The following is a 937,906-nucleotide window of genomic DNA, read 5'->3' on the forward strand; positions in this document are numbered from 1 at the left end:
CCTCCGAGAGCAGCATTTCTGCCACATTTCCCCAGCACATCAGGTTTGTGTCCTTTGAGGGACCAGGAACTGGTGAGACTAGAGGCACAGGAAGGTTTCTCTTCATGGAAAACAAAAAATGTCAACATGATAAAATTTAATAAACATCAAAAGCCTTCATTCAGTTTCTTGTGACATCCCAGCAACATCTGACATGTGCACCATCCACAAGGGATTGCCATACAGGAAGGATTTTAGACAAAGACATAAAAAGAGGTGATAGAAAAGATAAAACTACAACTAAGATGCTGACTAAGGAGGTATTTAAACTTCTGAAAGATTGGGCAATTCCCTGATGCTCAAATCATGAAGCCAATCAAGGATGATACATTGGAATCAGCAGAGAGCATCTGGAGGAAGACTTCTGGGAGCAATGTGAAGGACAAGGATCCAGCTGCTCTAAATGAAGAGATGTCCTTAGACATGGCCATTTCAAAAGGAGAGCTGGAAACACGTAAAGGAGGGGGTCATGAAATATTAGAGTGAATGATGTTCATGGCAAAGATAGAGGGGAAGATCCGTATTTCTCCACTTGCCATAAGCAGAAGAATCTAGTAGAATCAGGAAATTTCTGCTCCTGGTGGGAAAACTTGGCCATTTCTTAAAAGTACTCAAATGACCCAGATAATAAAGATTTCCTTGTATATTATGAAATGTACAAATATTAAAACCTGTGCCCCTTTCCAGGCAGACATCAGCTGTGTGCCCATAAACAGGCAGTGCCACTTGTGCCCTGAGGTGTCCAGCTGGGATTGCATCCCTCCAAGAGCACCTGAGGGAGAGCAGAGCACCTTGCAAGCTGCAGATTGTCCCTGACAGCCCCACAGGGCTCCTGTGCCATCAACATCTGCTCTGCTCCAGTCTGAAACAGGGCCCAGCATGGTGCCGGGATCATCAGAGAGCTGAGGTGTGTGCTGGAATTCAATGCCCTCCCCATCCCGCAGCAGCCCTGCATTTCCCTCCTCCAGCCTGGGTCTCCAGCACAGCCATGGAGGCTCTTTGGGCTCCTGACTGTTCCTGCAGCCCCCAAGGGCAGCTGAGCTCTGCCTGTGGCACAGTCAGCCCTGGGCAGCGCAGGCCATGCTCAGCAATTGCTTGTGTGTGCCTGGCCTTGCTGTCAGCCCCGGCAGTGGGTGCGTGGCCCCTTGGTGGCCCTGTGCTGGCCCAGCCATGGTGGCCCAGCCCCTGTGCAGGCCCAGCCCAGGCCAGGAGCATTGCGGCTGGGAAGGGCCCCTGTGCCGTGCTGCCCACGGCAGCCTTGGGGCTCTGTGCCCCATGGCCTCCCTGCTGGGCAGCCTCTGCCAGCTCCTGCACAGCACCTGGCACCTGTGGGCCTGCACAGACAGCCCTGGCCCGGGCTCTGCCGGCCTCTGGGCCAGCAGAGAGGCCAGCCAGGGCTGGCCATGGCCGGGAACAGGCCCTGAGCCCCGCAGGAGGATGGAGCTGGGCCACAGCCAAACTCAGCCCAGGCCAAAGCTGGGCTCAGCAGCCAGGGCTGCCAAGGGCTGGGCACAGAGGCTGGCACTGACAAATGTCCTGGGCCCCCTCCCTGCTCTGTCCATGCCCCCAAGGGCACAGAGCAGCCTCCTCTCTGGGGCACTTGCCTCTTTTCAATGCCTTGCACAGAGGCTGGCCCTGCCCCACACGGCCTGGGCTGAGTCCTGCCCCTGCACGCCCAGCCAGGCTGAGATGGACACTGATGGTTTCTGGGGCAGGCTCTCTGAGCCCAGCCCAGCTCCCTGCAAGCTCTGCCAGCTGCCCTGAGCTCTGGGCAGCACCAAGGGCCTCTCCCCAGCCCAGCCCAGCTGGCTCTGGCCCCACAGCTCTGCTCAGGCCAGGCTGCTCTGGCCACTGGCCCCACGGCCTCAGCCCCTGCCAAGGGCACAGCAGCAGCTGCAGCTCACACAGGACTCAGCCCCAGCCATGGGGGAAGGTGCTGGGCAAGGCCAAAGGAGGCTCCCTGCCTGCCCTGCTCCCCTCTGGCTCAGGTGCTGAGAGCTCTGCAGCCCCTGCTGCCATCCCATGTGCCCAGGGCAGCTCAAGAGCCCCGGCCTTGGGGCCCTCAAGAGCTGCTCCTGCTCCAGGCCCAGGGCCCATCCCAAAGCTGGGGTAGCCACAAAGCTGTGCCCATTGCTGTTCATTGCTGCTCTGATGGGGATGGATCCTCAGCCACTTGGAGGTTGATGATGAATTTTCCTACTCCAGAGTCCTCTTCTTTCTTGAGCTCTTCACTTCAGGAATTCAGTGAGAAAAGCTCATAAACATTTGTTCAACATGCCCAAAGAAGAAAAGCCATTTGGAATAACAGAAGTTTTCAAGTTTTCTGTAATTAATTAGACAGATATCTGAAGTGTATTCAAAGTGTATATACTGTCTTGAAAACAATGCAGAGAGAACAGTTTGTTCTGTTTAATTTTTTTTCCTGTTTATAGATTGATATAAGCAATGTCCAGTTGATATTGACCCCCAGCACCTTCTAATGCAGACTGAATAGGTATGAAAATCAAGACCCTTCATGGCTGAGAGTCAATCAGACTGTGTCTCCTGCCCCCTCCCGACCATTTCCCTCATCCAACCCCTGGCACTCCTATGGACCAGGAATGGTGTTACCAGCAGGACCAGGAGAGCAATTCTTCCCCTGTGCTGGGCGCTGGTTGGGCAGCACCTCGGGTGCTGTGTCCAGTTCTGGGACCCCAAATTTAGCAAGAACGTGGAGGGGCTGGAGTGTGTCCAGAGAAGGGCAACAAGGCTGGTGAAGGGTCTGGAGCACAAGTCCTGTGAAGAGAGGCTGAGGGAGCTGGAGTTGTTTATCCTGGAGAAGAGGAGGCCCGGGGGAGACAAGGTGGTGTGTCAGGGCACAGGTTGGACTTGATGATCTCCAAGGTCTTTTCCAACCTTGCTGATTCTGGGATTCTCTGAAACCACCCTTGCAGCAGGTGCAGGATGAGCCCTGGGCCTCCTCTTCAGAAGCTCCAGCAGCCCAGGCGCCTCAGCTTCTCCTCCTAGGCCCAAAGCCCATCCTGTCAGTCCTGCAGAGCCTCTGCAGCTCCTCCTCATTGCCCAGAACAGGGAGCCCCACAGGCAGACACAGCAGCCCAGATGTGCCCCCCTGGCCTGGGGTGCCTCTGGCAAGGGAGCAGCACCAGGCACTGCAGGAGCCTGCAAACAATTCCTGCAGCACTTGGAGGATGATCCTGTTCCCCAAGGGACATTCCCATGGTGCCAAGTCAGGAACTGCAGTGGGGAGTGGGGCCAGAGAGGAAAGGGCAAACAGGGATGGGCTGTTTGCAGGGCAGGGAACAGGGCGTGGCAAGAGGAAGAATTTGGTACAAAAACAAAGGGGAAAAAAAGCAAAGGTGAAGCCAAGGAAATGCTGAGGGCAGTTTGGGGGTGGCTGTCAGGCAGCCCTGGCTCTGAGTAATAGCATCTGCAGTGGAAGAGGAATCTCCCAGCTAATGGGAACAAACTTTCTGGCTGACTGCACAGGCCAGGACAAAGCTGAGTGGTTTCCCTGGTGTCCCCCAGCCCTTGCTGGCCCCAGGGGCTGATGGCATTTGTGCTCCCTCAGGTTCATGTCCCCACAGCAACAGCATGGGGCTGCTCCTGCCTGCTCTGTGCAATGCAAACAGGGGCTCCTGAGCCAGTGCTGCCGTGGCTGTGCCTGCAAGGATGCGGCACCTCTGTGAGCTGGGGGAGAGGCCAGGGCTGCAGAGGGGGGATGTTGTTGGCAGCTCCATCAGGACGCTCTGGGACGCTGCCCTGGGCTGTGCAGCACACTGGGGTGGATCAGCCCCTGCTCTGCTGCTCCTTCCCGTCTCCCCCAGGGCCCTTGCAGAGCCCCAGCCATGCTGTTTGCCCCCATCCTGCCCACGGCCAGCCTGGGGCTGCTCAGCCTGGGGCTTTTCTGTGCTGAGCATTGGCCTGGCCGTGTTCTTGAGAGAGCCTGGGCAAGGAGCCTGCAGCCCCCAGGGCCTGGCCTGAGGCGTCAGCGCTGCCCCAGCAGTGCCCATGGCCTGTCCCTGCTGCAGCCCCGCCACTGCCACCCCCAGGACTGTGCTCGGCCCTGAGAGCACTCAGGCCCTGTAGCAACACCAGGGCCGCCAGGGCAGCGGGGCAGGGCCACGGCAGCAGCACTGGCAACACCAAGTGCTGCTGCTGCTGCTGGGCACAGCTGCTGGGCCAGCACTGCTCTGCCCCCAGCTCTGTACACAGACATTGCTGCTGCAGCTCCAGAGAAGGCAAGAATAGTGGGATCTCTGCAGAAAACTTTGCTGGGTGATCCTTTAGTTCCTTTAAAACCTTTGAGACTGCAGCCCCTCATTGTCACAGTCTGTGGCCACAGGGAAGGTGGAGAGAAACAAAGTCAGAAATGGCAGAAACAATCGTCTAGCTTTAGGAAGAATATTTAAAAAGGAAAACGACAGGGAAATCAAAGAACCAAAGCAAAAGAGCTATAAAAGATGACTTTTATTACAAGTGATTTGCCGAAATTGGCAATCAGTTTAATGCTTCCTAAGATGTCCAGTCATCAGTCTCCTCACTGCAGCCTTGAGCTCCTGGTTCCTCAGGCTGTAGACGAAGGGATTCAGGGCTGGAGGCACCACTGAATACAGAACTGACACTGCCAGATCCAGGCATGGGGAGGAAATGGAGGAGGGTTTCAGGTAGGCAAGTACTGCAGTGCTGAGAAATGCATTTCTCCTGCATTTTCCCTTTTCAGATTCTTTCAGTCATCTCCTGAGAGGTACAGTTTATTCTGGTGCTTTTAATGAACTGATTGTACTCTTGATTTAGATGGAGACTGTGGAATTGTTTTCTGATGTAGAAGTATCTGGACTGAAGACAGAAACAAACTCCCTCTGTCAGCCCATTTTCATCTTCTAGATCATTTTCAAGATGTCCTTGGGGGTGTTGGAATGATTATCACACAGCTCTCCACTTCTGGCTGCAGGCTCTGCAGATTGTTTCTCTGCATTCAGTCAGGCTTGCATTCCCTAAGAGTTCTTGGTAGCCTGTCATGTTTTCTTAGGGTAGAACAGTAACAATGAAAACCTTACCAATGGCACAACTGCCCAGCCCACAAGGAAAAGAAAAGAACAAGCTGTCAAATTCTTCAAATATTTGTCCTGCTTTGCTGCAAGTGTTGTGCTGCACACACAGTGTGGAAAGCTGCAGTTGGTGGCACACCTTGTGACAGAAGCTGCACCTCGTTCACCAGGAAAGGTTCTTGGAAAAAGCAAACAGGAATGAGGAGAAGATTCTGGAAAAACTGAAAGAGCTTTTAAGAAATTAAATGAAAATTGAAACAATTCAAGACGTTTTTCTCGATTTATTTTTATGCTCCCCTTTTCCATCTTGCACTAGTTGTCCATCCCATTAATTCCAAACAGATCTCACCGCTAAGATCCACGAGTTGGCAAGTTTTAGACATTTTAAGATACCATGACCTGCACACAGTTTGACTTCCCCTGTTTTTCTTGGAAAGCAATGTTGGAGAGGTAAGTGCAGTGTTTGTGTCAGGTACAAATTCTGCATTCAGGGAACACGCTCTGAGAGTGTTTGACCCTCAGCAGGGACAATGCACAGCAGGGACCGAGGGGATTCCTGAGGCACTGTGCAGGAGTCCAGACTCTGGCTGAACTCGGCAAAGTTCCCGTGTTTGGACAGGCTCAGGGGCTGCCCTCGGGGAACGTGGGGCTCGGGGCGGGGGCGAGCAGGCAACGGACAAACGGACACGGGGACAAACGGCCCCGGAGCTTCAGTTGCAGCAGCAGCAGCAGCAGCAGCAGCAGCAGCGGCAGCAGCAGCAGCAAGAGAAAAAACTTTAGATTCCGTTCTCCTCTCCCTCTCCCTCTCCCTCCCCGCTGTCCCGTACCTCTCCCGCTCTCCCTTTCCCGGTCTCCCCTCCTCTCCCCGCCTCCCTCTCCCCGTGACCGGCCGGGCCATGCCCCCGGCCCGCCCCCGGCCCCGGGCGGGGCTGCCCCGTGCCCGCCCCCGGCCGTCCCACCGAGGTCTGGTCCCAGCCCGGCTCTGGCCGTGCTGGCGCTGGCGCTGCTGGGCGGGGTTCAGTGCCTGGGGCGGCATCGCCGGCTTTTGGCTCCGCCTGGCACGGCCCCGGCCCCGGCCCCGGCCCCGGCCCCGAACCCGGCCCCGGCCCCGGCTCCTCCCGGGGCCCGCGGAGGACACACGCGGTGCAGCCGCTCCCGCCGCCTCCGCTGCGGCTTGCCCGGCCCGAGCTCCGCCGCTCGGCAGCGCGGCCCCCGGCCCCGCGGCTCCCGGGTCGCGTTGCAAAGAGCGAACGCCGGGGGATGGCCGGGCCGGGGCGGGTGAGGGGCGCTCGGGGGCCGTTGCTGGCCCCGGGCCGAGCACTGACAGCCGCGTCCCGCCCGCAGGGAAGGCGCAGGAGTCCCTGCAGGAGCGGTACCGGCTGGGTTCCCTGCTGGGGTGCGGCGGATTCGGCAGCGTCTTCGCAGCAACGCGGCTCTCGGACGGCGCCCCGGTGAGCGGCGAGGCCGGCGGCGGGCAGAGGAGGAGGGGGCGCAGCAGGAGGAGGAGGAGGATGGGGCTGGGCAGGGTGGGCGTTGAGCTCAGCCCGCTGCTCCCCTTGGCTTGCAGGTGGCCATCAAAAGGGTGCCTCGGAACCGCATCTGGCATTGGAGCGAGCTGGTGAGTGAGCCGGGACAGCGGGAGAAGACGGGCCGTGCCGGGCGGGGATGAGCCGAGCCCCGGCAGGGTGGGAGCCGCCAGGACATCCCGAGGGAGAGCGGGCGTGGGGCCATCGCAGGGCGCAGAGCATCCCGGACTGGCTGAGGGGTTGCCCAGCCCTGGCCCAGCATCGGCCCCACTGACGGTATCGTGCTCCTCCCGCAGCCCGACGGCACCAGCGCTCCCCTGGAGGTTGTGCTGCAGGACAAGGTGTCCACAGGCTTTCCCGGTGTCATCCAGCTGCTGGAGTGGCTTGAGCTGCCCAGCGACATTGTGATGGTGCTGGAGCGGCCAGAGCAGTCTCAGGACCTCCTGCATTTCATTCGGGCACGGGGGTTCCTGCGCGAGGAGGTGGCGTGGCAGCTGTTCCGGCAGGTGCTGGAGGCCGTGCGGCACTGCACCAGCTGCGGGGTCCTGCACCGCGATATCAAACCAGAGAACATCCTGGTTGACCTGGCCACCGGGCAGGCAAAGCTGATTGACTTTGGCTGTGGCACCTACCTGCAAGAGACAGCCTACACTCACTTTGCAGGTGAGCCTACACAGGACTGTGCTCCCCCTCCTGGCATCTCACGGCCCAATATCTCAGGGCCCAAGCTGGGTGTGGCAGCGGGGATTCTCCCTTTTGCTGCCACTCAGGAAACTGAATCTGCAGCTGAGTTGCTTTAGAGCAGGGGTGGGTGGGGAGCCATCTTCCAGCCCTGCTGGCAGCCTTTGCCCACCACTGTGCCCAGGACTGGGGCTGGGCTGGTGCAGCCAGCCTGACAAAAACTGTCGTGGGTCAGGGTAGCAGAGAGGGAGGTCAGAACCTGTGCCCCAGCTGGTTTGGTGTGCAGGCAAGAGGAAGGGCTTGGACTGCTCCACTTGCCCTGTTTGTCTTGCCTTTATAATATGTTTGGGGCAACGCAGGCAGGGAGAATGAGGGCATGGTTTTTCCCCAGCACGCAGTGGGTATTTCCTTTGCATGTCATGGTCAGGCCTAGCCAGGGCTTCCACTGTCCCCTTCCCACACCAGTGGCTTCTTTTGCAATCCCAAGTTTGTACACCAGTCCCAGATGCTGGTGAGAGGACAGTGGTCACCCTGTGTGCCACTGATGCAGCCCCCGCCCGCCCAGGGATGCTGGGGCCAGGCTCTGGGAGCAGCAGCATCCCCCTGATGAACTCCATCTGTATTCCACAGGAACACCATCATACAGCCCCCCGGAATGGACCCGCTTTGGCTGGTACCATGGCGAGCCAGCTACCATCTGGTCCCTGGGCATCCTGCTGCACGAGATGGTCTGCGGGAAGATGCCTTTCAGGAGGGGCTGGAACTTCAGCTGGGGCCAGCTCTCGCTGCCACAACAGCTCTCTCCAGGTGAATCCTCTTCTCTGGGCACGGGGGGAATACCAGTGCTGGGAGACAGCAGCGGGCTCGGGAGCATCCCGCTCTGGCAGCTGCTGAGGAGGTGGCACATGTCCTGCTCTCCCCCAAAACCAAGAAAGTTCAGGCCCAGCTCTGAGCGCATCCAGCATGGCCTGGGCATGGGAATAGTGGGGCAAAGCAGACAGGAGCCTTCTCCAACTGATGGGCAGTTTCTGGTTTCTCTCCCCAGACTGCCAAAATCTGATTGGGTGGTGTTTATCCATGCACCCCTTGGCCAGACCCTCATTAAAAGAGGTGTTCTGTCATCCTTGGATGCAGGATATTCATCTGCCCTAGAAGAAGGGAGAGAGCCACAGGCACACTGTGCTGCAGGGCCCTGGTAAGTTACAGCTGCACACATGCCTTGGCAATGAGAAGCAAAGGAAGCCAGCCCGTGTCACTGCACCAGGGTCATGGGATGGGAACATGCAGCCCTTGTGCTGGAGCTGAGCTGCTCTGCCCAGCCCTGGTGGCTGCCATCCAAGCAGGTTTTGCTTGTCCTGGTTCCCTGACAGCTGGGGCCCTGGGCAGAGCCCTGACAGCCTGGTCTCACCCCAGGGAAGGAGAAGGAGCCCCCAGAGTAGCTGTACCAGGGGAGGCTGCTGGTGCAGGAGACAGCGAGGATGACATCAAGGATGACATGAAGGATGACAACCTCTTCCTCAACCTGGCCACCAGCAGTTGAAGGTGATGCACTTTGATTGTGGCACCTTCTTCAAAGCCAAACTCCACAGGGAATTTGCAGATGAGTCCACACCTGGGGAAATGCTCCCAGATTTGGGCATTGCCCAGCCTGGCTGGGAAGCAAAGGTTCCCCCCTTTGCGGGGGCAGATGCAGCTGATCCTTCAGTCGGCTGCCCAGCTGCTTTTGGCAGGGCTGGTGGCATGGGCTGGGGTGGGTATGAAATGGGAGTGGGCTCCTGGCCCTGCCAACAGCCCCCAGCACCCACCGTGCCCCGGGCTGGGGCTGGGGCTGGGGCAGCCAGCCCAACACAAACAAACCCCTGTGGTGGGAGCAGAGGTGGGACTCCAGAACCTGTGCAGGGGCTGCTTTGCTGTGCAGGCAAGGAAGGGCTTGGGCTGCTCCACTGCCCTTGTTTGCTTTGGGATCACGGTTATTGTGGGGGACAGTGCAGGGGGAAGGGAGAAAACCTGGGCGTTGCTCACACATGGCTGGGTTTTTCCCTGGCATGCAGGGCTTGGGCCTTCCTCAATCCCCTCACAGAGATATGATTTTTCCCTTTGTTCTTTTTTTCCCTTTTTGTCTGTAATCTATTTTCAACAATTTGTTGTTTGTTTTTCTAGAGGAAGCATTCTGGTTGGTCCAGTCTGGATCAGGAAGTTCTTGGGAGCAGCTGCGGCGTGGATGGGCCGTGCCCTTGGAGCAGGCTGAGGACATCGTTTGGGACCAGCTTTTCTTCCAGCCATGGATGGCATGAGGTGGGTCCCCGTGTGCTTGGCAGGGTGGGATCAGAGCTTTTGGGAGATGGCAGCGAGCACAGGAGCATCCTGCTCTGGGCAGCTGCTGAGCAGGTGGATGTGCCATGGCTGGCTGCAGGCTGGGCACACGTCCTGCCCTCCTGCCCTGCTCCCAAAGGCACCACTGATGGGCAGCTCTGGGCACAGCTCTGGGCACGGCCAGCATGGCCTGGGCACCAAGGGCAGCTGGGACAAGGGGACAGGAGCCTTCAGCTGACGGGCAGTTTCTGCTTTCTCTCCTTGCAGCCGGGCTCTGCGGATGCTGAGGCTGCTCTGGGCTCTGCCAGGGCTCTGCTGGAGTTCAGCACCGGGCCGGAATCAGCCAAAGAAGAAATGGTGTCACCTGCAGCACAGACTTGCTTGAGCATTTTGGCAACACAGCTCAAGTTTGCAGAGTGACACCTCCCAAAAATTAAACTTGTTCAATACCTTCTGAAATCAAATCAATCTGGGATGACTCCAAATGACATTTTTCAGCTTGCTCAAGCAGTAGCTCAGCCCTTCTCTGAACAGTTCTCTCCCCCACCTGCCTTTTACTTCTCAACTGCTCCCTTTTTTCCCCCAGTGAATTCCCAGCCCGTTGCTGTCTCCATCACTTGCTGGCCTTCCTTGTTGCCCCTGACCACAAGGAGGGCTGAGCCCCAGGTTTAGGGACTCATGCTGTCACTGGCTGAGGAGCAGCAATGTCTCAGAGGTCCAGTGGCATTTTAGTGTCATTCAGAGCCACTCTCCAGCCCTCAGCTCTCCTCACTGCTGAGTTCCCACTCCCTTTTCCTTGTCCTTGCAGCAGGATGAGCTCTGTGAATCCCCTTGAGCCTCCCCACTCTTCCCAGCCAATGCAGCCACCTCAGTGAGGCTGAAGCTGAAGCTTCTCTGTCTCCTCTGGCACTCCAGTCCAGTCCCCTGTGTGGGGAGCCCCAGCCCCAGAGCACAGCACACAGCAGTGCAGTCCGGGCTGGAGCAGCTGCCCTGCAGCCCTGGCTTGGCTGTTTGTGGCAGCTGAATGCTCCCTGTTTCCAGCTGTCCCTGCAGGATGGCCCCAGGGCAGAGCCCAGCCGGGCTCCCACTGCAGCCCCTGGAGCTTGGGGCAGACAGTGCTCCCAGAGCTGAGGTTCATGGGGAGCACCCGGAGCTGTGCCTCGCACTCAGTGCTGGCAAGTGGTGTGTTCTCATCTCCTGCAGCCTGAGGGGAAAACAACCTGTGCTGCCAGGCCAGCACTGCCCCTCTGGGCAGAGACAAGGCTGAAAGGCTTTCCCATTCCAGAGGATCCTGCACTGAGCCTTGGCAGGGCCTGGCAGGGCTGGAGCCGGGTCTGGCCTGCTGTCCGGGACTCGCTGCCCACCAACTGCCCCCACCCACCACGCTCCATCCTCCAGAGACAGAAGGGTCTGTGTGTGCCAGGGGCTCTTGGATGTCTCTGTATCCATGGACAGAAGGGTCTGTGTGTGCCAGGGCTCTTGGATGTCTCTGTATCCAAGGACAGAAGGATCTGTGTGTGCCAGGGGCTCTTGGGTGTCTCTGTATCCAGGGACAGAAGGATCTGTGTGTGCCAGGGCTCTTGGATGTCTGTGCATCCATGGACAGAAGGGTCTGTGTGTGCCAGGGGCTCTTGGATGTCTCTGTACGCAGGGACAGAAGGATCTGTGTGTGCCAGGGTTTCCATAATGTCTCTGTATCCATAGGTATGCGATGAACACGGACAGTGAAAGTGTCAGTCACGTTGCTTGCACACTCCTTCCTTTGTACACAAGACAAATCCATGCACACCCCCATGTATGGATATATTAATAGGATAGGGATGGATAGAGATTTCCCACAGAGCTCTAACTTTGGCATAACCCACGCTTTAGCGAGAGAACAGGGGATTTTTTTCCCCAGCTCTGTGTGAGAAGGTGTCCAAGAGCTGAAGGAGCAGCATTCAGAAGCAGTTTCAGGATTTCTAGGCAGGAAGTGGAGCTCACAACCATCCACAAAACTCACCATATTCATCAGGATGGGCTGCTGCTTCTTTAGGAATATGGCCCAACGCAGACATGAGACTTGGAAAAATCCCAGCTCTCTGTGGGTTTGTGCAAAAGGGGGAGCAGCACAAACACTTTGTGCCTGCCCGGGGGACACAAGGTCCAAGGAGCTTTGGTGGCAGAGGGTGACCTGCGCTGGTGGCAGGTGAAGTTCCATTCCATGACATCTCAGAGTGGCACAGGAGAAAGATCCAAGTGCCCCCAACCCCACTGATGAAGTCCTTGGAGTGCTGCACATCCTCTAGGAAAAGCTGCTGTCACACAATCCATTGGGATTTATAACTTTCATTTGCAACACTTTAAATCCAAATTTCAAACTGCAATATTTTTACATTCAAGACACAGTAATGCATAAATGCATAATAAATCTTTCAATTTCCTATTGATTCAATCACAATTTAAAATAACATAATATTGCAAACAAAACCAAGAATCTTTTAAAAACGTGATGCTGAGGTCAGTAATATGGATCCATGCCATCAGAACATTTACAGAGTAACTGAGTTCTCTTTTTAAAAAGATCAGTTACCTCTTAATCCAAAGTTACCGAAGATTTTCACTACACATTTGTTTTTTGTTTTTATCTTTCATGTTTTTTTATTTTCTTTTTTGTCCAGTGTTTTTAACAGAGAACTCGTCCTACAAAAGGAATATACAGCAAAATGAGATACATTTCTGATAAACAATGAAAATGTAGGCTCCTCCTCTGTTTACTTTTCTCTGGATACCCTGAAGAAAAAAATCTAGCAGATATGAGCAGAGGTCTGAAGTGTTTCATTTGGACTGAGCTGGAGTTCAGCACTGCTGACATCCTGATCCAGTCAAGAGCTGCAGAATTCTTTTGCAGATCTCGAACGCTGTGTTTGCAGGCACAGCACCTGCAGTGCTGACACACCAATGCACATGAATAACTCTGTTATTCCCTCTCAGAATTTGGGCTGTGCCCCAGCAGGAGGTGCTGCAGCCCTTTGCTCCTGGTTCCCATGTGGAGCAGCTCCCTTCCTGCTGGCTGAGCTGCTCAGGCAGAGCCCGGCAGCTCCTGGCCCTGCAGGGCTGAGGCTTTTCCCCATTGCTGGGCACAGACTGATGGAGCAGCACTGCTGAACACGGGGGCACCCAGAGGGACCAGGAGCAGCTGCCTTTGGCCACCTGAGGCTCCAAGGCCAAACTCTGAGCAGCCAGGGCTGGCAGAGACTCGCAGGCTCCCTGATGGTTGTGCTGCCCCACTTGTGCCCGGCCCAGCTTTGCCTGGGGCAGAGGGAGAACAAGGGGCAGCTCCCTCCCAGCCCAGCCCAGGGACCCCTCCAGCCCCGGGGCTTGGGGCACTGTCAGCACCTGCTGCTCCAGCCACCGCTCCTGCTGGCCCTGACAGCAACACCCAAACTGGGGCTGATCCCGAGGGAGCAGCAGCAGGGCCTGGATCCGATCCCTGATTCTGGGGCAGGCCTGGACAAATGACCCCACAGCAGCAGCAGCAGCAGCACATGGAGCTGACTTTCAGCACAGCTCCTGCCACTCTTCCCTCCCGTGTGCAGCGGTGTCACAGCAGCCTGAGGCACCTGGGAGCCCCAGTGCCAGCAGGGACTTGAGATGGCAGCCCTGGGCTCCTGGAGGTTGTGCAAGGAATGGAGCTGGGGACTCCCTGTCCATGGGGAGCTTCCAGATATAAAGGCTGCTGTGACCAGGCAGCTCCAAGGCCACAGCAAGGAGGGTCTCGACCACTGGATCTGTGCCAGTCGCACAGTCCTGGGCAGCAGCCACCGAGCCCTGGGGGAAGAGAGGGCACAGCAAGAGGGACAAAACCAGGCAAGGTCAGAGACTGGAGAGAGCCAGACCTGGGAGAGGAACAGCTGCTCCATTGCACCCTTGGAGAAAGCTCTTGGCTGTTTCAAAGTGCTGAAAGGCGTGAAGGGCAAAGAGGAGGCCACAGCAAACCATGCTCCTGTTTTCACAGCCTTCCCTCCCCGTATCCCAGATGGAATGGGATGGACTGTGTTCTTCTCTTCGAGTCGTCTCGTTCAGCATGAGCAGCTTAGCACCAGGAGCTGATGGTGCTGAAGCCTCAGGCCACAGGAGCTGAGCAAGAGATTTTCTGAGCAAATGTGTGCTGCTAACCTGGACCTAACTGAATTCAGCAGATGGAATCCTGGAATCACAGCATCCTTTCTGTTGGAAAAGACCTTTGAGCTCATCCAGTCCAGCTGGTCACCCAGCAGTGCCAAGCCCAGCACTAAATCCTGTCGCTGAAGTGCCAAGGTCTGGACAACAGCCCTGAGTGAGGCCTGAACAGCAGGCCCTGAGCCAAAGGTGGCCTCTGGATGAACCTTCCAAGCAAAGGTTATCTTTGTATCTGCTCACTGATGAAATATGCATGGTCATTATTGCTGTGATAGATGTAGCCACTCATTAGTGAAACATGTATTGATCTTTTTGTATTTGCAAGCCAGACAGGGCCATGAAATCTGACATCTGGCCTTGTTTGGGGCTGAAGGATCAAAGTCAGCTCCCTTGGTTCCTCCTGGGGCCCTGGACAGGCTTTGGGAGGAACCCAAGAGGAGGATGAAAGCAGATGTTCCCACACTAGAAGTGCTGTCAGTTTGTTCATTCAGCACTGTCAGAGCTGGGCCCTCTCACAGCGAGGTTGGAGCCTCACCTGTGGCTGGAGGCACCTGCAGAAATTCCCAGTGTCCAGGAGTGTCTCTGCAGCCCTTGGCTGGGACAGCTTCCCCTGCTGCTGTGTGGATCTGGGGGATGGTGAAGGCTGAGGGTAAATGATGCTGGATCTTTCTTAATCACTGCAGGCAATCTTTGGTGGTGATGATTGGGTGCATTGCTGAGCTGCTCCTTTTGTGAACCTTTGCTGCTTTGAGCTGCAGTAAATGACACCGATTCCTTCAGTTGGGAGTCTGTGTCTTTGCTGCTGACCCTGCCCACTGGTAAAACAAAACCGGCACAGTCTGGCCAGATCACAGCAAAATGTCTCTTGTTAAATGTAAATGTGAGGAATCAGTGCCATCAGAAATTCCCAGATGGGAAGCCCTTCCCTGGAGTTGGCTGGCTCTGGGGTGGGCTGAGGTCGCAGCACTGTGTGAGCAGTGGGGCAGTTGGTTAAAAGAAGCTGAACCCCTGGATGTCTTAAAATGCATCCAAAAATTGCATACAGAAAAGGAAAAGAACTTGTGGGTTTGGGCAGACAAAGATTAATTTGTTAACAATACATTGAAAACAGCACTTTTAGAAGGAAGAATTATTGTTGGAATGCTCCCACATGGAGCAACAGAAGAAGGTTTTAATCTTGAGCTCCAATACATTTGTGCAAGTGAAATATTAATATCATAAATAACTATATATATTTATAGTACAGTAAGACCTTAATATAGATATTGATATATATACTTTATATAAAGGTCTATACCTCTCTAGCTGCATCTATATCAATATCTATATCTACGTATAAAATAGTAATAATGTGAAATAGTGCTGACAATACTAATTTGGTAGCTTTGGCTGCTCAGGGATGTAACATTAAACACTCTACAGAAAAGGATTGGCCAGGACCCTAATGTCAGAGGTAAACTTTGTGAGATTGTATACAATGAAAAAAGAAGGAGGGGATGAAATTGGCTATTGTTACAGTGTTTGCTGATACTATGATGCAGAGTGCTTTGTCTGTTACTGTGAAAAATACCATGATTAAGACTGCAGGGTTTTTCATGTACCAGACTATCCTCAAGCTGCAGGATTGGTGGAATGGGTGAAGGGGTTGTTAAAAGAGCAGTTGAAAAAATGAGGAGATGGGAACCTGTCCCCATGGAGAACCCATCTCCCAGATGTGCTCCATGCCCTTAACAATGGCCCACTGGGGAAATGGAAACCCTGTGGCTGTGCACTGCTGCACCCAATTTGCAACTACAACCATGGGCAGTGAGACTTGGACTGCCTGGGAGATTGTTGTGGGTGTGCTGGCCCCTGGCAGGGCCAGCCCATAGGCTGCAGGGCTGGACCTTCATGCCTTGGAATTAATTAGGATAAATCCAAAGCAAATGAGAGCTGTCAATAGTGAGACAGGAATTCAGATTCCTCCAGGACACTTTGGTTTGGTAACTGCTCGCTTGGAGCTTGGCCTTGCCAAATGTTCATGTCATGGGAGGAGGAAAGGAGGAATTGATGCTGAATATAAAGGAGAAATTACAGTAATTCTGTTAAACAATTGTCAATAAGATTGGATTATTCAACCCCATGACAGGGTGGCACAATTATTGATATTGCAATTTTAAGCACAATTGTGAAAAAAGGAGATCCACCTCCAGTCATTACCATTTGTGGAGATAAAGGGTTGGGATCCAGCAGTCCTAATAATGGAGCCAGAGTGTGGCTCCAGAGGCCAAAAGGCCCTCCTGAGGCAGCTGAAGGAACAGCTCTGGGGAAAGACAACACTGAATCCTGAAACCTGGGCAGGAACAATGGGAATATGTCCCTGCAGCCAAGTATTCTGTGTGAGAACAAGGAGATATTACAGGATACTGTTTTACACATCCTGCCAGACCAAATCTCCCTGTTTTCCCCAATGGCCCCTTTGGAAAATGCTCTGACCCACAGGGCTCCCTGTGAAGGCTGCTGTGGCACCGAGGGACTTGCACACAAATTCCGTCCAGGAGCCTGGGTGCCCTCAGGGACTGGGACCCGGCCCCCTTCCAGCCAAAGGGGAAAGGGCCCACCAAGCCTTGTTAGCCACAGACAACATGGTAAAGCTGAACAGCAAAGTACCTTGGAGGCATTCTTCTGGAATTAAAAAGGCTCCATCTCCGTGGACAACAGAATTATTGTTCCTATCTCGAATGAGATTGAGAAAAAATTAAGAACAGTGTCACTGAAGTACTGCTGATGTCTGTAAGTTGTATCTTGAGTGTCAGCCAGAATCTTTGTTTGCCACAAACACCTCCAGTGTTTCACCAAGGGATTAGTCATCAAAATTTAATGAGTAGTTCTGCAAATTTCAAGATCAGGGTAGCCAAAATACTCCATGTCAGTAATTGCTGGGTATGTTCTCAGCTGAAGTTGGGAGGAATGGGGTTCCCTTGGAGGGCCCACCGTGTGGGGTGGCCAGAACTCAGTCCATGGGCTCTGACTCGTAACTGTCAATGAAGGGACAGTTCAAGAAAACACAGGAATACAATGATCCGTTTGACAGGACTCACTAAGATTTCCCTTCAGGAGAACCGAAGCCTGTTCTAGTTACAGAGGCCACAGTGTGAGGGGATTTCTGTGCTTTACCATCACTCCCAACGTCAGTAGAGCTTGGGCTGCTGGAGCTGGTTCAGTGTAAGTGTTACACCACTCCTGGCTGCAGGGCCACCATTTAGCCTTCAGCTAAATGTCCTTCAGCAACAACCACAAGGAAGACCTGGAGCCCAGAGAACATTTTCCTCCCAAGGAGTGCCTTGGGTTTCAGAAAGCAAAAGATTCTGGTTCATCCTGTGCCCCATGTGTGCTGCCCCGTCCTGTGGAGTTGACATGAATAAGCTGAAAGGATTATTGGAAGTAGCAAATGATGCTGTTAAAACGTCCAGTAGCACATCCTATGGGCTCCAACAAACACAAATGGGGACTCCACAGAACCACATGGCCTTGGAGTATCTGCTTGCTGGCCAAGGAGGAGCCTGGGCTGTCATGGGACAGGAATGTTGCACTGCTGTCAGTGATGGGTTTGAAGGCCAACAGTCAGCAATCACCTTGACAGAAAGAGCAGGAGAAGAGTGGCAGAAAGAAGAAAATTCTTCTTGGTGGGATTGGCTTCATGGCTGCCAAACTGGAGGCTGCTGTGAAATGCATTTGTGGCAGTGTCTGTCATCATTGCAGTGTGAGCACTTGGTGTGCACTCTAACATTCCATGTTCGAGTTGTTGTGACACTTTGTGCTGGAAAGTGGAATATTGAGACTTGTCTTAAAAGAGACAGTCTCAAGAAAAGAGAGGCATTTGATAAAGAAGAGAGAATAGTAGCAACTCTTTAGGCATGTTTGAAAAGGAATGTGAATAGCTTTGAGTAATGAAATTTAACAGCACTTAATTGAAGCACAAGGGGAGATGCCTTTATGCCTAATATGTAAATCTAAACAGTGTTATTGAAAGAATGGTTATGAAGCTTGTAGTTCATTGTAGGTCTCAGGGCCCATCCAAGTAGCAAGGCCTGAACAGGCTGGGATCAAGGCCTGAACAGGCCTGGAGGCAAAGTTCATCTCTAGTTGAACCTTCCAACCAAATGTTATATTTGTATCCACTCCCTAACAAAGCATTATTAACAACATGATTAGTGGATGTGTTCCTTGATAAAACATGGATTTCTATTTCTGTATTCAGAAACCAGACAAGGCCCCATCTGGCCTTGTTTGGGGCTGAAGGATCAAAGTCAACTCCCTTGATTCCTCCTTGAGTCCTGGCCAGGCTTTGGGAGAAACCAATCAGGAGAATGAAACTGGATGTTCCCATCCTAGCAGTGATGTCAGCTTGTTTGTTTGACAGTGTAAAAGCTGTGTCCTCTCACAGCGGGCTTGGAGGCTCCTTGCCTGCAAAGGTGGAGGCACCTGCAGGAATTCCCAGTGTCTGGGAGTGGCTCTGTAGTCCTTGTCTGCCCCAGCTGATGTGTGGATCTGGGTGATGGTAAAGCCTGAGGATAACTGGTGATGGATCTTTCTTTAATCACTGCAGGCAATCTTTGGTAGTAATGACTGGATGGATTGCTGAGCTTCTTTTGTAATTCTTTGCTCACGATTATGTGCTTTGCTGAGCTTATCCTTTTGTAATTCTTTGCAGCTGTGCATTATATAAATTACAGGATTCCTTAAGTTGGTGTCTGTGTCTTTGGTATTGACCCTGCCCACTGGTGAAACAGGGCTCCCTGTTGCCTAAGAGTTACCTGGGAAGGCAAAAACCCTCACTCCAACATTCCCCCCTTCCTCCTTGTTCCCCGCACTTCATACACTGAGCATGATGTCCTGTGGTCTGGGGTATCCCCGGGGTCAGTTGGGGTCACCTGTCCTGGCTGTGTCCCCAGCCAAGCTCCCCACAGCCCCAGCCCCTGCCCAGGGTGGCTGGAGGAGGGGCAGGACAGGCCTTGGCTCTGTTGCAGCTCAGCAAGAACAAAACCATCTCTGCGTGCTCAGCCCTGTGCTCAGCACCCGGCCCAGCCGTGTCTCAGTGCCAGTGTCTGTGCCCTCAGTCCCTGCCAGGGCTTTCCATGGCAGGGGCCAGGACAGGTGACCCAGGTGTCACCCCCAGTGAGGGCTGCCATGGAAACAGTGCCAGCACTGCCCCTTTCTGTCTGGCTGAGCTGGCCTTTGGCCCTGGCAGTGCCCTTTGCTGCTGGTTCCTGGTGCCTGAGCGGCCAGCGCGGCACAGGGCAGGTGGCTGTGGCACAAGCCCCCAGCAAGGGATCCCCTCTGGCTCTGGGCAGTGACAGCAGCCCTGAGCAAGGGGCCCAGGGCAGGATTCCATGGCCACCAACCATCCCAACGGGTCCAGGCCTTGGTTGCCTCAGCCCCAAACTAAGGAACAGGTCCCTGTGGCCGTTGCCATGGCACCTGGTGACACCAACGAGTGTCACTGCAATTGTCCCTGGAACAGCCCTTGCACTGCTTTGTCCTGAGGATTGCCGTGGCAGCTGAAGACAGCAACAGCTCTGCAGGCAAGTGGCCATGGAACCTGGCTGCAGAAATGGCTCCTTGGGGTGGTTTCCAAGGAAACCTGAACTGATGAGGGTTGCCATGGCAGCCAAACCCAGCAGTGGGGTCAGTGCAGTGTCCATGGCAACAGCCCCTTGCCATGGCCCAGGGCAGGTTGGGATGATGATCCACCCTCACAGCTGGCCCAGGGCAGGTCTGCAGTGCCCTTGGTGGCAGGTTGGTCCTGGCACACATTTGAGGAGGGTGTCTGTTTTCAATAGGGAAACTCAGGAGTTTTAGATTGCCTCAAAAAACTAAAAAGGTAAAATCCCTCTATGCCTGAGTGCAGTTCTCAGAGCAAAGCAGGTCCCAGGTGAGTGAGGAGAGACAGGATGGGGTTGGGCAATGTGGAGCAAGGATGTCCACACAGGGTCAGACCTCAAGGCAAAGCTTCTGTGAGCAGGCCAGGCCTCCTTAGGAGAGACCCCGGATTGATATCAACCACAGAATACTGCAGTGACCTTACTTGAAAGAGAAGAGTAATAAAAGATACTCTTTAAAACAGGACTATGTATTTCCTAATAGCTCTTTTAAATATTTCTCCATAATGCAGCAGGAAACCTTTCTGAAGAACTACCCAAGAGCAGAGGGAAATCAAGGCAGAGCCATGGTTTGTCAGGACTTCCTGGATCCTAATGAGCCCTGTGGTGCATTTGGAGCTCTTGAACATCAGGGCCTGAGAGGAGATTGCACAAACCTTTCCAGGAGTCAAAGTCAGAGGAAACACCCAAAGTGTCTCAAGGCATGAATGGGTCCCACTGAGGTCCCTCTCCAACACAGGCTCCTCATGGACTCCTTGGAGGAGAGAATTGCAGACCAGGATGGCACAAAAACTTCTCAAAGACTCGGTGTGAAAAGGAAAATCCAAAGTACCTTAAACAACGTTGAGTAACTCGAAGTATTAATGAGCCCCACTGAGTGTCAGTAGATAGTTCTCAAGGGACTCGTTAAAGCAGATAATTGGGGCCATGATGGCACAGACCTCTCACAGAGTCTGTATCAAAAGGGAAACACCAAGTACCTTAAAATAACTGAAGTACCTTGAAGCATTAATGAGCCCCACTGAATGTTGTTACTGACAAAGCCTCTCCAGGGACTAATTACAGCAGATAATTGGAGGCCATGATTGCACAAATCTCTCAGAGACTCCAAGGCAAAAGCAAAACCCAAAGTCCTTTGAAAAACCTGCATTCCCTGGGAGCATTCAGGAGCCCCCAGGGCCATTGCTGAGCAAGGCTCCCCAGGGACTCCTTCCAGCAGATCCTTGAGGCCACTGGGATGTGGGCTAGGGGGGGATGCTGAGGGAAGGACAAGGGGCTGACAGTGCCCAGCCTGGCTGGGGCTGTGCCAGGAGGCCCCAGGGCCTCAGGACAAGGTGTCTCCTCCCAGCCCTTGCTGGCACAGACTGTGCCCCAGGCCACCAAGACTTGGCTTCTCTTTGTCCCCACCTGTCATCAGTGCCTCCAGTTCTCTGCTCTGCCTGAGGCCTGGGGACACTTTCTCAGTTGTGTCCCTCAGTGGGACCCATTAAAAGTCCAAGAAACTTTGGAATTGGATTCTGCCTTGGAGTTCTGGAGAGGTTTCTTCAGCTGTCTCTCAGGGACTGATGTTCAGGGCCAGAGCACAAAGCCCCAGAGGGTCATTAAAGTCCTGCTGCTGTGTCTGTGCTGCTGAGCTGGACTGGGCTCCTGGCACAGCGGCAGCTCCTGGTAACCAAGAAGAGCTTCAAAAGCACATTTCTCTTGATGAGAAGCTCTTCTGCCAGCCCAGCAGGGCTGGGGCACTGCCTGCAGCCAGCCTGGGCACAGCCCAGAGGCACAGAGAGCTTCAATCAGTCAGGGCTGGGAAGGTGCTGAGAAGTGCCTGGGGCAGAATCCCTGCCAGCCCTTGGCACAGGAACCTCTGGCTGCAGGACAATGCAGCTGCAGCTCCTGGAGTGATCTCCTAAAGCTGGAACATCCCAATGCCTGCAGACCCTGTGAGTACATTCTCTGATTCTCTCTTGTGCAGAGCAGCCATGGGTGCCCAGGGCTGTCCTGCAGAGCAGGCTCATGCAGCCCAGGGCGCTGTGCTGGGGCAGGGACTCTGCTGCCTGCCAGGGACAGCTCTCAGCGAGCCCGGGGAGCTGCTCCCAGCACTGGGGGACAAGATCGGGGTGGAAGGAGATATCTGGTAAGGTTTGGAAGTTTCTCCTTGTGTGGTGAGCATGCTGCATTGTTCAGGGCTGCTACCAGCATGGCACTGAACTCCAGAATATTTCCAAGTAGATTATACAGGGAGCACAGCAAGTCAGGGGCGGCATTAAAAGGAAAATCCTGCTTTTTTAATCTACAGTTCTGGGTTGCCTGGATGGGAAATTGCACAGAGATATTCATCTCTTGGTTCAGGTGGAGAAAAAAAAAAAATCCCTCATTTGAATAATCCAGGGAGATACTGAGATCAGCACAGGGCCCCGTTCAGGCAGCATCAGTGTCGCTTTTCCAGCCTCCTCAGGGTTGCCATCAGAGCCTGCAGAGCCAGACTGCCCCTGGGCAGTGCCAGAGCTGGGAGGGGTCTGCAGGGCAGAGCTGAGCCCCCAGGGCTGGGCTGGGTTCTGGCAGCACTGGCAGGGCCCAGCCCTGGGCACAGGGAAGCAGCTGCTGGCAGGGACAGCTCCAGGCAGCAGAGCCCTGGGCAGGCAGTGGGGGGAAAGTGTCCCCAGGCTGTGCTGGGATATTTAAAGTCCTCTGAAAATCCAACTATTCCATTATTATTTCTTTCGCAGATGCTCATGCCAAGGAACCACAAATGTCCAACAGCAGCTCCATCAGCCACTTCCTCCTGCTGGCATTGGCAGACACGCGGCAGCTGCAGCTCCTGCACTTCTGCCTCTTGCTGGGCATCTCCCTGGCTGCCCTCCTGGGCAACGGCCTCATCATCAGCGCCGTAGCCTGCGGCCACCACCTGCACACACCCATGTTCTTCTTCCTGCTCAACCTGGCCCTCAGCGACCTGGGCTCCATCTGCACCACTGTCCCCAAAGCCATGCACAATTCCCTCTGGGACACCACGACCATCTCCTACACAGGATGTGCTGCACAGCTCTTTTTCTTTCTGTTTTTCATCTCAGCAGAGTTTTATCTCCTGACCATCATGTGCTACGACCGCTACGTGTCCATCTGCAAACCCCTGCACTACGGGACCCTCCTGGGCAGCAGAGCTTGTGCCCACATGGCAGCAGCTGCCTGGGCAAGTGCCTTTCTCAATGCTCTGCTGCTCACAGCCAATACATTTTCCCTGCCCCTGTGCCATGGCAATGCCCTGGGCCAGTTCTTCTGTGAAATCCCTCAGATCCTCAAGCTCTCCTGCTCCAAATCTCACTTCAGGGAACTTGGGCTCATTGCAGTTAGTTCCTCTTTAGCACTTGGCTGTTTTGTGTTCATTGTTTTCTCCTATGTGCAGATCTTCAGGGCTGTGCTGAGGATCCCCTCTGAGCAGGGACGGCACAAAGCCTTTTCCACCTGCCTCCCTCACCTGGCTGTGGTCTCCCTGTTCCTCAGCACTGGCATATTTACCTACCTGAAGCCTGCTTCCATCTCCTCCCCATCCCTGGATATGGCCCTATCAGTTCTGTACTCGGTGGTGCCTCCAGTCCTGAACCCCCTCATCTACAGCCTGAGGAACCAGGAGCTGAAGGCTGCAGTGAGAAGACTGATGACTGGATCCGTTCAGAAACATTAAAGTGGTTGCCAATTTCTGCAAATTACTTGGAATAAAAGTCATCTTAGATACTACTTATTGGTGTGGTTGTGGGTTTTTTTTCCACTTTTTTTTTTTTTTAAATATTATTGTACAGAATAAAAAGCCTTTTTTTGTGCCATTTCTCATTTTGTTTTGCTCCACCTTCACTGTGGCCACAAACTCTGCCAATGACGAGCTGCGTTCTTGGAGGCTTTAAAGGAACTAAAGGATCTCCCAGCAGAGATTTCTCCAGAGATGCCCTTTTGTTGCCTTCTCTGGAGCTGCAGCAGCAATGTCTGTGTGCAGAGCTGGGGGCAGATCAGTGCTGGCACAGCAGCTGTGCCCATCAGCAGCAGCAGCAGCACTTGGTGTTGCCAGTGCTGCTGCCGTGGCCCTGCCCCGCTGCCCTGGTGGCCCTGGTGTTGCTGCAGGGCCTGAGTGCTCTCGGGGCCGGGCACAGTCCTGGGGGTGGCAGTGCCGGGGCTGCAGCAGGGACAGGCCATGGGCACTGCTGGGGCAGCGCTGACGCCTCAGGCCAGGGCCTGGCCGCTCCAGGCTCCTTGCCCAGGCTCTCTCAAGAACACGGCCAGGCCAGTGCTCAGCACAGAAAAGCCCCAGGGTGAGCAGCCCCAGGCTGGCCGTGGGCAGGCTGGGGCAAACAGCATGGCTGGGGCTCTGCAAGGGCCCTGGGGGAGACGGGAAGGAGCAGCAGAGCAGGGGCTGATCCATCCCCAGTGTGCTGCACAACCCAGGGCAGCGTCCCAGAGCGTCCTCATGGAGCTGCCAACAACATCCCCCCTCTGCAGCCCTGGCCTCTCCCCCAGATCACACAGGTGTCGCATCCTTGCAGGCACAGCCACGGCAGCACTGGCTCAGGAGCCCCTGTTTGCATTGCACAGAGGAGGCGGGAGCACCCCCATGCTGCTTCTGTGGAGACATGAACCTGAGGGAGCACAAATGCCATCAGCCCCTGGGGCCAGCAAGGGCTGGGGGACACCAGGGAAACCACTCAGCTTTGTCCTGGCCTCTGCAGTCAGCCAGAAAATTTGTTCCCATCAGCTGGGAGTTTCCTGTCCCACTGCAGATGCTGTTGCTCAGAGCCAGGGCTGCCTGGCAGCCACCCCCTAACTGCCCTGAGTATTTCCTTGGCTTCACCTTTGCGTTCTTTACTCTTCCTTGGTCTAGATTTCTTCCTATTGTCCACTGCTGTTCCCTCCCCTGCAAACAGCCCATCCCTGTTTGCCCTTTCCTCTCTGGCCCCACTCCCCATTGCAGTTCCTGACTTGGCACCATCCCCTGGGGAGCAGGATCATCCTCCAAGTGCTGCAGGAATTGTCTGCAGGCTCCTGCAGTGCCTGGTGCTGCTCCCTTGCCAGAGGCACCCCAGGCCAGGGGGGCACATCTGGGCTGCTGTGTCTGCCTGTGGGGCTCCCTGTTCTGGGCAATGAGGAGGAGCTGCAGAGGCTCTGCAGGACTGACAGGATAGGCTTTGGGGCTGGCAGGAGAAGCTGAGGGACCTGGGCTGCTGGAGCTTCTGAAGAGGAGGCCCAGGGCTCATCCTGCACCTGCTCCAAGGGTGGTTTCAGAGAATCACAGAATCAGCAAGGCTGGAAAAGACATTGGAGGTTATCAAGTCCAACCTGTGCCCTGACACCACCTTGTCTCTCCTGGGCCTCCTCTTCTCCAGGATAAACAGCCCCAGCTCCCTCAGGCGCTCCTCACAGGACTTGTGTTCCAGACCCCTCACCAGCCTTGTTGCCCTTCTATGGACACGCTCCAGCCCCTCCATGTCCTTCCTAAATTGGGGGCCCAGAACTGGACACAGCACTCGAGGTGCTGCCCAACGAGTGCTGAGCACAGGGGAAGAATCACTGTCCTGCTCCTGCTGGCCACACCATTCCTGACCCAGGCCAGGAGCCATTGGCCTTCTTGGCCACCTGGGCACACTGCTGCCTCATGTCCAGCCTGCTGTCCATCAGTGCCCCCAGGTCCCTTTCTGCCTGGCTGCTGTCCAGCCACTCTGTCCCCAGCCTGTAGCACTGCAGGGGTTGTTGTGGCCAAAGTGCAGGACCCGGCACTGGGACTTGTTCAACCTCACCTTGTTGGATTTGGGCCCTGGATCCAGCCTGTCCAGGGCCCTGTGCAGAGCCCTTCTACCCTGCAGCAGATCCACACTCACACCCAGCTTGGTGTCATCTGAAAATTTGCTGGTGCTGGACTCAATCCCCTCATCCAGATCATCTATGCAGATATTCAAATCCACTCTGGCCAGCTCTGATCCCTCTGCCATCCTGTGATGGCACTCAGGGTGATCTCTTCCATAGCCTTGCCTGGCACTGAGGTCAGGCTGACAGGCCTGGAGTTCCTCAGATCCTCCTTCCTGCCCTTCTTGGGGATGGGCTCACATTGGCACCTCCACTCCTCTGGGACCTCCCTGCTGATCCAGGACTGATGGTAAATGATGGAGAGCAGTTTGGGGAGCTCATCCACCAGCTCCCTCATCCCCCTAGGATGGATCCCATCCGATCCCATCCACCTGTGAGCACCTGAGTGGTTCAGCAGCTCCCCAGCTGCTTCCTCCTGGATTCCAGGGGATGTTCTGCTCCCTGTGCCCATCTACCAGCTCAGGAGAACACTTGTCCTGAGGACAACCTGTTCTAATATTGAACATTGAGACAAACAAGGTATTAAGGAGCTCAGCCTTTTCCTTATCTTTAGTTATTTTATTCTCTGCTGCATCCAATAAAACATAGAGGTTCTCCTTATCCCTCCTTTTGCCATTAATTTTTTTTTTTTTTAATACAAGCCGCCACATGAAATTCTAACTGAGTTATCACCTCTCCCCTTTTTTTTCTGTGTAACCTAACATCATCTTTGGAGACCTCCTGAGTTTTAAATAATGTTTTCCCCTGAGTCCCCACAAAAGCTCCATGGGCATCCTGGACAGTAATTTTCCTCACTAGCTCATCTTTTTCCACACTGGGACAGGGTGCTTCTCCCTCTTTAAGATTATTTTCTTGAAATGTCTCTCTCCTTCCTGGACCTCTTTGTTTTTAAGGGCTGTTTCCCTTTAAAAGATCAGTAACTGATTTGATACTCCCCAAATATGCATTCTAAATAGGCCAAAGTCTGCCCTACCTAATTCCAGTGTAGATGTTTTGTTGCTGCCCCTCCTGCTTACCCAGAATATTGAAAACTTGATTATTTCATGGTCATGGTGCCCCAGGCAGCCTCTGACCACCACATCTGCCACCAGCCCTCCTCTGTTTGTGAACAGCAGCAGACAGAGCTTTCCTTGGCCTATGGAGTGTTACCAAAAATCCGTAAAACAGAAAACTCCTTAAGCCCAATGCAGCATTAAGAAGCAGCATTCTTTATTCAGCTGGATGCATGGGGGAGAGCTCCTCCCAAAGCCCTGCATGCTGAGTACAGGAAAGTTTCTGTTTCTTTTCTGTATTTTGCACACATATTAATTGATTGTCCCAGACTAAACACACATATGATAATCATTTCCCCAAAATCATTGACATATTTCCCCTCCTCTTTACCCATGAGTTCTTCTGCCCTGGGGGTCTCTCTGGTGGTCCCTGGTGGTCTGGACCCCAATGTTCCAGTGGGCCTGGCTGAGCTGGCAGGACACTGAGGCTGGTGAGCTTCCAGTTCCCCTTCTCACACAACGGGCACTGTGTGCTTTCCACAGGCCTGGGGTTTTGGAGAACAAGCTCCAGGTGTCAGCTCACATGAGCTCACAATTTATCCTCTGGTAACATGAGGTCACAGAGTGGGCTATGACATAACAGAGTGGGTTATGTGAGATCATTAAGCAACTCTGACATCATAGACTGCATCTGTGACATCACAGAGCCAGCAGTGACATCACAGAGCAGAGGTCTGACATCCCAGAGCAGACTATGACATCACAGAGGGGGGAAATGCAATGTCATTGAGCAGCTATGACATCATAGGCCATCTCTGTGACATCACAGAGCCAGCAGTGACCTCACAGAGCAGAGGTCTGACATCACAGAGCAGACTGTGATATCACAGAGTTGGCTGTGGCATCAGAGACCAGCTGTGTGACATTAGAGAATGAGCTGTGACCTCACAGAGCAGGCTGTGACATCCCAGAGGGGCTGTGTGACATCCCAGGAGGGCTGTGTGAGTTCACTGGGTTGCTCACTCTGCCCCAGCTCCCCCTCACAGTTTCTCCCAACAAGTCCAATGCTGTTCATGCCCAGCGGGGTCCCTGTCCCCTGGTATCCCCCCGCTCCACCTGGAGCAACAGCCTCCAGCAAAGGATGTTCCACAGGATCCAGCCCAGAGCCTGACATGGGGACAAGGGGCCAGGGCTGTGTGACCAGGACATCAAGGACGTGGATGATCCAGGTCACTGTGACCGAGTTTGGGTTTCCCAGGGCAGGAAAGATGTCTGGCAGCTGGAGCAGGGTTAGGGAAGGGCCTCCAAGGTGGGGGCTGGAGCCCTTGGGCTGTGAGCAGAGGCTGAGGGAGCTGGGCTTGTCCAGCCCAGAGCAGGGAAGGCTGAGGGGCTCCTCATCCCAGCCTGGCAGTGCCAGCCAGGAGGGGATGGAGAACACAGAGCCAGGCTCTTCACCGGGGGCCTGGTGGGAGACAAAAGCCAATGGGTGGAAGGGGAAAGAGGGGAGATCAGCCAGGACAGGAGGAGATTAAATGAGTCAGGCTGGTTTCAGCATTTCCTCAACACCAAAAGCAGCCTGAGCCCCTTCTCCATCCACCACTGACAGCTTTGCAAATCAGGAATTCTTCGAGCTGCTTTGCCCCCACTCCAGGATGAGCATCCTGATACAAGAGATTTAACGGACCTGGCCCCAGTCCTGAGCCCTGGGGACACCCCTGGATGTGACTCCATTCCTCAGCTGCTCTGAGTTCCAGAGGTTGGATGAGGGAAATGGCAGTGTGATAAATGAATATGAGTAGTGCTAACAATACTTAAATTTTAGAAGAAGTAATAGAGGAAAAGGATATGTTATTAGTGTCACAAAACAAATGTTTTCAGATGTTAATGAGAAAATAGGATCCTGGATGTAGTTCGACATAAGGAACATTCCAAAATGGAACAGGCCTCAGGATAACTAGAGAATCAGCCTTGAAATGGCTGAAAATGGGATGATTCCAGGTATCTACGAAATAATAAGGCTTTTTTTTTGGAATATAATGCTGGCTTCTATAACACAAGACTTGGGGCACATGTGCAATGAGTGGGGTTGCTCAAAGGACAGTGATGATGAGGAGAAGCCTTCATCGGATGTGAGCACCAAAGAGCCAGAAGACCCCTGAGCAACAAGCAGAGCATGTGCTGTGCAGTATAGTGACATAAATTTCAAGAATAGAAAATAGGAGGAGATTTGCAGGGAAAAAAGTGATGAATATGTATTAGCATACAGGATATAAATTGTGTTTGGATTCCTATTCTTTTTGTACATGAGGCAGGGTGAGAAAAACCCCGCCCATGCCCTGATCAATTGGTTTTGCTTATCCTTTATGGGAACCACTGCCAAATTTTTTTGTACCTGCTTGATTGTATTTGATGGTATTATTTTATATATGATTGCTGCTCAATTAAAAATGCTGCTAAATTGAACTTTGTTGTTTATTGAATTAGACATATAGAACGTCATTCATAACAGTGGGGAAGTGATAGGGACAAAGTCTGATTGATTGTCAGCCATAAAAGGTCTTGATTTTCATATCTATTCCGACAGCGTTAGAAGGTGCTCGGGGTCAATATCAATTGGACATTGCTGATATCAATCTATAAACAGGAAAAGAAAACTAAACAGGACAAAGCAATTCTCTCTTCATTGCTTTCAATACAGTATATTCACTTTGAATACACTTCTGAAATCTGTCAAATTAACCAGAGAACAATAAAAAACTTAAATTATTATCAGGGGTTTTTATAGTGTGGGTGTTTTAAACAAATGTTTATGAGCTTTTCTCACTGAATTCCTGAAAAGTTCAAGAAAGAAGAGGCCTTTGGAGTAGGAAAATTCATCATCGACCTCCAAGTAGCTGAGGATCCATCGCCATCAGAGCAGCAAGGAACAGAAATGGGCACAGCTTTGTGGCTACCCCAGCTTTGGGATGGGCCCTGGGCCTGGAGCAGGAGCAGCTCTTGAGGGCCCCAAGGCCAGGGCTCTTGTGCTGCCCTGGGCACATGGGATGGCAGCAGGGGCTGCAGAGCTCTCAGCACCTGAGCCAGAGGGGAGCAGGGCAGCCAGGGAGCCTCCTTTGGACTTGGCCCAGCACCTTCCCCCATGGCTGGGGCTGAGTCCTGTGTGAGCTGCAGCTGCTGCTGTGCCCTTGGCAGGGGCTGAGGGCATGGGGCCAGTGGCCAGAGCAGCCTGGCCTGAGCAGAGCTGTGGGGCCAGAGCCGGCTGGGCTGGGCTGGGGAGAGGCCCTTGGTGCTGCCCAGAGCTCAGGGCAGCTGGCAGAGCTTGCAGGGAGCTGGGCTGGGCTCAGAGAGCCTGCCCCAGAAACCATCAGTGTCCATCTCAGCCTGGCTGGGCGTGCAGGGGCAGGACTCAGCCCAGGCCGTGTGGGGCAGGGCCAGTGCCTGTGCAAGGCATTGAAAACAGGCAAGTGCCCCAGAGAGGAGGCTGCTCTGTGCCCTTGGTGGCACGGACAGAGCAGGGAGGGGGCCCAGGACATTTGTCAGTGCCAGCCTCTGTGCCCAGCCCTTGGCAGCCCTGGCTGCTGAGCCCAGCTTTGGCCTGGGCTGAGTTTGGCTGTGGCCCAGCTCCATCCTCCTGCGGGGCTCAGGGCCTGTTCCCGGCCATGGCCAGCCCTGGCCGGCCTCTCTGCTAGCCCAGAGGCCGGCAGAGCCCGGGGCAGGGCTGTCTGTGCAGGCCCACAGGTGCCAGGGGTTCTGCAGGAGCTGACAGAGGCTGCCCAGCAGGGAGGCCATGGGGCACAGAGCCCCAAGGCTGCTGTGGGCAGCACGGCACAGGGGCCGTTCCCAGCCGTAATGCTCCTGGCCTGGGCTGGGCCTGCACAGGGGCTGGGCCACCATGGCTGGGCCAGCACAGGGCCACCAAGGGGCCACGCAGCCGCTGCCAGGGCTGACAGCAAGGCCAGGCACACACAAGCAATTGCTGAGCATGGCCTGCGCTGGCCAGGGCTGACTGTGCCACAGGCAGAGCTCAGCTGCCCTTGGGGGCTGCAGGAACACTCAGGAGCCCAAAGAGCCTCCATGGCTGTGCTGGAGACCAAGGCTGGAGCAGGGAAATGCAGGGCTGCTGCAGGATGGGGAGGGCATGGAATTCCAGCACACACCTCAGCTCTCTGATGATCCCAGCACCATGCTGGGCCCTGTTTCAGACTGAGCAGAGCAGATGTTGATGGGACAGGAGCCCTGCGGGGCTGGCAGGGACCTGCAGCTTGCAAGGTGCTCTGCTGTTCCTCAGGTGCTCTCGGAGAGATCCAATCCCAGCTGGACACCTCAGGGCACAATTGGCACTGCCTGTTCATGGGCACACAGCTGATGTCTGCCTGGAAAGGGGCACAGGTTTAAATAACTGATAGTTTCATAATATACAAGCAAACCTTTATTATCTGGGTCGCTTGAGTACTTTTAAGAAATGGCCAAGTTTTCCCACCAGGAACAGTAATTTCCTGGATCTACTGGATTCTTCTACTGGTGTCAGGAGGAGAAATTCTGATCTTCCCCTCTACCTTTGCCGCCAACATGCAGTCTGATATTTCATGATCGTAATATCTCACTGTTGCCATGATATTTTAGCGAAAAAGCCTCTGCTAGGATTTTTCCTGTCCTGAGGAGCTGAGAGCCTCAGGAAAGAAATGTAAACAATACCCTATGCTGCTGTGGAATGCCACAGGTGCATCTTTCATTGGTCCATGTGTATTGTTTTCAATCAGTGACCAATCATGGCCACCTGTGCCAAGGCTGTGAGCAGTCACAGGATTTTTGTTATTCATTCCTATTCTATTCTTGTCTTTGTAGCCTTCTGATCTTCTTCTCTCTGTTCTTTTAGTATAGTTGTAATGTAGTATTTTAGTATAATATATAACATAATAAATCAGCCTTCTAATGAAAATGGAGTCAAACCTCCTGTCCTCACACAAGGGGTTCTTGTCTAAGAATTGGTGACCCCTGGATGTGTGAAACTGATGGTCACCCCAAGAGTGACCACGGAGTCCAGCCTGGAGCTGAAGAAACGAGACCCTGAAGATGGGCAGAGTTCACAGCCAAGGCAAACAGGAGAACCTGTTGGACTTACCTGGAGATTGTGTCCAGAGACCGCAGAGCAGCAGAGCTGCACAGCTGGATCCACAAGGACACTGTCTAAAGGTACTGTTATTTTTTCCCTTCCTGAAGACCCTGCCATTTGCAGAAGGTGGGAGGAAAGTTGGGAAAATGTACCTTCGGAAGCTCAGGTTCCGTTTACTGCGTCAGAGAAGAAAGTTATTAAATTCCGGCACAGATGGGGACGCAAGGACGGAGTTAATTATTGTCAGTGGGAGAGACTGTGTTATGAGTTTTTCAGATGGGCAAAATTTCATAGATTTTTTACAAATGTCGTATACTCCCTTGATTTAGATCTTTGGGAGTTCATGGGCGCTGCTTTTAAGTGGGCAATGGACCAGGGTGTTACACCCCCAAGAATGTATGGAGTGCACGTATGGCTTTTTTTCTGTAATTTGGAAAAAAGGGAGGCTGCAGGGGACATCATGGCTTGGTGGCACGGTCGCGCTCCGTTTCCACCAGGTTCGGCACGAGAGGAGCCTCTCGAAGAAGAGGAACCACGGGTTCGCAGCCCCCCTGCATTGCCCACGGCTGAGCAAAAGTTTTCCTCCGCTCCCTTGGAGCATGAGCAGACAGAGCTGCCTTCCCCTCCCCGCTCTTTCTCTTGGGGGGGATGGGGAGCCAGCCCTGCCCGCTTCGCCACGGAATTCTCTGCTCCCCCCACTCCGGGGGGACGCGGGTCCGCCTCAGCCGGCCCCGCGGGAGGCGCTGGACCCCGCGGCTCCGCCCGCGCTCCTGCTGTTCGGGCCGGCTCCGCCGGCTCTGATGGCTGCGCCTGCGCTGCAGTGTCCAGACCCCGAAGGAGACTCGGCCGCTGCGCCCAGCCCGGCGGGGGATGCGCCCCCGCTGCCCGTGCCAGTCCCGCTGCTTCCAGCCGACCCGATTGCAGTGCAAGAGCATGCTGAGAACGGTGTTGAGCCCACGGGACCGCCTCAAGAGCCGACACCAGCGCCTGTGCTGCCCGCACCGCCCACCCCAGCTGTCCCACTGGCTTCCGGAGCTCTGTCCTTCGCATCAGACCCTGCCAAGAGCCTGTCCTTCCGTGGAGGGGGCATGGCTCGCCAGGTGACTACGGCTGCAGTTCGGCTGCCTGTTTTCAAACTCAGCGTGGTTCACGGGTCATTTCGCGTGTGGTCGGGGGCTTGTCCCTGGGGGTTGGGGTGCCTGCCTCCCCCCGAGCGCCCCAGCGGCGTGGGGGAGTTGGCTCCTGTGGCATCTGCCTCTGGTCCCCAGCCCAGAGGGGATGGGGGTGCTGAGGGGCAGAAAGCAGGAGCAGTGGCGTTTGCCTTGCAGGAGCAAGAGAAACAGTGCAAAGCAAGCATTGCTCGCTTGCTCTGGGGACAAGAAACCCTCAGATCTGGGATGAAAATTCCTGAGAAAGCTTCTCTTCCCGAGCTGCCGGTGTGCACCGGTGCTGCTGGGGGGAGGAAGCATTTGGTCACTTCTGCTCTCAAGACACTGGCAGCATGGTCCTGCCAGGTTCTGAGCACACAGAGCCCGCCTCACGGGCTGGTTCTGGGCTCTTTGGCTCATTTCCTTGGGCTGGGGCCACCGCCCCGTCCAGTGTTGGGTTTGGGAGCTTTCAGCTCCCTGCCTGAACCTGGGCCACCGTTCTGTGGACCAGGTCTGGGTTCTCTAGTCCGTCCACCAGGACCAGGGCCACCCAAGGGTCCTAGAAACCCTCTGCTGATGCTGCTCTTCTTTTGGAAAAAAAAAAAAATAAAAAAAAAAAATAAAGAAAAGTGGAAAGAGCTAGCAGCTCAAAAGCATTGAAAAGCCAAAAATTAGCCTCAGCCCAAGTGGTTCAATGAAGGGCTGTGGCCAGAGCATTCCAGAATTTTCTCTCTGAATTGTTTGATGACTGTCAATGGATTTTTTTATAATTCTTGTTCTCTTTAGCAGTTCTTTGTTTCAGAATTCTGCAAGCCTGTTTCAGGACCAAAGGGGACTTCCAGAGATGTCAAAGAAGAACATCTTCAGTCCATGGACTCTGTCCTGAAACTCAGCTATTTGGACTTGAAACAATGAACTTTCTTTGCATGAGTTTTTGCATTTTCTTATATTTTTCAAGATTGTTTTAGTGATATGATAGAATTTGATGTTTTATAGGTGAAGAATTTCCCTGAATGTTCTACAGGTGAAGAATTTCCCTGACCATTCCACATCAGCAGTTGATTGAGATTTTGATTGGCAACAGATGAACCTCAAGAAGTGTTTGTTCTCTCTTCTGCAAGGGCCCAGTAGAAGAGATTGCAAACATTTCTTTTTCTATTTAATTTAATAAATTTTAAAGGGTGAGATGTAGCCATGATATTTTAGTGAAAAAACCTCTGCTAGGATTTTTCCTGTCCTGAGGAGCTGAGAGCCTCAGGAAAGAAATGTAAACAATACCCTATGCTGCTGTGGAATGCCACAGGTGCATCTGTCATTGGTCCATGTGGATTGTTTTCAATCAGTGAACAATCACAGCCACCTGTGCCAAGGCTGTGAGCAGTCACAGGATTTTTGTTGTTCATTCCAATTCTATTCTTGTCTTGGTAGCCTTCTGATCTTCTTCTCTCTGTTCTTTTAGTATAGTTGTAATGTAGTATTTTAATATAATATATAACACAACAAATCAGCCTTCTGATGAAAATGGAGTCAAGCCTCATGTCCTCACACAAGGGGCAGCCTAAACAAGAACACCCAAAACCCACCATGGATCCTCAAACGCCTGCAGGACCCCTAGACTTCTAAAATTCCTTCTGAAAGAGGAGACTGGAAGCGGCTGGATCGAATCCCAGGCCCAGACTTCGTCAAAGGTGTAAAAGATTGGCCAGGTAAAACTGAACCTTAATTCAAATTGTCCCACAGGATTAACAATGGAATACCAGATATATTTATATAAATACAGCTCTGATTGATTCTGATCATTATTAAATAACATGCCTTATTTACACCACAGAGTAAATTAAAAAAAACCCAGTTATTTACTCCACAATACGGGAAATATAACAATTATTTGAATATAGTGCTCCAGGAAGCAATTTTGCAGTCAAGAGGACCTTGCTGGAGTTGTTGGAGCCCACTGCAGGCAGAGCCTCCTGCTCCAGCAGGAACTGCCTTTCCTGTGCCATCAGCAGGGCAGGTCCCGCTGCAGGAAAAGCCCCAGGCCAGCCCCAGCACAGGGAAGGGCTCGAGCACAAGGGCAGAGTGCCGTGCTGGGAGCTGTGCCAGGCAGAGCCTGAGGCACCAAAGGCACCTTGGCAGCAGCGGCTGCTTGCAGGGCATGGCCAGAAGCCTCCCTTGGCAGCCCGGCCTGGTGGCACTGCAGAGCTGCTGCCTCAGGGCTCATTTCTGCCTGGGCTCTGAAAAGCCACTTCTGCTCCAGGAGCCTGCCTGGGAAGCCATTGGCCCCAGCACCTTGGGGACAAGATATGAATGACAAAACTCTTCATGCCAGCAGAGACAAGGCAGGGGCAGAGGAAAGGGGAGAGCCAGGCCCAGGGCACAGGGCTGCCATGGTGATGGCTGTGAGGTCACTGCCCCTGCAGCAGCCTGGCTGCCCTCAGCAGACATTCTGGCCAGAAGCATTGTGAGGGCACCCAGCACAGCAGAGAACCCACACAACAGGAATTCTGTGCTTGGGGATGAGATTGTTTCACTGGGTCAGGTTGCACAAAGCTCCTGCTCTTGGACAATTCCTGTGATGGGGAATCCATTTCTCTGGAAAAACAGTTGCAGTTTTGTGCCACTGCCATCATTTAAAATATTTCTCCTTTTAACAAATGTAAATCCACCCTCATTCAGTTGAGAGATATTGACTCTTGTTCTGTTACTGCAAGATGAGGGACAAAATAATGATGATCACTATTTTTTCCATTTTCACAAACCTTGGAAAGTAACCAAAAATCTCCCAAGATGGGGTTTGGATGCCTCATCGCATAACCAGCAGGTAGAAGGTGGTGGCTCTTGGCTCAGTGGTGTGGAGACTGAAGACAGAACAGGAGCAGCCCAAAAGGGATTGAAGAGTGGTTTCAGAGAGACTGGAGTTTTTCTTCATTGTATAAAACACCCAGAGAAAGAAATAATGGCACCAAGGGTGTGGAGTTCCCCCGCCCCAGGAAGCAGGCGTTCTACCCAGACAAACAGCATCAAGTGAGGGGTGTGATTTAAAGAGGATTCCGCCCCTCCGCCCTGTGGGGTGTGCCCCTGCAAGCCCCAGGAAAAGACACTCCACCCCATCTGGTCAAATAAGGAGTGGCCACAGAACGTTCTTTCTTTTCTATACTCTCATTGGTTCAAATTCTACTGCAAAGTCCCCGCCACACATTTTTCCATTGGTGGTCCTCCTCTATCCACTCCTTTGCAGTGCCCTGCTCCTTCTGCTATTGGACCCCGACCCTAAACTCCACCCCTACCCTGTCATATAAAACCCATGACAAGCCACCACCCCCTCTCCCCCTTAATTTCTTGTCTTGGTCCCTGGCACAATAAAGGATCCTGTGCTTTTCTAAACCAGTACCCATCCTGTTGCCTTCCTTTCCCTGTTGGTCATCGATGCCTGCCTGAGGTCTGAGACTCTGGGGCCTGGGGGAGTTGTTTTGCTGCTTACTGCAGTGGAACACAACACAAGGGCATCTGGGGAGGCCCAGACTGGACAGCAGGAGAAAGGAATTTCCTCCCCCAGGGCAGGGCTGTGGTGCAGAAGGAGCCTGGAGCAGCCCAAGGCTTTGTGTGGGCAGGCAGAGGCAGGCAGGAGGCAGAGCTGTCAGCAAAGGAAGGGGCCAGCCAGGTGGGGCAGCCGGGGGATGAAGACAGCCTGCAGGGACAGAGGCGCAGGGCAGGGACACCGTAGGACAGCCTGGGCTGCACAGGGCACAGGGATGGGCAGCAGCTGCAAGGCCCTGACAGAGCCAACTTGGGCAGCACTTTGGCCATGGCTGCTGGCCCTGGACCTGAGCCAGGAGCAGGAGATAAGTGACCCTTGCAGGCCTGGAGCCTCATTGCCTCCTTGTCCCTGCTCAGCAGCCTGGCAGGGGCCGCCCCATGGTCCTGCCCTTGGCATTGCACATCCCCACATGCCAGTGCCCATCCCGGGAAGAGCCCTGAGCAAGGAGGGAGGGACAGGATGTGCCTGGCCAGGGGCTGGGGCTCAGGCCTTGGCCCTTTGCATTCCTGAAACACATCCAGGTTTGCTCAGCACCAGAGACACCTTTCCCTTGCTTGTTTCCACCTGTGATCACTGCCTCCAGTGTTGTGCTCTACCTGGAACCTGGGAACACATTCACATGAGTTGTGTCCCTCATTGGGACCCATTAGAAGTTAAAGAAAGTTTGAAGTTTGAATCTGATTTGGAGTTCTTGAGAAGTTCTTTGAGGATACTCTGAGGGACTCAGTCTGATGCAAAGAGCACCAAAGCCCCAGAGGGTGATTAAAGTCCTGCTGCTGTGTCTGTGCTGCTGAGCTGGGCCGGGCTCCTGGCCCAGAGGCAGCTCCTGGCAAGGGCAGCGCTGCAGAGAGACAGCTCTGGCCAGGAGCAGCTCCTGGGCACAGCCCAGCAGGGCTGGGGCACTGCCAGGGCAGCTCAGGGACACCAGCAGGGCACAGCCAGAGCTGACAGGGGCTCAGCACTGGCAGGGGCTGGGGGATGTCCCAGAGGGGGCTGTGTCACAGCGGCACCTCTGTGGCTGTGTCATGGAGGCACAGGGCAGCTGTGATGTCAGCAAGGGGCTGTGTGACAGCACAGAGTGGGCTGTGTGAGGTCACAGACTGGGCTGTGACATCACAGAGTTTGTTGTGTGAGGTCATAGAGGGGATTCTGTGACATCGCAGAGCAGGCTGTGACTTCATGGCATGGCTGTATGACATCATAGGGCAGGCTGTGAGGTCAAAGTGTGTGCTGTAGCATTTAAGAGTGGCAGTATGACATCACAGAGAGGGTTTTGTGACATCACTGAGGGAGTTGTGAAATCACAGAGCTGTCTGTGACATCATGGAGTAGAGTATGAGGCCATAGAGCAGATCCTGCCATCATAGAGGGTGGCTCTGTGGCATCAGAGAGTGGGTTGTGACATTCTAGGTGACTGTGTAACATCATAGAGCAGGCTGTGACATCACATAGTGACATTGTGACATCGCAGACTCTTCTGTGACATCTCAGTGCAGCTGCATGACATTCCAGGGTGACATCCCCGAGTTGGCTCTGTGACACCAAAAGGGTGCTGTGTGACATCATAGGGGGCTCTGTGACATCACATGATGCTGTGTGACATCACAGGCTGACTGTGTGACTTCATAGGGGGCTCTGACATCACAGGGGCTGTGTGATGTCACTGGGGAGGTCACTCTGTCCCCCCGGGTCCCCCCGCTCCCGGTGCTGCAGCCTCCCCCAGAGGATGTTCCACGAGATCGACCCCAGAGCCTGACACGGGGACGGGGGGCCGGGGCCCTGGGGGGTGGGACAGGGGGACAGGGACCCCCCGGCAGCATCCCTGTGTCCCCCAGGGCCAGAGCCTGGGCCAGGGCTCCTTCACCCTGTTCTGAATGAGGGTTTGAGAGCGCTGAAAATATCCCCAGCAAGGGAGCAGCAACAACCAGATTTAATATTAAGGGACAGCACCACAAACTTCCTTGGCAAGACACATTGTTGACTGGACACTTCAGGCACACCAAAGAAACAAAGCAACAAAAAAACCAAACAAAATCCAGGCAATCGAACCAGAGATGAACTGAGAACTGTCCCTGACTCTGTGTGTGACACAAGGACAGTGAGGGCAAGGGTAAAAGGAATACGGCCTAAAAGCGTAACAGAGCTCAAACGTAACAGGACTTAACTTGTACCTCAACCTTAAGTGATAACTTCAGCTTCACAATTTAGCAAAAGAACAGAGCTTAACAGTATTTAACCTAAATTATAACCTATGATTTTTCAATTTAATAGAGGAATAACACTTAATGATGTTCAGCTTAGCTTATAACATATTAAACATAACAACTTAGCAAAAGAACAACTCTTAGCAGCATTTAATGTCACTTAGACCTTGTGACTTAACCTTTCTTACAGGCCTGACTGACTCAGCTATCCAAGGCACTCCAACCCCTCCGAGAGCAGCATTTCTGCCACATTTCCCCAGCACATCAGGTTTGTGTCCTTTGAGGGACCAGGAACTGGTGAGACTAGAGGCACAGGAAGGTTTCTCTTCATGGAAAACAAAAAATGTGAACATGATAAAATTTAATAAACATCAAAAGCCTTCATTCAGTTTCTTGTGACATCCCAGCAACATCTGACATGTGCACCATCCACAGGGGATTGCCATACAGGAAGGATTTTAGACAAAGACATAAAAAGAGGTGATAGAAAAGATAAAACTACAACTAAGATGCTGACTAAGGAGGTATTTAAACTTCTGAAAGATTGGGCAATTCCCTGATGCTCAAATCATGAAGCCAATCAAGGATGATACATTGGAATCAGCAGAGAGCATCTGGAGGAAGACTTCTGGGAGCAATGTGAAGGACAAGGATCCAGCTGCTCTAAATGAAGAGATGTCCTTAGACATGGCCATTTCAAAAGGAGAGCTGGAAACAAGTAAAGGAGGGGGTCATGAAATATTAGAGTGAATGATGTTCATGGCAAAGATAGAGGGGAAGATCCGTATTTCTCCACTTGCCATAAGTAGAAGAATCTAGTAGAATCAGGAAATTTCTGCTCCTGGTGGGAAAACGTGGCCATTTCTTAAAAGTACTCAAATGACCCAGATAATAAAGATTTCCTTGTATATTATGAAATGTACAAATATTAAAACCTGTGCCCCTTTCCAGGCAGACATCAGCTGTGTGCCCATAAACAGGCAGTGCCACTTGTGCCCTGAGGTGTCCAGCTGGGATTGCATCCCTCCAAGAGCACCTGAGGGAGAGCAGAGCACCTTGCAAGCTGCAGGTCCCTGCCAGCCCTACAGGGCTCCTGTGCCATCAACATCTGCTCTGCTCCAGTCTGAAACAGGGCCCAGCATGGTGCCGGGATCATCAGAGAGCCGAGGTGTGTGCTGGAATTCAATGCCCTCCCCATCCCGCAGCAGCCCTGCATTTCCCTGCTCCAGCCTGGGTCTCCAGCACAGCCATGGAGGCTCTTTGGGCTCCTGACTGTTCCTGCAGCCCCCAAGGGCAGCTGAGCTCTGCCTGTGGCACAGTCAGCCCTGGCCAGCGCAGGCCATGCTCAGCAATTGCTTGTGTGTGTCTGGCCTTGCTGTCAGCCCCAGCAGCGGCTGCGTGGCTCCTTGGTGGCCCTGTGCTGGCCCAGCCATGGTGGCCCAGCCCCTGTGCAGGCCCAGCCCAGGCCAGGAGCATTGCGGCTGGGAATGGCCCCTGTGCCGTGCTGCCCACAGCAGCCTTGGGGCTCTGTGCCCCATGGCCTCCCTGCTGGGCAGCCTCTGTCAGCTCCTGCAGAGCCCCTGGCACCTGTGGGCCTGCACAGACAGCCCTGCCCCGGGCTCTGCCGGCCTCTGGGCCAGCAGAGAGGCCGGCCAGGGCTGGCCATGGCTGGGAACAGGCCCTGAGCCCCGCAGGAGGATGGAGCTGGGCCACAGCCAAACTCAGCCCAGGCCAAAGCTGGGCTCAGCAGCCAGGGCTGCCAAGGGCTGGGCACAGAGGCTGGCACTGACAAATGTCCTGGGCCCCCTCCCTGCTCTGTCCATGCCCCCAAGGGCACAGAGCAGCCTCCTCTCTGGGGCACTTGCCTGTTTTCAATGCCTTGCACAGGCGCTGGCCCTGCCCCACATGGCCTGGGCTGAGTCCTGCACCTGCATGCCCAGCCAGGCTGAGATGGACACTGATGGTTTCTGGGGCAGGCTCTCTGAGCCCAGCCCAGCTCCCTGCAAGCTCTGCCAGCTGCCCTGAGCTCTGGGCAGCACCAAGGGCCTCTCCCCAGCCCAGCCCAGCTGGCTCTGGCCCCACAGCTCTGCTCAGCCCAGGCTGCTCTGGCCACTGGCCCCACGGCCTCAGCCCCTGCCAAGGGCACAGCAGCAGCTGCAGCTCACACAGGACTCAGCCCCAGCCATGGGGGAAGGTGCTGGGCCAAGGCCAAAGGAGGCTCCCTGCCTGCCCTGCTCCCCTCTGGCTCAGGTGCTGAGAGCTCTGCAGCCCCTGCTGCCATCCCATGTGCCCAGGGCAGCTCAAGAGCCCCGGCCTTGGGGCCCTCAAGAGCTGCTCCTGCTCCAGGCCCAGGGCCCATCCCAAAGCTGGGGTAGCCACAAAGCTGTGCCCATTGCTGTTCATTGCTACTCTGATGGTGATGGATCCTCAGCTACTTGGAGGTCGATGATGAATTTTCCTACTCCAGAGGCCTCTTCTTTCTTGAACTTTTCAGGAATTCAGTGAGAAAAGCTCATAAACATTTGTTTAAAACACCCACACTATAAAAACCCCTGATAATAATTTAAGTTTGTTATTGTTCTGTGGTTAATTTGACAGATTTCAGAAGTGTATTCAAAGTGAATATACTGTATTGAAAGCAATGAAGAGAGAATTGCTTTGTCCTGTTTAGTTTTCTTTTCCTGTTTATAGATTGATATCAGCAATGTCCAATTGATATTGACCCCGAGCACCTTCTAATGCTGTCGGAATAGATATGAAAATCAAGACCTTTTATGGCTGACAATCAATCAGACTTTGTCCCTATCACTTCCCCACTGTTATGAATGACGTTCTATATGTCTAATTCAATAAACAACAAAGTTCAATTTAGCAGCAATTTTAATTGAGCAGCAATCATATATAAAATAATACCATCAAATACAATCAAGCAGGTACAAAAAAATTTGGCAGTGGTTCCCATAAAGGATAAGCAAAACCAATTGATCAGGGCATGGGCGGAGTTTTTCTCACCCTGCCTCATGTACAAAAAGAATAGGAATCCAAATACAATTTATATCCTGTATGCTAATACATAGTCATCACTTTTTTCCCTGCAAATCTCCTCCTATTTTCTATTCTTGAAATTTATGTCACTATACTGCACAGCACATGCTCTGCTTGTTGCTCAGGGGTCTTCTGGCTCTTTGGTGCTCACATCCGATGAAGGCTTCTCCTCATCATCACTGTCCTTTGAGCAACCCCACTCATTGCACATGTGCCCCAAGTCTTGTGTTATAGAAGCCAGCATTATATTCCAAAAAAAAAGCCTTATTATTTCGTAGATACCTGGAATCATCCCATTTTCAGCCATTTCAAGGCTGATTCTCTAGTTATCCTGAGGCCTATTCCATTTTGGAATGTTCCTTATGTCGAACTACATCCAGGATCCTATTTTCTCATTAACATCTGAAAACATTTGTTTTGTGACACTAATAACATATCCTTTTCCTCTATTACTTCTTCTAAAATTTAGGCATTGTTAGCACTACTCATATTCATTTATCACAGCGCCATTTCCCTCATCCAACCTCTGGAACTCAGAGCAGCTGAGGAATGGAGTCACATCCAGGGGTGTCCCCAGGGCTCAGGACTGGGGACAGGTCAGTTAAATCTCTTGTATCAGGATGCTCATCCTGGAGTGGGGGCAAAGCAGCTCGAAGAATTCCTGATTTGCAAAGCTGTCAGTGGTGGATGGAGAAGGGGCTCAGGCTGCTTTTGGTGTTGAGGAAATGCTGAAACCAGCCTGATTCATTTCATCTCCTCCTGTCCTGGCTGATCTCCCCTCTTTCCCCTTCCACCCATTGGCTTTTGTCTCCCACCAGGCCCCCGGTGAAGAGCCTGGCTCTGTGTTCTCCATCACCTCCTGGCTGGCACTGCCAGGTTGGGATGAGAAGCCCCTCAGCCTTCCCTGCTCCAGGCTGGACAAGCCCAGCTCCCTCAGCCTCTGCTCACAGCCCAAGGGCTCCAGCCCCCACCTTGGAGGCCCTTCCCTAACCCTGCTCCAGCTGCCAGACATCTTTCCTGCCCTGGGAAACCCAAACCTGGTCACAGTGACCTGGATCATCCACGTCCTTGATGTCCTGGTCACACAGCCCTGGCCCCTTGTCCCCATGTCAGGCTCTGGGGTGGATCCTGTGGAACATCCTTTGCTGGAGGCTGTGGCTCCAGGTGGAGCGGGGGGATACCGGGGGACAGGGACCCCGCTGGGCATGAACAGCATTGGACTTGCTGGGAGAAACTGTGAGGGGGAGCTGGGGCTGAGTGAGCAACCCAGTGACCTCACACAGCCCTCCTGGGATGTCACACAGCCCCTCTGGGATGTCACAGCCTGCTCTGTGAGGTCACAGCTCATTCTCTAATGTCACACAGCTGGTCTCTGATGCCACAGCCAACTCTGTGATATCACAGTCTGCTCTGTGATGTCAGACCTCTGCCCTGTGAGGTCACTGCTGGCTCTGTGATGTCACAGAGATGGCCTATGATGTCATAGCTGCTCAATGACATTGCATTTCCCCCCTCTGTGATGTCATAGTCTGCTCTGGGATGTCAGACCTCTGCTCTGTGATGTCACTGCTGGCTCTGTGATGTCACAGATGCAGTCTATGATGTCAGAGTTGCTTAATGATCTCACATAACCCACTCTGTTATGTCATAGCCCACTCTGTGACCTCATGTTACCAGAGGATAAATTGTGAGCTCATGTGAGCTGACACCTGGAGCTTGTTCTCCAAAACCCCAGGCCTGTGGAAAGCACACAGTGCCCGTTGTGTGAGAAGGGGAACTGGAAGCTCACCAGCCTCAGTGTCCTGCCAGCTCAGCCAGGCCCACTGGAACATTGGGGTCCAGACCACCAGGGACCACCAGAGAGACCCCCAGGGCAGAAGAACTCATGGGTAAAGAGGAGGGGAAATATGTCAATGATTTTGGGGAAATGATTATCATATGTGTGTTTAGTCTGGGACAATCAATTAATATGTGTGCAAAATACAGAAAAGAAACAGAAACTTTCCTGTACTCAGCATGCAGGGCTTTGGGAGGAGCTCTCCCCCATGCATCCAGCTGAATAAAGAATGCTGCTTCTTAATGCTACATTGGGCTTAAGGAGTTTTCTGTTTTACGGATTTTTGGTAACACTCCATAGGCCAAGGAAAGCTCTGTCTGCTGCTGTTCACAAACAGAGGAGGGCTGGTGGCAGATGTGGTGGTCAGAGGCTGCCTGGGGCACCATGACCATGAAATAATCAAGTTTTCAATATTCTGGGTAAGCAGGAGGGGCAGCAACAAAACATCTACACTGGAATTAGGTAGGGCAGACTTTGGCCTATTTAGAATGCATATTTGGGGAGTATCAAATCAGTTACTGATCTTTTAAAGGGAAACAGCCCTTAAAAACAAAGAGGTCCAGGAAGGAGAGAGACATTTCAAGAAAATAATCTTAAAGAGGGAGAAGCACCCTGTCCCAGTGTGGAAAAAGATGAGCTAGTGAGGAAAATTACTGTCCAGGATGCCCATGGAGCTTTTGTGGGGACTCAGGGGAAAACATTATTTAAAACTCAGGAGGTCTCCAAAGATGATGTTAGGTTACACAGAAAAAAAAGGGGAGAGGTGATAACTCAGTTAGAATTTCATGTGGCGGCTTGTATTAAAAAAAAAAAATTAATGGCAAAAGGAGGGATAAGGAGAACCTCTATGTTTTATTGGATGCAGCAGAGAATAAAATAACTAAAGATAAGGAAAAGGCTAAGCTCCTTAATACTTTGTTTGTCTCAATGTTCAATATTAGGACAGGTTGTCCTCAGGACAAGTGTTCTCTGAGCTGCTGGATGGGCACAGGGAGCAGAACATCCCCTGGAATCCAGGAGGAAGGAGATGGGGAGCTGCTGAACCACTCAGGTGCTCACAGGTGGATGGGATCGGATGGGATCCATCCTAGGGGGATGAGGGAGCTGGTGGATGAGCTCCCCAAACTGCTCTCCATCATTTACCATCAGTCCTGGATCAGCAGGGAGGTCCCAGAGGAGTGGAGGTGCCAATGTGAGCCCATCCCCAAGAAGGGCTGGAAGGAGGATCTGGGGAACTCCAGGCCTGTCAGCCTGACCTCAGTGCCAGGCAAGGCTATGGAAGAGATCACCCTGAGTGCCATCACAGGATGGCAGAGGGATCAGAGCTGGCCAGAGTGGATTTGAATATCTGCATAGATGATCTGGATGAGGGGATTGAGTCCAGCACCAGCAAATTTTCAGATGACACCAAGCTGGGTGTGAGTGTGGATCTGCTGGAGGGTAGGAGGGCTCTGCACAGGGCCCTGGACAGGCTGGATCCAGGGCCCAAATCCAACAAGGTGAGGTTGAACAAGTCCCAGTGCCGGGTCCTGCACTTTGGCCACAACAACCCCTGCAGTGCTACAGGCTGGGGACAGAGTGGCTGGACAGCAGCCAGGCAGAAAGGGACCTGGGGGCACTGATGGACAGCAGGCTGGACATGAGGCAGCAGTGTGGCCAGGTGGGCAAGAAGGCCAATGGCTCCTGGCCTGGATCAGGAATGGTGTGGCCAGCAGGAGCAGGGCAGTGATTCTTCCCCTGTGCTGGGCACTGGTTGGGCAGCACCTCGAGTGCTGTGTCCAGTTCTGGGCCCCCAATTTAGGAAGGACATGGAGGGGCTGCAGCGTGTCCAGAGAAGGGCAACAAGGCTGGTGAGGGGTCTGGAACACAAGTCCTGTGAGGAGCGCCTGAGGGAGCTGGGGCTGTTTATCCTGGAGAAGAGGAGGCCCAGGAGAGACAAGGCGGTGTCAGGGCACAGGTTGGACTTGATAACCTCCAATGTCTTTTCCAGCCTTGCTGATTCTGTGATTCTCTGAAACCACCCTTGCAGCAGGTGCAGGATGAGCCCTGGGCCTCCTCTTCAGAAGCTCCAGCAGCCCAGGTGCCTCAGCTTCTCCTGCCAGCCCCAAAGCCCATCCTGTCAGTCCTGCAGAGCCTCTGCAGCTCTTCCTCATTGCCCAGAACAGGGAGCCCTACAGGCAGACACAGCAGCCCAGATGTGCCCCCCTGGCCTGGGGTGCCTCTGGCAAGGGAGCAGCACCAGGCACTGCAGGAGCCTGCCGACAATTCCTGCAGCACTTGGAGGATGATCCTGCTCCCCAGGGGATGGTGCCAAGTCAGGAACTGGAATGGGGAGTGGGGCCAGAGAGGAAAGGGCAAACAGGGATGGGCTGTTTGCAGGGGAGGGAACAGCAGTGGACAATAGGAAGAAATCTAGACCAAGGAAGAGTAAAGAACGCAAAGGTGAAGCCAAGGAAATACTCAGGGCAGTTAGGGGGTGGCTGCCAGGCAGCCCTGGCTCTGAGCAACAGCATCTGCAGTGGCACAGGAAACTCCCAGCTGATGGGAACAAACTTTCTGGCTGACTGCAGAGGCCAGGACAAAGCTGAGTGGTTTCCCTGGTGTCCCCCAGCCCTTGCTGGCCCCAGGGGCTGATGGCATTTGTGCTCCCTCAGGTTCATGACCCCACAGCAACAGCATGGGGGTGCTCCTGCCTGCTCTGTGCAATGCAAACAGGGGCTCCTGAGCCAGTGCTGCCGTGGCTGTGCCTGCAAGGATGCGGCACCTCTGTGATCTGGGGGAGAGGCCAGGGCTGCAGAGGGGGGATGTTGTTGGCAGCTCCATGAGGACCCTCTGGGACGCTGCCCTGGGTTGTGCAGCACACTGGGGATGGATCAGCCCCTGCTCTGCTGCTCCTTCCTGTCTCCCCCAGGGCCCTTGCAGAGCCCCAGCCATGCTGTTTGCCCCAGCCTGCCCACGGCCAGCCTGGGGCTGCTCACCCTGGGGCTTTTCTGTGCTGAGCATTGGCCTGGCCGTGTTCTTGAGAGAGCCTGGGCAAGGAGCCTGGAGGCCCCAGGGCCTGGCCTGAGGCGTCAGCGCTGCCCCAGCAGTGCCCATGGCCTGTCCCTGCTGCAGCCCTGGCACTGCCACCTCCAGGACTGTGCCCGGCCCCCAGAGCACTCAGGCCCTGCAGCAACACCAGGGCCACCAGGGCAGCGGGGCAGGGCCACAGCAGCAGCACTGGCAACACCAAGTGCTGCTGCTGCTGCTGGGCACAGCTGCTGTGCCAGCACTGATCTGCCCCAGCTCTGCACACAGACATTGCTGCTGCAGCTCCATAGAAGGCAACAAAAGGGCATCTCTGCAGAAAACTTTGCTGGGAGATCCTTTCATTCCTTTAAAGCCACTGAGAAAACACCCCCTCAGTGACACAGTCTGCGGCCACGGTGAATGTGTAGAGAAACAAAATGAGAAATGGCACAAACAATGACCCTACTTTGTAGACAATATGAAAAAACTAAAACAAAGGGGAAAAAAAATGAAACACAACCAAACCAACAGGAAGTATCAAAGACAACCTTTATTACAAAAGATTTCCCAAAATTGATGAGCAGTTTAATGTTTCTGAAAGCATCCAGTCATCAGTCTCCACACTGCAGCCTTGAGCTCCTGGTTCCTCAGGCTGTAGATGAAGGGGTTCAGGGCTGGAGTCACAACTGAGTACAGAACTGACAGGGCCAGATCCAGGGACGGAGAGGACACGGAGGGGGGTTTCAGGTAGGCAAACATGACTGTGCTGATGAAGAGGGAGACCACGGCCAGGTGAGGGAGGCAGGTGGAAAAGGCTTTGTGCCGGCCCTGCTCAGAGGGGATCCTCAGCACAGCCCTGAAGATCTGCACATAGGAGAAAACAATGAACACAAAACAGCCAAATAATAAGGAGGCACTGAACACAATGAGCCCAAGTTCCCTGAAGTAGGAATGTGAGCAGGAGAGTTTGAGAATCTGGGGGATTTCACAGAAGAACAGGCCCAGGGCATTGCCATGGCACAGGGGCAGAGAAAATGTATTGGCTGTGTGCAGCAATGAATAGAGAAAGGCACTGGCCCAGGCAGCTGCTGCCATGTGGACACAAGCTCTGCTGCCCAGGAGGGTCCTGTAGTGCAGGGGTTTGCAGATGGACACGTAACGGTCGTAGCACATGATGGTCAGGAGGAAATACTCTGCTGAGATGAAGAACACAAAAAAAAAACCTGTGCAGCACATCCTGTGTAGGAGATGGTGCTGGTGTCCCAGAGGGAATTGTGCATGGCTTTGGGGACAGTGGTGCAGATGGAGCCCAGGTTGCTGAGGGCCAGGTTGAGCAGGAAGAAGAACATGGGCGTGTGCAGGTGGTGGCCGCAGGCTACGGCGCTGATGATGAGGCCATTGCCCAGGAGGGCAGCCAGGGAGATGCCCAGCAAGAGGCAGAAGTGCAGGAGCTGCAGCTGCCGCGTGTCTGCCAATGCCAGCAGGAGGAAGTGCCTGATGGAGCTGCTGTTGGACATTTCTTCACTCTGGGTATTGTGAGCTATTCAAAGACAACATTGATAATCTGGACAAAGTACCTTGAGTCAATCCTCTGCTAATTTCTTACACAATCACTCAAAATTGCTTCTCTTTCTTTGGGGAAATTTCATTTACTTTTTTTTTTTAAATTTAGGTTTGGCTTCTAAGTAACTACGTGTTTTCTGGAAGGGGCTGATGTCTTGTTCTTAGCACTGCTCTCAGCCTGAACACTGGGGAGCCCAGAGGGAAAACAGGGCTCCCTGTGCCCCAGAGCAGTCAAACCTGCTGGTCCCACACAGGTGTCCTTTGTTCATTTCACCTGCCTCTAGTACAGGATGGACAAAGTTCAAAGTGTACTTAAAAATAATGTGGCCTTTTTGAACACTCCAGTTTCAAAATCAATCTCTCCAAACCCTTCTCTCTTTCCCTGTGCAGCTGGACAGGGAGGGATGCCAAAGGTTGGTCTGTCTGTCTGCTGCCTGCAGTTGTGCCTATTTGGAGCTGTTTCTCTCTACCCAAGCCTTGTCCCTGCCAGTGCTGCCAGAGCCCAGCCCAGCCCTGGGAACTCAGCTCTGCCCTGCAGACCCCTCCCAGCACAGGGCACTGCCCAGGGGCATCTCCCTGGCAGCAGGGCCCTAAGGACAGGGCAGACAGACAGAGATGATGCAAGCCAAGGTGCTGCTGCTGCTGTCTGTAGGGAGAGGAGGCTGAGGAGGCAATTTCTGAGGGAGATCTGAGGCACATCTGCTCATGCCCAGGCTGACAGTGCAGGAGTCTCAGTGACACAGCCAAAGCTGACAGCCCCTTCCCTTTAGGAGAAAGCTGAGAGCAGCCCTGGCCATGCAGCACCATCTCCACAGCAGGAGGAATCTGCCCTGATGGGGGTTGCTCCTGCCACCTCCAACTTCTCCCCTGCAGTGTCCATGGGGAGCTGCCAGGCAGGCTGAGAGCTGCCCCTGGCAGGTGGCACATCGCCTGGGCTGGCCAAGAGCCCTGAGGGCTGCAGGACCTGCTCTGCAGGACAGCCCTGGGCAGTCCTGGCTGCAGCCCCAGCTTCACCCCCTGCAGCCGTCCCTGGCAGCAGGAGCCATCCTGCCCTGTCCCTCTGATGGTGCCCAGGGCAGCCCTGCTCTGCAGCACATCCTCCTCCTCCTCCTGCTCCCCTGCCACAGAGAAATTGGGAGAGTCCTCCTGGCACATCCCCCAGGCTGTGGGGTGTGCTGGCTTCAGGAGATCCCTCCAGGAGCACAGGGGACATTGCCCTGCATCCACTGACTCACCATGTGGAGGGCTGTGAAGATCTTTCCCCAAGTGAAGTTTCAGCTCAATGACTTCCTCAGCCTGTCTCTGCCTGGCTCCTGTCTCCTCAGTGCCTGCAGGCAGAGCGCTCAGCCCTGCTGGGCTGGGAGAGGAGCTGGTCCTGGGAAGAGCTGTTCCTTTAAAGCTCAGCAGCACAGACACAGAACAAAGACTTTAATGACTCTCTTGGGACTTGGGTGTTGTTTACATCAGACTCAGTCCCTGAGAGAGACTTCCAAAGACTTCTCCAGAACTCAAAGTTAAATTGAAACTCCAAAGTTTCTTGAAGTTTTAATGGGTCCCACTGAGGGACATGACTGAGAAAGTGTCCCCAGGTCCCAGTCAGAGCAGAACACTGGAGGCAGTGATGACAGGTGGGGACAAGCAAGGCAAAGGTGTCTCTGGTGCTGAGCAAACCTGGATGTGTTTCAGGAATGCAAAGGCCCAAGGCCTGAGCCCCAGCCCCTGGCAAGGCAGATCCTGTCCCTCCCTCATTGCTCAGGACTCTTCCCGGGATGGGCACTGGCATGTGGGGATGTGCAATGCCAAGGGCAGCACCATGGGGCGGCCCCGGCCAGGCTGCTGAGCAGGGACAAGCAGCCACCCTGTGATGTCACACAGCCCCTTGGATGTCACACAGCCACCTGTGATCTCATACAGCATCCTGTGATGTCACAGAGCACCCTATGATGTAACACAGCCACCTGTGATGTCACAGCCCACTCTGGGATGTCATACAGCACCCTTGTTTTGTCACAGAGCCAATTCTGGGATGTCACCCTGGAATGTCATGCAGCTGCATTGTGATGTCCCAGAAGACTCTGTGATGTCAGAAAGTTGCTTTGGGATGTCACAGTCTGTTCTGTGATGTCACAGTCTTCTCTATGATGTTGCACAGCCACCTAGTGATGTCACAACCCACTCGCTGATGTCACAGAGCCACCAGCTGTTACATCCGGATCTGCTCTATGGCCTCATACCCTACTCCATGATGTCACAGACAGCTCTGTGATGTCACAACACCCTCAGTGATGTCACAAAACCCTCTCTGTGATGTCATGCTACCACTCTGTAATGTCACAGCACACACTTTGACCTCAGTCTCCTCTATGATGTCATACAGCCATGCCATGATGTCACAGCCTGCTCTGTGTTGTCACACAGTCTCCTCTATGATGCTGTAGCTGCTCAGTGACCTCACACAACAAACTTTGTGATGTCATAGCCCAACCTGTGACCTCACACAGCCCACTCTGTGCTGTCACACAGCCCCTTGCTGACATCACAGCTGCTCTGTGCCTCCATGACACAGCCACAGAGGTGCTGCTGTGACACAGCCCCCTCTGGGACATCCCCCAGCCCCTGCCAGTGCTGAGCCCCTGTCAGCTCTGGCTGTGCCCTGCTGGTGTCCCTGAGCTGCCCTGGCAGTGCCCCAGCCCTGCTGGGCTGTGCACAGGAGCTGCTCCTGGCCAGAGCTGTCTCTCTGCAGCGCTGCCCTTGCCAGGAGCTGCCTCTGGGCCAGGAGCCCGGCCCAGCTCAGCAGCACAGACACAGCACAAGGACTTTAATGACCCTCTGGGGCTTTGGTGCTCTTTGCATCAGACTCAGTCCCTCAGAGTGTGCTCAAAAACCTGTCAACATCTCAAAGTCAGATTGAAACAGAGAAGTTTCCTTGAGGGGTTAATGGTTCCCATTGAAGGACACAACTGAGAAACTGTCCCCAGGTTCCAGATGGAGCAGAACACTGGAGGCAGTGATGACAGGTGGAAACAAGCAAGGCAAAGGTGTCTCTGGTGCTGAGCAAACCTGGATGTGTTTCAGGAATGCAAAGGGCCAAGGCCTGAGCCCCAGCCCCTGGCAAGGCAGATCCTGTCCCTCCCTCATTGCTCAGGGCTCTTCCCAGGGCATTGGCATGGGGGGATGTGCAATGCCAAGGGCAGCACCATGGGGCGGCCCCTGCCAGGCTGCTGAGCAGGGACAGGGAGGCAATGAGGCTCCAGGCCTTCAAGGGTCACTTGTCTCCTGCTCCTGGCTCAGGCCCAGGGCCAGCAGCCATGGCCAAAGCGCTGCCCAAGTTGGCTCTGTCAGGGCCTTGCAGCTGCTGCCCATCCCTGTGCCCTGTGCAGCCCAGGCTGTCCTACGGTGTCCCTGCCCTGCGCCTCTGTCCCTGCAGGCTGTCGTCATCCCCCGGCTGCCCCACCTGGCTGGCCCCTTCCTTTGCTGACAGCTCTGCCTCCTGCCTGCCTCTGCCTGCCCACACAAAGCCTTGGGCTGCTCCAGGCTCCTTCTGGGGGACGTGTTGCACCGCAGCCCTGCCCTGGCAGGGAAATTCCTTTCTCCCGCTGTCCAGTCTGGGCCTCCCCAGTTGCCCTTGGTGGCATTATTGCCTTCTCATACTTATATCCTCTTTGAAGAAAAGCTCCAGCCTCTCTGAAACCACCCTTCAATCGCTCGCAGGGTACTCCTGTTCTGTCCTCAGTCTGCCCCACTGAGCCAAGAGCCCTAAGCCTCTCCCTGCTGGTTATGTGATGAGGCCTCCAAACCCCATCTTCGGAGATTTTTGGGTCCTGTCCAAGATCTGTGAAAATGGAAAAATAGTGGTCAAAATTATTTTATCTCAAATCTTGCAGTGACAGAACAAGGGTCAATATCTTTAAACTGAATGAGGATGGATTAATTTTGTTAAAAGTAGGAAATATTTTACATTTATGAGAGTGGCACAAAATGGCAACTTTTTCCAGAGAAGTAGATTTCCTATCACAGCAATACTCCAAGATCAGCAGCTTTTTGCAAACTGACCCAGTGAAACCCTCTCATCCCCAAGGACAGAATTGCTGTTGTGTGGGTTCTCTGATGTGCTGGGTGCCCTCACAAAGCTTCTGGCCAGAATGTCTGCTGAGGGTAGCCAGGCTGCTGCAGGGGCAGTGACCTCACAGCCATCACCATGGCAGCCCTGTGCCCTGGGCCTGGCTCTCCCCTTTCCTCTGCCCCTGCCTTGTCCCTGCTGGCATGAAGAGTTTTGTCACTCATATCTTGTCCCCAAGGTGCTGGGGCCAATGGCTTCCCAGGCAGGCTCCTGGAGCAGAAGTGGCTTTTCAGAGCCCAGGCAGAAATGAGCCCTGAGGCAGCAGCTCTGCAGTACTGGCCACCAGGCCGGGCTGCCAAGGGAGGCTTCTGGCCATGGCCTGCAAGCAGCTGCTGCTGCCAAGGTGCCTTTGGTGCCTCAGGCTCTGCCTGGCACAGCTCCCAGCACGGCACTCTGCCCTTGTGCCCGAGCCCTTCCCTGTGCTGGGGCTGGCCTGGGCCTTTTCCTGCAGCGGGACCTGCCCTGCTCCTGGCACAGGAAAGGCAGTTCCTGCTGGAGCAGGAGGCTCTGCCTGCAGTGAGCTCCAACAACTCCAGCAAGGCCCTGTTTGCAAAGCCCCCAGTGGGAAATGAAGGAGGGGGGTCATGCTGCTTTTGGGGTGAATAATGCTGAAAGCAGACTTCTCCATCCCAAAATTCGACATCCTGAGAGGGAGAGGAAACTGTGGCAGGGATGGAATAATTCACAGAGAAAGGAACAAACAAGGGACAGCACTGAGAGCTTCTGCAGAGCTGCTGAGCTGGCCCAGCCTGGGCACATCTGACTGACAGGGCAGCACTTCAGACTAGAAAAGCCCCGTCCCAGATTTTAACAGCAGCATCTCCTGACATTTCCCTTATTGTGGAGTGTGGAGATTCCTCCCTGCAGTGGGGACACTGCTCAAGGTCACAGCTCCAGGCTGAGCCAAAGGACTCAGTCCCACCATCATTGTTCTGCTTAATTACTAGTTTTGCTTTAATAAAATTGCTTTGAAATCACTGCCTAGTGCTCTATACAATATAATATCTTACAGCTCTTATACCTTAGAATAAATATTTCTGATTATTTTGAAGATAATTGTTTCTAATCATTACCATTATATAATATATATATAAAAATACTTCCAGCTTGCCAGCCTTAATTCTGCGGGAAAAATTCTATAAAGGTCTAATTCCACCTTTATAATTCTTTACATAAAAGCTCTTGAAAAGTCTAGGGCTGGGGTTGGAACCAGCTGTTCTAAGGCTCCTCTCGCACCAGGGATTTACAAATCCTGGAGGTCCTTGGGGGTATTTGGGAAACTGGGGGGCCTATTAGGGCTCCTTTCTGCACCTCGAGACCCAACAGGAGCCTCTGTAATAAACTTTGCCAGAAGCTCCCACTCTGCCAGGAACCTCTGTGAATGGGACATCCCAGCTCTTTGGCAGCCTGGGGACTCCTGGGATTTCACCATGGAATGGCTGTGACTGCCTCTGAGCACAGGGCTCCTTACCATCCACAGAAACCCCTGGGAGATCTTCATGGAGCCCCTGTCTCTGCCTGTGACATTCCAGCTCTTGAACAGTCTGGAGACTTGGAAAGTCCCCATGGAACCCCTCTGAGGGCCTGTGACAAATCTGATCCTTAGCAGGCAACCATCACCAGGACCCTGTTGCTATGGTCATGGGATCCCAGATCCACAGAACTGGCTGAGCTGGGAGGGACCCATCAGGATCCTGGAGTCCAACTGCTGGCCCTGCACAGGACACCCCAACAATGCCAGCCTGGGCCTGGCAGCGCTGTCCAAACGCTGCTGGAGCTCAGAGAGCCGTGGAGCTGGGAGCCTTCCCTGGGGAGCCTGGGCAGTGCCCCAGCAGCCTCTGGGCAAAAACCTTTTCCTGAGATCCATCCTCAGCCAGGCCCAGGCTGGCATTGTTGGGGTGTCCTGTGCAGGGCCAGCAGCTGGACTCCAGGATCCTGATGGGTCCCTCCCAGCTCAGCCAATTCTGTGGATCTGGGATCCCATGACCCAATCCAACAGGGTCCTGGTGATGGTTGCCTGTTAAGGATCAGATTTGTCACAGGCCCTCAGAGGGGTTCCATGGGAACATTCCAAGAGTCTCCAGGCTGTTCAAGAGCTGGAATGTCACAGGCAGAGACAGGGGCTCCATGGACACCTCCCAGGGGTTTCTGGGGATGGTAAACAGCCCTGTGCTCAGAGGTAGTCACAGCCATTCCATGGTGACATCCCAGGGCACCTTGGGCTGCAAAGGCACCGATCTGTCACAGGCACTCACGGGGACTCCACGGTGACATCCCAGGAGTCCCCAGGCTGCCAAAGAGCCGGGATGTCCCAGACACTTACAGGGGTTCCTGTCATGGGCAGAGTGGGAGCTTCAGGGAAAAGCTTTATTTCTTTTTTGGAGAAACTCCTGCTGTGTCATGAGGTGGAGAAATGCCACCCAAAATCCCACCATGGATCCTCAAACCCCTGCAGAGCCACTAGACTTCCAAAATTCTTTCTGTGAGAGGAGACTGGGAGCGGCTGGATCCAATCCCAGCCCCAGACTTTGTCAAAGGTATAAAAGATTGGACAGGTAGAATTGAACCGTAATTCAATTTGTCCCACAGGATTAACGATGGAATACCAGATAAATTTACATAAATGCAGCTCTGATTGGTTGTGATCATGATTAGACAGAATGGCTTATTTACACCACAGAGTAAATTTTTTAAAAAAGAGTTATTTATTCCACAGTATGGAAGTAATAACAATTATTAGAATATTCTGCTCTAGGAAGCAATTTTGAAGTGAACAGGGCCTTGCTGGAGTTGTTGGAGCCCGTTGCAGAAAAAGCTTCCTGCTCCAGCAGGAACTGCCGTTCCTGTGCCATCAGCAGGGCAGGTCCCGCTGCAGGAAAAGCCCCAGGCCAGCCCCAGCACAGGGAAGGGCTCGGGCACAAGGGCAGAGTGCCGTGCTGGGAGCTGTGCCAGGCAGAGCCTGAGGCACCAAAGGCACCTTGGCAGCAGCAGCTGCTTGCAGGGCATGGCCAGAAGCCTTCCTTGGCAGCCCGGCCTGGTGGCCAGCACTGCAGAGCTGCTGCCTCAGGGCTCATTTCTGCCTGGGCTCTGAAAAGCCACTTCTGCTCCAGGAGCCTGCCTGGGAAGCCATTGGCCCCAGCATCTTGGGGACAAGATATGAATGAGAAAACTCTTCATGCCAGCAGGGACAAGGCAGGGGCAGAGGAAAGGGGAGAGGCAGGCCCAGGGGACAGGGCTGCCATGGTGATGGCTGTGAGGTCACTGCCCCTGCAGCAGCCTGGCTGCCCTCAGCAGACATTCTGGCCAGAAGTGTTGTGAGGGCACCCAGCACAGCAGAGAACCCACACAACAGGAATTCTGTCCTTGGGGATGAGGTTGTTTCGCTGGGTCAGGTTGCACAAAGCTCCTGCTCTTGGATAATTCCTGAGATGGGGAATCCAGTTCTGTGGAAGAACAGTTGCAGTTTTCTTCCATTCTCATCGCTGTAAAATATTTCCTCTTTCTAACAAATGTAAATCCACACTCATTCAGTTTAAAGATACTGACCATTGTTCTGCCACTGCAAGATTTGGGAGAAAATAATTTTGGCTATTGTTTCCATTTTCAAAGACTTTGGAGAGGACCCTTGTCCCTGCTCAGCAGCCTGGCGGGGGCTGCCCCATGGTGCTACCCTTGGCATTGCACATCCCCACATGCCAGAGCCCATCCCGGGAAGAGCCCTGAGCAAGGAGGGAGGGACAGGATCTGCCTGGCCAGGGGCTGGGGCTCAGGCCTTGGCCCTTTGCCTACCTGAAACACATCCAGGTTTGCTCAGCACCAGAGACACCTTTGCCTTGTTTGTCCCCACCTGTCATCACTGCCTGCAGTGTTCTGCTCTGTCTGGAACCTGGGGACACTTTCACAGTCGTGTCCCTCAGTGGGACCCATTAATATTTTAAGAAACTTCAGAGTTTCAATTTAACCTTGAGTTCTTGAAAAGTTCTTTGAAGACTCTCTCAGGGACTGAGTCTGATGTAAACAACACCAAAGCCCTGAGAGAGTCATTAAAGTTTTCCAAGTCCAATTATGGAGAAATATTTCAAAGAGCTTGTAAGACATACACATGCCTATTTTAAAGGGTTTCTTTTATTACATTTCTCTTTAGATCAGAGGTTATTGCAGCATTCTGTGATTGATATTGACCCAGGGTCTCTCCTCAGGCGCTCTGGCCTGCTCAGAGAAGCTGTGACTTGAGCTCTGACCCAGTGTGGACAGCCTTGCTCCACATTCCCCAGCCCCATCCTGTCTGTCCTCACTCACCTGGGACCTGCTGGGCTTGCAGAGCTGGCTGCACTCAGCCTAAGAGGGGTTTTCCTTTTTGAAGCAATCTAATACTCCTGACTTTCCCCACTGAACACAGACACACTCCTCAGGTGTGTGCCAGCCCGAGGTGCCACCAAAACCACTGCAGGCTGCCCTGGGCCAGCTGTGAGGGTGGATCATCAGCCCAAGCTGCACTGGGCCACTGCAAGGGGCTGTGGCCATGGACACTGCCCTGACCCCACTGCTGGGTTTGGCTGCCACGGCAACCCTGAGAAATTAAACTGTGCTTGGAAACACTGGGGAGGACTGGGACATACTGGGAAACACTGGGAACACTGTAGGAGACACTGGGATATACTGGGATTCACACTGCGGAGGACTGGGACAACCTGAGAACACAAGGAATGCTGAGGGAGAATCTGGATGGACTGGGATGGACTGTGGGGGTACACTGAGACACAGTGGGACATGCTGGAACATACTGGGATATACTGGGAGTGACACTGGGAGTGACACTGGGGCATGAGACATTGCAGGGAAGACTGGGAGACACTGGGGCATACTGTGGATGGCATTGGGAGGAACTGAGAGGGACTGGGAATGAACTTATGTGTATTGGGACAAATGGTCTCTACTGGGAGGGCCTGGAGGGGCATAGTGGATGTGCTTGGTTGTACTGGGGATGAACTGAGCAATACTGAGAGGGACTGGAAGGATTGAATGGGCTGTTCCCACCTCTGCCGTCTCCCATTTGCCAAAGCTCCCGTCCATCACCGCTCACAACCAAACAGCCCAAGGGATCGGGGCCTCAAGGGCAGAGCCTGATGTCAGTGCCATCTTTTCGTTTTTTCCTACAACTCCTGTCATGCTCCAGTCGCAATTGAGCCCCACTGGAGCCGGGACTGCAACGCTCGTCATGCCCCGCGCTCCACAGAACCCACCCCGGTATCCGCCCCCATCTGTTCCTTAAGTATCCCCCGACCCTCCAGGATCCCTCAGTGCCCCTCAGAGCCCATTCGGGACCCCGCAAAAGAGTCCCCGGATCCCCTGAGTGCTCCCAGCCCCACAGATGCCCGGTACAGCCACTTCTGGGAATTCATCTCCTCTCATCCCCCGCGGCCCCAGAGCCCTCATAGCACAGCCCCGCACCTAAAACTCGTGCCGTGCCCCGCGCCCTAAAGAGCCCAGTTGGAGCTCCCCAAGCGCCCCCCAGGTATTCCCGAACCATTTACGTTCCCCCCGAGGACCTCAAGTCGCGGCTCGGGCCCTCAAGTGTCACCCCAAGTGCCTTCCTGAACCCCCAAACGCCGCGGTCCAGCCACTTCCGGGACTACAGCTCCCATCATGCTCCGCGGCATAGGTACAGCGCTCTTCGAGCTGGGACTTCATCTCCCGTCATGCCCCGCCATCACCAAAAGCCATTGCAGCTGCGCCTACAACTCCCTTGATGCTCTGCGGCGCGATTAACACGTATTGTACCCGCGCCTACAACTCCCATCACCCCCCGCGCCCCAGAGAGCCTCGTTCGAGCTCCCCAAGGGCTCGACCAGACCCCGAAGGGCCCCAAATTCCCCTCCCTGACCTCCAAGGGCCGCCCTCGACCCCCAAGTGCTCCCCCGGACCCAGAAATGTCCCTCAGAATTCCTGAGTGCCCCTCCAAGTGCCCACCTGGCTCCCCCAAGTGTCGTCCATACCCTCAAGTTCTTTCTAAATTCCCTCCCCAGACCCACAACTGCCTCAAATGTGCCCCAGAAATGTCTCTCTGGACACCAAAAGGCTCTCCCATGCTCCTGTCTGAGAAAAAGATGATAAAAACGATGACAAAATGACTGGACATATTACTAATTACCATAAAGAGGAAGAAATAACTAGCCAATAGATCTCCATTAATTAAGGAAGGGGAATGTGCTACATAGAACCAAAGAACATTAATGTTCTTGGCTACTAAAAATGTATAGATTTTTTATGCAAATATAAAAATTAGGTAAGAAAAACCACTCTTAATATTATAAATGAAAATAAATATATACATAATTAAATAATCACACAAAACAATGTGTTACAGAATAAAACAAAAGAATAAATTACAGAAACATTTTTGGATATTTTGGGATGTCAGTCCCAGGTGGGTTATGACAGACATGGTGAGGTAGGGGGTGAAGAGGAGGTTGTCCAAACAGGGTCAGCCCAAAAGGGCTCATTCGTCTCCATGCCCAGACCTGCTAAAAAGACATTCAGCATCAAGATCACTTGAGGAATGCTTCTATCACCTCTTCTCTGCAATGAAAAATAAAAACCAAACTCACATATGTGATTAAAAAAACAAAAATCATGAGGTGCACTTTGTAATCTCCCTCCTTAACTCCAATCACTGCACAAGCCCTGGAGACTTGAAGACAATTGAAGGGAGACAAAGAGCTCCTGAGGGCTTTCTGTGTTTTAATCAGCCCCATGGTGGATTTGGGGCTGGGTCCAGGAGCCTCAGGCACTGAGAGAAGGATGAAGAAGCTGCTCAAGGAGTCAGCAGCAAAACTCCAAGTGCCTTGGAGCATGGCTGGGCCCCAGTGAGAGCAGGGAGTGCCAAAGGCTCCCCGGGACTGGTGAGAGCAGATCCTTGAGGCCAGGAGTGCAGGGAGCCCAAGGCTCTGGGCAGGGAACTGCAATGCTGAGCAAGGCCTGGGCTGGCTGGGGGAAGCAGAAAGGCCAAGCCCTGAGCCCAGCCTGGGCCAGCCGGGCCTGTCCCTCACGGGTGGCTCGGGGCTCTCTGTGGGGCAGGGGGATGTGAGGGGCAGCAAGGACAAATGCCATCAACCTGCAGCCCCTGCCAGCCTGGCCAGGGAGGCCGAGGGAGAGCCAAAGTGCAGCCCCTGCCAGGAAAGTTCCTGCTGTGGGGCCTCCAGAGGCGCTGCCCGAGCCCAGGGCACAAAGGCCTGGGTGCCTGTGGCCCTGCCAGCCCTGCCCAGCCCTCGGCCATCTGTCCTGCAGGCTGTGCCCCCTGTGCGTGCTGCTCCTGTGCCCTGGCCGGCTGCACTCGCCCCTCTCGCTGTGCCCCAGCATTTCTCAGCCAGCGTTTCTGTGCCCTCCCTGGGCTCCCTGCACCCAGCGCTGCCAGCTCCTGGCACACAGAGCCGACCATGGCCCAGCCTCACGCTGCCACACCTCGAGCACCACAATTCCACCCTGGCAGGGACTTTGCTTTCTCCTCAGCTCCAGCCTGAACCTTCCAAGCTGCACTTTGGGGATGTTTCCTGCAATTCCCACTCCCAAGGAAAGCTCTGTCTTCTGATGCTCACAAACAGGGAAGGGCTGGTGGGAGAAGTGCTGGTCAGAGGCTGTTTGGGGCACAGTGACCATGAAATTATTGAGTTTTAAAATATTCCATGAAAGGAGGAGGAGCATCAATAAATCTTCTACACTGGACTTTTAAGGGCAGACTTTGGCCTATTGAGGATGCAGATTTGGGGAGTACCAAATCATGTACTGATTCTTTTAAGGGAAACAGCCCTTAAAAACAAAGGGTTCCAGGAAGGATGGACACACTTCAGTAAAGAAACCTTGATGGAGCAAGAGTAGGCTGTTCCTTTTTGCAGAAAGATGACCCAGAGGAAGAAATGACTGGCTTGGCTGGGCATGGAGCTTTTGCATGAATTTAGGGGTAAAAAAGAGGGTGCATCACCTTTGGACATAGGGGCAGGTAAATCAAGAAATATTTAAGGATGTTGTTAGGTTGTGCAGATAGAAAATTAGAGAGGTGAAAGCTCAGTTACGACTTAACTTGGATACTTCTGTGAAGGATAATAAAAATGTTTTTATAAGTACATTAATGGAAAAAAGAGGGCTAAGGACAATCTGTACTTATTATTGTGGGGGATATGGTTAAAAAAGATGAGGAAAAGGGTGAGGTACTTCACCCCTTCTTTGCCTCAGTTTTCAACAATAAGACAGGCCATCCTCAGGACAAGTGTTCTCCTGAGCTGGTAGATGGGCACAGGGAGCAGAACAGCCCCCTGGAATCCAGGAGGAAGCAGCTGGGGACCTGCTGAGCCACTCAGGTGCTCACAGGTGTCTCTGGGAGCAGATGGGTTCCATCGTAGGGGGATGAGAGAGCTGGTGGATGATCTCCCCAAGCTGCTCTCCATCATTTACCATCAGTCCTGGCTCAGCAGGGAGGTCCCAGGGGAGTGGAGCTGCCAATGTGAGCCCATCCCCAAGAAGGGCTGGAAGGAGGATCTGGGGAACTCCAGGCCTGTCAGCCTGACCTGGGTGCCCAGCAAGGTTATGGAACAGATCACCTTGAGAGCCATCACAGGGCACCCACAGGATGGCCGAGGCATCAGAGCCAGCCAGCGTGGATTTCAATATCTGCATTGTTGGTCTGGATGAGGGGATTGAGTCCAGCATCAGCAAATTTGCAGATGACACCAAGCTGGGTGTGAGTGTGGATGTGCTGGAGGAGAGGAGGGCTCTGCACAGGGCCCTGGACAGGCTGGATCCAGGGCCCAAATCCAACAAGGTGAGGTTGAACAAGACCAAGTGCCGGGTCCTGCACTTTGGCCACAACAACCCCTGCAGCACTACAGGCTGGGGACAGAGTGGCTGGAAAACAGCCAGGCAGAAAAGGACTTGAGGGATCAGCACCTGCTCTGCTGCTCCTTCCCCTCTCCCCCAGGGCCCTTGCAGAGCCCCAGCCATGCTGTTTGCCCCCAGCCTGCCCACGGCCAGCCTGGGGCTGCTCACCCTGGGGCTTTTCTGTGCTGAGCATTGGCCTGGCCGTGTTCTTGAGAGAGCCTGGGCAAGGAGCCTGCAGCCCCCAGGGCCTGGCCTGAGGCGTCAGCGCTGCCCCAGCAGTGCCCATGGCCTGTCCCTGCTGCAGCCCCGGCACTGCCACCCCCAGGACTGTGCCCGGCCCCGAGAGCACTCAGGCCCTGCAGCAACACCAGGGCCACCAGGGCAGTGGGGCAGGGCCACGGCAGCAGCATTGGCAACACCAAGTGCTGCTGTTGCTGCTGGGCACAGCTGCTGTGCCAGCACTGATCTGCCCCCAGCTCTGCACACAGACATTGCTGCTGCAGCTCCAGAGAAGGCAACAAAAGGGCATCTCTGAAGAAAACTCTGCTGGGAGATTCTTAATTCGTCTAAAGCCACTGAGTGCACAGCTCCTCATTGTCACAGTCTGCGGCCACGGTGAATGTGGAGAGAAACAAAGTCAGAAATAGCAGAAACAATGATCTAGCTTTAGGCAGAATATTAAAAAAAAAAAAGACAGGGAAATCAAAGAACCAAACCAACAGAACTATCAAAAATTAATTTTGTTACAAGTGATTTGCAGAAATTGGCCAGCAGTTTAATGCTTCCTAAGATGTCCTGTCATCAGTCTCCACACTGCAGCCTTGAGCTCCTGGTGCCTCAGGCTGTAGATGAGGGGATTCAGGGCTGGAGGCACCACCGAATACAGAACTGACACCAACAGATCCAGGGATGGGGCGGAAATGGAGGAGGGTTTCAGGCAGGCAAATACCGCAGTGCTGAGAAATGCATTTCTCCTGCATTTTTCCTTTACAGATTATTTCAGTCATCTCCTGAGAGGTGCAGATTGTTCTGGGGCTTTTCATGAACTGACTGTACTCTTGATTTAGATGGAGACTGTAGAATTGATTTCAGATGTAGCAGAATCTGAAGTGAACACAGAAACAAACTCCCTCTGTCAGCCCATTTTCATCTTCTAGATCACTTTCAAGATGTCCTTGGGGGTGTTGGAATGATGATCACACAGCTCTCCACTTCTGGCTGCAGGCTCTGCAGATTGTTTCTCTGCATTCAGTCAGGCTTGCATTCCCTAAGAGTTCTTGGTAGCCTGTCATGTTTTCTTAGGGTAGAACAGTAACAATGAAAACCTTACCAATGGCACAACTGCCCAGCCCACAAGGAAAAGAAAAGAACAAGTTGCAAAATTCTTCAAATATTTGTCCTGCTTTGCTGCAAGAGTTGTGCTGCACACACAGTGTGGAAAGCTGCAGTTGGTGGCAACCTTGTGACAGAAGCTGCACCTCGTTCTTCAGGAAAGGTTCTTGGACAAAGCAAACAGGACTGAGGAGAAGATTCTGGAAAAACTGAAAGAGGTTTTAAGAAATTAAATGAAAATTGAAACAATTCAAGACGTTTTTCTCTATTTATTTTTATGCTCCCCTTTTCCATCTTGCACTAGTTGTCCATCCCATTAATTCCAAACAGATCTCACCGCTAAGATCCATGAGTTGGCAAGTTTTAGACATTTTAAGATACCATGACCTACACACAGTTTGGCTTCCCCTGTTTTTCTTGGAAAGCAATGCTGGAGAGGTAAGTGCAGTGTTTGTGTCAGGTACAAATTCTGCATTCAGGGAATGCGCTCTGAGAGGGTTTGACCCTCAGCAGGAACAATGCAGAGCAGTGACCGAGGGGATTCCTAAGCCACTGTGCAGGAGTCCAGACTCTGGGTCTTGGCTGAACTCGGCAAAGTTCCCGTGTTTGGACAGGCTCAGGGGCTGCCCTCGGGGAACGTGGGGCTCGGGGTGGGGGCGAGCGGGCAACGGACAAACGGACACGGGGACAAACGGCCCCGGAGCTTCAGTTGCAGCAGCAGCAGCGGCAGCAGCAGCAGCGGCAGCAGCAGCAGCGAGAGAAAAAACTTTAGATTCTGTTCTCCTCTCCCTCTCCTTCTCCCTCTCCCTCTCCCTCTCCCTCTCCCTCTCCCTCTCCCTCTCCCTCTCCCGCTGTCCCGCACCTCTCCCGCTCTCCCTTTCCCGGTCTCCCCTCCTCTCCCCGCCTCCCTCTCCCCGTGCCCGGCCGGGCCATGCCCCCGGCCCGCCCCCGGCCCCGGGCGGGGCTGCCCCGTGCCCGCCCCCGGCCGTCCCACCGAGGTCTGGTCCCAGCCCGGCTCTGGCCGTGCTGGCGCTGGCGCTGCTGGGCGGGGTTCAGTGCCTGGGGCGGCATCGCCGGCTTTTGGCTCCGCCTGGCCCGACCCCGGCCCCGGCCCCGGCCCAGGCCCCGGCCCCAGCCCCGACCCCGAGCCCGGCCCCGGCCCCGGCCCCGGCTCCTCCCGGGGCCCGCGGAGGACACACGCGGCCCCGCTGCTCCCGCCGCCTCCGCTGCGGCTTGCCCGGCCCGAGCTCCGCCGCTCGGCAGCGCGGCCCCCGGCCCCGCGGCTCCCGTGTCCCGTTGCAGGGAGCGAACGCCGGGGGATGGCCGGGCCGGGGCGGGTGAGGGGCGCTCGGGGGCCGTTGCTGGCCCCGGGCCGAGCGCTGACAGCCGCGTCCCGCCCGCAGGGAAGGCGCAGGAGGCCCTGCAGGAGCGGTACCGGCTGGGTTCCCTGCTGGGGTGCGGCGGATTCGGCAGCGTCTGCTCGGGGACGCGGCTCTCGGATGGCGCCCCGGTGAGCGGCGGGGCGGGCAGTGGGCGGAGGAGGAGGAGGCGCAGGGGGAGGAGGAGGAGGATGGGGCTGGGCAGGGCGGGCGTTGAGCTGAGCCCGCTGCTCCCCTTGGCTTGCAGGTGGCCATCAAAAGGGTGCCAAGGAACCGCATCTGGCATTGGAGCGAGCTGGTGAGTGAGCCGGGACAGCGGGAGAAGCCGGGCCGTGCCGGGCGGGGATGAGCCGAGCCCCGGCAGGGTGGAAGCCGCCAGGACATCCCGAGGGAGAGCGGGCGTGGGGCCACCGCAGGGCGCAGAGCATCCCGGGCTGGCTGAGGGGTTGCCCAGCCCTGGCCCAGCATCGGCCCCACTGACGGCATCGTGCTCCTCCCGCAGCCCGACGGCACCAGCGCTCCCCTGGAGGTTGTGCTGCAGGACAAGGTGTCCACTGGCTTCCCCGGTGTCATCCAGCTGCTGGAGTGGCTTGAGCTCCCGAGCGACGTTGTGATGGTGCTGGAGCGGCCAGAGCAGTCTCATGACCTCCTGCATTTCATTCGGGCACGGGGGTTCCTGCGCGAGGAGGTGGCGCGGCAGCTGTTCCGCCAGGTGCTGGAGGCCGTGCGGCACTGCACCAGCTGTGGGGTCCTGCACCGCGATATCAAACCAGAGAACATCCTGGTTGACCTGGCCACCGGGCAGGCCAAATTGATTGACTTTGGCTGTGGCACCTACCTGCAAGACACAGCCTACACTCACTTTGCAGGTGAGCCTACACAGGGCTGAGCTCCTGCTCCTGGCATCTCACGGCCCAGCATCTCACAGCCCAAGCTGGGTGTGGCAGCAGGGATTCTCCCTTTTGCTGCCACTCAGGGGACTGAATCTGCAGCTGAGTTGCTTTAGAGCAGGGCTGGGTGGGGAGCCATCTTCCAGCCCTGCTGGCAGCCTTTGCCCACCACTGTGCCCAGGACTGGGGCTGGGCTGGGGCAGCCAGCCTGACAAAAACAGCTGTGGGTGGGGGTAGCAGAGAGGGAGGTTGGAACCTGTGCCCCAGCCGGTTTGTGTGCAGGCAAGAGGAAGGGCTTGGACTGCTCCACTTGCCCTGTTTGTCTTGCCTTTATAATATGTTTGGGGCAATGCAGGCAGGGAGAATGAGGGCATGGTTTTTCCCCAGCACACAGTGGGTATTTCCTTTGCATGTCATGGTCAGGCCTAGCCAGGGCTTCCACTGTCCCCTTCCCACACCAGTGGCTTCTTTTGCAATCCCAAGTTTGTACACCAGTCCCAGATGCTGGTGAGAGGACAGTGGTCACCCTGTGTGCCACTGATGCAGCCCCCGCCCGCCCAGGGATGCTGGGGCCAGGCTCTGGAGCAGCAGCATCCCCCTGATGAACTCCATCTGTATTCCACAGGAACACCATCATACAGCCCCCCGGAATGGACCCGCTTTGGCTGGTACCATGGCGAGCCAGCTACCATCTGGTCCCTGGGCATCCTGCTGCACGAGATGGTCTGTGGGAAGATGCCTTTCAGGAGGGGCTGGAACTTCAGCTGGGGCCAGCTCTCACTGCCACAACGGCTCTCTCCAGGTGAATCCACTTCTCTGGGCATGGGTGCAATACCAGTGCTGGGAGACAGCAGCAGGCTCGGGAGCATCCCGTTCTGCCAGCTGCTGAGGAGGTGGCACATGTCCTGCTCTCCCCCAAAACCAAGAATTGATGGGAAAGTTCAGGCCCAGCTCTGAGCGCATCCAGCATGGCCTGGGCATGGGAATAGTGGGGCAAAGCAGACAGGAGCCTTCTCCAGCTGACGGGCAGTTTCTGGTTTCTCTCCCCAGAGTGCCAAAATCTGATTGGGTGGTGTTTATCCATGCACCCCTTGGCCAGACCCTCATTAGAAGAGGTGTTCTGTCATCCTTGGATGCAGGATATTCATCTGCCCTAGAAGAAGGGAGTGAGCCACAGGCACGCTGTGCTGCAGGGCCCTGGTAAGTTACAGCTGCACACATGCCTTGGCAATGAGAAGCAAAGGAACCCAGCCCGTGTCACTGCTCCAGGGTCATGGGATGGGAACATGCAGCCCTTGTGCTGGAGCTGAGCTGCTCTGCCCAGCCCTGGGGGCCACCATTCAAGCTGGTTTTGCTTGTCCTGGTTCCCTGACAGCTGGGGCCCTGGGCAGAACCCTGACAGCCTGGTCTGAGCCCAGGGAAGGAGAAGGAGCCCCCAGAGAAGCTGTACCAGGTGGGGCTGCTGCTGCAGGAGACAGCGAGGATCACATCAAGGATGACAGCCTCTTCCTGGACCTGGCCACTGGTAAGCTGAAGATGATGGACTTCAATTCTGGCACCTTCTTCAAAGCCTGGCTGCACAGCAAATTTACAGATGAGTCCACATGCAGGGGGATGCTCCCAGATTTGGGCATTGCACAGCCTGGCCTCAAAATAAAAGTTCCCACCCCACTCATTGCTGGGATGGATGCAACTGATCCTTCAGTTGGCTGCCCAGCTGCTTTTGGCAGGGCTGGGGGCATGGGCTGGGGTGGGTATGAAATGGGAGTGAGCTCCTGGTCCTGCCAACAGCCCCCAGCACCCACCGTGCCCAAGGCTGGGGCTGGGGCTGGGGCAGCCAGCCCGACACAAACAAACCCCCATGGTGGGAGCAGAGGTGGGACTCCCAAATCTGTGCAGGGGCTGCTTTGCTGTGCAGGCAAGGAAGGGCTTGGGCTGCTCCACTGCCCTTGTTTGCTTTGGGATAACGGTTATTGTGGGGGGCAGTGCAGGGGGAAGGGAGAAAACCTGGGCTTTGCTCACACATGGCTGGGTTTTTCCCTGGCATGCAGGGCTTGGGCCTTCCTCAATCCCCTCACAGAGATATGATTTTTACCTTTGTTCTTTTTATCCCTTTTTGTCTGTAATCTATTTTCAACAATTTGTTGTTTGTTTTTCTAGAGGAAGCATTCTGGTTGGTCCAGTCTGGATCAGGAAGTTCTTGGGAGCAGTTGTGGCGTGGATGGGCCATGCCCTTGGAGCAGGCTGAGGACATCGTTTGGGACCAGCTTTTTTTCCAGCCATGGATGGCATGAGGTGGGTCCCCGTCTGCTTGGCAGGGTGGGCTCAGAGCTTTTGGGAGATGGCTGCGAGCACAGGAGCATCCTGCTCTGGGCAGCTGCTGAGCAGGTGGATGTGCCATGGCTGGCTGCAGGCTGGGCACATGTCCTGCCCTCCTGCCCTGCTCCCAAAGGCAGCACTGATGGGCAGCTCTGGGCACAGCTCTGGGCACGGCCAGCATGGCCTGGGCGCCATGGGCAGCTGGGACAAGGGGACAGGAGCCCTCAGCTGACGGGCAGTTTCTGCTTTCTCTCCTTGCAGCCGGGCTCTGCGGATGCTGAGGCTGCTCTGGGCTCTGCCAGGGCTCTGCTGGAGCTCAGCACCGGGCCGGAATCAGCCAAAGAAGAAATGGTGTCACCTGCAGCACAGACTTGCTTGAGCATTTTGGCAACACAGCTCAAGTTTGCAGCGTGGAAAACTCCAAGGGAAAACATGACACCTCCCAATAATTAAACTTGTTCAATACCTTCCGAAATCAAATCAATCTGGGATGACTCCAAATGACATTTTTCAGCTTGCTCAAGCTGTAGCTCAGCCCTTCTCTGAACAGTTCTCTCCCCCACCTGCCTTTTACTTCTCAAATGCTCCCTTTTTTTCCCCCCAGTGAATTCCCAGCCCAATGCTGTCTCCATCACTCTGTTGCCTATCTTGATGCCCCTGACCACAAGGAAGGCCGAGCCCCAGGTTTAGGGACTCATGCTGTCACTGGCTGAGGAGCAGCAATGTTTCAGAGGTCCAGTGGCATTTTAGTGTCATTCAGAGCCACTCTCCAGCCCTCAGCTCTCCTCACTGCTGAGTTCCCACTCCCTTCATCCTTGCAGCAGGATGAGCTCTGTGAATCCCCTTGAGCCTCCCCACTCTTCCCAGCCGATGCACCCACCTCAGTGAGGCTGAAGCTGAAGCTTCTCTGTCTCCTCTGGCACTCCAGTCCCCTGTGTGGGGAGCCCCAGCCTCAGAGCACAGCACACAGCAGTGCAGTCCGGGCTGGAGCAGCTGCCCTGCAGCCCTGGCTTGGCTGTTTGTGGCAGCTGAATGCTCCCTGTTTCCAGCTGTCCCTGCAGGATGGCCCCAGGGCAGAGCCCAGCCGGGCTCCCACTGCAGCCCCTGGAGCTTGGGGCAGACAGTGCTCCCAGAGCTGAGGTTGATGGGGAGCACCCGGAGCTGTGCCTCGCACTGAGTGCTGGCAAGTGTTGTGTTCTCATCTCCTGCAGCCTGAGGGGAAAACAACCTGTGCTGCCAGGCCAGCACTGCCCCTCTGGGCAGGGAGAAGGCTGAAAGGCTTTCCCATTCCAGAGGATCCTGCACTGAGCCTTGGCAGGGCCTGGCAGGGCTGGAGCCGGGTCTGGCCTGCTGTCCGGGACTCGCTGCCCACGAACCACCCCCACCCACCACGCTCCATCCTCTAGAGACAGAAGGGTCTGTGTGTGCCAGGGCTCTTGGATGTCTCTGTATCCATGGACAGAAGGGTCTGTGTGTGCCAGGGGCTCTTGGGTGTCTCTGTATCCATGGACAGAAGGGTCTGTGTGCCAGGGGCTCCTGGGTGTCTCTGTATCCATGGACAGAAGGGTCTGTGTGTTCCAAGGCTCTTGGATGTCTCTGTATCCAGGGACAGAAGGCTCTGTGTGTGCCAGGGGCTCTTGGATGTCTCTGTATCCATGGACAGAAGGGTCTGTGTGTGCCAAGGCTCTTGGATGTCTCTGTATCCAGGGACAGAAGGGTCTGTGTGTGCCAGGGGCTCTTGGATGTCTCTGTATCCATGGACAGAAGGGTCTGTGTGTGCCAGGGGCTCTTGGGTGTCTCTGTATCCATGGAGAGAAGGGTCTGTGTGTGCCAGGGGCTCTTGGATGTCTCTGTATCCAGGGACAGAAGGCTCTGTCTGTGCCCGAGTTTCCATAATGTCTCTGTACCCATGGGTATGGGATGAACATGGACAGTGAAAGTGTCAGTACCGTTGCTTGCACACTCCTTCCTTTGTGTACAAGACACATCCATGCACACCCCCACATATTGGTATATTAATAGGATAGGAATGGATAGAGACTTCGCACAGAGCTCTAACTTTGGCATAGCTCACCCTTTAGCCAGAGACCAGGAGATTTTTTTCCCAGCTCTGTGTGAGAAGGTGTCCAAGACCTGAAGGAGCAGCATTCAGAAGCAGTTTCAGGATTTCTACGCCGGAAGTAGAGCTCACAACCCTCCATATAACATGCCATATTTATCGGGATGGGCTGCTGCTTCTTTAGGAATATGGCCCAATGCAGACACGAGACTTGGAAAAATCCCAGCTCTCTGTGGGTTTGTGCAAAAGGGGGAGCAGCACAAACACTTTGTGCCTGCCTGGGGACACAAGGTCCAAGGAGCTTTGCTGGCAGAGGGTGACCTGGGCTGGTGGCAGGTGAAGTTCCATTCCATGACATTCTCAGAGTGGCACAGGACAAAGGTCCAAGTACCCCCAACCCCACTGATGAAGTCCTTGGAGTGCTGTACATCCTCTAGGAAAAGCTGCTGTCACACAATCCATTGGGATTTATAACTTTCATTTGCAACACTTTAAATCCAAATTTCCAACTGCAATATTTTTACACTCAAGACACAGTCATGCACAATCCATCTTTCAATTTCCTATTGATTCAATCACAATTTAAAATAACTTAATATTGCAAACAAAACCCTGAATCTTTTAAAAACGTGATGCTGAGGTCAGTAATATGGATCCATGCCATCAGAACATTTACAGAGTAACTGAGTTCTCTTTTTAAAAAGATCAGTTACCTCTTAATCCAAAGTTAGAGAAGATTTTCACTACACATTTGTTTTTTGTTTTTATCTTTCATATTTTTCTTTTTTCCTTTTTTTTTTTAACAGAGAACTCGTAATAAAAAAGGATTGTACAGCAAAAAGAGAAACATTTCTGACAAACAATGAAAATGTCGGCTCCTCCTCTGTTTACTTTTCTCTGGATACCCTGAAGAAAAAAATCTAGCAGATATGAGCAGAGGTGTGAAGTGTTTCCTTTGGACTAAGCTGGAGTTCAGCACTGCTGACATCCTGATCCAGTCAAGAGCTGCAGAATTCTTTTGCAGATCTCGAACCCTGTGTTTGCAGGCACAGCACCTGCAGTGCTGATGCACCAATGCACATGAATAACTCTGTTATTCCCTCTCAGAATTTGGGCTCTGCCCCAGCACGAGGTGCTGCAGCCCTTTGCTCCTGTTTCCCATGTGGAGCAGCTCCCTTCCTGCTGGCTGAGCTGCTCAGGCAGAGCCCGGCAGCTCCTGGCCCTGCAGGGCTGAGGCTTTTCCCCGTTGCTGGACACAGACTGATGGAGCAGCACTGCTGAACACGGGGGCACACAGAGGGACCAGGAGCAGCTGCCTTTGGCCACCTGAGGCTTCAAGGCCCAAACTCTGAGCAGCCAGGGCTGGAAGAGACTCGCAGGCTCCCTGGTGGCTGTGCTGCCCGACTTGTGCCTGGCTCAGCTTTGCTTGGGGCAGAGGGAGAACAAGGGGCAGCTCCCTCCCAGCCCCAGCCCAGGGACCCCTCCAGCCCCAGGGCTTGGGGCATTGTCAGCACCTGCTGCCCCAGCCACCGCTCCTGCTGGCCCTGACAGCAACACCCAAACTGGGGCTGATCCCGAGGGAGCAGCAGCAGGGCCTGGATCTGATCCCTGACTCTGGGCCAAGGCTGGACAAATGACCCCACAGCAGCAGCAGCAGCAGCAGCACATGGAGCTGACTTTCAGCACAGCCCCTGCCACTCTTCCCTCCTGTGTGCAGCAGTGTCACAGCAGCCTGAGGCACCTGGGAGCCCCCAGTGCCAGCAGGGACTTGAGATGGCAGCCCTGGGCTCCTGGAGGTTGTGCAAGGAACAGAGCTGGGGACTCCCTGTCCATGGGGAGCTTCCAGATGGAAAAGGCTGCTGTGACCAGCCAGCTCCAAGGCCACAGCAAGGAGAGTCTCGACCACTGGATCTGTGCCAGTCCCACAGTCCTGGGCAGCAGCCACTGAGCCTTGGGGGAACAGAGGGCACAGCAAGAGGGACAAAGCCAGGCAAGGTCAGAGACTGGAGAGAGCCAGACCTGGGACAGGAACAGCAGCTTCACTGCACTCTTGGAGAAAGCTCTTGGCTGGTTCAAAGCACTGAAAGGTGTGAAGGGGAGAGGAGGGCTCACCAAACAATGCTCCTGTTTCCATACCCTCTCCTCTCTGTGTCCCAGAAGGAACTGCATGGACTGTATTCATCTCTCCGAGTCGTCTTGTTCAGCATGAGCAGCTTAGCACCAGGAGCTGAAGGAGCTGAAGCCTCAGGCCACAGGAGCTGAGCAAGAGTGAACTTTTGGAGCAAAGTAATGCTGCTCAAATAGACCTAGCTGAATGCAGTGGATATAATAATGGAATCACAGCATCCTTTCTGTTGGAAAAGACCTCTGAGCTCATCCAGCCCAGCTGTTCACACAGCAGTGCCAAGCCCAGCACTAAACCACGTCCCTGAAGTGCCAAGGCCTGGACAACAGCCCTGAGTGAGGCCTGAACAGCAGACCCTGAGCCAAAGGTGGCCTCTGGATGAACCTTCCAACCAAAGGCTATCTTTCTATCTGCTCACTGATGAAATATGCATGGTCATTAGCACTGTAATAGATGTAGCAACTCTTTAGTGACACATGTATTGATCTTTTTGTATTTGCAAGCCAGACAAGGCCATGAAATCTGACATCTGGCCTTGTTTGGGGCTGAAGGATCAAAGTCACCTCCCTTGGTTCCTCCTTGAGCCCTGGCCAGGCTTTGGGAGGGACCCAAAATGAGGATGAAAGCAGATGTTCCTGCACTAGAAGTGCTGTCAGTTTGTTCATTCAGCACTGTCAGAGCTGGGCCCTCTCGCAGCGAGGTTGGAGCCTCACGTGTGGCTGGAGGCACCTGCAGGAATTCCCAGTGTCCAGGAGTGGCTCTGCAGCCCTTGGCTGTGACAGCTTCCCCCAGCTGCTGTGTGGATCTGGGGGATGGTGAAGTCTGAGGGTAAATGGTGCTGGATCTTTCTTAATCACTGCAGGCAATCTTTGGTGGTGATGGTGGGGTGCATTACTGAGCTGCTCCTTTTGTGATTCTTTGCTGCTTTGAGCTGCAGTAAATGACACTGATTCCTTCAGTTGGAGTCTGTGTCTTTGGTGCTGACCCTGCCCACTGGTAAAACAAAACTGGCACAGTCTGGCCAGATCACAGCAAAATGTCTCTTGTTAAATGTAAATGTGAGGAATCAGTGTCATCAGAAATTCCCAGATGGGAAGCCCTTCCCTGGAGTTGGCTGGCTCTGGAGTGGGCTGAGGTCGCAGCACTGTGTGAGCAGTGGGGCAGTTGGTTAAAAGAGGATGAACCCCTGGATGTCTTAAAATGCATCCAAAAATTGCATACAGAAAAGGGAAAGAACTTGTGGGTTTGGGCAGACAAAGATGAATTTGTTAACAGTACATTGGAAACAGCACCTTCAGAAGGAACAGTTATTGTTGGAATGCTCCCACATGGAGCAACAGAAGGTTTTAATCTTGAGCTCCGATGCATTTGTGCAAGTGAAATATTAATATGATAAATAACTATGTACATATTTATAGTATAATAAGACCTTAATATATATATTGATATATATCTATTTTATATGTATGTCTATACCTATCTAGCTATATCTATATTTCTATATCAATATCTATATCTACCTATAAAATAGTAATAATGTGAAATAGTGCTGACAATCCTAATTTGGCAGCTTTGGCTGCTCAGGGATGTAGCATTAAACACTCTACAGAAAATGATTGGCCAGGACCCTAATGTTAGAGGTAAATGCCGGGGACGGCTGTTGCTTGTCTCTGCCCCAGCACGGGAAAAAGTGGTTCTGGGTAGGCCGCGCTCTCGAAGAAGGAGTCTGGACTCTTGCTTTCGGTCTTCAGTCGAGTTTATTATTTCTTATCTACAAAGATTTTCTGTCTGTCCAGCCGAGGTCTGACCAGCAAGACAGCCAAAGGCACTCTCCCCCGCCCACGAGGCGGTTGTCTCTTTTATAATGAAAATTACGTATTCGATATTTACCTTTACTTCCCAATACTTTCTGCCCTTGTTGGCAAGTGTACTCTTTCTATGAACCAATCCACACATGCCAACATCATCCTGAACATGGATGCCAAGGAGAAGAAAGAAGAAGGACAGGGCACGCCCAAATTCCTCCATCTTGGGACTCCTGATCCATGTACAGAATTCTAGACCCCCCTGTACAATACATAAAACCCCCCTGTACAGTGCATTCTAACTTAAGTTCTAACAAGTGAATAACATCCCCTCTCTATTTAGACATGAAATTTTCTCATCTCCTCACCTTCAGGTGTCATTTCTTTAAAAGGATCAAAGTCAAGCCACCAGGTACTTTTGGCAACATTCCAGGGCCTCCGAGCCCCCCAAGGGTTGTCTCGGTAGCTCTGGACATCCGGAGTGATGTACTGAGCTCCCACATCTCCCCCTTCTGTTTGCACCAAAAGCACCCTCTTTACAACTCGACTCATGACACCCCGCACACACAAAAGAATGCATGGAATTACAATCAAGAGGACTATGAGAATCACCAAAATTTGAAACCCTATCTTTAAAATTTCTTTTCCCAAAGGTGAAAGATCAAAAAACTTTGCCATGTCCTCAATCCAAGATCCTGTGATCTCGCCAAGTTTCTTCACACTCTCCTCTATTTTTTCGATATTTTCATGAATTGATCTGGAATGGTCGGAGAGATTCATACAGCACATTCCTTCAAATTCTTTGCACCCATGGCCGTGAGCAAGCAAAAGATAATCGATTGCTGCTCTGTTTTGCAGAGTTGCCTGTCTTACACTGTTCATGTCTTGCAACATGTCACTCAGTGCAAGAGAGACTGATTGAGCATGCTTGCTCAGCCAACAACCCATACGATCCAATTGAGTCAAAGCAATTCCTGATGCTGCCTGAGGTGAGAAAATTGCTATTGCAATTCTCCTTGCCTTGCTCCAAGTGTAAATCCTGTCATCACAATTCTCATCGAAATATTGTAAAGATCTTTTTTCTTTATGTTTTTGTTCTCTCTGCATTTTTAAATCTGGCGTCAGCATTGAAATTCTTCCAATGCTGCACGGACCTCCCTTGGCATTCGCAGGAATAACATGCCAAATCCTGTCTCCACAAATCAAAAAGAATCCCCTTGGCAGTTGCACTGGGACTTGGAGTGACCCTTTGTCTGTCACCATGGTGTTGTTGCACCAGGCTGACGCATTTCTGTAGAATTCATGACTGGGAGTAACATCAATAGTTTTGTTTGGCTTTGCTGTACCTGAAACTTCCAATTTCATGCATACATTCATTGTCATGGACCCGAAAATCTCCAATTCCTGAGGTTCAGAAGAAGCCACAGGAAGAGAATGTGTCCAAGTATACCATTCATTCACAGGATCTTTAACGACCTGTGAGATCTCGATTGCAGTGTGTCCTGGAATTGGCCATTCATTCACTGGCAATCCAATCATGCATGCTGAAAATGGCCTCCCTGGTCTGGAGTGCGTCAGGCAAATGCTATCTAAATCTGCTGCTTGGGCTAAAGCTTCCCAAACATTTTTCTCTGGCTGATTGACTGGTAAATTTGCTTTGTTGTTCAAAACCATTGGCAATGAAACAAAACACATGAACATTGCAAAGTTCATCACCCCACCTTTCTGACTAAATATCACCATTTTCCACCCAAAGTTTTTCAGAAAACCTCCCAAAGTCTTTTATTCTTCTGTTTTTTCTAGATTATTGCTTGTAGTTTGAGTCTCCTCCTCTGTCTGAGTACTTGTCTCTCTGTTTCCGGGATCTGTGTTCTTTTGTTCTTGAGTTCGAAACGGCTTCACGTGTCGTGCCGACACCCACTTCGGACCTTGCTCTGTGGAAACACAAGCGAAACCCTTGCCCCAAGTGATTAGTTTGAAAGGATCTTCTATCTGTCCTGATTCTGGGTTTCTGACCAAAACTAAAGGATTCTCCCTTAATCTTGCCTGTGAACTATTTGAGAAATGTCTCAAGATTGGAGGATTGGGTTCTGAGGATGAACTATTTAGGAAATTCAACACATACAATGTGAAATGGGCATTGTCAACCTGTCTGCTCGAGCATTCCCCTCTGCTAAAAATCCTGGAAGTGTTGTGTGAGCTCTGATGTGTGTGATAAAATATTCATGTTCTCTATTTTCCAACAAAGTTTTCATGCTCACCAAATACGAATACAATACTTCATTGTTGGCCTCTTTCAAGAGTGAACCTTCCAAGCGTCTGACTACCCCCGCGACATATGCGGAATCCGTAATCAAATTGAGAGGTTGTTCAAACAACTGAAATGCTCGAGTGACTGCTGCCAATTCCACAATTTGTGGAGAACCCTGAATCATCCTCACATCCGAGTCCCATTTCCCTGTTTCTGAGTTCACCCATGTGATCACTGACTTGTGTGTCTTCCCTGAGCCATCAGTGAATACTGTGATCCCGTCCAGAGGTTCTTCACTTATTCTTGGCTTTGCTCTGTAACATATTTGTGACTGCAGCACTCTGTGTTGTGGAAAATGAATTGTGCAAGTTCCTGGGAAAGCTAACAATGCAATTATTAAATCTTTTGATTTCTGCATCGCCCATTTAAAATTGCATGCACAGTGGAGTCTTCGATGTCAATAGTGATTGTTTTTCAAACAGTCTTTGACTCGAGGTCTTTGGCCTCGCTCCTGGACTTAAATAAGGAATTTGAAATTCTTGTGTCTGCATCCTTTTCATCGCATCGAATGATGGCATATATCCTCTTCTTACTTCTGCTGCTGAAAACATCCATGCCGGAATTCCCTCTGATGCTGCGATTCGTATCACGTCTTCTTCTTGCCCTTGATCCTCGTATAATGTATCCTTAAGTTCTAATTGTGGTACTGTTTTCTTTAATGTTGCCTTCCCTTTATATGTTGTTGGAAAAAACTGCTGCATGGTTGCAGTCCTGCCACGAGATAACGTTGTGGCTCTGCCCTGCATTTCGGTCATCCCCCCACTGGGTTGCCTGGACAGGTGCGATGACGTCACGAGCTCGATCGGCTCCTCAGCCACATCGATTGGCTGCAGCAGTTGTGTTTGTGGAACCTGAGCCTGCACGGATTTTGACTGAGCCAGCAATGGAGGTTGAACACCTGAGCACCGCCCTGAGATGGGAGTGGTCTGAACCACAGGGGTTGGGATCGAGGAAACCGGAACCGGAGAAGGGGTGGAGCCCCGGGATACGGAGCCCCGAGATCGGCCCCTCCTCGCCCGAGATGTCACCGAGGATCGGACCCACCCCCGACCGCGCTCCGTCCGCATTTTTCGCGTGTGCGCTTTTTCGGGAATGCTTCCCGTCTCCCCTGGACTGACGTCACTGTCTCCGCCCCGCTCCCCTTCTGATGTCTCCTCCCCAGTGTCTGTCCCCGACTCCTCCCTCTCTGATGCTGTGTCCACACCCCGTACCCGTGTGTGCGATCCCTGCTTCGCCCGTGCCCGTGTTTGCTCCGCGATGCGAGCTGACCGCCGCGGTTCGACTTCCGGGTCCTGCGTCACCGCCGTGCGTCCCCTACGTCTACTTACGGGTGCTGCTCGGAGTTCCGCGGCTGCTCTGAGCTTGTTCCCCGCGTCTGACGTGGACGCTGTGATTTGGGAGCCCTTCCCGGATGTCCCGCGTGTCTCGCCCCCCGCGTGCGTCTTTGGCACGGCGCCCGCCAAGGCCGCCACCCCTGGTGTGGGTCCCCCAAAACCCGTGCCAAAACTCGTGTTCCCCACCGCTTCCGCGCCCCCCCCGCCGGTCGCGACCGCCGCCGTTGCCGCCGCGCCGCCGCGAGAAAGCGTTTCCCCATCCCCCTTCAATCCCCCGCGGACCCCCCTTCCCGATTCTTCCGCCTCCCCCGCCCCTTCGTCCCCCGAGATTCGAAATTCAGGAACAATCGTCCCCGACCCCTCGATCTCGCTGGGTGAAGATCTTAGCTCTTCTGGGGTTGGGATTGTATTCGCGTCTGAATCGGAGCCTGAACCCCCCTCAGTTTCTGGGGTTTCAGGGCATTTTGGAGGTCTCCTGGGACTTTGGGATGACAGGGCTGAAAGCAGTGCCTTTTCCCCTTGCTCCTCTCCCTCGGGAGCTGTCCCCCCCGGGCCAATTGGAACCAGAGCCAATCTCTGCACCGAGCCATGCTCTGTTTTCCCCGCCCTTGTGGGAGTTGTGGAACCTAATTCCCTGGCTGATCTCCGACACCTTGCAGAGATAGCCTCTAACATAATTCTCGCTGGAGATAACAGCTTGAAAGCCGTCTCTTCCTTTCTGGCAGCTAAAAAATATAAATGTCTGTTAACTTCTTGCCAAAAGCCCACCTCAAACAACACATGTGTTTCTGCAAACGGATAATTAAATCTGACCCACAATAATAACTCTTTGAGCTCCTTTTTAGAAACCCCCTCTGCGTACGCTTCTGTCACGCCTTGTAAGGCTGACAATGTTTCTATTTGTTCCTGTGTGAGTGTGTTCCCCATGTTTCTTAATTTTGACCTTCTCACCGAATTTGTGTCGTCAGAGCAGTCTGGAGGCTCCCGGTTCCCGTCCAGCAGGTCACAGGAGATGGATTCGGAGGCGCCTTTCCGATTCCGATCCGGGCTGTTCTGATACGAGGTTTCTTCGGGAGAAGTGGAGTGCGGTGTTCTCTCTTTGGCTGCTGCTTCTTCAGACTCTTCTGGCTGCCTTCCCAAGGAGTTATCAGTGCTCTCCTGGGAATGAGTCCAGCTCCGGGAACTGCCCGCCTGGGAGCTGCCCGCTCGGGTGCTGCCCACCTGGGTGTTCTCTTTGCAGCTCACTCTTCGGCTCTCCGCTCGAGCTGTCGCTCCTCGTGCCCACCTTCGGGCCCCCCTTCGTGCCCACCCAGGGACGCCAGATGCTGGGGTCGGCTGTTGCTTGTCTCTGCCCCAGCACGGGAAAAAGTGGTTCTGGGTAGGCCGCGCTCTCGAAGAAGGAGTCTGGACTCTTGCTTTCGGTCTTCAGTCAAGTTTATTATTTCTTATCTACAAAGATTTTCTGTCTGTCCAGCCGAGGTCTGTTCAGCAAGACAGCCAAAGGCACTCTCTCCCGCCCACGAGGCGGTTGTCTCTTTTATAATGAAAATTACGTATTCGATATTTACCTTTACTTCCCAATACTTTCTGCCCTTGTTGGCAAGTGTACTCTTTCTATGAACCAATCCACACATGCCAACATCATCCTGAACATGGATGCCAAGGAGAAGAAAGAAGAAGGACAGGGCACGCCCAAATTCCTCCATCTTGGGACTCCTGATCCATGCACAGAATTCTAGACCCCCCTGTACAATACATAAAACCCCCCTGTACAGTGCATTCTAACTTAAGCTCTAACAAGTGAATAACATCCCCTCTCTATTTAGACATGAAATTTTCTCATCTCCTCACCTTCAGGTGTCATTTCTTTAAAAGGATCAAAGTCAAGCCACCAGGTACTTTTGGCAACATTCCAGGGCTTCCGAGCCCCCCAAGGGTTGTCTCGGTAGCTCTGGACATCCGGAGTGATGTACTGAGCTCCCACACCTACCCACCTTGCAAAACCAGTAAAATCACTCACTGGGAAACCAATTAGACCTGTGCGGAAGGGATCTCCAGGCATGGCCAAGGATAAACGAGAGGAATCCACCCCAGCAGCCTTGGCCCAAGTAAGCCACATATTCTGTCAGTGCCATCCTGGTGGGTTAATTTCCTCTGCACTACAGATGTTACCACATACTACAGCCAATAGAAAAAAATCTCCCAAAACCCCACCTCTCTAATTTAAAGCTGTTCTTCATCTTGCTCATTGGTAAAGAACCCTTCCCCTCCGAGATCAGGGACAAAATCTGAACTAACTGTGCCTCTTGCTCTTTGAGCCCTTCCTCTGTTTCTTCTTTCCTGGTTCCTTTCTTTCCAGCTTCTCTTTCTTTGTTCTCTCTGATCAGGTCTAACTCCCCAGGTCCTAGGGATAAATATTTCCTTACCACACTCAATATCCTTGATTTTATTCTCTCTCTTTCTGCTCAAGCTTCTGGAGTTCACTACGATACCACTGAATAGCCTGCCCCAATTGCTCTTGATTTTCAAACAAGCTCAGTGCTTCTTGAGCAGCTTCAGGGGAATTTCCTGTTCTTCCTGTCACTTGGGATAACACCACCCAGGTATTGAATTCTTGACTGTGCCAACAGCTGCACACCCCACACCTTGCAAAGTTTCCTCCCTCAAACTCACACCACCTGTGTGCTCCACACCCACTCATTCTAATCTCACCCAAGGATAACAAAAGCATTTCCAGCTCTGAGGGCAATGGATGTTTTCAGGTGTTGCTGGTTGTAGGTTCATTAGTGGTATTAGGGATCAGAGTGTCCTTTTCTAGCCAGAGATGAACCCACTTTGCTGGTATCCATCAGGGTTCTTTGTCTGTAATGCCACAAACATAACCCCTTCCCCACATCAGTAAATCTGCAGGTCCTTCCCATAACCCTGTCCTAGGATTTTTAAAATAAATTTCTGGCCGATGCTGTACCAATTCAGAATCTTGCTGCAAACCTGAGTAATGTGTTAATGCTGGTGGTTCACTGTGATTGCCTACTAACCATAGAGGATTCATAGCATGGACAGCTTTCAGCACTTTGTCCTGTGGGCTCAGCCCATCCTGCCCCATTTTTTGTTTATCAAGCAGTCCTTTCAGGACCTGATGTGTCCTTTTGATGACAGCTAACGTGTGGAGTTCCCTGGAATGCCTGTGCTATGCTTCACTCCCCAAGGAGCTGAGAAATCCTGGGTTTGCCAGGCTGTGTATCCTGCCCCGTTGTGTGTTCTGATTTCCTGAGGCAAGCCCATAACAGCAAAGCAGCCTGGCCAGTGTGGAATGCCAAAGCCAGAGCCTTCACTTGTCACAGGAGTGGCCCAAGCCATGGCAGAAAAGGTGTCTGTGGTCACATGAATGCGTTTAAAGCCACCCAAAGAGGCGCAGATGGTCACATCAGTTTGCCACAGCTGCAGGGGCCCTGAACCACTGGGGTTGGCTCCAGGACCCAATCCAGCAATCATAGCCTGGCCCTGTGGACAGCTTGTGACAATTCCCTCAGCATCCTGCAGCCATATTCCAAATTGTTTGGGTAAAACTTTCACACTTTGATGAAAAGCTCGTCAGCCCTTCTGGCTTGGCCAAATTTATTGATGCTGTGAGAAGCAGAGGCCCAGAGTGTTGCCACCAATTGGCCAGCCTTCTCCTTACCTAAGGCCAGGCCTCCCTCCAATCCAGAGTAATTCCAAATATGGGTAATGAAATAATCCTGTTTGTGAGAATTGAGACACTGGCACAGTTGCAAAAAGAGTTGCCACAACCCCTGGTCCTGGATTTCTCTGGAATTCTTCCAGCAGTGCTCGCTTCATGCGCTGGACAACACCACTACATAAAGAGAATCAGAAACAATGTTAAGGGGATCATTTGGCCACTTTTCAAACACTCTGATGAGAGCACGTAGCTCAAGAATCTGTAAGGAATCTCCTGGTGCCTCCAGGATTTCACTGAGTCATTTGCCTTTGTTCTGCCAAGTGAGGCCTGCTCTGGAAGTTTTTCCATTGGCATCAGGCAAGACACCTATTTCTTCATGCACAACAGCCCATCTTTATTCTTCACAGCTCATATTTCTATGGTTTTCTAAAGGCTTTCTGTTTAATTTTAATTGCTTAGTAGCTTACTGCCACTCAGTTCATTGGTTAGTAGTTGCTCATGCAGGTGTCAGTCAAAACCTTTCCTCTCTAACGATGTTTCCATTCTTGTCTCCTGCATAGAAGATATGGGTAGAAGTCTTTCTTCTCCCAGGTGCAAATTGCTTTCTCACAGGAACTTGTCAGGCTAGCTGTTAGCTGTACTTAGCCAAAGTAGCAGGCCTGAGCCATCATTTTACAAGGATAACAAGGCTCTTCTTTTATAGGGCTTTACCTGTATGCAACATTGACATATGATTCTTTCAATCTTAAAGAATCATCTTAAATTTCTGTCATGTGAACTTTGACCTTTGTAATATTTGTGTATGATAGATTTGAGTTCAACTCTGTTTTGAATCATGCCTTCATGGAATCATAGACTCATGGAATCATGAAGGCTGGGAAAGCTCTGTGAGACCATGGAGTCCCAGCAGTGCTCGATGCCCACCTTGTCCCCAGCCCAGAGCCCTGAGTGCCACCTGCAGGCCTTCCTGGGACAGCTGCAGGGATGAGCACTGCAAAGCTCCCTGGGCAGCCCCTGCCAAGGCCTGAGCAGCCTTTCCCTGGGGAAATTCCTCCTGGTGTCCACGCTGAGCCTGCCCTGGCCCAGCCTGAGGCCGTTCCCTCTGCTGCTGTGCCTGTTCCTGGGAGCACAGCCCGAACCCCGGCTGTCCCTCCTGTCAGGGAGTTGTGCAGAGGCAGAAGGGCCCCCTGAGCCTCCTTTTCTCCAGGCTGAGCCCCTTTCCAGCTGCCTCAGCCCCTCCTGGGGCTGCAGCCAGGATGGAATCCTGGTGCTGTACAAAGAGCAGTGTACAGACCTGCCACAGGTGCATTTGTCAGCACATTTTAAACTTTCCTGGCTACAGAAAGGCTCTGCAGCAAGCACACGAGTCAAGTCAGTAGGGACAGTGCCAATGTCCTTTGGCAATGCGTGTGGCCCGGCCCAGCCCGGCCCGCGCTCGGTTCCGCGGTTGCCTGGTAACCGCGCCCGGGCCCTCAGCGTCTGTGCCGGCGCTGCGGCCACAGCGCCAGAGCTCGGCCCTGGCTGCTCGTTTGCAGCCTCGGCGCCTTCAGGCGGCTGCACTCGGCCATTGCCACGGCAGTTGTTGGCACGGCATTGGTTTCTGTCAGCCAGCGCTGTCAATTAGCAGAGAATTGGTCTCTGTGAGCGACTCCTGAACTCACAAAGCATTGGTCTTTGCAAGGGACTCCTGAACTCGCAGAACGTTGGTTTCTGCCAGGGACTCTGGAACTGACAAAGCATTGGTCTTTGCGAGGGACTCTTGAATTTCTTTTGAAGGTAAAGATTGACTCAAGTTCTACTGTCTGTTTTTGTCCCATCTGTGCTCTGAAAGAGAATGCCAGAGGGAAATAGAGGATGGGATAATGCCAGTCTTCAGTTTGGTGGCATGTGTAATAAGTAGTAATACGTTTGTTCATTAATTAAATCAATAGCTAAATAACTATACAATATAAAACAATAGTTAAATAGCTAAGAAAACTTCTTGTGCAGATACATATGGTTGCTGGTTTACTATAGTGCCTTGGGAATTCCATTGTAAAGGTATGCCCTGTGAAAGGAAAGTAATGAGAAGCAGCTGTAACAACAATCCTTAAACTCGCTAGAATTGCTTAGCTTGCAGAAAGTGTATAGTACTAGTAAGAATTGCTTAGCTTGCAGAAAAGTGTATAGTGTTCTGTATAGATATGCCTTATAAGGCATAAGTTCACTCAGTGTTCACAAAGAGGAAGACTAAGGGGGACTAAGCCTTCATCCCACGACCACCAGAAGGCAGAAAAAGACCCCCTAGCAACTGAATGAGCAAGCGCAGAAGACAGATCACGTCATCCCTAAACCCAGAGAAGAAGGCAATAAAAGGTGGACTCAGGGGATAGGAATTTTGTGAGCCAAAGTGGAGCGGAGACTCCGGGCCGCCCAGCGCTGTCCTTGCTTATTCTTGCTTGCAAAAATAATAAAGATAATTATTTGATCCTTAAATTCAGTGGACTTGTTTATCACACTGCCCAGACCCTAAACAGCCCCAAATGTGCCCCAGAAATGTCTCCAGGGACCCCAAAGTGGCCCCTTTTACCCTGTCCGTGAAAATAATAAAAAAATTTGTCCAAAAGATCTAAAAATAGCATTAATTAGCATTAAGAAGGAGAAATAAATGGCCAGTAGTGGTCAATGATTTAATGAAAGGAATTGTTTTATTTAAAACCAATGGCAAATAATTTTTTGATTGCTAAAAATGTATTCAATTTTTCACATAAATATCAAAGGTAATAGAAATATACAGTAATACTAATATAAATTTAAAAACCATAAGTATAATTTTATAAATTAATCAATCTTATTTATTTTAAAAATGCATACTTTTTTATGTTTTGGGATGTCAGACCCAGGTGGGCGATGTCAGACATGGTGAGGCTGGGGTGAGGAGCAGGTTGTCCAAAATGGGTCAGCCTGCAAGGGGCTTGTTCCTCTCCATGCCCAGATCTTCTAGGGAGACATTCAGCATCAAGATCACCTGGGGAATCGTTCTTTCACCTCTTTTCTGAACTGAAAAATAAAACCCCACACACGTGATTAAAACCAAACATCATGCCGTCGGTGCACTTTGAAATCTCCCTCCTTAACAGAACTCCAGACTGACTCCAAGCTGCTTCACAAGCCCTGAAGACTTGGAGGACAATTGAAGGGAGACAAAGAGCTCCTGAGGGCTTTCTGTGTTCCAATCAGCCCCACGGTGGATTTGGGGCTGGGTCCAGGAGCCTCAGGCACTGAGAGAAGGATGAAGAAGCTGCTCAAGTAGTCAGCAGCAAAACTCCAAGTGCCTTGGAGCATGGCTTGTCCCCAGGGAGGGCAGGGAGTGCCAAAGGCTCCCCAGGGACTGCTGAGAGCAGATGCTTGAGGCCAGGAGTGCAGGGAGCCCAAGGCTCTGGGCAGGGAACTGCAATGCTGAGCAAGGCCTGGGCTGGCTGGGGGAAGCAGAAAGGCCAAGCCCTGAGCCCAGCCTGGGCCAGCAGGGCCTGTCCCTCACGGGTGGCTCGGGGCTCTCTGTGGGGCAGGGGGATGTGAGGGGCAGCAAGGACAAATGCCATCAACCTGCAGCCCCTGCCAGCCTGGCCAGGGAGGCCGAGGGAGAGCCAAAGTGCAGCCCCTGCCAGGAAAGTTCCTGCTGTGGGGCCTCCAGAGGCGCTGCCCGAGCCCAGGGCACAAAGGCCTGGGTGCCTGTGGCCCTGCCAGCCCTGCCCAGCCCTCGGCCATCTGTCCTGCAGGCTGTGCCCCCTGTGCGTGCTGCCCCTGTGCCCTGGCCGGCTGCACTCGCCCCTCTCGCTGTTCCCCAGCATTTCTCAGCCAGCGTTTCTGTGCCCTCCCTGGTCTCCCTGCATCCAGCGCTGCCGGCTCCTGGCACACAGAGCCGGCCATGGCCCAGCCTCACGCTGCCACACCTCGAGCACCACAATTCCACCCTGGCAGGGACTTTGCTTTCTCCTCAGCTCCAGCCTGAACCTTCCAAGCTGCACTTTGGGGAGGTTTCCTGCAATTCCCACTCCCAAGGAAAGCTCTGTCTCCTGCTGTTCATGAACAGAGAAGGGCTGGTGGGAGAAGTGCTGGTCAGAGGCTGTTTAGGGCACAGTCACAATGAAATTATTGACTTTTTAAATATTCTGTAAAAGAAGGAGGGGCATCAATAAATCTTCTACACTGGACTTTTGAGGGCAGACTTTGGCCTGTTGAGGATGCAGATTTGGGGAGTACCAAATCAGGTCTTGATTTTTTTTAAAAAACAGCCCTCAAAAACCACTAGTTCCAGGAAGGATGGAAACACTTGAAAAAAGAAATCTTGAAGGGGCAAGAGTAGGCTGCCCCCTTTGTGCAGAAAGATGACCCAGAGGGGGAAATGACTGGCCTGGCATGGCATGGAGCTTTTCAAGGAAAAGGGGGATTAAAAAGGGATTAAAAAGGATATTTTTAGGGATTAAAAAGAGGGTGCAGCACCGTTGGACATAGAGGCAGGTAAATCAAGAAATGTTTGAGGATGTTGTTAGGTCATGCAGAAAGAAAATTAGAGAGGTAAAAGCTCAGTTAGGACTTAACTTGGATACTTCTGTGAAGGTTAATTATTATGTTTTTATAGGTACATTAATGTCAAAAGGAGGGGTAAGGACAACCTGCATTTCTTACTGTGAGGGATATGATTACCAAAGATGAAGAATGGGCTGAGGTACTTCAGCCCTTCTTTGCCTCAGTTTTCAACAATAAGACAGGCCATCCTCAGGACAAGTGTTCTCCTGAGCTGGTAGATGGGCACAGGGAGCAGAACAGCCCCCTGGAATCCAGGAGGAAGCAGCTGGAGACCTGCTGAGCCACTCAGGTGCTCACAGGTGTCTCTGGGATCAGAGGGGATCCATCCTAGAGGGATGATGGAGCTGGTGGATGATCTCCCCAAGCTGCTCTCCATCATTTACCATCAGTCCTGGCTCAGCAGGGAGGTCCCAGAGGAGTGGAGGTGCCAGTGTGAGCCCATCCCCAAGAGGGGCTGGAAGGAGGGTCTGGGGAACTCCAGGCCTGTCAGCCTGACCTTGGTGCCTGGCAAGGTTATGGAGCAGATCACCTTGAGAGCCATCACAGGGCACCCACAGGATGGCTGAGGGATCAGAGCCAGCCAGCGTGGATTTCAATATCTGCATTGATGATCTGTGTGAGGGGATTGAGTGCACCATCAGCAAATTTCCAGATGACACCAAGCTGGGTGTGAGTGTGGATCTGCTGGAGGGTAGCAGGGCTCTGCACAGGGCCCTGGACAGGCTGGATCCAGGGCCCAAATCCAGCAAGGTGAGGTTAAACAAGTCCCAGTGCCGGGTCCTGCACTTTGGCCACAACAACCCCTGCAGTGCTACAGGCTGGGGACAGAGTGGCTGGACAGCAGCCAGACAGAAAGGAACCTGCAGGGACAGATGGACAGCAGGCTGGACATGAGGCAGCAGTGTGCCCAGGTGGCCAAGAAGGCCAATGGCTCCTGGCCTGGATCAGGAATGGTGTGGCCAGCAGGAACAGGGCAGTGATTCTTCTCCAGTGCTCAGCACTGGTGAGGCCACACCTCGAGTGCTGTGTCCAGTTCTGGGTCCCCCAATTTAGGAAGGACATGGAGGGGCTGGAGCGTGTCCAGGGAAGGGCAACAAGGCTGGTGAGGGGTCTGGAAGAGAAGTTTGGTTGAAAGCACATGAGGGAGCGGTGGTTAAGTTAACTGGACGATGCTCTGGGTAGACAAGGTAGTGTTTGGGTGCAGGTTGGACTTGGTGATCTCAAATGTTTGTCACAATAAACCGGAGTGGTTTCCCTGGTGTCCCCCAGCCCTTGCTGGCCCCAGGGGCTGATGGCATTTGTGCTCCCTCAGGTTCATGTCCCCACAGCAGAAGCATGGGGGTGCTCCTGCCTGCTCTGTGCAATGCAAACAGGGGCTCCTGAGCCAGTGCTGCTGTGGCTGTGCCTGCAAGGATGCGGCACCTCTCTGAGCTGGAGGAGAGGCCAGGACTGCAGAGGGGGGATGTTGTTGGCAGCTCCTTGAGGACGCTCTGGGACACTGCCCTGGGCTGTGCAGCGCACTGGGGATGGATCAGCCCCTGCTCTGCTGCTCCTTCCCGTCTCCCCCAGGGCCGTTGCAGAGCCCCGGCCATGCTGTTTGCCCCCAGCCTGCCCACGGCCAGCCTGGGGCTGCTCACCCTGGGGCTTTTCTGTGCTGAGCATTGGCCTGGCCATGTTCTTGAGAGAGCCTGGGCAAGGAGCCTGGAGCCCCCAGGGCCTGGCCTGAGGCGTCAGTGCTGCCCCAGCAGTGCCCATGGCCTGTCCCTGCTGCAGCCCCGGCACTGCCACCCCCAGGACTGTGCCCGGCCCCGAGAGCACTCAGGCCCTGCAGCAACACCAGGGCCACCAGGGCAGCGGGGCAGGGCCACGGCAGCAGCACTGCCAACACCAAGTGCTGCTGCTGCTGCTGGGCCCAGCTGCTGGGCCAGCACTGATCTGCCCCAGCTCTGCACACAGACATTGCTGCTGCAGCTCCAGAGAAGGCAACAAAAGGGCATCTCTGCAGAAAACTCTGCTGGGAGAGATGCTTTAGTTCCATTAAAGCCACCGAGAGTGCAGCCCCTCATTGACACCGTCTGTGGCCACAGGGAAGGTGGAGAGAAAGAAAATGAGAAATGGCATAAACCATGACATATTTTTGATAACAATACGTGAAATGTAAAACAGAGAAAAAGAAACTCAAAAATTAAACCAACAGGAGGTATCAGAGATGACTTCTATTTCAAGAGATTTGCAGAAATTTCCCACACCTTTAATGTTACCAAAACCATCCAGTCATCAGTCTCTTAACTGCAGCCTTGAGCTCCTGGTTCCTCAGGCTGTAGATGAGGGGGTTCAGGGCTGGAGGCACCACCAAGTACAGAACTGACACTGACAGATCCAGGGATGGGGAGGACATGGAGGAGGGTTTCACATGGGCAAACACTGCAGTGCTGAGGAACAGGGAGACCACAGCCAGGTGAGGGAGGCAGGTGGAAAAGGCTTTGTGTCGTCCCTGCTCAGAGGGGATCCTCAGCACAGCCCTGAAGATCTGCACATAGGAGAAAACAATGAACACAAAACAACACAATGATAAGGAGGCACTAACAGCAATGAGCCTAAGTTCCCTGAAGTGAGATTTGGAGCAGGAGAGCTTGAGGATCTGAGGAATTTCACAGAAGAATTGGCCCAGGGCATTGCCATGGCAAAGGGGCAGGGAAAATGTATTGGCTGTGTGGATGAGAGCATTGAGAAAGGCACTGGCCCAGGCAGCTGCTGCCATGTGGGCACAAGCTCTGCTGCCCAGGAGGGTCCCGTAGTGCAGGGGTTTGCAGATGGACACGTAGCGGTCATAGCACATGATGGTCAGGAGGGAAAGCTGTGATCCAAGGAAGAAGAAAATCAGAAAGACCTGAGCAGCACATCCTGTGTAGGAGATGGTCGTGGTGTTCCAGAGGGAATTGTGCATGGCTTTGGGGACAGTGGTGCAGATGGAGCCCAGGTCGCTGAGGGCCAGGTTGAGCAGGAAGAAGAACATGGGCGTGTGCAGGTGGTGGCCGCAGGCTACGGCGCTGATGATGAGGCCGTTGCCCAGAAGGGCAGCCAGGGAGATGCCCAGCAAGAGGCAGAAGTGCAGGAGCTGCAGCTGCCGCGTGTCTGCCAATGCCAGCAGGAGGAAGTGGCTGATGGAGCTGCTGTTGGACATTTGCTGTGGCTGCACATGAGAACCTATGCATGGAGAAAAATACAGTGAAGAGTTAGAGGAGACACCTTTAACCAAAATCAAAGCCATTTCTCATACACCCTCCTCTGTAAAGCACAGACATGTTCTTTAGTGTTTTCGAGTTCTGGGGTTTTCTTTACAAGCTCCCCCATATCTATGCTGGAGTTCTTGGTTATCAGAAACCCTCAGCATTTCTGCTACAATCCGGGAGAACAGAGCAAGTTCTGTGAGGCCAAGTGATGAGTGGAGAGTCAGGGGAGATGATCTGTCATTCTGACCTGCTCAGAGTTTCTCAGGGCTTTAACCTTTCTCAGGTGGAGGATGATCACCTTCCCATGCTTCCCCTAAAGTGTCAGCAGGTACTGCTGAGAGCAGATGGATCCACCACAACCCAGCTCCACAATTTGTAGTCAAGGACTCACTTTGCTCATGTCAGCAACCCAGCAGCATTTTCATTGTCACAACACCTCTGCCTTTCCCCATCAATCTTATCACTCAGAGATGCTCTAGGACATGTTTGCACCCTGGATTGAAGTTCCCAGCTTGGACTGAAATCTCAGGGAGACTCCCAGGTGTCCTTATGATGGCATTGGGTGAAGGGAGATGCAGCTCCTTCCCTGGCTGCACTGACAGCATTGCCCAGAGCCGGGCACTGGGCACAGCATCACCCTGAGCCAGCTGTGCCCCCTCCCAGAGCCCCCAGGGCCGGGCAGCTGCTCCCAGCCCTGTGCTTGGCAGAGGGAACTGGGCCTGGGCCAGCAGAGCTGCCCCACAGCTCTGCTGCAGCTCTGCCTGCACAGGAGGGGCTTCACGCCTTGGAGCCCTGGCCCTGAGGGCAGAGGATTGGCTGGGGGACAGGAGGGAGGGGGCTTGTTCAGAGGGAGGGACTGCACTGGAGGGGATCCTGTGGACATCTGTAAACTCTCCCTGCCACAGCATTTCTGGGTTTTGTTTTTTCTCCCTCCCTGATCTCTCTGCTTCCTGGAGATTTTCCTCTTGCAGGTGTTTCCCTGTGCCTGATCTCTCCCTGCCAGCACTCACAGACCCCAAATCTCTGTGTGCTCTCCTTGGCCTGACAGAACCCTGCCTGTCTGCAGGGCACTGGCTGGGGGCAGATTCTGTTTGCAGCTTGGAGAAAGGACAGCTGACTGAGCCTGATGGGTCCAGCAAAGGTGATGCTGCTGCTGTCCATGGGCAGAGTGTCTGAAAGCACATTAGGGATCTCCTGTGAACCTACTGATCACTAAAAGCAACAGTTCAGATATCTCAGGAACATGTCAAAATTCATAATCAAGCTTTTAATATTTTGGTCCCAATCCCAGACATTCTCCAAGAGTAGGAAACTGAATAGAAACATTAGGAAATTTCCTCATATTTATCAAAATCCTTGTCTTGGAAGTTATACAACTGCTCAGAACCCCTCAGCATGTCAGAGCTTCATGAATATTTCACCTCTCCTGCAGCAGAAATATTCAGAGATGTACTCACAGGGTCTGCAGGCATTGGGATGTTCCAGCTTGAGGAGATCACTCCAGGAGCTGCAGCTGCATTGTCCTGCAGCCAGAGGTTCCTGTGCCAAGGGCTGGCAGTGATTCTGCCCCAGGCACTTCTCAGCACCTTCCCAGCCCTGACTGATTGAAGCTCTCTGTGCCTCTGGGCTGTGCCCGGGCTGGCTGCAGGCAGTGCCCCAGCCCTGCTGGGCTGGCAGAAGAGCTGCTCATCAAGAGAAATGTGCTTTTGAAGCTCTTCTTGCTTACCAGGAGCTGCCTCTGTGCCAGGAGCCCAGCCCAGCTCAGCAGCACAGACACAGCACAAGGACTTTAATGACCCTCTGGGGCTTTGTGCTCAGGCCCTGAACATCAGTCCCTGAGAGGCAGCTGAAGAAACCTCTCCAGAACTGCAAGTCAGAATCCAACTCCAAAGTTTCTTGGACTTTTAATGGGTCCCACTGAGGGACACAACTGAGAAAGTGTCCCCAGGCCCCAGGCAGAGCAGAGAAGTGGAGGCAGTGATGACAGGTGGGGACCAAGAGAAGCCAAGTCTTGGTGGCCTGGGGCACAGCAGCAGGGTCTGTGCCAGCAAGGGCTGGGAGGAGACACCTTGTCCTGAGGCCCTGGGGCCTCCTGGCACAGCCCCAGCCAGGCTGGGCACTGTCAGCCCCTTGTCCTGCCCTCAGCATCCCCCCCTAGCCCACATCCCAGTGGCCTCAAGGATCTGCTGGAAGGAGTCCCTGGGGAGCCTTGCTCAGCAATGGCCCTGGGGGCTCCTGAATGCTCCCAGGGACTGCAGGTTTTTCAAAGGACTTTGGGTTTGGCTTTTGCCTTGGAGTGTCTGAGAGATTTGTGCAATCATGGCCTCCAATTATCTGCTGTAATTAGTCCCTGGAGAGGCTTTGTCAGTAACAACATTCAGTGGGGCTCATTAATGCTTCAGGGTACTTCAGTTATTTGAAGGTACTTGGTGTTTCCCTTTTGATACAGACTCTGTGAGAGGTCTGTGCCATCATGGCCCCAATTATCTGCTTTAACGAGTCCCTTGAGAACTATGTACTGACACTCAGTGGGGCTCATTAATACTTCGAGTTACTCAACGTTGTTTAAGGTACTTTGGATTTTCCTTTTCACACCGAGTCTTTGAGAAGTTTTTGTGCCATCCTGGTCTGCGATTCTCTCCTCCAAGGAGTCCATGAGGAGCCTGTGTTGGAGAGGGACCTCAGTGGGACCCATTCATGCCTTGAGACACTTTGGGTGTTTCCTCTGACTTTGACTCCTGGAAAGGTTTGTGCAATCTCCTCTCAGGCCCTGACGTTCAAGAGCTCCAAATGCACCACAGGGCTCATTAGGATCCAGGAAGTCCTGACAAACCATGGCTCTGCCTTGATTTCCCTCTGCTCTTGGGTAGTTCTTCAGAAAGGTTTCCTGCTGCATTATGGAGAAATATTTAAAAGAGCTATTAGGAAATACATAGTCCTGTTTTAAAGAGTATCTTTTATTACTCTTCTCTTTCAAGTAGGGTGACTGCAGTATTCTGTGGTTGATATCAATCCGGGGTCTCTCCTAAGGAGGCCTGGCCTGCTCACAGAAGCTTTGCCTTGAGGTCTGACCCTGTGTGGACATCCTTGCTCCACATTGCCCAACCCCATCCTGTCTCTCCTCACTCACCTGGGACCTGCTTTGCTCTTAGAACTGCACTCAGGCATAGAGGGATTTTACCTTTTTAGTTTTTTGAGGCAATCTAAAACTCCTGAGTTTCCCTATTGAAAACAGACACCCTCCTCAAATGTGTGCCAGGACCAACCTGCCACCAAGGGCACTGCAGACCTGCCCTGGGCCAGCTGTGAGGGTGGATCATCATCCCAACCTGCCCTGGGCCATGGCAAGGGGCTGTTGCCATGGACACTGCACTGACCCCACTGCTGGGTTTGGCTGCCATGGCAACCCTCATCAGTTCAGGTTTCCTTGGAAACCACCCCAAGGAGCCATTTCTGCAGCCAGGTTCCATGGCCACTTGCCTGCAGAGCTGTTGCTGTCTTCAGCTGCCACGGCAACCCTTAGGACAAAGCAGTGCAAGGGCTGTTCCAGGGACAATTGCAGTGACACTCGTTGGTGTCACCAGGTGCCATGGCAACGGCCACAGGGACCTGTTCCTTAGTTTGGGGCTGAGGCAACCAAGGCCTGGACCCGTTGGGATGGTTGGTGGCCATGGAATCCTGCCCTGGGCCCCTTGCTCAGGGCTGCTGTCGCTGCCCAGAGCCAGAGGGGATCCCTTGCTGGGGGCTTATGCCATGGCCACCTGCCCTGTGCCGCGCTGGCCGCTCAGGCACCAGGAACCAGGAGCAAAGGGCACTGCCAGGGCCAAAGGCCAGCTCAGCCAGACAGAAAGGGGCAGTGCTGGCACTGTTTCCATGGCAGCCCTCACTGGGGGTGACACCTGGGTCACCTGTCCTGGCAGCTGCCATGGAAAGCCCTGGCAGGGACTGAGGGCACAGACACTGGCACTGAGACACGGCTGGGCCGGGTGCTGAGCACAGGGCTGAGCACGCAGAGATGGTTTTGTTCTTGCTGAGCTGCAACAGAGCCAAGGCCTGTCCTGCCCCTCCTCCAGCCACCCTGGGCAGGGGCTGGGGCTGTGGGGGAGCTTGGCAGGGGACACAGCCAGGACAGGTGACCCCAGCTGACCCCGGGGATACCCCAGACCACAGGACATCATGCTCAGTGTATGAAGTGCAGGGAACAAGGAGGAAGGGGGGAATGTTGGAGTGAGAGGTTTTTGCATTGCCAGGTAACTCTTAGGCAACAGGGAGCCCTGTTTCAGCACTGGGCAGGGTCAGTACCAAAGACACAGACACCAACTTAAGGAATCCTGTAATTTATATAATTCACAGCTGCAAAGAATTACAAAAGGATAATCTCAGCAAAGCACATAATCGTGAGCAAAGAATTACAAAAGAAGTTCAGCAATCCAGTGCACACCAGTCATTACCAACATAGATTGCCTGCAGTGATTAAAGAAAGATCCATCACCAGTTACTCTCAGACTTTACCATCACCCAGATCCACACACCAGCTGGGGCAGACAAGGACTGCAGAGCCACTCCCAGACACTGGGAATTCCTGCAGGTGCCTCCACCTTTGCAGGCAAGGAGCCTCCAAGCCTTCTGTGAAAGGACACAGCTTTTACACTGTCAAACAAACAAGCTGACATCACTGCTAGTGTGAGAACATCTGGTTTCCTTCTCCTGTTTGGTTTCTCCCAAAGCCTGGCCAGGGCTCAAGGAGGAATCAAGGGAGTTGACTTTGATCCTTCAGCCCCAAACAAGGCCAGAGGAGGCCTTGTCTGGTTTCTGAATACAGAAAGAGAAATCCATGTTTTATCAAGGAACACATCCACTGATCATGTTGTTAATAATGCTTTGCTAGGGAGTGGATACAAATATAATATTTGGTTGGAAGTTTCAACTAGAGATGAACTTTGCCTCCAGGCCTGTTCAGGCCTTGATCCCAGCCTGTTCAGGCCTTGCTACTTGGATGGGCCCTGAGACCTACAATGAACTACAAGCTTCATAACCATTCTTTCAATAACACTGTTTAGATTTACATATTAGGCATAAAGGCATCTCCCCTTGTGCTTCAATTAAGTGCTGTTAAATTTCATTACTCAAAGCTATTCACATTCCTTTTCAAACATGCCTAAAGAGTTGCTACTATTCTCTCTTCTTTATCAAATGCCTCTCTTTTCTTGAGACTGTCTCTTTTAAGACAAGTCTCAATATTCCACTTTCCAGCACTAAGTGTCACAACAACTCGAACATGGAATGTTAGAGTGCACACCAAGTGCACACACTGCAATGATGACAGACACTGCCACAAATGCATTTCACAGCAGCCTCCAGTTTGGCAGCCATGAAGCCAATCCCATCAAGAAGAATTTTCTTCTTTCTGCCACTCTTCTTCTGCTCTGTCTGTCAAGGTGATTGCTGACTGTTGGCCTTCAAACCCATCACTGACAGCAGTGCAACATTCCTGTCCCATGGCAGCCCAGGGTCCTCCTTGGCCAGCAAGCAGATAATCCAAGGCCATGCGGTTCTGTGGAGTCCCCATTTGTGTTTGTTGGAGCCCATAGGATGTGCTATTGGACATTTAACAGCATTATCTGCTACTTCTAATAATCCATCCAGTCAACTCCACAGGACGGAGCAGCACACATAGGGCACAGGACGAACCAGAATCTTTTGCTTTCTGAAACCCAAGGCACTCCTTGGGGGGAAAAATGTTCTCTGGGCCCCAACTCTTCCTTGTGGTTGTTGCTGAAGGACCCAAAATGGTGGCCCTGCAGCCAGGAGTGGTGTAACACTGACACCGACCAGCTCCAGCAGCCCAAGTTCTACTGACATGGGGAGTGATGGTAAAGCACAAAAATCCCCTCACACTGTGGCCTCTGTAACTAGAACAGGCTTCGGATTCTCCTGAAGGGAAATCTTAGTGAATCCTGTCAAACGGACCATTGTATTCCTGTGTTTTCTTGAACTGTCCCTTCATTGACAGTTACGAGTCAGAGCCCATGGACTGAGTTCTGGCCAGCCCACAGGGTGGGCCCTCCAAGGGAACCCCATTCCTCCCAACTTCAGCTGAGAACAAACCCAGCAATTAGTGACATGGAGTACTTTGGCTACCCTGATCTTGAAATTGCAAGAACTACTCATTAAATTTTGATGACTAATCCCTTGGTGAAACACTGGAGGTGTTTGTGGCAAACAAAGATTCTGGTTGATTATCAAGGTACAACCTCCAGACATCACTAGTACTTTAGTGACACCTTTCTTCATTCTTTTTTCTCAATCTCATTTGAGTAAGGATCAATAATTCTGTTGTCCATGGAGCTGCTGCCTTTTTTATTCCAGAATAATGCCTCCGAGGTCCTTTGCTGTTCAGCTTTACCATGTTGTCTGTGGCTAACAAGGCTTGGTGGGCTCTTTCCCCTTTGGCTGGAAGGGGGCCGGGTCCCAGTCCCTGAGGGCACCCAGAATCCTGGATGGAATTTGCGTGCAAGTCCCTCAGTGTCACAGCAGCCTTCACAGGGAGCCCCATGGATCAGCATTTTCCAAAGGGGCCATTGGGGCAAACAAGGAGATTTGGTCTGGCAGGATGTGTAAAATAGTATCCTGTAATATCTATTTGTTCTCACACAGAACACTTGGCTGCAGGGACATATTCCCATTGTTCCTGCCCAGGTTTCAGGATTCAATATTATCTTTCCCAGGAGCTGTTCCTTCAGCTGCCTCAGGAGGGCCTTTTGGCCTCTGGGCCCACACTCTGGCTCCATTATTAGGACTGCTGGATCCAAACCCTTTATCTCCACAAATGGTAATGACTGGAGGTGGATCTCCTTTTTTCACAATTGTGCTTAAAATTGCAATATCAATAATTGTGCTACCCTGTCAGGGGTTGAATAACCCAATCTTACTGACAATTTTTTAACAGAATTACTGTAATTTCTCCTTTATATTCAGCATCAATTCCTCCTTTCCTCCTGCCATGACATGAACATTTTGCAAGACCAAGCTCCAAGCAAGCAGTTACCAAACCAAAGTGTCCTGGAGGAATCTGAATTCCTGTCTCAGTATTGATAGCTCTCATTTGCTTGTGATGTATCCTAATTAATTCCAATGCATGAAGGTCCAGCCCTGCAGCCTCTGGGCTGGCCCTGCCAGGGGCCATCACACCCAGAACAATCTCCCAGGCAGTCCAAGCCTCACTGCCCATGGTTGTAGGTGCAAATTGGGTGCAGCTGTGCACAGCCAGGGGTTTCCATTTCCCCAGTGGGCCATTGTTAAGGGTTTGGAGCACATCTGGGAGATGGGTTCTCCATGGGGACAGGTTCCCATCTCCTCATGTTTTCAACTGCTCTTTTAATAACCCCTTCACCCATTCCACCAATCCTGCAGCTTGAGGATAGTCTGGTACATGAAAAACCCTGCAGTCTTAATCATGGTATTTTTCACAGTAACAGACAAAGCACTCTGCATCACAGTATCAGCAAACACTGTAACAATAGCCAATTTCATCCCCTCCTTCTTTTTTCATTGTATACAATCTCACAAAGTTTACCTCTGACATTAGGGTCCTGGCCAATCTTTTTCTGTAGAGTATTTAGTGTTATATCCCTGAGCAGCCAAAGCTGCCAAATTAGTATTGTCAGCACTATTTCACATTATTACTATTTTATACGTAGATATAGATATTGATATAGATACAGCTAGAGAGGTATAGACCTTTATATAAAGTATATATATCAATATCTATATTAAGGTCTTACTGTACTATAAATATATATAGTTATTTATGATATTAATATTTCACTTGCACAAATGTATTGGAGCTCAAGATTAAAACCTTCTTCTGTTGCTCCATGTGGGAGCATTCCAACAATAATTCTTCCTTCTAAAAGTGCTGTTTTCAATGTATTGTTAACAAATTAATCTTTGTCTGCCCAAACCCACAAGTTCTTTTCCTTTTCCGTATGCAATTTTTGGATACATTTTAAGACATCCAGGGGTTCAGCTTCTTTTAACCAACTGCCCCACTGCTCACACAGTGCTGCGAACTCAGCCCACCCCAGAGCCAGGGAACTCCAGGGAAGGGCTTCCCATCTGGGAATTTCTGATGGGACCGATTCTTCACATTTACATTTAACAAGAGATATTTTGCTGTGATCTGGCCAGACTCTGCCAGTTTTGTTTTACCAGTGGGCAGGGTCAGCACCAAAGACACCGACTCCCAACTGAAGGAATCAGTGTCATTTACTGCAGCTCAAAGCAGCAAAGAATCACAAAAGGAGCAGCTCAGCAATGCACCCAATCATCACCACCAAAGATTGCCTGCAGTGATTAAGAAAGATCCAGCATCATTTACCCTCAGACTTCACCATCCCCCAGATCCACACAGCAGCTGGGGGAAGCTGTCCCAGCCAAGGGCTGCAGAGCCACTCCTGGACACTGGGAATTCCTGCAGCTGCCTCCAGCCACAGGTGAGGCTCCAACCTTGCTGTGAGAGGGCCCAGCTCTGACAGTGCTGAATGAACAAACTGACAGCACTTCTAGTGTGGGAACATCTGCTTTCATCCTCCTCTTGGGTTCCTCCCAAAGCCTGGCCAGGGCCCCAGGAGGAACCAGGGGAGCTGACTTTGATCCTTCAGCCCCAAACAAGGCCAGATGTCAGATTTCATGGCCTTGTCTGGCTTGCAAATACAAAAAGATCAATACATGTTTCACTAATGAGTGGCTACATCTATCACAGTGCTAATGACCATGCATATTTCATCAGTGAGCAGATACAAAGATAACCTTTGGTTGGAAGGTTCATCCAGAGGCCACCTTTGGCTCAGGGCCTGCTGTTCAGGCCTCACTCAGGGCTGTTGTCCAGGCCTTGGCACTTCAGGGACGTGGTTTAGTGCTGGGCTTGGCACTGCTGGGTGAACAGCTGGACTGGATGAGCTCAGAGGTCTTTTCCAACAGAAAGGATGCTGTGATTCCAGGATTCCATCTGCTGAATTCAGTTAGGTCCAGGTTAGCAGCACACATTTGCTCAGAAAATCTCTTGCTCAGCTCCTGTGGCCTGAGGCTTCAGCTCCTTCAGCTCCTGGTGCTAAGCTGCTCATGCTGAACGAGACGACTCGGAGAGAAGAACACAGTCCATCCAATTCCATCTGGGATATGGGGAGGGAAGGCTGTGAAAACAGGAGCATGGTTTGCTGTGGCCTCCTCTTTGCCCTTCAAGCCTTTCAGCACTTTGAACCAGCCAGGAGCTTTCTCCAAGGGTGCAATGGAGCAGCTGTTCCTCTCCCAGGTCTGGCTCTCTCCAGTCTCTGACCTTGCCTGCTTTTGTCCCTCTTGCTGTGCCCTCTGTTCCCCCTGGGGCTCGGTGGCTGCTGCCCAGGACTGTGGGACTGGCACAAATCCAGTGGTCGAGACTCTCCTTGCTGTGGCCTTGGAGCTGCCTGGGCACAGCAGCCTTTTCCATCTGGAAGCTCCCCATGGACAGGGAGTCCCCAGCTCTGTTCCTTGCACAACCTCCAGGAGCCCAGGGCTGCCATCTCAAGTCCCTGTTGGCACTGGGGGCTGCCAGGTGCCTCAGGCTGCTGTGACACCGCTGCACACAGGAAGGAAGAGTGGCAGGGGCTGTGCTGAAAGTCAGCTCCATGTGCTGCTGCTGCTGTTGCTGTGGGGTCATTTGTCCAGGCCTGCCCCAGAATCAGGGATCAGATCCAGGCCCTGCTGCTGCTCCCTCGGGATCAGCCCCAGTTTGGGTGTTGCTGTCAGGGCCAGCAGGAGCGGTGGCTGGAGCAGCAGGTGCTGACAGTGCCCCAAGCCCTGGGGCTGGAGGGGTCCCTGGGCTGGGCTGGGCTGGGAGGGAGCTGCCCCTTGTTCTCCCTCTGCCCCAGGCAAAGCTGGGCTGGGCACAAGTGGGGCAGCACAGCCACCAGGGAGCCTGCGAGTCTCTTCCAGCCCTGGCTGCTCAGAGTTTGGCCTTGGAGCCTCAGGTGGCCAAAGGCAGCTGCTCCTGGTCCCTCTGGGTGCCCCCGTGTTCAGCAGTGCTGCTCCACCAGTCTGTGCCCAGCAGTGGGGAAAAGCCTCAGCCCTGCAGGGCCAGGAGCTGCCGGGCTCTGCCTGAGCAGCTCAGCCAGCAGGAAGGGAGCTGCTCCACATGGGAACCAGGAGCAAAGGGCTGCAGCACCTCGTGCTGGGGCAGAGCCCGAATTCTGAGAGGGAATAACAGAGTTATTCGTGTGCATTGGTGCATCAGCACTGCAGGTGCTGTGCCTGCAAACATAGGGTTCGAGATCTGTAAAAGATTCTGCAGCTCTTGACTGGATCAGCATGTCAGCAGTGCTGGACTCCAGCACAGTCCAAATGAAACACTTCACACCTCTGCTCATATCTGCTAGATTTTTTTCTTCAGGGTATCCAGAGAAAAGGAAACAGAGGAGGAGCCGACATTTTCATTGTTTATCAGAAATGTATCTCATTTTGCTGTACATTCCTTTTGTAGGACGAGTTCTCTGTTAAAAACACTGGACAAAAAAGAAAATAAAAAAACATGAAAGATAAAAACAAAAAACAAATGTGTAGTGAAAATCTTCTCTAACTTTGGATTAAGAGGTAACTGATCTTTTTAAAAAGAGAACTCAGTTACTCTGTAAATGTTCTGATGGCATGGATCCATATTACTGACCTCAGCATCACGTTTTTAAAAGATCCAGGGTTTTGTTTGCAATATTATGTTATTTTAAATTGTGATTGAATCAATAGGAAATTGAAAGATTTATTATGCATTTATGCATTACTGTGTCTTGAATGTAAAAATATTGCAGTTTGAAATTTGGATTTAAAGTGTTGCAAATGAAAGTTATAAATCCCAATAGATTGTCTGACAGCAGCTTTTCCTGGAGGATGTGCAGCACTCTAAGCACTTCATCAGTGGGGTTGGGGGTACTTGGATCTTTGTCCTGTGCCACTCTGAGGTGTCATGGAATGGAACTTCGCCTGCCTCCAGCCCAGGTCACCCTCTGCCACCAAAGCTCCTTGGACCTTGTGTCCCCCGGGCAGGCACAAAGTGTTTGTGCTGCTCCCCCTTTTGCACAAACCCACAGAGAGCTGGGATTTTTCCAAGTCTCATGTCTGCGTTGGGCCATATTCCTAAAGAAGCAGCAGCCCATCCTGATGAATATGGTGAGTTTTGTGGATGGTTGTGAGCTCCACTTCCTGCCTAGAAATCCTGAAACTGCTTCTGAATGCTGCTCCTTCAGCTCTTGGACACCTTCTCACACAGAGCTGGGGAAAAAAATCCCCTGGTCTCTGGCTAAAGCGTGGGTTATGCCAAAGTTAGAGCTCTGTGGGAAATCTCTATCCATCCCTATCCTATTAATATATCCATACATGGGGGTGTGCATGGATTTGTCTTGTCTACAAAGGAAGGAGTGTGCAAGCAAGGTGACTGACACTTTCACTGTCCGTGTTCATCCCATACCTATGGGTACAGAGACATTATGGAAACCCTGGCACACACAGATCCTTCTGTCCCTGTGTACAGAGACATCCAAGAGCCCCTGGCACACACAGACCCTTCTGTCCATGGATACAGAGACATCCAAGAGCCCTGGCACACACAGACCCTTCTGTCCCTGGATACAGAGACATCCAAGAGCCCTGGCACACACAGAGCCTTCTGTCCATGGATACAGAGACATCCAAGAGCCCCTGGCACACACAGACCCCTCTGTCTCTGGAGGATGGAGCGTGGTGGGTGGGGGTGGTTGGTGGGCAGTGAGTCCCAGACAGCAGGCCAGACCCGGCTCCAGCCCTGCCAGGCCCTGCCAAGGCTCAGTGCAGGATCCTCTGGAATGGGAAAGCCTTTCAGCCTTGTCTCTGCCCAGAGGGGCAGTGCTGGCCTGGCAGCACAGGTTGTTTTCCCCTCAGGCTGCAGGAGATGAGAACACACCACTTGCCAGCACTGAGTGCGAGGCACAGATCCGAGTACTCCCCATGAACCTCAGCTCTGGGAGCACTGTCTGCCCCAAGCTCCAGGGGCTGCAGTGGGAGCCCGGCTGGGCTCTGCCCTGGGGTCATCCTGCAGGGACAGCTGGAAACAGGGAGCATTCAGCTGCCACAAACAGCCAAGCCAGGGCTGCAGGGCAGCTGCTCCAGCCCGGACTGCACTGCTGTGTGCTGTGCTCTGGGGCTGGGGCTCCCCACACAGGGGACTGGACTGGTGTGCCAGAGGACACAGAGAAGCTTCAGCTTCAGCCTCACTGAGGTGGGTGCATTGGCTGGGAAGAGTGGGGAGGCTCAAGGGGATTCACAGAGCTCATCCTGCTGCAAGGACAAGGAAAAGGGAGTGGGAACTCAGCAGTGAGGGGAGCTGAGGGCTGCAGAGTGGCTCTGAATGACACTAAAATGCCACTGGACCTCTGAAACATTGCTGCTCCTCAGCCAGTGACAGCATGAGTCCCTAAACCTGGGGCTCAGCCCTCCTTGTGGTCAGGGGCAACAAGGAAGGCCAGCAAGTGATGGAGACAGCAACGAGCTGGGAATTCACTGGGGGAAAAAAGGGAGCAGTTGAGAAGTAAAAGGCAGCTGGGGGAGAGAACTGTTCAGAGAAGGGCTGAGCTACAGCTTGAGCAAGCTGAAAAATGTCATTTGGAGTCATCCCAGATTGATTTGATTTCAGAAGGTATTGAACAAGTTTAATTTTTGGGAGGTGTCACTCTGCAAACTTGAGCTGTGTTGCCAAAATGCTCAAGCAAGTCTGTGCTGCAGGTGACACCATTTCTTCTTTGGCTGATTCCGGCCCGGTGCTGAGCTCCAGCAGAGCCCTGGCAGAGCCCAGAGCAGCCTCAGCATCCGCAGAGCCCGGCTGCAAGGAGAGAAAGCAGAAACTGCCCGTCAGCTGATGGCTCCTGTCCCCTTGTCCCAGCTGCCCACAGTGCCCAGGCCATGCTGGCTGTGCCCAGAGCTGTGCCCAGAGCTGCCCATCAGTGCTGCCTTTGGGAGCAGGGCAGGAGGGCAGGACGTGTGCCCAGCCTGCAGCCAGCCATGGCACATCCACTTGCTCAGCAGCTGCCCAGAGCAGGATGCTCCTGTGCTCGCTGCCATCTCCCAAAAGCTCTGATCCCACCCTGCCAAGCAGACGGGGACCCACCTCATGCCATCCATGGCTGGAAGAAAAGCTGGTCCCAAACGATGTCCTCAGCCTGCTCCAAGGGCACGGCCCATCCACGCCGCAGCTGCTCCCAAGAACTTCCCGATCCAGACTGGACCAACCAGAATGCTGCCTCTAGAAAAACAAACAACAAATTGTTGAAAATAGATTACAGACAAAAAGGGAAAAAAAGAACAAAGGGAAAAATCATATGTCTGTGAGGGGATTGAGGAAGGCCCAAGCCCTGCATGCCAGGGAAAAACCCAGCCATGTGTGAGCAACGCCCAGGTTTTCTCCCTTCCCCCTGCACTGTCCCCCACAATAACCATGATCCCAAAGCAAACAAGGGCAGTGGAGCTGCCCAAGCCCTTCCTTGCCTGCACAGCAAAGCACCTGTGCACAGGTTCTGGAGTCCCACCTTTGCTCCCACCACAGCGGTTTGTTTGTGTTGGGCTGGCTGCCCCAGCCCCAGCCCCAGCCCCAGCCCCAGCCCCAGCCTGGGGCACGGTGGGTGCTGGGGGCTGTTGGCAGGGCCAGGAGCCCACTCCCATTTCGTACCCACCCCAGCCCATCTCACCAGCCCTGCCAAAAGCAGCTGGGCAGCCGACTGATGGATCAGCTGCATCTACCCCCGCAAAGGGGGGAACCTTTGCTTCCCAGCCAGGCTGGGCAATGCCCAAATCTGGGAGCATTTCCCCACGTGTGGACTCATCTGCAAATTCTCTGTGGAGTTTGGCTTTGAAGAAGGTGCCACAATCAAAGTGCATCACCTTCAACTGCTGGTGGCCAGGTTGAGGAAGAGGTTGTCATCCTTCATGTCATCCTTCATGTCATCCTCGCTGTCTCCTGCAGCAGCAGCCTCCCCCAGTACAGCTACTCTGGGGGCTCCTTCTCCTTCCCTGGGGTGAGACCAGGCTGTCAGGGCTCTGCCCAGGGCCCCAGCTGTCAGGGAACCAGGACAAGCAAAACCTGCTTGGATGGCAGCCACCAGGGCTGGGCAGAGCAGCTCAGCTCCAGCACAAGGGCTGCATGTTCCCATCCCATGACCCTGGTGCAGTGACACCACTTTGCTGGCTTTCTTTGCTTCTCATTGCCAAGGCATGTGTGCAGCTGTAACTTACCAGGGCCCTGCAGCACAGTGTGCTTGTGGCTCTCTCCCTTCTTCTAGGGCAGATGAATATCCTGCATCCAAGGATGACAGAACACCTCTTCTAATGAGGGTCTGGCCAAGGGGTGCATGGATAAACACCACCCAATCAGATTTTGGCACTCTGGGGAGAGAAACCAGAAACTGCCCGTCAGCTGGAGAAGGCTCCTGTCTGCTTTGCCCCACTATTCCCATGCCCAGGCCATGCTGGATGCGCTCAGAGCTGGGCCTGAACTTTCTTGGTTTTGGGGGAGAGCAGGACATGTGCCACCTCCTCAGCAGCTGCCAGAGCGGGATGCTCCCGAGCCCGCTGCTGTCTCCCAGCACTGGTATTCCCCCCGTGCCCAGAGAAGAGGATTCACCTGGAGAGAGCCGTTGTGGCAGTGAGAGCTGGCCCCAGCTGAAGTTCCAGCCCCTCCTGAAAGGCATCTTCCCGCAGACCATCTCGTGCAGCAGGATGCCCAGGGACCAGATGGTAGCTGGCTCGCCATGGTACCAGCCAAAGCGGGTCCATTCCGGGGGGCTGTATGATGGTGTTCCTGTGGAATACAGATGGAGTTCATCAGGGGGATGCTACTGCTCCCAGAGGCTGGACCCAGCATCCCTGGGCGTGTGGGGGCTGCATCAGTGGCACACAGGGTGACCACTGTCCTCTCACTAGCATCTGGGACTGGTGTACAAACTTGGGATTGCAAAAGAAGCCACTGGTGTGGGAAGGGGACAGTGGAAGCCCTGGCTAGGCCTGACCATGACATGCAAAGGAAATACCCACTGCGTGCTGGGGAAAAACCATGCCCTCATTCTCCCTGCCTGCATTGCCCCAAACATATTATAAAGGCAAGACAAACAGGGCAAGTGCAGCAGTCCAAGCCCTTCCTCTTGCCTGCACACAAACCGGCTGGGACACAGGTTCCAACCTCCCTCTCTGCTACCCCCACCCACGGCTGTTTTTGTCAGGCTGGCTGTCCCAGCCCAGCCCCAGTCCTGGGCACAGTGGTGGGCAAAGGCTGCCAGCAGGGCTGGAAGATGGCTCCCCACCCACCCCTGCTCTAAAGCAACTCAGCTGCAGATTCAGTTTCCTGAGTGGCAGCAAAAGGGAGAATCCCCGCTGCCACACCCAGCTTGGGCTGTGAGATCTTGGGCTGTGAGATGCCAGGAGGGGGAGCACAGCCCTGTGTAGGCTCACCTGCAAAGTGAGTGTAGGCTGTCTCTTGCAGGTAGGTGCCACAGCCAAAGTCAATCAATTTGGCCTGCCCGGTGGCCAGGTCAACCAGGATGTTCTCTGGTTTGATGTCGCGGTGCAGGACCCCGCAGCTGGTGCAGTGCCGCACGGCCTCCAGCACCTGCCGGAACAGCTGCCGCGCCACCTCCTCGCGCAGGAACCCCCGTCCTTGAATGAAATGCAGGAGGTCCTGAGACTGCTCTGGCCGCTCCAGCACCATGACAATGTCGCTGGGGAGCTCAAGCCACTCCAGCAGCTGGATGACACCGGGGAAGCCAGTGGACACCTTGTCCAGCAGGACAATCTCCAGGGGAGCACTGGTGCCGTCGGGCTGCGGGAGGAGCACGATGCCGTCAGTGGGGCCGATGCTGGGCAGGGCTGGGCAACCCCTCAGCCAGCCCGGGATGCTCTCCGCCCTGCGCTGGCCCCACGCCCGCTCTCCCTCGGGACGTCCTGGCGGCTTCCACCATGCCGGGGCTCGGCTCATCCCCGCCCGGCACGGCCCGGCTTCTCCCACTGTCCCGGCTCACTCACCAGCTCGCTCCAGTGCCAGATGCGGTTCCGTGGCACCCTTTTGATGGCCACCTGCAAGCCAAGGGGAGCAGTGGGCCCAGCTCAACGCCCGCCCTGCCCAGCCCCATACTCCTCCTCCTCCTGCGCCCCCTCCTCCTGTGCCCACCGCCGGCCCCGCCGCTCACCGGGGCGCCGTCCGAGAGCCGCATCCCCGACCAGACGCTGCCGAATCCTCCACGCCCCAGCAGGGAACCCAGCCGGTACCGCTCCTGCAGGGACTCCTGCGCCTTCCCTGCGGGCGGGACGCGGCTGTCAGCGCTCGGCCCGGGGCCAGAAACGGGCCCCGAGCGCCCCTCACCCGCCCCGGCCCGGCCATCCCCCGGCGTTCGCTCTTTGGAACGCGACCCGGGAGCCGCGGGGCCGGGGTCCGCGCTGCCGAGCGGCGGAGCTCGGGCCGGGCAAGCCGCAGCGGAGGCGGCGGGAGCGGCGGGGCCGCGTGTGTCCTCCGCGGGCCCCGGGAGGAGCCGGGGCCGGGGCCGGGGCCGGGGTCGGGGTCGGGCTCGGGCCAGGCGTAGCCAAAAGCCGGCGATGCCGCCCCAGGCACTAAACCCCGCCCAGCAGCGCCACCGCCAGCACGGCCAGAGCCGGGCTGGGACCAGACCTCGGTGGGACGGCCGGGGGCGGGCACGGGGCAGCCCCGCCCGGGGCCGGGGGCGGGCCGGGGGCATGGCCCGGCCGGGCACGGGGAGAGGGAGGCGGGGAGAGGAGGGGAGACCGGGAGAGGGAGAGCGGGAGAGGTACGGGACAGCGGGGAGGGAGAGGGAGAGGGAGAGGGAGAGGGAGAGGGAGAGGGAGAGGGAGAGGGAGAGGAGAACGGAATCTAAAGTTTTTTCTCTCACTGCTGCTGCTGCTGCCGCTGCTGCTGCTGCTGCTGCTGCTGCTGCTGCAACTGAAGCTCCGGGGCCGTTTGTCCCCGTGTCCGTTTGTCCGTTGCCCGCTCGCCCCCGCCCCGAGCCCCACGTTACCCGAGGGCAGCCCCTGAGCCTGTCCAAACACGGGAACTTTGCCGAGTTCAGCCAAGAGCCAGAGTCTGGACTCCTGCACAGTGGCTCAGGAATCCCCTCGGTCCCTGCTGTGCATTGTCCCTGCTGAGGGTCAAACACTCTCAGAGCGCAATCCCTGAATGAAGAATTTGTACCTGACACAAACACTGCACTTACCTCTCCAACATTGCTTTCCAAGGAAAACAGGGGAAGCCAAACTGTGTGTAGGTCATGGTATCTTAAAATGTCTAAAACTTGCCAACTCATGGATCTTAGCGGTGAGATCTGTTTGGAATTAATGGGATGGACAACTAGTGCAAGATGGAAAAGGGGAGCATAAAAATAAATCGAGAAAAACGTCTTGAATTGTTTCAATTTTCATTTAATTTCTTAAAAGCTCTTTCAGTTTTTCCAGAATCTTCTCCTCAGTCCTGTTTGCTTTTTCCGTGAACCTTTCCTGAAGAATGAGGTGCAGCTTCTGTCCCAAGGTTGCCACCAACTGCAGCTTTCCACACTGTGTGTGCAGCACAACTCTTGCAGCAAAGCAGGACAAATATTTGAAGAATTTGGCAGCTTGTTCTTTTCTTTTCCTTGTGGGCTGGGCAGTTGTGCATCTTTCTGCACAAAGGGGACAGCCTACTCTTGCCCCTTCAAGATTTCTTTTCTGAAGTGTTTCCATCCTTCCTGGAACTAGTGGTTTTTGAGGGCTGTTTTTTAAAAAAAATCAAGACCTGATTTGGTACTCCCCAAATCTGCATCCTCAACAGGCCAAAGTCTGCCCTCAAAAGTCCAGTGTAGAAGATTTATTGATGTCCCTCCTTCTTTTACAGAATATTTAAAAAGTCAATAATTTCATTGTGACTGTGCCCTAAACAGCCTCTGACCAGCACTTCTCCCACCAGCCCTTCTCTGTTCATGAACAGCAGGAGACAGAGCTTTCCTTGGGAGTGGGAATTGCAGGAAACCTCCCCAAAGTGCAGCTTGGAAGGTTCAGCCTGGAGCTGAGGAGAAAGCAAAGTCCCTACCAGGGTGGAATTGTGGTGCTCGAGGTGTGGCAGCGTGAGGCTGGGCCATGGCCGGCTCTGTGTGCCAGGAGCCGGCAGCGCTGGATGCAGGGAGCCCAGGGAGGGCACAGAAACGCTGGCTGAGAAATGCTGGGGCACAGCGAGAGGGGCGAGTGCAGCCGGCCAGGGCACAGGAGCAGCACGCACAGGGGGCACAGCCTGCAGGACAGATGGCCAAGGGCTGGGCAGGGCTGGCAGGGCCACAGGCACCCAGGCCTTTGTGCCCTGGGCTCGGGCAGCGCCTCTGGAGGCCCCACAGCAGGAACTTTCCTGGCGGGGGCTGCACTTTGGCTCTCCCTCGGCCTCCCTGGCCAGGCTGGCAGGGGCTGCAGGTTGATGGCATTTGTCCTTGCTGCCCCTGACATCCCCCTGCCCCACAGAGAGCCCCGAGCCACCCGTGAGGGACAGGCCCTGCTGGCCCAGGCTGGGCTCAGGGCTTGGCCTTTCTGCTTCCCCCCGCCAGCCCAGGCCTTGCTCAGCATTGCAGTTCCCTGCCCAGAGCCTTGGGCTCCCTGCACTCCTGGCCTCAAGGATCTGCTCTCACCAGTCCCTGGGGAGCCTTTGGCACTCCCTGCCCTCACTGGGGCCCAGCCGTGCTCCAAGGCACTTGGAGTTTTGCTTCTGACTCCTTGAACAGCTTCTTCATCCTTCTCTCAGTGCCTGAGGCTCCTGGACCCAGCCCCAAATCCACAGTGGGGCTGATTAAAATACAGAAAGCCCTCAGGAACTCTTTGTCTCCCTTCAATTGTCTTCAAGTCTCCAGGGCTTGTGCAGTGATTGGAGTCAGTTTGGAGTTCTGTTAAGGAGGAAGATTTCAAAGTGCACCAAACACATGATGTTTGGATTTAATCATATGGGTGGTTTTTTATTTTCAGTTCAGAAAAGAGGTGATAGAAGCATTCCCAAAGTGATCTTGATGCTGAATGTCTCCTTAGGAGGTCTGGGCACAGAGAAGAATGAGCCCCTTGCGGGCTGACCGTGTTTGGACAAGCTGCTCCTCACCCCCAGCCTCACCATGTCTGACTTCCCTCACCTGGGACTGACATCCCAAAACATAAAAAAAGTGTGCATTTTTTAAATAAATAAAATTTATTAATTTTTAAAAGTATAATTTTAGTTTTTTTAATTGATATCAGTATTACTCTATATTTTTATTACCTTTTATATTTAATTTAAAAAAAGTATACATTTTTTTAGCAATCAAAAAAATTGGTTGTCATTGGTTTTAAATAAAACAATTCCCTTCATTTATTCATTCACCACTACTGGCCATTTATTTCTCCTTAATGCTAATTTTTGCTATTTTTAGATCTTTTGTCATATTTTTTATTATTTTCTCAGACAGGGTAAAGGGGGCCACTTAGGGGTCCCTGGGGATGTTTCTAGGGCACATTTGGGGCAGTTTGGGTCTGGGGAGGGAATTCAGAGAGAACTTGGGAGTCTGGGGGACACTTGGGGCAGCTGGGTGGGCACTTGGAGGGGCACTTAGAGATTCTGAGGGACAGTTCAGGGTCCAGGGGAGCACTTGGGGGTCCACAGGAGCTTTTGGCGGTCAGGGAGGGGAATTTGGGGCCCTTCGGGGTCCAGGCGGGCCCTTGGGGGGCTCGAACGGGGCTCTCTGGGGCACGGGGGGTGACAGGAGTTGTAGGCGCGGGTATAATACGGTTTAACGAGCCGCGGAGCATCACGGGAGTTCTAGGCACAGCTGCAATGGCTTTTGGTGATGGCGGGGCATGACGGGAGATGAAGTCCCGGAAGTGGTGGGAACGTGGCGTTTGGGGGTCGGGAAGGCACTTGCTGGACACTTTTGCGTCCGAGCCACAAATTGAGGTCCTCGGGGGGAACGCAAACTGTTTGGGAGCATTTAGGGGGCGCTGGGGGAGGTCCAACCAGGCTGTTTAGATTGCATGGCACGGCATCAGTTTTAGGCGCAGGGCTGTGCTATGAGGGGCTCTGGGGCCGCGGGGGATGAGAGGAGATGAATTCCCAGAAATGGCTGTACCGGGCATCTGTGGGGCTGGGAGCACTCAGGGGATCCGGGGACTCTTTTTGCGGGGTCCCAAATGGGCTCTGAGGGGCACTGAGGGATCCTGAAGGGTCGGGGGGACACTTATGGGACAGATGGGGGGTGGATGCCGGGGTGGGCTCTGTGGAGCGCGGGGCATGACGAGCATTGCAGTCCCGGCTCCAGTGGGGCTCAATTGCGACTGGAGCATGACAGGAGTTGTAGGAAAAAACGAAAAGATGGCACTGACATCACGCTCTGCCCTTGAGGCCCCGATCCCTTGGGCTGTTTGGTTGTGAGCGGTGATGGATGGGAGCTTTGGAAATGGGAGACGGCAGAGGTGGGAACAGAGCATTCAATCCCTCCAGTCCCTCTCAGTATTGCCCTGTTCATGCCCAGTACAACCAAGCACATCCACTATGCCCCTCCAGGCCCTCCCAGTAGAGACCATTTGTCCCAATACACATAAGTTCATTCCCAGTCCCTCTCAGTTCCTCCCAATGCCATCCACAGTATGCCCCAGTGTCTCCCAGTCTTCCCTGCAATGTCCCATGCCCCAGTGTCACTCCCAGTGTCACTCCCAGTATATCCCAGTATGTTCTAGCATGTCCCACTGTGTCTCAGTGTACCCCCACAGTCCATCCCAGTCCACCCAGATTCTCCCTCAGCATTCCTTGTGTTCCCAGGTTGTCCCAGTCCTCCGCAGTGTGAATCCCAGTATATCCCAGTGTCTCCTACAGTGTTCCCAGTGTTTCCCAGTATGTCCCAGTCCTCCCCAGTGTTTCCAAGCACAGTTTAATTTCTCAGGGTTGCCGTGGCAGCCAAACCCAGCAGTGGGGTCAGGGCAGTGTCCATGGCCACAGCCCCTTGCAGTGGCCCAGTGCAGCTTGGGCTGATGATCCACCCTCACAGCTGGCCCAGGGCAGCCTGCAGTGGTTTTGGTGGCACCTCGGGCTGGCACACACCTGAAGAGTGTGTCTGTGTTCAGTGGGGAAACTCAAGAGTTTTAGATTGCTTCAAAAAATACAAAAAGGGAAAACCCCTCTTAGGCTGAGTGCAGCCAGCTCTGCATGCACAGCAGGTCCCAGGTGAGTGAGGACAGAAAGGATGGGGCTGGGGAATGTGGAGCAAGGTTGTCCACACTGGGTCAGAGCTCAAGGCACAGCTTCTCTGAGCAGGCCAGAGCTCCTGAGGAGAGACCCTGGGTCAATATCAATCACAGAATGCTGCAATCACCTCTGATCTAAAGAGAAATGTAATAAAAGAAACCCTTTAAAATAGGCATGTGTATGTCTTACAAGCTCTTTGAAATATTTCTCCATAATTGGACTTGGAAAACTTTAATGACCCTCTCAGGGCTTTGGTGTTGTTTACATCAGACTTAGTCCCTGAGAGAGTATTCAAAGAACTTCTCTAAAACTCGAAGTTAAATTTAAGCACTGAACTTTCTTGAAGTTTTAATGGGTCCCACTGAGAGACACAACTGAGAAAGTCTCCCCAGGTTCCAGTCAGAGCAGAAGACTGGAGGCAGTGATGACAGCTGGGGACAAACAAGGCAAAGGTGTCTCTGGTTCTGAGCAAACCTGGATGTGTTTCAGGAATGCAAAGGGCCAAGGCCTGAGCTCCAGCCCCTGGCCAGGCACATCCTGTCCCTCCCTCATTGCTCAGGGCTCTTCCCAGGATGGGCTCTGGCATGTGGGGATGTGCAATGCCAAAGGCAGAACCATGGGGCGGCCCCCGCCAGGCTGCTGAGCAGGGACACGCAGCCACCCTGTGATGTCACACAGCCCCTTGGATGTCACACAGCCACCTGTGATCTCATACAGCGTCCTGTGATGTCACAGAGCACCCTATGATGTAACACAGCCACCTGTGATGTCACAGCCCACTCTGGGATGTCATACAGCACCCTTGTTTTGTCACAGAGCCAATTCTGGGATGTCACCCTGGAATGTCATGCAGCTGCATTGTGATGTCCCAGAAGACTCTGTGATGTCAGAAAGTTGCTTTGGGATGTCACAGTCTGTTCTGTGATGTCACAGTCTTCTCTATGATGTTACACAGCCACCTAGTGATGTCACAACCCACTCGCTGATGTCACAGAGCCACCAGCTGTTACATCCGGATCTGCTCTATGGCCTCATACCCTACTCCATGATGTCACAGACAGCTCTGTGATGTCACAACCCCCTCAGTGATGTCACAAAACCCTCTCTGTTATGTCATGCTGCCACTCTCTAATGTCACAGCACACACTTTGACCTCAGTCTCCTCTATGATGTCATACAGCCATGCCATGATTTCACAGCCTGCTCTGTGTTGTCACACAATCTCCTCTATGATGCTGTAACTGCTCAGTGACCTCACATAACAAACTCTGTGATGTCATAACCCAACCTGTGACCTCACACAGCCCACTCTGTGCTGTCACACAGCCCCTTGCTGACATCACAGCTGCTCTGTGCCTCTAGGACACAGCCACAGAGGTGCCGCTGTGACACAGCCCCCTCTGGGACATCCCCCAGCCCCTGCCAGTGCTGAGCCCCTGTCAGCTCTGGCTGTGCTCTGCTGGTGTCCCTGAGCTGCCCTGGCAGTGCCCCAGCCCTGCTGGGCTGTGCACAGGAGCTGCTCCTGGCCAGAGCTGTCTGTCTGCAGCGCTGCCCTTGCCAGGAGCTGCCTCTGGGCCAGGAGCCCGGCCCAGCTCAGCAGCACAGACACAGCACAAGGACTTTAATGACCCTCTGGGGCTTTGGTGCTCTTTGCATCAGACTCAGTCCCTCAGAGTATCCTCAAAGAACTTCTCAAGAACTCCAAATCAGATTCAAACTTCAAACTTTCTTTAACTTCTAATGGGTCCCAAGGAGGGACACAACTCATGTGAATGTGTTCCCAGGTTCCAGGTAGAGCAGAACACTGGAGGCAGTGATCACAGGTGGAAACAAGCAAGGGAAAGGTGTCTCTGGTGCTGAGCAAACCTGGATGTGTTTCAGGAATGCAAAGGGCCAAGGCCTGAGCTCCAGCCCCTGGCCAGGCAGATCCTGTCCCTCCCTCCTTGCTCAGGGCTCTTCCCTTGATGGGCACTGGCATGTGGGGATGTGCAATGCCAAGGGCAGCACCATGGGGCGGCCCCTGCCAGGCTGCTGAGCAGGGACAAAGAGGCAATGAGGCCCCAGGCCTGCAAGGGTCACTTATCTCCTGCTCCTGGCTCAGGCCCAGGGCCAGCAGCCATGGCCAAAGTGCTGCCCAAGTTGGCTCTGTCAGGGCCTTGCAGCTGCTGCCCATCCCTGTGCCCTCTGCAGCCCAGGCTGTCCTACAGTGTCCCTGCCCTGCGCCTCTGTCCCTGCAGGCTGTCATCATCCCCCGGCTGCCCCACCTGGCTGGCCCCTTCCTTTGCTGACAGCTCTGCCTCCTGCCTGCCTCTGCCTGCCCACACAAAGCCTTGGGCTGCTCCAGGCTCCTTCTGCACCACAGCCCTGCCCTGGGAGGGAAATTCCTTAATCCTAGTGTCCAGTCTTGGCCCCCCCAGCTGCCCTTGTGTTGTGTTCCACTGCAGTAAGCAGCAAAATGACTCCCCCAGACCCCGGAGTCTCAGACCTCAGGCAGGCATCGATGACCAACAGGGAAAGGAAGGCAACAGGATTGGTCTTGGTTTAGCAAAGCCCAGGATCCTTTTTTGTGCCAGGGACCAAAACAAGAAACAAATCGGGAGAGGGGGTGGTGGCTTGTCATGGGTTTTATATGACAGGGTAGGGGTGGAGTTTAGGGTCGGGGTCTAATAGCAGAAGGAGTAGGGCACTGGAAAGGAGTGGATAGAGGAGGACAACCAATGGAAAAATCGATGGCGGGGACTTTGCAGTAGAATTTGGACCAATGAGTTTTACAGAAAAGGAAAAATATTCTGTGGCCACTCCAAATTTGACCAGATGGGGTAGAGTGTCTTTTCCTGGGCTTGCAGGGTCGTGCCCCACAGGGTGGAGGGGCGGAATCCTCTTTAAATCACGCTCCTCACCCGATGCTGTCTGTCTGGGTAGAATGCCTGCTTCCTGGGGCGGGGGAACTCCAGACCCTTGGTGCCATTATTTCTTTCTCTGGGTGTTTTACACAATGAAGAAAAACTCCAGCCTCTCTGAAACCACCCTTCAATCCCTCTCAGGCTATTCCTGTTCTGTCCTCAGTCTCCACACCACTGAGCTGAGAGCTACCACCTTCTACCTCCTGGTTATGTGATGAGGCGTCCAAACCCCATCTTGGGAGGTTTTTGGTTACTTTCCAAGGTCTGTGAAAATGGAAAAATAGTGGTCAACATTATTTTGTTCCACATCTTGCAGTAATAGAACAAGAGTCAATAACTCTCAACTGAATGAGGGTGGATTTACATTTGTTAGAAGGAGAAATATTTTACAATTATGACAGTGGCACAAAACTGCAACTGTTTTCCCAGAAAAGTGGATTCCCCATCACAGGAAACACAGGAATTGTCCAAGAACAGGAGCTTTTATAACCTGAACTAGTGAAACCCACTTATCCCCAAGGACAGAATTCCTGTTGTGTGGGTTCTCTGATGTGCTGGGTGCCCTCACAACGCTTCTGGCCAGAATGTCTGCTGAGGGCAGCCAGGCTGCTGCAGGGGCAGTGACCTCACAGCCATCACCATGGCAGCCCTGTGCCCTGGGCCTGGCTCTCCCCTTTCCTCTGCCCCTGCCTTGTCTCTGCTGGCATGAAGAGTTTTGTCATTCACATCTTGTCCCCAAGGTGCTGGGGCCAATGGCTTCCCAGGCAGGCTCCTGGAGCAGAAGTGGCTTTTCAGAGCCCAGGCAGAAATGAGCCCTGAGGCAGCAGCTCTGCAGTGCTGGCCACCAGGCCGGGCTGCCAAGGGAGGCTTCTGGCCATGGCCTGCAAGCAGCTGCTGCTGCCAAGGTGCCTTTGGTGCCTCAGGCTCTGCCTGGCACAGCTCCCAGCATGGCACTCTGCCCTTGTGCCCGAGCCCTTCCCTGTGCTGGGGCTGGCCTGGGGCTTTTCCTGCAGCGGTACCTGCCCTGCTGATGGCACAGGAAAGGCAGTTCCTGCTGGAGCAGGAGGCTCTGCCTGCCATGGGCTCCATCAACTCAAGCAAGGCATTGTTGACTTCAAAATTGCTTCCTAGAGCAGAATATTCAAATAATTGTTATAGTTCCTGTATTGTGGAGTAAATTACTGGGTTTTTTAAAAATTTACTCTGTGGAGTAAATAAGGCATGTTATCAAATCATGATCAGAATCAGTCAGAGCTGTATTTATATAAATATATCTGGTATTCCATTGTTAATCCTGTGGGACAAATTGAATTAAGGTTCAATTCTACCTGTCCAATCTTTTACACCTTTGACAAAGTCTGGGGCTGGGATTCGATCCAGCCGCTCCCACTCTCCTCTTTCAGAAGGAATTTTAGAAGTCTAGGGGCCCTGCATGGGTTTGAGGATCCATGGTGGGTTTTGGGTGTCGTTTCCCCACCTCATGATTCAGCATGAGTTTCTCCAATAAAGAAATAAAGCTTTTGCCTGAAGCTCCCACTGTGCCCATGACAGGGACCCCTGTGAGTATCTGGGACATCCCGGTGCTTTGGCAGCCTGGGGACTCCTGGGATGTCACCGTGGAGCCCCCGTGAGTGCCTGTGACAGATTGGAGCCTTTGCAGCCCAAGGTGCCCTGGGATGTCACCATGGAATGGCTGTGACTGCCTCTGACCACAGGGCTCTTTACCATCCCCAGAAACCCCTGGGAGGTGTCCATGGAGCCCCTGTCTCTGCCTGTGACATTCCAGCTCTTGGACAGCCTAGAGACTCTTGGAAAGCCCTAATGGAACCCCTCTGAGGGCCTGTGACAAATCTGATCCTTAGCATGGCAACCAGGGCTGGGACCAGCTGGGATGCTTGGTTTCCACAGGGTGGGGTTCAGGAATGGGATTCCCCAATTTCCTGGTCCCGCTAAAACCGTGCTGCAGATTGCTAGCCTCCTGCCTCCCATGGAAAGCACAAAAGGCAAAGATCCTGGGCTAGGATAGGAACAATTTATTGGGAACAGCAACAAGATCAGGAACAAACAGGAACAGCAACAATATTGATAACAAAAGGGATAAGAAAAATGGAAAACTACAACTCAGCTGACTGTCTCTTCCCAGACACAATTTCCTCCTGCCAAGAAAGGACACTCTTCTCCTCGTAGGAAGATAGAGAGATTCCCTTTCTTGCCCATGGCAATGACCTGAGGTGGGAGTGAATGTAACAACACAGCCATGGCCAAACCCTCATGTTCATCAATCCCACATCATGCCATCGGCAGGGGCAGAAGGGACAGGTGTCTTCCCAGTATGGATCACTGGGAACATGGATCACCAGGACTCTGACCAGCATGGGTCATCCAATGGGGGATGAAGCTGCAGCAGTGCATGAAGATCTTCCTGCAGTTGGGGCACTTGCAGGGCTTCCCCTACTGGTGCCTCTGTTGGTGTCTGGTTAAATTAGAACTGTGGGTGAAGCTCTTCCCCCACTGGGGACACTCGTAGGGCCTCTCCCCAATGTGGATGCGGCAGTGGGTGATGAGGGTGGAGTTTTGCTTGAAGCCCTTCCCACAGTCATGGCAGCGGAAGGGCCTCTCCTCTGAGTGAATCCGCTCATGCAGGAGGAAAGTGGAACTGGTCCAAAACCTCTTCTGGCACTTGGGACACTCGTAGGGCCTCTCCCCAGTGTGGATCCTCTGGTGGCGGATCAGGTTGAATCTGCTCCTCTTCCCACCCTCCAAGCACTTGTAAAGCCTCTCCCTGTCATGAAGCTGCTCATGGACCACCATCTCTGAGCTCTGGTTGCATCTCTGGCTGCCTTCCCAGCCTAGGGTGGGTCTTTTCTCCTCAGAGCACTCTGTGCTGGGTTTGCAGCCCCTCCTCCTGTGGGATCTCTGGGGCTTTTCCTCCCCCTTGGATTCCTGCCCCGTGGAGCTGCTCAGAACAGCCACTTCCATGAGGTTCTGCCCTGGGATTTGTCCTGCCTGGTCTCCATCCTCAGCTCCTTGTTTGTGGGAGGAAGGACAAGGTGAGGATGGGATTTGCCTCCGTGCCAGAGGGAAGGGGAAGAAGATCCCTCCCCAGTGCATCCCTGGCAGGACAGCATCAGCAATGGGGTTTGTCCTGCAGCCGGGGGCCATGCTGGGCTGGGAGATGGAGCAGGACAGAGGGGAAAGGGGCACTGACTTCCTCCCCACCTGCCTGCGTGTCCTGGGGCATCTTCCTCTTCCTCTCAGCCTCTCCTCCATCTGGCCAAGGTTTGGGTATGGGAAATCCTGGTTTGGGGAAAAACAAGGTGTGAATGCCTTTGGTCGGGGCATTCCTCTCGCCCAAATCTATCTCTAGAGATCACTTGATGTACATAAAAACCTCCAAAAATCAAGAGTGAATCAAAAAAAGCCACCAGGAGTGTCCCATTTCCAGTCTCATCCCTCTGGGGTTCCGGTCATCCCTGTCTCAGGGTGCTGGGGATGCCATGGATCCTGGGGATCCCCCCTCTCCAGGGTCCTGCTTCAACATGCTGGGGGGTTTTGGGGTTCTTGAATCCAGCCTCACCCCAATCCAGCCACTTTGGGCTCCCTTCTCTCCCCACCGCCCTGTCCTGGTTTAGGGCAAATTTGGGAAAAAACCTCCAAAGTGGTTTCCACTAGAAAGTGAATTCAAACAGCTCCTCCCCCAGCTGGTTCGAGAAAAGATTTCCTTGGAGAAAAGTGGAAAAACCTTGTTTATTTTACAGACAAAGCATTCACCATCCAGCAAGAAATTAACAATATTAAACAATAAAACCTCTTGCTGCTCCAAAGGAGATGAGAAACTCAGCAAGTCGCCCTGTGGGCTGTAGCTTCGCTCACTCAGTCTCCTATCAGTCTCTTATGAGTCCCTCCAGCACTGGAAATGCCTCAGCCCAGTTTCGGCCCCGTGGCCACAGGCCACAGAGAGCTGCCTGTGCTCTCTGGGTGTTCAGTCCAGAGCAGGTTTAAGCAGCTCCAAAGAAAAAGGAAAACCACAGTCCAGGAAACTTCTCTGCCTCAGCGAGCTAAAAACTAACTAAATGCAAAGGAGAGCTCTGTCCTGCTGTCTGCCTGTCCACAGACAACCGATACCTTAGGTTTTAAGTTTTTCTGTTCTGCTTTGGTGTGCAGCTTTTAGCTTTATATTGAGTGTTACTGGGATCTTTTCACAGGGTGGTGAAGACAAAACAATCCCATTCAAGCTGGAGACTCAAGGACAATCTCTTCAAACTTCAGGCCCAAAGCATAAACAACATGAAAAGAGGAGGGCAGGAAAGAAAGCAAGGAGGATGAAACTTCATCATTTGAAGGTATTAATTGGGCAGTTAACTCCTAAATGCTAATGAACTAAAACTTATAAAAATGTGAGATCTCATGACTGAGCCCTCTTTTGCTCCCATCTTGGAGCCATCCAGGCAGAGCCAGGACTGAGGCTCCAGTAGGGCCAGGGTGTGACCTTTTAAAGCACTTCAATAAAAATCCACTTTATTCCTCTTAACACCCTCTAGCCTCTGTTCCAGCTCCTTAAGGCATCACAACAGTCCAGGAGCCGGAATGTGGAGGAGTGAGTGCAGTTTCTGAAAACAAACTGCAGCTTCTTCCTCCCCTCCTTTGCTCTTAGAACCAGCCTTAGAGGTGCAGAACTCATTTCTGGGCTAAACAGACCAAAGGGGGCACGAGCATCATGAAGTCACCCAGGACATGCCCCTGTCAGGGTCAGGGGGTCCCATCCCCGCCTCATCTCCGGGCTGCCGAGGGTCCCCGGCTCCGGTATCGCCCCTTCCCCTCTCCCTGCCCCGGGGCTCCCACGTTCCACAGCCCCGGCTCTCACGGGGATCCCCAAAACCAATGTCCCGCCCTGTCGGTACCGGGCCATCCTCACGTGGACCGCCGGGACCCTCCCGAGGGGCTATCGCAGCTCCTCTCCCCCCGAAAAAGCTCCTCTAGGGAGCCCAGAGATATCCGGGGCTGGAGTCCGGGATCTGCCGGCTCCCAACACTCTCCAAAAAAATCCTCCTGGAGACCCCTCGGTAGAGCCGGGGCGAGCTCGGCCTCCCCCTCAGCTGCGGCTTGGGGCTGGGGGCGATGCTCCTGGGGCAGGGGGTGCTGCAGGCTCAGCGTGTGGGCGCCAGGATTCTCCCGCTCCCGCTCCTGCTCTGGGAACCCACAGAGCTGCTGCACCTTCTCCCCTGGCCCTGCACAGCTCCTTGGCAGGCACGGCAGGAGCAGCACCCTGGGAGCCTCGGGAATGCCCCTCTGGGATCCATGGCACACACTCCCAGGGGCTGCAATTCCAGTTCCTAGCAAGGAAAAGATGTTCCTGCCCTTGAAGGCAAAGCTCTTCAGAAGGAGCCAAAAGCTAAGTGGAGCAAGATCCTACAGTGACATTTCACTGCCAGCATTCATAACTTCACCCGTGGTTGTTGTAGCTCCTTGGACTGGGAATTAAATCAGGGCAGGGTCTTTGGTGGGAGCTGCCCTAGGTCAAGGGAGACACTGAGAGAGAAACAGAGCAGGCAAAGAGAGGCAGGACAGAAAGGAGGACACAAACACAGTCAGCTGAGAAGGTGGCACTTTGAAAACCACCTTCCCTGTTTTTTCCCAGAGGCAGCTCCTGGCAAGGGCAGCGCTGCAGAGAGACAGCTCTGGCCAGGAGCAGCTCCTGTGCACAGCCCAGCAGGGCTGGGGCACTGCCAGGGCAGCTCAGGGACACCAGCAGGACACAGCCAGAGCTGACAGGGGCTCAGCACTGGCAGGGGCTGGGGGATGTCGCCGAGGGGGCTGTGTCACAGCGGCACCTCTGTGGCTGTGTACTAGAGGCACAGAGCAGCTGTGATGTCAGCAAGGGGCTGTGTGACAGCACAGAGTGGGCTGTGTGAGGTCACAGGTTGGGCTATGACATCACAGAGATTGTTGTGTGAGGTCACTGAGCAGCTACAGCATCATAGAGGAGACTGTGTGACATCACAGAGCAGGCTGTGAAATCATGGCATGGCTGTATGACATCATAGAGCAGGCTGTGAGGTCAAAGTATGTGCTGTAGCACTACAGAGTATGCTATGTATGACATCACAGAGAGGGTTTTATGACATCACTGAGGAGGCTGTGACATCACACAGCTGTCTGTGACATCATAGAGTAAAGTCTGTGGCCAAAGAGCAGATCCTGCCATCATGGAGAGTGGCTCTGTGACATCAGAGAGTGGGTTGTGACATCACTGGGTGGCTGTGTAACATCATAGAGCAGGCTGTGACATCACAGGCTGACTTTCTGACATCACAGAGTCTTCTGTGATATCACAGTGCATCCGCATGACATTCCAGGGTGACATCCCAGAGTTGGCTCTGTGACATCACAAGGATGCTGTGTGACATCTCAAAAGGGCTGTGTGACATCACAGGGATTGTGTGAGACCACTGGGGAGGTCACTCTGCCCCAGCCCCCCTCACAGTTCCCCCAGAGCAGTCCAACCCTGCTCGTGCACAGCGGGGTCCCCTGTCCCCCTGGGTCCCCACACCCAGTTCCACAGCCTCCCCCAGAGGATGTTCCACGAGATCGACCCCAGAGCCTGACATGGGGACGGGGGGCTGGGGCTGTGGGACAGGGGGACAGGGACCCCCCAGCAGCATCCCCGTGTCCCCCAGGGCCAGAGCCTGGGCCAGGGCTCCTTCACCCTGTTACAAACGAGGGCTTGAGAGCACTGAAAAAATCCCAGCAAGGGATCAGCAGAAACCAGATTTAATATTAAGTGACAGCACCACAAAGTTACTTGGCAAGAGTCACTCTGCTTCTGACTGGACACTTCAGGCACACCAGGGAAACACAGCAACAACAAAACCAAACAAAATCCAAGCAATCAAATAAAAAATGAACCAAGAACTGGGGCTTTCAATCCTATGGAAAAGTACTGTCATTGTCCTCCAGGTGTCCATGGCCAGAATTGGGATTCCACCTCCAACATTGCCTATTTGTGAAGAGACTGGAAATTTTTGGCTCGAAATATTCCATGTGTGGGGGAGGAAAGAGCAGGTCCAGCCTTGCCCTGCCCTGGAAGCCCAGCACTGCCCTGCCCTGGAATCCCAATCACCCCAGAGCCTCTATCCCAGCCCAGCAGAGTCTGCCAGTCCCTGGCACAGCACAGGCAATGCTCCCCAGCCACCTCTGGAGCCCCAGCCCAGCTCCTGAGTGACCAAATGAGCCCAAGTCCCACCTGGGGGAAGGGCCCAGGAAGACCAAGGGGTATTGAAGGCTAACCACAAGGCAAGCACACATCTTGACCCTACATCCTCTTGGAATTTTCATTTGAACAGTGCTGGAATACAGGAGTTGGTAGCTCAGTGTGTGCCTGTCTCTATATTTCTTACTTCTCATTCTCTCTCTCTCTGTCTACTTCTACTTTATATGCCCTCTAGGAAAATTTGAGTTTAATTAAAATTGAACAGGCTTAGAGTTTGTCAAGTTGAATAGGCCAAATTAATGCTTTGAGAAGTGTTTTTTGTTGGTTGAATGTCATACTAAACCTTCTTCCAAAGGTCATCTGATTTTCTAAATTTCCCAGTAAAGGCTGTTTGGTTGTTCTGAGCTCTTCAGGATCACTTCTTAGTATTTCTACAGTACATCCAACTCAGAATACACTAACAATTGTAATTATTTTTAAATGTCTCACTGAGAGAGTTGTTTGGAGGATGGGAGTCAGGGCTTGTCTGTCCTGCTTGGCACAGCCCAGGCAGGGCTTTCCCAGACACATTCCACACTCCATTGCCCAGCTGGAGCCACTGGGGCCTCTGAGTTCTGCTGGCCCAGCCCCAGGGACGCTCTCCTTGTCTGCCCATTCCCCCACGGTCTCTGGGCAGGGATGGCCTCAGTGGGGGCTGCTGACATCCTCAGCAACTTGGAGGCTGCTGCTGGATTTTACTGCTCCAGAGGCTTGTTCAGCCTTCAGCTCTTCAGTGCAGGAATTCAGTGTCCCAGGGCTCATTAACATTCAGAGCACCTTAAGAAGCCAAGCCTCTGGGACTAATTTGATTTAGGTTTCCAAATCTTTTGTGGTTGATTAGAAAGATTTCAGAAGGCTATTTAAAGTGAATACTCTATCTGGAAAAAGACTGTGAAAAAATATTTTTATGCCCTGTATTTTTTTTTTTACTGGTAATTCATTGATATCTGCAATCTCCAATTGATTTTGAATGCAAGTACTCCCCCATGCATTTTTAATAGATATGAAAATCAAGACCTTTCATGGCTGACAATCAATCAGACTCTGCCCCTACCCCCACCCCACCATTTCCCCCATCCAAGTCCTGGCACTCAGAGCAGCCTTGTGCAAATCTGAGCTCCCTCCAGCCCAGGCTACACCTGCAGCTTTCAGCTCCTCGGCTCCAACTCCCACCTGCTTTCCTTGGAGAAGGAGCTGCCCGGGACACAGAGGGATGTTCATTGATTGTCATCCAACAAAGCCAAGCGAAGGCACAGCTCCATCAAATGCAAAAGTCATTCCTCTGCTGGATATTAAATCCACTTTACACAGCAGACAGTCTCAGAGCAATGGAAAACACCTTCTGTACCCAGCGCAGGTCCCAAGGTCCCGCCAATCCTCCCTGCCCCGATTCTGCTCAGATTTGCTCTTTGCACACACGAGTCACACACTGAAGTCAGGAGCTCTCTTCATGCCCAGAGGGAGGAAAAGAGGGAAAGGAGATGAAGAGCTCTCCTGTGCAGAACCAAGGTCCAAGTGCCCCTGCAGTGGGAACCACAACTCATCAGGTTTGTGTCCTTTGGGGTCAGGGCCTGGTGACACTCAGAGGCACAGAAAGGTTTCTGGCCAACAAACAGAAGTTGAACATGATACAGTTTAATAACCATCACAGCTCTTTCCTCAGCTCTCTGAGATGTGCCAGCAGCATCTGACATGTCCCCCATCCTCAGGGGATTTCCATAGAGGTACAGTTTTGGACAAATACGTAAGAAAAGGTAATTCTGTGATAGCTATAAACACAAGTAAGATGTTGAATAATGTGGTATTTATTAGAGTATCAGAAAGACTGGACAACTTCCTGGAGCTCTAAGTATGAAACCAGCCAGTTAAGAGGCACTTGAATGACTAGAGAGCATCTAGAGAAGGAAATCAGTGAGAAAAGGGAAGGTCATAGATCCAGCTGGTCTAGTGAAGAGACATCCTTAGACATGGCCATTTAAACAGGAAAGCCGGAAACACCTGATGAAAGAGGTTCATTAAATATTAGACTGAACATTGGTGACAGAAGTAGAGGGGAAGATCAGTATTTCTTCTTCTACTATCTGTAGAAGAATCCAGTAGATCCGGGAAATTCCTGTTCCTCATGGGAAAATTTTGCCATTTCTTAAAGTAGTCAAATAACCCAGATAATAAAGATTTGTTTCTACATTAAGAAAATAACAGATATTAAAACCTGTGCCCCTTTCCAGGCAGATATCAGTTGTGTGCCCATGAACAGTCGTGCCACTTGTGCCCTGAGGTGCCCAGCTGGGATTGCATCCCTCCAAGAGCACCTGAGGGAGAGCAGAGCACCTTGCAAGCTGCAGGTCCCTGCCAGCCCCACAGGGCTCCTGTCCCATCAACATCTGCTCTGCTCCAGTCTGAAACAGGGCCCAGCATGGTGCCAGGATCGTCAGAGAACTGAGGTGTGTGCAGGAATTCAATGCCCTCTCCATCCTGCAGCAGCCCTGCATTTCCCTGCTCCAGCCTGGGTCTCCAGCACAGCCATGGAGGCTCTTTGGGCTCCTGAGTGTTCCTGCAGCCAAGGGCAGCTGAGCTCTGCCTGTGGCACAGTCAGCCCTGGCCAGCGCAGGCCATGCTCAGCAATTGCTTGTGTGTGCCTGGCCTTGCTGTCAGCCCCAGCAGCGGCTGCGTGGCCCCTTGGTGGCCCTGTGCTGGCCCAGCCATGGTGGCCCAGCCCCTGTGCAGGCCCAGCCCAGGCCAGGAGCATTGCGGCTGGGAAGGGCCCCTGTGCCGTGCTGCCCACAGCAGCCTTGGGGCTCTGTGCCCCATGGCCTCCCTGCGGGGCAGCCTCTGCCAGCTCCTGCAGAGCCCCTGGCACCTGTGGGCCTGCACAGACAGCCCTGCCCCGGGCTCTGCCGGCCTCTGGGCCAGCAGAGAGGCCAGCCAGGGCTGGCCATGGCCGGGAACAGGCCCTGAGCCCCGCAGGAGGATGGAGCTGGGCCACAGCCAAACTCAGCCCAGGGCAAAGCTGGGCTCAGCAGCCAGGGCTGCCAAGGGCTGGGCACAGAGGCTGGCACTGACAAATGTCCTGGGCCCCCTCCCTGCTCTGTCCATGCCCCCAAGGGCACAGAGCAGCCTCCTCTCTGGGGCACTTGCCTGTTTGCAATGCCTTGCACAGGCACTGGCCCTGCCCCACACGGCCTGGGCTGAGTCCTGCCCCTGCACGCTCAGCCAGGCTGAGATGGACACTGATGGTTTCTGGGGCAGGCTCTCTGAGCCCAGCCCAGCTCCCTGCAAGCTCTGCCAGCTGCCCTGAGCTCTGGGCAGCACCAAGGGCCTCTCCCCAGCCCAGCCCAGCCGGCTCTGGCCCCACAGCTCTGCTGAGGCCAGGCTGCTCTGGCCACTGGCCCCACGGCCTCAGCCCCTGCCAAGGGCACAGCAGCAGCTGCAGCTCACACAGGACTCAGCCCCAGCCATGGGGGAAGGTGCTGGGCAAGGCCAAAGGAGGCTCCCTGGCTGCCCTGCTCCCCTCTGGCTCAGGTGCTGAGAGCTCTGCAGCCCCTGCTGCCATTCCATGTGCCCAGGGCAGCACAAGAGCCCCGGCCTTGGGGCCCTCAAGAGCTGCTCCTGCTCCAGGCCCAGGGCCCATCCCAAAGCTGGGGCAGCCACAAAGCTGTGCCCATTTCTGTTCATTACTGCTCTGATAAGGATAGTACAAAAAGTTTTAAAAAGTGGTTGCAGATTCATTTATTTCACCTAAATAAAATGTGAGACTGCCTGATTACACAATGTCTCTGGGTCACACATGAAGGAGGGATAATTAAGATAAATAGGGTGAATATTAGCATTTCTTTTAATGTAACAGAATCAGAAGCAGAAAAACATTAAAATCTACTTAAGGGTAGACTTGGCCTCTTCTGACATGCACTGTGAGTTGCTGACAGAGGAAAGCTGGCCTTCTGTGGCTTCTTCTGGTGGGTTACCTCTGCTGGAGTCCATGTGCCTACCAAGCTGCTCTAGCACTCCCCTCCATGGCTGGACAGGGGAGAGAAAATAATATGGGAGACAAATCATAGATTAAGATAAGGTAGTTTTCTATAGCAAAATAAGAAGTTTTTACATGCAGCAGCAACCAGAAAAAAATCCCAATAATTTTATTCTCTACTTCCCACCAGCGAGTGATGTTCAGCCATTTCCCAGGCAGCAGAACTTGAGCAGGCGGAGTGGTTGATCAGAAAGGCAAACACTGTACATAGGAAATGCCCCCTATTCTTCCTCCTTCCTTAGCATTTATACCACAACTAGTCCCATACAGTCTGGAATATCCCTTTGGTTAATTTGGGACTCTGGCCTGCTGTCCCTTCCCAGGGTCTGACCCACTCGCAGCCCTTTGATGGAGGGAGAATGCTGAGAGGCAGCAGGAGCCAAACCAGGGGTGTGTTTCCAGCTGTTGTGTGGCTCCCAGTGCAAAACTGTGAGGGCTGTTATGGGACAATGAAAAGGCTGACGAGCACCCAGACATGGCTTTCCTGAGAGATTCCTTGAGCTCCTGGTTCCTCAGGCTGTAGATGAGAGGGTTCAGGGCTGGAGGCACCACCGAGTACAGAACTGACAGGGCCAGATCCAGGGATGGGGAGGAGATGGAAGAGGGCTTCAGGTAGACAAACGTGTCAGTGCTGAGGAACAGGGAGAGCACGGCCAGGTGAGGGAGGCAGGTGGAAAAGGCTTTGTGCCGTCCCTCCTCAGAGGGGATCCTCAGCACGGCCCTGAAGATCTGCACATAGGAGAAAACAATGAACACAAAACAACCAAAGCCTAAACAGAAAGTGACCACAAGAAGCCCAACTTCCCTGTAGCTGGAGTGTGCGCAGGAGAGTTTGAGGATGTGTGGGACTTCACAGAAGAACTGGCCCAGGGCATTGCCATGGCAAAGGGGCAGGGAAAATGTATTGGCCGTGTGCAGCAGAGCATTGAGAAAGCCACAGGCCCAGGCGGCTGCTGCCATGTGGGCACAAGCTCTGCTGCCCAGGAGGGTCCCGTAGTGCAGGGGTTTGCAGATGGACACGTAGCGGTCGTAGCATATGATGGTGAGAAATGCAAATTCTGATGCAATGAAAAAGGCAAAGAAAAATACCTGTGCAGCACACCCTGAGTAGGAGATGTTGCTGGTGTGCCAGAGGGAATTGTGCATGGCTTTGGGGACAATCGTATAGATGAGGCCCAGGTCAGTGAGGGCCAGGTTGAGCAGGAAGAAGAACATGGGCGTGTGCAGGTGGTGGCCGCAGGCTACGGCGCTGATGATGAGGCCGTTGGCCAGGAGGGCAGCCAGGGAGATGCCCAGCAAGAGGCAGAAGTGCAGGAGCTGCAGCTGCTGCGTGTCTGCCAATGCCAGCAGGAGGAAGTGCCTGATGGAGCTGCTGTTGGACATTTCTTCACTCTGGGTATTATGAGCTATTCAAAGACAACAATTATAATCTGGACAAAGTACCTTGAATCAATCCTCTGCTAATTTCTTACACAATCACTCAAAATTGCTTCTCTTTCTTTGGGGAAATTTCATTTACTTTTTTTTTTTAATTTAGGTTTGGCTGCTAAGTAACTACGTGTTTTCTGGAAGGGGCTGATGTCTTGTTCTTAGCACTGCTCTCAGCCTGAACACTGGGGAGCCCAGAGGGAAAACAGGGCTCCCTGTGCCCCAGAGCAGTCAAACCTGCTGGTCCCACACAGGTGTCCTTTGTTCATTTCACCTGCCTCTAGTACAGGATGGACAAATTTAAAAGTGTACTTAAAAATAACGTGGCCTTTTTGAACACTCCAGTTTCAAAATCAATCTCTCCAAACCCTTCTCTCTTTCCCTGTGCAGCTGGACAGGGAGGGATGCCAAAGGTTGGTCTGTCTGTCTGCTGCCTGCAGTTGTGCCTATTTGGAGCTGTTTCTCTCTACCCGAGCCTTGTCCCTGCCAGTGCTGCCAGAGCCCAGCCCAGCCCTGGGAACTCAGCTCTGCCCTGCAGACCCCTCCCAGCACAGGGCACTGCCCAGGGGCATCTCCCTGGCAGCAGGGCCCTAAGGGCAGGGCAGACAAACAGAGATGCTGCAAGCCAAGGTGCTGCTGCTGCTGTCTGTAGGGAGAGGAGGCTGAGGAGGCACTTTCTGAGGGAGATCTGAGGCACATCTGCTCATGCCCAGGCTGACAGTACAGGAGTCTCAGTGACACAGCCAAAGCTGACAGCGCCTTCCCTTTAGGAGAAAGCTGAGAGCAGCCCTGGCCATGCAGCACCATCTCCACAGCAGGAGGAATCTGCCCTGATGGGGGTTGCTCCTGCCACCTCCAACTTCTCCCCTGCACTGTCCATGGGGAGCTGCCAGGCAGGTTGAGAGCTGCCCCTGGCAGGTGGCACATCCCCTGGGCTGGCCAAGAGCCCTGAGGGCTGCAGGACCTGCTCTGCAGGACAGCCCTGGCAGCCCTGGCTGCAGCCCCAGCTTCACCCCCTGCAGCCATCCCTGGCAGCAGGAGCCATCCTGCCCTGTCCCTCTGAGGGTGCCCAGGGCAGCCCTGCTCTGCAGCACATCCTCCTCCTCCTGCTCCCCTGCCACAGAGAAATTGGGAGAGTCCTCCTGGCACATCCCCCAGGCTGTGGGGTGTGCTGGCTTCAGGAGATCCCTCCAGGAGCACAGGGGACATTGCCCTGCATCCACTGACTCACCATGTGGAGGGCTGTGAAGATCTTTCCCCAAGTGACGTTTCAGCTCAATGACTTCCTCAGCCTGTCTCTGCCTGGCTCCTGTCCCCTCAGTGCCTGCAGGCAGACCCCTCAGCCCTGCTGGGCTGGGAGAGGAGCTGGTCCTGGGAAGAGCTGTTCCTTTAAAGCTCAGCAGCACAGACACAGAACAAAGACTTTAATGACCCTCTTGGGACTTGGGTGTTGTTTACATCAGACTCAGTCCCTGAGAGAGCCTTCCAAAGACTTCTCCAGAACTCAAAGTTAAATTTAAACTCCAAAGTTTCTTGAAGTTTTAATGGGTCCCACTGAGGGACACGACTGAGAAAGTGTCCCCAGGTTCCAGATAGAGCAGAACACTGGAGGCAGTGATGACAGGTGGGGACAAACAAGGCAAAGGTGTCTCTGGTGCTGAATAAATCTGGATGTGTTTCAGGAATGCAAAGGGCCAAGGCCTGAGCTCCAGCCCCTGACAAGGCACATCCTGTCCCTCCCTCATTGCTCAGGGCTCTTCCCGGGATGGGCACTGGCATGTGGGGATGTGCAATGCCAAGGGCAGAACCATGGGGCGGCCCCTGCCAGGCTGCTGAGCAGGGACAAGCAGCCACCCTGTGATGTCACACAGCCCCTTGGATGTCACACAGCCACCTGTGATGTCACAGCCCACTCTGGGATGTCATACAGCACCCTTGTTTTGTCACAGAGCCAATTCTGGGATGTCACCCTGGAATGTCATGCAGCTGCATTGTGATGTCCCAGAAGACTCTGTGATGTCAGAAAGTTGCTTTGTCATGTCACAGTCTGTTCTGTGATGTCACAGTCTTCTCTAGGATGTTACACAGCCACTTAGTGATGTCACAACCCACTCGCTGATGGCACAGAGCCACCAGCTGTTACGTCCGGATCTGCTCTATGGCCTCATACCCTACTCCATGATGTCACAGACAGCTCTGTGATGTCACAACCCCCTCAGTGATGTCACGAAACCCTCTCTGTTATGTCATGCTGCCACTCTCTAATGTCACAGCACACACTGTGACCTCACAGCCTGCTCTATGATGTCATGCAGCCATGCCATGATGTCACAGCCTGCTCTGTGATGTCACACAGAATCCCCACTATGATGCTGTAGTTTCTCAGTGACCTCACACAACAAACTCTGTGATGTCATAGCCCAGTATGTGACCTCACACAGCCCACTCTGTGCTGTCACACAGCCCCTTGCTGACATCACAGCTGCTCTGTGCCTCTAGGACACAGCCACAGAGGTGCCGCTGTGACACAGCCCCCTCTGGGACATCCCCCAGCACCTGCCAGTGCTGAGCCCCTGTCAGCACTGTCTGTGCCCTGCTGGTGTCCCTGAGCTGCCCTGGCAGTGCCCCAGCCCTGCTGGGCTGTGCACAGGAGCTGCTCCTGGCCAGAGCTGTCTGTCTGCAGCGCTGCCCTTGCCAGGAGCTGCCTCTGGGCCAGGAGCCCGGCCCAGCTCAGCAGCACAGACACAGCACAAGGACTTTAATGACCCTCTGGGGCTTTGGTGCTCTTTGTGTCTGCCATGGACAAAGTGCTGCCCAAGTTGGCTCTATCAGGGCCTTGCAGCTGCTGCCCATCCCTGTGCCCTGTGCAGCCCAGGCTGTCCTACGGTGTCCCTGCCCTGCGCCTCTGTCCCTGCAGGCTGTCGTCATCCCCGGCTGTCCCACCTGGCTGGCCCCTTCCTTTGCTGACAGCTCTGCCTCCTGCCTGCCTCTGCCTGCCCACACAAAGCCTTGGGCTACTCCAGACTCCTTCTGGGGGATGTGTTGCACCACAGCCCTGCCCTGGGAGGGAAATTCCTTTCTCCTGGTGTCCAGTCTGGGCTTCCCAAGCTGCCCTTGGTGCCATTATCTCTTTCTCTGGCTGTTTTATACAATAAAGAAAAACTCCGAGATGTGTGAAACCACCCTTTAATCCCTCCCCAGCTACTCTTATTCTGTCCTCAGTCTCCACACCACTGAGCCCAGAGTCTGCTGCCTCTCACTGCTGGTTATGGGATGAGGCCTCCAAACCTCATCTTGAGAGGTTTTTGGGTCCTCTCCAAGGTCTGTGAAAAAGAAAAAATAGTGATTAAAGTTATTTTCTCCCAAATCTTGCAGTGACAGAACAAGCCTCAATATCTCTGAACTAAATGAGAATGGATTTACATTTGTTAAAAGCAGGAAATATTTTACAATGATGAAAGTGGCAGAAAACTGCAACTGTTTTTTTCAGAGAAGTAGATGCCTCATCCCAGGATTTGCCCATGAGCAGGAGCTTTGTGCAACATGACCCCACGAAACCCTCTCATCCCCAAGGACAGAATTCCTGTTGTGTGGGTTCTCTGATGTGCTGGGTGCCCTCACAACGCTTCTGGCCAGAATGTCTGCTGAGGGCAGCCAGGCTGCTGCAGGGGCAGTGACCTCACAGCCATCACCATGGCAGCCCTGTCCCCTGGGCCTGGCTCTCCCCTTTCCTCTGCCCCTGCCTTGTCTCTGCTGGCATGAAGAGTTTTCTCATTCATATCTTGTCCCCAAGGTGCTGGGGCCAATGGCTTCCCAGGCAGGCTCCTGGAACAGAAGTGGCTTTTCAGAGCCCAGGCAGAAATGAGCCCTGAGGCAGCAGCTCTGCAGTGTTGGCCACCAGGCCGGGCTGCCAAGGGAGGCTTCTGGCCATGGCCTGCAAGCAGCTGCTGCTGCCAAGGTGCCTTTGGTGCCTCAGGCTCTGCCTGGCACAGCTCCCAGCATGGCACTCTGCCCTTGTGCCCGAGCCCTTCCCTGTGCTGGGGCTGGCCTGGGGCTTTTCCTGCAGCGGGACCTGCCCTGCTGATGGCACAGGAAAGGCATTTCCTGCTGGAGCAGGAGGCTCTGCCTGCAATGGGCTCCAAGAACTCTAGCCAGGCCCTGTTTGCAAAGCCCCCAGTGGGAAATGAAGGAGGGGGGTCATGCTGCTTTTTGGGTGAAGAATGCTGAAAGCAGACTTCTCCATCCCAAAATTCGACATCCTGAGAGGGAGAGGAAAATGTGGCAGGGATGGAATAATTCACAGAGAAAGGAACAACCAAGGGACAGCACTGAGAGCTTCTGCAGAGCTGCTGAGCTGCCCCAGCCTGGGCACATCTGACTGAGAGGGCAGCACTTGAGACTAGAGAAGCCCCATCCCAGATTTTAACAGCAGCGTCTCCTGACATTTCCCTGCTTGGGGGTGTGGTGATTCCTCCCTACCATGGGGACACCCCTCAAGGTCACTGTTCCAGGCTGAGCCAAAGGAATTTGCCCACAATCATTAGTCTTGGGGAGTGACATTAATCTCTCTTAAATAACTGGTTTTGCTTTAACAGTGTTGCTTTGAAATCACTTCCAAGTACTCTGTACAATATAATATGTTATAGCTCTTATATATTGGTGTAAATATTTCTGATTAAGATAATTTTGTCTCATCACTGCTATAATAGATATTTATATAAATATCTCTGGTTTGCCATCCTTAATCCTGTGAAACAAATTCTATAAAGGTGTCATGGTTTGACCCTGGCACAATGCTACTGCTCCCATGAAAGGTATATTTGCAAAATGGTTACTGTGAGATGGGACTCGGAAACAGAACAAAGCAGGCTCCAACTTGGGAATGGAGCGGAAAAAAAACCAAAAACCAACACTTTATTAATCTACAACATAGAGACAAAAGGGGAAAAAAAGGGAAAAAAAAATTACACACGATAATTCACAATGGAACACTTCCAAAACACTTTTCCTCCTTCTACCTTTCTAACACTCAATCCTCTATAACACTCATGTCTCAGTCCAATATCATCTCTCACACAACCTCCCCCAGTTCATCAGGAGAGAGGAGTCTCCCTCTTGCACCATGGGCCTCCCCAGGAAACACAGCTGGAACCTCCTGTGCTTCCGTGTCACACGTGGCAGCCGCCCGGAGAGAATCTGCCGTGGTGACCATCTTCCTTCCACGTCCAGTGCTCTCACCACCGGCCATGGATCCAAACTGCTTCTTAGGTCTTTTTAAGAATGCTTTGCTCAGTTTCAAGAAGTGGCAGCCTCTCACTATTTGGGACACCTGTCCCCCCCTTATTTCACCCCTTGGGGCCGAAGGGCCTTGTGAACAGAGATCTTTCTCCTCTGAAGGCAGAGGGTTCCACCACACCCTCCTCATCAGTCTCTGTTCCCTCTATTTCTTCTTACAACAGCTTTGTCACTTTTGGTTTTTGGCCAACTGCGTCCCCCAAGGTACAGTCTCTGCATTACAGGATAAAAATTGGTTCTGTCCCGTGGCCATGTCAGAGAAAGTCCAGCCAAAGGCCACTGCAATAATCTCTTTCATCCAGGGCACTTCTCATCTGCTGACATTTCTTTATTCACTCAAACCTTCTTCTTCTTGCCCATCCTCCGCCCCTTTCAATTCTCAGCTGGGGAGGATTAGCGTTTTTACAGCTTCCATTGTTTCAGTACCAAAGGGGTTAAAACCTCAGCCATGGTCTGCCTGCGGCTGGGCACCTTGCCCTCCCCTTTTCTCCTGGCCATGGTGCCAGCAGGAGATATCAAATTTCAAGCCAGCACAGTCTCTATCACTCTCTCCCGGGGGGGGCTGCCCAAACATCCCAGGTCTCCTCCACCCTGCACCTTGCAGGGCTCCGGCCTCCCTCCCCACAGGCCGCATGGCCTCCCCTGCCCCACCCAGACACAGCTGGGCAGGGGAGAGGTCAGATCAACTCACCGCTGGAGTCAAAAGAGAGAGTCCCTCTGGGAATCCTCTGCTTTTAACCCCTGTGTGTTCTCAGAGGCGTATCCAGGTCCCCAGTGGCCACACCTGGTGCCAATTTTCAAATCTGGCCACTGATTGGTTTGACCACAACTTTCCCAGAAACTCACTTCCTGGTCAAAACACAACAAAATGTTAATTCCACCTCATTAATTCTTTACACACAAATGCTTGAAAAGTCTGGGGCTGGGATTGGAACCAGCTGCTCCAAGGCTGTTCTTACAAAAAGAGCTTAGAAAGCCTGCAGATTCTTGGGGGTGTTTGAGTGTGGATATGACAGTCCGGTCAGAGACAGAGAAAGCAAGATAAGCTTTCCCATGAATTGGTCTGGGAACTTTTAGGGAGCTGGAGAGAAAGAATTGGAAACTATCCACAGGTGGTGTTTGGAATAAGTTGTGTTTTTTTCCAAAAAGTTGTTTAATGGAAGGTGTTTTATTCATTAGCCAATCATGTGAAATGTGTTGATTAAATGACCAATGAGGTCCACTTGTAGCAAACCAAGGTATAAAAGAAGAGGATTGAATAAACCGGGGGCTTTTAGCTCTCAGCCTTCTGACCTGAGTCTGTGTCATCTCTGACTCCACAGTGACATTTGGGGATCTGTGGGGGCTATTTGGGATCCTTTCTGCACCTCGTGACCTAACAGGAGCTTCTCCAATAAACTTTGCCTGAAGCTCCTGCTGTGCCCATGACAGGAACCCCTGTCAGTGTCTGGGACATCCCGGCTCTTTGGCAGCCTGGGGACTCCTGGGATGTCACCGTGGAGCCTCCGTGAGTGCCTGTGACAGATCAGTGCCTTTGCAGCCCAAGGTGCCCTGCGATGTCGCCATGGAATGGCTGTGACTGCCTCTGAGCACAGGGCTCTTTACCATCCCCAGAAATCCCTGGGAGGTGTCCATGGACCCCCCGTCTCTGCCTGTGACATTCCAGCTCTTGAACAGCCTGGAGACTTTTGGAACGTCCCCATGGAACCCCTCTGAGGGCGTGTGACAAATCTGATCCTTAGCAGGCAACCATCACCAGGACCCTGTTGCTATGGGTCATGGGATCCCAGATCCAGAGAATTGGCTGAGCTGGGAGGGACCCATCAGGATCCTGGAGTCCAACTGCTGGCCCTGCACAGGACACCCCAACAATGCCAGCCTGGGCCTGGCAGCGCTGCCCAAACGCTGCTGGAGCTCAGAGAGCCCTGGAGCTGGGAGCCTTCCCTGGGGAGCCTGGGCACTGCCCCAGCAGCCTCTGGGCAAAAACCTTTTCCTGAGATCCAACCTGAGCCTGCCCCGACTCAGCTGCAGCCGTTCCCTCCGGTGCTGTCCCTGGGCACCAGAGGGAAGAGGTTCCCACTGCCCCAGCCAGGGACCCGCTCCTAAGGCTGTTGCCATGGCCACCAGGGCTGGGACCAGCTGGGATGCTCGGTTTCCACAGTCTGGAGTTCAGGAATGGGATTCCCCAATTTCCTGATCCAACTAAAACTGCACTGCCGTGCGCTGACATCCCACTTCCCATGGAAATCACAAAAGGCAAAGATCCCAGGGTGGGATAAGAACAATTTATTTGGAACAGCAACAAGATAAAGAACAAACAGGAACAGAAACAATATTGACAACAGAAGGGTTTTAAAAAAGGGAAAACTACAACACAATGGTATCTTCCTGGCCATAATTTTCTCCTGCCTGGGAAGGACACCCTTCTCCTCAGGAGGAGATAGAGAGAGTCCCTTTCCTGCCCCTGGCAATGACCTGAGGTCAGAGTGAATGTAATGACACAGCCCTGGCCAGACCCTCATGTTCTTCAGGCTCACATCATGTCATTGGCAGGGGCAGGAAAACAAACAGGTGTCTTCCCAGCATGGATCACAGTGAACACGTATCACCAGGGCCCTTACAAACATGGTTCTCCCATGGGGGATGAAGTTGGAGCAGTACACAAAGCTCTTCCTGCAGTTGCAGCATTTGCATGTCTTCCCTTACTGGTGACTGTGTTGGTGTCTGCTCAAATGAGAGCTCTGTCTGAAGCTCTTCCCACATTGGGGACACTCGTAGGGCCTCTCCCCAGTGTGGATACGCTGGTGGGTGACAAGGTGGGAGTTGCAGTTGAAGCCCTTCCCGCAGTCAGGGCAGCGGAAGGGCCTCTCATCTGTGTGAATCTGCTGGTGCTGGAGGAGATTGGAGCTCATGTGAAACCTCTTCCCACACTGGGGACACTCGTAGGGCCTCTCCCCAGTGTGGATGCGCTGGTGCTTCATGAGGTAGGAGTTGTACTTGAAGCTCTTCCCACAGTCAGAACAGTGGAAGGGCCTCTCATCTGTGTGAATCCGCTGGTGGCAGAGGAGATTTGAGCTGGTGTGAAACCTCTTCTGGCACTCAGGACACTCGTAGGGCCTCTCCCCAGTGTGGATGCGTTGATGCCTGACAAGTTTTGAGCTGCAGCTGAAGCCCTTCCCACATTCCCCACACTCATAGGCCCATTCCCCAGTGTGGATCATCTGGTGGCTGATCAGGGTGCTGCTCTGCCTGAAGCTCTTCCCACACTCCAAGCACTTGTAGGGCTTCTCCCCATCATGAAGCTGCTCATGGATCACCAGCTCTGATCCCTGGCTGAAGCTCTGTCCACCTTCCTGGCTCAGGGTGGGTCTTTCCTCCTCAGAGCACACTGGGCTGGGTTTGAAGCCCCTCCTCCTGTGGGATCTCAGGGAATTTTCCTCCTTGTTAGATTCCTGTGCCATGGAGCCGCTCAAATCTGCCTCTTCCACGAGGTTCTGCCATGGGGATTTGTCCTCCCTGGTCTCTATTCTCAGCTTGTCTGAGGAAGGCAGGGCAAGGAGAGGATGGGATTTGCCTCTGTGCCAGAGGGAAGGGGAAGGAAATCCTCCCAGTGCATCCCTGGCAGGATGGCATTGGCAGTGGGGCTGTCCTGCAGCCTTGGGCTGTGCTGGGCTGGGAGATGGAGCAGGAGAGATAAGGAAAGGGGCCCTGACTTCCTCCTCAGCTGCCTGAGTGTCTCGGGGCATCTTCCTCTTCCTTGAAGCCTTCTCCATCTGGCAGTGGGTTTGGGATGTAAAATTCTGTTTTGGGAGGAAAACAAGAGATGAGTGCATTGAGTTTTGTACTGGTTTGAGGTCAAACCAGGGGGAGATTTTAAGCCAGAATTACAATTTAAGAAGAAAATTAAGATCAAGACAATGATACAGAAACACTGCCTTAAACGGACAGAGTCAGGATATAACCTGGCACCCTGTTGGTCAGGGTGCTGGTAGCAGTCCCATTAAATGGTGGCTGCAGTCCTGTTGCAGTGATGATCGTGATTCTGTCAAGGCAGTGATCCTGTAGAAGGGTCTGGTCTTCCTCTGAAGGTCCAGTGGTGGTGATGGAGCTCTTGTCCTCTAGGAATCCAGCAGGCAAGGTGCTCCTGGTGTCAGAAGCCTCTGCTTATATCCAGGTAGGAATGCTTGGCTCCTCCCCCTGGGCGGAGCATCCCACAATGGGATGATGTCATTTTACCAGTCCTGCAGGGACACTCAATGGCCCATTCACAGAAGAGAGCCCCTGGAGGGCGTTATCAGGGCTGAGTGATGGAAGAGATAAAGAACACTGCCCCCCCTGTTTATAACAATTTATGAAGATGGTGATGGAAAACATGCATTTGGTTACATCCTACACTGCTACCTGAAACAGTGGGGTAATCCCTGCTCGGGGGGTGAACACCACCTCCCTTACCCAAACTGGCTAAGGTGTAAAACCGCCACCCCGGGAAGGCCACACACACAGGGAACAATGTCACACTTGCCCTGACTCAGGGGAGGTCTCTGTCCCTGTCACTCCCTTGCCGTACCCGCTCTTTCTTTTTCTCTTTTTTCCATTTCTCTTTACCTCACATTTACTGTTCAATAAAATCCACTTTGGATTTGGTCTCATTAGCACCTTAATTGGGGCAGAAGCATCTCTCTGACAAATTTCTTAACCAGATTGCAACGTTATTTTGGCACAGTGAGTTTAGGCACTGTTGTCTTTCCCCAAGTGCCTTTGACAACAGCATGGTTCCCTCCTCTGAAGAGGTTGTGGTTCTTTCTGGAGGAACCCTTGGAAACTCGGACGCAGCTTCATCTGAGCGACATTTGGGAGAACTGATGAGGAAAAAGGCTGTTGGTGGCTGGGTGGCCAGTGGAAAGAAAATGTTTTGTTGTCCTTCCTTGAAAAGTTTCTTAAAAACACTGGCGGAAAGGGAGCAAATGATACCAGAGAGGCTGACAAGGTTCATTGACCCCAAGGTGAGGAACACAAGGCTGCTAAAAGTCCCACAAGAAGCCCAGCTCAAGGAGCTAAATTCCTGAATAAATGCCAAATTCACAGGCTTAGGGGCTTTGCCAAATGTGAGAATCATTATTATCTTCATCCCTGTCACCCTTGACAAAGCCCCACAGTGCTTTCCCTTCCTTTTACTAATCTGTATTGGGCCCAATTTCCACTTTTTTTTATGGGAACCTGCCAGCAGCTGAGCTGGAGCTGTGCAGGAACCGATGGAACTTGGAATTGCCACAGAATTGCTTCTATTTTCAATTTATTAATGTTTGGGATTTGTTTGCATTTTCATCACATGTGACTTGTGGGAAAATCAAATATTCATCAAAGTGGTTTATGCAGAGTTAAGTTTGATTTCTGCCAAGTTTATTTTGTCCAGTGCCCAGAGGATGCTCCAGGGGGCTCTGTTCTTGCCTCTCACCCTGGGCGATGCTTGGGAGGGGCTTGTGGGGGCTGTTCCTGTCCCTGTCACCCCAGGCCATTCCCCAGGTGGTTTCCATCATTCTCACTCCAGGGAATGCCTGGGGGGTCTCCCTCCCCCTCACCCTGTGCCAGGGGGTGCTCAGGGCAGTCTCTGTCCCTCTCAGCCCAGGGGATGCTCGGGGGTCTCTGTCCCTCTCAGCCCTGACATGACCCTGTCCAAAAATCATTGGGGTCAGAGGGACAGAGACACCCCCAAACCCCCAGAAGGGCTGAACCTGGGATCATGCTCATACTCCTATTCATCTGTTTAGCCCAGAAATGAGTTCTGCACCTTTAAGGCAGGTTCGGAGAGTGAAGGAAGGCAGGAAGTGAGCAGGTTTTTTTAGAAACTGCACTCCTCCATATTTCGGCTGCTGGACAGACAGATTGCAGGACAGGGCTCTCCTTTGGTTTTAGTTAGTTTTTAGCTCTCTGAGGCAGATAAGTGCCCTGGACTGTGGTTTTTCTTTTACTTTAGAGCTGTTTAAACCTGCTCTGAACGTCCAGAAGAGCCCTGGCAGCTCCACCTGTGCCCCATTGGGCCAAGCCTGGTCCACGGCATTTCCAGTGATAGAGAAACTGATAGGAGACTGATAAGAGACTGAGTGAGCAGAGCTACAGCCCACAGAGGGACTTTCTGAGTTTGACATATCTTTTGGAGCATCAAGAGATTTTATTGTTTAATATTGGTCATTTGCTGTGCTCATGAATGCTTTGTCTGTTAAATAAACAAGTTTTTCCACTTTTCTCCAATGAAATCTTTTCCCAAACTGATTGGGGGACAGGCTGCTTGAATTTGCTTTCTAGAGGAAACCCCTTTTGGAGGTTTTCTCCCAAATTTGCCCTAAACCAGGACAGGGCAGTGGGGAGAGGAGAGAGCCCCAAGTAACTGGATTGGGGGGAGGCTGGAGAGAGGGACCCTGGGACCCCAAAACCCCCCAGCATCCCTAAGCAGGACCCTGGAGAGGGGGGATCCCCAGGAGCTATGGGATCTTTGGCAGCCATGAGAGAGGGGACCACCAGAACCCCAGAGGGATGAGAATGGAAATGAGATGCTCGTAGTGGCTTTTTTTGATTCACTTTTGGTTTTTGAAGGTTTTTACCAGGTGCCTTCTAGAGATGAACTTGGGCAGAGGCCTTTCAGACACACTGTGCTCATCCCTGGTTTTTCCCCAAACCAGGATTTCCCATTCCCAAACCTTGGCCCAATGGAGGAGAATGCTGCAAGGAAGATAAAGATGCCCCGAGACACGCAGGCAGGTGAGGAGGAAGTCAGTGCCCCCTTCCCCCTCTCTCCTGCTCCATCTCCCAGCCCAGCATGGCCCCTGGCTGCAGGACAACCCCACTGCCAACGCCGTCCTCCTGGGAATGTACTGGGTGGATCTCCTGCCCCTTCCCTCTGGCACGGAGGCACATTCACAGGCTCTGGGGCAGGAGGGGGAACCGCGGGCGCTTTGGGGTGCGTGGCTCGGCTGCTCCCAGCGCGGTTCCCCCGAGCCCCCGGCGCGGCTCTGCCAGGCCCCCCCACCACGGCACTGGCCGGAGGTTCTTTAACAGAAATGCTGGTAAATTGACCATCTGGAATGACACTAAATACAATTTCAAGAAGCTGCTGGTTTGCCGGGCAATTTGCTGAATTCCACATTGTTTCTTTCAGGAAAACTGCACTTTAAAAGGTCTTAGTAAATTTATGCTTGCATAAAATTTGTGGCTACCATGGGCTTCTCTCAAAACTAAATTACATAAAAACATGACATACTTATTACATCCTTTTAATCCCTCCAGTAAATCCATCACACTGTTATTTCAATTGCGGATTGTTCAACTTTTTCAGTGCCTTATTTCCATTAATAGCATCAGAATAAGTTAAATTTTGTTGTATGTATAACTTCTAATGATACTAATTTTTGATTCTGTAATGTTTAATTTAATCCAAATTCCGGGTTGATAACACTAAGCAAAGTTAAGCTTCATTATTGTCAGATTTGAGCAATGTTAAGTTAAATTCCATTAATTTGAACTCCTGTTGTTCTGGATTGAGAGACAATGCGTGTATTGTATTTGCCATCTGTCAGAGGTAGGGCAGTTATATTCTGCTAATTGGGCAGTTTTCTTTATCTCTTCAACAAATCAATCCTCCCTCCAGGGAGATATCTTTTGTTAATGGGCCATTGAGTGTAACTGCAGAACTGATAAAAATTACATCATCCCACTGTGAGGTGCTCTGCCCAGAGGGAGGAGCCATGCTTCGAGACATGGTGAGGCTGGGGGTGAGGAGCAGCTTGTCCAAACAGGGTCAGCCCTCAAGGGGCTCATTCTTCTACATGCCCACACCTCCCAAGGAGACATTCAGGAGCTGGGCTGGGGGCTGCAGAGGTGGCTGTGGAGCATTGCCTGTGCTGTGTCAGGGACTGGCAGCCACTGCTGGGCTGGGATAGAGGCTCTGGGGGGATTGGGGTTCCAGGGCAGGGCAAGGCTGGACCAGCCCCTTCCTCTGCTTCAAATGAAATGTTTTGAGCCAACAATCTCCTTCAGTCTGTCACAGTAGGGAATGTTGGAGGTGAAATCCTAACTCTGGCCATGGACACCTGGACAAGAAGGACAGTTCTTTTCCATAGGAAGGAAAGCACAGAGACCCAGTGTTTAGAAGGCAGGTGAGAGCCTCACTAGTCCAAGGCCATCCAGACTTGTCAGGAATGGCAGATTTTGTCTGGGAGCAGTCTTTGAATTTTAGGAATTTTGGAGGTGGAAGCCTCTCAGCCATTGGGGCCTGGAGAAGCAGGAGAGTTCTTTCCCATAGGAAGAAAGCACAGATCCTTCCCCAGTGTTTTGGGGACAGATGAGAAATCACTGCCAGCAAGACTTGTCCTGGCAATATTCCAATGGGAACATTCCCTGGATATAAGGAAATTTGGAGGTGAAATCCCAATTCTGGGCATGGGTGCCTGGAGAAGAAGGACAGTTCTTTTCCATAGGAAGGAAAGCACAGAGCCCCAGTATTTGAAAAGCAGTTCAGAAGAGACCCTTAACCTGCCAAGATCAGCTGTCTGTCAGCCCCTGTGAGGCCAAACCAGCCAAACCTGTCCCATGTTCCCTTGGTTCCATGAGCCCTGCAATGTCATAATGGACCTCTGGATCCTGGGAGTTTGAAGTGTCACAATAGTCTCCATTAGCTCCACAGTGTGACAATGGACCTCTGATGACATGAGGCTCCAGTGTCACCCTGGAGCTTTGGTTCCATGCAGCCCTGCAGTGTCACAAAGGCCTCTTGGTTTCACCAGGCCCCACAGTACTACAATGGTCCTCTTGGTTCTGTGGGGACCCCCAGGGTCACAATGGTCTCACTGGTTCCATAAGGCCTTACAGTGTCCCAATGCTTTGAATATTTCCTGGGCCCTCATAGTGTCACGATGGTCTCCATGATCTCATGAGTCCCCTCAATGTCACAATGTCTCCACAATTCTATGGTGTGCCTGTCACAATGGCCCCTTGGTTCCACGAGGCTGTGAAGTCTCTTAATTGTCTCTCCATGATGCCATAACGCCTTGCAATGTCTCGATGGACTTTTGTCTCCATGGAGTCTCACAAAGTCACAATGGCCTCCAATGGTTCCATGACACCCACCAGGAGGCCCTGTGGTGTCACAATGGCCCCTTGCTTTGATGGGGCTCACAGTATCACAATGATCCTTACATTCCATGGAGCCACAGAGCGACAGTACGGTCCCCTTGGTGCCATGAGTCCTAGCAATGTCACAGTGCTCTCCATGATTCCATGAGACCCCACAGTGTCACAATGGTCCCTTGGTCTCACAGGGCCCCACAGTGTCACCATGGTCCCTTGGTCTCACAGGGCCCCACAGTGTCACCATGGTCCCTTGGTTCCATGGACCCTGTGCTGCTGCATTCCCCCCTCCCCTTCTCAGGCCGCCCTGCCGGCTCAGAAATGCTCCTTGGGCCTCGGCCTTGGCCAACAGCCCCTGGGCTCAGCTCCTCTGCAGCTCAGCACAAACACTGTCTGCTCCAGGCACTGCTGTGCCCAGCCAGCTCCTGGTTGCTGTAGGAGCAGCCCTGGGAACTGGTTTTGTTCCCTCAGTGGCACAACATCCCTGTTCTCACAGTGCCAAAGAAAGCTGTTGATGCCAAGTGCGGCCAGGATGAACCATTGCTGTGACTGCAGCCCCTCTCTTGGGGCCCTACAAACAGCGCTGCAAAAGGAGCCCCTTGGAGCTCTCCTGGGCCAGCGACTCCCTCTGAGTGGGGCCTCTCCCAGCCGGGAACTCTCCTGTTTGCTGCACTCGGGGATCCTGAACAATGAGGGAGCCTGGGCCGATCCCCCCACTCCTCCAGGCTCAACCCTTCACCCCCTGGGGAGATGCCAAAGCATCCACAGGGAGCATTTCCTGCCCTCAGGGGAATTTCTCACAGGTGCTTTGCACTGACTCTTTGTGTCTGCGTGCCCACAGGAGTGCCTGTGCTGGGGAAATGTGGCAGAAATGCTGCTGTCCGAGGGGTTGGAGTGCCTTGGATAGCTGAGTCAGTCAGGCCTGTAAGTGAGGTCAAGTCACAAGGTCTAAGCTAAATTAATTGCTTCTAAGAGTTGCTCTTTTGCTAATTTGTTAGGTTTAATTTAAGTTATTAGCTAAGATGAGTATTGTTAAGTGTTATTCCGCTATTAAATTATTTATTCATAGGCTATAAATGAGGTTAAATAGTGTTAAGTGCTGTTCTTTTGCTAAATTCTGAAGTTTACGGTAGAAGTTAAGGTTAAGGTATAAGTGAAGTCCTTAAGTTTGAGCTCTGTTCAGCTTTTAGATCATATTCCTTTTATCCTTGTCCTCACTGTCCTTGTGTCTCACACACACATACACAGGGATAGTTCTTGGTTAATTTCTGCTTTATTTGCCTGGATTTGGTTTGGTTTTGTTGTTGCTTTGTTCCCCCGGTGTGCCTGAAGTGTCCAGTCAGGAGCAGAGTGACTCTTCCCAAGGAATTTTGTGGTGCTGTCCCTTAATATTAAATCTGGTTTTTGCTGATCCCTTGCTGGGGATTTTTTCAACACTCTCAAGCCCTCATTCGTAGCAGGGTGAAGGAATCCTGGCCCAGGCTCTGGCATTCGGCGACATACGTACACTGTCAGGGAGTCTCTGTCCCCCTGTCCCACCCCCCAGGGCCCTGGCACCCCGTCCCCGTGTCAGGCTCTGGGGTCAATCTTGTGGAACATCCTCTGGGGGAGGCTGCGGCACCGGGGGCAGGGGGACCCGGGGGGACAGGGGACCCCGCTGTGCACGAGCAGGGTTGGACTGCTCTGGGGGAACTGTGAGGGGGGCTGGGGCAGAGTGACCTCCCCAGTGCCCTCACACAGCCCCTGTGATGTCACACAGCACCTTTGTGATGCCACAGCCCTCATTATGATGTCACAGTTAATCTTGTGATATTACACATCCTACCCTGGGATGTCACACAGCCATTCTATGATGTCACAACCCCTCTGTGATGTCACACAGATACCCTGTGATGGCAGAATCCATTCTATGATGTCCAGACTATGATGTCACAGAGCCTACTTTATGATGTCACAGGCAACTCAGTGATGACACACACAACTGCTCTGTGATATCACAGCCTGCTCTGTGACGTCACAAAGCCCCTTCATGATATCACAGGGCCAGTGCTGGAATATCAGTCTGTGATATCATAAAGCTGCACCGTGATGTCACAGAAGATGCGGTGATGTCACAATGTCACCATGTGATGTCACAGTCTGTTCTATGACATCACAGTTGGCTCTATGATGTTACTCAGCCACCCAGGGATGTCACAACCCACTCTCTGATGTCACAGAGCCACCTTCCATGATGGCAGAGGCTACTCCATGGCCTCACAGCCTACTCTATGACATTACAGACAGCTCAGTGATGTCACAACCCCCTCAGTGATGTCACGAAACCCTCTCTGTGATACCATACTGCCACTCTGTAATGCCACAGCACACACTTTGACCTCACAGCCTGCTCTATGATGTCACACAGCCATGTCATGATGTCACAGCCTGCTCTGTGATGTCACACAGTCGGCTCTATGATGCTGTAGCTGCTCAATGACCTCACACAACAAACTCTGTGATGTCATAGCCCAACCTGTGACCTCACACAGCCCACTCTGTGCTGTCACACAGCCCCTTGCTGACATCACAGCTGCTCTGTGCCTCTAGGACACAGCCACAGAGGTGCCGCTGTGACACAGCCCCCTCTGGGACATCCCCCAGCCCCTGCCAGTGCTGAGCCCCTGTCAGCTCTGGCTGTGCCCTGCTGGTGTCCCTGAGCTGCCCTGGCAGTGCCCCAGCCCTGCTGGGCTGTGCCCAGGAGCTGCTCCTGGCCAGAGCTGTCTCTCTGCAGCGCTGCCCTTGCCAGGAGCTGCCTCTGGGCCAGGAGCCCGGCCCAGCTCAGCAGCACAGACACAGCACCAGGACTTTAATGACCCTCTGGGGCTTTGGTGCTCTTTGCATCAGACTCAGTCCCTCAGAGTGCGCTCAAAAACCTGTCAACATCTCAAAGTCAGATTGAAACAGAGATTTCTTGAAGAGTTAATGGTTCCCATTGAAGGACACAACTGAGAAAATGTCCCCAGGTTCCAGTTAGAGCAGAACACTGCAGGCAGTGATGACAGCTGGGGACAAACAAGGCAAAGGTGTCTCTGGTGCTGAGCAAACCTTGATGTGTTTCAGGAATGCAAAGCGCCAAGGCCGGAGCTCCAGCCCCTGGCCAGGCAGATCCTGTCCCTCCCTCATTGCTCAGGGCTCTTCCCGGGATGGGCTCTGGCATGTGGGGATGTGCAATGCCAAGGGCAGCACCATGGGGCGGCCCCTGCCAGGCTGCTGGGCAGGGACGAGGAGGCAATGAGGCCCCAGGCCTGCCAGGGTCACTTGTCTCCTGCTCCTGGCTCAGGCCCAGGGCCAGCAGCCATGGCCAAAGTGCTGCCCAAGTTGGCTCTGTCAGGGCCTTGCAGCTGCTGCCCATCCCTGTGCCCTGTGCAGCCCAGGCTGTCCTACGGTGTCCCTGCCCTGCGCCTCTGTCCCTGCAGGCTGTCGTCATCCCCCGGCTGCCCCACCTGGCTGGCCCCTTCCTTTGCTGACAGCTCTGCCTCCTGCCTGCCTCTGCCTGCCCACACAAAGCCTTGGGCTGCTCCAGGCTCCTTCTGGGGGATGTGTTGCACCACAGCCCTGCCCTGGGAGGGAAATTCCTTTCTCCTGGTGTCCACTCTGGGCCTCCTCAGCTGCCCTTGCTGCCATTATCTTTCTCAGGATCATTTAAATATGAAGCTCCAGCCTCTCTAAAACCACCCTTCAATCCCTCCCAGGCTATTCCTATTCTGTCCTCAGTCTGCACACCACTGAGCCCAGAGCCCTAAGCCCCTCACTGCTGGTTTTGTGATGAGGCCTCCAAACCCCATCTTGGGAGATGTTTGGGTCCTCTCCAAGATGTGTGAAAATGGAAAAATAGTGGTCAAAGTTACGTTCTCCCAAATCTTGCAGTGACAGAACAAGGGTCAATATCTCTAAACCGAATGAGGGTGGATTTACATTTGTTAGAAAGAGGAAATATTTTACAGTTATGAGAGAGGCACGAAACTGCAACTGCTTTTCCAGATAAGTGAATGCCCCATCCCAGGAATTGCCCATGAGCAGGAGCTTTGTGCAACCTGACCCAGTGAAACCCTCTCATCCCCAAGAACAGAATTCCTGTTGTGTGGGTTCTCTGATGTGCTGGGTGCCCTCACAACGCTTCTGGCCAGAATGTCTGCTGAGGGCAGCCAGGCTGCTGCAGGGGCAGTGACCTCACAGCCATCACCATGGCAGCCCTGTGCCCTGGGCCTGGCTCTCCCCTTTCCTCTGCCCCTGCCTTGTCTCTGCTGGCATGAAGAGTTTTGTCATTCATATCTTGTCCCCAAAGTGCTGGGGCCAATGGCTTCCCAGGCAGGCTCCTGGAGCAGAAGTGGCTTTTCAGAGCCCAGGCAGAAATGAGCCCTGAGGCAGCAGCTCTGCAGTGCTGGCCACCAGGCCGGGCTGCCAAGGGAGGCTTCTGGCCATGGCCTGCAAGCAGCTGCTGCTGCCAAGGTGCCTTTGGTGCCTCAGGCTCTGCCTGGCACAGCTCCCAGCACGGCACTCTGCCCTTGTGCCCGAGCCCTTCCCTGTGCTGGGGCTGGCCTGGGGCTTTTCCTGCAGTGGGACCTGCCCTGCTCCTGGCACAGGAAAGGCAGTTCCTGCTGGAGCAGGAGGCTCTGCCTGCAATGGGCTCCAACAACTCCAGCAAGGCCCTGTTGACTTCAAAATTGCTTCCTGGAGCAGAATATTCAAATAATTGTTATAGTTCCTGTATTGTGGAGTAAATAACTCTTTTTTTAAAAATTTACTCTGTGGTGTAAATAAGGCATGTTATCTAATCATGATCAGAATCAATCAGAGCCATATTTATATAAATATATCTGGTATTCCATTGTTAATCCTGTGGGACAAATTGAATTAAGGTTCAATTCTACCTGTCCAATCTTTTACACCTTTGACAAAGTCTGGGGCTGGGATTGGATCCAGCCACTCCCACTCTCCTAGACTAAAATAAATTTTGGAAGTCTAGGGGCCGTGCAGGGGTTTGAGGATCCATGGTGGCTGTTGGGTGTCATTTCTCCACCTCATGACTCATCAGGAGTTTCTCCAATAAAGAAATAAAGCTTTTGCCTGAAGCTCCCATTTTGCCCATGACTGGAGCCCCTGTCAGTGTCTAGGACATCCCAGCTCTTTGGCAGCCTGGGGACTCCTGGAATGTCACCGTGGAGCCCCCGTGAGTGCCTGAGACAGATCGGTGCCTTTGCAGCCCAAGGTGGCCTGGGATGTCACCATGGAATGGCTGTGACTGCCTCTGAGCACAGGGCTCTTTACCATCCCCAGAAACCCCTGGGAGGCCTCCATGGAGCCCCTGTCTCTGCCTGTGACATTCCAGCTCTTGAACAGCCTGGCGACTCTTGGAAAGTCCCCATGGAACCCCTCTGAGACCCTGTGACAAATCTGATCCTTAGCATGGCAACCAGGGCTGGGACCACCTGGGATGCTTGGTTTCCACAGGGTGGGGTTCAGGAATGGGATTCCCCAATTTCCTGGTCCTGCTAAAACCGTGCTGCCGATTGCTGCCCTCCTGACTCCCATGGAAAGCACAAAAGGCAAAGATCCTGGGCTAGGATAGGAACAATTTATTGGGAACAGCAACAAGATCAGGAACAAACAGGAACAGCAACAATATTGATAACAAAAGGGATAAGAAAAATGGAAAACTACAACTCAGCTGACTGTCTCTTCCCAGACACAATTTCCTCCTGCCAAGAAAGGACACTCTTCTCCTCGTAGGAAGATAGAGAGATTCCCTTTCTTGCCCATGGCAATGATCTGAGGTGGGAGTGAATGTAACGACACAGCCATGGCCAAACCCTCATGTTCATCAATCCCACATCATGCCATCGGCAGGGGCAGGAGAAGGGACAGGTGTCTTCCCAGTATGGATCATGGGAACATGGATCACCAGGACTCTGACCAGCATGGGTCATCCAATGGGGGATGAAGTTGCAGCAGTGCATGAAGATCTTCCTGCAGTTGGGGCATTTGCAGGGCTTCCCCTACTGGTGCCTCTGTTGGTGTCTGGTTAAGTTAGAACTGTGGGAGAAGCTCTTCCCACACTGGGGACACTCGTAGGGCCTCTCCCCAGTGTGGATGCGCCGGTGGGTGACGAGGTGGGAAGTCTGCTTGAAGCCCTTCCCGCAGTCAGGGCAGAGGAAGGACCTCTCATCAGTGTGGATGCTCTGGTGGGTGACGAGGTGGGAATTCTGCTTGAAGTGCTTCCCGCAGTCAGGGCAGAGGAAGGGCCTCTCATCAGTGTGAATCCTTTGGTGCCTGAGGAGATTGTAGCGGGTCTGAAATCTCTTCTGACACTCAAGACATTCATAGAGCCTCTCCCCGGTGTGGATGCGTTGGTGGGTCACAAGGGTGGATCTGTAGCTGAAGCCCTTCCCACACTCTCCACACTCGTAGGCCCATTCCCCAGTGTGGATCATCTGGTGGCTGATCAGGTGGCTGCTCCACCTGAAGCTCTTCCCACACTCCAAGCACTTGTAGGGCTTCTCCCCATCATGAAGCTGCTCATGGATCACCAGCTCTGATCCCTGCCTGAAGCTCTGTCCACCTTCCTGGCACAGGGTGGGTCTTTCCTCCTCACCTGGGCTGGATTTGGAGCCCCTCCTCCTGCAGTATCTCAGGGAATTTTCTTCCCCACTGGATTCCTGTGCCATGGAGCCACTCAAAACAGCCTCTTCCACAAGGTTCTGCTCTGGAGATTTGTCGTCGCTGGTCTCCATCCTCAGCTCCTTGTCTGGGGAAGGCAGGGCAAGGAGAGGATGGGATTTGCCTCTGTGCCAGAGGGAAGGGGAAGGAGATCCTCCCCGTGCATCCCTGGCAGGACGGCGTTGAAGGCAGGGTTGTCCTGCAGCCTTGGGCTGTGCTGTGCAGGGAGATGGAGCAGGAAAGAGAGGGAAATGAGCTGTGACTTCCTCCTCACCTACCTGGTGGTCCCGGGACATCTTCCTCTTCCTCGCAGCCTTCTCCTCCATCTGGCAGTGGTTTGGGGATGAGAAATTCTGTTTTGGGAGGAAAACAAGAGATTAATGCATTGAGTTTTGTACTGGTTTGAGGGCAAACTAGGGGGAGAGTCTAAGCCAGAATTACAATTTAATAAGAAAATTAAGATCAAGGCAATGATACAGAAACACTGCCTTAAATGGAAAGAGTCAGGATATGACCTGACACCCTGTTGGTCAGGGTGGTGGTAGCAGTCCCATTAAATGGTGACTGCAGTCCTGTTGCAGTGATGATCGTGATTCTGTCAAAGCAGTGATCCTGTGGAAGGGTCTGGTCCTCGTCTGAAGTCCAGTGGTGCTTATGGAGCTCTTGTCCTCTGGGAATCCAGTAGCCAAGGTGCTCCTGGTGCCAGAAGCCTCAGCTTATATCCAGGTAGGAATGCTTGGCTCCTCCCCATGGGCGGAGCATCCCACAATGGGATGATGTCATTTTACCAGTCCTGCAGGGACACTCAATGGCCCATTCACAGAAGAGAGCCCCTGGAGGGCGTAATCAGGGCTGAGTCATGGAAGAGATAAAGAACACTGCCCCACCTGTTTAGAACAGTTTCTAAAGGTGAAGATGGAAAACATGCATTTGGTTACATCTTGGACTGCAACCTGAAACAGGGGGGTAATCCCTACTGCGGGGGTGAACACCACCCCCCCTACCCTAACTGGCTCAGCTGTAAAACCCCCACCCTGGGAAGGCCACACATGGGGGACAATGTCACACTTGCCCTGCCCCAGGGGAGGTCTCTGTCCCTGTCACTCTCTTGCCCTCCCCCTTTTTTCTCTTTTATTCCATCTCTCTCTACCTCACATTTACTGTTCAATAAAATCCACTTTGCATTTGGTCTCGTTAGCACCTTAATTGGGGCAGAGGAATCTCTAACAATTTTCTTAACCAGATTGTGTACAATATTTTGGCACAGTGAGTTCAGGCACTGTTCTTTGACCAAGACAACAGCATGGTTCCCTCCTCTGTGGGAGGAGGGCTCTTTCTTTCCAGAGGAAACTTGGAAGCTTGAATGCAGATTCTTCTGAGTGGCTTGGGGGAGAACTGATGAGGAAAATGGCTGTTGTGGGTGGCCAGTGTAAAGAAAATACTTTGTTATCCTTCCATTAAAAGTTTGTTAAATCACCAGAGGAAAGGTTGCAAATGTTACCAGGGAGACTGATAAGGTTCATTCACCCCAAGGTTAGGAGCACAAGGCTGCTAAAAGTCCTAGAAGAAGCCCACCTCAAGTAGCTAAATTCCCGAATAACTCCACCATTCTGAGGCTTGGGGACTTTTCCATATGTGAGAACAATTATTGTCCCTGTCACCTTTGTCACAGCTATACAGATTTTTCCTTCCTTTCTATAATCTCTACTGGGTGAAATTTTCACTTCCATTTCTTTTTTTTTTTTTTTTAATCAGAACCTTCCAGCAGCTGAGCTGGAGCTGTGCAGGAACCGTGAAACTTGGAATTGCCACAGAATTGCTTCTATTGTTCATTTATTAATGTTTGGGATTTATTTGTGTTTTCCTCACATGTGACTTCTGACAAAATCAAATCTTCATAATACTGATTTATACAGTATTAAATTTAATTTCTGCCAAGTTTATTTTGTCCAGTGCCCAGGGGATGCTGGAGGGGTCTTTGCGCCTCTCGCCCTGGGGGATGCTTGGGAAGGGCTTGGGGGGCGTTGTCCCTCCCACCCCAGGCCATTCTTGAGGGGGTGTCCCTGTCCCCCAGGGGGGCGTCCCTGTCCCTGTCACCCCAGGCCATTCCCCAGGGCGTCTCCATCATTCTCACCCCAGGGAATGCCTGGGGGGTTTCCCTCCCTCTCACCCTCATGTCAAGGGGATGCTCAGGGCAGTCTCATCCCCTCGTCCTGCAGGATGCTCGAGGAGGTCTCCATCGCGCTGGCCTCGGGAAATGCTTGTGCAGGGATGGGAACCAGGGGCTCTGTGTCCCTCTCACCGCTGAAGGTGCTCAGGCCTGGGGGGGCTCTCCGACCTTCTCATCCCTGGGGAGGCCAGGGATCATCAGCAGCCATGAAAGGGGCCATCACCAGAGCCCCAGAGGGATGAGACTGGAAATGGGACACTCCTGGTGGCTTTTTTCATTCACTTTTGCTTTTTGAAGGTTTTCATGGACACCAGGTGACTTCTGGAGATGGACTTGGGCAGAGGACCTTCAGACTCACTGTGCTCATCCCTTTTTTTTCCCCAAACCAGGATTTCCCATTCCCAAACCTTGGCCCAGTGGAGGAGAAGGCTGCAGGGAAGAGAAAGATGCCCTGAGAAATGCAGGCAGGTGAGGAGGAAGTCAGTGTCCCTTTCCCCTTCTCTCCTGCTCCATCTCCCAGCTCAGCATGGCCCGTAGCTGCAGGACAGCCCCTCTGCCTTGGCCATCCTGCTGGGGATGCACTGGGGTTATCTCGTTCCCTTTCCCTTTGGCATGGAGGCAAATTACATCCTCTCCTTGTCCTACCTTCCCCAGAGAAGAAGATGAGGACAGAGACCAGAGAGGACAAATCTTCACAACAGAACCTCATGGAAGAAGCTGTTTTGAAGGACTCCATGGCACAGGAATTGAACGGGGAGGTAAAGCCCAAGAGATCCCACAGGATGAGGGCCTGCAAACCCAGCCCAGGGTGCTCTGAGGAGGAAAGACCCACCCTGTGCCAGGAAGGTGGACAGAGCTTCAGCCAGGGATCAGAGCTGGTGATCCATGAGCAGCTTCGTGATGGGGAGAAGCCCTACAAGTGCTTGGAGTGTGGGAAGAGCTTCAGGCAGAGCAGCACCCTGATCCGCCACCAGATGATCCACACCGGGGAATGGGCCTACGAGTGTGGGAAATGTGGGAAGGGCTTCAGCTGCAGATCCACCCTTGTGACCCACCAACGCATCCACACTGGGGAGAGGCCCTATGAGTGTCCCCAGTGTCAGAAGAGGTTTCACACCAGCTCCAATCTCCTCCTGCATGAGCGGATTCACTCAGAGGAGAGGCCCTTCCTCTGCCCCGACTGCGGGAAGGGCTTCAACTGCAACTCCCACCTCGTCACCCACCGGCGCATCCACACTGGGGAGAGGCCCTACGAGTGTCCCCAGTGTGGGAAGAGCTTCACCCACAGCTTGCACGTGACCAGACACCAACAGAGGCACCAAAAAGGGAAGCTCTGCAAATGCCCCAACTGCAGGGAGAGCTTTGTGCCTGGCTCCAGCTTCATACCCAATTGGAGGACCCACGTTGGGAAGAGACCTGTGATCCATGTTCAATGTAATCCATGCTGGGAAGACACCTGTCCCTTTTCCTGCCCCTGGAAATGACCTGATGTGGGATGGAAGAACATGAGGTTCTGGCCAGGGCCATGTCATTATATCCAATCCCTCCTCAGGTCATTGCCAGAGGCAGGAAAGGGTCTCTCTCTCCCTGAAGAGAAGGTTGTCCTTCCCAGGCAGGAGGAAATATGTGGCCAGGATGACCCAGTGAGTTGTGTTTTGGTTTTCCCTGTAAATAGATTTTCTTTTCCCTTCTGTTAGCAGTATTGTTTCTGTTCCTGTTTGTCCTTTATCTCGTTGCTGTTCCCAATAAATTGTTCTTATCCCAGCCCAGGATCTTTGCCTTTTGTGCATTCCATGGGAGGCAGGAGGGCAGCGAGCGGCAGCGCGGTTTTAGCGGGAGCAAGAAATTGGGGAATCCCATTCCTAAACTCCAGACTGTGGAAACCGAGCATCCCAGCTGGTCCCAGCCCTGGTGGCCATGGCAACAGCCTTGGGAGCGGGTCCCTGGCTGGGGCTGTGGGAACCTCTTCCCTCTGGTGCCCAGGGACAGGACTGGAGGGAATGGCTGCAGCTGAGTTGGGGCAGGCTCAGGTTGGATCTCAGGAAAAGGTTTTTCCCCAGAGGCTGCTGGGGCACTGCTCAGGCTCCCCAGGGAAGGCTCCCAGCTCCAGGGCTCTCTGAGCTCCAGCAGCGTTTGGCCAGCGCTGCCAGGCCCAGGCTGGCATTGTTGGGGTGTCCTGTGCAGGGCCAGCAGTTGGACTCCAGGATCCTGATGGGTCCCTCCCAGCTCAGCCAGTTCTGTGCATCTGGGATCCCATGACCCATAGCAACAGGGTCCTGGTGATGGTTGCCTGCTAAGGATCAGATTTGTCACAGGTCCTCAGAGGGGTTCCATAGGGACATTCCAAGAGTCTCCAGGCTGTTCAAGTGCTGGAATGTCACAGGCAGAGACAGGGGCTCCATGGACACCTCCCAGGTGTTTCTGGGGATGGTAAAGAGCCCTGTGCTCAGAAGCAGTCACAGCCATTCCATGGTGATATCCCAGGAGTCCCCAGGCTGCCACAGAGCCAGGATGTCCCAGACACTCACAGGGGTTCCTGTCATGGGCACAGTGGGAGCTTCAGGCAAAAGCTTCATTTCTTTATTACAGAAACTCCTGTTGAGACATGAGGTGGAGAAATTACTTCCAACAGCCACCACGGAACCTCAAACCCCTGCAGGACCCCCTAGACTTGTAAAATTCCTTCTAAGAGAGGAGACTGAGAGAGGCTGGATCCAATCCCAGCCCCAGACTTTGTCAAAGGTTTATGTATAAAAGATTGGACAGGTAGAATTGAACCTTAATGCAATTTGTCCCACATGATTAATGATGGAATACCAGATAAATTTCTATAAATACAGCCCTGATGGATTGTGATCATGATTAGTCAGAAAGATCTTAACCACAGTACTGGAATTATAACAATTATTAGAATATGCTGTTCTAGGAAGCAATTTTGAAGTCAACGGGGCCTTGCTGGAGTTGTTGGAGCCCATTGCAGGCAGAGCCTCCTGCTCCAGCAGGAACTGCCTTTCCTGTGCCATCAGCAGGGCAGGGCCCGCTGCAGGAAAAGCCCCAGGCCAGCCCCAGCACAGGGAAGGGCTCGGGCACAAGGGCAGAGTGCCGTGCTGGGAGCTGTGCCAGGCAGAGCCTGAGGCACCAAAGGCACCGCGGCAGCAGCAGCTGCTTGCAGGCCATGGCCAGAAGCCTCCCTTGGCAGCCCGGCCTGGTGGCCAGCACTGCAGAGCTGCTGCCTCAGGGCTCATTTCGGCCTGGGCTCTGAAAAGCCACTTCTGCTCCAGGAGCCTGCCTGGGAAGCCATTGGCCCCAGCACCTTGGGGACAAGATATTCATGAAAAAACTCTTCATGCCAGCAGAGACAAGGCAGGGGCAGAGGAAAGGGGAGAGGCAGGCCCAGGGCACAGGGCTGCCATGGTGATGGCTGTGAGGTCACTGCCCCTGCAGCAGCCTGGCTGCCCTCAGCAGACATTCTGGCCAGAAGCATTGTGAGGGCACCCAGCACAGCAGAGAACCCACACAACAGGAATTCTGTTCTTGGGGATGAGCGGGTTTCACTGGGTCAGGTTGTACAAAGCTCTTGCTCTTGGATAATTCCTGAGATGGGGAATCCACTTCTCTGGAAGAACAGTTGCAGTTTTGTGCCATTCTCATAAATGTAAAATATTTTCGCCTTTAAACAATTTTAAATCTACCCTCATTCAGTTCAAAGATATTGAGCCTTGTTCTGTCACTGCAAGATTTGGGAGAAAATAACTTTGACCACTGTTTTGATTTTCACAGACCTTGGAGAGAATCCAAAAACCTCTCAAGATGAGGTTTGGAGGCTTCATCCCATAACCAGCAGTGAGAGGCGGCAGACTCTGGGCTCAGTGGTGTGGAGACTGAGGACAGAATACGAGTAGCTGGGGAGGGATTGAAGGGTGGTTTCACACATCTCGGAGTTTTTCTTTATTGTATAAATCAGCCAGAGAAAGAGATAATGGCACCAAGGGCAGCTTGGGAAGCCCAGACTGGACACCAGGAGAAAGGAATTTCCCTCCCGTCCTGGGCCAAGGCTGTGGTGCAAAATATCCCCCAGAAGGAGCCTGGAGCAGCCCAAAGATTTGTGTGGGCAGGCAGAGGCAGGCAGGAGGCAGAGCTGTCAGCAAAGGAAGGGGCCAGCCAGGTGGGGCAGCCGGGGGATGACGACAGCCTGCAGGGACAGAGGCGCAGGGCAGGGACACCGTAGGACAGCCTGGGCTGCACAGGGCACAGGGATGGGCAGCAGCTGCAAGGCCCTGACAGAGCCAACTTGGGCAGCACTTTGTCCATGGCAGACACAAAGAGCACCAAAGCCCCAGAGGGTCATTAAAGTCCTTGTGCTGTGTCTGTGCTGCTGAGCTGGGCCGGGCTCCTGGCCCAGAGGCAGCTCCTGGCAAGGGCAGCGCTGCAGAGAGACAGCTCTGGCCAGGAGCAGCTCCTGTGCACAGCCCAGCAGGGCTGGGGCACTGCCAGAGCAGCTCAGGGACACCAGCAGGGCACAGCCAGAGCTGACAGGGGCTCAGCACTGGCAGGGGCTGGGGGATGTCCCAGAGGGGGCTGTGTCACAGCGGCACCTCTGTGGCTGTGTCCTAGAGGCACAGAGCAGCTGTGATGTCAGCAAGGGGCTGTGTGACAGCACAGAGTGGGCTGTGTGAGGTCACAGGTTGGGTTATGACATCACAGAGTTTGTTGTGTGAGGTCACTGAGCAGCTACAGCATCATAGAGGAGACTGTGTGACAACACAGAGCAGGCTGTGACATCATGGCATGGCTGTATGACATCATAGAGAGGACTGTGTGGTGAAAGTGTGTGCTGTGACATTACAGAGTGGCAGTATCACATCACAGATTAGGTTTTGTGACATCAGTGAAAAGGTTGTGACATCACAAAGCTGGCTGTGATGTCACAGAATAGGATGTGAGGCCATGGAGTAGACTGTGCCATCATGAAAGGTGACTCTGTGACATAAGAGAGTGGGTTGTGACATCACTGGGTGGCTGTGTAACATCACAGAGCAGGCTGTGACATCACAGAACAGACTGTGATGACACAGGGTGAGTTTGTGACATCATAGAGTCTTCTGTGACATCACAGTGCAGCTCTATGGTATCAGAGAGTGATAACCCAGCACTAGCCCTGTGATATGATGAGGGGGCTTTGTGACAGCACAGAGCAGGCTGTGACATCACAGAGTAGGCTCTGTGACATCATAGGCTCGACATCATAGAATGGATTCTGCCATCACCGGGTGCCTGTGTGTGTGACATCATAGAGGGACAGTGACCTCAGAGACCACCCTGTGACATCATAGAATGGCTGTGTGACATCCCAGGGTCAGTTGTTTGTTATCACAACATTATCTGTGACATCATAATATGGGCTGTGACATCACAAGGGGCTGTGTGACATCACAGGGGCTGTATGAGGTCACTGGGGAGGTCACTCTGCCCCCGCCCCCCCCACAGTTCCCCCAGAGCAGTCCAATGCTGCTCGTTCACAGCGGGGTCCCCTGTCCCCCCGGGTCCCCCCGCCCCCGGCGTCGCAGCCTCCCCCAGAGGATGTTCCACGAGATTGACCCCAGAGCCTGACACGGGGCCGGGGGGCCGGGGCCCTGGGGGGTGGGACAGGGGGACAGGGACCCCCCGGCAGCGTCCCCGTGTCCCCCAGGGCCAGAGCCTGGGCCAGGGCTCCTTCACCCTGTTATGAATGATGGCTTGAGAGCGCTGAAAAAATCCCCAACAAGGGATCAGCAAAAACCAGATTTAATATTAAGTGACAGCACCACAAAGTTCCTTGGCAAGAGTCACTCTGCTCCTGACTGGACTTCCCGGCACACCAAGGAAACAAAGTAACAACAAAACCAAACAAAATCTAGGCAGTCAAACCAGAATTGAACCAGGAATTGTCCCTACACCTGTGTGTGTGTGTGTGTGTGTGTGTGTGTGTGTGTGTGTGTGTGTGTGTGTGACAAAAGGACAGCGATGCCAAGGACAAAAGGAATACAGCTGAAAAGCTTAACAGAGCTCAAACTTAAAAGGACTTAACTTATACCTTAACCTTAATTTCTGCCTTAAACTTCACTATTTAGCAAAAGAACATCACTTAACACTATATAACCTTACTTACAACTTATGACTTGCAATTTATCAGTGGAATAACATTTAACAATATTTAACTGAGCTTAGGACTTATATTAAACATAACAACTTAGCAGAAGAACAACTCCTAGCAGCAACTCTTATAACAACTTAGCTTAGACATCATGCTGTAACCTTACTTAGATCCCTGACTTAGTGAGAAAGCCAAAGCACTCAAACCCCTCCGACAGCAGCATTTCTGCCACATTTCCCCAGTACAGGCACTCCTGTGTGCACACAGACACAAAGAGTCAGTGCAAGGCGCCTGTGAGAAATTCCCCTGAGGGCAGGAAATGCTCCCTGTGGATGCTTTGGCATCTCCCCAGCTGGTGTAGGGTTGAGCTTGGAAGAGTGGGGGGATCGGCCCAGGCTCCCTCATTGTTCAGGATCCCCGAGTGCAGCAAACGGGAGAGTTCCCAGCTGGGAGAGGCCCCACTCAGAGGGAGTCGCTGGCCCAGGAGAGCTCCAAGGGGCTCCTTTTGCAGTGCTGTTTGTAGGGCCCCAAGAGAGGGGCTTCAGTCACAGCAATGGTTCATCCTGGCCGCACTTGGCATCAACAGCTTTCTTTGGCAGTGTGAGAACAGGGATGTTGTGCCACTGAGGGAACAAAACCAGTTCCCAGGGCTGCTCCTACAGCAACCAGGAGCTGGTTGGGCAGCAGCAGTGCCTGGAGCAGACAGTGTTTGTGCTGAGCTGCAGAGGAGCTGAGCCCAGGGGCTGTTGGCCAAGGCCGAGGTCCAAGGAGCATTTCTGAGCTGGCAGGGCGGCCTGAGAAGGGGAGGGGGGAATGCAGTAGCACAGGGCCCATGGAGCCAAGGGACCATTGTGACACTGTGGGGCCCTGTGAGACCAAAGGACGATTGTGATACTGTGGGTCCTTGTGAAACCAAGGATCCACCGTAACATTTTGGGGTTTCACTCAATCATGGAGAGCACTGTGACATTGCTGGTCCTCATGGCACCAAGGGGACCGTACTGACGCTGTGTGGCTCCATGGAATGTAGGGGTCATTGTGATACTGTGAGGCCCCATCAAACCAAGGGTCCATTTTGACACCATGGGGACTCATGGAAATGTGGAGACCATTATGATACTTTTGGTTGTCATGGAACCACGGGGCCATTGTGACACTAAGAGGAGTCATGGGATCATGGAGATCATTGTGACACTATGAGGCCCCATGGAATAAGCAAATCATTGTGACATTGTGAGGCCTCATGGAACCAGTGAGACCATTGTGACCCTGGGGGTCCTCACAGAACCAAGAGGACCATTGTGATACTGTGGGGCCTTGTGAAACCAAGAGGCCTTTGTGACAATGCAGGGCTCATGGAACCAAAGGGCCATTGTGATATTGTGGGGCTTCCTGGAATCAATGGTCGGTTTTGATATTGTGGAGCTAATGGAGACCATTGTGACACTGCAAACCCCCAGGGTCCAAAGGTCCATTGTGACATTGCAGGGCTGATGGAACAGAGGAGTGACTTGACATTGTAAGGCCTGTGGAAGCACGGAAACCATGGGGGCACTGCAAGGCTACATGGGACCATTGTGACCCTGCAAGGCCTTTTGAAACCTGGGAGCCATTGTGACATTGTGAGTCCCCATTGAAAAAAGGGTCCATTGTGACACTGCTGGACCCCATGGAATCAAAGCACCATTAGGATACTGCTGGGCCCCATGGAACCAAGGTGCCATTGTGACACTATGGGGCACCATAAATCCAAGAGAACATGGAACAGGTCTGGCTGGTTTGGCATCCCAGAGATGACCTGACTTCTCCAGCTGACCTTGGCATGTTGAAGGTCTCTTCTAATCTGCTTCTGAAACACTGGGGCTCCGTGCTTTCCATCCTAGTGAAAAGAATTGTCCTCGGCCAGGTGCCCATGGCCAAATTTGGGTTCCACCGACAACATTCCCTATTGTGACAGACTGGAGGAGATTGTTGGCACGAAACATTTTATGTGTGGGGGAGGAAGGGGCAGATCCAAACTTGCCCTGCCCTGGAACCCCAGTACTGCCCTGCCCTGCAACCCCAATCCTCCCAGAGCCTCTATCCCAGCCCAGCAGTGGCTGCCAGTCTCTGGCACAGCACAGGCAATGCTCCACAGCCACCTCTGGAGCCCCCAGCCCAGCTCCTGAGTGACCAAATGAGCCCAAGTCCCCCCTGGGAGAAGGACCCAGGAAGACCAAGGGGTATTGAAGGCTGACCATGAGGCAAGGACACATCTTGACCCTACATCCTCTTGGAATTTCTGTCTGAACACTGCCGGAATCCAGGAGTTGGTAGCTCTGTGTGTGCTTCTTAAATCTTATTTTTCTCTCTTTCTATGTCTACTTCTATTTCCCTCCTCTGGCAAATTTTGATTAACTTAAAATTGATCAGGCTTAGAGTTTGTCAAGTGGAATGGCCAAGTTAATGCTTTCAGAAATGTTTTTTGTTGATTGAATGTCATCTTAAATCTTTTGCCGAAGTTTCTCTGATCTTCTAGAGTTGCCAGTAAAGGCTGCTTTGAGCTCCTAAGAATCTCTTGATGGTATTTCTCTAGTACATCCAACTCAGAGGACACAAACAATTGCAATTCCTTTTAAATGTCTCCATGAGAGAATTTTATAGTGGATGGGGGTCAGGGTTTGTCTGTCCTGCTTGGCACAGCCCAGGCAGGGCTTTCCCAGCCACATTCCACACTCCATTGCCCAGCTGGAGCCACTGGTGCCTCTGAGTTCTGCTGGCCCAGCCCCAGGGACGCTCTCCTTGTCTGCCCATTCCCCCACGCTCTCTGGGCAGGGATGGCCTCAGTGGGGGCTGCTGACATCCTCAGCAACTTGGAGGCTGCTGCTGGATTTCACTGCTCCAGAGGCTTGTTCAGCCTTCAGCTCTTCAGTGCAGGAATTCAGTGCCCCACGGCTCATTGACATTCAGAATACCTTAACAAGCCAAGGTTCTGGGAATAATTTTATTTCAGATTTCAAATTGTTTGTGGCTAATTAGACTGATTTCAGAAGCCTATTCAAACTGAATATATTCTATTTAAAAAGAAAGTGAGAAAAGATTTTTTTAGGTCCTGTTTAGATTTTTTCCTCTTAATAAACTGATATATGCAATCTCCAATTGGCACTGAATCCAAGTGCTCCCCCATGCATTTTTAATAGATATGAAAATCAAGACCTTTCATGGCTGACAATCAATCAGACTCTGTCTCTATCCCCACCTCACCATTTCCACCATCCAAACCCTGGCACTCACAGCAGCCTTGTGCAAATCTCAGCTCCCTCCAGCCCAGGCTGCACATGCAGCTTTCAGCTCCTTGGCTCCAACTCCCACCTGCTTTCCTTGGAGAAGGAGCTGCCCGAGACACAGAGGGATGTTCATTTCTTGTCAGCCAACAAAGCCAAGGGAAGGCACAGCTCCATCAAATGCAAAAGTCATTCTTCTCCCTGGCCCTGCCCTGCCCCTGTTCCCCACAGCCTGTCCTGTTTCCTTCATCCCTGCATTGCCAGGCACTTTCTGGGACAAGGGAGCTCTGCTCTGGCTATGGAGGGAGATCCAAGTGCAGCCCCTGGAGTGGGAACCACAACTCATCAGGTTTGTGTCCTTGGAGGGACCAGGAACTGGTGAGACTAGAGGCACAGGAAGGTTTCTCTCCATGGAAAACAAAAAATGTGAACATGATAAAATTTAATAAACATCAAAAGCCTTCATTCAGTTTCTTGTGACATCCCAGCAACATCTGACATGTCCACCATCCACAAGGGATTGCCATACAGGAAGGATTTTAGACAAAGACATAAAAAGAGGTGATAGAAAAGATAAAACTACAACTAAGATGCTGACTAAGGAGGTATTTAAACTTCTGAAAGATTGGGCAATTCCCTGATGCTCAAATCATGAAGCCAATCAAGGACGATACATTGGAATCAGCAGAGAGCATCTGGAGGAAGACTTTTGGGAGCAATGCGAAGGACAAGGATCCAGCTGCTCTAAATGAAGAGATGTCCTTAGACATGGCCATTTCAAAAGGAGAGCTGGAAACACGTAAAGGAGGGAGTCATGAAATATTAGAGTGAATGATGTTCGTGGCAAAGATAGAGGGGAAGATCCGTATTTCTCCTCTTGCCATAAGCAGAAGAATCCAGTAGACTTAGGAAATTTCTTTTCCTGGAGGGAAAACTTGGCCATTTCTTAAAAGTACTCAAATGACCCAGATAATAAAGATTTCCTTGTATATTATGAAATGTACAAGTATTAAAACCTGTGCCCCTTTCCAGGCAGATATCAGCTGTGTGCCCTTGAACAGGCAGTGCCACTTGTGCCCTGAGGTGCCCAGCTGGGATTGGATCTCTCCGAGAGCACCTGAGGGAGAGCAGAGCACCTTGCAAGCTGCAGGTCCCTGACAGCCCCGCAGGGCTCCTGTCCTATCAACATCTGCTCTGCTGCAGTCTGAAACAGAGCCCAGCATGGTGCTGGGATCATCAGAGAGCTGAGGTGTGTGCTGGAATTCAATGCCCTCCCCATGCCGCAGCAGCCCTGCATTTCCCTGCTCCAGCCTTGATCTCCAGCACAGCCATGGAGGCTCTTTGGGCTCCTGACTGTTCCTGCAGCCCCCAAGGGCAGCTGAGCTCTGCCTGTGGCACAGTCAGCCCTGGCCAGCGCAGGCCATGCTCAGCAATTGCTTGTGTGTGCCTGGCCTTGCTGTCAGCCCCGGCAGCGGCTGCGTGGCCCCTTGGTGGCCCTGTGCTGGCCCAGCCATGGTGGCCCAGCCCCTGTGCAGGCCCAGCCCAGGCCAGGAGCATTGCGGCTGGGAACGGCCCCTGTGCCGTGCTGCCCACAGCAGCCTTGGGGCTCTGTGCCCCATGGCCTCCCTGCTGGGCAGCCTCTGCCAGCTCCTGCACAGCCCCTGGCACCTGTGGGCCTGCACAGACAGCCCTGCCCCGGGCTCTGCTGGCCTCTGGGCCAGCAGAGAGGCCGGCCAGGGCTGGCCATGGCCGGGAACAGGCCCTGAGCCCTGCAGGAGGATGGAGCTGGGCCACAGCCAAACTCAGCCCAGGCCAAAGCTGGGCTCAGCAGCCAGGGCTGCCAAGGGCTGGGCACAGAGGCTGGCACTGACAAATGTCCTGGGCCCCCTCCCTGCTCTGTCCATGCCCCCAAGGGCACAGAGCAGCCTCCTCTCTGGGGCACTTGCCTCTTTTCAATGCCTTGCACAGACGCTGGCCCTGCCCCACATGGCCTGGGCTGAGTCCTGCCCCTGCACGCTCAGCCAGGCTGAGATGGACACTGATGGTTTCTGGGGCAGGCTCTCTGAGCCCAGCCCAGCTCCCTGCAAGCTCTGCCAGCTGCCCTGAGCTCTGGGCAGCACCAAGGGCCTCTCCCCAGCCCAGCCCAGCCGGCTCTGGCCCCACAGCTCTGCTCAGCCCAGGCTGCTCTGGCCACTGGCCCCACGGCCTCAGCCCCTGCCAAGGGCACAGCAGCAGCTGCAGCTCACACAGGACTCAGCCCCAGCCATGGGGGAAGGTGCTGGGCCAAGGCCAAAGGAGGCTCCCTGCCTGCCCTGCTCCCCTCTGGCTCAGGTGCTGAGAGCTCTGCAGCCCCTGCTGCCATCCCATGTGCCCAGGGCAGCACAAGAGCCCCGGCCTTGGGGCCCTCAAGAGCTGCTCCTGCTCCAGGCCCAGGGCCCATCCCAAAGCTGGGGTAGCCACAAAGCTGTGCCCATTTCTGTTCCTTGCTGCTCTGATGGCGATGGATCCTCAGCTACTTGGAGGTCGATGATGAATTTTCCTACTCCAAAGGCCTCTTCTTTCTTGAACCTCTCAGGAATTCAGTGAGAAAAGCTCATAAACATTTGTTTAAAACACCCACACAATAAAAACCCCTGATAATTGCAGCGGCGGTGGCTGGCTTCCTCAAAAGGTTGATTGTCCCGGCTAACTCGGCCAGCACCGTCGGCAGCACTGGGGGGCACCCCTCCACAGGAATAGCTTTTTTCCTGAGAAAGGCGCCTAAGGCTCTCGCCTTCAGGATAGAGGATCCGCAGAGTGTTGAATGGCTGCAACCCGCAGAAGAATGAAGAAACGGAGCCTCGACGGTGGTGCAGAACAGAGGGAAGGTTTATTGCAGGGAAGGGTGTCCGTCGAGGACTCGAATCACCTGGAGCCCGACAAGAGATTAAGTATGGAATTCTACAACCAATCAGGGTACAGAATATGGGAGGAGCAATATGACAGACAAACGCGGGAATCCAATAGTGGGTCAACTGGGGAGGAGCCCCGGCCCCTGAACCAATCACCTGATGACTTGCATGGAAGCTTCTAGATCGAAAGGGGCGGCCCCGGGTGATGGACAGGGGACCAAGGAGGGGTCAACAAGGATACACCTATTAACTGGGAGGGGAAAACAGGATGACTGATGGGGCGATCTTAACTGGTGGAGAGAGAGAGAGGGAGGGGACCCGAGCAGAACTACAAGAACATACATCATAAAAATATACAATAAAATTTTGAAAAAATAATACACCACTACAGATAATAATTTAAGTTTTTTATTGTTCTCTGGTTAATTTGACAGATTTCAGAAGTGTATTCAAAGTGAATATACTGTATTCAAAGCAATGAAGAGAGAATTGCTTTGTCCTGTTTCGTTTTCTTTTCCTGTTTATAGATTGATATCAGCAATGTCCAATTGATATTGACCCCAAGCACCTTCTAACGCTGTCGGAATAGATATGAAAATCAAGACCTTTTATGGCTGACAATCAATCAGACTTTGTCCCTATCACTTCCCCACTGTTATGAATGACGTTCTATATGTCTAATTCAATAAACAACAAAGTTCAATTTAGCAGCAATTTTAATTGAGCAGCAATCATATATAAAATAATACCATCAAATACAATCAAGCAGGTACAAAAAAATTTGGCAGTGGTTCCCATAAAGGATAAGCAAAACCAATTGATCAGGGCATGGGCGGGGTTTTTCTCACCCTGCCTCATGTACAAAAAGAATAGGAATCCAAACACAATTTATATCCTGTATGCTAATACATATTCATCACTTTTTTCCCTGCAAATCTCCTCCTATTTTCTATTCTTGAAATTTATGTCACTATACTGCACAGCACATGCTCTGCTTGTTGCTCAGGGGTCTTCTGGCTCTTTGGTGCTCACATCCGATGAAGGCTTCTCCTCATCATCACTGTCCTTTGAGCAACCCCACTCATTGCACATGTGCCCCAAGTCTTGTGTTATAGAAGCCAGCATTATATTCCAAAAAAAGCCTTATTATTTCGTAGATACCTGGAATCATCCCATTTTCAGCCATTTCAAGGCTGATTCTCTAGTTATCCTGAGGCCTATTCCATTTTGGAATGTTCCTTATGTCGAACTACATCCAGGATCCTATTTTCTCATTAACATCTGAAAACATTTGTTTTGTGACACTAATAACATATCCTTTTCCTCTATTACTTCTTCTAAAATTTAAGTATTGTTAGCACTACTCATATTCATTTATCACACTGCCATTTCCCTCATCCAACCTCTGGAACTCAGAGCAGCTGAGGAATGGAGTCACATCCAGGGGTGTCCCCAGGGCTCAGGACTGGGGCCAGGTCCATTAAATTTCTTGTATCAGGATGCTCATCCTGGAGTGGGGGCAAAGCAGCTCAAAGAATTCCTGATTTGCAAAGCTGTCAGTGGTGGATGGAGAAGGGGCTCAGGCTGCTTTTGGTGTTGAGGAAATGCTGAAACCAGCCTGACTCATTTAATCTCCTCCTGTCCTGGCTGATCTCCCCTCTTTCCCCTTCCACCCATTGGTTTCTGTCTCCCACCAGGCCCCCAGTGAAGAGCCTGGCTCTGTGTTCTCCATCCCCTCCTGGCTGGCACTGCCAGGCTGGGATGAGGAGCCCCTCAGCCTTCCCTGCTCCAGGCTAGACAAGCCCAGCTCCCTCAGCCTCTGCTCACAGCCCAAGGGCTCCAGCCCCCACCTTGGAGGCCCTTCCCTAACCCTGCTCCAGCTGCCAGACATCTTTCCTGCCCTGGAGAACCCAAACCCGGTCACAGTGACCTGGATCATCCACGTCCTTGATGTCCTGGTCACACAGCCCTGGCCCCTTGTCCCCATGTCAGGCTCTGGGCTGGATCCTGTGGAACATCCTTTGCTGGAGGCTGTGGCTCCAGGTGGGCTGGGGGGATACCGGGGGACAGGGACCCCGCTGGGCATGAACAGCATTGGACTTGTTGGGAGAAACTGTGAGCGGGAGCTGGGGCAGAGTGAGCAACCCAGTGACCTCACACAGCCCTCTGGGGATGTCACACAGCCCCTCTGGGATGTCACAGCCTGCTCTGTGAGGTCACAGCTCATTCTCTAATGTCACACAGCTGGTCTCTGATGCCACAGCCAACTCTGTGATATCACAGTCTGCTCTGTGATGTCAGACCTCTGCCCTGTGAGGTCACTGCTGGCTCTGTGATGTCACAGAGATGGCCTATGATGTCATAGCTGCTCAATGGCATTGCATTTCCCCCCTCTGTGATGTCATAGTCTGCTCTGGGATGTCAGACCTCTGCTCTGTGATGTCACAGATGCAGTCTATGATGTCAGAGTTGCTTAATGACCTCACATAACCCACTCTGTGATGTCATAGCCCACTCTGTGACCTCATATTACCAGAGGATAAATTGTGAGCTCATGTGAGCTGACACCTGGAGCTTGTTCTCCAAAACCCCAGGCCTGTGGAAAGCACACAGTGCCCGTTGTGTGAGAAGGGGAACTGGAAGCTCACCAGCCTCAGTGTCCTGCCAGCTCAGCCAGGCCCACTGGAACATTTTGGTCCAGACCACCAGGGACCACCAGAGAGACCCCCAGGACAGAAGAATGCATGGCTAAAGGGGAGGGAAAATATGTCAATGATTTTGGGGAAATGATTATCATATGTGTGTTTAGTCTGGGACAATCAATTAATATGTGTGCAAAATACAGAAAAGAAACAGAAACTTTCCTGTACTCAGCATGCAGGGCTTTGGGAGGAGCTCTCCCCCATGCATCCAACTGAATAAAGAATGCTGCTTCTTAATGCTACATTGCTGTTAAGGAGTTTTCTGTTTTACCAAATTTCTGGTAACACTCCATAGGCCAAGGAAAGCTCTGTCTCCTGCTTTTCACAAACAGAGAAGGGCTGGTGCAGATGTGGGGTCAGAGGCTGCCTGGGGCACCGTAACCATGAAATAATCAAGTTTTCAATATTCTGGGTAAGCAGGAGGGGCAGCAACAAAACTTCTGCACTAAAATTAGGAAGGGCAGACTTTGGCCTGTTTAGGATGCTGATTTGGGGAGTACTGAATCAGGTACTGATCTTTTAAAGGGAAACAGCCCTTAAAAACAATAGGGTCCAGGAAGGAGAGAGTCATTTCAAGAAAATAATCTTAAGAAGAAAGGAGCAGGCTGGACAGTGTATGGCAAAAGATGAGATGGTGAGAAAAATTACTGTCCTGGCTGCCCATGGAGCTTTTGTGGAGACTCATGGGAAAAAATTACTTAAAAGTCAGGAAGTTTCCAAAGATGATGTTAGGTTACACAGAAAGAAAAGTGGAGTGGTGATAACTCAGTTAGAACTTCACATGGTGGCTTATATTAAAAAAAAATATATTTAAAAATTAATGGCAAAAGGAGGGATAAGGAGAACCTCTACGTTTTATTGGACGCAGTGGAGAATAAAATAACTAAATATAAGGAAAAGGCTGAGCTACTTAACACCTTGTTTGTCTCAATGTTCAATATTAGGACAGGTTGCCCTCAGGACAAGTAGGGCACACTGGTAGATGGGCACAGGGAGCAGAACAGCCCCCTGGAATCCAGGAGGAAGCAGCTGGAGACCTGCTGAGCCACTCAGGTGCTTACAGGTGTCTCTGGGAGCTGATGGGATCCATCCTAAGGGGAGGAGGGAGCTGGTGAATGAGCTCCCCAAGCTGCTCTCCATCATTTACCATCAGTCCTGGCTCAGCAGGGAGGTCCCAGAGGAGTGGAGGTGCCAGTGTGAGCCCATCCCCAAAAAGGGCTGGAAGGAGGATCCGGGGAACTCCAGGCCTGTCAGCCTGATTTGGGTGCCTGGCAAGGTTATGGAACAGATCACCTTGAGTGCCATCACAGGGCACCCACAGGATGGCCGAGAGATCAGAACCAGCCAGTGTGGATTTCAGTATCTGCACTGATGATCTGCATGAGGGGTTTGAGTCCAGCATCAGCAAATTTGCAGATGACACCAAGCTGGGTGTGAGTGTGGATCTGCTGGAGGGTAGGAGGGCTCTGCAGAGGGACCTGGACAGGCTGGATCCAGGGGACAAATCCAGCAAGGTGAGGTTGAATGAGACCAAGTGCCGGGTCCAGCACTTCGGCCACAACAACCCCTGCAGTGCTACAGGCTGGGGACAGAGTGGCTGGAGAGCAGCCAGGCACAAAGGGACCTGCAGGGACTGATGGACAGCAGGCTGGACATGAGGCAGCAGTGTGGCCAGGTGGCCAAGAAGGCCAATGGCTCCTGGCCTGGATCGGGAATGGTGTGGCCAGCAGGAGCAGGGTAGTGATTCTTCCCCTGTGCTCAGCACTCGTTGGGCAGCACCTCGAGTGCTGTGTCCAGTTCTGGGCCCCCCAATTTAGGAAGGACATGGAGGGGCTGGAGTGTGTCCAGAGAAGGGCAACAAAACTGGGGAGGGGTCTGGAGGACAAGTGCTGTGAGGGGCAGCTGAGGGAGCTGGGGTTGTTTATCCTGGAGAAGAGGAGGCTCAGAGGAGACAAGGTGGTGCCAGGGCACAGGTTGGACTTGTTGACGTCCAAGGTATTTTCCAACCTTGCTGATTCTGGGATTCTCTGAAACCACCCTTGAAGCAGTTGCAGGATGAGCCCTGGGCCTCCTCTTCAGAAGCTGCAGCAGCCCAGGTCCCTCAGCTTCTCCTGCCAGCCCCAAAGCCCATCCTGTCAGTCCTGCAGAGCCTCTGCAGCTCCTCCTCATTGCCCAGAACAGGGAGCCTCACAGGCAGACACAGCAGCCCAGATGTGCCCCCCTGGCCTGGGGTGCCTCTGGCAAGGGAGCAGCACCAGGCACTGCAGGAGCCTGCAGACAATTCCTGCAGCACTTGGAGGATGATCCTGCTGCCCAAGGGATGTTCCCATGGTGCCAGGTCAGGAACTGCAATGGGGAGTGGGGCCAGAGAGGAAAGGGCAAACAGGGATGGGCTCTTTACAGAAGACAGACAGACAGGGGACAGACAGAAGGACCCAGGGAGACAATAGGAAGAAAACTGGATCAGGGATGGGTATAGAAAGCAAAGGTGAAGCCAAGGAAATGCTCAGGGCAGTCTGGGGATGGCTGCCAGGCAGCCCTGGCTCTGAGCAACAGCGTCTGCAGTGGCACAGGAAACTCCCAGCTGATGGGAAAAAACTTTCTGGCTGACTGCAGAGGCCAGGACAAAGCTGAGTGGTTTCCCTGGTGTCCCCCAGCCCTTGCTGGCCCCAGGGGCTGATGGCATTTGTGCTCCCTCAGGTTCATGTCCCCACAAGCAACAGCATGGGGGTGCTCCTGCCTGCTCTGTGCAATGCAAACAGGGGCTCCTGAGCCAGTGCTGCCGTGGCTGTGCCTGCAAGGATGCGGCACCTGTGTGAGCTGGGGGAGAGGCCAGGGCTGCAGAGGGGGGATGTTGTTGGCAGCTCCATGAGGATGCTCTGGGACGCTGCCCTGGGCTGTGCAGCGCACTGGGGATGGATCAGCCCCTGCTCTGCTGCTCCTTCCCGTCTCCCCCAGGGCCCTTGCAGAGCCCCAGCCATGCTGTTTGCCCCCAGCCTGCCCACGGCCAGCCTGGGGCTGCTCACCCTGGGGCTTTTCTGTGCTGAGCATTGGCCTGGCCGTGTTCTTGAGAGAGCCTGGGCAAGGAGCCTGCAGCCCCCAGGGCCTGGCCTGAGGCGTCAGCGCTGCCCCAGCAGTGCCCATGGCCTGTCCCTGCTGCAGCCCCGGCACTGCCACCCCCAGGACTGTGCCCGGCCCCAAGAGCACTCAGGCCCTGCAGCAACACCAGGGCCACCAGGGCAGCGGGGCAGGGCCACAGCAGCAGCACTGCCAACACCAAGTGCTGCTGCTGCTGCTGGGCACAGCTGCTGTGCCAGCACTGATCTGCCCCCAGCTCTGTACACAGACATTGCTGCTGCAGCTCCAGAGAAGGCAACAAAAGGGCATCTCTGCAGAAAACTTTGCTGGGAGATCCTTTCATTCCTTTAAAACCACTGAGAAAACACCCCCTCAGTGACACAGTCTGCGGCCACGGTGAATGTGTAGAGAAACAAAATGAGAAATGGCACAAACAATGAGCCTACTTTGTAGACAATATGAAAAAACAAAAACAAAGGGAAAAAAAAATGAAACACCACCAAACCAACAAGAAGTATCAAAGACAACCTTTATTACAAAAGATTTGCCAAAATTGATGAGCAGTTTAATGTTTCTGAAAGCATCCATTCATCAGTCTCCACACTGCAGCCTTGAGCTCTTGGTTCCTCAGGCTGTAGATGAGGGGGTTCAGGGCTGGAGTCACAACTGAGTACAGAACTGACAGGGCCAGATCCAGGGACGGAGAGGACACGGAGGCGGGTTTCAGGTAGGCAAACATGACTGTGCTGATGAAGAGGGAGACCACGGCCAGGTGAGGGAGGCAGGTGGAAAAGGCTTTGTGCCGTCCCTGCTCAGAGGGGATCCTCAGCACAGCCCTGAAGATCTGCACATAGGAGAAAACAATGAACACAAAACAGCCAAATAATAAGGAGGCACTGAACACAATGAGCCCAAGTTCCCTGAAGTAGGAGTGTGAGCAGGAGAGCTTGAGAATCTAGGGGATTTCACAGAAGAACTGGCCCAGGACATTGCCATGGCACAGGGGCAGGAAAAATGTATTGGCTGTGTGCAGCAGTGAATAGAGAAAGGCACTGGCCCAGGCGGCTGCTGCCATGTGGGCACAAGCTCTGCTGCCCAGGAGGGTCCCATAGTGCAGGGGTTTGCAGATGGACACGTAGCGGTCGTAGCACATGATGGTCAGGAGGAAATACTCTGCTGAGATGAAGAACACAAAAAAAAACAACCTGTGCAGCACATCCTCTGTAGGAGATGGTCGTGGTGTCCCAGAGGGAATTGTGCATGGCTTTGGGGACAGTGGTGCAGATGGAGCCCAGGTCGCTGAGGGCCAGGTTGAGCAGGAAGAAGAACATGGGTGTGTGCAGGTGCTGGCCGCAGGCTACGGCGCTGATGATGAGGCCGTTGCCCAGGAGGGCAGCCAGGGAGATGCCCAGCAAGAGGCAGAAGTGCAGGAGCTGCAGCTGCCGCGTGTCTGCCAGTGCCAGCAGGAGGAAGTGCCTGATGGAGCTGCTGTTGGACATTTCTTCACTCTGGGTATTATGAGCTATTCAAAGACAACACTGATAATCTGGACAAAGTACCTTGAGTCAATCCTCTGCTAATTTCTTACACAATCACTCAAATTTGCTTCTCTTTCTTTGGGGAAATTTCATTTACTTTTTTTTTTTTAAATTTAGGTTTGGCTGCTAAGTAACTACGTGTTTTCTAGAAGGGGCTGATGTCTTGTTCTTAGCACTGCTCTCAGCCTGAACACTGGGGAGCCCAGAGGGAAAACAGGGCTCCCTGTGCCCCAGAGCAGTCAGACAGTCAGACCTGCTGGTCCCACACAAGTGTCCTCTAGTACAGGATGGACAAATTTAAAAGTGTACTTAAAAATAACGTGGCCTTTTTGAACACTCCAGTTTCAAAATCAATCTCTCCAAACCCTTCTCTCTTTCCCTGTGCAGCTGGACAGGGAGGGATGCCAAAGGTTGGTCTGGCTGTCTGCTGCCTGCAGTTGTGCCTATTTGGAGCTGTTTCTCTCTACCCAAGCCATGTCCCTGCCAGTGCTGCCAGAGCCCAGCCCAGCCCTGGGGGCTCAGCTCTGCGATGCAGACCCCTCCCAACACAGGGCACTGCCCAGGGGCATCTCCCTGGCAGCAGGGCCCTAAGGACAGGGCAGACAAACAGAGATGCTGCAAGCCAAGGTGCTGCTGCTGCTGTCTGTAGGGAGAGGAGGCTGAGGAGGCAATTTCTGAGGGAGATCTGAGGCACATCTGCTCATGCCCAGGCTGACAGTGCAGGAGTCTCAGTGACACAGCCAAAGCTGACAGCCCTTTCCCTTTAGGAGAAAGCTGAGAGCAGCCCTGGCCATGCAGCACCATCTCCACAGCAGGAGGAATCTGCCCTGATGGGGGTCGCTCCTGCCACCTCCAACTTCTGCCCTGCAGTGTCCATGGGGAGCTGCCAGGCAGGCTGAGAGCTGCCCCTGGCAGGTGGCACATCCCCTGGGCTGGCCAAGAGCCCTGAGGGCTGCAGGACCTGCTCTGCAGGACAGCCCTGGGCAGTCCTGGCTGCAGCCCCAGCTTCAGCCCCTGCAGCCATCCCTGGCAGCAGGAGCCGTCCTGCCCTGTCCCTCTGAGGGTGCCCAGGGCAGCCCTGCTCTACAGCACATCCTCCTCCTCCTGCTCCCCTGCCACAGAGAAATTGGGAGAGTCCTCCTGGCACATCCCCCAGGCTGTGGGGTGTGCTGGCTTCAGGAGATCCCTCCAGGAGCACAGGGGACATTGCCCTGCATCCACTGACTCACCATGTGGAGGGCTGTGAAGATCTTTCCCCCAGTGAAGTTTCAGCTCAATGACTTCCTCAGCCTGTCTCTGCCTGGCTCCTGTCCCCTCAGTGCCTGCAGGCAGAGCCCTCAGCCCTGCTGGGCTGGGAGAGGAGCTGGTCCTGGGAAGAGCTGTTCCTTTAAAGCTCAGCAGCACAGACACAGAACAAAGACTTTAATGACCCTCTTGGGACTTGGGTGTTGTTTACATCAGACTCAGTCCCTGAGAGAGCCTTCCAAAGACTTCTCCAGAACTCAAAGTTAAATTGAAACTCCAAAGTTTCTTGAAGTTTTAATGGGTCCCACTGAGGGACACGACTGAGAAAGCGTCCCCAGGTTCAAGTCACAGCAGAACACTGGAGGCAGTGATGACAGGTGGCGACAAGCAAGGCAAAGGTGTCTCTGGTGCTGAGCAAACCTGGATGTGTTTCAGGAATGCAAAGGGCCAAGGCCTGAGCCCCAGCCCCTGGCCAGGCACATCCTGTCCCTCCCTCATTGCTCAGGGCTCTTCCCGGGATGGGCTCTGGCGTGTGGGGATGTGCAATGCCAAGGGCAGCACCATGGGGCGGCCCCTGCCAGGCTGCTGAGCAGGGACAAGGAGGCACCCTGTGATGTCACACAGCCCCTTGGATGACACACAGCCACCTGTGATCTCATACAGCATCTTGTGATATCACAGAGCACCCTATGATGTAACACAGCCACCTGTGATGTCACAGTCAGCTCTGGGATGTCATACAGCACCCTTGTTTTGTCACAGAGCCAATTCTGGGATGTCAACCTGGAATGTCATGCAGCTGCATTGTGATGTCCCAGAAAACTCTGTGATGTCAGAAAGTTGCTTTGTGATGTCACAGTCTGTTCTGTGATGTCACAGTCTTCTCTATGACATTACACAGCCACCTAGTGATGTCACAAGCCACTCTCTGATGTCACAGAGCCACCAGCTGTTACATCCAGATCTGCTCTATGGCCTCATACCCTACTCCATGATGTCACAGACAGCTCTGTGATGTCACAACCCCCTCAGTGATGTCACAAAACCCTCTCTGTTATGTCATGCTGCCACTCTCTAATGTCACAGCACACACTTTGACCTCAGTCTCCTCTATAATGTCATACAGCCATGCCATGATGTCACAGCCTGCTCTGTGATGTCACACAGTCTCCTCTATGATGCTGTAGCTGCTCAGTGACCTCACACAACAAACTCTGTGATGTCATAGCACAATCTGTGACCTCACACAGCCCACTCTGTGCTGTCACACAGCCCCTTGCTGACATCACAGCTGCTCTGTGCCTCTAGGACACAGCCACAGAGGTGCCGCTGTGACACAGCCCCCTCTGGGACATCCCCCAGCCCCTGCCAGTGCTGAGCCCCTGTCAGCTCTGGCTGTGCCCTGCTGGTGTCCCTGAGCTGCCCTGGCAGAGCCCCAGCCCTGCTGGGCTGTGCACAGGAGCTGCTCCTGGCCAGAGCTGTCTCTCTGCAGCGCTGCCCTTGCCAGGAGCTGCCTCTGGGCCAGGAGCCCGGCCCAGCTCAGCAGCACAGACACAGCACAAGGACATTAATGACCCTCTGGGGCTTTGGTGCTCTTTGCATCAGACTCTATCCCTCAGAGTGTGCTCAAAAACCTTCTCAAGAACTCAAAATCAGATTCAAAGTCCAAACTTTATTTAACTTTAAATGGGTCCCAGTGAGGGACATAACTCATGTGAATGTCTCCAGGTTCCAGGTAGAGCAGAACACTGGAGGCAGTGATGAACTGATGACAGGTGGGGACAAACAAGGCAAAGGTGTCTCTGGTGCTGAGCAAACCTGGATGTGTTTCAGGAATGCAAAGGCCCAAGGCCTGAGCCCCAGCCCCTGGCCAGGCAGATCCTGTCCCTCCCTCATTGCTCAGGGCTCTTCCCGGGATGGGCTCTGGCATGTGGGGATGTGCAATGCCAAGGGCAGGACCATGGGGCGGCCCCCGCCAGGCTGCTGAGCAGGGACAGGGAGGCAATGAGGCCCCAGGCCTGCAAGGGTCACTTGTCTCCTGCTCCTGGCTCAGGCCCAGGGCCAGCAGCCATGGCCAAAGTGCTGCCCAAGTTGGCTCTGTCAGGGCCTTGCAGCTGCTGCCCATCCCTGTGCCCTGTGCAGCCCAGGCTGTCCTACGGTGTCCCTGCCCTGCGCCTCTGTCCCTGCAGGCTGTCGTCATCCCCCGGCTGCCCCACCTGGCTGGCCTCTTCCTTTGCTGACAGCTCTGCCTCCTGCCTGCCTCTGCCTGCCCACACAAAGCCTTGGGCTGCTCCAGGCTCCTTCTGCACCACAGCCCTGCCCTGGGGGAGGAAATTCCTTTCTCCCGCTGTCCAGTCTGGGCCTCCCCAGATGCCCTTGTGTTGTGTTCCACTGCAGTAAGCAGCAAAACAACTCCCCCAGGCCCCAGAGTCTCAGACCTCAGGCAGGCATCGATGACCAACAGGGAAAGGAAGGCAACAGGATGGGTACTGGTTTAGAAAAGCACAGGATCCTTTATTGTGCCAGGGACCAAGACAAGAAATGAAGGGGGAGACGGGGTGGTGGCTTGTCATTGGTTTTATATGACAGGGTAGGGGTGGAGTTTAGGGTCGGGGTCCAATAGCAGAAGGATCAGGGCACTGCAAAGGAGTGGACAGAGGAGGACAACCAATGGAAAAATCGATGGCGGGGACTTTGCAGTAGAATTTGGACCAATGAGGTTACAGAAAAGGAAAAATGTTCTGTGGCCACTCCTTTTTTGACCAGATGGGGTGGAGTGTCTTTTCCTGGGCTTGCAGGGGCATGCCCAACAGGGTGGAGGGGCGGAATCCTCTTTAAATCACACTCCTCACTTGATGCTGTCTGTCTGGCTAAATTCCCTACTTCCTGGGGCAGGGGAACTCCACACCCTTGGTGCCATTATTTCTTTCTCTTGGTGTTTTATACAATGAAGAAAAACTCCAGCCTCTCTGAAACCACCCTTTAATCCCTCTCAGGCTGCTCCTGTTCTGTCCTCAGTCTCCACACCACTGAGCTGAGAGCCACCACATTCTACCTGCTGGTTATGTGATGAGGCATCCAAACCCCATCTTGGGAGATTTTTGGTTACTTTTCAAGGTCTGTGAAAATGGAAAAATAGTGGTCAACATTATTTTGTCCCACATCTTGCAGTAACAGAACAGGAGTCAATATCACTCAACTGAATGAGGGTGGATTTACATTTGTTAAAACGAGGAAATATTTTACAATGATGAGAGTGGCACAAAACTGCAACTGTTTTTCCAGAGAACTGCATTCCCCATCCCAGGAATTGTCCAAGAGCAGGAGCTTTGTGCAACCTGATCCAGTGAAACCCTCTCATCCCCAAGGACAGAATTGCTGTCATGGGGGTTCTCTGCTGTGCTGGGTGCCCTCACAACGCTTCTGGCCAGAATGTCTGCTGAGGGCAGCCAGGCTGCTGCAGGGGCAGTGACCTCACAGCCGTCACCATGGCAGCCCTGTGCCCTGGGCCTGGCTCTCCCCTTTCCTCTGCCCCTGCCTTGTCTCTGCTGGCATGAAGAGTTTTCTCATTAATATCTTGTGCCCAAGGTGCAGGGGCCAATGGCTTCCCAGGCAGGCTCCTGGAGCAGAAGTGGCTTTTCAGAGCCCAGGCAGAAATGAGCCCTGAGGCAGCAGCTCTGCAGTGCTGGCCACCAGGCCGGGCTGCCAAGGGAGGCTTCTGGCCATGCCCTGCAAGCAGCTGCTGCTGCCAAGGTGCCTTTGGTGCCTCAGGCTCTGCCTGGCACAGCTCCCAGCACGGCACTCTGCCCTTGTGCCCGAGCCCTTCCCTGTGCTGGGGCTGGCCTGGGGCTTTTCCTGCAGCGGGACCTGCCCTGCTGATGGCACAGGAAAGGCAGTTCCTGCTGGAGCAGGAGGCTCTGCCTGCAATGGGCTCCAAGAACTCCAGCAAGGCTCTGTTGACATCAAAATTGCTTCCTAGATCACTATATGCTAATAATTGTTATAGCTCCTATACTGTGGAGTAAATAACTCTTTTTTAAAATTTAATCTGTGGTGTAAACAAACCATTCTGTCTAATCATGATCAGAATCAATCAGAGCTGTATTTATATCAATTTATCTAGTATTCCATCGATAATCCTGTGGGACAAATTGCATTAAGGTTCAATTCTACCTGTCTAATCTTTTACACCTTTGACAAAGTCTGGGGCTGGGATTGGATCCAGACACTCCACCTCTCCTCTAATAAAATAAATTTTGGAAGTCTAGGGGTCCTGCAGTGGTTTGAGGATCCATGGTGTCTGTTGGGTGTCATTTCTCCATCTCATGACTCATCGGGAGTTTCTCCAATAAAGAAATAAAGCTTTTGCCTGAAGCTCCCACTCTGCCCATGACAGGAACCCCTGTGAGTGTCTGGGACATCCCGGCTCTTTGGCAGCCTGGGGACTCCTGGAATGTCACCGTGGAGCCCCCGTGAGTGCCTGAGACAGATTGGTGCCTTTGCAGCCCAAGGTGCCCTGGGATGTCACCATGGAATGTCTGTGACTGCCTCTGACCACAGGGCTCTTTACCATCCCCAGAAACCCCTGGGAGGTGTCCATGGAGTCCCTGTCTCTGCCTGTAATATTCCAGCTCTTGAACAGCCTAGAGACTCTTGGAAATTCCCCATGGAACCCCTCTAAGGGCCTGTGACAAATCTGATCCTTAGCATGGCAACCAGGGCTGGGACCAGCTGGGATGCTTGGTTTCCACAGGGTGGGGTTCAGGAATGGGATTCCCCAATTTCCTTGTCCCGCTAAATCCGTGCTGCAGATTGCTAGCCTCCTGCCTCCCATGGAAAGCACAAAAGGCAAAGATCCTGGGCTATGATAGGAACAATTTATTGGGAACAGCAACAAGATCAGGAACAAACAGGAACAGCAACGATATTGATAACAAAAGGGATAAGAAAAATGGAAAACTACAACTCAGCTGACTCTTCCCAGACACAATTTCCTCCTGCCAAGAAAGGACACTCTTCTCCTCGTAGGAAGATAGAGAGATTCCCTTTCTTGCCCATGGCAATGATCTGAGGGGGGAGTGAATGTAACGACACAGCCATGGCCAAACCCTCATGTTCATCAATCCCACATCATGCCATCGGCAGGGGCAGGAGAAGGGACAGGTGTCTTCCCAGTATGGATCACTGGGAACATGGATCACCAGGACTCTGACCAGCATGGGTCATCCAATGGGGGATGAAGCTGCAGCAGTGCATGAAGCTCTTCCTGCAGTTTGGGTATTTGCAGGGCTTCCCCTACTGGTGCCTCTGTTGGTGTCTGGTTAAGTTAGAACTGTGGGTGAAGCTCTTCCCACACTGGGGACACTCGTAGGGCCTCTCCCCAGTGTGGATGCGCCAGTGGATGATGAGGGTGGAGTTTTGCTTGAAGCCCTTCCCACAGTCATGGCAGCAGAAGCGCCTCTCATCAGTGTGGATGCGCCGGTGGGTGACGAGGTGGGAATTCTGCTTGAAGCCCTTCCCGCAGTCGGGGCAGAGGAAGGGCCTCTCATCAGTGTGAATCCTTTGGTGCCTGAGGAGATTGTAGCGGGTCTGAAACCTCTTCTGACACTCAGGACATTCATAGAGCCTCTCCCCGGTGTGGATGCGTTGGTGGGTCACAAGGGTGGATCTGTAGCTGAAGCCCTTCCCACACTCCCCACACTCGTAGGGCCATTCCCCAGTGTGGATCATCTGGTGGCTGATCAGGTGGCTGCTCCACCTGAAGCTCTTCCCACACTCCAAGCACTTGTAGGGCTTCTCCCCATCAGGAAGCTGCTCATGGGCCACCTGCTCTGATCCCTGGCTGAAGCCCTGTCCACCTTCCTGGCACAGGGTGGGTCTTTCCTCCTCAGACCACCCTGGGCTGGATTTGGAGCCCCTCCTCCTGCAGTATCTCAGGGAATTTTCTTCCCCACTGGATTCCTGTGCCATGGAGCCACTCAAAACAGCCTCTTCCACAAGATTCTGCTCTGGAGATTTGTCCTCGATGGTCTCCATCCTCAGCTCCTTGTCTGGGGAAGGCAGGGCAAGGAGAGGATGGGATTTCCCTCCGTGCCAGAGGGAAGGGGAAAGAGATCCTTCCTGTGCATCCCTGGCAGGATGGCGTTGGAAGCAGGGTTGTCCTGCAGCCTTGGGCTGTGCTGTGCAGGGAGATGGAGCAGGAAAGAGAGGGAAATGAGCTGTGACTTCCTCCTCACCTACCTGGTGGTCCCGGGACATCTTCCTCTTCCTCGCAGCCTTCTCCTCCATCTGGCAGTGGTTTGGGGATGGGAAATTCTCTTTTGGGAGGAAAAGAAGAGATGAGTGCATTGAGTTTTGTACAGGTTTGAGGGCAAACCACGGGGAGAGTCTAAGCCAGAATTACAATTTAATAAGAAAATTAAGATCAATTCTGTAATGATACAGAAACACTGCCTTAAATGGAACAAGTCAGGATATAACCTGACACCCTGTTGGTCAGGGTGCTGGTAGCAGTCCCATTAAATGGTGGCTGCAGTCCTGTTGCAGTGATGATCGTGATTCTGTCGAAGCAGCGATCCTGTAGTAGGGTCTGGTCTTCCTCTGAAGGTCCAGTGGTGCCTATGGAGCTCTTGTCCTCTGGGAATCCAGTAGCCAAGGTGCTCCTGGTGTTGCAAGTCTCAGCTTATATCCAGGTAGGAATGCTTGGCTCCTCCCCCTGGGCGGAGCATCCCACAATGGGATGATGTCATTTTACCAGTCCTGCAGGGACACTCGTTGGCCCATTCACAGAAGAGAGCCCCTGCAGGGCGTTATCAGGGCTGAGTCTTGGAAGAGATAAAGAACACTGCCCCACCTGTTTATAACAGTTTGTGAAGATGGTGATTGAAAACATGCATTTGGTTACATCTTGGACTGCAACCTGAAACAGTGGGGTAATCCCTGCTGGGGGTGTGAACACCACCCCCCCTACCCAAACTGGCTCAGGTGTAAAACCCCCACCCCGGGACAGCCACGCACACAGGGGACAATGTCACACTTGCCCCACCCCAGGGGAGGTCTCTGTCCCTGTCACTCTCTTGCCCTCCCCCTTTTTTCTCTTTTATTCCATCTCTCTCTACCTCACATTTACTGTTCAATAAAATCCACTTTGCATTTGGTCATGTTAGCACCTTAATTGGGGCAGAGGCATCTCTCTAACAATTTTCTTAACCAGATTGTGTATAATATTTTGGCACAGTGCGTTTAGGCCGTGTTGTCTGACCCCGAGTGCTATTGTCAGAAGCATGGTTCCCTCCTCTGTGGGAGGAGAGCTCTTTCTTTCCAGAGGAACTCTTGGAAACTTGGATGCAAATTCCTCTGAGCGACTTGTGGGAGAACTGATGCAGAAAATGGCTGTTATGGGTGGCCAGTGTGAAGAAAATATTTTGTTATTCCTTGGAAAGTTTGTTCAAATCACTGGAGAAAAGGTGTCCTGGGTTGACTATATGATGCCCAATCGTCTTGTTCTGTTTATACTGAATAATAAGTTTTACACCTTTAAGGCTCTCTTCCAGACAGTGAGGAGGGGAGGGAAGAAGCGCGCAGTTTGTTTTCAGACTGCTCTCACTCCTCCGCATTCCTGCTCCTGGACTGTGTTGTCTGCGGATGGACAGACAGCCGGACAGAGCTCCTTTTTTCCCTTTTTCTTGCTTTTAGCTAGCTGAGGCAAAGAAGTTCTCCGGATTGTGATTTTTTTCCTTTTTTCTTGGAGCTATTCAAGCCTGCTCTAGACTGAACACCCAGAAGAGCACCGGCAGCTCCACCTGTGGCCCCCCTGGCCAGGCCTGGGCCACGGCGTTTCCAGCACCAGAGAGACTGATCAGAGACTGAGTGAGCCGAGCTGCAACCCGGGGAGGGGACTGTTCTGAGTTTGCTTTTCCTTAGATTGTTTAATATTGTTTTATTGTTTAATATTGTTTGGTTTCTATTGTTTAATAAACAGGTTTCTTTCCACTTTTCTCCAAGGAGATATTTTCTCCCGAACCGGTTGGAGGGGGGAGGGGCAATTGAATCTGCTTCTGTAGAAAAGCCCCTTTGGGAGTTATCTCCCAAACTTGCCCTAAACCAAGACAAATACAGTTAGTGGCGCCCAACACGTGGCTTGAGAAAGTGGAAAAAAACGCTTTATTGATTGTAGGTTTGTTGTGCTTGGTGTGTAGTAGGTTAAAGTACCCAGTAGCCATGTTATTTGAATTTGTAATGTCTCTTGGGGAGGCTTTTATGTGGCTCTGGTCTCTAGACCTTTTTGAGGTTTCAATACCTTTCTGGTCACTAGGTTTATTGTCCCTATCACGTAGATTTTGCGGTAAAGGGGCACAGATTGGATTAGCTATTGTGTTGGCCTTGGTGATAATGATTTATAGGGCGTTTACAAAGATACTGGCGTCTGTTTACGATATGTATGGTTTATGGTTTCTTCGTCCTACCCTGCATCCCCGTTCTAGCAGTATGTTTTGGGAATTTATTAGTAATTGCACCCAGCTAGTTAGAGGAGGAGCAGGGAATGAGGCTTTCCAGCCTTTCCTTTCCTTCTTCTCCTTTGAATCTGTTATGTCACTTGTGGAGAATGTTCAGTTTCCCCTGAATATTAAAGAGACCATCTTTCTGGCATTTAATCTGGTAGGCTTCCTCTATATGGTCTGCAGCTTCTCTAGAATGAGGGCTGAGATGTCTAGAAGAGCTGATGAGACCCCTGTCCCAGAAGTAGACCCACGTGTGGAGAATCCTGAGTGGGGTGGAAAATGGGAAAATATGGGCCAAATCCTGAAGGAATTCTCTGACCCTATAGTCTGGGACTTTCCCCATGAACAAATTCAGAACCCAGCTGAGGTGGGGAAATATCTGAAAGAGAAGTATCTCAATAATGGCCCTAAGGAGAAAAGGATCATTGCAGTGAGCTGGGCCCTGGCATATGCTTATCGCACACTGCTAGATACTCTAAGGCAGCAGACCGAAGAAGGGGGGCAGGGAGATACATCAAGAGCTATCCCAGTCACTCAAGTTGCAACCAACACCCCAGGCTCAAAGCCAGCAGCTAAATCACATAGTGAGCCTAAGCCAGCGGTTAAACCAAACAATAAGCCTCAACCAATGGCTGTTGCTACTAGCACTAGAAGTAAGAAGTGCACAGACAAGACCAATCGACCAGTAGATGATGATGATGATGATACAGGAGAAGGACCCTCAACATTTCCTGACATAAAATCAAGAGTCAAAGCAACTGGCACAAGATCAGAAGCCAATATTGAGTCCTTCTCCCTGAAGGACCTGCGTGGCCTAAAGAAGGATTACACCCGACGATCTGATGAATCCATAATCAGCTAGTTAGTCCATCTTTGAGATGCTGCAGGCGAAGCTACAATTCTGGACGGCACAAAAGCGAGGCATTTAGGATCCCTGTCACATAATCCTGTCATAGACCAAGGCATGATTAGGGGGGCTAACCCTCACAGCCTCTGGGCACAGGTCTTAGACAGTGTAGCGCAAAGATACCTGTGTGCCGATAATCTCTACATGCAACAAGCGCAGTAGAAGACCATAAAACAAAGAATTCAATGCTTAAGAGAAATGGCAGTGGCAGAGATTATATTCTCAAATGACATAACAACTAGGAATCCAGACTTGGTACCATGTACATCTGTGATGTAGCAAAAACTTGGGCCACATGAATATGCATCTGCTCTAGCTATCATGAAGCGGGATGACACGGATGAGACCGTGCTTGACATGGCAAGGAAGCTCCGAGCTTATGCAGATGCTGTACATGGCCCAACACATGCCAGAATCGCAGCAGTAGAAACACGTCTGCAGAGATTAGAGGATAAGATAGAAGAGAGTCATATGAAGCTCAGAGAAAAGATTAAAGAAGACCTTCTCCAAATCTCGGCAGTACAGATCAGAGGTTCTGGTACCCAACGCAAACGTTCCCCAGATAAAGAGAGAAGGTACACCCCACGAGCTGAGCTGTGGTTCTTTCTGCGTGATTGTGGAAAAAACATAAGGCTATGAGATAGAAAATCCACCGCTGCTCTGTCCCGAAGGGTGCGTGAATTGAAAGAAGACAGAGCTCAGAGACGAAGTTCCACCACAAAGAAAGCAGCTCCAGTTGCCCATAGCCGAACTGCCAAGTATAATGATGATGATAACATGTCTAATCCCCTTAAAAAAACCTCTAAAACATATGCCCAAAGAAAGAAAAATAACCAGGCTTAGAGGGGCCCTGCCTCTAGCCAGGTAGAGGCTAGAGAAAATCGTGTTTTCTGGACAGTGTAGATTCGTTGGCCTAGCACATCGGAACCACAAGAGTATAAAGCTTTAGTCGACACTAGTACACAGTGTACCATAATTCCATCAAGACACGTGGGGACAGAATCCGTTTCTATTGCTGGTGTGACAGGGAGATCACAAGACTTCACTTTAGTAGAAGCTGATGTGAGCTTGACTGGGAATGAGTAGAAGAAACATCCTATTGTGACTGGCCCAGAAGCCCCATGTATCCTAGGCATAGATTATCTGCGAAGTGAGTATTTCAAAGACCCAAAAAGACTGAGGTGGGCATTTAGGATAGCAGCTGTAGTGACAGAGAGCATCCAGCAATTGAATACCTTGCCTAAACTATCTGAAAATCCATCTACAGTAGGGCTTCTGAAGAGAGAAGAGCAACAAGTACCAATTGCCACTTCCACAGTACATCGTCGACAGTATAGAACCACTCAAGATGCTGTAATTCCCATCCATAAGATGATCCGAGAGCTAGAGAGCCAAGGAGTAGTCAACAAAACCCACTCACCCTTCAACAGCCCCATCTAGCCTGTGCGTAAATCTGAAAGAGAATAGAGACTGACGGTTGACTACCGTGCATTGAATGAAGTGACTCCACCGCTGAGCGCCGCTGTACCAGATATGCTGAAACTCCAATACAAGCTGGAGTCCAAAGCAGCGAAGTGGTATGCCACTATCGATATTGCCAATGCATTTTTCTCCATTCTGCTGACAGCAGAATGCAAGCCTCAGTTTGCCTTCACCTAGAGAGGTGTGCAGTACACTTGGAACCGGCTGCCCCAGGGGTAGAAGCACAGTCCTACCATCTGCCATAGACTGATCCAGAGTACACTAGAAAAGGGTGAAGCCCCAGAACATCTGCAATATATTGATGACATCATTGTATAAGAGAAGACAGCAGCAAAAGTGTTTAAGAAAGAAAAAAAAATTATCCAGATTCTCCTGAAAGCCGGCTTTGCCATCAAAAAGAGCAAAGTCAAGGGACCTGCTCAAAAAATTCAATTTCTGGGAGTAAAGTAGCAAGACAGACAGCGTCAGATTCCCACTGATATCATCAACAAGATAACAGCAATGTCTCCACCATCCAACAAAAAAAAAACCACAGGCTTTCCTAAGTGCCATAAGTTTTTAAAGAATGCACATTCCTGAGTATAGTCAGATCGTAAGCCCTCTCTATCTAGTCACCCATAAGAAGAACACTTTCCACTGGGGCCCTGAACAGCAACAAGCCTTCGTCCAGATTAAGCAGGAAATCGCTCATGCAGTAGCCCTTAGCCCAGTCAAAACAGGACCAGATGTGAAAAATTGCTCTATTCTACAGCCAAGAACCATGGTTTGTCCTAGAGCCTGTAGCAAAAGGTGCCTGAAGAAACTCGAAGCCGACCACTAAGATTTTGGAGTCGAAGCTACAGAAAGTCTGAAGCCAACTATACTCCAACAGAGAAAGAAATTTTAGCAGCCTATGAAAGAGTCCAAACTGCCTCAGAAGTAATAAGTACCGAAACACAACTCCTCCTAGCACCCTGACTACCAATACTGGAGTAGATGTTCAAAGCAAAAGTTCCCTCTACCCACCATACCACCAATGCTACATAGAGTAAGTAGATTGCTCTCATAACACAGCGCACCCATATTAGAAAGCTAAAACGCCCTGAGATTCTGGAAATAATTACAAACTAGCCAGAAAGTGAAAACTTCAGTCTCACTAATAAAGAAGAACAAAAAGTAACACGTGCTGAAGAAGCTCCTCCATATAACCAACTGCCAACAGAAAAAACACAATATGCTCTTTTTACTGATGGTTCCTGTCACATAGTAAGAATAAACCAAAAGTAAAAAGCGGCTGTATGGAGCCCCACACGACAAGTTGCAGAGGCCACTGAAAGAGAAAGTGGATCAAACCAACTTACTGAATTCAAAGCTGTTCAACTGGCCTTGAACATTGCTAAAAGAAAGAGGTGGCCAAAGCTCTACCTCTACACTGATTCATAAATAGTAGCCAATGCTCTGTAAGGATGGCTGGAAAAGTAGAAAGAGGCTAATTAGCAGCCTAAAAGAAAACCAATTTGAGCTGTTAAAGAATAGAAAGACATCGCTACCAAGGTAAAGAAGCTACCTGTGAAAGTCCGCCATGTAAATGCCCATGTCCCCAAGAGTATGGCCAATAAAGAGCACCAAAACAATAAGCAAGTAAATCAAGCTGCAAAGATAAGAGTGTCCAAGATAAACCTAGATTGAGAGCACAAAGAAGAGTTATTCCTAGCTCGATAGGCCCATAATGCCTCAAGTCATCAAAGTAAAGATGCCACCTATAAGTAGACACGAGACCGAAGAGTGAATTTAACCATGGACAGTATTTCTCAAGTTATCCACGACTATAAGACGTGTGCTGCCATCAAACAAGCCAAGAGAGTGAAACCCCTATAATATAGTAAGCAGTAGTCCAAATACAAGTATGGGGAGGCCTGGCAGATTAACTACATCACACTGCCCCAGACACGCCAAGGCAAGCGCTACGTGCTCACAATGATAGAAGCCACCACGAGATAGTTAGAAACCTATCCTGTGCCTCATGCTACTGCCCATAACACCATCCTAAGCCTTAAAAAACAAGTCCTGTAGAGACATAGTACCCCTGAAAAGATTGAGTCAGACAACGAGACTCATTTCAAAAACAACCTTATCAACACCTGAGCCAAAAAACATAGCATTGAGTGAGTGTACCATATCCCCTACCATGCACCAGCTGCGGGAAAAGTGGAAAGGTACAATAGGCTGCTAAAAACCACCTTAAAAGCCTTAAGTAAAGAATCTTTCAAAAATTGAGAGCAGCATCTGGCAAAAGCCACCTAGTTAGTTAATAACCGAAGCTCTACTAACCAAGTGAGCCCTGCCCAATCAGAGCCTTTGCATAGAGTAAATAGAAACAAAGTCCCAGTAATACATGTCAGAAATTTGTTAAAGAAGACAGTTTAAATCAATCCTACCTCGAGTACAGACAAACCCATTTGCAAAATTGTTTTTGCTCAGAAACCAAGTTGCACATAGTAGATAATGCAAAAAGATGAAAGAACACGATGTGTACCTCAGAGAGATCTGATTGTTGAGTGAAAACCATGTATAAATATCACTGTTTGCTGAATGTTACCACCATTGTCTGTGTATAGCTGTATATTAAATGTATAATGTATGTGTTTGCAGAGTTAGAATATATATATTAGTTTTAGTAGTAAGATGACGATATAGAGATAAGAGGTGGAATGTCCTGAGTTGACTATATGATGCTTTTATCCCCAATCGTCTTGTTCTGTTTATACTGAATAATAAGTTTTACACCTTTAAGACTCTCTTCCAGACAGTGAGGAGGGGAGGGAAGAAGCGCGCAGTTTGTTTTCAGACTGCTCTCACTCCTCCACATTCCTGCTCCTGGACTGTGTTGTCTGCGGATAGACAGACAGCAGAACAGAGCTCCTTTTTCCCCTTTTTCTTGCTTTTAGTTAGTTTTAGCTAGCTGAAGCAAAAAAGTTCTCCGGATTGTGATTTTTTTCCTTTTTTCTTAGACCTATTCAAGCCTGCTCTAGACTAAACACCCAAAAGAGCACCGACAGCTCCACCTGTGGCCCCCCTGGCCGGGCCTGGGCCACGGCGTTTCCAACACCAAAAAGACTGATCAAAGACTGAGTAAGCCGAGCTGCAACCCAGGAAAAAGACTGTTCTGAGTTTGCTTTTCCTTAGATTGTTTAATATTGTTTTATTGTTTAATATTGTTTAGTTTCTATTATTTAATAAACAAATTTCTTTCCACTTTTCTCCAAAGAAATATTTTTTCCCGAACCGGTTGGACGGGAGAAGGGCAATTAAATCTGCTGTTATAAAGAAGCCCCTTTAAGAGTTATCTCCCAAACTTACCCTAAACCAAGACAAGGCCCCATGGAATAAGCAAAGCATTGTGACAGTAAGACACCTCATGGAACCAGTGAGACCATTGTGACCCTGGGGGTCCCCACAGAACCAAGAGGACCATTGTGGTACTGTGGTGCCTGGTGAAACCAAGAGGCCTTTGTGACACTGCAGGGCTGCATGGAACCAAAGCTCCAGGGTGACACAGAGGGGACTCATGTCATCAGTGGTCCATTGTGGCACTCTGGAGCCAAAGGAGACCATTGTGACACTGCAAACCCCCAGGGTTCAATGGTCCATTGTGACACATCAGGGCTCATGGAACAGAGAACCCACGTGTCATTGTGGGGCCTGGGGAACCACAGAGACCATTGTGACACTGCAAGGCCTCATGGAACCTAGGGTCCATTGTGACACTGCTGGACTCCATGGAAACGAGTCATCATTATGGCCTTGTGGGGCCTCATGGATCCAATGTGCCATTGTGACACTCTGGGGTCTCACAAAACCAAGGGAACATGGAACAGGTCTGGCTGGTTTGGCCTCTTAGGGGCCACCTGACTGCTCCAGCAGGCCTTGGCATGTTGAGGGTCTGTTCTCATCTGCTGCTGAAACACTGGGGCTCTGTGCTATCCTTTCTATGGAAAAGTGCGGTCTTTCTCCTGCAGGCACCCATGGCCAGAACTGGGATTTCATACAACACAGGAGAATGCTCCATGCTTTTCTTCCTGTGGGAAAGAATTGTCCTGCTTCTCCAGGCACCCATGGCTGAGATTAGGCTTCCCACCTCCAAAATTCCTTAAATGGAAACACTGCTCCCAGTCAAATTCTGCCATTCCTGACAAGTCTGGCTGGCCTTGGCCTTGTGAGGCTCTCACCTGCCTTCCAGACACTGGGGCTCTGTGCTTTCCATCCTAGGGAGAAGAGCTCTCCTTTTCAGCCAGGTGCAATGACCAAATTTGGGGTTCTACATCCAACATTCCCTATTGTGGCAGACTGGTGGAGATTGTTGGCTGGAAACATTTTGTGTGTGAGGAAAGAAGGGGCAGGTCCAGCCTTACCCTGCCCTGCAACCCCAATCCCCCCAGAGCCTCTATCCCAGCCCAGCAGTGGCTGCCAGTCCCTGGCACAGCACAGGCAATGCTCCACAGCCACCTCTGGAGCCCCAGCCCAGCTCCTGAGTGACCAAATGAGCCCAAGTCCCACCTGGGGGAAGGGCCCAGGAAGACCAAGGGGTATTGAAGGCTGGCCACAAGGCAAGCACACATCTTGACCCTACCTCCTCTTGGCATTTCCGTCTGAACAGTGATGGAATGCAGAACTTGGGAGCTGTGTGTGTGCTTCTCTGTATGTTTATTACTTCTCATTCTCTCTCTCTGTGTCTACTTCTTCTTTATATGTCCTCTTGGAAAATTTGAGTAACTTAAAATTGAACAGGCTTAGAGTTTGTGAAGTTGAATGGACCAAATGAATGCTTTGAGAAGTGTTTTTTGTTGGTTGAATGTCATATTAAACCTTTTGCCAAAGTTTCTCTGATTTTCTAAAGTTTGCAGTAAAAGCTGTTTTGCTCTTTCGAGCTCTTCAGGATCACTTCATAGTATTTCTACAGTACATCCAACTCAGAATAGACAAACAATTGTAATTCCTTTTAAATGTCTCCTTGAGAGAGTTGTTTGGGGGGGTGGGGGTCAGGGCTTGTCTGTCCTGCTTGGCACAGCCCAGGCAGGGCTTTCCCAGCCACATTCCACACTCCATTCCCCAGCTGGAGCCGCTGGTGCCTCTGAGTTCTGCTGGCCCAGCCCCAGGGACGCTCTCCTTGTCTGCCCATTCCCCCACGCTCTCTGGGCAGGGATGGCCTCAGTGGGGGCTGCTGACATCCTCAGCAACTTGGAGGCTGCTGCTGGATTTCACTGCTCCAGAGGCTTGTTCACCCTTCAGCCTTTCAGTGCAGGAATTCAGTGTCCAAGGGCTCATTGACATTCAGAGCACCTTAACAAGCCAAACCTCTGGGAATAATTTTATTTCAGATTTCAAATTGTTTGTGACTAATTAGACTGATTTCAGAAGCCTATTCAAACTGAATATATTCTATTTAAAAAGACAGTGAGAAAAGATTTTTTTAGGTCCTGTTTAGATTTTTTCCTCTAATAAACTGATATATGCAATCTCCAATTGGCACTGAATCCAAATGCTCCCCCATGCATTTTTAATAGATATGAAAATCAAGACCCTTCATGGCTGACAATCAATCAGACTCTGTCCCTACCCCCTCCCCACCAATTCCCCCATCCAAACCCTGGTACTCAGAGCAGCCTTTTGCAAATCTCAGCTCCCTCCAGCCCAGGCTGCACCTGCAGATTTCAGCTCCTTGGCTCCAACTCCCACCTGCTTTCCTTGGAGAAGGAGCTGCCCGAGACACAGAGGGATGTTCATTTCTTGTCAGCCAACAAAGCCAAAGGAAGGCACAGATCCATCAAATGCAAAAGTCATTCTTCTCCCTGGGCTCTGCCCCTGCCCCTGATTCCGACAGCCTGTCCTGTTTCCTTCATCCCTCCTTTGCCAGGCACTTTCTGGAACAAGGGAGCTCTGCTCTGGCTATGGAGGGAGGTCCAAGTGCAGCCACAGGAATGGGAACCACAACTCATCAGGTTTGTGTCTTTTGAGGGACCAGGAACTGGTGAGACTCAGAGGCACAGAAAGGTTTCTCTTTGTGGGACACATTAAAAAATGTGAACATGATAAAATTCATTAAACATCAAAACTCTTCCCTGAGCTCCTTGTGACAGCAACATCTGACATGTCCACCATCCACAAGGGATTGCCATACTGGAAGGATTTTAGACAAAGACATAGGAAGAGGTGATAGAAAAGATAAAAACACAATTAAGATGCTGACTAAGAAGGTATTTAAAGTTTTGAAAATTTGGGCAACTTCCTGATGCTCAAAGCATGAAGCCAGTCAAGGGAGACACATTGGAATAACCAGAGAACAGTTGCAGAAGGAAATCTGGGAGCAAGGGGAAGGGCATAGATCCAGCTGCTCTAAATGAAGAGATGTCCTCAGACATGGCCATTTAACCAGGAGAGCTGGAAACACCTGAAGGAAGAGGGCTGTGAAATACTAGACTGAATGTTGGGAGCAAAGGTAGAGGGGAAGATCAGTATTTTTTCTCCTGTCATCAGTAGAAGAATCCATGAGATCCCGGAAATTCTTGGTCCTGGTGGGAAAACTTTGCCATTTCTTATAAGTACTCAAATAATCCAGATAAGAAATATTTTCTGGTGTATTATGAAGCTAACAGGTATTAAAACCTGTGCCCCTTTCCAGGCAGACACCAGCTGTGTGCCCATGAACAGGAAGTGCCACTTGTGCCCTGAGGTGCCCAGCTGGGATTGGATCTCTCCGAGAGCACCTGAGGGAGAGCAGAGCACCTTGCAAGCTGCAGGTCCCTGACAGACCCGCAGGGCTCCTGCCCCATCAACATCTGCTCTGCTGCCAATCACAGCTGGGATAGCACCGCCCCTGCTGTGTGATTGACAGCTCTGCCAGGGCTGGGGGCGGGGCTCTGTCCCACAACAAACCAGGGCCTGACCCGGCCCTGGCCCCACACGGGCATTCTGAGCATCCCGAGGTGTCTCGGGACATCGATCTCATCCAGACTCTGACAGTGACCACGGTGACACTCCTCATGTGTCCTCATGGAACCAAGGGTCACTGTGACAATGCGGGTCCAAGGAAACTCTGGTGGGTCTGTGGAACTTCATGGAATCAAGGAAACCATTGTGCAGTTCAGGGGCCCTGTGGAAGCAAGGGTCAATGATCAAACTGTGGGGCCCATAGAAACAAGGAGCCATTGTGACACAGCAGGGCCGCATGGAGCCAAGGGACCACTGTGACTCTGTTGGGGCTCATGAAACCAAGAAGCCATTGTGACATTGCCAGACTTCATGGAATCAAGGAGACCATTGTGATGGTGTGGAGACCCATGAAATCAGCGGAACATGGAACAGGTCTGCCTGCTTTGGCCTCCTGGGGCCTGTCTGACAGGTCCTGCTGAATTTGACATGTCAAGGGCCACTTCCCATCTGACTGTGAAGCACTGGGGCTCCGTGCTTTCCTTCCTATGGAAAAGAACTATCTTTCTTGTCTAGGCTCGCATGGCTTAAATTAGGATTGCACCTCTAAAATTCCCTATATCCAAGGCTTTCTCCCAGACAAAATCTGCCAATACAGTCAAGTCTGGTTAGCCTTGGCCTCTGGTGACTGCCTCTCATCTGCCCCTGGGGCTTGCCTGTTTTCTTCTTGTGGAAACCACTGTGACACTGTGGGGCATTGTGGAGCCAAAGGGCATTGTTACACTGTAGGAACTTGTGGAACCAAGGGGATCATTGTGACACTGTAGGGTCTTGAGGAACCATGGAGATCATTGTGACGCTTTTGGGTCTTGTGAAATGCAGGGGCCATTGTGACACTGCAGAACACCATGGATCCAAGGGACCACTGTGACGCTGTGGAGCCTCACAGAACCAAGGACATCACTGCGGTTCTGTTGAGCTGCATGGCCCCAAGGGGCCAGTGTGAAGCAGCAGGGCTTTGTGGAACCAAGAGGCCATTGTTGCATTTCAGGGCCTCATGGAGCCAAAGGGCCTTTGTGATCCTGTGGGGCACCATGGATCCATGGAGACCATTGTGGCACTGCAAGGCCCTATGGAATCATTGTGGCAGTGTGGGGCCCCAGGGAACCAAAGAGCCATTGTGACCCTGACGGGCCTCATGGAGGGAAGGGGTCATTGTGACATTGTGGGAAGCTGTGGAACCAGTGTTGCACTACTGGGCCCCAATGGAACCAAGCGGCCATGGTGACACAGCAGGGCTTCATGGAACACAAAGACCATTATGACACTGTGGGCCTTTTGGAACCATGGAGACCATTAAGATCCTTAAGAACTTGTGTAACCAAGGGGCCATTATGATGCCACAGGACATCATGGAAGCAAGAGAACCACTGTGATGTTGCAAGACTTCATGGAAGCATAGAGCCATTGTGACACTTCAGGGCCCTATGGAACCAAGAGAACACAAAATAGGTCTGGCTGTCTTGCCCTCCCAGGAGTCACCTGACAGGTCTGGCTGACCTTGGAATGTGGAAGGCCACTCCCATCTGCCCCTGAAACACTGGGGCTCTGGGCTTTCCTTTGTATGGAAAAGAACTGTCCATCTTTTCCAGGTATCCATGGCCAAAATTAGTAATCCACCTTCGAATTTCTGTGTATCCAAGGATTGCTGCCAGACATAAGCTGCCAGAGGAGACAGATCTGGATGGTCTTTAATTCCTGAGTGCCAGCACTGACCTGTTTTCCAAACACTGGAAAGGGCTCTATGCTTTTCTTTTTGTGGAAAAAATCCTCCTTCTCCAGGCACAAATGTCTGAAATTAGGATTCCACATTCAAAATTTTGAATATCTAAGAGTTGCTCCCAGACAAACCTGCCAGGACAGACAGGTCAGGCTTGCCTTGGCTTCTGGTGGCTGCCGTTCATCAGCTCCTGAAACATAGGGGCTCTGTGGTTTCCTTCTTATGAAGACCAATGTGACACTTTGTGGCCTTGTGAAATGAAGGGGCCATTGTGACACTGCAGAGCACCATGAATCCAAGGGACCATTGTGACACTCTGGAGCCTCGTGGAACCAAGGACATCACTGTGGCTCTGTTGGGCACCATGGTCCCAAGGGGCCGGTGCAAAGCAGCAGTGTTAGAGCTAGCCTGGCTGTAACTCAGAGTCAGCCAGATTTTACCCCGAAAGAACCCAGCATGAGGTTCAAGCCCTGGGAATCATTTGTTTAACTTAGGATGAACTTGGAAGTTCTCCCATAAGCCTTTAGTGTTGTTATGCTAAATTGTCCAAGTTCTGTTTCCCTACTGGTTACTTGTTTCCCCTCTATGGGTATTGTTCTAGTTCTCTAGCCCCAAGTTTATATGTTGTTGCTTCCCCTTTATCTCAGGTCTTTGGATCCTGCCCTTTGTACTGTGCTCAACTTCTCCATGTGTTTTGTTTTTCACCCCGTTATTGAAGTTCTTTTTGGGCAACTCCATTGAACCCGCTCCTTTTCCTTTTTGCCAACTTCACTCTTAAGTCAGGGAACCAGAAAGGTTTGTTGCAGCCACCCTCACTGTGACATCTGGCCCCTGACCAGGGACCCTGACATTCAGTTACATCAGCTGGGGTTAGCTGACAGATAGGCCAGGGCTCCCTGGGATTGTGGATTGTGCCGGGCCCGGTGGATTTCCCATCACTTCAAGGGACCTGAGCCCGCATTGGTGGGGATGATGATGGTTTCCTCCTGTGGAGGATTGCAGCTGGGTTTGGGAAAATGCAGGACATTTATCGCCCATTTTGCCACCACGTTTTTAAAATACAGATCCACATCCCATAATTGATTTGGGGTGTTCCGGTGGCTGTTCCGCCCAAGGCAGAGAGGGAGAAAAATGGGTGGTCAGTTGTCCAAAGTAGAAAGGAGCTTATATGGACACTTTAAGTTAATTCTCACTGGTCATGACAAAATATTTTCAAAGAACAAATTAAAATCAACCGTAAGGTGGATCATTCAAAATTTTCCAGACACTTATGCTGACGAAATCCATACCACCGAATACTGTGACTCTGTGGGATTTAAATTGTACAGCCTTTCAATCAAAAGGGACACCATTGCACCCCGCATGCTCCCGTTCTTCTACACCATCCTTGAGACCCTTCACCAGCAAGCTCTGAGTTGAAAACTTGATCCATCAGTCACTCCTAACCTGGGACCTCCCCTGAAACCTGCCTTTCTTGGACTTTCCATGATGGTCCAAGATGGAAATGGCGACGCTGTCTTGGAGCATCAGGCCCTGGAGACCCAAGATGGAAGAAGCCTGAATGTGGCTCGGGAGCCTGACCGTTCTCCTGCCATCTTGGCTCCTCCACTTCCTGCTACCACAACTTTCTCTTCTGCCCTGAACCAACCTCCAGACTCCACCCCTGTAACTGCACTCCATGCTCCCACTGTCAATCATCCTTTCCACCCTGGGCCATGGCTCCAGAACTCCACCCCAAAAGTCCGCCATCCTAAATCAAGGTCCTTCCTCCCCAACACCTGACAAAATGGCAGCGCCCTTTACTCACCCTCCGGCAACAATATAAACCCCATGGTCAAGGATACTAAGCCAAACTGTCACACGATTTCTAATCCAAGTGTTTCTGCTCCAAGTTATTCTTCCTCCCCAGAAGACACTTTGGATTCCCCAGAGCCACCTCTCCCCTCAAGCCTAGAAGATCCCTGGGAAAGGATCTGGAAGGAAGCAGTTAAGGAAGGAGACTGGCAAATAGTCTTGAAACTCCTCATTACCCCAGGACATTATGAAAGAAGGGAGCAGAATCCCAGGTATCAGCCATTGGTTTACAGGGAAATCAAAGAGCTGTGTAGGGCAGCTAGAGACTAGAGGCAGGACTCACCTTGTTTCAATGGCCTAATGAGGGCCGTGTTTACAGCACATGTAACCCCCTATGATTTAAAATATATATGACCAAGTTTTTATCACCTACAGAATACACCCTGTGGGAAAGGGGGATGGAAGTGTTTACTAAATCAATTAATAGCAGACTATGCTAATAATGAGGCAAGGGTGCAATTGACAATCAGCCATCTAGCTGGAGAAGGAAAACACAGCCTGACAGATGATCAAGCAGCAGGTATCCCAGAGAAGTATTGGACGATATAAAAGAGGTGGCTTTGAAAGCTTTAATCCAGGTACTGGATGGTAGCACCCCCAGTTTGAACTATGTAAACATAAGACATGCATGAAATTGATTGATTGCCTTAAACAGGCAGTAGAGAAACAAGTCTGGGATGAAAAGACTCAAAATGAATTACTAACCTCATTGAGGGTAGCCAATGCCAACCTGGAATGTAAGAAAGGGCTGCGTGCCCTTCCACTAGAGATGGAACCCACACTCCTGCAGGTGATTGAGGCTGTAATTGCCTCAGGACAGCAGAACACGTAGCGGCCGTACAAGCCCAGGCCATTGGGCAAGGAGTTGCAGAGGCCCTAGTGGCCATGCCATTCCCCTTTAAGGGGCCCTAGCCACAATTACAGGGCCCCCAAATATGTTTCCTGTGTGGTCAACAAGGACATTTTAGAAAATATTGTCTCTGGGGTAGGGGGGTATCCGGTCCCTAACAGAAATCAACATAAAACGAGGCAGAATTTGGCTTTTTGCAATGGCCAGTGCAGGTTGGTATGATGATCCACCCTCACAGCTGGCACATGGCACGTCTGGAGTGGCCTTGGTGGCACCTTGGTGTCACCTTGGGCTTGGCACAGACTTGAGGAGGGTCTATGTTTTCAACAGAGACACTCAAGAGTTTTAGATTGCTTCAAAGAATTAAAAAGACAAAACCCCTCTTTGGCTGTGTGCAGTCAGATCTCCAAGCAAAGCAGATCCCAAGTGAGTGAGTAGAGACAGGATGGGGATGGGGAATGTGGAGCAAGGTTGTTGACACTGGATCAGAGCTCAAGGCACAGCTTCTCTGACCAGGCCAGAGCTCCTTAGGAGAGTCCCTGGATCAATATCAGTCACTGAATGCTGCAATCACTTCTTGTATAATAATAAAAGTAATAAAAGACATCCTTCAAAATAGGAGTACATATTTCCTAGAAGATCTTTGAAATATCTGTCCAGCGGGAAACCTTCCTGATGAACAGCACTAGAGCAGAGGGAAATCAAGGCAGGGGCATGGTTTGTCAGGACTTGCTTGATGCTAACAAGCCCCATGGTGCATTTGGAGCTGAGCCCTGGAACCTCAGGCCCTGAGAGGAGATTGCACAAACCTGTCCAGGAGTCAAAAGTCAGTGGAAACATCCAAAGTGTCTCAAAGCATGAATGGGACCCAATGAGGTCCATCCCCAACACAGGCTCCTCGTGGACTTCTTGGAGGAGAGAATTGGGAGCCAGCATGGCACAAAAACTTCTCAAAGACTCAGTGTGAAAAGGAAAATCCAAAGTACTTTAAAAACCTTGAGTATCTCAAAGTATTAATGAGCCCCACTGAGTGTCAGTACAAAGATCTAAAGGGACTCATTAAAGCAGATAATTGGGGCCATGATTGCACAAACCTCTACCAGAGTCTGTATCAAAGGGGAAACACCAAGTACCTTAAAATAACTGAAGTACCTTGAAGTATTAATGAGCCCCACTGAGTGTTGTTACTGACAAAGCCTCTCCAGGGACTAATTACAGCAGATAATTGGAGGCCATGATTGCACAAACCTCTCACAGACTCCAAGGCAAAAGCCAAACCCAAAGTCCTTTGAAAAACCTGCATTCCCTGGGAGCATTCAGGAGCCCCCAGGGCCATTCCTGAGCAAGGCTCCCCAGGGACTCCTTGCAGCCTTGAGGCCACTGGGATGTGGGCTAGGGGGGGATGCTGAGGGCAGGACAAGGGGCTGACAGTGCCCAGCCTGGCTGGGGCTGTGCCAGGAGGCCCCAGGGCCTCAGGACAAGGTGTCTCCTCCCAGCCCTTGCTGGCACAGACCCTGCTGCTGTGCCCCAGGCCACCAAGACTTGGCTTCTCTTTGTCCCCACCTGGCATCACTGCCTCCAGTTCTCTGCTCTGCCTGGGACCTGGGGACACTTTCTGAGTCGTGTCCCTCAGTGGGACCCATTAAAAGTCCAAGAAAGTTTGGAGTTGGATTCTGACTTGTAGTTCTGGAGAGGTTTCTTCAGCTGCCTCTCAGGGACTACTGTTCAGGGCCTGAGCACAAAGCCCCAGAGGGTCATTAAAGTCCTTGTGCTGTGTCTGTGCTGCTGAGCTGGGCTGGGCTCCTGGCACAGAGGCAGCTCCTGGTAAGCAAGAAGAGCTTCAAAAGCACATTTCTCTTGATGAGCAGCTCTTCTGCCAGCCCAGCAGGGCTGGGGCACTGCCTGCAGCCAGCCTGGGCACAGCCCAGAGGCACAGAGAGCTTCAATCAGTCAGGGCTGGGAAGGTGCTGAGAAGTGCCTGGGGCAGAATCACTGCCAGCCCTTGGCACAGGAACCTCTGGCTGCAGGACAATGCAGCTGCAGCTCCTGGAGCCATCTCCAAAAGCTGGAACATCCCAATGTCTCCAGACTCTGTGAGTACCTTCTCTGATTCTCTCTTGTGCAGAGCAGCCAGGGGTGCCCAGGGCTGTCCTGCAGAGCAGGCTCCTGCAGCCCAGGGCGCTGTGCTGGGGCAGGGACTCTGCTGCCTGCCAGGGACAGCTCTCAGCCGGCCCGGGAAGCTCCTCCCAGCACTGGGGGACAAGATGTGGGGGGAAGGAGACAGATGGTAAGGCTTGGATGTGTTCTTGTGTGGTGAGGATTGTGCATTATTCAGGACTGTCCCCAGCATGACATTTAACTGCAGAACATTTCCAAGTAGATTATAGAGTGAGCACACTGAGGCAGTGGGGGAATAAATAGGAAAATCCTGCTTTTTAATCTAATGCTCTGGTTTGCCTGGATGGAAAATTGCACATAGATATTCATTTCTAAATTGAGGTTGAGAAAAATGAAAAAAATAAATATCTTTCTGAATAATAAACCAGCCAGTGACAGAAATCAGCACAGGTTTTCCTAGAGGTAGCATCTGTGTCACTTTTCCATCCTCCTCAGGGTTTCTCTGACGTTGCCATCATAGATAACCTGCAGAGCCAGAGCTGCCCCTGGGCAGTGCCAGAGCTGGGAGGGGTCTGCAGGGCAGAGCTGAGCCCCTAGGGCTGGGCTGGGCTCTGGCAGCATTGGCAGGGCCCAGCGTGGACACAGGGAAGCAGCTGCTGGCAGGGACAGCTCCAGGCAGCACAGCCCTGGGCAGGCAGTGGGGGGAAAGTGTCCCCAGGCTTGGCTGGGATACTTAAAGTCTTCTCAAAACCCAACTACTCTATGATTACTTTTTCAAGAGATCCCCATGTCAAGGCACAGCACAAATGTCCAACAGCAGCTCCATCAGGCACTTCCTCCTGCTGGCATTGGCAGACACGCGGCAGCTGCAGCTCCTGCACTTCTGCCTCTTGCTGGGCATCTCCCTGGCTGCCCTCCTGGCCAACGGCCTCATCATCAGCGCCGTAGCCTGCGGCCACCACCTGCACACGCCCATGTTCTTCTTCCTGCTCAACCTGGCCCTCAGCGACCTGGGCTCCATTTGCACCACTGTCCCCAAAGCCATGCACAATTCCCTCTGGGACACCACGACCATCTCCTACACAGGATGTGCTGCACAGATCTTTCTCTTTGTCTTTTTCATTTCAGCAGAATTCTTCCTCCTGACCATCATGTGCTACGACCGCTACGTGTCCGTCTGCAAACCCCTGCACTACGGGACCCTCCTGGGCAGCAGAGCTTGTGCCCACATGGCAGCAGCTGCCTGGGCCAGTGCCTTTCTCACTGCTCTCATGCACACAACCAATACATTTTCCCTACCCCTGTGCCATGGCAATGCCTTGGGCCAGTTCTTCTGTGAAATCCCCCAGATCCTCAAGCTCTCCTGCTCCAAATCCCACCTCAGGGAAATCGGGATTTCTGTTTTCACTACCTTCTTAGCATTTTGCTGTTTTGTGTTCATGGTTTTCTCCTATGTGCAGATTTTCAGGGCCGTGCTGAGGATCCCCTCTGAGCAGGGGCGGCACAAAGCCTTTTCCACCTGCCTCCCTCACCTGGCCGTGCTCTCCCTGTTCCTCAGCACTGTAACATTTTCCTACCTGAAGTTGCCCTCCATCTCCTCCCCATCCCTGGATCTGTCCCTGTCAGTTCTATACTCGGTGGTGCCTCCAACCCTGAATCCCCTAATCTACAGCCTGAGGAACCAGGAGCTCAAGGCAGCAGTGAGGAGATTGATGAATGGATGGTTTCAGAAACATTAAACTGCTGGCCAATTTCTGAAAATCATTTGTAATAAAATCATCTTTAATATGTCCTGTTGGTTTCATTTTGGAAGTTCTTTTCCCTTTGTTTAGATTTTTAATCTTGTCCACAAAGAAATGTCATTGTTTGTGCCACTTCTCATTTTGTTTCTCTCCACATCCCCTGTGGCCACTGACGGTGTCAATGAGGGGCTGTGCTCTCAGTGGCTTTAAAGGAACTAAAGGATCTCCCAGCAGAGATTTCTGCAGAGATCCCACTTTTGTTGCCTACTCTGGAGCTCAGGGGCTGGGGGACACCAGGGAAAGCACTCAGCAGCAATGTCTGTGTGCAGAGCTGGGGGCAGATCAGTGCTGGCCCAGCAGCTGTGCCCAGCAGCAGCAGCAGCAGCACTTGGTGTTGGCAGTGCTGCTGCCGTGGCCCTGCCCCGCTGCCCTGGTGGCCCTGGTGTTGCTGCAGGGCCTGAGTGCTCTCGGGGCCGGGCACAGTCCTGGGGGTGGCAGTGCCGGGGCTGCAGCAGGGACAGGCCATGGGCACTGCTGGGGCAGCGCTGACGCCTCAGGCCAGGCCCTGGGGGCTCCAGGCTCCTTGCCCAGGCTCTCTCAAGAACACGGCCAGGCCAGTGCTCAGCACAGAAAAGCCCCAGGGTGAGCAGCCCCAGGCTGGCCGTGGGCAGGCTGGGGGCAAACAGCATGGCTGGGGCTCTGCAAGGGCCCTGGGGGAGACGGGAAGGAACAGCAGAGCAGGGGCTGATCCATCCCCAGTGCGCTGCACAGCCCAGGGCAGCGTCCCAGAGCGTCCTGATGGAGCTGCCAACCACATCCCCCCCTCTGCAGCCCTGGCCTCTCCCCCAGCTCACAGAGGTGCCGCATCCTTGCAGGCACAGCCACGGCAGCACTGGCTCAGGAGCCCCTGTTTGCATTGCACAGAGCAGGCGGGAGCAGCCCCATGCTGCTGCTGTGGGGACATGAACCTGAGGGAGCACAAATGCCATCAGCCCCTGGGGCCAGCAAGGGCTGGGGGACACCAGGGAAAGCACTCAGCTTTGTCCTGGCCTCTGCAGTCAGCCAGAAAGTTTGTTCCCATCAGCTGGGAGTTTCCTGCCCCACTGCAGACACTGTTGCTCAGAGCCAGGGCTGCCTGGCAGCCACCCCCAAACTGCCACAAGCATTTCCTTTGCTTTACTTTTTCTTCTTTACTCCTAGCAGTACAAATTTCTTCTTATTACCCACCCCTGTCCCCTCCCCTCCAAAAAGCCCATCCCATTTTTTCCTTTCCTCTCTCGCCCCACTCCCCATTTCAGTTCCTGACTTGGCACCATGGTAGAATCACTGCTCTGCTCCTGCTGGCCACACCATTCCTGATCCAGGCCAGGAGCCATTGGCCTTCTTGGCCACCTGGGCACACTGCTGCCTCATGTCCAGCCTCCTGTCTATCAGTGCCCCCAGGTCCCTTTCTGCCTGGCTGCTGTCCAGCCACTCTGTCCCCAGCCTGTAGCGCTGCAGGGGTTGTTGGGGCCAAAGTGCAGGACCCGGCACTTGGACTTGTTAAACCTTCCTTTCTTGGATTTGGGCCCTGGATCCAGCCTGTCCAGGGCCCTGTGCAGAGCTCTCCTACCCTCCAGCAGATCTGCACTCACACCCAGCTTCATGTCATCTGCAAAGATGTCCTTGGCTCCATGTGGCCCCTCAGTGTCACAATGGCCCTTTGCTTACACCAGGCCCTGCACTGTCACACTGCTCTCCTTGTTTCAATGAGACCATGCAGAGCAACAATGCTCTCCTTGGTTCCATGGGGCCCCAAAATGTGACAATGCTCTTCTTGGTTCCATGGGGCTTCACAGTGTCTCAATGTTCTCATTGGTGCCGCAGTTTCACAGTGGTCCCTTGGTTCCATGGGGCCCCAGGGTGTCACAATGGCCCCATGGTTACATGAGGTCCCACACTGTCACAATGGTGTCTGTGATTCCACAAGTTCCCTCAGCGTCACAATGGACTCCTTGTTTCCACAAGGCCACACAGTGTCACAACTGTCTTCCAGATCCCTTGAGGTCCAATTGTGGCACACTGGCTCCTTGGTTACACAGGATCCTGCAGTGCCACAATCACCCCTTGGTTCCATGAGGCCCCGCAGTGTCAGAACGGCCCCTTGGTTCCACTGGGCCCTGGAGCCTCCCAATGGTCTCCTTGGTTTCTCACTGTCAAAATGGTGAAACCCCTTGGTTCCCCAAGGTGCTGCAGTGTCACAATGGCCTCTGTGGTTCCACAAGGACCCAGAGTGTCACAGTGCACTCCCTGGTTCCATTTGGCCCACAGCACCACAATGCACCCCTGGTTCTATGGGGCTGCAGTGTCATCATGGTCCTCTTAGTTCCATGAGGCACTGCAGGGTCACAATGGCCCCAGAGTGTCCCAGTCATCAGAGAATGACAGAATCAAATTGGCTGAAAAAGACCTTTGGGATCCGCAAGTCCCACCAACACCCTGATACTGCCTTGTCACTCAGACCATGCCACTGAGTGCCACTGGAGAGGGACAGTGACTCCGCCACCTTCCCCCTGGCCTGCCCATTCCAATGCCCAATCACCCTTTCTGTGATGAACTTCCTCCTATTGTCCAGCCTAAACCTCCCCTGGTGCAGCTTAAGGCTGTGTCTTCTTGTCCTGCCCTCCAGCAGATCCACGCTCACACCCAACTTGGTGCCATCTGCAGTTTGTGAATGGTGGACTGGATCCCCTCACCCAGATCATCAGTGAAGATGTTAGGCAGGACTGGGCCCAACACAGCTCCCTGGGGGACACCACCAGTGCCTGGACACCAGCTGGGTGCAGCACCATCCCCACCACTCTCTGGGCCCAGCCTCCAGCCAGCTCTTAAATCTCCCAGCGAGGAGAGAACCTGCCCAAGCCATGGGCTGCAGCTTTTCCAGGGAATGCTGTCAGAGACAGTGTCAAAGGCTTTTCTGAAGTCCAGATAAACAACATCCACAGCCTTTCCTTCATCCACAGGTGGGTCACCTGGTCATAAAGGGAAAGACCAGGTTGTTCAGGCAGGACCTGCCACCCCTAAATCCACACTGGCTGGCTCTGATCCCTCGGCCATCCTGTAGGTGCCCTGTGATGGCTCTCAAGGTGATCTGTTCTATAACCTTGCCAGGCACCCAGGTCAGGCTGACAGGCCTGGAGTTCCCCAGATCCTCCTTCCAGCCCTTCTTGGGGATGGGCTCACATTAGCACCTCCACTCCTCTGGCACCTCCCTGCTGAGCCAGGACTGATGGTAAATGATGGAGAGCAGCTTGGGGAGCTCATCCACCAGCTCCCTCATCCCCCTAGAATGGATCCCATCTGCTCCCAGAGGCACCTGTGAGCACCTGAGTGGCTCAGCAGGTCCCCAGCTCCTTCCTCCTGGATTCCAGGGGGCCGTTCTGCTCCCTGTGCCCATCTACCAGTGTGCCCTACTTGTCCTGAGGGCAACCTGTCCTAATATTGAACATTGACACAAACAAGGTGTTAAGTAGCTCAGCCTTTTCCTTATATTTAGTTATTTTATTCTCCACTGTGTCCAATAAAACATAGAGGTTCTCCTTATCCCTCCTTTTGCCATTAATTTTTAATTTTTTTTTTTTTAATAGAAGCCACCATGTGAAGTTCTAACTGAGTTATCACCGCTCCACTTTTCTTTCTGTGTAACCTAACATCATCTTTGGAAACTTCCTGAGTTTTAAGTAATTTTTTCCCATGAGTCACCACAAAAGCTCCATGGGCACCCAGGACAGTAATTTTTCTCACCAGCTCATCTTTTGCCATACACTGTCCAGCCTGCTCCTTTCTTCTTAAGATTATTTTCTTGAAATGACTCTCTCCTTCCTGGACCCTATTGTTTTTAAGGGCTGTTTCCCTTTAAAAGATCAGTACCTGATTCGGTACTCCCCAAATCAGCATCCTAAACAGGCCAAAGTCTGCCCTTCCTAATTTTAGTGCAGAAGTTTTGTTGCTGCCCCTCCTGCTTACCCAGAATATTGAAAACTTGATTATTTCATGGTCACTGTGCCCCAGGCAACCTCTGACCCCCACATCTGCCACCAGCCCTTCTCTGTTTGTGAAAAGCAGGAGACAGAGCTTTCCTTGGCCTATGGAGTGTTACCAGAAATTTGGTAAAACAGAAAACTCCTTAAGCCCAATGTAGCATTAAGAAGCAGCATTCTTTATTCAGACAGATGCACAGGGGATAGCTCCTCCCAAAGCTGTGCATGCTGAGTACAGGAAAGTTTCTGTTTCTTTTCTGTATTTTGCACACATATTCGTTGATTGTCCTGGACTAAGCACTCATATGATAATCATTTCCCAGAATCATTAAAATATTTCCCTTCCCCTTTACCCATGTGTTCTTCTGACCTGGGGGTCTCTTTGGTGGTCCCTGGTGGTCTGGACCCCAATGTTCCAGTGGGCCTGGCTGAGCTGGCAGGACACTGAGGCCGGTGAGCTTCCAGTTCCCCTTCTCACACAATGGGCACTGTGTGCTTTCCACAGGCCTGGGGTTCAGGAGATCAAGCTCCAGGTGTGAGCTCACCTGGTGTAGACAATTGATCATCTGGGAACATGAGGTCACAGAGTGGGCTATGACATCACACCGTGGGTTAGGTGAAGTCATTGAGCAGCTATGACATCCTCTGCGACATCAGCAGGCCAGCTGTGACATCACAGAGCAGAGGTCTGACATCACAGAGCAGACTATGACATCACAGAGTTGGCTGTGACATCAGAGACCAGCTGTGTGACATTAGAGAATGAGCTGTGACCTCACAGAGCAGGCTGTGACATCCCAGAGGGGCTGTGTGACATCCCAGGAGGGCTGTGTGAGGTCACTGGGTTGCTCACTCTGCCCCAGCTCCCCCTCACATTTTCTCCCAACAAGTCCAATGCTGTTCATGCCCAGCGGGGTCCCTGTCCCCCGGTATCCCCCCAGCTCACCTGGAGCCACAGCCTCCAGCAAAGGATGTTCCACAGGATCCACCCCACCGCCTGACATGGGGACAAGGGGCCAGGGCTGTGTGACCAGGACATCAAGGACATGGATTATCCAGGTCACTGTGGTCTGGGTTGGGTTCCCCAGGGCAGGAAAGATGTCTGGCAGCTGGAGCAGGGTTAGGGAAGGGCCTCCAAGGTGGGGCTGGAGCCCTTGGGCTGTGAGCAGAGGCTGAGGGAGCTGGGCTTGTCCAGCCCAGAGCAGGGAAGGCTGAGGGGCTCCTCATCCCAGCCTGGCAGTGCCAGCCAGGAGCTGATGGAGAACACAGAGCCAGGCTCTTCACTGGGGGGCCTGGTGGGAGACAAAAGCCAGTGGGTAGAAGGGGAAAGAGGAGAGATCAGCCAGGACAGGAGGAGATGAAATGAATCAGGCTGGTTTCAGCATTTCCTCAACCCCAAAAGCAGCCTGACCTCCCTTCTCCGTCCACCACTGACAGCTTTGCAAATCAGGAATTGTTGGAGCTGTTTTGTCCCCACTTGTCCTGGTTTAGGGCAAGTTTGGGAGATAACCCCCAAAGGGGCTTCTCTACAAAAGCAGATTCAATTGCCCCTCCCCCCTCCAACCGGTTCGGGAGAAAATATCTCCTTGGAGAAAAGTGGAAAGAAACCTGTTTATTAAACAATAGAAACCAAACAATATTAACAATAAAACTTCTCACTGCTCCAAAGAAAGCAAACTCAGAACAGTCCCCTCCCCAGGTTGCAGCTCGGCTCACTCAGTCTCTGATCAGTCTCTCTGGTGCTGGAAACGCCGTGGCCCAGGCCCGGCCAGGGGGGCCACAGGTGGAGCTGCCGGTGCTCTTCTGGGTGTTCAGTCCAGAGCAGGCTTGAACAGGTCCAAGAAAAAAGGAAAAAAAAAATCACAATGCAGAGAACTTCTTTGCCTCAGCTAGCTAAAACTAATTAAAAGCAAGAAAAAGGGAAAAAAGGAGCTCTGTCCGGCTGTCTGTCCATCCGCAGACAACACAGTCCAGGAGCAGGAATGTGGAGGAGTGAGAGCAGTCTGAAAACAAACTGCGCGCTTCTTCCCTCCCCTCCTCACTGTCTGGAAGAGAGTCTTAAAGGTGTAAAACTTGTTATTCAGTATAAACAGAACAAGACGATTGGGGATAAAAGCATCATATAGTCAACCCAGGACATTCCACCCCTTATCCCCATATCGTCACCTTACTACTAAAACTAATATATATATTCTAACTCTACAAACACATACATTATACATCTAATATACAGCTATACACAGACAATGGTGGCAACATTCAGCAAACAGTGATATTTATACATGGTTCTCACCCAACAATCAGATCTCCCTGAGGTACACATCGTGTTCTTCCATCTTTTTGCATTATCCACCATGTGCAACTTGGTTTCTGAGCAAAAACAACCCCGCGAATGGGTTTGTCTGTACTTGAGGCAGGATTGATCCAAACTGTCTTCCCTAACAAACCCCTGACATGTACCACTGGGACTTTGTCTCCATCTACTCTATGCAAAGGCTCTGATTGGGCAGGGCCCACTCGGTTAGTAGAGCCTCGGGTATTAACTAACCAGGTGGCCTTTGCCAGATGCTGCTCCCAATTTTTGAAAGATCCCCCACCTAAGGCTTTTAAGGTGTTTTTTAGCAGCCCATTGTACCTTTCTACTTTTCCCGCAGCTGGTGCATGGTAGGGGATATGGTACACCCACTCAATGCCATGTTCTCTGGCCCAGGTGCTGATAAGGCTGTTCTTGAAATGAGTCCCGTTGTCTGACTCAATCCTCTCCGGGGTACCATGTCTCCACAGGACTTGCTTTTCAAGGCCCAGGATGGTGTTACGGGCAGTAGCATGAGGCACAGGATAGGTCTCCAACCACCCTGTGGTGGCTTCTACCATTGTAAGCACGTAGCGCTTGCCTTGGCGTGTCTGGGGCAGTGTGATGTAGTCAATCTGCCAGGCCTCCCCATACTTGTACTTGGACCACCGCCCACCATACCATAGGGGCTTCACCCTCTTGGCCTGTTTGATGGCAGCACACGTCTCACAGTCGTGGATAACCTGAGAAATACTGTCCATGGTTAAATCCACCCCTCGGTCTCGTGCCCACTTATAGGTGGCATCTCTACCCTGATGGCCTGAGGCATCATGGGCCCATCGAGCTAGGAATAACTCTCCCTTGTGCTCCCAATCTAGGTCTATCTTGGACACCCCTATCTTTGCAGCCTGGTCTACCTGCTCATTGTTTTGGTGCTCCTCATTGGCTCTACTCTTGGGCACATGGGCATCTACATGGCGGACCTTCACAGGTAGCCTCCCTACCCTGGTAGCGATGTCTTTCCACTCTTCAACAGCCCAAATTGGTTTTCCTCTACGCTGCCAATTAGCCTCTTTCCACCTCTCCAGCCATCCCCACAGAGCATTGGCTACCATCCATGAATCAGTATAGAGGTAGAGCTTTGGCCACCTCTCTCTTTCAGCAATGTCCAAGGCCAGTTGAACAGCTTTGAGTTCGGCAAGTTGGCTTGATCCACCTTCTCCTTCAGTGGCCTCTGCAACCTGTCGTGTGGGGCTCCATACAGCTGCTTTCCACTTCCGATTCATTCCTACCATGCGACAGGAACCATCAGTAAAAAGAGCATAGCGTGTTTCTTCCGCTGGCAGTTGGTTATATGGAGGAGCTTCTTCAGCACGTGTCACTTCTTGTTCCTCTTAATCAGTGAGACTGAAGTTTTCACCTTCTGGCTAGTTTGTAATTATTTCCAGAATCCCAGGGTGATTCAGCTTTCCAATACGGGCGCGCTGTGTTATGAGAGCAATCCACTTACTCCATGTAGCACTGGTGGCATGGTGGGTAGAGGGAACTTTTGCTTTGAACATCTACTCCAGTATTGGTAGTCGGGGTGCTAGGAGGAGTTGTGTTTCGGTACTTATTACTTCTGAGGCAGTTTGGACTCTTTCATAGGCTGCTAAAATTTCTTTCTCTGTTGGAGTATAGTTGGCTTCAGACTTTCTGTAGCTTCGACTCCAAAATCTTAGTGGTCGGCTTCGAGTTTCTTCAGGCACCTTTTGCTACAGGCTCTAGGACAAACCATGGTTCTTGGCTGTAGAATAGAGCAATTTTTCACATCTGGTCCTGTTTTGACTGGGCTAAGGGCAGCTCTTGAGGGCCCCAAGGCCGGGGCTCTTGTGCTGCCTTGGGCACATGGGATGGCAGCAGGGGCTGCAGAGCTCTCAGCACCTGAGCCAGAGGGGAGCAGGGCAGCCAGGGAGCCTCCTTTGGCCTTGGCCCAGCACCTTCCCCCATGGCTGCGGCTGAGTCCTGTGTGAGCTGCAGCTGCTGCTGTGCCCTTGGCAGGGGCTGAGGCCGTGGGGACAGTGGCCAGAGCAGCCTGGCCTGAGCAGAGCTGTGGGGCCAGAGCCGGCTGGGCTGGGCTGGGGAGAGGCCCTTGGTGCTGCCCAGAGCTCAGGGCAGCTGGCAGAGCTTGCAGGGAGCTGGGCTGGGCTCAGAGAGCCTGCCCCAGAAACCATCAGTGTCCATCTCAGCCTGGCTGAGCGTGCAGGGGCAGGACTCAAGCCAGGCCTTGTAGGGCAGGGCCAGCGCCTGTGCAAGGCATTGAAAAGAGGCAAGTGCCCCAGAGAGGAGGCTGCTCTGTGCCCTTGGTGGCATGGACAGAGCAGGGAGGGGGCCCAGGACATTTGTCAGTGCCAGCCTCTGTGCCCAGCCCTTGGCAGCCCTGGCTGCTGAGCCCAGCTTTGCCCTGGGCTGAGTTTGGCTGTGGCCCAGCTCCATCCTCCTGCGGAGCTCAGGGCCTGTTCCCGGCCATGGCCAGCCCTGGCCAGCCTCTCTGCTGGCCCAGAGGCCGGCAGAGCCTGGGGCCAGGGCTGTCTGTGCAGGCCCACAGGTGCCAGGGGCTGTGCAGGAGCTGACAGAGGCTGCCCAGCAGGGAGGCCATGGGGCACAGAGCCCCAAGGCTGCCGTGGGCACCACGGCATAGGGGCCTTTCCCAGCCGCAATGCTCCTGGCCTGGGCTGGGCCTGCACAGGGGCTGGGCCACCATGGCTGGGCCAGCACAGGGCCACCAAGGGGCCACGCAGCCGCTGCCGGGGCTGACAGCAAGGCCAGGCACACACAAGCAATTGCTGAGCATGGCCTGCGCTGCCCAGGGCTGACTGTGCCACAGGCAGAGCTCAGCTGCCCTTGGGGGCTGCAGGAACAGTCAGGAGCCCAAAGAGCCTCCATGGCTGTGCTGGAGACCAAGGCTGGAGCAGGGAAATGCAGGGCTGCTGCGGCATGGGGAGGGCATTGAATTCCAGCACACACCTCAGCTCTCTGATGATCCCGCCACCATGCTGGGCCCTGTTTCAGACTGCAGCAGAGCAGATGTTGATGGGACAGGAGCCCTGCGGGGCTGTCAGGGACCTGCAGCTTGCAAGGTGCTCTGCTCTCCCTCAGGTGTTCTCGGAGAGATCCAATCCCAGCTGGGCACCTCAAGGCACAAGTGGCACTGCCTGTTCATGGGCACACAACTGATGGCTGCCTGGAAAAGGGGCACAGGTTTCAGTATCTGTTAGTTTCATAATATACAAGCAAACCTTTATTATTTGGGTCACTTCAGTACTTGTAAGAAATGGCAGAGTTTTCCCATCAGGAGCAGGAATTTCCTGGATCTCATCTACTGATGCAGGAGAAGAAAGACTGATCTTCCTCTCTACCTTTTCCACCAACATTTAGTCTAGTATTTAATGTCCCTCTTCCATCAGGTGTTTCCAGCTCTGCTGTTTAAATGGCCATGTCTAAGGACATCTCTTCACGAGACCAGCTGGATCTATGTCCTTCCTGCTGCTTTCGGATTTCCTCCTTCAGCTGCTCTCTGGTCATTCAAGTGCCTCTCAACTGACTGGTTTCATGCTTTGAGCTTCAGTAAGTTGCCCAGTCTTTCTGAAGTTCAAATAAATATCACATTAGTCATCATCTTCATTGTATTTCTATCACAGAATTACCTTTTGTTATGTCTTTGTCTGAAGCTGTTCCAGTATGGAAATCTCTTGGGGATGGTGGACATGTCAGATGCTGCTGGATCATCACAGAGAGCTGAAGGAAGAGCTGTGATGGTTATTAAACAGTATCATGTTCAATTTGTGTTTGTTGGCAAGGAACATTTCTGTGCCTCTGAGTGTCACCAGGCCCTGACCCCATAGGACACAAACCTCATAAGTTGTGGTACCCACTGCAGGGGCACTTGGACCTTGGCTCTGCACAGGAGAGCTCTTCATCCCCTTTCTCTCTTTTCCTCCCTCTGGGCATGGAGGGAGCTCGTGACTTCAATCTGTGACTCGTGTGTGCAAAGAGCAAATTTGGGCAGAATCGGGGCAGGGAGGGTTGGGGGGGTGCCCTTGGGATCTGTGTTGGGCACAGAAGGTGTTTTCCATTGCTCTGAGACTGTCTGCTGTGGGAAGTGGATTTAATATCCAGCAGAGGAATGACTTTGGCATTTGATGGAGCTGTGCCTTCCCTTGGCTTTGTTGGCTGACAAGAAATGAACATCCCTCTGTGTCCCGGGCAGCTCCTTCTCCAAGGAAAGCAGGTGGGAGTTGGAGCCAAGGAGCTGAAAGCTGCAGGTGCAGCCTGGGCTGGAGGGAGCTCAGATTTGCACAAGGCTGCTCTGAGTGCCAGGGCTTGGATGGGGGAAATGGTGGGGAGGGGGTAGGGACAGAGTCTGATTGATTGTCAGCCATGAAGGGTCTTGATTTTCATATCTATTCAAACTGCATCAGGAGGTACCTGGATTCAATATCAATTGCAGATTGCACATATCCATTTATTAACTGGGAAAAAAAAAAAAAAAAAAACTAAACAGGACCTAAAGAATGTTTTCGCACTGTCTTTTTAAGCAGAATGTATCCAGTTTGAATACACTCCTGAAATCAGTCTAATTAACCACAATTATTTGAAAGGTGTATTTGAAAAAATTGATTTGAAAAAAACTATCCCGAGAGGCTTGGCTTGCTAAGGTGTTCTGAACGTTAATGAACCCTGGGACACTGAATTCCTGCACTGAAAGGCTGAAGGCTGAACAAGCCTCTGGAGCAGTGAAATCCAGCAGCAGCCTCCAAGTTGCTGAGGATGTCAGCAGCCCCCACTGAGGCCACCCCTGCCCAGAGACCGTGGGGGAATGGGCAGACAAGGAGAGCGTCCCTGGGGCTGGGCCAGCAGAACTCAGAGGCACCAGCGGCTCCAGCTGGGCAATGGAGTGTGGAATGTGGCTGGGAAAGCCCTGCCTGGGCTGTGCCAAGCAGGACAGACAAACCCTGACCCCCATCCACTATAAAATTCTCTCATGGAGACATTTAAAAGGAATTGCAATTGTTTGTGTCCTCTGAGTTGGATGTACTAGAGAAATACCATCAAGAGATTCTTAGGAGCTGAAAGCAGCCTTTACTGGAAACTCTAGAAGATCAGAGAAACTTCGGCAAAAGATTTAATATGACATTCAATCAACAAAAAACATTTCTGAAAGCATTAACTTGGCCATTCCACTTGACAAACTCTAAGCCTGATCAATTTTAAGTTAATCAAAATTTGCCAGAGGAGGGAAATAGAAGTAGACATAGAAAGAGAGAAAAATAAGATTTAAGAAGCACACACAGAGCTACCAACTCCTGGATTCCGGCAGTGTTCAGACAGAAATTCCAAGAGGATGTAGGGTCAAGATGTGTCCTTGCCTCATGGTCAGCCTTCAATACCCCTTGGTCTTCCTGGGTCCTTCTCCCAGGGGGGACTTGGGCTCATTTGGTCACTCAGGAGCTGGGCTGGGGGCTCCAGAGGTGGCTGTGGAGCATTGCCTGTGCTGTGCCAGAGACTGGCAGCCACTGCTGGTCTGGGATAGAGGCTCTGGGAGGATTGGGGTTGCAGGGCAGGGCAGTACTGGGGTTCCAGGGCAGGGCAAGTTTGGATCTGCCCCTTCCTCCCCCACACATAAAATGTTTCGTGCCAACAATCTCCTCCAGTCTGTCACAATAGGGAATGTTGTCGGTGGAACCCAAATTTGGCCATGGGCACCTGGCCGAGGACAATTCTTTTCACTAGGATGGAAAGCACGGAGCCCCAGTGTTTCAGAAGCAGATTAGAAGAGACCTTCAACATGCCAAGGTCAGCTGGAGAAGTCAGGTAATCTCTGGGATGCCAAACCAGCCAGACCTGTTCCATGTTCTCTTGGATTTATGGTGCCCCATAGTGTCACAATGGCACCTTGGTTCCATGGGGCCCAGCAGTATCCTAATGGTGCTTTGATTCCATGGGGTCCAGCAGTGTCACAATGGACCCTTTTTTCAATGGGGACTCACAATGTCACAATGGCCCCCAGGTTTCAAAAGGCCTTGCAGGGTCACAATGGTCCCATGTAGCCTTGCAGTGCCCCCATGGTTTCCGTGCTTCCACAGGCCTTACAATGTCAAGTCACTCCTCTGTTCCATCAGCCCTGCAATGTCACAATGGACCTTTGGACCCTGGGGGTTTGCAGTGTCACAATGGTCTCCTTGAGCTCCACAATATCAAAACCGACCATTGATTCCAGGAAGCCCCACAATATCACAATGGCCCTTTGGTTCCATGAGCCCTGCATTGTCACAAAGGCCTCTTGGTTTCACAAGGCCCCACAGTATCACAATGGTCCTCTTGGTTCTGTGAGGACCCCCAGGGTCACAATGGTCTCACTGGTTCCATGAGGCCTCACAATGTCACAATGATTTGCTTATTCCATGGGGCCTCATAGTGTCACAATGATCTCCATGATCCCATGACTCCTCTTAGTGTCACAATGGCCCCGTGGTTCCATGACAACCAAAAGTATCATAATGGTCTCCACATTTCCATGAGTCCTCATGGTGTCAAAATGGACCATTGGTTTGATGGGGCCTCACAGTATCACAATGACCCCTACATTCCACGGAGCCACACAGCGTCAGTACGGTCCCCTTGGTGCCATGAGGACCAGCAATGTCACAGTGCTCTCTATGATTGAGTGAAACCCCAAAATGTTACGGTGGATCCTTGGTTTCACAAGGACCCACAGTATCACAATGGTCCCTTGGTCTCACAGGGCCCCACAATGTCACAATGGTCCCTTGGTTCCATGGGCCCTGTGCTACTGCATTCCCCCCTCCCCTTCTCAGGCCGCCCTGCCAGCTCAGAAATGCTCCTTGGGCCTCGGCCTTGGCCAACAGCCCCTGGGCTCAGCTCCGCTGCAGCTCAGCACAAGCACTGTCTGCTCCAGGCACTGCTGCTGCCCAACCAGCTCCTGGTTGCTGGAGGAGCAGCCCTGGGAACTGGTTTTGTTCCCTCAGTGGCACAACATCCCTGTTCTCACAGTGCCAAAGAAAGCTGTTGATGCCAAGTGCGGCCAGGATGAACCATTGCTGTGACTGCAGCCCCTCTCTTGGGGCCCTACAAACAGCACTGCAAAAGGAGCCCCTTGGAGCTCTCCTGGGCCAGCGACTCCCTCTGAGTGGAGCCTCTCCCAGCCGGGAACTCTCCCGTTTGCTGCACTCGGGGATCCTGAACAACGAGGGAGCCTGGGCCGATCCCCCCACTCCTCCAGGCTCAACCCTTCACCCTCTGGGGAGATGCCAAAGCATCCACAGGGAGCATTTGCTGCCTGCAGGGGAATTTCTCACAGGTACCTTGCACTGACTCTTTGTGTCTGTGTGCACACAGGAGTGCCTGTACTGGGGAAATGTGGCAGAAATGCTGCTGTCGGAGGGGTTTGAGTGCTTTGGCTTTCTCACTAAGTCAGGGCTCTAAGTAAGGTTACAGCATGATGTCTAAGCTAAGTTGTTATAAGAGTTGCTGCTAGGAGTTGTTCTTCTGCTAAGTTGTTATGTTTAATGTAAGTCCTAAGCTCAGTTAAATATTGTTAAATGTTATTCCACTGATAAATTGCAAGTCATAAGTTGTAAGTAAGGTTATATAGTGTTAAGTGATGTTCTTTTGCTAAATAGTGAAGTTTAAGGCAGAAATTAAGGTTAAGGTATAAGTTAAGTCCTTTTAAGTTTGAGCTCTGTTAAGCTTTTCAGCTGTATTCCTTTTGTCCTTGGCATCGCTGTCCTTTTGTCACACGCACACACACACACACACACACACACACACACACACACACACACACAGGTGTAGGGACAATTCCTGGTTCAATTCTGGTTTGACTGCCTAGATTTTGTTTGGTTTTGTTGTTACTTTGTTTCCTTGGTGTGCCGGGAAGTCCAGTCAGGAGCAGAGTGACTCTTGCCAAGGAACTTTGTGGTGCTGTCACTTAATATTAAATCTGGTTTTTGCTGATCCCTTGTTGGGGATTTTTTCAGCGCTCTCAAGCCATCATTCATAACAGGGTGAAGGAGCCCTGGCCCAGGCTCTGGCCCTGGGGGACACGGGGACGCTGCCGGGGGGTCCCTGTCCCCCTGTCCCACCCCCCAGGGCCCTGGCCCCCCGTCCCCGTGTCAGGCTCTGGGGTCAATCTCGTGGAACATCCTCTGGGGGAGGCTGCGGTGCCGGGGGCGGGGGTACCCGGGGGGACAGGGGACCCCACTGTGCACGAGCAGCGTTGGACTGCTCTGGGGGAACTGTGAGGGGGACTGGGGCAGAGTGACGTCCCAAGTGACCTCACACAGCCCCTGTGATGTCACACAGCCCCTGTGATGTCACAGCCCATATTATGATGTCACAGATAATGTTGTGATAACAAACAACTGACCCTGGGATGTCACACAGCCATTATATGTCACAGGGTGGTCTCTGAGGTCACTGTCCCTCTATGATGTCACACACACAGGCACCCGGTGATGGCAGAATCCATTCTATGATGTCCAGCCTATGATGTCACAGAGCCTACTCTGTGATGTCACAGCCTGCTCTGTGCTGTCACAAAGCCCCCTCATCATATCACAGGGCTAGTGCTGGCTTATCACTCTCTGATACCATAGAGCTGCACTGTGATGTCACAGAAGACTCTATGATGTCACAAACTCACCCTGTGTCATCACAGTCTGTTCTGTGATGTCACAGCCTGCTCTATGATGTTACACAGCCACCCAGTGATGTCACAACCCACTCTCTTATGTCACAGTCACCTTTCATGATGGCACAGTCTACTCCATGGCCTCACATCCTATTCTGTGACATCACAGCCAGCTCTGTGATGTCACAACCCTTTCACTGATGTCACAAAACCCTCTCTGTTATGTCATGCTGCCACTATGTAATGTCACAGCACACACTTTCACCACACAGTCCTCTCTATGATGTCATACAGCCATGCCATGATGCCACAGCCTGATCTGTGATGTCACACAGTCTCCTCTATGATGCTGCAGCTGCTCAGTGACCTCACACAACAAACTCTGTGATGTCATAACCCAACCTGTGACCTCACACAGCCCACTCTGTGCTGTCACACGGCCCCTTGCTGACATCACAGCTGCTCTGTGCCTCTAGGACACAGCCACAGAGGTGCCGCTGTGACACAGCCCCCTCTGGGACAGCCCCCAGCCCCTGCCAGTGCTGAGCCCCTGTCAGCTCTGGCTGTGCCCTGCTGGTGTCCCTGAGCTGCCCTGGCAGTGCCCCAGCCCTGCTGGGCTGTGCACAGGAGCTGCTCCTGGCCAGAGCTGTCTCTCTGCAGCGCTGCCCTTGCCAGGAGCTGCCTCTGGGCCAGGAGCCCGGCCCAGCTCAGCAGCACAGACACAGCACCAGGACTTTAATCACCCTCTGGCGCTTTGGTGCTCTTTGCATCAGACTCAGTCCCTCAGTGTGTGCTCAAAAAACTTCTCAGGGACTCAAAAGGGAGTGAAACACTGAAGTTTCTCATACTTAAAATAGATCCTTTTGAGGGACAGGACTGAAAAAGTATCCCCATGTTCCAGGTAAAGCAGAACACTGGAGGCAGTGATGACAGGTGGGGACAAGCAAGGGAAAGGTGTTTCTGATGCTGAGCAAACCTGCACCTGTGTCCCTGCAGGCTGTCGTCATCCCCCGGATGCCCCACCTGGCTGGCCCCTTCCTTTGATGACAGCTCTGCCTCCTGCCTGCCTCTGCCTGCCCACACAAAGCCTTGGGCTGCTCCAGCCTCCTTCTGGGGGACGTGCTGCACCACAGCCCTGCCCTGGCAGGGAAATTCCTTTCTCCTGGTGTCCACTTCGGGCCTCCTCAGCTGCCCTTGGTGCCATTATCTTTCTCAGGATCATTTAAATATGAAGCTCCAGCCTCTCTGAAACCACCCTTCAATCCCTCCCAGGCTACTCCTGTTCTGTCCTCAGTCTCCACACCACTGAGCCCACAGCCATCAGCCTCTCCCTGCTGGTTATGTGATGAGGCCTCCAAACCTCATCTTGGGAGATGTTTGGGTCCTCTCCAAGATGTGTGAAAATGGAAAAATAGTGGTCAAAGTTACGTTCTCCCAAATCTTGCAGTGACAGAACAAGGCTCAATACCTCTGAACTAAATGAGAGTGGATTTACTTTTGTTAAAAGGAGGAAATATTTTTCAATTATGAGAATGGCACAAAACTGCAACTGTTTTTTCCAGAGAAGCGGATGCCCATCTCAGGAATTATCCAAGAGCAGGAGCTTTGTGCAGCCTGACCCAGTGAAACACCCTCATCCCCAAGGACAGAATTCCTCTTGTGTGGGTTCTCTGATGTGCTGGGTGCCATCACAACACTTCTGGCCAGAATGTCTGCTGAGGGCAGCCAGGCTGCTGCAGGGGCAGTGACCTCACAGCCATCACCATGGCAGCCCTGTTCCCTGGGCCTGGCTCTCCCCTTTCCTCTGCCCCTGCCTTGTCTCTGCTGGCATGAAGAGTTTTCTCATTCATATCTTGTGCCCAAGGTGCTGGGGCCAATGGCTTCCCAGGCAGGCTCCTGGAGCAGAAGTGGCTTTTCAGAGCCCAGGCAGAAATGAGCCCTGATGCAGCAGCTCTGCAGTGCTGGCCACCAGGCCGGGCTGCCAAGGGAGGCTTCTGGCCATGCCCTGCAAGCAGGTGCTGCTGCCAAGGTGCCTTTGGTGCCTCAGGCTCTGCCTGGCACAGCTCCCAGCATGGCACTCTGCCCTTGTGCCCGAGCCCTTCCCTGTGCTGAGGCTGGCCTGGGGCTTTTCCTGCAGCGGGACCTGCCCTGCTCCTGGCACAGGAAAGGCAGTTCCTGCTGGAGCAGGAGGCTCTGCCTGCAATGGGCTCCAACAGCTCCAGCCAGGCCCTGTTTGCAAAGCCCCCAGTGGGAAATGAAGGACGGGGGTCATGCTGCTTTTGGGGTGAATAAAACTGAAACCAGCCTGACTCCTCCATCTCAAAGTTACACATTCTCAGAGGGAGCTGGAGCTGTGGCAGAGCTGGAAAAATCCCCAGAGAAAGGAACAACCAAGGGACAGCACTGAGAGCTTCTGCAGAGCTGCTGAGCTGGCCCATCCTGGGCACATCTGACTGACAGGGCAGCACTTCAGACTAGAAAAGCCCCGTCCCAAATTTTAACAGCAGCATCTCCTGACATTTCCCTTCTTGCAGAGTGTGGAGATTCCTCCCTGCAGTGGGGACACTGCTCAAGGTCACAGCTCCAGGCTGAGCCAAAGGACTCAGTCCCACCATCCTTGTTCTGCTTAATTACTAGTTTTGCTTTAATAAAATTGCTTTGAAATCACTGCCTAGTGCTCTATACAATATAATATGTTACAGCTCTTATACCTTAGAATAAATATTTCTGATTATTTTGAAGATAATTGTTTCTAATCATTACCATTATAGAATATATATATAAATACCTCCAGCTTGCCAGCCTTAATTCTGTGTGACAAATTCTATAAAGGTCTAATTCCACCTTTATAATTCTTTACATAAAAATTCTTGAAAAGTCTAGGGCTGGGGTTGGAACCAGCTGTTCTAAGGCTCCTCTCACACCAGGGATTTACAAATCCTGGAGGTCCTTGAGGGTATTTGGGAAACTGTGGGGCCTATTGGGGCTCCTTTCTGCACCTCGAGACCCAACAGGAGCCTCTGTAATAAACTTTGCCTGCAGCTCCCACTCTGCCAGGAACCTCTGTGAATGGGACATCCCAGCTCTTTGGCAGCCTGGGGACTCCTGGGATTTCACCATGGAATGGCTGTGACTGCCTCTGACCACAGGGCTCTTTACCAACCCCAGAAACCCCTGGGAGGTGTCCATAGAGCCCCTGTCTCTGCCTGTGACATTCCAGCTCTTGAACAGCCTGGAGACTCTTGGAATGTCCCCATGGATCCCTTCTGAGGGCCTGTGACAAATCTGATCCTTAGCAGGCAACCATCACCAGGACCCTGTTGCTATGGGTAATGGGATCCCAGATCCACAGAACTGGCTGAGCTGGGAGGGACCCATCAGGATCCTGGAGTCCAACTGCTGGCCCTGCACAGGACACCCCAACAATGCCAGCCTGGGCCTGGCAGCGCTGTCCAAACACTGCTGGAGCTCAGAGAGCCCTGGAGCTGGGAGCCTTCCCTGGGGAGCCTGGGCAGTGCCCCAGCAGCCTCTGGGCAAAAACCTTTTCCTGACATCCAACTTGAGCCTGCCCTGACTCAGCTGCAGCCGTTCCCTCCAGTGCTGTCCCTGGGCACCAGAGGGAAGACCAGGGGTCACACCAGGGCTGAGAGGGACAGAGACCCCCACGGCCTCCCCAGAGATGAGAAGGTCGGAGAGTCCCCCCAACCCCGAGCACCCTCAGTGGTGAGAGGGACGCAGAGCCCCTGGTCCCCAGCCCTGCACAAGCATTCCCTGAGGCCAGCGGGATGGAGACCCCTGAGGCGAGGGGACAGAGAATGCCCTGAGCACCCCATTGGCATGGGGCTGAGAGGGACGGAGAGCCCCCAGGCATTCCCTGGGGTGAGAATGATGGAGACGCCCTGGGGAATGGCCTGGGGTGACAGGGACAGGGACACCCCCTGGGGGACAGGGACACCCCCTCAAGAACGGCCTGGGGTGAGAGGGACAACCCCCCCCAAGCCCTTCCCAAGCATCCCCCAGGGTGAGAAGCACAGAGACCCTTCCAGCATCCCCTGAGCACTGGACAAAATAAACTTGGCAGAAATCAAACTTCAATCTGCATAAATCACTTGGATGAAGATTTGATTTTCTCACAAGTCACATGTGAGGAAAATACAAATAAATCCCAAACATTAATAAACCAACAACAGAAGCAATTCTGTGTCAATTCCAAATTTCATTGGTTCCTGCACAGCTCCAGCTCAGCTGCTGGAAGATTCTGATTTAAAAAAAAAAAGTGAAAATTTGACCAAATAGAGATTATTGAAAGGAAGGAAAAAATCTGTGTGGCTGTGACAAAGGTGACAGGGACACAGAATATAATGATTCTCACATTTGGCAAAGTCCCCAAGCCTCAGAATTCTGGAGTTATTCAGGAATTTAGCTACTTGAGCTGGGCTTCTTCTGGGACGTTTAGTAGCCTTGTGTTCCTCAACCTGAATGAACCTTGTCAGCCTCAATGGTAACATTTGCTCCCTTTCCTCCAGTGATTTAATAAACATTTCATGGAAAGACAACAAAATATTTTCTTTACACTGGCCACCCACAACAGCCATTTTCCTCATCAGTTCTCCCACAAGTCGCTCAGAGGAATTTGCATCCAAGTTTCCAAGAGGTCCTCTGGAAAGAAAGAGCCCTCCTCCCACAGAGGAGGGAACCATGCTGTTGTCAAGGTCAGAGAACAGTGCCTGAACTCACTGTGCCAAAATATTGTACACAATCTGGTTAAGAAAATTGTTAGAGATTCTTCTGCCCCAGTTAAGGTGCTAACGAGACCAAATGCAAAGTGGATTTTATTGAACAGTAAATGTGAGGTAGAGAGAGATGGAATAAAAGAGAAAAAATGGGGGAGGGCAAGAGAGTGACAGGGACAGAGACCTCCCCTGGGGTGCAGCAAGCGTGACATTGTCCCCTGTGTGCATGGCCTTCCCGGGGTGGGGGTTTTACACCTGAGCCAGTTTGGGTAAGGGGGGTGGTGTTCACCTCCCCAGCAGGGATTACCCCACTGTTTCAGGTTGCAGTCCAAGATGTAACCAAATGCATGTTTTCCATCACCATCTTCACAAACTGTTATAAACAGACAGGGCAGTGTTCTTTATCTCTTCCATGACTCAGCCCTGATAATGCCCTCCAGGGGCTCTCTTCTGTGAATGGGCCATTGAGTGTCCCTGCAGGACTGGTAAAATGACATCATCCCATTGTGGGATGCTCCGCCCAGGGGAAGGAGCCAACCGTTCCTACCTGGATATAAGCTGAGACTTGTGACACCAGGAGCACCTTGGCTACTGTATTCCCAGAGGACAAGAGCTCCATCACCAGCACTCGACCGTCAGAGGAAGACCAGACCCTTCTACAGGATCACTGCTTTGACAGAATCACGATCATCACTGCAACAGGACTGCAAACACCATTTAATGGGACTGCTCCCACCACCCTGACCAACAGGGTGGCAGGTTATATCCTGACTCTGTCAGTTTAAGGCAGTGTTTCTGTATCATTGCCTTGATCTTAATTTTCTTCTTAAATTGTAATTCTGGCTTAGACTCTCCTCCTGGTTTGCCCTCAAACCTGTACAAAACTCAATGCACTCATCTCTTGTTTTCCTCCCAAACCAGAATTTCCCATCCCCAAACCACTGCCAGATGGAGAAGAAGGCTGCGAGGAAGAGGAAGATGTCCCAGGACCATCAGGTAGGTGAGGAGGAAGTCAGTGCCTCTTTCTCTCTCTCTCCTGCTCCATCTCCCAGCTCAGCATGGCCCGTAGCTGCAGGACAACCCCTCTGCCTTGGCCATCCTGCTGCGGATGCACTGGAGGTATCTCGTTCCCTTTCCCTCTGGCATGGAGGCAAAGCCCATCCACTCCTTGTCCTTTGTCCCCCAGACAAGAAGCTGAGGACGGAGACCAGAGAGGATGAATCTCCATGGCAGAACCTCATGGAAGAAGCTGTTTTGAAGGACTCCATGGCACAGGAATCGAACAGGGAGGTAAAGCCCAAGAGATCCCACAGGATGAGGGCCTGGAAACCCAGCCCAGGGTACTCTGAGGAGGAAAGACCCACCCTGTGCCAGGAAGGTGGACAGAGCTTCAGCCAGGGATCAGAGCTGGTGGTCCATGAGCAGCTTCATGATGGGGAGAAGCCCCACAAGTGCTTGGAGTGTGGGAAGAGCTTCAGGCAGAGCAGCAATCTTGTCCGCCACCAGATGATCCACACCGGGGAATGGGCCTACGAGTGTGGGGAGTGTGGGAAGGGCTTCAGCTACAGCTCAGAACTCGTCAGGCACCAACGCATCCACACTGGGGAGAGGCCCTATGAGTGTCCTGACTGTGGGAAGAGGTTTCACACCAGCTCCAATCTCCTCCTGCATGAGCGGATTCACACGGATGAGAGGCCCTTCCGCTGTCCTGACTGCGGGAAGGGCTTCAACCGCAACTCCAACCTCGTCACCCACCGGCGAATCCACACTGGGGAGAGGCCCTATGAGTGTCCCCAGTGTGGGAAGAGCTTCACCCAGAGCTCGCACTTGACGAGACACCAACGGAGGCATCGTTAAGAGAAGCCCTGCAAATGCCCCAACTGCAAGGAGATCTTCGAGCCTGGCTCCAGCTTCATACCCCACTGGAGGACCCACGTTGGGAAGAGACCTGTGATCCATGCTGGGAAGACACCTATCCCTTCTCCTGCCCCTGCCAATGACATGACAGGGGATCGATGAACATGAGATTCTGGCCAGGGCCGTGTCATTATATCCACTCCCTCCTCAGGTCATTGCCGGGGTAGGAAAGGGTCTCTTTCTCTCTCCCTGAGGAGAAGGGTGTCCTTTGCAGGCAGGAGGAAATATGTGGCCAGGATGACCCAGTGAGTTGTGTTTTGGTTTTCCCTGTAAATAGTTTTTCTTTTCCCTTTTGTTAGCAGTATTGTTTCTGTTCTTGTTTGTTCTTTATCTCGTTGCTCTTCCCAATAAATTTTTCTTATCCCAGGCCAGGATCTATTCCTTTTGTGCATTCTATGGGAGGCAGAAGGGCAGCAAGCAGCAGCATTGTTTTAGCCGGAGCAGGAATCTGAGGAATCTCATTCCTAAACCCCAGCCCTTGGAAACCGAGCATCCCAGCTGGTCCCAGCCCTGCTGGCCATGGCAACAGCCTTGGGAGCGGGTCCCTGGCTGGGGCTGTGGGAACCTCTTCCCTCTGGTGCCCAGGGACAGGACTGGAGGGAACGGCTGCAGCTGAGTCAGGGCAGGCTCAGGTTGGATCTCAGGAAAAGGTTTTTCCCCAGAGGCTGCTGGGGCACTGCCCAGGCTCCCCAGGGAAGGCTCCCAGCTCCAGGGCTCTCTGAGCTCCAGCAGTGTTTGGACAGCGCTGCCAGGCCCAGGCTGGCATTGTTGGGGTGTCCTGTGCAGGGCCAGCAGTTGGACTCCAGGATTCTGATGGGTCCCTCCCAGCTCAGCCAATTCTGTGGATATGGGATCCCATGACCCTGGGGATGGGGCTGCCAATGGTTGTCATGGCAACCACCCCTGGCATGGGGTCTGCATGGAGCTGCCAAGGGACTGAGCATGGCAACAGGGGGCTGGGGATGGTTGCCATGGAAACTGACCATAGTAACAGGGTCTTGGTGATGGTTGCCATGGAAACTGACCATGGCAACAGGGGACTGGGGATGGTTGCCTGCTAAGGATCAGATTTGTCACAGGCTCTCAGAGGGGTTCCATGGGGACTTTCCAAAAGTCTCCAGGCTGTTCAAGAGCTGGAAGGTCACAGGCAGATACTGGGGCTCCATGGACACCTCCCAGGGATTTCTGGGGATAGTAAAGAGCCCTGTGGTCAGAGGCAGTCACAGCCATTCCATGGCGACATCCCAGGGCACCTTGGGCTGCAAAGGCACCCATCTGTCACAGGCACTCACGGGGGCTCCATGGTGACATCCCAGGAGTCCCCAGGCTGCCAAAGAGCCGGGATGTCCCAGACACTCACAGGGGTTCCTGTCATGGACACAGTGGGAGCTTCAGGCAAAGTTTATTAGAGAAGTTCCTTTTAGGACACAACATGCAGAGAGGATCCCCAATAGCCCTCATAGATTCCCAAATGTCATCACTGATTCAGAGATGACACAGACTCAGACCAGAAAGCTAAGGGCTAAAAGCTGCCTATTTATTCAATCCTCTTCTTTCATACCTTGGTTTGCTACAAGTGGACCTCATTGGTCATTTAATCAACACATTTCACATGATTGGCTAATTAAGACAACACCTTTCATTAAACAACTTTATGGAAAAAAAATCTTATTACAAATACCATCTATGGATAGTTTACAATTCTTTCTCTCCAGCTCCCTAAATGTTCCCAGACCAATTAATGGGAAACCTTATCTTGTTTTCTCCGTCTCTGACCAGAGTGCCATATCCACACCCAAATTCCCCCACGGACCTCCAGGCTTTCGAAATTCTTTCTGTGAGAACAGCATTGGAGGAGCTGGTTCCAATGTCATCTCCAGACTTTTCAAGCCTTCATGTGTAAAGAATTATCAAAGTGGAATTAAGCCTTTTTAGAATTTGTCCCACAGGATTAAGGATAGCAAACCAAAGACATTTATATAAGTATCTACTATGGTAATGATGAGACAAAATGATCTTAATCAGAAATTTTTACACCAAGATACAAGAGTAACATATTAATTTATATAGACCACTCGGAAGTGATTTCAAAGCAACTGTATTAAAACAAAACCAGTAATTAAACAGAGATTGATGTCTCTCCCCCAGACCAATGATCATGGGCATATCTCTTTGGTGTAGCCTTGAGGAGTGACCTTGAGGGGTGCCCCCACTGCAGGGAGGAATCTCCACACCCCCCAAGAAGGGAAATGTCAGGAGACGCTGCTGTTAAAATCTGGGACAGGGCTTCTCTAGTCTGAAGTGCTGCCCTGTCAGTCAGATGTGGGACAGGGCTTTTCTAGTCTGAAGTGCTGCCCTGTCAGTCAGATGTGCCCAGGATGGGCCAGCTCAGCAGCTCTGCAGAAGCTCTCAGTGCTGTCCCTTGGTTGTTCCTTTCTCTGGGGATTTTTCCAGCTCTGCCACAGCTTCAGCTCCCTCTGAGGATGTTGAACTTTGGGATGGAGGACTCGGGCTGGTTTCAGTTTTATTCACCCCAAAAGCAGCATGACCCCCCTCCTTCATTTCCCACTGGGGGCTTTGCAAACGGCCTGGCTGGAGTTGATGGAGCCCATTGCAGGCAGAGCCTCCTGCTCCAGCAGGAACTGCCTTTCCTGTGCCAGGAGCAGGGCAGGTCCCGCTGCAGGAAAAGCCCCAGGCCAGCCTCAGCACAGGGAAGGGCTCGGGCACAAGAGCAGAGTGCCGTGCTGGGAGCTGTGCCAGGCAGAGCCTGAGGCACCAAAGGCACCTTGGCAGCAGCAGCTGCTTGCAGGGCATGGCCAGAAGCCTCCCTTGGCAGCCCGGCCTGGTGGCCAGCACTGCAGAGCTGCTGCATCAGGGCTCATTTCTGCCTGGGCTCTGAAAAGCCACTTCTGCTCCAGGAGCCTGCCTGGGAAGCCATTGGCCCCAGCACCTTGGGGACAAGATATGAATGACAAAACTCTTCATGCCAGCAGAGACAAGGCAGGGGCAGAGGAAAGGGGAGAGGCAGGCCCAGGGAACAGGGCTGCCATGGTGATGGCTGTGAGGTCACTGCCCCTGCAGCAGCCTGGCTGCCCTCAGCAGACATTCTGGCCAGAAGCATTGTGAGGGCACCCAGCACACCAGAGAACCCACACAACAGGAATTCTGTGCTTTGGGAGGGGGTTTCACTATGTCAGGTTCCACAAAGCTCCTGAACAGGGACAATTCCTGTGATGGGGCATCCACTTCTCTCAAACAGCAGTTGCAGTTTTGTGCCACTCTCATCATTTTCTCCTTCCAAAATTGTAAAATATTTTGTTCTTGCAAAAAAAAATGTAAATCTGCCCTGATTCAATTCGACATAATGACCCTTTTTCTGTCACTGCAAGATTTAGGAGAAAATAACTTTGACCACTATTCTTCCATTTTCACAGACTTTGGAGAGGACCCAAAAATCTCCCAGATGGGTTTGGGGGTCTCATCACATAACCAGTGGGAGGAGGCTACATGCTCTGGGCTCAGTGGGGTGGAGACTGAGGACAGAACAGGAGTAGTCCGGGAGGGATTGAAGGGTGGTTTCAGAGAGGAGTTTTTCTTGTAAAAAGCAGCTAGAGAAAGAAATAATGGCACCAAGGGTGTGGAGTGCCCCTGCCCCATGAGGTAGGGATTCTACCCAGACAGACACCATTGGGCAAGGGGCGTGATTTAAAGAGGATTCCGCCCCTCCACCCTGTGGGGTCTGCCATTGCAAGCCCAGGAAAAGACACTCCACCCCATCTGGTCAAATAAGGAGTGGCCACAGAACATTTTTCCTTTTCTGTAACCTCGTTGGTTCAAATTCTACTGCAAAGTCCCCGCCACACATTTTTCCATTGGTGGTCCTCCCCGATCCACTCCTTTGCAGTCCCCTGCTCCTTCTGCTATTGGACCCCGACCCTAAACTCCACCCCTACCCTGTCATATAAAACCCATGACAAGCCACCACCTCCTCTCCCCCTTCATTTCTTGTCTTGGTACCTGGCACAATAAAGGATCCTGGGCTTTGCTAAACCAAGACCCATCCTGTTGCCTTCCTTTCCCTGCTGGTCATCGATGTCTGCCTGAGGTCTGAGACTCTGGGGTCTGGGGGAGTCGTTTTGCTGCTTACTGCAGTGGAACACAACACAAGGGCAGCTGGGGAGGCCCAGACATGAAGAGAAAGGAATTTCCTCTCCCAGGGCAGGGCTGTGGTGCGGAAGGAGCCTGGAGCAGCCCAAGGCTTTGTGTGGGCAGGCAGAGGCAGGCAGGAGGCAGAGCTGCCAGCAAAGGAAGGGGCCAGCCAGGTGGGGCAGCCGGGGGATGACGACAGCCTGCAGGGACAGAGGTGCAGGGCAGGGACACCGTAGGACAGCCTGGGCTGCACAGGGCACAAAGATGGGCAGCAGCTGCAAGGCCCTGACAGAGCCAACTTGGGCAGCACTTTGGCCATGGCAGACACAAAGAGCACCAAAGCCCCAGAGGGTCATTAAAGTCCTTGTGCTGTGTCTGTGCTGCTGAGCTGGGCCGGGCTCCTGGCCCAGAGGCAGCTCCTGGCAAGGGCAGCGCTGCAGAGAGACAGCTCTGGCCAGGAGCAGCTCCTGTGCACAGCCCAGCAGGGCTGGGGCACTGCCAGGGCAGCTCAGGGACACCAGCAGGGCACAGCCAGAGCTGACAGAGGCTCAGCACTGGCAGGGGCTGGGGGATGTCCCAGGGGGGGCTGTGTCACAGCGGCACCGCTGTGGCTGTGTCATAGCAAGGGGCTGTGTGACAGCACAGAGTGGGCTGTGTGAGGTCACAGATTGGGCTATGACATCACAGAGTTTGTTGTGTGAGGTCATCGAGCAACTACAGCATCATAGAGGGGATTCTGTGCCATCACAGAGCAGGCTGTGACATCATGACATCGCTGTAGGATATCATAGCTGGAAGGTCACAGTGTGTGCTGTGACACTACAGAGTAGCAGTATGGTATCACAGAGAGGGTTTTGTGCCATCACTGAGGGTGTTGTGACATCACAGAGCTGTCTGTAATGTCATAGAGTAGGGTGTGAGGCCATCGAGTAGCCTCTGCCATCATGGAAGGTGGCTGTGTCACATCAGAGAGTGGGTTGTGACATCACTGGGCGACTGAGTAACATCATAGAGCCAGCGGTGACATCACAGAACAGACTGTGACATCACAGGGTGACTTTGTGACATCACCAACTCTTCTGTGACATGAGAGAGCAGCTTTATGGTATCACAGAGTGATATCCCAGCACTGGCCATGTGACATCATAAGGGGCTTTGTGACATCACAGAGCAGTCTGTGATATCACAGAGCAGTTGTACGTGTCATCACTGAGTTGTCTGTGACATCATAGAGTAGGCTCTGTGACATCACAGGCTGGACATCATAGAATGGATTCTGCCATCACAAGGTATCTGTGTGACATCACAGAGGGGATGTGACATCATAGAATGGCTGTGTGACATCCCAGGGTAGGATGTGTAATATCACAAGATTAACTGTGACATCATAATGAGGGCTGTGACATCATAATGAGGGCTGTGGCATCACAAAGGGGCTGTGTGTCATCACAGGGGCTGTGTGAGGTCACTGGGGAGGTCACTCTGCCTCAGCCCCCCTCACAGTTCCCCCAGAGCAGTCCAACACTGCTCGTGCACAGCGGGGTCCCCTGTCCCCCCGGGTACCCCTGCCCCCGGCGCCGCAGCCTCCCCCAGAGGATGTTCCACGAGATCGACCCCAGAGCCTGACACGGGGAGAGGGGGCCGGGGCCCTGGGGGTGGGACAGGGGGACAGGGATCCCCCAGCAGCGTTTCTGTGTCCCCCAGGGCCAGAGCCTGGGCCAGGGCTCCTTCACCCTGTTACAAACGAGGGCTTGAGAGCGCTGAAAAAATCCTCGGCAAGGGATCAGCAAAAACCAGATTTAATATTAAGCAATGGCACCACAAAGTTCCTTGGAAAGAGTGACTTTGCTCCTGACTGGACACTTCAGACACATCAAGGAAACAAAGCAACAACAAAACCAAATCAAATTCAGGCAGTCAAACCAGAAATGAACCATGAACAGTCCCTGGGTGTGTGCGCGTGTGTGTGTGCATGACATAAGGACAATGAGGGCAAGGATAAAAGGAATACAGCCTAAAAGCTGAACAGAGCTCAAAGTTAACAGGACTTAACTTGTACCTTAACCTTAACTGATACCTTACACATCAGAGTTTAGCAAAAGAACAGCACATAACAGTATTTAACCTAACTTATAATGGCTTATAGGTCATTATAAGTTAGTTTAAATATGACTTAGTAACTTAACAGAGGAATAACACTTAATAATATTTAACTTAGCTTATAACTTAAACTTAGCAACTTAGCAAAAGAACAACACTTAGCAGCATTTAACTTAGCTTAGACCTCGTGACTTAACCTGACTTACAGGCCTGACTGACTCAGCTATCCAAGGCACTCCAACCCCTCTGAGAGCAGCATTTCTGCCACATTTCCCCAGCACAGGCACTCCTGTGTGCACACAGACACAAAGAGTCAGTGCAAGGCACCTGTGAGAAATTCCCCTGCGGGCAGCAAATGCTCCCTGTGGATGCTTTGGCATCTCCCCAGCGGGTGAAGGGTTGAGCCTGGAGGAGTGGGGGGATCGGCCCAGGCTCCCTCGTTGTCCAGGATCCCTGAGTGCAGCAAACGGGAGAGTTCCCGGCTGGGAGAGGCCCCACTCAGAGGGAGTCGCTGGCCCAGGAGAGCTCCAAGGGGCTCCTTTTGCAGCGCTGTTTGTAGGGCCCCAAGAGAGGGGCTTCAGTCACAGCAATGGTTCATCCTGGCCGCACTTGGCATCAACAGCTTTCTTTGGCACTGTGAGAACAGGGATGTTGTGCCACTGAGGGAACAAAACCAGTTCCCAGGGCTGCTCCTACAGCAACCAGGAGCTGGTTGGGCAGCAGCAGTGCCTGGAGCAGACAGTGCTTGTGCTGAGCTGCGGAGGAGCTGAGCCCAGGGGCTGCTGGCCAAGGCCGAGGCCCAAGGAGCATTTCTGAGCTGGCAGGGCGGCCTGAGAAGGGGAGGGGAGAATGCAGCAGCACAGGGCCCATGGAAGCAAGGGACCATGGTGACACTGTGGGGCCCTGTGAGACCAAGGGACCATTGTGACACTGGGAGACCCTATGGAATCAAAGGTCCATTGTGACATTGTGGATCCTAGTGTCATCAGTGGTCCATTGTGACACTGTGGAGCTAAAGGAGACCATTGTGACACTGCAAACCCCCAGGGTCCAAACGTCCATTGTGGCATTGCAGGGCTCATGGCACAGAGGAACCATGTGACATCGTGGGGCCTGGGGAACCACAGAGACCATTGTGACACTGCAAGGCCTCATGGAATTGTTGGGACCATTGTGACTGCAAAGTCCCATGGAACCCAGGCACCATTGTGACACTATGGGGCACCATAAAACACAGGAAAAGTGGAACAGCTCTGACTAGTTTGGCTTCCTGGGCCCGTGACTGGTCCAGCTGACCTTGGCATGTTGAGGGTCTGTTCTCATCTGCTGTTGAAACACTGGTGCTCTGTGCTTTCCTTCCTATGGAAAAGAACTGTTGTTCTCCTCCAAGCACACATGGCCAGAATTCGGATTTCACCACCAAATTTCCTTATATCCAGGGATTGTTCCGACAGGAATATTGCCAGGACAACTCTGGCTGGCAGTGGTTTCACAAGGGTCAGCTCTCTTTTGTTCCCAAAAAGCCTGGGGAAGGCTCCATGCTTTCTTCCTGTTGGAACAAAATGTCCTGCTTCTCCAGGCACCCATGGCCAAGACTGGTTTTCCAACTCCAAAATTCCATACACGCAAAGATAGCTCCCAGACAAAATCTGCCATTACTGATAAGTCTGGCTGGCCTTGGCCTAGTGAGAGTCACACCTGCCTTCCAAACACTGGGGCTCTGTGCTTTCCTTCCTATGGAAAAGAACTGTCCTTGACATCCAGGTGCCCACAGCCAGAATTGGGATTTCACCTCCAACATTGCCTTAGTGTGACTGACTGGAGGAGGTTGTTGGCTGTAAACATTTCATGTGTGAGAGAGGAAGAGGCAGGTCCACCTTGCCCTGCCCTGGAAGCCCAGCACTGCCCTGCCCTGGAACCCCAATCCCCCCAGAGCCTCTATCCCAGCCCAGCAGTGGCTGCCAGTCCCTGGCACAGCACAGGCAATGCTCCACAGCCACCTCTGGAGCCCCCAGCCCAGCTCCTGAGTGACCAAATGAGCCCAAGTCCCACCTGGGGGAAGGGTCCAGGAAGACCAAGGGGTATTGAAGGCTGAGCACAGGTCAAGCACACATCTTGACCCTACCTCCTCTTGGAATTTCCATCTGAACACTGCTGGAAACAAGGAGTTGGTAGCTCTGTGTGTGTGCTTCTCCGTATTTTTTTCATCTTTCTCTCTTTCTGTGAGTTCTTCTTCTGTTTCTGTGCTCCTGCACATTTTGATTAACATTAAATTGAACAGGCTTAGAGTTTGTGAAGTCGAATGGGCCAAGTCAATGCTTTGAGAAGTGTTTTATGTTGATTGAATGTCTGTTGTACTTTAACATGAGAAGAATTTTAAAAAGTAATACTAATTTTTTTGTGCTACTGACAATGTCTTAAACCACTAAGATACTGAACACACCTCTATGAAACATGTATGTTAAAGATGACAAAACCCAGGAACCTCCTCTTTCTTTTCTACTCAACAAAGAAGCAGCAGGCCCAGCCCTGGCCCCATCTGAACCAAACCAAACCAAGCAGCCCTGCCCCCGGCCGAGCCCCTTCCCCCCTCCCCAGGCCGCCCCCCATGGGCCCCATTCTGACCAAACCAAACCCAACAACGACCAAACAAGAAAACAAAAGAGGCTACAACACCCTAACCAGAACTAAGCCAGCCACAGCTATTTTAATCTTTCCATCAAGTTCCCTCCCTGCAAAAACTAAAACCAAAAACCCCTACAACCTGCAACCCATACAAAATAATCCTAAAATTATAAAAAACAACTAAAATTAAACACAAAAAAGGCAAAAACCAACCATAAAAGCAATGCTAACAAAACCCAACCACAACTTCCACCACAAGTTACCAGCAGGTCAGGTGTTAATCCTTTCAATACTTCTATCCTCCCTCGAGTAAAAGAAAAACAAAATATAAGCATATTAAAGAACAACGTAAAACCATCAAAGTCAGAAAAGAAAAAAATAAATCTGAATTAAAAATATAGAAAAAAGCCATAATCTTAAAACTAAAATCCCCTTAAAAATCATAAGGTAAAAACTCTTTTTTATACCACATAAAATTATAAAAAATTTGAAATTAATATCAAACAAAAACTTGCATACTAAAATAAACAAATGTTAAAATAACTGTAATTTCATAAAAAGTTTCAGCAGAAAAAAAGAAAAAAAAGTAATCCACTACCACGGAGAGAATATCTCTATTCCCAGAGATAGAACCAATTTTAAAATAAATAATAAAATTTTTTACCTTTAAACAACTAATCTTTAAAACAATACCACATAGGTCAACATGGCCTATCAAAAAGCTGTAAAAAAATTTGTAGCAATAAAAACAACTTCCCAAGAACAACGCTCCCCAGACAACTGTTATTCATGACAAAATTAGGAGCCACCAAAAATCTAGTTTTTTCTCTTGTAAAAAAATCTCCATAACCTCAACAAGAAAAACTTCTCTCCCTAACTAAAATGAAAAAAGACTATTCTAGACCGAGTAAACTAACTAGAAATTTTAAGTTTACTTTCTTTACATTGTCAGGAAAAAAATAATTGTAAAGAAAAAAACTGTTCTAAAGAGTTTATTTTAATTCTTACAACTTTTTTTTTAATTTTAGTTACTTTTAATAGCATTTTCTTTATTTCCTTTTAAAATTTTATGCCTACTTTACCTTTCTCCTAATCCTACTTCACAGTAAAATAAATACATAAGTAATTAACTGACACTAAAACCCACCACAGTTACCAATACATTAATTAAGAAATATCAAAATTAGAAAAATCTTAAATTACCAAACCAAAATCACTACAATGTCATAAGAAAACTTTTGCCAATATTTCTCTGATTTTCTAAAATTCCCAGTAAAGGCTGTTTTGTAGTTTTGAGCTTCTGAGGATCTCTTATTGGTATTTCCCCAGAGCATCCAACTCAGAGTACACAAGCAATTGTAATTCCTTTTAAATGCCTCCTTGAGAGAGTTGTTTGGGCGATGGGGGTCAGGGCTTGTCTGTCCTGCTTGGCACAGCCCAGGCAGGGCTTTCCCAGACACATTCACACTCCATTGCCCAGCTGGAGCCACTGGGGCCTCTGAGTTCTGCTGGCCCAGCCCCAGGGACGCTCTCCTTGTCTGCCCATTCCCCCACGGTCTCTGGGCAGGAATGGCCTCAGTGGGGGCTGCTGACATCCTCAGCAACTTGGAGGCTGCTGCTGGATTTCACTGCTCCAGAGGCTTGTTCAGCCTGCAGCTCTTTGATGCAGGAATTCAGTGTCCCAGGGCTCATTAACATTCAGAGCACGTTAACAAGCCAAGCCTCTGGGAATAATTTGATTTCAGTTTTAAAATCATTTGTGGTTAGTTAGGCAGATTTCTGAAGCCCATTGAAACTGAATAGATTCTATTTAAAAAGACAGTGCGAAAACATATTTTAGGTTCTGTTTAGGTTTTTTATTCCTGTTAATAAATGGATATGTGCAATCTCCAATTGACATTGAATCCAAGTACCTCCTCATGCAGTTTGAATAGATATGAAAATCAAGACCCTTCATGCCTGACAATCAATCAGACTCTGTCCTTACCCCCACCCCACCATTTCCCCTATCCAAGCCCTGGCACTCAGAGCAGCCTTGTGCAAATCTCAGCTCTCTCCAGCCCAGGCTGCACCTGCAGCTTTCAGCTCCTTGGCTCCAACTCCCACCTGCTTTCTTTGGAGAAGGAGCTGCCCCAGACACAGAGGGATGTTCATTTCTTGTCAGCCAACAAAGCCAAGGGAAGGCACAGCTCCATCAAATGCAAAAGTGTTCTTCTCCCTGGCTCTGCCCTGGCCCTGATCCCCACAGCCTGTCCTGCTTCCTTCATCCCTTCTTTGCCAGGCACTTTCTGGGACAAGGGAGCTCTGCTCTGGCTGTGGAGGGAGATCCAAGTGCAGCCACTGGAGTGGGAACCACAACTCATCAGGTTTGTGTCCTTTGGGGAACCAGAAACTGCTGAGACTCAGAGGCACAGAAGTGTTTCTCTTCATGGCCAATATAAAAAATGTGAACATGATAAAACTGAATAAATTTAATAAACATTAAAACCCTTCCCTCAGCTCATTGTGACAGCAACATCTGACATGTCCACCATCCACAAGGGATTGCCATAGAGGAAGGATTTTAGACAGAGACATAGGAAGAGGTGATATAAAAGATAAAAACACAACTAACATGCTGACTAAGAAGGTATTTAAACTTTTGAAAAATTGGGCAACTTCCTGAAGCTCAAAGCATGAAGCCAGTCAAGGGAGACACATTGGAATAACCAGAGAACAGCTACAGGAGAAAATCTGGGAGCAAGGGGAAGGGCATAGATCCAGCTGCTCTAAATGAAGAGATGTCCTTAGACAGGACCATTTAACCAGGAGAGCTGCAAACACCTAAAGGAAGAGGGCCGTGAAATACTAGACTGAATGTTGCTGGCAAAGGTAGAGGGGAAGATCAGTATTTTTTCTCCTGCCATCAGTAGAAGAATCCATGAGATCCAGGAAACTCCTTTTCGCACCCTGTATGCTCTCTATCCTCCACACCATCCTTGAGACCCTTCACCAGCAAGCAGTGTGTGAAAAATTCTATCCATTGGTGACTCCCAAGCCAAGACCTCCCCTGAAACCTGCCTTTCTGGGACCTTCCACAATGGTCTGTTTTACAACTATTGTGGTGGACAGACTGAGTTGGGAGAAGCGTCTCCCTCAAGGACTGTGACATGAAACCCCTATATGGAGGAGCTTGGACCTTCCACAATGGTCCAAGATGGCGATGGCCATGCTGTCTGGGAGCATCAGGCCCTGGAGACCCAAGATGGAAGGAGCCTTAATGTGGCTCAGGAGCCCGACCGTTCTCCTGCCATCTCGGCTCCTCCACTTCTGCTACCACAACCTTCTCTTCTGCCCTGAACCAACCTCCAGACTCCACCCCTGTAACTGCACTCCATGCTCCCACTGTTAATCATCCTTTCCACCCTGGGCCATGCCTCCAGAACTCCACCCCAAAAGTCCGCCATCCTAAATCAAGGTCCTTCCTCCCCAACACCTGACAAAATGGCAGCACCCTTTACGCACCCTCCAGCAACAATATAAAACCCATGGTCAAGGATACTAAGCCAAACTGTCACACTATTTCTAATCCAAGTGTTTCTGCTCCAAGTTATTCCTCCTCTCCAGAAGACAGTTTGGATTCCCAGAGCCACCTCTCCCCTCAAGCCTAGAAGATCCCTGGGAAAGGATCTGGAAGGAAGCAGTTAAGGAAGGAGACTGGCAAATAGTCTTGAAACTCCTCATTGCCCCCGGACATTATGAAAGAAGGGAGCAGAATCCCAGGTATCAGCCATTGGTTTACGGGGAAATCAAGGAGCTGTGTGGGGCAGCTAAAGACTAGAGGCAGGGCTCACCTTGTTTTAATGGCTTGATGAGGGCCGTGTTCACAGCACATGTAACCCACTATGATTTAAAATATATTATGACCATGTTTTTATCACTTACAGAATACACCCTGTGGGAAAGGGGGATGGAAGTGTTTACTAAATCAATTAATAGCAGACTATGCTAATAATGAGGCAAGGGCACAATTGACAATCAGCCATCTAGCTGGAGAAGGAAAACACAGCCTGACAGATGATCAAGCAGCAGGTATCCCCAGAGAAGTATTGGACGATATAAAAGAGGTGGCTTTGAAAGCTTTAATCCAGGTACCGGATGGTAGCACCCCCAGTTTGGACTATGTAAACATAAGACATGCATGAAATTGATTGATTGCCTTAAACAGGCAGTAGAGAAACAAGTCTGGGATGAAAAGACTCAAAATTAATTACTAAACTCATTGGGGGTAGCCAATACCAACCTGGAATGTAAGAAAGGGCTGCGTGCCCTTCCACTAGAGATGGAACCCACACTCCTGCAGATGATTGAGGCTGTAATTGCCTCAGGACAGCAGAACACGTAGCGGCCGTACAAGCCCAGGCCATTTGGCAAGGAGTTGCAGAGGCCCTAGTGGCCATGCCATTCCCCTTTAAGGGGCCCTAGCCACAATTACAGGGCCCCCAAATATGTTTCCTGTGTGGTCAACAAGGACATTTTAGAAAATATTGTCTCTGGGGTAGGGGGGTATCCGGTCCCTAACAGAAATCAACATAAAACGAGGCAGAATTTGGCTTTTTGCAATGGCCAGTGCAGGTTGGTATGATGATCCACCCTCACAGCTGGCACATGGCACGTCTGGAGTGGCCTTGGTGGCACCTTGGTGTCACCTTGGGCTTGGCACAGACTTGAGGAGGGTCTATGTTTTCAACAGAGACACTCAAGAGTTTTAGATTGCTTCAAAGAATTAAAAAGACAAAACCCCTCTTTGGCTGTGTGCAGTCAGATCTCCAAGCAAAGCAGATCCCAAGTGAGTGAGTAGAGACAGGATGGGGTTGGGGAATGTGGAGCAAGGTTGTTGACACTGGGTCAGAGCTCAAGGCACAGCTTCTCTGAACAGGCCAGACCTCCTTAGGAGAGTCCCTGGATCAATATCAGTCACTGAATGCTTCAATCACCTCTTGTGTAATAAAAAAAAAAAAAAAAAAAATACATCCTTTAAAATAGGAATACATATTTACTAGAAAATCTTTGAAATATTTCTCCAGCAGGAAAACTTCCTGATGAACAGCACTAGAGCAGAGGGAAATCAAGGCAGAGCCATGGTTTGTCAGGACTTGCTTGAGGCTAATAAGGCCCATGGTGCATTTGGAGCTGAGCCCTGGAACCTCAGGGCCTGAGAGGAGATTGTACAAACCCGTCAAGAAGTCAAAAACAGAAGAAAACCTCAAAGTGTGTCAAAGCATGCATGGGTCCCACTGAGGTCCATCCCCAACACCGGCTCCTCATGGACTCCTTGGAGGAGAGAATTGGGAGCCAGCATGGCACAAAAACTTCTCAAAGACTCAGTGTGAAAAGGAAAATCCAAAGTACTTTAAAAACCTTGAGTATCTCAAAGTATTAATGAGCCCCACTGAGTGTCAGTACAAAGATCTAAAGGGACTCATTAAAGCAGATAATTGGGGCCATGATTGCACAAACCTCTACCAGAGTCTGTATCAAAGGGGAAACACCAAGTACCTTAAAATAACTGAAGTACCTTGAAGTATTAATGAGCCCCACTGAGTGTTGTTACTGACAAAGCCTCTCCAGGGACTAATTACAGCAGATAATTGGAGGCCATGATTGCACAAACCTCTCACAGACTCCAAGGCAAAAGCCAAACCCAAAGCTCTTTGAAAAACCTGGAATCCCTGGGAGCATTCAGGAGCCCCCAGGGCCATTCCTGAGCTCCCCAGGGACTCCTTCCAGCAGATCCTTGAGGCCACTGGGATGTGGGCTAGGGGGGGATGCTGAGGGCAGGACAAGGGGCTGATAGTGCCCAGCCTGGCTGGGGCTGTGCCAGGAGGCCCCAGGGCCTCAGGACAAGGTGTCTCCTCCCAGCCCTTGCTGGCACAGACCCTGCTGCTGTGCCCCAGGCCACCAAGACTTGGCTTCTCTTTGTCCCCACCTGGCATCCCTGCCTCCAGTTCTCTGCTCTGCCTGGGGCCTGGGGACACTTTCTGAGTCGTGTCCCTCAGTGGGACCCATTAAAAGTCCAAGAAACTTTGGAGTTGGATTCTGACTTGGAGTTCTGGAGAGGTTTCTTCAGCTGCCTCTCAGGGACTGATGTTCAGGGCCTGATCACAAAGCCCCAGAGGGTCATTAAAGTCCTTGTGCTGTGTCTGTGCTGCTGAGCTGGGCTGGGCTCCTGGCACAGAGGCAGCTCCTGGTAAGCAAGAAGAGCTTCAAAAGCACATTTCTCTTGATGAGCAGCTCTTCTGCCAGCCCAGCAGGGCTGGGGCACTGCCTGCAGCCAGCCCGGGCACAGCCCAGAGGCACAGAGAGCTTCAATCAGTCAGGGCTGGGAAGGTGCTGAGAAGTGCCTGGGGCAGAATCACTGCCAGCCCTTGGCACAGGAACCTCTGGCTGCAGGACAATGCAGCTGCAGCTCCTGGAGTGATCTCCTAAAGCTGGAACATCCCAATGCCTGCAGACCCTGTGAGTACATTCTCTGATTCTCTCTGGTGCAGAGCAGCCAGGGGTGCCCAGGGCTGTCCTGCAGAGCAGGCTCCTGCAGCCCAGGGCGCTGTGCTGGGGCAGGGACTCTGCTGCCTGCCAGGAACAGCTCTCAGCCAGCCCGGGGAGCTGCTCCCAGCTCTGGGGGACAAGATCTGGGTGGAAGGAGACAGCTGGTAAGGCTTTCAATTGTTCTCCTTGTGTGGGTATGATAGTGCATCATCCAGGGCTGCTCCCAGCATGACATTTAACTGCAGATCATTTCCAAGTAGATGATACAGGGAGCACAGCAGGCCAGGGGCTAAATAAAAGTGAAAATCCTGCTTTTTTAATGTACTGCTCCGGACTGCCTGGGTGGGAAATCGCACATAGATATTCATCTCTCAGTTCAGGTTAAGAAAAATAAAAATAATTTCTGTCTGATCTAAATAAACTGAGCAGTGAAAGAAATTAGCACAGGGCCCCTTAGAGGCAGCATCAGTGTCCCTTTTCCATCTTCCTCAGGGTTGCTCAGACATTGCCATCAGTGCCTGCAGAGCCAGAGCTGCCCCTGGGCAGTGCCACAGCTGGGAGGGGTCTGCAGGGCAGAGCTGAGCCCCCAGGGCTGGGCTGGGCTCTGGCAGCACTGGCAGGGCCCAGCCCTGGGCACAGGGAAGCAGCTGCTGGCAGGGACAGCTCCAGGCAGCACAGCCCTGGGCAGGCAGTGGGGGGAAAGTGCCCCCAGGCTGGGCTGGAATATTTAAAGTTCCCTCTAAACCCAATTATTCCATGATTACTTTTTATACAGATCCCCATGCCAAGACAGCACAAATGTCCAACAGCAGCTCCATCAGGCACTTCCTCCTGCTGGCATTGGCAGACACGCGGCAGCTGCAGCTCCTGCACTTCTGCCTCTTGCTGGGCATCTCCCTGGCTGCCCTCCTGGGCAACGGCCTCATCATCAGCGCCGTAGCCTGCGGCCACCACCTGCACACGCCCATGTTCTTCTTCCTGCTCAACCTGGCCCTCAGCGACCTGGGCTCCATCTGCACCACTGTCCCCAAAGCCATGCACAATTCCCTCTGGGACACCAGGGACATCTCCTACACAGGATGTGCTGCTCAGCTCTTTTTCTTTATGTTCTTCATGTCAGCAGAGCTTTCCTTCCTGACCATCATGTGCTACGACCGCTACGTGTCCATCTGCAAACCCCTGCACTATGGGACCCTCCTGGGCAGCAGAGCTTGTGCCCACATGGCAGCAGCTGCCTGGGCCAGTGCCTTTCTCTATTCACTGCTGCACACAGCCAATACATTTTCCCTGCCCCTGTGCCATGGTAATGTACTGGGCCAGTTCTTCTGTGAAATCCCCCAGATCCTCAAGCTCTCCTGCTCCAAATCCTACCTCAGGGAACTTGGGCTAATCACAGTTAGTGCCGGTTTAGGACTTGGATGTTTTGTGTTCATTGTTTTCTCCTATGTGCAGATCTTCAGGGCTGTGCTGAGGATCCCCTCTGAGCAGGGGCGGCACAAAACCTTTTCCACCTGCCTCCCTCACCTGGCTGTGGTTTCTCTGTTCCTCAGCACAGGTGCATTTGCCTACCTGAAGCCCCCTTCCATCTCCTCCCCATCCCTGGATCTGGCCCTGTCAGTTCTGTACTCAGTAGTGCCTCTGGCCCTGACCCCCTCATCTACAGCCTGAGGAACCAGGAGCTGAAGGCTGCAGTGTGGAGACTGATGAATGCATGGTTTCAGAAACATTAAACTGCTGGCCAATTTCTGCACATCACTTGTAATAAAAGTCATCTTTGATACTTCTTGTTGGTTTCCTTTTGGAGATTCTTTGACTTTGTTTTACTTTTTTAATATTGCTTACAATGAAATGTCATTTTTTGTGCCATTTCCCATTTTGTTTCTCTCCACCTTCCCTGTGGCCACAACTGTATCAGTGAGGGGCTGCGCTCTCAATGCCTTTAAAGGAACTAAAGGATCTCCCAGCAGAGTTTTCTGCAGAGATGCCCTTTTGTTGCCTCCTCTGGAGCTGCAGCAGCAATGTCTGTGTGCAGAGCTGGGGCAGATCAGTGCTGGCACAGCAGCTGTGCCCAGCAGCAGCAGCAGCACTTGGTGTTGCCAGTGCTGCTGCCGTGGCCCTGCCCCGCTGCCCTGGTGGCCCTGGTGTTGCTGCAGGGCCTGAGTGCTCTCGGGGCCGGGCACAGTCCTGGGGGTGGCAGTGCTGGGGCTGCAGCAGGGACAGGCCATGGGCACTGCTGGGGCAGCGCTGACGCCTCAGGCCAGGCCCTGGCCGCTCCAGGCTCCTTGCCCAGGCTCTCTCAAGAACACGGCCAGGCCAATGCTCAGCACAGAAAAGCCCCAGGGTGAGCAGCCCCAGGCTGGCCGTGGGCAGGCTGGGGGCAAACAGCATGGCTGGGGCTCTGCAAGGGCCCTGGGGGAGACGGGAAGGAGCAGCAGAGCAGGGGCTGATCCATCCCCAGTGCGCTGCACAGCCCAGGGCAGCGTCCCAGAGCGTCCTCATGGAGCTGCCAACAACATCCCCCTCTGCAGCCCTGGCCTCCCCCCAGCTCACAGAGGTGCCGCATCCTTGCAGGCACAGCCACGGCAGCACTGGCTCAGGAGCCCCTGTTTGCATTGCACAGAGCAGGCAGGAGCACCCCCATGCTGTTGCTGTGGGGACATGAAGCTGAGGCAGCACAAATGCCATCAGCCCCTGGGGCCAGCAAGGGCTGGGGGACACCAGGGAAACCACTCAGCTTTGTCCTGGCCTCTGCAGTCAGCCAGAAAGTTTGTTCCCATCAGCTGGGAGTTTTCTGTCCCACTGCAGACACTGTTGCTCAGAGCCAGGGCTGCCTGGCACCGACCTCCAAACTGCCCTGAGCATTTTCTCTGCTTCATCTTTGCTTTCTTTACTCTTTTCTTGATAGAAATTTCTTCCTCTTGCCCACCCCTGTTCTGTCCCCTGCAAACTGCCCATCCCTGTTTGCCCTTTCCTCTCTGGCCCCACTCCCCATTGCAGTTCCTGACTTGGCACCATCCCTTGGGCAGCAGGATCATCCTCCAAGTGCTGCAGGAATTGTCTGCAGGCTCCTGCAGTGCCTGGTGCTGCTCCCTTGCCAGAGGCACCCCAGGCCAGGGGGGCACATCTGGGCTGCTGTGTCTGCCTGTGGGGCTCCCTGTTCTGGGCAATGAGGAGGAGCTGCAGAGGCTCTGCAGGACTGACAGGATGGGCTTTGGGGCTGGCAGGAGAAGCTGAGGCACCTGGGCTGCTGGAGCTTCTGAAGAGGAGGCCCAGGGCTCATCCTGCAACTGCTGCAAGGGTGGTTTCAGACAATCCCAGAATCAGCAAGGTTGGAAAAGACCTCGGACATCACCAAGTCCAATCTGTGCCCTGACACTGCCTTGTCTCCCCTGAGCCTCCTCTTCTCCTGGATAAAATATCCCAGCAGATCCCTCTGGCGCTCCTCAGAGGACTTGTGTTCAAGACCCCTCCCCAGCCTTGTTGCCCTTCTCTGGACATGCTCCAGCCCCTCCATGTCCTTCCTAAATTGGGGGTCCCAGAACTGGACACAGCACTCAAGGTGCTGCCCAACCAGTGCTGAGCACAGGGGAAGAATCACTGCCCTGCTCCGCTGGCCACACCATTCCTGATCCAGGCCAGGAGCCATTGGCCTTCTTGGCCACCTGGCCACACTGCTGCCTCATGTCCAGCCTGCTGTCCATCAGTCCCTGCAGGTCCCTTTGTGCCTGGCTGCTGTCCAGCCACTCTGTCCCCAGCCTGTAGCACTGCAGGGGTTGTTGTGGCCAAAGTGCAGGGCCCGGCACTGGGACTTGTTAAATCTCACCTTGTTGGATTTGTTTCCTGGATCCAGCCTGTCCAGGGCCCTCTGCAGAGCCCTCCTCCCCTCCACCACATCCACACTCACACCCAGCTTGGTGTCACCACAGTTCCATGTGGCCCCAGAGTGTCACATGGTTTCCATGATTCCATGAGGCCTCACACTGTCACAATGTCCCTTTGGTTCCATGGAACCCCTATATGTCACAAAGTCCCTTGGATCCTTGGGCCCCGCAGTGTCCCAACAGATCCTTGGTCCCCCAAGGCCCTGCAGTGTCCCAGTGGATCCTTGGTTCCATGAGGTCTGGCAGTGCAGCAGTGCTCTCCGTGGTTCCCACAGTCTTTTATGCCTCCCACTGTCAGACAATAGAAAGACACCTGGTAAATAAAGTGTAGTGGGAGTAGATATCTACTCGAGGAGGTAATAATAAAAATTCCTTCTTACCCCCACTCCCCAGCCAGGTGCCACTTCAGAACAGGTATGAGCCCCTGGATCTGGAGAGTCAACCGCATGATTTAGAAGAAAATGATCTGTCCATTGAGCCTCCCAATCATGATTCATGTCTGAGAAGGATTACCACCTGTAACATCAAAAAGGAAAGAAGGATAATCGTGGTGACTGACTCTCTTCTGAGGTGAACAGAGGGTCCCATATGTCAACTGGACCCACCCCACAGAGAGGTCTGCTGCCTCCCTGGGACCCGGGTACAGGATATCACTGAGAGACTGCCTGGGCTGATTCAGCCCTTTGATTATTACCCACTGGTGATACTCCAGGCTGGCAGTGAAGAGATTGAAAAGAGGAGTGTTAGGACAATTAAAAGGGACTTGAGAGCATTGGGCCAGATGATTGATAGGACAGGGGCACAGGTAGTCTTTTCCTCAGTCCCTTTGGTGGCTAAGAAGAACAGTGAAAGCAATAGAAGAGCTCAAATTATTAACAAGTGGCTCAAGCCCTGGTGTCATCAGCAGAACTTTGGATTCTTTGATCACGGGGCAACTTTTACTGTACTTGGCTTGCTGGAACCAGATGGGCTCTATCTCTCTATTAAGGGCAGAAGAAATTTAGCTCATGAACTGGCAGAACTTGTTGAGAGGGCTTTAAACTAGGATTGAAGAGGGAAGGGGATGCAGCTGGGCTGTCTGGAAGCAGGCCCAAGGGGGGTAAGCCTGAGTTAGGGGTGAAATCAGCAGCCTAGCTGAGGTGCATGGATACCCGTGCATGCAGCATGGGTAACAAACAGGAAAAGCTGGAGGCCATGGTGCAGCAGCAGAGCTGTGATGGAATTGCCATAATGGAAATGAGGTGGGATGACTCACATGGCTGGAGCACTGCATTAGATGGCTAGAAACTCTTCAGAAGAGATAAAAAAGGGAGAAGAGGTGGAGGGGTGGCCCTTTATATTAGGGAGGGCTTTGATGCTATGGATGTTGAAAGTAATGATGAAGTGGAATGCCTGTGGGTGAGAATTAGGGAAAAGGCCAACAAGGCTGACATCCTACTGGGAGTCTGTTATCGTCCACCCAGCCAGGAAGAGGAGGTGGACAACTCATTCTATAAGCAGCTAGAGAATGTGTCTGGATCATCAACCCTTGTTCTTGTAGGTGACTTCAACTTGCCAGACATTTGCTGGGAACTTAATACAGAAGAAAAAATGCAGTCCAAGAAATTTTTAGAGTGTGTAGAGGACAATTTTTGTCACAGCTGGTGGGTGGGCCCACCAGGGGAGGTACTGCATTAGATCTTGTTGTTTGCAAATAGAGATGGGCTGGTGGGAGATGTGGTGGTTGGCGGCCACTTGGGGCAGAGTGAACATGAGATTATAAAATTCTTGATATTTGGTGAAGTCAGGAGGAACATTAATAAGACTTTTGTACTAGACTTTCAGAGGGCAGACTTTGGCCTACTTAGGAGGCTTATTCAAAGAGTTCCTTGGGAAGCAGCCCTTAAATGCAAGGGGGTTCAGGAAAAGTGGATGTGCTTCAAAAAAGATCTTGAGGGCACAGGAACACTGTCCCTGTGTGCTGAAAGATGAGGTGACGAGGCAATCACCCAGCCTAGAGGGGGAGGGAGGTTTTGGAGGACCTTAAGAATAAAAAGAGGATGAATCATCTTTGGAAGGAGAGTGAGGTATCTCAGGAAATATTTAAGAGGGGTTCTAGAGCATATAGAAAAAAAATCAGGGAGGCCAAAGTTCATTTTGAATTTAAAATGGCAACTTCTGTAAAGGATAATAAAAAAATTTTTACAAGTATATTAATGGTAAAAGGAAGGGTAAGACCAACATCTGTTCTATATTGGATGAGGGAGAGAACTTAGTAACTGCAGATGAGAAGAAAGCAGAAGTGTTTAACACCTTCTTTGCCTCAGTCTTTGGTGGAAGACGACTTGTCCCCAGGAAAACTGTCCTCTTGGGTTGGTTGATGGTGCCAGGGAACAGAATGGTCCCCCCATTATCCAAGAGAAGGCAGTCAGAGAACTTCTGAGCTGCTTGGATGTTCATAATCCATGGGACCAGATGGGATCCACCCCAGGGTGATGAGGGAACTGGCAGATGAGCTTGCCAAGCCACCCTCCATCATTTACCAGCAGTCCTGGCTCACTATTGAGGTTCCAGATGACTGGAAGCTGCCCAATGTGACACCCATTCACAACAAGGGTGGGAAGGAGGATCCTGGTAATTACAGGCCAGTCAGCCTGACCTCAGCACCCGGTGAGGTGATGGAACAGTTTATACTGAGTGTCATCACCCAGCACTTACAGCATGGCCAGGGTATCAGACCCAGCCAGCAGGGGTTCAGGAGGGGTAGGTTATGTTTGACCAACTTGGTCTCCTTTTATGACCAGGTGACCCTCCTGGTGGATGCAGGAAAGGCTGTGGATGTGTCTATTTGCACTCCAGCCAGGCCTTTGGCACTGTCTGCCACAGCACACTCCTGGAAAAGCTGCAGCCCAGGGCTGGGACAGGAGCACTCTGTGCTGGGTTCAGAACTGGCTGCATGGCCGGCCCAGAGAGTGCTGGTGAGCGCTGCTGCATCCAGCTGGCAGCCAGGCACCAGTGCTGTCCCTCAGGGCTCTGTGCTGGGGCCAGCTCTGTTTGATATTTTTATTGACGACATGGATGAGGAGATTGAGTCTTTCATTAGTAAATCTGCAGATGACACCAAGTTGGGGGCATGTGTTGATCTGTTACAAGGGAGAAGGGCTCTGCAGAGAGACCTGGAATGGCTGGATGGATGGAAGAGTCCAAACAGATGAAGTTTAATAAGTCCAAGTGCCCAGTCCTGCATTTTGGCCACAATAACCTCCTGCAATGCTACAGGCTGGGGATGGTGTGGCTGGACAGTGCCCAGGCAGAAAGGGACCTGGGGGTGCTGCTCGACAGCCGGCTGGACATGAGCCAGCAGTGTGCCCTGGTGGCCAAGAAGGCCAATGGCTCCTGGCCTGGATCAGGAATGGTGTGGCCAGCAGGAGCAGGGAGGTCATTCTTCCCCTGCACTTGGCACTGGTGTACTTGGCATTCTTCCCCTGTACTGGCACCGTACCTCGAGTGCTGTGTCCAGTTCTGGGCCCCCCAATTTAAGAGGGACATGGAGGGGCTGGAGCATGTCCAGAGAAGGGCAACAAGGCTGGTGAGGGGCTTGGAACACAAATCCTGTGAGGAGCAGCTGAGGGAGCTGGGGTTGTTTATCCTGGAGGAAAGGAGATGCAGAGGTGACCTTATCACTCTCCACAGCTTCCTCAAGTGGTAGTCAGGTGGGGGTCAGTCTCCTTCTCTAGGCAACAACTGACAGAACCAGAGGACACAGTCTTAAGCTGCACCAAGGGAAATAGAGGTTGCATATTAGGAAAAAAGTTTTTTAGATAAAGTATTGGATTGGTTTGCCCTGGGAGGTGGTGGAGTCACCATCCCTGAATGTTTTCTAAAAAAAAGATTGGATGTGGCACTTGGTGCCAGGGTTTACCTGAGGTGGTGTTAGGGCATGGATTGGATTCAATGTTCCTGAAGGTCTCTTCCAACCAAGTAATTCTGTGATTGTGTGATTCAGTGATCCCAATGGGTCCCTGCCAGCTCAGCCCCTTCTGCAATTGTCACTCTTTGGCTCAGCCTTTGTGTCCCCTCGAGGCGCTAGCACAGCTGTTGGGGACAGGGCAGCCCCAGCGTTCCCCTGTGTGTGACACCCCAGCAGTGACAGCCCCAGCGTTCCCCTGTCTGTGACACCCCAGCGGTGACAGCCCCAGCGTTCCCCTGTGTGTGACACCCCAGCGGTGACAGCCCCAGCGTTCCCCTGTGTGTGACACCCCAGCGGTGACAGCCCCAGCGTTCCCATGTGTGTGACACCCCAGCGGTGACAGCCCCAGCGTTCCCCTGTGTGTGACACCCCAGCGGTGACAGCCCCAGCGTTCCCATGTGTGTGACACCCCAGCGGTGACAGCCCCAGCGTTCCCCTGTGTGTGACACCCCAGCGGTGACAGCCCCAGCGTTCCCCTGTCTGTGACACCCCAGCGGTGACAGCCCCAGCGTTCCCTCCCTGCAGACGCTCCAAGGGAAGCGTCCAGAGCCGTGTCCAGTCCATGGAACTGAGCGGCCACTGCCCAGCCCGGCCTGGGCTGATGTGGATTCCTCTGCACACAGCTCGGGGAAGGTCCCCCTGGCCACCTGCACAGTGCCACAGACAAGTGTCAGACACAGTTACAGAGCTCTGCTCAGAGCTGACATGGGAATTAGTTTAAAAAAACCTGAAAAAACACCCCCCACACACACAAAGAAAAGAAAAGAAAAGAAAAGAAAAGAAAAGAAAAGAAAAGAAAAGAAAAGAAAAGAAAAGAAAAGAAAAGAAAAGAAAAGAAAAGAAAAGAAAAGAAAAGAAAAGAAAAGAAGAAAAGAAAAGAAAAGAAAAGAAAAGAAAAGAAAAGAAAAGAAAAGAAAAGAAAAGAAAAGAAAAGAAAAGACCACACCAAAAAACCACCCTACCACCCAAACAAAAAAAAAAACAAACACAAAAACCCAAAAAAAGAAAGTAATCCAAAACAAAACAAAACCAAAACCCCAGTAAAAACAAACAACCCCAAAAAACCCCAAAGAAGAAACCACACCAAATGTAACCAAACAAAAAAAAGAAAAAAAAAAAAAGAGTATTTTTCCAAGTAGAGGTCTTCCATCCTTCAGCAGTCACACCTGCCCACACGCAAGACCTGGGGCTGCAAAAAAATGAGGCTTCCTTTGAACACATTTGCAGGAAAAGCAGGTTTAGGACAGGCTCTCAGCAGAACTGTTCTCAGCTGAGCCCCTCTGGCAGCTGCAGGGCCATTGCAAATGCAGAGCCTCAGCCCACAGGGCAGAAAAGGGCTCTGAGCTCCCCTCCCCGGACACCAAACCCTGTTCCCAGGCTGCTTCACACACAGGATTCTTCTGGAGGACTGCACAAAGCTGAGAGTGGACTCGGGCTTCTCCATGGTGCGTGTCCTAAAGCTGCCTGGGAGAAGAAATTTCGGGTCAGCTCGGCTGGCACAATCCCTGCTGGCGCAGGGCACAGCGCTGGGAAGGGCTTTGGGTGCCGAGGCTTTGCTGCAGCCAAGGAAAGCTCCTGGCTCAGGGTCACCTTTGCTGCTCAGCCAGAGCCCCGAGTGCCCCAGCAGCAGCAGCAGCAGCAGCAGAGAATGGCAGCATTGCCAGGGGCCAGCACAGGAGGGGAGATTTCCCCCTGGAGAGAGGCTCCTATTCCAGTTTTTGCATTCAGGCAGGTGCAGATGCCTCAGCTTTGGCTGCACAGCAGCTGGAAATGCAAGTCCAGGAGCTCTGTGCATGGCCAGCCCCAGCAGGTGACAGCAAGGACAGGGCCCTGGCACAGTGACATTTGCAGGGAGCGCCTTTAGCAAGCGCTGGGGGCTGGGACTGTGTGCAGAAAACACCCTGGGGGTCTCTGCAGCCAGGCCAAAGGAACAAAGTTTCAGTTGTGGCCTGGCGAGGGAGCACCAGAATGGATTGTTTTCCATTGCCGGGTGCTGTAGGAGCCCCAGAGGAGAGCCCAGGGGGCCAAGGAATGGAGAGCGGGGACTGTGCAGGAGCCGGAGCAGCGAGAGAGGCCGGGCTGAAGGTGCGGGGCGGGCACGGGCTGGGAGGGGGCCCAGCCCGGGGGTCCCGCAGAGCCTCCCTGCTCCAGAGCCGCAGCTGCCACAGCGGGGCAGCTGCCGGGATCGCTGTGCCAGGGACGGGCCGCAGCTGGGGCTTCCGAGGGGCTGGGCTGGAGCAGCTTTTTGTCCCGAGGCACCGGGGGCATTGCCGCGGGGCTGGGGTCCCTGGGAAGGCGCAGCAGGAGAGGGTGGCAGGGGTTGGTTTGTGGATTTGTTGCTGGGATGTTTTGTTGGCGGCCCCGGGCGGGCTGTGGGAGCCGGGAGCGGCCGGGCGGGCCCGGAGCCGCCCCTCGGGCCGGGAGCCCCGGGCAGAGCTCTGTGCTCGGGGGGCCGGGCCAGGCAAAGGCTGAGGGAGAGCGGGGGAAGCGCTGGCACAGAGGTCCCGGGCTCGCCGTGCCCCCCTGGCCACGCAGCCGGGCTCGGGGCCTCCTCGCTCAGAGCCGGCCCCGGCTGCGGGGGTCCCCGGGGCTCCCTGGGCAGGGGGCGGCGGGGGCTGCCCGACCTCCGTGCCCGGGGCTGGGCGCGGCTGCCGAGGCAGCGGAGGATGCAGGGTCCCCCCGTGCTGGGGCTGGCTCTGCCCGGCCCAGGGGCTGCACTGTCAGCCCAGAGCCACCTGGGGATCGCCCGGGACCGGCAGGGCTGGCAGGGAAACCGGCACTGGGGGGAGCAGAAACGGGCAATGCGAGAGCTGGGGGTGCTCCAGAAGCCTGGACATGTTGGCAGCATGGACAGGGGGGAGCCATGGATACCCCAGGACTCTGAAACAGGGACCCCGGGCAGTGCTTGACCCCTGGGACGCCTGTGATGCCAAAGTGGTGAGCCCAGAGAAGGGGAACCTGTAGGATTGCCAGGAGGCCCAGCAGCCCAGAGAGGGGGAACACCAATACAAACCTGACCCGCAGCAACCCAGACAGGGGAGTGGCCTCCAGGAGCCAAAAGTGGAGATACCAGAGAGGAGAAACCAAGGTTGGGTGTTTTTGCTGAATCTTGGTCATGTGTGCATTTTGGGGGACTGAATCTCGGTGTTTTGGGGTTTACTTGGGCACCAGATTCCAGTGACTTCTAGAGTGTGCAGGCAGAGGGGCCCAACACTGGGAACTGCAATACCTCAGGGCAAAGGTGACCAGGGTCAGAGAGAGACACCCCTCTGAGGACAATCCTCTCACCATCAGCATTTGCAGGCTCATGTGAATGCAGCAGGCTTCATTGGTATCACCCAGTCCAGCTGCCCTTTTTTCCTTATATGTACTCTCCTAGAATGTTCTCCCCTCTCTTGTCCCCCATTGGTCCTGGTTTACTGCAATGCTCCGCCCCTGTTACCTCATTGGTTCCCCAGTTGGCTGCCCCTCCTCTGCACCACCTGTGCTCAGTTCCCATTGGCCCTTGGCCCTCAGACCCGCCCCTTTCCCCCCTTATCAAACCCTGTGTCCTCAGCCCCATTTTGTCTCTGTGCCTGGACCCTCTGCATTGCAATAAACTGTGTTTGGAGCTGTGCACACAGACCTGCCTCTGGCCTTGTCCATCAGCAGGTTAAGCAAGTGTGCTCCGGGCTCTGGGAGTGCAGGTTGCTCACAGGGGCTCGTTGTGGATGTGCCACAACAGTGGAGATGGACTTGGGCAGGAGGATCCCCCTAACCCAATGTGCTCATACATTATGTTTCTCCCCAAACCAGGATTTCCCATTCCCAAACCCTGGCCGAATGGAGGGGGTGGCTGTAAGGAAGAGGAAGAAGCCCCGTGACACCAAGACAGGTGAGGCAGAAGTCAGTGCCCCTTTCCCTCTCTCTCCTGCTCCATCTCCCAGCCCAGCATGGCTGTAAGACAACCTCGCTGCTAACACCATCCTGCTGGGGATGCACTGGGGAGATCTCCTTCCCCTTCCCTATTGCACAGAGTCAAATTCCATCCTCTCCTTGTCCTTCCTCCCCCAGAGAAGGAGCTGAGGATGGAGACCAGGGAGGACAAATCCCCACAGCAGAACCTCATAGCAGAGGCTGTTCTGAATGATGCCACAGGGCAGAAACCCAAGGGGGAGGAAAAGCCTTGGAGATCCCACAGGAGGAGGGCCTGCAAATCCAGCCCAGGGTGTTCTGAGGGGGAAAGACCCACCCTGTTCCAGGAAGGTGGACAGAGCTTCAGGCAGAGCTCAAAGCTGTTCTCCCGTGAGCAGCTTCATGATGGGGAGAAGCCCTATAAGTGCTTGGAGTGTGGGAAGAGCTTCAGGCAGAGCTCCCACCTCCTCTGCCACCAGATGATCCACACTGGGGAATGGGCCTACGAGTGTGGGGAATGTGGGAAGGGCTTCAGGTGCAGCTCAGAACTCGTGAGGCACGAACGCATCCACACTGGGGAGAAGCCCTATGAGTGTCCCGAGTGCCAGAAGAGGTTTGCCACCAGCTCCCATCTCCTCCTGCATGAGCAGATTCACACCAAGGAGAAGCACTTCCGCTGCCCTGACTGCAGGAAGGGCTTCAAGAACAACTCCAACCTCATCAGACACCGGCGCATCCACACCAGGGAGAGGCCCTACAAGTGTCCCCAGTGTGGGAAGAAGTTTCAGACCAGCTCCAGTCTCCTCCTGCATGAGCGGATTCACACCGAGGAGAGGCCCTTCTGCTGCCCTGACTGCGGGAAGGGCTTCAAGCACAACTCGACCCTCATCACCCACCGGTGCATCCACAGTGGGGAGAGGCCCTACGAGTGTCCCCAGTGTGGGAAGAGCTTCACCCAGAGCTCTCACTTGACCCAACACTGACGGAGGCACCAGTAAGGGAAGCCCTGCAAATGCCGTAGTTGCAGGAAGAGCTTAATGCCCAGTTGCAGCTTCATCCCCCATTGTAAGACCCATGTTGGGAAGAGCCCTGGTGATCGATGGTCCCTGTGATCCATGCTGGGAAGACACCTGTACCTTTTCCTACCCTTGCCAACGACATGATGTGGGATCAGATAACATGAGGGTCAGGCCATGGCCCTGTCCTTACATTCACTCCCATCTCTAGTCAGTGCTAGGAGCATGAAAGAGACTCCCTGTCTCCCTGAAGAGAAGGGTGTCCTTTCCAGGAGCGAGGATAAACATGGTTGGGTAGAGGCAGTCAGTGGTAATGTAGCTTTTCCTGCAAATCCTTTCTCTTATTCCTTGCTGTTATCAATATTGTTTCTGTTGCTGTTTGTTCTTTGTCTTGTTGCTATTCCCGATAAATTACTCTTATCCCAGCCCGGGATCTTTGCCTTTTGTGCTTTCGATGGGAGGTGGGAGGGCAGTGAGGGCAGCGCGGGTTTAGCGGGAGCAGGAAATTGGGGACCAGAAGTCCTAAACCTCAGCCGGTGGAAACCAAGCCCTGGTGGCCATGCCAGCAGCCTTGGGAGCAGGTCCCTGGCTGGGGCTGTGGGAACCTCTTCCCTCTGGTGCCCAGGGACAGGACTGGAGGGAACGGCTGCAGCTGAGTCGGGGCAGGCTCAGGTTGGATCTCAGGAAAAGGTTTTTCCCCAGAGGCTGCTGGGGCACTGCCCAGGCTCCCCAGGGAAGGCTCTGAGCTCCAGCAGCGTTTGGACAGCGCTGCCAGGCCCAGGCTGGCATTGTTGGGGTGTCGTGTGCAGGGCCAGCAGTTGGACTCCAGGATCCTGATGGGTCCCTCCCAGCTCAGCCAGTTCTGTGCATCTGGGATCCCATGACCCATAGCAACAGGGTCCTGGTGATGGTTGCCTGCTAAGGATCAGATTTGTCACAGACGGCTCTCAGAAGGATTCCATGGGGACTTTCCAAGAGTCTCCAGGCTGTTCAAGAGCTGGAATGTCACAGGCAGAGACAGGGGCTCCATGGACACCTCCCAGGTGTTTCTGGGGATGGTAAAGAGCTGTGTGCTCAGAGGCTGTCACAGCCATTCCATGGTGACATCCCAGGGCACCTTGGGCTGCAAAGGCACCGATCTGTCACAGGCACTCACGGGGGGTCCACGGTGACATTCCAGGAGTCCCCAGGCTGCCAAAGAGCCGGGATGTCCCAGACACTCCCAGGGGTTCCTGTCATGGGCAAAGTGGGAGCTTCAGGCAAAAGCTTTATTTCTTTTTTGGAGAAACTCCTGCTGCGTCATGAGGTGGAGAAATGCCACCCAAAATCCCACCATGGATCCTCAAACCCCTGCAGAGCCCCTAGACTTCCAAAATTCTTTCTATGAGAGGAGACTGGGAGCAGCTGGATCCAATCCCAGCCCCAGACTTTGTCAAAGGTGTAAAAGATTGGACAGGTAGAATTGAACCTTAATGCAATTTGTCCCACAGGATTAACGATGGAATACCAGATAAATTTACATAAATACAGCTCTGATTGGTTGTGATCACGATTAGACAGAATGGCTTATTTACACCACAGAGTAAATTTTTTAAAAAAGAGTTATTTATTCCACAGTATGGAAGTAATAACAATTATTAGAATATAGTGCTCTAGGAAGCAGTTTTGATGTCAACAGAGCCTTGCTGGAGTTGTTGGAGCCCATTGCAGGCAGAGCCTCCTGCTCCAGCAGGAACTGCCTTTCCTCTGCCAGGAGTAGGGCAGGTCCCGCTGCAGGAAAAGCCCCAGGCCAGCCCCAGCACAGGGAAGGGCTCGGGCACAAGGGCAGAGTGCCGTGCTGGGAGCTGTGCCAGGCAGAGCCTGAGGCACCAAAGGCACCTTGGCAGCAGCAGCTGCTTGCAGGGCATGGCCAGAAGCCTCCCTTGGCAGCCCGGCCTGGTGGCCAGCACTGCAGAGCTGCTGCCTCAGGGCTCATTTCTGATTGGGCTCTGAAAAGCCACTTCTGCTCCAGGAGCCTGCCTGGGAAGCCATTTGCCCCAGCACCTCGGGGAGAATGACAAAACTCTTCATGCCAGCAGAGACAAGGCAGGGGCAGAGGAAAGGGGAGAGGCAGGCCCAGGGGACAGGGCTGCCATGGTGATGGCTGTGAGGTCACTGCCCCTGCAGCAGCCTGGCTGCCCTCAGCAGACATTCTGGCCAGAAGCATTGTGAGGGCACCCAGCACATCAGAGAACCCACACAACAGGAATTCTGTTCTTGGGCATCAGAGGGTTTCAATGGGTCAGGTTGCACAAAGGTCCTACTCTTGGACAATTACTCTGATGGGGAATGCAGTTCTTTGGAAAAACAGTTGCAGTTTTGTGCCACTCTCATCATTGTAAAATATTTCTCCTTCTAACAAATGTAAATCCACCCTCATTCAGTTGAGTGATATTGACTCCTGTTCTGTTACTGCAAGATGTGGGACAAAATAATGTTGACCACTATTTTTCCATTTTCACAGACCTTGGAAAGTAACCAAAAATCTCCCAAGATGGGGTTTGGAGGCCTCATCACATAACCAGCAGGTAGAAAGTGGTGGCTCTGGGCTCAGTGGTGTGGAGACTGAGGACAGAACAGGAGCAGCCCGAGAGGGATTAAAGGGTGGTTTCAGAGAGGCTGGAGTTTTTCTTCATTGTGTAAAACACCCAGAGAAAGAAATAATGGCACCAAGGGTGTAGAGTTCCCCCGCCCCAGGAAGCAGGCATTCTACCCAGACAGACAGCATCAAGTGAGGAGCGTGATTTAAAGAGGATTCCGTCCCTCCACCCTGTGGGGCATGCCTCTGCAAGTCCAGGAAAAGACACTCCACCCCATCTGGTCAAAAAAGGAGTGGCCACAGAACATTTTTCCTTTTCTGTAACCTCGTTGGTTCAAATTCTACTGAAAAGTGCCCGCCATACATTTTTCCATTGGTTGTCCTCCCCGATCCACTCCTTTGCAGTGCCCTGCTCCTTCTGCGATTGGACCCCGACCCTAAACTCCACCCCTACCCTGTCATATAAAACCCATGACAAGCCACCACCCCCTCTCCCCCTTAATTTCTTGTCTTGGTACCTGGCACAATAAAGGATCCTGTGCTTTTCTAAACCAAGACCCATCCTGTTGCCTTCCTTTCCCTGTTGGTCATCGATGCCTGCCTGAGGTCTGAGACTCCGGGGTCTGGGGGAGTCGTTTTGCTGCTTACTGCAGTGGAACACAACACAAGGGCAGCTGGGGAGGCCCAGACTGGACATGAAGAGAAAGGAATTTCCTCCCCCAGGGCAGGGCTGTGGTGCAGAAGGAGCCTGGAGCAGCCCAAGGCTTTGTGTGGGCAGGCAGAGGCAGGCAGGAGGCAGAGCTGTCAGCAAAGGAAGGGGCCAGCCAGGTGGGGCAGCCGGGGGATGACGACAGCCTGCAGGGACAGAGGCGCAGGGCAGGGACAGCGTAGGACAGCCTGGGCTGCACAGGGCACAGGGATGGGCAGCAGCTGCAAGGCCCTGACAGAGCCAACTTGTGCAGCACTTTGTCCATGGCTGCTGGCCCTGGGCCTGAGCCAGGAGCAGGAGACAAGTGACCCTTGCAGGCCTGGGGCCTCATTGCCTCCTTGTCCCTGCTCAGCAGCCGGGCAGGGGCCGCCCCATGGTGCTGCCCTTGGCATTGCACATCCCCACATGCCAGAGCCCATCCCGGGAAGAGCCCTGAGCAATGAGGGAGGGACAGGATCTGCCTTGCCAGGGGCTGGGGCTCAGGCCTTGGCCCTTTGCATTCCTGAAACACATCCAGCTTTGCTCAGCACCAGAGACACCTTTGCCTTGTTTGTCCCCACCTGTCATCACTGCCTCCAGTGTTCTGCTCTACCTGGAACCTGGGGACAGTTTCTCAGTTGTGTCCTTCAATGGGAACCAGTAACCCTTCAAGAAAACTTCTGTGTTTCAATCTGACTTTGAGATGTTGACAGGTTTTTGAGCACACCCTGAGGGACAAGTCGAATGCAAAGAGCACCAAAGCCCCAGAGGGTCATTAAAGTCCTTGTGCTGTGTCTGTGCTGCTGAGCTGGGCCGGGCTCCTGGCCCAGAGGCAGCTCCTGGCAAGGGCAGCGCTGCAGAGAGACAGCTCTGGCCAGGAGCAGCTCCTGTGCACAGCCCAGCAGGGCTGGGGCACTGCCAGGGCAGCTCAGGGACACCAGCAGGGCACAGCCAGAGCTGACAGGGGCTCAGCACTGGCAGGGGCTGGGGGATGTCCCAGAGGGGGCTGTGTCACAGCGGCACCTCTGTGGCTGTGTCCTAGAGGCACAGAGCAGCTGTGATGTCAGCAAGGGGCTGTGGGACAGCACAGAGTGGGCTGTGTGAGGTCACAGGTTGGGCTGTGACATCACAGAGTTTGTTGTGTGAGGTCACTGAGCAGCTGCAGCATCATAGAGGAGACTGTGTGACAACACAGAGCAGGCTGTGACATCATGGCATGGCTGTATGACATCATAGAGGAGACTGAGGTCAAAGTGTGTGCTGTGGCATTACAGAGTGGCAACATGACATCACAGAGAGGGTTTTGTGACATCACTGAGGGGGTTGTGACATCACAGAGCTGTCTGTGACATCATGGAGTAGGGTATGAGGCCATAGAGCAGATCCGGACGTAACAGCTGGTGGCTCTGTGACACCAGCGAGTGGATTGTGACATCACTAGGTGGCTGTGTAACATCATAAAGAAGACTGTGACATCACAGAACAGACTGTGACATTCCAAAGCAACTTTCTGACATCACAGAGTCTTCTGGGACATCACAATGCAGCTGCATGACATTCCAGGGTGACATCCCAGAATTGGCTCTGTGACAAAACAAGGGTGCTGTATGACATCCCAGAGTGGGCTGTGACATCACAGGTGGCTGTGTTACATCATAGGGTGCTCTGTGACATCACCGGATGCTATATGAGATCACAGATGGCTGTGTGACATCCAAGGGGCTGTGTGACATCACAGGGTCGCTGGTTGTCCCTGCTCAGCAGCCTGGCAGGGGCCACCCCATGGTGCTGCCCTTGGCATTGCACATCCCCACATGCCAGTGTCCATCCCGGGAAGAGCCCTGAGCAAGGAGGGAGGGACAGGATCTGCCTTGCCAGGGGGTGGGGCTCAGGCCTTGGCCCTTTGCATTCCTGAAACACATCCAGGTTTGCTCAGCACCAGAGACACCTTTGCCTTGTTTGTCCCCAGCTGTCATCAGTGCCTCCAGTGTTCTGCTCTATCTGGAACCTGGGGACAGTTTCTCAGTTGTGTCCCTCAGTGAGACCCATTAAAACTTCAAGAAAGTTCAGTGCTTAAATTTAACTTCTAGTTTTAGAGAAGTTCTTTGAACACTCTCTCAGGGACTAAGTCTGATGTAAACAACACCAAAGCCCTGAGAGGGTCATTAAAGTTTTCCAAGTCCATTTATGGAGAAAGATTGCAAAGAGCTTGTAAGACATACACATGCCTATTTTAAAGGGTTTCTTTTATTACATTTCCCTTCAGAGCAGAGGCATTTGCAGCATTCTGTGATTGATAATGACCCAGGGTCTCTCCTCAGGCGCTCTGGCCTGCTCAGAGAACCTGTGCCTTGAGCTCTGACCCAGTGTGGACAACCTTGCTCCACATTCCCCAGCCCCATCCTGTCTGTCCTCACTCACCTGGGACCTGCTGTGCTTGCAGAGCTGGCTGCACTCAGCCTAAGAGGGGTTTTCCCTTTTTGTATTTTTTGAAGCAATCTCAAACTCCTGAGTTTCCCCACTGAACACAGACACACTCCTCAGGTTGTGCCAGCCCAAGGTGCCACCAAAACCACTGCAGAGCTGCCCTGGGCCAGCTGTGAGGGTGGATCATCAGCCCAAGCTGCACTGGGCCACTGCAAGGGGCTGTGGCCATGGACACTGCCCTGACCCCACTGCTGGGTTTGGCTGCCACGGCAACCCTGAGAAATTAAACTGTGCTTGGAAACACTGGGGAGGACTGGGACATACTGGGGAGCACTGGAACGCTGTGGGAGACACTGGGACATCCTGGGAGTGACACTGGGAAGAACCTGGACAAGTTGGGAACACAGGGAATGCTGAGGGGCAATCTGGGCAGAATGAGTTGGACTGCAAGGGTACACACTGGGATATACTGGGAGTGGTACTGGGGGATACTAGAGAAAACTGGGGATACTGGGAACATTGTGGGGAGGACTGGGGGACACTAGAGCATACTATGCATGGCACAGGGGGGAACTGGGAAGGACTGGGAATGTACTCATGGGTATTGGGAGGTACTGAAGGGGCACAGGGGCTGTACTGGGAATAAACTGGGCTGTACTGGGAGGGACTGGAGAGGGTGAATGGGTTGTTCCCGCCTCCACCGCCTCCCATTTGCCGAGGCTCCCGCCCATCAAAACCTGCTGCCAATCAACACCGGTCTGGGACTGTCGAAGGCGGTGCCTGGTGTCAGTGCCATATTTTCTATTTTCCATAAAACTCCCGCCATGCCCTGCGGCCCGATAGCGCCCCACTGGAGCTGGGACTACAACACCCGTCATGCCCCGCGCTCCACGGAACCCACCCCGGTATCCGACCCCATCTTTTCCTTAAGTATCCCCAGACACTCCAGGATCCCTCAGTGCCCCTCAGAGCCCATTCGGGACCCTGCAAAAGAGTCCCCGGATCCCCTGAGTGCTCCCAGCCCCACAGATTCCCGGTACAGCCACTTCTGCGAATTCATCTCCTCTCATCCCCCGCGGCCCCAGAGCCCCCATAGCACAGCCCCGCACCTAAAACTCGTGCCGTGCCCCACGCCTTAAAGAGCCCAGTTGGAGCTCCCCAAGCGCCCCCCAGGTATTCCCGAACCATTTACGTTCCCCCCGAGGACTCAAGTCGCGGCTCGGGCCCTGAAGTGTCACCCCAAGTGCCTTCCTGAACCCCCAAACGCCGCGGTCCAGCCACTTCCGGGACTACAGCTCCCATCATGCTCCGCGGCGCAGGTACAGCGCTCTTCGAGCCGGGACTTCATCTCCCGTCATGCCCCGCCATCACCAAAAGCCATTGCAGCTGCGCCTACAACTCCCGTGATGCTCTGCGGCCCCGTTTAACCGTATTATACCCGTGCCTACAACTCCCATCACCCCCCGCGCCCCAGAGAGCCTCGTTCGAGCTCCCCAAGGGCTCGACCAGACCCCGAAGGGCCCCAAATTCCCCTCCCTGACCTCCAAGGGCCGCCCTGGACCCCCAAGTGCTCCCCCGGACCCAGAAATGTCCCTCAGAATCCCTGAGTGCCCCTCCAAGTCCCCACCCGGCTCCCCCAAGTGTCGTTCATACCCTCAAGTTCTTTCTAAATTCCCTCCCGAGACCCACAACTGCCTCAAATGTGCCCCAGAAATGTCTCTCTGGACACCAAAAGGCTCTCCCATGCCCCTGTCTGAGAAAAAGATTATAAAAACCATGACAAAATGACTGGACATATTACTAATTACCATAAAGAGGAAGAAATAAATAGCCAATAAATCTTCATTAGTTAAGGAAGGGGAATGTGCTACATAGAACCAAAGAACATTAATGTTCTTGGCTACTAAAAATGTATAGATTTTTTATGCAAATATAAAAACTAGGTAAGAAAAAACACTGTTAATATTATAAATGAAAATAAATATATACATAATTAAATAATCACACAAAATAATGTGTTACAGAATAAAACAAAAGAATAAATTACATTAACATTTTTGGATATTTTGGGATGTCAGTCCCAGGTGGGTTATGACAGACATGGTGAGGTAGGGGGTGAAGAGCAGGTTGTCCAAAAAGGGTCAGCCCAAAAAGGGCTCTTTCGTCTCCATGCCCAGATCTCCTAAAAAGACATTCAGCATCAAGATCACTTCGGGAATGCTTCTATCACCTCTTCTCTGCAATGAAAAATAAAAACCAAACTCACATATGTGATTAAAAAACCAAAAATCATGAGGTGCACATTGACATCTTCCTCCTTAACAGAACTCCAAACTGACTCCAATCACTGCAGAAGCTCTGGAGACTTGAAGAAAATTGAAAGGAGACAAAGAGCCCCCCAGGGCTTTCTGTGTTTTAATCAGCCCCACGGTGGATTTGGGGCTGGGTCCAGGAGCCTCAGGCACTGAGAGAAGGATGAAGAAGCTGCTCAAGGAGTCAGCAGCAAAACTCCAAGTGCCTTGGAGCACGGCTGGGCCCCAGTGAGGGCAGGGAGTGCCAAAGGCTCCCCAGGGACTGGTGAGAGCAGATCCTTGAGGCCAGGAGTGCAGGAAGCCCAAGGCTCTGAGCAGGGAACTGCAATGCTGAACAAGGCCTGGGCTGGCTGGGGGAAGCAGAAAGGCCAAGCCCTGAGCCCGGCCTGGGCCAGCAGGGCCTGTCCCTCACGGGTGGCTCGGGGCTCTCTGTGGGGCAGGGGGATGTGAGGGGCAGCAAGGACAAATGCCATCAACCTGCAGCCCCTGCCAGCCTGGCCAGGGAGGCCGAGGGAGAGCCAAAGTGCAGCCCCTGCCAGGAAAGTTCCTGCTGTGGGGCCTCCAGAGGCGCTGCCCGAGCCCAGGGCACAAAGGCCTGGGTGCCTGTGGCCCTGCCAGCCCTGCCCAGCCCTCGGCCATCTGTCCTGCAGGCTGTGCCCCCTGTGCGTGCTGCTCCTGTGCCCTGGCCGGCTGCACTCGCCCCTCTCGCTGTGCCCCAGCATTTCTCAACCAGCATTTCTGTGCCCTCCCTGGGCTCCCTGCACCCAGCGCTGCCGGCTCCTGGCACACAGAGCCGGCCATGGCCCAGCCTCACGCTGCCACACCTCGAGCACCACAATTCCACCCTGGCAGGGACTTTGCTTTCTCCTCAGCTCCAGCCTGAACCTTCCAAGCTGCGCTTTGGGGAGGTTTCCTGCAATCCCCACTCCCAAGGAAAGCTCTGTCTCCTGCTGTTCATGAACAGAGAAGGGCTGGTGGAAGAAGTGCTGGTCAGAGGCTGTTTGGGGCACAGTCACCATGAAATTATTGACTTTTTAAATATTCTGTGAAAGAAGGAGGGACATCAATAAATCTTCTACACTGGACTTTTAAGGGCAGACTTGGGCCTGTTGAGGATGCAGATTTGGGGAGTACCAAACCAGGTATTGATTTTTTAAAGACAAACAGCCCATAAAAACAATGAGTTCCAGGAAGGATGGAAACACTTCAAAAAAGAAATCTTGAAGGGGCAAGAGTAGGCTGCCCCCTTTGTGCAGAAAGATGACCCAGAGGAAGTAATGACTGGCCTGGCAGGGCATGGAGCTTTTCAAGGAAAAGGGGGATTAAAAAGGGATTAAAAAGGATATTTTTAGGGGTTAAAAAGAGGGTGCACCACCTGTGGACGTAGAGGCAAGTAAATAAAGAAATGTTTAAGGATGTTGTTAGGTTGTGCAGAAAGGAAATGAGGGGGGTGAAAGCCCAGTCAGGACTTAACTTGGATACTTCTGTGAAGGATAATAAAAATGTTTTTATAAGTACATTAATGGTAAAAAGAGGGGTAAGGACAACCTGCATTTTTTATTGTGGGGTATATAGTTACAAAAGATGAGTAAAAAGCTGAGGTACTTCACCCCTTCCTTGCCTCAGTTTTCAACAATAAGACAGGCCATCCTCAGGACAAGTGTTCTCCTGAGCTGGTAGATGGGCACAAGGAGCAGAACAGCCCCCTGCAATCCAGGAGGAAGCAGCTGGGGAGCTGCTGAGCCACTCAGGTGCTCACAGGTGTCTCTGGGAGCTTATGGGATCCATCCCAGTGGGATGAGGGAGCTGGTGGATGATCTCCCCAAGCTGCTCTCCATCATTTACCATCAGTCCTGGATCAGCAGGGAGGTCCCAGAGGAGTGGAGGTGCCAATGTGAGCCCATCCCCAAGAAGGGCTGGAAGGAGGATCTGGGGAACTCCAGGCCTGTCAGTCTGACCTGGGTGCCTGGCAAGGTTATGGAACAGATCACCTTGAGAGCCATCACAGGGCACCCACAGGATGGCCGAGGGATCAGAGCCAGCCAGCGTGGATTTCAGTATCTGCACTGATAATCTGCATGAGGGGACTGTGTCCAGCATCAGCAAATTTGCAGATGACACCAAGCTGGGTGTGAGTGTGGATGTGCTGGAGGAGAGGAGGGCTCTGCACAGGGCCCTGGACAGGATGGATCCAGGAAACAAATTCAACAAGGTGAGGTTGAACAAGTCCAAGTGCTGGGTCCTGCACTTTGGCCACAACAACCCCTGCAGCACTACAGGCTGGGGACAGAGTGGCTGGACAGCAGCCAGGCAGAAAGGGACCTGCAGGGACTGATGGACAGCAGGCTGGACATGAGGCAGCAGTGTGCCCAGGTGGTCAAGATGGCCAATGGCTCCTGGCCTGGATCAGGAATGGTGTGGCCAGCGGGAGCAGGGCAGTGATTCTTCTCCAGTGCTCAGCACTGGTGAGGCCACACCTCGAGTGCTGTGTCCAGTTCTGGGTCCCCAATTTAGGAAGGACATGGAGGGGCTGGAGCGTGTCCAGACAAGGGCAACAAGGCTGGTGAGGGGTCTGGAAGAGAAGTTCGGTTGAAAGCACATGAGGGAGCGGTGGTTAACTGGACGATGCTCTGGGTAGACAAGGAAGTGTTAGGGTGCAGGTTGGACTTGGTGATCTCAAATGTTTGTCACAATAAACCGGAGTGGTTTCCCTGGTGTCCCCCAGCCCTTGCTGGCCCCAGGGGCTGATGGCATTTGTGCTCCCTCAGGTTCATGTCCCCACAGCAGCAGCATGGGGCTGCTCCTGCCTGCTCTGTGCAATGCAAACAGGGGCTCCTGAGCCAGTGCTGCCGTGGCTGTGCCTGCAAGGATGCGGCACCTGTGTGAGCTGGGGGAGAGGCCAGGGCTGCAGAGGGGGGAAGTTGTTGACAGCTCCATGAGGACGCTCTGGGACGCTGCCCTGGGCTGTGCAGCACACTGGGGATGGATCAGCCCCTGCTCTGCTGCTCCTTCCCGTCTCCCCCAGGGCCCTTGCAGAGCCCCAGCCATGCTGTTTGCCCCCAGCCTGCCCACGGCCAGCCTGGGGCTGCTCAGCCTGGGGCTTTTCTGTGCTGAGCATTGGCCTGGCCGTGTTCTTGAGAGAGCCTGGGCAAGGAGCCTGCAGCCCCCAGGGCCTGGCCTGAGGCGTCAGCGCTGCCCCAGCAGTGCCCATGGCCTGTCCCTGCTGCAGCCCCGGCACTGCCACCACCAGGACTGTGCCCAGCCCCGAGAGCACTCAGGCCCTGCAGCAACACCAGGGCCACCAGGGCAGCGGGGCAGGGCCACGGCAGCAGCACTGGCAACACCAAGTGCTGCTGCTGCTGCTGCTGCTGGGCACAGCTGCTGGGCCAGCACTGCTCTGCCCCCAGCTCTGCACACAGACATTGCTGCTGCAGCTCCAGAGAAGGCAATAATAGAGGGATCTCTGCAGAAAACTCTGCTGGGAGATTCTTAATTCGTCTAAAGCCACTGAGTACACAGCTCCTCATTGTCACAGTCTGCGGCCATGGTGAATGTGGAGAGAAACAAAGTCAGAAATAACAGAAACAATGATCTAGCGTTAGGGAGAATATTAAAAAAAAAAAAAAAAAGACAGGGAAATCAAAAACCAAACCAACTGAAATATCAAAAATTAATTTTGTTACAAGTGATTTGCAGAAATTGGCAATCAGTTTAATGCTTCCTAAGATGTCCAGTCATCAGTCTCCACACTGCAGCCTTGAGCTCCTGGTTCCTCAGGCTGTAGATGAGGGGATTCAGGGCTGGAGGCACCACCAAATACAGAACTGACACCAACAGATCCAGGGATGGGGCGGAAATGGAGGAGGGTTTCAGGCAGGCAAATACCACAGTGCTGAGAAATGCATTTCTCCTGCATTTTTCCTTTACAGATTATTTCAGTCATCTCCTGAGAGGTGCAGATGGTTCTGGGGCTTTTCATGAACTGACTGTACTCTTGATTTAGATGGAGACTGTAGAATTGATTTCAGATGTAGAAGAATCTGAAGTGAGCACAGAAACAAACTCCCTCTGTCAGCCCATTTTCATCTTCTAGATCACTTTCAAGATGTCCTTGGGGGTGTTGGAATGATGATCACACAGATCTCCACTTCTGGCTGCAGGCTCTGCAGATTCTTTCTCTGCATTCAGTCAGGCTTGCATTCCCCAGGAGTTCTTGGTAGCCTGTCATGTTTTCTTAGGGTAGAACAGTAACAATGAAAACCTTACCAATGGCACAACTGCCCAGCCCACAAGGAAAAGAAAAGAACAAGCTGCAAAATTCTTCAAATATTTGTCCTGCTTTGCTGCAAGAGTTGTGCTGCACACACAGTGTGGAAAGCTGCAGTTGGTGGCAACCTTGTGACAGAAGCTGCACCTCGTTCTCCAGGAAAGGTTCTTGGAAAAAGCAAACAGGACTGAGGAGAAGATTCTGGAAAAACTGAAAGTGCTTTTAAGAAATTAACTGAAAATTGGAACAATTCAAGACGTTTTTCTTGATTTATTTTTATGCTCCCCTTTTCCATCTTGCACTAGTTGTCCATCCCATTAATTCCAAACAGATCTCACCTCTAAGATCCATGAGTTGGCAAGTTTTAGACATTTTAAGATACCATGACCTACACACAGTTTGGCTTCCCCTGTTTTTCTTGGAAAGCAATGCTGGAGAGGTAAGTGCAGTGTTTGTGTCAGGTACAAATTCTGCATTCAGGGAACACGCTCTGAGAGTGTTTGACCCTCAGCAGGGACAATGCACAGCAGGGACCGAGGGGATTCCTGAGCCACTGTGCAGGAGTCCAGACTCTGGCTCTTGGCTGAACTCGGCAAAGTTCCCGTGTTTGGACAGGCTCAGGGGCTGCCCTCGGGGAACGTGGGGCTCGGGGCGGGGGCGAGCGGGCAACGGACAAACGGACACGGGGACAAACGGCCCCGGAGCTTCAGTTGCAGCAGCAGCGGCAGCAGCAGCAGCAGCAGCGGCAGCAGCAGCAGCAGCGAGAGAAAAAACTTTAGATTCTGTTCTCCTCTCCCTCTCCCTCTCCCTCCCCCTCCCCGCTGTCCCGTACCTCTCCCGCTCTCCCTTTCCCGGTCTCCCCTCCTCTCCCCGCCTCCCTCTCCCCGTGCCCGGCCGGGCCATGCCCCCGGCCCGCCCCCGGCCCCGGGCGGGGCTGCCCCGTGCCCGCCCCCGGCCGTCCCACCGAGGTCTGGTCCCAGCCCGGCTCTGGCCGTGCTGGCGCTGGCGCTGCTGGGCGGGGTTCAGTGCCTGGGGCGGCATCGCCGGCTTTTGGCTCCGCCTGGCCCGAGCCCGACCCCGGCCCCGGCCCCGACCCCGACCCCGGCCCCGGCCCCGGCTCCTCCCGGGGCCCGCGGAGGACACACGCGCCCCCGCCGCTCCCGCCGCCTCCGCTGCGGCTTGCCCGGCCCGAGCTCCGCCGCTCGGCAGCGCGGCCCCCGGCCCCGCGGCTCCCGGGTCGCGTTGCAAAGAGCGAACGCCGGGGGATGGCCGGGCCGGGGCGGGTGAGGGGCGCTCGGGGGCCGTTGCTGGCCCCGGGCCGAGCGCTGACAGCCGCGTCCCGCCCGCAGGGAAGGCGCAGGAGGCCCTGCAGGAGCGGTACCGGCTGGGCTCGCTGCTGGGGTGTGGAGGATTCGGCAGCGTCTGGTCGGGGACGCGGCTCTCGGACGGCGCCCCGGTGAGCGGCGGGGCCGGCGGCGGGCGGAGGAGGAGGGGACGCAGGAGGAGGAGGAGGAGGATGGGGCTGGGCAGGGCGGGCGTTGAGCTCAGCCCGCTGCTCCCTTTGGCTTGCAGGTGGCCATCAAAAGGGTGCCTCGGAACCGCATCTGGCATTGGAGCGAGCTGGTGAGTGAGCCGGGACAGCGGGAGAAGCCGGGCCGTGCCGGGCGGGGATGAGCCGAGCCCCGGCAGGGTGGGAGCCGCCAGGACATCCCGAGGGGGAGCGGGCGTGGGGCCAGCGCAGGGCGCAGAGCATCCCGGGCTGGCTGAGGGGTTGCCCAGCCCTGACCCAGCATCGGCCCCACTGACGGCATCGTGCTCCTCCCGCAGCCCGATGGCACCCGCGCTCCCCTGGAGGTTGTGCTGCAGGACAAGGTGTCCACAGGCTTTCCCGGTGTCGTCCAGCTGCTGGAGTGGCTTGAGCTGCCCAGCGACATTGTGATGGTGCTGGAGCGGCCAGAGCACTCTCAGGACCTGCACCATTTCATTCAGGCACGGGGGTTCCTGCGCGAGGAGGTGGCGCGGCAGCTCTTCCGCCAGGTGCTGGAGGCCGTGCGGCACTGCACCAGCTGCGGGGTCCTGCACCGCGATATCAAACCAGAGAACATCCTGGTTGACCTGGCCACCGGGCAGGCCAAATTGATTGACTTTGGCTGTGGCACCTACCTGCAAGACACAGCCTACACTCACTTTGCAGGTGAGCCTACACAGGGCTGTGCTCCCGCTCCTGGCATCTCATGGCCCAACATCTCACAGCCCAAGCTGGGTGTGGCAGCAGGGATTCTCCCTTTTGCTGCCACTCAGGGGACTGAATCTGCAGCTGAGTTGCTTTAGAGCAGGGCTGGGTGGGGAGCCATCTTCCAGCCCTGCTGGCAGCCTTTGCCCACCACTGTGCCCAGGACTGGGGCTGGGCTGGGGCAGCCAGCCTGACAAAAACAGCCGTGGGTGGGGGTAGCAGAGAGGGAGGTCGGAACCTGTGTCCCAGCCGGTTTGTGTGCAGGCAAGAGGAAGGGCTTGGACTGCTCCACTTGCCCTGTTTGTCTTGCCTTTATAATATGTTTGGGGCAGTGCAGGCAGGGAGAATGAGGGCATGGTTTTTCCCCAGCACGCAGTGGGTATTTCCTTTGCATGTCATGGTCAGGCCTAGCCAGGGCTTCCACTGTCCCCTTCCCACACCAGTGGCTTCTTTTGCAATCCCAAGTTTGTACACCAGTCCCAGATGCTGGTGAGAGGACAGTGGTCACCCTGTGTGCCACTGATGCAGCCCCCGCTCGCCCAGGGATGCTGGGGCCAGGCTCTGGGAGCAGCAGCATCCCCCTGATGAACTCCATCTGTATTCCACAGGAACACCATCATACAGCCCCCCGGAATGGACCCGCTTTGGCTGGTACCATGGCGAGCCAGCTACCATCTGGTCCCTGGGCATCCTGCTGCACAAGATGGTCTGTGGGAAGATGCCTTTCAGGAGGGGCTGGAACTTCAGCTGGGGCCAGCTCTCGCTGCCACAACGGCTCTCTCCAGGTGAATCCTCTTCTCTGGGCACGAGGGGAATACCAGTGCTGGGAGACAGCAGCGGGCTCGGGAGCATCCCGCTCTGGCAGCTGCTGAGGAGGTGGCACATGTCCTGCTCTCCCCCAAAACCAAGAATTGATGGGAAAGTTCAGGGCCAGCTCTGAGCGCATCCAGCATGGCCTGGGCATGGGAATAGTGGGGCAAAGCAGACAGGAGCCTTCTCCAGCTGACGGGCAGTTTCTGGTTTCTCTCCCCAGAGTGCCAAAATCTGATTGGGTGGTGTTTATCCATGCACCCCTTGGCCAGACCCTCATTAGAAGAGGTGTTCTGTCATCCTTGGATGCAGGATGTTCATCTGCCCTAGAAGAAGGGAGAGAGCCACAGGCACACTGTGCTGCAGGGCCCTGGTAAGTTACAGCTGCACACATGCCTTGGCAATGAGAAGCAAAGAAAGCCAGCCCGTGTCACTGCACCAGGGTCATGGGATGGGAACACGCAGCCCTTGTGCTGGAGCTGAGCTGCTCTGCCCAGCCCTGGTGGCTGCCATCCAAGCAGGTTTTGCTTGTCCTGGTTCCCTGACAGCTGGGGCCCTGGGCAGAGCCCTGACAGCCTGGTCTCACCCCAGGGAAGGAGAAGGAGCCCCCAGAGAAGCTGTACCGCGTGGGGCTGCTGCTGCAGGAGACAGCGAGGATGACATCAAGGACGACATGAAGGATGACAACCTCTTCCTCAACCTGGCCACCAGCAGTTGAAGGTGATGCACTTTGATTGTGGCACCTTCTTCAAAGGCAAACTCCACAGGGAATTTGCAGATGAGTCCACACCTGGGGAAATGCTCCCAGATTTGGGCATTGCCCAGCCTGGCTGGGAAGCAAAGGTTCCCCTTTTGCTGAGGCAGATGCAGCTGATCCTTCAGTCGGCTGCCCAGCTGCTTTTGGCAGGGCTCGTGGGATGGGCTGGGGTGGGTATGAAATGGGAGTGGGCTCCTGGTCCTGCCAACAGCCCCCAGCACCCACCGTGCCCCGGGCTGGGGCTGGGGCTGGGGCTGGGGCAGCCAGCCCAACACAAACAAACCCCCATGGTGGGAGCAGAGGTGGGACTCCAGAATCCGTGCACAGGTGCTTTGCTGTGCAGGCAAGGAAGGGCTTGGGCTGCTCCACTGCCCTTGTTTGCTTTGAGATCACGGTTATTGTGGGGGACAGTGCAGGCGGAAGGGAGAAAACCTGGGCTTTGCTCACACATGGCTGGGTTTTTCCCTGGCTTGCAGGGCTTGGGCGTTCCTCAATCCCCTCACAGAGATATGATTTTTACCTTTGTTCTTTTTTTCCCTTTTTGTCTGTAATCTATTTTCAACAATTTGTTGTTTGTTTTTCTAGAGGAAGCATTCTGGTTGGTCCAGTCTGGATCAGGAAGTTCTTGGGAGCAGCTGCAGCGTGGATGGGCCGTGCCCTTGGAGCAGGCTGAGGACATCGTTTGGGACCAGCTTTTCTTCCAGCCATGGATGGCATGAGGTGGGTCCCCGTGTGCTTGGCAGGGTGGGCTCAGAGCTTTTGGGAGATGGCAGCGAGCACAGGAGCATCCTGCTCTGGGCAGCTGCTGAGCAGGTGGATGTGCCAAGGCTGGCTGCAGGCTGGGCACATGTCCTGCCCTCCTGCCCTGCTCCCAAAGGCAGCACGGATGGGCAGCTCTGGGCACAGCTCTGGGCACAGCCAGCATGGCCTGGGCACCACGGGCAGCTGGGATAAGGGACAGGAGCTTTCAGATGATGGGCGGTTTCTGCTTTCTCTCCTTGCAGCCGGGCTCTGCGGATGCTGAGGCTGCTCTGGGCTCTGCCAGGGCTCTGCTGGAGCTCAGCACGGGGCCGGAATCAGCCAAAGAAGAAATGGTGTCACCTGCAGCACAGACTTGGTTGAGCATTTTGACAACGCAGCTCAAGTTTGCAGAGTGTACACCTCCAGAGGAAAACAAGACATCCCCCAAAAATTAAAATTGTTCAATATCTTCTGAAATCAAATCAATCTGGGATGACTCCAAATGACATTTTTCACCATGCTCAAGCTGTAGCTCAGCCCTTCTCTGAACAGTTCTCTCCCCCACCTGCCTTTTACTTCTCAAATGCTCCCTTTTTTTCCCCAGTGAATTCCCAGCCCGTTGCTGTCTCCATCACTCTGTTGCCTTCCTTGATGCCCCTGACCACAAGGAGGGCTGAGCCCCAGGTTTAGGGACTCATGCTGTCACTGGCTGAGGAACAGCAGTGTCTCAGAGGTCCAGTGGGATTTTAGTGTCATTCAGAGCCACTCTCCAGCCCTCAGCTCTCCTAACTGCTGAGTTCCCACTCCCTTTTCCTGGTCCTTGCAGCAGGATGAGCTCTGTGAATCCCTTTGAGCCTCCCCACACTTCCCAGCCAATGCAGCCACCTCAGTGAGGCTGAAGCTGAAGCTTCTCTGTCTCCTCTGGCACTCCAGTCCAGTCCCGTGTGTGGGGAGCCCCAGCCCCAGAGCACAGCACACAGCAGTGCAGTCCAGGCTGGAGCAGCTGCCCTGCAGCCCTGGCTTGGCTGTTTGTGGCAGCTGAATGCTCCCTGTTTCCAGCTGTCCCTGCAGGATGACCCCAGGGCAGAGCCCAGCCGGGCTCCCACTGCAGCCCCTGGAGCTTGGGGCAGACAGTGCTCCCAGAGCTGAGGTTGATGGGGAGCACCCGGAGCTGTGCCTCGCACTCAGTGCTGGCAAGTGTTGTGTTCTCATCTCCTGCAGCCTGAGGGGAAAACAACCTGTGCTGCCAGACCAGCACTGCCCCTCTGGACAGGGACAAGGCTGAAGAGCATTCCCATTCCAGAGGAGCTGGTACTGAGCCTTGGCAGGGCCCGGCCCAGCTTTGCTTGGGGCAGAGGGAGAACAAGGGGCAGCTCCCTCCCAGCCCAGCCCAGGGACCCCTCCAGCCCCGGGGCTTGGGGCACTGTCAGCACCTGCTGCTCCAGCCACCGCTCCTGCTGGCCCTGTCAGCAACACCCAAACTGGGGCTGATCCCGAGGGAGCAGCAGCAGGGCCTGGATCTGATCCCTGACTCTGGGGCAGGCCTGGACAAATGACCCCACAGCAGCAGCAGCAGCAGCAGATGGAGCTGACTTTCAGCACAGCCCCTGCCACTCTTCCCTCCCGTGTGCAGCGGTGTCACAGCAGCCTGAGGCACCTGGGAGCCCCCAGTGCCAGCAGGGACTTGAGATGGCAGCCCTGGGCTCCTAGAGGTTGTGCAAGGAATAGAGCTGGCGACTCCCTGTCCATGGGGAGCTTCCAGATGGAAAAGGCTGCTGTGCCCAGGCAGCTCCAAGGCCACAGCAAGGAAGGTCTCGACCACTGGATCTGTGCCAGTCCTACAGTCCTGGGCAGCAGCCACTGAGCCCTGGGGGAAGAGAAGGCACAGCAAGAGGGACAAAACCAGGCAAGGTCAGAGACTGGAGAGAGCCAGACCTGGGACAGGAACAGCTGCTCCATTGCACTCTTGGAGAAAGCTCCTGGCTGGTTCAAAGTGCTGAAAGGCATGAAGGACAGAGAGGAGGCCATACCAAACAATGCTCCTGTTTCCATACCCTCCCCTCTCTGTGTCCCAGAAGGAATTGGATGGACTGTGTTCTTCTCTCCAAGTCATCTCGTTCAGCATGAGCAGCTTAGCACCAGCAGCTGAAGGAGCTGAAGCCTCAGGCCACAAGAGCTGAGCAAGAGGGGACTTTCTGAGCAAATGAGTGCTGCTAACATGGACCTAGCTGAATTCAGCAGATAGAATCATGGAATCACAGAATCCTTTCTGTTGGAAAAGACCTCTGAGCTCATCCAGTCCAGCTGGTCACCCAGCAGTGCCAAGCCCAGCACTAAACCCTGTCCCTGAGGTGCCAAGGCCTGGACAACAGCCCTGAGTGAGGCCTGAACAGCAGGCCCTGAGCCAAAGGTGGCCTCTGGATGAACCTTCCAACCAAAGGTTATCTTTGTATCTGCTCATTAATGAAATATGCATGGTCATTAGCACTGTGATAGATGTAGCCACTCATTAGTGAAACATGTATTGACCTTTCTGTATTTAGAAGCCAGACAAGGCCATGAAATCTGACATCTGGCCTTGTTTGGGGCTGAAGGATCAAAGTCACCTCCCTTGGCTCCTCCTTGGGCACTGGCCAGGCTTTGGGAGGAACCCAAGAGGAGGATGAAACCAGATGTTCCCACACTAGAAGTGCTGTCAGTTTGTTCATCCAGCACTGTCAGAGCTGGGCCCTCTCACAGCGAGGTTGGAGCCTCACCTGCGGCTGGAGGCACCTGCAGGAATTCCCAGTGTCCAGGAGTGGCTCTGCATCCCTTGGCTGGGACAGCTTCCCCCAGCTGCTGTGTGGATCTGGGGGATGGTGAAGCCTGAGGGTAAATGATGCTAGATCTTTCTTAATCACTGCTACAATCTTTGGTGCTGATGGTTGGGTGCATTACTGAGCTGCTCCTTTTGTGATTCTTTGCTGCTTTGAGCTGCAGTAAATGACACTGATTCCTTCAGTTGGTGCCTGTGTCTTGGTGCTGACCCTGCCCACTGGTAAAACAAAACTGGCAGAGTCTGGCCAGATCACAGCAAAATGTCTCTTGTTAAATGTAAATGTGAGGAGTCAGTGCCATCAGAAATTCCCAGATGGGAAGCCCTTCCCTGGAGTTCCCTGGCTCTGGAGTGGGCTGAGGTCGCAGCACCGTGTGAGCAGTGGGGCAGTTGTTTAAAATAAGTTGAACTCCTGGATGTCTTAAAATTGCATACAGAAAAGGAAAAGAACTTGTGGGTTTGGGCAGACAAAGATGAATTTGTTAACAGTACCTTGGAAACAGCACCTTCAGAAGGAACAGTTATTGTTGGAATGCTCCCACATGGAGCAACAGAAGGTTTTAATCTTGAGCTCCGATGCATTTGCGCAAGTGAAATATTAATATGATAAATAACTATGTACATTTTTATAGTATAATAAGACCTTAATATATATATATATATTGATATATATCTATTTTATATGTATGTCTATACCTATCTAGCTATATCTATATTTCTATATCAATAGCTATATCTACGTATAAAATAGTAATAATGTGAAATAGTGCTGACAATACTAATTTGGCAGCTTTGGCTGCTCAGGGATGTAACATTAAACACTCTACAGAAAATGATTGGCCAGGACCCTAATGTTAGAGGTAAACTTTGTGAGATTGTATACAATGAAAAAAGGAGGAGGGGATAAAATTGTCTATTTTTACAGGATTTGCTGATACTGTGATGCAGAGTGCTTTGTCTGTTACTGTGAAAAATACCGTGATGAAGACTGCAGGGTTTTTCATGAACCAGACTATCTTCAAACTGCAGGATTTGTTGAACGGGTGAAAGGGTTATTAAAAGAACAGTTGAAAAAATGAGGAGATGGGAACCTGTCCCCATGGAGAACCCATCTCCCAGATGTGCTCCATGCCCTTAACAGTGGCCCACTGGGGAAATGGAAACCCTGTGGCTGTGCACAGCTGCACCCAATTTGCACCTACAACCATGGGCAGTGAGACTTGGACTGCCTGGGAAACTGTTCTGGGTGTGATGGCCCCTGGCAGGGCCAGCCCAAAGGTTGCAGGGCTGGACCTTCATGCATTGGAATTAATTAGGATAAATCAGAAGCAAATGAGAGCTGTCAATACTGAGACAGGAATTCAGATTCCTCCAGGACACTTTGGTTTGGTAACTGCTCGCTTGGAGCTTGGCCTTGCAAAGGGTTCATGTCATGGCAGGAGGAATTGATGCAGAATATCAAGGAGAAACTACAATAATTTTGTTAAACAACACTGAACAAGATTGGATTATTCAACTCCATGACAGGGTAGCACAATTATTGCTGTTGCAATTTTAAGAACAATTGTGAATAAAGGAGATCCGCCTCCAATCACCACCGTTTGTGGAGATAAAGGGTTTGGATGCAGCAGTCCTAATAATGGAGCCAGAGTGTGGGCCCAGAGGCCAAAAGGCTCTCCCAAGGCACGTGAAGGAACAGCTCTGGGGAAAGACAGCACTGAATCCTGAAACCTGAGCAGGAGCAATGGGAATATGTCCCTGCAGCCAAGTGTTCTGTGTGAGAACAAGGAGATATTACAGGATACTGTTTTACACATCCTGCCAGACCAAATCTCCTTGTTTGCCCCAATGACCCCTTTGGAAAATGCTCTGATCCACAAGGCTCCATGTGGAGGCTGCTGTGACACTGCGGGACTTGCACACAAATTCCATGCAGGAGCCTGGGTGCCCTCAGGGACTGGGACCCGTCCCCCTTCCAGCCAAAGGGGAAAAGGCCCCACCAAGCCTTGTTAGCCACAGACAACATGGTAAAGCTGAACAGCAAAGGACCTTGGAGGCATTGTTCTGGAATAAAAAAGGCGCCAGCTCCATGGACAACAGAATTATTGTTCCTAACCCAAATGAGACTGAGGAAAAAGAATGAGTAACCTTGTCACTGAAGTACTGCTGATGTCTGTAAGTTGTATCTTGAGTGTCAGCCAGAAACTTTGTTTGCCACAAACACCTCTACAGTTTCACCAAGGATTCGTCATTAAATTCTTATGAGAATGTAAAGATCAAAGTAGCCAAAATACTCAAAATATCTAATTGCTGGAAATGTTCTCAACCGATGCTGGGAGGAATGGGGTTCCCTTGGAGGGCCCAGGGAGGAGCCCTGGATCCATCAGCAGCCCACAGTGGGAAATGGGAAATCAGACCTTTGGTACTGGGAATGGGAGCTGCTGGGTGTGTGGACACTGCCCATAAACAGCTTCCTAAAGGATGGTTTGAGTCCTGTTTCCAGGCAATGTTGATGCCTCCCTTGAGGGTCCTTCAGCAACAACCACAAGGAAGAGTTGAGGCCAAGAGAACATTTTCCACCCAAGGAGCGCCTTTGTTCTCAGAGAACCAGATTCTGGCTCCCCCTGTGCCCCATGTGCGCTGCCCTGTCCTGTGGACATTACAATAAAGATATAAATTGATTATTAGAAAAAATAGCAAATGATCCTGTTAAAATATCCAATAGTACATCCCAGGAGCTCCAACAAACACAAATGGGGTTCTACAGAACCGCACAGCCTGGGATTATCTGCTTGCTGGCCAGGGAGGAACCTGGGCTCTCATGGGACAGGAATGTTGCACTGCTATCTGATGGGCTTGAAGACAAACAGTCAGGAATCACCTTAACAGAAAAAGCAGTAGAAGAGTGGCAGCAAGAAGAAAATTTTTCTTGGTGGCATTGGCTTTATGGCTGCCAAATTGGAGGCTGCTGTGTAATGAATTTGTGGCAGTGTCTGTTGTCATTGCAGTGTGAGCACTTGGTGTGTTAGGATTTCATGTTAGATTTGTTGTGACACTGTGCTGGAAATGGAGTATTGAGACTTGTCTAGAAAGAGACACAATCTCAAGAAAAAAGGGACATTTGATAAAATAACAGAGAATAGAAACTAATTAAAGCTGTTTTAAAAGGAAAGTGAATTATAGCTCTGAGTAATGAACTTGAACGGTACTTAATTGAAGAACAAGAGGCCATGCCTTTATGCCTAATACCTAAATCCAAGCTGTGCTATTGAAAGAATTGTTATGGAGGTTGTAGTTCATCTCTAGGTTAAAGGACCAATTGAAGTCCTGAGGCCGCAGCACCAGGCCCTGCCTGAGGCCTGAACAACAGGCCCTGAGCCAAAGCTGAGCTCTAGATAAACTTCCCACAAAATGTTTTATTTGTATCTACTCATTAATGACTCACTGTGAGGAATATGATCTCCGTACGTGTCCATTGGTGAAACATGGATTAACCTTTTTGTATTTAAAAATCAGACAAGGCCCCATATGGCCTTGTTTGGGGCTGAAGGATCAAAGTCACCTCCCTTGGTTCCTCCTTGGGCACTGGCCAGGCTTTGGGAGGAACCCAAGAGGAGGATGAAACCAGATGTTCCCACACTAGAAGTGCTGTCAGTTTGTTCATTCAGCACTGTCAGAGCTGGGCCCTCTCCCAGCGAGGTTGGAGCCTCACCTGTGGCTGGAGGCACCTGCAGGAATTCCCAGTGTCCAGGAGTGGCTCTGCAGCCCTTGGCTGGGACAGCTTCCCCAGCTGCTGTGTGGATCTGGGTGATGGTGAAGTCTGAGGGTAAATGATGCTGGATTTTTCTTAATCACTGCTGCAGTCCTTGGTGATGTTGGTTGGGTGCATTGCTGAGCTGCTCCTTTTGTAATTATTTTCTAATTATTATGTGCTTTACTTTTGTAATTTTTGCTGATTTACCTTATATAAATTACACAATTCCTTCAGTTAATGTCTGTGTCTTTGGTGCTGACCCTGCCCACTGGCAAAACTGACCCTGTTGGCTCCATAGAACCAAGGGGCCTTTGTGACACCGCAGGGCCTTGTGTGACCTGGGGACCATGGTGACCCTGTGGGGCTTAATGGAACCAAGGAGCCATGTGACATTTTGGGGCCTCATGGAACCATGGAGCCCATTCTGACACTGTGGGCACTCTTGGGGACAAGGGTCCATTGTTTTCCTCTCCCTGGCACTGCCCAGTTCAGCCTTTCCCTGCCCCAGCCCAGCAGAGCAGCAGAGTCAGGTCTGGCCCTGCAGCAGGAACTGGAGGCACCAGAGGTCAGGGACAGCCACTCTGGGTCTGGAATGCTCAGCAGATGCTCAGCTCGGGCAGCTCCTGCAGCCCCAGGGCCAGCCCCGCTGCCCAGCCCAGCAGCAGAGTTGGCCCCGGGGCTCCTCAGGCAGCTCCTGCTGGCCCAGGGACAGGCCAGCCTCTTGCCAGGGCTCCTCTGCACACCCACGGGCTCCTGCTCTGCTCCTGGCCCATGCCAGCTGCCCCCAGAGCCTTTCCCAGGGGAACACGTCTGTGCTGGCCCCAGCAGCCATTGCTGCAGCCCCTGCCCTGCTGCCCAGAGCCCCGAGCTGGGGCTGCTGCTCTGCAGAGCACGGGGGCTGTGCTGCCCGGGGCCCTGGGCTGCCTCTGCTGGGCTCTGCTGCTCAGCCTGGCACACAGAGGCAGCTGATGGTGCTCCCTGCACTGACCCACTCCCACACAGGCTCTGCGGGGCCATGGAGGGGGCTCAGAGGTGCCTGCCTTGTGCCAGGGCTGCCAGAGGGGCTTGGGGCTGCCCTGGATCCTCCTGGGGGAGTTCCCTGAGGGTCAGAGCAGGCAGTGCCCAGACTCCTTTCCCTGGGCCTGCTGTGTCCCTGGGCTGCAGAGCTCTCCTGGCTCACAGCAGACATTCAGTCCTTGATCTCGGGGTGACCCCAACCTGGCCAGGCCTGTGCCCAGTGAGCTCCACTCCCTGCTGCTCCCTGGCACACACTGTCCCTGCAGGTCCCCTGCGTTCTCCTGGCAGCTCCCAAGGCCTTCCAGACAAACCTTCCCCTGCCATCAGCCCTGGCACAAGCTGCAGAGCCCCAGGAAGGTTCAGCACAGACCATTCACCATCTGATGGGCGCTGGCCACCCACAAGGAAAACCTCATCCAGACCTGAGTCCCCTGAAGGCCCCAGTGAGACTCTGATCTCATCCCACTGAGCCCTGGGAGAACAAGGAACACAAGGAGCCTCTTGAGTGTCCTGAGAGTGACTCTGGATAGGAGCAAAGCCTCCCTGCCCTGCGCTCAGGAGATACCCTTTGCTGGTGGAGCTGCTGTGCTGGAGCCCAGCTGTGTCCCAGCAGTGCCCATGGCCTGTCCCTGCCTGAGGGCACAGCACGGACATGCAGCAGGACAGTGACCAAGCTGCCAGAGCACTCCGGCCTCGCAACCACAGCAGGGCTGGGAAGGGGAGTGTGGAGCTGAGAGGAGCAGATGTGGGAAGAGGCAGGGCCATTGTCCCTGGCTGTGCTGCTGTGCTGGGAGCCTCTTCCCTCCACCTCTGCTCATAGGCACTGCCCCTGCAGAGCCAGAAAAGGGCTGAGGAAATGCCTTGGACACATAGGTCAGGACAGCCACTTGTTTTTATTGAAATACACAGGGAACAAGGCTCCCGAAAGTCTTTATGTTGCAAAAGAAAAGTAGATGTTCATGTTGAAATGCTAAGAGTAGTACTCCAGTAATTTATGACACCAATATGACACCAGAAATATAATAAGAAAAGGTCCCAATGACAAAAGAGACAAATAGGAAAAAAAGGCCAAGACTGTAAAGATTTACATTCAGAAAGTTCTGAGCAGAAAAAAAAAGAGTTTATTGCTTCTGAAAAGATACAGTCATTATTTTCCTCAGGGTACCCTTGAGCTCCTGGTTCCTCAGGCTGTAGATGAGGGGGTTCAGGCCTGGAGACACCACAGAGTACAAAACAGAGACTGACAGATCCAGGGATGGGGAGGAGATGGATAGGGGCTTCAGGTGAGCAAAGATAACAGCGCTGACAAACAGGGAAACCACAGCCAGGTGAGGGAGGCAGGTGGAAAAGGCTTTGTGCCGTCCCTGCTCAGAGGGGATCCTCAGCACAGCCCTGAAGATCTGCACGTAGGAGAAAAAAATGAATGCCAAACAGCCACATACCAAACAGGCACTAAATGCAATGAGCCCAAATTCCCTGAGATAGGATTTGGAGCAGGAGAGCTTGAGGATCTGTGGGATTTCACAGAAGAACTGGCCCAGGGCATTGCCATGGCACAGGGGCAGGGAAAATGTATTGGCTGTGTGCATGAGAGAATTGAGAAAGGCACTGGCCCAGGCAGCTGCTGCCATGTGGGCACAAGCTCTGCTGCCCAGGAGTGTCCCGTAGTGCAGGGGTTTGCAGATGGACACGTAGCGGTCGTAGCACATGATGGTCAGGAGGAAATACTCTGCTGAAATGAAAAATACAGTAAGAAAAACCTGTGCAGCACATCCTGTGTAGGAGATGGTGGTGGTGTCCCAGAGGGAATTGTGCATGGCTTTGGGGACAATGGTATAGATGAGGCCCAGGTCAGTGAGGGCCAGGTTGAGCAGGAAGAAGAACATGGGCGTGTGCAGGTGGTGGCCGCAGGCTACAGCGCTGATGATGAGGCCGTTGCCCAGGAGGGCAGCCAGGGAGATGCCCAGCAAGAGGCAGAAGTGCAGGAGCTGCAGCTGCCGCGTGTCTGCCAATGCCAGCAGGAGGAAGTGGCTGATGGAGCTGCTGTTGGGCATTTCTTCACACTGGCCATGGAGTCCTGTCCAAGGAGGAGACAGTAGTAAGTCAGGGCAGATTTTGATGTGTGATGTCCAAACCCTTTTTCCCAGCCCTCCCCCTGCTGCTCTGTGCCATTCAATTTTCCTTTTCTCATAGCCCTGTACCTGGAGCTCTGCTGGGATCTGGCCCTGTTGCTGTGATGAGCAGGGGCTCTGCCCATGGACACGAAGGGGTCAGCTCTGCTTTGCAGCAGTGAGGTCATGGGAATGGGGACAGGGGCCAGTCCTGGGCTTGGATTTCATCAGCCTAAACTGCTCCTGAGGCAGAGGAGCTATGCAGCACCTACTGTCCCAGGGCTAAGGAATGGTGACAGCCAAAGGCAGTTTGAGAGGGTTTCCTGCTGTGCCCAGGGAGATCTGAGAGAACTGAGCAATGTAAGAGCAGTGGCTTTAACTCAGGGAAGGGTGAGGGGAGCTGCTCTGTCACCCCATCTGTCCCCAGCTGCCCTTTTGAGATCAAGGACAGTCCCTGTGCTCCCCTGGAAATCAGCCTGACACAGCTGAGAGCAGAGAGACCCACAGCAGAGCAAACTGGCTCAGCCTTCCTCAGAGTCTCAGCCCCACTCTGGCCAAGGACACTCCTGTCCCTCAGTGTCCCCTGGAGGCAGCTCACAGCTTGGATGGCATCCCGAGGACACACTAAGGGTCCTGTCCATGGCACTGCCTGAGGAGAGTTGGCTCATTGCCAGCCTGCCCTGCCCAGAGCTCCCCGGGCACAGGGAGCTGGGACACCCCATTGCTGAGCTCAGCCTGCACAGGAGGAGCCCAAGGGCTGGGCCTGACCCTGCAGCTGGAACTGCCATCCCAGAGAGCCCCTCAGCAATGCCAGGAGCACCTGGGCAAGGCAAGGAGAGAGAGAGCCAGGCCTGAGGAAAAGCCTTTCCCTGCCCAGCCCTGCCCAGCCCCTGCCAGGCAGCACCAGGGCAGGGCAGTGGCCCTCAGGCCCTGTCAGCAGGAATGGGCACATGGCAGGAGAGATGCCCTTTATCTCTGGGGCTGCTCTGCCAGCCCAGCAGGCACTGAGGGCCCCGAGCCCCCGGGCTGAGGGCTGTGCTGGCTGGGAGGGGACACAAGAGCTGTGCTGCTCAGGGCAGTGTCTGCCCTGCAGGGCAGGGCTGGCAGTGCCACATCTGCCCTGCAGCAGGGCTTCCCTCAGCACTGCCTCCCTCCCTCCCTGCCCACGGCTCTGCTGCTGGAGCTGTCCCAGCCCTGGAGCTGCTCCTGTGGCCCCGGGCTCCTTCCCTGCCAGAGCTGCCAGAGCCCAGCCCAGCCCCTGGGCCAGCTCTGCCCTGCAGCTGCTCAGGGCTGCAGGGATTAAAGAACAGCTCCCCCAGCCTGGGCACCATGGAAAGGTGATGCTGGATGGGCCTGGAGGCTGGGGAGGGGTGAGGGGCACTTGCTGAGGTTCCCAGAAAAACTCAGGGTAATGGTTTAAGAGCCTCAGCCCCTGCTCTGCCCTGCACAGCTGAGTTTCCATTGCCACCAAGCTGAGCCAGGGAAAAGTGGGAGCACAGATTCAGGAAAGCAGAGAACCAAGCAGGAAACCCCAGCCCTGAATGAGCTCATGAAAAGTCCCCTCAGGAATGAGCTGGGCCTGAGCTGGAGCTCTGAGGAGCCCTGGCCCACACAGCAGCCTCTCCACAGCAGCAGGACCTGCCCTGGCAGGAGTGACTCCTTGCCCCCACAGCTCCCCTGCAGCATCCATGGGGAGCTGCCAGGCAGGCTGAGAGCTGCCCCTGGCAGGTGGCACATCCCCTGGGCTGGCCAAGAGCCCTGAGGGCTGCAGGACCTGCTCTGCAGGACAGCACTGGCAGCCCTGGCTGCAGCCCCAGCTTCAGCCCCTGCAGCCATCCCTGGCAGCAGGAGCCGTCCTGCCCTGTCCCTCTGATGGTGCCCAGGGCAGCCCTGCTCTGCAGCACATCCTCCTCCTCCTGCTCCCCTGCCACAGAGAAATTGGGAGAGTCCTCCTGGCACATCCCCCAGGCTGTGGGGTGTGCTGGCTTCAGGAGATCCCTCCAGGAGCACAGGGGACATTGCCCTGCATCCACTGACTCACCATGTGGAGGGCTGTGAAGATCTTTCCCCAAGTGAAGTTTCAGCTCAATGACTTCCTCAGCCTGTCTCTGCCTGCCTCCTGTCCCCTCAGTGCCTGCAGTCAGAGCCCTCAGCCCTGCTGGGCTGGGAGAGGAGCTGGTCCTGGGAAGAGCTGTTCCTTTAAAGCTCAGCAGCACAGACACAGAACAAAGACTTTAATGACCCTCTTGGGACTTGGGTGTTGTTTACATCAGACTCAGTCCCTGAGAGAGCCTTCCAAAGACTTCTCCAGAACTCAAAGTTAAATTGAAACTCCAAAGTTTCTTGAAGTTTTAATGGGTCCCACTGAGGGACACGACTGAGAAAGTGTCCCCAGGTTCCAGTCAGAGCAGAACACTGGAGGCAGTGATGACAGCTGGGGACAAGCAAGGCAAAGGTGTCTCTGTTGCTGAATAAACCTCGATGTGTTTCAGGAATGCAAAGGGCCAAGGCCTGAGCCCCAGCCCCTGACAAGGCATATCCTGTCCCTCCCTCCTTGCTCAGGGATCTTCCCGGGATGAGCACTGGGATGTGGGGATGTGCAATGCCAAGCGCAGCACCATGGGGCGGCCCCTGCCAGGCTGCTGAGCAGGGACAAGCAGCCACCCTGTGATGTCACACAGCCCCTTGGAGGTCACAGAGCCACCTGTGATGTCACAGCCCACTCTGGGATGTCATACAGCACCCTTGTTTTCTCACAGAGCCAATTCTGGGACGTCACCCTGGAATGTCATGCAGCTGCATTGTGATGTCCCAGAAGACTCTGTGATGGCAGAAAGTTGATTTGGGACGTCACAGTCTGTTCTGTGATGTCACAGTCTTCTCTTTGATGATACACAGCCACCTAGTGATGTCACACCCCACTCGCTGATGTCACAGAGCCACCAGCTGTTACGTCTGGATCTGCTCTGTGGCCTCATACCCTACTCCATGATGTCACAGACAGCTCTGTGATGTCACAACACCCTCAGTGATGTCACAAAACCCTCTCTGTTATGTCATGCTGCCACTATGTAATGTCACAGCACACACTTTGACCTCAGTCTCCGCTATGGTGTCATACAGCCATGCCATGATGTCACAGCCTGCTCTGTGTTGTCACACAGTCTCCTCTATGATGCTGTAGCTGCTCAATGACCTCCCACAACAAACTCTGTGATGTCACAGCCCAACCTGTGACCTCACACAGCCCACTCTGTGCTGTCACACAGCCCCTTGCTGACATCACAGCTGCCCTGTGCCTCCATGACACAGCCACAGAGGTGCCGCTGTGACACAGCCCCCTCTGGGACATCCCCCAGCCCCTGCCAGTGCTGAGCCCCTGTCAGCTCTGGCTGTGCCCTGCTGGTGTCCCTGAGCTGCCCTGGCAGTGCCCCAGCCCTGCTGGGCTGTGCCCAGGAGCTGCTCCTGGCCAGAGCTGTCTCTCTGCAGCGCTGCCCTTGCCAGGAGCTGCCTCTGGGCCAGGAGCCCGGCCCAGCTCAGCAGCACAGACACAGCAGCAGGACTTTAATGACCCTCTGGGGCTTTGGTGCTCTTTGTGTCTGCCCAAGTTGGCTCTGTCAGGGCCTTGCAGCTGCTGCCCATCCCTGTGCCCTGTGCAGCCCAGGCTGTCCTACGGTGTCCCTGCCCTGCGCCTCTGTCCCTGCAGGCTGTCGTCATCCCCCGGCTGCCCCACCTGGCTGGCCCCTTCCTTTGCTGGCAACTCTGCCTCCTGCCTGCCTCTGCCTGCCCACACAAAGCCTTGGGCTGCTCCAGGTTCCTTCTGGGGGATGTGTTGCACCACAGCCCTGCCCTGGGAGGGGAATTCCTTTCTCCTCATGTCCAGTCTGGATCTCCCAGCTGCCCTTGTGTTGCATTTTGCCACAGCAAATGGAATGAAACCCACCCCAGGCCCCTGAGTCTCAGACCTCAGGCAGCCACCAATGACCAACAGGGAAAGGAGAGCAACAGGATGGGCCTTGGTTTAGGAAAACCCAGGATCCTTTATTGTGCCAGGGACCAAGACAAGAAATGAGGCGGTGGGGTCATGGGTTTAGGGGTGGCGTTTAGGATTGTGGTCAAATAGCAGGAGGAGCAGGGGACTGCAAAGGGGTGGATCAAGGAGGACAATCAAGGAAAAAATCTAAGCTGGAGACATTGCAGTAGAACATAAACTAATGAGGGTACAGAAAAAAAAGGACATTGTGAGGCCATTCCTTATTTGACCAGATGGGGTGGAGTATCTTTTCCTGGGCTTGAAAGGGCACAACCCACAGGGTGGAGGAGGGGAATCTTCTTTAAATCACGCCCCTCGCCCGATGGTGGCTGTCTGGGTAGAATCCCTGCCTCCTGGGGTAGGGACACTCCACACCCTTGGTGCCATTATTTCTTTCTCTGGCTGTTTTATGCAGTAAAGAAAAATGCCAGCCTCTCTGAAACCACCCTTCAATCCCTCCCAGGCTATTCCTGTTCTGTCTTCAGTCTCAAAATCACTGAGCGCAGAGCCATCAGCCTCTCCCGGCTGCTTATGTGATGAGGCCTCCAAACCCCATCTTGGGAGATTTTTGGATTCTCACCAAGATCTGTGAAAATGGAAAAATAGTGGTCAAAGTTATTTTCTCCCAAATCTTGAAGTGACAGAACAAGGGTCAGTATCTTTAAACTGAATGAGGGTGGATTTACATTTGTTAAAAGGAGGAAATATTTTACAATGATGAGAGTGGCACAAAACTGCAACTTTTTCCAGAGAAGTGGATTCCCTATCACAGCAATACTCCAAGATCAGCAGCTTTGTGCAACCTGACCCAATGAAACCCCCTCTCATCCCCAAGAACAGAATTCCTGTTGTGTGGGTTCTCTGATGTGCTGGGTGCCCTCACAACACTTCTGGCCAGAATGTCTGCTGAAGGCAGCCAGGCTGCTGCAGGGGCAGTGACCTCACAGCCATCACCATGGCAGCCCTGTGCCCTGGGCCTGCCTCTCCCCTTTCCTCTGCCCCTGCCTTGTCTCTGCTGGCATGAAGAGTTTTCTCATTCATATCTTGTCCCCAAGGTGCTGGGGCAAATGGCTTCCCAGGCAGGCTCCTGGAGCAGAAGTGGCTTTTCAGAGCCCAGGCAGAAATGAGCCCTGAGGCAGCAGCTCTGCAGTGCTGGCCACCAGGCCGGGCTGCCAAGGGAGGCTTCTGGCCATGCCCTGCAAGCAGCTGCTGCTGCCAAGGTGCCTTTGGTGCCTCAGGCTCTGCCTGGCACAGCTCCCAGCACGGCACTCTGCCCTTGTGCCCGAGCCCTTCCCTGTGCTGGGGCTGGCCTGGGGCTTTTCCTGCAGCGGGACCTGCCCTGCTCCTGGCACAGGAAAGGCAGTTCCTGCTGGAGCAGGAGGCTCTGCCTGCAATGGGCTCCAACAACTCCAGCCAGGCCCTGTTGACTTCAAAATTGCTTCCTAGAGCAGAATATTCTAATAATTGTTATAGGTCCTGTACTGTGGAGTAAATAACTGTAGTTAAGTTCTTTCTTCTAGTCATGATCAGAAGCAATCCGAGCTGTATTAATAGAAATTTATCTGGTATTCCATTGTTAAATCCTGTGGGACAAATTGCATTAATGTTCAATTTCACCTGTCCAATCTTTTACACCTTTGAAAAAGTCTGGGGCTGGGATTGGATCCAGCTGCTTCCAGTCTCCTCTCTTAGAAGGAATTTTAGAAGCCTAGGACGCCTGCAGGGGTTTGAGGATCCATGGTGGCTGTTGTCATTTCTCCATCTCATGACTCAGCAGGAGTTTCTCCAATAAAGAAATAAAGCTTTTGCCTGAAGCTCCCACTCTGCCCATGAGAGGAACCCCTGGGAGTGTCTGGGACATCCCGGCTCTTTGGCAGCCTGGGGACTCCTGGAATGTCACCGGGGAGCCCCCATGAGTGCCTGTGACAGATCGGTGCCTTTGAAGCCCAAGGTCCCCTGCGATGTCACCATGGAATGGCTGTGACTGCCTCTGAGCACACAGCTCTTTACCTTCCCCAGAAACCCCTGGGAGGTGTCCATGGAGCCCCTGTCTCTGCCTGTGACATTCCAGCTCTTGAACAGCCTGGAGACTCTTGGAAAGTCCCCACGGAACCCCTCTGAGGGCGTGTGACAAATCTGATCCTTAGCAGGCAACCATCATCAGGACCATGTTACTATGGGTCATGGGATCCCAGATCCACAGAATTGGCTGAGCTGGGAGGGACCCATCAGGATCCTGGAGTCCAACTGCTGGCCCTGCACAGGACACCCCAACAATGCCAGCCAGAGCCTGGCAGCGTTGTCCAAACACTGCTGGAGCTCAGAGAGCCCTGGAGCTGGGAGCCTTCCCTGGGGAGCCTGGGCACTGCCCCAGCAGCCTCTGGGCAAAAACCTTTTCCTGAGATCCAACCTGAGCCTGCCCCGACTCAGCTGCAGCCGTTCCCTCCAGAGGGCACCAGAGGGAAGAGGTTCCCACAGCCCCAGCCAGGGACCCGCTCCCAAGGCTGTTGCCATGGCCAGCAGGGCTGGGACCAGCTGGGATGCTCGGTTTCCATGGGCCAGGGTTCAGGAATGGGATTCCCTCATTTCCTGCTCCTGCTAAAACTGTGCTGCCACTTGCTGCCCTCCCATCTCCCATGGAAAGCACAAAAGGCAAAGATCCCGGGCTGGGATAAGAACAATTTAATGGGAACAGCAATGAGATAAACAACAAATGGGAACAGAAACAATATTGATAACAGAAAGCTAAGTAAAAGTATTTACAGGGAAAACTACAACATCAACAACCGCCTCTTCCTGGCCACGTATTTCCTCCGGCCTGGAAAGGACACCCTTCTCCTCAGGGAGAGAGAGAGTCCCTTGACTGCCCCTGGCAATAACCTAAGGTTGTAGTGAATGTAACATCATGGCCATGGCCATACTCATGTTCTTCAATCCCGCATCGTATCAGTGGCAAAAGCAGGTAAAGGTACAGGTGTCTTCCCAGCATGGATCACAGGGACCATGGATAACCAGGGCTCTTCCCAATGTGGGTTCTCCAGTGGGGGGACCAAGTTAGGGCAATACACAAAGCTCTTTCTGCAGTTGGGGCATTTATAGGGCTTCCCTTACCAGTGGCTCTGTTGGTGTCTGGTCAAGTGAGAGCTCTGGGTGAAGCTCTTCCCACACTGGGGACACTCGTAGGGCCTCTCCCCAGTGTGGATGCGCCGGTGCCTGATGAGGTGGGAGTTGTACTTGAAGCCCTTCCCGCAGCCAGGGCAGCGGAAGGGCCTCTCATCCGTGTGAATCCGCTCATGCATGAAGAGATTGGAGCTGCTCCGAAACCTCTTCTGACACTGGGGACACTCGTAGGGCCTCTCCCCACTGTGGATGCGTTGGTGGATGACGAGGTCTGAGCTGCACCTCAAGCCCTTCCCACACTCCCCACACTCATAGGCCCATTCCCCGGTGTGGATCATCCGGTGGTGGATCAGGGTGCTGCTCTGCCTGAAGCTCTTCCCACACTCCAAGCACTTGTAGGGCTTCTCCCCATCATGAAGCTGCTCATGGGCCACCAGCTCCGAGCTCTGCCTGAAGCTGTGTCCACCATCCTGCCTCAGGGTGCAGCCTTTCACCTCAGAGCAACCTGGGCTGGGTTTGCAGCCCCTCCTCCTGCGGGATCTCTGGGACTTTTCCTCCCCCTTGGATTCCTGCCCTGTGCAGCCACTCAAATCTGCCTCTTCCTCGAGTTTCTGTTGTGGGGATTTGTCCTCCCTGGTCTCCATCCTCACCGCCTTGTCTGGGGCAGGAAGGACAAGGAGAGGATGGGTTTTGCCCCTATGCCACAGGGAAAGGGAAGAAGATCCCCCAGTGCATCCCCAGCAGGACAGCAGTGGGATTGTCCTGCAGCTGGGGGCATTGCTGGGCTGGGAGATGGAGCAGGAGAGTGGGGGAAAGGGGCACTGACTTTCTCCTCACCTGCCTGGGTGTCCTGGGGCATCTTCCTCTTCCTCACAGCCTCCTCCTCCATCTGGCCAAGGTTTGGGAATGAGAAATCCTGGTCTGGGGAAAAATACAGTGTATGACTACATTGGATTAGGGGGTTCCTCCTGCCCAAGTCCATCTCCAGTGTTGCGGCACATCCACAACGAGCCCCTGTGAGCAACCTGCACTCCCAGAGCCTGGAGCCCGCTTGCTTAACCTGCTGATGGACAAGGCCAGAGGCAGGTCTGTGTGCACAGCTCCAAACACAGTTTATTGCAATGCAGAGGGTCCAGGCACAGAGACAAAATGGGGCTGAGGACACAGGGTTTGATAAGGGGGGAAAGGGGCAGGTCTGAGGGCCAAGGGCCAATGGGAACTGAGCACAGGTGGTACAGAGGAGGGGCAGCCAACTGGGGAACCAATGAGGTAACAGAGGCGGAGCATTGCATTAACCCGGGACCAATAGGGGACAAGAGAGGAGAGAACATTCTAGGGGAGTACATATAAGGAAAAAGGGCAGCTGGACTGGGTGATACCCATGAAGCCTGCTACATTCACATGAGCCTGAAAATGCTTATGGTGAGAGCATTGTCTTTAGAGGGGTGTCTCTCTCTGACCCTGGTCACCTTTGCCCTGAGCTATTACAGTTCCACTGTTGGGCACCTGGGCCTCCACACTCTAGAAGTCACTGGGAATCTGGTGCCCATGTAAACCCCAAAACACCGAGATTCAGTCCCCCAAAATACACAAATGACCAAGATTCAGCAAAAACACCCGGCCCTGGATTTCCCCTCTCTGGTCTCTCCACTTTGGGCTCCTGGAGGCCCCCCTGTCTGGGTTGCTGCAGGTCAGGTTTGTATTGGTGTTCCCCCTCTCTGGGCTGCTGGGGCTCCTGGCAATCCCACAGGTTCCCCTTCTCTGGGCTCACCACTTTGGCATCACAGGCGTCCCAGGGGTCAGCACTGTCCGGGGTCCCTGTTTCAGGGTCCTGGGGTATCCATGGGTCCCCCTGCCCATGCTGCCAACATGTCCAGGCTTCTGGAGCACCCCCAGCTCTCGCATTGCCTGTTTCTGCTCCCCCCAGTGCCGGTTTCCCTGCCAGCCCTGCCGGTCCCGGGCGATCCCCAGGTGGCTCTGGGCTGACAGTGCAGCCCCAGCACGGGGGGACCCTGCATCCTCCGCTGCCTCGGCAGCCGCGCCCAGCGCCGGGCACAGAGCTCCGGCAGCCCCCGCCGCCCCCTGCCCAGGGAGCCCCGGGGACCCCCGCAGCCGGGGCCGGCTCTGAGCGAGGTGGCCCCGAGCCCGGCTGCGTGGCCAGGGGGGCACGGCGAGCCCGGGGCCTCTGTGCCAGCGCTTCCCCCGCTCTCCCTCAGCCTTTGCCCGGCCCGGCCCCCGAGCACAGAGCTCTGCCCGGGGCTCCCGGCCCGAGGGGCGGCTCCGGGCCCGCCCGCCCGCTCCCGGCTCCCACAGCCCGCCCGGGGCCGCCAACAAAACATCCCAGCAACAAATCCACAAACCAGCCCCTGCCACCCTGTCCTGCTGCGCCTTCCCAGGGACCCCAACCCCGCGGCAATGCCCCCGGTGCATCGGAACAAAAAGCTGCTCCAGCCCAGCCCCTCGGAAGCCCCAGCTGCGGCCCGTCCCTGGCACAGCGATCCCGGCAGCTGCCCCGCTGTGGCAGCGGCGGCTCTGGAGCAGGGAGGCTCTGCGGGACCCCCGGGCTGGGCCCCCTCCCAGCCCGTGCCCGCCCCGCACCTTCAGCCCGGCCTCTCTCGCTGCTCCGGCTCCTGCACAGTCCCCGCTCTCCATTCCTTGGCCCCCTGGGCTCTCCTCTGGGGCTCCTACAACACCCGGCAATGGAAAACAATCCTTTCTGGTGCTCCCTGGCCAGGCCAGAGCTGAAACTTTGTTCCTTTTGCCTGGCAGCAGAGACCCCCAGGGTGTTTTCTGCACACAGTCCCAGCCCCCAGCGCTTGCTGAAGGCGCTCCCTGCAAATGTCACTGTGCCAGGGCCCTGTCCTTGCTGTCACCTGCTGGGGCTGGCCATGCACAGAGCTCCTGGACTTGCATTTCCAGCTGCTGTGCAGCCAAAGATGAGGCATCTGCAGCTGCCTGAGTGCAAAAACTGCAATAGGAGCCTCTCTCCAGGGGGAAATCTCCCCTCCTGTGCTGGCCCCTGGCAATGCTGCCATTCTCTGCTGCTGCTGCTGCTGCTGCTGGGGCACTCGGGGCTCTGGCTGAGCAGCAAAGGTGACCCTGAGCCAGGAGCTTTCCTTGGCTGCAGCAAAGCCTCGGCACCCAAAGCCCTTCCCAGCGCTGTGCCTGCGCCAGGAGGGATTGTGCCAGCCAAGCTGACCTGAAATTTCTTCTCCCAGGCAGCTTTAGGACACGCACCATGGAGAAGCCAGAGCCCACTCTCAGCTTTGTGCAGCCCTCCAGAAGAATCCTGTGTGTGAAGCAGCCTGGGAACAGGGTTTGGTGTCAGGGGAGGGGAGCTCAGAGCCCTTTTCTGCCCTGTGGGCTGAGGCTCTGCATTTCCAATGGCCCTGCAGCTGCCAAAGAGGCCTTTTTGGCTCAGCTGAGAGCAGTTCTGCTGAAAGCCTGTCCTAAACCTGCTTTTCCTGCAAATGTGTTCAAAGGAAGCCTCATTTTTTGCAGCCCCAGGTCTTGTGTGTGGGCAGGTGTGACTGCTGAAGGATGGAAGACCTCTACTTGGAAAAGTAGTTTGGTTTTTTTTTTTTTTGGTTTTTTTTTTTTTTTTTTTTTTTTTTTTGTTAGATTTGGTGTGGTTTCTTCTTTGGGGTTTATTTGGGTTGTTTGTTCTTACTGGGGTTTTGGTTTTGTTTTGTTTTGGATTTCTTTCTTTCTTTGGGTTTTTGTGGGTTTTTTTTTTTGTTTGGGTGGTCGGGTGTTTTTTTTGGTATGGCTTTTCTTTTCTTTTCTTTTCTTTTCTTTTCTTTTCTTTTCTTTTCTTTTCTTTTCTTTTCTTTTCTTTTCTTTTCTTTTCTTTTCTTTTCTTTGTGTGTGTGGGGGGTGTTTTTTCAGGTTTTTTTAAACTAATTCCCATGTCAGCTCTGAGCAGAGCTCTGTAACTGTGTCTGACACTTGTCTGTGGCACTGTGCAGGTGGCCAGGGGGACCTTCCCCGAGCTGTGTGCAGAGGAATCCACATCAGCCCAGGCCGGGCTGGGCAGTGGCCGCTCAGTTCCATGGACTGGACGCGGCTCTGGACGCTTCCCTCGGAGCGTCTGCAGGGAGGGAACACTGGGGCTGTCACCGCTGGGGTGTCACACACAGGGGAACACTGGGGCTGTCACTGCTGGGGTGTCACACACAGGGGAACGCTGGGGCTGTCACTGCTGGGGTGTCACACACAGGGGAACGCTGGGGCTGTCACTGCTGGGGTGTCACACACAGGGGAACGCTGGGGCTGTCACCGCTGGGGTGTCACACACAGGGGAACGCTGGGGCTGTCATCGCTGGAGTGTCACAGACAGGGGAACACTGGGGCTGTCACCGCTGGGGTGTCACACACAGGGGAACGCTGGGGCTGTCACCGCTGGGGTGTCACACACAGGGGAACGCTGGGGCTGTCACCGCTGGGGTGTCACAGACAGGGGAACACTGGGGCTGTCACCGCTGGGGTGTCACAGACAGGGGAACGCTGGGGCTGTCACTGCTGGGGTGTCACACACAGGGGAACGCTGGGGCTGTCACCGCTGGGGTGTCACACACAGGGGAACGCTGGGGCTGTCACCGCTGGGGTGTCACACACACGGGAACGCTGGGGCTCTCACCGCTGGGGTGTCGCACACAGGGGAACGCTGGGGCTGTCACTGCTGGGGTGTCACAGACAGGGGAACATTGGGGCTGCTCTGCTCCTGCCTTGTCCCCAACAGCTCTGCCAGCGCCTGGAGGGGACACAAAAGCTGAGCCAAAGGGTGAGAATTGCAGAAGGGGCTGAGCTGGCAGAGACCCATTGGCATCACTGAGTCACAGAATGAGAGAATAACAGAATTACTGGGTTGGAAGAGACCTTCAAGGTCATCTAGTCCAACCCAGCCCTAACAGCACCTCAACTAAACCACGGCACCGAGTGCCACATCCTGCCTTTTTTAAACTCATCCAAAGATGGTGGTTCTACCACCTCCCAGGGCGAACCAATCCAATTCTTTATCACCCTTTCTGCAAAAAAACTTTTTCCTAATATCCAACCTCTATTTCTCTTGGTGCAGCTTAAGACTATGTGCTCTGGTTCTGTCAGTAGTTTCCTGGAGTAAGAGATCGACTCCCACCTGACTACAACCACATTTCAGGAAGCTGTAGAGAGAGATAAGGTCAACTCTGAGTCTCCTTTTATCCAGTCTAAACAACCCCAGCTCCCTCAGTCATTCCTCACAGGATTTGTGTTCCAAGACCCTCACCAACCTTGTTGCCCTTCTCTGGACATGCTCCAGGTCCTCAATGTCCTGCCTAAATTTGGGGCCCCAGAACTGGACACAGCACTCAAGTTACAGTGCCAGTACACAGGAAGAATGCCAAGTACACCAGCACCAAGTGCAGGGGAAGAATGACCTCCCTGCTCCTGCTGGCCACACCATTCCTGAACCAGGCCAGGAGCCATTGGCCTTCTTGGCCACCAGGGCACACTGCTGGCTCATGTCCAGCCGGCTGTCGAGCAGGACCCCCAGGTCCCTTTCTGCCTGGCCACTGTTCAGCCACACCATCTCCAGCCTCTGGCATTGCAGGGGGTTATTGTGACCAAAATGCAGGACTTGAGATGTGGAGTTATTAAACTTCATCTGATTGGACTCTGCCCATTCATCCAACCACTCCAAATCTGCCTGCAGAGCCCTCCTATCTTCCAGCAGATGGACACACACTCCCAGCTCAGTGTCATCTGCAGATTTACTAATGAAAGACACAATCCCCTCATCCATGTCATCAATAAAAATATTGAACAGAGCTGGCCCCAGCACAGAGCCCTGAGGGACAGCACTGGTGCCTGGCTGCCAGCTGGATGCAGCAGCGCTCACCAGCACTCTCTGGGCCGGCCATGCAGCCAGTTCTGAACCCAGCCCAGAGTGCTCCTCTCCCAGCCCTGGGCTGCAGCTTTTCCAGGAGTGTGCTGTGGGAGACAGTGCCAAAGGCCTTGTTGGAGTCCAAATAGACACATTCACAACCTTTCCTGCATCCACCAGGAGGGTCACCTGGTCATAAAAGGAGACCAGGTTGGTCAAACACCACCTACCCCTCCTGAACCCCTGCTGGCTGGGTCTGATACCCTGGCCATGCTGGAAGTGCTGGGTGATGACACTCAGTATAAACTGTTCCATTTCCTCACTGGGTACTGAGGTCAGGTTGACTGGCCTATAATTACCAGGATCCTCCTTCCCACTCTTCTTGTGAATGGGTGTCACATTGGGCAGCTTCCAGTCATCTGGAACCTCCCCAGTGAGCCAGGACTGCTGGTAAATGATGGAGAGTGGCTTGGCAAGCTCATCTGCCAGCTCCCTCATCACCCTGGGGTGGATCCCATCTGGTTCCATGGATTATGAACATCCAAGCAGCTCAGCAGTTCTCTGACTGCCTTCTCTTGGATAATGGGGGGACCATTCTGTTCCCTGGCACCATCTACCAACCCAAGAGGACAGTTCTCCTGGGGACAAGCTGTCTTCCACCAAAGACTGAGGCAAAGACTGTGTTAAGCACTTCTGCCCTCTCCTCATCTGCAGTTACTAAGTTCTCTTCCTCATCCAGTATAGAACAGAGGTTGGTCTTACCCTTCCTTTTATCATTAATATACTTGTAAAAACATTTTTTATTATCCTTTACAGAAGTCGCTATTTTAAATTCAAAATGAGCTTTGGCCTCCCTGATTTTTTTCCTATATGCTCTAGAACCCCTCTTAAATATTTCCTGAGAGACCTGACCCTCCTTCCAAAGATGATTCATCCTCTTTTTATTCTTAAGGTCCTCCAAAACCTCCCTCCCCATCCCGGCTGGGCGATTGCCTCGTCGCCTCATCTTTCAGCCCACAGGGACAGTCTGTTCCTGTGCCCTCAAGATCTCTGTTTTGAAACACATCCACTTTTCCTGAACCCCCTTGCATTTAAGGGCTGCTTCCCAAGGAACTCTTTGACTAAGCCTCCTAAGTAGGCCAAAGTCTGCCCTCTGAAAGTCTAGTACAAATGTCTTATTAATGTTCCTCCTGACTTCACCAAATATCATGAATTTCATGATCTCGTGATCACTCTGCCCCAAGTGGCCTCGCCCATCTCTATTTGCAAACAACAAGATTTAACATAGAACCTCCCCTGGTGGGCTTACCCATCAGCGGAAACAAAAAGTTGTCCTCCACACACTCTAAAAATTTCCTGGACTGCCTTTTGTCAGCTCTATTTAGTTCTAAATCAATGTCCATCAAGTTGAAATTGCTTACAAGAACAAGGGCTGATGATCCAGAAACATTCTCTGGCTGCTTATAGAATAATTTTTCCACCACTTTTTCCTGGTTGGTTGGATGATAACAGACTCCCAGTAGCATGTCAGCCTTGTTGGCCTTCCCCCAATTCTCACCCATAGCATTCAACTCCATCATCATTCGTTTCAATAGCTATGGTGTCCAAAGCCCTCCCTAATATAAAGGGCCACCCCTCCACCTCTTCTCCCTTTCCCGTCTCTCCTGAAGAGCTTGTAGCCATCCAGTGCAGCGCTCCAGCCATGTGAATCATCCCACCACGTTTCTGTGATGGCAATTACACCACAGCTCTGCTGCTGGACCATGGCCTCCAGCTCTTCCTGTTTGTTACCCATGCTGCGTGCACTGGCATCCATGCACCTCAGCTGGGCTGCTGATTTCACCCCAAACTCAGGCTTACCACCCTTGGGCCTGCTTCCAGAGAGCCCAACAGCATCCCCTTCCCCCTTCAGACTTAGTTTAAAGCTCTCTCCACAAGTTCTACCAGTTCACGAGCTAAAATTCTTCTGCCCTTAACAGAGAGATGGAGCCCATCAGGTTCCAGCATGCCAGGTGCATTAAAAGTTGCCCCGTGATCAAAAATCCAAAATTCTGCCAATGACGCCAACCCTTGAGCCACTTATTGATAATGTGAGCTTTCCTATTCCTTTCACCATTTTCTCAGCCACCAAAGGGACTGAGGAAAAGACTACCTGTGCCCCTGTCCTATCAACCCCTTGTCCCAGTGCCCTAAAGTCGCTTTTAATTGCCCTGACACTCCTCATTTCAATCTCATCACTGCCAGCCTGGAGTATCAGCAGTGGCTAATAATCAGAGAGCTGAATCAGCCCAGGCAGTCTCTCAGTGATATCCTGTACCCGGGCCCCAGGGAGGCAGCAGACTTCTCTGTGGGGTGGGTCTGGTTGACATATGGGGCCCTCTGTTCCCCTCAGGAGGGAGTCACCCACCATGATTATCCTTCCTTTTGATGTTACAGGTGGGAATCCTTCTCAGACATGAATCATAATTGGGAGGCTCACTGGGCAGAAAATTTTCTTCTAAATCATGTGGCTGACTCTCCAGATCCAGGGGCTCATACCTGTGCTGAAGTGGCACCTGGCTTGGGAGTGGGGGTCAGGAGGAATTTTTATTATTACCTACTCAAGTAGATATCTACTCCCACTCCCCTTCATCTACCAGGTGTCCTTCTATTGTCTGAGAGTAAGAGGTATAAAAGACTGTGGGAAACAAGGAGAGCACTGCTGCACTGCCAGATCTCATGGAACCAAGGATTCATTGTGACACTGCAGGGCCTTGCGGGACCATGGCACCATTGTGACACTGTGGGGCCCAAGGAGCCAAGGGACTCTGTGAAACCAAGGGGTTCCCTGGAACCAAAGGGATATTGTGACACTCATTTAATCATGGAGACCAGTGAGACACTCTGGGGCCTTATGGAAGCATGGTGACACAAAGCTGGCTCGGAGTGCTGATCACCTGGAGGGTAGGAGGTCTCTGCACAGGGCCCTGGACAGGCTGGATCCAGGGGCCAAATCCAACAAGGTGAGATTTAACAAGTCCAAGTGCCGGGTCCTGCACTTTGGCCACAACAACCCCTGCAGCACTACAGGCTGGGGACAGAGTGGCTGGACAGCAGCCAGGCACAAAGGGACCTGCAGGGACTGATGGACAGCAGGCTGGACATGAGGCAGCAGTGTGCCCAGGTGGCCAAGAAGGCCAGTGGCTCCTGGCCTGGATCAGGAATGGTGTGGCCAGCAGGAGCAGGGCAGTGATTCTTCCCCTGTGCTCAGCACTGGTGAGGCAGCACCTCAAGTGCTGTGTCCAGTTCTGGGCCCCCCAATTTATGAAGGACATGGAGGGGCTGGAGCATGTCCAGAGAAGGGCAACAAGGCTGGTGAGGGGTCTTGAACACATGTCCTCTGAGGAGTGCCAGAGGGATCTGCTGAGATATTTTATCCAGGAGAAGAGGAGGCTCAGAGGAGACAAGGCACTGTCAGGGCACAGGTTGGACTTGATGATGTCCAAGGTCTTTTCCAACCTTGCTGATTCTGGGATTCTCTGAAACCACCCTTCGAGCAGCTACAGGATGAGCCCTGGGCCTCCTCTTCAGAAGCTCCAGCAGCCCAGGTGCCTCAGCTTCTCCTGCCAGCCCCAAAGCCCATCCTGTCAGTCCTGCAGAGCCTCTGCAGCTCCTCCTCATTGCCCAGAACAGGGAGCCCCACAGGCAGACACAGCAGCCCAGATGTGCCCCCCTGGCCTGGGGTGCCTCTGGCAAGGGAGCAGCACCAGGCACTGCAGGAGCCTGCAGACAATTCCTGCAGCACTTGGAGGATGATCCTGCTCCCCAGGGGATGGTGCCAAGTCAGGAACTGCAATGGGGAGTGGGGCCAGAGAGGAAAGGGCAAACAGGGATGGGCTGTTTGCAGGGCAGGGAACAGCAGTGGACAATAGGAAGAAATCTAGACCAAGGAAGAGTAAAGAACGCAAAGGTGAAGCCAAGGAAATGCTGAGGGCAGTTTTATGGTGGCTGCCAGGCAGCCCTGGCTCTGTGGAACAGTATCTGCAGTGGCACAGGAAACTCCCAGCTGATGGGAACAAACTTTCTGGCTGACTGCAGAGGCCAGGACAAAGCTGAGTGGTTTCCCTGGTGTCCCCCAGCCCTTGCTGGCCCCAGGGGCTGATGGCATTTGTGCTCCCTCAGGTTCATGTCCCCACAGCAGCAGCATGGAGGTGCTCCCGCCTGCTCTGTGCAATGCAAACAGGGGCTCCTGAGCCAGTGCTGCCGTGTCTGTGCCTGCAAGGATGCAGCACCTGTGTGAGCTGGGGGAGAGGCCAGGGCTGCAGAGGGGGGATGTTTTTGGCAGCTCCATGAGGACGCTCGGGGACGCTGCCCTGGGCTGTGCAGCGCACTGGGGATGGATCAGCCCCTGCTCTGCTGCTCCTTCCCGACTCCCCCAGGGCCCTTGCAGAGCCCCAGCCATGCTGTTTGACCCCAGCCTGCCCATGGCCAGCCTGGGACTGCTCACCCTGGGGCTTTTCTGTGCTGAGCATTGGCCTGGCCGTGTTCTTGAGAGAGCCTGGGCAAGGAGCCTGCAGCCCCCAGGGCCTGGCCTGAGGCGTCAGCGCTGCCCCAGCAGTGCCCATGGCCTGTCCCTGCTGCAGCCCTGGCACTGCCACCCCCAGGACTGTGCCTGGCCCCGAGAGCACTCAGGCCCTGCAGCAACACCAGGGCCACCAGGGCAGCGGGGCAGGGCCATGGCAGCAGCACTGGCAACACCAAGTGCTGCTGCTGCTGCTGGGCACAGCTGCTGGGCCAGCACTGATCTGCCCCAGCTCTGCACACAGACATTGCTGCTGCAGCTCCAGAGAAGGCAACAAAAGGGCATCTCTGCAGAAAACTTTGCTGGGAGATCCTTTCATTCCTTTAAAGCCACTGAGAAAACACCCCCTCAGTGACACAGTCTGCGGCCACGGTGAATGTGTAGAGAAACTAAATGAGAAATGGCACAAAAAATGACCCTACTTTGTAGACAATATGAAAAAACTAAAACAAAGGGAAAAAAAATGAAACACAACCAAACCAACAAGAAGTATCAAAGACAACCTTTATTACAAAAGATTTGCCAAAATTGATGAGCAGTTTAATGTTTCTGAAAGCATCCAGTCATCAGTCTCCACACTGCAGCCTTGAGCTCTTGGTTCCTCAGGCTGTAGATGAGGGGGTTCAGGGCTGGAGTCACAACTGAGTACAGAACTGACAGGGCCAGATCCAGGGACGGAGAGCACACGGAGGGGGGTTTCAGGTAGGCAAACATGACTCTGCTGATGAAGAGGGAGAGCACGGCCAGGTGAGGGAGGCAGAGGGAAAAGGCTTTGTGCTGTCCCTGCTCAGAGGGGATCCTCAGCACAGCCCTGAAGATCTGCACATAGGAGAAAACAATGAACACAAAACAGCCAAATACCAAACAGGCACTAACAGCAATGAGCCCAAGTTCCCTGAAGTAGTATTTGGAGGAGGAGAGTTTGAGAATCTAGGGGATTTCACAGAAGAACTGGCCCAGGGCATTGCCATGGCACAGGGGCAGAGAAAATGTATTGGCTGTGTGCAGCAATGAATAGAGAAAGGCACTGGCCCAGGCAGCTGCTGCCATGTGGGCACAAGCTCTGCTGCCCAGGAGGGTCCCGTAGTGCAGGGGTTTGCAGATGGACACGTAGCGGTCATAGCACATGATGGTCAGGAGGAAATACTCTGCTGAGATGAAGAACACAAAAAAAAAAAACCTGTGCAGCACATCCTGTGTAGGAGATGGTCGTGGTGTCCCAGATAAAATTGTGCATGGCTTTGGGGACAGTGGTGCAAATGGAGCCCAGGTCGCTGAGGGCCAGGTTGAGCAGGAAGAAGAACATGGGCGTGTGCAGGTGGTGGCCACAGGCTACGGCACTGATGATGAGGCCGTTGCCCAGGAGGGCAGCCAGGGAGATGCCCAGCAAGAGGCAGAAGTGCAGGAGCTGCAGCTGCCGCGTGTCTGCCAATGCCAGCAGGAGGAAGTGGCTGATGGAGCTGCTGTTGGACATTTGTTGTTCCTTGGCAAGGGGATCTGTAAGAAAAGTAATAATGGAATTGTTGAATTAGGAGAGGACTTTAAATATCCCAGCCCAGCCTGGGGGCACTTTCCCCCCACTGCCTGCCCAGGGCTCTGCTGCCTGGAGCTGTCCCTGCCAGCAGCTGCTTCCCTGTGCCCAGGGCTGGGCCCTGCCAGTGCTGCCAGAGCCCAGCCCAGCCCTGGGGGCTCAGCTCTGCCCTGCAGACCCCTCCCAGCTCTGGCACTGCCCAGGGGCAGCAGGTGGTGGCCGCAGGCTACGGCGCTGATGATGAGGCCGTTGCCCAGGAGGGCAGCCAGGGAGATGCCCAGCAAGAGGCAGAAGTGCAGGAGCTGCAGCTGCCGCGTGTCTGCCAATGCCAGCAGGAGGAAGTGCCTGATGGAGCTGCTGTTCACATTTCTTCACTCTGGGTATTATGAGCTATTCAAAGACAACAATTATAATCTGGACAAAGTACCTTGAGTCAATCCTCTGCTAATTTCTTACACAATCACTCAAAATTGCTTCTCTTTCTTTGGGGAAATTTCATTTACTTTTTTTTTTTAATTTAGGTTTGGCTGCTAAGTAACTACGTGTTTTCTGGAAGGGGCTGATGTCTTGTTCTTAGCACTGCTCTCAGCCTGAACACTGGGGAGCCCAGAGGGAAAACAGGGCTCCCTGTGCCCCAGAGCAGTCAAACCTGCTGGTCCCACACAGGTGTCCTTTGTTCATTTCACCTGCCTCTAGTACAGGATGGACAAATTTCAAAGTGTACTTAAAAATAAAGTGGCCTTTTTGAACACTCCAGTTTCAAAATCAATCTCTCCAAACCCTTCTCTCTTTCCCTGTGCAGCTGGACAGGGAGGGATGCCAAAGGTTGGTCTGTCTGTCTGCTGCCTGCAGTTGTGCCTATTCGGAGCTGTTTCTCTCTACCCGGGCCTTGTCCCTGCCAGTGCTGCCAGAGCCCAGCCCAGCCCTGGGGGCTCAGCTCTGCCCTGCAGACCCCTCCCAGCACAGGGCACTGCCCAGGGGCATCTCCCTGGCAGCAGGGCCCTAAGGACAGGGCAGACAAACAGAGAAGCCAAGGTGCTGCTGCTGCTGTCTGTAGGGAGAGGAGGCTGAGGAGGCAATTTCTGAGGGAGATCTGAGGCACATCTGCTGATGGCCAGGCTGACAGTGCAGGAGTCTCAGTGACACAGCCAAAGCTGACAGCCCCTTCCCTTTAGGAGAAAGCTGAGATCAGCCTTGGCCATGCAGCACCATCTCCACAGCAGGAGGAATCTGCCCTGATGGGGGTTGCTCCTGCCACCTCCAAATTCTCCCCTGCAGTGTCCATGGGGAGCTGCCAGGCAGGCTGAGAGCTGCCCCTGGCAGGTGGCACATCCCCTGGGCTGGCCAAGAGCCCTGAGGACTGCAGGACCTGCTCTGCAGGACAGCCCTGGCAGCCCTGGCTGCAGCCCCAGCTTCACCCCCTGCAGCCGTCCCTGGCAGCAGGAGCCGTCCTGCCCTGTCCCTCTGAGGGTGCCCAGGGCAGCCCTGCTCTGCAGCACATCCTCCTCCTCCTCCTGCTCCCCTGCCACAGAGAAATTGGGAGAGTCCTCCTGGCACATCCCCCAGGCTGTGGGGTTTGCTGGCTTCAGGAGATCCCTCCAGGAGCACAGGGGACATTGCCCTGCATCCACTGGCTCACCATGTGGAGGGCTGTGAAGATCTTTCCCCCAGTGAAGTTTCAGCTCAATGACTTCCTCAGCCTGTCTCTGCCTGCCTCCTGTCCCCTCAGTGCCTGCAGGCAGAGCCCTCAGCCCTGCTGGGCTGGGAGAGGAGCTGGTCCTGGGAAGAGCTGTTCCTTTAAAGCTCAGCAGCACAGACACAGAACAAAGACTTTAATGACCCTCTTGGGACTTGGGTGTTGTTTACATCAGACTCAGTCCCTGAGAGAGCCTTCCAAAGACTTCTCCAGAACTCAAAGTTAAATTTAAACTCCAAAGTTTCTTGAAGTTTTAATGGGTCCCACTGAGGGACACGACTGAGAAAGTGTCCCCAGGTTCCAGGTAGAGCCGAACATTGGAGGCAGTGATGACAGGTGGGGACAAGCAAGGCAAAGGTGTCTCTGGTGCTGAGCAAACCTGGATGTGTTTCAGGAATGCAAAGGGCCAAGGCCTGAGCCCCAGCCCCTGGCCAGGCAGATCCTGTTCCTCCCTCCTTGCTCAGGGCTCTTCCCGGGATGGACACTGGCATGTGGGGATGTGCAATGCCAAGGGCAGCACCATGGGGCGGCCCCTGCCAGGCTGCTGAGCAGGGACAAGCAGCCACCCTGTGATGTCACACAGCCCCTTGGATGTCACACAGCCACCTGTGATCTCATACAGCATCTTGTGATGTCACAGAGCACCCTATGATGTAACACAGCCACCTGTGATGTCACAGCCCACTCTGGGATGTCATACAGCACCCTTGTTTTGTCACAGAGCCAATTCTGGGATGTCACCCTGGAATGTCATGCAGCTGCATTGTGATGTCCCAGAAAACTCTGTGATGTCAGAAAGTTGCTTTGGGATGTCACAGTCTGTTCTGTGATGTCACAGTCTTCTCTAGGATGTTACACAGCCACCTAGTGATGTCACAAGCCACTCTCTGATGTCACAGAGCCACCAGCTGTTACGTCCGGATCTGCTCTATGGCCTCATGCCCTACTCCATGATGTCACAGACAGCTCTGTGATGTCACAACCCCCTCAGTGATGTCACAAAACCCTCTCTGTTATGTCATGCTGCCACTCTCTAATGTCACAGCACACACTTTGACCTCAATCTCCTCTATAATGTCATACAGCCATGCCATGATGTCACAGCCTGTTCTGTGATGTCACACAGTCTCCTCTATGATGCTGTAGCTGCTCAGTGACCTCACACAACAAAATCTGTGATGTCATAGCCCAACCTGTGACCTCACACAGCCCACTCTGTGCTGTCACACAGCCCCTTGCTGACATCACAGCTGCTCTGTGCCTCTAGGACACAGCCACAGAGGTGCCGCTGTGACACAGCCCCCTCTGGGACATCCCCCAGCCCCTGCCAGTGCTGAGCCCCTGTCAGCTCTGGCTGTGCCCTGCTGGTGTCCCTGAGCTGCCCTGGCAGTGCCCCAGCCCTGCTGGGCTGTTCACAGGAGCTGCTCCTGGCCAGAGCTGTCTCTCTGCAGCGCTGCCCTTGCCAGGAGCTGCCTCTGGGCCAGGAGCCCAGCCCAGCTCAGCAGCACAGACACAGCACAAGGACTTTAATCACCCTCTGGGGCTTTGGTGCTCTTTGCATCAGACTCTATCCCTCAGAGTGTGCTCAAAAACCTTCTCAAGAACTCAAAATCAGATTCAAAGTCCAAACTTTATTTAACTTTAAATGGGTCCCAGTGAGGGACATAACGCATGTGAATGTCTCCAGGTTCCAGGTAGAGCAGAACACTGGAGGCACTGATGAACTGATGACAACTGGGGACAAACAAGGCAAAGGTGTCTCTGATTCTGAGCAAACCTGGATGTGTTTCAGGAATGCAAAGGGCCAAGGCCTGAGCCCCAGCCCCTGGCCAGGCAGATCCTGTCCCTCCCTCATTGCTCAGGGCTCTTCCCAGGATGGGCACTGGCATGTGGGGATGTGCAATGCCAAGGGCAGCACCATGGGGCGGCCCCTGCCAGGCTGCTGAGCAGGGACAAGGAGGCAATGAGGCTCCAGGCCTGCAAGGGTCACTTATCTCCTGCTCCTGGCTCAGGCCCAGGGCCAGCAGCCATGGCCAAAGTGCTGCCCAAGTTGGCTCTGTCAGGGCCTTGCAGCTGCTGCCCATCCCTGTGCCCTGTGCAGCCCAGGCTGTCCTACGGTGTCCCTGCCCTGCGCCTCTGTCCCTGCAGGCTGTCGTCATCCCCCGGCTGCCCCACCTGGCTGGCCCCTTCCTTTGCTGACAGCTCTGCCTCCTGCCTGCCTCTGCCTGCCCACACAAAGCCTTGGGCTGCTCCAGGCTCCTTCTGCACCACAGCCCTGCCCTGGGGGAGGAAATTCCTTTCTCTTCATGTCTGGTCCTCCCCAGCTGCCCTTGTGTTGTGTTGCACTGCAGTAAGCAGCAAAACCACTCCCCCAGACCCCAGAGTCTCAGACCTCAGGCAGGCATCGATGACCAACAGGGAAAGGAAGGCAACAGGATGGGTCCTGGTTTAGCAAAGCCCAGGATCCTTTATTGTGCCAGGTACCGAGACAAGAAATGAAGGGGGAGAGGGGGTGGTGGCTTGTCATGGGTTTTATATGACAGGGTAGGGGTGGAGTTTAGGGTCGGGGTCCAATAGCAGAAGGAGCAGGGGACTGCAAAGGAGTGGATCGGGGAGGACCACCCATGGAAAAATGTGTGGCGGGGACTTCGCAGTAGAATTTGGACCAATGAGGTTACAGAAAAGGAAAAATGTTCTGTGGCCACTCCTTATTTGACCAGATGGGGTGGAGTGTCTTTTCCTGGGTTTGCAGAGGCGTGCCCCACAGGGTGGAGGGGCAGAATCCTCTTTAAATCACGCCCCTCACCCGATGCTGTCTGTCTGGGTAGAATGCCTGCTTCCTGGGGCCGGGGAACTCCACACCCTTGGTGCCATTATTTCTTTCTCTTGGTGTTTTATACAATGAAGAAAAACTCCAGCCTCTCTGAAACCACTCTTCAATCCCTTTTGGGCTACTCCTGTTCTGTCCTCATTCTCCACACCACTGAGCCAAGAGCCACCACCTACCTGCTGGTTATGTGATGAGGCGTCCAAACCCCATCTTGGGAGACTTTTGGTTACTTTCCAAGGTCTGTGAAAATGGAAAAATAGTGGTCAACATTATTTTGTTCCACATCTTGCAGTAAAAGAACAGGAGTCAATATCGCTCAACTGAATGAGAGTGGATTTACATTTCTTAGAAGGAAAAATATTTTACAATTATGACAGTGGCACAAAACTGCTAATGTTTTTCCAGAGAACTGGATTCCCCATCACAGGAATCACAGGAATTGTCCAAGAGCAGGAGCTTTGTGCAACCTGACCCAGCGAAACTCTCTCTTCCCCAAGGATGGAATTCCTGTTGTGTGGGTTCTCTGATATGCTGGGTGCCCTCACAACGCTTGTGGCCAGAATGTCTGCTGAGGGCAGCCAGGCTGCTGCAGGGGCAGTGACCTCTCAGCCATCACCATGGCAGCCCTGTTCCCTGGGCCTGGCTCTCCCCTCTCCTCTGCCCCTGCCTTGTCTCTGCTGGCATGAAGAGTTTTGTCATTCATATCTTGTGCCCAAGGTGCTGGGGCCAATGGCTTCCCAGGCAGGCTCCTGGAGCAGAAGTGGCTTTTCAGAGCCCAGGCAGAAATGAGCCCTGAGGCAGCAGCTCTGCAGTGCTGGCCACCAGGCCGGGCTGCCAAGGGAGGCTTCTGGCCATGGCCTGCAAGCAGCTGCTGCTGCCAAGGTGCCTTTGGTGCCTCAGGCTCTGCCTGGCACAGCTGCCAGCACGGCACTCTGCCCTTGTGCCCGAGCCCTTCCCTGTGCTGGGGCTGGCCTGGGGCTTTTCCTGCAGCGGGACCTGCCCTGCTCCTGGCACAGGAAAGGCAGTTCCTGCTGGAGCAGGAGGCTCTGCCTGCAATGGGCTCCAACAACTCCAGCAAGGCCCTGTTGACTTCAAAATTGCTTCCTGGAGCACTATATTCAAATAATTGTTATATTTCCCGTATTGTGGAGTAAATAACAGTTTTTTTAAAAATTTACTCCGTGGTGTAAATAAGGCATGTTATCTAATCATGATCAGAATCAATCAGAGCTGTATTTATATAAATATATCTGGTATTCCATTGTTAATCCTCTGGGACAAATTGAATTAAGGTTCAATACTACCTGTCCAATCTTTTACACCTTTGACAAAGTCTGGGCCTGGGATTCGATCCAGCCGCTCCCAGTCTCCTCTTTCAGAAGGAATTTTAGAAGTCTAGGGGTCCTGCAGGGGTTTGAGGATCCATGGTGGGTGTTGGGTGTCATTTCTCCACCTCATCACTCTGCAGGAGTTTCTCCAATAAAGAAATGAAGCTTTTGCCTGAAGCTCCCACTCTGCCCATGACAGGAACACCTGTGAGTGTCTGGGACATCCCGGCTCTTTGGCAGCCTGGGGACTCCTGGGATGTCACCATGGAGCCCCCATGAGTACCTGTGACAGATCGGTGCCTTTGCAGCCCAAGGTGCCCTGGGATGTCACCATGGAATGGCTGTGACAGCCTCTGAGCACAGGGCTCTTTACCATCCCCAGAAACCCCTGAGAGGTGTCCATGGAGCCCCTGTCTCTGCCTGTGACATTCCAGCTCTTGAACAGCCTGGAGACTCTTGGAAAGCCTCCATGGAACCCCTCTGAGGGCCTGTGACAAATCTGATCCTTAGCATGGCAACCAGGATTGGGACCAGCTGGGATGCTTGGTTTCCACAGGGTGGGGTTCAGGAATGGGATGCCCAGTTTTCAGGTCCCGCTAAAACCATGCTGACGATTGGTAGCCTCCTGCCTCCCATGGAAAGAACAAAAGGCAAAGATCCTGGGCTAGGATAGGAACAATTTATTGGGAACAGCAACAAGATCAGGAACAAACAGGAACAGCAACAATATTGATAACAAAAGGGATAAGAAAAATGGAAAACTACAACTCAGCTGACTGTCTCTTCCCAGACACAATTTCCTCCTGCCAAGAAAGGACACTCTTCTCCTCGTAGGAAGATAGAGAGACTCCCTTTCCTGCCCCTGGCAATGACTTGAGGTAGGAGTGAATGTAACCACACAGCCATGGCCAAACCCTCATGTTCATCAATCCCACATCATGCCATTGGCTGGGGCAGGAGAAGGGACAGGTGTCTTCCCAGTATGGATCACTGGGAACATGGATCACCAGAACTCTGACCAGCATGGGTCATCCAAAGGGGGATGACGCTGCAGCAGTGCATGAAGCTCTTCCTGCAGTTGGGGCATTTGCAGGGCTTCCCTTACTGGTGCCTCTGTTGGTGTCTGGTTAAATTAGAACTGTGGGTGAAGCTCTTCCCACACTTGGGACACTCGTAGGGCCTCTCCCCAGTGTGGATGCGCCAGTGGATGATGAGGGTGGATTTTTGCTTGAAGCCCTTCCCACAGTCATGGCAGCGGAAGGGCCTCTCCTCTGTGTGAATCTGCTCATGCAGGCAGAGATGTGAGCTGGTCTGAAACCTCTTCTGACAGGTGAGGCACTCGTAGGGCCTCTCCCCAGTGTGGATGCGCCGGTGGGTGAGGAGTTGAGAATTGCGCTTGAAGCCCTTCCCGCAATCAGGGCAGAGGAAGGGCCTCTCCCCTGTGTGGATGCGCCGGTGGGTGACAAGGTGGGAATTCTGCTTGAAGCCCTTCCCGCAGTCGGGGCAGCGGAAGGGCCTCTCATCGGTGTGAATCCTTTGGTGCCTGAGGAGATTGTAGCGGGTCTGAAACCTCTTCTGACACTCAGGACATTCATAGGGCCTCTCCCTGGTGTGGATGCGTTGGTGGGTCACAAGGGTGGATCTGTAGCTGAAGCCCTTCCCACATTCCCCACACTCGTAGGCCCATTCCCTGGTGTGGATCATCTGGTGTCTGATCAGGTGGCTGCTCCACCTGAAGCACTTCCCACACTCCAAGCACTTGTAGGGCTTCTCCCCATCATGAAGCTGCTCATGGATCACCAACTCTGATCCCTGGCTGAAGCTCTGTCCACCTTCCTGGCACAGGGTGGGTCTTTCCTCCGCACCTGGGCTGGATTTGGAACCCCTCCTCCTGCAGTATCTCAGGGAATTTTCTTCCCCACTGGATTCCTGTGCCATGGAGCCACTCAAAACAGCCTCTTCCACAAGGTTCTGCTCTGGAGATTTGTCGTTGTTGGTCTCCATCCTCAGTTCCTTGTCTGGGGAAGGCAGGACAAGGAGAGGATGGGATTTGCCTCCGTGCCAGAGGGAAGGGGAAGGAGATCCTCCCCGTGCATCGCTGGCAAGATGGCGTTGGAAGCAGGGTTGTCCTGCAGCCTTGGGCTGTGCTGTGCAGGGAGATGGAGCAGGAAAGAGAGGGAAATGAGCTGTGACTTCCTCCTCACCTACTTGGTAGTCCCAGGACATTTTCCTCTTCCTCGCAGCCTTCTCCTCCATCTGGCAGTGGTTTGGGGATGGGAAATTCTGTTTTGGGAGGAAAAGAAGAGATGAGTGCATTGAGTTTTGTACAGGTTTGAGGGCAAACCACGGGGAGAGTCTAAGCCAGAATTACAATATAATAAGAAAATTAAGATCAAGGCAATGATACAGAAACACTGCCTTAAATGGAAAGAGTCAGGATATAACGTGACACCCTGTTGGTCAGGGTGGTGGTAGCAGTCCCATTAAATGGTGACTGCAGTCTTGTTGCAGTGATAAACGTGATTCTGTCAAAGCAGTGATCCTGTAGAAGGGTCTGGTCTTCCTCGACAGTCGAGTGCTGGTGATGGAGCTCTTGTCCTCTGGGAATCCAGTAGCCAAGGTGCTCCTGGTGTTACAAGTTTCAGCTTATATCCAGGTAGGAATGCTTGGCTCCTCCCCCTGGGCGGAGCATCCCACAATGGGATGATGTCATTTTATCAGTCCTGCAGGGACACTCAATGGCCCATTCACAGAAGATAGCCCCTGAAGGGCATTATCAGGGCTGAGTCATGGAAGAGATAAAGAACACTGCCCCGCCTGTTTACAACAGTTTCTAAAGGTGGTGATTGAAAACATGCATTTGGTTACATCTTGTACTGCAACCTGAAACAGTGGAGTAATCCCTGCTTGGGGGGTGAACACCACCCCCCTTACCCAAACTGGCTCAGGTGTAAAACCCTCTCCCTGAGAAGGCCTTATACACAGGGGACAATGTCACACTTGCCCCACCCCAGGGGAGGTCTCTGTCCCTGTCACTCTCTTGCCCTCCCCCTTTTTTCTCTTTTATTCCATCTCTCTCTACCTCACATTTACTGTTCAATAAAATCCACTTTGCATTTGGTCTTGTTAGCACCTTAATTGGGGCAGAGGCATCTCTCTAACAATTTTCTTAACCAGATTGTGTATAATATTTTGACACAGTGCGTTTAGGCAGTGTTGTCTGACCCCAAGTGCCTTTGTCAGCAGCATGGTTCCCTCCTCTGTGGGAGGAGGGCTCTTTCTTTCCAGAGGAACTCTTGGAAACTTGGATGCAAATTCCTCTGAGCGACTTGTGGGAGAACTGATGAGGAAAATGGATGTTGTGGGTGGCCAGTGTAAAGAAAATATTTTGTTGTCTTTCCATGAAATGTTTGTTAAATCACTGGAGGAAAGTGAGCAAATGTTACCATTGAGGCTGACAAGGTTCATTCAGGTTGAGGAACACAAGGCTACTAAACGTCCCAGAGGAAGCCCAGCTCAAGTAGCTAAATTCCCGAATAACTCCAGAATTCTGAGGCTTGGGGACTTTGCCAAATGTGAGAATCATTATTTTCTGTGTTCCTGTCACCTTTGTCACAGCCACACAGATTTTTTCCTTCCTTTCAATAATCTGTATTGGGTCAAATTTTCACTTTTTTTTTTTTTTTCTTTTTTTTTTTTTTTTTTTTTTTTTTAAATCAGAATCTTCCAGCAGCTGAGCTGGAGCTGTGCAGGAAGCGATGAAATTTGGAATTGACACAGAATTGCTTCTGTTGTTGGTTTATTAATGTTTGGGATTTATTTGTATTTTCCTCACATGTGACTTGTGAGAAAATCAAATCTTCATCAAAGTGATTTATGCAGATTGAAGTTTGATTTCTGCCAAGTTTATTTTGTCCAGTGCTCAGGGGATGCTGGAAGGGTCTCTGTGCCTCTCACCCTGGGGGATGCTTGGGAAGGGCTTGGGGGAGGTTGTCCCTCTCACCCCAGGCCGTTCTTGAGGGGGTGTCCGTGTCCCTGTCACCCCAGGGCGTCTCCATCATTCTCACCCCAGGGAATGCCTGGGGGCTCTCCCTCCCTCTCAGCCCCATGCCAATGGGGTGCTCAGGGCATTCTCTGTCCCCTCGCCCTGGGGATGCTCAGGGGTCTCCATCCCACTGGCCTCAGGGAATGCTTGTGCAGGGCTAGGGACCAGGGGCTCTGCGTCCCTCTCACCACTGAGGGTGCTCGGGGTTGGGGGGACTCTCCAACCTTCTCATCCCTGGGGAGGCCGTGGGGGTCTCTGTCCCTCTCAGCCCTGGTGTGACCCCTGGTCTTCCCTCTGGTGCCCAGGGACAGGACTGGAGGGAACGGCTGCAGCTGAGTCGGGGCAGGCTGAGGTTGGATCTCAGGAAAAGGTTTTTGCCCAGAGGCTGCTGGGGCACTGCCCAGGCTCCTCAGGGAAGGCTCCCAGCTCCAGGGCTCTCTGAGCTCCAGCAGCGTTTGGACAGCGCTGCCAGGCCCAGGCTGGCATTGTTGGGGTGTCCTGTGCAGGGCCAGCAGTTGGACTCCAGGATCCTGATGGGTCCCTCCCAGCTCAGCCAATTCTGTGGATCTGGGGGAACAGGGGCCTGGTGATGGATGCCATGGAAACTGACCATAGCAACAGGGGCCTGGTGGTGGTTGCCCACTAAGGATCAGATTTGTCACAGGCTCTCAGAGGGGTTCCATGGGGACTTTCCAAGAGTCTCCAGGCTGTTCAAGAGCTGGAATGTCACAGGCAGAGACAGGGGCTCCATGGAGGCCTCCCAGGGGTTTCTGGGGATGGTAAAGAGCCCTGTGGTCAGAGGCAGTCACAGCCATTCCATGGTGACATCCCAGGGCACCTTGGGCTGCAAAGGCACTGATCGGTCACAGGCACTCACGGGGGCTCCACGGTGACATCCCAGGAGTCCCCAGGCTGCCAATGAGCTGGGATGTCCCAGACACTCACAGGGGCTCCAGTCATGGGCACAGTGGGAGCTTCAGGCAAAAGCTTTATTTCTTTTTTGGAGAAACTCCTGATGAGTCATGAGATGGAGAAATGACACCCAACAGACACCATGGATCCTCAAACCCCTGCAGGACCCCTAGACTTCCAAAATTTATTTTATTAGAGGAGAGTGGGAGTGGCTGGATCCAATCCCAGCACCAGACTTTGTCAAAGCTGTAAAAGATTAGACAGGTAGAATTGAACCTTAATGCAATTTGTCCCACAGGATTAATGATGGAATACTAGATAAATTGATATAAATACAGCTCTGATTGATTCTGAACATGATTAGACAGAATGGTTTGTTTACACCACAGATTAAATTTTAAAAAAGAGTTATTTACTCCACAGTATAGGAGCTATAACAATTATTAGCATATAGTGATCTAGGAAGCAATTTTGATGTCAACAGGGCCTTGCTGGAGTTGTTGGAGCCCATTGCAGGCAGAGCCTCCTGCTCCAGCAGGAACTGCCTTTCCTGTGCCAGGAGCAGGGCAGGTCCCGCTGCAGGAAAAGCCCCAGGCCAGCCCCAGCACAGGGAAGGGCTCGGGCACAAGGGCAGAGTGCCGTGCTGGGAGCTGTGCCAGGCAGAGCCTGAGGCACCAAAGGCACCTTGGCAGCAGCAGCTGCTTGCAGGCCAGGGCCAGAAGCCTCCCTTGGCAGCCCGGCCTGGTGGCCAGCACTGCAGAGCTGCTGCCTCAGGGTTCATTTCTGCCTGGGCTCTGAAAAGCCACTTCTGCTCCAGGAGCCTGCCTGGGAAGCCATTGGCCCCAGCACCTTGGGCACAAGATATGAATGACAAAACTCTTCATGCCAGCAGAGACAAGGCAGGGGCAGAGGAAAGGGGAGAGCCAGGCCCAGGGCACAGGGCTGCCATGGTGATGGCTGTGAGGTCACTGCCCCTGCAGCAGCCTGGCTGCCCTCAGCAGACATTCTGGCCAAAAGCATTGTGAGGGCACCCAGCACAGCAGAGAACCCACACAACAGGAAATCTGTCCTTGGGGATGAGGGGGTTTTACTGTGTCAGGCTGCACAAAGGTCCTGCTCTTGTGGAATTCCTGGGGTTGGGAATCCACTTTTCTGGGAAAACAGTTGCAGTTTTGTGCCACTCTCATAATTGGAAAATATTTCCTCCTTTTAACAAATGTAAATCCACCCTCATTCAGTTGAGTGATATTGACTCCTGTTCTGTTACTGCAAGATGTGGGACAAAATAATGTTGACCACTATTTTTCCATTTTCACAGACCTTGAAAAGTAACCAAAAATCTCCCAAGATGGGGTTTGGATGCCTCATCACATAACCAGCAGGTAGAATGTGGTGGCTCTGGGCTCAGTGGTGTGGAGACTGAGGACAGAACAGGAGCAGCCTGAGAGGGATTAAAGGGTGATTTCAGAGAGGCTGGAGTTTTTCTTCATTGTATAAAACACCAAGAGAAAGAAATAATGGCACCAAGGGTGTGGAGTTCCCCTGCCCCAGGAAGTAGGGTTTCTAGCCAGACAGACAGCATCAAGTGAGGAGTGTGATTGAAAGAGGATTCCGCCCCTCCACCCTGTCGGTCATGCCCCTGCAAGCCCAGGAAAAGACACTCCACCCCATCTGGTCAAAAAAGGAGTGGCCACAGAACATTTTTCCTTTTCTGTAACCTCATTGGTCCAAATTCTACTGCAAAGTCCCCACCACACATTTTTCCATTGGTTGTCCTCCTCTATCCACTCCTTTGCAGTGCCCTGCTCCTTCTGCTATTGGACCCCGACCCTAAACTCCACCCCTACCCTGTCATATAAAACCCATGACAAGCCACCACCCCCTCTCCCCCTTAATTTCTTGTCTTGGTCCCTGGCACAATAAAGGATCCTGTGCTTTTCTAAACCAGTACCCATCCTGTTGCCTTCCTTTCCCTGTTGGTCATCGATGCCTGCCTGAGGTCTGAGACTCTGGGGTCTGGGGGAGTTGTTTTGCTGCTTACTGCAGTGGAACACAACACAAGGGCATCTGGGGAGGCCCAGACTGGACAGCAGGAGAAAGGAATTTCCTCCCCCAGGGCAGGGCTGTGGTGCAGAAGGAGCCTGGAGCAGCCCAAGGCTTTGTGTGGGCAGGCAGAGGCAGGCAGGAGGCAGAGCTGTCAGCAAAGGAAGGGGCCAACCAGGTGGGGCAGCCGGGGGATGACGACAGCCTGCAGGGACAGAGGCGCAGGGCAGGGACACCGTAGGACAGCCTGGGCTGCACAGGGCACAGGGATGGGCAGCAGCTGCAAGGCCCTGACAGAGCCAACTTGGGCAGCACTTTGGCCATGGCTGCTGGCCCTGGACCTGAGCCAGGAGCAGGAGATAAGTGACCCTTGCAGGCCTGGGGCCTCATTGCCTCCTTGTCCCTGCTCAGCAGCCTGGCAGGGGCCGCCCCATGGTGCTGCCCTTGGCATTGCACATCCCCACATGCCAGTGCCCATCCCGGGAAGAGCCCTGAACAAGGAGGGAGGGACAGGATCTGCCTGGCCAGGGGCTGGGACTCAGGCCTTGGCCCTTTGCATTCCTGAAACACATCCAGGTTTGCTCAGCACCAGAGACACCTTTCCCTTGCTTGTTTCCACCTGTGATCACTGCCTCCAGTGTTCTGCTCTACCTGGAACCTGGGAACACATTCACATGAGTTGTGTCCCTCCTTGGGACCCATTAGAAGTTAAAGAAAGTTTGAAGTTTGAATCTGATTTGGAGTTCTTGAGAAGTTCTTTGAGGGTACTCTGAGGGACTGAGTCTGATGCAAAGAGCACCAAAGCCCCAGAGGGTCATTCAAGTCCTTGTGCTGTGTCTGTGCTGCTGAGCTGGGCCGGGCTCCTGGCCCAGAGGCAGCTCCTGGCAAGGGCAGCGCTGCAGAGAGACAGCTCTGGCCAGGAGCAGCTCCTGTGCACAGCCCAGCAGGGCTGGGGCGCTGCCAGGGCAGCTCAGGGACACCAGCAGGGCACAGACAGAGCTGACAGGGGCTCAGCACTGGCAGGGGCTGGGGGATGTCCCAGAGGGGGCTGTGTCACAGCGGCACCTCTGTGGCTGTGTCCTAGAGGCACAGAGCAGCTGTGATGTCAGCAAGGGGCTGTGTGACAGCACAGAGTGGGCTGTGTGAGGTCACAGGTTGGGCTATGACATCACAGAGTTTGTTGTGTGAGGTCATTGAGCAGCTACAGCATCATAGAGCCGACTGTGTGACATCACAGAGCAGGCTGTGACTTCATGACATGGCTGTGTGACATCATAGAGCAGGCTGTGAGGTCAAAGTGTGTGCTGTGGCATTACAGAGTGGCAGTATGGTATCACAGAGAGGGTTTCGTGACATCCCTGAGGGGGTTGTGACATCACTGAGCTGTCTGTAATGTCATAGAGTAGGCTGTGAGGCCATGGAGTAGCCTCTGCCATCATGGAAGGTGGCTCTGTGACATCAGAGAGTGGGTTGTGACATCCCTGGGTGGCTGAGTAACATCATAGAGCCAACTGTGATGTCATAGAACAGACTGTGACATCACATGGTGACATTGTGACATCACCGAATCTTCTGTGACATCACGGTGCAGCTTTATGACATCACAGACTGATATTCCAGCACTGGCCCTGTGATATCATGAAGGGGCTTTGTGACGTCACAGAGCAGGCTGTGATATCACAAAGCAGTTTTGTGTGTCATCACTGAGTTGCCTGTGACATCATAAAGTAGGCTCTGTGACATCATAGTCTGGACATCATAGAATGGATTCTTCCATCACAGGGTATCTGTGTGACATCACAGAGGGGTTGTGACATCATAGAATGGCTGTGTGACATCCCAGGGTAGGATGTGTAATATCACAAGATTAACTGTGACATCATAATGAGGGCTGTGGCATCACAAAGGTGCTGTGTGACATCACAGGGGCTGTGTGAGGGCACTGGGGAGGTCACTCTGCCCCAGCCCCCCTCACAGTTCCCCCAGAGCAGTCCAACCCTGCTCGTGCACAGCGGGGTCCCCTGTCCCCCCGGGTCCCCCTGCCCCCGGTGCCGCAGCCTCCCCCAGAGGATGTTCCACAAGATTGACCCCAGAGCCTGACACGGGGACGGGGTGCCAGGGCCCTGGGGGGTGGGACAGGGGGACAGAGACTCCCTGACAGTGTACGTATGTCGCCGAATGCCAGAGCCTGGGCCAGGATTCCTTCACCCTGCTACGAATGAGGGCTTGAGAGTGTTGAAAAAATCCCCAGCAAGGGATCAGCAAAAACCAGATTTAATATTAAGGGACAGCACCACAAAATTCCTTGGGAAGAGTCACTCTGCTCCTGACTGGACACTTCAGGCACACCGGGGGAACAAAGCAACAACAAAACCAAACCAAATCCAGGCAAATAAAGCAGAAATTAACCAAGAACTATCCCTGTGTATGTGTGTGTGAGACACAAGGACAGTGAGGACAAGGATAAAAGGAATATGATCTAAAAGCTGAACAGAGCTCAAACTTAAGGACTTCACTTATACCTTAACCTTAACTTCTACCATAAACTTCAGAATTTAGCAAAAGAACAGCACTTAACACTATTTAACCTCATTTATAGCCTATGAATAAATAATTTAATAGCGGAATAACACTTAACAATACTCAGCTAATAACTTAAATTAAACCTAACAAATTAGCAAAAGAGCAACTCTTAGAAGCAATTAATTTAGCTTAGACCTTGTGACTTGACCTCACTTACAGGCCTGACTGACTCAGCTATCCAAGGCACTCCAACCCCTCCGAGAGCAGCATTTCTGCCACATTTCCCCAGCACAGGCACTCCTGTGTGCACACAGACACAAAGAGTCAGTGCAAGGCACCTGTGAGAAATTCCCCTGAGGGCAGCAAATGCTCCCTGTGGATGCTTTGGCATCTCCCCAGTGGGTGAAGGGTTGAGCCTGGAGGAGTGGGGGGATTGGCCCAGGCTCCCTCATTGTTCAGGATCCCCGAGTGCAGCAAACGGGAGAGTTCCCAGCTGGGAGAGGCCCCACTCAGAGGGAGTCGCTGGCCCAGGAGAGCTCCAAGGGGCTCCTTTTGCAGCGCTGTTTGTAGGGCCCCAAGAGAGGGGCTGCAGTCACAGCAATGGTTCATCCTGGCCGCACTTGGTATCAACAGCTTTCTTTGGCAGTGTGAGAACAGGGATGTTGTGCCACTGAGGGAACAAAACCAGTTCCCAGGGCTGCTCCTACAGCAACCAGGAGCTGGTTGGGCAGAGCCTGGAGCAGACAGTGTTTGTGCTGAGCTGCAGAGGAGCTGAGCCCAGGGGCTGTTGGCCATGGCCAAGGCCCAAGGAGCATTTCTGAGCTGGCAGGACGGCCTGAGAAGGGGAGGGGGGAATGCAGCAGCACAGGGCCCATGGAACCAAGGGACCATGGTGACACTGTGGGGCCCTGTGAGACCAAGGGACCATTGTGACACTGTGAGACCCTGTGAGACCAAGGGACCATTGTGACACTGTGAGACCCTGTATAGCCAAAGGTCCATTGTGACATTGCAAGGCCTCATGGAACAATGGAGAGACCATTAAGAGACTTCACAGCCTCATGGAACCAAGGGGCTATTGTGACATTGAGGGGACTCATGGGATTATGGAGACCATTGAGACACTGTGAGGTCCCATGGAATAAGCAAAGCATTGTGACACTGTTAGGCCTCATGGAACCAGTGAGACCATTGTGACCCTGGGGGTCCCCACAGAACCAAGAGGACCATTGTGATACCGTGAGGCTTTGTGAAACCAAGAGGCCTTTGTGACACTGCAGGGCTGCATGGAACCAAAGCTCCAGGGTGACACTGGAGCCTCATGTCATCAGAGGTCCATTGTCACACTGTGGAGCTAATGGAGACTATTGTGACACTTCAAACTCCCAGGATCCAGAGGTCCATTATGACATTGCAGGGCTCACGGAACCAAGGGAACATGGAACAGGTTTGGCTGGTTTGGCCTCACAGGGGCTGCCAGACAGCTGATCTTGGCAGGTTAAGGGTCTCTTCTGAACTGCTTTTCAAATACTGGGGCTCTGGGCTTTCCTTCCTATGGAAAAGAACTGTCCTTCTTCTCCAGGCACCCATGCCCAGAATTGGGATTTCACCTCCAAATTTCCTTATATCCAGGGATTGTTCCCATTGGAATATTGCCAGGACAAATCTTGCGGGCAGTGATTTCTCATCTGTCCACAAAACACTGGGGAAGGATCTGTGCTCTTCTTCCAATGGGAAAGAACTCTCCTGCTTCTCCAGCCCCAATGGCTGAGAGGCTTCCACCTCCAAAATTCCTAAAATTCAAAGACTGCTCCCAGACAAAATCTGCCATTCCTGATAAGGCTGGATGGCCTTGGACTAGTGAGGCTCTCACCTGCCTTCTAAACACTGGGGCTCTGTGCTTTCCTTCCTATGGAAAAGAACTGTCCTTCTTGTCCAGGTGCCCATGGCCAGAGTCAGGATTTCACCTCCAACATTCCCTACTGTGACAGACTGAAGGAGATTGTTGGCTCAAAACATTTCATTTGAAGCAGAGGAAGGGGCAGGTCCAGCCTTGCCCTGCCCTGGAACCTCAGCACTGCCCTGCTCTGCAACCCCAATCCCCCGAGAGCCTCTATCCCAGCCCAGCAGTGGCTGCCAGTCCCTGGCACAGCACAGGCAATGCTCCACAGCCACCTCTGGAGCCCCCAGCCCAGCTCCTGAATGTCTCCTTGGGAGGTCTGGGCATGTAGAAGAATGAGCCCCTTGAAGGCTGACCCTGTTTGGACAAGCTGCTCCTCACCCCCAGCCTCACCATGTCTGGGATGCTTGGCTCTTCCCTCTGGGCAGAGCACCTCACAGTGGGATGATGTAATTTTTATCAGTCCTGCAGTTACACTCAATGGCCCATTAACAAAAGATATGTCCCTAAAGGGAGGATTGATTTGTTGAAGAGATAAAGAAAACTGCCCAATTAGCAGAAAATAACTGCCCTACCTCTGACAGATGGCAAATACAATACACACATTATCTCTCAATCCAAAACAACAGGATTTCAAATTTTGGAATTTAACTTAACATTGCTCAAATCTAACAATAATGAAGCTTAACTTTGCTTAGTGTTATCAACCCGGAATTTGGATTAAATTAAACATCACAGAATCAAAAACTAATATCCTTAAAAGTTATACATATAACAAAATTTAACTTATTCTGATGCTATTAATGGAAATAAGGCACTGAAAAGTTGAACAATCCGCAATTGAAATAACAGTGTGATGGATTTACTGGGGAGATTCAAAGGATGTAATAAGTGTGTCATGTTTTTATGTAATTTAGTTTTGAGATAAGCCCATGGTAGCCAAAATTTTATGCAAGCATAAATTTACTAGACCTTTTAAAGTGCAGTTTTACTGAAAGAAACAACAATGTGGAATTCAGCAAATTGCCCGGCAAACCAGCAGCTTCTTGAAATTGTATTTATTGTGATTCCAGATGGTCAATTTACCAGCATTTCTGTTAAAGAACCTCCAGCCAGTGCCGTGGTGGGGGGGCCTGGCGGAGCCGCGCCGGGGGCTCGGAGGAACCGTGCCGGGAGCAGCCGAGCCACGCACCCCAAAGCGCCTGCGGTTCCCCCTCCTGCCCCAGAGCCTGTGAATGTGCCTCCATGCCAGAGGGAAGGGGAAGGAGATCCACCCAGTGCATCCCCAGCAGGATGGCATTGGCAGAGGGGTTGTCCTGCAGCCAGGGGCCATGCTGGGCTGGGAGATGGAGCAGGAGAGAGGGGGAAAGGGGCACTGACTTCCTCCTCACCTGCCTGAGTTTCTCAGGGCATCTTTCTCTTCCCTGCAGCCTTCTCCTACATGGGCCAAGGTTTGGGAATGGGAAATCCTGGTTTGGGGAAAAACAAGGGATGAGCACAGTGAGTCTGAAGGTCCTCTGCTCAAGTCCATCTCTAGAAGTCGCCTGGTGTCCATAAAAACCTTCAAAAAGCGGAAATGAATAAAAAAAAAAAGGCACCAGGAGTGTCCCATTTCCAGTCTCATCCCTCCGGGTCTCTGGTGGTGCCTCCTGTCATGGCTGCTGAGGATCCCCGGCCTCCCCAGGGATGAGAAGGTCAGAGCGCCCCCCCAGCCCTAAGCACCCTCAGCGGTGAGAGGGACACAGAGCCCCTGGTCCCTAACCCTGCACAAGCATTCCCTGAGGCCAGCGGGATGGAGAGACACCAGAGCAACCACCAGGGCAAGGGGACAGAAACCCCTGAGCATCCCCTGGGCTGAGAGGGACAGAGACTGCCCCAAGCACCCCCTTGGCATGGGGGTGAGCACCCCACTTCCTGGGCTGAGAATAATGGAGACCCACTGGGGAATGGCCTGGGGTGACATGGACAGGGACAACCCTCCCATGCCCCTCCCAAGCATCCCCCAGGGCGAGAGGCGCAGAGACCCCTTGAGCATCCCCTGGGCACTGGACAAAATAAACTTGGCAGGAATTAAATTTAACGCTGCATAAATCACTTGGATGAAGATTTGATTTTTTCACAAGTAACATTAGAGGAGAAAACAAATAAATCCCAAAGATTAATAAACCAACAATAGAAGTAATTCTGTGGCAATTCCAAGTTTCATCAGTTCCTGTACAGCTCCAGCTCAGCTGCTGGCAGATTCCCAAAAAAGAAAAGTGGAAATGTGGCCCAATACAGATTATTAAAAGGAAGGGAAAGCACTATGGAGCTGTCATGAGTGTGACAGGGATGAAGAGAATAATGATTCTCACATTTGGCAAAGTCCCCAAGCCTCTGAATTTGGGAGTTATTTGGGAATTTAGCTCCTTGAGCTGGGCACTTCTAGCAGCCTCGTGTTCCTCACCTTGGGGTGAATGAACCTTGTCAGCCTCACTGGTGTCATTTGCTCACATTCCTCCAGTGATTTGAACAAATGTTTCAAAGATGGACAACAATATATTTTCTTTACACTGGCCACCCACAACAGCCATTTTCCTCATCAGTTCTCCCACAAGTTGCTCAGAGGAATTTGCATCCAAGTTTCCAAGAGGTTCTCTGGAAAGAAAGAGCCCTCCTCCCACAGAGGAGGGAACCATGCTGTTGTCAAGGTCAGAGAACACTGCCTAAACTCACTGTGCCAAAATATTGTACACAATCTGGTTAAGAAAATTGTTAGAGATGCCTCTGCCCCAATTAAGGTGCTAACGAGACCAAATGCAAAGTGGATTTTATTGAACAGTCAATGTGAGGTAGAGAGAGATGGAATAAAAGAGAAAAAAGGGAGAGGGCAAGAAAGTGACAGGGACAGAGACTTCTCCTGGGGTGGAGCAAGTGTGACATTGTCCCCTGTGTGTGTGACCTTCTCAGGGTGAGGGTTTTACACCTGAGCCAGTTAGGGTAAGGGGGGTGGTGTTCACCTCCCCAGCAGGGATTACCCCACTGTTTCAGGTTGCAGTGCAAGATGTAACCAAATGCATGTTTTCCATCACCACCTTTAGAAACTGTTATAAACAGGTGGGGCAGTGTTCTTTATCTCTTCCAGGACTCAGCCCTGATAACGCCCTCCAGGGGCTATCTTCTGTGAATGGGCCATTGAGTGTCCCTGCAGGACTGGTAAAATGACATCATCCCATTGTGGGATGCTCTGCCCAGGGGGAGGAGCCAAGCATTCCTACCTGGCTATAAGCTGAGGCTTCTGACACCAGGAGCACCTTGGCTACTGGATTTCCAGAGGACAAGAGCTCCATCACCAGCACTGGACCTCCAGAGGAGGAACAGACCCTTCTACAGGATCACTGCTTTGACAGAATCACGATCATCACTGCAACAGGACTGCAGCCACCATTTAATGGGACTGCTACCACTACCCTGAGCAACAGGGTGTCAGGTTATATCCTGACTGTGTCAGTTTAAGGCAGTGTTTTTGTATCATTGCCTTGATCTTAATTTTCTTATTCAATTGTAATTCTGGCTTAGACTCTCCTCCTGGTTTGCCCTCAAACCAGTGCAAAACTCAATGCACTCATCTCTTGTTTTCCTCCCAAAACAGAATTTCCCATCTGAAACCCACTGCCAGATGGAGGAGAAGGCTGCGAGGAAGAGGAAGATGTCCCAGGACCACCAGGTAGGTGAGGAGGAAGTCAGTGCCTCTTTTTCTCTCTCGCCTGCTTCATCTCCCAGCTCAGCATGGCCCATAGCTGCAGGACAACCCCTCTGCCTTGGCCATCCTGCTGCGGACGCACTGGAGATATCTCGTTCCCTTTCTCTCTGGCACGGAGGCAAAGCCCATCCACTCCTTGTCCTTCGTCCCCCAGACAAGAAGCTGAGGACAGAGACCGGAGAGGACAAATCTCCACAGCAGAACCTCATGGAAGAAGCAGTTTTGAAGGACTCCATGGCACAGGAATCGAACAGGGAGGTAAAGCCCAATAGATCCCACAGGATGAAGGCCTGCAAACCCAGCCCAGGGTGCTCTGAGGAGGAAAGACCCACCCTGTGCCAGGAAGGTGGACAGAGCTTCAGGCAGGGATCAGAGCTGGTGGTCCATGAGCAGCTTCCTGATGGGGAGAAGCCCCACAAGTGCTTGGAGTGTGGGAAGAGCTTCAGGCGGAGCAGCACCCTGATCAGCCACCAGATGATCCACACTGGGGAATGGGCCTATGAGTGTGGGGAGTGTGGGAAGGGCTTGAGGTGCAGCTCAGACCTCGTCATCCACCAACGCATCCACACTGGGGAGAGGCCCTATGAGTGTCCCCAGTGTCAGAAGAGGTTTCACACCAGCTCCAATCTCCTCCTGCATGAGCGGATTCACACGGATGAGAGGCCCTTCCGCTGCCCTGACTGCGGGAAGGGCTTCAACCGCAACTCCCACCTCGTCAGGCACCGGCGCATCCACAGTGGGGAGAGGCCCTACGAGTGTGCCCAATGTGGGAAGAGCTTCATCCAGAACTCTGACTTGACGAGACACCAACAGAGGCATCGTTAAGAGAAGCCCTGCAAATGCCCCAACTGCAAGGAGACCTTCGTGCCTGGCTCCAGCTTCATACCCAACTGGAGGACCCACATTGGGAAGAGACCTGTGATCCATGCTGGGAAGACACCTGTCCCTTCTCCTGCCCCTGCCAATGACATGATATGGGATCAATGAACATGAGGTACGGTCCAGGGCCGTGTCATTATATCCACTCCCTCCTCAGGTCATTGCCGGGGCAGGAAAGGGTCTGTCTCTCCCTGAGGAGAAGGGTGTCCTTTGCAGGCAGGAGGAAATATGTGGCCAGGATGACCCAGTGAGTTGTGTTTTGGTTTTCCCTGTAAATAGTTTTTCTTTTCCCTTTTGTTAGCAGTATTGTTTCTGTTCTTGTTTGTTCTTTATCTTGTTGCTCTTCCAAATAAATTGTTCTTATCCCAGGCCAGGATCTTTGCCTTTTGTGCTTTCCATGGGAGGCAGAAGGGCAGCGAGCAGCAGCATTGTTTTAGCCGGAGCAGGAATCTGAGGAATCCCATTCCTAAACCCCAGCCCTTGGAAACCGAGCATCCCAGCTGGTCCCAGCCCTGGTGGCCATGGCAACAGCCTTGGGAGCGGGTCCCTGGCTGGGGCTGTGGGAACCTCTTCCCTCTGGTGCCCAGGGACAGGACTGTAGGGAACGGCTGCAGCTGAGTCGGGGCAGGCTCAGGTTGGATCTCAGGAAAAGGTTTTTGCCCAGAGGCTGCTGGGGCACTGCCCAGGCTCCCCAGGGAAGGCTCCCAGCTCCAGGGCTCTCTGAGCTCCAGCAGCGTTTGGACAGCGCCGCCAGGCCCAGGCTGGCATTGTTGGGGTGTCCTGTGCAGGGCCAGCAGTTGGACTCCAGGATCCTGATGGGTCCCTCCCAGCTCAGCCAGTTCTGTGGTTCTAAGGGAACAGGGGCCTGGTGATGGTTTCCATGGAAACTGACCAGAGGAATGGGGCTGGTGATGGTTGCCCACTAAAGATCAGATTTGTCACAGGCACTCAGAGGGGTTCCATGGGGACTTTCCAAGAGTCTCCAGGCTGTTCAAGAGCTAGAATGTCACAGGCAGAGACAGGGGCTCCATGGAGGCCTCCCAGGGGTTTCTGGGGATGGTAAAGAGCCCTGTGCTCAGAGGCAGTCACAGCCATTCCATGGTGACATCCCAGGGGACCTTGGGCTGCAAAGGCACCGATCTGTCACAGGCACTCACGGGGGCTCCATGGTGACATCCCAGGAGTCCCCAGGCTGCCAAAGAGCCGGGATGTCCCAGACACTCAGAGGGGTTCCTGTCATGGGCAGAGTGGGAGCTTCAGGCAAAAGCTTCATTTCTTTATTGGAGAAACTCCTGATGAGTCATGAGGTGGAGAAATGACACCCAACACCTGATGGAGAAGGAAGACTTGCTCAGCGGATCATGATCGACAAGTCTCGTCTTTATTCCCGAATCGCCAATTATTATACACCTTTTAATTAGCTCATGCATAGTGCAAAATCCCAGCTCACCATTGGCTATTTAGTTATCAGCTATCTACGTGCTGTTTTGGTATAACTACTTACTACTTTCCCGGGCTGTTTCGCTCCACCACCTGCCTGTGTGTCGCTCCACCACCTTCATCCGTGGGCCAAGGACACAGTTTAATTGGAATGGCAATTCCCCTCATTCTCTATCTCGGTCAAATTAATCTCACTGTGACCTTTAGCTTGGAGCCAGCTTGTTACAAAGCTTCCAACATTTCCCCCGTTTTCTTTTTGGGCCAGAAGTGTTGTTTTCCAAGCCCTTTCCATCATCTGACTCACTATTCTTTGTACGCAGTTAAGCAAGTATGGTAATACAAGCATTAGCAATACTATCACACCTAATATCCCTATAGCATACATTGCTGCTCTATTCTGCAATACTGCATGATTTACACTTTGTACATCTTGAGACAGCATGTCCAATATCTATCTATCTTCTTTGCTTGTTGAATGGTCAACGTTTCTCTTGCTCTTGATAGAGTTACACATTCTTCATTGAAATCCATCTGGACTTTGCACCTGTTAAAACACAAACAAATCCCACGTCCCTGCAGGACTGAAGAATTTTCTTAAAATCCTGGAGGTGAAGAATGGGTCCTGGTTTCATTTTGCAATGTTACATAGAGAAATGTTAAGATAAGAGTAATTAGGAATCAATTTAGATAATACACACAATCAACAACACATACAAGATCAGAAAATTACTAAACACTACAACACTGAACTCTTATCCCAGAGTCTGCGACAGCTGATAAAATTTAAAATGACAGAGAATTGGAGAAATCATGTCCGGATTCATGTTTCCCCCAACTCCTTCTGAAAATAGCTCAGCTATCATAGATGGTCAAATCGCCAAGTCAAAAGGACTTGAATACTATTTGACGCAGAAAACATCTGGGTTGATTGTCAGTCACTCCATCCAAATAGAGCTAGAGCTTGGCCAGAGCCCAAACTCTAATTGGTGAGTGTCACTTAACACATTTTTTAAACAGGACTTTTAAAAACAACGGTTATAAACAAGAAACCTTAGGGTTACAAACCAATCAAACCAGCAAATAATTGAATCCTTCTGAAGTTTCTGTCAAAACAGAGATTTTCCAAACACAGCAAACTTCTTGAATTCTCTGCTGGAGTATTCCTGTAATAATAATTAAAAGAACCAGAAAACTGGCAATTTGGATAAAAACCCTCAGAAACATCTAAATAGTTAGGAAATAAAAAGACGGGATCCTGAAGAGACACGTGTCTTGCAGGTGATCACACACACAAAAAAAAAAAATAGAAAAACACATAAAAGGAAAACACATGAAAGCTAGCTGCAAATACTACAACAATACCTTAACAATAATTCTTATCACAAAAATCTGAAAACTTCTTAACAAAAGGTGCTTGAAGGGGTTAAAACAACTTTCCCAAAATATTCATCTAGTATTAACAACAATCACTATCAGCATTACTTACAAAAACTGGAAATAACAAAGATTATAAACTTAATATCAATAATTCTTAAAACTTTGAATATTGGATAGATATTTTAAAACAAAACTGAAAAAGATGACAGATAATCTTAAACACAAATAATTTCACTTAAAATAAGGATAGTACAAAATAATTAGCACATTTACATCCATTTATCTAATGCCATTTCTTAAGGAATAGAAGAGAGCAAAGACTATAAAGACCATAGTATACAGAAATATTACAGTTTAAATCTTCTCATATGTAGTCCAAACAGAAACTAGGAAGTTTACTTAGACTCTGCCCCACTAAAAGGTTGTTCTCGCCTCAGGCAAGGGAAAGGTAATGAAGTCATCAAATTTAAAGCCATCAAACCCAAATACTCAATCACTTTTAAAAAGGCAAACACATTTACAAAAAAACTGGTAAACAAACTGTAAAGTCTGTGGAACAGTTGGGTGAAATGCCCCGTATAACATCTGGATGAAGCACTGTGTGAATTTTCAGAAGTTTTCTATCGTGATCTTGAAGGAAATTCCTGACCTGTTTTTTCTCAGACACTTGTTTGAATTGCTGCGATGGGCTGGCTGCTGTGGTTGCTAGGCAGCTGTGACAGGGCGGTGCTTTGAGGAATGTCTGCCCGCGCCTGTCTCTGCCTGCTCCAGCACCGCTTTAGTCTTATCCCGGGGGTGAGGAAAGGAACGCTCTCGCCCGGACCCGCACAGCCCCGATCTCCTTTGGGCTCCGCTCTGCTTGGATTTCCGCTCGGGCTGGTTCCCCCTGGCTCTGCGCCAACACCCGCAGCCAGCGGGAGCACGTCCCACACCGCTGGTGCTTTTGTGCGCTTGCAAAAAGTGAAAAAGCCCTCCTAGCTCCAGCTTTTGGGTTTCGGGGTTTCGCATTACTGGTGCGCGTCCGCAGCCGCTACCATTGGCACTGCGCTTATTATTAATTGGAATGGCAACTCCCTCATTTTCTATCTTGGTCAAATTAATCTCACTGTGAGCTTTAGCTCGGAGCTAGCTTGTTACAAAGCTCTCAACAGTTTAGCCCAGAAATGAGTTCTGCACTTCTAAGGCTGGTTCTGAGAGTGAAGGGGGAGAAGAAGAATTGTGCAGTTTGTTTTCAGAAACTGCACTCACTCCTCTACATTCCGGCTCCTGGACTGTTGTGATGCCCTAAGGAGCTGGAACAGAGGCTAGAGGGAGTTAAGAGGAATAAAGTGGTGTCCTAGTTTACAATACAAAGATGTATTCTATTCCCATCCTCAAGAGCTGTTGAAACCAGAAGGGGCACTGTTTGTTCCTTATCTCCTGTTAATGGGCCCATCAATGCCTTGCCACATGACTCAGAGATAACTCCCTCCAAGAGCCATTTCTGTTTAATGGGTAATTAAGGATCCACCCCATGACTCATAGAATGATATCAGCCCATTGTGAGATGCTCTGTCCAAGTAGGAGAGGAGCTAAGCATCCCCACCTGGATACAATCTGAGTTTTGGGACGGAACAAGCTGTCCTTACCCACTGGTTTCCAGAGGCCAAGAGCTACTACATATTTTATACAGCATCACCACTTCAACAAGACCGTTTCATCTGGACTGCTTTCACCACCCTAACTTGCAGGGTGTCAGCTTGTATTCTGACTCTGTCAGTGTTTTTTTTTTTTTTTTTCTTGCATTATTGCGTGTATTTGGGGTTTTTTTCCCTTTTCATAATAAATTGTATTTCTGACTTGGAGTGTCTCACTGGTTTTGCTTTCAAGCCAGAACCTATATATAATATAATAAAATAATCAAATTTTTTATCTATGTAATTAAAAATTGATAATGTGAAATAAGGGTGACAATGGTAATATGTCAGCTTTGGCTGCTCACTGTGATACTAAATGGCCTACAGAAAAGAGCTGGCCAAGACCCCAGTGTCAGTGGTAAACTTTGTGAGATTGTATACAACAAATAAAAAAGGAAGGGATGAAATTGGCAATTTTTATAGGATTTGCTGATACTGTGATGTGGAATGCTTTATCTATTACTGTGAGAAATGCAGTGATTAAGACTTCTGGGTTTTTCATGTGCCAGACAATCCACAAGCTGCAGGATTGGTTGAATGGGTGAAGGGTTTGTTAAAAGAGCAGTTGACAAAATGAGGAGATGGGAACCTGTCCCCATGGAGATCCCATCTCCCAGATGTGGTCCATGCCCTTAACAATGGCCCACTGGGGAAATGGAAATCCCTGGCTGTGCACAGCTGCACCCAATTTGCACCTACAACCATGGGCAGTGAGACTTGGACTGCCTGGGAAATTGTTGTGGGTGTGATGGCCCCTGGCAGGGCCAGCCCAGAGGCTGCAGGGCTGGACCTTCATGCACTGGAATTAATTAGGATAAATCAGAAGCAAATGAGAGTTGTCCATACAGGAACAGGAATTCAGATTCCTCCAGGACACTTTAGTTTGGAAACTGCTCACTTAGGGCTTGGCTTTGCAAAGTGTTCATGTCCTGGGAGGAGGAACTGATGCAGATTATCAAGGAGAAATTAAAGGAATTGTGTTGAACAACAGTGAACAAGATTGGATTATTCAATCCCATGGCAGAGTAGCAGAATTATTAATATTGTCAGTTTTTAAAACAATTGTGAAAAAAGGACATCCACCTCAAATCACTGCTGTTAGTAGAAATAAAGGGTTTGGATCCACCAGTCCTAATAAAGGAACCAGAGTGTGGGCCCAGAGGCCAAAAGGCCCTCCTGAGGCAGCTGAAGGAACAGCTCTGGGGAAAGACAGCATTGTTTGAATCCTGAAACCTGGGCAGGAACAATGGGAATGTGTCCCTGCAGCCAAGTGTTCTGTCTGAGAACAAGTAGGTATTACAGGATACTGTTTTGCACATCCTGCCAGACCAAATCTCCTTGTTTGCCCCAATGGCCCCTTTGGAAAATGCTCTGATCCACGGGGCTCCCTGTGAAGGCTGCTGTGACACTGAGGGACTTGCACACAAATTCCATCCAGGAGCCTGGGTGCCCTCAGGGACTGGGACCCGACCCCCTTCCAGCCAAAGGGGAAAGGGCCCCACCAAGCCTTGTTAGCCACAGACAACATGGTAAAGCTGAACAGCAAAGGACCTTGGAGGCATTCTTCTGGAATTAAAAAGGCTCCAGCTCCATTGACAACAGAATTATTGTTCCTAACTCAAATGAGATTGAGCGAAAAAAATGAAGAACAGTGTCACTAAAGTACTACGCATGTCTGGAGGTTGTACCTTGATAATCAGCCAGAATCTTTGTTTGCCACAAACACCACCAGTGTTTCACCAAGGGATTAGTCATCAAAATTTAATGATTAGTTCTGAAAATTTCAAGATCAGGGTAGCCAAAGTACTCCATGTCACTAATTGCTGGGTTTGTTCTCAGCTGAAGTTGGGAGGAATGGGGCTCCCTTGGAGGGCCCACCCTGTGGGGTGGCCAGAACTCAGTCCATGGGCTCTGACTTGTAACTGTCAATGAAGGGACAGTTCAAGAAAACACAGGAATACAATGATCCATTTGACAGGACTCACTAAGATTTCCCTTCAGGAGAAACCAAAGCCTGTTCTAGTTACAGAGGCCACAGTGTGAGAGGATTTCTGTGTTTTACCATCACTCCCAACGTCAGTAGAGCTTGGGCTGCTGGAGCTGGTCAGTGTCAGTGTTACCCCACTCCTGGCTGCAGGGCCACCATTTAGGGTCCTTCAGCAACAACCACAAGGAAGACCTGGAGCCCAGAGAACATTTTCCCCCCAAGGAGTGCCTTGGGTTTCAGAAAGCAAAAGATTCTGGTTCATCCTGTGCCCCATGTGTGCTGCTCCGTCCTGTGGAGTTGACTGGATGGATTATTAGAAGTAGCAAATGATGTTGTTAAAATGTCCAGTAGCACATCCTATGGGCTCCAACAAACACAAATGGGGACTCCACAGAACCGCATGGCCTTGGATTATCTGCTTGCTGGCCAAGGAGGAACCTGGGCTGTCATGGGACAAGAATGTTGCACTGCTGTCAGTGATGGGTTTGAAGGCCAACAGTCAGCAATCACCTTGACAGAAAGAGCAGGAGAAGAGTGGCAGAAATTCTTGGTGGAATTAGCTTCATGGCTGCCAAACTGGAGGCTGCTGTGAAATGCATTTGTGGCAGTGTCTGTCATCATTGCAGTATGTGCACTTGGTGTGCACTCTAACATTCCATGTTCGAGTTGTTGTGACACTTTGTGCTGGGCAGTGGAGTATTGAGACTTGTCTTAAAAGAGACAGTCTCAAGAAAAGAGAGGCATTTGATAAATAACAGAGAAGAACAGCAACTCTTTAGGCATGTTTGAAAAGCAATGTGAATAGCTCTGAGTAATGAAATGTAACAGCACTTAATTGAAGCACAAGGGGAGATGTGTTTATGCCTAATACCTAAATCTAAACTGTGCTATTGAAAGAATGGTTATGAAGGTTGTACTTCATTGTAGGTCTCAGGGCCCATTCAAGTAGCAAGGCCTGAACAGGCTGGGATCAAGGCCTGAACAGGCCCGGAGGCAAAGTTCATCTCTAGATGAACCTTCCAACCAAATGTTATATTTGTATCCACTCCCTAACAAAGCATTATTAACAACATGATCAGTGGATGGGTTCCTTGATAAAACATGGATTTCTCTTTCTGTATTCAGAAACCAGACAAGGCCCCATCTGTCCTTGTTTGGGGGTGAAGGATCAAAGTCAACTCCCTTGATTCCTCCTTGAGCCCTGGCCAGGCTTTGGGAGAAACCAAACAGGAGAATGAAACCAGATGTTCTCACACTAGCAGTGATGTCAGCTTGTTTGTTTGACAGTGTAAAAGCTGTGTCCTTTCACAGAAGGCTTGGAGGCTCCTTGCCTGCAAAGGTGGAGGCACCTGCAGGAATTCCCAGTGTCTGGGAGTGGCTCTGCAGTCCTTGTCTGCCCCAGCTGATGTGTGGATCTGGGTGATGGTAAAGTCTGAGGGTAACTGGTGATGGACCTTTCTTTAATCACTGCAGGCAATCTTTGTTAGTAATGACTGGATGGATTGCTGAGCTTCTTTTGTAATTCTTTGCTAATGATTATGTGCTTTGCTGAGATTATCCTTTTGTAATTCTTTGCAGCTGTGCATTATATAAATTACAGGATTCCTTAAGTTGGTGTCTGTGTCTTTAGTACTGACCCTGCCCACTGGTGAAACAGGGCCCCCTCTTGCCTAAGAGTTACCTGGGAAGGCAAAAACCCTCACTCCAACATTCCCCGTGTTCCTTGTTCCCCCCACTTCATACACTGAACATGATGTCCTGTGGTCTGGGGTATCCCCGGGGTCAGTTGGGGTCACCTGTCCTGGCTGTGTCCCCTGCCAAGCACCCCACAGCCCCAGCCCCTGCCCAGGGTGGCTGGAGGAGGGGCAGGACAGGCCTTGGCTCTGTTGCAGCTCAGCAAGAACAAAACCATCTCTGCGTGCTCAGCCCTGTGCTCAGCACCCGGCCCAGCAGTGTCTCAGTGCCAGTGTCTGTGCCCTCAGTCCCTGCCAGGGCTTTCCATGGACGCTGCCAGGACAAGTGACCCAGGTGTCACCCCCAGTGAGGGCTGCCATGGAAACAGTGCCAGCACTGCCCCTTTCTGTCTGGCTGAGCTGGCCTTTGGCCCTGGCAGTGCCCTTTGCTGCTGGTTCCTGGTGCCTGAGCGGCCAGCGCGGCACAGGGCAGGTGGCCATGGCACAAGCCCCCAGCCAGGGATCCCCTCTGGCCCTGGGCAGTGACACCAGCCCTGAGCAAGGGGCTGGCGCGCTGGGGTCGGTGCAGTGTCCATCCAACAGTGACTTGTAATGGCCCAGTGCAGACTGGGATGATGATCCACCCTCACAGCTGGCCCAGGGCAGCTCTGCAGTGCCCTTCCTCACAGCCTGTCTGCACAGAAGCACTTGCTGGGTGCTCTGCATTTCCCTTCCCTCACTCTTGGGTCTCTCCCACACCTCCCAACTCAGAGCTTTCAGCTGCAAGGAGTTCAAAGCTGGTCTGTCCTTCAGGAATTGGTCTAATTCTGGCCTGAGCAAACTCTGGATTTGTGTTTATTGCAGAACTTCCTGTGTGTCTAAAATATTCCTTGCAGGGTTCTGTCTTAGGGAAGGGGGAACCTCCTTGGTGGCAGCTTGGGCTTGGCACACACTTGTGGAGGATGTCTGTTTTCAATGGGGAAACTCAGGAGTTTTAGATTGGTTCAAAATACAAAGGAAGATGACCCCTCTTTGGCTGTGTGCAGCCAGTTCTCTGAGAAAAGCAGGTCCCAGGTGACTGAGGAGTGACAGGATGGGCTTGGGGAATGTGGAGCAAGGTTTTCCACGCTGCGTCAGAGCTCAAGGCACGGCTTCTCTGAGCAGGCCAGTCAATCTCACAAGAGACCCAGGATCAATTTCAATCAGTGAATGCTGCAATCACCTCTTCTGTAAAGAGAAAAATGCACCTATTAAAATAGCAATTTGGATTTTATGGAAGTTTTTAAAATATTTCTCCATAATTAGACAAAAAGAACCACCTAATGAACTGCCCCAGAGCAGAGGGAAATCAAGGCAGAGCCATGGTTGGCCAGGACTTTCCTGTTCCTAATGAGCCCCATGGTGCATTTGGAGCTGAGGCCTGGAACCACAGAGCCTGAGAGGAGATTGCACAAACCTTTCCAGGAGTCAAAGTCAGACAAAAAATCCGAAGTGTCTCAAAGCATGAATGGGTCCTACTGAGGTCCACCCCCAACACAGGCTCCTCGTGGACTCCTTGGAGGAGAGAATTGGAGGCCAGGATGGCACAAAAAACCTCTCAGAGACTCAGTGTGAGAAAGGAAATTCAAAAGTACCCTTAAAAACCTTGAGTATCTCAAAGCATTAATGAGCCCCACTGAGTGTCCATACAGAGCTTTCAAGGGACTTGTTAAAGCAGATAATTGGGACCATGCTTGCACAAACCTCTCACAGAGTCTGTATCAAAAGGGAAACACCAAGTACCTTAAAATAACTGAAGTACCTTGAAGCATTAATGAACCCCACTGAGTGTTGTTACTGACAAAGCCTCTCCAGGGACTAATTACAGCAGATAATTGGAGGCCATGATTGCACAAACCTCTCAGAGTCCAAGGCAAAAGCAAAACCCAAAGTCCTCTGAAAAACCTGCAGTCCCTGGGAGCATTCAGGAGCCCCCAGGGCCATTCCTGAGCAAGGCTCCCCAGGGACTTCTTCCAGCAGATCCTTGAGGCCACTGGGATGTGGGCTAGGGGGGAATGCTGAGGGCAGGACAAGGGGCTGACAGTGCCCAGCCTGGCTGGGGCTGTGCCAGGAGGCCCCAGGGCCTCAGGACAAGGTGTCTCCTCCCAGCCCTTGGTGGCACAGACCCTGCTGCTGTGCCCCAGGCCACCAAGACTTGGCTTCTCTTTGTCCCCACCTGTCATCACTGCCTCCAGTTCTCTGCTCTGCCTGGGGCCTGGGGACACTTTCTGAGTCGTGTCCCTCAGTGGGACCCATTAAAAGTCCAAGAAATTTTGGAGCTGGATTCTGACTTGGAGTTCTGGAGAGGTTTCTTCAGCTGGCTCTCAGGGACTGATGTTCAGGGCCTGAGCACAAAGCCCCAGAGGGTCATTAAAGTCCTGCTGCTGTGTCTGTGCTGCTGAGCTGGGCTGGGCTCCTGGCACAGAGGCAGCTCCTGGTAAGCAAGAAGAGCTTCAAAAGCACATTTCTCTTGATGAGCAGCTCTTCTGCCAGCCCAGTAGGGCTGGGGCACTGCCTGCAGCCAGCCTGGGCACAGCCCAGAGGCACAGAGAGCTTCAATCAGTCAGGGCTGGGAAGGTGCTGAGAAGTGCCTGGGGCAGAATCCCTGCCAGCCCTTGGCACAGGAACCTCTGGCTGCAGGACAATGCAGCTGCAGCTCCTGGAGCCATCTCCTAAAGCTGGAACATCCCAATACCTGCAGACCCTGTGAGTACATTCTCTGATTGTCTCTTGTGCAGAGCAGCCAGGGGTGCCCAGGGCTGTCCTGCAGAGCAGGCTCCTGCAGCCCAGGGCACTGTGCTGGGGCAGGGACTCTGCTGCCTGCCAGGGACAGCTCTCAGCCGGCCCGGGGAGCTGCTCCCAGCACTGGGGAGAAGCTGTGGGGGGAAGGAGCCACCCTGAGCAGGGCAGGTGCTGCTGCTGAGAGGGGCTGGGTGGGGCAGGGCTGCTCCCAGCTCCACACCAGCCTGAGCACAGCTCCAGAGGACGCTGCCCAAAGAAGGTAAGCCTGGCATTGCTGGAAAGATCAGGAGCTTTCCTGAGAATTTTTTCAATTTCCTGCTTGGAGAAGGTTGGGCAAGTTGCGGTGATGACAAAATGGTTTTTGCTTTTAATACATTTTTCATGTATTTGTAGCCCTGTAAATTACTATTATATAGTTATAAAACTATAATCCTTACATTACTATATTAAATATTCTATTAACCTCTTAATTAACTCTATTGAACTGCTAATATATACTTCTATAACTATAATCCTTAATTGACTCAAGTATGTTTCCTAACCTTTCTCCTAGAATTTAGACCAATAAGCTGACTGTCTAAATCCATTCCTGAAATACTGTGTAGTACTGTTATCAGGAAGAGGACCTACAAAAAGAACTTTTTATTTTTTCCCCAGAATATGAGCAATCATAACAAAAAGTGAATGTAAAGAAGCCCTTGGACCTACCCCAATGGGTTGACCCAGGGGTGTGTAACTGGGGCAACTCAATCTGCTATTGGATGTTCCTATTAAATACCCCAATTATTCAACCTTAATAAATTGTTGAAATCAGGGGCCAGGTGTGCCCCATCCCCACTGGGACACATGGAAGTTTCCAATAAAGGTCTGGTTTTTACTTTACTGTTCTAACACTGCTGCAAGGGGTTTTGACTCTTTTGATTAGAGACAACAGGGGGATGAGAGAGGCAGAACAGGAATTGTAATCCCAGAATCACAGAACATTCTGAGGTGAAAGGGACGCAGCAGGATCATCAAAGGAATGTTTGAACATTTACAGAGACTCCAGAACTGTAACTTTGGGTGGTCAGTCTCTCTGCTGGGAGCCTCCCAAAGGGCCCTCAGCCACTCCTCAGCCCTGGACAGCAGCAGCATCCCCTCTGAAGGGCCCAGCAGGGCTCTCCTGAGCTGCCCTTGCCCACCTGCACACACAGCCTGCCCCAGCCAGGGCCCTGCACACAGGCAGGTTTCTGTAGGGCCGGGGCCAGGGCACACAGGGTGGGATGGGCTCTGTGAGCACTGGCAGGGACAAGGCTCCTCTCAGGAGGGAATGTCCAGGCCCAGGGAGATGCTCAGGCACGGAGAGGGGGCTGAAGAGAGCAGTGCTGGGGCAGGAGGGCACTGTTGGTGTGTGGGAGGTGCCGGGCACAGCTGGGCACGGGAACACTGTCCTGAGTGCCCGGCTGTCTCTGCCCTGCCCTCTCAGGCACAGCACCACAACATCTTCTCTTGTTTCTGCAATGCCCTGATATTGTCACTGTTATCTGCTGCTCTCAGGGAGGCTCTGGCATTTGCAGCAGCTGAGTCAGGCACTGCCCTTGGCATTCCTGCCAGGCAGGAGTGTCCATGGGAATGGGGTGTCCGAGCTTCCCTGGGACATGTGGGGCTGTGGGCAAAGCAGTCCATGGGAAAGGGGAATGAGCTGAGCCCCCTCCCTGAGATCCCATCATGGGCACAGCCGGGGATCTCCTTGCTGTGCCCTTCCAAGCTCTGAGCTGCTCTCCTGGGTGCAAATCTGTGCCAGAGCCTCTGGCAGTTCCCTGAATGTCCCATGGGGAAGGGCAGAGCTGCCACAGCTGAGGAAATGCTGCTGGGTTTGCCAAGGGAGCCGTGAGTGTCCTTGGCACAAGGGGGTGCTGAGACCTTGCCCAGAGACCTTGAGAGAGGGTGAGACATTCAGAGATCCCTCTGATCTGGGCAGGGTCTGGTTTATCCCGGGGTGACTCAGGAGTGTGACTGTGCTCTGATTGCAGCCAAAGGTGCAAAGCCAGGGCAGCTGGGAACAAGCCCATGCAGCCCCTCACCTTCCCTCAGCCACATGGAATCCTTTGCCTCTCTCATCTCTCAGTGGTAAATTTTGAGTGCAGCAGGAATTCTGGGGATTTCTGACCTCAGAGAGCCAGGAATGATGTGTTCGTAGGAAAACAATTCCTAAAACCAGCTTCTGCTATCCTTTAGACCTGGGAATGCAGATGCAACCAAGCCTTTCTGCATTAGATCTCCCTGACAAATTCTGAATATCCAGCCTTGTCCACCTACAGCAGGCCCACAAACCCAGGGCAGCAGGGCACGGATGGCTCCTTGAGAGCCCCCACGCACAGGCCTGGCTGCTCCTGGCACACTCAGCCAGCACAACTGGAGCTCAAGCAGGGACCTGGGGGAAGGTTTTCCCTGCACAGGAAAAAGGCTGGGTGAGTCCCAGCACGAAAAGCTAGAGGGGATGGCCCAGGTTTGGCTCAAAGCAGCCTCTCTTGACTTGTCACTGTCCTTTCTCCATGAACAGGTCCCTACGTGCAGCCCCAGGAAATGTCCAACAGCAGCTCCATCAGGCACTTCCTCCTGCTGGCATTGGCAGACACGCGGCAGCTGCAGCTCCTGCACTTCTGCCTCTTGCTGGGCATCTCCCTGGCTGCCCTCCTGGGCAACGGCCTCATCATCAGCGCCGTAGCCTGCGGCCACCACCTGCACACGCCCATGTTCTTCTTCCTGCTCAACCTGGCCCTCAGCGACCTGGGCTCCATCTGCACCACTGTCCCCAAAGCCATGCACAATTCCCTCTGGGACACCAGGAACATCTCCTACACAGCATGTGCTGCACAGGTTTTTCTGATTATCTTCTTCCCTGGAGCAGAGTTTTGCCTCCTGACCATCATGTGCTACGACCGCTACGTGTCCATCTGCAAACCCCTGCACTACGGGACCCTCCTGGGCAGCAGAGCTTGTGCCCACATGGCAGCAGCTGCCTGGGCCAGTGCCTTTCTCAATGCCCTCATGCACACGGCCAATACATTTTCCCTGCCCCTGTGCCATGGCAATGCCCTGGGCCAGTTCTTCTGTGAAATCCCCCCCATCCTCAAGCTCTCCTGCTCAAATTCCTACCTCAGGGAACTTGGGCTTATTGTATTCTCCCTCTGTTTAGCATTTGGTTGTTTTGTTTTCATTGTTTTCTCCTATGTGCAGATCTTCAGGGCTGTGCTGAGGATCCCCTCTGAGCAGGGACGGCACAAAGCCTTTTCCACCTGCCTCCCTCACCTGGCTGTGGTCTCTCTGTTTATCAGCACTGCCTCATTTACCTACCTGAAGCCCCCCTCCATGTCCTCCTCATCCCTGGATCTGTCAGTGTCAGTCCTGTACTCGATGGTGCCTCCAGCCCTGAACCCCCTCATCTACAGCCTGAGGAACCAGGAGCTCAAGGCTGCCCTGAGGAAAATGATGACTGTATCTTTTCAGAAACGTTAAACTTTTCTGTTCCAGAACGTTGTGAATGTAACTTTTTAAAATCTTGGCCTTTTTTTCCTATTTGTCCATTTTGTCACTGGGACCTTTTCTTATTATTTTTCTGGTGTTATAATGTTTTTTATAAGATACTGCAGTACTACTCTGAGCATTTCTACATGAACTTCTACTGCTCTTTTGTAACACAAAGGCTTTTAGGTGGCTTGTTCCCTCAGCATTTAAATAAAAACAAGTGGCTGTCCTGACCTGTGTGTCTAAGGCATTTCCTGTGCCCTTCTCTGGCTCTGCTGTGGCAGTGCCTGTGAGCAGAGGTGGAGGGAAGGGGCTCCCAGCACAGCAGCACGGCCAGGGACAATGGCCCTGCCTCTTTCCACATCTGCTCCTCCCAGCTCCACACTCCCCTTCCCAGCCCAGCTGTGGGTGCAAGGCTGGAGTGCTCTGGCAGCTTGGTCACTGTCCTGCTGCGTGTCTGTGCTGTGCCCTCAGGCAGGGACAGGCCATGGGCACTGCTGGGACACAGCTGGGCTCCAGCACAGCAGCTCCACCAGCAAAGGGCATCTCCTGAGCGCAGGGCAGGAAGGCTTTGCTCCCCTCCAGAGTCACTCTCAGGACTCTCAAGAGGCTCCTTGTGTTCCTTGTTCTCCCAGGGCTCAGTGGGATGAGATCAGGGTCTCACTGGGGCCTGAAGGGGACTCAGGTCTGGGTCAGGTTTTGCTTGTTGGTGGCCAGTGCCCATCAGATGGTGAATGGTCTGTGCTGAACCTTCCTGGGGCCCTGCAGCTTGTGCCAGGGCTGATGGCAGGGGAAAGTTCGTCTGGAGGGCCTTGGGAGCTGCCAGGAGAACACAGGGGACCTGCAGGGACAGTGTGTGCCAGGGAGCAGCAGGGAGTGGAGCTCACTGGGCACAGGCCTGGCCAGGCTGGGGTCACCCCGAGATCAAGGACTGAATGTCTGCTGTGAGCCAGGAGAGCTCTGCAGCCCAGGGACACAGCAGGCCCAGGGAAAGGAGTCTGGGCACTGCCTGCTCTGACCCTCAGGGAACTCCCCCAGGAGGATCCAGGGCAGCCCCAAGCCCCTATGGCAGCCCTGGCACAAGGCAGGCACCTCTGAGCCCCCTCCATGGCCCCGCAGAGCCTGTGTGGGAGGGGGTCAGTGCAGGGAGCACCATCAGCTGCCTCTGTGTGCCAGGCTGAGCAGCAGAGCCCAGCAGAGGCAGCCCAGGGCCCCGGGCAGCACAGCCCCCGTGCTCTGCAGAGCAGCAGCCCCAGCTCGGGGCTCTGGGCAGCAGGGCAGGGGCTGCAGCAATGGCTGCTGGGGCCAGCACAGACGTGTTCCCCTGGGAAAGGCTCTGGGGGCAGCTGGCATGGGCCAGGAGCAGAGCAGGAGCCCGTGGGTGTGCAGAGGAGCCCTGGCAAGAGGCTGGCCTGTCCCTGGGCGAGCAAGAGCTGCCTGAGGAGCCCCGGGGCCAACTCTGCTGCTGGGCTGGGCAGCGGGGCTGGCCCTGGGGCTGCAGGAGCTGCCCGAGCTGAGCATCTGCTGAGCATTGCAGACCCAGAGTGGCTGTCCCTGACCTCCAGTGCCTGCAGTTCCTGCTGCAGGGCCAGACAGGGCTGGGCTGGGGAAGGGAGAGGAAAACAGTGGGCCCTGCAGTGTCAGAATGATCTCCATGGTTCCATGAGGTGCAAAGTGTCACTCTGGTCCCCTTGGTCACAGGAGGCCTGCAGTGTCACAAGGCACCTTTGGTTCTGTGGGCCCGCAGTATCTGTTTTGCTGGTGGGCAGGGTCAGCACCAAAGAGACAGACACCAAGTTCAGGAATTGTGTGATTTATTGTAATGCAAACTGCAAAGAATCACAAAAGGAGCAGCTCAGTAATGCACTCAACCATCACCACCAAAGATTGCCTGCAGTGATTAAGAAAGATCCAGCATCATTTACCCTCAGACTTCACCATCCCCCAGATCCACACAGCAGCTGGGGGAAGCTGTCCCAGCCAAGGGCTGCAGAGCCACTCCTGGACACTGGGAATTCCTGCAGGTGCCTCCAGCCACAGCTGAGGCTCCAACCTCACTGTGAGAGGGCCCAGCTCTGACAGTGCTGAATGAACAAACTGACAGCACTTCTAGTGCAGGAACATCTGGTTTCATCCTCCTCTTGGGTCCCTCCCAAAGCCTGGCCAGGGCCCCAGGAGGAGCCAAGGGAGGTGACTTTGATCCTTCAGCCCAAACAAGGCCAGATGTCAGATTTCATGGCCTTGTCTGGCTTGCAAATACAAAAAGATCAATACATGTGTCCCTAAGGAGTGGCTACATCTGTCACAGTGCTAATGACCATGCATATTTCATCAGTGAGCAGATACAAAGATAACCTTTGGTTGGAAGGTTCATCCAGAGGCCACCTTTGGCTCAGGGCCTGCTGCTCAGGCCTCACTCAGGGCTGTTGTCCAGGCCTTGGCACCTCAGGGACGTGGTTTAGTGCTGGGCTTGGCACTGCTGTGTGAACAGCTGGGCTGGATGAGCTCAGAGGTCTTTTCCAACAGAAAGGATTCTGTGATTCAGTGATTCTATCTGCTGAATTCAGCTAGGTCCATGCTAGCAGCACTCATTTGCTCAGAAAATCCCCTCTTGCCCAGCTCTTGTGGCCTGAGGCTTCAGCTCCTTCAGCTGCTGGTGCTAAGCTGCTCATGCTGAACGAGACGACTTGGAGAGAAGAACACAGTCCATCCAATTGCTTCTGGGACACAGAGAGGGGAGGGTGTGGAAACAGGAGCATTGTTTGGTATGGCCTCCTCTCTGTCCTTCACGCCTTTCAGGGCTCTGAACCAGCCAAGAGCTTTCTCCAAGACTGCAGTGAAGCTGCTGTTCCTCTCCCAGGTCTGGCTCTCTCCAGTCTCTGACCTTGCCTGGTTTTGTCCCTCTTGCTGTGCCCTCTCTTCCCCCAGGGCTCGGTGGCTGCTGCCCAGGACTGTGGGACTGGCACAGATCCAGTGGTCGAGACTCTCCTTGCTGTGGCCTTGGAGCTGCCTGGGCACAGCAGCCTCTTCCATCTGGAAGCTCCCCATGGACAGGGAGTCCCCAGCTCTGTTCCTTGCACAACCTCCAGGAGCCCAGGGCTGCCATCTCAAGTCCCTGCTGGCACTGGGGGCTCCCAGGTGCCTCAGGCTGCTGTGACACTGCTGCACACAGGAGGGAAGAGTGGCAGGGGCTGTGCTGAAAGTCAGCTCCATGTGCTGCTGCTGCTGCTGCTGCTGTGGGGTCATTTGTTCAGCCTGGCCCCAGAGTCAGGGATCAGATCCAGGCCCTGCTTCTGCTCCCTCGGGATCAGCCCCACTTTGGGTGTTGCTGTCAGGGCCAGCAGGAGTGGTGGCTGGAGCAGCAGGTGCTGACAGTGCCCCAAGCCCCGGGGCTGGAAGGGTCCCTGGGCTGGGCTGGGAGGGAGCTGCCCCTTGTTCTCCCTCTGCCCCAAGCAAAGCTGGGCCAGGCACAAGTGGGGCAGTACAGCCAACAGGGAGCCTGCGAGTCTCTTCCAGCCCTGGCTGCTCAGAGTTTGGGCCTTGGAGCCTCAGGTGGCCAAAGGCAGCTGCTCCTGGTCCCTCTGTGTGCCCGTGTTCAGCAGTGCTGCTCCATCAGTCTGTGCCCAGCAATGGGGAAAAGCCTCAGCCCTGCAGGGCCAGGAGCTGCCGGGCTCTGCCTGAGCAGCTCAGCCAGCAGGAAGGGAGCTGCTGCACACGGGAACCAGGAGCAAAGGGCTGCAGCACCTCGTGCTGGGGCAGAGCCCAGATTCTGAGAGGGAATAACAGAGTTATTCATGTGCATTGGTGCGTCAGCACTGCAGGTGCTGTGCCTGCAAACACAGGGTTCGAGATCTGCAAAAGAATTCTGCAGCTCTTGACTGGATCAGGATGTCAGCAGTGCTGAACTCCAGCACAGTCCAAATGAAACACTTCACACCTTTGCTCATATCTGCTAGAGTTTTTTCTTCAGGGTATCCAGAGAAAAGTAAACAGAGGAGGAGCCGACATTTTCATTGTTTGTCAGAAATGTATCTCATTTTGCTGTACATTCCTTTTGTAGGACGAGTTCTCTGTTAAAAACACTGGACAAAAAAGAAAATAAAAAAACATGAAAGATAAAAACAAAAAATAAATGTGTAGTGAAAATCATCTCTAACTTTGGATTAAGAGGTAACTGATCTTTTTAAAAAGAGAACTCAGTTACTCTGTAAATGTTCTGATGGCATGGATCCATATTACTGACCTCAGCATCACTTTTTTAAAAGATTCAGGGTTTTGTTTGCAATATTATGTTATTTTAAATTGTGATTGAATCAATAGGAAATTGAAAGATTTATTATGCATTTATGCATTACTGTGTCTTGAATGTAAAAATATTGCAGTTTGAAATTTGGATTTAAAGTGTTGCAAATGAAAGTTATAAATCCCAATAGATTGTGTGACAGCAGCTTTTCCTAGAGGATGTGCAGCACTCCCAGGACTTCATCAGTGGGGTTGGGGGTACTTGGACCTTTGTCCTGTGCCACTCTGAGATGTCATGGAATGGAACTTCGCCTGCCACCAGCCCAGGTCACCCTCTGCCACCAAAGCTCCTTGGACCTTGTGCCCCCAGGCAGGCACAAAGTGTTTGTGCTGTTCCCCCTTTTGCACAAACCCACAGAGAGCTGGGATTTTTCCAAGTCTCATGTCTGCATTGGGCCATATTCCTAAAGAAGCAGCAGCCCATCCCAATGAATATGGCAAGTTATATGGATGGTTGTGAGCTCTACTTCCGGCATAAAAATCCTGAAACTGCTTCTGAATGCTGCTCCTTCAGCTCTTGGACATCTTCTCACACAGAGCTGGGGAAAAAATCCCCTGGTCTCTGGCTAAAGGGTGAGTTATGCCAAAGTTAGAGCTCTGTGCGAAGTCTCTATCCATCCCTATCCTATTAATATACCAATATGTGGGGGTGTGCATGGATGTGTCTTGTACACAAAGGAAGGAGTGAGCAAGCAACGGTACTGACACATTCACTGTCCATGTTCATCCCATACCCATGGGTACAGAGACATTATGGAAACTCGGGCAGAGACAGAGCCTTCTGTCCATGGATACAGAGACATCCAAGAGCCCCTGGCACACACAGACCCTTCTGTCCATGGATACAGAGACATCCAAGAGCCCCTGGCACACACAGACCCTTCTGTCCCTGGATACAGAGACATCCAAGAGCCTTGGCACACAGAGACCCTTCTGTCCATGGATACAGAGACATCCAAAAGCCCCTGGCACACACAGACCCTTCTGTCCATGGATACAGAGACATCCAAGAGCCCCTGGCACACACAGACCCTTCTGTCTCTAGAGGATGGAGCGTGGTGGGTGGGGGTGGTTGGTGAGCAGCGAGTCCTGGACAACAGGCCAGACCCGGCTCCAGCCCTGCCAGGTCCTGCCAAGGCTCAGTGCAGAATCCTCTGGAATGGGAAAGCTCTTCAGCCTTCTCCCTGCCCAGAGGGGCAGTGCTGGCCTGGCAGCACAGGTTGTTTTCCCCTCAGGCTGCAGGAGATGAGAACACAACACTTGCCAGCACTCTGTGCGAGGCACAGCTCCGGCTGCTCCCCATGAACCTCAGCTCTGGGAGCACTGTCTGCCCCAAGCTCCAGGGGCTGCAGTGGGAGCCCGCCTGGGCTCTGCCCTGGGGCCATCCTGCAGGGACAGCTGGAAACAGGGAGCATTCAGCTGCCACAAACAGCCAAGCCAGGGCTGCAGGGCAGCTACTCCAGCCCAGACTGCACTGCTGTGTGCTGTGCTCTGGGGCTGGGGCTCCCCACACAGGGGACTGGACTGGTGTGCCAGAGGAGACAGAGAAGCTTCAGCTTCAGCCTCACTGAGGTGGGTGCATTGGCTGGGAAGAGTGGGGAGGCTCAAGGGGATTCACAGAGCTCATCCTGCTGCAAGGATGAAGGGAGTTGGAACTCAGCAGTGAGGAGAGCTGAGGGCTGGAGAGTGGCTCTGAATGATACTAAAATGCCACTGGACCTCTGAGACATTGCTGCTCCTCAGCCAGTGACAGCATGAGTCCCTAAACCTGGGGCTCGGCCTTCCTTGTGGTCAGAGGCATCAAGATAGGCAACAGAGTGATGGAGACAGCAATGGGCTGGGAATTCACTGGGGGGAAAAAAGGGAGCAGTTGAGAAGTAAAAGGCAGGTGGGGGAGAGAACTGTTCAGAGAAGGGCTGAGCTACAGCTTGAGCAAGCTGAAAAATGTCATTTGGAGTCATCCCAGATTGATTTGATTTCAGAAGGTATTGAACAAGTTTAATTTTTGGGAGGTGTCATGTTTTCCCTTGGAGGTGTACACTCTGCAAACTTGAGCTGTGTTGCCAAAATGCTCAAGCAAGTCTGTGCTGCAGGTGACACCATTTCTTCTTTGGCTGATTCCGGCCCCGTGCTGAGCTCCAGCAGAGCCCTGGCAGAGCCCAGAGCAGCCTCAGCATCCACAGAGCCCGGCTGCAAGGAGAGAAAGCAGAAACTGCCCATCAGCTGATGGCTCCTGTCCCCTTGTCCCAGCTGCCCATGGTGCCCAGGCCATGCTGGCTGTGCCCAGAGCTGTGCCCAGAGCTGCCCATCAGTGCTGCCTTTGGGAGCAGGGCAGGAGGGCAGGACATGTGCCCAGCCTGCAGCCAGCCATGGCACATCCACCTGCTCAGCAGCTGCCCAGAGCAGGATGCTCCTGTGCTCGCTGCCATCTCCCAAAAGCTCTGATCCCACCCTGCCAAGCAGACGGGGACCCACCTCATGCCATCCATGGCTGGAAGAAAAGCTGGTCCCAAACGATGTCCTCAGCCTGCTCCAAGGGCACGGCCCATCCACGCCACAGCTGCTCTCAAGAACTTCCCGATCCAGACTGGACCAACCAGAATGCTTCCTCTAGAAAAACAAGCAACAAATTGTTGAAAATAGATTACAGACAAAAAGGGAAAAAAAGAACAAAGGTAAAAATCATATCTCTGTGAGGGGATTGAGGAAGGCCCAAGGCATGCCAGGGAAAAACCCAGCCATGTGTGAGCAAAGCCCAGGCTTTCTCCCTTCCCCCTGCACTGTCCCCCACAATAACCGTGATCCCCAAGCAAACAAGGGCAGTGGAGCAGCCCAAGCCCTTCCTTGCCTGCACAGCAAAGCAGCCCCTGCACAGGTTCTGGAGTCCCACCTCTGCTCCCACCATGGGGGCTTGTTTGTGTCGGGCTGGCTGCCCCAACCCCAGCCCCAGCCTGGGGCACGGTGGGTGCTGGGGGCTGTTGGCAGGGCCAGGAGCCCACTCCCATTTCGTACCCACCCCAGCCCATGCCCCCAGCCCTGCCAAAAAGCAGCTGGGCAGCCAACTGAAGGATCAGTTCCATCCATCCCAGCAATGAGTGGGGTGGGAACTTTTGGGTTGAGGCCAGGCTGTGCAATGCCCAAATCTGGGAGCATCTCCCTGCATGTGGACTCATCTGTAAATTTGCTGTGCAGCCAGGCTTTGAAGAAGGTGCCAGAATTGAAGTCCATCATCTTAAGCTTACCAGTGGCCAGGTCCAGGAAGAGGTTGTCATCCTTGATGTGATCCTCGCTGTCTCCTGCAGCAGCAGCCCCACCTGGTACAGCTTCTCTGGGGGCTCCTTCTTCTTCCCTGGGCTCAGACCAGGCTGTCAGGGTTCTGTCCAGGGCCCCAGCTGTCAGGGAACCAGGACAAGCAAAACCAGCTTGGATGGTGGCCACCAGTGCTGGGCAGAGCAGCTCAGCTCCAGCACAAGGGCTGTGTGCTCCCATCTGATGAGCCCTGGGCAGTGACACAGGCAGGACAAAAAAGTCTGGGGTTCCTTTGCTTCTCATTGCCAAGGCATGTGTGCAGCTGTAACTTACCAGGGCCCTGCAGCACAGTGTGCCTGTGGCTCTCTCCCTTCTTCTAGGGCAGATCAATATCCTGCATCCAAGGATGACAGAACACCTCTTCTAATGAGGGTCTGTCCCAGTCCAGCATGGATAAACACCGCCTGATCAGATCTTGGCACGCTGGGGAGAGAAACCAGAAACTGCCCGTCAGTTGGAGAAGGCTCCTGTTGGCTTTGCCCAACCATTCCCTGCCCAGGCCATGCTGGATGTGCTCAAAGCTGGGCCTAAACTTTCCCATCAGTTCCCTGTTTTGGAGGAGAGCAGGAGAGCAGGACATGTGCCACCTCCTCAGCAGCTGCCAGAGCGGGATGCTCCCGAGCCCGCTGCTGTCTCCCAGCACTGGCATTGCACCCATGCCCAGAGATGAGGATCCACCTGGAGAAAGCCGTTGTGGCAGCGAGAGCTGATGGTCCCAGCTGATGTTCTGGCCCCTCCTGAAAGGGTGCTCCCCGCAGACCATCTGGTGCAGCACGATGCCCAGGGACCAGATGGTAGCTGGCTTGCCATAGTACCAGCCAAAATGGGTCCATTCCGGGGGGCTGTATGATGGTGTTCCTATGGAATACAGATGGAGTTCATCAGGGGGATGCTGCTGCTCCCAGAGCCTGGCCCCAGCATCCCTGGGCATGCAGGGGCTGCCCCAGTGGTACGCAGGTTGACCCACTGCCCCTCTTTCCAACACATGGGGTTGGAAAAGAAGCCATCGGTGTTGGAAGAGAGCAGCAGAAGCCCTGGCAAGGCCCAACCATGACAGAAACACACTTAGTGCTGAGGGAAAACCATGCCTTCATCCTCCCTGCCTGTATTGCCCCAAAAAACAAACCCAGAACAAACCAGGTGAGTGGAGGAGCCCAAGCCCTTCTCACCTGCACACCAAACTGGCTGGGGCACAGGTTCCAGGCCCCTCCATCTCTGGTACCCTCACCTACGGGTGTTTTTGTTGGGCTGGCTGCCCCAGCCCCAATCCTGGGCAGAGTGGTGGGCAAAGGCTGCCAGCAGGACTGGAAGCTGGCTCCCCACCCAGCCCTGCTCAAACCCAACTCAGCTGAAATCTCAGGGCCATGAAGGGCAGCAAAAGGGAGAATCCCCGCTGCCACACCCAGCTTGGGCCCTGAGATGCTGGGCCATGAGATACCAGAACCAGGAGCACACCCCTGTGTAGGCTCACCTGCAAAGCGAATGTAGGCTGCCTCTTGCAGGTAGGTGCCACAGCCGAAATCAATCAGTTTGGCCTGCCCGGTGGCCAGGTCAACCAGGATGTTCTCTGGTTTGATATCCCTGTGCAGGACCCCGCAGCTGGTGCAGTGCCGCACGGCCTCCAGCACCTGCCGGAACAGCTGCCGCGCCACCCCCTCGGACAGGAAGCCCCGTGCCCGAATGAAATGGTGCAGGTCCTGACAGTGCTCCGGGCGCTCCAGCACCATCAAGATGTCGTTGGGGAGCTCAACCCACTCCAGCAGTTGGACCACGCCGGAGAAGCCACTGGACACCTTGTCCAGCAGCACAATCTCCAGGGGTGCGCTGGTGCCGTCGGGCTGCGGGAGGAGCACGATGCCATCAGTGGGGCTGATGCCGTGCCGGGGGTCAGGAAGCCCTCAGCCAGCCCGGGATGCTCTGCACCCTGCTCTGGCCCCATGCCCGCTCTCCCTCGAGGCATCCTGGCGGCTTCCACCCTGCCGGGCCTCGGCTCATCCCTGCCCAGCACAGCACCTCGCTCACTCACCAGCTCACCCCAGTGATGGACGCAGTACCGTGGCACCCTCTTGATGGCCACCTGCAAGCCAAGTGCAGAAGTGGGCTCAGCTCGCTGTCCACCCTGCCCAGCACCATCCTCCTCCCGCCTCCTCCCCCCTGCTCCTCCTCCTCCACCCCCTCCTCCTCCGCCCGCCGCCGGCCCCTCCGCTCACCGGGGCGCCGTCCGAGAGCCGAGTTGCTGAGAAGACGCTGCCGAATCCGCCCCGGCCCAGCAGCGAGCCCAGCCGGTACCGCTCCTTCAGGCGCTGCTCCGCCTTTCCTGCGGGCGGGACGCGGCTGTCAGCGCTCGGCCCGGGGCCAGCAACGGCCCCCGAGCGCCCCTCACCCGCCCCGGCCTGGCCAGCCCCCGGCGTTCGCTCCCTGCAACGGGAGAGCGGCGGCTCGGGGCCGCAGGCTGCGCTGCCGAGCGGCGGAGCAGGGGCCGGGCAAGCCGCACCGGAGGCGGCGGGAGCGGCCGCGCCGCGTGTGTCCTCCGCGGGCCCCGGGAGGAGCCGGGGCCGGGGTCGGGGTCGGGGCCGGGGCCGGGGTCGGGGCCGGGGCCGGGCTCGGGCTAGGGCCAGGCGGAGCAAAAAGCCGGCAATACCACCCCAGCCCCAGGCACTGAACCCCGCCCAGCAGCGCCACCGCCAGCACGGCCAGAGCCGGGCTGGGACCAGACCTCGGTGGGACGGCCGGGGGCGGGCACGGGGCAGCCCCGCCCGGGGCCGGGGGCGGGCCGGGGGCATGGCCCGGCCGGGCACGGGGAGAGGGAGGCGGGGAGAGGAGGGGAGACTGGGAAAGGGAGAGTGGGCGAGGTACGGGACAGCGGGAGAGGAAGAGGGAGAGGAGAAGGGAATCTGAAGTTTCTTCTCTCGCTGTCGCTGCTGCTGCTGCTGCTGCTGCTGCCGCTGCTGCCACCGCCGCTGCTGCAACTGAAGCTCCGGGGCCGTTTGTCCCCGTGTCTGTTTGTCCGTTGCCCGCTCGCCCCCGCCCCGAGCCCCACGTTCCCCGAGGGCAGCCCCTGAGCCTGTCCAAACACGGGAACTTTGCCGAGTTCAGCCAAGAGCCAGAGTCTGGACTCCTGCACAGTGGCTCAGGAATCCCCTCGGTCCCTGCTGTGCATTGTCCCTGCTGAGGGTCAAACACTCTCAGAGCGCAATCCCTGAATGCAGAATTTGTACCTGACACAAACACTGCACTTACCTCTCCAACATTGATTTCCAAGAAAAACAGGGGAAGCCAAACTGTGTGTAGGTCATGGTATCTTAAAATGTCTAAAACTTGCCAACTCATGGATCTTAGAGGTGAGATCTGTTTGGAATTAATGGGATGGACAACTAGTGCAAGATGGAAAAGGGGAGCATAAAAATAAATAGAGAAAAACATCTTGAATTGTTTCAATTTTCATTTAATTTCTTAAAAGCTCTTTCAGTTTTTCCAGAACCTTCTCCTCAGTCCTGTTTGCTTTTTCCAAGAACCTTTCCTGAAGAATGAAGTGCAGCTTCTGTCACAAGATGTGCCACCAACTGCAGCTTCTCTTGGCTTTCCACACTGTGTGTGCAGCACAACACTTGCAGCAAAGCAGGACAAATATTTGAAGAACTTGACAGCTTGTTCTTTTCTTTTCCTTGTGGGCTGGGCATTTGTGCCATTGGTAAGGTTTTCATTGTTACTGTTCTACCCTAAGAAAACATGACAGGCTACCAAGAATTCCTATGGAATGCAAGCCTGACTGAATGCAGAGAAAGAATCTCCAGAGCCTGCAGCCAGAAGTGGAGAGCTGTGTGATCATCATTCCAACACCCCCCAAGGACATCTTGAAAGTGATCTAGAAGATGAAAATGGGCTGACAGAGGGAGTTTGTTTCTGTGCTCTGTTCAGATTCTGCTACATCTGAAAACAATTCTACAGTCTCCATCTAAATCAAGAGTACAATCAGTTCATGAAAAGCCCCAGAACAAACTGTACCTCTCAGTAGATGACTGAAAGAATCTGTAAAGGAAAAATGCAGGAGAAATGCATTTCTCAGCACTGCAGTATTTGCCTGCCTGAAACCCTCCTCCATCTCCTCCCCATGCCTGGATCTGTTGGTGTCAGTTCTGCATTCGGTGGTGCCTCCAGCCCTGAATCCCCTCATCTACAGCCTGAGGAACCAGGAGCTCAGGGCTGCAGTGTGGAGACTGATGACTGGACATCTTAGGAAGCATTAAACTGATTGCCAATTTCTGCAAATCACTTGTAATAAAATTATCTTTTACAGCTCTCTTGCTTTGGTTCTTTGATTTCCCTGTAGTTTTGCTTATTTAATATTCTTCCTAAAGCTAGATGATTGTTTCTGCCATTTCTGACTTTGTTTCTCTCCACCTTCCCTGTGGCCACAGACTGTGACAATGAGGAGCAGTGTTCTCAGTGACTTTAAAAGAACTAAAGGATCTCCCAGCAGAGTTTTCTGCAGAGATCCCTCTATTCTTGCCATCTCTGGAGCTGCAGCAGCAATGTCTGTGTGCAGAGCTGGGGCAGATCAGTGCTGGCCCAGCAGCTGTGCCCAGCAGCAGCAGCACTTGGTGTTGGCAGTGCTGCTGCCGTGGCCCTGCCCCGCTGCCCTGGTGGCCCTGGTGTTGCTGCAGGGCCTGAGTGCTCTCGGGGCCGGGCACAGTCCTGGGGGTGGCAGTGCCGGGGCTGCAGCAGGGACAGGCCATGGGCACTGCTGGGGCAGCGCTGACGCCTCAGGCCAGGCCCTGGGGGCTCCAGGCTCCTTGCCCAGGCTCTCTCAAGAACATGGCCAGGCCAGTGCTCAGCACAGAAAAGCCCCAGGCTGAGCAGCCCCAGGCTGGCCGTGGGCAGGCTGGGGGCAAACAGCATGGCTGGGGCTCTGCAAGGGCCCTGGGGGAGATGGGAAGGAGCAGCAGAGCAGGGGCTGATCCATCCCCAGTGCACTGCACAGCCCAGGGCAGCGTCCCAGAGCGTCCTGATGGAGCTGCCAACAACATCCCCCCTCTGCAGCCCAGGCCTCTCCCCCAGCTCACACAGGTGCCGCATCCTTGCAGGCACAGCCACGGCAGCACTGGCTCAGGAGCCCGTTTGCATTGCAGAGAGCAGCCGGGAGCACCCCCATGCTGCTGCTGTGGGGACATGAACCTGAGGGAGCACAAATGCCATCAGCCCCTGGGGCCAGCAAGGGCTGGGGGACACCAGGGAAACCACTCAGCTTTGTCCTGGCCTCTGCAGTCAGCCAGAAAGTTTGTTCCCATCAGCTGGGAGTTTCCTGTCCCACTGCAGCTGCTGTTGCTCAGAGCCAGGGCTGCCTGGCAGCCACCCCCAAACTGCCCTGAGCTTTTCCTTTGATTCACTTTGGCTTTCTTTACACTTCCTGCTACAAACTTCTTCCTCTTGCCCACCACAGGGTGCCTGGAACTGGACACAGCACTTGAGGTGCTGCCCAACCACTGCCCAGCACAGGGGAAGAATCACTGCCCTGCTCCTGCTGGCCACACCATTCCTGATCCAGGCCAGGAGCCATTGGCCTTCTTGTCCACCTGGGCACACTGCTGCCTCATGTTCAGCCTGCTGTCCATCAGTCCCTGCAGGTCCCTTTCTGCCTGGCTGCTGTCCAGCCACTCTGTCCCCAGCCTGTAGCACTGCAGGGGTTGTTGTGGCCAAAGTGCAGGACCTGGCACTGGGACTTGTTAAACCTCACCGTGCTGGATTTGGGCCCTGGATCCAGCCTGTCCAGGTCCCTCTGCAGAGCCCTCCTACCCTCCAGCAGATCCACACTCACACCCAACTTGGTGTCACCACAGTTCCTTGAGGCCCCAGGTTGTCCCAATGCACTCCATGATTCCATGAAGCCTCCCAGTGTTACAGTGTCCCTTTGGTTCCATGGAACCCTTTGGTGTCACAAACTCCCTTGGATCCTTGGGCCCCACAGTGTCATAATGGCACCATGGTCCCCCAAGGCACTGCAGTGTCACAGTGGATCCTTGGTTCCATGGGGTCTGGTAGTGCAGCAATGCTCTCCTTGGTTCCCACAGTCTTTTATGCCTCCCACTCTCAGACAATAGAAGGGCACCTGTAGATGAAGGGGAGTGGGAGTAGATACCTACTCAAGAAGGTAATAATAAAAATTCCTCCTGACCCCCACGCCGAGGCAGGTGCCACTTCAGAACAGGTATGAGCCCCTGGATCTGGAGAGTCAGTCAGATGATTTAAATTATCTGTCCATTGAGCCTCCCAATTACGATTCATCTGTGAGAGGGATCGCCACCTCTAACATCAAAAAGGAACAAAGGGTAATCATGGTGGGTGACTCCCTTCTGATGGGAACAGAGAGCCCCAAAAGTTGACCAGACCCACCCCACAGAGAGGTCTGCTGCCTCCCTGGGGCCTGGGTATGGGATATCACTGAGAGACTGCCTGGGCTGATTCAGCTCTCTGATTATTAGCCACTGCTGATACTCCAGGCTGGCAGTGATGAGACTGAAAAGAGGAGTGTCAGGGCAATTAAAAGAGACTTTAGGACACTGGGACAAGTGGGTGATAGGACAGGGGCACAGGTAGTCTTTTCCTCAGTCCCTTTGGTCTCTGAAAATAACTGTGAAAGCAATAGAAGATGCATTATCAACAAGTGGCTAAAGGTTTGGTGTCATCAGCAGAATTTTGCAACTTTTATGGCACCTGGTCTGCTTGGACGAGGCTTCATCTTTTTGTTAAGGGCAGAAGAATTTTATCTTGTGAACTGGCAGAACTTGTCGAGAGGGCTTTAAACTAGGTCTGAAGGGGGAAGGGGATGCTGTTGGGCTCTCTGGAAGCAGGCCCAAGGGTGGCAAGCCTGAGTTAGGGGTGAAATCAGCAGCCCAGCTGAGGTGCATGGATACCAGTGCACGCAGCATGGGTAACAAACAGGAAGAGCTGGAGGCCATGGTCCAGCAGCAGAGCTGTGACATAATTGCCATCACAGAAACATGGCTGGAGTGCTGCACTGGATGGCTACAAGCTCGTCAGGAGAGAGGAAAGGGAGAAGAGGTGGAGGGGTGGCCCTTTATATTAGGGAGGCTTTGGACACCACAGGTATTGCAACTAATGATGATGGAGTTTAGTTCCTCTGGGTGAGAATTAGAGGGAATGCCAACAAGGCTGACATGCTACTGGGAGTCTGTTATCATCCAGCCAACCAGGAAGAAGTGGTGGACAACTCATTCTATAAGCAGCTAGAGAACGTTTCTGGATCATCAGCCCCATGTTCTTGTAGGTGACTTCAACCTTCCAGACATCTGTTGGGAACGTAATAGAACAGAAAAGAGGCAGTCCAAGAAATTTTTAGAGTGTGTGGAAAACAACCTTTTGTGACAAGTGGCAAGTGAGCCCACCAGGGGAGGGACTGTGTTAGATCTGTTGTTTGCAAATAGAGATGGGCTGGTGGGAGATGTGGTGGTTGGAGGCCACTTGGGGCAGAGTGATCATGAAATTATAGTGTTCTTGATATTTGGTGGAATGAGGAGGAACATCAAGAAGACTTGTACATTGGACTTCTGGAGACTCTGGCTTCTTAGGAGACTTATCCAGAGAGTTCCTTGGGAAGCAGCCCTTAAAAACAAAGGCGTTCAGGAAAGGTGGATATGCTTCAAAACAGATCTGGAGGGCACAGGAACCAACTGTCCCTGTGTGCTGAATGATGAGCTGATGAGTCAAACGTGCAGCCTGGATGTGCAAGGAGGTTTTGAAGGAACTTAAGATTAAAAAGAGGATGAATCATCTTTGAAAGGAGTGTCAGGTCTGTCAGGAAGTATTTAAGGGGGTTGCTGGGGCATGTAGGAAAAAAAATTAATGAAGCCAGAGTTCAGTACATACACAATTTTGCAACTTCTGTAATAGATAATAAAACAATGTTTTTCCAAATACTTCAATGGTAAAAGGAAGTGTAAGACCAACATTTGTTCTCTATTAGACGAGGGAGAGAACTCAGTAACTGCAAATGAGGAGAAGGCAGAAGTGCTTAATGCCTTCTTTGCCTCAGTCTTTAGTAGGAAGATGGCTTGTCCCCAGGACAACTGTCCTCTTGGGTTGGTTGATGGTGCCAGGGAACAGAATGGTCCCCCCATTATCCAAGAGAAAGCAGTCAGAGAACTTCTGAGCTGCTTGGATATCCATAAATCCATGGGACCAGATGGGATCCACCCCTGGGTGATGAGGGAGCTGGCAGATGAGCTTGCCAAGCTGCTCTCCATCATTTACCAGCAGTCCTGGCTCACTGGGGAGGTTCCAGATGACTGGAAGCTGCCCAATGTGACACCCATTCACAACAAGGGTGGGAAGGAGGATCCTGGTAATTACAGGCCAGTCAGCCTGACCTCAGTACCCACTAAGGAAATGGAACAGTTTATACTGAGTGTCCTCACCCAGCACTTACAGCATGGCCAGGGTATCAGACCCAGCCAGCAGGGGTTCAGGAGGGGAAGGTCATGTTTGACCAACCTGGTCTCTTTTCATGACCAGGTGCCCCTCCTGGTGGATGCAGGACAGGCTGTGGATGTGTCTGTTTGGACTCCAGCAAGGCCTTTGGCACTGTCTCCCACAGCACACTCCTGGAAAAGCTGCAGCCCAGGGCTGGGAGAGGAGCACTCTGTGCTGGGTTCAGAACTGGCTGCATGGCCGGCCCAGAGAGTGCTGGTGAGCGCTGCTGCATCCAGCTGGCAGCCAGGCACCAGTGCTGTCCCTCAGGGCTCTGTGCTGGGGCCAGGGCTGTTTGATATTTTTATTGACGACATGGATGAGGAGATTGAGTCTTTCATTAGTAAATCTGCAGACGACACTGAGCTGGGAGCGTGTGTCCATCTGTTGGAGGGTAGGAGGGCTCTGCAGGCCGACCTGGAATGATTGGAGGGATGGGCAGAGTCCAATCAGATGAAGTTTAATAACTCCATGTCCCAAGTCCTGCAGTTTGGCCACAATAACCCCCTGCAATGCTAGAGGCTGGCGATGGTGTGGCTGGACAGTGCCCAGGCAGAAAGGGACCTGGGGGTCCTGCTCGACAGCCAGCTGAACATGAGCCAGCAGTGTGCCCAGGTGGCCAAGAAGGCCAATGGCTCCTGGCCTGGATCAGGAATGGTGTGGCCAGCAGGAGCAGGGAGCTCATTCTTCCCCTGCACTTGGCACTGGTGTACTTGGCATTATTCCCCTGGACTGGCACCGTACCTCGAGTGCTATGTCCAGTTCTGGGCCCCCCAATTTAGGCAGGACATTGAGGGCCTGGAGTGTGTCCAGAGAAGGGCAACAAGGCTGGTGAGGGGCTTGGAACATAAGTCCTGTGAGGAACAACTGAGGAAGCTGGGGTTGTTTAGTCTGCAGAAAAGAAGACTCAGAGATGACCTTATCCCTCTCTACAGTTTCCTGAAAGGTGGTTGTAGTCAGGTGTGGGTTGGCCTCTTTCTCCAGCAACGACTGACAGAACCAGAGGACACAGTCTTCAGCTGCACCAATGGAAATATAGGTTGGATTTTAGGGAAAAGTTTTTTACAGAAAGAGTGATAAAGTATTGGAGCGGTTTGCCAAGGCAGGAGCTGAACACTGTGCCGAGGTCCCTACTGTGAAACCACAGAGGGACATGGCTCCGGGGCAGCTGAGTAGGAGAATGCATTTCACCAGATTTTGAAATGTTCCAGGAAAAAAACCCCTAAAAACAACTAGCCAATGTGGAATTAAGAGACCTAAGTGATGTCTGAAGATGAGGAACTGCTAAATATCTGCTAAGATCCTTTTACTTCTCACCCTAACCTGAAAAGGTCTTAACTAGAAAGAGGACCTGGAATGTTAGACTGAAAAAGTGGAATCTCCTAATCTCCTGTGAGGATGGAAGCCCCAGCTCTGCCTGGAGACCAGCGGACAAAGCTGCATCCTCCTCCTCCTCCTCCGTGCCACTCCTGGGAGCAGAGGCAGCGTGGGTGCGACCTGTCGATTTCTCCCCACCTGAGCTGATTCTTTTTAACAAAGGCATTAAAAAGGAGAAAGATCTCCTGTCCTCTTTATTACAAATACCAGATGACAACACTCTTTCACTGATCTGAAAAGGATGACAAATTCAGAAAGTCTTTCCTGGGAGTGATCGCTCTGTTGTCGCTCCCTCTGGCGCTGGGGATAGCTGCTGCAGCCACAGGATACAAACTCTTGGTGTTTCCCAGATCCCAGTCTGGTGCAGGTTTGAGTGGTTCCAAAAAGGGAAAGGAAAAAACAGTCCAGGGAAAAATGTGGACTGCTTAGGTGAACTAACTAACAAGCAGAAGCAAAAAGCAAAAGCAAAGCAGGAGCACAGCAAGAAGCAAGAGCAAAGCAAAAGCAAAAGCTAAACTATGTACTTCCCCATCTCTCTGTCCCGCCAGCCGTGGGGGAGCAGGCTGATAACAAACCAAAACAAACCTTGCTCTTCAGAGCCAGTCTTGAAGGCACAGTACATAATATCCAGTATTAACAGAACACACGATTGGGGATACAAGCATCATAACCTCACCCTAGGACATTCCACCCCTTATACCCATATCGTCAACATACTAACATAAAACTTCCATCTGTTCCCCCCCAAAAATTACAAGCTATACTCATCCTCACCCCACAATCAGATCTCCCTGAGGTACACATTATGTTTTTCCATCTCTTTGCATTATCCACCATGTGCAACCTGGTCCCTGAGCAAAGACAACCCCACAAATGGGTTTGTCTGTACTCGAGGAAGAATTGATCCACACGGTCTTCCCTAACAAACCTCTGACATGTACCACTGCGACTTTATTTCCATCTGTTATATTCAGGGACTCAGACTGGGCAGGACCTGCTCGGCTGGTGGAACCTCTAGTGTTAACTAACCAGGTGGCCTTTGCTAAATGCTGCTCCCAAGTTTTGAAAGATCCCCCACCCAAGGCTTTCACCTGGGTTTTTAGTAGTCCATTGTACCTCTCCACTTTGCCTGCAGCTGGTGCATGGTAGGGGATATGGTACACCCATTCAATGCCATGTTCCCCAGCCCAGGTGTTGATAAGGCTGTTCTTGAAATGAGTCCCATTGTCTGACTCAATCCTCTCAGGGGTACCATGCCTCCACAGGACTTTCAAGGCCCAGGATGGTGTTACGGGCCATAGCATGAGGCACAGGGTAAGTTTCCAACCATCCTGTGGTGGCTTCTACCATTGTGAGCATGTAGCGCTTGCCTTGGCGTGTCTGGGGCAGTGTGATGCAGTCAATCTGCCAGGCCTCCCCATACTTGTACTTGGACCACCAACAACCATACCATAGGGGCTTCACCCTCTTGGCTTGTTTGATGGCAGCACACGTCTCACAGTTATGGATAACCTGAGAAATACTGTCTATGGTTAGATCCACCCCTCAGTTTTGTGCCCACTTAGAGGTGGCATCTCTGCCCTGATGACCTGAGGCATCACGGGCCCATTGAGCCAGGAACAACTCCCCCTTATGTTGCCAATCTAAGCCTATTTACGACACCTCTATCTTTGCAGCCTGATCTACCTGCTTGTTGTTTCGGTGTTCCTCACTAGCCTCACTCTTGGGGACATGGGCATCTACATGACAGGCTTTCACAAGTAGCTTCTCTACCTCAGTGGCAATGTCTTTCCACTCATCAGCAGCCCAGACTGGATTCCTCTATGCTGCCAGTTGGCCTTTTCTGCCTTTCTAACCAACCCCACAGAGCATTGGCTACCATCCACGAATCAGTATAAAGGTAGAGCTTTGGCAACCTCTCTTTCAGCAATGTCCAGGTCCAGCTGAATGGCCTTGAGTTCAGTAAATTGACTTGATCCACCTTCTCCTTTGGTAGTTTGTGCATCCTGTCATGCGGAGCTCCACACGACTGCTTCCCACTTCCAGTTCATCCCTATGATGTGACAAGAACCATCAGTGAAAAGAGCATAGCGTGTTTACTCTGCTGGTAGTTGGTTGTATGGTGGAACTTCTTTAGCCCATGTCACTTGTTCCTGCTCTTCTTTGTCAGTGAGACCAAAGTTCTTACCTTCCAGCCAGTTTGTAATTGTCTCCAAAATCCCAGGGTGATTCAGGTTTCTAATAGGGGCATGCTGTGTGATGAGGGCAATCCATTTGCTCCATGGGGCATTGGTGGCATGGTGGGTAGGGGGAACTTTTCCTTTAAACATCCACCCCAGCACCGGTAGTCAGGGTGCCAGGAGGAGTTGTGTTTCTGTGCTAATCACCTCCAAGGCTGCTTGAACTCCTTCATAGGTGGCCAAGATTTCCTTCTCTGTGGGAATGTAGCTGGCTTCGGATCCTCTGTGACTTTGGCTCCAGAATCCCAGTGGTCTGCCTCGAGTCTCCCCAGGCACCTTCTGCCAAAGGCTCCAGGACAAGCCATTGCTCCTGGCTACAGAGTAGAGCACATTCTTTACCTCCGGTTCTATCGTGACGGGGCCAAGGGCTACTGCATGAGTGGTCTCCTGCTTGATCTGGGCAGAGGCTTGTTGCTGTTCAGGGCCCCACTGGAAATCGTTCTTTTTGCAGGTGACCAGGTAGAGAGGGCTCACAATCTGGCTGTACTCGTGTCATGGTTTGAGGCTGGCAGTGCCCCCCATGAAAATATACTTTCCCTAGTGGCTTCTGTGAGATGTGATCAGGAACAGAGCAAAGCAGGCTCCAACTTAGGAATAAAGGAAACAAACTTTATTAACTACAACATCTAAAAAGGAACAGACACAAAACTAAGAATGAAAACCCTCCAAATACATTTCTCCTCCTCTCCCTCCTTTTCCTCCACAACATGAAATAAATTGAAACATAACAATGAAATAACCATAAATTTCCACACCACCACCATCTCTCAGATAAGCAACTTTTGAGTCCATCATCACCACTCAAATAATCAATTCTGAAGTCCATCAGGGAGACAAGAGTCCCCCCCCTTGCACCATAGGCTTCCCCCAGAAACACAACTGAAACCTCTTGCGATTCTATGTCAATCGTGGCACTGCCTGGAGAACATTTGCCCTTTTGACTTCTTCCCTCCATGTCCAGTGCTCTCACCACTGCACATGGACCAGGACTGCTTTTAGGGTTCCCCATTTAAAGATGCTCCACCCAGTTCCAAAAGCAGCAGTCTCTCAGCTTCAGGACACCAGTCCCCCCCAGATTTAACCCCTGGGGCCGAGGGGTCTCGTGAACAGAGATCTTCCCCTCCACAGAAGACACAGGGCATCCCACACCCTCCTCAGCCATCTCTGTTCACTCCACTGCTTCACTCTTGGCTCCAAGGCACTGCCTCCCCCTAAATGCAGTCTCTGTGTGACAGGAAAAACATGGGTCTGTCCATGACCAAACAAGAAAGAGTCCAGCTCAAGGCCACTCCATCACCTCCTCCCACCTAGGACTCTTCTCACCTCTTCTAACATCTCTCACTTGCACCAGCTTTCATCACACTTGCCCATTTCCTCTGGCTTCATCTCTCTCTCGCCTCATTCTGATTCAGGAGGATCAGTATTTGTAAGGTTTCCATTATTCTACCAAGGGGTTAAAATCTTTGCCTCTGTCTGCCCAGAACTCCCACAGCGGCCGGGCACCTTCTCTCGATGCATCCCCCGCTTCTGGCCGACCATGCTGCCAGTCCATGATACCGAATTTCAAGGCAGCACAGGCACTGGCTCTCTCTCTCTATCTCTCTCCAGGGGGGTAGGAGGGGGGCCCAATGCTTCTCAGGCTCCTCCACCCTTCCATCTTGCAAGGCCTTCACCCCCCTCCTCTGCCCGAGGCTCCGGCCTACCTCACCCGGCCACATGGCTTCCCTCCCCCAGCCAGCCCCAGCTGGGCAGGGGAGCTCTGAGCTCCTCCACTGACCGGGACCAAAAGAGAGCTCCCCAGGGAGTTCTTGCTTTTAACCCCCTGTGTTCTCAGAGGCGGTCCACACCTTCAGTGGCCAAACCAGGTGCCAATATTCCAATGCAAGCACTGATTGGTTTGACCAAAACCTCCCAAAAAACTCACTTCCTTCTTAACCTGTGAGAGGTTGGGAGAAAATTTGCCCTGGTATCATTTTGTCACAGTACGTACGATTTGTAAAGTAACCCCAAAACCACATAGTTAGCATGTGATAGCTCTGAATCCATGTGTCTGCCTTGCAGTGGAAGTTAAAGATCCATTAAATCCTCACCTTATTAACCATAAAGCAAACTGGATAACAGCCACAGCAGCCTTAGCTATGGTTAGCCTGTGTTCCCAGGGATGTCGGGGTGTTCCTGATGGGGCAGAAGGAAGAGCTCCAGGCCCTCTGTGAGGGTGAGCGACGGCAGCGGGCTGTCAGTGGGGGCTGGCCGGGTGAGCTGCAATGCCTGGGCAGGGAGCTGCAATCCCTGCCCCGGCTGCGGTGGGCTTTGCTCCTTTTGTGGACAAGGGGTGGTGTGGGCAGAGCACACAGAGATTTTAGGGACATGGGTGAGGGGATTCATGGCCAGCACCTTGCAGCTGATCCCCTTGGCTGCTCTTGTCTTGTGGGCATGGCAAGAGCTGGGTGGGATGGCCCTGGCAGGAAAGTCTCCTTGGATTCCTGCAGATCCAGGTTCTGACAGTGGTTTTGTTCCTCTCTCTTCCAGCCCCTCAAGCCCTGAGTGAAAACAACAGACCCTCCCACATAAGCATATTTGTCCAGGTGATGTTCGAGGGAAGAGCTGCAGAACCACTTTCATTTGCTGGCTCAGAAGAGCCTGTGTCTCTTTAAGACCTCCAGATCCCTGGGAAGGTGAGACCACCTGGAGACCAGAGGAGACCAGCTGGAGCTCCAGGCACAGCTGACGACTGGCACAGCTGAGCCTGTGGGAAGCTCCCATAGCTCCTGCCTTCTCCCTCCCTGCTGACAGCTGCCTCCCTCCAGCCCTCAGACCCTGCCCATCCCCTTTCTTCCCTCTCAGCTCACCCCTTTGCTTCACCTTCCATTAATAAACAGTTTGGCTTCCTCGCTTTGCCTGCATCTCTGTGGAACTGATGCAATACAAATCCAGAGCCCTGGGACACACAGGCCCCTCCTGCTGTTCTCTTCCATGCCGTGTTTTGTGCACAGACACAGAGGAATGAGGGCAAATCAGGCTGGAAAGGTCCCTGTGCTGAAGGTCCAGTTCCACAACACTGCAGTTACAGATCTTGCTGAGCACCCTGGAGCCCCTGGATTTTGGAAGAGCCAAGCTGAGGATGCTCTGAACCCAGCTGTGAGGGATTCCATGGCAAGCATCCACAGAGGGCAAAGGAGCTTGGAAATGCTGGATGGTTTCAAGAACAGCTTCCTGAAAGCACAGCAGTGCTCCATCCCTTCACAGGATCAGGAAGAGGGCAGAACCAGAGACCATCCGGGCTTAACAGAGAGCTTTGGGTGTGCCTAAGAGCAAATGAAGCAGCAGCACGGTGCCCGAGACTCAGAAGTGCGACCGTGCCAGTGCACAAAGCACTGTCAGACAGTGCTGGGATCTTGGGTGTGGTTCTGGTCCCCACAGCTGAGGAATGGCAGCCCCAGCCTCAGACCCAGTCAGAAATCTAAGCAAGTGAGACCAGAGGGAGGGCACCCTTCCAGTTTCTCTGGGGCATGGCCGCCAAACAACCCCTGCTGCTTCTTCCTCCGCCTGTGTTTGGGGTGTGCTGCTGGCAGAGCCAGCCAGGTTGTGCTCTGTGTTCCAAAGCCTGTTGGGTGCAGGCATGAAAAGCACTGTGTGCACAGCAGAGAGTCCTGGAAGGTGCTGACAAGAGCATCCTGCGGGGACAGGGCTCTGGTGTCTGGCTGGAAAAGCCTGGTTTTGCTGCTGTGACCACAGGCAGGAGTTGAGGCAGCTGAAGAGGCAGCCAGCAGCCTGTGTTTGTAGAGGGCCTGGGGCTGCATGCCTGAACCTCCACCTGAAAACTCACTTGGGGAATACGAGCTAGAGCTGGAGTGCCTGTCCTGAAAGATCCTGAAGTCATTCAGCCTTGCCAGCTTTTCTTAAGGTATTCCCCAGGAAAGCTACACATTTGGGGAAATGCCTTTGGAGGAAAGGGGCTTGCTTCTCAAGGAAAGTGCTTCCCAGGGAACTCCCAGTGAGGTAGGTAAAAGTGTCCCTTTTGGCTCTCTGTGCTCCTTTCAGTCCTTGAGGACTGTTGCACTTGGCAGAGGGGCAGGGCAAGGGAGAAGGCTGTGAAGAGTGGGTTTGGCATCTGCCTGGACCTGCGGAGACCAACCCAAGCACCTGCAGCAGGGTGTCTTCCCCCACTTTGGACAGAGGTGTGAGCAGCAGAATCTCTGTCTAGCCACAAGCTCCAAAACTCACTTTGAGAGCTGTGAATTAAAAGTCTTTATGCACACACTTTTCACATCTTCCCTGTCTGCTGTGTTTCAACTCTTGGCAAGATGCATTTGCCTCTAGCTTGGTGGAAGCTGCTGTGGCCCAGGGCCAGCACAGAGCTGGGCTGGGTGGGTCAGGCAGCATGGCAAGTCTTGGTGTGTCCCTGGCCTCAGAAAAGGCTTGGAAGGTTTGCCTCCCCAGGTGTCCTGCTCGTTGGCTCTCTCTGTGCATCTTGGAGAGAACAAGGTAAGCATTTCTGGCAGCTGGGCATCAGCAGGCCTTAAACTGGGGCCGTGTTGTGGAGCGAGCCCAGCTGAGATACCCTGAGAGGAGCCCAGTGCTCCTTGCTCCCCTCTGCTGACTCATGAGCGTTTGTCTGGTTTTGGGATGACCCTGGCTGTGTCAGAGGGTGCTACGTGGACACGAGACAGCCGGTCCTGTCCCGCTGGGTCCCAGCAGTGCCTCGCAGCAGTCCTGCATCCACATCAGGATGCTGGCCAAGAGAGGTCTTGGAAGCTGAGGCAGCTGATTTTAAGCTTGTGCAGGTGCCCACATGTCAAGGCCAACGGTGTTCCCTCAGGATACAGCAGTCCTGAGTGGTCTCCCTCATTCAAAGAAATTGGCCCTTTTATTGACCTGGCAGGAGGGCAGGAGTCTGCCCCCATTAAAATATTTCTCTGCCACGTATAAATTTCAGTGGGTTGATGTAGGAATTGCATCAAACATACCATCCATCTTTATGCTGCTGAGATGATTTGATTGGCAGGGGGTTCAAAATACACTGTGTCAGATTCCTATACTTGAAGCTGATGTCCAGATACTGGCCAGAAGCAGTCTCGATGCCCTAAAAAGCACAAAGTCTTCCTCATGCCTTCTCTGCACTGGGCTGATTCTGTATTTCCCCTTAGTTCTTCTGGTAGACTATGTCTAAAGCTTTTTCCCAAGTCACTCTCATGTCAAGTTAGGCCAGCCAGGTTTTTCTTATGCTAATTGGTGCTAAGTACTTATGTCTGTCTGTGCTAATTACTTGTTTACTAATGTGAATGCCTTGTGCTTACTTATGTCAAACAAAGGCCTTGTTTCATTGCCAAAGGTGCCTGAGGCTGCCTGCTCCTTGTGGCACCTGTTGCTTTCCTGTGGAATGTTCTACCTGCCCTGAGAGTAAAGAGGGAGCTGGAGAAAGAGCTTGCCAGGCTGCTCTGGATCCCTGACCAACAGTCCTGGTTAAGTGGAGAAGTCCGAGCTGAGCAAAGGTGCCAATGGAACAGCCGTGCACAGGAAGGCTCGGTGGGAAGGGTGATCCAGGAACCACAGGCCTGGCAGCTGAGCTGCCACCGGGGAAGGCCTTGGAGCAGATCCTCCTGAGGGCCATCCCACAGCACGTGCAGGGAACCAGGGCGTCTGCTGGAGGGTGGGAAAGCTCTGCGGAGGGACGGGGACAGCTGGGGGTCCTGGCGGGGTGTTAACAGCTTCTGTGGGGGAGTTTGGGGAGTTGGTGTTGGGGGGGTGTTGGAGAAGGCATCGTCTGGAAGGTGAGAGGTCTTGGCTGGAATTTGAGTCAGTTTGAAGGCAGCATCTGTGGCTTGGCACAGCTTTGGTTACGGAGGGCAGAAAGACTATCTGTGACTTTTCCTCTTCATGGTCCTGATTCTCCTGCAGGGAACAAGAGGGGAGAGCTGTACTTTACTGGCCACTGAGATAACTGTACCAGGGGGAGGATTAGCCCTTTTGCCATCTACTCATTTGTTTGGGCTACTTTTGTAACACTCAGTGGACTTTCATTTCTTGAGAGCTTTTATTCCTTAAGAGAATTTGGATAATATCATCCTTTCACAGAAAACTGTTTGCAAACCAAAGAATGGCCCTTTTTTTTTGCCTCTGTGTAGTATTATGTTCTGTAAAGTGACTCTCAGTGGATGAGGTTAAGGCAAATGAGTTGCTGCTTTGAGATGGGAAGCAAAATTCCAACTCTTCACCTTCTCAGGTCATCCCAATCAATTTGGGAAGTTTGCAACTTTTTGGAACTACTTGAGTTGAGCAACGGGAAGTAAAGCTTTCCTGAAGTGAGGCTTGTTAAATGCCAGATTCTTCTGTGCCTACCCCACTAAGGTGTTTTTGTGCTGAAGGAAATTACTTCAATGAGAAAATAATTTCAGGATGTAGGGCTTCTGATTGAGACCAAGTGTTGCCAGCAGTTGTTCCGGGTGCTCCTGCCAACAGCCCCTGCAGGAAGGAGCACAGACCCCAGTGCACATGGGCTTTGGCTGCCCCAGGCACAGAAGCCCCCCGGGGGCACAGGTCTCTGGGGCAGGAGATGGGCAGCAGCACTGCCAGGGCTCAGGGGGTAGCAGGTATGCTTGGGCAGGGACTCTGCCACACCTGCTGATGTCAGTGCTCCCCTGGCTCCAGGGGTCAGAGCAGCATTTGTGCCCTGGCCCACACGTTCCTTGTCTGGGTCACACCTGCGGGTTTAGGATGGCCACCAGCCGGGACGTGTCCCAGGGAGGCCGTGCCAGCTTCTGTGGAAGGCCCCGTGCCCTTCCCAGCACGGCTCTGTTGGCAGCCCTGGGGGCTCCTTCTGCTGCTCTGAGTCCACAGAGCAGGGCAGTGTTTGCTGATGGTTTGAGCCCTTCCTAAAGACTCTGTCGGGCTGCATTAGACACTTGGGACCAGGGATTCCTTCCAACCTGGGCCACTTTGGGTGGGCTGGGGGTGGCCCCAGGGCAGGGGGTGGTGTGTACAGGGGCCCTTTGTGACACAGTGCAGCATGGTCACCGTGGCATGGAATGGGTGTCCAAGAGCTCTTTGTGACACGTGGTGACATAGGAGCTGGAGGTGACAAGACCACGCCACAGTGCTCGGAGCACACAACGGGACAGAGCAGTGCTGTGAGGAGCCCCTGCACAGCACACTCGTTCGTGTCTGACCCAGAGCCTTTCCGAGACGTTATTTCTGCAGCTGACCTCGAGGCCAAACCACAGGACTTGCTGAGCCCTGGCCTTCCCAAGGCTTCTCTTCTGCAGGTGCCCTCGAGGGCAGACCGTGGGACTTGGTGTCCTGGAGGCATCTCCCATCCCTGCCGCCGGTGCCCTCGAGGCCAGACCACAATCCTTGACAGGAGTCTCCTGTCCTTGTGGCAGGAGCCCTAGAGACCAGAGTGCAGGACTTGCTGTCCTGCAGCCTTCCTGAGGCTTCTCTCTTGAAGGTGCCTTCCAGGCACGACTGCAGGACTTGCTGACTCTGAGGTTTTCTGAGGCATCTCTCCTGCAAGCAGCCACAAATCCAGTCACTGACATGGAGCAGAGACCCCCGAAAGTGCCCAAGCTGGCGTGGGTGGAGGAGGAGGAAGAAGGCCCTGGAGCTGCCCCAGCACAGGAGACTGAAGAGGTGGTGCCACTTGAGCTGCCACAGGAGGGTGAGTGGCAGAGCTGGGCCAGAGGACTGGTGCCTGAAGCCAGCTTGGCATCCCATGGCATCCCATGGCATCCCATGGCATCCCATCCCATCCCATCCCATCCCATCCCATCCCATCCCATCCCATCCCATCCCATCCCATCCCATCCCATCCCATCCCATCCCATCCCATCCCCTGGGGACATGCCCATGGACAGGACAGAAGAGGGGCCAGGCAGACACCCCACAGCAGCCATGCTCCATCCCCTGGGGCATCCCAGGGCTGTCCCTGCCTGGGGAGCGCAGGGCTGGGCTGTGTTCTCTGGCCTCTCCCGCAGCCCCTCAGCTCTGGCTGCGCTCGCTCTTTGCCAGATGCAGCCGTGGAGCGCACACAAGAGCAGGACCCTGCCCGTGGCCGCTTCCGCAGAACAGCACAGGTACCTGCAGTCATCCCCACCTGGGCTGGGCCTGCTGTCACCACGCTTGGAGCATTCTGTGGAACATCCCTGGCTTCTTGCCCTTCTCCTACAGCTGGTTTGCAAATTCATCAAGCGAATTCGGCAGGAAGAGACCAGCACCATGGGCACTGGGCTCCGAGCATATTCGCACATCTTCAAAACCAAGACCAGTGCTTCCCTGCTGAGCATGCTCGTACAGGAGGGGTTTTGCAATCCAAAGCAAGTAAGCAGCCTGTGGCCAGGTTTTGATCCTCCCAGGAATTGCTTGGCCTCCCAAGCCACACCCGCTGGGCACTGGACGCCTTTGAGGCCATGGCAGTGTGCTGGGAAGGGAAGCACTTCCCTGGGGAAGCTGGCAACATTCCTCCCTCTGGCAGCTTTCCAAGTCTCCCTGTGCCTTCTCCAGGTGCCCGCCATGGTGAGGTACATCCACCAGTGGCTCATGGCCAATCAGTTTGTAGAGCACCGGCTGAACAGGACCCTGCTGTATATCACCAAAGCACAGCCAGCTGATGTAGTCATGACGCTCCTGCGTGTGGCCCCATCCTGTGACAGGTATGGGCCCACCTGCCCAGAGGGCTCAGGGCTCCCCAATCCATCAGCCTGTACAGCCTCTCCCAGGTGTCTGACCAACAGAGACTTCCAGGGCTCTCTGGCTGCTCCCTTTGCCACCCTGGCACGTCAGTCCCCGAGCCTGCTGCCATGCCCCCTCGCTGCCCCTCAGGGGCCTGTCCCCACAGGGCTGGGCTTCCTGGCTGCTGCTGGCGAGGGACAGTGGGCAGAGGCAGAGCTGGCAGCCAGTTCAGGTCCCCACTGCTGCCCAAGCCATGGTGCTGTGTCTGAGCCCCCCCTGAGACAGAGCTCTAACCCCACAGAGCTGCTTTGACCATGTGGAACAGCATCATGTGCTCGTCCAGGACTGCGGAGCCTGCGCTGCTGATACTCCTGGATGTGCTGAGGAGATGGCCCGAGCACAGCACGTGCACCTCAGATGGGGACAAAACGGGTGTCTTTGTCCTGGCTGTGAGTTTCTGCAACTGGCCTTTGCTGGCCCCAAAGCCGCCTCTCCAGCAGCTCTCCATCCTCCTTCCCCCACTGCATCTCCCTGCCTCAGGCGCTGGGCTGAAACCTGGCCTTGGGGCAGCTTCAGGGGCACCAGGCCCGGTGCTCCTCCTGCCTCTCTCCAGGCCTCTCCCTCCCCTGCTCAGGCCCTGCCACATGGACACCTCAGCACTGAGCGCTGTCTCGGGGGGCTTTGCAGGCAACTGTGGTGATGTGGAAGATCCTCCAGGTGCCCTGTATCCCACGTATTGTGATGGTGTATTTCCCCCGCCTCTTTGTGCATCTGCTCTTCCAAGCGCTCTTCAGCACTCTGGATATGCCAGAGAAGGTCAATACCTTCTGGAAGGGATGCCAGCAGCAATACGGCCTTGCCATCAGCCCCAACAGGTTCTCCATCCCACTCCTCCTGTCCCTGCCACATCCCTGGGCAGGAGCCAGTGCTCCAGCGTGACCTGGGCTTTGCTCTGCACGCAGGTTTGCAGTGCGGACCCTGATGTCCCTGCTCTGCCGAATGCAGCACGAGGATGTGGTGGTGGCAATGGAACGCAAGTGTGGCTGGGACACGCTGCTGTGTGCTGACACCCACCACTATGCCGTGGGTCTGCTGGCCAGGTGAGACCCCCTTCTCCACGCTGCCTCTGACATTCGTGCTCTGTGCCCAGGGAGCCCCACACAGTCCCTGTGGTCATGAACCACAGGGCCTTGTCACTGAGGGACAGCCAAGCAGAGTGGAAAAGGCTGGGAGAGGAGGGTGCCCATAAGGAGCCGCCTCCCAAATAGCCCAGGGCCCTGTGCAGGATGCTGGGGAAAGACCAGACCTCTGTGAGTCAGTCCTGGCAGAGGTCTATCCCCCAGCCCACAGTCTTGGTTACTTTTTCTCCTGCCAGGGAGATGTCCTGTGTCTCCATCCCCTTGCGTTCCCAGATCATTCGCTACCTGCTCCGGCTGCTCAGCACCCAGGAGCCACGCTGGGAGCTGCCTGCCCTGGCGTTCCTTGCGGAGGTGAGCCTGATGGCCAGCGCTGCCTCGCTGAGCTGCCTCCCAGCTCTCTGCCCTCTCGTAGCCACAGCTGCCCGCGCCCTGTGCTGCTGCCTGGGCCCAGCCCTGTACGGTTCTGGGCTCCTGCCGGCCGGGTCCCCTGACACTACCCTGTGCCTTTCAGGTCCTCGAGTTGCTGGACTTGAGTGAACATGGTGCTAACAGACTCCAGCAAATCTTGTCAAGGCAGCTGCGGAGCAAGTGCAGGGAGAGGCGTCGCCTGGCACTCAGGGTCCTTTTCGAGATCATTGACGATCCCTCAATGGTGAGAAAGGGGCAGCGACTGAGGCTGAGCTAGAAAATACAGTCTCTTGGGCTTGGCTGGGCTCTGGGAACTGGGGCAGATGCTCCCAGCACTCTTGCCTCCCGGTTCAGCTGCCCGAGTGCTTCGGGACAGACCTTTAGCCTCTGAGCCCTGTGGCAGCAGGATGGATGGTGTTTCACAAATTTGTGTTCCACATAGAGCAAAAAAATGTGGAGCCTGACTGAAAGTCTTGTGGAGCTCCTGTGGGATGCAGATGGAGAGATAGTCAGCATGACAGTCATGCTACTCAGCTTTATCATCTTGGACAATGACATGCTGATACCCAGCCCCATGGCACTGCAGCTGGTTGAGGCGCTCCTGCCACTCTTTGACCATGTAAGGCTTGCTGCCCCCAGCCACGGCCACTGGGTGCTGCCCAGAAACTTTTTGCCCTGTGGATTTGCAGGCTGCGCCAAGCTGAGCCCTGTGCAGCTGATGCTGAGGTCTTTTTTTCTTCCTTTCATACAGGAGAATAGCCAGGTGCAGCTGCTCTCCATACTGCTCTTCCGAACATTGGTGACTCTTCCACAGGAAAAGGAAAAAGAGGCCCTGAAGACACACCTGCGCCAGAGCCTGCTGCCACTCTTCTTCCACTGCCACGATGAGAATCAGCGTGTGGCAGAGGTGAGGACTCGTGGGCTGCTGCTGTCCCCCTGGCAGGGGGCTCGGCTGCCTCCTGCCCTGGAGCCTGCCAGGCTGCAGCCTCCTCCATGCCTTGGCACAGGGACGCGGGTCCTGCACCCTGGGCTGTGGGGCCATCTCCGCGTCTCTGCTGCTCTCCAGGCCTCTCTGGAAACGCTGCTTTGTGTGGTGGAGTTCCTGAAGAGAAGCGATCTTGAAAAACTGGTGAAGGACAAGAAGCTGTGGAAGTTCACTGAGTGCCTGGTAAGGACGGGCTGGAAGCCCCAGCCTCAGCCTGGAGAAGGCCCCTGAGCATGTGCTCAGTGTGCGGTGCTGGCAGCTGTGCCCCTGCCCGCTGCTGCACCCCGAGGCCGCGCGGGCTCTTCTCCAGGCTCCTGTGGGCCCGAGCCGGGGGCCGATGGAGCCCCGGCCCGGTGGGGCTGCGGGATGGGATGGCAGTGCGGCTCCCCGGGCAGCAGCCGGCCCTCTGCCTCCTCCAGAGCCCGGCGCCAGCGGCTGCTGGCCGCGCCTCAGGGCTGTGCGGGCAGGGGAGGCCGGGGCTGGGCGCAGGGAGTGCCTGGCTGAGGGGCTGAGCCCGCGCCAAGCCTTCCCTGCTGCCGATCTCTGCAGCTGGCAGAGGACACGAGCCAAGCGGCCGAGCACCTGCGCCGGGCCCTGCCGTACCTGCGGAACCCACAGGAGTCCCTGCGAGAGGCGGCCATCAGGTTCATGGGTGAGCCACGAGCCCATGGCCATTTTATCTGCTCCCTCCCTGCCCCGCCGCAGCTCAGGCCCAGCCCTGCCCGCTGCCCCGGCAGCGCCGTCCAGGCCCGGCGCCGTGGAGCCCCGCCTGGGCTCAGCCCTGCTGCTGCCCTCTGGCAGCCGTGCCCTCGGGCGGCAGCGTGCGGCGTGGCCCGGGCTGAGCCCTGCCGGGCCAGCAGGGCGTGTGGCCGCAGCGCCGGCAGCGCCGCTGGCAGGGAGCTGTGCCGCTGGCGCCGTGACAGGCTCTGTGTTCCCAGGCATGGCCGGGCGGCACCTGAGGGGGAAGAGGGAAGAGCTCCAGCTCATCTGCAGCGGTGAGTGAGGGCAGCGGGCTGGCAGTGGGGGCTGGCGGGGGCAGCTGTGAGCCCTGCCCCGGCTGCCGAGGGCTCTGCTCCTTGTGCAGTCGAGGGGCAGCGTGGGCAGAGCACACAGAGATTTCAGAGCCATTGGGGCATTCGTGGCCAGCAGTTTCGGGCTGATCCCATTGCTCCCTGCTCCCTCCTGGCCATGGCTAGAGCGGGCTGGGATGGCCCTAGCAGGGGGCTCTCCTCAGGTCCCTGCAGATCCAGGATCTGACCATTGCTCTGTTCCTCTCTCTTTCAGCCCTTGAACACCTGACAGAGGACATCAGTAGTGCTGTGTCAGACGCAGCACTTCAAACATTGTATGTCCTCCGGGCACTACAGAGTGGGCGATATTCCATCTTCCAGAGGCTGCAAAATCAATTCCGCAGGGCATGGAGGACACGGCCTCGTCTGTCAGGGCTCGGCTGGCTGTGCTGCTGGAGCTCTGCAGAGAGCTGATCCCAGAGGCTCTGTCTGCTGGGCTCACCTGAGCCAGCAGGAATTTCCCATTTCTTTGAGATTATTCTTTTCTTCTTCTTGTTTTTTCCTTTAGTATATGAATCTAGGATGTGTTGTAATAAACAGACTCCCAGGAGCTTTCTTTTGCTGCCCAGGGTCTGCAGGGCATAGGGGAAGAGGGGGAAAAGGGTGTCTGGGCTCAACAAGCTGCCCAGGCATGCAGTGTTGCAGATAAAATGGCCAGAAGCCCCTTGGCCTTTGGTGGGTCTGCTGAAGCCTTAGTGCTGCCAACAGAGCAGGTGGGCAGAGGCCGGAGCTGCAGGGATCCCTGTGAGACCGGTGCCTGGAGATGGCCACAAGCCCTGTCCCAGGCAGGAACTGCCATCCGTGTCCTCCTGCCTGTGTGCTGCTGGCTGCATTGCTGAGGGCTCCCAGGTGCCTCTGGATGGGGCTCCTCTGGAGCTCCTGGAGGGCTGCGGCGCTGCTGCCGGGCAGCTTGGCCGGGCTGGGGGAGACCCTGAGGGGCCGAGGCCATGAAGGGATGAGGGGCAGCAGAAGCCCTGACAGGACAAGGCAGTGGGAAGGCACAAGGCGGGTGGGTGAGGGACTGGGTGGCTCTAACGTTGGCCCGGGGGTGGCAGTGGGTTGGAGACAAAGAGACCACTCACCCTGATTTTCATCTCTGCAAACAGAGAGCGCTTATTCTCAAGCCCTTCATTATAAAGAGCCTTTGAAAAACCCAGTCTGGAAAATGTCATTGGTCTGATCTCTACGCCCCTTCAGATTCTGGGCAGTGAAATGCTGCAGCCTTGGGAGAGATGTGACTGGGCGAGGCCCTGTCAGTCACACCAGGGGCTGGTACTGTCACACAGTACAAGCCAGCCTGCGCTGTGACACACGGCAACAGAGTGCAAGGCACAGCTCCGGGTGCTCCCCATGAACCTCAGCTCTGGGAGCACTGTCTGCCCCAAGCTCCAGGGGCTGCAGTGGGAGCCCGGCTGGGCTCTGCCCTGGGGCCATCCTGCAGGGACAGCTGGAAACAGGGAGCATTCAGCTGCCACAAACAGCCAAGCCAGGGCTGCAGGGCAGCTGCTCCAGCCCGGACTGCACTGCTGTGTGCTGTGCTCTGGGGCTGGGGCTCCCCACACAGGGGACTGGACTGGAGTGCCAGAGGAGACAGAGAAGCTTCAGCTTCAGCCTCACTGAAGTGTGTGCGTGGGCTGGGAAGAGTGGGGAGGCTCAAGGGGATTCACAGAGCTCATCCTGCTGCAAGGATGAAGGGAGTGGGAACTCAGCAGTGAGGAGAGCTGAGGGCTGGAGAGTGGTTCTGAATGACACTAAAATGCCACTGGACCTCTGAAACATTGCTGCTCCTCAGCCAGTGACAGCATGAGTCCCTAACCCTGGGGCTGAGCCCTCCTTGTGGTCAGGGGCAACAAGGAAGGCCAGCAAGTGATGGAGACAGCGATGGGCTGGGAATTCACTGGGGGAAAAAAGGGAGCAGTTGAGAAGTAAAAGGCAGGTGGGGGAGAGAACTGTTCAGAGAAGGGCTGAGCTACTGCTTGAGCAAGCTGAAAAATGTAATTTGGAGTCATCCCAGATTGATTTGATTTCAGAAGATATTGAACAAGTTTAATTTTTGGGAGGTGTCACTCTGCAAACTTGAGCTGTGTTGCCAAAATGCTCAAGCAAGTCTGTGCTGCAGGTGACACCATTTCTTCTTTGGCTGATTCCGGCCCGGTGCTGAGCTCCAGCAGAGCCCTGGCAGAGCCCAGAGCAGCCTCAGCATCCACAGAGTCCGGCTGCAAGGAGAGAAAGCAGAAAATGCCCGTCAGCTGAGGGCTCCTGTCCCCTTGTCCCAGCTGCCCGTGGTGCCCAGGCCTTGCTGGCCGTGCCCAGAGCTGTGCCCAGAGCTGCCCATCAGTGCTGCCTTTGGGAGCAGGGCAGGAGGGCAGGACATGTGCCCAGCCTGCAGCCAACCATGGCACATCCACCTGCTCAGCAGCTGCCCAGAGCAGGATGCTCCTGTGCTCGCTGCCATCTCCCAAAAGCTCTGAGCCCACCCTGCCAAGCAGATGGGGACCCACCTCATGCCATCCATGGCTGGAAAAAAAGCTGGTCCCAAACGATGTCCTCAGCCTGCTCCAAGGGCACGGCCCATCCATGCCACAGCTGCTCCCAAGAACTTCCTGATCCAGAGTGGACCAACCAGAATGCTTCCTCTAGAAAAACAAACAACAAATTGTTGAAAATAGATTACAAACAAAAAGGGAAAAAAAGAACAAAGGTAAAAATCGTATCTCTGTGAGGGGATTGAGGAAGGCCCAAGCCCTGCATGCCAGGGAAAAATCCAGCCATGTGTAACCAACGCCCAGGTTTTCTCCCTTCCCCCTGCACTGCCCCCCACAATAACCGTGATCCCAAAGCAAACAAGGGCAGTGGAGCAGCCCAAGCCCTTCCTTGCCTGCACAGCAAAGCAGCCCTTGCACAGATTTGGGAGTCCCACCTCTGCTCCCACCATGGGGGTTTGTTTGTGTCGGGCTGGCTGCCCCAGCCCCAGCCTGGGGCACGGTGGGTGCTGGGGGCTGTTGGCAGGGCCAGGAGCCCACTCCCATTTCATACCCACCCCAGCCCATGCCCCCAGCCCTGCCAAAAGCAGCTGGACAGCTGACTGAAGGATCAGTTGCATCCATCCCAGCAATGAGTGGGGTGGGAACTTTTATTTTGAGGCCAGGCTGTGCAATGCCCAAATCTGGGAGCATTCCCCTGCATGTGGACTCATCTGTAAATTTGCTGTGCAGCCAGGCTTTGAAGAAGGTGCCAGAATTGAAGTCCATCAGCTTACCAGTGGCCAGGTCCAGGAAGAGGCTGTCATCCTTGATGTGATCCTTGCTGTCCCCAGCAGCAGCAGCCCCACCTGGTACAGCTTCTCTGGGGGCTCCTTCTCCTTCCCTGGGCTCAGACCAGGCTGTCAGGGTTCTGTCCAGGGCCCCAGCTGTCAGGGAACCAGGACAAGCAAAATCAGCTTGGATGGTGGCCACCAGGGCTGGGCAGAGCAGCTCAGCTCCAGCACAAGGGCTGCGTGTTCCCATCCCATGACCCTGGTGCAGTGACACAGGCTGGGTTCCTTTGCTTCTGATGGCCAAGGCATGTGTGCAGATGTAACTTACCAGGGCCCTGGATCAAAGTGTGCCTGTGGCTCTCTTCCTTCTTCTAGGGCAGATGAATATCCTGCATCCAAGGATGACAGAACACCTCTTCTAATGAGGGTCTGGCCAAGGGGTGCATGGATAAACACCACCCAATCAGATTTTGGCACTCTGGGGAGAGAAACCAGAAACTGCCCGTCAGCTGGAGAAGGCTCCTGTCTGCTTTGCCCCACTATTCCCATGCCCAGGCCATGCTGGATGCGCTCAGAGATGGGCCTGAACTTTCCCATCAATTCTTGGTTTTGGGGGAGAGCAGGACATGTGCCACCTCCTCAGCAGCTGCCAGAGCGGGATGCTCCCGAGCCCGCTGCTGTCTCCCAGCACTGGTATTCCCCCCGTGCCCAGAGAAGAGGATTCACCTGGAGAGAGCCGTTGTGGCAGTGAGAGCTGGCCCCAGCTGAAGTTCCAGCCCCTCCTGAAAGGCATCTTCCCGCAGACCATCTCATGCAGCAGGATGCCCAGGGTCCAGATGGTAGCTGGCTCGCCATGGTACCAGCCAAAGCGGGTCCATTCCGGGGGGCTGTATGATGGTGTTCCTGTGGAATACAGATGGAGTTCATCAGGGGGATTCTGCTGCTCCCAGAGCCTGGCCCCAGCATCCCTGGGCGTGTGGGGGCTGCATCAGTGGCACACAGGGTGACCACTGTCCTCTCACCAGCATCTGGGACTGGTGTACAAACTTGGGATTGCAAAAGAAGCCACTGGTGTGGGAAGGGGACAGTGGAAGCCCTGGCTAGGCCTGACCATGACATGCAAAGGAAATACCCACTGCGTGCTGGGGAAAAACCATGCCCTCATTCTCCCTGTCTGCATTGCCCCAAACATATTATAAAGGCAAGACAAACAGGGCAAGTGGAGCAGTCCAAGCCTTTCCTCTTGCCTGCACACCAAACCGGCTGGGGCACAGGTTCTGACCTCCCTCTCTGCTACCCTGACCCACGACTGTTTTTGTCAGGCTGGCTGCCCCAGCCCAGCCCCAGTCCTGGGCACAGTGGTGGGCAAAGGCTGCCAGCAGGGCTGGAAGATGGCTCCCCACCCAGCCCTGCTCTAAAGCAACTCAGCTGCAGATTCAGTCCCATGAGTGGCAGCAAAAGGGAGAATCCCCGCTGCCACACCCAGCTTGGGCTGTGAGATCTTGGGCCGTGAGATGCCAGGAGCAGGAGCACAGTCCTGTGTAGGCTCACCTGCAAAGTGAGTGTAGGCTGTCTCTTGCAGGTAGGTGCCACAGCCAAAGTCAATCAATTTGGCCTGCCCGGTGGCCAGGTCAACCAGGATGTTCTCTGGTTTGATGTCGCGGTGCAGGACCCCGCAGCTGGTGCAGTGCCGCACGGCCTCCAGCACCTGGCGGAACAGCTGCCGCGCCACCTCCTCGCGCAGGAACCCCCGTGCCCGAATGAAATGCAGGAGGTCCTGAGACTGCTCTGGCCGCTCCAGCACCATCACAATGTCGCTGGGCAGCTCAAGCCACTCCAGCAGCTGGACGACACCGGGAAAGCCTGTGGACACCTTGTCCTGCAGCACAACCTCCAGGGGAGCGCTGGTGCCGTCGGGCTGCGGGAGGAGCACGATGCCGTCAGTGTGGGCCGATGCTGGGCCAGGGCTGGGCAACCCCTCAGCCAGCCCGGGATGCTCTGCGCCCTGCGATGGCCCCATGCCCGCTCCCCCTCGAGACGTCCTGGCGGCTCCCACCCTGCCAGGGCTCAGCTCATCCCCGCCCGGCACGGCCCGGCTTCTCCCGCTGTCCTGGCTCACTCACCAGCTCGCTCCAATGCCAGATGCGGTTCCGAGGCACACTTTTGATGGCCACCTGCAAGCCAAGGGGAGCAGCGGGCTCAGCTCAACGCCCGCCCTGCCCAGCCCCATCCTCCTCCTCCTGCGCCCCCTCCTCCTCCGCCCGCCGCCGGCCCCGCCGCTCACCGGGGCGCCGTCCGAGAGCCGCGTTGCTGCGAAGACGCTGCCGAATCCGCCGCACCCCAGCAGGGAACCCAGCCGGTACCGCTCCTGCAGGGCCTCCTGCGCCTTCCCTGCGGGCGGGACGCGGCTGTCAGCGCTCGGCCCGGGGCCAGCAACGGCCCCCGAGCGCCCCTCACCCGCCCCGGCCCGGCCATCCCCCGGCGTTGGCTCTTTGGAACGCGACCCGGGAGCCGCGGGGCCGGGGGCCGCGCTGCCGAGCGGCGGAGCTCGGGCCGGGCAAGCCGCAGCGGAGGCGGCGGGAGCGGCCGCGCCGCGTGTGTCCTCCGCGGGCCCCGGGAGGAGCCGGGGCCGGGGCCGGGGCCGGGGTCGGGGCCGGGGCCGGGGCCGGGGCCGGGGCCGGGGCCGGGGCCGGGCCAGGCAGAGCCAAAAGCCGGCGATGCCGCCCCAGGCACTGAACCCCGCCCAGCCGCGCCAGCGCCAGCACGGCCAGAGCCGGGCTGGGACCAGACCTCGGTGGGACGGCCGGGGGCGGGCACGGGGCAGCCCCGCCCGGGGCCGGGGGCGAGCCGGGGGCATGACCCGGATCGGCACCGGGAGAGGGAGGCGGGGAGAGGAGGGGAGACCGGGAAAGGGAGAGCGGGAGAGGTACGGGACAGCGGGGAGGGAGAGGGAGAGGAGAACGGAATCTAAAGTTTTTTCTCTTGCTGCTGCTGCTGCCGCTGCTGCTGCTGCCGCTGCTGCTGCTGTCGCTGCTGCAACTGAAGCTCCGGGGCCGTTTGTCCCCGTGTCCGTTTGTCCATTCCCCGCTCGCCCCCGCCCCGAGCCCCACGTTCCCCGAGGGCAGCCCCTGAGCCTGTCCAAACACGGGAACTTTGCCGAGTTCAGCCAGAGTCTGGACTCCTGCACAGTGGCTCAGGAATCCCCTCGGTCCCTGCTGTGCATTGTCCCTGCTGAGGGTCAAACACTCTCAGAGCGTGTTCCCTGATTGCAGAATTTGTACCTGACACAAACACTGCACTTACCTCTCCAACATTGCTTTCCAAGAAAAACAGGGGAAGTCAAACTGTGTGCAGGTCATGGTATCTTAAAATGTCTAAAACTTGCCAACTCGTGGATCTTAGCAGTGAGATCTGTTTGGAATTAATGGGATGGACAACTAGTGCAAGATGGAAAAGGGGAGCATAAAAATAAATAGAGAAAAATGTCTTGAATTGTTTCAATTTTCATTTAATTTCTTAAAAGCTCTTTCAGTTTTTCCAGAATCTTCTCCTCAGTCCTGTTTGCTTTTTCCAAGAACCTTTCCTGGTGAACGAGGTGCAGCTTCTGTCACAAGGTGTGCCACCAACTGCAGCTTTCCACACTGTGGGTGCAGCACAACACTTGCAGCAAAGCAGGACAAATATTTGAAGAATTTGACAGCTTGTTCTTTTCTTTTTCTTGTGGGTTGGGCAGTTGTGCCATTGGTAAGGTTTTCATTGTTACTGTTCTACCCTAAGAAAACATGACAGGCTACCAAGAACTCTTAGGGAATGCAAGCCTGACTGAATGCAGAGAAACAATCTGCAGAGCCTGCAGCCAGAAGTGGAGAGCTGTGTGATAATCATTCCAACACCCCCAAGGACATCTTGAAAATGATCTAGAAGATGAAAATGGGCTGACAGAGGGAGTTTGTTTCTGTCTTCAGTCCAGATACTTCTACATCTGAAAACAATTCCACAGTCTCCATCTAAATCAAGAGTACAATCAGTTCATTAAAAGCACCAGAATAAACTGTACCTCTCAGGAGATGACTGAAAGAATCTGAAAAGGGAAAATGCAGGAGAAATGCATTTCTCAGCACTGCAGTACTTGCCTACCTGAAACCCTCCTCCATTTCCTTCCCATGCCTGGATCTGGCAGTGTCAGTTCTGTATTCAGTGGTGCCTCCAGCCCTGAATCCCCTCATCTACAGCCTGAGGAACCAGGAGCTCAAGGCTGCAGTGAGGAGACTGATGACTGGACATCGTAGGAAGCATTAAACTGATTGCCAATTTCGGCAAATCACTTGTAATAAAAGTCATCTTTTATAGCTCTTTTGCTTTGGTTCTTTGATTTCCCTGTCGTTTCCCTTTTTAAATATTCTTCCTAAAGCTAGACGATTGTTTCTGCCATCTCTGACTTTGTTTCTCTCCACCTTCCCTGTGGCCACAGACTGTGACAATGAGGGGCTGCAGTCTCAAAGGTTTTAAAGGAACTAAAGGATCACGCAGCAAAGTTTTCTGCAGAGATCCCACTATTCTTGCCTTCTCTGGAGCTGCAGCAGCAATGTCTGTGTGCAGAGCTGGGGCAGATCAGTGCTGGCCCAGCAGCTGTGCCCAGCAGCAGCAGCAGCACTTGGTGTTGCCAGTGCTGCTGCCGTGGCCCTGTCCCGCTGCCCTGGTGGCCCTGGTGTTGCTGCAGGGCCTGAGTGCTCTCGGGGCCGGACACAGTCCTGGGGGTGGCAGTGCCGGGGCTGCAGCAGGGACAGGCCATGGGCACTGCTGGTGCAGCGCTGACGCCTCAGGCCAGGCCCTGGGGGCTGCAGGCTCCTTGCCCAGGCTGTCTCAAGAACACGGCCAGGCCAATGCTCAGCACAGAAAAGCCCCAGGGTGAGCAGCCCCAGGCTGGCCGTGGGCAGGCTGGGGGCAAACAGCATGGCTGGGGCTCTGCAAGGGCCCTGGGGGAGACGGGAAGGAGCAGCAGAGCAGGGGCTGATCCATCCCCAGTGCACTGCACAGCCCAGGGCAGCGTCCCAGAGCATCCTCATGGAGCTGCCAACAACATCCCCCCTCTGCAGCCCTGGCCTCTCCCCCAGCTCACACAGGTGCCGCATCCTTGCAGGCACAGCCACGGCAGCACTGGCTCAGGAGCCCCTGTTTGCATTGCACAGAGCAGGTGGGAGCAGCCCCATGCTGCTGCTGTGGGGACATGAACCTGAGGGAGCACAAATGCCATCAGCCCTTGGGGCCAGCAAGGGCTGGGGGACACCAGGGAAACCACTCAGCTTTGTCCTGGCCTCTGCAGTCAGCCAGAAAGTTTGTTCCCATTAGCTGGGAGATTCCTCTTCCACTGCAGATGCTATTACTCAGAGCCAGGGCTGCCTGACAGCCACCCCCAAACTGCCCTCAGCATTTCCTTGGCTTCACCTTTGCTTTTTTTTCCCCTTTGTTTTTGTACCAAATTCTTCCTCTTGCCACGCCCTGTTCCCTGCCCTGCAAACAGCCCATCCCTGTTTGCCCTTTCCTCTCTGGCCCCACTCCCCATTGCAGTTCCTGACTTGGCACCATGGGAATGTCCCTTGGGGAGCAGGATCATCCTCCAAGTGCTGCAGGAATTGTCTGCAGGCTCCTGCAGTGCCTGGTGCTGCTCCCTTGCCAGAGGCACCCCAGGCCAGGGGGGCACATCTGGGCTGCTGTGTCTGCCTGTGGGGCTCCCTGTTCTGGGCAATGAGGAGGAGCTGCAGAGGCTCTGCAGGACTGACAGGATGGGCTTTGGGCCTAGGAGGAGAAGCTGAGGCGCCTGGGCTGCTGGAGCTTCTGAAGAGGAGGCCCAGGGCTCATCCTGCACCTGCTGCAAGGGTGGTTTCAGAGAATCCCAGAATCAGCAAGGTTGGAAAAGTCCTTGGAGATCATCAAGTCCAACCTGTGCCCTGACACCACCTTGTCTCCCCCGGGCCTCCTCTTCTCCAGGATAGACAACTCCAGCTCCCTCAGCCTCTCTTCACAGGACTTGTGCTCCAGACCCTTCACCAGCCTTGTTGCCCTTCTCTGGACACACTCCAGCCCCTCCACGTTCTTGCTAAAGTTGGGGTCCCAGAACTTGACACAGCACCCGAGGTGCTGCCCAACCAGCGCCCAGCACAGGGGAAGAATTGCTCTCCTGGTCCTGCTGGTGACACCATTCCTGGTCCATAGGAGTGCCAGGGGTTGGATGAGGGAAATGGTCGGGAGGGGGCAGGAGACACAGTCTGATTGACTCTCAGCCATGAAGGGTCTTGATTTTCATACCTATTCAGTCTGCATTAGAAGGTGCTGGGGGTCAATATCAACTGGACATTGCTTATATCAATCTATAAACAGGAAAAAAAATTAAACAGAACAAACTGTTCTCTCTGCATTGTTTTCAAGACAGTATATACACTTTGAATACACTTCCGATATCTGTCTAATTAATTACAGAAAACTTGAAAACTTCTGTTATTCCAAATGGCTTTTCTTCTTTGGGCATGCTGAACAAATGTTTATGAGCTTTTCTCACTGAATTCCTGAAGTGAAGAGCTCAAGAAAGAAGAGGACTCTGGAGTAGGAAAATTCATCATCAACCTCCAAGTGGCTGAGGATCCATCCCCATCAGAGCAGCAATGAACAGCAATGGGCACAGCTTTGTGGCTACCCCAGCTTTGGGATGGGCCCTGGGCCAGGAGCAGGAGCAGCTCTTGAGGGCCCCAAGGCCGGGGCTCTTGAGCTGCCCTGGGCACATGGGATGGCAGCAGGGGCTGCAGAGCTCTCAGCACCTGAGCCAGAGGGGAGCAGGGCAGCCAGGGAGCCTCCTTTGGCCTTGGCCCAGCACCTTCCCCCATGGCTGGGGCTGAGTCCTGTGTGAGCTGCAGCTGCTGCTGTGCCCTTGGCAGGGGCTGAGGCCGTGGGGCCAGTGGCCAGAGCAGCCTGGCCTGAGCAGAGCTGTGGGGCCAGAGCCGGCTGGGCTGGGCTGGGGAGAGGCCCTTGGTGCTGCCCAGAGCTCAGGGCAGCTGGCAGAGCTTGCAGGGAGCTGGGCTGGGCTCAGAGAGCCTGCCCCAGAAACCATCAGTGTCCATCTCAGCCTGGCTGGGCGTGCAGGGGCAGGACTCAGCCCAGGCCGTGTGGGGCAGGGCCAGCGTCTGTGCAAGGCATTGAAAACAGGCAAGTGCCCCAGAGAGGAGGCTGCTCTGTGCCCTTGGGGGCATGGACCGAGCAGGGAGGGGGCCCAGGACATTTGTCAGTGCCAGCCTCTGTGCCCAGCCCTTGGCAGCCCTGGCTGCTGAGCCCAGCTTTGCCCTGGGCTGAGTTTGGCTGTGGCCCAGCTCCATCCTCCTGCGGGGCTCAGGGCCTGTTCCCGGCCATGGCCAGCCCTGGCCGGCCTCTCTGCTGGCCCAGAGGCCGGCAGAGCCCGGGGCAGGGCTGTCTGTGCAGGCCCACAGGTGCCAGGGGCTCTGCAGGAGCTGGCAGAGGCTGCCCAGCAGGGAGGCCATGGGGCACAGAGCCCCAAGGCTGCCGTGGGCAGCACGGCACAGGGGCCGTTCCCAGCCGCAATGCTCCTGGCCTGGGCTGGGCCTGCACAGGGGCTGGGCCACCATGGCTGGGCCAGCACAGGGCCACCAAGGGGCCACGCAGCCGCTGCCGGGGCTGACAGCAAGGCCAGGCACACACAAGCAATTGCTGAGCATGGCCTGCGCTGGCCAGGGCTGACTGTGCCACAGGCAGAGCTCAGCTGCCCTTGGGGGCTGCAGGAACAGTCAGGAGCCCAAAGAGCCTCCATGGCTGTGCTGGAGACCCAGGCTGGAGCAGGGAAATGCAGGGCTGCTGCGGGATGGGGAGGGCATTGAATTCCAGCACACACCTCAGCTCTCTGATGATCCCGCACCATGCTGGGCCCTGTTTCAGACTGGAGCAGAGCAGATGTTGATGGCACAGGAGCCCTGTGGGGCTGTCAGGGACAATCTGCAGCTTGCAAGGTGCTCTGCTCTCCCTCAGGTGCTCTTGGAGGGATGCAATCCCAGCTGGACACCTCAGGGCACAAGTGGCACTGCCTGTTTATGGGCACACAGCTGATGTCTGCCTGGAAAGGGGCACAGGTTTTAATATTTGTACATTTCATAATATACAAGGAAATCTTTATTATCTGGGTCATTTGAGTACTTTTAAGAAATGGCCAAGTTTTCCCACCAGGAGCAGAAATTTCCTGATTCTACTAGATTCTTCTACTTATGGCAAGTGGAGAAATACGGATCTTCCCCTCTATCTTTGCCATGAACATCATTCACTCTAATATTTCATGACCCCCTCCTTTACGTGTTTCCAGCTCTCCTTTTGAAATGGCCATGTCTAAGGACATCTCTTCATTTAGAGCAGCTGGATCCTTGATCTTCACATTGCTCCCAGAAGTCTTCCTCCAGATGCTCTCTGCTGATTCCAATGTATCGTCCTTGATTGGCTTCATGATTTGAGCATCAGGGAATTGCCCAATCTTTCAGAAGTTTAAATACCTCCTTAGTCAGCATCTTAGTTGTAGTTTTATCTTTTCTATCACCTCTTTTTATGTCTTTGTCTAAAATCCTTCCTGTATGGCAATCCCTTGTGGATGGTGCACATGTCAGATGTTGCTGGGATGTCACAAGAAACTGAATGAAGGCTTTTGATGTTTATTAAATGTTATCATGTTCACATTTTTTGTTTTCCATGAAGAGAAACCTTCCTGTGCCTCTAGTCTCACCAGTTCCTGGTCCCTCAAAGGACACAAACCTGATGTGCTGGGGAAATGTGGCAGAAATGCTGCTCTCGGAGGGGTTTGAGTGCCTTGGATAGCTGAGTCAGTCAGGCCTGTAAGAAAGGTTAAGTCACAAGGTCTAAGTGACATTAAATGCTGCTAAGAGTTGTTCTTTTGCTAAGTTGTTATGTTTAATATGCTATAAGCTAAGCTGAACATCATTAAGTGTTATTCCTCTATTAAATTGAAAAATCATAGGTTATAATTTAGGTTAAATACTGTTAAGCTCTGTTCTTTTGCTAAATTGTGAAGCTGAAGTTATCACTTAAGGTTGAGGTACAAGTCCTGTTACGTTTGAGCTCTGTTACGCTTTTAGGCCGTATTCCTTTTACCATTGCCCTCACTGTCCCTGTGTCACACACAGAGTCAGGGACAGTTCTCAGTTCATCTCTGGTTCGATTGCCTGGATTTTGTTTGGTTTTTTTGTTGCTTTGTTTCTTTGGTGTTCCTGAAGTGTCCAGTCAACAATGTGTCTTGCCAAGGAAGTTTGTGGTGCTGTCCCTTAATATTAAATCTGGTTGTTGCTGCTCCCTTGCTGGGGATATTTTCAGCGCTCTCAAACCCTCATTCAGAACAGGGTGAAGGAGCCCTGGCCCAGGCTCTGGCCCTGGGGGACACAGGGATGCTGCTGGGGGGTCCCTGTCCCCCTGTCCCACCCCCCAAGGCCCCGGCCCCCCGTCCCTGTGTCAGGCTCTGGGGTCGATCTCGTGGAACATCCTCTGGGGGAGGCTGCAGCACCGGGAGCGGGGGGACCCGGGGGGACAGGGGACCCCGCTGTGCACGAGCAGCGTTGGACTGCTCTGGGGGAACTGTGAGGGGGGCTGGGGCAGCGTGACCTCCCCAGTGACATCACACAGCCCCTGTGATGTCAGAGCCCCCTATGAAGTCAAACAGTCAGCCTGTGATGTCACACAGCATCATGTGATGTCACAGAGCCCCCTATGATGTCACACAGCACCCTTTTGGTGTCACAGAGCCAGCTCTGGGATGTCACCCTGGAATGTCATGCAGCTGCACTGAGATGTCACAGAAGAGTCTGCGATGTCACAATGCCACCATGTGATGTCACAGCCTGCTCTATGATGTTACACAGTCACCTAGAATGTCACAACCCACTCTCTGATGCCAGAGAGCCACCCTCTATGATGGCAGGATCTGCTCTATGGCCTCATACTCTACTCCATGATATCACAGACAGCTATGTGATTTCACAACTCCCTCAGTGATGTCACAAAACCCTCTCTGTGATGTCATTCTGGCACTCTTAAATGCTACAGCACACACTTTGACCTCACAGCCTGCCCTATGATGTCATACAGCCATGCCATGAAGTCACAGCCTGCTCTGCGATGTCACAGAATCCCCTCTATGACCTCACACAACAAACTCTGTGATGTCACAGCCCAGTCTGTGACCTCACACAGCCCACTCTGTGCTGTCACACAGCCCCTTGCTGACATCACAGCTGCCCTGTGCCTCCATGACACAGCCACAGAGGTGTCGCTGTGACACAGCCCCCTCTGGGACATCCCCCAGCCCCTGCCAGTGCTGAGCCCCTGTCAGCTCTGGCTGTGCCCTGCTGGTGTCCCTGAGCTGCCCTGGCAGTGCCCCAGCCCTGCTGGGCTGTGCACAGGAGCTGCTCCTGGCCAGAGCTGTCTCTCTGCAGCGCTGCCCTTGCCAGGAGCTGCCTCTGGGCCAGGAGCCCGGCCCAGCTCAGCAGCACAGACACAGCAGCAGGACTTTAATGACCCTCTGGGGCTTTGGTGCTCTTTGCATCAGACTCAGTCCCTCAGAGTATCCTCAAAGAACTTCTCAAGAACTCCAAATCAGATTCAAACTTCAAACTTTCTTTAACTTCTAATGGGTCCCAAGGAGGGACACAACTCATGTGAATGTGTTCCCAGGTTCCAGGTAGAGCAGAACACTGGAGGCAGTGATCACAGGTGGAAACAAGCAAGGGAAAGGTGTCTCTGGTGCTGAGCAAACCTGGATGTGTTTCAGGAATGCAAAGGGCCCAGGCCTGAGTCCCAGCCCCTGGCCAGGCAGATCCTGTCCCTCCCTCCTTGCTCAGGGCTCTTCCCGGGATGGGCACTGGCATGTGGGGATGTGCAATGCCAAGGGCAGCACCATGGGGTGGCCCCTGCCAGGCTGCTGAGCAGGGACAAGGAGGCAATGAGGCCCCAGGCCTGCAAGGGTCACTTGTCCCCTCCTGGCTCAGGCCCAGGGCCAGCAGCCATGGCCAAAGTGCTGCCCAAGTTGGCTCTGTCAGGGCCTTGCAGCTGCTGCCCATCCCTGTGCCCTGTGCAGCCCAGGCTGTCCTACGGTGTCCCTGCCCTGCGCCTCTGTCCCTGCAGGCTGTCGTCATCTCCCGGCTGCCCCACCTGGCTGGCCCCTTCCTTTGCTGACAGCTCTGCCTCCTGCCTGCCTCTGCCTGCCCACACAAAGCCTTGGGCTGCTCCAGGCTCCTTCTGCACCACAGCCCTGCCCTGGGAGGGAAATTCCTTAATCCTAGTGTCCAGTCTTGACCCCCCCAGCTGCCCTTGTGTTGTGTTCCACTGCAGTAAGCAGCAAAATGACTCCCCCAGACCCCGGAGTCTCAGACCTCAGGCAGGCATCGATGACCAACAGGGAAAGGAAGGCAACAGGATGTGTCTTGGTTTAGCAAAGCCCAGGATCCTTTTTTGTGCCAGGGACCAAAACAAGAAACAAATCGGGAGAGGGGGTGGTGGCTTGTCATTGGTTTTATATGACAGGGTAGGGGTGGAGTTTAGGGTCGGGATCTAATAGCAGAAGGAGCAGGGCACTGCAAAGGAGTGGATAGAGGAGGACAACCAATGGAAAAATCAATGGCGGGGACTTTGCAGTAGAATTTGGACCAATGAGTTTTACAGAAAAGGAAAAATATTCTGTGGCCACTCCAAATTTGACCAGATGGGGTGGAGTGTCTTTTCCTGGGCTTGCAGGGGCATGCCCCACAGGGTGGAGGGGCGGAATCCTCTTTAAATCACGCTCCTCACCCGATGCTGTCTGTCTGGGTAGAATGCCTGCTTCCTGGGGCGGGGGAACTCCACACCCTTGGTGCCATTATTTCTTTCTCTGGGTGTTTTACACAATGAAGAAAAACTCCAGCCTCTCTGAAACCACCCTTCAATCCCTCTCAGGCTGCTCCTGTTCTGTCCTCAGTCTCCACACCACTGAGCTGAGTGCTACCACCTTCTACCTCCTGGTTATGTGATGAGGCGTCCAAACCCCATCTTGGGAGATTTTTGGTTACTTTCCAAGGTCTGTGAAAATGGAAAAATAGTGGTCAACATTATTTTGTCCCACATCTTGCAGTAACAGAACAGGAGTCAATATCACTCAACTGAATGAGGGTGGATTTACATTTGTTAAAAGGAGGAAATATTTTACAATGATGAGAGTGGCACAAAACTGCAACTGTTTTTCCAGAGAACTGCATTCCCCATCCCAGGAATTGTCCAAGAGCAGGAGCTTTGTGCAACCTGATCCAGTGAAACCCTCTCATCCCCAAGGACAGAATTCCTGTTGTGTGGGTTCTCTGTTGTGCTGGGTGCCCTCACAACGCTTCTGGCCAGAATGTCTGCTGAGGGCAGCCAGGCTGCTGCAGGGGCAGTGACCTCACAGCCATCACCATGGCAGCCCTGTGCCCTGGGCCTGGCTCTCCCCTTTCCAGCTCTGCCCCTGCCTTGTCTCTGCTGGCATGAAGAGTTTTGTCATTCATATCTTGTCCCCAAGGTGCTGGGGCCAATGGCTTCCCAGGCAGGCTCCTGGAGCAGAAGTGGCTTTTCAGAGCCCAGGCAGAAATGAGCCCTGAGGCAGCAGCTCTGCAGTGCTGGCCACCAGGCCGGGCTGCCAAGGGAGGCTTCTGGCCATGGCCTGCAAGCAGCTGCTGCTGCCAAGGTGCCTTTGGCGCCTCAGGCTCTGCCTGGCACAGCTCCCAGCACGGCACTCTGCCCTTGTGCCCGAGCCCTTCCCTGTGCTGGGGCTGGCCTGGGGCTTTTCCTGCAGCGGGACCTGCCCTGCTGATGGCACAGGAAAGGCAGTTCCTGCTGGAGCAGGAGGCTCTGCCTGCAATGGGCTCCAACAACTCCAGCAAGGCCCTGTTGACATCAAAATTGCTTCCTAGATCACTATATGCTAATAATTGTTATAGCTCCTATACTGTGGAGTAAATAACTCTTTTTTAAAATTTAATCTGTGGTGTAAACAAACCATTCTGTCTAATCATGATCAGAATCAATCAGAGCTGTATTTATATCAATTTATCTAGTATTCCATCGAAAATCCCGTGGGACAAATTGCATTAAGGTTCAATTCTACCTGTCTAATCTTTTACAGCTTTGCCAAAGTCTGGGGCTGGGATTGGATCCAGCCACTCCCACTCTCCTCTAATAAAATAAATTTTGGAAGTCTAGGGGTCCTGCAGGGGTTTGAGGATCCACGGTGTCTGTTGGGTGTCATTTCTCCATCTCATGACTCATCAGGAGTTTCTCCAAAAAAGAAATAAAGCTTTTGCCTGAAGCTCCCACTGTGCCCATGACTGGAGCCCCTGTGAGTGTCTGGGACATCCCAGCTCATTGGCAGCCTGGGGACTCCTGGGATGTCACCGTGGAGCCCCCGTGAGTGCCTGTGACAGATCGGTGCCTTTGCAGCCCAAGGTGCCCTGGGATGTCACCATGGAATGGCTGTGACTGCCTCTGAGCACAGGGCTCTTTACCATCCCCAGAAACCCCTGGGAGGTGTCCATGGAGCCCCTGTCTCTGCCTGTGACATTCCAGCTCTTGAACAGCGTGGAGACTCTTGGAAAGTCCCCATGGAACCCCTCTGAGAGCCTGTGACAAATCTGATCCTTAGTGGGCAACCACCACCAGGCCCCTGTTGCTATGCTCAGTTTCCATGGCATCCATCACCAGGCCCCTGTTCCCCCAGATCCACAGAATTGGCTGAGCTGGGAGGGACCCATCAGGATCCTGGCGTCCAACTGCTGGCCCTGCACAGGACACCCCAAAAATGCCAGCCTGGGCCTGGCAGTGCTGTCCAAATGCTGCTGGAGCTCAGAGAGCCCTGGAGCTGGGAGCCTTCCCTGGGGAGCCTGGGCAGTGCCCCAGCAGCCTCTGGGCAAAAACCTTTTCCTGAGATCCAACCTCAGCCTGCCCCGACTCAGCTGCAGCCGTTCCCTCCAGTCCTGTCCCTGGGCACCAGAGGGAAGAGGTTCCCACAGCCCCAGCCAGGGACCTGCTCCCAAGGCTGCTGGCATGGCCACCAGGGATTGGTTTCCACCGGCTGAGGTTTAGGACTTTGGGTCCCCAATGTCCTGCTCCTGCTAAAACCGCGCTGCCCTCACTGCCCTCCTGCCTCCCATGGAAAGAACAAAAGGCAAAGATCCTGGGCTGGGATAAGAACAATTTATCGGGAATAGCAACAAGACAAAGAACAAACAGCAACAGAAACAATATCGATAACTGCAAGGAATAAGAGAAAGGATTTGCAGGAAAAGCTACATTACCACTGACTGCCTCTACCCAACCATGTTTATCCTCGCTCCCGGGAAGGATACCCTTCTCTTCAGGGAGACAGGGAGTCTCTTTCGTGCTCCTAGCACTGACTAGAGATGGGAGTGAATGTAATGACAGGGCCATGGCCTGACCCTCATGTTAGGCCCATATCATGTCGTTGGCAAGGGTAGGAAAAGGTACAGGTGTCTTCCCAGCATGTATCACAGGGACCATTGATCACCAGGGCTCTTCCCAACGTGGGTCTTACAGTGGGGGATGAATCTGCAACTGGGCATGAAGCTCTTCCTTCAACTACGGCATTTGCAGAGCTTCCCTTACTGGTGCCTCCGTTGGTGTTGGGTCAAGTGAGAGCTCTGGGTGAAGCTCTTCCCACACTGGGGACACTTGTAGGGCCTCTCCCCAGTGTGGATGCGCCGGTGGGTGATGAGGGTGGAGTTGTGCTTGAAGCCCTTCCTGCAGTCGGGGCAGCGAAATGGCTTCTCCTTGGTGTGAGTCTGCTCATGCAGGAGGAGATTGGAGCTGGTGGGAAACTGACACGATCCGTCCTAAGGACGTGATTCGTGTAGGTTCTTTTTCACTGATCTCAGGGTGCAAAAAACTGACACGACAAGGGGATTTGCAGTAAAATCAAAATACATGTACTTTTATTAAATAGCCATAGCAAAGATGCGTTAGAGAGAAGGGGAATGAAGAAAAGGGGAAAGAATAAGGAAAAGAAAAAGAAGAGAGGGAGGGCAAGGAGGTATATAGCTACCAGACGTGCGGATGACAAAGTCCCTCGAAGTCCGGTCGACGAAGAGGCCTGTCGTCTTCACGTCAGGGGAGATCTCAAAGGTATCAGTCAGGTCTAACCTTTTTTATAGTCCTTTTGAAATGGGGGAAGGGGACACATTTCAAAATAGTCTACAAGGAGTCCATCAGTAGTCCATCAGGAACAGGTGTCGTCAGCAGCAGATGTCGTAGGCAGGAACCATTGTCTTCTCGGTCCAGTGGTCGCTTGCAAAACTTGCTTTGGTCCCCACGTACGCCTTCCCTCACCCTACAGTGGGGATTTCAGTCTCAGTCCTTTTGGGAAGAAGAGGGGAGCTTTTCCATGTAGGGGTCGCATGTCTCAGTCCTTGAGGGAGAACCTTCTCCCAGCTCAGTCCATCTGTCACGGTGGTTGATGTACGGTGAATGGAGGGTCCTTTTGTGGTGACCCCCGGGAAGGTCATTCCAGAGAGAAAGTCCAGCCAAGTCAGAAGGGTGGAGAAATTCCAGCACTAGCGTTGCTAGGTGATGCAGGTGAAGGAGAGCACACTGCCCCTTCTCGGGTGCAGTGTTCCATGAGTTGAGCAAACACACCCGTAGGCAATAATCTGGCTTGATGGACCAGACAGACCTGGATTTTCAGAACAGGATCTTTCCCTTTCCCCGGTGGTCTTGGCTTTCATGATGATCGAGAGGCAAAAAATGAGGGAAGTTTTGGACAGACACTCACACGACCCCGTGACTCACGATTGTCTTGAAAGGGTCTTCATCAGCAGGTCTCAAGTCTCCTTCACGCTGGTAGCATACCTCAGAAAACAGGGACAGTATGACAGAGAGAGAGGAAAAGAGAAGGAAAGATAAGAAGAAATAAAAGAAGGGCGAAAAAGAGAAGCAATTAGCAAAACAAAATCAAAACAATTTTTTAGCAAATAATTAAATAATAATTTAAAATTATCAAAATAATATTATAGCTTGAATAATTGGAACAAACTCACAAATTATTATAATGGCATTATAGCTTAAATAATTTGAAAAATCACAAATGGTAATAATCAAATCAAATAATCAAAATAAAATCACAAATGGCCAAAAGTAAAAGCAATAATTAAGTAATAAATTGAATATAAATTTAACAAAATCACAAGATGGAAGGTAAAAGGTTTTTCAAAACACATCTACTGATTCATAATCGCCTTGTGTCAATTGTCTTGGGGACGTCCATAGTAAAAAGGACATCAGCCAAATTGTGTGCATTAATTATGGACGTCAGTCTTGTTAACCGTTTCATCATTCTCCAATTCATGACAAACAAGATTGCTGACAAAACAAAACCAATTGAAACCAGGATCAAAAGGACAACAATAGGATGACACATGGTGTTCAGGACACTTGTGGCAGTTGGTGACCACCCAAAAAGAGTATCCCACCACTTGTGTTCAGCATCTCTCTTTACTCTTTCCATGACACAATGTATTTGTTTTACATTTTGATGAACAGTTACCAGGGTCTTCTGCCCATCTTTCTTGATCTTTCTCAGAATCTCAGCCAGGTCCTGGTGGAGCAGCAACTGCCTTACCAAAGTGAGGTTCATCCCAATTGGAGTAGGTATCAATTTGTGAATCAGGGTGTAATTGGATTGCAAAAGCTGGTGAGAGGTAACTGGAGCTACATAAGAAAAATCATATCCTACAATTCTGGTAAAATTACAAGCGCAGAAATTTGAATGATTCCTAGTATCCACTACTACATTTTCTACAAATACAAGATCACAGGCAGTTCTAAAGCATGCACATCCATTGCCTATGTATATGAGAACTGTTTCAGAAGTCTCGTTAGGATGTATTTCAAAGTGACAGATATTCTGCTCTGTGTCCAGACAGATATCCTGGGCTATGATTGCATTGCTTTCACAGATGAACCCTTGTTGTTCACGGACAATACAAGATTCCAGATTGACAGTTTGCCATTTGTTGTTAATCTGACGGGCCCATTCCCTATGCTCCGAAGGATAGAGAATAGCTCCGTCATGATTTATCCCTAATGCTATAATAGGAAAAACCAAATGCACTGAAGCACTGCGTATGGTTAACACAAAAGCCGTGGCCACGTTTGAAATGGGGTCATAAGTGAAATTTACCAAATTCCACCAGGATTGGAATTCTCTTTCAAAGTCAGTAGCACTGTCCCAGATTATTTTTCAAATTTCAGTGGGAGAAGTGCCTTCTTCACCTTCTTTTATAATTGAGGCAGCAACTGACTGCATCCACAATTGAGCCCGAACACAGCTGAGAGCCAAGGAAACATTATTTTGTGTAGCATTGAGTGCATCAATCACCAATTTGTGGTTGTTTACATTTACCTTTTCCCAATTTGGTAGTATGTTTGATAGCAGCCACTGATGTGTTAAGGATGATTGCAGTGGTTGCTGTAATTTGGTCAGATTTTTACTTGTAGCAGCCAATTTGTTCATTATTATTTAATTTACTTGTTAAGTGTAATGTTATCACTTTGTGTTACCATAAAGGGAAGGGAAAACATTATATTTGTTGTACAATGCTAGTGTTATCATGGTTTCTCAGGTCTCCATGTCCCACGGAGTTCTTCTGTAAAAATAAGCACAACAGAATCTACTACGAAGAGGCAGAAAGAGTTAGAACAATGGGGTTGTCAGAGAGGTTTTTAACATCAGTGGTACTTCCCCTACAATAGGGGGTGGTCCACCAAAAAGAGGTTGTCCAGGGTAATGTGCTGGGTTCTTGAAATCATCTGGTCCGTGTAGTGAAGGAATTATGCTTGGAGCTGTCGGGCAAAAAGCAGTGATTTTAGGACACCCATCTGCCCCCCATCTGTCGTAAGGGGTGTGAGAAGTCCATTCAATCCCTTCACCTTTTGCCCAATCCTGCGCACTTTTGACAGTAAAGTGAGAAACATTATCAGATTGAATTTCCTGTGGGCTTAGGAAAATTCCAAACCATCCCTGTATTGCTTTAACGGTATTATTTCCTGTAGTTCTTTTAAAAGCATTGGCCTGAAACAACACAAATACAAGTGCGGCCTAGGACTTGATGTTAATACAGACAAGAAAATAATTCTGTCCCTCACACTGGAAAATGCTACAAATGGTTAACAGTTCCTCTGCCTGAGCACTGCCTTCTCCCTCTCTGTTAGCAGAAGCAGGGAAGAAGGGAGGGGTTGCTTTAATCACAGAGGCAAGCTTGTTTTGGCTGCTACCCAAGCTCTCAGTTTCTTGTATCGCTAAGTTTTTTTCTACTTCTATGAGAGTTGAGCCAACCACGGACAAACCTCTTTCCCAGGTAGAGTGTCTTCTCTCAGCATCTTTGAAACCATGGGAATAAAAACCAACAGGCCTTGTCAGACCCTCGGGACCCCGCTGCCCAATGTGTACTGACAATCCTGAGGAGGCAAATCCCCACTCTACCTGAAAGGCATCTGTAGGATGGATAGGGTCCAGTGCTTGGTGAGCTGTTGCTTCAAACATCAGCGATTGCAGTGCTTTCTCTTGAGAAGGACTCCAATCCCATTTTATCCCTTTTCTCGGCAAGTCATAAGAGGGAACAAATGGGTTATTCTGGTTAGTAAGAAGTTTATCTGGTGTTTCTATAGGGGACATAGCTGCTATGGGTTTTTGAGGGAAAATTGCTATAGGTTTAAGTGTTTCTGTAAACCTTTGAATTAAAGAGGTCATAATTTTAGACTTTACAGGTGATTGCATTGGTGACTCATAGCTTGTAGTTGGCTTTCTTTCATGCATTATTTGCAAGCAGGCAGCTTTTTGAATGTTTTCCAGGAGTTGGTCAGGGGTACCAGCTATGGTTAAAAGGTTTCCCCTTTCCGAGGGGTTAAGCCCCTCTGTCCAATAAGCTTTATGCTGAATTAGGGACCATGGGATGCGTCTGTCTCCCGTTGTTAAGAACACTCCACGTCCCCAGTACCCACCGGCTTCTTGTTCTGACAAATGTGTTTGAACTTTCCCAGTGAGAGATTTTGTTTCAGTTTTGTGGGAGAGAAGCCCATACTGCTTTGCAAGTTTTGTTAATTCAGTAGCAGTGTATGGGATTTCTTTAGTGATTATATGTGGGTCAAAATCCTCATCATTAATATAGTTGCATTCTGTTTTAATTTGAGGTTTCATGCTATTGCAACAACAGTGTTCCCCAAAATTTTTCATCAGAACTAATTCTTTTTGGGGGTAATTTTGATTAAGGTGAGAAGTTTCCTTCTCCTCTGTTTCTTTTGAGGAATCAAAGTTCTGTGAATTTTTAACATGCACCTCTCTCAAGGCAGCCCGTAATAAATTATTTTCATTTCTTTCTTCATTTAATTGTTTTTGCAAAACTCCAACTAAGTTTTGAAGGGAGTCTATTATAGCATTTTCCTCACTTCTTCGCTTAGAGCGAGTTTCTATGGCTGCTGTGAGGCAGGCTCCCAAAACTGAGCAGAGGATGGTTTTATCTTCACCAAGTTTAAATTTTGGTTCATGTTGCAGAGAACATATTCTACCAACAACATTTTCTAAATTAAACCAATTGCTCTTTGCCCAGGCCTCTCCGCCTGGTGAAGGTTTTGCATTGTGTTTAGCAAGTAGTGTGTAAAATCAGTTTTTGCCTTGGCACCAAAATCTTCATTCATCTTGTGAAGGGACTAGGGACCACAACAGGGAGGTGTTTTCGGTTACACAATCACACACTGTGTTTTCCCTTCACTCAACTTTTTCCCTGGGTGGCTGAAGAGACAGAGTCAGTCTGGGAGGCCCTGCTTAGTTTCTTCAAGGTGTCTCTTCCTTCCCAGACAGTTAAACACACACACACAGTTGAAGAGACAGTATCAATCTGGGAGGCCCTGCTTAGTTTCTTCAAGGTGTCTCTTCCTTCCCAGACAGTTAAACACTCTTAGAACAGAAACAGTTTTTTTCCCCCTTTTGCACCAAGAGATCTTTTGTGATATTCTGGAGACAGAACCCTCAAAAAGAGTTCGGAGAATGCTTTTTCCGCCTTGGTTTGTGCAGTATGCGGGAAATTCGAAACACAGCCCTTGCTTTCTAAATCCGTTCAACCCCTTTCGGGAAAATTGACGGTTTTGGTGTGGCTGCCGTGAAACGTCCTTCCCCTGTTACAAACTACACGTAACCTGCAGACTCCTCTGTCCCCAGAACCCAAGATCCGTGACGCCAATTTATGACACGATCTGTCCTAAGGACGTGATTCGTGAAGGTTCTTTTTCACTGATCTCAGGGTGCAAAAACTGACACGACAAGGGGATTTGCAGTAAAATCAAAATACATGAACTTTTATTAAATAGCCATAGAAAAGGTGCGTTAGAGAGAAGGGGAATGAAGAAAAGGGGAAAGAATAAGGAAAAGAAAAAGAAGAGAGGGAGGGCAAGGAGGTATATAGCTACCAGACGTGCGGATGACAAAGTCCCTCGAAGTCCGGTCGACGAAGAGCCTGTCGTCTTCACGTCAGGGGAGATCTCGAAAGGTATCAGTCAGGTCTAACCTTTTTTATAGTCCTTTTGAAATGGGGGAAGGGGACCGATTTCAAAATAGTCTATTGATAAAGGGTACAAAGAGTCCATCAGTAGTCCATCAGGAGCAGGTGTCGTCAGCAGCAGATGTCGTAGGCAAGAACCATTGTCTTCTCGGTCCAGTGGTCGCTTGCAAAACTTGCTCCGGTCCCCACGTACGCCTTCCCTCACCCTACGGTGTGGATTTCAGTCTTAGTTCTTTTGGGAAGAAAAGGGGAACTTTTCCATGTAGGGGTCGCATGTCTCAGTCCTTGAGGGACAACCTTCTCCCATCTCAGTCCATCTGTCATGGTGGTTGATGTACGGTGAATGGAGGGTCCTTTTGTGGTGACCTCCGGGAAGGTCATTCCAGAGAGAAAGTCCAGCCAAGTCAGAAGGGTGGAGAAATTCCAGCACTAGTGTTGCTAGGTGATGCAGGCGAAGGAGAGCACACTGCCCCTTCTCGGGTGCAGTGTTCCATGAGTTGAGCAAACACACCCATAGGCAATAATCTGGCTTGATGGACCAGACAGACCTGGATTTTCAGAACAGGATCTTTCCCTTTCCCCGGTGGTCTTGGCTTTCATGACGATCGAGAGGCAAAAAATGAGGGAAGTTTCAGACAGATTCTCACAATTGGCAACATTCACATTATTACTTACTGCTTGGTTAAGGAACAACATGGGGAAAAAAAGCAAGAAACAAAATTCAGTCAATCAAATGAGAAACATTCTGAGAATTATGTGTGTGTGTGTGTGTGTGTGTGTGTGTGTGTGTGTGTGTGTGTGTGTTTAGGTGCATTAGAGAAAGGGACAGAAAGGACAAGGATCAGAAGGAATACGGCCTAAAAGCTTAACAGCACTGGAGCTGAGCAGTGGTTAAACTGGAGCCTCCAGGAGTGGGGCTCTTGGCCCAGGATCCATGGCTGCTCAGTCATGCTGCCAGTGCAGCAAGCTTGAGAGCGCGCTGGCTCTGCGAGGCCCCACTCAGAGGGAGGTTGCTGCTGGCACCTCTGGGCTCCAGGAAAGCCCCAAGGGCCTCCTTTGGGAGCGCTGTTCATGGGCCACAGGTGAGGGGCCTCAGCCATCAACGCTTCATCGTGGCCGCGCCGTGGGTCAGCAGCCTGGCTCTGAGAGTGGGAGAAGGAGGATGTCATGCCATTGAGGCAGGAAAAGCGGTTTCCAAGGCAGTTCAAAGGACACCCCAGGAGCTCGTCAGACAGCACAAGTGCCTGGCAGCGCTCGGTGTCTCTGGGAAGCTCAAGAGGAGCTGGGCCCAGGGGCTGTTCAGCAAGGCCCAGGCCTGACAAGCGTTTCTCAGGTCACCGTGTGGCCAGACAAGGCTGGGGGCATTCACCACCACAATCTGAAGCACGAGGTTTTGATGTAGGGTAAAAAGGCATGGCCCAGTGGAAGTGGGCTGTGTCCTCAGGCCTGTGGGAGAATCACAAGGCAGATCCTTGTGCTACTGATTCCATCTCTCCCATTTTTCTGAGTTCTTGGTGGCAAGGTCATTTAGGTCACACAGCTCTCTGAAGCTTTCTGCACAATGAATTAAAGTGAGATTACACATCCCAGATTGTGTTCTGTTACAGTTTAACTGATTGATTTAAGAAATTTCTGGAGCAGAAAACTTGCTTCCTCAGATATTTACTGTGTGTGGCACCAAGCACAGAGGAGAGATTTAATGTCAAAGGCATGGCCCAGGCAATGCTCTTTTGACAAGTTCTGCCCTGAGCTTTCCTGAGGAAGATCTGAAAGGTCCAATGTCACTAGCACAAGCTCCTGCAGTGGCTGCTGGCCAGCAGAGCAGGGCTGGCAGCTGTGCAACAAGTGTTGCCACAAGCAGCAACTCAGCCAGGGCAGCAAATCAAGAGCTGGGATGGAGCTGATCTGAAGGCCAAATTTAGCTCCTAAAAGAGCTGGAACAGTTCCTCATTCCAATGAGGTGCAGTGTTGGACACGGCTCTGTGTGAGCACTGGACACAAGTTGCTCCCACTGAGTGCTGTGATGGTTTCTGCAGGAGCTCTGGGCTCCTGTGTGTGCTGGACACAATGAGGAGAGAAGGAGCCAAGTGCACTGACACACCTTTGCCTTGAGCATGACCCGGCCTGGACCAAACACACTGCAAGCTTTCCCCTTTGGCCCATGTCTCAAAATGTCAGGTCAGCTGTTGGACGACTCAGGTTGGTTTGGTGTCAAAGAATTCCCCTCAGAAATACTGGGTTTGTCTTCCTCTGTGCCTTCCCCTCAGCAGCCTTGGGGCTGCTCCTGTGTGAAGCCATGTGTCTCACACAGTTTGGGAGAACTTAATACAGGACACTCTGCAATGAGTCGTCTCCTCTAAAGTGTTCCAACAATCCCCTTCCAGTAACAGGAAATTAATACTAATAGATGAAAGTGGAAAAAAATTGCAACAGTTTATTAACAAGTGGAATAGCTGAAAAGCAAGCAAAAAAGCCAGTGAGTACTAGATATCAAACTGCCAGACCTCACCGTCCCCCTGCTGGGACAAAGACCCAGAATGCCGGAGGAGAATCCCCCCTGGACACGCGTTACAAGGTGGTGCTGGGTTCTCCCTCAGGAAGAGCAGGAGCTGTCATGGAGCAGCTCCAGCAGCAGATGAAAGCTCCATGCTTGTCCAGCGTCGACTTTCTCCCAGAGGCAGAGCTCTGTGGAGCGGTCACGGCAGGTGAAGTAGCTGGGCTGGAGCCCCTCGGTGTCTTTTCTCCCTGGCGTGGCTCAGCTCACGCTCTCGGGCTGGGAGCGGGGCTGCTCCACTCCTGCTGGCACCATGTCCCTGGGCTTGGACAGTTTTCTGCCAGGAGAGCCCAGCATGCTGTTACACAGATCTCTCATAAAGGCCCAAACCAACTCCAAACACTCTGCCTACAGCAGCGTTTCACAAAGGGCTGCAGAAATCCAGGACAGCTGCAAGTGAGTGTCAGACGGCTTTTGTCTTGTTCTTGCCAGCAGAATTCTTGATGATCTGATCCAATTGTATTCAGATGTAACACAGGAGCTGTGTTTTTTTATTGAAATATTTCATGATGAGTAACAAGCCTTGGGAGCATGAGGCACAGGACTGACGTGTGAAAGCATGAGCATATCCTCCAAAGTCACCAATTTAATTGTCCATTTTATTAGCCTTGTATTTATTCCACACTAATAAGCTAACTCAAGCTTTGCTTGGATATAAAACAGGCATGGCATACTCTATGGTCTCTTGCAGGGTCCCCAGGGCTGTCAGTGACAAAGCAGGCAGTCTGCTTCATTGGGAATCACTATAGATCTGCATCACAATGTGTTTTTAAGTAGCATGGTATTATTAAGATCTCCTTTTCTGCACGAGATACAAAAAGGAGGTTCTGAAATTATTTCCATGCAAGCAGGCAGTAAAGAACTGACCCTGCTATCCTAACGAAGCTTTGGCTTTGGCAATTGCACTCTTCCCATTCATCTTTTGATGCAGACACTCCAGGTTTTCCCCCACACCTCTGCAAGGCTGGCAATCCCTGTTTCCCATGTACTGTTCTTCCCTAGAGCCAGTACAGTGGCTGCTTTGAAACTAAAAGCCCTGAGATCTGGGCATCTTGAAGGAGCATGAAATGCTAATTAAGTGTTCCCATTGGTAATACCCAGGTCTGCACTTCCCAGAGCTCTGAAGCAGCAGCAGGAGGGCCATGCATCATTCCTGTTGGTGGATGTTCATGTTTCTGGTGTGCAAGAGCAATGGCTTTGAGGAGGGACAAAAATGCCCCTATCCAAACAGTGGCTGTGCAAGGAGATGTGAAGTTTCACTGCATTTTTTAGGATAGTTTAGAAAGATCTAAGAGAATACTGTGGCATGGAGCAGGTCCCTAATTTTGTCTCCAGAGAAATCCCCAAAGGACACATCTGCTCTGCTGGTGATGGCAACCCCATAAGCTCGTGGACTTGTTTTCCCTGCAACATGCCACCCTGCCTGGGCTTTACTAGGCCAGGACTAGACCCATAGCTATGCCAACACATGCAGACACGTGACACAGAGTCAGACAGAGTTTTCCTTCAGAAAATTAACACATTCACATGCAGTTTCTTCTAGAACATCAGAAGCTGGCAGCCATGAGGACTTTGCTGTCAAAAGGTTACAGTTTGCACTGGGCCCAGAAGTATTTTTCCCTAAGGCAAAACAAATTGAAATGTGAAGTTTAAATCTTCAAATGACTATGAAAGGAAACTGTAGAATAATTTCTGGAAAGGCAGCATTGTCAATGATCATGCAGCCCACCAAGAGCTGGAGCGGAATCCAGAATTGCTTGTTCCAGCTATGCAGGAATTCATTACCCTGGCAAGCACTGGTCCATGGCAACAAATGATCCCATAGCCCTGGGCAGAAGGGCACCCAGGCTGCAGTGGCAATAGATTTGAGGAACCCTTGTCACTTGTTATTGGCCTCACAGCCCACTCATCCCTTGGCAAGCAAGTTGCAAAAAACACTGCTGGACTGCTGTCCTGGGTAAATCTACATACAGACAACTATTCCAAAGCAGGGCATCTTTTCCCAGTGAAATACACATCCTCCTCTTACCTATGAAATTGTGACTGAAGTCACCTGTGAGCCAGACCTCTGTGAGATTGCAAAGGAGCAAAGCTTTGGCATTTGGGCACACTTCTCTTGGTTTCTTTGCTCTGGCCTTCTGAGAGCACACAACATATCCAGGTAGAAATCTTTTGACTATACAGGATCTTTTGGTTCCATTGTCCCCCAAACATGTCAATGTGTGGCCCTGTTGTAATGCCAAGTAACAAAGAGCAGCACTAATGACAGAAAGAAAATGTGACAAAAGAGGTAGTGGAGATGTGCAGTGAGGAAAGGATGTGGTGAGACACTGGCACATCAAGCAAGCTGCACTCCCATAATCTCTAGGCTGGCAGGTCCTGGTCTCACATTCTCCTTTTGGTTTATTTAATTATTTTTTTTTAATAACGAAAATAAAATATATAGAATTAAAAATATGTCATCAAAATTGAAAGATACAATCAAAACCTTTATTCAAAACGACATCTAAATATCAGAATATATATCCATATCTAACTATGAAGCCTAACACATAAATCCTATTCTTGTGACACTCTTCAGACAGGCAGCAGCTTCTTCCTGAGCTTGGAGGAATTAGAGCTCTTCTGGATGGGAGACAAAGACTTTGTGGGTAAGAGAACATTGGAAGTGTCCAGAGAAAACTGCTTGGTAAGGCTGTAGGCAGTCAGATCTGCAAAGGGGAGACACAAAATGTAACAGAGCCAGCAATACAAAAGAAAATCATCTGAAGCTCCATATTTCATGGGACAGACTTCCTGGAAACTTCTAAATAGCTGCATATGGAAACATGCTCTTGCTGGCAGACACTTGGAGTAGGCCATAGGAAAAACCCTGCCCCACTTCCACAGAGCTACCCCAGGAACAGCCTGGCCTCTGGGCTGCCCTGGGACAGCAGGGAGCCCAGAGCCCTGTGCTCTCCAGCAATGGCTCAGCTGCACATGCACCCTCCTGCTCCTCTCCCTGCCCCACAGCTGAGCAGCCCTCCAGCTGCATGGGGCACTGGCAGCAGCACAGCTCATTGCAGGGCCACATGCAGGGCACAGCTGTTCCCTGGCAATGTGCACAGCCTGGCTGGGCTGCCACAAGACCCTTCCTCCCAGCAGAGAGCGGCCCAGCTCCCCCCTCACCTCTGTGTGAGCCTGAGCCATGTTCACCTTGTCCTCAGTCTGGAGTTGCTTCAGGCCCCCCATGTCATGACTAAGAAGGGAAGTGGAGAGAGCAGGGGCAGATGCAAACCCTTCCTTAGGCATCCACAGCTCCTCTGGGCAACTTGTTCCCAGTGCCTCAACAGCCTCACTGTAGAGAATTTCTTCTTAGAAAATTGCAAAGAGGATAAAAATGCTTCTGTAAATCCATCAGCAACAAAAGGAGGGCTAAGGAGAATCTCTGTCTTTTCCTGGATGTGGGTGGAAACACAGAACAAACGATGAGGAAAAGACTGAAGACCTTAGTGCACTCTTCCCTGGGTACAAACTGTCAGGATGGCCAGGCCCAGGGAGGGGTGGAATTCAATGGAATTAAATCCAGCTGGTGCCTGGTCACAGGTGGTGTTCCCCAGGGCTCAGCACTGGGACCAGTTGTGTTTCTCATCTTTGCCAACGATGGGAAAGAGAGGATCAAGGGCACCTCAGGCAGTTTACAGACAATGCCAAGCTGGGTGGGAGTGCTGATCTGCCAGAGGGATCTGGACAGGCTGGATCATGGGCTGAGGCCACTTGCGTGAGGTTCAACAAGGTGAAGTGCCTGTCCTCCACTGGGGCCACAGCACCCCTATGGATGGCTACAGGCTGGGGGCAGAGTGGCTGGGAAGCTGCCCAGCAGAAGAGCACCTGGGGGTGCTGGTTGGCAGTGGCTGAGAGCCAGGGTGCCCAGGTGGCCAAGAATGCCAATAGCATCCCGTCCTGGGATAGGCTTTAGGGGTGGCCTTGGCAGTGTCAGCAGTCTCAAATTATTGGAAGGACTCTATGATCTTAAAGGTCTTTTCCAATGGAAAAAGTTCTGCAATTCTAAACCTCCATTTTTGCTTTTGAAGGATGCAGTCCCAAATAGATCTGCATTTGTGTTTTTAAGGAATTTAGCATTGACCTCTCCTTGAAAGTAATAGGAATCAGGCTTTAAATGTTCTCAAAGCACTTTTATTCCTTGATCTTAAGCTGTGTGTTTGAATTGAGGTGTTTTTGTACAGGAAGGTTGGACCATGGGATAAATACAGGCAATTTAGCTGCAATGGCACTTGTTTCATCTGCTTTTCTGCTTCCTTTTCCCATGGGTGGCAGATTTGGGAGTATTTTCTTGTGCATTGACTTCAGGCTCAGACTTGCTCATGGATGTGCTGTAAAATCTTATCTACCCCTTAGTGAAAAATGCTTGCAAACTGGTGGGAATTGCTAGAGACAAGAATTACAAACCGGTCCCCAGTATGATTAGCCCAGTGTCCCTGCTTAAATCAGGTATGCTTGTATTAAAAAGGAGCAAACTATTCTAACTCTCCTGCCCACTCCACTTTAAAAAAATTTTTTTGTACCTCTTGGGGCAAGTCCTGTGTGCCATTCCAAGTCTGTTATCAAATGTGTGAAGTGATGCTGCTGCTGTAGCAGCAGCCTGAGTTGAGTGGGAGCAACTCCAAAGCACTGGGTTCTACAGCAGTGGGCGTGGTGAGAGGCTTGCCTCTGCTGCCATGGCCATCCAGCCATGGGGAGAGCAGCTGCTGGGGCTTCCCCCTTCTGCCAACAGCAGTCTGCCTCCAACACGTGGACTGTATGGCCATGATTTTGCCAGAAAGTGGGAAATGCATCGTTTGAATGTATTTTGATGTTGTCTGACATCACCTGACTGGAGCGGTTTGGTGGGCAGGATGCCCTGTGGGCAGGGCCATGGCAGGGATCAGTGGCTGGCACTGGCAGTGTTATTTTCCCAGGCAGGCTCCTGACACAGCTGTGGGGGAAGGCAGCAGCAGCTGTATCAGCCCAGTGAGCAGCAGCACATGGAGGAGACCCTCATTTTCAAAGAGCCCATCACCCCCTTTGCTCTCCCACGGCAGCACAAGATGATTCCAGCAGGTGAAGGGCTGCCGCAGCCTGGAGACTCCTTCAGCCAGCACTTGTTGCAATCTCGTTCCTGCAGCTGTCCTGGAGGATGTTGGCTGCAGAGGTGTGCCAATGCCCAGGAATGCTGCTCGGCTCAGGGGCAGGGTGTGTACAAAGCTGCCTTCAGAGCGCTGATCACCAGACCCCGGAGCCGCTGGCAAGGGCAGCAGCTCTTCTTCATTCTGTGCAGGAGAGAGGCCAGCCTTGGAGCCTGGCCCTGGGGACAGGGAAACGCTCTGAGTATAGGTTTGAATTTTCAGAGACAGTCCAAATGAGAATTGTTTTGAGGCAGGTGTTGCAATGTTGGGTTTGGGTGTGTCTGCAGGAAAGCAAGCAGGAATAAACCCCTGCCACAATGAGGGAGAACTTTGCATGGCCAGTTTACACCCTAGAGATACACTGATGATATGGGCCCACTGAACACTGGGGGCATCTGATGCAGAGTGCAAAGCTTCTTTCAATAGACAGGAGACATGAGACTTGAAGAAATAATATTGCAGATGCAGAAAAAGGGATCAGACCCACTGGTCCCATGGCTCAGGCTTAGTTATGCCAAATCAAGCAGGATTAGTTTTATCCACTTTTTTGAGAATAACCTGCCCTGTGCTATTTCCATCATGAAAAGTTTGAATTGTCAGGAACTGCCAAGATCAGAAAAGTTTTGAGGCAGATCATATTTATGTTGGGTTTGGGTGTTTATGCAAAAAAGCAAGCAGGGAATAAACCCCTAGAACAATGAAGCAGAGCAAAAGTGGAATATTTGGATGGTCAATTTGTTCTCTAAAGCTATCGGCCAGCTGAATTCTGGGGTCATCTACTGGGGAGTGCAAAGCTGCTTTTACTTCCACGGCCCGGTGCCATTCTTTGTGTCCCAGCACTTTGTTTGATGTGAAGAGAAATGAACCAATTCCCACACCAACAAGCTGCAACCCAGATCTGAGTGGGAATCACAGAAATAAATTACAGAAATGAATTTACAGAAATAAAGGACTTGAAAAGTAGCTTTGGAGAGGGTTTACTTCCTTGACAGTGTGAAAGCCTCAGGCCTGGCCAGGCTGGGCTCAGGGCTGACTGCCCTTGGGAAGGGAAGGGGATGGAGTTGGGGTGGGGTTTTGCAGCCATGGAAATGAGAGAACCACGGGCTATTGCATCACAAAGGGGCAGCCCCATGGGCTATTGTGTCACAAAGGGGCAGCCCCACGCTGGGGCTGTGAAGGCTGTGCAGGTTGTGGTTGGCACGGCCGCAGCGGCAGCAGACGCGTCTGGCTCTGCCTCTCTGTGCCGAGCGCTGGCGATCGGAGTCACCCGGCCTTGTTCTGAGGCTGGGCACCAAGCTCCTGTCGCTGGCTACACTGGGAATGTTCCCAAATTCAAACCCAGATCCTTCTGCCAGGCAGAAGCACGGGTTTGAAGATGGACTTTAGTGGAAAAGGAAAAACCTCTGAAGGAAAAGGTGAGGATAGGAAGGAGCTGAAAGGCTGAAGCCAAATGGAAAACAAATCCCACCATATTTCAGGGAAAACTGTTCCGTGGTGGTCAGTGCTGGCTCTGTGTCAGAGTAGGTGGCTGACAGCTACAGAGGATCCTGCAAGGGCGCCCATGGAATCACAACATTCTGTCATTAGTTTACTCTGCTTTCTCCTGTTTGACAGTAGCCAAATCAGTCATACTGTCAGCCAGGACAGGGACTGTGGCCACAGCTGCCCACAAACTGGCCATGAGATGCAAGTCCTGTTGCTTTCTTTATCATCAATGTTGGGTCTCAGTACAGAAAAATTTCCTGTTCTTCCTCTGCTTGCTGATGGGGTCCCACCCAGGGGATGGTATTACGGTGGTACAGAAACACCAATAAGGCCTGCCTGCTTGCTGAGAGGTCTTTGTGGTTTTCAGAAATAGCAGTCACAGCTGTGTGGGTCTTTCCTAGGGATTCCCAGAAGGCCAGCCTCAAGAAGGAATTTTTTTTCCCCTCTTATGTTTGGAGCCTTCCACCCTTCCCTTCACACTTGCTAACTCAATACTGTTGAGAGGAATGTAACGCAGACTAGTTTCATGAAAAAGAAAACCAAAGAAATTTTCCCAATAATTAAAAATTATTCCCATCGAGTGCCATACCTATTAGATGTGTTGATGATAAAAGTGGGCCTTCACATAACTCACTTCTTCCCTTGAGAGCATGGCTCAGCCTCACACAGAGGTGAGGGGGGAGCTGGGCCGCTCTCTGCTGGGAGGAAGGGTCTTGTGGCAGCCCAGCCAGGCTGTGCACATTGCCAGGGAACAGCTGTGCCCTGCATGTGGCCCTGCAATGAGCTGTGCTGCTGCCAGTGCCCCGTGCAGCTGGAGGGCTGCTCAGCTGTGGGGCAGGCAGAGGAGCAGGAGGGTGCATGTGCAGCTGAGCCATTGCTGGAGAGCACATGGCTCGGGGCTCCCTGCTGTCCCAGGGCAGCCCAGAGGCCAGGCTGTTCCTGTGGCAGCTCTCTGGAAGTGGGGCAGGGTTTTGCCCTGGGCTGTCTCCAGTGTCTGCCCGTAGGACCATGCTTCCCTGTCCAGCTCTTTAGAAGTTTCCAGGAAATGTGTCCCATGAAATATGGAGCTTCAGATGTTTTAGGTTTGCATTGTGGCTTCTGTTACATTTTGTGTCTCCACTTTGCAGGCCTGACTGGCTACCCTCTTGCCAAGAGGTTTTCTCTGGCAAATCCTTCTATGCTCCTTCCCTCCAAGCCATTGCCTCCCATCCAGAAGAGCTCTCCTTCTACCACACCAAGTCAGACATGCAGTGGAGAGCAGGAGAATGGGAAAAATGGCAGTGGCTGTGACGAGCACCAGGCAAAAATACAGGAGCTGAGCTCAGAGAGAAAAGGCCATAAGGTAAAGAGACCAAGCTAATCCTGTGTGATAAATTTTCAATTTCTTTGCTGTAGGTAGAACTCTGAGATGTTTTTGCTGACAGGAAGTGACCCTTTCACTGAAGTTTGAACAGGTCCCAATTTGGATCCTTAGCTGGGCCAGAAATGATGGGATATGAAGGAAAGGTGCCTATGCACCTGCTGCCTCCACCCCCCTTCCTGGCCATGGCATGGGGGCTCAGGAAGAACTTGGGCAGGCAGAGACCTTGCAGAGAGCAGCAGGGCAAGGAGCTCTGCTGGACTTCCTAAATGCCAGTGAGCCTGAGATGATGGATGTGTGGGAGCTGGAGAGCAGCGAGCATCCCGAGAGCTCAGCAGCAGCATCTGGGCTGAAAGGCTGCTGGGGAAGTGTAGGAGGGAAGGGCAGCAGCAGCAGAAGAGAGGGGCTTGAGAAAAGCAGGTTTTGCCATCCTGCAGAATGGCTTTGTGGGGATGTGCTGGAGATCAAGAGCGACTGTAAGGTGCCTTAGGGTCAGAGAGAGAACCGTGATCTAAACACACTCGAATACCATCCACAAGGCCAGTGGAGGCAGTGGCAGCCCAGAACACCTTGATGTCAAACTTGTGGATGCCAGCTGGGAATGTAGCCACACTTGCAGAGAAGTCACCACAAGGGAAGGGGTGGCAAATCTGGGGCATGGTCTCTCCCTCACCACCTCCCTTTCCATTCCCCATCCTCGGCCAACCGCACCATCAGTTTGACTATTCCTGCCAGGTCCCAGCTGAGGGCATATCTAGATGTCTTGAGGCATGAAGGGGGGCAAGGCTGGATGCTTGATGTGAGCCCTGTGTTCTACTCTTTCCAGGCTGCCTTGCTGCATTCCATTGGTGGGGATATGAAGAAGGGGTCACTGGGACTGCCTTTGGTCCCCCCAATAGGCAAGGCAGGAAGTCCCCCTGTGGGCAGTGCTGCGGGGTCCCTGCCAAGCTCTCCCCAGCTGGGTTCCCAGGATTCCAGGGAGATGAGGTAAGCCAAGGTGTCTGCTGCTCCAGTGTGCTGTTCACCTCACTCCTCCCATCTCGTGTGATTATTTTGTACAGTCAGCTGTCCCCAGTGTTTATGCAAACATCTGTGTTTTCACCATTTTGCACACCTATAATGACGTAGCACAATGTCATACCCAAGGGCGTTCGATCTGATCCTTCTTCTTGAAAAAACATGGAGTTGTAATATTCTAAGGAGACAGCAGTGCTCTGACCACATGTAGAACAAGGCTGTCACCAGGGTAATGCAGGAGCAGGCAAAGTCAAGCTTTGGCAGCAGTACAAAAGTAGCTGCCCTCCATACAGACTCGTGTCTCAGCTCAGCAGCTCTTGCTGCTTCAGAGAGGCTCTAGGAACCACTTGGCTCCAAATGGAGAGGCAGCAGACTTGGGGAGTTTTGATGCAAGTTGAAGAATGACTGCTGTGTTTCAGCCAGAGCTTGGCCAGCTCTGTGTGACTCCAGAAACAGAAAGCCCAAGGACAGTTAATCAGCTTGGCATCTTGTTGGGTTTATGTGTTGCATTTCCCCTTTCATCACAGTGACCATGCTAATAACTTTGCCTCCTTTCATGGTACGCCCTTTCCCTCCCTTCTCTTTCTACCTCCTCATATGTTCTTTTGTCCTTTATTTTCTCCAGGCCAAGACCCAGCAGCAGAAGCAAAGAGAACAGCTCTGAAGATGCAGGTAGGTAGAGGGCATGCCTGTCCTAAAATGACCATTGTAGTCTTGCCTCAGAAGTGACATTTGGAGAGCTTGGTTAAAACCCATTCTTTTGAAAATTTCATTAAATTAATTTCAATTCCTTGATGGGTTCAGTGGACTCTCCCAGAGCCCAGTCCCTGCGAGCGTGCTCTGGTGGTGCCGTGAAAATTCCTCCATTTTGCAGGCAAGAATAGGTTCAATTCTTCCAAGTCTTTCCGGCCATGTCCCTCTTCACTGCTTCCCTCCAAGCCATTGCCTCCCATCCGGAAGAGCTCTCCTTCTCCTAACACAAATGAAATGTACAGGATGGAGAAAGAGAACAAGAAAAATGGCACTGGCTGTGATGATGGGAGTAGAAAAAACCAGGAGCTGAGTTCAGAAGGAAGAAGTTATAAGGTAAGGAGACCAAGCTAAGACCTGTGCAGAAGATTTCCAGTTTATTTGCTGTAGGCTGAGCTTGGAGACCTTTTCTTGTGCTGTGAGCCCAGGGAAGCAGCTGAGTCGAGGAAGAGCTCAGCTGGACACTGCACTTCAGGCTGGCATTGGGTGTGTGGTGGAGACTTCACATCCTCAGTGTGGATCAATAGCAGGAGAGGTCTTTGAATGGTTTCTGGGCTCTGTTGTGGTTCCTCCTCTGTCTTATGGCTGAGAAAACACCAACAAGCAGTCAGAGCAGCTAAAGTTGTCTAATCTGGAAAAGCTATCCTTCTAGATTTAGTAAACTATAGGTATCTGTGAACCATCTCTATGTCTTGGTGATGTTTTCTGCCTGCTCTGTCTGGTTGGGAAGCAAAAAGGTGTTTGTTGGAGCAGGCAGTCCTGCAAAGTCAGTTCCAGGTTATCTCAGCTTCAGAGGTGGTGAGAGCCAGACATCCTCTGCTGCTGTTTCCAGACTTATCAGCTTCTGGGCAGCTGTGTGCTCTGGCACAGCTTTGTCCAGAGGGAAGGGATGGGAGGTGGCCATGGGAGAGCAGCCCCGAGCCCAGGCACACGATTGCCTTGGCAGCAGGGCCAGGAGCTGCAGTTGTTCTGGGTTTGCTGTGGGGTGCAGGAGGAGGCAGATGAACAACAGCTTTGGTAAACAAAATATCCAATCCAAGGCTTGGGTATTGATTTCAGCCTGGCTGAGAAAGGGCCCAATGTATCCCTGACAGGACCTGACCCTCTCACTGAAGTTTGAACAGGTCCTGAGTTGGCTCCTTAGCTGGGCCAGAAATGATGGGTTAAGAAGGAAGGGTGTGCATCTGCCCCTGCTGCCTCCACCCCCCTTCCTGGCCATGGCATGGGGGCTCTGGAGGAACTTGGGCAGGCAGAGACCTTGCAGAGAGCAGCAGGGCAAGGAGCTCTGCTGGACTTCCTAAATGCCAGTGAGCCTGAGATGATGGATGTGTGGGAGCTGGAGTGCAGCGAGCATCCCGAGAGCTCAGCAGCAGCATCTGGGCTCAAAGGCTGCTGGGGAAGTGTAGGAGGGAAGGGCAGCAGCAGCAGAAGAGAGGGGCTTGAGAAAAGCAGGTTTTGTCATCCTGCAGAATGGCTTTGTGGGGATGTGCTGTGGATCAATACTGGCTGTTGGGTGCCTTAGGGTCAGAGAGAGAACAGTGATCTAAACCCATTCCCATGCCATGCAGAAGGCCAGTGGAGGCAGTGGCACCCCAGGATATCTTGATGTCAAACTTGTGGATGCCAGCTGGGAATGTAGCCACACTTGCAGAGAAATGAGCATGAAGGGAGAGGGGGCCAATCTGGGGCATGGTCTCTCCCTCACCACCTCCCTTTCCTTGGTCAACTTTCCCTGTCCTAGGCCAAGCTGCTCCATAGGTTTGGCTTTTCCTGCCAGATCCAAATCAATTGCACAGCTAGATGTCTTGAGGCATGAAGGAGGGCAAGGCTGGATGCTTGATCTGAGCCTTGTGTTCTACTCTTTCCAGGCTGCCTTGCTGCATTCCATTGGTGGGGATATGAAGAAGGGGTCACTGGGACTGCCTTTGGTCCCCCCAATAGGCAAGGCAGGAAGTCCCCCTGTGGGCAGTGCTGCGGGGTCCCTGCCAAGCTCTCCCCAGCTGGATTCCCAGGATTCCAGGGAGATGAGGTAAGCCAAGGTGTCTGCTGCTCCAGTGTGCTGTTCACCTCACTCCTCCCATCTCATGTGATTATTTTGCACAGTCAGCTGTCCCGTGTATGTATGCAAACATCTGTGTTTTCACCATCTTGCCCATCTGTGATGATCCAGCACAATGTCAATCCCAACACCAATGCCCCACGAGCAGGGGCTGTGGTGGGGAAGAGGAGGAAGGGCTTAAAAGCTCCTCAAGATGCGTCCAGGGCTGGACTTGGCTATTGATTGCCTCTGCAGTGGTTGTGATGTCATTTGGTAGTTGTACTGCATGGGTCTGGATCCTGAAGATCCTTGAATGCTGTGATCCTTGACTGTCAACTTCTGCAAACAGGAGAATATGTTTGGGCAAATATTGGCTCCTGGAGAGGTGTCTGCAACTTCAGGTGCTGCTCCTGTAATCTTCAAGTGTAAATTCAAGGTGCCTGTGCCTCCACTGTGAAATGAGATCCCAGAGAAATTTTGGGATATAGATGTATAATCTGATTGATGTTTAATATTTTGATCTGAGCTTAAGATCAAACAGGGCAAATTGCTTGAGAAGAGGCATAGGACTGTACCTGATGGAAAGGTACTGGCTTGGATATGTATGAGAAAATGAAGATGTCAAGCTGATCCAAGTGATAACAATAAAGAAGGAGTCACAGAAGTATCCTTCCAATTGAAAATCTTCCGTAGGGCTTTGAAAGTGTGATCTGAATATCCTTCCCTAAGAGCTGAGTTGGAAAAAGCCTTTTTGTTCTGGAAAGAGCCAGATGGTGTAATGTCATTCTCAGGAGACAGCAGTGCTCTGACCACATGTAGAACAAGGCTGTCACCAGGGTAATGCAGGAGCAGGCAAAGTCAAGCTTTGGCAGCAGTACAAAAGTAGCTGCCCTCCATACAGACTCGTGTCTCAGCTCAGCAGCTCTTGCTGCTTCAGAGAGGCTCTAGGAACCACTTGGCTCCAAAAGGAGAGGCAGCAGACTTGGGGAGTTTTGATGCAAGTTGAAGAATGACTGCTGTGTTTCAGCCAGAGCTTGGCCAGCTCTGTGTGACTCCAGAAACAGAAAGCCCAAGGACAGTTAATCAGCTTGGCATCTTGTTGGGTTTATGTGTTGCATTTCCCCTTTCATCACAGTGACCATGCTAATAACTTTGCCTCCTTTCATGGTACGCCCTTTCCCTCCCTTCTCTTTCTACCTCTTCATATGTTCTTTTGTCCTCTATTTTCTCCAGGCCAAGACCCAGCAGCAGAAGCAAAGAGAACAGCTCTGAGGATGCAGGTAGGTAGAGGACATGCCTGTCCTAAAATGACCATTGTAGTCTTGCCTCAGAGGTGACATTTGGAGAGCTTGGTTAAAACCCATTCTTTTGAAAATTTCATTAAATTAATTTCAATTCCTTGATGGGTTCAGTGGACTCTCCCAGAGTCCAGTCCCTGCAGGTGTGCTCTGGTGGTGCAGTGAAAATTCCTCCAGTGGGAAGTGTTGGGTGGCAAGAGCTGGAGTGGTGGCTTGGGGCCCTGGAAATGCAGTGCACGAAAAGGAAACATTCCTCTTTTTCCTGCACATGCCTTTTATCTTCCTGAAGCCTTCCTAGTATCACACTTAGTAGGGAAAATGAAGTCATTTAGCATGAAATGAGAAATGTTACCACTCCTTTCTCCTGCTTTTGAAGGAGAATACCTTTCCTTGGGGCAGTTTCTGAGCTGAACCCTTTGAGATCTGGAGGAGATTCATGGGCACTGCCTGGTTTTGCACTGGCAGAAATAGGGAAAGCTCCTATGACAGAAAGTCCTTTTGAATTTTCCAGTGAAGGAGAAGGAGGCTTCCAGGTGTATGCAGCTTAGGCAGGGTGTGAGTTTGTCATCCTCTGAGAGCACAAGAACAAAGCCACCCGTGGCAGGTTCACAATGACAAATCTCTTCCCTGGCTGTCTCTGCCTGTGTCAGTGCTGCAGGCTGAGGCTGGGGGAGGAGATGCCTTCTGCCTTGTCCCTGTCCCTGCCTTGCCTGATCCCTGACAAGTGGAATGTGCCAGACAAAATGCAGTCTCTGGTGCATCTGGCTCAGCCAATGCTTTCAAGTTGAAAGCCCCAGTGACACTGTTGTTGTTCCTTTGCCATCTCTGGGCGTGTCATGCTAGGAGAGATGAGACTTGGAGAAATAATTCTGCTGATGCAGAAAAAGGGATCAGATCCCCTGGTCCATTTGGGGATCAGAGCTAGGTCTGCCAAATCCTGGGTGTGGCCCCTTTGGAATGACTCTTTATTTCCTGATATGCAGCTGGAGTGCTAAATGCAGCTCAGGAGTAGTACTGCTCAGTAAGTTAGGTGACATTTTTGCTGGATCAGTTCTGGACTAGAAATTACCTATCTTATTAAACCCTGCCTGTTTTACTTTTATTACTGACCCCAGCATTCTACAGGGTGAAAGAATCCAGTTTTAAGACACTCATTCTGCTTGGATGCCATATGATTTTATCCTCCGTGAAGCCATGTAAAGAATTACATGTTGATGGAAAGTATTTTAGAATGATCCTCCAGGTCTGATGGAGAGTATTTTAGAATGATCTGCCCTCTGCTATTTCCATTAGGAAAATTTTGAATTGACCATATCAGCCAAGATCAGAAATGTTTTGAGGCAGGCCATGTTTATGTTGGGTTTGGGTGACTCTGCTGAAAAAAAAGCAGGGAATGAACCCCAGGAAGAGGCAAGTAGAGCAGAATTGGCACTTTTGGATGACCACTTTGTTCCCTACAAATACAGGCTCGCAGAATACTGGGCACATCTAATGGAGAAAGCAAAGCTTCTTTTATGTGTAACACGTGGTGCCATTGTTTGTGTCCCAGCACTTCCTTTGTTGTAAAGAGTAATATAAAAATCCCAAATGTGCAAAACCCGACCTCAAATTGAGTGGGACCTACAGAAACAAGGGCCTAGAAAACTACTTTTGAAAACAATGATTTCCTTGACAGTGTCCGATTCTAGAGACCACTGTGAATTTCCAGCTGTTTGGAAGGAAAGGGATCCTGTAGTAGTGGGGAGGCCACAGGCAAAACATAAATAGTAGAACCCTTCTCTCCTGGCTTGCCAGCTCCATATTGTTCAGAGAAATTAAACTGATGCTGGTTTCATGTAAAATAAGAAACCAACCAATCTTTTCAGTAACTAAAATGTGCTTTGAATGCCTCACCCATTAGATGGGTTGATTGTAAAGGCATGAGTTCAATTAACTCACTTCTTCTCTTGTACCTGAATTACAGCTTCTTCTGAGCCTGCTGCAAACACCCAGAGGAAGAAGGGAAAGAGCTCTTGGTGCAAGACAGGACCTGGGATGCCTCTGTTCCCAAGGAAACTGGCTGACCTGTTTGGCTTGGAGACCTATGTGCCGAAGCCCGACCTTGGGAATGGAGGTCTGGGCTCCCGGCCGGCTCAGGGGGCCTCGGCCCAGGAGCCCCAGGAGCCTGGCTCAGGCTCACACAGAGGTGAGGGGGGAGCTGGGCCGCTCTCTGCTGGGAGGAAGGGTCTTGTGGCAGCCCAGCCAGGCTGTGCACATTGCCAGGGAACAGCTGTGCCCTGCATGTGGCCCTGCAATGAGCTGTGCTGCTGCCAGTGCCCCGTGCAGCTGGAGGGCTGCTCAGCTGTGGGGCAGGCAGAGGAGCAGGAGGGTGCATGTGCAGCTGAGCCATTGCTGGAGAGCACAGGGTTCGGGGCTCCCTGCTGTCCCAGGGCAGCCCAGAGGCCAGGCTGTTCCTGGGGTGCCTCTGTGGAAGTGGGGCAGGGTTTTCCCCTGGGCTGTCTCCAGTGTCTGCCCGTAGGACCATGCTTCCCTGTCCAGCTCTTTAGAAGTTTCCAGGAAATGTGTCCCATGAAATATGGAGCTTCAGATGTTTTAGGTTTGCATTGTGACCTCTGTTACCTTTTGTGTGTCCATTTTTCTGACCTGAATGACTGCAGTGGTTCCAAGGAGGTTACCCTGGGATCAGGAGTTTCCCTGCCAACTTCCCAAATGCTTTTACCTTCCAAGGCATTGCCTTCCACCCTGAATTCCCTACCTTCCTCAAAGCCCATTTCTAACTCTCCTTTTTTATTGTTAAGCTGACCATTCTGCAGGAGCAAAAAATTCTGATTTAAGAATTCCTTTTTTCCTACTGTGCTGTCACTTGATTTTGTCCTCTATGAAGCTGTTGTATAGAATGATTAGTTCTCTGAATTTTAACAGCTCTGTTGGAGAGTATTTCAGAATGAGCTCCATTGTTCTACTTGAAATTAGAAAATCAGCCTTTGGTCAGACTAGCTTGAAAGTGGCCCAATCTCATACAGTTTAGGATGAACATCCTTGGGGAAAATGAAATATCTAGTCTCAAGGACACAGTTCACGTTTGGGTAACACTCCTGCAATGCTGAGCTTTTCTTTGAATGTCCTCCAAAACAGTCCAACAAAGAGAAGAAAATGTAAATCCAAGTGCATACATGTATTAGTACCTGTGACTTCTTCCAGGAGCTGGAAAGAAGATGTTTACTAAAATCAGCATGAATAAGGGCAGATAAGAATCTCTGTCAAGAGCAATCTCCATCTCTGCCCTTCTCTATCAGGCACAGAGGCTCTCCAGCATCCAGGGGCTCTGGCCTTCACCATGCAGCAGGTTTCAGTCTGCTGGCCAGCAGAGTAATGTCATGTCTGCTGCCAGTAGCCCATCCCTTGCGAGAGGGTCTAGGCATGTGGACCTTGCTGCTCTCAGTCCCAATCTCTGTGTTTTATGAGAGCTCTGCAACCTGGAACCTGTCTTGCCTGTTGCCCAGCACGGCATTTTTGGGGGCTTGAACTCTGCCAGAGATTTACAGGAACCTTTGCTTCCATTCCCAGGCCTCCCCCTGAGCCAGGCCAAGGAGACAGATCATCCCAGCAGTCCTGGTCTTACGAGGGACAGAGAGCTGAAGGACGGCTTTGGAAAGGTAAGGGACAAGGACAGGGATGAGCAGACTTCCTTTCCAGTGGCTGTTTAGTACTTGGCCCAAAATGTCACTGAAAATCATGATCTTCCCCCCGCCCTGGGAGATGGGGATTCTCTTGGGAATATATTTGACAGCTCCAGAGCAATTGCTTGGCTATTTCCAGTGGTGCCAAGGTCACTAGCTTGGACATGGTGCTAAGGTCACGCCAGAAGCAATCTTTATGTGCAAAAGCTGTTTTAGAGAAGTTCTGAATGACAGAGCAAGCTGCACATCAGTGAATGTGGGCAAAGTGCACCCTCAGAAGCAGAGAAGCAAAGACTCTAATGTTGAGTGTAAGCAAGGCTGGAAAGTAAAATGGGAGAGTTTGACTTTTCCTGGTTACCTTTGTGGCTGTATTTCACAGCCCTCTCATTCTCAAGTTTTCTGCTCATTAACTTCAGCGTTTCTGCAACTTGTTTTCACACGAGTCCTCCTTTTGGTCTCGTGTTCTCACAGACCAAGTCCTTCAGAGTCCTTCAGAGCTGAGTCCTTCAGAAGCCAGGAAGTGAGAAATAGCTGCAACTCCTGGCCATGAGTGTTAAGCAACAGCTCATTACCACTCCTTGCTGGGCATTGCACATGGTTTTTATTCTGCTGCCATGGCCTGTAGGAACTGAACTGCCTGCTCACTGTCATGTGAGCTCTTCGTCTGTCTTGGAGCACTCCTATGAATTCATGCTTCAAGCAGGGCTTCCTGACATAGGTTGCAGTTGCAGCAGTGGAAGGTCATGGCACTGAACTGTTCCACCTCACTGTGTGTAATTGCCAAGGTGAGGACAGGAGACATTCCTCTGAAACTATTGGAATGGATATGGAGCTGCATTGAAGCCTATGGCACCCTGTGGACTCTGTGCTCCTGATGAGATGTTGTGTCTGCTTTGTGTGTCTCTGCTTACAGTCTGTGATGTATTTCCATTGCACCTAGATCCGTGCTGCACTGTGGGAGTTGGCTCAAGAGAATTTGGAGCCAATGGACACAAAGCATTTTGTGGAAGAGATGAAGAAAAGGAGACAAAAGAAAAGATTCTTGCAGCTTCTTCCTGAGACAGTTGAGACCAGGGACGCAGCTGAAGCAAGTAAGTGGTGGCTACACTTGTGGTCCTTTTTGACCACTTGGTTGCCCCTTGCACATGGCTGCAGTCAGACTGGGGGGCTGTTCTGCTTGCATCTGAGTAGAAGTTTGCTTATTTGTTTCTGTTTCCCAAAATAAACTGCAGAGGCATGAAGAGTCTTGCCCATGGCCTCCCTGAGTCAGTAACAGAATATCAGCTTCCCACCTTCACCTCTAAAGTCTTTCAGAGTAGAAAATTCTGTCTTGCAAAGTACACTGGGGCTTCAGACTCTCTCCTGGAGAGCAGCCTCCAGGGAAGGCGAGGCCAAAAGAATGCTTTTCAACTGGGATTCCACCTGGACGAAACAAAGCTCCATTCCTTCTCATGAAAGCACCAGAGATCCTTCTCCTGCTGCTCCCTGCTGAGGAGCTGATGCTGTAGAGCTGTGCTGAAGCCCCAGGCAGTGCTTCTGCTGCAGCCCCGGGAGCAAGCAGCGTTCCCGACTGAATCCCGGCCGGGCTCTGCCTGCAGGGCTGTGAGCGCTGCCCGAGGGAGGCAGCGGGGCCCTCAGGAGGCAGCACTCAGCCCCAGGGCAGCACGCAAGGTTAGCTGCACTTTCTTGGGTAACTTCCCCTGCCAGTGTCTGGAACAGGAGAACAAAAGCAAGGCAATACTGGCTTTTCCTTGTTTCTTCGAGGAAGCATCACTGCAGGTTGGTTTTATACTAGAAGAGGGTAGATTTTGACTAGATATCAGGGAGAATTTTTTCTATAATGAAGGGGATGAAAAGTTGGAAGGTTTGCCCAGAGAAGCTGTTGTTGCTCCATCCTTGAAGGTGTTCAAGGCCAGTTTACATGGGGCTCTGTGGAACCTGATCTAGACGAAGATATCCCTGCTCACAGGGCTTGGACTAGACGGTGGTTAAAGGTGCCTTCCAACCCAAACTCTTCTAGGATTCTGTGATCACTGTCCCTTGTTAGTGTTATCTTGGTATAAAGTGGTATACCATTGTTATACTTGAAGTTCTTTGGGATAACAAAGAGATGTTGCCCAGCTCCAGCAACTTTTGTTGTCAACCTGTCCAGCACCCTCCACTTACAAGCTCTTCTTTGCTTCCTGCAGCCTTTAGCTTACCACCTGTTGATGGCACAGCTCCTAGGGTGCAGAGAAAAGACCCTGGTACTGCCTTGAAGAAGAAGGTCTTGAGAAAGCAGGACAACGTGCCCTTACTGCCCAATAAGCCCACCATCCTTGGAGATGGCAGCTTCCCACGCAACTCCTCAGGTAAGCCTGCTCCATGGAAGCTTTTCCCTGCATGGCTTTTTCCCTGCACAAGGAGCACAAAGTGTCTCCTGCCTCAGCCAGCACAGCTGGGATCTTGGGGCTATAGGCTGTCCTGAGAATGAGCAGCAAATCTACTTTTCAGTTACTCCAGTTTGGTAGCACTAGAGAGTTGGTTCTTAGAGATCCATTGGAAAGTGGGGCTGAATAAAGTCCGTGCTGAAGGCCTAAGCTCTGGCTTTTGCCCATCCTAATACTCCAAACTACAGCATTGGTGCCAGGAGGCAGCTGTGACTGCAGCGATGAGCTATGGGGCAGCATGCCAGGCTGTGCTCACCGTGCACCTACGAGTGCCACCATGATCTGCTGTCCACTCACCATCTGGGCCCTCTGCCTGTCTGCAGTCCGGCTCTGCAGCCAGCTTTTCTGCTGTCCAGCAAGGGCTGTCTCTGCAGGGCCGTCAGTGGCTTGGTGCAGTTGTGCCTCTGCTCCCAGCAGTGCCCGATGGCTCCTGGCTGCCGCCATCCAGGGCCTGCAGTGCCAAGAGGGAACAAGCAGTGCCTCCTGTGTCACCCAGCAAAGACAGCGGTTGTGTGCAGCAGGTGACAGCCAGGAGGGGCTGCCTGCTGCTCCCAGGCTGTTTGCTGCCTGCAGGAAATGCACAGCAGATAGTCCCCCAGTGGCTCTTGTCTCTCCTTTGTGGGCAGCCTGCCTGTGCTGTGATGCCAAGCAGGGCGAGATAAGAAGAAGGCAGCTAGGAATGATACTTCAATGCTCTTTGCTACTTCCATGTTCAGAATTGACCAGAACTAGCCTGATGTGGCTCTCCATTCACAGTGAATCTAAATGTGTGTATGTCTACATACTTCTGCAGTGCCATCACTGGTGTCAGTGGCTGAGGTACATCAGTGACACCCAGATTAGCTCCTGCCTGAATAGTTCTGATGTTTGGGTTCCTCCATACTTTGTGAGAACATGCAAGGTAGCACAAAAGCCCTACAAAGTCTAGAGCAGTTTGTCTAGATTCTGTGTAATATTTATACTCCATCCTTTTAGACAGCTCAAATGTTTTCATCTACACAAGAGGAAATGAGCTTTTGAGTACATGATGTGAAATTTTTGATTGACAGTACTTTTGATGACAGATGGGTTTCATAAGAAATGCATTTACCATCTGATTTTTTCATACCTTGTTAATTCCTTTCTTTACCAAGAAATTCAATTAAGGCAAACCCAGGCCAATTGATTAACAACAGAGTGCATGTGCCAACAATGTGCATCTGTATATGCCTATTTTTATCCCCAGGACGCATTTGGAAGGCTTTTTTTATCAACTGTCTAGTCTGGAAATTGCATTTTTCCACAGGAGAAAGTTTAGAAATGTCTGAGTTTGCAAATACAGCCATTAGATGACAAATACATTTCCCCATAGCATCTTTGAAATACAGCCAGTGTGTACCTCTGAAAGAGCAAAGTTTCACAATGCTTGGAAAGAACAAAATCCATAAACCACTGCCTTCCCAACAATAGGCTAAATGTATGTGCAGTCAGCTGCCTCTGTCTAGAATATGTGAAGTTAATGGAAACAGAGGCACTGTCAGGTGTGAAGGGTCAGGTATGGCTGTTCCCTGGTCGTTGCTCCATGGGGATTGAGCTGGGCCCAGCAGGGCTGACCTGTTCAGGCTTGGTTTGGTGCTGTCTCCAGGCAGCTGCAGGTCTTTCCTCAGGGAGCTGCAGAGTGCCCCTGTCCTCAGGGCTGGGGAAATCAGGGTGCTGAGACAAGAGGGGCACTGAGGGGTTCCCTCCTGGGTAGCGAGTACTGCTGGTCAGCGCTGTCTGGCAGGGAGCGGGAGCTCTGCGGCCGCAGGAACCTGCCGCTGGCCGTGGCACCTGTGGCCCTGGGGAGCTGGGGCTGCGGGGCAATTGTCAGGTTTAGCCTGGAGCTGTGCCCAGCTGGGGAAGGCTGGGAGCAAGCAAGGAGCCCCAGGAGCCAGACAGCAGGGCAGTCTCTGCCCCAGTGGCAGTGTGTGCCACAGGGAACCCTGGCTGGGAGATGGGCTGCAGGCCGCTCCATGGCGGGTGCCTTGCCCAGGCCGCAGCGCCCATGGCCGACCCTCTCCTTGCAGTGACCTCGCAGACGGGCACTGGTGCCCAGCGCCGAGAGGAGCCGCTCCGTGGGCATGGGCAGAAGGACAGAGCCTCTCCAGAGCCACAGCAGTCCTTGCAGGAGGCACTGTCCTTGCTGGGCAGCGATGACTGGTAAGAAAGGCCCCATCACTCTGTGTCCCTCACAGCATTCGGGTTGGTCAGAAGCGGGTCTCGCTGGTGCCTCTGAGCCCCGAGAGCCCAGAGGGCCAAAGGGCACTGCTGAAACCTCTGCAGAGCAGTGAGAGGATAAAGACTGGAGAGCAGCCTTTTCTTGGCCTTGCTCTGCAGCACCGCTCCAGCTGCAGCAGGTCCGTGCTGTTTCCTGGCTTTGGCAGCTGCTCCATGGAGCTGCAAAGGAAATGTTGAGGGAAGAGAGAAAGCTGTGCAAAGAGATGATTTGCTGGCTGAAGGCAGAAGCAGGATGGCAGCAGTTTTGAGTGTACAGATTTGGGTGCCTTGGGCCACTGGCCCAGTGGGACTGAGTAAGATTTCTCTCTGCTCCCACTGCTGACAGCAAGGGCAGGTGACAGGCTCTCCCTGTCATCTCCTGCATGTGAGTCCCAGAAGCAGCTCCAGGGAGTTCCTCTTTCTGAGCAATGGACTGAGTTGTGCTTTCAAGTCCCTCAGCCTGTCATTACTCCTGAGGGGCTCATGGCAGAAGAGAAGGAAAAAGAAATAAAATCCTCTAGGAATCTTGCACTTTTGGAGGTTAACTTTTTCCTTCTCACTGCTTCCTATGGGCCTGAGATATTTTGTCAGTACTCCCAGTGTGTCCCAAAATTATACACAGGTACAAGGAGGCCCAGAAGTTACAAGCCTACAAATGTGAGGTAATATTGGTTGTCTTTCTGATGGCTTTTTGGTCACTCCCTGTTGGATGCTTCATTCACACAGGGGTAAGGCCTCCATTCATATTGGGAGAACCATAAGAAACCTCCAACAGTTCATCTCCTTCTGCAGTGGCCTTTGCTTTGCCCTTTCTCTTCTGCTTTCTCTTCCCCATTTCTCTTTGGTGCCCTGTGAGGTGCAGAGAGCTTCTGCAGCTGTGGGTGTCCTGATGACGCTCAGGGGTGCCCGTGGGATCAGTCGCCAGCCCTGTGCTGCAGCCCTGATGCCTCACACTCCTTCCTGGAGCTGAGGGCCTGCACAAAGCAAGTGCTGAGAGATGGAGTTGTTTTCAGCTTTGAAATAACATGTGGCTGTTTTGCAAGTTGTTTTAGGTAGGGGGGTTTTGAGTAAGCCAGAGTTTCAACAGTTCTTGCCCAGGGCTGGAATCTTCTGGGGCATCCTGCTGATTTTTTTGGGAATTTGTGAGGTGGGGTGGAGTGGGTGAGACACACAGGGCTAGACTGAAGAATGGAAACTCAGCTCCAGAGTGCCAGTGCAGACTCTCAGTGCTGAACTGCCTGCTGGGGCAGACAAAGAAGGAAAATGCCCCAGTAACAGCCCAATGGGACTGTGTCTCAGGGACAGGTACAGGGAACTGAGAAGAAACAGCAGCATGGCCCAGCCTCACAGCTTCTAGGAAGCAGTGACAGAGGGAGTTCATGTGCCAGAGATTTCAGGAAGGCTGTCTTCTTAAACAGCCACGAATGAAGTCTCTGAAAGCCCTCTCTTTGCCTCTTGCATTTGTGCATGCTTTTGACAGCTACAGCATCCTGTGGCAACGCATTCCACGATTTCATTAAGTACTCCTTGAAAAGCACCTCCCATGGCTTGAGCTGCCAGCCTGGTCATTTCGGAGGGTGCTGCCTACTTCTTGGGCAGAGAGAAAAATCAATCTTTTTGTTACATGCCTTTCAGGGAGCTGAAGGAGAAGGGACTCTTCAACATCAAGCACCTGGCTGAGTCCCATTCTGAAGTCCTGCTGTCCAGACTTCATGACATTTGCTTGGCAGTTACCAGCGAGGTGAGAACATTGTTTTGAATTGTTCCCCATACTTCATACAGGATGTGCAGAGTAGGTATGTGCTTGTTCATCTCCATGTGTGCTCAGGGTGTGCCTCCATTTCTGGTTTGAGACCTTCTATTTCCCATGTCTGTCAGCTGTCTGTAGGATCTGTGTGCACATGTAGCTGTATTTACTGGTAGGTCGAATATCTGACACTTGTCTGTGAGTGAGGTGCCATTACAATGCAATGTGCAAATGGCAAAATCAAGACACTAATGACGTTATTTGCCAGAGTCCTAATCTCTGCCCAAGCTGTAATTCAACACTGCAAATGAGTCTGTAGATCTGAGCCTGTGTTTTCTGTTTCCTGGCTGAGTGCTTCAGCTGCTGGTGTAGCTTTTCTGAACACGAGCAATTGACTCTTCTATTTTTATGACTTGTGTCTTTATGATTTGAAAGCAGCCCTTGATTTAATTTTCTAGTGAAAGGGCCTAAAATCATGGCAGTGGACATTTTAGAAAGGTTAGGTAGGAAGCTTTAGTGAATTTTGGTTTTGTTTTGTTTTGGGGTTTTTTTTTTTTTTTTTTTTTTGGTTTGCAGTAAGCAGGTCTGAGGTCAGAAATTGGTTCCAGAGTAAGTGCCTTTCAGTGTTTGTATCTTCCTGCTCTTACTGTGCTTTTATGTTCCTCTGGACACAGTGGGATGTGTTGTCATTTCTTGGGATTTCTGCTGAAGGCAACTGGTTTTCTGTTCAAGGTGATTCTTATGTTTCCTATCATGTCTTCCCCAGGTGACCAATCTCCGGTCCAAGGTGTCCTACTCTGCAGTTGTCACTCTGGGAGAGTTCTTTGTGACCTTGAAGAAGGACATGGACTGCGAGGCGGATGAGGTTGCTGCAGTCCTTCTCCAGATGGTGTGGAACTCCCCAGAGTTTGTTCAGAAGGCAGCCTGTCAGAGCCTGGGGATGATGGTAGAGAATGTGACTCCTGCACGAGCAATGGCTGCTCTCATGGACAGGGGAGTCAAGTAGGTTCTTCTTCCAGTGATGTTCTTCAGCATCTAGTGTGTGGGGGGGGGAAGGGATGAGGGGAAGAATGGGAATGATGGGACGGAAGGGTCCTGTATCCTGCATCTTCTGGGAACTCAGTGACTTCATTCTCTGATCAACCTCATTTCTTTCCTCTTGTCACCTATTTCTGCCCTCCTGCAGCCTATTAGTTCTCAGAATCACAGAACTGTAGAATATGGCCAGTTGGAAGGGGCCCTTCAGGATCATCAGGATCATTGCACAGAGCAGCCCAATGCTAACTTTGTGTTTATCTGAGGACAGAACCTTCTGCAGGTGTCGGCAGCTGCAGGGAGAAGCCAGGCCCCCTTCCCCCAGCAAGGACAGGGAGCAGGCTCTGGCCAAGGCCTGTGCTGCTGCTGCTCCTTCTCCCCGTGCCCCAGGGTTTGCTCTCTCCTTCCCAGGAGCTGCCACGCCCAGGTGCGGAAGTGTGCGGCCCAACTCCTCCTGTCCTTGATGCAGAAATTGGGAGTCACGAAGCTGGCAGGCACAGCCAGGGCTGAGAGGCTGGCACAGGTGGCAGGGACGCTTGCTCAGGACTGTCACCAGGACACAAGGTAATGATCTTCATTTCACTTCCTGAAACAGGAAAACCGTTTTGTGTTTGGCTTTAAAGGTAAAACCAGAAAAGAGGGGAAACTCAAGGAAATAATAAGTGACCTCACTGTGTGGATAAGGGTCATAGAATCACAGAATATGCCCAGTTAGAAGGCACCTATCAGGGTCATCCAGTCCAGCTCCCAGCCATGTCCTGGTTTAGGACAAGTTTGGGAGATAACCCCCAGAGGGGCTTCTCTACAAAAGCAGATTCAATTGCCCCTCCCCCCTCCAACCGGTTCAGGAGAAAATATCTCCTTGGAGAAAAAGTGGAAAGAAACCTGTTTGTTAAACAATAGAACCCAAACAATATTAAACAATAAAACTTCTCACTGCTCCAAAAAAAGGGCAAACTCAGAACAGTCCCCTCCCCGGGTTGCAGCTCGGCTCATTCAGTCTCTGATCAGTCTCTGGTGCTGGAAACGCCGCGGCCCAGGCCCGGCCAGGGGCCACAGGTGGAGCTGCTGGTGCTCTTCTGGGTGTTCAGTCCAGAGCAGGCTTGAACAGGTCCAAGAAAAAGGAAAAAAAATCACAGTCCAGGGAACTTCTTTGCCTCAGCTAGCTAAAACTAACTAAAAGCAAAAAAAAAAAAAAAAAACGGAAAAAGGAGCTCTGTCCTGCTGTCTGTCCATCCACAGACAACACAGTCCAGGAGCAGGAATGTGGAGGAGTGAGAGCAGTCTGAAAACAAACTGCGCACTTCTTGCCTCCCCTCTTCACTGTCTGGAAGAGAGTCTTAAAGGTGTAAAACTTATTATTCAGTATAAACAGAACAAGACGATTGGAGATAAAAGCATCATATAGTCAACCCAGGACAGCAGGGCACCCCAAGAGTCACTCCGTGTGCCTGAGAGCATTGTCCAAATGCTTCTCGAGTTCAGTCAGACTTGGTGCTGTGACCACTGCTCTGGAATGCCTGGGGAAATGACAGTACTGGGTAACCTGAGGCTGGCCAGCAAGGAGCATTGCCAGCTTCCTGTGACTTGAAGGATTCTTTACTGAGATCAAAAGAGCTCAGATTAGCCAGTCCAACAGTTCTGATTGGCCTTAGGTGCAAAGCACAAAGCCAAAGTGTTGGCTAATATTCATCACTGAAGGATCCCAAACATCTGTTTCTCATTAACTTAAGACATTCCTAGAAATATTTCAGGGGTCTTTAGACAATGTATTCACTCTTTCTAAAACCCCTTCTGCAGATTTCTAGAATGCTGTTATCTGTGGTTCAACAACCTCCAAATTTCTTCTTGAAGAAAACTGTGGTTTCCTGGTGGCAAAATCAACCCAAACTACCAAAATCCCCTTACTTTGATGATGAAATTCCCATTAATAGCTGCCAAGATTACCAGAGAAACTAGCTACCCCTGTGCATACATATAATATAGAATAAGCAACAGGATGCAGGAGGTGTTTTGTCTCGGCTTCCCTGCCAGTTAAAGAAAGGCAAATTTTTGTGCAATGGCAGCAAGACACTGCTAATAGGCTCTGACAACAAAGCAGGTGTGTTTTGCTTATTCCCTGGGAACACCCACAGGTATTTTTCTGTGGCCCCACATTCTCTTCTTGCCTCTTGTGTTCAGCTGACAGCACTGTGCAGTGTCAAGTGGAGGTAAATCTCCCTCTTTGCTGAGTAGGTAATGCCTTCTCGTGCAGGGGTTGCACCTGATGAGTTTAAGGTGTCAGCCTCTTCTGTTAACACTCTCCCTTTCTTCACTGTTGTTTCCTTCCTGCCTGCCTTCCTTTCTGCCTCCCTCCCTTCCTGTCTTCCTTTCTCCTGCCCTTCCTTCTATCCTTCCTCAGGCATTATGGACAGGAGATGGTGAAGATGTTGCTGAGGCATCAAAAATTTAAAATGCTTCTGGAACAATCTCTCTCCATGCGTGATCTGGAAGATATTCTGACACGAATTAAGAAGAAAGTAAGTGCTTGACACGAGAAATGTCTCCTTTGTGCTAGTATTGCCACTGCTTACATTAGGTCAAGCATACCCAATGTGTCTTTATCTCATTTCTCTTCTGCTGAATCATTTTGCTCCTGGGAATGAGCTGTTAATCCTCAGCCTGTTCATCTGCAGGCTGCAAAGAAACTGCTATTATTAGGGAATAAGTGGGGTTTGGAATACTTTGAATATGGGTCACAAAGAGGAAAGGGAAAGAGGAGAAAATGGGTTTACCTTTAAGAGTAAGCCCCACCACGTTCTCCCTGCTCTGCCCCCAGTAAAGCAATTAAGTGAGAATTGAACATAACAGAGTCTGAAGATAACAGTCTTTGCAAAAGACATGGAAGCAGTAGTACCAAGAAAACTTCCAAATATACAAAAGATGTCCAAGTCAATCCTAGTTACTACAATTACTGTCTGTCTTTTGGGAATACTGCCCTGCTGTCAAGCCCTGTGGAGCTGGAAGAAGCTTGGTGAATTCAGCAGCATCCAGTGAAAAATCCTTTGTTTGTTAGGAGGGGGATTTTATTTTTTTAACCAACATTATAGAGTGTGCCTTTGTGCAGGCACAGGGAGACTGAGTGTTGAACCAAATCAACTTCCAACACAATGGGCCAACCCCCAAAAAGTCCAACTTTTTCTGATGCTTCCTTTAAGACCACTCATTGCCTACCAGTTTGCATTATTCCCATTTGTGCTCAGGACTAATGAATTTGGGATTTTAGACTGCTGCTCAGTGTGGTAGCACCCATAACCTGCCTTGGGCTATTGAAAACAAAGAGTTGGCATCACTGAATCTCTGGGCTGTTTATTTCTGTAAGTTAGGAAATGTTTCCCTAGGCCTTGGTAGCAATGATTCTGGTTCTAAGTTGTATTTTAAACAGGAATTTCCTGTTTTATATCCTAAAGATTCATGGGGTTTCTTTATGTCTCTCTAGGGGATGGAAAACCAGAAGGGTGAACGCCCATCTGTCAAGGAGCCGGTGGAGAAGAGGAACGATGGCTCCAAGAAGCCCCAGGCCACATTGCCTTCTAGCAAACGGTACTGAGCACTTTTGTCAGATGTGACAAAGCCCATGACAAGCTTTACATGCCTCTTCCTCAGGCAAATCTTTCTGGCAGAGATGACCAGTGGCAGAGATTGTTTCCTTTCCCTACAAATGCTCTAGGATAAAAAATCTCTACTTCTGCATTATGCTGAACACAACTTATCTGGAGTGCTTTCCACAACAAATGGAGAGACAAAAAGACATCCATTAGTGGCAGCTCAGATGATCCATTGCAGTGGCAAGGGCAGGGTTGTGGAGGCTAGGAGAGGTCCACTTTGCTGCTGCCTGACTTGGGACAAGTAAATTGAACTAGAGTGGTTTTTTATTTAATCTGAGTGGAGTCTTTTTCAGATGGGTGTTTTGATGAGGAGTCCCAGACTAGAAGCAAGGTGCCATTCCACAAAGATGCAGGTCTCATCCATGTGATTTGGCCTGGCTGAATGATGGCTTTCTTACCCTCAGACAGTACCAAGTTTGAGTAGGAAGTAGCAAGGCAATTCCTTTGCAACTTTGGTCAACAGCTGTCTCAAGGTGGACTTTTGGTCTTGATATTCCTGTCCTTCGTATATGTTGCTTGATGGAAAGCGTGTTTGGTTTATTTCCCCCTGTGCTGCAATCAGCATTTAAGACAGGAATTTGGTCCTTGCTGTCTCTTCATGCCAGTGGCAGAGCTACCTATGCTCCTCTGATAACAGAGGGGATTTATTTAGCTCTGTCATGCTCAGCAGTGGCAGGAACATGACCACATGCCTCAGCAGCATCTAGCATCTTTCCATGCTCGTGGAAGAGACAGGTTGATCCAGGAGAATTGTTCCCTGTGGGGTTGTTGAGCTGTGCATCTAGTCTCTAGGGAAGCAAACAAAATGTGAGCGTAGTTCTGGGATGTCTGGCTTCTGGTTTTATCTCTGTTACTGATTTTCTGGATCCTTCAGATATGCCCCTGTTCATCTGTTCAGATGCATCTGAGCTGCTTTTGCAGATTGTCATGCCTGGTTGTAGAGACACTTCTCCAGAGTGATGAGTTTCCTTATTATAAGGCACACACATCCCATATGAAGAGGCATTTAAACTTGGAAGTAGTGTCTCTCTTTCCCCACAAAGCAATGTAACCTGTGTGCCTTGGAAGCCATCTGAAGATAGATCAGATGCATCTCATCCTTGGTTTTCCTGAGTGAGCACTGGGAGAATGTTCCTTGCAGATTGTCTCCCATAATGATAGTCACGAGGTCCATGTTGTTCTTCTGAGCCTCATGATTTTCTAGCTTGAAATAACATCATTAGGAAAGCTCCTCAAGCTGTTTTGCTCACAATTAACTTAAGGCATTGTCACCAACAGGTCCTAATTTGGATTTATTTTCCAGGGTGAAACCTACCTCTGATGGACGCCTCGTACACCGTGCCAAAGCCCAGGTCACGCTGCCTGCAGCTGTGGAAGAAACGGAGCCGCTCCAGAAGCTTTACCATCTCCTGGAGGCCAAGGGGTTTCAGACACGCATGGAAGGAGTGGCACTCCTCCTAGACCTGTGCAAAACCAGCCCCCAGCTCATCTCCACTAACATTGTCCAAGTATGTAGGGTGTCTTCATTGTCCCTTTCCTTTAGCTCCTTTCCTAAGGCTGCAGAAGTAAAGTTAATTCAGTGAGTCTTGGCACTCCATCCTGGCTGTTTGGGACAGTCTGGTCCCTCTTACCCAGACAAATTTATACCAGGTTCAGGCTTCAGGACAAATTTTTTTTAGTCCAGCTGTATTTGTCTGGCCGGTGCCCATTGATGCTGTTCATCAGATGATGGCAGCATTTTCTGCTGCTGTAATTGCTGCTGTCTCCTACTGCTAGTTGGGTTAAGTGAAGGGAATCCAGCCACTGAAAGCATGGCTGTTGTTCTCTAGAGAAATGATGGATTTGCACGGGGAAGAGAAGTATTAGGCTGGGTTGGTTTAAAGCCAGTTTTTTTTTAAAGATTTTTTCTGTAAGCTCCATCTTGTTTTGCTCAGGCACAACTCTGGAACTCATTTCTACTTGTCCATATTCCTCTTGGTAAAGACAGTGCTCACCCTTCTTGGGGGGCCTATTGTTCTCTTTGGAAAGGAAGAAAACAGCTAAGGACAGATCCATCCTTTCTCCTCCCAGTAGCTGCTTTTTCCCTTTGTCCAGAATATGGTGCCTGATGCTGTGGCTGTCAAGGGACTGAACCTGCTCTAAGGAGAGCTGTACAGCACATTTCATTTCAGAAGTCTCCCTCTTAGTTAGAGAAATGATCTGGATCCTGGAAGAGTTGATCAGAGCCCTGCCCTTCTCCAGACACAGGTTTTGAGACAGACAAAATCAAACTTAGATCTTCTCCAGCCATAGTTTTGCCAAAATCATAGCTGCCCTCAGTACTTGAGGGAACTGTATAGAAAAATGGGCATTGTAAATATCTGCTTACATACTTGCAAAGCAAAGGTAGCCTTTTGCATTAACAAATGGAATTGATTTAATGATTTCTAGATGGAGAGAAATACAATAGAACTAATCTGTCCCCAACCAAACCTCTTAAAAACAGAAGAAAATCTTTCAAGCAGCATGAGGTTGCGCTACCATTCCAGTGAGTGGCCCACAGGAAAAGAGTGCAATTGTGCAAGCAAGTGCTGACCTGAGAGAGAGGATCACTTTCATCTCTTACATTGCTGAGTGCTATATCCACTCTTCAAACAGACATTCTAATCCAGCTTTCATGTTGCTTCTTCTCTTCACAGATTTTTGATTATTTTGTCCTGAGAATATCTGACAGCCACAAGAAAGTGAGGCAGAAGGCGCTGGACGTGCTGGCTGAAATCATCGGCCTCCTGGAAGATGCCCTGAACCCGGTGATGATCCCTTTGGTGCAGGGAATAACAAAGAACCTGAACTCAAAGGATCCCGGGGTTCATGCCGCAGCTGTGAACGCACTGGAAGAATCCATTGCTCATCTGGGTAAGGCTGAGCCCTGGCATGGACTCTCCTCTCCTGTGCCTCTGTCTCTCCCACACAAGAGAACGCTGAGTGCCTTGGTAGCTGCTGTTGTCTGTGGAACGCTCCAGCTGGCAGCCACCAGAAGCTGTGCAGGTGCAGTCCTTATGCACCAGTCCCCAGCAGGCTGGAATGTGCAGCAGCATTGCCCAACAGTCCCAGCAGCCCTTGGCTCTGTGCTGCAGGTCTGAAGAGCAAGTCCTGGACTACAACTTTGCTACAATTCAGAGGGAAAGGGGTTTTGCAGTTTTCTTGGTCCCCATTTGAATTCCCAAATGAACAGCTTTGCTGTTGGCATGCAGGGACACTGGCCCATCAGAGCTTCTGCAGAGCAGCCACCTGGCAGGCTCTACATTATAGGCATTAGCTGCCTATGTTCTACCTTTCTTCTTTCTCTTCTTTTTTCAAAGGGGAACTTATGATTCACCAAGTTAATTTCTTTGTAACAAGCAAGTCTAAATCCAGCTGCAACGATGCCTTGTTCTACGTGTTGTTTTGTGTGGGGCAAGATGACAATAGCAAAGAACTACATAGGCAAGGGTTACTCTAAATTCCTTTGCCACATAGACTTATGTCAGCTCTGAAAATGCCTGAAAAATGGAGTGTTGAGGAGGCAGATCTTCAGGGGCAGTTTCCACTTTCTCCACCTCAGCTGCTCTGTGAAGTCATGAACTGCCTGACTCATTGCCTTTCTGTGTGCCAAGGATGGGCTTCTTCCTTTTTGCTCTGGGATGCAAAACCTTTCCACTGCTTCTTACATGTGACTGAACTCCTCTTGAGGTTCCTGATGTGAAATGCTTTAACATAGCTCCTGGTACAGGAGATGAGTTGGGATTTGCAAATGTGAAAGGAGAGCTTTTCTTTTGCAATTTTAAACCCTGCCAAGTAGGCAGGAAGGAAAGTCAATAACGATTCAGAAATCAGCAGAAATTTACTTGCTTTGATAAAATGGGGTTGCCCCTGCCCTTTCCCTCCCCACTCTCCTTTCTCCTATGACCTCAGACAAGTGAGCAGAAACATGTGTTTCACTTGTAGATAAAGTATCACTGCTGAAAGAGTTCAGCCACCAATGGAGTCATCTGAGTGGCCAAGCTCTGCTGGATGTCACCGGGAGTATCGCAGGTATGGCCTCCCCTTCTAAGCCAAGAGGTCTCCAAGGGAGTATTTACAGGGAATGCCTGTGAGCAGACAGCAGAGTAGCTCCTCCAAACCAGGAGGTGCTGAGCTTGTCCCTCCTGCCCAGCAGCCAAGGCAGGTGTATTTGGCAGGTTTCCCTGGCTGCTGCAGAGCTGTGCAGCACCTGAGATGGGGCAGCGCTCGGCCTCAGGGCTGAGCCCTCACTGGGGCATCTCAGAACCCAGCTGCAGGAAAGGGAGGGGCTCAAATACCCCAGCTGGCTCCTCTCTTGGGAGCTCAGGGACATCTGTGATCCTTTAGGGAAAATGGTGGCAAACGCTGTTTCAGGGAATCAGTTTGTTTTGTTCTCACAGAATTCTTGTTTTTCTCTTGGGAAGTTTTGAGGCTGAACCGTGCAGAGCCTGGGGGTCCCAGCTTAGGTCAAAACTCAACACACGTCTTAGAGGCATGGATTTAGTGCAAGGCAGCCTTTGGGGGCACAGGGGCAGAAGCAGAGTGCTGGGCTCCCTGCCTGTGCTGAAATCCAAGTGGCATTGGAGTGAGCATTTCAGGGTGTGCAAACAGTGTCTGCCTGTGTCTGCGCTGTCCAAAATGCTACAAATGCAGCTGTTAATGGATTCCTCAGAGGAGCTTGCTATGTCAGCAGTAGCCAAAGAATGGAAAAATTATAATCTCAATATATAGCAGAGAAGACAATTGTTAGCCTTGCTTAAGCTGGGGCTAAATCCACTGCTAATTATGCCAGCATCTTTAAATGCTAAATATCCCTAAATAATAGGGAAATTAGTTCTGCAGTTCTTTTGATCTCTTTTTCAAATAAAGGAATTAAGCATAAATTAGGACAACTTTGGAAAGAGCAGATGTTCTCTCTGAGATTTAGTAGGAACAGACAGCTGTTCCTCACCTTCAGTAGTCACCAATGCCTTTAACTACATTTAAACTCAAATGAACTCCCATTTAGAAAGGGGTACCATAACCCTTTCCGTGCTTAGCAGAATTGGTTGAGGGTCTTTCAGGAGCTGTTTCAATGTTGAATTGTTGCATTAGGGTGCTGGTGGATTAACAGCATAGAGAAAAAGAAGTCTCTTCCAGCACAGGATAATAAATGGCTACTACATAACATTTTGCCTGATCGGAAAATAAAAATGGTCTCCAGAGCATTTCAGGTTTTGATCTCCCAGCCCAATCTGCCATGCAAGAAGCCTGTTGGTAGTAATTTTTTGTCTGTGTTTGATATAGTTCAGTTCAGAAAATGAGCAGAGTGCAAATTTCAGAGACAATGTGAGAGAACACTTCTGTTTTGGTTAAATTTCCATCCGCTGTGCAGCATTTTTCTCTCGCTATGTCCCTATTTCAGTGGACATTATAAGAAAAAATTGCATTAACACTGGGAGTGGAAATGCCATTAAAATGTGGAGATGTCCTAATGCCACAGCAATGGGGTCTGGTAATTCTCTAAGACACCCTGAAGTTTGAAACAGCATTTTGTTGGAAGCCTCAAAAGCATTCTGCCCAAGACACCAGCTAGTCACTGGTGTTTCTCATCCAGCTGTCAGGCAGCACCCATCTCTGGTGGGCTGGAGTTTTGAAGTGGGTTCTAATGCTGCCCTTTGCTGTGCACCACTGAGCAAAGGGGAGAGCCAGGTTAGACCTTTGGCCCTTGACATCAAAGTTACAAAAATTGAATCATCCCTCTTCTTAGAAATCTCTCAATTGCCTCTCTAGGGTGCATTTCCAAATCTTCAGTGTGGATTTAGACAACTTCTTAATGGAAATAAAAAGCAATTTGACATTTCAGTCATTGTTCTTGCAGGAACAGATTGTGAAATGTTTTAGGAAAGGTAAAAAGTCTGCCACAGGGACAAGGCTCTGGTTGGAGAAATTAGTCCTGAGGGGTTGGTGGTTCTGTTTCCAGGATGATCAGCTGCTTTGCCCGTTTCTGGGTCATGGGGCTCTGTGTGCTGTTTCACTGACCTTAGCCAGAGAGGCTCCCAAGAAGCACAAGCAGAGGCAGATCCCTGTTGGCATTGAGGCTGGTGGGTAAGGAGCTGTGTCTCTCTCCCAGCAGTGCTCGTGGAGTGGGTTCATGCCAGGAGCCCTGCAGTGGTCCAGCGCTGCGCCCTGCCCGTGCTCTGGTCCTGCCTGGAGAACAAGGCGCTGCCGGTGCGAAGCGCCAGCGTCCGCACTGTGCTCACCAAGCTGGCCTGTGCCCTCTGCCAGGTGATGGGCACCCAGCTGAGGAAGTGTGCTGCCAGCAAGCCTCCCCGCGTGTGGGAAAACCTCAACAGCCTTTTGGGCTGGTGAAGCCATCATGTTCTCCAGAAAGCTGACCAAGAGCTGAGTTGGACACCTCCGGATGTGACTTCTTAGCTGTGCCAAAAATGACAAAAGACTAAGGAAGGGCGTGCATCTGCCCCTGCTCTCTCCATCGCCCTTCCTAGTCATGGCGTGTGGGGCCTGAAGCAACTCCAGACTGAGGACAAGATGAAGGCCCAGCTTGGCTCAGCCTCACACAGAGGTGAGGGGGGAGCTGGGCCACTCTCTGCTGGGAGGAAGGGTCTTGTGGCAGCCCAGCCAGGCTGTGCACATTGCCAGGGAACAGCTGTGCCCTGCATGTGGCCCAGCAATGAGCTGTGCTGCTGCCAGTGCCCCGTGCAGCTGGAGGGCTGCTCAGCTGTGGGGCAGGCAGAGGAGCAGGAGGGTGCATGTGCAGCTGAGCCATTGCTGGAGAGCACAGGGCTCGGGGCTCCCTGCTGTCCCAGGGCAGCCCAGAGGCCAGGCTGTTCCTGGGGCAGCTCTGTAGAAGTGGGGCAGGGTTTTGCACCCTGGCCTGCCTCAAGTGTCTGCCAGCAGGACCATGTTTCCCTGTGCAGCTATTGGAAATAATGTCCCATAAAAGATCTTGGCAGGAAATATGTCCCATGAAATATGGTGCTTTGGCAGTGTTAGGTTTGCACTGTGGCCTCTGCTGTACTTTGTGTCTCCACTTTGCAGATGTGACTGCCTACACTCTTACCAACAGGTTTTCTGGGCTGACTTCCCATTATCTCCTACCCTCACATTCAGAAGAGCTCTCTTTCCTCCAAGCTCAGGAAGAAGCTGCCGCCTGCATGAAGAGTATTTCAAGAATAGGATTTATGCATTAGTCTACATAGTTAGAGATGTACATATGTTCTGATCTTTAAATATAGTTTTGAATAAATGTGTTTTGATTGTATCTTTAAATTTTGATGACATATTTTTAATTGTATATATTTTATTTTGATGTTTTTTGAAAAGGTAAATAAATAAATAAATAAATAAAATTTAAATAAACCAGGAGGAGAATGGGTGACCAAGACCTGCTAACCCAGAGGTTATGGGAGTGCAGCTCACTCCATGTGCCAGTGTCTCACCACATCCTTTCCTCACTGGGCTGCTCCTCTTCCTCTTTTGCCATGTCTTTTTTGTGTCATTTGTGCTACTCTTTTTAAATTGGCATTACAACACCACCACCTCTTCACATGTTTGGGGGACAATGGAAACAAAAGATCCTGTATGGTCAAAAGTTTTCTACCTGGATGTGTTCTGTGCTCAACAAAGCCCTGAGCAAAGAAACCAAGAGAAGTGTGCCCAAATGCCAAAGCTTTGCTCCTTTGCAATCTCACACAGATCTGGCTCACAGGTGACTTCAGGCACAAGTTCATAGGTAAGAAGAGGATGTGTATTTCACTGGGAAAAGATGCCCTGCTTTGGAATAGTCATCTGTATGTAGATTTACCCAGGACAGCAGTCCAACAGTGTTTTTTGCAACTTGCTTGCCAAGGGATGAGTGGGCTGTGAGGCCAATAGCAAGTGACAAGGATTCCTCAAATCTATTTCCACTCCAGCCTGGGTGCCATTCTGCCCAGGGCTATGGGATCATTTGTTCCCATGGACCGGCGCTTGCCAGGGTAATGAATTCCTGCATAGCTGGAACAAGCAATTCTGGATTCCGCTCCAGCTCTTGGTGGGCTGCATGATCATTGACAATGCTGCCTTTCCAGAAATTATTCTACAGTTTCCTTTCATAGTCATTTGAAGATTTAAACTTCACATTTCAATTTGTTTTGCCTTAGGGAAAAATACTTCTGGGCCCAGTGTAAACTGTAACCTTGTGACAGCAAAGTCCTCATGGTTGCCAGCTTCTGATGTTCTAGAAGAAACTGCATGTGAATGTGTTAATTGAGTTTTCTGAAGGAGAACTCTGTCTGACTCTGTGTCACGTGGCTGCATGTGTTGGCATAGCTATGGGTCTAGTCCTGGCCTAATAAAGCCCAGGCAGGGTGGCATGTTGCAGGGAAAACAAGTCCACGAGCTTATGGGGTTGCCATCACCAGCAGAGCCGATGTGTCCTTTGGGGATTTCTCTGGAGACAAAATTAGGGACCTGCTCCATGCCACAGTACTCTCTTAGATCTTTCTAAACTATCCTAAAAAAGGCAGTGAAACTTCACATCTCCTTGCACAGCCACTGTTTGGATAGGGGCATTTTTGTCCCTCCTCAAAGACATTGCTCTTGCACACCAGAAACATGAACATCCACCAACAGGAATGATGCATGGCCCTCCTGCTGCTGCTTCAGAGCTCTGGGAAGTGCAGACCTGGGTATTACCAATGGGAGCACTTAATTAGCATTTCATGCTCCTTCAAGATGCCCAGATCTCAGGGCTTTTAGTTTCAAAGCAGCCACTGTACTTGCTCCAGGGAAGAACAGTAAAAGGGAAACAGTGATTGCCAGCCTTGCAGGGGTGTGGGGAAAACCTGGAGTGTCTGCGTCAAAAGATGAATGGGAAGAGTGCAATTGCCAAAGCCAAAGCTTTGTTAGGATAGCAGGGTCAGTTCTTTACTGCCTGCTTGCATGGAAGTCATTTCAGAACCTCCTTTTTGTATCTCGTGCAGAAAAGGAGATCTTAATAATACCATGCTACTTAAAAACACATTGTGATGCAGATCTGTAGTGATTCCCAATGAAGCAGACTGCCTGCTTTGTCACTGCCAGCCCTGGTGACCCTGCAAGAGACCGTAGGGTATGCCGTGCCTCTTTTATATCCAAGCAAAGCTTGAGTTTGCTTATTAGTGTGGAATAAATACAAGGGTAATAAAATGGACAATTAAACTGGTCACTTTGGAGGATATGCTCATGCTTTCACACGTCAGTCCTGTGCCTCATGCTCCCAAGGCTTGTTACTCATCGTGAAATATTTCAATAAAAAAACACAGCTCCTGTGTTACATCTGAATAAAATTGCATCAGTTCATCAAGAATTCTGCTTGCAAGAACAAGAGAAAAGCTGTCTGACACTCACTTGCAGCTGTCCTGGATTTCTGCAGCCTTTTCTGAAACGCTGCTGTAGGCAGAGTGTTTGGAGTTGGTTTGGGCCTTTATGAGAGATCTGTGTAACAGCATGGTGGGCTCTCCTGGCAGAAAACTGTCCAAGCCCAGGGACATGGTGCCGGCAGGAGTGGAGCAGCCCCGCTCCCAGCCCGAGAGTGTGAGCTGAGCCACGCCGGGGAGAAAAGACACCGAGGGGCTCCAGCCCAGCTGCTTCACCTGCCGTGACCGCTCCACAGAGCTCTGCCTCTGGGAGAAAGTCACTGGCCTTTTTGCTTGCTTTTCAGGTATTCCGCTTGTTAATAAACTGTTGCAATTTTTTTCCACTTTCATCTATTAGTATTCATTTCCTGTTACTGGAAGGGGATTGTTGGAACACTTTAGAGGAGACGACTCATTGCAGAGTGTCCTGTATTAAGTTCTCCCAAACTGTGTGAGACACATGGCTTCACACAGGAGCAGCCCCAAGGCTGCTGAGGGGAAGGCACAGAGGAAGACAAACCCAGTATTTCTGAGGGGAATTCCTTGACACCAAACCAACCTGAGTTGTCCAACAGCTGACCTGACATTTTGAGACATGGGCCAAAGGGGAAAGCTTGCAGTGTGTTTGGTCCAGGCCGGGTCATGCTCAAGGCAAAGGTGTGTCAGTGCACTTGGCTCCTTCTCTCCTCATTGTGTCCAGCACACACAGGAGCCCAGAGCTCCTGCAGAAACCATCACAACACTCAGTGGGAGCAACTTGTGTCCAGTGCTCACATAGAGCTGTGTCCAACACTGCACCTCATTGGAATGAGGAACTGTTCCAGCTCTTTTAGGAGCTAAATTTGGCCTTCAGATCAGCTCCATCCCAGCTCTTGATTTGCTGTCCTGGCTGAGCTGCTGCTTGTGGCAGCACTTGTTGCCCAGCTGCCAGCCCTCCTCTGCTGGCCAGCAGCCACTGCAGGAGCTTGTGCCAGTGACATCGAACCTTTCAGATCTTCCTCAGGAAAGCTCAGGGCAGAACTTGTCAAAAGAGCATTGCCTGGGCCATGCCTTTGACTGTGACTCTTTTCTCTGCGCTCCTTGCCCTTGCGCAGTAAATATTTTAGTAACCAAGTTTGCGGCTCCAGAAATTCCTCAAACAGTCGCTTACACTGTAACAACAAAATTTGGGATGTGTGATCTCACTTTAATTCATTGTGCAGAAAACTACAGGAGCATTGCTTCTGAGCTGTGTGTCTAACCTAAGTGACCTTGCCACCAAGAACTCAGAAAAATGGGAGAGATGGAATCAGCAGCACAAGGATCTGCATTGTGATTCTCCCACAGGCCTGAGGACACGGCCCACTTCCACTGGGCCATGCCTTTTTACCCTACATCAAAACCTCGTGCTTCAGATTGTGGTGGTGAATGGCCCCGGCCTTGTCCGGCCACACGGTGACCTGAGAAACGCTTGTCAGGCCTGGGCCTTGCTGAACAGCGCCTGGGCCCAGCTCCTCTTGAGCTTCCCAGAGACACCGAGCGCTGCCAGGCACTTGTGCTGTCTGACGAGCTCCTGGGGTGTCCTGTGAACTGCCTTGGAAACCGCTTTTCCTGCCTCAAAGGCATGACATCCTCCTTCTCCCACTCTCAGAGCCAGGCTGCTGACCCACGGTGCGGCCACGATGAAGCCTTGATGGCTGAGGCCCCTCGCCTGTGGCCCATGAACAGCGCTCCCAAAGGAGGCCCTTGGGGCTCTCCTGGAGCCCAGAGGTGCCAGCAGCAACCTCCCTCTGAGTGGGGCCTCGCAGAGCCAGCGCGCTCTCAAGCTTGCTGCACTGGCAGCATGACTGAGCAGCCATGGATCCTGGGCCAAGAGCCCACTCCTGGAGGCTCCAGTTTAACCACTGCTCAGCTCCAGTGCTGTTAAGCATTTAGGCTGTATTCCTTTTGATCCTTGTCCTTTCTGTCCCTTTCTCAAACACACCTAAACACACACACACACACACACACACACACACATAATTCTCATAATGTTTCTCATTTGATTGACTGAATTTTGTTCCTTGCTTTTTTCCCCATGTTGTTCCTTAACCAAGCAGTAAGTAATAATGTGAATGTTGCCAATGAATTTTCTTGAGCTGTTGCTTAATATTCTATCTGGCTTTTACTGAACCTTGCCTGAGAATTTTTAAGCAATCTCAGACACTTGTTCATACCAAGCCTTGGGAGCATGAGGTGCAGGATTGACAATGGAAAGCAAGAGTCATTCAAGAGGGATCAGTTTAACTGTCCATTTTATTACGCTTCTATTTATTTCACTCTAAGAAGCCAAGCCAAGCTTTTCTTAGAGGCAGAATGTGTGTGGGAGGCACTACAATATTATCCCATAGCTCTGGGCTGAATGGCACCCAGACTTGGGCTGCACGAGCTGGGGAAAAAATGTTCCTGCCCTTGAACTTCCTTCCTATCCTCTCAACAACTGAAAACAAAATTATAAATCAATAAACTAAAATTACAATGAAATCAATTATAATAAAAATGAAATATTTTTTCTTACGTTACTCCAATGATCCAAGCAAAACAACAATAACTATTACTATAATATTAAGAATAACTATAAACAAATTATATACTAAGAAATACCTTCTGAAAGCTTTATCGTAGTAACTAATATACTTTAGACTAAAAATATCTAAAAAAACTAACATACAATCCAACACACCTTAGTAAAACAATTCATATTACAAACATACTAAACACAAAACCAAGCACCACTAGAATTTCTCCTACATTTTAACCAAACAATTAAACTTTAATAACATCCTTAAGTACTCTAAAACAATTCCAATTATTTTTTAAAATTTAATTGTAGGTGAGTGCTTTTATTTGGATATTGGTTTTTGGATTGTTTGGGTTAGATGATTTCAAAAATGGGATTTTTATAGCAAATTAATCAGCTGAGAAGGCGGCACTCTGCAAACAGAACTGACTGAAAAGGAATGGGACAGAAATCAGTAACTCTGAAAGTTTTATTTGCTGTCAAATACATCCCACCCAGCCAGCCCCACACAATCCCCATCCCACCACTCCCAATTGGGATCCTACTGCTCCCAATCCCTTTCCAACCCCATCTCACCCTGGTGGTTGTGGAATTGAGTGAGTTTAGCCTGGGATTGAGTTTTTTTGAGGAGGGAACAAGCAATTTGAGGAGGGATTGAGCCTTTAGGGGTTAAAATTTAGTTGTTTTCAGTGGGATTTGAGTGGTTTTGAGGTGATAGATCCCTCTTGGCTTTTGGAGGGCAAAGAGAGGAAGAAGAGAAAAAAATTAAAGCCAAACCAAAAGGAAAACAGGCAGGTGTGTTCCCAAAAGGGATCACAGGGAATGTGGGTCACCAGGGCTGTGCCCAGCGTGGGTCCTGCAGTGGGGGATGGAGCTGGAGCAGCGCACGAAGCTCTTACCACACTCGGGGAACTCACCTCCGTTGGTGTTGGGTCAAGTGAGAGCTGCAGGAGAAGCTCTTCCCACACTGGGGACACTCGTAGGGCCTCTCCCCAGTGTGGATGCGCCGGTGCCTGACAAGGTGGGAGTTGTGCCTGAATCCCTTCCCGCAGTCGGGGCAGCAGAAGGGCCTCTCCTCTGTGTGACTCTGATAGTGCCGGAAAAGATGGAAGCGGATCCGAAACCCCTTCCCACACTTGGAACACTCATAGGGCCTCTCCCCAGAGTGGATCTTTTGGTGGACAATCAGGCTGGAATGCTGGCTGAAGCTTTTCCCACACTCCCCACACTCATAGGGCCATTCCCCAGGGTGGGTCCTCCGGTGGCTGATCAGGTGGGAGCTCTGCCTGAAGCTTTTCCCACATTCCTCACACTCCTGGGGCCTCTCCCCAGTGTGGATGAGCCGGTGCCTGATGAGGGTGGAGTTGCGCCTGAAGCCCTGCCCGCAGTCGGGGCAGCGGAAGGGCCTCTCCTCTGTGTGCGTGCGCTGGTGCACGAGGAGATTAGAGCTGGTCTGAAACCTCTTCCTGCACTGATCACACTCGTAGGGCCTCTCCTCAGTGTGGCTCCTCCGGTGCACGATCAGGTGGGAGATGCACCTGAAGCTCCTCCCACACTCCTCGCACTTGTGGGGCTTCTCCCCATCAGGAAACTCCTCATGGACCACCAGCTCCGAGCTCTGGCTCCATCTTCGGCCGCCTTCCCGGCCCAGGCTGGCTCTTTCCCCCTCAGATCCCCGCCATCTGCGTTTGCAGCCCCTCCTCGTGCAGCATCTCCAGGGCTTTTCCTCCCAATTGGGTTCCTGCGCCATGGAGCCGCTCAAAACGGCCTCTGCCATGAGGTTCTGCCGCGGGGATTTGTCCTCCCTGCTCTCCATGCTCAGCTCCTGCTCTGGGGGAGGAAGGACAAGGACAGGATGGCATTTGCCTCCGGGCCACAGGCAAGGGCAAGGAGATTCCCCCAGGCTGTCCTGCAGCCGGGGCGGTGCTGGGCTGGGAGATGGAGCAGGAGAGAGGGGGAAAGGGGCACTGACTTCCTCGTCCCCTGCCTCAGTGTCCAGGGACATATTCCTCTCTCTCACTGCCTCACAAGAAGTGGCAATGGGAAATCCTGGTTTGGGGAAAACAAGGGATGAGCACATTGACTTTGAAAGTCTTTCCACCCAAGTCCCTTTCTACAAGTCACCGGCCATCGGGGCTCCAGAAAAAGCTCCCAAACACCAAGATTCAGCCTTGAAAAAGCCTCCCAGGAATTCCCCGGCCCTGCTCCCTCCTCTCTGCTCTTTGGGAGTTCCCCCTGTCCCAGCTGCTGGGGTCACGCTTGCATTGCGGGTCCCCCTTCTCCTCGGTGCCCACCCTCCCCAGGCTGCTGGCAGTCCCAGCAATCCCAAAAGCTGCCCCCTCTTCACTCTGCCCATTCAGGGGTGCCGGGGCTTTTTGGGCTCCCTTTTGGGCTCCCTTCTCCCCTCATTCTCTGCTCTGGGCTGCAGGGGCTCCAAGGAGACCCCCTGCCCCTCTCCAGCCTCTGCAGGCTCCCGCCAATGGCGGCGCTCCCCCCTCTCTGGGCTCCCCACTTTGGGCTCCTGGGGGACACAGGGCTCTGCTCCTCAAGGCTGCCTCTGCCGCCAGCCGCCACCCCCCGATGTCCCCCCAAGGGGCTTTTTCTGCCCTGCCTTGGAGTTCTTCATTCTCCAAACATCCCCCCAAAAAATCCCAACCCAGGCACTCCCCAGAATATTTGGGCTGAGCCCCACCTCCCCGGGCACCTCCAGACTTCCCATGTGCCTGACCCTGGGACGACCTGGAACACCTTGGACCCCCATTCCAGCCTTTCCCTGCCCCCAGCCCCACCCTTCTGCAAAACCACACACCCCCTGAACTCCCCCTTCCTGAACATCCTGGGTGTCCCTATGCCATGTCCCACCTTTTTTGGTAAACCCTGCACTCGCCTTTCCTGGGCTCCAGGCCCCCTGGAACTCCCTTCTACCTCTCCATGTCCCTGCCCCCCATTTCTGTGACCCTGAGCCCCTCCTGCACCCCCATTCCTGAGACCCGAGACCCCCTTTTACCTCATTGCCCAGGACTGAGACCCCCCTGCACCCCCTTATCTGGCACCAACTCAACTTTCCCCGGCCCCTGCCTCTCCCAGCACCCAGCCCCACCCTTTTCCCTGACCTGGGATCCCTGGGCCCCCATTCCTGCATTTTCCAGCCCCCAGACCCTCCTTTTTTCACTCCCAGGACATCCCGGTACCCCCTTTCCTGGGCACAGGATTCCCTGCACACCCCATCCCAGCTCTCCCAGTCCCTGCACCCCCTTTCCTTGACTCTGAGCCCCTGAACCTCCTTCCCAGCTCGGCCAGCTCTTCAAGTCCCCCTTTCCTTGGCCTCTTGACCCCCCTGGATCCCCAGTCTCTCACATTCAGCCCCCCAGCTCCCCCGATCTCGCTGTCCCCCCAGTTCTGCACTCCCTGCAGTACCTGGCAGTGGCGCTGTCGCAGCCCAGCCCTGTCGCCGCGTCCTCTCAGTGCCCATTCGGGCCCTGCCCGACCAGCCCGACACGGTCGACTGCGGGGGACACTCCCCTGTGCCCGGGCTACAGGAGAGCGGCCGGGGCTGCCAGCCCTAAACCACAGGAGCAGCTGGCAGACGCTGCTGCAGGAAGAAAGGGCCCACTCTGGGCAGGGTAAAGCCAAGGTTTATTTCAGGGCTCAGGGCAGCTCTGACCCTCAGGGCAACCTGCTGCACACAGCACACACTCAGCCCCTGCACCAGCTTGGAAAGGGGGGCGCAAACAAGGCAAAGATACATCCAACAACCAATGGGGGAAACGGGGGGTGTGCAAACTGGGCAGATGGACATTAAGGATCACAAATGAGGAAGCACCTTAAGGGAGGGCCCTGACCTCTGCCCAATCACTCCACGCCCCTGTGGGAAGATTCTGGAAAGAGAGGAAGGGAGGCCGAGGGATTGACAGGGGCCCAGGGAGGAGACTGGGGAATGGCTCTGCAGCCACAGGGAGGATTTACATGGGGGAGGAGGGAAGGCACTTGGGGCAAAGCATTTTCAGGAAAGAAGCGGGGCTACATCAAGGAAACCATTGCAAACTGGGAACAAGGAGAATAAAACACAATAAAACACGGCCTAAGGTCCCCCAGTCCTTGATTGTGGGGGACGTAGACGGGACCCCTGCGAGCGCTGGGGCAGCGAGCGGGGCCAGATGGAGCCGCAGAGAGCGGGGATGGTGGGGGGAGCTGAGCTGGGATATTGGGATAGCCAGGGCTGGGATATTGGGATAGCCAGGACTGGGATATTGGGATAGCCAGGGCTGGAATACTGGGATAGCCAGGTTTGGGTTATTGGGATTGCCAATGTTGGGGTATTGGGATAGCCAGGGCTGGGATATTGGGAGAGCCAGAGCTGGGATATTGGGATAGCCAGGGCTGGGATATTGGGATGGCCAGGGTTGGGATATTGGGATAGGCAGGGCTGGGATATTGGGATAGCCAGCCCCGGCTCAAGGACAGGAACCTGCCCATGGCCGACAGTGCCCTGGAGACGGGGCCGGTACAACCAGAGCGGGGGGCACTAGGGGGAGCCAGGGGCTGGGCTGGGATCTGTGGGAATGGAGGACTCTGAGGGGCTGGGATGGGATCTCTATGGCTACGAGGGGTGGGATTTCATCTCCTTCCAGCTGGGACCCGGGAGCTTTGCAGTGTCCGATAGTGCCACGTGGATCACCTAGAGGTGCTGGGAATGCAAAGGGATCATGGTGGAGCAGATGAAGCATTATCTGGGACACAGCTGTGTGGAAGAGCTCCCAAAATCCATCAGACATGGTCAGGAGGCTCTGGAGAACAAAGGTGGTTGTGGGAGGAGGAGGGGAGTTCGTGTGGGAGTGTGGGATTGAGGAATGGGAACCTTGGGAATTCCCATGTCTTGTCTCAGCAACCCCTTGTGTGAGGGCACGAGGCTTGACTCCATTTTCCTCAGAAGGCTGATTTATTATGTTATATATTATATTAAAATACTACATTAAAACTATACTAAAAGAACAGAGAGAAGAAGATCAGAAGGCTACAAAGACAAGAATAGAATAGCAATCAATAACAAAAATCCTGTGACTGCTCACAGCCTTGGCACAGGTGGCTGTGATTGGTCACTAATTGAAAACAATCCACATGGACCAATGAAAGATGCTCCTGTGGCATTCCACAGCAGCAGATAGTTATTGTTTACATTTCTTTCCTGAGGCTCTCAGCTCCTCAGGACAGGAAAAATCCTAGCAGAGGAATTTTCACTAAAATATCATGGCTACATCTCACCCTTTTAAATTTATTAAATTCAATAGAAAAAGAGAATGTTTGTAATTTCTTCTACTGGGCCCTTGCAGAAGAGAGAACAAACACCTCTTGAGGTTCATCTGTTGCCAATCAAAATCTCAATCAACTGCTGATGTGGAATGGTCAGGGAAATTCTTCACCTGTAGAATATTCAGGGAAATTCTTCACCTATAAAACATCAAATTCTATCATATCACTAAAACAATCTTAAAATATAAGAAAATGCAAAAACTCAGGCAAACGAAATTCATTGTTTCAAGTCCAAACAGCTGAATTTCAGGACAGAGTCCATGGACTGAAGATGCTCTTCTTTGACATCTCTGGAAGTCCCCTTTGGTCCTGAAACAGGCTTGCAGAATTCTGAAACAAAGAACTGCTAAAGAAAACAAGAATTAGCAAAAATCCATTGACAGTCATCAAACATATCAGAGAGAAAATTCTGGAATGCCGTGGCCACAGCCCTTCATTGAACCACTTGGGCTGAGGCTAATTTGTGGCTTTTCAATGCTTTTGAGCTGCTAGCTCTTTCCACTTTTTTTATTTTTTTTTTTTTTTCCCCAAAAGAAGAAGAGCAGCAGCAGCAGGGGGTCTCTAGGACCCTTTGGTGGCCCTGGTCCTGGTGGGCGGACCAGAGAACCCAGACCTGGCTCACAGAACGGTGGCCCAGGTCCCTGTGGTGAAAGCAAAGTCCCCAAACCCAGCACTGGACGGGGTGGAGGCCCCGGCCCAGGGAAATGAGCCAAATGGCCCAGAACCAGCCTGTGAGGCGGGCTCTGTGTGCTCACAACCTGGCAGGACCATGCTGCCAGTGTCTTCAGAGCAGAAATGACCAAACGCTTCCTCCCCCCAGAGGCACCACCAGTGCACACCGGCAGCTCGGGAATAGAAGCATTCTCAGGAATTTTCATCCCAGATCTGAGGGTTTCTTGTCCCCAGAGCAAGCGAGCAATGCTTGCTTTGCACGGTTTCTCTCGCTCCTGCAAGGCAAATGGCACTGCTCCTGCGTTCTGCCCCTCGGCACCACCCCCATCCCCTCTGGACTTGGGACCAGAGGCAGATACCACAGGAGCCAACTCCCCCACGCCGCTGGGGCACTCGGGGGGAGGCAGGCACCCCAACCCTATGGGAGAAGCCCCCGACCACACGCGAAATGACCCAGAAAACACACTGATTCTGAACACAGCCAGCCAAACTGCCCCTGCAGTCAGCTGGCGGGCCGTGCCCTCTCCACAGAGGGACAGGCTGTCCGCAGGGTCTGATGCGAAGGACAGAGCTCTGGAAGCCAGCGGGACAGCTGGGGTGGGTGGCGCGGGCAGCACAGGCGCTGGTGTCGGCTCTTGAGGCGGTCCCGTGGGCTCAGCACTGTTCTCAGCATGCTCTTGCACTGCAATCGGGTCGGCTGGAAGCAGCGGGACTGGCACGGGCAGCGGGGGCGCATCCCCCGCCGGGCTGGGCGCAGCGGCCGAGTCTCCTTCGGGGTCTGGACACTGCAGCGCAGGCGCAGCCATCAAGGCCGGCCGAGCTGGCCCGGGCAGCGGCAGGGCCACGGGCGGAGCCGCAGGGTCCGGTGCCTCCCGCGGGGCCGGGTGAGGCGGAGCCGCGGGGTCCGGCACCTCCCGCGGGGCCGGCTGAGGCAGGGTCGGCTGCGCTGCCTCCCGGAGTGGGGGCAGCGGAGAATTCCACGGTGAAGCAGGCGGGGCTGGCTCCCCATCCCCCCCAAGAGAAAGAGCTGGGGGAGAAGGCAGCTCTGCCTGCTCATGCTCCAAGGGAGCGGAGAAAAACTTTTGCTCAGCTGTGGGCAATGCGGGGGGGCTGCGAACCCGCGGTTCGTCTTCTTTGAGAGGCTTCTCTCGTGCCGAACCTGGTGGGAACGGAGCGCGACCGCACCGGGCCACGATGACCCCCGCAGCCTCCCTTTTTTTCAAAATATAGAAGAGGCATAGGTGCGCTCCATACATTCTTGGGAGTGTAACACCCTGGTCCTTTGTCCACTCAAAAGCAGCCTCCATGAACTGCCAAAGATCTATAACGAGGGAGTATACCACATTTGTAAAAAATCTATGAAATTCTGCCCATCTGAAAAACCGATCATACAGTTCCTTGCAAAAAATCAAATCGTGTCCCCATTTGTGCCAGAGTTCAATAACTTTCTCCTCTGACGCAGTAAACGGAACCTGAGCTTCCGAAGGTACATTTTTCTAACTTTCCTCCCACCTTCTACGAGTGGCAGGATCTTCAGGAAGGGAAAAAATAACAGTACCTTTAGACAGTGTCCTTGTGGATCCAGCTGTGCAGCTCTGCTGCTCTGCGGTCTCTGGACACAATCTCCAGGAAAGTCCAACAGGTTCTTCTGTTTGCCTTGGCTGTGAACTCTGCCCATCTTCAGGGTCTCGTTTCTTCAGCTCCAGGCTGGACTCCGTGGTCACTCCTGGGGTGACCATCAGTTTCACACGTCCAGGGGTCACCAATTGTTGTTTAGACAAAGACCCCTTGTGTGAGGACACGAGGCTTGACTCCATTTTTATCAGAAGGCTGATTTATTATGTTATATATTATATTAAAATACTACATTACAACTATACTAAAAGAACAGAGAGAAGAAGATCAGAAGGCTACAAAGACAAGAATAGAATAGCAATCAATAACAAAAATCCTGTGACTGCTCACAGCCTTGGCACAGGTGGCTGTGATTGGTCACTGATTGAAAACAATCCACATGGACCAATGAAAGATGCACCTGTGGCCTTCCACAGCAGCAGATAGTTATTGGTTACATTTCTTTCCTGAGGCTCTCAGCTTCTCAGGACAGGAAAAATCCTAGGAAAGGATTTTTCATAGAATATCATGGCTACACTTGGGCTCTGTGCTTTCCTTCCTATGGAAATGAACCATCCTTCTTGTCTACATAGAAATGGCTGAAATTTGGGTTCCACCACACAAATTCCCTATATCCGAGGATTGTTTTCAGACAAAAGCAATTAAGAAAGAGAGGTCTGTGTGGCCTAGGCCTCTTATGCCTGCCTTTCATCTGCCCCTGAAACACTGGTGTTCTGTGCTTTCCTTCCTACGGAAAAGAGCCATCCTTCTCCTCTTGGTGTCCATGTCTGAAATTGGGATTCAACCTCTAAAATTCTGTATATCCCAGAGTTGCTCCCAGGCAAAATCTGCCAGTACCTCCAAGTTTGGCTGGCCTTGGCCTCTGGTGACTGGCCCTGCAACACTGGGGCTTGGTTCTTTACTTCCCATGGAGTTCACTAGGACATGGTGGGGACCTCATGAAACCAAGGGGATCATTGTGGCACCACTGGAGCCCATGGAACCAAGGGGCCATGGTGACACACCAGGGCTTCATGGAACCCAGAGACCATTATGACTCTGTGGGGCCTGATGGAACCATGGAGACCATTCTGACCCTTCAGGGCCTCGAGTCACCAAGGGGGCATTATGACACCTCAGGGCCTCATGGAAGCAAGGGACCATTGGGACACAGTGGGGCCCCATGGAACTGAGGGAACACGGAGCAGCTCTGGCTGGCTTGGCCTCCCAGGAGCCACCTGACAGGTCTGGCTGATGTTGGGATGTCAAGGGCTGCCTCTCATCAGCTCCTGGGGCACTGGGGCTCCGTGCTTTCCTTGCTATAGGAAAGAACTGTCTGTCTTTTCAGATTCCCATTTCCAAAATTGGTATTCTCCCTAAAAAGTTTTCTCTATGCAAAGATATCTCTCAGAACAAAACCTGCCAGCTCTGGCTGGGTTTGGCCTCTGGTGGTGACCTCTCATCTGCCCCTGAAACAATGGGGCTCTTTTCCTTCCTTACTGTGGAAAGAAAGTGCCTTTCATGTCAAGGAGCCATGGGCAAAATTAGAATTTGGCATCCCAAATTCTGTAAATCCAAGGATTGCTCCCAGACAAAAGTAGCCAGGACAGACAGGTCAGGCTGGCCCTGTCCTCTGGTGATTTCTTTAGATTATGAGCTGAATGTTTTCAACTGAAAACACCTTGGAGAGGGCCCGGAGATCTCCCAAGGAGGGATTTTGAGGCCTTGGGCACATGAGCACTACATATGGACAAAGGAGCTCTGTGCTCTGTGCTGTTGTGCGGTTTTGCCTCACGGAAGTGATGTTCTAAGAGAAGCTGCTAGCAGTTTCCTCCATGTCTGACAAAAACCCAATCAGTAATTAGCTTTGAGAATTGATAATCTGTTAAACCACTAAGGAAACTGTACATGCCTCTGTGAAGACACATGTTGAAGACGAGAAAGCCTGGGAGGGTCTCTTTCCCTTCTGGCCAGCAAAGAGGTAACAAGGCTGGCCCAGCCCCGTCTCAGCCGGGCCGGGCCGGGCAGCTCCTGCCGTGGGGCCGGGCCCCTTCCCAGGGAGCCCCCCAGGCCCCATCGGCTGCTGGGCAGGGCAGGGGAGGCCGCGGGGCCAAGGCCGGGCCGCCCATGGCTGCGTTTGCCAACACCTGGGTGCTACCGAGCCCTGCCTCGCCACCAGCCCGGGCCCAGCCAGGATCCGCCGGGCCCCAGGAGCAGCCCCGGGCCGGGCCGGCTCGGCCAAGATTCTGCCACCCTTGGGGTTCACCCGCAAGCCCCGGGCAGGGGGAGGAGAAGCCATGGGCCCCGGCCGTGCTGCTGCTGTGTTCTGGCCTGGCTGCTGAGATCCTGGCCCTGCCCCAGCGCGGCCCATCCTGACACAGCCCCAGCGCAGCCGCTTCAGAAACCTCCATGGTAAAACAGCTCCGGCCGCAAGGACCCAGCCCGGCCGGGGTCATGGAACCACCTGCAGGCCCCAGGAGAGATATTAACTCTGTCAGTGCTTCCATCCTCCCTCGAGGGAGAGAAATGGACAAAGTGCAGGCACATAGAGGAGCAACATGAAGACACCGAGTTCAGTGAAGGAAGAGTACAGTCCCAGATGGGAGGAATTAGGAGATATTTTGATCTTGGGGCTCGAATCGTCTTGTAAATGTATAGAGATGGATGTAATTGATACATCAAACTTTCTTTTCCCCCATAATGCATTGAAAAGAATGGGGAGATGACTTGTTCAGCAAAGGCCTCCATGCTAAAGGAAGCAAATGTTGAAGTACTTGTGATTCCAAGAGAAGTTTAAATGGAGAAAGAGAGAAGAGTGATGAGACCCTGTGCCCTCAGGGAGAGAAGAAGACCTCTGTTCCCAGAGACGAAGATGATTTCAGAAATAGATGAAGAGAAACTTTGCTCTTAAACTAATGTTTAAACTAATACCCGATAAATTAACATGGCCCATAAACAGAGCTGTGGGAAAAGCTGTAAAAAATGGCCGGGACTTCAAAATTGCAGACTTTCTGGGCAGCTGCTATTGGTGGGAGTTGAGAGCTATGAGAGAACTGTTTTCTTAAGTATAAGTCTCCATAGTATGAAAGATAGACTCCTCTCCCTAAGTGAACTGAAGAAAAACTATTCTAGAGGTGGTAAACTGACTGGAAACTTTATGTTTTGTCTCCTTACATTGTCAGTGGGAAAGAAAAGTTTATAGGGAGGGTAATTGTTCTGAAAGTTTTGTTCTGATTCTTTTACTCTTTCTTGTATTAACTGTTAATAATCTTTTCTTTGCACTCTTTTGAAGCTTTGAGCCTGCTGTGCATTTCTCCTAATCCTATCTCACAGCAGTAAATGAGTAAGACTATTCTAGTGAGTTCACTGGAAATTGCCCAACACTGAACTCACCACACTAATTAATCCATTCTACAAGAAATCTCAAAATGGCAAACCAAAACCACTACAGAAATCTTCCTGATGAACTGCCCAGAGCAGAGGGAAATCAAGACAGAGCCATGGTCTGTCAGTACTTGCTTGATCCTAAAGAGCCCTGTGGTGCATTTGGAGCTGAGCCCAGGAACCTCAGGGCCTGAGAGGAGATTGCACAAACCTTTCCATAAGTCAAAGTCAGAAGAAAAACGCAAAGGGTCTCAAAGCATGAATGGGTCCCACTGAAGTCCATCCCCAACACAGGCTCCTCATGGACTCTGTGGAGAAGGGAATGGAAGCCAGTATGGCACAAAAAACCTCTCAGAGACTCAGTGTAGAAAGGAAAATCCAAAGTACCTTAACAAACCTTGAGTATCTCAAAGCAACACTGAGTGTCACTGCAAAGCCCTCAGGGGACGCATTAAAGCAGATAATTGGGGACATGATTACACAAACCTCAGAAAGAGTCTGTATCAAAAGGGAAACATTGAGTACCTTAAAATAACTGAGGTACCTTGAAGCATTAATGAGCCCCACTGAGTGTTGTTACTGACAAAGCCCCTCCAGGGATTAATTAAAGCAGATAATTGGAGTCTATGATTGCACAAACCTCTCAGAGACGGCAAGGCAAAAGCAAAACCCAAAGTCCTTTGAAAAACCTGCAGTCCCTGGGAGCATTTGGGAGCCCCCAGGGCCATTGCTGAGCAAGGCTCCCCAGGGACTCCTTCCAGCAGATCCTTGAGGCCACTGGGATGTGGGGATGGGGGGAATGCTGAGGGCAGGACAAGGGGCTGACAGTGCCCAGCCTGGCTGGGGCTGTGCCAGGAGGCCCCAGGGCCTCAGGACAAGGTGTCTCCTCCCAGCCCTTGCTGGCACAGACCCTGCTGTGCCCCAGGGCACCAAGACTTGGCTTCTCTTTGTCCCCACCTGTCATCACTGCCTCCAGTTCTCTGCCCTGGCTGGGGCCTGGGGACACTTTCTCAGTGGTGTCCCTCAGTGGGACCCATTAAAAGTCCAAGAAACTTTGGAGTTGGATTCTGACTTGGAGTTCTGGAGAGGTTTCTTCAGCTGCCTCTCAGGGACTGATGTTCACGGCCTGAGCACAAAGCCCCAGAGGGTCATTAAAGTCCTGCTGCTGTGTCTGTGCTGCTGAGCTGGGCTGGGCTCCTGGCACAGAGGCAGCTCCTGGCAAGGGCAGCACTGCAGAGAGACAGCTCTTGCCAGGAGCAGCTCCTGTGCACAGCCCAGCAGGGCTGGGGCACTGCCAGGGCAGCTCAGGGACACCAGCAGGGCACAGCCAGAGCTGACAGGGGCTCAGCACTGGCAGGGGCTGGGGGATGTCCCAGAGGGGGCTGTGTCACAGCAGCACCTCTGTGGCTGTGTCCTAGAGGCACAGAGAAGCTTGTGATGTCAGCAAGGGGCTGTGTGACAGCACAGAGTGGGATGTGTGAGGTCACAGGTTGGGCTATGACATCACAGAGTTTGTTGTGTGAGGTCATTGAGCAGCTACAGCATCCTAGAGGGGATTCTGTGTGACATCACAGAGCAGGCTGTGACATCATGGCATGGCTGTATGACATCATAGAGCAGCTGTGAGGTCAAATTGTGTGCTGTGACACTAGGATGTCACAGAGAAGTTTTTGTGACACCACTGAGGGGATTGTGACATCACTGGGTGACTGACTAACATCATAGAGCCAGCTGTGACATCACAGAGCAGACTGTGACATCACAGGGTGACTTTGTGACATCACTGAATCTACTGTGACATCAGAGTGCAGCTTTATGATATCACAGACTGATATCCCAGCACTTGCCCTGTGATACCATGAAGGGGCTTTTTGGCATCACAGAGCAGTTGTGTGTGTCATCACTGAGTTGCCTGTGACATCATAGAGTAGGCTCAGTGACAACATATGCTGGACATCATAGAATGGATTCTGCCATCACAGGGTATCTGTGACATCACAGAGGGCATGTGACATAATAGAATGCCTGTGCGACATCCCAGGGTAGGTTGTGTAATATCATAACATTAACTGTGACATCATAATGAGGGCTGTGACATCACAAAGGGGCTGTGTGTCATCACAGGGGCTTTGTGACATCACAGGAACTGTGTGACATCACAGGGCTGTGTGAGGTCACTGGGGAGGTCACTCTGCCCCAGCCCCCCTCACAGTTCCCCCAGAGCAGTCCAACCCTGCTCGTGCACAGCGGGGTCCCCTGTCCCCCCAGGTCCCCCCGCCCCCGGCGCCACAGCCTCCCCCAGAGGATGTTCCACGAGATCGACCCCAGAGCCTGACATGGGGATGGGGGGCCAGGGCCCTGGGGGGTGGGACAGGGGGAGAGGGACCCCCCAGCAGCATCCCCGTGTCCCCCAGGGCCAGAGCCTGGGCCAGGGCTCCTTCACCCTGTTCCGAATGAGGTCTTGAGAGTGCTGAAAAAATCCCCAGCAAGAGATCAGCAAAAAACACATTTAATTTTAAGTGACAGCACCACAAAGTTCCTTACTGCTCCTGACTGGACATTTCAGGCACAACAAAGAAACAAACCAACGACAAAGCCAAAAAAAAATCCAGGCAATCAAACCAGAAATTAACAAAGAACTGTCCCTGTGCTCGTTTGACAAAAGGACAGTGAGGGCAAGGATAAAAGGAACATGGCCTAAAAGCTTAACAGAGCTCTAAGTTAACAGGACTTCACTTAACCTTAACTGATACCTTCAACTTCACAATGTAGCAAATGAACAGCACTTAATAGTATTAACCTAACTTACAACCTATGACTTTTTAATTTAAAAGAGGAATAACACTTAACACTATTTAACTTAGCTAATGACTTATATTAAACTAACAACTTAGCCCAACAGCAACTTCTAGAAGCATTTAATTTAGCTTAGACCTCATGATTTAACCTCACTTACAGGCCTGACTGACTCAGCTATCCAAGGCACTCCAACCCCTCCGAGAGCAGCATTTCTGCCACATTTCCCCAGCACAGGCACTCCTGTGTGCACACAGACACAAAGAGTCAGTGCAAGGCACCTGTGAGAAATTCCCTTGAGGGCAGGAAATGCTCCCTGTGGATGCTTTGGCATCTCCCCAGCGGGTGAAGGGTTGAGCTTGGAAGAGTTGGGGGATCGGCTCAGGCTCCCTCGTTGTTCAGGATCCCCGAGTGCAGCAAACGGGAGAGTTCCCGGCTGGGAGAGGCCCCACTCAGAGGGAGTCGCTGGCCCAGGAGAGCTCCAAGGGGCTCCTTTTGCAGCGCTGTTTGCAGGGCCCCAAGAGAGGGGCTGCAGCCACAGCAATGGTTCATCCTGGCTGCACTTGGCATCAACAGCTTTCTCTGGCAGTGTGAGAACAGGGATGTTGTGCCACTGAGGGAACAAAAGCAGTTCCTAGAGCTGCTCCTCCAGAAATCAGGAGCTGGTTGGGCAGCAGCAGAGCCTGGAGCAGACAGTGTTTGTGCTGAGCTGCAGAGGAACTGAGCCCAGGGGCTGTTGGCCAAGGCTGAGGCCCAAGGAGCATTTCTGAGCTGGCAGGGCGGCCTGAGAAGGGGAGGGGGGAATGCAGCAGCACAGGGCCCATGGAAGCAAGGGACCATGGTGACACTGTGGGGCATCATGGAAAATTGTGGAGATAATTGTGATGTTGCAAGGCCTCATGGAACCATGGAGAGACCATTAAGACTCTTCACAGCCTCATGGAACCAAGGGGCCATTGTGACATTTAGGGGACTCATGGGATCATGGAGACCATTGTGACACTAAGAGGTCCTGTGGAATAAGCAAAGCATTGTGACATTTTGAGGCCTCATGGAACCAGTGAGACCATTGTGACCCTGGGGGTTCCCACAGAACCAAGAGGACCATTGTGATACTGTGGTGCCTGGTGAAACCAAGAGGCCTTTGTGACACTGCAGGGCTCCAGGGTGACACAGAGGGGCCTCGTGTCATCAGTGGTCCATTGTGACACTGTAGAGCCAGAGGAGATCATTGTGATGCTGCAAAACCCCAGGGTCCAAAGGTCCATTGTGACACATCAGGGCTCATGGAACAGAGAAGCCACGTGTCATTGTGGGGCCTGAGGAACCACAGAGACCATTGTGACACTGCACGGCCTCATGGAATTGCTGGGACCATTGTGACACGGCGGGGCCTTCTGGAACCAAGGGGCCATTGTGACATTATGGGACCCCATTGAACCAAGGTGTTACTGTGACACTGCAGGGCCCCATAAAAGCAAGGGGACACAGGACAGGTCTGGCTGGTTTGGCCTCTCATGGGCTGCCTCACTGCTCCAGCTGACCTTGGCATGTTGAGGATCTCTTCTCATCTGCTGCTGAAACACTGGTGCTCTGTGCTTTCCTTCCCAGTGGAAAATATCTCTCCTTCTTCTCCAGGTACCCATGGCCAGAATTGGGGTTTCATCTCCAGATTTCCTTATATCCAGGAATTGTTTATACAGGAATATTGCCAGGACAACTCTGGCTGGCAGTGGTTTCACAAGGGTCAGCTCTCATTTGTTCCCAAAAAGCCTGGGGAAGGCTCCATGCTTTCCTTCCTGTTGGAACAAAATATCCTGCTTCTCCAGGCACCCATGGCCAAGACTGGTTTTCCAACTCCAAAATTCCATACATGCAAAGATAGCTCCCAGACAAAATCTGCCATTTCTGATAAGTCTGGCTGGCCTTGGCCTAGTGAGACACTCACCTGCCTTCCAAACACTTGGGCACTGTGCTTTCCTTTTTATGGAAAATAACTGTCCTTGACATCCAGGTGCCCACAGCCAGAATTGGGATTTCACCTCCAACATTGCCTATTGTGACAGACTGGAGGAGATTGTTGGCTGTAAACATTTAATGTGTGAGAGAGGAAGAGGCAGGTCCACCTTGCCCTGCCCTGGAAGCCCAGAACTGCCCTACCCTGGAACCCCAATCCCCCCAGAGCCTCTATCCCAGCCCAGCAGTGGCTGCCAGTCCCTGGCACAGCACAGGCAATGCTCCACAGCCACCTCTGGAGCCCCAGCCCAGCTCCTGAGTGACCAAATGAGCCCAAGTCCCACCTGGGGGAAGGGCCCAGGAAAATCAAGGGGTACTGAAGGCTGACCAAAAGGCAAGCACACATCTTGACCCTGCCTCCTCTTGGAATTTCCATCTGAACTGCTGAGTCCAGGAGTTGGTAGCTCTGTCTGTGCTTCTATAAATCTTATTTTTCTTTCTCTCTTTCTGTGTATACTTCTTCTATTTTTCTCCTCTTGTAAATTCTGACTAGCTTTAAATTGAACAGGCTTAGAGTTTGTGAAGTTGAACAGGGCAAGGTATTGCTTTCAGAAGTGATTTTTGGTGATTGAATGATGCATTAAACATTTTGACAAAATTTCTCTGATTTTCTAAAGTTGCCAGTAAAGGCTGTTTTGCTGTTTTCAGCTCCTGAGAATCTCTTGTTGGTATTTTTCCCGTGCATCCAACTCAGAGTACACAAACAACTGTAATTCCTTTTGAATGTCTCCTTGAGAGAGTTTTTAGTGGATGAGAGTAAGGGTTTGTCTGTCCTGCTTGGCACAGCCCAGGCAGGGCTTTCCCAGCCACATTCCACACTCCATTGCCCAGCTGGAGCCGCTGGTGCCTCTGAGTTCTGCTGGCCCAGCCCCAGGGACGCTCTCCTTGTCTGCCCATTCCCCCACTGTCTCTGGGCAGGGGTGGCCTCAGTGGGGGCTGCTGACATCCTCAGCACCTTGGAGGCTGCTGATGGATTTCAGTGCTCCAGAGGCTTGGTCAGCCTTCAGCCTTTCAGTGCAGGAATTCAGTGTCCCAGGGCTCATTAACACTGAGAACCCCTTAACAAGCCAAGCCTCTGGGAACAATTTGATTTAAGTTTTCAAATCATTTGTGGTTAATTAGACAGATTTCAGAAGCCTATTCAAACTGAATATATTATATTTAAAAAGACAATGAGAAAACATTTTTAGGACCTGTTTAGGTTTCTTTTCCATGTTAATTCATTGATATGTGCAATCTCCAATTGGCACTGAATCCAAGTACCTCCTCATGCAGTTTGAATAGATTTGAAAATCAAGACCCTTCATGGCTGACAATCAATCAGACTCTGTCCCTACCCCCACCCCACCATTTCCTCCATCCAAGCCCTGGCACTCAGAGCAGCCTTGTGCAAATCTCAGCTCCCTCCAGCCCAGGCTGCACCTGCAGCTTTCAGCTCCCTGGCTCCAGCTCCCATCTGCTTTCCTTGGAGAAGGAGCTGCCTGAGACACAGAGGGATGTTCATTGATTGTCAGCCAACAAAGCCAAGGGAAGGCACAGCTCCATCAAATGCAAAAGTCATTCTTCCCCCTGGCTCTACCTTGCCCCTTATCCCCACAGCCTGTCCTGCTTCCTTCATCCCTCCTTTGCCAGGCACTGTGGCACTAAGGGAGCTCTGCTCTGGCTATGGAGGGAGGTCCAAGTGCAGCCCCTGGAGTGGGAACCACAACTCATCAGATTTGTGTCCTTTGGAGGTCAGGAACTGGTGAGACTAGAGGCACAGGAAGGTTTCTGTTCATGGAAAACAAAAAATGTGAACATGATAAATTTAATAAATATCAAAAGCCTTCATTCAGTTTCTTGTGACATCCCAGCAACCTCTGACATGTCCACCATCCACAATGGATTGCCCTACAGGAAGGATTTTAGACAAAAACATAAAAAGAGGTGATGGAAAAGATAAAACTACAACTAAGATGCTGGATAAGGAGGTATTTAAACTTCTGAAAGATTGGGCAATTCCCTAATGCTCAAATCATGAAGCCAATCAAGGATGACACATTGGAATGAGCAGAGAGCATCTGGAGGAAGACTTCTGGGAGCAATGCGAAGGACAAGGATCCAGCTGCTCTAAATGAAGAGATGTCCTTAGACATGGCCATTTCAAAAGGAGAGCTGGAAACACGTAAAGGAGGGGGTCATGAAATATTAGAGTGAATGATGTTCATGGCAAAGAGAGAGGGGAAGATCCGTATTCTTGTTTAAACTGAGATCCCTGGTGCGAGGACACGAGGCTTGACTCCATTTTCATCAGAGGGCTGATTTATTATGTTATATATTATATTAAAATACTACATTACAACTATACTAAAAGAACAGAGAGAGGAAGATCAGAAGGCTACAAAGACAAGAATAGAATAGGAATGAATGACAAAAACCTGTGCCTGCTCACAGCCTTGGCACAGGTGGCTGTGATTGGTCACTGATTGAAAACAATCCACGTGGACCAATGGAAGATGCACCTGTGGCATTCCACAGCAGCAGATAGTTATTGTTTACATTTCTTTCCTGAGGCCCTCAGCCCCTCAGGACAGGAAAAATCCTAGCAGAGGCATTTTCACTAAAATTATCATGGCAACCTCTCACGCTTTTAAATTATTAAATTAAATAGAAAAAGAAATGTTTGCAATCTCTTCTACTAGGACTTTGCAGAAGAGAGAACAACACCTCTTGAGGTTCATCTGTTGCCAATCAAAATCTCAATCATCTGCTGATGTGGAATGGTCAGGGAAATTCTTCACCTGTAAAACATCAAATTCTATCATATCACTAAAACAATCTTAAAAAATAAGAAAATGCAAAAACTCATACAAAGAAAGTTCATTGTTTCAAGTCCAAACAGCTGAATTTCAGGACAGAGTGCATGGACTGAAGATGCTCTTCTTTGACATCTCTGGAAATCCCCTTTGGTCCTGAAACAGGCTTGCAGAATTCTGAAACAAAGAACTGCTAAAGAAAACAAGAATTATCAAACAATTCATTGACAGTCATGAAACAATTCAGAGAAAAAATTCTGGAATGCCCTGGCCACAGCCCTTTACTGAACCACTTGGGCTGAGGCTAATTTTTGGCTTTTCAATGCTTTTGAGCTGCTAGCTCTTTCCACTTTTCTTTATAAATTTTTTTTTTTTTCTAAAAGAAGAAGAACAGCAGCAGCAGAGGGTCTCTAGAACCTTTAGGTGGCCCTGGTCCTGGTGGGCGGACCAGAGAACCCAGACCCAGCTCACAGAATGGTGGCCCAGGTCCCTGTGGGGAAAGCAAAGTCCCCAAACCCAGCACTGGACGGGGCGGAGGCCCCGGCCCAGGGAAATGAGCCAAACGGCCCAGAACCAGCCCGTGAGGCAGGCTCTGTGTGCTCAGAACCTGGCAGGACCATGCTGCCAGTGTCTTCAGAGCAGAAATGACCCAATGCTTCCTCCCCCCAGCAGCACCGGTGCACACCGGCAGCTCGGGAAGAGAAGCTTTCTCAGGAATTGTCATCCCAGATCTGAGGGTTTCTTGTCCCCAGAGCAAGCGAGCAATGCTTGCTTTGCTCTGTTTCTCTTGCTCCTGCAATGCAAATGCCACTGCTCCTGCTTTCTGCCCCTCGGCACCACCCCCATCCCCACTGGGCTGGGAACCAGAGGCAGATACCACAGGAGCCAACTCCCCCACGCCACTGGGGCGCTTGGGGGAAGGCAGGCACCCCAACCCCTAGGGAGAAGCCCCCGACCACATGCGAAATGGCCCAGAAACCACACTGATTTTGAACACAGCCAGCCGAACTGCTCCTGCGGTGAGCTGGCGGGCCGCGCCCTCTCCACGGAGGGACAGACTGTTCACAGGCTCTGATGCGAAGGTCGCAGCTCTGGAAGGCAGCGGGACAACTGGGGTGGGTGGTGCGGGCAGCACAGGCGCTGGTGTCGGCTCTTGAGACGGTCCCGTGCGCTCAGCACCATTCTTGGCATGCTCTTTCACTGCAATTGGGTTGGCAGGGAGCAGCAGGCTCGGCACGGGTGGCGGGGCCGGCTCCCCATCTCCCCCAAGAGAAAGAGCGGGGGGGGAAGGCAGCTCTGCCTGCTCATGCTCCAAGGGAGCGGAGAAAAACTTTTGCTCAGCTGTGGGCAATGCGGGGGGGCTGCGAACCCGCGGTTTGTCTTCTTTGAGAGGCTTCTCTCGTGCCGAACCTGGTGGGAATGGAGCGCGACCGCGCCGGGCCACGATGACCCCCGCAGCCTCCCTTTTTTTCAAAATATAGAAGAGGCATAGGTGCGCTCCATACATTCTTGGGAGTGTAACACCCTGGTCCTTTGTCCACTCAAAAGCAGCGTCCATGAACTCCCAAAGATCTATATCGAGGGAGTATACCACATTTGTAAAAAATCTATGAAATTCTGCCCATCTGAAAAAACGATCATACAGTTCCTTGCAAAAAATCAAATCGTGTCCCCATTTGCGCCAGAGTTCAATAACTTTCTCCTCTGATGCAGTAAACGGAACCTGAGCTTCCGAAGGTACATTTTTCCAACTTTCCTCCCACCTTCTACGAGTGGCAGGATCTTCAGGAAGGGAAAAAATAACAGTACCTCTAGACAGTGTCCTTGTGGATCCAGCTGTGCAGCTCTGCTGCTCTGCCGTCTCTGGACACAATCTCCAGGAAAGTCCAACAGGTTCTCCTGTTTGCCTTGGCTGTGAACTCTGCCCATCTTCAGGGTCTCGTTTCTTCAGCTCCAGGCTGGACTCCGTGGTCACTCCTGGGGTGACCATCAGTTTCACACGTCCAGGGGTCACCAATTGTTGTTTAGACAAAGACCCCTTGTGTGAGGACACGAGGCTTGACTCCATTTTTATCAGAAGGCTGATTTATTATGTTAATATTATATTAAAATACTACATTACAACTATACTAAAAGAACAGAGAGAAGAAGATCAGAAGGCTACAAAGACAAGAATAGAATAGCAATCAATAACAAAAATCCTGTGACTGCTCACAGCTTGGCACAGGTGGCTGTGATTGGTCACTAATTGAAAACAATCCACATGGACCAATGGAAGATTCACCTGTGGCACTCCACAGCAGCAGATAGTTATTGGTTACATTTCTTTCCTGAGGCTCTCAGCTTCTCAGGACAGGAAAAATCCTAGGAAAGGATTTTTCATAGAATATCATGGCTACACTTGGGCTCTGTGCTTTCCTTCCTATGGAAATGAACCATCCTTCTTGTCTACATAGAAATGGCTGAAATTTGGGTTCCACCACACAAATTCCCTATATCCGAGGATTGTTTTCAGACAAAAGCAATTAAGAAAGAGAGGTCTGTGTGGCCTAGGCCTCTTATGCCTGCCTTTCATCTGCCCCTGAAACACTGGTGTTCTGTGCTTTCCTTCCTACGGAAAAGAGCCATCCTTCTCCTCTTGGTGTCCATGTCTGAAATTGGGATTCAACCTCTAAAATTCTGTATATCCCAGAGCTGCTCCCAGGCAAAATCTGCCAGTACCTCCAAGTTTGGCTGGCCTTGGCCTCTGGTGACTGGCCCTGCAACACTGGGGCTTGGTTCTTTACTTCCCATGGAGTTCACTAGGACATGGTGGGGACCTCATGAAACCAAGGGGATCATTGTGGCACCACTGGAGCCCATGGAACCAAGGGGCCATGGTGACACTGTGAGGGGACTCATGGGATCATGGAGACCATTGTGACACTAAGAGGCCCGGTGGAATAAGCAAAGCATTTTGACACTGTGAAGTCTCATGGAACCAGTGAGACCATTGTGACCCTGGGGGTCCCCACAGAACCAAGAGGATCATTGTGACACTGTGGGGCCTGGTGAAACCAAGAGACCTTTGTGACACTGCAGGGCTGCATGGAACCAAAGCTCCAGGGTGACACAGAGGGGACTCATGTCATCAGAGGTCCATTGTCACACTGTGGAGCTAATGGAGACTATTGTGACACTTCAAACCCCCAGGATCCAGAGGTCCATTATGACATTGCAGGGCTCATGGAACCAAGGGAACATGGAACAGGTTTGGCTGGTTTGGCCTCACAGGGGCTGCCAGACAGCTGATCTTGGCAGGTTAAGGGTCTCTTCTCAAGTGCTTTTCAAATACTGGGGCTCTGTGCTTTCCTTCCTATGGAAAAGATCTCTCCTTCTTCTCCAGGCACCCATGCCCAGAATGGGATTTCACCTCCAAATTTCCTTATATCCAGGGATTGTTCCCATTGGAATATTGCCAGGACAAATCTTGCTGGCAGTGATTTCTCATCTGTCCCCAAAACACTGGGGAAGGATCTGTGCTCTTCTTCCGATGGGAAAGAACTCTCCTGCTTCTCCAGGCCCCAATGGCTGAGAGGCTTCCACCTCCAAAATTCCTAAAATTCAAAGACTGCTCCCAGACAAAATCTGCCATTCCTGATAAGGCTGGATGGCCATGGACTAGTGAGGCTCTCACCTGCCTTCTAAACACTGGGGCTCTGTGCTTTCCTTCCTATGGAAAAGAACTGTCCTTCTTGTCCAGGTGCCCATGGCCAGAGTTAGGATTTCACCTCCAACATTCCCTACTGTGACAGACTGAAGGAGATTATTGGCTCAAAACATTTCATTTGAAGCAGAGGAAGGGGCAGGTCCAGCCTTGCCCTGCCCTGGAACCCCAATCCCCCCAGAGCCTCTACCCCAGCCCAGCAGTGTCTGCCAGTCCCTGGAACAGCACAGGCAATGCTCCACAGCCACCTCTGGAGCCCCCAGCCCAGCTCCTGAATGTCTCCTTGGGAGGTCTGGGCATGTAGAAGAATGAGTCCCTTGAGGGCTGACCCTGTTTGGACAAGCTGCTCCTCACCCCCAGCCTCACCATGTCTCGATGCGTGGCTCCTCCCTCTGGGCAGAGCACTTCACAGTGGGATGATGTAATTTTTATCAGTCCTGCAGTTACACTCAATGGCCCATTAACAAAAGATATCTCCTTGGAGGGAGGATTGATTTGTTGAAGAGATAAAGAAAACTGCCCAATTAGCAGAAGATAACTGCCCTACCTCTGACAGATGGCAAATACAATACATGCATTGTCTTTCAATCCAGAACAACAGGATTTCAAATTAAGAGAATGTAACTTAACATGGCTCAAATCTAACAATAATGAAGTTCAACTTTGCTTAATCTTATCAACCCTGAATTTACATTAAATTAAAATCACAGAATCAACAATTAATATCATTAGAAGTTATACATACAACAAAATTTAGCTTATTCTGATGCTATTAATGGAAATAAGGCACTGAAAAAGTTGAACAATCTGGGATTGAAATAACAGCATGATAGATTTACTGGAGGGATTAAAAGGATGTAATAAGTGTGCCATGTTTTTATGTAATTTAGTTTTGAGAGAAGCCCATGGTAGGCACAAATTTTATGCCAGCATGAATTTACTAAGACCTTTTAAAGTGCAGTTTTACTGAAAGAAACAACAATGTGGAATTCCCCAAATTGCCCAGCAAACCAGCTGTTATAAATGAGCGCAATGGGCCAGTCGGGTCAATTATAGAGCCAATTTATTAATACAGAAAAGAGAAAGCAAATTACAGCGCTGGGCGGCAGGGGAGTCCTCGCTCCACCAACTGCCGTGCCGAAAGTTGTTCCGTTCCCCCTTTTGTACCCTCCCGCTTTCTTAGCCCCGTCGCATTTCCGGTGCTTCTCCGCGCATGTCCGCCCGGTTGTTAGAGGGTCTCCTTCTGCCTCCTGGTGGTCGTCGATGAAGGCCTCTGGTACTTTTCCTCGGTACCCCCCCTTCTGGGAACCTGGGACTTGGAACAACTTGTAGTTGATTAGCTCAGCAATGTTTAGTCTCATATGTTATCGCATGCTAGTTGGCGGTTACTTGTTTACACTATGTTTCCTCCTGTTTTTAGTGAACAAGAAGGTCACATTCCCATCACAACCTTATGCTCTCTCCTGTTTTTAGTGAACAAAAAGGCCACATTCCCATCACAACCTTATGCTCTCTCCTGTTTTTAGTGAACAAAAAGGCCACATTCCCATCACAACCCCCCCTTTTTTTCTATGTCACTCTTTTTGTTCACTGAATCTGGCAAGCTCCTTTCTGCTGAGCTCTAAGTAGTCCTCTGTGTTCCCATCGCTTAGAGGTTCATACCTTGCCTTAATGAGCATGAGGTGGGCGGCTTCCAATCTCCCCTTTACTACATTAATTAATTTATTAAATATGCAAGGCCCGAAAGTGATTGTTAGGATAAATAATATGAGAGGTCCCGCTATAGTGGACAGGAGTGTGGTGAGCCAAGGGGAGTGGTTGAACCATGATTCGTACCAGTTTTGTTGTGCTTCCCTTTCCCTTTTTCGCTTTTCCAATTGTTTTCTGAGCTCGGCCATGGTATCTATCACTATTCCAGTGTGGTCTGCATATGTGCAACATTCTTCTCGTAATGCTACGCACAACCCCCCTTGTTGTAGGAACAGTATATCCAATCCCCGTCTATTCTGAAGTACTACTTCTGATAAAGATCTCACTGATTTGACTAGCCCATCTATTGCTTTTTCAATTCTACTTAGGTCTTCATCTACTGAGGCCCTCAAGTCCTTCATACCCCTTTGCTGATTTATTAGGGCAGTTGCTCCTGTTCCCACTCCTGCTCCTCCTAGGCCCAATAGGACGGCTACTGTAAGAGCTGTGGCCGTAAAGGGTTCTCGTTTCGCTAAATGATGTTCAGGAGTGACCTGATGTTCGTATACATATTCCTTTGGATGGTATATAATTCGGGGAACTATCACAACTTGTATGCAATATTCGAATGTCTCATTGAAATGAGGTATAGATATACATGGAGTCACTCCCAGCGTATTACATACCCATTTGGCATTTACTGCAGGGAGAAGCCACTTAGCCGGTTTCTCAGACTTGACGGCTGTCATATCTATTTCACACAGATGTTGTTTGTTTGGTGGAATCTTTCCTACGCACCTCCCTTTCCCTGTTACCTGAACTATTGATATTCCTGGGGTTCTGTCCTGGCCTCTCTTCCAAAGGCACTCCCGTGGATTGGTTCCGTTAACCCTCCTAGGTTTTGCTGTAGTTCCTAAAGCTTCATAAAAAGGCGGGTTAACAGTATAGCACAACCAGCATTCATTGGTTAAATTTGGATTCGTACTATTGAGAGCTTTGAATGTAGCTTGCATCACTTTCCACAGCATACTATACTCTTGAGCAGGTGGAGCTGTTATTGGCCAATCTCCCGATTGAGTCGACCCCCTTGTGAGATTTTCTACTAATGAGTAATTGCCTCTTTCTCTCTTTCTCCCTTCTTCAATAATTACGGGGTTTGGCCCCACAGGTTCTGGGTCATGAGGGACTGGTTCTTTTCTTATCAGGAAGTGCCCCCCCCGATCCTTTCCTGGTTCCCATAATCTTGATCCCCAGGTTTTCCCTGTGACCCAAACTGGATCGCTAATTTTGTCATTGGTCACGTTTATCTGAATGGACTGGCAGTTCCCCCCCGTTGTCACTCCACCGGCAAAATCAAATCGGGGAGGGGTACAGCCCCATGGGTACCATCCGACTCTTATATATGAGTCCCTCCCTCCTCCTGGGGTAAAGCCATGAGCTATAGTTTCACATCCCCAATATCCACAATAAAAGTGTCCAGGATAGTTGCAGTATGGTTTCCCTGGATTCGACGCTGGGCACATATAAAACCCTATCCTATTTAAACAGGGTTGAGCCTGGATAATGTCACATAGCTGACACCTAAAGGAGGGGACTCCTGAAGTTGTAGTTGTTGCTATGACTCGTTGATCTTCCCATCTGATAAGTGACCATTTGAAGGGTTCATGGCTTACACTGCCCCCTAGTGTTTCCCTGATTAATAACCATATCATCAATATTCGCATTAAAGTTGAGTAAGATCCACTGCCAGTATGGGTATAAATAACCAGCCTGTCCAATTTTACCCTTCCTCCAACCTGAGTCCCCTGGCCCTTTTGATCCCTGCCTGTAAGCTCTATTGGTGCTCCCATTTTGTGAAGTTCCATCCTTCCATTAAGTATCCCTCCGCCTCGCTCGTCAACTAGTTTGCGGCTAGTTACGAGGGTTGTTGTCTTCTCGGCGGCAAGGATCTTCTGAGGGATGGAGTTTACAACTCTTTCGCCTCTTAAGAGGGTTAGCAGGAAATTGCACCTGTAGCTGTTGTTTCGCTTGCGAGTTTATCCTCGCAAGGACCAAGAGACTGGTTAGGATACTCTAGAGTCTTTTCCCAAGTTATCCCTCCCAATAAGGTTGGCAAGTATTTTCTGGGAGCCCTCCCTCTCTGGCAGTGGATTCACCACAACCTTTTACAAAGTTTATGACAGGGACGGATTGACCCGGCTTTTCTTGATATGTAGGCGTTCAAATTTAGCAATCCAATTATTTAAAGCTGTATCTGGGTCTATGTCTTTTCCTAGGGGTCCGACTATTAAGGTCCTTAAGTGTGGTACCGTATATCGGCACCTTGCAGTTAGAATACGGGAATTGGCGATCTGTCGGCACCTTTCCAACCAACATTTAATTTGCCACCTTGCCCATGCTAACAAGAGCTGTTCTGGGGTCTCATACACACTCCGAAATTGAGTATAAGGTATTCCGTTCTCTCTTTCTAATGCTAGAGCCCAATCTCCCCTTCTAATATCCTTGCCTGCACACCTCCTGCACCACAAGTGATATATCGACCTTTGTTCTATCCAATAAACCTTATTACAACCTCCGCATTTAAAGGCTACCCATGCCTCACAAAGTTCTTTTCCACAGCTACAGCAGGGACTGTGTCTAAGAGGTCGGAACGAGGGTTCCTCTCGGGGTCTATAAGTTTCAATCCACCAAACCCAATTGTCTGGAGGGTTCGTTATGGCTTCTCGAGCTGCTGAGTTGAAGCGTGCTAAACTTAGTAGATACGGCTGCAAAGTCAATGACAGTTTTTGCTGGACCCTCCTTTGGTCCGCTGGTCCCAGTCTTTCCCATTGCTCAGTCATTGGTATGACGGCCCATTTCTGGTGTTTTGGTGAATGTCAGTCTTAGGCCGTCTGGGGGTCCTTTTATTCTCCACTGAGAGTTCTGTGGATGCTCAGGGAAGTTGGAAGGGTTCACTGGTCCTTTTACTCGACTGGTGTGAGTCCACCCTTTTTCGGCAGTTCTCACAGCAGTGTCTGTGGTGAGCAGGGTGAGATATGGGCCTTCCCACCTTGGGGTTAAAGGATTTTCCTTCCAACTCTTGATTAACACCCAGTCTCCTGGCTGAACCTGGTGTAATACAAGATTCAAAGGAGGTCGTTGAACCCACATTCCCTTTTCCCATAGTTTCTTCCTGTATTTTTCCAAGGTGACCAAATAGCTGTTCAAACTCTTATTACTGATATTGGGGTCTATCTGTACTTTTTCCAAGTTGTAGGGCATTCCATATAACATCTCAAAGGGGGATAGCCCTGTGTCCGCCCGGGGTTGTGTCCTAATGTTTAGTAATGCCAGGGGTATACACTTTACCCAGGACAATTTAGTTTCTAATACTAATTTGGTTAGCTGTTTTTTTATTTCCCCGTTCATTCTTTCCACCCTTCCCGAACTCTGGGGATGATAGGGGGTATGTTGCTCCCACCTTATTCCTAGGGAGTCGGCTAGATCTTGGGTTACCTTTGAGGTGAAATGTGGCCCTTTATCTGAGTCTATGGTTTCAGGTACCCCATATCTTGGCACTATTTCCTCTAATAGGATTCTTACTACAGTATGGGCGGTTTCCCTGGTAGTTGGGAATGCTTCTACATAATGGGTAAGGTGGTCCACCATTACCAAAAGGTATCGTGTCCGCCCTACCTTTGGAAGTTCAGTGAAGTCAATTTGTATGTGTGAAAATGGTCTCTTTGCCAACGGCCGACCCCCTGGGGGCAACTTCCTCAGGTTGCTTTGATTAACCCGTAAACATGTTGGGCAACTCTTGGTAATGTATTTGGCAATATCATGTAGTCCTATAGTCATATATTGGGTTGCGAAGTGGTCTGCTAATCCTTGTGCTCCCCAATGTATACCTTGGTGTAGTTTATACAGGACTCTTTGGGCTACGGCTTTTGGCAGTATTTTCCGCTTATCCCGAGTTACCCATTCCCCATTGAGTTTAGACAGTCCCATTTTCTTCAATTTGTCCTCCTCTTCAGGAGTGAAGACCAGTGCAGGATCTTCCTGACTATCCTGCTCCCTTGGTTTTTCTCTTAAGAGCATTTCTCTAGCCGCTGCTCGTTTAGCCTCTTGATCTGCTGCATTATTACCCCTAGTCTTGAGGTCTGTTCCTACTTGGTGGCCTTTCAAGTGTACTACTGCTATTCTTTTTGGTCCCCTCAGGGCTTGCAGTACTTCAGTTATCAATTGTTGGTGGACTAATCCCTTCCCTTGTGAGTTTACTAATCCCCTTTCTTCCCATAATTTTCCAAAGGTATGCACCACCCCAAACCCATATCTAGAATCGGTATATATCGTTCCCTCTTTCCCTTTTAAGAGCTTCAAAGCTCTTAGGATAGCATATAGTTCACAGGCTTGTGCTGACCAGGATTTATCTAAGGCCCCTGATTCTACTACTTGTAAGTCTGTGCCCCCAATAATAGCGTATCCTGATTGGCGTTTCCCATCTACCACCCGGGAGGACCCATCTATGAACAACTTTTCTCCCTCGTCTAACTCTTCTTCTTCCAGGTCAGGCCTAATCTTAGTTTGTTCTTCAATAGTTATTAAGCAATCATGTATTAAAGGTGCTTCTTCTACATTCCCGAACAAAAAGGTAGCCGGATTTTGAATAGCAGTTGTTTCTAAGGTAAAATTTGGTGCTTCTAATAAAATCCCCTCATATTTCATGAGTCTAGCATCTGATATCCATTTATCTGCTTTTTGCTGCATTACGCTCCTGATATTATGGGGGGAGAAAACCTTAAGACTACTGTTAAAGGTAATTTTCCTAGCTTCTTCAACTAATAAAGCGCATCCGGCTAACATTTGCAAACACGTAGGCCATCCCCTGCTTACGGGGTCTAAAAGTTTCGATAAGTACGCTACAGGTTTCCTCTTGTCTGCCCATTCTTGGGTTAGTACTCCAAAGGCAATTCCCCCTTCTATATTAACGAATAAATAAAAGGGTCTTTTTAAGTCAGGGAGACTTAGAACTGGAGCATGCACCAGGCTCTCCTTTAATTCCTTCAGGTTTTCTGTGTCCTCCTGAGTCCATTTCATCCACCCATCCTGAGTCAGCTTTTGGTATAAAAACCTGGCCTTGCTACTATAATTCTCTATCCATTGTCTACAGTATCCTGTTAAGCCTAAGATTTGTCTGATTTGTCTCTTGTTCCTGGGGGTTGGCAATGATAGAATAGCCTGCACCCTTTCCGGATCTATTCTTTTCTCACCTCGTCTTAAATAGTGTCCTAAGTACTTTACCTCTTCCTCTACAAACTGCAGCTTAGCCTTTGAAACTTTTAGTCCTTTAAGCCCCAGGAAATTCAAAAGTTTTATACTTTCTCTTCTTACTCCTTCCTCATCTTTCCCTGCTAACAATAGATCATCTACATATTGTATCAAGGTTATCCCAGGTTCGGTTTGATAATCTTCCAAAATTTGTTCCAAAGCTTGTCCAAATAAATTAGGAGATTCTGTAAAGCCCTGGGGTAACACCGTCCATCTAAGCTGTTGTTTTCTCCCTGTCTCTGGGTCCTCCCATTCGAAGGCGAAGTAATCCCTGCTTGCTTCATCTAAGGGGCAAGCCCAAAAGGCATCTTTCAGGTCGATTACACTGTACCAGTGGTTATCCGGGCTTAGTTTGCTCAATAATGTATAGGGGTTAGCCACCACTGGAAACCTAGCTATTGTCCTCTTGTTTATTTCTCTCAGGTCATGTACTAAACGATAAGACCCGTTTTATTTCTTCACTGGTAAAATTGGGGTATTATAAGGGGACATACAGGGATCTAATAATCCTTGTTTGATTAGTCGGTCGATTTCCGGTTTCAACCCTTCTCCCTTCCAAGGACATCGGGTATTGTTTTATTCTTACTGGAATCTCCGGATTTCTAATGGTTACCTTGAAGGGGGTAATTTCTAATCTGCCGGCACTATCCGGATTATACCTTACTTCAGGGTTGATTTTTCTCTCATCCTCTAATCTTAGGGGACACAACTTAATCTGGATCTCCTGTTCTACCACCTTGATTTGAATACCTAATTTTACAATCATATCTCTACCTAATAGGTTATAATCTGATTCTGGTACTAATAGAAAATCCCCAATACCCATCTTGGAATCCGATTCTACTACTACCTCTTTTATAACTTTAACTTCGAACGGTTCCCCTTTTGCTCCCACTACTGTAACAGTTTCCCTAGATAACTTACACCCTTTAGGTAATGACTGGAGTGTGGACCTTTCAGCCCCAGTGTCAACCAGGAAGGTAACGTCCTGGCCCTGGGGACCCACCTTCAATTTTACCAAGGGCTCCCTTTGATGTTTCTGGGTCCCCAAGAGATAGAGCCCCTGACCCCCCTAGTCCTCCTTAAACTCCTTCTCGTCCCGAATCCGCATCCGACATTCCCTCTTAAAGTGTCCTCTCCGTCCGCAGTAAAAGCACACCTTCAATTCCTGTTTATCCCGTGGGCCTTTCTGCCCTCCTGGGGTAAGCCCACTCCGCCTCGGTTCCCTTCTGTCCTGTTCAGGTCTCCTATCCATTCCCTGACTTTCGCGCACTGCCGCCACCATTAATCGGGCTTGTCTCCTATCTCGCTCTTCCTCTCTCCTCACATACACTCTTTGAGCTTCTCTCAGCAACTCGTCTAACCCTCTATCTTGCCAATCCTCTAACTTCTGTATTTTCCTTCTGATGTCCTCCCAGGATTTGGAAACAAAGTGTACCTTTAGCACTGCCTGTCCCATCTGTCCATCTGGATCCATTCCTGAATACAACTGAAAGTTCTTCCTTAATCTTTCTAGCCATTCAGTGGGGGGTCTCATCCTTTTTCTGTCTTTCATTAAAGGCCTTATTGATATTCTGTCCTCTTGGAACAGACTCCCTGATTCCTTGCACAATTATTGTTCTGAGATCTTGCATGTGCACTCTATGGGCCGGGTTCTGATGATCCCAATTAGGATTTTGTAATGGCCATTTTATATCTGCTGCCGGCCCCTGCGCGTGCTGCGCATCCCAGATGCGCATTCCCTCCCTTCTAATCATATTTTTTTCCTCTGCCGTGAATAGGATATTCAGTATAGATTGTAATTCCTCCCAGGTGTACATATTGGGTCCTAAGAATTGATCTACCCGCTCGGCCACTCCAAGCGGGTCTTCCAAAAGGTGTCCCATTTCTTCCTTAAATTCCCTAACATCTCCTGAGCTTAGGGGCACCGATACAAACCCTATGCCGGCCTGGGGTCCCCCCATAGGCATTTCTCTTAAGGGGTATAAACCTTTCTTGGTTCGACTTCGAGTCATTGGCCCTGTATATTCGGGCCCATCCGAATCCGAATCTGTCCCTGCTGGTGCATTCGGAGGAGCCTCCGCTGCCTGTGCTTGGGGTGGGAGTACATAAGGTGGGGGTGGCACTAAAGTGTCTTCTGGTTTATTCCCCTTTTTCTTACTCTTAGTCCCTTTCGATGTTTCAGAGAGTTTGAAGAGAAACACTTCGGGTCTCTCTGCCCAAACTTTAGCATAATTACTCTCCTCCTGAGCACAGGGGGGTTCTCTACTATTTACCCAAATGTTTAAGGTTTGCCTTACCCAGTCTTCTGAAGAGCCAAATACAGGCCAAAACACACTCTTGGAGATTTCTTTCCCTCCCCATACTTCCACGCAATAGTGAATCATTTTAGCCTTATCCTTGTCCCGTGTGCCTGGAAAGTGTCGCCAGTTTTCTATCATGAACCCTAAAGGGCTTTCCCTAGGTATCGGAGGGAGTTTCACCTCGGCAGGGGGCTTACTCTTCCCCTGTCCCATTCTTCCGGAGTGCCTTCTTTCACACAACCAACTTTCGCTTCCCCTGGTTCGTGGCCCAAGCCCTCGCTGATCTGTGGGAACCGCACTACTGGGGGTCCACACTCGCTTGGAGAGTCCGGCTGCCAGCCCTCCTCTCACACACCACACACTCGCCGCACTCCGGGATCCCAACCCCACCCAGACGGATCCCGTAATACTTACGCGTCCCGCGTCTTCGTCCGGACTTTGTGCACAAATCTTTTAAGGGGTCTCCTTGGGCCCGCAACCTCCCTTTGCTTCCTCCTTTCCTCTTTTCGGGGTTCGTCGGTCGGGGCCGGGAGTGGGTCCCTCAGGTCCTGGGGCCTCCAAATCGGAGGGGCGCCCTCCCCAGTATTGAGAGACCTCTCCGACGGCCACCGATCCGAGTCACGGCACCAAGTTGTTATAAATGAGCGCAATGGGCCAGTCGGGTCAACTATAGAGCCAATTTATTAATACAGAAAAGAGAAAGCAAATTACAGCGCTGGGCGGCAGGGGAGTCCTCGCTCCACCAACTGCCGTGCCGAAAGTTGTTCCGTTCCCCCTTTTGTACCCTCCTGCTTTCTTAGCCCCGTCGCATTTCCGGTGCTTCTCCGCGCATGTCCGCCCGGTTGTTAGAGGGTCTCCTTCTGCCTCCTGGTGGTCGTCGATGAAGGCCTCTGGTACTTTTCCTCGGTACCCCCCCTTCTGGGAACCTGGGACTTGGAACAACTTGTAGTTGATTAGCTCAGCAATGTTTAGTCTCATATGTTATCGCATGCTAGTTGGCGGTTACTTGTTTACACTATGTTTCCTCCTGTTTTTAGTGAACAAGAAGGTCACATTCCCATCACAACCTTATGCTCTCTCCTGTTTTTAGTGAACAAAAAGGCCACATTCCCATCACACCAGCAGCTTCTTGAAATTGTATTTAGTGTCATTCCAGATGGTCAATTTACCAGCGTTTCTGTTAAAGAACCTCCAGCAATCGCCGTGGTGGGGGGGCCTGGTGGAGCCGCGCCGGGGGCTCGGGGGAACCGCGCCGGGAGCATCCAAGCCACAGACCCCAAACCGCCCGCGGTTCCTCCTCCTGCCCCAGAGCCTGTGAATGTGCCTCCATGCCAGAGGGAAGGGGAAGGAGATCCACCCAGTGTATACCCAGCAGGACGCCATTGGCAGAGGGGTTGTGCTGCAGCCAGGGGCCGTGCTGGGCTGGGAGATGGAGCAGGAGAGAGGGGGAAAGGGGCAGTAACTTCCTCCTCACCTGCCTGGGTGTCTCAGGGCATCTTTCTCTTCCCTGCAGCCTTCTCCTCCATTGGGCCAAGCTTTGGTAATGGGAAATCCTGCTTTGGGGAAAAACAAGGGATGAGCACAGTGAGTCTGAAGGTCCTCTGCTCAAGTCCATCTCTAGAAGTCGCCTGGTGTCCATAAAAACCTTCAAAAAGCGGAAGTGAATAAAAAAAAAAGGCACCAGGAGTGTCCCATTTCCAGTCTCATCCCTCTGGGGCTCTGGTGGTGCCTCCTGTCATGGCTGCTGAGGATCCCCGGCCTCCCCAGGGATGAGAAGGTCAGAGCGTCCCCCCAGCCCTAAGCACCCTCAGCAGTGAGAGGGACACGGAGCCCCTGGTCCCTAACCCTGCACAAGCATTCCCTGAGGCCAGCAGGATGGCGAGACACCAGAGCAACCACCAGGGCAAGGGGACAGAAACCCCTGAGCATCCCCTGGGCTGAGAGGGACAGAGACTGCCCCAAGCACCCCCTTGGCATGGGGGTGAGCACCCCACTTCCTGGGGTGAGAATAATGGAGACCCACTGGGGAATGGCCTGGGGTGACAGGGACAGGGAAAACCCTCCCATGCCCCTCCCAAGCATGGCCCAGGGCGAGAGGCGCAGAGACCCCTTCAGCATCCCCTGGGCACTGGACAAAATAAACTTGGCAGAAATTAAATTTAACGCTGCATAAATCACTTGGATGAAGATTTGATTTTCTCACAAGTCACATGTGAGGAAAACACAAATAAATCCCAAAGATTAATAAACCAAAATTAGAAGGAATTCTGTGGCAATTCCAAGTTTTATCAGTTCCTGTACAGCCCCAGCTCAGCTGCTGGCAGTTTCCCAAAAAAGAAAAGTGGAAATGTGGCCCAATACAGATTATTAAAAGGAAGGGAAAGCACTGTGGAGCTGTCAAGAGTGTGACAGGGACGAGGAGAATAATGATTCTCACATTTGGCAAAGTCCCCAAGCCTCTGAATTTGGGAGTTATTTGGGAATTTAGCTCCTTGAGCTGGGCACTTCTAGCAGCCTCGTGTTCCTCACCTTGGGGTGAATGAACCTTGTCAGCCTCACTGGTGTCATTTGCTCACATTCCTCCAGTGATTTGAACAAACGTTTCAAAGAAGGACAACAAAATAATTTCTTTACATTGGCCACCCACAACAGCCATTTTCCTCATCAGTTCTCCCACGAGTCACTCAGAGGAATTTGCATCCAAGTTTCCAAGAGTTCCTCTGGAAAGAAACAGCCCTCCTCCCACAGAGGAGGGAACCATGCTGTTGTCAAGGTCAGAGAACAGTGCCTAAACTCACTGTGCCAAAATATTGTACACAATCTGGTTAAGAATATTGTTAGAGATGCCTATGCCCCAATTAAGGTGCTAATGAGACCAAACACAAAGTGGATTTTATTGAACAGTCAATGTGAGGTAGAGAGAGATGGAATAAAAGAGAAAAAAGAGGGAGGACAAGAGAGTGACAGGGACAGAGACCTCCCCTGGGGCAAGGCAAGTGTGACATTGTCCCCTGTGTGTGTGACCGTCTCAGGGTGAGGGTTTTACACCTGAGCCAGTTTGGGTAAGGGGGGTGGTGTTCACACCCCCAGCAGGGATTACCCCACTGTTTCAGGTTGCAGTGCAAGATGTAACCAAATGCATGTTTTCCATCACCACCTTTAGAAACTGCTGTAAACAGGCAGGGCAGTGTTCTTTATCTCTTCCATGACTCAGCCCTGATAACGCCCTCCAGGGGCTCTCTTCTGTGAATGGGCCATTGAGTGTCCCTGCAGGACTGGTAAAATGACATCATCCCATTGTGGGATGCTCCACCCAGGATGAGGAACCAAACATTCCTACCTGGATATAATCTGACGATCACAACACCAGGAGCACCTTGGCTACTGGATTCCCAGAGGACAAGAGCTCCATAGGCACCATTGGACCTTCAGAGGAAGACCAGACCCTTCTACAGGATCACTGCTTTGACAGAATCACTTTCATCACTGCAACAGGATTGCAGCCACCATTTAATGGGACTGTTACCACCACCCTGACCAACAGGGTGTCAGGTTATATCCGGACTTTGTCAGTTTAAGGCAGTGTTTCTGTATCATTGCCTTGATCTTAATTTTCTTATTAAATTGTAATTCTGACTTTGATCCTCCAACTGCTTTGCCCTCAAATTGCAAAACTCAATGCACTAATCTCTTCTTTTCCTCCCAAAACAGAATTTCACATCCCAAAACCACCGCCAGATGGACAAGGCTGCGAGGAAGTGGAAGATGCCCCGAGACACTCAGGCAGGTGAGGAGGAAGTCAGGGCCCCTTTTCCTTATTTCTCCTGCTCCATCTCCCTGCCCAGCACAGCCCAAGTCTGCAGGACAGCCCCACTGCCAATGCCATCCTGCCAGGGATGCACTGGGGGGATTTCCTTCCCCTTCCCTCTGGCACGGAGGGAAATCCCATCCTCTCCTTGCCCTGTCTTCCTCAGAAAAGCTGAGAATAGATACCAGGGAGGACAAATCCCCATGGCAAAACCTCGTGGAAGAGGCAGATTTGAGCGGCTCCATGGCACAGGAATCTAACAAGGAGGAAAATTCCCTGAGATCCCGCAGGAGGAGGGGCTTCAAACCCAGCCCAGTGTGCTCTGAGGAGGAAAGATCCACCCTGTTCCAGGAAGGTGGACAGAGCTTCAGCCAGGGCTTGGAGCTGGTGGTCCATGAGCAGCTTCCTGATGGGGATAAGCCCCACAGGTGCTTGGAGAGTGGGAAGAGCTTCAGGTGGAGCAGCCACCTGATCAGCCACCAGATGATCCACACTGGGGAATGGGCCTACGAGTGTGGGGAGTGTGGGAAGGGCTTCAGCTACCCTTGTGACCCACCAATGCATCCACACCGGGGAGAGGCTCTATGAATGTCCTGAGTGTCAGAAGAGGTTTCAGACCCCCTACAGTCTCCTCAGGCACCAAAGGATTCACACCGATGAGAGGCCCTTCCTCTGCCCCGACTGCGGGAAGGGCTTCAAGCAGAATTCCCACCTCGTCACCCACCAGCGCATCCACACTGATGAGATGCCCTTCCTCTGCCCTGACTGCGGGAAGGGCTTCAAGCAAAACTCCACCCTCATCATCCACTGGCGCATCCACAGTGGGGAGAGGCCCTACGAGTGTCCCCAGTGTGGGAAGAGCTTCACCCACAGTTCTAACTTAACCAGACACCAACAGAGGCACCAGTAAGGGAAGCCCTGCAAATGCCCCAACTGCAGGAAGAGCTTCATGCACTGCTGCAGCTTCATCCCCCATTGGATGACCCATGCTGGTCAGAGTCCTGGTGATCCATGTTCCCAGTGATCCATACTGGGAAGACACCTGTCCCTTCTCCTGCCCCTGCCAATGGCATGATGTGGGATTGATGAACATGAGGGTTTGGCCATGGCTGTGTGGTTACATTCACTCCCACCTCAGGTCATTGCCATGGGCAAGAAAGGGAATCTCTCTATTTTCCTATGAGGAGAAGAGTGTCCTTTCTTGGCAGGAGGAAATTGTGTCTGGGAAGAGACAGTCAGCTGAGTTGTAGTTTTCCATTTCTCTTATCCCTTTTGTTATCAATATTGTTTCTGTTCTTGTTTGTTCCTGATCTTGTTGCTGTTCCCAATAAATTGTTCCTATCCCAGCCCAGGATCTTTGCCTTTTGTGCTTTCCATGGGAGGCAGGAGGCTACCAATTGGCAGCACGGTTTTAGCGGGACCAGGAAACTGGGGAATCCCATTCCTGAACTCCACCCTGTGGAAGCCAAGCATCCCAGCTGGTCCCAGCCCTGGTTGCCATGCTAAGGATCAGATTTGTCACAGGCCCTCAGAGGGATTCCATGGCGAATTTTCAAGAGTCTCCAGGCTGTCCAAGAGCTGGAATGTCACAGGCAGAGACAGGGGCTCCATGGACACCTCCCAGGGGTTTCTGGGGATGGTAAAGAGCCCTGTGGTCAGAGGCAGTCACAGCCATTCCATGGTGACATCCCAGGGCACCTTGGGCTGCAAAGGCACCGATCTGTCACAGGCACTCACGGGGGCTCCATGGTGACATCCCAGGAGTCCCCAGGCTGCCAAAGAGCCGGGATGTCCCAGACACTCACAGGGGTTCCTGTCATGGGCACAGTGGGAGCTTCAGGCAAAAGCTTTATTTCTTTTTTGGAGAAACTCCTGCTGAGTCATGAGGCGGGGAAATGACACCCAAAACCCACCATGGATCCTCAAACCCGTGCAGGACCCCTAGACTTCCAAAATTTATTTTAGTACAGGAGAGTGGGAGTGGCTGGATCCAATCCCAGCCCCAGACTTTGTCAAAGGTGTAAAAGATTGGACAGGTAAAATTGAACCTTAATTCAATTTGTCCCACAGGATTAACAATGGAATACCAGATATATTTGTATAAATACAGCTCTGATTGATTCTGATCATGATTAGATAACATGCCTTATTTACACCACAGAGTAAATTTAAAAAAACCCAAACAGTTATTTACTCCATAATACGGGAAAAGAAACTCCAGCCCATCTGGTCAAATAACAATTATTAGAATATAGAGCTCCAGGAAGCAATTTTGAAGTCAACAGGGCCTGGGTGGAGCTGTTGGAGCTCCAGCTCCAACAGCTGGAGGCAGAGCTCCAACATTGCAGGCAGAGCTTCCTGCTCCAGCAGGAACTGCCTTTCCTGTGCCAGGAGCAGGGCAGGTCCTGCTGCAGGAAAAGCCCCAGGCCAGCCCCAGCACAGGGAAGGGCTCGGGCACAAGGGCAGAGTGCCGTGCTGGGAGCTGTGCCAGGCAGAGCCTGAGGCACCAAAGGCACCTTGGCAGCAGCAGCTGCTTGCAGGCCATGGCCAGAAGCCTCCCTTGGCAGCCCGGCCTGGTGGCCAGCACTGCAGAGCTGCTGCCTCAGGGCTCATTTCTGCCTGGGCTCTGAAAAGCCACTTCTGCTCCAGGAGCCTGCCTGGGAAGCCATTGGCCCCAGCACCTTGGGGACAAGATATGAATGACAAAACCCTTCATGCCAGCAGAGACAAGGCAGGGGCAGAGGAAAGGGGAGAGCCAGGCCCAGGGCACAGGGCTGCCACGGTGATGGCTGTGAGGTCACTGCTCCTGCAGCAGCCTGGCTGCCCTCAGCAGACATTCTGGCCAGAAGCGTTGTGAGGGCACCCAGCACATCAGAGAACCCACACAACAGGAATTCTGTCCTTGGGGATGAGATTGTTTCACTGGGTCAGGTTGTACAAAGCTCCTGCTCTTGGACAATTCCTGGGATTCCTGTGACGGGGAATCCGTTCTCTGGAAAAACAGTTGCAGTTTTGTGCCACTGTCATAATTGTAAAATATTTCTCCTTCTAACAAATGTAAATCCACCCTCATTCAGTTGAGAGTTATTGACTCTTGTTCTATTACTGCAAGATGTAGAACAAAATAATGTTGACCAGTATTTTTCCATTTTCACAGACTTTGGAAAGTAACCAAAAATCTCCCAAGATGGGGTTTGGATGCCTCATCACATAACCAGCAGGTAGAAGGTGGTGGCTCTCGGCTCAGTGGTGTGGAGACTGAGGACAGAACAGGAGCAGCCTGAGAGGGATTAAAGGGTGGTTTCAGAGAGGCTGGAGTTTTTCTTCTTTGTATAAAACACCCAGAGAAAGAAATAATGGCACCAAGGGTGAGGAGTTCCCCTGCCCCAGGAAGCAGGCATTCTACCCAGACAGACAGCATCAAGTGAGGGGCGTGATTTAAAGAGGATTCCGCCCCTCCACCCTGTCGGGCATGCCCCTGCAAGCCCCAGGAAAAGACACTCCAGCCCATCTGGTCAAATAAGGAGTGGCCACAGAACATTTTTCATTTTCTGTAACCTCATTGGTTCAAATTCTACTGCAAAGTCCCCACCATAGATTTTTCCGTTGGTTGTCCTCCTCGATCCACTCCTTTGGAGTCCTCTGCTCCTTCTGCTATTGGACCCCGACCCTAAACTCCACCCCTACCCTGTCATATAAAACCCATGACAAACCACCACCCCCTCTCCCGCTTTGTTTCTTGTTTTGGTCCCTGGCACAATAAAGGGTCCTGGGCTTTGCTAAACCAAGACCCATCCTGTTGCCTTCCTCACCCTGTTGGTCATTGATGCCTGCCTGAGGTCTGAGACTGCGGGGTCTGGGGGAGTCGTTTTGCTGCTTACTGCAGTGGAACACAACACAAGGGCAGCTGGGGCGGCCCAGACATGAAGAGAAAGGAATTTCCTCCCCCAGGGCAGGGCTGTGGTGCAGAAGGAGCCTGGAGCAGCCCAAGGCTTTGTGTGGGCAGGCAGAGGCAGGCAGGAGGCAGAGCTGTCAGCAAAGGAAGGAGCCAGCCACCTGGGGCAGCCGGGGGATGACGACAGCCTGCAGGGACAGAGGTGCAGGGCAGGGACACCGTTAGACAGCCTGGGCTGCACAGGGCACAGGGATGGGCAGCAGCTGCAAGGCCCTGACAGAGCCAACTTGGGCAGCACTTTGGCCATGGCTGCTGGCCCTGGGCCTGAGCCAGGAGCAGGAGACAAGTGACCCTGGCAGCCCCGGGGCCTCATTGCCTCCTTGTCCCTGCTCAGCAGCCTGGCAGGGGCCATGCCATGGTCCTGCCCTTGGCATTGCACATCCCCACATGCCAGTGCCCATCCCGGGAAGAGCCCTGAGCAAGGAGGGAGGGACATGATCTGCCTTGCCAGGGGCTGGGGCTCAGGCCTTGGCCCTTTGCATTCCTGAAACACATCCAGGTTTGCTCAGCACCACAGACAGCTTTCCCTTCCTTGTCTGAAGCTGTCATCACTGCCTCCAGTGTTCAGCTCTACCTGGAACCTGGGGACACTTTCACATGAGTTATGTCCCTCAGTGGACCCCATTTAAACTACAAGAAATGTCTATGTTTCAGCTTAACTTGGAGTTCTTGAGAAGCTTTTTGAGCACACTCCAAGGGACTGAGTTTGATGCAAAGAGCACCAAAGCCCCAGAGGGTCATTAAAGTCCTGCTGCTCTGTCTGTGCTGCTGAGCTGGGCCAGGCTCCTGGCCCAGAGGCAGCTCCTGGCAAGGGCAGCACTGCAGAGAGACAGCTCTGGCCAGGAGCAGCTCCTGTGCACAGCCCAGCAGGGCTGGGGCACTGCCAGGGCAGCTCAGGGACACCAGCAGGGCACAGCCAGAGCTGACAGGGGCTCAGCACTGGCAGGGGCTGGGGGATGTCCCAGAGGAGGCTGTGTCACAGCGGCACCTCTGTGGCTGTGTCCTAGAGGCACAGAGCCGCTGTGATGTCAGAAAGGACTGTGTGACAGCACAGAGTGGGCTGGGTGAGGTCACAGGTTGGGCTATGACATCACAGAGTTTGTTGTGTGAGGTCACTGAGCAGCTACAGCATCATAGAGGAGACTGTGTGACAACACAGAGCAGGCTGTGACATCATGGCATGGCTGTATGACATTATAGAGGAGATTGAGGTCAAAGTGTGTGCTGTGACATTAGAGAGTGGCAGCATGACATAACAGAGAGGGTTTTGTGACATCACTGAGGGGGTTGTGACATCACAGAGCTGTCTGTGACATCATGGAGTAGGGTATGAGGCCATAGAGCAGATCCGGATGTAACAGCTGGTGGCACTGTGACATCAGCGAGTGGGTTGTGACATCACTAGGTGGCTGTGTAACATCATAGAGTATACTGTGACATCACAGAACAGACTGTGACAACACAAAGCAACTTTCTGACATCACAGAGTCTTCTGGGACATCACAATGCAGCTGCATGACATTCCAGGGTGACATCCCAGAATTGGCTCTGTGACAAATCAAGGGTGCTGTATGACATCCCAGAGTGGGCTGTGACATCACAGGTGGCTGTGTTACATCATAGGGTGCTCTGTGACATCACAGGATGCTATATGAGATCACAGGTGGCTGTGTGACATCCAAGGGGCTGTGTGACATCACAGGGTGGCTGCTTGTCCTTGCTCAGCCCCCCTGGCAGGGGCCGCCCCATGGTGCTGCCCTTGGCATTGCACATCCCCACATGCCAGAGCCCATGCCGGGAAGAGCCCTGAGCAAGGAGGGAGGGACAGGATGTGCCTGGCCAGGGGCTGGGGCTCAGGCCTTGGCCCTTTGCATTCCTGAAACACATCCAGGTTTATTCAGCACCAGAGACACCTTTGCCTTGTTTGTCCCCAGCTGTCACCACTGCCTCCAGTGTTCTGCTCTGGCTGCAACCTGGGGACACTTTCTCAGTCATGTCCCTCAGTGGGACCCATTAAAACTTCAAGAAACTTTGGAGTTTCAATTTAACTTTGAGTTCTGGAGAAGTCTTTGGAAGGCTCTCTCAGGGACTGAGTCTGATGTAAACAACACCCAAGTCCCAAGAGGGTCGTTAAAGTCCTTGTGCTGTGTCTGTGCTGCTGAGCTTTAAAGGAACAGCTCTTCCCAGGACCAGCTCCTCTCCCAGCCCAGCAGGGCTGAGGGCTCTGCCTGCAGGCACTGAGGGGACAGGAGCCAGGCAGAGACAGGCTGAGGAAGTCATTGAGATGAAACTTCACTTGGGGAAAGATCTTCACAGCCCTCCACATGGTGAGTCAGTGGATGCAGGGCAATGTCCCCTGTGCTCCTGGAGGGATCTCCTGAAGCCAGCACACCCCACAGCCTGGGGGATGTGCCAGGAGGACTCTCCCAATTTCTCTGTGGCAGGGGAGCAGGAGGAGGAGGAGGATGTGCTGTAGAGCAGGGCTGCCCTGGGCACCCTCAGAGGGACAGGGCAGGATGGCTCCTGCTGCCAGGGGGTGAAGCTGGGGCTGCAGCCAGGACTGCCAGGGCTGTCCTGCAGAGCAGGTCCTGCAGCCCTCAGGGCTCTTGGCCAGCCCAGGGGATGTGCCACCTGCCAGGGGCAGCTCTCAACCTGCCTGGCAGCTCCCCATGGACACTGCAGGGGAGAAGTTGGAGGTGGCAGGAGCAACCCCCATCAGGGCAGATTCCTCCTGCTGTGGAGATGGTGCTGCATGGCCAGGGCTGCTCTCAGCTTTCTCCTAAAGGGAAGGGGCTGTCAGCTTTGGCTCTGTCACTGAGACTCCTGCACTGTCAGCCTGGGCATGAGCAGATGTGCCTCAGATCTCCCTCAGAAATTGCCTCCTCAGCCTCCTCTCCCTACAGACAGCAGCAGCAGCACCTTGGCTTGCAGCATCTCTGTTTGTCTGCGCTGTCCTTAGGGCCCTGCTGCCAGGGAGATGCTCCTGGGCAGTGCCCTGTGCTGGGAGGGGTCTGCAGGGCAGAGCTGAGTTCCCAGGGCTGGGCTGGGCTCTGGCAGCACTGGCAGGGACAAGGCTCGGGTAGAGAGAAACAGCTCCAAATAGGCACAACTGCAGGCAGCAGACAGCCAGACCAACCTTTGGCATCCCTCCCTGTCCAGCTGCACAGGGAAAGAGAGAAGGGTTTGGAGAGATTGATTTTGAAACTGGAGTGTTCAAAACGGCCACATTATTTTTAAGTACACTTTTAAATTTGTCCATCCTGTACTAGAGGCAGGTGAAATGAACAAAGGACACCTGTGTGGGACCAGCAGGTTTGACTGCTCTGGGGCACAGGGAGCCCTGTGTTCCCTCTGGGCTCCCCAGTGTTCAGGCTGAGAGCAGTGCTAAGAACAAGACATCAGCCCCTTCTAGAAAACATGTAGTTACTTAGCAGCCAAACCTAAATTAACAAAAAAAAAAAAAAAGTAAATGAAATTTCCCCAAAGAAAGAGAAGCAATTTTGAGTGATTGTGTAAGAAATTAGCAGAGGATTGACTCAAGGTACTTTGTCCAGATTATCAATGTTGTCTTTGAATAGCTCACAATACCCAGAGTGAAGAAATGTCCAACAGCAGCTCCATCAGCCACTTCCTCCTGCTGGCATTGGCAGACACGCGGCAGCTGCAGCTCCTGCACTTCTGCCTCTTGCTGGGCATCTCCCTGGCTGCCCTCCTGGGCAACGGCCTCATCATCAGCGCCGTAGCCTGCGGCCAGCACCTGCACACGCCCATGTTCTTCTTCCTGCTCAACCTGGCCCTCAGCCACCTGGGCTCCATCTGCACCACTGTCCCCAAAGCCATGCACAATTCCCTCTGGGACACCAGGGACATCTCCTATGAAGGATGTGCTGCACAGCTCTTTCTGTTTCTCTTCTTCATTTCAGCAGAGTATTTTCTCCTGACCATCATGTGCTACGACCGCTATGTGTCCATCTGCAAACCCCTGCACTACGGGACCCTCCTGGGCAGCAGAGCTTGTGCCCACATGGCAGCAGCTGCCTGGGCCAGTGCCTTTCTAAATGCTCTGCTGCACACAGCCAACACATTTTCCCTGACCCTGTGCCATGGCAATGCCCTGGGCCAGTTCTTCTGTGAAATCCCACACATCCTCAAGCTCTCCTGCTCACACTTCTACTTCAGGGAAGTTGGGGTTTCTGTTTCCACTACCTTGTTAGCATTTGGCTGTTTTGTGTTCATTGTTTTCTCCTATGTGCAGATCTTCAGGGCTGTGCTGAGGATCCCATCTGAGCAGGGACAGCACAAAGCCTTTTCCACCTGCATCCCTCACCTGGCTGTGGTCTCCCTATTTGTCAGCACCTCATTTTTTGCCTACATGAAGCCCCCCTCCATTTCCTCCCCATCCCTGGATTTGACAGTGTCAGTTCTGTACTCGGTGGTGCCTCCAGCTCTGAACCCCCTCATCTACAGCCTGAGGAACCAGGAGCTAAAGGCTTCAGTGTGGAGACTGATGACTGGATGGTTACAGAGACATTAAAATGCTTGGCAGTTTCTGTAAGTCACTTGTAATAAAATCATCTTTAATGGGTCTTATTCAGTTTGGTGGTTTGTTTGTTCGTTTATTTCCATTGTTTTTGTTTTTAATATTGTACACAAAAAAAATGCCAATATTTGGTGCCATTTTTGATATTGTTTCTCTCCAGCTTTGCTGTCACCGACACACTCTGTCAATGAGGGGTTGTGCTCTTGATGGCTTCAAGTGTACTAATGGATCTCCCAGCAGAGTTTACACCACAGATCCCCTTTTATTGCCTTCTCTGGAGCTGCAGCAGCAATGTCTGTGTGCAGAGCTGGGGCAGAGCAGTGCTGGCCCAGCAGCTGTGCCCAGCAGCAGCAGCAGCACTTGGTGTTGCCAGTGCTGCTGCCATGGCCCTGCCCCGCTGCCCTGGTGGCCCTGGTGTTGCTGCAGGGCCTGAGTGCTCTCGGGGCCGGGCACAGTCCTGGGGGTGGCAGTGCCGGGGCTGCAGCAGGGACAGGCCATGGGCACTGCTGGGGCAGCGCTGACGCCTCAGGCCAGGCCCTGGGGGCTCCAGGCTCCTTGCCCAGGCTCTCTCAAGAAGACGGCCAGGCCAATGCTCAGCACAGAAAAGCCCCAGGGTGAGCAGCCCCAGGCTGGCCTTGGGCAGGCTGGGGGCAAACAGCATGGCTGGGGCTCTGCAAGGGCCCTGGGGGAGACGGGAAGGAGCAGCAGAGCAGGGGCTGATCCATCCCCAGTGCGCTGCACAGCCCAGGGCAGCGTCCCAGAGCGTCCTCATGGAGCTGCCAACAACATCCCCCCTCTGCAGCCCTGGCCTCTCCCCCAGCTCACACAGGTGCCGCATCCTTGCAGGCACAGCCACGGCAGCACTGGCTCAGGAGCCCCTGTTTGCATTGCACAGAGCAGGCAGGAGCACCCCCATGCTGCTGCTGTAGGGACATGAACCTGAGGGAGCACAAATGCCATCAGCCCCTGGGGCTAGCAAGGGCTGGGGGACACCAGGGAAACCACTCTGGTTTATTGCGACAAACATTTGAGATCACCAAGTCCAACCTGCACCCTAACACTACCTTGTCTACCCAGAGCATCGTCCAGTTAACTTAACCACCGCTCCCTCATGTGCTTTCAACCAAACTTCTCTTCCAGACCCTTCATCAGCCTTGTTGCCCTTCTCTGGACACGCTCCAGCCCCTCCATGTCCTTCCTAAATTGGGGACCCAGAACTCGAGGTGTGGCCTCACCAGTGCTGAGCACTGGAGAAGAATCACTGCCCTGTTCCTGCTGGCCACACCATTCCTGATCCAGGCCAGGAGCCACTGGCCTTCTTGGCCACCTGGCCACACTGCTGCCTCATGTCCAGCCTGCTGTCCATCAGTGCCCCCAGGTCCCTTTCTGCCTGGATGCTCTCCAGCCACTCTGTCCCCAGCCTGTAGCACTGCAGGGGTTGTTGTAGCCAAAGTGCAGGACCCGGCACTTGGACTTGTTAAACCTCACCTTGCTGGATTTGTTTTTAATAACTGCCCCGTCTGTCTCTGCAGGGGAGCAGTCTACACAAACGCCATGTTAGCAATTTCCTCAGACCAGATGTGATGGGGAATAAAAGCTGTTAGCACCAGGAGCTGGTGGGTGGCTGACTGAAGCTGTTTGCTTCCTGCCAGCCAGGAAAGAGTTTGGGAGGCTCCTGCAATGGGTTAGCTCCAGAAGTTTTTGGAGACCCTGGCTCTTCTACCACACCTTTCCCAGCCCCGTGGTGCTGGCTGGGGCCACCCAGAGGTGTCAGCAGCCTTGGTGAGCGAGGTGCAAGAGGCTGCCTGGCTCCCAGCAGGAGCTGTGCTGTCAGATGTGTTAATTAAGGGAGCTCTGGTAGATACTGGTGACAGTGGAGCCAGGACATGGTGCCAGTCCTGCTGCAATTCATACATATCTGTGAGAATTTTGAGTGCAGAGGGAATGCTGCTTTAAATACCCTCATTTCCTCTCCCACTCCCTTCTGGTCTGGCTTCAAGCAGCCTTGCTCCAGAGAGAAATTAAAATCTGCTTCCATTCCAGGATACTTTTATTCTCCAGCATTTTCTCCTGCTTTTCTCCAGAGGTGGAAGTGAGTGTGAACCTCCCTTTGGAAGAGGTAGGTTTCTGGAAGGGGACTTTCCCCTTCTCCAGTGCTGCTGATCACCTTGGTGGCATGTGAGGGGCTCAGGGCAGTGGCCTGGGGCCTCCCTTGTGTCAGTGCTGCCACAAGGAGTGGGCAAAAACTGTCCCATGGCTCTGAATCTACCAGAAATGCTGCTGCCTCATCCTCCTTAACTCTGGAAGCAGGAGAAACTAATCTGCTGCATCAATCTATGAGTGAATTGATCCTCTGGACTTGGAGCTTTTCTGCTTCTCTATCTCAGAGTTCTTCCATCAGCCCACATGAGTGTCAGCTTTTGTGTAATTTGCCTGTGGGACCTGTGAGGAAAAAGCCCTGGATGTGACAGGATGTGCTGCAGTACTCTGGGGCACAGCTAATTGTTTCCTTTTGGACTTGTCTTGACCACGGATTTGTTAACAGGGTTCTGTTTCCTGCTGGTTGCCTTGATCAGATGTGCCCAGAGCGTGTGCAAGGAGGTTCCCCAGCACAGCTGAAGACTAAGACATAAGGAGGAATCCTAGTTTGAAAGGATGAGAGCAAAACCAAAATAAAAGGATGTTTTAGCCCAAAGTTAGCGTGAGTCAGCAGGTAGGAATCAGCTCTTCCCTGGATCCCTGTCCTTCCTGTGCCTGCAGTGCTGTGATCCATCAGCAGTCCTGGAATGCAGGAGTATACATTATTTAGCTGCTATTAAGCTGGTTGTAACACATCTGCTAAGAGCCCTCAGTATTTGCCACATCCAAGTGAGATGAGTATTCACTTTGACATTTTTAATGCCATCTGAAGTTTCACTTGTGAAAAGTCACCTTTCTGTCGTTGGCTGAGCTGCTTGGAAAAGCTGAGTCTCTACAAACAGCAGCATGGCAGCAGGGTTATAATGCATCCTTGGAAAAACAGCCTGGAGCCCTCCATAGATCTCACTGGGGAGCAGGCTCTGTGCAATATATTCCAATATCTCTAAGCAACAGCTTAATGCGTTGCCTTGTCTGCTTAAATAGCAGAGCTCCTCTGGCCTAAAAGCCTCAGCACCAGAGGGTTATGGAGTGCAAATTGCTGCTGAATGAATTTGCTGCTTTCTTCACTCTCGTTTCCCCTCCCTTTTGTGTTATGACAGTGAAATGACTCATCTTCACCTCTTCTCACTTTAGAGAAATGATCTAATATTTTGTACAATGTTCATTGTAAAAAACCCCAAACCAACAAAACAGATGAAATCTGTTTTCTGGAACAACGTTTTCCTTTGCAATTACACAGAGTTGGCACCTTTCTCCACACTCTTTTGACCAACAGACATTGTGGAGTACCAAGTTTACAATACCATCAACTATTGTAAGGAAAAGAGGGAAAAGCAAAAGGCCTGGTTTGAGCTTAGTGAAACTTGTTTCTGGCTTTGGACTGCAATAATTTATTACAGCTCTGTTTTACAATTAATACCAGCCTGACCTACTTCAACAGGACATCATAATTCTTGTGGCCATGTATGTGCTCATGAAAATTCAGTGATAAGAGCATGAGCTGTGTTAGTTATGTCAGTGTGATGGAGAAAACTGTAAGGTGGATAACTAAGGTGAATTGAGTAGGAAATGGTGTGCTATAAAACTCATAATAAAAATAATTTAAAATACAAAAGATAAAAGGAAAAGGGAAGGGATTACTGCAAGATGAGGTTTATGGCTGGTGCTCTCAGCACCCCATGCTCATGGCCATAGCGGGGATGCTTGAGCAAGTGAAGGAGGGACTGGATTCAGTGTGGACCCCAGAAACAGCCCCAAGAGCAGTGACAGTCAGGAAATCCTGGCTCTTCTCTCTTTAAAATCTAATTTGAGCCCCAAAGCAAAGCCCCAAATTTAATTCCCTGGGGATTGAAGGTGTGAGGTCTTTGACTGGGGCTTTCACAGCACGCTGGGTAAATAAAGCTCGCATCAGAAATCATATTGGTGGAAACTATAGATAACCATACCAAAAAGAAGTTTTGCATGCTTGTGAAGGCGATGCAGAAAAAGCCAAGACATAAAGGTACACCTCTGTGTTTTCCACAGGGAATAATTTCTGAAGTGCAGAACTCACCAGGCCATGCAGGGCCTCCTGCCAAGGGGAATGATTTCAGACAAGAGCTGACTGCATGGGAGAAAGTGTTTTGTGTTGGAGGGCTGCATTATCACTGAAGTTTTTCACTTCTAATACTTGGTAATATCAGTGCCATTTTGTCAGTGAGGAGCACACTTAGTGCCTGAGACATCTCCATCTCCACCTGCTTCACAACTCCACTTGAAGGCAGATGAAAATTATTTCCTTGTAAATGACCTGTTTTCACCAAACTCTGCAAACTCTTAATGAGGCTCTTTGCCATGAATTTGATTTTCTATTTATTTTCTCTTTTTTTTTTTTTTTAATAAGAAGAATTGCTTTCTCCTTGCAAATGTTAAGTATTTTTTTCCCCACCTGGGATATCAGGAGGTGCACATGCTGTACAGAAACACTCCCCAACTGCATCAATAACCTTTTTGTACTGCTGAGTGAGTCCTAGAAAACTGCAGAACAGTTTTGTGTCTCTGCAGGTTACTTGGCAATCAATTCTCCATCTCTGATATATGCTAATTTACAGTAAAGATGTGATGAACTCCTTCCTCTGCAATCAGAAGTTGGCAGTGCCCATTCTTCTGCAGATTTATGGGTTCAGCAGAATACTATCATAGGAACAGAGGTGTTCTGCAGCATTCCTGCTTGATTTGCTCCTCATTTTTTGGGGCAGGCAGCAGCCTTCTACAGCCCTAAAAAGGACAGGGAATTTTCTGGACTGGAAAGAAAAGCATCCGTGAGAGAGGCAGAATGTGATGCTGTTACCCATGGCTGGTGTTGCCACCTCTGTAGTCAAATTTCCCTCCCTTGCTGCCTTGGGGCATCTGAGTAATGGGTGGTTTGTAGTGATGTTCTCCTTATTGAAATCAGTCAAGAGTTTGTGGACTGATTTCCAGCATGAAAACAAACCCTGTTTTGCTGGTTGTATGAGGGAAAAAATTATTTCAGGCAGAGAGAGGACAGAAAGAGGTGAGAGACCACTGAATTGTTTCCATCTGGCTGCAGGGAGGGAGAACAGTTGTGGTGTGGAGATGCGTTGTTAATGCAAAAGCAACAAAAAGCAACCCAAATAGTGAGTGAGCATCACTTGAGCTGCACCTTTGCCAGTTAGGGATGGATCCCTCCTGCTCCTTCCCATGCCTGAGGCGCCTGCGTGGGACTGGTTGTCCCTGTCATTTACCTTTCAATTGCACAACAAACAACAAGTTTCTTGGAAAACAGTTGGCTTTTCAGACTCTCCCGGGCATTCAAGTGAGTCCAGAAGATGTAGGGATGAGCTGATAAGTGGCTTTGGATGGTCTTGGCTGTTGGGTGTTGCTATGTTTCCTGAGGCTCCAAAGCAATGCCTGGCACGCTGCTTTTGTGAAAGGCAGAACAGCTCAAGAGAAAAATGTGCTTGAAATTACCTGTTCTGGGGAAATGCAATCACTGTGAATTTTCTGCTAGGAACTGCTTGTGAACAAAGATGGAGCCTGAATGAGGGATCTGCCCTTGTGGGGGTGCCTTACACTGACACAAAGCTCTCTGTGCCTCTCCAGAGGGTTGTCACCCTACAGAAAGTTGTCACTTGAGCAATCTCCTGGCAGGGCAGGGAGGGGCATTTGACTTCACAGCTGCGTGCCTGGGAAAAACAACGAGGCAAATTCTTCTTTTTCTTGGCCAGGAAAGCCAGGGTGTGTGCCTGCTGTGTTCCACGAGGAGGAAATCAATTGCTGAGGGATTTCTGCTGGGAGATTTGTGCTTTATGAAATTCATGCCAGGGGCAGAGGACTGGGGAGCTGCCAACGATAGCACTGTCTTCCTCCCCTCTGCTGCTTTAATTGTTTGTAATGATTTAATAATTAGCACTGTTCTTCCCTGCAGCAAACATAGGCATGTGGCATTTTATTACCTTTATTAGGGCCCCTGTTTGGAATTTCTTTGCTGTATTTCCTTCTTTGCAGAATTGGTCCAAAACTTGGAGGAGTTGGTGTGAGAACTGGACTTTGTGCTGTCAACATTCTGAGTGTTGAGCCAGTGCTAAATCTGTGCAACTATATGGGAATGAAATAAATGACATGATTTAAACAAGGAAATGCTCCTGGCTTTGGCATTTCATCTGCACAAATGCACACTAGGAGAGGAAGAGCAAATCAGGTACAAGCTCCCCGTACTTACAGAAGAATGAATGGAAGTAATTTCCTGTTTAGGCTGGAAATTAGGAGAACATTTGTACCCATCATAAGGATGTTGAACTGGAGCAGCTGCCTAGTGACAACAGACAAGTGGAGAAGTGAAACCCCAAATTAAAGGCTTTGAGTGTCAAGGTTTTTGGATGTTGGGGTCTTCAGAAGCAGATCTTGTGAGTCCCATGGGCAATGCAGAGGGCTTCCCAGGGGAGCATCTCTGTCCCGTGCCAGGGACCTGCTGCCCTGGTCCCACAGAGTGATTTGGGGGGTACCTGATGGCCCAGCAGAGCTTGGGGAAATGCCTCAATGTTTGCTGGATTTGAATGGCATTTGGGTCAAACTGAGTTTCTCCTCTGAGGGATGGAGTCTTGAGCTCTCACAGGTTTTGCTTGAACACTTCTTTAATCTGTCCCCCACCCCAAAACCCCCAGCAGATCCCTGCTCCTCCCTCTCTGTGTCTCCCACAGCTGTGATCCTCAGAGCTTTTCCCTTACACAAAAAAACCTGGAAATTGCCTGGGTTTTATTCCCTCTTGGTGACAAAATTGTCTCCTATTGTGCAGCTCAGGGGGAAAGGAACCTCTTCCTCCCTTCAGTTTGCTGCAACAAAGTGTTTTGTTCCTCTTTGTGAAGAACTAGGAAGAAACACTTCTTTTTAAGCTGAGGGAGCCCAATTCAATTCCCTCATCATTTTGAACAAAATGGCCAAGTTATTTATGTTGAAAGTCACTCCAAAATTTTGAAGAGACCTTTTTAGAAAATATTTCTCTTGGTGACTGATTACGAGTGGGTATGGGAAGAAACTCTTTGCCTTCAACCACTCAAAGCAGTAATTTCTTCCCAAAGAGTAGATGTAATTTCATTTGCTGGGTGAAAAAAAATAAGTAGTAGTGGACCAAAGGAGCTTCAAGCTGATCTCCATTTGCTGTCAATGACTGAATTAAATGCACAGGGTTCCTATCAGCTGTGCCAGACAAAACATTGCTTTTGGGTTATTGGAGGTTTTGTTGGAAGTCTTTGTAGCATGAACAGTTTGTGCACTTATCTCTGCTGGCTTCAGCCATTCCTGCTGTCCATCATATCTTGCTATTATAAGGCAGCTCTTTTCATTATGTTGTCTTTTAATTCATATATCTGAGCCTTTTTCTACTTCTAGTCCCAGTTTTCAGGAGGACAAACATTTTCTTATCTGTGAGTGTATTCAGTGGTGGCCACACAAGTGAAGGCAAGGAACTGGCAGGTGATAATTTATGGAACTCTATAATGGGCAAAACTCAGCATTCAATTTCCATCTCCCTAGAAATCTCTATTTCTTTTCTTGTCTCTTGTGCTCTTTGTAGCTGGTCTGAGTTTAGTGCTTGGAAATGCAATTCTATGGATCCCAATTCTTTTGAGAGAGAATAATCTTGTACACAAAGCCAAATAAATTGAACTTTTCAATATTAGAGCAGTTTGACATCCAGGCTTGGGCACCTGGCAGTGGTCAGTGCCTGGCCAGCCTCAGAACACAGAGTTTATATGATTTAGGTGCAATTTAATTCATTGGAGACAAAGTAAAATTGCCTCTTATTTGCTCAGCACTAAAAATCCGTCTGAAGCTGATTGCCAAGACATGCTGCTGAGTGATGGGATTAACCCCTGCAATGGCACCATGAAATGAGAGACTGGGAGAGGAATATTAAACAATGACATTTCCAACCATGGGCAGACCCTGGAGTTCTGCTCTTGGCTTGGTGCTGTCAAAGGGGCTGCTTTTGATGGTTTTAGAGACATAACCTGGGCAGTGAAATGCACCTCAGGCACCAACTGCATCTCTGGTGTCTGCAAGTGCCTTTATCTCCCTTCATGCTCCTCAGAACCAAAATCCTGCAAGGACCAAGTGAATCTGAGACTTTGGAAAGGCCCAATAGTGACAGATTTTGGTGAGATTTGAGTCAGGAGATGGAAGCAGCAGCAGAAGGTGCTGTAATCTTCATCCTTGCACTCTCCTGCATGCTGATACAGTGTGAAGGAAGCAGGGATTCCATAAAGCACCTTCTGTAGCTCCTGAGGGAAAACCAGTGGCAAGTTCTTTAATTTCTTAGAGTTTCAGGCATGTGTTGTGTGGCTGTGCTGCCCCCCAGGGCCAGGCTCTGCCTCTCTCTGCTCCAGCTGGTGCTTCCAAACTGCCCTCTGTGATTTTTATTTGCAAACCACCTCTCTGACCAGCTTCCACTTTGCTTTAAAAATTCAGCACCACGTTTGTGGCTGAACAGGTCCCAGAGCTGGGGAGGAGGATTTGAGATGCAATTTGCATGACAGAATTGTTACAGCGGGGAAAATGTCACATCCCTCCTGTGCCTGGCACTGCTAATCTTGTTCTGAACATTGAAAACCTCTTCAGCTGCTCTCATTATACCTCAGTTTGATTACTGCTTTGATTTCACACCTCTTTCATGCAGGCTTTTCCTCTCTCCTTAGCTGGAATTGTCAGGCCTGAGGAGAGAAATTTTGTTGAGCCTTGGGACAGTTCCCATATATCCCAGCTCCTAAAGCTGCTTTGAATTATCTTGGGAACCTGAGCATGAGATAAACTGTCAGGACTTTAGTGAGAGGAAAAGTAAGGCACAGAGGCCAAAGTGTAAATGCAGAGTCTGGGTTACCAGAGTTGTGGGGATCTGAGCCCTGCAAACTCATGTTGTTCTCTATGAATGGCTGATTCCTTCTGTATCTCCTCCTGAAATTTCTGAGGACCAGGGCTGGTGCTGGAACTGCAGCCACACAAACTCCCCACGGAGCTTTGTGGGACCCAGTGGGAATCATTGATTTGCTGCTTTTGATGAAAAGTTGTGACATGAACCTCAGTGTCAGGGAGGTGACAGGTTAATGCTGCTGCTGTCAGACAGTGCCCACACACTGTGTCTGGAGACAGCTCTGGAGAAGATGAAGAAAAACCAGGATTAAATCCCATGTGCTACTGAGCTCTATCAGAAACTGCTTAGAGTGAAGTCTGTGAAGTGACTGGGGAGAGCTGGGTGAAAGGGACAGCTCTGAGAAATGTGTGGTACATCAGGGATGTCCTAATACTGATCTTTGCACAGAGATGAAAACTTGTCAGTTTGCACGGCCTGAATGTCTGGTTCTGGAAATTCTGCATTGCACAAGATGGGCTGAGCTCATCTGGCTCTGAAATATCATCTCTGCACCTTAGCCAGGAACAGCATCAGAGTTCTGAACAGATTCATCAAAATCAGTCATAACCCAGAGGCAAACCTTGGCAATACACATCGGTGGCAGGTGAGGAGACCAAAAGCTTCCATTCTTGTTCTTGCAGAATGAATTCAGCAATAAAATAATCCTCTCTCTTGGCATTAAAATACTTTAGTTTCAGCTCTGCCCCAGACTGTCAGTGTCAAGTATTTCTCAGGGTGCTTGGGGTAGGTTCTCCCCCTGGAGCTCTCTGCAGGTTGATGCTAATTCCAGATGTTCCCTCAGGTTCAGATGTTTTGCTGCCTGAGCAGAGTGTGCAGAACAGGGATTACAAGCACTGGCATTTGCTGTGCTAGAAAGTGCAAGGGACATATTTGTGCCAATGAAGGTCACACCTTGAACTAGGAGGATCAATTCTTGTTGTGCTCAGAGGAGTCTGGGGAGAGAGGGGGTTTCCAAAGGAAATCTTGGTCCATGTAGGGCTGAGGCTCCCTCCAGGCTGGCTCCAGCCCCTCAGGGTGCCCAGGAGCAGGGCTTGCCCACAGCCCAGTGCACCCTCCTTAGCCCTGGGGCTGCCCAGGGAAGAGCCATGGCTGAGGCTCTGCAGGAGCACACAGGCTCAGCCCTGCTCCAACATGGGATCCATGGGCCAGGGCACGCTGGGCTTTGCCCCTACAGCTCCCAAGTGTGTCCAGAGAAACTGCAAGGAGAGGCTCACCTCTGACAGTGGGACCCCTCTGTGCACAGGGACCCCCACTCCTGGGGTGGCTGTGCCAGGGACCTCCAGCCCTGGGAACCTGGAGCAAGTGGAAACAACCACTTTGCAAAATGCTGTCTGTGCCTGAAGCAAATGCAAGGAGAACTGGGGTGTGAAAAATAAAATTTGTTTATTACAGAAGAACAGCAGGAAATATACTGAACATATTTACATTGTAAGAACATTTGTAACAACAACAATCGATAGAACATATATACATAAAAACCTATCTAACAAAAATATGTGAAACGTATTTACAGAAGACAAAAAGCCCTAAAATCTACATTCTAAAGAACAACAACAAACTGTAGAACATATATACAAAGGTTGGTGTCTCTGTCTGTGCTGTCCATCGCACCTGGAAGAAAAGCAAATGCCACGGTCACTCCAGTCAGGCACAGAGGGCTCTTGCATGTGCCCCCAGGATGGCAGACACTGGCCCAGCAGCAGGACTCTGCTACCAGAACTGAGCCTGGCTGGGTCTGGGACGGAGCTTGTGTGGAGCAAAGCAGGCACATGACAGGCTGTGGATGGCCACCAGAATCCAATTCCCTGGGTAAAATGTCCCTGAGCAGGGAGCACCCAGCCCAGCCCCAGCCTGGCAGCAGGAGACCCACTCTGCCAGTCCAGCTGCTGGCATTGCTCTTCATGCCAAGATCATGGCCTCTTCCTCACCTTCTTAATGAATATCCATGTCCACAATGGACTCTTCCATATCCACATCCATCTCTTCTTCCTCATCCACATACACGTCCATCTCTTCTTCCTCCTCCACATCCACATCCATCTCTTCCTCTCCAGCGTCTTCTCCGTCTATTTCCATCTCCTCCTCCGTATCAATCTTTGTATCTACCTCCATCTCCTCCTCTCTGTCTGGGACAGCCTGCAGAGGTAGCAAAACCTCAGAGTGGGCTCCCTGTCCCACTCCATCCCCACAGAGCTCCAGCCCACCCGGGCAGGTGTGGGGTGTCCACCTCCATGGAATGGCACCAGACCTTCCTCAGAACAAAGAGGAGCATCCTGCAGGGCTGGATGACAAAATCCAGGCACTAAGGACCTTTCAGGACTGAATGGGTTTTCAGGGGGCAGGTGAAAAGCAGAGTGGGCAGGAGCAGGGTGAAGAGCATGTGAACACAATGAACAACGGTTGTGTTGTGCCCTTTGCTGGGCGCTGGACGTTCCAGCTGGAGCGTGGGCTGTGACATCACAGTTCCCAGGCTCCATCTGAAGTGGACAGTGAAGACCATGGAATGATGGAGTCCCTGAAAGGTTGGGCTTGGAAGGGAGCCTGAAGAACAACATCTTGTTCCAAGCTGAGCAGTCTTCCCCCAGAGCAGGCTGCTCAGAGCCCTGTTGCCAAGGATGGGGCATGCACAGCCTCTGTGCACAGCCTGGCCAGTGCCCCACCACCCCCAGTGGAAAAGAGCAGCTTCCTTAGATGCAGCTTCAATCAACCTGCTGCAGTTGAAAGCCATCCCCCCTTGTCCTGTCAGCACAGGCACTGCTGAACACTCTGTCCCCTTCTTTCCTGCGGGACCCTTCCAGTCCTGCAGAGCCACAGTGAGGCCTCCCAGTGTCTCCTCTCTCCAGGCTGAGCATCCCCAGCCCCACTTGCCCAGCAGTCAGTCACATCAGGGCGAGTCAAGGCTGAAGGGTAGAAAATAGCATCAGGAACTGAGAGATGCAAGCTTTAGACCCAGGTTTGCCTCTAAATGTACAAAACTAATAACAGTGGAGGGGAAGATGGTGGGACACTGGTTCTGTTCTAACTGGTGATTTATTTTTCTTCTTTTCTGTCATGCTGACCCAGGTTTTTCTGTTGGAAAGGAAGCTTGGCACAATGTCCATTGTCTTCTCCATTTGTGAAACACCAAGCGGAGTCTGGGCAGGCTGATACGCAGAGCAAAACCTGAAAATATACTAGTGATCCTGAGCCTGGTGGATGCAGCTAAACCCAGCCAAAAGGAATTTCTGGAAAGCTGATCCTGGTTTACATTATCTTGAGTTTGGCTTTGCCAACTTCACCAGACATTTATGAAAAAGCAAACAAAAAACTCAAACCAAATCAGACAAAAACCCAATCAATCAATCAAACAAACAAACAAACAAACAAACAAACAAACCCATGAAGCAAACCAATCAAACAAATAGATAAAAGACGCCAAATAAAACCAAAGGAAATGAAGAGTTAGTACTAGTTGTGAGGATAGCACAGCAGGCAAATGGCTGCTTCCCACAGGATCACCATCAAAAGCCACATAGAACAGCTGCTCCAAAATATACCCAAGAGGAGAAAAAGAAAAAGTGATGCATGGCAACTTTGGGGGCAGCTCCACATTCAGGTGAAGGATGAGCACGCAGTGGTACAGATCCAGCATTGCCCACCGTCCAGGCTGCTCTTTGCTCCTGATGAAAGACCCTTGCAGGACTGTGGCCCCTCTCAGTGCGGTGTCAGTCACTCCCAGAGCTCTCAGCTGAGCCACTGGCATTTGCAGAGTGACATCCAGGCACAAACCTGCTGCCTGCTGAGCATCTGTGGAAGATCCTGAGCATCTTCATGCCTAGGACCACAAAACAGCTCAGGATTTCTCTGAACTGCTTTTCAGGAGAGGTTTCCAGATCCCTGTGAGATCTGTTCATCCCTCAACATGTATGACTTGATGTACAATGATGCATTTGTGTTCCTTTCCTTCCTCCTGTGTGCCAGTGAGAAACCATCCATGGGAATGGAGGACATTGTGTGCAGGGCAATGTATTCCTGGCTTGCCATTTTGCTTCACTGTCACTCAGCTGAACATGGTCCTTATCTAAGAAGGACTTAGAACTTGCAACAAGTGATAAATTAACCTGCTCCACTCTCCTTAGCATGGGTGTGATGAGTGTTAAGGAAAGCAGCGAGCGCTTGCCAGGATGGGAGCCTGTTCTTTGCCAGGGAGGAGGGAGAAAATCTTGCTTGGAGTAAATTAAGCAACTCTTCTTCCCCAGGAAGAGAAGCAATTAAATATGTGAGTGCTGCATGGGATGATTTGCACAAGGATTGTCTACAATGCAGGAATGTTCCCAATAAACCATGCTTCTCCTGACCTTCATTTTTCTGGATTTCCACCACATGATAGAAGAGACAATCAATGAAAAAAAAGCAAAACAACTTGTGGGGAGACGTTTTTTCCTTTCTTCAGGCTTCCTCTTTCTTTTGTTCCCTCCAGAGCTCTCACTACATTTCTGCTGTGGTTTGGAGCATGTGCTTCCCTGGGCTTCTTTTGGCTCTGGGTGTCATGGACACTCTTAATTGTGGATTTTTTCCCCTTCATCTACTTCTGACCTCCAGCCCTGGGAACCTGCAGCAAGTGGAAACTACACCTTGGCAATATGCTGCCTGTGCCTGAAGCAAATGCAAGGAGAACTGGGGTGTGAAAAATAAAATTTGTTTATTAGAGAAGAACAGAAGCAAAAATACAGAATATATTTACATTGCAAGAATATTTGTAACAACAACAATCGATAGAACATATATACAGAAAAACCTATCTAACAAAAAATATATGAAACGTATTTACAGAAGACAAACACCATAAAACCTATATCCTAAAGACAACATCAAAGTGTAAAACGTATGTAGAAAAAGGTGGCATCTCCCTCCATGATGTCCATCGCCCCTGGAAGAAAAGCAAATGCCACGGTCACTCCAGTCAGGCACAGAGGGCTCTTGCATGTGCCCCCAGGATGGCAGACACTGGCCCAGCAGCAGGACTCTGCTAGCAGAACTGAGCCTGGCTGGGTCTGGGACGGAGCTTGTGTGGAGCAAGCAGGCACAGGACAGGCTGCGGATGGCCACCAGAATCCAGTGCCCTGGGTACAATGTCCCTGAGCAGGGAGCACCCAGCCCAGCCCCAGCCTGGCAGCAGGAGACCCACTCTGCCTGTCCTGCTGCTGGCATTGCTCTTCATGCCAAGATCATGGCCTCTTCCTCACCTTTTTAATCAATGTCCATGTCCTCAATGGACTCTTCCATATCCACATCCATCTCTTCTTCCACCGTCACCTCCACCTCCACCTCCATCTCCTTCTCCCCAGTGTCTTCTCCCTCCGTCTCCATGTCCTCCTCTCTATCAATCTCTATATCCACCTTCATCTCCTCTTCTCCATCTGGGACAGCCTGCAGAGGCAGCAAAACCTCAGAGTGGGCTCCCTGTCCCACTCCATGCCCACAGAGCTCCAGCCCACCCGGGCAGGTGGGGAGTGTCCACCTCCATGGAATGGCACCATACCTTCCTCAGGACAAATGGGAGCATCCTGCAGGGCTGGATGACAAAATCCAGGCACTAAGAATCTTTCAGGACTGAGGAAAGGTGACAAGCAGAGTGGGCAGGAGCAGGGTGAAGAGCGTGCAAACACAGCGGCCAAGGCTTGTGTTGTGCCCTTTGCTGGGCGCTGGACGTTCCAGCTGGAGCGTGGGCTGTGACATCACAGTTCCCAGGCTCCATCTGAAGTGGACAGTGGAGACCATGGAATGATGGAGTCCCTGAACGGTTGGGCTTGCAAGGGAGCCTGAAGAACAACATCTTGTTCCCAGCTGAGCAGTCTTCCCCCAGAGCGTGCTGCTCAGGGCCCTGTTGCCAAGGATGGGGCATGCACAGCCTCTGTGCACAGCCTGGCCAGTGCCCCACCACCCCCAGTGGAAAAGAGCAGCTTCCTTAGATGCAGCTTCAATCAACCTGCTGCAGTTGAAAGCCATCCCCCCTTGTCCTGTCAGCACAGGCCCTGCTGAACACTCTGTCCCCTTCTTTCCTGCGGGACCCTTCCAGTCCTGCAGAGCCACAGTGAGGCCTCCCAGTGTCTCCTCTCTCCAGGCTGAGCATCCCCAGCCCCACTTGCCCAGCAGTCAGTCACATCAGGGCGAGTCAAGGCTGAAGGGTAGAAAATAGCATCAGGAACTGAGAGATGCAAGCTTTAGACCCACGTTTGCCTCTAAATGTACAAAATTAATAACAGCGGAGAGGAATATGGTGGGACACTAGTTCTGTTCTAACTGGTGATTTCTTTTTCTTCTTTTCTGTCATGCTGTCCCAGGTTTTTCTGTTTGAAAGGAAGCTTGGCACAATGTCCATTGTCTTCTCCATTTGTGAAACACCAAGCGGAGTCTGGGCAGGCTGATATGCAGAGCAAAGCCTGGAAATATACTAGTGATCCTGAGCCTGGGGGATGCAGCTAAACCCAGCCAAAAGCAATTTCTGGAAAGCTGATCCTGGTTTACATTATCTTGAGTTTGGCTTTGCCAACTTCACCAGTCATTTATGAAAAAGCGAACAAAAAACTCAAACCAAATCAGACAAAAACCCAGTCAATTCAACAAACAAACCCATGCAGCAAACCAATCAAACAAATAGATAAAAAACGCCAAATAAAACTAAAGGAAATGAAGAGTTAGTATTAGTTGTGAGGATAGCACAGCAGGCAAATGGCTGCTTGCCACAGGATCACCATCAAAAGCCACATAGAACAGCTGCTCCAAAATATACCCAAGAGGAGAAAAAGAAAAAGTGATGCATGGCAACTTTGGGGGCAGCTCCACATTCAGGTGAAGGATGAGCACGCAGTGGTACAGATCCAGCATTGCCCACCCTCCAGGCTGCTGTTTGCTCCTGATGAAAGCCCCTTGCAGGACTGTGGCCCCTCTCAGTGCAGTGTCAGTCACTGCCAGAGCTCTCAGCTGAGCCACTGGCATTTGCAGAGTGACATCCAGCCGCAATCCTGCTGCCTGCTGAGCATCTGTGGAAGATCCTGAGCATCTTCATGCCTAGGACCACAAAACAGCTCAGGATTTCTCTGAACTGGCTTTCAGGGGAGGTTTCCATATCCCTGTGAGATCTGCTCATCCTTCAACATGTATGACTTGATGTACAATGATGCATTTGGGTTCCTTCCTTCCTCCTGTGTGCCAGTGAGAAACCATCCATGGGAATGGAGGATGTTGTGTGCAGGGCAATGTATTCCTGGCTTGCCATTTTGCTTCACTGTCACTCAGCTGAACATGGTCCTTATCTAAGAAGGACTTAGAACTTGCAACAAGTGATAAATTAACCTGCTCCACTCTCCTTAGCATGGGTGTGATGAGTGTTAAGGAAAGCAGCGAGCGCTTGCCAGGATGGGAGCTGGTTCTTTGCCAGGGAGGAGGGAGAAAATCTTGCTTGGAGTAAATAAAGCAACTCTGCTTCCCCAGGAAGAGAAGCAATTAAACATGTGAGTGCTGCATGGGATGATTTGCACAAGGATTGTCTACAATGCAGGAATGTTCCCAATAAACCATGCTTCTCCTGACCTTCATTTTTCTGGGTTTCCACCACATGATAGAAAAGACAATCAATGAAAAAAAAGCAAAACAACTTGTGGGGAGACGTTTCTTTCTTTCTTCAGGCTTCCGCTTTCTTTTGTTCCCTCCAGAGCTCTCAGTTCATTTCTGTTGTTTGGAGCACGTGCTTCCCTCTTTCCTGATCCCCTGCACTTCTTTTGGCTCTGGGTGTCCTGGACACTCTTAATTGTGGATTTTTTCCCCTTCATCTACTTCTGACCTCCAGCCCTGGGAACCTGGAGCAAGTGGAAACTACACCTTGGCAATATGCTGCCTGTGCCTGAAGCAAATGCAAGGAGAACTGGGGTGTGAAAAATAAAATTTGTTTATTACAGAAGAACGGCAGCAAAAATACAGAATATATTTACATTGCAAGAATATTTGTAACAACAACAATCGATAGAACATATATACAGAAAAACCTATCTAACAAAAAATATATGAAACGTATTTACAGAAGATAAACACCATAAAACCTATATCCTAAAGACAACATCAAAGTGTAAAACATATGTACAAAAAGGTGGCATCTCCCTCCATGATGTCCTTTGCACCTGGAAGAAAAGCAAATGCCACGGTCACTCCAGTCAGGCACAGAGGGCTCTTGCATGTGCCCCCAGGCTGGCAGACACTGGCCCAGCAGCAGGACTCTGCTACCAGAACTGAGCCTGGCTGGGTCTGGGACGGAGCTTGTGTGGAGCAAAGCAGGCACAGGACAGGCTGTGGATGGCCACCAGAATCCAGTGCCCTGGGTACAATGTCCCTGAGCAGGGAGCACCCAGCCCAGCCCCAGCCTGGCAGCAGGAGACCCACTCTGCCTGTCCTGCTGCTGGCATTGCTCTTCATGCCCAGATCAGGGCCTCTTCCTCACCTTTTTAATCAATGTCCATGTCCTCAATGGACTCTTCCATATCCACATCCATCTCTTCATCCACAACCACCTCCACCTCCACCTCCATCTCCTCCTCCCCAGTGTCTTCTCCCTCTGTCTCCATGTCCTCCTCTCTATCAATCTCTATATCCACCTCCATCTCCTCCTCTCTGTCTGGGACAGCCTGCAGAGGTAGCAAAACCTCAGAGTGGGCTCCCTGTCCCACTCCATCCCCACAGAGCTCCAGCCCACCCGGGCAGGTGGGGAGTGTCCACCTCCATGGAATGGCACCATACCTTCCTCAGGACAAATGGGAGCATCCTGCAGGGCTGGATGACAAAATCCAGGCACTAAGGATCTTTCAGGACTGAGGAAAGGTGACAAGCAGAGTGGGCAGGAGCAGGGTGAAGAGCATGCAAACACAGCGGCCAAGGGTTGGGTTGTGCCCTTTGCTGGGCGCTGGACATTCCAGCTGGAGCGTGGGCTGTGACATCACAGTTCCCAGGCTCCATCTGAAGTGGACAGTGGAGACCATGGAATGATGGAGTCCCTGAACAGTTGGGCTTGCAAGGGAGCCTGAAGAACAACATCTTGTTCCCAGCTGAGCAGTCTTCCCCCAGAGTGTGCTGCTCAGGGCCCTGTTGCCAAGGATGGGGCATGCACAGCCTCTGTGCACAGCCTGGGCCAGTGCCCCAGCACCCCCAGTGGAAAAGAGCAGCTTCCCTAGATGCAGCTTCAATCAACCTGCTGCAGTTGAAAGCCATCCCCCCTTGTCCTGTTAGCACAGGCCCTGCTGAACACTCTGTCCCCTTCTTTCCTGCGGGACCCTTCCAGTCCTGCACAGCCACAGGGAGGCCGCCCAGTGTCTCCTCTGTCCAGGCTGAGCATTCCCAGCCCCACTTGCCCAGCAGTCAGTCACATCAGGGCGAGTCAAGGCTGCAGGGTAGCAAATAGCATCAGGAACTGAGAGATGCTAGCTTTACACCCACGTTTGCCTCTAAATGTACAAAATTAATAACAGTGGAGGGGAAGATGGTGGGACACTGGTTCTGTTCTAACTGGTGATTTCTTTTTCTTCTTTTCTATCATGCTGACCCAGGTTTTTCTGTTTGAAAGGAAGCTTGGCACAATGTCCATTGTCTTCACCATTTGTGAAAGACCAAGCGGAGTCTGGGCAGGCTGATATGCAGAGCAAAGCCTGAAAATATACTAGTGATCCTGAGCCTGGGGGAATGCAGCTAAACCCAGCCAAAAGGAATTTCTGGAAAGCTGATCCTGGTTTACATTATCTTGAGTTTGGCTTTGCCAACTTCACCAGTCATTTATGAAAAACAAAAAAAAAGCTCAAACCAAATCAGACAAAAACCCAGTCAATTAAACAAACAAACCCATGCAGCAAACCAATCAAACAAATAGATAAAAGAACCCCAAATAAAACCAAAGGAAATGAAGAGTTAGTACTAGTTGTGAGGATAGCACAGCAGGCAAATGGCTGCTTCCCACAGGATCACCATCAAAAGCCACATAGAACAGCTGCTCCAAAATATACCCAAGAGGAGAAAAAGAAAAAGTGATGCATGGCAACTTTGGGGGCAGCTCCACATTCAGGTGAAGGATGAGCACGCAGTGGTACAGATCCAGCATTGCCCACCCTCCAGGCTGCTGTTTGCTCCTGATGAAAGACCCTTGCAGGACTGTGGCCCCTCTCAGTGCGGTGTCAGTCACTGCCAGAGCTCTCAGCTGAGCCACTGGCATTTGCAGAGTGACATCCAGGCACAAACCTGCTGCCTGCTGAGCATCTGTGGAAGACCCTGAGCATCTTCATGCCTAGGACCACAAAACAGCTCAGGATTTCTCTGAACTGCTTTTCAGGAGAGGTTTCCATATCCCTGTGAGATCTGTTCATCCCTCAACATGTATGACTTGATATACAGTGATGCATTTGGGTTCCTTCCTTCCTCCTGTGTGCCAGTGAGAAACCATCCATGGGAATGGAGGATGTTGTGTGCAGGGCAATGTATTCCTGGCTTGCCATTTTGCTTCACTGCCACTCAGATGAACATGGTCCTTATCTAAGAAGGACTTCGGAGAAATGGGTAGGAATTTTGGCTCTGAGAGGAGCAGAAAGCATATTTTCTAGACCGCATTGCCAGCAGATGCCCTTTCCCTGGCAGAACAGTGATTGCCACTCATCTTCCTGGGAAGAATGTCAAGACCCATTCAGAGATCCCAGGTTCAGCTGGCCTTTGGCTTTGTCTACCTCATTTCACACATCCACTTTCAAGGGCCATTAGAAGAGGCACATGTTTGCCTTGCTACCCAGAAGTGCTCTAGTTATTCCCAGGAAAAAAAAAAAACACCAAAAATTGGCTGTCCTGTGGTGTGGTAGAAATCCCATCACAATTGTGACTCTGTGAGCAAAGACAACCGGTGCTTTTTGGGGCTGTAACAGCTGAGAGTGTGGCAGAGCAGGTTTGATATTCTTTTTAGAGTCCTGAAAACATTGTTCCCAAAACAATCTTTCTCTCCTGTCTTCTGTCATCAACTGTGGAACAGAGGAAAAGGAAGGGATCAGAGGTTTGTTTAAATTTGCGCTTATTTTTAAGTCTTCAAATAGTGTCAGCTCGTTGCATGATACTTTAGAAATTGGACGAGTAGCACCTATTTCATCCCAGCGAGAGGTGGGATTGAAGACTTCCAACAACAGAAACACTGGATGTGCAAGAGTTTAGTTTTCCACCCCTCACACAGGTAACTTGCTGTACTATTTTGACAGGGCAGAGCAAGAGCAGCTGAATGGGTTTGACAGGCAAAGAGGGCCAGTGTGGCAGCAGCTGAATTCCATGGAGCTTTTCCTTCTGAGATCCTGTACAACCTGAGGCACTCTGGGGCTCTTGAACCTGGCAGTTGGGCAAGTTAATCATTGGAACAAGTGATAAATTAACCTGCTCCACTCTCTTTAGCATGGGTGTGATGAGCCTTAAATAAAGCCAGGAGCACTTGTCAGGATGGCAGCTTGTTCTTTGCCAGGGAGGAGGGAGAAAATCTTGCTTGGAGTAAATAAAGCAACTCTGCTTCCCCTGGAAGAGGAAAAGAATAAATTAAATATGTGAATGCTGCATGGAATCATTTGCACAAGGCTGTATCTCTTCTGCTATGCAGGAATGTTCTCAATAAACCATGCTTCTCCTGACCATTATTCTTCTGGGTTTCCACCACACAATACAAGAGACTCTCACTTGAAAAAACCAAAACACCTTGTAGGGAGGCATTATTTCCTTTCTTCAGGCTGCCTCTTTCTTTTGTTCCTTCCAGAGCTCTCCCTTCATTTCTGCTGTTGTTTGGAGCACGTGCTTACATCCTTGCTGATCCCCTGGGCTTCTTTTGGCTCTGGGTGTCATGGACACTATTAATGGTGGGTTCTTTCCCCTCCATCTTCTTCTGATTCTTCATGTGGTTTACCTTCATTCACCAGCTGGAGTGATGGATTTTTCTCACCTTTTATTACTTAGTGCTTTTTCTCCATTCTCCAAAACCAACTTCTCACTTGCCCTGTGGCTGTTAGGTGCCAGTTATGGGAGCATGAATTCTTTCTCTAGCCCTTGTCTGAGCTTTCTCAGGGAGCTGAGAGCTCTTTGGGGTTCAACTTGACTCACTTCAGCGCCTTCCTTGCTGGTGCCTGTGTCCTTCGACACTTGAAGGGAATAAAGTCTCGGTGTGGAGATGACAGCTGTGAAATGATGGCTCTTTTGGAGAAGACAAGAATGCTGTTGTCAGTCTTTTCAAGGATAAACTGAGCACCTGGTTTTGGGGAGAAACAGGCTCAGCTCAGCACAGAGGTGGCTGTTGCAGGTGCCCAGGTTTGGAGGGAAGGCTGCAGCTCCTGGGGGTGTGTTGGTGTGGGGCTATAAGGTTTGTGCTGGGTCCCTGGAGCAGTGGGAACACCCCACAGGGAGATGCACATTAGGAAATGGGTGCAGAAAGGGCCTGAAGTGTGACCAGCTTTGGTGAAGGGTTCCATAGGAAATAATATTTTTACTGAGATTTTGGACAATTTGAGGCTCCTTCTCGTGTCCTTTGCCCGATGAACATTCCCCCTTTGCAAGAGCTTGGGGAATGCAGAGCTCACACAATGAAAATCCCTGATCATTATATCTCTTTTCTGTTTTTTGGTGTTGTCATCCCAGCAGGAGTCAGAGGAAGAGAATATGTGTGACCTGCCTGGCTTTAACGTCGTGCCAGGAACAATGCCATGGGGAAGCTGGTCAGAGGAGCATCTGAGAAGTGTGTGGTACATCAGGGATGTCCTACTACTGATCTTTGCACAGAGATGAAAAAGTATCAGTTTGCATGGCCTGAATGTCTGGCTCTGGACATTCTGCATTACACAAGATGTGCTGAGCTCATCTGGCTCTGAAATATCATCTCTGCACCTTAGCCAGGAACAGCATCAGAGTTCTGAACAGATTCATCAAAATCAGTCATAACCCAGAGGCAAACCTTGGCAATACACATGTGTGGCAGGTGAGGAGACCAAATGCTTCCATTCTTGTTCTTGCAGAATGAATTCAGCAATAAAATATCCTCTCTCTTGGCATTAAAATACTTTTGTTTCAGCTCTGCCCCAGACTATCAGTGTCAAGTATTTCACTGGGTGCTTGCGGGTAGGTTCTCCCCCTGGAGCTCTCTGCAGGTTGGTGCTAATTCCAGATGTTCCCTCAGCTTCAGATGTTTTGCTGCCTAAGCAGAGTGTGCAGAACAGGGATTACAAGCACAGACATATGCTGTGGTAGAAAGTGCAAGGGACACATTTGTGCCAATGAAGGTCACACCTTGAGCTAGGAGGATCAATTCTTGTGCTCAGCAGACTCTGGGGAGAGAGGGGGTTTCCAAAGGAAATCTTGGTCCATGTAGGGCTGAGGCTCCCTCCAGGCTGGCTCCAGCCCCTCAGGGTGCCCAGGAGCAGGGCTTGCCCACAGCCCAGTGCACCCTCCTTAGCCCTGGGGCTGCCCAGGGAAGAGCCATGGCTGAGGCTCTGCAGGAGCACACAGGCTCAGCCCTGCTCCAACATGGGATCCATGGGCCAGGGCACGCTGGGCTTTGCCCCTACAGCTCCCAAGTGTCTCCAGAGAAACTGCAAGGAGAGGCTCACCTCTGTCAGGGGAGCCCCTCGCTGCACAGGGACCCCCACTCCTGGGGTGGCTGTGCCAGGGACGTCCAGCCCTGGGAACCTGGAGCAAGTGGAAAGCACAACTTTGCAAAATGCTGCCTGTGCCTGAAGCAAATGCAAGGAGAACTGGGGTGTGAAAAATAAATTTTTTTTATTACAGAAGAACAGCAGGAAAAATACAGAAGATATTTACATTGCAAGAATATTTGTAACAACAACAATCGATAGAACATATATACATAAAAACCTATCTAACAAAACCTACCTAACAAAACTATGTATTTACAGAAGTCAAAAATAGCCCTACAATCTACATTCTAAAGAACAACAACAAACTGTAGAACATATATACAAAAGGGTGGTGTCTCTGTCTGTGCTGTCCATCGCACCTGGAAGAAAAGCAAATGGCACGGTCACTCCAGTCAGGCACAGAGGGCTCTTGCATGTGCCCCCAGGCTGGCACATGCTGGCCCAGCAGCAGGACTCTGCTACCAGAACTGAGCCTGGCTGGGTCTGGGACGGAGCTTGTGTGGAGCAAAGCAGGCACAGGACAGGCTGTGGATGGCCACCAGAATGCAGTGCCCTGGGTACAATGTCCCTGAGCAGGGAGCACCCAGCCCAGCCCCAGCCTGGCAGCAGGAGACCCACTCTGCCTGTCCTGCTGCTGGCATTGCTCTTCATGCCAAGATCATGGCCTCTTCCTCACCTTCTTAATCAATATCCATGTCCTCAATGGACTCTTCCATATCCACATCCATCTCTTCTTCCTCAGTCACATCCACGTCCATCTCTTCCTCTCCAGGGTCTTCTCCGTCTATTTCCATCCCTTCCTCCATATCAATCTTTGCATCTACCTCCATCTCCTCCTCTCTGTCTGGGACAGCCTGCAGAGGTAGCAAAACCTCAGAGTGGGCTCCCTGTCCCACTCCATCCCCACAGAGCTCCAGCCCACCTGGGCAGGTGGGGGTGTCCACCTCCATGGAATGGAACCATACCTTCCCCAGAACAAAGGGGAGCATCCTGCAGGGCTGGATGATGAAATCCAGGAACTCAGGAGGTGTCAGGAATGATCGGGGTATCGAGGGGATAAGAAGAGTGAAAGGCGAGGGCAGGAGCAAGGTGCAGAGCGTGTCAACACAGCGGCCAAGGGTTGTGTTGTGCCCTTTGCTGGGCGCTGGATGTTCCAGCTGGAGCGTGGGCTGTGACATCACAGTTCCCAGGCTCCATCTGAAGTGGACAGTGGAGACCATGGAATGATGGAGTCCCTGCACAGTTGGGCTTGCAAGGGAGCCTGAAGAACAACATCTTGTTCCCAGCTGAGCAGTCTTCCCCCAGAGCATGCTGCTCAGAGCCCTGTTGCCAAGGATGGGGCATGCACAGCCTCTGTGCACAGCCTGGGCCAGTGCCCCACCACCCCCAGTGGAAAAGAGCAACTTCCTTAGATGCAGCTTCAATCAACCTGCTGCAGTTGAAAGCCATCCCCCCTTGTCCTGTCAGCACAGGCCCTGCTGAACACTCTGTCCCCTTCTTTCCTGCGGGACCCTTCCAGTCCTGCACAGCCACAGTGAGGCCGCCCAGTGTCTCCTATCTCCAGGCTGAGCATCCCCAGCCCCACTTGCCCAGCAGTCAGTCACATCAGGGCCAGTCAAGGCTGCAGGGTAGCAAATAGCATCAGGAACTGAGAGATGCAAGCTTTAGACCCAGGTTTGCCTCTAAATGTTCAAAATTAATAACAGCGGAGAGGAATATGGTGGGACACTAGTTCTGTTCTAACTGGTGATTTCTTTTTCTTCTTTTCTGTCATGCTGTCCCAGCTTTTTCTGTTTGAAAGGAAGCTTGGCACAATGTCCATTGTCTTCTCCATTTGTGAAACACCAAGCGGAGTCTGGGCAGGCTGATATGCAGAGCAAAAACTGAAAATATACTAGTGATCCTGAGCCTGGGGGATGCAGCTAAACCCAGCCAAAAGCAATTTCTGGAAAGCTGATCCTGGTTTACATTATCTTGAGTTTGGCTTTGCCAACTTCACCAGTCATTTATGAAAAACCAAAAAAAAACTCAAACCAAATCAGACAAAAACCCAATCAATCAATCAAACAAACAAACAAACAAATCCATGAAGCAAACCAATCAAACAAATAGATAAAAAACGCCAAATCAAACCAAAGGAAATGAAGAGTTAGTATTAGTTGTGAGGATAGCACAGCAGGCAAATGGCTGCTTCCCACAGGATCACCATCAAAAGCCACATAGAACAGCTGCTCCAAAATATACCCAAGAGGAGAAAAAGAAAAAGTGATGCATGGCAACTTTGGGGGCAGCTCCACATTCAGGTGAAGGATGAGCATGCAGTGGTACAGATCCAGCATTGCCCATCCTCCAGGCTGCTGTTTGCTCCTGATGAAAGACCCTTGCAGGACTGTGGCCCCTCTCAGTGCAGCGTCAGTCACTCCCAGAGCTCTCAGCTGAGCCACTGGCATTTGCAGAGTGACATCCAGGCACAATCCTGCTGCCTTCTGAGCACCTGTGGAAGATCCTGAGCATCTTCATGCCTAGCAGCACAAAACAGCTCAGGCTTTCTCTGAACTGCTTTTCAGTGCAGGTTTCCATATCCCTGTGAGATCTGTTCATCCCTCAAAACATCTGACTTGGTGTACAACAATGCATTTGGGTTTTTTCCTTCCTCCTGTGTGCCAGTGAGAAACCATCCATGGGAATGGAGGATGTTGTGTGCAGGGCAATGTATTCCTGGCTTGCCATTTTGTTTCACTGTCACTCAGCTGAACATGGTCCTTACCTAACAAGGACTTCAAAGAAATGGGTAGGAATTTTGGCTCCGAGAGGAGCAGAAAGCACATTTTTCTACACCACATTCCAGCAGATTCCCTTTCCCTGGCAGAAAAGTGATTGCCACTCATCTTCCTGGGAAGAATGTGAAGACACATTCAGAGATCCCAGGTTCAGCTGGCCTTTGGCTTTGTCTGCCTCATTTCACACATCCACTTTCAAGGGCCATTAGAAGAGCCACGTCTGCCTTGCTACCCAGAAGTTCTTCCCAGGAAAACAACCAAAAATTTGCTGTCCTGTGCTGTGGTAGAAATCTCATCACAATTGTGACTCTGTGAGCAATGACAGCCAGTGATTTTGGGGCTGTAACAGCCGAGAGTGTGGCAGAGCAGGTTTGATATTCTTTTTAGAGTCCTGAAAGCATTGTTCCTAAAACAATCTTTCTCTCCTGTCTTCTGTCATCAACTGTGGAACAGAGAAAATGGAAAGGAGTAGAGGTTTGCTTAAATTTACTTTATTTTTAAGTCTTCAAATAGTGTCAGCTCGATGCATGATACTTTAGAAATTGGATTAGTAGCACCTATTTCATCCCATCAGAGAGGTGGGATTGAAGACTTCCAACAACAGAAACACTGGATGTGCAAGAGCTCAGTTTTCCACCCCTCACACAAGTAACTTGCTGTACTATTTGAAGCAGCCTCAGCCAGATCGATTAAAATACTGCTACAAACAACAACAGAATGAAAATGTTCCAACAAATGGGGAAAAAGAAGAAAAGTGGGCAGCAGCCCTTTCTTCAGAGCTTGTGTTGATTTTGCAAAGTTAGATGCAAACAAGGTTTGCCATATTTCTTTCCTAGAAAAATGCAGCTATTGAATAGAAATCAATCTATGAGGCTGCTAAGTTGGGTATGATTTTAGAGCTGGGAGGAGCAAAACAGGTTCCAGAGAAGCTGTGGCTGTGTCACCCTTGGAAGTGTTCAAGGCCAGGTTGGATGGGGCTTGGAGCAACCTGATCGAGGGGAAGGTGTGCTGAGTCTGGTGAGTCCATGAAAAGAAACTTTTGGCTTTTCTGACATGCTGCCTTTGCAAGGGGAGGTCACAACTACCCCACATAGTTTGAAATGCCCTGAGCAGAACCCAGCTGTGCTTTCTCACAGGTGATGAGGGATTTTCACTTGTATTTTATGGGGGATTTTGACAGAGCAGAGCAAGAGCAGCTGAATGTGTTTGACAGGCAAAGAGGGCCAGTGTGGCAGCAGCTTAATTCAATGGAGCTTTTCCTTCTGTGATCCTGTACAACCTGAGGCACTCTGGGGCTCTTGAACCTGGCAGCTGGGCAAGTCAGTCATTGGAACAAGTGATGAATTAACCTGCTCCACTCTCTTGAGCATGGGTGTGATGAGCCTTAAGTAAAGCCAGGAGCACTTGCCAGGATGGGAGCTTGTTCTTTGCCAGGGAGGAGGGAGAAAATCTTGCTTGGAGTAAATAAAGCAACTCTGCTTCCCCAGGAAGATGAAAAGAAGGAATTAAACATGTGAATGCTGCATGGAATCATTTGCACAAGGCTATATCTCGGCTGCTATGCAGGAATGTTCCAATTCAACCATGATTCTCCCGACCTTTATTTTTCTGGGTTTCCACCACACGATACAAGAGACTCTCACTTGAAAAAACCAAAACACCTTGTGGGGAGGCATTATTTCCTTTCTTCAGGCTGTCTCTTTCTTTTGTTGCCTCCAGAGCTCTCACTTCATTTCTGCTGTTGTTTGGAGCATGTGCTTACATCCTTGCTGATCCCCTGGGCTTCTTTTGGCTCTGGGTGTTACGGACACTATTAATGGTGGGTTTTTTCCCCTCCATCTTCTTCTGATTCTTCATGTGGTTTACCTTCATTCACCTGTTGGAGTGATGGATTTTTCTCACCTTTTATTACTCAGTGCTTTTTCTTCATTCTCTAATACCAACTTCTCACTTGCCCTGTGGCTGTTAGGTGCCAGTTATGGAAGCATGAATTCTTTCTCTAGTGCTTGTCTGAGCTTTCACAGGCAGCTGAGAGCTCTTTGGGGTTCAACTTGACTCACTTCAGCGCCTTCCTTGGTGCTGCCTGTGTACATGAACACTTGAAGGGAATAAAGTCTCAGTGTGGAGATGACAGCTGTGAAACGATGGCCCTTTTGGAGAAGACAAGAATGCTATTGTCAATCTTTTCAAGGATAAATGGAGCACCTGGTTTTCGGAGAAACCGGCTCAGCTCAGCGCAGAGGTGGCTGTTGCAGGTGCCCAGGTTTGGAGGGAAGGCTGCAGCTCCTGGGGATGTGTTGGTGTGGGGCTATAAGGTTTGTGCTGGGTCCCTGGAGCAGTGGGAACACCCCACAGGGAGATGCACATTAGGAAATGGGTGCAGAAAGGGCCTGAAGTGTGACCAGCTTTGGTGAAGGGTTCCATAGGAAATAATATTTTTACTGAGATTTTGGACAATTTGAGGCTCCTTCTCGTGTCCTTTGCCCGATGAACATTCCCCCTTTGCAAGAGCTTGGGGAATGCAGAGCTCACACAATGAAAATCCCTGATCATTATATCTCTTTTCTGTTTTTTGGTGTTGTCATCCCAGCAGGAGTCAGAGGAAGAGAATATGTGTGACCTGCCTGGCTTTAACGTCGTGCCAGGAACAATGCCATGGGGAAGCTGGTCAGAGGAGCATCTGAGAAGTGTGTGGTACATCAGGGATGTCCTACTACTGATCTTTGCACAGAGATGAAAAAGTATCAGTTTGCATGGCCTGAATGTCTGGCTCTGGACATTCTGCATTACACAAGATGTGCTGAGCTCATCTGGCTCTGAAATATCATCTCTGCACCTTAGCCAGGAACAGCATCAGAGTTCTGAACAGATTCATCAAAATCAGTCATAACCCAGAGGCAAACCTTGGCAATACACATGTGTGGCAGGTGAGGAGACCAAATGCTTCCATTCTTGTTCTTGCAGAATGAATTCAGCAATAAAATATCCTCTCTCTTGGCATTAAAATACTTTTGTTTCAGCTCTGCCCCAGACTATCAGTGTCAAGTATTTCACTGGGTGCTTGCGGGTAGGTTCTCCCCCTGGAGCTCTCTGCAGGTTGGTGCTAATTCCAGATGTTCCCTCAGCTTCAGATGTTTTGCTGCCTAAGCAGAGTGTGCAGAACAGGGATTACAAGCACAGACATATGCTGTGGTAGAAAGTGCAAGGGACACATTTGTGCCAATGAAGGTCACACCTTGAGCTAGGAGGATCAATTCTTGTGCTCAGCAGACTCTGGGGAGAGAGGGGGTTTCCAAAGGAAATCTTGGTCCATGTAGGGCTGAGGCTCCCTCCAGGCTGGCTCCAGCCCCTCAGGGTGCCCAGGAGCAGGGCTTGCCCACAGCCCAGTGCACCCTCCTTAGCCCTGGGGCTGCCCAGGGAAGAGCCATGGCTGAGGCTCTGCAGGAGCACACAGGCTCAGCCCTGCTCCAACATGGGATCCATGGGCCAGGGCACGCTGGGCTTTGCCCCTACAGCTCCCAAGTGTCTCCAGAGAAACTGCAAGGAGAGGCTCACCTCTGTCAGGGGAGCCCCTCGCTGCACAGGGACCCCCACTCCTGGGGTGGCTGTGCCAGGGACGTCCAGCCCTGGGAACCTGGAGCAAGTGGAAAGCACAACTTTGCAAAATGCTGCCTGTGCCTGAAGCAAATGCAAGGAGAACTGGGGTGTGAAAAATAAATTTTTTTTATTACAGAAGAACAGCAGGAAAAATACAGAAGATATTTACATTGCAAGAATATTTGTAACAACAACAATCGATAGAACATATATACATAAAAACCTATCTAACAAAACCTACCTAACAAAACTATGTATTTACAGAAGTCAAAAATAGCCCTACAATCTACATTCTAAAGAACAACAACAAACTGTAGAACATATATACAAAAGGGTGGTGTCTCTGTCTGTGCTGTCCATCGCACCTGGAAGAAAAGCAAATGGCACGGTCACTCCAGTCAGGCACAGAGGGCTCTTGCATGTGCCCCCAGGCTGGCACATGCTGGCCCAGCAGCAGGACTCTGCTACCAGAACTGAGCCTGGCTGGGTCTGGCATGGAGCTTGTGTGGAGCAAAGCAGGCACAGGACAGGCTGTGGATGGCCACCAGAATGCAGTGCCCTGGGTACAATGTCCCTGAGCAGGGAGCACCCAGCCCAGCCCCAGCCTGGCAGCAGGAGACCCACTCTGCCTGTCCTGCTGCTGGCATTGCTCTTCATGCCAAGATCATGGCCTCTTCCTCACCTTCTTAATCAATATCCATGTCCTCAATGGACTCTTCCATATCCACATCCATCTCTTCTTCCTCATCCACATACACGTCCATCTCTTCTTCCTCCTCCACATCCACATCCATCTCTTCCTCTCCAGGGTCTTCTCCATCTATTTCCATCTCCTCCTCCGTATCAATCTTTGCATCTACCTCCATCTCCTCCTCTCTGTCTGGGACAGCCTGCAGAGGTAGCAAAACCTCAGAGTGGGCTCCCTGTCCCACTCCATCCCCACAGAGCTCCAGCCCACCCGGGCAGGTGTGGGGTGTCCACCTCCATGGAATGGCACCATACCATCCTCAGGAGAAATGGGAGCATCCTGCAGGGCTGGATGATGAAATCCAGACACTAAGGATCTTTCAGGATTGAAAGGGTTATCAGGGGGCAGGTGAAAATCAGAGTGGGCAGGAGCAGGGTGAAGAGCATGCGAACACAGCGGCCAAGGATTGTGTTGTGCCCTTTGCTGGGCGCTGGACGTTCCAGCTGGAGCGTGGGCTGTGACATCACAGTTCCCAGGCTCCATCTGAAGTGGACACTGGAGACCATGGAATGATGGAGTCCCTGAATGGTTGGTCTTGCTAGGGAGCCTGAAGAACAACATCTTGTTCCCAGCTGAGAAGTCTTCCCCCAGAGCAGGCTGCTCAGAGCCCTGTTGCCAAGGATGGGGCATGCACAGCCTCTGTGCACAGCCTGGGCCAGTGCCCCACCACCCCCAGTGGAAAAGAGCAGCTTCCTTAGATGCAGCTTCAATCAACCTGCTGCAGTTGAAAGCCATCCCCCCTTGTCCTGTCAGCACAGGCCCTGCTGAACACTCTGTCCCCTTCTTTCCTGCGGGACCCTTCCAGTCATGCAGAACCACAGTGAGGCCTCCCAGTGTCTCCTCTCTCCAGGCTGAGCATCCCCAGCCCCACTTGCCCAGCAGTCAGTCACATCAGGGCCAGTCAAGGCTGCAGGGTAGCAAATAGCATCAGGAACTGAGAGATGCAAGCTTTAGACCCAGGTTTGCCTCTAAATGTACAAAATTAATAACAGCGGAGAGGAATATGGTGGGACACTAGTTCTGTTCTAACTGGTGATTTCTTTTTCTTCTTTTCTGTCATGCTGTCCCAGCTTTTTCTGTTGGAAAGGAAGCTTGGCACAATGTCCATTGTCTTCTCCATTTGTGAAACACCAAGCGGAGTCTGGGCAGGCTGATATGCAGAGCAAAACCTGAAAATATTCTAGTGATCCTGAGCCTGGGGGATGCAGCTAAACCCAGCCAAAAGCAATTTCTGGAAAGCTGATCCTGGTTTACATTATCTTGAGTTTGGCTTTGCCAACTTCACCAGTCATTTATGAAAAAGCAAACAAAAAACTCAAACCAAATCAGACAAAACCCAGTCAATTCAACAAACAAACCCATGCATCAAACCAATCAAACAAATAGATAAAAAACGCCAAATAAAACTAAAGGAAATGAAGAGTTAGTATTAGTTGTGAGGATAGCACGGCAGGCAAATGGCTGCTTCCCACAGGATCACCATCAAAAGCCACATAGAACAGCTGCTCCAAAATATACCCAAGAGGAGAAAAAGAAAAAGTGATGCATGGCAACTTTGGGGGCAGCTCCACATTCAGGTGAAGGATGAGCATGCAGTGGTACAGATCCAGCATTGCCCATCCTCCAGGCTGCTGTTTGCTCCTGATGAAAGACCCTTGCAGGACTGTGGCCCCTCTCAGTGCAGCGTCAGTCACTCCCAGAGCTCTCAGCTGAGCCACTGGCATTTGCAGAGTGACATCCAGCCGCAATCCTACTGCCTGCTGAGCATCTGTGGAAGACCCTGAGCATCTTCATGCCTAGGACCACAAAACAGCTCAGGATTTCTCTGAACTGCTTTTCAGGGGGGGTTTCCATATCCCCGTGAGATCTGTTCATCCCTCAACATGTATGACTTGATGTACAATGATGCATTTGTGTTCCTTCCTTCCTCCTGTGTGCCAGTGAGAAACCATCCATGGGAATGGAGGATGTTGTGTGCAGGGCAATGTATTCCTGGCTTGCCATTTTGCTTCACTGTCACTCAGCTGAACATGGTCCTTATCTAAGAAGGAGGTAAAACTTGCAACAAGTGTTAAATTAACCTGCTCCACTCTCCTTAGCATGGCTGTGATGAGTGTTAAGGAAAGCAGCAAGCGCTTGCCAGGATGGGAGCTTGTTCTTTGCCAGGGAGGAGGGAGAAAATCTTGCTTGGAGTAAGTAAAGCAACTCTGCTTCCCCAGGAAGAGAAGCAATTAAACATGTTAGTGCTGCATGGATTGATTTGCACAAGGATTGTCTACTATGCAGGAATGTTCCCACTAAACCATGCTTCTCCTGACCTTCATTTTTCTGGGTTTCCACCACATGATACAAGAGACTCTCAATGAAAAAAAGCAAAACAACTTGTGGGGAGACGTTTTTTCCTTTCTTCAGGCTTCCTCTTTCTTTTGTTCCCTCCAGAGCTCTCACTTCATTTCTGCTGTTGTTTGGAGCACGTGCTTCCCTCTTTCCTGATCCCCTGTGCTTCTTTTGGCTCTGGGTGTCCTGGACACTCTTAATTGTGGATTTTTTCCCCTTCATCTACTTCTGATGTCCAGCCCTGGGAACCTGGAGCAAGTGGAAACTACAACTTTGCAAAATGCTGCCTGTGCCCCAAGCAAATGCAAGGAGAACTGGGATGTGAAAAATAAAATTTGTTTATTACAGAAGAACGGCAGCAAAAATACAGAAGATATTTACATTGCAAGAATATTTGCAACAACAACAATCAATAGAACATATATACAGAAAAACCTACCTAGCAAAACTATGGGAAACGTATTTACAGAAGTCAAAAATAGCCCTACAATCTACATTCTAAAGAAAAACAACAAACTGTAGAACATATATACAAAAGGGTGGTGTCTCTGTGCTGTCCATCGCACCTGGAAGAAAAGCAAATGGCACGGTCACTCCAGTCAGGCACAGAGGGCTCTTGCATGTGCCCCCAGGCTGGCACATGCTGGCCCAGCAGCAGGACTCTGCTACCAGAACTGAGCCTGGCTGGGTCTGGCATGGAGCTTGTGTGGAGCAAAGCAGGCACAGGACAGGCTGTGGATGGCCACCAGAATGCAGTGCCCTGGGTACAATGTCCCTGAGCAGGGAGCACCCAGCCCAGCCCCAGCCTGGCAGCAGGAGACCCACTCTGCCTGTCCTGCTGCTGGCATTGCTCTTCATGCCAAGATCATGGCCTCTTCCTCACCTTCTTAATCAATATCCATGTCCTCAATGGACTCTTCCATATCCACATCCATCTCTTCTTCCTCATCCACATACACGTCCATCTCTTCTTCCTCCTCCACATCCACATCCATCTCTTCCTCTCCAGGGTCTTCTCCATCTATTTCCATCTCCTCCTCCGTATCAATCTTTGCATCTACCTCCATCTCCTCCTCTCTGTCTGGGACAGCCTGCAGAGGTAGCAAAACCTCAGAGTGGGCTCCCTGTCCCACTCCATCCCCACAGAGCTCCAGCCCACCCGGGCAGGTGTGGGGTGTCCACCTCCATGGAATGGCACCATACCATCCTCAGGAGAAATGGGAGCATCCTGCAGGGCTGGATGATGAAATCCAGACACTAAGGATCTTTCAGGATTGAAAGGGTTATCAGGGGGCAGGTGAAAATCAGAGTGGGCAGGAGCAGGGTGAAGAGCATGCGAACACAGCGGCCAAGGATTGTGTTGTGCCCTTTGCTGGGCGCTGGACGTTCCAGCTGGAGCGTGGGCTGTGACATCACAGTTCCCAGGCTCCATCTGAAGTGGACACTGGAGACCATGGAATGATGGAGTCCCTGAATGGTTGGTCTTGCTAGGGAGCCTGAAGAACAACATCTTGTTCCCAGCTGAGAAGTCTTCCCCCAGAGCAGGCTGCTCAGAGCCCTGTTGCCAAGGATGGGGCATGCACAGCCTCTGTGCACAGCCTGGGCCAGTGCCCCACCACCCCCAGTGGAAAAGAGCAGCTTCCTTAGATGCAGCTTCAATCAACCTGCTGCAGTTGAAAGCCATCCCCCCTTGTCCTGTCAGCACAGGCCCTGCTGAACACTCTGTCCCCTTCTTTCCTGCGGGACCCTTCCAGTCATGCAGAACCACAGTGAGGCCTCCCAGTGTCTCCTCTCTCCAGGCTGAGCATCCCCAGCCCCACTTGCCCAGCAGTCAGTCACATCAGGGCCAGTCAAGGCTGCAGGGTAGCAAATAGCATCAGGAACTGAGAGATGCAAGCTTTAGACCCAGGTTTGCCTCTAAATGTACAAAATTAATAACAGCGGAGAGGAATATGGTGGGACACTAGTTCTGTTCTAACTGGTGATTTCTTTTTCTTCTTTTCTGTCATGCTGTCCCAGCTTTTTCTGTTGGAAAGGAAGCTTGGCACAATGTCCATTGTCTTCTCCATTTGTGAAACACCAAGCGGAGTCTGGGCAGGCTGATATGCAGAGCAAAACCTGAAAATATTCTAGTGATCCTGAGCCTGGGGGATGCAGCTAAACCCAGCCAAAAGCAATTTCTGGAAAGCTGATCCTGGTTTACATTATCTTGAGTTTGGCTTTGCCAACTTCACCAGTCATTTATGAAAAAGCAAACAAAAAACTCAAACCAAATCAGACAAAACCCAGTCAATTCAACAAACAAACCCATGCATCAAACCAATCAAACAAATAGATAAAAAACGCCAAATAAAACTAAAGGAAATGAAGAGTTAGTATTAGTTGTGAGGATAGCACGGCAGGCAAATGGCTGCTTCCCACAGGATCACCATCAAAAGCCACATAGAACAGCTGCTCCAAAATATACCCAAGAGGAGAAAAAGAAAAAGTGATGCATGGCAACTTTGGGGGCAGCTCCACATTCAGGTGAAGGATGAGCATGCAGTGGTACAGATCCAGCATTGCCCATCCTCCAGGCTGCTGTTTGCTCCTGATGAAAGACCCTTGCAGGACTGTGGCCCCTCTCAGTGCAGCGTCAGTCACTCCCAGAGCTCTCAGCTGAGCCACTGGCATTTGCAGAGTGACATCCAGCCGCAATCCTACTGCCTGCTGAGCATCTGTGGAAGACCCTGAGCATCTTCATGCCTAGGACCACAAAACAGCTCAGGATTTCTCTGAACTGCTTTTCAGGGGGGGTTTCCATATCCCCGTGAGATCTGTTCATCCCTCAACATGTATGACTTGATGTACAATGATGCATTTGTGTTCCTTCCTTCCTCCTGTGTGCCAGTGAGAAACCATCCATGGGAATGGAGGATGTTGTGTGCAGGGCAATGTATTCCTGGCTTGCCATTTTGCTTCACTGTCACTCAGCTGAACATGGTCCTTATCTAAGAAGGAGGTAAAACTTGCAACAAGTGTTAAATTAACCTGCTCCACTCTCCTTAGCATGGCTGTGATGAGTGTTAAGGAAAGCAGCAAGCGCTTGCCAGGATGGGAGCTTGTTCTTTGCCAGGGAGGAGGGAGAAAATCTTGCTTGGAGTAAGTAAAGCAACTCTGCTTCCCCAGGAAGAGAAGCAATTAAACATGTTAGTGCTGCATGGATTGATTTGCACAAGGATTGTCTACTATGCAGGAATGTTCCCACTAAACCATGCTTCTCCTGACCTTCATTTTTCTGGGTTTCCACCACATGATACAAGAGACTCTCAATGAAAAAAAGCAAAACAACTTGTGGGGAGACGTTTTTTCCTTTCTTCAGGCTTCCTCTTTCTTTTGTTCCCTCCAGAGCTCTCACTTCATTTCTGCTGTTGTTTGGAGCACGTGCTTCCCTCTTTCCTGATCCCCTGTGCTTCTTTTGGCTCTGGGTGTCCTGGACACTCTTAATTGTGGATTTTTTCCCCTTCATCTACTTCTGATGTCCAGCCCTGGGAACCTGGAGCAAGTGGAAACTACAACTTTGCAAAATGCTGCCTGTGCCCCAAGCAAATGCAAGGAGAACTGGGATGTGAAAAATAAAATTTGTTTATTACAGAAGAACGGCAGCAAAAATACAGAAGATATTTACATTGCAAGAATATTTGCAACAACAACAATCAATAGAACATATATACAGAAAAACCTACCTAGCAAAACTATGGGAAACGTATTTACAGAAGTCAAAAATAGCCCTACAATCTACATTCTAAAGAAAAACAACAAACTGTAGAACATATATACAAAAGGGTGGTGTCTCTGTGCTGTCCATCGCACCTGGAAGAAAAGCAAATGCCACGGTCACTCCAGTCAGGCACAGAGGGCTCTTGCATGTGCCCCCAGGCTGGCACATGCTGGCCCAGCAGCAGGACTCTGCTACCAGAACTGAGCCTGGCTGGGTCTGGCATGGAGCTTGTGTGGAGCAAAGCAGGCACAGGACAGGCTGTGGATGGCCACCAGAATGCAGTGCCCTGGGTACAATGTCCCTGAGCAGGGAGCACCCAGCCCAGCCCCAGCCTGGCAGCAGGAGACCCACTCTGCCTGTCCTGCTGCTGGCATTGCTCTTCATGCCAAGATCATGGCCTCTTCCTCACCTTCTTAATCAATATCCATGTCCTCAATGGACTCTTCCATATCCACATCCATCTTTTCTTCCTCAGTCACATCCACGTCCATCTCTTCCTCTCCAGGGTCTTCTCCGTCTATTTCCATCCCTTCCTCCATATCAATCTTTGCATCTACCTCCATCTCCTCCTCTCTGTCTGGGACAGCCTGCAGAGGTAGCAAAACCTCAGAGTGGGCTCCCTGTCCCACTCCATCCCCACAGAGCTCCAGCCCACCTGGGCAGGTGGGGGTGTCCACCTCCATGGAATGGAACCATACCTTCCCCAGAACAAAGGGGAGCATCCTGCAGGGCTGGATGATGAAATCCAGGAACTCAGGAGGTGTCAGGAATGATCGGGGTATCGAGGGGATAAGAAGAGTGAAAGGCGAGGGCAGGAGCAAGGTGCAGAGCGTGTCAACACAGCGGCCAAGGGTTGTGTTGTGCCCTTTGCTGGGCGCTGGATGTTCCAGCTGGAGCGTGGGCTGTGACATCACAGTTCCCAGGCTCCATCTGAAGTGGACACTGGAGACCATGGAATGATGGAGTCCCTGCACAGTTGGGCTTGCAAGGGAGCCTGAAGAACAACATCTTGTTCCCAGCTGAGCAGTCTTCCCCCAGAGCATGCTGCTCAGAGCCCTGTTGCCAAGGATGGGGCATGCACAGCCTCTGTGCACAGCCTGGGCCAGTGCCCCACCACCCCCAGTGGAAAAGAGCAACTTCCTTAGATGCAGCTTCAATCAACCTGCTGCAGTTGAAAGCCATCCCCCCTTGTCCTGTCAGCACAGGCCCTGCTGAACACTCTGTCCCCTTCTTTCCTGCGGGACCCTTCCAGTCCTGCACAGCCACAGTGAGGCCGCCCAGTGTCTCCTCTCTCCAGGCTGAGCATCCCCAGCCCCACTTGCCCAGCAGTCAGTCACATCAGGGCCAGTCAAGGCTGCAGGGTAGCAAATAGCATCAGGAACTGAGAGATGCAAGCTTTAGACCCAGGTTTGCCTCTAAATGTACAAAATTAATAACAGCGGAGAGGAATATGGTGGGACACTAGTTCTGTTCTAACTGGTGATTTCTTTTTCTTCTTTTCTGTCATGCTGTCCCAGCTTTTTCTGTTTGAAAGGAAGCTTGGCACAATGTCCATTGTCTTCTCCATTTGTGAAACACCAAGCGGAGTCTGGGCAGGCTGATATGCAGAGCAAAAACTGAAAATATACTAGTGATCCTGAGCCTGGGGGATGCAGCTAAACCCAGCCAAAAGCAATTTCTGGAAAGCTGATCCTGGTTTACATTATCTTGAGTTTGGCTTTGCCAACTTCACCAGTCATTTATGAAAAACCAAAAAAAAACTCAAACCAAATCAGACAAAAACCCAATCAATCAATCAAACAAACAAACAAACAAATCCATGAAGCAAACCAATCAAACAAATAGATAAAAAACGCCAAATCAAACCAAAGGAAATGAAGAGTTAGTATTAGTTGTGAGGATAGCACAGCAGGCAAATGGCTGCTTCCCACAGGATCACCATCAAAAGCCACATAGAACAGCTGCTCCAAAATATACCCAAGAGGAGAAAAAGAAAAAGTGATGCATGGCAACTTTGGGGGCAGCTCCACATTCAGGTGAAGGATGAGCATGCAGTGGTACAGATCCAGCATTGCCCATCCTCCAGGCTGCTGTTTGCTCCTGATGAAAGACCCTTGCAGGACTGTGGCCCCTCTCAGTGCAGCGTCAGTCACTCCCAGAGCTCTCAGCTGAGCCACTGGCATTTGCAGAGTGACATCCAGGCACAATCCTGCTGCCTTCTGAGCACCTGTGGAAGATCCTGAGCATCTTCATGCCTAGCAGCACAAAACAGCTCAGGCTTTCTCTGAACTGCTTTTCAGTGCAGGTTTCCATATCCCTGTGAGATCTGTTCATCCCTCAAAACATCTGACTTGGTGTACAACAATGCATTTGGGTTTTTTCCTTCCTCCTGTGTGCCAGTGAGAAACCATCCATGGGAATGGAGGATGTTGTGTGCAGGGCAATGTATTCCTGGCTTGCCATTTTGTTTCACTGTCACTCAGCTGAACATGGTCCTTACCTAACAAGGACTTCAAAGAAATGGGTAGGAATTTTGGCTCCGAGAGGAGCAGAAAGCACATTTTTCTACACCACATTCCAGCAGATTCCCTTTCCCTGGCAGAAAAGTGATTGCCACTCATCTTCCTGGGAAGAATGTGAAGACACATTCAGAGATCCCAGGTTCAGCTGGCCTTTGGCTTTGTCTGCCTCATTTCACACATCCACTTTCAAGGGCCATTAGAAGAGCCACGTCTGCCTTGCTACCCAGAAGTTCTTCCCAGGAAAACAACCAAAAATTTGCTGTCCTGTGCTGTGGTAGAAATCTCATCACAATTGTGACTCTGTGAGCAATGACAGCCAGTGATTTTGGGGCTGTAACAGCCGAGAGTGTGGCAGAGCAGGTTTGATATTCTTTTTAGAGTCCTGAAAGCATTGTTCCTAAAACAATCTTTCTCTCCTGTCTTCTGTCATCAACTGTGGAACAGAGAAAATGGAAAGGAGTAGAGGTTTGCTTAAATTTACTTTATTTTTAAGTCTTCAAATAGTGTCAGCTCGATGCATGATACTTTAGAAATTGGATTAGTAGCACCTATTTCATCCCATCAGAGAGGTGGGATTGAAGACTTCCAACAACAGAAACACTGGATGTGCAAGAGCTCAGTTTTCCACCCCTCACACAAGTAACTTGCTGTACTATTTGAAGCAGCCTCAGCCAGATCGATTAAAATACTGCTACAAACAACAACAGAATGAAAATGTTCCAACAAATGGGGAAAAAGAAGAAAAGTGGGCAGCAGCCCTTTCTTCAGAGCTTGTGTTGATTTTGCAAAGTTAGATGCAAACAAGGTTTGCCATATTTCTTTCCTAGAAAAATGCAGCTATTGAATAGAAATCAATCTATGAGGCTGCTAAGTTGGGTATGATTTTAGAGCTGGGAGGAGCAAAACAGGTTCCAGAGAAGCTGTGGCTGTGTCACCCTTGGAAGTGTTCAAGGCCAGGTTGGATGGGGCTTGGAGCAACCTGATCGAGGGGAAGGTGTGCTGAGTCTGGTGAGTCCATGAAAAGAAACTTTTGGCTTTTCTGACATGCTGCCTTTGCAAGGGGAGGTCACAACTACCCCACATAGTTTGAAATGCCCTGAGCAGAACCCAGCTGTGCTTTCTCACAGGTGATGAGGGATTTTCACTTGTATTTTATGGGGGATTTTGACAGAGCAGAGCAAGAGCAGCTGAATGTGTTTGACAGGCAAAGAGGGCCAGTGTGGCAGCAGCTTAATTCAATGGAGCTTTTCCTTCTGTGATCCTGTACAACCTGAGGCACTCTGGGGCTCTTGAACCTGGCAGCTGGGCAAGTCAGTCATTGGAACAAGTGATGAATTAACCTGCTCCACTCTCTTGAGCATGGGTGTGATGAGCCTTAAGTAAAGCCAGGAGCACTTGCCAGGATGGGAGCTTGTTCTTTGCCAGGGAGGAGGGAGAAAATCTTGCTTGGAGTAAATAAAGCAACTCTGCTTCCCCAGGAAGATGAAAAGAAGGAATTAAACATGTGAATGCTGCATGGAATCATTTGCACAAGGCTATATCTCGGCTGCTATGCAGGAATGTTCCAATTCAACCATGATTCTCCCGACCTTTATTTTTCTGGGTTTCCACCACACGATACAAGAGACTCTCACTTGAAAAAACCAAAACACCTTGTGGGGAGGCATTATTTCCTTTCTTCAGGCTGTCTCTTTCTTTTGTTGCCTCCAGAGCTCTCACTTCATTTCTGCTGTTGTTTGGAGCATGTGCTTACATCCTTGCTGATCCCCTGGGCTTCTTTTGGCTCTGGGTGTTACGGACACTATTAATGGTGGGTTTTTTCCCCTCCATCTTCTTCTGATTCTTCATGTGGTTTACCTTCATTCACCTGTTGGAGTGATGGATTTTTCTCACCTTTTATTACTCAGTGCTTTTTCTTCATTCTCTAATACCAACTTCTCACTTGCCCTGTGGCTGTTAGGTGCCAGTTATGGAAGCATGAATTCTTTCTCTAGTGCTTGTCTGAGCTTTCACAGGCAGCTGAGAGCTCTTTGGGGTTCAACTTGACTCACTTCAGCGCCTTCCTTGGTGCTGCCTGTGTACATGAACACTTGAAGGGAATAAAGTCTCAGTGTGGAGATGACAGCTGTGAAACGATGGCCCTTTTGGAGAAGACAAGAATGCTATTGTCAATCTTTTCAAGGATAAATGGAGCACCTGGTTTTCGGAGAAACCGGCTCAGCTCAGCGCAGAGGTGGCTGTTGCAGGTGCCCAGGTTTGGAGGGAAGGCTGCAGCTCCTGGGGATGTGTTGGTGTGGGGCTATAAGGTTTGTGCTGGGTCCCTGGAGCAGTGGGAACACCCCACAGGGAGATGCACATTAGGAAATGGGTGCAGAAAGGGCCTGAAGTGTGACCAGCTTTGGTGAAGGGTTCCATAGGAAATAATATTTTTACTGAGATTTTGGACAATTTGAGGCTCCTTCTCGTGTCCTTTGCCCGATGAACATTCCCCCTTTGCAAGAGCTTGGGGAATGCAGAGCTCACACAATGAAAATCCCTGATCATTATATCTCTTTTCTGTTTTTTGGTGTTGTCATCCCAGCAGGAGTCAGAGGAAGAGAATATGTGTGACCTGCCTGGCTTTAACGTCGTGCCAGGAACAATGCCATGGGGAAGCTGGTCAGAGGAGCATCTGAGAAGTGTGTGGTACATCAGGGATGTCCTACTACTGATCTTTGCACAGAGATGAAAAAGTATCAGTTTGCATGGCCTGAATGTCTGGCTCTGGACATTCTGCATTACACAAGATGTGCTGAGCTCATCTGGCTCTGAAATATCATCTCTGCACCTTAGCCAGGAACAGCATCAGAGTTCTGAACAGATTCATCAAAATCAGTCATAACCCAGAGGCAAACCTTGGCAATACACATGTGTGGCAGGTGAGGAGACCAAATGCTTCCATTCTTGTTCTTGCAGAATGAATTCAGCAATAAAATATCCTCTCTCTTGGCATTAAAATACTTTTGTTTCAGCTCTGCCCCAGACTATCAGTGTCAAGTATTTCACTGGGTGCTTGCGGGTAGGTTCTCCCCCTGGAGCTCTCTGCAGGTTGGTGCTAATTCCAGATGTTCCCACAGCTTCAGATGTTTTGCTGCCTAAGCAGAGTGTGCAGAACAGGGATTACAAGCACAGACATATGCTGTGGTAGAAAGTGCAAGGGACACATTTGTGCCAATGAAGGTCACACCTTGAGCTAGGAGGATCAATTCTTGTGCTCAGCAGACTCTGGGGAGAGAGGGGGTTTCCAAAGGAAATCTTGGTCCATGTAGGGCTGAGGCTCCCTCCAGGCTGGCTCCAGCCCCTCAGGGTGCCCAGGAGCAGGGCTTGCCCACAGCCCAGTGCACCCTCCTTAGCCCTGGGGCTGCCCAGGGAAGAGCCATGGCTGAGGTTCTGCAGGAGCACACAGGCTCAGCCCTGCTCCAACATGGGATCCATGGGCCAGGGCACGCTGGGCTTTGCCCCTACAGCTCCCAAGTGTCTCCAGAGAAACTGCAAGGAGAGGCTCACCTCTGTCAGGGGAACCCCTCTGTGCACAGGGACCCCCACTCCTGGGGTGGCTGTGCCAGGGACGTCCAGCCCTGGGAACCTGGAGCAAGTGGAAAGCACAACTTTGCAAAATGCTGCCTGTGCCTGAAGCAAATGCAAGGAGAACTGGGGTGTGAAAAATAAATTTTTTTTATTACAGAAGAACAGCAGGAAAAATACAGAAGATATTTACATTGCAAGAATATTTGTAACAACAACAATCGATAGAACATATATACATAAAAACCTATCTAACAAAACCTACCTAACAAAACTATGTATTTACAGAAGTCAAAAATAGCCCTACAATCTACATTCTAAAGAACAACAACAAACTGTAGAACATATATACAAAAGGGTGGTGTCTCTGTCTGTGCTGTCCATCGCACCTGGAAGAAAAGCAAATGCCACGGTCACTCCAGTCAGGCACAGAGGGCTCTTGCATGTGCCCCCAGGCTGGCACATGCTGGCCCAGCAGCAGGACTCTGCTACCAGAACTGAGCCTGGCTGGGTCTGGCATGGAGCTTGTGTGGAGCAAAGCAGGCACAGGACAGGCTGTGGATGGCCACCAGAATCCAGTGCCCTGGGTACAATGTCCCTGAGCAGGGAGCACCCAGCCCAGCCCCAGCCTGGCAGCAGGAGACCCACTCTGCCTGTCCTGCTGCTGGCATTGGTCTTCATGCCAAGATCATGGCCTCTTCCTCACCTTCTTAATCAATATCCATGTCCTCAATGGACTCTTCCATATCCACATCCATCTCTTCATCCTCATCCACATACACGTCCATCTCTTCTTCCTCCTCCACATCCACATCCATCTCTTCCTCTCCAGGGTCTTCTCCATCTATTTCCATCTCCTCCTCCGTATCAATCTTTGCATCTACCTCCATCTCCTCCTCTCTGTCTGGGACAGCCTGCAGAGGTAGCAAAACCTCAGAGTGGGCTCCCTGTCCCACTCCATCCCCACAGAGCTCCAGCCCACCCGGGCAGGTGTGGGGTGTCCACCTCCATGGAATGGCACCATACCATCCTCAGGAGAAATGGGAGCATCCTGCAGGGCTGGATGATGAAATCCAGACACTAAGGATCTTTCAGGATTGAAAGGGTTATCAGGGGGCAGGTGAAAATCAGAGTGGGCAGGAGCAGGGTGAAGAGCATGCGAACACAGCGGCCAAGGATTGTGTTGTGCCCTTTGCTGGGCGCTGGACGTTCCAGCTGGAGCGTGGGCTGTGACATCACAGTTCCCAGGCTCCATCTGAAGTGGACAGTGGAGACCATGGAATGATGGAGTCCCTGAACGGTTGGGCTTGCAAGGGAGCCTGAAGAACAACATCTTGTTCCCAGCTGAGCAGTCTTCCCCCAGAGCAGGCTGCTCAGAGCCCTGTTGCCAAGGATGGGGCATGCACAGCCTCTGTGCACAGCCTGGGCCAGTGCCCCACCACCCCCAGTGGAAAAGAGCAGCTTCCTTAGATGCAGCTTCAATCAACCTGCTGCAGTTGAAAGCCATCCCCCCTTGTCCTGTCACCACAGGCCCTGTTGAACACTCTGTCCCCTTCTTTCCTGCGGGACCCTTCCAGTCCTGCACAGACACAGTGAGGCCTCCCAGTGTCTCCTCTCTCCAGGCTGAGCATCCCCAGCCCCACTTGCCCAGCAGTCAGTCACATCAGGGCCAGTCAAGGCTTCAGGGTAGCAAATAGCATCAGGAACTGAGAGATGCAAGCTTTAGACTCAGGCTTGCATCAAAATGTACAAAATTAATAACAGTGGAGAGGAAGATGTTGGGACACTGGTTCTGTTCTAACTGGTGATTTTTTTTTCTTCTTTTCTGTCATGCTGACCCAGGTTTTTCTGTTTGAAAGGAAGCTTGGCACAATGTCCATTTTCTTCTCCATTTGTGAAACACCAAGCAGAGTCTGGGCAGGCTGATATGAAGAGCAAAACCTGAAAATATACTAGTGATCCTGAGCCTGGTGGATGCAGCTAAACCCAGCCAAAAGGAATTTCTGGAAAGCTGATCCTGGTTTACATTATCTTGAGTTTGGCTTTGGCAACTTCACCAGTCTTTTATGAAAAAGCAAACAAAAAACTCAAACCAAATCAGACAAAAACCCAAATCAATCAAACAAACAAACAAACAAACAAACCCATGCAGCAAACCAATCAAACAAATAGATAAAAAACCCCAAATAAAACCAAAGGAAATGAGGAGTTAGTATTAGTTGTGAGGATAGCACAGCAGGCAAATGGCTGCTTGCCACAGGATCACCATCAAAAGCAACATAGAACAGCTGCTCCAAAATATACCCAAGAGGAGAAAAAGAAAAAGTGATGCATGGCAACTTTGAGGGCAGCTCCACATTCAGGTGAAGGATGAGCACGCAATTGTACAGATCCAGCATTGCCCACCCTCCAGGCTGCTGTTTGCTCCTGATGAAAGCCCCTTGCAGGCCTGTGGCCCCTCTCAGTGCAGTGTCAGTCACTGCCAGAGCTCTCAGCTGAGCCACTGGCATTTGCAGAGTGACATCCAGCCGCAATCCTACTGCCTGCTGAGCATCTGTGGAAGACCCTGAGCATCTTCATGCCTAGGACCACAAAAGAGCTCAGGATTTCTCTGAACTGCTTTTCAGGGGGGGTTTCCATATCCCCGTGAGATCTGTTCATCCCTCAACATGTATGACTTGATGTACAATGATGCATTTGGGTTCCTTCCTTCCTCCTGTGTGCCAGTGAGAAACCATCCATGGGAATGGAGGATGTTGTGTGTACGGCAATGTATTCCTGGCTTGCCATTTTGCTTCACTGTCACTCAGCTGAATGTGGTCCTTATCTAAGAAAGACTTAGAACTTGCAACAAGTGATAAATTATCCTGCTCCACTCTCCTTAGCATGGGTATGATGAGTGTTAAGGAAAGCAGCGAGCGCTTGCCAGGATGGGAGCTGGTTCTTTGCCCGGGAGGAGGGAGAAAATCTTGCTTGGAGTAAATAAAGCAACTCTGCTTCCCCAGGAAGAGAAGCAATTAAATATGTGAGTGCTGCATGGGATGATTTGCACAAGGATTGTCTACAATGCAGGAATGTTCCCAATAAACCATGCTTCTCCTGACCTTCATTTTTCTGGGTTTCCACCACATGATAGAAGAGACTCTCAATGAAAAAAAGCAAAACAACTTGTGGGGAGACGTTTTTTCCTTTCTTCAGGCTTCCTCTTTCTTTTGTTCCCTCCAGAGCTCTCACTTCATTTCTGCTGTTGTTTGGAGCACGTGCTTCCCTCTTTCCTGATGCCCTGCGCTTCTTTTGGCTCTGGGTGTCCTGGACACTCTTAATTGTGGATTTTTTCCCCTTCATCTACTTCTGACCTCCAGCCCTGGGAACCTGGAGCAAGTGGAAACTACAACTTTGCAAAATGCTGCCTGTGCCCCAAGCAAAAGCAACGAGAACTGGGATGTGAAAAATAAAATTTGTTTATTAGAGAAGAACGGCAGCAAAAATACAGAACATATTTACATTGCAAGAATATTTGCAACAACAACAATCAATAGAACATATATACAGAAAAACCTACCTAGCAAAACTATGGGAAACGCATTTACAGAAGTCAAAAATAGCCCTACAATTTACATTCTAAAGAAAAACAACAAACTGTAGAACATATATACAAAAGGGTGGTGTCTCTGTGATGTCCATCGCACCTGGAAGAAAAGCAAATGCCACGGTCACTCCAGTCAGGCACAGAGGGCTCTTGCATGTGCCCCCAGGCTGGCAGACACTGGCCCAGCAGCAGGACTCTGCTAGCAGAACTGAGCCTGGCTGGGTCTGGCATGGAGCTTGTGTGGAGCAAAGCAGGCACAGGACAGGCTGTGGATGGCCACCAGAATCCAGTGCCCTGGGTACAATGTCCCTGAGCAGGGAGCACCCAGCCCAGCCCCAGCCTGGCAGCAGGAGACCCACTCTGCCTGTCCTGCTGCTGGCATTGCTCTTCATGCCAAGATCAGGGCCTCTTCCTCACCTTTTTAATCAATATCCATGTCCTCAATGGACTCTTCCATATCCACATCCATCTCTTCTTCCTCATCCACATACACGTCCATCTCTTCTTCCTCCTCCACATCCACATCCATCTCTTCCTCTCCAGGGTCTTCTCCGTCTATTTCCATCTCCTCCTCCGTATCAATCTTTGTATATACCTCCATCTCTTCCTCTCTGTCTGGGACAGCCTGCAGAGGTAGCAAAACCTCAGAGTGGGCTCCCTGTCCCACTCCATCCTTACAGAGCTCCAGCCCACCCGGGCAGGTGGGGGATGTCCACCTCCATGGAATGGCACCATACCTTCCTCAGAACAAAGAGGAGCATCCGGCAGGGCTGGATGATGAAATCCAAGCACTAAGGATCTTTCAGGACTGAGGAAAGCTGACAAGCAGAGTGGGCAGGAGCAAGGTGCAGAGCGTGCGAACACAGCAGCCAAGGGTTGTGTTGTGCCCTTTGCTGGGCGCTGGACGTTCCAGCTGGAGCGTGGGCTGTGACATCACAGTTCCCAGGCTCCATCTGAAGTGGACACTGGAGACCATGGAATGATGGAGTCCCTGAATGGTTGGGCTTGGAAGGGAGCCTGAAGAACAACATCTTGTTCCCAGCTGAGCAGTCTTCCCCCAGAGCGTGCTGCTCAGAGCCCTGTTGCCAAGGATGGGGCATGCACAGCCTCTGTGCACAGCCTGGGCCAGTGCCCCACCACCCCCAGTGGAAAAGAGCAGCTTCCTTAGATGCAGCTTCAATCAACCTCCTGCAGTTGAAAGCCATCCCCACTTGTCCTGTCAGCACAGGCCCTGCTGAACACTCTGTCCCCTTCCAGTCCTGCACAGACACAGTGAGGCCTGCCAGTGTCTCCTCTCTCCAGGCTGAGCATCCCCAGCCCCACTTGCCCAGCAGTAAGTCACATCAGGGCCAGTCAAGGCTGCAGGGTAGCAAATAGCATCAGGAACTGAGAGATGCAAGCTTTAGACCCAGGTTTGCCTCTAAATGTACAAAATTAATAACAGTGGAGAGGAAGATGGTGGGACACTAGTTCTGTTCTAACTGGTGATTTATTTTTCTTCGTTTCTGTCATGCTGTCCCAGGTTTTTCTGTTTGAAAGGAAGCTTGGCACAATGTCCATTGTCTTCTCCGTTTGTAAAAGACCAAGCGGAGTCTGGGCAGGCTGATATGCAGAGCAAAGCCTGAAAATATACTAGTGATCCTGAGCCTGGGGGATGCAGCTAAACCCAGCCAATAGGAATTTCTGGAAAGCTGATCCTGGTTTACATTATCTTGAGTTTGGCTTTGCCAACTTCACCAGTCATTTATGAAAAACAAAAAAAAAGCTCAAACCAAATCAGACAAAAACCCAGTCAATTAAACAAACAAACCCATGCAGCAAACCAATCAAACAAATAGATACAAAACCCCAAATAAAACCAAAGGAAATGAAGAGTTAGTATTAGTTGTGAGGATAGCACAGCAGGCAAATGGCTGCTTCCCACAGGATCACCATCAAAAGCCACATAGAACAGCTGCTCCAAAATATACCCAAGAGGAGAAAAAGAAAAAGTGATCCATGGCAACTTTGGGGGCAGCTCCACGTTCAGGTGAAGGATGAGCACGCAGGGGTACAGATCCAGCATTGCCCACCCTCCAGGCTGCTGTTTGCTTCTGATGAAAGACCCTTGCAGGACTGTGGCCGCTCTCAGTGCAGCGTCAGTCACTGCCAGAGCTCTCTGCTGAGCCACTGGCATTTCCAGTGTGACATCCAGCCGCAATCCTGCTGCCTGCTGAGGATCTGTGGAAGATCCTGAGCATCTTCATGCCTAGGACCACAAAACAGCTCAGGATTTCTCTGAACTGCTTTTCAGGGGGGGTTTCCATATCCCCGTGAGATCTGCTCATCCTTCAACATGTATGACTTGATGTACAATGATGCATTTGTGTTCCTTCCTTCCTCCTGTGTGCCAGTGAGAAACCATCCATGGGACTGGAGGACATTGTGTGCAGGGAAATTGATTCCTGGCTTGCCATTTTGCTTCACTGTCACTCATCTGAGCATGGTCCTTATCTAAGAAGGACTTAGAACTTGCAACAAGTGATAAATTAACCTGCTCCACTCTCCTTAGCATGGGTGTGATGAGTGTTAAGGAAAGCAGCGAGCGCTTGCCAGGATGGGAGCTTGTTCTTTGCCAGGGAGGAGGGAGAAAATCTTGCTTGGAGTAAATAAAGCAACTCTGCTTCCCCAGGAAGAGAAGCAATTAAACATGTGAGTGCTGCATGGGATGATTTGCACAAGGATTGTCTACAATGCAGGAATGTTCCCAATAAACCATGCTTCTCCTGACCTTCATTTTTCTGGATTTCCACCACATGATAGAAGAGACAATCAATGAAAAAAATGCAAAACAACTTGTGGGGAGACGTTTCTTCCTTTCTTCAGGCTTCCTCTTTCTTTTGTTCCCTCCAGAGCTCTCACTTCATTTCTGCTGTTGTTTGGAGCACGTGCTTCCCTCTTTCCTGATGCCCTGCGCTTCTTTTGGCTCTGGGTGTCCTGGACACTCTTAATTGTGGATTTTTTCCCCTTCATCTACTTCTGACCTCCAGCCCTGGGAACCTGGAGCAAGTGGAAACTACACCTTGGCAATATGCTGCCTGTGCCTGAAGCAAATGCAAGGAGAACTGGGGTGTGAAAAATAAAATTTGTTTAGTAGAGAAGAACAGCAGCAAAAATACAGAATAGATTTACATTGCAAGAATATTTGTAACAACAACAATCGATAGAACATATATACAGAAAAACCTATCTAACAAAAAATATACGAAACGTATTTACAGAAGATAAACACCATAAAACCTATATCCTAAAGACAACATCAAAGTGTAAAACGTATGTACAAAAAGGTGGCATCTCTCTCCATGATGTCCATAGGTCCTGGAAGAAAAGCAAATGCCACGGTCACTCCAGTCAGGCACAGAGGGCTCTTGCATGTGCCCCCAGGCTGGCACACGCTGGCCCAGCAGCAGGACTCTGCCACCAGAACTGAGCCTGGCTGGGTCTGGGACGGAGCTTGTGTGGAGAAAAGCAGGCACAGGATCGGCTGTGGGTGGCCACCAGAATCCAGTGCCCTGGGTACAATGTCCCTGAGCAGGGCGCACCCAGCCCAGCCCCAGCCTGGCAGCAGGAGACCCAATCTGCCTGTCCTGCTGCTGGCATTGCTCTTCATGCCAAGATCATGGCCTCTTCCTCACCTTTTTAATCAATATCCATGTCCTCAGTGGAATCTTCCATATCCACGTCCATCTCTTCTTCCTCAGTCACATCCACGTTCATCTCTTCCTCTCCAGGGTCTTCTCCGTCTATTTCCATCTCCTCCTCCGCATCAATCTTTATATCTACCTCCATCTCCTTCTCTCTTTCTGGGACAGCCTGCAGAGGTAGCAAAACCTCAGAGTGGGGTCCCTGTCCCACTCTATCCCCACAGAGCTCCAGCCCACCCGGGCAGGTGTGGGGTGTCCACCTCCAAGGAATGGCACCATACCTTCCTCAGAACAAAAGGGAGCATCCTGCAGGGCTGGATGATGAAATCCAGGAACTCAGGAGCTGTCAGGAATGATGGGGGTATTGGGGGGATAAGAAGAGTGAAAGGCGAGGGCAGGAGCAAGGTGCAGAGCGTGTCAACACAGCGGCCAAGGGTTGTGTTGTGCCCTTTGCTGGGCGCTGGACGTTCCAGCTGGAGCGTGGGCTGTGACATCACAGTTCCCAGGCTCCATCTGAATTGGACACTGGAGACCATGGAATGATGGAGTCCCTGAACGGTTGGGCTTGCAAGGGAGCCTGAAGAACAACATCTTGTTCCCAGCTGAGCAGTCTTCCCCCAGAGCGTGCTGCTCAGGGCCCTGTTGCCAAGGATGGGGCATGCACAGCCTCTGTGCACAGTCTGGGCCAGTGCCCCACCACCCCCAGTGGGAAAGAGCAGCTTCCTTAGATGCAGCTTCAATCAACCTGCTGCAGTTGAAAGCCATCCCCCCTTGTCCTGTCAGCACAGGCCCTGCTGAACACTCTGTCCCCTTCTTTCCTGCGGGACCCTTCCAGTCCTGCACAGCCACAGGGAGGCCTCCCAGTGTCTCCTCTCTCCAGGCTGAGCATCCCCAGCCCCACTTGCCCAGCAGTCAGTCACATCAGGGCCAGTCAAGGCTGCAGGGTAGCAAATAGCATCAGGAACTGAGAGATGCAAGCTTTAGACCCAGGTTTGCCTCTAAATGGACAAAATTAATAACATTGGAGAGGAAGATGGTGGGACACTGGTTCTGTTCTAACTGGTGATTTATTTTTCTTCTTTTCTGTCATGCTGACCCAGGTTTTTCTGTTTGAAAGGAAGCTTGGCACAATGTCCATTGTCTTCTCCATTTGTGAAACACCAAGCGGAGTCTGGGCAGGCTGATATGCAGAGCAAAACCTGAAAATACACTAGTGATCCTGACCCTGGGGGATGCAGATAAACCCTACCAGAAGGAATTTCTGGAAAGCTGATCCTGGTTTACATTATCTTGAGTTTGGCTTTGCCAACTTCACCAGTCATTTATGAAAAAGCAAACAAAAAACTCAAACCAAATCAGACAAAAACCCAATCAATCAATCAAACAAACACACCCAGCAGCAAACCAATCAAACAAATAGATAAAAAACGCCAAATAAAACCAAAGGAAATGAAGAGTTAGTATTAGTTGTGAGGATAGCACTGCAGACAAATGGCTGCTTGCCACAGGATCACCATCAAAAGCCACATAGAACAGCTGCTCCAAAATATACCCAAGAGGAGAAAAAGAAAAAGTGATGCATGGCAACTTTGGGGGCAGCTCCACATTCAGGTGAAGGATGAGCACACAGTGGTACAGATCCAGCATTGCCCACCCTCCAGGCTGCTGTTTGCTCCTGATGAAAGACCCTTGCAGGACTGTGGCCCCTCTCAGTGCAGTGTCAGTCACTCCCAGAACTCTCAGCTGAGCCACTGGCATTTCCAGAGTGACATCCAGTGGGATACCCTTTTCGGTTTGTCTCCTAATGCCACAGGGGTCCTAAACAGTGTATGCCATCCCATTTTTGTTCTGTTGATATTGACTGCTTGGTTTTATTTTGTCAGCAGTTCTATTCATTATGAATTGGAATATGATGAAGATACTAAGGAAGTTAGCACCTATAATTAGTGCACATAGCTTAACTGATGTGGCAGCTCATTTAATGCTTGCTAGGAAAGAACTAGAAAGATTTAATGAACAAAATTGGTAAAAAAAGAAATGGGGGATTTGTAATAAGTAGTAATACATTTGTTCATTAATTAAATCAATAGCTAAATAACTATACAATATAAAAGAATAGTTAAAAAGCCAAAAAAACTTCTTGTGCAGATACATATGGTTGCTGGTTTACTATAGTGCTTTGGGAATTCCATTGTAAAGTTATGCCTTGTGAAAGGAAAGTAATGAGAAGCAGCTGTAATAACAATCCTTAAACTCACTAGAATTGCTTAGCTTGCAGAAAGTGTATAGTACTAGTAAGAATTGCTTAGCTTGCAGAAAAGTGTTTAGTGTTCTGCATAGATATGCCTTATAAGGCATAAGTTCACTCAGCGTTTACAAAGAGGAAGACTAAGGGGGACTAAGCCTTCATCCCACGACCACCAGAAGGCAGAAAAAGACCCCCTAGCAACTGAATGAGCAAGCGCAGAAGACAGATCACGTCATCCCTAAACCCGGAGAAGAAGACAATAAAAGGTGGACTCAGGGGATAGGAATTTTGTGAGCCAAAGTGGAGCGGAGACTCCGGGCCGCCCAGCGCTGTCCTTGCTTATTCTTGCTTGCAAAAATAATAAAGATAATTATTTGATCCTTAAATTCAGTGGACTTGTTTATCCCACTGCCCAGACCCTAAACAGCCCCAAATGTGCCCCAGAAATGTCTCCAGGGACCCCAGAGTGGCCCCTTTTACCCTGTGCGTGAAAATAATAAAAAAATATGTCAAAAGATCTAAAAATAGCACTAATTAGCATTAAGAAGGAGAAATAAATGGCCAATAGTGGTCAATGATTTAATGAAAGGAATTGTTTTATTTAAAACCAATGACAAATAAATTTTTGATTGCTAAAAATGTATTCAATTTTTCACATAAATATCAAAGGTAATAGAAATATACAGTAATACTAATATAAATTTAAAAACTATAATTATAATTTTATAAATTAATCAATCTTATTTATTTTAAAAATGCATACTTTTTTATGTTTTGGGATGTCAGTCCCAGGTGGGCCATGTCAGACATGGTGAGGCTGGGGTGAGGAGCAGGTTGTCCAAAATGGGTCAGCCTGCAAGGGGCTTGTTCCTCTCCATGCCCAGATCTCCTAGGGAGACATTCAGCATCAAGATCACCTGGGGAATTGTTCTTTCACCTCTTTTCTGAACTGAAAAATAAAAACCCACACACGTGATTAAAACCAAACATCATGCTGTCGGTGCACTTTGAAATCTCCCTCCTTAACAGAATTCCAGACTGACTCCAAGCTGCTTCACAAGCCCTGGAGGCTTGGAGGAAAATTGAAGGAAGAGAAAGAGCTCCCCAGGGCTTTCTGTATTTTAATCAGCCCTACGGTGGGTTTGGGGCTGGGTCCAGGAGCCTCAGGCACTGAGAGAAGGATGAAGAAGCTGCTCAAGGAGTCAGCAGCAAAACTCCAAGTGCCTTGGAGCATGGCTGGGCCCCAGGGAGGGCAGGGAGTGCCAAAAGCTCCCCAGAGACTGCTGAGAGCAGATCTTTGAGGCCAGGAGTGCAGGGAGCCCAAGGCTCTGGGCAGGGAACTGCAATGCTGAGCAAGGCCTGGGCTGGCTGGGGGAAGCAGAAAGGCCAAGCCCTGAGCCCAGCCTGGGCCAGCAGGGCCTGTCCCTCACGGGTGGTTCGGGGCTCTCTGTGGGGCAGGGGGATGTGAGGGGCAGCAAGGACAAATGCCATCAACCTGCAGCCCCTGCCAGCCTGGCCAGGTAGGCCGGGGGAGAGCCAAAGTGCAGCCCCTGCCAGGAAAGTTCCTGCTGTGGGGCCTCCAGAGGCGCTGCCCGAGCCCAGGGCACAAAGGCCTGGGTGCCTGTGGCCCTGCCAGCCCTGCCCAGCCCTTGGCCATCTGTCCTGCAGGCTGTGCCCCCTGTGCGTGCTGCTCCTGTGCCCTGGCCGGCTGCACTCGCCCCTCTCGCTGTGCCCCAGCATTTCTCACCCAGCGTTTCTGTGCCCTCCCTGGGCTCCCTGCACCCAGCGCTGCCGGCTCCTGGCACACAGAGCCGGCCATGGCCCAGCCTCACGCTGCCACACCTCGAGCACCACAATTCCACCCTGGCAGGGATTTTGCTTTCTCCTCAGCTCCAGCCTGAACTTTCCAAGCTGCACTTTGGGGAGGTTTCCTGCAATTCCCACTCCCAAGGAAAGCTCTGTCTCCTGCTGCTCACAAACAGGGAAGGGCTGGTGGGAGAAGTGCTGGTCAGAGGCTGTTTGGGGCACAGTCACCATGAAATTATGAGTTGTTTCAATATTGTGTGAAAGAAGGAGGGGCATCAATAAATTTTCTGCCCTGGACTTATAAGAGCAGACTTTGGCCTATTGAGGATGCAGATTTGGGGAGTACCAAATCAGGTATTGATTTTTTAAAGATAAACAGCCCTTACAAACAACGAGTTCCAGGAAGGATGGAAACGCTTCAAAAAAGAAATCTTGAAGGAGCAAGAGTAGGCTGTCCCTTTGTGCAGAAAGATGACCCAGAGGGGGAAATGACTGTCATGGCTAGGCATGGAGCTTTTGCAGGAATTTAGGGATTACAAAGAGGGTGCAGCATCTTTGGACATAGGGGCAGGTAAATCAAGAAATGTTTAAGGTTGTTGTTAGTTTGTGCAGAAAGAAAATTAGAGAAATGAAAGCTCAATTAGGACTTAATATGGATACTTCTGTGAAGGATAATTATTATGTTTTTATAAGCACATTAATGTCAAAAGGAGGGGTAAGGACAACCTGCATTTCTTATTGTGGGAGATATGGTTACCAAAGATGAAGAATGGGCTGAGGTACTTCACCTCTTCTTTGCCTCAGTTTTCAACAGTAAGACAGGCTATCCTCAGGACAAGTGTTCTCCTGAGCTGGTAGATGGGCACAGGGAGCAGAACAGCCCCCTGGAATCCAGGAGGAAGGAGCTGGGGACCTGCTGAGCCACTCAGGTGCTCACAAGTGCCTCTGGGAGCAGATGAGATCCATCCTAGGGGCTTAAGGGAGCTGGTGGATGATCTCCCCAAGCTGCTCTCCATCATTTACCATCAGTCCTGGATCAGCAGGGAGGTCCCAGAGGAGTGGAGGTGCCAATGTGAGCCCATCCCCAAGAAGGGCTGGAAGGAGGATCTGAGGAACTCCAGGCCTGTCAGCCTGACCTTGGTGCCTGGCAAGGTTATGGAACAGATCACCTTGAGTGCCATCACAGGGCACCCACAGGATGGCCAAGGGATCAGAGCCAGCCAGCATGGATTTCAATATCTGCATTGATAGTCTGCATGAGGGGATTGAGTGCACCATCAGCAAATTTGCAGATGACGCCAGGCTGGGTGTGAGTGTGGATGTGCTGGAGGGTAGGAGGACTCTGCAGAGGGCCCTGGACAGGCTGGATCCAGGGCCCAAATCCAACAAGGTAAGGTTGAACAAGACCAAGTGCCAGCTCCTGATCTTTGGCCACAACAACCCGTACAGCACTAGAGGCTGGGGACAGAGTGGCTGGACAGCAGCCAGGCAGAAAAGGACCTGCAGGGACTGATGGACAGCAGGCTGGACATGAGGCAGCAGTGTGTCCAGGTGGGCAAGAAGGCCAATGGCTCCTGGCCTGGATCAGGAATGGTGTGGCCAGCAGGAACAGGGCAGTGATTCTTCCCCTGTGCTCAGCACTGGTTGGGCAGCACCTCAAGTGCTGTGTCCAGTTGTGGACCCCCAATTTAGGAAAGACATGGAATGGAGGGGCTGGAGTGTGTCCAGAGAAGGGCAACAAGGCTGGTGAGGGATCTGGAGCACAAGGCCTGTAAGGAATGGGTGAGAGAGCTGGGGTTGTTTATCTTGGAAAAGAGGAGGCTCAGGAGGGACAAGTTGGTGTCAGGGCACAGGTTGGACTTGATGATCTCCAAGGTCTTTTCCAGTCTTGCTGATTCTGGGATTCTCTGAAACCACCCTTGGAGCAGTTCCACAATTAGCCCTGGGCCTTCTCTTCAGAAGCTCCAGCAGCCCAGGTCCCTCAGCTTCTCCTGCCAGCCCCAAAGCCCATCCAGTCAGTCCTGCAGAGCCTCTGCAGCTCCTCCTCATTGCCCAGAACAGGGAGCCCCACAGGCAGACACAGCAGCCCAGATGTGTCCCCCTGGCCTGGGGTGCCTCTGGCAAGGGAGCAGCACCAGGCACTGCAGGAGCCTGCAGACAATTCCTGCAGCACTTGGAGGATGATCCTGCTCCCCAAGGGATGTTCCCATGGTGCCAGGTCAGGAACTGCAATGGGGAGTGGGGCCAGAGAGGAAAGGGCAAACAGGGATGGGCTGTTTACAGGGGAGGGAACAGGGGCGGCAAAAGGAAGAAATTTGTGGCGGGAAGAGTAAAGAAAGCAGAGGTGAAGCCAAGGAAATGCTCAGGGCAGTTTGGGGGTGGCTGCCAGGCAGCCCTGGCTCTGAGCAACAGCGTCTGCAGTGGGACAAGACACTCCCAGCTCATAGGATCAAACTTTCTGGCTGACTGCAGAGGCCAGGACAAAGCTGAGTGGTTTCCCTGGTGTCCCCCAGCCCTTGCTGGCCCCAGGGGCTGATGGCATTTGTGCTCCCTCAGGTTCATGTCCCCACAGCAGCAGCATGGGGGTGCTCCCGCCTGCTCTGTGCAATGCAAACAGGGGCTCCTGAGCCAGTGCTGCCGTGGCTGTGCCTGCAAGGATGCGGCACCTCTGTGAGCTGGGGGAGAGGCCAGGGCTGCAGAGGGGGGATGTTGTTGGCAGCTCCATGAGGACGCTCTGGGACGCTGCCCTGGGCTGTGCAGCACACTGGGGATGGATCAGCCCCTGCTCTGCTGCTCCTTCCCGTCTCCCCCAGGGCCCTTGCAGAGCCCCAGCCATGCTGTTTGCCCCCAGCCTGCCCACAGCCAGCCTGGGGCTGCTCACCCTGGGGCTTTTCTGTGCTGAGCATTGGCCTGGCTGTGTTCTTGAGAGAGCCTGGGCAAGGAGCCTGGAGCCCCCAGGGCCTGGCCTGAGGCGTCAGCGCTGCCCCAGCAGTGCCCATGGCCTGTCCCTGCTGCAGCCCCGGCACTGCCACCCCCAGGACTGTGCCCGGCCCCGAGAGCACTCAGGCCCTGCAGCAACACCAGGGCCACCAGGGCAGCGGGGCAGGGCCACGGCAGCAGCACTGGCAACACCAAGTGCTGCTGCTGCTGCTGGGCACAGCTTCTGGGCCAGCACTGATCTGCCCCAGCTCTGCACACAGACATTGCTGCTGCAGCTCCAGAGAAGGCAAGAATAGAGGGATCTCTGCAGAAAACTTTGCTGGGAGATCCTTTAGTTCCTTTAAAACCTTTGAGACTGCAGCCCATCATTGTCACAGTCTGTGGCCACAGGGAAGGTGGAGAGAAACAAAGTCAGAAATGGCAGAAACAATTGTCTAGCTTTAGGAAGAATATTTAAAAAGGAAAACTACAAGGAAATCAAAGAACCAAACCAACAGAGCTATAAGTGATGACTTTTATGACAAGTGATTTGCAGAAATTGGCAATCAGTTTAATGCTTCCTAAGATGTGCAGTGATCAGTCTTCTCACTGCAGCCTTGAGCTCCTGGTTCCTCAGGCTGTAGACGAAGGGATTCAGGGCTGGAGGCACCACCGAATACAGAACTGACACTGCAAGACCTAGGCATGGGGAGGAAATGGAGGAGGGTTTCAGGCAGGCAAATACTGCAGTGCTGAGAAATGCATTTCTCCTGCATTTTTCCTTTACAGATTCTTTCAGTCATCTCCTGAGAGGTACAGTTTTTTCTGGTGCTTTTCATGAATTGATTGTACTCTTGATTTAGATGGAGACTGTAGAATTGTTTTCAGATGTAGAAGAATCTGAAGTGAGCACAGAAACAAACTCCCTCTGTCAGCCCATTTTCATCTTCTAGATCACTTTCAAGATGTCCTTGGGGGTGTTGGAATGATGATCACACAGCTCTCCACTTCTGGCTGCAGGCTCTGGAGATTCTTTCTTTGCATTCAGTCAGGCTTGCATTCCCCAGGAGTTCTTGGTAGCCTGTCATGTTTTCTTAGGGTAGAACAGTAACAATGAAAACCTTACCAATGGCACAACTGCCCAGCCCACAAGGAAAAGAGAAGAACAAGCTGTCAAGTTCTTCAAATATTTGTCCTGCTTTGCTGCAAGTGTGCTGCACACACAGTGTGGAAAGCCAAGAGAAGCTGCAGTTGGTGGCACACCTTGTGACAGAAGCTGCACCTCATTCTTCAGGAAAGGTTCTTGGAAAAAGCATACAGGACTGAGGAGAAGTTTCTGGAAAAACTGAAAGAGCTTTTAAGAAATTAAATGAAAATTGAAACAATTCAAGACATTTTTCTCTATTTATTTTTATGCTCCCCTTTTCCATCTTGCACTAGTTGTCCATCCCATTAATTCCAAACAGATCTCACTGCTAAGATCCATGAGTTGGCACGTTTTAGACATTTTAAGCTACCATGACCTACACACAGTTTGGCTTCCCCTGTTTTTCTTGGAAATCAGTGCTGGAGAGGTAAGTGCAGTGTTTGTGTCAGGTACAAATTCTGCATTCAGGGATTGCGCTCTGAGAGTGTTTGACCCTCAGCAGGGACAATGCACAGCAGGGACTGAGGGGATTCCTGAGCCACTGTGCAGGTGTCCAGACTCTGGCTGAACTCGGCAAAGTTCCCGTGTTTGGACAGGCTCAGGGGCTGCCCTCGGGGAACGTGGGGCTCGGGGCGGGGGCGAGCGGGCAACGGACAAACGGACACGGGGACAAACGGCCCCGGAGCTTCAGTTGCAGCAGCGGCAGCGGCAGCACCAGCAGCAGCAGCAGCGGCAGCGGCAGCGGCAGCGGCAGCGACAGATAAAATTTTAGATTCTCTTCTCCTCTCCCTCTCCCGCTGTCCCGTACCTCTCCCGCTCTCCCTTTCCCGGTCTCCTCTCTTCTCCCCGCCTCCCTCTCCCCGTGCCCGCCCGGCCCGGCCATGCCCCCGGCCCGCCCCCGGCCCCGGGCGGGGCTGCCCCGTGCCCGCCCCCGGCCGTCCCACCGAGGTCTGGTCCCAGCCCGGCTCTGGCCGTGCTGGCGCTGGCGCTGCTGGGCGGGGATCAGTGCCGGGGGCTGGGGCGGCATCGCTGGCTTTTGGCTCCGCCTGGCCCGAGCCCGGCCCCGGCCCCGGCCCCGACGCAGGGTCCAGTCCCGGCCCCGAGCCCGAGCCCGAGCCCGAGCCCGAGCCCGAGCCCGAGCCCGAGCCCGAGCCCGAGCCCGAGCCCGAGCCCGGCCCCGGCCCCGGCTCCTCCCGGGGCCCGCGGAGGACACACGCGGCGCAGCCGCTCCCGCCGCCTCCGCTGCGGCTTGCCCGGCCCGAGCTCCACCGCTCGGCAGCGCGGCCCCCGTCCCCGCGGCTCCCGGGTCGCGTTGCAGGGAGCGAACGCCGGGGGATGGCCGGGCCGGGGCGGGTGAGGGGCGCTCGGGGGCCGTTGCTGGCCCCGGGCCGAGCGCTGACAGCCGCGTCCCGCCCGCAGGGAAGGCGCAGCAGCACCTGAAGGAGCGGTACCGGCTGGGCTCGCTGCTGGGCCGGGGCGGATTCGGCAGCGTCTTCGCAGCAACGCGGCTCTCGGACGGCGCCCCGGTGAGCGGCGGGGCCGGCGGCGGGCGCAGGAGGAGGGGGTGGAGGAGGAGGAGCAGGGGGGAGGAGGCGGGAGGAGGATGGTGCTGGGCAGGGTGGACAGCGAGCTGAGCCCACTTCTGCACTTGGCTTGCAGGTGGCCATCAAGAGGGTGCCACGGTCCTGCATCCATCACTGGGGTGAGCTGGTGAGTGAGTGAGGTGCTGTGCTGGGCAGGGATGAGCTGAGGCCCTCCCTCGAGGGAGAGCGGGTGTGGGGCCAGAGCAGGGTGCAGAGCATCCTGGGCTGGCTGAGGGCTTCCTGACCCCCGGCACGGCATCAGCCCCACTGACAGCATCGTGCTCCTCCCGCAGCCCGACGGCACCAGCGCTCCCCTGGAGATTGTCCTGCTGGACAAGGTGTCCAGTGGCTTCTCCGGTGTGGTCCAACTGCTGGAGTGGGTTGAGCTCCCCAACGACATCTTGATGGTGCTGGAGCGGCCGGAGCACTGTCAGGACCTGCACCATTTCATTCGGGCACGGGGCTTCCTGTCCGAGGGGGTGGCGCGGCAGCTGTTCCGGCAGGTGCTGGAGGCCGTGCAGCACTGCACCAGCTGCAGGGTCCTGCACAGGGATATCAAGCCAGCGAACATCCTCGTTGACTTGGCCACCGGGCAAGCCAAACTGATTGATTTCGGCTGTGGCACCTACCTGCAAGAGACAGCCTACATTCGCTTTGCAGGTGAGCCTACACAGGGGTGTGCTCCTGGTTCTGGTATCTCATGGCCCAGCATCTCAGGGCCCAAGCTGGGTGTGGCAGCGGGGATTCTCCCTTTTGCTGCCCTTCATGGCCCTGAGATTTCAGCTGAGTTGGGTTTGAGCAGGGCTGGGTGGGGAGCCAGCTTCCAGTCCTGATGGCAGCCTTTGCCCACCACTCTGCCCAGGATTGGAGCTGGGGCAGCCAGCCCAACAAAAACACCCGTAGGTGAGGGTAGCAGAGATGGGGGTGCCTGGAACCTGTGCCCCAGCCAGTTTGGTGTACAGGTGAGAAGGGCTTGGGCTCCTCTACTCACCTGGTTTGTTCTGGGTTTGTTTTTTGGGGCAATGCAGGCAGGGAGGATGAAGGCATGGTTTTCCCTCAGCACTAAGTGTGTTTCTGTCATGGTTGGGCCTTGCCAGGGCTTCTGCTGCCCTCTTCCAACACCGATGGCTTCTTTTGCAATCCCATGTGTTGGAAAGAGGGGCAGTGGGTCAACCTGTGTACCACTGGGGCAGCCCCTGCACGCCCAGGCATGCTGGGGCCAGGCTCTGGGAGCAGCAGCAGCCCCCTGATGAACTCCATCTGTATTCCATAGGAACACCATCATACAGCCCCCCGGAATGGACCCATTTTGGCTGGTACTATGGCAAGCCAGCTACCATCTGGTCCCTGGGCATCGTGCTGCACCAGATGGTCTGCGGGGAGCACCCTTTCAGGAGGGACCAGAACATCAGCTGGGACCATCAGCTCTCGCTGCCACAACGGCTCTCTCCAGGTGGATCCTCATCTCTGGGCATGGGTGCAATACCAGTGCTGGGAGACAGCAGCGGGCTCGGTCCTGCTCGCCTGCTCGCCTCCAAAACAGGGAACTGATGGGAAAGTTTAGGCCCAGCTCTGAGCACATCCAGCATGGAGTGGGCAGGGAATGGTTGGGCAAAGCCAACAGGAGCCTTCTCCAACTGACCAGCGGTTTCTGGTTTCTCTGCCCAGAATGCCAAGATCTGATCAGGCGGTGTTTATCCATGCTGGACTGGGACAGACCCTCATTAGAAGAGGTGTTCTGTCATCCTTGGATGCAGGATATTCATCTGCCATAGAAGAAGGGAGAGAGCCACAGGCACACTGTGCTGCAGGGCCCCGGTAAGTTACAGCTGCACTCATGCCTTGGCCATCAGAAGCAAAGGAACCCCAGACTTTTTTGTCCGGCCTGTGTCACTGCCCAGGGCTCATCAGATGGGAGCACACAGCCCTTGTGCTGGAGCTGAGCTGCTCTGCCCAGCACTGGTGGCCACCATCCAAGCTGGTTTTGCTTGTACTGGTTCCCTGACAGCTGGGGCCCTGGACAGAATCCTGACAGCCTGGTCTGAGCCCAGGGAAGGAGAAGGAGCCCCCAGAGAAGCTGTACCGGGTGGGGCTGCTGCTGCAGGAGACAGCGAGGATCACATCAAGGATGACAGCCTCTTCCTGGACCTGGCCACTGGTAAGCTTAAGATGATGGACTTCAATTCTGGCACCTTCTTCAAAGCCTGGCTGCACAGCAAATTTACAGATGAGTCCACATGCAGGGGGATGCTCCCAGATTTGGGCATTGCACAGCCTGGCCTCAACCCAAAAGTTCCCACCCCACTCATTGCTGGGATGGATGCAACTAATTCTTCAGTCAGCTGCCCAGCTGCTTTTGGCAGGGCTGGGGGCATGGGCTGGGGTGGGTACGAAATGGGAGTGGGCTCCTGGCCCTGCCAACAGCCCCCAGCACCCACCGTGCCCCGGGCTGGGGCTGGGGCAGCCAGCCCAACACAAACAAACCCCTGCGGTGGGAGCAGAGGTGGGACTCCCAAATCTGTGCACAGGTGCTTTGCTGTGCAGGCAAGGAAGGGCTTGGGCAGCTCCACTGCCCTTGTTTGCTTTGGGATCACGGTTATTGTGGGGGACAGTGCAGGGGGAAGGGAGAAAACCTGGGCGTTGGTTACACATGGCTGGGTTTTTCCCTGGCATGCAGGGCTTGGGCCTTCCTCAATCCCCTCACAGAGATATGATTTTTCCCTTTGTTCTTTTTTTCCCTTTTTGTCTGTAATCTATTTTCAACAATTTATTGTTTGTTTTTCTAGAGGAAGCATTCTGGTTGTTCCAGTCTGGATCGGGAAGTTCTTGAGAGCAGCTGCAGCGTGGATGGGCCGTGCCCTTGGAGCAGGCTGAGGACATCGTTTGGGACCAGCTTTTCTTCCAGCCATGGATGGCATGAGGTGGGTCCCCGTCTGCTTGGCAGGGTGGGATCAGAGCTTTTGGGAGATGGCAGCGAGCACAGGAGCATCCTGCTCTGGGCAGCTGCTGAGCAGGTGGATGTGCCATGGCTGGCTGCAGGCTGGGCACATGTCCTGCCCTCCTGCCCTGCTCCCAAAGGCAGCACTGATGGGCAGCTCTGGGCACAGCTCTGGGCATGGCCAGCACGGCCTGGGCACCACGGGCAGCTGGGACAAGGGGACAGGAGCCCTCAGCTGACGGGCAGTTTCTGCTTTCTCTCCTTGCAGCCGGGCTCTGCGGATGCTGAGGCTGCTCTGGGCTCTGCCAGGGCTCTGCTGGAGCTCAGCACCGGGCCGGAATCAGCCAAAGAAGAAATGGTGTCACCTGCAGCACAGACTTGCTTGAGCATTTTGGCAACACAGCTCAAGTTTGCAGAGTGTACACCTCCAGAGGAAAACATGACACCTCCCAAAAATTAAACTTGTTCAATACCTTCTGAAATCAAATCAATCTGGGATGACTCCAAATGACATTTTTCAGCTTGCTCAAGCAGTAGCTCAGCCCTTCTCTGAACAGTTCTCTCCCCCACCTGCCTTTTACTTCTCAACTGCTCCCTTTTTTTCCCCCCAGTGATTTCCCAGCCCATTGCTGTCTCCATCACTCTGTTGCCTATCTTGATGCCTCTGACCACAAGGAAGGCCGAGCCCCAGGTTTAGGGACTCATGCTGTCACTGGCTGAGGAGCAGCAATGTCTCAGAGATCTAGTGGCATTTTAATATCATTCAGAGCCACTCTCCAGCCCTCAGCTCTCCTCACTGCTGAGTTCCCACTCCCTTCATCCTTGCAGCAGGATGAGCTCTGTGAACCCCCTTGAGCCTCCCCACTCTTCCCAGCCGATGCACCCACCTCAGTGAGGCTGAAGCTGAAGCTTCTCTGTCTCCTCTGGCACTCCAGTCCAGTCCCCTGTGTGGGGAGCCCCAGCCCCAGAGCACAGCACACAGCAGTGCAGTCCGGGCTGGAGCAGCTGCCCTGCAGCCCTGGCTTGGCTGTTGTGGCAGCTGAATGCTCCCTGTTTCCAGCTGTCCCTGCAGGATGGCCCCAGGGCAGAGCCCAGCCGGGCTCCCACTGCAGCCCCTGGAGCTTGGGGCAGACAGTGCTCCCAGAGCTGAGGTTCATGGGGAGCAGCCGGAGCTGTGCCTCGCACTCAGTGCTGGCAAGTGTTGTGTTCTCATCTCCTGCAGCCTGAGGGGAAAACAACCTGTGCTGCCAGGCCAGCACTGCCCCTCTGGGCAGGGACAAGGCTGAATGGCTTTCCCATTCCAGAGGATCCTGCACTGAGCCTTGGCAGGGCCTGGCAGGGCTGGAGCCGGGTCTGGCCTGCTGTCCGGGACCCGCTGCCCACCAACCACCCCCACCTGCCACGCTCCATCCTCTAGAGACAGAAGGGTCTGTTTGTGCCAGGGGCTCTTGGATGTCTCTGTACCCAGGGACAGAAGGGTCTGTGTGTGCCAGGGCTCTTGGATGTCTCTGTACCCAGGGACAGAAGGGTCTGTGTGTGCCAGGGGCTCTTGGGTGTCTCTGTATCCATGGACAGAAGGCTCTGTGTGTGCCAGGGGCTCTTGGATGTCTCTGTATCCATGGACAGAAGGGTCTGTGTGTGCCAGGGGCTCTTGGATGTCTCTGTATCCAGGGACAGAAGGGTCTGTGTGTGCCAGGGGCTCTTGGATGTCTCTGTATCCAGGGACAGAAGGCTCTGTGTGTGCCAGAGGCTCTTGGATGTCTCTGTATCCATGGACAGAAGGCTCTGTGTGTGCCCGGGTTTCCATAATGTCTGTACCCATGGGTATGGGATGAACACGGACAGTGAAAGTGTCAGTCACGTTGCTTGCACACTCCTTTCTTTTTGTACAAGACACATCCATGCACACCCCCACATATTGGTATATTAATAGGATAGGAGTGGATAGAGACTTCGCACAGAGCTCTAACTTTGGCATAACTCACCCTTTAGCCAGAGACCAGGGGATTTTTTCCCCAGCTCTGTGTGAGAAGGCGTCCAAGACCTGAAGGAGCAGCATTCAGAAGCAGTTTCAGGATTTCTAGGCAGGAAGTGGAGCTCACAACCATCCATATAACTTTCCATATTCATTGGGATAGGCTGCTGCTTCTCTAGGAATTTGGCCCAACGCAGACATGAGACTTGGAAAAATCCCAGCTCTCTGTGGGTTTTTGCAGAAGGAGGAGCAGCACAAACACTTTGTGCCTGCCTGGGGGACACAAGGTCCAAGGAGCTTTGGTGGTAGAGGGTGACCTGCGCTGGTGGCAGGTGAAGTTCCATTCCATGACATCTCAGAGTGGCACAGGACAAAGGTCCAAGTACCCCCAACCCCACTGATGAAGTCCTTGGAGTGCTGCACATCCTCTTGGAAAAGCTGCTGTCACACAATCCACTGGGATTTATAACTTTCATTTGCAACACTTTAAATCCAAATTCCAAACTGCAATATTTTTACACTCAAGACACAGTCATGCACAATCCATCTTTCAATTTCCTATTGATTCAACCACAATTTAAAATAACTTAATATTGCAAACAAAACCCAGAATCTTTTAAAAAAGTGATGTTGATGTCAGTAATATGGATCCATGCCAAGTAAATGAGTTCTCTTTTTAAAAATATCAGTTACCTCTTAATCCAAAGTTAGAGAAGATTTTCACTACACATTTGTTTTTTGTTTTTATCTTTCGTATTTTTTCTTTTTTCCTTTTTTTTTTTAACGGAAAAATCATCCTAGAAAGGAATGTACAGCAAAAAGAGAAACATTTCTGATAAACAATGAAAATGTCGGCTCCTCCTCTGTTTACTTTTCTCTGGATACCCTGAAGAAAAAATCTAGCAGATATGAGCAGAGGTGTGAAGTGTTTCATTTGGACTGTGCTGGAGTTCAGCACTGCTGACATGCTGATCCAGTCAAGAGCTGCAGAATTCTTTTGCACATCTTGAACTCTGTGTTTGCAGGCACAGCACCTGCAGTGCCGATGCAGCAATGCACATGAATAACTCTGTTATTCCCTCTCAGAATTTTGGCTCTGACCCAGCACGAGGTGCTGCAGCCCTTTGCTCCAGGTTCCCGTGTGGAGCAGCTCCCTTCCTGCTGGCTGAGCTGCTCAGGCAGAGCCTGGCAGCTCCTGGCCCTGCAGGGCTGAGGCTTTTCCCCACTGCTGGGCACAGACTGATGGAGCAGCACTGCTGAACACGGGGGCACACTCAGACGTACCAGGAGCAGCTGCCTTTGGCCACCTGAAGCTCCAAGGCCCAAACTCTGAGCAGCCAGGGCTGGAAGAGACTCGCAGGCTCCCTGGTGGCTGTGCTGCCCCACTTGTGCCTGGCCCAGCTTTGCTTGGGGCAGAGGGAGAACAAGGGGCAGCTCCCTCCCAGCCCAGCCCAGGGACCCCTCCAGCCCCGGGGCTTGGGGCACTGTCAGCACCTGCTGCTCCAGCCACCGCTCCTGCTGGCCCTGACAGCAACACCCAAACTGGGGCTGATCCCGAGGGAGCAGCAGCAGGGCCTGGATCTGATCCCTGACTCTGGGGCAGGGCTGGACAAATGACCCCACAGCAGCAGCAGCAGCAGCAGCAGCAGCAGCAGCACATGGAGCTGACTTTCAGCACAGGCCCTGCCACTCTTCCCTCCCGTGTGCAGCGGTGTCACAGCAGCCTGAGGCACCTGGGAGCCCCCAGTGCCAGCAGGGACTTGAGATGGCAGCCCTGGGCTCCTAGAGGTTGTGCAAGGAACAGAGCTGGGGACTCCCTGTCCATGAGGAGCTTCCAGATGGAAAAGGCTGCTGTGCCCAGGCAGCTCCAAGGCCACAGCAAGGAGAGTCTCGACCACTGGATCTGTGCCAGTCCCACAGTCCTGGGCAGCAGCCACTGAGCCCTGGGGGAAGAGAGGGCACAGCAAGAGGGACAAAACCAGGCAAGGTCAGAGACTGGAGAGAGCCAGACCTGGGACAGGAACAGCAGCTTCACTGCACTCTTGGAGAAAGCTCCTGGCTGGTTCAAAGTGCTGAAAGGCATGAAGGACAGAGAGGAGGCCATACCAAACAATGCTCCTGTTTCCATACCCTCCCCTCTCTGTGTCCCAGAAGGAATTGGATGGACTGTGTTCTTCTCTCCGAGTTGTCTCATTCAGCATGAGCAGCTTAGCACCAGCAGCTGAAGGAGCTGAAGCCTCAGGCCACAAGAGCTGAGCAAGAGGGGACTTTCTGAGCAAATGAGTGCTGCTAACATGGACCTAGCTGAATTCAGCAGATAGAATCATGGAATCACAGAATCCTTTCTGTTGGAAAAGACCTCTGAGCTCACCCAGTCGAGCTGGTCACACAGCAGTGCCAAACCCAGCACTAAACCACGTCCCTGAGGTGCCAAGGCCTGGACAACAGCCCTGAGTGAGGCCTGAACAGCAGGCCCTGAGCCAAAGGTGGCCTCTGGATGAACCTTCCAACCAAAGGTTATCTTTGTATCTGCTCATTAATGAAATATGCATGGTCATTAGCACTGTGATAGATGTAGCCACTCATTAGTGAAACATGTATTGACCTTTCTGTATTTAGAAGCCAGACAAGGCCATGAAATCTGACATCTGGCCTTGTTTGGGCTGAAGGATCAAAGTCACCTCCCTTGGCTCCTCCTGGGGCCCTGGCCAGGCTTTGGGAGGAACCCAAGAGGAGGATGAAACCAGATGTTCCTGCACTGGAAGTGCTGTCAGTTTGTTCATTCAGCACTGTCAGAGCTGGGCCCTCTCACAGCGAGGTTGGAGCCTCACCTGTGGCTGGAGGCACCTGCAGGAATTCCCAGTGTCCAAGAGTGGCTCTGCAGCCCTTGGCTGGGACAGCTTCCCCCAGCTGCTGTGTGGATCTGGGGGATGGTGAAGTCTGAGGGGAACTGGTGCTGGATCTTTCTTAATTACTGCTGCAATCTTTGGTGGTGATGGTTGGGTGCATTGCTGAGCTGCTCCTTTTGTGATCCTTTGCTGCTTTGAGCTGCAGTAAATGACACTGATTCCTTCAGCTGCAGTCTGTGTCTTTGGTGCTGACCCTGCCCACTGGTAAAACAAAACTGGCACAGTCTGGCCAGATCACAGCAAAATGTCTCTTGTTAAATGTAAGTGTGAGGAGTCAGTGCCATCAGAAATTCCCAGATGGGAAGCCCTTCCCTGGAGTTGGCTGGCTCTGGAGTGGGCTGAGGTCGCAGCACCGTGTGAGCAGTGGGGCAGTTGTTTAAAATAAGCTGAACCCCTGGATGTCTTAAAATGTATCCAAAAATTGCATACTGAAAAGGAAAAGAACTTGTGGGTTTGGGCAGACAAAGATGAATTTGTTAACAGTACATTGGAAACAGCACCTTCAGAAGGAACAGTTATTGTTGGAATGCTCCCACATGGAGCAACAGAAGGTTTTAATCTTGAGCTCCGATGCATTTGTGCAAGTGAAATATTAATATCATAAATAACTATGTACATATTTATAGTATAATAAGACCTTAATATATATATAGATATATATATATTTTATATGTATGTCTATACCTATCTAGCTATATCTATATTTCTATATCAATATCTATATCTATGTATAAAAAAGTAATACTGTGAAATAGTGCTGACAATACTAATTTGGCAGCTTTGGCTGCTCAGGGATGTAACATTAAACACTCTACAGAAAATGATTGGCCAGGACCCTAATGTTAGAGGTAAACTTTGTGAGATTGTATACAATGAAAAAAGGAGGAGGGGATAAAATTGTCTATTTTTACAGGGTTTTCTGATACTGTGATGCAAAGTGCTTTGTCTGTTACTGTGAAAAATACCGTGATGAAGACTGCAGGGTTTTTCATGAACCAGACTATCTTCAAACTGCAGGATTTGTTGAATGGGTGAAAGGGTTATTAAAAGAACAGTTGAAAAAATGAGGAGATGGGAACCTGTCCCCATGGAGAACCCATTTCCCAGATGTGCTCCATGCCCTTAACAGTGGCCCACTGGGGAAATGGAAACCCTGTGGCTGTGCACAGCTGCACCCAATTTGCACCTACAACCATGGGCAGTGAGACTTGGACTGCCTGGGAAACTGTTCTGGGTGTGATGGCCCCTGGCAGGGCCAGCCCAAAGGTTGCAGGGCTGGACCTTCATGCATTGGAATTAATTAGGATAAATCAGAAGCAAATGAGAGCTGTCAATACTGAGACAGGAATTCAGATTCCTCCAGGACACTTTGGTTTGGTAACTGCTCACTTGGAGCTTGGCCTTGCAAAGGGTTCATATCATGGCAGGAGGAATTGATGCAGAATATCAAGGAGAAACTACAATAACTTTGTTAAACAACACTGAACAAGATTGAATTATTCAACTCCATGACAGGGTAGCACAATTATTGCTGTTGCAATTTTAAGAACAATTGTGAATAAAGGAGATCCGCCTCCAATCACCACCGTTTGTGGAGATAAAGGGTTTGGATGCAGCAGTCCTAATAATGGAGCCAGAGTGTGGGCCCAGAGGCCAAAAGGCTCTCCCAAGGCACGTGAAGGAACAGCTCTGGGGAAAGACAGCACTGAATCCTGAAACCTGAGCAGGAGCAATGGGAATATGTCCCTGCAGCCAAGTATTCTGTGTGAGAACAAGGAGATATTACAGGATACTGTTTTGCACATCCTGCCAGACCAAGTCTCCCTGTTTTCCCCAACGGCCCCTTTGGAAAATGCTCTGATCCACGGGGCTCCATGTGGAGGCTGCTGTGACACTGAGGGACTTGCACACAAATTCCATCCAGGATTCTGGGTGCCCTCAAGGACTGGGACCTGGCCCCTTCCAGCCAAAGGGAAAAGGGCCCCACCAAGCCTTGTTAGCCACAGACAACATGGTAAAGATGAACAGCAAAGGACCTTGGGGGCATTGTTCTGGAATTAAAAAGGCACCAGCTCCATGGACAACAGAATTATTGTTCCTAACCCAAATGAGACTGAAGAAAAAGAATGAGTAACCTTGTCACTGAAGTACTGCTGATGTCTGTAAGTTGTATCTTGAGTGTCAGCCAGAAACTTTGTTTGCCACAAACACCTCTACAGTTTCACCAAGGATTCGTCATTAAATTCTTATGAGAATGTAAAGATCAAAGTAACCAAAATACTCAAAATATCTAATTGCTGGAAATGTTCTCAACCGATGCTGGGAGGAATGGGGTTCCCTTGGAGGGCCCAGGGAGGAGCCCTGGATCCATCAGCAGCCCACAGTGGGAAATGGGAAATCAGACCTTTGGTACTGGGAATGGGAGCTGCTGGGTGTGTGGACACTGCCCATAAACAGCTTCCTAAAGGATGGTTTGGGTCCTGTTTCCGGGCAATGCTGATGCCTCCCTGGAGGGTCCTTCGGAAGGACCACAAGGAAGAGTTGGGGCCAAGAGAACATTTTCCACCCAAGGAGCGCCTTTGTTCTCAGAAAACCAAAGATTCTGGTTCACACTGTGCCCCATGTGCACTGCCCTGTCCTGCAGATATTACAGTAAAGATATAAATTGATTATTAGAAAAAATAGCAAATGATCCTGTTAAAATATCCAATAGTACATCCCAGGAGCTCCAACAAACACAAATGGGGCACAGCCTGGGATTATCTGCTTGCTGGCCAGGGAGGAACCTGGGCTCTCATGGGACAGGAATGTTGCACTGCTATCTGATGGGCTTGAAGACAAACAGTCAGGAATCACCTTAACAGAAAAAGCAGTTGAAGAGTGGCAGCAAGAAGAAAATTTTTCTTGGTGGCATTGGCTTTGTGGCTGCCAAATTGGAGGCTGCTCTGAAATGAATTTGTGGCAGTGTCTGTTGTCATTGTAGTGTGAGCACTTGGTGTGTTATGATTTCATGTTAGAGTTGTTGTGACACTGTGCTGGAAATGGAGTATTGAGACTTGTCTAGAAAGAGACACAGTCTCAAGAAAAAAGGGACATTTGATAAAATAACAGGGAATAGCAATTAATTAGGGCTGTTTTAAAAGGAATGTGAATTATAGCTCTGAGTAATGAACTTGAACAGCACTTAATTGAAGAACAAGACGCAATGCCTTTATGCTCAATACCTAAACCTAAACTGTGTTATTGAAATAATTGTTATGAATTGTAGTTCCACTGCAGATTAAAGGACCCAATTGAAGTCCTGAGGCCTCAGCACCAAGCCCTGACTGAGGCCTGAACACCAGGCCCTGAGCCAAAGCTCAGCTCTAGATAAACTTTGCCACCAAATCTTATATTTGTATCTACTCATTAATGAATCACTATGAGGAATATGATCTCTGTATGTGTTCATTGGTGAAACGTGTATTTACCTTTCTGTGTTTAAAAAACAGACAAGGCCCATCTGGCCTTGTTCGGGGGTGAAGGATGAAAGTCACCTCCCTTGGTTCATCCTGGGGCCCTGGCCAGGCTTTGGGAGGGACCCAAGAGGAGGATGAAACCAGATGTTCTCACACTGGAAGTGCTGTCAGTTTGATCATTCAGCACTGTCAGAGCTGGGCCCTCTCACAGCGGGGTTGGAGCCTCAGCTGTGGCTGGAGGCACCTGCAGGAATTCCCAGTGTCCAGGAGTGGCTCTGCAGCCCTTGGCTGGGACAGCTTCCCCTGCTGCTGTGTGGATCTGGGTGATGTTAAAGGCTGAGGGGAACTGGTGCTGGATCTTTCTTAATCACCGCTGCAATCTTTGGTGGTGATGGTTGAGTGCATTGCTGAGCTGCTCCTGTTGTAATTTTTTGCAGATTTACCTTTTATAAATGACACAATTCCTTCAGTTGGTGTCTGTGTCTTTGGTGCTGACCCTGCCCACTGGTAAAACTGACCCTGTGGGCTCCACAGAACCAAAGGGGCCCTTGTGACACTGCAGGGCCTCCTGTAACCAGGAGACCATGGTGACCCTGTGGGGCTTACTGGAACCAAAGGGCCATTGTGACACTCTGGGGCGTAATGGAACCATGGAGGCCATTCTGGCACTGTAGGGACCCATATGGAGGAGGCCCCATTGTTTTCCTCTCCCTGGCACTGCCCAGTGCAGCTTTTCCCTGCCCCTGCCCCAGCCCAGCAGAGCAGCAGAGTCAGGTCTGGCCCTGCAGCAGGAACTGCAGGCACTGGAGGTCAGGGACAGCCACTCTGGGTCTGGAATGCTCAGCAGATGCTCAGCTCGGACAGCTCCTGCAGCCCCAGGGCCAGCCCCGCTGCCCAGCCCAGAAGCAGAGTTGGCCCCGGGGCTCCTCAGGCAGCTCCTGCTGGCCCAGGGACAGGGCAGCCTCTTGCCAGGGCTCCTCTGCACACCCACGGGCTCCTGCTCTGCTCCTGGCCCATGCCAGCTGCCCCCAGAGCCTTTGCCAGGGGAACACGTCTATGCTGGCCCCAGCAGCCATTGCTGCAGCCCCTGCCCTGCTGCCCAGAGCCCCGAGCTGGGGCTGCTGCTCTGCAGAGCACGGGGGCTGTGCTGCCCGGGGCCCTGGGCTGCCTCTGCTGGGCTCTGCTGCTCAGCCTGGCACACAGAGGCAGCTGATGGTGCTCCCTGCACTGACCCCCTCCCACACAGGCTCTGCGGGGCCATGGAGGGGGCTCAGAGGTGCCTGCCTTGTGCCAGGGCTGCCAGAGGGGCTTGGGGCTGCCCTGGATCCTCCTGGGGGAATTCCCTGAGGCTCAGAGCAGGCAGTGCCCAGACTCCTTTCCCTGGGCCTGCTGTGTCCCTGGGCTGCAGAGCTCTCCTGGCTCACAGCAGACATTCAGTCATTGATCTTGGGGTGAGCCCAGCCTGGCCAGGCCTGTGCCCAGTGAGCTCCACTCCCTGCTGCTCCCTGGCACACGCTGGTCCCTGGCACACACTGTCCCTGCAGGTCCCCTGTGTTCTCCTGGCAGCTCCCAAGGCCCTCCAGACGAACCTTCCCCTGCCATCAGCCCTGGCACAAGCTGCAGAGCCCCATGATGGTTCAGCACAGACCATTCTCCATCTGATGGGCACTGGCCACCAACAAGCAAAACCTGACCCAGACCTGAGTCCCCTGAAGGCCCCATTGAGCCCCTGATCTCATCCCACTGAGCCCTAGGAGAACAAGGAACACAAGGAGCCTCTTGAGAGTCTGAGAGTGACTCTGGAGGGGAGAAGAGCCTTCCTGCCCTGCGCTCAGGCGATGCCCTTTGCTGGTGGAGCTGCTGTGCTGGAGCCCAGCTGTGTCCCAGCAGTGCCCATGGCCTGTCCCTGCCTGAGGGCACAGCACGGACACGCAGCAGGACAGTGACCAAGCTGCCAGAGCACTCCGGCCTGGCACCCACAGCAGGGCTGGGAAGGGGAGTGTGGAGCTGGGAGGAGCAGATGTGGAAAGAGGCAGGGCCATTGTCCCTGGCTGTGCTGCTGTGCTGGGAGCCCCTTCCCTCCACCTCTGCTCACAGGCACTGCCCCTGCAGAGCCAGAGAAGGGCTGAGGAAATGCCTTGGACACACAGGTCAGGACAGCCACTTGTTTTTATTGAAATGTACAAGGAACAAGCCTCCTGAAGGACTTTGTGCTGCAAAAGAAAAGCAGATGTACATGTAGAAATGCTGAGATTAGTACTCAAGTAATTTTTAAATACATTATGACACCAGAAATATTATAAGAAAAGTTCCGAATAGCAAAATGGACAAATAGGGAAAAAAGGCCAAGAATGTAAAGAGTTACATTCAGAAGGTTCTGAGCAGAAAAAAGAGAGTTTATTGTTTCTAAAAATATACAGTCATCATTTTCCTCAGGGCAGCCTGGAGTTCCTGGTTCCTCAGGCTGTAGATGAGGGGGTTCAGGGCTGGAGGCACCACCGAGTACAGGACTGACAGGGCCAGATTCAGGGATGGGGAGGAGATGGACAGGGCTTCAGGTAGGAAAATGTACCAGTGCTGATAAACAGAGAGACCACAGCCAGGTGAGGGAGGCAGGTGGAAAAGGCTTTGTGCCGTCCCTGCTCAGTGGGGATCCTCAGCACAGCCCTGAAGATCTGCACATAGGAGAAAACAATGAACACAAAACAGTCAGATGTTAGACAGATGGAAAACACAAGAAGCCCAAGTTCCCTGAGGTGGTTGGAGTGTGAGCAGGAGAGCTGGAGGATGGGGGGTATTTCACAGAAGAACTGGTCCTGGACATTGCCATGGCACAAGGGCAGGGAAAATGTATTGGCTGTGTGCAGGAGAGCATTAAGAAAGCCACTGGCCCAGGCAGCTGCTGCCATGTGGGCACAAGCTCTGCTGCCCAGGAGGGTCCCGTAGTGCAGGGGTTTGCAGATGGACACGTAGCGGTCGTAGCACATGATGGTCAGGAGGGCAAGTTCTGCTGAGATGAAGAACATAAAGAAGAAGAGCTGAGCAGCACATCCTGTGTAGGAGATGGTTGTGGTGTCCCAGAGAGAATTGTGCATGGCTTTGGGGACAGTGGTGCAGATGGAGCCCAGGTCGCTGAGGGCCAGGTGGAGCAGGAAGAAGAACATGGGCGTGTGCAGGTGGTGGCCGCAGGCTACGGCACTGATGATGAGGCCGTTGCCCAGGAGGGCAGCCAGGGAGATGCCCAGCAAGAGGCAGAAGTGCAGGAGCTGCAGCTGCCGCGTGTCTGCCAATGCCAGCAGGAGGAAGTGGCTGATGGAGCTGCTGTTGGACATTTCCTGGGGCTGGCCATGCAGTCCTGTTCAAGGAGGACACAGTGACGAGTCAGGGCTGACTTTGCTAAACAGTGTCCAAGCCCTTTCTCCCAGCTCTGCCCCTGCTGCTCTGTGCCATCCAATTTTCCTTTTCTCAGAGCCCTTCCTTCAGCCCCATGCCTGGAGCTCTGCTGGGATCTGGCCCCGTTGCTGTGATGAGTGGGAGCTCTGCCCATGGACACCAAGGGGTCAGCTCTGCTCTGCAGCAGTATGGTTATGGGAACAGGGACAGGGGCCAGTCCTGGGCTTGGATTTCATCAGCCCAAACTGCTCCTGAGGCAGAGGAGCTCTGCTGCATCTCCTGTCCCAGGGCTAAGGAATGGTGACAGCCAAAGGCAGTTTGAGAGGGTTTCCTGCTGTGCCCATGGAGATCAGAGAGAACTGAGCAATGCAAGAGCAGTGGCTGTGACTCAGTGAAGGGTGAGGGGAGTTGCTCTTTCACCCCATCTGTCCCCAGCTGCCATTTCTGAGATCCAGGGGCAGTCCCTGTGCTCCCCTGGAAATCAGCCTGGCACAGCTGGGAGCAGAGGGACCCACAGCAGAGCAAACTGGCTCAGCCTTCCTCAGAGTCTCAGCCCCACTCTGGCCAAGGACACTCCTGTCCCTCAGTGTCCCCTGGAGGCAGCTCACAGCTTGGATGGCATCCCAAGGACACACCAAGGGTCATGTCCATGGCATTGCTTGAGGAGAGTTTACTCATTGCCAGCCTGCCCTGCCCAGAGCTCCCCGGGCATGGGGAGCTGGGACACCCCAGTGCTGTGCTCAGCCTGCACAGGAGGAGCTCAAGGGCTGGGTCTGACCCTGCAGCTGGAACTGCCATCCCAGAGAGCCCCTCAGCAATGCCAGGAGCACCTGGGCAAGGCAAGGACAGAGAGAGCCAGGCCTGAGGAAAAGCTTTTCCCTGCCCAGCCCTGCACAGCCCCTGCCGGGCAGCACCAGGGCAGGGCAGTGGCCCTCAGGCCCTGTCAGCAGGAATGGGCACATGGCAGGAGAGATGCCCTTCATCTCTGGGGCTGCTCTGCTAGCCCAGGAGGGACTGAGGGCCCCGAGCCCCCGGGCTGAGGGCTGTGCTGGCTGGGAGGGGACACGAGAGCTGTGCTGCTCAGGGCAGTGTCTGCCCTGCAGGACAGGGCTGGCAGTGCCACATCTGCCCTGCAGCAGGGCTTCCCTCAGCACTGCCTCCCTCCCTCCCTGCCCACGGCTCTGCTGCTGGAGCTGTGCCAGCCCGAGCTGCTCCTGTGGCCCCGGGCTCCTTCCCTGTCAGAGCTGCCAGAGCCCAGGCCAGCTCCTGGGCCAGCTCTGCCCTGCAGCTGCTCAGGGCTGCAGGGATTAAAGAACAGCTCCCCCAGCCTGGGCACCATGGAAAGGTGATGCTGGATGGGCCTGGAGGCTCGGGAGGGTGTGGGGGGGGCAATTGCTGAGGTTCCTAAAAAAACTCAGGGTGATGGTTTAAGAGCCTCAGCCCCACTTCTGCCCTGCACAGCTGAGTTTCCATTGCCACCAAGCTGAGCCAGGGAAAAGTGGGAGCACAGATTCAGGAAAGCAGAGACCCAAGCAGGAAACCCCTGCCCTGAATGAGCTCATGAAAAGTCCCCTCAGGAATGAGCTGGGCGTGAGCTGGAGCTCTGAGCAGCCCTGGCCCACACAGCACCCTCTCCACTGCAGCAGGACCTGCCCTGGCAGGAGTCACTCCTTGCCCCCACAGCTCCCTTGACCTGTCCATGGGGAGCTCCCAGGCAGGCTGAGAGCTGCCCCTGGCAGGTGGCACATCCCCTGGGCTGGCCAAGAACCCCGAGAGCTGCAGGACCTGCTCTGCAGGACAGCCCTGGCAGCCCTGGCTGCAGCCCCAGCTTCAGCCCCTGCAGCCGTCCCTGGCAGCAGGAGCCATCCTGCCCTGTCCCTCTGATGGTGCCCAGGGCAGCTCCGCTCTGCAGCACATCCTCCTGCTCCCCTGCCACAGAGAAATTGGGAGAGTCCTCCTGGCACATCCCCCAGGCTGTGGGGTGTCCTGGCTTCAGGAGATCCCTCCAGGAGCACAGGGGACATTGCCCTGCATCCACTGACTCACCATGTGGAGGGCTGTGAAGATCTTTCCCCCAGTGAAGTTTCAGCTCAATGACTTCCTCAGCCTGTCTCTGCCTGGCTCCTGTCCCCTCAGTGCCTGCAGGCAGAACCCTCAGCCCTGCTGGGCTGGGAGAGGAGCTGGTCCTGGGAAGAGCTGTTCCTTTAAAGCTCAGCAGCACAGACACAGAACAAAGACTTTAATGACCCTCTTGGGACTTGGGTGTTGTTTACATCAGACTCAGTCCCTGAGAGAGCCTTCCAAAGACTTCTCTAGAACTCAAAGTTAAATTTAAACTCCAAAGTTTCTTGAAGTTTTAATGGGTCCCACTGAGGGACATGACTGAGAAAGTGTCCCCAGGTTCCAGTCAGAGCAGAACACTGGAGGCAGTGGTGACAGCTGGGGACAAACAAGGCAAAGGTGTCTCTGGTGCTGAATAAACCTGGATGTGTTTCAGGAATGCAAAGGGCCAAGGCCTGAGCCCCAGCCCCTGGCCAGGCACATCCTGTCTCTCCCTCATTGCTCAGGGCTCTTCCCGGGATGGGCACTGGGATGTGGGGATGTGCAATGCCAAGGGCAGCACCATGGGGCGGCCCCTGACAGGCTGCTGAGCAGGGACAAGCAGCCACCCTGTGATGTCACACAACCCCTTGGATGTAACACAGCCACCTGTGATGTCACAGCCCACTCTGGGATGTCATACAGCACCCTTGTTTTGTCACAGAGCCAATTCTGGGATGTCACCCTGGAATGTCATGCAGCTGCATTGTGATGTCCCAGAAGACTCTGTGATGTCAGAAAGTTGCTTTGTGATGTCACAGTCTGTTCTATGATGTCACAGTCTTCTCTATGATGTTACACAGCCACCTAGTGATGTCACAACCCACTCGCTGATGTCACAGAGCCACCAGCCGTTACGTCCGGATCTGCTCTATGGCCTCATACCCTACTCCATGATGTCACAGACAGCTCTGTGATGTCACAACACCCTCAGTGATGTCACAAAACCCTCTCTGTGATATCATGCTGCCACTCTGTAATGTCACAGCACACACTTTGACCTCAGTCTACTCTATGATGTCATACAGCCATACCATGATGTCAGAGCCTGCTCTGTGATGTCACACAGTCTCCTCTATGATGCTGCAGCTGCTCAGTGACCTCACACAACAAACTTTGTGATGTCATAGCCCAACCTGTGACCTCACCCAGCCCACTCTGTGCTGTCACATAGCCCCTTGCTGACATCACAGCTGCTCTGTGCCTCTAGGACACAGCCACAGAGGTGCTGCTGTGACACAGCCCCCTCTGGGACATCCCCCAGCCCCTGCCAGTGCTGAGCCCCTGTCAGCTCTGGCTGTGCCCTGCTGGTGTCTCTGAGCTGCCCTGGCAGTGCCCCAGCCCTGCTGGGCTGTGCACAGGAGCTGCTCCTGGCCAGAGCTGTCTCTCTGCAGCGCTGCCCTTGCCAGGAGCTGCCTCTGGGCCAGGAGCCCGGCCCAGCTCAGCAGCACAGACACAGCACAAGGACTTGAATGACCCTCTGGGGCTTTGGTGCTCTTTGCATCAGACTCAGTCCCTTGGAGTGTGCTCAAAAAGCTTCTCAAGAACTCCAAGTTAAGCTGAAACATAGACATTTCTTGTAGTTTAAATGGGGTCCACTGAGGGACATAACTCATGTGAAAGTGTCCCCAGGTTCCAGGTAGAGCCGAACACTGCAGGCAGTGATGACAGCTTCAGACAAGGAAGGGAAAGGTGTCTGTGGTGCTGAGTAAAGCTGGATGTGTTTCAGGAATGCAAAGGGCCAAGGCCTGAGCCCCAGCCCCTGGCCAGGCAGATCCTGTCCCTCCCTCCTTGCTCAGGGCTCTTCCCGGGATGGGCACTGGCATGTGGGGATGTGCAATGCCAAGGGCAGCACCATGGGGCGGCCCCTGCCAGGCTGCTGAGCAGGGACAAGGAGGCAATGAGGCCCCAGGCCTCATAGGGTCACTTGTCTCCTGCTCCTGGCTCAGGCCCAGGGCCAGCAGCCATGGCCAAAGTGCTGCCCAAGTTGGCTCTGTCAGGGCCTTGCAGCTGCTGCCCATCCCTGTGCCCTGTGCAGCCCAGGCTGTCCTACGGTGTCCCTGCCCTGTGCCTCTGTCCCTGCAGGCTGTTGTCATCCCCCGGCTGCCCCACCTGGCTGGCCTCTTCCTTTGCTGACAGCTCTGCCTCCTGCCTGCCTCTGCCTGCCCACACAAAGCCTTGGGCTGCTCCAGGCTCCTTCTGGGGGATGTATTGCACCACAGCCCTGCCCGGGAGGAAAATTCCTTTCTCCTGGTGTCCAGTCTGGGCTTCCCAAGCTGCCCTCGGTGCCATTATCTCTTTCTCTGGCTGTTTTATACAATAAAGAAAAACTCCGCGATGTGTGAAACCACCCTTTAATCCCTCCCTGGCTACTCGTATTCTGTCCTCAGTCTCCACACCACTGAGCCCAAAGTCTGCCGCCTCTCACTGCTGGTTATGGGATGCGGCCTCCAAACCTCATCTTGAGAGGTTTTTGGGTCCTCTCCAAGGTCTGTGAAAATGAAAACAGTGGTCAAAATTATTTTCTCCCAAATCTTGCAGTGACAGAACAAGGCTCAATATCTGTGAACTGAATGAGGGTGGATTTACATTTGTTAGAAGGAAGAAATATTTTACAATGAGGAGAGTGCACGAAACTGCAACTGTGTTCTTCCACAGTTGGATTCCCCATCACAGTAATTGTCCAAGAGCAGGACCTTTGTGCAGCCTGACCCAGTGAAACCCATTCATCCCCAAGGACAGAATTCCTGTTGTGTGGGTTCTCTGATGTGCTGGGTGCCCTCACAACGCTTCTGGCCAGAATGACTGCTGAGGGCAGCCAGGCTGCTGCAGGGGCAGTGACCTCACAGCCATCACCATGGCAGCCCTGTTCCCTGGGTCTGGCTCTCCCCTTTCCTCTGCCCCTGCCGTGTCTCTGCTGGCATGAAGAGTTTTGTCATTCATATCTTGTGCCCAAGGTGCTGGGGCCAATGGCTTCCCAGGCAGGCTCCTGGAGCAGAAGTGGCTTTTCAGAGCCCAGGCAGAAACGAGCCCTGAGGCAGCGCTCTGCAGTGCTGGCCACCAGGCCGGGCTGCCAAGGGAGGCTTCTGGCCATGGCCTGCAAGCAGCTGCTGCTGCCAAGGTGCCTTTGGTGCCTCAGGCTCTGCCTGGCACAGCTCCCAGCACGGCACTCTGCCCTTGTGCCCGAGCCCTTCCCTGTGCTGGGGCTGGCCTGGGGCTTTTCCTGCAGCAGGACCTGCCCTGCTCCTGGCACAGGAAAGGCAGTTCCTGCTGGAGCAGGAGGCTCTGCCTGCAATGGGCTCCAACAACTCCAGCAAGGCCCTGTTTGCAAAGCCCCCAGTGGGAAATGAAGGAGGGGGGTCATGCTGCTTTTGGGGTGAAGAATGCTGAAAGCAGACTTCTCCATCCCAAAATTCGATATCCTGAGAGGGAGAGGAAACTGTGGCAGGGATGGAATAATTCACAGAGGAAGGAACAACCAAGGGACAGCACTGAGAGCTTCTGCAGAGCTGCTGAGCTGGACCAGCCTGGGCACATCTGACTGACAGGGCAGCACTTCAGACTAGAGAAGCCCCGTCCCAGATTTTAACAGCAGCGTCTCCTGACATTTCCCTACTTGGGGGTGTGGTGATTCCTCCCTACAGTGGGGACACCCCTCAAGGTCACTGTTACAGGCTGAGCCAAAGGAATTTGCCCATGGTCATTAGTCTGGGGGAGTGACATTAATCTCTCTTAAATAACTGGTTTTGCTTTAACACAGTTGCTTTGAAATCACTTCCAAGTACTCTATACAATATAATATGTTATAGCTCTTATATATTGGTGTAAATATTTCTGATTAAGATAATTTTGTCTCATCACTGCTATAATAGATATTTATATAAATATCTCTGGTTTGCCATCCTTAATCCTGTGAAACAAATTCTATAAAGGTGTCATGGTTTGACCCTGGCACAATGTCAGTGCCCCCATGAAAGGTATATTTGCAGAATGGTTACTGTGAGATGTGACCTGGAAACAGAGCAAAGCAGGCTCCAACTTGGGAATGGAGGGAAAACACAACATTTTATTAATCTACAATGTAAGAGACAAAAGGGAAAGGAAAAAAATAAGGAAAAAACAAAACAAAACAAAAAAAAAAAAAACCACCAAAAACACACACAGCAACCCACAATGGAATATCTCCAAAGCACTCCTCCTCCCTCCACCCCTCTAACACTCAATCTCCTCTAACACTCACTTCTCAGTCCAATATCATCTCTCACACAACCTCCCCCAGTTCATCAGGAGAGAGGAGTCTCCCTCTTGCACCATGGGCCTCCCCAGGAAACACAGCTGGAACCTCCTGTGCTTCCATGTCACACGTGGCAGCCGCCCAGAGAGAATCTGCCGTGGTGATCATCTTCCTTCCATGGCCAGTGCTCTCACCACCGGCCATGGATCCAAACTGCTTCTTAGGTCTTTTTAAGAATGCTTTGCTCAGTTTCAAGAAGTGGCAGCCTCTCACTATTTGGGACACCTGCCCCCCCCTTATTTCACCCCTTGGGGCCAAAGGGCCTTGTGAAACAGAGATCTTTCTCCTCTGAAGGCAGAGGGCTCCACCACACCCTCCTCATCAGTCTCTGTTCCCTCTATTTCTTCTTACAACAGCTTTGTCACTTTTGGTTTTTGGCCAACCGCCTCCCCCAAGGTACAATCTCTACATTACAGGAAGAAATTGGTTCTGTCCCATGGCCATGTAAGAGAAAAGTCTAGCCCAACAGTCCACTCCATCATCTCCTCCATCTATGGCGCTTCTCATCTGCTGGCATTTCTTTATTCACTCAAACCTTCTTCTCATTTGCTCATCCTTCGTTCCCTCTCAATTCTCAGCTGGGGAGGATCAGTGTTTTTACATCTTCCATTGTTTCAGCACCAAAGGGGTTAAAACCTCAGCCATGGTCTGCCAGCGGCTGGGCACCTTGCCCCCACTTTTCTCCTGGCCATGGTGCAGGCACAAGATATCAAATTTCAAGCCAGCACAGTCTCTATCACTCTCTCCCGGGGGGGCTGCCCAAACATCCCAGGTCTCCTCCACCCTGGACCTTGCAGGGCTCTGGCCTCCCTCCCCACAGGCCACATGGCCTCCCCTGCCCCACCCAGACGCAGCTGGGCAGGGGAGAGGTCAGATCAACTCACCGCTGGAGTCAAAAGAGAGAGCCCTTCTGGGAATCCTCTGCTTTTAACCCCTGTGTGTTCTCAGAGGCGTATCCAGGCCCCCAGTGGCCACACCTAGTGCCAATTTTCAAAACTGGCCACTGATTGGTTTGACCACAACTTTCCCAGAAACTCACTTCCTGGTCAAACCACAACAAAATGTTAATTCCACCTCATTAATTCTTTACACACAAACGCTTGAAAAGTCCGGGGCTGGGATTGGAACCAGCTGCTCCATGGCTGTTCTCACAAAAAGAGCTTAGAAGGCCTGGAGATTCTTGGGGGTGTTTGAGTGTGGATATGACAGTCCAGTCAGAGACAGAGAAAGCAAGATAAGCTTTCCCATTAATTGGTCTGGGAACTTTTAGGGAGCTGGAGAGAAAGAATTGGAAACTATCCACAGGTGGTGTTTGTAATAGGTTGTTTTTTTTCCATAAAGTTGTTCAATGGAAGGTGTTTTCTTCATTAGCCAATCATGTGAAATGTGTTGATTAAATGACCAATGAGGTCCACTAGTAGCAAACCAAAGTATAAAAGAAGAGGATTGAATAAATGGGTGGCTTTTAGCTCTCAGCCTTCCGACCTGAGTCTGTGTCATCTCTGACTCCACAGTGACATTTGGGGATCTGTGGGGGCTATTTGGGATCCTTTCTGCACCTCGTGACCTAACAGGAGCCTCTCCAATAAACTTTGCCTGAAGCTCCTGCTGTGCCCATGACAGGAACCCCTGGGAGTGTCTGGGACATCCCTGCTCTTTGGCAGCCTGGGGACTCCTGCGATGTCACCATGGAGCCCCCGTGAGTGCCTGTGACAGATCGGTGCCTTTGCAGCCCAAGGTGCCCTGAGATGTCACCATGGAATGGCTGTGACTGTGTCTGAGCACAGGGCTCTTTACCATCCCCAGAAACCCCTGGGAGGTGTCCATGGAGCCCCTGTCTCTGCCTGTGACATTCCAGCTCTTGAACATCCTGGCGACCCTTGGAAAGTCCCCATGGAACCCCTCTGAGGGCCTGTGACAAATCTGATCCTTAGTAGGCAACCACCCCCAGCCCCTGTTGCTATGGTCAGTTTCCATGGCAACCATCCCCAGCCCCCTGTTGCTATGCTCAGTTTCCATGGCAACCATCCCCAGACCCCTGTTGCCATGCTCAGTCCCTTGGCAGCTCCATGCAGACCGGATGCCAGGGGTGGTTGCCATGGACACCAGCTCAGGCCTGCAGCCAGAGCCCGTTGCCATGGCAATCATTGGCAGCCCCATCCCCAGGGTCATGGGATCCCAGATCCACAGAATTGGCTGAGCTGCGAGAGACCCATCAGGATCCTGGAGTCCAACTGCTGGCCCTGCACAGGACACTCCAACAATGCCAGCCTGGGCCTGGCAGCGCTGGCCAAATGCTGCTGGAGCTCAGAGAGCCCTGGAGCTGGGAGCCTTCCCTGGGGAGCCTGGGCACTGCCCCAGCAGCCTCTGGGCAAAAACCTTTTCCTGAGATCCAACCTGAGCCTGCCCCGACTCAGCTGCAGCCATTCCCTCCAGTCCTGTCCCTGGGCACTAGAGGGAAGAGGTTCCCACAGCCCCAGCCAGGGACCCGCTCCCAAGGCTGTTGCCATGGCCACCAGGGCTGGGACCAGCTGGGATGCTCGGTTTCCATGGGCCAGGGTTTAGGAATGGGATTCCCCAATGTCCTGCTCCCAGTAAAACCGCACTGCCGCTCGCTTCCCTCCCACCTCCCATGGAAAGCACAAAGGCCAAAGATCCTGGGCTGGGATAAGAACAATTTATTTGGAACAGCAACGAGATAAAGAACAAACAGGAACAGAAACAATATTGACAACAGAAGGGTTATAAAAAAGGGAAAACTACAACACAACTGACTGCATCTTCCCAGCCATAATTTCCTCCTGCCTGGAAAGGACACCCTTCTCCTCAGGGGGAGATAGAGAGAGAGAGTTCCTTTCCTGCCCCTGGCAATGACCTGAGTCGGAGTAGATGTAATGACACAGCCCTGGCCAGACCCTCATGTTCTTCAGTGTCACATCATGTCATTGGCAGGGGAAGGAAAACGAACAGGTGACTTCCCAGCATGGATCACAGTGAACACGTATCACCAGGGCTCTTCCAAACGTGGTTCTCCCGTGGGGGATGAAGTTGGAGCAGTGCACAAAGCTCTTCCTGCAGTTGCAGCATTTGCATGTCTTCCCTTACTGGTGACTGTTGGTGTCTGCTCAAATGAGAGCTCTGTCTGAAGCTCTTCCCACACTGGGGACACTCGTAGGGCCTCTCCCTGGTATGGATACGCTGGTGGGTGACAAGGTGGGAGTTGCGGTTGAAGCCCTTCCCGCAGTCAGAGCAGCGGAAGGGCCTCTCATCTGTGTGAATCTGCTGGTGCTGGAGGAGATTGGAGCTCATGTGAAACCTCTTCCCACACTGGGGACACTCGTAGGGCTTCTCCCCAGTGTGGATGCGCTGGTGCTTCATGAGGTAGGAGTTGTACTTGAAGCTCTTCCCACAGTCAGAACAGTGGAAGGGCCTCTCATCTGTGTGAATCCGCTGGTGGCAGAGGAGATTCGAGCTGGTGTGAAACCTCTTCTGGCACTCAGGACACTCGTAGGGCCTCTCCCCAGTGTGGATGCGTTGATGCCTGACAAGTTTTGAGCTGCAGCTGAAGCCCTTCCCACACTCCCCACACTCGTAGGCCCATTCCCCAGTGTGGATCATCTGGTGGCGGATCAGGGTGCTGCTCTGCCTGAAGCTCTTCCCACACTCCAAGCACTTGTAGGGCTTCTCCCCATCAGGAAGCTGCTCATGGACCACCATCTCCAAGCCCTGGCTGAAGCTCTGTCCACCTTCCTGGCACAGGGTGGGTCTTTCCTCCTCAGAGCACACTGGGCTGGGTTTGAAGCCCCTCCTCCTGCGGGATCTCAGGGAATTTTCCTCCTTGTTAGATTCCTGTGCCATGGAGCCGCTCAAATCTGCCTCTTCCATGAGGTTCTGCCATGGGGATTTGTCCTCCCTGGTCCCTATTCTCAGCTTGTCTGAGGAAGGCAGGGCAAGGAGAGGATGGGATTTGCCTCTGTGCCAGAGGGAAGGGGAAGGAAATCCCCCCAGTGCATCCCTGGCAGGATGGCATTGGCAGTGGGGTTGTCCTGCAGCCTTGGGCTGTGCTGGGCAGGGAGATGGAGCAGGAGAGATAAGGAAAGACGCCCTGACTTCCTCCTCACCTGCCTGAGTGTCTCGGGGCATCTTCCTCTTCCTTGAAGCCTTCTCCTCCATCTGGCAGTGGGTTTGGGATGTAAAATTCTGTTTTGGGAGGAAAACAAGAGATGAGTGCATTGAGTTTCGTACAGGTTTGAGGGCAAACCAGGGGGAGATTTTAAGCCAGAATTACAATTTAAGAAGAAAATTAAGATCAAGACAATGATACAGAAACACTGCCTTAAACTGACAGAGTCAGGATATAACCTGGCACCCTGTTGGTCAGGGTGCTGGTAGCAGTCCCATTAAATGGTGGCTGCAGTCCTGTTGCAGTGATGATCGTGATTCTGTCAAGGCAGTGATCCTGGAGAAGGGTCTGGTCTTCCTCTGAAGGTCCAGTGGTGCCTATGGAGCTCTCGTCCTCTGGGAATCCAGTAGCCAAGGTGCTCCTGGTGTCAGAAGCCTCCGCTTATATCCAGGTAGGAATGCTTGGCTCCTCCCCCTGGGCGGAGCATCCCACAATGGGATGATGTCATTTTACCAGTCCTGCAGGGACACTCAATGGCCCATTCACAGAAGATAGCCCCTGGAGGGCGTTATCAGGGCTGAGTCATGGAAGAGATAAAGAACACTGCCCTGCCTGTTTATAACAATTTATGAAGATGGTGATGGAAAACATGCATTTGGTTACATCTTACACTGCAGCCTGAAACAGTGGGGTAATCCCTGCTGGGGGGGTGAACACCACCCCCCTTACCCAAACTGGCTCAGGTGTAAAACCCCCACCCTGGGAAGGCCACGCACACAGGAGACAATGTCACACTTGCCCTGACCCAGGGGAGGTCTCTGTCCCTGTCACTCCCTTGCCGTACCCGCTCTTCTTTCTTTTTCTCTTTTTTCCATTTCTCTTTACCTCACATTTACTGTTCAATAAAATCCACTTTGGATTTCGTCTCATTAGCACCTTAATTGGGGCAGAAGCATCTCTCTGACAAATTTCTTAACCAGATTGCAACATTATTTTGGCACAGTGAGTTTAGGCACTGTTGTCTTTCCCCAAGTGCCTTTGACAACAGCATGGTTCCCTCCTCTGAAGAGGTTGTGGTTCTTTCTGGTGGAACCCTTGGAAACTTGGACGCAGCTTCATCTGAGTGACATTTGGGAGAACTGATGAGGAAAAAGGCGGTTGGTGGCTGGGTGGCCAGTGGAAAGAAAATCTTTTGTTGTCCTTCCTTGAAAAGTTTCTTAAAAACACTGGAGGAAAGGGAGCAAATGATACCAGAGAGGCTGACAAGGTTCATTGACCCCAAGGTGAGGAACACAAGGCTGCTAAAAGTCCCACAAGAAGCCCAGCTCAAGTAGCTAAATTCCTGAATAAATGCCAAATTCACAGGCTTAGAGGCTTTGCCAAATGTGAGAATCATTATTCTCTTCATCCCTGTCACCCTTGACAAAGCCCCACAGTGCTTTCTCTTCCTTTTAATAATCTGTATTGGGCCAAATTTCCACTTTTTTTTATGGGAACCTGCCAGCAGCTGAGCTGGAGCTGTGCAGGAACCGATGGAACTTGGAATTGCCACAGAATTGCTTCTATTTTCAATTTATTAATGTTTGGGATTTGTCTGCATTTTCATCACATGTGACTTGTGGGAAAATCAAATATTCATCAAAGTGGTTTATGCAGAGTTAAGTTTGATTTCTGCCAAGTTTATTTTGTCCAGTGCCCAGAGGATGCTCGAGGGGGCTCTGTTCTTGCCTCTTACCCTGGGTGATGCTTGGGAGGGGCTTGTGGGGGCTGTTCCTGTCCCTGTCACCCCAGGCCATTCCCCAGGTGGTTTCCATCATTCTCACTCCAGGGAATGCCTGGGGGGTCTCCCACCCCCTCACCCTGTGCCGGGGGTGCTCAGGGCAGTCTCTGTCCCTCTCAGCCCAGGGGATGCTCGGGGGTCTCTGTCCCTCTCAGCCCTGATGTGACCCTGTCCAAACATCATCGGGGTCAGAGGGACAGAGACACCCCCAAACCCCCAGAAGGGCTGGACCTGGGATCATGCTCATACCCTCTTCATCTGTTTAGCCCAGAAATGAGTTCTGCACCTTTAAGGCTGGTTCTGAGACCGAATGGGAGGCAGGAAGTGAGCAGGTTTTTTTAGAAACTGCACTTCTCCATATTCCAGCTCCTGGACAGACAGATTGCAGGACAGGGCTCTCCTTTGGTTTTAGTTAGTTTTTAGCTCTCTGAGGCAGATAAGTGCCCTGGACTGTGATTTTTCTTTTACTTTAGAGCTGTTTAAACCTGCTCTCAACATCCAGAAGAGCCCTGGCAGCTCCACCTGTGGCCCATTGGCCCGAGCCTGGTCCACGGCATTTCCAGTGCTGGAGAAACTGATAGGAGACTGATAAGAGACTGAGTGAGCAGAGCTACAGCCCACAGAAGGACTTTCTGAGTTTGCCATCTCTTTTGGAGCAGCAAGAGGTTTTATTGTTTAATATTCGTCATTTGCTGTGCTCATGAATGCTTTGTCTGTTAAATAAACAGGTTTTTTTCCACTTTTCTCCAAGGAAATCTTTTCCCAAACTGATTGGGGGACAGGCTGCTTGAATTTGCTTTCTAGAGGAAACCCCTTTTGGAGGTTTTCTCCCAAATTTGCCCTAAACCAGGACAGGGCGGTGGGGAGAGGAGGGAGCCGCAAGTGCCTGGACTGGGGGGAGGCTGGAGAGAGGGACCCTGGAACCCCAAAACCCCCCAGCATCCCTAAGCAGGACCCTGGAGAGAGGGGATCCCCAGGAGCTATGGGATCCTTGGCAGCCATGAGAGAGGGGATCACCAGAACCTCAGAGGGATGAGACTGGAAATGGGACACTCGTGGTGGCTTTTTTTGATTCACTTTTGCTTTTTGAAGGTTTTTACCACGTGACTTCTAGAGATGGACTTGGGCAGGGTCCTTTCAGACACACTGTGCTCATCCCTTGTTTTTCCCCAAACCAGGATTTCCCATTCCCAAATCTTGGCCCAATGGAGGAGGAGACTGCAAGGAAGAGGAGGATGCCCAGAGACACTCAGGCAGGTGAGGAGGAAGTCAGTGCCCCTTTCCCCCTCTCTCCTGCTCCATCTCCCAGCCCAGCATGGCCCCTGGCTGCAGGACAACCCCACTGCCAACGCCGTCCTGCTGGGGATGCACTGGGGGATCTCCTGCCCCTTCCCTCTGGCACGGAGGCACATTCACAGGCTCTGGGGCAGGAGGGGGAACCGCGGGCGGTTTGGGGTGCGTGGCTCGGCTGCTCCCGGCGCGGTTCCCCCGAGCCCCCGGCGCGGCTCCGCCAGGCTCCCCCACCATGGCACTGGCCGGAGGTTGTTTAACAGAAATGCTGGTAAATTGACCATTTGGAATTACACTAAATACAATTTCAAGAAGCTGCTGATTTGCTGGGCAGTTTGCCAAATTCCACATTGCTGTTTCTTTCACGAAAACTGCAATTAAAAGGTCTTAGCAAATTTATGCTTGCATAAAATTTGTGGCTGCTATGGGCTTCTCTCAAAACTAAATTACATAAAATCATGGCACACTTATTGCATCGTTTTAATCCCTCCAGTAAATCCATCATGCTGTTATTTCAATCACAGATTGTTCAACTTTTCAGTGCCTTATTTATATTAATAGCATCAGAATAAGTTAAATTTTGTTGTATGTATAACTTTTAAGGATATACATTTTTGATTCTGTGATGTTTAATTTAATGCAAATTCAGGGTTGATAAGACTAAGCAAAGTTTAACTTCATTAGTGTTACATTTGAGCAATATTAAGTTACATTCTCTTAATTTGAAATCCTGTTGTTCTGGATTGAAAGATAGTGTATGTATTGTATTTGCCATCTGTCAGAGGTAGGGCAGTCATCTTCTGTTAATTGTGCAGTAAATTGGACCTCCAACGGCTCCCACAGATCCCAAACACCTGCAAGGACCTCCAAGCTTTCTAAACTCCTTCTTGTGAGAGGAGCCTTGGAGCAGATGTATCCAATCCCAGTCCCAGACTTTCAAGATTTTGTATGTAAAAAATGATAAAGGTTGAATGAAACCTTCCTATAATTTGTCCCCACCTGGCCGGCCCTTTCCTTTGCTGACAGCTCTGCCTCCTGCCTGCCTCTGCCTGCCTACACAAAGCTTTGGACTATTCCAGGCTCCTCCTGGGGACGTGTTGCACCACAGCCCTGCCCTGGCAGGAAAATTCCTTTTTACATTGTGTCCAGTCTGGGCCTCCTCAGCTGCACCTGGAATTAATTTTTCCTTTTTCAGGCTTTTCTCTACTATGCCAAAAGGATCCACCATCTCTGAAACCACCCTTCAGTCTCTCCCAGGGCTCTCCTCTGCTCTCCTCAGTCTCCACCTCACTGAGAACAGAGCTCCTTTGTTCCTGTATTGTGCACATGTGCTTGAGGCCTCCAAACTCCACTTTGAGAGGTCTCTGGTCACCTCTCCAAGGTGTTTGCAAATGAAAACATTCTGCTCATACTCTAAGAAAACCGCCAGAGGCCAAGGCCAGCCAGACCTGTCTGTAATGGCCGCTTTTATCTGGGAGCAATCCTCGGATAAATGGAATTATGGGAGGCCAAGTTCCAATTTTTGCCATGGTCCCCGGACAAGAAGGACAGTTCTTTTCCATCATAAGGAAGGAACAGCACCCCAGTGTTTCAGGGACAGATGAGATGTCATCACCAGAGGCCAAGGCCAGCCAGAGCTCTTTGTCCTGGCAGCTTTTGTCTGCGCGTAGCCCTTGCATATAGGGAAATTTCAGCCATGGACACCTGAAAAGGGAGAAGAGAAGGGAAGATTATTTTCCATAGGAAGGAAAGCATGGAACCCCAGTGCTTTATAGGAGGCATCCATGCTGATGACAGGCAGCCCTCAACATGCCAAGATCAGCTGCACCAGTCAGGTGCCTCTCAGGTGGCAGAATCAACCAGGCCTGCTCCGTGTTCCCCTCATTCCAGGAGGCCCTGCAGGGTCACAGTGGCCCTCTGGTTCTGTGGGGCCCCAAGGTGTCACAGTGGTCTCCATGATTTCATGGGGCCTTGCAATTCTACAATGGTCTCCATGGATCCATGGTGCCCTGCAGGATCACAACGGCCCTTTGGCTCCACGAGGCCCTGCAGTGCAGCAATGGCCTCTTGGTTCCACAAAGCCCTGCTGCTTCACACTGGCCCCTTGGGACCGTGTGGCCCAGCAGTGCCACAGTGATGTCCTTGGTGCCACGAGGCCACACAGTGTCACAATGATCCCTTGAATCCATGGTACCCTGCAGTGTCACAATGGCCCCTTGGTTCCATGAAGATCCAGAAGTGCCACCATGGTCTCCATGGTTCCACGTGGTCCTCACAGTGTCACAGTGGTCTCCATAGGAAGGAAACAACCAAGCCCCAGTGTTGCAGGGGCCAATGAGGAGCAGTCACCAGAGGCAAAGGGCAGCCAGATTAGATGGTACTGGCAGATTTTGTCTGGGAGCAATCTTAGATATACAGAATTTTAGAGGCGGAATAACAATTTTGGACATGGATGACAGAAGAAGAAACACAGATCTTTTCCATAGGCAGGAAAGCAAGAGTTCCAAGGGCAGTTGAAAGGCAACTATCAGAGGGCAAGGTCAGCCAGACCTCTCCATTCTGGTAGCTTTTGTCTGAAAGCAAGCCTTGGATATAGGGATTTCAGAGATAGAATCCTAATTTCTGCCATTTCTGCACTGATAAGCAGAATGGTTTTTTCCATAGGAAGGAAAGCACAGAGGCCAAGTGTTTCAAAGGCAAATGAGAGATGGCTCCCAGGAGCTCAAGCAAGACAGACATGTTTATCCTGGCAGCTGCTTTTACAGAGGGATCCTTGGACATACTGATTTTGGGAGGAGGAATCTTAATTTTGACTACAGACATGTTGACAATCATGATGGTTCCTTTCCATTGGAAAGAAAGCACTGTGCCCTGGTGTTTCAAAAACAGGTGAGAGGCAGCCCCCAAGAGCCCAAGGCCCGCCAGACTTTTCTCTCCTGGCAGTTTTTGTCTGGGAGAAATTGTTGGATATAGAGAATTCTGGACGTGGATTCCCAACTTTGGCTCTGAATGCATGGATGTGAAAGGTGCTTTTTTTTCACATAGGAAAGAAAAGCACATGCTCCCAAAGGCAGATGAGAGGTGTCCCCCAGGTGGCCAAGCCAGCCAGATCTGTCTGTCCTGGCAGATTTCATCTGGGAACAATTCTTGGATAGACAAACATTTGGAGGAGGAAACCCAGTTTTGGCCATGGACACCTGGAGGAGAAGGACAGCTCTTTCCCGCAGGAAGGAAAGCACAGAGCCCCAGTGCTCCAGGGGCAGATGAGCAGCAGCCCTCGACATGCCAAGGTCAACTGGGCCTGTCAGGTGGTCCCCAGGAGGCCAAACCAGCCAGACTTGTGCCATGTCCCCTTGGTTCCATGGGGCCCCATATGTCACAATGGTCTCCTTGATTCCATGGGGCACCTCAGTGTCACCATGGCCCCTTGGTTCCAGGAGGTTCTGTGCTGTCAGCAATGGTCTCCTTGCTTCTCCAGTGTCACAATGGCTGCATGAAGGGCTTAGGGTTTAAAAAACAGAGCATGAGCTCAGCCCATGGTCTGGACCCTCCTTCTCCTGGGGTTTGTGTCTCACCCACACTGGAACCCAAGCAGTTGGTAGTTGAATGTGTGTCTTTCTGTAGATCATTTGTCTTTCAGTCTTTCCCCATTTCTTCTTCTGCTTATCCTCTTTACCTGGAATATTTTTGGATAATTTAACATCTTTATGGTTATTTGGTTTCCATATTAAATGGGCTAAGTTAATGAAGTTACTGCTGTGTTTCATGTTGAATTGGATGTTGTATTAAACCCTTTACCAAAGTTGCTTGATTTTTTGTACTTTGACAGTAAGATTTTGTGTCATTTTGACCTCTTGAGAATATCTGGTTGGTATTTCTCCTGTTCACCAAGCTTGAGTAAAGGAGCCTTTGGTTTTCCCCAGCATTTGAGTGTTCTGGGGTGTCACAGCCCTGCAGGCTCACAATGGCCTCTTGTTTCCACAAGGCCCCGGTGTGTCACACTTGCCCTCGATTCCCTGAGAATCTGGAGTGTCACACGGGTTTATGGCATTTGTCCTTGCTGCCCCTCACATCCCCCCGACCCACAGAGAGCCCCGAGCCACCCGTGAGGGACAGGCCCTGCTGGCCCAGGCTGGGCTCAGGGCTTGGCCTTTCTGCTTCCCCCAGCCAGCCCAGGCCTTGCTCAGCATTGCAGTTCCCTGCCCAGAGCCTTGGGCTCCCTGCACTCCTGGCCTCAAGGATCTGCTCTCAGCAGTCCCTGGGGAGCCTTTGGCACTCCCTGCCCTCCCTGGGGTCCAGCCATGCTCCAAGGCACTTGGAGTTTTGCTGCTGACTCCTTGAGCAGCTTCTTCATCCTTCTCTCAGTGCCTGAGGCTCCTGGACCCAGCCCCAAATCCACCGTGGGGCTGATTAAAATACAGAAAGCCCTGGGGAGCTCTTTGTCTCCCTTCAATTGTCTTCAAGTCTCCAGGGCTTGTGCAGTGATTGGAGTCAGTTTGGAGTTCTGTTAAGGAGGGAGATTTCAAAGTTCACCTCATGATTTTTGGTTTTTTAATCTCATGTGTGGGTTTGTTTTTTGGTTTTTTTTCATTGCAGAGAAGAGGTGATAGAAGTGATCTTGATGCTGAATGTCTCATTAGGAGATCTGGGAATGGAGAAGAATGAGCCCCTTGCAGGCTGACCCTGTTTGGACAACCTGCTCCTCACCCCCAGCCTCACCATGTCTGACATGGCCCACCTGGGACTGACATCCCTGTGCCCTGCAGCAGAACCTTGTCCCCTGGGCTCTGCAGCTCCACATCCCAGCCCATTGCACCGTGTCCCACCTGCTCTCCTCAGGGCTCTGCCTGCATGCAGGCCCAGTTGTTTTCCTGCTTGTAAGGAAGGAGTAGGAAAGCCTGAGCAGATTTCCTGAACAACAAACCCCACTCAGGAACCACCTGCTCAGTCCAGGCTGCCTGGAATGGTGTCACCTTTCTACAAGGGACAGTGTGACCAGAAATGATCTCTGGAAGCAGAATTCTCAGAGTTTTTCAGCTGAATTGCCTGTCCCTGTCCTTTCCCTGGATCTCTGCTGCAGATGGAAGCTGCTGGTGCCATTCTCACCTTTAACCCCTCTTTTGAATGCAAACAGATGTTCCCAGGTGTGTTAAGCAGGTGTTGCTCAATGTTTATGCAAAGGTTTTTGGTTCCTCGTGCAGCCAAGGAGACCCTTGTGACACAGCAAGGGCTCATGGAACCAGTGGTCCATTGTGACACTGCCCATTCAAGGAGACCATGGTGGCACCATGGAACCTCATGGAACAGAGGATCCATGGTGACACAGCGGAGCCCTGTGGAACCAAGGAGCCTTTATGATACTGCAGATCCTCATGGAACCCAGGGTGCATTGAGGCACAGCCAGGCCTTGTTGGAACCAAAGAAACTTCTGTAAAAAGCAGGGTAACTCACAGAACCAAGGAGTCCATTGTTACAGAATAAAACCTATGGAACCAGGGATCCATTGTGACAAAGTGGGGCCTCATGGAAACAAGGGGCCACTGTGACATAGTGGGACCTCACGGAACAAGTTGTGCATTATGACAATGTAGATCCAAGGAGGCCATGGTGACACTATGGAACCTCATGGATCCAAGGGGCCATTGTGACACTGAAGAACTTCATGAAACCCAGGGTCCACTGTGACACAGCAGGGCCTCATTGGAACAAAGGAACCATTGTTGACAGTACAGAAACTCATGGAACCAAGGGGCTGTGGTGACACAGGAGGGCCACATGGAACCAAGGAGGCCAGTGACATTTAGGAACCTCGAGAAACCGAGGGTCCATTATGACACTGCAGAAACAAGGAGGCCATTGCTGACAGTATGGAAATTCATGGAACCATGCAGCCATTGTGACACTGCAAGGTGTCATTGAACCAGGGAGACCATGGTGACACTAGAGAACCTCCTGGCACTAAGGGTTTTTTGTAACACAGCAGGGGCCCATGGAGACAATTGTCCATTGTGACAATGTGGATCTGAGGAGACCATGGTGACATTATGGAAGCTCATGGAACCATGGATCCATTGTGACAAAGCAAGGCCTCGTGGAACCAAGGAGACCATAGTGACATCATAGAACCTGGTGGAACCAAGGGTTCATTGTTACAGTCCAGAACCAAGGGGACCATGGTGACAATAAGAACCTCACAGGACCAAGATTCCATTGTTGTGCAGTGGGGCTTCATGGAACCAAGGAACCACAGCAGGGCCACACAGAACCAATGGTCCGTAGAGATACTGCAAATTCAAGGAGACCCTGGTGATGCTATGGAACCTCATGGAACCAAGGGGCCATTGTGACACTGTGCGGCCTCATTGGAACAAAGGACATGGTTGATAGGACAGAAGCTCCTGGAAACGATGGGACATTGTGACACTGCAGAGCCTCGTGGAACCAAGGAGACCACTGGGACACTGAGGAACCTTATGGAACCAAGCAGCCTTTTTCACACTATGGAACCAAGGAAACCATTGTTGACAGTAAAAAACCTCATGGAAATGAGGGGCCATTTTTATACAGCGAGGCCTTGTGGAACCAAGGGGCCATTGTGACACTGCAGGGCCCCATGGAACCAAATATTCATGGTGACACAGCAGGGCTGCTTGTGACCAATTGCCCATTTTGATACTGGAGATCCAAGAGACCAGGGTGACACTATGGCAGTTCATGGAATCAAGGGGCTGTTGTGACACACCAAGGCCTCATGGAACCAAGGACAGCATTGTGGCAGTGCAGAACCAAGAAGGACATTTTGACAATATGGAACCCAATGTCACCAAGGGTCCATTGTTATACAGCAGGGCCTGATGAAACCAAGGGGCCATCGTGAAACTGTGGGGCATAATGGAGTCAAGGACACCACTGATAATGAAATCCACAGGACAGAAACTTTTGAACACAGTTTTGAATATTTGAAAGCAGGTATTCTTTATTGCAGCATGGTGGTCACTTGGGCCATCCTTCCTCCATTCAAGCCTACTTAGCATCAAATGAACAGAGTTTTTATCACACACACTGATTATGTGTTCATTAGCTGTCCCCACTTTCTTTGAATTTATTTGACATAGTTACTCCCCTTATCACAAATCCTTATATGGCTCTTTGGGGTCTGTCTTCAACATCTGGTGTCCTTTTTAGGTGGCTGTTCCTCAACCCCCACTTTTGAGTAAGGGCAATATTATTGTTCTGTATAACTTCTGCTTTGTCAGCCTTGCAGAGCTGAGCTGGCATCTTGCTTGCATGTTGTGTGATTTCTGTTTGCCTCAGCTACATCCTTTATCCATTTCTCCAAGGCTGTGCTGTTCTGTTCTACTGTTCTTGATAAGAGTAAATGTTGTTCTGTTCCCCTGTCCTTGTCACAGTGCTCACCTCGCATGAAGTGTGTCTGCAATCCCCCAACGTATGGGCTTGGGGTGGGCAAGTGTTCCTGGGGAAACAGGGATGGGACAGCTGGGCTGGACTGACCCAAGGGATGTCCCACTCCATGACACACCATGTTCAGCAATCAACTGAGAGAAACGGGGGGACAAGGTGGGTAGGGGATTAATTTCTTTAATTTCTTTTTTAAGACATTTTTCTTTCAAAACAGCACCTACACATACAGAGTCTTCTCCTGTGACAAGGTGGTTAAATATTTTCTGCTGATAAGAGATTTCCTGTGGATTTGCTTTTCTTCTGTTTGTGGCCTTTTCTTTTTGTGGTTGGTTTGTTTGTGGGGTTTTGTGTTGTTGTGGGTGGGTCTTGCTTTGGTTTTCTTGATTGGGTTTGGGGTTTTTTTTGTTTGAGTTTGGGTTTTTCCCTATTGAATTGCCTTTCTTCTGATGCATAAGTTTTCCCTGCCTTTTCTTGTGGCTTGCTTGGCATCTGATGGCAAGACAAATTTACCTAACTCAGTCATCTTGTCCAGTTATGTTTTGCAGTCACTATTTACTAGATGAGTTTGGTCACAGACTTGGCAACATCCACAAAGGAATTAAAAGTTAATTTCTTCCCATTGTAGAGATAGCAGAAACGTTCCCCAGCAGTGGTGAAGGGCTGGTCACTGAGGGATGTCACCAGGGTGTGGCTGCCAAGAGGACTCTGTACCACAGATGACATTTGACCCTCATTGTTCAGCCAAATTCCCACCCACCCCATGTTCCACCCCTTCAGCCCAGCTCTCTCCAGTCTGAGAGGAGAGCACAGCTCTGAGAAGAGCACAGCAGACCCTGTCACAGGCCTGGCTGAAGTCTGGGCACGCAACATCCCACATGGATGTTGTGTGCCCAGACATTTCTTCTCCCTGCCATGGGGGATCTGCAGTCCCAGCCATGTCCTGCCAGTGCCTGGAATGGCTGCAGGAGGATTTGCCACATCCCCTTCCTTCCTGAGCCTGACCAGGCTGTGACTCTCCCAGTCCTCCTCCCTGCCCTGTTTGCAGACTGTTTCCACGTCTGCCCTTCCCAAGTGCCCAGGACCCTCTGGGATGGCTCTGCCTTTCCAAGGGTTTAAGAGAGGTCTCACAATGACACTGCCCAGCCTTCTCAATAGCTCTGTCACCAAAGGCCTTTTGCACATCCCTCAGTTCCAGCTCAGTGCCCAGAACACAGCACAGCCCTGTCCAGGTCCTTGGGGTGGTTCACAAGGGAGGCAGCTGTGATTTCTTCCCACAGACCCCCACTCCAATGGAGTCTCTGTGCAGTCCTTGGCTACCCTGATGCCCTAATTTAGGTCAAATTTAAGGAGGAAACCTCCAAAGGGTCCTTCTGGAAAGCAAATTCAACCTGCCCCTCCCCTCACCAGTTCAGGAGGCAAAAATCTCCTTCCAGAAAAGTGGAAAAAAACGGTTTATTTAACAAGCAAAGTACTCAGAAACATGGGGAAAAAATAGTAAACAATGAAACCTCTTGCTGTTCTGAAGAGATGGCAAATTCAGAAAGGCCTTCTGTGGTTCCTAGAGTCCTTCCTTGGGCTGTGACTTGGCTCCCTCAGTCTCCATCAGTCCTTCCAGTGCTGGAACACCGTGTCCCAGGCCCTGGTGGGCCACAGGCATGAGCTCCCAGTGTTCTTCTAGGTTCATGGTACAGAGCAGGGCTGAACAGTTCCAAGGAAAGGAAAAGCCCCAGTCTGGGGAACTTCTCTGCCTCAGCTAGAAAAAATAAACAAACTAAAAGCAAAGGACAACTCTCTCCTGCTTGCTGTCCGTGCTGCAGAACAACAGGCACAGACAGAGAAAGAATTGTGGGGCAGTGAAAATAAAGCTTCTGCACACACAAACTGCATGCTGTGACTTCCTTTGCTCTTGGAATCAGTCTTAAAAGTGCAGTACTTATTTCTGGGCTAAACAGCTGTGTGGGGATATAACTCGTCATCACAAAGTCACCCCAGGACACCTGAGCACTTTCTCTGGAGCTTCACTCCCCTGGATGTTTGTCTCCATGCAATACTCAGCACATCCCAGCAAAGAATTTAGGTGGTTTTGCAGAGGACTTAACTCTCAGAGTGAAGAGGCCTCAAGGCATTGTTTGTGCCCCTGGAATTGTGCTCACTCAGGTTCATCTCCCCATACATGCATGATGCACTGCTGAAATCTCCTCAGTACAGAGCAAACATGGCCTGCTGGCCTGGTCACTTGGTGTCCCCCCATGCAGGGACAAACAACCTCCTGCAGGTGGGGGAGAAGCCAGTGCTGGCAATGGTGGTTGCAGGGGCTGGTGTGGGACAATTGCCCTGGGGCACCTTCCCAGGCTGTCTCCAGAACAAAGACACAGCCCAGGCCCTTCTCTGCTGCTCCCTCAGGTCCATGCCAGGAGCTCTGGCTGTGCCAGGACACTGCTGCTTGTCCCCCCTGCACACTCCCCCTCTGCCCCGGGCACTGGGCTTTGCTGTGCCAGGGCATTCCCTGCTCTGTGCTCAGGAGATGCCCTGTGCTGGTGGAGCTGCTGTGCTGGAGCCCAGCTGTGTTCCAGCAGTGCCCATGGCCTGTCCCTGCCTGCGGGCACAGCACGGACACGCAGCAGGACAGTGACCAAGCTGCCAGAGCACTCCAGCCTGGCACCCACAGCAGGGCTGGGAAGGGGAGTGTGGAGCTGGGAGGAGCAGATGTGGAAAGAGGCAGGGCCATTGTCCCTGGCCGTGCTGCTGTGCTGGGAGCCCCTTCCCTCCACCTCAGCTCAGAGGCACTGCCCCTACAGAGCCAGAGAAGGGCTGAGGAAATGCCTTGGACACACAGGTCAGGACAGCCACTTGATTTTATTTAAATGCAGAGGGAACAAGCCTCCTGAAAGTCTTTGTGTTACAAAAGAGAAGTAGAAGTTCATGTAGAAATGCTCCGAGTAGTACTACAGTATTTTATAAAAAACATTTTAACACCAGAAAAATAATAAGAAAAGGTCCCAGTGACAAAATGGACAAATAGGGAAAAAAGGCCAAGATTGTAAAGAGTTACATTCTGAAGGTTCTGGAGCAGAAAAGTTTAATGTTTCTGAAAAGATACAGTCATCATTTTCCTCAGAGCAGCCTTGAGCTCCTGGTTCCTCAGGCTGTAGATGAGGGGGTTCAGGGCTGGAGGCACCAGCGAGTACAGAACTGACAGGGCCAGATCCACAGATGGGGAGGAGATTGAGGGGGGCTTCAGATGAGTAAATATGGCAGTGCTGATGAACAGGGAGACCACAGCCAGGTGAGGGAGGCAGGTGGAAAAGGCTTTGTGCCGGCCCTGCTCAGAGGGGATCCTCGGCACGGCCCTGAAGATCTGCACATAGGAGAAAACTATGAACACAAAACAACCAAAAATGAAAGAGATGGAAAACACAAAAAAACCAAACTTCCCTGAGGTAAGATTGTGAGCAAGAGAGCTTGAGGATTTGGGGTATTTCACAGAAGAACTGGCCCAGGACATTGCCATGGCACAGGGGCAGGGAAAATGTATTGGCTGTGTGCATGAGAGTGTTGAGAAAGGCACTGGCCCAGGCAGCTGCTGCCATGTGGGCACAAGCTCTGCTGCCCAGGAGGGTCCCGTAGTGCAGGGGTTTGCAGATGGACACGTAGCGGTCGTAGCACATGATGGTAAGGAGGGAAACCTCTGCTGAAATGAAAAGTACCAACAGAAATAGCTGTCCAGCACATCCTGTGCAGGAGATGTTCCTGGTGTCCCAGAGAGAATTGTGCATGGCTTTGGGGACAGTGGTGCAGATGGAGCCCAGGTCGCTGAGGGCCAGGTTGAGCAGGAAGAAGAACATGGGCGTGTGCAGGTGGTGGCCGCAGGCTACGGCGCTGATGATGAGGCCGTTGGCCAGGAGGGCAGGCAGGGAGATGCCCAGCAAGAGGCAGAAGTGCAGGAGCTGCAGCTGCCGCGTGTCTGCCAGTGCCAGCAGGAGGAAGTGGCTGATGGAGCTGCTGTTGGACATTTGCTGCCTTGGAGTATGGATATTTATAGAGGATTGGCACCTGTCTGGGAAGGAAATGGCACTGACAGATTTGACATTTCTTCATTCTGGTAATCATGGACTTTTGAAAGAAGACATTGACAAATTGGGACCAACTTCTCGGAGTCAATCCTATGTATTTTACTTGGAATCCCCTCAAAATTACTTCTGTTCCTATGAGGGAATTTTCCTAAATATTTTTTTTCGTTTGGGTGTGTGCTGCTGAGTTACTGCCTCACCTTCAGCACTGCTGTCAGACTGACCGCTGGGTGCCCACAGGGAAAACAGGGCTCCCTGTGTAGTCAGGACAGTCAGACCAGGTAGAACCACACAGGTGCCCTTTGATAATTTCATCTCCAACTATTTCAGGTTGATCAAATGTAAATCATGCTTAAAAAATAAAGTGTACTTTTTGAAAGTTTCAGTTTCAAAGCAAATTTCTCTAAACACTTCTCCCTTTCCCTGTGCAGCTGGACAGGAAGGTATACCAAGGGCTGGTCTGGCTGTCTGCTGCCTGCAGTTGTGCCTATTCGGAGCTGTTTCTCGCTACCCAAGCCTTGTCCTTGCCAGTGCTGCCAGAGCCCAGCCCAGCCCTGAGGGCTCAGCTCTGCCCTGCAGACCCCTCCCAGCACAGGGCACTGCCCAGGGGCATCTCCCTGGCAGCAGGGCCCTAAGGACAGGGCAGACAAACAGAGATGCTGCAAGCCAAGGTGCTGCTGCTGCTGTCTGTAGGGAGAGGAGGCTGAGGAGGCAATTTCTGAGGGAGATCTGAGGCACATCTGCTCATGCCCAGGCTGACAGTGCAGGAGTCTCAGTGACACAGCAAAAGCTGACAGCCCCTTCCCTTTAGGAGAAAGCTGAGAGCAGCCCTGGCCATGCAGCACCATCTCCACAGCAGGAGGAATCTGCCCTGATGGGGGTTGCTCCTGCCACCTCCAACTTCTCCCCTGCAGTGTCCATGGGGAGCTTCCAGGCAGGCTGAGAGCTGCCCCTGGCAGGTGGCACATCCCCTGGGCTGGCCAAGAGCCCTGAGGGCTGCAGGCCCTGCTCTGCAGGACAGCCCTGGCAGCCCTGGCTGCAGCCCCAGCTTCACCCCCTGCAGCCGTCCCTGGCAGCAGGAGCCGTCCTGCCCTGTCCCTCTGATGGTGCCCAGGGCAGCCCTGCTCTGTAGCACATCCTCCTCCTCCTGCTCCCCTGCCACAGAGAAATTGGGAGAGTCCTCCTGGCACATTCCCCAGGCTGTGGGGTGTGCTGGCTTCAGGAGATCCCTCCAGGGGACATTGCCCTGCATCCACTGACTCACCATGTGGAGGGCTGTGAAGATCTTTCCCCCAGTGAAGTTTCAGCTCAATGACTTCCTCAGCCTGTCTCTGCCTGGCTCCTGTCCCCTCAGTGCCTGCAGGCAGAGCCCTCAGCCCTGCTGGGCTGGGAGAGGAGCTGGTCCTGGGAAGAGCTGTTCCTTTAAAGCTCAGTAGCACAGACACAGAACAAAGACTTTAATGACCCTCTTGGGACTTGGGTGTTGTTTACATCAGACTCAGTCCCTGAGAGAGCCTTCCAAAGACTTCTCCAGAACTCAAAGTTAAATTGAAACTCCAAAGTTTCTTGAAGTTTTAATGGGTCCCACTGAGGGACATGACTGAGAAAGTGTCCCCAGGTTCCAGTCAGAGCAGAACACAGGAGGCAGTGATGACAGCTGGGGACAAACAAGGCAAAGGTGTCTCTGGTGCTGAGCAAACCTGGATGTGTTTCAGGAATGCAAAGGGCCAAGGCCTGAGCCCCAGCCCCTGGCCAGGCAGATCCTGTCCCTCCCTCCTTGCTCAGGGCTCTTCCCGGGATGGACACTGGCATGTGGGGATGTGCAATGCCAAGGGCAGATCCATGGGGCGGCCCCTGCCAGGCTGCTGAGCAGGGACAAGCAGCCACCCTGTGATGTCACACAGCCCCTTGGATGACACACAGCCACCTGTGATCTCATACAGCATCCTGTGATATCACAGAGCACCCTATGATGTAACACAGCCACCTGTGATGTCACAGCCCACTCTGGGATGTCATACAGCACCCTTGTTTTGTCACAGAGCCAATTCTGGAATGTCAACCTGGAATGTCATGCAGCTGCATTGTGATGTCCCAGAAAACTCTGTGATGTCAGAAAGTTGCTTTGTGATGTCACAGTCTGTTCTGTGATGTCACAGTCTTCTCTATGACATTACACAGCCACCTAGTGATGTCACAACCCACTCGCTGATGTCACAGAGCCACCAGCTGTTACATCCGGATCTGCTCTATGGCCTCATACCCTACTCCATGATGTCACAGACAGCTCTGTGATGTCACAACCCCCTCAGTGATGTCACAAAACCCTCTCTGTTATGTCATGCTGCCACTCTGTAATGTCACAGCACACACTTTGACCTCAGTCTCCTCTATGATGTCATACAGCCATGCCATGATGTCACAGCCTGCTCTGTGATGTCACACAGTCTCCTCTATGATGCTCTAGCTGCTCAGTGACCTCACACAACAAAATCTGTGATGTCATAGCACAATCTGTGACCTCACACAGCCCACTCTGTGCTGTCACACAGCCCCTTGCTGACATCACAGCTGCTCTGTGCCTCTAGGACACAGCCACAGAGGTGCTGCTGTGACACAGCCCCCTCTGGGACATCCCCCAGCCCCTGCCAGTGCTGAGCCCCTGTCAGCTCTGGCTGTGCCCTGCTGGTGTCCCTGAGCTGCCCTGGCAGTGCCCCAGCCCTGCTGGGCTGTGCACAGGAGCTGCTCCTGGCCAGAGCTGTCTCTCTGCAGCGCTGCCCTTGCCAGGAGCTGCCTCTGGGCCAGGAGCCCGGCCCAGCTCAGCAGCACAGACACAGCAGCAGGACTTTAATGACCCTCTGGGGCTTTGGTGCTCTTTGCATTCGACTTGTCCCTCAGAGTGTGCACAACAACCTGTCAACATCTCAAAGTCAGATTGAAACACAGAAGTTTTCTTGAAGGGTTAATGGTTCCCATTGAAGGACACAACTGAGAAACTGTCCCCAGCTTGCAGCCACAGCAGAGCACTGGAGGCAGTGATGACAGCTGGGGACAAACAAGGCAAAGGTGTCTCTGGTGCTGAGTAAAGCTGGATGTGTTTCAGGAATGCAAAGGCCCAAGGCCTGAGCCCCAGCCCCTGGCCAGGCAGATCCTGTCCCTCCCTCCTTGCTCAGGGCTCTTCCCGGGATGGGCACTGGGATGTGGGGATGTGCAATGCCAAGGGCAGCACCATGGGGCGGCCCCCGCCAGGCTGCTGAGCAGGGACAAAGAGGCAATGAGGCTCCAGGCCTGCAAGGGTCACTTATCTCCTGCTCCTGGCTCAGGCCCAGGGCCAGCAGCCATGGCCAAAGTGCTGCCCAAGTTGGCTCTGTCAGGGCCTTGCAGCTGCTGCCCATCCCTGTGCCCTGTGCAGCCCAGGCTGTCCTACGGTGTCCCTGCCCTGCGCCTCTGTCCCTGCAGGCTGTCGTCATCCCCCGGCTGCCCCACCTGGCTGGCCCCTTCCTTTGCTGACAGCTCTGCCTCCTGCCTGCCTCTGCCTGCCCACACAAAGCCTTGGGCTGCTCCAGGCTCCTTCTGCACCACAGCCCTGCCCTGGGAGGGAAATTCCTTAATCCTAGTGTCCAGTCTGGGCCTCCCCAGATGCCCTTGTGTTGTTTTCCACTGCAGTAAGCAGCAAAACAACTCCCCCAGGCCCCAGAGTCTCAGATCTCAGGCAGGCATCGATGACCAACAGGGAAAGGAAGGCAACAGGATGGGTCCTGGTTTAGCAAAGCCCAGGATCCTTTTTTGTGCCAGGGAACAAAACAAGAAACAAATCGGGAGAGGGGGTGGTGGCTTGTCATTGGTTTTAGATGACAGGGTAGGGGTGGAGTTTAGGGTCGGGGTCTAATAGCAGAAGGAGCAGGGCACTGCAAAGGAGTGGATAGAGGAGGACAACCAATGGAAAAATCTATGGCGGGGACTTTGCAGTAGAATTTGGACCAATGAGTTTTACAGAAAAGGAAAAATATTCTGTGGCCACTCCAAATTTGACCAGATGGGGTAGAGTCTTTTCCTGGGCGTGCAGGGTCGTGCCCCACAGGGTGGAGGGGCGGAATCCTCTTTAAATCACGCTCCTCACCCGATGCTGTCTGTCTGGGTAGAATGCCTGCTTCCTGGGGCGGGGGAACTCCACACCCTTGGTGCCATTATTTCTTTCTCTGGGTGTTTTACACAATGAAGAAAAACTCCAGCCTCTCTGAAACCACCCTTTAATCCCTCTCAGGCTGCTCCTGTTCTGTCCTCAGTCTCCACACCACTGAGCTGAGAGCTACCACCTTCTACCTCCTGGTTATGTGATGAGGCGTCCAAACCCCATCTTGGGAGGTTTTTGGTTACTTTCCAAGGTGTGTGAAAATGGAAAAATACTGGTCAACATTATTTTGTTCCACATCTTGCAGTAATAGAACAAGAGTCAATAACTCTCAACTGAATGAGGGTGGATTTACATTTGTTAGAAGGAGGAAATATTTTCCAATGATGACAGTGGCACAAAACTGCAACTGTTTTTCCAGAGAACTGGATTCCCCATCACAGGAAACACAGGAATTGTCCAAGAACAGGAGCTTTTATAACCTGAACTAGTGAAACCCACTTATCCCCAAGGACAGAATTCCTGTTGTGTGGGTTCTCTGCTGTGCTGGGTGCCCTCACAACGCTTCTGGCCAGAATGTCTGCTGAGGGCAGCCAGGCTGCTGCAGGGGCAGTGACCTCACAGCCATCACCATGGCAGCCCTGTGCCCTGGGCCTGGCTCTCCCCTTTCCTCTGCCCCTGCCTTGTCTCTGCTGGCATGAAGAGTTTTGTCATTCATATCTTGTCCCCAAGGTGCTGGGGCCAATGGCTTCCCAGGCAGGCTCCTGGAGCAGAAGTGGCTTTTCAGAGCCCAGGCAGAAATGAGCCCTGAGGCAGCAGCTCTGCAGTGCTGGCCACCAGGCTGGGCTGCCAAGGGAGGCTTCTGGCCATGGCCTGCAAGCAGCTGCTGCTGCCAAGGTGCCTTTGGTGCCTCAGGCTCTGCCTGGCACAGCTCCCAGCACGGCACTCTGCCCTTGTGCCCGAGCCCTTCCCTGTGCTGGGGCTGGCCTGGGGCTTTTCCTGCAGCGGGACCTGCCCTGCTCCTGGCACAGGAAAGGCAGTTCCTGCTGGAGCAGGAGGCTCTGCCTGCAATGGGCTCCAACAACTCCAGCCAGGCCCTATTTGCAAAGCCCCCAGTGGGAAATGAAGGAGGGGGGGTCATGCTGCTTTTGGGGTGAATAAAGCTGAAACCAGCCTGACTCCTCCATCTCAAAGTTCCACATTCTCAGAGGGAGCTGGAGCTGTGGCAGAGCTGGAAAACTGCCCGGAGAAAGGAACACCCAAGGGACAGCACTGAGAGCTTCCGCAGAGCTGCCAAGATGGACAAGCCTGGGCACATCTGACTGACAGGGCAGCACTTCAGACTAGAAAAGCCCCGTCCCAAATTTTAGCAGCAGCATCTCCTGACATTTCCCTTCTTGTGGAGTGTGGAGATTCCTCCCCGCAGTGGAGACACTGCTCAAGGTCACAGCTCCAGGCTGAGCCAAAGGACTCAGTCCCACCATCATTGTTCTGCTTAATTACTAGTTTTGCTTTAATAAAATTGCTTTGAAATCACTGCCTAGTGCTCTATACAATATGTTACAGCTCTTATACCTTAGAATAAATATTTCTGATTATTTTGAAGATAATTGTTTCTAATCATTACCATTATAGAATATATATATATATATAAATATAAATACCTCCAGCTTGCCAGCCTTAATTCTGTGTGACAAATTCTATAAAGGTCTAATTCCACCTTTATAATTCTTTACATAAAAATTCTTGAAAAGTCTAGGGCTGGGGTTGGAACCAGCTGTTCTAAGGCTCCTCTCACACCAGGGATTAACAAATCCTGGAGGTCCTTGGGGGTATTTGGGAAACTGTGGGGCCTATTAGGGCTCCTTTCTGCACCTCGAGACCCAACAGGAGCCTCTGTAATAAACTTTGCCTGAAGCTCCCACTCTGCCAGGAACCTCTGTGAATGGGACATCCCAGCTCTTTGGCAGCCTGGGGACTCCTGGGATTTCACCATGGAATGGCTGTGACTGCCTCTGAGCACAGGGCTCCTTACCATCCCCAGAAATCCCTGAGAGGTGTCCATGGAGCCCCTGTCTCTGCCTGTGACATTCCAGCTCTTGAACAGCCTGGAGACTTGGAAAGTCCCCATGGAACCCCTCTGAGGGCCTGTGACAAATCTGATCCTTAGCAGGCAACCATCACCTGGACCCTGTTGGAATGGGTCATGGGATCCCAGATCCACAGAACTGGCTGAGCTGGGAGGGACCCATCAGGATCCTGGAGTCCAACTGCTGGCCCTGCACAGGACACCCCAACAATGCCAGCCTGGGCCTGGCAGCGCTGTCCAAATGCTGCTGGAGCTCAGAGAGCCCTGGAGCTGGGAGCCTTCCCTGGGGAGCCTGGGCAGTGCCCCAGCAGCCTCTGGGCAAAAACCTTTTCCTGAGATCCAACCTGAGCCTGCCCTGACTCAGCTGCAGCCGTTCCCTCCAGTCCTGTCCCTGGGCACCAGAGGGAAGACCAGGGGTCACACCAGGGCTGAGAGGGATAGAGACCCCCACGGCCTCCCCAGGGATGAGAAGGTCGGAGAGTCCCCCCAACCCCGAGCACCCTCAGTGGTGAGAGGGACGCAGAGCCCCTGGTCCCCAGCCCTGCACAAGCATTCCCTGAGGCCAGTGGGATGGAGACCCCTGAGCATCCCCCAGGGCGAGGGGACAGAGAATGCCCTGAGCACCCCATTGGCATGGGGCTGAGAGGGACGGAGAGCCCCCAGGCATTCCCTAGGGTGAGAATGATGGAGACGCCCTGGGGAATGGGCTGGGGTGACTAGGACAGGGACACCCCCTGGGGGACAGGGACACCCCCTCAAGAACGGCCTGGGGTGAGAGGGACAACCCTCCCCAAGCCCTTCCCAAGCATTCCCCAGGGTGAGAGGCACAGAGACCCTTCCAGCGTCCCCTGAGCACTGGACAAAATAAACTTGGCAGAAATCAAACTTCAATCTGCATAAATCACTTTGATGAAGATTTGATTTTCTCACAAGTCACATGTGAGGAAAATACAAATAAATCCCAAACATTAATAAACCAACAACAGAAGCAATTCTGTGTCAATTCCAAATTTCATTGGTTCCTGCACAGCTCCAGCTCAGCTGCTGGAAGATTCTGATTAAAAAAAAAAAAAAAAAAAGAAAAAAAAGAAAAAGAAAAAGTGAAAATTTGACCCAATACAGATTATTGAAAGGAAGGAAAAAATCTGTGTGGCTGTGACAAAGGTGACAGGAACACAGAAAATAATGATTCTCACATTTGGCAAAGTCCCCAAGCCTCAGAATTTTGGAGTTATTCGGGAATTTAGCTACTTGAGCTGGGCTTCTTCTGGGACGTTTAGTAGCCTTGTGTTCCTCAACCTGAATGAACCTTGTCAGCCTCAATGGTAACATTTGCTCACTTTCCTCCAGTGATTTAACAAACATTTCATGGAAAGACAACAAAATATTTTCTTTACACTGGCCACCCACAACATCCATTTTCCTCATCAGTTCTCCCACAAGTCGCTCAGAGGAATTTGCATCCAAGTTTCCAAGAGTTCCTCTGGAAAGAAAGAGCCCTCCTCCCACAGAGGAGGGAACCATGCTGCTGACAAAGGCACTTGGGGTCAGACAACACTGCCTAAACGCACTGTGTCAAAATATTATATACAATCTGGTTAAGAAAATTGTTAGAGAGATGCCTCTGTCCCAATTAAGGTGCTAACGAGACCAAATGCAAAGTGGATTTTATTGAACAGTAAATGTGAGGTAGAGAGAGATGGAATAAAAGAGAAAAAAGGGGAGAGGGCAAGAGAGTGACAGGGACAGAGACCTCCCCTGGGGTGGGGCAAGTGTGACATTGTCCCCTGTGTGTGAGGCCTTCTCAGGGAGAGGGCTTTACACCTGAGCCAGTTTGGGTAAGGGGGGTGGTGTTCACCCCCCGAGCAGGGATTACTCCACTGTTTCAGGTTGCAGTGCAAGATGTAACCAAATGCATGTTTTCCATCTTCACCTTTAGAAACTGTTGTAAACAGGCGGGGCAGTGTTCTTTATCTCTTCCATGACTCAGCCCTGATAATCCCTCCAGGAGCTCCCTTCAGTGAATGGGCCATTGAGTGTCCCTGCAGGACTGATAAAATGACATCATCCCATTGTGGGATTCTCCGCCCAGGGGGAGGAGCCAACCATTCCTACCTGGATATAAGCTGAGGCTTACAGCACCAGGAGCACCTTGGCTACTGGATTCCCAGAGGACAAGAGCTCCATCACCACCACTGGACTTTCAGAGGAAGACTAGACCCTTCTACAGATCTGCTTTGACAGAATTATGATCATCACTGCAACAGGACTGCAGCCACCATTTAATGGGACTCCTACCAGCACCCTGAGCAACAGGGTATCAGGTGATATCCTGACTCTGTCGGTTTAAGGCAGTGTTTCTGAATCATTGCCTTGATCTTAATTTTCTTATTAAATTGTAATTCTGGCTTAAAATCTCCCCCTGGTTTGCCTTCATACCAGTACAAAACTCAATGCACTAATCTCTTGTTTTCCTCCCAAAACAGAATTTCACATCCCAAACCTACTGCCAGATGGAGGAGATGGCTGTGAGGAAGTGGAAGATGCCTTGAGACACTCAGGCAGGTGAGGAGGAAGTCAGGACCCTTTCCCCCCTCTCTCCTGCTTCATCTCCCTGCCCAGCACAGCCCAAGTCTGCAGGACAGCCACACTGCCAACACCGTCCTGCCAGGGATGCACTGGGGGGATTTCCTTCCCCTCCCCTCTGGCACGGAGGCAAATCCCATCCTCTCCTTGCCCTGTCTTCCTCAGACAACAAGCTGAGAACAGAGACCAGGGAGGACAAATCCCCATGGCAGAACCTCATGGAAGAGGCAGATTTGAGCGGCTCCATGGCACAGGAATTTAACAAGGAGGAAAATTCCCTGAGATCCCGCAGGAGGAGGGGCTTCAAACCCAGCCCAGTGTGCTCTGAGGAGGAAAGACCCACCCTGTGCCAGGAAGGTGGACAGAGCTTCAGCCAGGGCTTGGAGATGGTGGTCCATGAGCAGCTTCATGATGGGGAGAAGCCCTACAAGAGCTTGGAGTGTGGGAAGAGCTTCAGGCAGAGCAGCACCCTGATCAGCCACCAGATGATCCACACTGGGAAATGGGTCTGTGAGTGTGGGGAATGTGGGAAGGGCTTCAGCTGCAGCTCAAAACTTGTCAGGCATCAACGCATCCACACTGGGGAGAGGCCCTACGAGTGTCCTGAGTGCCAGAAGAGGTTTCACACCAGCTCCAATCTCCTCCAGCACCAGCGGATTCACACAGATGAGAGGCCCTTCCACTGCTCTGACTGTGGGAAGAGCTTCAAGTACAACTCCTACCTCATGAAGCACCAGCACATCCACACTGGGGAGAGGCCCTACGAGTGTCCCCAGTGTGGGAAGAGGTTTCACATGAGCTCCAATCTCCTCCAGCACCAGCGGATTCACACGGATGAGAGGCCCTTCCGCTGCTCTGACTGCGGGAAGGGCTTCAACCGCAACTCCCACCTCGTCACCCACCAGCGTATCCATACTGGGGAGAGGCCCTACGAGTGTCCCCAGTGTGGGAAGAGCTTCAGACAGAGCTCTCATTTGAGCAGACACCAACACAGTCACCAGTAAGAGAAGACATGCAAATGCTGCAACTGTAGGAAGAGCTTTGTGCACTGCTCCAACTTCATCCCCCATGGGAGAACCACGTTTGGAAGGGCCCTGGTGATACGTGTTCACTGTGATCCATGCTGGGAAGACACCTGTTCGTTTTCCTGCCCCTGCCAATGACATGATGTGACACTGAAGAACATGAGGGTCTGGCCAGGGCTGTGTCATTACATTCACTCTGACCTCAGGTCATTGCCAGGGGCAGGAAAGGGACTCTCTCTCTCTATCTTCCCCTGAGGAGAAGGGTGTCCTTCCCAGGCAGGAGAAAATTATGGCCAGGAGGACTATGTGTTGTAGTTTTCCCTTTTTTAAAACCCTTCTGTTGTCAATATTGTTTCTGTTCCTGTTTGTTCTTTATCCTGTTGCTGTTCCAAATAAATTGTTCTTATCCCAGCCCAGGATGTTTGCCTTTTGTGATTTCCATGGGAGGTGGGAGGGCAGCAAGCGGCAGTGCGGTTTTAGTGGGAGCAGGAAATTGGGGAATCCCATTCCTAAAGGCCAGCCTGTGGAAACCGAGCATCCCAGCTGGTCCCAGCCCTGCTGGTCATGGCAACAGCCTTGGGAGCGGGTCCCTGGCTGGGGCTGTGGGAACCTCTTCCCTCTGGTGCCCAGGGACAGCACTGGAGGGAACAGCTGCAGCTGAGTCGGGGCAGGCTCAGGTTGGATTTCAGGAAAAGGGTTTTCCCCAGAGGCTGCTGGGGCAGTGCCCAGGCTCCCCAGGGAAGGCTCCCAGCTCCAGGGCTCTCTGAGCTCCAGCAGCGTTTGGACAGCACTGCCAGGCCCAGGCTGGCATTGTTGGGGTGTCCTGTGCAGGGCCAGCAGTTGGACTCCAGGATCCTGATGGGTCTCTCCCAGCTCAGCCAATTCTGTGGATCAGGGGGAACAGGGGCCTGGTCATGGTTGCTACGGAAACTGACCATAGGAATGGGGCTGATGATGGTTGCCCACTAAGGGTTAGATTTGTCACAGGCCCTCATAGGGGTTCCATGGGGACTTTCCAAGAGTCTCCAGGCTGTTCAAGAGCTGGAATGTCACAGGCAGAGACAGGGGCTTCATGGAGACCTCCCAGGGGTTTCTGGGGATGGTAAAGAGCCCTGTGCTCAGAGGCAGTCACAGCCATTCCATGGTGACATCCCAGGGCACCTTGGGCTGCTCAGGCACTGATCTGTCACAGGCACTCATGGGGGCTCCACGGTGACATTCCAGGAGTCCCCAGGCTGCCAAAGAACCGGGATGTCCCAGACACTCACAGGGGTTCCTGTCATGGGCACAGTGGGAGCTTCAGGGAAAAGCTTTATTTCTTTTTTGGAGAAATTCCTGCTGAGTCATGACGTGGAGAAATGACACCCGAAATCCCATAATGGATCCTCAAACTCCGGCAGGGCCTCTAGACTTCTAAAATTCCTTCTAATAGCGAAGGCTGGGAGCAGCTGGATCCAATCCCAGCCCCAGACTTTGTCAAAGGTGTAAAAGATTGGACAGGTAGAATTGAACCTTAATTCAATTTGTCCCACAGGATTAACAATGGAATACCAGATATATTTATATAAATTCAGCTCTGATTGATTCTGATCATTATTAGATTACATGCCTTATTTACACCACAGAGTAAATTAAAAAAAAAACCCAGTTATTTACTCCACAATACGGGAACTCTAACAATTATTTGAATATTCGGCTCCAGGAAGCAATTTTGAAGTCAACAGGGCCTTGCTGGAGTTGTTGGAGCCCATTGCAGGCAGAGCCTCCTGCTCCAGCAGGAACTGCCTTTCCTGTGCCATCAGCAGGGCAGGTCCCGCTGCAGAAAAAACCCCAGGCCAGCCCCAGCACAGGGAAGGGCTCAGGCACAAGGGCAGAGTGCCATGCTGGGAGCTGTGCCCGGCAGAGCCTGAGGCACCAAAGGCACCTTGGCAGCAGCAGCTGCTTGCAGGCCATGGCCAGAAGCCTCCCTTGGCAGCCCGGCCTGGTGGCCGGCACTGCAGAGCTGCTGCCTCAGGGCTCATTTCTGCCTGGGCTCTGAAAAGCCACTTCTGCTCCAGGAGCCTGCCTGGGAAGCCATTGGCCCCAGCACCTTGGGCACAAGATATGAATGACAAAACTCTTCATGCCAGCAGAGACAAGGCAGGGGCAGAGGAAAGGGGAGAGCCAGGCCCAGGGGACAGGGCTGCCATGGTGATGGCTGTGAGGTCACTGCCCCTGCAGCAGCCTGGCTGCCCTCAGCAGACATTCTGGCCAGAAGCATCGTGAGGGCACCCAGCACAGCAGAGAACCCCCATGACAGCAATTCTGTTCTTGGGGATGAGGGGGTTTCAATGGGTCAGGTTGTACAAAGCTCCTGCTCTTGGACAATTCCTGTGATGGGGAATGCAGTTCTCTGGAAAAACAGTTGCAGTTTTGTGCCACTGTCATCATTGTAAAATATTTCTCCCTCTAACAAATGTAAATCCACTCTCATTCAGTTGAGCGATATTGACTCCTGTTCTTTTACTGCAAGATGTGGAACAAAATAATGTTGACCAGTATTTTTCCATTTTCACAGACCTTGGAAAGTAACCAAAAATCTCCCAAGATGGGGTTTGGACGCCTCATCGCATAACCAGCAGGTAGAAGGGGGTGGCTCTTGGCTCAGTGGTGTGGAGAATGAGGACAGAACAGGAGCAGCCCGAGAGGGGTTAAAGGGTGGTTTCAGAGAGGCTGGAGTTTTTCTTCTTTGTATAAAACACCCAGAGAAAGAAATAATGGCACCAAGGGTGTGGAGTTCCCCCACCCCAGGAAGCAGGCATTCTACCCAGACAGACAGCATCAAGTGAGGGGCATGATTTAAAGAGGATTCCGCCCCTCCACCCTGTGGGGCACGCCCCTGGAAGCCCAGGAAAAGACACTCCACCCCATCTGGTCAAATAAGGAGTGGCCACAGAAAGTTTTTCCTTTTCTGTAACCTCATTGGTTCAAATTCTACTGCAAAGTCCCTGCCATAGATTTTTCCATTGGTTGTCCTCCTCGATTCACTCCTTTGCAGTCCTCGGCTCCTTCTGCGATTGGACCCTGACCCTAAACTCCACCCCTACCCTGTCATATAAAACCCATGACAAGCCACCACTCCCTCTCCCCCTTCATTTCTTGTCTTGGTACCTGGCACAAAAAAGGATCCTGGGCTTTGCTAAACCAAGACCCATCCTGTTGCCTTCCTTTCCCTGTTGGTCATCGATGCCTGCCTGAGGTCTGAGACTCTGGGGCCTGGGGGAGTTGTTTTGCTGCTTACTGCAGTGGAACACAACAAAAGGGCAGCTGGGGAGGACCAGACATGAAGAGAAAGGAATTTCCTCCCCCAGGGCAGGGCTGTGGTGCAGAAGGAGCCTGGAGCAGCCCAAGGCTTTGTGTGGGCAGGCAGAGGCAGGCAGGAGGCAGAGCTGTCAGCAAAGGAAGGGGCCAGCCAGGTGGGGCAGCGGGGGATGAGGACAGCCTGCAGGGACAGAGGCGCAGGGCAGGGACACCGTAGGACAGCCTGGGCTGCACAGGGCACAGGGATGGGCAGCAGCTGCAAGGCCCTGACAGAGCCAACTTGGGCAGCACTTTGGCCATGGCTGCTGGCCCTGGACCTGAGCCAGGAGCAGGAGACAAGTGACCCTGGCAGGCCTGGGGCCTCATTGCCTCCTTGTCCCTGCTCAGCAGCCTGGCAGGGGCAACCCCATGGTGCTGCCCTTGGCATGGCACATCCCCACATGCCAGTGCCCATCCCGGGAAGAGCCCTGAGCAAGGAGGGAGGAATGGGATCTGCCTGGCCAGGGGCTGGGGCTCAGGCCTTGGGCCTTTGCATTCCTGAAACACATCCAGGTTTGCTCAGCACCAGAGACACCTTTGCTTTGTTTGTCTCCAGCTGTCATCACTGCCTGCAGTGTTCTGCTCTACCTGGAACCTGGGAACACATTCACATGAGTTGTGTCCCTCCTTGGAACCCATTAGAAGTTAAAGAACCTTTGAAGTTTGAATCTGATTTGGAGTTCTTGAGAAGTTCTTTGAGGATACTCTGAGGGACTGAGTCTGATGCAAAGAGCACCAAAGCCCCAGAGGGTCATGAAAGTCCTGCTGCTGTGTCTGTGCTGCTGAGCTGGGCCGGGCTCCTGGCCCAGAGGCAGCTCCTGGCAAGGGCAGCGCTGCAGAGAGACAGCTCTAGCCAGGAGCAGCTCCTGGGCACAGCCCAGCAGGGCTGGGGCACTGCCAGGGCAGCTCAGGGACACCAGCAGGGCACAGCCAGAGCTGACAGGGGCTCAGCACTGGCAGGGGCTGGGGGATGTCCCAGAGGGGGCTGTGTCACAGCAGCACCTCTGTGGCTGTGTCCTAGAGGCACAGAGCAGCTGTGATGTCAGCAAGGGGCTGTGTGACAGCACAGAGTGGGCTGTGTGAGGTCACAGGTTGGGCTATGACATCACAGAGTTTGTTGTGTGAGGTCATTGAGCAGCTACAGCATCATAGAGGGGTAACTGTGTGACATCACAGAGCAGGCTGTGACATCATGACATCGCTGTATGACATCATAGAGCAGGCTGTATGGTCACAGTGTGTGCTGTGACACTACGGAGTGGCAATATGGTATCACAGAGAGGGTTTTGTGACATCACTGAGGGTGTTGTGACATCACAGAGCTGTCTGCAATGTCATAGAGTAGGGTGTGAGGCCATGGAGTAGCCTCTGCCATCACGCAAGGTGGCTCTCTGATATCAGAGAGTGGGATGTGAAATCACAGAGTGAGTGAGTAACATCATAGAGCCAGATGTGACATCACAGAACAGACTGTGACATCACATGGTGACTTTGTGACATCACTGAATCTTCTGTGACATCACAGAGCAGCTTTACGGTATCACAGAGTGATATCCCATCATTGGCCCTGTGATATCATGAAGGGGCTTTGCGACATCACAGAGCAGGCTGTGACATCACAGAGAAGTAGTGTGTCATCAGTGAGTTGCCTGTGACATCATCGAGTAGGCACTGTGACATCATAGAATAGGTTCTGCCATCACAGGGTATCTGTGTGACATCACAGAGGGGATGTGACATCACAGAATGGCTGTGTGACATCCCAGGGTAGGATGTGTAATATCATAATGAGGGCTGTGTCATCACAAAGGGGCTGTGTGTCATCACAGGGGCTGTTTGACATCACAGGATGCTGTGTGACATCACAGGAAGCTGTGTGACATCACAGGGGCTGTGTGATGTCACTGGGGAGGTCACTCTGCCCCAGCCCCCCTCACAGTTCCCCCAGAGCAGTCCAACCCTGCTCGTGCACAGCAGGGTCCCTTGTCCCCCCGGGTCCCCCCGCCCCCGGCGCCACAGCCTCCCCCAGAGGATGTTCCACGAGATCGACCCCAGAGCCTGACACGGGGACGGGGGGCCGGGGCCCTGGGGGGTGGGACAGGGGGACAGGGACCCCCCGGCAGCATCCCTGTGTCCCCCAGGGCCAGAGCCTGGGCCAGGGCTCCTTCACCCTGTTACAAACGAGGGCTTGAGAGCGCTGAAAAAATCCTCGGCAAGGGATCAGCAAAAACCAGATTTAATATTAAGGGACAGCACCACAAAGTTCCTTGGAAAGAGTGACTTTGCTCCTGACTGGACACTTCAGGCACATCAAGGAAACAAAGCAACAACAAAACCAAATCAAATTCAGGCAGTCAAACCAGAAATGAACCATGAACAGTCCCTGTGTGTGTGCGCGTGTGTGTGTGCGTGACATAAGGACAGTGAGGGCAAGGATAAAAGGAATACAGCCTAAAAGCTGAACAGAGCTCAAAGTTAACAGGAGTTAACTTATAACTTAACCTTAACTGATACCTTACACATCAGAGTTTAGCAAAAGAACAGCACATAACAGTATTTAACCTAACTTACAATGGCTTATAGGTCATTATAAGTTAGTTTAAATATGACTTAGTAATTTAACAGAGGAATAACACTTAATAATATTTAACTTAGCTTATAACTTAAACTTAACAACTTAGCAAAAGAACAACACTTAGCAGCATTTAACTTAGCGTAGACCTCGTGACTTAACCTGACTTACAGGCCTGACTGACTCAGCTATCCAAGGTATTCAAGCCCCTCCGAGAGCAGCATTTCTGCCACATTTCCCCAGCACAGGCACTCCTGTGTGCACACAGACACAAAGAGTCAGTGCAAGGCACCTGTGAGAAATTCCCCTGAGGGCAGGAAATGCTCCCTGTGGATGCTTTGGCATCTCCCCAGCGGGTGAAGGGTTGAGCCTGGAGGAGTGGGGGGATCGGCCCAGGCTCCCTCGTTGTTCAGGATCCCCGAGTGCAGCAAACGGGAGAGTTCCCGGCTGGGAGAGGCCCCACTCAGAGGGAGTCGCTGGCCCAGGAGAGCTCCAAGGGGCTCCTTTTGCAGCGCTGTTTGTAGGGCCCCAAGAGAGGGGCTGCAGTCACAGCAATGGTTCATCCTGGCTGCACTTGGCATCAACAGCTTTCTTTGGCACTGTGAGAACAGGCATGTTGTGCCACTGAGGGAACAAAACCAGTTCCCAGGGCTGCTCCTACAGCAACCAGGAGCTGGTTGGGCAGCAGCAGAGCCTGGAGCAGACAGTGTTTGTGCTGAGCTGCAGAGGAGCTGAGCCCAGGGGCTGTTGGCCAAGGCCGAGGCCCAAAGAGCATTTCTGAGCTGGCAGGGCAGCCTGAGAAGGGGAGGGGGGAATGCAGCAGCACAGGGTCCATGGAACCAAGGGACCATGGTGACACTGTGGGGCCCTGTGAGACCAAGGGACCATTGTGACACTGTGGGGCCCTGTGAGATCAGGGGGCCATTGTGAAACTGTGGGGCATCATGGAAAATTGTGGAGATAATTGTGACGTTGCAAGGCCTCATGGAACCATGGAGAGACCATTAAGACTCATCACAGCCTCATGGAACCAGGGGGCCATTGTGACACTGTGAGGGGACTCATGGGATCATGGAGACCATTGTGACACCATGAGGGCCCATGGAATAAGCAAAGCTTTGTGACGCTGTGAGGCCTCATGGAACCAGTGAGACCACTGTGATCCTGGGGGTCCCCACAGAACCAAGAGGACCATTGTGGTACTGTGGGGTCTTGTAAAACCAAGAGGCCTTTGTGACACTGCAGAACTGCATGGAACCAAAGCTCCAGCGTGACACAGAGGGGACTCATGTCATCAGAGGTCCATTGTCACACTGTGGAGCTAATGGAGACTATTGTGACACTTCAAAACCCCAGGATCCAGAGGTCCATTATGACATTGGAGGGCTCATGGAACCAAGGGAACATGGAACAGGTTTGGCTGGTTTGGCCTCACAGGGGCTGCCAGACAGCTGATCTTGGCAGGTTAAGGGTCTGTTCTCAACTGCTTTTCAAATACTGGGGCTCTGTGCTTTCCTTCCTATGGAAAAGATCTGTCCTTCTTCTCCAGGCACCCATGCCCAGAATTGGGATTTCACCTCCAAATTTCCTTATATCCAGGGAATGTTCCCATTGGAATATTGCCAGGACAAGTCTTGCTGGCAGTGATTTCTCATATGTCCCCAAAACACTGGGGAAGGATCTGTGCTCTTCTTCCGATGGGAAAGAACTCTCCTGCTTCCCCAGCCGCAATGGCTGAGAGGCTTCCACCTCCAAAATTCCTAAAATTCAAAGACTGCTCCCAGACAAAATCTGCCATTCCTGATAAGGCTGGATGGCCTTGGACTAGTGAGACTCTCACCTGCCTTCTAAACACTGGGGCTCTGTGCTTTCCTTCCTATGGAAAAGAACTGTCCTTCTTGTCCAGGTGCCCATGGCCAGAGTCAGGATTTCACCTCCAACATTCCCTACTGTGACAGACTGAAGGAGATTGCTGGCTTCAAATTTCATTTGAAGCAGAGGAAGGGGCAGGTCCAGCCTTGCCCTGCCCTGGAACCTCAGCACTGCCCTGCCCTGGAACCCCAATCCCCCCAGAGCCTCTATCCCAGCCCAGCAGTGGCTGCCAGTCCCTGGCACAGCACAGGCAATGCTCCACAGCCACCTCTGCAGCCCCCAGCCCAGCTCCTGAATGTCTCCTTGGGAGGTCTGGGCATGTAGAAGAATGAGCCCCTTGAGGACTGACCCTGTTTGCACAAGCCGCTCCTCATCCCCAGCCTCACCATGTCTGGGATGCATGGCTCCTCCCTCTGGGCAGAGCACCTCACAGTGGGATGATGTAATTTTTATCAGTCCTGCAGTGACACTCAATGGCCCATTAACAAAAGATATCTCCCTGGAGGGAGGATTGATTTGTTGAAGAGATAAAGAAAACTGCCCAATTAGCAGAATATAACTGCCCTACCTCTGACAGATGGCAAATACAATACACGCATTGTCTTTCAATCCAGAACAACAGGATTTCAAATTAATAGAATGTAACTTAACATGGCTCAAACCTAACAATAATGAAGTTCAACTTTGCTTAATCTTATCAACCCTGAATTTACATTAAATTAAACATCACAGAATCAAAAATTAATATCATTAGAAGTTATACATACAACAAAATTTAACTTATTCTGATGCTCTTAATGGAAATAAGGCACTGAAAAAGTTGAACAATCTGGGATTGAAATAACAGCATGATGCATTTACTGGAGGGATTAAAAGGATGTAATGAGTGTGTCATGATTTCATGTAATTTAGTTTTTAGAGAAGCCCATGGCAGCCACAAATTTTATGCAAGCATAAATTTACTAAGACCTTTTAAAGTGCAGTTTTACTGAAAGAAACAACAATGTGGAATTCGGCAATCTGCCCAGCAAACCAGCAGCTTCTTGAAATTGTATTTAGTGTCATTCCAGATGGTCAATTTACCAGCATTTCTGTTAAAGAACCTCCAGCCAGTGCCGTGGTGGGGGGGCCTGGTGGAGCCGCGCCGGGGGCTCGGGGGAACCGCGCCGGGAGCAGCCGAGCCACGCACCCCAAACCACCCATGGTACCTCCTCCTGCCCCAGAGCCTGTGAATGTGCCTCCGTGCCAGAGGGAAGGGGCAGGAGATCCCCCAGTGCATACCCAGCAGGACGGCATTGGCACTGGGGTTGTCCTGCAGCCAGGGGCCATGCTGGGCTGGGAGATGGAGCAGGAGAGAGGGGGAAAGGGGCACTGACTTCCTCCTCACCTGCCTGAGTGTCTCGGGGCATCTTTCTCTTCCCTGCAGCCTTCTCCTCCACTGGGCCAAGGTTTGGTAATGGGAAATCCTGCTTTGGCGAAAAACAAGGGATGAGCACAGTGAGTCTGAAGGTCCTCTGCCCAAGTCCATCTCTAGAAGTCGCCTGGTGTCCATAAAAACCTTCAAAAAGAGGAAGTGAATAAAAAAAAAAAGGCACCAGGAGTGTCCCATTTCCAGTCTCATCCCTCTGGGTCTCTGGTGGTGCCTCCTGTCATGGCTGCTGAGGATCCCCGGCCTCCCCAGGGATGAGAAGGTCAGAGTTCCCCCAGCCTTAAGCACCCTCAGCGGTGAGAGGGACACAGAGCCCCTGGTCCCTAACCCTGCACAAGCATTCCCTGAGGCCAGCAGGATGGAGAGACACCAGAGCAACCACCAGGGCAAGGGGACAGAAACCCCTGAGCATCCCCTGGGCTGAGAGGGACAGAGACTGCCCCAAGCACCCCTTGGCATGGGGGTGAGCACCCCACTTCCTGGGGTGAGAATAATGGAGACCCACTGGGGAATGGCCTGGGGTGACAGGGACAGGGACAACCCTCCCATGCCCCTCCCAAGCATGGCCCAGGGCGAGAGGCGCAGAGACCCCTTCAGCATCCCCTGGGCACTGGACAAAATAAACTTGGCATCAATTAAATTTAACGCTGCATAAATCACTTGGATGAAGATTTGATTTTCTCACAAGTCACATGAGAGGAAAAACCAAATAAATCCCAAAGATTAATAAACCAACAATAGAAGGAATTCTGTGGCAATTCCAAGTCTCATCAGTTCCTGTACAACCCCAGCTCAGCTGCTGGCAGTTTCCCAAAAAAGAAAAGTGGAAATCTGGCCCAATACAGATTATTAAAAGGAAGGGAAAGCACTGTGGAGCTGTCATGAGTGTGACAGGGACGAAGAGAATAATGATTCTCACATTTGGCAAAGTCCCCAAGCCTCTGAATTTGGGAGTTATTTGGGAATTTAGCTCCTTGAGCTGGGCACTTCTAGCAGCATTGTGTTCCACATCTTGAGGTGAATGAACCTTGTCAGCCTCACTGGTATCATTTGCTCACATTCCTCCAGTGATTTGAACAAACGTTTCAAAGATGGACAACAATATATTTTCTTTACACTGGCCACCCACAACAGCCATTTTCCTCATCAGTTCTCCCACAAGTTGCTCAGAGGAATTTGCATCCAAGTTTCCAAGAGGTTCTCTGGAAAGAAAGAGCCCTCCTCCCACAGAGGAGGGAACCATGCTGTTGTCAAGGTCAGAGAACAGTGCCTGAACTCACTGTGCCAAAATATTGTACACAATCTGGTTAAGAAAATTGTTAGCGATTCCTCTGCCCCAGTTTAGGTGCTAAGGAGACCAAATGCAAAATAGATTTTATTGAACAGTCAATGTGAGGTAGGGAGAGATGGAATAAAAGAGAAAAAAGGGGGAGGGCAAGAGAGTGACAGGGACAGAGACCTCCCCTGGGCTGGGGCAAGTGTGACATTGTCCCCTGTGTGTGAGGCCTTCCTGGGGTGGGGGTTTTACACCTGAGCCAGTTTGGGTAGGGGGGGTGGTGTTCACACCCCCAGCAGGGATTACCCCACTGTTTCAGGCTGCAGTGCAAGATGTAACCAAATGCATGTTTTCAATCACCACCTTCAGAAACTGTTATAAGCAGTGTTCTTTATCTCTTCCAGGACTCAGCCCTGATAACGCCCTCCAGGGGCTCTCTTCTGTGAATGGACCATTGAGTGTCCCTGCAGGACTGGTAAAATGACATCATCCCATTGTGGGATGCTCCGCCCAGGGGGAGGAGCCGAGCATTCCTACCTGGATATAAGCTGAGACTTACAGCACCAGGAGCACCTTGGCTACTGGATTCCCAGAGGACAAGAGCTCCATCACCACTACTGGACCTTCAGAGGAAGACCAGACCCTTCTAAGGATCACTGCTTTGACAGAATCACGATCATCACTGCAACAGGACTGCAGCCACCATTTAATGGGACTACTCCCACCACCCTGACCAACAGGGTGGCAGGTTATATCCTGACTGTGTCAGTTTAAGGCAGTGTTTCTGTATCATTGCCTTGATCTTAATTTTCTTCTTAAATTGTAATTCTGGCTTAGACTCCCCTCCTGGTTTGCCCTCAAACCTGTACAAAACTCAATGCACTCATCTCTTGTTTTCCTCCCAAACCAGAATTTCCCATCTCAAAACCACTGCCAGATGGAGAAGAAGGCTGCGAGGAAGAGGAAGATGTCCCAGGACCACCAGGTAGGTGAGGAGGAAGTCAGTGCCTCTTTCTCTCTCTCTCTGGCTCCATCTCCCAGCTCTGCATGGCCCGTAGCTGCAGGACAACCCCTCTGCCTTGGCCATCCTGCTGCGGATGCACTGCAGGTATCTCGTTCCCTTTCTCTCTGGCATGGAGGCAAAGCCCATCCACTCCTTCTCCTTCATCCCCCAGACAAGAAGCTGAGGACGGAGACTGGAGAGGACAAATCTCCACAGCAGAACCTCGTGGAAGAAGCAGTTTTGAAGGACTCCATGGCACAGGAATCGAACAGGGAGGTAAAGCCCAAGAGATCCCACAGGATGAGGGCCTCCAAACCCAGCCCAGGGTGCTCTGAGGAGGAAAGACCCACCCTGTGCCAGGAAGGTGGACAGAGCTTCAGCCAGGGATCGGAGCTGGTGGTCCAGGAGCAGCTTCATGATGGGGAGAAGCCCTACAAGTGCTTGGAGTGTGGGAAGAGCTTCAGGCAGAGCAGCACCCTGATCCGCCACCAGATGATCCACACTGGGGAATGGCCCTATGAGTGTGGGGAGTGTGGGAAGGGCTTCAGCTACAGCTCAGAACTCGTCAGGCACCAACGCATCCACACTGGGGAGAGGCCCTATGAGTGTCCCCAGTGTCAGAAGAGGTTTCAGACCAGTTCCCATCTCCTCCTGCATGAGCGGATTCACACAGATGAGAGGCCCTTCCGCTGCTCTGACTGCGGGAAGGGCTTCAACCGCAACTCCAATCTCATCAGACACCGGCGCATCCACACTGGGGAGAAGCCCTACCAGTGTCCCCAGTGTGGGAAGAGGTTTCACATGAGCTCCAATCTCCTCCAGCACCAGCGGATTCACACGGATGAGAGGCCCTTCCGCTGCTCTGACTGCGGGAAGGGCTTCAACCGCAACTCCAACCTTGTCACCCACCGGCGTATCCACACTGGGGAGAGGCCCTACGAGTGTCCCCAGTGTGGGAAGAGCTTCAGACAGAGCTCTCATTTGAGCAGACACCAACACAGTCACCAGTAAGGGAAGATATGCAAATGCTGCAACTGCAGGAAGAGCTTTGGGCACTGCTCCAACTTCATCCCCCACGGGAGAACCATGTTTGGAAGGGCCCTGGTGATACGTGTTCACTGTGATCCATGCTGGGAAGACACCTGTTTGTTTTCCTGCCCCTGCCAATGACATGATGTGAGCCTGAAGAACATGAGGGTCTGGCCAGGGCTGTGTCATTACATTCACTCTGACCTCAGGTCATTGCCAGGGGCAGGAAAGGGACTCTCTCTCTCTATCTCTCCCTGAGGAGAAGGGTGTCCTTACCAGGCAGGAGAAAATTATGGCCAGGAAGATACCGTTGTGTTGTAGTTTTCCCTTTTTAAAAACCCTTCTGTTGTCAATATTGTTTCTGTTCCTGTTTGTTCTTTATCTCGTTGCTGTTCCAATAAATTGTTCTTATCGCAGCCTGGGATCTTTGCCTTTTGTTATTTCCATGGGAGGTGGGAGGGCAGCAAGTGGCAGCATGGTTTTAGCAGGAGCAGGAAATTGGGGAATCCCATTCCTAAACTCTGGCCCATGGAAACCAAACATCCCAGCTGGTCCCAGCCCTGGTGGCCATGGCAGCAGCCTTGGGAGCAGGTCCCTGGCTGGGGCTGTGGGAACCTCTTCCCTCTGGTGCCCAGGGACAGGACTGGAGGGAACGGCTGCAGCTGAGTCGGGGCAGGCTCAGCTTGGATCTCAGGAAAAGGTTTTTGCCCAGAGGCTGCTGGGGCACTGCCCAGGCTCCCCAGGGAAGGCTCCCAGCTCCAGGGCTCTCTGAGCTCCAGGAGCGTTTGGACAGCGCTGCCAGGCCCAGGCTGGCATTGTTGGGGTGTCCTGTGCAGGGCCAGCAGTTGGACTCCAGGATCCTGATGGGTCCCTCCCAGCTCAGCCAATTCTGTGGATCTGGGATCCCATGACCCATAGCAACAGGGTCCTGGTGGTGGTTGCCCACTAAGGATCAGATTTGTCACAGGCTCTCAGAAGGATTCCATGGGGACTTTCCAAGAGTCTCCAGGCTGTTCAAGTGCTGGAATGTCACAGCCAGAGACAGGGGCTCCATGGACACCTCCCAGGGTTTTCTGGGGATGATAAAGAGCCCTGTGCTCAGAGGCAGTCACAGCCATTCCATGGTGACATCCCAGGGCACCTTGGGCTGCAAAGGCACCCATCTGTCACAGGCACTCATGGGGGCTCCATGGTGACATCCCAGGAGTCCCCAGGCTGCCAAAGAGCTGGGATGTCCCAGACACTCACAGGGTTTCCTGTAATGGGCACAGTGGGAGCTTCAGGCAAAAGCTTTATTTCTTTATTGGAGAAACTGCTGCTGAGTCATGAGATGGAGAAATGACCCGCAACAGCCACCATGGATCCTCAAACTCCTGCAGGGCCCCTAGACTTCCAAAATTTATTTTATTACAGGAGAGTGGGGGTAGCTGGATCCAATCCCAGCCCCAGACTTTGTCAAAGGTGTAAAAGATTGGACAGGTGAAATTGAACCTTAATGTAATTTGTCCCACAGGATTATCGATGGAATTCTAGATAAATTTACATAAATATAGCTCTGATTGATTCTGATCATGATTTGACAGAATGGTTTGTTTGCACCACAGATTAAATTAAAAAAAAAAGAGTTATTTACTCCACAGTATAGGAGCTATAACAATTATTAGAATATAGTGCTCTAGGAAGCAATTTTGATGTCAACAGGGCCTGGCTGGAGTTGTTGGAGCCCATTGCAGGCAGAGCCTCCTGCTCCAGCAGGAACTGCCTTTCCTGTGCCAGGAGCAGGGCAGGTCCCGCTGCAGGAAAAGCCCCAGGCCAGCCCCAGCACAGGGAAGGGCTCGGGTACAAGGGCAGAGTGCTGTGCTGGGAGCTGTGCCAGGCAGAGCCTGAGGCACCAAAGGCACCTTGGCAGCAGCAGCTGCTTGCAGGCCATGGCCAGAAGCCTCCCTTGGCAGCCTGGCCTGGTGGCCAGCACTGCAGAGCTGCTGCCTCAGGGCTCATTTCTGCCTGGGCTCTGAAAAGCCACTTCTGCTCCAGGAGCCTGCCTGGGAAGCCATTGGCCCCAGCACCTTGGGGACAAGATATGAATGACAAAACTCTTCATGCCAGCAGAGACAAGGCAGGGGCAGAGGAAAGGGGAGAGCCAGGCCCAGGGCACAGGGCTGCCATGGTGATGGCTGTGAGGTCACTGCCCCTGCAGCAGCCTGGCTGCCCTCAGCAGACATTCTGGCCACAAGCGTTGTGAGGGCACCCAGCACATCAGAGAACCCACACAACAGGAATTCTGTCCTTGGGGATGAGGTTGTTTCACTGGGTCAGGCTGCACAAAGCTCCTGCTCTTGGACAATTCCTGTGATTCCTGTGATGGGGAATCCAGTTCTCTGGAAAAACAGTTGCAGTTTTGTGCCACTGTCATCATTGTAAAATATTTCTCCTTCTAACAAATGTAAATCCACCCTCATTCAGTTGAGAGATATTGACTCTTGTTCTTTTACTGCAAGATGTGGGACAAAATAATGATGATCACTATTTTTTCCATTTTCACAGACCTTGGAAAGTAACCAAAAATCTCCCAAGATGGGGTTTGGATGCCTCATCACATAACCAGCAGGTAGAAGGTGGTGGCTCTGGGCTCAGTGGTGTGGAGAATGAGGACAGAACAGGAGCAGCCCGAGAGGGATTGAAGGGTGGTTTCAGAGAGGCTGGAGTTTTTCTTCATTGTATAAAACACCCAGAGAAAGAAATAATGGCACCAAGGGTTTGAAGGTCCCCCGCCCCAGGAAGCAGGGATTCTCCCCAAACAGAGAGCATCAAGTGAGGAGCGTGATTTAAAGAGGATTCTGCCCCTCCACTCTGTTGGATGTGCCCCTGGAAGCCCAGGAAATGACACTCCAGCCCATCTGGTCAAAAAAGGAGTGGCCACAGAACATTTTTCCTTTTCTGTATTCTCATTGGTCCAAATTCTACTGCAAAGTCCCCGCCATAGATTTTTCCATTGGTTGTCCTCCTCTATCCACTCCTTTGCAGTCCCCTGCTCCTTCTGCTATTGGACCCTGACCCTAAATTCCACCCCTACCCTGTCATATAAAACCCATGACAAGCCACCACTCCCTCTCCCCCTTCATTTCTTGTCTTGGTCCCTGGCACAATAAAGGATCCTGGGCTTTGCTAAACCAAGACCCATCCTATTGCCTTCCTTTCCCTGTTGGTCATCGATGCCTGCCTGAGGTCTGAGACTCTGGGGTCTGGGGGAGTGGTTTTGCTGCTTACTGCAGTGGAACACAACACAAGGGCAGCTGGGGAGGCCCAGACTGGACATGAAGAGAAAGGAGTTTCCTCCCCCAGGGCAGGGCTGTGGTGCAGAAGGAGCCTGGAGCAGCCCAAGGCTTTGTGTGGGCAGGCAGAGGCAGGCAGGAGGCAGAGCTGTCAGCAAAGGAAGGGGCCAGCCAGGTGGGGCAGCCGGGGGATGACGACAGCCTGCAGGGACAGAGGCGCAGGGCAGGGACACCGTAGGACAGCCTGGGCTGCACAGGGCACAGGGATGGGCAGCAGCTGCAAGGCCCTGACAGAGCCAACTTGGGCAGCACTTTGGCCATGGCTGCTGGCCCTGGACCTGAGCCAGGAGCAGGAGACAAGTGACCCTCGCAGGCCTGGGGCCTCATTGCCTCCTTGTCCCTGCTCAGCAGCCTGGCAGGGGCTGCCCCATGGTGCTGCCCTTGGCATCGCACATCCCCACATGCCAGTGCCCACCCGGGAAGAGCCCTGAGCAAGGAGGGAGGGACAGGATCTGCCTTGCCAGGGGCTGGGGCTCAGGCCTTGGCCCTTTGCATTCCTGAAACACATCCAGGTTTGCTCAGCACCAGAGACACCTTTGCCTTGTTTGTCCCCAGCTGTCATCACTGCCTCCAGTGCTCTGCTCTGGCTGCAACCTGGGGACACTTTCTCAGTTGTGTCCTTCAATGGGCACCATTAACCCTTCAAGAAAACTTCTGTTTTTCAATCTGACTTTGAGATGTTGACAGGTTTTTGAGCACACTCTGAGGGACTGAGTCGGATGCAAAGAGCACAAAGCCCCTGAGGGTCATTAAAGTCCTTGTGCTGTGTCTGTGCTGCTGAGCTGGGCCGGGCTCCTGGCCCAGAGGCAGCTCCTGGCAAGGGCAGCGCTGCAGAGAGACAGCTCTAGCCAGGAGCAGCTCCTGGGCACAGCCCAGCAGGGCTGGGGCACTGCCAGGGCAGCTCAGGGACACCAGCAGGGCACAGCCAGAGCTGACAGGGGCTCAGCACTGGCAGGGGCTGGGGGATGTCCCAGAGGGGGCTGTGTCACAGCGGCACCTGTGGCTGTGTCCTAGAGGCACAGAGCAGCAAGGGGCTGTGTGACAGCACAGAGTGGGCTGTGTGAGGTCACAGGTTGGGCTATGACATCACAGAGTTTGTTGTGTGAGGTCACTGAGCAGCTACAGCATCATAGAGGAGACTGTGTGACATCTCAGAGCAGGCTGTGACATCATGGCATGGCTGTATGACATCATAGAGGAGACTGAGGTCAAAGTGTGTGCTGTGACATTACAGAGTGGCAGTATGACATCACAGAGAGGGTTTTGTGACATCACTGAGGGGGTTGTGACATCACAGAGCTGTCTGTGACATCATGGAGTAGGGCATGAGGCCATAGAGCAGATCCGGACGTAACAGCTGGTGGCTCTGTGACATCAGCGAGTGAGTTGTGACATTACCGCGTGACGGAGTAACATCATAGAGAAGACTGTGACATCACAGAACAGACTGTGACATCCCAAAGCAACTTTCTGACATCACAGAGTCTTCTGGGACATCACAATGCAGCTGCATGACATTCCAGGGTGACATCCCAGAATTGGCTCTGTGACAAAACAAGGGTGCTGTTTGACATTGCAGAGTGGGCTGTGACATCACAGGTGGCTGTGTGACATCCGAGGGGCTGTGTGACATCACAGGGTGGCTGCTTGTCCCTGCTCAGCAGCCTGGCCGGGGCCGCCCCATGGTGCTGCCCTTGGCATTGCACATCCCCACATGCCAGAGCCCATCCTGGGAAGAGCCCTGAGCAATGAGGGAGAGACAGGATGTGCCTGGCCAGGGGCTGGGGCTCAGGCCTTGGCCCTTTGCACTCCTGAAACACATCCAGGTTTATTCAGCACCAGAGACACCTTTGCCTTTTTTGTCCCCAGCTGTCATCACTGCCTCCAGTGTTCTGCTCTGGCTGCAACCTGGGGACACTTTTTCAGTCATGTCCCTCAGTGGGACCCATTAAAACTTCAAGAAAGTTCAGAGTTTAAATTTAACTTTGAGTTTTAGAGAAGTTCTTTGAACACTCTCTCAGGAACTAAGTCTGATGTAAACAACACCAAAGCCCTGAGAGAGTCATTAAAGTTTTCCAAGTCCAATTATGGAGAAATATTTCAAAGAGCTTGTAAGACATACACATGCCTATTTTAAAGGGTTTATTTTATTACATTTCTCTTCAGAGCAGAGGCATTTGCAGCATTCTGTGATTGATATTGACCCAGGGTCTCTCCTCAGGAGCTCTGGCCTGCTCAGAGAAGCTGTGCCTTGAGCTCTGACCCAGTGTGGACAGCCTTGCTCCACATTCCCCAGCCCCATCCTGTCTGTCCTCACTCACCTGGGACCTGCTGTGCTTGTAGAGCTGGCTGCACTCAGCCTAAGAGGGGTTTTCCCTTTTTGGGCTTTTTTGAAGCAATCTCAGACTCCTGAGTTTCCCCACTGAACACAGACACACTCCTCAGGTGTGTGCCAGCCCAAGGTGCCACCAAAACCACTGCAGGCTGCCCTGGGCCAGCTGTGAGGGTGGATTATCAGCCCAAGCTGCACTGGGCCACTGCAAGGGGCTGTGGCCATGGACACTGCCCTGACCCCACTGCTGGGTTTGGCTGCCACGGCAACCCTGAGAAATTAAACTGTGCTTGGAAACACTGGGGAGGACTGGGACATACTGGGAAACACTGGGAACACTGTAGGAGACACTGGGATATACTGGGATTCACACTGCGGAGGACTGGGACAACCTGAGAACACAAGGAATGCTGAGGGAGAATCTGGATGGACTGGGATGGACTGTGGGGGTACACTGAGACACAGTGGGACATGCTGGAACATACTGGGATATACTGGGAGTGACACTGGGAGTGACACTGGGGCATGGGACATTGCAGGGAAGACTGGGAGACACTGGGGCATACTGTGGATGGCATTGGGAGGAACTGAGAGGGACTGGGAATGAACTTATGTGTATTGGGACAAATGGTCTCTACTGGGAGGGCCTGGAGGGGCATAGTGGATGTGCTTGGTTGTACTGGGGATGAACTGGGCAATACTGAGAGGGACTGGAGGGATTGAATGGGCTGTTCCCACCTCTGCCGTCTCCCATTTGCCAAAGCTCCCATCCATCACCGCTCACAACCAAACAGCCCAAGGGATCGGGGCCTCAAGGGCAGAGCCTGATGTCAGTGCCATCTTTTCGTTTTTCCTACAACTCCTGTCATGCTCCAGTCGCAATTGAGCCCCACTGGAGCCGGGACTGCAACGCTCGTCATGCCCCGCGCTCCACAGAGCCCACCCCGGTATCCACCCCCATCTGTCCCATAAGTGTCCCCCTGACCCTCCAGGATCCCTCAGTGCCCCTCAGAGCCCATTCGGGACCCCGCAAAAAGAGTCCCCGGATCCCCTGAGTGCTCCCAGCCCCACAGATGCCCGGTACAGCCGCTTCTGGGAATTCATCTCCTCTCATCCCCCGCGGCCCCAGAGCCCCTCATAACACAGCCCCGCGCCTAAAACTGATGCCGTGCCATGCAATCTAAACAGCCTGGTTGGACCTCCCCCAGCGCCCCCTAAATGCTCCCAAACAGTGTGCGTTCCCCCTGAGGACCTCAATTTGTGGCTCGGACGCAAAAGTGTCCACCAAGTGCCTTCCCGACCCCCAAACGCCACGTTCCCACCACTTCCGGGACTTTATCTCCCGTCATGCCCCGCCATCACCAAAAGCCATTGCAGCTGTGCCTAGAACTCCCGTGATGCTCCGCGGCGCGATTAAACCGTATTATACCCGCGCCTACAACTCCCGTCACCCCCCGTGCCCCAGAGAGCCCCGTTCGAGCCCCCCAAGGGCCCGCCTGGACCCCGAAGGGCCCCAAATTCCCCTCCCTGACCGCCAAAAGCTCCTGTGGACCCCCAAGTGCTCCCCTTGACCCTGAACTGTCCCTCAGAATCTCTGAGTGCCCCTCCAAGTGCCCACCCAGCTGCCCCAAGTGTCCCCCAGACTCCCAAGTTCTCTCTGAATTCCCTCCCCAGACCCAAACTGCCCCAAATGTGCCCTAGAAACATCTCCAGGGACCCCTAAGTGGCCCCCTTTACCCTGTCTGAGAAAATAATAAAAAATATGACAAAAGATCTAAAAATAGCAAAAATTAGCATTAAGGAGAAATAAATGGGTAGTAGTGGTGAATGAATAAATGAAGGGAATTGTTTTATTTAAAACCAATGACAACCAATTTTTTTGATTGCTAAAAATGTATACTTTTTTTTTATTAAATATAAAAGGTAATAAAAATATAGAGTAATACTGATATAAATTAAAAAAACTAAAATTTTTTTTTTTTAATTAATAAATTTTATTTATTTAAAAAATGCACACTTTTTTTATGTTTTATGATGTCAGTCCCAGGTGAGGGAAGTCAGACATGGTGAGGCTGGGGGTGAGGAGCAGCTTGTCCAAACACGGTCAGCCCGCAAGGGGCTCATTCTTCTCTGTGCCCAGACCTCCTAAGGAGACATTCAGCATCAAGATCACTTCAGGAATGCTTCTATCACCTCTTCTCTCAACTGAAAAATAAAAAACCACCCATATGATTAAATCCAAACATCATGTGTTTGGTGCACTTTGAAATCTTCCTCCTTAACAGAACTCCAAACTGACTCCAATCACTGCACAAGCCCTGCAAACTTGAAGACAATTGAAGGGAGACAAAGAGCTCCTGAGGGCTTTCTGTGTTTTAATCAGCCCCACGGTGGATTTGGGGCTGGGTCCAGGAGCCTCAGGCACTGAGAGAAGGATGAAGAAGCTGCTCAAGGAGTCAGCAGCAAAACTCCAAGTGCCTTGGAACATGGCTGGGCCCCAGTGAGGGCAGGGAGTGCCAAAGGCTCCCCGGGACTGCTGAGAGCAGATCCTTGAGGCCAGGAGTGCAGGGAGCCCAAGGCTCAGGCAGGGAACTGCAATGCTGAGCAAGGCCTGGGCTGGCTGGGGGAAGCAGAAAGGCCAAGCCCTGAGCCCAGCCTGGGCCAGCAGGGCCTGTCCCTCATGGGTGGCTCGGGGCTCTCTGTGGGGCAGGGGGATGTCAGGGGCAGCAAGGACAAATGCCATCAACCTGCAGCCCCTGCCAGCCTGGCCAGGGAGGCCGAGGGAGAGCCAAAGTGCAGCCCCTGCCAGGAAAGTTCCTGCTGTGGGGCCTCCAGAGGCGCTGCCCGAGCCCAGGGCACAAAGGCCTGGGTGCCTGTGGCCCTGCCAGCCCTGCCCAGCCCTTGGCCATCTGTCCTGCAGGCTGTGCCCCCTGTGCGTGCTGCTCCTGTGCCCTGGCCGGCTGCACTCGCCCCTCTCACTGTGCCCCAGCATTTCTCAGCCAGCGTTTCTGTGCCCTCCCTGGGCTCCCTGCACCCAGCGCTGCCGGCTCCTGGCACACAGAGCCGGCCATGGCCCAGCCTCACGCTGCCACACCTTGAGCACCACAATTCCACCCTGGCAGGGACTTTGCTTTCTCCTCAGCTCCAGGCTGAACCTTCCAAGCTGCACTTTGGGGAGGTTTCCTGCAATTCCCACTCCCAAGGAAAGCTCTGTCTCCTGCTGTTCATGAACAGAGAAGGGCTGGTGGGAGAAGTGCTGGTCAGAGGCTCTTTAGGGCACAGTCACAATGAAATTATTGACTTTTTAAATATTTTGTAAAAGAATGAGGGGCATCAATAAATCTTCTACACTGGACTTTTGAGGGCAGACTTTGGCCTGTTGAGGATGCAGATTTGGGGAGTACCAAATCAGGTATTGATTTTTTTAAAAAAACAGCCCTTAAAAACAACTAGTTCCAGGAAGGATGGAAACACTTCAAAAAAGAAATCTTGAAGGGGCAAGAGTAGGCTGCCCCCTTTGTGCAGAAAGATGACCCAGAGGGAGAAATGACTGGCCTGGCTGGGCATGGAGCTTTTCAAGGAAAAGGGGGATTAAAAAGGGATTAAAAAGGATATTTTTAGGGATTAAAAAGAGGGTGCAGCACCTTTGGACATAGAGGCAGGTAAATCAAGAAATGTTTGAGGATGTTGTTAGGTCATGCAGAAAGAAAATTAGAGAGGTAAAAGCTCAGTTAGGACTTAACTTGGATACTTCTGTGAAGGTTAATTATTATGTTTTTATAGGTACGTTAATGTCAAAAGGAGGGGTAAGGACAACCTGCATTTCTTACTGTGAGGGATATGATTACCAAAGATGAAGAATGGGCTGAGGTACTTCACCCCTTCTTTGCCTCAGTTTTCAACAATAAGACAGGCCATCCTCAGGACAAGTGTTCTCCTGAGCTGGTAGATGGGCACAGGGAGCAGAACAGCCCCCTGGAATCCAGGAGGAAGCAGCTGGGGACCTGCTGAGCCACTCAGGTGCTCACAGGTGTCTCTGGGATCAGAGGGGATCCATCCTAGAGGGATGATGGAGCTGGTGGATGATCTCCCCAAGCTGCTCCCCATCATTTACCATCAGTCCTGGATCAGCAGGGAGGTCCCAGAGGACTGGAGGTGCCAGTGTGAGCCCATCCCCAAGAAGGGCTGGAAGGAGGATCTGGGGAACTCCAGGCCTGTCAGCCTGACCTGGGTGCCTGGCAAGGTTATGGAACAAATCACCTTGAGAGCCATCACAGGGCACCCACAGGATGGCTGAGGGACCAGAGCCAGCCAGTGAGGATTTCAGTATGTGCATGATGATCTGTGTGAGGGGATTGAGTGCACCATCAGCAAATTTGCAGATGACACCAAGCTGGGTGTGAGTGTGAATCTGCTGGAGGGCAGGAGGGCTCTGCAGAGGGACCTGGACAGGCTGGATCCGGGGCCCAAATCCAGCAAGGTGAGGTTGAACAAGTCCCAGTGCCGGGTCCTGCACTTTGGCCACAACAACCCCTGCAGTGCTACAGGCTGGGGACAGAGTGGCTGGACAGCAGCCAGACAGAAAGGGACCTGCAGGGACACATAGACAGCAGGCTGGACATGAGGCAGCATTGTGCCCAGGTGGCCAAGAAGGCCAATGGCTCCTAGCCAGGATCAGGAATGGTGTGGCCAGCGGGAGCAGGGCAGTGATTCTTCTCCAGTGCTCAGCACTGGTGAGGCCACACCTTGAGTGCTGTGTCCAGTTCTGGGTCCCCAATTTAGGAAGGACATGGAGGGGCTGGAGCGTGTCCAGAGAAGGCCAAAACGGCTGATGAGGGGTCTGGAGGAGAAGTTTGGTTGAAAGCACATGAGGGAGCGGTGGTTAAGTTAACTGGATGATGCTCTGGGTAGACAAGGTAGTGTTAGCGTGCAGGTTGGACTTGGTGATCTCAAATGTTTGTCACAATAAACCGGAGTGGTTTCCCTGGAGTCCCCCAGCCCTTGCTGGCCCCAGGGGCTGATGGCATTTGTGCTCCCTCAGGTTCATGTCCCCACAGCAACAGCATGGGGGTGCTCCTGCCTGCTCTGTGTAATGCAAACAGGGGCTCCTGAGCCAGTACTGCTGTGGCTGTGCCTGCAAGGATGCGGCACCTGTGTGACCTGGGGGAGAGGCCAGGGCTGCAGAGGGGGGATGTTGTTGGCAGCTCCATGAGGATGCTCTGGGACGCTGCCCTGGGCTGTGCAGCGCACTGGGGATGGATCAGCCCCTGCTCTGCTGCTCCTTCCCGTCTCCCCCAGGGCCCTTGCAGAGCCCCAGCCATGCTGTTTGCCCCCAGCCTGCCCACGGCCAGCCTGGGGCTGCTCACCCTGGGGCTTTTCTGTGCTGAGCATTGGCCTGGCCGTGTTCTTGAGAGAGCCTGGGCAAAGAGCCTGCAGCCCCCAGGGCCTGGCCTGAGGCGTCAGCGCTGCCCCAGCAGTGCCCATGGCCTGTCCCTGCTGCAGCCCCGGCACTGCCACCCCCAGGACTGTGCCCGGCCCCGAGAGCACTCAGGCCCTGCAGCAACACCAGGGCCACCAGGGCAGCGGGGCAGGGCCACGGCAGCAGCACTGCCAACACCAAGTGCTTCTGCTGCTGCTGGGCACAGCTGCTGTGCCAGCACTGATCTGCCCCAGCTCTGCACACAGACATTGCTGCTGCAGCTCCAGAGATGGCAAGAATAGAGGGATCTCTGCAGAAAACTCTGCTGGGAGATCCTTTAGTTCTTTTAAAGTCACTGAGAACACTGCTCCTCATTGTCACAGTCTGTGGCCACAGGGAAGGTGGAGAGAAACAAAGTCAGAAATGGCAGAAACAATCATCTAGCTTTAGGGAGAATATTTAAAAAAAAAAAGAAAAAAAAAAAGACAGGGAAATCAAAGAACCAAACCAACAGAACTATCAAAAATTAATTTTGTTACAAGTGATTTGCAGAAATTGGCAATCAGTTTAATGCTTCCTAAGATGTCCAGTCATCAGTCTCCACGCTGCAGCCTTGAGCTCCTGGTTCCTCAGGCTGTAGATGAGGGGATTCAGGGCTGGAGGCACCACCAAATACAGAACTGACACCAACAGATCCAGGGATGGGGCGGAAATGGAGGAGGGTTTCAGGCAGGCAGATACTGCAGTACTGAGAAATGCATTTCTCCTGCATTTTTCCTTTTCAGATTCTTTCAGTCATCTCCTGAGAGGTGCAGATTGTTCTGGGGCTTTCATGAACTGATTGTACTCTTGATTTAGATGGAGATTTTAGAATTGATTTGAGATGTAGAAGAATCTGAAGTGAGCACAGAAACAAACTCCCTCTGTCACCCCATTTTCATCTTCTAGATGACTTTCAAGATGTCCTTGGGGGTGTTGGAATGATGATCACACAGCTCTCCACTTCTGGCTGCAGGCTCTGCAGATTCTTTCTCTGCATTCAGTCAGGCTTGCATTCCCCAGGAGTTCTTGGTAGCCTGTCATGTTTTCTTGGGGTAGAACAGTAACAATGAAAACCTTACCAATGGCACAACTGCCCAGCCCACAAGGAAAAGAAAAGAACAAGCTGCAAAATTCTTCAAATATTTGTCCTGCTTTGCTGCAAGAGTTGTGCTGCACACACAGTGTGGAAAGCTGCAGTTGGTGGCAACCTTGTGACAGAAGCTGCACCTCGTTCTTCAGGAAAGGTTCTTGGAAAAAGCAAACAGGACTGAGGAGAAGATTCTGGAAAAACTGAAAGAGCTTTTAAGAAATTAAATGAAAATTGAAACAATTCAAGACGTTTTTCTCGATTTATTTTTATGCTCCCCTTTTCCATCTTGCACTAGTTGTCCATCCCATTAATTCCAAACAGATCTCACTTCTAAGATCCATGAGTTGGCAAGTTTTAGACATTTTAAGATACCATGACCTACACACAGTTTGGCTTCCCCTGTTTTTCTTGGAAAGCAATGCTGGAGAGGTAAGTCCAGTGCTTGGGTCAGGTACAAATTCTGCATTCAGGGAACACGCTCCGAGAGTGTTTGACCCTCAGCAGGGACAATGCACAGCAGGGACCGAGGGGATTCCTGAGCCACTGTGCAGGAGTCCAGACTCTGGCTCTTGGCTGAACTCGGCAAAGTTCCCGTGTTTGGACAGGCTCAGGGGCTGCCCTCGGGGAACGTGGGGCTCGGGACGGGGGCGAGCGGGCAAAGGACAAAAGGACACGGGGACAAACGGCCCCGGAGCTTCAGTTGCAGCAGCAGCAGCGGCAGCAGCAGCAGCAGCAGCAGCGACAGCGAGAGAAGAAACTTCAGATTCCCTTCTCCTCTCCCTCCCCCGCTGTCCCGTACCTCTCCCGCTCTCCCTTTCCCGGTCTCCCCTCCTCTCCCCGCCTCCCTCTCCCCGTGCCCGGCCGGGCCATGCCCCCGGCCCGCCCCCGGCCCCGGGCGGGGCTGCCCCGTGCCCGCCCCCGGCCGTCCCGCCGCCTCCTGGCCTCAGCCCGGCTGTGGCCGTGCTGGCGGTGGCGCTGCTGGGCGGGGATCAGTGCCTGGGGCTGGGGTGGTATTGCCGGCTTTTGGCTCCGCCTGGCCCGACCCCGGCCCCGGCCCCGGCCCCGGCTCCGGCCCCGGCCCCGGCCCCGGCTCCTCCCGGGGCCCGCGGAGGACACACGCGGCGCGGCCGCTCCCGCCGCCTCCGCTGCGGCTTGCCCGGCCCCTGCTCCGCCGCTCGGCAGCGCGGCCCCCGGCCCCGAGCCGCCGCTGTCCCGTTGCAGGGAGCGAACGCCGGGGGATGGCCGGGCCGGGGCGGGTGAGGTGCGCTCGGGGGCCGTTGCTGGCCCCGGGCCGAGCGCTGACAGCCGCGTCCCGCCCGCAGGGAAGGCGCAGCAGCGCCTGAAGGAGCGGTACCGGCTGGGCTCGCTGCTGGGCCGGGGCGGATTCGGCAGCGTCTTCGCAGCAACGCGGCTCTCGGACGGCGCCCCGGTGAGCGGCGGGGCCGGCGGCGGGCGCAGGAGGAGGGGGTGGAGGAGGAGGAGCAGGGGGGAGGAGGCGGGCAGAGGATGGCACTGGGCAGGGTGGACAGCGAGCTGAGCCCTGTTCTGCACGTGGCTTGCAGGTAGCCATCAAAAGGGTGCCACGGAACCGCGTCCATCACTGGGGTGAGCTGGTGAGTGAGCGAGGTGCTGTGCTGGGCAGGGATGAGCCGAGGCCCGGCAGGGTGGGAGCCGCCAGGGCACCTCGAGGGAGAGCGGGCATGGGGCCAGAGCAGGGTGCAGAGCATCCCGGGCTGGCTGAGGGCTTCCTGACCCCCGGCATGGCATCAGGCCCACTGACAGCATCGTGCTCCTCCCGCAGCCCGACAGCACCAGCGCTCCCCTGGAGATTGTCCTGCTGGACAAGGTGTCCAGTGGCTTCTCCGGTGTGGTCCAGCTGCTGGAGTGGGTTGAGCTCCCCAACGACATTTTGATGGTGCTGGAGCGGCCGGAGCAGTCTCAGGACCTGCACCATTTCATTCGGGCACGGGGCTTCCTGTCTGAGGGGGGTGGCGTGGCAGCTGTTCCGCCAGGTGCTGGAGGCTGTGCGGCACTGCACCAGCTGCGGGGTCCTGCACCGCGATATCAAACCAGAGAACATCCTGGTTGACCTGGCCACCGGGCAGGCCAAATTGATTGACTTTGGCTGTGGCACCTACCTGCAAGAGACAGCCTACACTCACTTTGCAGGTGAGCCTACACAGGACTGTGCTCCCGCTCCTGGCATCTCATGGCCCATGATCTCACAGCCCAAGCTGGGTGTGGCAGCAGGGATTCTCCCTTTTGCTGCCACTCAGGGGACTGAATCTGCAGCTGAGTTGCTTTAGAGCAGGGCTGGGTGGGGAGCCATCTTCCAGCCCTGCTGGCAGCCTTTGCCCACCACTGTGCCCAGGACTGGGGCTGGGCTGGGGCAGCCAGCCTGACAAAAACAGCCGTGGATGGGGGTAGCAGAGAGGGAGGTCGGAACCTGTGCCCCAGCCGGTTTGTGTGCAGGCAAGAGGAAGGGCTTGGACTGCTCCACTTGCCCTGTTTGTCTTGCCTTTATAATATGTTTGGGGCAGTGCAGGCAGGGAGAATGAGGGCATGGTTTTTCCCCAGCACGCAGTGGGTATTTCCTTTGCATGTCATGGTCAGGCCTAGCCAGGGCTTCCACTGTCCCCTTCCCACACCAGTGGCTTCTTTTGCAATCCCAAGTTTGTACACCAGTCCCAGATGCTGGTGAGAGGACAGTGTGCCCTGTGTGCCACTGATGCAGCCCCCGCCCGCCCAGGGATGCTGGGGCCAGGCTCTGGGAGCAGCAGCATCCCCCTGCTGAACTCCATCTGTATTCCACAGGAACACCATCATACAGCCCCCCGGAATGGACCCGCTTTGGCTGGTACCATGGCGAGCCAGCTACCATCTGGTCCCTGGGCATCCTGCTGCACGAGATGGTCTGTGGGAAGATGCCTTTCAGGAGGGGCTGGAACTTCAGCTGGGGCCTGCTCTCGCTGCCACAACGGCTCTCTCCAGGTGAATCCTCTTCTCTGGGCACGGGGGGAATACCAGTGCTGGGAGACAGCAGCGGGCTCGGGAGCATCCCACTCTGGCAGCTGCTGAGGAGGTGGCACATGTCCTGCTCTCCCCCAAAACCAAGAATTGATGGGAAAGTTCAGGCCCAGCTCTGAGCGCATCCAGCATGGCCTGGGCATGGGAATAGTGGGGCAAAGCAGACAGGAGCCTTCTCCAACTGATGGGCAGTTTCTGGTTTCTCTCCCCAGAGTGCCAAAATCTGATTGGGTGGTGTTTATCCATGCACCCCTTGGCCAGACCCTCATTAGAAGAGGTGTTCTGTCATCCTTGGATGCAGGATGTTCATCTGCCCTAGAAGAGGGGAGAGACCCACAGGCACACTGTGCTGCAGGGCCCTGGTAAGTTACAGCTGCACACATGCCTTGGCAATGAGAAGCAAAGAAAGCCAGCCCGTGTCACTGCACCAGGGTCATGGGATGGGAACATGCAGCCCTTGTGCTGGAGCTGAGCTGCTCTGCCCAGCCCTGGTGGCTGCCATCCAAGCAGGTTTTGCTTGTCCTGGTTCCCTGACAGCTGGGGCCCTGGGCAGAGCCCTGACAGCCTGGTCTCACCCCAGGGAAGGAGAAGGAGCCCCCAGAGAAGCTGTACCGGGTGGGGCTGCTGCTGCAGGAGACAGCGAGGATGACATCAAGGACGACATGAAGGATGACAACCTCTTCCTCAACCTGGCCACCAGCAGTTGAAGGTGATGCACTTTGATTGTGGCACCTTCTTCAAAGCCAAACTCCACAGGGAATTTGCAGATGAGTCCACACCTGGGGAAATGCTCCCAGATTTGGGCATTGCCCAGCCTGGCTGGGAAGCAAAGGTTCCCCTTTTGCTGAGGCAGATGCAGCTGATCCTTCAGTCGGCTGCCCAGCTGCTTTTGGCAGGGCTCGTGGGATGGACTGGGATGGGTATGAAATGGGAGTGGGCTCGTGGTCCTGCCAACAGCCCCCAGCACCCACCGTGCCCCGGGCTGGGGCTGGGGCTGGGGCTGGGGCTGGGGCAGCCAGCCCGACACAAACAAACCCCCATGGTGGGAGCAGAGGTGGGACTCCCAAATCTGTGCACAGGTGCTTTGCTGTGGAGGCAAGGAAGGGCTTGGGCAGCTCCACTGCCCTTGTTTGCTTGGGGATCACAGTTATTGTGGGGGACAGTGCAGGGGGAAGGGAGAAAACCTGGGCTTTGCTCACACATGGCTGGGTTTTTCCCTGGCATGCAGGGCTTGGGCCTTCCTCAATCCCCTCACAGACATATGATTTTTACCTTTGTTCTTTTTTTCCCTTTTTGTCTGTAATCTATTTTCAACAATTTGTTGTTTGTTTTTCTAGAGGAAGCATTCTGGTTGGTCCAGTCTGGATCAGGAAGTTCTTGGGAGCAGCTGTGGCGTGGATGGGCCGTGCCCTTGGAGCAGGCTGAGGACATCGTTTGGGACCAGCTTTTCTTCCAGCCATGGATGGCATGAGGTGGGTCCCCGTCTGCTTGGCAGGGTGGGATCAGAGCTTTTGGGAGATGGCAGCGAGCACTGGAGCATCCTGCTCTGGGCAGCTGCTGAGCAGGTGGATATGCCATGGCTGGCTGCATGCTGGGCACATGTCCTGCCCTCCTGCCCTGCTCCCAAAGGCAGCACTGGTGGGCAGCTCTGGGCACAGCTCTGGGCACAGCCAGCATGGCCTGGGCACCACGGGCAGCTGGGACAAGGGGACAGGAGCCCTCAGCTGACGGGCAGTTTCTGCTTTCTCTCCTTGCAGCCGGGCTCTGCGGATGCTGAGGCTGCTCTGGGCTCTGCCAGGGCTCTGCTGGAGCTCAGCACCGGGCCGGAATCAGCCGAAGAAGAAATGGTGTCACCTGCAGCACAGACTTGCTTGAGCATTTTGGCAACACAGCTCAAGTTTGCAGCGTGGACACCTCCCAAAAATTAAACTTGTTCAATACCTTCTGAAATCAAATCAATTTGGGATGACTCCAAATGACATTTTTCAGCTTGCTCAAGATGTAGCTCAGCCCTTCTCTGAACAGTTCTCTCCCCCACCTGCCTTTTACTTCTCAACTGCTCCCTTTTTTCCCCCAGTGAATTCCCAGCCCGTTGCTGTCTCCATCACTCTGTTGCCTTCCTTGATGCCCCTGACCACAAGGAGGGCTGAGCCCCAGGTTTAGGGACTCATGCTGTCACTGGCTGAGGAGCAGCAATGTCTCAGAGGTCCAGTGGGATTTTAGTGTCATTCAGAGCCACTCTCCAGCCCTCAGCTCTCCTCACTGCTGAGTTCCAACTCCCTTCATCCTTGTCCTTGCAGCAGGATGAGCTCTGTGAATCCCCTTGAGCCTCCCCACTCTTCCCAGCCAATGCACCCACCTCAGTGAGGCTGAAGCTGAAGCTTCTCTGTCTCCTCTGGCACACCAGTCCAGTCCCCTGTGTGGGGAGCCCCAGCCCCAGAGCACAGCACACAGCAGTGCAGTCCGGGCTGGAGCAGCTGCCCTGCAGCCCTGGCTTGGCTGTTTGTGGCAGCTGAATGCTCCCTGTTTCCAGCTGTCCCTGCAGGATGGCCCCAGGGCAGAGCCCAGCCGGGCTCCCACTGCAGCCCCTGGAGCTTGGGGCAGACAGTGCTCCCAGAGCTGAGGTTCATGGGGAGCACCTGGAGCTGTGCCTCGCACTCAGTGTTGGCAAGTGTTGTGTTCTCATCTCCTGCAGCCTGAGGGGAAAACAACCTGTGCTGCCAGGCCAGCACTGTCCCTCTGGGCAGAGAGAAGGCTGAAGGGCTTTCCCATTCCAGAGGATCCTGCACTGAGCCTTGGCAGGGCCTGGCAGGGCTGGAGCCGGGTCTGGCCTGCTGTCCGGGACTTGCTGCCCACCAACCGCCCCCACCCACCAAGCTCCATCCTCCAGAGACAGAAGGGTCTGTGTGTGCCAGGGGCTCTTGGATGTCTCTGTATCCCTGCACAGAAGGGTCTGTGTGTGCCAGGGGCTCTTGGGTGTCTCTGAATCCATGGACAGAAGGCTCTGTGTGTGCCAGGGGCTCTTGGATGTCTCTGTACCCAGGGACAGAAGGCTCTGTGTGCGCGGGAGTTTCCATAATATCTCTGTACCCATGGGTATGGGATGAACATGGACAGTGAAAGTGTCAGTCACGTTGCTTGCACACTCCTTCCTTTTTGTACAAGACACATCCATGCATACCCCCACATATTGGTATATTAATAGGATAGGAGTGGATAGAGACTTCGCACAGAACTCTAACTTTGGCATAACTCACTCTTTAGCCAGAGACCAGGGGATTTTTTTCCCCAGCTCTGTGTGAGAAGGTGTCCAAGAGCTGAAGGAGCAGCATTCAGAAGCAGTTTCAGGATTTCTAGGCAGGAAGTAGAGCTCACAACCATCCATATAACTCGCCATATTCATTGGGATGGGCTGCTGCTTCTCTAGGAATATGGCCCAATGCAGACATGAGACTTGGAAAAATCCCAGCTCTCTGTGGGTTTGTGCAAAAGGGGGAGCAGCACAAACACTTTGTGCCTGCCTGGGGGCACAAGGTCCAAGGAGCTTTGGTGGCAGAGGGTGACCTGGGCTGGTGGCAGGCGAAGTTCCATTCCATGACATCTCAGAGTGGCACAGGACAAAGGTCCAAGTACCCCCAACCCCACTGATGAAGTCCTTGGAGTGCTGCACATCCTCTAGGAAAAGCTGCTGTCACACAATCCATTGGGATTTATAACTTTCATTTGCAACACTTGAAATCCAAATTTCAAACTGCAATATTTTTACACTCAAGACACAGTCATGCACAATCCATCTTTCAATTTCCTATTGATTCAACCACAATTTAAAATTACTTAATATTGCAAACAAAACCCAGAATCTTTTTAAAAAGTGATGCTGGGGTCAGTAATATGGATCCATGCCATCAGAACCTTTACAAAGTAACTGAGTTCTCTTTTTAAAAAGATCAGTTACCTCTTAATCCAAAGTTAGAGAAGATTTTCACTACACATTTGTATTTTGTTTTTATCTTTCATATTTTTATTTTTTCCTTTTTTTTTTAACAGAGAACTCGTAATAAAAAAGGAATGTACAGCAAAATGAGAAACATTTCTGATAAACAAGGAAAATATAGGCTCCTCCTCTGTTTACTTTTCTCTGGATACCCTGAAGAAAAAAAGCTAGCAAGTATGAGCAGAGGTGTGAAGTGTTTCATTTGGACTGTGCTGGAGTTCAGCACTGCTGACATCCTGATCCAGTCAAGAGCTGCAGAATTCTTTTGCCCATCTTGAACTCTGTGTTCGCAGGCACAGCACCTGCAGTGCTGACGCACCAATGCACATGAATAACTCTGTTATTCCCTCTCAGAATTTGGGCTCTGCCCCAGCACGAGATGCTGCAGCCCTTTGCTCCTGGTTCCCGTGTGGAGCAGCTCCCTTCCTGCTGGCTGAGCTGCTCAGGCAGAGCCTAGCAGCTCCTGGCCCTGCAGGGCTGAGGCTTTTCCCCGTTGCTGGGCACAGACTGATGGAGCAGCACTGCTGAACACGGGGGCACACAGAGGGACCAGGAGCAGCTGCCTTTGGCCACCTGAGACTCCAAGGCCCAGACTCTGAGCAGCCAGGGCTGGAAGAGACTCGCAGGCTCCCTGGTGGCTGTGCTGCCCCACTTGTGCCCGGCCCAGCTTTGCTTGGGGCAGAGGGAGAACAAGGGGCAGCTCCCTCCCAGCCCCAGCCCAGGGACCCCTCCAGCCCCGGGGCTTGGGGCACTGTCAGCACCTGCTGCTCCAGCCACCGCTCCTGCTGGCCCTGACAGCAACACCCAAACTGGGATTGATCCCGAGGGAGCAGCAGCAGGGCCTGGATCTGATCCCTGACTCTGGGAGAGGCCTGGCCAAATGACCCCACAGCAGCAGCAGCAGCACATGGAGCTGACTTTCAGCACAGCCCCTGCCACTCTTCCCTCCCGTGTGCAGCGGTGTCACAGCAGCCTGAGGCACCTGGGAGCCCCCAGTGCCAGCAGGGACTTGAGATGGCAGCCCTGGGCTCCTGGAGGTTGTGCAAGGAACGGAGCTGGGGACTCCCTGTCCATGGGGAGCTCCCAGATGGAAGAGGCTGCTGTGCCCAGGCAGCTCCAAGGTCACAGCAAGGAGAGTCTCAACCACTGGATCTGTGCCAGTCCCACAGTCCTGGGCAGCAGCTACTGAGCCCTGGGGGAACAGAGGGCACAGCAAGAGGGACAAAACCAGGCAAGGTCAGAGACTGGAGAGAGCCAGACCTGGCACAAGGAGCAGCTGCTCCATTGCACTCTTGGAGAAAGCTCCTGGCTGGTTCAATGCACTCAAAGCCATGAAGGACAGAGAGGAGGCCACAGCAAACAATGCTCCTGTTTCCACACCCTCTCCTCTCTGTATCCCAGAAGAAATTGGATGGACTGTGTTCATCTCTCTGAGTTGTCTCGTTCAGCATGAGCAGCTTAGCACCAGGAGCTGAAGGAGGTGCAGCCATAGGCCACAGGAGCTGAGCAAGAGGGAACTTTTGGAGCAAAGTAATGCTGCTCAGACCTAGCTGAATGCAGTGGATAAAATCCTGGAATCACAGCATCCTTTCTGTTGGAAAAGACCTCTGAGCTCATCCAGCCCAGCCATTCACCCAGCAGTGCCAAGCCCAGCACTAAACCACGTCCCTGAAGTGCCCAGGCCTGAACAGCAGCCCTGAGCCAAAGGTGACTTCTGGATGAACCTTCCAACCAAAGGTTATCTTTGTATCTGCTCATTAATGAAATATGCATGGTCATTAGCACTGTGATAGATGTAGCCACTCATTAGTGAAACATGTATTGACCTTTCTGTATTTAGAAGCCAGACATAGGCCATGAAATCTGACATCTGGCCTTGTTTGGGGCTGAAGGATCAAAGTCACCTCCCTTGGCTCCTCCTGGGGCCCTGGCCAGGCTTTGGAAGGAACCCAAGAGGAGGATGAAACCAGATGTTGCCGCACTAGAAGTGCTGTCAGTTTGTTCATTCAGCACTGTCAGAGCTGGGCCCTCTCACAGCGGGGTTGGAGCCTCACCTGCGGCTGGAGGCACCTGCAGGAATTCCCAGTGTCCAGGAGTGGCTCTGCAGCCCTTGGCTGGGACAGCTTCCCCCAGCTGCTGTGTGGAACTGGGGGATGGTAAAGCCTGAGGGTAAATGATGCTGGATCTTTCTTAATCACTGCTGCAATCTTTGGTGGTGATGGTTGGGTGCATTGCTGAGCTCCTCCTTTTGTGATCCTTTGCTGCTTTGAGCTGCAGTAAATGACACTGATTCCTTCAGTTGGAGTCTCTGTCTTTGGGGCTGACCCTGCCCATTGGTAAAACAAAACTGGCACAGTCTGGCCAGATCACAGCAAAATGTCTCTTGTTAAATGTAAATGTGAGGAATCGGTCCCATCAGAAATTCCCAGATGGGAAGCCCTTCTATGGAGTTCTCTGGCTCCGGAGCGGGCTGAGGTCGCCGCACCGTGTGAGCAGTGGGGCAGTTGTTTAAAATAAACTGAACCCCTGGTTGTCTTAAAATGTATCCAAAAATTGCATACGGAAAAGGAAAAGAACTTGTGGGTTTGGGCAGACAAAGATGGATTTGTTAACAGTACATTGGAAACAGCACCTTCAGAAGGAACAGTTATTGTTGGAATGCTCTCACATGGAGCAACAGAAGAAGGTTTTAATCTTGAGCTCCGATGCATTTGTGCAAGTGAAATATTAATATGATAAATAACTATGTACATATTTATAGTATAATAAGACCTTAATATATATATTGATATATATATTATATGTATTTCTATACCTATCTAGCTATATCTATATTTCTATATCAATATCTATATCTACGTATAAAATTGTAATAATGTGAAATAGTGCCGACAATACTAATTTGGTAGCTTTGGCTGCTCAGGGATGTAACATTAAATACTCTACAGAAAAGGATTGGCCAGAACCCTAATGTTAGAGGTAAACTTTGTGAGATTGTATACAATGAACAAAGGAGGAGGGGATAAAATTGTCTGTTTTTACAGGGTTTGCTGATACTGTGATGCAGAGTGCTTTGTCTGTTACTGTGAAAAATACCGTGATTAAGACTGCAGGGTTTTTTCATGTACCAGACTATCCTCAAGATGCAGGATTTGCTGAACGGGTGAAGGGGTTGTTAAAAGAGCAGTTGAAAACACAAGGAGATGGGAACCTGTCCCCACGGAGAACCCATTTCCCAGATGTGCTCCATGCCCTTAACAATGGCCCACTGAAGAAATAGAAACCCCTGGCTGTGCACAGCTGCACCCAATTTGCAACTACAACCATGGGCAGAGAGGCTTGGACTGCCTGGGAAATTGTTGTGGGTGTGATGGCCCCTGGCAGGGCCAGCCCAGAGGCTGCAGGGCTGGACCTTCATGCATTGGAATTAATTAGGATAAATCCAAAGCAAATGAGAGCTATCAATACTGAGACAGGAATTCAGATTCCTCCAGGACACTTTGGTTTCATAACTGCTTGCTTGGAGCTTGGCCTTGCAAAATGTTCATGTCATGGCAGGAGGAAAGGAGGAATTGATGCAGAATATCAAGGAGAAATTACAGTAATTCTGTTAAACAATTGTCAATAAGATTGGGTTATTCAACCCCATGACAGGGTAGCACAATTATTGATATTGCAATTTTAAGAATGATTGTGAAAAAAGGAGATCCACCTCCAGTCATTACCATTTGTGGAGATAAAGGGTTTGGATCCAGCAGTCCTAATAATGGAGCCTGTGTGGGCCCGGAGGCCAAAAGGCCCTCCTGAGGCAGCTGAAGGAGCAGCTTCTAGGAAAGACAACATTGAATCCTGAAACCTGGGCAGGAACAATGGGAATATGTCCCTGCAGCCAAGTATTCTGTGTGAGAACAAGTAGGTGTTAAAGGATACTGTTTTACACATCCTGCCAGACCAAATCTCCTTGTTTGCCCCAATGGCCCCTTTGGAAAATGCTCTGATCCACAGGGCTCCCTGTGAAGGCTGCTGTGACACTGAGGGACTTGCACACAAATTCCATCCAGGAGCCTGGGTGCCCTCAGGGACTGGGACCCGGCCCCCTTCCAGCCAAAGGGGAAAGGGCCCCACCAAGCCTTGTTAGCCACAGACAACATGGTAAAGCTGAACAGCAAAGGACTTGGGGGCATTATTCTGGAATTAAAAAGGCACCACCTCCATGGACAACACAATTTTTGTTCCTATCTCGAATGAGATTTAGAAAAAATTAAGAACAGTGTCACTAAAGTACTATTGATGTCTGTAAGTTGTACCTTGATAGTCAGCCAGAATCTTTGTTTGCCACAAACACCTCCAGTGTTTCACCAAGGGATTAGTCATCAAAATTTACTGATTAGTTCTGCAAATTTCAAGATCAGGGTAGCCAAAATACTCCGTGTCACTAATTGCTGGGTTTGTTCTCAGCTGAAGTTGGGAGGAATGGGGTTCCCTTGGAGGGCCCACCCTGTGGGCTGGCCAGAACTCAGTCCATGGGCTCTTACTCGTAACTGTCAATGAAGGGACAGTTCAAGAAAACACAGGAATACAATGATCCGTTTGACAGGACTCACTAAGATTTCCCTTCAGGAGAACCGAAGCCTGTTCTAGTTACAGAGGCCACAGTGTGAGAGGATTTCTGTGCTTTACCATCACTCCCAATGTCAGTAGAACTTGGGCTGCTGGAGCTGGTTTAGTGTCAGTGTTACCCCACTCCTGGCTGCAGGGCAACCATTTAGGGTCCTTCAGCAACAAGCACAAGGAAGACCTGGAGCCCAGAGAACATTTTCCTCCCAAGTAGTGCCTTGGGTTTCAGAAAGCAAAAGATTCTGGTTCATCCTGTGCCCCATGTGTGCTGCCCTGTCCTGTGGAGTTGACATGAATAAGCTGAAAGGATTATTGGAAGTAGCAAATGATGCTGTTAAAACGTCCAGTAGCACATCCTATGGGCTCCAACAAACACAAATGGGGACTCCACAGAACCACATGGCCTTGGATTATCTGCTTGCTGGCCAAGGAGGAGCCTGGGCTGTCATGGCACAGGAATGTTGCACTGCTGTCAGTGATGGGTTTGAAGGCCAACAGTCAGCAATCACCTTGAGAGAAGGAGCAGGAGAAGAGTGGCAGAAAGAAGAAAATTCTTCTTGGTGGGATTGGCTTCAGGGCTGCCAAACTGGAGGCTGCTGTGAAATGCATTTGTGGCAGTGTCTGTCATCACTGCAGTGTGTGCACTTGGTGTGCACTCTAACATTCCATGTGCAAGTTGTTGTGACACTTTGTGCTGGAAAGTGGAATATTGAGACTTGTCTTAAAAGAGACAGTCTCAAGAAAAGAGAGGCATTTGATAAAGAAGAGAGAATAGTAGCAACTCTTTAGGCATGTTTGAAAAGGAATGTGAATAGCTCTGAGTAATGAAATTTAAGAGCACTTAATCGAAGCACAAGGGGAGATGCCTTTATGCCTAATATCTAAATCTAAATTGTGCTGTTGAAAGAATGGTTATGAAGGTTGTACTTCATTGTAGCACTCAGGGCCCATCCAAGTAGCAAGGCCTGAACAGGCTGGGATCAAGGCCTGAACAGGCCCGGAGGCAAAGTTCATCTCTAGATGAACCTTCCAACCAAATGTTACATTTGTATCCACTCCCTAACAAAGCATTATTAACAACATGATCAGTGGATGTGTTCCTTGATAAAACATGGATTTCTCTTTCTGTATTCAGAAACCAGACAAGGTCCCATCTGGCCTTGTTTGGGGGTGAAGGATCAAAGTCAACTCCCTTGATTCCTCCTGGGGCCCTGGCCAGGCTTTGGGAGAAACCAAACAGGAGAATGAAACCAGATGTTCTCACACTAGCAGTGATGTCAGCTTGTTTGTTTGACAGTGTAAAAGCTGTGTCCTTTCACAGAAGGCTTGGAGCCTGGTTGCCTGCAAAGGTGGAGGCACCTGCGGGAATTCCCAGTGTCTGGGAGTGGCTCTGCAGTCCTTGTCTGCCCCAGCTGAAGTGTGGATCTGGGTGATGGTAAAGTCTGAGGGTAACTGGTGATGGATCTTTATTTAGTCACTGCAGGCAATCTATGTTGGTAATGACTGGTGTGCACTGGATTGCTGAACTTCTTTTGTAATTCTTTGCTCACGATTATGTCCTTTGCTGAGATTATCCTTTTGTAATTCTTTGCAGCTGTGAATTATATAAATTACAGGATTCCTTAAGTTGGTGTCTGTGTCTTTGGTACTGACCCTGCCCAGTGCTGAAACAGGGCTCCCTGTTGCCTAAGAGTTACCTGGGAAGGCAAAAACCTCTCACTCCAACATTCCCCCCTTCCTCCTTGTTCCCTGCACTTCATACACTGAGAATGATGTCCTGTGGTCTGGGGTATCCCTGGGGTCAGTTGGGGTCACCTGTCCTGGCTGTGTCCCCTGCCAAGCTCCCCACAGCCCCAGCCCCTGCCCAGGGTGGCTGGAGGAGGGGCAGGACAGGCCTTGGCTCTGTTGCAGCTCAGCAAGAACAAAACCATCTCTGCGTGCTCAGCCCTGTGCTCAGCACCCGGCCCAGCCGTGTCTCAGTGCCAGTGTCTGTGCCCTCAGTCCCTGCCAGGGCTTTCCATGGCAGCTGCCAGGACAGGTGACCCAGGTGTCACCCCCAGTGAGGGCTGCCATGGAAACAGTGCCAGCACTGCCCCTTTCTGTCTGGCTGAGCTGGCCTTTGGCCCTGGCAGTGCCCTTTGCTGCTGGTTCCTGGTGCCTGAGCGGCCAGCGCGGCACAGGGCAGGTGGCCGTGGCACAAGCCCCCAGCAAGGGATCCCCTCTGGCCCTGGGCAGTGACAGCAGCCCTGAGCAAGGGGCCCAGGGCAGGATTCCATGGCCACCAACCATCCCAACGGGTCCAGGCCTTGGTTGCCTCAGCCCCAAACTAAGGAACAGGTCCCTGTGGCCGTTGCCATGGCACCTGGTGACACCAACGAGTGTCACTGCAATTGTCCCTGGAACAGCCCTTGCACTGCTTTGTCCTGCGGGTTGCCGTGGCAGCTGAAGACAGCAACAGCTCTGCAGGCAAGTGGCCATGGAACCTGGCTGCAGAAATGGCTCCTTGGGGTGGTTTCCAAGGAAACCTGAACTGATGAGGGTTGCCATGGCAGCCAAACCCAGCAGTGGGGTCAGTGCAGTGTCCATGGCAACAGCCCCCTGCCATGGCCCAGGGCAGGTTGGGATGATGATCCACCCTCACAGCTGGCCCAGGGCAGGTCTGCAGTGCCCTTGGTGGCAGGTTGGTCCTGGCACACATTTGAGGAGGGTGTCTGTTTTCAATAGGGAAACTCAGGAGTTTTAGATTGCCTCAAAAAACTAAAAAGGTAAAATCCCTCTATGCCTGAGTGCAGTTCTCAGAGCAAAGCAGGTCCCAGGTGAGTGAGGAGAGACAGGATGGGGTTGGGCAATGTGGAGCAAGGATGTCCACACAGGGTCAGACCTCAAGGCAAAGCTTCTGTGAGCAGGCCAGGCCTCCTTAGGAGAGACCCCGGATTGATATCAACCACAGAATACTGCAGTGACCTTACTTGAAAGAGAAGAGTAATAAAAGATACTCTTTAAAACAGGACTATGTATTTCCTAATAGCTCTTTTAAATATTTCTCCATAATGCAGCAGGAAACCTTTCTGAAGAACTACCCAAGAGCAGAGGGAAATCAAGGCAGAGCCATGGTTTGTCAGGACTTCCTGGATCCTAATGAGCCCTGTGGTGCATTTGGAGCTCTTGAATGTCAGGGCCTGAGAGGAGATTGCACAAACCTTTCCAGGAGTCAAAGTCAGAGGAAACACCCAAAGTGTCTCAAGGCATGAATGGGTCCCACTGAGGTCCCTCTCCAACACAGGCTCCTCATGGACTCCTTGGAGGAGAGAATTGCAGACCAGGATGGCACAAAAACTTCTCAAAGACTCGGTGTGAAAAGGAAAATCCAAAGTACCTTAAACAACGTTGAGTAACTCGAAGTATTAATGAGCCCCACTGAGTGTCAGTAGATAGTTCTCAAGGGACTCGTTAAAGCAGATAATTGAGGCCATGATGGCACAGACCTCTCACAGAGTCTGTATCAAAAGGGAAACACCAAGTACCTTAAAATAACTGAAGTACCTTGAAGCATTAATGAGCCCCACTGAATGTTGTTACTGACAAAGCCTCTCCAGGGACTAATTACAGCAGATAATTGGAGGCCATGATTGCACAAACCTCTCAGAAAGTCAAGATAAACCAAAACCCAAAGTCCTTTGAAAAACCTGCATTCCCTGGGAGCATTCAGGAGCCCCCAGGGCCATTGCTGAGCAAGGCTCCCCAGGGACTCCTTCCAGCAGATCCTTGAGGCCACTGGGATGTGGGCTAGGGGGGGATGCTGAGGGCAGGACAAGGGGCTGACAGTGCCCAGCCTGGCTGGGGCTGTGCCAGGAGGCCCCAGGGCCTCAGGACAAGGTGTCTCCTCCCAGCCCTTGCTGGCACAGACTGTGCCCCAGGCCACCAAGACTTGGCTTCTCTTTGTCCCCACCTGTCATCAGTGCCTCCAGTTCTCTGCTCTGCCTGAGGCCTGGGGACACTTTCTCAGTTGTGTCCCTCAGTGGGACCCATTAAAAGTCCAAGAAACTTTGGAATTGGATTCTGACTTGGAGTTCTGGAGAGGTTTTTTCAGCTGTCTCTCAGGGACTGATGTTCAGGGCCAGAGCACAAAGCCCCAGAGGGTCATTAAAGTCCTGCTGCTGTGTCTGTGCTGCTGAGCTGGACTGGGCTCCTGGCACAGAGGCAGCTGCTGGTAACCAAGAAGAGCTTCAAAAGCACATTTCTCTTGATGAGAAGCTCTTCTGCCAGCCCAGCAGGGCTGGGGCACTGCCTGCAGCCAGCCTGGGCACAGCCCAGAGGCACAGAGAGCTTCAATCAGTCAGGGCTGGGAAGGTGCTGAGAAGTGCCTGGGGCAGAATCCCTGCCAGCCCTTGGCACAGGAACCTCTGGCTGCAGGACAATGCAGCTGCAGCTCCTGGAGTGATCTCCTAAAGGTGGAACATCCCAATGCCTGCAGACCCTGTGAGTACATTCTCTGATTCTCTCTTGTGCAGAGCAGCCAGGGGTGCCCAGGGCTGTCCTGCAGAGCAGGCTCCTGCAGCCCAGGTTGCTGTGCTGGGGCAGGGACTCTGCTGCCTGCCAGGGACAGCTCTCAGCGAGCCCGGGGAGCTGCTCCCAGCACTGGGGGACAAGATCGGGGTGGAAGGAGATATCTGGTAAGGTTTGGAAGTTTCTCCTTGTGTGGTGAGCATGCTGCATTGTTCAGGGCTGCTACCAGCATGGCACTGAACTCCAGAATATTTCCAAGTAGATTATACAGGGAGCACAGCAAGTCAGGGGCGGCATTAAAAGGAAAATCCTGCTTTTTTAATCTACAGTTCTGGGTTGCCTGGATGGGAAATTGCACAGAGATATTCATCTCTTGGTTCAGGTGGAGAAAAAAAAAAATCCCTCATTTGAATAATCCAGGGAGATACTGAGATCAGCACAGGGCCCCGTTCAGGCAGCATCAGTGTCGCTTTTCCAGCCTCCTCAGGGTTGCCATCAGAGCCTGCAGAGCCAGACTGCCCCTGGGCAGTGCCAGAGCTGGGAGGGGTCTGCAGAGCAGAGCTGAGCCCCCAGGGCTGGGCTGGGTTCTGGCAGCACTGGCAGGGCCCAGCCCTGGGCACAGGGAAGCAGCTGCTGGCAGGGACAGCTCCAGGCAGCAGAGCCCTGGGCAGGCAGTGGGGGGAAAGTGTCCCCAGGCTGTGCTGGGATATTTAAAGTCCTCTGAAAATCCAACTATTCCATTATTATTTCTTTCGCAGATGCTCATGCCAAGGAACCACAAATGTCCAACAGCAGCTCCATCAGCCACTTCCTCCTGCTGGCATTGGCAGACACGCGGCAGCTGCAGCTCCTGCACTTCTGCCTCTTGCTGGGCATCTCCCTGGCTGCCCTCCTGGGCAACGGCCTCATCATCAGCGCCGTAGCCTGCGGCCACCACCTGCACACACCCATGTTCTTCTTCCTGCTCAACCTGGCCCTCAGCGACCTGGGCTCCATCTGCACCACTGTCCCCAAAGCCATGCACAATTCCCTCTGGGACACCACGACCATCTCCTACACAGGATGTGCTGCACAGCTCTTTTTCTTTCTGTTTTTCATCTCAGCAGAGTTTTATCTCCTGACCATCATGTGCTACGACCGCTACGTGTCCATCTGCAAACCCCTGCACTACGGGACCCTCCTGGGCAGCAGAGCTTGTGCCCACATGGCAGCAGCTGCCTGGGCAAGTGCCTTTCTCAATGCTCTGCTGCTCACAGCCAATACATTTTCCCTGCCCCTGTGCCATGGCAATGCCCTGGGCCAGTTCTTCTGTGAAATCCCTCAGATCCTCAAGCTCTCCTGCTCCAAATCTCACTTCAGGGAACTTGGGCTCATTGCAGTTAGTTCCTCTTTAGCACTTGGCTGTTTTGTGTTCATTGTTTTCTCCTATGTGCAGATCTTCAGGGCTGTGCTGAGGATCCCCTCTGAGCAGGGACGGCACAAAGCCTTTTCCACCTGCCTCCCTCACCTGGCTGTGGTCTCCCTGTTCCTCAGCACTGGCATATTTACCTACCTGAAGCCTGCTTCCATCTCCTCCCCATCCCTGGATATGGCCCTATCAGTTCTGTACTCGGTGGTGCCTCCAGTCCTGAACCCCCTCATCTACAGCCTGAGGAACCAGGAGCTGAAGGCTGCAGTGAGAAGACTGATGACTGGATCCGTTCAGAAACATTAAAGTGGTTGCCAATTTCTGCAAATTACTTGGAATAAAAGTCATCTTAGATACTACTTATTGGTGTGGTTGTGAGTTTTTTTTCCACTTTTTTTTTTTTTTTTAATATTATTGTACAGAATAAAAAGCCTTTTTTTGTGCCATTTCTCATTTTGTTTTGCTCCACCTTCACTTTGGCCACAAACTCTGCCAATGACGAGCTGCGTTCTTGGAGGCTTTTAAGGAACTAAAGGATCTCCCAGCAGAGATTTCTCCAGAGATGCCCTTTTGTTGCCTTCTCTGGAGCTGCAGCAGCAATGTCTGTGTGCAGAGCTGGGGGCAGATCAGTGCTGGCACAGCAGCTGTGCCCAGCAGCAGCAGCAGCAGCACTTGGTGTTGCCAGTGCTGCTGCCGTGGCCCTGCCCCGCTGCCCTGGTGGCCCTGGTGTTGCTGCAGGGCCTGAGTGCTCTCGGGGCCGGGCACAGTCCTGGGGGTGGCAGTGCCGGGGCTGCAGCAGGGACAGGCCATGGGCACTGCTGGGGCAGCGCTGACGCCTCAGGCCAGGTCCTGGGGGCTCCAGGCTCCTTGCCCAGGCTCTCTCAAGAACACGGCCAGGCCAGTGCTCAGCACAGAAAAGCCCCAGGGTGAGCAGCCCCAGGCTGGCCGTGGGCAGGCTGGGGCAAACAGCATGGCTGGGGCTCTGCAAGGGCCCTGGGGGAGACGGGAAGGAGCAGCAGAGCAGGGGCTGATCCATCCCCAGTGTGCTGCACAACCCAGGGCAGCGTCCCAGAGGGTCCTCATGGAGCTGCCAACAACATCCCCCCTCTGCAGCCCTGGCCTCTCCCCCAGATCACAGAGGTGCCGCATCCTTGCAGGCACAGCCACGGCAGCACTGGCTCAGGAGCCCCTGTTTGCATTGCACAGAGGAGGCGGGAGCACCCCCATGCTGCTTCTGTGGAGACATGAACCTGAGGGAGCACAAATGCCATCAGCCCCTGGGGCCAGCAAGGGCTGGGGGACACCAGGGAAACCACTCAGCTTTGTCCTGGCCTCTGCAGTCAGCCAGAAAGTTTGTTCCCATCAGCTGGGAGTTTCCTGTCCCACTGCAGATGCTGTTGCTCAGAGCCAGGGCTGCCTGGCAGCCACCCCCTAACTGCCCTGAGTATTTCCTTGGCTTCACCTTTGCGTTCTTTACTCTTCCTTGGTCTAGATTTCTTCCTATTGTCCACTGCTGTTCCCTGCCCTGCAAACAGCCCATCCCTGTTTGCCCTTTCCTCTCTGGCCCCACTCCCCATTGCAGTTCCTGACTTGGCACCATCCCCTGGGGAGCAGGATCATCCTCCAAGTGCTGCAGGAATTGTCGGCAGGCTCCTGCAGTGCCTGGTGCTGCTCCCTTGCCAGAGGCACCCCAGGCCAGGGGGGCACATCTGGGCTGCTGTGTCTGCCTGTGGGGCTCCCTGTTCTGGGTAATGAGGAGGAGCTGCAGAGGCTCTGCAGGACTGACAGGATGGGCTTTGGGGCTGGCAGGAGAAGCTGAGGCACCTGGGCTGCTGCAGCTTCTGAAGAGGAGGCCCAGGGCTCATCCTGCACCTGCTCCAAGGGTGGTTTCAGAGAATCACAGAATCAGCAAGGCTGGAAAAGACATTGGAGGTTATCAAGTCCAACCTGTGCCCTGACACCACCTTGTCTCTCCTGGGCCTCCTCTTCTCCAGGATAAACAGCCCCAGCTCCCTCAGGCGCTCCTCACAGGACATGTGCTGCAGACCCCTCACCAGCCTTGTTGCCCTTCTCTGGACACGCTCCAGCCCCTCCATGTCCTTCCTAAATTGGGGGCCCAGAACTGGACACAGCACTCGAGGTGCTGCCCAACGAGTGCTGAGCACAGGGGAAGAATCACTGTCCTGCTCCTGCTGGCCACACCATTCCTGACCCAGGCCAGGAGCCATTGGCCTTCTTGGCCACCTGGGCACACTGCTGCCTCATGTCCAGCCTGCTGTCCATCAGTCCCTGCAGGTCCCTTTCTGCCTGGCTGCTGTCCAGCCACTCTGTCCCCAGCCTGTAGCACTGCAGGGGTTGTTGTGGCCAAAGTGCAGGACCCGGCACTGGGACTTGTTCAACCTCACCTTGTTGGATTTGGGCCCTGGATCCAGCCTGTCCAGGGCCCTGTGCAGAGCCCTCCTACCCTGCAGCAGATCCACACTCACACCCAGCTTGGTGTCATCTGAAAATTTGCTGGTGCTGGACTCAATCCCCTCATCCAGATAATCTATGCAGATATTCAAATCCACTCTGGCCAGCTCTGATCCCTCTGCCATCCTGTGATGGCACTCAGGGTGATCTCTTCCATAGCCTTGCCTGGCACTGAGGTCAGGCTGACAGGCCTGGAGTTCCTCAGATCCTCCTTCCAGCCCTTCTTGGGGATGGGCTCACATTGGCACCTCCACTCCTCTGGGACCTCCCTGCTGATCCAGGACTGATGGTAAATGATGGAGAGCAGTTTGGGGAGCTCATCCACCAGCTCCCTCATCCCCCTAGGATGGATCCCATCCGATCCCATCCACCTGTGAGCACCTGAGTGGTTCAGCAGCTCCCCAGCTGCTTCCTCCTGGATTCCAGGGGATGTTCTGCTCCCTGTGCCCATCTACCAGCTCAGGAGAACACTTGTCCTGAGGACAACCTGTTCTAATATTGAACATTGAGAAAAACAAGGTATTAAGGAGCTCAGCCTTTTCCTTATCTTTAGTTATTTTATTCTCTGCTGCATCCAATAAAACATAGAGGTTCTCCTTATCCCTCCTTTTGCCATTAATTTTTTTTTTTTTAATACAAGCCGCCACATGAAATTCTAACTGAGTTATCACCTCTCCCTTTTTTTTTCTGTGTAACCTAACATCATCTTTGGAGACCTCCTGAGTTTTAAATAATGTTTTCCCCTGAGTCCCCACAAAAGCTCCATGGGCATCCTGGACAGTAATTTTCCTCACTAGCTCATCTTTTTCCACACTGGGACAGGGTGCTTCTCCCTCTTTAAGATTATTTTCTTGAAATGTCTCTCTCCTTCCTGGACCTCTTTGTTTTTAAGGGCTGTTTCCCTTTAAAAGATCAGTAACTGATTTGATACTCCCCAAATATGCATTCTAAATAGGCCAAAGTCTGCCCTACCTAATTCCAGTGCAGATGTTTTGTTGCTGCCCCTCCTGCTTACCCAGAATATTGAAAACTTGATTATTTCATGGTCATGGTGCCCCAGGCAGCCTCTGACCACCACATCTGCCACCAGCCCTCCTCTGTTTGTGAACAGCAGCAGACAGAGCTTTCCTTGGCAGTGGGAGTGTTACCAAAAATCCGTAAAACAGAAAACTCCTTAAGCCCAATGCAGCATTAAGAAGCAGCATTCTTTATTCAGCTGGATGCATGGGGGAGAGCTCCTCCCAAAGCCCTGCATGCTGAGTACAGGAAAGTTTCTGTTTCTTTTCTGTATTTTGCACACATATTCATTGATTGTCCCAGACTAAACACACATATGATAATCATTTCCCCAAAATCATTGACATATTTCCCCTCCTCTTTACCCATGAGTTCTTCTGCCCTGGGGGTCTCTCTGGTGGTCCCTGGTGGTCTGGACCCCAATGTTCCTGTGGGCCTGGCTGAGCTGGCAGGACACTGAGGCTGGTGAGCTTCCAGTTCCCCTTCTCACACAACGGGCACTGTGTGCTTTCCACAGGCCTGGGGTTTTGGAGAACAAGCTCCAGGTGTCAGCTCACATGAGCTCACAATTTATCCTCTGGTAACATGAGGTCACAGAGTGGGCTATGACATAACAGAGTGGGTTATGTGAGATCATTAAGCAACTCTGACATCATAGACTGCATCTGTGACATCACAGAGCCAGCAGTGACATCACAGAGCAGAGGTCTGACATCCCAGAGCAGACTATGACATCACAGAGGGGGGAAATGCAATGTCATTGAGCAGCTATGACATCATAGGCCATCTCTGTGACATCACAGAGCCAGCAGTGACCTCACAGAGCAGAGGTCTGACATCACAGAGCAGACTGTGATATCACAGAGTTGGCTGTGGCATCAGAGACCAGCTGTGTGACATTAGAGAATGGGCTGTGACATCCCAGAGGGGCTGTGTGACATCCCAGGAGGGCTGTGTGAGTTCACTGGGTTGCTCACTCTGCCCCAGCTCCCCCTCACAGTTTCTCCCAACAAGTCCAATGCTGTTCATGCCCAGCGGGGTCCCTGTCCCCTGGTATCCCCCCGCTCCACCTGGAGCCACAGCCTCCAGCAAAGGATGTTCCACAGGATCCAGCCCAGAGCCTGACATGGGGACAAGGGGCCAGGGCTGTGTGACCAGGACATCAAGGACGTGGATGATCCAGGTCACTGTGACCGGGTTTGGGTTTCCCAGGGCAGGAAAGATGTCTGGCAGCTGGAGCAGGGTTAGGGAAGGGCCTCCAAGGTGGGAGCTGGAGCCCTTGGGCTGTGAGCAGAGGCTGAGGGAGCTGGGCTTGTCCAGCCCAGAGCAGGGAAGGCTGAGGGGCTCCTCATCCCAGCCTGGCAGTGCCAGCCAGGAGGGGATGGAGAACACAGAGCCAGGCTCTTCACCGGGGGCCTGGTGGGAGACAAAAGCCAATGGGTGGAAGGGGAAAGAGGGGAGATCAGCCAGGACAGGAGGAGATTAAATGAGTCAGGCTGGTTTCAGCATTTCCTCAACACCAAAAGCAGCCTGAGCCCCTTCTCCATCCACCACTGACAGCTTTGCAAATCAGGAATTCTTCGAGCTGCTTTGCCCCCACTCCAGGATGAGCATCCTGATACAAGAGATTTAACGGACCTGGCCCCAGTCCTGAGCCCTGGGGACACCCCTGGATGTGACTCCATTCCTTAGCTGCTCTGAGTTCCAGAGGTTGGATGAGGGAAATGGCAGTGTGATAAATGAATATGAGTAGTGCTAACAATACTTAAATTTTAGAAGAAGTAATAGAGGAAAAGGATATGTTATTAGTGTCACAAAACAAATGTTTTCAGATGTTAATGAGAAAATAGGATCCTGGATGTAGTTCGACATAAGGAACATTCCAAAATGGAATAGGCCTCAGGATAACTAGAGAATCAGCCTTGAAATGGCTGAAAATGGGATGATTCCAGGTATCTACGAAATAATAAGGCTTTTTTTTGGAATATAATGCTGGCTTCTATAACACAAGACTTGGGGCACATGTGCAATGAGTGGGGTTGCTCAAAGGACAGTGATGATGAGGAGAAGCCTTCATCGGATGTGAGCACCAAAGAGCCAGAAGACCCCTGAGCAACAAGCAGAGCATGTGCTGTGCAGTATAGTGACATAAATTTCAAGAATAGAAAATAGGAGGAGATTTGCAGGGAAAAAAGTGATGAATATGTATTAGCATACAGGATATAAATTGTGTTTGGATTCCTATTCTTTTTGTACATGAGGCAGGGTGAGAAAAACCCCGCCCATGCCCTGATCAATTGGTTTTGCTTATCCTTTATGGGAACCACTCCCAAATTTTTTTGTACCTGCTTGATTGTATTTGATGGTATTATTTTATATATGATTGCTGCTCAATTAAAATTGCTGCTAAATTGAACTTTGTTGTTTATTGAATTAGACATATAGAACGTCATTCATAACAGTGGGGAAGTGATAGGGACAAAGTCTGATTGATTGTCAGCCATAAAAGGTCTTGATTTTCATATCTATTCCGACAGCGTTAGAAGGTGCTCGGGGTCAATATCAATTGGACATTGCTGATATCAATCTATAAACAGGAAAAGAAAACTAAACAGGACAAAGCAATTCTCTCTTCATTGCTTTCAATACAGTATATTCACTTTGAATACATTTCTGAAATCTGTCAAATTAACCAGAGAACAATAAAAAACTTAAATTATTATCAGGGGTTTTTATTGTGTGGGTGTTTTAAACAAATGTTTATGAGCTTTTCTCACTGAATACCTGAAAAGTTCAAGAAAGAAGAGGCCTTTGGAGTAGGAAAATTCATCATCGACCTCCAAGTAGCTGAGGATCCATCACCATCAGAGCAGCAAGGAACAGAAATGGGCACAGCTTTGTGGCTGCCCCAGCTTTGGGATGGGCCCTGGGCCTGGAGCAGGAGCAGCTCTTGAGGGCCCCAAGGCCGGGGCTCTTGTGCTGCCCTGGGCACATGGGATGGCAGCAGGGGCTGCAGAGCTCTCAGCACCTGAGCCAGAGGGGAGCAGGGCAGCCAGGGAGCCTCCTTTGGCCTTGCCCAGCACCTTCCCCCATGGCTGGGGCTGAGTCCTGTGTGAGCTGCAGCTGCTGCTGTGCCCTTGGCAGGGGCTGAGGGCATGGGGCCAGTGGCCAGAGCAGCCTGGCCTGAGCAGAGCTGTGGGGCCAGAGCCGGCTGGGCTGGGCTGGGGAGAGGCCCTTGGTGCTGCCCAGAGCTCAGGGCAGCTGGCAGAGCTTGCAGGGAGCTGGGCTGGGCTCAGAGAGCCTGCCCCAGAAACCATCAGTGTCCATCTCAGCCTGGCTGGGCGTGCAGGGGCAGGACTCAGCCCAGGCCGTGTGGGGCAGGGCCAGTGCCTGTGCAAGGCATTGAAAAGAGGCAAGTGCCCCAGAGAGGAGGCTGCTCTGTGCCCTTGGGGGCATGGACAGAGCAGGGAGGGGGCCCAGGACATTTGTCAGTGCCAGCCTCTGTGCCCAGCCCTTGGCAGCCCTGGCTGCTGAGCCCAGCTTTGGCCTGGGCTGAGTTTGGCTGTGGCCCAGCTCCATCCTCCTGCGGGGCTCAGGGCCTCTTCCCGGCCATGGCCAGCCCTGGCCAGCCTCTCTGCTGGCCCAGAGGCCGGCAGAGCCCGGGGCAGGGCTGTCTGTGCAGGCCCACAGGTGCCAGGGGCTGTGCAGGAGCTGGCAGAGGCTGCCCAGCAGGGAGGCCATGGGGCACAGAGCCCCAAGGCTGCTGTGGGCACCAAGGCACAGGGGCCGTTCCCAGCCGCAATACTCCTGGCCTGGGCTGGGCCTGCACAGGGGCTGGGCCACCATGGCTGGGCCAGCACAGGGCCACCAAGGGGCCACGCAGCCGCTGCCGGGGCTGACAGCAAGGCCAGGCACACACAAGCAATTGCTGAGCATGGCCTGCGCTGGCCAGGCCTGACTGTGCCACAGGCAGAGCTCAGCTGCCCTTGGGGGCTGCAGGAACAGTCAGGAGCCCAAAGAGCCTCCATGGCTGTGCTGGAGACCCAGGCTGGAGCAGGGAAATGCAGGGCTGCTGCGGGATGGGGAGGGCATTGAATTCCAGCACACACCTCAGCTCTCTGATGATCCCGGCACCATGCTGGGCCCTGTTTCAGACTGGAGCAGAGCAGATGTTGATGGCACAGGAGCCCTGTGGGGCTGTCAGGGACAATCTGCAGCTTGCAAGGTGCTCTGCTCTCCCTCAGGTGCTCTTGGAGGGATGCAATCCCAGCTGGACACCTCAGGGCACAAGTGGCACTGCCTGTTTATGGGCACACAGCGGATGTCTGCCTGGAAAGGGACACAGGTTTTAATATTTGTACATTTCATAATATACAAGGAAATCTTTATTATCTGGGTCATTTGAGTACTTTTAAGAAATGGCCAAGTTTTCCCACCAGGAGCAGAAATTTCCTGATTCTACTAGATTCTTCTACTTATGGCAAGTGGAGGAATACGGATCTTCCCCTCTATCTTTGCCATGAACATCATTCACTCTAATATTTCATGACCCCCTCCTTTACGTGTTTCCAGCTCTCCTTTTGAAATGGCCATGTCTAAGGACATCTCTTCATTTAGAGCAGCTGGATCCTTGTCCTTCACATTGCTCCCAGAAGTCTTCCTCCAGATGCTCTCTGCTGATTCCAATGTATCATCCTTGATTGGCTTCATGATTTGAGCATCAGGGAATTGCCCAATCTTTCAGAAGTTTAAATACCTCCTTAGTCAGCATCTTAGTTGGAGTTTTATCTTTTCTATCACCTCTTTTTATGTCTTTGTCTAAAATCCTTCCTGTATGGCAATCCCTTGTGGATGGTGCACATGTCAGATGTTGCTGGGATGTCACAAGAAACTGAATGAAGGCTTTTGATGTTTATTAAATTTTATCATGTTCACATTTTTTGTTTTCCATGAAGAGAAACCTTCCTGTGCCTCTAGTCTCACCAGTTCCTGGTCCCTCAAAGGACACAAACCTGATGTGCTGGGGAAATGTGGCAGAAATGCTGCTCTCGGAGGGGTTTGAGTGCCTTGGATAGCTGAGTCAGTCAGGCCTGTAAGAAAGGTTAAGTCACAAGGTCTAAGTGACATTAAATGCTGCTAAGAGTTGTTCTTTTGCTAAGTTGTTATGTTTAATATGCTATAAGCTAAGCTGAACATCATTAAGTGTTATTCCTCTATTAAATTGAAAAATCATAGGTTATAATTTAGGTTAAATACTGTTAAGCTCTGTTCTTTTGCTAAATTGTGAAGCTGAAGTTATCACTTAAGGTTGAGGTACAAGTTAAGTCCTGTTACGTTTGAGCTCTGTTACGCTTTTAGGCCGTATTCCTTTTACCATTGCCCTCACTGTCCTTGTGTCACACACAGAGTCAGGGACAGTTCTCAGTTCATCTCTGGTTCGATTGCCTGGATTTGGTTTGGTTTTTTTGTTGCTTTGTTTCTTTGGTGTGCCTGAAGTGTCCAGTCAACAATGTGTCTTGCCAAGGAAGTTTGTGGTGCTGTCCCTTAATATTAAATCTGGTTGTTGCTGCTCCCTTGCTGGGGATATTTTCAGCGCTCTCAAACCCTCATTCAGAACAGGGTGAAGGAGCCCTGGCCCAGGCTCTGGCCCTGGGGGACACAGGGATGCTGCCGGGGGGTCCCTGTCCCCCTGTCCCACCCCCCAAGGCCCCAGCCCCCCGTCCCCGTGTCAGGCTCTGGGGTCGATCTCGTGGAACATCCTCTGGGGGAGGCTGCAGCACCGGGAGCGGGGGGACCGGGGGGACAGGGGACCCCGCTGTGCACGAGCAGCGTTGGACTGCTCTGGGGGAACTGTGAGGGGAGCTGGGGCAGAGTGACCTCCCCAGTGACATCACACAGCCACCTGTGATGTCAGAGCCCCCTATGAAGTCACACAGTCAGCCTGTGATGTCACACAGCATCATGTGATGTCACAGAGCCCCCTATGATGTCACACAGCACCCTTTTGGTGTCACAGAGCCAACTCTGGGATGTCACCCTGGAATGTCATGCAGCTGCACTGAGATGTCTCAGAAGAGTCTGCGATGTCACAATGTCACCATGTGATGTCACAGCCTGCTCTATGATGTTACACAGTCACCTAGAATGTCACAACCCACTCTCTGATGCCACAGAGCCACCCTCTATGATGGCAGGATCTGCTCTATGGCCTCATACTCTACTCCATGATATCACAGACAGCTATGTGATTTCACAACTCCCTCAGTGATGTCACAAAACACTCTCTGTGATGTCATACTGGCACTCTTAAATGCTACAGCACACACTTTGACCTCACAGCCTGCCCTATGATGTCATACAGCCATGCCATGAAGTCACAGCCTGCTCTGCGATGTCACAGAATCCCCTCTATGACCTCACACAACAAACTCTGTGATGTCACAGCCCAGTCTGTGACCTCACACAGCCCACTCTGTGCTGTCACACAGCCCCTTGCTGACATCACAGCTGCTCTGTGCCTCTAGGACACAGCCACAGAGGTGCCGCTGTGACACAGCCCCCTCTGGGACATCCCCCAGCCCCTGCCAGTGCTGAGCCCCTGTCAGCTCTGGCTGTGCCCTGCTGGTGTCCCTGAGCTGCCCTGGCAGTGCCCCAGCCCTGCTGGGCTGTGCACAGGAGCTGCTCCTGGCCAGAGCTGTCTCTCTGCAGCGCTGCCCTTGCCAGGAGCTGCCTCTGGGCCAGGAGCCCGGCCCAGCTCAGCAGCACAGACACAGCACAAGGACTTTAATCACCCTCTGGGGCTTTGGTGCTCTTTGCATCAGACTGAGTCCCTCAGAGTATCCTCAAAGAACTTCTCAAGAACTCCAAATCAGATTCAAACTTCAAACTTTCTTTAACTTCTAATGGGTCCCAAGGAGGGACACAACTCATGTGAATGTGTTCCCAGGTTCCAGGTAGAGCAGAACACTGGAGGCAGTGATCACAGGTGGAAACAAGCAAGGGAAAGGTGTCTCTGGTGCTGAGCAAACCTGGATGTGTTTCAGGAATGCAAAGGGCCAAGGCCTGAGTCCCAGCCCCTGGCCAGGCAGATCCTGTCCCTCCCTCCTTGCTCAGGGCTCTTCCCTGGATGGGCACTGGCATGTGGGGATGTGCAATGCCAAGGGCAGCACCATGGGGTGGCCCCTGCCAGGCTGCTGAGCAGGGACAAGGAGGCAATGAGGCCCCAGGCCTGCAAGGGTCACTTGTCCCCTCCTGGCTCAGGCCCAGGGCCAGCAGCCATGGCCAAAGTGCTGCCCAAGTTGGCTCTGTCAGGGCCTTGCAGCTGCTGCCCATCCCTGTGCCCTGTGCAGCCCAGGCTGTCCTACGGTGTCCCTGCCCTGCGCCTCTGTCCCTGCAGGCTGTCGTCATCCCCCGGCTGCCCCACCTGGCTGGCCCCTTCCTTTGCTGGCAGCTCTGCCTCCTGCCTGCCTCTGCCTGCCCACACAAAGCCTTGGGCTGCTCCAGGCTCCTTCTGCACCACAGCCCTGCACTGGGAGGGAAATTCCTTAATCCTAGTGTCCAGTCTTGGCCCCCCCAGCTGCCCTTGTGTTGTGTTCCACTGCAGTAAGCAGCAAAATGACTCCCCCAGACCCCGGAGTCTCAGACCTCAGGCAGGCATCGATGACCAACAGGGAAAGGAAGGCAACAGGATTGGTCTTGGTTTAGCAAAGCCCAGGATCCTTTTTTGTGCCAGGGACCAAAACAAGAAACAAATCGGGAGAGGGGGTGGTGGCTTGTCATTGGTTTTAGATGACAGGGTAGGGGTGGAGTTTAGGGTCGGGGTCCAATAGCAGAAGGAGTAGGGCACTGCAAAGGAGTGGATAGAGGAGGACAACCAATGGAAAAATCGATGGCGGGGACTTTGCAGTAGAATTTGGACCAATGAGTTTTACAGAAAAGGAAAAATGTTCTGTGGCCACTCCAAATTTGACCAGATGGGGTGGAGTGTCTTTTCCTGGGCTTGCAGGGTCGTGCCCCACAGGGTGGAGGGGCGGAATCCTCTTTAAATCATGCTCCTCACTTGATGCTGTCTGTCTGGGTAGAATGCCTGCTTCCTGGGGTGGGGGAACTCCACACCCTTGGTGCCATTATTTCTTTCTCTGGGTGTTTTACACAATGAAGAAAAACTCCAGCCTCTCTGAAACCACCCTTCAATCCCTCTTGGGCTGCTCCTGTTCTGTCCTCAGTCTCCACACCACTGAGCTGAGAGCTACCACCTTCTACCTCCTGGTTATGCGATGAGGCGTCCAAACCCCATCTTGGGAGATTTTTGGTTACTTTCCAAGGTCTGTGAAAATGGAAAAATAGTGGTCAACATTATTTTGTTCCACATCTTGCAGTAATAGAACAAGAGTCAATAACTCTCAACTGAATGAGGGTGGATTTACATTTGTTAGAAGGAGAAATATTTTACAATTATGACAGTGGCACAAAACTGCAACTGTTTTCCCAGAAAAGTGGATTCCCCATCACAGGAAACACAGGAATTGTCCAAGAACAGGAGCTTTTATAACCTGAACTAGTGAAACCCACTTATCCCCAAGGACAGAATTGCTGTCATGGGGGTTCTCTGCTGTGCTGGGTGCCCTCACAACGTTTCTGGCCAGAATGTCTGCTGAGGGCAGCCAGGCTGCTGCAGGGGCAGTGACCTCACAGCCATCACCATGGCAGCCCTGTGCCCTGGGCCTGGCTCTCCCCTTTCCTCTGCCCCTGCCTTGTCTCTGCTGGCATGAAGAGTTTTGTCATTCATATCTTGTGCCCAAGGTGCTGGGGCCAATGGCTTCCCAGGCAGGCTCCTGGAGCAGAAGTGGCTTTTCAGAGCCCAGGCAGAAATGAGCCCTGAGGCAGCAGCTCTGCAGTGCTGGCCACCAGGCCAGGCTGCCAAGGGAGGCTTCTGGCCATGGCCTGCAAGCAGCTGCTGCTGCCAAGGTGCCTTTGGTGCCTCAGGCTCTGCCTGGCACAGCTCCCAGCACGGCACTCTGCCCTTGTGCCCGAGCCCTTCCCTGTGCTGGGCCTGGCCTGGGGCTTTTCCTGCAGCGGGACCTGCCCTGCTCCTGCACAGGAAAGGCAGTTCCTGCTGGAGCAGGAGGCTTTGCCTGCCATGGGCTCCAACAACTCCAGCCAGGCCCTATTTGCAAAGCCCCCAGCGGGAAATGAATGAGGGGGGGTCATGCTGCTTTTGGGGTGAATAAAGCTGAAACCAGCCTGACTCCTCCATCTCAAAGTTCCACATTCTCAGAGGGAGCTGGAGCTGTGGCAGAGCTGGAAAAATGCCCAGAGAAAGGAACACCCAAGGGACAGCACTGAGAGCTTCCGCAGAGCTGCCAAGATGGACCAGCCTGTGCACATCTGACTGACAGGGCAGCACTTCAGACTAGAAAAGCCCCGTCCCAAATTTTAACAGCAGCATCTCCTGACATTTCCCTTCTTGTGGAGTGTGGAGATTCCTCCCCGCAGTGGAGACACTGCTCAAGGTCACAGCTCCAGGCTGTGACTCAGTCCCACCATCATTGTTCTGCTTAATTACTAGTTTTGCTTTAATAAAATTGCTTTGAAATCACTGCCTAGTGCTCTATACAATATAATATGTTACAGCTCTTATACCTTAGAATAAATATTTCTGATTATTTTGAAGATAATTGTTTCTAATCATTACCATTATAGAATATATATATATATATATATATACAAATATAAATACCTCCAGCTTGCCAGCCTTAATTCTGTGTGACAAATTCTATAAAGGTCTAATTCCACCTTTATAATTCTTTACATAAAAATTCTTGAAAAGTCTAGGGCTGGGGTTGGAACCAGCTGTTCTAAGGCTCCTCTCACACCAGGGATTAACAAATCCTGGAGGTCCTTGGGGGTATTTGGGAAACTGTGGGGCCTATTAGGGCTCCTTTCTGCACCTCGAGACCCAACAGGAGCCTCTGTAATAAACTTTGCCTGAAGCTCCCACTCTGCCAGGAACCTCTGTGAATGGGACATCCCAGCTCTTTGTCAGCCTGGGGACTCCTGGGATTTCACCATGGAATGGCTGTGACTGCCTCTGAGCACAGGGCTCCTTACCATCCCCAGAAACCCCTGGGAGGTGTCCATGGAGCCCCTGTCTCTGCCTGTGACATTCCAGCTCTTGAACAGCCTGGAGACTTGGAAAGTCCCCATGGAACCCCTCTGAGGGCCTGTGACAAATCTGATCCTTAGCAGGCAACCATCACCAGGACCCTGTTGCTATGGGTCATGGGATCCCAGATCCACAGAACTGGCTGAGCTGGGAGGGACCCATCAGGATCCTGGAGTCCAACTGCTGGCCCTGCACAGGACACCCCAACAATGCCAGCCAGAGCCTGGCAGTGCTGTCCAAATGCTGCTGGAGCTCAGAGAGCCCTGGAGCTGGGAGCCTTCCCTGGGGAGCCTGGGCACTACCCCAGCAGCTTCTGGGGAAAAACCTTTTCCTGAGATCCAACCTGAGCCTGCCCTGACTCAGCTGCAGCCGTTCCCTCCAGTCCTGTCCCTGGGCACCAGAGGGAAGACCAGGGGTCACACCAGGGCTGAGAGGGACAGAGACCCCCACGGCCTCCCCAGGGATGAGAAGGTCGGAGAGTCCCCCCAACCCCGAGCACCCTCAGTGGTGAGAGGGACGCAGAGCCCCTGGTCCCCAGCCCTGCACAAGCATTCTCTGAGGCCAGTGGGATGGAGACCCCTGAGCATCCCCCAGGGCGAGGGTACAGAGAATGCCCTGAGCACCCCATTGGCATGGGGCTGAGAGGGATGGAGAGCCCCCAGGCATTCCCTAGGGTGAGAATGATGGAGACGCCCTGGGGAATGGCCTGGGGTGACTAGGACAGGGACACCCCCTGGGGGACAGGGACACCCCCTCAAGAACGGCCTGGGGTGAGAGGGACAACCCCCCCCAAGCCCTTCCCAAGCATCCCCCAGGGTGAGAGGCACAGAGACCCTTCCAGCATCCCCTGAGCACTGGACAAAATAAACTTGGCAGAAATCAAACTTCAATCTGCATAAATCACTTTGATGAAGATTTGATTTTCTCACAAGTCACATGTGAGGAAAATGCAAATAAATCCCAAACATTAATAAACCAACAACAGAAGCAATTCAGTGTAAATTCCAAATTTCATTGGTTCCTGCACAGCTCCAGCTCAGCTGCTGGAAGATTCTGATTAAAAAAAAAAAAAAAAAAAAGAAAAAAAAAAAAAGAAAAAGTGAAAATTTGACCCAATACAGATTATTGAAAGGAAGGAAAAAATCTGGGTGGCTGTGACAAAGGTGACAGGAACACAGAAAATAATGATTCTCACATTTGGCAAAGTCCCCAAGCCTCAGAATTCTGGAGTTATTTGGGAATTTAGCTACTTGAGCTGGGCTTCTTCTGGGACGTTTAGTAGCCTTGTGTTCCTCAACCTGAATGAACCTTGTCAGCCTCAATGGTAACATTTGCTCACTTTCCTCCAGTGATTTAACAAACATTTCATGGAAAGACAACAAAATATTTTCTTTACACTGGCCACCCACAACATCCATTTTCCTCATCAGTTCTCCCACAAGTCGCTCAGAGGAATTTGCATCCAAGTTTCCAAGAGTTCCTCTGGAAAGAAAGAGCCCTCCTCCCACAGAGGAGGGGACCATGCTGCTGACAAAGGCACTTGGGGTCAGACAACACTGCCTAAACGCACTGTGTCAAAATATTATACACAATCTGGTTAAGAAAATTGTTAGAGAGATGCCTCTGCCCCAATTAAGGTGCTAACGAGACCAAATGCAAAGTGGATTTTATTGAACAGTAAATGTGAGGTAGAGAGAGATGGAATACAAGATAAAAAAGGGGGGAGGGCAGGAGAGTGACAGGGACAGAGACCTCCCCTGGGTCAGGGCAAGTGTGACATTGTTCCCTGTGTGTGAGGCCTTCCCGGGGTGAGTGTTTTACACCTGAGCCAGTTTGGGTAAGGGGGGTGGTGTTCACCCCCCGAGCAGGGATTACTCCACTGTTTCAGGTTGCAGTGTAGGATGTAACCAAATGCATGTTTTCCATCACCATCTTCATAAATTGTTATAAACAGGTGGGGCAGTGTTCTTTATCTCTTCCATGACTCAGACCTGATAACACCCTCCAGGGGCTCTCTTCTGTGAATGGGCCATTGAGTGTCCCTGCAGGACTGGTAAAATTACATCATCCCATTGTGGGATGCTCCGCCCAGGGGGAGGAGCCAAGCATTCCTACCTGGATATAAGCTGAGGCTTCTGACACCAGGAGCACCTTGGCTACTGGATTCCTAGAGGACAAGAGCTCCATCACCACCACTGGACCTTCAGAGGAAGACCAGACCCTTCTCCAGGATCACTGCCTTGACAGAATCACGATCATCACTGCAACAGGACTGCAGCCACCATTTAATGGGACTCCTACCAGCACCCTGACCAGCAGGGTGCCAGGTTATATCCTGACTCTGTCAGTTTAAGGCAGTGTTTCTGTATCATTGTCTTGATCTTAATTTTCTTGTTAAATTGTAATTCTGGCTTAAAATCTCCCCCTGGTTTGACCTCAAGCCAGTACAGAACTCAATGCACTCATCTCTTGTTTTCCTCCCAAAACAGAATTTTACATCCCAAACCCACTGCCAGATGGAGGAGAAGGCTTCAAGGAAGAGGAAGATGCCCCGAGACACTCAGGCAGGTGAGGAGGAAGTCAGGGCCCCTTTCCTTATCTCTCCTGCTCCATCTCCCAGCCCAGCACAGCCCAAGGCTGCAGGACAGCCCCACTGCCAATGCCGTCCTGCCAGGGATGCACTGGGAGGATTTCCTTCCCCTTCCCTCTGGCACAGAGGCAAATCCCATCCTCTCCTTGCCCTGCCTTCCTCAGACAAGCTGAGAATAGAGACCAGGGAGGACAAATCCCCATGGCAGAACCTCATGGAAGAGGCAGATTTGAGCGGCTCCATGGCACAGGAATCTAACAAGGAGGAAAATTCCCTGAGATCCCACAGGAGGAGGGGCTTCAAACCCAGCCCAGGGTGCTCTGAGGAGGAAAGATCCACCCTGTGCCAGGAAGGTGGACAGAGCTTCAGCCAGGGATCAGAGCTGGTGGTCCATGAGCAGCTTCCTGATGGGGAGAAGCCCTACAAGTGCTTGGAGTGTGGGAAGAGCTTCAGGCACAGCAGCACCCTGATCAGCCACCAGATGATCCACACTGGGGAATGGGCCTACGAGTGTGGGGAATGTGGGAAGGGCTTCAGCTGCAGCTCAGAACTTGTCAGGCATCAACACATCCACACTGGGGAGAGGCCCTACGAGTGTCCTGAGTGCCAGAAGAGGTTTCACACCAGCTCCCATCTCCTCCAGCACCAGCGAATTACACAGATGAGAGGCCCTTCTGCTGCTCTGACTGTGGGAAGAGCTTCAAGTACAACTCCTACCTCATGAAGCACCAGCGCATCCACACTGGGGAGAAGCCCTACGAGTGTCCCCAGTGTGGGAAGAGGTTTCACATGAGCTCCTGTCTCCTCCAGCACCAGCGGATTCACACAGATGAGAGGCCCTTCCGCTGCTCTGACTGCGGGAAGGGCTTCAACCGCAACTCCCACCTTGTCACCCACCAGCGCATCCATACCAGGGAGAGGCCCTACGAGTGTCCCCAGTGTGGGAAGAGCTTCAGACAGAGCTCTCATTTGAGCAGACACCAACACAGTCACCAGTAAGGGAAGACATGCAAATGCTGCAACTGCAGGAAGAGCTTTGTGCACTGCTCCAACTTCATCCCCCATGGGAGAACCACGTTTGGAAGGGCCCTGGTGATACGTGTTCACTGTGATCCATGCTGGGAAGACACCTGTTTGTTTTCCTGCCCCTGCCAATGACATGATGTGAGCCTGAAGAACATGAGGGTCTGGCCAGGGCTGTGTCATTGCATTCACTCCGACCTCAGGTCATTGCCAGGGGCAGGAAAGGGACTGTCTCTCTCTATCTCCCCCTGAGGAGAAGGGTGTCCTTTCCAGGCAGGAGGAAGTTATGGCCAGGAAGATGCAGTCAGTTTTGTTGTAGTTTTCCCTTTTTTATAACCCTTCTGTTGTCAATATTGTTTCTCTTACTGTTTGTTTTTATCTCATTGCTGTTCCAAATAAATTGTTCTTATCCCAGCCCAGGATCTTTGCCTTTTGTTATTTCCATGGGAGGTGGGAGGGCAGCGAGCAGCAGTGCGGTTTTAGTGGGAGCAGGAAATTGGGGAATCCCATTCCTAAACCCCAGCCTGTGGAAACCGAGCATCCCAGCTGGTCCCAGCCCTGGTGGCCATGGCAACAGCCTTGGGAGCGGGTCCCTGCCTGGGGCTGTGGGAACCTCTTCCCTCTGGTGCCCAGGGACAGCACTGGAGGGAACGGCTGCAGCTGAGTCAGGGCAGGCTGAGGATGGATCTCAGGAAAAGGTTTTTCCCCAGAGGCTGCTGGGGCACTGCCCAGGCTCCCCAGGGAAGGCTCCCAGCTCCAGGGCTCTCTGAGCTCCAGCAGCATTTGGACAGCGCTGCCAGGCCCAGGCTGGCATTGTTGGGGTGTCCTGTGCAGGGCCAGAAGTTGGACTCCAGGATCCTGATGGGTCCCTCCCAGCTCAGCCAGTTCTGTGGATCTGGGATCCCATGACTCTGGGGATGGGGCTGCCAATGGTTGCCATGGCAACCACCCCTGGCATGGGGTCTGCATGGAGCTGCCAAGGGACTGAGCATGGCAACAGGGGTCTGGGGATGGTTGCCACGGAAACTGACCATAGCAACAGGGGGCTGGGGATGGTTGCCATGGAAACTGACCATAGCAACAGGGGCTGGGGGTGGTTGCCTACTAAGGATCAGATTTGTCACATGCCCTCAGAGGGGTTCCATGGGGACTTTCCAAGAGTCTCCAGGCTGTTCAAGAGCTGGAATGTCACAGGCAGAGACAGGGGCTCCATGGACACCTCCCAGGGGTTTCTGGGGATGGTAAAGAGCCCTGTGCTCAGAGACAGTCACAGCCATTCCATGGTGACATCCCAGGGCACCTTGGGCTGCAAAGGCACCGATTTGTCACAGGCACTCATGGGGGCTCCACGGTGACATCGCAGGAGTCCCCAGGCTGCCAAAGAGCCGGGATGTCCCAGACACTCCCAGGGGTTCCTGTCATGGGCACAGCAGGAGCTTCAGGCAAAGTTTATTGGAGAAGCTCCTGTTAGGTCACGAGTTGCAGAAAGGATCCCAAATAGCCCCCAGAGATCCCCAAATGTCACTGTGGTGTCAGAGATGACACAGACTCAGGTCAGAATGCTGAGAGCTAAAAGCCCCCGGTTTATTCAATCCTCTTCTTTTATACCTTGGTTTGCTACAAGTGGACCTCATTGGTCATTTAATCAACACATTTTACATGATTGGCTAATGAAGAAAACACCTTCCATTAAACAACTTTTTGGAAAAAAACCAACTTATTCCAAACACCACCTGTGGATAGTTTCCAATTCTTTCTCTCCAGCTCCCTAAAAGTTTCCAGACCAATTCATGGGAAAGCTTATCTTACTTTCTCTGTCTCTGACCACACTGTCATATCCACATCCAAATACTCCCAAGAACCTCCAGGCTTTCTAAACTTCTTCCATGAAAGGAACTGTGGAGCAGCTGGTTCCAATTGCACCCCAGAATTTTCAAGCATTCCTGTGTAAAGAATTATAAAGGTGGAATTAACCTTTATACAATTTGGTCCACAGGATTAAAGATGGGATACCATATATAAATATTTATATAAAATCTATTATGGTAATGATTAGACAAAATTTTCTTAATGAGAAATATTTACACCAAGATATAAGAGCTGTAACATATTATATAAAGCTCTAGGAAGTTATTTCAAAGCAACTGTGCTAAAGCAAAACCAGTTTTTAAGCAGAGATTTGTGTCACTCCCCCAGACCAATGACCCTGGGCAAATCCCTTTGGCTCAGCCTGGAGCAGTGACCTTGAGGGGCGTCCCCACTGCAGGGAGGAATCTCAACAACTCCCAAGAAGGGAAATGTCAGGAGACGCTGCTGTTAAAATTTGGGACAGGGCTTTTCTAGTCAGAAGTGCTTCCCTGACAGTCAGATGTGCCCAGGCTGGGCCAGCTCAGCAGCTCTGCAGAAGCTCTCAGTGCTGTCCCTTGGTTCTTGCTTTCTCTGTGAAATATTCCATCCCTGCCATAGTTTCCTCTCCCTCTCAGGATGTCAGATTTGGGATGGAGAAATCTGGTTTCACCCAAAAAGCAGCGTGACCCCCTCATTCATTTCCCACTGGGGCTTTGCAAAGAGGGCCTTGCTGGAGTTGTTGGAGCCCATTGCAGGCAGAGCCTCCTGCTCCAGCAGGAACTGCCTTTCCTGTGCCAGGAGCAGGGCAGGTCCCGCTGCAGGAAAAGCCCCAGGCCAGCCCCAGCACAGGGAAGGGCTCGGGCACAAGGGCAGAGTGCCGTGCTGGGAGCTGTGCCAGGCAGAGCCTGAGGCACCAAAGGCACCTTGGCAGCAGCAGCTGCTTGCAGGGCATGGCCAGAAGCCTCCCTTGGCAGCCTGGCCTGGTGGCCAGCACTGCAGAGCTGCTGCCTCAGGGCTCATTTCTGCCTGGGCTCTGAAAAGCCACTTCTGCTCCAGGAGCCTGCCTGGGAAGCCATTGGCCCCAGCACCTTGGGGACAAGATATGAATGACAAAACTCTTCATGCCAGCAGAGACAAGGCAGGGGCAGAGGAAAGGGGAGAGCCAGGCCCAGGGCACAGGGCTGCCATGGTGATGGCTGTGAGGTCACTGCCCCTGCAGCAGCCTGGCTGCCCTCAACAGACATTCTGGCCAGAAGCGTTGTGATGGCACCCAGCACATCAGAGAACCCACACAACAGGAATTCTGTGCTTGGGGATGAATGGGTTTCACTGGGTCAGGCTGCACAAAGGTCCTGCTCTTGGACAATTACTGTGATGGGGAATCCAACTGTGGAAGAACACAGTTGCAGTTTCGTGCACTCTCCTCATTGTAAAATATTTCCTCCTTTTAACAAATGTAAATCCACCCTCATTCAGTTCACAGATATTGAGCCTTGTTCTGTCACTGCAAGATTGGGGAGAAAATAATTTTGACCACTGTTTTCATTTTCACAGACCTTGGAGAGGACCCAAAAACCTCTCAAGATGAGTTTTGGAGGCCTCATCCCATAACCAGCAGTGAGAGGCGGCAGACTCTGGGCTCAGTGGTGTGGAGACTGAGGACAGAATACGAGTAGCCAGGGAGGGATTAAAGGGTAGTTTCACACATCTCGGAGTTTTTCTTTATTGTATAAAACAGCCAGAGAAAGAGATAATGGCACCAAGGGCAGCTTGGGAAGCCCAGACTGGACACCAGGAGAAAGGAATTTTCCTCCCAGTGCAGGGCTGTGGTGCAAAACATCCCCCAGAAGGAGCCTGGAGCAGCCCAAGGCTTTGTGTGGGCAGGCAGAGGCAGGCAGGAGGCAGAGCTGTCAGCAAAGGAAGGGGCCAGCCAGGTGGGGCAGCCAGGGGATGATGACAGCCTGCAGGGACAGAGGCACAGGGCAGGGACACCGTAGGACAGCCTGGGCTGCACAGGGCACAGGGATGGGCAGCAGCAGCAAGGCCCTGACAGAGCCAACTTGGGCAGCACTTTGGCCATGGCTGCTGGCCCTGGGCCTGAGCCAGGAGCAGGAGATAAGTGACCCTTGCAGGCCTGGGGCCTCATTGCCTCCTTGTCCCTGCTCAGCAGCCTGGCAGGGGCCACCTCATGGTGCTGCCCTTGGCATTGCACATCCCCACATGCCAGAGCCCATCCCGGGAAGAGCCCTGAGCAAGGAGGGAGGGACAGGATCTGCCTGGCCAGGGGCTGGGGCTCAGGCCTTGGCCCTTTGCATTCCTGAAACACATCCAGGTTTACTCAGCACCAGAGGCACCTTTCCCTTCCTTGTCTGAAGCTGTCATCACTGCCTCCAGTGTTCTGCTCTACCTGGAACCTGGGGACACTTTCACATGAGTTGTGACCCTCCTTGGGACCCATTAGAAGTCAAAGAAAATTTGGAGTTTGAATCTGATTTGGAGTTCTTGAGAAGTTCTTTGAGCACACACTGAGGGACTGAGTCTGATGCAAAGAGCACCAAAGCCCCAGAGGGTCATTAAAGTCCTGGTGCTGTGTCTGTGCTACTGAGCTGGGCTGGGCTCCTGGCCCAGAGGCAGCTCCTGGCAAGGGCAGCGCTGCAGAGAGACAGCTCTGGCCAGGAGCAGCTCCTGTGCACAGCCCAGCAGGGCTGGGGCACTGCCAGGGCAGCTCAGGGACACCAGCAGGGCACAGCCAGAGCTGACAGGGGCTCAGCACTGGCAGGGGCTGGGGGCTGTCCCAGAGGGGGCTGTGTCACAGCGGCACCTCTGTGGCTGTGTCCTAGAGGCACAGGGCAGCTGTGATGTCAGCAAGGGGCTGTGTGACAGCACAGAGTGGGCTGTGTGAGGTCACAGGTTGGGCTATGACATCACAGAGTTTGTTGTGTGAGGTCACTGAGCAGCTACAGCATCATAGAGGAGACTGTGTGACAGCACAGAGTGGGCTGTGACATCATGGCATGGCTGTATGACATAATAGAGGAGACTGTGAGGTCAAAGTGTGTGCTGTGACATTAGAGAGTGGCAGCATGACATCACAGAGAGGGTTTTGTGACATCACTGAGGGGGTTGTGACATCACAGAGCTGTCTGTGACATCATGGAGTAGGGTATGAGGCCATAGAGCAGATCCGGACGTAACAGCTGGTGGCTCTGTGACATCAGCGAGTGGGTTGTGACATCTCTAGGTGGCTGTGTAACATCCTAGAGAAGACTGTGACATCACAGAACAGACTGTGACATCCCAAAGCAACTTTCTGACATCACAGAGTCTTCTGGGACATCACAATGCAGCTGCATGACATTCCAGGGTGACATCCCAGAATTGGCTCTGTGACAAAACAAGGGTGCTGTATGACATCCCAGAGTGGGCTGTGACATCACAGGTGGCTGTGTTACATCATAGGGTGCTCTGTGACATCACAGGATGCTGTATGAGATCACAGGTGGCTGTGTGACATCCGAGGGGCTGTGTGACATCACAGGGTGGCTGCTTGTCCCTGCTCAGCAGCCTGGCGGGGGCCGCCCCATGGTGCTGCCCTTGGCATTGCACATCCCCACATGCCAGTGCCCATCCTGGGAAGAGCCCTGAGCAATGAGGGAGGGACAGGATATGCCTTGTCAGGGGCTGGAGCTCAGGCCTTGGCCCTTTGCATTCCTGAAACACATCCAGGTTTATTCAGCACCAGAGACACCTTTGACTTTTTTGTCCCCAGCTGTCATCACTGCCTCCAGTGTTCTGCTCTGGCTGCAACCTGGGGACACTTTCTCAGTCATGTCCCTCAGTGGGACCCATTAAAACTTCAAGAAACTTGGGAGTTTAAATATAACTTTGAGTTCTGGAGAAGTTCTTTGAAGACTCTCTCAGGGACTGAGTCTGATGTAAACAACACCAAAGCCCTGAGAGAGTCATTAAAGTTTTCCAAGTCCAATTATGGAGAAATATTTCAAAGAGCTTGTAAGACATACACATGCCTATTTTAAAGGGTTTATTTTATTACATTTCCCTTCAGAGCAGAGGCATTTGCAGCATTCTGTGATTGATATTGACCCAGGGTCTCTCCTCAGGAGCTCTGGCCTGCTCAGAGAAGCTGTGCCTTGAGCTCTGACCCAGTGTGGACAACCTTGCTCCACGTTCCCCAGCCCCATACTGTCTGTCCTCACTCCCCTGGGACCTGCTGGGCTTGGAGAGCTGGCTGCACTCAGCCTAAGAGGGGTTTTCCCTTTTTGTATTTTTTGAAGCAATCTCAAACTCCTGAGTTTCCCCACTGAACACAGACACACTCCTCAGGTGTGTGCCAGCCCAAGGTGCCACCAAAACCACTGCACAGCTGCCCTGGGCCAGCTGTGAGGGTGGATCATCAGCCCAAGCTGCACTGGGCCACTGCAAGGGGCTGTGGCCATGGACACTGCCCTGAGCCCACTGCTGGGTTTGGCTGCCACGGCAATCCTGAGAAATTAAACTGTGCTTGGAAACACTGGGGAGGACTGGGACATACTGGGGAGCACTGGAACGCTGTGGGAGACACTGGGACATCCTGGGAGTGACACTGGGAAGAACCTGGACAAGTTGGGAACACAGGGAATGCTGAGGGGCAATCTGGGCAGAATGAGTTGGACTGCAAGGGTACACACTGGGACATACTGGGAGTGGTACTGGGGGATACTAGAGAATACTGGGGATACTGGGAACATTGTGGGGAGGACTGGGGGACACTAGAGCATACTATGCATGGCACAGGGGGGAACTGGGAAGGACTGGGAATGTACTCATGGGTATTGGGAGGTACTGAAGGGGCACAGGGGCTGTACTGGGAATAAACTGGGCTGTACTGGGAGGGACTGGAGAGGGTGAATGGGCTGTTCCCGCCTCCACCGCCTCCCATTTGCCGAGGCTCCCGCCCATCAAAACCTGCTGCCAATCAGCGCCGGTCTGGGACTGTCGAAGGCGGTGCCTGGTGTCAGTGCCATATTTTCTATTTTCCATACAACTCCCGCCATGCCCTGCGGCCCGATAGCACCCCACTGGAGCCGGGACTACAACACCCGTCATGCCCCGCGCTCCACAGAGCCCACCCCAGTATCCGACCCCATCTGTTCCTTAAGTATCCCCAGACACTCCAGGATCCCTCAGTGCCCCTCAGCGCCCATTCGGGACCCCTAAAAAGAGTCCCCGGATCCCCCGAGTGCTCCCAGCCCCACAGATGCCCGGTACAGCCATTTCTGGGAATGCATCTCCTCTCATCCCCCGCGGCCCCAGAGCCCCCATAGCACAGCCCCGCACCTAAAACTCGTGCCGTGCCCCGCGCCCTAAAGAGCCCAGTTGGAGCTCCCCAAGCGCCCCCCAGGTATTCCCGAACCATTTACGTTCCCCCCGAGGACTCAAGTCGCGGCTCGGGCCCTGAAGTGTCACCCCAAGTGCCTTCCTGAACCCCCAAACGCCGCGGTCCAGCCACTTCCGGGACTACAGCTCCCATCATGCTCCGCGGCGCAGGTACAGCGCTCTTCGAGCCGGGACTTCATCTCCCGTCATGCCCCGCCATCACCAAAAGCCATTGCAGCTGCGCCTACAACTCCCTTGATGCTCTGCGGCGAGATTAACCCGTATTGTACCCGCGCCTACAACTCCCATCACCCCCCGCACCCCGGAGAGCCCCATTCGAGCTCCCCAAGGGCTCGACCAGACCCCGAAGGGCCCCAAATTCCCCTCCCTGACCTCCAAGGGCCGCCCTCGACCCCCAAGTGCTCCCCCGGACCCCGAACTGTCCCTCAGAATTCCTGAGTGCCCCTCCAAGTGCCCACCCAGGTCCCCCAAGTGTCGTCCATACCCTCAAGTTCTTTCTAAATTCCCTCCCCAGACCCACAACTGCCTCAAATGTGCCCCAGAAATGTCTCTCTGGACACCAAAAGGCTCTCCCATGCCCCTGTCTGAGATAAAGATGATAAAAACGATGACAAAATGACTGGACATATTACTAATTACCATAAAGAGGAAGAAATAAATAGCCAATAGATCTTCATTAATTAAGGAAGGGGAATGTGCTACATAGAACCAAAGAACATTAATGTTCTTGCCTACTAAAAATGTATAGATTTTTTATGCAAATATAAAAACTAGGTAAGAAAAACCACTGTTAATATTATAAATGAAAATAAATATATACATAATTAAATAATTACACAAAATAATGTGTTACAGAATAAAACAAAAGAATAAATTACATTAACATTTTTGGATATTTTGGGATGTCAGTCCCAGGTGGGTTATGACGGACATGGTGAGGGAGGGGGTGAAGAGCAGGTTGTCCAAAAAGGGTCAGCCCAAAAAGGGCTCATTCGTCTCCATGCCCAGACCTCCTAAAAAGACATTCAGCATTAAGATCACTTGAGGAATGCTTCTATCACCTCTTCTCTGCAATGAAAAATAAAAACCAAACTCACATATGTGATTAAAAAACCAAAAATTATGAGGTGCACTTTGTAATCTCCCTCCTTAACTCAAATCACTGCACAAGCCCTGGAGACTTGAAGACAATTGAAGGGAGACAAAGAGCTCCCCAGGGCTTTCTGTGTTTTAATCAGCCCCACGGTGGATTTGGGGCTGGGTCCAGGAGCCTCAGGCACTGAGAGAAGGATGAAGAAGCTGCTCAAGGAGTCAGCAGCAAAACTCCAAGTGCCTTGGAGCATGGCTGGGCCCCAGTGAGGGCAGGGAGTGCCAAAGGCTCCCCAGGGACTGCTGAGAGCAGATCCTTGAGGCCAGGAGTGCAGGGAGCCCAAGGCTCTGGGCAGGGAACTGCAATGCTGAGCAAGGCCTGGGCTGGCTGGGGGAAGCAGAAAGGCCAAGGCCTGAGCCCAGCCTGGGCCAGCAGGGCCTGTCCCTCACGGGTGGCTCGGGGCTCTCTGTGGGGCAGGGGGATGTGAGGGGCAGCAAGGACAAATGCCATCAACCTGCAGCCCCTGCCAGCCTGGCCAGGGAGGCCGAGGGAGAGCCAAAGTGCAGCCCCTGCCAGGAAAGTTCCTGCTGTGGGGCCTCCAGAGGCGCTGCCCGAGCCCAGGGCACAAAGGCCTGGGTGCCTGTGGCCCTGCCAGCCCTGCCCAGCCCTCGGCCATCTGTCCTGCAGGCTGTGCCCCCTGTGCGTGCTGCTCCTGTGCCCTGGCCGGCTGCACTCGCCCCTCTTGCTGTGCCCCAGCATTTCTCAGCCAGCGTTTCTGTGCCCTCCCTGGGCTCCCTGCACCCAGCGCTGCCGGCTCCTGGCACGCAGAGCCGGCCATGGCCCAGCCTCACGCTGCCACACCTCGAGCACCACAATTCCACCCTGGCAGGGACTTTGCTTTCTCCTCAGCTCCAGCCTGAACCTTCCAAGCTGCACTTTGGGGATGTTTCCTGCAATCCCCACTCCCAAGGAAAGCTGTGTCTCCTGCTGCTCACAAACAGGGAAGGGCTGGTGGGAGAAGTGCTGGTCAGAGGCTGTTTGGGGCATAGTGACCATGAAATTATTGAGTTTTTAAATATTCCATGAAAGAAGGAGGGACATCAATAAATCTTCTACACTGGACTTTTAAGGGCAGACTTTGGCCTATTGAGGATGCAGATTTGGGGAGTACTAAATCATGTACTGATTCTTTTAAGGGAAACAGCCCTTAAAAACAAAGGGTTCCAGGAAGGATGGACACACTTCAGTAAAGAAACCTTGATGGAGCAAGAGTAGGCTGTTACTTTTTGCAGAAAGATGACCCAGAGGAAGAAATGACTGGCTTGGCGGGGCATGGAGCTTTTGCATGAATTTAGGGGTTAAAAAGAGGGTGCATCACCTTTGGACATAGAGGCAGGTAAATCAAGAAATTTTTAAGGATGTTGTTAGGTTCTGCAGATAGAAAATTAGAGAGGTGAAAGCTCAGTTACGACTTAACTTGGATACTTCTGTGAAGGATAATAAAAATGTTTTTATAAGTACATTAATGGAAAAAAGAGGGCTAAGGACAATCTGTATGTCTTATTGTGGGGGATATGGTTAAAAAAGATGAGGAAAAGGGTGAGGTACTTCACCCCTTCTTTGCCTCAGTTTTCAACAATAAAACAGGCCATCCTCAGGACAAGTGTTCTCCTGAGCTGGTAGATGGGCACAGGGAGCAGAACAGCCCCTGGAATCCAGGAGGAAGCAGCTGGGGAGCTGCTGAGCCACTCAGGTGCTCACAGGTGCCTCTGGGAGCAGATGGGTTCCATCGTAGGGGGATGAGAGAGCTGGTGGATGATCTCCCCAAGTTGCTCTCCATCATTTACCATCCGTCCTGGATCAGCAGGGAGGTCCCAGAGGAGTGGAGGTGCCAGTGTGAGCCCATCCCCAAGAAGGGCTGGAAGGAGGATCTGGGGAGCTCCAGGCCTGTCAGCCTGATTTGGGTGCCTGGCAAGGTTATGGAACAGATCACCTTGAGAGCCATCACAGGGCACCCACAGGATGGCCGAGGCATCAGAGCCAGCCAGCGTGGATTTCAGTATCTGCATTGTTGGTCTGGCTGAGGGGATTGAGTCCAGCATCAGCAAATTTGCAGATAACACCAAGCTGGGTGTGAGTGTGGATGTGCTGGAGGAGAGGAGGGCTCTGCACAGGGCCCTGGGCAGGCTGGATCCAGGGCCCAAATCCAACAAGGTGAGGTTAAACAAGACCAAGTGCCGGGCCCTGCACTTTGGCCACAACATCCCCTGCAGCACTACAGGCTGGGGACAGAGTGGCTGGAGAGCAGCCAGGCAGAAAAGGACTTGAGGGATCAGCACCTGCTCTGCTGCTCCTTCCCGTCTCCCCCAGGGCCCTTGCAGAGCCCCAGCCATGCTGTTTGCCCCCATCCTGCTCACGGCCAGCCTGGGGCTGCTCAGCCTGGGGCTTTTCTGTGCTGAGCATTGGCCTGGCCGTGTTCTTGAGAGAGCCTGGGTAAGGAGCCTGGAGCCCCCAGGGCCTGGCCTGAGGCGTCAGCGCTGCCCCAGCAGTGCCCATGGCCTGTCCCTGCTGCAGCCCCGGCACTGCCACCCCCAGGACTGTGCCCGGCCCCGAGAGCACTCAGGCCCTGCAGCAACACCAGGGCCACCAGGGCAGCGGGGCAGGGCCACGGCAGCAGCACTGGCAACACCAAGTGCTGCTGCTGCTGCTGGGCACAGCTGCTGTGCCAGCACTGCTCTGCCCCCAGCTCTGCACACAGACATTGCTGCTGCAGCTCCAGAGAAGGCAACAAAAGGGCATCCCTGAAGACAACTCTGCTGGGAAATTCTTAATTCATCTAAAGCCACTGAGTGCACAGCTCCTCAGTGTCACAGTCTGCGGCCAGGGTGAATGTGGAGAGAAACAAAGTCAGAAATAGCAGAAACAATGATCTAGATTTAGAAAGAATATTAAAAAAAAAAAAAAAAAAGGGAAATCAAAGAACCAAACCAACAGAACTATCAAAAATTAATTTTATTACAAGTGATTTGCAGAAATTGGCAATCAGTTTAATGCTTCCTAAGATGTCCAGTCATCAGTCTCCACACTGCAGCCTTGAGCTCCTGGTTCCTCAGGCTGTAGATCAGGGGATTCAGGGCTGGAGGCACCAGCAAATACAGAACTGACACCAACAGATCCAGGGATGGGGTGGAAATGGAGGAGGGTTTCAGGCAGGCAAATACTGCAGTGCTGAGAAATGCATTTCTCCTGCATTTTTCCTTTACAGATTATTTCAGTCATCTCCTGAGAGGTACAGTTTTTTCTGGTGCTTTTCATGAACTGATTGTACTCTTGATTTAGATGGAGATTTTAGAATTGATTTCAGATGTAGAAGACTCTGAAGTGAGCACAGAAACAAACTCCCTCTGTCAGCCCATTTTCATCTTCTAGATCACTTTCAAGATGTCCTTGGGGGTGTTGGAATGATGATCACACAGCTCTCCACTTCTGGCTGCAGGCTCTGCAGATTGTTTCTCTGCATTCAGTCAGGCTTGCATTCCCCAGGAGTTCTTGGTAGCCTGTCATGTTTTCTTAGGGTAGAACAGTAACAATGAAAACCTTACCAATGGCACAACTGCCCAGCCCACAAGGAAAAGAAAAGAACAAGCTGCCAAATTCTTCAAATATTTGTCCTGCTTTGCTGCAAGTGTTGTGCTGCACACACAGTGTGGAAAGCCAAGAGAAGCTGCAGTTGGTGGCACATCTTGTGATAGAAGCTGCACCTCATTCTTCAGGAAAGGTTCTTGGAAAAAGCATACAGGACTGAGGAGAAGTTTCTGGAAAAACTGAAAGTGCTTTTAAGAAATTAAATGAAAATTGAAACAATTCAAGACGTTTTTCTCAATTTATTTTTATGCTCCCCTTTTCCATCTTGCACTAGTTGTCCATCCCATTAATTCCAACCAGATCTCACCTCTAAGATCCATGAGTTGGCAAGTTTTAGACATTTTAAGATACCATGACCTACACACGGTTTGGTTTTCCCCTGTTTTTCTTGGAAAGCAATGTTGGAGAGGTAAGTGCAGTGTTTGTGTCAGGTACAAATTCTGCATTCAGGGAACACGCTCTGAGAGTGTTTGACCCTCAGCAGGGACACTGCACAGCAGGGACCGAGGGGATTCCTGAGCCACTGTGCAGGAGTCCAGACTCTGGCTGAACTCGGCAAAGTTCCCGTGTTTGGACAGGCTCAGGGGCTGCCCTCGGGGAACGTGGGGCTCGGGGCGGGGGCGAGCGGGCAACGGACAAACGGACACGGGGACAAACGGCCCCGGAGCTTCAGTTGCAGCAGCAGCAGCGGCAGCGGCAGCAGAGGCATCAGCAGCAGCAAGAGAAAAAACTTTAGATTCCGTTCTCCTCTCCCTCTCCCTCCCCGCTGTCCCGTACATCTCCCGCTCTCCCTTTCCCGGTCTCCCCTCCTCTCCCCGCCTCCCTCTCCCCGTGCCCGGCCGGGCCATGCCCCCGGCCCGCCCCCGGCCCCGGGCGGGGCTGCCCCGTACCCGCCCCCGGCCGTCCCACCGAGGTCTGGTCCCAGCCCGGCTCTGGCCGTGCTGGCGGTGGCGCTGCTGGGCGGGGTTCAGTGCCTGGGGCGGCATCGCCGGCTTTTGGCTCCGCCTGGCCCGAGCCCGACCCCGACCCCGGCCCCGACCCCGGCCCTGGCCCCGGCTCCTCCCGGGGCCCGCGGAGGACACAGGCGGCCCCGCCGCTCCCGCCGCCTCCGCTGCGGCTTGCCCGGCCCGAGCTCCGCCGCTCGGCAGCGCGGCCCCCGGCCCCGCGGCTCCCGGGTCGCGTTGCAAAGAGCGAACGCCGGGGGATGGCCGGGCCGGGGCGGGTGAGGTGCGCTTGGGGGCCGTTGCTGGCCCCGGGCCGAGCGCTGACAGCCGCGTCCCGCCCGCAGGGAAGGCGCAGGAGTCCCTGCAGGAGCGGTACCGGCTGGGCTCGCTGCTGGGATGCGGCGGATTCGGCAGCGTCTTCGCAACAACGCGGCTCTCGGACGGCGCCCCGGTGAGCGGCGGGGCCGGCGGCGGGCGGAGGAGGAGGGGGCGCAGGAGGAGGAGGAGGAGGAGGATGGGGCTGGGCAGGGCGGGCATTGAGCTCAGCCCGCTGCTCCCCTTGGCTTGCAGGTGGCCATCAAAAGGGTTCCTCGGAACCGCATCTGGCATTGGAGCGAGCTGGTGAGTGAGCCGGGACAGCAGGAGAAGCCGGGCCGTGCCGGGCGGGGATGAGCCGAGCCCCGGCAGGGTGGGAGCCGCCAGGACATCCCGAGGGAGAGCGGGCGTGGGGCCAGCGCAGGGCGCAGAGCATCCCGGACTGGCTGAGGGGTTGCCCAGCCCTGGCCCAGCATCGGCCCCACTGACGGCATCGTGCTCCTCCCGCAGCCCGACGGCACCCGCGCTCCCCTGGAGGTTGTGCTGCAGGACAAGGTGTCCACAGGCTTTCCCGGTGTCGTCCAGCTGCTGGAGTGGCTTGAGCTGCCCAGCGACATTGTGATGGTGCTGGAGCGGCCAGAGCAGTCTCAGGACCTCCTGCATTTCATTCGGGCACGGGGGTTCCTGCGCGAGGAGGTGGCGCGGCAGCTGTTCCGGCAGGTGCTGGAGGCCGTGCGGCACTGCACCAGCTGCGGGGTCCTGCACCGCGATATTAAACCAGAGAACATCCTGGTTGACCTGGCCACCGGGCAGGCCAAATTGATTGACTTTGGCTGTGGCACCTACCTGCAAGAGACAGCCTACACTCACTTTGCAGGTGAGCCTACACAGGACTGTGCTCCTGCTCCTGGCATCTCACGGCCCAGCATCTCACAGCCCAAGCTGGGTGTGGCAGCAGGGATTCTCCCTTTTGCTGCCACTCATGGGACTGAATCTGCAGCTGAGTTGCTTTAGAGCAGGGCTGGGTGGGGAGCCATCTTCCAGCCCTGCTGGCAGCCTTTGCCCACCACTGTGCCCAGGACTGGGGCTGGGCTGGGGCAGCCAGCCTGACAAAAACAGTCGTGGGTGGGGGTAGCAGAGAGGGAGGTCAGAACCTGTGCCCCAGCTGGTTTGGTGTGCAGGCAAGAGGAAGGGCTTGGACTGCTCCACTTGCCCTGTTTGTCTTGCCTTTATAATATGTTTGGGGCAATGCAGACAGGGAGAATGAGGGCATGGTTTTTCCCCAGCACGCAGTGGGTATTTCCTTTGCATGTCATGGTCAGGCCTAGCCAGGGCTTCCACTGTCCCCTTCCCACACCAGTGGCTTCTTTTGCAATCCCAAGTTTGTACACCAGTCCCAGATGCTGGTGAGAGGACAGTGGTGACCCCGTGTGCCACTGATGCAGCCCCCGCCCACCCAGGGATGCTGGGGCCAGGCTCTGGGAGCAGCAGCATCCCCCTGCTGAACTCCATCTGTATTCCACAGGAACACCATCATACAGCCCCCCGGAATGGACCCGCTTTGGCTGGTACCATGGCGAGCCAGCTACCATCTGGTCCCTGGGCATCCTGCTGCACGAGATGGTCTGTGGGAAGATGCCTTTCAGGAGGGGCTGGAACTTCAGCTGGGGCCAGCTCTCACTGCCACAACGGCTCTCTCCAGGTGAATCCTCTTCTCTGGGCACAGGGGGAATACCAGTGCTGGGAGACAGCAGCGGGCTCGGGAGCATCCCGCTCTGGCAGCTGCTGAGGAGGTGGCACATGTCCTGCTCTCCCCCAAAACTAAGAATTGATGGGAAAGTTCAGGCCCAGCTCAGCGCATCCAGCATGGCCTGGGCATGGGAATAGTGGGGCAAAGCAGACAGGAGCCTTCTCCAGCTGACGGGCAGTTTCTGGTTTCTCTCCCCAGAGTGCCAAAATCTGATTGGGTGGTGTTTATCCATGCACCCCTTGGCCAGACCCTCATTAGAAGAGGTGTTCTGTCATCCTTGGATGCAGGATATTGATCTGCCCTAGAAGAATGGAGAGAGCCACAGGCACACTGTGCTGCAGGGCCCTGGTAAGTTACAGCTGCACACATGCCTTGGCAATGAGAAGCAAAGAAAGCCAGCCCGTGTCACTGCACCAGGGTCATGGCATGGGAACATGCAGCCCTTGTGCTGCAGCTGAGCTGCTCTGCCCAGCCCTGGTGGCTGCCATCCAAGCAGGTTTTGCTTGTCCTGGTTCCCTGACAGCTGGGGCCCTGGGCAGAGCCCTGACAGCCTGGTCTCACCCCAGGGAAGGAGAAGGAGCCCCCAGAGAAGCTGTACCGGGTGGGGCTGCTGCTGCAGGAGACAGCGAGGATGACATCAAGGATGACCTGAAGGATGACAACCTCTTCCTCAACCTGGCCACCAGCAGTTGAAGGTGATGCACTTTGATTGTGGCACCTTCTTCAAAGCCAAACTCCACAGGGAATTTGCAGATGAGTCCACACCTGGGGAAATGCTCCCAGATTTGGGCATTGCCCAGCTTGGCTGGGAAGCAAAGGTTCCCCCCTTTGCGGGGGCAGATGCAGCTGATCCTTCAGTCGGCTGCCCAGCTGCTTTTGGCAGGGCTGGGGGCATGGGCTGAGGTGGGTACGAAATGGGAGTGGGCTCCTGGTCCTGCCAACAGCCCCCAGCACCCACCGTGCCCCAGGCTGGGGCTGGGGCTGGGGCAGCCAGCCCAACACAAACAAACCCCCATGGTGAGAGCAGAGGTGGGACTCCAGAACCTGTGCACAGGTGCTTTGCTGTGCAGGCAAGGATGGGCTTGGGCAGCTCCACTGCCCTTGTTTGCTTTGGGATCACGGTTATTGTGGGGGACAGTGCAGGGGGAAGGGAGAAAACCTGGGTGTTGCTCACACATGGCTGGGTTTTTCCCTGGCATGCAGGGCTTGGGCCTTCCTCAGTCCCCTCACAGAGATATGATTTTTACCTTTGTTCTTTTTTTCCCTTTTTGTCTGTAATCTATTTTCAACAATTTGTTGTTTGTTTTTCTAGAGGAAGCATTCTGGTTGGTCCAGTCTGGATCGGGAAGTGCTTGGGAGCAGCTGTGGCGTGGATGGGCCGTGCCCTTGGAGCAGGCTGAGGACATCGTTTGGGACCAGCTTTTCTTCCAGCCATGGATGGCATGAGGTGGGTCCCCGTCTGCTTGGCAGGGTGGGCTCAGAGCTTTTGGGAGATGGCAGCGAGCACAGGAGCATCCTGCTCTGGGCAGCTGCTGAGCAGGTGGATGTGCCATGGCTGGCTGCAGGCTGGGCACATGTCCTGCCCTCCTGCCCTGCTCCCAAAGGCAGCACCGATGGGCAGCTCTGGGCACTGCTCTGGGCACAGCCAGCATGGCCTGGGCACCACGGGCAGCTGGGACAAGGGGACAGGAGCCCTCAGCTGACGGGCAGTTTCTGCTTTCTCTCCTTGCAGCCGGGCTCTGCAGATGCTGAAGCTGCTCTGGGCTCTGCCAGGGCTCTGCTGGAGCTCAGCACCGGGCCGGAATCAGCCAAAGAAGAAATGGTGTCACCTGCAGCACAGACTTGCTTGAGCATTTTGGCAACGCAGCTCAAGTTTGCAGAGTGTTCACCTCCAAGGGAAAACATGACACCTCCCAAAAATTAAACTTGTTCAATACCTTCTGAAATGAAATCAGTCTGGGAGGACTCCAAATCACATTTTTCGCTTGGTCAAGCTGTAGCTCAGCCCTTCTCTGAACAGTTCTCTCCCCCACCTGCCTTTTACTTCTCAACTGCTCCCTTTTTTCCCCAGTGAATTCCCAGCCCGTTGCTGTCTCCATCACTCTGTTGCCTTCCTTGATGCCCATGACCACAAGGAGGGCTGAGCCCCAGGTTTAGGGACTCATGCTGTCACTGGCTGAGGAGCAGCAATGTTTCAGAGTTCCAGTGGCATTTTAGTGTCATTCAGAGCCACTCTCCAGCCCTCAGCTCTCCTCACTGCTGACTTCCCACTCCCTTCATCCTTGCAGCAGGATGAGCTCTGTGAATCCCCTTGAGCCTCCCAACTCTTCCCAGCCCACGCAGCCACCTCAGTGAGGCTGAAGCTGAAGCTTCTCTGTCTCCTCTGGCACTCCAGTCCAGTCCCCTGTGTGGGGAGCCCCAGCCCCAGAGCACAGCACACAGCAGTGCAGTCCGGGCTGGAGCAGCTGCCCTGCAGACCTGGCTTGGCTGTTTGTGGCAGCTGAATGCTCCCTGTTTCCAGCTGTCCCTGCAGGATGGCCCCAGGGCAGAGCCCAGCCGGGCTCCCACTGCAGCCCCTGGAGCTTGGGGCAGACAGTGCTCCCAGAGCTGAGGTTCATGGGGAGCACCCGGAGCTGTGCCTCGCACTCAGTGCTGGCAAGTGTTGTGTTCTCATCACCTGCAGCCTGAGGGGAAAACAACCTGTGCTGCCAGGCCAGCACTGCCCCTCTGGGCAGGGACAAGGCTGAAGAGCTTTCCCATTCCAGAGGATCCTGCACTGAGCCTTGGCAGGGCCTGGCAGGGCTGGAGCCGGGTCTGGCCTGCTGTCTGGGACTCACTGCCCACCAACCGCCCCCACCCACCACACTCCATCCTCCAGAGACAGAAGGGTCTGTGTGTGCCAGGGGCTCTTGGGTGTCTCTGTATCCAGGGACAGAAGGGTCTGTGTGTGCCAGGGGCTCTTGGGTGTCTCTGTATCCATGGACAGAAGAGTTTGTGTGTGCCAGGGGCTCTTGGATGTCTCTGTACCCAGGGACAGAAGGATCTGTGTTTGCCGGAGTTTCCATAATATCTCTGTACCCATGGGTATGGGATGAACACGGACAGTGAAAGTGTCAGTACCGTTGCTTGCACACTCCTTCCTTTGTGTACAAGACACATCCATGCACACCCCCACATATTGGTATATTAATAGGATAGGAGTGGATAGAAACTTTGCACAGAGCTCTAACTTTGGCATAACTCACTCTTTAGCCAGAGACCAGGGTATTTTTTTCCCCAGCTCTGTGTGAGAAGGTGTCCAAGACCTGAAGGAGCAGCATTCAGAAGCAGTTTCAGGATTTCTAGGCAGGAAGTGGAGCTCACAACCATCCATATAACTCGCCATATTCATTGGGATGGGCTGCTGCTTCTCTAGGAATATGGCCCAATGCAGACATGAGACTTGGAAAAATCCCAGCTCTCTGTGGGTTTGTGCAAAAGGGGGAGCAGCACAAACACTTTGTGCCTGCCTGGGGGCACAAGGTCCAAGGAGCTTTGGTGGCAGAGGGTGACCTGGGCTGGTGGCAGGTGAAGTTCCATTCCATGACATCTCAGAGTGGCACAGGACAAAGATCCAAGTACCCCCAACCCCACTGATGAAGTCCTTGGAGTGCTGCACATCCTCTAGGAAAAGCTGCTGTCACACAATCTATTGGGATTTATAACTTTCATTTGCAATATTTTAAATCCAAATTTCAAACTGCAATATTTTTACATACAAGACACAGTAATGCATAAATGCATGGTAGCTCTTTCAATTTCCTATTGATTCAATCACAATTTAAAACAACATAATATTGCAAACAAAACCCTGAATGTTTTAAAAAAGGGATGCTGAGGTCAGTAAGATGAATCCATGCCATCAGAACATTTACAGAGTAACTGATTTCTCTTCTTAGACAGATCAGTTACCTCTTAATCCAAAATTACCGAAGATTTTTACTACACATTTGTTTTTTGTTTTTATCTTTCATATTTTTTCTTTTCTTTTTTGTCCAGTGTTTTTAACAGAGAACTCGTCCTACAAAAGGAATGTACAGCAAAATGAGAAACATTTCTGATAAACAAAGAAAATGTAAGCTCCTCCTCTGTTTTCTTTTCTCTGGATACCCTGAAGAAAAAAATCTAGCAGATATGAGCAGAGGTGTGAAGTGTTTAATTTGGACTGTGCTGGAGTTCAGCACTGCTGACATCCTGATCCAGTCAAGAGCTGCAGAATTCTTTTGCACATCTTGAACCCTGTGTTTGCAGGCATAGCACCTGCAGTGCTGACGCACCAATGCACATGAATAACTCTGTTATTCCCTCTCAGAATTCGGGCTCTGCCCCAGCACGAGGTGCTGCAGCCCTTTGCTCCTGGTTCCCATGTGGAGCAGCTCCCTTCCTGCTGGCTGAGCTGCTCAGGCAGAGCCCGGCAGCTCCTGGCCCTGCAGGGCTGAGGCTTTTCCCCACTGCTGGGCACAGACTGATGGAGCAGCACTGCTGAACATGGGGGCACACCCAGAGGGACCGGGAGCAGCTGCCTTTGGCCACCTGAGGCTCCAAGGCCCAAACTCTGAGCAGCCAGGGCTGGAAGAGACTCGCAGGCTCCCTGTTGGCTGTGCTGCCCCACTTGTGCCTGGCTCAGCTTTGCTTGGGGCAGAGGGAGAACAAGGGGCAGCTCCCTCCCAGCCCAGCCCAGGGACCCCTCCAGCCCCGGGGCTTGGGGCACTGTCTGCACCTGCTGCTCCAGCCACCGCTCCTGCTGGCCCTGACAGCAACACCCAAACTGGGGCTGATCCCGAGGGAGCAGCAGCAGGGCCTGGATCTGATCCCTGACTCTGGGGCAGGGCTGGACAAATGACCCCACAGCAGCAGCAGCAGCAGCACATGGAGACTTTCAATGTCGCCTTGACTTTTTAAGATTTTCTAAGTGTTCTGATGTTTGCATTCTTGTACCAAACTTTCTCACACACTTTCTGTAAACAACTTATTGTTTTGCATTCTTTTATGGAGGAGGAGAAACTTGATGGACTGTTCGTTTGTCCTTGGAAAGGTGGCACTTTCACCCTCCAATCCACTGTCATATTTGGAAATCTATAAATGTTGGAGTGAAAAAATAAACTTGCCCTCTTTCCTGCCTTGAGAGCAACAGCGTCTCTGCGTCGTGTCGTCTTGTGTCCTATAGTGACATTTCAGCACAGCCCCTGCCACTCTTCCCTCCTGTGTGCAGCAGTGTCACAGCAGCCTGAGGCACCTGGGAGGCCCCAGTGCCAGCAGGGACTTGAGATGACAGCCCTGGGCTCCTGGAGGTTGTGCAAGGAACGGAGCTGGGGACTCCCAGTCCATGGGGAGCTTCCAGATGGAAGAGGCTGCTGTGCCCAGGCAGCTCCAAGGCCACAGCAAGGAGGGTCTCAACCACTGGATCTGTGCCAGTCCTACAGTCCTGGGCAGCAGCCACTGAGCCCTGGGGGAGCAGAGGGCACAGCAAGAGGGACAAAACCAGGCAAGGTCAGAGACTGGAGAGAGTCAAGACATGAGAGGAGGAACAGCTGCTCCATTGCACTCTTGGAGAAAGCTCCTGGCTGGTTCAAAGTGCTGAAAGGCTTGAAGGGCAGAGAGGAGGCCACAGCAAACACTGCTCCTGTTTCCACACCCTCCCCTCTGCATGTCCCAGAAGGAATTGGATGGACTGTGTTCTTCTCTCCGAGTTGTCTCGTTCAGCATGAGCAGCTTAGCACCAGGAGCTGAAGGAGCTGAAGCCTCAGGCCACAGGAGCTGAGCAAGAGGAGACTTTCTGAGCAAATGAGTGCTGCTAACATGGACCTAGCTGAATTCAGCAGATAGAATCACGGAATCACAGAATCCTTTCTGTTGGAATAGACCTCTGAGCTCATCCAGCCCAGCTGTTCACCCAGCAGTGTCAAGCCTAGCACTAAATCCTGTCCCTGAAGTGCCAAGGCCTGGACAACAGCCCTGAGTGAGGCCTGAACAGCAGGCCCTGAGCCAAAGGTGGCCTCTGGATGAACCTTCCAACCAAAGGTTATCTTTTTATCTGCTCACTGATGAAATATGCATGGTCATTAGCACTGTGATAGATGTAGCCACTCATTAGTGACACATGTATTGATCTTTCTGTATTTGCAAGCCAGACAAGGCCATGAAATCTGACATCTGGCTTTGTTTGGGGCTGAAGGATTAAAGTCAGCTCCCTTGGTTCCTCCTGGGGCCCTGGCCAGGCTTTGGGAGGGACCCAAGAGGAGGATGAAACCAGATGTTCCCGCACTAGAAGTGCTGTCAGTTTGTTCATTCAGCACTGTCAGAGCTGGGCCCTCTCACAGCGGGCTTGGAGCCTCAGCTGTGGCTGGAGGCACCTGCAGGAATTCCCAGTGTCCAGGAGTGGCTCTGCAGCCCTTGGCTGTAACAGCTTCCCCAGCTGCTGTGTGGATCTGGGAGATGGTGAAGTCTGAGGGTAAATGATGCTGGATCTTTCTTAATCACTGCAGGCAATCTTTGGTGCTGATAACTGGGTGCATTACTGAGCTGCTCCTTTTGTGATCCTTTGCTGCTTTGAGGTGCAGTAAATGACACTGATTCCTTCAGTTGGAGACTGTGTCTTTGGTGCTGATCCTGCCCACTGGTAAAACAAAACTGGCAGAGTCTGGCCAGATCACAGCAAAATGTCTCTTGTTAAATGTAAATGTGAGGAATCAGTGCCATCAGAAATTCCCAGATGGGAAGCCCTTCCCTGGAGTTGGCTGGCTCTGGAGTGGGCTGAGGTCGGGGCACCGTGTGAGTAGTGGGGCAGTTGGTTAAAAGAATCTGAACTCCTGGATATCTTAAAATGTATCCAAAAATTTCATACGGAAAAGGAAAACAACTTGTGGGCTGGGACAGACAAAGATGAATTAGTTAACAGTACATTGGAAATAGCACCTTCAGAAGGAACAATTCTTGTTGGAATGCTCCCACATGGAGCAACAGAAGAAGGTTTTAATCTTGAGCTTGGATGCATTTGTGCAAGTGAAATATTAATATGATAAATAACTATGTACATATTTATAGTATAATAAGACTTTAATATATATATTGATATATATGTTTTATATGTATGTCTACACCTATCTATCTATATCTATATTTCTATATCAATATCTATATCAATGTATAAAATAGTAATAATGTGAAATAGTGCTGACAATCCTAATTTGGTAGCTTTGGCTGCTCAGGGATGTAACACTAAACACTCTACAGAAAAGGATTGGCCAGGACCCTAATGTCAGAAGTAAACTTTGTGAGATTGTATATAATGAAAAAAGGAGGAGGGGATGAAATTGTCTATTTTTACAGGGTTTGCTGATACTGTGATGCAGAGTGCTTTGTCTGTTACTGTGAAAAATACCGTGATTCAGACTGCAGGGTTTTTCATGTACCAGACTATCCTCAAGCTGCAGGATTTGTTGAACGGGTGAAGGGGTTGTTAAAAGAGCATTTGAAAACATGAGGAGATGGGAACCTGTCCCCATGGAGAACCCATCTCCCAGATGTGCTCCATACCCTTAACAATGGCCCACTGGGGAAATGGAAACCCCTGGCTGTGCACAGCTGCACCCAATTTGCAACTACAACCATGGGCAGTGAGACTTGCACTGCCTGGGAAACTGTTCTGGGTGTGATGGCCCCTGGCAGGGCCAGCCCAAAGGTTGCAGGGCTGGACCTTCATGCATTGGAATTAATGAGGATAAATCAGAAGCAAATGAGAGCTGTCAATACTGAGACAGGAATTCAGATTCCTCCAGGACACTTTGGTTTGGTAACTGCTCGCTTGGAGCTTGGCCTTGAAAAGTGTTCATGTCATGGCAGGAGGAAAGGAGGAATTGATGTAGAATATAAAGGAGAAATTACATCAACCCCATGACAGGGTAGCACAATTATTGATATTGCAATTTTAAGAATGATTGTGAAAAAAGGAGATCCACCTCCAGTCATTACCATTTGTGGAGATAAATGGTTTGGATCCAGCAGTCTTAATAATGGAGCCAGTGTGGGCCCGGAGGCCAAAAGGCCCTCCTGAGGCAGCTGAAGGAGCAGCTTCTAGGAAAGACAGCATTGAATCCTGAAACCTGGGCAGGAACAATGGGAATATGTCCCTGCAGCCAAGTATTCTGTGTGAGAACAAGTAGGTGTTACAGGATACTGTTTTACACATCCTGCCAGACCAAATCTCCTTGTTTGCCCCAATGGCCCCTTTGGAAAATGCTCTGATCCACCCGGCTCCCTGTGAAGGCTGCTGTGACACTGAGGGACTTGCACACAAATTCCATCCAGGAGCCTGGGTGCCCTCAGGGACTGGGACCCGGCCCCCTTCCAGCCAAAGGGGAAAGGGCCCCACCAAGCCTTGTTAGCCACAGACAACATGGTAAAGCTGAACAGCAAAGGACTTGGGGGCATTATTCTGGAGTTAAAAAGGCACCACCTCCATGGACAACACAATTTTTGTTCCTATCTTGAATGAGATTTAGAAAAAATTAAGAACAGTGTCACTAAAGTACTATTGATGTCTATAAGTTGTACCTTGATAGTCAGCCAGAATCTTTGTTTGCCACAAACACCTCCAGTGTTTCACCAAGGGATTAGTCATCAAAATTTAATGATTAGTTCTGCAAATTTCAAGATCAGGGTAGCCAAAGTACTCCATGTCAGTAATTGCTGGGTATGTTCTCAGCTGAAGTTGGGAGGAATGGGGTTCCCTTGGAGGGCCCACCCTGTGGGGTGGCCAGAACTCTGTCCATGGGCTCTGACTCGTAACTGTCAATGAAGGGACAGTTCAAGAAAACACAGGAATACAATGGTCCGTTTGACAGGATTCACTAAGATTTCCCTTCAGGAGAAACCGAAGCCTGTTCTAGTTACAGAGGCCACAGTGTGAGAGGATTTCTGTGCTTCACCATCACTCCCCATGTCAGTAGAGCTTGGGCTGCTGGAGCTGGTCAGTGTCAGTGTTACCCCACTCCTGGCTGCAGGGCCACCATTTAGGGTCCTTCAGCAACAACCACAAGGAAGACCTGGAGCCCAGAGAACATTTTCCTCCCAAGGCGTGCCTTGGGTTTCAGAAAGCAAAAGATTCTGGTTCATCCTCTGCCCCATGTGTGCTGCCCTGTCCTGTGGAGTTGACATGAATAAGCTGAAAGGATTATTGGAAGTAGCAAATGATGCTGTTAAAACGTCCAGTAGCACATCCTATGGGCTCCAACAAACACAAATGGGGACTCCACAGAACCGCATGGCCTTGGATTATCTGCTTGCTGGCCAAGGAGGAGCCTGGGCTTTCATGGCACAGGAATGTTGCACTGCTGTCAGTGATGGGTTTGAAGGCCAACAGTCAGCAATCACCTTGAGAGAAGGAGCAGGAGAAGAGTGGCAGAAAGAAGAAAATTCTTCTTGGTGGGATTGGCTTCATGGCTACCAAAGGAGGCTGCTGTGAAATGCATTTGTGGCAGTGTCTGTCATCATTGCAGTGTGTGCACTTGGTGTGCACTCTGACATTCCATGTTCGAGTTGTTGTGACACTTTGTGATGGGAAGTGGAATATTGAGACTTGTCTTAAAAGAGACAGTCTCAAGAAAAGAAAGGCATTTGATATAGAAGAGAGAATAGTAGCAACTCTTTAGGCATGTTTGAAAAGGAACGTGAATAGCTCTGAGTAATGAAATTTAACAACGCTTAATTGAAGCACAAGGGGAGATGCCTTTATGCCTAATATCTAAACCTAAACTGTGCTATTGAAAGAATTGTTATGAAGGTTGTACTTCATTGTAGGTCTCAGGATCCATCCAAGTAGCAAGGCCTGAACAGGCCTGGAGGCAAAGTTCATCTCTAGATGAACCTTCCAACCAAATGTTATATTTGTATCCACTCCCTAACAAAGCATTATGAACAGTGAATGTGTTCCTTGATAAGACATGGATTTCTATTTCTGTATTCAGAAACCAGACAAGGCCTCCTCTGGCCTTGTTTGGGGCTGAAGGATCAAAGTCAACTCCCTTGATTCCTCCTTGAGCCCTGGCCAGGCTTTGGGAGAAACCAATCAGGAGAATGAAACCAGATGTTCCCACACTAGCAGTGATGTCAGTTTGTTTATTTGACAGTGTAAAAGCTGTGTCCTCTCACAGTGGGCTTGGAGGCTCCTTGCCTGCAAAGGTGGAGGCACCTGCAGGAATTCCCAGTGTCTGGGAGTGGCTCTGCAGTCCTTGGCTTCCCCAGCTGATGTGTGGATCTGGGTGATGGTAAAGTCTGAGGGTAACTGGTGATGGACCTTTCTTTAATCACTGCAGGCAATCTTTGTTAGTAATGACTGGATGGATTGCTGAGCTTCTTTTGTAATTCTTTGCTAATGATTATGTGCTTTGCTAAGCTTATCCTTTTGTAATTCTTTGCAGCTGTGCATTATATAAATTACAGGATTCCTTAAGTTGGTGTCTGTGTCTTTGGTACTGACCCTGCCCAGTGGTGAAATAGGGCCCCCTCTTGCCTAAGAGTTACCTGGGAAGGCAAAAACCCTCACTCCAACATTCCCCCCGTGTTCCTTGTTCCCCGCACTTCATACACTGAGCATGATGTCCTGTGGTCTGGGGTATCCCCGGGGTCAGCTGGGGTCACCTGTCCTGGCTGTGTCCCCTGCCAAGCTTCCCCACAGCCCCAGCCCCTGCCCAGGGTGGCTGGAGGAGGGGCAGGACAGGCCTTGGCACTGTTGCAGCTCAGCAAGAACAAAACCATCTCTGCGTGCTCAGCCCTGTGCTCAGCACCCGGCCCAGCCGTGTCTCAGTGCCAGTGTCTGTGCCCTCGGTCCCTGCCAGGGCTTTCCATGGCAGCTGCCAGGACAGGTGACCCAGGTGTCACCCCCAGTGAGGGCTGCCATGGAAACAGTGCCAGCACTGCCCCTTTCTGTCTGGCTGAGCTGGCCTTTGGCCCTGGCAGTGCCCTTTGCTGCTGGTTCCTGGTGCCTGAGCAGCCAGCGTGGCACAGGGCAGGTGGCCATGGCACAAGCCCCCAGCCAGGGATCCCCTCTGGCCCTGGGCAGTGACAGCAGCCCTGAGCAAGGGGCTGGCGCGCTGGGGCCGGTGCAGTGTCCATCCAACAGTGTCTTGTAATGGCCCAGTGCAGACTGGGATGATGATCCACCCTCCCAGCTGGCCCAGGGCAGCTCTGCAGTGCCCTTCCTCACAGCCTGTCTGCACAGAAGCACTTGCTGGGTGCTCTGCATTTCCCTTCCCTCACTCTTGGGTCTCTCCCACACCGCCCAACTCAGAGCTTTCAGCTGCAAGGAGTTCAAAGCTGGTCTGTCCTTCAGGAGTTGGTCTAACTCTGCCCTGAACAAACTCTGGATTTGTGTTTATTGCAGAACTTCCTGTGTGTCTAAAACATTCCTTGCAGGGTTCTGCCTTAGGGAAGGGGAACCTCCTTGGTGGCAGCTTGGGCTTGGCACACACTTGAGGAGGATGTCTGTTTTCAACGGGGAAACTCAGGAGTTTTAGATTGGTTCAAAATACAATAGAAAATGACCCCTCTTTGGCTGTGTACAGCCAGTTCTCTGAGCAAAGCAGGTCCCAGGTGAGTGAGGAGAGACAAAATGGGCTTGGGGAATGTGGAGCAAGGTTGTCCACGCTGCATCAGACCTCAAGGCACAGCTTCTCTGAGCAGGCCAGAGCTCCTTAGGAGAGTCCCTGCTGGATCAATATCAGTCACTGAATGCTGCAATCACCTCTTGTGTAATAAGAACAGCAATAAAAGACACCCTTTAAAATAGGAATACATACTTGCTAGAAGCTCTTTGAAATATTTCTCCATAACTGAAAAAGGAAACTCTCCTAATGAACTGCAGTAGAGTGGAGGTAAATCAAGGCAGAGCCATGGTTTGTCAGGACTTGCTTGATGCTAACAATCCCCATGGTGCATTTAGAGCTGAGCCCTGGAACCTCAGGACCTGAGAGGAGATTGTACAAACCTGTCCAGGAGTCCAAGTCAGAAGAAAACCCCAAAGTGTGTCAAGGCATGAATGGGTCCCACTGAGTTCCATCCCAACACAGGCTCGTCATGGACTCCTTGGAGGAGAGAATTGGGAGCCAGGATGGCACAAAAACTTCTCAAAGACTCAGTGTGAAAAGGAAAATCCAAAGTACTTTAAAAACCTTGAGTAGTTCAAAGTATTAATGAGCCCCACTGAGTGTCAGTACAAAGATCTCAAGGGACTCGTTAAAACAGATAATTGGGGCCATGATTGCACAAACCTCACCCAGAGTCTGTATCAAAAGGGAAACACCGAGTGCCTTAAAATAACTGAAGTACCTTGAAGTATTAATGAGCCCCACTGAGTGTTGTTACTGACAAAGCCTCTCCAGGGACTAATTACAACAGATAATTGGAGGCCATGATTGCACAAACTTCTCAGAAAGTCGAGATAAACCAAAACACAAAGTCCTTTGAAAAACCTGCAGTCCCTGGGAGCATTCAGGAGCCCCCAGGGCCATTCCTGAGCAAGGATCCCCAGGGACTCCTTCCAGCAGATCCTGGAGGCCACTGGGATGTGGGCTAGGGGGGGGATGCTGAGGGCAGGACAAGGGGCTGACAGTGCCCAGCCTGGCTGGGGCTGTGCCAGGAGGCCCCAGGGCCTCAGGACAAGGTGTCTCCTCCCAGCCCTTGGTGGCACAGACCCTGCTGCTGTGCCCCAGGCCCCCAAGACTTGGCTTCTCTTTGTCCCCACCTGTCATCACTGCCTCCAGTGCTCTGCTCTGCCTGGGGCCTGGGGACACTTTCTGAGTCGTGTCCCTCAGTGGGACCCATTAAAAGTCCAAGAAACTTTGGAGTTGGATTCTGACTTGGAGTTCTGGAGAGGTTTCTTCAGCTGTCTCTCAGGGACTGATGTTCAGGGCCTGAGCACAAAGCCCCAGAGGGTCATTAAAGTCCTGCTGCTGTGTCGGTGCTGCTGAGCTGGGCTGGGCTCCTGGCACAGAGGCAGCTCCTGGTAAGGAAGAAGAGCTTCAAAAGCACATTTCTCTTGATGAGCAGCTCTTCTGCCAGCCCAGCAGGGCTGGGGCACTGCCTGCAGCCAGCCCGGGCACAGCCCAGAGGCACAGAGAGCTTCAATCAGTCAGGGCTGGGAAGGTGCTGAGAAGTGCCTGGGGCAGAATCACTGCCAGCCCTTGGCACAGGAACCTCTGGCTGCAGGACAATGCAGCTGCAGCTCCTGGAGCCATCTCCTAAAGCTGGAACATCCCAATACCTGCAGACCCTGTGAGTACAACTCTGACTATTTCTGCTGCAGGGGAGGTGAAATGCTCCTGAATCTCTGACATGCTGGGGGCTTCTTATCAGTCACAGAATATTTCCAGGACAAGGATTTTGATAAATATGAGGAAATTTCTTGAGACTTTGCATTCAGTTTCATACTATTAGAGAATGGAAGAAAAGGGAGATCAATATTCAAGGTTTATTATGAATTATATTATGAGTTAGGAATTATTGAATTATTATGAATCATTAATTAAATATTAGTTATGAATTTTGACAAGTGCTTGAGACATCCAAACTGTTACTTTTAGTGATCAGTAGGTTCACAACAGATCCATAATGTTCCTTCAGCCACTCTGTCCATGGACAGCACCAGCATCACCTTTGCTGGACCCATCAGGCTCAGTCTGAGCTGTCCTTTCTCCAAGCTGCAAACAGAACCTGCCCACAGCCAGTGCCCTAAAAACAGGCAGGGTTCTGTCAGGCAAGGGAGAGTGCACAGAGATTTGGGGTCTGTGAGTGCTGGCAGGGAGAGATCAGGCACAGGGAAACACCTGCAAGAGGAAAATCTCCAGGAAGCAGAGAGAAGATCAGGGAAGGGGAGGAAACAAAACCCAGCAATGCTGTGGCAGGGAGAGTTTAGAGATCTCCACAGGATCCCCTCCAGTGCAGCCCTTCCCTCTGAACAAGCCCCCTCCCTCCTGTCCCCCAGCCAAGCCTCTGCCCTCAGGGCCGGGGCTCCAAGGCGTGAAGCCCCTCCTGTGCAGGCAGAGCTGCAGCAGAGCTGTGGGGCAGCTCTGCAGCCCCGGGCCCAGTTCCCTCTGCCGAGCACAGGGCTGGGAGCAGCTGCCCGGCCCTGGGGGCTCTGGGAGGGGGCACAGCTGGCTCAGGGTGATGCTGTGCCCAGTGCCCGGCTCTGGGCAATGCTGTCAGTGCAGCCAGGGAAGGAGCTGCATCTCCCTTCACCCAATGCCAGCATAAGGACACTTGGGAGTCTCCCTGAGATTTCAGTCCAAGCTGGGAGCTTCAATCCAGGATGCAAACCTGTCCTGGAGCATGTCTGAGTTATAAGATTTATGGGGAAAGGCAGAGGTGTTCTGACACTGAAAATGCTGCTGGGTTGGTGAAATGAGCAAAGTGAGTCCTTGGCTACAAATGTGGAGCTGGGCTGTGGTGGATCCATCTGCTCTCAGCAGTGCCTGGTGACCTTTACAAAAAACTTAGGAGTGCACAAATCCTCCAAGTGAGGAAAGTGAAAGTCCAGAGAAACTCCAAACACAGTCAAGTGAGAGACCATCTCCCTGCAATCTCCACTCATAATCTTTCCTCAGGGGAACTAACTGTGTTCTACCAGAGGGAAACAGAAATGCTGAGGGTTTCTGATATCCAAGAATAGCAGGAGAGACATGGGAGGAGCTTAAAAAGAAAACCTCAGAACTCTTAAACACTGAAGAGTGTCTGTGTGGGTTACAGAGGAGGGTGTCTGGGAAATGCCTTTGATTTTGGTTACAGGCATCTCCTCTAACCCTTCACTGTCCTTTCTCCATGAACAGATCCCCATGTGCAGCGCCAGCAAATGTCCAACAGCAGCTCCATCAGCCACTTCCTCCTGCTGGCATTGGCAGACACGCGGCAGCTGCAGCTCCTGCACTTCTGCCTCTTGCTGGGCATCTCCCTGGCTGCCCTCCTCGGCAACAGCCTCATCATCAGCGCCGTAGCCTGCGGCCACCACCTGCACACGCCCATGTTCTTCTTCCTGCTCAACCTGGCCCTCACTGACCTGGGCTCTATCTGCACCACTGTCCCCAAAGCCATGCACAATTCCCTCTGGGACACCACCACTATCTCCTACACAGGATGTGCTGCACAGCTCTTCTTCTTTTTTTTCTTCATCTCAGCAGACTATTTCCTCCTGACCATCATGTGCTACGACCGCTACGTGTCCATCTGCAAACCCCTGCACTACGGGACCCTCCTGGGCAGCAGAGCTTGTGCCCACATGGCAGCAGCTGCCTGGGCCAGTGCCTTTCTCTATTCACTGCTGCACACAGCCAATACATTTTCCCTGCCCCTGTGCCATGGCAATGCCCTGGGCCAGTTCTTCTGTGAAATCCCACACATCCTCAAACTCTCCTGCTCCAAATACTACTTCAGGGAACTTGGGCTAATTGCTTTTAGTGCTTGTTTAGCATTTGGTTGTTTTGTGTTCATTGTTTTCTCCTATGTGCAGATCTTCAGGGCTGTGCTGAGGATCCCCTCTGAGCAGGGACGGCACAAAGCCTTTTCCACCTGCCTCCCACACCTGGCTGTGATCTCTGTGTTCCTCAGCACTGCAGTGTTTGCCTACCTGAAGCCTCCCTCAATCTCCTCCCCATCCCTGGATCTGGCCCTGTCAGTTCTGTATGCGGTGGTAGCTCCAGCCCTGAACCCCCTCATCTACAGCCTGAGGAACCAGGAGCTCAAGGCTGCAGTGAGGAAACTGATGACTGGATGATTTCAGAAACATGAAACTGCTGGCCAAATTCTGCCAATCACTTGTAATAAAAGTTATCTTTGATACTTCTTCTTGATTTCCGTGTGGAGATGCTTTTCTTTGTTTTACTTTTTTGATATTGTCCATAAAAAAATGTCATTTTTTGTGCCATTTCTCATTTTCCTTCTCTCCACCTTCCCTGTGTCCATACACTGAGTCAGTGAGGGGTTGCGCTCTCAATGCCTTTAAATTAATTAAAGGATCTCCCAGCAGAGTTTTCTGCAGAGATGCCCTTTTGCTGCCTTCTCTGGAGCTGCAGCAGCAATGTCTGTGTGCAGAGCTGGGGGCAGATCAGTGCTGGCCCAGCAGCTGTGCCCAGCAGCAGCAGCAGCACTTGGTGTTGCCAGTGCTGCTGCCGTGGCCCTGCCCCGCTGCCCCGGTGGCCCTGGTGTTGCTGCAGGGCCTGAGTGCTCTCGGGGCCGGGCACAGTCCTGGGGGTGGCAGTGCCGGGGCTGCAGCAGGGACAGGCCATGGGCACTGCTGGGGCAGCGCTGACGCCTCAGGCCAGGCCCTGGGGGCTGCAGGCTCCTTGCCCAGGCTCTCTCAAGAACACGGCCAGACCAATGCTCAGCACAGAAAAGCCCCAGGCTGAGCAGCCCCAGGCTGGCTGTGGGCAGGCTGGGGGCAAACAGCATGGCTGGGGCTCTGCAAGGGCCCTGGGGGAGACGGGAAGGAGCAGCAGAGCAGGGGCTGATCCATCCCCAGTGCGCTGCACAGCCCAGGGCAGCGTCCCAGAGCGTCCTCATGGAGCTGCCAACAACATGCCCCCTCTGCAGCCCTGGCCTCTCCCCCAGCTCACAGAGGTGCCGCATCCTTGCAGGCACAGCCACAGCAGCACTGGCTCAGGAGCCCCTGTTTGCATTGCACAGAGCAGGCAGGAGCACCCCCATGCTGCTGCTGTGGGGACATGAACCTGAGGGAGCAGAAATGCCATCAGCCCCTGGAGCCAGCAAGGGCTGGGGGACACCAGGGAAACCACTCTGGTTTATTGTGACAAACATTTCAGATCACCAAGTCCAACCTGCACCCTAACACCACCTTGTCTACCCAGAGCATCGTCCAGTTAACCACCGCTCCCTCATGTGCTTTCAACCAAACTTCTCTTCCAGACCCCTGACCAGCCTTGTCGCCCTTCTCTGGACACGCTCCAGCCCCTCCATGTCCTTCCTAAATTGGGGACCCAGAACTGGACACAGCACTCGAGGTGTGGCCTCACCAGTGCTGAGCACTGGAGAAGAATCACTGCCCTGCTCCGCTGGCCATACCATTCCTGATCCAGGCCAGGAGCCATTGGCCTTCTTGGCCACCTGGGCACACTGCTGCCTCATGTCCAGCCTGCTGTCCATCAGTCCCTGCAGGTCCCTTTCTGCCTGGCTGCTGTCCAGCCACTCTGTCACCAGCCTGTAGTGCTGCAGGGGTTGTTGTGGCCAAAGTGCAGGACCCAGCACTGGGACTTGTTCAACCTCACCTTGTTGGATTTGGGCCCTGGATCCAGCCTGTCCAGGGCCCTGTGCAGAGCCCTCCTACCCTCCAGCACATCCACACTCACACCCAGCTTGGTGTCATCTGCAAATTTGCTGATGCTGGACTCAGTCCCCTCATGCAGATCATCAGTGCAGATACTGAAATCCACGCTGGCTGGCTCTGATGCCTCGGCCATCCTGTGGGTGCCCTGTGATGGCTCTCAAGGTGATCTGTTCCATAACCTTGCCAGGCACCAAGGTCAGACTGACAGGCCTGGAGTTCCCCAGATCCTCCTTCCAGCCCTTCTTGGGGATGGGCTCACATTGGCACCTCCACTCCTCTGGGACCTCCCTGCTGATCCAGGACTGATGGTAAATGATGGACAGCAGCTTGGGGAGCTCATCCACCAGCTCCATCAGCCCTCTAGGATGGATCCCATCTGCTCCCAGAGACACCTGTGAGCACCTGAGTGGCTCAGCAGGTCCCCAGCTGCTTCCTCCTGGATTCCAGGGGGCTGTTCTGCTCCCTGTGCCCATATACCAGATCAGGAGAGCACTTGTCCTGAGGATGGCCTGTCTTATTGTTGAAAACTGAGGCAAAGAAGGGCTGAAGTACCTCAGCTTTTTACTCATCTTTGGTAACTATATACCCCACAATAAAAAAATGCTGGTTGTCCTTACCCCTCTTTTTACCATTAATGTACTTATAAAAACATTTTTATTATCCTTCACAGAAGTATCCAAGTTAAGTTCTGACTGAGCTTTCACCCCTCTCATTTCCTTTCTGCATGACCTAACAACATCCTTAAACATTTCTTGATTTACTTGCCTCTACGTCCAGAGGTGGTGCACCCTCTTTTTAACCCCTAAAAATATCCTTTTTAATCCCATTTTAATCCCCCTTTTCCTTGAAAAGCTCCATGCCCAGCCCAGCCAGTCATTTCCCCCTCTGGGTCGTCTTTCTGCACAAAGGGACAGCCTACTCTTGCTCCATCAAGATTTCTTTTTTGAAGTGTTTCCATCCTTCCTGGAACGCTGTGTTTTTAAGGGCTGTTTGTCTTTAAAAAATCAATACCTGATTTGGTACTCCCCAAATCTGCATCCTCAACAGGCCCAAGTCTGCCCTCAAAAGTCCAGTGTAGAAGATTTATTGATGCCCCTCCTTCTTTTACAGAATATTTAAAAAGTCAATAATTTCATTGTGACTGTGCCCTAAACAGCCTCTGACCAGCACTTCTCCCACCAGCCCTTCTCTGTTCATGAACAGCAGGAGACAGAGCTTTCCTTGGGAGTGGGAATTGCAGGAAACCTCCCCAAAGTGCAGCTTGGAAGGTTCAGGCTGGAGCTGAGGAGAAAGCAAAGTCCCTGCCAGGGTGGAATTGTGGTGCTGGAGGTGTGGCAGCGTGAGGCTGGGCCATGGCCGGCTCTGTGTGCCAGGAGCCGGCAGCGCTGGGTGCAGGGAGCCCAGGGAGGGCACAGAAACGCTGGCTGAGAAATGCTGGGGCACAGCGAGAGGGGCGAGTGCAGCCGGCCAGGGCACAGGAGCAGCACGCACAGGGGGCACAGCCTGCAGGACAGATGGCCGAGGGCTGGGCAGGGCTGGCAGGGCCACAGGCACCCAGGCCTTTGTGCCCTGGGCTCGGGCAGCGCCTCTAGAGGCCCCACAGCAGGAACTTTCCTGGCAGGGGCTGCACTTTGGCTCTCCCTCGGCCTCCCTGGCCAGGCTGGCAGGGGCTGCAGGTTGATGGCATTTGTCCTTGCTGCCCCTGACATCCCCCTGCCCCACAGAGAGCCCCGAGCCACCCGTGAGGGACAGGCCCTGCTGGCCCAGGCTGGGCTCAGGGCTTGGCCTTTCTGCTTCCCCCAGCCAGCCCAGGCCTTGCTCAGCATTGCAGTTCCCTGCCCAGAGCCTTGGGCTCCCTGCACTCCTGGCCTCAAGGATCTGCTTTCAGCAGTCCCTGGGGAGCCTTTGGCACTCCCTGCCCTCACTGGGGCCCAGCCATGCTCCAAGGCACTTGGAGTTTTGCTTCTGACTCCTTGAGCAGCTTCTTCATCCTTCTCTCAGTGCCTGAGGCTCCTGGACCCAGCCCCAAATCCACCATGGGGCTGATTAAAATACAGAAAGCCCTGGGGGACTCTTTCTCTTCCTTCAATTTTCCTCCAAGCCTCCAGGGCTTGTGAAGCTGCTTGGAGTCAGTCTGGAGTTGTGTTAAGGAGGGAGATTTCAAAGTGCATCTACGGCATGATGTTTGGTTTTAATCACGTGTGTGGGGTTTTATTTTTCAGTTCAGAAAAGAGGTGAAAGAACGATTCCCCAGATGATCTTGATGCTGAATGTCTCCCCAGGAGATCTGGGCATGGAGAGGAACAAGCCCCTTGCAGGCTGACCAGTTTTGGACAACCTGCTCCTCACCCCAGCCTCACCATGTCTGACATGGCCCACCTAGGACTGACATCCCAAAACATAAAAAAGTATGCATTTTTAAAATAAATAAGATTGATTAATTTATAAAATTATAATTATAGTTTTAAAATTTATATTAGTATTACTGTATATTTCTATTACCTTTGATATTTATGTGAAAAATTGAATACATTTTTAGCAATCAAAAAATTATTTGTCATTGGTTTTAAATAAAACAATTCCTTTCATTAAATCACTGACCACTACTGGCCATTTATTTCTCCTTCTTAATGCTAATTAGTGCTATTTTTAGATCTTTTGACATATTTTTTTATTATTTTCACGGACAGGGTAAAAGGGGCCACTTTGGGGTCCCTGGAGACATTTCTGGGGCACATTTGGGGCAGTTTAGGGTCTGGGCAGTGTGATAAACAAGTCCACTGAATTTAAGGATCAAATAATTATCTTTATTATTTTTGCAAGCAAGAATAAGCAAGGACAGCGCTGGGCGGCCCGGAGTCTCCGCTCCACTTTGGCTCACAAAATTCCTATCCCCTGAGTCCACCTTTTATTGCCTTCTTCTCCGGGTTTAGGGATGACGTGATCTGTCTTCTGCACTTGCTCATTCAGTTGCTAGGGGGTCTTTTTCTGCCTTCTGGTGGTCGTGGGATGAAGGCTTAGTCCCCCTTAGTCTTCCTCTTTGTGAACGCTGAGTGAACTTATGCCTTATAAGTCATATCTATACAGAACACTATACACTTTTCTGCAAGCTAAGCAATTCTTACTAGTACTATACACTTTCTGCAAGCTAAGCAATTCTAGCAAGTTTAAGGATTGTTATTACAGCTGCTTCTCATTACTTTCCTTTCACAAGGCATAACTTTACAATGGAATTCCCAAAGCACTATAGTAAACCAGCAACCATATGTATCTGCACAAGAAGTTTTTTGGCTATTTAACTATTGCTTTATATTGTATAGTTATTTAGCTATTGATTTAATTAATGAACAAATGTATTACTACTTATTACAAATCCCCCATTTCTTTTTTTAACAGTTTTGTTCATTAAATCTTTCTAGGTCTTTCCTAGCAAGCATTAAATGAGCTGCCGCATCAGTTAAGCTATGTGCACTAATTATAGGTGCTAACTTCCTTAGTTTCTTCATCATATTCCAATTCATAATGAATAGAACTGCTGACAAAATAAAACCAAGCAGTCAATATCAACAGAACAAAAATGGGATGGCATACACTGTTTAGGACCCCTGTGGCATTAGGAGACAAACCGAAAATGGTATCCCACTGGATGTCACACTGGAAATGCCAGTGGCTCAGCTGAGAGTTCTGGGAGTGACTGACACTGCACTGAGAGGGGCCACAGTCCTGCAAGGGGCTTTCATCAGGAGCAAACAGCAGCCTGGAGGGTGGGCAATGCTGGATCTGTACCACTGTGTGCTCATCCTTCACCTGAATGTGGAGCTGCCCCCAAAGTTGCCATGGATCACTTTTTCTTTTTCTCTTGTTGGTTATATTTTGGAGCAGCTGTTCTATGTGGCTTTTGATGGTGATCCTGTGGCAAGCAGCCATTTGCCTGCTGTGCTATCCTCACAACTAATACTAACTCCTCATTTCCCTTGGTTTTATTTGGCGTTTTTTATCTATTTGTTTGATTGGTTTGCTGCATGGGTTTGTTTGTTTGATTGACTGGGTTTTTGTCTGATTTGGTTTGAGTTTTGTTTGCTTTTTCATAAATGACTGGTGAAGTTGGCAAAGCCAAACTCAAGACAATGTAAACCAGGATCAGCTTTCCAGAAATTGCTTTTGGCTGGGTTTAGCTGCATACCCCAGGCTCAGGATCACTAGTATATTTTCAGGTTTTGCTCTGCATATCAGCCTCCCCAGACTCCGCTTGGTGTTTCACAAATGGAGAAGACAATGGACATTGTGCCAAGCTTCCTTCCAAACAGAAAAACCTGGGTCAGCATGACAGAAAAGAAGAAAAATAAATCACCAGTTAGAACAGAACCAGTGTCCCACCATCTTCCCCTCCACTGTTATTAGTTTTGTACATTTAGAGGCAAACCTGGGTCTAAAGCTTGCATCTCTCAGTTCCTGATGCTATTTGCTACCCTGCAGCCTTGACTGGCCCTGATGTGACTGACTGCTGGGCAAGTGGGGCTGGGGATGCTCAGCCTGGAGAGAGGAGACACTGGGAGGCCTCCCTGTGGCTCTGCAGGACTGGAAGGGTCCCGCAGGAAAGAAGGGGACAGAGTGTTCAGCAGGGCCTGTGCTGACAGGACAAGGGGGGATTGGCTTTCAACTGCAGCAGGTTGATTGAAGCTGCATCTAAGGAAGCTGCTCTTTTCCACTGGGGGTGGTGGGGCACTGGCCCAGGCTGTGCACAGAGGCTGTGCATGCCCCATCCTTGGCAACAGGGCTCTGAGCAGCATGCTCTGGGGGAAGACTGCTCAGCTTGGAACAAGATGTTGTTCTTCAGGCTCCCTTGCAAGCCCAGCCGTTCAGGGACTCCATCATTCCATGGTCTCCAGTGTCCACTTCAGATGGAGCCTGGGAACTGTGATGTCACAGCCCACGCTCCAGCTGGAACGTCCAGCGCCCAGCAAAGGGCACAACACAAGCCTTGGCTGCTGTGTTCGCACGCTCTGCACCTTGCTCCTGCCCACTCTGCTTGTCAGCTTTCCTCAGTCCTGAAAGTTCCTTAGTGCCTGGATTTCATCATCCAGCCCTGCAGGATGCTCCCCTTTGTTCTGGGGAAGGTCTGGTGCCATTCCATGGAGGTGGACACTCCCCACCTGCCCGGGTGGGCTGGAGCTCTGTGGCCATGGAGTGGGACAGGGAGCCCACTCTGAGGTTCTGCTACCCCTGCAGGCTGTCCCAGACAGAGAGGAGGAGATGGAGGTGGATACAGAGATTGATAGAGAGGAGGACATGGAGACGGAGGGAGGAGACACTGGAGAGGAGGAGATGGACGTGGATGTGGATGTGGATGTGGAAGAGGAGATGGATGTGGATATGGAAGAGTCCATTGAGGACACAGATATTGATTAAGAAGGTGAGGAAGAGGCCATGATCTTGGCATGAAGAGCAATGCCAGCAGCAGGACAGGCAGAGTGGGTCTCCTGCTGCCAGGCTGGGGCTGGGCTGGGTGCTCCCTGCTCAGGGACATTGTACCCAGGGCACTGGATTCTGGTGGCCATCCACAGCCTTTCCTGTGCCTGGTTTGCTCCACACAAGCTCCGTCCCAGACCCAGCCAGGCTCAGTTCTGGTAGCAGAGTCCTGCTGCTGTGCCAGCTGTGCCAGCCTGGGGGCACATGCAAGAGCCCTCTGTGCCTGACTAGAGTGACCATGGCATTTGCTTTTCTTCCAGGTGCGATGGACAGCACAGAGACACCACCCTTTTGTACATATGTTCTACAGTTTGTTGTTTTTATTTAGAATATAGATTTTAGGTCTATTTTTGACTTCTGTAAATACGTTTCCCATAGTTTTGCTAGGTAGGTTTTTATGTATATATGTTCTATCGATTGTTGTTGTTACAAATGTTCTTACAATGTAAATATGTTATGCATTTTTGCTGCTGCTCTCTTGCTTAAACTGTGTTCCCTTGGACGAGGACACGAGGCTTGACTCCATTTTCATCAGAGGGCTGATTTATTATGTTATATATTATACTAAAATACTACATTACAACTATACTACAAAGAACAGAGAGAAGAAGATCAGAAGGCTACAAAGACAAGAATAGAATAGGAATGAATAACAAAAATCCTGTGACTGCTCACAGCCTTGGCACAGGTGGCTGTGATTGGTCACTGATTGAAAACAATCCACATGAACCAATGGAAGATTCACCTGTGGCACTCCACAGCAGCAGATAGTTATTGTTTACATTTCTTTCCTGAGGCTTTCAGCTCCTCAGGACAGGAAAAATCCTAGCAGAGGCTTTTTCCCTAAAATATCATGGCTACATCTCACCCTTTAAAATTTATTAAATTAAATAGAAAAAGAAATGTTTGCAATCTCTTCTACTGGCCTTGCAGAAGAGAGAACAACACCTCTTGAGGTTCATGTGTTGCCAATCAAAATCTCAATCATCTGCTGATGTGGAATGGTCAGGGAAATTCTTCACCTGTAGAACATTCAGGGAAATTCTTCACTTAACAAACATCTAATTCTATCATATCACTAAAACAATCCTAAAATATAAGAAAATGCAAAAACTCATGCAAACAAAGTTCATTGTTTCAAGTCCAAACAGCTGAATTTCAGGACAGAGTCCATGGACTGAAGATGTTCTTCTTTGACATCTCTGGAAGTCCCTTTTGGTCCTGAAACAGGCTTGCAGAATTCTGAAACAAAGAACTGCTAAAGGAAACAAGAATCATCAAACAATTCATTGACAGTCATGAAACAATTCAGAGAAAAATTCTGGAATGCCCTGGCCACAGCCCTTCATTGAACCACTTGGGCTGAGGCTAATTTTTGGCTTTTCAATGCTTTTGAGCTGCTAGCTCTTTCCACTTTTCTTTATTAATAATTTCTTTTTTTTTTTCAAAAGAAGAAGAGCAGCAGCAGAGGGTCTCTAGGACCCTTGGGTGGCCCTGGTCCTGGTAGACGGACCAGAGAACCCAGACCTGGCTCACAGAATGGTGGCCCAGGTCCCTGCGGGGAAAGCAAAGTCCCCAAACCCAGCACTGGACGGGGCGGAGGCCCCGGCCCAGGGAAATGAGCCAAACGGCCCAGAACCAGCCCGTGAGGCGGGCTCTGTGTGCTCAGAACCTGGCAGGACCATGCTGCCAGTGTCTTCAGAGCAGAAATGACCCAATGCTTTTTCCCCCCAGCAGCACCGGTGCACACCGGCAGCTCGGAAAGAGAAGCTTTCTCAGGAATTGTCATCCCAGATCTGAGGGTTTCTTGTCCCCAGAGCTAGCGAGCAATGCTTGCTTTGCTCTGTGTCTCTTGCTCCTGCAAGGCAAATGGCACTGCTCCTGCTTTCTGCCCCTCAGCACCCCCATCCCCACTGGGCTGGGAACCAGAGGCAGATGCCACAGGAGCCAACTCCCCCACGCCGCTGCGGTGCTTGGGGGAAGGCAGGCACCCCAACCCCCAGGGAGAAGCCCCCGACCACACGCGAAATGGCCCAGAAACCACACTGATTTTGAACACAGCCAGCCGAACTGCTCCTGCGGTGAGCTGGCGGGCCGTGCCCTCTCCACGGAGGGACAGACTGTTCACAGGGTCTGATGCGAAGGTCGGAGCTCTGGAAGGCAGCGGGACAACTGGGGTGGGTGGTGCGGGCAGCACGGGCGCTGGTGTCGGCTCTTGAGACGGTCCCATGGGCTCAGCACCATTCTTGGCATGCTCTTTCACTGCAATTGGGTTGGCAGGGAGCAGCAGGCTCGGCACGGGCGGCGGGGCCGGCTCCCCATCTCCCCCAAGAGAAAGAGCGGGGGGGAAAGGCAGCTCTGCCTGCTCATGCTCCAAGGGAGCGGAGAAAAACTTTTGCTCAGCTGTGGGTAATGCAGGGGGGCTGCGAACCCGCGGTTTGTCTTCTTTGAGAGGCTCCTCTCGTGCCGAACCTGGTGGAAACGGAGCACGACCGCGCCACCGAGCCACGATGTCCCCTGCAGCCTCCCTTTTTTCCAAAATACAGAATAAGAGCCATAGGTGCACTCCATACATTGTTGGGAGTGTAACACCCTGGTCCTTTGTCCACTCAAAAGCAGCGTCCATGAACTCCCAAAGATCTAAATCAAGGGAGTATACGACATTTGTAAAAAATCTATGAAATTTTGCCCATCTTAAAAACTCATAACACAGTCTCCCCCACACACTATTAACTCCGTTCTCGTGTCCCCATCTGTGCCAGAGTTTAATAACTTTCTTCTCTGACGCAGTAAACGGAACCTGAGCTTCCAAAGGTACATTTTCCCAACTTTCCTCCCACCTTCTGCGAATGGCAGGATCTTCAGGAAGGGAAAAAATAACAGTACCTTTAGACAGTGTCCTTGTGGATCCAGCTGTGCAGCTCTGCTGCTCTGCGGTCTCTGGACACAATGTCCAGGAAAGTCCAACAGGTTCTCCTGTTTGCCTTGGCTGTGAACTCTGCCCATCTTCAGGGTCTCGTTTCTTCAGCTCCAGGCTGGACTCTGTGGTCACTCCAGGGGTTGCCATCAATTTCACACATCCAGGGGTCACCAATTATTGTTTAGGATGCCCTTTGTGTGAGGACACGAGGCTTGACTCCATTTTCATCAGAAGGCTGATTTATTATGTTATATATTATATTAAAATGCTACATTAAAACTATACTAAAAAGAACAGAGAGAAGAAGATCAGAAGGCTACAAAGACAAGAATAGAATAGGAATGCATAACAAAAATCCTGTGACTGCTCACAGCCTTGGCACAGGTGGCTGTGATTGGTCACTGATTGAAAACAATCCAAATGGACCAATGGAAGATGCACCTGTGTCCCCCTTCTCCTCGGTGCCCACCCTCTCCAGGCTGCTGGCAGTCCCAGCAATCCCAAAAGCTGCCACCTCTTCGCTCTGCCCATTCAGGGGTGCCGGGGCTTTTTGGGCTCCCTTTTGGGCTCCCTTCTCCCCTCATTCTCTGCTCTGGGCTGCTTTGGAGCCCTGCCAGCTGCAAACATCCCCCCCAAAAAACCCCAAAGTCAGGCACCCCCGGGATATTCGGGCCGTTCTCCCCCTCCCCGGGCACCTGCGGGATGGGGGGCGATGCTCCCGGGGCTGCGGCGGCTTCAGGGACCGCCAGGGCCACGAGATTCTCCCTCTCCTCTTCTGCTTCTGCTCGGCCTCTTCCTCCCTCCCTCCTCCTCCTCCTTTCCCGTTCCTGAAGGTTCTCCTGAAGGCTGAACCATGAGGGGAAAAGGGGCAAGGAAAGGGCAGGAACCGTGAGGGGAAAGGAGGCAAGGAAAGGGCGGAACTGTGAGGGGAAAGGGGGCAAGGAAAGGACGGGAACCGTGAGGGGAAAGGGGGCAAGGAAAGGACGGAACTGTGAGGGGAAAGGGGGCAAGGAAAGGGTGGGAACCGTGAGGGGAAAGGAGGCAAGGAAAGGACGGAACTGTGAGGGGAAAGGGGGCAAGGAAAGGACGGAACCGTGAGGGGAAAGGGGGCAAGGAAAGGGCGGAACTGTGAGGGGAAAGGGGGCAAGGAAAGGGCGGAACCGTGAGGGGAAAAGGGCGGGCTCAGGCCAAGGGCGGCAACTGTGAGGGGACACTCTGGGAGGCGGCACTCTGCAAACAGAACTGCAAGGGACTGAGCATGGATGGGAAGAAAGCAGTAAGTCTGAAAGTTTTATTTGCTATCAAATACATCTCACACACCCAGCCCCACGCAATCCCCGTACCTCCGCACTAAACTGGGATCCCACTTCTCCCAGTGTCATTCTAACCCCATGTCAGCCTGGTGGTCTTGGAGTCGAGTGACTTTGTTGTGGGATTTAGTTTTTTGAGGTGGGAAGAAGCAAATCCCTGGTGCTATTGAGCTTTCATTCAACAATTGAGTTGTTTTCAGTGGGGCTGAGTTGTTCTGAAGTAACAGACCCATCCCACTTGGCTTTTGGACTGCAAAGATTGAGAAGAGAAAAAAACATTAAGGCCAAACCAAAAGGAGGAGCAGCCAGATGTGTTCCCACCATGGATCACAGGAAATGTGGGTCACCAGGGCTGTGCCCAGCGTGGGTCCTGCAGTGGGGGATGGAGCTGGAGCAGCACACGAAGCTCTTCCCGCACTCGGGGCACTCACAGGGCTTCCCTCACCAGTGCCTGCGTTGGTGTCTGGTCAAGTGAGAGCGCTGTGAGAAGCTCTTCCCACACTGGGGACACTCGTAGGGCCTCTCCCCAGTGTGGATGCGCCAGTGGGTGACGAGGTTGGAGTTGCGCTTGAATCCCTGCCCACAGTCGGGGCAGCAGAAGGGCCTCTCCTCCGTGTGAATCCGATAGTGCTGGAGGAGATCAGAGCTAATCCTAAACCCCTTCCCACACTCGGAACACTCGTAGGGCCTCTCCCCAGTGTGGATCTTTTGGTGGACAAGGAGGTTGGCGCGATGTCCGAATCTCTTCCCACACTCGTAGGGCCGTTCCCCAGTGTGGGTTCTCTGGTGCTGGATCAGGATGGAGCTTATCTGGAAGCTCCTCCCACACTCCTCGCACTTTTGGGGCTTCTCCCCATCAGGAACCTCCTCGTGGACCACCAGCTCCAAGCTCTGGCTCCATCTCTGGCCGCCTTCCCGGCCCAGGCTGGCTCTTTCCCCCTCAGATCCCCGTGATCTGCATTTGCAGCCCCTCCTAGTGCGGCATCTCCGGGGCTTTTCCTCCCCGTTGGGTTCCTGCACCGTGGAGCCGCTCAAAACGGCCTCTACCACGAGGTTCTGCTGTGCTGAGCTGGGAGATGGAGCAGCAGAGAGGGGGAAAGGGGCACTGACTTCCTCCTCACCTGCCTCAGTTTCCAGGGACATCTTCCTCTTCCTCACTGCCTCACAAGAAGTGACAATGGGAAATCCTGGTTTGGGTAAAACAAGGGATGAGCACATAGAGTTTGAAGGTCTTTCTGCCTAAGACCATCTCTACAAGTCACCAGCAACCAAGGCTGCAGAAAAACCTCCCAAACACCAAGATTCAGTGCTGAAAAACCCTCCCCAGGAGTTCCCCACCCCTGCTCCCTCCCCTCTGGTGTTCAGGGGCTCCCCTGTCCCAGCTGCTGGGGTCACGCTTGCATTGGGGGTCCCCCTTCTCCTCGGTGCCCACCCTCCCCAGCCTGCTGGCAGTCCCAGCAATCCCAAAAGCTGCCCCCTCTTCACTCTGCCCATTCAGGGGTGCCGGGGCTTTTTGGGCTCCCTTTTGGGCTCCCTTCTCCCCTCATTCTCTGCTCTGGGCTGCAGGGGCTCCAAGGAGTCCCCCCTGCCCCTCTCCAGCCTCTGCAGGCTCCCGCCAATGGCGGCGCTCCCCCCTCTCTGGGCTCCCCACTTTGGGCTCCTGGGGGACACAGGGCTCTGCTCCTCCAGGCTGCCTCTGCCGCCAGCCGCCACCGCCACCCCCCAATGTCCCCCCAAGGGGCCTTTTCCGCTCAGCCTTGCACTTCTTCATTCTCCAAACATCCCCCCAAAAAACCCAACTGGGAGGAACTGGGAGTGACTGGGAACATGCTGGTCGTCACTGGAAAAAACTGGGCTTATACTGGGAATAACTGGGATCACGCTGGAGATGACTGGGATCATCCTGGCAGTGAGGGCCACTGCACTGAGGCTGACTGGGAGTACTTGGCAGCAAATGGGATCATACTGGAAGGAACTGGGAGTGACTGGAACAAAAGGGAGGGTGAAAGAGAGCAACTGGAACCATGTGGAGCACAACTGGTTCATACTGGCAGGGACTGGGAGCACACTGGGCTCATCTCTGGATCATACTTGGAGGGACTGGAGCAATACTGGGAGAATCTGAGAGCGACTGGGAACACACCCTGCACATCATCCCCCATACTGGGCCTGACTGGGAGCAACTGGGATTATACTGGGAGCACACTGGGAGGGCTGGCATGTGACTGGGATCCAACTGGAGCTTACTGGGATCATATTGGGGTTGAAAGGGAGTGACTGGGATCACACTTTGGGCTTCTGGGAGCACCTGAGAGAAACTGGGATCATGCTGCAAGCAAACTGGAGGAACTGGGCAGGACTGGATGCATGCTGGAGGCAGCTGGGATATTCTGGGCATGACTGGGGGATCACACTGGGAGAGCTGACACCTTCCTGGGGCCCCTGGCAGCGCCTGGAAATGACTGCAGACATGCTGGGACAAGGTGGGAAATGTTGGGGGGTTTTGTGGATTTTGGGGGGTTTGGATTTTGGGGGTTTAATTGGTGCTTTGGGGGGGGGGTGTTGTACTGGGGATGTTTGGGGGTTTATTGAAAATTTTGTTTTGTTGTTTTTTTTTTTTTTTTTGCATTTTGGGAGGTTTTACTGGGATTTTGTTGGGGGTTTTCACGATTCTCATAAATTCTGGGAGTTTTATTGGGATTTTTAGGAGATTTTGAGGTATTTATTGGAATTGTGGAGGCATCTAGTGGGATTTATTTGGGGTTTGGGTTTTTTTGGCAATTTGGGTTTTTTTGGGAGTTTTGGTGGGATTTAGGGGAGTTTTGTGGGGTTTTTGGGGTGTTGCTCTGATTTCTTTGGGTCTTAGGGGAGATTTTACAAGATTTTTTAGGGGACATTTTTGGGGTTTCATCGGGATGTTGGGGGTTATTGGGATTTCAAAAGACTTCATGGGCTTTTATTGGGATTCTAGGGTGTTCTAATGGGATTTTGTGAGATTTATTTCGGATTTCATGAGTTTCATTGGGACTTTTGGGGCTTTTAAGGAGATTTTGATGCATCTCAGCGCTTCCACAAACCCTGGGACAACCCCAAAGGCCCCAGACGCCCAAATGCCACACAAATTCCACTAAAAATCCCAAATTTCTCAAGAAATTACAATAAGATCCTCCAAAACCCCAGAGAATCCCACAAAATCCCAGTGAAACACACCAAAACTCAAAAACCCTCCCCAAAATTTCACTAAACCCCCTCAAAAATCAACCCCCCAACCCAAATAAAATCTCTCAAAATCCAAAACTCCCCAAATCCACAAAACCCCATAACCCCCCAAAAACCCAATAATTGTCTCCAAAACCTCTATAATTCCCCCTACACTTCCATCAAATACCCAATAAAGCCTTAAAAAAGCCCCAAGATAATCCCCAAAAACCCTCAGAAAATTGCATCAAAAATGCCCCAAATCCCAAAAATGCCCCCCAAAATCCCCCCAGACTCTCTGGGGCCGTCCTGGATCAGGGGCACCGGCCGGTGGAACAGGAGCCACCTCAGGGGCCCTCGGAGCTCTGTGGGGAGGGGGCACCATGGGAGACCCCCAGAAACGGGAGGGGGGGGGTGGAACCCCTGTTGTGCCCCCTCGCCCCGAAACCCCCAGACCCCGGTTCAGGGGGGGCCTGGGACCCGCCGGGACCCCCAAATCTCCCTCGGGACCCCTCTGGGAGCCCCAAACCCCCCCAAGGTTGGCCCAGGATCACTCTGGACCCCCAAAACCTTCCCGGGAGCCTCAGACCCCCCAGTTCCCCACAAAATTGACCCCACACCCACCTGAGACCCCCCTCAAATCCATCAGACTGCCCCAAATCCCCCTCAGCCCCCTCAATCCCCCCCAAACCCTGGGAAATCCCCTCACACTCTGCTAAAGCCCCCCAGATGCACCTCAGAACCTCCCAGATCCCCCCAGCTCCTCTCACAACCCCCCAAAATCCCCTCAGACCCTCCCAATTCCCCTCAGATCCCCCTAAACCCACCTGAGAACACTCCAGACCCTCTCAAGCTGCCCCCAAAGATCCCTAAAGCCCCCTCAGACCCACCAAAGCCCCCTCAGAGTCCCTCACTCCCCCCAAACCCGCCGCACACCCCCCTATTTCCCGTCTATCTCCCCCAAATCCCCAATTTCTCCTCAGACCGCCCCAAACCCCCCCAGTTTCCCCTCAGCGCCCTCCTCAGCCGCGCTCGCCTCTGAATCTCCCGCCTCCGCCGCCTGCACGGGCTCCCCAGCCAATAGCGGCGCGCCCCGCCCCGAACCAACCAATGAGGGCGTGGCTCCCCTCAGCAGCGCCCGCCTCCCCGCGCCGCTGCAGCCAATCAGAGGCGAGCCGCAGCGGCGGTGGCGGTGCCGGGCGCTGCAGAGAGCGGGGGCGGCGCTGGGAGCGGCCGGAGCGCTCCGGGAGCTGCTGAGGCGGCCGGGACAGGGCCGGGAGGGGCTGAGAGGGGATCGGGGGGGCGTGGGAGGGTCCGGGGGGTCTGGGGGGGCTTTGGGGAGGGTTCCGGGGTGTGGGGCGGGGTCTGGGGAGGGGTCTTGGCTGGGGGATCGTGAGGTGTCAGGGAGGGTCTGGGGAGGGGTCCTGGGGCACTGTGGGGGGATCTGGGGGTGGGGAGGGGTCCCGAGAGGGGTCTCGAGGGGGGTCCTGGGGGTGCTGGGGGGACTTTGGGGTTCCAGGGTGGTCCTGGGCCAACCTTGGGGGCTTTTCAGGGGGATTTGGGGTTCCCGGGGGAGATTTGGGGATCCTGGGGGTTCCCAGCCCCCCCCTCCCGTTTCTGGGGGTCTCCCATGGTGCCCCCTCCCCACAGAGCTCCGAGGGCCCCTGAGGTGGCTCCTGTTCCACCGGCCGGTGCCCCTGATCTAGGACGGCCCCAGAGAGTCTGGGAGGATTTTGGGGGGCATTTTTGGGAGGGTTTTTGGGGATTTTGGGAGGCCTTTTTTTAGAACTTTGGAGGGATTTGATGGAGGGGTATTATTGGGGTTTTGGAGAGAATTATTGGGTTTTGGGGGGTTATGGGATTTTGGGGGTTTTGTGGATTTGGGGAGTTTTGGATTTTGGGGGATTTTATTGGGGTTGGGGGGGGTTGATTTTTGAGGAGGTTTAGTGAAATTTTGGGGAGTTTTTTTGAGTTTTGGTGGATTTCACAGGGATTTTTTGTGTGATTCTCTGGGGTTTTGGAGGATCTTATTGTAATTTGTTGAGGAAGTTGGGATTTTTAGTAGATTTTGTGGGGCATTTGGGCGTCTGGGGCCTTTGGGGTTGTCCCAGGGTTTGCGGAAGGGCTGAGAGGCATCAAAATCTCCTTAAAAGCCCCAAAAGTCCCAATAAAACTCATGAAATCTGAAATAAATCTCACAAAATCCTATTAGAACACCCTAGAATCCCAATAAAAGCCCACAAAATCTTTTGAAATCCCAATAACCCCCAACATCCCGATGAAACCCCAAAAATGTCCCCTAAAAAATCTTGTAAAATCTCCCCTAAGACCCAGAGAAATCAGAGCAACACCCAAAAAACCCCACAAAACTCCCCTAAATCCCACCAAAACTCCCAAAAAAACCCAAATTGCCAAAAAACCCCACAAAACTCCCCTAAATCCCACCAAAACTCCCAAAAAAACCCAAACTGCCAAAAAACCCAAACCCCAAATAAATCCCACTAGATGCCTCCACAATTCCAATAAATACCTCAAAATCTCATAAAAATCCCAATAAAACTCCCAGAATTTATGAGAATCGTGAAAACCCCCAACAAAATCCCAGGAAAACCTCCCAAAATGCCAAAAAAAAAAACCCCAAAACAAAATATTCAATAAACCCCCAAACACCCCCAGAAAAAACACCCCCCCCCCAAAGCACCAATAAAACCTCCAAAATCTAAACCCCCCAAAATCCACAAAACCCCCCAACATTTCCCACCTTGTCCCAGCATGTCTGCAGTCATTTCCAGGCACTGCCAGTGGCCCCAGGAAGGTGTCAGCTCTCCCAGTGTGATCCCCCAGTCATGCCCAGAATATCCCAGCTGCCTCCAGCATGCATCCAGTCCTGCCCAGTTCCTCCAGTTTGCTTGCAGCATGATCCCAGTTTCTCTCAGGTGCTCCCAGTAGCCCAAAGTGTGATCCCAGTCGCTCCCTTTCAACCCCAATATGATCCCAGTAAGCTCCAGTTGGATCCCAGTCACATGCCAGCCCTCCCAGTGTGCTCCCAGTATAATCCCAGTTGCTCCCAGTCAGGCCCAGTATGGGGATGATGTGCAGGGTGTGTTCCCAGTCGCTCTCAGATTCTCCCAGTATTGCTCCAGTCCCTCCCAGTATGATCCAGAGATGAGCCCAGTGTGCTCCCAGTCCCTGCCAGTATGAACCAGTTGTGCTCCACATGGTTCCAGTGGCTCTCTTTCACCCTCCCTTTGGTTCCAGTCACTCCCAGTATCTCCCAGTGCATCCCTGTTCCCTCCAGCATGTTCCCAGTCCCTCCCATTATTCCCCAGTATGATCCCATTTGCTGCCAAGCACTCCCAGTCAGCCTCAGTGCAGTGGCCCTCACTGCCAGGATGATCCCAGTCACCTCCAGCGTGATCCCAGTTGATCCCAGTATAAGCCCAGTTGTTTCCAATCCCTCCCTGCATGCAGCCAGCCACTCCCAGTTGCTCCTGTCATGATCCCAGTTGCTCCCAGCTGCTCCCAGTCACCCTCAGCATAATCCCAGTCACTCCCAGTAGATCCCATTTGCCCCTAACATGGTCTCAATTGCCTCTGCAGGCTCCTGCTCACTCCCAGTATGATCCCATAATGGTATCAGTACAAAGCCAGTACAGTCCAAGTGTGATTCCAGTATGATCCCAGAACAAACCCAGTACAGTCCCAGTCACTCCCAGTATGATCCCAGTATGATGCCAGCAGAGCCCAGTCCCTGGCAGTGCTGCCAGCGCTGGGATCCCGCAGCCCTCTGTGCGTTCCCCCGTCCCGGCTGTGCTGAGAGGAGCCCCAAGGGCTGGCAGAGCCCAGGCAGGCTCCCCAGCAGGGCCCAGTTTGGATGTGGGGCCCCCAGTTGTCGCAGTTTGCCTCTCCTTTTGCCCGGGCCGGCTTCCCCCCTGATCCGCAGCGGCCGGGAGCAGCCGAGAGCCCCGCGCTGCCCGTGCCGAGCTGTGCCGGCTCCAGCCCCGCTCCTGCCGCGGGCTGCGAGGGCTCCGGGAACGGGGCAGCGAGGGCGTCGCTGCTGCTGCGGGAGGAGGAGGAGGGAGGGAAGGGAGGGATGAAGGAGAAAGAGGTGGGAGTAGGGAGGAGGAGGGTGGGAGGGGAGATGGAAGAGGAGGGGGAAGGCAGAGAGAGAGCAGTCACAGAAGGAGAAGGAGGTGTGGTGAGGGAGGAGAAGGATTAGGAGGAGGCGGGGGGATGGAATAGGAGAAGGGGCAGGAAGAGGAAGAGGAGGGACAGAGGCAGATCAAGGCTGAGCAGCAGGAAGCACGCGGTGGAGCCCTCCGTGCATTCGCAGCCCCCACCTGTGGGATCATCGCCCCCCATGGCGCAGGTGAGCGGGGAGGGGGAGCTCGGCCCAGATATCCCGGGGGTCCCTGGGCTGGGATTTTTTTGGGGGGATGTTTGGAGAATGGGTAAGTGCAAGGCTGAGCGGAAAAGGCCCCTCGGGGGAACATCGGGGGGTGGCGGTGGCGGTGGCAGCAGAGGCAGCCTGGAGGAGCAGAGCCCTGTGTCCCCCAGGAGCCCAAAGTGGGGAGCCCAGAGAGGGGGGAGCGCCGCCATTGGCGGGAGCCTGCAGAGCCTGGAGAGGGGCAGGGGGGACTCCTTGGAGCCCCTGCAGCCCAGAGCAGAGCATGAGGGGAGAAGGGAGCCCAAAAGGGAGCCCAAAAAGCCCCGGCACCCCTGAATGGGCAGAGCGAAGAGGGGGCAGCTTTTGGGATTGCTGGGACTGCCAGCAGCCTGGGGAGGGTGGGCACCGAGGAGAAGGGGGACCCCCAATGCAAGCTTGACCCCAGCAGCTGGGACAGGGGAGCCCCTGAACACCAGAGAGGAGGGAGCAGGGCCGGGGAATTCCTGGGGTGGGTTTTTCAGCACTGAATCTTGGTGTTTGGGAGCTTTTTCTGCAGCCTTGGTTGCTGGTGACTTGTAGAGATGGACTTGGGCAGAGGGACCTTCAAACTCAACGTGCCCATCCCTTCTTTTCCCCAAACCAGGATTTCCCATTTCCAACCCCAGGGAGGCTGTGAGGAAGAGCAAGATGCCCTGGGACACTGAGGCAGGTGAGGAGGAAGTCAGTGCCCCTTTCTCCCTCTCTCCTGCTCCATCTCCCAGCCCAGCACAGCAGAACCTCATGGCAGAGGCCATTTTGAGCGGCTCCATGGTGCAGGAACCCAACGGGAAGGAAAAGCCCCGGAGATGCCACACGCGGAAGGGCTGCAAACGCAGATCACGGGGATCTGAGGAGGAAAGAGCCAGCCTGGGCTGGGAAGGCGGCCGGAGATGGAGCCAGAGCTCGGAGCTGGTGGTCCATGAGCAGCTCCATGATGGGGAGAAGCCTCACAAGTGCTTGGAGTGTGGGAAGAGCTTCAGGAGGAGCTCCAGCCTGATTGTGCACCAGAGGAGCCACACTGGGGAACGGCCCTACGAGTGTGGTCAGTGCAGGAAGAGGTTTCAGAGCAGCTCCGGTCTCCTCCTGCACCAGCGCACGCACACAGAGGAGAGGCCCTTCCGCTGCCCCGACTGCGGGCAGGGCTTCAGGCGGAACGCCCATCTTGTCAGGCACCGGCTCATCCACACTGGGGAGAGGCCCTACGAGTGTGAGGAATGTGGGAAGAGCCTCAGGCAGAGCTCCACCCTGATCCAGCACCAGAGGACCCACACTGGGGAATGGCCCTACGAGTGTGGGGAGTGTGGGAAGAGATTCGGACATCGCGCCAACCTGATCGTGCACCAGAAGATCCACACTGGGGAGAGGCCCTACGAGTGTTCCGAGTGTGGGAAGGGGTTTCGGATTAGCTCTGATCTCCTCCAGCACTATCAGAGTCACACAGAGGAGAGGCCCTTCTGCTGCCCCGACTGTGGGAAGGGATTCAAGCGCAACTCCACCCTCGTCACCCACCGGCGCATCCACACTGTGGAGAGGCCCTACGAGTGTCCCCAGTGTGGGAAGAGCTTCTCCAGCAGCTCTACATTGACCCAACACCAACGGAGGCACCGGTGAGGGAAGCCCTGCGAGTGCCCCGAGTGCAGGAAGAGCTTTGTGCGCTGCTCCAGCTCCATCCCCCACTGCAGGACCCACGCTGGGCACAGCCCTGGTGACCCACATTCCCTGTGATCCATGCTGGGAATACACCTGGTTGCTTCTCCTTTTGGTTTGGCCTTGATTTTTTTCTGTTCTTCCTCTCTTTGCGCTTCAAAAGCCAAGAGGGATGGATCTGTCACCTCAAAACCACTCAAATCCCACTGAAAACAACTGAATTTTAACCCATAAAGGCTCAATCCCTCCTCAAATTGCTTGTTCCCTCCTCAAAAAAACTCAATCCCAGGCCAAACTCACTCCATTCCACAGCCAGCAGGATGAGATGGGGTTGGAAGGGAATTGGGAGCAGTGGGATCCCAATTGGGAGCGGTGGGATCCCAATTCCCACTCCATTTGGGAGCGGTGGGACGGGGATTGTGTGGGGCTGGCTGGGTGGGATGTATTTGACAGCAAATAAAACTTTCAGAGTTACTGATTTCTGTCCCATTAATTTTCAGTCAGTTCTGTTTGCAGAGTGCCGCCTTCTCAGCTGATTAAATTTGCTGTAAAAATCCCATTTTTTAAATCATCTAACCCAAACAATCCAAAAACCAATATCCAAATATAGCACTCACCTACAATTAAATTTTAAAAAATAATTTGAATTGTTTTAGAGTACTTAAGGGTGTTATTAAAGTTTAATTGTTTGGTTAAAATGTAGGAGAAATTCTAGTGGTGCTTGGTTTTGTGTTTAGTATGTTTGTAATATGAATTGTTTTACTAAGGCGTGTTAGACTGTATGTTAGTTTTTTTAGATATTTTTAATCTAAAGTATATTAGTTATTGCATTAAAACTTTCAGAAGGTATTTCTTAGTATATAATTTGTTTATATTTATTGGTAATATTATAGTAATAGTTATTGTTGTTTTGACTTGAATCATTGGAGTATCATAAGAAAAAATATTTCATTTTTATTATAATTTATTTCATTGTACTTATAGTTTATTGTTTTATAATTTTGTTTTCAGTTGTTGAGAGGATAGGAAGGAAGTTCAAGCCAGGAACATCTTTTTCCCCAGCTTGTGCAGCCCAAGTCTGGGTGCCATTCAGCCCAGAGCTATGGGATAATATTGTAGTGCCTCCCACACACATTCTGCCTCCAAGAAAAGCTTGGCTTGGCTTATTAGAGTGAAATAAATAGAAGAGTAATAAAATGGACAGTTAAACTGATCCCTCTTGAATGACTCTCTTGCTTTCCAGTGTCAATCCTGCACATCATGCTCCCAAGGCTTGGTATGAACAAGTGTCTGAGATTGCTTAAAAATTCTCAGGCAAGGTTCAGTAAAAGCCAGATAGAATATTAAGCAACAGCTCAAGAAAATTAATTATTAACATTCACATTATTACTTACTGCTTGGTTAAGGAACAACATGGGGAAAAAAAGCAAGAAACAAAATTCAGTCAATCAAATGAGAAACATTCTGAGAATTGTGTGTGTGTGTGTGTGTGTGTGTGTGTGTGTTGAGGTGTGTTTGAGAAAGGGACAGAAAGGACAAGGATCAAAAGGAATATGGCCTAAAAGCTTAACAGCACTGGAGCTGAGCAGTGGTTAAACTGGAGCCTCCAGGAGTGGGCTCTTGGCCCAGGATCCATGGCTGCTCAGTCATGCTGCCAGTGCAGCAAGCTTGAGAGCGCGCTGGCTCTGCGAGGCCCCACTCAGAGGGAGGTTGCTGCTGGCACCTCTGGGCTCCAGGAGAGCCCCAAGGGCCTCCTTTGGGAGTGCTGTTCATGGGCCACAGGCGAGGGGCCTCAGCCATCAACGCTTCATCGTGGCCGCCCCGTGGGTCAGCAGCCTGGCTCTGAGAGTGGGAGAAGGAGGATGTCATGCCTTTGAGGCAGGAAAAGCGGTTTCCAAGGCAGTTCACAGGACACCCCAGGAGCTCGTCAGACAGCACAAGTGCCTGGCAGCGCTCAGTGTCTCTGGGAAGCTCAAGAGGAGCTGGGCCCAGGGGCTGCTCAGCAAGGCCCAGGCCTGACAAGCGTTTCTCAGGTCACCGTGTGGCCGGACAAGGCCGGGGCCATTCACCACCACAATCTGAAGCACGAGGTTTTGATGTAGGGTAAAAAGGCATGGCCCAGTGGAAGTGGGCCGTGTCCTCAGGCCTGTGGGAGAATCACAATGCAGATCCTTGTGCTACTGATTCCATCTCTCCCATTTTTCTGAGTTCTTGGTGGCAAGGTTGATGGAGAAGGAAGACTTGCTCACCATATGATGATCGACAAGTCTCGTCTTTATTCCCGAATCACCAATTATTATACACCTTTTAATTAGCTCATGCATAGTGCAAAATCCCAGCTCACCATTGGCTAACTAGCTATCAGCTAACTACGTGCTGTTTTTAGTATAACTATTCCACTTTCCCAGGCTATTTGCTCCACCACCTGTGTCTGTGCATTACTTCATCCGTGGGCCAAGGACACAGTTTAATTGGGATAGCAACTCCCTCATTTTCTATCTTGGTCAAATTAATCTCACTGTGAGCTTTAGCTTGGAGCCAGCTTGTTACAAAGCTCTCAACACAAGGTCATTTAGGTCACACAGCTCTCTGAAGCTTTCTGCACAATGAATTAAAGTGAGATTACACATCCCAGATTGTGTTCTGTTACAGTTTAACTGATTGATTTAAGAAATTTCTGGAGCAGAAAACTTGCTTCCTCAGATATTTACTGTGTGTGGCACCAAGCACAGAGGAGAGATTTAATGTCAAAGGCATGGCCCAGGCAATGCTCTTTTGACAAGTTCTGCCCGGAGCTTTCCTGAGGAAGATCTGAAAGGTTCGATGTCACTGGCACAAGCTCCTGCAGTGGCTGCTGGCCAGCAGAGCAGGGCTGGCAGCTGTGCAACAAGTGCTGCCACAAGCAGCAGCTCAGCCAGGGCAGCAAATCAAGAGCTGGGAAGGAGCTGATCTGAAGGCCAAACCTCCTTAGCTCCTAAAAGAGCTGGAACAGTTCCTCATTCCAATGAGGTGTTTTGTTGGACACAGCTCTGTGTGAGCACTGGACACAAGTTGCTCCCACTGAGTTCTGTGATGGTTTCTGCAGGAGCTCTGGGCTCCTGTGTGTGCTGGACACAATGAGGAGAGAAGGAGGCAAGTGCACTGACACACCTTTGCATTGAGCATGACCCGGCCTGGACCAAACACACTGCAAGCTTTCCCCTTTGGCCCATGTCTCAAAATGTCAGGTCAGCTGTTGGACAACTCAGGTTGGTTTGGTGTCAAGGAATTCCCCTCAGAAATACTGGGTTTGTCTTCCTCTGTGCCTTCCCCTCAGCAGCCTTGGGGCTGCTCCTGTGTGAAGCCATGTGTCTCACACAGTTTGGGAGAACTTAATACAGGACACTCTGCAATGAGTCGTCTCCTCTAAAGTGTTCCAACAATCCCCTTCCAGTAACAGGAAATGAATACTAATAGATGAAAGTGGAAAAAATTTGCAACAGTTTATTAACAAATGGAATAGCTGAAAAACAAGCAAAAAGGCCAGTGAGTTCTAGATATCAAACTGCCAGACCTCACCGTCCCCCTGCTGGGACAAAGACCCAGAATGCCGGAGGAAAATCCCCCCAGGACACGCGTTACAAGGTGGTGCTGGGTTCTCCCTCAGGAAGAACGGGAGCTGTCACGGAGCAGCTCCAGCAGCAGATGAAAGCTCCATGCTTGTCCAGCGTCGACTTTCTCCCAGAGGCAGAGCTCTGTGGAGCGGTCACGGCAGGTGAAGCAGCTGGGCTGGAGCCCCTCGGTGTCTTTTCTCCCCGGCGTGGCTCAGCTCACGCTCTCGGGCTGGGAGCGGGGCTGCTCCACTCCTGCCGGCACCATGTCCCTGGGCTTGGACAGTTTTCTGCCAGGAGAGCCCAGCATGCTGTTACACAGATCTCTCATAAAGGCCCAAACCAACTCCAAACACTCTGCCTACAGCAGCGTTTCACAAAGGGCTGCAGGAATCCAGGACAGCTGCAAGTGAGTGTCAGACGGCTTTTGTCTTGTTCTTGCCAGCAGAATTCTTGATGAACTGATCCAATTGTATTCAGATGTAACACAGGAGCTGTGTTTTTTTATTGAAATATTTCATGATGAGTAACAAGCCTTGGGAGCCTGAGGTACAGGTCTGACGTGTGAAAGCATGAGCATATCCTCCAAAGTCACCAGTTTAATTGTCCATTTTATTACCCTTGTATTTATTCCACACTAATAAGCAAACTCAAGCTTTGCTTGGATATAAAAGAGGCACGGCATACCCTACGGTCTCTTGCAGGGTCACCAGGGCTGGCAGTGACAAAGCAGGCCATCTGCTTCATTGTGAATCACTACAGATCTGCATCACAATGTGTTTTTAAGTAGCATGGTATTATTAAGATCTCCTTTTCTGCACGAGATACAAAAAGGAGGTTCTGAAATGATTTCCATGCAAGCAGGCAGTAAAGAACTGACCCTGCTATCCTAACGAAGCTTTGGCTTTGGCAATTGCACTCTTCCCATTCATCTTTTGACGCAGACACTCCAGGTTTTCCCCACACCCCTGTAAGGCTGGCAATCCCTGTTTCCCATTTACTGTTCTTCCCTAGAGCAAGTACAGTGGCTGCTTTGAAACTAAAAGCCCTGAGATCTGGGCATCTTGAAGGAGCATGAAATGCTAATTAAGTGTTCCCATTGGCAATACCCAGGTCTGCACTTCCCAGAGCTCTGAAGCAGCAGCAGGAGGGCCATGCATCATTCCTGTTGGTGGATGTTCATGTTTCTGGTGTGCAAGAGCAATGCCTTTGAGGAGGGACAAAAATGCCCCTATCCAAACAGTGACTATGCAAGGGTATGTGAAGTTTCACTGCCTTTTTTAGGATAGTTTAGAAAGATCTAAGGATCTAAGAGATCCATACTGTGGCATGGAGCAGGCCCCTAATTTTGTCTCCAGAGAAATCCCCAAAGGACACATCTGCTCTGCTGGTGATGGCAACCCCATAAGCTTGTGGACTTGTTTTCCCTGCAACATGCCAGCCTGCCTGGGCTTTACTAGACCAGGACTAGACCCATAGCTATGCCAACACATGCAGCCACGTGACACAGAGTCAGACAGAGTTTTCCTTCAGAAAACTCAATTAACACATTCACATGCAGTTTCTTCTAGAACATCAGAAGCTGGCAGCCATGAGGACTTTGCTGTCAAAAGGTTACAGTTTGCACTGGGCTCAGAAGGCAAAACAAATTGAAATGTGAAGTTTAAATCTTCAAATGACTATGAAAGGAAACTGTAGAATAATTTCTGGAAAGGCAGCATTGTCAATGATCATGCAGCCCACCAAGAGCTGGAGTGTAATCCAGAATTGCTTTTTCTAGCTATGCAGGAATTCATTACCCTGGCAAGCACCAGTCCATGGGAACAAATGATCCCATAGCCCTGGGCAGAAGGGCACCCAGGCTGCAGTGGCAATAGACTTGAGGAACCCTTGTCAATTGTTATTGGCCTCACAGCCCACTCATCCCTTGGCAAGCAAGTTGCAAAACACACTGTTGGACTGCTGTCCTGGGTAAATCTACATACAGATGACTATTCCAAAGCAGGGCATCTTTTCCCAGTGAAATACACATCCTCTTCTTACCTATGAAATTGTGCCTGAAGTCACCTGTGAGCCAGATCTGTGTGAGATTGCAAAGGAGCAAAGCTTTGGCATTTGGGCACACTTCCCTTGGTTTCTTTGCTCAGGCCTTCTGAGAGCACACAACATATCCAGGTAGAAAACTTTTGACTATACAGGATCTTTTGGTTCCATTGTCCCCCAAACATGTCAATGTGTGGCCCTGTTGTAATGCCAAGTAACAAAGAGCAGCACTAATGACAGAAAGAAAATGTGGCAAAAGAGGAAGAGGAGATGTGCAGTGAGGAAAGGATGTGGTGAGACACTGGCACATCAAGCAAGCTGCACTCCCATAATCTCTAGGCTGGCAGATCCTAGTCTCACATTCTCCTTTTGGTTTATTTAATTTTTTTTTTTAAGGAGAATCTCTGTCTTTTCCTTCATGTGGGTGGAAACACAGAACAAAGAATGAGGAAAAGACTGAAGACCTAAGTGCACTCTTCCCTGGGTAAAAACTGTCAGGATGGCCAGGCCCAGGGAGGGGTGGAATTCAATGGAATTAAATCCAGCTGGTGCCTGGTCACAGGTGGTGTTCCCCAGGGCTCAGCACATAGGTCCAGTTGTGTTTCTCATCTTTGCCAACGATGGGAAAGAGAGGATCAAGGGCACCTCAGGCAGTTTACAGACAATGCCAAGCTGGGTGGGAGTGCTGATCTGCCAGAGGGATCTGGACAGGCTGGATCATGGGCTGAGGCCACTTGCGTGAGGTTCAACAAGGTGAAGTGCCCGTCCTCCCCTGGGGCCACAGCACCCCTATGGATGGCTACAGGCTGGGGGCAGAGTGGCTGGGAAGCCGCCCAGCAGAAGAGCACCTGGGGGTGCTGGTTGGCAGTGGCTGAGAGCCAGGGTGCCCAGGTGGCCAAGAATGCCAATAGCATCCCGTCCTGGGATAGGCTTTAGGGGTGGCCTTGGCAGTGTCAGCAGTCTCAGATTATGGGAAGGACTCTATGATCTTAAAGGTCTTTTCCAATGGAAAAAGTTCTGCAATTCTAAACCTCCATTTGTGCTTTTGAAGGATGCAGTCCCAAATAGACCTGCATTTGTGTTTTTAAGGAATTTAGCATTGACCTCTCCTTGAAAGTAATAGGAATCAGGCTTTAAATGTTCTCAAAGCACTTTTATTCCTTGATCTTAAGCTGTGTGTTTAAACTGAGGTGCTTTTGTACAGGAAGGTTGGACCATGGGATAAATACAGGCAATTTAGCTGCAATGGCACTTGTTTCATCTGCTTTTCTGCTTCCTTTTCCCATGGGTGGCAGATTTGGGAGTATTTTCTTGTGCATTGACTTCAGGCTCAGACTTGCTCATGGATGTGCTGTAAAATCTTATCTACCCCTTAGTGAAAAATGCTTGCAAACTGGTGGGAATTGCTAGAGACAAGAATTACAAACCGGTCCCCAGTATGATTAGCCCAGTGTCCCTGCTTAAATCAGGTATGCTTGTATTGAAAAGGAGCAAACTATTCTAACTCTCCTGCCCACTCCACTTTAAAAAAATTTTTGTACCTCTTGGGGCAAGTCCTGTGTGCCATTCCAAGTCTGTTATCAAATGTGTGAAGTGATGCTGCTGCTGTAGCAGCAGCCTGAGTTGAGTGGGAGCAACTCCAAAGCACTGGGTTCTACAGCAGTGGGCATGGTGGGAGGCTTGCCTCTGCTGCCATGGCCATCCAGCCATGGGGAGAGCAGCTGCTGGGGCTTCCCCCTTCTGCCAACAGCAGTCTGCCTCCAACACGTGGACTGTATGGCCATGATTTTGCCAGAAAGTGGGAAATGCATCGTTCGAATGTATTTTGATGTTGTCTGACATCACCTGACTGGAGCGGTTTGGTGGGCAGGATGCCCTGTGGGCAGGGCCATGGCAGGGATCAGTGGCTGGCACTGGCACTGGCAGTGTTATTTTCCCAGGCAGGCTCCTGACACAGCTGTGGGGGAAGGCAGCAGCAGCTGTATCAGCCCAGCGAGCAGCAGCACATGGAGGACACCCTCATTTTCAAAGAGCCCATCACCCCCTTTGCTCTCCCATGGCAGCACAAGATGATTCCAGCAGGTGAAGGGCTGCCGCAGCCTGGAGACTCCTTCAGCCAGCACTTGTTGCAATCTCGTTCCTGCAGCTGTCCTGGAGGATGTTGGCCTGCAGAGGTGGTGCCAATGCCCAGGAATGCTGCTCAGCTCAGGGGGCAGGGTGTGTACAAAGCTGCCTTCAGAGCGCTGATCACCAGACCCCGGAGCCGCTGGCAAGGGCAGCAGCTCTTCTTCATTCTGTGCAGGAGAGAGGCCAGCCTTGGAGCCTGGCCCTGGGGACAGGGAAACGCTCTGAGTATAGGTTTGAATTTTCAGAGACAGTCCAAATGAGAATTGTTTTGAGGCAGGTGTTGCAATGTTGGGTTTGGGTGTGTCTGCAGGAAAGCAAGCAGGAATAAACCCCTGCCACAATGAGGGAGAACTTTGCATGGCCAGTTTACACCCTAGAGATACACTGATGATATGGGCCCACTGAACACTGGGGGCATCTGATGCAGAATGCAAAGCTTCTTTGAATAGACAGGAGACATGAGACTTGAAGAAATAATATTGCAGATGCAGAAAAAGGGATCAGACTCACTGGTCCCATGGCTCAGGCTTAGTTTTGCCAAATCAAGCAGGATTAGTTTTATCCACTTTTTTGAGAATAACCTGCCCTGTGCTATTTCCATCATGAAAAGTTTGAATTGTCAGGAACTGCCAAGATCAGAAATGTTTTGAGGCAGATCATGTTTATGTTGGGTTTGGGTGTTTATGCAAAAAAGCAAGCAGGGAATAAACCCCTAGAACAATGAAGCAGAGCAAAAGTGGAATATTTGGATGGTCAATTTGTTCTCTAAAGCTATCGGCCAGCTGAATTCTGGGGTCATCTACTGGGGAGTGCAAAGCTGCTTTTACTTCCACGGCCCGGTGCCATTCTTTGTGTCCCAGCACTTTGTTTGATGTGAAGAGAAATTAACCAATTCCCACACCAACCAGCTGCAACCCAGATCTGAGTGGGAATTACAGAAATAAATTACAGAAATGAATTTACAGAAATAAAGGACTTGAAAAGTAGCTTTGGAGAGGGTTTACTTCCTAGACAGTGTGAAAGCCTCAGGCCTGGCCAGGCTGGGCTCAGGGCTGGCTGCCCTTGGGAAGGGAAGGGGATGGAGTTGGGGTGGGGTTTTGCAGCCATGGAAATGAGAGAACCACGGGCTATTGCATCACAAAGGGGCAGCCCCATGGGCTGTTGTGTCACAAAGGGGCAGCCCCACGCTGGGGCTGTGAAGGCTGTGCAGGTTGTGGTTGGCACGGCCGCAGCGGCAGCAGACGCGTCTGGCTCTGCCTCTCTGTGCCGAGCGCTGGCGATCGGAGTCACCCGGCCTTGTTCTGAGGCTGGGCACCAAGCTCCTGTCGCTGTCAGCTCTGAGAGTGTTCCCAGAGTCAAACCCAGATCCTTCTGCCAGGCAGAAGCACGGGTTTGAAGATGGACTTTAGTGGAAAAGGAAAAACCTCTGAAGGAAAAGGTGAGGATAGGAAGGAGCTGAAAGGCTGAAGCCAAATGGAAAACAAATCCCACCATATTTCAGGGAAAACTGCTCCATGGTGGTCAGTGCTGGCTCTTTGTCAGAGTAGGTGGCTGACAGCTACAGAGGATCCTGCAAGGGCGCCCATGGAATCACAACATTCTGTCATTAGTTTACTCTGCTTTCTCCTGTTTGACAGTAGCCAAATCAGTCATACTGTCAGCCAGGACAGGGACTGTGGCCACAGCTGCCCACAAACTGGCCATGGCCATAAGATGCAAGTCCTGTTGCTTTCTTTACCATCAATGTTGGGTCTCAGTACAGAAAAATTTCCTGTTCTTCCTCTGCTTGCTGATGGGGTCCCACCCAGGGGATGGTATTACGGTGGTACAGAAACACCAATAAGGCCTGCCTGCTTGCTGAGAGGTCTTTGTGGTTTTCAGAAATAGTAGTCACAGCTGTGTGGGTCTTTCCTAGGGATTCCCAGAAGGCCAGCCTCAAGAAGGAATTTTTTTCCCCTCTTATCTTTGGAGCCTTCCACCTTTCCCTTCACACTTGCTAACTCAATACTGTTGAGAGGAATGTAACGCACACTAGTTTCATGAAAAAGAAAACCAAAGAAATTTTCCCAATAATTAAAAATTATTCCCATCGAGTGCCATACCTATTAGATGTGTTGATGATAAAAGTGGGCCTTCGCATAACTCACTTCTTCCCTTGAGAGCATGGCTCAGGCTCACACAGAGGTGAGGGGGGAGCTGGGCCGCGCTCTGCTGGGAGGAAGGGTCTTGTGGCAGCCCAGCCAGGCTGTGCACATTGCCAGGGAACAGCTGTGCCCTGCATGTGGCCCTGCAATGAGCTGTGCTGCTGCCAGTGCCCCGTGCAGCTGGAGGGCTGCTCAGCTGCGGGGCAGGGAGTGGAGCAGGAGGGTGCATGTGCAGCTGAGCCATTGCTGGAGAGCACAGGGCTCGGGGCTCCCTGCTGTCCCAGGGCAGCCCAGAGGCCAGGCTGTTCCTGGGGTGCCTCTGTGGAAGTGGGGCAGGGTTTTCCCCTGGGCTGTCTCCAGTGTCTGCCCGTAGGACCATGCTTCCCTGTCCAGCTCTTTAGAAGTTTCCAGGAAATGTGTCCCATGAAATATGGAGCTTCAGATGTTTTAGGTTTGCATTGTGGCCTCTGTTACATTTTTGTCTCCACTTTGCAGGCCTGACTGGCTATCCTCTCGCCAAGAGGTTTGCTCTGGCAAATCCCTCTATGCTCCTTCCCTCCAAGCCATTGCCTCCCATCCAGAAGAGCTCTCCTTCTACCACACCAAGTCAGACACGCAGTGGAGAGCAGGAGAATGGGAAAAATGGCAGTGGCTGTGACGAGCACCGGGCAAAAATACAGGAGCTGAGCTCAGAGAGAAAAGGCCATAAGGTAAAGAGACCAAGGTAATCCTGTGTGGTAAATTTTCAATTTCTTTGCTGTAGGTAGAACTCTGAGATGTTTTTGCTGACAGGAAGTGACCCTTTCACTGAAGTTTGAACAGGTCCCGATTTGGATCCTTAGCTGGGCCAGAAATGATGGGATATGAAGGAAAGGTGCCTATGCACCTGCTGCCTCCACCCCCTTCCTGGCCATGGCATGGGGGCTCTGGAGGAACTTGGGCAGGCAGATAATTTCCAGAGAGCAGCAGGGCAAGGAGCTCTGCTGGACTTCCTAAATGCCAGTGAGCCTGAGATGATGGATGTGTGGGAGCTGGAGAGCAGCGAGCATCCCGAGAGCTCAGCAGCAGCATCTGGGCTGAAAGGCTGCTGGGGAAGTGTAGGAGGGAAGGGCAGCAGCAGCAGAAGAGAGGGGCTTGAGAAAAGCAGGTTTTGCCATCCTGCAGAATGGCTTTGTGGGGATGTGCTGGAGATCAAGAGCGGCTGTAAGGTGCCTTAGGGTCAGAGAGAGAACCGTGATCTAAACACACTCCAATACCATCCACAAGGCCAGTGGAGGCAGTGGCAGCCCTGAACACCTTGATGTCACACCTGTGGATGCCAGCTGGGAATGTAGCCACACTTGCAGAGAAGTCACCACAAGGGAAGGGGTGGAAAATCTGGGGCATGGTCTCTCCCTCACCACCTCCCTTTCCATTCCCCATCCTCGGCCAACCGCACCATCAGTTTGACTATTCCTGCCAGGTCCCAGCTGAGGGCATATCTAGATGTCTTGAGGCATGAAGGGGGGCAAGGCTGGATGCTTGATCTGAGCCCTGTGTTCTACTCTTTCCAGGCTGCCTTGCTGCATTCCATTGGTGGGGATATGAAGAAGGGGTCACTGGGACTGCCTTTGGTCCCCCCAATAGGCAAGGCAGGAAGTCCCCCTGTGGGCAGTGCTGTGGGGTCCTTGCCAAGCTCTCCCCAGCTGGATTCCCAGGATTCCAGGGAGATGAGGTAAGCCAAGGTGTCTGCTGCTCCAGTGTGCTGTTCACCTCACTCCTCCCATCTCGTGTGATTATTTTGTACAGTCAGCTGTCCCCAGTGTTTATGCAAACATCTGTGTTTTCACCATTTTGCACACCTATAATGACGTAGCACAATGTCATACCCGAGGTTTTCGATCTGATCTTTCTTCTTGAAAAAACAAGGAGTTGTAATATTCTAAGGAGCCAGCAGTGCTCAGACCGCAAGTAGAACAAGGCTGTCACCAGGGTAATGCAGGAGCAGGCAAAGTCAAGCTTTGGCAGCAGTACAAAAGTAGCTGCCCTCCATACAGACTCGTGTCTCAGCTCAGCAGCTCTTGCTGCTTCAGAGAGGCTCTAGGAACCACTTGGCTCCAAAAGGAGAGGCAGCAGACTTGGGGAGTTTTGATGCAAGTTGAAGAATGACTGCTGTGTTTCAGCCAGAGCTTGGCCAGCTCTGTGTGACTCCAGAAACAGAAAGCCCAAGGACAGTTAATCAGCTTGGCATCTTGTTGGGTTTATGTGTTGCATTTCCCCCTTCATCACAGTGACCATGCTAATAACTTTGCCTCCTTTCATGGTACGCCCTTTCCCTCCCTTCTCTTTCTCCCTCCTCATATGTTCTTTTGTCCTCTATTTTCTCCAGGCCAAGACCCAGCAGCAGAAGCAAAGAGAACAGCTCTGAGGATGCAGGTAGGTAGAGGGCATGCCTGTCCTAAAATGATCATTGTAGTCTTGCCTCCCAGGTGACATTTGGAGAGCTTGGTTAAAACCCATTCTTTTCAAAATCTCATTAAATTCATTTCAATTCCTTGATGGGTTCAGTGGACTCTCCCAGAGCCCAGTCCCTGCGAGTGTGCTCTGGTGGTGCCGTGAAAATTCCTCCATGTTGCAGGCAAGAATAGGTTCAATTCTTCCAAGTCTTTCCGGCCATGTCCCTCTTCACTGCTTCCCTCCAAGCCATTGCCTCCCATCCGGAAGAGCTCTCCTTCTCCTAACACAAATGAAATGTACAGGATGGAGAAAGAGAGCAAGAAAAATGGCACTGGCTGTGATGATGGGAGTAGAAAAAACCAGGAGCTGAGTTCAGAAGGAAAAAGTTATAAGGTAAGGAGACCAAGCTAAGACCTGTGCAGAAGATTTCCAGTTTATTTGCTGTAGGCTGAGCTTGGAGACCTTTTCTTGTGGTGAGCCCAGGGAAGCAGCTGAGTCGAGGAAGAGCTCAGCTGGACACTGCACTTCAGGCTGGCATTGGGTGTGTGGTGGAGACTTCACATCCTCAGTGTGGATCAATAGCAGGAGAGGTCTTTGAATGGTCTCTGGGCTCTGTTGTGGTTCCTCCTCTGTCTTATGGCTGAGAAAACACCAACAAGCAGTCAGAGCAGCTAAAGTTGTCTAATCTGGAAAAGCTATCCTTCTAGATTTAGTAAACTATAGGTATCTGTGAACCATCTCTATGTCTTGGTGATGTTTTCTGCCTGCTCTGTCTGGTTGGGAAGCAAAAAGGTGTTTGTTGGAGCAGGCAGTCCTGCAAAGTCAGTTCCAGGTTATCTCAGCTTCAGAGGTGGTGAGAGCCAGACATCCTCTGCTGCTGTTTCCAGACTTATCAGCTTCTGGGCGGCTGTGTGCTCTGGCACGGCTTTGTCCAGAGGGAAGGGATGGGAGGTGGCCATGGGGAGAGCAGCCCCGAGCCCAGGCACACGATTGCCTTGGCAGCAGGGCCAGGAGCTGCAGTTGTTCTGGGTTTGCTGTGGGGTGCAGGAGGAGGCAGATGAACAACAGCTTTGGTAGACAAAATATCCAATCCAAGGCTTGGGTATTGATTTCAGCCTGGCTGAGAAAGGGCCCCATGTATCCCTGACAGGACCTGACCCTCTCACTGAAGTTTGAACAGGTCCTGAGTTGGCTCCTTAGCTGGGCCAGAAATGATGGGTTAAGAAGGAAGGGTGTGCATCTGCCCCTGCTGCCTCCACCCCCCTTCCTGGCCAAGGCATGGGGGCTCTGGAGGAACTTGGGCAGGCAGATAATTTCCAGAGAACAGCAGGGCAAGGAGCTCTGCTGGACTTCCTAAATGCCAGTGAGCCTGAGATGATGGATGTGTGGGAGCTGGAGAGCAGCGAGCATCCCGAGAGCTCAGCAGCAGCATCTGGGCTGAAAGGCTGCTGGGGAAGTGTAGGAGGGAAGGGCAGCAGCAGCAGAAGAGAGGGGCTTGAGAAAAGCAGGTTTTGCCATCCTGCAGAATGGCTTTGTGGGGATGTGCTGTGGATCAATACTGGCTGTTGGGTGCCTTAGGGTCAGAGAGAGAACAGTGATCTAAACCCATTCCCATGCCATCCAGAAGGCCAGTGGAGGCAGTGGCACCCCAGGATATCTTGATGTCAAACTTGTGGATGCCAGCTGGGAATGTAGCCACACTTGCAGAGAAATGAGCATGAAGGGAGAGGGGGCAAATCTGGTGCATGGTCTCTCCCTCACCACCTCCCTTTCCTTGGTCAACTTTCCCTGTCCTAGGCCAAGCTGCTCCATAGGTTTGACTATTCCTGCCAGATCCAAATCAATTGCACAGCTAGATGTCTTGAGGCATGAAGGGGGGCAAGGCTGGATGCTTGATCTGAGCCCTGTGTTCTACTCTTTCCAGGCTGCCTTGCTGCATTCCATTGGTGGGGATATGAAGAAGGGGTCACTGGGACTGCCTTTGGTCCCCCCAATAGGCAAGGCAGGAAGTCCCCCTGTGGGCAGTGCTGCGGGGTCCCTGCCAAGCTCTCCCCAGCTGGATTCCCAGGATTCCAGGGAGATGAGGTAAGCCAAGGTGTCTGCTGCTCCAGTGTGCTGTTCACCTCACTCCTCCCATCTCGTGTGATTATTTTGCACAGTCAGCTGTCCCGTGTATGTATGCAAACATCTGTGTTTTCACCATTTTGCCCATCTGTGACTATCCAGCACAATGTCAATCCCAACACCAATGCCCCAAGAGCAGGGGCTGTGGTGGGGAAGAGGAGGAAGGGCTTAAAAGCTCCTCAAGATGCGTCCAGGGCTGGACTTGGCTATTGATTGCCTCTGCAGTGGTTGTGATGTCATTTGGTAGTTGTACTGCATGGGTCTGGATCCTGAAGATCCTTGAATGCTGTGATCCTTGACTGTCAACTTCTGCAAACAGAAGAATATGTTTGGGCAAATATTGGCTCCTAGAGAGGTGTCTGCAACTTCAGGTGCTGCTCCTGTAATCTTCAAGTGTAAATTCAAGGTGCCTGGGCCTCCACTGTGAAATGAGATCCCAGAGAAATTTTGGGATATAGATGTATAATCTGATTGATGTTTAATATTTTGATCTGAGCTTAAGATCAAAAAGGGCAAATTGCTTGAGAAGAGGCATAGGACTGTACCTGATGGAAAGGTACTGGCTTGGATATGTATGAGAAAATGAAGCTGTCAAGCTGATCCAAGTGATAACAATAAAGGAGTCACAGAAGTATCTTTCCAATTGAAAATCTTCGGTAGGGCTTTGAAAGTGTGATCTGAATATCCTTCCCTAAGAGCTGAGTTGGAAAAAGCCTTTTTGTTCTGGAAAGAACCAGATGGTGTAATGTCATTCTCAGGAGACAGCGGTGCTCTGACCACATGTAGAACAAGGCTGTCACCAGGGTAATGCAGGAGCAGGCAAAGTCAAGCTTTGGCAGCAGTACAATAGTAGCTGCCCTCCATACAGACTCGTGTCTCAGCTCAGCAGCTCTTGCTGCTTCAGAGAGGCTCTAGGAACCACTTGGCTCCAAAAGGAGAGGCAGCAGACTTGGGGAGTTTTGATGCAAGTTGAAGAATGACTGCTGTGTTTCAGCCAGAGCTTGGCCAGCTCTGTGTGACTCCAGAAACAGAAAGCCCAAGGACAGTTAATCAGCTTGGCATCTTGTTGGGTTTATGTGTTGCATTTCCCCCTTCATCACAGTGACCATGCTAATAACTTTGCCTCCTTTCATGGTACGCCCTTTCCCTCCCTTCTCTTTCTACCTCCTCATATGTTCTTTTGTCCTCTATTTTCTCCAGGCCAAGACCCAGCAGCAGAAGCAAAGAGAACAGCTCTGAGGATGCAGGTAGGTAGAGGGCATGCCTGTCCTAAAATGACCATTGTAGTCTTGCCTCAGAGGTGACATTTGGAGAGCTTGGTTAAAACCCATTCTTTTGAAAATTTCATTAAATTAATTTCAATTCCTTGATGGGTTCAGTGGAGTCTCCCAGAGCCCAGTCCCTGCGAGCGTGCTCTGGTGGTGCCGTGAAAATTCCTCCATTTTGCAGGCAAGAATAGGTTCAATTCTTCCAAGTCTTTCCGGCCATGTCCCTCTTCACTGCTTCTCTCCAAGCCATTGCCTCCCATCCGGAAGAGCTCTCCTTCTCCTAACACAAATGAAATGTACAGGATGGAGAAAGAGAACAAGAAAAATGGCACTGGCTGTGATGATGGGAGTAGAAAAAAACAGGAGCTGAGTTCAGAAGGAAAAAGTTATAAGGTAAGGAGACCAAGCTAAGACCTGTGCAGAAGATTTCCAGTTTATTTGCTCTAGGCTGAGCTTGGAGACCTTTTCTTGTGGTGAGCCCAGGGAAGCAGCTGAGTCGAGGAAGAGCTCAGCTGGACACTGCACTTCAGGCTGGCATTGGGTGTGTGGTGGAGACTTCACATCCTCAGTGTGGATCAATAGCAGGAGAGGTCTTTGAATGGTCTCTGGGCTCTGTTGTGGTTCCTCCTCTGTCTTATGGCTGAGAAAACACCAACAAGCAGTCAGAGCAGCTAAAGTTGTCTAATCTGGAAAAGCTATCCTTCTAGATTTAGTAAACTATAGGTATCTGTGAACCATCTCTATGTCTTGGTGATGTTTTCTGCCTGCTCTGTCTGGTTGGGAAGCAAAAAGGTGTTTGTTGGAGCAGGCAGTCCTGCAAAGTCAGTTCCAGGTTATCTCAGCTTCAGAGGTGGTGAGAGCCAGACATCCTCTGCTGCTGTTTCCAGACTTATCAGCTTCTGGGCGGCTGTGTGCTCTGGCACGGCTTTGTCCAGAGGGAAGGGATGGGAGGTGGCCATGGGGAGAGCAGCCCCGAGCCCAGGCACACGATTGCCTTGGCAGCAGGGCCAGGAGCTGCAGTTGTTCTGGGTTTGCTGTGGGGTGCAGGAGGAGGCAGATGAACAACAGCTTTGGTAGACAAAATATCCAATCCAAGGCTTGGGTATTGATTTCAGCCTGGCTGAGAAAGGGCCCCATGTATCCCCGACAGGACCTGACCCTCTCACTGAAGTTTGAACAGGTCCTGAGTTGGCTCCTTAGCTGGGCCAGAAATGATGGGTTAAGAAGGAAGGGTGTGCATCTGCCCCTGCTGCCTCCACCCCCCTTCCTGGCCATGGCATGGGGGCTCTGGAGGAACTTGGGCAGGCAGATAATTTCCAGAGAACAGCAGGGCAAGGAGCTCTGCTGGACTTCCTAAATGCCAGTGAGCCTGAGATGATGGATGTGTGGGAGCTGGAGAGCAGCGAGCATCCCGAGAGCTCAGCAGCAGCATCTGGGCTGAAAGGCTGCTGGGGAAGTGTAGGAGGGAAGGGCAGCAGCAGCAGAAGAGAGGGGCTTGAGAAAAGCAGGTTTTGCCATCCTGCAGAATGGCTTTGTGGGGATGTGCTGTGGATCAATACTGGCTGTTGGGTGCCTTAGGGTCAGAGAGAGAACAGTGATCTAAACCCATTCCCATGCCATCCAGAAGGCCAGTGGAGGCAGTGGCACCCCAGGATATCTTGATGTCAAACTTGTGGATGCCAGCTGGGAATGTAGCCACACTTGCAGAGAAATGAGCATGAAGGGAGAGGGGGCAAATCTGGTGCATGGTCTCTCCCTCACCACCTCCCTTTCCTTGGTCAACTTTCCCTGTCCTAGGCCAAGCTGCTCCATAGGTTTGACTATTCCTGCCAGATCCAAATCAATTGCACAGCTAGATGTCTTGAGGCATGAAGGGGGGCAAGGCTGGATGCTTGATCTGAGCCCTGTGTTCTACTCTTTCCAGGCTGCCTTGCTGCATTCCATTGGTGGGGATATGAAGAAGGGGTCACTGGGACTGCCTTTGGTCCCCCCAATAGGCAAGGCAGGAAGTCCCCCTGTGGGCAGTGCTGCGGGGTCCCTGCCAAGCTCTCCCCAGCTGGATTCCCAGGATTCCAGGGAGATGAGGTAAGCCAAGGTGTCTGCTGCTCCAGTGTGCTGTTCACCTCACTCCTCCCATCTCGTGTGATTATTTTGCACAGTCAGCTGTCCCGTGTATGTATGCAAACATCTGTGTTTTCACCATTTTGCCCATCTGTGACTATCCAGCACAATGTCAATCCCAACACCAATGCCCCAAGAGCAGGGGCTGTGGTGGGGAAGAGGAGGAAGGGCTTAAAAGCTCCTCAAGATGCGTCCAGGGCTGGACTTGGCTATTGATTGCCTCTGCAGTGGTTGTGATGTCATTTGGTAGTTGTACTGCATGGGTCTGGATCCTGAAGATCCTTGAATGCTGTGATCCTTGACTGTCAACTTCTGCAAACAGAAGAATATGTTTGGGCAAATATTGGCTCCTAGAGAGGTGTCTGCAACTTCAGGTGCTGCTCCTGTAATCTTCAAGTGTAAATTCAAGGTGCCTGGGCCTCCACTGTGAAATGAGATCCCAGAGAAATTTTGGGATATAGATGTATAATCTGATTGATGTTTAATATTTTGATCTGAGCTTAAGATCAAAAAGGGCAAATTGCTTGAGAAGAGGCATAGGACTGTACCTGATGGAAAGGTACTGGCTTGGATATGTATGAGAAAATGAAGCTGTCAAGCTGATCCAAGTGATAACAATAAAGGAGTCACAGAAGTATCTTTCCAATTGAAAATCTTCGGTAGGGCTTTGAAAGTGTGATCTGAATATCCTTCCCTAAGAGCTGAGTTGGAAAAAGCCTTTTTGTTCTGGAAAGAACCAGATGGTGTAATGTCATTCTCAGGAGACAGCGGTGCTCTGACCACATGTAGAACAAGGCTGTCACCAGGGTAATGCAGGAGCAGGCAAAGTCAAGCTTTGGCAGCAGTACAATAGTAGCTGCCCTCCATACAGACTCGTGTCTCAGCTCAGCAGCTCTTGCTGCTTCAGAGAGGCTCTAGGAACCACTTGGCTCCAAAAGGAGAGGCAGCAGACTTGGGGAGTTTTGATGCAAGTTGAAGAATGACTGCTGTGTTTCAGCCAGAGCTTGGCCAGCTCTGTGTGACTCCAGAAACAGAAAGCCCAAGGACAGTTAATCAGCTTGGCATCTTGTTGGGTTTATGTGTTGCATTTCCCCCTTCATCACAGTGACCATGCTAATAACTTTGCCTCCTTTCATGGTACGCCCTTTCCCTCCCTTCTCTTTCTACCTCCTCATATGTTCTTTTGTCCTCTATTTTCTCCAGGCCAAGACCCAGCAGCAGAAGCAAAGAGAACAGCTCTGAGGATGCAGGTAGGTAGAGGGCATGCCTGTCCTAAAATGACCATTGTAGTCTTGCCTCAGAGGTGACATTTGGAGAGCTTGGTTAAAACCCATTCTTTTGAAAATTTCATTAAATTAATTTCAATTCCTTGATGGGTTCAGTGGAGTCTCCCAGAGCCCAGTCCCTGTGAGCGTGCTCTGGTGGTGCCGTGAAAATTCCTCCACTGGGAAGTGTTGGGTGGCAAGAGCTGGAGTGGTGGCTTGGGGCCCTGGAAATGCAGTGCAGGAAAAGGAAACATTCCTCTTTTTCCTGCACATGCCTTTTATCTTCCTGAAGCCTTCCTAGTATCACACTTAGTAGGGAAAATGAAGTAATTTACCATGAAATGAGAAATGTTACCACTCCTTTCTCCTGCTTTAGAAGGAGAATACCTTTCCTTGGGGCAGTTTCTGAGCTGAACCCTTTGAGATCTGGAGGAGATTCATGGGCACTACCTGGTTTTGCACTGGCAGAAATAGGGAAAGCTCCTATGACAGAAAGTCCTTTTGAATTTTACAGTGAAGGAGAAGGAGGCTTCCAGGTGGATGCAGCTTAGGCAGGGTGTGAGTTTGTCATCCTCTGAGAGCACAAGAACAAAGCCACCCGTGGCAGGTTCACAATGACAAATCTCTTCCCTGGCTGTCTCTGCCTGTGTCAGTGCTGCAGGCTGAGGCTGGGGGAGGAGATGCCTTCTGCCTTGTCCCTGTCCCTGCCTTGCCTGATCCCTGACAAGTGGAATGTGCCAGAAAAAATGCAGTCTCTGGTGCATCTGGCTCAGCCAATGCTTTCAAGTTGAAAGCCCCAGTGACACTGTTGTTGTTCCTTTGCCATCTCTGGGCGTGTCATGCTAGGAGAGATGAGACTTGGAGAAATAATTCTGCTGATGCAGAAAAAGGGATCAGATCCCCTGGTCCATTTGGGGATCAGAGCTAGGTCTGCCAAATCCTGGGTGTGGCCCCTTTGGAATGACTCTTTATTTCCTGATATGCAGCTGGAGTGTTAAATGCAGCTCAGGAGTAGTACTGCTCAGTAAGTTAGGTGACATTTTTGCTGGATCAGTTCTGGACTAGAAATTACTTATCTTATTAAACCCTGCCTGTTTTATTACTGACCCCAGCATTCTACAGGGTGAAAGAATCCAGTTTTAAGACACTCATTCTGCTTGGATGCCATATGATTTTATCCTCCGTGAAGCCATGTAAAGAATTACATGTTGATGGAAAGTATTTTAGAATGATCCTCCAGGTCTGATGGAGAGTATTTTAGAATGATCTGCCCTCTGCTATTTCCAGTAGGAAAATTTTGAATTGACCATATCAGCCAAGATCAGAAATGTTTTGAGGCAGGCCATGTTTATGTTGGGTTTGGGTGACTCTGCTGAAAAAAAAGCAGGGAATGAACCCCAGGAAGAGGCAAGTAGAGCAGAATTGGCACTTTTGGATGACCACTTTGTTCCCTACAAATACAGGCTCGCAGAATACTGGGCACATCTAATGGAGAAAGCAAAGCTTCTTTTATGTGTAACACGTGGTGCCATTGTTTGTGTCCCAGCACTTCCTTTGTTGTAAAGAGTAATATAAAAATCCCAAATGTGCAAAACCCAACCTCAAATTGAGTGGGACCTACAGAAACAAAGGCCTAGAAAACTACTTTTGAAAACAATGATTTCCTTGACAGTGTCCGATTCTAGAGACCACTGTGAATTTCCAGCTGTTTGGAAGGAAAGGGATCCTGTAGTAGTGGGGAGGCAACAGGCAACACATAAATAGTAGAACCCTTCTCTCCTGGCTTGCCAGCTCCATATTGTTCAGAGAAATTAAACTGATGCTGGTTTCATGTAAAATAAGAAACCAACCAATCTTTTCAGTAACTAAAATGTGCTTTGAATGCCTCACCCATTAGATGGGTTGATTGTAAAGGCATGAGTTCAATTAACTCACTTCTTCTCTTGTACCTGAATTACAGCTTCTTCTGAGCCTGCTGCAAACACCCAGAGGAAGAAGGGAAAGAGCTCTTGGTGCAAGATAGGACCTGGGATGCCTCTGTTCCCAAGGAAACTGGCTGACCTGTTTGGCTTGGAGACCTATGTGCCGAAGCCCGACCTTGGGAATGGAGGTCTGGGCTCCCGGCCAGCTCAGGGGGCCTCGGCCCAGGAGCCCCAGGAGCCTGGCTCAGGCTCACACAGAGGTGAGGGGGGAGCTGGGCCGCTCTCTGCTGGGAGGAAGGGTCTTGTGGCAGCCCAGCCAGGCTGTGCACATTGCCAGGGAACAGCTGTGCCTTGCATGTGGCCCTGCAATGAGCTGTGCTGCTGCCAGTGCCCCGTGCAGCTGGAGGGCTGCTCAGCTGTGGGGCAGGCAGAGGAGCAGGAGGGTGCATGTGCAGCTGAGCCATTGCTGGAGAGCACAGGGCTCGGGGCTCCCTGCTGTCCCAGGGCAGCCCAGAGGCCAGGCTGTTCCTGTGGCAGCTCTGTGGAAGTGGGGCAGGGTTTTCCCCTGGGCTGTCTCCAGTGTCTGCCCGTAGGACCATGCTTCCCTGTCCAGCTCTTTAGAAGTTTCCAGGAAATGTGTCCCATGAAATATGGAGCTTCAGATGTTTTAGCTTTGCATTGTGGCCTCTGTTACCTTTTGTGTGTCCATTTTTCTGACCTGAATGACTGCAGTGGTTCCAAGGAGGTTACCCTGGGATCAGGAGTTTCCCTGCCAACTTCCCAAATGCTTCTACCTTCCAAGGCATTGCCTTCCACCCTGAATTCCCTACCTTCCTCAAAGCCCATTTCTAACTCTCCTTTTTTATTGTTAAGCTGACCATTCTGCAGGATCAAAAATTTCTGATTTAAGAATTCCTTTTTTCCTACTGTGCTGCCACTTGATTTTGTCCTCTATGAAGCTGTTGTATAGAATGATTAGTTCTCTGAATTTTAACAGCTCTGTTGGAGAGTATTTCAGAATGAGCTCCATTGTTCTACTTGAAATTAGAAAATCAGCCTTTGGTCAGACTAGCTTGAAAGTAGCCCAATCTCATACAGTTTAGGATGAACATCCTTGGGGAAAATGAAATATCTAGTCTCAAGGACACAGTTCACGTTTGGGTAACACGACTGCAATGCTGAGCTTTTCTTTGAATGTCCTCCAAAACAGTCCAACAAAGAGAAGAAAATGTAAATCCAAGTGCATATATGTATTAGTACCTGTGACTTCTTCCAGGAGCTGGAAAGAAGATGTTTACTAAAATCAGCATGAATAAGGGCAGATAAGAATCTCTGTCAAGAGCAATCTCCATCTCTGCCCTTCTCTATCAGGCACAGAGGCTCTCCAGCATCCAAGGGCTCTGGCCTTCACCATGCAGCAGATTTCAGTCTGCTGGCCAGCAGAGTAATGTCATGTCTGCTGCCAGTAGCCCATCCCTTGGGAGAGGGTCTAGGCATGTGGACCTTGCTGCTCTCAGTCCCAATCTCTGTGTTTTATGAGAGCTCTGCAACCTGGAACCTGTCTTGCCTGTTGCCCAGCACGGCATTTTTGGGGGCTTGAACTCTGCCAGAGATTTACAGGAACCTTTGCTTCCATTCCCAGGCCTCCCCCTGAGCCAGGCCAAGGAGACCGATCATCCCAGCAGTCCTGGTCTTACGAGGGACAGAGAGCTGAAGGACGGCTTTGGAAAGGTAAGGGACAAGGACAGGGATGAGCAGACTTCCTTTCCAGTGGCTGTTTAGTACTTGGCCCAAAATGTCACTGAAAATAATGATCTTCCCCCTGCCCTGGGAGATGGGGATTCTCTTGGGAATATATTTGACAGCTCCAGAGCAATTGCTTGGCTATTTCCAGTGGTGCCAAGGTCACTAGCTTGGACATGGTGCTAAGGTCACGCCAGAAGCAATCTTTATGTGCAAAAGCTGTTTTAGAGAAGTTCTGAATGACAGAGCAAGCTACACATCAGTGAATGTGGGCAAAGTGCACCCTCAGAAGCAGAGAAGCAAAGACTCTAATGTTGAGTGTAAGCAAGGCTGGAAAGTAAAATGGGAGAGTTTGACTTTTCCTGGTTACCTTTGTGGCTGTATCTCACAGCCCTCTCATTCTCAAGTTTTCTGCTCATTAACTTCTGCAACTTGTTTTCACACGAGTCCTCCTTTTGGTCTCGTGTTCTCACAGACCAAGTCCTTCAGAGTCCTTCAGAGCTGAGTCCTTCAGAAGCCAGGAAGTGAGAAATAGCTGCAACTCCTGGCCATGAGTGTTAAGCAACAGCTTATTACCACTCCTTGCTGGGCATTGCACATGGATTTTATTCTGCTGCCATGGCCTGTAGGAACTGAACTGCCTGCTCACTGTCATGTGAGCTCTTCATCTGTCTTGGAGCACTCCTATGAATTCATGCTTCAAGCAGGGCTTCCTGACATAGGTTGCAGTTGCAGCAGTGGAAGGTCGTGGCACTGAACTGTTCCACCTCACTGTGTGTAATTGCCAAGGTGAGGACAGGAGACATTCCTCTGAAACTATGGAATGGATATGGAGCTGCATTGAAGCCTATGGCACCTTGTGGACTCTGTGCTCCTGAGGAGATGTTGTGTCTGGTTTGTGTGTCTCTGCTTACAGTCTGTGATGTATTTCCATTGCACCTAGATCTGTGCTGCACTGTGGGAGTTGGCTCAAGAGAACTTGGAGCCCATGGACACAAAGCATTTTGTGGAAGAGATGAAGAAAAGGAGACAAAAGAAAAGATTCTTGCAGCTTCTTCCTGAGACAGTTGAGACCAGGGACGCAGCTGAAGCAAGTAAGTGGTGGCTACACTTGTGGTCCTTTTTGACCACTTGCTTGCCCCCTGCACATGGCTGCAGTCAGACTGGGGGGCTGTTCTGCTTGCATCTGAGTAGAAGCTTGCTTATTTGTTTCTGTTTCCCAAAATAAAATGCAGAGGCATGAAGAGTCTTGCCCATGGCCTCCCTGAGTCAGTAACAGAATATCAGCTTCCCACCTTCACCTCTAAAGTCTTTCAGAGTAAAAAATTCTGTCTTGCAAAGTACACTGGGGCTTCAGACTCTCTCCTGGAGAGCAGCCTCCAGGGAAGGTGAGGCCAAAAGACTGCTTTTCAACTGGGATTCCACCTGGACGAAACAAAGCTCCATTCCTTCTAATGAAAGCACCAGAGATCCTTCTCTGCTGCTCCCTGCTGAGGAGCTGATGCTGTAGAGCTGTGCTGAAGCCCCAGGCAGTGCTTCTGCTGCTGCCCCAGGAGCAAGCAGCATTCCCAACTGAATCCCGGCCGGGCTCTGCCTGCAGGGCTGTGAGCGCTGCCCGAGGGCAGCAGCGGGGCCCTCAGGAGGCAGCACTCAGCCCCAGGGCAGCACGCAAGGTTAGCTGCACTTTCTTGGGTAACTTCCCTGCCAGTGTCTGGAACAGGAGAACAAAAGCAAGGCAATACTGGCTTTTCCTTGTTTCTTCGAGGAAGCATCACTGCAGGTTGGTTTTATACTAGAAGAGGGTAGATTTTGACTAGATATCAGGGAGAATTTTTTCTATAATGAAGGGGATGAAAAGTTGGAAGGTTTGCCCAGAGAAGCTGTTGTTGCTCCATCCTTGAAGGTGTTCAAGGCCAGTTTACATGGGGCTCTGTGGAACCTGATCTAGACGAAGATATCCCTGCTCACAGGGCTTGGACTAGACGGTGGTTAAAGGTGCCTTCCAACCCAAACTCTTCTAGGATTCTGTGATCACTGTCCCTTGTTAGTGTTATCTTGGTATAAAGTGGTATTCCATTGTTATACTTGAAGTTCTTTGGGATAACAAAGAGATGTTGCCCAGCTCCAGCAACTTTTGTTGTCAACCTGTCCAGCATCCTCCACTTACAAGCTCTTCTTTGCTTCCTGCAGCCTTTAGCTTACCACCTGTTGATGGCACAGCTCCTAGGGTGCAGAGAAAAGACCCTGGTACTGCCTTGAAGAAGAAGGTCTTGAGAAAGCAGGACAACGTGCCCTTACTGCCCAATAAGCCCACCATCCTTGGAGATGGCAGCTTCCCATGCAACTCCTCAGGTAAGCCTGCTCCATGGAAGCTTTTCCCTGCATGGCTTTTTCCCTGCACAAGGAGCACAAAGTGTCTCCTGCCTCAGCCAGCACAGCTGGGATCTTGGGGCTATAGACTGTCCTGAGAATGAGCAGCAAATCTACTTTTCAGTTACTCCAGTTTGGTAGCACTAGAGAGTTGGTTCTTAGAGATCCATTGGAAAGTGGGGCTGAATAAAGTCTGTGCTGAAGGCCTAAGCTCTGGCTTTTGCCCATCCTAATACTCCAAACTACAGCACTGGTGCCAGGAGGCAGCTGTGACTGCAGGGATGAGCTATGGGGCAGCATGCCAGGCTGTGCTCACCGTGCACCTACAAGTGCCACCATGATCTGCTGTCCACTCACCATCTCGGCCCTCTACCTGTCTGCAGTCCGGCTCTGCAGCCAGCTTTTCTGCTGTCCAGCAAGGGCTGTCTCTGCAGGGCCGTCAGCGGCTTGGTGCAGTTGTGCCTCTGCTCCCAGCAGTGCCCGATGGCTCCTGGCTGCCGCCATCCAGGGCCTGCAGTGCCAGGAGGGAACAAGCAGTGCCTCCTGTGTCACCCAGCAAAGACAGCGGCTGTGTGCAGCAGGTGACAGCCAGGAGGGGCTGCCTGCTGCTCCCAGGCTGTTTGCTGCCTGCAGGAAATGCACAGCAGACAGTGTCCAGTGGCTCTTGTCTCTCCTTTGTGGGCAGCCTGCCTGTGCTGTGATGCCAAGCAGGGCGAGATAAGAAGAAGGCAGCTAGGAATGATACTTCAATGCTCTTTGCTAGTGATGCTACTTCCATGTTCAGAATTGACCAGAACTAGCCTGATGTGGCTCTCCATTCACAGTGAATCTAGATGTGTGTATGTCTACATACTTCTGCAGTGCCATCACTGGTGTCAGTGGCTGAGGTACATCAGTGACACCCAGATTAGCTCCTGCCTGAATAGTTCTGATGTTTGGGTTCCTCCATACTTTGTGAGAACATGCAAGGTAGCACAAAAGCCCTACAAAGTCTAGAGCAGTTTGTCTAGATTCTGTGTAATATTTATACTCCATCCTTTTAGACAGCTCAAATGTTTTCATCTACACAAGAGGAAATGAGCTTTTGAGTACATGATGTGAAATTTTTGATTGACAGTACTTTTGATGACAGATGGGTTTCATAAGAAATGCATTTACCATCTGATTTTTTCATACCTTGTTAATTCCTTTCTTTACCAAGAAATTCAATTAAGGCAAACCCAGGCCAATTGATTAACAACAGAGTGCATGTGCCAACAATGTGCATCTGTATTTGCCTATTTTTATCCCCAGGATGCATTTGGAAGGCTTTTTTTATCAACTGTCTAGTCTGGAAATTGCATTTTTCCACAGGAGAAAGTTTAGAAATGTCTGAGTTTGCAAATACAGCCATTAGATGACAAATACATTTCCCCATAGCATCTTTGAAATACAGCCAGTGTGTACCTCTGAAAGAGCAAAGTTTCACAATGCTTGGAAAGAACAAAATCCATAAATCACTTCTGTCTAGAATATGTGAAGTTAATGGAAACAGAGGCACTGTCAGGTGTGAAGGGTCAGGTATGGCTGTTCCCTGGTCGTTGCTCCGTGGGGATTCAGCCAGGCCCAGCAGGGCTGGCCTGTTCAGGCTTGGTTTGGTGCTGTCTCCAGGCAGCTGCAGGTCTCTCCTGAGGGAGCTGCAGAGTGCCCCTGTCCTCAGGGCTGGGGAAATCAGGGTGCTGAGACAAGAGGGGCACTGAGGGGTTCCCTCCTGGGCAGCGAGTGCTGCTGGTCAGCGCTGTCTGGCAGGGAGCGGGAGCTCTGCGGCCGCAGGAACCTGCCGCTGGCCGTGGCACCTGTGGCCCTGGGGAGCTGGGGCTGCGGGGCAATTGTCAGGTTTAGCCTGGAGCTGTGCCCAGCTGGGGAAGGCTGGGAGCAAGCAAGGAGCCCCAGGAGGCAGAGAGCAGGGAAGTCTCTGCCCCAGTGGCAGTGTGTGCCCCAGGGAACCCTGGCTGGAAGATGGGCTGCAGGCCGCTCCATGGTGGGTGCCTTGCCCGGGCCGCAGCGCCCATGGCCGACCCTCTCCTTGCAGTGACCTCGCAGACGGCCACTGGTGCCCAGCGCCGAGAGGAGCCGCTCCGTGGGCATGGGCAGGAGGACAGAGCCTCTTCAGAGCCACAGCAGTCCTTGCAGGAGGCACTCTCCTTGCTGGGCAGCGATGACTGGTAAGAAAGGCCCCATCACTCTGTGTCCCTCACAGCATTCGGGTCGGTCAGAAGCGTGTCTTGCTGGTGCCTCTGAGCCCCGAGAGCCCAGAGGGCCAAAGAGCACTGCTGAAACCTCTGCAGAGCAGTGAGAGGATAAAGACTGGAGAGCAGCCTTTTCTTGGCCTTGCTCTGCAGCACCGCTCCAGCTGCAGCAGGTCCATGCTGTTTCCGGGCTTTGGCAGCTGCTCCATGGAGCTGCAAAGGAAATGTTGAGGGAAGAGAGAAAGCTGTGCAAAGAGATGATTTGCTGGCTGAAGGCAGAAGCAGGATGGCAGCAGTTTTGAGTGTACAGATTTGGGTGCCTTGGGCCACTGGCCCAGTGGGACTGAGTAAGATTTCTCTCTGCTCCCACTGCTGACAGCAAGGGCAGGTGACAGGCTCTCCCTGTCATCTCCTGCATGTGAGTCCCAGAAGCAGCTCCCCTCTTTCTGAGCAATGGACTGAGTTGTGCTTTCAAGTCCCTCAGCCTGTCATTACTCCTGAGGGGCTCATGGCAGAAGAGAAGGAAAAAGAAATAAAATCCTCTAGGAATCTTGCACTTTTGGAGGTTAACTTTTTCCTTCTCACTGCTTCCTATGGGCCTGAGATATTTTGTCAGTACTCCCAGTGTGTCCCAAAATTATACACAGGTGCAAGGAGGCCCAGAAGTTACAAGCCTACAAATGTGAGGTAATATTGGTTGTCTTTCTGATGGCTTTTTGATCACTCCCTGTTGGATGCTTCATTCACACAGGGGTAAGGCCTCCATTCATATTGGGAGAACCATAAGAAACCTACAACGGTTCATCTCCTTCTGCAGTGGCCTTTGCTTTGCCCTTTCTCTTCTGCTTTCTCTTCCCCATTTCTCTTTGGTGCCCTGTGAGGTGAAGAGAGCTTCTGCAGCTGTGGGTGTCCTGATGACGCTCAGGGGTGCCCGTGGGATCAGTCGCCAGCCCTGTGCTGCAGCCCTGATGCCTCACACTCCTTCCTGGAGCTGAGGGCCTGCACAAAGCAAGTGGTGAGAGACGGAGTTGTTTGCAGCTTTGAAATAACATGTGGCTGTTGTGCAAGTTGTTTTAGGTAGGGGGGTTTTGAGTAAGCCAGAGTTTCAACAGTTCTTGCCCAGGGCTGGAATCTTCTGGGGCATCCTACTGATTTTTTTGGGAATTTATGAGGTGGGGTGGAGTGGGTGAGACACACAGGCCTAGACTGAAGAGTGGAAACTCAGCTCCAGAGTGCCAGTGCAGACTCTCAGTGCTGAACTGCCTGCTGGGGCAGACAAAGAAGGAAAATGCCCAAGTAACAGCCCAATGGGACTGTGTCTCAGGGACAGGTACAGGGAACTGAGAAGAAACAGCAGCATGGCCCAGCCTCACAGCTTCTAGGAAGCAGCGACAGAGGGACTTCATGTGCCAGAGATTTCAGGAAGGCTGTCTTCTTAAACAGCCACGAATGAAGTCTCTGAAAGCCCTCTCTTTGCCTCTTGGATTTGTGCATGCTTTTGACATCTACAGCATCCTGTAGCAACGCATTCCACGATTTCATTAAATACTCCTTGAAAAGCACCTCCCATGGCTTGAGCTGCCAGCCTGGTCATTTCGGAGGGTGCTGCCTACTTCTTGGGCAGAGAGAAAAATCAATCTTTTTGTTACATGCCTTTCAGGGAGCTGAAGGAGAAGGGACTCTTCAACATCAAGCACCTGGCTGAGTCCCATTCAGAAGTCCTGCTGTCCAGACTTCATGACATTTGCTTGGCAGTTACCAGCGAGGTGAGAACATTGTTTTGAATTGTTCCCCATACTTCATACAGGATGTGCAGAGTAGGTATGTGCTTGTTCATCTCCATGTGTGCTCAGGGTGTGCCTCCATTTCTGGTTTGAGACCTTCTATTTCCCATGTCTGTCAGCTATCTGTAGGATCTGTGTGCACATGTAGCTGTATTTACTGGTAGGTCGGGTATCTGACACTTGTCTCTGAGTGAGGTGCCATTACAATGCAATGAGCAAATGGCAAAATCAAGACACTAATGACGTTATTTGCCAGAGTCTTAATCTCTGCCCAAGCTGTAATTCAACACTGCAAATGAGTCTGTAGATCTGAGCCTGTGTTTTCGGTTTCCTGGCTGAGTGCTTCAGCTGCTGGTGTAGCTTTTCTGAACAGGAGCAATTGACTCTTCTATTTTTATGACTTGTGTCTTTATGATTTGAAAGCAGCCCTTGATTTAATTTTCTAGTGAAAGGGCCTAAAATCATGGCAGTGGACATTTTAGAAGGGTTAGGTAGGAAGCTTTAGTGAATTTTGGTTGGTTTTTTTTTTTTGGGGGGGGGGTTTTTTTGTTTTGTTTTTTTTTGGGGGGTTTTTTTTTGGTTTGCAGTAAGCAGGTCTGAGGTCAGAAATTGGTTCCAGAGTAAGTGCCTTTCAGTATTTGTATCTTCCTGCTCTTACTGTGCTTTTATGTTCCTCTGGACACAGTGGGATGTGTTGTCATTTCTTGGGATTTCTGCTGAAGGCAACTGGTTTTCTGTTCAAGGTGATTCTTATGTTTCCTATCATGTCTTCCCCAGGTGACCAATCTCCAGTCCAAGGTGTCCTACTCTGCAGTTGTCACTCTGGGAGAGTTCTTTGTGACCTTGAAGAAGGACATGGACTGCGAGGCGGATGAGGTTGCTGCAGTCCTTCTCCAGATGGTGTGGAACTCCCCAGAGTTTGTTCAGAAGGCAGCCTGTCGGAGCCTGGGGATGATGGTAGAGAATGTGACTCCTGCACGAGCAATGGCTGCTCTCATGGACAGGGGAGTCAAGTAGGTTCTTCTTCTTCCAGTGATGTTCTTCAGCGTCTAGTGTGTGGGTGGGGGAAGGGATGAGGGAAAGAATGGGAATGATGGGAGGGAAGGGTCCTCTATCCTGCATCTTCTGGGAACTCAGTGACTTCATTCTCTGATCAACCTAATTTCTTTCCTCTTGTCACCTATTTCTGCCCTCCTGCAGCCTATTAGTTCTCAGAATCACAGAACTGTAGAATATGGCCAGTTGGAAGGGGCTCTTCAGGATCATCAGGATCATTGCACAGAGCAGCCCAATGCTAACTTTGTGTTTATCTGAGGACAGAACCTTCTGCAGGTGTCTGCAGCTGCAGGGAGAAGCCAGGCCCCCTTCCCCCAGCAAGGACAGGGAGCAGGCTCTGGCCAAGGCCTGTGCTGCTGCTGCTCCTTCTCCCCGTGCCCCAGGGTTTGCTCTCTCCTTCCCAGGAGCCGCTACGCCCAGGTGTGGAAGTGTGCGGCCCAACTTCTCCTGTCCCTGATGCAGAAATTGGGAGTCACGAAGCTGGCAGGCACAGCCAGGGCTGAGAGGCTGGCACAGGTGGCAGGGACGCTTGCTCAGGACTGTCACCAGGACACAAGGTAATGATCTTCATTTCACTTCCTGAAACAGGAAAACCGTTTTGTGTTTGGTTTTAAAGGGAAAACCAGAAAAGAGTGGAAACTCAAGGAAATAATAAGTGACCTCACTGTGTGGATAAGGGTCATAGAATCACAGAATATGGCCAGTTAGAAGGCACCTATCAGGGTCATCCAGTCCAGCTCCCAGCCATGTCCTGGTTTAGGGCAAGTTTGGGAGATAACCCCCAGAGGGGCTTCTCTACAAAAGCAGATTCAATTGCCCCTCCAACCGGTTCAGGAGAAAATATCTCCTTGGAGAAAAAGTGGAAAGAAACCTGTTTATTAAACAATAGAACCCAAACAATATTAAACAATAAAACTTCTCACTGCTCCAAAAAAAGGGCAAATTCAGAACAGTCCTCTCCCCGGGTTGCAGCTCGGCTCACTCAGTCTCTGGTCAGTCTCTCTGGTGCTGGAAACGCTGCGGCCCAGGCCCGGCCAGGGGGGCCACAGGTGGAGCTGCCGGTGCTCTTCTGGGTGTTCAGTCCAGAGCAGGCTTGAACAGGTCCAAGAAAAAGGAAAAAAAATCACAGTCCAGGGAACTTCTTTGCCTCAGCTAGCTAAAACTAACTAAAAGCAAAAAAAAAAAAAAAAAAAAAACCAAACAAAAAAACCGGAAAAAGGAGCTCTGTCCTGCTGTCTGTCCATCCACAGACAACACAGTCCAGGAGCAGGAATGTGGAGGAGTGAGAGCAGTCTGAAAACAAACTGCGCGCTTCTTCCCTCCCCTCTTCACTGTCTGGAAGAGAGTCTTAAAGGTGTAAAACTTATTATTCAGTATAAACAGAACAAGACGATTGGGGATAAAAGCATCATATAGTCAACCCAGGACAGCAGGGCACCCCAAGAGTCACTCCGTGTGCCTGAGAGCATTGTCCAAATGCTTCTTGAGTTCAGTCAGACTTGGTGCTGTGACCACTGCTCTGGAATGCCTGGGGAAATGACAGTACTGGGTAACCTGAGGCTGGCCAGCAAGGAGCATTGCCAGCTTCCTGTGACTTGAAGGATTCTTTACTGAGTTCAAAAGAGCTCAGATTAGCCAGTCCAACAGTTTTGATTTGCCTTAGGTGCAAAGCACAAAGCCAAAGTGTTGGCTAATATTCATCACTGAAGGATCCCAAACATCTGTTTCTCATTAACTTAAGACATTCCTAGAAATATTTCAGGGGTCTTTAGACAATGTATTCACTCTTTCTAAAACCCCTTCTGCAGATTTCTAGAATGCTGTTATCTGTGGTTCAACAACCTCCAAATTTCTTCTTGAAGAAAACTGTGGTTTCCTGGTGGCAAAATCAACCCAAACCACCAAAATCCCCTTACTTTGATGATGAAATTCCCATTAATAGCTGCCAAGATCACCAGAGCAACTAGCTACCCCTGTGCATACATATAGTATAGAATAAGCAACAGGATGCAGGAGGTGTTTTGTCTCGGCTTCCCTGCCAGTTAAAGAAAGGCAAATTTTTGTGCAATGGCAGCAAGACACTGCTAATAGGCTCTGACAACAAAGCAGGTGTGTTTTGCTTATTCCCTGGGAACAGCCACAGTGTCAGAGTGAAATGGTATTTTTCTGTGGCCCCACATTCTCCTCTTGCCTCTTGTGTTCAGCTGACAGCACTGTGCAGTGTCAGGTGGAGGTAAATCTCCCTCTTTGCTGAGTAGGTAATGCCTTCTCATGCAGGGGTTGCACCTGATGAGTTTAAGGTGTCAGCCTCTTCTGTTAACACTCTCCCTTTCTTCACTGTTGTTTCCTTCCTGCCTGCCTTCCTTTCTGCCTCCCTCCCTTCCTGTCTTCCTTTCTCCTGCCCTTCCTTCTATCCTTCCTCAGGCATTATGGACAGGAGATGGTGAAGATGTTGCTGAGGCATCAAAAATTTAAAATGCTTCTGGAACAATCTCTCTCCACGCGTGATCTGGAAGATATTCTGACAAGAATTAAGAAGAAAGTAAGTGCTTGACACGAGAAATGTCTCCTTTGTGCTAGTATGCTTACATTAGGTCAAGCATACCAAATGTGTCTTTATCTCATTTCTCTTCTGCTGAATCACTTTGCTCTTGGGAATGAGCTGTTAATCCTCAGCCTGTTCATCTGCAGGCCGCAAAGAAACTGCCATTATTAGGGAATAAGTGGGGTTTGGAATACTTTGAATATGGGTCACAAAGAGGAAAGGGAAAGAGGAGAAAATGGGTTTAGCTTTAAGAGTAAGCCCCCACCAAGTTCTCCCTGCTCTGCCCCCAGTAAAGCAATTAAGTGAGAATTGAACATAACAGAGTCTGAAGATAACAGTCTTTGCAAAAGACATGGAAGCAGTAGTACCAAGAAAACTTCCAAATATACAAAAGATGTCCAAGTCAATCCTAGTTACTACAATTACTGTCTGTCTTTTGGGAATACTGCCCTGCTGTCAAGCCCTGTGGAGCTGGAAGCTTGGTGAATTCAGCAGCATCCAGTGAAAAATCCTTTGTTTGTTAGGAGGGGGATTTTATTTTTTTAATCAACATTATAGAGTGTGCCTTTGTGCAGGCACAGGGAGACTGAGTGTTGAACCAAATCAACTTCCAACACAATGGGCCAACCCCCAAAGAGTCCAACTTTTTCTGCTGCTTCCTTTAAGACCACTCATTGCCTACCAGTTTGCATTATTCCCATTTGTGCTCAGGACTAATGAATTTGGGATTTTAGATTGCTGCTCAGTGTGGTAGCACCCATAACCTGCCTTGGGCTATTGAAAACAAAGAGTTGGCATCACTGAATCTCTGGTCTGTTTATTTCTGTAAGTTAGGAAATGTTTCCCTAGGCCTTGGTAGCAGTGATTCTGGTTCTAACTTGTGTTTTATATCCTAAAGATTGATGGGGTTTCTTTATGTCTCACTAGGGGATGGAAAACCAGAAGGGTGAATGCCCATCTGTCAAGGAGCCGGTGGAGAAGAGGAACGATGGCTCCAAGAAGCCCCAGGCCACATTGCCTTCTAGCAAACGGTATGGAGCACTTTTGTCAGATGTGACAAAGCCCATGACAAGCTTCACATGCCTCTTCTTCAGGCAAATCTTTCTGGCAGAGATGACCAGTGCCAGAGATTGTTTCCTTTCCCTACAAATGCTCTAGGATAAAAAATGTCTACTTCTGCATTATGCTGAACACAACTTCTCTGGAGGGCTTTCCACAAAAAATGGGGAGACAAAAAGACATCCATTGGTGGCAGCTCAGATGATCCAGTGCAGTGGCAAGGGCAGGGTTGTGGAGGCTAGGAGAGGTCCACTTTTCTGCTGCCTGACTTGGGACAAGTAAATTGAACTAGGGTGTTTCGGTTTTTTTTTTTAATCTGAGTGGAGTCTTTTCCAGATGGGTGTTTTGATGAGAAGTCCCAGACTAGAAGCAAGGTGCCATTCCACAAAGATGCAGGTCTCATCCATGTGATTTGGCCTGGCTGAATGATGGCTTTCTTACCCTCAGACAGTACCAAGTTTGAGTAGGAAGTAGCAAGGCAATTCCTTTGCAACTTTGGTCAACAGCTGTCTCAAGGTGGATGTTTTGTCTTGATATTCCTGTCCTTCATATATGTTGCTCGATGGAAAGCATGTTTGGTTTATTTCCCCCTGTGCTGCAATCAGCATTTAAGACAGGAATTTGGTCCTTGCTTTCTCTTCATGCCAGTGGCAGAGCTACCTATGCTCCTCTGATAACAGAGGGGATTTATTTAGCTCTGTTGTGCTCAGCAGTGGCAGGAACGTGACCACATGCCTCAGTAGCATGGCTCTAGCATCTTTCCATGCTCGTGGAAGAGACAGGTTGATCCAGGAGAATTGTTCCCTGTGGGGTTGTTGAGCTGTGCATCTAGTCTCTAGGGAAGCAAACAAAATGTGAGCATAGTTCTGGGATGTCTGGCGTCTGGTTTTATCTCTATTATTGATTTTCTGGATCCTTCAGATGTGCCCCTGTTCATCTGTTCAGATGCATCTGAGCTGCTTTTGCAGATTGTCATGCCTGGTTGTAGAGACACTTCTCCAGAGTGATGAGTTTCCTTATTATAAGGCACACACATCCCATATGAAGAGGCATTTAAACTTGGAAGTAGTGTCTCTCTTTCCCCACAAAGCAGTGTAACTCGAGTGCCTTGGAAGCCATCTGAAGATAGATCAGATGCATCTCATCCTTGGTTTTCCTGAGTGAGCACTGGGAGAATGTTCCTTGCAGATTGTCTCCCATAATGATAGTCACGAGGTCCATGTTGTTCTTCCAAGCCTCATGATTTTCTAGCTTGAAAAAACATCATGAGGAAAGCTCCTCAAGATGTTTTGCTCACAATTAACTGAAGGCATTGTCACCAACAGGTCCTAATTTGGATTTATTTTCCAGGGTGAAACCTACCTCTGATGGACGCCTTGCACAGCGTGCCAAAGCCCAGGTCACGCTGCCTGCAGCTGTGGAAGAAATGGAGCCGCTCCAGAAGCTTTACCATCTCCTGGAGGCCAAGGGGTTTCAGACACGCATGGAAGGAGTGGCACTCCTCCTAGACCTGTGCAAAACCAGCCCCCAGCTCATCTCCGCTAACATTGTCCAAGTATGTAGGGTGTCTTCATTGTCCCTTTCCTTTAGATCCTTTCCTAAGGCTGCAGAAGTAAAGTTAATTCAGTGAGTCTTGGCACTCCATCCTGGCTGTTTGGGACAGTCTGATCCCTCTTACCCAGACAAATTTATACCAGGTTCAGGCTTCAGGACAAGTTTTTTTAGTCCAGCTCTATTTGTCTGGCAGGTGCCCATTGGTGCTGTTCATCAGATGATGGCAGCATTTTCTGCTGCTGTAATTGCTGCTGTCTCCTACTGCTAGTTGGGTTAAGTGAAGGGAATCCAGCCACTGAAAGCATGGCTGTTGTTCTCTAGAGAAATGATGGATTTGCATGGGGAAGAGAAGTATTAGGCTGGGTTGGTTTAAAGCCAGTTTTTTTAAAAGATTTTTTCTGTAAACTCCACCTTGTCTTGCTCAGGCACAACTCTGGAACTCATTTCCATTTGTCCCTATTCCTCTTGGTAAAGACAGTGCTCACCCTTCTTGGGGAGCCTTTTGTTCTCTTTGGAAAGGAAGAAAACAGCTAAGGACAGATCCATCCTTTCTCCTCCCAGTAGCTGCTTTTTCCCTTTGTCCAGAATATGGTGCCTGATGCTGTGGCTGTCAAGGGACTGAACCTGCTTTAATGAGAGCTGTACAGCACATTTCATTTCAGAAGTCTCCCTCTTAGTCAGAGAAATGATCTGGATCCTGGAAGAGTTGATCAGAGCCCTGCCCTTCTCCAGACACAGGCTGTGAGACAGATAACATCCAACTTAGATCTTCTCCAGCCATAGTTCTGCCAAAATCATAGCTGCCCTCAGTACTTGAGGCAACTGTATAGAAAAATGGGCATTGTAAATATCTGCTTACATACTTGTAAAGCAAAAGTAGCCTTTTGCATTAACAAATGGAATTGATTTAATGATTTCTAGATGGAGAGAAATACAATAGAACTAATCTGTCCCCAACCAAACCTCTTAAAAACAGAAGGAAATCTTTCAAGCAGCATGAGGTTGCGCTATCATTCCAGTGAGTGGCCCACAGGAAAAGAGTGAAATTGTGCAAGCAAGTGCTGACCTGAGAGAGAGGATCACTTTCATCTCTTACATTGCTGAGTGCTATATCCACTCTTCAAACAGACATTCTAATCCAGCTTTCATGTTGCTTCTTCTCTTCACAGATTTTTGATTATTTTGTCCTGAGAATATCTGACAGCCACAAGAAAGTGAAGCAGAAGGCGCTGGACGTGCTGGCTGAAATCATCGGCCTCCTGGAAGATGCCCTGAACCCGGTGATGATCCCTTTGGTGCAGGGAATAACAAAGAACCTGAACTCAAAGGATCCCGGTGTTCATGCCGCAGCTGTGAACGCACTGGAAGAATCCATTGCTCATCTGGGTAAGGCTGAGCCCTGGCACGGACTCTCCTCTCCTGTGCCTCTGTCTCTCCCACACAAGAGAACGCTGAGTGCCTTGGTAGCTGCTGTTGTCTGTGGAAGGCTCCAGCTGGCAGCCACCAGAAGCTGTGCAGGTGCAGTCCTTATGCACCAGTCCCCAGCAGGCTGGAATGTGCAGCAGCATTGCCCAACAGTCCCAGGAGCCCTTGGCTCTGTGCTGCAGGTCTGAAGAGCAAGTCCTGGACTACCACTTTGCTACAAGTCAGAGGGAAAGGGGTTTTGCAGTTTTCTTGGTCCCCATTTGAATTCCCAAATGAACAGCTTTGCTGTTGGCATGCAGGGACACTGGCCCATCAGAGCTTCTGCAGAGCAGACACCTGGAAGGCTCTACATTATAGGCATTAGCTGCCTATGTTCTACCTTTCTTCTTTCTCTTCTTTTTTCAAAGGGGAACTTATGATTCACCAAGTTAATTTCTTTGTAACAAGCAAGTCTAAATCCAGCTGCAACAATGCCTTGTTCTACATGTTGTTTTGTGTGGGGCAAGATGGCAATAGCAAAGAACTACATAGGCAAGGGCTGCCCTAAATTCCTTTGCCACATAGACTTATGTCAGCTCTGAAAATGCCTGAAAAATGGAGTGTTGAGGAGGCAGATCTTCAAGGGGAGTTTGCACTTTCTCCACCTCAGCTGCTCTGTGAAGTCATGAACTGCCTGACTTAGTGCCTTTCTGTGTGCCAAGGATGGGCTTCTTCCTTTTTGCTCTGGGATGCAAAACCTTTCCACTGCTTCTTACATGTGACTGAACTCCTCTTGAGGTCCCTGATGTGAAATGCTTTAACATAGCTCCTGGTACAGGAGATGAGTTGGGATTTGCAAATGTGAAAGGAGAGCTTTTCTTTTGCAATTTTAAACCCTGCCAAGTAGGCAGGAAGGAAAGTCAATAACGATTCAGAAATCAGCAGAAATTTACTTGCTTTGATAAAATGGGGTTGCCCCTGCCCTTTCCCTCCCCACTCTCCTTTCTCCTATGACCTCAGACAAGTGAGCAGAAACATGTGTTTCACTTGTAGATAAAGTATCACTGCTGAAAGAGTTCAGCCACCAATGGAGTCATCTGAGTGGCCAAGCTCTGCTGGATGTCACCGGGAGTATCGCAGGTATGGCCTCCCCTTCTAAGCCAAGAGGTCTCCGAGGGAGTATTTACAGGGAATGCCTGTGAGCAGACAGCAGAGTAGCTCCTCCACACCAGGAGGTGCTGAGCTTGTCCCTCCTGCCCAGCAGCCAAGGCAGGTGTATTTGGCAGGTTTCCCTGGCTGCTGCAGAGCTGTGCAGCACCTGAGATGGGGCAGCGCTCGGCCTCAGGGCTGAGCCCTCACTGGGGCATCTCAGAACCCAGCTGCAGGAAAGGGAGGGGCTCAAATACCCCAGCTGGCTCCTCTCTTGGGAGCTCAGGGACATCTGTGATCCTTTAGGGAAAATGGTGGCAAACGCTGTTTCAGGGAATCGGTTTGTTTTGTTCTCACAGAATTCTTGTTTTTCTCTTGGGAAGTTTTGAGGCTGAACCGTGCAGAGCCTGGGGGTCACAGCTTAGGTCAAAACTCAACACACGTCTTAGAGGCACGGATTTAGTGCAAGGCAGCCTTTGGGGGCACAGGGGCAGAAGCAGAGTGCTGGGCTCCCTGCCTGTGCTGAAATCCAAGTGGCATTGGAGTGAGCATTTCAGGGTGTGCAAACAGTGTCTGCCTGTGTCAGCGCTGTCCAAAATGCTACAAATGCAGCTGTTAATGGATTCCTCAGAGGAGCTTGCTATGTCAGCAGTAGCCAAAGAATGGAAAAATTATAATCTCAATATATAGCAGAGAAGACAATTGTTAGCCTTGCTTAAGCTGCGGCTAAATCCACTGCTAATTATGCCAGCATCTTTAAATGCTAGGTGTAATAACTTTGTGTCTTCATTAGGAGTCTCAAAAGGGCATGTTCAGTGATTAGGAATGTCAAAGACCCATTATAGAGCATTTGAATAAAGTAGATCTCCAGCAACAGGGAATTTAGTTTTGCAGTTCTTTTGATCTCTTTTTCAAATAAAGGAATTAAGCATAATTTAGGACTATTTTAGAAAGAGCAGATGTTCTCTCTGAGATTTAGTAGGAACAGACAGCTGTTCCTCACCTTCAGTAGTCACGAATGCCTTTAATTACATTTAAACTCAAATGAACTCCCATTTAGAAAGGGGTACCATAACCCTTTCCCTGCTTAGCAGAATTGGTTTGGGGGTCTTTCAGAAGCTGTTTCAGTGTTGACTTGCTGCATCAAAGTGCTAGTGGATTAACAGCATAGAGAAAATGAAGTCTCTTCCAGCACAGGATAATAAATGGCTACTACATAGCATTTTGCCTGATCGGAAAATAAAAATGGTCTCCAGAGCATTTCAGGTTTTGATCTCCCAGCCCAATCTGCCATGCAAGAAGCCTGTTGGTAGTAAATTTTTGTCTGTGTTTGATATAGTTCAGTTCAGAAAATGAGCAGAGTGCAAATTTCAGAGACAATGTGAGAGAACACTTGTGTTTTGGTTAAATTTCCATCCGCTGTGCAGCATTTTTCTCTCGCTATGTCCCTATTTCAGCGGACATTACAAAAAAAAATGGCATTAACACTGGGAGTGGAAATGCCATTAAAATGTGGAGATGTCCTAATGCCACAGCAATGGGGTCTGGGTAATTCTCTAAGACACCCTGAGGTTTGAAACAGCATTTTGTTGGAAGCCTCAAAAGCATTCTGCCAAAGACACCAGCTAGTCACTGGTGTTTCTCATCCAGCTGTCAGGCAGCACCCATCTCTGTGGGCTGGAGTTTTGAAGTGGGTTCTAATGCTGCCCTTTGCTGTGCACCACTGAGCAAAGGGGAGAGCCAGGTTAGACCTTTGGCCCTTGACATCAAAGTTACAAAAATTGAATCATCCCTCTTATTAGAAATCTCTCAATTGCCTCTCTAGGGTGCATTTCCAAATCTTCAGTGTGGATTTAGACAACTTCTTAATGGAAACAAAAAGCAATTTGACATTTCAGTCATTGTTCTTGCAGAAACAGATTGTGAAATGCTTTAGGAAAGGTACAAAGTCTGCCACAGGGACAAGGCTCTGGTTGGAGAAATTAGTCCTGAGGGGTTGGTGGTTCTGTTTCCAGGATGATCAGCTGCATTGCCCGTTTCTGGGTCATGGGGCTCTGTGTGCTGTTTCACTGACCTTAGCCAGAGAGGCTCCCAAGAAGCACAAGCAGAGGCAGATCCCTGTTTGCATTGAGGCTGGTGGGTAAGGAGCTGTGTCTCTCTCCCGGCAGTGCTTGTGGAGTGGGTTCATGCCAGGAGCCCTGCAGTGGTCCAGCGCTGCGCCCTGCCCGTGCTCTGGTCCTGCCTGGAGAACAAGGCGCTGCCTGTGCGAAGCGCCAGCGTCCGCACTGTGCTCACCAAGCTGGCCTGTGCCCTCTGCCAGGTGATGGGCAGCCAGCTGAGGAAGTGTGCTGCCAGCAAGCCTCCCCACGTGCGGGAAAACCTCAACAGCCTTTTGGGCTGGTGAAGCCATCATGTTCTCCAGAAAGCTGACCAAGAGCTGATTTGGACACCTCCGGATGTGACTTCTTAGCTGTGCCAAAAATGACAAAAGACTAAGGAAGGGCGTGCATCTGCCCCTGCTCTCTCCATCGCTCTTCTTAGTCATGGCGTGTGGGGCCTGAAGCAACTCCAGACTGAGGACAAGGTTAAGGCCAAGCTTGGCTCAGCCTCACACAGAGGTGAGGGGGGAGCTGGGCCGCTCTCTGCTGGGAGGAAGGGTCTTGTGGCAGCCCAGCCAGGCTGTGCACATTGCCAGGGAACAGCTGTGCCCTGCATGTGGCCCTGCAATGAGCTGTGCTGCTGCCAGTGCCCCGTGCAGCTGGAGGGCTGCTCAGCTGTGGGGCAGGGAGAGGAGCAGGAGGGTGCATGTGCAGCTGAGCCATTGCTGGAGAGCACAGGGCTCTGGGCTCCCTGCTGTCCCAGGGCAGCCCAGAGGCCAGGCTGTTCCTGTGGCAGCTCTGTGGAAGTGGATCAACATTTTTCCCCCTGGCCTGCCTGAAGTGTCTGCCAGCAGGACCATGTTTCCCTGTGCAGCTATTGGAAATAATGTCCCATAAAAGATCTTGGCAGGAAATATGTCCCATGAAATATGGTGCTTTGGCAGTGTTAGGTTTGCACTGTGGCCTCTGCTGTACTTTGTGTCTCCACTTTGCAGATCTGACTGCCTACACTCTTACCAACAGGTTTTCTGGGCTGACTTCCCATTATCTCCTACCCTCACATTCAGAAGAGCTCTCTTTCCTCCAAGCTCAGGAAGAAGCTGCCGCCTGCATGAAGAGTATTTCAAGAATAGGATTTATGCATTAGTCTTCATAGTTAGAGATGTACATATGTTCTGATCTTTAAATATAGTTTTGAATAAATGTGTTTTGATTGTATCTTTAAATTTTGATGACATATTTTTAATTGTATATATTTTATTTTGATGTTTTTTGAAAAGGTAAATAAATAAATAAAAAAAAAATTAAATAAACCAGGAGGAGAATGTGTGACCAGGACCTGCTAGCCGAGAGGTTATGGGAGTGCAGCTCACTCCATGTGCCAGTGTCTCACCACATCCTTTCCACACTGGGCTGCTCGTCTTCCTCTTTTGCCATGTCTTTTTTGTGTCATTTGTGCTACTCTTTTTAAATTGGCATTACAACAGCACCACCTCTTCACATGTTTGGGGGACAATGGAAACAAAAGATCCTGTATGGTCAAAAGTTTTCTACCTGGATGTGTTCTGTGCTCAACAAAGCCCTGAGCAAAGAAACCAAGAGAAGTGTGCCCAAATGCCAAAGCTTTGCTCCTTTGCAATCTCACACAGATCTGGCTCACAGGTGACTTCAGGCACAATTTCATAGGTAAGAAGAGGATGTGTATTTCACTGGGAAAAGATGCCCTGCTTTGGAATCGTCATCTGTATGTAGATTTACCCAGGACAGCAGTCCAACAGTGTCTTTTGCAACTTGCTTGCCAAGGGATGAGTGGGCTGTGAGACCAATAACAATTGACAAGGGTTCCTCAAATCTATTGCCACTCCAGCCTGGGTGCCCTTCTGCCCAGGGCTATGGGATCATTTGTTCCCATGGACTGGTGCTTGCCAGGGTAATGAATTCCTGCATAGCTGGAAAAAGCAATTCTGGATTCCGCTCCAGCTCTTGGTGGGCTGCATGATCATTGACAATGCTGCCTTTCCAGAAATTATTCTACAGTTTCCTTTCATAGTCATTTGAAGATTTAAACTTCACATTTCAATTTGTTTTGCCTTAGGGAAAAATACTTCTGGGCCCAGTGCAAACTGTAACCTTTTGACAGCAAAGTCCTCATGGTTGCCAGCTTCTGATGTTCTAGAAGAAACTGCATGTGAATGTGTTAATTGAGTTTTCTGAAGGAAAACTCTGTCTGACTCTGTGTCACGTGGCTGCATGTGTTGGCATAGCTATGGGTCTAGTCCTGGCCTCATAAAGCCCAGGCAGGGTGGCATGTTGCAGGGAAAACAAGTCCACGAGCTTATGGGGTTGCCATCACCAGCAGAGCAGATGTGTCCTTTGGGGATTTCTCTGGAGACAAAATTAGGGGCCTGCTCCATGCCACAGTATGGATCTCTTAGATCCTTAGATCTTTCTAAACTATCCTAAAAAAGGCAGTGAAACTTCACACACCCTTGCACAATCACTGTTTGGATAGGGGCATTTTTGTCCCTCCTCAAAGCCATTGCTCTTGCATACCAGAAACATGAACATCCACCAACAGGAATGATGCATGGCCCTCCTGCTGCTGCTTCAGAGCTCTGGGAAGTGCAGACCTGGGTATTGCCAATGGGAACACTTAATTAGCATTTCATGCTCCTTCAAGATGCCCAGATCTCAGGGCTTTTAGTTTCAAAGCAGCCACTGTACTGGCTCTAGGGAAGAACAGTAAATGGGAAACAGCAATTGCCAGCCTTACAGGGGTGTGGGGAAAACCTGGAGTGTCTGCGTCAAAAGATGAATGGGAAGAGTGCAATTGCCAAAGCCAAAGCTTCATTAGGATAGCAGGGTCAGTTCTTTACTGCCTGCTTGCATGGAAATCATTTCAGAACCTCCTTTTTGTATCTCATGCAGAAAAGCAGATCTTAATAATACCATGCTACTTAAAAACACATTGTGATGCAGATCTGTAGTGATTCCCAATGAAGCAGACTGCCTGCTTTGTCACTGCCAGCCCTGATGACCCTGCAAGAGACCGTAGGGTATGCCGTGCCTATTTTATATCCAAGCAAAGCTTGAGTTTGCTTATTAGTGTGGAATAAATACAAGGGTAATAAAATGGACAATTAAACTGGTGACTTTGGAGGATATGCTCATGCTTTCACACGTCAGTCCTGTGCCTCATGCTCCCAAGGCTTGTTACTCATCATGAAATATTTCAATAAAAAATCACAGCTCCTGTGTTACATCTGAATACAATTGGATCAGATCATCAAGAATTCTGCTGGCAAGAACAAGACAAAAGCCGTCTGACACTCACTTGCAGCTGTCCTGGATTTCTGCAGCCCTTTGTGAAACGCTGCTGTAGGCAGAGTGTTTGGAGTTGGTTTGGGCCTTTATGAGAGATCTGTGTGACAGCATGCTGGGCTCTCCTGGCAGAAAACTGTCCAAGCCCAGGGACATGGTGCCAGCAGGAGTGGAGCAGCCCCGCTCCCAGCCCGAGAGCGTGAGCTGAGCCACTCCGGGGAGAAAAGACACCGAGGGGCTCCAGCCCAGCTGCTTCACCTGCCGTGACCGCTCCACAGAGCTCTGCCTCTGGGAGAAAGTCGGCACTGGACAAGCATGGAGCTTTCATCTGCTGCTGGAGCTGCTCCATGACAGCTCCTGTTCTTCCCGAGGGAGAACCCAGCACCACCTTGTAACGCGTGTCCAGGGGGGATTCTCCTCCGGCATTCTGGGTCTTTGTCCCAGCAGGGGGACGGTGAGGTCTGGCAGTTTGATATCTAGAACTCACTGGCCTTTTTGCTTGCTTTTCAGCTATTCCACTTGTTAATAAACTGTTGCAATTTTTTTCCACTTTCATCTATTAGTATTCATTTCCTGTTACTGGAAGGGGATTGTTGGAACACTTTAGAGGAGACGACTCATTGCAGAGTGTCCTGTATTAAGTTCTCCCAAACTGTGTGAGACACATGGCTTCACACAGGAGCAGCCCCAAGGCTGCTGAGGGGAAGGCACAGAGGAAGACAAACCCAGTATTTCTGAGGGAAATTCCTTGACACCAAACCAACCTGAGTTGTCCAACAGCTGACCTGACATTTTGAGACATGGGCCAAAGGGGAAAGCTTGCAGTGTGTTTGGTCCAGGCCGGGTCATGCTCAAGGCAAAGGTGTGTCAGTGCACTTGGCTCCTTCTCTCCTCATTGTGTCCAGCACACACAGGAGCCCAGAGCTCCTGCAGAAACCATCACAGCACTCAGTGCGAGCAACTTGTGTCCAACAGAGCTGTGTCCAACACTGCCCCTCATTGGAATGAGGAACTGTTCCAGCTCTTTTAGGAGCTAAGGAGGTTTGGCCTTCAGATCAGCTCCTTCCCAGCTCTTGATTTGCTGCCCTGGCTGAGCTGCTGCTTGTGGCAGCACTTGTTGCCCAGCTGCCAGCCCTGCTCTGCTGGCCAGCAGCCACTGCAGGAGCTTGTGCCAGTGACATCGAACCTTTCAGATCTTCCTCAGGAAAGCTCAGGGCAGAACTTGTCAAAAGAGCATTGCCTGGGCCATGCCTTTGACATTAAATCTCTCCTCTGTGCTTGGTGCCACACACAGTAAATATCTGAGGAAGCGAGTCTTCTGCTCCAGAAATTTCTTAAATCAATCAGTTAAACTGTAACAGAACACAATTTGGGATGTGTAATCTCACTTTAATTCATTGTGCAGAAAGCTTCAGAGAGCTGTGTGACCTAAATGACCTTGCCACCAAGAACTCAGAAAAATGGGAGAGATGGAATCAGCAGCACAAGGATCTGCATTGTCATTCTCCCACAGGCCTGAGGACACAGCCCACTTCCACTGGGCCATGCCTTTTTACCCTACATCAAAACCTCGTGCTTCAGATTGTGGTGGTGAATGGCCCGGGCCTTGTCTGGCCACACGGTGACCTGAGAAATGCTTGTCAGGCCTGGGCCTTGCTGAGCAGCCCCTGGGCCCAGCTCCTCTTGAGCTTCCCAGAGACACCGAGCGCTGCCAGGCACTTGTGCTGTCTGACGAGCTCCTGGGGTGTTCTGTGAACTGCCTTGGAAACCGCTTTTCCTGCCTCAATGGCATGACATCCTCCTTCTCCCACTCTCAGAGCCAGGCTGCTGACCCACGGGGCGGCCACGATGAAGCGTTGATGGCTGAGGCCCCTCGCCTGTGGCCCATGAACAGCGCTCCCAAAGGAGGCCCTTGGGGCTCTCCTGGAGCCCAGAGGTGCCAGCAGCAACCTCCCTCTGAGTGGGGCCTCGCAGAGCCAGCGCGCTCTCAAGCTTGCTGCACTGGCAGCATGACTGAGCAGCCATGGATCCTGGGCCAAGAGCCCCACTCCTGGAGGCTCCAGTTTAACCACTGCTCAGCTCCAGTGCTGTTAAGCTTTTAGGCCGTATTCCTTCTGATCCTTGTCCTTTCTGTCCCTTTCTCAAATGCACCTACACACACACACACACACACACACACACACACACACACACACACACACACACACACATAATTCTCAGAATGTTTCTCATTTGATTGACTGAATTTTGTTTCTTGCTTTTTTTCCCCATGTTGTTCCTTAACCAAGCAGTAAGTAATAATGTGAATGTTGCCAATGGTGAGAATCTGTCTGAAACTTCCCTCATTTTTTGCCTCTCGATCGTCATGAAAGCCAAGACCACCGGGGAAAGGGAAAGATCCTGTTCTGAAAATCCAGGTCTGTCTGGTCCATCAAGCCAGATTATTGCCTACGGGTGTGTTTGCTCAACTCATGGAACACTGCACCCGAGAAGGGGCAGTGTGCTCTCCTTCGCCTGCATCACCTAGCAACGCTAGTGCTGGAATTTCTCCAGCCTTCTGACTTGGCTGGACTTTCTCTCTGGAATGACCTTCCCGGAGGTCACCACAAAAGGACCCTCCATTCACCGTACATCAACCACCGTGACAGATGGACTGAGATGGGAGAAGGTTTCTCCCTCAAGGACTGAGACATGCGACCCCTACATGGAAAAGTTCCCCTTTTCTTCCCAAAAGAACTAAGACTGAAATCCCCACCGTAGGGTGAGGGAAGGCGTACGTGGGGACCGGAGCAAGTTTTGCAAGCGACCACTGGACCGAGAAGACAATGGTTCCTGCCTACGACATCTGCTGCTAACGACGCCTGTTCCTGATGGACTACTGATGGACTCTTTGTACCCTTTATCAATAGACTATTTTGAAATCGGTCCCCTTCCCCCATTTCAAAAGGACTATAAAAAAGGTTAGACCTGACTGATACCTTTGAGATCTCCCCTGACGTGAAGACGACAGGCCTCTTCGTCGACCGGACTTCGAGTGACTTTGTCATCCGCACGTCTGGTAGCTATATACCTCCTTGCCCTCCCTCTCTTCTTTTTCTTTTCCTTATTCTTTCCCCTTTTCTTCATTCCCCTTCTCTCTAACGCATCTTTTCTATGGCTATTTAATAAAAGTACATGTATTTTGATTTTACTGCAAATCCCCTTGTCGTGTCAGTTTTTGCACCCTGAGATCAGTGAAAAAGAACCTTCACTAATCACGTCCTTAGGACAGATCGTGTCATAAATTGGCATCACGGATCTTGGGTTCTGGGGACAGAGGAGTCTGCAGGTTACGTGTAGTTTGTAACAGGGGAAGGACGTTTCACGGCAGCCACACCGAAACCGTCAATTTTCCCGAAAGGGGTTGAACGGATTTAGAAGGCAAGGGCTGTGATTCGAATTTCCCGCATACTGCACGAACCAAGGCGGAAAAAGCATTCTCCAAACTCTTTTTGAGGGTTCTGTCTCCAGAATATCACAAAAGATCTCTTGGTGCAAAAGGGGAAAAAAACCTGTTTCTGTTGTAAGAGTGTTTAACTGTCTGGGAAGGGACACCTTGAAGAAACTAAGCAGGGCCTCCCAGATTGATACTGTCTCTTCAATTGTGTGTGTGTGTTTAACTGTGTGGGAAGGAAGAGACACCTTGAAGAAACTAAGTAGGGCCTCCCAGACTGATTCTGTCTCTTCAGCTACCCAGGGAAGTGAAGGGGACAACAGTAAAAAAATGGTATAACTTGTACTTCCCTGTGGTAGTTTTTGTCCCCTTACAAAGAACTATTCTAGTGTGTGTGTATCTTGCATGTCTGGGAAGGAAGAGACAACTTGAAGAAACTAAGCAGGGCCTCCCAGACTGATTCTGTCTCTTCAGCCACCCAGGGAAAAAGTGAAGGGAAAACACAGTGTGTGATTGTGTGTTAAACACCTCCCTGTTGTGGTCCCTAGTCCCTTCACAAGATGAATGAAGATTTTGGTGCCAAGGCAAAAACTGATTTTTACACACTACTTGCTAAACACAATGCAAAACCTTCACCAGGCGGAGAGGCCTGGGCAAAGAGCAATTGGTTTAATTTAGAAAATGTTGTTGGTAGAATATGTTCTCTGCAACATGAAACAAAATTTAAACTTGGTAAAGATAAAACCATCCTCTGCTCAGTTTTGGGAGCCTGCCTCACAGCAGCCATAGAAACTCGCTCTAAGCGAAGAAGTGAGGAAAATGCTATAATAGACTCCCTTCAAAATTTGTTGGAGTTTTACAAAAACAATTAGATGAAGAAAGAAATGAAAATAATTTATTACGGGCTGCCTTGAGAGAGGTACATGTTAAAAATTCACAGAACTTTGATTCCTCAAAAGAAACAGAGGAGAAGGAAACTTCTCACCTTAATCAAAATTACCCCCAAAAAGAATTAGTTCTGATGAAAAATTTTGGGGAACACTGTTGTTGCAATAGCATGAAACCTCAAATTAAAACAGAATGCAACTATATTAATGATGAGGATTTTGACCCACATATAATCACAAAAGAAATCCCATACACTGCTACTGAATTAACAAAACTCGCAAAACAGTATGGGCTTCTCTTCCACAAAATTGAAACAAAATCTCTCACTGGGAAAGTTCAAACACATTTGTCAGAACGAGAAGCCAGTGGTTATAGGGGACATGGGGTGTTCTTAACAACGGGAGACAGACGTATCCCATGGTCCCTAACTCAGCATGCAGCTTATTGGACAAAGGGGCTTAACCCCTTGGAAAGGGGAAACCTTTTAACCATAGCTGGTACCCCTAACCAACTCCTGGAAAACATTCACAAAGCTGCCTGCTCGCAAATAATGCATGAGAGAAAACCAACTACAAGCTATGAGTCACCAATGCAATCACCTGTAAAGTCTAAAATTATGACCTCTTTAATTCAAAGGTTTACAGAAACAGTTAACCTATAGCAATTTTCCCTCAAAAAACCATAGCAGCTATGTCCCCTATAGAAACACCAGATAAACTTCTTACTAACCAGAATAACCCATTTGTTCCCTCTTATGACTTGCCGAGAAAAGGGATAAAATGGGATTGGAGTCTTTCTCAAGAGAAAGCACTGCAATCGCTGATTTTTGAAGCAACAGCTCACCAAGCACTGGACCCTATCCATCCTACAGATCCCTTTCAGGTAGAGTGGGGATTTGCCTCCTCAGGATTGTTAGTACACATTGGGCAGCGGGGTCCCGAGGGTCCAACAAGGCCCATTGGTTTTTATTCCCATGGTTTCAAAGATGCTGAGAGAAGATACTCTACCTGGGAAAGAGGTTTGTCCGTGGTTGGCTTAACTCTCACAGGAGTAGAAAAAAACTTAGCAATACAAGAAACTGAGAGCTTGGGTAGCAGCCAAAACAAGCTTGCCTCTGTGATTAAAGCAACCCCTCCCTTCTTCCCTCCTTCTGCTAACAGAGAGGGAGAAGGCAGTGCTTAGGTAGAGGAACTGTTAACCATTTGTAGTATTTTCCAGTGTGAGGGACAGAATTATTTTCTTGTCTGTATTAACATCAAGTCCTATGCCGCACTTGTATTTGTGTTGTTTCAGGCCGATGCTTTTAAAAGAGCTATAGGAAATAATACTGTTAAAGCAATACAGGGATGGTTTGGAATTTTCCTAACCCCACAGGAAATTCAATCTGATAATGTTTCTCACTGTCAAAAGTGCGCAGGATTGGGCAAAAGGTGAAGGGATTGAATGGACTTCTCACACCCCTTACGATAGATGGGGGGCAAATGGGTGTCCTAAAATCACTGCTTTTTGCCCAACAGCTCCAAGCATAATTCCTTCACTACACGGACCAGATGATTTCAAGAACCCAGCACATTACCCTGGACAACCTCTTTTTGGTGGACCACCCCCTATTGTAGGGGAAGTACCACTGGTGTTAAAAACCTCTTTGACCATCCCATTGTTCTAACTCTTTCTGCCTCTTCGTGGCAGATTCTGTTGTGCTTATTTTTACAGAAGAACTCCGTGGGACATGGAGACCTGAGAAACCACGATAACACTAGCATTGTACAACAAATATAATGTTTTCCCTTCCCTTTATGGTGACACAAAGTGATAATATTACACCTAACATGTAAATTAAGTAAACTTGAACAAATTGGCTGCTACGAGTGAAAATCTGACCAAATTACAGCAACCACTGCAATCATCTTTATTGGCTCTGGGAACACATCAGTGGCTGCTATCAAACATACTGCCAAATTGGGAAAAGGTAAATGTAAACGATCACAAATTGGTAATCGATGCATTCAATGCCACACAAAATAATGTTTCTTTGGCTCTCAGCTGTATTCAGGCTCAATTATGGATGCAGTCAGTTGCTGCCTCAATTATAAAAGAAGGTGAAGAAGGCACTTTTCCCACTGAAATTTGAAAAATAATCTGGGACAGTGCTACTGATTTTGAAAGAGAATTCCAATCCTGGTGGAATTTGGTAAATTTCATTTATGACCCCATTTCAAACATGGCCACAGCTTTTGTGTTAACCATACGCAGTGCTTCAGTGCATTTGGTTTTTCCTATTATAGCATTAGGGATAAATCATGACGGAGCTATTCTCTATCCTTCGGAGCATAGGGAATGGGCCCGTCAGATTAACAACAAATGGCAAACTGTCAATCTGGAATCTTGTATTGTCCGTGAACAACAAGGGTTCATCTGTGAAAGCAATGCAATCATAGCCCAGGACGTTTGTCTGGACACAGAGCAGAATATCTGTCACTTTGAAATACATCCTAACGAGACTTCTGAAACAGTTCTCATATACATAGGCAATGGATGTGCATGCTTTAGAACTGCCTGTGATCTTGTATTTGTAGAAAATGTAGTAGTAGATACTAGGAATCATTCAAATTTCTGCGCTTGTAATTTTACCAGAATTGTAGGATATGATTTTTCTTATGTAGCTCCAGTTACCTCTCACCAGCTTTTGCAATCCAATTACACCCTGATTCACAAATTGATACCTATTCCAATTGGGATGAACCTCATTTTGGTAAAGCAGTTGCTGCTCCACCAGGACCTGGCTGAGATTCTGAGAAAGATCAAGAAAGATGGGCAGAAGACCCTGGTAACTGTTCATCACAATGTAAAACAAATACATCGTGTCATGGAAAGATTAAAGAGAGATGCTGAACACAAGTGGTGGGATACTCTTTTTGGGTGGTCACCAACTGCCACAAGTGTCCTGAACACCATGTGTCATCCTATTGTTGTCCTTTTGATCCTGGTTTCAATTGGTTTTGTTTTGTCAGCAATCTTGTTTGTCATGAATTGGAGAATGATGAAAAGGTTAACAAGACTGACGTCCATAATTAATGCACACAATTTGGCTGATGTCCTTTTTACTATGGACGTCCCCAAGACAATTGGCACAAGGCGATTATGAATCAGTAGATGTGTTTTGAAAAACCTTTTACCTTCCATTTTGTGATTTTGTTAAATTTATATTCATTTTATTACTTAATTATTGCTTTTACTTTTGGCCATTTGTGATTTTATTTTGATTATTTGATTTGATTATTACCATTTGTGATTTTTCAAATTATTTAAGCTATAATGCCATTATAATAATTTGTAAGTTTGTTCCAATTATTTAAGCTATAATATTATTTTGATAATTTTCAATTATTATTTAATTATTTGCTAAAAAATTGTTTTGATTTTGTTTTGCTAATTGCTTCTCTTTTTCGCCCTTCTTTTATTTCTTCTTATCTTTCCTTCTCTTTTCCTCTCTCTCTGTCATACTGTCCCTGTTTTCTGAGGTATGCTACCAGCGTGAAGGAGACTTGAGACCTGCTGATGAAGACCCTTCAAGACAATCGTGAGTCACGGGGTCGTGTGAGTGTCTGTCCGAAACTTCCCTCATTTTTTGCCTCTCGATCGTCATGAAAGCCAAGACCACCGGGGAAAGGGAAAGATCCTGTTCTGAAAATCCAGGTCTGTCTGGTCCACCAAGCCAGATTATTGCCTACGGGTGTGTTTGCTCAACTCATGGAACACTGCACCCGAGAAGGGGCAGTGTGCTCTCCTTCGCCTGCATCACCTTGCAACACTAGTGCTGGAATTTCTCCAGCCTTCTGACTTGGCTGGACTTTCTCTCTGGAATGACCTTCCCGGAGGTCACCACAAAAGGACCCTCCATTCACCGTACATCAACCACCGTGACAGATGGACTGAGATGGGAGAGGGTTCTTCCCTCAAGGACTGAGACATGCGACCCCTACACGGAAAAGCTCCCCTCTTCTTCCCAAAAGGACTAAGACTGAAATCCCTACCGTAGGGTGAAGGAAGGCGTGCATGGGGACCAAAGCAAGTTTTGCAAGCGACCACTGGACCGAGAAGACAATGGTTCCTGCCTACGACATCTGCTGCTGATGACACCTGCTCCTGATGGACTACTGATGGACTCCTTGTACCCTTTATCAATAGACTATTTTGAAATGCGTCCCCTTCCCCCATTTCAAAAGGACTATAAAAAAGGTTAGACCTGACTGATACCTTTGAGATCTCCCCTGACGTGAAGACGACAGGCCTCTTCGTCGACCGGACTTCGAGGAACTTTGTCATCCGCACGTCTGGTAGCTACATACCTCCTTGCCCTCCCTCTCTTCTTTTTTCTTTTCCTTATTCTTTTCCCTTTCTTCATTTCCCTCTCTCTAACGCATCTTCTCTACGGCTATTTAATAAAAGTACATGTATTTTGATTTTACTGCAAATCCCCTTGTCGTGTCAGTTTTTGCACCCTGAGATCAGTGAAAAAGAACCTCCACAAATCACGTCCTTAGGACGGATCGTGTCAAAGGGAAACAGCCCTTAAAACACAGGGTTCCAGGAAGGATGAACACACTTCAGCAAAGAAACCTTGATGGAGCAAGAGTAGGCTGTCCCTTTGTGCAGAAAGATGACCCAGAGGAAGAAATGACTGGCCTGGCTGGGCATGGAGCTTTTGCAGGAATTTAGGGGTTAAAAAGAGGGTGCATCACCTTTGGACATAGAGGGAGGTAAATCAAGAAATGTTTAAGGATGTTGTTAGATTGTGCAGATAGAAAAATTAGAGAGGTGAAAGATCAATTGGGACTTAATTGGATACTTCTGTGAAGGATAATTATTATGTTTTTATAGGTACATTAATGGCAAAAGGAGGAGTAATGATAACCTGCATTTCTTATTGTGAGGGATATGGTTACCAAAATGAAGAATGGGCTGAGGTACTTCACCCCTTCTTTGCCTCAGTTTTCAACAATAAGACAGGCTATCCTCAGGACAAGTGTTCTCCTGAGCTGGTAGATGGGCACAGGGAGCAGAACAGCCCCCTGCAATCCAGGAGGAAGCAGCTGGGGAGCTGCTGATCCACTCAGGTGCTCACAGGTGTCTCTAAGAGCAGATGGGATCCTTCCCAGGGGGATGATGGAGCTGGTGGATGATCTCCCCAAGCTGCTCTCCATCATTTACCATCAGTCCTGGATCAGCAGGGAGGTCCCAGAGGAGTGGAGGTGCCAATGTGAGCCCATCCCCAAGAAGGGCTGGAAGGAGGATCTGGGGAACTCCAGGCCTGTCAGCCTGATTTGGGTGCCTGGCAGGGTTATGGAACAGATCACCTTGAGTGCCATCACAGGGCACCCACAGGATGGCTGAGGGATCAGAGCCAGCCTGCGTGGATTTCAGTATCTGCACTGATGATCTGTGTGAGGGGATTGAGTCCAGCATCAGCAAATTTGCAGATGACACCAAGATGGGTGTGAGTGTGGATGTGATGGAGGAGAGGAGGGCTCTGCACAAGGCCCTGGACAGGCTGGATCCAGGGCCCAAATCCAACAAGGTGAGGTTTAACAAGACTAAGTACCAGCTCCTGATCTTTGGCCACAACAACCCCTGCAGCACTACAGGCTGGGGACAGAGTGGCTGGAGAGCAGCCAGGCACAAAGGGACCTGCAGGGACAGATGGACAGCAGGCTGGACATGAGGCAGCAGTGTGCCCAGGTGGCCAAGAAGGCCAATGGCTCCTGGCCTGGATCAGGAATGGTGTGGTCAGCAGGAACAGGGCAGTGATTCTTCCCCTGTGCTCAGCAGTGGTTGGGCAGCACCTCGAGTGCTGTGTCCAGTTCTGGGCCCCCCAATTTAGGAAGGATATGGAGGGGCTGGAGCGTGTCCAGATAAGGGTGACAAGGCTGGTGAGGGGTCTGGAAGACAAGTCTGGTTGAAAGCACATGAGGGAGCGGTGGTTAAGTTAACTGGACGATACCCTGGCTAGACAAGATGGTGTTTGGGTGCAGGTTGGACTTGATGATCTCAAATGTTTGTCACAATAAACCTGCGTGGTTTCCCTGGTGTCCCCCAGCCCTTGCTGGCCCCAGGGGCTGATGGCATTTGTGCTCCCTCAGGTTCATGTCCCCACAGCAGCATCATGGGGGTGCTCCCGCCTGCTCTGTGCAATGCAAACAGGGGCTCCTGAGCCAGTGCTGCCGTGGCTGTGCCTGCAAGGATGCGGCACCTCTGTGAGCTGGGGGAGAGGCCAGGGCTGCAGAGGGGGGATGTTGTTGGCAGCTCCATGAGGACGCTCTGGGACGCTGCCCTGGGCTGTGCAGCGCCCTGGGGATGGATCAGCTCCTGCTCTGCTGCTCCTTCCCGTCTCCCCCAGGGCCCTTGCAGAGCCCCAGCCATGCTGTTTGCCCCCAGCCTGCCCACGGCCAGCCTGGGGCTGCTCACCCTGGGGCTCTTCTGTGCTGAGAATTGGCCTGGCCGTGTTCTTGAGAGAGCCTGGGCAAGGAGCCTGGAGCCCCCAGGGCCTGGCCTGAGGCGTCAGCGCTGCCCCAGCAGTGCCCATGGCCTGTCCCTGCTGCAGCCCCGGCACTGCCACCCCCAGGACTGTGCCCGGCCCCGAGAGCACTCAGGCCCTGCAGCAACACCAGGGCCACCAGGGCAGCGGGGCAGGGCCACGGCAGCAGCACTGGCAACACCAAGTGCTGCTGCTGCTGCTGGGCACAGCTGCTGGGCCAGCACTGATCTGCCCCCAGCTCTGCAGAGCAGGCAACAAAAGAGCATCTCTGCAGAAAATTCTCCTGGTAGATCCTTTAGTTCCTTTAAAGCCACCGAGAGCACAGCCCCTCATTGACACAGTCAGTGGCCATAGGGGAAGTGGAGAGAAACAAAATGAGAAGTGGCACAAACAATGACATTTCTTTGTGGACAAGATTAAAAATCAAAACAAAGGGAAAAGAACTTCCAAAATGAAACCAACAAGAAGTATCAAAGATGACCTTTATTACAAATTATTTGCAGAAACTGGCCAGCAGTTTAATGTTTACAAAACCATCCACTCATCAGTCTCCTCATGGCAGCCTTGAGCTCCTGGTTTCTCAGACTGTAGATGAGGGGGTTCAGGGCTGGAGGCACCAACGAGTACAGAACTGACAGGGCCAAATCTAGAGATGGGGAGGAGATGGAGGGAGGCTTCAGGTGAGCAAACATGATAGTGCTGAGGAACAGGGAGACCACGGCCAGGTGAGGGAGGCAGGTGGAAAAGGCTTTGTGACGTCCCTGCTCAGAGGGCATCCTCAGCACAGCCCTGAAGATCTGCACATAGGAGAAAACTATGAACACAAAACAACACAGTGATAAACAGGCACTAACAGCAATGAGCCCCAGTTCCCTGAGGTTTGAGTGTGAGCAGGAGAGCTTGAGGATCTGGGGGATTTCACAGAAGAACTGGCCCAGGGCATTGCCATGGCACAGGGGCAGGGAAAATGTATTGGCTGTTTCCAGCAGAGCATTGAGAAAGGCACTGGCCCAGGCAGCTGCTGCCATGTGGGCACAAGCTCTGCTGCCCAGGAGGGTCCCATAGTGCAGGGGTTTGCAGATGGACACGTAGCGGTCGTAGCACATGATGGTCAGACGGGAAAACTCTGCTGAAATGAAAAAGACAAAAATAAATAGTTCGACTGCACATCCTTTGTAGGAGACGGTGCTGGTGTTCCAGAGGGAATTGTGCATGGCTTTGGGGACAGTGGTGCAGATGGAGCCCAGGTCGCTGAGGGCCAGGTTGAGCAGGAAGAAGAACATGGGCGTGTGCAGGTGGTGGCCGCAGGCTACGGCGCTGATGATGAGGCCGTTGGCCAGGAGGGCAGCCAGGGAGATGCCCAGCAAGAGGCAGAAGTGCAGGAGCTGCAGCTGCCGCGTGTCTGCCAATGCCAGCAGGAGGAAGTGGCTGATGGAGCTGCTGTTGGTCATTTATGCTGTCTTGGCATGAGGATCTGTAAAAAATAGTAATCATGGAATAGCTGAATTTAGAGAGGACTTCAAATATCCCAGCCCAGCCTGGGGGCACTTTCCCCCCACTGCCTGAACAGGGCTCTGCTGCCTGGAGCTGTCCCTGCCAGCAGCTGCTTCCCTGTGCCCAGGCCTGGGCCCTGCCAGTGCTGCCAGAGCCCAGCCCAGCCCTGGGGGCTCAGCTCAGCTCTGCAGACCCCGCCCAGCTCTGGCACTGCCCAGGGGCAGCTCTGGCTCTGCAGGCTCTGATGGCAACATCAGAGCAACTCTGAGGAGGCTGGAAACGCAGCACTGATATTGCCTCTAAGGGGCCCTGTGCTGATTTTTTTCTCTGCCTGGTTAATTACCATGTGAGCAAAAATGTTTTTATTTTTCTCACTTGAACTGAGATATTAATATCTATGTGCAATTTCCCATCCAGGCAACCCAGAGAAGTAGATTAAAAAAGAAGTGTTTTCACTTTTATGCAGCCCCTCCCTTGCTCTGCTTCCTATATAACCTCATTTGAAATGTTCTGGAGTTAAATGCCATGCTGAGAACAATTCTGAACAATGCAGCATACTCACCACACAAGGAAAACACTTCCAAGCCTTACCAGCTGTCTCCTTCACCCCAGATCTTGTCCCCCAGACCTGGGAGCAGCTCCCCGGGCCGGCTGAGAGCTGTCCCTGGCAGGCAGCAGAGTCCCTGCCCCAGCACAGCGCCCTGGGCTGCAGGAGCCTGCTCTGCAGGACAGCCCTGGGCACCCCTGGCTGCTCTGCACAGGAGAGAATCAGAGAATGTACTTACAGAGTCTGCAGGCATTGGGATGTTCCAGCTTTAGGAGATGGCTCCAGGAGCTGCAGCTGCATTGTCCTGCAGCCAGAGGTTCCTGTGCCAAGGGCTGGCAGTGATTCTGCCCCAGGCACTTCTCAGCACCTTCCCAGCCCTGACGGATTGAAGCTCTCTGTGCCTCTGGGCTGTGCCCGGGCTGGCTGCAGGCAGTGCCCCAGCCCTGCTGGGCTGCCACAAGAGCTGCTCATCAAGAGAAATGTGCTTTTGAAGCTCTTCTTGCTTACCAGGAGCTGCCTCTGTGCCAGGAGCCCAGCCCAGCTCAGCAGCACAGACACAGCAGCAGGACTTTAATGACCCTCTGGGGCTTTGTGCTCAGGCCCTGAACATCAGTCCCTCAGAGGCAGCTGAAGAAACCTCTCCAGAACTCCAAGTCAGAATCCAACTCCAAAGTTTCTTGGACTTTTAATGGGTCCCACTGAGGGACACAAATGAGAAAGTGTCCCCAGGCCCCAGGCAGAGCAGAGAACTGGAGGCAGTGATGACAGGTGGGGACAAAGAGAAGCCAAGTCTTGGTGGCCTGGGGCACAGCAGCAGGGTCTGTGCCACCAAGGGCTGGGAGGAGACACCTTGTCCTGAGGCTCTGGGGCCTCCTGGCACAGCCCCAGCCAGGCTGGGCACTGTCAGCCCCTTGTCCTGCCCTCAGCATCCCCCCCTAGCCCACATCTCAGTGGCCTCAAGGATCTGCTGGAAGGAGTCCCTGGGGAGCCTTGCTCAGCAATGGCCCTGGGAGCTCCTGAATGCTCCCAAGGAATGCAGGTTTTTCAAAGGACTTTGGGTTTGGCTTTTGCCTTGGAGTCTCTGAGAGGTTTGTGCAATCATAGACTCAAATTATCTGCTTTAATTAATCCCTGGAGGGGCTTTGTCAGTAACAACACTCAGTGGGGCTCATTAATGCTTCAAGGTACTTCAGTTATTTTAAGGTACTTGGTGTTTTCCTTTTGATACAGACTCTGTCTGAGGTTTGTGCAATCATGTCCCCAATTATCTGCTTTAATGCGTCCCCTGAGGGCTTTTCAGTGACACTCAATGGGGTCATTGTTGCTTTGAGATACTCAAGGTTTGTTAAGGTACTTTGGATTTTCCTTTCTACACTGAGTCTCTGAGAGGTTTTTTGTGCCATACTGGCTTCCATTCCCTTCTCCAAGGAGTCCATGAGGAGCCTGTGTTGGGGATGGAACTTCAGTGGGACCCATTCATGCTTTGAGACCCTTTGCGTTTTTCTTCTGACTTTGACTTATGGAAAGGTTTGTGCAATCTCCTCTCAGGCCCTGAGGTTCCTGGGCTCAGCTCCAAATGCACCACAGGGCTCTTTAGGATCAAGCAAGTACTGACAGACCATGGCTCTGTCTTGATTTCCCTCTGCTCTGGGCAGTTCATCAGGAAGATTTCTGTAGTGGTTTTGGTTTGCCATTTTGAGATTTCTTGGAGAATGGATTAATTAGTGTGGTGAGTTCAGTGTTGGGCAATTTCCAGTGAACTCACTAGAATAGTCTTACTCATTTACTGCTATGAGATAGTATTAGGAGAAATGCACAGCAGGCTCAAAGCTTCAAAGGGGTGCAAAGAAAAGATTATTAACAGTTAATACAAGAAAGAGTAATAAGAATCAGAACAAAACTTTCAGAACAATTACCCTCCCTACAAACTTTTCTTTCCCACTGACAACGTAAGGAGACAAAACATAATATTTCCAGTCAGTTTACCACCTCTAGAATAGTTTTTCTTCAGTTCACTTAGGGAGAGGAGTCTATCTTTCATACTATGGAGACTTATACTTAAGAAAACAGTTCTACAGTTCTCTCATAGCTCTCAACTCCCACCAATAGCAGCTGCCCAGAAAGTCTGCAATTTTGAAGTCCCTGCCATTTTTTACAGCTTTGCCCACAGCTCTGTTTATGGGCCATGTTAATTTATCGGGTATTAGTTTAAACATGAGCGGTTTAAGAGCAAAGTTTCTCTTCATCTATTTCTGAAATCATCTTTGTCTCTGGGAACAGAGGTCTTCTTCTCTCCCTGAGGGCACAGGGTCTCATCACTCTTCTCTCTTTCTCCATTTAAACTTCTCTTGGAATCACAAGTACTTCAACATTTGCTTCCTTTAGCATGGAGGCCTTTGCTGAACAAGTCATCTCCCCATTCTTTTCAATGCATTATGGGGGAAAAGAAAGTTTGATGTATCAATTACATCCATCTCTATACATTTACAAGACGATCTGAGCCCCAAGATCAAAGTATCTCCTAATTCCTCCCATCTGGGACTGTACTCTTCCTTCACTGACCTCGGTGTCTTCATGTTGCTCCTCTGTATGCCTGCACTTTGTCCTTTTCTCTCCCTCGAGGGAGGATGGAAGCACTGAAAGAGTTAATATCTCTCCCGGGGCCTGCAGATGGTTCCGTGACCCCGGCCGGGCTGGGTCCTTGCGGCCGGAGCTGTTTTACGATGGAGGTTTCTGCAGCGGCTGCGCTGGGGCTGTGTCAGGATGGGCCGCGCTGGGGCAGGGCCAGGATCTCAGCAGCCAGGCCAGAGCACAGCAGCAGCACGGCCGGGGCCCATGGCTTCTCCTCCCCCTGCCCAGGGCTTGCGGGTGAACCCCAAGGGTGGCAGAATCTTGGCCGAGCCGGCCCGGCCCGGGGCTGCTCCTGGGGCCCGGCGGATCCTGGCTTGGCCCGGGCTGGCGGCGGGGCAGGGCTCGGTAGTGCCCAGGAGTTGGCAACTGCAGCCATGGCCCGGCCCGGCCTCGGCCCCGCGGCCTCCCCTGCCCTGCCCTGCAGCCAATGGGGTCTGGGGGGCTCCCTGGGAAGGGGCCCGGCCCCACGGCAGGAGCCGCCTGGCCCGGCCCGGCTGAGACGGGGGCTGGGCCAGCCTTGTTACCTCTTTGCTGGCCAGAAGGGAAAGAGACCCTCCCAGGCTTTCTGGTATTTAACATGTGTCTTCACAGGGGCGTGTACAGTTTCCTTAGTGGTTTAACAGATTGTCAATTCTCAAAGCTAATTACTGATTGGTTTTCTGTTAGACATGGAGGAAACTGCTAGCATCTTTTCTCTTAGAACATCATTTCCGTGATGTAAAACCACCACAACAGTACAGAGCTCCTTTGTCCATATGTAGTAGTCATGAGCCGGAGGCCACAAAACCCTTTCTTGGGAGATCTCCGGGCCAAATCCAAGGTGTTTTCAAATGAAAACATTCAGCTCATAGTCTAAGAAAATCACCAGAGGACAGGGCCAGCCTTACCTGCCTGTCCTGGCTACTTTTGTCTGGGAGCAATGCTTGGATAGACGGAATTTGGGGGGCCAAATTCTAATTTTGGACATGGCCCCTGGCCGTGAAAACCAGTTCTTTTCCATAGGAAGGAAGGAACAGAGCCGCAGTGTTTCAGGGGCAGATGAGAGGTGACCACCAGAGGCCAAGGCCAACCAGAGCTGGCAGGTGTATTCTGCAGGATACCCTTGCTTATATGAAATTTTTTTGGGAGAGCACCAATTTTGGCAATGGATATCTGAAAAGACAGATGGTTCTTTTTCATTAGAAGGAAAGCAGTGATACAGGAGCTGATGAGAGGCAGACCTTGACATCCCAAGGTCAGCCAGACCTGTCAGGTGGCCCCTGGGAGGCCAAGCCAACCAGACCTGTTCCACTTTCCCTTGGTTCCAAGGGGCCCTAGAGTGTCCCAATGGTCCCTTGCTTCCATGAGGCCCTGAGGTGTCATAATGCCCCCTTGGTGACACGAGGCCCTGAAGGGCCCTAATGGTCTCCATGGTTCCATCAGGTCCCACAGAGCCATAATGGTCTCTGGGTTCTATGAAGCCCCGTTGTGTCAGCATGGCCCCTTGGTTCCATGGGCTCCAGTGGTGCCACAAAGATCCCCTTGGTTCCATGAGGTCCCCACAGTGTCCCAGGGATCTCCATGGGAAGGAAAGAACCCAGCCCCAGTGTTGCAGGGGCAGTCACCAGAAGCCAAGGCCAGCCAGAATTGATGGGACTGGCAGATTTTGCCTGGGAGTAGCACTTGGATATAGAGAATTTTAGAGGTGGAATCCCAGTTTCAGACATGGGCACCCAGAGGATAAGGACTGTTCTTTTCCATAGGAAGGAAAGCACAGAACACTGGTGTTTGAGGGGCAGATGAAAGGTGGTCATCAGAGGCCTAGGCCAGCTAGACCTCTCTGTCCTGGTAGCTTTTGTCTGACAGCAACCCTTGGATATATGGAATTTGGGAGGAGGAATCCTAGTTTTGGCCATTTTTGCACAAATAAGAAGGACAGTTCTTTTCCATTGGAAGAAAAGCACCGAGCTCCAGTGTTTCAAAAGCAGGAGAGGCAGGTCCAAGAGGCCAAGGGCAGCCATACCTATCTGTCCTGGCAGCTTTCACTGGGAGCAATCCTTGGATTTACGGAGTTTTGGAGGTGGAATCCCATTTTTGGCCATGTGCACCTGGTCAAAGTGGATGCTTTTTTCCTGTTGGAAAGAAAAGAGCCAAGTCCAAGTGCTCTGTAAGAAGACAAGAGGTGGCGACCCTTAGGCCAAGCCAGCCAGACCTGTCTCTCCTGGCACTGTTTGACTAGGGGCTATCTTTGGACATACGGAATTTTGGACATGGAATCACCATTTTGGCCATGGGCTTCTGGACCGGAAGAAAAGTTCTTTTCATTAGGAAGGAAAGCATAAAGCCCCAGTGTTTCAGAGGCAGGTGAGTGCCAGCCCTCAGGAAGACAAGGCCAGCCAGACTTGTCAGTCCAGGCAGCTTTTTTCTGGGAGCTATCCTTGGATACAGGGAATGCTGGAGGCAGATGCCCAGTTTTGGCCATGGGTGCCTGGTCGAGATGGATGATTTTATCTCATAGGAAATAAAAGCACATGGTCCCAGTGTTTCAAAGGCAGATGAGAGGTGGGCCCCAGTTAGCCAAGGCAGCCAGATCTGTCTGTCCTGGCAGATTTTATCTAGAAACAATCTTTGCATGTAAGGAAATTTGGAGGAGAAATCCCAGTTTTCGCCATAGGTCCCTGGAGGGGAAGGAGAGTTCTCTCCCCTAGGAAGGAAAGCCCAGAGCCCCAGGGCTTCAGGGGCTGATGAGAAGCAGCCCTCGACATGCCAGGGTCAGCTGGACCTGTCAGGTGGTAGTGTCACTGTGGTCGCTGTCAGAGGCTGGATGAGATCAATGTCCCGAGACACCTTGGGATGCTCGGAATGCCCGTGTGGGGCCAGCGCCAGGTCAGGCCTTGGTTTGTGGTGGGACAGAGCCCTGTCCTCATCCCTGGCACTAATTGGCCAAGCTATCAATCAATCAATCAATCAATCAATCAATCAAACAAGAGCCAGCGCTAACACAGCTCTGATTGGTTGAATTGTCAATCAATCAATCACATACTAACAGCTGGTGCTACCCTGACTCTGATTGGGCAATCAAGTGCCAGTCCCTCAGCAGGGGCGGGCCCATGAAGGCCCAGGGGGTTAAAAGCCGGAGCACGAGGCCATCCCATGGTCTGGATCTTGCCTTCTGCTGGGGTTCCTCCGTTAGTGGCTCTGGAACTCGAGCAGTTGGTACCCGTGTGTGTGTCTTTCTATAGATCTTGTCTTTCTGTTGTTCTCTATTTCTTCTCCTTCTACTCCTACTTACCTGGAACATTTTTGGCTAACTTAACATCCTAAGGGTTAAAGGTTTTTAGGTAAATGGGCTAAGTTAATGCTATGATAAGAGTTTCATGTTGAAGTGGATGTTGTATTAAACCCTTTGCCAAAGTTCCTTGATTGTCTCTATTTTGCCAGTAAAATTTTATGTCATTTTTACGTCTTAGCTCAGTTTGTCAGAGTATGGTGCTGGAATCATCAAGGGAGTGGGTTCAATCCCTGTGTGGGCCATTCACTTCAGAGCTGGACTTGATGATCCTTGTGGGTCCCTTTCTACCAAGAATATTCTTTGCATCTGGCCATGTTGAGAATATCTGGTTGGTGTTTCTCCTGTGCACCAAACTCAAGGAAAGGAGCCTTTGGTTCCCCCTAGCATTTGAGTGTTCTGGGGTGTTCCAGCCCTGCAGGCTCACAGTGGCCTCTTGTTTCCATGAGGACCTGGAATGTCACACAGGTTTATGGCATTTGTCCTTGCTGCCCCTCACATCCCCCTGCCCCACAGAGCCCCAAGCCACCCGTGAGGGACAGGCCCTGCTGGCCCAGGCTGGGCTCAGGGCTTGGCCTTTCTGCTTCCCCCAGCCAGCCCAGGCCTTGCTCAGCATTGCAGTTCCCTGCCCAGAGCCTTGGGCTCCCTGCACTCCTGGCCTCAAGGATCTGCTCTCACCAGTCCCTGGGGAGCCTTTGGCACTCCCTGCCCTCACTGGGGCCCAGCCATGCTCCAAGGCAATTGGAGTTTTGCTGCTGACTCCTTGAACAGCTTCTTCATCCTTCTCTCAGTGCATCAGGGTCCCAGACTCAGCAAAAAATACAACATGGGGATCGTCAAAACACAGAAAGCTCTTGCGGGCTCTTTCTTTGGTGTTCTTCATGTGTCCATGGCTTGTGCAGCTGATTGGAGTCAGTGTAGAGTTCTGTTAAGGATGAAAGATTTCAAAGTGCACCTCATTAATTTTTTTTTTCTTTAATCAAGTATTTTTTTTATGTTCCAGTTCAGAGAAGAGCTGATAGAAGCATTCCCCAGGCGATCTTGATGCTGAATGTCTCCTTGGGAGGTCTGGGCATGGAGAAGAATGAGCCCCTTGAGGGCTGACCCTGTTTGGACAAGCTGCTCCTCACCCCTAGCCTCACCATGTCTGCAATGCGTGGCTCCTCCCTCTGGGCAGAGCACCTCACAGTGGTATGTTGTAATTTTTATTAGTCGTGCAGTGACATTTAATGGCCCATTAACAAAAGATATGTCCCTGGAGGGAGGACTGATTCATTGAAGAGATAAAGAAAAGGGCAGAAGATAACTGCCCTACCTCTGACAGATGGCAAATACATTCATTATCTTTCAATCCAGAAGAACAGGAATTCAAATTAATAGAATGTCACATAACATTGCTCAAATCTAACAATAACAAAGCTTAACTTTGCTTAATCTTATCAACCCTGAATTTGCATTAAATTAAACATTACAGAATCAAAAATTAATATCCTTAAAAGTTATAGATACATTGAAATTTAACTTATTCTGATGCTATTAATAAAAAAGAGGACACTGTTAACTTGAACAATCTGCAATTGAAATAACAGCATGAAGGATTTACTGGAGGGATTAAAAGGATGTGATAAGTATGTCAGGTTTTTATGTAATTTAGTTTTGAGAGAAGCCCAGAGCAGCCACAAATTTTAGGCAAGCATGAATTTACAAAGACCTTTTAAAGTGCAGTTGTATTGAAAGAAACAATAATGTGGAATGTGGCAAACTGCCCAGGAAACCAGCAGCTTCTTGAAATTGTATTTAGTGTCATTCCAGATGGTCAATTTACCAGCATTTCTGTTAAAGAACCTCCAGCAAGCGCCGTGGTGGGGGGGCCTGGCGGAGCTGCGCCGGGGGCTCGGGGGAACCGCGCCGGGAGCAGCCGAGCCACGCACCCCAAACCGCCCGCGGTTCCCCAAAAGAGATGATAAACTCAGAACGTCCCTCCCTGTGCTGTAGCTCACCTAACTCATTCTCTTATCAGTGTCTTATCAGTCTTTTATCAGTTCCTCCAGCACTGGAAATGCCACAGCCCAGGCTGTGGGCCACAGGTGTCAACTGCAGGTGCTCTTCTGGGTGTTCAGTCCAGAGCAGGTTAAAACAGCTCCAAACAAAAAGAAAAATCACAGTCCAGGGAACTTCTCTGCCTCAGAGAGCTAAAAATGAAATAAAAACAAAGGAGAGCCCTGTCCCACCTCTGTCCCTCCAGGAGCTGGAATGTGGAGGAGTGAATGCAGTTTCTAAAACAAACTGCAGCTTCTTCCTCCCTCCCTTCACTCTCAGAACCAGCCTTAAATGTGCAGAACTCATTTCTGGGCTAAACAGAAAAATGGGGGTACGAGCATGATCCCAGGTCCAGCCCTTCTGGGGGTTTGGGGGTGTCTCTGTCCCTCTGACCCCAATGATGTTTGGTTGGGGTCACACCAGGGCTGAGAGGGACAGAGACATCCCTGGCCTCCCCAGGGATGAGAAGGTCGGAGAGCCCCCCAGCCCCGAGCACCCTCAGCAGTGAGAGGGACACAGAGGCCCTGGTCCCCAGCCCTGCACAGGCATTCCCTGAGGCCAGAGGGATGGAGAGACCCCCGAGCAACCCCCAGGGCAAAGGGACAGAGACTGCCCTGAGCATCCCCTGGGCTGAGAGGGACAGAGACTGCCCCGAGCACCCCCCTGGCACAGGGTAAGGGGAAGGGAGATCCCCTAGGCATTCCCTGGGGTGGGAATGATGGAGACCACCTCAGGAATGGTCTGAGGTGACAGGGACAGGGAGAAAATCCCCCCAAGCCCCTCCCAAGCATCCTACAAGCATCCCCTGGGCACTGGACAAAATAAACTTGGCAGAAATCAAACTTAACACTACATTAAATGCCTTGAGGAATATTTGCTCTTCCCGCAAGTCACTTGTGATGGAAATACCAACAGATCCCGAACATTAATAAATTGACAATAGAAGCAATTCTGTGGCAATTCCAAGTTTCATCGGTTTCTGCACAGCTCCAGCTCAGCAGCTGGCAGGTTCCCATAAAGGAAAAGTGGAAATTTGGACCAATACAGATTATTAATAGGAAGGGAAAGCTCTGGGTAGCTGTCACAAAGGTGAGAATGACAATGAGAATAATGACTCTCACATTTAACAAAAGATGGAAATTTGACCCAAGATTATTAAAATAAAGGCAAAACTCTGTATAGCTGTGACAAAGGTGACAGGGACGAAGACACCTATGATTTTCACATTTGGCAAAGCCCCCAAGCCCGTGAATTCAGGACTCCTTTAGGAATTTAGCTACTTGAGCTGGGTTTCTTATAGGACTTTTCGGAGCCCTGTGTTCCTCACCTTGGGGTGAATGAACCTTGTCAGTCTTGCTGGTATCATTTGCTCCCTTTCCTCCAGTGATTTTAATAAAATTTTCAAGGAAGGACAAGAAAATATTTTCTTTATTCTGACCACCAACAGCCATTTTCCTGATCAGTTCTCCCATAAGTCACTCAGAGGAAGCTGCATCCAATTTTCCAAGAGTTCCTCCAGAGAGAACCACAACCTCCTGAGAGGAGGAGCCATGCTATTGTCAACGGCACTTGGGGTCAGAGAACAGTGCCTAAACTCACTGTGCCAAAATAATGTTGCAATCTGGTTAAGAAAATTGTTAGACAGATGCCTCTGCCCCAATTAAGATGCTAAGGAGACCAAATCCAAAGTGGATTTTATTGAGCAGTAAATGTGAGGTAAAGAGAGAGAGATGAAAAGAAAGAGAAAATGGGGGAGAGCAAGAGACAGGGACAGAGACCTCTCCTGGGGCTGGGCAAGTGTGACATTGTCCCCTGTGTGTGTGGCCTTCTCAGGGTGAGGGTTTTACACCTGAGCCAGTTTGGGTAGGGGGGGTGGTGTTCACCACTCGAGCAGAGATTACCCCACTGTTTCAGGTTGCAGTGCAAGATGTAACCAAATGCATGTTTTCCATCACCATCTTCACAAACTGTTCTCAACAGGCGGGGCAGTTTTCTTTATCTCTTCCATGACTCAGCCCTGATAACGCCCTCCAGGGGCCATCTTCTGTGAATGGGCCATTGAGTGTCCCTGCAGGACTGGTAAAATGACATCATCCCATTGTAGGATGCTCTGCCCAGGGGGAGGAGCCAACCATTCCTGCCTGGATATAAGCTGAGGCTTACAGCCCCAAGAGCACCTTGGCTACTGGATTCCCAGAGGACAAGAGCTCCATAAGCAACGCTGGACCTTCAGAGGAAGACCAGACCCTTCTACAGGATCACTGCTTTGACAGAATCACGATCATCACTGCAACAGGACTGCAGCCACCATTTAATGGGACTGCTACCACCACCCTGAGCAACAGGGTGTCAGGTTATATCCTGACTGTGTCAACCTAAGGCAGTGTTTCTGTATCATTGCCTTGATCTTAATTTTCTTGTTAAATTGTAATTCTGGCTTAAAATCTCCCCCTGGTTTGATCTCAAACCAGTACAAAACTCAATGCATTAATCTCTTGTTTTCCTCCCAAAACAGAATTTCACATCCCAAACCCACTGCCAGATGGAGGAGAAGGCTGCGAGGAAGTGGAACATGCCTCGAGACACTCCGGCAGGTAAGGAGGAAGTCAGTGCCCCTTTCCTTATCTCTCCTGCTTTATCTTCCAGCCCAGCACAGTACAAGTCTGCAGGACAGCCCCACTGCCAACACCGTCCTGCTGGGGATGCACTGGGGGGATTTTCTTCCCCTTCCCTCTGGCACGGAAACAAATCCCATCCTCTCCTTGCCCTGTCTTCCTCAGACAACAAGCTGAGAATAGAGACTAGGGAGGACAAATCCCCATGGCAGAACCTCATGGAAGAGGCAGATTTGAGCGGCTCCATGTCACAGGAATCTAACAAGGAGGAAAATTCCCTGAGATCCCGCAGGAGGAGGGGGTTCAAACCCAGCCCAGGGTGCTCTGAGGAGGAAACACCCACCCTGTGCCAGGAAGGTGGACAGAGCTTCAGCCAGAGCTCAGAGCTGGTGGTCCATGAGCAGCTTCCTGATGGGGAGAAGCCCTACAAGTGCTTGGAGTGTGGGAAGAGCTTCAGGCAGAGCAACACCCTGATCCGCCACCAGATGATCCACACTGGGAAATGGCCCTATGAGTGTGGGGAGTGTGGGAAGGGCTTCAGCTGCAGCTCAGAACTTGTCAGGAATCAACGCATCCACACTGGGGAGAGGCCCTACAAGTGTCCCCAGTGTGGGAAGAGCTTCAGACAGAGCTCTCATTTGAGCAGACACCAACACAGTCACCAGTAAAGGAAGACATGCAAATGCTGCAACTGCAGGAAGAGCTTTGTGCACTGCTCCAACTTCATCCCCCATGGGAGAACCACGTTTGGAACAGCCCTGGTGATATGTGTTCCCTGTGATCCATGCTGGGAAGACACCTGTTCGTTTTCCTGCCCCTGCCAATGACATGATGTGAGCCTGAAGAACATGAGGGTCTGGCCAGGGCTGTGTCATTACATTCACTCCGACCTCAGGTCATTGCCAGGGGCAGGAAAGGGACTGTCTCTATCTCCCCCTGAGGAGAAGGGTGTCCTTTCCACGCAGGAGGAAATTATGGCCGGGAAGATACTGTTGTGTTGTAGTTTTCCCTTTTTTAAAACCCTTCTGTTGTCAATATTGTTTCTGTTCCTGTTTGTTCTTTATCTCATTGCTGTTCCAAATAAATTGTTCTTATCCCTGCCTGGGATCTTGTCCTTTTGTGATTTCCATGGGAGGCGGAAGGGCAGCGAACAGAAGCAGAAAATGGAGGAATCCCATTCCTAAATGATGGCCTGTGGAAACCGAGCATCCCAGCTGGTCCCAGCCCTGGTGGCCATGGCAACAGCCTTGGGAGCAGGTCCCTGGCTGGGGCTGTGGGAATCTCTTTCCTCTGGTGCCCAGGGACAGGACTGGAGGGAACGGCTGCAGCTGAGTTGGGGCAGACTGAGGTTGGATCTCAGGAAAAGGTTTTTCCCCAGAGGCTGCTGGGGCAGTGGCCAGGCTCCCCAGGGAAGGGTCCCAGCTCCAGGGCTCTCTGAGCTCCAGCAGTGTTTGGACAGCACTGCCAGGCCCAGGCTGGCACTGTTGGGGTGTCCTGTGCAGGGCCAGCAGTTGGACTCCAGGATCCTGATGGGTCCCTCCCAGCTCAGCCAATTCTCTGGATCTGGGATCCCATGACCCACAGCAACAGGGTCCTGGTGATGGTTGCCTGCTAAGGATCAGATTTGCCACAGGCCCTCAGAGGGGTTCCATGGGGACTTTCCAAAAGTCTCCAGGCTGTTCAAGAGCTGGAATGTCACAGACAGAGACAGGGGCTCCTTGGAGATCTCCCAGGGGTTTCTGGGGGTGGTAAAGAGCCCTGTGCTCAGAGGCAGTCACAGCCATTCCATGGTGACATCCCAGGGCACCTTGAGCTGCAAAGGCACCGATCTGTCACAGGCACTCATGGGGACTCCACAGTGACATTCCAGGAGTCCCCAGGCTGCCAAAGAGCCGGGATGTCCCAGACACTCACAGGGGTTCCTGTCATGGGCACAGTGGGAGCTTCAGGCAAAGCTTCATTTCTTTATTGGAGAAACTCCTGTTGAGACATGATGTGGAGAAATTACTTCCAACAGCCACCATGGAACCTCAAATCCCTGCAGGACCCCTAGACTTGTAAAATTCCTTCTAATAGAGGAGACTGGGAGAGGCTGCATCCAATCCCAGCCCCAGACTTTGTCAAAGGTTTATGTATAAAAGATTGGAGAGGTGGAATTGAACCTTAATGCAATTTGTCCCACAGGATTAAGGATGGAATACCAGATAAATTTATATAAATACAGCCCTGATGGATTGTGATCATGATTAGTCAGAAAGATCTTAACCACAGTACTGGAATTATGGCAGTTATTAGAATATAGTGCTCCAGGAAGCAATTTTGAAGTCAACAGGGCCTTGCTGGAGTTGTTGGAGCCCATTGCAGGCAGAGCCTCCTGCTCCAGCAGGAACTGCCTTTCCTGTGCCAGGAGCAGGGCAGGTCCCGCTGCAGGAAAAGCCCCAGGCCAGCCCCAGCAAAGGGAAGGGCTCGGGCACAAGGACAGAGTGCCGTGCTGGGAGCTGTGCCAGGCAGAGCCTGAGGCACCAAAGGCACCTTGGCAGCAGCAGCTGCTTGCAGGCCATGGCAGAAGCCTCCCTTGGCAGCCCGGCCTGGTGGCCAGCACTGCAGAGCTGCTGCCTCAGGGCTCATTTCTGCCTGGGCTCTGAAAAGCCACTTCTGCTCCAGGAGCCTGCCTGGGAAGCCATTGGCCCCTGCAACTTCGGGACTAGATATGAGTGACAAAACTCTTCATGCCAGCAGAGACAAGGCAGGAGCAGAGGAAAGGGGAGAGCATGGCCCAGGGGACAGGGCTGCCATGGTGATGGCTGTGAGGTCACTGCCCCTGCAGCAGCCTGGCTGCCCTCAGCAGACATTCTGGCCAGAAGCGTTGTGAGGGCACCCAGCACATCAGAGAACCCACACAACAGGAATTCTGTACTTGGGGATGCGGGGGTTTCACTGGGTCAGGCTGCACAAAGGTCCTGCTCTTGTGGAATTCCTGGGGTTGGAAATCCACTTTTCTGGGAAAACAGTTGCAGTTTTGTGCCGCTCTCATAATTGCAAAATATTTCCTCGTTTTAACAAATGTAAATCCACCCTCATTCAGTTTAAAGACATTGAGCCTTGTTCTGTCACTGCAAGATTTGGGAGAAAATAACTTTGACCACTTTTTTTCTATTTTCACAGACCTTGAAGAGGACCCAAAAATCTCCCAAGATGGGTTTTGGAGGCCTCATAACATAACCAGCATGTAGAGTCTGATAGCTCTGGGCCCAGTGGTGTGGAGACTGAGGACAGAACAGGAGTAGTCTGAGAGGGCTAGAAGGGTGGTTTCAGAGAGGCTGAAGCTTTTCTTCAAAGAGGATATAAGCATGAGAAGGCAATAATGGCACCAAGGGCACCTGGGGAGGCACAGACTGGAAGCGGGAGAAAGGAATTTCCCTGCCAGGGCAGGGCTGCGGTGCGACACGTCCCCCAGAAGGAGCCTGGAGCAGCCCAAGGCTTTGTGTGGGCAGGCAGAGGCAGGCAGGAGGCAGAGCTGTCAGCAAAGGAAGGGGCCAGCCAGGTGGGGCAGCCGGGGGATGACGACAGCCTGCAGGGACAGAGGCACAGGGCAGGGACACCGTAGGACAGCCTGGGCTGCACAGGGCACAGGGATGGGCAGCAGCTGCAAGGCCCTGACAGAGCCAACTTGGGCAGCACTTTGGCCATGGAAGACAGAAAGAGCACCAAAGCCCCAGAGGGTCATTAAAGTCCTTGTGCTGTGTCTGTGCTGCTGAGCTGGGCCGGGCTCCTGGCCCAGAGGCAGCTCCTGGCAAGGGCAGCGCTGCAGAGAGACAGCTCTGGCCAGGAGCAGCTCCTGTGCACAGCCCAGCAGGGCTGGGGCACTGCCAGGGCAGCTCAGGGACACCAGCAGGGCACAGCCAGAGCTGACAGGGGCTCAGCACTGGCAGGGGCTGGGGGATGTCCCAGAGGGGGCTGTGTCACAGCGGTTCCTCTGTGGCTGTGTCCTAGAGGCACAGAGCAGCTGTGATGTCAGCAAGGGGCTGTGTGACAGCACAGAGTGGGCTGTGACATCATGGCATGGCTGTATGACATCATAGGGCAGGCTGTGAGGTCAAAGTGTGTGCTGTGACATTAGAGAGTGGCAGCATGACATAACAGAGAGGTTTTTGTGACATCACTCAGAGGGTTGTGACATCACAGAGCTGTCTGTGACATCATGGAGTAGGGTATGAGGCCATAGAGCAGATCCGGACGTAACAGCTGGTGGCTCTGTGACATCAGCGAGTGGGTTGTGACATCACTAGGTGGCTGTGTAACATCCTAGAGAAGACTGTGACATCACAGAACAGACTGTGACATCACAAAGCAACTTTCTGACATCACAGAGTCTTCTGGGACATCACAATGCAGCTGCATGACATTCCAGGGTGACATCCCAGAATTGGCTCTGTGACAAAACAAGGGTGCTGTATGACATCCCAGAGTGGGCTGTGACATCACAGGTGGCTGTGTTACATCATAGGGTGCTCTGTGACATCACAGGATGCTGTATGAGATCACAGGTGGCTGTGTGACATCCGAGGGGCTGTGTGACATCACAGGGTGGCTGCTTGTCCCTGCTCAGCAGCCTGGCCGGGGCCACCCCATGGTGCTGCCCTTGGCATTGCACATCCCCACATGCCAGTGCCCATCCTGGGAAGAGCCCTGAGCAAGGAGGGAGGGACAGGATCTGCCTGGCCAGGGGCTGGGGCTCAGGCCTTGGCCCTTTGCATTCCTGAAACACATCCAGGTTTATTCAGCACCAGAGACACCTTTCCCTTTTTTGTCCCCAGCTGTCATCTCTGCCTCCAGTGTTCTGCTCTGACTGGAACCTGGGGACACTTTCTCAGTCATGTCCCTCAGTGGGACCCATTAAAACTTCAAGAAACTTTGGAGTTTAAATTTAACTTTGAGTTCTGGAGAAGTCTTTGGAAGGCTCTCTCAGGGACTGAGTCTGATGTAAACAACACCCAAGTCCCAAGAGGGTCATTAAAGTCTTTGTTCTGTGTCTGTGCTGCTGAGCTTTAAAGGAACAGCTCTTCCCAGGACCAGCTCCTCTCCCAGCCCAGCAGGGCTGAGGGCTCTGCCTGCAGGCACTGAGGGGACAGGAGGCAGGCAGAGACAGGCTGAGGAAGTCATTGAGCTGAAACTTCACTTGGGGAAAGATCTTCACAGCCCTCCACATGGTGAGTCAGTGGATGCAGGGCAATGTCCCCTGTGCTCCTGGAGGGATCTCCTGAAGCCAGCACACCCCACAGCCTGGGGGATGTGCCAGGAGGACTCTCCCAATTTCTCTGTGGCAGGGGACCAGGAGGAGGAGGATGTGCTGCAGAGCAGGGCTGCCCTGGGCACCATCAGAGGGACAGGGCAGGACGGCTCCTGCTGCCAGGGATGGCTGCGGGGGCTGAAGCTGGGGCTGCAGCCAGGGCTGCCAGGGCTGTCCTGCAGAGCAGGTCCTGCAGCCCTCAGAGCTCTTGGCCAGCCCAGGGGATGTGCCACCTGCCAGGGGCAGCTCTCAGCCTGCCTGGCAGGTCCCCATGGACAGAGCAGGGGAGCTGTGGGGGCAAGGAGTGACTCCTGCCAGGGCAGGTCCTGCTGCTGTGGAGAGGGTGCTGTGTGGGCCAGGGCTGCTCAGAGCTCCAGCTCACGCCCAGCTCATTCTTGAGGGGACTTTTCATGAGCTCATTCAGGGCAGGGGTTTCCTGCTTGGGTCTCTGCTTTCCTGAATCTGTGCTCCCACTTTTCCCTGGCTCAGCTTGGTGGCAAGGGAAACTCAGCTGTGCAGGGCAGAAGAGGGGCTGAGGCTCTTAAACCATCACCCTGAGTTTTCCTGGGAACCTCAGCAAGTGCCCCCCCGCTCCCTAGCCTTCAGGCCCATCCAGCACCACCTTTCCATGGTGCCCAGGCTGGGGGACCTGTTCTTTAATCCCTGCAGCCCCGGGCAGCTGCAGGGCAGAGCTGGCCCAGGGGCTGGGCTGGGCTCTGGCAGCTCTGTCAGGGAAGGAGCCCGGGGCCACAGGAGCAGCTCGGGCTGGGACAGCTCCAGCAGCAGAGCCGTGGGCAGGGAGGGAGGGAGGCAGTGCTGAGGGAAGCCCTGCTGCAGGGCAGATGTGGCACTGCCAGCCCTGCCCTGCAGGGCAGACACTGCCCTCAGCAGCACAGCCCTCGTGTCCCCTCCCAGCCAGCACAGCCCTCAGCCTGGGGGCTCAGGGCCCTCAGTCCCTCCTGGGCTGGCAGAGCAGCCCCAGAGATGAAGGGCATCTCTCCTGCCATGTGCCCATTTCCTGCTGACAGGGCCTGAGGGCCACTGCCCTGCCCTGGTGCTGCCTGGCAGAGGCTGTGCAGGGCTGGGCAGGGAAAGGCTTTTCCTCAGGCCTGGCTCTCTCTCTCCTTGCCTTGCCCAGGTGCTCCTGGCATTGCTGAGGGGCTCTCTGTGATGGCAGTTCCAGCTGCAGGGTCAGGCCCAGCCCTTGGGTTCCTCCTGTGCAGGCTGAGTTCAGCAATGGGGTGTCCCAGCTCCCTGTGCCCGGGGAGCTCTGGGCAGGGCAGGCTGGCAATGAGTAAACTCTCCTCAGGTAGTGCCATGGACACGACCCTCGAGATGCCATCCAAGCTGTGAGCTGCCTCCAGGGGACACTGGGGGACAGGAGTGTCCTTGGCCAGAGTGGGGCTGAGACTCTGAGGAAGGCTGAGCCAGTTTGCTCTGCTGTGGGTCCCTCTGCTCCCAGCTGTGCCAGGCTGATTTCCAGGGGAGCACAGTGACTGCCCCTGGATCTCAGAAATGGCAGCTGGGGACAGATGGGGTGACAGAGCAACTCCCCTCACCCTTCACTGAGTCACAGCCACTGCTCTTGCATTGCTCATTTCTCTCTGATCACCATGGGCACAGCAGGAAACCCTCTCAAACTGCCTTTGGCTATCACCATTCCTTAGCCCTTGGACAGGAGATGCAGCAGAGCTCCTCTGCCTCAGGAGCAGTTTGGGCTGATGAAATCCAAGCCCAGGACTGGCCCCTGTCCCTGTTCCCATAACCATACTGCTGCAGAGCAGAGCTGACCCCTTGGTGTCCATGGGCAGAGCCCCCGCTCATCACAGCAACGGGGCCAGATCCCAGCAGAGCTCCAGGCATGGGGCTGAAGGAAGGGCTCTGAGAAAAGGAAAATTGGATGGCACGGAGCAGCAGGGGCAGAGCTGGGAGAAAGGGCTTGGACACTGTTTAGCAAAGTCAGCCCTGACTCGTCACTGTGTCCTCCTTGAACAGGACTGCATGGCCAGCCACAGCAAATGTCCAACAGCAGCTCCATCAGCCACTTCCTCCTGCTGGCATTGGCAGACACGCGGCAGCTGCAGCTCCTGCACTTCTGCCTCTTGCTGGGCATCTCCCTGGCTGCCCTCCTGGCCAACGGCCTCATCATCAGCGCCGTAGCCTGCGGCCACCACCTGCACACGCCCATGTTCTTCTTCCTGCTCAACCTGGCCCTCAGCCACCTGGGCTCCATCTGCACCACTGTCCCCAAAGCCATGCACAATTCTCTCTGGGACACCAGGAACATCTCCTACACAGGATGTGCTGCACAGGTTTTCCTGATTTTCTTCTTCCTTGGAGCAGAGCTTGCCCTCCTGACCATCATGTGCTATGACCGCTACGTGTCCATCTGCAAACCCCTGCACTACGAGACCCTCCTGGGCAGCAGAGGTTGTGCCCACATGGCAGCAGCTGCCTGGGCCAGTGCCTTTCTCAATTCTCTCCTACATACAATCAGTACGTTTTCTCTGCCCCTCTGCCATGGCAATGCCCTGGGCCAGTTCTTCTGTGAAATCCCCCAGATCCTCAAGCTCTCCTGCTCACACTCGAACCACAGGGAACTTGGGCTCATGGTTGTTAGCTCCTGTTTAGGTTTTGGCTGTTTTGTGTTCATTGTTTTCTCCTATGTGCAGATCTTCAGGGCTGTGCTGAGGATCCCCTCTGAGCAGGGACGGCACAAAGCCTTTTCCACCTCCCTCCCTCACCTGGCCGTGGTGTCCCTGTTCCTCAGCACTGCAGTGTTTGCCCATGTGAAGGCTCCCTCCATCTCTTCCCCATCCCTGGATCTAGCCCTGTCAGTTCTGTACTTGGTGGTGCCTCCAGCATTGAACCCCCTCATCTACAGCCTGAGGAACCAGGAGCTCAAGGAAACAGTGGGAAGACTGATGACTGGATGCTTTTCGGGAACGTTAAAGTGCTGGAAAAGAACTGCAAATCATTTGCAATAAAAATTATCTTTGATACTTTTTGTTGGTTTCATTTTGGAGATTCTTTTTCTCTGTTTTATTTTTTTCATATTGTTATCAATGATAAGTCATGATTTGTGCCATAACTCATCTTGTTTCTCTCCACCTTCCCTGTGGCCACAGACAGCATCAATGAGAGGCTGCACTCTCGGTGGCTTTATAGGAAATAAAGGAGCACCGAGCACAGTTTTCTGCAGAGATGCCCTTTTGTTGCCTTCTCTGGAGCTGCAGCAGCAATGTCTGTGTGCAGAGCTGGGGCAGATCAGTGCTGGCACAGCAGCTGTGCCCAGCAGCAGCAGCAGCACTTGGTGTTGCCAGTGCTGCTGCCGTGGCCCTGCCCCGCTGCCCCGGTGGCCCTGGTGTTGCTGCAGGGCCTGAGTGCTCTCGGGGCCGGGCACAGTCCTGGGGGTGGCAGTGCCGGGGCTGCAGCAGGGACAGGCCATGGGCACTGCTGGGGCAGCGCTGACGCCTCAGGCCAGGCCCTGGGGGCTGCAGGCTCCTTGCCCAGGCTCTCTCAAGAACACGGCCAGGCCAATGCTCAGCACAGAAAAGCCCCAGGGTGAGCAGCCCCAGGCTGGCCGTGGGCAGGCTGGGGGCAAACAGCATGGCTGGGGCTCTGCAAGGGCCCTGGGGGAGACGGGAAAGAGCAGCAGAGCAGGGGCTGATCCATCCCCAGTGCGCTGCACAACCCAGGGCAGCGTCCCAGAGCGTCCTCATGGAGCTGCCAACAACATCCCCCCTCTGCAGCCCTGGCCTCTCCCCCAGCTCACACAGGTGCCGCATCCTTGCAGGCACAGCCACGGCAGCACTGGCTCAGGAGCCCCTGTTTGCATTGCACAGAGCAGGCGGGAGCACCCCCATGCTGTTGCTGTGGGGACATGAACCTGAGGGAGCACAAATGCCATCAGCCCCTGGGGCCAGCAAGGGCTGGGGGACACCAGGGAAACCACTCAGCTTTGTCCTGGCCTCTGCAGTCAGCCAGAAAGTTTGTTCCCATCAGCTGGGAGTTTCCTGTGCCACTGCAGACGCTGTTGCTCAGAGCCAGATCTGCCTGGCAGCCACCCCCAAACTCCACTGGGCATTTCCTTGGGTTCACCTCTGCTTTCGTTACTCTTCCCTTGTACAAATATCTTCCTGTTCCCTCCCCTGCAAACAGCCCATCCCTGTTTGCCTTTTCCTCTCTGGCCCCACTCCCCATTGCAGTTCCTGACTTAGGAACGTCCCTTGGGGAGCAGGATCATTCTCCAAGTGCTGCAGGAATTGTCTGCAGACTCCTGCAGTGCCTCGTGCTGTTCCCTTGCCAGAGGCACCCCAGGCCAGGGGGGCACATCTGGGCTGCTGTGTCTGCCTGTGGGGCTCCCTGTTCTGGGCAATGAGGAGGAGCTGCAGAGGCTCTGCAGGACTGACAGGATGGGCTTTGGGGCTGGCAGGAGAAGCTGAGGGACCTGGGCTGCTGGAGCTTCTGAAGAGAAGGCCCAGGGCTAATTGTGGAACTGCTCCAAGGGTGGTTTCAGAGAATCCCAGAATCAGCAAGGTTGGAAAAGACCTTGGAGATCATCAAGTCCAACCTGTGCCCTGATACTGCCTTGTCTCCCTGAAGCCTCCTCTTCAGGGGAGGATAAATGAACTCAGTTCTCTCACCTGCTTCTCACAGGACATGTGCTGCAGACCCCTCCCCAGCCTTGTTGCCCTTCTCTGGACACGCTTCAGCCCCTCCATGTCCTTCCTAAATTGGGGGGCCCACAACTGGACACAGCACTCGAAGTGCTGCCCAAGCAGTGCTGAGCACAGGGGAAGAATCACTGCCCTGCTCTCGCTGGCCACACCATTCCTGATCCAGGCCAGGAGCCATTGGCCATCTTGACCACCTGGGCACACTGCTGCCTCATGTCCAGCCTGCTGTCCATCAGTCCCTGCAGGTCCCTTTCTGCCTGGCTGCTGTCCAGCCACTCTGTCCCCAGCCTGTAGAGCTGCAGGGGTTGTTGTGGCCAAAGTGCAGGACCCAGCACTGGGACTTGTTCAACCTCACCTTGCTGGATTTGTTCCCTGGATCCAGCCTGTCCAGGGCCCTGTGCAGAGCCCTCCTCTTCTCCAGCAGATCCACACTCACACCCAGCTTGGTGTCATCTGCAAATTTGCTGATGCTGGACTCAATCCCCTCATGCAGATTATCAGTGCAGATACTGAAATCCACGCTGGTTGGCTCTGATCCCTCGGCCATCCTGTAGGTGCCCTGTGATGGCTCTCAATGTGATCTGTTCCATAACCTTGCCGGCACCCAGGTCAGACTGACAGGCCTGGAGTTCCCCAGATCCTCCTTCCAGCCCTTCTTGGGGATGGGCTCACATTGGCACCCCCACTCCTCTGGGACCTCCCTGCTGAGCCAGGACTGATGGTAAATGATGGAGAGCAGCTTGGGGAGCTCATCCACCAGTTCCCTCATCCCACTGGGATGGATCCCATCAGCTCCCAGAGACACCTGTGAGCACCTGAGTGGCTCAGCAGCTCCCCAGCTGCTTCCTCCTGGATTGCAGGGGGCTGTTCTGCTCCTTGTGCCCATCTACCAGCTCAGGAGAACACTTGTCCTGAGGATGGCCTGTCTTATTGTTGAAAACTGAGGCAAGGAAGGGGTGAAGTACCTCAGCTTTTTACTCATCTTTTGTAACTATATACCCCACAATAAAAAATGCAGATTGTCCTTACCCCTCTTTTTACCATTAATGTACTTATAAAAACATTTTTATTATCCTTCACAGAAGTATCCAAGTTAAGTCCTGACTGGGCTTTCACCCCCCTCATTTCCTTTCTGCACAACCTAACAACATCCTTAAACATTTCTTGATTTACTTGCCTCTATGTCCACAGGTGGTGCACCCTCTTTTTAACCCCTAAAAATATCCTTTTTAATCCCTTTTTAATCCCCCTTTTCCTTGAAAAGCTCCATGCCCAGCCAGGCCAGTCATTACTTCCTCTGGGTCTTCTTTCTGCACAAAGGGGCAGCCTACTCTTGCTCCTTCAAGATTTCTTTTTTGAAGTGTTTCCATCCTTCCTGGAACTCATTGTTTTTATGGGCTGTTTGTCTTTAAAAAATCAATACCTGATTTGGTACTCCCCAAATCTGCATCCTCAACAGGCCCAAGTCTGCCCTTAAAAGTCCAGTGTAGAAGATTTATTGATGTCCCTCCTTCTTTCACAGAATATTTAAAAAGTCAATAATTTCATGGTGACTGTGCCCCAAACAGCCTCTGACCAGCACTTCTCCCACCAGCCCTTCTCTGTTCATGAACAGCAGCAGACAGAGCTTTCCTTGGGAGTGGGAATTGCAGGAAACATCCCCAAAGTGCAGCTTGGAAGGTTCAGGCTGGAGCTGAGGAGAAAGCAAAGTCCCTGCCAGGGTGGAATTGTGGTGCTCGAGGTGTGGCAGCGTGAGGCTGGGCCATGGCCGGCTCTGTGTGCCAGGAGCCGGCAGCGCTGGGTGCAGGGAGCCCAGGGAGGGCACAGAAACGCTGGCTGAGAAATGCTGGGGCACAGCGAGAGGGGCGAGTGCAGCCGGCCAGGGCACAGGAGCAGCACGCACAGGGGGCACAGCCTGCAGGACAGATGGCCGAGGGCTGGGCAGGGCTGGCAGGGCCACAGGCACCCAGGCCTTTGTGCCCTGGGCTCGGGCAGCGCCTCTGGAGGCCCCACAGCAGGAACTTTCCTGGCAGGGGCTGCACTTTGGCTCTCCCTCGGCCTCCCTGGCCAGGCTGGCAGGGGCTGCAGGTTGATGGCATTCGTCCTTGCTGCCCCGCACATCCCCCTGCCCCACAGAGAGCCCCGAGCCACCCGTGAGGGACAGGCCCTGCTGGCCCAGCCTGGGCTCAGGGCTTGGCCTTTCTGCTTCCCCCAGCCAGCCCAGGCCTTGCTCAGCATTGCAGTTCCCTGCCCAGAGCCTTGGGCTCCCTGCACTCCTGGCCCCAAGGATCTGCTCTCAGCAGTCCCTGGGGAGCCTTTGGCACTCCCTGCCCTCACTGGGGCCCAGACATGCTCCAATCCACTTGGAGTTTTGCTTCTGACTCCTTGAGCAGCTTCTTCATCCTTCTCTCAGTGCCTGAGGCTCCTGGACCCAGCCCCAAATCCACCGTGGGGCTGATTGAAACACAGAAAGCCCTCAGGAACTCTTTGTCTCCCTTCAATTGTCTTCAAGTCTCCAGGGCTTGTGCAGTGATTGGAGTCAGTTTGGAGTTCTGTTAAGGAGGAAGATTTCAAAGTGCACCAAACACATGATGTTTGGATTTAATCATATGGGTGTTTTTTTATTTTTCAGTTCAGAAAAGAGGTGATAGAAGCATTCCCGAAGTGATCTTTATGCTGAATGTCTCCTTAGGAGGTCTGGGCACAGAGAAGAATGAGCCCCTTGCGGGCTGACCGTGTTTGGACAAGCTGCTCCTCACCCCCAGCCTCACCATGTCTGACTTCCCTCACCTGGGACTGACATCCCAAAACATAAAAAAAGTGTGCATTTTTTAAATAAATAAATTTTATTAATTTTAAAAAATATAATTTTAGTTTTTTAAATTTATATCAGTATTACTCTATATTTTTATTACCTTTTATATTTAATAAAAAAAAAGTATACATTTTTAGCAATCAAAAAAATTGGTTGTCAGTGGTTCTAAATAAAACAATTCCCTTCATTTATTCATTCACCACTACTGGCCATTTATTTCTCCTTAATGCTAATTTTTGCTATATTTAGATCTTTTGTCATATTTTTTATTATTTTCTCAGACAGGGTAAAGGGGGCCACTTAGGGGTCCCTGGAGATGTTTCTAGGGCACATTTGGGGCAGTTTGGGTCTGGGGAGGGAATTCAGAGAGAACTTGGGAGTCTGGGGGACACTTGGGGCAGCTGGGTGGGCACTTGGAGGGGCACTTAGGGATTCTGAGGGACAGTTCAGGGTCCAGGGGAGCACTTGGGGGTCCACAGGAGCTTTTGGCGGTCAGGGAGGGGAATTTGGGGCCCTTCAGGGTCCAGGCGGGCCCTTGGGGAGCTCGAAGGGGGCTCTCTGGGGCACGGGGGGTGACGGGAGTTGTAGGCGCGTGTATAATACGGTTTAACGGGCCGCAGAGCATCACAGGAGTTCTAGGCACAGCTGCAATGGCTTTTGGTGATGGCGGGGCATGACGGGAGATGAAGTCCCGGAAGTGGTGGGAACGTGGCGTTTGGTGGTCGGGAAGGCACTTGGGGGACACTTTTGCGTCCGAGCCACAAATTGATGTCCTCGGGGGGAACGCAAAGTGTTTGGGAGCATTTAGGGGGCGTTGGGGGAGGTCCAATCAGGCTGTTTAGATTGCATGGCACGGCATCAGTTTTAGGCGCGGGGCTGTGTTATGAGGGGCTCTGGGGCCGCGGGGGATGAGAGGAGATGAATTCCCAGAAGCGGCTGTACCGGGCATCTGTGGGGCTGGGAGCACTCAGGGGATCCGGGGACTCTTTTTGCGGGGTCCCGAATGGGCTCTGAGGGGCACTGAGGGATCCTGGAGGGTCAGGGGGACACTTATGGGACAGATGGGGGGTGGATGCCGGGGTGGGCTCTGTGGAGCGCGGGGCATGACGAGCGTTGCAGTCCCGGCTCCAGTGGGGCTCAATTGCGACTGGAGCATGACAGGAGTTGTAGGAAAAACCGAAAAGATGGCACTGACATCAGGCTCTGCCCTTGAGGCCCCGATCCCTTGGGCTGTTTGGCTGTGAGCGGTGATGGATGGGAGCTTTGGCAAATGGGAGACGGCAGAGGTGGGAACAGCCCATTCAATCCCTCCAGTCCCTCTCAGTATTGCCCAGTTCATCCCCAGTACAACCAAGCACATCCACTATGCCCCTCCAGGCCCTCCCAGTAGAGACCATTTGTCCCAATACACATAAGTTCATTCCCAGTCCCTCTCAGTTCCTCCCAATGCCATCCACAGTATGCCCCAGTGTCTCCCAGTCTTCCCTGCAATGTCCCATGCCCCAGTGTCACTCCCAGTGTCACTCCCAGTATATCCCAGTATGTTCCAGCATGTCCCACTGTGTCTCAGTGTACCCCCACAGTCCATCCCAGTCCATCCAGATTCTCCCTCAGCATTCCTTGTGTTCTCAGGTTGTCCCAGTCCTCCGCAGTGTGTATCCCAGTATATCCCAGTGTCTCCTACAGTGTTCCCAGTGTTTCCCAGTATGTCCCAGTCCTCCCCAGTGTTTCCAAGCACAGTTTAATTTCTCAGGGTTGCCGTGGCAGCCAAACCCAGCAGTGGGGTCAGGGCAGTGTCCATGGCCACAGCCCCTTGCAGTGGCCCAGTGCAGCTTGGGCTGATGATCCACCCTCACAGCTGGCCCAGGGCAGCCTGCAGTGGTTTTGGTGGCACCTTGGGCTGGCACACACCTGAGGAGTGTGTCTGTGTTCAGTGGGGAAACTCAGGAGTTTGAGATTGCTTCAAAAAATACAAAAAGGGAAAACCCCTCTTAGGCTGAGTGCAGCCAGCTCTACAAGCACAGCAGGTCCCAGGTGAGTGAGGACAGACAGGATGGGGCTGGGGAATGTGGAGCAAGGCTGTCCACACTAGGTCAGAGCTCAAGGCACAGCTTCTCTGAGCAGGCCAGAGCTCCTGAGGAGAGACCCTGGGTCAATATCAATCACAGAATGCTGCAAATGCCTCTGCTCTGAAGGGAAATGTAATAAAATAAACCCTTTAAAATAGGCATGTGTATGTCTTACAAGCTCTTTGAAATATTTCTCCATAATTGGACTTGGAAAACTTTAATGACTCTCTCAGGGCTTTGGTGTTGTTTACATCAGACTTAGTCCCTGAGAGAGTCTTCAAAGAACTTCTCTAAAACTCAAAGTTAAATTTAAACTCCGAAGTTTCTTGAAGTTTTAATGGGTCCCTCTGAGGGACATGACTGAAAAAGTGTCCCCAGGTTGCAGCCAGAGCAGAACACTGGAGGCAGTGATGACAGCTGGGGACAAAAAAGGCAAAGGTGCCTCTGGTGCTGAATAAACCTGGATGTGTTTCAGGAATGCAAAGGGCCAAGGCCTGAGCCCCAGCCCCTGACAAGGCATATCCTGTCCCTCCCTCCTTGCTCAGGGCTCTTCCCAGGATGGGCTCTGGCATGTGGGGATGTGCAATGCCAAGGGCAGCACCATGGGGCGGCCCCGGCCAGGCTGCTGAGCAGGGACAAGCAGCCACCCTGTGATGTCACACAGCCCCTAGGATGTCACACAGCCACCTGTGATCTCATACAGCATCCTGTGATGTCACAGAGCACCCTATGATGTCACCCAGCCACCTGTGATGTCACAGCCCACTCTGCAATGTCAAACAGCACCCTTGTTTTGTCACAGAGCCAATTCTGGGATGTCACCCTGGAATGTCATGCAGCTGCATTGTGATGTCCCAGAAGACTCTGTGATGTCAGAAAGTTGCTTTGTGATGTCACAGTCTGTTCTGTGATGTCACAGTCTTCTCTAGGATGTTACACAGCCACCTAGTGATGTCACAACCCACTCGCTGATGTCACAGAGCCACCAGCTGTTACGTCCGGATCTGCTCTATGGCCTCATACCCTACTCCATGATGTCACAGACAGCTCTGTGATGTCACAACCCCCTCAGTGATGTCACAAAACCCTCTCTGTGATGTCATACTGCCACTCTGTAATGCCACAGGACAGACTTTGACCTCAGTCTCCTCTATGATGTCATACAGCCATGCCATGATGTCACAGCCTGCTCTGTGATGTCACACAGTCTCCTCTATGATGCTGTAGCTGCTCAGTGACCTCACACAACAAACTCTGTGATGTCATAGCCCAACCTGCGACCTCACACAGCCCACTCTGTGCTGTCACACAGCCCCTTGCTGCTCTGTGCCTCTAGGACACAGCCACAGAGGTGCTGCTGTGACACAGCCCCCTCTGGGACATCCCCCAGCCCCTGCCAGTGCTGAGCCCCTGTCAGCTCTGGCTGTGCCCTGCTGGTGTCCTTGAGCTGCCCTGGCAGTGCCCCAGCCCTGCTGGGCTGTGCACAGGAGCTGCTCCTGGCCAGAGCTGTCTCTCTGTAGCGCTGCCCTTGCCAGGAGCTGCCTCTGGGCCAGGAGCCCGGCCCAGCTCAGCAGCACAGACACAGCAGCAGGACTTTAATGACCCTCTGGGGCTTTGTGCTCTTTGCATCAGACTCAGTCCTTCAGAGTGTTCTCAAAAAACTTCTCAGGGACTCAAATTCAAAGATCAATCTTTCCTTAACTTTAAGTGGGGCCCACCGTGGGACATAACTCATGTGAAAGTGTCCCCAGGTTCCAGGTAGAGCAGAACACTGGAGGCAGTGATGACAGCTGGGGACAAGCAAGGCAAAGGTGTCTCTGATGCTGAGCAAACCTGGATGTGTTTCAGGAATGCAAAGGGCCAAGGCCTGAGCCCCAGCCCCTGGCCAGGCAGATCCTGTCCCTCCCTCCTGGCTCAGGGCTCTTCCCGGGTGGGCACTGGCATGTGGGGATGTGCAATGCCAAGGGCAGCACCATGGGGCAGCCCCTGCCAGGCTGCTGAGCAGGGACAAGGAGAAAATGAGGCCCCAGGCCTGCAAGGGTCACTTGTCTCGTGCTCCTGGCTCAGGTCCAGGGCCAGCAGCCATGGCCAAAGTGCTGCCCAAGTTGGCTCTGTCAGGGCCTTGCAGCTGCTGCCCATCCCTGTGCCCTGTGCAGCCCAGGCTGGCCTATGGTGTCCCTGCCCTGCGCCTCTGTCCCTGCAGGCTGTCGTCATCCCCCGGCTGCCCCACCTGGCTGGCCCCTTCCTTTGCTGACAGCTCTGCCTCCTGCCTGCCTCTGCCTGCCCACACAAAGCCTTGGGCTGCTCCAGGCTCCTTCTGCACCACAGCCCTGCCCTGGGGGAGGAAACTCCTTTCTCTTCATGTCCAGTCTGGGCCTCCCCAGCTGCCCTTGTGTTGTGTTCCACTGCAGTAAGCAGCAAAACAACTCCCCCAGGCCCCAGAGTCTCAGACCTCAGGCAGGCATCGATGACCAACAGGGAAAGGAAGGCAACAGGATGGGTCTTGGTTTAGCAAAGCCCAGGATCCTTTATTGTGCCAGGGACCAAGACAAGAAATGAAGGGGGAGAGGGAGTGGTGGCTTGTCATGGGTTTTATATGACAGGGTAGGGGTGGAGTTTAGGGTCGGGGTCCAATAGCAGAAGGAGCAGGGGACTGCAAAGGAGTGGATCAGGGAGGACAACCAATGGAAAAATCTATGGCGGGGACTTTGCAGTAGAATTTGAACCAATGAGAATACAGAAAAGGAAAAATCTTCTGTGGCCACTCCTTTTTTGACCAGATGGGGTGGAGTGTCATTTCCTAGGCTTCCAGGGGCACATCCCACAGGGTGGAGGGGCAGAATCCTCTTTAAATCACGCTCCTCACTTGATGCTCTCTGTTTGGGGAGAATGCCTGCTTCCTGGGGCGGGGGACCTTCAAACCCTTGGTGCCATTATTTCTTTCTCTGGGTGTTTTACACAATGAAGAAAAACTCCAGCCTCTCTGAAACCACCCTTCAATCCCTTTCGGGCTGCTCCTGTTCTGTCCTCATTCTCCACACCACTGAGCCCAGAGCCACCACCTTCTACCTGCTGGTTATGTGATGAGGCATCCAAACCCCATCTTGGGAGATTTTTGGTTACTTTCCAAGGTCTGTGAAAATGGAAAAAATAGTGATCATCATTATTTTGTCCCACATCTTGCAGTAAAAGAACAAGAGTCAATATCTCTCAACTGAATGAGGGTGGATTTACATTTGTTAGAAGGAGAAATATTTTACAATGATGACAGTGGCACAAAACTGCAACTGTTTTTCCAGAGAACTGGATTCCCCATCACAGGAATCACAGGAATTGTCCAAGAGTAGGAGCTTTGTGCAGCCTGACCCAGTGAAACAACCTCATCCCCAAGGACAGAATTCCTGTTGTGTGGGTTCTCTGATGTGCTGGGTGCCCTCACAACGCTTCTGGCCAGAATGTCTGCTGAGGGCAGCCAGGCTGCTGCAGGGGCAGTGACCTCACAGCCAACACCATGGCAGCCCTGTGCCCTGGGCCTGGGTCTGCCCTTTCCTCTGCCCCTGCCTTGTCTCTGCTGGCATGAAGAGTTTTGTCATTCATATCTTGTCCCCAAGGTGCTGGGGCCAATGGCTTCCCAGGCAGGCTCCTGGAGCAGAAGTGGCTTTTCAGAGCCCAGGCAGAAATGAGCCCTGAGGCAGCAGCTCTGCAGTGCTGGCCACCAGGCCAGGCTGCCAAGGGAGGCTTCTGGCCATGGCCTGCAAGCAGCTGCTGCTGCCAAGGTGCCTTTGGTGCCTCAGGCTCTGCCTGGCACAGCTCCCAGCACAGCACTCTGCCCTTGTGCCCGAGCCCTTCCCTGTGCTGGGGCTGGCCTGGGGCTTTTCCTGCAGCGGGACCTGCCCTGCTCCTGGCACAGGAAAGGCAGTTCCTGCTGGAGCAGGAGGCTCTGCCTGCAATGGGCTCCAACAACTCCAGCCAGGCCCTGTTGACATCAAAATTGCTTCCTAGAGCACTATATTCTAATAATTGTTATAGCTCCTATACTGTGGAGTAAATAACTCTTTTTTTTTTAATTTAATCTGTGGTGCAAACAAACCATTCTGTCAAATCATGATCAGAATCAATCAGAGCTATATTTATGTAAATTTATCTAGAATTCCATCGATAATCCTGTGGGACAAATTGCATTAAGGTTCAATTTCACCTGTCCAATCTTTTCCACCTTTGACAAAGTCTGGGGCTGGGATTGGATCCAGCTACCCCCACTCTCCTGTAATAAAATAAATTTTGGAAGTCTAGGGGCCCTGCAGGAGTTTGAGGATCCATGGTGGCTGTTGCGGGTCATTTCTCCATCTCATGACTCAGCAGCAGTTTCTCCAAAAAAGAAATAAAGCTTTTGCCTGAAGCTCCCACTGTGCCCATTACAGGAACCCCTGTGAGTGTCTGGGACATCCCGGCTCTTTGGCAGCCTGGGGACTCCTGGGATGTCACCGTGGAGCCCCCGTGAGTGCCTGTGACAGATGGGTGCCTTTGCAGCCCAAGGTGCCCTGGGATGTCACCATGGAATGGCTGTGACTGCCTCTGAGCACAGGGCTCTTTATCATCCCCAGAAAACCCTGGGAGGTGTCCATGGAGCCCCTGTCTCTGGCTGTGACATTCCAGCACTTGAACAGCCTGGAGACTCTTGGAATGTCCCCATGGAATCCTTCTGAGAGCCTGTGACAAATCTGATCCTTAGTGGGCAACCACCACCAGGACCCTGTTGCTATGGGTCATGGGATCCCAGATCCACAGAATTGGCTGAGCTGGGAGGGACCCATCAGGATCCTGGAGTCCAACTGCTGGCCCTGCACAGGACACCCCAACAATGCCAGCCTGGGCCTGGCAGCGCTGGCCAAACGCTGCTGGAGCTCAGAGAGCCCTGGAGCTGGGAGCCTTCCCTGGGGAGCCTGGGCAGTGCCCCAGCAGCCTCTGGGGAAAAACCTTTTCCTGAGATCCAACCTGAGCCTGCCCCGACTCAGCTGCAGCCGTTCCCTCCAGTGCTGTCCCTGGGCACCAGAGGGAAGAGGTTCCCACAGCCCCAGCCAGGGACCTGCTCCCAAGGCTGCTGCCATGGCCACCAGGGCTGGGACCAGCTGGGATGTTTGGTTTCCATGGGCCAGAGTTTAGGAATGGGATTCCCCAATTTCCTGCTCCTGCTAAAACCATGCTGCCACTTGCTGCCCTCCCACCTCCCATGGAAATAACAAAAGGCAAAGATCCTGGGCTGCGATAAGAACAATTTTTTGGAACAGCAACGAGATAAAGAACAAACAGGAACAGAAACAATATTGACAACAGAAGGGTTTTTAAAAAGGGAAAACTACAACACAACGGTATCTTCCTGGCCATAATTTTCTCCTGCCTGGTAAGGACACCCTTCTCCTCAGGGAGAGATAGAGAGAGTTCCTTTCCTGCCCCTGGCAATGACCTGAGGTCGGAGTGAATGTAATGACACAGCCCTGGCCAGACCCTCATGTTCTTCAGGCTCACATCATGTCATTGGCAGGGGCAGGAAAACAAACAGGTGTCTTCCCAGCATGGATCACAGTGAACACGTATCACCAGGGCCCTTCCAAACGTGGTTCTCCCATGGGGGATGAAGTTGGAGCAGTGCACAAAGCTCTTCCTGCAGTTGCAGCATTTGCATGTCTTCCCTTACTGGTGACTGTGTTGGTGTCTGCTCAAATGAGAGCTCTGTCTGAAGCTCTTCCCACCCTGGGGACACTCGTAGGGCCTCTCCCCAGTGTGGATGCGCTGGTGTCTGATGAGATTGGAGTTGCGGTTGAAGCCCTTCCCGCAGTCAGAGCAGCGGAAGGGCCTCTCATCTGTGTGAATCCGCTCATGCAGGAGGAGATTGGAGCTGGTCTGAAACCTCTTCTGACACTGGGGACACTCATAGGGCCTCTCCCCAGTGTGGATGCGTTGGTGCCTGACGAGTTCTGAGCTGTAGCTGAAGCCCTTCCCACACTCCCCACACTCATAGGGCCATTCCCCAGTGTGGATCATCTGGTGGCGGATCAGGGTGCTGCTCTGCCTGAAGCTCTTCCCACACTCCAAGCACTTGTGTGGTTTCTCCCCATGATGAAGCTGCTCCTGGACCACCAGCTCTGATCCCTGGCTGAAGCTCTGTCCACCTTCCTGGCACAGGGTGGGTCTTTCCTCCTCAGAGCACCCTGGGCTGGGTTTGGAGGCCCTCATCCTGTGGGATCTCTTGGGCTTTACCTCCCTGTTCGATTCCTGTGCCATGGAGTCCTTCAAAACTGCTTCTTCCACGAGGTTCTGCTGTGGAGATTTGTCCTCTCCGGTCTCCGTCCTCAGCTTCTTGTCTGGGGGACGAAGGACAAGGAGTGGATGGGCTTTGCCTCCATGCCAGAGAGAAAGGGAACGAGATACCTCCAGTGCATCCGCAGCAGGATGGCCAAGGCAGAGGGGTTGTCCTGCAGCTACGGGCCATGCAGAGCTGGGAGATGGAGCCAGAGAGAGAGAGAAAGAGGCACTGACTTCCTCCTCACCTACCTGGTGGTCCTGGGACATCTTCCTCTTCCTCGCAGCCTTCTTCTCCATCTGGCAGTGGTTTTGAGATGGGAAATTCTGTTTTGGGAGGAAAACAAGAGATGAGTGGATTGAGTTTTGTACAGGTTTGAGGGCAAACCAGGAGGGGAGTCTAAGCCAGAATTACAATTTAAGAAGAAAATTAAGATCAAGGCAATGATACAGAAACACTGCCTTAAACTGACAGAGTCAGGATATAACCTGCCACCCTGTTGCTCAGGGTGGTGGGAGTAGTCCCATTAAATGGTGGCTGCAGTCCTGTTGCAGTGATGATCGTGATTCTGTCAAAGCAGTGATCCTTAGAAGGGTCTGGTCTTCCTCTGAAGGTCCAGTAGTGGTGATGGAGCTCTTGTCCTCTGGGAATCCAGTAGCCAAGGTGCTCCTGGTGCTGTAAGTCTCAGCTTATATCCAGGTAGGAATGCTCGGCTCCTCCCCCTGGGCGGAGCATCCCACAATGGGATGATGTCATTTTACCAGTCCTGCAGGGACACTCAATGGCCCATTCACAGAAGAGAGCCCCTGGAAGGCGTTATCAGGGCTGAGTCCTGGAAGAGATAAAGAACACTGCCCCACCCGTTTATAACAGTTTTTAAAGGTGGTGATTGAAAACATGCATTTGGTTACATCTTGCACTGCAACCTGAAACAGTGGGGTAATCCCTGCTGGGGGTGTGAACACCACCCCCCCTACCCAAACTGGCTCAGGTGTAAAACCCCCACCCCGGGAAGGCCTCACACACAGGGGACAATGTCACACTTGCCCCAGCCCAGGGGAGGTCTCTGTCCCTGTCACTCTCTTGCCCTCCCCCTTTTTTCTCTTTTATTCCATCTCTCCCTACCTCACATTGGCTGTTCAATAAAATCTATTTTGCATTTGGTCTCGTTAGCACCTTAACTGGGGCAGAGGAATCTCTAACAATTTTCTTAACCAGATTGTGTACAATATTTTGGCACAGTGAGTTCAGGCACTGTTCTCTGACCTTGACAACAGCATGGTTCCCTCCTCTGTGGGAGGAGGGCTCTTTCTTTCCAGAGAACCTCTTGGAAACTTGGATGCAAATTCCTCTGAGCAACTTGTGGGAGAACTGATGAGGAAAATGGCTGTTGTGGGTGGCCAGTGTAAAGAAAATATATTGTTGTCCATCTTTGAAACGTTTGTTCAAATCACTGGAGGAATGTGAGCAAATGATACCAGTGAGGCTGACAAGGTTCATTCACCTCAAGATGTGGAACACGATGCTGCTAGAAGTGCCCAGCTCAAGGAGCTAAATTCCCAAATAACTCCCAAATTCAGAGGCTTGGGGACTTTGCCAAATGTGAGAATCATTATTCTCTTCGTCCCTGTCACACTCATGACAGCTCCACAGTGCTTTCCCTTCCTTTTAATAATCTGTATTGGGCCAAATTTCCACTTTTCTTTTTTGGGAAACTGCCAGCAGCTGAGCTGGGGCTGTACAGGAACTGATGAGACTTGGAATTGCCACAGAATTCCTTCTATTGTTGGTTTATTAATCTTTGGGATTTATTTGTTTTTTCCTCTCATGTGACTTGTGAGAAAATCAAATCTTCATCCAAGTGATTTATGCAGCGTTAAATTTAATTGATGCCAAGTTTATTTTGTCCAGTGCCCAGGGGATGCTGAAGGGGTCTCTGGGCCTCTCACCCTGGGCCATGCTTGGGAGGGGCATGGGAGGGTTGTCCCTGTCCCTGTCACCCCAGGCCATTCCCCAGTGGGTCTCCATTATTCTCAGCCCAGGAAGTGGGGTGCTCACCCCCATGCCAAGGGGGTGCTTGGGGCAGTCTCTGTCCCTCTCAGCCCAGGGGATGCTCAGGGGTTTCTGTCCCCTTGCCCTGGTGGTTGCTCTGGTGTCTCTCCATCCTGCTGGCCTCAGGGAATGCTTGTGCAGGGTTAGGGACCAGGGGCTCTGTGTCCCTCTCACCGCTGAGGGTGCTTAAGGCTGGGGGGGTGCTCTGACCTTCTCATCCCTGGGGAGGCCGGGGATCCTCAGCAGCCATGACAGGAGGCACCACCAGAGACCCAGAGGGATGAGACTGGAAATGGGACACTCCTGGTGCCTTTTTTTTTTTTATTCACTTCCTCTTTTTGAAGGTTTTTATGGACACCAGGCGACTTCTAGAGATGGACTTGAGCAGAGGACCTTCAGACTCACTGTGCTCATCCCTTGTTTTTCGCCAAAGCAGGATTTCCCATTCCCAAACCTTGGCCCAGTGGAGGAGAAGGCTGCAGGGAAGAGAAAGATGCCCCGAGACACTCAGGCAGGTGAGGAGGAAGTCAGTGCCCCTTTCCCCCTCTCTCCTGCTCCATCTCCCAGCCCAGCATGGCCCCTGGCTGCAGGACAACCCCAGTGCCAATGCCGTTCTGCTGGGTATGCACTGGGGGATCTCCTGCCCCTTCCCTCTGGCACGGAGGCACATTCACAGGCTCTGGGGCAGGAGGAGGTACCATGGGTGGTTTGGGGTGCGTGGCTCGGCTGCTCCCAGCGCGGTTCCCCCGAGCCCCCGGCGCGGCTCCACCAGGCCCCCCCACCACGGCACTGGCTGGAGGTTCTTTAACAGAAATGCTGGTAAATTGACCATCTGGAATGACACTAAATACAATTTCAAGAATCTGCTGGTTTGCTGGGCAGATTGCCGAATTCCACATTGTTGTTTCTTTTAGTAAAACTGCACTTTAAAAGCTCTTAGTAAATTTATGCTTGCATAAAATTTGTGGCTACCATGGGCTTCTCTAAAAACTAAATTACATGAAATCATGACACACTCATTACATCCTTTTAATCCCTCCAATAAATGCATCATGCTGTTATTTCAATCCCAGATTGTTCAACTTTTTCAGTGCCTTATTTCCATTAAGAGCATCAGAATAAGTTAAATTTTGTTGTATGTATAACTTCTAATGATATTAATTTTTGATTCTGTGATGTTTAATTTAATGTAAATTCAGGGTTGATAAGATTAAGCAAAGTTGAACTTCATTATTGTTAGGTTTGAGCCATGTTAAGTTACATTCTATTAATTTGAAATCCTGTTGTTCTGGATTGAAAGACAATGCGTGTATTGTATTTGCCATCTGTCAGAGGTAGGGCAGTTATCTTCTGCTAATTGGGCAGTTTTCTTTATCTCTTCAACAAATCAATCCTCCTTCCAGGGAGATATCTTTTGTTAATGGGCCATTGAGTGTCACTGCAGGACTGATAAAAATTACATCATCCCACTGTGAGGTGCTCTGCCCAGAGGGAGGAGCCACCCATTCCAGACATGGTGAGGCTGGGGATGAGGAGTGGCTTGTGCAAACAGGGTCAGTCCTCAAGGGGCTCATTCTTCTACATGCCCAGACCTCCCAAGGAGACATTCAGGAGCTGGGCTGGGGGCTCCAGAGGTGGCTGTGGAGCATTGCCTGTGCTGTGCCAGGGACTGGCAGCCACTGCTGGGCTGGGATAGAGGCTCTGGGGGGATTGGGGTTGCAGAGCAGGGCAGTGCTGGGGTTCCAGGGCAGGGCAAGGCTGGACCTGCCCCTTCCTCTGCTTCAAATGAAATTTGAAGCCAGCAATCTCCTTCAGTCTGTCACAGTAGGGAATGTTGGAGGTGAAATCCTGACTCTGGCCATGGGCACCTGGACGAGAAGGACAGTTCTTTTCCATAGGAAGGAAAGCACAGAGCCCCAGTGTTTAGAAGGCAGGTGAGAGTCTCACTAGTCCAAGGCCATCCAGCCTTATCAGGAATGGCAGATTTTGTCTGGGAGCAGTCTTTGAATTTTAGGAATTTTGGAGGTGGAAGCCTCTCAGCCATTGGGGCCTGGAGAAGCAGGAGAGTTCTTTCCCATCGGAAGAAGAGCACAAATCCTTCCCCAGTGTTTTGGGGACAGATGAGAAATCACTGCCAGCAAGATTTGTCCTGGCAATATTCCAATGGGAACAATCCCTGGATATAAGGAAATTTGGAGGTGAAATCCCAGTTCTGGGCATGGGTGCCTGGAGAAGAAGGACAGTTCTTTTCCATAGGAAGGAAAGCACAGAGCCCCAGTATTTGAAAAGCAGTTCAGAAGAGACCCTTAACCTGCCAAGATCAGCTGTCTGGCAGCCCCTGTGAGGCCAAACCAGCCAAACCTGTCCCATGTTCCCTTGGTTCCATGAGCCCTGAAATGTCACATGGACCTCTGGATCCTGGGAGTTTGAAGTGTCACAATAGTCTCCATTAGCTCCACAGTGTGACAATGGACCTCTGATGACATGAGGCTCCAGTGTCACCCCGGAGCTTTGGTTCCATGCAGCCCTGCAAGTGTCACAAAGGCCTCTTGGTTTCACAAAGCCTCACGGTATCACAATGGTCCTCTTGGTTCTGTGGGGACCCCCAGGGTCACAATGGTCTCACTGGTTCCATAAGGCCTTACAGTGTCACCATGCTTTGAATATTTCCTGGGCCCTCATAGTGTCACAATGGTCTCCATGATCCCATGAGTCCCCTCAATGTCACAATGTCTCCACGATTCTATGGTGTGCCTCAGTGTCAAAATGGCCCCTTGGTTCCACGAGGCTGTGAAGTCTCTTAATTGTCTCTCCATGATGCCATAATGCCTTGCAATGTCTCGATGGACTTTTGTCTCCATGGAGTCTCACAAAGTCACAATGGCCTCCAATGGTTCCATGACACCCCAAAGTGTCATAATGGTCTCCACAGTTCCAGGAGGCCCTGTGATGTCACAATGGCCCCTTGCTTTGATGGGGCCTCACAGTATCACAATGATCCCTACATTCCATGGAGCCACAGAGTGACAGTACGGTCCCCTTGGTGCCATGAGTCCCAGCAATGTCACAGTGCTCTCCATTATTCCATGAGACCCCACAGTGTCACAATGGTGCCTTGGTGTCACAGGGCCCAACAGTGTCACAATGGTCCCTTGGTCTCACAGGGCCCCACAGTGTCACCATGGTCCCTTGGCTCCATGGGCCCTGTGCTGCTGCATTCCCCCCTCCCCTTCTCAGGCCGCCCTGCCAGCTCAGAAATGCTCCTTGGGCCTCGGCCTTGGCCAACAGCCCCTGGGCTCAGCTCCTCTGCAGCTCAGCACAAACACTGTCTGCTCCAGGCACTGCTGCTGCCCAACCAGCTCCTGGTTGCTGTAGGAGCAGCCCTGGGAACTGGTTTTGTTCCCTCAGTGGCACAACATCCCTGTTCTCACAGTGCCAAAGAAAGCTGTTGATGCCAAGTGTGGCCAGGATGAACCATTGCTGTGACTGCAGCCCCTCTCTTGGGGCCCTACAAACAGCGCTGCAAAAGGAGCCCCTTGGAGCTCTCCTGGGCCAGCGACTCCCTCTGAGTGGGGCCTCTCCCAGCCGGGAACTCTCCCGTTTGCTGCACTCGGGGATTCTGAACAATGAGGGAGCCTGGGCCGATCCCCCCACTCCTCCAGGCTCAACCCTTCACCCTCTGGGGAGATGCCAAAGCATCCACAGGGAGCATTTGCTGCCCTCAGGGGAATTTCTCACAGATGCCTTGCACTGACTCTTTGTGTCTGTGTGCACGCAGGAGTGCCTGTGCTGGGGAAATGTGGCAGAAATGCTGCTCTCGGAGGGGTTTGAGTGCCTTGGATAGCTGAGTCAGTCAGGCCTGTAAGTCAGGTTAAGTCACGAGGTCTAAGCTAAGTTAAATGCTGCTAAGTGTTGTTCTTTTGCTAAGTTGCTAAGTTTAAGTTATAAGCTAAGTTAAATATTATTAAGTGTTATTCCTCTGTTAAGTTACTAAGTCATATTTAAACTAACTTATAATGACCTATAAGCCATTGTAAGTTAGGTTAAATACTGTTATGTGCTGTTCTTTTGCTAAACTCTGATGTGTAAGGTATCAGTTAAGGTTAAGTTATAAGTTAAGTCCTGTTAACTTTGAGCTCTGTTCAGCTTTTAGGCTGTATTCCTTTTATCCTTGCCCTCATTGTCCTTATGTCATGCACACACACACGCGCACACACACAGGGACTGTTCATGGTTCATTTCTGGTTTGACTGCCTGAATTTGATTTGGTTTTGTTGTTGCTTTGTTTCCTTGATGTGCCTGAAGTGTCCAGTCAGGAGCAAAGTCACTCTTTCCAAGGAACCATGCCATGTGGTGCCGTTGCTTAATATTAAATCTGGTTTTTGCTGATCCCTTGCCGAGGATTTTTTCAGCGCTCTCAAGCCCTCGTTTGTAACAGGGTGAAGGAGCCCTGGCCCAGGCTCTGGCCCTGGGGGACACAGGGATGCTGCCGGGGGGTCCCTGTCCCCCTGTCCCACCCCCAGGGCCCCGGCCCCCTCTCCCCGTGTCAGGCTCTGGGGTCGATCTCGTGGAACATCCTCTGGGGGAGGCTGCGGCACCGGGGGCGGGGGTACCCGGGGGGACAGGGGACCCCGCTGTGCACGAGCAGGGTTGGACTGCTCTGGGGGAACTGTGAGGGGAGCTGGGGCAGAGTGACCTCCCCAGTGACATCACACAGCCCCTGTGATGTCACACAGCTTCCTGTGATGTCACACAGCATCCTGTGATGTCAAACAGCCCCTGTGATGACACACAGCCCCTTTGTGATGACACAGCGCTCATTATGATATTACACATCCTACCCTGGGATGTCACACAGCCATTCTGTGATGTCACATCCCCTCTGTGATGTCACACAGATACCCTGTGATGGCAGAACCTATTCTATGATGTCACAGCGCCTACTCGATGATGTCACAGGCAACTCACTGATGACACACTACTTTTCTGTGATGTCACAGCCTGCTCTGTGATGTCGCAAAGCCCCTTCATGATATCACAGGGCCAATGATGGGATATCACTCTGTGATACCGTAAAGCTGCTCTGTGATGTCACAGAAGATTCAGTGATGTCATAAAGTCACCATGTGATGTCACAGTCTGTTCTGTGATGTCACATCTGGCTCTATGATGTTACTCACTCACTCTGTGATTTCACATCCCACTCTCTGATATCACAGAGCCACCTTGCGTGATGGCAGAGGCTACTCCATGGCCTCACACCCTACTCTATGACATTGCAGACAGCTCTGTGATGTCACAACACCCACAGTAATGTCACAAAACCCTCTCTGTGATACCATATTGCCACTCTGTAGTGTCACAGCACACACTGTGACCATACAGCCTGCTCTATGATGTCATACAGTGATGTCATGATGTCACAGCCTGCTCTGCGATGTCACACAGTTACCCCTCTTTGATGCTGTAGCTGCTCAGTGACCTCACACAACAAACTCTGTGATGTCACAACCCCCTCAGTGATGTCAAACAGCCCACTCTGTGCTGTCACACAGCCCCTTGCTGACATCACAGCTGCTCTGTGCCTCTAGGACACAGCCACAGAGGTGCCGCTGTGACACAGCCCCTCTGGGACATCCCCCAGCCCCTGCCAGTGCTGAGCCCCTGTCAGCTCTGGCTGTGCCCTGCTGGTGTCCCTGAGCTGCCCTGGCAGTGCCCCAGCCCTGCTGGGCTGTGCACAGGAGCTGCTCCTGGCCAGAGCTGTCTCTCTGCAGCGCTGCCCTTGCCAGGAGCTGCCCCTGGGCCAGGAGCCCAGCCCAGCTCAGCAGCACAGACAGAGCACAAGGACTTTAATGACCCTCTGGGGCTTTGGTGCTCTTTGCATCAGACTCAGTCCCTCAGAGTATCCTCAAAGAACTTCTGAAGAACTCCAAATCAGATTCAAACTTCGAACTTTTATTAACTTCTAATGGGTCCCAAGGAGGGACACAACTCATGTGAATGTGTCCCCAGGTTCCAGGTAGAGCAGAACACTGGAGGCAGTGATCACAGGTGGAAACAAGCAAGGGAAAGGTGTCTCTGGTGCTGAGCAAACCTGGATGTGTTTCAGGAATGCAAAGGGCCAAGGCCTGAGCCCCAGCCCCTGGCCAGGCAGATCCTGTCCCTCCCTCCTTGCTCAGGGCTCTTCCCGGGATGGGCACTGGCATGTGGGGATGTGCAATGCCAAGGGCAGCACCATGGGGCGGCCCCTGCCAGGCTGCTGAGCAGGGACAAGGAGGCAATGAGGCTCCAGGCCTGCAAGGGTCACTTATCTCCTGCTCCTGGCTCAGGTCCAGGGCCAGCAGCCATGGCCAAAGTGCTGCCCAAGTTGGCTCTGTCAGGGCCTTGCAGCTGCTGCCAATCCCTGTGCCCTGTGCAGCCCCGGCTGTCCTACGGTGTCCCTGCCCTGCGCCTTTGTCCCTGCAGGCTGTCGTCATCCCCCGGCTGCCCCACCTGGCTGGCCCCTTCCTTTGCTGACAGCTCTGCCTCCTGCCTGCCTCTGCCTGCCCACACAAAGCCTTGGGCCGCTCCAGGCTCCTTCTGCACCACAGCCCTGCCCTGGGGGAGGAAATTCTTTTCTTTTCATGTCCAGTCTGGGCCTCCCCAGCTGCCCTTGTGTTGTGTTCCACTGCAGTAAGCAGCAAAACGACTTCCCCAGCCCCCAGAGTCTCAGACCTCAGGCAGGCATCGATGACCAACAGGGAAAGGAAGGCAACAGGATGGGTCTTGGTTTAGCAAAGCCCAGGATCCTTTATTGTGCCAGGTACCAAGACAAGAAATGAAGGGGGAGAGGGGGTGGTGGTTTGTCATGGGTTTTATATGACAGGGTAGGGGTGGAGTTTAGGGTCGGGGTCCAATAGCAGAAGGAGCAGGGGACTGCAAAGGAGTGGATCGGGGAGGACCACCAATGGAAAAATGTGTGGTGGGGACTTTGCAGTAGAATTTGAACCAATGAGGTTACAGAAAAGGAAAAATCTTCTGTGGCCACTCCTTATTTGACCAGATGTGGTGGAGTGTCTTTTCCTGGGCTTGTAGAGGAACACCCCACAGGGTGGAGGGGCGGAATCCTCTTTAAATCATGCACCTCACCCGATGCTGTCTGTCTGGGTAGAATGCCTGCTTCCTGGGGTGGGGGAACTCCACACCGTTGGTGCCATTATTTCTTTCTCTGGGTGTTTTACACAATGAAGAAAAACTCCAGCCTCTCTGAAACCACCCTTCAATCCCTCTCGGGCTGCTCCTGTTCTGTCCTCAGTCTCCACACCATTGAGCCCAGAGCCACCACCTTCTACCTGCTGGTTATGTGATGAGGCGTCCAAACCCCATCTTGGGAGATTTCTGGTTACTTTCCAAAGTCTGTGAAAATGGAAAAATAGTGATCATCTTTATTTTGTCCCAAATCTTGCAGTAACAGAACAAGAGTCAATATCTCTCAACTGAATGAGGGTGGATTTACATTTGTTAGAAGGAGAAATATTTTACAATGATGACAGTGGCACAAAACCACAACTGTTTTTCCAGAGAACTGCATTCCCCATCTCAGGAATTGTCCAAGAGCAGGAGCTTTGTGCAACGAGACCCATTGAAACCCCGTCAGCCCCAAGGACAGAATTCCTGTTGTGTGGGTTCTCTGATGTGCTGGGTGCCCTCAACGCTTCTGGCCAGAATGTCTGCTGAGGGCAGCCAGGCTGCTGCAGGGGCAGTGACCTCACAGCCATCACCATGGCAGCCCTGTCCCCTGGGCCTGCCTCTCCCCTTTCCTCTGCCTCTGCCTTGTCTCTGCTGGCATGAAGAGTTTTGTCATTCATATCTTGTCCCCAAGGTGCTGGGGCCAATGGCTTCCCAGGCAGGCTCCTGGAGCAGAAGTGGCTTTTCAGAGCCCAGTCAGAAATGAGCCCTGAGGCAGCAGCTCTGCAGTGCTGGCCACCAGGCCGGGCTGCCAAGGGAGGCTTCTGGCCATGGCCTGCAAGCAGCTGCTGCTGCCAAGGTGCCTTTGGTGCCTCAGGCTCTGCCTGGCACAGCTCCCAGCACGGCACTCTGCCCTTGTGCCCGAGCCCTTCCCTGTGCTGGGGCTGGCCTGGGGCTTTTCCTGCAGGGGGACCTGCCCTGCTGATGGCACAGGAAAGGCAGTTCCTGCTGGAGCATGAGGCTCTGCCTGCCATGGCCTCCAACAACTCCTGCAAGGCCCTGTTGACTTCAAAATTGCTTCCTGGAACAGCATATTCTAATAATTGTTATAATTCCAGTACTGTGGTTAAGATCTTTCTGACTAATCATGATCACAATCCATCAGGGCTGTATTTATAGAAATTTATCTGGTATTCCATCGTTAATCGTGTGGGACAAATTGCATTAAGGTTCAATTCCACCTCTCCAATCTTTTATACATAAACCTTTGACAAAGTCTGGAGCTGGGATTGGATCCAGCCTCTCCCAGTCTCCTCTCTTAGAAGGAATTTTACAAGTCTAGGGGGTCCTGCAGGGGTTTGAGGTTCCATGGTGGCTGTTGGAAGTAATTTCTCCACCTCATGTCTCAACAGGAGTTTCTGTAATAAAGAAATGAAGCTTTTGCCTGAAGCTCCCACTGTGCCCATGACAGGAACCCCTGTGAGTGTCTGGGACATCCTGGCTCTGTGGCAGCCTGGGGACTCCTGGGATGTCACCATGGAATGGCTGTGACTGCTTCTGAGCACAGGGCTCTTTACCATCCCCAGAAACCCCTGGGAGGTGTCCATGGCTCTGATTGATTCTGATCATGATTAGATAACATGCCTTATTTACACCACAGAGTAAATTTTTAAAAAAAGAGTTATTTACTCCACAATACAGGAACTATAACAATTATTTGAATATTCTGCTCCAGGAAGCAATTTTGAAGTCAACAAGGCTTGGCTGGAGTTGTTGGAGGCCATGGCAGGCAGAGCCTCCTGCTCCAGCAGGAACTGCCTTTCCTGTGCCAGGAGCAGGGCAGGTCCCGCTGCAGGAAAAGCCCCAGGCCAGCCCCAGCACAGGGAAGGGCTCGGGCACAAGGGCAGAGTGCCGTGCTGGGAGCTGTGCCAGGCAGAGCCTGAGGCACCAAAGGCACCTTGGCAGCAGCAGCTGCTTGCAGGCCATGGCCAGAAGCCTCCCTTGGCAGCCCGGCCTGGTGGCCAGCACTGCAGAGCTGCTGCCTCAGGGCTCATTTCTGCCTGGGCTCTGAAAAGCCACTTCTGTTCCAGGAGCCTGCCTGGGAAGCCATTGGCCCCAGCACCTTGGGGACAAGATATTAATGACAAAACTCTTCATGCCAGCAGAAACAAGGCAGGGGCAGAGGAAAGGGCAGAGCCAGGCCCAGGGCACAGGGCTGCCATGGTGATGGCTGTGAGGTCACTGCCCCTGCAGCAGCCTGGCTGCCCTCAGCAGACATTCTGGCCAGAAGCGTTGTGAGGGCACCCAGCACATCAGAGAACCCACACAACAGCAATTCTGTTCTTGGGGATAAGAGGGTTTCACTGGCTCAGGTTGCACAAAGCTCCTGCTCATGGGCAATTCCTGGGATGGGGCATTCACTTATCTGGAAAAGCAGTTGCAGTTTCCTGCCTCTCTCATAACTGTAAAATATTTCCTCTTTCTAACAAATGTAAATCCACTCTCATTCCGTTTAGAGATATTGAGCCTTGTTCTGTCACTGCAAGATTTGGGAGAACGTAACTTTGACCACTATTTTTCCATTTTCACACATCTTGGAGAGGACCCAAACATCTCCCAAGATGGGGTTTGGAGCCTCATCACAAAACCAGCAGGGAGGGGCTTAGGGCTCTGGGCTCAGTGGTGTGGAGACTGAGGACAGAACAGGAATAGCCTGAGAGGGATTGAAGGGTGGTTTCAGAGAGGCTGGAGCTTCATATTTAAATGATCCTGAGAAAGATAATGGCAGCAAGGGCAGCTGAGGAGGCCCGAAGTGGACACCAGGGGAAAGGAATTTCCCTGCCAGGGCAGGGCTGTGGTGCAACACATCCCCCAGAAGGAGCCTGGAGCAGCCCAAGGCTTTGTGTGGGCAGGCAGAGGCAGGCAGGAGGCAGAGCTGTCAGCAAAGGAAGGGGCCAGTCAGGTGGGGCAGCCGGGGGATGACGACAGCCTGCAGGGACAGAGGCGCAGGGCAGGGACACCGTAGGACAGCCTGGGCTGCACAGGGCACAGGGATGGGCAGCAGCTGCAAGGCCCTGACAGAGCCAACTTGGGCAGCACTTTGGCCATGGCTGCTGGCCCTGGGCCTGAGCCAGGAGCAGGAGACAAGTGACCCTTGCAGGCCTGGGGCCTCATTGCCTCCTTGTCCCTGCTCAGCAGCCTGGCAGGGGCCGCCCCATGGTGCTGCCCTTGGCATTGCACATCCCCACATGCCAGAGCCCATCCCGGGAAGAGCCCTGAGCAAGGAGGGAGGGACAGGATCTGCCTTGCCAGGGGCTGGGGCTCAGGCCTTGGCCCTTTGCATTCCTGAAACACATCCAGGTTTACTCAGCACCAGAGGCACGTTTCCCTTCCTTGTCTGAAGCTGTCATCACTGCCTCCATTGTTCTGCTCTAACTGGAACCTGGGGACACTTTCACATGAGTTATGTCCCTCAGTAGACCCCATTTAAACTACAAGAAATCTCTATGTTTCAGCTTAACTTGGAGTTCTTGAGAAGCTTTTTGAGCACACTCCAAGGGACTGAGTCTGATGCAAAGAGCACCAAAGCCCCAGAGTGTGATTAAAGTCCTTGTGCTGTGTCTGTGCTGCCGAGCTGGGCCGGGCTCCTGGCCCAGAGGCAGCTCCTGGCAAGGGCAGCGCTGCAGAGAGACAGCTCTGGCCAGGAGCAGCTCCTGTGCACAGCCCAGCAGGGCTGGGGCACTGCCAGGGCAGCTCAGGGACACCAGAAGGGCACAGCCAGAGCTGACAGGGGCTCAGCACTGGCAGGGGCTGGGGGATGTCCCAGAGGGGGCTGTGTCACAGCAGCACATCTGTGGCTGTGTACTAGAGGCACAGAGCAGCTGTGATGTCAGCAAGGGGCTGTGTGACAGCACAGAGTGGGCTGTGTGAGGTCACAGGTTGCGCTATGACATCACAGAGTTTGTTGTGTGAGGTCACTGAGCAGCTACAGCATCATAGAGGAGACTGTGTGACAACACAGAACAGGCTGTGACATCATGGCATGGCTGTATGACATCATAGAGGAGACTGAAGTAAAAGTGTGTGCTGTGACATTAGAGAGTGGCAGCATGACATAACAGAGAGGGTTTTGTGACATCACTGAGGAGGTTGTGACATCACAGAGCTGTCTGTGACATCATGGAGTAGGGTATGAGGCCATAGAGCAGATCCGGACGTAACAGCTGGTGGCTCTGTGACATCAGCGAGTGGGTTGTGACATCACTAGGTGGCTGTGTAACATCATAGAGAAGACTGTGACATCACAGAACAGACTGTGACATCCCAAAGCAACTTTCTGACATCATAGAGTCTTCTGGGACATCACAATGCAGCTGCATGACATTCCAGGGTGACATCCCAGAATTGGCTCTGTGACAAAACAAGGGTGCTGTATGACATCCCAGAGTGGGCTGTGACATCACAGGTGGCTGTGTTACATCATAGGGTGCTCTGTGACATCACAGGGTGCTGTATGAGATCACAGGTGGCTGTGTGACATCCAAGGGGCTGTGTGACATCACAGGGTGGCTGCTTGTCCCTGCTCAGCAGCCTGGCAGGGGCCGCCCCATGGTGCTGCCCTTGGCATTGCACATCCCCACATGCCAGTGCCCATCCCGGGCAGAGCCCTGAGCAATGAGGGAGGAACAGGATCTGCCTGGCCAGGGGCTGGGGCTCAGGCCTTGGCCCTTTGCATTCCTGAAACACATCCAGGTTTATTCAGCACCAGAGACACCTTTGCCTTGTTTGTCCCCAGCTGTCATCACTTCCTCCAGTGTTCTGCTCTGACTGGAACCTGGGGACACTTTCTCAGTCATGTCCCTCAGTGGGACCCATTAAAACTTCAAGAAACTTTGGAGTTTAAATTTAACTTTGAGTTCTGGAGAAGTCTTTGGAAGGCTCTCTCAGGGACTGAGTCTGATGTAAACAACACCCAAGTCCCAAGAGGGTCATTAAAGTCCTTGTGCTGTGTCTGTGCTGCTGAGCTTTAAAGGAACAGCTCTTCCCAGGACCAGCTCCTCTCCCAGCCCAGCAGGGCTGAGGGCTCTGCCTGCAGGCACTGAGGGGACAGGAGCCAGGCAGAGACAGGCTGAGGAAGTCATTGAGCTGAAACTTCACTGGGGGAAAGATCTTCACAGCCCTCCACATGGTGAGTCAGTGGATGCAGGGCAATGTCCCCTGTGCTCCTGGAGGGATCTCCTGAAGCCAGCACACCCCACAGCCTGGGGGATGTGCCAGGAGGACTCTCCCAATTTCTCTGTGGCAGGGGAGCAGGAGGAGGAGGAGGATGTGCTGCAGAGCAGGGCTGCCCTGGGCACCCTCAGAGGGACAGGGCAGGACGGCTCCTGCTGCCAGGGATGGCTGCGGGGGCTGAAGCTGGGGCTGCATCCAGGGCTGCCCAGGGCTGTCCTGCAGAGCAGGTCCTGCAGCCCTCAGAGCTCTTGGCCAGCCCAGGGGATGTGCCACCTGCCAGGGGCAGCTCTCAACCTGCCTGGCAGCTCCCCATGGACAGTGCAGAGGAGCTGTGGGGGCAAGGAGTGACTCCTGCCAGGGCAGGTCCTCCTGCAGTGGAGATGGTGCTGTGTGGGCCAGGGCTGCTCGGAGCTCCAGCTCACGCCCAGCTCATTCTTGAGGGGACTTTTCATGAGCTCATTCAGGGCAGGGGTTTCTTGCTTGGGTCTCTGCTTTCCTGAATCTGTGCTCCCACTTTTCCCTGGCTCAGCTTGGTGGCAAGGGAAACTCAGCTGTGCAGGGCAGAAGAGGTGCTGAGGCTCTTAAACCATCACCCTGAGTTTTTCTGGGAACCTCAGCAATTGCCCCCCCCCACCCTCCCCAGCCTTCAGGCCCATCCAGCACCACCTTTCCATGGTGCCCAGGCTGGGGGAGCTGTTCTTTAATCCCTGCAGCCCTGAGCAGCTGCAGGGCAGAGCTGGCCCAGGGGCTGAGCTGGGCTCTGGCAGCTCTGGCAGGGAAGGAGCCCGGGGCCACAGGAGTAGTTCGGGCTGGCACAGCTCCAGCAGCAGAGCCGTGGGCAGGGAGGGAGGGAGGCAGTGCTGAGGGAAGCCCTGCTGCAGGGCAGATGTGGCACTGCCAGCCCTGCCCTGCAGGGCAGACACTGCCCTGAGCAGCACACCTCTCGTGTCCCCTCCCAGCCAGCACAGCCCTCAGCCCGGGGCTCGGGGCACTCTGTCCCTCCTGGGCTGGCAGAGCAGCAGCAGAGATGAAGGGCATCTCTCCTGCCATGTGCCCATTCCCTGCTGACAGGGCCTGAGGGCCACTGCCCTGCCCTGGTGCTGCCTGGCAGGGGCTGTGCAGGGCTGGGCAGGGAAAGGCTTTTCCTCAGGCCTGGCTCTCTCTCTCCTTGCCTTGCCCAGGTGCTCCTGGCATTGCTGAGGGGCTCCCTGGAATGGCAGTTCCAGCTGCAGGGTCAGGCCCAGCCCTTGGGCTCCTCCTGTGCAGGCTGAGCTCAGCACTGGGGTGTCCCAGCTCCCTGTGCCCGGGGAGCTCTGGGCAGGGCAGGCTGGCAATGAGCCAACTCTCCTCAGGCAGTGCCATGGACATGACCCTTGGTGTGTCCTTGGGATGCCATCCAAGCTGTGAGCTGCCTCCAGGGGACACTGAGGGACAGGAGTGTCCTTGGCCAGAGTGGGGCTGAGACTCTGAGAAGGGCTGAGCCAGTTTGCTCTGCTGTGGGTCCCTCTGCTCTCAGCTGTGTCAGGCTGATTTTCAGGGGAGCACAGGGACTGCCCTGGATCTCAGAAAGGGCAGCTGGGGACAGATGGGGTGACAGAGCAGCTCCCCTCACCCTTCACTGAGTCACAGCCACTGCTCTTGCATTGCTCAGTTCTCTCTGATTTCCCTGGGCACAGCAGGAAACACTCTCAAACTGCCTTTGGCTGTCACCATTCCTTAGCCCTTGGACAGGAGATGCAGCAGAGCTCCTCTGCCTCAGGAGCAGTTTGGGCTGATGAAATCCAAGCCCAGGACTGGCCCCTGTCCCTGTTCCCATGACCCCACTGCTGCAGAGCAGAGCTGACCCCTTGGTGTCCATGGGCAGAGCTCCCACTCATCACAGCAACGGGGCCAGATCCCAGCAGAGCTCCAGGCAAAGGGCTGAAGGAAGGGCTCTGAGAAAAGGAAAATTGGATGGCACAGAGCAGCAGGGGCAGAGCTGGGAGAAAGGGCTTGAACATTGTTTAGCAAAGTCAGCCCTGACTCGTCACTGTGTCCTCCTTGAACAGGACTGCATGGCCAGCCCCAGCAAATGTCCAACAGCAGCTCCATCAGCCACTTCCTCCTGCTGGCATTGGCAGACACGCGGCAGCTGCAGCTCCTGCACTTCTGCCTCTTGCTGGGCATCTCCCTGGCTGCCCTCCTGGGCAATGGCCTCATCATCAGCGCCGTAGCCTGCGGCCACCACCTGCACACGCCCATGTTCTTCTTCCTGCTCCACCTGGCCCTCAGCGACCTGGGCTCCATCTGCACCACTGTCCCCAAAGCCATGCACAATTCCCTCTGGGACACCACAACCATTTCCTCCACAGGATGTGCTGCTCAGCTCTTCTTCTTTATGTTCTTCATCTCAGCAGAACTTGCCCTCCTGACCATCATGTGCTACGACCGCTACGTGTCCATCTGCAAACCCCTGCACTACGGGACCCTCCTGGGCAGCAGAGCTTGTGCCCACATGGCAGCAGCTGCCTGGGCCAGTGCCTTTATCAATGCTCTCCTGCACACAGCCAATACATTTTCCCTGCCCTTGTGCCATGGCAATGTCCTGGACCAGTTCTTCTGTGAAATACCCCCCATCCTCAAGCTCTCCTGCTCACACTCCAACCACCTCAGGGAACTTGGGCTTCTTGTGTTTTCCATCTTTGTAACATCTGGCTGTTTTGTGTTCATTGTTTTCTCCTATGTGCAGATCTTCAGGGCTGTGCTGAGGATCCCCACTGAGCAGGGACGGCACAAAGCCTTTTCCACCTGCCTCCCTCACCTGGCTGTGGTCTCTCTGTTTATCAGCACTGGTACACTTTCCTACCTGAAGCCTCCCTCCATCTCCTCCCCATCCCTGAATCTGGCCCTGTCAGTCCTGTACTCGGTGGTGCCTCCAGCCCTGAACCCCCTCATCTACAGCCTGAGGAACCAGGAACTCCAGGCTGCCCTGAGGAAAATGATGACTGTATATTTTTAGAAACAATAAACTCTCTTTTTTCTGCTCAGAACCTTCTGAATGTAACTCTTTACATTCTTAGCCTTTTTTTCCTATTTGTCCGTTTTGCTATTCGGAACTTTTCTTATAATAATTCTGGTGTCATAATGTATTTAAAAATTACTTGAGTACTAATCTCAGCATTTCTACATGCACATCTGCTTTTCTTTTGCAGCAAAAAGTCCTTCAGGAGGCTTGTTCCTTGTACATTTCAATAAAAACAAGTGGCTGTCCTGACCTGTGTGTCCAAGGCATTTCCTCAGCCCTTCTCTGGCTCTGCAGGGGCAGTGCCTGTGAGCAGAGGTGGAGGGAAGGGGCTCCCAGCACAGCAGCACAGCCAGGGACAATGGCCCTGCCTCTTTCCACATCTGCTCCTCCCAGCTCCACACTCCCCTTCCCAGCCCTGCTGTGGGTGCCAGGCCGGAGTGGTCTGGCAGCTTGGTCACTGTCCTGCTGCGTGTCCGTGCTGTGCCCTCAGGCAGGGACAGGCCATGGGCACTGCTAGGACACAGCTGGGCTCCAGCACAGCAGCTCCACCAGCAAAGGGTATCTCCTGAGCGCAGGGCAGGAAGGCTTTGCTCCCCTCCAGAGTCACTCTCAGGACTCTCAAGAGGCTCCTTGTGTTGCTTGTTCTCCTAGGGCTCAGTGGGATGAGATCAGGGTCTCACTGGGGCCTCCAGGGGACTTAGGTCTGGGTCAGGTTTTGCTTGTTGGTGGCCAGTGCCCATCAGATGGGGAATGGTCTGTGCTGAACCTTCCTGGGCCCTGCAGCTTGTGCCAGGGCTGATGGCAGGGCAAGGTTTGTCTGGAGGGCCTTGGGAGCTGCCAGGAGAACACAGGGGACCTGCAGGGACAGTGTGAGCCAGGGACCAGCAGGGAGTGGAGCTCACTGGGCACAGGCCTGGCCAGGCTGGGCTCACCCCGAGATCAAGGACTGAATGTCTGCTGTGAGCCAGGAGAGCTCTGCAGCCCAGGGACACAGCAGGCCCAGGGAAAGGAGTCTGGGCACTGCCTGCTCTGACCCTCAGGGAACTCCCCCAGGAGGATCCAGGGCAGCCCCAAGCCCCTCTGGCAGCCCTGGAACAAGGCAGGCACCTCTGAGCCCCCTCCATGGCCCCGCAGAGCCTGTGTGGGAGGGGGTCAGTGCAGGGAGCACCATCAGCTGCCTCTGTGTGCCAGGCTGAGCAGCAGAGCCCAGCAGAGGCAGCCCAGGGCCCCGGGCAGCACAGCCCCCGTGCTCTGCAGAGCAGCAGCCCCAGCTCGGGGCTCTGGGCAGCAGGGCAGGGGCTGCAGCAATGGCTGCTGGGGCCAGCACAGACGTGTTCCCCTGGGAAAGGCTCTGGGGGCAGCTGGCATGGGCCAGGAGCAGAGCAGGAGCCCGTGGGTGTGCAGAGGAGCCCTGGCAAGAGGCTGTCCTGTCCCTGGGCCAGCAGGAGCTGCCTGAGGAGCCCCGGGGCCAACTCTGCTGCTGGGCTGGGCAGCGGGGCTGGGCCTGGGGCTGCAGGAGCTGCCCGAGCTGAGCATCTGCTGAGCATTCCAGACCCAGAGTGGCTGTCCCTGACCTCCAGTGCCTGCAGTTCCTGCTGCAGGTCCAGACCTGACTCTGCTGCTCTGCTGGGCTGGGGCAGGGGCAGGGAGAGGAAAATGATGGACCCTTGTCTATACGAGTCCCCATAGTGTCAGAATGGGCTATGTGGTTCCATGACATCCCACAATGTCACAATGGCTCCTTGGTTCCATTAAGCCCCACAGGGTCACCATGGTCCCCTGGTTACAGGAGGCCCTGCAGTGTCACAAGGGCCCCTTGGTTCTGTGGAGCCCACAGGGTGAGTTTTGGCAGTGGGCAGGGTCAGCACCAAAGACACAGACACCAACTGAAGGAATTGTGTCATTTATATAAGGTAAATCAGCAAAAATTACAAAAGTAAAACACATAATTATTAGAAAATAATTACAAAAGGAGCAGCTCAGCAATGCACCCAACCATCCCCACCAGAAATTGCCTGCAGTGATTAAGAAAGATGCAGCACCAGTTCCCCTCAGGCTTCACCATCCCCCCGATCCACACAGCAGCTGGGGGAAGCTGTCCCAGCCAAGGGCTGCAGAGCCACTCCTGGACACTGGGAATTCCTGCAGGTGCCTCCAGCCACAGGTGAGGCTCCAACCTCGCTGTGAGAGGGCCCAGCTCTGACAGTGCTGAATGAACAAACTGACAGCACTTCTAGTGTGGAAACATCTGGTTTCATCCTCCCCTTGGGTTCCTCCCAAAGCCTGGCCAGGGCCCAAGGATGAACCAAAGGAGGTGACTTTGATCCTTCAGCCCCCGAACGAGGCCAGATGGGCCTTGTCTGTTTTTTAAATGCAGAAAGGTAAATCCTCGTTTCACCAATGAACACATACAGAGATCATATTCCTCATAGTGATACATTAATGAGTAGATACAAATATAAGATTTGGTGGCAAAGTTTATCTAGAGCTGAACTTTGGCTCAGGGCCTGGTGTTCAGGCCTCAATCAGGGCCTGGTGCTGAGGCCTCAGGACTTCAATTGGGTCCTTTAATCTGCAGAGGAACTACAATTCATAACAATTCTTTCAATAACACAGTTTAGATTTAGGTATTAGTCATAAAGGCATTGCCTCTTGTTCTTTATTTAAGTGCTGTTCAGTACTCAGATCTATATTTCCCATTCCTTTTAAAACAACCCTAATTAATTGCTATTCCCTGTTATTTTATCAAATGTCCCTTTTTTCTTGAGACTGTGTCTCTTTCTAGACAAGTCTCAATACTCCATTTCCAGCACAGTGTCACAACAACTCTAACATGAAATCATAACACACCAAGTGCTCACACTGCAATGACAACAGACACCGCCCCAAATTCATTTCACAGCAGCCTCCAATTTGGCAGCCATAAAGCCAATGCCACCAAGAAAAATTTTCTTCTTGCTGCCACTCTTCTACTGCTTTTTCTGTTAAGGTGATTCCTGACTGTTTGTCTTCAAGCCCATCAGATAGCAGTGCAACATTCCTGTCCCATGAGAGCCCAGGTTCCTCCCTGGCCAGCAAGCAGATAATCCCAGGCTGTGCCCCATTTGTGTTTGTTGGAGCTCCTGGGATGTACTATTGGATATTTTAACAGGATCATTTGCTATTTTTTCTAATAATCAATTTATATCTTTACTGTAATATCCGCAGGACAGGGCAGTGCACATGGGGCACAGTGTGAACCAGAATCTTTGGTTTTCTGAGAACAAAGGCACTCCTTGGGTGGAAAATGTTCTCTTGGCCCCAACTCTTCCTTGTGGTTGTTGCTGAAGGACCCTCAAGGGAGGCATCAGCATTGCCTGGAAACAGGACCCAAACCATCCTTTAGGAAGGTGTTTATGGGCAGTGTCCACACACCCAGCAGCTCCCATTCCCAGTACCAAAGGTCTGATTTCCCATTTCCCACTGTGGGCTGCTGATGGATCCAGGGCTCCTCCCTGGGCCCTCCAAGGGAACCCCATTCCTCCCAGCATCGGTTGAGAACATTTCCAGCAATTAGATATTTTGAGTATTTTGGCTACTTTGATCTTTACATTCTCATAAGAATTTAATGATGAATCCTTGGTGAAACTGTAGAGGTGTTTGTGGCAAACAAAGTTTCTGGCTGACACTCAAGATACAACTTACAGACATCAGCAGTACTTCAGTGACAAGGTTACTCATTCTTTTTCTTCAGTCTCATTTGGGTTAGGAACAATAATTCTGTTGTCCATGGAGCTGGCGCCTTTTTTATTCCAGAACAATGCCTCCAAGGTCCTTTTCTGTTCAGCTTTACCATGTTGTCTGTGGCTAACAAGGCTTTGTGGGGCCCTTTCCCCTTTGGCTGGAAGGGGGCCGGGTCCCAGTCCCCGAGGGCACCCAGAATCCTGGATGGAATTTGTGTGCAAGTCCCTCAGTGTCACAGCAGCCTCCACATGGAGCCTTGTGGATCAGAGCATTTTCCAAAGGGGTCATTGGGGCAAACAAGGAGATTTGGTCTGGCAGGATGTGTAAAACAGTATCCTGTAATATCTCCTTGTTCTCACACAGAATACTTGGCTGCAGGGACATATTCCCATTGTTCCTGCTCAGGTTTCAAGATTCAATGCTGTCTTTCCCCAGAGCTGTTCCTTCAGCTGCCTCAGGAGGGCCTCTTGGCCTCTGGGCCCACACTCTGACTCCATTGTTAGGACTGCTGGATCCAAACCCTTTATCTCCACAAATGGTAATGACTGGAGGTGGATCTCCATTTTTCACAATTGTGCTTAAAATTGCATTTTCAATAATTGTGCTACCCTGTCATGGGGTTGAATAACCCAATCTTATTGACAATTGTTTAACAGAATTACTGCAATTTCTCCTTTATATTCTACATCAATTCCTTCTTTTCTCCTGCCATGACATTAACACTTTGCAAGACCAAGCTCCAAATGAGCACTTACCAAACCAAAGTGTCCTGGAGGAATCTGAATTCCTGTGTCAGTATTGACAGCTTTCATTTGCTTTGGATTTATCCTAATTAATTCCAATGCATGAAGGTCCAGCCCTGCAGCCTCTGGGCTGGCCCTGCCAGGGGCCATCACACCCACAACAATTTCCCAGGCAGTCCAAGTCTCACTGCCCATGGTTGTAGGTGCAAATTGGGTGCAGCCATACACAGCCAGGGGTTTCCATTTCCCCAGTGGGCCATTGTTAAGGGTATGGAGCACATCTGGGAGATGGGTTCTCCATGGGGACAGGTTCCCATCTCCTCATTTGTTCAACTGCTCTTTTAACAACCCCTTCACCCATTCAACAAATCCTGCAGCTTGAGGATAGTCTGGCACATGAAAAACCCTGCAGTCTTACTCACAGTGTTTTTCACAGTAACAGACAAAGCACTCTGCATCACAGTATCAGCAAACCCTGTAAAAATAGACAATTCTATCCCCTCCTCCTTTTTTCATTGTATACAATCTCACAAAGTTGACCTCTAACATTAGGGTCCTGGCCAATCCTTTTCTGTAGAGTGTTTAATGTTACATCCCTGGGCAGCCAAAGCTACCAAATTAGTATTGTCAGCACTATTTCACATTATTACTATTTTATACGTAGATATAGATATTGATATAGAAATATAGATATAGCTAGATAGGTATAGACATACATATAATATATATATATATATATATAAAATATATATATATTAAGGTCTTATTACACTATAAATATGTACATAGTTATTTATTATATTAATATTTCACTTGCACAAATGCATCGGAGCTCAAGATTAAAACCTTCTTCTGTTGCTCCATGTGGGAGCATTCCAACAAGAACTGTCCCTCCTGAAGGTGCTGTTTCCAATGTACTGTTAACAAATTCATCTTTGTCTGCCCAAACCCACAAGTTCTTTTCCTTTTCTGTATGCAATTTTTGGATGCATTTTAAGACATCCAGGGGTTCAGCTTCTTTTAACCAACTGCCCCACTGCTCACACGGTGCTGCGACCTCAGCCCACTCCAGAGCCAGGGAACTCCAGGGAAGGGCTTCCCATCTGGGAATTTCTGATGGCACTGATTCCTCACATTTACATTTAACAAGTGACATTTTGCTGTGATCTGGCCAGACTGTGCCAGTTTTGTTTAACCAGTGGGCAGGGTCAGCACAAAGACACAGACTGCAACTGAAGGAATCAGTGTCATTTACTGCAGCTCAAAGCAGCAAAGAATCACAAAAGGAGCAGCTCAGCAATGCACCCAACCATCAGAACCAGAGACTGCTTGCAGAAAGATCCAGCACCAGTTACCCTCAGACTTCACCATCCCCCAGATCCACACAGCAGCTGGGGGAAGCTGTCCCAGCCAAGGGCTGCAGAGCCACTCCTGGACACTGGGAATTCCTGCAGGTGCCTCCAGCCACAGGTGAGGCTCCAACCCCGCTGTGAGAAGGCCCAGCTCTGACAGTGCTGAATGAACAAACTGACAGCACTTCTAGTGCAGGAACATCTGGTTTCATCCTCATTTTGGGTCCCTCCCAAAGCCTGGCCAGGGCTCAAGGAGGAACCAAGGGAGGTGACTTTGATCCTTCAGCCCCAAACAAGGCCAGATGTCAGATTTCATGGCCTTGTCTGCCTTGCAAATACAAAAAGATCAATACATGTGTCACTAAGGAGTGGCTACATCTATCACAGTGCTAATGACCATGCATATTTCATCAGTGAGCAGATACAAAGATAACCTTTGGTTGGAAGGTTCATCCAGAGGCCACCTTTGGCTCAGGGCCTGCTGTTCAGGCCTCACTCAGGGCTGTAGTCCAGGCCTTGGCACTTCAGGGACGTGGTTTAGTGCTGGGCTTGGCACTGCTGGGTGACCAGCTGGACTGGATGAGCTCAGAGGTCTTTTCCAACAGAAACGATGCTGTGATTCCATTATTCTATCTGCTGCATTCAGCTAGATCTATTTGAGCAGCATTACTTTGCTCTAAAAATCTCCTCTTGCTCAGCTCCTGTGGCCTGAGGCTTCAGCTTCTTCAGCTCCTGGTGCTAAGCTGCTCATGCTGAATGAGATGACTCAGAGAGATGAATACAGTCCATGCAATTCCTTCTGGGACACAGAGAGGAAAGGGTGTGGAAACAGTAACATTGTTTGGTGAGGCCTCCTCTCTGCCCTTCACGCCTTTCAGTGCTTTGAACCAGCCAGGAGGTTTTTCCAAGAGTGCACTGAAGCAGCTGTTCCTGCTGCTGGCTCTGGCTCTCTCCAGTCTCTGACCTTGCCTGGTTTTGTCCCTCTTGCTGTTCCCTCTCTTCCCCCAGGGCTCGGTGGCTGCTGCCCAGGACTGTGGGACTGGCTCAGATCCAGTGGTCGAGACCCTCCTTTCTTTCCCCTTGGAGCTTCCTGGGCACAGCAGCCTTTTCCATCTGGAAGCTCCCCATGGACAGGGAGTCCCCAGCTCTGTTCCTTGCACAACCTCCAGGAGCCCAGGGCTGCCATCTCAAGTCCCTGCTGGCACTGGGGGCTCCCAGGTGCCTCAGGCTGCTGTGACACCGCTGCACACAGGAGGGAAGAGTGGCAGGGGCTATGCTGAAAGTCAGCTCCATGTGTTGCTGCTGCTGCTGCTGTGGGGTCATTTGTGCAGCCCTGGCCCAGAGTCAGGGATCAGATCCAGGCCCTGCTGCTGCTCCCTCGGGATCAGCCCCAGTTTGGGTGTTGCTGTCAGGGCCATCAGGAGCGGTGGCTGGAGCAGCAGGTGCTGACAGTGCCCCAAGCCCCAGGGCTGGAGGGGTCCCTGGGCTGGGCTGGGAGGGAGCTGCCCCTTGTTCTCCCTCTGCCCCAAGCAAAGCTGGGCCAGGCACAAGTGGGGCAGCACAGCCACCAGGGAGCCTGCGAGTCTCTTCCAGCCCTGGCTGCTCAGAGTTTGGGCCTTGGAGCCTCAGGTGGCCAAAGGCAGCTGCTCCTGGTCCCTCTGTGTGCCCGTGTTCAGCAGTGCTGCTCCATCAGTCTGTGCCCAGCAGTGGGGAAAAGCCTCAGCCCTGCAGGGCCAGGAGCTGCTGGGCTCTGCCTGAGCAGCTCAGCCAGCAGGAAGGGAGCTGCTCCACATGGGAACCAGGAGCAAAGGGCTGCAGCACCTCGTGCTGGGGCAGAGCCCGAATTCTGAGAGGGAATAACAGAGTTATTCATGTGCATTGGTGCATCAGCACTGCAGGTGCTGTGCCTACAAACACAGAGTTCAAAATGTGCAAAAGAATTCTGCAGCTCTTGACTGGATCAGGATGTCAGCAGTGCTGAACTCCAGCTCAGTCCAAATGAAACACTTCAGACCTCTGCTCATATCTGCTAGATGTTTTTCTTCAGGGTATCCAGAGAAAAGTAAACAGAGGAGGAGCCTACATTTTCATTGTTTATCAGAAATGTATCTCATTTTGCTGTACATTCCTTTTTAGAATGAGTTCTCTGTTAAAAACACTGGACAAAAAAGAAAAGAAAAAATATGAAAGATCAAACCAAAAAACAAATGTGTAGTCAAAATCTTCAGTAACTTTGGATTCAGAGGCAACTGATCTTTTTAAGAAGAGAAATCAGTTACTCTGTAAATGTTCTGATGGCATGGATTCATCTTACTGACCTCACCATCCCTTTCTAAAAACATTCAGGGTTTTGTTTGCAATATTATGTTATTCTAAATTGTGATTGAATCAATAGGAAATTGAAAGATTTATTATGCATTTATGCATTACTGTGTCTTGAGTGTAAAAATATTGCACTTTGGAATTTGGATTTAAAGTGTTGCAAATGAAAGTTATAAATCCCAATAGATTGTCTGAGAGCAGCTTTTCCTAGAGGATGTGCTGCATCACAAAGACTTCATCAGTGGGGTTTGGAGTGCTTGGATCTTTGTCCTGTGCCACTCTGGGATGTCATGGAATGGAACTTCACCTGCCACCAAAGCTCCTTGGACCTTGTGACCCCCAGGCAGGCACAAAGTGCTTCTGCTGCTCCCCCTTTTGCACAAACCCACAGAGAGCTGGGATTTTTCCAAGTCTCATGTCTGCATTGGGCCATACTCCTAGAGAAGCAGCAGCCCATCCCAATGAATATGGCGAGTTATGTGGATGGTTGTGAGCTCCACTTCCTACCTAGAAATCCTGAAACTGCTTCTGAATGCTGCTCCTTCAGCTTTTGGACATCTTCTCACACAGAGCTGGGGAAAAAATCCCCTGGTCTCTGGCTAAAGGGTGAGTTATGCCAAAGTTAGAGCTCTGTGCGAAGTCTCTATCCATCCCTATCATATTAATATACCAATATGTGGGGGTGTGCATGGATTTGTCTTGTGTACAAAGGAAGGAGTGTGCAAGCAACGTGACTGACACTTTCACTGTCCATGTTCATCCCATACCCATGGGTACAGAGATGTTATGGAAACCCTGGCACAGACAGAGCCTTCTGTCCATGGATACAGAGACATCCAAGAGCCCCTGGCACACACAGACCCTTCTGTCCCTGGATACAGAGACATCCTAGAGTCCCTGGCACACACAGACCCTTCTGTCCCTGGGTACAGAGACATCCAAGAGTCCCTGGCACACACAGACCCTTCTCTCCATGGATACAGAGACATCCAAGAGCCCCTGGCACACACAGAGCCTTCTGTCTCTGGAGGATGGAGCGTGGCAAGTGGGGGTGGTTGGTGGGCAACGAGTCCTGGACAGCAGGACAGACCCGGCTCCAGCCCTGCCAGGCCCTGCCAAGGCTCAGTGCAGGATCCTCTGGAATGGGAAAGCCCTTCAGCCTTGTCTCTGCCCAGAGGGGCAGTGCTGGCCTGGCAGCACAGGTTGTTTTCCCCTCAGGCTGCAGGAGATGAGAACACAACACTTGCCAGCACTGAGTGCGAGGCACAGCTCCGGGTGCTCCCCATGAACCTCAGCTCTGGGAGCACTGTCTGCCCCAAGCTCCAGGGGCTGCAGTGGGAGCCCGGCTGGGCTCTGCCCTGGGGCTATCCTGCAGGGACAGCTGGAAACAGGGAGCATTCAGCTGCCACAAACAGCCAAGCCAGGGCTGCAGGGCAGCTGCTCCAGCCCGGACTGCACTGCTGTGTGCTGTGCTCTGGGGCTGGGGCTCCCCACACAGGGGACTGGACTGGAGTGCCAGAGGAGACAGAGAAGCTTCAGCTTCAGCCTCACTGAGGTGGGTGCATCAGCTGGGAAGAGTGGGGAGGCTCAAGGGGATTCACAGAGCTCATCCTGCTGCAAGGACAAGGAAAAGGGAGTGGGAACTCAGCAGTGAGGAGAGCTGAGGGCTGGAGAGTGGCTCTGAATGACACTAAAATGCCACTGGACCTCTGAGACATTGCTGCTCCTCAGCTAGTGACAGCATGAGTCCCTAAACCTGGGGCTCAGCCCTCCTTGTGGTCAGGGGCATCAAGGAAGGCAACAGAGTGATGGAGACAGCAATGGGCTGGGAATTCACTGGGGGGAAAAAAAGGGAGCATTTGGGAAGTAAAAGGCAGGTGGGGGAGAGAACTGTTCAGAGAAGGGCTGAGCTACATCTTGAGCAAGCTGAAAAATGTCATTTGGAGTCATCCCAGATTGATTTGATTTCGGAAGGTATTGAACAAGTTTAATTTTTGGGAGGTGTCATGTTTTCCCTTGGAGGTGTTCACGCTGCAAACTTGAGCTGCGTTGCCAAAATGCTCAAGCAAGTCTGTGCTGCAGGTGACACCATTTCTTCTTTGGCTGATTCCGGCCCCGTGCTGAGCTCCAGCAGAGCCCTGGCAGAGTCCAGAGCAGCCTCAGCATCCGCAGAGCCCGGCTGCAAGGAGAGAAAGCAGAAACTGCCCATCAGCTGAGGGCTCCTGTCCCCTTGTCCCAGCTGCCCGTGGTGCCCAGGCCATGCTGGCTGTGCCCAGAGCTGTGCCCAGAGCTGCCCATCAGTGCTGCCTTTGGGAGCAGGGCAGGAGGGCAGGACATGTGCCCAGCCTGCAGCCAGCCATGGCACATCCACCTGCTCAGCAGCTGCCCAGAGCAGGATGCTCCTGTGCTCGCTGCCATCTCCCAAAAGCTCTGATCCCACCCTGCCAAGCAGACGGGGACCCACCTCATGCCATCCATGGCTGGAAGAAAAGCTGGTCCCAGACGATGTCCTCAGCCTGCTCCAAGGGCACGGCCCATCCACGCGGCAGCTGCTCCCAAGAACTTCCTGATGCAGACTGGACCAACCAGAATGCTTCCTCTAGAAAAACAAACAACAAATTGTTGAAAATAGATTACAGACAAAAAGGGAAAAAAAGAACAAAGGGAAAAATCATATCTCTGTGAGGGGATTGAGGAAGGCCCAAGCCCTGCATGCCAGGGAAAAACCCAGCCATGTGTGAGCAAAGCCCAGGTTTTCTCCCTTCCCCCTGCACTGTCCCCCACAATAACCGTGATCCCAAAGCAAACAAGGGCAGTGGAGCTGCCCAAGCCCTTCCTTGCCTGCACAGCAAAGCACCTGTGCACAGGTTCTGGAGTCCCACCTCTGCTCCCACCACAGGGGTTTGTTTGTGTCGGCCTGGCTGCCCCAGCCCCAGCCCCAGCCCCAGCCCCAGCCTGGGGCACGGTGGGTGCTGGGGGCTGTTGGCAGGGCCAGGAGCCCACTCCCATTTCGTACACACCCCAGCCCATCCCACCAGCCCTGCCAAAAGCAGCTGGGCAGCCGACTGAAGGATCAGCTGCATCTGCCTCAGCAAAGGGGGAACCTTTGCTTCCCAGCCAGGCTGGGCAATGCCCAAATCTGGGAGCATTTCCCCAGGTGTGGACTCATCTGCAAATTCCCTGTGGAGTTTGGCTTTGAAGAAGGTGCCACAATCAAAGTGCATCACCTTCAACTGCTGGTGGCCAGGTTGAGGAAGAGGTTGTCATCCTTCATGTCATCCTTGATGTCATCCTCGCTGTCTCCTGCAGCAGCAGCCTCCCCTGGTACAGCTACTCTGGGGGCTCCTTCTCCTTCCCTGGGGTGAGACCAGGCTGTCAGGGCTCTGCCCAGGGCCCCAGCTGTCAGGGAACCAGGACAAGCAAAACCAGCTTGGATGGCAGCCACCAGGGCTGGGCAGAGCAGCTCAGCTCCAGCACAAGGGCTGCATGTTCCCATCCCATGACCCTGGTGCAGTGACACGGGCTGGCTTCCTTTGCTTCTCATTGCCAAGGCATGTGTGCAGCTGTAACTTACCAGGGCCCTGCAGCACAGTGTGCCTGTGGCTCTCTCCCTTCTTCTAGGGCAGATGAATATCCTGCATCCAAGGATGACAGAACACCTCTTCTAATGAGGGTCTGGCCAAGGGGTGCATGGATAAACACCACCCAATCAGATTTTGGCACTCTGGGGAGAGAAACCAGAAACTGCCCATCAGTTGGAGAAGGCTCCTGTCTGCTTTGCCCCACTATTCCCATGCCCAGGCCATGCTGGATGCGCTCAGAGCTGGGCCTGAACTTTCCCATCAATTCTTGGTTTTGGGGGAGAGCAGGACATGTGCCACCTCCTCAGCAGCTGCCAGAGCGGGATGCTCCCGAGCCCACTGCTGTCTCCCAGCACTGGTATTCCCCCCGTGCCCAGAGAAGAGGATTCACCTGGAGAGAGCTGTTGTGGCAGCGAGAGCTGGCCCCAGCTGAAGTTCCAGCCCCTCCTGAAAGGCATCTTCCCACAGACCATCTCGTGCAGCAGGATGCCCAGGGACCAGATGGTAGCTGGCTCGCCATGGTACCAGCCAAAGCGGGTCCATTCCGGGGGGCTGTATGATGGTGTTCCTGTGGAATACAGATGGAGTTCAGCAGGGGGATGCTGCTGCTCCCAGAGCCTGGCCCCAGCATCCCTGGGTGAGCGGGGGCTGCATCAGTGGCACCCAGGGTGACCACTGTCCTCTCACCAGCATCTGGGACTGGTGTACAAACTTGGGATTGCAAAAGAAGCCACTGGTGTGGGAAGGGGACAGTGGAAGCCCTGGCTAGGCCTGACCATGACATGCAAAGGAAATACCCACTGCGTGCTGGGGAAAAAACATGCCCTCATTCTCCCTGCCTGCACTGCCCCAAACATATTATAAAGGCAAGACAAACAGGGCAAGTGGAGCAGTCCAAGCCCTTCCTCTTGCCTGCACACAAACCGGCTGGGGCACAGGTTCTGACCTCCCTCTCTGCTACCCTCACCCACGACTGTTTTTGTCAGGCTGGCTGCCCCAGCCCAGCCCCAATCCTGGGCACAGTGGTGGGCAAAGGCTGCCAGCAGGGCTGGAAGATGGCTCCCCACCCAGCCCTGCTCTAAAGCAACTCAGCTGCAGATTCAGTCCCCTGAGTGGCAGCAAAATGGAGAATCCCCGCTGCCACACCCAGCTTGGGCTGTGAGATCTTGGGCTGTGAGATGCCAGGAGGGGGAGCACAGCCCTGTGTAGGCTCACCTGCAAAGTGAGTGTAGGCTGTCTCTTGCAGGTAGGTGCCACAGCTAAAGTCAATCAATTTGGCCTGCCCGGTGGCCAGGTCAACCAGGATGTTCTCTGGTTTGATGTCGCGGTGCAGGACCCCGCAGCTGGTGCAGTGCCGCACGGCCTCCAGCACCTGGTGGAACAGCTGCCGCGCCACCTCCTCGCGCAGGAACCCCCGTGCCCGAATGAAATGGTGCAGGTCCTGAGACTGCTCCGGCCGCTCCAGCACCATCAAGATGTCGTTGGGGAGCTCAACCCACTCCAGCAGCTGGACCACACCGGAGAAGCCACTGGACACCTTGTCCAGCAGGACAATCTCCAGGGGTGCGCTGGTGCCGTCGGGCTGTGGGAGGAGCACGATGCTGTCAGTGGGGGCCGATGCTGGGCCAGGGCTGGGCAACCCCTCAGCCAGCCCGGGATGCTCTGCACCCTGCTCTGGCCCCATGCCCGCTCTCCCTCGAGGCATCCTGGCGGCTCCCACCCTGCCGGGCCTCGGCTCATCCCTGCCCAGCACAGCACCTCACTCACTCACCAGCTCACCCCAGTGATGGACGCGGTTCCGTGGCACCCTTTTGATGGCTACCTGCAAGCCAAGTGCAGAACAGGGCTCAGCTCGCTGTCCACCCTGCCCAGTGCCATCCTCTGCCCGCCTCCTCCCCCCTGCTCCTCCTCCTCCACCCCCTCCTCCTGCGCCCGCCGCCGGCCCCGCCGCTCACCGGGGCGCCGTCCGAGAGCCGCGTTGCTGCGAAGACGCTGCCGAATCCGCCCCGGCCCAGCAGCGAGCCCAGCCGGTACCGCTCCTTCAGGCGCTGTTGCGCCTTCCCTGCGGGCGGGACGCGGCTGTCAGCGCTCGGCCCGGGGCCGGCAACGGCCCCCGAGCGCCCCTCACCCGCCCCGGCCCGGCCATCCCCCGGCGTTCGCTCCCTGCAACGGGACAGTGGCGGCTCGGGGCCGGGGGCCGCGCTGCCAAGCGGCGGAGCTCGGGCCGGGCAAGCCGCAGCGGAGGCGGCGGGAGCGGCGGGGCCGCGTGTGTCCTCCGCGGGCCCCGGGAGGAGCCGGGGCCGGGGCCGGGGCCGGGGCCGGGGTCGGGGCCGGGGTCGGGGCCGGGGCCGGGGCCGGGCTCGGGCCAGGCGGAGCCAAAAGCCGGCGATGCCGCCCCAGCCCCAGGCACTAAACCCCGCCCAGCAGCGCCACCGCCAGCACGGCCAGAGCCGGGCTGGGACCAGGAGGCGGCGGGATGGCCGGGGGCGGGCACGGGGCAGCCCCGCCCGGGGCCGGGGGCGGACCGGGGGCATGGCCCGGCCGGGCACGGGGAGAGGGAGGCGGGGAGAGGAGGGGAGACCGGGAAAGGGAGAGCGGGAGAGGTACGGGACAGCGGGAGAGGGAGAGGGAGAGGGAGAGGAGAAGGGAATCTGAAGTTTCTTCTCTTGCTGTCGCTGCCGCTGCTGCTGCTGCCGCTGCCGCTGCCGCTGCCGCCGCTGCTGCAACTGAAGCTCCGGGGCCGTTTGTCCCCGTGTCCGTTTGTCCGTTGCCCGCTCGCCCCCGCCTCGAGCCCCACGTTCCCCGAGGGCAGCCCCTGAGCCTGTCCAAACACGGGAACTTTGCCGAGTTCAGCCAAGACCCAGAGTCTGGACTCCTGCACAGTGGCTCAGGAATCCCCTCGGTCCCTGCTGTGCAGTGTCCCTGCTGAGGGTCAAACACTCTCAGAGCGCAATCCCTGAATGCAGAATTTGTACCTGACACAAACACTGCACTTACCTCTCCAGCATTGCTTTCCAAGAAAAACAGGGGAAGCCAAACTGTGTGTAGGTCATGGCATCTTAAAATGTCTAAAACTTGCCAACTCATGGATCTTAGAAGTGAGATCTGTTTGGAATTAATGGGATGGACAACTAGTGCAAGATGGAAAAGGGGAGCATAAAAATAAATCGAGAAAAACGTCTTGAATTGTTTCAATTTTCATTTAATTTCTTAAAAGCTCTTTCAGTTTTTCCAGAATCTTCTCCTCAGTCCTGTTTGCTTTTTCCAAGAACCTTTCCTGGAGAACGAGGTGCAGCTTCTGTCACAAGGTGTGCCACCAACTGCAGCTTTCCACACTGTGTGTGCAGCACAACACTTGCAGCAAAGCAGGAAAAATATTTGAAGAATTTGGCAGCTTGTTCTTTTCTTTTCCTTGTGGGCTGGGCAGTTGTGCCATTGGTAAGGTTTTCATTGTTACTGTTCTACCCTAAGAAAACATGACAGGCTACCAAGAACTCTTAGGGAATGCAAGCCTGACTGAATGCAGAGAAACAATCTGCAGAGCCTGCAGCCAGAAGTGGAGAGCTGTGTGATAATCATTCCAACACCCCCAAGGACATCTTGAAAGTGATCTAGAAGATGAAAATGGGCTGACAGAGGGAGTTTGTTTCTGTGCTCAGTTCAGATTCTTCTACATCTGAAATCAATTCTAAAATCTCCATCTAAATCAAGAGTACAATCAGTTCATGAAAAGCACCAGAACAATCTGCACCTCTCAGGAGATGACTGAAAGAATCTGAAAAGGAAAAATGCAGGAGAAATGCATTTCTCAGCACTGCAGTATTTGCCTGCCTGAAACCCTCCTCCATTTCCGGCCCATCCCTGGATCTGTTGGTGTCAGTTCTGTATTCAGTGGTGCCTCCAGCCCTGAATCCCCTCATCTACAGCCTGAGGAACCAGGAGCTCAAGGCTGCAGTGTGGAGACTGATGACTGGACATCTTAGGAAGCATTAAACTGATTGCCAATTTCTGCAAATCACTTGTAACAAAATTAATTTTTGATAGTTCTGTTGGTTTGGTTCTTTGATTTCCCTGTCTTTTTTTTTTTTTTTAATATTCTCCCTAAAGCTAGATGATTGTTTCTGCCATTTCTGACTTTGTTTCTCTCCACCTTCCCTGTGGCCACAGACTGTGACAATGAGGAGCAGTGTTCTCAGTGACTTTAAAAGAACTAAAGGATCTCCCAGCAGAGTTTTCTGCAGAGATCCCTCTATTCTTGCCATCTCTGGAGCTGCAGCAGCAATGTCTGTGTGCAGAGCTGGGGGCAGATCAGTGCTGGCACAGCAGCTGTGCCCAGCAGCAGCAGCAGCACTTGGTGTTGCCAGTGCTGCTGCCGTGGCCCTGCCCCGCTGCCCTGGTGGCCCTGGTGTTGCTGCAGGGCCTGAGTGCTCTCGGGGCCGGGCACAGTCCTGGGGGTGGCAGTGCCGGGGCTGCAGCAGGGACAGGCCATGGGCACTGCTGGGGCAGCGCTGACGCCTCAGGCCAGGCCCTGGGGGCTGCAGGCTCCTTGCCCAGGCTCTCTCAAGAACACGGCCAGGCCAATGCTCAGCACAGAAAAGCCCCAGGGTGAGCAGCCCCAGGCTGGCCGTGGGCAGGCTGGGGGCAAACAGCATGGCTGGGGCTCTGCAAGGGCCCTGGGGGAGACGGGAAGGAGCAGCAGAGCAGGGGCTGATCCATCCCCAGTGCGCTGCACAGCCCAGGGCAGCGTCCCAGAGCGTCCTGATGGAGCTGCCAACAACATCCCCCCTCTGCAGCCCTGGCCTCTTCCCCAGCTCACAGAGGTGCCGCATCCTTGCAGGCACAGCCACGGCAGCACTGGCTCAGGAGCCCCTGTTTGCATTGCACAGAGCAGGCAGGAGCAGCCCCATGCTGCTGCTGTGGGGACATGAACCTGAGGGAGCACAAATGCCATCAGCCCCTGGGGCCAGCAAGGGCTGGGGGACACCAGGGAAACCACTCAGCTTTGTCGTGGCCTCTGCAGTCAGCCAGAAAGTTTGTTCCCATCAGCTGGGAGTTTCCTGTGCCACTGCAGATGCTGTTCCACAGAGCCAGGGCTGCCTGGCAGCCACCCCCAAACTGCACTCAGCATTTCCTTGGCTTCACCTTTGCGTTCTTTACTCTTCCTTGGTCTAGATTTCTTCCTATTTTCCACTGCTGTTCCCTCCCCTGCAAACAGCCCATCCCTGTTTGCCCTTTCCTCTCTGGCCCCACTCCCCATTCCAGTTCCTGACTTGGCACCATGGGAACGTCCCTTGGGCAGCAGGATCATCCTCCAAGTGCTGCAGGAATTGTCTGCAGGCTCCTGCAGTGCCTGGTACTGCTCCCTTGACAGAGGCACCCCAGGCCAGGGGGGCACATCTGGGCTGCTGTGTCTGCCTGTGGGGCTCCCTGTTCTGGGCAATGAGGAGGAGCTGCAGAGGCTCTGCAGGACTGACAGGATGGGCTTTGGGGGTGGCAGGAGAAGCTGAGGCACCTGGGCTGCTGCAGCTTCTGAAGAGGAGGCCCAGGGCTCATCCTGCAACTGCTGCAAGGGTGGTTTCAGAGAATCCCATAATCAGCAAGGCTGGAAAAGATATTGGAGATCATCAAGTCCAAACTGTGTCCTGACACTGCCTTGTCTCCCCTGGGCCTCCTCTTCTCCAGGATAAACAGCCCCAGCTCCCTCAGGCGCTCCTCACAGGACTTGTGTTCCAGACCCCTCACCAGCCTTGTTGCCCTTCTCTGGACATGCTGCAGCCCCTCCATGTCCTTCCTAAATTGGGGGGCCCAGAACTGGACACAGCACTCGAGGTGCTGCCCAACGAGTGCTGAGCACAGGGGAAGAATCACTACCCTGCTCCTGCTGGCCACACCATTCCTGATCCAGGCCAGGAGCCATTGGCCTTCTTGGCCACCTGGGCACACTGCTGCCTCATGTCCAGCCTGCTGTCCATCAGTCCCTGCAGGTCCCTTTCTGCCTGGCTGCTGTCCAGCCACTCTGTCACCAGCCTGTAGCACTGCAGGGGTTGTTGTGGCCAAAGTGCAGGACCTGGCACTGGGACTTGTTCAACCTCACCTTGTTGGATTTGGGCCCTGGATCCAGCCTGTCCAGGGCCCTGTGCAGAGCCCTCCTACCCTCCAGCAGATCTGCACTTGCACCCAGCTTGGTGACATCTGCAAATTTGCTGGTGCTGGACTCAATCCCCTCATCCAGATCATCAGTGCAGATATTCAAATCCACTCTGGCCAGCTCTGATCCCTCAGCCATCCTGTGATGGCACTCAAGGTGATCTCTTCCATAGCCTTGCCTGGCACTGAGGTCAGGCTGACAGGCCTGGAGTTCCTCAGATCCTCCTTCCTGCCCTTCTTGGGGATGGGCTCACATTGGCACCTCCACTCCTCTGGGACCTCCCTGCTGATCCAGGACTGATGGTAAATGATGGAGAGCAGTTTGGGGAGCTCATCCACCAGCTCCCTCATCCCCCTAGGATGGATCCCATCCGATCCCATCCACCTGTGAGCACCTGAGTGGTTCAGCAGCTCCCCAGCTGCTTCCTCCTGGATTCCAGGGGATGTTCTGCTCCCTGTGCCCAACTACCAGCTCAGGAGAACACTTGTCCTGAGGACAACCTGTCCTAATATTGAACATTGAGACAAACAAGGTATTAAGGAGCTCAGCCTTTTCCTTATCTTTAGTTATTTTATTCTCTGCTGCGTCCAATAAAACATAGAGGTTCTCCTTATCCCTCCTTTTGCCATTAATTTTTTTTTTTTTTTAATACAAGCCGCCACATGAAATTCTAACTGAGTTATCACCTCTCCCCTTTTCTTTCTGTGTAACCTAACATCATCTTTGGAGACCTCCTGAGTTTTAAATAATGTTTTCCCCTGAGTCCCCACAAAAGCTCCATGGGCATCCTGGACAGTAATTTTCCTCACTAGCTCATCTTTTTCCAGACTGGGACAGGGTGCTTCTCCCTCTTTAAGATTATTTTCTTGAAATGTCTCTCTCCTTCCTGGACCTCTTTGTTTTTAAGGGCTGTTTCCCTTTAAAAGATCAGTAACTGATTTGATACTCCCCAAATATGCATTCTAAATAGGCCAAAGTCTGCCCTACCTAATTCCAGTGTAGATGTTTTGTTGCTGCCCCTCCTGCTTACCCAGAATATTGAAAACTTGATTATTTCATGGTCATGGTGCCCCAGGCAGCCTCTGACCACCACATCTGCCACCAGCCCTCCTCTGTTTGTGAACAGCAGCAGACAGAGCTTTCCTTGGCAGTGGGAGTGTTACCAAAAATCCGTAAAACAGAAAACTCCTTAAGCCCAATGTAGCATTAAGAAGCAGCATTCTTTATTCAGTTGGATGCATGGGGGAGGGCTCCTCCCAAAGCCCTGCATGCTGAGTACAGGAAAGTTTCTGTTTCTTTTCTGTATTTTGCACACATATTAATTGATTGTCCTGGACTAAACACACATATGATAATCATTTCCCCAAAATCATTGACATATTTCCCCTCCCCTTTAGCCATGCATTCTTCTGTCCTGGGGGTCTCTCTGGTGGTCCCTGGTGGTCTGGACCCCAATGTTCCAGTGGGCCTGGCTGAGCTGGCAGGACACTGAGGCTGGTGAGCTTCCAGTTCCCCTTCTCACACAACGGGCACTGTGTGCTTTCCACAGGCCTGGGGTTTTGGAGAACAAGCTCCAGGTGTCAGCTCACATGAGCTCACAATTTATCCTCTGGTAACATGAGGTCACAGAGTGGGCTGTGACATCACAGAGTAGGGTATGTGAGGTCATCGAGCAGCTATGACATCATAGACTGCCTCTGTGACATCACAGAACTAGCTGTGACATCACAGGACAGAGGTCTGACATCACAGAGCAGACTATGACATCACAGAGTTGGCTGTGACATCAGAGACCAGCTGTGTGACATTAGAGAATGAGCTGTGACCTCACAGAGCAGGCTGTGACATCCCAGAGGGGCTGTGTGACATCCCAGGAGGGCTGTGTGAGGTCACTGGGTTGCTCACTCTGCCCCAGCTCCCCCTCACAGTTTCTCCCAACAAGTCCAATGCTGTTCATGCCCAGCGAGGTTCCTGTCCCCCGGTATCCCCCCAGCCCACCTGGAGCCACAGCCTCCACCGAAGGATGTTCCACAGGATCCAGCCCAGAGCCTGACATGGGGACAAGGGGCCAGGGCTGTGTGACCAGGACATCAAGGACATGGATTATCCAGGTCACTGTGGCCTGGGTTGGGTTCCCCAGGGCAGGAAAGATGTCTGGCAGCTGGAGCAGGGTTAGGGAAGGGCCTCCAAGGTGGGGCTGGAGCCCTTGGGCTGTGAGCAGAGGCTGAGGGAGCTGGGCTTGTCCAGCCTGGAGCAGGGAAGGCTGAGGGGCTCTTCATCCCAGCCTGGCAGTGCCAGCCAGGAGCTAATGGAGAACACAGAGCCAGGCTCTTCACCGGGGGGCCTGGTGGGAGACAAAAGCCAGTGGGTGGAAGGGGAAAGAGGGGAGATCAGCCAGGACAGGAGGAGATGAAATGAATCAGGCTGGTTTCAGCATTTCCTCAACCCCAAAAGCAGCCTGACCTCCCTTCTCCGTCCACCACTGACAGCTTTGCAAATCAGGAATTGTTGGAGCTGTTTTGTCCCCACTCCAGGACAAGCATCCTGATACAAGAATTAATTGTGTTTATATCTATCACAGAACCACGTTTCTCTAAAATTATTTTTAATATGGAAATCACTTGTGGATGGTGGACTCATCAGACTCTGCTGGGACGTTGCACATAGCTCAGGGAAGAGTGTGATTGTCATTAAATCGTGTCCTGTTCAACTATGGTCTGTTGTCCATGAAGAGAAACTTTCTGTGCCTCTGAGTCTCACCAGTTCCTGACCCCCAAAGGACACAAACCTGATGAGTTCTGGTTCCCACTCCAGTGGTGCCACTTGAACCTCCCTCCATAGCCAGAGCAGAGTTCCCTTGTCCCAGGAAGTCCCTGGCAATGCAGGGATGAAGGAAACAGGACAGGCTGTGGGGATCAGGGGCACAGCATGGCCAGGGATTTGGGGTGGTGTGAGCTCAGGGCAGGACCCAGCCCTTGGCCTTGGTGAACCTCATCCCATTGTCCTGCGCCCATGGCTCCAGCCTGTCCAGATCCCTCTGTAGAGCTTCTCGCCCTCCAGCACAGCCACACTCACACCCAGCTTGGGCTCACCTGGGAACTGACTGAGGGTGCCCTCGATGGCCTTGTCCAGATCAGCAATAAAGAGATTGAACTGACCTGGCCCCAATTCTGAGCCCTGGGAACACCCCTGGATGGGACTCCATTCCTCAGCTGCGCTGAGTGCCAGGGGTTGGATGAGGGAAATGGTGGGGAGGGGGTAGGGACAAAGTCTGATTTATTGTCAGCCATGAAGGGTCTCGATTTTCATATCTGTTCAGATTGCATTAGGATGTGCTGGGGGTCAGTATAACCTGGAGAGTGCTGATATCAATCTATAAACAGGAAAAGAAAACTTAACAGGACAAAACATTTCCCCCTTCATTGTTTTCAATTTAGTTTATTCGCTTTGAATATAGCCCTGAAATCTGCATAATCAACCACAGAAGAATTGAAACTTAGATGATTCTCAGAGTCTTTTCTTGGTTGGGTGTTTTGAACAAATGTTTATGAGTTTTTGCCACTGAATTCCTGCACTCAATAACTCAAGAAAGAAGAGGACTCTGGAGTAGGAAAATTCATCAGGAACCCCCAAGTGGCTGAGGATCCATCCCATTCAGAGCAGCAATGAACAGAAATGGGCACAGCTTTGTGGCTGCGCCAGCTTTGGGATGGGCCCTGGGCCTGGAGCAGGAGCAGCTCTTGAGGGCCCCAAGGCCGGGGCTCTTGTGCTGCCCTGGGCACATGGGATGGCAGCAGGGGCTGCAGAGCTCTCAGCACCTGAGCCAGAGGGGAGCAGGGCAGCCAGGGAGCCTCCTTTGGCCTTGGTCCAGCACCTTCCCCCATGGCTGGGGCTGAGTCCTGTGTGAGCTGCAGCTGCTGCTGTGCCCTTGGCAGGGGCTGAGGCCGTGGGGCCAGTGGCCAGAGCAGCCTGGGCTGAGCAGAGCTGTGGGGCCAGAGCCGGCTGGGCTGGGCTGGGGAGAGGCCCTTGGTGCTGCCCAGAGCTCAGGGCAGCTGGCAGAGCTTGCAGGGAGCTGGGCTGGGCTCAGAGAGCCTGCCCCAGAAACCATCAGTGTCCATCTCAGCCTGGCTGAGCGTGCAGGGGCAGGACTCAGCCCAGGCCTTGTGGGGCAGGGCCAGCGTCTGTGCAAGGCATTGAAAAGAGGCAAGTGCCCCAGAGAGGAGGCTGCTCTGTGCCCTTGGGGGCATGGACAGAGCAGGGAGGGGGCCCAGGACATTTGTCAGTGCCAGCCTCTGTGCCCAGCCCTTGGCAGCCCTGGCTGCTGAGCCCAGCTTTGGCCTGGGCTGAGTTTGGCTGTGGCCCAGCTCCATCCTCCTGCGGGGCTCAGGGCCTGTTCCCGGCCATGGCCAGCCCTGGCCGGCCTTTCTGCTGCCCCAGAGGCCAGCAGAGCCCGGGGCAGGGCTGTCTGTGCAGGCCCACAGGGGCCAGGGGCTCTGCAGGAGCTGGCAGAGGCTGCCCAGCAGGGAGGCCATGGGGCACAGAGCCCCAAGGCTGCCGTGGGCATCACGGCACAGGGGCCGTTCCCAGCCGCAATGCTCCTGGCCTGGGCTGGGCATGCACAGGGGCTGGGCCACCATGGCTGGGCCAGCACAGGGCCACCAAGGGGCCACGCAGCCGCTGCCGGGGCTGACAGCAAGGCCAGGCACACACAAGCAATTGCTGAGCATGGCCTGCGCTGGCCAGGGCTGACTGTGCCACAGGCAGAGCTCAGCTGCCCTTGGGGGCTGCAGGAACAGTCAGGAGCCCAAAGAGCCTCCATGGCTGTGCTGGAGACCAAGGCTGGAGCAGGGAAATGCAGGGCTGCTGCTGGATGGGGAGGGCATGGAATTCCAGCACACACCTCAGCTCTCTGATGATCCCGGCACCATGCTGGGCCCTGTTTCAGACTGAGCAGAGCAGATGTTGATGGGACAGGAGCCCTGCGGGGCTGGCAGGGACCTGCAGCTTGCAAGGTGCTCTGCTGTTCCTCAGGTACTCTCGGAGAGATCCAATCCCAGCTGGACACCTCAGGGCACAATTGGCACTGCCTGTTCATGGGCACACAGCTGATGTCTGCCTGGAAAGGGGCACAGGTTTCAATAACTGATAGTTTCATAATATACAAGCAAACCTTTATTATCTGGGTTGCTTGAGTACTTTTAAGAAATGGCAAAGTTTTCCCACCAGGAACAGGAATTTCCTGGATCTACTGGATTCTTCTACTGGTGTCAGGAGGAGAAATTCTGATCTTCCCCTCTACCTTTGCCGCCAACATGCAGTCTGATATTTCATGATCGTAATATCTCACTGTTGCCATGATATTTTAGTGAAAAAGCCTCTGCTAGGATTTTTCCTGTCCTGAGGAGCTGAGAGCCTCAGGAAAGAAATGTAAACAATAACTATCTGCTGCTGTGGAATGCCACAGGTGCATCTTTCATTGGTCCATGTGGATTGTTTTCAATCAGTGACCAATCATGGCCACCTGTGCCAAGGCTGTGAGCAGTCACAGGATTTTTGTTATTGATTCCAATTCTATTCTTGTCTTTGTAGCCTTCTGATCTTCTTCTCTCTGTTCTTTTAGTATAGTTGTAATGTAGTATTTTACTATAATATATAACATAATAAATCAGCCTTCTGGTGAAAATGGAGTCAAACCTCCTGTCCTCACACAAGGGGTTCTTGTCTAAGAATTGGTGACCCCTGGATGTGTGAAACTGATGGTCACCCCAAGAGTGACCACGGAGTCCAGCCTGGAGCTGAAGAAACGAGACCCTGAAGATGGGCAGAGTTCACAGCCAAGGCAAACAGGAGAACCTGTTGGACTTTCCTGGACATTGTGTCCAGAGACCGCAGAGCAGCAGAGCTGCACAGCTGGATCCACAAGGACACTGTCTAAAGGTACTGTTATTTTTTCCCTTCCTGAAGATCCTGCCATTTGCAGAAGGTGGGAGGAAAGTTGGGAAAATGTACCTTCGGAAGCTCAGGTTCTGTTTACTGCGTCAGAGAAGAAAGTTATTAAATTCTGGCACAGATGGGGACGCGAGGACGGAGTTAATTATTGTCAGTGGGAGAGACTGTGTTATGAGTTTTTCAGATGGGCAAGATTTCATAGATTTTTTACAAATGTCGTATACTCCCTTGATTTAGATCTTTGGGAGTTCATGGACGCTGCTTTTGAGTGGACAAAGGACCAGGGTGTTACACTCCCAACAATGTATGGAGTGCACCTATGGCTCTTATTCTGTATTTTGGAAAAAAGGGAGGCTGCAGAGGACATCGTGACTCGGTGGTGCGGTCGCACTCCGTTCCCACCAGGTTCGGCACGAGAGGAGCCTCTCGAAGAAGACGAACCGCGGGTTCGCAGCCCCCCTGCATTGCCCACAGCTGAGCAAAAGTTTTCCTCCGCTCCCTTGGAGCATGAGCAGGCAGAGCTGCCTTTCCCCCCGCTCTTTCTCTTGGGAGGGATGGGGAGCCGGCTCCGCCGCTTTCCAGGCCGGCTCCGCCCACTCCACTGCTGCATTCTCCGCTCCCCCCACTCCGGGAGGGCGCAGAACCGATTCCGCCCCAGCCAGCCCCACGGGAGGCACCGGACCCTGCGGCTCCACCCGTGGCCCTGCTGCTGCCCGGGCCAGCTCAGCCGGCCTTGATGTCTGCCCCTGCACTGTACTGTCCAGACTCCGGAGGAGACTCGGCTGCTGTGCCCAGCCCGGCGGGGGATGCGCCCCCGCGGCCCGTGCCAGTCCCACTGCTTCCAGCCGACCCAATTGCAGTGCAAGAGCTTGCCGAGAATGGTGCTGAGCCCACAGGATCGATTCAAGAGTCGACACCAGCACCCGTGCTGCCCGCACCACCCACCCCAGCTGTCCCACTGGTTTCCGAAGCTCTGTCATTCGCATCAGACCCTGCGAAGACCCTGTCCTTCCGTGGAGGAGGCATGGCCCTCCAGCTAACTGCAGGAGCAGTTCAGCTGGCTGTGTTCAAAATCAGTATGGTTTCTGGGTCACTTCGCGTGTGGTCGGGGGCTTCTCCCTGGGGGTTGGGGTGCCTGCCTCCCCCCGAGCGCCCCAGTGGCGTGGGGGAGTTGGCTCCTGTGGTATCTGCCTCTGGTTCCCAGCCCAGTGGGGATGGGGGTGGTGCCGAGGGGCAGAAAGCAGGAGCAGTGGCATTTGCATTGCAGGAGCAAGAGGCACAGAGCAAAGCAAACATTGCTCACTTGCTCTGGGGACAAGAAACCCTCACATCTGGGATGACAATTCCTGAGAAAGCTTCTCTTCTCGAGCTGCCGGTGTGCACTGGTGCTTCTGTGGGGATCAAGCAGTGGGTCATTTCTGCTCTGAAGACACTGGCAGCATGGTCCTGCCAGGTTCTGAGCACACAGAGCCCGCCTCACAGGCCGGTTCTGGGCCGTTTGGCTCATTTCCCTGGGCCGGGGCCACTGCCCCGTCCAGTGCTGGGTTTGGGGACTTTGCTTTCCCCACAGGGACCTGGGCCACCATTCTGTGAGCCAGGTCTGGGTTCTCTGGTCTGCCCACCAGGACCAGGGCCACCCAAGGGTCCGAGAGACCCTCTGCTGCTGCTGTTGCTCTTCTTCTTAAAAAAAAAAAAAAAAAAAAAAAAAATTATAAAGAAAAGTGGAAAGAGCTAGCAGCTCAAAAGCATTGGAAAGCCAAAAGTGGCCTCAGCCCAAGTGGTTCAGTGAAGGACTCTGGCCAGGGCATTTCAGAATTTTTCTCTGAATTGTTTTATGACTGTCAATGAATTGTTTGATAATTCTTGTTTTCTTTAGCAGTTCTTTGTTTCAGAATTCTGCAAGCCTGTTTCAGGACCAAAGGGGACTTCCAGAGATGTCAAAGAAGAGCATCTTCAGTCCATGGACTCTGTCCTGAAATTCAGCTGTTTGGACTTGAAACAATGAACGTTTTTGCATGAGTTTTTGCATTTTCTTATATTTTAGGATTGTTTTAGTGTTATGATAGAATTTCATGTTTGATAAGTGAAGAATTTCCCTGAATGTTCTACAGGTGAAGAATTTCCCTGACCATTCCACATCAGCAGATGATTGAGATTTTGATTGGCAACAGATGAACCTCAAGAGGTGTTGTTCTCTCTTCTGCAAGGGCCCAGTAGAAGAGATTGCAAACATTTCTTTTTCTATTTAATTTAATAATTTTAAAGGGTGAGATGTTGCCATGATAATATAGGGAAAAAGCCTCTGCTAGGATTTTTCCTGTCCTGAGGAGCTGAGAGCCTCAGGAAAGAAATATAAGCAATAACTATCTGCTGCTGTGGAGTGCCAGAGGTGAATCTTCCATTGGTTCATGTGGATTGTTTTCAATCAGTGACCAATCACAGCCACCTGTGCCAAGGCTGTGAGCAGTCACAGGATTTTTGTTATTCATTCCTGTTCTATTCTTGTCTTTGTAGCCTTCTGATCCCTTTCTCTCTGTTCTTTTAGTATAGTTGTAATGTAGTATTTTAGTATAATATATAACATAATAAATCAGCCTTCTGATCAAAATGGAGTCAAGCCTCGTGTCCTCGCACCAGGGGTTGCAGTCAAAGCAACACCTGGCACCTGTGGGCCTGCACAGACAGCCCTGGCCCGGGCTCTGCCAGCCTCTGGGCCAGCAGAGAGGCCGGCCAGGGCTGGCCATGGCCGGGAACAGGCCCTGAGCCCCGCAGGAGGATGGAGCTGGGCCACAGCCAAACTCAGCCCAGGCCAAAGCTGGGCTCAGCAGCCAGGGCTGCCCAGGGCTGGGCACAGAGGCTGGCGGTGACAAATGTCCTGGGCCCCCTCCCTGCTCTGTCCGTGCCACCAAGGGCACTGAGCAGCCTCCTCTCTGGGGCACTTGCCTCTTTTCAATGCCTTGCACAGACGCTGGCCCTGCCCCACACGGCCTGGGCTGAGTCCTGCCCCTGCACGCTCAGCCAGGCTGAGATGGACACGGATGGTTTCTGGGGCAGGCTCTCTGAGCCCAGCCCAGCTCCCTGCAAGCTCTGCCAGCTGCCCTGAGCTCTGGGCAGCACCAAGGGCCTCTCCCCAGCCCAGCCCAGCCGGCTCTGGCCCCACAGCTCTGCTCAGGCCAGGCTGCTCTGGCCACTGGCCCCATGGCCTCAGCCCCTGCCAAGGGCACAGCAGCAGCTGCAGCTCACACAGGACTCAGCCCAGCCATGGGGGAAGGTGCTGGGCAAGGCCAAAGGAGGCTCCCTGCCTGCCCTGCTCCCCTCTGGCTCAGGTGCTGAGAGCTCTGCAGCCCCTGCTGCCATCCCATGTGCCCAGGGCAGCACAAGAGCCCCGGCCTTGGGGCCCTCAAGAGCTGCTCCTGCTCCAGGCCCAGGGCCCATCCCAAAGCTGGGGCAGCCACAAAGCTGTGCCCATTGCTGTTCATTGCTGCTCTGATAAGGATAGTACAAAAAGTTTTAAAAAGTGGTTGCAGATTCATTTATTTCACCTAAATAAAATGTGAGATTCCCTGATTACACAATGTCTCTGGGTCACACATGAAGGAGGGATAATTAAGATAAAGAGGGTGAATAATAGCATTTAATGTAACAGAATCAGAAGCAGAAAAACATTAAAATCTACTTAAGGGTAGACTTGGCCTCTTCTGACATGCACTGTGAGTTGCTGACAGAGGAAAGCTGGCCTTCTGTGGCTTCTTCTGGTGGGTTACCTCTTCTGGAGTCCATGTGCCTACCAAGCTGCTCTAGCACTCCCCTCCATGGCTGGACAGGGGAGAGAAAATAATATGGGAGACAAATCATAGATTGAGATAAGGCAGTTTTCTATAGCAAAATAAGAAGTTTTTATGTGCACCAGCAACCAGAAAAAAAAATCCCAATAATTTTATTCTCTACTTCCCACCAGTGAGTGATGTTCAGCCACTTCCCAGGAAGCAGAACTTGAGCAGGCAGAGTGGTTGATCAGAAAGGCAAACGCTGTACATAGGAAATGCCCCCTATTATTCCTCCTTCCTTAGCATTTATACCACAACTAGTCCCATACAGTCTGGAATATCCCTTTGGTTAATTTGGGACTCTGGCCTGCTGTCCCTTCCCAGGGTCTGACCCACTCGCAGCCCCTTGATGGAGGGAGAATGCTGAGAGACAGCAGGAGCCAAACCAGGGGTGTGTTTCCAGCTGTTGTGTGGCTCTCAGTGCAAAGCTGTGAGGGTTGTTATGGGACAATGAAAAGGCTGAAGAGCACACAGACATGGCTTTCCTGAGAGATTCCTTGAGCTCCTGGTTCCTCAGGCTGTAGATGAGGGGGTTCAGGGCTGGAGGCACCACCGAGTACAGAACTGACAGGGCCAGATCCAGGGATGGGGAGGAGATGGAAGAGGGCTTCAGGTAGACAAACGTGTCAGTGCTGAGGAACAGGGAGAGCACGGCCAGGTGAGGGAGGCAGGTGGAAAAGGCTTTGTGCCGGCCCTGCTCAGAGGGGATCCTCAGCACGGCCCTGAAGATCTGCACATAGGAGAAAACAATGAACACAAAACAACCAAAGCCTAAACAGAAAGTGACCACAAGAAGCCCAACTTCCCTGTAGCTGGAGTGTGAGCAGGAGAGCTTGAGGATCTGAGGGATTTCACAGAAGAACTGGCCCAGGACATTGCCATGGCAAAGGGGCAGGGAAAATGTATTGGCTGTGTGCAGCAGAGCATTGAGAAAGCCACAGGCCCAGGCAGCTGCTGCCATGTGGGCACAAGCTCTGCTGCCCAGGAGGGTCCCGTAGTGCAGGGGTTTGCAGATGGACACGTAGCGGTCGTAGCACATGATGGTGAGAAATGCAAATTCTGATGCAATGAAAAAGGCAAAGAAAAATACCTGTGCAGCACACCCTGAGTAGGAGATGTTGCTGGTGTCCCAGAGGGAATTGTGCATGGCTTTGGGGACAGTGGTGCAGATGGAGCCCAGGTCGCTGAGGGCCAGGTTGAGCAGGAAGAAGAACATGGGCATGTGCAGGTGGTGGCCGCAGGCTACGGCGCTGATGATGAGGCCGTTGCCCAGGAGGGCAGCCAGGGAGATGCCCAGCAAGAGGCAGAAGTGCAGGAGCTGCAGCTGCCGCGTGTCTGCCAATGCCAGCAGGAGGAAGTGGCTGATGGAGCTGCTGTTGGACATTTCTTCACTCTGGCCATGCTGTCCTGTCCAAGGAGGAGACAGTAGTAAGTCAGGGCAGATTTTGATGTGTGATGTCCAAACCCTTTTTCCCAGCCCTCCCCCTGCTGCTCTGTGCCATTCAATTTTCCTTTTCTCATAGCCCTGTACCTGGAGCTCTGCTGGGATCTGGCCCTGTTGCTGTGACGAGCAGGGGCTCTGCCCATGGACACCGAGGGGTCAGCTCTGCTTTGCAGCAGTGAGGTCATGGGAATGGGGACAGGGGCCAGTCCTGGGCTTGGATTTCATCAGCCCAAACTGCTCCTGAGGCAGAGGAGCTCGGCAGCATCTCCTGTCCCAGGGCTAAGGAATGGTGACGGCCAAAGGCAGTTTGAGAGGGTTTCCTGCTCTGCCCAGGGAGATCAGAGAGAACTGAGCAATGCAAGAGCAGTGGCTGTGACTCAGTGAAGGGTGAGGGGAGCTGCTCTGTGTGCTCAAAAAGCTTCTCAAGAACTCCAAGTTAAGCTGAAACATAGAGATTTCTTGTAGTTTAAATGGGGTCCACTGAGGGACATAACTCATGTGAAAGTGTCCCCAGGTTCCAGTTAGAGCAGAACAATGGAGGCAGTGATGACAGCTTCAGACAAGGAAGGGAAAGGTGCCTCTGGTGCTGAGTAAATCTGGATGTGTTTCAGGAATGCAAAGGCCCAAGGCCTGAGCCCCAGCCCCTGGCAAGGCAGATCCTGTCCCTCCCTCCTTGCTCAGGGTTCTTCCCGGGATGGGCACTGGCATGTGGGGATGTGCAATGCCAAGGGCAGCACCATGGGGCGGCCCCTGCCAGGCTGCTGAGCAGGGACAAGGAGGCAATGAGGCCCCAGGCCTGCAAGGGTCACTTGTCCCCTCGTGGCCTCAGGCCCAGGGCCAGCAGCCATGGCCAAAGTGCTGCCCGAGTTGGCTCTGTCAGGGCCTTGCAGCTGCTGCCCATCCCTGTGCCCTCTGCAGCCCAGGCTGTCCTACGGTGTCCCTGCCCTGCGCCTCTGTCCCTGCAGGCTGTTGTCATCCCCCGGCTGCCCCACCTGGCTGGCCCCTTCCTTTGCTGACAGCTCTGCCTCCTGCCTGCCTCTGCCTGCCCACACAAAGCCTTGGGCTGCTCCAGGCTCCTTCTGGGGGATGTATTGCACCACAGCCCTGCCCGGGAGGAAAATTCCTTTCTCCTGGTGTTCAGTCTGGGCTTCCCAAGCTGCCCTTGGTGCCATTATCTCTTTCTCTGGCTGTTTTATACAATAAAGAAAAACTCCAAGATGTGTGAAACCACCCTTTAATCCCTCCCTGGCTACTCGTATTCTGTCCTCAGTCTCCACACCACTGAGCCCAGAGTCTGCCGCCTCTCACTACTGGTTATGGGATGAGGCCTCCAAACCTCATCTTGAGAGGTTTTTGGGTCCTCTCCAAGGTCTGTGAAAATGAAAACAGTGATCAAAATTATTTTCTCCCAAATCTTGCAGTGACAGAACAAGGCTCAATATCTCTGAACTGAATGAGGGTGGATTTGCATTTGTTAGAAGGAGGAAATATTTTACAATGAGGAGAGTGCACGAAACTGCAACTGTGTTCTTCCACAGTTGGATTCCCCATCACAAGTAATTGTCCAAGAGCAGGACCTTTGTGCAGCCTGACCCAGTGAAACCCATTCATCCCCAAGGACAGAATTCCTGTTGTGTGGGCTCTCTGATGTGCTGGGTGCCATCACAACGCTTCTGGCCAGAATGTCTGCTGAGGGCAGCCAGGCTGCTGCAGGGGCAGTGACCTCACAGCCATCACCATGGCAGCCCTGTGCCCTGGGCCTGGCTCTCCCCTTTCCTCTGCCCCTGCCTTGTCTCTGCTGGCATGAAGAGTTTTGTCATTCATATCTTGTCCCCAAGGTGCTGGGGCCAATGGCTTCCCAGGCAGGCTCCTGGAGCAGAAGTGGCTTTTCAGAGCCCAGGCAGAAATGAGCCCTGAGGCAGCAGCTCTGCAGTGCTGGCCACCAGGCCGGGCTGCCAAGGGAGGCTTCTGGCCATGGCCTGCAAGCAGCTGCTGCTGCCAAGGTGCCTTTGGTGCCTCAGGCTCTGCCTGGCACAGCTCCCAGCACGGCACTCTGCCCTTGTGCCTGAGCCCTTCCCTGTGCTGGGGCTGGCCTGGGGCTTTTCCTGCAGCGGGACCTGCCCTGCTGATGGCACAGGAAAGGCAGTTCCTGCTGGAGCAGGAGGCTCTGCCTGCAATGGGCTCCAACAACTCCAGCAAGGCCCTGTTTGCAAAGCCCCAGTGGGAAATGAATGAGGGGGTCACGCTGCTTTTCGGGTGAAACCAGATTTCTCCATCCCAAATCTGACATCCTGAGAGGGAGAGGAAACTGTGGCAGGGATGGAATATTTCACAGAGAAAGCAAGAACCAAGGGACAGCACTGAGAGCTTCTGCAGAGCTGCTGAGCTGGCCCAGCCTGGGCACATCTGACTGTCAGGGAAGCACTTCTGACTAGAAAAGCCCTGTCCCAAATTTTAACAGCAGCGTCTCCTGACATTTCCCTTCTTGGGAGTTGTTGAGATTCCTCCCTGCAGTGGGGACGCCCCTCAAGGTCACTGCTCCAGGCTGAGCCAAAGGGATTTGCCCACGGTCATTGGTCTGGGGGAGTGACACAAATCTCTGCTTAAAAACTGGTTTTGCTTTAGCACAGTTGCTTTGAAATAACTTCCTAGAGCTTTATATAATATGTTACAGCTCTTATATCTTGGTGTAAATATTTCTCATTAAGAAAATTTTGTCTAATCATTACCATAATAGATTTTATATAAATATTTATATATGGTATCCCATCTTTAATCCTGTGGACCAAATTGTATAAAGGCTAATTCCACCTTTATAATTCTTTACACAGGAATGCTTGAAAACTCTGGGGTGCAATTGGAACCAGCTGCTCCACAGTTCCTCTCATGGAAGAAGTTTAGAAAGCCTGGAGGTTCTTGGGAGTATTTGGATGTGGATATGACAGTGTGGTCAGAGACAGAGAAAGTAAGATGAGCTTTCCCATGAATTGGTCTGGAAACTTTTAGGGAGCTGGAGAGAAAGAATTGTAAACTATCCACAGGTGGTGTTTGGAATAAGTTGTTTTTTTTCCAAAAAGTTGTTTAATGGAAGGTGTTTTCTTCATTAGCCAATCATGTAAAATGTGTTGATTAAATGACCAATGAGGTCCACTTGTAGCAAACCAAGGTATAAAAGAAGAGGATTGAATAAACCGGGGGCTTTTAGCTCTCAGCCTTCTGACCTGAGTCTGTGTCATCTCTGACTCCACAGTGACATTTGGGGATCTCTGGGGGCTATTTGGGATCCTTTCTGCAACTCGTGACCTAACAGGAGCTTCTCCAATAAACTTTGCCTGAAGCTCCTGCTGTGCTCATGACAGGAACCCCTGGGAGTGTCTGGGACATCCCGGCTCTTTGGCAGCCTGGGGACTCCTGGGATGTCACCGTGGAGCCCCCGTGAGTGCCTGTGACAGATGGGTGCCTTTGCAGCCCAAGGTGCCCTGGGATGTCACCATGGAATGGCTGTGACTTCCTCTGAGCACAGGGCTCTTTACCATCCCCAGAAACCCCTGGGAGGTGTCCATGGAGCCCCTGTCTCTGCCTGTGACATTCCAGCTCTTGAACAGCCCGGAGACTCTTGGAAAGTCCCCATGGAACCCCTCTGAGGGCCTGTGACAAATCTGATCCTTAGTAGGCAACCACCCCCAGCCCCTGTTGCTATGGTCAGTTTCCATGGCAACCATCCTCAGCCCCCTGTTGCTATGGTCAGTTTCCATGGCAACCATCCCCAGACCCCTGTTGCCATGCTCAGTCCCTTGGCAGCTCCATGCAGACCCCAGGCCAGGGGTGGTTGCCATGGACACCATTGGCAGCCCCATCCCCAGAGTCATGGGATCCCAGATGCACAGAACTGGCTGAGCTGGGAGGGACCCATCAGGATCCTGGAGTCCAACTGCTGGCCCTGCACAGGACACCCCAACAATGCCAGCCTGGGCCTGGCAGCGCTGTCCAAACGCTGCTGGAGCTCGGAGAGCCCTGGAGCTGGGAGCCTTCCCTGGGGAGCCTGGGCACTGCCCCAGCAGCCTCTGGGCAAAAACCTTTTCCTGACATCCATCCTCAGCCTGCCCCGACTCAGCTGCAGCCATTCCCTCCAGTGCTGGCCCTGGGCACCAGAGGGAAGAGGTTCCCACAGCCCCAGCCAGGGACCTGCTCCCAAGGCTGTTGCCATGGACACCACAGCTGGGACCAGCTGGGATGCTCGGTTTCCACAGGCTGGGGTTTAGTAATGGGATTCCCCAATGTCCTGCTCCTGCTACAACCACGCTGCCGCTCGCTGCCCTCCCACCTCCCATGGAAAGCACAAAAGCCAAAGATCCTGGGCTGGGATAAGAACAATTTATTTGGAACAGCAACGAGATAAAGAACAAACAGTAAGAGAAACAATATTGACAAAAGAAGGGTTATAAAAAAGGGAAAACTACAACACAACTGACTGTATCTTCCCAGCCATAATTTCCTCCTGCCTGGAAAGGACACCGTTATCCTCAGGAGGAGATAGAGAGAGAGAGTCCCTTTCCTGCCCCTGGCAATGACCTGAGGTTGGAGTGAATGTAATGACACAGCCCTGGCCAGACCCTCATGTTCTTCAGGCTCACATCATGTCATTGGCAGGGGCAGGAAAACGAACAGGTGTCTTCCCAGCATGGATCACAGACAACACGTATCACCAGGGCCCTCACAAACGTGGTTCTCCCATGGGGGATGAAGTTGGAGCAGTGCCCAAAGCTCTTCCTGCAGTTGCAGCATTTGCATGTCTTCCCTTACTGGTGACTGTGTTGGTGTCTGTTCAAATGAGAGCTCTGTCTGAAGCTCTTCCCACACTGGGGACACTCGTAGGGCCTCTCCCCGGTGTGGATACGCCGGTGGGTGACAAGGTGGGAGTTTCAGTTGAAGCCCTTCCCGCAGTCAGAGCAGCGGAAGGGCCTCTCATCTGTGTGAATCCGCTGGTGCTGGAGGAGATTGGAGCTCATGTGAAACCTCTTCCCACACTGGGGACACTCGTAGGGCCTCTCCCCAGTGTGGATGCGCTGGTGCTTCATGAGGTAGGAGTTGTACTTGAAGCTCTTCCCACAGTCAGAACAGTGGAAGGGCCTCTCATCTGTGTGAATCCGCTGGTGCTGGAGGAGATTGGAGCTGGTCTGAAACCTCTTCTGGCACTCAGGACACTCGTAGGGCCTCTCCCCAGTGTGGATGCGTTGATGCCTGACAAGTTTTGAGCTGCAGCTGAAGCCCTTCCCACATTCCCCACACTCGTAGGGCCATTCCCCAGTGTGGATCATCTGGTGGCGGATCAGGGTGCTGCTCTGCCTGAAGCTCTTCCCACACTCCAAGCACTTGTAGGGCTTCTCCCCATCAGGAAGCTGCTCATGGACCACCAGCTCCAAGCCCTGGCTGAAGCTCTGTCCACCTTCCTGGCACAGGGTGGGTCTTTCCTCCTCAGAGCACCCTGGGCTGGGTTTGAAGCCCCTCCTCCTGCGGGATCTCAGGGAATTTTCCTCCTTGTTAGATTCCTGTGCCATGGAGCCGCTCAAATCTGCCTCTTCCATGAGGTTCTGCCATGGGGATTTGTCCTCCCTGGTCTCTATTCTCAGCTTGTCTGAGGAAGGCAGGGCAAGGAGAGGATGGGATTTGCCTCCGTGCCAGAGGGGAGGGGAAGGAAATCCTCCCAGTGCATCCCTGGCAGGATGGCATTGCCAATGTTGTTGTCCTGCAGCCAGGGGCCATGCTGGGCTAGGAGATGGAGCAAAGAAAAAGGGGAAAGGGGCACTGATTTCCTCCTCACCTGCCTGCATGTCCCAGGGCATCTTCGTCTTCCTCACAACCTCCTCCTCCATCTGGAAAAGGTTTTGGCATGGGAAATTCTGGTTTGGGAGGAAAACAATGGATGAGTACATGGCGTTTAGTACTGCTTTCAAGGCAAACCACAGGGAGAGTCTAAGTCAGAATTACAATTTAAAAAGGAAATTTAGATCCAGATAATGATACAGAAACACTGCCTTAAACCGACAGAGTAAGGATATAACCTGGCACCCTCTTGGTCAGGGTGGTGGGAGCAGTCCCATTAAATGGTGGCTGCAGTCCTGTGGCAGTGATGAATGCGATTCTGTCGAAGCAGCGATCCTGTAGAAGGGTCTGGTCTTCCTCTGATGATCGAGTGCTGGCGATGGAGCTCTTGTCCTCTGGGAATCCAGTAGCCAAGGTGCTCCTGGTGTTGCAAGGCTCAGCTTATATCCAGGTAGGAATGCTTGGCTCCTCCCCCTGGGCAGAGCATCCCACAATGGGATGATGTCATTTTACCAGTCCTGCAGGGACACTCAATGGCCCATTCACAGAAGAGAGCCCCTGGAGGGCATTATCAGGGCTGAGTAATGGAAGAGATAAAGAACACTGCCCCACCTGTTTATAACAATTTATGAAGATGGTGATGGAAAACATGCATTTGGTTACATCTTGCACTGCAGCCTGAAACAGTAGGGTAATCCCTGCTGGGGGGGTGAACACCACCCCCCTTACCCAAACTGGCTCAGGTGTAAAACCCCCACCCTGGGACAGCCACACACACAGGGGACAATGTCAATCTTGCCCTGGCCCAGGGAAAATCTCTTTTCCTGTCACTACATTGCCCTACCCCCTTTTTTCTCTTTTTCTCTTTTTCCATCTCTCTCTACCTCACACTTATTATTCAATAAAATCCACTTTGGATTTGGTCTTGGTAGCACCTTAATTGGTGCAGAAGCATCTCTCTAACCATTTTCTTAACCGGATTGCAACATTATTTTGGCACAGTGTGTTTAGGCACTGTTGTCTGACCCCAAGAGCCTTTGATAACAGCATGGTTCCCTCCTCTGAGGAGGTTGTAGTTCATTTGGGAGGAAATCTTGGAAACTTGGACACATCTTCCCCTAAGCGAGTTATGTGACAAAATGGCTGTTGTGGGTAGCCAGTGTAAAGAAAATATTTTCTTGTTCTTCCTTGAAAAGTTTGTTCAAATCACTGGAGAAAACGGAACAAATATTATCAGTGAGGCTGACAAGGTTCATTGACCCCAAGGTGAGGAACACAAGGCTGCTAAAGTGCCACAGGAAGCCCAGCTAAGGTAGCCAAGTTCCTGAATAACTCCCAAATTCGCAGGCTTAGGGGCTTTGCCAAATGTGAGAATCGTTATTCTCTTCACCCCTGTCACATTTGTGATAGTTACACAAAAATTTCTCTTGCTTTTAATAATCTGTACTGGGCTGAATTTCCACTTTTCTTTTACGAGAACCTGCCAGCAGCTGAGCTGGAACTGTGCAGGAACCGATGGAACTTGGAATTGCCACAGAATTGCTTCTATTGTTGTTTTATTAATGCTTGGGATTGGTTTGCGTTTTCATCACATGCCACTTGTGGGAAAATCAAATATTCATCAAAGTGGTTTATGCAGAGTTGAATTTGATTTCTGCCAAGTTTATTTTGTCCAGTGCCCAGGGGATGCTTGAGGGGTCTCTGTTCTTGCCTCTCATCCTGGGGGATGCTTGGGAGGGGCTTTTGGGGGCTGTCCCTGTCACCCCAGGCCATTACTCAGGGGCTGTCCCTGTCCCTGTCACCCCAGACCATTCCTGAGGTGGTCTCCATCATTCTCATCCCAGGGAACTCATCCCAGGGAATGCCTGGGGGTCTCCCTCCCTCTCACCCCCATGCCAGGAGATGCTCGGGGCAGTCTCTGTCCCTCTCAGCCCAGGGGATGCTCAGGGGTCTCTGTCCCCTTGCTCTGGGCGATGCTCAGGGGTCTCTCCATCCCGCTGGCCTGAGGGAATGCTTGTGCAGGGCTGGGGACCAGGGGCTCTGTGTCCCGCTCACCACTGAGGGTGCTCGGGGCTTGTGGGGCTCCCCGACCTTCTCATCCCTGGGGAGACGAGGGTGGTCTCTGTCCCTCTCAGCCCTGGTGTGACCCCAACCAAACATCATCGGGGTCAGAGGGACAGAGACACCCCCAAACCCCCAGAAGGGCTGAACCTGGGATCATGCTCATATCCTCTTCATCTGTTTAACCCAGAAATGAGTTCTGCACCTTTAAGGCTGGTTCTGAGACCGAAGGGAGGCAGGAAGTGAGCAGGTTTTTTAAGAAACTGCACTCCTCCATATTCCGGCTCCTGGACAGACAGATTGCAGGACAGGGCTCTCCTTTGGTTTTAGTTAGTTTTTAGCTCTCTAAGGCAGATAAGTGCCCTGGACTGTGTTTTTTCTTTTACTTTAGAGCTGTTTAAACTTGCTCTCAACATCCAGGAGAGCCCTGGCAGCTCCACCTGTGGCCCATAGGCCTGGGCCTGGTCCACAGCATTTCCAGTGCTGGAGAAACTGATAAGAGACTGAGTGAGCCGAGCTACAGCCCACAGAGGGACTTTCTGAGTTTGTCATCTCTTTTGGAGCGGCAAAAGGTTTTATTGTTTAATATTGGTCATTTTCTGTGCTCATGAATGCTTTGTCTGTTAAATAACCAGGTTTTTTCCACTTTTCTCCAAGGAAATCTTTTCCCAAACTGTTTGGGGGAGAGGCTGCTTGAATTTGCTTTCTAGGGGAAACCCCTTTTGGAGGTTTTCTCCCAAATTTGCCCTAAACCAGGACAGGGTGGTGGGGAGAGGAGAGAGCCCCAAGTGGCTGGACTGGGGGGAGGCTGGAGAGAGGGACCCTGGAACCCCAAAACCACCCAGCATCCCTAAACAGGACCCTGGAGAGGGGGGATCCCCAGGACCCATGGGATCCTTGGCAGCCATGAGAGAGGGGACCACCAGAATCCCAGAGGGATGAGACTGGAAATGAGATGCTCCTGGTGGCTTTTTTTGATTCACTTTTGGATTTTGAAGGTTTTTACCAGGTGACTTCTAGAGATGAACTTGGGCAGGGGCATTTCAGACACACTGTGCTCATCCCTGGTTTTTCCCCAAAGCAGGATTTCCCATTCCCAAACCTTGGCCCAATGGAGGAGAATGTTGCAAGGAAGAGAAAGATGCCCAGAGACACTCAGGCAGGTGAGGAGGAAGTCAGTGCCCCCTTCCCCCTCTCTCCTGCTCCATCTCCCAGCCCAGCATGGCCCCTGGCTGCAGGACAACCCCACTGCCAATACCATCCTGCTGGGGATGCACTGGGGAGATCTCCTGCCCCTTCCCTCTGGCACAGAGGCACATTCACAGGCTCTGGGGCAGGAGGAGGAACCGCAGGCAGTTTGGGGTGCGTGGCTCGGCAGCTCCTGGCGCGGTTCCCCCGAGCCCCCGGCGCGGCTCCGCCAGGCCCCCCCACCACGGCACTGGCTGGAGGTTCTTTAACAGAAATGCTGGTAAATTGACCATCTGGAATGAGGCTAAATACAATTTCAAGAAGCTGCTGGTTTGCCGGGCAATTTGCCGAATTCCACATTGTTGTTTCTTTCAGTAAAACTTCACTTTTAAAGATCTTAGTAAATTTATGCTTGCATAAAATTTGTGGCTACCATGGGCTTCTCTCAAAACTAAATTACATGAAATCATGACATACTCATTACATCCTTTTAATCCCTCCAGTAAATGCATCATGCTGTTATTTCAATCCCAGATTGTTCAACTTTTCAGTGCCTTTTTTCCATTAATAGCATCAGAATAAGTTAAATTTTGTTATATATATAACTTTTAAGGATATTAATTTTTGATTCTGTAATGTTTAATTTAATCCAAATTCCAGGTTGATAACACTAAGCAAAGTTAAGCTTCATTATTGTCAGATTTTAGCAATGTTAAGTTAAATTCCAAAATTTGAAATCCTGTTGTTCTGGATTGAGAGATAATGTGTGTATTGTATTTGCCATCTGTCAGAGGTAGGGCAGTTATTTTCTGTTAATTGGGCAGTTTTCTTTATCTCTTCAACAAATCAATCCTCCCTCCAGGGAGATATCTTTTGTTAATGGGCCATTGAGTGTCACTGCAGGACTGATAAAAATTACATCATCCCACTGTGAGGTGCTCTGCCCAGAGGGAGGAGCCACGCATTGCAGACATGGTGAGGCTGGGGGTGAGGAGCAGCTTGTCCAAACAGGGTCAGCCCTCAAGGGGCTCATTCTTCTACATACCCAGACCTCCCAAGGAGACATTCAGCATCAAGATCTGCTGGGGAATGCTTCTATCAGCTCTTCTCTGAACTGGAACATAAAAAAATACTTGATTAAAGAAAAAAAAAATTAATGAGGTGCACTTTGAAATCTTTCATCCATAAAGGAACTCTACACTGACTCCAATCAGCTGCACAAGCCATGGACACATGAAGAGCACTGAAGAAAGAGCCCTCAAGAGCTTTCTGTGTTTTGACGATCCCCATGGTGGATTTGGGGCTGGGTCCAGGAGCCTCAGGCACTGAGAGAAGGATGAAGAAGCTGCTCAAGGAGTCAGAAGCAAAACTCCAAGTGGATTGGAGCATGGCTGGGCCCAGTGAGGGCAGGGAGTGCCAAAGGCTCCCCAGGGACTGGTGAGAGCAGATCCTTGAGGCCAGGAGTGCAGGGAGCCCAAGGCTCTGGGCAGGGAACTGCAATGCTGAGCAAGGCCTGGGCTGGCTGGGGGAAGCAGAAAGGCCAAGCCCTGAGCCCAGCCTGGGCCAGCAGGGCCTGTCCCTCACGGGTGGCTCGGGGCTCTCTGTGGGGCAGGGGGATGTCAGGGGCAGCAAGGACAAATGCCATCAACCTGCAGCCCCTGCCAGCCTGGCCAGGGAGGCCGAGGGAGAGCCAAAGTGCAGCCCTTGCCAGGAAAGTTCCTGCTGTGGGGCCTGCAGAGGCGCTGCCCGAGCCCAGGGCACAAAGGCCTGGGTGCCTGTGGCCCTGCCAGCCCTGCCCAGCCCTTGGCCATCTGTCCTGCAGGCTGTGCCCCCTGTGCGTGCTGCTCCTGTGCCCTGGCCGGCTGCACTCGCCCCTCTCGCTGTGCCCCAGCATTTCTCAGCCAGCGTTTCTGTGCCCTCCCTGGGCTCCCTGCACCCAGCGCTGCCGGCTCCTGGCACACAGAGCCGGCCATGGCCCAGCCTCACGCTGCCACACCTCGAGCACCACAATTCCACCCTGGCAGGGACTTTGCTTTCTCCTCAGCTCCAGCCTGAACCTTCCAAGCTGCACTTTGGGGATGTTTCCTGCAATTCCCACTCCCAAGGAAAGCTCTGTCTCCTGCTGTTCATGAACAGAGAAGGGCTGGTGGGAGAAGTGCTGGTCAGAGGCTGTTTAGGGCACAGTGAACCGTGAAAATATTGAGTTTTAAAATATTCGATGAAAGGAGGAGGGGCATCAATAAATCTTCTACGCTGGACTTTTAAGGGCAGACTTTGGCCTATTGAGGATGCAGATTTGGGGAGTACCAAATCATGTACTGATTCTTTTAAGGGAAACAGCCCTTAAAAACAAAGGGTTCCAGGAAGGATGGACACACTTCAGTAAAGAAACCTTGATGGAGCAAGAGTAGGCTGTTCCTTTTTGCAGAAAGATGACCCAGAGGAAGAAATGACTGGCTTGGCTGGGCATGGAGCTTTTGCAGGAATTTAGGGGTTAAAAAGAGGGTGCATCACCTTTGGACATAGAGGCAGGTAAATCAAGAAATGTTTAAGGATGTTGTTAGGTTGTGCAGATAGAAAATTAGAGAGGTGAAAGCTCAGTTACGACTTAACTTGGATACTTCTGTGAAGGATAACAAAAATGTTTTTATAAGTACATTAATGGAAAAAAGAGGGCTAAGGACAATCTGCTTTTCTTATTGTGGGGGATATGGTTAAAAAAGATGAGGAAAAGGGTGAGGTACTTCACCCCTTCTTTGCCTCAGTTTTCAACAATAAGACAGGCCATCCTCAGGACAAGTGTTCTCCTGAGCTGGTAGATGGGCACAGGGAGCAGAACAGCCTCTGGAATCCAGGAGGAAGCAGCTGGGGACCTGCTGAGCCACTCAGGTGCTCACAGGTGTCTCTGGGAGCAGATGGGTTCCATCGTAGGGGGATGAGAGAGCTGGTGGATGATCTCCCCAAGTTGCTCTCCATCATTTACCATCAGTCCTGGCTCAGCAGGGAGGCCCCAGAGGAGTGGAGGTGCCAATGTGAGCCCATCCCTAAGAAGGGCTGGAAGGAGGATCTGGGGAACTCCAGGCCTGTCAGCCTGACCTGGGTGCCCAGCAAGGTTATGGAACAGATCACCTTGAGACCATCACAGGGCACCCACAGGATGGCCGAGGCATCAGAGCCAGCCAGCGTGGATTTCAGTATCTGCATTGTTGGTCTGGATGAGGGGATTGAGTCCAGCATCAGCAAATTTGCAGATAACACCAAGCTGGGTGTGAGTGTGGATGTGCTGGAGGAGAGGAGGGCTCTACACAGGGCCCTGGGCAGGCTGGATCCAGGGCCCAAATCCAACAAGGTGAGGTTAAACAAGACCAAGTGCCGGGTCCTGCACTTTGGCCACAACAACCCGTGCAGCACTACAGGCTGGGGACAGAGTGGCTGGACAACAGCCAGGCAGAAAAGGACTTGAGGGATCAGCACCTGCTCTGCTGCTCCTTCCTGTCTCCCCCAGGGCCCTTGCAGAGCCCCAGCCATGCTGTTTGCCCCCAGCCTGCCCACGGCCAGCCTGGGGCTGCTCACCCTGGGGCTTTTCTGTGCTGAGCATTGGCCTGGCCGTGTTCTTGAGAGAGCCTGGGCAAGGAGCCTGCAGCCCCCAGGGCCTGGCCTGAGGCGTCAGCGCTGCCCCAGCAGTGCCCATGGCCTGTCCCTGCTGCAGCCCCGGCACTGCCATGATGGAGAAGGAAGACTTGCTCACCATATGATGATCGACAAGTCTCGTCTTTATTCCCGAATCACCGATTATTATACACCTTTTAATTAGCTCAGGCATAGTGCAAAATCCCAGCTCACCATTGGCTAACTAGCTATCATCTAACTACGTGCTGTTTTTAGTATAACTATTCCACTTTCCCAGGCTATTTGCTCCACCACCTGTGTCTGTGCATTACTTCATCCGTGGGCCAAGGACACAGTTTAATTGGGATAGCAACTCCCTTCATCCCTTATCTTGGTCAAATTAATCTCACTGTGAGCTTTAGCTCGGAGCCAGCTTGTTACAAAGCTCTCAACATTTCCCCCGTTTTCTTTTTGGGCTAGAAGTGTTGTTTTCCAAGCCCTTTCCATCATCTGACTCACCATTCTTTGTATACAATTAAGCAAGCATGGTAATACAAGCATTAACAATACTATGACACCTAATATCCCTATAGCATACATGATCATTATTCTCAGCCAAGGGCCTAGTCCCAGGCTCTTTAACCATCCTTCTAATCCCAATCCATCATCCTCTTTCAGGGCGTGTAACCCTTTCTGGAGCTCTTTAATTTTTGCATGTATTGATACAGAATGATCCGTTAAATTCATACAACACATACCCTCAAATTCCTCACAACCATGGCCTTGAGCTAATAACAAGAAATCAATTGCTGCTCTATTCTGCAATACTGCATGATTTACACTTTGTACATCTTGAGACAGCATGTCCAATACCTGGGAGGTGGCGTTCAGTTCATCTTTAGCCCAGCAGCCTAATTGCTTGGCCAAATTCATGGCCTTATTCACTGCCCCTCCAGGTAAAAGTGTGGCTACTACTACCTGTTTCAGCTCGCTCACACAAGGTCTTAAGTTGCTAAGTAACGTATGCCAAAATAATTTGCTCCGGGGCTTCATATAAGCCTAACGATCCTCCCAAATCAAGCCCTGTAAACTCCCTTAGTGCTCGCTGCCACGAGTTCTGCAAGTTCCAAGAGAATCGGCAGCTTGGGCACCAGTTTTGCCGAACGGTCGATTGCTCCAACCAAAACACCTTATTACAGCCTCTACAGTCTAGCGCGATCCATGCAGCGCATTTATTGTCCCCACAGTCCAGGCATGGCTGTGATTGAGGAGCTTTTACTTCTACCGTAAGGTCCTGACACCACTCGATCCAATCGTCAGGAAGATGAATGCAGGCACGTCGCGCGTCGTTAGAGTGGGGCTGGAGGCGTTGCAAATAGGGTTGCAATATCAGCGTCAGTTTGTTGTGCACCCTCTCTTTGTCCTCCAGTGACAAGGCTGTGATGGTCCTCAACATCTGGTACAGCTCGAGTCCACTTCGCGGGGATCCACAAGGGTCCTGTTGGAGAGGAAACACAAAGATATCCCCTCCCCCAGTATAGTACCCTGGCAGCTACTCCTGCTACATAAAGGGAGTCAGTCACAATATTCAAAGGACCTTTTAAATTCATCATTGCCTATACTACAGCTAAAAGTTCCAATGTCTGTAGACTGTCCCTGGCATCTGCATCTAACAAATGTTGTCGCCACTGTCCTTGCTGTTTCCATGTCACAGCTGCTCTCCTGGACTTTTTACCAGCGTCCGTAAAGGCCGTGATAGCCCCCCTTAATGGTGACAGACTCCGAATGGGCTTTGTTATCCAGTCCCATTCTGTCATCCACTGGAGGGGACTAGGATGCAGTTTCCCAGTCTCCACGACAGCTCCAGCTCCTAAAAGGGCTTCCTGGAGCTCCCCAGAGTTCACCAAATACCAGTCAAGCGTGTCCTTTTTAATGGGCAATCGTATTGTGGAAGGCTCTGCTCCTGTAACTTGGATTGCTCTAAGATGCCCTTTCTTTATGAGGGATGCAATCATTTCAATTTTCAGTCTCAAAGTTCTCTGTTGCTGTAGCGGTGGAGAGAGCCACTCCAATACCCTGAGCTCCCCCGTTTTCTTTTCAAGCTGAGACAGGGCACCTGTTAAAACACAAACAAATCCCACATCCCTGCAGGACTGAAGAATCTTCTCAAAATCCTGGAGGTGAAGAATGGGTCCTGGTTTCATTTTGTAATGTTACATAAAGAAATGTTAAGATAAAAGTAATTAGGAATCAATTTAGATAATATACACAACCAACAATACATACAAAATCAGAAAATTACTAAACACTATAACACTGAACTCTTATCCCAGAGTCTGCGACAGCTGATAAACCTTAAAATGACAGAGAATTGGAGAAATCATGTCCGGATTCATGTTTCTCCAAATCACCTCTGAAAATGGGTCAGCCGTCATAGATGGTCAAATTGCCAAGTCAAAAGGACTTGAATACTTTTTGATGCAGAAAACATCTGGGTTGATTGTCAGTCACTCCATCCAAATAGAGTTAGAACTTGGCCAGAGCTCAAACTCTAATTGGTGAGTGTCACTTAAAATACTTTTTAAACAGGACTTTTAAAAACAACTGTTATTTATAAAAAGTCTTAGGGTTACAAACTAGTTAAACTAGCAAATAATTGAATCCTTCTGAAGTTTCTGTCAAGACAAAGATTTTCCAAACACAGCAAACTTCTTGAATTCTCTGCTGGAGTATTCCTGTAATAATAATTAAAAGAACTACAAAACTGGCAATTTGGATAAAAACCCTCAGAAACATCTAAATAGTTAGGAAATAAAAAGACAGGATCCTGAAGAGACACGTGTCTTGCCGGTGATCACACAAAAAAATAGAAAAACACATGAAAGCCAGCTGCAAATGTTACAATATACCAACAACAATTTTCATCACAAAAATCTGAAAACTCCCTAACAAGAAGTGCTTGAAGGGGTTAAGACAACCTTCCCAGAGTATTCATCTAGTATTAACAACAATCACTATCTATCAGCATTACTTACAAAAACTAAAAATAACAAAGATTATAAACTTAATATAAATAATTCTTAAAACTTTGAATCTTGGATAGATATTTTAAAACAAAACTGAGAAAGATGACAGATAATTTTAAACACAAATAATTTCACTTAAAATAAGGACAGTACAAAAACAATTAGCACATTTATATCCATTTATCTAATGCCATCTCTTAATGAATAGAAGAGAGCAAAAACCATAAAGACCATAGTATACAGAAATATTACAGTTTAAATCTTCTCATATGTAGTCCAAACAGAAACTAGGAAGTGTACTTAGACTCTGCCCCCCTAAAAAGTTGTTCCTGCCTCAGGTAAGGGAAAGGTAATAAAGTCATCAAACTTAAAGCCATCAAACCCAAATACTCAATCACTTTTAGAAAAGCAAACACATTTACAAAAAAAACTGGTAAACTAATTGTAAAGTCTGTGGAACAGTTGGGTGAAATGCCTTGTATAACATCTGCTGTATGATGCACTGTGTGAAGTTTCAGAAGTTTTTCATCCTGATCTTGAAGGAAAAATTTCCTGACCTGTTTTTTCTCAGGTACTTGTTTGAATTGCTGCGATGGGCTGTCTGCTGTGGTTGCTAGGCAGCTGTGACAGGGCGGTGCTTTGAGGAATGTCAGCTTGCGCCCGTCTCCGCCTGCTTGCACAGCCTCAGTCTGCGCTATCCCGGGGGTGCGGAAAGGAACGCCCTCGTCCGGACCCGCGCAGCCCCGGTCTCCTTTGGGCTCCGCTCGGCCTGGATCTCCGCTTGGGCTGGTTCCTCCTGGCTCTGCGCCAACACCCGCAGCCAGCGGGAGCATGTCCCACACCGCTGGTGCTTTTGTGCGCTTGCAAAAAGTGAAAAAGCCCTCCTAGTTCCAGCTTTCGGGTTTCGCGTTACTGGTGCGCGTCCGCCGCTGCTACCATTGGCACTGCGCTTAGTGCTGCCGCGTATTCGGCCGCCGTGTCTCGCTTTGGCCGGCTTGGCCCTGGCAATCTGTGCGCTTTACCCGCGGACAGCTGCCGTGCGAGTTTTTGTCACGGTGCGTGTCACTGGACCCGCGGTGCGCGTAACTGCCGCCGGCACCGAGCATGCCGCCTCTGCAGTGCTCGGTCCGCTCCACCGCCGCCGGCGGCGCTGGGAGCGCCGCCGGCACCGAGCATGTCGCCGCCGCAGCGCTCGGCCCGCTGCGCCGCTGCACCGCTGGCACCGCCGCCACCATACGGGTTTTCGCTGCCACGTCTGCCCCGGGCTCTCCCGCGGCGCACGTAACCGCCCTCCTGGTCCCGAATTTACGCCACTCTGTTAACTCATGTAGTGCACAAGGATCTTGAGAAACTCCTTGTGCACAACCGGAAGCTAACAACTGTGGGAGCTCTTTCTGCAAGTCTATGTCCTTAATCTGCTGCTTTTTTAAAAAGCAAATAAATAAATCATATGCTGCTTGCCTTTCCATTTCTAATCAGCGCTGTTGCAAGGCTTACAGACTTCGGCAGCATGTAGGCTAGGACTGTCTATACAGCTCTTAGGGCCGCGACCTCACGGTGGTCGTTTGCCGTCCCCCCCCTTGCTTCAGAGAGACCCACTCCTACTTCCCCATCCGTGGCAGCCGTGTCCGTCCGTAGTCGTCGACGTCGGGGTCAGCCATTTGATGGAGAAGGAAGACTTGCTCACCATATGATGATCGACAAGTCTCGTCTTTATTCCCGAATCACCGATTATTATACACCCTTTAATTAGCTCATGCATAGTGCAAAATCCCAGCTCACCATTGGCTAACTAGCTATCAGCTAACTACGTGCTGTTTTTAGTATAACTATTCCACTTTCCCAGGCTATTTGCTCCACCACCTGTGTCTGTGCATTACTTCATCCGTGGGCCAAGGACACAGTTTAATTGGGATAGCAACTCCCTTCATTCTGTATCTTGGTCAAATTAATCTCACTGTGAGCTTTAGCTCGGAGCCAGCTTGTTACAAAGCTCTCAACAGCTATTTCTGACTTTGTTTCTCTCCACATTCACCGTGGCCGCAGACTGTGACAATGAGGAGCTGTGCTCTAAGTGTCTTTAGATGAATTAAGAATATCCCAGCAGAGTTTTCTTCAGGGATGCCCTTTTGTTGCCTTCTCTGGAGCTGCAGCAGCAATGTCTGTGTGCAGAGCTGGGGCAGATCAGTGCTGGCCCAGCAGCTGTGCCCAGCAGCAGCAGCAGCACTTGGTGTTGCCAGTGCTGCTGCCGTGGCCCTGCCCCGCTGCCCTGGTGGCCCTGGTGTTGCTGCAGGGCCTGAGTGCTCTCGGGGCCGGGCACAGTCCTGGGGGTGGCAGTGCCGGGGCTGCAGCAGGGACAGGCCATGGGCACTGCTGGGGCAGCGCTGACGCCTCAGGCCAGGCCCTGGGGGCTGCAGGCTCCTTGCCCAGGCTCTCTCAAGAACACGGCCAGGCCAATGCTCAGCACAGAAAAGCCCCAGGGTGAGCAGCCCCAGGCTGGCCGTGGGCAGGCTGGGGGCAAACAGCATGGCTGGGGCTCTGCAAGGGCCCTGGGGGAGACGGGAAGGAGCAGCAGAGCAGGGGCTGATCCATCCCCAGTGCGCTGCACAGCCCAGGGCAGCGTCCCAGAGCGTCCTCATGGAGCTGCCAACAACATCCCCTCTGCAGCCCTGGCCTCTCCCCCAGCTCACAGAGGTGCCACATCCTTGCAGGCACAGCCACAGCAGCACTGGCTCAGGAGCCCCTGTTTGCATTGCACAGAGCAGGCAGGAGCACCCCCATGCTGCTGCTTGTGGGGACATGAACCTGAGGGAGCACAAATGCCATCAGCCCCTGGGGCCAGCAAGGGCTGGGGAACACCAGGGAAACCACTCCACTTTATTGTGACAAACATTTGAGATCACCAAGTCCAACCTGCACCCTTACACTACCTTGTCTACCCAGAGCATCGTCCAGTTAACTTAACCACCGCTCCCTCATGTGCTTTCAACCAAACTTTTCTTCCAGACCCCTCATCAGCCTTTTTGGCCTTCTCTGGACACGCTCCAGCCCCTCCATGTCCTTCTTAAATTGGGGACCCAGAACTGGACACAGCACTCGAGGTGTGGCCTCACCAGTGCTGAGCACTGGAGAAGAATCACTGCCCTGTTCCTGCTGGCCACACCATTCCTGATCCAGGCCAGGAGCCATTGGCCTTCTTGGCCACCTGGGCACACTGCTGCCTCATGTCCAGCCTGCTGTCCATCAGTCCCTGCAGGTCCCTTTGTGCCTGGCTGCTCTCCAGCCACTCTGTCCCCAGCCTGTAGTGCTGCAGGGGTTGTTGTGGCCAATGTGCAGGACCCAGCACTGGGACTTGTTAAACCTCACCTTGTTGGATTTGTTTTTAATAACTGCCCCGTCTGTCTCTGCAGGGGAGCAGTCTACACAAACGCCGTGTTAGCAATTTCCTCAGACCAGATGTGATGGGGAATAAAAGCTGTTAGCACCAGGAGCTGGTGGGTGGCTGACTGAAGCTGTTTGCTTCCTGCCAGCCAGGAAAGAGTTTGGGAGGCTCCTGCAATGGGTTAGTCATCATTCGCAGAAGTTTTTGGAGACCCTGGCTCTTCTACCACACCTTTCCCAGCCCCGTGGTGCTGGCTGGGGTCACCCAGAGGTGCCACCAGCCTTGGTGGGTGAGGTGCAAGAGGCTGCCTGGCTCCCAGCAGGAGCTGTGCTGTCAGATGTGTTAACTAAGGGAGCTCTGGTAGATACTGGTGACAGTGGAGCCAGGACATGGTGCCAGTCCTGCTGCAATTCATACATATCTGTGAGAATTTTGAGTGCAGAGGGAATGCTGCTTTAAATACCCTCATTTCCTCTCCCACTCCCTTCTGGTCTGGCTTCAAGCAGCCTTGCTCCAGAGAGAAATTAAAATCTGCTTCCATTCCAGGATACTTTTATTCTCCAGCATTTTCTCCTGCTTTTCTCCAGAGGTGGAAGTGAGTGTGAACCTCCTTTTGGAAGAGGGAGGTTTCTGGAAGGGGACTTTCCCCTTCTCCAGTGCTGCTGATCACCTTGGTGGCATGTGAGGGGCTCAGGGCAGTGGCCTGTGCCTTCCCTTGTGTCAGTGCTGCCACAAGTAGTGGGAAAAAACTGTTCCATGGCTCTGACTGTGCCAGAGATGCTGCTGCCTCATCCTCCTTAACTCTGGAAGCAGGAGAGACTAATCTGCTGCATCAATCTATGAGTGAATTGATCCTCTGGACTTGGAGCTTTTCTGCTTCTCTATCTCAGAGTTCTTCCATCAGCCCACATGAGCGACAGCTTTTGTGTAATTTGCCTGTGGGACCTGTGAGGAAAAAGCCCTGGATGTGACAGGACCTGGTGCTGCAGTACTCTGGGGCACAGCTAATTGCTTCCTTTTGGAGTTGTCTTGACCACGGATTTGTTAACAGGGTTCTGTTTCCTGCTGGTTGCCTTGATCAGATGTGCCCAGAGCGTGTGCAAGGAGGTTCCTCAGCACAGCTGAAGATTAAGACATAAGGAGGAATCCTAGTTTGAAAGGATGAGAGCAAAACCAAAATAAAAGGATGTTTTTAGCCCAAAGTTAGTGTGAATCAGCAGGTAGGAATCAGCTCTTCCCTGGATCCCTGTCCTTCCTGTGCCTGCAGTGCTGTGATCCGTCAGCAGTCCTGGAATGCAGGAATATACATTATTTAGCTGCTATTAAGCTGGTTGTAACACAGCTGCTAAAAGCCCTTGGTATTTGCCACATCCAAGTGAGATGAGTATTCACTTGGACTTTTTTAATGCCATCTGAACTTCCACTTGTGAAAAGTCACCCTTTCTGTCATTGCTTGACCTGTTTGGAAAAGCTGAGAGTCTCTACAAACAGCATCACTGCAACAAGGCTATAATGCATCCTTGGAAAAACAGCCTGGAGCCCTCCAGGGATCTCACTGGGGAGCAGGCTCTGTGCAATATATTCCAATATCTCTAAGCAACAGCTTAATGTGTTGCCTTGTCTGCTTAAATAGCAGAGCTCCTCTGGCCTAAAAGCCTCAGCACCAGAGGGTTATGGAGCGCAAATTGCTACTGAATGAATTTGCTGCTTTCTTCACTCTGATTTCCCCTCCTTTTTGTGTTATGACAGTGAAATGACTCATCTTCACCTTAATATCATGTTTTAGAGAAATGGTCTAATATTTTGTATATGTTCATTGTAAAAAAGCCCAAACCAACAAAACAGATGAAATCTGTTTTCTGGAACAACGTTTTCCCTTGCAATTACACAGAGCTGGCACCTTTCTGCACACTCTTTTGGCCAGCAGACATTGTGGAGTACCAAGTTTACAACACCATCAACTATTGTAAGGAAAAGAGGGAAAAGCAGAAGGCCTGATTTGAGCTTAGTGAAACTTGTTTCTGGCTTTGGACTGCAATAATTTATTACAGCTCTGTTTTACAATTAATACCAGCCTGACCTACTTCAACAGGACATCATAATTCTTATGGCCATGTATGTGCTCATGAAAATTCAGTGATAAGAGCATGAGCTGTGTTAGTTATGTCAGTGTGATGGAGAAAACTGTAAGGTGGATAACTAAGGTGAATTGAGTAGGAAATGGTGTGCTATAAAACTCATAATAAAAATAATTTAAAATGCAAAAGATAAAAGGAAAAGGGAAGGGATTACTGCAAGATGAGGTTTATGGCTGGTGCTCTCAGCACCCCATGCTCATGGCCATAGTGGGGATGCTTGAGCAAGTGAGGGAGGGACTGGATTCAGTGTGGGTCCCAGAAACAGCCCCAAGAGCAGTGACAGTCAGGAAATCCTGGCTCTTCTCTCTTTAAAATCTAATTTGAGCCCCAAAGCAAAGCCCCAAATTTAATTCCCTGGGGATTGAAGGTGTGAGGTCTTTGACTGGGGCTTTCACAGCACGCTGGGTAAATAAAGCCTCCATCAGAAATCATATTGGTGGAAACTATAGATAACCACACCAAAAAAAAGTTTTGCATGCTTGTGAAATCGATGCAGAAAAAGCCAAGACATAAAGGTACACCTCCGTGTTTTCCACAGGGAATAATTTCTGAAGTGCAGAACTCACCAGGCCATGCAGGGCCTCCTGCCAAGGGGAATGATTTCAGACAAGAGCTGACTGCGTGGGAGAAGGTGTTTTGTGTTGGAGGGCTGCATTATCACTGAAGTTTTTTATTTCTAATACTTGGTAATATCAAAGGAACACAGTGCCTGAGACATCTCCATCTCCACCTGCTTCACAACTCCACTTGAAGGCAGATGAAAATTATTTCCTTGTAAATGACCTGTTTTCACCAAACTCTGCAAACTCTTAATGAGGCTCTTTGCCACTTTGCCAGGAATTTGATTTTCTATTTATTTTCTCTTTTTTTTTTTTTAATAAGAAGAATTGCTTTCTCCTTGCAAATGTTAAGTAATTTTTTCCCCACCTGGGATGTCAGGAGGTGCACATCCTGTACAGAAACACTCCCCAACTGCATCAATAACCTTTTTGTACTGCTGAGTGAGTCCTAGAAAACTGCAGAGCAGTTTTGTGTCTCTGCAGGTTACTTGGCAATCAATTCTCCATCTCTGATATATGCTAATTTACAGTAAAGATGTGATGAACTCCTTCCTCTGCAATCAGAAGTTGGCAGTGCCCATTCTTCTGCAGATTTATGGGTTCAGCAGAATTCTATCATAGGAACAGAGGTGTTCTGCAGCATTCCTGCTTGGTTTGCTCCTCATTTTTTGGGGCAGGCAGCAGCCTTCTACAGCCCTAAAAAGGACAGGGAATTTTCTGGATTGGGAAGAAAAGCATCCGTGAGAGAGGCAGAATGTGATGCTGTTACCCACGGCTGGTGTTCCCACCTCTGTTGTCAAATTTCCCTCCCTTGCTGCCTTGGGGCATCTGAGTAATGGGTGGTTTGTAGTGATGTTCTCCTTATTGAAATCAGTCAAGAGTTTGTGGACTTATTTCCAGCATGAAAACAAGCCCTGTTTTGCTGGTTGTATGAGGGAAAAAATTATTTCAGGCAGAGAGAGGACAGAAAGAGGTGAGAGACCACTGAATTGTTTCCATGTGGCTGCAGGGAGGGAGAACAGTTGTGGTGTGGAGATGCGTTGTTAATGTAAAAGCAACAAAAAGCAACCCAAATAGTGAACGAGCATCACTTGAGCTGCACCTCTGCTAGTTAGGGATGGATCCCTCCTGCTCCTTCCCATGCCTGAGGCACCTGTGTGGGGCTGGTTGTCCCTGTCATTTACCTTTCAATTGCACAACAAACAACAAGTTTCTTGGAAAACAGTTGGCTTTTCAGACTCTCCCGGGCATTCAAGTGAGTCCAGAAGATGTAGGGATGAGCTGATAAGTGGCTTTGGATGGTCTTGGCTGTTGGGTGTTGCTGTGTTTCCTGATGCTCCAAAGCAATCCCTGGCACGCTGCTTTTGTGAAAGGCAGAACAGCTCAAGAGAAAAATGTGCTTGAAATTACCTGTTCTGGGGAAATGCAATCACTGTGAATTTTCTGCTAGGAACTGCTTGTGAACAAAGATGGAGCCTGAATGAGGGATCTGCCCTTGTGGGGGTGCCTTACACTGACACAAAGCTCTCTGTGCCTCTCCAGAGGGTTGTCACCCTACAGAAAGTTGTCACTTCAGGAATCTCCTGGCAGGGTAGGGAGGGGGATTTGACTTCACAGCTGCGTGCCTGGGAAAAACGTCGAGGCAAATTCTTCTTTTCTGGCCAGGAAAGCCAGGGTGTGTGCCTGCTGTGTTCCACGAGGAGGAAATCAATTGCTGAGGGATTTCTGCTGGGAGATTTGTGCTTTATGAAATTCATGCCAGGGGCAGAGGACTGGGGAGCTGCCAACGATAGCACTGTCTTCCTCCCCTCTGCTGCTTTAATTGTTTGTAATGATTTAATAATTAGCACTGTTCTTCCCTGCAGCAAACATAGGCATGTGGCGTTTTATTATCTTTATTAGGGCCCCTGTTTGGAATTTCTTTGCTGTATTTCCTTCTTTGAAGAATTGGTCCAAAACTTGGAGGAGTTGGCGTGAGAACTGGACTTTGTGCTGTCAACATTCTGAGTGTTGAGCCAGTGCTAAATCCGTGCAACTATATGGGAATGAAATAAATGACATGATTTTAACAAGGAAATGCTCCTGGCTTTGGCATTTCATCTGCACAAATGCACACTAGGAGAGGAAGAGCAAATCAGGTACAAGCTCCCCGTACTTACAGAAGAATGAATGGAAGTAGCTTCCTGTTTAGGCTGGAAATTAGGAGAACATTTGTACCCATCAGAAGGGTGTTGAACTGGAGCAGCTGCCTAGTGACAACAGACAAGTGGAGAAGTGAAACCCCAAATTAAAGGCTTTGAGTGTGGAGTTATTTGGATGTTGGGGTCTTCAGAAGTAGATCTTGAATCCCACGGGCAATGCAGGCGGCTTCCCAGGGGAGCATCTCTGTCCCGTTCCAGGGCCCTGCTGCCCTGGTCCCACAGAGTGATTTGGGGGGTACCTGATGGCCCAGCAGAGTTTTGGGAAATGCCTCAATGTTTGCTGGATTTGAATGGCATTTGGGTCAAACTGAGTTTCTCCTCTGAGGGATGGAGTCTTGAGCTCTCAGAGGTTTTGCTTGAACACTTCTTTAATCTGTCCCCCACCCCAAAACCCCCAGCAGATCCCTGCTCCTCCCTCTCTGTGTCTCCCACAGCTGTGATCCTCAGAGCTTTTCCCTTACACAAAAAAACCCTGGAAATTGGCTGGGTTTTATTCCCTCTTGGCGACAAATTGTCTCCTATTGTGCAGCTCAGGGGGAAGGAACCTCTTCCTCCCTTCAGTTTTCTGCAACAAAGTGTTTTGTTCCTCTTTGTGAAGAACTAGGAAGAAACACTTCTTTTTAAGCTGAGGGAGACCAATTCAATTCCCTTATCATTTTGAGCAAAATAACCAAGTTATTTATGTTGAAAGTCACTCCAAAATTTTGAAGAGACCTTTTTAGAAAATATTTCTCTTGGTGACTGATTATGAGTGGGTATGGGAAGAAACTCTTTGCCTTGAACCTCTCAAAGCAGTAATTTCTTCCCAAAGAGTAGATGTAATTTCATTTTCTGGGTGAAAAAAAATAAGTAGTAGTGGAGCAAATGGGCTTCAAGCTGATCTCCATTTGCTGTCAATGACTGAATTAAATGCACAGGGTTCCTATCAGCTGTGCCAGACAAAACATTGCTTTTGGGTTATTGGAGGTTTTGTTGGAAGTCTTTGTAGCATGAACAGTTCATGGACTTATCTCTGCTGGCTTCAGTCATTCCTGCTGTCCGTCATATCTTGCTATTATAAGGCAGCTCTTTTCATTATGTTGTCTTTTAATTCCGATATCTGAGCCTTTTTCTACTTCTAGTCCCAGTTTTCAGGAGGACAAACATTTTCTTATCTGTGAGTGTATTCAGTGGTGGCCACACAAGTGAAGGCAAGGAGCTGGCAGGTGATATTTTATGAAACTTTCTATAATGGGAAAAACTCAGCATTCAATTTCCATCTCCTTAGAAATCTTTATTTCTTTTCTTGTCTCTTGTGCTCTTTGTGGCTGGTCTGAGTTTAGTGCTTGGAAATGCAATTCTATGGATCGCAATTCTTTTGAGAGAGAATAATCTTGTACACAAAGCCAAATAAATTGAACTTTTCAATATTAGAGCAGTTTGACATCCAGGCTTGGGGACCTGGCAGTGGTCAGTGCCTGGCCAGCCTCAGAACACAGAGTTTGTCTGATTTAGGTGAAATTTCATTCATTGGAGACAAAGTAAAATTGCCTCTTATTTGCTCAGCACTAAAAATCCATCTGAAGCTGATTGCCAAGACTTGCTGCTGAGTGATGGGATTAACCCCTGCAGTGGCACCATGAAATGAGAGACTGGGAGAGGAATATTAAACAATGACATTTCCAACCATGTGCAGGCCCTGGTGTTCTGCTCTTGGCTTGGTGCTGTCAAAGGAGCTGCTTTTGATGGTTTTAGAGGCACTAATCTGGGCAGTGAAATGCACCTCAGGCACCAACTGCATCTCTGGTGTCTGCAAGTGCCTTTATCTCCCTTCATGCTCCTCAGAACCAAAATCCTGCAAGGACCAAGTGAATCTGAGACTTTGGAAAGGCCCAATCGTGACAGATTTTGGTGAGATTTGAGTCAGGAGATGGAAGCAGCAGCAGCAGGTGCTGTAATCTTCATCCTTGCGCTCTCCTGCATGCTGATGCATGTGTGAAGGAGGCAGGGATTCCATAAAGCACCTTCTGTAGCTCCTGAGGGAAAACCAGTGGCAAGTTCTTTAATTTCTTAGAGTTTCAGGCATGTGTTGTGTGGCTGTGCTGCCCCCCAGGGCCAGGCTCTGCCACTCTCTGCTCCAGCTGGTGCTTCCAAACTGTCCTCTGTGATTTTTATTTGCAAACCACCTCTCTGAGCAGCTTCCACTTTGCTTTAAAAATTCAGCACCACGTTTGTGGCTGAACAGGTCCCAGAGCTGGGGAGGAGGATTTGAGATGCAATTTGCATGACAGAGTTGTTACAGCGGGGGAAATGTCACATCCCTCCTGTGCCTGGAGCTGCTAATCTTGTTCTGAACACTGAAAACCTCTTCAGCTGCTCTCATTATACCTCAATTTGATTACTGCTTTGATTTCACACCTCTTTCATGCAGGCTTTTCCTCTCTCCTTAGCTGGAATTGTCAGGCCTGAGGAGAGAAATTTTGTTGAGTCTTGGGACAGTTCCCATATATCCCTGCTCCTAAAGCTGCTTTGAATTATCTTGGGAACCTGAGCATGAGATAAACTGTCAGGACTTTAGTGAGAGGAAAAGTAAGGCACAGAAGCCAAAGTGTAAATGCAGCGTCTGGGGACTCTGTTGTGGGGATCTGAGCCCTGCAAACTCATGTTGTTCTCTATGAATGGCTGATTCCTTCTGTATCTCCTCCTGAAATTCTGAGCACCAGGGCTGGTGCTGGAACTGCAGCCACACAAACTACCCACGGAGCTTTGTGGGACCCAGTGGGAATCATTGATTTGCTGCTTTTGATGAAAAGTTGTGACATGAACCTCAGTGTCAGGGAGGTGACACGTTAATGCTGCTGCTGCCAGATGGTGCCCACACACCGTGTCTGGAGACATCTCTGGAGAAGATGAAGAAAAGCCAGGATTAAATCCCATGTGCTACTGAGCTCTATCAGAAACGGCTTAGAGTGAAGTCTGTGAAGTGACTGGGGAGAGCTGGGTGAAAGGGACAGCTCTGAGAAATGTGTGGTACATCAGGGATGTCCTAATACTGATCTTTGCACGGAGATGAAAAAGTATCTGTTTCAATGGCCTGAATGTCTGGGTCTGGAAATTCTGCATTGCACAAGATGTGCTGAGCTCATCTGGCTCTGAAATATCATCTCTGCACCTTAGCCAGGAACGACATCAGAGTTCTGAACAGAGTCATCAAAATCAGTCATAAGCCAGAAGCAAACCTTGGCAATACACATTGGTGGCAGGTGAGGAGACCAAAAGCTTCCATTCTTGTTCTTGCAGAATGAATTCAGCAATAAAAATCCTCTCTCTTGGCATTAAAATACTTTAGTTTCAGCTCTGCCCCAGACTGTCAGTGTCAAGTATTTCTCGTGGTGCTTGGGGGTAGGTTCTCCCCCTGGAGCTCTCTGCAGGTTGGTGCTAATGCCAGATGTTCCCTCAGGTTCAGATGTTTTGCTGCCTAAGCAGAGTGTGCAGAACAGGGATTACAAGCACTGGCATTTGCTGTGCTAGAAAGTGCAAGGGACACATTTGTGCCAATGAAGGTCACACCTTGAACTAGGAAAATCAATTCTTGTTGTGCTCAGCAGAGTCTGGGGACAGAGAGGGTTTCCAAAGGAAATCTTGGTCCATGTAGGGCTGAGGCTCCCTCCAGGCTGGCTCCAGCCCCTCAGGGTGCCCAGGAGCAGGGCTTGCCCACAGCCCAGTGCACCCTCCTTAGCCCTGGGGCTGCCCAGGGAAGAGCCATGGCTGAGGCTCTGCAGGAGCACACAGGCTCAGCCCTGCTCCAACATGGGATGCATGGGCCAGGGCACGCTGGGCTTTGCTCCTACAGCTCCCAAGTGTGTCCAGAGAAACTGCAAGGAGAGGCTCACCTCTCTCAGTGGGACCCCCACTCCTGGCGTGGCTGTGCCAGGGACCTCCAGCCCTAGAAACCTGGAGCAAGTGGAAACAACCACTTTGCAAAATGCTGCCTGTGCCTGAAGCAAATGCAAGGAGAACTGGGGCATGAAAAATAAAATTTGTTTATTACAGAAAAACAGCAGCAAAAATACAGAACATATTTACATTGTAAGAACATTTGTAACAACAACAATCGATAGAACATATATACATAAAAACCTACCTAGCAACACTATGGGAAACGTATTTACAGAAGTCAAAAATAGCCCTACAATCTATATTCTAAAGAACAACAACAAAGTGTAGAACATATATACAAAAGGGTGGTGTCTCTGTCTGTGATGTCCATCGCACCTGGAAGAAAAGCAAATGCCACGGTCATTCCAGTCAGGCACAGAGGGCTCTTGCATGTGCCCCCAGGCTGGCACATGCTGGCCCAGCAGCAGGACTCTGCTACCAGGACTGAGCCTGGCTGGGTCTGGGATGGAGCTTGTGTGGAGCAAAGCAGGCACAGGACAGGCTGTGGATGGCCACCAGAATCCAGTGCCCTGGGTACAATGTCCCTGAGCAGGGAGCACCCAGCCCAGCCCCAGCCTGGCAGCAGGAGACCCACTCTGCCTGTCCTGCAGCTGGCATTGCTCTTCATGCCAAGATCAGGGCCTCTTCCTCACCTTTTTAATCAATATCCATGTCCTCAATGGACTCTTCCATATCCACATCCATCTCTTCTTCCTCCTCCACATCCACATCCATCTCTTCCTCTCCAGGGTCTTCTCCGTCTATTTCCATCTCCTCCTCCATATCAATCTTTGCATCCACCTCCATCTCCTCCTCCATATCAATCTTTGTATCTACCTCCATCTCCTCCTCTCTGTCTGGGACAGTCTGCAGAGGTAGCAAAACCCTGTCCCACTCCATCCCCACAGAGCTCCAGCCCACCAGGGCAGGTGGGGGTTGTCCACCTCCATGGAATGGCACCATACCTTCCTCAGAACAAAGGGGAGCATCCTGCAGGGCTGGATGATGAAATCCAGGCACTCAGGAGCTGTCAGGAATGATCGGGGTATCGGGGGGATAAGAAGAGTGAAAGGCGAGGGCAGGAGCAAGGTGCAGAGCGTGTCAACACAGCGGCCAAGGGTTGTGTTGTGCCCTTTGCTGGGCGCTGGACGTTCCAGCTGGAGCGTGGGCTGTGACATCACAGTTCCCAGGCTCCATCTGAAGTGGACACTGGAGACCATGGAATGATGGAGTCCCTGAACGGTTGGGCTTGGAAGGGAGCCTGAAGAACAACATCTTGTTCCCAGCTGAGCAGTCTTCCCCCAGAGCGTGCTGCTCAGAGCCCTGTTGCCAAGGATGGGGCATGCACAGCCTCTGTGCACAGCCTGGGCCAGTGCCCCACCACCCCCAGTGGAAAAGAGCAGCTTCCTTAGATGCAGCTTCCATCAACCTGCTGCAGTTGAAAGCCATCCCCCCTTGTCCTGTCAGCACAGGCCCTGCTGAACACTCTGTCCCCTTCTTTCCTGCGGGACCCTTCCAGTCCTGCACAGCCACAGTGAGGCCTCCCAGTGTCTCCTCTCTCCAGGCTGAGCATCCCCAGCCCCACTTGCCCAGCAGTCAGTCACATCAGGGCCAGTCAAGGCTTCAGGGTAGCAAATAGCATCAGGAACTGAGAGATGCAAGCTTTAGACCCAGGTTTGCCTCTAAATGTACAAAATTAATAACAGTGGAGAGGAAGATGTTGGGACACTGTTTCTGTTCTAACTGGTGATTTTTTTTTTCTTCTTTTCTGTCATGCTGACCCAGGTTTTTCTGTTTGAAAGGAAGCTTGGCACAATGTCCATTTTCTTCTCCATTTGTGAAACACCAAGCAGAGTCTGGGCAGGCTGATATGAAGAGCAAAACCTGAAAATATACCAGTGATCCTGAGCCTGGTGGATGCAGCTAAACCCAGCCAAAAGGAATTTCTGGAAAGCTGATCCTGGTTTACATTATCTTGAGTTTGGCTTTGGCAACTTCACCAGTCTTTTATGAAAAAGCAAACAAAAAACTCAAACCAAATCAGACAAAAACCCAAATCAATCAAACAAACAAACAAACAAACAAACCCATGCAGCAAACCAATCAAACAAATAGATAAAAAACCCCAAATAAAACCAAAGGAAATGAGGAGTTAGTATTAGTTGTGAGGATAGCACAGCAGGCAAATGGCTGCTTGCCACAGGATCACCATCAAAAGCCACATAGAACAGCTGCTCCAAAATATACCCAAGAGGAGAAAAAGAAAAAGTGATGCATGGCAACTTTGGGGGCAGCTCCACATTCAGGTGAAGGATGAGCACGCAATTGTACAGATCCAGCATTGCCCACCCTCCAGGCTGCTGTTTGCTCCTGATGAAAGACCCTTGCAGGCCTGTGGCCCCTCTCAGTGCAGTGTCAGTCACTGCCAGAGCTCTCAGCTGAGCCACTGGCATTTGCAGAGTGACATCCAGGCACAATCCTACTGCCTGCTGAGCATCTGTGGAAGACCCTGAGCATCTTCATGCCTAGGACCACAAAAGAGCTCAGGATTTCTCTGAACTGCTTTTCAGGGGGGGTTTCCATATCCCCGTGAGATCTGTTCATCCCTCAACATGTATGACTTGATGTACAATGATGCATTTGTGTTCCCTTCCTTCCTCCTGTGTGCCAGTGAGAAACCATCCATGGGAATGGAGGATGTTGTGTGCAGGGCAATGTATTCCTGGCTTGCCATTTTGCTTCACTGTCACTCAGCTGAATGTGGTCCTTATCTAAGAAAGACTTAGAACTTGCAACAAGTGATAAATTATCCTGCTCCACTCTCCTTAGCATGGGTGTGATGAGTGTTAAGGAAAGCAGCGAGCGCTTGCCAGGATGGGAGCTTGTTCTTTGCCAGGGAGGAGGGAGAAAATCTTGCTTGGAGTAAAGAAAGCAACTCTGCTTCCCCAGGAAGAGAAGCAATTAAATATGTGAGTGCTGCATGGGATGATTTGCACAAGGATTGTCTACAATGCAGGAATGTTCCCAATAAACCATGCTTCTCCTGACCTTCATTTTTCTGGGTTTCCACCACATGATAGAAGAGACAATCAATGAAAAAAAAGCAAAACAACTTGTGGGGAGACGTTTTTTCCTTTCTTCAGGCTTCCTCTTTCTTTTGTTCCCTCCAGAGCTCTCACTTCATTTCTGCTGTTGTTTGGAGCACGTGCTTCCCTCTTTCCTGATGCCCTGCGCTTCTTTTGGCTCTGGGTGTCCTGGACACTCTTAATTGTGGATTTTTTCCCCTTCATCTACTTCTGACCTCCAGCCCTGGGAACCTGGAGCAAGTGGAAACTAGAACTTTGCAAAATGCTGCCTGTGCCCCAAGCAAAAGCAACGAGAACTGGGATGTGAAAAATAAAATTTGTTTATTAGAGAAGAACGGCAGCAAAAATACAGAACATATTTACATTGCAAGAATATTTGCGACAACAACAATCGATAGAACATATATACAGAAAAACCTACCTAGCAAAACTATGGGAAACGCATTTACAGAAGTCAAAAATAGCCCTACAATTTACATTCTAAAGAAAAACAACAAACTGTAGAACATATATACAAAAGGGTGGTGTCTCTGTGATGTCCATCGCACCTGGAAGAAAAGCAAATGCCACGGTCACTCCAGTCAGGCACAGAGGGCTCTTGCATGTGCCCCCAGGCTGGCAGACACTGGCCCAGCAGCAGGACTCTGCTACCAGAACTGAGCCTGGCTGGGTCTGGCATGGAGCTTGTGTGGAGCAAAGCAGCCACAGGACAGGCTGTGGATGGCCACCAGAATCCAGTGCCCTGGGTACAATGTCCCTGAGCAGGGAGCACCCAGCCCAGCCCCAGCCTGGCAGCAGGAGACCTACTCTGCCTGTCCTGCTGCTGGCATTGGTCTTCATGCCAAGATCAGGGCGTCTTCCTCACCTTTTTAATCAATATCCATGTCCTCAATGGACTCTTCCATATCCACATCCATCTCTTCTTCCTCCTCCACATCCACATCCATCTCTTCTTCCTCCTCCACATCCACATCCATCTCTTCCTCTCCAGGGTCTTCTCCGTCTATTTCCATCTCCTCCTCCGTATCAATCTTTGTATATACCTCCATCTCCTCCTCTCTGTCTGGGACAGCCTGCAGAGGCAGCAAAACCTCAGAGTGGGCTCCCTGTCCCACTCCATCCTTACAGAGCTCCAGCCCACCCGGGCAGGTGGGGGATGTCCACCTCCATGGAATGGCACCATACCTTCCTCAGAACAAAGAGGAGCATCTGGTAGGGCTGGATGATGAAATCCAAGCACTAAGGATCTTTCAGGACTGAGGAAAGCTGACAAGCAGAGTGGGCAGGAGCAAGGTGCAGAGCGTGCGAACACAGCAGCCAAGGGTTGTGTTGTGCCCTTTGCTGGGCGCTGGACGTTCCAGCTGGAGCGTGGGCTGTGACATCACAGTTCCCAGGCTCCATCTGAAGTGGACACTGGAGACCATGGAATGATGGAGTCCCTGAATGGTTGGGCTTGCAAGGGAGCCTGAAGAACAACATCTTGTTCCCAGCTGAGCAGTCTTCCCTCAGAGCGTGCTGCTCAGAGCCCTGTTGCCAAGGATGGGGCATGCACAGCCTCTGTGCACAGCCTGGGCCAGTGCCCCACCACCCCCAGTGGAAAAGAGCAGCTTCCTTAGATGCAGCTTCCATCAACCTGCTGCAGTTGAAAGCCATCCCCCCTTGTCCTGTCAGCACAGGCCCTGCTGAACACTCTGTCCCCTTCCAGTCCTGCACAGCCACAGGGAGGCCTGCCAGTGTCTCCTCTCTCCAGGCTGAGCATCCCCAGCCCCACTTGCCCAGCACTCAGTCACATCAGGGCCAGTCAAGGCTGAAGGGTAGCAAATAGCAACAGGAATTGAGAGATGCAAGCTTTAGATCCAGGTTTGCCTCTAAATGTACAAAATTAATAACAGTGGAGAGGAAGATGGTGGGACACTGGTTCTGTTCTAACTGGTGATTTATTTTTCTTCTTTTCTGTCATGCTGACCCAGGTTTTTCAGTTTGAAAGGAAGCTTGGCACAATGTCCATTTTCTTCTCCATTTGTGAAACACCAAGCGGAGTCTGGGCAGGCTGATATGCAGAGCAAAACCTGAAAATATACTAGTGATCCTGAGCCTGGGGGATGCAGCTAAACCCAGCCAAAAGGAATTTCTGGAAAGCTGATCCTGGTTTACATTATCTTGAGTTTGGCTTTGGCAACTTCACCAGTCATTTATGAAAAACAAAAAAAAAGCTCAAACCAAATCAGACAAAAACCCAGTCAATTAAACAAACAAAACCATGCAGCAAACCAATCAAACAAATAGATACAAAACCCCAAATAAAACCAAAGGAAATGAAGAGTTAGTATTAGTTGTTAGGATAGCACAGCAGGCAAATGGCTGCTTGCCACAGGATCACCATCAAAAGCCACATAGAACAGCTGCTCCAAAATATACCCAAGAGGAGAAAAAGAAAAAGTGATCCATGGCAACTTTGGGGGCAGCTCCACGTTCAGGTGAAGGATGAGCACGCAGTGGTACAGATCCAGCATTGCCCACCCTCCAGGCTGCTGTTTGCTTCTGATGAAAGACCCTTGCAGGACTGTGGCCCCTCTCAGTGCAGCGTCAGTCACTGCCAGAGCTCTCAGCTGAGCCACTGGCATTTGCAGAGTGACATCCAGCCGCAATCCTGCTGCCTGCTGAGGATCTGTGGAAGATCCTGAGCATCTTCATGCCTAGGACCACAAAACAGCTCAGGATTTCTCTGAACTGCTTTTCAGGGGGGGTTTCCATATCCCCGTGAGATCTGCTCATCCTTCAACATGTATGACTTGATGTACAATGATGCATTTGTGTTCCTTCCTTCCTCCTGTGTGCCAGTGAGAAACCATCCATGGGACTGGAGGACATTGTGTGCAGGGAAATTGATTCCTGGCTTGCCATTTTGCTTCACTGTCACTCATCTGAGCATGGTCCTTATCTAAGAAGGACTTAGAACTTGCAACAAGTGATAAATTAACCTGCTCCACTCTCCTTAGCATGGGTGTGATGAGTGTTAAGGAAAGCAGCGAGCGCTTGCCAGGATAGGAGCTGGTTCTTTGCCAGGGAGGAGGAAGAAAATCTTGCTTGGAGTAAATAAAGCAACTCTGCTTCCCCAGGAAGAGAAGCAATTAAACATGTGAGTGCTGCATGGGATGATTTGCACAAGGATTGTCTACAATGCAGGAATGTACCCAATAAACCATGCTTCTCCTGACCTTCATTTTTCTGGGTTTCCACCACATGATAGAAGAGACAATCAATGAAAAAAAAGCAAAGCAACTTGTGGGGAGACGTTTTTTCCTTTCTTCAGGCTTCCTCTTTCTTTTGTTCCCTCCAGAGCTCTCACTACATTTCTGCTGTGGTTTGGAGCACGTGCTTCCCTGGGCTTCTTTTGGCTCTGGGTGTCCTGGACACTCTTAATTGTGGATTTTTTCCCCTTCATCTACTTCTGACCTCCAGCCCTGGGAACCTGGAGCAAGTGGAAACTACACCTTGGCAATATGCTGCCTGTGCCTGAAGCAAATGCAAGGAGAACTGGGGTGTGAAAAATAAAATTTGTTTATTAGAGAAGAACAGCAGCAAAAATACAGAATAGATTTACATTGCAAGAATATTTGTAACAACAACAATCGATAGAACATATATACAGAAAAACCTATCTAACAAAAAATATATGAAACGTATTTACAGAAGACAAAAAGCCCTAAAACTAATATCCTAAAGACAGCATCAAAGTGTAAAACATATGTAGACAAAGGCGGCATCTCTCTCCATGATGTCCATCGCACCTGGAAGAAAAGCAAATGCCACGGTCACTCCAGTCAGGCACAGAGGGCTCTTGCATGTGCCCCCAGGCTGGCAGACACTGGCCCAGCAGCAGGACTCTGCTACCAGAACTGAGCCTGGCTGGGTCTGGGACGGAGCTTGTGTGGAGCAAGCAGGCACAGGACAGGCTGCGGATGGCCACCAGAATCCAGTGCCCTGGGTACAATGTCCCTGAGCAGGGAGCACCCAGCCCAGCCCCAGCCTGGCAGCAGGAGACCCACTCTGCCTGTCCTGCTGCATGCAGTGGTCTTCATGCCAAGATTATGGCCTCTTCCTCACCTTCTTAATCAATATCCATGTCCACAATGGACTCTTCCATATCCACATCCATCTCTTCTTCCACCGTCACCTCCACCTCCACCTCCATCTCCTCCTCCCCAGTGTCTTCTCCCTCCGTCTCCATGTCTTCCTCTCTATCAATCTCTATATCCACCTCCATCTCCTCTTCTCCATCTGGGACAGCCTGCAGAGGCAGCAAAACCTCAGAGTGGGGTCCCTGTCCCACTCCATGCCCACAGAGCTCCAGCCCACCCGGGCAGGTGTGGGGTGTCCACCTCCATGGAATGGCACCATACCTTCCTCAGGACAAATGGGAGCATCCTGCAGGGCTGGATGACAAAATCCAGGCACTAAGGATCTTTCAGGACTGAGGAAAGCTGACAAGCAGAGTGGGCAGGAGCAGGGTGAAGAGCATGCAAACACAGCGGCCAAGGCTTGTGTTGTGCCCTTTGCTGGGTGCTGGACGTTCCAGCTGGAGCGTGGGCTGTGACATCACAGTTCCCAGGCTCCATCTGAAGTGGACAGTGGAGACCATGGAATGATGGAGTCCCTGAACGGTTGGGCTTGCAAGGGAGCCTGAAGAACAACATCTTGTTCCCAGCTGAGCAGTCTTCCCCCAGAGCATGCTGCTCAGAGCCCTGTTGCCAAGGATGGGGCATGCACAGCCTCTGTGCACAGCCTGGGCCAGTGCCCCACCACCCCCAGTGGGAAAGAGCAGCTTCCTTAGATGCAGCTTCAATCAACCTGCTGCAGTTGAAAGCCATCCCCCCTTGTCCTGTCAGCACAGGCCCTGCTGAACACTCTGTCCCCTTCTTTCCTGCGGGACCCTTCCAGTCCTGCACAGCCACAGGGAGGCCTGCCAGTGTCTCCTCTCTCCAGGCTGAGCATCCCCAGCCCCACTTGCCCAGCAGTCAGTCACATCAGGGCCAGTCAAGGCTGAAGGGTAGCAAATAGCAACAGGAATTGAGAGATGCAAGCTTTAGATCCAGGTTTGCCTCTAAATGTACAAAATTAATAACAGTGGAGAGGAAGATGGTGGGACACTGGTTCTGTTCTAACTGGTGATTTATTTTTCTTCTTTTCTGTCATGCTGACCCAGGTTTTTCAGTTTGAAAGGAAGCTTGGCACAATGTCCATTGTCTTCTCCATTTGTGAAACACCAAGCGGAGTCTGGGCAGGCTGATATGCAGAGCAAAACCTGAAAATATACTAGTGATCCTGAGCCTGGGGGATGCAGCTAAACCCAGCCAAAAGGAATTTCTGGAAAGCTGATCCTGGTTTACATTATCTTGAGTTTGGCTTTGGCAACTTCACCAGTCTTTTATGAAAAAGCAAACAAAAAACTCAAACCAAATCAGACAAAAACCCAAATCAATCAAACAAACAAACCCATGCAGCAAACCAATCAAACAAATAGATAAAAAACACCAAATAAAACCAAAGGAAATGAAGAGATAGTATTAGTTGCAAGGATAGCACAGCAGGCAAATGGATGTTTGCCACAGGATCACCATCAAAAGCCACATAGAACAGCTGCTCCAAAATATACCTGAGAGGAGAAAAAGAAAAAGTGATGCATGGCAACTTTGGGGGCAGCTCCACATTCAGGTGAAGGATGAGCACGCAGTGGTACAGATCCAGCATTGCCCACCCTCCAGGCTGCTGTTTGCTCCTGATGAAAGCCCCTTGCAGGACTGTGGCCCCTCTCAGTGCAGTGTCAGTCACTGCCAGAGCTCTCAGCTGAGCCACTGGCATTTGCAGAGTGACATCCAGGCACAAACCTGCTGCCTGCTGAGCATCTGTGGAAGATCCTGAGCATCTTCACGCCTAGGACCACAAAACAGCTCAGGATTTCTCTGAACTGCTTTTCAGGGGGGGTTTCCATATCTCCGTGAGATCTGTTCATCCCTCAACATGTGTGACTTAATGTCCAATGATGCATTTGGCTTCCTTCCTTCCTCCTGTGTGCCAGTGAGAAACCATCCATGTGACTGGAGGACATTGTGTGCAGGGAAATTGATTCCTGGCTTGCCATTTTGCTTCACTGTCACTCAGCTGAATGTGGTCCTTATCTAAGAAGGACTTAGAACTTGCAACAAGTGATAAATTAACCTGCTCCACTCTCCTTAGCATGGGTGTGATGAGTGTTAAGGAATGCAGCGAGCGCTTGCCACGATGGGAGCTTGTTCTTTGCCAGGGAGGAGGGAGAAAATCTTGCTTGGAGTAAAGAAAGCAACTCTGCTTCCCCAGGAAGAGAAGCAATTAAACATGTGAGTGCTGCATGGGATGATTTGCACAAGGATTGTCTACAATGCAGGAATGTTCCCAATAAACCATGCTTCTCCTGACCTTCATTTTTCTGGGTTTCCACCACATGATAGAAGAGACAATCAATGAAAAAAAAGCAAAGCAACTTGTGGGGAGACGTTTTTTCCTTTCTTCAGGCTTCCTCTTTCTGAGGAAGTGAGAGCTCTCACTTCATTTCTGCTGTGGTTTGGAGCACGTGCTTCCCTGGGCTTCTTTTGGCTCTGGGTGTCATGGACACTCTTAATTGTGGATTTTTTCCCCTTCATCTACTTCTGACCTCCAGCCCTGGGAACCTGGAGCAAGTGGAAACTACACCTTGGCAATATGCTGCCTGTGCCTGAAGCAAATGCAAGGACAACTGGGATGTGAAAAATAAAATTTGTTTATTACAGAAGAACAGCAGCAAAAATACAGAATATATTTACATTGCAAGAATATTTGTAACAACAACAATCAATAGAACATATATACAGAAAAACCTATCTAACAAAAAATATATGAAACGTATTTACAGAAGACAAAAAGCCATAAAACCTATATCCTAAAGACAACATCTAAGTGTAAAACGTATGTACAAAAAGGTGGCATGTCTCTCCATGATGTCCATCGCACCTGGAAGAAAAGCAAATGCCATGGTCACTCCAGTCAGGCACAGAGGGCTCTTGCATGTGCCCCCAGGCTGGCACATGCTGGCCCAGCAGCAGGACTCTGCTACCAGAACTGAGCCTGGCTGGGTCTGGGACGGAGCTTGTGCGGAGAAAGGAGGCACAGGACAGGCTGTGGATGGCCACCAGAATCCAGTGCCCTGGGTACAATGTCCCTGAGCAGGGAGCACCCAGCCCAGCCCCAGCCTGGCAGCAGGAGACCCACTCTGCCTGTCCTGCTGCATGCAGTGATCTTCATGCCAAGATCATGGCCTCTTCCTCACCCTTTTAATCAATGTCCATGTCCTCAATGGACTCTTCCATATCCAATTCCATCTCCTCTTCCTCATCCACATCCACATCCATCTCTTCCTCTCCAGGGTCTTCTCCGTCTATTTCCATCTCATCCTCCATGTCAATCTTTGTATCCACCTCCATCTTCTCCTCTCTGTCTGGGACAGCCTGCAGAGGTAGCAAAACCTCAGAGTGGGCTCCCTGTCCCACTCCATCCCCACAGAGCTCCAGCCCACCCGGGCAGGTGGGGGATGTCAACCTCCATGGAATGGCACCATACCTTCCTCAGAACAAAGGGGAGCATCCTGCAGGGCTGGATGACAAAATCCAGGCAATAAGGAGCTTTTAGGACTGATGAGGTTATCGAGCTGCAGGTGACAAGCAGAGTGGGCAGGAGCAGGGTGAAGAGCATGCGAACACAACGAACAACGGTTGTGTTGTGCTCTTTGCTGGATGCTGGAAGTTCCAGCTGGAGTGTGGGCTGTGACATCACAGTTCCCAGGAGTCCAGGCTCAGTCTGAAGTGGACAGTGGGGACCATGGAATGATGGAGTCCCTGAACGGTTGGGCTTGCAAGGGAGCCTGAAGAACAACATCTTGTTCCCAGCTGAGCAGTCTTCCCCCAGAGCATGCTGCTCAGGGCCCTGTTGCCAAGGATGGGGCATGCACAGCCTCTGTGCACAGCCTGGGCCAGTGCCCCACCACCCCCAGTGGAAAAGAGCAGCTTCCTTAGATGCAGCTTCAATCAACCCCCTGCAGTTGAAAGCCAATCCCCCCTTGTCCTGTCAGCACAGGCCCTGTTGAACACTCCGTCCCCTTCTTTCCTGCGGGACCCTTCCAGTCCTGCACAGCCACAGGGAGGCCTCCCAGTGTCTCCTGTCTCCAGGCTGAGCATCCCCAGCCCCACTTGCCCAGCACTCAGTCACATCAGGGCCAGTCAAGGCTGCAGGGTAGCAAATAGCATCAGGAACTGAGAGATGCAAGCTTTAGACCCAGGTTTGCCTCTAAATGTACAAAATTAATAACATTGGAGAGGAAGATGTTGGGACACTGGTTCTGTTCTAACTGGTGATTTATTTTTCTTCTTTTCTGTCATGCTGATCCAGGTTTTTCTGTTTGAAAGGAAGCTTGGCACAATGTCCATTGTCTTCTCCATTTGTGAAACACCAAGCGGAGTCTGGGCAGGCTGATATGCAGAGCAAAACCTGAAAATATACTAGTGATCCTGACCCTGGGGGATGCAGATAAACCCTACCAGAAGGAATTTCTGGAAAGCTGATCCTGGTTTACATTATCTTGAGTTTGGCTTTGGCAACTTCACCAGTCATTTATGAAAAAGCAAACAAAAAACTCAAACCAAATCAGACAAAAACCCAATCAATCAATCAAACAAACACACCCAGCAGCAAACCAATCAAACAAATAGATAAAAAACGCCAAATAAAACCAAAGGAAATGAAGAGTTAGTATTAGTTGTGAGGATAGCACAGCAGGCAAATGGCTGCTTCCCACAGGATCACCATCAATAGCCACATAGAACAGCTGCTCCAAAATATACCCAACAGGAGAAAAAGAAAAAGTGATCCATGGCAACTTTGGGGGCAGCTCCACATTCAGGTGAAGGATGAGCACGCAGTGGTACAGATCCAGCATTGCCCACCCTCCAGGCTGCTGTTTGCTCCTGATGAAAGACCCTTGCAGGACTGCAGCCCCTCTCAGTGCAGTGTCAGTCACTCCCAGAGCTCTCAGCTGAGCCACTGGCATTTGCAGAGTGACATCCAGTGGGATACCCTTTTCGGTTTGTCTCCTAATGCCACAGGGGTCCTAAACAGTGTATGCCATCCAATTTTTGTTCTGTTGATATTGACTGCTTGGTTTTATTTTGTCAGCAGTTCTATTCATTATGAATTGGAATATGATGAAGATACTAAGGAAGTTAGCACCTATAATTAGTGCACATAGCTTAACTGATGTGGCAGCTCATTTAATGCTTGCTAGGAAAGAACTAGAAAGATTTAATGAACAAAATTGGTAAAAAAAGAAATGGGGGATTTGTAATAAGTAGTAATACATTTGTTCATTAATTAAATCAATAGCTAAATAACTATACAATATAAAAGAATAGTTAAATAGCCAAAAAAACTTCTTGTGCAGATACATATGGTTGCTGGTTTACTATAGTGCTTTGGGAATTCCATTGTAAAGTTATGCCTTGTGAAAGGAAAGTTATGAGAAGCAGCTGTAACAACAATCCTTAAACTTGCTAGAATTGCTTAGCTTGCAGAAAGTGTATAGTACTAGTAAGAATTGCTTAACTTGCAGAAAAGTGTATAGTGTTCTGTATAAATATGCCTTATAAGGCATAAGTTCACTCAGCGTTCACAAAGAGGAAGACTAAGGGGGACTAAGCCTTCATCCCACGACCACCAGAAGGCAGAAAAAGACCCCCTAGCAACTGAATGAGCAAGCGCAGAAGACAGATCACGTCATCCCTAAACCCGGAGAAGAAGGCAATAGAAGGTGGACTCAGGGGATAGGAATTTTGTGAGCCAAAGTGGAGCGGAGACTCCGGGCCGCCCAGCGCTGTCCTTGCTTATTCTTGCTTGCAAAAATAATAAAGATAATTATTTGATCCTTAAATTCAGTGGACTTGTTTATCACACTGCCCAGACCCTAAACAGCCCCAAATGTGCCCCAGAAATGTCTCCAGGGACCCCAGAGTGGCCCCTTTTACCCTGTGCATGAAAATAATAAAAACATATGTCAAAAGATCTAAAAATAGCACTAATTAGCATTAAGAAGGAGAAATAAATGGCCAGTAGTGGTCAATGATTTAATGAAAGGAATTGTTTTATTTAAAACCAATGACAAATAATTTTTTGATTGCTAGAAATGTATTCAATTTTTCACATAAATATCAAAGGTAATAGAAATATACAGTAATACTAATATAAATTTTAAAAATATAATTATAATTTTATAAATTAATCAATCTTATTTATTTTAAAAATGCATACTTTTTTATGTTTTGGGATGTCAGTCCCAGGTGGGCCATGTCAGACATGGTGAGGCTGGGGTGAGGAGCAGGTTGTCCAAAATGGGTCAGCCTGCAAGGGGCTTGTTCCTCTCCATGCCCAGATCTCCAGGGGAGACATTCAGCATCAAGATCATCTGAGGAATCGTTCTTTCACCTCTTTTCTGAACTGAAAAATAAAAACCCACACACGTGATTAAAACCAAACATCATGCCGTCGGTGCACTTTGAAATCTCCCTCCTTAACAGAACTCCAGACTGACTCCAAGCAGCTTCACAAGCCCTGGAGGCTTGGAGGAAAATTGAAGGAAGAGAAAGAGCTCCTGAGGGCTTTCTGTATTTTAATCAGCCCCACGGTGGATTTGGGGCTGAGTCCAGGAGCCTCAGGCACTGAGAGAAGGATGAAGAAGCTGCTCAAGGAGTCAGCAGCAAAACTCCAAGTGCCTTGGAGCATGGCTGGGCCCCAGTCAGGGCAGGGAGTGCTAAAGGCTCCCCAGGGACTGGTGAGAGCAGACCCTTGAGGCCAGGAGTGCAGGGAGCCCAAGGCTCTGGGCAGGGAACTGCAATGCTGAGCAAGGCCTGGGCTGGCTGGGGGAAGCAGAAAGGCCAAGGCCTGAGCCCAGCCTGGGCCAGCAGGGCCTGTCCCTCACGGGTGGCTCGGGGCTCTCTGTGGGGCAGGGGGATGTGAGGGGCAGCAAGGACAAATGCCATCAACCTGCAGCCCCTGCCAGCCTGGCCAGGGAGGCCGAGGGAGAGCCAAAGTGCAGCCCCTGCCAGGAAAGTTCCTGCTGTGGGGCCTCCAGAGGCGCTGCCCGAGCCCAGGGCACAAAGGCCTGGGTGCCTGTGGCCCTGCCAGCCCTGCCCAGCCCTCGGCCATCTGTCCTGCAGGCTGTGCCCCCTGTGCGTGCTGCTCCTGTGCCCTGGCCGGCTGCACTCGCCCCTCTCGCTGTGCCCCAGCATTTCTCAGCCAGCGTTTCTGTGCCCTCCCTGGGCTCCCTGCACCCAGCGCTGCCGGCTCCTGGCACACAGAGCCGGCCATGGCCCAGCCTCACGCTGCCACACCTCGAGCACCACAATTCCACCCTGGCAGGGACTTTGCTTTCTCCTCAGCTCCAGCCTGAACCTTCCAAGCTGCACTTTGGGGATGTTTCCTGCAATTCCCACTCCCAAGGAAAGCTCTGTCTCCTGCTGTTCATGAACAGAGAAGGGCTGGTGGGAGAAGTGCTGGTCAGAGGCTGTTTAGGGCACAGTGAACCGTGAAAATATTGAGTTTTAAAATATTCCATGAAAGGAGGAGGGGCATCAATAAATCTTCTACACTGGACTTTTAAGGGCAGACTTTGGCCTATTGAGGATGCAGATTTGGGGAGTACTAAATCATGTACTGATTCTTTTAAGGGAAACAGCCCTTAAAAACAAAGGGTTCCAGGAAGGATGGACACACTTCAGTAAAGAAACCTTGATGGAGCAAGAGTAGGCTGTTCCTTTTTGCAGAAAGATGACCCAGAGGAAGAAATGACTGGCTTGGCTGGGCATGGAGCTTTTGCATGAATTTAGGGGTTAAAAAGAGGGTGCATCACCTTTGGACATAGAGGCAGGTAAATCAATAAATGTTTAAGGATGTTGTTAGGTTGTGCAGATAGAAAATTAGAGAGGTGAAAGCTCAGTTACGACTTAACTTGGATACTTCTGTGAAGGATAATAAAAATGTTTTTATAAGTACATTAATGGAAAAAAGAGGGCTAAGGACAATCTGTATTTCTTATTGTGGGGGATATGGTTAAAAAAGATGAGGAAAAGGGTGAGGTACTTCACCCCTTCTTTGCCTCAGTTTTCAACAATAAGACAGGCCATCCTCAGGATAAGTGTTCTCCTGAGCTGGTAGATGGGCACAGGGAGCAGAACAGCCCCTGGAATCCAGGAGGAAGCAGCTGGAGAGCTGCTGAGCCACGCAGGTGCTCACAGGTGTCTCTGGGAGCAGATGGGTTCCATCGTAGGGGGATGAGAGAGCTGGTGGATGATCTCCCCAAGTTGCTCTCCATCATTTACCATCAGTCCTGGATCAGCAGGGAGGTCCCAGAGGAGTGGAGGTGCCAATGTGAGCCCATCCCCAAGAAGAGCTGGAAGGAGGATCTGGGGAGCTCCAGGCCTGTCAGCCTGATTTGGGTGCCTGGCAAGGTTATGGAGCAGATCACCTTGAGTGCCATCACAGGGCACCCACAGGATGGCCGAGGCATCAGAGCCAGCCAGCGTGGATTTCAGTATCTGCATTGTTGGTCTGGCTGAGGGGATTGAGTCCAGCATCAGCAAATTTGCAGATAACACCAAGCTGGGTGTGAGTGTGGATGTGCTGGAGGAGAGGAGGGCTCTGCACAGGGCCCTGGGCAGGCTGGATCCAGGGCCCAAATCCAACAAGGTGAGGTTAAACAAGACCAAGTGCCGGGTCCTGCACTTTGGCCACAACATCCCCTGCAGCACTACAGGCTGGGGACAGAGTGGCTGGAGAGCAGCCAGGCAGAAAAGGACTTGAGGGATCAGCACCTGCTCTGCTGCTCCTTCCCGTCTCCCCCAGGGCCCTTGCAGAGCCCCAGCCATGCTGTTTGCCCCCAGCCTGCCCACAGCCAGCCTGGGGCTGCTCACCCTGGGGCTTTTCTGTGCTGGGCATTGGCCTGGCCGTGTTCTTGAGAGAGCCTGGGCAAGGAGCCTGGAGCCCCCAGGGCCTGGCCTGAGGCGTCAGCACTGCCCCAGCAGTGCCCATGGCCTGTCCCTGCTGCAGCCCCGGCACTGCCACCCCCAGGACTGTGCCCGGCCCCGAGAGCACTCAGGCCCTGCAGCAACACCAGGGCCACCAGGGCAGCGGGGCAGGGCCACGGCAGCAGCACTGCCAACACCAAGTGCTGCTGCTGCTGCTGCTGGGCACAGCTGCTGGGCCAGCACTGATCTGCCCCAGCTCTGCACACAGACATTGCTGCTGCAGCTCCAGAGAAGGCAACAAAAGGGCATCCCTGAAGAAAACTCTGCTGGGAAATTCTTAATTCATCTAAAGCCACTGAGTGCACAGCTCCTCATTGTCACAGTCTGCGGCCACGGTGAATGTGGAGAGAAACAAAGTCAGAAATGGCAGAAACAATCATCTAGCTTTAGGGAGAATATTAAAAAAAAAAAAAAAAAAATATAGGGAAATCAAAGAACCAAACCAACAGAACTATCAAAAATTACTTTTATTACAAGTGATTTGCAGAAATTGGCAATCAGTTTAATGCTTCCTAAGATGTCCAGTCATCAGTCTCCACACTGCAGCCTTGAGCTCCTGGTTCCTCAGGCTGTAGATGAGGGGATTCAGGGCTGGAGGCACCAGCAAATACAGAACTGACACCAACAGATCCAGGGATGGGGCGGAAATGGAGGAGGGTTTCAGGCAGGCAAATACCGCAGTACTGAGAAATGCATTTCTCCTGCATTTTTCCTTTACAGATTATTTCAGTCATCTCCTGAGAGGTACAGTTTTTTCTGGTGCTTTTCATGAATTGATTGTACTCTTGATTTAGATGGAGATTTTAGAATTGATTTCAGATGTAGAAGAATCTGAAGTGAGCACAGAAACAAACTCCCTCTGTCAGCCCATTTTCATCTTCTAGATCACTTTCAAGATGTCCTTGGGGGTGTTGGAATGATGATCACACAGCTCTCCACTTCTGGCTGCAGGCTCTGCAGATTGTTTCTCTGCATTCAGTCAGGCTTGCATTCCCCAGGAGTTCTTGGTAGCCTGTCATGTTTTCTTAGGGTAGAACAGTAACAATGAAAACCTTACCAATGGCACAACTGCCCAGCCCACAAGGAAATAAAAAGAACAAGCTGCCAAATTCTTCAAATATTTGTCCTGCTTTGCTGCAAGTGTGCTGCACACACAGTGTGGAAAGCCAATAGAAGCTGCAGTTGGTGGCACATCTTGTGATAGAAGCCGCACCTCATTCTTCAGGAAAGGTTCTTGGAAAAAGCATACAGGACTGAGGAGAAGTTTCTGGAAAAACTGAAAGTGCTTTTAAGAAATTAAATGAAAATTGAAACAATTCAAGACGTTTTTCTCGATTTATTTTTATGCTCCCCTTTTCCATCTTGCACTAGTTGTCCATCCCATTAATTCCAACCAGATCTCACCTCTAAGATCCATGAGTTGGCAAGTTTTAGACATTTTAAGATACCATGACCTACACACAGTTTGGCTTCCCCTGTTTTTCTTGGAAAGCAATGTTGGAGAGGTAAGTGCAGTGCTTGGGTCAGGTACAAATTCTGCATTCAGGGATTGCGCTCTGAGAGTGTTTGACCCTCAGCAGGGACAATGCACAGCAGGGACCGAGGGGATTCCTGAGCCACTGTGCAGGAGTCCAGACTCTGGCTCTTGGCTGAACTCGGCAAAGTTCCCGTGTTTGCAGAGGCTCAGGGGCTGCCCTCGGGGAACGCAGCAGCGACAGCGAGACAAGAAACTTCAGATTCCGTTCTCCTCTCCCTCTCCCGCTGTCCCGTACCTCTCCCGCTCTCCCTTTCCCGGTCTCCCCTCCTCTCCCCGCCTCCCTCTCCCCGTGCCGGGCCGGGCCATGCCCCGTGCCCGCCCCCGGCCGTCCCGCCGCCGCCTGGCCTCAGCCCGGCTCTGGCCGTGCTGGCGGTGGCGCTGCTGGGCGGGGATCAGTGCCTGGGGCTGGGGTGGTATTGCCGGCTTTTGGCTCCGCCTGGCCCGACCCCGGCCCCGGCCCCGGCCCCGGCCCCGGCCCCGGCTCCGGCTCCTCCCGGGGCCCGCGGAGGACACAGGCGGCGCAGCCGCTCCCGCCGCCTCCGCTGCGGCTTGCCCGGCCCGAGCTCCGCCGCTCGGCAGCGCGGCCCCCGGCCCCGCGGCTCCCGGGTCGCGTTGCAGGGAGCGAACGCCGGGGGATGGCCGGGCCGGGGCGGGTGAGGGGCGCTCGGGGGCCGTTGCTGGCCCCGGGCCGAGCGCTGACAGCCGCGTCCCGCCCGCAGGGAAGGCGCAGGAGTCCCTGCAGGAGCGGTACCGGCTGGGGTCGCTGCTGGGGCGTGGAGGATTCGGCAGCGTCTTCGCAGCAACGCGGCTCTCGGACGGCGCCCCGGTGAGCGGCGGGGCCGGCGGCGGGCGCAGGAGGAGGGGGCGCAGGAGGAGGAGGAGGAGGATGGGGCTGGGCAGGGGCGGGCATTGAGCTCAGCCCGCTGCTCCCCTTGGCTTGCAGGTGGCCATCAAAAGGGTGCCACGGAACCGCATCTGGCACTGGAGCAAGCTGGTGAGTGAGCCGGGACAGCGGGAGAAGCCGGGCCGTGCCGGGCGGGGATGAGCCAAGCCCCGGCATGGTGGAAGCCGCCAGGACATCCCGAGAGGGAGCGGGCGTGGGGCCAGCGCAGGGTGCAGAGCATCCCGGGTTGGCTGAGGGGTTGCCCAGCCCTGGCACGGCATCAGCCCCACTGACGGCATCGTGCTCCTCCCGCAGCCCGACGGCACCAGCGCTCCCCTGGAGATTGTCCTGCTGGACAAGGTGTCCAGTGGCTTCCCCGGTGTCATCCAGCTGCTGGAGTGGCTTGAGCTCCCCAGCGACATTGTGATGGTGCTGGAGCGGCCAGAGCAGTCTCAGGACCTCCTGCATTTCATTCAAGCACGGGGGTTCCTGTGCGAGGAGGTGGCGCGGCAGCTGTTCCGCCAGGTGCTGGAGGCCGTGCGGCACTGCACCAGCTGCGGGGTCCTGCACCGCGACATCAAACCAGAGAACATCCTGGTTGACCTGGCCACCGGGCAGGCCAAATTGATTGACTTTGGCTGTGGCACCTACCTGCAAGAGACAGCCTACACTCACTTTGCAGGTGAGCCTACACAGGGCTGTGCTCCCGCTCCTGGCATCTCACAGCCCAAGATCTCACAGCCCAAGCTGGGTGTGGCAGCGGGCATTCTCCCTTTTGCTGCCACTCAGGAAACTGAATCTGCAGCTGAGTTGCTTTAGAGCAGGGCTGGGTGGGGAGCCATCTTCCAGCCCTGCTGGCAGCCTTTGCCCACCACTGTGCCCAGGACTGGGGCTGGGCTGGGGCAGCCAGCCTGACAAAAACAGCCGTGGGTGGGGGTAGCAGAGAGGGAGGTCAGAACCTGTGCCCCAGCCGGTTTGTGTGCAGGCAAGAGGAAGGGCTTGGACTGCTCCACTCACCCTGTTTGTCTTGCCTTTATAATATGTTTGGGGCAATGCAGACAGGGAGAATGAGGGCATGGTTTTTCCCCAGCACGCAGTGGGTATTTCCTTTGCATGTCATGGTCCGGCCTAGCCAGGGCTTCTGCTGTCCCCTTCCCACACCAGTGGCTTCTTCTCCAACCCAAAGTTTGTACACTAGTCCCAGATGCTGGTGAGAGGACAGTGGTCACCCTGTGTGCCACTGATGCAGCCCCCGCTCGCCCAGGGATGCTGGGGCCAGGCTCTGGGAGCAGCAGCATCCCCCTGATGAACTCCATCTGTATTCCACAGGAACACCATCATACAGCCCCCCGGAATGGACCCGCTTTGGCTGGTACCATGGCGAGCCAGCTACCATCTGGTCCCTGGGCATCCTGCTACACGAGATGGTCTGCGGGAAGATGCCTTTCAGGAGGGGCTGGAACTTCAGCTGGGGCCAGCTCTCGCTGCCACAACAGCTCTCTCCAGGTGAATCCTCTTCTCTGGGCATGGGTGCAATACCAGTGCTGGGAGACAGCAGCGGGCTCGGGAGCATCCCGCTCTGGCAGCTGCTGAGGAGGTGGCACATGTCCTGCTCTCCCCCAAAACCAAGAATTGATGGGAAAGTTCAGGCCCAGCTCTGAGCGCATCCAGCATGGCCTGGGCATGGGAATAGTGGGGCAAAGCAGACAGGAGCCTTCTCCAACTGATGGGCAGTTTCTGGTTTCTCTCCCCAGAGTGCCAAAATCTGATTGGGTGGTGTTTATCCATGCACCCCTTGGCCAGACCCTCATTAGAAGAGGTGTTCTGTCATCCTTGGATGCAGGATATTGATCTGCCCTAGAAGAAGGGAGAGAGCCACAGGCACACTGTGCTGCAGGGCCCTGGTAAGTTACAGCTGCACACATGCCTTGGCAATGAGAAGCAAAGAAAGCCAGCCCGTGTCACTGCACCAGGGTCATGGGATGGGAACATGCAGCCCTTGTGCTGGGGCTGAGCTGCTCTGCCCAGCCCTGGTGGCTGCCATCCAAGCAGGTTTTGCTTGTCCTGGTTCCCTGACAGCTGGGGCCCTGGGCAGAGCCCTGACAGCCTGGTCTCACCCCAGGGAAGGAGAAGGAGCCCCCAGAGAAGCTGTACCGGGTGGGGCTGCTGCTGCAGGAGACAGCGAGGATGACATCAAGGATGACCTGAAGGATGACAACCTCTTCCTCAACCTGGCCACCAGCAGTTGAAGGTGATGCACTTTGATTGTGGCACCTTCTTCAAAGCCAAACTCCACAGGGAGTTTGCAGATGAGTCCACACCTGGGGAAATGCTCCCAGATTTGGGCATTGCCCAGCCTGGCTGGGAAGCAAAGGTTCCCCCCTTTGCGGGGGCAGATGCAGCTGATCCTTCAGTCGGCTGCCCAGCTGCTTTTGGCAGGGCTGGGGGCATGGGCTGAGGTGGGTACGAAATGGGAGTGGGCTCCTGGTCCTGCCAACAGCCCCCAGCACCCACCGTGCCCCAGGCTGGGGCTGGGGCTGGGGCAGCCAGCCCAACACAAACAAACCCCCATGGTGAGAGCAGAGGTGGGACTCCAGAACCTGTGCACAGGTGCTTTGCTGTGCAGGCAAGGATGGGCTTGGGCAGCTCCACTGCCCTTGTTTGCTTGGGGATCATGGTTATTGTGGGGGACAGTGCAGGGGGAAGGGAGAAAACCTGGGCGTTGCTCACACATGGCTGGGTTTTTCCCTGGCATGCAGGGCTTGGGCCTTCCTCAGTCCCCTCACAGAGATATGATTTTTACCTTTGTTCTTTTTTTCCCTTTTTGTCTGTAATCTATTTTCAACAATTTGTTGTTTGTTTTTCTAGAGGAAGCATTCTGGTTGGTCCAGTCTGGATCGGGAAGTGCTTGGGAGCAGCTGTGGCGTGGATGGACCGTGCCCTTGGAGCAGGCTGAGGACATCGTTTGGGACCAGCTTTTCTTCCAGCCATGGATGGCATGAGGTGGGTCCCCGTCTGCTTGGCAGGGTGGGATCAGAGCTTTTGGGAGATGGCAGCGAGCACAGGAGCATCCTGCTCTGGGCAGCTGCTGAGCAGGTGGATGTGCCATGGCTGGCTGCAGGCTGGGCACATGTCCTGCCTTCCTGCCCTGCTCCCAAAGGCAGCACCGATGGGCAGCTCTGGGCACTGCTCTGGGCACAGCCAGCATGGCCTGGGCACCACGGGCAGCTGGGACAAGGGGACAGGAGCCCTCAGCTGACGGGCAGTTTCTGCTTTCTCTCCTTGCAGCCGGGCTCTGCAGATGCTGAAGCTGCTCTGGGCTCTGCCAGGGCTCTGCTGGAGCTCAGCACCGGGCCGGAATCAGCCAAAGAAGAAATGGTGTCACCTGCAGCACAGACTTGCTTGAGCATTTTGGCAACACAGCTCAAGTTTGCAGAGTGTTCACCTCCAAGGGAAAACATGACACCTCCCAAAAATTAAACTTGTTCAATACCTTCTGAAATGAAATCAGTCTGGGAGGACTCCAAATCACATTTTTCGCTTGGTCAAGATGTAGCTCAGCCCTTCTCTGAACAGTTCTCTCCCCCACCTGCCTTTTACTTCTCAACTGCTCCCTTTTTTCCCCAGTGAATTCCCAGCCCGTTGCTGTCTCCATCACTCTGTTGCCTTCCTTGATGCCCATGACCACAAGGAGGGCTGAGCCCCAGGTTTAGGGACTCATGCTGTCTCTGGCTGAGGAGCAGCAATGTCTCAGACGTCCAGTGGCATTTTAGTGTCATTCAGAGCCACTCTCCAGCCCTCAGCTCTCCTCACTGATGAGTTCCCACTCCCTTCATCCTTGCAGCAGGATGAGCTCTGTGAATCCCCTTGAGCCTCCCAACTCTTCCCAGCCCACGCAGCCACCTCAGTGAGGCTGAAGCTGAAGCTTCTCTGTCTCCTCTGGCACACCAGTCCAGTCCCCTGTGTGGGGAGCCCCAGCCCCAGAGCACAGCACACAGCAGTGCAGTCCGGGCTGGAGCAGCTGCCCTGCAGACCTGGCTTGGCTGTTTGTGGCAGCTGAATGCTCCCTGTTTCCAGCTGTCCCTGCAGGATGGCCCCAGGGCAGAGCCCAGCCGGGCTCCCACTGCAGCCCCTGGAGCTTGGGGCAGACAGTGCTCCCAGAGCTGAGGTTCATGGGGAGCACCCGGAGCTGTGCCTCGCACTCAGTGCTGGCAAGTGTTGTGTTCTCATCACCTGCAGCCTGAGGGGAAAACAACCTGTGCTGCCAGGCCAGCACTGCCCCTCTGGGCAGGGACAAGGCTGAAGAGCTTTCCCATTCCAGAGGATCCTGCACTGAGCCTTGGCAGGGCCTGGCAGGACTGGAGCCGGGTCTGGCCTGCTGTCTGGGACTCACTGCCCACCAACCACTCCCACCCACCACACTCCATCCTCCAGAGACAGAAGGGTCTGTGTGTGCCAGGGGCTCTTGGGTGTCTCTGTATCCAGGGACAGAAGGGTCTGTGTGTGCCAGGGGCTCTTGGGTGTCTCTGTATCCATGGACAGAAGAGTTTGTGTGTGCCAGGGGCTCTTGGATATCTCTGTACCCAGGGACAGAAGGCTCTGTGTTTGCCGGAGTTTCCATAATATCTCTGTACCCATGGGTATGGGATGAACATGGACAGTGAAAGTGTCAGTCACGTTGCTTGCACACTCCTTCCTTTGTGTACAAGACACATCCATGCACACCCCCACATATTGGTATATTAATAGGATAGGAGTGGATAGAAACTTTGCACAGAGCTCTAACTTTGGCATAACTCACTCTTTAGCCAGAGACCAGGGTATTTTTTTCCCCAGCTCTGTGTGAGAAGGTGTCCAAGACCTGAAGGAGCAGCATTCAGAAGCAGTTTCAGGATTTCTAGGCAGGAAGTGGAGCTCACAACCATCCATATAACTCGCCATATTCATTGGGATGGGCTGCTGCTTCTCTAGGAATATGGCCCAATGCAGACATGAGACTTGGAAAAATCCCAGCTCTCTGTGGGTTTGTGCAAAAGGGGGAGCAGCACAAACACTTTGTGCCTGCCTGGGGGCACAAGGTCCAAGGAGCTTTGGTGGCAGAGGGTGACCTGGGCTGGTGGCAGGTGAAGTTCCATTCCATGACATCTCAGAGTGGCACAGGACAAAGATCCAAGTACCCCCAACCCCACTGATGAAGTCCTTGGAGTGCTGCACATCCTCTAGGAAAAGCTGCTGTCACACAATCTATTGGGATTTATAACTTTCATTTGCAATATTTTAAATCCAAATTTCAAACTGCAATATTTTTACATACAAGACACAGTAATGCATAAATGCATGGTAGCTCTTTCAATTTCCTATTGATTCAATCACAATTTAAAACAACATAATATTGCAAACAAAACCCTGAATCTTTTAAAAACGTGATGCTGAGGTCAGTAATATGGATCCATGCCATCAGAACATTTACAGAGTAACTGATTTCTCTTCTTAGAAAGATGAGTTACCTCTTAATCCAAAATTACCGAAGATTTTTACTACACATTTGTTTTTTGTTTTTATCTTTCATATTTTTTCTTTTCTTTTTTGTCCAGTGTTTTTAACAGAGAACTCGTCCTACAAAAGGAATGTACAGCAAAATGAGAAACATTTCTGATAAACAAAGAAAATGTAAGCTCCTCCTCTGTTTTCTTTTCTCTGGATACCCTGAAGAAAAAAATCTAGCAGATATGAGCAGAGGTGTGAAGTGTTTCATTTGGACTGTGCTGGAGTTCAGCACTGCTGACATCCTGATCCAGTCAAGAGCTGCAGAATTCTTTTGCACATCTTGAACCCTGTGTTTGCAGGCATAGCACCTGCAGTGCTGACGCACCAATGCACATGAATAACTCTGTTATTCCCTCTCAGAATTCGGGCTCTGCCCCAGCACGAGGTGCTGCAGCCCTTTGCTCCTGGTTCCCATGTGGAGCAGCTCCCTTCCTGCTGGCTGAGCTGCTCAGGCAGAGCCCGGCAGCTCCTGGCCCTGCAGGGCTGAGGCTTTTCCCCACTGCTGGGCACAGACTGATGGAGCAGCACTGCTGAACATGGGGGCACACCCAGAGGGACCGGGAGCAGCTGCCTTTGGCCACCTGAGGCTCCAAGGCCCAAACTCTGAGCAGCCAGGGCTGGAAGAGACTCGCAGGCTCCCTGTTGGCTGTGCTGCCCCACTTGTGCCTGGCTCAGCTTTGCTTGGGGCAGAGGGAGAACAAGGGGCAGCTCCCTCCCAGCCCAGCCCAGGGACCCCTACAGCCCCGGGGCTTGGGGCACTGTCAGCACCTGCTGCTCCAGCCACCACTCCTGCTGGCCCTGACAGCAACACCCAAACCGGGGCTGATCCTGAGGGAGCAGCAGCAGGGCCTGGATCTGATCCCTGACTCTGGGCCAGGGCTGGACAAATGACCCCACAGCAGCAGCAGCAGCAGCAGCACATGGAGCTGACTTGCAATGTCACCTTGACTTTTTAAGATTTTCTAAGTGTTCTGATGTTTGCATTCTTGTACCAAACTTTCTCACACACTTTCTGTAAACAACTTATTGTTTTGCATTCTTTTATGGAGGAGGAGAAACTTGATGGACTGTTCGTTTGTCCTTGGAAAGGTGGCACTTTCACCCTCCAATCCACTGTCATATTTGGAAATCTATAAATGTTGGAGTGAAAAAATAAACTTGCCCTCTTTCCTGCCTTGAGAGCAACAGCGTCTCTGCGTCGTGTCGTCTTGTGTCCTATAGTGACATTTCAGCACAGCCCCTGCCACTCTTCCCTCCTGTGTGCAGCAGTGTCACAGCAGCCTGAGGCACCTGGGAGGCCCCAGTGCCAGCAGGGACTTGAGATGACAGCCCTGGGCTCCTGGAGGTTGTGCAAGGAACGGAGCTGGGGACTCCCAGTCCATGGGGAGCTTCCAGATGGAAGAGGCTGCTGTGCCCAGGCAGCTCCAAGGCCACAGCAAGGAGGGTCTCAACCACTGGATCTGTGCCAGTCCTACAGTCCTGGGCAGCAGCCACTGAGCCCTGGGGGAGCAGAGGGCACAGCAAGAGGGACAAAACCAGGCAAGGTCAGAGACTGGAGAGAGTCAAGACATGAGAGGAGGAACAGCTGCTCCATTGCACTCTTGGAGAAAGCTCCTGGCTGGTTCAAAGTGCTGAAAGGCTTGAAGGGCAGAGAGGAGGCCACAGCAAACACTGCTCCTGTTTCCACACCCTCCCCTCTGCGTGTCCCAGAAGGAATTGGATGGACTGTGTTCTTCTCTCCAAGTCGTCTTGTTCAGCATGAGCAGCTTAGCACCAGCAGCTGAAGGAGCTGCAGCCTCAGGCCACAAGAGCTGAGCAAGAGGAGACTTTCTGAGCAAATGAGTGCTGCTAACATGGACCTAGCTGAATTCAGCAGATAGAATCACAGAATCACAGAATCCTTTCTGTTGGAAAAGACCTCTGAGCTCATCCAGCCCAGCTGGTCACCCAGCAGTGCCAAGCCCAGCACTAAACCACGTCCCTGAAGTGCCAAGGCCTGGACAAGAGCCCTGAGTGAGGCCTGAACAGCAGGCCCTGAGCCAAAGGTGGCCTCTGGATGAACCTTCCAACCAAAGGTTATCTTTGTATCTGCTCACTGATGAAATATGCATGGTCATTAGCACTGTGATAGATGTAGCCACTCATTAGTGACACAGGTATTGATCTTTTTGTATTTGCAAGCCAGACAGGGCCATGAAATCTGACATCTGTCCTTGTTTGGGGCTAAAGGATCAAAGTCACCTCCCTTGGTTCCTCCTTGGGCCCTGGCCAGGCTTTGGGAGGGACCCAAGAGGAGGATGAAACCAGATGTTCCCACACTAGAAGTGCTGTCAGTTTGTTCATTCAGCACTGTCAGAGCTGGGCCCTCTCACAGCGAGGTTGGAGCCTCACCTGTGGCTGGAGGCACCTGCAGGAATTCCCAGTGTCCAGGAGTGGCTCTGCAGCCCTTGGCTGGGACAGCTTCCCCAGCTGCTGTGTGGATCTGGGGGATGGTGAAGTCTGAGGGGAACAGATGCTGGATCTTTCTTAATCACTGTAGGCAATCTTTGGTGGTGATGGTTGGGTGCACTGCTGAGCTGCTCCTTTTGTGATCCTTTGCTGCTTTGAGCTGCAGTAAATGACACTGATTCCTTCAGTTGGAGTCTGTGTCTTGGTGCTGACCCTGCCCACTGGTAAAACAAAACTGGCACAGTCGGGCCAGATCACAACAAAATGTCACTTGTTAAATGTAAATGTGAGGAGTCAGTGCCATCAGAAATTCCCAGGTGAGAAGCCCTTCCCTGGAGTTGGCTGGCTCTGGAGTGGGCTGAGGTCGCAGCACTGTGTGAGCAGTGGGGCAGTTGGTTAAAAGAAGCTGAACCCCTGGATGTCTTAAAATGCATCCAAAAATTGCATACAGAAAAGGGAAAGAACTTGTGGGTTTGGGCAGACAAAGATGAATTTGTTAACAGTACATTGGAAACAGCACCTTCAGAAGGAACAATTATTGTTGGAATGCTCCCACATGGAGCAACAGAAGAAGGTTTTAATTTTGAGCTCCGATGCATTTGTGCAAGTGAAATATTAATATCATAAATAACTATGTACATATTTATAGTATAATAAGGCCTTCTTATATATATATATTGATATATATCTATTTTATATGTATGTCTATACCTATCTAGCTATATCTATATTTCTATATCAATATCTATATCTACGTATAAAATAGTAATAATGTGAAATAGTGCTGACAATACGAATTTGGCAGCTTTGGCTGCTCAGGGATGTAACATTAAACACTCTACAGAAAATGATTGGCCAGGACCCTAATGTTAGAGGTAAACTTTGTGAGATTGTATACAATGAAAAAAGGAGGAAGGGATAAAATTGTCTATTTTTACAGGGTTTGCTGATACTGTGATGCAGAGTGCTTTGTCTGTTACTGTGAAAAATACCGTGATTCAGACTGCAGGGTTTTTCATGAACCAGACTATCTTCAAACTGCAGGATTTGTTGAACGGGTGAAGGGGTTGTTAAAAGAACAGTTGAAAAAATGAGGAGATGGGAACCTGTCCCCATGGAGAACCCATCTCCCAGATGTGCTCCATACCCTTTACAATGGCCCACTGAAGGAATAGAAACCCCTGGCTGTGCATGGCTGCACCCAATTTGCAACTACAACCATGGGCAGTGAGGCTTGGACTGCCTGGAAATTGTCTGGGTGTGATGTCCCCTGGCAGGGCCAGCCCAAAGGCTGCAGGGCTGGACCTTCATGCATTGGAATTAATTAGGATACATCACAAGCAAATGAGAGCTATCAATACTGAGACAGGAATTCAGATTCCTCCAGGACACTTTGGTTTGGTAACTGCTCGCTTGGAGCTTGGCCTTGAAAAGTGTTCATGTCATGGCAGGAGGAAAGGAGGAATTGATGTAGAATATAAAGGAGAAATTACAGTAATTCTGTTAAACAATTGTCAATAAGATTGGATTAGTCAAGCCCATGACAGGGTAGCACAATTATTAATGTTGCAATTTTAAGCACGATTGTGAAAAATGGAGATCCACCTCCAGTCATTACCATTTGTGGAGATAAAGGGTTTGGATCCAGCAGTCCTAACAATGGAGCCAGAGTGTGGGCCCGGAAGCCAAAAGGCCCTCCTGAGGCAGCTGAAGGAACAGCTCCTAGGAAAGACAACACTGAATCCTGAAACCTGGGCAGGAACAATGGGAATATGTCTCTGCAGCCAAGTGTTCTGTGTGAGAACAAATAGATATTACAGGAGATTGTTTTACACATCCTGCCAGACCAAATCTCCCTGTTTGCCCCAATGGCCCCTTTGGAAAATGCTCTGATCCACAAGGCTCCATGTGGAGGCTGCTGTGACACTGAGGGACTTGCAGGAGCCTGGGTGCCCTCAGGGACTGGGACCCGGCCCCCTTCCAGCCAAAGGGGAAAGGGCCCCACCAAGCCTTGTTACCCACAGACACCGTGCTAAAGCTGAACAGCAAAGGACCTTGGAGGCATTATTCTGGAATTAAAAAGGCTCCAGCTCCATGGACAACAGAATTATTGTTCCTAACTAAAATGACATTGAGAAAAAAGAGTGAAGAAAGGTGTCACTAAAGTACTATTGATGTCTGTAAGTTGTACCTTGATAGTCAGCCAGAAACTTTGTTTGCCACAAACACCTCTAGTGTTTCACCACGGGATTAGTCATCAAAATTTAATGATTAGTTCTGAAAATTTCAAGATCAGGGTAGCCAAAGTACTCCATGTCACTAATTGCTGAGTATGTTCTCAGCTGAAGTTGGGAAGAATGGGGTTCCCTTGGAGGGCCCACAGTGTGGGGTGGCCAGAACTCTGTCCATGGGCTCTGACTCGTAACTGTCAGTGAAGGGACAGTTCAAGAAAACACAGGAATACAATGGTCCGTTTGACAGGATTCACTAAGATTTCCCTTCAGGAGAAACCGAAGCCTGTTCTAGTTACAGAGGCCACAGTGTGAGAGGATTTCTGTGCTTTACCATCACTCCCAATGTCAGTAGAGCTTGGGCTGCTGGAGCTGGTCAGTGTCAGTGTTACCCCACTCCTGGCTGCAGGGCCACCATTTAGGGTCCTTCAGCAACAAGCACAAGAAAGAGTTGGGGCCCAGAGAACATTTTTCCCCCATGGAGTGCCTTGGGTTTCAAAAAGCAAAAGATTCTGGTTCATCCTGTGCTCCATGTGTGCTGCCCCGTCCTGTGGAGTTGACTGGATGGATTATTAGAAGTAGCACATAATGCTGTTAAAATGTCCAGTAGCACATCCTATGGGCTCCAACAAACACAAATGGGCACTCCACAGAACCACATGGCCTTGGATTATCTGCTTGCTGGCCAAGGAGGAGCCTGGGCTGTCATGGGACAGGAATGTTGCACTGCTGTCAGTGATGGGTTTGAAGGCCAACAGTCAGCAATCACCTTGACAGAAAGAGCAGGAGAAGAGTGGCAGAAAGAAGAAAATTCTTCTTGGTGGGATTGACTTCAGGGCTGCCAAATTGGAGGCTGCAGTGAAATGCATTTGTGGCAGTGTCTGTCATCATTGCAGTGTGTGCACTTGGTGTGCACTCTAACATTCCATGTTAGAGTTGTTGTGACGCTTTGTGCTGGGAGGTGGAGTATTGAGACTTGTCTTAAAAGAGACAGTCTCAAGAAAAGAGAGCATTTGATAAATAACAGAATAACAGCAACTCTTTAGGCGTGTTTGAAAAGGAACATGAATAGCTCTGAGTAATGAAATTTAACAGCACTTAATTGAAGCACAAGGGGAGATGCCTTTATGCCTAATATGTAAATCTAAACTGTGCTATTGAAAGAATGGTTATGAAGGTTTTACTTCATTGTAGCTTTCTGGACCCATCAAAGTAGCAAGGCCTGAACAGGCTGGGATCAAGGCCTGAACAGGCCCGGAGGCAAAGTTCATCTCTAGATGAACCTTCCAAATAAATGTTATATTTGTATCCACTCACTAACAAAGCATTATTAACAACATGATCAGTGGATGTGCTCCTTGATAAAACATGGATTTCTCTTTCTGTATTTAGAAACCAGACAAGGTCCCATCTGGCCTTGTTTGGGGGTGAAGGATCAAAGTCAACTCCCTTGATTCCTCCTTGAGCCTTGGCCAGGCTTTGGGAGAAACCAAAGAGGAGAATGAAACCAGATGTTCCCACACTAGCAGTGATGTCAGTTTGTTTGTTTGACAGTGTAAAAGCTGTGTCCTCTCACAGTGGGCTTGGAGGCTCCTTGCCTGCAAAGGTGGAGGCACCTGCGGGAATTCCCAGTGTCTGGGAGTGGCTCTGCAGTCCTTGTCTGCCCCAGCTGATGTGTGGATCTGGGTGATGGTAAAGTCTGAGGGTAACTGGTGATGGATCTTTCTTTAATCATTGCAGGCAATCTTTGTTAGTAATGACTGGATGGATTGCTGAGCTTCTTTTGTACTTCTTTGCTAATGATTATGTGCTTTGCTGAGATTATCCTTTTGTAATTCTTTGCAGCTGTGAATTATAGAAATTACAGTATTCCTGAAGTTGGTGTCTGTGTCTTTGGTACTGACCCTGCCCACTGGTGAAACAGGGCTCCCTGTTGCCTAAGAGTTACCTGGGAAGGCAAAAACCCTCACTCCAACATTCCCCCCTTTCTCCTTGTTCCCTGCACTTCATACACTGAGGATGATGTCCTGTGGTCTGGGGTATCCCCGGGGTCAGTTGGGGTCACCTGTCCTGGCTGTGTCCCCTGCCAAGCTCCCCCACAGCCCCAGCCCCTGCCCAGCGTGGCTGGCGGAGGGGCAGGACAGGCCTTGGCTCTGTTGCAGCTCAGCAAGAACAAAACCATCTCTGCGTGCTCAGCCCTGTGCTCAGCACCCGGCCCAGCAGTGTCTCAGTGCCAGTGTCTGTGCCCTCAGTCCCTGCCAGGGCTTTCCATGGCAGGGGCCAGGACAGGTGACCCAGGTGTCACCCCCAGTGAGGGCTGCCATGGAAACAGTGCCAGCACTGCCCCTTTCTGTCTGGCTGACCTGGCCTTTGGCCCTGGCAGTGCCCTTTGCTGCTGGTTCCTGGTGCCTGAGCGGCCAGCGCGGCACAGGGCAGGTGGCCATGGCACAAGCCCCCAGCAAGGGATCCCCTCTGGCTCTGGGCAGTGACAGCAGCCCTGAGCAAGGGGCTGGCACCCTGGGGTCGGTGCAGTGTCCATCCAACAGTGTCTTGCAATGGCCCAGTGCAGACTGGGATGATGATCCACCCTCCCAGCTGGCCCAGGGCAGGTCTGCAGTGCCCTTCCCCACAGCCTGTCTGCACAGAAGCACTTGCTGGGTGCTCTGCATTTCCCTTCCCTCACTCTTGGGTCTCTCCCACACCTCCCAGCTCAGAGCTTTCAGCTGCAAGGAGTTCAAAGCTGGTCTGTCCTTCAGGAGGTGGTCTAATTCTGCCCTGAGCAAACTCTGGATTTGTGTTTATTGCAGAACTTCCTGTGTGTCTAAAATATTCCTTGCAGGGTTCTGCCTTAGGGAAGGGGAACCTCCTTGGTGGCAGCTTGGGCTTGGCACACACTTGAGGAGGATGTCTGTTTTCAATGGGGAAACTCAGGAGTTTTAGATTGCTTCAAAATATAAAAGAAACTGTACCCTCTTTGGCTGTGTACAGCCAGTTCTCTGAGCAAAGCAGGTCCCTGGTGACTGAAGAGAGACAAAATGGGCTTGGGGAATGTGGAGCAAGGTTGTCCACGCTGCGTCAGAGCTCAAGGCACAGCTTCTCTGAGCAGGCCAGAGCTCCTTAGGAGAGTCCCTGCTGGATCAATATCAGTCACTGATGCTGCAATCACCTCTTGTGTAATAAGAACAGCAATAAAAGACACCCTTTAAAATAGGAATACATACTTGCTAGAAGCTCTTTGAAATATTTCTCCATAACTGAAAAAGGAAACCCTCCTAATGAACTGCACTAGAGTGGAGGTAAATCAAGGCAGAGCCATGGTTTGTCAGGACTTGCTTGATGCTAACAAGCCCCATGGTGCATTTGGAGCTGAGCCCTGGAACCTCAGGACCTGAGAGGAGATTGTACAAACCTGTCCAGGAGTCAAAGTCAGAAGAAAACCCCAAAGTGTGTCAAGGCATGAATGGGTCCCACTGAGTTCCACCCCAACACAGGCTCCTCATGGACCCCTTGGAGGAGAGAATTGGGAGCCAGGATGGCACAAAAACTTCTGAAAGACTCGGTGTGAAAAGGAAAATCCAAAGTACTTTAAAAACCTTGAGTACCTCAAAGTATTAATGAGCCCCACTGAGTGTCAGTACAAAGATCTCAAGGGACTCGTTAAAGCAGATAATTGGGGCCATGATTGCACAAACCTCTCACAGAGTCTGTATCAAAAGGGAAACACCAAGTGCCTTAAAATAACTGAAGTACCTTGAAGTATTAATGACCCCCACCGAGCGTTGTTACTGACAAAGCCTCTCCAGGGACTAATTACAGCAGATAATTGGAGGCCATGATTGCACAAACTTCTCAGAAAGTCAAGATAAACCAAAACCCAAAGTCCTTTGAAAAACCTGCAGTCCCTGGGAGCATTCAGGAGTCCCCAGGGCCATTGCTGAGCAAGGCTCCCCAGGGACTCCTTCCAGCAGATCCTTGAGGCCACTGGGATGTGGGCTAGGGGGGGATGCTGAGGGCAGGACAAGGGGCTGACAGTGCCCAGCCTGGCTGGGGCTGTGCCAGGAGGCCCCAGGGCCTCAGGACAAGGTGTCTCCTCCCAGCCCTTGCTGGCACAGACCCTGCTGCTGTGCCCCAGGCCACCAAGACTTGGCTTCTCTTTGTCCCCACCTGGCATCACTGCCTCCAGTTCTCTGCTCTGCCTGGGGCCTGGGGACACTTTCTCATTTGTGTCCCTCAGTGGGACCCATTAAAAGTCCAAGAAACTTTGGAGTTGGATTCTGACTTGGAGTTCTGGAGAGGTTTCTTCAGCTGCCTCTCAGGGACTGATGTTCAGGGCCTCAGCACAAAGCCCCAGAGGGTCATTAAAGTCCTGGTGCTGTGTCTGTGCTGCTGAGCTGGGCTGGGCTCCTGGCACAGAGGCAGCTCCTGGTAAGCAAGAAGAGCTTCAAAAGCACATTTCTCTTGATGAGCAGCTCTTCTGCCAGTCCAGCAGGGCTTGGGCACTGCCTGCAGCCAGCTCGGGCACAGCCCAGAGGCACAGAGAGCTTCAATCAGTCAGGGCTGGGAAGGTGCTGGGAAGTGCCTGGGGCAGAATCACTGCCAGCCCTTGGCACAGGAACCTCTGGCTGCAGGACAATGCAGCTGCAGCTCCTGGATTGATCTCCTAAAGCTGGAACACCCCAATGCCTACAGACCCTGTGAGTACATTCTGTGATTCTCTCTTGTGCAGAGCAGCCAGGGGTGCCCAGGGCTGTCCTGCAGAGCAGGCTCCTGCAGCCCAGGGCGCTGTGCTGGGGCAGGGACTCTGCTGCCTGCCAGGGACAGCTCTCAGCCAGCCCGGGGAGCTGCTCCCCAGCCCTGGGGGACAAGATCTGGGGGGAAGGAGACAGGTGGTAAGGCTTGGAAGTGTTTTCCTTGTGTGGTGAGTATGCTGCATTGTTCAGGATTGTTCTCAGCATGGCATTTAACTCCAGAACATTTCAAATGAGGTTATATAGGAAGCAGAGCAAGGGAGGGGCTGCATAAAAGTGAAAACACTTTTTTTTTAATCTACTGCTCTGGGTTGCCTGGATGGGAAAATGCAAATAGATATTAATATCTCAGTTCAAGTGAGAAAAATAAAAACATTTTTGCTCACATCGTAATTAACCAGGCAGAGAAAAAAATCAGCACAGGGCCCCTTAGAGGCAATATAAGTGCTGCGTTTCCAGCCTCCTCAGGGTTGCTCTGATGTTGCCATCAGAGCCTGCAGAGCCAGAGCTGCCCCTGGGCAGTGCCAGAGCTGGGAGGGGTCTGCAGGGCAGAGCTGAGCCCCCAGGGCTGGGCTGGGCTCTGGCAGCACTGGCAGGGCTCAGCCCTGGACACAGGGAAGCAGCTGCTGGCAGGGACAGCTCCAGGCAGCAGAGCCCTGGGCAGGCAGTGGGGGGAAAGTGCCCCCAGGCTGGGCTGGGATATTTGAAGTCCTCTCTAAATTCAGCTATTCCATGATTACTATTTTTTACAGATCCTCATGCCAAGACAGCATAAATGACCAACAGCAGCTCCATCAGCCACTTCCTCCTGCTGGCATTGGCAGACACACGGCAGCTGCAGCTCCTGCACTTCTGCCTCTTGCTGGGCATCTCCCTGGCTGCCCTCCTGGGCAACGGCCTCATCATCAGCGCCGTAGCCTGCGGCCACCACCTGCACACGCCCATGTTCTTCTTCCTGCTCAACCTGGCCCTCAGCGACCTGGGCTCCATCTGCACCACTGTCCCCAAAGCCATGCACAATTCCCTCTGGGACACCATGACCATCTCCTACACAGGATGTGCAGTCGAACTATTTTTTTTTGTCTTTTTCATTTCAGCAGAGTTTTCCCTTCTGACCATCATGTGCTACGACCGCTACGTGTCCATCTGCAAACCCCTGCACTACGGGACCCTCCTGGGCAGCAGAGCTTGTGCCCACATGGCAGCAGCTGCCTGGGCCAGTGCCTTTCTCAATGCTCTGCTGGAAACAGCCAATACATTTTCCCTGCCCCTGTGCCATGGCAATGCCCTGGGCCAGTTCTTCTGTGAAATCCCTCAGATCCTCAAGCTCTCCTGCTCACAGTCAAACCTCAGGGAACTGGGGCTCATTGCTGTTAGTGCCTGTTTAGCACTTGGCTGTTTTGTGTTCATTGTTTTCTCCTATGTGCAGATCTTCAGGGCTGTGCTGAGGATCCCCTCTGAGCAGGGACGGCACAAAGCCTTTTCCACCTGCCTCCCTCACCTGGCCGTGGTCTCCCTGTTCCTCAGCACTATCATGTTTGCTCACCTGAAGCCTCCCTCCATCTCCTCCCCATCCCTAGATGTGGCCCTGTCAGTTCTGTACTCGTTGGTGCCTCCAGCCCTGAACCCCCTCATCTACAGTCTGAGAAACCAGGAGCTCAAGGCTGCCATGAGGAGACTGATGAGTGGAAGGTTTTGTAAACATTAAACTGCTGGCCAGTTTCTGCAAATCATTTGTAATAAAAGTCATCTTTGATACTTCTTGTTGGTTTCATTTTGGAAGTTCTTTTCCCTTTGTTTTGATTTTTAAACTTCTTGTTGGTTTCACTTTGGAAGTTCTTTTCCCTTTGTTTTGATTTTTAATCTTGTCCACAAAGAAATGTCATTATTTGGGCCACTTCTCATTTTGTTTCTCTCCACTTCCCCTATGGCCAATGACTGTGTCAATGAGGGGCTGTGCTCTCAGTGGCTTTAAAGGAACTAAAGGATCTACCAGGAGAATTTTCTGCAGAGATGCCCTTTTGTTGCCTGCTCTGCAGAGCTGGGGGCAGATCAGTGCTGGCACAGCAGCTGTGCCCAGCAGCAGCAGCAGCAGCAGCAGCACTTGGTGTTGCCAGTGCTGCTGCCGTGGCCCTGCCCCGCTGCCCTGGTGGCCCTGGTTTTGTTGCAGGGCCTGAGTGCTCTCGGGGCCAGGCACAGTCCTGGGGGTGGCAGTGCCGGGGCTGCAGCAGGGACAGGCCATGGGCACTGCTGGGGCAGCGCTGACGCCTCAGGCCAGGCCCTGGGGGCTGCAGGCTCCTTGCCCAGGCTCTCTCAAGAACACAGCCAGGCCAATGCTCAGCACAGAAAAGCCCCAGGGTGAGCAGCCCCAGGCTGGCCGTGGGCAGGCTGGGGGCAAACAGCATGGCTGGGGCTCTGCAAGGGCCCTGGGAGAGACGGGAAGGAGCAGCAGAGCAGGGGCTGATCCATCCCCAGGGCGCTGCACAGCCCAGGGCAGCGTCCCAGAGCGTCCTGATGGAGCTGCCAACAACATCCCCCCTCTGCAGCCCTGGCCTCTCCCCCAGCTCACACAGGTGCCGCATCCTTGCAGGCACAGCCACGGCAGCACTGGCTCAGGAGCCCCTGTTTGCATTGCACAGAGCAGGCAGGAGCACCCCCATGCTGCTGCTGTGGGGACATGAACCTGAGGGAGCACAAATGCCATCAGCCCCTGGGGCCAGCAAGGGCTGGGGCACACCAGGGAAACCACTCAGCTTTGTCCTGGCCTCTGCAGTCAACCAGAAAGTTTGTTCCCATTAGCTGGGAGATTCCTGTCCCACTGCAGATGCTATTACTCAGAGCCAGGGCTGCCTGGCAGCCACCCCGAAACTGCCCTGAGCATTTCCTTGGCTTCATCTTTGCTTTTTTTTCCCCTTTTTTTTTTGTACAAAATTCTTCCTCTTGCCCAGCCCTGTTCCCTCCCCTGCAAACAGCCCATCCCTGTTTGCCCTTTCCTCTCTGGCCCCACTCCCCATTGCAGTTCCTGACTTGGCACCATGGGAACGTCCCTTGGGGAGCAGGATCATCCTCCAAGTGCTGCAGGAATTGTCTGCGGGCTCCTGCAGTGCCTGGTGCTGCTCCCTTGCCAGAGGCACCCCAGGCCAGGGGGGCACATCTGGGCTGCTGTGTCTGCCTGTGGGGCTCCCTGTTCTGGGCAATGAGGAGGAGCTGCAGAGGCTCTGCAGGACTGACAGGATGGGCTTTGGGCCTAGGAGGAGAAGCTGAGGGACCTGGGCTGCTGGAGCTTCTGAAGAGGAGGCCCAGGACTCGTCATGCAACTGCTGCAAGGGTGGTTTCAGAGAATCCCAGAATCAGCAAGGTTGTAAAAGACCTTGGAGATCATCAAGTCCAACCTGTGCCCTGACACCACCTTGTCTCCCCCAGGCCTCCTCTTCTCCAGGATAAACAACTCCATCTCCCTCAGCCTCTCTTCACAGGACTTGTGCTCCAGACCCTTCACCAGCCTTATTGCCCTTCTCTGGACACACTCCAGCCCCTCAACGTTCTTGCTAAATTTGGGGTCCCAGAACTGGACACAGTACCCGAGGTGCTGCCCAACCCGCGCCCAGCACAGGGGAAGAATTGCTCTCCTGGTCCTGCGGGTGACACCATTCCTGGTCCATAGGAGTGCCAGGGGTTGGATGAGGGAAATGGTCGGGAGAGGGCAGGAGACACAGTCTGATAGACTCTCAGCCATGAAGGGTCTTGATTTTCATACCTATTCAGTCTGCATTAGAAGGCGCTGGGCGTCAATATCAACTGGAAATTGCTGATATCAATCTATAAACAGGAAAGAAAATCAAACAACAAACTGTTCTCTCTGCATTGCTTTCAAGACAGTATATACACTTTGAATACACTTCCGATATCTGTCTAATTAATTACAGAAAACTTGAAAACTTCTGTTATTCCAAATGGCTTTTCTTCTTTGGGCATGTTGAACAAATGTTTATGAGCTTTTCTCACTGAATTCCTGAACTGAAGAGCTCAAGAAAGAAGAGGCCTCTGGAGTAGGAAAATTCATCATCAACCTCCAAGTGGCTGAGGATCCATCCCCATCAGAGCAGCAATGAACAGAAATGGGCACAGCTTTGTGGCTGCCCCAGCTTTGGGATGGGCCCTGGGCCTGGAGCAGGAGCAGCTCTTGAGGGCCCCAGGCCGGGGATCTTGTGCTGCCCTGGGCACATGGGATGGCAGCAGGGGCTGCAGAGCTCTCAACACCTGAGCCAGAGGGGAGCAGGGCAGCCAGGGAGCCTCCTTTGGCCTTGGCCCAGCACCTTCCCCCATGGCTGGGGCTGAGTCCTGTGTGAGCTGCAGCTGCTGCTGTGCCCTTGGCAGGGGCTGAGGCCGTGGGGCCAGCAGCCAGAACAGCCTGGGCTGAGCAGAGCTGTGGGGCCAGAGCCGGCTGGGCTGGGCTGGGGAGAGGCCCTTGGTGCTGCCCAGAGCTCAGGGCAGCTGGCAGAGCTTGCAGGGAGCTGGGCTGGGCTCAGAGAGCCTGCCCCAGAAAGCATCAGTGTCCATCTCAGCCTGGCTGAGCGTGCAGGGGCAGGACTCAGCCCAGGCCGTGTGGGGCAGGGCCAGCGCCTGTGCAAGGCATTGAAAACAGGCAAGTGCCCCAGAGAGGAGGCTGCTCTGTGCCCTTGGGGGCATGGACAGAGCAGGGAGGGGGCCCAGGACATTTGTCAGTGCCAGCCTCTGTGCCCAGCCCTTGGCAGCCCTGGCTGCTGAGCCCAGCTTTGGCCTGGGCTGAGTTTGGCTGTGGCCCAGCTCCATCCTCCTGCAGGGCTCAGGGCCTGTTCCGGGCCATGGCCAGCCCTGGCTGGCCTCTCTGCTGGCCCAGAGGCCGGCAGAGCCCGGGGCAGAGCTGTCTGTGCAGGCCCACAGGTGCCAGGGGCTGTGCAGGAGCTGGCAGAGGCTGCCCAGCAGGGAGGCCATGGGGCACAGAGCCCCAAGGCTGCCGTGGGCAGCACGGCACAGGGGCCGTTCCCAGCCGCAATGCTCCTGGCCTGGGCTGGGCCTGCACAGGGGCTGGGCCACCATGGCTGGGCCAGCACAGGGCCACCAAGGGGCCACGCAGCCGCTGCCGGGGCTGACAGCAAGGCCAGGCACACACAAGCAATTGCTGAGCATGGCCTGCGCTGGCCAGGGCTGACTGTGCCACAGGCAGAGCTCAGCTGCCCTTGGGGGCTGCAGGAACAGTCAGGAGCCCAAAGAGCCTCCATGGCTGTGCTGGAGACCCAGGCTGGAGCAGGGAAATGCAGGGCTGCTGCGGGATGGGGAGGGCATTGAATTCCAGCACACACCTCAGCTCTCTGATGATCCCGGCACCATGCTGGGCCCTGTTTCAGACTGGAGCAGAGCAGATGTTGATGGCACAGGTGCCCTGTGGGGCTGTCAGGGACAATCTGCAGCTTGCAAGGCGCTCTGCTCTCCCTCAGGTGCTCTTGGAGGGATGCAATCCCAGCTGGACACCTCAGGGCACAAGTGGCACTGCCTGTTTATGGGCACACAGCTGATATCTGCCTGGAAAGGGGCACAGGTTTTAATATTTGTACATTTCATAATATACAAGGAAATCTTTATTATCTGGGTCATTTGAGTACTTTTAAGAAATGGCCAAGTTTTCCCACCAGGAGCAGAAATTTCCTGATTCTACTAGATTCTTCTACTTATAGCAAGTGGAGAAATACGGATCTTCCCCTCTATCTTTGCCATGAACATCATTCACTCTAATATTTCATGACCCCCTCCTTTACGTGTTTCCAGCTCTCCTTTTGAAATGGCCATGTCTAAGGACATCTCTTCATTTAGAGCAGCTGGATCCTTGTCCTTCACATTGCTCCCAGAAGTCTTCCTCCAGATGCTCTCTGCTGATTCCAATGTATCATCCTTGATTGGCTTCATGATTTGAGCATCAGGGAATTGCCCAATCTTTCAGAAGTTTAAATACCTCCTTAGTCAGCCTCTTAGTTGGAGTTTTATCTTTTCTATCACCTCTTTTTATGTCTTTGTCTAAAATCCTTCCTGTATGGCAATCCCTTGTGGATGGTGCACATGTTGCTGGGATGTCACAAGAAACTGAATGAAGGCTTTTGATGTTTATTAAATTTTATCATGTTCACATTTTTTGTTTTCCATGAAGAGAAACCTTCCTGTGCCTCTAGTCTCACCAGTTCCTGGTCCCTCAAAGGACACAAACGTGATGTGCTGGGGAAATGTGGCAGAAATGCTGCTCTCGGAGGGGTTTGAGTGCCTTGGATAGCTGAGTCAGTCAGGCCTGTAAGAAAGGTTAAGTCACAAGGTCTAAGTGACATTAAATGCTGCTAAGAGTTGTTCTTTTGCTAAGTTGTTATGTTTAATATGTTATAAGCTAAGCTGAACATCATTAAGTGTTATTCCTCTATTAAATTGAAAAATCATAGGTTATAATTTAGGTTAAATACTGTTAAGCTCTGTTCTTTTGCTAAATTGTGAAGCTGAAGTTATCACTTAAGGTTGAGGTACAAGTTAAGTCCTGTTACGTTTGAGCTCTGTTACGCTTTTAGGCCGCATTCCTTTTACCATTGCCCTCACTGTCCTTGTGTCACACACAGAGTCAGGGACAGTTCTCAGTTCATCTCTGGTTCGATTGCCTGGATTTGGTTTGGTTTTTTTGTTGCTTTGTTTCCTCGGTGTGCCTGAAGTGTCCAGTCAACAATGTGTCTTGCCAAGGAAGTTTGTGGTGCTGTCCCTTAATATTAAATCTGGTTGTTGCTGCTCCCTTGCTGGGGATATTTTCAGCGCTCTCAAACCCTCATTCAGAACAGGGTGAAGGAGCCCTGGCCCAGGCTCTGGCCCTGGGGGACACAGGGATGCTGCCGGGGGGTCCCTGTCCCCCTGTCCCACCCCCCAGGGCCCCGGCCCCCCGTCCCCGTGTCAGGCTCTGGGGTCGATCTCGTGGAACATCCTCTGGGGGAGGCTGCAGCACCGGGAGCGGGGGGACCCGGGGGGACAGGGGACCCCGCTGTGCACGAGCAGCGTTGGACTGCTCTGGGGGAACTGTGAGGGGAGCTGGGGCAGAGTGACCTCCCCAGTGACATCACACAGCCCCTGTGATGTCAGAGCCCCCTATGAAGTCACACAGTCAGCCTGTGATGTCACACAGCATCATGTGATGTCACAGAGCCCCCTATGATGTCACACAGCACCCTTTTGGTGTCACAGAGCCAACTCTGGGATGTCACCCTGGAATGTCATGCAGCTGCACTGAGATGTCACAGAAGAGTCTGCGATGTCACAATGTCACCATGTGATGTCACAGCCTGCTCTATGATGTTACACAGTCACCTAGAATGTCACAACCCACTCTCTGATGCCACAGAGCCACCCTCTATGATGGCAGGATCTGCTCTATGGCCTCATACTCTACTCCATGATGTCACAGACAGCTATGTGATTTCACAACTCCCTCAGTGATGTCACAAAACCCTCTCTGTGATGTCATACTGCCACTCTTAAATGCTACAGCACACACTTTGACCTCACAGCCTGCCCTATGATGTCATACAGCCATGCCATGAAGTCACAGCCTGCTCTGCGATGTCACAGAATCCCCTCTATGACCTCACACAACAAACTCTGTGATGTCACAGCCCAGTCTGTGACATCACACAGCCCACTCTGTGCTGTCACACAGCCCCTTGCTGACATCACAGCTGCTCTGTGCCTCTAGGACACAGCCACAGAGGTGCCGCTGTGACACAGCCCCCTCTGGGACATCCCCCAGCCCCTGCCAGTGCTGAGCCCCTGTCAGCTCTGGCTGTGCCCTGCTGGTGTCCCTGAGCTGCCCTGGCAGTGCCCCAGCCCTGCTGGGCTGTGCACAGGAGCTGCTCCTGGTCAGAGCTGTCTCTCTGCAGCGCTGCCCTTGCCAGGAGCTGCCTCTGGGCCAGGAGCCCAGCCCAGCTCAGCAGCACAGACACAGCACCAGGACTTTAATCACCCTCTGGGGCTTTGGTGCTCTTTGCATCAGACTCAGTCCCTCAGAGTATCCTCAAAGAACTTCTCAAGAACTCCAAATCAGATTCAAACTTCAAACTTTCTTTAACTTCTAATGGGTCCCAAGGAGGGACACAACTCATGTGAATGTGTTCCCAGGTTCCAGGTAGAGCAGAACACTGGAGGCAGTGATCACAGGTGGAAACATGCAAGGGAAAGGTGTCTCTGGTGCTGAGCAAACCTGGATGTGTTTCAGGAATGCAAAGGGCCAAGGCCTGAGCCCCAGCCCCTGGCCAGGCAGATCCTGTTCCTCCCTCCTTGCTCAGGGCTCTTCCCGGGATGGGCACTGGCATGTGGGGATGTGCAATGCCAAGGGCAGCACCATGGGGCGGCCCCTGCCAGGCTGCTGAGCAGGGACAAGGAGGCAATGAGGCTCCAGGCCTGCAAGGGTCACTTGTCTCCTGCTCCTGGCTCAGGCCCAGGGCCAGCAGCCATGGCCAAAGTGCTGCCCAAGTTGGCTCTGTCAGGGCCTTGCAGCTGCTGCCCATCCCTGTGCCCTGTGCAGCCCAGGCTGTCCTACGGTGTCCCTGCCCTGCGCCTCTGTCCCTGCAGGCTGTCATCATCCCCTGGCTGCCCCACCTGGCTGGCCCCTTCCTTTGCTGGCAGCTCTGCCTCCTGCCTGCCTCTGCCTGCCCACACAAAGCCTTGGGCTGCTCCAGGCTCCTTCTGCACCACAGCCCTGCCCTGGGGGAGGAAATTCCTTTCTCCCGCTGTCCAGTCTGGGCCTCCCGAGATGCCCTTGTGTTGTGTTCCACTGCAGTAAGCAGCAAAACAACTCCCCCAGGCCCCAGAGTCTCAGACCTCAGGCAGGCATCGATGACCAACAGGGAAAGGAAGGCAACAGGATGGGTACTGGTTTAGAAAAGCACAGGATCCTTTATTGTGCCAGGGACCAAGACAAGAAATTAAGGGGGAGAGGGGGTGGTGGCTTGTCATGGGTTTTATATGACAGGGTAGGGGTGGAGTTTAGGGTCGGGGTCCAATAGCAGAAGGAGCAGGGCACTGCAAAGGAGTGGGTCGAGGAGGACAACCAATGGAAAAATGTGTGGCGGGGACTTTGCAGTAGAATTTGGACCAATGAGGTTACAGAAAAGGAAAAATGTTCTGTGGCCACTCCTTTTTTGACCAGATGGGGTGGAGTGTCTTTTCCTGGGCTTGCAGGGGCATGCCCGACAGGGTGGAGGGGCGGAATCCTCTTTAAATCACACTCCTCACTTGATGCTGTCTGTCTGGCTAGAATCCCTACTTCCTGGGGCAGGGGAACTCCACACCCTTGGTGCCATTATTTCTTTCTCTTGGTGTTTTATACAATGAAGAAAAACTCCAGCCTCTCTGAAACCACCCTTTAATCCCTCTCAGGCTGCTCCTGTTCTGTCCTCAGTCTCCACACCACTGAGCCCAGAGCCACCACATTCTACCTGCTGGTTATGTGATGAGGCATCCAAACCCCATCTTGGGAGATTTTTGGTTACTTTTCAAGGTCTGTGAAAATGGAAAAATAGTGGTCAACATTATTTTGTCCCACATCTTGCAGTAACAGAACAGGAGTCAATATCACTCAATTGAATGAGGGTGGATTTACATTTGTTAAAACGAGGAAATATTTTACAATGATGAGAGTGGCACAAAACTGCAACTGTTTTTCCAGAGAACTGTATTCCCCATCCCAGGAATTGTCCAAGAGCAGGAACTTTGTGCAACCTGATCCAGTGAAACCCTCTCATCCCCAAGGACAGAATTGCTGTCATGGGGGTTCTCTGGTGTGCTGGGTGCCCTCACAACACTTCTGGCCAGAATGACTGCTGAGGGCAGCCAGGCTGCTGCAGGGGCAGTGACCTCACAGCCATCACCATGGCAGCCCTGTGCCCTGGGCCTGGCTCTCCCCTTTCCTCTGCCCCTGCCTTGTCTCTGCTGGCATGAAGAGTTTTCTCATTCATATCTTGTCCCCAAGGTGCTGGGGCCAATGGCTTCCCAGGCAGGCTCCTGGAGCAGAAGTGGCTTTTCAGAGCCCAGGCAGAAATGAGCCCTGAGGCAGCAGCTCTGCAGTGCTGGCCACCAGGCCGGGCTGCCAAGGGAGGCTTCTGGCCATGGCCTGCAAGCAGCTGCTGCTGCCAAGGTGCCTTTGGTGCCTCAGGCTCTGCCTGGCACAGCTCCCAGCACAGCACTCTGCCCTTGTGCCCGAGCCCTTCCCTGTTCTGGGGCTGGCCTGGGGCTTTTCCTGAAGCAGGACCTGCCCTGCTGATGGCACAGGAAAGGCAGTTCCTGCTGGAGCAGGAGGCTCTGCCTGCAATGGGCTCCAACAACTCCAGCAAGGCCCTGTTGACATCAAAATTGCTTCCTAGATCACTATATGCTAATAATTGTTATAGCTCCTATACTGTGGAGTAAATAACTCTTTTTTAAAATTTAATCTGTGGTGTAAACAAACCATTCTGTCTAATCATGATCAGAATCAATCAGAGCTGTATTTATATCAATTTATCTAGTATTCCATCGATAATCCTGTGGGACAAATTGCATTAAGATTCAATTCTACCTGTCTAATCTTTTACAGCTTTGACAAAGTCTGGGGCTGGGATTGGATCCAGCCACTCCCACTCTCCTCTAATAAAATAAATTTTGGAAGTCTAGGGGTCCTGCAGGGGTTTGAGGATCCATGGTGTCTGTTGGGTGTCATTTCTCCATCTCATGACTCATCAGGAGTTTCTCCAATAAAGAAATAAAGCTTTTGCCTGAAGCTCACACTGTGCCCATGACTGGAGCCCCTGTGAGTGTCTGGGACATCCCAGCTCATTGGCAGCCTGGGGACTCCTGGGATGTCACCGTGGAGCCCCCCGTGAGTGCCTGTGACAGATCAGTGCCTTTGCAGCCCATGGTGCCCTGGGATGTCACCATGGAATGGCTGTGACTGCCTCTGAGCACAGGGCTCTTTACCATCCCCAGAAACCGCTGGGAGGTGTCCATGGAGCCCCTGTCTCTGCCTGTGACATTCCAGCTCTTGAACAGCCTGGAGACTCTTGGAAAGTCCCCATGGAAAACCTCTGAGGGCCTGTGACAAATCTGATCCTTAGCAGGCAACCATCACCAGGACCCTGTTGCTATGGTCATGGGATCCCAGATCCACAGAATTGGCTGAGCTGGGAGGGACCCATCAGGATCCTGGAGTCCAACTGCTGGCCCTGCACAGGACACCCCAACAATGCCAGCTTGGGCCTGGCAGCGCTGTCCAAACACTGCTGGAGCTCAGAGAGCCCTGGAGCTGGGAGCCTTCCCTGGGGAGCCTGGGCAGTGCCCCAGCAGCCTCTGGGCAAAAACCTTTTCCTGAGATCCAACCTGAGCCTGCCCCGACTCAGCTGCAGCCGTTCCCTCCAGTCCTGTCCCTGGGCACCAGAGGGAAGAGGTTCCCACAGCCCCAGCCAGGGACCTGCTCCCAAGGCTGCTGCCATGGCCACCAGGGCTTGGTTTCCACCAGCTGAGGTTTAGGACTTCGGGTCCCCAATTTCCTGCTCCTGCTAAAACCACGCTGCCCTCACTGCCCTCCTGCCTCCCATGGAAAGAACAAAAGTCAAAGATCCTGGGCTGGGATAAGAACAATTTATCGGGAATAGCAACAAGACAAAGAACAAACAGCAACAGAAACAATATCGATAACAGCAATCAATAAGAGAAAGGATTTGCAGGAAAAGCTACATTACCACTGACTGCCTCTACCCAACCATGTTTATCCTCGCTCCCGGGAAGGATACCCTTCTCTTCAGGGAGACAGGGAGTCTTTTTCGTGCTCCTAGCACTGACTAGAGATGGGAGTGAATGTAATGACAGGGCCATGGCCTGACCCTCATGTTAGGCCCACATCATGTCGTTGGCAAGGGTAGGAAAAGGTACAGGTGTCTTCCCAGCATGTATCACAGGGACCATTGATCACCAGGGCTCTTCCCAACGTGGGTCTTACAGTGGGGGATGAAGCTGCAACTGGGCATGAAGCTCTTCCTGCAACTACGGCATTTGCAGAGCTTCCCTTACTGGTGCCTCCGTTGGTGTTGGGTCAAGTGAGAGCTCTGGGTGAAGCTCTTCCCACACTGGGGACACTTGTAGGGCCTCTCCCCAGTGTGGATGCGCCGGTGGGTGATGAGGGTCGAGTTGTGCTTGAAGCCCTTCCTGCAGTCGGGGCAGCGAAATGGCTTCTCCTTGGTGTGAGTCTGCTCATGCAGGAGGAGATTGGAGCTGGTGGGAAACTGACACGATCCGTCCTAAGGACGTGATTCGTGTAGGTTCTTTTTCACTGATCTCAGGGTGCAAAAAACTGACACGACAAGGGGATTTGCAGTAAAATCAAAATACATGTAGTTTTATTAAATAGCCATAGAGAAGATGCGTTAGAGAGAAGGGGAAAGAAGAAAGGGAAAATAATAAGGAAAAGAAAAAGAAGAGAGGGAGGGCAAGGAGGTATATAGCTACCAGACGTGCGGATGACAAAGTCCCTCGAAGTCCGGTCAACGAAGAGCCTGTCGTCTTCACGTCAGGGGAGATCTCAAAGGTATCAGTCAGGTCTAACCTTTTTTATAGTCCTTTTGAAATGGGGGAAGGGGACCGATTTCAAAATAGTCTACAAGGAGTCCATCAGTAGTCCATCAGGAGCAGGTGTCGTCAGCAACAGATGTCGTAGACAAGAACCATTGTCTTCTCGGTCCAGTGGTCGCTTGCAAAACTTGCTTTGGTCCCCACGCACACCTTCCCTCACCCTACGGTGGGGATTTCAGTCTTAGTTCTTTTGGGAAGAAAAGGGGAACTTTTCTATGTAGGGGTCGCATGTCTCAGTCCTTGAGGGAGAACCTTCTCCCATCTCAGTCCATCTGTCATGGTGGTTGATGTACGGTGAATGGAGGGTCCTTTTGTGGTGACCCCCGGGAAGGTCATTCCAGAGAGAAAGTCCAGCCAAGTCAGAAGGGTGGAGAAATTCCAGCACTAGCGTTGCTAGGTGATGCAGGCGAAGGAGAGCACACTGCCCCTTCTCGGGTGCAGTGTTCCATGAGTTGAGCAAACACACCCGTAGGCAATAATCTGGCTTGATGGACCAGACAGACCTGGATTTTCAGAACAGGATCTTTTCCTTTCCCCAGTGGTCTTGGCTTTCATGACGATCGAGAGGCAAAAAATGAGGGAAGTTTTGGACAGACACTCACACGACCCCGTGACTCACGATTGTCTTGAAAGGGTCTTCATCAGCAGGTCTCAAGTCTCCTTCACGCTGGTAGCATACCTCAGAAAACAGGGACAGTATGACAGAGAGAGAGGAAAAGAGAAGGAAAGATAAGAAGAAATAAAAGAAGGGCGAAAAAGAGAAGCAATTAGCAAAACAAAATCAAAACAATATTTTAGCAAATAATTAAATAATAATTGAAAATTATCAAAATAATATTATAGCTTGAATAATTGGAACAAACTCACAAATTATTATAATGGCATTATAGCTTAAATAATTTGAAAAATCACAAATGGTAATAATCAAATCAAATAATCAAAATAAAATCACAAATGGCCAAAAGTAAAAGCAATAATTAAGTAATAAAATGAATATAAATTTAACAAAATCACAAGATGGAAGGTAAAAGGTTTTTCAAAACACATCTACTGATTCATAATCGCCTTGTGTCAATTGTCTTGGGGACGTCCATAGTAAAAAGGACATCAGCCAAATTGTGTGCATTAATTATGGACGTCAGTCTTGTTAACCGTTTCATCATTCTCCAATTCATGACAAACAAGATTGCTGACAAAACAAAACCAATTGAAACCAGGATCAAAAGGACAACAATAGGATGACACATGGTGTTCAGGACACTTGTGGCAGTAGGTGACCACCCAAAAAGAGTATCCCACCACTTGTGTTCAGCATCTCTCTTTACTCTTTCCATGACACGATGTATTTGTTTTACATTGTGATGAACAGTTACCAGGGTCTTCTGCCCATCTTTCTTGATCTTTCTCAGAATCTCAGCCAGGTCCTGGTGGAGCAGCAACTGCCTTACCAAAGTGAGGTTCATCCCAATTGGAGTAGGTATCAATTTGTGAATCAGGGTGTAACTGGATTGCAAAAGCTGGTGAGAGGTAACTGGAGCTACATAAGAAAAATCATATCCTACAATTCTGGTAAAATTACAAGCGCAGAAATTTGAATGATTCCTAGTATCCACTACTACATTTTCTACAAATACAAGATCACAGGCAGTTCTAAAGCATGCACATCCATTGCCTATGTATATGAGAACTGTTTCAGAAGTCTCGTTAGGATGTATTTCAAAGTGACAGATATTCTGCTCTGTGTCCAGACAGATGTCCTGGGCTATGATTGCATTGCTTTCACAGATGAACCCTTGTTGTTCACGGACAATACAAGATTCCAGATTGACAGTTTGCCATTTGTTGTTAATCTGACGGGCCCATTCCCTATGCTCCGAAGGATAGAGAATAGCTCCATCATGATTTATCCCTAATGCTATAATAGGAAAAACCAAATGCACTGAAGCACTGCGTATGGTTAACACAAAAGCTGTGGCCATGTTTGAAATGGGGTCATAAGTGAAATTTACCAAATTCCACCAGGATTGCAATTCTCTTTCAAAGTCAGTAGCACTGTCCCAGATTATTTTTCAAATTTCAGTGGGAAAAGTGCCTTCTTCACCTTCTTTTATAATTGAGGCAGCAACTGACTGCATCCACAATTGAGCCCGAACACAGCTGAGAGCCAAGGAAACATTATTTTGTGTGGCATTGAGTGCATCAATCACCAATTTGTGGTTGTTTACATTTACCTTTTCCCAATTTGGTAGTACGTTTGATAGCAGCCACTGATGTGTTAAGGATGATTGCAGTGGTTGCTGTAATTTGGTCAGATTTTTACTTGTAGCAGCCAATTTGTTCATTATTATTTAATTTACTTGTTAAGTGTAATGTTATCACTTTGTGTTACCATAAAGGGAAGGGAAAACATTATATTTGTTGTACAATGCTAGTGTTATCATGGTTTCTCAGGTCTCCATGTCCCACGGAGTTCTTCTGTAAAAATAAGCACAACAGAATCTACTACGAAGAGGCAGAAAGAGTTAGAACAATGGGGTTGTCAGAGAGGTTTTTAACACCAGTGGTACTTCCCCTACAATAGGGGGTGGTCCACCAAAAAGAGGTTGTCCAGGGTAATGTGCTGGGTTCTTGAAATCATCTGGTCCGTGTAGTGAAGGAATTATGCTTGGAGCTGTCGGGCAAAAAGCAGTGATTTTAGGACACCCATCTGCCCCCCATCTGTCGTAAAGGGTGTGAGAAGTCCATTCAATCCCTTCACCTTTTGCCCAATCCTGCGCACTTTTGACAGTAAAGTGAGAAACATTATCAGATTGAATTTCCTGTGGGCTTAGGAAAATTCCAAACCATCCCTGTATTGCTTTAACGGTATTATTTCCTGTAGTTCTTTTAAAAACATTGGCCTGAAACAACACAAATACAAGTGCGGCATAGGACTTGATGTTAATACAGACAAGAAAATAATTCTGTCCCTCACACTGGAAAATACTACAAATGGTTAACAGTTCCTCTGCCTGAGCACTGCCTTCTCCCTCTCTGTTAGCAGAAGCAGGGAAGAAAGGAGGGGTTGCTTTAATCACAGAGGCAAGTTTGTTTTGGCTGCTACCCAAGCTCTCAGTTTCTTGTATCGCTAAGTTTTTTTCTACTTCTATGAGAGTTAAGCCAACCACGGACAAACCTCTTTCCATGGTAGAGTGTCTTCTCTCAGCATCTTTGAAACCATGGGAATAAAAACCAACAGGCCTTGTTGGACCCTCGGGAGCCCGCTGCCCAATGTATACTGACAATCCTGAGGAGGCAAATCCCCACTCTACCTGAAAGGGATCTGTAGGATGGATAGGGTCCAGTGCTTGGTGAGCTGTTGCTTCAAAAATCAGCGATTGCAGTGCTTTCTCTTGAGAAAGACTCCAATCCCATTTTATCCCTTTTCTCGGCAAGTCATAAGAGGGAACAAATGGGTTATTCTGGTTACTAGGAAGTTTATCTGGTGTTTCTATAGGGGACATAGCTGCTATGGGTTTTTGAGGGAAAATTGCTATAGGTTTAAGTGTTTCTGTAAACCTTTGAATTAAAGAGGTCATAATTTTAGACTTTACAGGTGATTGCATTGGTGACTCATAGCTTGTAGTTGGTTTTCTTTCATGCATTATTTGCGAGCAGGCAGCTTTGTGAATGTTTTCCAGGAGTTGGTTAGGGGTACCAGCTATGGTTAAAAGGTTTCCCCTTTCCGAGGGGTTAAGCCCCTCTGTCCAATAAGCTGCATGCTGAGTTAGGGACCATGGGATACGTCTGTCTCCCGTTGTTAAGAACACTCCATGTCCCCAGTACCCACCGGCTTCTTGTTCTGACAAATGTGTTTGAACTTTCCCAGTGAGAGATGTTGTTTCAGTTTTGTGGGAGAGAAGCCCATACTGCTTTGCAAATTTTGTTAATTCAGTAGCAGTGTACGGGATTTCTTTAGTGATTATATGTGGGTCAAAATCCTCATCATTAATATAGTTGCATTCTGTTTTAATTTGAGGTTTCATGCTATTGCAACAACAGTGTTCCCCAAAATTTTTCATCAGAACTAATTCTTTTTGGGGGTAATTTTGATTAAGGTGAGAAGTTTCCTTCTCCTCTGTTTCTTTTGAGGAATCAAAGTTCTGTGAATTTTTAACATGTACCTCTCTCAAGGCAGCCCGTAATAAATTATTTTAATTTCTTTCTTCATCTAATTGTTTTTGCAAAACTCCAACTAAGTTTTGAAGGGAGTCTATTATAGCATTTTCCTCACTTCTTCGCTTAGAGCGAGTTTCTATGGCTGCTGTGAGGCAGGCTCCCAAAACTGAGCAGAGGATGGTTTTATCTTCACCAAGTTTAAATTTTGTTTCATGTTGCACAGAACATATTCTACCAACAACATTTTCTAAATTAAACCAATTGCTCTTTGCCCAGGCCTCTCCGCCTGGTGAAGGTTTTGCATTGTGTTTAGCAAGTAGTGTGTAAAAATCAGTTTTTGCCTTGGCACCAAAATCTTCATTCATCTTGTGAAGGGACTAGGGACCACAACAGGGAGGTGTTTTCGGTTACACAATCACACACTGTGTTTTCCCTTCACTCAACTTTTTCCCTGGGTGGCTGAAGAGACAGAGTCAATCTGGGAGGCCCTGCTTAGTTTCTTCAAGGTGTCTCTTCCTTCCCAGACAGTTAAACACACACACACAGTTGAAGAGACAGTATCAATCTGGGAGGCCCTGCTTAGTTTCTTCAAGGTGTCTCTTCCTTCCCAGACAGTTAAACACTCTTAGAACAGAAACAGTTTTTTTCCCCCTTTTGCACCAAGAGATCTTTTGTGATATTCTGGAGACAGAACCCTCAAAAAGAGTTTGGAGAATGCTTTTTCCGCCTTGGTTCGTGCAGTATGCGGGAAATTCGAATCACAGCCCTTGCTTTCTAAATCCGTTCAACCCCTTTCGGGAAAATTGACGGTTTAGGTGCGGCTGCCGTGAAACGTCCTTCCCCTGTTACAAACTACACGTAACCTGCAGACTCCTCCGTCCCCAGAACCCAAGATCCATGACGCCAATTTATGACACGATCCGTCCTAAGGACATGATTCGTGTAGGTTCTTTTTCACTGATCTCAGGGTGCAAAAACTGACACGACAAGGGAATTTGCAGTAAAATCAAAATACATGTACTTTTATTAAATAGCCATAGCAAAGATGCGTTAGAGAGAAGGGGAAAGAAGAAAGGGAAAAGAATAACGAAAAGAAAAAGAAGAGAGGAAAGGCAAGGAGGTGTATAGCTACCAGACGTGCGGATGACAAAGTCCCTCGAAGTCCGGTCGACGAAGAGGCCTGTCGTCTTCACGTCAGGGGAGATCTCAAAGGTATCAGTCAGGTCTAACCTTTTTTATAGTCCTTTTGAAATGGGGGAAGGGGACACATTTCAAAATAGTCTATTGATAAAGGGTACAAGGAGTCCATCAGTAGTCCATCAGGAGCAGGTGTCGTCAGCAGCAGATGTCGTAGGCAGGAACCATTGTGTTCTCGGTCCAGTGGTCGCTTGCAAAACTTGCTTTGGTCCCCACGCACACCTTCCCTCACCCTACGGTGGGGATTTCAGTCTTAGTTCTTTTGGGAAGAAGAAGGGAGCTTTTCCGTGTAGGGGTCGCATGTCTCAGTCCTTGAGGGAAGAACCCTCTCCCATCTCAGTCCATCTGTCACGGTGGTTGATGTACGGTGAGTGGAGGGTCCTTTTGTGGTGACCTCTGGGAAGGTCATTCCAGAGAGAAAGTCCAGCCAAGTCAGAAGGGTGGAGAAATTCCAGCACTAGCATTGCTAGGTGATGCAGGCGAAGGAGAGCACACTGCCCCTTCTCGGGTGCAGTGTTCCATGAGTTGAGCAAACACACCCGTAGGCAATAATCTGGCTTGATGGACCAGACAGACCTGGATTTTCAGAACAGGATCTTTTCCTTTCCCCGGTGGTCTTGGCTTTCATGACGATCGAGAGGCAAAAAATGAGGGAAGTTTTGGACAGACTCTCACAGACGGCGGGACCCGTGGGGGATAGGGGACCCCTCTGTGCACAAGCAGCGTTGGACTGCTCTGGGGAACTGTGAGGGGGGCTGGGGCAGAGTGACCTCCCCAGTGACCTCACACAGCCCCTGTGATGACACAGATCCCCTTGTGATGTCACACAGCCCACATTATGATGTCATGATATGTGAATGTTGTGATACCACACAACCTACCCTGGGATGTCACACAGCCATTCTGTGATGTCACAGCCTGGTCTGTGATGTCAGAACCCCTCTGTGATGTGACACAGATACCCTGTGATGGCAGAATCCATTCTGTGTTGTCCAGCCTATGATGTTACAGAGCCTACTCTGTGATGTCACAGGCAACTCTGTGATGACACACAGCTGCTCTGTGATATCACAAAACCCCTTCATGATATCACAGGGCCAGTGCTGGGAAATCACTCTGTGATATCATACAGATGCAGTATGATATCACAGAAGATTCTATGATGTCACAAAATCACCCTGTGACATCAGTCTGTCCTGTGATATCATAGCTGGCTCTGTGATGTTACTGAGTCACCCAATGATGTCACAACCCACTCTGTGATGTCAGAGAGCCACCCTCCATGATAGCAGAGTTTGCTCCATGGCCTCATATCCTACTCAGTGACATCTCAGCAAGCTCTGTGATGTCACAACCCCCTCAGTGATGTCACTAAACCATCCCTGTGATGTCACACTGCTACTCCGTAATGTCACAGCACACACTTTCACATCACAGCCTGCTTTATGATGCCATACAGCCATGCCATGATGTCACAGCCTGCTCTGTAACATCACACAGCCCCCTCTATGATGTCCATAGCTGCTCTATGACCTCACTCAATAAACTCTGTGATGTCATAGCCCAACCTATGACCTCACACAGCCCACTCTGTGCTGTCACACAGCCCCTTGTTGGCATCACAGCTGCTCTGTGCCTCCATGACACAGCCACAGAGGTGCTGCTGTGACACAGCCCCCTCTGGGACATCCCCCAGCCCCTGCCAGTGCTGAGCCCCTGTCAGCTCTGGCTGTGCCCTGCTGGTGTCCCTGAGCTGCCCTGGCAGTGCCCCAGCCCTGCTGGGCTGTGCCCAGGAGCTGCTCCTGGCCAGAGCTGTCTCTCTGCAGCGCTGCCCTTGCCAGGAGCTGCCTCTGGGCCAGGAGCCCGGCCCAGCTCAGCAGAACAGACACAGCACAAGGACTTGAATGACCCTCTGGGGCTTTGGTGCTCTTTGTATCTGCCATGGCCAAAGTGCTGCCCAAGTTGGCTCTGTCAGGGCCTTGCAGCTGCAGCACATCCCTGTGCCCTGTGCAGCCCAGGCTGTCCTACGGTGTCCCTGCCCTGCGCCTCTGTCCCTGCAGGCTGTCGTCATCCCCCGGCTGCCCCACCTGGCTGGCCCCTTCCTTTGCTGACAGCTCTGCCTCCTACCTGCCTCTGCCTGCCCACACAAAGCCTTGGGCTGCTCCAGGCTCCTTCTGCACCACAGCCCTGCCTTGGGGGAGGAAATTCTTTTCTCTACATGCCCAGTCTTGGCACCCCCAGCTGCCCTTGTGTTGTGTTGCACTGCAGTAAGCAGCAAAATGACTCCCCTAGACCCCAGAGTCTCAGACCTCAGGCAGGCATTGATGACCAACAGGGAAAGGAAAGCAACAGGATGGGTCTTGGTTTAGCAAAGCCCAGGATCCTTTATTGTGCCAGGTACCAAAACAAGAAATGAAGGGGGAGAGGGGGAGGTGGTTTGTCATGGGTTTTATATGACAGGGTAGGGGTGGAGTTTAGGGTCAGGGTCCAATAGCAGAAGTAGCAGGGCACTGCAAAGGAGTGGATTGGGGAGGACCACCAATGGAAAAATGTGTGGAGGGGACTTTGCAGTAGAATTTGAACCACTGAGAGTATAGAAAAGAAAGAACGTTCTGTGGCCACTCCTTATTTGACCAGATGGGGTGGAGTGTCTTTTCCTGGGCTTGCAGAGGCACACCCCACAGGGTGGAGGGGCGGAATCCTCTTTAAATCACGCCCCTCACTTGATGCTGTCTGTCTGGGTAGAACGCCTGCTTCCTGGGGCGGGGGAACTCCACACCCTTGGTGCCATTATTTCTTTCTCTGGGTGTTTTATACAATGAAGAAAAACTCCAGTCTCTCTGAAACCACTCTTCAATCCCTTTTGGGCTGCTCCTGTTCTGTCCTCAGTCTCCACACCACTGAGCAAAGAGCCACCACCTTCTACCTGCTGGTTATGCGATGAGGCATCCAAACCCCATCTTGGGAGATTTTTGGTTACTTTCCATGGTCTGTGAAAATGGAAAAAATAGTGATCATCATTATTTTGTCCCTCATCTTGCAGTAACAGAACAAGAGTCAATATCTCTCAACTTAATGAGGGTGGATTTACATTTGTTAGAAGGAGAAATATTTTAAATTATGGCAGTGGCACAAAACTGCAACTGTTTTTCCAGAGAACTGGATTCCCCATCACAGGAATTGTCCAAGAGCAGGAGCTTTGTGCAACCTGACCCAGTGAAACAATCTCATCCCCAAGCACAGAATTCCTGTTGTGTGGGTTCTCTGCTGTGCTGGGTGCCCTTACAACGCTTCTGGCCAGAATGTCTGCTGAGGGCAGCCAGACTGCTGCAGGGGCAGGGACCTCACAGCCATCACCATGGCAGCCCTGTGCCCTGGGCCTGGCTCTCCCCTTTCCTCTGCTGGCATGAAGATTTTTGTCATTCATATCTTGTGCCCAAGGTGCAGGGGCCAATGGCTTCCCAGGCAGGCTCCTGGAGCAGAAGTGGCTTTTCAGAGCCCAGGCAGAAATGAGCCCTGAGGCAGCAGCTCTGCAGTGCTGGCCACCAGGCCGGGCTGCCAAGGGAGGCTTCTGGCCATGGCCTGCAAGCAGCTGCTGCTGCCAAGGTGCCTTTGGTGCCTCAGGCTCTGCCTGGCACAGCTCCCAGCATGGCACTCTGCCCTTGTGCCCGAGCCCTTCCCTGTGCTGGGGCTGGCCTGGGGCTTTTCCTGCAGCGGGACCTGCCCTGCTAATGGCACAGGAAAGGCAGTTCCTGCTGGAGCAGGAGGCTCTGCCTGCAGTGGGCTCCAACAACTCCAGCAAGGTCCTCTTGTTTCAAAATTGCTTCCTGGAGCACTATATTCAAATAATTGTTATATTTCCCGTATTGTGGAGTAAATAACTGGGTTTTTTAAAATTTACTCTGTGGTGTAAATAAGGCATGTTATCTAATCATGATCAGAATCAATCAGAGCTGTATTTATATAAATATATCTGGTATTCCATTGTTAATCCTGTGGGACAAATTGAATTAAGGTTCAGTTTTACCTGTCCAATCTTTTACACCTTTGACGAAGTCTGGGCCTGGGATTCGATCCAGCCGCTCCCAGTCTCCTCTTTCAGAAGGAATTTTAGAAGTCTAGGGGTCCTGCAGGCGTTTGAGGATCCATGGTGTCTGTTGGGTGTTCTTGTTTAGGCTGCCCCTTGTGTGAGGACATGAGGCTTGACTCCATTTTCATCAGAAGGCTGATTTGTTATGTTATATATTATATTAAAATACTACATTACAACTATACTAAAAGAACAGAGAGAAGAAGATCAGAAGGCTACCAAGACAAGAATAGAATTGGAATGAACAACAAAAATCCTGTGACTGCTCACAGCCTTGGCACAGGTGGCTGTGATTGGCCACTAATTGAAAACAATCCACATGGACCAATGACAGATGCACCTGTGGCATTCCACAGCAGCAGATAGTTATTGTTTACATTTCTTTCCTGAGGCCCTCAGCTCCTCAGGACAGGAAAAATCCTAGCAGAGGCTTTTTCACTAAAATATCATGGCTACATCTCACCCTTTAAAATTTATTAAATTAAATAGAGAAAGAAATGTTTGCAATCTCTTCTACTGGGCCCTTGCAGAAGAGAGAACAAACACCTCTTGAGGTTCATCTGTTGCCAATCAAAATCTCAATCTACTGCTGATGTGGAATGGTCAGGGAAATTCTTCACCTGTAGAACATTCAGGGAAATTCTTCACCTATAAAACATCAAATTCTATCATATCACTAAAACAATCTTGAAAAATATAAGAAAATGCAAAAACTCATGCAAAGAAAGTTCATTGTTTCAAGTCCAAACAGCTGAGTTTCAGGACAGAGTCCATGGACTGAAGATGTTCTTCTTTGACATCTCTGGAAGTCCCCTTTGGTCCTGAAACAGGCTTGCAGAATTCTGAAACAAAGAACTGCTAAAGAGAACAAGAATTATAAAAAAATCCATTGACAGTCATCAAACAATTCAGAGAGAAAATTCTGGAATGCTCTGGCCACAGCCCTTCATTGAACCACTTGGGCTGAGGCTAATTTTTGGCTTTTCAATGCTTTTGAGCTGCTAGCTCTTTCCACTTTTCTTTTTTTTTCTTTTTTTTTTTCTTTTTTTTTTTTTTTCCAAAAGAAGAGCAGCAGCAGCAGAGGGTTTCTAGGACCCTTGGGTGGCCCTGGTCCTGCTGGACGGACTAGAGAACCCAGACCTGGTCCACAGAACGGTGGCCCAGGTCCAGGCAGGGAGCTGAAAGCTCCCAAACCCAACACTGGACGGGGCGGTGGCCCCAGCCCAGGGAAATGAGCCAAAGAGCCCAGAACCAGCCCATGAGGCGGGCTCTGTGTGCTCAGAACCTGGCAGGAACATGCTGTCAGTGTCTTGAGAGCAGAAGTGACCAAATGCTTCCTCCCCCCAGCAGCACCGGTGCACACCGGCAGCTCGGGAAGAGAAGCTTTCTCAGGAATTGTCATCCCAGATCTGAGGGTTTCTTGTCCCCAGAGCAAGTGAGCAATGCTTGCTTTGCTCTGTGCCTCTTGCTCCTGCAATGCAAATGCCACTGCTCCTGCTTTCTGCCCCTCGGCACCACCCCCATCCCCACTGGGCTGGGAACCAGAGGCAGATACCACAGGAGCCAACTCCCCCACGCCGCTGGGGCGCTCGGGGAAAGGCAGGCACCCCAACCCCCAGGGAGAAGCCCCCGACCACATGCGAAGTGACCCAGAAACCATACTGATTTTGAACACAGCCAGCTGAACTGCTCCTGCAGTTAGCTGGAGGGCCATGCCTCCTCCACGGAAGGACAGGGTCTTCGCAGGGTCTGATGCGAAGGACAGAGCTTCGGAAACCAGCGGGACAACTGGGGTGGGTGGTGCGGGCAGCACGGGTGCTGGTGTCGACTCTTGAATCGATCCTGTGGGCTCAGCACCATTCTCGGCAAGCTCTTGCACTGCAATTGGATCGGCAGGGAGCAGCGGGACTGGCACGGGCCGCGGGGGCACATCCCCCGCCGGGCTGGGTGCAGCAGCCGAGTCTCCTCCGGAGTCTGGACAGTACAGTGCAGGGGCAGACATCAAGGCCGGCTGAGCTGGCCCGGGCAGCGGCAGGGCCACGGGCGGAGCCGCAGGGTCCGGTGCCTCCCGTGGGGCTGGCTGGGGCGGAATCGGTTCTGCGCCCTCCCGGAGTGAGGGGAGCGGAGAATGCAGCGGTGGAGTGGGCGGAGCCGGCCTGGAAAGCGGCGGAGCCGGCTCCCCATCCCTCCCAAGAGAAAGAGCGGGGGGGAAAGGCAGCTCTGTCTGCTCATACTCCAAGGGAGCGGAGGAAAACTTTTGCTCAGCCGTGGGCAATGCAGGGGGGCTGCGAACCCGCGGTTCATCTTCTTCGAGAGGCTCCTCTCGTGCCGAACCTGGTGGAAACGGAGTGCGACCGCACCACAGAGTCACGATGTCCTCTGCAGCCTCCCTTTTTTCCAAAATACAGAAAGAAAGCCATACGTGCACTCCATACATTATTGGGGGTGTAACACCCTGGTCCATTGTCCACTTAAAAGCAGCGCCCATGAACTCCCAAAGATCTAAATCAAGGGAGTATACGACATTTGTAAAAAATCTATGAAATTTTGCCCATCTGAAAAACTCATAACACAGTCTCTCCCACTGACAATAATTAACTCCGTCCTCGCGTCCCCATCTGTGCCAGAATTTAATAACTTTCTTCTCTGACGCAGTAAACGGAACCTGAGCTTCCGAAGGTACATTTTCCCAACTTTCCTCCCACCTTCTGCAAATGGCAGGATCTTCAGGAAGGGAAAAAATAACAGTACCTTTAGACAGTGTCCTTGTGGATCCAGCTGTGCAGCTCTGCTGCTCTGCGGTCTCTGGACACAATGTCCAGGAAAGTCCAACAGGTTCTCCTGTTTGCCTTGGCTGTGAACTCTGCCCATCTTCAGGGTCTCGTTTCTTCAGCTCCAGGCTGGACTCCGTGGTCACTCTTGGGGTGACCATCAGTTTCACACATCCAGGGGTCACCAATTCTTAGACAAGAACCCCTTGTGTGAGGACACGAGGTTTGACTCCATTTTCATCAGAAGGCTGATTTATTATGTTATATATTATACTAAAATACTACATTACAACTATACTAAAAAGAACAGAGAGAAGAAGATCAGAAGGCTACAAAGACAAGAATAGAACAAGAATGAATAACAAAAATCCTGTGACTGCTCACAGCCTTGGCACAGGTGGCCATGATTGGTCACTGATTGAAAACAATCCACATGGACCAATGAAAGATGCACCTGTGGCATTCCACAGCAGCAGATAGTTATTGTTTACATTTCTTTCCTGAGGCTCTCAGCTCCTCAGGACAGGAAAAATCCTAGCAGAGGCTTTTTCACTAAAATATCATGGCAACAGTGAGATATTATGATCATGAAATATCAGACTGCATGTTGGCGGCAAAGGTAGAGGGGAAGATCAGAATTTCTCCTCCTGACACCAGTAGAAGAATCCAGTAGATCCAGGAAATTCCTGTTCCTGGTGGGAAAACTTTGCCATTTCTTAAAAGTACTCAAGCAACCCAGATAATAAAGGTTTGCTTGTATATTATGAAACTATCAGTTATTTAAACCTGTGCCCCTTTCCAGGCAGACATCAGCTGTGTGCCCATGAACAGGCAGTGCCAATTGTGCCCTGAGGTGTCCAGCTGGGATTGGATCTCTCCGAGAGCACCTGAGGAACAGCAGAGCACCTTGCAAGCTGCAGGTCCCTGCCAGCCCCGCAGGGCTCCTGTCCCATCAACATCTGCTCTGCTCAGTCTGAAACAGGGCCCAGCATGGTGCTGGGATCATCAGAGAGCTGAGGTGTGTGCTGGAATTCCATGCCCTCCCCATCCTGCAGCAGCCCTGCATTTCCCTGCTCCAGCCTTGGTCTCCAGCACAGCCATGGAGGCTCTTTGGGCTCCTGACTGTTCCTGCAGCCCCCAAGGGCAGCTGAGCTCTGCCTGTGGCACAGTCAGGCCTGGCCAACGCAGGCCATGCTCAGCAATTGCTTGTGTGTGCCTGGCCTTGCTGTCAGCCCTGGCAGCGGCTGCGTGGCCCCTTGGTGGCCCTGTGCTGGCCCAGCCATGGTGGCCCAGCCCCTGTGCAGGCCCAGCCCAGGCCAGGAGCATTGCGGCTGGGAACGGCCCCTGTGCCGTGCTGCCCACAGCAGCCTTGGGGCTCTGTGCCCCATGGCCTCCCTGCTGGGCAGCCTCTGCCAGCTCCTGCAGAGCCCCTGGCACCTGTGGGCCTGCACAGACAGCCCTGGCCCGGGCTCTGCCGGCCTCTGGGCCAGCAGAGAGGCCGGCCAGGGCTGGCCATGGCCGGGAACAGGCCCTGAGCCCCGCAGGAGGATGGAGCTGGGCCACAGCCAAACTCAGCCCAGGCCAAAGCTGGGCTCAGCAGCCAGGGCTGCCAAGGGCTGGGCACAGAGGCTGGCACTGACAAATGTCCTGGGCCCCCTCCCTGCTCTGTCCATGCCCCCAAGGGCACAGAGCAGCCTCCTCTCTGGGGCACTTGCCTCTTTTCAATGCCTTGCACAGGTGCTGGCCCTGCCCCACAAGGCCTGGCCTGAGTCCTGCCCCTGCACGCTCAGCCCGGCTGAGATGGACATTGATGGTTTCTGGGGCAGGCTCTCTGAGCCCAGCCCAGCTCCCTGCAAGCTCTGCCAGCTGCCTTGAGAGCTGGGCAGCACCAAGGGCCTCTCCCCAGCCCAGCCCAGCCGGCTCTGGCCCCACAGCTCTGCTCAGGCCAGGCTGCTCTGGCCACTGGCCCTACGGCCTCAGCCCCTGCCAAGGGCACAGCAGCAGCTGCAGCTCACACAGGACTCAGCCCCAGCCATGGGGGAAGGTGCTGGGCCAAGGCCAAAGGAGGCTCCCTGCCTGCCCTGCTCCCCTCTGGCTCAGGTGCTGAGAGCTCTGCAGCCCCTGCTGCCATCCCATGTGCCCAGGGCAGCTCAAGAGCCCCGGCCTTGGGGCCCTCAAGAGCTGCTCCTGCTCCAGGCCCAGGGCCCATCGAAAAGCTGGGGTAGCCACAAAGCTGTGCCCATTGCTGTTCATTGCTGCTCTGATGGGGATGGATCCTCAGCCACTTGGAGGTTGATGATGAATTTTCCTACTCCCAAGGCCTCTTCTTTCTTGAGCTCTTCAGTTCAGGAATTCAGTGAGAAAAGCTCATAAACATTTGTTCAACATGCCCAAAGAAGAAAAGCCATTTGGAATAACAGAAGTTTTCAAGTTTTCTGTAATTAATTAGACAGATATCTGAAGTGTATTCAAAGTGTATATACTGTCTTGAAAACAATGCAGAGAGAACAGTTTATTCTGTTTAATTTTTTTTCCTGTTTATAGATTGATATAAGCAATGTCCAGTTGATATTGACACCCAGCACCTTCTAATGCAGACTGAATAGGTATGAAAATCAAGACCCTTCATGGCTGAGAGTCAATCAGACTGTGTCTCCTGCCCCGTCCCGACCATTTCCCTCATCCAACCCCTGGCACTCCTATGGACCAGGAATGGTGTCACCAGCAGGACCAGGAGAGCAATTCTTCCCCTGTGCTGGGCGCTGGTTGGGCAGCACCTCGGGTGCTGTGTCCAGTTCTGGGACCCCAAATTTAGCAAGAACGTGGAGGGGCTGGAGTGTGTCCAGCGAAGGGCAACAAGGCTGGTGAAGGGTCTGGAACACAAGTCCTGTGAAGAGAGGCTGAGGGAGCTGGAGTTGTTTATCCTGGAGAAGAGGAGGCCCAGGGGAGACAAGGTGGTGTGTCAGGGCACAGGTTGGACTTGATGATCTCCAAGGTTTTTTCCAACCTTGCTGATTCTGGGATTCTCTGAAACCACCCTTGCAGCAGGTGCAGGATGAGCCCTGGGCCTCCTCTTCAGAAGCTGCAGCAGCCCAGGTGCCTCAGCTTCTCCTGCCAGCCCCAAAGCCCATCCTGTCAGTCCTGCAGAGCCTCTGCAGCTCCTCCTCATTGCCCAGAACAGGGAGCCCCACAGGCAGACACAGCAGCCCAGATGTGCCCCCCTGGCCTGGGGTGCCTCTGGCAAGGGAGCAGCACCAGGCACTGCAGGAGCGTGCAGACAATTCCTGCAGCACTTGGAGGATGATCCTGCTCCCCAAGAGACATTCCCATGGTGCCAAGTCAGGAACTGCAGTGGGGAGTGGGGCCAGAGAGGAAAGGGCAAACAGGGATGGGCTGTTTGCAGGGGAGGGAACAGGGCGTGGCAAGAGGAAGAATTTGGTACAAAAACAAAGGGGGAAAAAAAGCAAAGGTGAAGCCAAGGAAATGCTGAGGGCAGTTTGGGGGTGGCTGTCAGGCAGCCCTGGCTCTGAGTAATAGCATCTGCAGTGGAAGAGGAATCTCCCAGCTAATGGGAACAAACTTTCTGGCTGACTGCAGAGGCCAGGACAAAGCTGAGTGCTTTCCTGGTGTCCCCCAGCCCTTGCTGGCCCCAGGGGCTGATGGCATTTGTGCTCCCTCAGGTTCATGTCCCCACAGCAGCAGCATGGGGGTGCTCCCGCCTGCTCTGTGCAATGCAAACATTGGGGGGGGGCTCCTGAGCCAGTGCTGCCGTGGCTGTGCCTGCAAGGATGCGGCACCTGTGTGAGCTGGGGGAGAGGCCAGGGCTGCAGAGGGGGGATGTTGTTGGCAGCTCCATCAGGACGCTCTGGGACGCTGCCCTGGGCTGTGCAGTGCACTGGGGATGGATTAGCCCCTGCTCTGCTGTTCCTTCCGTCTCCCCCAGGGCCCTTGCAGAGCCCCAGCCGTGCTGTTTGCCCCCAGCCTGCCCACGGCCAGCCTGGGGCTGCTCACCCTGGGGCTTTTCTGTGCTGAGCATTGGCCTGGCCGTGTTCTTGAGAGAGCCTGGGCAAGGAGCCTGGAGCCCCCAGGGCCTGGCCTGAGGCGTCAGCGCTGCCCCAGCAGTGCCCATGGCCTGTCCCTGCTGCAGCCCCGCCACTGCCACCCCCAGGACTGTGCCCGGCCCCGAGAGCACTCAGGCCCTGCAGCAACACCAGGGCCACCAGGGCAGCGGGGCAGGGCCACAGCAGCAGCACTGGCAACACCAAGTGCTGCTGCTGCTGCTGGGCACAGCTGCTGGGCCAGCACTGATCTGCCCCAGCTCTGCACACAGACATTGCTGCTGCAGCTCCAGAGATGGCAAGAATAGAGGGATCTCTGCAGAAAACTTTGCTGGGAGATCCTTTAGTTCCTTTAAAACCTTTGAGACTGCAGCCCATCATTGTCACAGTCTGTGGCCACAGGGAAGGTGGAGAGAAACAAAGTCAGAAATGGCAGAAACAATCATCTAGCTTTAGGAAGAATATTTAAAAAGGAAAATGACAGGGAAATCAAAGAACCAAACCAACAGAGCTATAAGTGATGACTTTTATTACAAGTGATTTGCAGAAATTGCAATCAGTTTAATACTTCCTAAGATGTGCAGTGATCAGTCTCCACACTGCAGCCTTGAGCTCCTGGTTCCTCAGGCTGTAGATGAGGGGATTCAGGGCTGGAGGCACCACCGAATACAGAACTGACACCAACAGATCCAGGGATGGGGAGGAAATGGAGGAGGGTTTCAGGCAGGCAAATACTGCAGTGCTGAGAAATGCATTTCTCCTGCATTTTTCCTTTACAGATTATTTCAGTCATCTCCTGAGAGGTACAGTTTGTTCTGGTGCTTTTCATGAATTGATTGTACTCTTGATTTAGATGGAGATTTTAGAATTGATTTCAGATGTAGCAGAATGTGCAGTGAGCACAGAAACAAACTCCCTCTGTCAGCCCATTTTCATCTTCTAGATCACTTTCAAGATGTCCTTGGGGGTGTTGGAATGATGATCACACAGCTCTCCACTTCTGGCTGCAGGCTCTGCAGATTGTTTCTTTGCATTCAGTCAGGCTTGCATTCCCCAGGAGTTCTTGGTAGCCTGTCATGTTTTCTTAGGGTAGAACAGTAACAATGAAAACCTTACCAATGGCACAACTGCCCAGCCCACAAGGAAAAGAGAAGAACAAGCTGCAAAATTCTTCAAATATTTGTCCTGCTTTGCTGCAAGTGTGCTGCACACACAGTGTGGAAAGCCAAGAGAAGCTGCAGTTGGTGGCACACCTTGTGACAGAAGCTGCACCTCATTCTTCAGGAAAGGTTCTTGGAAAAAGCATACAGGACTGAGGAGAAGTTTCTGGAAAAACTGAAAGAGCTTTTAAGAAATTAAATGAAAATTGAAACAATTCAAGACATTTTTCTCTATTTATTTTTATGCTCCCCTTTTCCATCTTGCACTTTCCATCTTTCCATCCCATTAATTCCAAACAGATCTCACCGCTAAGATCCATGAGTTGGCATGTTTTAGACATTTTAAGATACCATGACCTACACACAGTTTGGCTTCCCCTGTTTTTCTTGGAAAGCAATGTTGGAGAGGTAAGTGCAGTGTTTGTGTCAGGTACAAATTCTGCATTCAGGGAATGCGCTCTGAGAGTGTTTGACCCTCAGCAGGGACAATGCACAGCAGGGACTGAGGGGATTCCTGAGCCACTGTGCAGGAGTCCAGACTCTGTCTCTTGGCTGAACTCGGCAAAGTTCCCGTGTTTGCAGAGGCTCAGGGGCTGCCCTCGGGGAACGTGGGGCTCGAGGCGGGGGCGAGCGGGCAACGGACAAACGGACACGGGGACAAACGGCCCCGGAGCTTCAGTTGCAGCAGCGGCAGCGGCAGCAGCAGCGGCAGCAGAGGCAGCAGCAGCAGCAGCAGCAGCGGCAGCAGAGGCCGCAGCAGCAGCAGCAGCAGCGGCAGCAGAGGCAGCAGCAGCAGCAGCAGCAGCGGCAGCAGCGGCAGCAGCAGCAGCGACAGCGAGAGAAGAAACTTCAGATTCCCTTCTCCTCTCCCTCTCCCTCTCCCTCTCCCGCTGTCCCGTACCTCTCCCGGTCTCCTCTCCTCTCCCCGCCTCCCTCTCCCCGTGCCCGGCCGGGCCATGCCCCCGGCCCGCCCCCGGCCCCGGGCGGGGCTGCCCCGTGCCCGCCCCCGGCCGTCCCGCCGCCTCCTGGCCTCAGCCCCGCTCTGGCCGTGCTGGCGGTGGCGCTGCTGGGCGGGGATCAGTGCCTGGGGCTGGGGTGGTATTGCCGGCTTTTGGCTCTGCCTGGCCCGAGCCCGGCCCCGGCCCCGGCCCCGGCTCCTCCTGGGGCCCGCGGAGGACACACGCGGCGCAGCCGCTCCCGCCGCCTCCGCTGCGGCTTGCCCGGCCCCTGCTCCGCCGCTCGGCAGCGCGGCCCCCGGCCCCGAACCGCTGCTGTCCCGTTGCAGGGAGCGAACGCCGGGGGATGGCCGGGCCGGGGCGGGTGAGGGGCGCTCGGGGGCCGTTGCTGGCCCCGGGCCGAGCGCTGACAGCCGCGTCCCGCCCGCAGGGAAGGCGCAGCAGCGCCTGAAGGAGCGGTACCGGCTGGGCTCGCTGCTGGGCCGGGGCGGATTCGGCAGCGTCTTCGCAGCAACGCGGCTCTCGGACGGCGCCCCGGTGAGCGGCGGGGCCGGCGGCGGGCGCAGGAGGAGGGGGTGGAGGAGGAGGAGCAGGGGCGAGGAGGCGAGCGGAGGATGGCACTGGGCAGGGTGGACAGCGAGCTGAGCCCACTTCTGCACTTGGCTTGCAGGTGGCCATCAAAAGGGTGCCACGGAACCGCGTCCATCACTGGGGTGAGCTGGTGAGTGAGCGAGGTGCTGTGCTGGGCAGGGACGAGCCGAGGCCTGGCAGGGTGGGAGCCGCCAGGACGCCTCGAGGGAGAGCGGGCATGGGGCCAGAGCAGGGTGCAGAGCATCCCGGGCTGGCTGAGGGCTTCCTGACCCCCGGCACGGCATCAGCCCCACTGACAGCATCGTGCTCCTCCCGCAGCCCGACGGCACCAGCACACCCCTGGAGATTGTCCTGCTGGACAAGGTGTCCAGTGGCTTCTCCTGTGTGGTCCAGCTGCTGGAGTGGGTTGAGCTCCCCAACGACATCTTCATGGTGCTGGAGCGGCCGGAGCAGTCTCAGGACCTGCACCATTTCATTCGGGCACGGGGCTTTCTGTCCGAGGGGGTGGCGCAGCAGCTGTTCCGCCAGGTGCTGGAGGCCGTGCGGCACTGCACCAGCTGCGGGGTCCTGCACCGCGACATCAAACCAGAGAACATCCTGGTTGACCTGGCCACCGGGCAGGCCAAATTGATTGACTTTGGCTGTGGCACCTACCTGCAAGAGACAGCCTACACTCACTTTGCAGGTGAGCCTACACAGGGCTGTGCTCCTGCTCCTGGCATCTCACAACCCAAGATCTCACAGCCCAAGCTGGGTGTGGCAGCGGGGATTCTCCCTTTTGCTGCCACTCAGGGGACTGAATCTGAAGCTGAGTTGCTTTACAGCAGGGCTGGGTGGGGAGCCATCTTCCAGCCCTGCTGGCAGCCTTTGCCCACCACTGTGCCCAGGATTGGGGCTGGGCTGGGGCAGCCAGCCTGACAAAAACAGCCGTGGGTGGGGGTAGCAGAGAGGGAGGTCAGAACCTGTGTCCCAGCCGGTTTGTGTGCAGGCAAGAGGAAGGGCTTGGACTGCTCCACTTGCCCTGTTTGTCTTGCCTTTATAATATGTTTGGGGCAGTGCAGGCAGGGAGAATGAGGGCATGGTTTTTCCCCAGCACGCAGTGGGTATTTCCTTTGCATGTCATGGTCAGGCCTAGCCAGGGCTTCCACTGTCCCCTTCCCACACCAGTGGCTTCTTTTGCAATCCCAAGTTTGTACACCAGTCCCAGATGCTGGTGAGAGGACAGTGGTCACCCTGTGTGCCACTGATGCAGCCCCCACACGCCCAGGGATGCTGGGGCCAGGCTCTGGGAGCAGCAGCATCCCCCTGATGAACTCCATCTGTATTTCCACAGGAACACCATCATACAGCCCCCCGGAATGGACCCGCTTTGGCTGGTACCATGGCGAGCCAGCTACCATCTGGTCCCTGGGCATCCTGCTGCACGAGATGGTCTGCGGGAAGATGCCTTTCAGGAGGGGCTGGAACTTCAGCTGGGGCCAGCTCTCACTGCCACAACGGCTCTCTCCAGGTGAATCCTCTTCTCTGGGCATGGGGGCAATACCAGTGCTGGGAGACAGCAGTGGGCTCGGGAGCATCCCGCTCTGGCAGCTGCTGAGGAGGTGGCACATGTCCTGCTCTCCCCCAAAACCAAGAAAGTTCAGGCCTAGCTCTGAGCGCATCCAGCATGGCCTGGGCATGGGAATAGTGGGGCATAGCAGACAGGAGCCTTCTCCAGCTGACGGGCAGTTTCTGGTTTCTCTCCCCAGAGTGCCAAAATCTGATTGGGTGGTGTTTATCCATGCACCCCTTGGCCAGACCCTCATTAGAAGAGCTGTTCTGTCATCCTTGGATGCAGGATGTTCATCTGCCCTAGAAGAAGGGAGAGAGCCACAGGCACACTGTGCTGCAGGGCCCTGGTAAGTTACAGCTGCACACATGCCTTGGCAATGAGAAGCAAAGAAAGCCAGCCCGTGTCACTGCACCAGGGTCATGGGATGGGAACACGCAGCCCTTGTGCTGGAGCTGAGCTGCTCTGCCCAGCCCTGGTGGCTGCCATCCAAGCAGGTTTTGCTTGTCCTGGTTCCCTGACAGCTGGGGCCCTGGGCAGAGCCCTGACAGCCTGGTCTCACCCCAGGGAAGGAGAAGGAGCCCCCAGAGAAGCTGTACCGGGTGGGGCTGCTGCTGCAGGAGACAGCGAGGATGACATCAAGGATGACATGAAGGATGACAACCTCTTCCTCAACCTGGCCACCAGCAGTTGAAGGTGATGCACTTTGATTGTGGCACCTTCTTCAAAGCCAAACTCCACAGGGAATTTGCAGATGAGTCCACACCTGGGGAAATGCTCCCAGATTTGGGCATTGCCCAGCCTGGCTGGGAAGCAAAGGTTCCCCTTTTGCTGAGGCAGATGCAGCTGATCCTTCAGTCGGCTGCCCAGCTGCTTTTGGCAGGGCTGGTGGGATGGGCTGGGGTGGGTACGAAATGGGAGTGGGCTCCTGGTCCTGCCAACAGCCCCCAGCACCCACCGTGCCCCAGGCTGGGGCTGGGGCAGCCAGCCCGACACAAACAAACCCCTGTGGTGGGAGCAGAGGTGGGACTCCAGAACCTGTGCACAGGTGCTTTGCTGTGCAGACAAGGAAGGGCTTGGGCAGCTCCACTGCCCTTGTTTGCTTGGGGATCACGGTTATTGTGGGGGACAGTGCAGAGGGAAGGGAGAAAACCTGGGCGTTGCTCACACATGGCTGGGTTTTTCCCTGGCATGCAGGGCTTGGGCCTTCCTCAATCCCCTCACAGAGATATGATTTTTACCTTTGTTCTTTTTTTCCCTTTTTGTCTGTAATCTATTTTCAACAATTTGTTGTTTGTTTTTCTAGAGGAAGCATTCTGGTTGGTCCAGTCTGGATCGGGAAGTTCTTGGGAGCAGCTGCGGCGTGGATGGGCCGTGCCCTTGGAGCAGGCTGAGGACATCGTTTGGGACCAGCTTTTCTTCCAGCCATGGATGGCATGAGGTGGGTCCCCGTCTGCTTGGCAGGGTGGGCTCAGAGCTTTTGGGAGATGGCAGCGAGCACAGGAGCATCCTGCTCTGGGCAGCTGCTGAGCAGGTGGATGTGCCATGGCTGGCTGCAGGCTGGGCACATGTCCTGCCCTCCTGCCCTGCTCCCAAAGGCAGCACTGATGGGCAGCTCTGGGCACAGCTCTGGGCATGGCCAGCATGGCCTGGGCACCACGGGCAGCTGGGACAAGGGGACAGGAGCCTTCAGCTGACGGGCAGTTTCTGCTTTCTCTCCTTGCAGCCGGTCTCTGCGGATGCTGAGGCTGCTCTGGGCTCTGCCAGGGCTCTGCTGGATCTCAGCACCGGGCCGGAATCAGCCAAAGAAGAAATGGTGTCACCTGCAGCACAGACTTGCTTGAGCATTTTGGCAACACAGCTCAAGTTTGCAGAGTGTTCACCTCCAAGGGAAAACATGACACCTCCCAAAAATTAAACTTGTTCAATACCTTCTGAAATGAAATCAGTCTGGGAGGACTCCAAATCACATTTTTCGCTTGGTCAAGATGTAGCTCAGCCCTTCTCTGAACAGTTCTCTCCCCCACCTGCCTTTTACTTCTCAACTGCTCCCTTTTTTCCCCAGTGAATTCCTAGCCCGTTGCTGTCTCCATCACTCTGTTGCCTTCCTTGTTGCCCCTGACCACAAGGAGGGCTGAGCCCCAGGTTTAGGGACTCATGCTGTCACTGGCTGAGGAGCAGCAATGTTTCAGAGGTCCAGTGGCATTTTAGTGTCATTCAGAGCCACTCTCCAGCCCTCAGCTCTCCTCACTGCTGAGTTCCCACTCCCTTTTCTTCATCCTTGCAGCAGGATGAGCTCTGTGAATCCCTTTGAGCCTCCCCACTCTTCCCAGCCCACGCAGGCACCTCAGTGAGGCTGAAGCTGAAGCTTCTCTGTCTCCTCTGGCACTCCAGTCCAGTCCCCTGTGTGGGGAGCTCCAGCCCAGAGCACAGCACACAGCAGTGCAGTCCAGGCTGGAGCAGCTGCCCTGCAGCCCTGGCTTGGCTGTTTGTGGCAGCTGAATGCTCCCTGTTTCCAGCTGTCCCTGCAGGATGGCCCCAGGGCAGAGCCCAGCCGGGCTCCCACTGCAGCCCCTGGAGCTTGGGGCAGACAGTGCTCCCAGAGCTGAGGTTGATGGGGAGCACCCGGAGCTGTGCCTCCCACTCAGTGCTGGCAAGTGGTGTGTTCTCATCTCCTGCAGCCTGAGGGGAAAACAACCTGTGCTGCCAGGCCAGCACTGCCCCTCTGGGCAGGGAGAAGGCTGAAAGGCTGTCCCATTCCAGAGGAGCTGGTACTGAGCCCTGGCAAGGCCTGGCAGGGCTGGAGCCGGGTCTGGCCTGCTGTCCAGAACTCGCTGCCCACCAACTGCCCCCACCCACCACGCTCCATCCTCCAGAGACAGAAGGGTCTGTGTGTGCCAGGGGCTCTTGGATGTCTCTGTATCCATGGAGAGAAGGGTCTGTGTGTGCCAGGGGCTCTTGGATGTCTCTGTATCCATGGAGAGAAGGGTCTGTGTGTGCCAGGGGCTCTTGGATGTCTCTGTATCCAGGGACAGAAGGGTCTGTGTGTGCCAGAGGCTCTTGGATGTCTCTGTATCCATGGACAGAAGGCTCTGTCTGTGCCCGAGTTTCCATAATGTCTCTGTACCCATGGGTATGGGATGAACACGGACAGTGAAAGTGTCAGTCACGTTGCTTGCACACTCCTTCCTTTGTGTACAAGAGACATCCATGCACACCCCCACATATTGGTATATTAATAGGATAGGAGTGGATAGAGACTTCACACAGAGCTCTAACTTTGGCATAACTCGCCCTTTAGCCAGAGACCAGGGGATTTTTTCCCCAGCTCTGTGTGAGAAGACGTCCAAGACCTGAAGGAGCAGCATTCAGAAGCAGTTTCAGGATTTCTAGGCAGGAAGTGGAGCTCACAACCATCCATATAACTTTCCATATTCATTGGGATGGGCTGCTGCTTCTCTAGGAATTTGGCCCAACGCAGACATGAGACTTGGAAAAATCCCAGCTCTCTGTGGGTTTGTGCAAAAGGGGGAGCAGCACAAACACTTTGTGCCTGCCTGGGGGACACAAGGTCCAAGGAGCTTTGGTGGTAGAGGTGACCTGGGCTGGTGGCAGGTGAAGTTCCATTCCATGACATCTCAGAGTGGCACAGGACAAAGATCCAAGTACCCTCAACCCCACTGATGAAGTCCTTGGAGTGCTGCACATCCTCTAGGAAAAGCTGCTGTCACACAATCCATTGGGATTTATAACTTTCATTTGCAACACTTTAAATCCAAATTCCAAACTGCAATATTTTTACACTCAAGACACAGTCATACACAATCCATCTTTCAAGTTCCTATTGATTCAACCACAATTTAAAATAACTTAATATTGCAAACAAAACCCAGAATCTTTTAAAAAAGTGATGTTGATGTCAGTAATATGGATCCATGCCAAGTAACTGAGTTCTCTTTTTAAAAATATCAGTTACCTCTTAATCCAAAGTTAGAGAAGATTTTCACTACACATTTGTTTTTTGTTTTTATCTTTCGTATTTTTTCTTTTTTCCTTTTTTTTTTAACGGAAAAATCATCCTAGAAAGGAATGTACAGCAAAAAGAGAAACATTTCTGATAAACAATGAAAATGTAGGCTCCTCCTCTGTTTACTTTTCTCTGGATACCCTGAAGAAAAAAATCTAGCAGATATGAGCAGAGGTGTGAAGTGTTTCATTTGGACTGTGCTGGAGTTCAGCACTGCTGACATCCTGATCCAGTCAAGAGCTGCAGAATTCTTTTGCACATCTTGAACTCTGTGTTTGCAGGCACAGCACCTGCAGTGCCGATGCAGCAATGCACATGAATAACTCTGTTATTCCCTCTCAGAATTCGGGCTCTGCCCCAGCACGTGGTGCTGCAGCCCTTTGCTCCTGGTTCCCGTGTGGAGCAGCTCCCTTCCTGCTGGCTGAGCTGCTCAGGCAGAGCCTGGCAGCTCCTGGCCCTGCAGGGCTGAGGCTTTTCCCCATTGCTGGGCACAGACTGATGGAGCAGCACTGCTGAACACGGGGGCACACTCAGACGGACCAGGAGCAGCTGCCTTTGGCCACCTGAGGCTCCAAGGCCCAAACTCTGAGCAGCCAGGGCTGGAAGAGACTCGCAGGCTCCCTGGTGGCTGTGCTGCCCCACCTGTGCCTGGCCCAGCTTTGCCTGGGGCAGAGGGAGAACAAGGGGCAGCTCCCTCCCAGCCCAGCCCAGGGACCCCTACAGCCCCGGGGCTTGGGGCACTGTCAGCACCTGCTGCTCCAGCCACCACTCCTGCTGGCCCTGACAGCAACACCCAAACCGGGGCTGATCCTGAGGGAGCAGCAGCAGGGCCTGGATCTGATCCCTGACTCTGGGCCAGGGCTGGACAAATGACCCCACAGCAGCAGCAGCAGCAGCAGCACATGGAGCTGACTTGCAATGTCACCTTGACTTTTTAAGATTTTCTAAGTGTTCTGATGTTTGCATTCTTGTACCAAACTTTCTCACACACTTTCTGTAAACAACTTATTGTTTTGCATTCTTTTATGGAGGAGGAGAAACTTGATGGACTGTTTGTTTGTCCTTGAAGAGGTGGCACTTTCACCCTCCAATCCACTGTCACCTTTGGAAATCTATAAATGTTGGAGTAAAAAAATAAACTTGCCCTCTTTCCTCCCTTGAGAGCAACAGCGTCTCTGCGTCGTGTTGTCTTGTGTCCTATAGTGACATTTCAGCACAGCCCCTGCCACTCTTTCCTCCCATGTGCAGCAGTGTCACAGCAGCCTGAGGCACCTGGGATCCCCCAGTGCCAGCAGGGACTTGAGATGACAGCCCTGGGCTCCTGGAAGTTGTGCAAGGAACAGAGCTGGGGACTCCTTGTCCATGGGGAGCTTCCAGATGGAAAAAGCTGCTGTGAGCAGGCAGCTCCAAGGCCACAGCAAGGAGGGTCTCGACCACTGGATCTGTGCCAGTCCCACAGTCCTGGGCAGCAGCCACTGAGCCCTGGGGGAACAGAGGGCACAGCAAGAGGGACAAACCCAGGCAAAGTCAGAGACTGGAGAGAGTCAAGACATGAGAGCAGGAGCAGCTGCTCCATTGCACTCTTGGAGAAAGCTCCTGGCTGGTTCAAAGTGCTGAAAGGCTTGAAGGGCAGAGAGGAGGCCACAGCAAACACTGCTCCTGTTTCCACACCCTCCCCTCTGTGTGTCCCAGAAGGAATTGGATGAAATGTGTTCTTCTCTCCAAGTCGTCTCGTTCAGCATGAGCAGCTTAGCACCAGCAGCTGAAGGAGCTGAAGCCTCAGGCCAAAAGAGCTGAGCAAGAGGAGACTTTGTGAGCAAGTGAGTGCTGCTAACATGGACCTAGCTGAATTCAGCAGATAGAATCACGGAATCACAGAATCCTTTCTGTTGGAAAAGACCTCTGAGCTCATCCAGCCCAGCTGTTCACCCAGCAGTGCCAAACCCAGCACTAAACCACGTCCCTGAAGTGCCAAGGCCTGGACAACAGCCCTGAGTGAGGCCTGAACAACAGGCCCTGAGCCAAAGGTGGCCTCTGGATGAACCTTCCAACCAAAGGTTATCTTTGTATCTGCTCACTGATGAAATATGCATGGTCATTAGCACTGTGATAGATGTAACCACTCATTAGGGACACATGTATTGACCTTTCTGTATTTGCAAGCCAGACAAGGCCATGAAATCTGACATCTGGCCTTGTTTGGGGCTGAAGGATCAAAGTCACCTCCCTTGGTTCCTCCTTGGGCACTGGCCAGGCTTTGGGAGGAACCCAAGAGGAGGATGAAACCAGATGTTCCTGCACTAGAAGTGCTGTCAGTTTGTTCATTCAGCACTGTCAGAGCTGGGCCCTCTCCCAGCGAGGTTGGAGCCTCACCTGCGGCTGGAGGCACCTGCAGGAATTCCCAGTGTCCAGGAGTGGCTCTGCAGCCCTTGGCTGGGACAGCTTCCCCCAGCTGCTGTGTAGATCTGGGGGATGGTGAAGTCTGAGGGTAAATGATGCTGGATCTTTCTTAATCACTGCTGCAATCTTTGGTGGTGATGGTTGGGTGCATTACTGAGCTGCTCCTTTTGTGATCCTTTGCTGCTTTGAGGTGCAGTAAATGACACTGATTCCTTCAGTTGGAGTCTCTGTCTTTGGTGCTGATCCTGCCCACTGGTAAAACAAAACTGGCAGAGTCTGGCCAGATCACAGCAAAATGTCTCTTGTTAAATGTAAATGTGAGGAGTCAGTGCCATCAGAAATTCCCAGATGGGAAGCCCTTCCCTGGAGTTGGCTGGCTCTGGAGTGGGCTGAGGTTGCAGCACCGTGTGAGCAGTGGGGCAGTTGGTTAAAATAAGCTGAACCCCTGGATGTCTTAAAATGTATCCAAAAATTGCATATGGAAAAGGAAAAGAACTTGTGGGTTTGGGCAGACAAAGATGAATTTGTTAGCAGTACCTTGGAAACAGCACCTTCAGAAGGAACATTGTTGGAATGCTCCCACATGGAGCAACAGAAGGTTTTAATCTTGACCTCCGATGCATTTGTGCAAGTGAAATATTAATATGATAAATAACTATGTACATATTTATAGTATAATAAGACCTTGATATATATATATATTGATATATATCTATTTTATATGTATGTCTATACCTATCTAGCTATATCTATATTTCTATAACAATATCTATATCTACGTATAAAATAGTAATAATGTGAAATAGTGCTGACAATACTAATTTGGTAGCTTTGGCTGCTCAGGGATGTAACATTAAACACTCTACAGAAAAGGATTGGCCAGGACCCTAATGTTAGAGGTAAACTTTGTGAGATTGTATACAATGAAAAAAGGAGGAGGGGATAAAATTGTCTATTTTTACAGGGTTTGCTGATACTGTGATGCAGAGTGCTTTGTCTGTTACTGTGAAAAATACCGTGATTAAGACTGCAGGGTTTTTCATGAACCAGACTATCTTCAAACTGCAGGATTTGTTGAACGGGTGAAGGGGTTGTTAAAAGAGCAGTTGAAACAATGAGGAGATGGGAATCTGTCCCCATGGAGAACCCATCTCCCAGATGTGCTCCATACCCTTAACAGTGGCCCACTGGGGAAATGGAAACCCTGTGGCTGTGCACAGCTGCACCCAATTTGCACCTACAACCATGGGCAGTGAGACTTGGACTGCCTGGGAGATTGTTCTGGGTGTGATGGCCCCTGGCAGGGCCAGCCCAAAGGTTGCAGGGCTGGACCTTCATGCATTGGAATTAATTAGGATACATCAGAAGCAAATGAGAGCTGTCAATACTGAGACAGGAATTCAGATTCCTCCAGGACACTTTGGTTTGGTAACTGCTCGCTTGGAGCTTGGCCTTGCAAAGGGTTCATGTCATGGCAGGAGGAATTGATGCAGAATATCAAGGAGAAACTACAATAATTTTGTTAAACAACACTGAACGAGATTGGATTATTCAACTCCATGACAGGGTAGCACAATTATTGATGTTGCAATTTTAAGAACAATTGTGAATAAAGGAGATCCGCCTCCAATCACCACCGTTTGTGGAGATAAAGGGTTTGGATGCAGCAGTCCTAATAATGGAGCCAGAGTGTGGGCCCAGAGGCCAAAAGGCTCTCCCAAGGCACGTGAAGGAACAGCTCTGGGGAAAGACAGCGCTGAATCCTGAAACCTGAGCAGGAGCAATGGGAATATGTCCCTGCAGCCAAGTATTCTGTGTGAGAACAAGGAGATATTACAGCATACTGTTTTACACATCCTGCCAGACCAAATCTCCCTGTTTTCCCCAACGGCCCCTTTGGAAAATGCTCTGATCCACAGGGCTCCATGTGGAGGCTGCTGTGACACTGAGGGACTTGCACACAAATTCCATCCAGGAGCCTGGGTGCCCTCAGGGACTGGGACCCGGCCCCCTTCCAGCCAAAGGGAAAAGGGCCCCACCAAGCCTTGTTAGCCACAGACAACATGGTAAAGCTGAACAGCAAAGGACCTTGGAGGCATTGTTCTGGAATTAAAAAGGCACCATCTCCATGGACAACAGAATTATTGTTCCTAACCCAAATGAGACTGAAGAAAAAGAATGAGTAACCTTGTCACTGAAGTACTGCTGATGTCTGTAAGTTGTATCTTGAGTGTCAGCCAGAAACTTTGTTTGCCACAAACACCTCTACAGTTTCACCAAGGATTCGTCATTAAATTCTTATGAGAATGTAAAGATCAAAGTAACCAAAATACTCAAAATATCTAATTGCTGGAAATGTTCTCAACCGATGCTGGGAGGAATGGGGTTCCCTTGGAGGGCCCAGGGAGGAGCCCTGGATCCATCAGCAGCCCACAGTGGGAAATGGGAAATCAGACCTTTGGTACTGGGAATGGGAGCTGCTGGGTGTGTGGACACTGCCCATAAACAGCTTCCTAAAGGATGGTTTGGGTCCTGTTTCCAGGCAATGCTGATGCCTCCCTTGAGGGTCCTTCGGCAACAACCACAAGGAAGAGTTGGGGCCAAGAGAACATTTTCCACCCATGGAGCGCCTTTGTTCTCAGAAAACCAAAGATTCTGGTTCACACTGTGCCCCATGTGCACTGCCCTGTCCTGCGGATATTACAGTAAAGATATAAATTGATTATTAGAAAAAATAGCAAATGATCCTGTTAAAATATCCAATAGTACATCCCAGGAGCTCCAACAAACACAAATGGGGCACAGCCTGGGATTATCTGCTTGCTGGCCAGGGAGGAACCTGGGCTCTCATGGGACAGGAATGTTGCACTGCTATCTGATGGGCTTGAAGACAAACAGTCAGGAATCACCTTAACAGAAAAAGCAGTTGAAGAGTGGCAGCAAGAAGAAAATCTTTCTTGGTGGCATTGGCTTTATGGCTGCCAAATTGGAGGCTGCTGTGAAATGAATTTTGGGCGGTGTCTGTTGTCATTGCAGTGTGAGCACTTGGTGTGTTATGATTTCATGTTAGAGTTGTTGTGACACTGTGATGGAAATGGAGTATTGAGACTTGTCTAGAAAGAGACACAGTCTCAAGTAAAAAGGGACATTTGATAAAATAACAGGGAATAGCAATTAATTAGGGTTGTTTTAATAGGAATGGGAATTATAGCTCTGAGTACTGAACAGCACTTAAATAAAGAACAAGAGGCAATGCCTTTATGACTAATACCTAAATCTAAACTGTGTTATTGAAAGAATTGTTATGAATTGTAGTTCCTCTACAGGTTAAAGGACAAATTGAAGTCCTGAGGCCTCAGCACCAGGCCCTGATTGAGGCCTGAACACCAGGCCCTGAGCCAAAGTTCAGCTCTAGATAAACTTTGCCACCAAATCTTATATTTGTATCTACTCATTAATGTATCACTATGAGGAATATGATCTCTGCATGTGTTCATTGGTGAAATGAGGATTTACCTTTCTGTATTTAAAAAACAGACAAGGCCCATCTGGCCTTGTTCAGGGGCTGAAGGATCAAAGTCACCTCCTGTGGTTCCTCCTTGGGCCCTGGACAGGCTTTGGGAGGGACCCAAGAGGAGGATGAAACCAGATGTTCCCACACTAGAAGTGCTGTCAGTTTGTTCATTCAGCACTGTCAGAGCTGGGCCCTCTCCCAGCGAGGTTGGAGCCTCACCTGTGGCTGGAGGCACCTGCAGGAATTCCCAGTGTCCAGGAGTGGCTCTGCAGCCCTTGGCTGGGACAGCTTCCCCCAGCTGCTGTGAGGATCTGGGGGATGGTGAAGCCTGAGGGGAGCTGGTGCTGGATCTTTTTTAATCACTGCTGCAATCTTTGGTGGTGATGATTGGGTGTGTTGCTGAGCTGCTCCTTTTGTAATTATTTTCTAATAATTATGTGTTTTACTTTTGTAATTTTTGCTGATTTACCTTATATAAATGACACAGTTCCTTCAGTTGATGTCTGTGTCTTTGGTGCTGACCCTGCCCACTGGCAAAATTGACCCTGTGGGCTCCATAGAACCAAGGGGCCCTTGTGACACCACAGGGCCTTGTGTGACCTGGGGACCATGGTGACCCTGTGGGGCTTAATGGAACCAAGGAGCCATTGTGACACTGTGGGACGTTGACACGATCCGTCCTAAGGACGTGATTCGTGAAGGTTCTTTTTCACTGATCTCAGGGTGCAAAAACTGACACGACAAGGGGATTTGCAGTAAAATCAAAATACATATACTTTTATTAAATAGCCATAGAAAAAAAATGCGTTAGAGAGAGAAGGGGAATGAAGAAAGGGAAAAGAATAAGGAAAAGAAAAAGAAGAGAGGGAGGGCAAGGAGGTATATAGCTACTAGACGTGCGGATGACAAAGTCCCTCCACGTCCGGTCGACGAAGAGGCCTGTCGTCTTCACGTCAGGGGAGATCTCAAAGGTATCAGTCAGCTCTAAACTTTTTTATAGTCCTTTTGAAATGGGGGAAGGGGACACATTTCAAAATAGTCTATTGATAAAAGGTACAAGGAGTCCATCAGTAGTCCATCAGGAACAGGCGTCGTTAGCAGCAGATGTCGTAGGCAGGAACCATTGTCTTCTCGGTCCAGTGGTCGCTTGCAAAACTTGCTCCGGTCCCCACGTACGCCTTCCCTCACCCTACGGTGGGGATTTCAGTCTTAGTTCTTTTGGGAAGAAAAGGGGAACTTTTCCATGTAGGGGTCGCATGTCTCAGTCCTTGAGGGAGAAACCTTCTCCCATCTCAGTCCATCTGTCACGGTGGTTGATGTACGGTGAATGGAGGGTCCTTTTGTGGTGACCCCCGGGAAGGTCATTCCAGAGAGGAAGTCCAGCCAAGTGAGAAGGGTGGAGAAATTCCAGCACTAGCGTTGCTACGTGATGCAGGCGAAGGAGAGCACACTGCCCCTTCTCGGGTGCAGTGTTCCATGAGTTGAGCAAACACACCAGTAGGCAATAATCTGGCTTGATGGACCAGACAGACCTGGATTTTCAGAACAGGATCTTTTCCTTTCCCCGGTGGTCTTGGCTTTCATGACGATCGAGAGTCAAAAAATGAGGGAAGTTTCAGACAGATTCTCACAATTGGCAACATTCACATTATTACTTACTGCTTGGTTAAGGAACAACATGGGGAAAAAAAGCAAGAAACAAAATTCAGTCAATCAAATGAGAAACATTCTGAAAATTATGTGTGTGTGTGTGTGTGTGTTTAGGTGCATTTGAGAAAGGGACAGAAAGGACAAGGATCAGAAGGAATACGGCCTAAAATCTTAACAGCACTCGAGCTGAGCAGTGGTTAAACCGGAGCCTCCAGGAGTGGGCTCTTGGCCCAGGATCCATGGCTGCTCAGTCATGCTGCCAGTGCAGCAAGCTTGAGAGCGCGCTGGCTCTGCGAGGCCCCACTCAGAGGGAGGTTGCTGCTGGCACCTCTGGGCTCCAGGAGAGCCCCAGGGGCCTCCTTTGGGAGCGCTGTTCATGGGCCACAGGCGAGGGGCCTCAGCCATCAACGCTTCATCGTGGCCGCACCGTGGGTCAGCAGCCTGGCTCTGAGAGTGGGAGAAGGAGGATGTCATGCCTTTGAGGCAGGAAAAGCGGTTTCCAAGGCAGTTCACAGAACACCCCAGGAGCTCGTCAGACAGCACAAGTGCCTGGCAGCGCTCGGTGTCTCTGGGAAGCTCAAGAGGAGCTGGGCCCAGGGGCTGCTCAGCAAGGCCCAGGCCTGACAAGCGTTTCTCACGTCACCGTGTGGCCGGACAAGGCCGGGGCCATTCGCCACCACAATCTGAAGCACGAGGTTTTGATGTAGGGTAAAAAGCCATGGCCCAGTGGAAGTGGGCTGTGTCCTCAGGCCTGTGGGAGAATCACAATGCAGATCCTTGTGCTACTGATTCCATCTCTCCCATTTTTCTGAGTTCTTGGTGGCAAGGTCATTTAGGTCACACAGCTCTCTGAAGCTTTCTGCACAATGAATTAAAGTGAGATTACACATCCCAGGTTGTATTCTGTTACAGTTTAACTGATTGATTTAAGAAATTTCTGGAGCAGAAAACTTGCTTCCTCAGATATTTACTGTGTGTGGCACCAAGCACAGAGGAGAGATTTAATGTCAAAGGCATGGCCCAGGCAATGCTCTTTTGACAAGTTCTGCCCTGAGCTTTCCTGAGGAAGATCTGAAAGGTTCGATGTCACTGGCACAAGCTCCTGCAGTGGCTGCTGGCCAGCAGAGCAGGGCTGGCAGCTGTGCAACAAGTGTTGCCACAAGCAGCAACTCAGCCAGGGCAGCAAATCACGAGCTGGGAAGGAGCTGATCTGAAGGCCAAATTTAGCTCCTAAAAGAGCTGGAACAGTTCCTCATTCCAATGAGGTGCAGTGTTGGACACGGCTCTGTGTGAGCACTGGACACAAGTTGCTCCCACTGAGTGCTGTGATGGTTTCTGCAGGAGCTCTGGGCTCCTGTGTGTGCTGGACACAATGAGGAGAGAAGGAGCCAAGTGCACTGACACACCTTTGCCTTGAGCATGACCCGGCCTGGACCAAACACACTGCAAGGTTTCCCCTTTGGCCCATGTCTCAAAATGTCAGGTCAGCTGTTGGACAACTCAGGTTGGTTTGGTGTCAAAGAATTCCCCTCAGAAATACTGGGTTTGTCTTCCTCTGTGCCTTCCCCTCAGCAGCCTTGGGGCTGCTCCTGTGTGAAGCCATGTGTCTCACACAGTTTGGGAGAACTTAATACAGGACACTCTGCAATGAGTCGTCTCCTCTAAAGTGTTCCAACAATCCCCTTCCAGTAACAGGAAATGAATACTAATAGATGAAAGTGGAAAAAAATTGCAACAGTTTATTAACAAGTGGAAAAGCTGAAAAGCAAGCAAAAAAGCCAGTGAGTACTAGATATCAAACTGCCAGACCTCACCGTCCCCCTGCTGGGACAAAGTCCCAGAATGCCGGAGGAAAATCCCCCCAGGACACGCGTTACAAGGTAGTGCTGTGTTCTCCCTCAGGAAGAACAGGAGCTGTCATGGAGCAGCTCCAGCAGCAGATGAAAGCTCCATGCTTGTCCAGCGTCGACTTTCTCCCAGAGGCAGAGCTCTGTGGAGCGGTCACGGCAGGTGAAGCAGCTGGGCTGGAGCCCCTCGGTGTCTTTTCTCCCCGGCGTGGCTCAGCTCACGCTCTCGGGCTGGGAGCGGGGCTGCTCCACTCCTGCCGGCACCATGTCCCTGGGCTTGGACAGTTTTCTGCCAGGAGAGCCCAGCATGCTGTTACACAGATCTCTCATAAAGGCCCAAACCAACTCCAAACACTCTGCCTACAGCAGCGTTTCACAAAGGGCTGCAGAAATCCAGGACAGCTGCAAGTGAGTGTCAGACGGCTTTTGTCTTGTTCTTGCCAGCAGAATTCTTGATGATCTGATCCAATTTTATTCAGATGTAACATAGGAGCTGTGTTTTTTTATTGAAATATTTCATGAGGAGTAACAAGCCTTGGAGCATGAGGCACAGGACTGGCGTGTGAAAGCATGAGCATATCCTCCAAAGTCACCAGTTTAATTGTCCATTTTATTACCCGTGTATTTATTCCACACTAATAAGCAAACTCAAGCTTTGCTTGGATATAAAACAGGCATGGCATACCCTACGGTCTCTTGCAGGGTCCCCAGGGCTGGCAGTGACAAAGCAGGCAGTCTGCTTCATTGTGAATCACTACAGATCTGCATCACAATGTGTTTTTAAGTAGCATGGTATTATTAAGATCTCCGTTTCTGCACGAGATACAAAAAGGAGGTTCTGAAATGATTTCCATGCAATCAGGCAGTAAAGAACTGACCCTGCTATCCTAACGAAGCTTTGGCTTTGGCAATTGCACTCTTCCCATTCATCTTTTGACGCAGACACTCCAGGTTTTCCCCACACCCCTGCAAGGCTGGCAATCCCTGTTTCCCATTTACTGTTCTTCCCTAGAGCCAGTACAGTGGCTGCTTTGAAACTAAAAGCCCTGAGATCTGGGCATCTTGAAGGAGCATGAAATGCTAATTAAGTGTTCCCATTGGTAATACCCAGGTCTGCACTTCCCAGAGCTCTGAAGCAGCAGCAGGAGGGCCATGCATCATTCCTGTTGGTGGATGTTCATGTTTCTGGTGTGCAAGAGCAATGCCTTTGAGGAGGGACAAAAATGCCCCTATCCAAACAGTGGCTGTGCAAGGAGATGTGAAGTTTCACTGCCTTTTTTAGGATAGTTTAGAAAGATCTAAGGATCTAAGAGATCCATACTGTGGCATGGAGCAGGTCCCTAATTTTGTCTCCAGAGAAATCCCCAAAGGACACATCTGCTCTGCTGGTGATGGCAACCCCATAAGCTCGTGGACTTGTTTTCCCTGCAACATGCCACCCTGCCTGGGCTTTACTAGGCCAGGACTAGACCCATAGCTATGCCAACACATGCAGCCACGTGACACAGAGTCAAACAAAATTTTCCTTCAGAAAACTCAATTAACACATTCACATGCAGTTTCTTCTAGAACATCAGAAGCTGGCAGCCATGAGGGCTTTGCTGTCAAAAGGTTACAGTTTACACTGGGCCCAGAAGGCAAAACAAATTGAAATGTGAAGTTTAAATCTTCAAATGACTATGAAAGGAAACTGTAGAATAATTTCTGGAAAGGCAGCATTGTCAATGATCATGCAGCCCACCAAGAGCTGGAGTGTAATCCAGAATTGCTTTTTCCAGCTATGCAGGAATTCATTACCCTGGCAAGCACTGGTCCATGGGAACAAATGATCCCATAGCCCTGGGCAGAAGGGCACCCAGGCTGGAGTGGCAATAGATTTGAGGAACCCTTGTCACTTGTTATTGGCCTCACAGCCCACTCATCCCTTGGCAAGCAAGTTGCAAAAAACACTGTTGGACTGCTGTCCTGGGTAAATCTGCATACAGACAACTATTCCAAAGCAGGGCATCTTTTCCCAGTGAAATACACATCCTCCTCTTACCTATGAAAATGTGCCTGAAGTCACCTGTGAGCCAGACCTCTGTGAGATTGCAAAGGAGCAAAGCTTTGGCATTTGGGCACACTTCTCTTGGTTTCTTTGCTCAGGCCTTCTGAGAGCACAGAACACATCCAGGTAGAAAACTTTTGACCATACAGGATCTTTTGTTTCCATTGTCCCCCAAACATGTGAAGAGGTGGCCCTGTTGTAATGCCAAGTAACAAAGAGCAGCACAAATGACAGAAAGAAAATGTGGCAAAAGAGGAAGAGGAGATGTGCAGTGAGGAAAGGATGTGGTGAGACACTGGCACATCAAGCAAGCTGCACTCCCATAATCTCTAGGCTGGCAGGTCCTGGTCTCACATTCTCCTTTTGGTTTATTTAATTATTTTTTTTTTAAATAACGAAATTAAAATATATAGAATTAAAAATATGTCATCAAAATTGAAAGATACAATCAAAACCTTTATTCAAAACGACATCTAAATATCAGAATATATATCCATATCTAACTATGAAGCCTAACACATAAATCCTATTCTTGTGACACTCTTCAGACAGGCAGCAGCTTCTTCCTGAGCTTGGAGGAATTAGAGCTCTTCTGGATGGGAGACAAAGACTTTGTGGGTAAGAGAACTTTGGAAGTGTCCAGAGAAAACTGCTTGGTAAGGCTGTAGGCAGTCAGATCTGCAAAGGGGAGACACAAAATGCAACAGAGCCAGCAATACAAAAGAAAATCATCTGAAGCTCCATATTTCATGGGACAGACTTCCTGGAAACTTCTAAAGAGCTGCATATGGAAACATGCTCTTGCTGGCAGACACTTGGAGTAGGCCATAGGAAAAACCCTGCCCCACTTCCACAGAGGCACCCCAGGAACAGCCTGGCCTCTGGGCTGCCCTGGGACAGCAGGGAGCCCCGAGCCCTGTGCTCTCCAGCAATGGCTCAGCTGCACATGCACCCTCCTGCTCCTCTGCCTGCCCCACAGCTGAGCAGCCCTCCAGCTGCACGGGGCACTGGCAGCAGCACAGCTCATTGCAGGGCCACATGCAGGGCACAGCTGTTCCCTGGCAATGTGCACAGCCTGGCTGGGCTGCCACAAGACCCTTCCTCCCAGCAGAGAGCGGCCCAGCTCCCCCCTCACCTCTGTGTGAGCCTGAGCCATGTTCACCTTGTCCTCAGTCTGGAGTTGCTTCAGGCCCCCATGTCATGACTAAGAAGGGAAGTGGAGAGAGCAGGGGCAGATGCAAACCCTTCCTTAGGCACCCACAGCTCTTCTGGGCAACTTGTTCCCAGTGCCTCAACAGCCTCACTGTAGAGAATTTCTTCCTAGAAAATTGCAAAGAGGATAAAAATGCTTCTGTAAATCCATCAGCAACAAAAGGAGGGCTAAGGAGAATCTCTGTCTTTTCCTGGATGTGGGTGGAAACACAGAACAAACGATGAGGAAAAGACTGAAGACCTTAGTGCACTCTTCCCTGGGTAAAAACTGTCAGGATGGCCAGGCCCAGGGAGGGGTGGAATTCAATGGAATTAAATCCAGCTGGTGCCTGGTCACAGGTGGTGTTCCCCAGGGCTCAGCACTGGGACCAGTTGTGTTTCTCATCTTTGTCAATGATGGGAAAGAGAGGATCAAGGGCACCTCAGGCAGTTTACAGACAATGCCAAGCTGGGTGGGAGTGCTGATCTGCCAGAGGGATCTGGACAGGCTGGATCATGGGCTGAGGCCTCTTGCGTGAGGTTCAACAAGGTGAAGAGCCCGTCCTCCACTGGGGCCACAGCACCCCCATGGATGGCTACAGGCTGGGGGCAGAGTGGCTGGGAAGCCGCCCAGCAGAAGAGCACCTGGGGGTGCTGGTTGGCAGTGGCTGAGAGCCAGGGTGCCCAGGTGGCCAAGAATGCCAATAGCATCCCGTCCTGGGATAGGCTTTAGGGCTGGCCTTGGCAGTGTCAGCAGTCTCAGATTATTGGAAGGACTCTATGATCTTAAAGGTCTTTTCCAATGGAAAAAGTTCTGCAATTCTAAACCTCCATTTGGGCTTTTGAAGGATGCAGTCCCAAATAGACCTGCATTTGTGTTTTTAAGGAATTTAGCATTGACCTCTCCTTGAAAGTAATAGGAATCAGGCTTTAAATGTTCTCAAAGCACTTTTATTCCTTGATCTTAAGCTGTGTGTTTGAATTGAGGTGCTTTTGTACAGGAAGGTTGGACCATGGGATAAATACAGGCAATTTAGCTGCAATGGCACTTGTTTCATCTGCTTTTCTGCTTCCTTTTCCCATGGGTGGCAGATTTGGGAGTATTTTCTTGTGCATTGACTTCAGGCTCAGACTTGCTCATGGATGTGCTGTAAAATCTTATCTACCCCTTAGTGAAAAATGCTTGCAAACTGGTGGGAATTGCTAGAGACAAGAATTACAAACCGGTCCCCAGTATGATTAGCCCAGTGTCCCTGCTTAAATCAGGTATGCTTGTATTAAAAAGGAGCAAACTATTCTAACTCTCCTGCCCACTCCACTTTAAAAAAATTTTTGTACCTCTTGGGGCAAGTCCTGTGTGCCATTCCAAGTCTGTTATCAAATGTGTGAAGTGATGCTGCTGCTGTAGCAGCAGCCTGAGTTGAGTGGGAGCAACTCCAAAGCACTGGGTTCTACAGCAGTGGGCATGGTGGGAGGCTTGCCTCTGCTGCCATGGGGAGAGCAGCTGCTGGGGCTTCCCCCTTCTGCCAACAGCAGTCTGCCTCCAACACGTGGACTGTATGGCCATGATTTTGCCAGAAAGTGGGAAATGCATCGTTTGAATGTATTTTGATGTTGTCTGACATCACCTGACTGGAGCGGTTTGGTGGGCAGGATGCCCTGTGGGCAGGGCCATGGCAGGGATCAGTGGCTGGCACTGGCACTGGCAGTGTTATTTTCCCAGGCAGGCTCCTGACACAGCTGTGGGGGAAGGCAGCAGCAGCTGTATCAGCCCAGCGAGCAGCAGCACATGGAGGAGACCCTCACTGCAAAGAGCCCGTCACCCCCTTTGCTCTCCCATGGCAGCACAAGATGATTCCAGCAGGTGAAGGGCTGCCGCAGCCTGGAGACTCCTTCAGCCAGCACTTGTTGCAATCTCCTTGCTGCAGCTGTCCTGGAGGATGTTGGCTGCAGAGGTGGTGCCAATGCCCAGGAATGCTGCTCGGCTCAGGGGCAGGGTGTGTACAAAGCTGCCTTCAGAGCGCTGATCACCAGACCCCGGAGCCGCTGGCAAGGGCAGCAGCTCTTCTTCATTCTGTGCAGGAGAGAGGCCAGCCTTGGAGCCTGGCCCTGGGGACAGGGAAACGCTCTGAGTATAGGTTTGGATTTTCAGAGACAGTCCAAATGAGAATTGTTTTGAGGCAGGTGTTGCAATGTTGGGTTTGGGTGTGTCTGCAGGAAAGCAAGCAGGAATAAACCCCTGCCACAATGAGGGAGAACTTTGCATGGCCAGTTTACACCCTAGAGATACACTGATGATATGGGCCCACTGAACACTGGGGGCATCTGATGCAGAGTGCAAAGCTTCTTTGAATAGACAGGAGACATGAGACTTGAAGAAATAATATTGCAGATGCAGAAAAAGGGATCAGACCCACTGGTCCCATGGCTCAGGCTTAGTTTTGCCAAATCAAGCAGGATTAGTTTTATCCACTTTTTTCAGAATAACCTGCCCTGTGCTATTTCCATCATGAAAAGTTTGAATTGTCAGGAACTGCCAAGATCAGAAATGTTTTGAGGCAGATCATGTTTATGTTGGGTTTGGGTGTTTATGCAAAAAAGCAAGCAGGGAATAAACCCCTAGAACAATGAAGCAGAGCAAAAGTGGAATATTTGGATGGTCAATTTGTTCTCTAAATCTTTCGGCCAGCTGAATTCTGGGGTCATCTACTGGGGAGTGCAAAGCTGCTTTTACTTCCACGGCCCGGTGCCATTCTTTGTGTCCCAGCACTTTGTTTGATGTGAAGAGAAATTAACCAATTCCCACACCAACCAGCTGCAACCCAGATCTGAGTGGGAATTACAGAAATAAATTACAGAAATTAATTTACAGAAATAAAGGACTTGAAAAGTAGCTTTGGAGAGGGTTTACTTCCTAGACAGTGTGAAAGCCTCAGGCCTGGCCAGGCTGGGCTCAGGGCTGGCTGCCCTTGGGAAGGGAAGGGGATGGAGTTGGGGTGGGGTTTTGCAGCCATGGAAATGAGAGAACCACGGGCTATTGCATCACAAAGGGGCAGCCCCATGAGCTATTGTGTCACAAAGGGGCAGCCCCACGCTGGGGCTGTGAAGGCTGTGCAGGTTGTGGTTGGCACGGCCGCAGCGGCAGCAGACGCGTCTGGCTCTGCCTCTCTGTGCCGAGCGCTGGCGATCGGAGTCACCCGGCCTTGTTCTGAGGCTGGGCACCAAGCTCCTGTCGCTGTCAGCTCTGAGAGTGTTCCCAGAGTCAAACCCAGATCCTTCTGCCAGGCAGAAGCACGGGTTTGAAGATGGACTTTAGTGGAAAAGGAAAAACCTCTGAAGGAAAAGGTGAGGATAGGAAGGAGCTGAAAGGCTGAAGCCAAATGGAAAACAAATCCCACCATATTTCAGGGAAAACTGTTCCGTGGTGGTCAGTGCTGGCTCTGTGTCAGAGTAGGTGGCTGACAGCTACAGAGGATCCTGCAAGGGCTCCCATGGAATCACAACATTCTGTCATTAGTTTACTCTGCTTTCTCCTGTTTGACAGTAGCCAAATCAGTCATACTGTCAGCCAGGACAGGGACTGTGGCCACAGCTGCCCACAAACTGGCCATGAGATGCAAGTCCTGTTGCTTTCTTTACCATCAATGTTGGGTCTCAGTACAGAAAAATTTCCTGTTCTTCCTCTGCTTGCTGATGGGGTCCCACCCAGGGGATGGTATTACGGTGGTACAGAAACACCAATAAGGCCTGCCTGCTTGCTGAGAGGTCTTTGTGGTT

General features: G+C 52.1%; 26 protein-coding genes, 7 long non-coding RNA genes and 3 pseudogenes across 36 annotated transcripts; 15 read left to right on the top strand and 21 right to left on the bottom strand.

Annotated features, from left to right (window-relative positions):
- Positions 1 to 22,324: 22,324 nt before the first annotated feature.
- LOC135305686 (olfactory receptor 14J1-like) lies at positions 22,325 to 23,090 on the top strand (the record flags this gene model as incomplete). Its single annotated transcript, XM_064429439.1, has 1 exon — positions 22,325 to 23,090. A coding segment is annotated over one exon (765 nt), but the record flags the coding sequence as incomplete, so codon positions are not given.
- Positions 23,091 to 46,725: 23,635 nt separating this feature from the next.
- LOC135306126 (olfactory receptor 14J1-like) lies at positions 46,726 to 47,277 on the bottom strand (the record flags this gene model as incomplete). The annotated part of the gene is made up of 1 exon (XM_064429656.1): positions 46,726 to 47,277. A coding segment is annotated over one exon (552 nt), but the record flags the coding sequence as incomplete, so codon positions are not given.
- A 39,442-nt stretch (positions 47,278 to 86,719) lies between these two features.
- Positions 86,720 to 87,338, bottom strand: LOC135305659 (olfactory receptor 14J1-like). The gene has a single exon (XM_064429404.1). It carries the CDS (start codon positions 87,336 to 87,338, stop codon positions 86,757 to 86,759), a length of 582 nt encoding a protein of 193 aa, XP_064285474.1. The 3' UTR covers positions 86,720 to 86,756.
- Positions 87,339 to 90,267: 2,929 nt separating this feature from the next.
- Positions 90,268 to 91,341, bottom strand: LOC135305750 (uncharacterized). The gene is made up of 2 exons (XR_010366734.1): positions 91,213 to 91,341; positions 90,268 to 90,622 (listed from the first exon to the last, which is right to left on the bottom strand). It is a non-coding gene; the product is annotated as an uncharacterized LOC135305750 (long non-coding RNA).
- Positions 91,342 to 102,470: 11,129 nt separating this feature from the next.
- LOC135306127 (serine/threonine-protein kinase pim-1-like) lies at positions 102,471 to 114,714 on the bottom strand (the record flags this gene model as incomplete). Its single annotated transcript, XM_064429657.1, has 5 exons — positions 114,416 to 114,714; positions 103,965 to 104,211; positions 103,801 to 103,851; positions 103,231 to 103,597; positions 102,471 to 102,583 (listed from the first exon to the last, which is right to left on the bottom strand). Coding segments are annotated over exons 1-5 (1,077 nt in total), but the record flags the coding sequence as incomplete, so codon positions are not given.
- Positions 114,715 to 123,467: 8,753 nt separating this feature from the next.
- LOC135306129 (olfactory receptor 14J1-like) lies at positions 123,468 to 124,562 on the bottom strand. The gene has a single exon (XM_064429658.1). It carries the CDS (start codon positions 124,560 to 124,562, stop codon positions 123,468 to 123,470), a length of 1,095 nt encoding a protein of 364 aa, XP_064285728.1.
- An 8,093-nt stretch (positions 124,563 to 132,655) lies between these two features.
- LOC135306130 (zinc finger and SCAN domain-containing protein 2-like) lies at positions 132,656 to 145,795 on the bottom strand (the record flags this gene model as incomplete). Its single annotated transcript, XM_064429659.1, has 2 exons — positions 145,120 to 145,795; positions 132,656 to 133,251 (listed from the first exon to the last, which is right to left on the bottom strand). Coding segments are annotated over exons 1-2 (1,272 nt in total), but the record flags the coding sequence as incomplete, so codon positions are not given.
- Positions 145,796 to 174,036: 28,241 nt separating this feature from the next.
- On the bottom strand, positions 174,037 to 552,598 carry LOC135306131 (zinc finger protein 208-like; annotated as a pseudogene).
- Positions 194,327 to 194,878, top strand: LOC135305953 (olfactory receptor 14J1-like; the record flags this gene model as incomplete). The annotated part of the gene is made up of 1 exon (XM_064429530.1): positions 194,327 to 194,878. A coding segment is annotated over one exon (552 nt), but the record flags the coding sequence as incomplete, so codon positions are not given.
- On the top strand, positions 215,567 to 244,644 carry LOC135305954 (zinc finger protein 239-like). The gene is made up of 5 exons (XM_064429531.1): positions 215,567 to 215,618; positions 215,805 to 215,908; positions 216,044 to 216,462; positions 244,143 to 244,430; positions 244,572 to 244,644. The coding sequence occupies exons 1-5, from the start codon at positions 215,567 to 215,569 to the stop codon at positions 244,642 to 244,644; spliced, it is 936 nt and encodes a 311-aa protein (XP_064285601.1).
- LOC135305955 (olfactory receptor 14C36-like) lies at positions 232,937 to 233,605 on the top strand (the record flags this gene model as incomplete). Its single annotated transcript, XM_064429532.1, has 1 exon — positions 232,937 to 233,605. A coding segment is annotated over one exon (669 nt), but the record flags the coding sequence as incomplete, so codon positions are not given.
- Positions 254,703 to 260,672, top strand: LOC135305956 (serine/threonine-protein kinase pim-1-like). Its single transcript, XM_064429533.1, has 7 exons — positions 254,703 to 254,813; positions 258,304 to 258,405; positions 258,522 to 258,572; positions 258,777 to 259,143; positions 259,791 to 259,967; positions 260,216 to 260,365; positions 260,584 to 260,672. The coding sequence occupies exons 1-6, from the start codon at positions 254,703 to 254,705 to the stop codon at positions 260,320 to 260,322; spliced, it is 915 nt and encodes a 304-aa protein (XP_064285603.1). The 3' UTR covers positions 260,323 to 260,365; positions 260,584 to 260,672.
- LOC135305637 (olfactory receptor 14J1-like) lies at positions 270,118 to 271,130 on the bottom strand. Its single transcript, XM_064429376.1, has one exon. The coding sequence runs from the start codon at positions 271,128 to 271,130 to the stop codon at positions 270,198 to 270,200; it is 933 nt and encodes a 310-aa protein (XP_064285446.1). The 3' UTR covers positions 270,118 to 270,197.
- Positions 326,038 to 326,665, top strand: LOC135305957 (olfactory receptor 14J1-like). The gene has a single exon (XM_064429534.1). The coding sequence runs from the start codon at positions 326,038 to 326,040 to the stop codon at positions 326,623 to 326,625; it is 588 nt and encodes a 195-aa protein (XP_064285604.1). The 3' UTR covers positions 326,626 to 326,665.
- On the top strand, positions 340,157 to 344,285 carry LOC135305717 (uncharacterized). The gene is made up of 2 exons (XR_010366702.1): positions 340,157 to 340,450; positions 344,061 to 344,285. It is a non-coding gene; the product is annotated as an uncharacterized LOC135305717 (long non-coding RNA).
- LOC135305958 (serine/threonine-protein kinase pim-1-like) lies at positions 362,270 to 363,888 on the bottom strand (the record flags this gene model as incomplete). The annotated part of the gene is made up of 3 exons (XM_064429535.1): positions 363,420 to 363,888; positions 362,595 to 362,771; positions 362,270 to 362,346 (listed from the first exon to the last, which is right to left on the bottom strand). Coding segments are annotated over exons 1-3 (723 nt in total), but the record flags the coding sequence as incomplete, so codon positions are not given.
- On the bottom strand, positions 387,509 to 388,558 carry LOC135305797 (uncharacterized). Its single transcript, XR_010366781.1, has 2 exons — positions 388,209 to 388,558; positions 387,509 to 387,751 (listed from the first exon to the last, which is right to left on the bottom strand). It is a non-coding gene; the product is annotated as an uncharacterized LOC135305797 (long non-coding RNA).
- On the top strand, positions 467,823 to 468,890 carry LOC135305624 (olfactory receptor 14A16-like). Its single transcript, XM_064429361.1, has one exon. The coding sequence runs from the start codon at positions 467,823 to 467,825 to the stop codon at positions 468,753 to 468,755; it is 933 nt and encodes a 310-aa protein (XP_064285431.1). The 3' UTR covers positions 468,756 to 468,890.
- LOC135305684 (probable inactive protein kinase DDB_G0270444) lies at positions 479,350 to 486,725 on the bottom strand. Of its 2 annotated transcripts, XM_064429437.1 has the most exons (3): positions 486,595 to 486,725; positions 479,754 to 479,961; positions 479,350 to 479,436 (listed from the first exon to the last, which is right to left on the bottom strand). In XM_064429437.1, exons 1-2 carry the CDS (start codon positions 486,616 to 486,618, stop codon positions 479,758 to 479,760), a joined length of 228 nt encoding a protein of 75 aa, XP_064285507.1. In that variant the 5' UTR covers positions 486,619 to 486,725; the 3' UTR covers positions 479,350 to 479,436; positions 479,754 to 479,757. The 2 variants fall into 2 exon arrangements, with proteins under 2 accessions (XP_064285507.1, XP_064285506.1); XM_064429436.1 differs by lacking the exon at positions 479,350 to 479,436 and having other exon boundaries at positions 479,671 to 479,961.
- LOC135305675 (probable inactive protein kinase DDB_G0270444) lies at positions 498,123 to 499,021 on the bottom strand. The gene is made up of 3 exons (XM_064429423.1): positions 498,878 to 499,021; positions 498,558 to 498,765; positions 498,123 to 498,240 (listed from the first exon to the last, which is right to left on the bottom strand). Exons 1-2 carry the CDS (start codon positions 498,899 to 498,901, stop codon positions 498,562 to 498,564), a joined length of 228 nt encoding a protein of 75 aa, XP_064285493.1. The 5' UTR covers positions 498,902 to 499,021; the 3' UTR covers positions 498,123 to 498,240; positions 498,558 to 498,561.
- On the bottom strand, positions 514,252 to 515,260 carry LOC135305677 (probable inactive protein kinase DDB_G0270444). The gene is made up of 3 exons (XM_064429426.1): positions 515,133 to 515,260; positions 514,813 to 515,020; positions 514,252 to 514,495 (listed from the first exon to the last, which is right to left on the bottom strand). Exons 1-2 carry the CDS (start codon positions 515,154 to 515,156, stop codon positions 514,817 to 514,819), a joined length of 228 nt encoding a protein of 75 aa, XP_064285496.1. The 5' UTR covers positions 515,157 to 515,260; the 3' UTR covers positions 514,252 to 514,495; positions 514,813 to 514,816.
- On the bottom strand, positions 517,008 to 518,507 carry LOC135305718 (uncharacterized). The gene is made up of 3 exons (XR_010366703.1): positions 518,360 to 518,507; positions 518,070 to 518,247; positions 517,008 to 517,752 (listed from the first exon to the last, which is right to left on the bottom strand). It is a non-coding gene; the product is annotated as an uncharacterized LOC135305718 (long non-coding RNA).
- A 9,493-nt stretch (positions 552,599 to 562,091) lies between the features above and the next one.
- Positions 562,092 to 564,209, top strand: LOC135305714 (uncharacterized). The gene is made up of 2 exons (XR_010366697.1): positions 562,092 to 563,010; positions 563,451 to 564,209. It is a non-coding gene; the product is annotated as an uncharacterized LOC135305714 (long non-coding RNA).
- A 2,333-nt stretch (positions 564,210 to 566,542) lies between these two features.
- On the bottom strand, positions 566,543 to 567,131 carry LOC135306132 (olfactory receptor 14J1-like; annotated as a pseudogene).
- A 9,595-nt stretch (positions 567,132 to 576,726) lies between these two features.
- LOC135305610 (zinc finger protein 850-like) lies at positions 576,727 to 755,768 on the top strand. The gene is given in 6 exon segments (XM_064429346.1): positions 576,727 to 577,285; positions 589,221 to 589,808; positions 636,250 to 636,543; positions 636,546 to 636,936; positions 687,493 to 688,232; positions 755,404 to 755,768. Coding segments are annotated over 6 exon segments (2,883 nt in total). The 3' UTR covers positions 755,715 to 755,768.
- LOC135305687 (olfactory receptor 14J1-like) lies at positions 619,194 to 619,958 on the top strand (the record flags this gene model as incomplete). The annotated part of the gene is made up of 1 exon (XM_064429440.1): positions 619,194 to 619,958. A coding segment is annotated over one exon (765 nt), but the record flags the coding sequence as incomplete, so codon positions are not given.
- LOC135305959 (serine/threonine-protein kinase pim-1-like) lies at positions 647,277 to 652,183 on the top strand (the record flags this gene model as incomplete). The annotated part of the gene is made up of 5 exons (XM_064429536.1): positions 647,277 to 647,387; positions 650,414 to 650,464; positions 650,669 to 651,035; positions 651,684 to 651,860; positions 652,107 to 652,183. Coding segments are annotated over exons 1-5 (783 nt in total), but the record flags the coding sequence as incomplete, so codon positions are not given.
- Positions 666,775 to 672,645, top strand: LOC135305646 (olfactory receptor 14J1-like). The gene is made up of 2 exons (XM_064429385.1): positions 666,775 to 667,683; positions 672,384 to 672,645. The coding sequence occupies exons 1-2, from the start codon at positions 666,790 to 666,792 to the stop codon at positions 672,399 to 672,401; spliced, it is 912 nt and encodes a 303-aa protein (XP_064285455.1). The 5' UTR covers positions 666,775 to 666,789; the 3' UTR covers positions 672,402 to 672,645.
- LOC135305703 (uncharacterized) lies at positions 677,147 to 680,328 on the bottom strand. 3 transcript variants are annotated; one of them, XR_010366683.1, is made up of 4 exons: positions 680,094 to 680,328; positions 679,006 to 679,222; positions 678,358 to 678,508; positions 677,147 to 677,946 (listed from the first exon to the last, which is right to left on the bottom strand). It is a non-coding gene; the product is annotated as an uncharacterized LOC135305703 (long non-coding RNA). The 3 variants fall into 3 exon arrangements; XR_010366682.1 differs by adding an exon at positions 679,320 to 679,435 and having other exon boundaries at positions 677,147 to 678,508; XR_010366681.1 differs by having other exon boundaries at positions 677,147 to 678,508.
- LOC135305960 (olfactory receptor 14J1-like) lies at positions 742,970 to 743,521 on the bottom strand (the record flags this gene model as incomplete). Its single annotated transcript, XM_064429537.1, has 1 exon — positions 742,970 to 743,521. A coding segment is annotated over one exon (552 nt), but the record flags the coding sequence as incomplete, so codon positions are not given.
- A 65,760-nt stretch (positions 755,769 to 821,528) lies between the features above and the next one.
- On the bottom strand, positions 821,529 to 822,339 carry LOC135306133 (olfactory receptor 14J1-like). The gene has a single exon (XM_064429660.1). It carries the CDS (start codon positions 822,337 to 822,339, stop codon positions 821,590 to 821,592), a length of 750 nt encoding a protein of 249 aa, XP_064285730.1. The 3' UTR covers positions 821,529 to 821,589.
- Positions 822,340 to 827,543: 5,204 nt separating this feature from the next.
- LOC135306134 (zinc finger protein 239-like) lies at positions 827,544 to 828,587 on the bottom strand (annotated as a pseudogene).
- A 22,158-nt stretch (positions 828,588 to 850,745) lies between these two features.
- LOC135305724 (uncharacterized) lies at positions 850,746 to 851,762 on the bottom strand. The gene is made up of 3 exons (XR_010366708.1): positions 851,616 to 851,762; positions 851,304 to 851,517; positions 850,746 to 850,986 (listed from the first exon to the last, which is right to left on the bottom strand). It is a non-coding gene; the product is annotated as an uncharacterized LOC135305724 (long non-coding RNA).
- Positions 851,763 to 854,061: 2,299 nt separating this feature from the next.
- On the bottom strand, positions 854,062 to 855,052 carry LOC135305680 (uncharacterized). Its single transcript, XM_064429430.1, has 3 exons — positions 854,922 to 855,052; positions 854,602 to 854,809; positions 854,062 to 854,284 (listed from the first exon to the last, which is right to left on the bottom strand). The coding sequence occupies exons 1-2, from the start codon at positions 854,943 to 854,945 to the stop codon at positions 854,606 to 854,608; spliced, it is 228 nt and encodes a 75-aa protein (XP_064285500.1). The 5' UTR covers positions 854,946 to 855,052; the 3' UTR covers positions 854,062 to 854,284; positions 854,602 to 854,605.
- Positions 855,053 to 866,345: 11,293 nt separating this feature from the next.
- On the top strand, positions 866,346 to 871,243 carry LOC135306135 (serine/threonine-protein kinase pim-1-like). The gene is made up of 6 exons (XM_064429661.1): positions 866,346 to 866,454; positions 869,132 to 869,238; positions 869,356 to 869,406; positions 869,611 to 869,977; positions 870,625 to 870,801; positions 871,050 to 871,243. The coding sequence occupies exons 1-6, from the start codon at positions 866,346 to 866,348 to the stop codon at positions 871,154 to 871,156; spliced, it is 918 nt and encodes a 305-aa protein (XP_064285731.1). The 3' UTR covers positions 871,157 to 871,243.
- A 14,182-nt stretch (positions 871,244 to 885,425) lies between these two features.
- Positions 885,426 to 886,024, top strand: LOC135305694 (olfactory receptor 14J1-like; the record flags this gene model as incomplete). Its single annotated transcript, XM_064429447.1, has 1 exon — positions 885,426 to 886,024. A coding segment is annotated over one exon (552 nt), but the record flags the coding sequence as incomplete, so codon positions are not given.
- Between the last annotated feature and the right edge of the window lie 51,882 nt (positions 886,025 to 937,906).

The sequence above is a fragment of the Passer domesticus genome, chromosome 8 (assembly GCF_036417665.1).
Source record: "Passer domesticus isolate bPasDom1 chromosome 8, bPasDom1.hap1, whole genome shotgun sequence".
NCBI classification, from domain to species: Eukaryota; Metazoa; Chordata; class Aves; order Passeriformes; family Passeridae; genus Passer; species Passer domesticus.

Excerpts from the sequence above, each read along its gene's own strand:
- LOC135306133 (XM_064429660.1), bottom strand. The coding sequence starts at position 822,339 with ATGTGCTACGACCGCTACGTGTCCATCTGCAAACCCCTGCACTACGGG.
- LOC135305637 (XM_064429376.1), bottom strand. The coding sequence starts at position 271,130 with ATGCCCAACAGCAGCTCCATCAGCCACTTCCTCCTGCTGGCATTGGCA.
- LOC135306135 (XM_064429661.1), top strand. The coding sequence starts at position 866,346 with ATGGCCGAGGCATCAGAGCCAGCCAGCGTGGATTTCAGTATCTGCATT. Across the intron at positions 869,239-869,355 it reads GGCTCTCGGACGGCGCCCCG|GTGGCCATCAAAAGGGTGCC; the intron begins GTGAGCGGCGGG and ends CTTGGCTTGCAG. Across the intron at positions 870,802-871,049 it reads GCCACAACAGCTCTCTCCAG|AGTGCCAAAATCTGATTGGG; the intron begins GTGAATCCTCTT and ends TTCTCTCCCCAG.
- LOC135305624 (XM_064429361.1), top strand. The coding sequence starts at position 467,823 with ATGTCCAACAGCAGCTCCATCAGCCACTTCCTCCTGCTGGCATTGGCA.
- LOC135305957 (XM_064429534.1), top strand. The coding sequence starts at position 326,038 with ATGTGCTACGACCGCTACGTGTCCATCTGCAAACCCCTGCACTACGGG.
- LOC135305956 (XM_064429533.1), top strand. The coding sequence starts at position 254,703 with ATGGCCGAGGGATCAGAGCCAGCCAGCGTGGATTTCAGTATCTGCACT. Across the intron at positions 259,144-259,790 it reads AGCCTACACTCACTTTGCAG|GAACACCATCATACAGCCCC; the intron begins GTGAGCCTACAC and ends TGTATTCCACAG. Across the intron at positions 259,968-260,215 it reads GCCACAACGGCTCTCTCCAG|AGTGCCAAAATCTGATTGGG; the intron begins GTGAATCCTCTT and ends TTCTCTCCCCAG.
- LOC135305680 (XM_064429430.1), bottom strand. The coding sequence starts at position 854,945 with ATGCTCCTCTTTGTTCTGAGGAAG. Across the intron at positions 854,810-854,921 it reads TCCTCTTTGTTCTGAGGAAG|GCTGTCCCAGACAGAGAGGA; the intron begins GTATGGTGCCAT and ends CTGCCTCTGCAG.
- LOC135306129 (XM_064429658.1), bottom strand. The coding sequence starts at position 124,562 with ATGTCCAACAGCAGCTCCATCAGGCACTTCCTCCTGCTGGCATTGGCA.
- LOC135305677 (XM_064429426.1), bottom strand. The coding sequence starts at position 515,156 with ATGCTCCTCTTTGTTCTGAGGAAG. Across the intron at positions 515,021-515,132 it reads TCCTCTTTGTTCTGAGGAAG|GCTGTCCCAGACAGAGAGGA; the intron begins GTATGGTGCCAT and ends CTACCTCTGCAG.
- LOC135305675 (XM_064429423.1), bottom strand. The coding sequence starts at position 498,901 with ATGCTCCCATTTCTCCTGAGGATG. Across the intron at positions 498,766-498,877 it reads TCCCATTTCTCCTGAGGATG|GCTGTCCCAGACAGAGAGGA; the intron begins GTATGGTGCCAT and ends CTACCTCTGCAG.
- LOC135305646 (XM_064429385.1), top strand. The coding sequence starts at position 666,790 with ATGTCCAACAGCAGCTCCATCAGCCACTTCCTCCTGCTGGCATTGGCA.
- LOC135305684 (XM_064429437.1), bottom strand. The coding sequence starts at position 486,618 with ATGCTCCCATTTGTCCTGAGGAAG. Across the intron at positions 479,962-486,594 it reads TCCCATTTGTCCTGAGGAAG|GCTGTCCCAGACAGAGAGGA; the intron begins GTATGGTGCCAT and ends CTACCTCTGCAG.
- LOC135305659 (XM_064429404.1), bottom strand. The coding sequence starts at position 87,338 with ATGTGCTATGACCGCTACGTGTCCATCTGCAAACCCCTGCACTACGGG.
- LOC135305954 (XM_064429531.1), top strand. The coding sequence starts at position 215,567 with ATGGAGAAGAAGGCTGCGAGGAAGAGGAAGATGTCCCAGGACCATCAG. Across the intron at positions 215,619-215,804 it reads GTCCCAGGACCATCAGGTAG|ACAAGAAGCTGAGGACGGAG; the intron begins GTGAGGAGGAAG and ends TTTGTCCCCCAG. Across the intron at positions 215,909-216,043 it reads CACAGGAATCGAACAGGGAG|CTTCATGATGGGGAGAAGCC; the intron begins GTAAAGCCCAAG and ends GTCCATGAGCAG.